This window comes from Moschus berezovskii, chromosome X, assembly GCF_049115385.1.
Source record: "Moschus berezovskii isolate FMDL1 chromosome X, NW_MosBer_1.0, whole genome shotgun sequence".
Lineage (NCBI taxonomy): Eukaryota > Metazoa > Chordata > Mammalia > Artiodactyla > Moschidae > Moschus > Moschus berezovskii.
The window spans coordinates 98,180,662-99,334,094 of NC_142488.1; the positions used below are offsets into that span (position 1 = coordinate 98,180,662).

At 40.0% G+C, this 1,153,433-nt stretch overlaps 8 protein-coding genes, 1 long non-coding RNA gene, 3 other non-coding genes and 1 pseudogene across 15 annotated transcripts; 9 read left to right on the forward strand and 4 right to left on the reverse strand.

Moving 5' to 3' along the window:
* The first annotated feature begins 3,403 nt into the window (after positions 1 to 3,403).
* On the forward strand, positions 3,404 to 20,529 carry LOC129564445 (uncharacterized). Its single transcript, XR_016036923.1, has 3 exons — positions 3,404 to 3,471; positions 5,601 to 5,667; positions 20,117 to 20,529. It is a non-coding gene; the product is annotated as an uncharacterized LOC129564445 (long non-coding RNA).
* Positions 20,530 to 22,753: 2,224 nt separating this feature from the next.
* Positions 22,754 to 24,526, forward strand: LOC148773408 (NACHT, LRR and PYD domains-containing protein 3-like; annotated as a pseudogene).
* Positions 24,527 to 28,380: 3,854 nt separating this feature from the next.
* TEX13B (testis expressed 13B) lies at positions 28,381 to 31,150 on the reverse strand. The gene is made up of 3 exons (XM_055438440.1): positions 30,692 to 31,150; positions 29,897 to 30,579; positions 28,381 to 28,405 (listed from the first exon to the last, which is right to left on the reverse strand). The coding sequence occupies exons 1-3, from the start codon at positions 31,148 to 31,150 to the stop codon at positions 28,381 to 28,383; spliced, it is 1,167 nt and encodes a 388-aa protein (XP_055294415.1).
* A 319-nt stretch (positions 31,151 to 31,469) lies between these two features.
* On the forward strand, positions 31,470 to 38,909 carry LOC129564446 (NACHT, LRR and PYD domains-containing protein 3-like). The gene is made up of 5 exons (XM_088834290.1): positions 31,470 to 31,536; positions 37,728 to 37,875; positions 37,982 to 38,152; positions 38,449 to 38,619; positions 38,738 to 38,909. The coding sequence occupies exons 1-5, from the start codon at positions 31,470 to 31,472 to the stop codon at positions 38,907 to 38,909; spliced, it is 729 nt and encodes a 242-aa protein (XP_088690416.1).
* Positions 38,910 to 109,208: 70,299 nt separating this feature from the next.
* Positions 109,209 to 142,347, forward strand: VSIG1 (V-set and immunoglobulin domain containing 1). Its single transcript, XM_055438439.2, has 7 exons — positions 109,209 to 109,494; positions 124,999 to 125,162; positions 133,248 to 133,446; positions 140,085 to 140,240; positions 140,628 to 140,747; positions 141,077 to 141,224; positions 142,011 to 142,347. Exons 1-7 carry the CDS (start codon positions 109,446 to 109,448, stop codon positions 142,324 to 142,326), a joined length of 1,152 nt encoding a protein of 383 aa, XP_055294414.1. The 5' UTR covers positions 109,209 to 109,445; the 3' UTR covers positions 142,327 to 142,347.
* Positions 142,348 to 149,403: 7,056 nt separating this feature from the next.
* On the reverse strand, positions 149,404 to 157,450 carry PSMD10 (proteasome 26S subunit, non-ATPase 10). The gene is made up of 5 exons (XM_055438441.2): positions 157,235 to 157,450; positions 154,807 to 154,905; positions 153,934 to 154,080; positions 153,667 to 153,833; positions 149,404 to 151,032 (listed from the first exon to the last, which is right to left on the reverse strand). Exons 1-5 carry the CDS (start codon positions 157,448 to 157,450, stop codon positions 150,879 to 150,881), a joined length of 783 nt encoding a protein of 260 aa, XP_055294416.1. The 3' UTR covers positions 149,404 to 150,878.
* Positions 155,010 to 242,325, forward strand: ATG4A (autophagy related 4A cysteine peptidase). 3 transcript variants are annotated; one of them, XM_055438021.2, is made up of 15 exons: positions 155,010 to 155,046; positions 157,483 to 157,656; positions 194,522 to 194,635; positions 204,225 to 204,335; positions 207,311 to 207,382; positions 209,687 to 209,785; positions 212,445 to 212,546; positions 212,969 to 213,041; positions 216,562 to 216,641; positions 217,333 to 217,520; positions 217,643 to 217,721; positions 225,936 to 226,081; positions 227,773 to 227,829; positions 229,249 to 229,357; positions 240,014 to 242,325. In XM_055438021.2, the coding sequence occupies exons 1-15, from the start codon at positions 155,025 to 155,027 to the stop codon at positions 240,082 to 240,084; spliced, it is 1,497 nt and encodes a 498-aa protein (XP_055293996.2). In that variant the 5' UTR covers positions 155,010 to 155,024; the 3' UTR covers positions 240,085 to 242,325. The 3 variants fall into 3 exon arrangements, with proteins under 3 accessions (XP_055293996.2, XP_055293994.2, XP_055293995.2); XM_055438019.2 differs by lacking the exon at positions 194,522 to 194,635; XM_055438020.2 differs by lacking the exons at positions 194,522 to 194,635; positions 207,311 to 207,382.
* On the reverse strand, positions 242,308 to 603,591 carry COL4A6 (collagen type IV alpha 6 chain). Of its 2 annotated transcripts, XM_055438017.2 has the most exons (46): positions 603,346 to 603,591; positions 603,105 to 603,156; positions 440,632 to 440,715; positions 319,274 to 319,408; positions 317,906 to 317,950; positions 306,755 to 306,871; positions 304,005 to 304,073; positions 301,563 to 301,598; positions 298,022 to 298,084; positions 297,203 to 297,238; positions 296,974 to 297,015; positions 295,878 to 295,970; positions 294,593 to 294,646; positions 287,501 to 287,560; positions 286,404 to 286,448; positions 285,862 to 285,915; positions 284,579 to 284,648; positions 283,453 to 283,560; positions 282,236 to 282,376; positions 281,183 to 281,287; positions 279,300 to 279,460; positions 278,633 to 278,812; positions 277,939 to 278,122; positions 274,996 to 275,049; positions 272,055 to 272,126; positions 271,545 to 271,652; positions 270,204 to 270,425; positions 269,715 to 269,876; positions 267,984 to 268,154; positions 266,969 to 267,112; positions 266,401 to 266,526; positions 265,734 to 265,915; positions 263,034 to 263,097; positions 261,563 to 261,637; positions 260,801 to 260,908; positions 260,600 to 260,707; positions 257,396 to 257,467; positions 256,414 to 256,539; positions 250,000 to 250,116; positions 249,546 to 249,707; positions 249,256 to 249,354; positions 247,972 to 248,118; positions 247,140 to 247,256; positions 246,068 to 246,259; positions 244,478 to 244,764; positions 242,308 to 243,782 (listed from the first exon to the last, which is right to left on the reverse strand). In XM_055438017.2, the coding sequence occupies exons 1-46, from the start codon at positions 603,354 to 603,356 to the stop codon at positions 243,522 to 243,524; spliced, it is 5,121 nt and encodes a 1,706-aa protein (XP_055293992.2). In that variant the 5' UTR covers positions 603,357 to 603,591; the 3' UTR covers positions 242,308 to 243,521. The 2 variants fall into 2 exon arrangements, with proteins under 2 accessions (XP_055293992.2, XP_055293993.2); XM_055438018.2 differs by lacking the exon at positions 274,996 to 275,049.
* Positions 386,846 to 386,952, forward strand: LOC129535307 (U6 spliceosomal RNA). The gene has a single exon (XR_008681582.1). It is a non-coding gene; the product is annotated as a U6 spliceosomal RNA (small nuclear RNA).
* A 1,379-nt stretch (positions 603,592 to 604,970) lies between the features above and the next one.
* COL4A5 (collagen type IV alpha 5 chain) lies at positions 604,971 to 878,831 on the forward strand. Its single transcript, XM_055438264.2, has 51 exons — positions 604,971 to 605,335; positions 721,251 to 721,310; positions 733,448 to 733,537; positions 750,604 to 750,648; positions 756,123 to 756,167; positions 756,255 to 756,317; positions 759,031 to 759,084; positions 759,404 to 759,430; positions 761,361 to 761,441; positions 763,539 to 763,601; positions 765,247 to 765,282; positions 765,468 to 765,509; positions 765,670 to 765,762; positions 767,115 to 767,168; positions 767,265 to 767,321; positions 767,598 to 767,642; positions 769,269 to 769,322; positions 771,109 to 771,150; positions 773,144 to 773,276; positions 785,736 to 785,909; positions 786,210 to 786,293; positions 789,537 to 789,629; positions 791,447 to 791,517; positions 791,780 to 791,971; positions 792,760 to 792,928; positions 794,892 to 794,984; positions 795,071 to 795,175; positions 799,211 to 799,308; positions 801,565 to 801,715; positions 819,445 to 819,558; positions 825,506 to 825,673; positions 826,537 to 826,626; positions 827,095 to 827,244; positions 828,846 to 828,944; positions 830,419 to 830,508; positions 831,630 to 831,769; positions 845,084 to 845,210; positions 848,119 to 848,199; positions 848,831 to 848,929; positions 849,471 to 849,521; positions 851,333 to 851,518; positions 861,493 to 861,626; positions 864,696 to 864,768; positions 864,901 to 864,972; positions 865,810 to 865,938; positions 866,777 to 866,875; positions 868,011 to 868,223; positions 873,039 to 873,216; positions 876,182 to 876,296; positions 876,620 to 876,792; positions 877,589 to 878,831. Exons 1-51 carry the CDS (start codon positions 605,255 to 605,257, stop codon positions 877,668 to 877,670), a joined length of 5,058 nt encoding a protein of 1,685 aa, XP_055294239.1. The 5' UTR covers positions 604,971 to 605,254; the 3' UTR covers positions 877,671 to 878,831.
* LOC129535305 (U6 spliceosomal RNA) lies at positions 766,493 to 766,594 on the forward strand. Its single transcript, XR_008681580.1, has one exon. It is a non-coding gene; the product is annotated as a U6 spliceosomal RNA (small nuclear RNA).
* On the forward strand, positions 841,600 to 841,810 carry LOC129535366 (small nucleolar RNA U3). Its single transcript, XR_008681630.1, has one exon. It is a non-coding gene; the product is annotated as a small nucleolar RNA U3 (small nucleolar RNA).
* Positions 878,832 to 901,417: 22,586 nt separating the features above from the next.
* IRS4 (insulin receptor substrate 4) lies at positions 901,418 to 912,321 on the reverse strand. Its single transcript, XM_055437731.2, is given in 2 exon segments — positions 901,418 to 901,470; positions 908,535 to 912,321. Coding segments are annotated over 2 exon segments (3,840 nt in total).
* Positions 912,322 to 1,153,433: the final 241,112 nt, after the last annotated feature.

Consider the following 1,153,433-nt stretch of genomic DNA (forward strand, 5'->3'; position numbering starts at 1 on the left):
CTCCTGTGTCCATGGGATTCTCCAGGCAAGAATATTGGAGTGGGTCGCCATGCCCACCTCCAGGGGGAATCTTCCTGACCTGGGGATTGAACCCGTGTTTCTCACATCTCCTGCATTGGCAGGCAGGTTCTTTACCACTAGCACCACCTGGGAAGCCCATCCAACTCAATAATTCTTCCCAAATAATGATTGATCTATGAATTAGAGTTACTAGTGTTAGCTGTAAAAGGAAGCCTTTACTGGAGACACAGGTATGAGAGTGGAAGCTCTTACCAGACTTCTACATAGGAGATACTTAGTAAGTGCTGGTTGAATAGAATTAGAACCAGATAAGCAGAGTGACAAATGGGCCACCTCCTACATTGTGAAGTTTGTCTTAGGTGAACTCCACACCACTTCTCAGGCATCTATCTCTGGTCTAGGACAACTGCCTCTTGGTTAACAGGCTATTGTTCTTTATGGCCAATCTCTTTCAGAGGGAAAAATGAGATTTAATATATTAGACATCAGTAACGTGCGAATGGAAGGGCGTGGGCAAAACCCCACATCTCTACCAGCTTCTCACTCTACCTCTTCCTGGTCAGAAAACAAGAAAATGTTAATGAGAATCTTCTAGAGGCAATGTTTTGTTGTCTAACCTGGGGTGAGTTGGGTGGGGCAAGCTTCAGATTTTCGGGTTTGGAAAGGATCAGCCAATAATACTCTGGCAAGCCTGTTGGAAACATACTTTGAGCCAAGGGTAGTCTTAAATAACAATACAAATGCCCACTCTTTTTGGGTACAGAAGGCAAAAAGGATCTGTGACTACTCCCACCAGATTGGAAGATGCAGAAAAAGAGAATTTGGGCTGATTTTCTGCATGCTGCTGCTGCTGCTGCTGCTGCTAAGTCACTTCAGTCGTGTCCAACTCTGTGCGACCCCATAGACGGCAGCCCACCAGGCTCCCCCGTCCCTGGGATTCTCCAGGCAAGAACACTGGAGTGGGCTGCCATTTCCTTCTCCAATGCATGCAGTGGTGGGAAAATGCCTTTACAATGTATCTCTCTTTTTGTTCAGCTCAACTTCCTCCTGAAAAGGGAGAGTCCTGTAATATTCCAGAACACAGCAAGTAGCAAGTACACAAGGGGAGTCCAAGACCTGAGGCACTTAGCAGATAAAGTTAAAATGAATCATGTTTAAACTCCGTTTATTACTTTGCTGCTGCTGCTGCTAAGTCACGTCAGTCATGTCCGACTCTGTGCGACCCCATAGATGGCCGCCCACCAGGCTCCCCCATCCCTGGGATTATCTAGGCAAGAACACTGGAGTGGGTTGCCATTTCCTTCTCCAATGCATGAAAGTGAAAGTGAAGTCGCTCAGTCGTGTCCGACTCTCAGCGACCCCATGGACTGCAGCCTACCAGGCTCCTCCATCTATGGGATTTTCCAGGCAAGAGTACTGGAGTGGGTCGCCAGTGCTAGTGAAAGAAAAAGTAGTCAAAGATTCCTGTTCCTAGTGGTCCTTATCCCACACACCAAAAAGAAAGACAATGAAACAAAAGGGGCCAGAGGACTGCAACAGGTAGCTGTTGGATATCCTCTTGCTAGGAAGCCAATACTAGACTGCAACTAACTTGCTTTATAGTCTGTAGCTCTCTTCTGAGAGAGATGAGTCAGATTCATTTAATCAGATCTCAGCAGATGGTAGGCGATGAAAAACTGTCTCTTATCATTCCAGGGAAGAGAAGAGATACAGAGGTGAGTGGGAGATGGCCCTGAAGCATCTTGCTGCAAGCTTCCAATGCTTTGGAAGGATCACAGGCATTTTGCCGAGACTCAGATTAGCTATGGTTCAAACCTTTGCTTGCTGGGTTTATGTGGATAATAGTTTCCAGGGTGGAGCCGTTCTACAGTAGTTGGCTGAAGGCTCAGTTACCTTCCCCCGTGGGAACAAAAGGAAGTAAAGTCAGAGTCTGTTGAGGAGCTTCCTTTCTCTCTCCTTTCTGCTGACCTCCAATTTATGTCCTTTCATTCAGTTTCTTTGGGATTTGGGATGGGATGGGGGAGTAGTTAAAGGAATAATGGGATATACAGCAAATTCAGGCCCTGAAAGATTCAGTACCAAGGCCAGAGAATCCCAAAGCCTAGTCCTTTGCTATCTATTTCTGGCTCTTAGTTTTACAACTGTTAAATGTATGAGTAATGTCTAAGGTCCCTTCACACATGCACACTAGTTCTAACAGGATTAGTTTCCATAAACGCAAGTTTAGTGAATGCAGTGGAGGAGCCTAATCGGCATACCTATCCCAAAAATGTTGGGACATGAGGTCAGATCATCAGGAACCCTATGACTAGAACAGAAAGGTGGATAACATTACTGTTCCTTTAGGACCACCATCTGCTCTGTACTCTGTATAGAGTATGGGGGGGGTGTCTCTGTCACTTCATTCAGAGCTCCCCTGCCAAACTCCCTCACTTAACATTTACCACCATTATTTTTGAGCTTTCCATGTCAGCCCTCTCCCCCTTCCTTTTTTACTAACTGTACAAGATGCAAATACTGCTCTAGCAAGGCACAGCTCTGTTTCAAATTTCAGGTCAGCTTTCTGACAGTCATTCAGTTGTCCATGTAGGAAACTGCCAAAGACAGTTCCATTTCCAAGGGCAGAGCAGGTCATTTGATAGAGTAACCAACAGGGGTCCTATGTGCCACCTTTCCCAATCATAGCCCCTCTTCCTCAAACTTCCACAAATGCACCTCTGACATGGCAGAGAAGAGGGTCTTGACATACCTACTAGTCCAAGTTATCATTCAATCACTCATTTATTAACTCAAGAAATAATTTATTGATAGCTTCTTTGTGACAGATGCTGGAGTTCAGTGATGAAGAAAATACAGTTTTTGCCCTAATGAGGCTTACAATATAGAGGTGAGACAAACCGCCAACAAAAGAACACCTTTGTTAATAGCAGGAGCCATCACTGATTGCTTACAGTGTCCCTGAGAATATTCTAAGCACTTGAGATGTAGTAACTCATTTAAATTCTCTCAGTAACACTATGAGCTAAAGACTAGTACTGGCTCTGAAGGGCACGAAGAGTTAATACCTCTACCCTCGCCCAGACCAGCAGATTACGTGGTGCCCGGTAATTGCTAGCTAGAGTCTTGGCTCTGGATGCCTTTGGCGCGGGGTAAAGGAGTTAGCACATAGGAAAAGATCCAGCCGAGTGGCTCCTGGATTCGGGGTTGACCAGGCAGGATTCCCAGGACTGCGCTAGACACCATCAACACCTCCCATTACCGTGGTTTTCCATCTTTTTTTTCCCCCTTCCCTTTCCCTCCGGCTCCCCAATGCTCCCCGCTTCCCAGACTGGCCCCACCCTCTGAGCCGCCTCCTCTCTGAGTCATTTCCCCTTCTCCGACCCAAAGATCTTGGCTCTCCCTTCCCTCTGGATGGAACGAGAAGAAGGGCAAACTGGCTTTGGGAACTAGGTGAGCATTTTTCTCAGTGGGGAGGGGAAACGCCTCCGGCCCCACCCAGTACCCGCTACCGCCCACTCCGTTCGGAAGGACGGGAAATGGAGGGGGTTTTCTTCGACTGAGCGGCCGCTCTCTCCGCTGTCCAAAGGCTCGGGTGGCAGAGCCTGGGATGTGTCGCACCCCGCCCGGTCGCTCCTCGGATGTGCGCAGAGACGCAATGGCCCAGTCGGCCTGGCCGGCCACGTGCTCAGGCGGGGTGAGCTCAGCGCGACAGGGAGGGACCTTGGTGCCTGCTAAGCTGAGGAGCAGGGAGGGTGGGGCCGCCAGTACCCCTAGGCCCGCCCTGGAAAGGAGAGAGGGGAGAGGCTCCCTAGGAGGTGCGTGTGGAGACGAGGGTCTGAGGCGCAGGAACGGAACGCGCCTGTGCGCGGAGGGACTCGGGGGGACACGCGTGCGTGTGGCAATTTTGAGGGATGTGTTTGGAGAACCGTAACGCGTGCGTGCGGCGCGTGCGTGGGGAGGCACGTGTAGGGGGTGAGTGCGTGGGGGGGCTTAGCGAGGGAGGTGCGTGCGTGGAGGGTGCGTGAATGTAGGCGTGTGTGGGGAGGCGGGCAGAAAGGAAAGGAATGCGGAGGGACGCAGGGGATGGAGATCCACACCTCCAGCGTGCGGGACTGAGGTAAAAGATGGCAGAGGAGCTCTGGCTGGCAGCTTCCAACCAGCATTCTTTTTAGTTTTTTGAAGTGAGTTGGGTTTGGCGGGTCGGGGAGGGTGGCCATGACCCGTTTGAAAATCTGAGAAAAATTATTGACCCTCTCCTCAAAAGGAAAAAAATAACGAAAACGAACAAAAGCACGTGGTGCTTCCTGGGCCCACGGACGGTCATCCATAGACCCCACACTATGGCTGAAAGCGGGAAGAAAATCCAAATAGGTGACTTAGGTTTTCGCCATTGGGACTTGTGATTCTGCGACTGAGCAATGGAATAGGTGACCGAGCTGTTGGCTGCTTTCTCTGTGGGCCAGTCCTAGGCTGGGTGGCTTCGAGGCCAGATCACTGTGCCTCTGGGACGTGGCACCCTCAGAGTGGGTTTATGAGACGGAGGTCACTCCCTGGGGTACGGCCGCTCCGGGGCCCATGGTGTTCCCTATCCAGCTGGCGCACGCTGCCTAGCAACCGGCCCCAGGAGAGCCCAGATCCGGGCTCCAGCCGCTGACGTGCTGGTCAGCTCCCTGGTCTTGCTCACGTCAGAGCATGGGACTTAGCAGTGCGTCCTTGTCGCATCCTCGCACTCCCAGCGGTCGCCACAGCCTGGGTCGTGCGACTCTAAGGTTGGCCCTTGCTTGGGTAAGTGACAAGGAGGGCAGCGGATATGGGTTCTAATTCCTTCTTTACCATCAACTAACTGGGCTGTGAGTCAATTTCTGTAATCTTTCTGTGCCTCACTTTCCTTATTTGTAAAATGGGAGAGTAGCTCACACCATGGTTGGAAGTGTAAATAAGACTACTGTAATAAATTCTCAGCACACGGAAGCATTTAATGAATGGCATCATACCTTAAATACTGGGAATTTGTCACAGTATTATTTATACTTCCAACCACGGTGTGAGCTACTCTCCCATTTTACTAATGAGGAAAGTAAGGCACAAAAAGATTAAAGAAATGGATTCACAGCTTCCCTGGTAGTTCCTCTGGTAAAGAATCCACCTGCAATGCAGGAGACCTTGGTTGGATCCCTGGGTTGGGAAGATCCCCTGGAGAAGGGAAAGGCTACCCACTCCAGTATTCTGGCCTGGAGTATTCCAGGACTGTATTGATCATGGGAGTCACAAAGAGTCTGACAGGACTGAGTGACTTTCACTTTCAAAGATGGAATTAGAACCCAAATCTTCTGCTCTCCTAGTCACTTACCCAACCAAGGGCCAACCGTAGAGTCATACTCCCCACAGGACACCCAGGCCGTGGAGACCTCTGGGGGTGCAAGGATGTGACGAGGATGCATTGCTAAGCCCCATGCTCTGACCTGAGCAAGACCAGGGAGCTGACCAGCACGTCTGGGGCTGGAGCTGATAAATTAAAATATAAATTATATTCTTAAAGAATGTATTAAACTGCTGGTTTTCTTTTTCGTCTCTTCTAGGCACATCTAGTTGTGCCATCTTCAGCCGAAGCCCAGCAGATCCATCCTGTAAAGTCACATGCCTGAAGTAAGTGGGCCTTTAGTTTGAATTCTTTGCTGTGTTCTGAGAGATAAGCCTTAGTCCACTGTGAACTCTCACTTGGATTGCTGGCTTGGTCTCCAGGCTTTTTCTCTCAGCCTGCTTCCCTCCTGTTCTTTCTCCTTGTTGCAGTCAGAGTGATCATTCCCTCTGAGTAACAAAGGAACCTACTACTTGGGAGCACAAACTTTGGTGTTAGAGATCTCCTTCAGATCCCAACTCCACTTTGCTCTCGTCACTTTGTGTGTGACCTTGGACAAGTTACTAATACTTCACTTCTTTAAGAATCCTTTTCCTTATCTGTCAAAGGGGATAATTGTGGTCTCTACCTCATATTGGTATTTTGAGAAGTTCCAGAAGTAATGTATGTAGAGTGGCCCTTAGTAACTCAGTAGCTTGGGAAATGGCAGATTAAAATGGATTAGAGCAGTAAGGCTGCTAAGAAGAGTGTTTAAAGTGATTTACCATGGCATCTAGACTGGATAAGGAGTTAAGCGATGAGGTGGTAATGAGCTGAAGAACAGGAGAAATCAAAGGATGGGAGATCTTGATGAGAACGAGGACTAAATATTTTGAGAACCAAGAGGTAATAGGGGTAAGAGGTTGTAGCTAGAGATTCGGTTAGTGGAGTTCAGGAATTCTGAAGTGGGGCAGCTCCATGTTTTGGAAATGGCAACCCACTCCAGTGTTCTTGCCTGGAGAATCCCAGGGACGGCAGAGCCAGGTGGCTGCCGTCTATGGGGTCGCACAGAGTCGGACACGACTGAAGCGACTCAGCAGCAGCAGCAGCAGCAGCAGCAGGGCAGTAATGGCTAGAAATGGCAGGTGAAGTGGTATGTGGTCAAAGGTTGCAAAAGTAGAAGAGATCGATGGACAGTGAGGCCAGGGTGTTGGGTGAGTCATCTATAGTCACTGAAGTTGCTTATCTGATGACATACTTTGGAACAGAGAGGAAAATGGAACTAATGCCAAGCTAAAGTCCACCTTGATTAACAGGGAGGAGTCATTTATTTCACAAGTATTTACTGAGCTCTTACTAAATGTCAGGATACAACAAGACAGACAAGAGTCCTGCTCTCATGGGGCTTCAGTCTAGTAGTGATAACTGACATTAATAATATCATCTATAAATAGAAAACTGCAAATTAAGATAAGAGCTGGGAAGGAAAAATAAGTGTTCTATAAGTAATTATAACAGGGGGACCTGACTCTGACTTGAATGTCAGAGAATGTTCTCCTGAAGAAGTGATGAGAACTAAAGGATCAGCCAAAGTAGAAGAAGATAGAGGAGGGATGAATGGAGGAAGTGTTCCACGTAGAAGAAACAACATGTGCAGAGACGTGAAACTAGAACATGTACAAGGGACTTGAAGTACTGAAAGGTGTCTCCTGTGATTAGAGCATATTAAGCAAGGGGAGAGTATTGCAAACTGAGGCTGGATGACAGGCTCCCTTATTATTTTGAGCTTTATCCTAGGAACAGTGGGAATACTCCTACTTACAGGGTTTTGATTAGGTTAATGGCATGGTTAGGTTTATCTGTATTTCTGTTTCTTCCGCCCCTCAGTTTTACTGAGATATTATTAATACATAACATTGTACAGTTTAAGATGTACAACATATTAATTTGATATATGCATATTTTGAGAAATGATCACCATATTGTTTCTTAAATAATGCATAAGCATATGCTCATTGTAATAAAATAAACAGCACAATTGTATAAATTGTGAAAGTGCAATTTGTATTTTTGTTTTTGTGCATTAGAATATATAGGTACACATTTATGGGCTTTCCAGGTGGTGTAAAGTTAAATAACCCACCTTCCAATGCAGGAGACATAAGAGATATGGATTTAATCCCTAGATTAGGAAGATCTCCTGGAGGAGGGCATGGCAACCCAATAAAGTATTCTTGCCTGGAGAATCCCATGGCAGGGGAGCCTGGTGGGTTACAGTCCATAGGGTTGCAAAGAGTTGGACATGACTGAATTGACTTAGCACACATGTATACATATATAATACAATAGAAGTATACATTATTCCATATATAAAATTATATATATATATATATAATAGCAATTAGCTTTTCCCACTTAACAGTGTGTCTTTGATTTTTTCCATGTCTTAATTTTTTAATTACTCAATAATATTTATTTTCAAGGTAAAAGATTAAAACAATACACAGTATAGAGATAGTAAATCTTGAAACTTGCTTTTTCTGCTCCCTTTATGGTTGTCATCCCCCCCCATAAAAAATGAAACAAAGAAAACACTGTCAACAGTTTGGTGAGTATCCTTACAATCACCTTTCTATGCAATTATATGAGTAAATAAGTCCTTATACCATATATAATTCATTGATATCATTATATAGCTTTTAAATCTCTTATTTATTGACTTAATTACACAACACACAAACACATTTTTTTCTTTTAGAGGATTAGAATGTTACAGGGAAGGCTAAAGCCTCCTTTGGTCATCTTTGATTTTCTCCCTGATTCTCCCTCTCCCTACTCACTGTTTGACTTAACTTCTTCCAGACCTCATTTTCTGTCTCTCTGCCACACACACACACACACACACACACACAGAGAATATATAGTATTATTTAGTGTTATTTAAAAATACGAATTATATCATGCTTATATGTATTGTTCTGCTACTTGCTACTTTTCACCCACCATTATGTGTGAGACTTTTTCATTTTAGTACATGTAAATATAACTTGTTCTTTTTTACAGTTGCAGAGTATTCTACAGAATAGATATGCTATAATTTGAGTAGCCATTTCCCCATCGATATGGTTATTTCCAAGTTTTGTGCTAATACAAAATGTGCTGCAATCTATATCCTTCCACCTGCCTCCCTCTTTTCTTTCTCTACTTACTTTTAAATGCTACCTTTAATCAATACTAGATTCTTATGCATATTTAGGTTTCTTTCAGGATTCTTTAGTTGATTCTGCTGATCCATTTATTTATACTTGGGTTCATGTCACAGTTTAAATTTCTGTAGTTTTAAAATGTTTGCTGTCTGACGTGGAAAGTCATCTTAGTTCTCCAGTTTTGTGTTATTCTTTCATATTTACATTTTAATGTGAGTTTTAGAGTCAGATTATCATTCCCATAAAGAATTTTATTGGTATTTGTTGAATTTCCAGCTTTAGCTGGGAGAATTGGCATCTTTACATGAATGAGATATGAATAAATATGGCATGGCTCTCTGTTTATTCAGATTTTTATTTTTTATTTTATTTATTTTTTAAATTTATTTATTTTAATTGGAGGCTAATTACTTTACATTATTGTATTGGTTTTTGACATACATTGACATGAATCTGCCCCAGGGTGTACATGTGTTCCCCATCTTGAACTCTCCTCCCACCTCCCTCCCCATCCCATCCCTCTGGGTCATCCCAGTGCACCAGCCCCGAGCATCGTGTATCATGCATCAAACCTGGACTGGCGATTCGTTTCACATATGATAATATACATGTTTCAATGCCATTCTCCCAAATCATCCCACCCTCGCCCTCTCCCACAGAGTCCAAAAGACTGTTCATAATAATGATTTTCTATTTCTATTATTCTTTTTGAATGTATTAACTAGTATACCTCTGTAAGAAGAACTATCCCTTCTCTACTGGGGCTATTTGGTGAGCCTAAAATACAGTTCCTATGTGAAAGACAAGATAAATGCTTAACTCTTCCTGTAATTGCCAATTTTCCAAGTAAAGAAGGAGTTGGTGTCGTGTTCCACAGTGACAGATCTATAAAGGTTAAACTAACTGCTTTCCTAATATTAACTTATCAAATGAGAGCATGATGTGTGCTTTTTTTCTTTTTAATGTACTGTAGGGTTTGAGGGGCTAATCTTTTATTAGCGGTTTTGTATCTGTGTTCATAAGTGAGATTGCCTATAGTATTGATCCTCAGCCTGAAGCTGAACTACTGCTCTAGAGGACATTTGGAAATGTCTAGAAGTGCTTTTGGTTTTTACAGTTTATTAATGTGTGTGTGTGAGAAGTCCTGCTGGCATTTAGTCAATAGGGATCAGGGATACTAAATGAAGAATTGTTCGACCAAAAATGCCATCAGCATCTCTGTGAAAAATAATGACCTATAGTTTTACTGTGTTTGATTATGGTATTAAGGTTATGCATTTTTATATCTAGGTTCATAAGTAAGATGGGCCTATAATTTCTTTCCCTTACCTTGTTATTTCTTTCCCTTACCTTTGTCAGTTTTAGTATCAAGATTATACTAGCCTATAGCTGTATGGTGCCATTTCCCTTCTTTTACTTTGCTATGGAAAATTTTGTATAAAGTTTGATTAATCTATTCCTGGCTGGTGTGGTCAAACTCTCTCACAAAACTTTTTGGAGCCAGTGATTTTTGAAGTAGAGTATTATCATTTCACATTCTTCCATGAGCAATTGGCCTTTTTAAGTTTTCTATTTCTTAGGCCAATTTTGGTTGTTTATTTCCTGTAAATTATCCATTTAACCTAGATTTTTAGAATTGCTATAAAAATTATACATAATACTTTTTGGGTAATTTTTTAATCTCTCGTTTCTCTAGTTTGGTTCCCTTTCATTTTTTATGTTAATTTATAATAGCTTTACTTTTGAAATCACACTTGCTAAAAATTTGTTCACTCTTGTTTTTTTCAAAGAACTATCATTTCCTTTTATTGATCTACTCTATTGTTTATTATTTGCTTTCTGTTTCAATAATTATTGATGTTTAAATTGCAGTTTAACTGATATACAATGTTATATTAGTTTCAGACATACAAAGTAACTGTTTGATATTTGTGTATATTGTTAAATGATTATCACAATAAGTCTAGTTAATATCCGTCACCCTACATGGTTACAGAATTTTTTTTCTTGTGATGAGAACTTTTAAGATCTATTATCTTAGCAACTTTTAAACATATAATACTAACTATAGTCACCATGCTGTTATTACCTTCCCATGATTCCAATGACTTAGCTGTTTCATAACTAGCAGTTTGTATCTTTTCACTCCCTTCACCCACTTTGCCCACTCCCCACCTCCAGCCTCTGGAAACCACCCATCTGTTCTCTGTGTCTTTGAGTTGGTTTTCTAAGACTCCGTGTATAAATGAGTCATATGGTATTTGTCTTTCTCTGTCTGACTTATTTCAGTTAACATAATGCCCTCAAGGTCCATGTGTGTTGTCAAAAATGGCAAGATTTCATGTTTTTTTATGACTGAAAATAGGAATATGTTTGGTTTTATGTGAAACTGCCATTTGTTTGTACCATTTTACTCTCCTACCAACATCCTCAGTAGCATTTGGTAGTGTCAGTTTTTTAAATACTAACTGTTACGATGAGTATGAAATGGTACCTCATTATAGTTTTTATTTATATTTCCTTAGTGACTAATGATGTTGAACATCTTTTCATGTGCTATTGATCATTTGTATATCTTCCTTTGTGAAAGCTCTGTTAAATATTTTGCCCATTTTCTTTTTTTATTGTGGTAAAATATACATAACATAAAATTTGTCACTTTAGTCACTTTTAAGTGCAGTTCAGTGGCATTAAGGACATTACATTGTTATCCAACCATCACCACTAGCCATCTTAAAATTTTTTGCATCTTCCTAAACTGAAACTCTATACCCATTAAACAATAACTCCCCATTCCCTCTCCCCCAGACCCTGGTAACCACTGTTATACTTTCTGACTCTATGAATTTGACTGTTCTATGTGCTTCATATAAATAGAATCATACAATATTTTCTCTTTTGTGTGTGGCTTATTTCACTTTGCATAATGTATTCAGGTTTTATCCAAGTAGCATGTTTCAGAATTTCCTTTGTTTTCAGTTCAGTTCAGTTCAGTTCAGTCGCTCAGTCGTGTCCGACTCTCCGTGACCCCATGAATCACAGCACGCCAGGCCTCCCTGTCCATCACCAACTCCCGGAGTACACTCAAACTCATGTCCACAGAGTCAGTGATGCCATCCAGCCATCTCATTCTCCGTCGTCCCCTTCTCCTCCCGCCCCCAACCTCTCCCAGCATCAGAGTCTTTTCCAGTGAGTCAACTCCTCGCATGAGGTGGCCAAAGTATTGCAGTTTCAGCTTTAGCATCAGTCCCTCCAATGAACATCCAGGATTGATCTCCTTTAGAATGGACTGGTTGGATCTCCTTGCAGTATAAGGGACTCTCAAGAGTCTTCTCCAACACCACAGTTCAAAAGCATCGATTCTTCGGCGATCAGCTTTCTTCACAGTCCAACTCTCACATCCATACATGACCTTTGTTTTAAAGGCCGAATAATCTATTGTATGTATGTATCACATTTTGTTTATCCACTTATCCTTTGATGGACATTTGTGTTGTTTCTATTTTTTCATTTTTTTTCTATAATTGCATTTTTAAATGACTTTTCTTACTTTTACAATTTTTTTTCTGTTTTAATTGAGATATAATTGACATATAGCGCTGTTTTGGTTTAAGGTGTACAACATAATGGCTGTATTGGAAAATGATTACCACATGTTTAATTTATTGATTTTACTAAATTGATATTGATTTTATCCACATATCATAAAATCCACTCTTTTAATTTAAAGTGTGCAATTTAGTTATTTTCAGTATACTCACAAAGCTCTGTAACCATCACCACTATCTAATTGCAGAATGTTTCCAACACCTCAGACAGAAATTCCTAACCCTTACTGCTTCCCCTTTTCCCTGAACCCTTGGCAACCACTAATTTGCTTTGTCTCTATGAATTTGCCTATTATGTACATTTCTTACAAATGGTGTCATGAAATATGCCGCATTTTGTGTCTGACTTCCTTCACATAGCATGATGTTTTCAAAACTCATCCATGTTGTATCACATATCAGTACTTTGTTCCTTTTTATGACTAGATAGTATTCCACTGTATCACATTTTGCTCATTCAGTTCATCAGTTGATGGGCATTGGTGTTGTTTCCATCTTTTTGCTATTATGCATAGTGGTGTTGTGAATATTCTTGTAGAAAGTTTTGTTTAAATACCTGTTTTCAGTTGTTTTGGTTATGTATTAATTCCCAGGTGGTGCTAGTACTAAAGAATCTGCCTGCCAATGCAGGAGACATAAGAGATGTGGGTTTGATCCCTGGGTCAGGAAGATCCCCTGGAAGTGGGCATGGCAACCCGTTCCAGTATTCTTGCCTGGAGAATCCCATGGACAAAGAAGCCTGGCAGGCTACGGTCCATAGGATCACAAAGAGTCAGACATGACTGAAGCAACTTAGCAGAATTAGGAGTAGAATTGCTGGGTCACATGGTTATGCTGTCTTTAACTTACTGAGGAACTGCTGAACTTTTCTATAGTGGCTGCACCATTTTATATTCCCACTGGCAATGTAAGATGGTTCTAATTTTTTCCACATCCTTGCCATTTTTCATTTTTTTTAAAGTACAGCCATTCCAGTGGATGTGAAATAATTTATGCAGTCATAAAAAAGGAATGAAGGACTGATACATGTTGCAACATGGATGAACCTTGAAAACATTATGCTAAGTAAAAGAAGCCAGACACAAAAGGTCATGTATTGTATGATTCCATTTATATGAAATGTCCATCATAGGCAAATCCTTAGAGACATAAAATAGAATTGTGGTACGGAGAAGGGAGAATGGGAAGTGTCTGCTTAATGGGTACAGCATTTCTTTTGGGGGTCATGAAAATGTTCTGGAATTGGAGAGTGGTGATGGTTGCAAAACTTTGTGAATATACTGCAAAGCATTGAATTGTATACTTTAGAAGGGTGAATTTTATGATATATGAATTCTATCTCAATAAAAGAAAACCACAGAAACTCATTTTAGGCCTGGAGGTGAGATTTAAATTTGTAGCATTTCTTTCCCTTATTTTTTGGCAGCACGCTTAACATGTCAAATCACCATGAAAAGCTTTAGTTTGTTGACTGAAAAGGCACACAGCCAAGAGTGTGGTGGGGGACTGAAATTAGTCCATACCCTGCTATCTAACTTTTGTTCCCTAGCTTGGTGCTCCTCCAGCTCAAAGGAAGCAGCACCATTTTACCATTTTGTAATTCAGTTGCCTGAAGGAGACATCTTACTTTGACTTGTCTTCTTGAAGAGGGCACCTTTTGGTACTTGGAATAAAGATTCCATATATTCTTGTGGAGCTCCTAGTACAATGGATACTACTTTCCATTCTATTCCACTGATCATGGAATTTGGGCTATCTCACAGCCTTTTACTCTAACTGAATCTAATAACCAGTTATAAAACACTCCCATAGTTCCCTACAAGACTGTTGACTGTAACTCTCTGGTATAAATTTCTCTTTTTTCAATTTTGTTTTTTCCAGTTTTATTGTGATATAATTGACATATTGTAGTGATTTGACTTACATACATCATGAAATGAATACACTGTCTCATATCAGTACAACATAAAAGAAATATAAAAATTTTTTTTCTTGATAATGAGAACTCTTAGGATTTACTCTTAACAACTTTCATACAGCAGTATTAATTATCTTCACCATGCTGTATATTACATCCCTAGTACTTAATTTATAACTGGGAGTTTGTACATTTTGACTGCCTTCATCTAATACCCTCTCCCCACAAATCTGGTCATGAATCTGATCTCTTTTCTAGGAGTTTGTTTGTTTTTGAAATATAATTAACCTACAACAATATGTTACTTCCTTGTATACAACAGAGTGATTTAATGTTTGTATACGTTTCCCTTTTCTCCATATTCTTGCCAACACTTGTTCCGCTTTTTGATAATAGCCATTCTGACAGGTGTGAGGTGGTATCTCATTGTGGCTTTTATTTGCATTTCTCTGGTGATTAGCAATGCTGATCATCTTTTCATGTTCTTATTGGCCATTCATATGTCTTCTTTGGAAAAATGTTTATTCAGGTATTCTGCCAATTTTTTAATTGGGTTGTTTGTTTTTTGATGTTGAATTTTATGAGTTCCTTGTATATTTTGAATATTAACCCCCTATAAGATATACCATTTGCAAATAAATTCTCCCATTCATCAGGTGGCCTTTTCTTTTTCTTAATAGCTTCCTTTGCTGTGCAAAAGCTTTTGAGTTTGATGTAGTCCCATTTGTTTATTCTTGCTATTATTTATTTTGCCTGACTAGACATATCCAAAAAAATATTGCTAAGATTGATGTCAAAGAGTGTATTGTCTATGTTTTCTTCTAGAAATTTTATGGCTTCAGGTCTTACATTTAAGTCTTCAATCCATTTTGGGTCGTTTTTTAATATGGTGTGAGGAAATAGTCCAGTTTGATTCTTTTGCACTAGTTGTCCAGTTTTCCCAACACCATTTATCAAACAGGCTATCTTTGCCCCATTGTATATTCTTGCCTTCTTTTGTTGTATATACCCCATATAAATGTGGGTTCATTTCTAGGTACTCTATGTTGTTCCATTGTTGTATATGTCTGTTTTTGTGCCAGTACTATACCATTTTGATTACTGTGGCTTTGTAGTATAGTTTGAGATCAAGGAGCATATTTTACATTTTGTTCTCCTTTCTCAAGATTATTTTAGTTATTTGGGATTTTTTTGTGTTTCCATACAAATTTTAGAATTTTTTTCCATGAAAATGCCATTGGTATTTTGATAGAGATTGCACTGAATCTGTAGATTGCCTTGGATAATATGGTCATTTTAACAATATAAATTCTTCCAATCAGTGAGCACAGTATATCTTTCTATCTCTTTGTGTCATCTTCAGTTTCTTTCATTAGTGTATAAAATTTTCTGAGTACAGGTCTTTTCTGTCCTTAGGTAGACTCATTCCCAGGCATTTTATTCTTTTTGATGTGACTGTGAATGGGATTGTTTTCTTAATTTCTCTTTCTGTTTGTGTCTCTGGTATAATTTCTATGTCAGAGTTCTTTAGTTGCAGGCAACAGAAATTGATTCTGAATAACTTAACTTGAGCAAAAATAGGGATTTTTGGAAGGATACTGGAGTTGCTTCAAACTACGTGAAGTGCTCCAAAATGATGCCTCAGGAGTGTCAGGAACTGAGGAAGCTTGGGGGCATTTGGGTAGCAGAAACTCAATCTGTATAGACCCCACTCAGGTTTTAAAATTCAGGCACAGAGAATCTGATTATTCCATTAAGAGATAAGGAATATCTTTTCAAAACCAAGGTCAGTGAAAGAATGCTGAACAAACCAAGCAGTAGTTACCAAAAGAGATAAGAAAAAGAGAGGTGTCAACATCCAAGTGGCTTGATTAGGCCTTTAAAGATGAATAAATCTGGATCTGAGAGAAGAAAGCTGGACTGGGATAAACAAATTAGGAGTCGTATGGATAATTGAAGTCATGGGTATCTTAGGATTGCCTAGAATGAAAGTGAGTGACCAGGTACCTCTCCAGTTGCATTATCTGAGGGCAAGGGTGCTTACTGGAATAATTTTAACTAGAGAATTTTTTTCTGCTTTTTAGAGGACAAGGTATTCCCAGTGACTGGGAACTGAATCCAGAATCTGGGAATATAGCTGTGCTGGGAACATTTTGTCTCATAAGAAGTAGTTATGTGGAGATTTTAATAGAATGTAACTTCTTTATGTCAGTTATAATAAATGCCAACTTACCTTTCTGTAACATTTATTATTTATGTTGCCCTTGGTCCTGTTCTAAGAATATTATGTGTGCCGCCTTATTTAATTCTCACAACAAAACAATGAAGTAGTTATTATTATCACCATATTTTACGGATGGCTTCTCTGGTGGCTCAATCAGTAAAGAATCTGCCTGACATGCAGAAGACCACCTGCAGCACAGGAGGCCTGGGTTCGATCCCTGGGTTGGGAAGATCCCCCGGGAGAAGGAAATGGCAACCCACTCCAGTATTCTTGCCTGGAAAATCCCACAGACAGAGGAGCCTGGCGGGCTACAGTCCATGAAGTCACAAGAGTCGGACACGACTTAGCGACTAAACCACCACCATTTTACAGATAGGTTACTGTACTCTCAGGTATTTAAGTAATTTTACTCAAAGTCATGTTGCTAGAAAGCAATGGAAATGGAATTTAAGTAAAGCCTATCAGAGTTCAGACATTTTTCAGTTCAGTTCAGTTCAGTCGCTCAGTCGTGTTCGACTCTTCGTGACCCCATGAATCACAGCACGACAGGCCTCCCTGTCCATCACCAACTCCCAGAGTTCACTCAAACTCATGTGCATAGAATCAGTGATGCCATCCAGCCATCTCATTCTCTGTCGTCCCCTTCTCCTCCCGCCCCCAACCTTTCCCAGCATCAGAGTCTTTTCCAGTGAATCAACTCGTTGCATGAGGTGGCCAAAGTATTGCAGTTTCAGCTTTAGCATCAGTCCTTCCAATGAACACCCAGGACTGATTGGATCTCCTTGCAGTCCAAGGGACTCTCAAGAGTCTTCTCCAACACCACAGTTCAAAAGCATCAATTCTTCGGCGATCAGCTTTCTTCACAGTCCAACTCTCACATCCATACATGACCACAGGAAAAACCATAGCCTTGACTAGACGGACCTTTGTTGGCAAAGTAATGTCTCTGCTTTTTAATATACTGTCAAGGTTGGTCATAACTTTCCTTCCAAGGAGTAAGCGTCTTTTAATTTCCTGGCTGCAATCAGCATCTGCAGTGATTTTGGAGCCATTTTTACTCTCTGTCAAATGATACAGCAATACCATCATTAGCTTCAGTTTAGGATTATTGAGCCCTTACTATGTACCATGTCGTGTACTGAATACTTCATATACAAACTTCATTTAATCCTCATAATAGCCTTTTAAGAAAGGTTGTGATCACCTGTTGTTATAAACTGTCATTATCCCTGTTTAATAGTTGAGGAATTGGTATTTAGAAACGTTAATTCCATGGTTGTCACATAATAGGTGGTAGAGTCAGGGCCTGAACACATCTATTTGATTCCAAAGCCTGTGTGTTTCACAAATATGCTTTATCAAAAATAACTAAATCTTAAAACGGTGGCTCTCTTCCCTGGCTATGTGTTAAAATAACCTTGGGAACTTAAAAATATTGATGCCAAACCTCACCATCAAAGATTCTGATTTAAGTGATCAGGTAAGCACACTACCTGTGTGCTTGATTTTTTTTTTTAAGATTTTACTCATTTATTCAATAAACATGTAATGAATGTATTCTGTATGCCAAACACTTTCTAGGCATTTACTTTCTAACAAGATGTATCAGTCAGCTATTGCCACAACAATATAAACAACAACCACAAAATCTCTGTGGCATGAAAAGTTAAGAATTTATTAAGCATTTATTCTTACTGTTCTGGAGGTCAGCTGAAATTTAGCTGATTAGGCAGAGTTCTGTTGGGCATCTCTGATTTGGGCTGAGGTGACTGTTTCTTGCTGCAGGACTTTGAGTAAACTAGGGTGGCTGTACTGCATGTATTTCTCATTCTTAGACCGATGGTTTGTTTCTCTCATGGCTCGTGTCACACCAGTGGCAGAATCACAAGAGAGAGCATGTACAGCAGTGCAAGCATATTCCAAGCCCCTACTTGAGTCACATCTGTGTACAAGCTATTACCCAAAGCAATTTTCAGAGCTGAGCTCAAAGATAAGAGGTGGGAAAACGTTTCACTTCTTTTGTGCAGACCTGCCAAATTCATGGCAAAGGCTGAGAATTGGGGCCAATAATTCAATTAAAGGGGGAAAGACTGTAAATGAACAATAAGCCTAATACATGAGAAAATCATCAAGTGAATTAGAAATGTGTTAAGTAACATTGCAACACAAAATTTCAGGAAGGTGGTGTGAAGGTAATTCTAATGTGCAACTGGGATTTAGACGACTGATCCTGCAGTGTTCAACCTGGAAAGAAACCTGGGCTAATATTCTCTCCACCATATTGAAAATAACAGATTCAGAAAGTAGAAGAATCTTAAGGTCCATAGAGATAGATAGTTATAGAAATGGAACTAGGGCTTGGATCTCCTAACTCTCTAGAGTGTTTCTCTTATATCACAGTATTCTAATCTGTGGTCTTAGAATTCTCCCTTTACCAGTGGTACCAAGTTGGCTGTGTTGTAGAAGGACACAGTCATTCTTATCTTGACCACAGACATCAGAGGTATACTCCCTAAACCCTGTCCTTCCCTTGGTAATGTATTTTAGAGCTCAGTTTGACATTCTTCATATTTGTACTCTTCAAAAGTATGTAGACAGTCTATCTTCTGTTTAGTTTTGTTGTTTTTTGTCTTCAAATTGAAGACTGTTAATTTTGGTCTGTCTTCATGTGATCTCCTAATCCAACCCTAGCTCTCTAGGTTATTAGGTTATTTGGTTATTAAGCCTTCTCATTTCCCCAGCTCTATAATGCTTTGAGTAGTCTTTTTTGAGTTACTTTTGTACTTTGGGCTTCCACCAGGCCTTACAGTCATCATTTCTGTTTTGTGTTTGGACTTTGGGATTTTTCTGAATCTTTAAAATTGTGTTGTATGTGTAGAGGTATGTGTATTTAAGGTATTACATGGATACAGAATTTACCCATTATAATCTCTCTGCAATTTTTGTGTTTCTCAAGATGAGAGGAAAAAAAAAAACAGAAAGTTTTTGTTGTTTATACTGTTTTCCATAGTCCCCAAAGCATTTATAATCATAAAAGACTCTAAGTCTCTCCTTTTACTGTAATCACGGATTTTCACAGGAGACAACACAAAAGAATAGAGTGAAGATTGCTGAAGTCCTTCCCCTTGTGGCTGATTCCTGAACTCCAAGAAATGTTTAGTTATGGGAAATAGAAACTGGTTATCTTCAACAGACCACTCACTTGCTGCCCACTTCTGTGACATTCTAATATCTGCCTCTCCAGACTTTGCTTCTTCCCACCCACCTAGTCACACCTCCCATCTATGTCTCACTCTTACCTACAAAGGTGTGCAAATACTAAAAGGAATGTGGATGTGTGTGCATGCATTTCAATGTAGGCTATTATATATTTCTGTTGAACTAATATCAGCAATGCCTTATTCTTTTTCATTAACAAGTTAACCTCAACAGGAGCTCAGCAGAAGCAGTAAGTTAATGTTCAATGGAAAACAAAACACCAGAAACAGTCAATTCAAATAAAGAATGGCCCTTTAAGTTCACACCTAAAAATTTCCTTATTTATCATATAAATAGAAATGTTTACACCCTAAGTATATTCATAATTGTGTGGAAAGATCTTAGGTTTACTTTATGTTGGGCATTAGCTATAAAATACCTTTTTAATCAGTTGGAATAGATGTGAGGTGGCTTTCTTTGTTGTATTTCTAGTTGGGGAACAGCATGAATGGCTATAACAGTGTGGCTAAATTTGTGTGTATTTCATGCTTTGGTATGAAGGTGTATTTGGGATACTGTTAACCCCAACTCTTCCTCCCACAGCTGCTTCAAGTTCTCTGGCTTCATTTTCATGGAAGAAGCTTACAGGTAGATGTCTATTCTGTTTTACTTTTTTTTTCTATTTTGGGAATAGTGCCTCCTGTGAACCCCACTCATCCTCACTTCTCCCCCATATCTTCCCCCATATTCACTGGGCAACAAACAATGGTTTTTTTTTTTTTTATAATGTTCATGAAATCCCAAACTGTCATGGCAAATAGGACTTTTACATCCTTTAGAATAAGTATTCAAATCCTGGGAGGACCTCTGATGATGGTCAAAGCAACAGATATATGGGACTTTATGGATAGAATAAACCAGTCTTCTTCTGGAATGATCTAGATAGAGTCAACAAATTACAGTTAGTGGGCCAAATCCAGCTAGCTGCTTGTTTTTATAAGTAAGGTTTTACTGGAACCAGCCACGCTCATTCATTTACATATTGTCTATGGCTGCTTTCATACTGGGATGCCAGAGTTGAATAAAGGCATACTTTATTTTATTGCATTTCATTTTATTGTACTTCACAGATATTATGGTTCTTTACAAATCGAAGATTTGTGGCAACCCTGTATTGTCAGATGATGATTAGCATTTTTTTGCAATAAGGTATTTTTAAATTAAGGTATATATATTGTTTTTTAGATTTAATGCTATTGCACATCTAATAGACTACAGTATAGTTAGTATAACTTTTATATGCACTGGGAAACCAAAAAATTTGTGTGACTTGCTTTATTGTAATATGCACTTTACTGCAGTGGTCTGGAACTAAACCCACAATATCTCCAAGATATGCTTGTAATTGCAGCAGAGACCTAAAAGCCTAATCTATTTATGAAATTTTATAGGAAAAGTTTGAGAACACTTTAGATCAGCATTCCCCAACCTGAATTCTACAGAACACCATTCTCCAGAAGTTAATAATTTTGCTTTTAAAAAAGGGTTCTGTAGTCATTTAAGTCTAGAAAATATGGATTAAACAAAAGCCAAACAGCCTGCTTTTTTTAACCATTGATTTGCTCAGAACCTTTCATATGCTAATATGCATTGAGAAACTAAAAAATGGAATAGAAGGTGCATTTGCCTTACTTTATTTGACCACAGGACAACTTTTTCATAGCTCTCCTATTACCATCTTGCAAATGTTCCATGAAAACCTTATTTGGAAAATGCTAGCTTGGATATTCACTTAATAGAAGTGAGAGCTTGATAATGGACTCCTTGAGTTATTTATTTTAGTTGCAGAAAGTTAAAAGCTATGTGGTATAGTATTTAAGCACATAGGCCATGGCCTCAGACAAACCTGAGTTTTAATTTAAGTCTCTGCCATTTACTTGCTTATGAATCTTGGACAAGTTACCCAGTGCTATAAGCAGAACTGGATACATATTTGTGGGGTATGGTGCAAAATGAAAAGGCAGAATTCCTTGTTCAAAAATTATTAAAAATTTCAGGATAGGAACAGCAGTGCATTACAGAAAGTATGGATTCTCTGAGCACAAGACCTAAGCACAGATCGCACACTTGTGAACATATAACCCTGGCTATAAGTTTTCAGTTTCCTCAACTGTAAAATGTGGATAATATCTACTTCATAGGATTATTATGATAATTAAATTTAAAATATAAAAATATATATATATATATATATATATACCAGTATAGTATTTGACACAGAATAGGGATAATAAATGACTTGTTTTGTAATTCAAAAACAAGCATTTATAGTCATTTTCAATAAATATTTAGTGTCTACCATGTTCTAGGCACCAGCTAGGTACTTAGGATACTATGATGAAGAAGACAGATAAGATCCCTGTTTTCATATAGATTAGTGGGAAGGACAGATAATGAAAAAAAAAGGAAACAAAACAATTGCAAATTGTGATAAGTGATACAAAGAGAAAACAGAGTCCTGGGAAAGGGTATAGTAGAGAGGATCTGCTTTAAATTGGGTGGTCAGAGAAGTCCTCTCCTAGCAAGTAATGTTTAAGATCTGAAGGATGAGAAGGGGATCTCCATGGGAAGAGCAGAAAAAAGTATTTTCCAGGCAGAGAGAATAGCTGGTGGAAAGGCCCTGGGAAAGGGAAAGAACATGGCATTTGTGAGAAGCTAAAGTAAGCCAGTATGGCTTTAGTAGAGAAACTAAGAATGAGAGTGATATAAAACAAGGCTAGGGAACAAAGATAGATAGGGCCCAGGTTGTTGATAAGGTAAGGATTTTGGATTTAATTTCAAGTGCAATGTAAATCTCTTAAAAGTTTTGGGCCAGGGCAATGACATGATGTGATTGATATTTTTAGATCATGTTGGCTGCTTGTTTGGAGAGGAGCTACTGATGGCAAGAGTAAATGAGTAGAAGGCTGTTTCACCAGTTTAGAAAAGATATAGTGCCTTGTACTTGGGTGGTATTTGAGGATGCGGTGATAAATAAATGGGTTGGAGGCTTGTTTTGGAGATATGAATGCTAGGCCTTGCTTATTGGATATGGAGGATTCAAAGGGGAAAAAGAAATAATGACTCCTGACATTTTTGTGAGAAACTGGGTGGCACCATTTAACCAAGACAAGGAGGGTTTCTTTTTTTTTCTGGGGAGGGGATAGTGGGAAGTGGAATAGAAATCAAGAGCTCAGATGCATGAAGTTTGAGGAGCCTTTGAAATATCTGAGTGGAGATGAAGGTGATGGTAGTATTAGTTATAGTTGTTGTTTGTATTGTTGTCTAGGATTCTGTGATTACTAACTCTTGGTGTCAGCTTGTTAGATTACCAGTAAGTATTTAGAAAACATCTAAAAGAAAAATACCTAAAAATAGGAGTCGATAGATATTATCATCATGGCAAACATATAGAGACAAGACTGCTTGTTGTAAAAAAAATCACTGTATATCAGAAAAGCCACCATGTGGAATTCCTCAACAAGATAAGTTTATTGAGATGGAACATGTGTTTGATCCTGCTGAAGAGGGTTCTATCTCATCCCAAACTGTGGTGCTTCAGGGATGTGCTGGGATTGGGAAAACAGCTGTAGTACATAAGTTCATGTTTGACTGGGCAGCGGGAGTGGTTACTCCAGGCAGATTTGACTATCTCATCTATGTCAACTGCTGAGAGATGGCCGTTTTGCTAACCTTAGTGGTGCTGAACTGATCAATAACACTTTTCAAGATACAGGTGGACCAATCATGGACATTATTCTTGTATATCCAGAGAAGCTTCTGTTCATTCTTGATGGATTTCCTGAGCTTCAGTACTCTGTCAGTGACCATGAAGAGGATCTTAGTACCAATCCCCTGAAAGGAAGCCAGTAGAGACTCTCTTACACAGTTTCATGTAGACAAAACTGTTCCCTGAATCCTCCCTCCTGATAACTTCCCATCCTACGAGCATGAAGAAGCTTCACTCTCTGTTAAAGCCACCTATCCAGAGATCCTGTGGTTTACAGATATTAATTTCTTGAGTCAGTTTTCAGGTGCTAATGCAGCAATGAGTGTCCTTTATGATCTGCGAGAAAATGAAAGCCTTGACTTTATGTCTTCTCTTCCCATCATCTCCTGGATGATCTGTAGAGTCCTGCAGTCACAGGAAGATGGAGGCAGGACTCTTACGAGGTCACATCAGACCATGACTGATACGTATCTTGTTTTACTTTTCCAAGTGTTTCAACACCCTTACAGGTATCTCGGTGTGGAAGGGACAAATTTGCTGGTGGGGCCTTTGCTCTTTGGCTGCAGAAGGACTACAGAACCAGCAGGTCCTATTTGAAGTCAGTGACCTCAGAAGACATGGGATAGGAGTATATGATACCAATTGCACTTTTCTCAATCACTTTTTGAAAAAAGTTGAAGAAGTTGTCGGTGTCTACACTTTCCTTCACTTCAGTTTCCAAGAGTTCCTGACTGCTGTGTTCTACACCCTGAAGAATGACAGCAGCTGGATGTTTTTTGATCAAGTGGGGAAAACATGGCAAGAAATCTTCCAACAGTACGGAAAAGGGTTTTCATCATTAACAATACAGTTCTTATTTGGCCTCTTACATAGAGGAAAGGAAAAGGCTGTGCAAACAACTTTTGGGAAAAAAGTGTCTCTAGGACCTTGAGAAGAGTTACTGAAGTGGACTGAGAAAGAAATAAAAGATAAATCTCATAGGTTAGATTGAGCTGATGGACTTGTTTCACTCTTTGTAAGAGACTCAAGAAGAAGAATATGCAAAAAGGATAATTAATGATTTAGGGTCAATTATATTGCTTCAACCTATGTATACAATAATGGACATTCTGCCTGTGTCATTCTGTGTGAAAAGCAGTCATAGTCACCTGTCAGTGTCTCTGAAGTGTCAGCACCTACTTGGATTTGAAGAGGAAGGTTGAGCTTCAGCATTCTTGCCACCAACGTTGGCACTTAATCAGTGAGTATATTAATGTCTTTTCACCAGTGTCTTGGCCTACAGAAATGATTGGCCTTCTTGTTTATTTCAAGTATTCAGGCACATGATCATTTCTAGCACTGTCAATAAATAAAATGAATTATCTTTGCTTTTCATACTGTATGTAAGTCAACACAATAAGGATTTCTTGAGTATCGCATATTGAACACTGGCCTAGGCAGACACTGAGGGAAGGCTAACATTTTTGAGCACTTACTACATGCCAGGCACTGTGCTAGCCACTGTGTGTGTCTAGTAGTCTTCATTGTCTCTTTGTGAAGGTGTTGTATAATTATAAAAGGTTATGAGCATATAAATCATTAAAGTTATAATTGAGCACTCTGCTATTTTGGTGTTGATGACTATTTTGGAAAAGGTTGTAAAGTTGAATTGGTCCTCACTCTTCTCTACATGTATTTCATCACTGAGGCCTCAAAAAGCTCCAGGTTGGTAAGGAACAGAGCTTACTCTATATATATTGCTATAAGGCACTCCTGTGTATATTGCTATGAAGCCTGAGTTCTTTCTGCCAAACTGACACCTATGTGGAGATTTGAGAGCTGGAGTTCAAAGAGGCTTAGATAAACCACTTACACAATATGTACTCTGTATACTGCAAAGTACAGCTCTACCTACTGACTCAAGAAAAAAGCCACTGGTCAAAGTCTGTTTTCAATACTTAGGTTAATATGGACAGTGCCTCTCTTTTAGTTGTGGGGTCAGGTGAAGGGTAGGGGACCTTGAGAAGGATGACAGTGGGCAGAAGGCTCAACTTGGAAAATGAGTAAACCCAAGTCTTTTCTCTGATAATTGTTAGTTCCTCAGTGGGCAGTAGCATAGAGATGGAATTGAGCACGGGGTATGTGTGTTTGTGGGAAGTGAGGGGGGCAGGGAGGTGCAGCAAGAGTTTGTGTTTGGGACCAGAAAGGAAGGGGTAGGAGAAGTTACCTGGACTTGGAATTATGAAAGACCTTGGCTACTGTGTCTTCATGAATTCATGACAGCTTCAATCTAACTGTATATTATAAAGTAAAATAATGGACAATATACACTGAGCACAATATACACAATATACAGTAAGCACTGATGGAAACAAAAAGGGGTTTTTGTTCATTTGGTGTTTCCAGAAAATCTGCCTTAGATGGAGTCCTCACCCCTCAACCCATTACCTTTATCAGAGGGCTTAAATTTTTTTCAAAATTTAACCAAATAAAATACCAAAAGCCCACAAAAACCTCTTCTTCAAGGCATGTTGACTAAGTGAGAGTGTACTGCAGTTGATCCTTGAACAACAAAGATTTGAACTGCACAGATTTTTTTCAATAAATGTGTACTACAGGATTGAGGCTGGTTGAATCCTCAGATGCAGAACCTCCGATATGGAGGGATAAGAAGGGCTCACTCGAAAGTTTTATGTGGACTTTCAACTGCAGGGTTGTGGTGCCCTTGATCCCCACATTGTTCAATGGTCAACTGTATTGAACTTTCCTAGCTCTCAATTATTGTCATTAATTCTTCTGAGTACTGACAGCCAAGAATCAGTTAGAGTGTACAGATAGCTTGAGCAAGTCACTTGACCTCTCGGAGCATCTGCAAAATGGTGATTACAATACCTGTCATTGGATTAAGGACAAGATAAAATAAACTGTGTGTAAAGTGCTTACCTCAGTGCCTGGGACACAGTACCATGACTTTGGAGTCAGACAGACCTGAATACTTCATTCTGTTTCCATTTGACTTTGGGCAAATTACTTTTTGTGCTTTGATTCCTTATCTGCAAAATGGGGTGTTAACTCCTAAGGTTTTTGTAAGTTAGTACTAAGATGGCAATAGAAGCCAAAATAAGCCTGTTACTTAAAATTTTGCTTTAATAATTTTATTTTTGCTTTCTCATCTTTTAGACCCTTCCAGCTACACAATTTACCAGTCTCTCCACTGCACTTGCTTTGCCAAGCACTGCATAATCCATACTGTAAAATTAAAGATCTGAAGTAAGTTGGACCTTGCTTTAAACTCTTAGGTATTTGCAGGTAATAACTGGATTGCTGCTAATTGTACTCCCATCTGATTGGACTTGAAAACAAAATATAACTGGCACTGAACTTCTTCATAGCAGAGCAGCAAATGAAAAGATACGCTACAAGCCTAGAAGGAGTAGGGAGTTAGGCAGAGATTTCTGCCAACGCTTTCTGCTTCTTCCCTTTTTGTATGTGTTGCTTTTTGCTAAAGCAAGTGGGTGTCAGGCTGTAATACCTAGGGGTTTGTGTCTGGTGCCCCTTCTGGACCTGCATTACTCCATCCCCTGCCTTTTCCTTCCAGACTCCCAGTCTTCCCTTTGGTTTCCTTTTCTCTCCCTCCATTCCTCACCCCCACCCTCCTCCTCAATTATTCCCCAAGTGCAATTGCTCAGAAGCACCCACCCCACACCCTGACTTTATATTCTCATTCACTCTCAGGTCCCCTTGTCTAGTCTGTCCACATCATAAACACACAAATAGGAGCCATCTTGGTTCCCCACCTCCTCCCCACACAGATTAGTGTCTGCTTTCCTTCCCTCTTGTCCCAGAGGAAAAGGTGGCCTTTCCAAACCCATCCAAGCCAGTAAATTCACTTTTTATTTTTTGTACTTTTGTGAGCATTTATTTTACTTAATACAACACAAAAGTATATAAAGATATAAAGGCTCTTCACCCTACTGCCCCATACCCCACCCAACCCCATATACCTACTTCTGCTTCCCATGCTTTAATCCTGATCCCACCACCCTCCCTAGTTAATAGCATGTTTGCTAAATGTCTTCCCAGACATCTTTCTTTTGCATATTCAAATATAAATCTATAGCATAAGGCACACATAAATCTGTAATATACATAGCATACACACACACAGAACTTAATGGGAGTTTTATTTCACACACAGAAACACAATGGCACTCATATTTTTTCATTTAATAGTACAGTGGACATGCCTCTAATACAGTATGCATGATCTACGTCACAGTCAAGGGTCCTTGAAAAACAGCCATACCTCAGTAACTGCACTTCCTCACTTCTGCTCACTCCTCAGTCCTTGCAATTGGGTTTCTGCCCATCCCCCCCCACCCAGATTGGCTTAAAGATCAGACGTGGCTAGATCCAATGAACACTTTTCCTCTCTTAAGTGTCCCAACCCTTGCAACTTTCTTCCCCCTGTTTCAACTACTCCCAAGTATTTCATTGCCTGCATGGTTCCCAATCAGTGCAGTTTTGCTGTCCAGTGGACATGTGGCAACATATAAAGATACTTTGGTTGTCAAGAGTTGTTTTGTGGTGGGGGGAGGTGCTACTGGCATCTAGTGGGTAGAGGCCAGGGATTGTGCCAAACATTGTACCAAACATCCTAGTATATTGGACAGCCTCTTGAAACAAAGAATTATCTAGCTTCAAATGTCAAAGAGTTCTGAGGTTTGGAAACAGTGCCTAAGATATAAACAAGGATATAAAAGAGCCCAAAGAAATTTCTGACAAGTGGAGGATAGAGATCTTGCCTTTAATTCTGATGACTGTTAACATCTGCTCTAACCAGATATAGCCCAAAGTCACATCCAGTTACTGCAGAGGTGTCCCAGATTATGACAGCTTCAGTATCTAGGTCCGCAGTTCCCAGGCGATGTCCAAGACTTCTCCATTTGTCTCAGTTTGATCCATCCTTCCATCTGTGGGCTAAAACATATATTTAGCTCCCCTCAACACAGCTTATAGGCATCAGATGGGGAGGTGCACACCATCCCCCCCTTCTACCCCAACCTTCTGGAAATTGATTTCCCATCAGGGTATGTTCTGTTATGCATTTCTGAATTTACTAGGAGCTTTGTAGCCAGACTCCCCTCCTACTGTAATCTGGTGATGGGGGGAGAAAATCTCAGGATGGCATCATCCTTTGTTCAGTGGTCTAGACCAGCAAACCCTCCAGGCACTATCAGTTGCTGACTCACCTTGGAAGTGGCACAAGTTTCTTGTTCAGATCTGCCTATCCCCTGTTGAAGTGGGGATTGGGGAGGATTCTCCTTTCATGAGGCTGGACGATAGCAGTCCTTGTCTGCAGCTGGTGCTGGTGTCCTCTACAAAGCCCTGAGGGATTCCCTTAGGGGTGGTGAATCTCTGCCCTGTTGTAAGTCCAAGGTTAACCTCAGGCCTGCTTTAATTGTTTCTCATGTAACTCTCTCAGAACATGAATGAGCTTCCTGTCCAGTTCATTCCTGGAGCCTTGGGATGCAGGAATCCCCACTACTCATCACTCCCTGATGCACCTCATGAGTCAGTTCCAACATCTTCTTTGATGGTTTACAGTTTGTGACTTCTCTTCTGGTATAAATTTCTGGCTTGGCAAAAATCTGGTTGCCCAGAATAAGAACTTGCTCAAGTTAGCTTAAAGAAAAGAGGACTGCTGTGGATTTTCACTCAGCAAAACTGCAGGAAGTGGAAAAATTGGTCAGGCCGTCACTCTCCATCTCTGGGGTCACAGGATCAACTCTTCTCTGCTTCTCTGTGCCTCTCTGCCCCCTGGGCCCTCATAGTGTCATTCTCTAAAAGACTCCTGGACTCTGTACACACAGTTCTGTTCACCCACAGCTAGGGCCAGGTCTCAGCTGTGGCCTCGGTGTTTATGACTCTGACCTTGACCCCGAGTCCCAGTGACCCACTGCTTCACTTCCCAACATCATCTGGGCTATGGAATCTGCCTCTGTTCAGATTCTCAGAATATTTGGCTCAGGATTAGTCAAATGTCCATTCCTGGTCCAATCATCTACAGCTTAGTGTGGGGGCAGGGGTAGGGAGTGGGAGTGTTATATACTGGCTGCCCAGGTCCAACAGATACTAAGGTTGGGAAAAAAATACAAACACAGAAGCTGCAGCAGTTCTGGGGTGTGGATACTCGCTCAGTCGTGTGTGACTTTTTTGCGACTCTGTGGACTGTAGCCTGGCAGGCTCCTCTGTCCAGAGAATTCTCTAGGCAAGAATACTGGAGTGGATTGCCAGTTCCTTCTCCAGACGATCTTCCTGACCCAGGGGATTGATCCAGGGTCTCCTGCACTGCAGGCATATTCCTTCTTGTCTGCAAGACCAGGTAAGCCCCTGGAACACAAAGGGGGTCAACGAGGGTGGGGGATGGAGTAGGAGTTGGGGAGGGTGTAGACTGTCAGTCTACTGACAATTTACACCCTCCCCAACTCCCACCCTCCTCCCCTAACCTCATTCTCCCTCTCTTCCCCTGACCCCACACCACCCAGCCCCCTCCCCCACCTTTCCCCCCTCTGGATATATTTTTGTTGTTTCATATTTCTGAATTCACTTGAGAGCTATGTAGTCAGATACACTTTCCACAGTGGAAACAACTTCCCCTAGGTGAAAAATTCACAGATTTACACCAAGGGCAGTCCCAATTCCTAAGCCTGCAAAATACTGGAAGTCTTAGCTGCTGAAGGGGATCAGAGTCACTCCTGTCTCCTTGAGGGTCTATTCCCTGGATCCCTCCATCAGACCACAAGCTAAAATCAGAGGCTCCCCACTGGGGAGATGTCTGAGATGAAGCTCCTGCTGTGAATGGTGCTTGTGGTGGAGATGTGGGTGGGGATGGTGTTGGTGCGTCCGGGAAGGGGGATAAGGGGCATGAGTATGAGTATGTGAATGAGGCAGGGAGCTGGACAGGAAGCGGTTCAGGTGAGACTGTTGCTTCAGGCTTGAGCATCCCAGAGAAAGAATACATGGCTGTTTCCACTGACCTGAAATCTCCCTCACTGTGCCCGCCAGAGGTGTAATTTTTCTGGTCTACAACTCCAAGAAGCTGCATAAGATCTACACTCAAATCTTCTGCCCCATCGGCAGCTTTCCCCCTCTCCGCATCCTCCTGTCTTCCTCCTCCTGTGGCTTCAGAAGCCTCAGCAGTAGTAGCAGTGGCCCCTGCCTCCTCCTCCTTTTCACTTGTTCCTTCTGTTCCAGCCCCACTGACAGTGGCCAGGCTTGGCCACTCTGCGACTGGCGCCTGGGCAGACCGAAGCCCCTGGAAAAAAGTAAGCAGAGTTGGGACCTACCCTGACATTGGGGGGTGGGGGGGGGCAGGGCAGCAGGACTGAATGGGCGTGGCGGGGCGGGGCGGGCGACGGTAATCTTACGGCCTTAAAGAGCTTCCACTTCAGGAGGTCCCGCTCTTTTTGCACTTCCGCCAGGCTGGCCTGGGTCAGCTGCAGCCGGAAGGCCGCCTCCTTGCGTTCCACCTCGTGCTGTGCCGTGAGCAACTTCATGTCTGAGGCCAACGCCTGTGCTGCCGACCTGTGCAGCCCGGCGAAGTCGTGAAGCCACTGCACCCTGTGCCCGTGTAACTGGCTCTGCTTGTGGGCGAAGCGCACGCCTAGGGCCAGGCTGCTCCAGGCACAGGCCTCTTTGGCCTGGATGGGCACCAGACGGTCCTCCAGGATGGCCCTGAGTTTGTCCTCCACGTTCTCCCAGGACAGAGACAGATTCTCAAGATAGAACTCAGGGCCTTTTGCATGCGTGGACATTCTCTCATTGATGAAAGCCATCACTTTGCCATGCCGGAACCCACTACTGAGGTCCTCAGAGTTCAAGGCCATGACGACTGAGTGCCTTTGGGGCTTGGCTGGCTCTGTGGGGATGAATCAATCAGTCCCCCTCCCCTCCCCCACCCCATGAATCTCCTCTTCTCCGCTTGCCTCCCCACCCCCCCCCCCCGCAACCTCGCCCCAGGACACCTCCCACCAAACCTCACCTCCTGGCCAGTGAGAGTACTGGCCAAACAAGACCGCTTACCACACCCAAAAGGTACCTCTCTCTCCCAGAGGGCGCCAAGGAAAGAAAAGCTCCGGCCTACCCTTCGAGGATTTTACCTTGGAATGTTCCAACTTCCAGAAACTACGAGGATGGGAGGGGTGCATGAAGAAGATTTTCTCCCCTTCCCCAGACATAAGGGAACCTCCTACAGTGTTGCAAGTCTTCGAAGGTGGGAAGAAACAGGAGTGGTCAGAAAAGACTCAGAACCAAGAACCAGAAGCGCTTGTAATCAAATACCAAAATTCTCAACTCCCCACCATAATGGTTTGTCCCACTCAGGGGCGGGACCTTCCTAGAGATGGAATATTCTGGAACAGGGAGCAGTAACCGTCTCTTAGTGGCCTCGGCTGCCCCCTGGAGGCAGGAAGTGGAACCTGACTACCGCCTCTTTCCGCATCACCTCAAATGGTCATAAATCCTGGCCATATCTATCCCCGAAACATGCTCGCTCGTGTCTTGAATTTGTTTACCTCCAGCGCTTACCACCTTGCCACCACCACCGTTCCCCCACTCCTCCCCCCTCCACCCCCCCCCTCCACCCCCCCCCCCCCCCCCCGCCTGCTGCCGTTGTGCACCAAGTTTGTCTTCTGCCGTACCCTGTCATAAGGATCTGGCTCTGGCTCTGTCTTTTTAAACTTCTGATGGTATTTCTAAGCCTACAAGATAAACCCGACAGCTCTCGGGTTGAGTACTACTTTACCACTTACTATACGGTGTGCTGTGACTGTCTGTTTTTAATCTATTGGCCTAAGATGAAGACTGAATGACAAAATCCATGTAAAGTAGTAATGTTTGCTATGGTCCCATTTTTGTAAATAGGTACTTCCCTAGTGGCTCAGATGGCAAAGCATCTGCCTACAATGCGGGAGACCTGGGTACGATCCCTGGGTCGGGAAGATCCTCTGGAGAAGGAAATGGCAACCCACTCCAGTACTCTTGCCTGGAAAATGCCATGGACAGAGGAGCCTAGTAGGCTACAGTACATGGGTTTGCAAAGAATTGGACACGACTGAGCAACTTCACTTTATTTTTGTAAAATGTGCAAATCCTCTGTGTGCGTGTGTGTGCACGCACGTACACGAGTGTGTGCACATGTGCAGGCGTGTGTGTGCGCATGCGCAGGCGCACACGCATACATATGTTTCTATGATCTTGGAGAAAGGAGTGGAAGCATATATATCACACTCTAAATGCTGATGGAGTTGGAGGGGAAGTTGAGAAAACGTTTTCTTTTCTTTAAAATCTTTCTGTGATTCCATTTGTTAGAGGGAAGATATAATGCTATTAATATAAGTATTCAGTTCAGTCACTCAGTTGTGTCTTACTCTCTGTGGCCCCATGGACTGCAGCACGCCAGGCTTCCCTGTCCATCACCAACTCCCGGAGTCTGCTCAAACTCACATCCATTGAGTAGGTAATGCCATCCACCATCTCATCCTCTGTCGTCCCCTTCTCCTTCTGCCTTCAGTCTTTCCAAACATCAGGGTCTTTTCTAGTGAGTCAGTTCTTCACATCAGGTGGGCAAAGTATTGGAGCTTCAGCTTTAGCATTAATCCTTCCAATGAATATTCAGAACTGATTGCCTTTAGGATTGACTGGTTGGATTGACTGGTTGGATCTACTTGCAGTCCAAGGGACTCTCTCAAGCGTCTTCTCCAGCACCATAATTGAAAAGCATCAATTATTGGGGCGCTCAGCTTTCTTTATAGTCCACCTCTCACATCCATACATGACTGCTGGAAAAACCACAGTTTTGTCTAGATGGACCTTTGTTGGCAAAGTAATGTCTCTGCTTTTTAATATGCTGTCTAGGTTGGCTATAGCTTTTCTTCTGAGGAGCAAGTGTCTTATAAGTATGCATGCATTTAAAATCTGGAAAGTTACATACCAAAGTTTTAAGAGTGGTTATCTTTGGGTGGTAAGGATACAGTACTTTCTCAAAAATTTTTATTGTTTATATTTTTCTCTATTGTAAATTTTGTAAAATTATGTTTTTCAAATTTCTTAAACTAATTTCTTAAATACTAGAAAGTAAGTGTCTCCCTATAATTCAACCCTTCACACCTACCTGGAAGATAACCATTGTTAACAGTTTGATATGTATCTTCCAATGTTATAAAGCAGCCCATAGCAAGTAATTGACGGTTTCTCAACTGAAGCCTCCCTTCTCTTGCCTCCTGGCTTTTGCACAGGCTGCTTCATGAACAGGTTGTTCCTCAGCGCCTCCTGCTCTAACTACTCCCATTCTCCTCATCCACCTAATTGCTGTTCAATTTTTATTACCCTTTCAAGCAGAACTAAAGTATTTGCTCCTCTTATAAGTATTTCTTGGTCCTCCAACCCTCTCCCACAGGCTAGGCTGGATTGTGCCACTTTTCTGTGTCTCCATGGTGCCTTGTGCATACCACTTGCAGTACTTTCCACACTGTATTATAATTCATGATTTTCTAAATGTTTTCCCCTTTAACTTGGCATTCCTTGAGGGCAGAGTCTGGGCTGGGTCTTAATTATTTCTGTGTTTTCACATCTAGCACAGTGGTTAGCACCTAATAAATTAATTGCTGAATGAATTGAAATAATTCATTACATAAGTGATGAAGCAAACAAGTACCTTTATAGCGAGTTCTATTTTCTCCTCTGAAATGCTTTTTCTCCACACAGTCGGATTTTTTGCCACCTCACAGCCTCTTATGGAAGAGACCTTGCCTTAGTATTTGAAACTAACCAGTATCTGACATATTTGGGATTTGTGAAAAATACCCTGGAAGATTCTGGAATGAAGCTTCTGTGTGAAGGATTAAAACAGCCAAACTGTATCTTATAGACATTGAAGTAACTGAGAGCAGGAGAATTTGTTGTTTGTGTTCATGTAATTTTTTTGGTCAGTTTCTTTTGTTTAGGGGGAGAACATAAATAAAGTAATGAGGTCATTCTTCTGTTCTCTAAAAGTTGTACCTTTACAACCTTTAGAGATATGCCTTATCTCTCCTGCTTCTTGTGGTGCACTAGCAACTGTTCACAGCACCAGTCAGTGGCTCACTGAGCTGGTATTTAGTGAAACAAAACTTGAAGCTTTGGCTTTGAAATTGCTCTGTGAAGGCTTAAAACATCCAAATTGCAAACTACAGAAGTTCAAGTAAGTTGTCACTATTAGTTTTCATACTGCAAGAAAAAATTTATAAATATCCAGCTCAAGATGGATGTTGTATAATCAAAACACGTTTCAAGGAGTCATGGAGAGGAAGAACAGTGAAAGTAGCAATAACGTTAATGTCAATAATGAAAACTCACAGAGCAATTACTTTGTCCTAAGCATTGTGCTGAGTGCTTTGATTTCCTTTAATGTGTACAACAGCTTTGCAAGATTCAGATTACTGTCCCCATTTTAGCAGATGAGGAAATAGAAACCCAATAGTATTAGGCTAAATAACATGACAGAGACACAATAAGAAACCCAGATATGTCTGACAGCACAGTCCACATGCATGTGTAGTAAGTCACTTCCGTAATGTCCGACTCTTTGCAACCCTATGGACTGTAGCCCACCAAGCTCCTCTGTCCGTGGGATTCTTCAGGGAAGAATACTAGAGTGGGTTGCCATAACCTTCTCCAGGAGATCTTCCCAACCCAGGGATCAAACCCACATCTTACATCTCCTGCATTGGCAAGTACATTCTTTACCACTAGTACCACCTGGGAAGCCCAAAGTCCATGTAATAACTTTGATGAAAGATTTACCACATATATACCTTCTTTTCTGAAGAACCCTGACTAATTAGGGGTCTTCAAAGAAACAGAGAGGTAAAATGTGTATAAACATATAGAGAGATTTACTTGAAGGAATTGGTGCTCTCTCAGATTATGGCAGCTGGCAGGTTCAGTATCTGCAGGGTAGGCCAGCAGACTGGAGACACAGGAGAGCTAGTGCTGTACTGCAAGTCAAAATGCAGTCTGCTGGCAGAATTCTCTCTTCCTAGGAGGTCAGTCTTTTCTATTAAACTTTCAACTGATTGGATGAGCCTCAGCCACGTTATGGAGGGTAAATTACTTTACTCAATGTGTGCTGATTTACATGTTAATCTCATTTAAAAAGTACCTTCACAGAAACTTTTAGAATAATGTTTGACCAAAAATCTGGGTACCTTGACATAGGCAACTTGATACATAAAATTAACAATCACGGTGTATATTTGGATTTTTCTATTGTAAAAGCTCTTAAGCATTAAAGCTTGCTAAATCCACTTTGAAATTAATTTTTAATTTAAAATACTTCTATTTAAAATTTCTAAATTGGGACAATATATATACATGATGTCTTTATAAGCCCTCTTCAAGATTGAGTTTGGAGCCTGGTAACTCAAGAGAAAAATTGAAGAGTCAGATGTTGTAGTGTATACCATAGAAATTCTTGAAAGTGATAGCAGAGAAAGTTGATGGGAAACAGTTTAAGGAATTGGACTGCTTAATATGGAGAGACAAAGATCAAGAAGACAGGAAGGTCAGTAAAAACCACTTTTTGTGCCCAAGAAGAAATATTATATGGATGATGATAATGGGCTAGGTCTCTCTAAGGATGGCAAATTATTAATTATTGGCTCAGATGGTAAAGCATCTGCCTAAAATGTGGGAGACCTGGGTTCAATCCCTGGGTCGGGAAGAACCTCTGGAGAAGGAAATGGCTACCCACTCCAGTACTCTTGCCTGAAAAATCTCATGGATGGAAAAGCCTGGTAAGCTACAGTCCATGGGGTCGCAAAGAGTTGGAAACGACTGAGCGACTTCACCTTCACCTTAATGAACTTATAGATGAGAGGAAAGGAAAGATCTTTTGACTGTATTAAGGATGATTATAGCATTTTCCCCTGTAATTTGAAAGAAGATGTGAGAGTGATAAAATTCATGCTGGGAATTAAAGTGAGATTAGGTCATTTGATATTTCCTCCCAATTCTTTTCTTTTTGGTGGCAGTCAACATTTATTGAGTTCTCACTGGGGCATATAGTGTTGTGGGGGCAATGTACAAATCCCCATCATAGGTAAAAGGGGGCTCTGACATATTCAAGGTTGGGGATCTCATATGGGTGGGCCTTATTTTCTTTTGTCATGATGTTTTGCAGGTAGGGAATGAGTGGCCAATTCTGTGTCTTTCTTTTTTTCCAGGTTGTCTGCTAGTTTTCTCCCTGGAAGCTCAGAGACTATTGGCAGATATCTTGCCTCTGTTCTCATTTGCAATCCAAACCTCACTGAGCTGGACTTGAGTGAAAATCCCCTGGGGGACACAGGGGTGAAGTATCTCTGTGAGGGTCGCAGACATTCGAACTGTAAGGTGGAGAAGCAAGAGTAAGTTTTTAGAATTATTTGCTGTCCTCTTACAACTACTGAAATTGTTGAATGCCTGCTCTGAGGCAGGATCTATGCTTGGTGCTTGCCAGAAGTTATTTCACATAATTCATTCCTTGAAATAACTATATAGGGTGGGTATTCTTAGCCCCATTGTACAGATGAGGAAACTTTGAGGATTGGGGGGAATGTGACTTGTCCAACGTCACACCACTAAAAAGTAGTATAGTCAGGGACTTCCTTGGTTGGTCCAGTGGTTAAGAATCTGCCTTGAAACGCAGGGGCACAGATTCTATCCCTGGTCCAAGAAGATCCCACATACCATGGGAAACTAAGCCTGCGTGCCACAGCTACTGAAACCCAAGTGCTCTAGAGCCCATGCTCCACAACAAGAGAGGTTACTACAATGAGAAGCCCGTGCACCGCAACTAGAGAGTATCCTCCTACTGTCTGCAACTAGAGAAAGCCCTCATGCAGCAACAAAGACCCAGCACAGCCAAAAATAAATAAATAAATATTTAAAAAGTGGTATAATCAAGATGTGATTCCAAAATCTATCTTATCCATATCCCATGCTCTTTCCAGTATTCAACATCCTGTGTGTTTGCAGGAGTGATGCTAATTAAATAATAACTCTATAAAGAATACTACTATGTGTCCAACACTGGGCTAGATGTGAATCGATTTATCAAGAGGATAGCAAGTGATAAGACTGCCCTTAAAGACACATAGATATGAAACAGAGAGCAACACAGTTGATTGTGTAATCAAGTGCCTAACGCTATAGGCACTTGATCATTCAGAAATGTCAGATGAGCCCAGGGAAAGAGAGGAGGTCACTGTGAGCTGGAGACCTCAGGAAGAGACTGTGTAGGTGGTGGGCCAAGAGCTAGAACTTGAAGGATGGCTAGGACTTAGCTAAATGAGGAGGCTGGGAGAACATTCCCAGGAAGTTCCATGACAGCAGTAGCTGAGTTTTCTTCTTTGTCTCTGGGTAACTTGAACACATGTTACTTGACAGATGCAAGCTGTGTGGATCTCTCTTCTTTCTTGCAAGTGAGTCAGACTTTAAAAGAGCTGTTTGTGTTTGCCAATTCCCTGAGGTACACAGGAGTACAGCATCTCTGTGAAGGTCTGTGTCATGTGAATGATATAATCAAGAATCTTGTGTAAGTGTCTGCTCATCCTTGTCCTTCTCATGGGCATTGCATTTGAGATTCAGTGGGACTCTTGCTGCCATGGTTAACAACAACATTGGTGTCCCCATACCTGCAGGCTTTCTGAATGTTCCCTCTCTCCAGCTTGTTGTGAGTCCCTCGCCCAAGTCCTAAGCTCTATCCAGAGCCTGACAAGGCTGCTTCTAATTAATAACAAAATTGAAGATTTGGGACTGAAATTGCTGTGTGAAGGATTAAAACAGCCTGACTGTCAGTTAAAGGATATGGTGTAAGTATCGTAGATAATAGCCACAGGCAGAGTTCCTTGATGTTTGAGCAGCTCCCCAAATTAAATGATTTTTTCTGGCCTGGTGATACAATCTCCAGTGAAACATATGACGACTTGATAATTTAGGGGGAATAAATCTTCCTCTCTCCACAATCTCTGCTTGGCCCTGGCCCAAGGGATTTTTTTACATGACAAACTGATTTTCTAATGTATTTTTCTAGTGTATAAACCCAATATCTAAAGTAATCCAATCCTGGTGAAATTATACCAGCCTTATCTATCTTACTTCCTGGCAGACTGTGGACTTGTCACCTAAGTGGAGAGTGTTGTCAGGATTCATGCAATGCACTGTACACCAATGAACACCTGAGAGTCCTTGAACTCAGTGACAATGCCTTAGGGGCTGGAGGCATGCAGGTGCTCTGTGAAGGGCTGAAACACCCCTCCTGCAAGCTACAGACGTTGTGGTAAGTTCACAGAGACTCTTTGTCCACTGGGCTCTTGTTCCAGCTGTGTATGAAATGGAAGGTCATTATGGAACTTGGGGTAAACCGATTTTTTTCTTGAATCCCCAATTCCCCATAGGCTAGCAGAATATCATTTCACAGATGCATGCTGTGGAGCCCTCACCTCTGTCCTCAGCAGAAATGAGAACCTAACATTGCTAGACTTAAGTGGAAATCACCTTAAGGATTTTGGAGTTCAAATGCTGTGTGATGCACTGCTTCATCCCATAAGTAAACTACAAACATTCTAGTAAGTTATAGTGGTGGGGGAAGTGGGAGGGAGGGGGTCAGGACAGGCATGCTGGTTTGGTCATAGCCACTGCAGTGAGAAAAGAGAAGAACTGAGGACAGACCATGCCTAGGCAAAATATCAAGGTAAGTGAAATAGGCCTTCTCCTTGGACACAGGCAAGGAGAAAGGTAAAGAACAGATAGTCCTAGATGTCATTGGTAAGAAAAGAAATACGGTGTAGGAAAAAGAGCACCGAATTCACATTCTGCTATGTCTGCCTTATGTACTAGATCTGGCATCTGCTAACTATGTGACCATTCTTACTTTACCTTCCTGAACTTTATCATCTTTATCTATAAAATGGGGCCAACATGAGTAGTACCTGACTACCTGGTGTTAGCATGGAGATTGCATGAAGCAAGACATTAATTATGAATGTGCAACCCTGGCACATAGGAGGTACTCCATAAATATTAGACCCTTTCCCTTCTTCTAATACCTAATAGAGGGCTTGTGGTTTACATTTTGAGAGCTTTTAAGATGCAGGGGGATAAAGCTATTACAGAATTATAATTATAGAAAGTGGAGGTCATCACCCTTTCAGGTCAGTGTCCATCTGCCAGCTCAGCAGGCTGGCATAACACACAAAGTAATTCTTAATTATGATATAGCTATTCTTTTTTGGCAGCTAACCAGTGGCCAAATGACCATTTATTTCTGTCATTCAGAACTGGAACACAGAATGGGAAATAACAGCTGAGTGCAAAAATTCCACATTCCAAAGCCAATTTGATGGATTGAAACATAAATGAAAACAGCATAAAGGCCTGATTACAAGTCTGGCTGAAACAGAAGCTAGTTCTCTACTAGCAACGTGAAGTCTGTTTGACTCCAGAGTGTAGTGATTACTGACTAGGAAGAGGGAATTATTCACAACATAATAAACCTCAGGGATTTAGGGATCTCCATGGTGTCTTTCTCAGAAAAAAGGTGACTGGAGTCTATATTGTCAGCAATTTGAAATAAACTCAACAATCAATCCTAATGTTTCTTTAAAGTAATTTAATGTGGTAGCACTCTATATTATGTAAGCTTCAGCAAAGGTCCTAAATGATGTCATGGATAAATTATTTTGAGATGGTACATGCTATTATTTATTTATTTTTTATTATAAATTGTTGCACTGTTTCCTGTCTCTCTCACTCTTTGTCTTAACCAATCTACTTCCACTGTGTTTTCAGGCCAACCTTCAAACCCTTATAACTTGTCCATCTATTATAAGTTGATAGCAGTGTGCAGTAATAGCTCAAAATACAAAATAAAGGATACACGTTCACAGAATAAACACCATACACTGACCTCAAATTTTAAACATTAAAGTGTATATAAACAGACAACACTGAAATCAGTAGAAATATATACTTACCCAAGTAAGGTGAGAGGAAACTGTTGATCATTTAATGTGGTAGGCTAGATAGGGGATAAGCCCAGGAGAGCCTCCTAAAAGGGGAGTCCTGTCTGGAAATTGTAAAGACTGAATGAAGAAGTTTGCTTTCTAAGAACTGCTTGAGTGTGAGGTCTGAATTTATTTCTCATTGTATCTTCCCCTGTAAACTTTTTTAGCTCAGTGCTTTGCATTTAGTAAATAGATATAAGAAGCCAGTTATTAATTTTGAGCATCTGAGGGCAAGGCAAGGAAACAGTTAATGATGTGTTCAATACAGACTAGGTGTCCAGACATTCAGAAGATTGAGGGGAAAAAAGAGGTTGTGGCCTCAGAGTTACCATGCTTACCTTCACTCATTCTGCAAGCATTTGCTGAATATCTACTATGTGCTAGGCAAATGTGCCAGGTGCTAAGAGACAAGAATGAATAACTGGAGACTTGATTTGTACTCTTCTGGGACCGTAGACTTAGTGGTAGAGACAGACACATGAACTGATTAATGCAATAGGGTAATTATGAGATCTTAAGGGAACCATGGCAGGGGACAACTCACCCAGCTCAGAAGGCTCAGGACTATAGCCAGGGAAATGGGGGTAACTATGGAGAAGGGTAAGTCCATACTCAGGAGCTAGCATGAGCAAAGGTAGATAATAAACAGCATATTTTATAGTACTTGATAGGAATACAGTGGGAAACCTCTAGGAAGTTTGCTATTATGGGAACATAAATAAGTGCAAAGCAGAATGTGTCAAGAAATGAAACTGAGGATGTAAGCAAGGCTTTGTATTCCATGTGTGATTAGTAAGATATGTTTACAGGATTCTGGGTACAGATTCAGCTGTCACTCTTCTCTCTCACATATCTGAGTGTAGTACATTTGAGGGCCTTCCCTCACCTTTCCAAAACTGGTCCCGAAAATGGAGTTACTTTTGCTTCCAAAGTTGGTTGGGAAATCAGTCCACTGCTGGTGCTCTTTCTTACTGCCACGTGGGGCTCATCTTGAGGACTGATCCTTCCCAATCCCACAGAAGCTTGGTGACTTGACAGTGTTGTTCTGACTGATGTGGATCCCTCCCAGCCCTGCAGTGCCATTATATCTGGACTCCTAGATTACATATATTTTAGTCTTCACCCAAATGTGCATTCATTGTTCTCTAAAATACCATATGTGTCAGAAGGTCTGGGTCTAGAAGAGCTCCTTACATCAGCCACAGGTATATATGTGTGAAGCCAGTACTTGCCCACAAAATTGTAAGCCCATAAGTTGAGGCAGGAGCCCCACTTAAGCCCTTTTCTTTCTTCAAGATATTTTATTTTTGGTGCCTTGGTGCCTTTCCCAGGCACTGGGCCTTGGATAAAGGACCCCCAAATCACCCTGACACATGTTTTTAATTCTAAATTTGGAAAGAAGGGGTTCAGAGTAGGTGGTCTCATTAGTCTCAGGAGACCTCCAGGCTTCCTAAGCATATTGGCCTGCCTCTCCTCCAGCAGTGAGTTGTACATGTCAGGAGGTAAGACCACTTTTGCTAAGTCACTCAAAAAATTCTAAAGGTCTTGTTACACTTCCATGGCATTAAATGTTTACTTACCCTACAATTGCATAACTAGCAGAGCTACTCATTTGCCTTTGCTAGGTAAAGATTAGGTTCTATCCATTAAAAACTAAAATCTGTACCTCACTACACACTTGAAAGAGTTTATACCTTCTTTTGTAGTCTGCTGCTGCTGCTAAGTTGCTTCAGTCGTGTCCGACTCTGTGTGACCCGATAGACGGCAGCCCACCAGGCTCCCCTGTCCCTGGGATTCTCCAGGCAAGAACACTGGAGTGAGTTGCCATTTCCTTCTCGCATGCATGAAAGTGAAAAGTGAAAGTGAAGTCGCTCAGTCATGTCCAACTCTTAGCGACCCCATGGACTGCAGCCTACCAGGTTCCTCCATCCATGGGATTTTCCAGGCAAGAGTACTAGAGTGGGTCGCCAGTGTAGTCAGTAGGTTTTAATCGGGGATACATCTGTGGAGTTTGAATTGCTTGTAGGACATTGTAGGGAGTTTTCTAGTAGGTAGGCAGTTGGGTATAGGATTGTTCCCTGGAAGTGACAGCTGAAGCCATGGCAGTGGATGAGATTCCTCTAAGGAGATTGAGAAGAGAAGCACCCCTGAGAAACGTGCCTGGGGAATTAGCCCTGGATAGTACCAACTTTTAAGAGGTGAGTACGGAAAAGAAACAGTCAGTCCATGGGGTTGAAAGAGTCGGACACGACTTAGTGACTAAGCAACCACATGGAAAGGAAAACCCATAGAGAAAACCAAGAGAGAAAGGTGTCCTGGAAGCTTTGGTAAAAGTGAGTTTCAAGGAAGAATTGCTCAGCAATATCAAATGCAGCAGAGAGTTCCAAAATAATGAGTACTGAAAAGTGTCCTTTGGATTTAGCAATTAAGAGGCCATAGATGACCTTGTTAAGGGCTATTTTAGTGGTGTGATGGGGTTGGAAATCAGCTTGCAGTGACTTGAGAAGATGGGAGATAAGGAAGTAGAGAAGGAGTGGAGACTACTTTTTCAAGATCTTTGTGAATAAGAGAAGAAATGTGGGGTCGTAACTGCTGGCGGAGGGTGGAGTTGTTCTCTTTTTGTTTTTGTCTTGTTTTTTTTTTTTTTTTAGGATAGGCCAGTTTGTAGGCTGAGAGAAAAGAGCTCATAGAGAGAGAGAGAGTTTATAGATACAGGACCTTCAGCAAAGGCAAGCAAAGGATAGAAGTGAGAGTTCAGGAGGAAGTTAAGAATTTTCTCTTCTCAGATCTAAAAAAGGAGTTAAGACTAAGGGAGGAGGTAGATACCAGGGTGGGTGAAGTAACTGAGTGGTGATGTGACACAAGTGAATGGGAATCTTATCCTTAAAAGACTAGGAAAGGTACTGAAGGCATCTGTTGGCTTGACTTGACACAAGATTCTTTTCATTTTTCACAGCATTGACACAGATCATTTACACGAAGAAACATTCAGAAAAATAGAAGCTTTAAAAATGAGCAAGCCTGGAATCACCTGGTAGTTTCCAAGGAGAGTCCCTGAATCAGCTGCATACAGATCTCCTCTCTCTGGCACCGTCTCTAACAGTTGTGCAGTATTCTTGTTCTGAACCTTTGCTGAGGACACTAGTGTGAAACAAGCAGCAGTGATTGCTATTTCTTATATAGAACCATCCACTAAATAGAATGTAAAAGATGAAAGGAAGCACCTTAGTTGAAATGTCTTCAGCAATAATTCCTTACATTAATATATTGTGTTACAATGTTTACTGTTTTTACAAAAACCTTCTCAGGTGGGAAAATAAGGCTCAGAGAGGGTGTGATGAGCTCCAAGTCACACAACTCATTAGTGGGAGAGTTGGGACTAGCCTCCAACCAGGATTCCCAAAACTTAGACCAGACAGGGAAACAATAGAAGAAGAAGAAAAAAAACATGAAGGAGTCCACTGAAAGAGACAAAATACCTGAAATGATTAAAGGACAAGAGGGTGTACAAACAAACACATGTTATATATTATGGTGCTGATTTTAAGTAAAACTGTAATTCACAAAAGAAAGTAAGAGGAATGAGTGTATTAATAGGGAAAGGCTTCATGGAGGTAAGACCTAATGTGGGCCTTGATAATGAAAGGATTAAGATGTGGGAAGATATACTGGCCAGCAGCCGTGAGACTGCAGACAAAAGGGCCATGTTCGTGAGCAGCTCACCAAAAGCACTTAGGAAGAGGGGAATACTTGTGTTAGATTTTCTTGAGCTGCCATGATATTCGTATCCTAGGCTTCTGAAGGTGTTCTCCGGTACTCAGGTTCCATTCCCCTTCTGAACTTTTAAGACCTACCCCATGTGTGTGTTCTTCTTTATGGACTCTTATGACTGACACCTCTCATCCCTCACAACATATTCCATAGCCTAGGATGGATCCACAACCATATGTTTCTATCTCTGCCTGGCTTCCACAAAACACAAGATGAGACAAATGGAGAAAGGGAATGCCAGGCAAGGAAAATATCACAGAGTCTGTGAGACTGACAGAAAAGTTCAGTTCAGTTCAGTTCAGTCGCTCAGTCGTGTCCGACTCTCCGCGACCCCATGAATCACAGCACGCCAGGCCTCCCTGTCCATCACCAACTCCCGGAGTACACTCAAACTCATGTCCACAGAGTCAGTGATGCCATCCAGCCATCTCATTCTCCGTCGTCCCCTTCTCCTCCCACCCCCAACCTTTCCCAGCATCAGAGTCTTTTCCAGTGAGTCAACTCGTCGCATGAGGTGTCCAAAGTATTGCAGTTTCAGCTTTAGCATCAGTCCCTCCAATGAATATACAGGATTGATCTCCTTTAGAATAGACTGGTTGGATCTCCTTGCAGTATAAGGGACTCTCAAGAGTCTTCTCCAACACCACAGTTCAAAAGCATCGATTCTTCGGCGATCATCTTTCTTCACAGTCCAACTCTCACATCCATACATGACCACGGGAAAAACCATTGCCTTGACTAGATGGACCTTGGTTGGCAAAGTAATGTCTCTGCTTTTTAATATACTATCAAGGTTGGTCATAACTTTCCTTCCAAGGAGTAAGCGTCTTTTAATTTCATGGCTGCAATCAGCATCTGCAGTGATTTTGGAGCCCAAAAAAATAAAGTCTGACACTGTTTCCACTGTTTTTTCATCTAGTTCCCATGAAGTGATGGGACCAGATGCCATGATCTTTGTTTTCTGAATGTTGAGCTTCAAGCCAACCTTTTCACTCTCCTCTTTCACTTTCCTCAAGAGGCTTTTGAGTTCCTCTTCACTTTCTGCCATAAGGGTAGTGTCATCTGCATATCTGAGGTTATTGATATTTCTCCCAGCAATCTTGATTCCAGCTTCTGCTTCTTCCAGCCCAGCGTTCCTCATGATGTACTCTGCCTATAAGTTAAATAAGCAAGGTGACAATATACAGCCTTGACGTAGGCTTACCTAATTAAGGTGTAGACCTGTCTCTGGAGGCTGCTTGCTAGCTGTGTGACCCTGAATAAGTCACTGAGGCTCTTGGAGCCTTAGTTTTCTAATCTATAAAATGGGAGTAGATTAACATTAACCTTGCAGGGCTGTTGTTTCCAGACTGGTGCCTACCCCTCAGTAGGTACTGATTAATGGCAGCTGTTTGTATGAACCTGTACCTGTAATATAGCTGATATGTGTAGTCTTTGAGCTCCCAGATTTTGTTGCTGTGTAGTTAGTGTGAACTGTGCATTTGAACTAAATGTGTATGCTGGAGGTGGTAAATCTAGTGGGGAAAGAGACACACAGTGGAAAGTTATTGCAGGCAAGAGGTCCAGCTGCTCCATGTCCTCATCAGCTTTCTTCACAGTCCAACTCTCACATTCATACATGACCACAGTGGTCTGTTTTACTAGATTTTTTACCATGTGCATGTATTACTTTTATAATTAATAAACTTGATGTTAAAAATAAAACTCATTCATACTGAGAAGTTATTTTTCTTTTTTTAAACCATGACAATTTAGAAGATAATATAGGGCATTTATAAACATGACATAAAAACCCAAGGTCCGTCTAGTCAAGGCTATGGTTTTTCCTGTGGTCATGTATGGATGTGAGAGTTGGACTGTGAAGAAAGCTGATCGCCGAAGAATTGATGCTTTTGAACTGAGGTGCTGGAGAAGACTCTTGAGAGTCCCTTGGACTGCAAGGAGATCCAACCAGTCCATTCTAAAGGAGATCAATCCTGGGTGTTCATTGGAAGGACTGATGCTAAAGCTGAAACTGCAATACTTTGGCCACCTCATGCGACGAGTTGACTCACTGGAAAAGAGTCTGATGCTGGGAGGGATTGGGGGCGGGAGGGGAAGGGGACGACAGAGAATGAGATGGCTGGATGGCATCACCAACTCGATGGACATGAGTTTGAGTGAACTCCGGGAGTTGGTGATGGACAGGGAAGCCTGGCGTGCTGTGATTCATGGGGTCGCAAAGAGTCGGACACGACTGAGCGACTGAACTGAACTGAAGAACCCAAAGGAAGAGAAATATTTGACAATATCAAAATTAAAAAATTGCTTCATGAAAAAATCACCATAAAGAGAGTTAAAAGAATATTGATAAACTGGAGGAAAATATTTGGCACATGTATAAAGATAAGATTAATATCCATACATAATAACAAATACCCAAATATAAATAACAAATCAGTATGAAAAACATAACATAGAGGACTTTGACTTCCAGCAATAATGAAGTAACAGTGAGTGGATTTGCCCTCTCTCATGAACAACTCCAAAAGTGGGCAAATTATGGGAAACAACAATTTCCACACATTGGATAACAGGCAGAGTTGGGACAAATAAAAAGTAGCAAGATGGCAGTTTTGAACAGAACTGTATCAGGAGTCATATTAAAGTCAGTGGTCTTATAGCAACCCAATTTAAAAGCTGAGACTGGTAGAATGGAAAACAAAATTTAAAGACTCATCCATATGCTGATTATAGATAGTCCACTTTAAATATAAAAACACAAATAGGTTAAACATACAAGCTAGGGAAAGATACACTGTGTTAACTCTAATTTTTAAAAAGCTAGAATGACTTATTATCAGAGAATGTAGATTGCAAAGGAAAGAATGTGAAGAGAGATAAAGAGGGCTATTTCATAATTAAGTGACTAATTGATCATAAGGACATAACAACCCTAAATATATGTGCATTTTAATAACAAATTCAAAATACCTGAAGAAAAACTGACTTAACAAGGAGAGACAAATCCACAATTTTATGAAGAATGAATAGACCAAAAAGAAAATAAGAAAATAGAAAATTTGAATAGCGATATATTTGACTTAATTGACACCTGTACAACACTCAACCCAACAGCAATAGAAAACATTCTTTATAAGAGCACATTGAATATTTACCATATCTGGACCATATAACAAGTCTCAATATTAAGTTAAAGGATTTAAGTCATACAAAATGTATTCTCTGACCACAATGGAGTTAAATTAAAAATCAGTAAAAGCAAGATATATGGAAAATATTCCAAATGTTTGGAAAAATTTACATACTTGTAAATAATCCATGACTCAAGAGTGAGTCTCAAGTTAGTATTTTTAAAAGTTAGTGTTTTAAAAAGAATGAAAGTGAAAACAGACATACAAACTTGTGGGATATAGCTAATACAGTACTTAGAAGGAAATTTACAGCACTGAACCATTATTTTAGAAAAGTTCTTAAATCAATAACCTCATGTTCTGTAACAAAAAACTAGAAAAAGAAGATCAAAGTTAATCCAAAGTAAGCAGAAAAAAAGAAAATAAAGAGCATAATAGGTATATACTGTATGATTCTATTTTTATAAAATTACAGAAAATTCAAAGTATTCTATAGTAACAAAAGATTACTGGTACCTAGTGACAGTTGAGAGGCAGGGATACATAAGGGTGCACAAGAGAATATTTGGGTGTGATGGATGTTCTCTTTATCTTGTTTGTGGTGATTATTTCAGACAAAACTCATCAAATTATACCCTTTAAAATATATCTAGTTTATTGTATGTGAATTGCACCTCAGTAGAGTTGTAAACACACACACACACACAGAGAGAGAGACACACAAATGTGTCTGAAAGAGTCATTTAAGAACACCAATTGTCTAAGCCCCTTATTCTATGGATAAAGAGCTTGGAATCCAAAGAGGTCAAGGTCACAGCCAATTCATGTTAAGACTGGGATTAGAACTTGTGTCCTTATTCCTGGTCTTGCTCATCTTAGTACACTAAAAGCAGAGGTCAGATCAAAGGAGTACATTGCAAATGGTTTGTTTCCAGTCTTTTGTGGTAGTCGAGTGGGAAAGAGACATATGCATGATGAAAAGGAGTGACTTCCGGATTTCTTTTAGTGATGTGCCAGAATTGGCTCATACTGACTGGTGAAAGCTGATGGTTACATTTTCAGGAATTTTGCAAGTCAGTTGTTAAAGCCATTATTTAAAAACCATGTGATATAAAGCTGCAATTAAATAAATTTTAATAAAGATAAGAAATATTGTAGAACATGACTTCCTAATTATTTTTATCACATCATCATCTGTGCTCTTGAGGTAATTCACATCTGTTGTATTTGTATAGTGGAAATGTTAAATAACGGTGTTCTGCTCTGCATCCCCTTGGTAACTTAAAATTGGTCATAGTGGGTGTGTTTACAACACAGAACGATTTCTTCAAATGCTACAAATTAGGGATCACCCTCCTCTCCTCCCCCTCCCTCAGAGAGCTGATTGTTAAAACTTTAGAGTGTTAGTTGCTCAGTCATGTCTGATTCTGTGGGACCCCATGGACTGCAGCCTGCCAGGCACCTCTGTCCATGGAATTCTCCAGGCAAGAATACTGGAGCGGGTAGCCATTTCTTCTCCAGGGGATTTTCCCAACCCAGGTATTGAACCTAGGTCTCCTGCATTGCAGGTGGATTCTTGACCATCTAAGCCATCAGTTAAAACTTTACCAACACATTTCTGCCTTAGCACACCACTTTCCCTGCCATTCATTTAAGGCTGGCCTGAAAGGCAACCCATCAGTATCTAACGTCATGCTAGATAAACAGTGGGCAGTTCTTTTATCTAAGAATAAGTAAGTGGCAAATGCATGTGTCACCAGAATCTGGATCTGAGGCAAGCAAGTGTTGCTGCTGTGCTATGCTTAGTCGTTCAGTCATGTTTGACTCTTTGTGACCCCATGGACTATAGCCCACCAGGCTCCTCTGTCCATGGGAATTCTCCAGGGAGGAATACTGAAGTGGCTTGGCATACCCTCCTCCAGCGGATCTTCCCAACCCAGGGACTGAACCCAGGTCTCCCACATTGCAGGCAGATTCTTTACCAGCTGAGCTACCTGGGAAGCCCAAGCAAGGGTTGCTGCTCCTGCTGCTGCTAAGTCACTTCAGTCGTGTCCGACTCTGTGTGACCCCATAGACGGAAGCCCACCAGGCTCCCCTGTCCCTGGGATTCTCCAGGCAAGGGTTGGGAAAGCCTAAAAAGACAGAGGATCAGAAAAGGTAATGTCAGTGAGAGTGATAATGAGTGTGAATTGAAAAGGAGATGGCTGTAACTTTGAGGTGTATATTGTGGTTGTGGTGGCACAGAGAATAAAGAATCTACCTGCAAAGCAAGACATGCAGGTTCAGTCCCTGGGTCAGGAAGATCCCCTGGAGAAGGGAATGGCGACTGACTCCAGTATTCTTGCCTGGGAAATCCCATGGACAGAGGAGCTGCTAGGCTCCAGTCCATGGGGTTGCAAAGAGTTGTACTCACTGAGCCACTAACACTTTCACTTTCACTAGCACTTTGAGGGCATCAAAGTTGTTTATTGGTAAGGACCTGCCTATTTCACTTCATTTTCCTTTTCTTCTGTTCAAGATTCACTCCATCCAAGGGCTAAGTAGGCAGTTGCCTGTGCAAAATGGGAAAATTTTCTCTGCCCAAACACTTTCCCACTTCTGCCCCCTCCCTACCACCCAGACCTGTAGTTTTTACAAGCCAGCCTCTCGTAAGTTAAGGTGCACAAAAGTGCTGTGCAGGGAGAAAACAAGAAACTATTAGCAGCCTGTTAACATCTCGCCTCAGGTTAGTAAATTAGTACCTGATTGGTTTTCAAGAGTCTAGAACATATAGAACAAATGAGTTTTGGTGATGAGAACAAGAGAGGGGAGGGTTCTAGAGCACTCGCAGACAATATGGATGCCTGTGTATGTGTATCAGTAAAAACCTAAATTAGAGAGAAAAGTAATGACTTGGGCTTGAAAGGGGGTCACCACAAACAAATGTCATCCATTTCTCAGTTTTGTTTATGGTTGTTTCAGTTTCTCTTGATCACTTGTCTCTTTCTTGCTTTCCCAATCCAGGAAATCTTCCTTGAAAAAGTTCTGTTCCCAAGACTTCTCTGGAGGTCCACTGGTTAAGACTCAGTGCTTTTACTGCCATGGCTATGGGTTCAATCCCTGGCTGGGGAATTAAGATTCTGTAAGCTGCATGGTTAGCCACCTCCACCCAAAAAATGTTCACTCCCTAGTGTGAATGTATCACACTCTTTCTCACTAAGCCACTCCTTAATCACCATCAGAATGGTGGGTGGGAGGAGGCATATCCACTTTTCTGGAAAAAAATAAAAGATAATAATAATAATACTGGGTTTCCTAGGTGGCGCTAATGGTAAAGAACCCTCCTGCCAATGCAGGAGATGTAAGAGACTTGAGTTCGATCCCTGGGTTGAGAAGATCCCCTGGATTAGGAAATGACAACCCACTCCAGTGTTCTTGCCTGGAGAATCCCATGCACAGAGGAGCCTGGTGGGCTACAGTCCATGGGGTTGAAGAGTCGGACACAGTTGCTGAGCAACTGAGCACAAAGGTATCTACACCCACCTCAGAATGTACACTGGAGCCACCAGCTGCTTCAAGATCTAGTACTTGGTCTGAAGCACCTTGACACTATATTTTGCATTCAAATATGCTCCACCAGCCTTTTTTTTGTTGTTTAAAACCATTCATTCATTATGATTGTGCTCAGCGCCACCAGATTGTACACTTTCAGATAGATAAAATGTTACATTTTATGCTATGTGTAATTTACCACAATAAAAAATTATTACACAAAATATTAACTTTTATACAAAGTTTAATATACATTGCAGGTTTAGAGAAAGTCACTTTCCTGCAAAATAGAAAAATTTCAAAAGCTAAATGTTAAAGACTTCATAACCAGGACAACAGAAACTTTCCCAAGAGGCCAGCTCTGTCACCACCTCAACAGTTTGGGAGAGCACCCTTACTGCAATCATATCTCATGTTATCATAAAGTCATACCTCAGATATTGCATTTTTTACAAATGGAAACTTTATGGAGACCCTGTGTTGAGTCTTCTGTTGGTGTCATGTTGCTAACTTTGTGTCTTTGTGCATTTGCTCACTTTGTGTCTTTATGTCACATTTTGGTAATTCTCACAATACTTCATACTTTTTCTGTGTTATTATATTTGTTCTGGTGATCTGTGATCAGTGATCTTTGATGTTACTACTGCAATTGTTTTGAGGTGCCATGAGCTGTGCCCATATAAGATGGCAAAGTTAACCAGTAAACGTTGTGTATGTTCTGGCTGCTCCACTGCCCAGCCATTTCCCCATCTCTCTTCCTCTCTTCGAGCCTCTCTATTCACTGAGACACAACAATTTTGAAATTAGGCCAATTAATAACTCAACAATGTCCTCTAAGTGTACAAGTGAAAGGAAGAGGCACATGCCTTTCACTTTAGATAAAAAACTAGGAACAGTTAAGCTTAGTGAGGGAGGCATGTCAAAAGCTGAGAAAGACTGAAAGCTCAGCCTCTTGCACCAAACAGTTAGCCAAGTTGCGAATGAAAGGAAATGTTCTTAGAGAGAATAGAAAGTGCTACTCCAATGCACTCATAAATGATAAAGTAAAACAGCTCTATTACTGATGCGGAGAAAGTTTTGGTGGTCTAGATAGAAGATCAAAACAGCCACGATATTTCCTTAAGCCAAAGTCTAATCCACAGCAAGGCCTTAACTCTCTTCAACTCTATGAAGGCTGAGAGAGGTGAGGAAGCTGCAGAAGAGTTTCAAGCTAGCAGAGGTTGGTTCATAAAGTTTAGGGAAAAAAGCTGTTTCCATAACATCAAATTGCAATATGCTGCTACAAGTCCTGATATGGAACCTGCAGCAAGTTATCCAGATAATCTAGCTACGAAAATTAATGCAACTGGCTATACCAGACAATAGATTTTCAATGTAGATGAAACAGCTTTCTATGATAGAAGACGCCATGTAGGATTTTCATAGCTAGAAAGGAGAAGTCAATACCTGGCTTCAAATCTTCAAAGAACAGGCTGACTCCTGCTGCTGCTGCTGCTGCTGCTAAGTCACTTCAGTCGTGTCCGACTCTGTGTGACCCCCTAGACGGAAGCCCACTAAGCTCCCCCATCCCTGGGATTCTCCAGGCAAGAACACTGGAGTGGGTTGCCATTTCCTTCTCCAATGTGTGAAAGTGAAGTCGCTCAGTCGTGTCCGACCCTTAGTGACCCCACGGACTGCAGCCTACCAGGCTCCTCCATCCATGGGATTTTCTAGGCAATAGTACTGGAGTGGCTTGCCATTGCCTTCTCCGCTGACTCCTATTAGGGGCTAATGAATCTGTTGGCTTTAAGCTGAAGCCAATGCTCATTTTAGGATTCCAAAAATCCTGAGGGCTTCCCTCATAGCTCAGTTGGTAAAGAATCTGCCTGCAATGCAGGAGATGCAGGAGACACAGGTTCGATTTCTGGGTCAGGAAGATCCCCTGGATGAAGGCATGGCAATCCACTCCAGTATTCTTGGGCTTTTCTTGTGGCTCAGAATCCACCTGCAATGTGGGACACCTGAGTCTGATCCTTGTGTTGGGAAGATTCCCTGGAGAAGGGAAAGGCTACCCACTTCAGTATTCTGGCCTGGAGAATTCTATGGACTGTATAGTCCAGGGGGTCGCAAAGAGCTGGACATAACTGAGTGAATTTCACCTTAGGCTTCCCTCATAGCTCAGTCAATAAAGAATCTGCCTGTAATGCAGGAGTTCAGTTCAGTTCAGTAGCTCAGTCATGCCCGACTTCGTGAAACCCCATGGACTGCAGCACACCAGGCCTTCCTGTCCATCACCAGCTCCCAGAGTTACTTAAACTTATGCCCAAAAAGCCTCTTGATGAAAGTGAAAGAGGAGAGTGAAAAGGTTGGCTTGAAGCTCAACATTCAGAAAACAAAGATCATGGCATCTGGTCCCATCACTTCATGGGAAATAGATGGAAAAACAGTGGAAACAGTGTCAGACTTTATTTGTTTGGGCTCCAAAATCACTGTAGATGCTGATTGCAGCCAGGAAATTAAAAGACGCTTACTCCTTGGAAGGAAAGTTATGACCAACCTTGATAATATATTAAAAAGCAGAGACATTACTTTGCCAACAAAGGTCCATCTAATCAAGGCTATGGTTTTTCCCGTGGTCATGTATGGATGTGAGAGTTGGACTGTGAAGAAAGCTGATCACCGAAGAATTGATGCTTTTGAACTGTGGTGTTGGAGAAGACTCTTGAGAGTCCCTTGTACTGCAAGGAGATCCAACCAGTCCATTCTAAAGGAGATCAATCCTGGGTGTTCATTGGAAGGACTGATGCTAAAGCTGAAACTGCAATACTTTGGCCACCTCATGCGACGAGTTGATTCACTGGAAAAGACTCTGATGCTGGGAAAGGTTGGGGGCGGGAGGAGAAGGGGACGACAGAGAATGAGATGGCTGGATGGCATCACTGACTCGATGGACATGAGTTTGAGTGAACTCCGGGAGTTGGTAATGGACAGGGAGGCCTGGCGTGCTGTGATTCATGGGGTCGTGGAGAATCGGACACGACTGAGCGACTGAACTGAACTGAACTGATGCCCATTGAGTCAGTGATGCCATCCAACCATCTCATCCTCTCTCATCCCCTTCTCCTCCCACCTTCAATCTTTCCCGGCATCAGGGTCTTTTCAAATGAGTCAGCTCTTCTCATTAGGTGGCCAAAATATTGGAGTTTCAGCTTCAGCATCAGTCCTTCCAATGAACACCCAGGACTGATCTCCTTTAGGGTGGACTGGTTGGATCTCCTTGCAGTTCAAGGGACTCTCAAGAGTCTTTGACACCACAGTTCAAAAGCATCAGTTCTTCGGTGCTCAGCTTTTTTTATAGTTCAACTCTCACACCCATGCATGACCACTGGAAAAACCATAGCTTTGACTAGACAGACCTTTGTTGGCAAAGTAATGTCTCTGCTTCTTAATATACTGTCTAGGTTGGCATAGCTTTTCTTCCAAAGAGCAAAGCGTCTTTTAGTTTCATGGCTTCAGTCACCATCTGCAGTGATTTTGGAGTCCCCCAAAATAAAGTCTCTCACTATTTCCATTAGGGAATCTATTTGCCATGAAGTGATGGGACCGGATGCCATGATCTTAGTTTTCTGAATGTTGAGTTTTAAGCCAACTTTTTCACTCTGCTCTTCACTTTCATCAAGAGGCTCTTTGGGTCTTCTTAACTTTCTGCCATAAGGGTGGTGTCATCTGCATATCTGAAGTTATTGATATTTCTCCTCGCAGTCTTGATTCCAGCTTGTGCTTCATCCAGCCCGGCATTTTGCAAGATAAGCAGGGTGACAATATAGAACCTCAACGTACTCTTTTCCCAATTTGGAACCAGTCTGTCGTTCCATGTACAGTTCTAACTGTTGCTTCTTGACCTTCATACAGAAGTTCTAACTTGCATACAGAAGTTCTAACTGTTGCTTCTTGACCTTCATACAGTTCTTGCAGGTCAAGAACTACTATGCTGCTGCTGCTGCTGGTGCTGCTGCTGCTAAGTCACTTCAGTCGTGTCCGACTCTGTGTGACCCCCTAGACGGAAGCCCACCAGGCTCCCCCGTCCCTGGGATTCTCCAGGCAAGAACACTGGAGTGGGTTGCCCTTGCCTTCTCCAATGTGTGAAAGTGAAAAGTGAAAGTGAAGTCGCTCAGTCGTGTCCGACCCTTAGCGACCCCACGGGCTGCAGCCTACCAGGCTCCTCCATCCATGGGATTTTCTAGGCAAGAGTACTGGAGTGGCTTGCCATTGCCTTCTCCGAAGAACTACTATATGACCCAGTAATTGTACTCCTGGGCATTCATCCTAGATAAGTGGAAATTTATGTTCACACAAAAACCTAGAAATTAATCTTCATTAGAGTTTTATTTGTAATAGCTACAAACTGGAAACAACCCAAATGTCTTTCACCAGGCAAAGAGAGAACAAGTTAAACAAACTCTGGTATATTCATACTCTGGAATACTACTTAACCATAAAAAGGAATGAACTATGCAATACACATGATGACCTGGATGAATCTTCCAAGAATTATGCTGAGTGCAAAAAGCCAATCTCAAAGATTACATACTTTATGATTCCACATATATTACATTCTTGAAATGACCAAATTTAGAAACAAAGGACTGGATAGAGGTTAAGGGCACGGATAAGAGAGAGCAAGTATCTGGGAGAGAAGTGGGTATAGCTATTAAGTGAACTGTGAGAGATCCTTGTGGTGATGGGTATGTTCTATATTTTGACTGCATCACTGTCAATATTCTGGTTAGCATATTATACTACAGTTTTGCAGAGTACTGCTGTTGGTAAAAATTAGGTGAAAGATATGAGATATCTCTGTATGATTTCTTACAACTTCATGTGAGTCTACAATTATCTTAATAATTTCAACTATTTTATATTTGGCAGTTTTATTTTAGGCTGCAAAAACAAAAGCAAGCAAACAAGCAGACAACAAAAATCTTAAAAGAGGCTTGGAAATGATGTAAATTCATCCTTTCCAGGGAACCAAAAGATAGACCAATGCAGGTTTTCCTCAAGGCCATGTATATCCTGATTCACTGCTGCTTCCATTCTGCTGGGTTCTGTTTTGTTTCGTTTTTCTTTTTTTCTTTTTAATTTATGTATTTTAATCAGAGGTCAATTATTTTACAATATTGTATTGGTTTTGCCATACATTGACATGAATCAGCCATGGGTGTACATGTGTTCCCCATCCTGAAACCCCCTCCCACCTCCCTCCCCATCCCATCCCTCTGCGTCATCCCAGTGCACCAGCCCTGAGCACCCTGTCTCATGCATCAAACCTGGACTGGTGATCTGATTCACACATGATGATATGCATGTTTCAATGCTATTCTCTCAAATCATACCACCCTTCCCTTCTCCCACAGAGTCCAAAAGACTGTTCTATGCATCTGTGTCTCATTTGCTGTCTCGCATTTGGGTTATTGTTGCCATCTTTCTAAAGTCCACATACATGTGTTAGTATACTGAATCGGTATTTTTCTTTCTGGCTTACTTCACTCTATATAATAGGCTCCAGTTTCATCCACCTCATTAGAACTGATTCAAATGTATTCTTTTTAATTGCTGAGTAATATTCCATTGTGTATACATACCACTGCTTTCTTATTCATCGTCTGCCAATGGACATCTAGGTTGCTTCCATGTTCTGGCTATTATAAACAGTGCTGCAATGAATATTGGGGCACACGTGTCTCTTTCAATTCTGGTTTCCTTGGGGAGTATGTCCAACAGTGGGATTGCTGGGTCGTATGGCAGTTCTATTTCCATTTTTTAAAGGAATCTCCACACTGTTCTCCATAGTGGCTGTACTAGTTTGCATTCCCACCAACAGTGTAAGAGGGTTCTCTTTTCTCCACACCCTCTCCAGCATTTATTGTTTGCAGACTTTTGGATAGCAGCCATTCTGACCAGCATGAGATGGTACCTCATTGTGGTTTTGATTTGTATTTCTCTGATAATGAGTGATGTTGAGCATCTTTTCATGTGTTTGTTAGCCATCTGTATGTCTTCTTTGGAGAAATGTCTGTTTAGTTCTTTGGCCTATTTTTTGATCGGGTCGTTTATTTTTCTGGAATTGAGCTGCAGGAGTTGCTTGTATATTTTTGAGATTAATTCTTTGTCCGTTGCTTCTTTTGCTGTTTTTTTCTCCCATTCTGAAGGCTGTCTTTTCACCTTGCTTATAGTTTCCTTCGTTGTGCAAAAGCCTTTAAGTTTAATTAGGCCGCATTTTTTTTTTATTTTTGCTTTTATTTACATTACTCTGAGGTGGATCATAGAGGATCCTGCTGTGACTTATTTTGGAGAGTGCTTTGCCTATGTTTTCCTCTAGCAGTTATAGTTTCTGGTCTTACATTTAGATCTCTAATCCATTTTGAGTTTATTTTTGTCTATGGTGTTAGAAAATGTTCTAGTTTCATTCTTTTACAAGTGGTTGACCAGTTTTTCCAGCACCACTTGTTAAAGAGATTGTCTTTCCTCCATGTATATTCTTGCCTCCTTTGTCAAAGATAAGGTGTCCATAGGTGCATGGATTTATCTCTGGGCTTTCTATTTTGTTCCATTGATCTATATTTCTTTCTTTGTGCCAATACCATACTGTCTTGATGGTTGTAGCTTTGTAGTATAGCCTGAAGTCGGGCAGGTTGAGTCCTCCAGTTCCATTCTTCTTTCTCAAGATTACTTTGGCGATTTGAGGCTTTTTGTATTTCCATACAGATTGTGAAATTATTTGTTCTAGCTCTCTGAAAAATTCCGTGGGTAGCTTGATAGGGATTGAATTGAATCTATAGATTGCCTTGGGTAGTATACTCATTTTCACTATATTGATTTTCCCGATCCATGAACATGGTATATTTCTCCATCTATTTGTGTCCTCTTTGATTTCTTTCATCAGTGTTTTATAGTTTTCAATGCAAAGAAATAGAGGAAACCAATAGAATGGAAAAGACTAGAGATCTCTTCAATAAAACTAGAGACACCAAGGGAACATTTCATGCAAAGATGGGCACAATAAAGGACAGAAATGGTATGGACCTAACAGAAGCAGAAGATATTAAGAAGAGGTGGCAAGAATACACAGAAGAACTGTACAAAAAAGATCTTCATGACTCAGATGATCACGATGGTGTGATCACTCACCTAGAGCCAGACATCCTGGAATGCAAAGTCAAGTGGGCCTTATGAAGCATCACTATGAACAAAGCTAGTGGAGGTGATGGAATTCCAGTTGAACTATTTCAAATCTTAAAAGATGATGCTGTGAGAATGTTGCACTCAATATGCCAGCAAATTTGGAAAACTTACCAGTGGCCACAGGACTGGAAAAGGCCAGTTTTCATTCCAATCCCAAAGAAAGGCAATGCCAAAGAATGTTCAAAGTACCGCACAATTGCATTCATCTCACACGCTAGCAAAGTAATGCTCAAAATTCTCCAAGCCAGGCTTAAACAGTACGTGAACTGTGAACTTCCAAAATGTTCAAGCTGGATTTAGAAAAAGCAGAGGAACAAGAGATCAAATCGCCAACATCTGTTGGATCATAGAAAAAGCACGAGAGTTTCAGGACAACGTCTACCTCTGCTTTACTGACTATGCCAAACCCTTTGATTGTGTGGATCACAGCAAACTATGGGAAAATCTTCAAGAGATGGGAATATTAGACCACCCTACCTGCCTCCTGAGAAATCTGTATGCAGGTCAAGAAGCAACAGTTAGAAGTGGTCATGGAACAACAGACTTATTCCAAATCGGGAAAAGAGTAGTACATCAAGGCTGTATATTCTCACCCTGTTTATTTAACTTATATACATAGTACATCATGCAAAGTGCCAGGCTGGATGAAGCACAAGCTGGAATCAGGATTGCTGGGAGAAATATCAATAACCTCAGATACGCAGATGACACTACCCTTATGGCAGAAAGTGAAGAAGAATTAAAGAGCCTCTTGATGAAAGTGAAAGAGCGGAGTGAAAAAGTTGGTTTAAAACTCAACATTAAGAAAACTAAGATCATGGCATCTGGTCCCATCAATTCATGGCAAAAACATGGGAAACAATGGAAACAGAATCAGTGAAAGACTTTATTTTGGGGGCCTCCAAAATCGCTGCAGATGGTGACTGTAGCCATGAAACTAAAAGATGCTTGCTCTTTGGAAGAAAAGCTATGACTAACCTAGACAGCATATTAAGAAACAGAGACATTACTTTGCCAACAAAATCCATCTAGTCAAAGCTATGGTGTTTCCAGTAGTCATGTATGGATGTCAGAGTTGGACTGTAAAGAAAGCTGAGTGCCAAAGAATTGATGCTTTTGAACTGTGGTATTGCAGAAGACTCTTGAGAGTCCCTTGGACTGCAAGGAGATCCAACCAGTCCATCCTAAAGGAAATCAGTCCTGAATGTTCATTGGAAGGACTGAAGTTGAAGCTGAAACTGCAATACTTTGGCCACCTCATGTGACGAGTTGACTCACTGGAAAAGACTCTGATGCTAGGAAAGATTGAAGGTGGGGGAGAAGGGGATGGCAGAGAATGAGATGGTTGGATGGCATCACTGACTCGATGGACATGAGTTTGAGTAAGGTCCAGAAGTTTGTGATGGACGGGGAAGCCTGGCGTGCTGCAGTCCATGGGGTCGCAGAGTTGGACACGACTGAGTGACTGAACCAAACTGAACTGAGGGTTCACTTCCTGTGTCAGGAAGATCCTCTGGAGAAGGAAATGGCAACCCACTCCAGTACTCTTGCCTGGAGAATCCCATGGACAGAGGAGCCTGGCAGGCTACAGTCCATGGGATCACAAGAGTTGGACACAACTTAGTGACTAAACCACCACAGTTCCTCTTTTGGGTGCTTCCCTGGTGGCTCAGTTTGTAAAGAATCCGCCTGCAGTGAAGGAGACCTGGGTTTGATCTCTCTCTCTCACACACACTGCAAAGTATAAATTATGCACAACTATTGTTCAGCTTGAAAAATCCAAATTCTCATTTCAAACAAGTATTTCTGTGATTTTATTTCAAAACTAAGTCTACTTGAATTAATTACACTTCCCCAGCTTGACATCTTGTGTTTGGGGGTGTAAGTGGGGAGTGGGAGGGTAATGAATGGAAGAGACTAGAAGAAAAGGAAAGGGAATGAAAGGGAAGGATGCTGACAGTGAGAAAAATGATGTTTCAATATGGTCTGTGGAAATAGCAAGCAAATAATAAAATGATGCTTACACAGCACAATTTTTGTCATGGCAAAATGCTTACAATGTATTTTAAGTAAAAAACAAGTTATGAAAGACTATGAATGGTTTGATAACATTTTTCTAAAAATGTGTGTGTGTGCACGTGTAATACAATAATGGGTCAGAAAGATAATTGTCAAAATGTTACTCCTTATTTTTTTCTGGATTGTGGGATACTATTGATTTACAAGTGTCTTCTAAATCTACATTAAACATGTAACTTTTGTAATTAAAAAATTATCTCTCTATAGTAAGCACCTTATCTCTCTTCTTTCTTTCAAATCTAAGTGTTCCAAAATCTCCATTTGATTTCCCACTTTTTTCCTCCCCAATTTCTCCTCAGTTGTTTGAGATCCAGCCTGACTTCCCACCACCTACTGAAGTCATTGTCACCAAGGTCACATATGGCATCCTTGCTGCTCAACTGCTACACTTTTGTGTACTTCTCTGACATTCTTACATTGTGGGGCTGGATTTGATACTATGGATCACTCTGTTGTTGTTTCTTTTATATTCCTTCATTCCTTGGATCCCAGGACCATCCTCTCTCCTAGGTTTGCTGGCAACAAAAGTTTGAACTGAAAAGGCAGACAAATCTGGGTTTGAATCCTGCCTCTGCCACTGACTAACAGTGTACATTTGTGCAGGCTTCCTTAGTGTCTTTGGGCCTGCTTCTTTCTCAGGAAAATGGGGATGATAATCCCTATTTAAAAAATTTCTATTCAGGATTAAATGAGACAATGCTTGTGAAGCCCTTGGCAGAGTTATTGGCGTGTGGCAAGTGGTAGTACAGGAAAGTAGTAGTTTTGGTAGAATTGTTATTGTTCATTCTTTGAATTCTTTTCTCAGGTTCCCCTTTCTAGGGTTCTGTCCTGAGTCTTGTTCTCTTCTGATGCTATGCCCTGTCCCTGGGTGATCTCATCCATGCTCATGGATTCAATTCCCACAATGTGCTAATAAACTGTCAAATCTGTACCCTCATCTGACCTTTCTTCTGAGTTCCAGACCTTTCTAATCATCTGCCTGAGGTTCATCACTTGGATTCCCCTACTAGAATTTCAGAGATGGGAAGATTGTGTAGATCTGTGGTTATCAACTGGGGACCATTCTGTTCCTTCAGGGAACATTTGACAATGTCTAGACTCATTTGAGGGGGACTTCCCTGGTGGTCCATTGGTTAAGACTCTGCACTTCCAAAGCAGGGGACATGGGTTGGATCCCTATTTTGGTTCCACATGCCATGTGGGGTAGCCAAAAAAAGAAGCATACTGTTAGAGTCATTTTTGGTTGTCATCAGTGGTGGTTGGTGGATGAGGGGTGTGCCCTACTGGCATCTAGGGGATAGAGGCAAAGGATACAGCTAAACATCCTACAGTGCCCAGGACAGCCTTCCACAACAGGGTGATTTGGCCCCAAATGTCAATAGTGTCAAGATTGAGATACCCTTGCATAAATAATCCATAAAGGCCCAACTCTGATATTTTTGCAGGAGACATTCAAGTAATATTGAACATGTACTGTGAGGTCTAGAAAGGGAGGTGACAGAAGGAGGTTTCAGTAACAGAGTGATCACTGACTCCATCCTCCTCACTCCTTGTTTGCCTCCCACCAGTCTTGCTGTTTCCCTCTGCCTCCTTTGTAAACTCTTCTTCTTGTAACTATTCCTTAAATAACTATCCATTCAGTCTTCTGTCCTCATCTCTGCCCCCTCAATAACTATTCCTGAGTGATCCCACCTAGTTTCAATGGCTTCCACTTCAACCTTTATGCTGATGGCTTCCAGGTCTATGTTTCCAGATGAGATTTTGATCATTTAAATTCAAGACTCATGTAGTCACCTACTTCCTGCTATTCAGATTATCTCTGAGCATGATTTCTTTTCTCATATTTGAGGCTTGAGGATTTTGAAGGACTATATATGTGCTCTGTTCTGCCTGTATCCTCTGTTTTATTCACTTAACTGCCAAGTGTTTCATGACCAAATTTTCACTTTTCTCTGCCTATCAAAATTTACCCATTTTGCATCACACTCCCCAGAATTCTGGCAGGTGGCATGTGCTCACTTATAAACTCTATTCACACAGTATTTGACAAATGACTTAGTATGTCTGAAATAAAGCATTGTCTTTGGGGAACTCAATATAAGATTATTGTAAGAGATATACTTGATTGAGCTTTATCCTGGTTCTGTTACTGTGTGACTTTGGGTAAATTCATTTCATTTTCTTGGTCTCAGTTGCCTAATCAGTAAATTGAGAGGTTAGATGAAAACAGTTTTGTGAGCATGTCTGCTTATAGCAATCAATAGAACTACTTGTTAAAACTAAAAGTCTCCAGGCATTTCTCTAGAGTAGTGTCGGAGGAGTGTGTAATTTCCTCAGTTCTGTCTCACTACAGCAAAAATTTGAAGCAATGGACAGACCAGTGTTACAGCTCCGTGTTACAACTCAGTTTTATTTGGCAGACAAAGGAAAATACATCCTCAAGGTGTGAGGGTGGGTCGACCTAGAAGAGGTGAAGAGAAGAAAAGCCCCAGGCTCAATTTTGGTTCCTGTTTTTATATGTTTTTTCTCCTCCCCCTGAGCCTGGCCTGTGTAGATTGGGCTAGTCAAGGGGGTTGTTTGCTTTACCTAAGGTTCTCACTCCAGTCAGACCTTCCTTTGTTCTATTTTTGAGGGCTTTTCCCTTCTTTGCCTTTTTTAATTATTTCTACTTTTAATTTTTTAAATTTATTACTTCACAATATTGTATTGGTTTTGCCATACACTGACATGAATCCGCCATGGGTGTACATGTATTCCCCATCCTGAACCCCCCTCCCACCTCCCTCCCCATCCCATCCCTCTGGATCATCCCAGTGTACCAGCCTCAAACACCCTGTATCATGCAATGAACCTGGACTGGCGATTCGTTTCACATATGATAATTTACATGTTTCAGTGCCATTCTCCCAAATCATCCCACCCTCGCCTCCTCCCACAGAGTCCAAAAGACTGTTCTATACATCTGTGTCTCTTTTGCTGTCTCACATATAGGGTCATTCTTACCGTCTTTCTAAAGTCCATATATATGCATTAGTATACTGTATTGGTGTTTTTCTTTCTGGCTTACTTCACTCTGTATAATAGGCCCCAGTTTCATCCACCTCATTAGAACTGATTCAAATGTATTCTTTTTAATGGCTGAGTAATATTCCATTGTGTAAACTTACCACTGCTTTCTTATCGATCGTCTGCCGATGGACATCTAGGTTGCTTCCATGTCCTGGCTATTATAAACAGTGCTGCAATGAATATTGGGGCACACGTGTCTCTTTCAATTCTGGTTTCCTTGGGGAGTATGTCCAACAGTGGGATTGCTGGGTCGTATGGCAGTTCTATTTCCATTTTTTAAAGGAATCTCCACACTGTTCTCCATAGTGGCTGTACTAGTTTGCATTCCCACCAACAGTGTAAGAGGGTTCCCTTTTCTCCACACCCTCTCCAGCATTTATTGTTTGCAGACTTTTGGATAGCAGCCATTCTGACCAGCATGAGATGGTACCTCATTGTGGTTTTGATTTGTATTTCTCTGATAATGAGTGATGTTGAGCATCTTTTCATGTGTTTGTTAGCCATCTGTATGTCTTCTTTGGAGAAATGTCTGTTTAGTTCTTTGGCCTATTTTTTGATCGGGTCGTTTATTTTTCTGGAATTGAGCTGCAGGAGTTGCTTGTATATTTTTGAGATTAATTCTTTGTCCGTTGCTCGTTTGCTATTTTTTTCTCCCATTCTGAAGGCTGTCTTTTCACCTTGCTTATAGCTTCCTTCGTTGTGCAAAAGCCTTTAAGTTTAATTAGGCCGCATTTTTTTTATTTTTGCTTTTATTTACATTACTCTGAGGTGGATCATAGAGGATCCTGCTGTGATTTATGTTGGAGAGTGCTTTGCCTATGTTTTCCTCTAGCAGTTATAGTTTCTGGTCTTACATTTAGATCTCTAATCCATTTTGAGTTTATTTTTGTCTATGGTGTTAGAAAATGTTCTAGTTTCATTCTTTTACAAGTGGTTGACCAGTTTTTCCAGCACCACTTGTTAAAGAGATTGTCTTTCCTCCATGTATATTCTTGCCTCCTTTGTCAAAGATAAGGTGTCCATAGGTGCATGGATTTATCTCTGGGCTTTCTATTTTGTTCCATTCATCTATATTTCTTTCTTTGTGCCAGTACCATACTGTCTTGATTGTTGTAGCTTTGTAGTATAGCCTGAAGTCGGGCATGTTGAGTCCTCCAGTTCCATTCTTCTTTCTCAAGATTACTTTGGCGATTTGAGGCTTTTTGTATTTCCATACAGATTGTGAAATTATTTGTTTTAGCTCTCTGAAAAATGCCGTGGGTAGCTTGATAGGGATTGAATTGAATCTATAGATTGCTTTGGGTAGTATACTCATTTTCACTATATTGATTTTCCCAATCCATGAACATGGTATATTTCTCCATCTATTTGTGTCCTCTTTGATTTCTTTCATCAGTGTTTTATAGTTTTCTATATATAGGTCATTTGTTTTTTTTTTAGGTAGATATTTTCCTAAGTATTTTATTCATTTCGTTGCAATGCTGAATGGAATTGTTTCCTTAATTTCTTTTTCTGTTTTCTCATTGTTAGTGTATAGAAATACAAGTGATTTTTGTGTGTTGATTTTATATCCTGCAACTTTACTATATTCATTGATTAGCTCTAGTAATTTTCTGGTGGAGTGTTTAGGGTTTTCTATGTACAGGATCGTGTCATCTGCAAACAGTGACAGTTTTACTTCTTCTTTTCCAATCTAGGTTCCTTTCATTTATTTTTCTGGTCTGATTGCTGTGGCCAAAACTTCCAAAACTATGTTGAATAGTAGTGGTGAGAGTGGGCACCCTTGTCTTATTCCTGACTTTAGGAGAAATGCTTTCATGTTTTCACCATTGAGGATAATGTTTGCTTTGGGTTTGTCATACATGGCTTTTATTATGTTTAGGCATGTTCCTTCTATGCCTGCTTTCTGGAGGTTTTTTTTTTTTTATAATAAATGGATGTTGAATTTTGTCAAAGGCTTTCTCTGCATATATTGAGATCATCATATGGTTTTTATCTTTCAATTTGTTAATGTGGTGTATTACATTGACTGATTTGCAGATATTAAAGAATCCTTGCATCCCTGGAATACAGCCCACTTGGTCATGATGTATGATCTTTTAAATATGTTGTTGGATTCTGTTTGCTAGAATTTTGTTAAGGTTTTTTGCATCTATGTTCATCAGTGATATTGGCCTGTAGTTTTATTTTTTTGTGGCATCTTTGTCAGGTTTTGGTATTAGGGTAATGTTGGCCTCATAGAATGAGTCTGCAATTTTCTGGAAGAGTTTGAGTAGGATAGCTGTTAGCTCTTCTCTGAATTTTTCATAGAATTCAGCTGTGAAGCCGTCTGGTCCTGGGCTTTTGTTTCCTGGAAGATTTCTGATTACAGTTTCAATTTAATTTCCATGTTTGTGATGGGTCTGTTAAGATTTTCTATTTCTTCCTGGTTCAGTTTTGGAAAGTTTTACTTTTCTAAAAATTTGTCCGTTTCTTCCAAGTTGTCTATTTTATTGGCATATAGTTGCTGATAGTAGTTTCTTATGATCCTTCGTATTTCTGTGTCATCTGTTGTGATCTCTCCATTTTCATTTCTAATTTTGTTGATTTGATTCTTCTCCCTTTGTTTCTTGATGAGTCTGGCTAATGGTTTATCAATTTTATTTAACTTCTCAAAGAACCAGCTTTTGGCTTTGTTGAGTTTTGCTATGGTCTCTTTTGTTTCTTTTCCATTTATTTCTGCCCTAATATTTAAGATTTCTTTCTTTCAACTAACCCTGAGGTTCTTCATTTCTTCCTTTTCTAGTTTCTTTAGGTGTAGACTTAGGTTATTTATTTGACTTTTTTCTTGTTTTTTGAGGTAAGCCTGTATTGTTATGAACCTTCCCCTTAGTTCTGCTTTTAGAGTGTCCCAGAGGTTTGGGGTTGTTGTGTTTTCATTTCATTCATTTTTATGCATATTTTGATTTCTTTTTTTATTTCTTCTGTGATTTGTTGGTTATTCAGCTTCCATATGTTGGAATTTGTAATAGTTTTTCTCCTGTAATTGAGATCTAGTCTTACTGCATTGTGGTCAGAAAAGATGCTTGGAATGATTTCAATTTTTTTTAAATTTACCAAGGCTAGATTTATGGCCCAGGATGTGATCTATCCTGGAGAAGGTTCCGTGCATGCTTGAGAAAAAGGTGAAATTCATTGTTTTGGGGTGAAATGTCCTATAGATATCAATTATGTCTAACTGGTCTTTTGTATTATTTAACGTTTGTGTTTCCTTGTTAATTTTCTGTTTAGTTGATCTATCCATAGGTGTGAGTGGGGGTATTAAAGTCTCCCACTATTATTGTGTTATTGTTAATTTCCCCTTTCAAACTTGTTAGCATTTGTCTTACATATTGTGGTGCTCCTATGTTGGGTGCATATATATTTATAATTGCTATATCTTCTTCTTGGATTGATCCTTTCGTCATTATGTAGTGTCCTTCTTTATCTCTTTTCACAGCCTTTGTTTTAAAGTATTTTATCTGATATGAGTATTGATACTCCTGCTTTTTTGGTCTCTATTTGCGTGGAATATCTTTTTCCAACCCTTCACTTTCAGTCTGTATGTGTCCTTTGTTTCAACGTGGGTCTCTTGCAGACAACATATATAGGGGTCTTGTTTTTGTATCCATTCAGCCAGCCTTTGTCTTTTGGTTGGGGCATTCAACCCATTTATGTTTAAGGTAATTATTGATAAGATCCCATTGCCATTTACTTTATTGTTTTGGATTCGAGTTTATATACCCTGTCTGTGTTTCCTGTCTAGAGAAGGTCCTTTAACATTTGTTGAAGAGCAGGTTTTGTGGTGCTGAATTCTCTCAGCTTTTGCTTGTCTGTAAAGCTTTTGATTTCTCCTTCATATTTGAATGATATCCTTGCTGGGCACTGTAATCTGGGCTGTAGGTTATTTTCTTTCATCACTCTAAGTATGTCCTGCCATTCCCTTCTAGCCTAAAGAGTTTCTATTGAACGATCAGCTGTTATCCTTATGGGAATCCCCTTGTGTGTTATTTGTTGTTTTTCCCTTGCTGCTTTTAATATTTGTTCTTTGTGTTTGATCTTTGTTAATTTGATCAATATGTGTCTTGCAGTGTTTCACCTTAGGTTTATCCTGTTTGGGACTCTCTGGGTTTCTTGGACTTGGGTGATTATTTCCTTCCCCATTTTAGGGGAGTTTTCAACTATTATCTCCTCAAGTATTTTATCATGGTCTTTCTTTTTGTCTTCTTCTTCTGGGACTCCAATGATTCGAATGTTGGGGTGTTTAACATTGTCCCAGAGGTCTCTGAGCTTGTCCTCATTTCTTTTAATTCTTTTTTCTTTTTTCCTCTCTGCTTCATTTATTTCTACCATTCTATCTTCTACCCCACTTATCCCATCTTCTGCCTCCGTTATTCTACTGTTGGTTCTTTCCAGAGTGTTTTTTATCTCACTTATTGCATTGTTCATTATATATTGACTCTGTTTTATTTCTTCTAGGTCCTTGTTAAACCTTTCTTACATCTTCTCTATCCTTGTCTCCAGGGTATTTATCTGTAACTCCATTTTGTTTTCAAGATTTTGAATCATTTTCACTATCATTATTCGGAATTCTTTATCAGGTAGATTCCCTATCTCTTCCTCTTTTGTTTGGTTTGATGGGCCCTTATCCTGTTCCTTTACCTGCTAGGTATTTCTCTGCCTTTTCTTCTTGTTTAGATTGCTTTGTTTGGGGTTGCCTTTCTGTATTCTGGCAGTTTGTGGTTCCTCTATTGTGGAGGTTTCTTGCTGTGGGTGGGGTTGGACAGGTGGCTTGTCAAGGTTCCCTGGTTAGGGAAGCTTGTGTCAGTTTTCTGGTGGGTGGAGCTGGATTTCTTCTCTCTGGAGTGCAATGAAGTGTCCAGTGATGAGTTTTGAGATGTCAGTGGGTTTGGTGTGACTTTGGGCATCCTGTATATTGAAGCTCAGGGCTATGTTCCTGTGTTGCTGGAGAATTTGCATGGTATGTCTTGCTCTGGAACTTGTTGTCCTTTGGGTGGTGCTTGGTTTCAGTGTAGGTATGGAGGCATTTGATGAATTCTTATCGATTAATATTCCCTGGATTCAGGAGTTCTCTCGTGTTCTCAGGATTTGGACTTAAGCCTCCTGCCTCTGGTTTTCAGTCTTATTCTTACAGTAGCCTCAAGACTACTAAGTGCTAAATAATTGGTGCTTTTGAACTGTGGTGTTGGAGAAGACTCTTGAGAATCCCTTGGACTGCAAGGAGATCCAACCAGTCCATTCTAAAGGAGATCAGTCCTGGGTGTTCATTGGAAGGACTGATGTTGAAGCTGAAACTCCAATACTTTGGCCACCTCATGCGAAGAGTTGACTCACTGGAAAAGACTCTGATGCTGGGAGGGATTGGGTGCAGGAGGAGAAGGGGACAACAGAGAATGAGATGGCTTGATGGCATCACCGACTTGATGAAGGTGAGTTTGAGTGAACTCCTGGAGTTGGTGATGGACAGGGAAGCCTGGCATGCTGTGATTCATGGGGTCACAAAGAGTCGGACACGACTGAATGACTGAACTGAACTGAACTGATGTCCTCTGCCAGCATTCAGAAGTTGTTTTGTAGAATTTGCTCGACTTTCAAATATTCTTTTGATGAATTTGTGGGGGAGAAAGTGGTTTCCCCGTCTTATTCCTCTGCCGTCTTAGGACCGCCCCCACCTTCTTTATCTTTTAGCTGCTGTCATTCTGGACTCCTTTTTCCAATTCTAACTACCTAACCATAGAATTCAGGATGGGTTATTAAGTCATGGATTTAATCAGGTAAAATCTCCTGTAGCAACCTTAACTCCAATAGAAAAACTAAAGAGCCAAAAATCTCCATTTGCAAAACTCAGAATTTTCCTACTAGTCCAGCTCTGTCCCATCCCAAAGGACCCAACAGTCTTCTGCACTTCAGCATGAATGCCTCTTCCTATCTCCCCCTTACTCACTCCATGGCCACAGGAGTGACCACATCTGCTGGGTTGAGAGGGGACACAAAATTACCCAAGGCTACATGGAAGAGGCTACATTTCAGCTGGGCCTTGAGAGATTGGGTGGGATTTTATCAGAGATGGAGGGAAGGAATTTTTCAGAAAAGCCATGGTGTAAATTTACTTATTCAAATGATGTTTATTGGTATCTCCTACATGCCAGGCTCTAGCAGCAAGGTGAAGAAGGGCACAGACTTTGGAGTCAGCGGGACCTAGGCTCTGTTGGATGAAAAAAAACAAAAACAAAAAAGCACAACCTAAAATTTGAGATTTATAATTTATTCAAGGGACTTTTTGAGAACTTAAGCCTGGGAGGCAGACTCTCAGATAGCTCTAAGGGATGGTCCTGAAGTGCTGTGGGAGGAGCTGGGATATATAGTAGTTTTGCAACAAAGACCAGATAGTTGGAACATCAAAAGTCTATCACCATTATTTAAAGAAAACCCAGAAATCTCAAGTTAATGAATTTAGTGCTTTTCCTGTATCTATGTGTTCATGCTCAGTCGTGTCTGACTCTGTGCGACCTCATGGACTATAACCTGCCAGGCTCCTCTGGAATTTTCCAGGCAAGAATAATGGAGTGTGTTGACATTTCCTACTCCAGGAATTTCCTGTGTGGGAAGATGCAAGAGTCTAGGCTCTTTGAAATCATTCATTTTATATGCACCTTAGCTATCTAGGGCCAGTTTCCTGTTCTTTCCCATCCTGAGTCCCCTCAGGGCAGCTGCTGTGGTTGAGGACATCCTTTGTTTGCTAATATGGCAGAAGCCATTTTTCTTTTCTTTTCTTTTTTTAAGAATAGAGATTTTATTGAGAACAAAGGACTGAGGTAGTGAGGGGCACAGCAAAAATAGCCAGCCAACTTCCTTTTTTCCAGTTTTATAAAGCATTTTTTAAAATGAGGTTTTCTTTTTAACTGAAGGATAGTTATTTTACAGAATTGTGTTGGTTTCTACCAAACATCAACATGAATCAGCCATAGGTATACATATGTCCCCTCCCTCTTGGACATTTTTCTTTTTAAAAAATATTTATTTATTTGGCCATGCTAGGTCTCAGTTGCAGCATGTGGAATCTTCGATTATGGTATGCAGATCTTTAACTGTGGCATATGGGATTTAGTTCCCCCACCAGGGATCAAACTTGGGCCCCCTGCATTGGCAGTGCAGAGCCTCAGCCGCTGGATCACTGGGTAAGTTGTAGGCAACATTTTTCATTCACAGTCCCAAATACCTGGTTTTACCCTCATCCACCACATTGGCCTCACTGCCTATAACAGCCTCCTCTTCTCCTTGGATCCTAGAAGCAGCTCCTAGGGTGCCCTCACTGCTCAAATGCAGCCATCTAACTCACATCCATTTTCCATCCAATTCCTGCTGCCCAAATAGGCTTCCTAGGCAGCTGGAATTCTGTCCTGATGCACCAGAGGCCCATTTTGGTGATTTTTAAATTTATCTGTAGCAACTTTAACTAAAATATTGCAAATTCAGGTGTAAAACACCACTTCCCTCATCCCCAACCTCAGGTTAAGAAAAGCCCCCCAGACCCTGTTTGCAGACACTGCTCCAGGTCCCTCCTCCACCCCTCCCACAACCCCATGCCTCTGTGTGCATGTGCAGGGGGCTGTGGCAGCCATGTTGTCTTCCTTTTGCTGGTCCTGTGTGGGTAGTTGTGTGGTCCCCAGGGGCTGAATGGATGTGTTTGTGAGGGTTTCTGCTGGAACCCATAAGTATTAGTGCAAGAAGGTTTAGTGGCCTTATACTTCATTGTCCCAAGCCAGGCTGTAAAAAACGGTGCTACCAGTCTTTGTACACCATGACAAGACTTTCATTGCAGTAAGAATTTCATCATAGGGAGGTAAGTCCCAGAACTTCCTGGAGCCAGCAGTGAACTATGGTCACTCTTTTTATACCCTTATAAATACCAGGGAACAAAATCAGGGGTAAAAAGAGAGGGTTCTGGCCTGGAAAGGCAGTTTGAACAAAATCAGGGGTAAAAAGAGAGGGTTCTGGCCTGGAAAGGCAGTTTGAACCTCTTGGTAATAAGTCTGAGTCTGTTGCATTAGTCTTTTGCAGTACTGGATTGTATCTGCTTACAGCACAGTGGAGTGGAAAATTGGGGTGTAATGCCCAGTCTTCACTAGTCTGTTTGTGATATAGTCATCAAGTGACAATCAGTGTCTGCCAGAAGGAAAGGGCCCCTTAGGGCCAATGACACTACCTTAGGCTAATGTAGGTCTAAGTATTCAGAAAGTTTAGGTAGTTTTGATTTTGAAACCCCATTAGCTCAAGTAGTCAGTTCCAGCAGAAAGCAAGGTGAGATTGGAGCTCCAGCCCTGGAGACCTCCTAGCCAGGCTGGGCTGTGAGCTGGAAGGGGATGGTGTACAGTGGCTTTGGTACCTCAGTGACCTGGAACCCTTGCCACTGGAACCAGTCCAGTCCTGATCCTGAGATAGTGGTGACCTCACCCACTGTGACCTGAAGGCTGTATTGGCTTTCTTGGGTCCTGACCATGCCTGCAGCTGATGCTCTCCCAGTCCACCCTGGCCAGGTCACCAAGGATGTGGCACCTTTGGGAAGTGAGCTTGGTGGGGCAAGAATAATGGTGACAGCCCAGATGCTAGATGGACTGTGAAGAGCCTTGAGGACCAGGGAAGGGGGATCAGTGTGGGTGTCAGCTAGGCCATTTCAACTTCAGACCATGGAACCACACAGTTCTGGGGATCTGGTGTGACCGCTCTTCCCAGTTGGATGAGATACTACTGGGTCCTGGCAACAATGAACAAAGTCTTTGCCAGAGAAAAAGCCTGCTGGAATCCTGAAAAAAGATAAGTTGGGGGGGGCGGTCAGTGACCAATTGGTGGTCTCCATTCTACCAGACCACAATAATGGAAAAAAAGAAAAGGTAAGACAGCATACCTCATTTGGTCAATAGAAACACCAAGGGAAGACTTTCTGTCCCTTGTTGGAAGTCCCCTGTATATACAGTAATTGAAAAGGATGCTCTTGACTTTCCCCCAAACCTAAAAGGAAAACTTTATTTTTTTGCTGTCTTAGGCTGTCTAGAAGTAAGGCTCCATTTTTTTCTCTTTTCAAGAATTAAGTTTTTCTGAGATAAATTTTGCTATTTTAACCACTTGAAAGTGTACAGTTTGGTGATTTTTCATATATTCACAATATTGTGCAACCATCACCACTAATTCCAGAGCATTTTCATTAACCCCAAGATAAGTTCTATACCATTTAATCAGTTGTTTCCCATTCTCTACCTGGCAATTGCTAATTTGTTTCCTGTCTCTATGGACTTTCCTACTCTGGACATTTCATATAAATGAAATCAGACAATATATGCCATTTTGTGTTTGGCTTGTTTCACTTTCCATAATGTTTTTAAGGGTCATCTATGTTGTAGTATGTATCAGCACGTCATTCCTTTTTTTCTTCAACTAAGACAGCAAAAGAGATTATTTGTTGTAAATGTGTTACACTCAGTGACAACTGAGAACAAAATTAGTCCAGAATGTCAGAGTTCCAGGGCAAAGGACCAAAAGTGAAAGTGTTAGTCACTCAGTCATGTCTGACTCTTTGCGACCCCATGGACTGTAGCTCAACAGGCACCTCTGTCCATGGGATTCTCCAGGCAAGACTACTGAAGTGGGTAGCCATTTCCTTCTCCAGGGGATCTTCCCGACCCAGGGATTGAACCTGGGTCTCCTGAATTGTCAGCAGATACTTTACTGTCTGATCCACAAGGGAAGCTCTAAAAGAACAAAAGAGACCATTTTAATTTGAGCAAGGTGGGTCTCCCAAAGGTAGTCGAGGTGATCAGAATGGCCATAGATGTTCAAGATCCTTTGAAATAAGTTCTAGATAGTAGGCATGTAGTCCAACAATTTGCACAGTGTCCTGGCCTCTGGCTTCCCTTGTTTCTATTCCTGTGGCTTCCATGGGTGTACAGGTTTACTTGGACCTCTGCTTCATCTTTCTTCTTTTGTGCTTCAGCATGCACATTTGCTTCTTCCCCCACTTCACTTATCATGGCACGGAGGTTTCTCAGAAGATGGTGCTAAGGTCGAGAGACTCTATTCCTTTTTACAACTGCATAATATTTCACTGTATGAATATACCATGCTTGTGTATCCATTCATCAGTTGGCGGACAGTTGGATTGTAGCCAGTTTTTGAATAATGGCTATAATGAATAATACTGCTGTGAACATTTGGGCACAAGTTTTTGTTTGAACGTAGGTTTTCACTTCTCACACCTAGGTATATACCTAGGTGTAGAATTGCAAGGTCGTATGATAACTCTGGGCTTCCCAGGTGGTGCTAGTGGTAAAGAACCCACCTGCCAATGCAGGAGACATAAGAGATGCAAGATCCCCTCGATGAGGGCATGGCAACTCACTCCAGTATTCTTGCCTGGAGAATCCCATGGACAGGGAGGCTGGCAGGCTATGGTCCATAGGTTCACAAAGAGTAAGATACAACTGAAGCAACTTAGCATGCACACATGGAAACTCTACGTCTAACTTTTTGAAGAATGGCCAAGCTTTTTCCCACAGAGGCAGCACCATTTATATTCACAACAGCAGTGTATGAGGGTTCCAATTTCTCCAAATTCTCACTGACACAGTATTATTTTCCATTTTTTCAATTATAGCCATCCCAATGAGTGTATCTCAATGTAACTTTGATTTGCACTTTCCAAATAACTAATGATGTTGTCATGTGTTTGTGCCATTTATGTATTTTCTTTGGAGAAATGTCTATTCAAATCCTTTGCCCATTTTTAAATTGGGTTCTTCATCTTTTTACTGAGTTCATAAAGTTTTAAGCATTCTAATGTATTCTATATACTAGATTATCAGCTATATTCATTTGCAAATATCTTCTCTAATCCCATGGGTTGCCTTTTCACTTTCTTGGTAGTGTCTTTTGATGTATAAAAGTTTTAGTTTTGAGGAAATCCGATTTATTTTTTTTCATCAGTTATTTGTCCTTTTGGTATTACGTTTAAGAAACCACTGCCTAACACAGAGTGGTAGTGGTGGTGGTGGTGTAGTCACTAAGTTGTGGCCAACTCTTTGCGACCCCATGAACCCTCCAGTCTCCTCTCTCCATGGGATTCTCCAGGCAAGAATACTGGAGTGGGTTGCCATTTCCTTCTCAACTAACATAAAGTACAAGTATTTATTACCTGTCTTCTAAGAGTTTTATAGTATTAGCTATCACATTTGAGTCTTTCATTCACTTTGAGTATATTTTTCCATATTGTGTGAGGTAGGGTTCCAAATTATTGTTATTATTTTGCATGTGTATATCCATTTGTACCTGCACTGTTTTTTGAAAAAAAAAACAACTGTCTTTTTTTTCCCATTAAATGGCCTTGGCACCCTTATCAAAAATCAATCGACTCTAGGTGTGTAAATTTCTTTTCGGACTATCAGTTCTATTACATTGATCTATATGTCTGTCCTTATGATAATACCCCCACTATTTTGATTAATCTAGGTTTGTAGTAAGTTTTGAAATTGGAAAGTGTTAGATCCTAGCTTAGCTCTCCTTTTTCAAAATGGTTTTTGCTATTCTGGGTCCCATGCAATTCCATATAAATTTTAGAAACAGCTTGTCAGTTTCACCAAAGAAAGCAGTTGGAATTTTGATAAGGACTGCTTTGGGTCTATAGATTAATTTGGCAAATATTGCCATCTTAATAGTATTGTCTTCCAATCCATGAACACAAGATACCTTTCCATTTATTTAGTCTTTGAAATATTTTTCTACAAATTTTGTAGTTTAGAGTGTACAGGCCTTGCACTTTCTCAGTTAATATTCTCATTTCATTCTTTTCGATGTTTCTGTAAATTAAATAGTGTGCTTTTTTGATTTTTCACTGTTAGCATGTAGAAATAATACTGAGTTTTTTGTATGTTGATCTATATCCTGCAACTTTGCTGAATCTCATGTATTAGCTATAATAGTTTATTTGTGAGTACTTTAGGGTTTTTTATATATAAGTGATCAGTGGTACTTTCAAGTCTTCCTTTATTATATGGATGCCATTTATTTTTCTTTCTTAATTACCCTGACTAGAAGCTCCCATACAATGTTAAATAGAAGTGTCAAGAGCAGACATCTTTGCCCTGTTTCTGATCTTAGGAGAAAGCATCCTTTTTTCACCATTATGTTACCTATATGTGTGTGTCATAGAAACCCTTTATCATCTTTAGAAAGTTCTGTTCCTAGTATTTTGAGTTTTTCAATCATGAAAGGGTGTTGGATTTTTGTCACATGCTTTCCTGTGTTTATTGAGATAATTATATGTTTTTCCTCGTTAGTCTGTTGATATGGCATATTTGTTGACGTTCATATGTTCAACCATATAGGAATAAACCCCACGTAGTCATGTCATTTGTTGTTGTTTAGTCTCTAAGTGGTGTCTGACTCTTTTGCAATGTCATGGACTGTAGCCTGCCAGGCTCCTCTGTCCACAGGATTTCCCAGGCAAGAATACTGGAGTGGGTTGCAGTTTCCTTCTCCAGGGGATCTTCCCAACCCAGGGATTGAACCTCTGTCTCCTTCAGTGGGGGCAAGTGGATTTTTTTTTTTTTTTTACCACTGAGCCACCAGGGAATCCCTAATCGTGTCATATAATTCTTTAACATGCTGATGTATTTAACTTTCTAGTATTTTGTATCTAGATTCATAAGGGATATTGGTCTGCAGGTTTTTTTTTTTCTTGTGATGTCTTTGACTGGCTTTGATATTGTTGCCCTTATAGAATTAGTTGGGATGTGTTCCCTCCTTTTCTACTTTTTGGAAGAGTTTGAGAAGTATTGGTTTTAATTCTCTAATTGTTTTATAGAACCCACCAGTGAGATCATCTTGTCTTGAACTTTTTTTGTTTGTTTCATTTTTTTCCCTGCTGTGTCAATGATTATGCCCAAGGTGTTTGAATTTGCAGTGACTAAATGTCAACATGGAGAAGTTAATGCTATTGAAATGTTTTTATCCCTTAGGTTTTCCCAGAGGAGGGAGTATGCCATACCACGCAAGGCCACATGGGGAAGCACCAGTGTCAGTTAATAGGCAAGAAGGAGTAAATGGAAAGCCTAGGCCAGAGTCTTTATTGGGTTTCCAGGAAATCAAGGCAGAGCAGGGTAAATAGTTTAGGATTGGCTAGTCTGAATAATTCTAGTGGGCCTTGGGCATAGGGAGGCTGTCTCTAATTGTCTGATATCTGGCCTAGGTTGACTTAGTTCAGGGGAAATATTGGCTTGGTATATGAAAGTTAGATAAGGAGATGGCTCTAAGTATGGGCTCTGGACTACAGGGGCAGTGTAAACAAATTTGGCCATTAGTTTGGCCCTGTAATTAGTAGATGCCAGAGACAGATACAGGTTCTAAGAAAACTCGGTTTGAACACTGACTAACTTTACCTGTTGTTCAGACTTTCTAGTTTCTTCTGAGTCTAGTTTCTTCTTGATAGTTTGTGTGTTTCTAGGAGTTCGTTCCGTCTAAATTATCTAATTTGTTGGCATACATTTGCTTGTTGTATTCTTTATAATCCTTTTTAAAAAATTACTCTAAGGTCAGCAGTAATGTCCTCAGTTTGATTTGTGATCTTAGTAATTTGAGACTTTTTTTCTTGGTCAGTCCAAATAAGGTTTTGTCAGTTTTGCTGTTTCCCACCCCCGCCAAAGAATGATTAATTGATTTTCTTTATTATTTTCTTTTCTCCAATTCATTTATTTATTCCCTAATCTTTGTTATTCCTTTTCTTCTGCTTGCTTTAGGGTTAGTTTCTTCTTGTTTTTCTAGTTAATTAAGGTGGACATTTGGATACTGTTTTGAGATTTTTTTAATTTATTTTTTAATTGGTGGAAAATTACTTTATAATGTGTTGGTTTCTGCTGTGCAACAACACGAATCAGTCATAATTACATATATATGTGTGTATATATATGTGTGTGTGTGTATATATATATATATGTATATATATATCCCCTCCCTGTTGAGCCTCCCTCCCCTCTCACCATCCCACCCCTCTAGGTCATCACAGAGCACCAGGCTGGACTCCCTGTGTTTTATTTTATTTTTTTTTAGTTCTACCCGTTTATTGCTACCACCCCATCAGCCTCATACATGTGTGCTCAGTAGAGTAACACCATGGACTGCAGCCCTCCAGGCTCTTCTGTCTATGGACTTTTCCAGGCAAGAATACTGGAGTGGGTTGCCATTTCCTTCTCCATCCCAGTGTTATATAGCAACTTCCCACTAACAGTCTGTTTTACACATGATAGTCAATGCTATTTTCTCAATTCATCCTACCCTCACCTTCCTTTGCTGTGTCCACAAGTCCGCTCTCTACTAGGTTCATTAGTACAATTTTTCTGGATTCCATATATATGCATTAATATACAATACATGTTTTTCTCTTGAAATGCAAATCAGAAGTACAATGAGGTATCACCTCACATTAGTCAGAATGGCCATCATCAAAAAATCTACAAACAATAAATGCTGGAAAGGATGTGGAACCAGTGCAATAGGGAACTCTCCTGCACTGTTTGTGGGAGTGTCAACTGATACAGCCATTATGGAAAACGGTATGGAGATTCCTTAAAAAACTCGGAGCTCTTTCTTCTTTTTTAATGTAGGTATTTTACTGCTACAGGATTTCCTCTGTTTTGGTATGTTGCATTTTCATTTTCATTCATCTTAAAATATTTTCTAAATGCTATGTGATTTCTTTAACTCATTGGCTATTTAGGAGTGTGGTGTTCAGTTTCCTCTTATTTGTGAATTTACCAAATTTCATTCTGTTGACTACTAATTTCATTCCATTGTGACAAGACAGCATATTTTATATGATTTCACTTTTAAAATTTACTGAAACTTATTTTGTGGCTTAATATGTGGTTTCCTTTGGAGAATGTTCCATATGCATTTGAGAAGAATGTATATTCTACTGTTGCTGGGTGGAGTATTCTCTAAATGTCTGTTAGATCTAGAGGGTTCATAGAATTACTCAAGTCTTCTATTTCCTTGATAATCTCTCTATTCTACAAATTATTGATAGTGGAGTACTGAAATCTCCCATTATTATTGTGGAACTGTATTTCTCACTTCAGTTCTATCAATTTTTGCTTCATATATTTTGGGGTTCAATTTTTTTGGGGAACTTATATTTATAATTGTTATATATTCTTGAGTGTTTGACCCTTTTTAAAATTACACATTGTCCTTCTTTCTTGCTTATACCAATTTTTATTTTAAAGTCTATTTTGCTTGATATTAGTATAGCCACTCTAGTTCTCTTTTGGTTTGTTTGCATGGAACATATTTTTCCATCCTTTTATTTTCAACCTGTTTTTGGTTTGAGTTATAAATGAGTCCATTAAAGACAGCATATACCAGAATCATATTTTTTTTCTTTCCATTCTGTCATTCTTTGACTTTTAATTGGGAATTTAATCCATTTGCATGCGTACATGCTTAGTTGCTCAGTCATGTCGACTCTCTGCTACCCCATGGACTGTATCCCTCCAGGCTCCTCTGTCCATGGGATTATCCCAGCAAGAATACTGGAGCGGGTTGCCATTTCCTTCTCCAGGAGATCTTCCCAACACAGGGATTGAACCCACATCTCCCATGTCTTCTGCATTGGCAGACAGATTCTATAACACTGAGACACCTGAGAAGCCTTTGATTTAGATGTAAGTACTGGTAAGGAAGAACATTCTTCTGCCATTTTGCTATGTTTTCTATATGCCTTATTTCATTTTTTTGTTGTTGCTGTTCCTCAGTTCCTTCATTACTGAATTATTTTGTGTTCAATAGATGTTTTATAGTGTACCATTTTAATTCTCTAGTCATTTTTAAAAATATATATTTTCAAGTTATTTTCTTAGTGGTTGCCCTGCGGGTCACAATTAACATTCTAATCTATAGTAATCAAAGACCAGGAAAAACTCCTAGCTATCCAGAGTGAAGGTAGATGATAGTAAATACATATTCAAATTCTTAAGATGTAGGGAGTTACACAAAGTTCATTTGTAAATGTTCAACGTTTCCCCAAGGCTATGGTTTCTGTACCGATTCTACCTTAAGAGTTTTTCCAAGGTTATGAATCTGGCAAATGGAACAGGGACTGGAGACTTCAGCTATTATCTGATTAAAATTTTCTCAACAATGTTGTCCCAGGGCAGTTTCCAAGTTATTTTACCATGACAGGTCATAACCTGCAAATTTTCCATCAAACTTTATTCCAGAGAGACTGGAGAGACCAAGGGACAGTCTTGGTGTCTCCATAGCCTGTTTGATGAAGGGAGTATCCAGATTTCTCCCAATATCCTTTATTTTTTCAGAGTCTGATGCTTTAATTGAAGTTTGCTCAAGGTTTCATAGAAGTAATCTGGAGTATCCAGATCAAGTCTTTGATTTGTTGAGTCAATTGAACTTGGGTGAGAGGCACTCTGTTTATCATACTGGTCAGCCAAGGCATTTTCTTTCACCTCATGGGTTTGTTCTTTAGTGTGAGCATGGACTTTAATTATAGTCACTTCCTTGGAGAGGAGCACAGTATCTAATAAAACTTGAATGTGATCACACTGCTTATCGTAAGTACCAGCGGCTATTAGGAAGTTCTCTTGTTTCATTAGTATACCAAAGTAATAAACCACACCAAAGGCATTTCTGCGTATATGTTAGCCCTTTCATTCTTTGCTGACTGACAGGCTAGAATCAATCCTGTAAGTTCAGCTAGTCATAGTAAGTGGACCTCAGGAAAATAATTATATTCAGTAAGTTCTTGGAAAGTGGTAATAGCATAACTAACTTGGGTAGATACTTGTTCAGTCTCAAGGTGTAACTTGTCTACAAAAAAAAAGTCTAGATTTGTTTTAAAGGATTCATTTTTTAAAAATGATTCTATTTATTTATTTATTTTTGGCTGTGCTGACTCTTCATTGCTGCGCAGGCTTTTCTCTAGTTGTAGTGATCGGGGGTTACTTTCTAGTGGTGGTGTGCGGGCTTCTCATTACGGTGGCTTCTCTTGTTGTGGAGCATAGGCTCTAGGGCACATGAGCTTCAGTAGTTGCTGCACGTGGGGTCATTAGTTGTAGCTTCTGGGTTGTAGAGCACAGGCTCAATAGTTGTGGTGCACCAGCTTAGTTGCTCCTCCACATGTTGGATCTTCCTGGATCAGGGAACTGTGTCTCCTGCATTGGCAAGCAGATTCTCTGCCACTGAGCCACCAGGGAAGCCCTAAGTTTGGGTTTTGTGGAGACATTTCAAGGAGCTAAGAAAGAGACAGATGGAGTTCTTAGTTTAAACATTCATGAGATTCTCACTTCTCTGGAGCAGGGAATAAGATAGATGGATTAAGATCACAACAAAAAGATATATGAATGGATTAAAAATGTTATCTTTATTTTTTGTGTTTGTTTTTTACGTATTATTTCTGTGAAAAGTATTAGAAACCTATTACAATACAGTACTATATAGCCGATTGTGTTAGTTGAGTACCTAGGCTAACTTTGTTGGACTTATAAATAAATTGGACTTATAATCGTGTTATCAGAAGGGAACTTGTTTGTATGTAGGGGACTTATTGTATATTAATTATATCTTAAATTTGAAAATGAGTATTACTTCTGTGGAAAGTAATATGAACTGAGGACAGAAGCAGCAGTTCATGGGAAGTGAATCTGAAAGTAGAAAAATGTTGAGTGCTTTTGGTGAAGCATTTGAACTTCATGAGGTACCATTAGGTGGAAAGGTGACCCCCAAGATCAAATGCAGCTGCAGTTATTGCTCTTAGATAAGAGGGATATGTTTAATTACCAGGTAGGGAGAAAGATTGTAATACCAAATGAGTTTCTGATTTCCGTTATGTTTCTGAGATGAAACACCAAGAACTTGACCATCCCTTTTATGTTTGGACGTAAAAGTGAAAGTGTTAGTTGCTCAGTGGTTTCCGACTCTTTTGTGGTTCCATGGACTGTAGCCCGCCAGGTTCCTTTGTCCATGGAATTCTCCAGGCAAGAATACTGGAGTGGGTAGCCATTCCTTCCTCCAGGGGATCTTCCTGACCCAGGGATCGAACCTGGGTCTCCTGCACTGCAGGCAGATTCTTTACCATCTGAGCCACCAGGGAAGCCCCTTTTATGTTTAAACAGAAAAAAAAGCCTTTGTAAAATTTGAGGGTGACCCAGAATGGTAGGGTTGTAGATAGTAGCCTTGAGTTGGTCCAAAGCTGACTCTGTAGTGCCCTATGAAGGCAGAGGTTCAGGGGTGCCATTTTTAGTCTGTAATAGAAGATGGCAACTGATTCAGAAAAGTCAGGAATCCACGAACTGCAATATCCTCTAAATCTGCTTAGTTGCCTTTTGGTAATAAGGCAAGGGCAATTTTGAATGGCTGTACTTCTATCTACTCAGAGGGATTTGCCTCCTTAAGATATACCATGGCTTAGGTAGTGAATCTGAATGTAACAAAATTGTAGTGTATTCTTACAAACTGTTTGTCCTTTTATAGCCAACGTTTCTAAGAGATAAAAGAGCCCTCTTGAGAAGAGGTTATATAAGGTGAATATAAGAGCAGCTCACCTGCATATTGGATCAAGGTAGAGGAACAGAGAAATTGTAATGCTTGGAGATCATTTAGAATCCGAGATAAGTATGAAGGGGCTTCAGGGAGGCCTTGTCGCATCACAGTCAAGGTGTACTGTTGGTTTTTCCATGTTAAAGTGAAAATGTATTGGAAATCAGGATATAAGGCATCACTGAGGAAGGCTGAACAGACATGTTCTACTATGAAGTACGTTGACTTTGGAGATATAGAAACCAAGACAATGTGGGATTGGGAACCATAGAGAAAGGTGGGATACTATACAGTTTGTACCCATACATCATGGGATACTATATGGTTTGTACCCTTACATCTTGTACAAAGAGGTGCTTATGTCCATTAGGATGTTTTTAGTGGATGGATAAGAATGTTGCAGACACTGGAACAAGGAATGATTAAGCCTTTAACTATGAAATCTGTCACAGAGGGTTATACTCCTTCTTGTGCTTCGAGTTTTAAGCCCATTTAGGCAGAGGCATTGGTTCTATAGCCTTTATTTTTCCTGAATCTGTAGATAAGGGGGACCCAAGGATATTGGGTAATGAAGAAATTAAATCAGAAAACTGAGGCAATTTTAGGGGCAAAGTGAATGGAGGACTCAAGAGTAGTCCTCAGATACTACACAGGTATTCAAGCAAAGCCAACATAAGATGTGTTATCAGAGTTTAAAAGATCAAGAAAAAGTCCTTTGTGTGTACACCTAATAGTAGTTTCCCATTGAGCCAAAAGGTCCCATCTGAATTGGTTCGAGAAGGTGGAAGGACTGAAGACAAAGGTATGTTGAGAAGTTAAGGTTCTCAGGGTTAGTTAGGCAAAGTTAGAGGTTAAGATAGGCAAAGGGCTAAGCAAGACAGAGTTTGTTCAATTGGTAAATCCCACTATGGAGATTTTTTTTTATTACCCTAAGGGAGGGTGGTAGGAAACCAGAAGGAGTTAATGGTAGACAGTATGGCTCCAGTGTCCACTAAAAATGAGATTGAATGACCATTTATGAATTGTTGTTCAGTTGCTCAGTGGTGTCCAACTCTTTCCGACCCCATGGACTGCAGCACACTAGGCTTCCCTGTCACTCACCATCTCGCAGAGCTTGCTCAAACTCAACTCCATTGAGTCGGTGATGCCATCTAACCATCTCATCCTCTGTCATCCCCTTCTCCTCCTGCCTTCAGTCTTTCTAAGCATCAGGGTCTTTTCTAATGAGTTAGGTTTTTTCCCCCATTTTTTAAAAACTTTTTATTGGAGGCTAATTATTTCACAATATTATATTGGTTGGTTTTGCCATACATTGACATGAATCCGCCCCAGGTGTACGTGAGTTCCCCGTCCTGAACCTCCCTCCCACCTCCCTTCTCCCCTTATCCTCCCTCTGGGTCATCCCTGTACACCAGCCCCGAGCATCCTGTATCATGCGTTGAACCTGGACTGATGATTCGTTTCACATATGATAATATACATGGGATTGGGGGTGGGAGGAGACGGGGACGACAGAGAATGAGATGGCTGGATGGCATCAGCGACTCGATGGACATGAGTTTGAGTGAACTCCGGGAGTTGGTGATGGACAGGGAGGCCTGGCGTGCTGTGATTCACGGGGTCACAAAGAGTTGGACATGACTGAGCGACTGAACTGAACTGAACTGAATATACATGTTTCAATGCCATTCTCCCAAATCATCCCACCCTCACCCTATCCCACAGAGTCCCAAAGACTGTTCTATACACCTGTGTCTCTTTTGCTGTCTCTTATACAAGGTTATCATTTCCATCTTTTTAAATTCCATATATATGCATTAGTATACTGTATTGGTGTTTTTCTTCCTGGATTACTTCACTCTGTATAATAGGCTCCAGTTTCATCCACCTGATTAGAACTGATTCAAATGCATTCTTTTTAATGGCTGAGTAATATTCCATTGTGTATATGTACCAAAGCCTTCTTATCCATTCCTCTGCAGATGGACATCTAGGTTGCTTCCATATCCTTGCTATTATAAACAGAGCTGTGATGAACATTGGAGTACGTGTGTCTCTTTCAATTCTGGTTTCCTCGGTGTGTATGCCCAGGAGAGCGACTGCTGGATCATCAGTTCAGTTCAGTTCAGTTCAGTCGCTCAGTCGTGTCCGACTCTTTGTGACCCCGTGAATCACAGCACGCCAGGCCTCCTTGTCCATCACCAACTCCCGGAGTTCACTCAAACTCATGTCCATTGAGTCAGTGATGCCATCCAGCCATCTCATTCTCTGTCGTCCCTGTCTCCTCCCACCCCCAAACACTCCTAGCATCAGAGTCTTTTCCAGTGAGTCAACTCGTTGCATGAGGTGGCCAAAGTATTGCAGTTTCACCTTTAGCATCAGTCCTTCCAATGAACACCCAGGATCGATCTCCTTTAGAATGGACTGGTTGGCTCTCCTTGCAGTCCAAGGAACTCTCAAGAGTCTTCTCCAGCACCACAGTTCAAAATCATCAATTCTTTGGCTATCAGCTTTCTTCACAGTCCAACTCTCACATCCATACATGACCATGGGAAAAACCATAGCCTTGACTAGACGGACCTTGGTTGGCAAAGTAATATCTCTGCTTTTCAATATGCTATCTAGGTTGGTCATAACTTTCCTTCCAAGAAGTAAGCGTCTTTTAATTTCCTGGCTGCAATCAGCATCTGCAGTGATTTTGGAGCCCAAAAAAATAAAGTCTGACACTGTTTCCACTGTTTCCCCATCTATTTCCCATGAAGTGATGGGACCAGATGCCATGATCTTCGTTTTCTGAATGTTGAGCTTCAAGCCAAACTTTTCACTCTCCTCTTTCACCCTCATCAAGAGGCCTTTGAGTTCCTCTTCACTTTCTGCCATCAGGGTGGTGTCATCTGCATATCTGAGATTATTGATATTTCTCCTGGCAATCTTGATTCCAGCTTGTGCTTCAGATCATATGGCAGTTCTATTTCCAGTTTTTTAAGGAATCTCCACACTGTTCTCCATAGTGGCTGTACTAGTTTGCATTCCCACCAACAGTGTCAGAGGGTTCCCTTCTCTCCACACCCTCTCCAGCATTTATTGCTTGTAGACTTTTGGATAGCAGCCATTCTGACTGGTGTGAAATGGTACCTCATTGTGGTTTTGATTTGCATTTCTCTGATTATGAGGGATGTTGAGCATTTTTTCATGTGTTTGTTAGCCATCTGTATGTCTTCTTTGGAGAAATGTCTGTTTAGTTCTTTGGCCCATTTTTTGATTGGGTCGTTTATTTTTCTGGAGTTGAACTGAAGGAGCTGCTTGTATATTTTGGAGATTAATCCTTTGTCAGTTGCTTCATTTGCTATTATTTTCTCCCATTCTGAAGGCTGTCTTTTCACCTTGCTTATAGTTTCCTTTGCTGTGCAGAAGCTTTTAATTTTAATTAGGTCCCATTTGTTTATTTTTGCTTTTATTTCCAATATTCTGGGAGGTGGGTCTTGGAGGATCCTGCTGTGATTTATGTCGGAGAGTGTTTTGCCTATGTTCTCCTCTAGGAGTTTTATAGTTTCTGGTCTTACATTTAGATCTTTAATCCATTTCGAGTTTATTTTTGTGTATGGTGTTAGGAAGTGTTCTAGTTTCATTCTTTTACAAGTGGCTGACCAGCTTTCCCAGAACCGTTTGTTAAAGATATTGGCTTTTCTCCATTCTTGCCTCTTCTGTCAAAGATAAGGTGTCCATAGGTGCGTGGATTTATCTCTGGGCTTTCTATTTTGTTCCATTGATCTATATTTCTGTCTTTATACCGGTACCATACTGTCTTGATTACTGTGGCTTTGTAGTAGAGCCTGAAGTCCGGCAGGTTGATTCCCCCAGTTCCGTTCTTCTTCCTCAAGATTGCATTGGCTATTCGAGGTTTTTCGTATTTCCATACAAATTGTGAGATTATTTGTTCTAGCTCTGTGAAAAATATCATTGGTAGCTTGATAGGGATTGCATTGAATGTATAAATTACTTTGGGTAGTATACTCATTTTCACAATATTTATTCTTCCAATCCACAAACACGGTATACTTCTCCAACTATTAGTGTCCTCTTTGATTACTTTCACCAGTGTTTTATAGTTGTCTATGTACGTGTTTTTTGTTTCTTTAGGAAGATATATTCCTAAGTATTTAATTCTTTTCATTGCAACAGTGAATGGAATAGTTTCCTTAATTTCTCTTTCTATTTTCTCATTATTAGTGCATAGGAATGAAAGGGATTTCTGTGTGTTGATTTTATATCCTGAAACTTTACTGTATTCATTGATTAGCTCTAGTAGTTTTCTGGTAGAGTCTTTAGGGTTTTCTGTGTGGAGGATCATATCATCAGCGAACAGTGAAAGTTTTACTTCTTCTTTTCCAATTTGTATTCCTTTTATGTCTTTTTCTGCTCTGATTGCTGTGGCCAAAACTTCCAGAACTATGTTGAATAGTAGTGGTGATAGTGGGCACCCTTGTCTTGTTCCTGACTTTAGGGGAAATGCTTTCAGTTTTTCACCATTGAGGATAATGTTTGCTGCGGGTTTGTCATATATAGCTTTTATTATGTTGAGCTATGTCCCTTCTATTCCCACCTTCTGGAGGGTTTTTATCATAAATGGATGTTGAATTTTGTCGAAGGCTTTCTCTGCATCTATTGAGATAATCATATGATTTTTATTTTTCAGTTTGTTAATGTGGTGTATTACATTGATTGATTTGTGGATATTGAAGAATCCTTGCATTCCTGGGATAAAGCCCACTTGGTCATGATGTATGATCTTCTTAATGTGTTGTTGGATTCTGATTGCTAGAATTTTGTTAAGGATTTTTGCATCTATATTCATCAGTGATATTGGCCTGTAGTTTTTTTTTTTGTGTGTGTGGGATCTTTACCAGGTTTTGGGATTAGGGTGATGGTGGCCTCATAGAATGAGTTTGGAAGTTTCCCTTCCTCTGCAATTTTCTCAAAGAGTTTGAGTAGAATAGGTGTTAGCTCTTCTCTAAATTTTTGGTAGAATTCAGCTGTGAAGCCGTCTGGACCTGGGCTTTTGTTTGCTGGAAGATTTCTGATTACAGCTTCTATTTCCGTGCTTGTGATAGGTCTGTTAAGATTTTCTATTTTTTCCTGGTTCAGTTTCGGAAAGTTGTACTTTTCTAGGAATTTGCCCATTTCTTCCAAATTGTCCATTTTATTGCCATATAATTGCTGGTAGTATTCTCTAATGATCCTTTGTATTTCTGTGTTGTCAGTTGTGATCTCTCCATTTTCATTTCTAATTTTATTGATTTGGTTCTTCTCCCTTTGTTTCTTGATGAGTCTGGCTAGTGGTTTGTCAATTTTATTTACCCTCTCAAAGAACCAGCTTTTGGCTTTGTTGACTTTTGTTATGGTCTCTTTTGTTTCTTTTGCATTTATTTCTGCCCTAATTTTTACGATTTCTTTCCTTCTACTAGAAACCTGTATGCAGGTCAGGAAGCAACAGTTAGAACTGGACATGGAACAACAGACTGGTTCCAAATAGGAAAAGGTGTACGTCAAGGTTGTATATTGTCACCTTGCTTATTTAACTTATATGCAGAATACATCATGAGGAACGTTGGGCTGGAAGAAGCACAAGCTGGAATCAAGATTGCTGGGAGAAATATCAATGACCTCAGATATGCAGATGACACTACCCTTATGGCAGAAAGTGAAGAGGAACTCAAAAGCCTCTTGATGAAAGTAAAAGAGGAGAGTGAAAAGGTTGGCTTGAAGCTCAACATTCAGAAAACAAAGATCATGGCATCTGGTCCCATCACTTCATGGGAAATAGATGGAAAAACAGTGGAAACTGTGTCAGACTTTATTGTTTTGGGCTCCAAAATCACTGCAGATGCTGATTGCAGCCATGAAATTAAAAGACGCTACTCCTTGGAAGGAAAGTTATGATCAACCTTGATAGTATATTAAAAAGCAGAGACATTACTTTGCCAACCAAGGTCCGTCTAGTCAAGGCAATGGTTTTTCCCATGGTCATGTATGGATGTGAGAGTTGGACTGTGAAGAAAGCTGATCGCCGAAGAATCGATGCTTTTGAACTGTGGTGTTGGAGAAGACTCTTGAGAGTCCCTTATACTGCAAGGAGATCCCACCAGTCCATTCTAAAGGAGATCAGTCCTGGGTGTTCATTGGAAGGACTGATGCTAAAGCTGAAACTCCAATACTTTGGCCACCTCACGCGAAGAGTTGACTCACTGGAAAAGACTCTGATGCTGGGAAAGGTTGGGGGCGGGAGGAGAAGGGGACAACGGAGAATGAGATGGCTGGATGGCATCACCGACTCTGTGGACATGAGTTTGAGTGTACTCCAGGAGTTGGTGATGGACAGGGAGGCCTGGCGTGCTGTGATTCATGGGGTCGCGGAGAGTCGGACACGACTGAGCGACTGAACTGAACTGAACTGAACCCTGGAGTTCTTCATTTCTTCCTTTTCTAGTTTCTTTAGGTGTAGAGTTAGGTTATTTAGTTGACTTCTTTCTTATTTCTTGAGGTGTGCCTTTATTGCTATGAACCTTCCCCTTAGCACTGCTTTTACAGTGTCCCAGAGGTTTTAGGTTGTCATGTTTTCTAATGAGTTGGTTCTTCACATCAGGTGGCCAAAGTATGATACTGAGCTTCAGCATCAGTCCTTCCAATGAATATTCAGGGTTAATTTCCTTTAGGATTGACTGATTTGATCTCCTTGCTGTCCAAGGGACAGCATTTATGGATAAATAAAGTTATTTCTCTTTGCTAATCCAAAGGCAATTAGGAATACTCTAGGATGTCTTTCTTGGAGGGGAGGAATTGCTTTGTTTCTGACTGAGCCATCTGTGTAGGGTTGCCAGGTAAAATACAGGAATTAAATTTGAATGTCGGATATGGAAAAAATAGTTTTATAGTGTACCTGTGTCCCAGATGTTTCATGAGACATACTCATGCTAAGATATTACTTGTTGTTTATCTGAAAATAATAAAAAAAATTCTTGTATTTTATTTTGCTAAATCTGGCAACCTTAGTTGGCCAGAGTGGGACACTTGCAGGCCCAGTGTCATTTTCTCTGCAATATCTGCAGGTATTCAAGCCTATCCATGTTATATTTGTGGAGGGCCTTTTATTTCCTTCAAGCTGTTCAACTCATTACTACATAAATTTGTGGTGTGTGGTTTTCTGTTTGTTTATTATGCTCTCCACAAAATGATGAACAAAAAGTGCTGGACACCAAATGGAACTCATGAATGGGTATATTCTGCCAGCCTGTTTTATGCTTCCAATATTTCAGGCTTAAAGCCTTTAACAAAGAATGTGCAGATTGCTGTAGGGGTGTTAGCATTAATACCCAACCCTGAATATTCTTTAGAAGGGGTTTCTGTTTGGTCCCTATAATTAGAGACAGATTCATCATGCTCTTGTTGACAGGTTTGGATTATTCCTTAGTCAATAGAAGAGGGAAAACCTTCAGGGATTGCCTTGAAAAAACTTTCTCCTATCTCTCTGACTTTTGCATATCTGGAGCGTTCTGAAGGTAGGGATCTGAAAGTGAGAGGAAGCTAAGAAAGGGAAAGGGGAGAGAAAGAGGGCAGAGCAAAAGACAGAGAGCAGGAGAGGAGGAATGCCAGGAGGGAATTAGTTTATAAGTCAGTCACAGAGTTAGAAAGGAGAAGATCTTTGGGAAGAGAGAAGGCTGAGATTATTTTAAGAGAGAACTCAATAAACTGGAATTGTGCTAAACTGGTTGTTTTCTCAGCTTCTCATTACCAGTTAAAGAAAGCTGTCCATTGTTAGTTAGCTATCTTATATCCTTTTATTCTATGGTACACACTTTGACGGGCCCCTAGAGTCCCAGATTTACCACTGCAGTTCAAAATTGTCTGCCGAGCACATAGATGACCAAAAAGCACACAAAAAGATGCTGAGCATCACTAATTAATAGAGAAATGCAAATCAAAACTACAATGAGATATCATCTCACACAGGTCAGAATGGCCATCACCTAAAAGTCCACAAACAATAAATGCTGGAGAGGATGTGGAGAAAAGGGAACCTTCCTACACTGTTAGTGGGAATGTAAATTGGTGCAGCCACTGTGGAGAACAGTATGGAGGTTCCTTAAAAAGCTAAAAATAGAGTTAGCATATGATTCAGCAATCCCACTCCTGGCCATATATCTGGAGTAAACCATAATTCAAAAAGATACTTGCTCCCCAATGTTCATTGCAGGAATATTTACAATAGCTAGGATATGGAAGCGAACAGCAAAAGAGAAAAGGAAAGATATAAGCATCTGAATGCAGAGTTCTAAAAAAGAGCAAGGAGAGATAAGAAAACCTTCCTCAGTGATCAGTGCAAATAAATAGAGGAAAACAACAGAATGGGAAAGACTAGAGATCTCTTCAAGAAAATTAGAGATACCAAGGGAACATTTCATGCAAAGATGGGCTCGATAAAGGACAGAAATGGTATGGACCTAACAGAAGCAGAAGATATTAAGAAGAGGTGGCAAGAATACACAGAAGAACTGTACAAAAAAGATCTTCATGACCCAGATAATCACAATGGTGTGATCACTCACCTAGAGCCAGACATCCTGGAATGTGAAGACAAGTGGGCCTTAGAAAGCATCACTACAAACAAAGCTAGTGGAGGTGATGGAATTCCAGTTGAGCTAATTCAAATCCTGAAAGATGATCCTGTGAGAGTGCTGCACTCCATATGTCAGCATATTTGGAAAACTCAGCAGTGGCCACAGGACTGGAAAAGGTCAGTTTTCATTCTAATCCCAAAGAAAGGCAATGCCAAAGAATGCTCAAACTACCGCACAATTGCACTCATCTCACACACTAGTAAAGTAATGCTTAAAATTCTCCAAGCCAGGCTTCAGCAATACGTGAACCGTGAATTTCCAGATGTTCAAGCTGGTTTTAGAAAAGGCAGAGGAACCAGAGATCAAATTGCCAACATCTGCTGGATCATGGAAAAAGTAAGAGAATTCCAGAAAAACATCTATTTCTGCTTTATTGACTATGCCAAAACCTTTGACTGTGTGGATCACAATAAAATGTGGAAAATTCTGAAAGAGATGGGAATACCAGACCACCTGACCTGCCTCTTGAGAAACCTGTATGCAGGCCAGGAAGCAACAGTCAGAACTGGACATGGAACAACAGACTGGTTCCAAATAGTAAAAGGAGTACGTCAAGGCTGTATATTGTCACCCTGCTTATTTAACTTAGATGCAGATTACCTCATGAGAAACGCTGGGCTGGAAGAAGCACAAGCTGGAATCAAGATTGCTGGGAGAAATATCAATAGCTTCAGATATTGGAGAAGGCAATGGCACCCCACTCCAGTACTCTAGCCTGGAAAATCCCATGGGCGGAGGAGCCTGGTAGCCTTCAGTCCATGGGGTCACGAAGTTGGACATGACTGAGCGACTTCACTTTCACTTTTCACTTTCATGCATTGGAGAAGGAAATGGCAACCCACTCCAGTGTTCTTGCCTGGAGAATCCCAGGGACGGGGGAGCCTGGTGGGCTGCCGTCTATGGGGTCACACAGAGTCGGACACGACTGAAGTGACTTAGCAACAGCAGCAGCAGCAGCATGCAGATGACACCACCCTTATGGCAGAAAGTGAAGAGGAACTAAAAAGCCTCTTGATGAAAATGAAAGGAGAGTGAAAAAGGTGGCTTAAAGCTCAACATACAGAAAACTAAGATCATGGCATCTGGTCCCATCACTTCATGGAAAATAGATGGGGAAACATTGGAAACAGTGTCAGACTTTATTTTTGGGGGCTCCAAAATCACTGCAGATAGTGATTGCAGCCATGAAATTCAAAGACACTTACTCTTTGGAAGGAAAGTCATGACCAACCTAGATAGCATATCAAAAAGCAGAGACATTACTTTGCCAACCAAGGTCTGTCTAGTCAAGGCTATGGTTTTTCCAGTGGTCATATATGGATGTGAGAGTTGGACTGTGAAGAAAGCTGAGTGCCAAATAATTGATGCTTTTGAACTGTGGTGCTGGAGAAGACTCTTGAGTGTCCCTTGGACTGCAAGTACATCCAACTAGTCCATTCTAAAGGAGATCAGTCCTGGGTGTTCATTGGAAGGACTGATGTTGAAGCTGAAACTCCAATACTTTGGCCACCTCATGCAAAGAGTTGACTCATTGGAAAAGACCCTGATGCTGGGAGGGATTGGGTGCAGGAGGAGAAGGGGATGACAGAGGATGAGAAGGCTGGATGGCATCATCAATTCGATGGACATGAGTTTGGGCAAACTCTGGGAGTTGGTGATGGACAGGGAGGCTTGGCATGCTGTGATTCATGGGGTCTCAAAGAGTCGGACATGACTGAGTGACTGAACTGAACTGAATTGAGGACATGGAAACAGCCTAAATGTCCATCAACAGAGAAATGAATAAAGAAGATTTGGTACATATATACAATAGAATATTACTCAGTCACAAAAATGAATGAAATAATGCCATTTTTAGCAACATGGATGGACCTAGAGATTATCAGACTAAGTGAAGTAAGTCAAAGACAGATATATGATATCACTTATATGTGGACTCTAAGAGATGATTGAAATGAACTTATTTATAAAACAGAAACAGACTCACAGACTTCAAAAACAAATATGGTTACCAAAGGGGAAATGTGCATGGCAGGGATAAATTAGGAGATTGGGATTGACATATACACACTACTATGTGCATGCATGTGTGCTGAGTTGCTTCCATCATGTCTGACTCTTTGCGACCCTATGGACTGTAGCCCAACAGGCTCCTCTGTTCATGGGATTCTCCAGGCAAGAATACTGGAGTGGGTTGCCATGGCTTCCTCCAGGGGATCTTCCCGACCCAAGGATTGAACCCGAGTCTCCTACATCTCCTGCATTGCAGGTAAATTCTTCTGCTGAGCCACTGGGGAAGCCCACACATTGCTATATATAAAACAGACAATCAACAAAGACCTACTGCAGAGCACAGGAACCGTTACTCAATATCCTATAATAATCTATATGAAAAAAGGATCTGAAAAAGAATGCATATATGTGTATGTATAACTGAACCACTGTGCTGTACACCTGAAAGTAATACTACATTGTAAATCAACTATACCCCAATTCAGTTCAGTTCAGTTCAGTTCAGTCGCTCAGTCGTGTCCGACTCTGCGACCCCATGAATCACAGCACGCCAGGCCTCCCTGTCCATCACCAACTCCCGGAGTTCACTCAAACTCATGTCCACAGAGTCGGTGATGTCATCCAGCCGTCTAATTCTCAGTCGTCCCCTTCTCCTCCCGCCTCCAACCCTTCCCAGCATCAGAGTCTTTTCTAGTGAGTCAACTCGTCACATGAGGTGGCCAAAGTATTGCAGTTTCACCTTTAGCATCAGTCCTTCCAATGAACATCCAGGATCGATCTCCCTCAGAATGGACTGGTTGGATCTCCTTGTGGTACAAGGGACTCTCAAGAGTCTTCTCCAGCACCCCAGTTCAAAAGCATCAATTCTTCGGCAATCAGCTTTCTTCACAGTCCAACTCTCACATCCATACATGACCACGGGAAAAACCATAGCCTTGACTAGACGGACCTTGGTTGGCAAAGTAATGTCTCTGCTTTTTAATATACTATCAAGGTTGATCATAACTTTCCTTCCAAGGAGTAAGCGTCTTTTAATTTCATGGCTGCAATCAGCATCTGCAGTGATTTTGGAGCCCCCAAAAATAAAGTCTGACACTGTTTCCACTGTTTCCCCATCTATTTCCCATGAAGTGATGGGACCAGATGCCATGATCTTTGTTTTCTGAATGTTGAGCTTCAAGCCAACCTTTTCACTCTCCTCTTTTACTTTCATCAAGAGGCTTTTGAGTTCCTCTTCACTTTCTGCCATAAGGGTACCCCAATATAAAATAAAAATTAAATTTAAAAGAAACAAAATTGTCTTCCTCAAAGTCACTCCATTCAGCCCATAATAAAAGAGATCAACATAGAAGAAAAGAGAAAGACCTCACTCAAACTTAGAATCATCATCCCATTCTCTGTTTCCAGAGAACCTCAAAATACAAAAAGAAAATAGAGGCAGTCAGACAATGTGTTCACCCTTTCAAAGAATCAAAGCCTGCAACTTGTGAGCAGCAAAAAAGAACTGGAGCACATAAGCGAGAATGGTACTCACTATTTGACCCAGCAGGGGCCTCCAAGAAGGGAGGAAGAAGTTCCCCAGTATGCTCTATCCGTAGCTGAATCTCAGTAGGCCAGACAGTTATCCAGACACAATCTGAGGTTACAGACTTTACTCAGGTGATTTGCATCTGGGAGCATCTTGACATTAGGTCTCTCCCTGAGCCAAAGCAGGATTGGGCTTATTTATTTATTTGGCTGTGTCGGGTCTTAGTTGCATCATGCTAGATCTTTCCATGTGGTGCACAGACTCTAGTTCTGTGCATAGGCTTCAGAGTGCATGGGCTTCAGTAGTTGTAGCGTGCAGGCTTAGTTGCTTCTCAGCTTGTGGGATCTTAGTTCTCTGACCAGGGATCAAACCTGTGTCCCTTACATTGCAAGGTGGATTCTATACCACTGGGCCACCAGGGAAGTCCCAGGATTGGGGGTTTCATAGGATGAGGAGAAGAGAGGGTTATAAGACTGTTGTCTTGTCCCAGGTTGCAGTTTTCTTTAACTGTTAGTGCTGCACACCTTGTGGTTGTAATGGTTGGAGATTGTTCTGGTTTATGGCAGCTCTCTGGGCAATCTCATTTTGGCTGCTTGCAGAACAGTTATTTGGAAAGCTGACTTTTTTGAGCCTATGGGTCCTCTGTTAACTCTTGAATGCCAGTTAAGGTACAGGGGACAGGGAACAAAAGTAAGAAAAATAAAAAGAGATATTTCAAGCAAGGGAAAAACCGGGATATATTTTACTTCTTTTACAGTTGTCTCTCAGCTTCCACCATTGACTCATTCTCCACTCAGATACTCAGATTCTCAAGTTCAAATGTCAGATTTTCCTTTTCTTGTACTACACAGTTCGAACCATCCTAATGCTCCCCACAAGATATCTTTGCACCCCAGGTTTGTTGCCTTCATAAACTCCACCTCATAGCCACAGGACAGGTCACTTCTGTTGAGTGAGAAGCATGAAATCAGGGAGGACTTCATGGAGGAGGCTGTATTTGAGCTGGGGCCTTGACAGATGGGGCAGGAGCTGCTTAAGCTGAGACTTTCCAGTAAGAGATAATAGTATGAATTTGTTCATTCTTCAAATAAAGTATTGTGGAGAGCCTTCTTGGTGCTAGGCGCTAATTGTACTGACTAAAAGTATGGATTTTGAGGACAAAGACTCAAATCCCAAACCTTCCACTTCCTAGCCATAGGGGTTGGGGAATCAGCTGTAACCTAATCGGTGAAGCAGGCAGAGTGAAAACTGACAAATTGGAGAGCAAAATCCCTGTTTAATGGGGATAACAGCTCAGATGCTGACAGTCATAGCTATGTGGGCTAGTTGGGGGTGATACTCTGCTAGTTCAAAGAAAGCTAAAATTCTAGATTTTTATGTGAATTTTTTAAAATTTTTAAAGTATAGGCTGCTTCATTTCAAAGAATAAGTTTGTAGGTCAAACTATATTCATCTGTGGCTGACTCTCTCCATGGTTGACAAGTTTGTCCCCTCTGACTTAAAGGCTTAACTCTGTACTTGGTACAGCAGGCAGAGCCCTCTAGCCAACACCTCTGCTTCATCCCAGACTTGATTCTGTCTATATCTCTCCTTCCTTGCTGCTCTGTGGCCCAACACAGTAAAGTTGTTCTCCACATGAGCCTCTGTGTTCATGCATATGTAGTTGAAATGTCCTTCTCCATATCCCCACCTCAATTTTCTTTTCCTAACATCTCCTACTCTGTAAGAGCTATCTTCCTTTAAGAAGCAAGCCTTCACCAGCTCTTCCTCTGTTCTTCTTAAAGCCCTGGTTAGTACTTACTTAACTACACTGTGTTGTCATTCCCTGTCTGTTCATATTTCTTTTCCACTAGTCTGAGTATACTGTGCCTGGGACATAATGACATGCAATGAATATTTATTTCGTAAATGAATAAATGGAATGAATGTGTGTTTACAAGGTCATTTGCTATATGTAACCATGCACCAAGAAAAATATGAAGCCCCATTTCTATCCACTCATCCATTTATCTAGCAGATATTTATTGAGCACCAATTATATGCCAGGGACTGTTCTAGGTGATGGAGATTCAGGAATGAACATGCCAGGCAAAGTCCCTATCTTCACATAGCTCGTATTTTAGTGTGGGAAGACACTAAACAAAATATATATTACAATGTGGTAATAAATGCCACAAGGAGAATCTAAAAGCTGGTGAAGCCTTAGAAGGTGACAGGTGCACTTTTAGATAGGGTAGTTGGGGAAAGGATCTCTGGAAATGTGACATGAGCAAAGATTTGTGGGAAGGGTGGGAGCAAACCATACAGATAGCTCGAGGAGAACACTAAATGCAAAGGCCCTGGAGTGGGAACATGGTTGGCATGTTTAAGGAATAGCAAGCAGGCCAGGATGGCTACCGAGGAGTGAGCAAGGGAGAGTGGTGGGAGGTCAGAGAGGCAACAGAGGGCTAGACCATATTATCATCACCCTCCTCAACCACCCATAGACCACAAAGCCTTAGCTGAAAAATGGGGTAAGAAATTTCATTCTTGCTGGGCTGTGTGGTAGCAGTGCCAGGGAGATACACATGAGTCAAAATGGCTTTTCTCACAGATACATGCTTCTCTTAATGCCCTTACTATCCAGAGATTTTACTGCAAGGCTCTCAAGATGAAGGTCCCACCTGAGACCAGGCGCTGTTTGCTTTGGGAGGGTCATAAAGTGGTGGAGATTGGTCAGTTATTTCCTGCTGGTTGGAGCTGGAATCAGGCTGCACACCTCCACCCAGTTGGAAAGGGCTCTGGAGCTGTTATTCATCAGATACGTGGATGTTTGGTGCAAGTCTAGAGCTTCCCACTTCTACACCTTTTCCTCTCCCAGGAAGAGGGAGCTTTCCTCTCCCAAGAATTCTTTAAACTTGCTCTGTGTATGAGACTCAGGGCAAGTTTAATGCTCCATGAAATGAAGGATTTGGACCCGATGGTCTAGAGCTGTCACATCACATCTGTGTCTTAACTCTTCCTGTGAGACAGGCCACCTGATTTCTCACCCTGGAAGTGGGCTTCCTGTGGGCCTCTTCATGTAGCTGCATGTAGGTGTAAGCATAACTGTGAAGCTTATTCAAAAACAGTGGTGGTGGCAGAGTTTGACTGAAACCCCAAGGTCTCTTTTCCCAAACATTGCCTCCCACAGCTTTTCTTCTCCTGCATGCCCTGACATTCCTGCCATTAACCATCCCTCACAAGTAAAGGTGAGGGGCTATCTCTTGGGGTAACATCTGGGATCCAGCAGGCCTGAACATCCACCCTATCCAAGCAAGACTCAATCAAGCTCCTGGAAGGCAGAAAGACAGAATAACTCCTTTGAGTGAGAGACACACAGGCTTCCAGACTGTCAGAAAAACCAGTGGGGGAGGCTCAGGCCAAGGTCTCTGCTGAGTGGCCCTGAGCAGTTCCAACACACGAAGTGCCAGGGACCACTAGGAGCTGACTCCCTGTGAGTGCTATAATGGATTGTGTGACTGACCTTGTAGCGTGATTTGGGGCTAGCTATTCTGCAATTCATTGCTGAGTCGTGGAGCTTTCAGACTGGGAGGCACAGTTTAATCTCCTAGACGAGTGCAGGAGAAGGATACAACTTATCAAGGTCTGGTCACGCAGAGGAAGCCTCCCTACTCCTGCTTTGCTGATCTCCATTTTGTGCTTCCCCCAGAGTTGCTGCTGCCAAGGATTATAGGAACCCTAAGTCCTCCTTCGCATCAGAAGTGCTGAACTGCCCAGGAAGACTTGAGTCAGTGGAGGAGGCTTTGGAGGTGGGGGTGCCGGTGCCTCCCAGTGGCCCAACACCTGGGGCCAAGGAGGGACCCCAGGTGGGGGAGGAGGACAGATACTTCCCTTAGGGAAGGGACTCTAGGGTTGAAGCCTCCTGTGAACTTAGCTGGGCCTGGGCTCCTTCCCAAATTTCATCCATTATAAGCTCTGTAAATATAGGGGTGTATTATGAGCCACAGTGTCCCTGTCACTTTAAACCGGAAGTTGCAAGATCATATGAGGTGGGCCTGGTATAAGCAGTTGAGGATTGTAGGGACTGTGAGCACTGGAGGCTTACAAGTCCCATGTGAAGGCAGCAGCCACTCCTCAGATGTCCTCAGTTGGTGCCACACTGAAGTCTGCCTGGATGGCCTCATCTATTAGTGGTTTTAGGAGAAAGATCTTTACAAAGTGATTTTAGAAATTTCCCACATATTTCAATGTTGATAAAGAATTACATTTGTATCGATATAACAAGCTCATCTATAGCACTTATTATATGTAGGCACTGTTCTAAGCACTTTGAAAATAATAAGGTGTATAATTCTTACAGTAATCGCAACCTTATGAGGTCAGTCTTCTTTTATCTCATTTTGTGGGTGAGGAAAATGAGGCACAAAGAACCGAAGTAACTTACCCACAATCCCTCAGCTGTAAGTGGCAAAGCCTGCGCTTTAAGCCAAGCGGCCTGATTCTGTAGACCGTGCTGTTTGTCACTTTGCTAGGCTGCCTCATTAAAACTAGCAAACAAGCAAACCTTATATAAACAGCAAAAACAAAACACCATGCAGGACAAAAACCAAGCAGACAAGTAGGCACAAAAACAGGCTTTTCATATGTTTTAAACCAAATCCAACAGAATTTGACACTTTTTCTGTTTTCTCCTGCTTTTGTAATGTCTTCTTTGTAAGCTCCTTCATGCCTGACCTCCATCTTAACAACTCTTTTTTAGATATTCCCAACACTCTTTCCCCAGCCTGTCCATAAAGCAACCTGGCCTCTTTGCCTTATTGTCATTCTACCTCTCTGTTTTCATTGTTAATTCTAGATTTTTACCTTCAAAAATCCTACTCACATCCTCCCGGAATCCCTCTCTCTTGCCAAGTGGATCCCATGGAACTCATTCTGCAAAGAAGATTTGGGTGTTTTCAGCCCTCCCTTTCAATGGCCCACACGTCTCTTTCTGTACTTGTGTTTATTTGTTCTCTGTGTTGCATAATATGGCCTTTCATAATTGTGTACTTCTTAGCATCAGTCTCTAAGTGTGTATTTAGTATATATTTGTCTTGTCTTCCCAACAAGAGTGTGAGCCATGTAAGCAGGGGCTGTGTTACCTGTGTATTCTACTGTCCCTTGTTCAGAGCCAGGAGGTCACATCACTTAATTGGCAAGGGGATGGGAGTTGGAGCTGTCACACTTGCGCCCAAGTCCTCACTCTGCCACTTACAAATTCTGTGACCAATGAAAACTCATTTTACCTCTCTTAACTTCATTTCCCTCACTTGTAAAATGAGGAGCATACCTAATACCTCCTTCACAAGACTAGTGTGAGACACAATGCATATGAAATGCTTACCCCAGGGCCTATCAGCTAGTAAGCCTTCAGCATTTGGCAGCTCTTATTACTACTATGTCACAGTGCCATTAATCAGCTCATGGACCTGTGAAACTCCTCAGTCTCTTGGCTCCAAAAAAATCTCTGATTTTCAGGGTTAACTTCACTCAGGTATGGCAATTTTAGGAAGTGTTGAATAGGACTAGTTGAACAACTAAACCAACCCACCAACCAACTAAACAAAAACCAAAGCAGGGCCCTGCAATTATACAATTAGAATGTGATTTTTTTTAAGGTTTAAATCAAACTTGATCTCTCCCAGTTGGAAGGAATGGGAGGGTCTGGGACCTCTTTGGGTTGAATATATGTAGATGTGTCCCTGTATGTGAGCACATTTGCACATGCTTGCACCTGCACATGTGTATTTTTTGAAGCAGAGCCTATGACATGTATTTGTACAGTGCGTCAACACAAACTGCCTAGGAGTAGGCTTCCCCAAACACGTTAATGTACACAGCGGGTTGAGTCACACTATCAGTTAACATAGGGTTCCTGGTACTAACCCTTTCCAGCCTCCCTACTATCACTAGGTAAGCAATCCCATGCTACTCGACACAAGCTGACTCATACTTTTTGTTAAAACACAACTTACCAAAGGAGAATTTTTTGGGTGCTTCTTCCTTCCAGGACAGGAAACAAAGATTGCCCAAATTCAACAGGACAGCAACCTCCATAGCTCTACCTAAATATATTCCCATAGTGCCTTTGATTCACAGCTTTACTGAAGGCTGCTGGAAGACTCTCAACAAGGTTTCCAGAGAGCATATTTAGGGGGTGTGAGTTCACACCAGGTTGATTGCCATGGGAAATTCCAGTCCTTACAATGCAGGGATGGGAGGGAGAGGAGGGATTCTTTCACTGAATAACACCATCACAGAATTCACTTGACAGATTTTCTTTCTGGAACCCTTAGTTTGGAACTCCCAGCCTCCTTGTGTGGAGAATTGCAAAATTACATGCCACTTCTTTTTTATCGTTTTCAAGGCAACTCAGTGTTAACTTGGAAAAGGAAGTTTGTTGTTGATGATACTGATATTGCTCTACATTTGTTTATTAACAAATATACCAGATCATGCACACCCAAATAAATTCCGCCTTTTAAATATTCACTTTGATATACCAAGAATTTGGAAAAGTGAATTCACTAAATATTTCTAGGTCAGTTCCTTTAAATCACAGTCTACCATAAGTTAGTATACTTCTAAAGGTGGCTCAATGGCAAAGAATCTGCCTGCAATGCAGGAGACGTGGGTTCGATCCCTGGGTCAGGAAGATCCCCTGGAGAAGGAAATTGCAACCCACTCCAGTATTCTTGCCTGGGAAATCCCAAGGACAGAGGAGCTTAGCAGGCTATAGTTCATGTGGTCGCAAAAGAGTTGGACATGACTTAGAGACTAATTAACTAAACAACAACAACAAAACCATAAGTTAATAGCATGTGTCACAGAACCAGGTATCTTTGGCTGAGGTCCTGACTCTGGCATTTATGTGATGTTTGGAAAAATTCTCTCTGAGCTTCATTTTAAGCAATAAGGTGGTTATTGGAACTGAGGTTTTGACCACCAGCAGTTTACTTCTGAAGAGGATGACTGACAGCCATTTCACAACAGGGAACTGATAAAGCAAGATAAATATGGCTGCTCAGTAGATGTGCACAGTAAAGGATGGGGAGGGGGAGCAGGAGTCAATAGGTATTGCCCTTCGAAGGGAGCAGAAGACCACTTAAGTGTGCAGGTGAGTAGGATGCAGGCTATATATAACAGGAATATCTGAGGCCAGTTCATAGAATGAGAATATGAATCCTGAGGCTATGTGTTGCTATATATGAAGTTTGTGCAAATTGCTTCATTTCCCTGTGCTTCTGTTTCTTCCCTTATAAAATAAGCATCATAAAACTGCCTACATCATAAGGCTTTGAAGAAAATTGTGATATAATGAATATAAGGAGCTTAGCATAATATCTGGCCCATAACATGCTCAGTGTGGGGAGGGGGAGGAGGGAAGGAGGGAGAAATCACCTAAACACAGTCCTTATCCTCCTTCAGAGATTGCATTCTTAGAAGCATGCAGAGGACCAGTACATGAATAGCTGCCCTAAATGCTGGGCAAATGGTATTCACTAGTGCTGTAAAGATGAGGTCACATCATATGGGAATCAGGAGACAATATATGGAGGGTTAGGCTCAGGGGATGAGTAGGTATTTGACAATTAGACTTGATGGGGTGGGATATCTAAAGGAGGGAGTAGCTTTGTAAGGGCGCAGGGGTGGGAAAGTGAGCCATAGGTTCAGGAAACAGAGTAATTTTATTTGGAGACTACTTGTAAGACTTTGGCCAGTTCTGACACTCTTTGGTGTTACAAATAGCAGAAAATAGACAGGAGAGGTAGGTTGAGGATGCCAGATAAAAACATTTATGTCTTGGCAAAAAGGTGTCACAGCAGATTTTTGATGATAAGAATGACACAATTACATTGGACTTTCAGAAAGCTTATCTGACGGGTTACAAAAGATGGATTTGAGAAGAAGAACTGAGTCCAGGAGATGGGTTCAGAGGCTACTGCAGCCATCTAAATGACAGATGACAGTGATTGCACTGAAGGATGACAGGAGATGGAAAGAAGTAGATGAACTACAAAGACGTTCTCAGTAGGATTTGGTACTGGAACATTGTCAGAGTGACTAAAAGTACAAGTCAATGCATGGGAGCACCAGCAACAGTGACTGGGGAGTGGCACAGGTTTGGCAACAGAGGATGACTTGTGTGAGGTAAAATTTGAAGCACTAGTGGGGCATGTAAGCAGGGCCGCATGGCAGGCAGTTGGAAAAAGCACTGAAGCTTCAATGGCACGGTGATTGCACAAGGAGTTTTTGAAACAAGTTCTTCAGAACCATTCCAACAGGATTGAATGAGAATCTTTAGACTCAAAGCACTGGCTAGATTGTGCCCTTCTATACATAATTCAACACTGTAAAAAATCATACAAAACCATAAAATGTGCATAAGGAAGTCCAATAAATTCTGATTTTTCCCAAGAATATCAGACATTTCAACTATCAAAAATATATATGAAAAGCTTTACTCCCAAATCTCTCTGTTTGTCTCTCTCTCATAATGGTGCCCTAAGAATGGCCTTGGTCTGTCTTTTGGAAACCTGAGATTGACTTCTGAGCCAGGTCCCAAGACACACAAAGACAGCAGGCTCATCACCTTATAATTATGCCTCACTTCTTGACCACAGAACAGCATTACTGAACTTGATCTCCTATTTAATTGATTAGAATTAGCCTCAAATGATCTAACTATTTTCAGAGAAAATTCCCTTAAAGGGTAAAGATTTGCTCTTATTTAGGACATGAGGACATTAAAAAAAATTTCACCCTATCTCACACAATACACAAAGATAAATTCCAAATGGATTAAATCCAGTTTCACAAGTGAGTTAGTGAGTGAAAGTCACTCAGTTGTGCCCAATTCTTTGCAACCCCATGGACTACATAGTCCATGGGATTCTCCAGGCCAAAATACTGGAGTGGGTAGCCTTTCCCTTCTCCAGGGGATCTTCCCAACCCAGGGATCGAACCCAGGTCACAAGTTTGTTCATTTAACAAAAAAAGAATAGACAGAAATCCCTGCCCTCTTGAAACTTACTTTCTGATTAGATGAAAAAGTAAACAGTAAGTAAGCTGTATAGTATGTTGGACATTAATGAGTGCTGTGAAAAAAGGAAAAGCTAGTAGGGGTTGGAAAGGCTGGAGTAGGGTAAGCTGCAGTTTTAAATTGTGTGAACAGGGAGATGTTGAAAACTGACATTTGAGCAAAGACTTGAAGATGAGGGAGTTTGCCCTGTTGATGTCTGGGGCTAGAGTGTCAGAGACAGAGGCAACTGCCAGTGAAACTGTCCTAAAAAGTGGGAGCATACCTGGCTGGATTGGGTGGTCAACAAGAAGAGCAGTTAGGGGCTTCTCAGGTAGTCCAGTGGTTAGGCCTCTGCACTCCTACTGTAGGGGGGCATGGGTTTGATCCCTGGTTGGGGAACTAAGATCCTGTATCCACCTTAGACAAAAAAATTAAATAGTAATAACAAACGTCTTTAAAAAAAAAAAAGCAGGTGGCTGGAGCAGAATGAGAGAGGGAAGAATGGTAGAAGATAAGGTTGGCAGAGGATGAGATGGCTAGACAGCATCACTGACTCAATAGACATGAATTTGAGCAAATTCCAGGAGCCTCTTGAGAAACCTGTATGCAGGTCAGGAAGCAACAGTTAGAACTGGACATGGAACAACAGACTGGTTCCAAATAGGAAAAGGAGTGCGTCAAGGTTGTATATTGTCACCCTGCTTATTTAACTTATATGCAGAGTACATCATGAGGAACGCTGGGCTGGAAGAAGCACAAGCTGGAATCAAGATTGCCGGGAGAAATATCAATAACCTCAGATATGCAGATGACACCAACCTTATGGCAGAAAGTGAAGAGGAACTCAAAGGCCTCTTGATGAAAGTAAAACAGGAGAGTGAAAAGGTTGGCTTGAAGCTCAACATCCAGAAAACGAAGATCATGGCATCTGGTCTCATCACTTTTTGGGAAATAGATGGGGAAACAGTGGAAACCGTGTCAGACTTTATTTTTTTGGGCTCCAAAATCACCGCGGATGCTGATTGCAGCCATGAAATTAAAAGATGTTTACTCCCTGGAAGGAAAGTTATGACCAGCCTAGATAGCATATTAAAAAGCAGAGACATTACTTTGCCAACAAAGGTCCGTCTAGTCAAGGCTATGGTTTTTCCCGTGGTCATGTATGGATGTGAGAGTTGGACTGTGAAGAAAGCTGATCGCCGAAGAATTGATGCTTTTTGAACTGTGGTGCTGGAGAAGACTCTTGAGAGTCCCTTGGACTGCAAGGAGATCCAACCAGTCCATTCTAGAGGAGATCAATCCTAGGTGTTCATTGGAAGGACTTATGCTAAAGCTGAAACTCCAATACTTTGGCCACCTCATGCGACGAGTTGACTCACTGGAAAAGACTCTGATGCTGGGAGCGATTGGGGGTAGGAGGAGAGGGGGACGACAGAGAATGAGGTGGCTGGATGGCATCACCGACTCAATGGACATGAGTTTGAGTGAACTCCGGGAGTTGGTGATGGACAGGGAGGCCTGGCGTGCTGTGATTCATGGGGTCGCAAACAGTAGGATACAACTGAGCGACTGAACTGAACTGAACTGAACAAGAGATAGTGAAGGACAGGGAAGCCTGGTGTGCTGTAGTCCATGGGGTCACAAAGAGTTGGACATGACTTAGCAACTGAGCAACAACAAAGTTATTGTTGTTTTAAAGACTTTGACTTTTATTCTGAGAGAAATTGGGAACTACTGGAGGATCTTGAGCAAAAGTGAGATGTGATCTGACTTGCATAGAAAAGAATCATTCCAGTTGTTGTGAGAGTAGACAGTGGGGATGAGGCAAAAGCAGGTAGACCAGTTAGGGGCAATTGCAGTGAGCCAGGTAACTGACGCTGGTGACTCAGAGTCAGATGGTAACAGTTAAAGTGGGGAAAGTGGTCGGAGCCTGGGAATATTTTGGACATGGACCCAAAAAGAATTTGCTGATGAATTAGATGTACGTGAGGGAAGGAGAGGAGTCAAGGATAACACAAAGGCTGTTGGCCTAAGGAAGAGGAAGGAGAAAATTCCCATAACTGAAAGATGGGACAAAATTATAGAAGCATTAGAAGAAAATATAATATTTTAATATTAACATAATAATATATAATAATATTTCTCTAATCTTAGATTGGAAATGGATTTCTTAAAGAAGACATGAAACTCAGCAGCTACAAAGAAATAAATTGCTATATTTAACTACTGCAAAATTCTTTATAGTAAAAGACGATTTTTTTAAAAAGTGATAGACTGGAAGAAAATATTTATAATGTATGTACCAAACTCAGGTTAAGATTCATAACTATAAAGAGTACTTCTGCAATATGAAAAGAAAACTCAAGTGGGAAAATGGTATAAGGTCATAAAACAAGCGTTTTACAAGAAAAAGTACACCAGTTAGGCCAACAAATCTATGAAAAGAGGCTCAACCTAATTAGAGAAATACAAATTTAAATAACAATGCAATGCCAGTTTTCAGCCGTGATATTAATAAAATTAAAAGACTAATAAATCTCATTGTTGACAAGGCCATGGAGAAACAGGCACTCTCATACATTCTTTTAACAGAGGTGCAGATTTATAAAGAATTTCTGGTGAGCAATTTTTCATAATATGCCAAAAATTAAAATGTTCATACCCTTTGATTATCTAGCAGTTTAATTTCTAGGTACCTAATCTAGAGAAATCATCACTTAAGTGGGCAGAGATACAAGCAAAAGGAAGTTCATTTCACCATTGTTTATAAGACTTTTGTTTTAAAGACTGGAAATGGCCTAAGAATTCCCCATTAGGAGAATGTTAAAATAAGTTGTGGTACATTCATACTATGTGTTCTTGCCTGGAGAATCCCAGAGACGGGGGAGCCTGTTGGGCTTCCGTCTATGGGGTCACACAGAGTCGGACACGACTGAAGTGACTTAGCAGCAGCAGCAGCAGCAGCAGCAGCTCTATAGATATAGTTGTGCATGGTGACATAAACAGTGAAAAAAATGCTTCCTTGGTGGGGGGGAAGCGACTTACAGAACAATATAAATTATGATTACCTTTCCTTTAAAAAACCCACCTCATATGCCTGTATGTAAATTCATAGAAAGGCTGAGAAAAATGCAAAATTCCCATTGCTTGTGAACATGGCATGCGATTACACACGTGGGTGAGAGAATGGGGCTTTCTGTTTATCCTCTGTATGCTTCTTTGTTCTTTGATATTCCTTCACAAGCAAAATGTATTACTTTTGTAATTTTTAAGTATAAAAACGAGGGAAAGATCAGATACTGCCAGTTTCTGAATGTTCCCAAGGAAGAACCCTGGAGGCAGTAGCATGTTTGTTACTACATATCCACACTGGGCCACTGTGCATTGTGGGAGGGACAGCATCGAATGCGTGCTATGTGGCCTTGGGAAAGACACAACATTTCTGAGCCTTCATTTTCTTATATTGAGAATGTAGATAATACCTTCCCTATCTATTTTACTGTTAGTTGTGAAGATAAAATGGAAAGACAGTTTTAAAAATTGTGAAGCTCTGTAAAACTGTTCAAGATATTTTATAATATTTCATGTCCCAGTTAATGACTTGCTTCTTCTGAGCGATAGTCAATGATACCAAACTCAGTCCAAAGTGGAAACTTTATCTCTTAGAGTTTATTTTCACAGAGCTCTACCTGTCCAAGTTAGGTGACACATAGCAGCAGTGCAGGCATTTTACTTAAATCCTCTAGAGTGTTTTGTGTTTGTATGAGAGATTCTGTCTGATGCTGCGTGGTTTTAGCAACACCTTTAAGCCAACTCCTCCTCTCCCCATCTCAGGGTCAACCATCTTGGATATACTGATTAATTAACAGGGTCTTCTTAGCACTTGCTTTATGCTTAGCACTCCCCTGTGGGCGGGAGGCCAGACGTTCAGGTTTGCCTGGGACTGTCATGATTTATACTATCTGTCCCATGTAATTGGAGAAGAAAATGGCAACCCAATCCAGTGTTCTTGACTGGAGAATCTCATGGACAGAAGAGCCTGGCAGGCTACAATCCATGGCTTTGCAGAGTCAGATATGACTGAGTGACTAAGCATAGCACAGCACAAGACACTCCCTTAGGGAAGCCTAGGTACCCAAAAGGCCAGTAGACCATGTGGGCGGTGGCAGGGTGGTGGGGAGAAGGGAAGGTGGGTGACAAAGACATGTAATAGTTATTTGGGGGGAAAAGCATTGCCTTGCACTCAACCTGTGTCTTGGAAAAGGAAAGGAATGTTCTTTCTCTGCCACCTGCAACTCTTTCTTCTTCTCCCCTACCCTGTATTGCCCAGCACCCAGAATTCAAGCCAGTGCTAAACTATGCTCTGTGTGGGTTTGGGAACAAGACTTAGTTTGAGCATTGCTTTAGCAGGAAATGTGTACTCTTGGATTCAAACAATGGGCTAACCAATACATTTTGGGACACGCTCCTTCTTAAGTTGGGAACTGCCTGTATAAGACCTGGCCCCCATCCTGGAGGGGCTCATAGACAGTCGATTTAGGGGAGACCTCATTAATGCATAGAGTACTGAAGAGTAATCCGGTACCAACTGAGGGTATTGGATCTAAGTATAATACAGATTCACCCAAGAGGGAACCCGGAAAGAGGCGGTTTGTGGGCTCTTCAAGATTTTCACATAGGACAGTATGACTGATCTGTGCTAAGAATATGCTTAGATAGCAAGGGGAAGAAGGAGAAAGTTCTAAGTAGGGGTCGAGTTCACTGGAAGCCAAGGTTTGGCATCAGACATGAGCATGGACAGGGAATGCTTTGAGAAGGTATGATATCTGATGAGAGCAAATGGCTTTCTGAGGAGTGGTGGGAAGTTTGCTTGACTGAGATGAGATCGTGTCAAATGCTTTCTGTAATTTAAAGTTCATAAAACATATCACTGCAATTTGCACATATTTCATGTGATTGAACACTCTTTGGGGCAATAACTTTTGACAGCATTTTTTAGGTGGATGGTTTAACATGACTTAAATTCAGGTGAGGCATGGGCAAGATCTTAGAAGGTTGGGAATCCAAATTAAGGACTTTGGACTTGATGAAAGAGTCCCTTGTAGTGTCATTGAAGATGCTTGATCAGGGTTGAAACACTGACATGTGGCTGGTACAGACTGAAGGAGAAAGGAATCGGGGGGCCCATTTAAGAAGCTACTACAGTAGGCCAGGGGTGGAGATCTGAGTACCTGGACCAGGATGGAAGGAACAAATCTGAGAACCATAGTAGAGACGGAAACACCAGGACTTAGAGATTGCAAGGGAAGAGCCAAAGGAGGCCCGTATGTATCTCAGGATTAGTTAAGCATGAGGGCAACTTTGTTAAACATTCATGTTCATTTGAAGGCTTCTCACTTCTATAGCCTGCCATTCCCTTCTAGTGAATCCCCTTTCTAAGTTAACCCTGTGGCACCTATTCAGTATCCTAATTCTGCAAAAATTCAGACTCATCCAGTGGAAGTCTTAGCTCATGTATTTACTCACCTCGTTTTGCAAAATTGCTCGTGTGTGGTCAGTTGTGTCTGACTCTGTGACCCCATGGACTGTAGCCCTCAAGGCTCCCCTATCCATTTTCCAGGTAAGAATACTGGAATGTGTTACCATTTCCTCCTCCACTGGATCTTCCTGATCCAGGGATCGAACCTGCATCTCTTGCATTGCAGGCAGATTTGTTACCTGCTGAGCCATCGGGCAAGCCCAACCAATTTGCAAAATTAGGTGAATGAATAAATGCTACAGGGTTTCTAACTTAGAAGACAAAAACAATTCACTCTACTACTAGGGCTTCAAAAAAGTGTGATGTGTCCAGAGTTTGTTCACATAGAAACTGGGTGCTTTCTTGCTTCATGTCCCCTGTGCCCTTCCTGTGAACCCTGTCTCCTGAGAAAATCTTAGAACATTAATTTGCTAACTTAATTTGTAAAAGGTTAGTGAATCAATGCCATAAGGCATTTATGGAAACATTTGAAATTAATTAACCTTGTCAAATTTTATTTATATAGGTTCTCTTCCAATTATATCTTTTCCCCTCAAGCATAACTTTTTAATAAGATTAATTTTAAACAATAAAACTTAGGAATCTGTGTACAAAGAACTTTAAGAATTTAAATACGTGGGTTTATCATTAACACAGTAGCAAATATATCAAGGAAACACGCCCCATGAAAAACATTTCAAAGAAACACACATCTGCTCTGAGAAAGGTCTGTAACCAATAAGTAAGCCCCAAGAAGCTTGTTTGCTTGGTGATGCTGGCAGATAAGCCTGGCAAACCTCAGTGTGACTGAAGAAGTGAGTTTGAGACTCAGCCTAGCCCAGGCAAGCTACTGGACCTTGACTGCGCTCAGCGAACCTCAGCACAATGGGGTTAACATTTTGGAAGGTGTTTCTGATTCTCAACTGCCTTGCAGGTAAGGGGGGAGGATCTTCAGCCCACCGAAGATCATTGGGAATGGAGTTTCCTTTTAAACTGAAACCGCAATTTTTTTTTTTTTTTACATAGAATATTCCCCTCCTGTGCTTAAAAGGAACTATATTAGTGTGCTGAGTAAAACAATTTTCAGAAAACTTGCTTAGCAAATATGTGCTATGCTGATATTTTGGGAACCCAGGCTGTAAATAGAATTATTTTATGTAGCTTCTGAATTAGAATTCCGCACCCCCCCCCAAATTGCAGTATCTTTCTTTCTTTAGCTTGAAGATTAAACAGATGAATTTACTCAGAAGCTGAAGTTTGTGCCAAGGATACTTTTTTTCCTCTGTTTTACTTGACTGTTTCCTTCAAACTTATTTTGATCAACTTGCTAAACCTGGCTGGGAGCGCCTGTCATGCTTAACTATCTAATATTTCCTAAGAGTTGTACTTTTCAAAGCATAAGACGGTTTTTAGGGAAACACGTGAGTAATTTATCATTGCGTTTTTAGGGGTTTGAGCAAAACAAAATCATTTTTAGAGTCAAAATCCTAATATTGGTAGACCCAGGAGAGATCACTAATTCAGAAAAATCCCTTGATTAGTTTTTTTCAGATACCAGATGTATTTTGAATCTCTTCTTATGATAAATTAGGTCCATGGTAGATTCAGTAAGATTGTTTATCCAAGAAATGTTTTTGCAACATTCTCTAGGCCAGAATACTGGAGTGGGTAGCCTTTCCTTTCTCCAGGGGAATCTTCCCAACCCAGGGATGGAACCCAGGTCTCCCACATTGCAGGCAGATTCTTTACTAGCTGAGCCACAAGGGAAGTCCTAAGTAATATTAGGCAGTTATTAGAATGAGGTTTACTAAAGAACTCTTGAGAGTCCCTTGAACTGCAAGGAGATCCAACCAATCCATCCTAAAGGAGATCAGTCCTGGGTGTTCATTGGAAGGACTGATGCTAAAGGTAAAACTCCAATACTTTGGCCACCTCATGCGAAGAGTTGACTCATTGGAAAAGACTCTGATGCTGGGAGGGATTGTGGGCAGGAGGAGAAGGGGACGACAGAGGATGAGATGGCTGGATGGCATCACCAACTCGATGGACATGAGTTTGAGTGAACTCCAGGAGTTGGTGATGGACAGGGAGGCCTGGCGTGCTGCGATTCATGGGGTTGCAAAGAGTCAGTCACAACTAAGTGACTGAACTGAACTGAAGCATATGTAACAACATAAGAAAATGCTCAAGATAAAATACTAAGTGAAAAGCAGGATATACCCACATGCCTAGAATAAATTCTTAGAAGGTTATGTACCAAATTGTTTATGATGATTACCTCTGGCTGATGGGATTATAGATGATTTTAATCTTATTCCCCAGCCTTTTCATATTTTCTATGGTTTCTACAAAGAACACTGTATTACACTATTTTTATCATCAGAAATGTTAGTTTTCAAAACTATATGATATTTAATAATAAATGTTCATTGCTAAATGTTTAAGCAGACATATTCTGTGGAGTTACCAGAAGATAATACTACATTTAGCCAGGACTTCGAGCTGGAAAAAGCTGCCTTTCTCAATTTCCATCCTGGTGGGAATATATGTTCTTATTTTCCCTTTCCTCCAGGAATATTCATTTTAAACCTTAACTTTAGACAGTGAAAGTCTTTGTCCCTTTTAAAGAGATTCCAGTCATTAGCTAATTGGGTCGCCATGGGCCTCCTGCAGCAGCCTCTAAAACCACACCTGTAGTCAACACCTACTTCCCTCTCTGAGGCTATCTCTGGCCTATACTAGATACCCATTTTGGAACAGTTACAAGAGTGCCTTCTACTATAACTAATGTAGATACAATTTTTACTGATTATAAATGTAATATATGGTCTTTGTAGACAGTTGGAAATATGGAAACATAAATAAGAAAATAAAAGTCACCAGAAATCTTATCAGAGATTCTGGTGAATTTCTTACTTTTTTTCCTCTTGCAAGTAAATAGTATATTACAGAATTGAGTTTATATCTTGTATGCAATTTTTTATTGTTTAAAAACTTACTTAGATGATTTCAGGATCTTACTTGATTGTGACTTTCTGAACTAAGCCCAGAGTTACCAACAAATACTTTGTTTTTAAGTTACTGTCTAACTGATTTTGCTAATGCATAGTGTACATATATAATCTAGCTGGCCCAACAAAATGTGGTAGTGTCAGTCTATCAGATAGAATGGAAATATGGTACAATATATTGTTGTTTGCAGTGCTTACGTATGTATGAAAGTCAGAGAAAGAAAGAATTTAGTAAGCTATGCCTGGTATTAGTAGTGTCCATCAGTTGATCCAGAAATGGCTGTGAGGCAGCTGGGAGTGTTTCCATCAATGTGCAATTTGATGTGCTATCTGAACTTGTTTCCTGTTCAGGAAAAAAGTCACATTTTTGGTGTCAAGCATGGTGCTTGGCACATAGTGGGCACATAGGAAATGTTTACTGAAAATTAATTACCTTCTGAAATCCTGCCATTTGTGACATGAATGGACCTTAAGGACATTATGCTAAGTGAGATAAGTCAGAGAAAGACAAACACTGTATGATCTCACTCAAATGTGGAATCTGAAAAAACAGCAACCTGAATTCATAGAAACAGAGAGTATAGTGGTGGTTACCAGGGATGGTGGTTGTGGGATAATGGGGGTGATGTTGATGAAACGGTACAAACTTCCAGTTAGAAGATGAGTAACTACTAGGGATCTAATGTACAGCATGATGACTATAATTGACACTGTACACTTGAAAGTTATTTAGAGAGTAGATCTTAAATATTGTCACCACAAAAAAGAAATGGTAATTATGTGATGTGATGAAAGTGTTAGTTAATGCTTTGGTGGTAATCATTTTACAATATATGTCAAATCAACACTTTGTACAGCTTAAGCTTATACAATGTTATATGGAAATTATATCTGAATAAAGGTAGAAAAACAAAAGAGTGAGTTACCTTCTCAAACCCCAAACATTCAGAAATGATTTTCACATACATATATAAAATGAATTTTTGGGCAACTAAGCAAGGCAGATTTTATTTTAATGAAAGGCTTTCTACTGACTTCTAAGGAAGTCAGGTATATTCCACTTCAGGAAAATAATTTTATTGAAAAATATCTTCAAAAAGTTCAAGCATATCATTTTAGATGCTTGTAGTATAGTCACCTGTTGGAAAGATATGTTAATGTTGTTTCCATTTTCACAAGGTATGTGCTATGCATTTTAATGCAGTAACATATTTGAACTTTAGTCAGATTCATAAAGTTAGTGATCACTTGATTATTGCCTAACTCAAAAATGAAGCAATTTTACATGAAGTTGCTTGAAATTAGGAGAAGGCAATGGCAACCCACTCCAGTACTCTTGCCTGGAAAATCCCATAGACGGAGGACCCTGGTAGGCTGCAGTCCATGGGGTCGTGAAGAGTCAGACACGACTGAGTGACTTCACTTTCACTTTTCACTTTCATGCATTGGAGAAGGAAATGGCAACCTACTCCAGTGTTCTTGCCTAGAAAATCCCAAAGACGGCAGAGCCTGGTGGGCTGCTGTCTATGGAGTCGCACAGAGTTGGACACGAATGAAGCGACTTAGCAGCAGCAACTTGAAATTAATTCACTTAAACTGCGACAGGTCAAATATGTCTGTTTGGTATGTTAGAATAATAATCCCCCTAAGCAAAGAGCCTGTCACATTGCAGGCATTAAATAGATGAATGAACAATCATTACCAAAACATGAGGCATTTAAAATCTGTTTAGAGTGTTGATTAACTCAAGTGTATACACCTTGGATTATTTTCCTTTAATAGTATGCACTGATTTTTAAAAGCAGTATTCACACATATTTCAACCACGTATGTGTTCTTTGGGTGGGGGGGTTGTTTTTTTAATTCAGCCAGGTCAGTGAGTGAAATTGCAGTCCTCAGTTTTGTTTAAATCAGGTGCTAATCTTTATTTTGCTGTACAGTCAGAGTCTTGTCAATGTATAGGTTTTTTTCCTTCTTCAATTTTTAAATAATTTCTCAATTTAGACTAAATGAATCCAAAGGAAGGGAACATTTTTTTCCCCTGACACACACAGAATCACTTTCAGTTTAAGACTAAATTTTACTTTTCACTATCCACATGTAGCTATTCACATATAACTTAATTAAAATTAAATAAAATAAGAAATTCAGTTCTTCAGTTGCACTAGCAACATTTCAGGTGCTCCATAACTGCATGTGGGTAATGGGCTTCCCCGGGGGGTGGCTCAGACAGTAAAGAATTTGCTTGCAATTCAGGAGATTTGGGTTCGAACCCTGGGTTGGAAAGATCCCCTGAAGAAGGAAATGGTAACCCATTCCAGTATTCTTGCCTGGGAAATCCCATGGACAAAGGAGACTGGCAAACTAACACTTTCATGCCCTCAGCAGTGAAAGCGCGAAGTCCTAACTGCTGGGGTCACAAAGAGTTGGACACAACTGAGCAACTAACACTTTTACTTTTTCACTTTCAATGGCTATTTTCATCATGGAAAATTCTATTGGACAGTGCTGGACTAGACAGTGATCTCAGAGGCTTAAGTAATGTTCACTAATAGAATGATGTGACATTTTTTAAAAGTTCATCTGGAAATATATAACTCTTAGCTCTGAAGTACATTGTCATTATATTAGAGATGGACAGTTTCTGAAAACTGTCTTTTCTTCAGAATTTAAGGATTGATTATGTTGCTGAGTATTGGGAATCAGGGCAATAAAAATGATCTGGAAATATTGCCTTGCCAATTGTTACCTATTTATAGAACAACATGCTGTATCCTTAAAAATACTTTGTCTCACAATAGATTTGGAGGTTACTGTACTTATTCTGAGGTGATATTGTTGAGCTTTTATATATCTCAATGTACATATTTATATGTGCTAAATTGCTTCAGTTTTGTCCGACTCTGTGCGTCCTTATGGATTGTAGCCTGCCAGGCTTCTCTGTCTGCCAGGATTCTCCAGGCAAGAGTACTGGAGTGCATTGATGTGCCCTCCTCCAGGGGATCTTCCAGACCCAGGGATCGAACCCATGACTCTTACATCTCCTGCATTGGCAGCCGGGTTCTTTACCACTAGCGCCATATTTATATGGCTTCTATTAAAAATATGTTGAAAATATTTAAATCAGATTGTTACCAACTCCTTGATTTTCATTTGCCTCCATTCTGGTCTGTGCTGTATAAATGGTTCATGGTGCATTGACATGGCAGGCAGAGATTGTGTCTGTCTTGTTCATTATTTCCCCAGTGTTAGTGCTGTTTATGGCATAAAATAGGTGCTCAGCAGATATTAGTTGATAGGCATCACGACTTTTTCCATGGCTTGCTTTGTGTGAGAATTGTGTTTACTCTGCCTTCAGGCACTTTTGTTGAGAGCAGCCCTTAGAGGCTTTTCTGTTTGTTTTTTTTTTGTGTGTGTGTGTGTGTTTTTACTTTACCTATCAAAAGTTATTACCATTACCCAATCCCATAATGGGCTTCCCTTGTGGCTCAGCTGGTAAGGAATCGACCTGCAATGTGGGAGACCTGGGTTCGACCCCTGGTTTGGGAAGATCCCCTGGAGAAGGGAAAGGCTACCCACTCTAGTATTCTGGCCTGGAGAATTCTATGGACTGTATAGCACATGGGGTTGCAAAGAGTCGGACATGACTGAGTGACTTTCACTTCACTTCACTTCAATGCCATAGTAGATTTTGGGATGTAAACTAGAGGACAAAAATGACGGCCAAATAATATCTTCAAAATCCCTTTTTTAGAGGAAAGTTTATGGTAACTGTAATGGCCACCAAATCCTCATTCTATCCCTTTAATTTTGGATGCTTTAAAGACATTTGGAAGTCACTATTTGCGCGTGTCCAGGGATGGATGTGCCTAACTTCCAGGAGAAAAGAAATGGGCTTTTGAAGGCAGGAGAGTCACTTAGTGATCTCCAGTGAATTTTCCATCAAAAAGAGTAGCTGCTTTATGTACTCCAACTTTGTTTTGGGCGGAGGTGTTATGGGAACCAGGAATGCATAGGAAGGAGAACATTGGGAGAGGGAAAACTGCATGGAGTCAGAAGATGCCACATGAGTGCCTACCCTAAAATACTTCTCTCAATTCATCAAGACATTGATGTAAACAGCCAACTCTGGGAGAGAAGCACCTGGACCAGATGACCTGGCTGTGACAGAGAACACGGCTATTGAGTCTAGGAAACTAGGGGTAATCAGTACGATAGTTTGCTTTTTCTTTAAAATTTTCAAAATATTTGTTAAATCCCTGCGTTCCTTTTGCCTGACCACTGTCACTAAGAAAAAATAAAATTAAAGCCATCTTTGGGAAGGGGGCCAGGAATTTGTCTTTCTATACTATTTCCTTTGATCTTCCTGTCATCTTTGTATCTTCATCCTGTCCCAACCCTGAGGGTAGCTAGCGTTCTCATTCTAGCTCCCCTGCAGCATAGAGAGCATCTTTTAAACTTGACCATTTTTTAACACCTGCCTGACAGTCATGTTCCACCCTGGAGAGCTTCTATATTCTATACTCTGACTTTTCAATGGATAATAACCAGTTACTCAAATGAGCTAATGCCTCTATAAAGTGAAAGTGAAGTCACTTATTCGTGTCCAACTCTTTGCGACCCCATGGACTGTAGCCTACCATGCTCCTACGTCCATGGGATTTTCCAGGCAATAGTACCGGAGTGGGTTGCCATTTCCTTCTCCAGAGGATCTTCCCAACTCAGCAATCGAACCTGGGTCTCCTGCATTGTAAGCGGACACTTTACCATTTAATCCACCAGGGAAGATACTATGCCTCTATAGTGTTATCCAAAGTAACATCTCCTGTAACATCCCTTGGGAAAATGCTTGCATAGTACTAAGGATTTCAAGTACACTGGTAGGCTGAATTTTGGAGTAGGAGGCTCTTCGGTGTTCCTCCAAATCATATGGGCAGCAGATCCTTTTGTAAGGTCAACAATTCTCAAACATCATGGTCTCAGGCCCTTTTTACAATCTTAAATCTTGAAGGAGATTTCTGGTTTGGACAAAATGACACAGATCTGTTTCCCCCTGCTTATTCCTGCTAAGCACAAGTATAAACCCTCCCTGGAAATAATGCAAGAGATGAACAAAGGAGAACTCAGAAAGATATTAAGAAGAAAGCAGGGCTTTACCTGGTGGCTTAGTGATGAAGAATCCCCCTGCCAATGCAGGAGACGTGGGTTTGACCCCTGATCTGGGAAGATTCCACATGCTGCTGAGCAACTAAGCCTGTGTTCCACAACTGTTGAGCCTGTGCTCTAGAGCCCTTGCTCCATAACAAGAGAAGCCACTGCAATGAAGAAGCCTGCACACTGCAGTTACAAAGTAACCCCCTCTCTCTCCAGCTAGAGAAAAACCTGCACAGCAACAAAGACCCAGCACAACCAAAAATAAATGAATGAATAAAAATTTTTTAAAAAGAAGAAAGAAAGAAAACTTGCTTGGGACACTGGAAACAACAGAGAGGCAGGGTGTCTTATGTCTCTTTACCCAAAGGAGGAAGGGAACCCAGAATGAGTGGGAGTCCCTCTGACATCAGATGAGCTAAACACACTGGCAAGGGGGAATCATCAGGAGTCCTACAAACAATAGTAGACAAAAGAAGCAATCTCCATCCTTACTGGGCCTGAGATTCCCTACTTTATCCTAGCGATACTGAGGTGGGAGGGTGGAACAGAAAAGAGGGATGAAGTCACAGCAAGTACCTGGTTCTAGAAGGCTCTTTGTCTCTCCTCCCCCAAACAGAGACACCAGAGCAGCTGGGGGGTTCCAGTAGGAGTGTCTTGCCACACCTATCCCCCGCCAAGAGACACCCAGCAGCCTTACCTTGGGAAATGCTTCCACCCACTCAGGCGACAGGGTCAGCGATGTATAGAAGCCCTACTGACTCCAGATAACCAAACAGACCAAAACAATACCACAAAGACCGAAAATTAAACTAGCATTAGAAATACAGCCCACAAAGTAGGCTGAGACCCATTCACAGAACATAAATAAAATGGACTATCTGCTAAAATGAAAGATTTAAAATAGGAGTTTCCTAACGTAATAGACAAAATGTCTATCAGTTCAGTTCAGTTCAGTCGCTCAGTCGTGTCCGACTCTTTGCGACCCCATGAATCACAGCACGCCAGGCCTCCCTGTCCATCACCAACTCCCGGAGTTCACTCAAACTCATGTCCATTGAGTCGGTGATGCCATCCAGCCATCTCATTCTCTTTCGTCCCCGTCTCCTCCTGCCCCCAATCCCTCCCAGCATCAGACTCTTTTCCAGTGAGTCAACTCTTTGCATGAGGTGGCCAAAGTATTGGAGTTTCAACTTCAGCATGAGTCCTTCCAATGAACACCCAGGACTGATCTCCCTTAGAATGGACTGGTTGGATCTCTTTGCAGTCCAAGGGACTCTCAAAAGTCTTCTCCCACATCACAGTTCAAAAGCATCAATTCTTCAGCGATCAGCTTTCTTCACAGTCCAACTCTCACATCCATACATGACCACGGGAAAAACCATAGCCTTGACTAGATGGACCTTTGTTGGCAAAGTAATGTCTCTGCTTTTTAATATGCTATCTAGGTTGGTCATAACTTTCCTTCCAAGGAGTAAGCGTCTTTCAATTTCCTGGCTGCAATCAGCATCTGCAGTGATTTTGGAGCCCCAGAAAATAAAGTCTGACACTGTTTCCCCATCTATTTCCCATGAAGTGATGGGACAGATTTTGACAAATGTATAATCACATTTATCCACCATTATATTATTGTACAGAGTATTTTCACTATCCTAAAAATCCCTTTTGCTCTACCTGTTGATGCCTTCCTCTATACCAGCACCTTGCAACCACTGATCTGTTTACTGTCTCCATGCTGCTGCTACTGCTGCTAAGTTGCTTCAGTCATGTCCAACTCTGTGCGACCTCATAGATGGCAGCCCACCAGGCTCCCCCGTCCCTGGGATTCTCCAGGCAAGAACACTGGAGTGGGTTTCCATTTCCTTCTCCAACTGTCTCCATAGTTTTGCCTTTTCCAGAATGTCATTTAAGGTGGAATCATACAGCGTGTAGCCTTTTCAGATTGACTTCTTTAACTGAGGAATATGCATTTAAGATTTCCCCATGTCTTTTCACGGCTTGATAACTCATTGATTTTCAGCACTGAATTACATTGCATTGTCAGGATATACCACAGTTTTTTAATCCATTCACCTACTGAAGGACATCTTGGTTGCTTCCAAGTTGTAGCAGTTATAAATAAATCTTCTGTAAACATCTCTGTGCAGATTTTTTTGTGTGGACATATGTTTTCAACTTCTTTGGTAAAATATCAAGGAACACAATTGCTGGATAGTATGGTCAGAGTATGTTTAGTTTTGTAAGAAACCACCAAACTGTCTCAAAGTGGCTGTACCATTTTGCCTTTCCACCAGCAACAAATGAGAGTTTCTGTTGCTCCACACCCTCATCAGCATTGTGTGTTGTGAATTTTTAAAATTTTTTAAAGTATATTTTTTTTGGCTGTGCCATGTGGCATGTGGAATCTTAGTTCCCCGACCAAGGATCCAACCTGCACCCCATGCATTAGACGCCTGGAGTTTTAACCACTGGACTGCCAGGGAAGTACCCCCTGTAGTGTTGTTTTAATTAGTATTTCCCTGAAGACATACAGTGTGGAACATCTTTTCATATGCTCATTTGCCATCTATACATTACCTTTGGTGAGATGTCTCTTGATGGTACTTAGTCCATTTTTAAAATCTAGTTGTCTGCTTATTACTGAGTTTTAAGAGTTCCCTTGACAGTGTCTTTCACAGAGCAGTTTCAGTTTTAATGAAGTTCAGTTTGTCAACTTTTTCTTTCATGGATCATGCCTTTGGTATAGTATCTAAAGTCATCATCAAACCCAAGGTCATCTAGATTTTCTCCAATGCTGTCTATGTTTGAGGAGTTTTTTAGTTTTGCTTTTTACATTTAGATCTGTGATCCATTTTGAGATAATTTTGTGAAATGTATAAGATATATGTATAGATTATTATTATTTTGCCCATGGACATCCATTGTTCCAGCACCATTTGTTGAGATTTTCTTTCCTCCGTTGTGTTGCCTTCACTTCTTTGTCAAAAATCAGTTGACTATATTTATGTGAGTCTGTTTCTAGCCTCTCTATTCTGGTCCATTGATCTATTTGTCTATTCCTTCATCAGTACCACATGGTCTTGATTACTGTAGTTTTATAGGAAGTCTTAAAGTTGGTAATATTAGTCCTCCAACTTTGTTCTTCTCCTTTAATATTTTGTGTTGATTATTCTGGGTCTTTTGTCTCTTCATATAAACTTTGGAGTAACTTAGTTGATATCCACATGATAATTTGCTCTGATTTTGATTGGGGTTACACTGAGTCTATAGATCAAGTTCGGAAGAACTGACATCTTGACAATATTGTCTTCCTATCCTTAGACCTGAAATGTCTCTCCATTTATTAATTCTTTCATTTCTTCCATCAGAGTCTTTTAGTTTTCTTCATATAGATCTTGTACTTATTTTGTTAGACTTAAGTATTTTATTTAAATTTTGTGAATTTTATATAAATGGTTTTGTGTTCTTTTAATTTATTGGAGCATAGTTGATTTACAATGTTCTGTTAGTTTCAGGTGTATGGCAAAGTGATTCAGTTACAAATACACATAGATTCATTCTTTTTCAGATTATTTTCTCATATAGATTGTCCAAGAATACTGAGTAGAGTTCCCTGTGCTATACAGAAGGTCCTTTTTGGTTACCTTTTTATGTACAGTAGTGTGTGTGTGTTCATACCAAGCTCCTAATTTGTCCTATTGTGTTTTTAATTTCAAATTCTACTTGTTCATTGCTAGTATACAGGAAAGCAATAAAATTTTGTACATTAACCTTGTATCTTGAAACTTTCTTATAATCACTTACTAGTTCCAGGAGTTTTTTGCTAATTCTTTTGGATTTTCTGCATAAGCAGCGTGTCATCTGTCATTTCTCACAATCCATATACCTTTTATTTCCTTTTTGTGTCTTATTGCATCAGCTAGGACTTCCAGTATAAGACTGAAAAGGAGTGATGAGAGGGGATATCCTTGCCTTGTTCCTGATCTTAGTAGGAAAGCTTCTAGTTTTTCACCATTATGTATGATATTAGCTGTAGGAATTTTGTAGCTGTTCTACAGCAAATTGAAGAAGTTCTCTATTCTTAGTTTATTGAGAGTCTTTATCATGAATACATGTTCAGTTCAGTCGTTCAGTCGTGTCCGACTCTTTGCGACCCCATGAATCACAGCACGCCAGGCCTCCCTGTCCATCACCAACTCCCGGAGTTCACTCAAACTCATGTCCACAGAGTCTGTGATGCCATCCAGCCATCTCATTCTCGGTCGTCCCCTTCTCCTCCTGCCCCCAACCTTTCCCATCATCAGAGTCTTTTCCAGTGAGTCAGCTCGCCGCATGAGGTGGCCAAAGTATTGGAGTTTCAGCTTTAGCATCAGTCCTTCCAGTGAACACCCAGGATTGATCTCCCTTAGAATGGACTGGTTGGATCTCCTTGCGGTACAAGGGACTCTCAAGAGTCTTCTCCAACACCACAGTTCAAAAGCATCAATTCTTCGGCGATCAACTTTCTTCACAGTCCAACTCTCACATCCATACATGACCACGGGAAAAAACCATAGCCTTGACTAGACGGACCTTTGTTGGCAAAGTAATGTCTCTGAATACATGTTAGATTTTATCAAATGCTTTCTCTGCATATATTGATATGATCATGTGATTTTTTTTTCTTTAGCCTATTTCTGTGATAATGAATTGATTTTCAAGTGTTAAACCAGGCTTGTATGCTTGATATAAATCACACTTGGTCTTGGTATAGAAATTCTTTTTACTCATTGTTGGATTTGATTTGCTAATATTTTGTTGAGGATTTTTGCATCTGTATTCATAAGACATATTGGTCTATAGTTTTCTTGTAATATCTTTTTCTGGTTTTAGTATTAGGGTGATGTTGGCATCTTAGGATGAGTTAGGAAGCATTCCCTTTGTTCTGTTTTCTAAAGGAGATTGTAGACAGTTGATACAGTTTCTTCCTTAAATATTTGGTAGAATTCACCAGTGAACCCATCAGAACCTGGTGCTTTCTATTTTGGAAAGTTTTTAATTATTGATTCAATTTCTTTCATAGATACAGAATAGACATAGGCCTGTTCTAATTGTCTACTTTTTGTGTGAGTTTTGGCAGATTGTGTCTTTCAAGAAATTGGGCCATTTCATTTAGGTTGTCAAATTTGTGGGCATAGATTTGTTCCTGGTATTCTTTTATTAATCCTTTTAATGTCCATGGTATCTGCAGTGATGGCCCCTCTTTTATTAGTAATTATATCCTTTGTATTTTTTTTCTTAGTTAGCCTAACTAGAGCCTTATCAATTTTCTTTATCTTTTCAGATAACCAGTTTTGGTTTCATTGGTTTTGTCTATTTATTTCCTGTTTTCAGTTTCATTGATTTCTACTCTAATTATCATTATTTCTTTTCTTCTGCTTACTTTGAATTTAATATACTCTTAAAGATTTTTTAAATTTTATGGAAATATAGTTGATTTACAATGTATTAATTTCTGCTGTACAGCAAAGTTATTCAGTTATACATATATATTCTTTTTCATATTCTTTTCCATTATGGTTTATCACTGGATACTAAGTATAGCTCCCTGTGCTGTACAGTAAGACCTTATTGTTTATTACTCTTCTTTTTCTAGTTTCCTAAGGAACAAGCTCAGATGATTGATTTTAGAGCTTTCACTTTCAGTGTTGTAAATCTTCCTCTAAGCACTGTTTTGGCGGCATACCATAAATTTTGATAAGTTGTATTTTCATTTTCATCTAGTTAAAAAATATTTTAAAATTTCTCCTGAGATTTCTTCTTTGACCTATATGTTATTTAGAAGCATGTTGTTTAATCTCCTAGTATTTTGGGACTTTCAAGTAATCTTTTCTGTTATTGATTTCTGCTTTATTTTCATTGTGGTTTGAAAGCAGACAGTGTTTGATTTCTGTTTTTTTTTAATTGTTAAGGTTTGCTTTATGGCCCAGAATGTGGTCTGTCTTGATGAGTATTCATAGTGTTTTTTTAAATTAATTAGTTAATTTTAATTGGAGACTAGTTACTTTACAATATTGTGGTTTTTTGCCATATATCTACATGAATGAGCCATGGGTGTACATGTGTTCCCACCATCCTGAACCCCCCCTCCCTCCTCCCTGCCCACCCCATCCCTCTGGATTGTCCCAGAGCACCAGCTTTGGGTACCCTGCTTCATGCATAGAATTTTCACTGGTCATCTATTTTATGTATGGTAATATACATGTTTTGTTTCAATGCTATTCTCAAAGTACATCTCTTTGTATAGATGGGCTTCCCAGGTGGTGCTCGTGGTAAAGAACCCACCTGCCAGTACAGGAGACATAAGAGATGTAGGTTTGATCCCTGGGTAGAGAAGATCCCCTGGAGGATGGCATGGCAACCCACTCCAGTATTCTTGCCTGGAGAATCCTATGGACAGAAGAGACTGCTGGGCTACAGTCCACAGGGTCACAAAGAGTAGGACACAATTGAAGCGACTTGGCACTCATGCACACATGCTCTTTGTATAGGACACTCTACCCCAAAAGACCAGAATGCACTTTTTTACCCAAGCACCCACAGAACACTTAGCAAGATAGACCATAGGCATGGCCATATAACAGACCTCAGCAACTTTAAAAAATTTGAAATTAAACAGTTTATTTTCTGAGTGCAGTGGAAATAAACTATAAACCAGGAACAGAAAGACAACAGGACAGTCTCTAAATACTTGAAAATTATACAGCACACTTCTAAATAATCTGTGGATCAATGAGAAATTCTCAAAGGAAATTTTCTAAATATATATAGAACTGAGTGAAAACTGAAATATAAAATACAGACAAATGTAACATGCAGTTAAAGCAGTGCTGAGAGAGAAATTTATAACACTAAATGCTTAGATTTGAAATGAAGAAAAGTCTCAAGTGAATGATTGAAATTTTTATATCGAGGAACTAGAAAAAAAGAATAAACCCAAAAGAAGCAGAAGGAAGGAAACAATCAAGAGCTGAAATCAATGGAATTTAAATAGGAAAACTATAGAGAAAATTAAATAAAATAAAATCTGTTTTTTTGAAAAAAGTTGATAAACCTCTAACAAGATTGGTAAAAATAAAAAGAGATAAGACACAAATTGTCAATATCAGAAATGAAATATGGGATATCACTATATATCCTGTAGTCATTAAAAATACAATAAGGGAATACTATGAGCAACTTTATTCACACATTTGATGACTTAGAAGAAATGGATCAATTCCTCAAAAACAACAAAGTAGTAAACTCACTCAATATAAGATGTATTGTCTGACTATCTCTTTAATCATTAAGGAAATTGAATTCATAATTTAAAAACCTCCTGAAAAAGAAATCTCCAGGCCTAGATACTTTCACTTTACAATTCTACCAAATGTTTAAAAAATAATTAACAATTTTATACAAATTTTTCCAAAAAAATAGAAGAAGAGGAGGGAACATTTCAAACTTGTTTTTGAGACTAGTATTAACCTGATACAAAAACCAGAAAAAGACATACAAAAATATTATGAACATAATTTTGATCTTTTGCCTGCGCTAAGTCCCCCAGTTGTGTCTGACTTTGTGACCCCATGGACTATAGCCTGTCAGACTCCTCTGTCCATGGAATTTTCCAGGAAAGAACACTGGAGTGGGTTGTCATTTCCTCCTCCAGGGGATATTCCCAACCCAGGGGTCAAACCTGCATCTCCTGAATTGGCAGGCAGATTCTTTACCACTGCGGATTTTGTAGCCTCCCTAAAATGGTCTCAGGGCTAGGATAACCAACTCATTTAGTTTTCTTGGGACTTTCCTGGTTTAAGCACTGAAAAGCCCTAGCAAACCCAGCATCGCTTGCTCAAGACTTACCTGGTTTTAAAACTGAACGTGCCACATCCAAGGAACTTCATTAGTCCTGGGCCAACTTCATTGGTTTTTCTCAATAGTCATGGACTTTTTGGGTCTCTGGACAACACTTTAAGAACTTCCACGTCAGGCCATACTCACACAGAAGAAATTCTCAGTTCAGAATTGTTAACTCACCACCGCATAGGAGTTGAAGATCTTCACACTGTAATTAGTTAGAAATTCTCCTACCCCATGCCAGTTGCTTGCTTGACTTTCAGACATGGTTCATTCTACATTCTCCTTCTCACTTTGGATTCCTCAAATAAGATGTCATTGAAAGTGCTTTGTAATGAAAAAATGTCACTAGAATGTGAAGGTGTACCATTGTTTTTTGATGATTATCTTTTCAGGTCAACTTAATGGAGTGCAAGTGACCATCCCAGACAATTTTGTGAATGTGACTGTTGGATCTGATGTCACTCTTATCTGCACCTACACCACCACTGTGGCTTCACTGAACAAGCTCTCCATTCAGTGGACATTCTTCCATAAGGAGGAGTCACAACCAGTTTCTGTAAGAACTTTTTCCCCATGAACTATTCCCCTTCAGTAGTTCTGACATAAACTGTTGGGGGTCAGTGTGTGAGGAAGGAATGGTAAGCCAGTGGCAACAGGAGCAGAGCCTCAGATACTAGAAGTTTGGAGATAACTGTTTAGGGAAGATCATCATCTAAGTGACAACCTTTGTCCTCTCCTCATATTTAGTTATGGCCTGTGACCTCCATTCTGTGTAGGTCAGCATCAAGTATATCATGTATTCTAGAGTAGGCAGGAAGGGTCTTTCTTAGGTGAAACAAGCAGTAGTTCCGGAAGGGCTTCCCCTGCTCCAGATCTCTCCCAGTTATTTCCAGAAAACCCTAGTTCAAATATGTGTCCTAGTTGATCCGCAGATCTCTGTGAAACTTAATATCTGGACACTGCTTGTCAAGTGAGCTAGCTCATTGTGCCAGACTGAGTCCTAATGGAATGAGACTCCCTACGTGGGTGGGTAAGGGCAAAGCAGTAATGAACCCTGGGGAATCAGAGGCAGCTGGAGGCTAGAGGATAAGGGACTGGAAGGGAGGCTAGGGTCTGGGTAAGAGGTAACTGGGGGAGGGTGGATGAAAGTCAGAGGAGGATGATTCTACTTGCAAGTTGCCTATTCCCAGATTTTTTTTTCATTAGGCCTTAAGGGTAATTCCTTCTTTAAATCAGTCCAAAGACTAAAATGAATATACTCAAAAGTGTGTGGTTTATGTGTGTGTGTTGGGGGAGGGCAGCATATGTGTGCACATTTATGCATGTGAATGTGCGATCATGTATGCTAATACATATCCCTTGATGGGGGAAAATTCTGTAGCTTTCTTCAGATTTTCAAAAGGATGTATGATCCAAAACAAAGAGTTCAGAGAAGAGAGAAATCAGTGTGGTCTGGATATAGTTGAGTTGGGCCTTGAAGGAAAGCAAGGGTGGTGATGATAGAAGATAGGGAGAGAGGCAAGTTGAGTGGGCTGGAGGAGGCCCAAGGGTGGAGGTGGAGAAGAGGGAGCACCAGTGTCACTTCAGCCATCACTGAGCTTTCGGAGGTGCTGAACCTTTGTTCAGCAGGAAACATCGTTCCTATCAGTGCCACCCTCTAGTCAAAGTTCAACAGTTTTGTTCAGTACTGGTTACCTTAGACGGGCTTCCCTGGTGGCTCAGATGGTAAAGAGTCTGCCTGCAATACAGGAGACGTGGGTTTGATCCTTGGGTCGAGAAGATCCCCTGGAGAGGGGGATACATTCCAGTACTCTTGCCTGGAGAATTCTGTGAACAGAGGAGCCTGACGGGCTACAGTCCATGGTGTCATACAAGTATTGAATCACTCTGTGCGTCTCTTCAAACTATGGTAGAACAGTAATATTCTTCTACATGGGAATACACCTTGTAGTATTCAGTCCTCAGATCCACCCACTTCTGCTCAAACACAGCACAGCCCATGCCTCAATATTGAGAAAAAGGCAGTCAGTCAGTGTCTAAAACTGGTGCATGCAAGAGATGCCTGAGGAAGATGTAGTTGGACCTCTCAGGCAGTAACACCTGTACTATTGGACCCGCTCATTGTTTGGAGTCTCTAGGCTAGTGGTGGAGAAGGCAATGGCACCCCACTCCAGTACTCTTGCCTGGAAAATCCCATGGACGGAGGAACCTGGTAGGCTTCAGTCCATGGGGTCATAAAGAGTCGGACACGACTGAGTGACTTCACTTTCCCTTTTCACTTTCATGCATTAGAGAAGGAAATGGCAACCCACTCCAGTGTTCTTGCCTGGAGAATCCCAGGGACAGCAGAGCCTGGTGGGCTGCTGTCTATGGGGTCGCACAGAGTCGGACACGACTGAAGTGACTTAGCAGCAGCAGCAGCAGCAGCAGGCTAGTGGCACCAGATTTTCGAAGTGGGATAGGAGGGTCAGAGTTTGGTAACAATTGAGATCAGCACAAGCCCCTGGAGGAGGTGAGACAGTCTTTTTTTGGCTGTGATGAGTCTTCATTGCTGTATGGGCCTTTCCCCTAGCTGCAGTGAGCAGGGGCTACTCTTCATTGCAGTATGCAGGCTTCTCACAGTGGCTTCTCTTGTTGCGGAGCATATGGGCTCTAGGGTGTGAGGGCTTCAGTAGCTGCAGTGCGTGGGCTCCATAGTTGCAGCTCCTGGGCTCTGGAGTACAGGCTCAATAACTGTGGTGCACAGGCATAGTTGCTCCACAGCATGTGGGATCTTCCCATATCAGGGATCCAACCCATATCTCTTTCATTGGCAGGCAGATTCTTTACCACTGAGCCACCAGGGAAGTCTTGAGACAGTCTTGAGTTTGCTTTCTCATGCCCATGTCTGGAATTCCTTTCATCTTCCTCTAAAAGTTTCAGGCTCTATTGCTGCCTTGAGCAGGGCAGTGGTCAACTCTTTCAATAAACTTGTCTTCTCCTCCCCCAAGATCATTGTGTTAAAGAAGCAGTTGACTCCAAGACCTAGTACTTCTCAGTACCCAGGGGAGAATATTATCTCCTAGGGACTACCCCCTCCATGGGGTTCCTTTGTGAATAGAGGCTATGGAAGTATTCCATAAGTCTTCTGATCAGGTGCCAGGATATTCATTTGTTGTTTGTTGTTGTTCAGTCACTAAGTTGTGTCCAACTCTTTGCGACCCCATGGACTGCAGCATGCCAGGCTTCCCTGTCCTTCACTATCTCCCAGAGTTTGCTCAAACTCATGTCCATTGAGTCAGTGATACCATCCAACCACCTTGTCCTCTGCTGCCCGCTTCTTCTCCCGCCCTCAGTCTTTCCCAACATCAGTGTCTGTTCCAATGAGTTGACTCTTCGCATCAGGTGGACAAAGGATATTCATTAGCATGGTCTTTCTTTTAGAGAAGCCCTCCTTTCAGAAGACATGGACAGATTCAGATAGTCAGTTCCTCAGCAAGCGTCACAGCTGAAGACTCTAGACCCCAGAACAGGCAAGCTAGCTTGGAAGTTTTGGTTCCCTTCTTGTGAATGGCTGCCTCTTCATTCAGTTAGTCACTGGAAAAATTATTAATACAGGGACCTCACCTGCCCATGAACAGGACAGGCATGGAACCTACTTAGCATGAGTCTCTCAAACAACACATACTCATCTAGGATAGCCACAGTGGAAGAACCCTGTACCATCTTCATCTAACACCCATATAATGTGAACAACTTCTTTCTAGAACTTAGTATCATTGTACTCCATGTCTGCTTAGATTCTTCTAGCTTGGCCCCTACAGATAGTATTATATCCAATGCTTTTCAAATATTGGTGAAGTGAGGGTGCTTCATCTCCTTAGGAGCACATTTGAAAATGAGCATACTGTTGGTCTAATTGTTATAAATGGGAGTCACTACTGATGTTTAGTGGATGGTGTCTAGGGGGCTTAATGTCTTGTGATATGTAGGTGAGACCCACACAGGAAAGAATTGTCTGCCCCAAATGCCAGTGTGGCTCCCATTGAGAAATACTCCAGCTTCTTCCCTTCCCAGCACCCTTCCCAATCAAATTTTTTCTTTTAAGTGTCCCATTTCCTCAGATGTCTATTCTTACTAAATCTGATAAATTAATATAATGCTAAGGTGTTAAGGGCTGGTGACCATTTACTTTGTTCTCTCTCACAAAAAACCATTTAAGCAGAAACCTTCCATGACTTACAGAAACAGTTCAATTGGTGGGTGTCTCAGGCACATGGCAGGCTGGGAAGGGAGTGGTTTGGAACAAGCAAGCTGTCCTTTTGGTGTTATATTCCTTCCATGTGCAATTCCAGCCTCCTTAAATAGTCTAGAGAAAATTCTAGGCTTGAGACCATCATTACTCTACATTCCTCTTCTCCCATGGTTAGTGCCTTTATGAGCAGAGCAGGAAAGGAAGAAGCTGGAAGGGAAAGAATGGGTGGTTTGTTGTGGACTTGCACATTTCCAAAACGAACCCACAAAAGCAGCTCTGGAGGCTAAAGGCATTTATTAGCTCAGACTCAGACTCAAACAGAAAGCAGACTGAATTCTTTCAACCCTTCTTGTTCATATTCCAGCTTCTAGTTAGAGAGCAGTGTCACAAAGCTGAGGGGAAAAATCTTTTTGGACAAATCTGGCTCCCAGCTGCACAGCCTTATGTGAATAGGAGCTTGACATGGGAGGAAGAGAAAGGTTGTTATTGCAGCTGGCATCCATTGAAGGCATCATGTGGTGAACCCACTCAGCATGGGAAACATCATGCCAATGAATAGCAGCGATTGGAAGGAGAAGGTTTGGTCTGAAGAAGGTGATGGAATGGACCCAAGAGGGTAGGGTGTCCTGGAAGTCATCTTCCTGGTCCAAGGCAAGCGTGTGAGTGCCATGTTCACGGATTTAAGGGACTTGGGAGGTCTGGATTCTAGGTCTGACTACCAAGCGTGCGACCTTGGGATGATCACTTCCTCTTATGGGACCTCTGTGTCCTTTCCTGTAGTAGAAGAGTATGAATGGGAGGTTGCAGACCAGCAGCCTCTGGGTCCTATTTGGCCAGTGGATGCATGTTGGTTGGCCGGTCCAGTGTTTTATTTGTGCAGTTTGAAAGTCTTGTTTGGTTTGGCTCTGTAGTTCACCACAGTCCCTACTATCCTCCACGATCTTACCACTACCCACCAGCCCCTCCCAGCTAATTCCCGTACTTCCAGTATCCAGCTGGTTCCTGAAGGCTCCTCTGCCTTAGCAACCATGAGCTGAGTTATCTCTTTGGGAGTCTTATAACTAATGTGCTGTTATGTCTCCATAATCAGCCTCTAACATCACCATGGGGCAGCCTCTAACATCACCATGGGGCAGGCAGAGAGGAACCTGGGGGGAAAGTAGGGCATTCTCCCATGAACACAGTCACAAAAGGCAAGTGGCCAAAAAATGAACAAACGCCACTTAAAAGAACACATGGATGTGTTTTCTCAGGGCAGACTTGCCACCCCCCGCCCCATCATCAGGCCCAAAGGATGTGGCCTGTTGAACAGCCGTGGCTTTTCCTGGACCTCAATTTGTTTGATCTCTAAATTGACAATATACTTTCCCTGAAAAGTGTACAAGCCTCACAGGATCATAAGCCAGGCTTTGGCCATCATTCAGTTTTGATTTTTAAAAGAATTATTCTTTTGTGGAAAATGGAACCAAGTTGCAGTTCCTTCCTGTGTGATTAGATAAGTAGTTTCAGGAAAGCATTTCATTTTCTTTCTTCACAAGGACGATATGACAGTGTGGACTTCCCCTAACAGAAAGCCCCTCCACCTGTGTGTCTGGCCACTGGATAGCCCTGGGGACTTTCTTTCTCACACAGCACCCTGAGGCCAGGGCCTTTCCCTTTTAGGTGTCCATTGTTACACCTCTACCTCTGCTTCCATTCCAGACATCTTCAGTATTATTTGTGGGAGGGCAGAATTTATTAGGCTACAGTGTGAGGAGCTAGGATCGAAGCGTTGGTGAAGGTCCTTTTTTCAGGGAAGTTACAAGTCTAGGCCCTCATGACTTATTTGCTCACTGATACATGGCCAACCATGAAACTTTTACAGTGTGGCTTCTTTGCATGTCCTAGTCTTGACCTAAAACACACTCTCTTGCCCCCCTACTCTCTGTAGAAATAAAGTCCTTTCCCCTAGATCTTCTGGGACTTACTGCAGGCTGTAGGCAGGACTGATGTTTCTCATTGTGATGTCATCAAGCCTCAATATAAAACAGGCTGACCAACTCCCCAGTCTTCCTGGGAGCAGGGGAAGCGGCCACATACCTACGCTGCAAAGGGCTTCCTTGATATACCAGAGGCTGCATTCCAGGTAAGAGTCTACAGGGCCATAAATTGTTAATTAGAAAGTAAATAAGGCCAAGCTGGCTAGTGAAATGGAAAGCCGGATATCTTGGATGTCAACTCACCTAAAGGAAATAGACCTTTGACAAGTTGAACTTCCTCCTGCCCCGCTTGAATACCTTAGGTTACAATGGCTTACCAGTCTGTAAATCAAACAAGACCCCTCTGGGGCAAGAGTTGATGATTTCAGTAGGTATGAATGGATGAATTGACTTATAAATGGCTCTTTCAGGGTATGAAGGAAAGTTAGTTGATGTTAGAGAACCACAGGAGAGAGACAAGTTGCTTTCTCCTTAAATATACTCTTTTCTTTGAATTTTCCATCAGACTCTCCCTTTCTGCTTTAGTTTAAAAACTTACTCGCTTTTTCCCTGAAAGGGAATACATTTGAATTTATGTAGACAATATCTTTTGGTTTTCTGACTGCCTTCCCTGTTTCATTAGCCTGTTAATGTAAAGAATGCTGGACAAGGAAATTGAAGAACTGGGTTCAGCTGTTAACTTTGTGTGTCTTTTTTTAAACCTCTCTAGGCTTCAATCTCTTCTATAAAGTGAGAAGAGTGAATTAAATGAATCATAAGTCTCTTCTAGTATATTTTATTAAATATTAATTGCCAGTGGACTAGGGCAATCCCAGTTTATTGAATAATGCAAATCAATGAATGGAATTATAGACATTTATATTAAACTAACAAAGTGTGTACATAGACTGTGTATTATGAAGCGACCTCCGGGATCACCAAATCCAGTGATTCCTAAGCTTTAGTCTATTCATGTCTCATCTTTATGATTTTTTTGTCATATTTGTGTATTACCAGCACTAGTAATTGCTTAATGTTTTCTATATTGACAGTTGGGGGGGGCACACTGTGAGGTTTGCGAGATCTTAGTTCCCTGACCAGATATTGAACCTGGGCCACTCAGCAGTTAAAAGTACTGAGTTCTAACCACTGGACTGCCAAAGAATTCCCTGACTTGGTTTTTAAAAGTCTTAAAAACATCTGCCTTAGTTTCACTGTAACCAATAACATCCATGAATTCACAGATTTGATGTGTTAGATATGTCTCTAATACACATTATATTTTTAAGTTTCACTTATTAACCACCTAAAATCAACTTATGTGCCTATACTAGGAGAATACATATCATACTTTAGAGAACACTGCTCTGGTTCCTTGTTCAGATATGGAAACTAAAGGTTGAAGAGATTAAATGACTTTTTTTCTTACTGCAAAGCAGGTTGCCATGGAGACATGACCAGCAGCTACCTCTCCCATGTCATAATCAGAGGCCCAGTGTGGCTAAAACCCAGGTCTTCTTATTCCTAGACCAGGTCTTTTTACATCACACTCTGCTGCTCACATGGTTACCATTATGATTTAATATCCATGTTCTGTAATACAGATGGGACTAGAATCAAGATATTTCTTAAATGTAGTTAATTATAATAATAATATAATAAATCTTTATGACTTTGGGTGGGTCATTAGTCTCTGTACTTGAGTGCCTGCCTTTATCTGAAAGCATTAATAATTCCATTTCTCCCTCCTGCCATGTGAGAAGAAAGGTAGTAGCTACTGTTGACCATGCACTTCCTAGGTCCTTGACTAAGTGACTTTGCTTCATCCTCATACCACCACTGTGAGAGGATGGGGCCACATGGTTTCTCAGGAGCCTCTCCACTCTGAAATGTTATTCTTCTAATGAACAAAATGAACTCAGTTTTGCTTATCCAAAAGAATATGTGTGTTCAAAAGGAACATGAATATTCTTTTAAAGGAATCAGATATTCTAGATAAGCCCATTGGGTAAACTCAAAGCAAAGAAAGTTTATAAAGTAGAATAAAATGATGGTTTGGTTTCCCCATCCGTCATTTGTGTCCTAAACAATAAGTTTCTGTCAGGTAGACTTATCGGGGAGTATCTTGATCTCCTAGCTTAAGCTTAGGAGTTGAATCCTGTCAGCTCTGGTGCCTACTGTCTACAAGACAGGCATGCTTTTGTGCTCTGATGATATAATAGAGCTGCTTTGAGCACAAATGAGGCCACAACTGTGTACAGCCTTGAGAGACCTACAGTATCCCACTGAGCTGAGAAATCTTAGCCACAGGGGTCTTACCAGGGGTGGGAGGGGTGGAGGGATTCTAGTTATCATCAAAGAAGGAAACACTGGATAGAGAGAACTTCCAAGTAGTTTATCCTAGCCTCAGACATTGTCCAGTTCTCATTTATGTCATTTTCTGTCCTAGATTTACTATTCTGAAGGTGGACAAGCTACAGCCATAGGAAAATTTAAAGATCGCATTGTAGGCTCCAACACTTCAGGTAACGCATCCATCACCATCTCGCATATGCAGCCAGAAGACAGTGGCATCTACGTCTGTGATGTTAACAACCCCCCTGACTTTTTCGGCAAAAATCAAGGCACCATCAGCGTCAGCGTGTTAGGTATGGACATTTTACTTTCTGCTTTTTCTCTTCTTGTTCTCAATTTAGGACTTTGAATGAGCCAAGGCAGTGAGTTATGGTGCCAATTAAGTCCCAAGGGTGAATATCCTCCATATTTCTTTTATTATCAGGAAAATAGAGACACACCACCAATCCAACCCATAGAATAATACTGAAAAATCACTCACAAAACATGTTGAAACAGTTATCAAACCAAACGGGGCTGCCACCATGACAGATAGCAATAGATGACCAAATCTCTGGGGTCCCTATCTTTGAAGGATGCAGTGAGAACAGACAGGACAACCCACAGTCTCACTAAATGATCACTAGCAACTCTTTCAGTGAGAACCTCCAATTGAAGCCAGTCCTACTTGGGGGAGACAACTGTCAACTTGTGACCTCTCCTAAGCCAGCTACAATTCCAATCACTGTTAAATTATTCTTTGAAAAGGCAGAAAGGTCCTTTTCTAAAATATTAATGCTATTTGGAAAAAGGACCAGAGTTGATTCATTTATTTATACACAAATGCAAGTCATATCTGTTCTTCAGATGAATTTGGAGTGGTTCATTTATGTAGTGTTTATTAACTGCCTGCTTTGGGTCAGGAGCCATGATAGAGGCATGGTTTCTGCTCTTGGGGGAGTTCACAATATTGGTGATTTTTAGGGCTCCTTCCAACCTCTGAGAGGACAGTGGGAGTTTTGCCCCTGCCCATATTGCTTGCTGCTGCTCCTGCTAAGTCACTTCAGTCGTGTCCGACTCTGTGCGACCCCATAGACGGCAGTCCACCAGGCTCCCCCGTCCCTGGGACTCTCCAGGCAAGAATACTGGAGTGGGTTGCCATTTCCTTCTCCAATGCATGAAGGTGAAAAGTGAAAGTGAAGTCGCTCAGTCATGTCTGACTCTTAGCGACCTCATGGACTGCAGCCTACCAGGCTCCCCCATCCATGGGATTTTCCAGGCAAGAGTACCGGAGTGGGGTGCCATTGCCTTTTCCTCTGTATTGCTTAGCAAGTCCTATCTGCAGGTCTTCACACGTGTGGACAGGAAGGAGGCAAGGGCTGTCAACCTTCACCCATTAACCAGTTGAGCTAAGGGTTCTCCCACTTCTATGTAACCTCAAGTGGAACTGGTCTAGCCATGGCTGCTCTTGAGCTGTGTACATCCATCCCGGGAAAAAAAGGAACTAGATCAAACCAGTGACAATAATTGAGTAGCCTGGGAAAGCCTCAATTGGTAATAAGGTGCACACAGAGGAGGACTGTCCAGTATTGTCTGAGCTTGCTGACCAAGTGATGCCAACAAAGAACCAACTCTTTACTGTGAGGCTTGCTACTGCATCTGCTCACCTGGAAAAGAGGAAAAGGTAATCAAGAGCTGATTTCTAGGAGCAAGGTAACTCCATCGTGTTCTTATTTTTGCTGTATCCTGTGCTAGGCTTTGGGGGTATAGGGGACAACAAGACATGTATACATAAACCCTTTCCTGGGAGAGTTGATGTTCCAGGTTGGAAGACTAGCTATATACATGGGAACTAAATGATGTGGAATAGATGCTAGCACATCAGCTCGGGAGTCAGAAGACTTAGGTTTTAGCTCTTACTTTGTTACTCACTGGCCTCGGTGCTAGTCAGTTCACCTTTCTCTGGTCATTTTGAGATGGGTTGTAATTCCTGCCCTGTCATATTATTATGAGACTCAAATGATATATTGGAGATTCAGTGTTCAAAGAATATAAGGGATTAGTTCTCTACTATTTTTGTTACTCCCTGGCTCTGGGTTGTCCTTCTGACCAGAAACAACCTAAAGGAGCCAAGCCTCCTTTTTTTCTGAGCTTGGAATTAGCCCCAAGGTAAAGTTAGACAGGGTGGTTAATATTCTTAAAGTTCAGAGAATTCCTAATGAACTTCCATAAGAAGTTGAGGCTCATTACCCCTCTAAGTTTTTCTTTCCCAAGAGTCATGACCTTTCCTTAAGCCTCCAGTATCCAGGCAAGGTAAGAGATGGAAGACTCTGGATTTCTTTGTTTGAGAATTCTCAAAATCCCACTTTAATTAATTAGGCTAAGAACAAAGATGTTCTACAAATTTATGCTTTCTTGAAATTTTGAGACTGATAATTTTCTCTAAAAACTGCAGAGGCTGTTGGCAGTTCTCAAATTCTATTGCATATGAGTGCCTGTTCTGTCTGCCCTGACTGAGGGGTGGGGCATAGTGGGGGTAAGCATGTGTGTGCTAATTCACTTCAGTCATGTCCGATTCTTTGTGACCCTATGGTCTGTAACTCACCAGGCTCCTCTGTCCATGGGATTCTCCAGACAAGAATACTGGAGTGGGTTATGCTGCCCTCTTCCAGGGGATGTTCCCAAGCCAGGGACTGAACCCATGACTCTTACGTCTTCTGCATTAGCAGGCATGTTCTTTACCACTAGTACCACCTGGGAAGCCCAGGCAAGCATGCAAGGGAGACCAAAAGAGAGAGGTATTGACATTTCCTTAAATATTGCTCTTCCTAGCAATGCATCTTTCAGAAACTTTCGTAACCCAGTGGTAGACACAAACCTCATGCACTCACTCATTCATGCATATATTCATTTGACACACCCTGAACAGATGTTCAGTCACTGTGGTAGGCAGTGGAGATGGAAAGATGTAAAATAGGCTCCCAGCCCTCCTAAAGTTCTAAGTGTATAGTGGGGGAGGCAGATGTATCACATAAGCTTATAGTGGAGGGAGGAAAGGTGAGCTGGGAGATCACAGGGGGAACTGGAGAAGGCTTCCTGGAGAAAGTGACTTCTGCAGTGAATGTTGAATGATATGTAGGAGCATGTCAGGCAGAAGAGGGGCTGAGGTGGCCGAGTGCAGTTTAGGTGAAGGAAGCAGCAATGCGCAAAGGACCAGGTGGTTTGCATGATCATTCATCTGAAAGACTTCCATTAGGTATGACAGCCTTGGAAAAGGAATCTCTGAAAAATACCCAGCAGAAATTTGAATAATTATTTTGTATGCATTTGGAATGAACATCATCTTCCTTCTGCAATTTGGCATGTAAAAAGAAAATGATGAATTTAGGAAGGTTTGAGAACACACTGAAACATTTTCATTTATTTTCTGAGGTGAGCCTCTTCTTCCCACTGCAATTCTGTTGAAAGCAATAAAGCTAAATGGTAAATCAGTGGCTTTGCCAGTAAAAAGCCAAGTTCTGTCAGGGACTGTAACTGGATAAAATGTCAATTCAATCCTGAATCAGTAGTTTTAGAAAGTGTATGGGTTTGGGATTGGTTCAAAGTGATTCACTGAGTGTTTAGTTAATAAAAATGAGAGGAGAAAAATGTGTTCAGAAATATATCTGGGTTTGATTCTGGGCTCAAGAAATGAATGCAAGTCATTCCAGGTTTTGGTCCATAATTAGTTCAAGTCCTGGGGTCTGGCTTTGTGATGAAACACCCTCATTTAATTATCTGTTCAAATTATTCTGTTCCACTGTAAAAGCTATAAAATTCACCATGTTTTTAAAAAGGCCATATCTTAAAAAAAAAGGCAGTATCTAAATCTAGTGATAGTTGGATTTCTGGTTAAATAACCTAGTTTATTTAGGGTAGGCAAATCCAAAGAATGAGCATAAGAAGGAAAGTTATGACCAACCTAGACAGTATATTAAAAGGCAGAGACATTACTTTGCCAACAAAGGTCTGTCAAGGCTATGGTTTTTGCAGTGGTCATGTATGGATGTGAAGTTGGACTATAAAGAAAGCTGAGTGCTGAAGAATTTGTGCTTTTGAATTGTGGTATTGGAGAAGACTCTTAAGAGTCCCTTGGACTGCAAGGAAATCCAACCAGTTCATCCTAAAGGAGATCAGTCCTGGGTGTTCATTGGAAGGACTGATGTTGAGGCTGAAACTCCAATACTTGGGCCACCTGATGCGAAGAGCTGACTCATTGGAAAAGACCCTGATGCTGGGAAAGATTGAGCACAGGAGGAGAAGGGGACGACAGAGGATGAGATGGTCGGATGGCATCATCGACTCGATGGACATGGATTTGGGTGGACTCCGGGAGTTGGTGATTGACAGGGAGGCCTGGCATGCTGTGGTTCATGGGGTCACAAAGAGTTGGACATGACTGAGCGACTGAACTGAACTGAACTGAATCCAAAGAATTGTCCGCAGCATACCAGGAACGAGAGAATAAAGAGCTAAACAGAAAAATACTCCTTTTAATTAAAAGATACCTGTTTAAAAGAAGGGATTATACAACAGGCCATTGGTTTAAGAAGACACGGTACATATATATACAATGGAATATTACTGAGCCATAAAAAGAGTGAAATACTGCTGGTTCCAGAAACGTGGACGGACCTAGAGGATATTATGCTTAGTGAAATAAGTCCAACAGAGAAAGACAAATACTGTATCTCACTTATATGTGGAATCTGAAAAATAGTACAAATGAATATATATGGCAAACAGACTCACAGACATAGAAAACAAACTAGTGGCTATCAAAGGGAAGAGTGAAGGGGGAGGGACAGATTAGGGGTATGGGATTAACAGCTTCGAAATACTATATATAAAATAGATATGCAATAAGGATATACTGTATAACACAGAGGGGATTTATATCCATTATCTTTTAATAACCTATAATGGAATAAAAATCTGCAAGAATACTGAATTACTGTGTTGTGTACCCAAAACTAAACACAGTATTTCAAATCAAGTATAGTATAATTTTAAAAAAGAAGGGATGGTGAAATTTTCAAACAGCTATAGCTATATCTGTTTTTCTGCTCACATGTATAGTGGGTTAGTGTCCGAGACTGGAAGGTTGTCAGTTGCAAGGTCAGAAATGTGGCAGCAGTGTTTATTCCTGCCTGTGGACAACAGCAATTCCACATGTAAGATACTATATACATGGTTTTATTTGTATAAACACAATATATTTGGGTTAGCTGGAGGTCAGATAATTTCTTGTGCACATTTTACAGATGAATTAACTGAGGCTTGTCTATGTTAGGTTCAGTTCAGTTCAGTTCAGTCGCTCAGTTGTGTCCGACTCTCCGCGACCCCATGAATCACAGCATGCCAGGCCTCCCTGTCCATCACCAACTCCCGGAGTTCACTCAAACTCATGTCCACAGAGTCGGTGATGCCATCCAGCCATCTCATTCTCTGTCGTCCCCTTATCCTCCCGCCCCCAACCTTTCCTAGCATCAGAGTCTTTTCCAGTGAAGTTACTTGCCTAAATACATCTGGTGTAAAGCTGCAGACCGTGTTCAGTGTGGACTCAGATATGTTCTCTTAACTGCTGCCTCCCAAGTAAGAGTCAGAGAGTTGGGCAGTCTGGAGCATTTACAGCCTAAGCCTAAGGGAGAGAATCTATGCCTTTGGAGTGTCTTATATCCAAATTAATATAAGGCAGGTGAATGGGAAAGTATCGATTCAGATCCTTATCTGCATGTCAGACTGAGGTTAGAATAAGCTGTGAGCAGTAAGACGAGTGGCCAGAATCAGATTTTCAGCTTCCCACGGGACTTACCCGTAAGCATAGAAACTCAGCATATCCCAAACTGACCTCATTTTTGCCCCTTTCTCCTCCTCACTCCTTCCCCAAACACCTGTTCCTCTCCTTGACTTCTTTATCTCAGGGGGTGGCAAGATGGTGTACCCAGCTGTCGAAATCAGAAACCTGAGAGTCATCACTGAGTCCACCCTCTTCCTCATACCACATATCCAAGCCCTCTGGACTTCTTAATACCTCTTGACTCTGTTTCCTCCCCTCCCTTGCCTCATGCATTTCTGGAGTCAGAACAGGTCAGTTAGAATGATCATTGTGCTGCCCCGCACCTACTTAAATTCCTTCTGTGGCCCTGCTGCTCTCAGTATAAAATACGTGAAACATAAAGCCCCTGAAGCTCTGGTCTCCATTGCTCTCTAGCCTAATCTCTTAGCACTCCTCTCACCCCATTTCAAAACTCTGTCAGAGGCACTTTTGAATTTTTGGTGCCTAGTTCAATGTTGGGCACACAGGAGGCACTCAAGTAAAAGCTTGTGGCATGAAGGATGAAACAAGATTTCAGTGCCTTGTGGCACACCCTTCCCCCGCAATGGGTTTCCCCTCCCAATAAGGGACACGGGAAAATTCAAACCTTCCATTGTGTGTCACCACCAGGAGAATTAATGCCAAAAAATAACTCAAAAAGGAAAAGAAAAATATGGCATTAATAAGACAATTGTTTGGGAAAAAAAAGTGGTTATCTCAAAGTGTTTAATGTTCTCTTTTCCTTTAAAACCGTGCTTCCAAAATATAACCTCTGTTCCTAGTTTAATGTTTGCTTACACTTGACTGTTTTAATAATGGCATATTTTAAGGCACAATATGGAAATTCATGGTTATGAATCTGAGGAAGAGTCAGATGGAAGAGATGCTACTAGACTATTAATGGCCCAGTGACGAGAGAGGTCTTTGCACCTGAAGTGCTCTACTCCCATCTGGTGGTACAACTAGAAAACTGTCAAAACAAGTTTTTTTAAGATTAAAAAAAAAGTGTACATATTCTCCAAAATGAGAGTGAGGAAGTGGTACAGACTGCCATTCATCATGCCTGATTTCTTACTCTTTGTCATTGCCTTACAGTCAAACCTTCTAAGCCCTTCTGCAGCATCCAAGGAATAGCAGAAACCGGCCATCCTATATCTCTTACTTGCCTTTCGGTGCTTGGAACACCTTCCCCTGTGTACTACTGGTATAAACTTGAAGGAAGAAACATTGTCCCAGTGAAAGAAAACTTCAGTAAGTATATATCTTTGCTGCGTCTGGCAAGGCCTGGTGTGTGGGCTTGGTTGACAGCATGTATATGTGACTGGCTGCTCATCCTTAGAGCTCAGTCCTCTGTTTTTCTGGGAGGGAAATGTACAAAGAATGTCAGCCTGTCATCAAAATGATTGTCCTCTAGTCTTCTCCCCAACTTCTAGAAGTCAAGACCATTTTTGGCTTGGAGGTGGTGGGTATGGAGAAAATAGGCATGGTCCCAGATAGGAGTCTTCAGGGCTCTAGCTGATCCATCTCCAGAAAGGGAGGCCAATCTGAGGAAGTGGGTGGGCATTGGATGGTCTGCTCCATTGACATGATCTGTACCCACATACAAGACTTCAAAACACTATTTCCTGATATTGACAGACCCAGCCACTGGGATTTTGTTTATTGGAAACCTGACCAGCTTTGAACAAGGTTATTACCAGTGCACCGCTATTAACATCCTTGGCAATAGTTCCTGCGAAATTGACCTAACTACTTCATGTAAGTTGATCATAGAACTTTAACAGTTTCTCCTTAAGTATCCTGTGCCTGCCAATCAAGTCAGTTACTTAGAATTCTTGGTTAGTCTTTCCTGACTCTGCAGATTTTGGTGCTTTATTTATAGAATGATATGATGGACGACCATCCTAATATCTAATGCTTAAATAATGCTTCATATATGTAGAGTTCTAGGGCTTTCCATGGCCCCAGCCTATACAAGGCACTATCCCACTATATGAATGCCCTGAATATTCCCCACTGGTCACAGATGCATGGGAGGGGGCTGACACTGTGCTCCGTTTTACTAACCAGCTGCTTGTATCCTCCAGATCCAGGAATTGGAATCATTGTTGGGGCCTTTGTGGGGACCCTGATAGGTGTCATCATTATCATCTCTGTGGTGTGGTTCGTGAGGCGTAAGGTAAAGGCAAAGGGGAAGGAAAGGAAGAGGAATTCTAAAACCACCACAGAACTCGAGTAAGACCTTATTTCTGCTGTCTTTCCTTGAATAGACATGTCTCAGGCCTGTCTCTCTCAGTCAGCTCTTCCTAAGCACGCCTTTTAGCATAAGATAGAGGGCCATCTCTCTGCTTGCTCTCATTGCTTTTATGAAAGAGTGGTGATGGCTATCACATACTGGGTACTGTGTGCCAGAGTCTGTTCTAAGCAATTTTATGTATATCAACTCATTTACGTGTGACAACAGTCCTTTTAGGGCTAAGAACATGTTTTAATATATTCATCTACTTGTCTTTCTATGAACAGCAAATAAAATACAATTTTTAATATTATTTTTTATGGAACAAAGGGTAAATAGACACAAAACTGCTGGCAGCCCAGGCTCTTGCCCACTCTATTCTTCCTCATCGAATGTATATCACACACGTTCATTTGTTCTTCCCTCCATTTCTGTGCTTCCACAACTATGTATTGGGTACCAAGTATCAGGCTAAATGGACTGGGTGCTAGAGAGGCACTGGAGCCATGGATTTGGCCCCCAACGATCCTGTTAGATCTTTATACCCTTTCCTCCTGACATCAGTTTTCCTGCCTCTTAACACTGGTTTGTTTCTCTTGACAGTATACTATACACTTAAGACCTAACCTTTCTGCACCCTAAATGGAGACCCATGGTCTGACAGTGAGTCAGACTATCAGAAATCACAGAGGTTTGGGACCTATGGTCACTGAGGCTACAGAGCCTATGGCTCCACATGAGATGTCAGACCCTAACTTGTTCTTGCCTGGGCCTTCTTCCCACAGACCAATGACAAAGATAAACCAAAGAACGGAGGGTGAGACAATGCCACATGAAGATGTCATCCAACTTGAAGCCACCCTTCCATCTTCCATCCATGAGACTGAGCCTGCTACCACCCTGGAGCCAGATCATGAGCCTATCCCTGAGCCTGAGTCTGCCTTGCAGCCTACTGTGGAGCCACCCTCTGGGCCTGAGCTTGTCCCCATGTCTGAGCTTGAGATCCAGCTGGAGCCGGAGCCTGCACCCCAGCAGGAGCCCGAGCCCTTGATTGTAGATGAGCCATTTTGTGATGAGGAGAAGAGGGTGATTAAGCCATAGGCCAGCGGCCTGAGTACAGTGTTCATCACCAAGGAACCCATTAGTGGCATGTGGAATTGAGTTGACCTAATTTCCCACCACCTGCCTCCATTCTGGCCAACCCTCTTCTAACATGGAGCTTTTACCATCAATCCAGAATAGACAGATCAAGGTAACTACTAAATAAATGCAAGGGTTCCTGTATTACCAGTCTAGAGTACTTAATTTCACTAACCTGTAAACACAATTAATGACAAGTGATTTTGAACTCAGTTGAAGGTGTTTTGCCACAACACCTGTGTCTTATTTCAGAAATCTTATTTCTCTATTTTTAGCTACTCTTTGGCATTCCACATGCACACATGACAAGGTGCCATTAACAGGATTCAATATTATTTCTTGGATTTGCTGTTATCAGAGCTTCCCCATTTATTTTCACATTGATCACTAAGAATTCACCAGCATTATCTCATAGATTGGGAAAAAAAATCCTTAAAATTCCAAAGAAAGGGTACATATTAATTGGTACATAGCATTTAAAACTAGGTCTTAAAATTAATGCTTCATTTACCGTATTAGATTTCCCAAGGAACCACTCTGCTATCCAATATCTGAGCACAGCAAAAATTTAAAGTAAATCAACTTTTTAAATGCAAAATAATGCACAGGCAAACAATTCCAAATACAACTGTCCTTCAATGAATAAAAAATGATATCACAGGTAATGTACAATTTAGTTTTGAATGAGTGTTGTCGCACTGTCTGATGCTATCTCTACTTTGGAAGGGCCAAACTAAGATCTATCTTAGATAATCTGAACACATTAACTGTTTTACTGTTGGGATATTTCACATTAACAAAGAGATATCATTCTTGTGTAAATGCTAACTATTAACTAAAATGCATTCTTATTACCTCTTCACCTGCTAAAAAGCTTTTCTATTGATTATATTTATCCACACCCCACTTTGAATATATTTACAGGTAGACTTTTTCATTTGTATAATCAGATTTTAAATCTTTTAAGTAATACTCAATAAAAATCTTACTTTAATGAGCCTAAGGTAAATCTTTTATGAATAATTTTATTGGTTTTAACTTTATGTATAATAAACTGCATCTATTTCAAGTGTTTTGATGTGTTTTGACAGATGTGTACACCCACGAATGCCTGCATACATGCTCAGTTGCTTCAGTTGTGTCTGACTCTTTGTCACCCCATGGACAGAGGAGCCTGGCACACCCCGCCAGGCTCCTCTGTCCATGGGATTTCCCAGGCAAGAATACTGGAGTGGGTTGCCATTTCCTCCTCCAGGGGGTCTTCCTGACCCAGGGATCAAACCTGTGTCTCCTGTGGCTTCTGCACTGCAGGCAGGTTCTTTGCCACTGAGCTAGCAGTACACTCATGAAAGCACCATGGTAATCTAAATAGAGCGTTTCCATCATCCCAAAATGTTTTCTATGCCCATTTGTGCACTCTCATCATCACCCTGGACGCAGGCAACCATTGATTTGTTTTTCATCATTAGAGATTAGCTTTGTCTTCTCTTGACCTTCATATAAAAAGAACCACATGGTGTGTACTTTTTTGTGTGTCTTACTTCCTTCTAAGTGAAGCCTTTTTAAATAAAGAAATGAATCTTTAACTTATCACATCTAGGTTTTCATGTAGAGGAAACTGAGAAACTCTTTGTATATAGATCATAGCTATACACTCATGGAGGTAGAGTCTCAGAAGATTTTAGGGTAGACAGACATTGAAATTAACATTACACTTGTCCAGAGTCACGGAGAGAAGAGATAGCAAGTTTTTACTTATGTATTTTCTTTGATGTGTTAATTTTCAGCCATTCACAGGGATTTTTGAAGATTCTGTAATTCTGTTCAGACTAAATATAATATTATGACATATAGTGTCTGATGGGTTCAGGAAGCAAAATGATGAAGGTCTTAAGAATGACCTAAAATTTAGATCTTAAAAACCAAATACCAGCAGTGTAAAAATTTTAATGACCAGAACGCCAAAGTAGCTGAAATTCACCTTCCCTTCTACTTTTATGATAGAGGCAAATTACAAGAAAAGAGACTTATAATATATAATAATTAACAACACCATTCCCAAATTTTCGATGATTTGGTGCTGAGCAGGAAGGCAGGGACTCTTGGTAGTCTTATAGAGTTCTGTTCTTCAGTCTAATGCTCTCCCAACTGAACTATTTCGGCTACTTCCTAGAGTTCTGTTCTTATTAGTATTGCTCTGATCAAAATGGGAGGATCCCCTGGAGAAAGGCATGGCAACCCACTCCAGTATTCTTGCCTGGAGAATTCCATGGACAGAAGAGCCTGGCAGGCCACAGTCCATAGGGTTGCAAAGAGTCAGACACAACTGAGTGACTTCACTTCTGATCAAAATGTTGATAGATAGATTAGTGGTTTTTTACCTTTTTCTAGGCTATGGATCACTTTGAGAAAACACTGAAAACTCTGGACCCTTCTCTTTAGAAAAATGCTTATACACACACAGTGTCATGTCCAGTTTCAGATAAATTGCAGATGCCCAGAATCCAAGAATAAGAACTAGTGATTTATATAAAAACACAGAAGGCACATGTAATAAAATCATGTGTCCTGGGGTGCATGGATACTCTGCTGTATGACTCAAAATGATCTTGACAGTCTGGGAGCTGACTTGAAATTAACATAGTGAGTTTGCCAGGAATGGAAGGTATGGTCCTGCTTTAAGGATATAAGAGTACATGTTGCCCATGCAGAAACCCTAGCTGGGCAAGGTTGGGAAGTAGGTAAGGTTAATCGGAAGTGATATCTTTGGATCTCTGCTTTCAGTGCCCTTAGCCTTCTGGCATCTTATTTTCCAAATACCCGGGATTGTCATGTAACTTCTGGCTCTGTGACCCATTCAGGTCTGTGTCCCTCCAGCAGGATCTATCACTCAACCTATCTCTCCCCTTGTCACCCTTTCCAAATGTAGCTGTCCTGTGGCTTGTTCTTGTCCAGTAAATATGATCTTTCATCAACCAGTGATGTCATTCAAGCTGTAATGAGCTAGCCCTCTTAAAAATAATTATCTTTTAACGGGACTCTTGAAAATAATTCTTTGGTCCAAAGATACGAATAGTGGAATTTTTAAGTACTGGAACAATGCAGAGGGGAAGTATTCCTGGCAAAAGAAGCTTTCTCAGCCCCTCTCAAATCAAACCATGTGGGTTACCATCTATCTACTCCATCTACTTATAAAGCCACTCTGGGTCAGTGCAAGTTTTATCCCAGGCCATTAATCTTCTATTAGTATCAATACATCCATAATATACCATATATTTATGTTTGTGATGAATCCTGAGACGTTTTACAGATTCATAGCAAAATTGTGTTCACTAAATCTTACTTGGGTAGGAAAATGGGCTCCTATGTTAAAGAGATTCCCAATAAGGAAATGAAATAAAGTTTTTTTCCCCCTGCTTATTCATCAGTGGATCAGAAGATAAGTAGTGGATAGGTCATTACCCAAATATTCTAGAAGATGGGTTAAGCTTCAACCAAATTCTTTCAGCATAATTCTCATTCAGATAGGGTACAACCTGATTTATTTTGCTACAGGTAGTTAAAAGTTAGGTGGGTCATCCCAATCAAATCCCCAACCAGCCTTGACTTCTTAACCATTCACTTCTCACTGCCCCAAAAGATTTCCAGGAACTTCTCTCACCTGTTTTTGCATTTAGCAACTAGGATATGATAAAGTCAATGGAACAACTTTGTAGCTGTAGGTCCTTATTGTCCCCAAATTCATCTGTTTATTCAGTCACCCATTGGATATTTACTGAATAGCTACTATTAACCAGGTACTGTGGCTGGTGACACAGTGCTGAGCAGAATCAGAGCTAGGACTTGTCTTCATGTATTAATAGTATACAGCTTTACTAACTGTGACAAGTTCTTACATGTCATCAACAGTAGGGCACTGACTAAAGGGCAAGAAGGCTGGAATTTGTATGGCATGGCAGGGGGCCTCCAAGTAACAGTGATCTATGATTTTTTTTTAAAAAAAGGACTAAAACATGGTAATTCTTGACCAACAACCCAGAAGCTATATATTAATATTTGAGATCTCTTATGTTCTTTGGAGTACCAAGAGAATGTTCCTCCCACTATTGTATGCTGAGAAGTTAGCATTTGCAGCTTTTATCCTGAACTTCCAGTAAGAAGAGCTAGAAAGGAGCTTTGAGATTAATAGGACTCAAGCATTTTTCAAACTCAGTGCACCTAAGGATAATAATGCACATAATGGCCCACTCCTGACGATGATGGGGTGGAAGGAGATCATGCAGAATTATAATCTTGGTGGGAGAGACAGGAAAAGATGAATATTGTTTAAGAACCTGGGTCATTCTGGGACTTCCCTGGTGGTCCAGTGGCTAAGACTCCATGCTCCCAATGTTGGGGGCCCAGGGAACTAGATCACACATGCCACAGCTAAAGATCCTGCATGCTGCAACAAAGATGGAAAATCCTGCATGCATCAACTAGGACCAGGTGCAGCCAAATAAACAAAAATATTTTTTAAAAAGCTGGGTCATTCCTATAGAACCCCACCCAATCTGATTCCCAGTGTAATGTTCTTTCAACTGCACCACACCATTAAATTCAATGAAACAAACCCAAGTTTTAGTAATAAAAGGTGGTTTAATAATGTCTACATGCTGTAAAACAGGTTGTGCTTGTGCTGTGCTTAGTTGCTCAGTTGTGTCGGACTTTGTGACCCCATGGACGGTAGCCCACCAGGCTCCTCTGTCCATGGGATTCTCCAGGCCAGAATACTGGAGTAGGTTGCTGCGCCCTCTTCCAAGGAGTCTCCCGCATTGCAGGCAGATTCTTTACCATCTGAGGCACCAGGGAAGCCCAGGAATACTGGAGCGGGTTGCCTATCCCTTCTCTAGGGGACCTTCCTGACCCAGGGACTGAACCCAGGATTCCTGCATAGCACGCAGATTCTTCACCAGCTGAGCTACCAGGGAAGCCTGTAAAACAGGTTATGGGCTGTCATAAAAGGTTCAAACCAATCTAAAGACTCAATAATCCCTCTTGTCTTTGAAGCTTTGGTTTAAAAACAAAAAATAATTCAGAGATGATAATGAAAGTTCTGGGAAACCAGAAAATAAATCACCCCACAAGTCCAACAATGTAAAGAAAAGCACAGGGTTTGGTGTGTGTGTTGTGTGTGTGTGTATGTTCAGTTGCTAAGTCATGTCTGACTCTTTGTGACCCCATGGACTGCAGCATGCCAGGTTTCCCTGTCCTCCATCTCCCAGAGTTTGGTCAAATTTGTGTCCATTGTGTTGATGATGCCACCCAACCATCGCATCCTCTGTCGCCCCCTTCTCCTCCTGCCCTCAGTCTTTCCCAGCATCAGGGTCTTTTCCAGTGAGTCGGCTCTTCGTACCAGGTGGTCAAAGTACTGGAGCTTCAGCTTCAGTGGGTGGGTATTACAAGTAATGGATTATTGTCAAAATGTCACAATACCTTCCATTTGGCCCACTGGTTTTTGAGTAGAGGCGGAAAGAAAATGAATCATTTTCTTTCAGGATCAGGATCCAGGAAATCTAGTGTTGTTTGTAGTTCTAGCTCTTGGTGTTAGATCATCTGTAAAATGGAGATGATTTCTGCCCTCTTAATGGCTACAATGGAGAATGGATGTAAAAATTTATAAAGTGTGGTATTCTACTTTTGGAGAACCTATGTCTGATTAATTGATTCAGTATTTTTTTCTTTCTACTGGGGATTCCTTTTAATTAAACTTTGTATTTTGTATTGGAGTTTACCTAATTAACAATGTAGTGATAGTTTCAGATGGACAGCAAAGGGACTCAGCCACACATATACATGTATCCATTCTCCCCCAAACTCCCTTCCCATCCAGGCTGCCACATAACATCGGGTGGAGTTCCCTGTCCTATACAGTAGGTCCTTGTTAGTTATCCATTTAAAATATAGCAGTGTGTACATGTGTGCATTTTCAGTCACTCAGCCATGTCCGACTCTTTTGCAACTCCATGAACTGCAGCCTGCCAGGCTCCTCTCCTCCATGGGATTCTCCAGGCAAGAATACTGGAGTGGGGTTGATGTGCTCTTCTCCAGGGGATCTTCCCAACCCAGGGATTGAACCCACGTCTCCTGCATTGCAGGTGGATATTTTTGAGCCATCAGGGAAGTAGTGTCCATCCAAAACTCCCTAACTATCCCTTCTTCCCATCCTTCCCCTCAACCAGGTATTCTTAACCTTTTCAGAAGTCATACATCCCTTTGAGAATCTGACGAAAGCTACAGAACCCTCTTGCCAGAAAAATGCACATTAAAATGTCTGCATTCAATTTTAAGCAGTCAGTACAACTGTGAAGTTACAGTCATACACCTCAAAGTGAGGAGCTCCCATACTATATCAAACTTGCTAACAGAAGAATCTGGGGGCTTGATTGTATAAAAGGATATGGAAACAAAAAGCAGAAGACACTGCCATATAATGAATTCAGTGTAGTTGGTATAGTTACATAGGGAAATCAAAACACTAGGGTCAACTCAATTGTTAAGTCTGAGATTATAAAGTAAAATGTACAATTATCTTGAATCTCAAAGAACCACACTAATATCGCAGACTCCCTCCAATAAATAGGAATGTAATTTTTCCACACTTTTGTTTATCTATTATTTCCATATTGTATTCTCAGTTAAGCTCTACAATTAAAATTGTCATCTTTCCTGAGTTCATTTTGAATGTAACTATAAAACCTGCTGAACTTGAATCAGCTTCATCTCTATTGGGTTTCCTATAGGGAACATCAAACAATCTGATCAATATCTGAGGCCATCAATACCCTCAGTTTTAGTGATGGAAATGTCAAGCCACTTCATTTAAAATGCCAATAGGGAGTTCCCTGGTAGTCCAATGCTTAAGACTCCACAGTTCCAATGCAGGGGATACAGGTTGGATCCCTGGTCAGGGAACTAAGCTCCCACGTGTCACATGATACAGGCAAAAAAATAAAATGGAATAAAATGCCAAAGGCCTGCAAATTACATGAGGCTTGGTTCCATCTGTATTGTTTATTAAAGAATTAAGACGAGTTTTCTTTTACATTCATAAAACCTACTACCTCAGACAAAAAGACTCAGCACTTATGAATACTTTCAGTCCTAACAGGTTCTATTAGGTACAACTTGACTCTGTGATCATGCTAAAAAACATCAGAAAGAAATTATTTCCCATCATCAATTATATCCCTCGCATTCAATAAACAAAGTCTAGTTCTATAAGAATATGCTTCCCTGATTAATAACTGTAAAGCTCAGCACTCAAAATACTTATGTAAAAGGGTTTGCATATCAACAACATTTGTGTTTACAAAACTCATTTTAGACACCAGTCATTAAGTTTCTGACCCCAAATTAACTGAAGGTTGTGGACTCACTTGGATTACTTATTTCAAGCAATATTTGCAGCATAAAATTCAAATAAAAATAATTAAAAGAGTCACTTGGAGTTCACTAGATTTTATGGCTAGTAATCATTTAAAATGTTTCCCTAAATTGAGATCAAGTTTATACTTATTTTCTTTTGCTCCAATTTAATTAGCAATTCAGAAGATTTTTACATATTTTAGCTGCAGTTCAAGCTTCACTAATTTTACTGACTTTAGAGCTACCAAAAATTAAGAAAGTATCTTTATAAAGCCTTTAAAGGCTTAAGTGAGCATCTAACTGATTTGAAAGAAGAATCAGGAAATTCAGCATTTTATTTTTTTAGCTGCTGAAATACAAATCAAAATTCATTTTTGTTACACATCATGGTAACAAACTTGACATTCTTTTCAATATGGTGTGATTTAATATAGGTACTTTAAAATTTTCTTTTTAAAAACAATATATTTTACTTTGGAGGGGAACAGCTCATTAAAAAAGACACTGGTACCCAAGTTATTATATTTTATTATTTTAGTGTTTATGAATGCCAAACGTGGACAGCATCCCCGAACCGAAAACTTGGTCCTCACAAGATATAAGTATTCCTCCGATAACAAAATCAAATTAAACCGTACTGTCGGAAAAAACAGAAATATGTGGCATAGGCTTCTAAGTGATCTTGAAAAACAAGTTATGATGTTTCAACTGTATGGAGGAACATTCTAGAATCTACCTAGAAACATCTGGCAAAACAATTGGCCTGGTGCTACTGGGGTTGTTCTGCCTCAAAGGGGATAGAGGGTGCATGATAGGGTGCTTAAGATTCACAACAGCCACAGAATCACTTGCACAGAGTTAACCAAAATGTAATACAGAATAATATAAAAGAGTAGAACAACGTCAACAGTTATTCAACGCCTGGAAAGCAAGTTGTAAGCTAAGAACAAATAACTCGGCAGGAACAATAGTAAACATGTTTATAAGACTTGGGAGATGAAAAAACTTCGTCATTCATAGATGATGTCTTGTGCACAAGTACATTAGTTACCAGTACATTAGGGGACAGCCACAAAACAAACAAAGTAAGACTAAATCCAAGCTGCTTAGCTTTCTACCATTCTCTTGAGTATTAAACCCAGCCCACCTTTGGCCACTTGCAGAGGTGTTTTTTCTTCTTTATTCTCAATGTAAATGCTTGCTCCTTGGGACACCAGCAATTTTGCTTCTTCCACTCTCTCTTCATCACAGGCTAAGTGTCTGAAATCAAGGACCACAGAGATTGATTAATCATTTCCAATTCTATGTAATGGTGAGGAGTTCCTGACAGGTAGTCTAAACTGCATATGGTCATGTGATGTTCGAAAGTTATTTAATCTTGAAAGGAAAAATCTATTTCCATGGAGGAGAGTGTTTATAAGTTAAAATTCAGTGGAATATAGCTTTATAATCTCGGATCATAAATAATAATTCTGACCCTACTACAACAAAAGTGATCTAAATGCCAGCCTAAGGAACAATGCCCTCATTTTATGGAGATTAGTAGGTTACACCAAACACATACAATAATTCTGTGTTAGAATTTAGAAAAACCTCTATACATAATCTGCTAATAGCAACTTGTGTGGCTTAAATATTGGAAAACCAGTCTATAAAAATTTGTATATCATCTGATTGTTATAGGCGCTTTGTAGGTTCTGTTCTGTTCTGTCGCTCAGTCGTGTCCGACTCTTTGCGACCCCATGGACTGTAGCCTACCAGGCTTCTCCGTCCATGGGATTCTCCAGGCAAGAATACTGGAGTGGGTTACCATTTCCTTCTCCAGGGGATCTTCCCGACCCAGGGATCGAACCCGGGTCTCCCGCATTAGAGGCAGATGCTTTAACCTCTGAGCCACCAGGGAAGCCCAATCACCATTTTACAGTTGAAATTGTGACAGAGGTTAAAGTCTTTGTATATGATGATGACATGGCTGAGCAGTAAGCTGGGCGGGGGTCGGGGTGGGGACCTTGTGAGGCACTTAATAGTTTACCGGGTAGAGCACTATACACTTAACATGTTATTTTATTTAACCTTAGGGAGGAAGGAATTTTACATATCTCATATTACAGATAAGAAAATTAGACTCAGGAAAGTTAAGTAACTTCTCCAAGTTATTTAATACAAGTAATTAATATAGCTGTTAAGTGGCTGAGTTTGGATAGGGCAAATAGCATCTAACTATTCCTTAATCTTTGGCTCTTCCCAGGACCCAACACTTCCTGTGACTCCTAAATTTCCTCCATGCCACCCTCCCTTTCTTATTTGGAAAAAAGGGCTAGAACATGCATGTTTTTCTAAATAAAGCCACTCAGAACTACAGAGAAAAATTTTAAAACAAAGAGTTAAGAAAACAATACTTTAAAGAAAACTGAATCTTACTCTGGACTAAAAAGAAGACTCATAGATTTTCTGGTTCAAAAAAGTCACCATTTAATAAGGAACAAAAGTGGCCAAGTACTGTAGAAGAAATATCAAGGTAGAGGATGGCTTCAGGTCACACATAATCAATGCCAGATGCATTTGAGTTAAATGAAAAACAGTAACTAAACCAAATCAATGCAATTATTTTTGTAAAACAGCAATAAAATACAGGTGACTTAAGTGTACATAGTATAATAAGTGTTAGTCACTCAGTTGTGTCTGACTCTTTGTGACCCTGTGGACTATAGCCCGCCATGCTCCTCTGTCCATGGGATTTCCCAGGCAAGAATACTGGAGTGAGTAGTCATTCCCTTCTCCAGGTGATCTTCCTGACCCAGGGATTGAACCTGGGTCTCCTGCTTTCTAGGCAGATTCTTTACCATCTAGGCCACCAGGAAGCCCCAAAATACAGGTGAATATTTATCTAACTTCAGGGTGAGGAAGCACTTTCTAGCTAGGAGGGAAGATTAATAGATTTGACTATATAGAAGTTGAAAACTTCTGTTATTTCAAAAAAAGTAAAATTTAAAGACAAACTGGGAAAAATATTTTCAACTAGCATGGAAGAAGGTTACTATTTGTACTATGTCAAGGGTGTGCAAACGAATCAGTAAAAATGATTTTCCAAAAGGAAACAGAGAAAGGGATATAGAAAGCGGTAATTTAGAGAAGAAATATAGTCATAGGCACTAAAAATGTTTTGCTTCCTTGATAGTAAGAAAATGCAAGTTATAACTCTGAAACAGCATTTTTCCTATAAGAAAGGGATATTTTTCGTGTTGGAGTGGGGTAATCGGCATTCTCAAACTGCTGTTGGGAGGAGGCAATAATACAACCCCTCTGGAAGTAATTTGGGAATACATAGCAACTGTTTTAAAATGTGTATCTGTTGACCCAGCAATTCTAGTTCTACACTAAGATACTAATCAGCAATACTGCCAAAGGTTTTCGTATAAAGTTTGATCAATGTAGCATTATTTATAATAATGGAAAACTCAAAAAAGCTTAAATATACAGTAATAGAGGAATTGTTAAATTCTGGCACATCCATAAAATAGTGTTGTCTATAGGCATTCAAAATCATTTTAGAAATATTAACACTGGAAAATGCTTACAGTATGAGGTGAAAAGCACAAGATACAAAACTACATACATAATATGGTTCCGATTTTACAAAAAAAAGCATATGTAAAGTATGCATATTTACATATAAAAGACAGGGAAGAAATACATTAAAATGTTATCAGTGGTTATTTCCGGGTGGCAAGATGATAGGCACTTTGAATTTTTATCTTTATACTTTTGTGTACTTTCAAATTTTTTTGGCCATAAACATGTATTATAAGCAGAATTTTAAAAAATGATGTCTAAGAATTAGTGCAAGAGGGCTAATGTCAGGTAGAATACAAATGACTGCTACTCATCACTTACAGAGGAGTGTTACCCTCAGTGTCTTGGATGTTTGTGGAAGCTTTGTAGTACAGAAGAATATGAATCATCTTCAAGTTACCCTTGGCTGCTGCCCGGTGCATTGCTGTGGCCTCATAATGGTCCTTAGCGTCTGGATTAGCTCCGCCTTCCAGTAACATGACAGCAATCTGGGAAGATGTAAAAGAAAACAATGCAGATATCTATTAATGTTTGTGTTTGCGTAGAGGTTTAGAACTCAACAGAAGAAGCCTAGGAAGGGAACCCTACCTCATGCCTGTTTTTGGAAGCTGCATAATGTAGGGGAGTACAGCCATTTTGGTTGACAGCATTCACTTGAGCACCTTTTCCCAGAAGGGCTTTGACAATCTCATCTCGGCCAGCGGAAGCAGCAATATGAAGAGGAGACCAACCTGCCTATAAAAGAGGTGGACGGAACACAAACCAGGCAGAAAAATCACAGGGATTAATGCTAACATTAAGACAGGGTTTACAGAGCTGTGTATGAATGGTGTTAAAAATATATATTCTTTCTCTTTCCCTCATTAAGCACTGCAGGATATTTGGAAACCAGATACATACAAAAGAAAAGCATCCATAATTCTGTAACATGGAGACCACCTAAGTCTAACTCTAATGTGTTTTTAAATAGGGATCGTAGGATATCAAGCTCCGTTGAGTCGTATTTTCCACAATTTCCACTTATCATTATGTTGTAAGAATTTTTCTTTCATTCTTTGGAATCATAACTTTATTGGCTGCAAACTATTATGTGGATATACATACTGTACTCAACTGTTCCTCCATTATTTTTCTTTTTTTGCCATTATGAATATTACTTCATCAAGCATCCTTGAAAAGGAACCTGCTTACAAAAAGTTTTCACCCTTATTCTTCAGAAAGTGAAAGTGAAAGTCACTCAGTTGAGTTCAACTCTTACCTTAAATTACAGGCTATGAGAGGCAAAATGAACATTCTGAAATAATGCAACCACCAGTCCTGTATTTGGTCACTGGCGCCATGCTGCAACTTCCTAGTCATAAAGGTTAAAATTTGTTTGTGACTTTAATTCTAGGGCTTCAGTAAACACCAGTCTGGACTCTAAAGATAACAGGGAATTTATCAACTCTGCTTAGTACTCACATCATCTTTATCATTCACTGGCACTCCAAGTTGCAGCAAGAATTCAACAATTTCTGTATGTCCAGCTGAGCATGCCCAATGCAACGCTGTTCTGCTGTCCTACCCGGGAAACAGAGAAGCAGTAAGATCAACATTCTTGAAAAGAAATAGAAGAACTAAGACAAGAAAGCAGAACATATTAATCCTGAGCCAGTGAACATACGGTTTGGAAACAAGAAATGGAGAGGACTGGATCCTCAGGTAGGTAACCTTAAACTATATTACTTATATAAGAGAGCCTAAGGTTTTCAGTTCAGTTCAGTTCAGTTCAGTCGCTCAGTCGTGTCCGACTCTCAGGTTTTAGTACCATGCAGACAATACATTGATGAATGTAGGCAATTCTGGGTGGAACAGACCCAAGAAAGCAATAGAGCAAAAAACTTACTTCAGTGCTTTGGCCGAAATAGAGCTTTGGCTATGTACATATTTTTATGTCAGGAATGTGCTAAAAATTTTATGTCTATCAGCTCCTGTAATCCCCATGATCCTATATAGTATATATTATCCCCATTTTACAGATCAGGGAACTAAGATTCCTCAAGGTAAGCAACTTGTCCAAGGTCACACAGCTAGTAAATGGTGAAGTTAGGATACAAGCCCAAATTTTCTAGATGCTCTAGAAAGAACAAGTGAATCTTATGGAAAGGAAATGTTCATAAAACTAGTTGAGAATCCCTATATAGCCATTTTAAAAACATACCACACGCAGAATTAGAAAGCAACATTATTTAAGAAAAAATAAGCTAGAAAAGTTAGTCATGTTTCTCAAAAAAGAATTTCTTGCTCTTATTTTTTTTTGCACTGACTGCTATATTTCTTAGCTCTGTGTAAAAGAAAACAGTCTTATAAGCTTTATTACAAAAATTTCAAACTCATATAAAAATAGGCCAATCTCCTACATTGTACAAATGTTTTCTAATATTTGCTTCATCTGTTTTTTTTCCTTAAAGAGATTTTAAAAAACAAATCTTAAATATCATGACTTTTCATCCCTAAATATTTGAGTGTCTAAAAAGCACTTTGTTGTTGTTTAGTCAGTTTAGTCGGTAAGTCCTGTCCAACTCTTTTGTGACCCCATGGACTGTAGCCTGCCAGACTCCTTTGTCCATGGGATTTCCCAGGCAAGAATACTGGGTTGCCATTTCCTTCTCCAAAAATATACTTTACTACATAGCTATCACACTGATTAAAATTAACTCTAACTCCTTTATAACATCAAATACCCAGTCTGTATTCAGATTTCCCCAACAGTACCCCAAATGTCTTTCTGCAGTTAGCTTGTTTTCAATCGGGATCCATACAAGGTCCACAAGCTCCAACAGTTGTTTCTTAAGTCTTTTGATCCTGTATAGTTTCTCCCTTTTTTATGCCACTGACTTGATGAAGAATGGTTAGAAGTATTAAATCTTAATTTAATTTTGTTAAATTAAATCTAAAGTATTAAACATTATCAGACCAAACTAAAGGCAAACTAGGCAAAGAGATTTTTCAGGTTGAGCAACAAAGGAAAGTTCCAGAAAAGTCTCCTGATTTCTAATTCTCTTCCCAAAGACACAAAATGGAGATTTTTAATTATGTGACACTATCTTGCTAGTGCTTAGCACGGTGCCTGTCAAACAGGAAGCAATCTATAAATGTTTGTTGGCTTACTGAGGGCACCATAAATCTTTCTAGAAACTCAGGGTGAATGCATGAGGGTTCTTTCAGTAGGAGAGCAGAAAGAAACATTTCCCAAGGTTCACTCTCTTTTGTTTCGCTTCTGCCTAAACTGCCCATTTACCCTCCAGGGAAACCTCACTCATTCTTCAAGATACAGTCAATCTTCCCTCCTTTGCAACGTCTTTAGGGTTACAACATTCGGCTTTCCTAAGGCAGATTTAAATCAGGTCCTTCCATGATATGTTCTGAAAGCACCACGTCAACTTCTCTCCCGAAGAATACCACAATTAGAAAAGGACATATGATTTGGGATTATTTTATCCACGTAACTGCCTGACACAGAAGAGGCGTTCAGTTACACATGTTGCCTCGAATAAAATAACTAATAAAAGCAAAGAAATCCATTTCAAAAATCCAAAAACTTTCCTTCTCACAGATGCCTCAAAGATTGGGCATTTCTGAGAAATGAGCTAAACGTTCTAGAAATATCCAAAATACTGCGAGCTAAGTACCGGGCCAAAGGGGGAGGGGGGGAAACACTGGCAGTTTGCGGGGCTAGATCGGGCCGCTCTACCCCGAGTCCTGAGGTGACCCAGGGGTAAGGATGGGGAGGCGCGGGCGGGAATCCCGCCCTCTCGGAACCGGCCTCCCCCTGGTCTGGGCAGGGCTGTGCAGCCACGTTGTCTCCGCCGCCACCGCCGCCTGCGGAGAGGGTCCAGCGCTGCTTTACCTGGTCAGTCCTAGTGGCCAGGGACTTATCCGCCAGGATCCTCTCCTTTAACTCCTCCAGCTTCCCGCTGTAGGCCAGGTTGCAGACCATTAGGTTAGACACACACCCCTCCATTGCGCTTTCCCAGGATCTCGGTGCAGCCAGATCCACCACCTCCGCACTTCGCAGGCTCCGAGAGCCAATCAAAAGAGCCCGTAGAGCTCCACCAATCACCATCCTCTCTTCTTCCTTTGCTTTTCCCATTGCAGGGTGCCTCTGGGAGTTGCAGTCTGAGCGCAGTTCCGGACGGGGAGGCGCCTTCGCCACTCTCCCCGACTCTGCCCCTAGCGGCGCGGAACTACGAGTCCCAGGGTCCCTTGCGGCCACCGTAGGCAAGTGGCCGGTGGAATTGGCCCAGGATGACAGCTGGAGAATGGAGTCAGGTATGGGGAGCGGCTTCGTGTAGAACCCGGGTGGGTGGTCGCTGTTGGGGCACTAAGTCGGTGACGCGAAATGGGTGCGGGGTCATGGCAAGAGAGTTATGGGAGCCAAAAAGTCCTGCCCTGGGGCCCTGACCTGCAGTGGTAAGCGGAAGGGAAAACGGTAGCAACTGAGTATTACCTCCTGAGCTCAAACCAGTGCCTGTGGCCACCCTCCCCATCGCTCCTGCCACTGCCAAAGGATTGGAAGGAAGTAGGGGTTAATTATGCTGACATTTAGGTGGAGTGGCATTAGGGCAGAATTCTGCCACAACAGTGATAGCATATGACACTAAGGTGATGTGCCAGGGTGATGCCAAAGGCAGGGTGTGATGCCATAGGAGCCACTTGATATCTAAGAGATCTCACGGAGTCCATGGCGTGCTGACATAACAACTTGAGTGTCATCTTGACACTGTCTATAGTGTTGGCTCTTTAATATCACGATAATAAAGGTGACATCAAAATTTTGCTAGATTATTAAACTAATACTTTCTATTTATGGGAGTCCTAAATAGTGCCGCAGCAGAAGAGATGCACAGCTTATCCTTTATAGGGGATACCAGACTGGCATCATACCACAGCTAAGTTATGATAAGAATATACTCAAGAAAGAGACTGATTATATTTACCCTGTTACGGTGTAGAACAGGGCTTGGCAACTCTTCTGTGAAGAACTACATAGTAAATATCTTTAGACTTTGTGAGTCAAAAGGCAAAATTATAGGATCTATACTAAGGACAGGCTTCCCTGGTGGCTCAGATGGTAAAGAATCTGCCTGGAATGCAGGAGACCGTGGTTAGATCCCTGGGTCAGGAAGATCCCGTGGAGAAGGGAGTGGCTACCCATTTCAGTATTTTTGCCTCCAGAGTTCCCCGGACATGGGGTTACAAAGAGTCGGACAGGACTGAGCGACTAATATACTAAGGGCATTATGCCAAAACTAGGTAATGGTAACAATACAATCAAGAAGGAGACTGATTATATTTATCCTGTAATAGTGTAGAACAGGGTTCTGTAAAGAACCAGATAGTAAATATTTTAGGCTCTGTGGGCCAAAAAACAAAATGGAGGATAATGTGTAGGTACTTATATGAGAAAGGAGAAAACAAATTTCAGCAAATGTTTATTGATAAAATTCAAAATAATAATAACTGAGCATTTATTTTAGGTAATACAGGACAACTAATGAGAATAATGGAATTCTTTTGGGGGGATAACATTTTGTTTATTTGGGGCTAATAGTATTCTCTGTTATCGAAATAGTTTCAAATGCTCATGTTAATGCTCATCTATAATGAGATTTTACACATTTCATCTTTATAAATGTATTTTCACATAGATAGGTATGAATGCACAAACATATTCTTGTTATTTTTTAGTTAAATTTCAGAATAGTGTGAGGTTTGTGGAAAAGTTGGAAAGATAATGCAGAATTCCTGTGTACCGCTCACCCAGTTTCCCCTACTCTTCCTTTCCTATTTTTAATAACTTTATTAGGATATATTTTTCATATCATAAAATTCACCCAATTCAAGTGTATAGTTCAATATTTTTAGTAACTTTACTGAATGATGCAACTATAATCATAATGTTTTAGAACATTTTCTGCTGTGCTGCTGCTGTGAAGTCGCTTCAGTCGTGTCCAACTCTGTGCGACCCCATAGATGATAGCCCACCAGGCTCCTCTGTCCCTGGGATTCTCCAGGCAAGAACACTTGAGTGGGTTGCCATTTCCTTCCCCCATAAATCCCTCATTCTCATTTATTTACAATTAATCCTCATTCGCTCTCCCAACTCCAACCACTGATCTATTTTCTGTCTCTATAAATTTGCATATTCTGGACATTTCATCTGAATTGTTTTTTATTTATTTATCTTAATTGGAGGCTAATTACATTATTGTATTGTTTTTGCCATATATTGACATGAATCTGCCCCGGGTGTACATGTGTTCCCCATCTTGAACCCCCTCCCACCTCCCTCCCCATCCCCTCCCTCTGGTTCATCCCAGTACACCAACCCTGAGCATCCTGTATCATGCATCGAACCTGGACTGGTGATTCGTTTCACATATGATAATATACATGTTTCAATGCCATTCTCCCAAATCATCCCACCCTCGTCCTCTCCCACAGAGTCCAAAAGACTGTTCTATACATCCGTGTCTCTTTTGCTGTCTCATATACAGGGTTGTCATTATCATCTTTCTAAATTCCATATATATGCATTAGTATACTGTATTGGTGTTTATCTTTCTGGCTTACTTCACTCTGTATAATGGGCTCCAGTTTCATCCACCTCATTAGAACTGATTCAAATGTATTCATTTTAATGGCTGAGTAATACTCCATTTCATTTCCACGGGGATGGTCTTGGTCCCTGTCTCCTGTACAATGTCACGAACCTCCATCCAGAGTTCATCAGGCACTCTATCTATCAGATCTAGTCCCTTAAATCTATTTCTCACTTCCACTGTATAATCATAAGGGATTTTATTTAGGTCATATCTGAATGGTCTAGTGGTTTTCCCTACTTTCTTCAATTTAAGTCTGAATTTGGCAATAAGAAGTTCATGATCTGAGCCACAGTCAGCTACTGGTCTTGTTTTTGCTGACTGTATAGAGCTTCTCCATCTTTGGCTGCAAAGAATATAATCAATCTGATTTCGGTGTTGACCATCTGGTGGTGTCCATGTGTAGAGTCTTCTCTTGTGTTGTTGGAAGAGGGTGTTTGCTATGACCAGTGCGTTCTCTTGGCAAAACTCTATTAGCCTTTGCCCTGCTTCATTCCGTGCTCCAAGGACAAATTTGCCTGTTACTCCAGGTGTTTCTTGACTTCCTACTTTTGCATTCCAGTCCCCTATAATGAAAAGGACATCTTTTTTGGGTGTTAGTTCTAAAAGGTCTTCTAGGTCTTCATAGAACCTTTCAACTTCAGCTTCTTCAGTGTTACTGGTTCGGGCACAGGCCTGGATTACTGTAATATTGAATGGTTTGCCTTGGAAACGAGCAGAGATCATTCTATCATTTTTAAGATTACATCCAAGTACTGCATTTCGGACTCTTTTGTTGACCATGATGGCTACTCCATTTCTTCTAAGGGATTCCTGCCCACAGTAGTAAATATAATGGTAATCTGAGTTAATGATGGAAAAGAAATGCAAAAAAGCAAAATGGCTGTCTGAGGAGGCCTTACAAATAGCTGTGAAAAGAAGAGAAGTGAAAAGCAAAGGAGAAAAGGAAAGATATAAGCATCTGAACGCAGAGTTCCAAAGAATAGCAAGGAGAGATAAGAAAGCCTTCCTCAGTGATCAATGCAAAGAAATAGAGGAAAACAACAGAATAGGAAAAACAAGAGATCTCTTCAAGAAAATTAGAGATTCCAAGGGAACATTTCATGCAAAGATGGGCTCAATAAAGGACAGAAATGGTATGGACCTAACAGAAGCAGAAGATATTAAGAAGAGGTGGCAAGAATACACAGAAGAACTGTGCAAAAAAGATCTTCACAACCAAGATAGTCACGATAACGTGATCACTGACCTAGAGCCAGAGAACCTGGAATGTGAAGTCAAGTGGGCCTTAGAAAGCATCACTGCGAACAAAGCTAGTGGAGGTGATGGAATTCCAGTTGAGCTATTTCAAATCTTGAAAGATGATGCTGTGAAAGTGCTGCACTCAATATGCCAGCAAATTTGGAAAACTCAGCAGTGGCCTCAGGACTGGAAAAGGTCAGTCTTCATTCCAATCCCAAAGAAAGGCAATGCCAAAGAATGCTCAAACTACCGCACCATTGCACTCATCTCACACGCTAGTAAAGTCATGCTCAAAATTCTCCAAGCCAGGCTTCAGCAATATGTGAACTGTGAACTCCGTGATGTTCAAGCAGGTTTTAGAAAAGGCAGAGGCACTAGAGATCAAATTGCCAACATCCGCTGGATCATGGAGAAAGCAAGAGAGTTCCAGAAAAATATCTATTTCTGCATTATTGACTATGCCAAAGCCTTTGACTGTGTGAATCACAATAAACTGTGGAACATTCTGAAAGAGATGGGAATCCCAGACCACCTGACGTGCCCCTTGAGAAACCTGTATGCAGGTCAGGAAGCAACAGTCAGAACTGTACATGGAACAACAGACTGGTTCCAAATAGGAAAAGGAGGACATCAAGGGTGTATAGGTCATCCTGCTTATTTAACTTCTATGCAGAGTACATCACGAGGAAATCTGGGATGGAAGAAGCACAAGCTGGAATCAAGATTGCTGGGAGAAATATCAATAACCTCAGATATGCAGATGACACCACCCTTATGGCAGAAAGTGAAGAGGAACTCAAAAGCCTCTTGATGAAAGTGAAAGAGGAGGGTGAAAAGGTTGGCTTGATGCTCAACATTCAGAAGACAAAGATCATGGCATCTGGTCCCAACACTTCATGTGAAATAGATGGAAAAACAGTGGAAACAGTGTCAGACTTTATTTTTTTGGGCTTCAAAATCACTACGGATGCTGATTGCAGCCATGAAATTAAAAGACGCTTACTCCTTGGAAGGAAAGTTATGACCAACCTTGATAGTATATTAAAAAGCAGAGACATTACTTTGCCAACCAAGGTCCGTCTAGTCAAGGCTATGGTTTTTCCCATGGTCATGTATGGATGTGAGAGTTGGACTGTGAAGAAAGCTGATCGCTGAAGGATTGATGCTTTTGAACTATGGTGCTGGAGAAGACTCTTGAGAGTCCCTTGGACTGCAAGGAGACCCAACCGGTCCATTCTAAAGGAGATCAGTCCTGGGTGTTCATTGGAAGGACTTATGCTGAAGCTGAAACTCCAGTACTTTGGCCACCTCATGCGATGAGTTGACTCACTGGAAAAGACTCTGATGCTGGGAGGGGTTGGGGGCTGGAGGAGAAGGGGATGACAGAGAATGAGATGGCTGGATGGCATCACCAACTCGATGGACATGAGTTTGAGTGAACTCCGGGAGTTGGTGATGGACAGGGAGGCCTGGCGTGCTGTGATTCATGGAGTCGTAAAGAGTCAGACATGACTGAGCGACTGAACTGAACGGAACTGAATACTCCATTGTGTATATGTACCACAGCTTTCTTATCCATTCGTCTGCAGATGAACATCTAGGTTGCTTCCGTGTCCTGGCTATTATAAACAGTGCTGCCATGAACATTAGGGTACACCTGTCTCTTTCAATTCTGGTTTCCTCAGTGTGCCTGCCCAGGAGTGCGATTGCTGGATCATATGGCAGTTCTATTTCCAGTTTTTAAGAAATCTCCACACTGTTCTCCATAGTGGCTGTACTAGTTTGCATTCCCACCAACAGTGTAAGAGGGTTCCCTTCTCTCCACACCCTCTCCAGCGTTTATTGCTTGTAGACTTTTGGATAGCAGCCATTGTAACTGGTGTGAAATGGTACCTCATTATGGTTTTGGTTTGCATTTCTCTGATTATGAGTGATTTTGAGGATCTTTTCATGTGTTTGTTAGCCATCTGTATGTCTTCTTTGGAGAAATGTCTGTTTAGTTCTTTGGCCCATTTTTTGATTGGGTCGTTTATTTTGCTGGAATTGAGCTGCAGGAGTTGCTTGTATATTTTTGAGATTAATCCTTTGTCAGTTGGTTCATTTGCTTTTATTTTCTCCCATTCTGAAGGCTGTCTTTTCACCTTGCTTATAGTTTCCTTTGCTGTGCAGAAGCTTTTAATTTTAATTAGGTTCCATTTGTTTATTTTTGCTTTTATTTCCAATATTCTGGGAGGTGGGTCATGGAGGATCCTGCTGTGATTTATGTCAGAGAGTGTTTTGCCCATGTTCTCCTCTAGGAGTTTTATAGTTTCTGGTCTTACATTTAGATCGTTAATCCATTTTGAGTTTATTTTTGTGTATGGTGTTAGGGAGTGTTCTAGTTTCATTCTTTTACATGTGGTTGACTCATCTGAATTAAATCAAGTAAGATGTGGTCTTTTGTGCCTGGCTTCTTTCACTTAGCATATTTTTGAGGTTCCTCCATATTGTAGCATGTACCAGTACTTCATTAATTTTTATTGCCAAATAGTATTCCATTATATGGCTATAACTCATTCTGTCTGTCTACTTACTAGACACGTAGGTTGTTTCCAGTTTTTGGCTATTATGAATAATGCCACTGAGGACGTTGGTGTGAAAGTCTGTGTGGACAAATGTTTTCATTTTCTTTGATAGGAACATAAGGGTGGAATGACTGGATCATATGGCAGATTTATCTTAAACTTTATAAGAAACTACAAAACTATTTTCCAAAGCAGCAGCACTGTTTTGCATTTCTGCTGGCAATGTATGAGGGTTTCTGTTTCTCTACTTCCTCATCTACATTTGTTATTGTCTGTTTTTTTGTTTTAGCCATTCTGAGTAGATGTGAAATGATATATCTTTGTGGTTATAATTTGTACTTCCTTAAAGATTAATGATGATGAGCATGTTTTCATTTACATATTAAAACATACATACCTCTTTTCCATTTTTAGATTGAATTATTGTCTTTACTGACTTTTTATTGTTGAATTGTGAGAATTATTTATATATTGTGGATACAAGTCACTGTAAATACATGGTATGTGGATATTTTGTCCCACTCTGTTACTTGTCTTTTCATTTTCTTAATGATGTCTTTTGAAGTGCAAAAAATTAAAATTTTGATGAGATCTAATTTATCCATTTTTTTTCTTTTATGAGATGTGCTTTTGGTGTTGTACACTTTTAAAAACTCTACAATTTATTGTTATTAATATTTTACAGGTGTGTTACCATCACCACAGTATTATTTGAAACATTTCCATTACCCCAGAAAGAAACCTCGTGCCTCTTTTCACTTACACCCCTTATCCACTCACAGGCCTGGGCAACCACTAATTAATTGTTTGTCTCTATGGATTTTCATTTGGGGGGATTTCATATAAATAGAATCATACAATGTGTATGAATCATACAAAAATCTTTTGTGTTTAGCTTCTTTTTAAAATTTATTTATTTAAAAAGTTTATTTATTTTTACTTTACATTATTGTATTGGTTTTGCCATACATTGACATGTATCCGCCCCAGGTGTACATGTGTTCCCCATCTTGAACCCCCCCCTCCCACCTCCCTCCCCATATCATCCCTCTGGGTCATCCCAAAACTTAGCATAAGGTTTCTGAAGGTTTTCCAAATTGTAGTATGTATTAATACTTCATTTTAATGGTTAAATAATATTCTGCTATATGGCTTTCCATATTTCACTTATCCATTCATCAGTTGGTTGGCTTCTGCCTTTTGGTTATTATAAATAATGCTTCTATAAACATTCTTGTACATATTTCTGTGCAGATATATGCTTTCATTTCTCTTGATACCTATCTAGGAGTAGAATTGCTGGGCCATATGGAATTCTATGTTTAAATTTGTGAGGAACTGCCAGAATTTACCAAAGTGGCTGTATATTTTCTCCTCCCATTAGCAATGTATATTCTCCTCCACATCTTTACCAACACTTGTTAATGTCTATTTTTTTATTACAGCCATTCTAGTGCGTGCAAAGTGGTATCTCATTGTGATTTTGTTGTTTTGATTTGTAACAGCATGGAAAGTATATAAAGCATATTGGCATCACTTATGATTCAAATAGTGTTAACTGTTGAAATGACTTTCCTACTGTATAAGTTTCACATATAAATGCTCTTTTGTCTTGTACTTTAGGTTGAATTAATTAAGAAACATTATCAAGTCTGGAGCAAAAGTTAATGTCCAGGGCCATTTGGTGTTTGTTATTAGTGGGTGAAGGCAATTCTTCCAACAGGTGAAAAAATGAAAAAGTCTTTCATACCTTCCTTACCATAAGGAAAATACAAACTGGACCTAATTTGACTTGCCAGATGTAGCTTGCTAATGGCTGGTGTATAGTGAAAGTGTCCTGTATTTAGTAGGTGTTCAATAAATATCCAGTTGATTTCAGAGGTGCAGCAGGCCTGTTGTGTGGTACACACAAAGGATTGGGTATAGTAACATTTTACTGTAATAATACATCAAGAAATTGGATTTGATTGCCAGAAACAGCTGGAGACAAACTCCAAGTGCCCCTACTACTGACTGACTTGTTTGGGTAACCTTTTATAGATGGTATGTTGTGCTTTTAAATTATTTGATATGACTGGGTGGTTAACTTTCAATTCTGAATCCCTTAAGGACAAGGGTAAGGTATTCTTTCACTTTTTGAAAGCTGCAAGACAAATAGATCTCTAAGGGAGAAGATGTCTTCTGTTTTGTTACTGTCTCCAAGTATGGAGGAACAGTGTGGTTACTGTTTGTTTCTCAAGAGTCAAAGGGGGGCCCTGTTAGGGATGGACTCCCTTGCTACTTGTGCAATTGAATATTTCCTTTTCTACTGGTTATCTAGAGTCTAGGTCCTGGAACAAGCCAAATCCATCATCTGGACTTCAAGAATAATATTTACAGATCACATGTGTCAGGTATTGCGCTTTTCTCATTTAGTCTTTCACAATAACCCTTTGAGGGAGTTTCCATTATTCCAGAGTCCCCACCTTTAAACAAAAAAAAAAGGAGAATACAGGCACAGAGAAGCAAAATTTCACGTTTGAGGTCACACAGCTTGGCAAAGGTTGGAGCTAAAATGGTAATCCAGTGCTATTCTACACTAAAACCCTAGTAGCACTTGACCACTGCAACCTACTGCTCATACTGCTGAAGATAAAATTATGTGTAAATGAAAACCTCAGATAATGCAATACTAATTCCTGTCAGAGCTCTTTGGACTGTAACACTACCTATGATTGTGGGGAAATGACGTGTTTTTCATTCTCTAGAGCAACACTGTCCAACAGAACTTTTTGTGATGATGGAAAAGTTCTATATCTAAGCTATTCTGATATGGTAGCCATTAGTCACACTGAACACTTGAAATGTATCTGGGAACTACATTTTAAATTTGATTTTAATTTTTAAAAATTTAAATAGCTTCATATGGCTAGTGGTTATCATTTTGTATTCAAGGAGGGAGAGGCAGGTTTTCCCTATTTGCTCCTTTCTAATTATCACTAAACATTTTACCCAGTGCAAATATTCTTTCCCTAGCACAGCTGGAAATGAATATATTCTGTAGTGAAACAAACTTGAGGACATCCTACACAGGGAGTACACAAATCAATTAACTGTATGACAGTCGTAGGAATAGGTTCTGGCTTATCCCATTATGAAACTTCTTTATTCCCACCACTTACTAGATAAATTTTGAACAACTAGCCTGAAGACACTTTGCAAATGATTTTTTCATTGTTTGCAGAATATTTTCATTGTTTGTTTATGTGACTAATTACGAGCTATTCATAATAGCCAGTTGGCTGGTTTAAGATGAGACATTTTAATCTGTGGCTCTAATAATTTTTAGCACATGTTTTAATCCTACAGATAAAAATGATCTTGGTATTGTATGTCACTGGCCTATGCAAATTCTTTCCCATTCAAAATCTCTCTTCGTAAAACTGCATGTTGTTATAGGCTATTATTATAAAACATTTTATTTACTTGCTCCTTGGGTTTTAGCTTCCACACTCTTGTTTTCTGAGTTATTTGCTTCATAAGTGGTTTATTTCTTAACTTATGATACATAATGAAGGATTCCCAAGAAGTTGCAAAAACAGTACAGAAATGCTCCACATACTCTTCATCCTGTTTAGCCCAATCATTGCATTTTACATAATTATACTACAATATAAAAAACTAGGAAACTAACACTGGAATGTTGTGTATGTACAGGTCTATGTTATTTTATCACTTGTGTAGATTTGTACAACCATGATTGTAACCAAGATGTAGAAATATTCCTTCACTAGAAAGCTACCCCTTCATAGGCACACCTAACACCCCCATCATCCATAACCCCTGCCAAATATGAATTTGTTTTCCTACTCTATAATTTTGACTTTTTGAGAATTTTATGTAAATGAAGTCATAAAGAATGTGATTTTTTCCAATTTTTTCTGCTTTGTTCAATGACCTTGTGATCATTGAACAAAGAATGTTCAATGATGATGTGATCTATCCAAGTTGATACATGTGTCAATAGTATGTTCTTTTTTGTTTGTGAGGAGTGTTTCATGCTATGGATATATTAGAGTTTGTTTAACCATTCACCTAATTAGGGACATTTTGGTTGTTTCCATTTTGGGGCTGTTACAGATAAAACTATTATAAACATCTGAGTATAGAATTTGTGTAGACATAATTTTCCAGGGGGCTTCCCCGGAGTTTCAGCAGTAAAGAATGCACCTGTAATGCAGGAAACTCTGGTATGATGCCTGGGTTGGGAAGGTCCCCTGAAGGAGGACACAACAACCCATTCCAGCATTCTTGCCTGGAGAATTCCATGGACAAAGGAGCCTGGCGGGCTACAGTTCATAATGTCGCAAAGAGTGCAACACGACTGAAGTGACTTTAGCACGTACAACTTTCAAGTATCCTTGCCTGGATAATCCCATGGACAGAGGAACCTGGCGGGCTATAGTCCATGGAGTTGCAAAGAGTCAGACACCACTGAGCAACTGAGCACAGCTTTCATCTGTCTGAGATATATGCCCAAGAAAGTTGTTTCTGGGTTCTATGGTAAGTGTGGGCATATCTAGTGGCTCAGTGGTAAAGAATCTGCCTGCAATGCAGGAGCCACAGTAGATACAGGTTTGATCCCTGGGTTGGGAAAGTCCCCTGCAGAAGGGCAAGGCAACCCACTCCACTATTCTTGCCTGGAGAATCCCCATGGACAGAGGAGCCTCAAGGGCTACAGTCCATAGTGTTGCAAAGAGTCCAATATGACTGAAGTGACTTAGCACGCATGCATGTGGCAAGTGTATGTTTAGTTTTTAAACAAACTTTTCCAGAGTGGCTGTATAGCATTTTACACTCCCATCAGTATATGAGAGATCTGGTTTCTTTTCATCCTTGCCACTGCAGTCATTGTTTTTTATTTTATCCATTCTTGCATAGTGATATTGTTGCAGTCAAAATCTTGGTTTTCTCTGCCAACCAAAGCCAAATAAAAAAATCTGAAGAGTTTGGAGGAAATAGAAAGACGACTTTAATCCTCAACTGGCAGAGGGGAGATACAGCAGGCTCATGCCTTAAGAACTGTGCCCCCCTCCTTCCATGAGGAGTCTAGGGGCTTATATAAGATGAAGGTTTGCAGTCAGGGCTTGGCGATGAGGAACAAAGGTATAAGGCTCTTATATTCTTCTTCCATAGTCAACAAAAGAGTTTGAAATGCAGTACTTGGATGCAGTCTCAAAAACGACAGAATGATCTCTGTTCGTTTCCAAGGCAATCCATTCAATGTCACGGTAATCCAAGTCTATGCCCTGACCGGTAACACTGAAGAAGCTGAAGTTGAGCAATTCTATGAAGACCTACAAGACCTTCTAGAACTAACACCCAAAAAAGATGTCCTTTTCATTATAGAGGACTGGAATGCAAAAGTAAGAAGTCAAGAAACACCTGGAGTAACGGGCAAATTTGGCCTTGAAGTACAGAATGAAGCAGGGCAGAGGCTAATAGAGTTCTGTCAAGAGAATGCACTGGTCATAGTAAACACCCTCTTCCAACAACACAAGAGAAGACTCTACACATGGACATCACCAGATGGTTGACACAAAAATCAGATTGATTATATTTTTTGCAGCCAAAGAGGGAGAAGCTCTATACAGTCAGCGAAAACAAGACCAGGGGCTGACTGTAGCTCAGATCATGAACTCCTTATTGCCAAATTCAGACTTAAATTGAAGAAAGTGGAGAAAATCACTAGACCATTCAGATATGACCTAAATCAAATCCCTTATGACTATACAGTGGAAATGAGAAATAGACTTAAGGGACTAGATCTGATAGACAGAGTGCCTAATGAACTATGGACGGAGGTTTGTGACATTGTACAGGAGATAGGAATCAAGACCATCCCCAAGAAAAATAAATGCAAAAAGGCAAAAAGGCTGTCTGAGGAGGCTTTACAAATAGCTGTGAAAAGAAGGGAAGCGAAAAACAAAGGAGAAAACGGAAGATATAAGCATCTGAATGCAGAGTTCCAAAGAATAGCAAGGAGAGATAAGAAAGCCTTCCTCAGTGATCAATGCAAAGAAATATAGGAAAACAACAGAATGGGAAAGACTAGGAATCTCTTCAAGAAAATTAGAGACACCAACGGAACATTTCATGCAAAGATGGGCTCAATAAAGGACAGAAATGGTATGGACCTAACAGAGCAGAAGATATTAAGAAGAGGTGGCAAGAATACACAGAAGAACTGTACAAAAAAGATCTTCACAACCCAGATAATCACGATGGTGTGATCACTCACCTAGAGCCGGACATTCTGGCATGAAAGCTAGTGGAGGTGATGGAATTCCAGTTGAGCTATTTCAAATCCTAAAAGATGATGCTGTGAAAGTGCTGCACTCAATATGCCAACAAATTTGGAAAACTCAGCAGTAGCCACAGGACTGGAAAAGGTCAGTTTTCATTCCAATCCCAAAGAAAGACAATGCCAAAGAATGCTCAAGCTACCACACAATTCCACTCATCTCACACACTAGTAAAGTCATGTTCAAAATTCTCCAAGCCAGGCTTCAGCAATACGTGAACCGTGAACTTCCAGATGTTCAAGCTGGGTTTAGAAAAGGCAGAGGAACCAGAGATCAAACTGCCAACATGCGCTGGATCATGGAGAAAGCAAGAGAGTTCCAGAAAAACATCTATTTCTGCTTTATTGACTATGCCAAAGCCTTTGACTGTGTGGATCACAATAGACTGTGGAACATTCTGAAAGAGATGGGAATACCAGACCACCTGACCTGCTTCTTGAGAAACCTGTATGCAGGTAAGGAAGCCACAGTTAGAACTGGACATGGAACAACAGACTGGTTCCAAATAGGAAAAGGAGGACATCAAGGGTGTATAGGTCATCCTGCTTATTTAACTTATATGCAGAGGACATCATGAGATGAAATGCTCATGAAATGCTGGGGTGGAGGAAGCACAAGCTGGAATCAAGATTGCTCGGAGAAATATCAATAACCTCAGATATGCAGATAACACCACCCTTATGTCAGAAAGTGAAGAAGAGCTAAAGAGCCTCTTGATGAAAGTGAAAGAGGAGAGTGAAAAAGGTGGCTTAAAGCTCAACATTCAGAAAACTAAGATCATGGCATTCAGTCCCATCACTTCATGGCAAATAGATGGGGAAACAGTGGAAACAGTGGCTGACTTTATTTTTCTGGGCTCCTAAATCACTGCAGATGGTGATTGTAGCCATGAAATTAAAAGATGCTTACTCCTTGGAAGGGAAGTTATGACCTACCTAGATGCATATTATGGAGAAGGCAATGGCAAGCCACTCCAGTACTATTGCCTAGAAAATCCCATGAATGGAGGAGCCTGGTAGGCTGTAGTCCATGGGGTCGCTAAGGGTCGGACACGACTGAGCGACTTCACTTTCACTTTTCACTTTCACACATTGGAGAAGGAAATGGCAACCCACTCCAGGGACGGGGGAGCCTGGTGGGCTTCCGTCTATGGGGTCACACAGAGTCGGACACGACTGAAGTGACTTAGCAGCAGATGCATATTAAAAAGCAGAGAGATTACTTTGTCAACAAAGGTCCATCTAGTCAAGGCTATGATTTTTCCAATAGTGATGTATGGATATGAGAGTTGGACTCTAAAGAAAGCTGAGAGCTGAAGAATTGATGCTTTTGAACTGTGGTGTTGGAGAAGACTCTTGAGAGTCCCTTGGACTGCAAGGAGATCCAACCAGTCCATCCTAAAGAAGATCAATCCTGGGTGTTCATTGGAAGGACTGATGCTGAGGCCGAAACTCCAATATTTTGGCCACCTGATGTGAAGAGGTGACTCATTTGAAAAGACCCTGATGCTGGGAAAGATTGAGGTCAGGAGGAGAAGGGGACGACAGAGGATGAGATGGTTGGATGGCATCACCAACTCAACGGACATGAGGTTGGGTGAACTCTGGGAGTTGGTGATGGACAGGGAGGCCTGGCGTGCTGTGGTTCATGGGGTCGCAAAGAGTCGGACATGACTGAGAGACTGAACTTAACTGACTGACTCTTCTTCCTCTTGTATCATTTCAAAGAGTCATAGACTGGTGTCAGGTAGCCCAGTAATTTAGTAAGGCAGTTCTGTAGCCCTGCAGCCTTCTTTCTGTAATGCAGAAAGAGGAAAAACTACCAGGGGTGGTCTGTGAAGAGAGTGCTGCAAATCATGACCAGATTCATGATGTAATTAGTACAGAGTCAAAGGATAATAGGTGCAATATATAGCTCATGCAGAGTTAGGGGCAGAAAAACAAACTTTGTTACAGACTACAGATTAGGAACAGTTAAAGTAAAAGCTAGGAATGAGCAAGCTCGCTCATTGTTCCTTTTATCTTCTTTGTTCTCAGGAAAGGAAATGAAAAAACTCATTCCTTTTTTTCCTTTTCACTGAAGCATTATCTTATCATTTTTTTATTTGCCTTTCTCTAATAGCTAATGATGGTCAGTATCTTTTTATGTGTTTATTTCCCATCCCTATATCTTTTTCAGTGAAATGTCTCCTCATGTCCTTTTCCCATTTTCTGTAAAATTAAAAAGATTATTGAGGTAACATTGTTTCCTAACATTGTATGTTTCGCATGTACATTTTATTTCTGCGTATATTGTAGCATGCTCACCCCCCAAAATCTCGTTTCTATCACCATGTAGTTGACCCATTTTACCCATTTTGCCTTCCTTCCACCCCTTCCGTTCTTGTAACCACGACTCTGTTTTCTGTTTCTATGTATTTGTTTATAGTTTCATTTGTTCTTTTTTTGCTGCAACACATGACATGAGGGGTCTTAGTTCCCCGACCAAGGATCAAACCCATTCCCTCTGCAGTGGAAGCCCAGATTCTTAACCACTGGACCACCAGGGAAGTCCATGTTCATTTATTTTGTTTGTTTGTTTATATGTTTCACATATAAGTTAAATCATGCAGTGTTTGACTTTCTCCATCTGACTTATTTAATTTAGCATAATACCCTCAAGTTCCATCCATGTTCTTGCAAATCCTTTGCCTATTTTATAATTGCATTGTTTGGGGTTTTTTGTTTTTTACCTGTTGAATTTTGAGAATTATATATTCTCGATCCAAGTTCTTTGTTACGTATGCAGTTTGCAAATATTTTTCTACCAGTCTGTGGCTTGTCTTTTCATCTTATTAATAGGATTTTTCATAGAGCAAGAGCTTTTGATTTTGATGATTTCCAATTCATTCTTTTTTTAATTCTTTGGATTGTGCTTTTGTTCTTATGTCTAATTGACCCTTAAGCCCCGGGTCTCAAAGATATTCTCCCAAAGTTTTTTAGTTATATTTTACGTTCAAGTCCATGATCCATTTTGAGGTAGTTTTTGTATTTAGTGTGAGGTTTAGGTTGAGGTTAACTTTTTAAACTATGGATATCCCATTGAATGCTTCAGCTCCATTGAACTGTAATAGAAAATGAGTAAGTATGCTCTGCTTGTGTAGGCCTGTTTCAGGGTTCTCTGTTCTGACTGAATGATCCATGTGTCTGTCTCTTTGCCACATCATACAGTCTTGATTACTATAGCTCTATAATGTTTTCAAGTTGGTTATAGTGATACCTCCTACTTTATTATTTTTTTCAGTATTGTTTGTTTGACTTTACCTATACATTTCAGAACGGTGGTGGTTTAATAGCTAAGTTGTGACCAACTCTTGTGACCCCTCAGACTGTAGCCTTCCAGGCTCCTCTGTCCATGGAATTTTCCAGGCAGGAACAACTGGAGTGGGGTGCCATTTCCTTCTCCAGGGGATCTTCCCAACCCAGGGATCTTTACAGCTGAGTCACCAGGGATAAACTTGCCAATATCTAAAAAAACTGCTAAGATGTTGACAGGAATTGTATAAGGCCTTTACATCAATCTGAGGAGAACTGAAATCCTTACTATGTTGAATCTTCCGATTCATGAACAGGGCAGTTCAGTTCAGTCGCTCAGTCGTGTCCGACTCTGTGACCCCATGGACTGCAGCATGCCAGGCTTCCCTGTCCATCACCAACTCCTGGAGCTTGTTCAAACTCATGTCCATCAAGTTGGTGATGCCATCCAATCATCTCATCCTCTGTTGTCCCCTTCTCCCGCCTTCAATCTTTCCAAGCATTGGGGTCTTTTCCAATGAGTCAGTTCTTTGCATCAGGTGGCCGAAGTGTTGGAGCTTCAGCTTCAGCATCAGTCCTTCCAATGAATATTCAGGACTGATTTCCTTTAGGATGGACTGATTTGATCTCTGGCATATCTCTCCATTTATTCACATCTTTTCTTTTGTTAGCATTGTGTAGTTTTCAGCGTACAAGTCTTGTACGTGTTTTGTTAGAATTTTGCTTCATTTTTTTGTGACCATTAATGGTATCATATTTTAAATTTTGGTTTCCATATGTTTATTGCTAGTACATAGTTATACAGTTGATTTTTGTGTGATGATATTGTACCCTGAAATGTTGCTGAATACTGATTAAGTTCTAGGAGGTTTTTTCTGTTGTTGGTTTCTTGGCTTTTTTTTGTGTGTGTGTGTGTAGACCATCTTGTCATAGGGATGGTGGGACAGAGACAGTGGTATTCCTTTCACACCACTTTTTATGCCTTTATCTATTTCTTCCTATATTGTTCTGGTTCAGAATTCCAGTTAACTGTAGTAAGAGCTGAACCCTTGCTTTGTTTTTAATCCTAGGGGGAAAGCAGTCAGTCTTTCAGCATTAACTGTGATGTTAGTTGTAGTTTTTTTGGGGTATACCTCCCTAATTCCTAGTTTTCTGAGGATTTTTATCATCAATAAATGTTGGATTTTGTCAAACAGCTTTTTAATTGATATGGTCATGTGATTTTTCTTACTACACTGATTAATTTTCAAATAGTGAACCCACCTTGCATTCCTAAAACAAACCCACTTGGTCATAGTATATAAATTTGTCTATATATTGCTGAATTCTGTTTGCTAACATTTTGTTAAGGATTTTTGTGTCTCTATTCATGAATAATATTGGCTTTTTATTTAATTTGGGGGTACTGCCTTTGATTTTGATACCAATGAAATATTGTCCTTCTAATGAGAATTGGGAAATATTTCCTCTCCTTTTATTTTCTGGAAGAGGTTATGTGATGATGGTATTAATTTTCCTTTAAGTGGTTGGCAGAATTCTCTAGTGTAACCAACTGGGCCAGGAGATTTCTTATTTTAGAGTTTTAAAAGTACAGATTCAATTTCCTTAATATTTATAGGACTGTTCAAATGATCTATTTCATATTGGGTGCTTGTGTGTGTTTGTGTTTTTCAAGGAATTGGTCCAGTTTATAAAAATTGTAAAATTTGTGTAGATTTGTTTGTAGTATTTCCTTTATCTTTTTGGTGTTTGCAGAGTCTCAAATGATATCCCCTGTCTTGTTTTGACATTAATACTTTGTGTTTTCTCTCTTTTTTAAATTTGGCAGTCTCACTAGATATTTTTCTATTTTGTTGATCTTTTCAAAGAACCAACTCTTTATGTCATTGATTTTTCTCTATTAATTTTCAGTTTTTAGTCTTATTAAGTTTTGCTTTCAAATTGATTATTTCCTACCTTGCATTTGGTTTATTTTACTTTTTTTAGTTTTCTTTTTTTTAAGATGGAAAATTACATTTTTAAATTTGGCTTTTCCTCTTTTCTGAAGTAAGCATTTAGTGCTATAAATTTCCCACTTAGCAGTGTTTAGCTGCATATCACACATATTTTTCATTGTGGTAAAAAAATATGTAAATGAAATCTATCCTCCTAAAATGTTAAGTGTACATTACGCAATATTTTTAACAGTAGGCACAATGTTGTTTTCACCTTGCATGACTGAAACTCTATGCCCATTGAATAGCAACTCCCCATTTTGTTCTCCTAGTAGTCTCTGACAATCACTATTCTGCTTTCAGTTTCTATGACTTTGGCTACTTTAGACACCTCTTTTAAGTGGAATGATGCAGTATTATCTTCTCTGACTGGCTTATTTCACTTAGCATAAAGTCCTCAAGTTCCTCAACTTGGAGTATATGATGGGATTTCCTTTATATATGGCAGACTAATAGTCTATTGTATGTATATACCACATTTTCTTCATTGATGAACATTTAGGTTTTTTCTACTTCTTGGCTTTTGTGAATAATACCACAGTGAACATGGGAGTGCAAATATCTCTTACAAATCCTGGTTTCAATTCTTTTGGATAAATACCCAGAAATGGTATTGCTGGATTATATAGTAGTTCTATTATTAATTTTTTGAGAAACCTTTATAGTATTTTCCATAATAGCTTTGTCATTTTGTATTCCCATCAGCAGTGAAGAAGGGTTCCATTTTTCTACATTCTTGGCAACATTTATGTTTTTGTTTTTTTAAAAATAGCCATTCTAACAGGAGTGAGATGATGTCTAATTGTGGCCTTAATTTGCGTTTCCCTGATGATTAGTGATGGTGAGCACTTTTTCCATATATCAGTTGGCTCTTTGGATGTCTTCTTTGAAGAGTTCTTTGCCCATTTTGAAGTTGTTGTTGTTGCTATTATTATTATTATTTGATTTTGAGTTGTGGGAGTTCCTTATATATTTTGAATATAAGCCTCTTGTCAAAAATATGCTTTACAAATATTTCCTCCTATACTGTCAGTTGCCTTTTCATTCTATTGATTGTTTCCTTTTCTATGAAGAAGCTTTTTAGTTTGATGTAGTCCTATCTGTCTGTTTTTGCTTTGGTTGCCTGTACTTTTGGTGTCATATTCAAGAAGTCATTGCGAACACCAATATCTTGAAGTTTTTTCCCTAGGTTTTCTTCTAGGTGTTTTATAGTTTTAGGTGTTCTGTTCAAGACTTTAATTTTGAGTTGATTTTTGTGTGTGGTGTAAGATAAGGGTCGAGTTTCATTCTTTTGCATGTGGATATCCGGTTTGCTCCACACTATTTGTTGAAGTGACTATCTTTTCCCCCCTTGTCTACTCTTGGCATCCTAGTTAAATTCATTTCACCATATATATATATATATGGGTTTATTTCTGGGTAATCATTTCTATTCCATTGGTCCATATGTCTGTCTTTATGCCAGTGCCATTACGTTTTGATTACTGTAACTTTGTAATATGTTTTGAAATTAGGAAGTATGAGGTTTTTAGCTTTCTTCTTTCTCAAGATTATTTTGGCTATTTGGCGTTCTTTGTGGTTCTACATGAATTTTAGGATTGTTTCTTCTATTTCTATAAAAACGCCATTGGGATTTTGATAGGGATTATATTGAATGTGTAGATTCATTTGAATAGTGTGGACATTTGAACAATATTGTCTTCTAATCAATTAACATGGGATATCTTTCTATTTATTTGTACCTTTAAATTCCTACCAGCAATATTCTGTAATTTTCAGTGTACAAGAGTTTTGCCTTTGGTTAAGTTCATTCCTAAGAATTTTATTCTTTTTGATGAATTTAAATGGAAATGGTTTCTAAATTTCTTGCTCACATGGTTCATTGTTAGCATATAGAAATATAACTGATTTTTGTATATTGATTTTGTATCCTGAAAAGACTTAATAATTTAAGCATGTGCTGAATTAATTTAGTAGTTATAACAATTTTTGTGGCGTCTTTAGAGTTTTCTACATGTAAGGTCATATATATATATACACACACACACACACACACACACACACACACACACAGAGCTAATTTTACTTCTTCCTTTCTAATTTGAAGTTTTGTTTCTTTTCTTATCTAATTGCTCTGGCTAGAACTTCCAGTACTATGTTGAATAGAAGTGGTGAGAGTGGGCATCTTTGTCTTGTTTCTGAATTAGGAAATCTTTCATTTTTTCACAATGGAATATGATGTTAACTGTGGATTTTTTATTTATGCCCTTTATCATGTTGAGGTAATTTCCTTTTATTCCTAGTTTGTTGAGTTTAGATTACTCAACTTTCAACATGAAAAAGTGTTGAATTTTGTCAAATGCTTTTTCTGCATTTATTGAGATGATCATGTGATTTTTTTTCTCCCTTCATTCTATTAATGTGGTGTATCACATTGATGGCCTTGCATATGTTGAGTTACCCTTGCATTCCAGGGATATAGTCCACTTGATCACGGTGTATGAAATTTTTATGTGCTGTTGAATTTGGTTTGCTAGCATTTTATTTTAAATTTTGCATCTATATTCATCAGGGATATTGGTCTATAGTTTTCTTGTAATATCTTTTTTTTCTGGTTTTGCATCAGGATAGTGCTGGTCTCACGAAGTAAACTGGGAAGGGCTCCCTCCTTTTCAGCTTTTTGAAAGAGTTTGAGAGTGGCTTCTGAAACTCTTTTTAAAAAGGATTAAAGTTAATTCTTTAAATTAAGAATTAACTTAGATATGAGTTTAAAATTCTTTAAAAGAAGTTAATTTTTCTTTAAATGTTTTATAGAATTCACCATCCGGTCCTAGGCTTTTTAGTTGTTAGAAGGTTTTTGATTACTGAGTCAATCTTCTTGTTAGTTACAGTTCTGTTCAGCTTTTTCTGTTTATTCATGATTCAGTCTTGATAAGTTATATATTTTTAGGAATTTATCCATTTCTTCTAGGCTATCCAGTTTGTTGGTGTTTAACTGTTCATTGTTGTTATTGTTCAGTTGGTAAGTCATGTCTGACTCTTTGCAACCCCATGAACTGCAGCATGCCAGGCTTCCCTGTCCTTCACTATCTCCTGCCTTTTGCTCAAACTTATGTCCATTGAGTCAGTGATGCCATCTAACCATCTCATCCTCTGCTGTCCCCTTCTCCTCTTGCCCTCAATCTTTCCCAGTATCAGGGTCTTTTCCAATGAGTTGGCTCTTTGCATCAGGTGACCAAAGTATCGGAGCTTATAATCGGTCATAGTAGTTTCTCATAATCCTTTTAATTTCTATGGCATTCATGACAATATGTCTTCTTTCATTTGAATTCTTTTTTCCTCTTTAATTTTTAATTTTATTTATCTGAGTATTTTTTAAACTAAATTAGTTAAAGGTTTGTTAATTTTGGTGATCTTTTTAAAAATCCAACAGTTAGTATTATCAATTTCTTTCTATTCTCTGTTTTGTTTATTTCTGTTCTTAATTACTCCCTTCTTTTAACTTTGGACTTAATATGTTCCTTTTTCTAGTTTATTGAAATGTAATGGTAGATTGTTCATTTGAAAAGTTTCTTCTTTCTTAATGCAGGCAATTATCACTACAAGCTTCCATCTTATTACTGCTATTGCTGCATTCCATAAGTTTTAGTATGTTGTGCTTTCATTTTCATTGGTATCATTGTATTTTCCAATTTCCCTTTGGATTTCTTCTGTGATTTATTGGTTATTCAAGATTGTGTTTTTAAATTTCCACATATTTGTGAATCTTTCAGTTTTCCTCCTGCCATTAATTTCTAGTTCCATTCCATTGTGGTTGGAAAATATAGTTGGTATGGTCTTCAGTCTTTAAAAATTTATTGACTTATTTTGTTCCCTAACGTGATCTATCTTAGAGAATGTTCTGTGTGCACTTGAGAAGAATGTGTATTTTGCTGCTATTTGGTGGGATGTTCTATATATGCCTGTTAGGTTCATATAGCATTGCTCAAGTCTTTTGTTTTCTTATTGATTTTATGGCTGAATGTTCTGTCCATGTTGAGAGTGACATATTGAAATCACCTACTATTAATTATGTTGCTCTCTATATCTCCCTTCAGTTTTGTCAGTATGTTCATGTGTTTGAGTCCTTTGATGTTGCGTACTTTATAATTTTTATAACTTACTGGTGAATTGACTTTTTATCATTATGTAATGCCTTTCTTGATCGTCTATTTAAACTTAAAGTTGTTTTTGTGTAATATAAGTATAGCCACACCCCCTCTCTTTTGGTTGCATTTTGCATGGAATATCTTTTTACATCTTTTCAAATGAAGCTTATGTGTGTCCTTAAATCTAAAGTGAGTCTGTTGCAGGCAACTTGTAGTTGGATTTTATTTATCCATCAACCACTGTATGTATTCTGATTGGGGAATTTAATTCATTTTCATATAAATTAATTATTGATAAGGAAGGAACTGCCATTGCCATTTTACTATTTTCTGTGTGTCTTGTACCTTTTTTTGGTCCCTGTTTAACTGCCTTGCTCTCTTCCCTTCTTTCATTTTTAGTGACGTGCTTGATTTCTTTCTCATCTTGTCTTGTGTATATTCTATAAGCATTTTCTTTGTGGTTACTGTGGAGCTTATATAAAACATAGTTATAATCATTTATTTAAACTGATAACAATAGTTTCAATTACATACAAATACTTTACACTTTTACTTTTTCTCCCACCACACCTTATGTTATCAGTGTCATGAATTACATCTTTTTTATATTGTTCATCCACTAACCTATTTTTATAGTTGGAGTCATTTTTTATACTTTTGTCTTTTAACCTCATGGAAGAATTAAAGTGATTTACATACTACTGTTACAGTACTCACTATACTGTATTTGTCTATATATTTACTTTTATTAATGAGCTTTATACTTTTATATGATTTCATGTTTCTTTTTGTTTCAACTAGAAGGACTCTCTTCAGAATTTCTTGAAGGACAGATCTAGGAGTAATGAACTGCCTCAGCTTTTGCTTCTCTGGGCATGTCTATTTCTCCTTAATTTTCAAAGAATAATTTTCTTGGATATAATGTTCTTGGTTGGCATTATGTTTTCTTTTAGCATTTTGAAGGTATCATCCCATTCCCTTCTTGCCTTGTAGGTTTCTGCTGAGAAATTCAGAGTCTTATAGTGGTTCCCTTGTCATGAGGAGTTGCTTTTTTATTGCTGATTTAATAATTCTCTTTGTCTTTAAATTTTGACAGTTTTATTATAAAATGTCTTAATTTCAGTTTCTTTGGGTTCTCATTGGAGTCCATTGGACCTCTGAATATGCATGTTCATTTTCTTCCCCAAATTTGGAAAGTTTTCAGTCATTATTTCTTAAAGTAATTTGTCTGTCCCTTTTTCTCTCTTCTCCTTCTGGGACTCCCAAAATGCATTTATAAAATTTGATTGTATCCTTTAAGTCTCTTAGACTTTCTTTACTCTTTTTCGTTCTTTTTTCTTTTTGTCCCACTGACTGGATAATTTCAAATGACCTGTCTGTGAGTCACTGCTTATACTGCTTACTCAAGTCTGCTGTTGAAACTTTCTAGTGAATTTTTTAGTTATTATATTTTTCTGCTGTAATTTTCTGTTTGGGCCTCTTAAAAATATTTTTTATCACTTTGCTGATATTCTTGTTTTGTTCATGCACTATTTTCTTGAGCTTGTAGTTCATCCATGATGGTTGTTTTATCTATTTTTTAAAATTTATTTATTTTTAGCTGTGCTGGGTCTTCGTTGCTGGGTGGGCGTTTCTCTAGTTGTGGTGAGTGGGAGCTACTCTCTAGTTGGCAGTGCGCAAGGCTTCTCATTGAAGTGGCTTCTCTTGTTGTGGAGCATGGGCTTCAGTAGTTGCAGCACATGGGCTCAGCAGTTGTGGCTCCTCGGCTCTAGAGCACAGGCTCAGTAGTTGTGGTGCATGGGCTTAGTTGCTCTCTAGCATGCAGGATCTTTCTGGACCATGGATTGAACCCATGTCTCCTGCATTGGCAGGCAGAATCTTTACCACTGCGCCACCAGGGAAGCCTCCATGATGTTTATTTTAAATTCTTTGTTAGGTAATTTATATATCTCTGTTTCTTTAGGATCAGTTTCTGGAGATTTATTTATTTTTTGTCATGTTTGCCTGTTCCTTTGTGTGTCATCTCACTTTGTGTTGGGGTCTGTGTATTTGAGAAAACAACCACTTCTCCCATTTTTCATGGACCGACTTGGTACAGTGAAAGACCTTCACCAATCAGCATGGCTACAGATTCTGGGGTTTCTGAAACCTTTTATAGGGGGATATGTCTTCTCTGGTCCTATACATGCAATTTCTCTGTTAGACTTGCCAGTTTGTCTTTCAGGAGCTTGTGCATCCTTGTTCCCACTGGTGCCTGTCTGTGCTAATGCATGTTATCTCGTTCTGTAGCAGCAGGCTGCTCCACTCTCTTTTCATCTCAGTGACACCACCAGGCATCCAACGTATGCCACCTCTCTATCACCACCCCAGTTCTGGTGAGACAGATACCAGTCCCTTGGGCAGCTCTCCTAAAAGGCAAAAATGCTGGTGCACATTATACTCCTCTCCTTCCCTCTTGTTGAAGCATTTTTATAATGGCTGCTTTAAAATCTTTCTTGGATAATTCCAGTATATATGTTATCTCCATATTGGTTTCTATTGATTGTGTTCTCTTATTCAACTTAAGATATTCATGGTTCTTTTGGCTTCCCTGGTAGCTCAGACGGTAAAGTGCCTGCCTACAATGTGGGAGATCCAGGTTCAATCCCTGGGTCGGGAAGATCCCCTGGAGAAGGAAATGGCAACCCACTCCAGTATTCTTGCCTGGGAATTCCCATGGGCTGAGGAGCCTGGTATGCTACAGTTCATGGGGTTGCAAAGGGTCGGGCACGACTGAGCAACTTCACTTTGTATGATGAGTGATTTTCTCTTGTATCCTGGACATTTTGGGTATTATGAGACCCTGTATCTTTTATCAATCTTTTCTTTTAGTGGGTCAGCTCTGAGATTGCTCAGGTGCAGGAATGGAGGCATGGCTTCATTACTGCCAGGTGTGGGTGGGAGTCAAGTGTTCCCACTCATAATCCATTGATACTGAGGTAGGAGTAGGGGTCTCTCATTATTACTGCTGCTGCTGCTAAGTCGCTTTAGTTGTGTCCGACTCTGTGCGACCCCATAGACGGAAGCCCACCAGGCTCCCCCATCCCTGGGATTCTCCAGGCAAGAACACTGGAGTGGGTTGCCATTTCCTTCTCCAATGCATGAAAGTGAAAAGTGAAAGTGAAATTGCTCAGTCGTGTCCGACCCTTAGCGACCCCATGGACTTCAGCCTACCAGGCTCTTCTGTCCATGGGAGTTTCCAGGCAAGAGTACTGGAGTGGGGTGCGATTTCCTTCTCCGCATTATTACTGGGCAAGGGTGAAATTTCATGTTTCCCTCTCAACCTCTGCTGACATCACCTTGGTTTTATTATTGCTTGAGGCCACTTCTACCATCATGCTGTAGGGGCTTCATAACTGCCTGAAAGGGATGAATGTCCCAGATCCCCATTTAGCCTTTTTTGAAACCACCTCGGGGAGTGGGGGAAGGGTGTGGGTGGCTCTTTACAGCCAGATGAATGTAGAAGCCTATCTACCCACTTGGTCTTTGCTGATGAGTGTGGGATGAGGCCACAGTTTTTTCTCTGGTGCTTTCTCTTATCTTGCTAGGCTACCACTTTTTATTCTTTTGGCTAGAACTTTTGGGAGGACATTTTTGTCTGCATCCATTGGCATTTCTGTGTTGCTGGCTTCTCCATCACGAGGTCCAAGAGATACATTTAGTTCAGTTCAGTCGCTCAGTCGTGTCCGACTCTTTGCGACCCCGTGAATCACAGCATGCCAGGCCTCCCTGTTCATCACCAGCTCCCGGAGTTCACTCAAACTCATGTCCATTGAGTCGATGATGCCATCCAGCCATCTCATTCTCTGTCGTCCCCGTCTCCTCCCGCCCCCAATCCCTCCCAACATCAGAGTCTTTTCCAGTGAGTCGGAAACTCATTGTCAGGTCATTACTTGGGTCTTGAGATCCCTAGCCAAACTGTCTTCTACCTTTCAAAGTTCATGTGTGTGTGTGTATATGCGCATGATATATTAATATTATTATATCATTATATTAATATGTTTCTTATTATATATAGTAATATATTGTTATTATTATTATGTATAGTATAATGTCCAATGATTTTTAGCTGCACTTATTGGGAAGAATAAAGAAATGTATCTATTCTATTTTTTCTTATAACCAGAAATTACATAAGTGGTTACTTAAAAACATGGATGCTATATTATTATAGCCTTTGTCTAGTAAAAATCTAGATAAGAATAGGTAAAATCACTCTGACCCCTACCTTCATTGGTATACTTCTTTCTTAGGATTTTTTTTTTTTACTATGGTAAAAAGCACATAACCAAAAAAAAAAAAGAAAACCCATCTTAACTGATTTTAAGTGTACAGTTCAGGAATGTTAAGTATACTCACATTATTGTAAAATAGATCTCTAGAACGTTTTTATCTTTTAAATCCGAAGCTCTGTAGTCATTAAACAACAGTTTACTTTTTCCTTAGTTCCTGGTAACCACCATTCTACTTTCTGTTTCTGTGAATTTGACTAGTTTAGACATCTCATATAAATAGAATGATACCGTATTTGTCCCTCTGTGACTGACATTTAACCTAGCATCATTTTCTCAAGGTTCATCCATGTTATAGCATGTGACAGGATTCCCTTCCTTTTTAAGGGTGACTAATACTTCATTGTATGTGCACAGCATATTTTTGGCTGTGCTGGGGCTTCGTTGCTGTGCACAGGCCTTCTCCAGTTATGGTGAGTGGGGGCTACTCTCCAGTTGCAGTTTGTAGGATCTCATTGTGGTGGCCTTTCCCATTACAGAGCACAGGCTCTAGGGAGCACAGGCTTCAGTAGTTGTGGCATGCAGGCTCAGTAGTTGTGGTGCATGGGCCCAGCTGCCCCACAGCATGAGAAATCTTCCCGGACCAGGCTCGAACCCATGTTCCTTGCATTGACAGATGGATTCCCAACCACTGGACCACCAGGGGAGCCTGGTGTACTTCTGTATACTTAGTAAAAGGTGACTGTCAAGTAAAAATTCTTTGCTAAACCTTGCTTTTCCAGAGTAAAGAACTATGGATGATGGGATACCATTCATTATTCCTACAGATTCTTTGCTGTTTAGCACAGTTGCTGCCCACACCAGAGGTTTTACTCATTCAGGCATGGATGCCTAACCTAGCTCCTTTGTGGTACAATAGAATGGGGCTAGAGTCTGCATCCTGTCTTTCTCTTTATTCATTATCATTATATTTCTCTTAAGACTAGTCTCCTTTAGTGACTTTCAGCCTGAGGCTCTGGCAGGTCTGCTTAAGGGTAGAAATCAAAAAAGGCAGAACCAGACTTTGAATAGAGAGAGACTTCAAAGTAAATCCAACCCTGAGCCCTGCCTCCTCCATGAAGACTTCTCTGACTAAGCTGTCCTGTGAAAGTGCAAGCCACTCAGTCATGTCCGACTCTTTGTGACCCTATGGACTTTACAGTTCATGGAATTCTCCAGGCCAGAATACTGGAGTGGGTAGCCTTTCCCTTCTCCCGGGAACCTTCCCAACCTAGGGATCGAACCCAGGCCTCCCGCATTGCAGGCCGATTCTTTACCAGCTGAGCCACATGGGAAGCCCAAGAATACTAGAATGGGTAGCCTGTCCCTTCTCCAGTGAATCTTCCCGACCTAGGAATGAAACCAGGGTCTCCTGAAGTACAGGTGGCTTCTTTACCAACTGAGCTATTAGGGAAGCCAAGCTATCCCATACTCATCTCCTTTTTCAGATCTCCTCTAATGCTTGCTTCTACTGTACAACCCAACATTCATTTTGTCTTACCAATTAAAAGCTCTGTTACATGGCTCTTTCTGGGGAAAAGACATTTTTAATAACTAGGTTTTTCAAATGGCTCGTGATTTCTCTAAGCATCCTGTGTTTTAGAAAACATTTTAACCACCCTGAATGGAATTTTCCAACAAACAACAAGCCAAAAAACTCCGAACAGTCTACTCCTCTGACTTCTTATACAATATTGATGTACATAATTTAATCCTTTTGCTTAAGGATCATTATTATGACTGTCAGTTGTTGAATAGTGTCAGTTACTATCATATAGTGGTATTCTAAGGCTTGTATGCATGTGTGTGCTCAGTTGTATCCGACTCTGTGCAACCCCAAAGACTGTGATTTTCCAGTCAAGAGTACTGGAATGGGTTGTAATTTTCTCATCCAAAGGCTCTTCCTGACCCAGGGATCAAACCCTCATTTCCTGCGTTGGCAGGCAGATTCTTTACTACTGAGCGACCTGGAAGCCCATACTAAGGCCTATTGAAATGTAATTTAATGTTTGCCCTTGCAACATGGCATAACTGGTCATAGGCCATTTAGTGTGTGTGAATCCATATTAGTTTTTCATGGTTTTCTGTCTCTTTCCTTGTCAGCTAGCCTTTCTGACTGCTGTTGCTATACTTTTGTAAAATCAATCCCCATCCCATAGCTTAGTAGGCTCAGCAAAGACTTCTTAACTAGGGCTTAATGCCTAAAGGCGGAGAAGGCAATGGCAAGCCACTCCAGTACTCTTGCCTAGAAAATCCCATGGATGGAGGAGCCTGGTAGGCTGCAGTCCGTGGGGTCGCTAAGGGCTGGACACGACTGAGCGACTTCACTTTCACTTTTCACTTTCACACATTGGAGAAGGAAATGGCAACCCACTCCAGTGTTCTTGCCTGGAGAATCCCAGGGACGGGGGAGCCTGGTGGGCTGCCATCAGTGGGGTCGCACAGAGTCGGACACGACTGAAGTGACTTAGCAGCAGCAGCAATGCCTAAAGGGAATGTTTCTCAAGGGTCTTGAGAGGCTCAGGATTTACCTTCTTTAGTCTGTTTTGTTTATTTGCAGGCTCTTCTAGTTTGAGGAGCTTAGCTGTGGAACTAAGAACAAAACCTCCAGGAATAGGAACCATTGGAGGCCTTGAAGCCAAATCACCATAACTTATCCTCTGTCAAGTTCCTCTCACACTGCATGGCTCTCCAATCAGGAGTTTCCTGCTGGATATGCTGGAAAGAATAGTTGATGACAGGAGGCATTTTGAGGCTACTCTGGCAAGGAGTAGTCAAGGCTCTAACAAGGACTTCAGAGAATTTAAAAATTTTTCGATAGTGGTCACAATGGATAGTAGAGGATAGAAATGGGAACATCCTTCAGGGTCAGATACTGTGAAGTTCATAATGGAGAGGGAAACTGGTGTGTATGTTGCAGAAACAGTTCGAAGTTCTAGAAGCGAGAACTGAATATAACGTATATTACACTGCTAGAGCTACATCTAGAAGTCATAATTAGAAAAAAACAAGGAAGACAGCTATTAACTCTACTTCCCTGAACATATCTATTTTCAATAGAATTATTTCAACTTTTCAAAGATCTTAGAATTTGAGTATACTTGCTAATCCTGACTCTGGTGAAATGAAAGATATATAAAACTGAAATACAAGCTTTGAAATTTAAGCATGTTTTCTATTGGCTACACAAGTTATCATTAAACACAGCTTTGGGGATATTAATATTTCTTTAAATTTTACAAAGTACGTTCTCATCCATTCTGTCATTTGAACCTCACTACAGCTCTGTAGCGAAGAAGGCAATGGCAAGCCACTCCAGTACTATTGCCTAGAAAATTCCATGGATGGAGGAGCCTGGTGGGCTGCAGTCTGTGGAGTTGCTAGTGGTCGGACACGACTGAGCGACTTCACTTTTCATTTTCACACATTGGAGAAGGAAATGGCAACCCACTCCAGTGTTCTTGCCTGGAGAATCCCAGGGACGGGGGAGCCTGGTGGGCTTCCATCTATGGGGTCACACAGAGTCGGACACAACTGAAGTGACTTAGCAGCAGCAGCAGCACAGCTCTGTAGAGGAAAATATTATCACTATTTTATGGCTAAGGAAAGGCAACTTTAGCTTGAAGATTGGCCCAAGGTGACTTGGCTAGCTGAAGAGCAGAAGTAGAACCTAGCTCTTCTAATTCATAGGTCAGTGTTCTCTTCAGTCTACTATGTTTTATTTCATTAAGATTTAGGAAGCAAATTAAAAATATTTATCAGATGAAGTGAGCTTCAAATGAAAATGAGCCTGTAAAAATAGATAGCATTTTGAAGTGCTATAAATTGAAAAATCCAATCAAATTAGCCTTAAATCTAAGTAATATCTGAAGCCCCAAACTACTTGCAGTTGGATTTGATCTGTCTGTGGGTACAGGGATAAATTGATAACTATATCTCCTGATAACAAAATAATATTTTGTTGTTAGCATACTTTTGATTTGCATTGCCAATCTGTACCAGAAATATCCAGTGTAAGAATTTCTCTTTTTCTTTTTTCTTGAAGTATTCCTTACAGACAATAAAGTACCCAAATCTTAAGTGTACAACTCAATGAAATTTTCATATGAGTAACCACCACCCATATCAAGACAGAATATTTCTGGTCCCCTAGAAGGTTTTCTCTTGCCTCCTTTTGGTCAGCATCTTTCCCCAAGGGCAACAACTACTCTGACTGTTATTATCATAGATTGACTTTTCCTGATTTCAAACTTTATATAAATAGAATTGTATTGTATGTACTGTTTTGTGTCTGGTTTCTTTTGTTTAACATAATGTATGTGAGATCTATCCATGTTTTGCGTATAGTATTAGTTAACTCTTTTTTGCTGCTGTGTACCATTTCCATGTGTGATTTACCACAATTTATCCATTCTCCTTGTCTTAGTCAATTCAGGCTTCTATAACAAAATTCCATAGACTGGGTGGATTAAGCAACAGACATTTTTTTTCCCTCACAGTTCTGGAGGCTGGGAAGCCCTAGATCATGACACCAGCAGATTAGGTGTCTGATGAGGTCTCTCTTCCTTGTCTTCAGACGGTCCCCGTCTTACTGTGTCTTCATATGATGGAGAGTGGTCATCTCTTTGATATCTCATTTTATAAAGGACACTAATCCCATTCATGAGGGCTCCACCCACATAACCTAATTACCTCCTGAAGACCCCACCTCTTGTACCATCACATTGGGGATTCCGGCTTCAACATACAGTTTTTGGGTGGACACAAGCATTCAGTCTATCTCACGTCATAAGGCATTTGGGTTGTTTTTAGGTTTTAGATATTATGAATAAAGCTTCTATGAATGTTTTTGACCGTATTTCTTGGTGGACATGAAAGTGAAAGTTGCTCAGTCATGTCCGACTCTTTGAAACCCCATGGACTATAACCTGCCAGCTCCTCTGTCCATAGAATTCTCCAGACAAGAATACTGGAGTGGGTAGCTGTTTTCTTCTCCAGGGGATCTTCCCAACCCAGGGATCGAATCCAGGTCTCCCACATTGCAGGTGGATTCTTTACCGTCTGAAGCACCATGGAAGCCCAAGAACACTGGAATGGGTAACCTATCCCTTCTCCAAGGAATCTTCCTGACCCAGGAATCAAACCGGGGTCTCCTGCATTGCAGTCTTCTTTACCAGCTGAGCTACCAGAGTACATGAGTATTCATTTTTCTTGGCTATAAACCTAAGAGTGTAATTGCCAGGGTAGATGCAATAAAAAGAATTTTAACTTTGAATTAATTTAACTTAGAATAATTTAACTTAGTATTAATGAAAGAACTGATGGCTGAGAATAAGAAAAGTCACTGTGAAGAGCCACTTTTAGGGATTAAAAATGGACCTGTGTTGTTTCGCATGTCAAGATATTAGAAAGTATTTTTGCTGTGGTTGATGGGTTGAATATTTCATGCTTGTGGGTAGATAGATATTTATTTTTCTGGTGTCTGGTACATAGAGTGCACATCAGAGCTAAAGAACCATTTAAATACGAGTTATATCTTTTTTGGATGGGGTCAGATTGTCTTTTCTTGGGTAATGCGGCTCAAATCATCATAGAATAACATTGAAAAATCAAGTTCACTTTACAGAAATTTGTCTTAGGATGAACGTGGGGTACATCTTTTGTTTTGAAAGTGAAGGTACACATATAATTTTATGTAATCCAAAAAACTCCAGTCTGGCAGTATAATTTTACATTACCTTGAAGGTGAAGAATTTTTAAACATCATATGTCTGCTAGCAACATTTACTAATGAAGTGTGATGTTGAAAGGGTGTGGGGAAAATTCCTGTGGTCTGGGAAGAGGGTGAGATGGCTGTAAACAGAGGAGAAAACTGGAAAAGTACTCCAAATGAAGAGTACTGTTTCTGGGAAGAATTCAGAGTTTTTCCAGTTGTGCTGTACCACTGAACGTGTGGTAAGACAGAGACTCACTTTAACCCCTTCCTTGATAAAAAAAGGTTTTTTTCATTTTGTTTCTTAACCAAATTTAATTTGATAATGAATGTTAAAAAAAAATACCCTACATTACAGGCAATTATTTGCTGCACTGCTTGTATTCTGCAAATAGTGAAATACCTAGACTTCCTCTTGGATGTCTTTGAAACCCTTCAGGGGCTCCATGAAGCCTGGGTTAAATCCAGAATTTTTACCAAGGCTTCTACGGCCAGTATCTCCCAGCCCTGTGTGCCCCATTAACCTCAACCTTTGATGGTCTCCATGTGGCATCACTATTCCAGTCTCTCAGCCCTCAGTGATTTGGTACACGTTTCTCCTTGACCTGGAACATCCTTCCTCTGCCCAATATGCTTAACTTTCATCCTTTAAGGCTAAGTCCTGCCATTACCTTTCTCCCCAAAGCCTTCTCTGGACCCTAGACTGACTTACACGACCCTCTGCTGTTCTGCCCTAGCCCCATGTGCAGACACTGACCATACTGTATCAAAATGAACTCTCCTTTTCTTTTTCTTTCCATTAGCCTTGACGTTGCTTAAAATATGTCACTGTCCCCAGGGCCTAGCCCAGTTCTGGTCATATGAAGGGCACTCAGTAAAGGATTATTAAATCAGTGTTTAGATGGACATATAAACCAGTTTTTGGACTTTAGTCAGTGTCCCCATTCATTCAATAAACATTTAAAGGCCCTTAGGGGAAAACTAACTACAGGGCATTATGATCAGAGCTATAGGGGATACAGAGATGAACACTACATGGGCTGAGATGGGAGTACATTCCAATAGCAGAGAGATGACATGCCTGCAAATAACACTAACCTAAGTACAAAGTGCCCAGTGCCATAAAGGAGATATAAATAAAGGACTATGTATGGAGGCTTAGAGGAAGGAGCAAGTGCTTCTTTTGGAGGAAGATTGAGAAAGAAATGTTCATAGAGAAGGTAGCATTTGAAGTAGGCATGCATGCTCAGTTACTAAGTCATGTCCAACTCCTCGTGACCCCATGGACTGCAGCCCACAAGGCTGCTCTGTCCATGGGATTTCCCAGGCAAGAATATTGGAGTGGGGATCTTCTCTGGGGGATCTTTCTGAACCAGGAATCGAACCTGTGTCTCCTGCATTTCCTGCATTGGTAGGTGGATTCTTTACCACTGAGCCACCTGGGAAGCCACCTGTATTTGAGGTAGGAATTAAGTGCAAGTAGGACATGAATAAGCAAAGAGTCTCCCGTGTATCATGTGGTTTATATTGTCTGAAAAGAGTAGATCTCATGAAGGGGTAGTGAGCAGTGTGGAACAATTAGAAACGTAGGATGTGGCCGAATTGGAGATGGTCTCAAATGCCAGGATGAATTTGTATTTGATTCCTATCCATTGGAGCAATCTTAGAAGTCCATGGAAGTTTCTGAGCAGCTTAGTGACATGGGTGGAGAAATCCTTTAAGATTAGTCTGGCAAAAGTGTACTTTAGTGTTTTCTTAGTAAATCATTATTAGGTAATTAATTGCTAAGCTAATAATTAGTTTTACTAAATAGTGTGGAAAAACTCCAAGGCCTGTAGCTCCTTGATATTTTTGCTCTAGTCCTTTCTCACTGGAAATGTAGATGAGGTAAGAAATCATATGACTGATTAGTTCTGAGAAATGAACATTGAAATTGACAGTGGAGAGAAACACTATCAAGTCAGAAATGGCTCATAAAAATGCATAGACATATAAAGTGTTGTTTGCTTAGCAACCGTGTCCAAAACACTGCCTTCAGCTGTCCGGAAAAATCCAGACACGGTATATGAATTATATTGTTAATATTTATTCCTTTGGGGGTAGTTTAGATCATTTGCAGTTAAAAATAACTACATTGTTCGAACCTCAGACTGTCTACTCTTAGTCTCCTCTATAAACAGTGGGTATTGCATTGTCAGTCTGCTTTATAGGATGTTATATAATCAGAGTATCTGGTTTCTTGCCACCTTAGGGCAGGCTTTCAACACTTCACGCCTGGGTTATTACAACTTTCTCCTTGGTCTCCCTCTCTCTAGTGCCTGACATCCAGCTTTTATCATAGCAGCAAGATATAGTGGGAAGAATACTGAATGGAGTATAAGATTAACTCAGTTTGAACCCTGGTTATACTGTTCATTAACTATATAACCCTGGGCAAGTCATATCACCTGAGACTCAACGGAAGGTCATGAAAGTAATGATCCTTGCCATGGCTATCTCAAGGGGCTGTCACAGGATCATGTGAAAGCACTCTGAACACTGTTAATGGCTTTACTGAGACGTGGACGCAACTGCTTGCTTTCCACTCTCTACAATCCGGTCCCGAGCCACCTATTTAATCTTATTGCTCGGTAGTCTCTGGAACCTGTCCCCATCTCTGACATATATGTGATGTGTTCCTCTCATCTGGAATATTCTCCCCACTCATCTCTGCTCATTTAGGGACCAAATGGTAGTTTAGTGACTGGTTCACATCCTACATCCTCCTTGAAATCTTCCCTGATGACTCTAATACTCGGGGACTTCCCCCATTTCTGAATTTTGACAGTACTTAGTTATTATCAACACTTGCCTATGTACATTATCTTTTATTTTTAGCTCTTTCCTTTTACCTAAGGTTCATGTGTTTAACTAGATTATGACTTTATGATGCCTTTGCTTATTCATTTAACATTTAGTGAATGTGTATGAGGATATTTCCTCTGTATTTCTCATGAAACCAAGTATGGAACTTAAACAATTGCTGGCTCATTTATTTAGAAATTCACACAGAATCTCTTAAGAAAGAGACAAGTGAACCTATCTTCTTTTCTAAGAGCTTGGAATACCCCTCCTAACAACCCACCCTACCGTCACCTCCAGTAGAATCATAGAAACACTGTTAGACTAGGACTGCAATAGAACTGTGATGACAAAACTATTCTACAACTGTGCTGTCCGGTATGGTAGCCACTAGCACATGTGGCTGTTGAGTGCTTGAAATGTGGTTAATGCAACTAACTTAATTTTTAGTTGTGTTTAACTTGAATTAATTTAAATGTAGGCAGCTACACGTGGTTACTGTATTGGATAGCATAGGTCTAGACCAGTGATATTTTAACTTTTTTAATCCAAGAATACAATGAGAAGTAAATTTTATATTTCAATCCAATTTATTTACACACAACCAACTAATGAGTGATGTGCTGTTTGAAAACATATGCTTGTCATTTTATAGATGGAGAATCGAGGCCCAAAGAAGTGCAGTAAGTTTTCCAAGGTCCCATAGCTAGTTAGTGGCAGAGTGGGACTAGAACTTACATTTTAGGATTCTTAAGCTAGAGCTATTTTCAGGAGGAGTGAGGAGTGACTCCACCTTTTCTTCACCATGACAAAATAAAAGCCACCCCCAAAGTTTTTCTTTTTAATGTTAGAGAAAAACCATTTGACATACTCATTCTGACTAAATATTGTCATATTGTCTTGCTTCCTATGTGAAACATGAGCTCTGTATTTGAGTATTGCTGCTTTTTGGTTTGGATACTGTCCAAAATCAAAGATACATACAATGGAGGCTTGCTGTGGACCCGCTGGATGATGTGACACTGGCACTAATGTGAAATGGTCTTCCTTGGGAATACAACCATGCTTTCCATAAAAACAGGTTAATTCTTAAGAACAGCAAAACCCACTGATGAAGAATCAAGGTGATTCTCACCTCAGTTTGTGGAATTTGCCTCAAATCTTGAATTATAAAGTGACCAAATACTTTTCCTCCTTCCCTCCCCCTCCCTCCAATGTGCTACTCTTTTTATATGCCTTATCAACAAAGATAACCATTATAAAAGTAGCATCTTTTTATTCTTCTGAAAAATGCATCTCTCAAGATCAGAGTTACCTTATTGAAAGCAGAAAGAGGCAGCCATCTAGAGATTCAGTAGTCTCTGTGTTAAGTACATTCCTGACCAATTTGTACATGGAATTCCATTTCCTCATGGGTGTATCTAAAGGCATTTCAGGTAGCAAACAGCAGGCAATAATTTGTCCCTAAGTGTAAAAAACAAACAAATATACTTTACAAGACGATAAGCTTTTCAAACTTGTCACTTTAAAGAAAACCAGAAAGAGTCCATTTTTTAATTGCATTTGATTCTACCATTGTTGACAATAAGATGAACTGACTGAAGTCTTTAAGAAATGTTGTATTTTGAGGGGCCAAGTTTCTATGGCCCAATTGCTTTTTCTAGCTGAAAACCAAAGGGTCTTATCACTTAGCAATTGTTCCCTTGACAACTGGACTGGTTATCTCTTTGTCAACTCATCCTGAAATCTGTCAGGAGCAGATTCCTGTCTTGCACCACCACCAATACTAGTCAGTTCAATAGAATCTCAAAAAGTCATAAATTTTAGCTGAATGGTAACTCTTTGGCTAAGATTTTCTAGCCTAAGTCTAAAAATGATGAGATTCTTTTCTTAGGGTGTCAGAGTTTACTCTGGTCTGTAGAGAAATCATTCATGTCTTTGGCATTCTTTGACAACCCAGCATCACTAAGGTGTGACTCGCTGAATAAATTCAAGGAAACTTGCAGATTTGAATGTGAAAATCCCCTTTGAAATGCTAAGAATTGCTATCTAGTTGTTTATTTTCAAAATTCTTGGTTGTCAGAAAAGCAGGGCACTGGGAGGAAGAGAAATGAAAATGGGGGCAGGGCCTATGCCCAGACGAGCAGAAGCTGGGAAGACCAGGACACTACATGGACCCAGGAGGAAGCGGATGAAGGTACATTTTAGGCTGAGTTTTGTTCTTCTGGACTCCTCCTGCTTTCCTTAGCTCTGCTAATCAAACTGCCATCTACCAGGCACCTCTCCGTGACCCCTGTGCAGGTTGATTTTCCTCTGCATTTTTTATAACCTCTCATTCCTTTGTTAAGCAAATCCATGAATCCAACATGTTCTGGCTGGATCAAGATTATTATCCCCCTAACCCCCACCACTCTGTTTTTCTGCTACCATTTCATCACCCACACTTGAAAAATACAAGTTATTTTTTACTCTCTGTCTCACTTTTCCTAGACCCATCCCATATGCTTGCCAAATCCTTTTAGTGTTCCTCCAACCAGGAGTTTCTTCCCTTCCCCATCTCACTTTTTTTTTTTATCCTTTTTTCACTAAAGTTCAGCTTTTTTCTTTTTTAAAAAAATTTTGGCCACACTGCTTGGCATGTAGGATGTCAGTTCCATGACTAGGCACCGAACCTGTGCTCCCTGCAGTGGGAGCATGGAGTCTTTTTTTATATCTTTTTATTTTTAGTTTTTAAATTTATTCATTTTTAGTTGGAGGATAATTACTTTACAATATTGTATTGATTTCTGCCATACATCAACATGAATCAGTCATAGGTATGCACGTGTCCCCTCCCTCTTGAACTTCCCTCCTACCTCCCACTCCATCCCATTCCTCTAGGTTGTCACAGAGCACTGGGCTTGAGCTCTGCATCATACAGCAAATTCCCACTGGCTGGGAAGCACAGAGTCTTAAGCAATGGACTGCCAGGGAAGTCCTGAGGCTCAACTTTGATGCTATCTTTTCAAGGTTGTTGAAGGTCCTTTCATCCCCAAATTAATCATTTGTTGCCTTACACACAATTTTCCTTTTTTTAAATTGAAATGTAGTCTATTTATAATATTAGTTTCAGGTATACAGCACTGTGATTCAATATTTTTACAGTTTATACTCTATTAAGCTACTACAAGATGATAACTATAATTTCCTTTGCTATATGCAATATATACTTGTTGCTTCACTATCTTATACATAGTAGTTTTTATCTCTTAATCCCATACCCCTAATTTGCCCTTCTCCTCTTCTCTCTCCCCTTTGGTAACCATTAATTTGTTTTCTTTATCTGTAAGTCTGTTTCTGTTTTACATATATATTACATATATATTATTATTTTTTATATTGCACATATAAGTGATATCATACTGCATTTGTATTGATCTCACTTATTTCACTAAAGATAGTATTTTCTAGGTCTATACATGTTGCCGCAAATGGCAGTATTTCATCCTTTTTATGACCAAGTAGTATTCCATTGTGTGTGTGTGTGTATATATATATATATATATATATATATATATATATATCACATCTTCTTCATCTATTCAGCTGTTGATGGGCTCTTGGGTTGCTTCCATATCTTGGCTATTGTACATAGTGCTGCTATGAATTTTGGGGTGTATGTATCTTTTTGAATTAGTGTTTTCATTTCTTCTGAGTATATTATCAGGAGTAGAATTGCTGGATCCTGTGGTAGTTCTGTCTTTAATTTATTGAGGAACCTCCATAGTGTTCTCCATAGTGGCTGCACAAATTTACCTTCCCACCAGCAGCGTACACAGGTTCTCTTTTCTTCACATTGTTTCCAACATTTGTTATTTGTAGGCTTTTTGATGATAGCCATTCTGACAGGTGTAAGATCATATCTCCTTGTTACTTTGATTTGTATTTCTCTGATAATTAGTGATGTTGTGTATCTTTTCATATAGCTGTTAGCCATCTGTATGTCTTCTTTGGAAAAAAGTCTATTTAGGTCTGCTCATTTTTAAATCATTTAAAATCAGTTTTTACCATTTTTTAATCATTTTGTGTTTTTGATGTCATATCATATTCTACATGTTCAATATTATCCCTTTACTGTTTATTGTAGTTATAATTGCGTATACAATTTTTTTGTCTTTTAATTTATATACTGGCTTATTTAAGTGTTTGACCCCAGTCCTTATTATATATTTGCCTTTCCTGGTGGGATTTTCCCTTTACTATAGATTCTTAATACTTTTCCATTTAGAAAAGACCCTTCAGCTTTTCTTTTATTGTACGTTTAGTATTGAGGAACTCTTTTAATTTTTGTTTATCTGAGAAGTTCGTTATTTCTCCTTCTAAATGATAATTTTGCTGGGTAGATTGTCCTATGTTGCAAGTTTTTACCTTTTAGCACTTTAAATATATCATGTCACTCCTTTCTGGCCTGCAAGGTTTCTGCAGAAAAATCAGCTGATAGACTTATGGGGGTTGCCTTGCAAATGACTCTTGTTTTTCTCCTGCTGCCTTTAGAATCCTGTCTTTATCATTCACTTTTGCCATTTTAATTATGATATGTGTTGGTGTGGGTCTGTTTGAGTTTATCTTATTTGGGATCCTGTGTGATTCCTATACCTGTATATCTGTTTTCTTCTTCAGGTTTGGGAGTTTTCAGGCATAATTTCTTCAAATACATTTTTGATCTTCCTTTCTCTCTCTTCTCCTTCTGGAACCCATATAATGCAAATGTTTGGATGCTTAATGTTGTCCCAGGAATATCTTCAGTTGCTTTATTTTTTTTAATTTGCTTTTCTTACTGCTGTTTTAATTGTGTGGTTTCCATTTTTTAACTTCTAGATCACTTACGTGTTCCTCTGTATTACTTTGTCTGCTGTTCATTCCTTCTAGTGTGTCTTTTATTTCAGCTATTGAATTATTCCTTTCTGACTGGGTCTTTTTTATATTTTCTAGTTCTTTGCTGAAATGTTCTCTGATTACATCAATTGTTTTCCCTAATTCAGTTAACGTTTTTATTATCAATGTTTTGAATTCTTTGTCTCATAAATTTTTTATTTCTGTTTTTTAAATCTCTTTTCTTTCTCTTTCATTATTTTTCATTTATTGTTATTTTATATATATTTTATTATATTTTAATTTATTTATTTTAATTGGAGGCTAATTACTTTACATTATTGTATTGGTTTTGCCATACATTGACATGAATCTGCCCTGGGTGTACATGTGTTCCCCATCTTGAACCCCCCTCCCACCTTTTTATCTTGCTCTTTCGATTGAAAGTAGTTACTCTGCCTTTTCATTTTGCTTGACTTTCCTGCCTCTATGAGTTTAGGTGAAACAGTTGTCTATTGCAGTCTTGAAAGTGTATTTTTCAGTGGAACCATCTCTATACTGTGTGTGCCCAGTGCGTTTGGTGTGAGAGCTAGATTCGATGTGAACACAAGTCATTCTCAGTGGAGCCATCTCTATACAGACTGTGTGTGCTCAGTGCCTCTGGTGGGAGAGCTGGATTTGATGTAAACACAAGTCACATCTTTTCTCAGTGCACTGGCCACTATCACCTTGGTAATGGGTGTGGCTGGAGACAGAGCAGCTAGAGCTGGTGGTGAGCATGAGATGGGACTCCCTCTCTGCTCAGTGGCTGTCACCACCTTCTCAGGGGCTGACTCTGTTTTTCCCTCCTCCTCACACTAGGATCTTTGCCCCAGAGAAGGGGAATGCTAAAGCAGGTGGGGCCCCATGTGCTGACTGCCTATGTAGATGTCCACTGCTTCATTCAGACATAGCTTTGGGTGCAGATCCCCTTTGTCTCTCACAGCCTTCACCACTCCTACCCTGTTATGGAACCTCTCCACAGGAAAGACAGTGCCTGTGTGAACTCTCCACATCTATTGGGAGGTCAGCTGTGGTGCAGTGGCCACTGTCAGACGTCTGGGGGGTTCTGAGGCACTGCTTTAGTAAGAGCTAAGAAAGTTCCACTCAGGCCCCTGTGTCCCATGGTTGAATCTTTTCCTCTGTCGTGGGCACCCTAGATCCAGTTCAGCACTATGGCATGAGTTGAGCATGACCAGAGTATTCACTGGTCTCAGGCTGGTGAGCATGGCAAAGTGGTCACAGGAAACCCAGAGCTGCTAAGGCAGACCTCTCTCTGCCTTGCCTCAGGGGCAGCTCTCCTTTGTCTCTCAGAGCTGATCGCTGTTCCCAGCCTCACCTGTTCCTGCCCTGTTGTGGAACTGCTCCATACGGTGGGTGGGGCCCTTGTGATCACTCTGTGTGTATCAAGGTAGGGGGCGAGCTGTGGTGGGGTGGCTGCCATCTGAGATCTGGGTGACTTCTGGGGGTTGCTGTTTGAGTAGGTATCAACAATGACCATTGCTGCCCCACTCAGTCATTACCCTGGGACTTGGTCACCTCTGTGTCCCATGGTCAAGTCTTTTCCCTGGTCATGGCTTCCCCAGATCCAATTGCTGTGCCATGACACAGAATGGACAGGATGGGAGTGTTGCTTGGTACTTTGGGCTGGGGTGTATGGCTAGCTGGTTGTTGGAAACCCAGAGGGCTCAGAGCAGATCTTTCTCTGCCCTGCCTCGAAGACAGCCAGTGCATGCCCTCTTCATGAGTGGAGCCCAGTCCTCCGGCCAGCCAAGGGGGCTTGTCTCCTCTACATAGGAACCCAGGTCTGGGACACCCAGTCTGTGGCTTGACCTGATCGCACCCAACCTATGCAACCTCCCTTTTCTTCTGATTCCCCTCCCAGGAGCACAGGTCTTGACCTGATTACTTCTCTTCCCTTCCTACTGGATTATGTGTGGATTGTTCTTACAACCTTGGTTGTACAGGAGTGCTTCTGCAGTTTCCAGTTAGTTTCAGTGAGAATTGTTCCACATGTAGCTGTATTTTAGATGCATTTGTAGTAGGAGGTAGGCTCCACTTCTTCTTACTCCACCATCTTGATCTCTTCTCTGTCACTTTCCTTTCTTATAGTACTTATTGTTGTTTGTTTGCAGACCTATCCTCTCTACTACTAAATTCTTTGGACGATGGAGGCTACATTTCAGTGATGTCTTTTCCACTGTGCTTAGCATATAGTGCGTGTGTGCATGCTAAGTTGCTCAGTCGTGTCTGACTCTTTGTAACCCTATGCCCACCAGGCTCCTCTGTCCATGGGATTCTCCAGGCAAGAATACTGGAGTGGGTTGCCATGCCCTCCTCCAGGGGATCTTCCCAACCCAGGTATTGAGCCCACATCTCTTAGGTCTCTTGCATTGGCAGGTGGGTTCTTTACCACTAGCACCACCTGGGAAGCCCCCTTAGCACATAGTAGGTACTGTGTAAAAGTTTATGGAATGAGTATATTAATGTATATTCAGCCCTTACCATACCTGTCTCCCGTGACCATTTTCTTATAATTTTGAAGGTGTGACATGGCAATATGTTGAATGTGTGTATATTAAACTAGTAAATATACCAAAAAGGAAACAGACTGACAGAGAAAAAGTGAGTGGTTACTAGTGGGGAGAGAGATGTGGGAAGGGGAAGGTAAGGGTAATGGGTTAAGAGGCACAAAGTACTTTGTAATAAGCTACAAGTACATATAGTACAGAACAGGGAACATAGTCAATATTTTACAATAACTGTAAATGGTATGGGGCTTCCCTGGTGGCTCAGATGGTAAACAACCTGCCTGCAATGCAGGAGACCGAGGTTCGATCCCTGGATTGGGAAGATCCCCTGGAGGAGGAAATAGCAACCCACTCCAGTATTGTTGCTGGAGAATCTCATGGACAGAGGAGCCTGGCGGACTACAGTCCATGGAGTCACAAAGAGGTGGACATGACTGAGCAACTAACACTTTCACTTTTTTTTTTTTCACAAGCAAGATACTCTGTGGTGTTTCAGGCTTTTTCTGGCCCTGAGACTCTGTGACATTTTGATTTCCCTTTAGAGTCTTTTTATTGTTTGTGGGGAACAAACCCCACAGAATCTAGGAGACTTGATGTACAAGTTTTGTTAAGTGCTATTAGAAAACCTGTTATTTAAAGTGATTTTTTTCATTTACTTGCCATTTTACAAAATAACCCTTACAAATATAGTCAATCACTGGAAAGCAAATTATTCAAGTAAGTCATCAGCAAAAATGGCCAAGTGAAGACTTCTGAAAATTCTACCCATAATAGAAATGAAAAGAATTGGCAAAGATGATCAGAACCAACTTTTGCAGCACTCTGGAAATTAACCAAAGGTTTGCACCAATCTGTGGACTATTCATTTATTCATGAAAAATGACTGCCTTATGATAGTCAGCTTTGTGGCATTTTCACTTGTGCTATGCCCATCTTTTGCTCTCCAGCTTTGCAGTGGCCTTGAGAATTCACAGTTTGCAACCATAGGGAAAGCCAGCAACCTGGTAACCCCTGGAGGATGCAGAACTGGTTTGAAAGTTCTGTAAATCCTCATTTCTAGAGAGCTGTCATTATTTGGTCTGTCTGGCGATTCCCCAGAAAACCCCACATGTAAAACTTTATTTGTCTCGACTTGGAGGTGCAGATAGCCTCCCCCTCTCTGGGTTGGGGGGCGCTTTTCTGGAAAACTATTAGAGGCAACTGATTAACTTCATAGCTATTTGAGGAGTAGATAACCAAAAGTTTGAAAGGTAAAGCTGAATAATAATATATTTTTTGGGACTTTGAAAAATTCGGCATATTCTTGGGAACCTAGAGGACCACATGCCTGCTTAGGAATGTGCGCAGTCCCAAGGCTATGTGCTTGCTCAGGCAAGACCTGAGAAGGCCCTCAGCTCTCACTCTGGCTGACCTTGAGCTCTGTATAAGCAGAAAGGGAAGACTAAGGCAGAGTTAATCAACTGCCTGACTGAGTGTTGAAGGCATGCCCTAGCATGTACACAGAGCGTCTTGGCCAAGACTGGGAGACTTTTTGGTCCCAGGAGCTTATGGAAATCTTTTTCTCAGTTATTATTTGACTACTAAGCTAACCCGCAGAGACTTCAGTCTTTTTAATGATTATTAAAGTAGAATGGAACAGAGTGAAGCCTGTTGCCCATCAGACCTTATAGAAACTGATTCTTGGTCCACCAAGCTGCAATATTTGTAGCTCTGCCTGTATAGTTACTATGTCTTTAAATAGGTTGAAAGGGCAAGGAGTTCATATAAGTCTGATGTCTTGTTTGTTAATTTTAAGGTAAGACAAAAGTAGTTTATGAAAATTTTTTTCAGAAGGATTGCTGTTAGTGAGAAGTGATTTGTTTGGAAATGCCATTTCACTTCTGCACCTCAACCACAACCCAGTTGGCCTCTTCATCTTTCTGAGTTCTTGTGGAAGATCAAGTCCTCTTTTCTCCCCATACTCCCTTTTATACACTCTCCTCATGTTATTGCTCTGTACTTCTGTTAATCTCATCTTCTGGTCTGGCTTTCTTTTGTTTCATCCCTGTCGTTTTCAACTCAGGCTGGTTATGGGCTGACACACTGCATTCTTGGAGTCTATTTTCTAAGAGGAGACTCTGGAAGAATAGAGACTGTAATTGTCCTTTTTCCTGGCCTGGGGGTGAGGGGTGTAAGAGCAAGAGGAAAATTCTTTGGCTATCATTTTGGTCAGAGCCATCTCAAATGAAGCAGTGCAGTTCTCACAGGCTATAAGGGGCTGTACTAATTTGACCAGATAACTGGGCAATGACTCACTGAGACAGGGTTGGCAATAATTTTTTTTTCAGCCAGTACTAAAAAAAGACTCAAGGCTTATATGCATACATGCTGTACATTCATCTGATACCACCTTCCTCATCCCTACCAGGGGAATGCCAGAGAGGTTGCCCCTTTCCCACACTTCTCTCAAATTGCTTCTTTTCTGACTCACCCCTCCCCTCTGCCCCCCTTTTCTAGGCTGCACTGGATGTTTGTTTTAACCTGATTCTTGCCTGTGAGGGGTGGAGAATAGGGTGGGAAGGTACACAGTGTGATTTACGCCACCTCTGTCCACCACCTCCTGGGGATGGCCTGACCTGGATGATCATTTTTAGCCTGCTATTTCCTGAGCATGGGCCAGGGGCTGCGGCCAGGGGCAGAAAGGCTAAGACTGTGACACAAGCTCCCTGGCAGATTTGGCAGTGATGAGTTTTCACTGGGGAATGAAATGGCTGTCTCATTTCTAACTTCTGTACATTGGAAATAGCGCCATGGCTATGACCGTAATGATGAAAACATCTTGAGGAGAAAGGCTCCCTAAATCCCTGAGACATTGGACTTCTGTCACATATTTCAACAAGGGCAGTATCCCCGGGTAGCTGTGTTTCTAAAATTATAACTTCAAACAAATTATGACTTCAATGTATACAAATTATACAAAGTATAACGTCAGCCTCCAACCGAGTAGTCTGTTTTCATGATCAGATAAGACTCATTTATTTATTTCTATGAAAGACCATTTATTTCTATGAAAACAGCATGCTCCTGCTTTAGAAAACAAAGCCAGAATAAAGCAATTTGCCCTTTCATGTGAGCTAAACACATCCTGCAATGATATTTTTTATAGGAAACTATTCCCTTGGCGCTCTTAGGGGCTGATCTGGGAGAGCCCTTGCAGCTACTAGTAGCTGCACAAAATGGCCCCTACTGGCTCTGAGCTTCCCTCCCTGTAGGGTCTGGGAGCCTCCAATTGCTGACATGATAAGATGTGTGCTCGGTTGTCTCAGCTTTGAACTTGAAATATGATTTGTCATTGAAACAGCACCATAAACTATGAAATATACTAACAGTTTCATTTTTCTGTTTATAGCTTAAGATAGATTTTTCTGGGCTGGCTTGGAAACGTATTTACCATCGATGATATTCTTTCTCTCAGAAAATTACTGGCTTGGCCAAAAAGTTTGTTCAGGTTTTCCCGTAACATCATATGGAAAAATCCAAATGAACTTTTTGGCCTACTCAGTACTTAAAGGAAACTTTTGTGATAAGATCCTTCCCTTCACAAGTCAATCTTGAGTCTTTTAGCAGATCCTTTCCCCGCAGGCAGTACAGAAGTGAATTTTAACTCATTCCACATTACCTGAACATAAGTTCTGAGAGCGTTGCCTATGAACTTATGAGATTTAATTGTATTTTGTTCAGTTCCTTTATGTTGAGAGATAACCATGGTCATTTGTGAATCCCAAGAACAACTTCTATTTATCAGTTTCTTCAAGATTCTTCTTTGTAGAAGTTGTAAGTGAATAAAACACTAAATTACTGATAAAACATCTGGACTTCCAGCTAAAATATTACATTTTCAGAGTTGTATATATAGTGTTTCAGGCTTGTCATAGCCCCCTTCTAAGCCACTGGCTGCTCGAAACCTCACATTAGTCCCTGGGGTCTGATTAGACATGGAAAGGGGTCAGGTATGCAGGTACTATTGTGTCACCTTGTACTACACTCACAATGGGACAAGCTGGAAAGTGACTGTTTACAAAGAAAGCCCCACTGGAAAAAAAGGTTTGATGTAATTGTGCCCAAAACATCATTCAGAGATGGTGCCAAATGGGACCATGAGAAAAGGAAGGTCTAAACAGGTGGTCAAAAGGAAATCCCTCTCTTAAAAGATTTTGAGGCCCAGTAAGTGTCTTTGTTTCTCAAGCAGGAGGATTTGCTTCCATTAGATTCCAGTGGTGAATCTAAAAAAATCTAATTTTTACCTTCAGGACAAAGGTAATAACTAATAAATCATAGAAGCAAGTCCCCTCTATTACATTTTGCTTAAGTTTCTTTCCTTTTCAGTTTTATCCAAGTATGAAAACCAGATTACTATTTTTACTGACTACCTAGAAGAGTTTCCAGATACAGATGAGCTGGTATGGATCTTGGGAAAACAGCATCTTCTTAAAACGGGTAAGGTTTGGTTGCGTTTGTCTGTGAGAACCCAAATGAGGTGTGTGCCCGAGGTTGAAGTCCTACCCTGTTTTCCTTCTTGGGTTGATAAGGGGTTAATGCTACTGCTAGGCAGATTTACTTTACAGCCAGAGGAGTTTAAGCCTCCGGCCCTTTTCTTGCATGCAAGGACCCTTCTGAGGCCCTAGCAGTGTGTTCACATGATCATAGGTATTTGTACAATTTGAAAAAGTCATTTTTTTTTCTTAAAGGAGAACCTCCCCAATTCTATAAGCCTTGGGTTTCAAAAAACATGGACCGGCTCCGGTTATCACTAACCAGTATCTAGTCTTTGATGACTACATATTTCTCATTCCTCTCATGTCCTTTTCTGTCTAGATGAAAAACACTGCCACCCAAGGGACTTCTAAACAGCCCATGGCTATCAGAAACAGTCTCAGACACTGAGAAGTCTTATAGTTTTGGAGCTTTTGCTGACTGTGGTACTGTCTCAGTTTATTCTGATTTTGTACAGAACTTTTAGCCACTGCAGCTAGATGGAAAGGAGGCTTGGCTTTCTCTTCCTTACCATTACATTCTTACAGATTGAGAAAGACCTTTTAACCTGAAAGTGCTAACAGCCCCACACATAGATAAAACCTGAACTTGGAAAGAGGCAGCTCTGAGTTTTGTGTCTGAAGATAGATCCTCTTTGGAGGCCCTAGCATGGAGGGAGGGACAGGAAGAAGCTGACCAAAAGGCAAGAGAGGGGGGCTTCCCTGGTGGCTCAGTGGTAGAGAGTCCACCTGCCAATGTAGGAGACATGGGTTCCATCCGTGATCCAGGAAGATCCCACATGCTGCAGAGCAACTAAGCTTGTGCACCCCAACTACTGAGCCTGTGCTCTACAGCCTGGAAGCCACAACTACTGAGCCCACATGCCATGACTACTGAAGCCAGTGTGCCCTGGAGCCTGTGCTCTGCAACAAGAGAAAGAGCCTGTGCACTGCACCTAGAGAGTAACCCCCACTCACCGCAACTAGAGAAAAGCCCACGCAGCAACGAAGACTCAGCACAGTCAGAAATACATAAGTAAATAAAAAGGCAAGAGAAGAAGTTCGCATCTTCTAACTGCATTTGAGTATGGCTTCATCCTCTTGATTGGAGAATCCTGAATAGTGGAGAGCACCTCGTGCTGGCAGTTAGGAGACCTTTTGTATTCAGACTCTTCTACCTTGGATAAGTCACTTTCTGGATCTTTAACTCCTTTTGCCAGTAATGAACAGGAGAGGGACTGCAGGTGATCTCTTCCAGTTGTGCATTCCCTGACAACAGGGATCCCCAAGTTGCTAAATATGCCCAGTTTCAAATGTTAAGTTGGAAAATCCCTTTCAAGGTGAAAGTCTTATTAAAGTCTAGGGCTTCCCTGGTGGTCCAGTGGTTAAGAATCCACCTGCCAATGCAGGGGACACAGGTTTCACCCCTGGTCCAGGAAGATCCCACATGCTACAGAGCAGCTAAGCCCATGCACCTTTGCTCTAGTGCTCACATGCCACAATTACTGAGCTCATGGGCTTAGAGCCCATGCTTCACAAGAGAAGCCATTGAGAAGCCCACATTGAGAAGCAGTGAGAAGCCCGCACACAGCAATGAAGAGTAGCCCCCACTTGCCACAGCCAGAGAAAGCCTACACAGAACATTGAAGACCCACCAAAGGCAGTAAATAAATAGATCTTTCAAAAATGTCTATACAACTTTCCCCAGCCTTTCTAGCATATAGGCAAGCCAGAAGACATAGAGAATATCAGAGCAAGGAGTGAGGGGCATGAGCATTTGAGACAAGGAGATAAAATAATAGCTAACATTTACCTCAGGTTTACTGTGTACTGTGCCGTGTAAGCTACTGCCTTCCACGTAGTATTATCTTGTTGAATACTCATATCTCTGTGAAGTAGGTGCAATTATTCTCCCCATTATATAGATGAGGAAACTGAAGCTCAGAGAAGTTAAGTAACAAGGCCACACAGTTGGTAAGTAGCAGAATCAGGGCTCAAACCCAGGCAGAGCATGGCTCTAGAAGTCTTACTCTTGACCATTTTACGTCTGCTTCCCATACCGTGCTAGGCACTGGCGACATGAAGGGGAAGAAAAATCCAGACAGCTCAGCTTTCTGATTTGTTCAAAGGAAAGGCAGAAGAGAAAACAGAGACTATTGGTTAACACTGAACTTCCTTTTCTTCTTTTAAAGTGCAATGACTATAAATTCTGCACAGAATTACAAATATAGATGTGTTGTTGAGAAGGGAGAGAGAGAAGACTAAGAAATACAGAAGCACATCTAAGAACAGATGGACATGTGGAAGCCATATTTGTGGCCACTGAAGTAAATTTACGTTGTAAGATATATACAGGAAAGCATGCTTTGAAAAAAATTACAAAAGCATTTGTGATGTTATATCTCCATTTAGATTACAAATGCCAGAGCACTAGGTAGTATTGATAAATTTCTTACACACTTAATTTGCTTAGCAGGGACATCTTTTTAGTTAAAGATTTATGTGCAAACACACATGCCAACAACCTATCCCTCATTTTAGGTAACAGACCATGGGTGCTGATGAGAGATCCAGCCAACCATCAGGCAGGGGCTGACTGCCTTGTTAATAGGCTACCCAGGATCCTTGCTTTTCCTAGTCCTTGTCTTTTGGCCATGTGATCTCAGTGTTAAGTACCTGCTGGGGCTATGAAGCTCAGTGAGGAGACAGGAGCCACTCAGCATCATTGTAGCCAGTAGCTCTGGTCAAAATATAGGCGGGAGGAAATACTGAAATTATTTGGATAAACTGAGATTGGGTTTCCTATGAATTTCCCTTAGCCTCATAACAATGGAAATGACTGGTTATTTGAAATTTAGTTTGCCCCTGGCTCAGAAATCAAGGACAGATATCTTTAGATGGGATACGGTGATTTAATTTTAATTTCACATTTAATTACAGAAAAATCTAAGCTGTTGTCTGATATAAGTGCTCGTCTATGGTTTACATACAGGAGGAAATTTTCACCAATTGGTAGGTATATCATTTGTTATACTGTGCTTTCTTCTTCGTAGATAGCTTTCCTGAGGTTATCAGTGATATTATGGAAGCCTCAGAATTAACAACTCACTATGACGAAGAATTTAGTTTGGGGGAGTAGTTGATTAAGTCTTATGCTTCATACAGAAGTTTCGTTGCCAATGTGCCTCAGCATGTATGGTTCCATGGTGTTAATGTGTAATGCTGGTTTACTTTTGAGCCCACTTCCAAGTGTTTGGGCACTAGAGATATTGTTTTAAGTCTAAGAGCAACAAGACAGTCAAACTTTTAACTTGATACAATCCACTGCTTTATGGAGTTATTTGATTATTAAAGATGACTGTACCTTGAAGGAAAGAAAATAATTCTCTTGCTTTTTTTTTCTTCCTATGATATGAAAACACTTTGCCAGTGAGAAATGAATTATAGTGGATATCCTTGGAACTAATTCTAGGCAGTTAAGAGTACCAGCTGCTGTCTAGAAGAAAGGACAGTTTAGTGAGCTAAGTGAATAGGATCCCTCCAGAGAAAATTTGTAAAATGTTTGCAAACAGGGTTACTTCTTTCTAATCTTGTGGTCCTATAGAAAAGAATCACCAAACTCAGTTGGTGGAAGCTGTTCTCCTAGAGGAAACCTGTCTGACTGATTTTGTTTTGGGACTGAACCTAATAACTAGAGTGAAATCTATCTTTCTGATAAGTGTGAAAAATGAAGTTCACACAGACTTTTTTTTTTGCTCTCCATAGGAAGTACCTGAGCAAAATACACAAAAGAACAATCTTTACTATTCAGTAATTCTAAACTGTTAACTTTTTCTGGATGAAGAGATCTTTGCAAGATTTGAAAACATTTGCAATTCAACTCTGACAATGTTTTGAAAGAGATGATCCCTTCTTTATGTGGGCTTCATTGCATATTTCCATACTAATCTGGCCTATAATCCCACCATTAGCAAGAGCCAACGGACTCCACTTCCAGCTGACAAGTTGGCTCAACTCTTCTCATCTTGCTGTAGCAACTCTCCTTCAGTCCCCACAACAAAAGGAAAGGAGCAGCCATCTTGGACCACTTGTCTTACATGGTTGATGTCGTTTATGGTTAGTCTTGTGAGACCATGCTTACAGCATACTTTTCCACTTCTGTGTTGGGAGAGGAAGCAATGAAAGCATAATATCTCCTCTGCCATCCAAGTTGTCTCACTTCAAAGTACTTTGAAAAAGGATATTGAGCGCCCCCTGCCCTGCCCCGGCCATGTATATAGGATTTTTGTTACATCAGGTGTACTTCAAATGGAACCTGTTGTCTTATTAACTGGTTTTGTGCCTTTTAAAAATACAGTATATTTCTAATTTATTAATAGTATTTTATATTAGGGCTTCCCTGGTGGCTCAGTGGTAAAGAATCCACCTGCCAACGCAGGAGACACGGGTTCAATTCCTGGGTCAGGAGGATCCCCTGGAGGAGGAAATGCCTCTTCACCCCAGTATTCTTGCTGGGAGAATCCCATGGACAGAGGAGCCTGGTGGGCCCCAGTCCATGGGGTTGCAAAGAGTCCACTTAGTGACTAAACAACAACATTATGATCATACTCATCATACCAAATATTTACATCATCTTGAATGAGTGGTAGAATACTTTTATAGATACTCTCTCATTTAATTCTTATAGTATCCACTGATAGTAGGCAAGGTATATACTATTATCTCCAGTTTACAGATGAGACTTAGATTAGGTAACTAGAGATTGGTCTTCCAATGCCTAACCTAGGACTCTTTCCTCTATTTTACATTCTCCTTACCATTCAGAGCTTCATAATGTATATTTAGAATGATCAAGAGCCTTCCAGATTTCTTTGACCATACTGATGATCAGCTTTGGTAGCATTTATTCCTTAACTCAGATAAGATTGCCTTCTTCTGGAAGTGAGCTGTGAAAAGCCAGATTTGGTCAGGCAGATGATGACATGTCATGGGTTAAGTGTTGGTAGTCATACATGGTAGTCAGTCATCTACCAAAATTGAATGCATACCTGGATATCTCTAAGCAGAAAACATACAGAGCAGGTTTTGTTCATTTGTTTGCTTTGCCTTAGGTCATAGAACCCATTTTGGTTAACTCAGCATTATCTTTGCAAGTTCCACCCTGTAACAAACCTTGTTTGATATCTGGCTTTATCTCTTGCCTCTCTATTCTGAGTATGTGTGCCTATCTATATTGTATGATTCTCCAATATGCTGATGTTTCAGGAAAGGGAAATTTAATGAACTCACGTTCATTCTCATCCATTTTGCCAACAGGGGGAACAGGCCCTTCATCAGATGCTGGCTGGGGATGTATGCTACGCTGTGGACAGATGATGCTGGCTCAAGCCCTTATCTGCAGACACTTGGGAAGGGGTGAGTTAAATTTGTCTGTCTCCGAGACCTCTGCAGTCGCATTTACTGCTGATGGTTTAGCTTTGGTGCTAAAGGGAACAGAGCTGCAGGTCCTGAAGTGCTCTCTGTAAGCCCAAGTGGTGGGGCTGACAAGTCAACAAACCCTCTCATGAGAAGGAAACAGCTGGCATTTCCTTGTAACTCACTAAGCCAGAGAGTTATTTTCTTGGGACAGAACTGAACATTGAGTCAAGTGTATCATAGAGTTTCCATCTTCACTATTGTTCATGTGAGTTCTTAAACAAGTCAGATAACAAAAGGAGCAGGAAGAAGGGTGTGGTGGTGAGCCTGTTTTTTGACCTCATTTAAAATATTTGCCTGGCGAAAGATGTCAGTGACCTATAGGAAGTGCCTAATAAGGGAGCCAGTGCTATTTTGGTTTGAGTTCACTGATGAGGTCCACTTGATAATGAAGGAATCCTTAAATTAGCTTTCTCAGGAGTCTGCTTTATTAAGAACTTCCCAACACAACATTGTAAAGCAACTATATTCCGATAAATTAATTTAAAAAAATAAAAATAATTTTAAAAAGAGAAAAAGTAACTATGTGAAGTGATAGATGTTAGTTAAGTAGATTATGATAATTTCACAATGTATAGGTTTATTAAATTATCACATCATATATACTTTTAAAAATCAGGCTGTTTAAATATATTCAATTTTTATTTGTCAGTCATACTTCAATAAACTTGCAAAATTTTTTAAATAATAAAGAGTACACACTGTCTTAAAATTAGAACCTTCTGGTAATCATTGTTGGAACACTCGAGTCCTGCTTTCTTAAGACATGTGCATGCTTCCCCATGGGCTGACCTTGGTTAGATGCCAGTTCAGGAAGTTGGGTGAAAGTCTGGTTTGCCTTGGGGATGAGGGAATGAAAGACCACCTTGGATGAGATTGGGCTGCTGAAATCTTTAGCTGTTACTCCTTGAGATTCAGAGGTACAACAACCGATTCCCTTTCCCTGACTGTACAACCTCACACATCCTCCTGCGGTTACCAGAGAAGACTGGAGAAGAGTCTGGGGAGGCTTTAGGGCTTCATGCCTTTTTTTCAGGGTTTAGAATGTCCCGTGCCTGCGTCCCCTGGGTAGTATCATAATTTCTGTTTAACAGATGAGAAAATTGAGGCTCAGGAAATAAGATTACTTGTCCCAGGCTGAACAGCAAGAGTCATCGATTTGGGAATAGAATGCAGGTCTTCTGTCTCCTTGTCCAGTGATTTCTCTACTGTACACATACTTCTTGGAACAGATTCATTCTTACTGTTTTTACTTTCTCATTTATGAAACACTTCAAGATGATTCTTCTGGAAATGAATCTTGTGGAGAGCAAACTGGGGAGTTTCCCCCACAGTCAGCAGTCTCAATTGTTTTAATGTAAAAGCAAGTAGCAGGAAGAATGTGGAAATAGATCTCATAGCTAAGATATTCGAATGAGAAGATGTGATTTTATAAAGTATTTTGGAGCATTTCCTTTTGGTTATTTTGCAGTTGAGGTGGGGTATTAGTTGACTTATCACTGTCATCAGTAAATATTTAGTGGTGCATAGCAGCCAGCTAATCAGGATTTCCCCCAGAGTCAGACAGTTCAGTAGCTGGTGAAAAACAGTTGGATGCTGTTCACCCTCTGAAGACTGCTGGATATAAAGTTTAAACATTCGGTTTCAGAAATACAAAAGCAAAGAGAACTAAAGACTCTGGAGATAATGGCCTTTGCCTTCCAGTAGATTTCACTTGTGAATTCAAAGACTTTCTAAAAGCTCAGGAGAGAAATTCCTGTCTTGGAAGCCAACTAAGTCTCAGAAATCTGTCCCATTAGAGTTCCTAGAGCTGAGGGAATGGGAACAGTGTGTCCTGTCCACAGAGGTGACTATGAGAGTTTTTTCAGAGTTGTCCTCAGCAAGTCATAAGCAGCACCTGTAGAACTGGGGGGCTGTGCCTGAGGCACAGATCAGATCTTTACAGCTGTAATTATTTTAGTTTTGGTCATAAGGAAACCTTCAACACCTGATAGCAAAGGTATTTGTTCTTCCAGAGCTCAGTTTGGCCTTTTAAAAAGGCTATGTAAAAAATGGCAGTGTGCATTTCTTTAAAAAACCTTCTAGTTGCAAATTGTGTTTGTTCCCCCTGGAAATACTGGTGTGTCAGGATAGCACTTCCCCTCACCCCCCATGAGACTCTTGTCAGTGCTGCTGAAATATACAAACCAAAGCCATTGGTGTTTGTGTGGACGTGAGACACTACAGTGTCTGAGTGAGACCCGGATATACTGCTGGGTTTTGAAGTGACACCCTGGTCACTGAGTAGCTGACCAGAAAGGCCTTGTGTCACTGCTTTCAAGATATATTTACCCAACTCCAGCTCATGGGCAAAGTCAATTTCTTGGTCAACTTCTTGTCTTGTTTTTACTTTACACCCACTGAATCTCTGAAAGAAATCCGTTTCCAGATGTCTTGGTCATCAATATTAAAGATACTTGCGAATATTCTGACCTGATTGTTCCCACTTTCTAGATGTAATACCTTTGTTTTCCTTCTAACCTCGTAGTCAGAGTAAGACTGCAGAGATAACAAATGGTTATAAACATGATTTTAACTCCTTTTTTTTTTCCCTAAAAAGACTGGAACTGGGAGAAACATAAAGAACAACCCAAAGAATACCAACGAATCCTACAGTGCTTCTTAGATAGAAAAGACTGTTGCTACTCTATCCATCAAATGGGTAAGGTCACATGAGTAGTTTAAAGACTGTCTCTCTGTTGCATAGTCCAATTAAGAGGAAAGAAACACTGTGAAATTCAACTTACTTTGCCTGTACTCACTTTTCTTTTTTTTTAAATTTAAAATATTTTATTTCATGTGGGATCTTTCATTTCGGTACATGGAATCTTTTAGTTGTGGCATGTGAACTTAGTTGCGTCAGTTCCCTGACTAGGGATTGAACCCAGGCCCCTGCACTGGGAGCTCGGCATCTCAGCCCCTGGGGCACCAAGAAAATCCCTGTACTTCCTTTTCTTGTCCCCTGCTTTATATGTGGCTCCACTAAGTCATTTATCTACTTAATTATTTATGCAAATAATTAGGAGTTTGTGGTTTGTTGGAAGACCTTTTGCTAACATGTTTATTTTTTCCATATGAAAACAGCACAGATGGGCGTAGGAGAAGGGAAATCAATTGGCGAATGGTTTGGACCAAATACAGTTGCACAGGTGTTGAAGTAAGTAAAAAGGTTGGGCATGAGCCTTATTCTACTGTCTTTATGCCTGCCTCCACCAACTTAGTATCCCATCAACCAAGCAGTTCTTGCCATCCCACTGAGCCACCACACATCTGTGCCATTTTGCTCAAATACTTCCTTGAAGTGTGTGATGTGTGTAGACATCTGTCTTTGTTTATCAGAGTTGTGGTCATGAGTACCAGTCCAGGTAGAGGTCCCTCAGGACTCATTCCATATCCCCTCAATAGATTGGTGCTCAGACACTCAACCATCAGCCTGAGGGTCACTTTGAAGCCAGAGGGTTTGTACTAAGGAGGACGGGGAAGCCTGAACCAGCCTAGGGAAGGCACAGACTCCTACTTGTATGATATTTTAAAAAATCTTCATTGATTCATTCAACATTTATTGGGCACCTCTACTGTGCTAAGTATTGGGTGTACAAAAGTAAACTAGGTATAGTTCTTGCTTCAAGGCACTCACCACCTGTTGGAAGACACAAACCCCAAGGGAGTCTTGGAATCAGTTTGTCATCTTTTAGTAAACTCGGGGTACCCCAGCATGGTCCTTTGGCCATTGTCCTATTAAGTCCCAGAATTTACCTCCCACAGCAAGAGGCGACATGGAGAGGCCAGGACCAATGCTTTGGAAATGAATGGGGTGAGTGGCATTGGCACTTAAACCCACAGGCCACCTCACCTATTGTCACTCTCCTTCCTGACAGCCTACCACCAAATGGAAACTCCATGAGGGCAGAAATTGTGTTTTCCTTGTTCACTTCTATAATATTAGCACATGAAACTGCCTGGTACCTGTAAGTGCTCAATAAATACCCAATGAATGAGTGAATAAAAATGGCAACCAGAGTTTGATGCTGATTTAGGCATCAGAAAATTGAAACCATCTAGCCTTCTTTGGTCAGAGAAGGCAATGGCACCCCACTCCAGTATTCTTGCCTGGAAAATCCCATGGATGGAGGAGCCTAGTGGGCTGCAGTCCATGGGGTTGCTAAGAGTCAGACACAACTGAGCAACTTCACTTTCACTTTTCTCTTTCATGCATTGGAGAAGGAAATGGCAACCCACTCCAGTGTTCTTGCCTAGAGATTCCCAGGGATGGGGGAGCCTGGTGGGCTGCCGTCTATGGGGTCGCACAGAGTTGGACACTACTGAAGCCACTTAGCAGCAGCAGCAGCCTTCTTTGGTAGCTACTTTAATTCTTGTGCTCTCTGGAGCATGATGACGGGACTTGCTTCATGCAAAATACAAATGAAGCACTGTTTCAGTTATTAGCCAACCTTCAGTGAACTAGAATGTTTTGGAAATGTGCTTGTGAGGGGAGTAGTCTGGATTTTTGGGGACCCAAGTGAAACCTGTTATCTTGGAATCACCCTTTGCTAACAGTCCAGCCTCTCTGGGACCACTTTCTTACTTTAGTCTGTAGTGCCTTTTGGGGCCTTGTTGGTCAGGTGAGTGAGGATCTGGTGGTATTTCAGGAACCAATGCAAGAAGCCAGAGTCGAAAGTATAAAAAATTGGAATAGCTGTGCTGATCCCAAAACCTAGTTTGATATGGTTGGTTTATAAATGACATCCCTCAGAATTTGCTTCTTTCTTCTAAAATTTGAACTTCCCAACAAGTAAATGGACACATACATTTAAAAAAGAATTTAGGTGGATTCTTACTCATCATGAATGCTATTATCAGGAATAGCAGTATGTGATGATAATGATTATGTTACTATTATTTTGGGGAAAGATAAAATGAATGAAATGAAAATATAATGGTAACTAAACTCTTATGAGAGTTGGACTGTGAAGAAAGCTGAGCACCAAAGAATTGATGCTTTTGAACTGTGGTGCTGGAGAAGACTCTTGAGAGTCCCTTGGACTGCAAGGAGATCCCACCAGTCCATTCTAAAGGAGATCAGTCCTGGGTGTTCATTGGAAGGACTGATGCTGAAGCTGAAACTCCAAAACTTTGGCCACCTCATGCGACGAGTTGACTCACTGGAAAAGACTCTGATGCTGGGAGGGATTGGGGGCAGGAGCAGAAGGGGACGACAGAGAATGAGATGGCTGGATGGCATCACCGACTCTATGGACATGAGTTTGAGTGAACCCCGGGAGTTGGTGATGGACAGGGAGGCCTGGCGTGCTGTGATTCATGGGGTCGCAGAGTCGGACACGACTGAGCGACTGAACTGAACTGAACTGAACCTCTTATTGGGAACTACTTTAGTTTGGGAGAGAATGTATTTTTGTTTCATTTTGTTGGTCATTGAGACTGGGCTTCACCCCCAAATCCCATAGTAGCCAGGTTAAAAATGTCTTCTTCAAACTGGCAAGAGAAGAAAATAAGGGAGAAATAGACAACATATTTTACTCAGATAATCTCTCTTTTAAACGGGTTTTCTTTCTAATCTCCTCTGAAAGTGAAAGTCACTCAGTTGTGGCCAGCTCTTTGCAACCCATGAACTATACAGTCCATGGAATTCTCCAGGCCAGAAGACTGGAATGGGTTGCCATGCACTCCTCCAGGGGATCTTCCCAACCCAGCAATCGAACTGGGGTCTCCTGCATTGCAGGTTGATTCTTTACCAGCTGAGCCAGCAGGGAAGCCTCTGAAGTCACGCAATTCAGCACGCTCTATGGTTCTATATCTTCAGTTCTTGACCAACAAGGCCCAGCAAGTCTCCTGGGACAACATTCTTACTGCACTTGGGGAGGGACCAAAGAGATCATCTCCTCTATCTGTTTCTCTCTCTCTCTGGATTTCCCTGAGGCTTATTCTTCGTATTATATACGCTTCTAAACAAATATATATATATATATATATATATATACACATATATATACATACACACACACACGTGTGTGTGTGTTCATGCTAAGTCATTTCAGTTGTGTCTCTTTGCAACCCCATGGACTGTAGCCCGCCAGGCTCCTCTGTCCATGGGGATTTCCAGGCAAGAATACTGGAGTGGCTTGCCATGCCCTCCTCCAGGGGATCTTCTCAACTCAGGGATTGAAACTGGGTCTCCTACGTCTCCTGCATTGCAGGCAGATTCTTTACCTGCTGAGCCAATAGGGAAGCCCATATATATATATATATACATATATATACACACACATATATTTTTTAAGTAACAGTTTTCTTTTTTTTTTTTAAGCAGTAAGTCAGAATGTCTCACATTTAAGAAAAGAAAACAAAATCTCTTGGGAGCAGGTCTACTGGTCCTGTCTTGCCCAGTAGGAGTAACATCATTTTGCGAGGCAGCCTGTTCCATTTTATAAAGCAAGGCCTTCTTTCTGAGGCTGTTTCTTTCTGGCATTTTCAAAGTCCCTGGTCATGGAATATTCCAGAGTTCGGTCAAAGTAGTACCTGAATCCCACAGAGAGAACAACTTCTATGTGGCTCAGCATTCAGTAACTTCTGGAACACTGGACATACATAGGTGGTACTGTTTTCTGCCGAGAGGTCCATCTTCCCCAATTGTGACTTCATTGTATGTTGCTTTGCAGAAAACTTGCTTTATTTGATGAATGGAATTCCTTGGCTGTTTATGTTTCAATGGATAACACCGTGGTCATCGAAGATATCAGTGAGTTTTCAGCTGGTTTACCTTCTCGGGTGGTTGGGTATGGAGGTTCTTCTTTACCATTCAGAACATGTAGGGGGAAGAGAGGGAGAAAAAGAGAAAGCGAGAGAGAGAGAAAGAGAAAGAATAAACACACACACGCTCTCTCTGGCCTGCCCCTCTAGCAAGACAGGGGAGCATAGGGCTCTGGTTAATCATTCCCTGAGCCCTTTTTTCTCTTCCCTTTCAGCTTTCTGGAAGGGGAAAAAAAAATGAGAGGATATTTGGTGCCCCTCAGTGAAGTACCAGACTCTTTCCCTGCAGGACACCCCAAGTGCAGATAATCAGTTAAACCACCCATGGGTCTTCTCTGGCCTCCCCCCTCCACTGTACTCCCCAACACGGGGCTTGAGAGACCAACAGATACAGTCCCTGTTTCCAAGGCCCATGTAGCCTAGTTGACAAATGAGATTCTCCCAATGAGCCCATTGTATCTGAGGAGACACAAGGAGTGTTCAGTTGCCAGAAGGAAGAGGAGTAAGGGCTGGACGAGTATCCTGGGCTTTCTGTAGCAAGTAGGGCAGCAGGGCCCGGGTGGCAGCGGGAAGGGCCTTCCAGGTGGGGCTGTCCTGTCAGGTCTCCCTTAGTCTTGCCCATGGCGCATCTCTTAGGGCTGGGTACCCCTTTTTTACCTAACCCTGTCTTCTATTTCTAGAAAAAATGTGCCGCACCCTGTCCTTGAGTGCCGACACACCTGCTGAGAGGCCCCTGGAGTCTCTGACTGCTTCCACCCAGAGTAAGGGCCCCTCGGCCTGCTGCACGGCCTGGAAACCCTTGCTGCTCATTGTGCCCCTCCGCCTAGGCATAAACCAAATCAACCCCGTCTATGTCGACGCCTTCAAAGTAAGTCACACCTTTCCCCAAGCCACCTGCGGCCCGCCCATCCCACCACCATCGTGAGCACGGAGATCCGTGAGCAGCAGTCCACAAGTGAGCTGAGAATCTTGCGTTCTCTTTCCCTCCAGGAGTGTTTTAAGATGCCACAGTCTTTAGGGGCATTAGGAGGAAAACCAAATAACGCCTATTATTTCATAGGATTCTTAGGTAAGAAAAGAGTAATCACAAGTAAGTCACCGTGGGCTAGGGGAGGGTGGGCACAACAAGGTCTGTGTGGAAGACCAGGCAATTCCAGTTAGGAGGCCCTGGCCACCCTGGAGATGTGGTGGCCTGTAGGCAGCTCATCCTGCCTTTAGCCTGGAGAGTAACACCTACCTCTGCCTCACAGAGACCAGTGTCTCAGTCTCTTTGCCTCTCAATATGATGGTTCCATGGCTGTGTTCACACTGGACAACCCCAAGGTCACAGCATTGCTTCAGCACTTCTTTTTTCCTCTGGGACCCAGGGCGGCAGGGCTTCACTTCCCTGGCCTTGCCGATCCCCTTCTTACTGGAGCTTGGGCATTTGGGCCAGGAGCCATCCTTTGACTTCCCAGGACCACACAGCTGGGCCTGCTAGCTTATTGTTCAGAGACTTGCTGCTGCTGCTGAGTCACTTCAGTCGTGTCCGACTCTGTGTGACCCCATAGACGGAAGCCCACCAGGCTCCCGCATCCCTGGGATTCTCCAGGCAAGAACACTGGAGTGGGTTGCCATTTCCTTCTCTAATATGTGAAAGTGAAAAGTGAAAGTGAAGTCGCTCAGTCGTGTCCGACTCTTAGCGACCCCACAGACTGCAGCCTACCAGGCTCCTCCATCCATGGGATTTTCTAGGCAAGAGTACTGGAGTGGCTTGCCATTGCCTTCTCCGTCAGAGGCTTGACTGGGTGGGAATTACAGGAGGTGAAAACAGAGGTATCCCTTTTCTGATAATGGAGGCTCAGCCTTAAAATAACTAACCTAATATTGACCCTGATGAGCAGCCCGAAATTCCTGCCTCAGTGGACACCTCTGGAAACCCCGCCATATTCCTCACCAGCTGCGACCAGGTACATTGAAGGCCCTTGGCACACAAAAGGAGCAGCTCGGCTCTTCTCAAACTTTCATGTGCACACGAATCACCTTGAGATTAACATGCAGGTTCAGCAAGTCTGGAGTGGGGCCTTAGAGCCTGCATTTCTCACTAGGTAGGGCAAGTGCTGCTGGTGCCACACTTCGAGTACCAAGGGCCTAGATACCTGGTTAGCGCTGCAGAGTAAGGGAGCCATGTGGCCAGGGAAGCAGAATACCGCCACCTCTGGCAGGAGTGGGCTTTGAGGAACTTAGGAGTTTAGGGTACAAAGGAAAGCCAGAGCAGGCATGGGGAATGGTGTGAGGGATGTGCAGACGACACGGTGAGATGAGCTTGGCCACCCACCCAACCCATCTCTTCCTCAGAGATTCAGGGAGGTGAGGTGAGTGGGAACAGACAGCCCTGGCCCCTGTATGTGGCCTGCCTCCCGCTGGCTCGGTGTGTGACAGTAGGAAAAGAGTCAACTTTTTCAGTCTCGGGTTCCCTTTATGGAAAATAGGGCTGACCCCCAGCTCACCATGTTGTCACCTCACAGTAAAGCACTCAGTAAAGAGCCAGCCTGACTCCAATGCTTCTTTCAGCTGCTTACTCTTCTCTCCTTAAGGTGGGGTTTCTCTGCAGTTGCTGGGCTCGCTCTCGAATGCTGCCACCTCCTGGTCGAGCTTAAGAACTACAGCTTGATGGAACATTTGAAAAGTGGAGGCTTTTACTTTCTAAAGTTCAAAACCCAGTAGTTGGAGTTTTATAAATTTAGATGTTCTCTGTTTCTAAGCTTCTGGGTTCCTGTCAAAGAAACTGTTGCAAAAACCTATTTCCTATTATCTGTGCTTAATAATTCCAGAAAGAATGAAGGGATGGAGCCAAAGCGAAACAAATACCCAGTTGTGGATGTGACTGGTGATAGAAGTAAGGTCCGATGCTGTAAAGAGCAATAATGCATAGGAACCTGGAATGTTAGGTCCATGAATCAAGGCAAATTGGAAGTGGTCAAACAGGAGATGGAAAGAGTGAACGTCAACATTCTAGGAATCAGTGAACTAAAATGGACTGGAATGGGTGAATTTAACTCAGATGACCATTATATCTACTACTGTGGGCAGGAATCCCTTAGAAGAAATGGAGTAGCCATCATGGTCAGCAAAAGAGTCCGAAATGCAGTACTTGGATGCAATCTCAAAAATGACAGAATGATCTTTGTTCGTTTCCAAGGCAAACCATTCAGTATTACAGTAATCCAATCTATGTCCCAACCAGTAATGCTGAAGAAGCCGAAGTTGAACGGTTCTATGAAGACCTACAAGACCGTTTAGAACTAACAGCCAAAAAAGATGTCCTTTTCATAATAGGGGACTGGAATGCAAAAGTAGGAAGTCAAGAAGCACCTGGAGTAACAGGCAAATTTGGCCTTGGAGCATGGAATGAAGCAGGGCAAAGGCTAATAGAGTTTTGCCAAGAGAACGCACTGGTCATAGCAAACACCCTCTTCCAACAACACAAGAGAAGACTCTACACATGGACATCACCAGATGGTCAACACCGAAATCAGATTGATTATATTTTTGCAGCCAAAGATGGAGAAGCTCTATACAGTCAGCAAAAACAAGACCAGGAGCTGACTGTGGCTCAGATCATGAACTCCTTATTGCCAAATTCAGACTTAAATTAAAGAAAGTAGGGAAAACCACTAGACCTTTCAGATATGACCTAAATCAAATCCCTTATGATTATATGGTGGAAGTGAGAAATAGATTTAAGGGACTAGATCTGATAGATAGAGTGCCTGATGAACTCTGGACGGAGGTTTGTGACATTGTATAGGAGACAGGGACCAAGACCATCCCCATGGAAAAGAAATGCAAAAAAGCAAAATGGCTGTCTGAGGAGGCCTTACAAATAGCTGCGAAAAGAAGAGAAGCGAAAAGCAAAGGAGAAAACAAAAGATATAAACATCTGAATGCAGAGTTCCAAAGAATAGCAAGGAGAGATAAGAAAGCCTTCCTCAGCGATCAATGCAAAGAAATAGAGGAAAACAACAGAATAGAAAAAACAAGAGATTTTTTCAAGAAAATTAAAGATATCAAGGGAACATTTCATGCAAAGATGGGCTCGATAAAGGACAGAAATGGTATGGACCTAACAGAAGCAGAAGATATTAAGAAGAGGTGGCAAGAATACACAGAAGAACTGTATAAAAAGGATCTTCACGATGAAGATAATCACGATGGCGTGATCACTGACCTAGAGCCAGACATCTTGGAATGTGAAGACAAGTGGGTCTTAGAGAGCATCACTACGAACAAAGCTAGTGGAGGTGATGGAATTCCAGTTGAGCTATTTCAAATCCTGAAAGATGATGCTGTGAAAGTGCTGCACTCAATATGCCAGCAAATTTGGAAAACTCAGCAGTGGCCACAGGACTGGAAAAGGTCAGTCTTCATTCCAATCCCAAAGAAAGGCAATGCCAAAGAATGCTCAAACTACCGCACAATTGCACTCATCTCACATGCTAGTAAAGTCATGCTCAAAATTTTCCAAGCCAGGCTTCAGCAATATGTGAACCGTGAACTTCCAGATGTTCAAGCAGGTTTTAGAAAAGGCAGAGGCACCAGAGATCAAATTGCCAACATCCGCTGGATCATGGAGAAAGCAAGAGAGTTCCAGAAAAACATCTATTTCTGTTTCATTGACTATGCCAAAGCCTTTGACTGTGTGGATCACAATAAACTGTGGAACATTCTGAAAGAGATGGGAATCCCAGACCACCTGACCTGCCCCTTGAGAAACCTGTATGCAGGTCAGGAAGCAACAGTTAGAACTGGACATGGAACAACAGACTGGTTCCAAATAGGAAAAGGAGTACGTCAAGGTTGTATATTGTCACCCTGCTTATTTAACTTCTATGCAGAGTACATCATGAGGAACGCTGGGCTGGAAGAAGCACTAGCTGGAATCAAGATTGCCGGGAGAAATATCAATAACCTCAGATATGCAGATGACACCACCCTTATGGCAGAAAGTGAAGAGGAACTAAAAAGCCTCTTGATGAAAGTGAAAGAGGAGCGTGAAAAGGTTGGCTTGAAGCTCAACATTCAGAAAATAAAGATCATGGCATCTGGTCCCATCACTTCATGGGAAATAGATGGGGAAACAGTGGAAACAGTGTCAGACTTTATTTTGGGGGGCTCCAAAATCACTGCAGATGCTGATTGCAGCCATGAAATTAAAAGACGCTTACTCCTTGGAAGGAAAGTTATGACCAACGTAGATAGCATATTAAAAAGCAGAGACATTACTTTGCCAACCAAGGTCCGTCTAGTCAAGGCTATGGTTTTTCCCGTGGTCATGTATGGATGTGAGAGTTGGACTATGAAGAAAGCTGATCACCAAAGAATGATGCTTTTGAACTGTGGTGCTGGAGAAGACTCTTGAGAGTCCCTTGGACTGCAGGGAGATCCCACCAGTCCATTCTAAAGGAGATCAATCCTGGGTGTTCATTGGAAGGACTGATGCTAAAGCTGAAACTCCAGTACTTTGGCCACCTCATGCATCGAGTTGACTCACTGGAAAAGACTTGGATGCTGGGAAGGATTGGGGCTGGGAGGAGACGGGGATGACAGAGAATGAGATGGCTGGATGGCATCATCGACTCGATGGACATGAGTTGGTGATGGACAGGGAGGCCTGGCGTGCTGTGATTCATGGGGTCACAAAGAGTCGGACACGACTGCGCGACTGAACTGAACTGAACTGAACTGTGCTTGAAGACAAACTGAAAACAGATTGGAAAATAATTGTGGAGGGATATCAGTGAATCCCTGGGTATCCTGACCTCCTTATCCCAGGTTACCCAGAGAGAATTTGCCAAGTTGACATAGCCCTCCTTCTCTTGGGGGGCCCCTGGGCTGGGGAGACTGGTGGAGTTGGACTGCTTATGAAAGAGGTGTGACAATCTCCAGTTCCCAAACAGAGGTTTACATAGTGTCCATTTGCCCATTAGTTTCATAAATCTTTTGTTTAACCTTTACTTGAGGCTCCAAAGTCACCTCAGCTCCCCCTTTCTGACTCACCCTGTTACGGTGTTAGTTTTGGGGTGGGGACCAGATTGACAGAACTTCTGAAGGGAGGGGACAGATGAGAGCTTCCATTTTCTGAACGAGGAACTCTACAGAGGGTACTCCCTCTTCCTCCATCCGCCTTTCTCTCTCCATGCATGTATATATATATATAATTTATCATTATAATGGCTTCCCCAATAGCTCAGCAGGTAAATAATCTGCCTGCAATGCAGTAGATACAGGAGATGCAGTTCGATTCCTGGGTCAGGAAGATCCCCTGGAGGAGGAAATGGCAAACCACTCCAGTATTCTTGCCTGGAGAATTCCATGAACACTGATGGGCTACAGTCCATGTAGCCTGGTGGGCTACAGTCCATGGGATCACAAAGAGTCGAACACAACTGAGCACATATACTGATCATTATATTGTTTATGATAGATGCATATGTATTTATATAATATATTGAAATATAAATACATTTATAGAGAGATAAGATTAGTATCAATAGTTATATAGCGATGGGCTTCCCTGGTGGCTCAGTGGTAAAGAGTCTGCCTGCAGTGCAGGAGATAACAGGTTCAATCCCTGATCCATGAATATCCCCTGGAGAATGAAATGGCAACCCACTCCAGTATTTTTGCCTGGGAAGTCCCATGGACAGAGGAACCTGGCGGGCTATAGTCCATGGAGTCGCAGAAGAGTTGGACACAGCTTAGCAACTAAGCAACATGAATATAGAGATGTATCTAGCTGTAGATAAATAGATAGATAGGGTTAACCCTGAGAGGTAGAGATCATTATTTCCATTTAGGCCTAGTGGAAAACTTAGAGGGGTCGTTTCCTCAAGGTCACTGAGCTCAAAAGTAGCAAAGCCAGAATTTGACCCCAATTTGGCTGTCTGTGCTAACATACCCTCTTGCTTCCCTAGTGCTCTCTTGCCCAGTAGGAAGCTGGGAGATGCTCCTGGTGTACAACACTGTGGCCAGGGTGACAGCCTGGCTAGGCGATTTTTTCTGCTTAGAGAAGAGATGTTTCGTCTCCTGTGGTTTGGTAGAGGGCGCCACCTGGAGCTCTGTCACATGAACTGGGTGTCTACGGATGGTGGACCTGCCTACTCCTTCTTCTTGGGCCTCACTGGAGACCTTGATACAGTCCCCATGTCATTTCTACGGCTTTTTCAATCTACTGTATCTCTTTTAAGCACTGTCAGAAATAGGCCACCCCACAGAGCTCCACTACACCCTCATACATACATACACATACAGATATACACACACACACATGGCAAAGGGCCAGACTCAGAGAGGACACTGTTATTATTCCCAGTACCTTAAACCAAAGGCTTCGCTGGTGGCTCAGCACTAAAAGAATCTTCCTGCCAATGCAGAAGACGCAGGATCCTCTGGATGAAGAAATGCTTCCTTTCCTGTCAAAGACTGACCACTGATTTGAACTAAAAACTTGAGCTAGTCAGTAAGTTACTTTGTTTCTGTAAGCCTGTGATCCATACTATTGACCAAGTCCTGACCAAGCCAGACACATGGCTGTGCAATTTTTGAATGAGCATGTGGGTGTGCTTAGTCACTCAGTCTTGTCTGACTGACCCCATGTTTGTGACCCTATGGACTGTAGCCTGGCAGGCTCCTCTGTCCATGGGGATTCTCCAGGCAAGAATACTGGAGTGGGTTGCCATGGCCCTCCTCTAGGGGATGTTCCCAACTTAGGAATTGAATCCAGGTCTCCCACATTGCAGGTGGATTTCTTACTGTCTGAGCCACCAAGGAAACCCAAATGAGCATGAACCCATGCAAAAAAATCACATAATAAGGCTGTTTTACAGAAAAGTCAATTCACTCAGATCATTTAAGGGGATTCCCTGCTGGCTCAGACAGTAAAGAGTCTCCCTGCAATGTGGGAGACCTGGGTTTGATGCCTGGATCAGGAAGATCCCCTGGAGAAGGAAATGGCAACCCATTCCAATATTCTTTCCTGGAAAATCCCATGGATTGAGAAGCCTGGCAGGCTATATACCATGGGGTTGCAAAGAGTCTGAGCAAGATACATCCTGCGTTTGTATTGTATTTCAAGCAGTTCACAGAAGTGAGATCTTCCCATTCTGATAATACTCTGTGAAGTAACTGGAACAGGCCCAGTGACCCCAGTTTAAAAACAAGAAAATTAAGACAGAGTGGAGTGGTTTGTCTTAGGTTTGTGATAGAGACAAATTAAACTTGGCATCAGACGTCAGAAACACTCTTTGCCAACAGAAGCACTTAGATGTACCCAACACAATCCTGAATGCCATTCCAGAGACCTTTGGGGTGTCCTTCCCTACCCCATCCCCCTGCCTCAGACAGATCTCTCTTTGCTTCCCTAACCCAGTCTAGAACACAGAGGCCCAGTTGGTTCTCAGGCCTGGACAGTGAGGTTGGGGTGCCCCATTAGGTACATCAGCTCATGATCTTTAGTGGTACTCTCAACCCTTTGAATATCAGATAAAAGTAGAGATTTTATTATCCCAAATCCCACCCCCCATGTCATTATTGGGCTAGACATTTTCCTTTTGATGAAGCATCGTTTTTTCTCTCATTTGTAGTAGCTGATCATCTCAAACTGAGTTTTCCCAGTGAGGTGTATCTGTGCTGATACTCATGTGACCAAGCAGTGCCTTCTGACAGGAATTACTGACTTTCTAACACTGACTAACTTGCTAGCAAATTAAGACCAGAAGTCACCTCCCTGGTATCTCGTCTGTGGCACAGTCAGCATTCCCATTTCTTTGGGAGGCCATTGCCTTTTTCTTGGCCAGATGTGCTCTTTGACCATAGGTCTAAGAACCTATGGTCTAGAGCAAGATGCTTTCCAGTGTTGAAAGAGTCAGGAAGCTTCTCTAATGGCACCTGGACTCATGGCCTGGTGATTCCACCTGCCACCTCTTGGCTACTGCTGCTCACCGAGCCCGCCATGTCATCTGTGGTTGCTCATTCCTCCCTTGTCCCCAAACCTGTCCCTTTCCATTTTTGTACTTGGACTTTGAGGAGATGTAAATGCTAGGGCAAATCTTCACATGGAATGATTGGATTTGGTGGTGGGTGGCTTCCTTCAAGCATGTTCACTCTCTTTCAGGCTTTCTGTTATCTCATTCCCATTGTCACCAAGGGAGGGGTTAGGACAACCAGAGTGACCCTTCCAAGGACAGCAGTGGGGCCAGGGCGGGTGATTCTTCAAAGGCTAATCAGGTGTTATTCAAAACAGGTGATGAGCTCATTTTCCTGGACCCTCACACAACCCAGACCTTTGTTGACACTGAAGAGAATGGAACGGTTGACGACCAGACTTTCCATTGTCTGCAACCCCCGCAGCGGATGAACATCCTGAACTTGGATCCTTCCGTAGCATTGGTTGGTATCCGAAGGTTGGGTGAACCAAGAGACACACTGCTGCCCTATCACAGTTTGGTTCCCTGGGAGTTATCCAGGTTACTAGATAGGATGGCAAGAGAATATTTGCTTCCCACGCCCACGAGAGGTAGTTTCATGTAGTGTAGTGGGGAGGGAATGGGTCCTGAAGCTGAGTTGCTCAAGTTAGGATCCAAGCCACTTACCAGCCATGGACTGAGGGGGAGTCCCTCCTTAACTTTTCTGAGCTTTGGCCTTCTCATCCCTCCCATGGGCAAAACAATAGCTCCTTCCTTGTAGGCTTGTGTGAGGTATGCTATGTGTAAGGTACTTAGCACACTGCCCGGCATATTGTAAGCATTCTAGAAATGTTGGTTATTATTACTGTTACCATCTTTCTCCCTTTTCCTTCTTGCCCCCTAAATATTGCCACCCAGGCACAGGGAATAAGGTGAAACATAGGGAGGGATAAGGGGCCAAGACCTCCTGGGTGGAAAATGTCCATTCCTCTGGGCACATAATCCAGGAAGTTGCAGGGTTCCCCCCACCCTTCCCCGGAAGTATGTCTGCTGTTGACACACGGAAAGGGCAGCTGTCTGGGAACTAGCCAGTGGTTCTGAGGCCTGTCTGAATCCTCTCCTCCAGTTTAACTTGATTGTCAGAGTGCCAATGGTAGAGAGCTGACAGAGTCCTCCTCTTGTTTTGGACCATTCTTTTAGTACTATAGGATGTTCTGAGGATGGATAAAGAGGCCCATGGTTCTCTTTATTCTAACATAATTTCCGTAAGGTCAAAGCCACCTTTCTAATTAATGCCTCTAGTTAAAAGTACTATTTGGCTTTGTCTGCTAGTTTTATGGCATTGTTTTTTTCTCAGTAGGTGTATTTGTGCACTGAATGTAATGGAATTAACCCTGTGCTTTGGAGATTGGTCTTCATGTTAGTGTATCTCACAGTGTGAAGTGGGAGAGACAGGGAGGAAAAGGGATAGGGTAAAAGGGAAAGGGACAATGAGAGAGAGAAGCAGAGAGAGAGAAAATATGAATGAGCATGTGTGTGTCCTAGTGAGGCAGGAGAGTGATAAACTCAATCTTCCTCCTTATTGTTGGGAGGATAGATCCAAAGGAAGTGGCCCACATGTTGTGTCACAACTCTGGGCCAACGGCTCTGTCTTGCAATACATAAGGCCTGCCTTGGTACCCCTAACCAGTTCTTCTTTTTTTTAATTGGAATATAATTGCTTTACGATGTTGTATTAGTTTCTGTGGTACAACAATGTGAAACAGCTATATGTATACATATATCCCCTCCTTCTTGAACCTCCCTCCTAACCCTCCACATCCCACCCCTTTAGGTCATCACAGAGCACCGAGCTGAGCTCCCTGTGCTATACAGCTGCTTCCCACTAGCTATCTGTTTTACACATGGTGGTGTACGTGTGTGTGTGTGTGTGTGTGTGTGTGTGTAAATTCTAATCTCCAAATTCATCCCACCCTCACCTTCTCCCCCTCTGTGTCCACATGTCTGTTCGCTACATAGGAGGGCATTTTTTGAGGCAAGGTAATTTTGGATAAATAACAAATTGGAGAAGGGACATTTGTATATAAATGGCCAATAGGGAACTGGAGATATGAGATGGGTAGTGTATATATGTCATGAACAGTTCTAAGTTGTCTTCTTTTGCTTTCCCCCAAGGGGTTTTTCTGCAAAGAAGAAAAAGACTTTGATAGCTGGTGTAGTCTTGTTCAGAAGGTAAAGATCTATGTTTTTTTCAGTCTTAAAAAACCAAATGTTTTTCAACATAATTCCTTTCCAAGATGGTTTTTCATAGTAACAAATCCAGCCTGATATGACTTTATTGCAAGAGAAAGAAACTAAGATATGGGGAATTATACATAACTTTGGGGAAACCAAAGGAAAACTTTGGTTTGAAATATGCTTACTTTGTCAAATGAGTGATATTTTTAGCTACTGAATGTTCCATCTCATTGAGGTTATAAGTCAATGAAATCTTCAACTAATTACCATTTTCACCTAAAAATGTCAGCTTCATATAGGTCAGCCTAAATTCTTCTATACTCTGATTATAACATTGAGGTGGTTGGATAAATGAAACTACTTTTCTGTTTGTTTCATGGTCCATTTACAGTTTAGTGTATTCCATTATGGTTTAAGGGGCTTACCTTTCTAGTAACTGTTTTATTTATGTATTGATAAAATATAGACACACTGCCACTTAAAGAAAACACAGTTTGCAGAAATCTGTGTAAATATGAAAGCAAACTGTTCTCTTTTCTTGGACACTTTATGTCAAAAGATATTTATTGTTTTGCTGGCTCCTAATCTTTGTGTCTGCCCCCCTCATCCTTCGCTTCTAACACATGCCAATTTTGTGGGAGACATTGATCAATGGTTATTGAAAGAATGAAGAGAGATCATAGGGAGCAGTTTAAAGAGCCCTGGGTGGGGTGGCAGGAGACATAATGTTCTCTTGTCAGCAAAACAGAGGGATTGGAGAAATGGGATCCCAGAGCCTCTCCTAAGTGTAAGGATGGAAAATTATTCTTCACAAGTAAACAAATAATTAATTCCAAAGTCCCCAGCTAAATCTGAAACCCCAGTTAATAATTGACTGAGACATCATGAAGAATTACTTTCTAAAATTAGTTCGGAATGCAGCAAAACTGTATATCATATTTAACATTAGAAAGAAAAATTTCTGATAAGACCAAGGTCTTTAGGACATATACCATATGTCTTGGACTAAAACTGAAACCATGCCAATATGTACTGATGTTCTTTGGGGACAGATTTAATTTAATTAACCCACATTTCTTTGGAGCCAACACTTCAGGAACATCTTATCCCTAAATTGAGTTGGTCCCGTGCAACTGGCACATGACCTGAACCTTATGATGGAGCACAGGCAGTGGGTACTAGCCTTCCATCAGATCCTCCCACCAGTATCCTTCCTTCCTGGCCAACAATATCTAGAGTTGAAGAGGGATGGATCTTCAGATGGGTCTGGTACAGGATGGGTATATTTGTTGAGCCTGTGCTTTCACCTTTCAATAACCAGATCACTCTCTTGGGGTTTGGAGTCATATATTGCCAATTGGACAGAAATGTAGTGACTCTTCAGTGTTTACAACTGATTCTGTGTCTCCTCAGGAAATTCTAAAGGAAAATTTAAGGATGTTTGAATTAGTTCAGAAACATCCGTCACATTGGCCTCCCTTTGTTCCTCCAGTCAAGCCGGAAGTAACAACCACAGGGGCAGGTAAGCTGTTGTTCAGAAGCTCTCTTGCCAGCAGACCCTTGGATAGCAGTTGTTTTATGAGACAGAAGCAGTTGAGAGTCATGCTTTCTGTGGAATGAAAATTTCTACTCAGTTGGACTGATCAAGGAATGGTATTTCTTCTGGTGAACTGATACTTAGCAATTTCAAAGAATAATAGTAAAAGAAAATAAGCTCCATGGAAAATCAAAATGAGTAGAATTTCTTCTTTTTCATGGTCTGGTTTAGAAAACAAATCAGAGGACATGGGTAATTTAAAAGGTTCCTCAAAGATATTACAGAGCCTCCTCTTCATCACTGTGAACAGGACTGTGTAACAAGTCCAGTTCATTTCTTTTTTTAATTGATGTGTAGTTGATTTACAGTGTTGTGTCAATTTCAGGTATACAGTAAGGTAATAAATATATATATATGTAATTTTTCATATATGTATATGAAACATATATATATGTTTTTATTTTCTATTATTGGTTATTATAAGATATTAAATATAGTTCCTTTTGCTATACAGTAGGTTCTTATTTATTTATTTTATATATAGTAGTATATATCTGTTAATCCCAAACTTCTAATTTATAGCCCCCCCCCTTTCCCTTCTGGTAACCATAAATTTGTTTTCTATGTCTGTAAGTCTATTTCTGTTTTATAAATAAGGTCATTTGTATCATTTTTTAGATTCCACATGTAAGTGATATCGTGTGGTATTTACCTTTCTCTTTCTGACTTAGTTTACTTAGTATGATAATGTTTAGGTCCATCCATGTTTCAGCAAATGGCATTATTTCATTCTTCTTTATGGCTGAGTAATATTCTATTATATATGTATGCATGTGTATGTATACATATATTATATATACACACCACATCTTATTTATCCATTCACCTGTAGATGGACATTTAGGTTGCTTCTATGTCTTCACTATTGTAAATAGTGCTGCTGTGACCATTGGGGTGCATATATCTTTTTAAATTAGATTTTTCATCTTCTCTGGATCTATGCCAAGGAGTGTGACTGCTGGATCATATGGTAACTCTATTTTTAGTTTTTTAAGAAACCTCCACACTGTCCTCCATAGTGGCCACATCAATTTACATTCCCAGCAACAGTATAAGAGAGATCCCTTTTCTCCATACCCTCTCCAGCATTTATTATTTGTAGATTTTTTGATGATGGCCATTCTGAGCAGTGTGAGGTGATACCTCATTGTAGTTTTAATTTGCATTTCTCTAATGCTTAGTGATATTGAGCATCTTTTCATGTGCCTGTTGGCCATTTGTATGGCTTCTTTGGAGAAATATCTATTTAAGTCTTCTGCTTATTTTTTGATTGGGCTGTTTTTTGATACTGAGCTATATGAGCTGTTTGTGTATTTGAAAGTTAATCCCTTGCAGTCACATCATTTGCAAATAATTTCTCCAAGTCCACAGGTAACCTTTTTGTTTTGTTTACAGTTTCCTTTGCTGTGCAAATGTTTTTAAGTTTAATTACATCCCATTTGTTTATTTTTACTTTTGTTTCCATTACTCTAGGAGACAGATCGAAAGAAATATTGCTGAAATTTATGTCAGAGTATTCTGCCTATGTCTTCCTCTAGGAGTTTTATAGTATCCAGTCCTACATTGAGGCATTTAGTTCATTTTGAGTTTATTTTTTGTATATGGTATTAGAGAATGTTCTGATTTCATTCTTTTTCATGTAACTGTCCAATTTTCCCAGAACCACTTATTGAGGGAACTGTCTTTTCTCCATGGTATATTCTTGCCTCCATTGTAGTAGATTGGGCTTCCCTGATAGCTCAGCTGGTAAAGAATCCACCTGTAATGCAGGGCACCCTGATTCGATTCCTGGGGAAGATCCACTGGAAAGGGATAGGCTACCCACTCCAGTATTCTTAGGTTTCCCTAGTGGCTTAGATAGTAAAGAATCTATCTGCAATGCGGAAGATCTGGGTTCGATCCCTGGGTTTTGAAGATCCCCTGGAGAAGGGAACAGCTACCCACTCCATTATTCTGGGCTGGAGAATTCCATGGACTGTATAGTCCATGAGATCGCAAAGAGTCAGACTCGACTGAGCAACTTTCACTTGTTGTAGATTAATTAACCATAAGTGCATGGGTTTATTTCTGTGCTTTCAGTCCTGTTCCATTGATCTATGCTTCTGTTTTTGTGCCAGTACCATACTGTTCTGATGACTGTAGCTTTGTAGTATAGTATGAAGTCAGGGAGCATGATTCCTTCAGCTCTGTTCTTCTTTCTCAAGATTGTTTTGTCTATTTGAGGTCTTTTCTGTTTTCACACAAATTGGAAAGTTTTTTGTTCTAGTTTTGTGGAAAATGCCATTGGTAATTTGTTAGGGATTACATTGAATCTGTAGATTGTGTTGGGTAGTATGGTGTTTTTAACAATATTAATTCTTCCAATCCAAGAACATGGTATATCTTTTCATCTGTTTGTGTCATCATTAGTTTCTTTCATCAGCATCTTATAGTTTTGGGAGTACAGGTGTTTTGCCTCCTTATGTAGATTTATTCCTAGGTATTTTATTCTTTTTAATGTGATAGTAAGTGGGATTATTTCCTTAATTTCTCTTTTTGATAGTTCATTGTTAGTGTATAGAAATGCAACAGATTTCTGTATGTTAATCTTGTACCCTGCAACTTTACCAAATTTGTTGACGAACTCCAGTAGTTTTCTGATGGCATCTTTAGGATTTTCTACGTATAGTATCATGTCATCTGCAAACAGTGATAGTTTTACTTCTTTCCTTCCAATCTGGATTACTTTTATTTTTCTTTCTTCTCTGATTTCTGTGGCCTGGATTTCCAAAACTATATTGACTAAAAGTGGCAAGAGTGGGCATCCTTATCTTGTTCCTGATCTTAGAGGGAATGCTTTCAGCTACTTGCCATTGAATATGATGTTTAGCTGTGTGTTTGTCATATATGGCCTTATTATGTTGAAGTATGTTCCTTCTATGTCCACTTTCTGGAGAGTTTTTATCATCGATGGATATTGAATTTAATCAGAAGTTTTTTCTGCGTCTATTGAGATGAGCATATGGTTTTCATTCTTTAATTTGTTCATGTGGTGTATCACATTGATTTGCAGATATTGAAAAATCCTTGCATCCCTGGGATAAATCCCACTTGGTCATGGTGTGTGATCCTTTCAATGTATTGTTGGAGTCAGTTGGCTAGTATTGTGTTGAGGATTTTTGCATCTATGTTCATCAGTGATATTGACCTGTAATTTTCTTTTTTGTATGTGATATCTTTGTTTGGTTTGGTGTTTGGGTATTAGTGGCCTCATAGAATGAGTTCAGAAGTGTTTCTACCTCTGCAATTTTTTAGAATAGTTTGAGAAGGATAGCTGTTAACTCTTCTTTATTTTTTTTTCTTTTTTTTTTATTGGAGGCTAATTATTTTACAATATTATATTGGTTGGTTTTGCCATACATTGACATGAATCCGCCCCGGGTGTACATGAGTTCCCCTTCCTGAACCCCCCTCCCACCTCCCTCCTCCCTTTATCCTCCCTCTGGGTCATCCCCGCACACCAGCCCCAAGCATCCTGTAACATGCATCGACCCTGAACTGCTGATTCGTTTCACATATGACAACATACATGTTTCAATGCCATTCTCCCAAATCATCCCACCCTCACCCTCTCCCATAGAGTTCCAAAGACTGTTCTATACACCTGTGTCTCTTTTGCTTTCTCGTATACAGGGTTATCATTTGCATCTTTCTAAATTCCATATATATGCGTTAGTATACTGTATTGGTGTTTTTCTTTCTGGCTTACTTCACTCTGTATAATAGGCTCCAGTTTCATCCACCTCATTAGAACTGATTCAAATGCATTCTTTTTAATGGCTGAGTAATATAATTCACCTGTGATGCCATCCAGTCTTGGACTTTTGTTTGTTGGGAATTTATCAATTTCTGTACTGGTAATTGGTTTATTCATAGTTTCTGTTTCTTCCTGGTTCAGTCTTGGGAGATTGTACCTTTCTAAGAATTTGTCCATTTCTTCTAGGCTGTTTATTTTATTGCTGTGTAGTTTCTCATAGTAGTCTCTTATGATCTTTTGTATTTCTGTGGTGTCAGTTGTAATTTCTCTTTTTTCACTTCTGATTTTATTGATTTGGGTTCTCTCCCTTTTTTACTTGATGAGTCTTGCTAAAGGTTTATCAATTTTTTTATCTTTTCAAAGAACCAGCTTTTGGTTTTATTGATCATTTCTATTTTTTTTTAGTCTCTATTTCATTTCTGCTCTGATCTTAATGATTTATTTCCTTCCATAACTTTGGGTACTGTTTGTTCTTCTTTCTCTAGTTGTTTTAGGTGTCAGTTTAGGTTGTTTGAGATTTTTCTTATTTCCTGAGGTAAACTTATATTGCTATAAACTTCCCTCTTAGAAGTGCTTTTGCTGAAACCCATAAGTTTTGGATCATCGTATATTCATTTTCATTTGTCCCTAGGTACTTTAATATTTCCTCTTTGATTTCTTCAGTGATCCATGGGTTGTTTGGTATCATATTGTTTAATCTCCACATGTTTGTGGATTTTTGCTGTTTTTTCTTATAGTTGATTTCTAATCTTGTAGAGTTCTGGTTGGAAAAGATGCTTGATATGATTTTAGTTTTCTTAGATTTACCAAAGCTCATTTTGTGGCCAGGAGAATGTTCCATGTGCACTTGAAAAGAATGTTCTGCTGTTTTTTGATGGAATGCTATATAAATACCAATTAACTCCATTTGGTCTCATGTGTTATTTTAATACCTATGTTTCCTTATTGATTTTCTGTCTCAATGATCTGTCCATTGATGTAACTAGAGTGTTAAAGTTCCCTACTATTATTGTGTTACTATCAATTTCTCCTTTTATAAATGTTATTATTTGCCTTATATATTAAGGTGCTCCTATGTTGGGTGCATATATATTTACAATTTTTATATTTTCTTCTTGGATGCATCCCTTGAATCCCTTGATTCATCCCTTGTAGTGTCCTTCTTTGTCTCTTGTCACAGTCTTCATTTTAAAGTTTATTTTATCTGATATGAGTATTGCTATTCTTGCTTTCTTCTGATTTCCATTTGCGTGGAATACCTTTTTCTATCCCCTTACTTTCAGTCTGTATACATATCTAGATCTGAAGTCAATATGTTGTAGGCAGCATATATATAGGTCTTGTTTTTGTATGCATTCAGCCAGTGTGTCTTTTGGTTGGAAAAATTTAGTCTGTTTGCATTTAAAGTAATTATTGATATGTGTCTTCTTATTGCGATTTTGTTAATGGTTTTGGATTTGTTTTCGTACGTCTTTTCCCCCCTTTTTCTTCTTTTGTTCTCTGGTGATTTGATAACTACCTTTAGTGTTATGTTTGGATTCCTTCTTTTTTGTGTGTATATCTGTTGCAGACTTTTGGTTTCTGATTTTTGTATAAGTCTGTTTATAAATGTGACTGTTTTAAGTTGCTGATCTCTTAATTTCAAATGCATCTTAAATACCATGCATTTGTACTCTTCTCCCCTCATGATTACTGTTTTTGATATCATGCTTTACATCTAATTGTTTTTTGAATCCTTTATCTGCTTATTGTAGATACAGGTGACTTTACAAGTTTTGTCTTTTAACCTCCTTACTAGTTTTGTCTGAATGGTTTTCTACCATTACTGTATGTTTGCCTTTACCAGTGAGCTTTTTCATTTTGTAATTTTCTTGTTCTTATTTGTGATCTTTTGTTTCCATGCAGAGAAGTCCTTTAACATTTTTTGTAAAGCTGGTTTGGTGGTGCTGAATTCTTTTAGCTTTCCTTTGTCTGTAAAGCTTTTGATTTCTCCATCAAATCTGAATGAGAATCTTTCTGGGTAGAGTATTCTTGGTTGTAGATTTTCCCTTTTCATCACTTTAAATATATTATGTCATTCCCTTCTGACCTGCAGAATTTCTGCTGAAAAATCAGCTAATAGCCTTATGAGAGTTCCCTTGTATGCTGTTTGTTTTCTCTTGCTGCTTATAGTATTCTCTCTTTATCTTTAATTTTTATAATTTTCATTACATCATGTCTTGGTGTGTTGCTCTTTGTGTGCATCTTGTATGGGACTCTCTGCACTTCCTGGACTTGGATGCCTATTTCCTTTCCCTGGTTAGGGAAGCTTTTAGCTGTTATCTACTGTAATATTTTCTCAGGTCTTTTCTCTCTCTCTTCTTCTGGGACCCCTATAATGCAAATATTGGTGCATCTGATGCTGTCCCAGAGATCTCTTAAACTATCATTTCTTTTCATTCTTTTTCTGTTTTTTTTTTTTTTTTCTGTTCAGCTGTAGTGATTTCCACTGCTCTGTCTTCCTGCACACTGGTCCATTCTTCTGTGTCATTTAGTCTACTATTGGCTCTTTCTAGTATATATTTTTTTGCATTTCTTTTTAAAAATTAATTTATTTTTTATTGAAGGATAATTGCTTTACAGAAAACATGAATAAGACATAGGTATACATCTTCTAGTATATTTTTCATTTCAGTTATTGGATTCGTCATCTCAGTTTGGTTGTTCTTTATATGTTGTCTTTGTTAAAAACGAATTTCTCACTCTTTGCATCCATTCTCTTCTCAAGTTCTTTGATCATCTTTATAATCATTACTCTGAACTCTTTCTTGAGTAGATTGCCTAACTCCTCTTCACTTCGTTCTTCTGGAGTTTATTTATTTTTTTAATTGGAGGCTAATTATTTTACAATATTATATTGGTTGGTTTTGCCATACATTGACATGAATCCGCCCTGGGTGAGTTTTATCTTGTTCCTGTGTCTGGAATATATTCCTCTGCTGCCTCATTTTGCCTAAGTTGCTATTTGTATTTTTATGTCTGTGGTAGGTTAGTTACATTTCTCAACTTTGGAGAAGTGGCCCTCTGAAAGAGGCATCCTATGTGTCCCAGAAGTGCACTCCTCTCTTGTCACCCAAGCTATGTGCTCTAGGTGTTCCCCCCATGAGGGCTGTTTGGTTCTTTCTGTTGTGGTGGGCTGATTCTGTGGGCCATCTACTAGCTTAGCTGGCATCAAGTCTGGTTGGTTGCCAGGCCCTGCCTTGTGCACATTCTGCTGGTTGCTGTTTAGTGGAGCCTGGTCATGAGGTGGCTGGTTGCAGAATCCAAGGGGGCCCAAGGGCTAGTGCTGGCTCACTGGTGGCTGGAGTCAGGGTCCTGAAGACTCTGGGGCTGTGCCAACTAATGGCAGAGGTTAGTGCTGGATTACTGGCAGGCAGACATAGTTCCTGTAGTGTGGCTGCTGGGCCCAGGGATCCCAGAGCATGTTTCAGATCATTGGTGAGTGGGGGCTAGTTCCTGATACAGTTGGGTATGAGGTCTGGGGTGTCCCAAAGGTTTCATTGACCTGCTGTGGGCAGGGCCAGGGCTGAGGTGATCCCAGGGTCAGGTCTGGTCTGTGTTGCAGGATGTAGTTTTCTTGCTCCTAGTGTCTGCCCCTTGGTGGATGAGGGGGGTCTAGAGTCTTGTTCAGGCTTCCTGGTGGGAGGGGCCAGGGCCTGTCCACTGGTGGGTGGAACTGGGACTTGGCCCTCATATGGGCAGGGCCATGTCTAAAGGCATGTCTAGAGGCTGTGGGCTTTCAACTTCTTCAGGCAGCTTGTCTGAAAAGTGAAAGTGTTAGTCTTTCAGTCATGTCTGACTCTTTGGGGCCCCATGAACTATAGCTCTCCAAGCTCCTCTGTCCATAGAATTCTATAGGCAAGAGTACTAGAGTGGGTAGCCATTCCCTTCTGCAGGGGATCTTCCCGACCCAGGAATCGAACCTGGGTCTCCTGCATTGCAGGCAGATTCTTTACCACTGAGCCACCAAGGAAGCCCTGCCCGATTACTTGTTTGGCCTGAGGTGTCCCAGCACTGGTGCCTATAGGCTGTTGGGTGGGGTCAGGTCTTGGCACTAGTGATCCAACATGTCAGCTACCAGGAATGTTCATGTGGTAGAATATTCCCGAATATGACTGCCATCAGTGTCTATGTCCCCCTGGTGAGCTGCAGCCTACCTACACCTCTCCAGGAGAGTCTATAAGACCAGCAGGTAGGTCTGGCCTGTCAGTCAGTCAGTTCAGTCACTCAGTCATGTCTGACTCTTTGTGACCCCATGGACTGCAGCATGCCAGGCTTTCCTGTCCATTACTAACTCCCAGGGCTTGCTCAAACTCATGTCCATTGAGTTGCCATCCAACCATCTCATCCTCTGCCATCCCCTTCTCCTCCCACCTTCAATCTTTCCTAGTATCAGGGTTTTTTCCAATGAGTCAGTTCTTTGCATCAGGTGGCCAAAATATTTGAGTTTCAGCTTCAGCATCAGTCTTTCCAATGAACGCTGCTGCTGCTGCTAAGTTGCTTCAGTTGTGTCCGACTCTGTGTGACCCCATAGACGGCAGCCCACCAGGCTCCCCCGTCCCTGGGATTCTCCAGGCAAGAACACTGGAGTGGGTTTCCATTTCCTTCTCCAATGCATGAAAGTGAAAAGTGAAAGTGAAGTCGCTCAGTCATGTCCAACTCTTAGCGACTCCATGGACTGCAGCCTACCAGGCTCCTCCATCCATGGGATTTTCCAGGCAAGAGGACTGGAGTGGGTTGCCATTTCCTTCTCCACTTCCAGTGAATATTCCAGACTAATTTCCTTTAGGATTAACTGGTTGGATCTCCTTGCAGTCCAAGGGACACTCAAGAGTCTTCTCCAACACCACAGTTCAAAAACATCAGTTCTTCGGCACTCAGCTTTCTTTATGGTCCAACTCTCACATCCATACATGACTACTGGAAAAACCATAACTTTGACTAGATGGACCTTTGTTGGCAAACTGATGTTTCTGCTTTTTAATATGCTGTTTAGGTTGGTCATATCTTTTCTTCCAAGGAACAAGCGTCTTTTAATTTCATGGCTGCAGTCACCATCTGCAGTGATTTTGGAGCCCCCAAAATTAAAGTCTCTCACTGTTTCCATTATTTACCCATCTATTTGTCATGAAGTGATGGGACTGGATGCCATGATCTTAGTTTTTTTGAATGTTGAGTTTTAAGCCAATTTTTTCATTCTCCTCTTTTACTTTCATCAAGAGGTTCTTCAGTTCTTCACTTTCTGCCATAAGGGTGGTGTCATCTGCATGTCTGAGATTATTGATAATTCTCCCTGCCATCTTGATTGCAGCTTGTGCTTCATCCAGCCTGGCATTTCACATGATGTACTCTGCATATAAATAAGCAGGGTGACAATATACAGCCTTGACATACTCCTTTCCCAATTTGGAACCAGTCTGCTGTGCCATGTCCAGTTCTAAGTGTTGCTTGGCTTCCATAGTTTCTCAGGAGGCACGTCAGGTGGTTTGGTATTCCCATCTCTTAAAGAATTTTACACAGTCTGTTGTGATACAGATAGTCAAAGGTTTTGGCATAATCAATAAATCAGAAGTAGATGATTTCTGGAACTCTCTTACTTTTTTGATGATCCAACGGATGTTGGCAATTTGATCTCTGGTTCCTCTGCCTTTTCTAAATCCAGCTTGAACATCTGGAATTTCACGGCTCACATACTGTTGAAGCCTGGCTTGGAGAATTTTGAGCATTACTTTGCTAGCATGTGAGATAAGTGCAATTGTGCAGTAGTTTGAACATTCTTTGGCATTGCCTTTCTTATGGATTGGAATCAAAACTGACATTTTCCAGTCCCGTGGCCACTGATGAGTTTTCCAAATTTGCTGGTCTAGGTTCCTATCTAGGCTTCCCTGGTGGCTCAGAGGGTAAAGCGTCTGTCTACAGTGTGGGAGACCCAAGTTCGATCCCTGGGTCAGGAAGATCCCCTGGAGAAGGAAATGGCAACCCACTCCAGTACTCTTGCCTGGAAAATCCCATGGATTGAGAAGCCTGGTAGGCTACAGTCCACGGGGTTGCAAAGAGTTGGACATGACTGAGCGACTTCACTTTCACAGGTTCCTATCAAATTATTCCTTTTGCCCTGGCTCCCAGTACACATGTAATTTTTGTGTGGGCCCTTGAAGAGTAGAGTCTGTATTTCCCCCAGTCCTGTGGGGTTCTTGCAATAAACCCCTGCTGGCCTTCAGAGCCAAATGCTCTTGGGGGCTCCTCCCCCAAATGCCAGACTCTGGGGAGCTTGACATGGGGCTCAGAACTCTTACTCCTGTGGGAGAGCTTCTATGATATTATTCTCCATTTTGTGGGTTGCCCGCCCGTGGGTATGGGATTTCATCATATCGTGAGTCTGCCCCTCCTACCCATAGTGCTGTGAATTCTTCTTTATGACTTTAGTTGTAGAAGATCTCTTCTGGTAGGTTCCAGTCTATTTCATCAATGGTTGTTCTGCAGATAGTTTTGGTTTTGTTGTGCTCATAAGAGGAGGTGAGCTCAGGATCTTTCTACTCTCACATCTTGGGCCCCTAAAACTATTTTGATTCTTTATGGAGAATTGCTAACACTTGGCAGTGGTCCCGCCTGTAAGTCTCCTCTACACTAGCTTTTGTGTAGCAAAGCAATTAAAAACTGTATGGTCTTAACTACTGAGTAATGTACTGACCTGTTGAACCAAAGGTTTTCAAGCTTTTTTCCCCCTCATTTCTGTATTCTGATAGAGTTCATTGACTCTACTGAACAACTAGAAGAGTTTGACCTGGAGGAAGATTTCGAGATTCTGAGCATGTAGGATAGTGGGAACTCATCTTGGAGATCTGTCTTCCATCTGGCACCAGAAGAACACGAATTCATCATGTAAAACTTTTTGTCAGCAAGTGCCTAATATGCCAACAGCATACAGACTTGATAGGAATCATGACTGAGCCAATCACCATTTCTCAGCAAGAAAAAGAGAGATAATGAGCAATATACCCTTTCCCCAGAAGGAACTAAAACAATCATGGAATCTAGGAGCAGAAAGATTAGGAGCCGTCTCTTGCTTCCCAGCTTCTTACATGGCCACAGCAAATCTTCAGCTGCTGGAATGAGGAGGTGAATGTGTGGAGGACAGCCAGCAACTCCAACCTTGCTTTCAGCACCAGCAGATGAGAGATGGTTACCCTGTGCTTCTTTACCCTTTCAGGTTTGACCTCTTTGGGCTAAATACTAAGAAGCAATCTGTTCCCTTTCTCTAATAATTAAGTGTTAATCGTTGTATCAGAACAATTGTAACAGGAACAAAATGTTCTTGTTAAAGTATTTGAATATGTATTTAAATAATCATAATTGATCTCAAAAAGTATGTCAAAGACATTACATCAAATGTATATTTATTGATCTTCCTATTTGAGAGAACCTTACTATTGAATGGGTCATTGTCCCCGTCTTAACTGATACTTTTGTCAGATGTCACCCTGTCCTTAAATCATTTATCACTTAATTCAGGGGTCTGCAAACTTTTTCTGTCAAGGGCCAGAAAAGAAATGTTTTAGGCTCTGAAGGCCATGTAGCATCTGTCACAGCTACTCATCTCTGCTGGTGAAGTACCTAAACAGCCCTAGACAATGTGCATGCACAAGAGCCTGGCTGTAATGCAATAGGACTTTATTTACAAAAAAAAGAGGAAGGGCTGGATTTAGCCCCAGGCTGTAGTTTGCTAATCACTGACTTAAATTATTGATTTTTGTTTGGGAAATTAAAATTTGTGGTTGAATTTGACTCCCTTTTGCTTTATAGTCATAATTGGAAAGATAATTATTCATGTGGTGACATTTAATCTGTGCATCAAATACTATTTGGGGACTGTTGTTATTGTGCAGTTGCTAAGTCGTGTCCGACTCTTTGCGACCTCATGGACTGTAGCCTGCCAGAGGACTGAAATCTTCTATTCATGGGATTTCCCAGGCAAGAATACTGGAGTAGGTTGCCATTTCCTCCTCCAGGGGATCTTTGCAATGCAGAGATCAAACCCACGTCTCCTGCACTGGCAGGCAGATTCTTTACCACTGAGCCACCTGGGAAGCCCTTAATTTCAAGACTAGCAACATACTAAGTTTTAAAGCACATATTCATCACATTGGTTTTGCTAACCATTCTCCTGTGTGGATGTACCTCACATCCCAGTGATATTTTCCCATTTTCCACTCCTTGTCTTTTTCAACTTGTATGCATTTCACCTCCATGCTCAACAAAATGCCCAGCAGGCCCCAGGAAGGCCAGCAATTGCAGTATGAAAACTAGCAAATAAAGGAAATAAACCAAACTAAGGTGGGGTTTGTTTTTTTTTTGTATAGTTAGGAATATTTGAATACTCATTTCCTTAGATTCCATATTCTTATTTTACCCGGTAGGTAATATATTCCAGTGAATTCAGAATTTGAAAGATGCAAAATGGTATTCAGTGAAATGTTTCTCCCTCCCACAAGTCAGTTCTGTTCCTTGAACCCTTCCAATGTTATTAATTTCTTGTTTATCCTTCCAGAGGCTATATTTTATGCATATACAAATACATGCACATATATCTTAGATTTGATTTTAATGACTTGAAAATTTCTCTCCTTTTGATTAATCTGCAAATGATCCTGAGAACCCAGAAGTATGGAAAGCCCTTTCTTGAACTCAAGCATGTGATGAGGCTAAAAACAGTAGTAAACTTATCTTGAAACAATTTGTAGATTTGTTGCTGGTTGGAAGACATTTTCAGCCCTTGACTTTCATTGTATTTTTCTGTGCATCACTGTTATGTTGTAAAGCTCAACTTGCAGTAACAAGAACCCCCAAGGCTCTGAGGGGGACTTAGGAATTTCAGTGACATGGGCTTTAGAAAAATTTTCATCAAAGAATGTCAAAGAGTCAAATGTTCACAATGAATTCCTTTTATTTGCAATGTACAAAGCTGACACCATGCTTATTACTCAAGAGGTGAAGGTAACAATGGTTCGGATTATACTGATTATGCTTTGTGTGTGTTGGCACAGTTTATATACTATTTAAGGAAACAGAATCACCTGGAAGGAATTGCCTCATGTCAACATAGCTAAGTGTTCTGGGAAACTGATAATTAAAGGAAATGGTTAAAATAATCCCCCTAAACAGAATATGATATAGTTTATAATCTGTCCAGGCTTGCTTTGGGTCTGCTAACTGTTAAAGAGAGCAGTTTACTAGATTTTTATGAGGCTTAAAAAAACATCAAAATGGTTTAACAGGCTACCTATGAAAGAGCAATTGGATGGAAATTTTAATGGCAAGTCTCTCACAGCCTCAAAATGCAAAGCAACCAGCACTGCAGTGTTGATTTGCCACAGTGCACACATCTGGATGGCGTTTGGAATAAACAAGGGCTTCTGAGAAACTGGGACAAGGGATTTACCTTTTTGTTCCTGGAGTCAAAAGCAAAATTCACACCTCCTTACCCATCCTCCTCTCTACCCCCAGCCCAGGAGAAAGGGTGGCAGTTCGCATTTCCCTTTATGGGTCTGACCCCATTTGGTACATCCTCTGCTCTACTCCAAATCAGGCCAAGTCTGCTGCCTGTGGCTGGGGAAGGAGCTGACAAGGAAGAATTGATTTGTCTATGACCATATGAAGTTGATGAGCCCCTCGTGGCAGCTGGCCTTCCAGCCCAGTCGTGCTTACTGTCAAAGGAGTCAAAGCTCACCCCAGGTTACTGGCTCGCACCTCATTCTGTCTCCGTGAAGAGTGAGAGTTTGCCCTGTGCAGGCTCCATCCATCCATAATGTTGAACCAGAGAAAAAATTTTGTGTGTGTAAACACTGGGTTCAAGTTTAAGCCAAATAATGTGCGGTGACCTCTGGACATAGAGAAATGACTCCTTAGGTATTATGAAGAGCTTTCTGATCAAGGTGGTGAGGAAAGTGAGTATTCTAAGAAAGTGGTGGCCTAGTGGTCTTTCTGAGGTAGCCATGAAGAATCACGCAAACATCCAAGCTGAACTGTAGCACCAGGTTGACTGAAATGGGACAGCAGACCTCAGCAGGGCGGGCTCACCCAGGGCACCTGAGGGTGGGGGCCAAGGTCCAATAGTCCAGCCCAAACGAGACTCCAAGGTACAGCTTGACAGATGGGCAAAAGGGCTTAGGCCTTCCTGCTTCAGACCATTCAGGTTTGTGAGGTGACCGTTGTGTGCAGGAGGGGAGGGCAAGGGGCAGAGTGGTAGGTGCCACCCTACACGCTTTTCATACACACCTGGCAGCGGCTGACCCGGGTGTGGAGCTGTCCAGCTTTCAGCGTCTCAGATACAGGCTCCTCCCCAAACTGCTGCCTCTCTTCCACTGTTGTCAGCCAGAAACTATATTTGTTGGCAAAGTAGTGGCAGGTGCCCCGGGCACCACTGCACTCGATGAAAGGAGTAGCCCGGAAATCCTCTAGGCAGGATCCAGGAGAGACCAGGGACTGGCCCCCACCCTCTGCACCGGCGGCTGTGTGCTGAAACGGACAGAGGGTGGCCGTGAGCTGGTCACCCAGGAGGCAACAGGCTCTGCTTCTCCAGCCCTGAGCTCTGGTCCCTTGGTTCAGCCCCCGTGTTAGGTCAATAAACCAAACACTGTGTTTTGGATCCTTGTCACTGCCTCAGGGCCAGGAGTGCCCCCTCCGAGCTCCTGAGTGCCCTCTTAGCCCACAGCTCCTGGGCTGTAGCTGCATCCTAGCCAGCTTCTCTCAGACTGCTGATGCCCTCCGAGTCCCCCAGGTATGCTAGTGCCCCCAGCAGATTTCCACTGATGAAGAAATCTGAGAAAGGCTGAATTAACGAAAACTCAGTGGGATTCAGAATGCAGTTCTCAGAACCCTTGCTCCAAGCCCATGGCAGTGTTTTCCAGAGAAGGGAGAGAGCATGGAATAGTCTATCAGGTGGTTAGACCATGGGCCCATCCCCTCATGGATCTATTAACAGCTCTTCCTCTGAAGTCACCTTTATTGGAACTCTTACTTGCAATCTGTACCACACCCATGAGGGGACATTTAGTGTTTGTCACCTGTCAAGTACAAGTGGGCCTCATATTTGGCCTAATGTACGGCCCTCGCGTCACCTGGCTCCCTCAGCACTCGATTTCAGGATTTCCCTTCAAGCACTCCCTACCCTCGGCGCTTACCCTGGGGGAAGGGGCAGCATGGGGCCTCACCATGAGGAAGGAGTACCCAATCCACAGGCTGCGCCAGCCCAGGGGGCACTGTGGGATGGTGCTGTCCTGGCTATGCACAGCAATGGCTTGCGAGGGCGCCTCACACACAGAGCAGCGGCTGATGTGCTGGGGGATCTGCGTCTGGCCGACGGGCATCATCGGGACAGGGGCGGTGGTAGAGAGCCAGTAGGACTTATCGTTCCGGCGGGCATAGTGGCACACTTCGTTAATGTTGCAGTAGATGAATGGCATGGTGCTGAAGCGGGGCAGGCAGGAGCCAGCAAACCCTGGAAGGAGAGAAGATAGGCGGGGCAGGTAAGGTCTGGCCGAGGGACTGGGCTGGGGTTGTCCTCGGAGCCACTACAACTGGACCAGATGGTGGTTTGGATTCATATCCAACTGCTTGTTCCAGAGCATGGTTGTCTCTCCTTCCAGTCCTGGACTACTGTACACACCCTGATGTCTGCTGATCAAATCCTACTTTCTGTGTACCAGAGAGATTGGATAATGAAAAGAATCTTTTTAGAAACTGAATGAAGACTCCCTAAATCAACTCATTTTGTAAAACCAACATTTAATAGAGTGAGTCTATGTTTCAGAGTCAGCACACCTGAAGACAATTGAGTTAATTCTTGGGTAATCATTGTTACTCACAGATCATATTATTACTACTACTACTACTAATTGCTTCCCTGGTGGCTTAGATGGTAAAGAATCTGCCTGCAGTGCAAGAGACCTCCATTCAATACCTGGGTTGGGAAGATCCTGGAGAAGGGGATGGCAACCCATTCCAGTATTCTTGTCTGGAAATCCCATGGATGGAAGAACCTGATGGGCTACAATCCATGGGGTCACAAAGAGTCAGACACAAATGAGCGACTAAGCACCTTAGCACTAATCGTTAATGTTTAATGGATGGTTAATGCTTTTGAGTTGTGGTGCTGGAGAAGATTCTTGAGACTCCTTTGGACTGCAAGCAGATCAAACCAGTCAATCCTAAAGGAAATCAACCCTAAATATTCATTGGAAGGACTGATGCTGAAGCTGCAATACTTTGGCCATCTGATGCAAAGAGGTGACTTATTGGAAAAGACCTTGATGCTGAGAAAGACAAGGCAAAAGGAGAAGGGGCGACAGAGGATGAGATGGTTAGATGGCATCACTGACTCAATGGACATGAATCTGCACAAATTCTGGGAGATAGTGTAGGACAGAGGAGCCTGGTGTGCTTCAGTCCATGGGGTTGCAAAGAGTCAGACTTGACTTAGCAACTCAACAACAATAAATGTATGTAAAACATTGTTCTAAGCATTTTACATGGGTGATTTCTGTAATCCTCACTCCAACTTATCAGACAGGTACTAGAATTAGCCTTGTTCCATTGAGAAGGAGGCAGAAGGTAAAATAGGTTGAATAACATGTCCAGAGTAAGTGGCAGAGCCAGGGTTTGAACCCAGATCTGCATGAATGACTCTAGACCTGGTACTTATAACCCACTATCCAACATGGGCCCACCAATGGTTGGGAGGAACAAGGAGTGGTCCTTGTGGGGACAGATGGCCAGGGGTGGTTGTGGGAGCTGGTACCTACCCAGGTCCTGGTTGTGGGCTTTCTCCTGCCCCTCCACGAACAGCAGGCTGTAACCCACCCAGAGCTGGCTCATCCCGCTGGGGCACAGGGGCACCTGTTCTGACTGGCTGTGCTTCACCAAGGTGTAGCCCACTCTCAGGCTCTGCCCAGGCACTCCAGCCCTCCCGAAGGGGCCTGGCTTCCCTGGAGCTCCTGAGATGGAGAGAGCAGAAAAGGGGTGAGCCAGGCACAGCCAGTAATAACAGCAGGTACTCATTTGGTGGCAAGTGTTGAGCAGGGGCCATTATGTACAAGCTTTAGTTCACTCAATCCTTACAACAACCTTATCACTCCAATTTGTGGATAATGAAACTGAGTCTTACCACCTACAGCTAGTAAGTGGTAGAACTAGAATGCCAACTCAAATGTATCTGGCTAGGCAGTCCTCATTTTGAAAAGCACATGATCCGGTTTTTCTTCCACAGTCACCCAACCTTTGGTTCTCTGGGATGGGATGAGGGAGCAGAGGGGGCTACTTCTCGGGCTGGCCTTGCAGGCTTTCATAGGAGATGAGGACCCACTGAATCAAAGGTAAAGAAGACAGAGCTGGGGTTAGGGAGGCAAAATCACACCCTCCTTTCCTGTCAGGCATAGCTGACAATCACGGCACTTTTCCTGTGAGCCTCAGGAATGTTGATTTGCCATTTCTGATATAAAAGGAGGTAAGTAGCAGAACAGCCATATCTTACCTCAGTTTTTCTTCTCCCTTGAACCAAACCCCCTTCTGTCCATGTCAGAATCCCTTGGTAGAAGGGGGTTGGTGCAGGGCAGGGGAGTCATAGCTCTTAAGAGCTGGAAGAGAACCCAGAGAACTATTTGGAACAGTTTTTCACCTTCTGGAATGTAGGGCTCTGATCCGTCACAGCTCAGAATGGAGTGGGCGTGAATGGATGAGAGCCCAGTTTTCCAGCCTCTGAGTAGCGTCAAGCTTTACTGCCAGGTTTCCTAATTCCAAGATTTGAGATTTTGACTCACTACCAAGCCTCAAACCCTTATAGAAGCCCTCTGCCTGCTAGTGCTGACATTGCCAGACCTTCAAATCCTGGAGGGCCTTGTAGTCCAGGGAGACCAGGATCACCAAGAGCCCCAGGTGGGCCAGGGAGTCCGTTGGTGCCATCTTTGCCGGGGATGCCAGGTAAACCTTTAGATCCTGCAAGGAGAGAAGGCCCACAGCGGGGTACTCAATATGGAGGAAGAGGGACTTCGCCAGGTCTTCCCTGGAGAAAGGGAACTTGTGTGTCATGCCCAGGACTCACCAGAAGAGGGCAGATTTGGCCATCACCTGGGAGTGCAGGCTGAGTACAGGGCTGAGCCTCCTAGGCTAGTCCTCAGTTCACGTCTGGGTAGCTTGGCCCTGGGACCCCACTCTGAACTTAGCCCTTCTGAGCCCCTTCACATACCTGTCCTCACTTCCTCTCATCCTCCCAGCAACTCTGGGAGGATGCAGGGCAAATGCTGGGGTTCCAAGTCAGAAATGAGGACACTGAGGCCCAGAGAGACTGCTAGCTTACTCCAGTTGGGGCAAAACTAGAATTAGAAGCTGGGTTTTCTGTCCCCCAACCCTGGACTTTCTCTCTTGCTCTTTATTGCCCACTCCCTCCTTCCTGCAGCAGCACATTAGTGAGGGACAAGCCGTCTGGATTAGCTATTGTGCTCTGCACACATTCTCTGAAGCCAAGTACAATTGCTGGCCCTGGCTGCCCTCCTTCCTGGCAAGAAGCTTGGGAGCTTTGTGAGGAAACCAAGGAAATGCCTGATGAAGCTACCCCCTTGAAGCTGCGGGATTCCCAGCCAGTTGCTTCAGCCTCCCAATCAAAGCCATCTCAGCTCCCAACTAAGTTCCCTTTGCCTGGCACCCTATTCACCTTGTAGGCCCACAGGTCCTTGGACCCCGGGGTCTCCCATGAAGCCAGGGATGCCATCAATGCCTGGAAGACCCATGGGTCCAGGGGGAGCCTGGATGACTTCTGCAATGGGTGTGTGTCCAGGAGCACCTCGAGGGCCGGATAAGCCTGTGGGCGGGTGAAAGAAATGGAAATGTCAGGCAGAGGCAGGGGAGGTGGCTAGGGAAGGCCCCTGGAGGTTCAGTTAGCATCATAGCCTAGGACCTCAAACTCAACCAGCTGGCTTACTGATAGAAGCCAAATAAGTCAATTTTCTTGAGTGCCTACTGAGTTCTAGTCCCTGGTAGATGAGGGGATAGAGCAATGAGTAAGACCTTTATGAAACAATGATCTGTTGATAAAGATGAAAGATACATAACCTGACAAAAACCATTAATCTTACTGCAAATTGTGAAAAGTGCTACAAAGGAAATGGAGAGTGCAGTGACTGTGGGATGGAGCAGAGAGGGCTATAGGGTGGAGAACCTGCTTTAGTGATAAGTGGCCTCTTACAATCAATGACACTTAAGCTGAGATTATTTTTTTTAAGCTGAGATTATTAAAGCATTAGAAGGGGCTGGAGGTAGGGGAGAGTATTCCAGGAAGTAGAACTAGCATGTGCAAAGGCCCTGTGGCCAGCCAGGGTGTGATGTTTTTGGATAACAGAAGAGGCCAGTGTGAGAAAAGCACAGTGAGCAGTAAAGGGTAAAAGCTGGTGATGAGGGATGCCATGGGATGCCAATGTATGATTTCTGCTTTTATAAGACTTCTCCCACCACTGTCTGGATAAACGATTGTTGGGGGAGGTACATAATGAAAGCACAGAGACCAGTCAGCAAGTCACCACAGTAATTCACGTGAGAAATGTTGATGGCTTGGATCTGAGAGGTATTGGTGGAGGTGATGAGACGGGAATGGATGCAAGGCCCATTCAGGAAACACAGCCCCAGGAATTTCTAATAGGATTGGTTGTGTGTGATTGAGAGGAATGGTGTAAAAGACGGGCTTCATTTCTGGATTCAGCAAATGGATGAGTGGTGATTGAGTGCCAACCCAGTACACACTAATGCAGAAATGATGCAGAGGGTAGGTCAGTGGCAGGATTCATGGTGGCAAAGCAGCAGTGGCCTTCAGTCCTGGGCAGAGGTATTCCCAAGGTGGACAAACTCCCTCTGTTTCTGGCACGGTGATAAATGACTCTTGAAAGAATCTAACTCCAGCTCCTCCCTCAAGCTCAGGAGCAGCCGGTACATGCTCTCAACTCACCTCTTGGCCCCGCCTTCCCCTTCATCCCGGGAAGTCCTGGGTCTCCAGGTGGTCCAACCTTGCCTGGAGTCCCCATGAAGCCAGGCTCACCTCTCATGCCTGGCAAAGCCCAAAGGAAAGCAAGTCAGGGCCTGGCACAGTGGTGCTGGTGGGGGAAGGGGGCTTGAGATTAAGCAGAGACAAGGGCCGGAAGAGTATCATCAGCCAGTCTCTGTTCACAGGGTGGCAGGAAGGGGCCATCTCTAACTGTGGAGTGGGAAAGGGCCCAGTTACCAGCCATGCAGTCATACCTTTCAATCCTAGCTCTCCAGGGAGGCCAGAGAAACCTGGAATTCCTTGGTCTCCTTTGGGTCCTTGAGGGCCAGGAATTCCAGGGAAGCCAGGGTCTCCAGGGTCACCTTGATCTGAGGATGGCCCAGGGGGGCCTGGAGGCCCAGGGGGGCCTGGGCGGCCTAGGGATAAGATAGGAAGAGGGATGAGCGCAGGGGGCAGAGGAAATGGTCACTGTGGAAGGCCTTGACGTTGATAGGAAGCCAAAGCCCATTCCCAAGGCGGATAATGTTCCCTCGCCTTCTGTGGGGCCCCAGTGCCCAGACCTTCCCAAACCCTTTTAGCAAAATGTAGTCTGTTCCAGTCCCCTGTGTCCCTGCATGGGGAGGGATGTGAGGCTAGACTGTAGACAAGCTCTCCCTAAACTCTGGACAAAAGGCAATGGCCAGCCTTCTTTGGGCTTCCTGGCTTTACCTCGTTCTCCATCTAGGCCTGGTCGCCCAGGGTCGCCAGGCTGTCCTTCTATGACTGAAGGCAAGGAGAGGCCCAATGCACCAGGGAGACCAGCAGCGCCCTGGAGACCTGGAAAACCTGCAAAGAATAAATAAAAGGGGCTGCAGGGGCTTTGTGTACCTAAGAGAGGGCCAGGCTCTCTTAGAGAAAATGGAAATTCGTACAGAGAAAATGGAAGCCTAATGGTAGCAGCCAGAGCAGCCAAGGCCAGCAGAGGGCTCTTGTCCCTTGCTCGTCCCTTGGCAGCCAGTGGCCCCAAACAGCTGACAGGGGCTCAGAGAGTCCCCACTGGCATTGAATTGGGATGAAGAGAGCCTCAGAAAGTTCTAACTCTCCAACCTCCCTTGTAATGGAAATATGTTAAACAGATTTCCCCCAAATCAGGAAGAAAAGAAGGTATAACTGTAGCACCTGGAACTGAAGTTTCCTGAGGTGTTTTAAAACCTACTGTCTCCTTAGAAAAGACCCTGATGCTGGGAAAGATTGAGGGCAGGAGAAGGGGATGACAGATGATGAGATGGTTGGATGGCATCACTGACTCAATGGACATGAGTTTGGGTAAACTCCGGGAATTAGTAATGGACAGGGAGGCCTGGCATGCTGCAGTTCATGGTGTCGCAGAGTCGGACTCAACTGAGCGACTGAATGAACTGAACTGAGTATAGTGCCTGTCACATAAACAACACTCAACAGATATTTGTTAATAAATAATAATTACTCATTTAAAAAAAAACCCTACTGTCCCTATTGTATAATGTTTCATTGAGTTAGCCAGTCTTGTCTGCTGCTGCTCAGAGAAGGTTATAGATGTAGGTAGGGTGTAGCCCCTAACCAGTCAGAAGAGAATCTAACCTGCTCCAGCAGAATGGAGGTGGGAAGGGCGCTGAGACCCCTGGTGTCTTATCTGGTTAATTTCTGGGTCTTTCAGGAAAGCGGGAAACCAGTTTTATAGGTGATTCAAATTGCCTAAATCCCGTCTCCGTTTGGCCAAGGAAAATAGCCACTTACTGGCCTACGTACATAATATTTGCTCAAATTTCTGTTTGTGGGATGATTTCCATTAGGTTCAAAACCAAAAAAATTTCAACAGATTATAGAAGATGTATGTAATATGCATACATCAAAAACATAGATGATAATCTTGCTGGGAAAACATATCAAAGCCACATATACAAATGCAGAAATCTGTTTTATTCTTGTAACATGGAAGAAGTGTATTTATTACTTTGGTATATTCTAGAAGATATTTAAATGAAGAGGAATTAATTCAGATTGATTGATAAACTGTTTTGCTGATTGAGATTCTTGTTTGTGACAAGAAAATACCAAAATATTAATGTTGCATTTGATTGTTCTGACCGAAAAGCTGAAAATATTAATGTAGAATTTCTCATATTTTGCTAAGAAATAGAAAATCCATGAAAAATTGTAAGGGAAGATGGCAGATTGGTTAATTTGGGCATCATTAACAGCTCATTGATTAATTGAATACTGATGAAATATAAAGGAGGAAAAAATAAATTTCAATAAGTCTCCAATTATTAGAAGTCTGGAAAAGAAACAAAGTAAAAACAAAAAGCAAAACTAGTCACAAAACCACATGGTACTACTTTTAGTTATGTCTTGATGAGTTTTTGAAGTAGTTTTCATTTTCACAAAGGTAAAAATCTGAAAAGAAAGACATACTGTATTTTTGTTCTGAAAATATATCTTCATATATCTATACATATATATGGGCTGAAATTATGCAAAACAAACAAGACACCACATATAGTAGACTAAGTGTGGGGTAGGCACAGATTATAAAGTGTGTTTCCATGGCAATTTTTGGAGCCAACTCCTCTTTTCGAACTGTTTCTGCGATTCATGGGGTCACAAAGAGTCAGACACGACTGAGCAACTGAACTGAACTGAATATATTCTTAAACCTGAAATAAAGGTACTACTAACTTCACATAGTTAAAACAGGAAAAAGCTCAAGTGTTTCTTTAAGAATGAGATATTTTCAGTGATCACATGATGAAAATGCAAGATGGCATATTTTCCCAACTTACTCCATCGTCACAGTCCTAAAAAAAACCCCCAAATATACTAATGCGGCCTCTCAGTATATACTGCAAATATGGAAAAAAATGGCATAATTTAATGTTATTTAGATAAATGTATTGTAGGGACAGGGTTTGCTCCTAGGAAATTTGCTAAGGGGGTTCGTCTAGTCAAGGCTATGGTTTTTCCAATGGTCATATATGGATGTGAGAGTTGGACTGTGAAGAAAGCTGATCGCCGAAGAATTGATGCTTTTGAACTGTGGTGCTGGAAGACTCTTGAGAGTCCCTTGGACTGCAAGGAGATCCAACCAGTCCATCCTAAAGGCGATCAGTCCTGGGTGTTCATTGGAAGGACTGATGTTAAAGCTGAAACTCCAATACTTTGGCCACCTCATGCGAAGCGATGACTCACTGGAAAAGAGTCTGATGCTGGGAGGGATTGGGGGCAGGAGGAGAAGGGGACGACAGAGAATGAGATGGCTGGATGGCATCACCGACTCGATGGACAGGAGTTTGAGTGAATTCCTGGAGTTGGTGATGGACAGGGAGGCCTGGCGTGCTGTGATTCATGGGGTCGCAAAGAGTTGGACACAACTGAGCAACTGAACTGAACGGAAACCTTCGTTATATGTTGATTTCTATAATCAAATTAGAGATTCAGTTCCTGTTGGGGGATATGATATTTGATATACATGTTTTAAAACAAATTCTTTTAATTAGATATTGAGAAGAAGAGAAGAATATTTATAAACCATAAGTAAAAAATCATCTAGATAGAATGAACATTTGTGTTCCAACCACCCAACTTAAGGAAAAGAAGATAGCAATACCTTTGAATTTCTTTTTCTTTCCTGGCTTTTTTAAGTTTATTTATTTTTAATCAGAGGATAATTGCTTTACAATGTTGTGTTGGTTTCTGCCATACATCATCATGAAGCAGCCATAGGTATACATAAGTCCCCTCCCTCTTGAACCTCCCTCCCACCCCATTGCATTCCTCTAGGTTGTTCTTTTCACACCCTTTACAGATTTCACCATCTTCCCTCCCTCCCAGAGGCAACCAGTCCTGGGGTTTGTGTTCATCATTCCCTTTTCATCACAGTTTGTATATCCGTGCATATTTCCATCCCTAAACAACATATTGGTTGGAATCACACTAAACATATTCCTCTTCAACTTCCTCTTTCTCCCCCTTCAACATTATGCACCTGAAATGTATCCATCTTGACATGTGCTGTTTATTGCATTTGTATTTGTGATTTTATTACCTCAGATAGCCAAAGGCAATGAATAATGTACTGACCAGGAATTCATAGTCAAGATTTAAAAACAGAAAAGGCATCATGCCTGTGCTTCCACCCAGGAGCCAGACCTTTCTCTATCTCCTGCCAAAGAAGCCACAAAGCCTCCCTTTCTAAGCCCTCACTTCTGGAGAAACTGCTGGCTTTCAGAAAAGTACAGGTTGGTCCAGACAAAGGAAAGAGTAAACACAGAGACAGCAGATGGCCCAACATAAAAAGGAGCTGGTAATGAATTAATGTATGAATATAGTTCCTGGAAAACCTACGTACATTATACAAACATGGACATCAATGCATAAAATGATGTGGTGGGACATCAGGCCCTAGGACTATGAGGAACAGAACATTTTGTAAACATGATTTCCCCAGGTGACATGTGATAATAGAATGGCCAGTGTTTCTTGACCAACTACCATGTGCCACGCTAATGTGTAAGGTGCTTAGTTGCTTAGTCCTGTCTGACTCTTTGCGACCCCATGGACTGAAGCCTGCCAGGCTCCTCTGAAATAGGATTTCCCACACAAGAATACCGGAGTGGGTTACCATTTCCTTCTCCAGGGAATCTTCCCTTCTCAGGTATCAAACCCAGGATTCCTGCATTGCAGGCAGAAGCTGCCATGCACTGTGCTAGGTGCTTCCATATGTATTACCTCACTCCTCACTCATGTTTCACCAAATATATAGGGTAGATTCACATTTTATAGAAAAGGAAACCTATGGGTCCCCTTGGGATGGAGGGGTCATGTAGCTAATGAGAGGGAGAGCTGGGATTTGAATCCAGTAGTCCGACTTCATCTCACACGCTAGTAAAGTCACGCCCCAAATTCTCCAAGCCAGGCTTCAGCAATATGTGAACCATGAACTTCCAGATGTTCAAGCTGGTTTTAGGAAAGGCAAAGGAACCAGAGATCGAATTGCCATTGATCATTTGCTGGATCATGGAAAAAGCAAGAGAGTTCCAGGAAAACGTCTATTTCTGCTTTATTGACAATGCCAAAGCCTTTGACTCTGTGGATCACAATAAACTGTGGAAAATTCTGAAAGAGATGGGAATACCAGACCACCTGACCCGCCTCTTGAGAAACCTGTATGCAGGTCAGGAAGCAACAGTTAGAACTGGACATGGAACAAAAGACTGGTTCCAAATAGGAAAAGGAGGACGTCAAGGTTGTATATTGTCACCCTGCTTGTTTAACTTATATGCAGAGTACATCATGAGGAACGCTGGGCTGGAAGAAGCACAAGCTGGAATCAAGATTGCCGGGAGAAATATCAATAACCTCAGATATGCAGATGACACCACCCTTATGGCAGAAAGTGAAGAGGAACTCAAAGGCCTCTTGATGAAAGTGAAAGAGGAGCGTGAAAAAGTTGGCTTGAAGCTCAACATTCAGAAAACAAAGATCATGGCATCTGGTCCCATCACTTCATGGGAAATAGATGGGGAAACAGTGGAAACAGTGTCAGACTTTATTTTTTTGGGCTCCAAAATCACTGCGGATGCTGACTGCAGCCATGAAATTAAAAGACGCTTACTCCTTGGAAGGAAAGTTATGACCAACCTAGATAGCATATTAAAAAGCAGAGACATTACTTTGCCAACCAAGGTCCGTCTAGTCAAGGCTATGGTTTTTCCCGTGGTCATGTATGGATGTGAGAGTTGGACCATAAAGAAAGCTGAACATCAAAGAATTGCTGTTTTTGAACTGTGGTGTTGGAGAAGACTTGAGAGTCCCTTGGACTGCAAGGAGATCCAACCAGTCCATTCTAAAGGAGATCAGTCCTGGGTGTTCATTGGAAGGACTGATGTGAAAGCTGAAACTCCAATACTTTGGCCACCTCATGCGAACAGATGACTCACTGGAAAAGACTCTGATGCAGGGAGGGATTGGGGGCAGGAGGAGAAGGGGACGACAGAGAATGAGAAGGCTGGATGGCATTACTGACTCGATGGACATGAGTTTGAGTGAACTCCGGGAGTTGGTGATGGACAGGGAGGCCTGGTGTGCTGTGATTCATGGGGTCGCAGAGAGTCAGACATGACTGAGCGACTGAACTAACTAACTAGTCCGACTTCAGAGCACCTGCTCTCAACTGTGATGCTACATGAAATTCATGTCTTGTTCTACACTGAGTGGGAGGTATGTGTATCTCTAGAACATTTCTAAGGAGAGTTAAAGAATCAGAATTCATTCTCATTGTTTGAGAGGTGGGCAAAGTGAAAAAAAGTGAAAGTAAAAGTCACTCGGTTGTGTCTGATTCTCTGTGACCCATGGACTGTAACCCACCAGGCTTCTCTGTCAATAGAATTCTCCAGGCAAGAATACTGGAGTGGGTAGCTATGCCCATCTCCAGGGGGTCTTCCTGACCCAGGGATTGATCCCAGGTCTCCTTCATTGGAGGCAGATTCTTCACTGTCTGAGCCACCAGGGAAGCCCGAGAAGTAGGGGAAGGGAGACTCAGAAAGGGACTTCAGACTATGTGATGAGTCAGGGGATCAGATTAAAGTGAAATCTGATTTCTAGTAAACCCAGTAAATCCTAATCAACTGCTTGCTGTGTGCCTGTCCTAGGGAGATATTTATCCTCTTAGTCTTGGGCTCCTTCCAGCAGCCACACTGTCTTCTTAGGGCCCCGTGACTGCTGACTGCCCTGGACACCAAGGGATTTCTGGTAAACCTCTCACTAAGTGGACAAGCCCAGTCCCTCAGGACCATTAAAACCAGACTCTAACAAAGTGAGAAAGAAAGGCCCTGTGGTTAATAAGAGAGAGCTGGAGGGAAGCTGGAGACTAGCAAGGACTCATTGAACTGCTCTCTGACACCCCTTCCTGGGAAAGCCTAATGTGGAGCCTATCCTCTTTTTGTCAGTAGTTGGGTTCTGAAATCCCCACCTTCTTTTTGTCAGTAGTTGGGTTCTGAAATCCCCAGAGATGTAAAGACATGCACAAATCATCCCTGGGAGCCACATGACCCCAAGGAACACCAACCCTGGCTGCCCAGCCAAGTGTGACTTAGGTTCACTTACCTTGACTGCCTTTGGGTCCTCTTATACCTGGCTTTCCTGGGGCTCCGATGCCAATTCCTGGAGAACCTTTTTCCCCTTTGGGACCGGGCAAGCCAGCTGGCCCAGGCACACCAGTTATACTAGGTCCTAGGAGGAGATGCAGAGAGATGTGGGGATACAACTCAGTGGGAGTGAGGCCCTTGTGCCCAGCTCACTTGCAGGGAGTCTGCCTCACAGACACTAGAGGCTGAGGACTGAAATGATAGGAAGGAGAGCTGATGTAGGTAGAAGGACAAACCCCACTCAACTTCCTACCCCCGCCCCACACACACATCAAGGCATTCCCAACTGGGGGCTGGCAAGGACATCTAGAGGGCTTCCCTGATAGCTCAGTTGGTAAAGAATCTCCTGCAATGCAGGAGACCCTGGTTCAACTCATAGAGAAGGGACAGGCTACCCACTCCAGTATTCTTGGGCTTCCCTTGTGGCTTAGCTGGTAAGAATCTGCCTGCAATGTGGGGGACCTGGGTTCAATCCCTGGGTTGGAAAGATCCTCTGGAGAAGGGAAAGGCTACCCACTCCAGTAAATTAGGTCATTCAGGTATAATATTTAGCACAATGCTCAATAAATGTTAACCGAATTTATATAAAACTCTAATCCAGCCACCTGTAACCACTGTTTTGGGCTTCCCTTGTGGCTCAGCTGGTAAAGACTCCACCTGCAATGTGGGAGACCTGGGTCCGATCCCTGGGTTGGGAAGATCCTCTGAAGAAGGGAAAGGCTACCCACTCCAGTATTCTGGCCTGGAGAATTCCATGAACTGTATAAGTCCATTGGGTCGCAAAGAATCGGACACGACTGAGCAACTTTCACTCACTCACACTAAGGACATCTAGGATTCTAAGGATATGGGATATATTGTGGCCTAGAACTCAAGATCAGCCCCATCAGGCTTCTGGAAGAGTTAGTGTTCTCCTCCTTGACTTCCAGGGTCTTGCTTACCTGGAGTTCCATGGGTCCCCTTGGTTCCTGGAAGCCCATTCAGTCCATGTAAACCTGGAAGTCCAGGGAAACCTGAGGGGAGAGAAGATCAGAAATGGTTCCAGCAACTCTGAATCATGAAGGGTCAGTAAAAGGTCCTTCCCTCAGGGGTACTGTAAAGTCCTCATTTCAAAGGTCCTGGGTATTCTTGAAGCCTTAATTAATGCCCTAAGGGAGACTGGACCACCCCTAGTCTCTACCTTTCACCCTAAGTGTTTCTGCCTCTCATTAGAGAGCAGTATAGCTTGAAGAGGGCCTCCTCAGTTCAGTTCAGTTCAGTTCAGTCACTCAGTCATGTCCGACTCTTTGCGACCCCATGAATCACAGCACGCCAGGCCGCCCTGTCCATCACCAACTCCCGGAGTTCACTCAAACTCATGTCCATCGAGTCGGTGATGCCATCCAGCCATCCCACTCTCTGTCGTCCCCGTCTCCTCCCGACCCCAATCCCTCCCAGCATCAGAGTCTTTTCCAGTGAGTCAACTCGTCGCATGAGGTGGCCAAAGTATTGGAGCTTATGAACACCGAGGATTGATCTCTAGAATGGACTGGTTGGATCTCCTTGCAGTCCAAGGGACTCTCAAGAGTCTTTTCCAGCACCACAGTTCAAAAGCATCAATTCTTCGGTGATCAGCTTTCTTCACAGTCCAACTCTCACATCCATACATGACCACAGGAAAAACCATAGCCTTGACTAGACGGACCTTTGTTGGCAAAGTAATGTCTCTGCTTTTAAATATGCTGTCTATGTTGGTCATAACTTTCCTTCCAAGGAGTAAGCGTCTTTTAATTTCATGGCTGCAGTCAGCATCCGCAGTGATTTTGGAGCCCAAAAAAATAAAGTCTGACACTGTTTCCACTGTTTCCCCATCTATTTCCCATGAAGTGATGGGACCAGATGCCATGATCTTTGTTTTCTGAATGTTGAGCTTCAAGGCAACCTTTTCACTCTCCTCTTTCACTTTCATCAAGAGGCTTTTTAGTTCCTCTTCACTTTCTGCCATAAGGGTGGTGTCATCTGCATATCTGAGATTATTGATATCTCTCCCAGCAAACTTGATTCCAGCTTATGCTTCTTCCAGCCCAGCGTTCCTCATGATGTACTCTACATATAAGTTAAATAAGCAGGGTGACAATATACAACCTTGACGCACTCCTTTTCCTATTTGGAACCAGTCTGTTGTTCCATGTCCAGTTCTAACTGTTGCTTCCTGACCTGCATACAGGTTTCTCAAGAGGCAGGTCAGGTGGTCTGGTATTCCCATCTCTTTCAGAATTTTCCACAGTTTATTGTGATCCACACAGTCAAAAGCTTTGGCATAGTCGATAAAACAGAAATAGACGTTTTTCTGGAACTCTCTTTCTTTCTCCATGATCCAGCGGATGTTGGCAATTTGATCTCTGGTTCCTCTGCCTTTGCTAAACCCTGCTTGAAAATCTGGGATTTCATGGTTCACATATTGCTGAAGCCTGGCTTGGAGAATTTTGAGCATGACTTTACTAGCGTGTGAGATGAGTGCAATTGTGCGGTAGTTTGAGCATTCTTTGGCATTGCCTTTCTTTGGGATTGGAATGAAGACTGACCTTTTCCAGTCCTATGGCCACTGCTGAGTTTTCCAAATTTGGTGGCATATTGAGTGCAGCACTTTCACAGCATCATCTTTCAGGATTTGAAATAGCTCAACTGGAATGCCATCACCTCCACTAGCTTTGTTCGTAGTGATGCTCTCTAAGGCCCACTTTACTTCACATTCCAAGGTGTCTGGCTGCAGGTGAGTGATGACGCCATCGTGACTATCTTGCTCGTGAAGATCTTTTTTGTACAGTTCTTCTGTGTATTCTTGCCACCTCTTCTTAATATCTTCTGCTTCTGTTAGGTCCATACCATTTCTGTCCTTTATCGAGCCTATCTTTGCATGAAATGTTCCCTTGATATCTCTAATTTTCTTGAAGAGATCTCTTGTTTTTCCTATTCTGTTGTTTTCCTCTATTTCTTTGCACTGTTCGCTGAGGAAGGCTTTCTTATCTCTCCTTGCCATTCTTTGGAATTCTGCATTCAGATGCTTATATCTTTCCTTTTCTCCTTTGCTTTTCGCTTCTCTTCTTTTCATAGCTATTTGTAAGGCCTCCTCAGACAGCCATTTTGCTTTTTTGCATTTCTTTTCCATGGGGATGGTCTCGGTTCCTGTCTCCTGTACAATGTCACGAATCTCCGTCCATAGTTCATCAGGCACTCTATCTATCAGATCTAGTCCCTTTAATCTATTACTTACTTCCACTGTTTAATCATAAGGGATTTGATTTAGGTCATATCTGAATGGTCTAGTGGTTTTCCCTACTTTCTTCAATTTAAGTCTGAATTTGGCAATAAGGAGTTCATGATCTGAGCTACAGTCAGCTCCTGGTCTTGTTTTTGCTATCTGTATACAGCTTCTCCATTGAGGGCCTCCTAGGTGGCGCTAATGGCAAAGAACCTGCCTGCAGATTCAGGAGACGTAAGAGACAAGGGTTTGATCCCTCAGTTGGAAAGATCCTCTGAAGGAGGGCACGGCAACCCACTCCAGTATTCTTGCCTGGAGAATCCCATGGACAGAGCAGCCCGGTGGGCTACAGTCCATAGGGTCGCAAAGAGTCGGACTTGACTGAGTGACTGAACATGCATGTACACATAGCTTTAAGAGCAGTGCTGTACTCTGCTGTCACTTGAGTCGTGTCCGACTCTTTGCGACCCTATGGACTGTAGCCTGCCAGGCTCCTCTGTCCATGAGATTCTCCTGGCAAGAATACTGGAGTGGGTTTCCATGCCCTCCTCCAGGATGGTAGATAATTATGTAACTTCTAGAAGAACTCAGAGTGGCAATGCCAAGACCTTGAGTTGCCAGGTCCCAGAGCCTTGCTGCCCAATCTCTCAGTCAGGGAAAGGCTACCTATGCCAGGGCGATGACCTTCCTTCCTAACTCTGCTCTCCATGGACCCCATGTTCTCCTGTTTCCACTCATGCCTGCCTTCCTTTCTTCCTCCTTTCCCATTACCTCTCATGCAGCTCAGTCAATGACTCCCCTGGATATGGCTTAACCCCAGCTAGGGTGTCCTGATAAAAAGTAGTTACTATCCTTTTATGAGGAAAGGACCCTTTTCCCCACTGCCACTCCCTAATACACATACCTTTGGTTCCTATTAGGCCAGGGGGCCCCAGGGGCCCAGTTGCCCCTGGGTGGCCTGGAGAACCTGGAAGCCCTGGATTTCCTCTCATGCCTGCAACTCCAGGGAGTCCTAAGAATGAAAAAAAGGCAGAAATTCAGAAGGAGTCTTGATTTGACGCTGATCTGAACTATTTCAGAATAAAGTTGTCATGTGTCATGGTACCTAGGGAGCCAGGAAGGCCAACATCTCCAGAAATACCAACTTTCCCATCTTCACCTTTGGTTCCTGGGAAACCCACATCACCAACTGGTCCGTCTTTTCCTTTCACACCTACAAAATCAAGAAAAATGCTGAGTGATCAGGGTATAGTTCAGGGAGTATGTTCTTCCACAGGAGGTGGGGGTGGGGGTAGGAAGGTGAAGCCATTTTGAGCTGCCATGGCAGCTGGATCCAATGGAGAAACTCTGAAAGGTATTGTGGCAGCTGTCTTCATACTTGAAAGGTGCCGCCCAACTGAAAGGGCATGGCAACCTACTCTAGTATTCTTCCCTGGAGAATCCCATTGACAGACGAGCCTGGTGGGCTACAGTCCATGGGGTCACATAGAGTGGGACATGACTGAAGCAACTTACCATGCACACACGCCCAACTGAAAAAGTAAGTAAACTTGTTCTGAGTGTTCCCAGAAGTAGGAGTGATGGGTGGGAAGGTTTGAGAAGTAGTTTGGATAACTATAAATTAAGGGAGTAGACACCATTATCTTAAAGGTCTTAGACTATTCTGTAAGTCTGTGAGTCTTGAAGAAAAAGTAGGCTGGTTTGCTTGGGGAAACTGTTGACTGCCTCTGAGTGGATATATGTCAGGTAGGAATTTTTCTGCACTGGACAGAAGTTGCAGAACTTAGGTTTGGCCTCCAAAATTCCTTCCAATGCTCAGTTTTGAGGAGTCTGTGAAACATAGGAGACAAAAGTACAGCAGCCTTACCTTTGAAACCAAACTTCCCAGGTTGTCCCTTGGGTCCTGGGATACCAGAAATTCCAAGTGTCTGGCCTTGATCTCCTGGGGATATCAAGATATTGTTTAAGTCGTCAGGAGAAGGTATAGCTCAATTTGCAGCAAATAGATTTTTTTTTTTTTAAGAAACAAATGTTTTTGTATTGGGGTATAGGAAAAAGATCTTTTGAAGGAAAAATCATGGCCAGAGAAACTCCTTGACACAATTACCCATTGGGTAAAATGTTATGCTTTTATGCTGTAATGCGGGGCTGGGTATGGAATCTAGGAAGATGATACTGATTAACCTACTTGCTATTGATATTAACCTACCAGGCTATTGGTATGAAATGCTGCTACATGTAGCATATCTCCACTGGGAAACATATCACTAGGCTTGGTATGGGCAGAGAAGATGATACGAGGAGTCCTAAAATATCACCAGAAGGGGAGACTATCTAGAACTGAGGGTGTCCTCTGCTGCTGAGTCTGGAAGGCAGGTGGGTCAAAACCACTGCTTGTCGCCTATCTTTGACTAATAAAGATTGCAAAGGGGGTTTGGCCAAAGCAGAAGTGTAAATTGCTTCATTTTCCTGTAAACATAAAGTCTCCCCCAAGGAGAGCCCTGGGCCTGTTAGAAATCCACCTTGCTCTGGAAAAGCACAGTGAAAGGGGAAATGTTCCTTATCTTTTCTTAATGAAAGAATTTTTTAAATTTATTTTTAATTGGAGGATAATTTGCTTTACAATGTTGTGTTGATTTCTGCCATACAATAATGTGAATCAGTCGTAAGTATAACATATATCCCTTCCCTCTTGAATCTCCCTCCCACCCACCTCCTCATCCCATCCCTCTAGGTTGTCACAGAACACCAGGTTGAGCTCCCTGTGTTATACAGCAACTTCCCACTAGCTAGCTATTTTACATATGGACATGAATTTGATTGAACTCTGGGAGTTGGTGATAGACAGGGAGGCCTGGCATGCTGTGATTCATGGGGTCACAAAGAGTCGGACACGACTGAGCAACTGAACTGAACTGAACTGAATTGAACGTATGTGTTTCATTGCTATTCTCTCAATTCGTCCCACCCTCTCCTTCCCCTGCTGTCTCCACAAGTCCATTGTCTATGTCTGTGTCTCTATTTCCGCCCTGCAAATAGGTTAATCAATACCATCTTCCTAGATTCCATATATATATGCATTAATATACTGGGCATATACCCTGAGAAAATCATAATTGAAAAAGACACATGTACCCCCATGTTCATTGCAGCACTATTTACAATAGTCAGGACGTGGAAGCAACCTAGATATCCATTGACAGATAAATGGATAAAGAAGATGTGGTACATATATACAATGGAATATTACTCAGTCATAAAAAGGAATGAATTTGAGTCAGTTGTAGTGAGGTAGATGAACCTAGAGCCAGTTATACAGAGTGAAGTAAGCTCCTTACCTTTTAAACCTGGGAGACCAGATGCTCCTGGTAGCCCGGGAGCTCCACTGAGACCCTGTGAACCCTTCAAAGCAACACAGAAATCAGTATATCTGCTTAGCATTCAGGACCTCCCATCATCTCTTCCCCCTACCTTCCCTGAGCCACTACTTGAGGCCTGTCCATTGCATACTCTGTGGCAGGGGTGGAGAGGAGGGGGCATCCTGCAGAGGGGAAAGTGATGTGCAAGGGGTGAAATGCATATTGATGGTAACAGGGGAAGAGTTTGATCTGCAGATTAACCCTGGCCTTGTCATTCATAACTTCCCAGTGCCTAACACAATTGGTATCATGGGAAATCAAGGTGTGGATGTTCTAGCAAATCTCTTAGAAAATACAGAACCTAACAGTCACCTCAGATATGCAGATGACACCACCCTTATGGCAGAAAGTGAAGAGGAACTCAAAGGCCTCTTGATGAAAGTGAAAGAGGAGAGTGAAAAAGTTGGCTTGAAGCTCAACATTCAGAAAACAAAGATCATGGCATCTGGCCCCATCACTTCATGGGAAATAGATGGGGAAACAGTGGAAACAGTGTCAGACTTTATTTTTTTAGGCTCCAAAATCACGGTAGATGCTGATTGCAGCCATGAAATTAAAAGACGCTTACTCCTTGGAAGGAAAGTTATGACCAGCCTAGATAGCATATTAAAAAGCAGAGACATTACTTTGCCAACCAAGGTCCGTCTAGTCAAGGCTATAGTTTTTCCCGTGGTCATGTATGGGTGTGAGAGTTGGACTGTGAAGAAAGCTGATCACCGAAGAATTGATGCTTTTGAACTGTGGTGCTGGAGAAGACTCTTGAGAGTCACTTGGACTGCAAGGAAATCCAACCAGTCCATTCTGGGGGAGATCAATCCTGGGTGTTCATTGGAAGGACTGATGCTAAAGCTGAAACTCCAATACTTTGGCCACCTCATGCGAGGAGTTGACTCACTGGAAAAGAGTCTGATACTAGGAGGGATTGGGGGTGGGAGGAGACGGGGACGACAGAGAATGAGATGGCTGGATGGCATCACCGACTCAATGGACATGAGTTTGAGTGAACTCCGGGAGTTGGTGATGGACAGGGAGGCCTGGCGTGCTGTGGTTCATGGGGTCGCAAAGAGTCGGACATGACTGAGCGACTTAACTGAACTGAACTGAACAATCAGTCCAGGAACTTGATTCGCTCTACATACAGTTGGCTATCACCACCCATGCCAAAGCCATGATGGACGAGAACAAATGTGGCCTTGCCATGTGGAGCTAGGCCTCTGCCACAGGTTCCACAAGGAACATGGAGTCTTTCTGCCACTAGGTAGCGGGCTGTATGCAGGCAGGTACTGGAGTCTGAATTTGGTCTAATAGTCCCATGATTTTCACAAGAAAAACTGTCTTCACTGGCTAATGTCCAACACACTGAGTCTGAGAAGCAGGCATGTTGGCTGCAATTGGCCCAGTTTCTCCTCTGGCATATGGTATAGTTTGGGTTTGAGATGTACCCAGTAAGGACACATGCTACCCAGCACCTTGGGTGGCAGTCTGATTTGGGTCACTTAGCTCCCTGGACCATGACCACGACACCCACCATTCACCTGGTATTTTCTGTGCATCGCCCTATCTACTTATTCAGAGCCTCTGCTTATGCTGGGACCCCTCCCAGAATGCCTTCCCACTTTGATTGCATCCTTCCTAGCATGTAAGTAGCAGGTCGAGAATTGTTTCTTTCGCAGTTGCTTCAGGTGTGTGTGTGTGTGTGTGTGTTTTCTCTCCATCAGCTGGACTGATACTTTTAAAGGACAGGGACTGTGCCTGCAGGGAACACAGGTGCCCTGTGATCCAATTTATTTAGTCCCTTCAGTACTATTATTGCTACTGTTTATTCAGAGTCCACCATGTACCAAATACAATGCTACCTGCTTTATACATACCTGCTCCCTTAACCTTCACTATGGGCGGAAGAAGGTTTGAATAAGATTCTCGTTTTGAACAGATGAGAAAGGCAAGGCTCCAGCAAGTAGAGTGATATGCCCCAAATCACAAAGCTAATGAGCGATGGAGCGGAGAAACAAGCCTATGCCTGTCTCATTGCTAACTACCCTACCACCCTGCTTTTTAAAAATCAAGAAAAATTAAAGAAACTGACTTTGATTCTTTGCCAGTTGTTGCCTAGAGGTAACAAAGACCTTTCTGAAATCAAAACATCAAATAGTCTGTACTGAACTCTTCTGATGTGCCAAACTCAACATGGGATGCTGGCGGTGGGATGCAGACAAAAAAGCAAGCAAGGCTTGCTCTCAAGTCCTGACAATCTCATTGAGGAAATCAGACCCAGGCAGAACCAACCAGGATCAGTGGAAGCAGTGTGAGATGTGGGAGCTCAGAGACTCCTGGAGGCGTGGGTGCCTGGGCTGGGGCTTAAAGGACCAGCAGGTCATCAGCAATTGCAAGGAGGATGCTTTGCCATGTGAGGGAGATAGTGTGAACAAAGGCCTGGAAGAGGGGATGTTCGGGAACAAGTGAGAAGACCTGGCCAACTCAAGTAGGTGCCTTGTTGGGGTTAGCTCAGGGAGGGCACGGGAAGTGGACTGAGATCAGAAAGGTGGGCAATAGGGGCCCATCCTCCCCTGCTATCAAGGCCATTCCCTGGTGGGGAGACAAAGATCTGGGCCCACTTACACTTTCTCCTGGAATTCCTGAGAAACCTGTGATTCCAGGGGGCCCCTTCAGGCCGGGTAAGCCCCGTAGTCCTATGGAGCCAGGGGGGCCTGGTCTCCCACTAGGTCCCTTGATTAGGCTGGGGAAGCCAGGAGCTCCTGGCAAGCCTGGTGGCCCAGGGTGGCCAGCCTCTCCTTTGTCACCTGAGAAAGAAGCAAAAGTCTTGGGGAAACACTCTGGGCAAGAGAAAATCTGTTCCCTAAGCAGCAGGTGCCCTGGGTCACAGGCAGGCAAAGGGAAAGCTTGGGGACAGTTAGCTTGGGGTGGGATGCGGGTAGGAGGAGGTGCCTTTGGCCTTATGGGGCACCAGCCAGGGCCACCCCAGCTTCCTCAGTGGGAAAACCACTCAGTGCCCACCCCCCACTATCTGCCTGGCCCCTCCAGGGATATAGCCACCTGTGGTTCAAAAACTGAGCTCCACAGGGGCAGTGCAAACCAGCAGTATCAAAGTCCAGATACTCCTCAGGCCCAGGAACGGTAGCCTCCATGCTCCTCCCCGCCAACCACTGCCACCCACACTGCTGCTCTGAGGGTTCTTCTACTGTGGGGACATTTTTCAGTAAAGAAGTCGAGTTTGGTCATGAAAACTGTCTTGGGTATTTCTCCTTCCCATTTCCTGCCCCAGTACCTCTGGGTCCGGGAAATCCAACGGCTCCAGCTGGGCCCTGAGAACCTTTGTCTCCTTTGAAGCGGAGGTTCAGCATTGGAGGTCGATGACTGGGTATCCCAAAGGGTCCTGGGTCACCTCTGTCTCCTGCAGGGATGGAGGTCATGAGGCTGCGTGAAGGGGGCTTAGACACAGGGTAAGCATGTCATATCAGCTCTTTCATATCGGCTCTTCCCGCACCACTCCAGGGCCCTTTCTGGGTTCTTCCAGCTTCTTTCCTGCCCCTGTTTCCCCAATTTTGCATTAACGGGCACGCCCTCTTCTTGGACAAGCCAAACATCCTACAGTTCTAGACACTACACAAAACCCTTCTCCACTAAGCATCTGGGAATGTGTGTCAAGGCCCCTAACATGCTGTGGTAATGCAGAGTGATTGAGGTCTCTGGGTTTAAAAGGATTTCACTGCGAAACCTCAAATCTTACTATCTAACCCGAGATTGGTACAAGTCACCTGAATGACAAAGTGGATAAATAAAATGTACCTTGGGAAGCATGGGTGGCAATTCCAGAACTGGATTCCCCAGCTCACCTTTTTCACCAGGGCTACCAGCCCATCCAGATGGCCCCACTCTTCCTGTCGACCCAGGAATTCCCTTTAATCCACTTGCTCCAGGAATACCAGGGAGACCTGGAATCCCTGGGAAACCTGTCAGTCCAACAGACCCCTTCTCACCTGTTGAGAAACAAGAAATTCTATTATTATCCCTGTTTGACATACAAGGAAATGGATGCTCAGAGAGGTTAATTAACTCACCCAAAGTCACATAGCTAAAGTTGCAGAGGAGAGATTCAAACCCAAGTTTTTCTAACTCTAAACCCTAAGCTCTTAGTACTTATGTTATGCTGCTTCCTTGAATAGGGACATGGAACTAAGTACCAGGAGGAAAGAAGAGCTGGGCACTTCTCTTACGACTTGTCAAGTTACAGCTCATGTGTAGCACAGAGAAAATAAATAAATAAACTTAGGCCCAGGAGGCAGAGAGATGAGCTCTAGCCTGGTGCTGTTGCTAACCAATTGTGTGACCTTGGACCAGTTACTTCCCTTCCTGCCTAACTCCTGGTGTCTAGTAGAATAATCAAAGGAAGTGAGGGCCATCAGGCTGTATGCAGGGTTCATGCAAATGAGTAAACCTGGTGTGGCTGTTCTGGTCCTGGGCTTTCCTGCTCAAGTTATTCAGCCCAGTGTTCCACCCAGCAGGCAGGGAAGGTGACTTGCTGTGGGTGGGAGTCCTCCTTTAGCACTTGTCTTCTCCTACTGTGAAAGTGTTAGTTGCTCAGTGTCTGACTCGGCGACTCCATGGACTGTAGCCCACCAGGTTTCTCTGTCCCTGGGATTCTCCAGGAAGAATACTGGAGTGTCCTCCAGGGGATCATCCTAACCCAGGGATCAAACTGGGGTCTTCTGCATTGGCGGGCAGATTCTTTACCGTCTGAGCCACCAGGGAAGCCCTGCTCACCTCCCTCCCCATTCCCCTTTCCTAGGCAGAGAGGAGGGAGGAGGCAAGTTGGGCACCCACTGGTGCCTTCCTGATCATTTTACTTACCCTTCAGACCTGGCAGGCCTGGCAACCCAGTGGCCCCTGGAAAGCCTGAGTTCCCCAGGAAGCCAATTGGCCCTGGTGGTCCTGGAAGCCCTTTCAGCCCAGGCAGGCCTCTCTTTCCAGCTGATGCAGGAAGACCTATCTCGCCTCTTGGACCTTTCTTTCCAGGATGTCCTGAATCAGCACAGGAGAGAATATATGATGGCTGTCAAGGGAGACTATCCAGATCTGGGCCACTGCCCATTCCCCTGGCTTCTGGTTGGTTGACTTGTTGGGGTTTGTAAACAGCTTTTGAACAATGGGCCATGCAGGCTAACAGGCAGAGTTGTTTTTAGTTGGCTGACGCATAGCACTTATCACCCAGGGTGCCCTGCCAGTGGCTACATTTACCAGCATGGCACTATAGCTGGCAGGGCGTATGAGCAAACCCCTTCTGATGACAACTCTTCTCCCTTTATGAATGTGGTTCATACTTTAGCCTCTGAATGGAGCTCTAGGGAGCCAGGGTGGCAAGTGGACTCTAGTTTCCTGGTACTTCCAGCATGAATCAGTCCACAATGGCTGTTTCCTGAGCCAACTGGTGAAGTAGAGGTTAAAGCCCAACAATTGTTTCAGCCTCCCAGGGAGTCATGGATCAGGGCTGCCCTTTTAATCTCTCATGCAAGCAGTTAAGTCAGCCAGTTCCTTGGCATTAGAGTTGAAAGACCCCCTAGTGCCAAGTACTGTAGAAATTCCCAAGGCCCATCTGGTCTCCTAGGTATTCTGAGACTTCTTTCACTGGGCTTTCAGTTGCTCAATGGGATTAACCTCTTGAGCTGCTGCCAAAGTGGAATGTTCAGGTACAAAGCAAGGAAATTAAAAAATCAAAGGATCAAATCAGTGATGACAGAGGTATTTGGGCCCCCAAGGACCTAAATGAATGGCTGGCTTGGCTTTCTATGGATTGAAAAGCATCATGTAGCTGGGAGCCCCAGGATTCTAATGGGAGGCTGTGAAGGGGATTCCACAACAAGGGAAGGAAATTCAATGGGGGGCCAACCCCACAGTATGAGTTCAGGGACCCCTGGCCTTACCAGGTTGTAATGTATAGTAAGATAATTCCCTGAGAGGCCAAGCTGGTGGGAGTGTTAGTCTGTGAGCTTGTGTGCTGTTTTCTCACCTGGACAGCCTATGTGAAGACCCCAGAAACACACAACCACAAAGAGGATTAAAAAAGATATTAATAGTTGTATACAAACTCAACTTCAGTCACGTGGTCAGGAGTCAGGGGTGAAAAGGGTGGTGTGAGAAAAAGGCAAGCTGCAAACACTAGGCTGGAACCAGGGGATGTCATGCCCCACTGTGGAGTGAAAGACACTTTGGCTCTGGGTCTTCAGAGATCCGCTGGCCCAAGAGGCAGGCTGCCAGGGTGGGGGTGGGGGGGTGGAGTTTGTGGGTGGTGGGGTGGAGGCCATGGGGGAGGGTCGGGGTGTGGGAGCGGAGTTTGTGGGTGGGTGGGGGCGGAGGCCATGGGGGAGGGGCGAGGAGTGCTCATATTTGAGGGTCACTTTTTGGAGGCTAAACTGGTTCAACCTGGCACCGTGGGGGGCTTGAGATGTGAAACTCAGGTTAGACAACTCAGTCTCCTTCTCAGCTCTGACCCTGTCACACTGTGGTTACTACCCCTCAGGGTGCCAGGGCCCCGGGGCCCAGCTTAAGTCTGTCAAGTTGGGGCTGCTCCTCTGAAGGACCTACCTGAAATGCCTGGAAAGCCTGGGGGTCCGCGGAGCCCGGGTTTGCCCTTGATGCCAAATAGACCACTAGGGCCTGGGGGGCCTGGCTGACCCACATGGCCTGGTATTCCAGGGCTGCCCTGCTCACCTTTGGGGCCAAGCAAGCCCGACTTCCCAAGCAAACCTAAGGAAAGGAAGAGGCAAATGATCACAGCCTGGATTGATAGCAGGGACCACTCATCAAACCACCTTCCAGCAGGAGAGCCCAACCCTGGATGCCTCCGATGTGCCACTGTCTCATCAGCTCCAGCCGTGCTGCTAATTATGGGCTTTGCAAGAAATCTGACTATGGATTCTAGATACTTCTGGAGTTACTGAGACAGGAGAATGGACTCAGGTGATTTAAGAAAGGCAGGGAGAGAACACAATGACTTTTCATTTCAAGCCCCTAGTTCACCCATCACCCAAGCCTTTCTGCAGACTGTCAAATAGGTGAGGAAAAGAACGTCACCCTTGAGTCCTGGAAGGCCAGAGTCTCCAGGAAATCCTCTGTCCCCAGGCAGTCCCTGTAGGCCTTGCTTCCCCGGAGCACCATTTTCAGCACCAAGGATGTCACCAGGGGCTCCCTTGGGACCTGGTAGGCCGGGGCTGCCAACTTTCCCAGGCAAGCCATCTTTTCCAGGGAGCCCAGGAAACCCAGGCAAGCCCTTCTCCCCATGAGGTCCAGGAAACCCTAAATGTGAAGAGTCAAAAATAAAAGGCCATGGATGTTTAGAAGTCATAGGTTTGGTTAGAGGACTCTGACACAGATTTTTTTTTCCTACTACAAAAGTTGTCACATTAGTACTGTGTGTGGCTTTCCTTAAAGGTCTCTGGTCCTGGGAAGACTTGCCCAGTGGCAAGGACTGCAACGTGTGACCCAGAGGAGGTTCTAGCTCAATGAGGCCAGGCCTTGGGCAGAGCTCAGCAACCCACTCCTGGGGCTCCTACAGTGGCCGAAGAGCACAGGTTAGAGCCAGGACCTCCTGTCAAAGGCCTGGTCTCTTCTGGAGTCATCTAAATCCCGTCCTCATGCCTCCCTCTTTCTGGATGGTGGAGGGACCTGAGACACCAATAAACTCAAGGAAACATGGCCTAAGATGAGCCCCCTGCTGCTGAGCAGGGGTGGTTCTCAGACTGAGCATGCGTCAGAATCCCCTGGGGCAGGGGTGCTTGGGAAAACCCAGATTTCTGGGCCCATACCCCCACTCTGCCACAAAGCTTCTGATCAGTAACTCTGCCAAGGGGCCAAGGAACTGCATTACTAAGAAGTTCCGAGGTGATGCTGATGCTGTTGGCTGAGGGAACACAGTTTGCGAACCGCTAGTGCAGTGTAGCACAATGAAGCTCAGGTTGGAACAACAGGGTGTCAGCCAAGGGTCTGAAATATGACAACTTCCCTTTCCCTTATCTGAATCTCTTTCTCTGACCTTTCAGGAGTTGATCCAGGGAACTGCCAGAACATGCCGTCAGACCAACTGACAGAACATGCAGTCAGACCACCCAGCAGAGTCCTAGCCCTGTCACTAGTGACTTTGTGATCTCAGGAGACTCACTTTCCATATGCGCCACAGTTTCCTCCTCTGAACCTGAAGGGGTTGGCTCAGCTCATCACAAATGGCCCTTATTGCTCTGAGATGCTGTCCTTCTATAGCTCTAAGCTCTGTCTTGTCTGAATATGAAATCAAAACCACCCCACTTACACCAGAGCACAAACCTAACTTCCTACAGTGGGTGGATGGCTACCACAATCCAAACACATACTCACACAACAGCGGAGGTGGGGGGCAGGGGCAGAAGCTCCTTTTCTTACCTGGCAATTCAGGCAGGTGAACCAATCCTGGACTTCCGGGGTCCCCTTTATTTCCACGCAATCCAGGTTGGCCTGGAGCCCCAGGGAAGCCACGGGCCCCTTTAGGCCCTGAAAACCCAAAAATGAGTGGTAAGGGGAAAGGAACATTGGGGTGGCTATGATTTGTGAGGTCCAGTCAAGAAGCCTAGTCTTAGGAATTCCCTGGAGTCCAATGGTTATGACTCCGTGCCTTCATGCCAAGGGTGCAAGTTCGTTCCCTGGTTGGGGAACTAGGATCCCACAAACCATGCAGTGCCATCAAAAAAGAAAAAACCTAATCTCTTTGAGGGACTCTCTTATTCTCCCCTCCCCACACAGCCCTCTCTAGCAGCCATTCTATTTCCTCAATTCTCAAGGCCACCCTCTCAGGAGGAACGTGGATCCCCCAATGCTACTGGGCTATTCTTGGCTTACTTTGGTACATGGCCTTTACATGTGTGCTCAGTGACTTTTTCTGGCCTCATTCCATACCTGGGAATCCGGGAGCTCCTGGGAGTCCTGATGGACCATACGGTCCAGGAGTAATACAAGGCAAGGTGATACCTGTAAATGGTAACATGTAAGCAGCTGAACCAATCGAGTCAGGGATGACTTCCCCCTAGCATGCTCCTTTACTTCCATTCCATTGAATGCAACAGCTAAGTTATTCTTTCCACTCAGAAGCTGGGAGCCCATGCAGAAAAATCTTGGCTTCAGAAGCTCTTGGGAGTTACTCCTAGTGCAATTTCTCATGGATAAGAATGCCCCTAGTGTCCTAGTGCAGGGACATCACATTCTAACAGTCTCCTGTTGTATAGGAACCACAGCAAACAGCAGTTGCGTATTCACCCTGCCCTCAGGTGGAGCCCCCTCCCTAGAATGCATGCTTAGGGTTAGTTATTATTATGTCCACATGACTAGATTGGAGGGTTTGAAGACAAGACCCCTCAAGTTCCCATGACTGCTCTTTTCTTGGAATGAGGCTTTTCCCAAACCACTGGGTTCTTCTGACACACGTCATTTAGGATCTACTGAAACCTATCCATTATCCTTGGTCAGATGGACCCATATGTCTCCACCAAGCAAACACTGAAGTCCACTTCCTTGGTCATGACAGATGGTGACCCTTTGCTCAGCTCCTCATTTGAAACTGTCGACTCTGCTACTCGGAGAAGGGGTCATCAATTTCAGTATTCAAGATATTGAAATTGATGTGCATAGCCTTTCCCCTAGCAAATTCTTCCTTACTCACTCACAGTGCAAATAAAAAGTCTAAGATCACAGAGGGAGGTTTAATAAAATACCAGTGAATGAATTTATTTGGCTCCTTCAGAGGCCATTTATAAACAATTGCTAATTAAAATTAGTCTTGCCTATTCATTAAAACAATCCCCAGAGATCTACTTTAAGTCACAGAGCCCACAGTTCTAAGAAATTGCTATAGTTTTTGCCTTTAGTCACTGGAAAAGACTGATGCTGTGAAAGGTTGGGGGCGAGAGGAGAAGGGGATGACAGAGAATGAGATAGCTGGATGGCATCACCGACTCTGTGGACATGAGTTTGAGTGAACTCCGGGAGTTGGTGATGGACAGGGAGGCCTGGCGTGCTGTGATTCATGGGGTCGCGGAGAGTTGGACACGACTGAGTGACTGAACTGAACTGAACTGAAAGATATGTATACAACCTATGATTCAGACAGCATATTCAACTGGCTGGTATTCCTCCCCGAGTCTCGCTTTCATTTTCCAATACAAAAGCTTGATGGCATTTTTAGCCCACCTGTTCTAAGTCCTAGATCAAAACTTGGAATTCAACAGTATAATGTATCGGTTAAGAGGTTGGGCTCTGAAGCCAGACATAGCTGAGCTTGTATTGTAGTTCTGCTACTAACTAGTTGTATGAGCAAGATACTCAACCTCTCTGAGCCTCGTGTGTAAAATTGGGGCTACTTATCTCATATGGTACTTTTGAGGATTATATGGAATAGTGCTAATAGCACTTAGCACAGTGCTGGGCACCCTGGTATGTGCTCCATGAACACTCGTTTTTTAGTATCTTACTTAAGGAGGAGTATTCAGAAGAGCTCCCTCGAGGCCATCCCCTAGATTCTACCTCATTCAGGTTAGTGACATATTTTGTAGCCTTGGCAGCAGCTTTCTGCCTTCTAGACTTCAAACTCCTATAGTTACATTTTCACAGGTGGAAAGAGCAACAAGCCTGATCTTCCTCCACAGCTGGTTATACCCATCTCCATCCTGCCAGGTGCTGAAATGATGGAGCTCTTTCAGAGGGCTATTTCCCTACTGCAGAAAGATGCTCTATGAGCAAGCATCTCATGATGGATGAGATGCATGGGGAAAGGGCTGCCAGTCCTGCCCTCAGCTTTGGACTAGGCTGAAGAACTGCCTCCCTTTGTGGTATTCTGAGAGGGACCCTGGAGAAAACTTTCCTGCCCCAACTATTTCAATAGCTCATTGACTTTAATGTATCAGACATTGTAGTTCCATTGCTTTATGGCTTAAAAAAACAAACTGGGCAAAAGACAAATATCTCTGGGCCGGGTCCAAACATGAAACCACCTATCCTCAATTTATCATATCAATTTTATAGATCATTTTCACTTGTGATCACCAGAGGTAAACTAAACCTTTAGAGGATGGGGCTGAGGACAGGCATCTGGAAAGGTTCCAGGGAAGGAAAAATAATGAGAAAACGGAAGATGAGTAGATACCAGAAGGAATCAAGGGCATACTTCCCTTTTGCCTCAGACCAGTCCTGTACAACACACCACATTTGTGTATTGCAAGCAGAGGGTCAAAATGGCGAGAAGGTAAGGACTTCAAGCCATACACCTGGCTCTCTTACTTTACATCAATTCAGAGCCTTCTCCCCAACAAAGCAGAAACCAGCTCTACCCATGTTCTATTTCACAAGTGCAACAAATGACATACTTATTCAGAATTTCCCCATTAATGCCAAAACTCATCTTCAGAATCAAAAAGCAGTTCTGATTATCAAGATTCTAACATCTCAGTTGATTCCTGGTCAAATGAATAAATATCAGATGTGTGGATCCTTTTAGGTAACTCCCAAGGCAAGTCATGGCCTCAGTTAAGTTCGTAAATGAAGATACTCAAGGCAGAGATCAGCGAAGCCATAAACATGCATGATGAAGGTGACCAGCCGCTTGCAGAGACTGCGTGCCCACTTCCTCTGTCCTCCCTCCCAGAAGGTGTGCTAAGGAGCCTTTGAAGCAGTGTCAGCATGAGCCTTTGTACTCCAGCCTTAGGATCACCCCTCCCCAACTCAGGCCTCCAGTGTGGTGCTCAGGCCATTGTGAATATCTGAGATAAAGTGAACAAAAAGGAAGCGGGGGGGGGGGGTGGTTGCCACCGCTGGCATTTGAGAACCTTTAGACCTAGCTAGGTCTCACCTCCCTCTGTGTCTAAGTCTCTTTTCCCAACCTCCTCCCTGCAGCAGCAGTCACCTAGACCAATCAAGTAAAGAAGAAAATTAAATCGGGATGGAAGTTCTTTGAGGCCCAAGGAAAGTCTTGTCTGTAGCACACTGATCAAATTGTCTGGACAGAGTGGAGAAAACTGGCATCCACACAGGATCAAGGACACAGTAGCCACTGCAGTGATAACCTGGGTGATTGATTACTACGAGCATCTGGATCAGAGCCTCTTTGGAAACAGCTAGTTGTCTCTTTGCCTAGGGTTTGTAATAATTCACACTATTAGGTTGAAAAGCTTCAATGACTACATTCCCTTTCCTGGCAATGTGTCCTAGCCTGAGCCACAACCAGCTGGAGTGAGTACGTTTAGAACAGCATCTTCATCTTTCATGGCAACAGTCATGCTCACAATTGCAAATGTTTAGGGCCCACAGGTGAAGTGTTTTTAAATCTGTGTGGAAAGAAAGCTTGGTTTGAGGAGTTATATTCGGTGGCCATAGAGAGAAAAAGAAGGCTAATGCTCTTAATTGAAGTCACTTTTTGGAAAGTCTTGGTACTGCAACAAGAATATTTTCTGCATAAGGCATTTCCCAGGCATATAGTTTTTTTAGATCACTAGATTGTTGAGAACTTTCTAGGCCCAGGGGTAGTGAAGTTTGGGACAGAAATGGTCCCGTGGGCTTCCTTCTGTTGACTCAGCCTGTTTTCAAGCAGTTTGAATATTGATAATACCCAAATTTGAGTGTATCTAAGTTTATAGGTACCATGTTAATATAACTCAGTTTAAAACCTAGTTGCCTCCCAAATGGGTTGACTTAGAGTGAAGATCCAGTTGGCAGAGGGGCAGTGGAATGATCATGAATAATGTCTCTGGGAACAAAGGTGGAAGCAAAATTGTAGCTGACACCAGGACTTCCAAAAGAAAGCATATTTTGTTTGATAAAATTCCTCATAATCTTGCTGTAGGGAAAGATGAGGGGAAGGGATAGGGAGTTTGGGATGGACACGTACACACTGTTATATTTAAAATGGAAAACCAACAAGGACCTACTGTGTAGCACAGGGATCTCTGCTCAATGTTATGTGGCAGCCTGGATGGGAGGGGAGTTTAGGGGAGAAAGGATACATGTATATGTATGGCTGAGTCCCTTTGCTGTCCACCTGAGACTATTGTTTGTTAATCGGATATACCTTAATACAAAATAAAAGGTTGAAGAAAAATTCTTCATGACCTTAAGAGGAATACTGACTTGGACTGAAATACTGACTTGGCTTTAAGAGTCTTGAATCATCAATTTTTAACTTGTACTATTATATCAATCCAAAAAAGTACGTTTTAAAACAAATACATTTTTACAAGACCTGGTATCTGTCTTCTTTTTTGTAATTCTTCAAGGTGATGAGGTGGAAAGAGGAGACATAGATCTAATAAAAACCCTCTTGGTTATGAGGAAGGCCCTTTTCTCTGTGAGTGTGTATATTAGTCTCTTGTGGAGTATTGCACTATACTAGGCAGACTGACAAACACTAAAAAGGATTATTCTCCTTCCTTAGTATCCAAAGGCTTATAATGAATTAGAAACAGTAAAAACATTAATGGAAGGAAATATATAATCTAACTGGCAATGACATACCGTAGGGGTCAAGAGAAAGCTTAGTGGAAGAATTAGGGCTTATATTGAACACTGAAAGTTGCATGGGATGTGAGTACATAGACAAAAGAAGAAGAGTATCCCAGAAAAAAAGGCAACATGGGCAAAATGCTGGTGTGGAAATGAACATACTTTTTTGGGGGACAGTGAGAGAAACTGTTGTTTTAATGTTTGGTTTTAATTATGAAGAGTATGAGATAAAGCCAGGTTAGAGAGGTTGGTTGTGTCCATGTCTGGAGACTTTTGAATTCCAGTCTGAGGAGTTTCAGTAGAGTGTTTCTCTGTTCAGTAGAAACTATTTGTGGCTTTGGACTAGGGGAGTAACATGAGGGAATCAGCACTTTACAGATATAAAATTGGCAGCAGTGTGCCTAGTGGATCTGAGTGGGGGAAGTCCAGAGGTAGGCAATGTAAAACTACTTAGGAAATTGTTGTCATTCATTCATCCATCCAGCCATCCATCCAGCCATTCCTACAAGCATATAGGTATTTGATAAGCTAGACATGAGATAATGAGAGCTTAATACCAAGAAGAGGAAGGGAAGATTATAAGAGGTATTGCAAATGAAGGATATGAGACAGATTTCAAGTTTTTCAACTTCAGATGACTATAAGAAGTGTGGTACCACTAATGGGAACATAGAAGTTGTGGAAACACAGAAGTTGGGATGAGGAGCTGCTCGAGCTCTGTGCAAGAAGGGAAATTAGCATATCACATTAACAATCTATAAGCAGAGCTATCATTCTATAATTCGTGAAATTCAAGTAGAAAAAGAAGTGATGTAAATAGGAGGGATTTAAAGTATGAAATGGAAATCAGACTAGATAGAACTAGGGTCTCTTCTCAATCTGAGATCTTATGAATTAAGGAAAGGATCTTCCTTGCTCATATTACCATACAATTTAGAGGATACTTTTATTGTCCAATTTCCACTTATTTCTTTCATGACACTTGTAATAAATGGTCATCCAGCTTCTGTCTGAAATGTTCCAGAGGTGATGGGCTCATAACCTCCCAAAGCAACTCTGTTACACTTTTGGACTGTTCCATTAGGAAGTTTTTCACTAAGTAGAGCTGAAATCTCTATTGTTCTGTGTACCTGTACCACAGTGCAATTATGATCCCTTTTCCACATGAAAACCCTCTAGAGGATCGAGAGCAGTGATTACAATTAGTCTTCTTATGACACATTTAATATATCTAGATCATATCTATACTCAAGGAGTCAGTTTTCCAAGCCCAAAGCCATCGGATTCGCTGAATCACCTGGAACTCCACGGGCGCCGGGCTGCCCTGGTAATCCATCTACTCCTTTGTCTCCAGGAAGTCCACGAGGTCCAGGAGCCCCTGGTAGCCCAATTCCTGGGGGGCCAGTTGGACCAGTGTGGCCTTTTTCACCAGGAAGTCCTGGTAACCCCTTTTCACCGGGGAAGCCCTGTACACCATCACCCTAGACAACACATGGGAAAGAATGAAAGTATGACTTAAAGACACATCTGCAGAGCCCTCTGACCATAGGAAAGAGACACATAACCAGTGGGAACAAGGCTTTTTTTTCAGTTAAAATTCTTTATCACTCTAGTTTTTCAATCAATTCCTAGGTAACGGGAATGAAGCTTGTCAACCCTGCGTGATCTGATAATGCAAAAGGCTCCAGGTGAGGGGAGCAGAGATAACAACCCTGTAGACAGGGCAGGGATTGGTCACAGAAAGCAGCTGGATTGCCTGCAAGGGAAATTTCCTAAGAAACTGAAGCATTTTAAGTGATAATGTTCAGTTGTCACTAGCATTTTTCAAGTGAGCCAATGACCCATTTGAGAAAAAGATTCCCATTTTGCAGAAAGGAAAAGGAAAAGCACAGTGTTAGTGGCAGAGGTAGGAAGCTGCCATCAGCCTCCTTCCCCTGCTAAGTCAAGTGTGAGGATTTATAGCACGAGGCACCCAAGAAAACTCAACTTACCAGAAGGCCTGGCAGCCCTGGTAAACCTGGTAGTCCATCCTTGCCTGGGGCTCCTGTCTCACCAGGGAGCCCCTGGGGGCCAGGATCACCTTGCTCTCCTGGCATCCCTGATCCTGTGCTGAGAGTCGGGTCCCCTTTCTTTCCTTTAGGGCCTGTTGGACCTCGAGGCCCAAATACACCCTGACAAAAAGAGAGGGGAATGATCAGGAGATACAGATTTGATGCAATTTTATTACCTTGCATAGATTTGACCTAAAACAAGTCTTCAGGTACATTTTGGCATAAAAAAGGGACACTGGATTATGTCACCACATTGGATTATCATTGCCCATTTATTTTCTTACCCTTTCTAAGTTTTGAAATCTTTGAGAATGGGAACTCTGCCTTAATTCAAACTTTATTTTCAAGGCCTGACACAGTGTGGGTCAATTGTAAGTTATTTTGTGGAAGGAAGGGAGAAAGTAAGGGAGAGAACACAGTAGATTAAAGCAGAAAGGGACTTTCAAGATAGCTAAGCAGACTTTTGTCACATTACAGATCAAAACCCTGAAGGTTTGCTTTTTCCCCATCTTTCTTTTATGTGTTTTAAGAAAGTGCTTGTTGAGGAGTGAGGGACATTTGACAAGCTCCCATTTGCTTCCTCAGGGCCAAGTTTGGTAAGACTTACTGGATCCCCTGATGGGCCCTGTGCACCCCCAGAGCCTGGATCACCTTTGGTTCCTTTAAGACCTGGAAGGCCCAGAAGTCCTGGTGGCCCAGGCAGGCCTGGCTCCCCAGGTGGCCCCATGTTGGGGACACCACCATCACAAGCACAAAAACCTGGGTCCCCTGGAGGAAAAATAAAAAAGACAACATTAAACTAAGTGGGCCATCTTTACAAGAAGAAGGAAGACCCGCCAGTTGTAATTTGTGACTTGAACAACTCCATGGAGGGAATCAGAAGGCCTGCAGAGAACAGACACAAATGAACTAGCTTCAGTCTCGATCAAAGTACATCTGTGTTACTGATTTTGATTTCATTCATCTAGGGTAGAGCCCAGTCTAATGTGCCATCAGAGTTGAGAACCACTGACCTATACTAATCAGCTGAGAGTCTGGAATCCAAGCTACTTGAAGGTTCTATTCACCAAAATGTCTTTTGTACACAGAGACAATGCCAAAGAAATTAATGATAGAGAGTTCAGCAAAGCATCTTTGAAGAGATAGCACAGAGTCACTAGCACTGTGGCCCAGCCACCTAGACCATCTGTGCTTACGGTCTAAGAAAAGAGACTTTGGGCCAATGTAGGTGACTCTGAGTTTCCCTAAGATCCCAAAGGGCCTCTTCTTACTTTTAGAAAATTGATAATCACTTGATAGTCACTGAAACTCTGAAAGGACAATCTCTTCTCCAAATAATCGTTTCTCAAGTGTCATCCATGGACCTCCTGCCTGAGTTTGAGTCACCTGGGACACTTGTTTACAAGACAGCTTGCTGGGCCTCACCTCAGGACTAATCAATCACTCTCAGGTGGCCAGATCAAGAATCTAATTTGTAGTCATCTCCCCATGGTGATTCTCATGTCTAGTGAATCAGTTGAGAATTACTATCATCATTCCAGACTTAGAGAAAGAAAACCTTCTGGCACCATGGGAATATAGAAGGAGAGGCATTAGAATTGGCCCTGGTTTTAAGTATGAGAATGTATCAAGAAGCACACTAGCTCTGCAGTGAGTCAGGGAAAAACCAAAATTGGCACCCCAGGTCAAGACTTGCAATTTAATATCCTTTGACCCCAGCAGTCTTCCCTGTGTCTAAAAAGTAGAGATGGAGCTTTAAAAATGTCTGAATGAGCTTCTGTACTTAGGTAGTGCCATTTTATGATAGGGCAATGAGACAGGAGAGGAGTGAGTTGAAACCTCTCTGAGGTTGAGAAGAGCTGTAAATTCCTTTGAGAAGAGATCTTGGTACCTGAATCCCCCAGGTCATCTCCAAACCTCTCTCCAGCAATTGTTGACACTTTCACCTCTTCCTCCACCTTACCCTGGGTTGCAACTATTATAAATTGATTTATTTACACTTTAGCATCCGCCCCTTAGAGTATGAAACAGAGGAATGACTGAAAGACAGCAGGAAGATGGAGTGTGCAGGACAGCTGAAGGCTGGGGCAATCAGTCAGTCCTTCAGCATCAGTGGGGATTGGGGTTGTTTTCCTGGAGCCAGCTGGCTTTTTCAAAGGTTCAGGTCTTGACCTTTCCTGCAGGCTGAAGGTAATGATAAGTGACTTCCTGCCTTGGCCTTGCAAACCGAGAGGGGTTACAGGATATGCAGAATAGCTTCTACAGGTGGAGGGGCAGGAAGAATGGCCTGGGGGCCACTTTTTCCTGTGCAGCCTCAATCGCCAGTCTCAGTCTTAGAGCTCCAAACATAGCACTTTTGACAATCATATAATCACATCAAGATCCAAGGTTGCTCCTGTTCGGGTTCCCAAGGCTGTTGGTTGGCTCCTTCCCAGGGGACCTTCTCCAAGGAGTTTGGGGAACAAAGAAACCTAAGCAGACAAAGATCACCTTTAATTCCTTTGAGGCCTGCGTGTCCTTTTGGACCTCGTTCCCCTCGGAGTCCCGGCAATCCTGGTTCTGTGCTCTGGAGGGTTCCTGTCTCAGATGCTGCACCTTTAGGAAGAAGGAACATTAAAGCTTGGCAACTTACAAGAACCTGGGCTCATGCACAGCAGCTCAGTCACCAAGAATCCTGGAGCATCAATTATCAAAACAGAGATACCCTCCCCCCATAAAACCCAAGACAGGGACCCAAAGTCTGTAGGAATTTCCCAACTCTATTGGCTCAATTCGCTCTACTTCTACTAGTTATAGGACATTCACTATGTTCCAGGCACTGGACTAGATAGTGGGGACGTGGAAATAAGCAAGGCAGCTTCACCAACTCAGACACCCCCGTGTCTATCCCAGGAAGTCCTCTTAGGACAAAATAGGAGATGGGGGAGAGCTGCAGTGGTCAGGGGATGTAGGTTACAAAGAAACATGCAGGGTATATTTCTAGCTTTTTTTCTTAGAATCTAGAGTCTCATCCTCAGGTAGATGATCTAAGAAGAATAAGCCCTGTGGAGGCTTTCAGCAGCCATCTATGAAGATCCCCTGGAGGAGGAAATGACAACCCACTCCAGTATTCTTGCCTGGGAAATCCCATGAACAGAGGAGCCTGGTGGGCCCCAGTCAATGGGGTCGCAAACAGTTGGACACAACTGAGCACACAGAGACATGAAGATCCAGGCTTGGTTTCTAATTTCTTGAGCTTTCAGTCCATCCCGTTGGAGCCCTGAGACCAGGGAAAGCTTAAAAGAGCCAATTCTGCTCCTTTGAGAGCTACCAGTTCACAGACTTAGGGGCTGAGAACAGTGAGGGGTGAAATGAAATGACTACAGATGTCGGAAGGCATTAGGGAGTGTCTGGTCACTGAGATGGCCTTCGCTCGTCTTCCTTGATGAACACTCTGATTTCTGTGGTCCCTAACCTGTGAAATGCTCCCTCCCTCAAAAATCAGGACTGTTCTACAGTCTGGATCACACATGAATCTCAAGACCAAAGGGAGAAACAACTTACCAGGTGGGCCCGGTAGGCCTGGCAGGCCTGGCAAACCATCTCTACCAGGGAGACCAGCTGCCCCTGTTGTGGTACGGCCGGGGTTTCCTCGTTCCCCCTTCAGGCCTAGAGCTCCCTGGGGCCCCAGAGCACCAGGGCCACCTGGAAGGATAAGCCCACACAAAAATGTTAATCACATCAGCCTCCTCTTCAGGGGAGTCCAGTTGGTGCCATATGTTAGACACTAACTCCAAGGAAGAGTTTGGGAAAGCATTTGCCCTTCTCCTGCAGCTAAGGTAAAAGGGTCCCTAGGAATCATCTAGCTTACATCCTGGGAAACAGAAGCCCAAAGATGTACAGAAACATGGTAAGGGCCTAGAACTTCTCAGTGGCAAACCTGAGAGAGAAAACTGGGACTCCAGTCCCCCATTTCTAGATTTTTTCCACCTTGGTGCTGGGATCAACTGTACCTCCTCCAAGGGGCTGTTTTTTTTTTTTATTTTTATTTTTTGGCTGTGCCATGTGGCATGTGGGATCTGAGTTCCCCAAACAGGGATCGAACCTGTGCCCCCTGTATTGGAAGCATGGAGTCTTAACCACTGGACTGCCATGAAGTCCCCCAAGGGGCTGTTTTAAAAGCACAGGTATCCTTACAGAGGCTCATCTCTGAGGCATTTAGAAACTGCTGTTTTTAAAAGTAATGTCTGGCTTTATATTTGGGACATCAGTGCCTCCCAGACTCTGGTATGCCCTTTCTCTTTTTACTGCTAATAGAGTGACATATGGGTGTGTGCCTCCAATGACTGTTTCAAGGGCGTCATCCACAGGATCCCAGGGCCATTTACTGCCTGGGTTAAGCACACAGTGAAGGTCTGGGTACAAACTTTCCTCTAGGCTTTTGTTGGCTCCTTCTGGCCAGCATCAGCTGCAGTGGCACATCCACAGAAGAGTGACAGGGCTTCAGCAGTCTAACCCAGGCCTCCTCACTGATGGTCTAGGCCTCACTGATGGCCTGTCTATCTATGGTACATTATTGAGGCCAAAGGAATGCTGCTTGCCCAGGCCCTTTTCTTATGTACATCTGGCCTTGCACTCACAGTGGGGAGCTTACTGACTAGGTCTGCCTTTCTTTTGACTTTGGTTAACTAAGTCCCCAGACCAGAGGTATAGCAGGGGATGCTGAGTGCCAGAGTGAATAGAGGACTAATCTGTGCAGGGGGTAGGTTGGTTTGTTTCACCTGGTAAAGCCGGTAATCCAGGGGCGCCAGGAGGGCCAGGTAGGCCCTGTATGCCTTCATCTCCTTTAAGGCCTGGGAGGCCTGGCATACCAGGGTCTCCAGGATAACCTGGCATTGCAAAGAAAAAAAAAGCAGTAAGCAAAGCAAAGGAGGCCCACAAATGCCTCAAAAGAGTTGCAAGGAGATGTTCTCAGGTTGGAAGTGCCTTTCTTGCCCTTCACAGGCCTCCCAGATGCTAATGTACTCATGTGATGAGGGGCCTGTTTGGGCTAAGGCTCTCCTAATGTTCAGAACTGGACTGGTTAGGGCTTGCCTTCCATGGTAAGATCTGATAAGTACTAGGAAGGTTCTCCTACCACTAGTAATCTTCTGGCATGCCTCAAACGTCTACCATTTGGGTTAAGGTGTTGAGGTGTACCCTTCAAGTTATACACAGGTTTCTTGGTCGTGGAACACAGGAAGCCACTGTCAACCACCAACACCTCAACTTTAATGAGTTTACCAGACAGGGCATGGGCCTGAGAGGATGTGAGGAGAGGGATTAGTTAGGAGATCCAAGTGGACAGGTACTATAGCAAAAGCCTTTGGCTGAGCAGCTGTATCTCTGGAGAAGCCAAAAGGAAGAACTGGACACATATAGTAACTACAACAAGGAGAGGTAAAGACAAACTTCCAAAGTGTCATACTACTGAGCATTGTTGACCACTTGTTCCCCTAGCCAAAGATACTTTCGCATTTCCTGTGAAATTGTCAAGTTCAAGCATGCATGGGATCACATACATGAGACTCTGTGTGTCCCATTGCATCAGGCTGAAGTTACCCTAGCTGAGAGGATATGAATCCTTTCCTAAGCATCACTAGGAGAACAATTTTTAGCTAATTGAGATCCAGCCCAATGCAAATCCCAGATTGGTGACCTAACACAAACACAGATTAATGGGGATTGGCTTGTTTGCCTAAAACACTGGAGTTCAATTCAATCCCCAAGTTCAGGATCCATGAATGGCCCTTGTGGGTGTTGGGTTTAGTGGCAATCCAGTGGCTGACACAGTATTCTTGAAATAATTACAGGGGATATAGAATTCAACTTTCTGTTTTCCCCACTCAACTCAATGAAAAGTTGCACCTGAGATCACAGCGCCATCTGTATCAATGAAAATATCTGGGCCTGGCAGGCCAATGCCACCTTTTTCACCCTGCAAAGATTAAATACATTAAACACAAATATTTCTGTGACCTCATCACCTAAGATCATGTTCCCTCAAAACCATTCCCCAAGACAATGAAAGATTCCTCTTTCTGTAACCCCTTATTTTGAGGGCCAAATTGTCCATAGGTTAATTTCAAAGTCCAATAAATTTAAGATGAAGGTGACACAACAGGCCAGAGGCCTGACACTCAACTGCAGATCTGTCGAGGACAAGGGGTCCTGATTTATGTTGCAACCTGACTTCAGGACAATCTGCTTCTGGACCTGGGAAACATATTGCAGGAAGAGACAATGTGGCTATATTCAAGAGGTGCTGAGGAGGGAACAGAGTTTCAACTTTCTTTCCCATGTTCAGCAGGCTTGAAACTCTGCTACTGTCACTGCCCTTGTTATTGGATGACATCAAGCTGAGGAAGTTAAAAGAGTCCTACTTTTCTCAAAAGAGGGAATCAGGTACCAGAATCAGATAGAGTGGCATATCCAGGGTGGGGTGGCAGGAGCCACTTGCCCCAGGTTCAGGCAATAAGGGGGGTGCATTGTCTGAAAGAATTTAAGAATGATAATGAAATCCCAAAGTTGCTGATTCTAAATGATACCAAGAATAGAATATTTCTCCTTGTAGGGATGGATTTGCTCCCACACCCTGACCGCCACTTTTTTAGTCTACCACTGATCAAGTCGTGTCTAAGGAATGGTCATCAGCTTTGTGTGTTCAAAGTAGCTTGCGTGCATTTGGGATAAAAAGGGTGACATCTGAAATATCAAAACACTAAAAAATACCCCATCTTATTATGTAGGCATTTGCTATGATCTAAATGTTTGTGTCCCCTGAAAATTCATGTTGAAAACCGAATGCCCAAGGTGATAACATTAGGTGTTGAGGCCTTTGGGAGGTGACTAGGTCATGAGGGTAGAGCTCCCACTATTAGGAGCTAGCTTGTCCCTTCTACCTTGAAGACACTGTTACAAGTAGGCAGTTTGCAAGCCAGAAGAGGATTGTCACCAGAACTCAACCATACTGGCACTCTGATGTCAGATTTCCAGCCTCCAGAACTAGGAGGAATAAATTTCTCTTGTTTATAAGCCACCCAGTCTGTGATATTTTGTTATAGCAGCCCAAATGGACAAAATAGCATTTATACTAATTCCTTACCCTTCCATCTTCCCAATCCTGGATTTTCACTTCCCACCAGCGTTACCTTAATTCCTGGGAATCCATTAAGCCCGGGGAAACCTGAAGACCCCTTCCTGCCCTGTGAAAGAAACATAGTTACAACTAAATTGAGTGTCTAAGAGCATAAGAGAGGTTGGTTTTTGGATTAGGCCAGGACAAATGGCACAGGGACTTTGGCTGGCATTCCAGAACATGCATAGATTGTACCTGACTCTGGAAGCCATAAAATATTCCAGAAAGCAATATGGTGCTAGGTAGCCAACTTGCATATTAGTGGGTACAAAGACCACAAGGCTAGAGATGAATATAAGCAGGCTGGCCTGGCTAGGCCCTGATATCATGTTAAAGAAGTATGACTGTATTATGGCACTGAACTTACTGCACACTCATCTTCTTGGGTAAAAACAAAAGAAGTGAGTGGCTGAGATTCTATCAACCAAATAGAGGTAGATAATTTGCATTATAAGCGGTGTTTCCCTTTGGATGGATGGTCATGGTAAATAAAGTAGGAGGGCTTTCTGGTCAGGATTTTATACACTGAGACTTTAATGATATTAGTCAAAATACCTGACTCCCCGGAGGGCCTTGGACTCCTTCTAAACCCATGGGACCCTGTAAAGAGAATAGAGGTACCTTAGAAAGATTAATAGCCCACGGTAGACAAAGTCACTAGACTTACATAACAAAGCTCTCCAACTGAGTTCAGGATTTAGCAGCCCCTAAAATCAGGTAAGAGAATGTTTCTAGACTTGGCTTAATGACTTCTTTCTATGCACTAATCCATCAGGCTGAATAGAGGCACAGGGAAGTTTTAAAGAGCTAAATAAATGGAAACATTTTAAGCAGTAGGTGGAATTTGGTAGAAGGGCTGGGTGGTATTATACTTAGTCTGCATTAGTTCCAAGTCATGAGATTTTTAAATAGATTGTGGGAGGGTCTCTTGTCTCTCACCCCAAATGCATTCTTTGCTGGTGATTATATGTTTTCAAGACAAGGGAGTAGAGGAGAGCGGAGAAAGAAATGGCAGCCTAGTGGATGAACATTGCTGAATACTCAAGACTCTTAACAAGCTTCATGACCAAGCTAAAAACACAATGAATTAATTCTCTGAAATGTTGCTTCTTTAAGGTGAAGGTTGGCCAGTTGTTTACAAGCTAAGACCCAAGTGTCTTAAGCTAGAAATCAGAGAGGCTAACAATTAGTTCTCCACTTGAAGTGAGATTATTATTGGAAACTATTGACTTCAAATTCACTATGTTCTAGAACTTCCCAGGCTGGTTTCTGTTCTATAAAAATTGCACTTGGGCCTCTGTCTTGCATTCCTGCAAATTGCCCCCTCCCAGGATAGGATGGAATGAAAGTAAGAAAACAGTCATATCATTCTTTAGCCCAGAAGATAATTATATATGAGGACAAAAAGAGAGTAAGTGGTTTGAGGAGCCCCTGATGTATAAGGTACATTATTCCTTATTCAAGGGAACCACTAAGTCAAGGGAGTGGGGCAGAGAAGAGGAAGAGGACTTAGAGACCTGCCTGAGGGTTGAGAAAGAGAAATAAGAGAAGCTTAGGAGTCCATCGGGTTATATAATAGAAAGATGCAAACAAGAAAGAAAATGGACCAGCTGACTTCACAGATCCAGGCAAGCAATATTCCGCATTCATACCCTAGGTCCTGGCAAACCAGGAATTCCCTTTTCTCCTTTTTCTCCAGCAATTCCAAATCCCTAAAGGAAAAAAGAAACCACAAGTTATAACATTGATTTCCTCGTAGGTCTCCTGGCTCCATCCAAAGTGAAAGTGTTAGTCACTCAGTCATGTCCGACTCTTTGTGACCCCATGGACTGTAGCCCGCCAGGCTTCTCTGTCCGTGGTATTCTCCTGGCCTAGAATACTGGAGTGGGTTGCATTTCCTCCTCTAGGGGATCTTCCCGACCCAGGGATTGAACCCAGGTCTCCTGCATTGACAGGTGGATTCCTTACCACTGAGCCACATGGGAAGCTTATTTCTATCTAGGCATGGTCTAGAACCTTGCAGGCCTTAGGAACATTCCCAGAGGGACTGCAAGATGATCACCAACCCCTCCTGCCCTGCTCACAGGAGGTGAGGGCATGCAGCCATGGACATGACTTGAGGGTCTTCTAGGGACAAGCGGAAATCCCAAAAGCACAGTGAATGAGAGCACTTCCTCCCCTCTGGGTCCAGGGCAAGCATATTCCCGAGATATGGAAGAATTCATTGCTAAAGTGGATAAAGTATTTTATGACAAATATAATTGAGTTACTTTGTCATCAGTGTTTAAAATTGGACTTTCTGGAGTATAGATTTTGGAAAATAGCATTTAGGCCTATTAAGAGAGTAAAGAAGGCAGTGAAATCTTCTCACAAGGAAGCTTGTGAAAGACACTAAATGTTATGGCACACGTCCTGTTGTCCCTTTGATGTGATCTGGCTCAGCTGGTTGTAAAAAGCACTGCTCCAAACCCATTTGTAGTTTTTTCCTTCTTCTTTCATACTCACAGCATTTCCATGGGTACAGTTGCTTGGATAGCCCTTAGCTTTCTAGGCCCAAGTTTTTTTTTTTTTTTTTTTAATGTGAGTTGTTTTTCTTGTTGTTGTGGTTGTTAAGGTGAGGAATGTATGTCTGTTAAGGATCCAATTCAAAGCAGGCTTTGGTTCCTACTTTTCTCTTTTCCACATTTACAGTTAGGAGTCAAATAGCTCAGCCCTCACGCTGAATAGAATTTCTATTTGAATGGCTTGTGGGTCAAACTGAATGCAAACTTCTCTGAAATCTTAGTTCTGCAGCTCAAATTGGACACTAAGGCATGGTGCCCCCTGGTGGTATGTGTCTATTGGCGTCTGAAGTCAAACACTTTATGGGGCCTTCCCTGGCCTATGGAAGGAAGCTATGGCAGCCAGTACTGGAGTGGGTTGCCATTTCCTTCTCCAGAGGATCTTCCCAACCCGGGGATAGAACCCAGGGGATAGAACATTTCAGGCAGATGCCTTACCCTCTGCACCACCAGGGAAGCCCATGGCAGCCCAAGCTGCCCCCAAACTCTTCAAAGCACTAAAATGGGTTCTGGATGAAAGTCTATGAGCAAAAAGTCTGTATCACATTCACTTCTGTCTCCTCCAAGACATGTTACTGTAGGCTGAACACACACAAGGTGGTCCAATACATATTTGTTGAATTAAATGGAACAATGACCCAGGGAACAAAAGTCTTCAAAAGGGTGAGGGGAAGAATGTCCAGGAACCGTCTCACAGCCCCTATCTATCTTGTCCACAGTTGTAAAGACAAAGGGGCCTTGTCCTTCTTCAGAAAGCAGAAGGAGCCTCTGGACTCTTGCTTTCTCAGAGAGAGGGTCTGAGAGCTTGAGCTACAATGTGAACAAAAGTAAATACACACAATGTTTAAAAAGGAAAAATATTATAAAGCAATGTGTGTGTGTGGGTTAAAGCCAACAAAACATAGATGACTTGGCAAGATATTGGGCTGTAGACTCAGCTTGTCTCCCAGCACATGGAGGCCCCATACAAGGCCCTGCTGAACAAGATGTTCTAGCAAGATGTCCCAGGCCCCGGCCCTGTCCCAGCCAGTGCTTGTCATGACCTGACTTGCACCCACTGCTCTCACACCCCTTCTCAGCCATGGCCAAGAATGCCTCATTAGAGAACTAGCTTAGCTGTTTACAGGTCTGCTCTCTAGGGGTCTTGGCCTCCTGGTATTTTTGGTTCAAGGATATTAGTGGCTCTGTAACAACTCAACTTCAATCACATGGCCAGGAGTTGAGGGGGGTTGGCAGGATGAGGAGCATGGTGTGAGAAAAAGGTGAGCTGCAAACACTAGGCTGCAATCAGGGGGTGTCAGGCCCCACTGTGGAGTGAAAGACACTTTGGCCCTGGGTCCTCAGAGACCTGCTGGCCCAAGAGGCAGGCTGCCAGGGTGGTCACCCTCTGCCCAGACTCCTCTCCCAGGCCCCATAAGGGCCATGGAGAAGGGCGAGGCCCATCGGCACAACCAGGGCAGGAAGGCAGGAGGGAGGCTGAAGTCTGAAAAGAGGGGCTAAGGCTACAGGGGAAGGGCAGGGAGTGATCATATTTGGGGGTCATTTTTGGGAGGCTAAACCACAGGAATCAGTTCAGCTTGGCACTGCAGGGGGACTTGAGATGTGAAACTTGAGAGGTTAGACAAATCAGTCTTCTTCAGTTCTGATCCTGTCACACTGCTGCTACTGCCCCCTCAGGGCACCAGAGCCTGGGGCCTAGCTTAAGTCTGTCAAGTTGGGGCTGCACCTCCAAAAGACCTACCTGAGATGCCTGGAAAGCCTGGGGCTCCGCTGAAGGAGAACTCCCACCTGCCCAGTAGTTGCCTCAGCGCCACCCAACAATCACCTCAGGATTCACCATTTTGTTTTCTTCTCTCTCTCCCCCATCTGCCACGTTGCCTTACCCTGTGTTTGCTGGCACATGGAGGGCACAGAGGTAAATGACTGAGAGTCTCCACAGGAGCACCTGTGGCCTACGTGTGAGGGTGTTGCTGGGACAATGTGGTGAAATGTGTGAAGCCGGGACTGAGCCACAAAAGCAGAGATGCTGGGTCACTGCAGAAGGGGCAAGGGAAAGAAGGGGAGGCCTAAGCCAGTCAGGTTGGCCACTTGTCAGCTCATGCAAAGATCTGGGCTAGCATGGAAAGAAAACAAACGGTTGAAGGGAACATTTCAGATTCTCTAGAGATTTCTACACTCAGTGCTGTCTTGTTTCTCAGTGAGTGTGGATAATTGAAAGCTGATATGAGGGTTCCGGCTTTGAGAAGTGTGTTCCTTTTGAAAAGTTCAGAGTATCTGAAACACGTTACCACCTTTCTTCTTACAACTTTTCTGACAGAAGGCAAGAAGGTACCTACGAATGTCCCTACTAAGCAGATAGAGATATTAGGAGCAAAGGAGTTACAGGATTTGGCCAGGGTTGCACATGGAATCGGAGAAGGCAATGGCAAGCCACTCCAGTACTCTTGCCTAGAAAATCCCATGGATGGAGGAGCCTGGTGGGCTGCAGTCTGTGGGGTCGCTAAGGGTCAGATGCGACTGACTGACCTCAGTTTCACTTTTCACTTTCACACATTGGAGAAGGAAATGGCAACCCATTCCAGTGTTCTTGCCTGGAGAATCCCAAGGACGGGGGAGCCTGGTGGGCTTCCGTCTATGGGGTCACACAGAGTCGGACACGACTGAAGTGACTTAGCAGCAGCAGCAGCACATGGAATCCATGCCAAAGTGGGCTGAGAGCTCTGGTCTCTTGATTCCCACTCTCTGAAAATATACTGTACCATATAAAGAAAGGTATTTTTCCAGCTTGGATGTCTTTACAGTCAGCTGGGGTTTCTATTTGTCAGATCACACTTTGAAACACTGGAAATGCTGAGCTTGAAAAAGCATTGCAGTTTATCACTGTTCATTGCTGTCAGTCTGTCTTTCTTTTACAGGGCAAAAGGGAATGGAGTGAAATTGCAGAAGGGGAATTCCTCTGAGGCAAGCCACTCCAGTACTCTTGCCTAGAAAATCCCATGGATGGAGGAGCCTGGTAGGCTGTAGTCCGTGGGGTCGCTAAGGGTCAGACACCACTGAGCGACTTTACTTTCACTTTTCACTTTCACACATTGGAGAAGGAAATGGCAACCCACTCCAGTGTTCTTGCCTGGAGAATCCCAGGGAAGGGGGAACATGGTGGGCTTCCGTCTATGGGGTCACACAGAGTCGGACACGACTGAAGTGACTTAGCAGTAGCAGCAGAACAGGGAAGGGGATGGGAAGGAGGGAACCAGTGAATGGCAGAGCAGCAGAGATCACACAATCCACCACCACCATGACAGGAACCAACTGAACTGTAGGGGGCAGTGTGGTATGAGGAAAAAGCCTGGATCTGGCTAGTATTCAACAGAACTGAATTTCAGTCTCAGTTCTGCTAATAACTTGCTGTATAACTCTGGACAAGACTCTTTACTTCTTCAGGCCATGGTTTCCTCATCAGTACATGGATATAAGCTCAGCCCATCTTGCTTACATCACAGAGATGATGTGTGACTAGAATCTATGTGAAATGCTCACAAAGAAAGGTACAGACTTGATCCCCCAACCCACTTGCAAAGTACTCTATATCTGTATGGTCCAATAAAAAGATAATGTGAGCTACTATGTTATTTTCAATTATTTAGTAGTTTCATTAAAAAGTAAAACAAATAGGTGACATTAATTTAACAATGTTTTATTTAATAAAATATATCATAAATATTGGGCTTCCCAGGTAGAGCTAGTGGTAAAGAAACCACCTGCCAATGCAGGAGATGTAAGAGATGCAGGTTCCATCCCAGGGTTGAGAATATCCCCTGGAGGAGGGCACAGCAACCCACTCCAGTATTCTTGCCTGGAGAATCCCACAGACAGAGGAGCCAGGTGGGCTACAGTCCACAGGGTCGCAAAGAGTCAGACATGACTGAAGTGACTTAGCACAGCATAGCACAGCACATCATAAATATTGTTGTTTCAACACTGAAGTAAAAATTGTTTAAAAATTGAGATATTCTCTATTATTTTAACACCTAGGTTTGGAAATCTGTTGTGTGTTTTATACTTATAGCACAACTCATTTCAGACTAGCCACGTTTCAAGGGACTGGTAGGTGTTTGTGGCTGGTGGTTATTATATTGGACAGCACAGCTTTATACTTTGCAAAGAAACCTGACGTACATCATGACTTGGTCTCAAAACAGGAGACATGACCATTGCCATGTGAAATATATACAGAAAGGTTGAGAGACTTAAAGTCCCAGACCTGGGGCTGGGGCTGAAGTCTAGGTATCCTGTCTCCAACATCAGGAATTTTTCCCTTTCTGAATCATTAGATTCTGAGTTGATTAAAATCAAAGCCATCGAACAGATGGTTCTCTGTGCTGCTGTGTCTCTATGGAGTAGTAGCCATCATCATGAAAGCTACCTGTGCCACTGGCTCTACTGGCTGGGTTTTCTGGCCACCAGGAGAGACCCAAAGTGTTTCAAAGAACTGCAGGGAAGCACTGGAGTCCTCTGTTCTCACTTTTCCAGCCAGCCGGGACAGGCCTAGTCATCTTTGATTTATTCATTTCCCTCCCAACCCCGACACCCAATCCATGGAAATTTCATCAGCTCCTTCAGAACTCATCTTGTGGTTTAATAGATATATCAAACAAATGCTGTGTGTTGGCCTTGTTTCGATTTTGATTCCGAACAAGGTAATTATTAAAAAATATATTTATGAGACAATCATGAATATTAATTCTGATAATGAATGTTAAGTCATTACTGATAATTAGTGATGATGAAATCATCATGATGTCTTTAAAAAGTCCTTATCTCTTAGAAATACTGAGGTGTTTGCAGTGAAGTACTATGTCTGTTACTGGCTTCAGATTGGCCATGAGTTGCTAATTATTGAAGCCAGGTGATGGGGACACAGGAGAATCATTACGCCATTCTCTTCACTTTGTATATGTTTGAAATGTTCCAAAACAAGACATTTCAACTTTTTACATTTTGAATTCATGTACTTCTCTCCATTTCCATTTTTATCACTCTAGTCAAAGACACTACCGTTCCTCACCTGTACTGTCGCAGTAGCCTCTGTTTGCTGACCCCCACTCCTTGCCCCCATCTTCCATTACCCCCCTTCACCTCCCACTACCACAAAGAGAGATCTTCTTAAAAATACAAGTCAGAGCCTTCCGATGGCTTCCCATTACATTGAACATAAAAGCCACCTTTGACCTACAAAAGTTACCATGATCTGCCTCCTGCCTCTTTTTCTGGTTATTAGCCTTGCTCACTCTTCTCCACCCACCTACTTCTTGCTGTTCCTCAGGGTCTTGGCACTGTGGTTCTCTTGGCCAGAAACACGCTTCACAAACTTTCACATGACTTGCTCCCTTATAATAAGCACCTCCTCAGACAGGCCTTTCTTGACCATTCTGTCCAAAGTAACCAATTCCATTCCCCATCCACACTCCATCACTTTGACCCCTTTTTATCATCTATGTGTCACTTACCACGACAGGAACTTGTTCTCCATTCATTTGTTTACTTGTTAATTCTCTCCCTTCCCTTACTCCTCTGCCCTTTGAATGTACTTTCCTCGAGATCAGGGACTCGTACCTATCAGATTGTTATTTATTGTTGCAGCTTCAGAGTCCAGCAGAAGGCCTGGCATATAGGGGCCCTCAAAAAGTATTTGTTGGGTAAAAATATATAAGATACAAGGGCATTTAGGAAAGTGAAAATAGGATCACCACCATTTACTGAACAATTGATACATGTCAGGCATTTATTAAGTCTTTTTCATGCATATTATCTCATTTAATCCTCATAACCACCCCATTATTGTCCCCCTTTTTTGGTAGGTTAAGAAACTGAGGCTTAGAAAAGTTAAGAAACTTGTCCAAGGTCACATAGCTAGAAACTGGTGAAATCAGAAGTCAAGCCTATAGGTCTGTTTCAACTCTAGAGCTTGAGATAATATCCTCTAAGCTATATAGTCACATGAAGAACCTAATGTTCCCATGCATTTGAAAAACAAGAACTTGTCCTTAAATGCTTTCTAACAACGAAGACGGTTAAATTCTCTACAATAACCATAGGAGGAAAGTATTTCTGTTTGCTTTTTATTAGTATAGCTGTTGTCCAATCAGATCCTCAAATACATGTTGACCAAATAGGGAGACTTACCGGCAGACCTGGTGGACCACTTATTCCTGGGAAGCCCTGAGGCCCTGATTCACCCTGGAAAATCAACCAAAGTGCAGTGAGTAGCAGCAGGCAGCAGTTAACATAAAGGAGATGGCTCCCTTGAGTTACTTGGGCTGGGTGGTGGGGAACCATAGGGTATCATGTTTGGGATGCCAGAAGCTGATGCAGATTGCCCAGGCTCCACAACTGCTAACTACACCAGGATGTCTAAATTTAGGGAGCCTTTTGTAGTGTGGAAAGGACCAAAGTCCATGGCAGGGGGAAAAAACTATCCAAAACAGAATCTCAAATGCCCAGGTTAATTGGGAGGCAGAAAAGATGATCATCTGTTTTCTTTCCAGTGGAAGAAGCTGTTAAGTACGATTTCCTCTAGCAAATTACTGGCTGCAAAGACATCAGTGGTTTTGGGAAAAGAGTAATGATTACAGTTTGGAAAGTGCTGCATAATACTCTAAAATCTGTCTTTCCTTGATATGCTAATTTACCAATTAGTACCCTGAAGGGGCTCCTTAAGGTTTGGGAATAGTTAGGAAGGCAGGAAAATTTTCATATGCTCCCAAACTGTTCCCAAAACAATGATTACTTCCTGTAAACCTGGAGAATGCCTGGAACTGTTGCTTCCACAAAGAAATGGGACTAAACACCTCCCATGACCACAGGTACGGGATCGATCACAAAACTAAAGGGATCCCCAGGAAGGAATGGAATGCAGGTTACTAAAAGATATCTGCACAGATTAACAGGAAACAGCCATTCAAATACAACCAGGTCTACACTCATATCAAAATACAGATTATAAAATATCTCACTTAAACAGGTTCAGACTTGGTAGTTCAGATCAGGTGAAGCAGGTCATCTACTGCCACTTGCTGACAGTATACCCTGTTTGCAGGGTCAAATTCTGAGCAACCATTATACCCTATTGTTCTGTTACAGCACATAAGTATTGAGAAGGTTGGTAATTAGGAGGAAAAACACTCAACTATCTAATATTTGTTTTAAGTTATTCAGCATATTGATAACTGAATCTATAAAACTGAAACACAGAGAATAGCACCTGAATGATTATTCAGAAACCCAGGCACACTCATAACCATATACCAGAAAACAGACTATAAAACTTTCACAAAGGACAGAACAAAGAAGGATTTATCTTCACTTCCAAACAAAAACCCATTACCCAGAATCTTTTATATTAGTATAGTCTGGTTATTAGAGTTGAACTCTAGTATTAACTGGGAAAGACTTATTAAATGTTCACTACCTTGGATCCTTTCTTCCCTTTGGGAAATCCCATGAATTCCAGTTCTCCAGTAGATGGTGGGGGTCCTGCAGGACCAGGCAGGCCAACATCTCCCTGTAAGATCAAACGAAACATTAAGCAAAGCAGACACCACACAGACCATTTCTCCAGAGGGTAGGTTTGTCCTCCAGATATAATTCACAACTAAACTGTCCATGACTTTAGCCTCTTCATCCTCACCCTTGCAGCAATGAGGAACCAAAACTATCAGTCCCAAGAGGTGAAAAGAATTATAAGCCTGACCAAATGCATTCTGTACCAGCACTGCAGAGGGAGGAAGCAAGATGGATGAAAGGAAACAGCTGGTTCACGGTTTCCATGGTCATGCATGAAAGGGTGTTTAGAAGAAAGCCAAAAAGGGGTTTGAACAAGGTGAGTGGCAACCTCTTGGCAACAGTGATCAGACTCTAATTGATCTAATCTTTGCCAGGACCACAAGCAGAGGCAGTAAAGTCTGTGTTGGAACACTGAAGACTGGATTTGCTCCTTGAAACGGTGCAGTCTGTAAGAGGCAGCCACCAAGGAAGGGGAGGGCAAGCTCCCAGTCTCCCTTGAGGCTCTGAAATGATTTTACAGTTTCTATAGAGGGAAATATTAGTAGAAGAATGAGGGAAGGAAAATAAAAGGGAATGATGAGAGAGGGTTAAGAAGGAGAGAGGGGGGAGATGGAGGGGGAGAAGGAAGAGAAGGAGGAAGGATGGAGAGAAGAGAAGCAGAGAAAAGGAAAGAGAAAATGACACAATATAGTACAAATCAGTAGGGAAATACTCAGGTGGAAGGAAGATAAAATACATTTCAAGAGAGTGCGTTCATCAGACATGTACACTTCATAGTAGGAAGCAGGAAGACTACAGTATTTTGAAGGAAAAAGACCACAAGAGCCTATGTGTGCTCCTGCAACCCTCAAGGAAATCCACCAGAGGACTCATGAGGGATGGGAAATGTTCACTCTCCAAGGCAAAGATCCAAAGCTCCCAACACAAGCAGGCACACATGTGCAACTAGAGACATTTCTTGAAGCACATGGAAAGCAGTGTATATTCCAAAATCTATTTACCTTGACTCCTTTCTCTCCTTGGAAACCTAACCCCATATTTCCCTGGGGCACAGGGATGCAGGGAAGAAAAACAAAATCAATTACTAAATAAGCTCCAGGAACTTAAATTGGAATGCAGTCTTTTTTTTTGTTTTAATCAGAGTATGTTTAACCAGACAAGAAATATCTCTGGGGAAACTAGCATACTTAGTGGTAGGAAGTCAAATGTCCCAAGACAAAGTGTACTTACATCAGGACCAGGGAAACCAGGGGGGCCAGGAGGACCCTGGATTAAAAGAGAAAAGAAAGAGTTAGCTCTTGTTAGTTTCAGCCCCAAAGAACCTAGGCATGTTGAGAGTCACTGAAGGTAAGTCCCCTACCGGCGTGGTGTGGCCCTGCTTTGGTGTAGCAGATTCTAGCTCCTTCTCCCCAGAGTTCCTTTTTTTTTTTTTCAATCTGCTTTGAAATTTCCCCAGTTGACCTGATAACCACAGTCGTGCTAAGGTAATGAAGACTTCATGTGTCATTCTTCCCATTAGGCCCGACAATTTTAAATGATGACTTGGTGAAAGTAAATCAAACTAATCAGGGGTGGGTTTTTACATACTGGAGAGAGCCTTTCTGGGTACCACACAGGTAACTGGCTATGTTCTTCCTAGAACCAGTGATGGCAAATATGTATGTGGGAAGAGCTCTCCAAGGTGAAGTGTTGAGAAAGATTTTTAAGTTGCTTCTGTGCTCAGGTGCTGGTGGTACGATTAATTAGCAATGTCTATCATGGATGAGGGGAATGGAAGGTCACAATAGATGTGCTGGGGATTAGCTATCCTTGGGCTATACTTTAGGTTGAGCTAGACTAGGAGGCTTTAGAGGCCCAGGGTAGATGGTCAGAGATTCTGATAAATAAAGGTTACAAATAGCTCCTTATAAGAACATGCTTCACTTAAACCTCCAAGAATGGAAACTGCCTTTCTCCACTAGGAAGGCCTACATTGACATAGGCTTTTAATCCAGGGGGAAGCATTCATGCAAATGCTGTGATCACATGGTAGATTTAGGCCAGTCTTACTTGCAATCCTGGTGGTCCTATGGGTCCTACAGCTCCTGGAGATCCGGGTGCTCCTTGTGGGCCCTAGAGAGGAAAGTTTTTACTAAAGTCAAAGAAGTACGACAGTTTCTCAGGAAAAACATGCCCATAAGAATCATACAAGAATGTTCATAGCAACTTTATTCAGAATACTTAAAAAGTGGAAATGTCAGATGAATGGATAAAGAAGTTGTGACATATTAATATCATGGAATATTACTCAGCCATAAAAATGAAATAATGCCATTTGCAGCAACATGGATGGACCTAGAGATTATCATACTAAGTGAAGTAAGTCAGACAGAGGAAGACAAATACCATATGATATCATTTATATGTGGAATCTAAAACACAACACAAATCAACACATCTATGAAACAAAAACAGACTTATGTAGAGAACAAACAGACTTACATAGAGAACAAACTTGTGGTTGCCAAGGAGGAGGGGGTAGGGGAGGGATGGACTGGGAGTTTGGGATTAGGAGATGCAGAGTGTTATATACAGGATGGATAAACAACAAGGTCCTACTGTATAGCATTGGGAACTATATTCAACATCCTGTGACAAACCATAATGGAAAAGAAATATGAAAAAGAATGTGTGTGTGTGTGTATATATATATATATATATATATATATGAGTCACTTTGCTATACAGCAGAAATTAATACAACATTATAAATCAACTATACTTCAATAAAATTTTTTAAAAATTGGAAATGTCCCAGGTGTCCAGTGATAGAATAACTGATTAAAAAAACCCAATACATCTATATAGTGGAATAAGTACTCAACAATAGAAAGTAACAAATTATTGATATATGAAATAAAGAGAATGAATCTCAAAAGTTCTGTTCTAAGTGAAAGAAGCCAGACCCCAAAGGCTACATATATATTATTCCCTTTGTATGAAGTTCTAGAATAGGAAAACCTTATCTATGATAGAAAAAAATCAGAACAGTGATTGCCTTTGATGTGGGTTGACTGGGAAGGAGCAGGAGAGAACTTTCTCTTTTTTTTGTTCAAGATTTTTTTGACATGAACCATTTTTAAAGTCTTTATATTGAATTTGTTCCAATATTGCTTCCATTTCACGTTTTGGTTTTTTGGCCATGGGGTATGTGGAATCTTAGCTCCTCGACCAGGGATTAAACCCACACCCCCTGCATTGCAAGGTGGAGTCTTAATCACTGGACCACCAGGCAAGTTCCCAGGTGAGAACTTTCTGAGGTGATGAGAATGGTCTACACCTTAGGAGGGGTTGAATTACACAGAAATGTTTATTTGTCAAAATGCAGCAAATGCACATTTAAGATTTCTTTATTTCATTATATGTAAATTTTATAGGAAAGGAAAAACTGTAAACAAAAGTTGAAGTCTAGCTAATGATAGCCATGCTGTAGTATTTAGTATTTAGGGGTAGGAGTATTATCGTCTGCAGTTGACTTTGAAATGCAGCAAAACTAAGATGGATTGATGGATGGAAGTGTGATAAAGCAGGTAAAGTACTCATGGTACAGCTATTCACTGAAAACTTGGTTCAACTTTGCTCTCTATTTGAACATTTTCATATTAAAGTTATGAAAAAGCCAAAAACTTAGAAAAAAACAGTCATATCACTATCTGATAAAGTAGACTTCCAGACAAAGAATATTACTAGGGATAAAGAAGGGGCGCTTTGTAACAGTAACATAGCTCAATTCATCAAGAAGACGTAACAATCTTAGATGTGCATACACCTAATAGCCAAGCTTCAAAATACGCAAAGCAAAGACTGATGGAACTGTAAGGAGAAACAGAAAAGTTCACGATTCTAGATGGAGATCTGAACATCCTTCTTTCAGTAATTAATAGAACAACTGAACAAAAAAGTGAGGAAAAAGAAGATCCAAACCACATTATTAACTACTTTGACCTAATGCATATTTTTTAGATCACTATAATCTCAACCAGCTCAATACATACTCTTTTCAAGTACATATGGAACATTCACCAAGATAGTTCCATAAGTGGGGCCATAAAATAAACCTCAACAAATTTAAAAGCATGGAACTATCCAGAGTGTACCCTCTAACTGCAATAAAATCAGACTAGAAACCAATAACATAAAGATATCTGGAAAGTCACCAAATATTTGGAAATTAACCACCATGAATCCCCATGGGTCAAAAAAAAAATCAGAAGGAAAACTAGAAAATATTTTGAACTGTATGATGACAATACTAAAAGTGAGAGAATGAAATCTGAAGAGAAAGATGGTATGGGAAAAGATGGTATGCTCCCCAGTTTTAATGATAAGTGATAAGGTGATTGTGCTTAGGTGAAGGATGGAGAGATTAAGTGAAATCAACATTTAGGAGGGAGAGAGATAGGGATTCACAGGTTCTCCAGGAATATATGAGAGTAGAACATTGCTCTGACAATAACTAATAACCTGTGGTCTCCTTACTGACCACAAATCTCTTATCCAGCCATGAACCTTCCCTCCCTAAAGCTAAGCAGTTTATTTATCATGTCTCGATATGCAGACAAACACTCTATCTTTGAGGGCAGGGAAATGCATCTCCAGGAGAAGTTATGGAGCAAATACACTGGATGTTCTTCCACAAATATAGTTAACCCACGATCTAAGCCAAAGCTGTTCCACTTTAGGAGACCTCTGTGCTCTCTTGCTTATTGCCCACTTTCTCACATACTCTCTCTGTTTAGAAAGCTTCCTCCCATTGCCAGCCAGCCTAAATATCACTCACATTTCTTAGAGGCTGCCTTCTCTTAGTGATGTAGCCTTAGGTGGACAGCATCCCTTTCTTTGACGCTGTTGTGGAATTTTTACTCCACATTCCTACTAGTTTTTCACATCCTGGGGGTGGGAGGTGGCTGTGTGTGTGTGTGTGCGTGCAGAGACTGTGTCTGCATTGTCTCAGAGATCACTCATGGCCTACTGATGGTAGGAGTTCAATATCTGTTCTGGAATGGAAGAAGAAAGGAAGGAAGCCTGATACAGGAAAAGAGGAAGAGAGAAGGGGCCTTTTTTAAGCTACTTCAAAGGCAAGTGGTGACAATGTGGAAAGTCAAGGTAAAACAAAGCTCTTATTACTACAACTCATGGCCTTTTGTGGACTCACTATTATTGATTCCCTAAAAGGAATTTCTCTATGGAATGCCTTTTAAAAGAAGAGGATTTCACTTCTTTTGTTTTACCTGTAGCCCTCTGAACACACAGAAAACTTAGCAAGTGCTTGCGCAGTGAAAGGCAAGATTCTTTCCTGATACAGCCCCGGGTGAGATGCAGGTCCCTGGCCGAAAGGTCTGAGAGCCTGCTGCCGTGTCACTGGAGGTGGATAGTCCATCCCTTCAATACATTCTTATTTTGAAAATGTCAGTAGAGTGATCAGGTTTACTCCAACTCTCTCGATTTTCCTTGAAGGTTTATGAAGACCTTCAAACACCATGGAGAGGAATGAAAAGGGGCTATCAGTAACTATTAACCAGACAAACACTGAAAGTTCAACACAACTTACAGTGATTCCATCCAGTCCAGGCAGCCCAGGCTCCCCCTGAGTAACAGACAAAGGCAGGACATTGAAGAGATGAATAAATTAAGCTTGTGGTATTTTACACATAACTGACCTAAGATGCACGGGCATAAAAACGCATGGCTGAAGCTTGAGCCTCCTCTGTCAAGGTCTTATGTTTTAAATAATGCATGCATCAGACATATTCAACCATTTCTTTTTTTTCTAAGAAAAATCTAGACTCTAGAAGAAAAATATTATAACCTTGATTGAGCAGGATTTCATTCTTTACTTGAATTAATTAATTTCCAACTTTGCTAGGAACTTATCAATTAGAGACTGCTTCTGTGGGCTGGTGATTTTCCTGCTCTTTTTGGAAGAAAGCAAAGCTACCTTTCTGTGTGCCTTCATCCCCAGAGAATCTGTGCCTATATGTATACAATGCAAATCAGACATTTCAAGGGAGAATCAACAGAGCATATAGTCTCTGATTACGTTTTAATTACTTTGCAGCATCTTAAGTCACCATATGAATCTGTAATATAACCATCCTGTGGAAATTACTGTGTTCCACTGGGTCCAGGGTCTCTTTGATTTTTGGCAAAACCACTTAATCAATGTTTGCTACAACAATGGCCATATGTGGACACCTGCTAGTCTTACCCCACTTGCTGCTGCTGCTGTTGAGTCACTTCAGTCATGTCCAACTCTGTGTGACCCCATAGGCAGAAGCCCACCAGGCTCCCCCGTCCCTGGGATTCTCCAGGCAAGAACACTGGAGTGGGTTGCCATTTCCTTCTCCAATGCATGAAAGTGAAAAGGGAAAGTGAAGTCGCTCAGTTGTGTCCGACCCTTAGCGACCCCACGGACTGCAGCCTACCAGGCTCCTCCATCCATGGGATTTTCTAGGCAAGAGTACTGGAGTGGCTAGGCATTGCCTTCTCCGTTAACCCACTTAGCTTACAGTAAAAAAAAATCGGCTCTCTGCAACCTGGGAAGAGCACTGCCTGGGGTTTAGCTCTTTGGGAAGCTGGCTTATGCCTGTGAGCAAGTCACAGAGTCTCGGGCCACCTCAGTTTTTCTATCTGTAAAATGAGCCACATGAATTCGAGAATCATGAGGTTCTCTTTGGACTGCAGCCCAGTCCCTCTCCTGTTCCCCATCACACAATTGTTCTCCTGCTCAGTAGAGCTTTTATTACCACCTAGGCCACACTGTTTTCCTCTTTGGGTGTCCTGAACTCTTTGCAACAAAATGCAGGTATAGGCCATCCCTCTCCCAATCAGGAGCTTCCCAAGATGGGCTGCCTTTCGTTTTCAGAAGCTGCAAGTAGGTTCCAGTGTGCTGCATTATTAAATCAATGATTTTTATTATATTTTTTCTTCTTTTTTTAATATTATATATTTAAAAGGCAGTATCTTTTGTACTGTGAATTGGCAGTCAAAGATGTATAATGCACTTTTTAAACTTCTGTTGGTGTGTACTGTATATGCTCTGTATGCTTCTTATGCTGAAAAGAAAGTTTTTCTTTATAAAAAATAAAAGTAAAGTCCTTTCCAAGTCTAACATGCCATTCCCACTATCATCAAAAAACCAAACCCTGTACATTCTTCATTTCCCAGCTATGTACACCCATCACTGCCTTCTAAAAAGCTGGAGATACTGGAAATCTTCCAGTATCTCCAGCTCTGTGCATGGGTAGAGGGCAGAAAGGTACCATCTCCAGCTAAGTGAGCTTGGGTACATCTTCCCCTCTCATGTTGGACACAATAGGTTCCTGTCTGCTCCCCGGGAAATGATGGGCTCCTATCCCACTCTGCAAGGGATTAGGGTTGATCCTCTGGCACCAGAATTTACTGAAGGCCCACAGGATACTAGGCAGCCTACACCAAGAATACAGCCACACGAATACAGAAGGTTCTTGTCAATTCTAGGAAGAGATGAAAGTTTCCAGCCAGCTACAGAGTTGATGGACAATTTATGCAGACAGCCAGGGGCCCAGCGAGGGTGATGGGCTGGTATGCAGATAGAGAAAAGGGCGGAGCTCTGATTCTGGACTGGTGGCCATGCTAAAATGGGTAGAGACACACATGGTCTCAAACCAAGGTATGCAGACATCAAGGATTCTGGAGTAGAACGAAGGTATCTGCCTTCAGAAAATATCTCGGCATGTCAAGGAAAATGACACCCATGCACACTGTTTGCTGATTTGTCCCTTATTTTTGGTCTTGCTCTGATAAAGCAAATCTCTTTGACAATATGGTTGCAAACATTTCTGTCAATGTTTCCACCACAAAAAGTTCCAGATCCTTTTTAAATCCAGCTTGGTCTGTTCCTTAAATAGAGATGCAGATGCTAGTTCCAGAAATGTTTTCATTGGATGTGGTGCTCCATCCTGGGGGAACTCAGCTTATAGCCTACTCAGCTGTCTGCCTTAAAGGCTCTTACCTTCATTCCTTTGACACTACCTTGGGCAAGGACAGGTTCACCTTTAGAGCCTTTCTGACCAGGAAGCCCCTGAGTAAAATAAGAAAAATTTGTGAAGAAATGTGCACACACGTGCATGCACACACACACACACACACACACACACACACACACACGGTATTGTTAATAGTATGATCTGATCAGATGGAAAAGCAAAAACCTGAAACCATGTGGCTTATTCTATAGCAGCAATAGGCATAAAAAGTACAGCCCCTGAACAGGTGCTGTGTCTCAAAGCTACATGCCTGTTCCCCAGCCTCCAAGTCAGAAGTTTGTTAAGGAATTAGAACATAGATTTTGAATCTATTCAGAGAACCAATCTGAACATCCACATAAAATACACATGTCTCTTATAATCCTATAGCTCACCTGCTCCATATGTCACAGGTATAAGTCACTGATGGGAACTTTGTCTAGGACAGAGCTTAGTGGACTTTTTCTGTAGAGAGCCAGCGAGTAAATAATATATGCTTTGGGGGTCATATCTGAGCTGTGTCCTGTATTCTGTTTTTCTTCACAATCTTTTAAAAAATGGAAAAACAAGTCACAGGACAAAGGTTATGTGGACCAGTTTACAGATCCCTGGTCTAAGAGATAATTACATAACCATCTCCATCTTGTGCTTTTACTACACAACGTTAGCTTTGACATCTAAGCAGCAGGTGTGTCTCACTGTCAACATGGAAAACTGTTCAAAGTATGTCCAACCTGTCTAATCAGCCAGAGTTTTTAACGTCTCAGTGGCAGACACTAGCTAATATCTGCTAGATGTTGACCTCCCGGGGAAAATCAATGTCCCGATACCTAAATGGAAGTTGGGATTAGTGTTGGGGGTAGGCCTAAGCTTTGGGGACAGAAGCACTGATTGAATGATGGATTCCCAAGTTCAAGGTCCATAGGTATAATAAAAGTACCATGTGGTTCCAAAAGCACAAACCAGTTTCTTTCCTAACACTTCCTATTTCCCCTTATGCTTGTGGCCACTACTTTCATCAAAGAAACTTCAAAGGCTATCTATTCAGTGTTCAGTAGGGTTAGTAAGGTTCAGCTTAGTAAAAATCCACAAGCAAGTTCCTATTTAGGCTTAAAGGAAGGTGTAGGGACAGGATTGAATTTTACCCTGGTCCTTTGGCTGTCAGGAGCTGTTTGTTACTTCAAGATTTCTTTTCTCCCTCTTGGGGGCTGGGATTCCTTACTTTTCCAGATTTCCGTTGTTTTAACACAGATGTGATTTGTTCTCTTGCCCTGTTACCATGGCAGTGTTTGGATGCCTTTGTGACTCAAATAGCTCATTCTATGTTGGTAATACATCTTTCTCCCTGACTTCCTGCTATATATTGGCTTGGTCCTTAGATGTGAAATTCCCTTATGCCAATTTGGGGCTTGTGGTTTGTCTGTCCCACCTTCTTACATGTATATTCACATCCACAACTTGGTCACTGAAAGCAATGTTCTTCCAGTAAAATGCAAAGTCATTCATGTAGCTATGGAATTGGTCTAATAAATAGTGCAATTTCTGTTTAAACATATCACATCAGTACTCTTATTCGCTTAGATTATTTCAAATGAGGTTGAGAATGGTTTTGAAATATATTATTTTTCTCTTTCCAGCCACTCACAAAAGCAGCCTTGTAAGGACATGGCATCTATTAGAGATCTTTTAGATTCAAATATTTGAGCTCTATCTGGATGAATGGAATGAAGCAAAAGTGATGACACCAATATCCAATAAATGCCTTATCAATTCCAGAACCCAAAGTTATGATGTGGGGAAAGGATGGCAAGGGGAAAACTATGTCAGTGTAGAGTGGCATTTCTCAATTATTTCTGACTATTGACACTTTGGGACAGATGATAACTTGATGTTATGGTGGGGGCTGTCCTGTACCAGTAGCATGCTCCCAACTGTGAGGACCAAAAGGGTCAATGAAAGTGAAAGTCGCTCAGTTCTGTACGACTCTTTCGACTTCAAGGACTATACAGTCCATGGAATTCTCCAGGCCAGAATACTGGAGTGGGTTCCAGTATGTTCCCTTCTACAGGGGATCTTCTCAACCCAGGGTTCGAACCCAGGTCTCCCACATTGCAGGTGGATTGTCAGCTGAGCCACCAGGGAAGCCCAAGAATACTGGAGTGGGTAGCCTATCCCTTCTCTAATGGATCTTCCCGACCCAGGAATTGAACTGGGGTCTCCTGCATTGCAGGCGGATTCTTTACTAGCTGAGCCACCAGGGAAGTCCAAAAGTGTCAATAATAACTGTCAAATGTCCTCGGGAAGGATGCAAAATCACCACTGGTTAAGAATCACTGGTAGAGACCAAGCCTGCCAAGCCCTTTGGGTCACTGTTAGTGCTTCCATGATCCCATGTAAGCCTTCCAAGTACTGCATTACCCAATATTGTCTAATGTGGGAAAATGTCAAATAGCCAAACATGTACTTTGCTCTAAAATTTACTACAGTCTTTTTAATAATCTTGCCAACTCTAAAAGCATCTTTAAAAAAAAAAATAAAACCTAACTAGTGTAGCCTGTGTACACTGCCCTGAAACTGATATTCTCTAGACTTCTGACATTGTGGTGCTGCACTGGACAAAGGGCTTCAGTGATTGCCCCATGGATACTTAACAAGATCTCCAGAGAAGCAGAAGAGAGGACACACTCGAAGGCAAGGAAAACCATTTGAAATAAGGTACAAAGATGTGGCAGCTTACAGGTGGTCCAGGAAGCCCAGAATAGCCATCAGGGCCTGGAAATCCAACAGCTCCTTGAGTTCCATTACAGCCATCCAGGCCAGGTGGGCCTCTGAGTCCTGGCTGTCCAGGGTGGCCCTGTTGAAAGAGAAAAGAAGGGATTGAATCAGTCACAGGACTATCAGTTAATCCAACAAGTTCTACAGTGAGAGAAGCCAAGGATGCTCCCAAATTCTGGCTCCTTGTCCACTCCCTTTGCCTCATCACCTCTGCTCCCATCTCTGTTCATTATACTCAGGTGTAGGTAGCTGATGACAGCTCAGTGTTTCCCCTGCCCAAAGGATTGATGCTTTACAAGCTGAAACCAAAGGGATCAAGCATGAAGAGATGGGCTACAAAGAGTGCTGCGACTTCACCTTCCTTTGGTAGAAAGATGCACTAAGATGGATCTTAGCTGCCTGGCAGCTGAATTGCTACCAACAGGGAATCATGCCAGGCCTTGGGATTCCTCACAATGGACTGGAACCTGGGCAGCCTGTCCTGGCTCTCTGTATTAGAAGCTCTGTTTGGGAAATGATGCTGGATTTTGGTTAACAGAGCAGAAGGAATTTCCATAGCACCACCTCTTCTGAACACTGCTTGCTCAAAAATAAACAATACAAGCAAGAATCACACTTGGAACTTTATTTTGTTATTATCTCATGTCATGCTATTTCTTCAGCCAGGGAACTGCATCTTTTCCTTTTCTCCATACTCACTACTGAGGCAGCTGTTTTGCTGGGGAATCAGCATTCATTCACATACAGTTGGTGTCTGAATTCAATAATTCTGTGCTTCCTTGGTATATAGGAAGTGTACTTGGTATATTTCCTACCTATGTGTAGGAAATCACAAGTAGGTGTGTGTTGGGTATGGCACAAAGAGATGACCTAAAAGACCAAAACTCTAGGCAGATCAACAACAGGTAGTCTCCCACTTAGCCATACAGTTTTTAAGCCAAATATATATTATATATACAATATATATATTATATGTATGTATTAAAGCCAAATACCTATATGTATAAGGTATAAGACATATATTATATGTATTTGGTTATATATATATATATTTGATTAAACATACATATATATAATATATATTTACTGATTTGAAGAAAGCATGTTGTGTTCAAAAATCAACTTTTCAAATTATTAGAGGAAACAATCTTTTGACAAATATTTACCGTGAGAATGCTCTGGAGAATTCTGTTTTGTTTTTATTATTATTGTTCTACTTGTAGGAGATAGACAGTCCATTGTGAGTCTAGACTGCTGGACTCACGGAACACAGAGTCCAGAGGAGTGATCAATACACTTACCTTTGCAATAAACTTGCTGTTTATTGCAAGTTATGCCTCTGTAGACTCAGATGATGAGTCTTAGTTGAACTGGGGAAATTGAGACAGCTTACTAGAGTCATCAGGGTGGCGCTAGTGGTAAAGAACCCACCTGCCAATGCAGGAGACATAAGACATGTGGAGTTGATCTCTGGGTTGGGAAGATCCCCTGAAGAAAGGAATGGCAACCCACTCCAGTATCCTTGCCTGGAAAATCCCATAGACAGAGGAGTCTGGAGGGCTACAGTCCATGGGTTTGCAAGAGTCGAACATGACTGAAGCAACTTAGTGCAGCACAGCACATCACTAGAGTCATCAACATTTTATTACCAAATGAGATGGCTGTCCCTATTGGCCCTGGAGATCTACACTCTACCTTCCCCACATCTGTGCTTTGGGAGGCTGACCTTTACACATGGTATGCCTAGGCTCCCTTTCCGTCTGTCTTCCAGTTGTATGTGGTCACTGGGAGGCACAAGCAGGAGATGGGATACTGGGATGAGGAAGACCTCAGGTTGTTTATTTCTCCTATACTCTTCCTCCCTGGCAGTATTTATGGCCATGGCCATATTTCTCTACAATATTAGTTCCCATTGGACAAGTGCTAGTCCATGGTCCCAGTCTTACAGAGTTCCAGTATTACTATTTGTCCTCTCCCCCTTTGGGACTAGGTGTGGTAACAGCTTTGTGTTGGTTACTTCTGCATCTGCTGCTGTTTCCCTGTTTGCATCCTTTAAATTAGCAGTCTTCAACCTTTTGGGCACCAGGGACTGGTTTCACAAAGACATTTTCCCATGGACCAGGAGTAAAGGGGATGAAACACATTACATTTATTGTATAGTTTATTTCTATTATTATTACATCAGTTCTACCTCGGATCATCACACATTAGATCCCAGAGGTTGGGGACGCCTGCTTTAAATATACCCTTCATTTAACTCTCTTCAGTCAATTCCTTCCGGTGGAGTGTCTATTTCTTCCTGGGGTTCTAATCATCATTAAAAAATGTCCCAGCCAAAGTTGCTAGGGGTTCTCTCTCAACTGGGTAACAGAGATGAGTTAAGACAACAGACTGGCTCAGTACTAGGGATCTTACTTAGTCCTGGGACCTTGGTTATGTAGAGCTAATGAATAACTTCACATATGTGTGTGCCAGCTCTCCAAGAGAATATAGCTTTTTGAAAGATAAAACCGTGGTTCTATAAAACCACAAGGGTCTAAACACACAGGACAGGTGGATATGCTGTATTACAGAAAAGCAGTGTGCCCCAGTTCATGTTCCCCACTTCATGGCAAATAGATGGGGAAAAATGGAAACAGTGACAGACTTTATCTTCTTGGGCCCCCAAATCACTGCAGAAGGTGACTGCAACTGTGAAATTAGAAGATGCTTGCTCTTTGGAAAAAAAGCTATAAGAAACATAGACAGCATATTATAAAGGAGAGACATCACTTTGCCAACAAAGGCCCATCTAGTCAAAGCTATGGTTTTTCTAATAGTTATGTACAGATGTGAGAGTTGGACCACAAAGAAGGCTGAGTATCAAAGAATTGATGCTTTCAAACTGTGGTGCTGGAGAAGATTCTTGACAGTCCCTTGAACCTCAAGGAGATCAATCAATTCTAAAGGAAATCAACCCTGAATATTCATCAGAAGGACTGATGCTGAAGCTCCAATACGTTGGCTACCTAATGTGAAGAGCCAACTCATTGGAAAAGACCCTGATGATGGGAAATATTGAGGGCAGGAGGAGAAGGGGGTGACAGAGGATGAGATAGTTGGATGGCATCATCAACTCAATGGACATGCATTTGAGCAAACTCTGGAGATAGTGAAGGACCAGGAATCCTGGTGTGCTACAGTCCATAGGGTCACAAAGGGTTGGACATGACTTAGTGACTGAAAAACAACAACAACAAATGTTCCATAGAACCCAGATTGGAAAGGAAATGTTTCCATTTGGTGAGTGGTACATGGTCACTTTGAAGATATAAATCTGGTGTGTTCATTTATGAGTCTCTAGGCGGGGAAATGTTTGAGATCAACTCTGTGGGAAAAGCTAAACATAAATCGCAAAGGACAACTTGAAAACTTCAGCTTCCAACTTGTTTGAACTGAAAACATTGGATCAACCTGCATTTTTGGGGGGTGCCAACAGCTCAACTCACATCTGTGATATCATTAAAAGCCACAGTCCTATCATCCCTTGTCTATGTTATTTTAATGTTGAATATCTTGATGACTGCTTGTTTGTTCACTCTCAACTGGTGACCGTGCCCCTGGGTGCACAGACTTGGATGATCTTGCTCATTCATGTGGAAATCATCTACATGACAGCAAAAATGGAGTTCTGGGACCAAAACCATGGACACAGATGTGAGCAATCAGCCAATATTAAGAGGGGAAGCAGATTTGTGCAGTGATCCAGTTTAGCAAGATATGTTGGTTTTAGCCAAATTGCTTAATAAGTGCTGCTGAAAGTTGGGTAAAATAATTAGTCCGACTGATCCTAGGGTCTCTGTGTTTTCCTCTGTCTGAGGGAGCCCTGCAATTCTGAGAACTGCTGCTTTTATAGGTACTGTGGTGGTTTAATCACTCTGTTGTGCCTGACTCTTGCCACCCCATAGACTGTAGTCCACCAGACTCCTCTGTCTATGGGTTTTCCCAGGCAAGAATACTGAAGTGGGCTGCCATTTCCTTCTCCAGGGGATCTTCCTAACCCAGGAATGGAACCTGGATGTCCTGCATTGCAGGTGGATTCTTTATTGACTGACCTACTCAGGAAGCCTCTTGTAGCTACTGCTAGAGCTATGACGTACTAGAGGTTGGATTTCTACAGTTCCTATTCTGTGCTAAATTTAGCTCTGGGGTCTCTGAGGCCTCTGAGAGGAACAGAAGACAAAACTCTGTGCTTTCAAGGAGCTAGATAAGACTCAGTTCAATTCAGTTCAGTTGCTCAGTCATGTCCAACTTTTTGTGACCCCATGGACTGCAGCACGCCAGGCCTCCCTGTCCATCACCAACTCCTGGAGTTTGCTCAAACACATGTCCATTGAGTTGGTGATGCCATCCAACCATCTCATCCTCTGTCTTCCCCTTCTCTTCCTGCTTTCAATCTTTCTAAGCATCAGGGTCTTTTCAAATTAGTCAGTTCTTTGCATCAGGTGGCCAAAGTATTGCAGTTTCAGCTTCAGCATCAGTCCTTTCAATTAATATTCAGCATTGATTCACTTTAGGATGGACTGGTTGGATCTCCTTGCTGTCCAAGGGACTCTCAAGAGTCTTCTCCAACACCACAGTTCAAAGGCAGCAATTCTTTGGCACTCAGCTTTCTTGACAGTTCAATTCTCAAATCCATATATGTCTACTGGAAAAACCATAGCTTTGACTAGATGGACCTTTGTTGGCAAAGTAATGTCTCTGCTTTTTAATATGCTGTCTAGGTTGAACATAGCTTTTCTTCCAAGGAGCAAGTGTCTTTTGATTTCATGACTGCAGTCACCATCTTCAGTTATTTTGAAGCCCCCAAAGGTAAAGTCTCTCACTGTTTCCATTGTTTCCCCATCTATTTGCCATGAAGTCATGGGATGGGATGCCATGATATTAGTTTTCTGAGTGTTGAGTTTTAAGCCACCTTTTTCACTCTCCTCTTTCACTTGTATCAAAAGGCTCTTTAGGTCTTCTTCACTTTCTGCCATCAGTTCAGTTCAGTTCAGTCTCTCAGTCGTGTCCGACTCTTTGCGACCCCATGAATCACAGCACACCAGGCCTCCCTGTCCATCACCAACTCCCGGGGTTCACTCAAACTCATGTCCATCGAGTTAGTGATGCCATCCAGCCATCTCATTCTCTGTCGTCCCCTTCTCCTCCTGCCCCCAATCCCTCCCAGCATCAGAGTCTTTTCCAGTGAGTCAACTCTTCACATGAGGTGGCCAAAGTATTGGAGTTTCAGCTTTAGCATCAGTCCTTTCAATGAACACCCAAAACCGATCTCTTTTAGAATGGACTGGTTGGATCTCCTTGCAGTCCAAGGGACTCTCAAGAGTCTTCTCCAGCACCACAGTTCAAAAGCATAAATTCTTCAGCGATCAGCTTTCTTCACAGTCCAACTTTCACATCCATATATGACCACTGGAAAAACCATAGCCTTGACTAGACGGACCTTGGTTGGCAAAGTAATGTCTATGCTTTTTAATATACTATCTAGGTTGGTCATAATTTTCCTTCCAAGGAGTAAGCGTCTTTTAATTTCATGGCTGCAATCATCTGCATATTTGAGGTTATTGACATTTCTCCCAGTAATGTTCATTCCAGCTTGTGCTACATCATGAGAAATGCTGTACTCTGCATATAAGTTAAATAAGCAGGGTAAAAGTATACAGCTTGATGTACTCCTTTCCCTATTTGGAACCAGTCTGTTGTTCTATGTCCAGTTCTAACTGTTGCTTCTTTACCTGCATACAGATTTCTAAGGACGCAGGTCTGGTATTCTCTTCTCTTGAAGAATTTTCCACAGTTTGTTGTGATTCACACATGCAAAGGCTTTAGCATAGTCAATAAAGCAGAAATAGATGTTTTTCTGGAGCTCTCTTGCTTTTTCAATGATCCAACTGATGTCGGCAGTTTGATCCCTGGTTCCTCTGCCTTTTCTAAAACCAGCTTGAACATCTGGAAATTCATGGTTCACATACTGTTGATGCCTGTCTTGGAGAATTTAGAGCATTACTTTGCTAGCATGTGAGATGAGTGCAATTGTGTAGTAGTTTGAGCATTCTTTGGCACTGCCTTTCCTTGGGATTGGAGTGAAAACTGACCTTTTCCAGTCTTGTGGTCACTGCTGAGTTTTCCAAATTTGCTGGCATATTGAGTGCAGCACTTTCACAGCATCATCTTTTAGGATTTGAAATAGCTCAACTGGAATTCCATCACCTCCACTAGCTTTGTTCATAGTGATGCTTCCTAAGGCCCACTTGATTTCACATTCCAGGATGTCTGGCTCTAGGTGAGTGATCACACCATCATGATCATCTGGGTTGTGAAGATCTTTTTTGTATAGTTCTTTTGTGTATTCTTGCCACCTCTTCTTAATATCTTCTGCTTCTGTTAGGTCCATACCATTTCTGTCTTTTATCAAGCCCATCTTTGCATGAAAAGTTCCCTTGGTATCTCTAATTTTCTTGAAAAGATCTCTAGTTGTTCCCATTCTATTGTTTTCCTCTCTTTCTTTGCAGTGATCACTGAGGAAGGCTTTCTTATCTCTCCTTGCTATTCTTTGGAACTCTGCATTCAGATGCTTATATCTTTCCTTTTATCCTTTGCCTTTCACTTCTCATTTCACAGCTATTTGTAAGGCCTCTTCAGACAACCACTTTGCCTTTTTGCATTTCTTTTTCCTGGGGATTGTCTTGATCACTGCCTCCTGTACAATGTCACAAACCTCCGTCCATAGTTCTTCAGGTACTCTGTCTATCAGATCTAATCCCTTGAATCTATTTTTCACTTCCACTGTATAGTCATAAGGGATTTGATTTAGGTCATACCTGAATGGTCTAGTGGTTTTCCCTACTTCAATTTAAGTCTGAATTTGACAATAAGGTGTTCATGATCTGAGCCACAGTCAGCTCCCTATCTTGTTTTTGGTGATTGTATAGAGCTTCTCCATCTTCGACTGCAAATAATATAATCAGTTTGATTTTGGTATTGACCATCTGGTGATGTCCATGTGTAGAGTCTTCTCTTGTGTTGTTGGAAGAGGGTGTTTGCTATGACCAGTGCGTTCTCTTGGCAAAACTCTGTTATTCTTTGCCCTGCTTCATTCTGTACTCCAAGGTTAAATTTGCCTGTTAGTCCAGGTATTTCTTGACTTCCTACTTTTGCGTTCCAAGGCAAACCATTCAGTATCACAGTAATCCAAGTCTATGCCCCGACCAATAATGCTGAAAAAGCTGAATTTGAATAGTTCTATGAAGACCTACAAGACCTTCTAGAACTAACAACCAATAAAGATGTCCTTTTCATTATAGGGGCTGCTAAGTCACTTCAGTCGTGTCCGACTCTGTGTGACCCCATAGATGGAAGCCCACCCGGCTCCCCTGTCCCTGGGATTCTCCAGGCAAGAACACTGGAGTGGGTTGCCATTTCCTTCTCCTCATTATAGGGGACTGGAATGAAAAAGTAGATAAGACTAACATACAAGAAAATCAATAAATACCATGCAGTATATGCAATAAGGAGCTAGAGTTTGTGGTACAGACCCCAAAGAGTCCTGGTAGATTAGAGATGGCAAAGAGAGGTAAGCTGTCAACAGAAGGTACTCCTTAATACACCATGAATAGCTGGAAGAGGGAAGGGAACAGGGGATAAAATTTCTTGGAGTAAGTGAGACTTGAATCCTGAAGCTAAAGAGATTGAAAGTCAAAAAATATATGTACAACCTTAGGTCAAGGGGTCAAGGGGGTGGGGCAATAAGAGGGCCAAGGGTATGGGGACTTCTACTGGAAGCAGACTCTTTTGGAGGAATCTGGACTTATTCTCCCAAGCAACAAAGGCCCCCAAAAGAAGTGATCAATTTATAGAAGCCCTCAGGCTCTCTTGGCCACAAGTTGGACAGTTGGATGCAGAAGTGTCCAGCTGGACTCTGGGGTGGGTTCCAGCTCAGAATGGGAATCAGCCTCCGCTTCACGGGATTCATTTCTTCTAGCCCCCATTAAAAAGAGATGGCAGGAGGAAGGGTGTAGTACTGTTGTGAGCTTCAAATCCTCCACTCATATCTGGTGAGGCTGGATCCACAGGATAAATGGAAGAGGTGACCTCTAGTTTGCTAGTTTCCATCCTTTCAAACTGTGGTGCCACAGAAGATTCTTGAGATTCTCTTGGACAGCAAGGAGATCAAACCAGTCCATCCTAAAGGAAGTCAACCCTGAATATTCATTAGAAGACCTGATGCTGAAGCTGAAGCTCCAGTATTTTGGCTACCTGATGTGAAGAACTGACTTATTGGAAAAGACCCTGATGCTGGGAAAGATAGAAGGCAGGAGAAGGGGATGACAGGATGAGATGGTTGGATGGCATCACCAACTCAGTACATGAGTTTGAACAAACTCCAGGAGATGGTGAACAACATGGAAGCCAGGCGTGCAGCAGTCTGTGGGGTCTCAGAGAGACAAACACGACAGAACAACTGAACAATAAGAACAATCACCCATTGGTTCCCTCAAGACACATACACTAAGTGGAGACGCTGGATGATGTGGTCTTAGAACATAGCCATGAGAATATACAAGGGGAAGTCATAAGAGGGTAACCAACCCCATCCACTTCTTACTTCTCCAATAGCCCATTTCTGGGATTTTGCAGACTCTGCAGTTGAATAAAAGGCCAAAATCTGATGGCTGATTTGTTGATATGTGTAACAAATACAAGGCAAGTGAGTCTTCTATTCGCCAAAACCACAAATGTATACTAGATCTGGGGATAAAAATGAATCAGATGATAATATCTCCGAGGGCAGAGCCAGATGCCTTTTTTTTTTTTTTGTATTCCCATAATAGAGTGCTACCACATAGCGGATACTCAAGAAAAATACCTATAGATTGGCACAAAGCAATTTGAACTCCCTTACCTGATCTTAGATGATTATGTATGTAGTACAACACAAGAAGCTGTTAAGTCAAGACTTAACTAAACTGTTTTGATATGATTCAAAGGAACCCCATAGAGGCTGTTAGAAAGATAAAAGCAGGCTCTAGGACTTCCCTCAAAGGGAGGAACTCCACTTTTTTTCTGTTCTACATGCTGAGCTTCCACACAAGATTTGGTTCTTAAGGTTGAAAACCACTGCTAGAGGCAAACACAGCCCAGGTTAAAGATTAAATATATAATCTTAAGCACTGAAGAATATAACTAAAAAGTGATAGCACCAAGTTCCAAATACTGTATTTTAAAAGCTGGAGAAATGTTACCATGAAATATCCAGTGGCAGGATAAGTAGGGATATTGAGTAAAAATGGAGAAACTCAATAAAAAAGGGGGATTGGGCTAGATAGAATGGGGAGAGGACATGTCTGCAAGCTCCAGACTCCCCACTTATCTCCAGCAAAACCAGGTCCTCAGGATGAAGGGAAGAGGTTGTCTTCAAGAGATCTTTGGAGTAGCCAGTTTGTAAAAACCATCAGCAAAATGAAAAGACAACCTACTGAATGGGAGAAGATATTTGCAAAAACTATGACTGATAGGGGGTTAATATCCAACACATATAAGCAGGTCATAAAACTCAAAATGAAAGAAATAAACAACCCAATTAAAAGACAGGCAGAAGAACTGAATAGATACTTTTCTAAAGAATAAATGAAGATGGCAAGCAGGCACATGAAAATATGCTCAGCATCACTAATCATCAAGAAATGCAAATCAAAACCACAGTGAGGTACATCAGAATGGCTATTCTCAAAAGGAACAGAAATAACAAATGTTGGCGAGGATGTGGAGAAAAGGGAACCCTCCTGCACTGTTGGTAGGAATGTAAAGTGATGCAGTCACTGAGGAAAAAAGTATGAAAGTTTCTCAAAAAAGAAAAATAGAACTACCATATGATTCAGCAATTCCATTCCTGGGTATATTGAAAAAACCACCAATTCAAACAGATATACATACCCCAATGTTCACAGCAGCATTATTTACAATTCTCAAGGTATAGAAGCAACCTGAGTATTGATGAATAGATAAAGAAGATGTGGTGTGTATATATATATATGAAAGGAATACTACTCAGCTATACAAAAGACTGAAATTTTGCCATTTGCAGCAACATGGATGGACTTGGAGGGCATTATGTGAAGTGAAATAAGTCAGAAAGAGAAAGCAAAATACTGTATGATGTCAATCATATGTAGAATCTAAAAAATACAACAAACTAGTGAATATAACACAAAAAGCAGTAGACTCTCAGACATACATAGAGAACAACTAGTGGTTATTGGTATGTGAGGAGGGGCATTATTTTTAGAGGTTGGGAGGGTGGGAGGTAAAAACTATTGGGTGTCGGATAGGCTTGCAGATATATTGTACAACCTGGGGAATATAGTCAGTATTTTGTAATAACTACAAATGGAAAGCAACACTTAAAATTTGTACTTAGAAGTGCAAAAAAATCTAAAGGGAAATTCACTTGGGAATAAGGCTGGCGAGAACAAATTATTGAAATTAAATGTATTAAGGTATCAGTAAGTATTTTTCTATCTAATTTCGTGTACCTTCTTAATTTTCTGATAATGAGGATATATGTGTTCTCATGTGGCACTGTCTTCACACTTCAGAACCAGTCCCTCATTCCCAGTGAAAGCTGCCCTCAACCTAGAAGACCCAATTCCTTTTGTCTAAGATATTGATGGTATTTTATGCCTGCACATATCTCTGCATCCCCAACTATATGATTTAGCGCTCCCCATAACAGAATCCCAAGGGAAGCGTGGGTGAGCACTGCTCTTCAAACCTCAACCCAGCCCTGAGCATGCATGCCTGAGACAGGATGTGGCTAAGACCAAAATACTTAAGCTATGAGGCAGAAACGAGAGGTTGTATTAGAATTGCCTCTATGGAATAAACAACAAGGTATAGCCCAGGGGAACTATATTCTATATTTTGTGATAAGCCATCATGGAAAAGAACATGAAAAAGAATATATACACATGTATAACCAAATCACTTTGCTGTGTAGCAGAAGTGAACACAATCTGGTAAATCAAGTCTACTTCAATAAAGTAAAATTTCAAAATGTCTCTATGAACACACTCACCGGAATTCCATTGATGCCAAGAAAGCCGGGAACACCCATGGGACCCTAAAAAAAGGAGTAGTAATGTAAGAGATGGTCCAACTGATCTTCATTAGATGAGGTAGGTTTGTTCATGTAGTTAATGACCTAAGTTGTTAAGAAGTGTTTTGTACACACACATCACATCACCTTGTTCTCTACTACACTTCCAAGTGATCACTAGCCTTTACCTACGGTCTTGGGCAGTTCTTGTCTTAGACCGTGTGGTGTCAGACCTAAAAATAAGGCTCAGTATTATATGGTGCCTTGACATTTGGGAAGGCTACATGCGGGCTTGCTAAGTCTTTGCAACCCTAGCCTACCAGGTTCCTCTGTCCATGGGATTCTCCAGGCATGAACATTGGTGTGGGTTGTCATTTCCTCCTCCAGGGGATCTTCCCGGCCCAGGGATCAAACCCATGTCTCTTACGTCTCCTGTATTGGCAGGCAGATTCTTCGCCACTAGTGCCACTGGGAAGCCTTGGGAAAACTGGGAGTGCCTCAGATGGCATTTTGCTTCTGATGAGATCTCTCAGGCACAACTCTCCTTATCAAATATACCGGGTACAGTTCCTGCTTGTTTCTGAATTGTAGGTTTCAGTTCCCTGCTGGCCCAATGAATTATTCAAATAAGCCAGTCATATCCTCCTTCAGGAACCTAGGGATACTCATCCTGTTGACATGGCAGAGTTTGCCTCCCACAGCCCTTCTGGTTTATTTTGTTCCAGAGCGCAAGCACTGTGTGGCCCTGCATGGTGTGTGATGTCCTCTTCCACTGTGCTGTGAGTGTATGTGACTTATAAACCTGTTGTTGATCTCTTCTGTCCTGTGCCAGGTGTCACATGCTTGGCCATCTGTAGAACCCAAGGGTAGGAATCCTGCTCTCACCAATGTGGTAAATAGGAGGTGATTAACTGTTAACCTCAGACAGCCAGCTGCCATGACATGACCAATCTCCTTTCTTGCATCTCTTTCCCTATATTTGTGGCCCAGCTGGTTTCCAAGCATTCCCCTGGCATCCCATACCCCTTGTTTGGATTCCTCTGCTGCCCTGTTGATTGGCCTTCTGACCCACCTCCAGCTCAAACTTTCTGGGTTTTTCCACCACAGTCATCCCACTTGTCTGGCAAATAGCTGATATCTGGACTTTCTGACTTGCTGGCTATGGGATTCTCTCCAGAAATGAGAGCACATCATCCAGCCTGCCTATTATTGAAGTGTGTAGCCTGGCACCAAAGTATGTGCAATTAGTATTCTTTACATGAATAGACAGAGCTGAGGTTTAGAACCTTTCACCTTCATACCCATGGCCCATGAGTCAAAGGAAAACTCAAGCTTTGGTGCTCTTACCTTATCGCCTTTTGGTCCATACGGTCCCAGTGGGCCTGGGGAGCCCCTTTCTCCTTTCAACCCTGATAAGCCACTAGGGCCAGGAAGTCCTTGAGGACCTGTTGGACCTTGAATTCCAATTGGTCCTGGTCTCCCCTGAGATGGACAGAAGGAGTACAATTAGTCAACAGAGGAGTTACCATCCCCACTTCCCACTTTCCCATGCACAAAGAACACTGTCATCACTTCACTGAATAATTTTGGCTTAGAGACCTATGAAGCATGCCAAAGTTCCAGATACGGATCAGAAAAGGCTATTTTAGGGGCTGCTAAGCTTATTTGGATAGAACATATTTTATAAGCACATTTAATAAGATTCATGTGCACCAAGATCCTTCAACTTTGTACTTCTTAGGAGATTAGTTATTCAGGCTGGATAATATTGTCCTCTTCCTAGTTAATGCCAGGTCATCCATCAGACTGTCAAAAGAGCAAATGAACAGAACTCTGGAGAGCAAAGGGACGTTTTCGAACTCATATCCAAATGGCCAACATGCTTGAGCTGAAGTTCAGAGATGGCTGTGCCCATAGAACACTGCCTTGGAGGGCCACAGCAAAGAGAACCCAGAAACCCCCGGCTGACCAACCTGCCAGCTCACCTTTGTCAGCTGTTCCCAGAACTCCAGGACTGCAACTGGAAAGAGACACCCACAGCGAATACACACGTTGTTCATCTGCCCCCTCTGTGTCTCTCCTCTTCCCTTTACTACCCCTGCCATCTGTACAGTGTTGAATGTGTAAAACCAAAGAAGGCCGAGACTATCCATTAAGTATCAATTATGATAGCAGGAGGGAGCAGCCTGAGGATTTTCAATGCCCTACTTATAAAGCGTCGTCTGTAACAATTAAGTCTGAGAGTTCAGGCTGACATTTTCAAGCTGATTGAGATGCAGAATTAACCCCAGTGGGTGCAACACAGGTGGGCTAGGCTACCATTTAGAACAAATCCCAGTAGGGACTGAATTTTCTTTACATGAAAATGAAAACCATTAGTAATATGCATTAACTCTCAGAGAAAACAACATCATATTAGGTAGAAAGCTATTTTCATAAACGCTTCCCATCTCTGCCCCTCAGCCCCTTTACTTACTGTCTGCAATTTCCTACAGTCCTGTGAAAAACTCTGAGAAAAGTCCATTAAAAGTGCTCTTTACTATTAACCTTCAAGATTTACTTTTAAAAGGGCTGAAAAGAGGACAGAAGCTTTATGGGGTGATTAGAGTCACGTACTGGACACACAAGTGGCGGCCAGCTGTGTGCAGACTTTGGACTAAAATTTCCAAAGTCTATCAGGCTGACAAAGACCTGGGACTCTTGTTAAGAAGTAAAAGATGCTCTTCCCCAGGCGATGTAATTCTCTGGGTGTACCACGCAATCTTTCCAACACAAACCTACAGAGAGCGCTAGGCTGCAGAGCACTTAATTTAGGCTTATGTCTGGGAATGATGGGATGGGAGTTGAACTTTTACTTTCTATGCTCTAACCTCCTGCTGCTGAACTTTTGTTTATGGTGGTTCTCTTATTACTCTTAAAACTTTTCACTACACACACACACAACTAAAAGGTAATAGAACACTTTAAAAAATAGTGCTGGGCTGCTGTTGAGGATTAACAAAGTCTAAAATGTGGGCCTAGCTTTCAAGACTAATGTACACAAAACTATAGCAAACAGTTCAAGTCCAGAATGGAGCACAAGTGCTGCAGGAACACAAAGGCAGGGTTGACCATGGAGGGTTTGTGGAATGCTTACATTCTGTCCATGATGGGGTGGGGCAGTGGAGGCAGTCACTGGCCACACTGGAAAGGCTGAGTGGGCCCCAACTGAAGTAGGCCTAGAAAGCAAGGCAGGGAAGTGGAAGACTTGATGTGACAGGAAATAGGGGAACCCTTAGCGGTTTGGGGATGCGGTGGGTGGGAGGAAGGCAGTTTCAATGTTGAAACTCATCAATGAGTGTTTAGGAGAACGTGCATGTGTGTGTGTGTATGAGAGAGAGAGAGCCTGAGGCCAGGGGAGCCTGCCTGAGGCTGGAACAAGGAAGACAGATAAGAACCAGGTGTTGGGGGAGGAAAGGACTGGTTGGTGGGAGGGTGAGGGGCAAGACAGGTCTCTTGCCGAGACCATGTTATTACTAGCAAAGGAGATGCATGCAGTCAGGGTACTGAATGCTTGACCCAAATCTGAGCCCTGCCCAAAGCTTTCACGCATCAAGGGCTAGGAGGTGAGAGCCTGATAAACTGTTAAGCTGCTACTGTGGCGTGGCCCGATTCCCATCTTGCTCGTGGTACTAGAGCCCAAGCGGTGCCTGGTGTGCGCACAGGGGCTAGCACATGCCAACCCTGGTCCCTTGCCTTGGTGAGTGAGTGCATGCTCAGAGAGAATAAGCAAAGAGACATAGGAGTGAGGCAATTCTTGGGCTGGACTTAACAGGAAATCTGATTCCATCCAGAAAAGACTGGATTCCATGGGCCAGTCCCTTTCTATTGGCTGGGAGGGTGTGTTGAATCTACCACAGTCACATAGCTGACTCTTCCGTTCCAGCCAGAGAGCTTAAAGTAGGGCTCTTAAAGAGCTCATGGATTATTTGAGTTTGAAATCTTTTTCAAAAAGGGCATTTGAAATGGTATGGAAGGCATACTTCTGAGCTGGTCCTGAGTTTCAAAACCTCTCAGATGGAAGCAGGGCCTGGGGGATGACTTGACACCTCTGAGGCACTGCTGGCCAAGAACTTCCTCTTTAGGGTGGTGCCAGGGCCCCTGGAGCCTGAAGTTCTAGGATATGAGGCAAGGAGCCTTAGCATCCACTGAGGTCCTTTCTTTCATACAGTGGCACAGAACACCATGAACAGACAAAGATGGCAAAGAAAAAAAATGAAGACATGTCTTTCATGGGCTGTTTTGTCAGTCATATGTAGTTATGCTTATTCTGTGAGTATAGCTGTATGATCTTTCCCTTGTCTCCAATATATAGGCTTTCTGTCACCATGCCCAGTGTACTGCTGATGCTTAATACTAAATCAATGCTGGGTTTTTTGGCTGGTTTGCCTTACTCCAAAGAAGCTATCGGTGGCACTTTTCATAATGGCCAGCAGAGGGCAGTGTGAGAACATAGAGGCTTCAGATAAACAGGTGGTTGTGTGGATCTCTCCCACTACAGAGAAAAAGAAATCATACCAGTGTCAGAGAAGTCACAGAATATTCGAGCAGGACGGGCCCTTAGAGACCATTCCATCCAGGGTCTATTTTAAGCATGGGGGGAAAAGGAGGCCGAGAGAACGGGAAGGACTTGTTTAGGTCATGTGTGTGGCCCTCTCCCTGTTTTCCAGTGGCAGATGTCCTCGGGGGGAGGTAGTTGAGGCTGCCCCCCTCACCCCGAGCCTGCCCCTGGGACTGTCCCAATCACTAGGCTGCAGTAGCCAGATGCTCACACCTCATTTCTCTCTTCCTAACTGATCATTTCACAGAACCAATCTGAAATACCATCACTGTTTGGATTGCTAGCAGAATTTCAATGGGCTTGGACCAATGCCCTGCCCTGATACATGTCATATATTTTGGCAAATAGACCCAGACAGGGCAGAAGGGACTCCTCCAAGTCTTTCCAACCAGCTCTCCTGCCTCCATCTGCTCCAGATTTTAAATAAGCACATCAGGGTCAAATTCTCAAGAGAGTGGCCTGGGACTTGTGCATAAGGCAAGGAACTGCAGTTGGGGATGGCTTCCTCCTGCTGATCACAGTGGGTTGGGGTCAGTGTGTAGTTTAATTTTACCTTTGATCAGCCCATACCCAAGCCCCAGCCCCAGATAACTGGGGTAGCCAACCCCAAATGGGTCTTCATATAAAGAGGTACACATATGCAGAAACAGCATCTTGGAACATTAAAAGCACATGCCTCCGACCAGGTAGAACTGTAAAACTAAGAGGAGGGTGACTTTTCATTCCAAGGCCCATTTCTGCCTTTTCATCTCTCCCTCAAGGTTCCAGTGTCCTTCTCTCATAAAATTAAAATTTGTTCCTAAGGAAGAATCTGAAACTCATTCCCACTGAGGCATAAATGACTGACAACAACTTAGAGCTTTACTTCTCCCCAGGGGTTTTGAATTTTAATGGAGAGCAAAGCGTTAAGCTAGGGGATACAAATTATATTTATGAAGCACAGAAGGGAAAGCGGGTATGCACACGCTTTCTTAAGGATCCGGCTATACTGCTAGAAGTGGTGCAGTGCTGTTAGGTGGTATCATGGTGCAGGTTCTGGTGTCAGACTGACCTGGAGTCAGATCTTACTGCCATTTAATAGCTCTGTGACCTTGGGCAAGTGATTTAACCACTCTGAGTCCCTAAGGGCTCCAAGCAGTAATAGCTCTAGTGTAGTGTTATGGAGAGCTTGTGAGTCAGTGCATGTAACACATGTGGTGGATAGCATGAACATATGGATGTATCCATTTCCTTTCTTCTTTAAGACATGTTTATGGCAAAAGGAGAAGTTATAATTGGGTTCTTAAAAGTCTTTCTCTTAAATGTAAGTGGGAGATGCACTGACATTATTTAGAACCTCTCTGTGGGACAGAAAAGTGTTCCAGGAATGAGTGGGCACTCCATATCTGGGTGAATATTTCCCCTCATAGTACTGATGACCTGGTTCTCTTGGGCACTTAGCTCTTCAGTGTCTGCTCATTCTCCTTGTAGACCTCATCCACAAGCTAATGACTCCCCAACCTGAACCTCCAGACCAGAGTTCTCTTCTCAATGTGCCAGATTCTTATAGCCTATGACTTACCAGACTTGTTCACCTGGATATTCCAACTCAAATTCAGCATGACTAAAGCTGAACCTATCATCTTTTCCCCAACTTCATTCCCCCAAGCAGCTCCTTCCTTCTGAGTTAACAGAACTAACGCTGTAAATGGCAGTCCATCTACAAAGTTGATAAAGCCAGAAACCCAAGGGTCCTCCATGACCTCTCTCCCTTATCTTCGACATCCAATTCACCATCAAGGACTGTCAATTCCACCTCTAAAATATAACTGAAATCTGTTCATTTTTGTGTACTTTGATGGTCTTAGTTCAGGACTTCCTCATCTTTCCCCTAGAATGTTGCTGCTGCTGCGTCACTTCAGTCGTGTCCAACTCTGTGCGACCCCATAGACGGAAGCCCACCAGGGTCCCCCATCCCTGGGATTCTCCAGGCAAGAACACTGGAGTGGGTTGCCATTTCCTTCTCCAATGTGTGAAAGTGGAAAGTGAAAGTGAAGTCGCTCAGTCGTGTCCGACCCTTAGCGACCCCATGGACTGCAGCCTACCAGGCTCCTCCATCCATGGGATTTTCTAGGCAACAGTACTGGAGTGGCTTGCCATTGCCTTCTCCTACAGCCTCCCAATTGGTCTGCCATCTTCTAATCTAACTTTATTTTCTCCTGGCATTCTGCCTCAGGGTCTTTGTACATATCCTTGTTCTCCTGGTTAGCTCCTATTTATCATTCAGGCTCCAACCAAGACATTAGCTCTTCTAAAATGGACTAGGTGGCCTGTTTGTGTCCTTACTCCCCAACTGATTGACCTCCTTGAAGACAGGGCCTGTGTCTTACTTTCTATTGAGTCACTTGTGGTAACTACAGTTCCTCATATATAGTGGGTGCTCAATATTTTCTGAATGGAGAAATGAATGAATGAATACAGACACCAAGAAGCCAGTGGCTCAGGTATATCAACATCTCCTTTGGAAGTCTGGATGGCTACACTAGAGTATAATCAAGAACCATCTGATCACAGAACTACAGAAGAAGACTTGCACCAGACTTAGGAAACTATCCAGTTGAGGATGGAGAAGTTGAAGCTCTCAGAACTGGGAAGGGACCAACTCAAGTTCAGAGTTCACATACCAGAGTTCAAGACCAGAGACAGGGAACCCAGTGAGGAGGTTGTGTTCTCTGGGAGAGAAATAATGATGACCTGAACTAGCAAGACAGATTTAAGAGATATTTTAGAGCCTAAAAACGATATGACTTGATGCAAGATTGGAATAGGTGAGTAAGGCAGAGATAGGTATGAAGGAGGACTCCCACTTTTCTTTTTGAACTTTTTATGTTGTACTGGGGTATAGCCGATTAACAGTGTTGTGATAGTTTCAGGTGGACAGTGAAAGGACTCAGCTATACATATACATGTATGGACTCCCAGTTTTCCTGATTGGGTGACTGAGTGAATCTCTTCACTGACATGAGGAGGCCTAGGGGAGGAAGAATTTTGGATGGAAGATGAGGCATTCGCATTTGGAGAGGTAAGGATTAAGATACCTAGGGACTGTCTTGGAAGATGTTCAGAACCTACTTCTGCCTCTAAGCCGGAAGGGCCAAGAGGGCAGGGAGCTCAGTTGACCTTGTCCTGGTATCTCTGGGAGATTCAGTGTCTGGTGTACAGTAGACCCTCAAAACATAATTGTGCGGAAAAAGCACAACTGTGGAATGAAGTAAAATAAAGAATTAAATGTGCACTTGGGAATCTTTGAGAAGTCCACTTCCAAGTCTTATTAGGAGCAAAACGAGATTAAAAGACTTTGCTGCCAACCTCCAAAATCCCTGGTGGCTTTTGGAAAAAGGGTAGCAGAAATCCCTGACCTCCAACCTAGGGACCACATGGCTTGAATTCTACAACTTTTCCTTATGTTTCAACTGGAATTCCCATTTCAGCTATGACGCCAGGGCAGAGGGGGTGCAAGAATTTAACAGACTCTGGCCTAAGGAGAGGGTCTCTCCCTCTTAGCCACAAAATATGTAGTAAGAAGGAAACCATCGATGATATCCCCCAAAGGCAGATTACTTAAGAACCTTCAGAACATGCTTCCTTTCACCATTCCTTTGGATCACCACAATACACCTGTGACAGAGGTGGCGGGCACCAAGCTGGAAAAACAATTAGTCAATGGGGCTTACAGCTATACAGTGGCAGCTGGAGAAGGCAATGGCAAGCCACTCCAGTACTCTTGCCTGGAAAATCCCATGGACGGAGGAGCCTGGTGGGCTGCAGTCCATGGGGTTGCTAAGGGTTGGACACGACTGAGCGACTTCACTTTCACTTTTCACTTTCACGCATTGGAGAAGGAAATGGCAACCCACTCCAGTGTTCTTGCCTGGAGAATCCCAGGGACAGAGGAGCCTGGTGGGCTGCCATCTATGGGGTCGCACAGAGTCGGACACGACTGAAGCGACTTAGCAGCAGCAGCACACAGTGGCAGAGGGAGTATCAGGGCCTCCCCATCAACTCTATGCTCCTTCTATTGCAACAAACAGAAACAGCCACCCAGAGAGCCCCAAAGTCCACTCTTTGAGTAACAGCACTCATGGGGCTTCCCTGGTAGCTCAGCTGGTAAAGAATCCGCCTGCAGTGCAGGAGACCCTGGTTCAAATCCTGAGTTGGGAATTTCCTCTGGAGAAGGGATAGGCTACCCACTCCAGTATTCTTGGGCTTCCCTGGTGACTCAGATGGTAAAGAATTTGCCTGCAATGCAGGAGACCTGGGTTCAACCCCTGGGTTGGGAAGATCCCCTGGATGAGGGCATGGCAACTCACTCCAGCACTCTTGCCTGGAGAATCCCCATGGACCGAGGTGCCTGGTGGGCTACAGTCCATGGGGTCTTAAGAGTTGGACACGACTGAGTGAATAAGCACAGCACACAGCACAGCAGCACTAACGGGCTACACTGTCTGCAGAAGTAAATGAGGGAGAAAGAACACCAGTAGGTGAAGAAGAGATCTAAAGTATGGCAGATAAAGACATATACCAATAACCATTTGATGACCCAGGAAGCCCTGGTTCAGCTTGATAATATTAGTATCATCTACACTTTGCCAGCATGAGCAGTGACCCTTCCCATCGTCAAAAAACAACAAAAAAAAGATACTTGGTGTCTAGCAAAGAATGAGCTCCCCAAATTCTCAGTGTTCTGCCTAGCTGAGAAGCAGTATCAGAGTCTCACCCTCAACACCCAGATGAAAACACATTTATTTTCTAGTTCTGAGGCAATAATCAGTGTTTGAAGCAGCCAGCCCAGGCATGAAGACATGCGTCTACATGTTTTGTTTGCAAAGACACACACACCCATCTCATTGGCTGCTGTCAGCATGTTGAAATTTTTGGAAAGACACCTCCCAGAGCACTAAAGCTAACCTTTGCTGGGCAATATTCTGCATCCCTCCCTTCTGTTTATTCACAATTCTCTTCTAAAAGATAAAAATCTTCTTTTTACTAGGCACATACTAAGTGCTCTCTCATTTAACCTGTCTCCTTTAATCCTCTTAACAGCTCTAACAGGTGAATGTTAGCTGCCTCTTACAGATGAGGAAACTGAAATTCAGAAAGGGTAAGGAATTTGCTTGAGAGCACCCAGTAAGCAACTAGTAAAACCAATTTTGATGATATCAAATCCTCTGCTGCTTCTACCTAGCTTATATTGCCATTCTGCATAGAATAAAGCTCTGAAAGTAGAAACACAAACCCACTTGAAGAGGGGCAGTAAGAGCTACTCTGGGCAGAAAATATTTCTATTTTCATTGATACTGGGACAAGTTATCTTAATTTGCCCAGTCTTTTCACTGGAACAGGTACTATTTAATAGAAACTCAACAGAATTAATAAATTAGGTGATAAAATACACTTTAAGGAATAGCACACCTTTACACCTTAAAAAGATGGAAGATTACTTCTTGTGTAACAATTGAAGTGGCCTTGTTGATTGGTCTGTCGGCAATGGAGATTTTTCTAGGTTCTTGTAGACAAATTCTGATGTGCTATGAGTCCCTAATGCCAGCTTATTCAGTTAGGTATGGACAGGGAAATACAGGCAGAGTATACTAATTTGACCATTGTGATGAGCAGAAATTGTGATTTTGCTTTAAACATGTTGTATTTTTCCTTGCCCTTGTGGAATGCTACTAATTGTTAAAATAGGATGAAGCAGAGATATTTGCTAGATAGAGGCAAATAAGTTGATGAAAAATTTTCAGGTCTCCCTTTTCTCTATAACATATTCCTAAAATCACATCAGAAACCAGAGAACGTTTTTCTTATGTGATAATAATATAATTGGGATGGTCAAGAACCCCCAAATCCAATGGAAATACGACCAATAGTTGGCCACAAAAACTAAAAGAACAACCAAACACCTCAGTAACCATTACAAATGGTTGAATGAGCCCCCATAACCCTTCAAATATACATGCAGATTATACAAAGAGCCCCACCATATGATAAAGTGTGTGTTGAGTTTCCAACTGCATGAGGAAATAGATACAGCTCTATCTACTTAGGATGAATCTAACCTAAAACCATGAATTTTTCCATGCATTGGAAAAATCTGAAATACTTAATTAACCATAATTTAGTTTTCCATCTTAGAATTTGAAGGGCAGCTTCTGTATGATTTGATGGCACAGGTCTCTAGTAAACAGAAAATTCACCTGCTTAAAGCAGAATCATAAGATTAAGGTTTTATTCCCTGCTGGCACTTTCTAACTGTATGACCTTGAGAAAGTCAATTCACCTTTCAGCCTTAGTTTTCTCATCAGCAAAATGGGCCTATTTGCCCTACCTATTTCTTGAATTGCTTTGAACATCAGTTAAGAAAATGTAAGTGAAAATTGGCTGAGGGTTCATTCCATTGACTAAGCTTTGTTTTGGGGGAAAAAAACCTAGTAACCAGACTCCAAATTTTCAAAAATCCATTAGCTGGGCTCATAGGGCAGTAAGCTCTTAAAGAAATAAAAGCTCGTGAGGAGATTTCAGTAGGAAAAAAATGGAATGAAACAAGGAGCAGAATGTAAAGCTGTGAAAAGTAGGAGCAAATTGACTGTCCAGCACAGAGCTGTAATTATAGTGTAGAAAGGATGTGAACCTACGCTATTATCCTATTACCGTAGTTGAAAAACATGTGGTTTATTTTAAAAGACATGGTTTAATTACAACCTAGAGCTAGTCTTTTTCTTTTTTTTTCTAGCAAAACATAGTCATGGTTTTATAATCAAAAAATCAAGTGAAACAGGCCTTGCCAGAAATTCACTTTAGAGCAATTTTTCCATAGTGTATCTCAGTTCAGTTCAGTCGTTCAGTCGTGTCTGATTCTTTGAGACCCCATGAACCAAAGCACATCCAGGCCTCCCTGTCCATCACCAACTTCCGGAGTTTACCCATACTCATGTCCATTGTGTCGGTGATGCCATCTAACCATCTCATTCTCTATCGTCCACTTCTGCTCCTGCCCTCAATCTTTCCCAGCATCAGGCTCTTTTCAAATGAGTCACCTCTTCACTTCAGGTGGCCAAAGTATTGGAGTTTCAACTTCAGCATCAGTCCTTCCAATGAACACCCAGGACTGATCTCCTTTAGGATGGACTGGTTGGATCTCCTTGCAGTCCAAGGGACTCTCAAGAGTCTTCTCCAGCACCACAGTTCAAAAGCATCAATTCTTCTGCACTCAGCTTTCTTTATAGTCCAAATCTCACATCCATACATGACTATTGGAAAAACCATAGCCTTGACTAGACAGAACTTTGTTGACAAAGTAATCTCTCTGCTTTATAAAATGCTGTCTAGGTTGGTCATAACTTTCCTTCCAAGGAGTAAGCGTCTTTTACTTTCATGGCTGCAATCAATCACCATCTGCAGTGATTTTGGAGCCCCCAAAATAAAGTCTGACACTGTTTCCACTGTTTCCCCAACTATTTCCCATGAAGTGATGGGACTGGATGCCATGATCTTAATTTTCTGAATGTTGAGCTTTAAGCCAACTTTTTCCACTCTCCTCTTTCACTTTCATCAAGAGGCTTTTGAGTTCCTTTTCACTTTCTGCCATAAGGCTGGTGTCATCTGCATATCTGAGGTTATTGATATTTCTCCTGGCAATCTTGATTCCAGCTTGTGCTTCATCCAGCCCAGTGTTCCTCATGATGTACTCTGCATATAAGTTAAATAAGCAGGGTGACAATATACAGCCTTGATGTACTCCTTTTCCGATTTGGAACCAGTCTGTTGTTCCATGTCCAGTTCTAACTGTTGCTTCCTGACCTACATACAGGTTTCTCAAGAGGCAGGTCCAATGGTCTGGTATTCCCATCTCTTTCAGAATTTTCCACAGTTTATTGTGATCCACACAGTCAATGGCAACCCACTCCAGTGTTCTTGCCTGGAGAAACCCAGGGACGGGGGAGCCTGGTGGGCTGCCGTCTGTGGGGTCGCACAGAGTCGGACACGACTGAAGTGACTTAGCAGTAGCACACAGTCAAAAGCTTTGGCATAGTCGATAAAACAGAAATAGACGTTTTTCTGGAACTCTCTTTCTTTCTCCATGATCCAGCGGATGTTGGCAATTTGATCTCTGGCTCCTCTGCCTTTTCTAAATCTAGCTTGAACATCTGGAAGTTCACAGCTCACATATTGCTGAAGCCTGACTTGGAGAATTTTGAGAATGACTTTACTAGCGTGTGAGATGAGTGGAATTGTGTGGTAGTTTGAGCATTCTTTGGCATTGCCTTTCTTTGGGATTGGAATGAAAACTGACCTTTTCCAGTCCTGTGGCCACTGAGTTTTCCAAATTTGCTGGCATATTGAGTGCAGCATGTTCACAGCATCATCTTTCAGGATTTGAAATAGTTCAACAGGAATTCCATCACTTCTACTAGTTTTGTTCGTAGTGATACTTCCTAAGGCCCACTTGACTTCACATTCCAGGATATCTGGCTCTAGGTGAGTGATCACACCATTGTTATTATCTGGGTCGTGAAGATCTTTTTTGTACACTTCTGTGTATTCTTGCCACCTCTTCTTGATATCTTCTGCTTCTGTTACATCCATACCATTTCTGTCCTTTGTCGAGCCTATCTTTGCAGGAAATGTTCCCTTGGTATCTCTGATTTTCTTGAAGAGATCTCTAGTCTTTCCTATTCTGTTATTTTCCTCTATTTCTTTGCATTGATCGCTAAGGAAGGCTTTCTTATCTCTCCTTGCTATTCTTTGGAACTCTGCATTCAAATGGGTATATCTTCCTTTTCTCCTTTGCTTTTCGCTTCTCTTCTTTTCACAGCTATTTGTAAGGCCTCCTCAGACAGCCATTTTGCTTTTTTGCATTTCTTTTACTTGGGGATGGTCTTGATCACTGTCTCTTGTACAGTGTCATGAACCTCCATCCATAGTTCATCAGGTACTCTGTCTATCAGATCTAGTCCCTTAAATCTACTTCTTACTTCCACTGTATAATCATAAGTGGTTTGATTTAGGCCATACCTGAATGGTCTAGTGTCTTTCCCCACTTTCTTCAATTTAAGTCTGAATTTGGCAATAAGGTGTTCATGATCTGAGCCACATTCAGCTCCCGGTCTTGTTTTTACTGATTATATAAAGCTTCTCCATCTTTGGCTGCAAAGAATATAATCAATCTGATTTTGGTATTGACCATCTGGTGATATCCATGTGTAGAGTCTTCTCTTGTGTTGTTGGAAGAGGGTGTTTGCTATGACCAGTGCATTCTCTTGGAAAAACTCTATTAGCCTTTGCCCTGCTTCATTCTGTACTCCAAGGCCAAATTTGCCTATTACTCCAGGTGTTTCTTGACTTCCTACTTTTGCATTCCAGTCGCCTATAATGAAAAGGACATCTTTTTTGGGTGTTAGTTCTATAAAGTCTTGTAGGTCTTCATAGAACCATTCAACTTCATTTTCTTCAGCGTTACTGGTCGGGGCATAGACTTGGATTACCATGATATTGAATGGTTTGCCTTGGAAATGAGCAGAGATCATTGTGTTGTTTCTGAGATTCTATCCAACTACTGCATTTCAGACTCTTTAGTTGACTATGATGGCTACTCCATTTCTTCTAAGGGATTCCTGCCCACAGTAGTAGATATAGTGGTCATCTGAATTAAATTCACCCATTCCAGTCCATCTTACTTCGCTAATTCCTAGAATGCCAACGTTCACTCTTGCCATCTCTTGTTTGACCACTTCCAATTTGCCTTAATTTTATGGACCTAACATTCCAGGTCCCTATGCGATATTGCTCTTTACAGCATCAGACCTTACTTCTATCACCAGTCACATCCACAACTGGGTGTTGTTTTTGCTTTGGCTCCATCCCTTCATTCTTTTTGGAGTTATTTCTCCACTGATTTCCAGTAGCATAATTGGGCACCTACTGACCTGGGGAGTTCGTCTTTCAGTGTTCTATCTTTCTGCCTTTTCATACTGTTCATGGGGTTCTCAAGGGAAGAATACTGAAGTGGTTTGCCATTCCCTTCTCCAGTGGACCACAATCTGTCAGACCTCTCCACCATGACCCGTCCGTCTTGGGTGTCCCCACACGGCATGACTTAGTTTCATTGAGTTAGACAATCTGTGGTCCATGTGATCAGATTGGCTAGTTGTATCTAGTCCATTAGAAAAGGGATACTTGTGGCATTTTTCTCTGACATAGTAAATTATCCATCATTGATATACTGTACAGCCTTTGGTCCAGTACTGAGCTGGTGTGAGTGGATTGGTTCTGGATCAATGTTGGCTCCCCCAAGCCTATAGTGAGAAGTCATCAAGTTTTGGGAGCCAAAGGTAACAGGGAAGAACCAATGACAGATCCTTAAACAGAAGGAGAAAATGGAGGATTGGATCAAAGGAATCTCCTGCTAAGATCCCTTTGCCAAAGAACTCAGGGAGCTCAGAAAGGGGAGGAGAGAGCAGGGGAGGGAGAGGAACAGCTTGCTCACATAGTCTCCATGCTGCCTTCCTGCGAGCCCACACCCCTACATTCATTTAGAACCAGAGGAGCATTCATTTCTACATGCATGCAGATAAAAAGGTGTTCCAACCCCAGTACACATGCCCACAGGCACAGGAGTCTGCTAAAATGGTAGGACTTGCTGGTACTCTGGTATAGCCTACCCTACACCTCTCAGTCAGACATGGATTTGAATTCAAGAAGATGCGATGTCTTACAACTCCCCCTGCCAGCTGTATGCAATAATTCTTGTGAACAAGTCCACACATGCACAGGCCAAAAGGGGGTCTAGAGGGAGAGGGCTGCACATTTCTGATCTCTTTTCATTTTATGTAATGGACAATGGGAAGCTGAGATGAAATCAATCTCTGTGTGGAACAAGGAAGATGGGCTGATGGAGGTGGAGGATGGTGTGGTGTAGGTGACAAATAGAAGCTCTAGTGTGTGCCTGTGAGCTAAGTCGCTTCAGTTTTGTCTGACTATTTGTGATGCTATGGATTGTAGCCCGCCAGGTTCCTCTGTCCATGGGATTCTGCAGGCTAGAATACTGGAGTGGGTAGTCATTTCCTTCTTCAGGGAATTCCCACCCAGGGATTGAACCTGCATCTCGAGGACTGCAGATGATTCTTTACCACTGAGCCACCTGAAAAACCTTAGTCCCAGTCTGGTGCTCTTTCTGCTACTTTATCTCTCTTTCTTTTTTAAGAGACTGCTCAATTCTGGGTCCAAAATTCCCACAAAAAATGTACCTCCACACAAACCCTGGATCTGGAGCTTATTGAATCCTTTAGACTTTCCCTTCATCCTTCTTGCTGCCCAGTGGCACCCTTATTAACCAATTAAGTCGATCCACAAAGGACAGAGAACTCAACCTACTTGGTTGCCTCATAATGCATCAATTGAGAAAACATTTGTGGATTGCCTACTGTGTGCCACCCATGGTGCCATGTGTTGGGAACACATAAAATGAAAACATGATCTTTGCCCTTGAGGAACTCTCAGTCCATGTCAGAAAGACTAGGTATGTACACACAGGAGTATACTACAAGACAGAGGAAGGCAGAACGGATATGAGTCAGAACCAAAGGACTGTCAGTAGTTTTGTCTTGAGGTAGAGAAGCATCTTTTATCCCTTCAGACTACAGAGTGGAGAAGGATATGTAAAGAAAAGGAGCCAGGATGAGTCTGGGGAAGTAAGAGGGAAGTGGAGAAAGTTCATTTCAATTTGATCTCAATGTTCTCAATAGATGTAGTTAAGTGAGGTTACAGATGGAGAGTGAAGGGGTTTGAGGTTGAGGGCAACTGGAAAGGGTGGGGAAGAGATGCTGCGGAGGCCATGGCAGGAAGTCAATTGCTAGAAAAGTGTGAAGGGCTGCCAAGTAGTTCTGAGGGCTCCACTGACACAAGAGAAGGTACTGTTGTTGGGAAGCTTCCTCAAACAATACTTGGCAGCCCAGGAATGGGAGTAGGCAAAGTGGGTGGTGGGGTTTTCCAGGGTTGGACGCGGGCACTTACATCAGAATTTCTGGGGGTGAGGGACAGGGCTGGGCCCAAAAGGAGGATGTGAAAGCACTGTTGATCTTGGGGTCCAGGTGAGAGAGCAAGCTGGAGAGGAGCTAGCTATTCCTGAGAAACAAATGATTTCCTAGACAATTTGGACCTTCCTTAAAGTGAGAGGTCCAAACTAGCTATAGATATGAATTTTGTGCAGCATGGATTGTTTGATTCAAGGCTGTTGAGACAATCTGGAGTCAGGGGGAGCAAACTGGGGATTGAAATGTAGAAAAAAAAAACCCTCCAAACTGTTAGCAATGTCACGCCACAACTACATGACTCTCTAGCATAGCATCCAACTCAAACAGAGATGGACTAGGCTGGATAATGGTGCCCAGGGCAGAGTTACTGGCATGGGTACAGGGGCAATCAGGTAACTCCCCTGTTCATAGTTCCCTGAGGACATATTTTGTTCCAGTTCTTGGTTTTCTATACCTTCCCACTGCCACAATGTCATTTATGTTTTTGTTATATTTCACTCTGCAAAGATGGGCACAATAAAGGACAGAAATGGTAGGCACCTAACAGAAGCAGAAGATATTAAAAAGAGGTGGCAAGATAACACAGAACTATACAAAAAAAGACCCAGATAATCACAATGGTGTGATCACTCACCAAGAGCCAGACATCCTGGAATGTGAAATCAAGTGGGCCTTAGGAAGCATCACTATGAACAAAGCTAGTGGAGGTGATGGAATTCTAGTTGAGCTATTTCAAATCTTGAAAGATGATGCTGTGAAAGTGCTGCACTCAATATGCCAGCAAATTTGGAAGACTCAGCAGTGGCCACAGGACTGGAAAAGGTCAGTTTTCATTCCAATCCCAAAGAAAGGCAATGCCAAAGAATGCTCAAACTACTGCACAGTTGCACTCATTTCACACGCTAGTAAAGTAATGCTCAAAATTCTCCAAGCCAGCCTTCAGCAATACGTGAGCCAAGAACTTCCAGATGTTCAAGCTGGTTTTAGAAAAGGCAGAGGAACCAGAGATCGAATTGCCATTGATCGTTTGCTGGATCATGGAAAAAGCAAGAGAGTTCAAGAAAAATATCTATTCATGCTTTATTGACTATGCCAAAGCCTTTGACTGTGTGGATCACAATAAACTGTGGAACATTCTGAAAGAGATGGGAATACCAGACCACCTGACCTGCCTCTTGAGAAACCTGTATGCAGGTCAGGAAGCAACAGTTGGAACTGAACATGGAACAACAGACTGGTTCCAAATAGGAAAAGGAGTATGTCAAGGCTGTATACTGTCACCCTGCTTATTTAACTTGTATGCATAATACATCATGAGAAATGCTGGGCTGGATGAAGCACAAGCTGGAATCAAGATTGCCAGGAAAAATATCAATAACCTCAGAAATGCAGATGACACCAGCCTTATGGCAGAAAGTGAAGAACTAAAGAGCCTCTTGATGAAAGTGAAAGAGGAGAGTGAAAAAGTTGGCTTAAAACTCAACATTCAGAATAGTAAGATCATGGCCTTCAGTCCCATCACTTCATGGCAAATAGTTGGGGAAACAGTGGAAACAGTGGCTGACTTTATTTTTTTGGGCTCCAAAATCACAGCAGATGGTGATTTCAGCCATGAAATTAAAAGACGCTTGCTCCTTGGAAGGAAAGTTATGACCAACCTAGACAGCATATTAAAAAGCAGAGACATTACTTTGCCAACAAAGGTCCGTCTAGTCAAGGCTGTGGTTTTTTCCGTGGTCATGTATGGATGTGAGAGTTGGACTGTGAAGAGAGCTGATCGCCGAAGAACTGATGCTTTTGAACTGTGGTGTTGGAGAAGACTCTTGAGAGTCCCTTGGACTGCAAGGAGATCCAACCAGTCCATCCTAAAGGAGATCAGTCCTGGGTGTTCATTGGAAGGACTGATGTTGAAGCTGAAACTCCAATACTTTGGCCACTTCATGCAAAGAGTTGACTCATTTGAAAAGACCCTGATGCTGGGAAAGATTGAGGGCAGGAGGAGAAGGGGATGATAGAGGGTGAGATGGCTTGATGGCATCACCGACTCGATAGACAAGGGTTTGGGTGAACTCCGGGAGTTGGTGATGGAGAGGGAGGCCTGGCGTGCTGCGATTCATGGGTTGCAGAGTTGGACTCGACTGAGCGACTGAACTGAACTGAACTCTGCCAACCCTGACTATCCATTGGAAGGACTGATGCTGAACCTGAACCTGCAGTACTTTGGCCACCTGACTCAAAGAGCCAACGCATGGGAGAAGTCTCTGATGCTGGAAAGATTTAGGGCAGGAGGAGAAGGGGGCAGCAGAGGATGAGATGGTTGGATGGCATCACCGACTCAATGGACATGAGTTTGAGTAAACTCTGGGAGATAGTGAAGGAGAGGGAAGCCTGGCGTGCTGGAGTCCATGCGGTCGCAAAGAGTCGGACACAACTTAGTGACTGAACAACAACAACACTCAGCCCAAAGATTCCCTTAGAGGTAGGAGCAATGAATACAGTTCAGTTCAGTTCAGTTCAGTCGCTCAGTCGTGTCCGACTCTTTGCGACCCCATGAATCACAGCACGCCAGGCCTCCCTGTCCATCACCAACTCCCGGAGTTCACTCAAACTCATGTCCATCGAGACGGTGATGCCATCCAGCCATCTCATTCTCTGTCATCCCCGTCTCCTCCCACCCCTAATCCCTCCCAGCATCAGACTCTTTTCCAGTGAGTCAACTCGTCGCATGAGGTGGCCAAAGTATTGCAGTTTCAGTTTTAACATCAGTCCTTCTAATGAACACCCAGGATTGATCTCCTTTAGAATGGACTGGTTGGATCTCCTTGCAGTCCAAGGGACTCTCAAGAGTCTCCTCCAGCACCACAGTTCAAAAGCATCAATTCTTTGGTGATCAGCTTTCTTCACAGTCCAACTCTCACATCCATACATGACCATGGGAAAAACCATAGCCTTGACTAGACGGACCTTGGTTGGCAAAGTAATGTCTCTGCTTTTTATATACTGTCTAGGTTGGTCATAACTTTCCTTCCAAGGAGTAAGCATCTTTTAATTTCATGGCTGCAATCAGCATCCGCAGTGATTTTGGAGCCCCCAAAAATAAAGTCTGACACTGTTTCCACTGTTTTTCCATCTATTTCCCATGAAGTGATGGGACCAGATGCCATGATCTTTGTTTTCTGAATGTTGAGCTTCAAGCCAACCTTTTCACTCTCCTCTTTCACTTTCATCAAGAGGCTTTTGAGTTCCTCTTCACTTTCTGCCATAAGGGTGGTGTCATCTGCATATCTGAGGTTATTGATATTTCTCCCAGCAATCTTGATTCCAGCTTGTGCTTCTTCCAGCCCAGTGTTCCTCATGATGTACTCTGCATATAAGTTAAATAAGCAGGGTGACAATATACAGCCTTGACGTACTCCTTTTCCTATTTGGAACCAGTCTGTTGTTCCATGTACAGTTCTGACTATTGCTTCCTGACCTGCATACAGGTTTCTCAAGAGGCTGGTCCAATGGTCTGGTATTCCCATCTCTCTCAGAATGTTCCACAGTTTATTGTGATCCACACAGTCAAAGGCTTTGGCATAGTCAATGAAGCAGAAATAGATGTTTTTCTGGAACTCTCTTGCTTTCTCCATGATCCAGCGGATGTTGGCAATTTGATCTCTGGTTCCTCTGCCTTTTCTAAAACCTGGTTGAACATCTGGGAGTTCACGGTTCACATATTGCTGAAGCCTGGCTTGGAGAATTTTGAGCATGACTTTACTAGCGTGTGAGATGAGTACAAATTGTGGTAGTTTGAGCATTCTTTGGCATTGCCTTTCTTTGGGATTGGAATGAAGACTGAACTTTTCCAGTCCTGAGGCCACTGCTGAGTTTTCCAAATTTGCTGGCATATTGAGTGCAGCACTTTCACAGCATCATCTTTCAAGATTTGAAATAGCTCAACTGGAATTCCATCACTTCCACTAGCTTTGTTCATAGTGATGCTTTCTAAGGCCCACTTGCCTTCACATTCCAAGATGTCTGGCTCTAGGTCAGTGATCACGTTATCATGATTATCTTGGTTGTGAAGATCTTTTTTGTACAGTTCTTCTGTGTATTCTTGCCACCTCTTCTTAATATCTTCTGCTTCTGTTAGGTCCATACCATTGAAAGAGCTTAAAAACAGTGATCTGGTTCCCAGAGAAAGCACAGCTAGGGATTAATTAGGAGATGACTTTGAGAGGAGTCCAGGTAGGAAATGAGGGCAGGAGGGAGTGGCAGCTATATAAGAAATCCAAAGGAGCCAAACCTTAGGACCTGGGGCAGGGGCAAAAGATATGAAAAGGGAGCTGGCCTGTCCAGGGGCCTGGCCTGGGCAGGTTATCTGGGCAAGAGGCACTGTGGCCCCCCTTACCTCTCCATCCATCACTACTGTTTTCGTTCTATGGTTTTATGAGGCTTTTAAAAGCTTCTCGATCTGGTACTGGCAATCTTTCAGAGAAAGTGAACAGAGAATTCTGCAGCAATCAAGTCCCAGTGAAGCCTGTAGCCAAGAGTACCAACAATTGTCCCCTAAAGCTGAGTGGTAAACAAATCTTCAAGTGCTTTCTCCTTCAAGGCTTTGAGTGCTGCAGTTCCTTTGGCCAAAGAACCTAGTAGCTAATCACTTCTCTTGACTTGCTGACTGACATAGAGAGGTTTCTTTGTTAGTCTAGTTTCAACTAGTCTCCGGAACCCAGGAGAAGGAAAAAAAAAATGAGGAGGTGTCAAAGGGGGACGTGCGAAAGCTCTAGTAAGTCTGTCTTGGAGAGGGAAGCTCTCCCAAAGGCAAAATGAGGAAGCATGATTAGGAGAAAGGTGGGAGGTAGAGCCAGGGAGCTTTCAAAGAGCACGGCCAGGGAGGCTACTCCACGGCTCAGAGTGTGTACTCAGTCATGTCTGACTCTGTGGGACCCCATGGACTGTAGCCCGCCAGGCTCCTCTGTCCATGGGATTCTCTAGGCTAGAATACTGGAGTGGGTTGCCATTTCCTCCTCCAGATCTTCCCGACCCAGGGACTGAACCCATGTGTTCTGTGTCTCCTGCATTGGCAGGTGGGTTCTTTACCACTGAGCCACCGGGGAAGCCCTCCAGGGCTCAGAGGAATTCTCCTGTTTTTTGAAACATGACTCCTGTGACTACCCTCTCTTTCCCTTCTAGCTTCTAGCTGCTTTCCTTTGGTTTCTTCAAACCGTGCTCTGATCTGCCTGATGCTGAAAAAATAAACAAAAATCCTTCCTCTGCTGCTCTCACCACTCCATCTCTCTACCACCCTTCCAGAACAAACTTCTTAATAGACATCACTCATTACCTCCACTTCCTGTCTTACCACTTTCCTCACCCCCTGGCCATCTGGGATGGCCAACTCTCTCTTGTTTTAAAAAAATATTTGTTTATTTATTTGGCTCTGCTGGGCATCAGTTGCCACACACAGGATCTTTAGTTGAGGCCTCTGAATTCTTAGTTGCAGCATGTGGGATCTAGTTTTCTGACCAGTGATTGAACCCGGGGTCCCCATATTGGGAGCATGGAGTTTTAGCCCCTGGCCTACGAGGGAAGTCCCCCAAGTCTTCTGCCTTGAAAGTCCTCTCTGGAAAGTAACCAGTGACCCCTGCTAAATTCTAATCCCATAGGCCTCCTCTGCAGCTCTTGTCATTGCTAAACACACTTTCACCTTCTGAAACCTTCTCCTTGACTTTCATTGCTCTATACTCTGGTGAGTCTATTATCATCTCACCATCTCCTTCATGGGCCCCTTCCATTCTTCCCAGAGGCTCTTGCCTGTCCCTTGGTGATTTCATCCACCACCTACAGCTCCTACCACCTCCTCTATAAAGATGAGGCTTCACTCTAATTTATTTCTCAGGTCCTGTCAGTTTCCCAAGTCATGTCCACAGCACTATTACTATACCCTTAGGGACCAATAACCAAAGCTTATCTCAGTCCCTCATTAGCTCTCCCCTGGATAATGGCAATAGCCCCTGGAGTTCTGAGTCCAGTCAGACGTTGCTGCAATCTCTCTAACACTCTGGACAGTAATCTTCCTAAGTCTGATCCTATTGCTTCTCTGCTCAAAGCTGTAAATCACTCCCCATTACTTTTGCAATGAAGTCCTTACTTCTTAACCAGGCATTGACAGCCCTTCACCATTCAGCTCCCACCTGTTTTTGCAGGCTTATTTTCCCACTAAACACCCTTACCTGCCCTAGACTCTAAGCTGATGCTTAAATCCATCCTGTGCCCTCTCTCCACTAGGTTTCCAACCATGTGGTTTCCTCACCAAAAATACCCTTCTCCTCCAGAACTCTCTACTAAGGTTGTATACATCCTTCAAAGCTCAATTCAAATCTGACCTCTTCCAAAAAGACTTCTCATGTTTCTCTTGATTTGAGTTCATGTCTTCCTTTTTAAAAAAACATTTAAAAGTTTTGTTTTAGAATTTAGCTATAGATAGTTGAATTAATCATACCCCTCAGTTCAGGGCAAAAATCACATCATTAGCCCATATAAGGCCCTTCCTTTTATTTTTCAGTTTTCCTTCCTTCAAATCTCCATTCTCATTCTTGTCCCTTCACAAGAACCCTCTCTAAGGTATTTGATGTCTGTCCAGGATATCTATTTCAAGGAAATGGCAACCCACTACAGTATTCTTACCTAGAGAATCCTACAGACAGAAGAGCCTGATGGGCTCCTTGGGGTACATGGGGTTGAAAAGAGTTGGACATGACTGAGCAACTAAACAACAACAATCAGGCTATCTGTATATACCTATATCTCATCACTGACTCAATGGACATTAATTTGAGCAAACTCAAGGAGATAGTGGAGGACAGAGGAGCCTGGTGGGCTACAGTGCATGGAATTGTAAAGAATCAGTCACGATTTAACAGCCGAACAACAATACCTACACCTATGTGTATATCTATATCTATATTAACATCTATGTCTATCTTGTATTGTTGGTGTGTGGGTATTTAAATTGATACAAATGTTATTGGGTTATAGATTTCCATTTCTCATTTTTTTCATGAGAATATTTTCAAGATCTATAATAGAAATTGCACAACTGCTTTACTGTTCCTAAACCTTGTTAGTATGCATAGAATGCTTGCTTTAAAATTTTTTTGTTTTATATTGGACTATAGTTAATTTTTCCCGGCTTTATAGGTATATTCCCTCACTGTATATTCCCTCACTGATGGATTACCTTGTTGTTCAGTCACTAAGTTGTGTCCAGCTCTTAGTAACCCCATGGACTGCAGCACGCCAGGCTTCCCTGTCCTTCACTGTCTCTCTGAGTTTGCTCAAACTCACGTCCATTGAGTCGGTTATGCCATTCAATCCTTCTCCTACTGCCCTCAATCCTTCCCAGAATCAGGGTCTTTTCCAATGAGTTGTCTCTTTGCATCAGGTGGCCAAAGAATTGGAGCTTCAGTATTAGTCCTTCCAATGAATATTGAGGGTTGATTTCCTTTAGGATTGACTGGTTTGATCTTCTTGCTGTCCAAGGAACTCTCAAGTGTCTTCTCTAGCCCCACAGTTCAAAAGCATTGCCTCCAATCTCTTACACAATTGATTTTTTGAAAAACAAATGATTCTATGATAAATATCTTCATAAGGGTTTCATTTTAGAACTATGGAGAGGTTCCCCAGGATATATACTCAGGGGTGAGGCTGCTGGGTTGTCGGAATATATATGTGCTGCTGCTGCTGCTGCTGCTAAGTCACTTCAGTCGTGTCCAACTCTGTGTGACCCCATAGACGGAAGCCCACCAGGCTCCCCCGGCCGGGATTCTCCAGGCAAGAACACTGGAGTGGGTTGCCATTTCCTTCTCCAATGTGTGAAAGTGAAAAGTGAAAGTGAAGTCGCTCAGTCGTGTGCGACCCTTAGCGACCCCACGGACTGCAGCCTACCAGGCTCCTCCATCCATGGGATTTTCTAGGCAATAGTACTGGAGTTGCTTGCCATTGCCTTCTCCGGAATATATATGTAGTTACTATCAAAAGATGTCATCACATTGCTTTTCAAAAAATGATTCCAGTTTACACTCCCACCAGGAATTCCTCTTTTCCCCCACATGCTCACAAACACTTGGTGTTATCTGACTTTCTAATTTCTGTCAATTGGATGAGTATATTTTGATCTCTCACTGTTATCTTAATTTGAATTTCTCTGAATATTAGTGAGGTAAATCATCTCTTTATATGCCTATTAGCCACTCTAGTTTTCCCTTCTGTGAGTTGCCTATTTTGTGAATATACTTTGTGCATTTTATCTATTGTGTTTTCCACCTTTTTCCTGTTAACTTAGAGAGTTCCCTGGATATTCTAGATTTCAATGCTTTGCCAGTTTTAGACACTGCAAATATCTTCAAGTCTATCATCTGTCTGGTGACTTTGTCTATGGTATCATATCATTGGAATTGATAGTCTTGGGTTTGATGTAGTAGAAGCCGTGACTTTTTTACCTTATGTTTTGGACTTTGTGTTCTTACTTGTGAAGTCCTACATCATTTCAAACTATAAAGAAATTCTATGTTTATAGTTTTACCTTTCATATTTAGGCTTTGAATCCACCTGGAAGTTACCATGGTCAGTGATATACAGTAGTGATACCACTTGATTTTTTTCCCTATAGAAAAGTGCTTCTCAATCTTTCCTATGTCATGGTATAGAGAGACTATGATAGTATGTGCTCAGCATAATGCGGTAAATAGATGGAGCTGCTCAAAGCCAGAGGTAGAGGCCACTAGAGTCCTGGCACCTTTAGCTCTGCACCCCTATAATCCATCTTGTAGCTTTCAGAATGACACCCGATTGGGAAGTTTTGCCACATGGTGATCCACTCCTTCCAATACCAAACAGTCTATTCTTTCCTTGCCATGAAATTGCATTGAACTTATTATCATCTGTTTCTGTGCTCTATGTTCTAGTCTTATGCTTTATTTGCCTTCTACTATATCAGTCCTATAGTTGTTGTTGATGATGATGATGATGTCTTTGAACCATGTCTCAAAGTGTAGAAGGGCAAGTCTCTTATCTATTATTTTTCAGAATTGACTTAGATGTTCATAGACATTTATTCTTCTATATACACTTCAGAATAATTTTTTTCAAGTTCCCTAAGATATCCTGCTGGTATTTTGATGCCAGCAGGATATGGCATTGAATTGACAGGTTCAGGGAAAATCGACATCTTTACAATGATAAGTCATCCATCTGCCAACATGGTATATACCACCATTTATTCAGATCATTATGTCTAATAACGGAATTAAACAGATTTTTATCTGAAAATGTTCAATATACTTTCATTAGGTGAATTACTAAAAAGATGTTACAGGTTTTCTTTTTTGTTGTTGTTACTGTGAATGGTAATTTTCCATATAGAAATTTGCACCTCTATTGTATATTTGGAGTGTGCGTTGAACTATTAATAGAATTCTATGTCTGAGGGGCTGTTTTCCTAACCGGGTTTGGAGCATCTAAAGATGGGCTTCTGCTTCACTTCTTTTTCCACTCCTGTGCTTTGCCATAGAAGGTGCTCACTTAACATTGGTTGAACTGAATTGAGGGGTCTGTGAAGTACTTCAGAATGTTTTGGAAATTACTATCCACATAATTTTCTGACAAAAATGCCATGTGATTCTCATTTAAAAATAAACAGTCATATTACTTCAAATTAGATGTTGGAGGAAACAAAGAGAAGGAGGAAAAAGGAATTACTAACCATTGTACAGTGTTGGCTTTTGCACCATGTTAATGTTTTGCATATGGGCTTCCAGGTGGCACAGTGGTAAAGAATCCACCTGCCAATGCAGGAGACGCAAGAGACCCAGGTTTGACCCCTGGGTGGGGAAGATCCCTTGGAGGAGGAAATGACAATCCACTCCAGTATTCTTGTCTGGGAAATCCCATGGACAGAGAAGACTGGTGGGCTACAGTCCATGGGGTTGCAGAGTCAGACAGGACTGAGCAACTGAACACACACAAGTTATATTAAATTATGAAAGATGGAGGGGGAAGGATCTCTGAAATTGAATAGAATCAAAAACAAATGAGCAATCGTGGTGGGTAATAACTGGGAGGGATATATGGGAGACTTCTGGGGTGATGATGTTTTATATCTTGATCTGCTTGTTAATGTGGGTATGTTAACTCTGTAAAAATTCTTTGTGCTGTATACTTATGATTTGGCTACACTGTAAATTATGTGTAATTTAAAAGTTTGTTGTAGTATATATAATTTAAAAGCTGTAAAAAATGAGACATGATAGGAAATTCACATGTAAAAAAATGCATATAAAACACAATATAGTATTTGCACATAAATAAAAACACCCAGAATTCATTGTATGTCAGGCCTGTGCTAAGTACTTCATAAGGATGGTCTCATTTAATGCTCAGAAAAGCCTTAAGAAGGAGGTGCTATTATCATACACACTTTGTATATAAGGAAGATGAGGCAAAGAGAGGTTAAATAACTAGCCACAATCATACAGTTGGAAAGCGGGAGAAGCCCTATTCAAATTTAAGCTTCCGCCCTCTTAATACTATGCTGAACTGATATTCAGTAAACAGTACTATTAAGAGCGCTGTGAGATACCTGGATGTAACGGATTAACTTTTTACAGCTTAGAGTCCTGAAGGAAAACACCCCCTGACCAAGGCATTTGCAGAGGGCAGTATCATGGAGAGGGGTGCCATCATTTCTAAGGGGCTTCACCTGAAAGCTCTGGAGAAAAGGGTTCTAGTTCTTGTTGTCTTCTGTCATATTGTCCTACTGGTCTTTCCTATATCCTTTCCAAAATGATGGGTTAGACTAGAATCAATGTTTCATTTTTAATAACCTTTTTTGGGGGGAATATCTTAGATTTATAGAGTAGTTGCCAGGGTAATAGAAGAACTATACAAAAAAGATCTTCACGTCCCAGATAATCATGATGGTATGATCACTCACCTAGAGCCAGGCATCGTGGAATGTGAAGTCAAGTGGGCCTTAGGAAGTATCACTATGAACAAAGCTAGTGGAGGTGATGGAATTCCAGTTGAGTTATTTCAAATCCTAAAAGATGATGCTGTGAAAGTGCTGCACTAAATATGCCAACAAATTTGGAAAACTCAGCAGTGGCCACAGGACTGGAAAAGGTCAGTTTTCATTCCAATCCCAAAGAAAGGCAATGCCAAAGACTGCTCAAACACCATATAATTGCACTCATCTCACACGCTAGTAAAGTAATGCTCAAAATTCTCCAAGCCAGGCTTCAGCAATACGTGAGCCATGAACTTCCAGATGTTCAAGCTGGATTTAGAAAAGGCAGAGGCACCAGAGATCAAATTGCCACATTCACTGGATCATCGAAAAAGCAAGAGAGTTCCAGAAAAACATCTATTTCTGCTTCATTGACTACGCCAAAGCCTTTGACTGTGTGGATCACAATAAACTGTGGAAAATTCTGAAAGAGATGGGAACACCAGACCACCTGACCTGCCTCTTGAGAAACCTGTATGCAGGTCAGGAAGCAACAGTTAGAACTGGACATGGAACAATGGACTGGTTCCAAATAGGAAAAGGAGTATGTCAAGGCTGTATATTGTCACCCTGCTTATTTAACTTATATGCAGAGTTCATCATGAGGGACGCTGGGCTGGAAGAAGCACAAGCTGGAATCAAGATTGCTGGGAGAAATATCAATAACCTCAGATATGCAGATGACACCACCCTTATGGGAGAATGTGAAGAAGAACTAAAGAGCCTCTTGATGAAAGTGAAAGAGGAGAGTGAAAAAGTTGGCTTAAAACTCAACATTCAGAAAAGTAAGATCATGGCATTCGGTCCCATCACTTCATGGCAAATAGATGGGGAAACAGTGGAAACAGTGGCTGACTTTATTTTTTTGAGCTCCAAAATCAGAGCAGATGGTGATTTTAGCCATGAAATTAAAAGACGCTTGCTCTTTGGAAGGAAAGTTATGACCAACCTAGACAGCATATTAAAAAGCAGAGACATTAGTTTGTCGACAAAGGTCCGTCTAGTCAAGGCTATGGTTTTTCCAGTGGTCATGTATGGATGTGAGAGATGGACTATAAAGAAGGCTGAGTGCCGAAGAATTGATGCTTTTGAACTGTGATGTTGGAGAAGACTCTTGAGAGTCCCTTGGTCTGCAAGGAGATCCAACCAGTCCAACCTAAAGGAAATCAGTCCTTGGTGTTCATTGGAAGGACTGATGTTGAAGCTGAAACTCCAATATTTTGGCCACCTGATGTGAAGAGCTGAGTCATTTGAAAAGACCCTGATCCTGGAAATGATTGAGGGCAGGAAGAGAAGGGGATGACAGAGGATGAGATGGTCGGATGGCATCACCGACTCGATGGACATGGGTTTGGGTGAACTCCAGGAGTTGGTGATGGACAGGGAGGCCTGGCGTGCTGTGATTCATGGGGTTGCAAAGAGTCGGACACGACTGAGCGACTGAACTGAACTGAACTGCCAGGGTAGCAGAGAGTTCTCATATACTCCATACCCCCAACACCTGATGTCCCCTAACATTCAGATCTTACATAACTATTGTACATTCATCAAAACCAAGAAATTAACATTGGTATGAGTCATTTGCATCTCCATACTTAATGCAGATTTCATCAGTTTTTATCCTAGGCCCCTTTTCTGTTCTAGGATCGAAACCAAGTTACATCACTGCATTTAGTAAAATGCATTATCTTTTTAAACTGTGGTAAAATGCCTGACATCTCAACCAATTTTGTGTTCAGTCCTGTGGCATTAACTACATTCATATTGCTGTGCCAACATCACAACCATCCATTTCTAGAACTTTTTCATCTTCCCCCACTGAAACCAGTAAAACACATAGTTTACAACAACAACAAAGAAAACCTATAGCCCAGAGTAGCTGGCACCAAAGAACACTTCAGTTCAGTTCAGTTCAGTCGCTCAGTCATGTCCGACTTTTTGCAACCCCATGAATCATAGCACGCCAGGCCTCCCTGTCTGTCACCAATTCCTGGAGTTCACTCAAACTCATGTCCATCAAGTCGGTGATGCCATCCAGCCATCTCATTCTCTGTCATCCCCTTCTCTCCTCCTGCCCCCAATCCCTCCCAGCATCAGAGTCTTTTCCAGTGAGTCAACTCTTCGCATGAGGTGGCCAAAGTATTGGAGCTTCAGCTTTAGCTTTAGCATCAGTCCTTCCAGTGAACACTGATCTCCTTTAGAATGGAATGGTTGGACCTCCTTGCAGTCCAAGGGACTCTCAAGAGTCTTCTCCAGCACCACAGTTCAAAAGCATCAATTCTTTGGCGATCAGCTTTCTTCACCACCATGCAATTAACAAATAGGTTGTAATAAGACCAGGCAAAGTGGTTTGATTTATATGGAAACCATGGAAATAGCTAAGTGTGAGCAGTATGTATAGGAAACTTCTAGATTGGGTTAGTGGTAAGCCCTCTTAATAAACATAAACTTGGGTGATAATAAGCTAAGGAAGCCATTTGGATGAAATTCACAGCCTGAAAATAAGGAGGCTGCAAAAGATTTTGAGAAAAGATAATTCTGTGAAACTTATTCACAAGCAGAGACATCACCAGGAAGAAAAAGGGGACCACATACCCTCCCCTGTTTTCAGAAGAGAACCTAAAAACCAGTCACTTCACTCACATCATTGGCAGTTACCCAACAACACACATGGCACCTGAGTGGTCAGACCCCTGGCAAACAGCCCTGGCAGAGCAATTGTCAGAAGACTGCCCAGTCAAGTACCTGGTATTGAGGATGGTCCTATAGTTCATATAGGGCTCACATAGTTATTGTTGCAATGATCTGACTACATAAGGAAGGAGGAAGATTCTCTAGAGTATAAAAGCATTCGACACCCTCAGTCAGAGCTTCTCAAAATGTACCATGCATATGGATTACCTGAGTATCCTGTTAAAATTCAGGTTCTAGTTCTGGAGGTCAGGGGTGAGACCCAAGATGCTGGTTTTCTAACGAGCTCACAGGTGATGCTGAGGTTGCTAATCCGTGGGCTGCAGTTTGAGTAGCAAGGCTCTAAATTAGTAGTTCTCAGCTTGGCTGTATCCTGGAATCACGTGGAGAGCTTTACGAACTACTGATGTCTGGGTCTCATTCCCAGAGAGTCTGATCTAATTAATTGGTTTAGGGTTTCCAGTGGACTGAATTGCATTTCCCTAAAATATTCTTTGGAAGGACTGATGCTGAAATTGAAGCTGCAATACTTTGGCCACCTGATGCAAAAGAGCTGCTGCTGCTGCTGCTAAGTCACTTCAGTCGTGTCCAACTCTGTGTGACCCCATAGACGGCAGCCCACCAGGCTCCCCCATCCCTGGGATTCTCCAGGCAAGAACACTGGAGTGGGTTGCCATTTCCTTCTCCAATGTGTGAAAGTGAAAAGTGAGAGTGAAGCTGCTCAGTCATGTCCGACTCGTAGCGACCCCATGGACTGCAGCCCACCAGGCTCCTCCATCCATGGGATTTTCTAGACAAGAGTACTGGAGTGGCTTGCCATTGCCTTCTCCGGCAAAAGAGCTGACTCATTGGAAAAGACCCTGATGCTGGGAAAGATTGGGGGCAAGAGGAGAAGGGGATGATGGAAGATGAGATAGTTGGATGATATCATCGACTCAGTGGACAGGAGTTTAAGCAAACTCAGGGAGATAGTGAAGGACATGGAATCCTGGCGTGCTGCAGCCCATGGATCGCAAAGAGTCAGACATGACTGAGTGAGCTTACTGCTCCTGCTACCATGACCAAATTGAAGAGTCTTAAGGAGGTAATTAAGGTTAAATGAGGACATAAGGGTGGAGCCCTGATCAGAAAGAACTGGTGCCCTTATCAGAAGAGGAGACACCAGCGTTCTCTTTCCACCACATGAGACACACTGAGAAGGTGGCCATCTGCAAGCCAGGGTGAGAGCTCTCGCCAAAATTCGACCATGCTGGTGCCCTGATCTTGGACTTCCAGCTTCTAGAACTGTAATCAAATAAATTTTTGTTGTCAAAACTACCCAGTATGTTTTGTTATGATAGCCTATGCTAGGCAGGGTGTGGCTTGGGCACTGGGAGTTTAAAAAGCTCTCTATGTGATTCTAATGTGCAGCCAAAGCTGGGAACCTCTGGTTTACATAGTAGTTGAAGTGAAGCGTCAAAGTTGCATCACCCTTGTACCAGTGTGAACACAGAAGCTACTGCATGTGTTTGGAGAAACATTAACCTGCATCACTGCTTTATTGCAGGATAGACAGGAATCTCCTTCCTGCTCAAACAACTTAGTCTTATCCATCAAAGACTTGAAAGTCCTCCCCCAAAGCTGGGGCAGCTTATGCGACATTTAATGAAATGACAGCTGGTGTATTTTCTTTTTTGGTTCTCTTCAGGAAGGCTGTGGACAATGTTATGATCTGTATTTTGTTTGTGGACTTAACTAAGACATACGATCCCCTTGTCTGAGTGGGCATAGGGAAAGCCCTGTGAAGAATGGGCTCTTCACATGTGTTCATCAACAAGTTTTGCTTCCTTCACGGGAAAATGAAAGACGAGCTATCAAACTCTCTTCTCTGATTATATAAACAAGGCTCTGTTGCTGCAATGTGTTATGCAGTGTTTGCTTTTAAGCAACCATCCCAGAGTTATCAACATTGAGTTTGGTCAGCAAAGATTTAATTCAAAAGAATTTTACAGCAAAATTAAAGGGTTGAGAGGCTCAAAATCTCTCGGTGGTCATCTCTCTGTGCATCATTGGCCACTGATCATAAAAACATGCAACTGGGGACTTCCCTCATGGCCCAGTGGCTAAGACTCCTCCCTTCCAATGCAGGGGGCCCAGGTTCAATCGTTGATCAGGGAACTAGATCCCATATGCCACAACTAAGACCTGGTGCAGCCAAATAAGTAAATACAGAAAAATAAATATTAAAAAGTACATGCTACGGTGAGTTCAGTTGCTTGGGCTCTGCTTCTCTTTGAGCCTCCCAGTAATGCCACAATTCCCAAGTGCCAGGCCCAAGGCACCTGGAAACACACACCTAAGTGCCTGACTTACTGAATGGCACAGCTGTTGATCAACTGATCTACAGGGTAGTCAATAAACGTGTAACTTGCATTGGATTGTTCTGAGGGTTTAATGAGAATCTTGCACTAGAAGTGCTTTGAAGAAGGATTCAGTACTAGGTGATTATCACCAGACCATGGTGATTAGTTCACAAAAATGTGTTTGCCAAAGTGCTTGGGAAGAGTAAACTGCAGGCTGGTTCAACTCCACTAACCAACACTCCTTTCCAACACGCAGATCATCAAGAAATAATAATGAAAGTTCCTAATGGCTTCCCTGGGTTCACTCTTGCTTGTTCACTCCAAGCACCCATCCAAAAAAGAGCCAGCTTAGATGGCCATGGAGTTGGGTTTTGACCCACAGCAAAGAGACATCTGTTTTCTGTTTAGACATCATTTTGGGTGTCCCTTTTGGCACATTAGCAGAGTTTAAAATAAAAGACATTCCTGGTGACCAACACATGCTGCAAAATACAAGACCCTCACAAATTTTCTCCGAACCTACTTGGAAGTAGGGTTTTTTCTTTAAATTATCAGAGAGAGAAGCTTGCAGGGGGTAAAATCACTCCATCAGGTACATGTGACAAGACAATAAAGAAACTCACAAACTTTCCCAACTAGCTTAAAAGATTATTTTCAGGGTGTGCCCTCATGTGTGCGTGCGTGCGTGTGTGTGTGTGTGTGTGTATGCCCGTGTGCATACATGAACAGGTCAGTCCAATAACACTCCAAAAGCCTTGGTCCAAGAAACCTTCGCCAGTCTGCATTTTGCTCTTCCCTACCTCCAGACTCTTTCAACAGAAGGCTCACTGCTGTGAGATGTTTCCTTGCCATTAATTAGCTTAATTAAATGGTGTACAGAGCAAAGGGAACATCCTGTTATTATAAGCATTCACAGGAGCCCCACAGAAGGAACTCCAGGCCCAGTGGATGAGAATGAAAAGCTGTAAATGCCAGAACCTTCTCCCACCCAACCCCAAAAAGCTGTGGCTTACTGGCCATTGTCTTCTGCATTTAGCAAAGCAAAACACTCCAGACTGCTGAGCTCAGGATGAAAGTTACCATCTGCCCTAGTCAAACAGAGAGGACAGAGGGCTGTCTGTTAAATTAGCTTTCGTGGTCATCTGCACATAAGCCATCTCAAAAGAGGGCACTGGCTACATATTAATATGTAGATGGTATTAGTGAACAAGCCTTGCACCCATATGGTCAGACCACTCAAGATGGCTGTTCTCTTGCTCTCTGTACATCCCCTGCTCGACCAGTTCCTGCCTCACCCACACCCTACTCACAGGAACATGCTTGTCCCCTGCCTAGCTAGTGATTGTTCTAATTCTTAGACTCAAAAGGCTCCACCTTTCATTCAAGGGAAACATAACAACCTTGTGATGGTTGTTAACCTGGGGCTGTGCCCCGGCTGCTGATTTCCCTGGTAACTGATGAGCAAACCTGATATACACGCACGCATGCTCAGTTGTGTCTGACTCTGTAGCCCGCCAGGGTCCTCTGTCCATGGAATTTTCCAGGCAAGAATACTGGAGTGGGTTATTATTTCCTACTCCAGGGGATCTTCCTGACCCAGGGATCAAAACCATGTCTCTTGTGTCTCCTGCATTGGCAGGCAGATTCTTTACCACTGCACCACCTGGGAAGCCAATCTGACATAACTCCCCCTATAAATGGTAGCTGACTTCTCCCCCAGGAACGAAGATGGTTGCCATGTCTTGCTGGCCATCCACAGTGGGCGTGTCACTCCAGGCCCTTTTGCTGAGGATGTGTAACGTCCCTTACCCAACAAACCGTTGAAACCTCTGTCGCTGTCTCCAGGCTCTTTCTTTGGTCTTGAGGCTGGATAACTATAAGGCTTACAGGCCTGTGGGGTGCAGCCCAACATACTCTGTCCTCAAAAAGCAAAGATTTTAGCAGAGGGTACCTCGACTTCTGTCACCTGGACCCAGTACTGGTCCCAGTGACCTGAAGAGGGAATTCAAATTCCACAGACTAGTAAAGTTCTGGGCTGCAACTCAAATGTATTCTACATTTCTCAGCAAGCTGGCTGAAGATGTTAGAACTGAGAGGTCAGTGTAATCTTTCAAAAGAGACTCACACCAACATTTTAATAGACTGCATAGAATCAGCCAAGAGGGAGATAAACATGTCAAACCCAAGCTGCTGTTATCACTATTCATGCTCCTCTCTGTTTCCATGGTGCTGATCACTTTGGTGCTTCTGAACAACCCGGGGAAAGAATTTTCCTTCATTTGCTATCTCAAAAGAGGTCTGGGACTGCTAACTGTTTCATCTCCATTTTCATTTCTTTCATGTATTATTGAGTCAGATAGAAATGGGCTGGAATTTCAGCTGTGTCACTTCCTAGCACCTATTATCTGTGTGATCCTGGGCAGATAACCTCCCAGTGTCTTACTTCTCTTTGAATTGAGGTTAATGATAGAACCTACTTGTTTGGGTTGTGAGGATTAGATGAGATAATCCATTTGAAACAGTTAAAGTTCTTGGCTGCGAGCAGTAGAAGTCAAGTTTGTGTTTACTAAGCAAAGGAAAAAAAGCTGGGGGGAGGGAGGTGATTTACTGGAAAGATGCAAAGTAGGAGAGGGCAAATTTTCTGTAAAGGGCCAGGTAGTAAATATTTTAGGCTTTATGGGCTGTATGGTGTTGCAACACTTCAACCCTGCCACTGTAGCCCCAGGGCGGCCAAAGCAGCAAGTAAATACATGCGCACGGCTGTGTGCCAGTAAAAGTTTATTTGGAAAAAAAAAAGGTAATGGGCCAGATTTGTAGTTTGACAGTCCGTGATACAGAAACTTCTTGGATAGATGGAAGGGTGGACAAGACTTTGGAACCTCAGCAGCAGGAACAATCTGATCAAGGTACCATAGCCACAGCCATGGACTACCATTGTGGTTGAATTCTGTCTCTTCATCTTAGCTTCAGTTGCTTCAGACTGAAAGTTGCAGGAAAGCAGCCTGTTCACCTGGCATAAGTCTTGTGCCCATCTCCTAGCTACCCAGAACAGGTAAAGAAAGTATCTGGTCTCCTTCGACTTCAACAGTAAGGGGTAAAGCCCTGCTCTACAACGAGACTCATGCAATGGGGAATTCTTTCCAGCTAGAAATGGCATTTGGGTGGGTGCTGAGTGATTTTTTTTTTTAATCTTTTGCCTAATTTTAACTTTTTACTTTGTATTGGGGTATAGCTGATTAACAATGTTTTGATAGTTTCAGGTGAAGAGCAAAGCGACTCAGCCATACAAATACATGTATCCATTTCCCCTCCAAACTCTCCTCCCATCCAGGCTGCCACAAAACATTGAGCAGAGTTCCATGTGCTATACAGTAGGTCCTTGTTGGTTATCCATTTTAAATGTGGGTGCTGAGTGATTTTTAAAATTACATATTCACTATGCTTCATAAGTGTTTGGTTCAGTGCCTTGCATGTTGAAAGCTCTTGGTGGTATTTGCTATGCTGCTGTTGCTGCTGCTTTTATTGTTATTAGAGCACTGGCACAATGTCTGATCCATGGGGGTACTCTGTATGTGTTAGTCCTTTCCTCTTCTCCTCTCCCTTGTGAACTTTCCCATCACTCACTCCCTAACCCTCACTCTTGAGAGGCCACATGGACTAGTGCTCAGGGAGAGAGATTCTGGAGACTGCTGGAGTTTGTATCCTTATTGATACCGGCACCCCATTCCAGAACTCTTGCCTGGAAAATCCCACGGATGGAGGAGCCTGGTGGGCTGCAGTCCATGGGGTCGCTAAGAGTTGGACACGACTGAGTGACTTCACTTTCACTTTTCACTTTCATGCATTGGAGAAGGAAATGGCAACCCACTCCAGTGTTCTTGCCTGGAGAATCCCAGGGACGGGGGAGCCTGGTGGGCTGCTGTCTATGGGGTCACACAGAGTCGGATACGACTGAAGTGACTTAGCAGCAGCAGCTGTGTGACTTTGGGGCAAGCTGCTTTATTTCAGTTTCCTACTTATAAAATGGAATGAAGATAGTACTAACCCTTGCCTCACGGAGCCTGTCATAAAGATTAACTGAGTCAACTTGTGTAAAGTGCTTAGAAAGTGCTTTGTGCGTGTGCCCAGTCGTGTCTGATCTTTATGACCACATGGACTGTAGACTGCCAGGATCCTCTGTCCATGGGATTTCCCAGGCAGGAATACTTGAATGAATTGCTATTTCTTTCTTCACGAGATCTTCCTGACCCAGGGATCGAACCCAGGTGTCCTGAGTCTCTTGCATTGGCAGGTGGATTCTTTACCACTAGTGCCACCTCAGAAGCTTAGGACAGTGCCTGGTATAAAAATGTTTAGGATTGTTATTCTGTCTGTTCTCACAGCTGCTCTACTCCCATTCTTCCAACTCCCCAATCTATGTCTCTTGTCTGATTGTTGCCCAGCTTCATCCCCACATTTCTCACTGTCCTCGGCTGATTTCTGTTGGGATGCTGAGCTGTTATCTGAGCCAGTTTACAGTTTCCAAGAATCATTGCCCTTCCTCTATTACCCCTAACTTGAGGCCTCAGAGTTGCCACTGAATCCCCTCCCTCCCCTTCATTGGCTATTGATCACTGAGACTTGCCCATGCTTCCTCTGAAATGTCATTTGAGTCTGTTCTCTTTTCCATTGTCACTATATTTGTACCCTAGGCCTAATGTTTTGAAATAGCCTCTTAAATTGCCTCCCTGCTTCTATTAATACCATCTGCTGTCCCCCCATGACATCCTGGCTGCAGCTAATTCATCTTAAGTGTGCATGTGAGCATGCTAAGTCATTTCAATTGTGTCTGATTCGATGCCACCCCAAGGATTGTAGGCTGCCAGGCTCCTCTGTCCATGGGATTCTCCAGGCCAGAATACTGGAGTGGGTTGCCATGCCATCCTCCAGGGGATCTTCCCAACCCAGGGATTGAACTTGAGTCTCTTATATCTCCTGCACTGTGGGTGGATTCTTTACTGTTGAGCCACCAGGGATACCCTCACCTTATTCATGATGACCAAATTCAATGACAAGATTAAAGTCTACAGGCTGTTGTTATACTACTCAAAAGTCTTCAGTACCTTTCTCCACCCATGGAAGGGGGTTCTTAAACTAGGGTCTAAGAATGGACTTCAGAGTGTACATCACCTGCCCCACCCTTCTTGAAATTAACTGTAGAAAAAACTTAAGCATCTGTACATGGATTTCTGAGGAAAGAAGATATGTAGCTTTCATCAGAGTCTTAAAGGGCTCTGTGGTCCCAAAATGTTTAACTGATGCTCTAAGGCAGTGGTATCCAGGGGGCACTGGCACCCCAGGGGGAACACAAGATGATTCTTTGGGTATGAAAAGGAAATATTAGAACTTTTAAAATTCTATTACATCATCCTGTATAATTTTCTTTATACTTTATAAAGAACATTCATGTGGGGCTTCCCAGCTGGCTCATTGGTGGCTCTCCTGCTAATGCAGGAGATGTGGGTTCAATCTCTGGGTTGGGAAGATGCCCTGGAGAAGGAAATTACAACCCACTCTAGTATTCTTACCTGAGAATCACCATGGACAGAGGAGCCTGGTGGGCTACAGTCCATGGGGTTGCAAAGAGTTGGATACGACTGAGTGACTAAACAACAAAAGTGCACTAGTGTATGTATACACTTTATAAATAAATATACATATGACAGAGGATCCTGGTAGGCTACCGTCCATAGGGTTGCAAAGAGCGGATACTGCTGAAGTGACTTAGCATGCACGTGCACATATATATATTAGGGATATGCTAAGGTATTTCTCTGAGAGAAATGTATGATCAAAAAGGTTTTGAAGATATTGCTGTAAAGGATAAAATCAAGATTCCTCTGCTCTTTGCTCTCTGGTCTGAAGCTGTTTTTACTACCCTTATCTCTTTCACAAAACCCCTCCACATGCATTGATAAGCTCATTCCCATCTCTGGACCTTGATTCATGTAATTCTTTTTGCACAGATGGCCCTCTTCCTTCTTCCCTTCATATTAAAATTATATACCTTTCTTCAAGGCCCAGGAAAAGTCTCAACTCCATCAAGAAGCCTCTCCTGACTAATCCATCTGTGACATCACTGCAAAACTCTATCTGGAGCACTGACTATGTCACTGAGTACGTGGTTCTTAAATGTATACATTGCAGATTCCATTGACTTATCTCCAACACTCAGAAAGCAAGCTCATTAAAGAAAGACTATGGAAATATTTTCCATACTGTTGCAGTGTCCCCAACCTTTTTGTCACCAGGGACTGGTTTCGTGGAAGACAACTGTTCCACAGACCCGGGGGCAGAGGATGGTTTCAGGATGATTCAAGTGTGTTACATTTATTGTACACTTTGTTTCTAATCTAATGCTACCACTGATCTGACAGGAGGTACAGGTCCATGGCCTGGAGGTTCAGGACCCTTGCTTCATGACCTAGCACAGTGCTAGAACTAGTGCTTAATACAGATTTGCTGAAAAGAGTAACAAACTGCTTGAGATGCACTGGGATATAGAGTCCTCTGATGATTTTATCAGTGATAAAGCTATTGGTTGGCAGATAAGTGGACTCATACAAAGCAGGGCATTTTTAGTGCTTCCTGATGATGATCTAGGAACCAGCTATCAAAGGGTAAAAAGCCCAAGCAAACAAAGTCGTCTCCAGTCACTCTAGAGAGCTTTGTACTTTCAGTCCATATCACCAGGGGGTCCTAATTTTCTCTTGAGACTAATTTGATAAATGGATTTGAAGGGAAAAGTATTAATGACTGATAATGTATTTAGTGTGTGATCCCATCTCAGATAATGGCTGCACTTTGAGACCCTTCAATGGAAAGGTGAGGGATTGTCAGTGTAGGTACTAACGGAATTGGTTAGGGAGATCTAGTCTTGGTATTTCATCATATCCTTCTCCTCACACCCCAAAAATGAATAGGGCAAAAAGTGAAAGTTGGGGCATCAGGATTTTTTACCACACAAAGGCAAAGTGCACAAGGTCACAGTAGGCACTAGAGTCCTGTTCTTTGCCTTCCTCTGCAGTGCTTTCTGCCTTCCATGACACTCCACCTCCTCCCTTTCTGGAGCCTGCAGTGTGTATCTAACATACAGTTCATGATTAAAATGCCCTCCACTGCACAGTTCAATGTAGGTTGTGGTGACATGAAAAACATGACACTTGAAGTATCAATACTTCAAATCCAAATAACTCTAAATTTGAGGCTATGTTTATTGCAATGGGTCAACTACCCCCAGGCTGTGGAACTGCATGAATGAAACTCCAGGAGTACAGAATGCCATCCCATTCCCATCTCTGTTCAGCAGGAAGTCCGGAGGATCTGAGAGAGAGTGCCAGCTGGCCAATCCAGGAAACTGTAAATTTCCAAACAATTTCCAATTAGCTTTAAAGAATCTGCTCTCTATAGAGCACTGCCTTTTACTTCAAGTCTTTGGGGGTGGTGGTAAAGGAGCTCTGACAGCTGGAGGCCAGAAAGACCCCCAACAACTCCCTGAGAAGTGGACAAATGAAAAAAAATAGCCCTCCACTGCAAAGTGGCGGATGTGCAGTGGGCAAACATCCTGAGATGAACTCTTTACCTATCTCAATTCTTCTTGGCTAAAATCTATGAAATAATTAATTCCAGCCCCCTTGTCATCACTTACATGATCTAGAGAAGTTCACGGGCACTGATGACAAGGCTGTCAACCTCTCCCTACAGTGCCATTCCTTTGTGTGCATGGGCTCCCCTTCCAGTCTGCTCAATCTCTGGAGGACAGAGGCCTTTGTCTCCAAAATCCCTCCCTCCACAATACAATCAGGGCTTAAGTGACTCCCTGGGCCTGTAGAACCAGTCACAATGCCCCACGCTTCCTGCCCTGAGAGCCCAGAATTCATGACCGTGCAGATAAATGAATTATACACTTGGCCAGAGATTAAGCCTGTTCCTTTGTACAGCAACCTCAGAGGTCTGGGGGAAGATTTGACCTGTCAGGATCTGTGTTCATTCTGCCTTGATGAGAGGCAGAGCAAAGCGGTCCTGGCTGTACAATCCCACACCCTGGGGTGTGATAATCAGCAAATTGCAGACAAGGAATTGGCTATTGCCTGATTCTCATTGTCCTGGGCCCAGGCCGAACAGTTCAGTGGCTGGCAGGAGGTTTTTCTGACTCCAGATGGCAGACCTGTGTCTTGCCAAGGCAACCAAGGAAGAAGAACATCCTGAGTGCCAGAGCACCACTAGGTGCCAGCTCCAAAGAGGTCACAGAGACGTTCCAAGAGGCTGAATTCATGGAGCTAAGTCCATCCAGAATCCCACACGGGGACTGAGGCAGTAGGGAAACTTGGCTATGAACTCTTGTTGCCTTGGTTTTCAACCCAATGACTTAGGTAGAACTGGGAGACTAAGATAATCAACCAGTGCCCCTGCCCACAAATTGCTACTTCAAACCCATTCCTTAACATGTCAGCTGAGTAGCCTACAAATGTGAGTCACTTAAAACCCAAATATCTTCAGGTGACCAGGGGTTTTTGGATGCCAAATAGGAGTTGTTTGTTGTTTGAAGGGTAACATTCTTGTGTTGGCTAACTTCATGTCTCTGTTCAAATGTCTCTAGTTCAGAAAGACCCATCACAATGCCCTGATCTTCATCAGATCCCTTTATTATAGCCTCTAACCACACATATTAATTTGTTTTCATTGCACTTGTCATTTTTAATTATCTATATTTAATTTACTCATCTATTCAACCAATATTTATGACACATTTACTGGCTCAGTTCTAGGCTCTGCAGATAACAACAGGCAAAAATCCCTGCCCTCATGTAATTGACATCATAGAAGGGAGCTAGAGATACAAAAGTAATGTTGTGTTATATACTAAGTAATGTAGGTATATAACTGTTAGTCGCTCAGTTGTGTCCCACTCTTTGCAACCCATGGATGGTAGCCCTGCCAGGCTCCTCTGTCTATGGAATTCTCCAGGCAAGAATGCTGGAATGGGTTGCCATTCCCTTCTCCAGGGGATCTTCCCGACGCAGGAATCAAACCCGGTCTCCTGCATCTTAGGCATATTCTTTATCATCTGAGTCATCAGGGAAGAAAATAAAGGTCCAAACATGAACTGGCATGCAAAAACATTTTTGAACGTCATTATACCGGTTAATATAAATCCTTATAGCGTACAGGAGTGAACTAATTATGTTTTTTCTTTTTTTTTCTAGTTCAAATAAATCTGATCTTAACCCATGGTAACAAAGTGATCACATAAGCAAAGGAAATAATCATCCTTATAGCTATATCTGCTGCTGCTGCTGCTGCTAAGTCACTTCAGTCGTGTCCAACTCTGTGTGACCCCATAGACGGCAGCCCACCAAGCTCCCCCGTCCCTGGGATTCTCCAGGCAAGAACATTGGAGTGGGTTGCCATTTCCTTCTCCAATGCATGAAAGGAAAAGTGAAAGTGATGGAATCTAGCCTGCAAAGCTCCTCTGTCCATGAGATTTCCCAGGCAAGAATACTGGAGTGGGTTGCCATTTCCTTCTCCAGGGGATCTTCTCGACCCAGCAGATCAAACCTGCATCTCCTCCATTGGCAGGTGGATTCTTTACTGCTGAGCCACTAGGGAAGCCCAAGTAAAAACAGGGAATGCACTGCGTGGGTCTACCTTATGCTTATGGATTAAATTAGATTCCATATATGTGTATAAAATGTAACTGTTACTAGAAATACTTACAGATTTAAATTTATTTCAAAAAATGCAAAGCATATATGACAAAATATTAACACTTGCTATTTCTGGATTATGGGTTTACATGTTCACAGTTTTCTGTGTTTCTTTAAAATTTTAAAAATAAAGATAAATTATATTATTAAAAAAAGAGAGAGAGAGAGAATGCATCTATTTCTGTGAAATCCAGGTTAGGCTAGAACAGAACTAGAATCCCTACTTCTTTCCTAAGCTGGAGAAGTCCTTGTCTGATTCACAAGCCCTTCCTCAGCCCTTGGAAATTTTATTCTAAGATTTGTGAGTTCTTTTGGGCCCTATTTTCTAGAGAACTCATTAATTTATTAATGAATTTATTAGAGCTTACAGTAAATCTTTTATGTAACGAGGACTCTTATTTTGCACTGTGCAAATTTACAGAATTGTAAGGTTCATTGAGGCCTAAGGGGAGAACCCTTATTGATGCAAATCTCTCTTGATTGTCAGAGGCAACCTTCCTATCTCATAATGGAGATGATGGAAAATCTTTCTTTGCTATTTGAGGACTCAGTGGCTTCTGAGCTATTCTCCAGTAGATCATTTTCCATTGTTTGACTATTTTTTTGGAGGCGTAGGACATAGACTAAATGAGCAGGGGTCCCAGGATGCTACCTGGAGGCTCCTTTCTTTTCTGGGTTACATCCCTGACTTCTCAGGTCATTTTAATTTATATGTGATTCTTCCTAAAAGAGGAATACCACAAATATCCCAGATAGCAGAGATTCTGGCCTGTTAAGATTTTACTGAGCACTTCAGTGGGCATACCTCATTCATTTAAGGGAAATGATTTTTACTCTATCATTTTCTACCCTAAGATGGATGCAGTAGGGATTCAACAAAAATGCTCCTAGACAGTTGTGGTTGATATCAGGGGCCTTTTGTCATTTAGTTTGAATGAACACATTCCGAGTCCCAAAGAATGTGACACTTTGGTTTGCTAACATGCAAAGGAAATAATTAATTCCTGTCTAGGGAAGAAAAAAAGGTGAGATCAATCAACTGTACATGTTAAATGCCCATTGATTTGAGGCTGGAATGTCCTTTTTACACAGCTCACACACTTCTCTACATCTTTCTCAATGTTATATGGAAGCCTGGATGGGAGGGGAATTTGGGGGAGAATGGATACATGTATGTTGCTTTGCTGTTCACCTGAAACTCTCACAACATTGTTAATCGGTTATGAAATGAAAAACCGAAAGTGTTAGTTGCTCAGTCATGTCTGACCATTTGCAACCCCATGGACTGTAGACCACCAGGCTCCTCTGTCCATGGGATTTCCCAGGCAAGAATACTGGAGTGGGTTGCCATGCCCTTCTCCAGGGGATCTTCCTGACCCAGGGATCGAACCCAGGTCTCCTGCATTGCAGGCAGATTCTTTACCATCTGAGCAAGCAGGGAAGCCCTAATCAGCTATGCTCCAATGTAAAACAAAAAGTTAAAAAAAAAACCCAAATTATTCTGACACGTTAAAGAAATACAAATATTTCCTAAAAGAAGGTCTGATAAAAAAAAAAAAATTGATGTGGTAACACCTGTGAGTATTCTGCATATAGCTACCTGTATGAGTTTTGCTTGTCTTGGGGAACTTAGTTGATTGGAAGAGGAGTCAGAGATGAGAATATATCAGGATCATGGGACTGGGGTGGAAAGATGGTAGTGGGTGGGGAGATGGGAAGTTAAGCTTGGAGATTCTGTTTACTTTACCTTATCCAGGCAAATCCTGAACTTCTTAACTTCAGTGATGAAAAAGAAACAACGTAAAATGGTGCCTCAGGAAAAAAGCAAACCTTAACCAAATTTTGTATAAACCTTCCCCTAGATCTGCCACGGAAGTTCCAAAAATTGGATGACTTAAGAAGGCTCTATCCCTCTTGAGAGCACTTACAAAGAACCCCCACTGTTGGTTCTGCTGATTGCCCAAGCCACTTTGAGCTTCACAGGGAAGAAGAAAAAAGGAAGGGTGCCTCAGAATGGTGGAGGCCTACTTCCTCAAGAGAGCTGTATGCAAAGTTCAGCTCTGATGGCCTGCTATTTGAATTGGCCCAAGGTACGGATGCTCATTGCAGCCATGAAATTAAAAGACGCTTAATCCTTGGAAGGAAAGTTATGACCAACCTTGATAGTATATTAAAAAGAAGAGACATTACTTTGCCACCAAAGGTCCGTCTAGTCAAGGCTATGGTTTTTCCAGTGGTCATGTATGGATGTGAGAGTTGGACTGTGAAGAAAGCTGATCGCTGAAGAATTGATGCTTTTGAACTGTGGTGCTGGAGAAGACTCTTGAGAGTCCCTTGGACTGCAAGGAGATCCAACCAGTCCGTCCTAAAGGAGATCAGTCCTGGGTGTTCATTGGAAGGACTGATGCTAAAGCTGAAACTCCAATACTTTGACCACCTCATGAGAAGATTTGACTCACTGGAAAAGACTCTGATGCTGGGAGGGATTGGGGGTGGGAGAAGAAGGGGACGACAGAGGATGAGATGGCTGGATGGCATCACTGACTCGATGGACATGAGTTTGAGTGAACTCCGGGAGTTGGTGATGGACAGGGAGGCCTGGCGTGCTGTGATTCATGGGGTCACAAAGAGTCAGACACGACTGAGCGACTGAACTGAACTGAAGGAGAGGGTCTATGTTACCTAGAAAAGTCTGTGTTAGTGCTCCACACAAAAATGTAAAACAGCATTTCACAAAGTGAGGGCTAGGATGCCCTTGGGGATTGAAAGACCTTGAGAAAGGACTGATGGTTTGATACAGTTTTTTTTTGGCCACACTGCACGCCACGTGGGATCTTACTTCCCTGACCAGGGATTGAACCTGTGCCCCTTGCAGTGGAAGTGTGGAGTCTTAATCACTGTACCACCAGGGAAGGTCCAAGACTGATGGTTTAGTAAAGAGACTCACCCATAAACACAGTTCTCCCTTGCCAGCCTATGGCTTACCAAACAACACAGCATTTGAAGCCTCTTCTTTCACTTGCCCTTTTCTTCTCTATCCTCTAACTTTGTTAAGATCCAAGTTCTGTATGTGCCCTGAATCTGTTCTTTAGTTCTCTCTTGTCAGTGGTCTGCCAATCACACCCTGTTAAAAAGCCCTGACTCTTTTTCTTGCCCATGTTCATTTTTCACACTTCCTCCTAATTATCTGGCAGCCAGCACATTAGGCTTCTCTTCCAACTCTAAGCTCTTAGGACAACAATCAACCACAGCCAAAATCCCTATGATATAACAACAGATGCTGTCACAGACCTACAAAATCAGGTTAAATGACAAAACCTTGATAGAAAGTATTAAAGAGACAGTTGCTATAAAGTCATTCTAAGGCAGGAGGAGAGGATAGTGGGGCATTTCTTCCAAGAGGTAGTAATGACAGTATCCTAGCCAAGGAGTTAGGAGACTTGGTCTCAGCTCTCCCATCAGTTCCTGTATTTGAAAAGAAGGCTTATGAGTGACATCAGTCTTCTTTCAAAGAGGGATCTTCATACTGCTGGTGGCTTCAGGTGGTACATAGATATGTTTATTTTATTCTAATAGTTAAGCATATATTCTATCCTAAATTTAGAAAACATTGGTTTTCCATTTTTAGTTTCATTTTAAAATAAATTTAGCCAGGTAAAATCATGAACCAACCTAAAGAACAGCATTTAGTAAAATAATAAACACTACATACAGCAAGAATTAAGGTATTATGCAAACTTGGATTTAGTGAGGGATGGGCTAGATCAGTCTGACTGGTTCTAGCATTTGGGGTCAATTAAACAATAATAGGGCTTCCCTTGTAGCTCAGTCAGTAAAGAATCTGCCTGCAGTGCAGGAGACCTCGGTTTGATCCCTGGGTTGGGAAGATCCCCTGGAGAAGGAAATGGCAACCCAGCCCAGTATCCTTGCCTGGAAAATCTCATGGACAGAGGAGCCTGGTGGGCTGCAGTCCATGGGGTCACAAAGAGTCACAAAGAGCGACTAACACTTACTTACTTACACAATAATAACTAACAACTTACAGCATTTATTATGTGCCATGCATGTGCCAGTGTACTAAGAATTATATATATGAAATCACATAATCTCCACAACAACCTTATGAGGTAGGCATTATTATTATTACTACTATTTTACAAATGAGGAAACTGAGGGACTATGAACTTGCCTAATGCTACACAACTTAAGAGTCAGAGCCAGGATTTGAACTCAGGCAGATTGGATGCAGAAGCCACAGTCTATATCAGTGCTTCTCTAAGTGTGGTTCAGTAGCATTCACATCACTTGAAAACTTGCTAGAAACTCAAATGATCAGATCCCCACCCCGGACCTACTGAATCAGAACCTCTGGGAGGGAGGTTCAATAATCTGTGTTTTAACAAGCCATACAGGTAACTCTGACATGCAAAATCACACTGGAGTGTGTACCACACTGTAATGCACTAGCCTGAACCAATTACAGCAAGTGTAGGATGATGGGGAAGTAATATGGATGGCAAACTGAGGTAGAGAGAAGGTTGATACAAGATTAGAGAAGCCTGGACCTGTGTGATAGCAGAAGGGAAGGATCCCAATTATGGATGGATAATGGAAACAGAGGAGAAGAGGAAGAAAGCAGAGCAGCTTGGGGTCACAAAGGACAACAAGGATGGCTATCTCTTGAGTACTGGAAAAGACAGAAATGGACCCAGGGAAGAAACCGATGCTTTCGATTTTTTGCTCATATGACCAAAAAAAAAAAAGATTAATAGATTTTAGTGATGGTGCAGGGGAACTGACCAGCTTTTGAGGCAAGAGATGACTGATTCAAACAAACTCCTGTGAGCCACTGATATGGGTGAAATAATCTTTATTCACAATGTTTAGGTCATAGCAGCAGCTGGAGATGAAGATTTTCCAATGAACCAAACCCAGTGGTTATTGGTTTTTGTGGCAGCCATGAAAATGTGCCACTCAGGTTTCTTGCTTTGGGGAGCATAATTGACAGATGGCTGTAGCTGCTGATCTCTGAATCCATCACCACATTTGACCCGAGGTCATGCTTCCATCGGAGAAGGCAATGGCAACCCACTCCAGTACTCTTGCCTGGAAAATCCCATGGACGGAGGAGCCTGGTAGGCTGCAGCCATGGAGTCGCTAAGAATCAGATACGACTGAGTGACTTCACTTTCACTTTTCACTTTCATGTATTGGAGAAGGAAATGGCAACCCACTCCAGTGTTCTTGCCTGGAGAATCCCAGGAACAGGGGAGCCTTGTGGGCTGCCATCTATGGGGTCGCACAGAGTCGGACATGACTGAAGCGACTTAGCAGCAGTAGCAGCATGCTTCCCTCAGGCAGTTCCCAGATAGTGGCTGAGCATGGCAAGAATACTAAGGTGGGCCCCTTCCTGTGAGATGGGCTTCCCAGGTGTCATAGTGGTAAAGAATCTGCCTGCCAATGAAGGAGACACAGGAGACGCAGGTTTGATCCTTGGGCTGGGAAATGGAGGAGGAAATGGCAACCCACTCCAGCATCCTTGCCTGGAAGCTTTCATGGACAGAGAAGCCTGGCAGATTATGGTTCCTAGAGTCACAAAGAGTTGGACACAACTCTTTGACTGAGCACACACTTCCTGTGAGACAGAGGACTCCTCTCTTTGGCTTGAAAACTCCCTATTGACTTGGCTGAAACACTCTCAGGACTGTCCTATAATCTGAGATTCTACTGGTTCAATCCTCTTTCCTTCCCTCTCTCTTTCACAAGGGTCAGCCCTGCACTGTGAACTGACAGCCCCTATTTTCTTTGGGTCCCTTTCCTTTTTTCCTCATGGGCATGCAATTCAATAAACCTCTTGCATGTGTGTATGCTGAGTTGCTCAGCTGTGTCTGACTCTTTGCAAACCCATGGACTGTAACTCGCGAGGCTCCTCTGTCCATGGAATTTTTCAGGCAAAAATACTTGAGTGAGTTGCTATTTCCTTCTCCAGGGGATCTTCCCATCCCAGAGATTGAAAGCACATGTCTTACATCTCCTGCATTGGCAGGTGGATTCTTTACCACTACACCACCTGGGAAGCCCAACCTGGAGAATTTCTAATATCATATTGGAGTCTGCTTTACAGAGGTCTTAAGCTAACAAAGGAGTCTTACCCAACTATGATTTGCTTTATGAGCGAAGATGTGGACTCTGCAAATATCTCAGGGTTGAATGGTTTGAGGCTAAGAGTAACTTACACTCTAAGGAGGTAAAGGGGAGTAGAAGTAGAGATTGTGATAACCGTAACCCCAGACCTTTACAACAGGGAACCTGCTTCATTCAAATTCCACCAGTAACATAGAGACAAATGTCAGGGTTTTATAAATTATAATTGGAAAGCTCACCATTATACAGGTTTTGTTCTCTATGTGAATTCCACAGGAAAAGCTCTGATACCAGGCCTTGAGTAATATGCAAGGAGTCAATGATCTGAGTAGAATGGGTGGGTCCTGGTGTGTGATGAGATGTATTATTTGCTCAGTCGTGTCCAAGTTTTGCAAACCCATGGACTGTAGCCCACCAGGCTCCTCGGTCTGTGGAATTCTCTAGGCAAGAACACTGGAGTGGGTTGCCATGTCCTTCTCCAGGGGATCTTCCTGACCCATGGATCAAACCCGGGTCTCCCATGTTGCAGGCAGACTCTTTACCATCTGAGCCACCAGACAAAACTAAAGCATGTGAGATAACTTCCCTCTTTATTGATTGACGGTATCTGATTCCAGGTGAAAATGAGGCTGGTGGTGACAGCAAGATGAGAAAGAAAAATGATCTGGCAAAAGCTGAAGGAGGTAATGTTGGCAGTGAGACTTTCGTTTTTTAAGAGTGTAAACTTCTACTACATATACTCTTCGGGATGGACCTCTTTGAGGCTAAATATCCCTGGGAGAAGTAACATCTTAGGAGTCAACATCTCAGAGGAGATAGTCTGAGGTACAGTTGGAATAGAGCTCATTAGGGGTGAGCTATGGGGTCTTACTGAAAGAGGACTTGAGATAAATGAAAAAGGCCCAAATTTTTACAACTTTCTCTTTCCCAAGTTTGCAGTGTTGTAGAGGACACTGACATTTTTTTCTGCCAAGAAAGCCTGAGTATCTGGCCTGTTTTCCCCTAGACCCAGGGTATGGCAGGAACCAAGCCAAACCAATTGAAAGAACTGATGCTAAAGCTGAAACTCCAATACTTTGGCCACATCATGTGAAAAGTTGACTCACTGGAAAAGACTCTGATGCTGGGAGGGATTGGGGGTAGAAGGAGAAGGGGACGACAGAGGATGAGATGGCTGGATGGCATCACCGATTCGATGGACATGAGTTTGAGTAAACTCCAGGAGTTGGTGATGGACAGGGAGGCCTGGTGTGCTGTGATTCATGGGGTCGCAAAGAGTCGGACACGACTGAGCGACTGAACTGAACTGAACTGAATCCTTCGGCTGCACCACATAGTCTGTGGGATCTTAGTTCCACAACCAGGAATTGAACCCATGCCTCCTGCATTAGGAGCACCAAGTGTTAACCATTGGACCACCAGGGAAGTACCGCAAGCCAATCTTGTAAAGAAAATTATAAGTTACTAGTTGAAGGTGTGTCTTCCTGTGGAAACTAGGGATCAGGCCTCTCTTACTTGTGCCTTCAGAAAAGCTGAGAAGCTTCAGACACACTGAAATTTACTTTATTGAAAGGATTATAAGGATTATAATCAACTAACTGAAAAACAAGTAATGGAAAGGATCATAGGCAACTAATTGCAAAAACAAGAATGGGATCTTTAAGACAGAACGAAGTGTTAAAAAAAAAAAAGTAAAGAGTAAACTCTCTGATACAACCATGGTTTAGTGAGAATGTTCAATAGCAGGGGAAACTTTAGGATACAAACACACTTTCTACATAGAGGCACCGAATATTTGTTTAGAAACAGATACACCTGGCAGTTAAATGATAATGCCATTAACCACAATTATACCCTTCTCCTGATTTTTCATTTATAGTCATTATCCTACTTAATAAATAATAAATGTGTTTCTCACTTTGCAAATCATTTAACATTGCCAATCTAAAGAATCATTTAGATCGTAAAGACAGTCTAAAGACGGGGTAACTCCAAAGGGGAAAGGGTTGTTGCTGCTGTTCAGTTGCTAAGTTTTGTCTGACTCTCTGTGGCCCCATGGACTGCAGCACACCAGGATTCCCTGTCCTTCACTGTCTCCCAGAGTATGTTCAAACTCATGTCCATTGAGTCACTGATGCCATCCAACCATCTCATCCTTTGTCACCCACTTCTCTTCCTGCCCTCAATCTTTCCCAGCATCAGGGTCTTTTCCAATGAGTCAGCTCTTCACATCAGGTGGCCAAAGTATTGGAGGTTCAGTTTCAGCATCAGTCCTTTCAGTGACTATTGAGGGTTGATTTCCTTTAGGACTGACTGGTTTGATCTCCTTGCTGTCCAAGGGACTCTCAAGAGTCTTCTCCAGCACCATAATTCAAATGCATCAATTCTTTGGCACCCAGCCTTCTTTATGGTCCAACTCTCCCATCCATACATGACTACTGGGAAAACCATAGCTTTGACAAGATGGACATTTGTCAACAAAATGATGTCTCTGCCTTTTAATATGCTGTTTAGGTTGGTCATAGCTTTTCTTCCAAGGAGCAAGTGTTTTTTAAATTCATGGTTGCAGTCACCATCTGCAGTGATCTTGGAGACCAAGAAAATAAGTCTGTCACTGTTTCCATTTTTTCCTCATCTACTTGCCATGAAGTGATGGGATTGGATGTCATGATCTTAGTTTTCTGAATGTTCAGTTTTAAGCCAGCTTTTTCACTCTCCTCTTTCACCTTCCTCAAATGGCTCTTTAGTTCCTCTTCACTTTCTGCCATTAGGGTGGTATCATCTGCATATCTGAGGTTATTGATATTTCTCCTGGCAATCTTGATTCCAGCTTGTGCTTTATCCAGCCCAGCATTTTGCATGGTGCAATCTGCATATAAATTAAACAAGCAGGGTGACAATATACAGCATTGACATACTCCTTTCCCAATTAGGAACTAGTCCATTGTTCCATGTCTGGTTCCAACTGTTGCTTCTTGACCTGCATACAGATTTCTCAGGAGGTAGGTCAGGTGGTCTGATATTCCCATCTCTTTCAGAATTTTCCAGTTTGTTGTGACCCACAAAGTCAAAGGATTCAGTGTAGTCAATGAAGCAGAAGTAGAGGTTTATCTGGAATTCCCTTGCTTTTTCTATGGTTCAACAGATGTTGGTGATTTGATCTCTGGTTCCATTGCCTTTTCTAAATCCAGCTTGTACATGTGGAAGTTCTTGGTTCACTTATTGTTGAAGCCTAGCTTGAAGGATTTTGAGTATTACCTTACTAGTATGTGAAATGAGTGCAGTTATACAGTAGTTTGAGAAGGCAATGGCAAGCCACTCCAGTACTCTTGCCTAGAAAATCCCATGGACGGAGGAGACTGGTAGGCTGCAGTCCATGGGGTCGCTACGAGTCAGACATGACTGAGCGACTTCACTTTCACTTTTCACTTTCACACACTGGAGAAGGAAATGGCAACCCATTCTTGCCTGGAGAATCCCAGGGATGGGGGAGCCTGGTGGGCTTCTGTCTATGGGGTCACACAGAGTCGGACACGACTGAAGTGACTTAGCATAGCATACAGTAGTCTGAAGGAATATTCTTTGGCATTGCCCTTCTTTGGGACTGGAATGAAAACTGACTTTTACCTGTTCTGTGGCCACTGCTGAATTTTCCAACTTTGCAGGCATATTGAGTGTAACACTTTAACAGCATCATTTTAGGATTTTAAGTAGCTTGGCTGGAATTCCATCACCTCCACTAGCTTTGTTCTTAGTAATGCTTCCTAAAGCCCACTTAACTTCACACTCTAGGATGTCTGGCTCTAGATGAGTGACCCCACCATTGCAGTTATCTGGGTGATTAAGATCTTGGTTATCTGGGTCATTAAGAAGAGAAGTGAAAGGCAAAGGAGAAAGGGAAAGATATACCCAACTGAATGCAGAGTTCCAAAGAAGAGCAAAGAGAGATAAGAAAGCCTTCTTTGAATAATGCAAAGAAATGGAGGAAAACAATAGAATGGGGAAGACTAGAGATCTCTTCAAGAAAATTAGAGATACCAAGGGAACATTTCATGCAAAGATGGGCACAATAAAGGACAGAAACAGTAAGGACCTAACAGAAGCAGGAGAGAAAGGGAAAAGGAGGAGGGATAAATTAGGTGTATGGGATTAACAGATACACACCACTATATATAAAATAGATAAACAACAAGGATTTACTGTATAACACAGGGAACTATATTTAATGTCTTATAATAATCTGTAATGAAAAATAATCTGGAATAGAATATATATATATACTGTGAAGAAAGCTGAGCGCCGAAGAATTGATGCTTTTGAACTGTGGTGCTGGAGAAGACTCTTGAGAGTCCCTTGGACTGCAAGGAAATCCAACCAGTCCATTCTAAAGGAGATCAATCCTGGGTGTTCATTGGAAGGACTTATGCTAAAGCTGAAACTCCAATACTTTGGCCACCTCACGTGACAAGTTGACTCACTGGAAAAGAGTCTGATGCTAGGAGGGATTGGGGGTAGGAGGAGACGGGGACGGCAGAGAATGAGATGGCTGGATGGCATCACCGACTCGATGGACATGAGTTTGAGAGAACTCCAGGAGTTGGTGATGGACAGGGAGGCCTGGCGTGCTGTGGTTCATGGGGTCGCAAAGAGTCGGACATGACTAAGCAACTGAACTGAGCTGAACTGAACTGATGAATATATAGCTGAACCCCTTTGCTATACACCCAAAACTAACACAATATTGTACGTTAACTGCACTTCAATAAAATAATAAAGAATGAATAACCAAGACTCCCGGGTTCCTGCTACCACCTCTGATTAGAATAGCAGGATTCACTCCTCTCTATTTAAAATGTAAGAGTTCAACTCTTTGACACAGCCTAACAATAATATCAATGTTATTAAAACTTAATGAACACAGTTTTGGCATAAGAACAATGCCTACTGAGGACACAGGCTATAAGTAAGAGGAACAAATTATTAGGTGGAGAGCAACACATAGACAAAGGCAAACATCCAGGAATTTGCTCATGATAAAAATAAAGATTGTATTTGTTAATCAGAACTAAACATGCTCATAGGTTTTGCTAAGCTAGGGTTGGTCATTTCAATTAATGGGCTACTATCTCTTTCTTATAATCAGGTGGCACTGGACATAGATGTCTGGAAAACATGTAAGTCTGAATCATGGGAAAATAAACCAAATAATCTCTTTTTTTTAAATTTTACAATATTATATTGGTTGGTTTTGCCATACATTGACATGAATTCGCCCCAGGTTTACATAAGTTCCCCCTCCTGAACCCTCCTCCCACCTCCCTCCTCCCTTTATCCTCCCTCTGGGTCATCCCCGCACGCCAGCCCCGATGTGGCCACTGCACAAACCAATGGATGGGCCCAGTTTAATATAATGTAAAGTAATTAGCCTCCAATTAAAATAAATAAATTAAAAAAAATAATAGGCAGGCCTCTCCAGTCTCACATGTCCAGGAAAGTAGACATCACTTCTAGTAAACTCAAGAACGATGATAATCCTGTACCAAACACTCAAAGTACAGTTACCACATAGTAGGCTGGAGGCCATGTCTTGCTGAATCTGTCTGAGTCAGGAGGCTGGAACCTAGTCCCATTTTTGCCACCAGCTGAATTTGTTAACCTTATTTATCACCCCTCACCTCTTTCAGCCTCAGTCTTCTCATCTACAAAATCAAGGGATTAGATGACATGCTCTTTAGGGATCCTTTCAGCTCTAGAGTGTGTATTTTACTGTATTTTTTTTTCTTACAAATTGATCGTGTCCACATGGCAAAAACTGCTGCTGCTGCTGCTAAGTCACGTCAGTCGTGTCCGACTCTGTGCGACCCCATAGACAGCAGCCCAACAGGTTCCTCTGTCCCTGGGATTCTCCAGGCAAGAATACTGGAGTGGGTTGCCATTTCCTTCTCCAACGCATGAAAGTGAAAAGTGAAAGTGAAGTCGCTCAGTCGTGTCCGACTCTTAGCGACCCCATGGACTGCAGCCCACCAGGCTCCTCTATCCATGGGATTCTCCAGGCAAGAGTACTGGAGTGGGTTGCCATTGCCTTCTCCGTGGCAAAAACTAGAGAGGGAAAATAAGTTTCATCTTAAATGCTGCCAGCTAATTGCCTTGATTGTTTGACACTGGCTGCCTAGAATACTGCTGAGAAGAACTCTGAGACTAGACTCAAGTTCAGAAGGAAATAAAGCCAAAGACAAAGGTGGGAAATGATAGCTTTCAGGCCATGGATTTACCAACCCCGGCACAGATAACACTACTTCGGCAACTGGATCATATTTGTTAGAAGCCTATATTCACACTAGTTCATGGAATTGGAGTTTAGTGTTTTTTCAAATATCCCCAAGACTTATCATGAATGCTATTTACTCTATAAGAACAATGAGTGTAAATTTTGACTTTCTTATTAACACTTATTATTACTTAGTTATTACTACTTCTAATAGTAGTTTTAGCAATAACTAATAATAATACTTGATATTATTTACTATATAGAGACAAATATTGTAAATTTGGAAGTACGAAAGGCAAGTCCAGGAACAGCCATAGCTGGTTTTCAACTTGATGAGTTGTACAATTTAGAGCTGCCACTGTTTTTAATTCAGACAGATGACTGTCTGCAGTCAAGGCTATGAAATATAGATCAGTAAACTATTAAATGGCAAATAAACACTTTGAGAATTAAGTAAGCAATCACTTTTTTGGTATAAAAAATGTTTAATGTGAAATGATGAAAGTTGATTCTCGGCAGTCTGCTGTGATGTCTCAGAATGCCCTACACTCATATTGTTTCCCCAGCTTAACAAAGTGCAGCTAAAAGCATATTAACATTTCAGACACAAAAAAAGAGGAAATTAGTTCAATGGCTTGCCACTTTTTAGTGGAACTAATAAGAACTCAGGAGTTGTACATTTTGAAAACCTCAACACATCTAAGGATATTTGACTGTATCCCACCTTCTACATCAAAGAAAAAGCATTCCAACTGAGCAGTGTTTACCAACCACTTCTTTAATCTTCTCTAAATTAGAAGCCATCATTAGTGCAGATAATGGCCTTCTGTAAGAAGCAAGCCAAAACTACTGCTAATCGTCTGGCATTCTGCTGCCCTATATGGTAGCTACTAATCACATGTGGCTATTACATTTCAATTAATAAAATAAGATTTAAAACTCAGTCCCTCAGACACATTAGCCATATTTCAAATGTTCCATAGTTACATGTAGCTATAGGCTACCTTTAATTGAGTTAGATTCATTGAGTTAGACAAGGCTGTGGTCCATGTGATCAGATTGGCTAGTTTCCTGTGATTGTGGTTTCAGTCTGTCTGCCCTCTGATGCCCTCTCTCAATGCCTAGTGCCTTACTGGGGTTTCTCTTACACAAGAGAAGACTCTACACATGGACATCACCAGATAGCCAACACCAAAATCAGATTGATTATATTCTTTGCAGCCAAAGATGGAGAAGCTCTATACAGTCAGCAAAAACAAGACTGGGAGCTGACTGTGGCTCAGATTATGAACTCCTTAATGCCAAATTCAGACTTAAATTGAAGAAAGTAGGGAAAACCACTAGACTATTCAGGCACGAACTAAATCAAATCCCTTACGACTATACAGTGGAAGTGAGAAATAGATTTAAGGGACTAGATCTGATAGACAGAGTGCCTGATGAACTATGGATGGAGGTTTGTGACATTGTACAGGAGACAGAGAGCAACATCATCCACAAGAAAAAGAAATGCAAGAAAGTAAAATGGCTGTCTGAGGAGCCCTTACAAATAGCTGTGAAAAGAAGAGAAGCAAAAAGCAAAGGAGAAAGGAAAGATATGCCCATTTGAATGCAGGGTTCCAAAGAATAGCAAGGAGAGATAAGAAAGCCTTCCTCGGTTATCAAAGAAACAGAGGAAAATAATAGAATGGGAAAGACTAGAGATCTCTTCAAGAAAATTAGAGATACCAAGGGAACATTTTATGCAAAAATAGGCTTGATAAAGGACAGAAATGGTATGGACCTAACAGAAGCAGAAGAAATTAAGAAGAGGTGGAAAGAATACACAGAAGAACTATATAAAAATTATATTCATGACTCAGATAACAATGATGGTATGATCACTCACCTAGAGCCAGACATCCTGGAATGTAAAGTCAAGTGGGCTTTAGGAAGCATCACTAGGAACAAAGCTAGTGGAGGTGATGGAATTCCAGTTGAGCTATTTCAAATCCTAAGATGACGCTGTGAAAGTGCTGCACTCAATATGCCAGCAAATTTGGAAAACTCAGCAGTGGCCACAGGACTGGAAAAGGTCAGTTTTCATTCCAATCCCAAAGAAAGGCAATGCCAAAGAATGCTCAAACTACCACACAAATGCACTCATCTCACACGCTAGTAAAGTCATGCTCAAAATTCTCCAAGCCAGGCTTCAGCAATATGTGAACCGTGAACTTCCAGATGTTCAAGCTGGTTTTAGAAAAGGCAAAGGAACCAGAGATCAAATTGCCAACATTCGCTGGATTATCAAAAAAGCAAGAGAGTTCCAGAAAAACATGTATTTCTGCTTTATTGACTATGCCAAAGCCTTTGACTGTGTGGATCACAATAGACTGTGGAAAATTCTGAAAGAGATGGGAATACCAGACCACCTGACTTGCCTCTTGAGAAACCTGTGTGCAGGTCAGGAAGCAACAGTTAGAACTGTACATGGAACAACAGACTGGTTCCAAATAGGAAAAGGAGGACGTCAACGCTGTATATTGTCACCTTGCTTATTTAACTTATATGCAGAGTATATCATGAGGAACGCTGGGCTGGAAGAAGCACAAGCTGGAATTAAGATTGCTGGGAGAAATATCAATAACCTCAGATATGCAGATGACACCACCCTTATGGCAGAAAGTGAAGAGGAACTCAAAGGCCTCTTGATGAAAGTGAAAGAGGAGAGTGAAAAGGTTGGCTTGAAGCTCAACATTCAGAAAACAAAGATCATGGCATCTGGTCCCATCACTTCATGGGAAATAGATGGAAAAACAGTGGAAACAGTGTCAGACTTTATTTTTTTGGGCTCCAAAATCACTGCAGATGCTGATTGCAGCCATGAAATTAAAAGACGCTTACTCCTTGGAAGGAAAGTTATGACCAACCTTGATAGTGTATTAAAAAGCAGAGACATTACTTTGCCAACAAAGGTCCGTCTAGTCAAGGCTATGGTTTTTCCCGTGGTCATGTATGGATGTGAGAGTTGGACTGTGAAGAAAGCTGATCGCCGAATAATTGATGCTTTTGAACTGTGGTGTTGGAGAAGACTCTTGAGAGTCCCTTGTACCACAAGGAGATCCAACCAGTCCATTCTAAGGGAGATCGATCCTGGGTGTTCATTGGAAGGACTGATGCTAAAGCTGAAACTGCAATAGTTTGGCCACCTCATGTGACGAGTTGACTCACTGGAAAAGACTCTGATGCTGGGAAAGGTTGGGGGCAGGAGGAGAAGGGGACGACCGAGAATGAGATGGCTGGATGGCATCGCCGACTCTGTGGACATGAGTTTGAGAGAACTCCGGGAGTTGGTGATGGATAGGGAGGCCTGGCGTGCTGTGATTCATGGGGTCGCGGAGAGTTGGACACGACTGAGCGACTGAACTGAACTGAACTGACTTGCCCCTTGAGAAATCTGTATGCAGGTCAGGAAGCAACAGTTAGAACTGGACATGGAACAACAGACTGGTTCCAAATAGGAAATGGAGTATGTCAAGGCTGTATATTGTCACCCTGCTTATTTAACTTATATGCAGAGTACATCATGAGAAATGCTGGGCTGGAGGAAGCACAAGCTGGAATCAAGATTGCCGGGAGAAATATCAATAACCTCAGATATGCAGATGACACCACCCTTATGGCAGAAAGTGAAGAAGAACTAAAGAGCTTCTTGATGAAAATGAAAGAGGAGAGTGAAAAAATTGGCTTAAAGCTCAACATTCAGAAAACTAGGATCAGGGCATCCGGTCCCATCACTTCATGGCAAATAGATGGGGAAACAGTGGAAACAATGGCTGACTTTATTTTTGGGGGCTCTAAAATCACTGCAGATGGTGACTGCAGCTATGAAATTAAAATATACTTGCTCCTTGGAAGGAAAGTTATGACCAACCTAGACAGTATATAAAAAGCAGAGACATAACTTTGCCAACAAAGATCCATATAGTCAAGGCTATGGCTTTTCCAGTAGTCATGTATGGATGTGAGAGTTGGACGGGAAAGAAAGCTGATTGCCAAAGAACTGATGGTTTGAACTGTGGTGTTGGAGAAAACTCTTTAGAGTCCCTTGGACTGCAAGGAGATCCAACCAGTTCATCCCAAAGGAGATCAGTCCTGAGTGTTCATTGGAAGGACTGATGTTGAAGCTGAAACTCCAATACTTTGGCCACCTCATGCGAAGAGTTGACTCATTGAAAAGAGCTTGATGCTGGGAAAGATTGAGGACAGGAGAAGGGGACAACAGAGGATGAGATGGTTGGATGGCATCACTGACTCAATGGTCATGAGTTTGAATAATCTCTGGGAGTTGGTGATGGACAGGGACGTCTGGAGTGCTGCAGTCCATGGGAACACCAAGAGTCCGACACGACTGAGTGACTGAACTGAACTGAAGAGGCTACCTTTTTAGACATCGCATTTCCATCATGGCAAGAAGTTCTATTGAATGGCTCTCCTCCAGAGGGCTTGAGTATCACACCTGGAGTAGGTAGGGCTTTCAAAATTGCTTAGAGAGCATTTCCATGAGTATTCAGAGCTGGAAGAAATTTTAAAAATTCAAATTCATGTCTTTTTTTTTTTCTTGATGAGGAAACTGAAGCCCAGCGAAGGTCATACAGCTAACTGATAGCAGATTGGGGACTAGAATCCAGGATTCCTGATTCTGAGGCCCCTCCTCATTCCATGATCCTGGTAATATACCTAGAATGTTTTTCTGGTTACTCTACTAGTTTGGGTTCAGCACCCCCCAACATCAGTAGCTCTATTCTGGTAGCCAGGTATGCCCATTATCTCCCTGTTGCTGTTTATAGAGAGAAAACATCAGGAGAACACTGAATGGGGTAGAAGGTTGGAAAGAGTATGCAATTATGCAAGTAAATACCTAGCTCCAGAATGAAGAGTAAACATTCCAAGTTATCTATAAATATTTAACCAAAGTCATACATCTAGGCCCCAAAGAAGGTGGTTTATTCTTGACATTTGCAATTAAAACAGATTAATCCCTTGACATAATGTTAATACTAACCTTTCTTGAGTATAAACATGTCCTAGGATACTCCTCACTGAGTGTAAATGTATAGGAACAGATTATTCACTGGATAGCCAGCTCTTGGCAAAAATACAATGGTCTATTCTCTGAGCACATGGATGGGGATACTGCACCAGTGGGGGGTTTATTGGGTTTTGTTTTCCATGGGCAGAGGAGAAAGGAAATGGTCTTGTTTACAAGGACTATTAGGCTGTCCTCCAGAAGTTTGACTGTTGGGATTCATTTGGTTGGGTCCAAGGCTGGATCCAAAACCTCCCATGGTAGTTCTGCAATGCTACATTTTCATTGGCTGTCATTCCCTCAACTACTCTGAACCAGGTGCTGGGACTCCAGAGATGGCTGGGTCCCAGTACACTGTTTCTCAAAGGATTCATGTTGGTTTTCTTTTTTCAGGCAAGGTTTTATTGGGCCCCTGCTGCAGCAGAAGGGGATCGAGAAGAAATAGCAGGTTCTCTTGCTTCCTTCTCCCTGAGGATGGGGGAAAGTTTGTTCCTTATATGGGATGAGAGTAGGGGTATGTTCAAGGGTCAGGTTGGAAGGGTGGCTTAGGTGATTTGCTCACCCCTTAGCTTGTGTTGTGTGCAGGGGGCATGCACAGTACACTGCTTTTGCTTCTGACCCCTTGCTTTTGCTCCAGGCTCCTCAAAAGTGGCAGTTGGGTTTTTCTGGTCTCTTTCTATGTTTTGTCCAGAATTTGCCCTAACTGTGCATACATGCAGTTATTTTTACTCCCATTTAGTTTCTTTGTGGGCTTCCCTGGTGGCTCAATTGTAAATAATCCTCCTGCCAATGCAGAGGATGCAGGAGACATGGGTTTGACCTTTGGGTTGGGAAGATCCCCTGGAGGAGGAAATGGCAACCCGCTCCAGTATTCTTGCCTGGGAAATCCCATGGACAGAGGAGTCTGGTGGGCTCATGGGGTTGCAGAGTCAGACAAAACTTAGGGACTAAACAACACACAAACAACTTAGTTTCCTTGTATTTTGTTGCTGGAGGAAATGTGTGTTCAGTTGCAAGCATTGCAGCACTACAGTCAAGGGTCCTAGGCCTGTCTCATTCCCCATGCCCCCACCCCCAGAAAGACTCTATACCCTTATTCTTAAGGGGTAAGGGCCCAATTGTCTCTTTGAAGGACTCATATTGGTTTTTAAAAGAGGTTACTGCTGTAAGGAAGTCCTAAAATGAGAAAGGCAAGGAAAAAATCACTTGCATTAAAGAGGAGTTAGTCCTCAAAGCCTTAGGCTCCCTTTGTGACCTCTTTGCAGCCCGCCAGGCTCCTCTGTCCATGGAATTCCTTAGGCAAGAATACTGGAGGGGTTGCCATTTCCTTCTCCAGGGGATCTTCCCTCCTGATTCAGGGATCAAACCTGGGTCTCCTGCATTGTAGGCAGATTCTTTACCCTCTGAGCCAGCAGGGAAGCCCATGTGAGGTCCTTTTAACCTCTCTTTTATGTATCATTTCTTCACCAAGATAATCATGGCTCTTCCTTCCTGAGAGTACATATTGGAGGTATTGGGGCTTAATGGGTTAGCTCTGTTTATACTTGAAAACATGGATCTGATGAGCAAAAGTTGAAACCAAGTATATTAATCACTAATGATGGAAAGTCAAGCCTAAGTGAGGAAATAGATGGAATTTTTTCAAAAATGCATTTTGATGAATAAGAGGAGTCCTGCTGTATTCTGAAAAGCTTACCAAGTCTGGTGTGATCATCCCTGCCAGACTGGCTCTATCTGTGGTTTTTTAGCTTCTTAAAAAAGAAATCAGAGAGATTCCATTTGCTTCAGAAAGGACCAACCAGGTTATGGGGTATAGGGCATGCTACCCCCCAAATATGGAACCTCGGCATAATGAATATTTTAAGCTGAAGGAATCTGAGACAACAGCAGATGTAGGAAGGTCACTCTGACCTTCCCCCACCCTTCTCCCCTGAAACAGGTCGTAAAATCCTCATGTGAGAGATGACCTCCCCATACCCAGAGGAAAGGAGCATTCTTGTCTTCAAAGACAAAGAGACGCCAAGAAGAATCTGAACAAACAGGCCTTGCTAAGTGTTCCCCAGTTTACTATACTTACTTCATACTTCTTAACTTATCATATTTCTATACAACTGCCCACTCTTCATCAAACCTAGCCTAAAACACAAGTGTAACTGCTCCTTGGTGTCTCCGATTCCCTCTAAAATTCTCATATCATGTAAAACTTAATTTGTATACTTTCCCCCTGCTGCTCTGTCTCTGTCAGTGTAATTTAGACCCAGCCAAGGACACTAAGAGGGTCAAGGAAAACTTTTTTCTTCCCTACAAGAGCCAGTCATGGATGGGTAAGTTAAGCTGATTTTTTTGCTCCTACTAATTCATAGTGAGGGCCTTCAAAGGCCTCTCACTTGAAATACAACTTTGTCTTTACAATGACTCTGTCTCTTAAAAGCATCAATTACCTAATTTTCATTTGATTATCTAAATAAAAATTTAAAAAAATGATCCTCATAAACCTTTCTTTATGGAGGTAGAAGATACTGGAATCTACATTTAATAAACACTCAGATACACACAGTGGCTATTTGTGTAAAAAAATGAGTAAGCCACTGCAGCCAATGTTTACTTAGTCCAGGAAGACCCATAAGACCAACATAACCATAATAAATGATAGATTCTAGTGGGTAAACAAGGTTTGAGAAACAGAAGGGGTTCTACCACCTAGCATCAACTCAAAGCAATAGATTAAGTCAGGGACAAAATCCATAGCAAAAGAGAAATGAAATCTACCTGATGAACTTCCCAAATGAGGTTCCTGCATCCTACTTCTTAAAGCAGCTATTCTTAGGGTGTTAGCTACACATTAGAACCATCCAAGTTCTACTCTAGAGAGTCTGATTTAATTGATCTGGAGTTAGACTCAAGCACTGGTGTCCCTAGGGTTTCCAAGGTGGCTCAGTGGTAAAGAATATGCCTGCCAAGCAGGAGACCCAGGTTCGATCCCTGAGTGGTGGAGATCCCCTGGAAGAGGGCATGGCCACCTACTCCGGTATTCTTGCCTGGAGAATCCTATGGACAGAGGGGTCTGGTGGGCTACAGTCCAGAGGGTCACAAAGAGTCAGACATGACTTAGTGACTAAACAACAACAACAGTAACAACTGCTCTTATTCTTAAGTTTCCCAGGAAATGCTGATGTGCAGTTAGGGTTGAAAGCCACTGTCCCAGAGTACATGGTTCTCCTCAGAGCTGTCATTCATTCGAGGCATTAAGAAGAGCATGCAAAGGAGACACAGACATCAAGAATAGACTTTTGGACTCAGTGGGAGAAGGAAAGGATGGGGTGATTTGAGAGAATATCATTGAAACATATACATTACCATATGTAAAAATAGCCAGTGGGAGTTTGATGCATGACTCAGGGCACCCAAAACTAGTGCTCTGTGACAACTTGGAGGGATGAGGTGGGGGGAGGTGGGAGGGCAGTTCAGAATGGAGGGGGACACATGTATATGTATGGCCGATTCATACTGATGTATGGTAAAAACCATCACAATATTATAAGTAATTATCCTCCAATTAAAATAAATAAATAATAATAAATAAAAGAAGAGCTTAGGACAGTGGTTTCCAAACGTGGCTGCATATCAGCTTCCTTCCGTGAAGTTTTTAAAAATACAAATTCTTGAGACTTATCCCTGTACTTCCAAATTGAAAGTCTGAGGATTTGGTCCCAGGAACCTCCAATTTAACAAGTTACTCAGACAATTCTTATGCAACCAGCCGGGCAGGTCCTTGTTGGAGAAAGTATACTTGAGAGCTACTGAGTTAGGTCTTCTGTATATCTGCGATGGTACAGAGCAGTGGTCCTCAACCTTCGATGCTTGGACAGCTGAATCTTACCTCCAGAGAAATCTAATTTAATTAATCTGGGTGGACTCCAGGTGCCAGTATTTTTTTAAAAAGCTTCCTGTGATTTGTGTGCAATCAGGTTAAGGAGCTAACAGCTCCAAGCCAAAAAAGTAGATCACTTGCTGGCAAATTTTCATGTCCATGGCAGACATCACTAATCAATTCTGGCATTCTTTCCTGCAGAACCCAACAGTGGCTACATAATTCTATTCACTATATTGTTCTAGGCAGCTACTCCCAGGCATGAAACTACTGATTGCCATCTTTACCTTAGATCTTGCCTGGTAGAAATAAAATAACCTCTGGAGAACCCTTCAAGCTTCTGCTTCTAGTATCATATTTAAGGGTCCAGATTTCTGTTTACCAGGATACTTTTTTGAAGTAAGAGAAGTTAGAAGCCAGAGGTGGGTGCAATAGACAGATCCGTCATCTAGCTACCTCTACTACCAAGTGAAACACTTTCAACGTCATCTTCTGCTGTAAGTAGAAAGACTTCAGCAGAGGAATTTACCCTATTGAGCTCATGGAGGGACTCCGTATGACCTCCTAATATCAAGTATACAGGGAAGGCCAAGTACAAAGGGAGTTCACTCAGTATTTACCTCAAATCCAAATTAGAGTTCTTGTTTGTACATCCCGATCCACTTTCCATAAACATTCTATCCTTTGACGGTTGTCTTATCACAGGACTCATACACAGCACGCTGAACTTCTGTCCCAGGCTATGGTACATGAGGACTTCTCTGGTGGCTCAGATGGTAAGGAATCTACCTGCAATGTGTGAGACCTGAGTTTGATCCTTGGGTTGGGAAGATCCCCCGAAAAAGGACATGGTAACCCACTCCAGTGTTCTTGTCTAGAGAATTCCACAGACAAAGGAGCTTTGCAGGATGCAGTCCATGGGGTCACAAAGAGTCAGACATGACTGAGTGACAAACACACTTCATATACTTCATATGGTACATGAGCTGACTCATTGGAAAAGACCCTGATGCTGGGAAAAATTGAGGGCGGGAGGAGAAGGGGACGACAGAGGATGAAATGGTTGGATGGCATCATTGACTCAACGGACATGAGTTTGAGCAAGGTCCAGGAAATAGTGAAGGACAGGGAAGCCTGGCGTGCTTCAGTCTATGGGGTTGCAGGGTTGGACACAACTGAGCGACTGAACAACAACAATGGTACATGAGAGAGAGCACTTGAACTTCAGAAATGAAGCTCTCTTGCTGTACTGCTTCCTGGTTTTGGAGGAGAAGACAGGGCAAGTGGGCCAGAAGTTCCAGCAATTTCTTCTACAGCTGATAATTAATGTGGTATGTGAGGAGGGCAGAAAGATCATAATTTTTTAAATTCTATAAGTGACTTCCTCTTAAACGCAATCCCTAGAACAGTCAAATTCACAGAGTCAGAAAGTATATTGGGAGATGCCAGGGGCTGGGGGTGGGGTGGGGAGGGGGAATGGGCATTTAGTATTTAATGGGGACAGAGTTTCAGTTTCGACAAGTGAAAAACTCAGGAGATGGAAAGAGTTTCGCAACAATGTGAATGTCCTTAGTGCCACTGCATTGTACAGTTAAATATGGTTAAAAGAGTATGTTTTATATTATGTGACTTTTACCACAATAAAAAATTTAAAAATAAATAAGAAATAAATGTCTATATTTATGCCATTTAAAAAAAATGGGGCCTCTTCCTGGACACTCATGGTTTGCACAAATGTAGAACAAAGAACTGTTGGAAGACAGAGCTTTTTCCCATTGTTGTTGTTGCTTAGTCACTAAAACATAAAGCACCTTTAAAGGCAACAGATTGTAACTCTGATTAGGACTGGAGAGGTAGGTGCACATTGAACCTACCAAGGAACCAGAAGTCTACAAATGAGGAAAGCCTTAGGGGAGGCAAGTAGCCTGGAATTAAAGGAAAGAAGAGGGATTTAGAATTAGAATAATGTTGAGTGGCTCTATGATTTATTATCTGTGTGACTCTAGGCAAAATTACTTAACCTGTCTTAGCCTCAGTTCTCTCATCTGAAAAATGAGGGATTAAATGAATACCTTCCTCATAGTCTAGTGGAAAAGATTAAATTACATAATGGTAGCTTTCTATAAGGCCTCTTAGAACAGATCAGTGCCTGGCAAACAGTCACTATCAATGAATGGTAGCTAATATTATTATTAGCCTGGACAATAGGCTTCAGAATGACTTGGGAGGAGCTTTAAAGATACAGATTCCTGGGTTACACGCTAGATCTAAAGAATCAGAACTGGGCTTGACTTCGGGAATTAGCAAATTTGGCAATCACTCTGGGTGATTCTGCTTCACATTCAGTTTGTAACTGCTCTATGTTCCCAGGTGGCACTAGTGATAAAGAACCTTCCTGCCAATGCTGGAGATGTAAGAGACATGGGTTCAATCCCTGGGTAGGAAAGAGACCTCGGAGGAGGGCACGACAACCCACTCCAGTATTCTGGCCTGGAGAATCCCAGGGACAGAGGATCCTGGTGGGCTACAGTCCATAGTGTCACAGAGTTGGAGACCACTGAAGCGACTTAGCACACACAGCATGATCTATCCAATAGGGTCAATTATATCTAGCTTGTTTATCTTACAAAATATCCAATTAATTCGTATGGAGAAAATTATGTAGTACTTGAGACAAGTACTAAATGGTATTAACTAACACCATTTAACTCCAATACTTTGGCCACCTCATGCGAAGAGTGGACTCACTGGAAAAGAGTCTGACGCTAGGAAGAATTGGGGGTGGGAGGAGACGGGGACAACAGAGAATGAGATGGCTGGATGGCATCACCGACTCGATGGACATGAGTTTGAATGAACTCCAGGAGTTGGTGATGGACAGGGAGGCCTGGCGTGCTGTGATTCATGGGGTCGCAAAGAGTCGGACACGACTGAGTGACTGAACTGAACTAACTGAACTGAACACAATTTAAATGATAGGAAAGGAAATGGGAGTGAATTTCAGGATTCCAGGTTCAGGGGGAATCCCTAAACACAGGGCACATTCTCTGCCGTCATTGTTTCCTTCATATATAAGTGGCCTAAGACTTAACAAAGGCATGTTTTGACTGGACTCTACAAAGATGCCAACATTGTTTTTAATTAGTATTTGTGTGTGTGTGTGTACTGTAGGGCTTCCCTGGTGGCTCAGATGGTAATGAATCCACCTGCAATACAGGAGACACAGATTGGGAAAATCCCCTGGAGAAGGGAATGGCAACTCACTCCAGTAATCTTGCTTGGAGAATCCCACGGACAGAGGAGCCTGACAGGCTACAGTCCATGGGGTCACAAACAGTCAGACACAACTGAGCAACTAAACAACAACAATAATCATTATAACTACCATCTAGCAGGAACTGAAAATATCAGAATGGTTGCTGAGGATAGTACTATAAACTGAGTGTTTGTGTACTTGCCAAATTAATATGTTGAAACCTACTTCCTCAGTGTGATGGTATTTGGAGGTGGGGCCTTGGGGAGGTGATTTGGGCATGAAGGTGGAGCCCTCATGAGTGGGATTCAGTTCAGTTCAGTTCAGTTCAGTCACTCAGTCGTTCTGACACTTTGTGACCCCATGGACTGTACAGTCTATGGAATTCTCCAGGCCATAATACTGGAGTGGGTAGCCTTTCCTTTCTCCAGAGGATCTTCCCAATCCAGGGATCGAGCCCAGGTCTCCTGCATTGCAGGCAGATTCTTTTACCAGCTGAGCCACAAGGGAAGCCTTTTATCATCTAAGCCACCAAGAAAGCCCATAGCAGCTTTAAAAGACTAAGACAGATGGTGGAGAAGGGTGGAGAATGGCACTGGAATGTGAAGAGGAAGACAAGGCCATCAGATCATGATGACTCACAGTGCTATACGATGAAGAGTTTGGACCTTATTTTTAGGATAGTGGGAAACCATTGAAGGGATGTCCAATAAGGAAGGCAATAAAACACAGATGCTACATGTAATAGAGGACAAATGATCAGTAATTTGGGGCACAAGGGCATGACTCAGAACTGCATACTATAGAGGCAAAGGTGAACTGCTATGGCTGGGGAGGGTATTGTTGAAAGTAGGCATGAGCTGGACCTTATCTACAGGAGAGACATGGGGTTCATAAGGTCCCCCATTTTGGATGGAAGAAAATGCCTGAATGGAGTGGAAAGCTCACAATGAGCATGGTCATGTGGGAAGATGGAGCATGAAGGAGTCATCCTCTTTCCTTGGTGGAAATTACTGTTTTGTTGCTGATATTTTTATGTTGGAAGACTGTCACAATAGAATACTAGAAAGTCACTTTGTAGGATGGGTGAATGAGTGAAAGAAGAGATCTTGGACTTCCAAATCCAAAGCAATCTGAAAAAAAGGATTAGAGGAAGAGTGGAGTTTGTAATGGCCCAAATACTCTGTTTTACAAATGAACAGAAAACTAGGTATTACTCAGTCAAGAAACAGGAAGATGTTGAGAACCACCTTCCTGTTAAGTATAGGTTTTGAAATGGGAAGACATAATGAAAATAGCCTGAGAGTACCACAAAGACAGATACTTTATTTATGCTTTTCATCAAAGAGGCCTTAGTGGGGACTTCCCTGGTGATGTGGTGGCCAAGACTCCTTGTTCCCAATGCAGGGGACCTGGGCCCAATCCCTAGTCAGGGAACTAGATCCCACATGCTGCAACTAAGATCCTGTACACTTCAACGAAGACTCAGCATCACCAAATAAATTTAAAAATAATCCTTACAAAGGAGGCCTTAGCATTTAGCATGCATGAGTATGTGCTCAGTCATGTCTGACTTTTTGCAACACCATGGATTATAGCCCACCAGACTCTTCTCTCCATGAGATTCCCCAGGCAAGAATATTGGAGTGGGTTGCCATGCCCTCCTCCAGGGGATCTTCCCAACCCATGAATCAAACCCATGTCTCCTTCATCTCTAGCATTGCAGGCAGATTCTTTACCACTGAGCCACAGGAAAGCCCAGAATTTAGCATACTGCCTGGCAAATGGTAGGAACTTAGTAAATACGGTGCTTCTGTGCTCATTGCAGTAGTACCTATACTATATTTGGAATGATACAGATAAGATTAGCATGGCCTCCAAGCAAGGATGACATGTAAATCTGTGAAGTGTTTAAAAAAAAATGGTGCTTCTAAGGCCAGAGCCAGATATTAAGTATAAATTTTGTGTCTATGGTACTTGAAATTGTGAAGGGACTGGGTTTCCTAGCAGGACAGGGAGGGGTGGTGGTGGTGGTGGTGGTGATGGTTAGGGGATACAGTTTGTTGTTTGTCTTCAACTTGGCTCAATGTCTACAATAGTTTCTCATTACTGCTGTAACAAATTACCACAATCCTAGTAGCTCTTCAACACAAGTTTATTATTCTGGGTCAGAAGTCTTGAAAATGTCTCACTGGGCTAAAATCAGTGTTGGCAGAATGGCATTCCTTTCTGGAGGCTCTGGGGTAAAATCCATTCCTTTGCTTTTCTAGATTCTAGATGCTGCCTGCATTCCTTTGTTTATGGCCCCTTCCTTCTATCTTTAAAGCCAGCAACTTGGGTCAACTATTTCTTACCTCATATCACTTTGACACTCTCCCTTCAGCCTCCCTCCTTCCACTTGTAAGGACCTGTGTGATTACATCCCAGGGAATTCAGGATAATCTTCCCATCTCAAGGTCAACTGATGAGCAACATTACTACCATCTGCAAGCTTCATTTCCCCCTGGCATATAACATAGCATGTTCACATGTTCCAGGGATTAGGATATGGACATCTTTGGGGGGGGGCATTATTCTGACTACTGCAAACTTGCACCAATAAAGCTGGTAAATGGACTCTACTGAGCTTTCTTTCAAGTCCAGAGCATATAAATTAGTTAACACAATTGTTGTTTAGTCGCTAAGTCATGTCTGACTCTTTTGCAACCCCACGGAATGTAGCATGCCAGGCTCTGTCCATGGGATTCTGTAGGCAAGATTTTCAACCCAGGGATCACACCTCATCTCCTGCATTGGCAGGTGGATTCTTCACCACTGAGCTACCCGGGAAGCCCTACTTAACACAATACATTGGCTATACAGTAGAAGCTCTCTTGTATATATAATACTCTCTTGCATAACAAGTACTTGATTGATTAGAGTGAAGAATCATATAAAATTATACTTATGGTCCTTAAGCACTTTATTTCAACCTAAAACACATAAATGCATATTCATTCAGCCATCTGGTGATGTGATGTAAGCAAGGTCCTTTTTCTGAGCATGGGTCCTTTGACTGAAATTTCTGACTCTTTCTTGCATAAACTACATCCCTAATATATCCCATTTGCTTTCTAGCTTCATGGTTTTTTTCCCCCTAACAATAGGCTGGTTTTTAAAAGTAACTTTTCTTTATCAAGTCTTTCCAAAGAATTGAACTTCATTCACATGGAAATAGTGGCCTTCCTTTTGTATTCATAGTTCATAAATTTATATTAAGTTATCTAATTATATTAGCAAGTACAACTGGCAAAAATAGATTTGGCGACAAAACAACTAATTCTTTTTTTTTCCAGATCAAGCTAAATATATTTGTGACCTTACATGACAGAAATGATATTTAATTCACTGGCTATAGGGCAATATGTTCCATGAACGGTGCCAGCTGATAATGAAAACAACTTGGTAAGCATCAACTTGACACATGGGAGCAGAAGTGTATGGGTCGACTGAAGGGTGACTTGCTACCTGTACTTTTCCTTTGGGCTCTGAGCATTGGTCAGTATATATTTCAGTAGAAAGGGAAAACATCAACTCAATCTACTATATTGGTTAAGTAGATGTTAGTGATGGGAGCTTTTACTATATTTAAGCATTTACTAAAAAAGGGACACTTGGGGTTCCCTGGTGGTCCAGTGGTTAGGACTCTGTGCTTTCAGTACTGAGGGCATGAGTTTAATCCCTGGTCAGGAAACTAAAATCCCACAAGCTGTGTGGCATGGCCAAAAAAAAGCAAAGGAAGCACTCAAGAGATATATCACAGTCTCAATGTATTCTTGTACTTAATTCCTTCTTGAAAATGCCCCCACCCAAAATGTGCATCAGCTAGTGTTAACAATAGTTAGTATTTATTTAGTGCTTATAATGTGGACTGTGAAGAAAGCTGATCACTGAAGAATTGATGCTTTTGAACTGTAGTGCTGGAGAAGTCCCTTGGACTGCAAGGAGATCCAACCAGTCCATTCTAAAGGAGATCAATCCTGGGTGTTCATTGGACGGACTGATGCTAAAGCTGAAACTCCAATACTTTGGCCACCTCATGCGACGAGTTGACTCACTGGAAAAGACTCTGATGCTGGGAAGGATTGGGGGCGGAAGGAGAAGGGGACGACAGAGAATGAGATGGCTGGATGGCATCACCGACTCGATGGACATGAGTTTGAGTGAACTCCGGGAGTTGGTGATGGACAGGGAGGCCTGGCGTGCTGTGATTCATGGGGTCACAAAGAATCGGACACAACTGAGCGACTGAACTGAACTGAATGGTGCCAAGAGCTTTAGAAACATTATTTTATTTAATCCTCATGACAACCATATGAAGTAGGCTGCATTATGCCCATTTTATAGATGAGATAACTAAGAACTAAGGAATTCGCTAAATGTCACACATCAGAAGATATTCAAGCCCAAGCAGTCTGGCTCAAGATCCCACACTTACTAATATTATACCCTCTGGTCAATGATTAGACAAGCCAGTCAGGAAGCATGACATGTGGTGCCACCCTACCAACCACCTCTTGCATTCTGTTCATATTCCAATGGTGGACCGTACCAAAGGAGGCAAGATATCTATGGCAGGACTTCCCTGGTGGTCCAGTGGTTAAGTATCCATTAGACAATGCAGGAGACATGGGTTTGATCCCTGGTTTGGGAACTAAGGTCTCACATGCTACAGAGCAACAAAGCCCCTACGCCAGGACTACTGAAGCCCATGCACCCTAGAGCCCATGCTCCACAGCAAAAGAAGCCAGCACAGTGAGAAGCCTGTATACGGCAACTAGAGAGTAGCCCCCATTCATCACAACTAGAGAAAAGCCTGCACATAGCAATGAAGACCCAGCACAGCCAATAAATAAAAATTAATTAATTAAAAAATATATCTATGACAATGCTCCTAACCAGACTTCTTTGCTTCTTTATCTCCCTAACACTGACCCAGCAACATAAACAGGGACCACAAGGGGATATGTACCGAGTTTCTTTATGAGTAACAGCATTTTTTTTTTTAAACAAACTTGTCCTTATTTACTTCTCGCTGAGTTTAGCTATCATCTCTGAAGGCTCAAGGACAACCATCATTCCCTCTTGGTTCTACCATTATAGAGGCTACTCACTTACCTGCTGCCTCCGGAAATTACTGCAAGTAATCTGTTTTCCAGTCTTCCATGGGAAGTATGGGAAAAGAGATCAGGACTCTGCCTCGTTGCTCTGGCTAAGGCATGTTAGCCCTTAGAATTCATGTCAATGTACGGCAAAACCAATACAATATTGTAAAGTAATTAGCCTCCAATTAAAATAAATAAATTAAAAAAAAGAGATTAGACAGAGCCTCACTGAGTGCTATAGCCAGACAGCCATATCAACCAGCTGTGGAAGTTAGGCTACAGATTTAAAAAAAAAAAAAAAAAAGATAAAAAGAGAACCATGCTAAGGGAAAGGAAGAGGCTTTCAGAGACTGGAGTCATGGAGACCTCTGTCTAGAAGGTTCATATAAGGCAAACACATTGCCAGTGCATGTTGGCCAGAAACCCCCAGGAGGAGAATTTGTCAGATGGTACCTTCTACCTTTAGTATGCCGGAAGCCATAGTTAGCAGTGCAAGTGTATCAGAAGCCAGAGACACAGGGTTGCCATGGAAACTCACACTTGAAAAAATCTTGCAGGCTATATCAAAGATACCAGCTCACATCTCTTTAGGCTAGCTCTGAGCAGCTCAGGTGAAAATTCTACCCAGAACAGATTGGGCGGGATGGGGCAGTCATGATTTGAGGGCAACCAAAAACTCTACAAAGGCAGTCAGGTAAGGGCTAGGAGAACACTAGCCTAAACCTGTTAACATCTAAGTGTAGCTCAGAGTCAACAAAAACCATATTGACAGATTTCAGACAATTATAATCCTCCCATTCTTCAAAGAACCATGGTATATTGAGGTTTGACGTTACTCTGGTTCAACTAACATGGGATGTTTAGTTTAAAGATCTAGTATTTTTTTATTAATTTCTAGTATTTTTATTAAAAATGGAGAGATTGGTATGTCTGTTTCAGGGATGGGAGAATTTGTGTCTATGTATTTCAATAGAGGAAATTAATCCATCCTTCACCCCCAAACAGGTCCAAATGGAAGAGTAGATGGTGATGACTGTCAAGGAGGCAAATTCCAGGGGCATAAGAGAGAAGAGAAAAGGAGTAGGCCAAGAGGATTCCTCCTTGATGAGAAAAGAACCATAGACCTTTACCTAGCCACATACGTTATGGGATCATGGAATTTAGCTTGCCAAAAAACAGAGAGGATTAGAATTTTCCATGTGACCTTGGGCAAATCATTTCAGTTCTCTGGCTCACGGGTTTCTCATCTATAAAATGAGAGCAGTTATATATGCCCTAGCTACCTGTGAAAAATTGCATTATTGATCCCTAATTCTTTGCCCCTGCCATCTCCCATCCATTGACTCTGGGTTTGATCATGGAACTTGCTTTGGCAAATTGGACAATGTGGAAATAACAGTAAGACAATTACGATGCCAGGCCTTAAAAGGCATTACTGTTTCTACCCATTCTTGCATTTCTGCTTCACCATGAAAATAACAAGCTCAGGTTAGCCTGTGGTTCTAGGAGGAGGATGAGGAACACGTGAAACACAGCCACTCCCAGCCTAAACCAGGTAACTCCTGGGCTTGCCACAGAGTCATGACCGAGCCCAACTAATATTGGCCTACGCCCAAGAAACCTGCAGCCTGGTGAGAAAACTTTTAAGCCACTGGGTTTGGGGATGGTTTGTTACATAGTGACAATTATTTACTATGTTAACTTGCAGAGGTGATATGACTCTCAGATGTGATAATATATGAGAGTATAAAATCTCCAAGGTTTACACAAATGCAAGGGACTATTTTAGAGTGGTAGTAGCTTGAAGGGCTGGAATGTGAGGATAAAGTGGAATTTGGTCATGCTCTGTTACTGCAGTTCTTAATTGAAAGGGTCCCCTTTGCCACAAGTAAACGAGGCAGAGCTAAGTCCCAAGGTTCCACCCCAGTGACCTCATCCTGAAGTCGTTGCTGCCTATGAGTCCCTGGTCAGGCAGTTGAGGAAGAACAAAGCCTAGAGTAAGAGGAGATAGAAAAAGGATGGCTTGATGAGAAGCCTTGCAGACTTCTTCAGGGAACAGAACAGGATGCCACCAGCTCTTCCATGTGCCTCTTCAAATACTTGCTCTGTTCACTGAATTGGCCATAAAATTCATCGATGTTGGTGGAGTCCTGTGGGCTGTGGCCGGCCGGCTTGCTGGGCAATAATTCTGTCAGCTCTCTACTCCAAGCAACTGTCTCTGAGACTTCCAAAAGTTAAACACAGGAAAACCACACCAGCCACAGGCCTCATTAACCAATAAACCCTTGATGGAAAGCAGGATCTCACATGGTTGTTTCTGGTAAAAAAAAAAAAAAAAAACTCCCCCAAGGGAGGGGGACAGTTGTACTTAAAAATCCCACTGGACTGACTAAAGATGCTCCCATCCTTCACAATTTACTTCAGAGTTTGGGTCAGGCCAGTATTTCTACCCATAAAATAAATATCAGAAGGGATATTTAGAAGACCTTGGCAAGAAAAGTATAAGTAAATATAAGAGCACAGGCAGGGGTATTTTGAGAAGTAATATTAACTGGGATCAGTGGACTAGAGAGTAAATTATTTACACTCCTAAAGACTCAGGGCAGACTGAGCCATTTAAGGGAAGGAGGAACGACCATCTGCTACTCCAGCTACAAGTGACTAACTTACATGTCACAGGCCAAGCCTTGATCCAGAGCCAAAAATATAAATTACAACCAGACACAGCCTTAGAAAGTGCCACCTTGGGGGTCTGTAAAGGGGAAAAAAATTGTGTGCTCTCTTTATTGGCAGCTGGGATTGCTAGTTCTCACTTTATGCCAACTGTCCAAAGAGAGCTCTCTCCTTTATAGAGAATGTGAAAATACGAATTTTGTCAAACCACTTCATTTCTACCATGTTTCCCTTGTGAAATCGATCTGTCACCCATTCACTCTGATCCAGGGAAAGCCTACAGTGGATGAATTCCCTTAGTATCCAGCCGCCTTCAGGGATACAGGAGATCACTTGAAATCTAATTAATCAGTTTGAAAATGAAAGTGAAAGTCATTTAGTCGTGTTTGACTTTATGACCCCATGGACTATACAGTCCATGGAATTATCCAGGCCAGAATACTGGATTGGGTAGCCTTTCCCTTCTCCAGGGGATCTTCTCAACCCAGGGATCAAACCCAGGTCTCCCACATTGAAGGTGGATTCTTTACCAGCTGAACCAATTAATCAGTTTACCCTGCCTTTAACCACAATGCCAAAATAGATACGCTTTGACCAAATTTCTTATTACCATCATGCCAAGCCCAAAGCTTGGCAACCTGCATCCAACAGGTCTTTCCAATTTGCCTTTTATTCAGTTTCATCTCTGGATTTGTCCTGCTTCTCTCCCCTTCCATTGCTCTGCCCTATAAAAGGCTCCATTCCCCATGCTTTCCTTACTGTAACAGCCTGTGAGATCCCTGGCTTTTAAGTTTTCTCTGACTTTTCTTCATGTTGCACTCTGGTCATCTTCCCCAGCTATCATTTTGAAAAATCAGTTCATTCTCCTTTTTTTCATGGAATGAGAATGACTCCCAGTTTCTTACATCATCAAAGCCTCTGTGTGACAACCCTGTTGCTCTAACTTCACTCATTGCATCAACCACCAACTTCAGGCTTGTACCTGGAATCCTAATTCCCTCCTTTGAAACTGCTCATAACATTTCCTTTGGCTGGAATGCTCCTTGAGACCTCAACATTCCTGCCACTCCATGTATGCATAAGCAGCCTCCAGTTTCTATCTTCCCATGAAAACTGTCCTAATAACACTGTTCGGTTCAGTTCAGTTGCTCAGTCATGTCCAACTCTTTGCAACCCCATGAACTGCAGCACACCAAGCTTCCCTGTCCATCATTCCCTGTTCATCGATTCCTGACCCAAGGATTGAACCCATGTCTCTTACATCTCCTGCATTGGCAAGTGGGTTCTTTGCCACTAGTACCACCTGGGAAGCTTTCTAATGGAATATCTATATATCTGTTTCTATTTATCTATATATATGCAAACATATATGCTATATTAAATGAAACAATACAGGTTAGAGAAGAATATAGTATGTTTAAATCTCTTTTATGTGTATCTTAGTTTTTATCATTGCAAAACAAATTTCCACAAACTTAGCAGTTTAAAACAAAACAAATTTATTAAGTCACAATTTCCATCAGCCAGGCCTCTGAGCATGGTTTAACTGCTGCTAAGAGTCTCTCTTGGGGCTTCCCAGGTGGCACTAGTGGTAGAGAACCTGCCTGATAATGCAGGAGACATAAGACGTTCAATCCCTAGGTCAGGAAGATCCCATGAAGGAGGGCATGGCAACCCGCTCCAGTATTCTTGCCTGGAGAATCCCATGGATAGATGAGCCTGGCGGGCTCATGGGGTCACAAAAAGTGGGACACGACTGATCTAGCATGCACACATGCACATGGGTCTCTCACTCTTTTAAAATGTAGGTTTTATCATCACTCAAGGGTAGTGAGCACAACAGATCAGGAGATGACTGCCATTGAAAAGATAATTTGTTACTATAGATCCCAAGAGAAGGGTCGTAGCACACCATAGAGGGCCACATGAGGAGTGCCAGGATTGGCCAGGTGGCAGAAGAAATGCGGTAAAAGCATGGGCAAGGGCCTTTACTATAGTTTCTACAACAAGGTAAGGTAGTGTAATCAAGTTTAGCACAGTTAGTTTTAAGAATTTTAGTGGGTTCTGGGCTACTGGAGCTATCACTAGTTGTCTGGTACCTGGCCCTGGGATGATTAGGGCAGAGGAATATTGCCTCCTAGAGGGTAGGCCAAATAGGGAAGTGGTTCAGATACCATCTCTGGATTGGTCGGTTTGCATATGAAAGGCACCCTTCTGGGCCAGTCATTTGCTATCTTTAAGACCTGGGTAGTCCTGAGAGGGCAAGTCTCTCCCTAGACAGCAGGGCCCAGAGGCCAGAGCATCAAAAAAACAGACAAGAAGAAAATATAGTTAGTACACTCACCAGGTTGCAATCATAGCATCAGCAGGGCTCTGACCCAGGCTCACTGCTTATTGGCAGAATTCAGTGCCTTGTGATCTCAAGACTAAGGTCCTGGACTTCTTACTGGCTGACTGTTGGGGAGTCACTCTTATCCCCTAGAGGCTGCTCTCAGGTCCCAGCCACAGGGCCCTTTCACAACGCAAATATTCCTCTTCCAAGTTGGCTGGAAAGTCTTATATAATGTAATGGAATTACAGATGTGAGTATCCTAAACCTTTGCCATAAAATATGACTTGGTTAAGGGAGTGATAGCACATCATACTCACAGATCTGCCCACACTCAAGAAAAGGGGATTATATACAGCATATAGGCAGGGAACAACCATCTTAGCATTTTGCCTTCTACAATATGGAATTGTGCATACATATATATTTGGATGCAATAAAAGTCTGGGAAGATATATCTACATACATGGAGAGAGAGGGGGAGTATATTAATATGAATAGTCTCTGCCGAGGTCCTTTCAGGTGGAATTCTTTTTTCTTTTTTAGGTATTAATTGTAAGCTTATATAGTACTTAGGAATTATGGCTGCCCAGCGCTGGAGTGAGATATCCTACATCCAAGGGCAGAGAAGCACCAGCAAGATGGTAGGCACTGGAAGGATGGCTGTGCAGTGCTGGAGTGACTTTGAGGAGATACCCCACATCCAAGGGCAAAGGAGAAGCCCCAACAAGATCAGTTCAGTTCAGTTCAGTCGCTCAGTCGTGTCCGACTCTCTGCGACCCCATGAATCACAGCACGGCAGGCCTCCCTATCCATCACCAACTCCCGGAGTTCACTCAAACTCATGTCCATCGAGTCGGTGATGCCATCCAGCCATCTCATTCTCTGTCGTCCCCTTCTCCTCCCGCCCCCAATCCTTCCCAGCATCAGAGTCTTTTCCAGTGAGTCAACTCGTCACATGAGGTGGCCAAAGTATTGGAGTTTCAGCTTTAGCATCAGTCCTTCCAATGAACACCCAGGATTGATCTCCCTTAGAATGGACTGGTTGGATCTCCTTGCGGTACAAGGGACTCTCAAGAGTCTTCTCCAACACCACAGTTCAAAAGCATCAATTCTTCGGCGATCAGCTTTCTTCACAGTCCAACTCTCACATCCACACATGACCATGGGAAAAACCATAGCCTTGACTAGACGGACCTTTGTTGGCAAAGTAATGTCTCTGCTTTTTAATATGCTGTCTAGGTTGGTCATAACTTTCCTTCCAAGGAGTAAGCGTCTTTTAATTTTATGGCTGCAATCAGCATCTGCAGTGATTTTGGAGCCCAAAAAAATAAAGTCTGACACTGTTTCCCCATCTATTTCCCATGAAGTGATGGGACCAGATGCCATGATCTTTGTTTACTGAATGTTGAGCTTTAAGCCAACCTTTTCACTCTCCTCTTTCACTTTCATCAAGAGGCTTTTTAGTTCCTCTTCACTTTCTGCCATAAGGGTAGTGTCATCTGCATATCTGAGGTTATTGATATTTCTCCCGGCAATCTTGATTCCAGCTTGTGCTTCTTCCAGCCCAGCTTTCCTCATGATGTACTCTGCATATAAGTTAAATAAGGAAGGTGACAATATACAACCTTGACGTACTTCTTTTCCTATTTGGAACCAGTCTGTTGTTCCATGTACAGTTCTGACTGTTGCTTCCTGACCTGTATACAGGTTTCTCAAGAGACAGGTCAGGTGGTCTGGTATTCCCATCTCTTTCAGAATGTTCCACAATTTATTGTAATCCACACAGTCAAAGGCTTTGGCATAGTCAATGAAGCAGAAATAGATGGTTTTCTGGAACTCTCTTTCTTTCTCCATGACCAAAGATGGAGAAGCTGTATACAGTTAGCAAAAACAAGACCAGGAGCTGACTGTGGCTCAGATCATGAACTCCTTATTGCCAAATTCAGACTTAAATTGAAGAAAGTAGGGAAAACCACTAGACCAGTCAGATATGACCTAAATCAAATCCCTTATGATTATACAGTGGAAGTGAGAAATAGATTTAAGGGACTAGATCTGATCGATAGAGTGCCTGATGAACTCTGGACGGAGGTTCGTGACATTGTACAGGAGACAGGGACCAAGACCATCCCCATGGAAAAGAAATGCAAAAAACCAAAATGGCTGTCTGAGGAGGCCTTACAAATAGCTGCGAAAAGAAGAGAAGCGAAAAGCAAAGGAGAAAAGGAAAGATATAAGCATCTGAATGCAGAGTTCCAAAGAAGAGCAAGGAGAGATAAGAAAGCCTTCCTTAGTGATCAACGCAAAGAAATGGAGGAAAACAACAGAATAGGAAAAACAAGAGATCTCTTCAAGAAAATTAGAGATTCAAAGGGAACATTTCATGCAAAGATGGGCTCAATAAAGGACAGAAATGGTATGGACCTAACAGAAGCAGAAGATATTAAGAAGAGGTGGCAAGAATACACAGAAGAACTGTCCAAAAATATCTTCACGACCAAAATAGTCACGATAAAGTGATCACTGACCTAGAGCTAGACATCTTGGAATGTGAAGTCAAGTGGGCCTTAGAAAGCATCACTACGAACAAAGCTAGTGGAGGTGACGGAATTTCAGTGGAGCTATTTCAAATCCTGAAGGATGATGCTGTGAAAGTGCTGCACTCAATATGCCAGCAAATTTGGAAAACTCAGCAGTGGCCACAGGACTGGAAAAGGTCAGTCTTCATTCCAATCCCAAAGAAAGGGAATGCCAAAGAATGCTCAAACTACCGCACAATTGCACTCATCTCACACACTAGTACAGTCATGCTCAAAATTCTCCAAGCCAGGCTTCAGCAATATGTGAACTGTGAACTCCCAGATGTTCAAGCAGATTTTAGAAAAGGCATAAGCACCAGAGATCAAAATGCCAACATCCGCTGGATCATGGAGAAAGCAACAAGATGATAGGAGGGGCAAAATCTCATTTAGAATCAAACTCCATACCCACCAGAGATGCTGAGAGGGCTCAAACAAACCTTGTGCGCACCAGGACCCAGAGACCCCACAGAGACTGAGACAGAACTGTGTTTGGGTGTCTCCTGAGGAGATGCGGGTCAGCAGTGGACTGCTGCAGGGATAGGGGCTCTGGGTGCAGCAGACTTGGGTATGGCATAAGCCCTCTTGGAGGAGGTCACCATTAACCCCACCATAGAGCCACCAGAACTTACACAGGACTGGGAAACAGACTCCTGGAGGGCACAAACAGAATCCTGTATGCACCAGGACCCAGGAGAAGGGAGCAGTGACCCCATAAGAGACTGACCCAGATTTGCCGGTGAGTGTCCATGAGTCTCCGGTGGAGGCGTGGGTCGGTAGTGGCCTGCTGCAGGGTTGGGTCCACTGAGTGTAGCAGTGCATGCGTGGGACCTTTTGAAGGAGGTCACCATTACCTTCATTACCTCCGCCATAGTTTGGTCCCACATAAATAGCATGGAGGGAACACAGCTTTACCCATCAACAGAAAATTGGATTAAAGATATACTGAGCACAACCCCACCCATCAGAACAAGACCCAGATACCCCTCAGTCAGTCTCTCCCATCAGGAAGCTTCCATAAGCCTCTTATCCTTCTCCATCAGAGGGCAGACAGACTGAAAACCACAATCACAGAAAACTAACCAATCTAATCACATGGACCACAGTCTTGTCTCATTCAATGAAACTATGAGTCATGCCATGTAGGGCCACCCAAGACAGATGGGTCATGTTGGAGAGTTCCAACAAAACGTGGTCCACTGGAGAAAGGAATGGAAAACCACTTCAGTATTCTTGCCTTAAGAACCCCATGAACAGTATGAAAAGGCAAAAAGAGGACACTGAAAGATGAACTCCCCATGTTGGTAGGTGCCCAATATGCTACTGGAGATCAGTGGAGAAATAACTCCCAAAAGAATGAAGAGATGGAGCCAAAGCAACAACACCCAGCTGTGGACATGACTCATGATGGAAGTAAACTCCAATGCTGTGAAAAGCAATATTGCATAGGAACCTGGAATGTTAGGTCCATGAATCAAGATAAATTGGTCAAACAGGAGATGGCAAGAATGCACATCAACATTTCAGGAATCAGCAAACTAAAATGAACTGGAATGGGTGAATTTAATTCAGATGACCATTATATCTACTACTGTGGGCAAGAATCCCTTAGAAGAAATGGAGTAGCCATCATAGTAAACTAAAGAGTGCAAAATGCAATACTTAGATGCAATCTCAAAAACGACAGAATGATCTCTGATCGTTTCCAAGGCAAACCATGCAATATCACAGTAATACAAGTCTACGCCGTAACCAGTAATGCTGAAGAAGCTGAAGTTGAACTGTTCTATGAAGACCTACAAAATCTTCTAGAGCTAACACCCAAAAAAGATGTCCTTTTCATTATAGGGGACTGGAATGCAAAGGTAGGAAGTCAAGAAACACCTGGAGTAACAGGCAAATTTGGCCTTGTAGTACAGAATGAAGCAGGACAAAGGTTAGTAGAGTTTTGCCAAGAGAACACACTGGTGATAAAAAATACTCTCTTCCAACAACACAAGAGAAGACTCTACACGTGGACATCACCAGATGGTCAAAACTGAAATCAGATTGATTATATTCTTTGCAGCCAAAGAGGGAGAAGCTCTATACAGTCAGAAAAACAAGACTGGGAGCTGACTGTGGCTCAGATAATAAACTCCTTATTGCCAAATTCAGACTTAAATTGAACAAAGTAGGGGAAACCACTAGACCATTACAGTGGAAGTGAGAAATAGATTTAAGGGATTAGATCTGATAGAGTACCTGAAGAACTATGGACGGAGGTTCGTGACATTGTACAGGAGGCAATGATCAGGACCATCCCCAAGAAAAAGAAATGCAAAAAGGCAAAATGACTGTCTGAGGAGTCCTTACAAATAGCTATGTAAAGAAGAGATGTGAAAGGCAAGGGAGAAAAGGAAAGGTATATCCATTTGAATGCAGAGTTCAAAAGAAGAGCAAAGAGAAATAAGAAAGCCTTCCTCAATGATCACTGCAAAGAAAGAAAGGAAAACAATAGAGTGGAAAAGACTAGAGATCTCTTCAAGAAAATTAGATACCAAGGGAATATTTCATGCAAAGATGGGCTCAATAAAGCACAGGAATGGTTTTGCAGAAGATATTAAGAAGAGGTGGCAAGAATACACAGAAGAACTATACAAAAAAGATATTCATGACTCAGATAACCACTATGGTGTGATTACTCACCTAGAGCCAGACATCCTGGAATGTGAAGTCAAGTGGGTCTTAGGAAGCATCACTATGAACAAAGCTAGTGGAGGTGATGAAATTCAGTTGAGCTATCTCAAATCCTGAAAGATGATGCTGTGAAAGTGCTGCTGTCAATATGCCAGCAAAATTGGAAAACTCAGCAGTGGTCCCAGTACTGGAAAATGTCAGTTTTCATTCCAATCACAAAAAAGGGCAATGCTGAAGAATGCTAAAACTACCACACAATTGCACTCATCTCACACACTAGTAAAGTAATTCTCAAAATTCTCCAAGCCAGGCTTCAACAGTACATGAACCGTGAACTTCCAGATGTTCAAGCTGGATTTAGAAAGGGCAGAGGAACCAGAGATCAAATTGCCAACATTTGTTGGATCAATGAAAAAGCAAGAGAGTTCCAGAACAACATCTACTTCTTCTTTATTAAGTATGCCAAGACTGTGTTGATCACAACAAACTGTGGAAAATTCTGAAAGAGATGGGAATACCAGACCACCTGACCTGCCTCTTTGAGAAACCTGTATGCAGGTCAGGAAGCCACAGTTAGAACCGGACATGGCACAATAGACTGGTTCCAAATTGGAAAAGGAGTATGTCAAGGCTGTATGTTGTCACCCTGCTTATTTAACTTACATGCAGAGTACATCATGAGAAACGCTGGGCTGGATGAAGCACAAGCTGGAATCAAGATTGCCAAGAAAAATATCAATAACCTCAGATATGCAGATGACACCAACCTTATGGCAGAAAGCGAAGAAGAATGAAAGAGCCTCTTAATGAGAGTGAAAGAGGAGAGTGAAAAAGTTGGCTTAAAACTCAACATTCAGAAAACTAAGATCATGGCATCTGATCCCATCACTTCATGGCAAATAGATGGGGAAGCAATGGAAACAGTGACAGACTTTATTAGTCCATGGGGTCGCTAAGAGTCGGACACGACTGAGCGACTTCACTTTGACTTTTCACTTTCCTGCATTGGAGAAGGAAATGGCAACCCACTCTAGTGTTCTTGCCTGGAGAATCCCAGGGACGGGGGAGCCTGGTGGGCTGCCGTCTATGGGGTTGCACAGAGTTGGACACGACTGAAGCGACTTAGCAGAAGCAGCAGCAAAATCACTGCAGATGGTGACTGCAGTTGTGAAATTAAAAGATGTTTGCTCCTTGGAAGAAAAGTTGTTACCAACCTAGACAGCATATTAAAAAGTAGAGGCATTACTTGGCCAACAAAGTTCCGTATAGTCAAGGCTATGGTTTTTCCAGTAGTCATGTATGGAAGTGAGAGTTGGAGTATCAAGAAAGCTGAGCACCAAAGAACTGATGCTTTTGAACTGTGGTGTTGGAGAAGACTCTTGAGAGTCCCTTGGACTGCAAGGAGATCCAACCTAAAGGAAGTCAGTCCTGAATATTCATTGCAAGGACTGATGCTGAAGCTGAAACTCCAATACTTTGGCCACCTGATGTGAAGAACTGACTCATTGGAAAAGACCCTGATGCTGGGAAAGATTGAAGGCAGGAGGAGAAAGGGATGACAGAGGATGAGATGATTGGATGGCATCACTGAGTCAATGGACATGAGTTTGAGTGGGAGTTGGTGATGGACAAAGAGGCATGGCATGCTTCAGTCCATTCGGTCGCAGAGAGTTGGACACGCCTGAGCGACTGAACTGAACTGAACTGAACTGATAGTACTTTGGAAGCAAGGAAGAAAAAGAGGAAGAAGGAAATAACCCTCAGTTGCTTAATGAAATAAGCATAAATTTATCCTGTCAAAACAGGTTCCCCATAACATAACCCCAATTCTGCTTAAGGAATCATCTTCCAATTCTCCCATCAAATGACCCCATATTTTAACCAAACTACCCTACCCTGGCCCATATTTTACCGTGTGTTTTTCTACCTGTGTGGTTCACTCATATTATTTCACTGCTTTGTTTCTGTCAAAATCTATCCCTCAAGGCCCATGGCTGTTTGCTCTGCAAACTCACCCTTGAGTCTACCAGGCATGAGGTGCTTCCTCTTGATTTTGGAATCCCTGAGCAATAGACTGTAGGGGTTAAGCTCCTAAATTCTAAGGCCATATTGCCTAGATTCTACTCCTGGCTCTTGCTACTTTCTATCCAAGAAATCTGGGGTAAATTGCTTAACCTTTAATAAGTTAGGACCACTGCTCAGAAGAGATAAGGCAAGAAGGAGAAGAGGGGCTTTTATCCACAATCCAAGGAGAACTAGCAGAGTGGGAACACTGGAATTGAAATATCAAAGTCAGCAACTCAAAGGAAACCACATATGTCTTCAGAAGAAAATCAACTCTGGGGGTTCAAATGAGTGGAACTTTGAAGTTCAAGACCAAAATGTAACCTTCACCTTGGAAAATTCCCCAGCCAAAGTCACAGAAACTAAACAGGAAGCAAATGCTCCAGGAAACCACAGGCAATGCCATCAGTGATGCTTCCCAGGCTATGTCTCCAAAACAGAGGGTTCTTCCCATTTAGGTCTCTTTGCAGCAATGCATAAGTATGTTAACTGCAAGTGAGGAAATCCCTTCATTGTGATTTTTTTTTCTGAGAATTGATTTCATCCAAGAAAACAACCATCTTTTTTGACGATTTTCTTCTCTATTTATGCCAGTCCAATTATGAGAGGCAAAGCAACAAATACTATTTTACAGACCTATGCTTTAAAGAAACCTAGTACCACACCCTCTATTTAGCTCTCTGTCCTGACACAGTTGGGCCCACTAGGATTGCCAATCCCCGCCAGGTTCCCTGAGAAGGGAAGGATGTGCCTTGACTCCAATAAGTAATATATGAAATTGGCATCCATCTAGGAAACCAATTTAACTCAGCATGGACTTGGATTCTGGTTCACAAATCCTCATGTTCTTTGCCTATATAATACTTGGAGCCACATCACTGAAAGATATCACTTTAATTTTTTAACCATTTAAAAATATTTTATTTTTTATTGAAGGATAATTGCTTAACAGAATTTTGCTGTTTCCTTCAAACCTCAACATGAGTCAGCCATAGGTATACATATATCCCCTCCCTCTTGAAACTCCCTCCCATCTCCCTCCCCATCCCACCCCTCTAGGTTGATCCAGAGCCCCTGTTTGAATTTCCTGAGCCATACAGCAAATTCCCATTGGATATCTATTTCACATATGGTAATGTAAGTTTCCATGTTACTCTTTCCATACATCTCACCCTCTCCTCCCCTCTCCGCATGTCCATATGTCTATTCTCTATGTCTGTTTCTCCACTGCTGCCTTGTAAATAAATTCTTCAGTACCATTTTTCTAGATTCCCTGTATGAAAGTTAGAATATGATATTTATCTTTCTCTTTCTGACTCACTTCACTCTGTATAATAGGTTCTAGGTTCATCCACCTCATTAGAACTGACTCAAATGCATTCTTTTTTATGACTGAGTAATATTCCATTATGTATATGTACCATAACTTCTTTATCCATTCATCTGTCCATGGACATCTAGGTTGCTTCCATGTTCTAGCTATTGTAAATAGTGGTGCAATGAACAATGGGATACCTGTGTAGCTTTCAATTTGGGTTTCCTCAGGGTCTATGCCTAGGAGTGGGATTATTGGGTCATCTGGTGGTTTTATTCCTAGTTTTTTAAGGAATCTCCATACCATCTTCCACAGTGGCTATATCAATATACATTCCCACCAACAGTGCAAGAGTGTTCCCTTTTCACTACACCCTCTCCAGCATTTATTGTTTGTAGACTTTTTGAGGAGGGCCATTTTGACTGGTGTGAGGTGATATCTCACTGTGATTTTGATTTGCATTTCTCTAATAATAAGCAACGTCGAGCATCTTTTCATGTGTTTGTTAGCCATCTGTATGCCTCCTTTGGAGAAATGTCTGTCTAGTACACAGAATAGGTGTTCAGTAACACTTGCTATGTACCTGTTGGTTCAAAGAGAATGTTTGCACTGGGGTGTCTTTACCTTAAGATGAACAATCTCTTTTGTCCGTAGGGTAGTTCTCTGAAGTTTTTTGGGGAAGTGATCCTCAAATGAGGCTCTCTTTTGAGGTTGTGAGTCTTTCATTCTTATTCTTTTCAGTAGCTGTAACTGACAATTCTGGGATCTGACATCCTTGATTACAGGTAATGGCAGGACACAGTGCTTTACAACTGGAGCACGTTAAAAAGCCTTTAAAATCTGCCATGACAAGGGCATAAAAGTGACAAGAATGTATTAGATATGGGCTCTCAAGAAAAAACAGGGGAGGAAGGTAGAGCCTCTTTAATAGAGGGTGCTGGGGGAGGAAGATTGGTACTAATTTACTGTTTGAAAAGATATTCTGGTTATATAAGACAACATCTGAAGAAGGGCCACACTTGAGAAATGTGAATAAGATGAAGAAGCCCAAAATACAGACAGAATTGTAACACATTCAATAGGTTTAGTGTTATATTTATTGATTTTCTACTACTACTCTATTGCCCTGCCTGAATGGTAGAGGAGAGAGAGCTCTTGTGCTTTAGGTTTAATCCACTGAAAAGAAACATACAAAGACCTAAAGCTGAATTGTCCTTTTGTATATTATTGGGTGAAATTCTCAACAAGTTTTTTTTTTCAAAGACTACAAAAAGCCTCTTTGATTTGTGCATTTGTGGCAATTCACTATTTGGATCCAAAACACTTCACAGATCTGGAGCTAACCTGTTCAAAGAATGTTTTCCAAATCAATAAAACAGAGGGATCAGAAAAACAGGTACTCAGCTAGCAAATGTTTGCGATTTATACGGTGCTAATAATCATCAGCAGTTCAAGTATTCACCCCAATCTTTTGATAGTACAGTCAATGAGGGCTTAGTTAGAATAAGTGGAACAAAGTTCTAGTTTTTGGAGCTCATAAAACATCAAGCTTCAAATACACCTCCAAGCCTAACAAAGGCTTCCTTTTCACCTTCACCTGGAAAACAACTTAACCTGTTAGTATCCATTTCTTATTGGGTGAAAACACACACCCAGTCTCATGAGTTATCCACTTTACATTAACTCTCCATCTCTACCCTTCAGTTTATCCAAATATGAAGGTCTTATTGAAAACAAAATTGTACCTGACAAAAAACATTTTAAGTCAGAAAGCATCAGCTGTTTCCCATGTGACCCAAATGGTATGCTCTGGGTCTAGTGGATGACCAATGGGAAACCAAATTAGATAGGGTGCAGCAGGACTGTGTTTACTGAATATACTCCATTGTGACCTCTTGTGGACAGGTTCACAGTGAGAAAGTCCAGGAGTAGCCAAAGTGGTTATTGCCCCATTCTCTCAAAGATTTGGGGAAGGTTGAAACAGGAGTGGAGATTTCAACTGAGTTTCCCTAAAGGTGAGTTCCTCTGCTGAGTTTATGATTAATGTCTCTGTCCAAAATTGTATTCTCTTTCTTGTCCCAAACTTGTTCCCCTCAAGATTCAGAAATATCAAAGAAAAGGGGGTATTGAAACATATACAAGCCCCAGTATCTCTGTCCTTTGAAGTAAAAGGCTTTTGCTTTAGTCTCCCAGCCCTCCCTTGAGTTTCAAAAGGCTGGCTCAAGAGTTAATGATTAGGAAATGTGAAGATGTATAAACAAAGAATACTTGTTGAGCCAGGAAACTGGTAACAATTTAGACTATAAATCCGCCACATAGAAGAATCACTGAACTCTCAGTTCCCTGAAAGATATAGATAAAGGTCTGACACACATTCCTAAGTTGTTTTACAGGAAGCAGACCCCCATCAGAAGAAAACTGCTGACCGCAAGCACATAGACTCCAGACTTCTGGTTGAAACGAGAAGATTGATGATGCACAAAATTTCACCTTGATGCCAACCTACCTGAGAATTGTGCACAAGCTAATCACATACCCTGCAGCCCCCTCACTCACACTGCCTTTTACAACCATTTCCTGAAAGCCCTTGGGGAATTTGGGTCTTTTAAGCATGAGTTGCCCATTCTTCTTGCTTGGTACCCTGCAATAAATGCTGTACTTCCTGTCACCATAATGTGTAGATTAGGCTTTACTGCACACAGGAAAGTGGACTCAAATTTGGTTCTGAACAAGGAAAGAGTCTTCCCCTGAGGGTCACAATCTGGAGTCCAAATCAGCACTGTAAGTTCCAGCTCAACCCCTTCCACCGAAGCATTTCTTTGGGCTGTTAGTTTGCTATATGCAAACCCTATGCATGTTAAACTTCAAAAATCACTATTGTTTAGTGTAAATAATAATGATGCTAGTAACAGAGCAGTGATGTGGTTATAAGAGGAGAGAGCTCACATGGGGAGAAAGTGGAAATATTGCACTGCAATGTCTGAATAGAAGGTTTTAAACATTACCAACTGGATAGCACCCAAGCCTGACTTCTTACAGATTTTTTCATCTGTGTTGCTCAAGAAAGCACACAGAGTTAGCGCAAAATGTTCTGTGGGAAGACTCAGTGAGCCAGATATACACTTGATTTGTATGGTACCTTGAAAGAACTGCCATTTTTCAGCAATAGTTTCTTGCCTGACAAAAACATATCAATAGAATGTCCACCTACCATCTCTTGTGGAAGATAGATTGTATATATTGTGTGCTAAAACTTTCTCCATTAGGAAGAAGGCCCTGGGGTTCTAGGATGAGCAATATGGATGCCCTTGTGAAAGTTAATTTCAGCTACAGGTGTTAGTGATTTTATTAGGAAAGAAAGAAAGTGAGCTGTTTCAGGACTAGGGCATAAACACATTGAATGACCCTGCTTTCTTTGCCAGGACAAATGCTGGCATAAGTCAAACAAAATGTTAAATTCCATCTCTAGCTTGGTGTCACTGATTGGGGAAATGGAACAACTCTGGCAGTTTGTTTGAGATAAGCTCAAAATTGTATGGAGGTATGGGGGCTGGAAGTCAAACAACCTCAAACCAAATTAATTAGATTTTTAATTTTTGAGGTGCTGTTTTATTTGGATTGTTTTAAAGCCAGGAATCATAATGTTCTTAAAACTGGATCAGGACCTCTCCTGCATTGATAGGAGCCTGAACTTGAAAAGTGGCTAGTTGTCCCCCTATTTTGGTTCTTCCATTCTTCACTAAGTGGTAAAACTCTGACATTTTAAATAGACACATAGTCACCCAGAATAAAAACTATAATTATTGATCTCACTTGCAGAGTCTCAAATGAGACTCACTTGAGTCTCACTTTCTGAGACTCAATTCTAACCAACTGGATGTAAGGGAAAGTGATGTCATGTGATTACTAAGTGTCTTTAAATGGAGGGGCATACTATTTTCCCCTTGTCTGCAAACCGACTGGATGGAATGCAGATATGATGGCTGGAGCTAGAATAGCCATTTTGGATCATAAATTGGAAACCATATGTTGAGAATGGGAGAACATCAACACAGAAGGAACCTGGGTCCCTTGGGATCATGGAGATCCCATATAAGCCTCAACTACCTATATGGACTTTTGTATCATCTCAGACATTGAATTTAAAGTTCTATTCTGGTCTTTTAAATGTCTCCCATGTCTTTATTTAACATGTTCAATTCTTCATCTAGCTTCTTGAACATATGGAAAGTAGTCATAATAACTGTTTAAAAGGCTTTGTATACCAGTCCCATTATCTGTGTTATTTCTGAGTCAGTTTTGATTAATTTATTTCTTTCCTTATTATGGGTTATATTTTCCTTCTTTTGGATACCTAGGAGTTTTTGATTGGATGTCAGATGTGACTTTTGTCTTGCTGGATATTTTGTATTTCTATAAATAGTCTTGGGCTTTGTTCTGGAACACAGTTAAATTACTTGAAAACAGTTTGATCCTTTCAAGGCTCTTTTTACAAAACTTCATTAGGCAGCTCTAGAGCAGCCTTGAGTCTAGGGTTAACTTGGCACCATTATTGAGGCAAGACCCTTTTGAGAACTCTCATACTCTGAATTATGAGATTTTCCATTCTGGCTGGAAGGAACAGGCACTATTTATAGTCCTGTGTAATGGTATCTGAGGATTGTTTCTTCTGATCCTTCTGGGTGATTCTTTTCCTAGCCTTATATACATGTGTTGATCAGAATTCAGTTGACAAATCAGGGGGGACTCTGCAAGTCTCCAAAGTTCTCTTTGTATACAGTTTTCTCTTCTCTGGTATCTTATCTTGCAAATTCTAGCTGCCCTAGTTTTTCCAATTCCCACCTCCAAATCCTCATCCACCTGGCCCTGCCTGGGTTCCTTCTCCCTGTATTGCTGCCTGGAAACTCTCTCCAGGCAATAAGCTGGGGGAATCAGAGGGCTCACCTTGTTTGTTTCCTGTCTCTCAGAAATCACTGTTCTTTGTTGCCTGGTGTCCGATGTCTGAAGACTATTGTTTTCATTTTGTCTGGTTTTTCACTTGTTTCAGGCAGGAGGGTAAATCCAGTCCCTGTTACTCCATCTTGGCCAGAACTACGGACTTTTACATCAGAGAGAAATAAACGACTGTATTGTTTAACCCACTGTTATTTTGGGTTTTCTGTCATTTGCAGCCAAGTCTAATCCTAACAAATACAGGGCTGATCCTTGATTTATTTAGAGCAGTTTTTGACTTTAATATAGAGAAGCTAAGATTTTTAGAATAACCAGAGTCTTGAATAGTTTCTGAGTAAGGTCAAATACCTGGATGAAACTGAAAGCTCTGTCATTTCCCATGAGAAGAGTGGTGCTTAAGTAGCCAAATCAATTCCAGCTGCTGCCAGTTGAAAAAATAAGGAACATGTTTTTGCTTAGTGTGATTAATTTCTTGTTCATGGAGACAGTACAGTGGAGAGATATTTATTCCATAAACTCTCCCTGAGCACCTATGTTTGCCTAGGCACTAGACTGCGTTCTAGGGATAAGTATGTGTTCAAACTGGAGCATAAGCCTCCACCAGCAGTTCACAAGTTAGATAAGGAACCCCTTATTTAGATAAGATCCCTTGTCATGTGAATAGCTCATGAATTTGGCTAAGAGGTTTAGTGCCATTTTTATAAAACTAAATCTCATCTTCTATTTTTTCCTTTCAATTAGGGAAAATGCCTTTTCAACCCGTGGTTCTGCAGTGAACTATGTAATTTATGCCTTCAGTAATAAGGTAATTTATACTTGTGGCATAAAGAAGCTTCTCCTTGAACAGGATATTCACACAAACTCAAACTTGACTAATATCAGTGCAATGGAGAAATTGGATTGATACCACCAGTTGGATACCACCCGAGACAAATGATTGAATTTAACATTATCAATAATGGCCAAAATGACACATTCCTTTGTTTTGAGGCACAAAGAAGGATACAACATTATGGAAAACAAAAAAATTTAAGCTTAATGTATTCATTAGTTGCTCAGTCATGTCCGACTCTTTGCGACCCCATAGACTGTAGCCTGTCAAGCTCCTGTGTCCACGGGGATTCTCCAGGAAAGAATACTGGAGTGGGTTGCCATTTCCTTCCCAACCTAGGGATTGAACCTGGGTCTCCCGCATTGCAAACAGATTCCTTACCATCTGAGCCACAAGGGAAGCCCGAGAAATAATCCGAGGAAGCAAACTGAGAGACATTCTACAAAACATCTAGCCTGGACTTTTAAAAAAATTGCTGATGTCATAAAAGACAAAAGGAAAAAAGTAGAGTGTGGGATTCCAGATTAAAGGAGACCCAAAATCACTGCAGATGCTGATTGCAGCCAGGAAAGTAAAAGACGCTTACTCCTTGGAAGGAAAGTTATGACCAACCTTGATAGCATATTAAAAAGCAGAGACATTACTTTGCCAACCAAGGTCCGTCTAGTCTAGGCTATGGTTTTTCCCGTGGTCATGTATGGATGTGAGAGTTGGACTGTGAAGAAAGCTGATCACCGAAGAATTGATGCTTTTGAACTGTGGTGCTGGAGAAGACTCTTGAGAGTCCCTTGGACTGCAAGGAGATCCAACCAGTCCATTCTAGAGGAGATCAATCCTGGTTGTTCATCGGAAGGACTGATGCTAAAACTGAAACTCCAATACTTTGGCCACCTCATGCAACGAGTTGACTCACTGGGAAAGAGTCTGATGCTAGGAAGGATTGGGGGTGGGAGGAGACGGGGACGACAGAGAATGAAATGGCTGGATGGCATCACTGACTCGATGGACATGAGTTTGAGTGAACTCCGGGAGTTGGTGATGGACAGGGAGGCCTGGCGTGCTGTGGTTCATGGGGTCGCAAAGAGTCGGACACGACTGAGCGACTGAACTGAACTGAAGATAATGAAAACTAAATGTAATTCGTAATATTTTATTGCATCAAAAAAACTATAAGGACATTATTGAGACAATAGGGGAAGTGTGAAAATAAACTTTATGAATGTGTGTGCTAAGTTGCTTCAATTGTGTCTGACTCTTTTGCAACTCTATGGACTGTAGCCTTCCAGGCTCCTCTGTCCATGGGATTTCCCAGGCAAGAATATGGAGTGAGTTGCCATCCCCTCCTCCAGGGGATCATCCTGACCCAGGGATCGAACCCACATCACTCATGTCTCCTGCATTGGCAGGTGGGTTCTTTACCCCTAGTGCCACCTGGGAAGCCCTATAGACTTTATACCTGTCTGTTGTGTCAGTGATGTATTTGCTGAGTGTGATGACTATACTGTAGTTACATAGGATAGTGCCCTTGTTTTTAGGAGACTCTTACTCAAGTATTGCAGGGGTGAAGAGTCAAGATATCTACAAAAACCTCTCAAATAGTTCATAAGCCTTTCCCTGGTGGCTCAGACAGTAACGAGTATGCCTGAAATTCAGGAGACCTGGGTTCTATTCCTGGGTTGGCAAGATGCCCTGGAGAAGGAAATAGCAATCCACTCCAATATTCTTGCCTGGAGAATCTTGCCATGGACTGAGGAGCCTGGCAGGCTACAGTCCATGGGGTTGCAAAAGTAGGGCACAACTGAGCAAATAACATACACACAAAATAAAGTAAATGTGGGAAATATGAAGAATAGGTAAATCTAGGTGAAGGCTATATGGGCGCTCATTGTTCTATTCTTGTAACTTTAATGAAGGTTTGAAAATGTTCAAACTAGAAAGTTGGTGGGAAAATGAAAAGCTTGACAAGCAGAAAAAAAAATTCTCTCATCCTTATGACAGGTGCTTGGCTTTACTGAGAGGTTTCATAAGTGGCCAGATCTGTACCTGTAGGAAGTAACCAGAAGCCTCTCTGTTCCCCTGGACCATCCTTTAAATTATCCCACTGGCTGGAGTATCATAACCCATTACCTTGTATTCTCTTCTTTCTCCCTTTTTCACATACTAAAACCAAGCTCCTTGAATATTGCCCATACTTGAATTCTCACTGGGTTTATATAAGCTCAGGAAAGCTACTGATTCAAAGTTAGTATTCTGCTTCTAGTAATGTTTTGGAACTGGCCTGCACTACTTCATACTGGCTAGCACTGGTTCACAGAAGCCAATCACAATGGTAGCTTGAAATCAACCCTGGTGGAAATATTTATGTGATGTCTACACATGCTACAAATCAGGGTCCCTCTACCCCTTCTCTCAGAGCCAGTGGTTAAACATTTACTATAACACTACTGACTTTCATCCTTACCCTGTGAGAAGTCTCCTTCAGGCCTTGTAATTTACAGCCCTTCTAAAGAATCCTGAAGTTCTCTGAGGCTTGCAAACCAATATCCCATAGAATGTTCCCTGGTGGCCTCTATTTGGTCTAAGAGTAGACTTTGACTAAACTGAAGATGTAGGTAGGAACGTTGTCTACAGTAAAAAGAAAAAAAAAACAACAACAACCTGTTGTCAGTGTTCTCAAAAAAGGCCAAAAAGCTTTTCACTGGGTGGCAGTTTAATGAAAGTGGAAAAGAGTGCTGGTGCTCAGTCAGTCAGCTGTGTCCGACTTTTCACAACCCCATGGACTGTAGTCTGCCAGGTTCCTCTGTCCATGGGATTTCCCATGCAAGAATACTGGAGTGGGTTGCCATTTCCTACACCAGAGGATCTTCCCGACCCAGGGATCAAACCCACAATGTCTCCTGCATTGACAGGTGGATTCTTTACTGCTGAGCCAACTGGGAAGCCCAAAGAGTGCCAGAAAGAAAAGAAAGTGAAAGTTGCTCAGTTGTGTCCGACTCTTTGTGACCCAATGGATTATACAGTCCATGGAATCCTCTAGGTCAGAATACTGGACTGGGTAGCCTTTCACTTTTCCAGGGGACCCTCCCAACCCAAGGATTGGACCCAGGTCTCCTGTGTTGCAGGAGAATTCTTTATCAGCTAAGCCACAAGGGAAGTCCAAGAATATTGGAGTGGTTAGCTCATCCCTTCTCCAGCGGATCTTCCTGACCCAGGAATCAAATGGGTCTCTTGCATTGCAGATGGAATCTTTACCAACTGAGCTATCAGGGAAAAGCAAAGAGTGCTGGACCATGGGACAAATGCTCCTACCACTTTCAGTTCAGTTCAGTTCAGTTGCTCAGTCGTGTCCAATTCTTTGCAATTCCATGGACTGCAGCATGCCAGGCATCCCTGTCTATCACCAGCTCCTGGAGCTTACTCAAACTCATGTCCATTGAGTCGGTGATGACATCCAACCATCTCATCCTCTGTCATCCCCTTCTCCTCCCGCCTTCAATCTTTCTCAGCATGAAGGTCTTTTCCAATGAGTCAGCTCTTCGCCTCAGGTGGCCAAAGTATTGGAGTTTCAGCTTTAGTATCAGTCCTTCAAATGAATATTCAGGACTGATTTCCTTTAGGATGGACTGGTTGGATCTCCTTGCAGTCCAAGGGACTCTCAAGAGTCTCCTCCAACACCACAGTTCAAAAGCATCAATTCTTTAGCATTAAATTTTCTTTATAGTAGAACTCTCACGTCCATACATGACTACTGGAAAAACCATAGCTTTGACTAGATGACTTTTGTTAGCAAAGTAATGTCTCTGCTTTTTAATATGCTGTCTAGGTTGGTCACAACTTTCCTTCCAAGAAGCAAGTGTTTTTTTAATTTCATGGCTGCAGTCACCATCTGCCGTGATTGTGGAGCCCCCCAAAATAAAGTCTGCCACTGTTTCCACTGTTTCCCATCTATTTCCCATGAAGTGATGGGACCAGATGCCATGATCTTTGTTTTCTGAATGTTGAGCTTCAAGCCAACCTTTGCAATCTCCTCTTTCACTTTCATCAAGAGGCTTTTGAGTTCCTCTTCACTTTCTGCCATAAGGGTGGTGTCATCTGCATATCTGAGGTTATTCATATTTTTCCCAGCAATCTTGATTCCAGCTTGTGCTTCATCCAGCCTGGCATTTCACATGATATACTCTTCATGTAAGTTAAATGAGGAGGGTGACAATATACAGCCTTGATGTACTCCTTTCCTGATTTGAAAACAGTCTGTTGTTCCACGTCCAGTTCTACCTGTTGCTTCTTGACCTGCATAAAGATTTCTCAAAGAGGCAGGTCAGGTGGTCTGGCATTCCCATCTCTTGAAGAATTTTCCATAGTTTGTTGTGATCCACACGGTCAAAGGCATTGGCATAGTCAATAAAGCAGAAGTAGATGTTTTTCTGGAACTGTCATGCTTTTTCAATGATCCAACAAATGTTGGCAATTTGATCTCTGGTTCCTCTGCCCTTTCTAAATCCAGCTTGAACATCTGGAATTTCATGGTTCAGGTAACTGTTGAAGCCTGGCTTGGAGAATTTTGAGCATTGCTTTGCTAGCGTGTGAGATGAGTACAATTGTGCAGTAGCGTGAACATTCTTTGGCCTTGCCTTTCTTTGGGATTGGAATGAAAATTGACCTTTTGCAGTCCTGTGGCCACTGCTGAGTTCTCCAAATTGCTGGAGTATTGAGTGCAGTGCTTTGAGTCCTATCACTTACTGACTGTATTCACTTAGGCAAGGCAATTAACCTTTATGAGCCACAATTTTCTCATCTGTAAAATGGCAGGACTATAGTACTATCTCATAGAGTTGCTTTCAGGGGATTCCCATATCAGTCTTTTCAAATTGAGACATATAATCAGTCACATAGTATCATCAGAGCAAATGTTTAATGAGTGTTTACTAGAAAATAAACATTGTATTAATTTATTTAGAAATATAATATCAGACTTCAAAATTCTGTATGTTGGGGATCATTAATACTCCCCTAAAGGAGATCAATCCTGGATGTTCATTGGAAGGACTGATGCTAAAGCTGAAACTGCAATACTTTGGCCACCTCATGCGATGAGTTGACTTACTGGAAAAGACTCTGATGCTGGGAAAGGTTGGGGGCAGGAGGAGAAGGGGACAACAGAGAATGAGATGGCTGGATGGCATCACCGACTCTGTAGACATGAGTTTGAGCGAACTCCGGGAGTTGGTGATGGACAGGGAGGCCTGGCGTGCTGTGATTCATGGGGTCGCGGAGAGTCGGACACGACTGAGCGACTGAACTGAACTGAACTGAATCTTAGAACAGTGCCTCAAAGTGATGTAGTGTGTGCCTACTACATGTTTATTTTTATTGATAATCCCTTGTATTTGAGAATAATTGAATTTAGTCTGTGAAACAAGTAAACAAACAAAGGCAAGTGTTTATAGCCTTAACTAAGACTGAAATTAAGTATTGTGCTAAGAGGCACCAGAATAGCAAGTAGAATTAAGCCCTTTGAATTTCCAGCCCAGTGCTCTGCTTCCTGTGTGACTTTGGTCATGACACTACCCATCTCCCAGTCTCAGCTGGCTTGAGTCTGGGGTGACTAATGCATCCCAGTGTGCACAGAAATTTCCTGGTTTAATGCTTCAACTCTCACTCTTGGGAAACCCCTTATTCTTGGATTAACCAGGATGACTGGTCATCCTACTTGAGTCTGCCCTCTGATTCACAGAATAGACCTAGGCCTCTTCCCAAGAAAACTTACTGGGCATTGCTACTTGTTCATCACCTCATTCCTTCAGATCTCATTAGCATCATATTTAGGAATACTTTCTCAGTCTTTTTGATGGGCACTTGTTTCTCTCCCTGTCCAAAATTTCCCTCACAATTCTACTTCCTGATGATAACCACTGCTAACTTTTTGTATATATTCTTTCAGTATTTTTTTTCACAGTTGGGTATATATTATAATCATTACAAACTTGTGATCATACTTTATAAATGCTCGTTTCCCATAATTCCCACTTAATGTTATATCATAAGCATTTTCCCAAGTTATTGAACCTTCTTCAAAGAAACATCATATCAATGACTGTACAACACTCCACTGCAAGAGATATACCATATTTCTTTACTTAACCATTCCCCTATTGTTTGAAATTTAGGCTTTTCCACTTTTTACTGTTATAAACAGGGCTCTAATGAATATCTTCATTCATAAATCTTTCTGTACTGCTTTGCTTTATAAGAGTGGAATTACTGTGTCAAAGGCTGTGAACATTTTTAAGGCTATTGATACACATTGCCAAAATGCAGAGAGGATTAATTGGGAAGGGTAACTGGCAGTATTAATTTTAGAGACACATTTGGAAATTGTTTGAACAGTATCCTGGTGATTGTGGAACTTCATTTTATAAATGGCTCTGTGAAGAGAACTTAGATTACTTTGGAAAACACTTTCAAGTTAATGTCCAAGAAGGTGAAAAAATTGTTAATAAAATGTTTAGTCAATGTATATTGTATTGTTTATTTTAGGTGCATTTTATAATTAGATGAAACAGATGATGCAGCATGCAGCATGACTCCCTTTTATAATAATTATGTAGACGGTATCTGTGTACATTATAAGGTGCACACATTAATTTTATTATTTAGAATTATCATAGTCTTATTGTAAGTATATCTGTGCTAATATGACAAATCGTTGGTCATATTTTAAATTTATTGGATACAGTGTCCTTGGTTTGAAATATAGCTCCGGTGATAACATTGTTCTTTTTTAAAATTTATTTTTTATTGGAGGATAATTGCTTTACAATGTTATGTTGGTTTCTGCCATACAATAATGTGAACCAGCCATAAGTATACATATATCCCCTCCCTATTGAACCTCTGTTCCACCTTCCACTTCATCTTACCCCTCTAGGTTGACATAGAGCATCAGGTTGAGCTCCCTGTGCTATACAGCAACTTCCCACTAGCTATCTGTTTTACAAATGGTAATGTATATGTTTCAAGGTTACTCGATCAATTCATCCCACCCTCTCCTTCCCCTCTGGTGTCGCTTACACTGTTCTTAAGGAAGCAATCCTCTTTGGATGTTATTTCCAGGATTGTATTTACAGTAAAAAGTGGGCACCGCTTATACCACCATTCTTTCCTCCTTCCACTGACCACTAGAGGGGAGAAAACATTCAGAGGTAGCTCACAGCCTATCTCCGCTTCCAAGAAGACCAAGGTGCTTTCCAACAGAGGCTCCAATAAATGCTTCCAATAGAGGCATTTACCACTCTCTTCAGCTCTTTCCTGCTGAAGCTATTTCTGAGCACCCAAACTCCATCCAATCATCTTCTCCTGCTTGTTGTATTTTCTTTATAGATCAAGGGAAACAGATAAGGAATTTAAAGTTAGAGTGATTAGAGCTATTATTCTATTTGTGACCACTGAAAATTAAAATATATGAGGCAATCAAGACAACATTTTCAGGGCACATCTGTAAGACAAAGTGAACTTGTGTACAGCAGCAAGTACAGCAAAAGCCTGAAAAAATCATTTCAGTAACCCACCTCGGTTCAACCTAGACCCTGCCATAGCCTTTTCCTGATATTCTCAGCCCCACCTCAGACTCTTAGCATACTACTCCCATCAAAAAGTAGGAAAAACCATGACCCTTCACTTCAGTAATTCTCTGGCTAAGCAGAATATCAGCTTTTTTGTTGGCATCATTTAATCCTTGTGCCTAAGTCTCCATCTCCACTGTATAATCATAAGGGATTTTATTTAAGTCATACCTCAATGACCTAGTGGTTTTCCCTCCGTTCCATTCTGTCGCTCAGTCGTGTCTGACTCTTTGCGACCCCATGGACTGTAGCCTACCAGGCTTCTCCGTCCATGGGATTCTCCAGGCAAGAATACTGGAGTGGGTTACCGTTTCCTTCTCCAGGGGATCTTCCCGACCCAGGGATCGAACCCAGGTCTCCCGCATTGGAGGCAGATGCTTTAACCTCTGAACCACCAGGGAAGCCCAGAGGTTTTCCCTACACTTTCCAATTTCAGCCTGAATTTTGCAATAAGGAGCCATGGTCAGATCCAGGTCTTGTTTTTGCTGACTATATAGAGCTTCTCCATCTTCAGCTGCAAAGAATATAATTAATCTGATTTCAGTGTTGACCAACTGTTGATGTCCATGTGTAGAGTCATCTCATGTTGTAAAAGGGTGTTTGTTATGACCAGTGTCTTATCTTGGTAAACTCTGTTAGCCTTTACCCTCCTTAATTTTGTACTCTAGGGCCAAACTTTCCTGTTACTCCAGGTATTTCTTGACTTCCTACTTTTGTATTCCAATCTCCGATGATGAAAAGTACATTTTTTTGGTGTTAGTTCTAGAAGGTCTTGTAGGTTTTCATAGAACTGTTCAACTTCAGCTTCTTTGTCATTAGTGGTTGGGGCATAGGCTTGGATTACTGTGATTTTGAATGGTTTGCTTTGAAAACGAAATGAGATCATTCTGTCGTTTTTGAGACTGCACCCAAGTACTGCATTTCAGACTCTTTTGTTGACTATGAGGGCTACTCCATTTCTTCTAAGGGATTTTTGACCACAGTAGTAGAAATAATGGTCATCTGAATGAAATTCACCCATTCTGGTCCATTTTAGTTCACTGATTCTAAAATGTCAACATTCATTCTTGCCATCTCCTGAAATTAAAGATGCTTGCTCCAAGAAAGCAAAGTTATGACAAACCTAGTCAGTGTATTAAACAGAGACATCATTTTGTCAACAAAAGTCTGTATGGTCAAAGCTATGGTTTTTCCAGTAGTCATATATGGATATGAGAGTTGGGCCATAAATATGGCTGAATGCCGAAGAATTGATACTTTCAAACTGTGGTGCTGGAGAAGACTCTTGAGAGTCCCTTGGACTGCAAAGAGATCAAACCTGTCAATCCTAAAAGAAATCAACCCTGAATATTCATTGGAAGGACTGATGCAGAAGCTGAATCTCCACTACTTATCCACCTGATGCAAAGAGCCAACTCATGGGAAAAGACCATGATGCTGGCAAGGATTTAGGGCAGGAGGAGAAGGGGACAACAGAGGATGAGATGGTTGGATGGCATCACTGACATTCCTAAAATGTTGGACATGAATTTAAGCAAATTCTGGGAGATGGTGAAGGACAGGGAAGCTGGTGTGCTGCAGTCCATGGGGTTGCAAAGAGTTGGACACGATTTAGTGACTGAACAACAACAATAAAGTCTCCAGGTATGTGGCCTGTGGTTACCATCAGTCCTCTGATATTTGGGAGGCATTAATATAACACAGTGATTGAGGGCATGTATGTTGGACAGATACAGGTTTCACTTCTGGCTTCACCACTTTTCAGTGCTATGATCCTTGGTTTCCTTAATTTTTAAAACAAGGAAGATAATGCTACTTACCCTTATAAGATGGCTGTAAGAATTAAATGAGATAATGAATGCACAGTAAAACCCTTAGCACAGTGCCTGTTATATGGTATATAAACGGTGGCTACCATGATCATGAGTCAAGCTCGGGTCTCTGGCATTTATTCTTAGATTGTGTCAGGGCATCCTGCTGTTTGGATCTCTGCTGACTGCTCACCCTGCTCCTGTTTGGATTGTATGTTGGAAGTGACCTAAACCCTAATCTTCTAACCTGGCTTAAAATCTATATTCCAGATTCTCATCTTAACCCACTAACTCTAAAATAGCCCATAGGTTATACTCTCAACTATATTTGGGCCTTTGACCTCTATCCCACCACATGGGGTCTGCCAGGACTACTTGATCTCTCAGGCATGTTGAACCCAACCAGACACTGTACCAGTCCTGGCTATGCTCAATATCTTCAAGTCAAGTCAAGTTTTGCTTTTTGATGACAATAGGGAATCAGTGTAGTTTCTTAAAGAGGGAAATGCTATGACTGCTATGAGGAAAGCAGAGATTTAATGCCAAAAGGGATCTTTATGCTTTTAGTTGATTAAACTGGCAAGAATTTGCAGGAACTATTTAACTTGATTGGTATACTGCCTGGCAAACTATCATTCATTTCCTTGCATAATAAATGCTTTAAGAAAAGAGATTAAAGAGATTCCAGGCCATATATCTTGATGGGTACTCTATAATTCCCTATTCTACCCATTCGCTGAAGTCACCAAAATAACTACCACCATTAACTGAGTATGTACTTTATTTTAAGGACTTCCCAAGTGGTGTGAGTGGTAAAGAACCTGGCTGCCAGGTTCTCTTACGCTGGAGACATAAGAGACATGGGTTCGATCCCTGGGTATGGAAGATCCCCTGGAGGAAGGCATGGCAACTTACTCCAGTATTCTTGCCTGGAGAAACCCATGGACAGAGGAGTCTGGCAGATTACAGCCCATAAGGTCGCAAAGAGTCAGATACTCCTGAAGCGACTTAGCATGCATGCACTCTGTTTCAAGGCATTGCATTGTACATTTGGCATGTATATGTCATTCAGCTTGCATAGCAGTCCTGTGATGTGTGTACTACTATTATTTTTTTTGTCCATGCCACATAGCAGGTGGGATCTTAGCTCCCTTACCAGGGATCAAACCCATGCCTCCTGCATTGGAAGACTGGAGTCTTAACCACTGGACTGCCAGGGAAGTCCTGAATGTACTATTATTATTTGCATTTTATAGCTGAGGAAACTGGGGCTCACAGGGGTGAACTGCCCAGAGTAACATATTTAGCATGGGGAAACCAGACCAGAACTTAAAAGCTAAGCTTGATGCCAAAAGTTATGTTCATATCACTGTCCTAAATGATGGCTTGTGTGTGTGTGCTCATTCAGTCATGTCCAACTCTTTGTGACCCCATGGACTGTAGCCTGCCAAGCTATTCTGTCTATAGGATTTTCCAGGCAAGAATATTAGAATAGGTTGCATTTCCTCCTCCAGGGGATCTTCTTGACTCAGGGACTGAACCCAGGTCTCTTGAGTCTCTTGATTTGGCAGGCTGATTATTTACCATTGAGATACCTGGGAAATCCTGTTAAACAAAAGTAGACCTGAGAGAGCAAAACAGGGACTTCTCTGGAGGTCCAGTGGTTAAGACTCTGTGCTTGCAAAGCAGGAGGTACGGGTTCCATTCCTGGTTGGGGAACTAAGATCCCACATGTTGTGTGGCATGGGAAGGGTGGGATAAGAGAGTAAAACAAGTTGGTTTTTTAAGTCTTTAAGACCTTCAATGCAAATTCAGATCACTAGTTGAGAAGAGATTTTGACAGGGGAACTGTGGATGTATATGAAGGCAGTGTGGGGGGAGGAAGGTGGTTGCTAGGGATACCAAAGCCATCAATCCCCTGAGAGATAAAGGAGAGGAGGGCAAGAAGTGGAAGAGAGAAATAAGAAAGTTACAATTTTCCCCTTTGGTGTCCCTGTTAGTGGAGCCTGTAATGGACTATGGTATAAATAAAGGACCAGCAAGGGGATAGAAAGAGGTACGGGTTTGTGGCCCAAAGAGATCAGCCTTTGACTCTCAGCCCCACCACTCACATGCTGTGGGAACTTGGCAAAAAATGTAACCTCTCTAAATCTTTGTTTCCCTATCTGTAAAATGGGGTTTAAAAGAAATATCTACTCCCCAAGGCTACTGTGAAAATTTTGTGTGTGTGTGTTTTGCTTTAGAATCATTAGCTTTTTAAAAAAATTTATTTATTTTAATTGGAGGTGAATTACTTTACATTATTGTATTGGTTTTGCCATACATTGACATGAACAGGTGTACATGTGTTCCTCATCTTGAACCCCCCTCCCAGGTTCAATGCATGATACAGGATGCTCGGGCCTGGTGTACTGTGAAAATTAACCGAGACAGGATGATGAAATGTAAATGGAATTAGAGTGGTGATGGTTGGGCAACCATCCATGATATTTATAACTCATTTAAAATATTAAATGAGATGACATATATAAAATACCCAGCACAATGCCTGGCACAGAGTAAACACGTTTTAAATGGTAATAACTACTATTATCACATTGTTACATGTTATTTTTGTGATGACAATGATTAAAAAGATGACAATCATTTTCTCTGATAGCTCTGATGGCAATTCCTATATCTTAGTAGGAAAAAATACATCTCTGTGAGCACATTAGTCAAGATGAGGAGATGAGTGGGTGGTTTCTGGATACATTTAGATCACAGATGGGAATTACTAGGCTAGGAGCTCATTTGGCATCTATAGGACTCTCAGGGGACTTGGGGCAGCTGGGTCATCTTTCCAGAGTGAATTACAACCCCCTACCCCCCCCCATGGGCTCTATCAACACTTCTTTCAAGAGCCTGGCTATCTGTGGACCCAGATGGATATTGGAGGATCTTTGACAAATAATAGTACAACTTCCAAAAGTCGCCAACAGCCCAGTCAGTTGGAAAATCATGGTGGCCTTTATGTCACTTGTATTTATTAAGTGCCCATGCTGCTACTGCTACTGCTAAGTCACTTCAGTAGTGTCCGACTCTGTGTGACCCCATAGACGGAAGCCCACAAGGCTCTCCCGTCCCTGAGATTCTCCAGGCAAGAACACTGGAGTGGGTTGCCATTTCCTTCTCCAATTAAGTGCCCATAGGAACCCTTAAAAAACAAGATTGTTCAAAAAGTTTAGAAAATTTTGAAACAGTTAATTTTTAGATCTTTGAGTTGATGGCAAGTTTAAACTCAAAGAAAATAAATGCTGATTTGAAAATAAAGTTGTATTAACATAACTCCTTTTGAAGTCAAAGGTTTGGGTTTCATGGATTAAAAAAAAATCTTTGGTCAGTTGATGTAAACCAGGTTACAGTTTTTCTCTGCACCTGGGCAGGTCCCATCTGGAAAGTTTCAGATAGGCTGACCCATCTGTAAAGCACATTGGTTACTGCATATGAGCTATAATGCAAGTGAGCAGGAGTGTAGGTTTTGGATGGTCAAGGACTGAAAACATATGGGTTTTATTTAATAGTATCTCTTAGGGTCCAATTTGTGGGCATTCTGTTTGGAGTAGATGTTGGAGGAAAGAAAGGAACAGCTAGCCATTATTTACTGCCACAATTAGCAGTAGTTAATAGCATGAATATATGCAGAGTACATCATGAGGAACGCTGGGCTGGAAGAAGCACAAGCTGGAATCAAGATTGCTGGGAGAAATATCAATAACCTCAGATATGCAGATGATACCACCCTTATGGCAGAAAGTGAAGAGGAACTCAAAAGTCTCTTGATGAAAGTGAAAGAGGAGAGTGAAAAGGTTGGCTTGAAGCTCAACATTCAGAAAACGAAGATCATGGCATCTGGTCCCATCACTTCATGGGACATAGATGGGGAAACAGTGGAAACAGTGTCAGACTTTATTTTTTGGGGCTCCAAAATCACTGCAGATGCTGATTGCAGCCATGAAATTAAAAGACGCTTACTCCTTGGAAGGAAAGTTATGACCAACCTCAATAGTATATTAAAAAGCAGAGACATTCCTTTGCCAACCAAGGTCCGTCTAGTTAAGGCTGTGGTTTTTCCCGTGGTCATGTATGGATGTGAGAGTTGGACTGTGAAGAAAGCTGATCGCCGAAGAATTGATGCTTTTGAACTGTGGTGTTGGAGAAGACTCTTGAGAGTCCCTTGTACCGCAAGGAGATCCAACCAGTCCATTCTAGAGGAGATCAATCCTGGTTGTTCATTGGAAGGACTGATGCTAAAGCTGAAACTCCAATACTTTGGCCACCTCATGCGATGAGTTGACTCACTGGAAAAGAGTCTGATGCTAGGAGGGATTGGGGGTGGGAGGAGACGGGGACGACAGAGAATGAGATGGCTGGATGGCATCACCGACTTGATGGACATGAGTTTGAGTGAACTCCGGGAGTTGGTGATGGACAGGGAGGCCTGGCGTGCTGTGATTCATGGGGTCGCAAAGAGTCGGACACGACTGAGCGACTGAACTGAACTGAACTGAATAGCGTGAATATTATAAAAACTAGACATTCTATTTTTAATGGATAAAAGAATCTTGGTTCAAATAGACTATTTGGTTATTATCTCATTTTCACTCAAAATGCTGCCAAATTATGTTATTAGAATGATCAGTAACACCTAGCAGATGTCTTGAGTATTCACAAGTTTTCTAATACAATTTGGATTGTGTACTTTTTCTAATGGTGATCCCTAAGCGTCCAAATTCTCAGGCTAATATAAATGCCACTTGCAAATTTGTACAGACGCTAATAGGAGTTGATTAGTGTACAAAGTTGCTCAAATTTCAAGATGACTGAAAATGAAGTTCAACCTGTACTGTGAGTCAAGTGAATTTATTTTGCTTATTCTGTCAAACCCAACAGATAAGCCCTGTTCATGCTAACATTTGGCTACAGTCCTGCTTCTCCCCCATACCTGGGAGGGAAGGAATAGAGATGATTAATGGGTGAGAACTGCTACTCCCTACTTTTTATGATCCCATCATTTATGAAGAGGGGAGTAGACATGGCTTAAGTGTGACTCCCTTCGGATGCCTACGAGACTCTAGCCATCCACCCCACCCCCAATCAAGATCTTTCAAACCTATTTCTCCTCTAAGGCCCTGCTCTAGGCTCATGCCTTCATCAGCTATTTTCATCCATAGCAAACTGTTTTCTGGATATATATCTCCAAGTTTGGATATATACTCTTCTTTAGTGAATAAAGCTCCATATAAGAGAAGATCAAGATAAGCTAAATGTTAATCCATGCTCACAAGGCTCATAGCCCAGGAGGGGAGAATGATAATAATAGCAAAAATATCAGTGGTAACAATTGCAATAGTACTGATAACAGGGGCCATTTATTAAGTGCTTGATGTGCACTAAGTAGTTTATACACATGATCTCATTTAATGTTTACAATAAATAGTATTCACTAATTAATTCATTCATTCAACAAAACAAATCAGACCAAGTCCCTCTCCTCTTGAAGCAAAGCTTTCTACATCGATGTAGGTGGAGAATCAAAGGAGTGCTGTCTTGGAAGCCAAGCAAAGAAAGTGTTTCAAGAAAGAAAGAGTGAAAAGCCATTTCAAATGCTGGTGGCAGGTCAAGTAAGACAAAGGCTGAAAGATGACTGTTGGAATTAACAAAGTGGATGTCATTGGTGACCTTTATAAGATAGGAGCAAAGGCAATGAAACCTGATTAGAGTGTATTTGAGAGAGAATGTGAAAAGTGGAGATTTTGAGTAAAAACAACGATTTCAGAGTTATGCTGTGAGGGGAATAGAGATATGCACCGGTAACTATAAGAGAAGGTAGAGTTAAGGGACGGTTTGAGGAACTAATAACTAATAATTAGTACAGCACTTTGTGCCAGGCACTACACTAATTGTTTTTATATATTTTAGTCTATCTAATTATTATAACAACCCTGTGGGATAGTTACTATTACTCCAGGTCACAGATGAAGAAATTGAAGCTCAGGATGATTACTTGCCTAACACAGGGTTTCTTAACTTTGACACTATTGACATGTTGGGTGAGATAATTCCATGTTGTAGGGGATTATCCTGTGCAACATCGGATGTTTACCAGCTTCTCTGTTCTCTATCAACTAGATGCCAGCAGCACTCCACCAATTATGGCAACACAAAATGTTTCCATACCTGGCCAAATGTCCCTTGGTTGGTAAGACTGCCCCTGGTTGAGAACCACTGGGTAAAGCTTACATATCTAGTAAATAATAGAGCCAGATCTTAAAAGATGGGCTTTTAAAAGATCTGGCTTTAAAACCTGTGCTCTCCACCACTGTAATTTCTTGTACTACCAAGATGGAAAATTTTCCCAACCCTGTCCTGAGTACCTGTGGATCCCTGGGCAGTGGGAAAAATTTCTGGTCACTAGGGTGAAGGCATACCTGCTCACAAGTTCCATGGTTCAGGATTGCAGCTCAAATAGTGTCTCTCTCTCTCTCTCTCTCACACACACACACACACACACACCTGGCATTCATAATCAAGGAAAACTCCCTAGAGTTTGCGTCTCTTCCTCACTCTGGACCCCCATACGTAAGATTAAATGGTTGGACTACAGGATTCCTGAGGTTCTTTTGGCTCTGCCATCCTGGAGTCTAAGGGTCCTCCATTTTTTCATGAGAGGGCCTTTTTTTTGCGAGGGGGCAGACAAGGGATATTTGAGGACTTTCCTTTTGGAAGCTGGTCCAAAGTTCCCAGGTTGTGTTTGTTTTCCTGTTTGCTTCTTCCCAACTGGCTTCTCCCATCAGTAAGGACCAGTGGCCACTGGGCTTGGGCTTTGAACACAGTGGGGTGGTGGGTCAGTGGTTCAAGGCTGCCCTGGGCCGCCCTCTCTGGCTGCAGAGGCAATTCTGTGTCTCCTGCCAGAGACACCGTCTTCTCCAGGCCAGGCCGGCCTCCTCCCCTCAGAGGCAGCCTTGTGAACTGACCCCAGAGGTGCCCTTGGAGACCCAGCCACCAGGCCCCTGGGGCTGGCTGGGTGTGGGAATGGGCACTGGGCTGGGAGGGCCCCAAGGAGCAGGAACTTCTGGAGACTGTGTGAAGAGCTGGTGCCAAACCCCAGGATATCAAGTTCCCCTGGGATAGCTGGGCATGAGGGAGATCCCGTGGGGGCTGGTCAAACTGTGGGTCTGGGGGCTGTTTGTCGTTAGGCTGTAATGACATGGGGAAGGAGGGGGCCACACTGCATGCCATGCTTCCTCCAAGGGACCTGGGAGGTCGTCAAGCCTGGCTCCTCATTTCACACAAGATGAGATGGAGGAGATAGGCTTCCATCCTGCTCTTAGAGCTAGAGCTAGGTTTGGACTTGATTTGGTAGGTAAAATTCAAAGAGAGGTTCATTTTTCTTACTCTGGTTCCAATCACTGGAGGCTTGGGCCCAGGTGCCAGTACTGGATTTTATGAGTTCATTAAACTCTGTTGCATGCCTCAAAAACCAGTCCACTGTTAGGCATGGTGGGACTCCCGGTATTTTTGTGCTGCTGAGCCTCTCTGAGTCTGTGTTTCTAAGGGTGTGTACCCTCAGAATTTCTGAGGATCAATATTAATATTTATGTGGATCTACAGGTTTAGGTAGAATTCTAAATTCATGGAGTGTCTAAGTGGGTTTTAAGAATAATAAATGTTGCTCTATATGAACATGTGTGGCTTTTCTATGTGTGTTCAGTTAATCATTCTTCAAGTGAATTGCAAAGGCTGTGTTTAACCCCTGGCTCCCTTCCCTTCCTGAGCTTTGTGAAGTTTAAGGCTCTGTTCTTACAGCACAGGGGCCCTGTCTGGGGTGCCTGTTTAGACCTGTCTCTTCCTTTTGTTTGATTTCTTTTTGTCTCTCTCTGGGGAAATCTGGCTCCTGAAACCTTGTAACCCCTCATTCCATTCTGGGCCCCACAGCCTGTTTCTCCCCAGCTCCCTGGTTTACTCATAGCTTTACTGGCATTCCCCCAGCAACGTATGAAGGGGGCTGCAACCACTGACTGGTGTCAGATCCAAAAGGAACCCAACTAAAGCAGTGGAATGCCAAGTCGCTCCAATTACTTGAACTAGCAAAGACATGTACCGGGACAGAGACCATGGTTTCTTTGATATGGCTCATAACCAAACATATACATTAATCTTCCTGGGGTCTAAAGGAATGAGCATTTTTTCCTTTGGCTTTTCAAAAATTAAGGAGTAAAACTGAACCTTCCAAAATGTAAAAGCTGTCATTTGACTGTAAGCAAAATCAAGTGCTAAGTCCACAGAGCCTGCTAACGTCCCAACTGGTAATTCAGGATAAGGGCACCATTCTAAGGTATTCTGTAGATTTCTCTGCTGACCAAGCTTTAAGATCTGTCTTCTCTGAACCAATGACTTCTTTCTTTCATGATTCCTCAAACTCTACCATTCACCCATAACTCCCACAATGAAATGTATCAAGTAGGAAACAGAAGTTCTTTCAGAACCCACTGAGCTGGCCTTTCTTGCTGGGCATCATAGTAACTGTTGGAGCTTTTAGCATCTGATGAAGAGAAGCATCATACAGTCGTTTCTGTAATCAAAATAGGGTCATTTCAGTGCTGCTGATTCCACTTGGTTTGGGGATGAGTTTTTCTCAGTTGGGAATAGCAGGGACTAATCAATGGAGATGCTGGTTTCCAAGGAGTTAGATGAATGTGGTGGAAAGGAACTAGTACCATCTTTCAGTTAATTAAAACGATAAAAAGGTGACGTGTGTGTGTGCATGTGCTAAGTCGCTTCAATTGTGTCCAACTCTTTGTGACCCCATGGACTGTAGCCTGCAGGTTTCTCAGTCCATGGGATTCTCCAGGCAAGAGTACTGGAATGGGTTGCTGTGCCCTACCTGGGAAGCCCCAAAGGTGAAGGTGATACCTTCACCTAAAATGAAGATAAGCCCTTGTCATCAAATCACTCCTTGAATGTGTATGTGTCTCTGTGTGTGTCTTCAAGGTTGCAGAGAAAGATAGAAATGGCTGCTTAAAGAAAGATAGAAATGGCTGCTAACCAAAAGTCTACAAGCAATAAATGCTGGAGAGGATGTGGAGAGAAGGGAACCCTCTGACACTGTTGGTTGGAATGAAAACTAGTACAGCCACTATGGAGAACAGTGTGGAGATTCCTTAAAGAACTGGAAATAGAACTGCCATACGACCCAGCAATCGCACTCCTGGGCATACACACCGAGGAAGCCAGAATTGAAAGAGACACGTTTACCCAAATGTTCATCGCAGCACTGTTTATAATAGCCAGGACATGGAAGCAACCTAGATGTCCATCTGCAGATGAATAGATAAGAAAGCCGTGGTACATATATACACAATGGAGTATTACTCAGCAATTAAAAAGAATACATTTGAGTCAGTTCTAATGAGGTGGATGAAACTGGAGCCTATTATAGAGAGTGAAGTAAGCCAGAAAGATGAACACCAATACAGTATACTAATGCATATATATGGAATTTAGAAAGATGATAACGATAACCCTGTATACGAGACAACAAAAGAAACACAGATGTATAGAACAGTCTTTTGGACTCTGTGGGAGAGGGCGAGGGTGGGATGATTTGGGAGAATGGCATTGAAACATGTATATTATCATATGTGAAATGAATTGCCAGTCCAGGTTCGATGCATGATACAGGATGCTCGGGGCTGGTGCACTGGGATGAACCAGGGATGGGATGGGAAGGGTTGTGGGAGGGGGGTTCAAGATGGGGAACACATGTACACCCGGGGCAGATTCATGTCAATGTATGGCAAAACCAATACAATAATGTAAAGTAATTAGCCTCTAATTAAAATAAATAAATTTTAAAAAATTTAAAAAAAATTTAAAAAGGGAAGATAGGATCTGAGCAGCAGAAAATGCAAAGTTTCCATTCTATTGTGCTAGGGGACTTGCGACATACCTCATAAGCTCTAAAAATAGACAGCATTCTATCTGCCTATTGTGTCTCTAACTCTAAGCCATTCTACACAGCCCCCACCACATTCATCTTCCTAAAGAAACATTTTTGTCATGATAATTTAAAAAGAGTTTGCTTAAATTCATTCCAGTCCATACCAATAACCTCCTTCTGAGGACTTGTGTTTTGCCATTCAGACTTTCAATCAGATGGTGCAGTGCTGCGTAATTAAGGGCTGTTACTGTTGCTAGCTGGTGTGTGTGTGTGTGTGTATAGCCTCCTTAAGTCTGGTACTTGTAATATGTCTATATTCTCCAGAGTGTTTCCTTAAAAGTTTGTCTAGTGGGCTTGAACCTGATGCAACACAATGAGAAAAATAAAACACAGAACATAGTCTAGGACCTCTACCTCTGTAAGTAAAGGTGGTCATTAAATAATTGGCCATCTGCTTTATTTGTTAAAATAAAATCTCTTTTGAAAAGATGACAGCAAGGCAAATTTCTGCAAAGCAATGCACATTTTTTCCCATCGACTTCTATAGCTTAGGAGAGATGCCATGCAATTAATTTTGTTAAACATTCTTGGAAGACTTCCATTAATGCAAGTTTTCTGAGAACAGATACCATATTATTTCCTTGACATATAGTTGGTTGTTTCATCTATACACATTTATAACTCCATTGCAGAGAATTTCTATACAGTGAGTGGCCTACATAAAGGGACAGGCCTGTATCAGAGCTGTAAAAATTGATGTAATGCCTCAGAAGACTTGTAATCACAGATGAAAACCAGGCTTTCCTTATGCATGGATTTCAGTTCTTGTAACTTTTAAAAGACTGAGATACTAGGAAAACATTTTAAAACTCAGACATGGATATAAACAGACACTGCAGATGCTGATTGGAGCCATGAAATTAAAAGACGCTTACTCCTTGGAAGGAAAGTTATGACCAACCTTGATAGTATATTATAAAGCAGAGACATTACTTTGCCAACAAAGGTCCGTCTAGTCAAGGCTATGGTTTTTCCTGTAGTCATGTATGGATGTGAGAGTTGGACTGTGAAGAAAGCTGATCGCCAAAGAATTGATGCTTTTGAACTGTGGTGTTGGAGAAGACTCTTGAGAGTCCCTTGGACTGCAAGGAGATCCAACCAGTCCATTCTAAAGGAGATCAATCCTGGGTGTTCATTGGAAGGACTGATGCTAAAGCTGAAACTCCAATACTTTGGCCACCTCATGTGACGAGTTGACTCACTGGAAAAGACTCTGATGCTGGGAAAGGTTGGGGGCGGGAGGAGAAGGGGACGACAGAGAATGAGATGGCTGGATGGCATCACCGACTCTGTGGACATGAATTTGAGTGAACTCTGGGAGTTGGTGATGGACAGGGAGGCCTGGCGTGCTGTGATTCATGGGGTCACGGAGAGTCGGACACGACTGAGCGACTGAACTGAACTGAACTGATACATGCGGTCAGGGGTTATTTCTCACTAGGTGGGGGCAGGATGACAGATTTGTTGATATCAGGTCTACATCTCTTTGGCAGATTTTCTCCACTACAAGTATTCTACCATTCATAACAATCCAACCATGATGAGCTCAGCTGATTACGGCCATGAAATTAAGAGGACATTTGACATGGTAGAAAGAACACCGAGCAGGGGGGATAGAACAATTGATTCAAATCTCTGCTATGCTACTCGCAAGGGGCTTTGGGAAAGTCTCTTCACCTCTCTGAAATGGCTTCTTCCAAAAGTCTTCATATTTAAAGAGAGGGAAAGAACATTCATGTGCATGCTGGGACAGCCTTTTATAAACTATGATATGCCACTTGGGGCTTGGATCCAGTCTCACAGGTCTGAGATTTTATGATCTTAAAATTTCTTTGCTGTCTCACTTCTCCAAATTCCTGACATCCCCATTTTTTTAATTTTCTATACAGTTGTTAAGGTGAGGCTCTAAAGTTGGTTGTATGACTGTCTACCTGGTTGCATGCTTTGCAGTTAAAAAAATATAGCAACCTTTATATGTGTACACACTATTTTATTAGTAATTAGATAAATTATATACACGTCCTATTCTGCATATATGTATATATGCACACACATATATATTATGAAACACACACAAGAAATAGAAAATGAGATAAAGATGAAATATATGGCATGTCAAATGTCTTATTAATTGTGATGGCTTCATTATATTATTAGCTAATATTTCAAGGCACCATATGTACTTAGGGCAAGATCTTTCATTACTGACAATGAGTATAAATCCATATTTAATGTAGTGTTTTTGATTATCCCTGAATTCCTTTTTTGCTGACTTCTTGTCACATATGATTCGGTTGTCATGGGTTTTCCCTAACAGTGAGGCTGATGGAAAAATTCATTCGAGGAGTAAGAAAAATGTGAGTGCTGCCATTTTCATGTTCTTACATTATTGGCATTACCTTCAATACATGGCTTATTTGCAGGAATCTTCTTAAGCCACTTGCCCATTTTGTGAGAGTTAATGCAGTTAGACAGTATAATCCAGAAATCTGCTTAATTGGACCCAAGGAGATAGCAATATCTCTGGTATACATTCAGGAAAAAAAAGTAAGGGGCCCAGGGTCAACCCTTCCACCTGTGGGCTCCCATTCTTCCCTCAGAATAGCTTACAAAGCATATGCAACAGAGGGTACCAGTGACAATATGTGTATTACATATTTGAAAGGCTGAATAGTAGTGATAATTCACTAATACACTTAATACACACTGTTTTAAGCACTTTACATAAATTTAATCATTTAAATCCAAATCTTAGTTTCTTTCCAGACATTTTCAATTTAAATGGAAATAGAAGTCATAATATTTTCTTGTATGCTGATTTTACAGTGGACTGATTGTGTCAACCTCCCCTTCCCTCACCCCCACCAATTCTGGAGACCACTGATCCACATTTTGAGATTTAGAATCTCTGGAGAAGTACAACTCCTCTGTAAAGTACATCTCAGCCTCTCTTTCCCATCTCCTGCTGCTATCATGCCTGCTCCAAGAGAAGAAAAACCTGGGGCTGGTGACACAGGAAGCAAGCCCAGGCAACTGAAAGCAGAGGGAAGTGACTGAGGTGAGGAGGCCATGGCAGGGAAAATGAGAATGAGTGATGGAGAGCCCGCAATGCTACAGCCAGAGGGAGGGAAGCCAGGAAGAAGAAAGAAGGAAGTTAGATATCAGAAAACAGCAAGAAGAGGAGAGAGGATTACAGTAGGTCCATTACATAGGAACCTTCGTGTTGTGAACTTTCAAAACCGCAAACGTGTGATACATCAGCATCAGGTGTGAGTGAAGCTGTAGCTTGCCCTCCATCTCTATTGCTGCCTATCCTTCAGCACTACCATCTCCCACCCCCCTCCCTCCTCCAGTCAGTAACTCTTCTTGCCTGTTCAATCCATGCCAGCCCCGTATGCTAGCTGTTATACTGTTCTACTGTACTTCTCAAGGTACTGTACTGTAGGATTAAAACTTCGTCTTTATTTTTATGTTTATCTATTTTTTATGTATTATTTGGGTGAAAAGCATAATTAACCTATGACAGTACAGCACTACATAGCCAATTGTATTCTTTGGGTACCTAGGCTAACTCTGTTTTACTTATGAACAAATTGAACTTACAACACACTCTTGGAATGGAACTTTCTTGTGTGTGTGTGACTTCCTGTATATGGCTGGGGAGGGAAGAGGAAGGCAGACTCTAGGAGGAGAAACGATGTCACACATTGGCGGGCGAGATGCTCACCCATATCTTGATATCCAGTGTCTCTGACATATGGCTGAACAGGGCAGCACAAGGAAACTGAGAAGTCCCTAAAGATTTGTGCACACTGCTCCTTCCCAGGTATTCAGGATAAGCTTGCCTCTTCTTATCAGAGAAGCCTATGCAACAAATTCAAGCAATGCAAAGATACAGCCATGCTTAACATAAGGAGTGGGTCTCTAAAGCTAGAATTGCAAACTGGCAGGCAGGGAAGATATCGGGGGGCGGGGGTTGTGGCAAGGCGACATCCCTGTGAGTCTCTTCATATCACACCAGCCAGATGGCCAAGGAGGAGAGCACAGCACATTCCTGCAGGGGAGCAACTTCAGCTGTTAGGCACTTCCAGCGTCGGAAGTAAAAAGCCATGGCAAGTGATTTCCGTCTGAGGCAGCTGCCAAGACACTCCTCCAGAAGGTAAAACACTGTCAAACATGGCCCTCCATATCTCACTGCAACACTAGAAAGTGCGATAAGACACTTTAGGGGCAAGGAACTGTCACGGTACAGTAACACAGGGTCTGACTTGGATCATCAGAGTGGGTGAGTTCTTTGAGATCACCCCGCCCAAACCCCTCACTTTATTGATGGTTAAACTGGGACCCTGAGAGGGGGAAGCACCAGTCTAATGTCATCCAGTTGGCAAAGCTCAGGCCTGGCACTGTTTCTGGGTATCTAAAGCAGTGCCCTTGACTCCACAGCTGTGTATTTATCTCCTCCTCCAGCTTTTTGGCTCCTCTCTAACAGAAGCCTCCCTCACTAGTACAGATAATATATTCCAGAAATCCCATACTGTCCCTGTGTGATCAAAGAGAGGATTAAGATAACCACAAACATCTGCTGGGCTACGACTGCATCTTGACTCAGGGCAGAGACACTGACTTTTAACATTATCATCAATTATCCTTGACCTAAATAACTGTATTTAAAATACACAGGGATCTTTGTTTTTTCTTAACGTCCCTCCCCTACCTTTAAACATCCAGTGGCTACTTCCCTGCACAGACACTTTCCTGTTCCTCCCACAAGGAAGAGCAAGGGCAACTGAAGACCATCAACACTGCATAAGGCTACGAGGCTGTAAGCAAAACATTTGGTGGAGAGAAGGGTGAAGGCAATGTCAAAAAGAAAGTTTGCGATTATCTTTTACTCACAATTATTCATGAAGAGGTCCTCACCTTGGAAAAAGAATGAATTGCTGGTAGTTGAACAACAGCATTTTGCCAAGTATCTGGCATTGATAGACACAGAGAAAGAAGCAATCAGGCAGAAGAAGCAGTCAAGGTCAAAAACCCAGAGGAGTTAGGTAGAGCAGAATCCCAAAGCAAGCTATGGGAACCAGAGTGTGGGAAAGAGCTGCAATTCTTACAGTGAACAGGACTGAGAAGAGATATGGAAATGACTGCCCTGGCTCTCTGCCTTCTTTTAGCAGAATAGATTCCTCCCTAGAAGAGACTCTCATCTACCTCATAGCAACTTAAGAGCTAATTCAGATGAGCAAGGCTGGAACCATACCCAAACAAATTGGCTGGTTGGTTGGTCAGACCTTTGTGAAACAGTTTATAAGTGCCTACTGCCCCTGTAGAGTCTAAGGACACCAAGTCTTTGCCCTAAAGGAGTTCATAAAGATAATGGAGAGCAGACAAATCATTAGATTGCTGCAGTTCAGGATGAGAAGAGTGGATAACCATTTATCATGGAGAGCTTCTCAGGAGGTGAAGTCTGTGCTCAGTTTCAAAGGACTGGCAGATAGAAGCAAGTCAGCAGAGAAAAGATAGAGCTAGTGGAAGCACATGCAAAGTGGAATGACATGTAAAGGGAGTGGCAGGTATAAAACCTGGAGCACATTAAATAACATAGCAGGTACTATGAACTGTAAATAGTCCATTTTTGTGTATGGTTTTGTCTTGTTTCTTTTTCTGAAGAGGGAGGCTCCTTGTGATGAAAGAGAATGTTGAAGAGAAGTAAAGCCTGCCATGGAGGACTTGATAAGCCTGCTAGAGTTAAGATTTTATTGTGAGATCTATGGGGAGCCATTGAGAGATTTTAAGCAAGATTTTCATGATCATATTTATGTTTTGGAAAGATGATGACAGCAGAGAAGCAAATGGATGGGAAACAGTGGGACTGGAGGATGGGAGAGCAGTCTGGAGGCCATTATGGGAATTCAGGCAAGAAACTATACAGCTCTGGATTGAAGAAACAGGTATGGAGAAATGTGGATGGATTTTCTGAGCTTGATTTAGAAAGATAAATAGATGGGATTTGATGATGAAATGGAGGTGATAGTGGGGGAAAGAAAAAGAATATAAGAATGATTCTCGGATTTCCAGCTTGAGCAATGGAGTGCTTGGTGGGGCCATGCACTGAGATGGGGAAGAAATAGGTAGGATTTAGGAAGTATCATGTCTGGTGGGGGTTACTGGTTGAATTCTGTGTGATACATGTTTATGGTGCCAGTGAAACTCTAAGCAGAGATATCCATCAAGAAACTGACAGTACTGACCTGAAGCTATGGAGAAAGGTCTGAGCTAGAGCTAGAGACTGAATATCTATCATTGGATGGGTGGTAGCTGAAATCCCTGGAGAAGGGAATGGCAACTCACTCCAATATTCTTGCCTGGAGAATCCCCATGGGCAGATGAGCCTGGTGGGCTACAGTCCATGGGGTTGCAAAGAGTCAGACATGACTGAGTGACTAACACTTTCACTTTTCCTAGGAGAGAGCTACAGTGAGAAGATAAGTAGGATGAGGATAGAACCCTGGGGAGTTCCAGTAGGAATAGGGAAGAACTGGGAGAGTAAAGCATGATGACATCCAAGGGCACAGAGCGTTTCAGGAAAGAAGGAGGTGTCTCGTGCAGCAGAGAAGTCAAAGAAGATAAGAATGGAAAACGTCCATTGCTTTTGGGAATAGGCAGGGTAGTGGTGATCAGTGTGAGCAGTGAGGCCAGCCTGCACAGGGATGAGGAGTCAGTGGGCAATGAAGGCAAGATGCCTGAGCGCAGGTAACTGGAACAAGGTCTGGCCACCCCAGAAGGTCATGAGCATGAATTGCTGTCACTTTGGACCCACAGCGGTTAAGGACCACGGTGTCTGTTGTAATAGTGAGTCAGGGCATGGGTGTGGGAGAGGGCCCCCAGAGAGAAGGGAAAGATGTGCACAGCAATGCCCTGATTCAGGGGGAAAAAATGAAGCAGCCTCTCGGTAGCCATGGCACCAGGCAGCTGACACAGGGAACGCCAGCTGTTTGCAGGAGGAGAGTAAATTTAAGGGCTGGTGGTGAATGCATCTGAGCTCTGGAATTCATGGGAAACACACTTCGTGCCAAAGAAGCAGCATGATGCAAGCCAGAGATAAAGAATTAAGAAACCTGGGTTGTTTCACGTGAAACTCAGGCTAGCCGCATCAGCTCTCTAGCTAGGACACAGCTTCCCCGGCCATAAAAGAGGGGCCAACAGCCCTTATCTGGGGGCATCCAAACACTTCCCAGGGTTTGAGATTTTCTGCAATAATGCACCCTTAGGTGGCACAGATAAGTAGGAGCTCCCCACGCTGTACGCAAATACCAGAACACTGGCAAAATGGAAAACTCTGAAATGTTAGTAAGGAAGAGTAGGCTCAGAACAAAACCAGCAGTCCTGCCTGCTCCCAACTCAGAAAACAAATGATGGAGTATAATGCAGGGACAGCTTTCAAATCCAGGAGGGAAAAAAGGGCAAGGGATGGAAATGTCAACCTACAATGATTTGATCAATCCAATGGCAGAAAAAAAATAATCTCGAATGTTTCTTTCATATCATATAACATCCCTTTTATGTGGAATCTAAAAAGAAATGATACAAATGAACTTACAAAACAGAAAGAGACTCACAGAGTTACAGAATGAGCTTAATGGTTGCTTGGGAGAAGGGATGGTTAGGGAGTTTGGGATGGGCATGTACACACTGCTATATTTAACATGTATAACCAACAAGGTCCTACTGTATAGCACAGGGAACTCTGCTCAATGTTATGTGGCAGCCTGGATGGGAGGGGAATTTAGGGAAGAATGGATACATGTATATGTATGGCTGAGTCCCTTTGCTGTCCACCTGAAACTATCACAACATTGTTAATCAGCTATACCCCAATACAAAATAAAAAGTTTTTAAAAAATAAAATATGGAAAAAAAAGTATGTTTCTTCCAGATAAAAACACTTACCCCCAAGAAAGAAAGCCGGAAGTGAAAGATTAAATCCAAATTTAAATGTCCAGGGGAGATGGGGAGAACATCTTTATGTAACATTACTAGGCATGTCATTTTTAACTTTACCATTTTCGGGACCTCCTTGGTGGTCCAGTGGTTAAGACTCTGTGCTTCCACCACAGGAGGCATGGGTTTGATTTTTGGTCAGGGAACTAAGATCCTGCGCAGCCAAAAAGGAAAAAAAAGTTTCCATTCTCCTAAAGTAGGATAATTTAGCCACCGACAGGCTAGTGACCTTGGACAAGTCATTTAACAGCTTATTTGTTGCATACAGATTATGATACAGACCCTGAGAAAAAGATGCATTGGAAAGTACAAAGTGGCGCAGCAACATTGGGCAAGGACTTTTTATAGGTAGGGGATACCTTCGAGAAATCAGTTTGAGATGACTTAAGCCCCAAAGAGTTGGATCCTAGTCGCACAGGAGTGCTAGGTGTTGTGTAAATGTCTTAGTCAGAGGCTTTTGGCAAAGAAAAAATACACACTGCCCAGCAAGCTATGCGCTTAATGTTTCCCCAAGGCAGGAGGCAGGCCCGCCAAGGGAGGTGGTATATCTCAGGGGTGACCCAATGTTCCGTTCCACTCCCAACCCACAGAGCTTGAGAGGAACAGCTTGAAATCCAAATGGGGCCCTCTTCTCGGCTAAGGAAAACAGTCTCAAATCTTTCTGACATCTGCACAAAAGGGGTACTGAGGGGCTGCCCTGCAGGGTCAACGGTTCTGGGGCCAGTTTAAACAATCCTGCTTGGCCCTGGGAATGCAGGAGGGTAGGGAGGATGAGTAAAACGACCTGGCTGCTCGGGTAGCTCCAGGCACCTGTGTGCTCTGGACCAGCCCCACGTGCGCTGTCCTCTTGCTCTCCTTGGGAAATAGGACATCCATGCTCTTGACTCAAGAAATACAGTTTGGTTTGGTTCACAAACCTTGACACACATTCCCAGAAACTTCAGGCTTTCACAAATAAACTTTTAGGAAGATATTTGACTGTGTGGATATCCAGTCTTTTAAACATTGAAGAAAAACATCTATGCGATGATATTCTATGTTTCTCCATCCCACGCTTCGACCACTCATGTTTTCTAAGGAGAAGCCAGATTAGGGCCCCAGATGTTTGGAATCCAGATGAGAGTTCCTCACAGAGGAAATCCACTGTCTTCCATCTTCAAAGATCAAAATCTCAGCCAGGGGTGAAACAATGAGGTCATCATAAGCATGTACGCCTGGTGTAGGACTGACCTCTGTTCAGAATATACAAGAATTTCTACTTTTAAATTCTCCCCAACCCCACAAACAGTTCAGAACTATTTCTCAGTTTCTCAGGGTTCGAGCAACTTCCTACCCACCACAATCCATCAGGAAATGCCCTTCTGTGTCAAACTTCAAATTTCAGCTGCTTCCACTTGAGCCATTTTTATTTGCTGTATCTTTGCAGGGGTAAAATAAATCCATAAGAATCACCCCTTAGGAAAATATGGAGAGGATATGTCCAGGAAATTCACATAAGAGATACAAACATGCAATGAATATGTGAAAAGATGCTTAAGCTTATATATAATCTGGGAATTGGAATGATTTTCACCCATATTAGCAAAAATGTCAAGTGCTGGCAAGGGTACAGAAACTTGGGCACTCTTAAACAACAATGCTGATGGGAGTGTAAATAAATTAGAATAGATAATCTGTAGGGTACTTGTAGCTTTGAAAATTTAAAATGCCCATTGCCCTTATATCTAGTAATTCTGATCCTTTGTATTATACTAAAAATGAGTACAAGGAGGCCTGTTCATGGATTTCCACTGCAGCACTTTCATTTTTTAAAGTAGCAGAAATTTGGAAACAATAAGTGTTCACCAAAAGGGTAATGGCTAGAGTAAACTGCGGGGTAGAGGGAAAAGATCTTAAGGACATATCATTTGACCAAACAAACAAAAAAGGCACAGAATATACACATACCGTTATATTTTGGAGAAAAACAGAAAATGAAACTATTGGGTTAGCCAAAAAATTCATTCCAGTTTTTCCATAAGATCGTATAGGAAAACTTAAATGAACTTTTTGGCCAACCCAATATTTTTATACATATTCAAACATATCTTTGATCACACACAGGAAAGACCAGAAAGACAATTGTGGGACTGCGAGAACATCAAGGGAGATGTTTGCTTTGTCTGTGTTGCTTGCTGTTGTTTAAGAACGTGTTCACATATTTGTTGTAGAATTACTATTTTTTTCCAAAGTGTTCCCTGATTGTAGATCAGAGGCAAGAATATGGGCCTCAGTGGCTAGAGTGAACAAGACTTCCCTGGGAGACAGCAGTGGGTAAAGTAAATAAGCGAGAAATCAGAAGACCCAGGTAATAGTCTGAATCTGTCATCGATTTGCTGTGTGACCCCGGGAAGTCATCTTCCTTCTCAGAGTCTATCTCCTCTATACAAACTGTGGTTAAGATGAGAAGCTCATGAAGATATCTTTCCTTTCTGATATTTTATGATTCTCTAAGTCTGTCCCTTTAATATACAATATGTCTGGCCCCTTTTGATTGAGATGGATTTTTATACTTTTCCTTCAAATTCTGGCAGAGTTTGACATTTCACTTTCCTGCAAATGGAAGATAATGAAAGAGGAGGTGGAGCGGTCACTGTGTTCTCTGTTCAGCTGTTTTTAAGGGTTTGGTTGACCTGTTAATGCTACCTTTCTTTGGCAATGTAAGCTCTTAGGCTTGTTTGCGTGGGATGAGTGTGCAGATACAATGCTGGAAGGTGGAAGATCTGAATTCTACAGAGGGGCCATAAATTCAGAAAACATATTGATAGATTGGATTTTATTGTTTTATAGATTGAAGCCTCTTGACTCCTTTGGCTGAGTTATACTGAAGATGCAGGTTTATTCATTGCAAACCAAAAATACAAGTTATCCAGGGCAATACATCACATATGCACAGAGGATTGATAGAAACGCTGTGTCAAGGCACTGTGTTCATTACGATCTGCACAACAATTTGAACTGGGCATGGCTATTAAAGGACAATGTATTGAATAAATCACGTAATGTTATGAAACATGTCCCATGCTTTAACATAATAGCTATAAATCATTCTTTATGTATAGTCACCTCTATTTTTAGACTTTATGGCTACCCTATAACCTTGATTTTGGATGAATCACATCCCTAGTCTGGAGATAACAATCAGACCCCTTGTTCCCCAGAGTGGTAGGGAAGGACCAAGTGGATACAAATGAGCTATGGAAATTTACATGTATCTACAGACATATCATAATATGCACAACCTAATTGCCTTTTGGAAACACTCCAGATGAAACCTGGAGGAAACCTTGGCATTGAGTCAATGAAAGAAACCTCTTCCTGGTCCCTCAGAGACTGACCGATCTAGTTCTGTCTATCATTAGTTCGCAAAGCTCCTTCCAGCTGGTCCTCATCACTTTGCTTGCTCCGTGAGGTCACAATAGTACATTCTAAGCAGTTTAATTCTAAAGAAAACATACACACTTCAGAAATTGGCTCCTGTGACTATTTGTCTTTCAACAATGAAAGCAGCAACTTACTCTGGCTCCTTTTTCAGGAGAGCACTTACAGCCCCCACTGCAGTCTTGGCCCCCACATGGCTTCCCAGAGGGCTTCTTCTCTCCCTATTGAAAGGAAAATAGAAAAAAGTTAGTGCACCATGTGAAGCAAGAGGCAATGCTGCCCAGGGAGCATAATCTGTGGCTACACTCCTACTAACCACATAAATCAAAGCGGCTTAATCATGTCACTTGATGGTGTCATAAGTCACATGAAATAAAAAGTCATCTTAAGAAAGCACCCTTTTAGGTCACGTCTAAGCCTCGGTAAGACTTCCCAGATGGCTGAGTGGTAAAGAATCCTTCTGTCAATGCAGGATATGTGGGTTCAGTTCCTGGGTTGGGAAGATCCCCTGGAGAAGGAGATGGTTACCCACCCACTCTGATATTCTTGCCTGGAAAATTCCATGGATGGAGGAGCCTGGTGGGCTATAGTCCATGGGGTTGCAAAGAGTCGGACATGACTTAGCAACAAAACCACAACATACCTCACTAAAGAGCCAGTTTGATAGCTGGTTGGGGAACTGTGACTTAAATACTCGCTCATCGGTAGACATTCCAGTCATAAAATACAAGGGCATTTCTCTATATGGGGCTGGAAATAGACTCTAGACATACTCTGTGTCCTTGCACTCATTGAGAAAGCAGTGGCTGTAGCAGAGAACTTGAGAGAAATTCACCTGCCAGCAATGTAATGATAGATGAAAATGCCCACCCTGCACTCTGCCCTCAGAATTGTTTTCTTCAGGCCCCACTTTCAGCACAGCATTCAAACCTTACAGTGACAGCCCTGGGCCCAGTTAGTCAGATCCAAGTTCCTGAGGTGATATTGTATAGTATCCCCTCAAACTCTCCAACTTTCTTTTTTTCTTCTTTGCTTTATGATGATAATGGTTACTAGCTGAATTTCTACCCCCGTGCACTACATGACCTGCCAGGTGCTGACTCTCTCTGATTTCCTCTCCTCTGCTCTCTCCCTGGCTCACTATGCTTCAGTCACACTGGTATTCAATCTATTCGCCTGTCCTGCCTCAGGGCCTTTGCCCCAGCTGGCACTTCTGCCTGGAATGCTCTTCCCAGAGATGTTTTTGATGGCTGTCCACTTTTTATCACCCAAGTCTCAGTTCAACTGTCTGTTCTCAGAGAGTCCTTTCCTTGCCACTCAACCCCAAGTGGCCCCTAGTTACTTCCAATCATACCACGATGCTACCTTTCAACATTAAACATTCTGTCTCCCCCGATTAGAATGTAAGCTCCATGTAAGTAGGGACCTTATCTGTGCTGTCCGACATTGCATTCCCAATGTGATAAATGTTTGATGACCTCATGGAGCTGGAATTTGAACACAGGTCTGGCTGATTCCAATGCCTTGATCTTAATCCTTATGTCTTAGTGTTTTCTAAGTCTTCTGTCTCAATGCAAAGACCCCGAAATCAGGAAACTGCCATTCTGACCCTATCCACCTTGGGGAAAAAGCAAAACATAAATTCTAACTATTACCTGAAATAAGAAGTTTATCTCTGGGATGGATTTAGTATCATCCAACTTTTTTTTTGTTTAATGTTGGCTGTTTTTTTTTTTTTTCAAAAGAGAAAAGCATATTTATGAGCCAGCCTCACACTTAATCATTCTTGCCTCTTTGTACTGTGAGCCTTTTCCTGCTTCCCAGGGAGCACTGTGAACTTCTCAGATGGTCTCTTATCTCTTTAGACATTCCTGCAACCCTTTATCACCACAACACCTCGGTAATAAGGTAGTGATGGCAGAGCTATGACAAAATATTGCTATTTTAGATTCCAAACACCTTCCTGATATGAGATATTTTATCTCTCTCCTATGCCTTTGACATGGTAAGTGCTATTGCACACTTTCCAGTTTGCCCTCCACTTTATGGTATACAGGACAGGCAAGTTTTCATAAGGGTGAGATCAAGAGGTGCCGTGGGAGGCAGAAGCTGCAGGCTGGGATGGAATAGAGAATAGGGAGACAGCAGCACTGAACTGAATTCTCGCTGATGCTGTGCTCCCTTTGTCTAATGTTGAGTACTATATTTCCTGGGATAATGGATCATTTCTATTGGCTTTTCCATATAGTTCTGTATTTTCCAAGTAGTCTTCAATGAATACACATAATTAGTAAGAAGAAAATAAAACCCGTATGTAACCAGATGATACATTCATCACTTTCAAGGGAGTGTACTCAACAGGCATTGTCAAAGTTGAAGTGCTATCTGTTTGTAGCTATGGCCTAATTTCAAACATTGCCCTTTAGGTGTCCCATAACATTTGTCTATTATGGACCCAAAGTTTTCAGATCTCTAGTATGGAGCAAGAAGGCTGGAGGCATGGGAGCTGGACAAGACAGTGGGGAAAAATCCCAATAGCAATAGCTGAACAAAAATGTAAGGAACAGAAACTAAGGTTTCTTAGGAACTTGGCAGAACAAGGAGGCAAAAACACCCAGCTAATAGACAGGAAGCCATCACTGTCTTCTGTCACTGAGGAAAGTAACCAGAGAAGCCCCACTGGCCACAAGGCAATTTCCTGTAATGCTGGCCCTGGCAGTTCCCACAGGAGTCTTCAGTTACACTGAGGGGTGGAGGGAATAAAAGGAGTGGCTTCCAGGGAACATGGCAAGATCAAGCACAGAGGAAGTCTCTGCCCTATCCTGGCTTGTCTGTGGACACGCTAACCCCTGCTAAACCAGGCTACATCACTGGTGTCATTCCCATCGTGGAATGCTCTCTCCCTCTCTTAAAATCCAACCACTTCTTACACCCACAGAAAATTAGAACCGGAAAGGCCCTGAGAGATCACTGAAGACACTGGTTCTTAACTCTATCAGACCAGCACATCATTATTTAATTATTTATTATTAAATTTTTAACTAGAGGAGAATTAATTAATTTACAACATTGTGATTGTTTCTGCCATCCACCAACATGAATTGGCCATAGGTCCCCTCCCTCTTGAAACCACCTCCCACCCCATCCCACCCCTCTAGGTTGTCACAAAGCTCTAGCTTTGGGTTTCCTGTGTCATACAGCAAATTCCCACTGGCTATCTATTGTCCATATGGTAATGTATGTGTTTCAACGCTATTCTCTCAAATTACCACACCCTCTCCTTCTCCCACATAGTCCAAAAGTCTGTTCTTTATGCCTGTGTCTCCTGTGCTGCCCTGCAAGTAGAATTATCAGTACACTTTTTCTAGATTCTGTATATGTACATTAATATATGATATTTGTCTTTCTCTTTCTGACTTACTTCACTTTGTGTAATAGGCTCTAGGTTCATCCATCTCATTAGAACTGACTCAAATGTTTTACTTTTTGTACCTAAGTAATTTTCCATTGTACATATGGACCACAACTTCCTTATCTATTTATCCGTTGATGCACATCTAGGTTGCTTCCAAGTCCTAACTATTGTAAATAGTGCTGCAATGAACACAGAGGTACATGTGTCTTTTTCAATTATGATTTCTTCAGGGTATATGCCCAGTAGTGGGACTGCTGCATCATATGGTAGTTTTAGTCCTAGTTTCTTAAGGAATCTCCATACTGTTCTCCATAGCAGCATACCATTTTTTATTATAAATATTTATTATTCTTTCTTGATTCATGGAAAGAAAATCATAGGAATAAGTTATAATGAAGATGTAAGCAATAATTTGAAAAGCACCTATTATGCCATAATTATATTGCAAAGAAAAAACAAAAGTCATCTATAAGACTCAAGAGGGAGGGGATATACATATACATATAGCTGATTCAGTTTGTTGAGCAGAAAGTAACACAACATGGTAAAGCAATTGCACTCCAACAAAAAAAGTCATTTATAATGAAACAATATGTATTTTCATTTGTAAATGCTCATACAAGGCTTTATTAGAAGATGTAATGAAGTCATCAGAGGCCAACAGCTAGATGCAGAATCATCAGGAATGTTACCGTCTGCTGAAGCAGAATGATTCTGGAATGTGGTATTGCTGATTCAAGTACCACAATTGGAGTTGCTATTAGTGTAGTGATTGTTTGAAATGGTGAATAACTCATGGTAAAGTTCTGGAGAAAAAAAAAATTCAATCTTTGTTTACTGGGTAGTTTTCATTAGTAATAATAATAAGATAAACATCCATTTCAGTAAGTAAAGTGTGATTATGTTCAGAGTTTTCACCTCCATGAATATCCAGAGGTCTTCTAAATGTAGCATAGGATGAAGGACAATTCTTTGTAGTGTATGGAACATCTATCATACTTGCTGCCTACCGAAGAGCTTTTCCCAATCATTTTGACCAAAAGTGCTCTCAAAATACCTCCTGGGAGTAGAATATTTCAATTAAGAACTATTCAGTTCAGTTCAGTCGCTCAGTCGTGTCCGACTCTTTGCGACCCCATGAATCACAGCACTATTTAGTTTAATCCAAATCACCCATTGTACAGATGAGAACACTGGAGGAAAGTACTTTGGCCCAGGTAACACTGCTAGAGAGTAGACCATAGCACTTCTGATCCTAATTCCATATTCTTCCCTCTATTCAATACTTCTCAAGACCAATTTCAAGTTCCATTTCTTTCATGATCATTCTAGTTCAGGGCAAAGATACAGCATGAACTTAGCGTGTCCCACTCATTGGGCAAGTGTCCTTACAATGTTCCTTAGGCTGAGAGTCTTGTTTCCTCAACCAAACGGTAAGGCTTATAAGGGAAAGGTCAACCTATTTTGCTGTTGTTGTTTAGTCGCTAAGTTGTGTCTGACTCTTTTGTGACTCCATGCACTGTAGTTCACCAGGCTCCTCTGTCCATGGGATTTCACAGGCAAGAATACTGGAGTGGGTTGCCATTTCCTTTTCTAGGGGATCTTCCTGACCCAGGGATCAAACCCATATCCCCTGCTTGGCAAGTTGGTTCTTTACCACAGAGCCACCTGGGAAGCCACTTTCTCACTTACTTCACTTTGTATGACACACTCTAGGTCCATTCATAACTCTACAAATGACCCAATTTCATTCCTTTTTATGGTTGTGCAATATTCTATCATATATATGTACCACATCTTCTTTATCCATTCATCTGTCAATGGACATTTGGGTTGCTTCAATGTCCTAGCTGGGCTTTCCTGGTAGCTCAGACGGTAAAGCATCTGCCTACAATGCAGGAGGCCCGGGTTTGATCCCTGGGTCATAAATATCCCCTGGAGAAGGAATGGCAACCCACTCCAGTATTCTTGCCTGGGAAATCCCATGGACCAAGGAGCCTGGTAGGCTACAGTCCATGGGGTCGCAAAGAGTTGGACACGACTAAGCGACTTCACTTTAATGTCCTAGCTATTGTAAATAGTGCTGCAATGAAACACTGAGGTACATGTGTCTTTTTAAATTATGGTTTTACTCAGCATTTCTGTAACACTTTGGTTTCTCTCTAGAACTGACAGTTAAGGGGTATGCAACGATATGGCCACACCAGATTGTCTATGATGGATTTCTACTCTGCTTGATTAGAACATCTATTTGGATTTGATGATGTTTGTGTAAATATTTTTAATGTTATTACTACCTCACACCTCTATCCCTTTGCTGATGCTGGTTCCTTTGTCTAAAATGACTTCCCTATCCCTTTTCCCACTTATGACAGACCGAACTTCTACTCGTTCTGAAAGCCTAGCTTAAACACCATCTTCTTGGTGAATGCACCCTCAAATTCTTCCCTCTTGGCAATTTCAGGCAGAAGTTCTTACTCCCTCCTCTTTGTTAAGGGTGAATTGCCATATTTGCCTCAATCTTCTTGATTCTGCCAGTCAAACTGGGCACAGTACTCTGTTTTATTCTTCTCTATAGCCCTTGTCCAGCAGATACTCAGTAAGGGCTGTGAAATGATCACTCTCAGAACAACTGAGTTACAAGTGTTAGACCAGGTCCACTTGGGCTCCTCCCTCCCTCTCTGGGTTCCTTAAATAAAGAATGACATCACAGTGTTCCCTCCACAAGCAGATGTGCTTTTCTAGGCATCACCAATGTTTTCTGGCATGAGTGGTGGCAGGGATGACCACCACGCAAAAGGTAACACAAGAAGCAAGATGGAATCTAACAGCAACTTAATTGGAGTGATTGAATGGTTGGCAAACGTGTTATCCTTGTGAGCAATCCCTCCAGAAGCTTAGTTCACAGAAGGTTGGCTGTGCAATATTATCTTTTGACCATTAACTCCACAAGTATTTCTTTAGCACCTGGACCTCCACTCCAGTATTCTTGCCTGGAGAATTCCATGAACTGATAAGCCTGGTGGGCCACAGTCCATGAGGTCACAAAAGAGTCAGACATGACTAAAGCAACTAACACTTTACTTTCACTTCTTTCATATGCTAGACACTGTGCTAGACATGGGAGAAAGAGGCTGCATCATACAGCCATAAGGGAAACCAAATCCTTTCAATCCCAGTGGTTTATCATCTAGAGGGGAACACAGAGAGTAAACAAATAAATATTACATCCATGTTTGTCAGATGCTATGTGTTAAGGAGGAAAATAAAGCAGGGTAAGAGGGATAGGAAGTACTGGTGTCAGGTTGTTACTTTATATAGAGAAGTCAGGGAAGGCTTTGCCCAAAGGTGACTTTGCAGCAGAGAACCTTGCTTCTTAAAGCACAATTCTTGGTCCAGCATCAGCATCACTGGAAATCTGTTAGAAATCCAATTCTTGGGCTTCCCTGTTGGCAGCAATGAGGCCAGAGTGCTGGAAAGGAATGGGTAAGGTGAATGGGTTAGATGATGAGGCCAGAGCTGTAGCAGGGGCCAGAGAATGGAAGATTTTTACAGACAACTGTAAGAACTTTTGCCTTTGGAAAAACACTGAATGGTTCTGAACATAGGAGTGACACTCTAGCTTCATGTGAACTGCGGTGGGGCAAGGGTGGACACAGGAAGGCCACCTAGGAAGCTGTTGTGGTAGTCCAACAGCAAGATGCTGGTGGCTTGGATCAGAGGGGTAGTTGTAACAACTGGCAGAAGTAGGATTCTGGGTATGTTTTTAAGGCAGAATAGCTAGGATTGGCTGATGGATTGGATGTGGGATATACCTGAAAGAGAGGAGCCGAAAATGACTCTAAGGAATGGATACATATATACATATGGCTGAATCCCTTCATGGTTCACCTGAAACTATCACACCATTGTTCACTGGCTATACCCCAACATGAAATAAAAAGTTTTTAAAAAATGACTCTAAGGTTTTTGAACTAAGCAACTAGAAACATGAAATTATCATTTATTCAGATGGAGAAAAACTTTTGGGGGGCACCAGGAATTCTGGTGTTGAGATATCTATTAGACATCTAATGAGAAATCAAGTAGATGGCTGGAGTTCAAGGACGATGGCTAGCTTGGAGATATGCACGTGGTACCTTAGTATAGACCCGACTATGTTGTGGTTCCGTTCCGTTCCGTTCAGTCGCTCAGTCGTGTCTGACTCTTTGCGACCCCGTGGACTGTAGCCTACCAGGCTTCTCCGTCCATGGGATTCTCCAGGCAAGAATACTGGAGTGGGTTACCGTTTCCTTCTCCAGGGGATCTTCCCGACCCAGGGATCGAACCCGGGTCTCCCGCATTGGAGGCAGACGCTTTAACCTCACAAGCCCCAAATCTCAGTAGTTCAACACAACTAAGGTTCACTTCTTGCTCATGTTACAACCTGATGAGGTACAGGCAGCTCTCCTTTGTGGCTTTCTTTCAAAGGTGACTTGGACATCCAAGCTACGTGTGTCAAGCAACTCCACCATCTTGCTTTTAATTGCCCTGACCATGTTCATATTTTCCTTAACGAAAACTAAACACACTGGGGCAACCTAATAGCGTGGAAAATAGAAGAAAACAGGGATTATTTGGTGAGCACCATCTCTGCCACCACTGGTATTATATAAAGCTACAAGACTAGATGAGGTCACCTAGGAAATGAACATAGATAAGGGGGAGAGAAGACTGAGCACTGAGGTACTTCAATGTTAAGAGAAAATGAGAAGGTACCAGAGACAGAGTCTGATAAGGAGGAGCCAGTGTGATAGGTAGAGAACCAATATAGGGAAAGGTCCTGGCAGGTAAGTGAAGAAAGTATTTCAAGGAGAAAAGGAGGATATAATGTACCAAACTGTTGATAAGTCAAGTAAGGATGAGATTAGAACATACCAATGGATTTATTAATGTGATCTGGACCAAGAAATTTCAGCAAGGTGGTGATCTGGACCAGAGCAATTTAAGAAAGGAGAATTAGGGAAATGTGGTAGAACCGTGATGCAGTTCTAAGGCCCCCCTTAAGGGAGTGATCATGGACTTCAAGGAACACCAGTTACCAATATTGTGAGGTTTTCTTTAGCCTTGTTAAGCCAGATGGGCACAGATGCAGATTAGCAGAAGACTTGGATGTAATCAGGGGTTGGGTTCTGCTAGGTGAGAATAATAAAGGAAAAGAGGAGCAAGGGACTCAAAGGTATATGGAAAGAAGTCATTGAAATAATGGACCATGGAATCGAGGCTTCCACGTGATGGACAGGGAGGCCTGGCGTGCTGTGATTCATGGGGTCGCGAAGAGTCGGACACGGCTGAGCGACTGAACTGAACTGACTGAAGGAGGAAAATGAGCACAGGTGGTAAGAAGCAGTAAAAAATATACAGATAGTAGAATTAATGGATGATTGATCCATTAATGGGTTTGGGAAGAAATGTATGTGTTTTAAGATTGTGACCAGATCTCAGAAGAAGAGGTGGTGCTCTGAAGAGGCTAGGGGGACTTCCCTGGCTAAAACTTTGTGCTTCCAGTGCAGGGGACCCATGTTCAATCCCTGGTCAGAGAACTAAGATCCTACATGCTGTGCAGTGTGACCAAAAAAAGGGGAGGGTGCTAGGTCCAGAAGATATGGTACACATATGCAATGGAATATTACTCAGCCATAAAAAGGAACACAGTAATGCCATTTGCAGCAACATGGATGAAGCTAAAGATTGTCATAATGAAGTAAGTCAGATGCAGAAAGACAAATATAGATATTGCTTATATGTGGAATCTTAAAAAAAAGTACAAATGAACTTATCTACAAAACAGAAGCAGAGTTACAGATGTAGAAAACAATCTATGATTACCAGGGAGTAAGGGCTGCTGCTGCTGCTGCTAAGTCGCTTCAGTCGTGTCCAACTCTGTGTGACCCCATAGACGGAAGCCCACCAGGCTCCCCCATCCCTGGGATTCTCCAGGCAAGAACACTGGAGTGGGTTGCCATTTCCTTCTCCAATGTGTGAAAGTGAAAAGTGAAAGTGAAGTTGCTCAGTTGTGTCCGACCCTTAGTGACCCCACAGACTGCAGCCTACCAGGCTGCTCCATCCATGGGATTTTCTAGGCAAGAGTACTGGAGTGGCTTGCCATTGCCTTCTCCGAGGGAGTAAGGGCAGGGAGGGATAAATTGGGAGATTTGGATTGACAAATATACACTACTATATATAAAATGGATAATTAACAAGGATCTGTGTAGCACAGGGAACTCTACTCAATACTCTGTAATGACCTATATGGGAAAAGAATCTTAAAAAGAGTGGATATATGTATATGTATAACTGATTCACTTTGCTGTACAGCAGAACCTAGCATAACATTGTAAATCAACAATGAAAGTGAAAGTCAAGTCGCTCAGTTGTGTCCGACTCTTTGCAACCCCATGGACTATACAGTCCATGGAATTCTCCAGGCCAGAATACTTGAGTGGGTAGCCTTTCCCTTCTCCAGGGGATCTTCCCAACCCAGGGATCAAAGCCAGGTCTCCTGCATTGCAGGCAGATTCTGTACCAGATGAGCCACAAGGGAAACCCAAGAATACTGGAGTAGGTAGCCTATCCCTTCTCCAGGGTGTCTTCCTGACTTAGTGATCTCGTGCATTGCAGGCGGATTCTTTACCAACTGAGCTATCAGGGAAGCCCAACTATACATCAATATACTCTTTTTTTATTGCCTTGAAAATTCTTTTTTTTTAATTTATTTATTTTAATTGAAGGCTAATTACAATATTGTATTAGTTTTGCCATACATTGACATGAATCCACCCCGGGTGTACATGTGTTCCCCATCTTGAACCCCCCTCCCACAACCCTCCCCATACCATCCCTCTGGGTCATCCCAGTGCACAAGCCCCGAGCATCCTGTATCATGCATCGAACCTGGACTGGCAATTCGTTTCACATATGACAATATACATGTTTCAATGCCATTCTCCCAAATCATCCCACTCTTGCCCTCTCCCACAGAGTCCAAAAGACTGTTCTATACATCTGTGTCTCTTTTGCTATCTTGTATACAGGGTTATCATTACCATCTTTCTAAATTCCATATATATGCATTAGTATACTGAATTGGTGTTTTTCTTTCTGGCTTACTTCACTCTGTATAATAGGCTCCAGTTTCATCCACCTCATTAGAACTGATTCAAATGTATTCTTTTTAATTGCTGAGTAATACTCCATTGTGTAAATGTACCACAGCTCTTTTATCCATTCATCTGCAGATGGACATCTAGGTTGCTTCCATGTCCTGGCTATTATAAACAGTGCTGTGATGAACATTGGAGTACATGTGTCTCTTTCAATTCTGGTTTCCTCGGTGTGTATGCCCAGGAGTGCGATTGCTGGGTCGTATGGCAGTTCAGTTTCCAGTTTTTTAAGGAATCTCCACACTGTTCTCCATAGTGGCTGTACTAGTTTGCATTCCCACCAACAGTGTCAGAGGGGTCCCTTCTCTCCACACCCTCTCCAGCATTTATTGCTTGTAGACTTTTGGATAGCAGCCATTCTGACTGGTGTGAAATGGTACCTCATTGTGGTTTTGATTTGCATTTCTCTGATTATGAGTGATGTGGAGCAACTTTTCATGTGTTTCTTAGCCACCTGTATATCTTCTTTGGAGAAATGTCTGTTTAGTTCTGTGGCCCATTGTTTGATTGGGTCATTTATTTTTCTGGAATTGAGCTGCAGGAGCTGCTTGTATATTTTTGAGATTAATTCTTTGTCAGTTCCTTCATTTGCTATTATTTTCTCCCATTCTGAAGGCTGTCTTTTCACCTTGCTTATAGTGTCCTTTGCTGTGCAGAAGCTTTGAATTTTAATTAGGTCCCATTTGTTTATTTTTGCTTTTATTTCCAATATTCTGGGAGGTGGGTCATGGAGGATCCTGCTGTGATTTATGTTGGAGAGTGTTTTGCCTATGTTCTCCTCTATGAGTTTTATAGTTTCTGGTCTTACATTTAGATCTTTAATCCATTTGGAGTTTATTTTTGTGTATGGTGTTAGGGAGTGTTCTAGTTTCATTCTTTTACAAGTGGTTGACCAGTTTTCCCAGCACCACTTGTTAAAGAGAATGTCTTTTCTCCATTGGATATTCTTGCCTCCTTTGTCAAAGATCAGGTGTCCATAGGTGCGTGGATTTATCTCTGGGCTTTCTATTTTGTTCCATTGATCTATATTTCTGTCTTTATGCCAGTACCATACTGTCTTGATGACTGTGGCTTTGTAGTAGAGCCTGAAGTCCGGCAGGTTGATTCCCTCAGTTCCATTTTTTATAAAGAGGCTAGGGCCTGTTAATACTCTACCTGGTACCAGAAAAGATAGCTCTAGGAATATAATAAATACTTCCTGAATTAGCTCAGTAAATGGTTGTTGAAATGGCTGCTCAATCCTGTGCTCATATAACATAAAACTATTCTGTTTTAAATTCAGATTTCCTCAAAACACTTGTCACTCCAAATTTCATTTGATTTTCTACCACAAATCTGAACTAGGTGTTTTATATGTATGGGTATATGTAGCAACACACTCACAGACACAATACTACAATGCTTTCTTTGTATCTTCACCTATACCCCTAGATAGTAAGTTCCTCTGAGATGATGTTGGTTTGCTCACCATAAAGCAAATGAATTAAAGAACATTCTAAGCTTCAATTCCCTCAACTATAAAGTATGGATAATAATGTTTTACTTCACCGGGTATTGGGAGGTTAGAGGTAGTGCCCCTAGCAAAGTGCTTGGCACTTATAGTATGCTCAATATAGCAATATGTTACCTGGTATTATGTATAACTATAACATCTAGTATGGTGCCTACATCATAGGTGAACACGTGAGGACTAATTTGCATTTTAAAGATGAGAAAATGATGGCTCAGCTGTTAGTGACTTCCTCACTATAGGAAATTAGGTATCAGACTTGGGATAAGAAACCAGCCCTCACTCTCTTCCACTGAACCCACTGTTACCAATTCCAGGAATTAGCTTGAAATTGGGAATTCAATTCAGGAAAAGAAAGATGAGTGTTGGTAAGATTACTTTTTATTCCTTTTTTTAAATCAAGATGAGTTTATTTATAATAACTTGCATCGCATGTACACTTTCTATAAACAACCTTCTTATAATTCTCACAACTACTTTTGAAACAAGGAAAAATTATATATAAAATTCCCAGATTAAAAAAAAAAATAAACCTGACTTTCGGATTTGGTTGTCACTTGGTAGTTAAGTGACAAAGTGAAGATTCAAAGCTGGGCTTCTCTTTCCAGTGCACAGCTAAACTTTTAAAAAGAGAAATAATACAAGATGCAGAGGTGCCCTTTTTATAAGCTTCAATCCCTGCCAGTTGCCTCAGAGCACAGAAACCAAGAGAAGCCTCTTAGGCTGGATCATAACTAGTCTGGGGCCACATTAATGATAACAGGTACCACCAATGGGGTATCTGTTATGTGCCTGCCTGAGTACTTCACATTTGCTATCTCACACGACTGTCCCAGCTACACTGAGTGGTAGGTACCATTACCACCGTTATTTCACATCTGAGAAAACTGAGGCTTATAGGGGTTTACTAGTTTGCCTACTCAAGGTCGTACAGCTAGAGAGTGGCACAAATTCAAACCCAGGTTTGATTCAAAATCTTTGTGCTCTTCCACTAAACCTGGTCTCCAGTTGCCTCATCCTAGGTTTCTGTACTTGGTGATAATAATACAGAATGTCTGGCCTTAATGGAAATCTACTGTATAACTCAGGGAACTCAAACTGGAGCTCTGTAACAACCTAGAGGGGTGGGAAAGGGTGGAAGGTGGGAGGGAGGTTCAAGAGGGAGGGGACATATGCATACCAATGGCTAATCATATTGATGTATGGCAGAAATCAAACCAATATTGTAAAGCAACCATCAGTCAATTAAAAATATAATTTTTTTAAAAGTCTGGCTTTACTTTGAGCAATTCTAAAACAAAACCTGTTCAATGAAATTTAAATACACACACACACACTAAACCAAGCTTAGTTGTGGTGTTGTTGTTCAGTTGCTCAGTCGTGTCCGACTCTCTGTGACCCCATGGACTGCAGCATGCCAGGCTTCCCTGTCCTTCACCATCCCCCAGAGTTTGCTCAAACTCATGTCCATTGAGTCGGTGATGCCATCCAACCATCTCATCTCATCCTCTGTCATCCCCTTCTCCTGCCCTCAATCTTTTCCAGCATCAGGATCTTTTCCAATGAATCGGCTTAGTCTTATCCCATGTTTAATGTGCATTTCTATGAGTTTATGAATGAATGGCTCTGGGAAGAGAAGAAAAGATCTCTAGGAGCTGGCTCCCTACCAGGTGAGACTTGTCAGCCACACTTTAAGGATGAAGCTAACAACAGACACGGCTGAGTAGTTCAGGAAGGTATTTCCATCCATCTGTGAAACTGTGTTCACACACATACACACATGCAACTGATGGGGTCAGGGGATGGGGAGAGGAACAGGCATTTTGGGTTTCACTTGGAAAAGGCCTAGCCAGCCAGAACTCACCAGGGCCTGAAGGCATGTACGGCCCACATAAACCTTAAACAGCATTCACCAACCAAATGCTTGACACACAAATAGACAAACTAAATGTTGTCCATAATGCTTTTAGACCAAAATTTCTGAGGAGATGTGACAAAAAGAAGTGAGAAAGACACTGAGAGAAAGTGAGGAATCTTTGAGCTTTAAGGCTGGAAGCTTTAAGACTGAACACAAGAGGTCACACAGTTCACATGTAGTTAGGGTGGCAAGTTTTAAGAAACAAAAATACAGGATGCAGAGTTCAATTTGAATTTCAGAAAAACCATTAAGTGTGTCCCAAGTAGCATATTTTTGTGTAAGTATGTCCAAAATTAGCATAAAGATGTTCCATGCAATATTTGGGACATACTTATACTAAAGATCTATTCGTTGTTTATATAAAATTTTAATTTAACTTGGCATCTTGTATTTTATTTGGAAATCCTACAAGTAGCATCATGACACACTCAGGTGACAAGTTCAGTTGTGGAGTGTCTATAGTAATTGTCAGTAATACATTTAAAGAACAAATTTTGCAACTTACTTTAAAAACATTAAGAGGGTATTCAAGTTTCTTTCTTTCTTTTTCTCTTTTAATTTATTTATTTTAATTGGAGGCTAATTACTTCACATTATTGTTTTGGTTTTGCTATACATTGTCATGAATCTGCCCCGGGTGTACATAATTTGCAACTGAGTCACTCTTACTTATTTGCTTTCTAATTTGGTTTTACAAAACAAGAAGGAAAGGTATAGTTATCACTAACAAGGGAAGGATTAGATTAATTCATTTCCTCAACAAATATTTATTGTGTGCCTGCTGTGTACAGGTACTGTGCTAGGTATTGGGGATAGAATGATTAAAAAAAAAATTGAATATCACTTTTTCATGAAGGTTCATAGCAGTTTTATTCCTCATAACCCCAAAGTTGGAAGGGCCCAAATTTCCATCAATAGGTTAGTGGATAAACAAACTATGGTGCATTTGTACAATGGAATAGTATTCAGGAATAAAAAAAGGAACAAAATATTGATGCATGTAACTGCATGGATGAATCTCACAGATACTATGTTAAGTGAAAGAAGCTAGATGGTAAGACCATATTCGGTATGAATCCACTTATACAAAGCTCTGCTGCTGCTGCTAAGTCACTTCAGTCGTGTCCGACTCTGTGCGACCCCATAGATGGTAGCCCACCAGGCTCCGCCGTCTCTGGGATTCTCCAGGCAAGAACACTGGAGTGGGTTGCCATTTCCTTCTCCAATGCATGAAAGTGAACAGTGAAAGTGAAGTCGCTCAGTAGTTTCCGACTCTTAGCGACCTCATGGACTGCAGCCTACCAGGCTCCTCCATCCATGGGATTTTCCAGGCAAGAGTACTGGATTGGGGTGCCATTGCCTTCTCTAGAATAGGCAAATCAAATATATATTGATAGAAATCAGAATGGTTTCATGATGATAAAAATCAGTGGTTACCTCTGCAAGTGTGTTAGGGTGAGGTTGACTGGGGGTATGGGTACTTCCTGAGATGATGGACATATTCTGTATCTTATTTGGGGAGATGTTTTTAAATGTACACATTTGTCAAAACTTATGAAAGTAGACATTTACAATCAGCACATTTTATTGTCTGTAAAATATAATTTTATTCAAAAGTAAGTATAATCCCTACCATTATACTCATATGGATATAGATAAACACACAAATATTTGAAAAATAATCATTTTGAAAGTGTGGTGGAGGAAAATAGGGTTCTCTGAAAGTTTACAATGTTTAAGTCATTAAAACATAAGCATTACTTCTTCATTCAGCAAATATTGATTGACTGCCTCCTCTGTGCCAGGGACTGGATTATGCCCTGGGAGTATCCTATTAAATAAAATAAATTTGCTCCTCTGCTCCATATTCTTGTAGAGGAGACAGATGTTGGAAGAGTAAATAATAATCTTTTAATTATAATTGTGTTATATGATACGAAGGAGACCAATGGAAGTATATGAGAATGTAGAACAGGGACACTTGGCCTCCTTGATGGGATCAGAGAAGATTTCTTTAGGAAAGTGCAGTTAAACTGAGGTCTGAAGAATAGAAACCATCAGCTGGGTCAAGGGATAAGGCAGAGAATCTTCTAGGCAGAGGAAACAATTGATGTACATGTCCTGTGGTGAGAGAGAGCATGGCACATATGAGGAGCTGAAGGAAGCCAGAGTGACTGAAACAGGAAAGGAAAGGGGAGAGTGACAGAAAATTTCACTGTCTAGGCAGGCAAAGACTTGCTCGTGCAGAGTCTTGTGGGCTACGTTAAGGAGATTTGGTTTAATTGTCAGAGTAATGGGAAGTCATTGAATAATTTTAATTGGAGAGTAACGTGATCAGATTGATATTTCAGAAAAAAAAATTTCTAATGGCAGTATAGATAATGGACAGAAGAGGGTAATAGTGAGGTGGGAGGCCAATTAAGAGACTGTTGGAGAAAAGATGGTGGCCTGAACCAGGGTTACGGTAGTTAGATGGGAGAAGTGAATGAATCTAAGACATATTTAAAGATAGGGACACAATCAGAAAGGAATAACACTAGAAGAACAAGGCTTTCTCATACCAAGTCCACTTCACTGATTTGAGGACAACCTTTAATGCACACCTGCTATGTACTAATGGAGTAGGAAATGCAAACCCACTCCAGTATTCTTGCCTGGAAAATTTCATGGACAGAAGAGTCTGGTGGGCTACAGTCCATGGGGTTGCAAAAGAGTTGGACATCACTTAGCGATTAAGCACACATGCACACTATATGTTAAGGCACTGTGTTGAGCACTATGGAAGAAAGACAAATATTTAGAAAATTTTCATTACATGCGAGGAATTTAAAGACTAAGGACAACTGTAATCGAATGGAGAAAAAGTGACAAGTATTATTGGAAAAGACATCTTTCTAAAACTTAGACATGATTATGTCCTGTTTTCTTTCAAAAACCTTTAATGACTCTCTCTTACCTTCAAACTTCAAAATTCAAGCATGAGATTTAAGAGGCTCTTTAAATCAGACTCAACCACCATTGCAGACCAACCTATCACCTCCAATATTCTACTAATAGAGCTCATGGAATGCTGTTCATATCCTATCCATTTCTGTGGAAATCCTACTCACATATTTTCTTTGTCTTCTTTGTGACAATTTTATTGAGATATAATTCATATACAATACATTCATTCACACTTCTTTTCTTAAATTTTACCTTGCTTTTTTTCCAACAATGGAGCTTCCTTGGTGGCTCAGACAGTAAAGAATCTGCCTGCAATGCAGGAGACCCAGGTTCAATCCCTGGGTTGGGAAGATCCCCTACAGAAGGGAATGGGTACCCAGTCCAATTCTTGCCTGGAGAATTCCATGGACAGATGAGCATGGCAAGCCACACAGTCCATGGGATCACAAAGAGTCAGACATGACTGAGCGACTGACACTTTCACTTTCCCAACCATAGCACTATTTCTGTTTCATGATGGTACTCATTGCCCACTCTAACAGCTTCTCCTTTTGACTGCTTCAGAGAAACTGCAGTGACAGTTTCTAATAAAAATATATAAGATTATTTTGAGTGGTCAAGCTGAGTGTCAGAATCCTCAGCTTCTCAAAGCTTGTTGGGGGTGTGTGTCTCACTTTCTGTGAGCCTATTCTTGCTATTAGACTTTAGGCATACAGTGTCATGAACTTTAGTGGCTTGGCCCAGAGCCTTAAGTCTTATTTATAATATGATGTCTTTAGGGAAACGATTCCAAGTTGACAAAAATCCCTTAGGATTTCTAGTTGGTAGCTGAAGTTAAGATGGAAAAGCCGGTAAGTTCTCTAAGAATTACATCTACAGGAACTGGAAGGATTGCGATTCTAGGACAGAGTATTCAGCTTGCTGAAAATATCCTGACAGACTGTCTCATCTATTATTGAGTCCAAAGGATCAAGGACACTGCCATTTCTGTCTTTTGTACTTGGAAGAGAAAATTTAACCAATGCTTAGTTGAGATGGATAGCGAGTCCATATGGAATTCACCAGCAGTAGCAATTATTAGAAGGAGATAGAATGGGCCACAAATACAAGTTGTTTCCATAAAGATAATTTTAGTTCTATATTTAGCTCATGATACAATAGTCTCTAAGATCTACTAATATAGATAAGAGTACAGATGTTTTGTTTGTTCATAAATGAGGAAAGATGACATGTGGAAGAGGATCTAAACCAGGGAAATATAACGGTTCATAGCAAACCCATCCCTCATGAAGTGTTAAAGAATCTGCCTGCCAATGCATGAGATGCTGGAGACACGGGTTTGATCCATGAGTCAGGAAGATCACCTGGATGAGGAAATGGCAACCCACTCCAGTATTCTTGCCTGGGAAATCCCATGGACAGAGGAACCTGGCAGGCTACAGTCCATGGTGTTGCAAAAATTCGGACACGACTGAGCACCCACGTACATACATACATGACTAGAAGGAAAATGAGAGGGAACCCCTTCCCAAAGTACAGAACCCAGTAAATAGCAGACTAGGATCTCTGTCTTCATTTGCCAAGAACGGCATGTTACTTTCACCTAATTTTATGGCTTCAATTTTAAGCTGTAAATCCTTTCAGAAGTTGATTTTCATTTTGCTTTCACGGTGAGCAAAACAAACCAACTTGTCACGTATGCCTGCATTTCTAAAATTAGGAAAAACAGCCCTAATCCCTTTTCACATGCAGAAAACAGAAACTAGTCGAATAGTCTACTTGGTTGGTGGGAACAGACTTTAAAAAGCAACATGCTAAAAAAATAAAATCAAAACATGTCATAAGTAAAGTTAAACTGCAGTTCAAACTTTTTGGCCATAGCCAAAATCCACAAGCAAAGGAGTGTGACAGTATTTCTGTCTCTGATTCTCTTTTGTGACTTTGAAACTCATCTACTTTTTGTTTCCAGGCAAAATGACATGTAAAACTCATTTCAGAAAGCCCATCTACAGCAAAGCCTCAACTACATCTTTGGTAATTCTTTTTCAATATATAACCTACCAAAACTCACTGAAGAAGAAATAGATCATTTGAGTAGTCCTATATTGACTTTAAAAGTAGAATTTGTAGTTAAACCCTTCCCACAAAGAAAATTCCTAGGCCAGACAGCCTCCCTGGTGATTTTCACCAAACATGTAAGGAATAAATAATGCCAATCCTGTAAAACTCTGCCAGAAAATTGGAGATGAGGGATTACCTCCTAAATCATTCTATGAGTCAAGTATTACCATTACAAGCTAGTATCTTTTGGGAATATAGACACAAAAATTCTGAACAAAAATTTAGGAAATTGAATCCAACAGTATATAAAAATGATGGGGCTTCCCTGGTGGCTCAGTGGTAAAGAATCTGCTTGCCAATGTAGGAGACATGAGTTCGATCCCTGATCCGGGAAGATTCCACATGCCCCAGAGCAGCTGAGCCCCTGTGCCACAACTACTGAGCCTGTGCTCTAGAGCCCAGAAGCCATAACTACTGACCCCACATGATGCAGCTACTGAAGCCTGCGCAACCTAGAGCTCGTGCTCAGCAACAAGAGAAGCCATCGCAATGGGAAGCCTGTGCATCGCAACTAGACAGTAGCCCCCACCCTCAGCAACTAGAGAAAAGCCCATGCAGCACCGAAAACACAGCAGAGCCAAAAATAAATAAATTTAAATGATGATACACTATGACCAAGTACAGTTTATCTCAGGAATGATTGGTTGGTTTAATATTCAACAGTCAATCAAAGGGGGCTCTCCTGGTGGTCCAGTGGTTAAAAATCTGCCTTCCAATGCAGGGGACTCGGGTTCAATTCCTGGTCAGGGCACTAGGATCCCACATGCTGGACGATGCAGCACAAAAAAAATAAAAGATCTGAGCCAAAGTCAGGTCCAAACTTATATGGATACAAAGCAGAACTGGACAAAGACTCTGCATTTGGAGAACTCACACTTTAGCCAAGGAGACATACTCAATTAAGCTCTATAGGCCTGGTACTGGCTTAGATACTGGGGAGAAGACAAACTTGAAAATATTCATCTACTGCCTTGTGCGTGGCTCTCCAAGTATTTTATGGGCATTTATTAGTCTCTTCTCCCCTAAGCCTGTAAGTGACGCCAGTGCAGGGAGTAAGAGAGGAGCTTGCATTTGGGGAATAAGTGGAATTTAGCAAACTTTAATGACATAAATCTTCCCTAAAAGACCAGGTCAGCCTTTTTGATGGGTGGTACATGAAAGTTCGGAGAAGGCAATGGCAAGCCACTCCAGTACTCTTGCCTGGAAAATCCCATGGATGGAGGAGCCTGGTGGGCTGCAGTCCGTGAGGTCGCTAGGGGTTGGACACGACTGAGCGACTTCACTTTCACTTTTCACTTTCACACATTGGAGAAGGAAATGGCAACCCACTCCAGTGTTCTTGCCTGGAGAATCCCAAGAATGGGGGACCCTGGTGGGCTTCTGTCTATGGGGTCACACAGAGTTGGACACTACTGAAGTGACGCAGCGCAGCGCACATGAAAGTTAGGCACTGATAGAGCCTGAACACTGAAGAGGCAGTCCTGAATATGAGGACGTGGGAGGCTGGTGACAGTTTACTGTCCCAGTCCATTGATGCACTGTCTAATTTGGCTCAAAGCAAGTCGCCAGAGAGACAAGTGTGTTGTCCAAGAGCTTCCATGTGCCTGGTTTTCACTGCACAGTGACATGAAGCAACTTCTCCATCCCTAACCTGCATTCCAGTGATTAGGACAAGATTAGGGAGAACCTCTGGCAACCCTGAGGCTTCTTAGATCATCACACCTTTGCCATTACACACCATGTAGACAGCCAAGATTCAATAAATGCGTATTGAATTAATACATACCATCAATAGTTTTAAACAATAGCCTAAAGAGAGAAGCAGAATCTATTGTTGCCTAGTGGCAACGTTTCTTCTTCAGAATTAAGTACATTGTCCATTTACAGATAAAGGCTGAGTGCCACTAGCATTATTAGTAGGTGTAAAGGACAGCAGGAAATGCATCTGGGTACTTTTCTTTTTTAAAATTTATTTTTAATTGGAGGAGAGTTGTTTTACTGAGTACTTTTCTTGTGGCTTTATTTTCCTACCTTGTTCTATCTTTGTCAATGTGCTTTGTCATATTTTGCCACGTTGTACAAATCTCTTTGTACAGAGATCTATTCTCTATATCCCCAGAGCCTAGCACTGTGCCTGGTATATTAGTAGATGGTTGTATTAGTTAGGGTTCTCCAGAAAAAGAGAACTAAGAGGACGTGTGTGTTTATTGTATGTATTCATGCATGTATGTGCATCTATACATATGTCTGTACATGTTTAAAGGAACTGGCTCATACAATGAGGGCTGGCAGGTCTGAAATCTTCAAGGCAGGCTGTCAGAGTGAAGACCCAGGGAAGAGTTAATGTTAGTCTCAAGTTCAAAGGCAGTCTGGAGGAAGAATTTCTTCCTCCTTAGGAGATCTGTCTTTTCCGCTAAGGTCTTCAATTGATTGAACAAGGTCCACTCACATCATGTAAGGTAATCTGCTTTACTCAAAATCTATTGATTTAAATATTGGTCATATCTAAAAAATACTTTCATAGCAATATCTAGACTAGTGTTTGAGCAAACTTCTGGGCACCATTGCCCAGCCAAGTTGACACATAAACTTAACCACCATAGGATTAATACATGTTTATAAAATAGAACTGAAATCACCTGTGGGCTGCCCATATTTGCATATCTACTTTTGAAAATCAAGTAGCAAATACAGTGGGCACACAGATATCAGGGATTACAGGTCACTGGTTCATTCCTAACTGGACAAAACAATTTTTCAATAAAGCCCATGAAACATAAAATGGAAGTAATTAAGGTACAGACAGAACTTAGTTTCAGATTCTGGCCAATCTTTTAATCATTTTGTAAAACTGATGAGCCACTACATTATTCATTCATTTAGATTTATGAAAGTAACATGAGCTGGCATTTGTGGAACTGGTTTCTAGTCCCTTCTTTACCATTAAATGGCTTACTTGACCTTGGGCAACTCACTTTACCTCTCTTGGTTTCTGCTTCACCAACAGCAAGATGACATCTCAGACAGTCTTTAAAGCAACTGTGGTATGGTAAATTGAAGCCTTCAGACAGATATGGGTTCAAATCTTGGTTTATGACACTTACTATTAATAGTTCTGGGTAAGATGCTACTGAGCTCATTTCTGCAGCAGCAATGTGGGAACATGGAATAACCTCACACCAGGGTTGTTATGGAGAAGGCAATGGCAACCCACTCCAGTACTCTTGCCTGGAAAATCCCATGGGTGGAGGAGCCTGGTAGGCTGTAGTCCATGGGGTCGCAAAGAGTCGGATATGACTGAGCGACTTCACTTTCACTTTTCACTTTCATGCATTGGAGAAGGAAATGGCAACTCACTCCAGTGTTCTTGCCTGGAGAATCCCAGAGACGGCGGAGCCTGGTGGGCTACCATCTATGGGGTCGCACAGAGTCGGACACGACTGAAGTGACTTAGCAGCAGCAGCAGCAGCAGGGTTGTTATACAGATTGAAGAAGACAAATTGAGTGCACAGTATACGATGGATGTTAATTACTATCACCGCCCCTTCTCCTTGCAGCACAAAAATGATATGATTCTGTTTTGTGTAGGTGGAACATTAATCCCTCTTAGAAAAGTACAGCTTCCAACAGAGAGACTAATCATAAGCAGGAAACTCAAAACATATATTTGAGATTATAGAGTCTTGAGCTGCTTTTGTTATGGTCTAATTTCATTTGGAAAGAATCTTTATGATCATTTGATATGCTAAAGTCCCTTGATTCTTTAATTACCTTGGGCCACATCGATGGCTTAGGGGCTGTGGGAAAGCAGGGAAAGGCAAGGTCATGGGTATCTCTGTAGCAAGAGACAGAAGGTTGGGACTTCTCTGGTGGTCCAGTGGCTAAGACTCCATGCTTCCAATGCAGGGGACCCAAGTTGGATCCCTGGTCAGGGAACTAGATTCCACATGCCAAAACTAGGAGTTCACATGCCGCAATGAAGATTGAAGATCCCACCTGCTGTAACTAGCACCTGGTGCAGCCAAATAATAAGTAAATATTAGCGGGGGGGTTGTGAAAACTTGCCATGTACCGAGTACTATGCGTGCATGATCTCATCTAACATTCATAGCAAACCAAAAAGTGTAGGTACTATTACTGATATCCCCATGTTTATAGATGAAGAAATTGAGGCTCAGAGGGGTGAAGGTAACTTGCCCCAAATTGTACAGCTAGAAACCTTGGAATTAGAATTTACCCCCACATCTGATTCAGAACACATGCTCTTAACTAGTACACTGTCTCTTCTTGGAAAGTGTGTATTATATAAAGAAACACACAGGCTTTTGACATTTTAAAGAAATTTAATAAGTAGAAAAATTAATATGTACATGTGTATATGTAGGTATGTGTGTGCATATTTTTATACCTATAAATAATTAAACATTGAAGGGTTAAGAAATCAGTGTACCTCATTTTTCTGGAAATTAATATCACTGGCTGAGTTCTACAAGGGGGCATGAGGGTGAGTTGCAAAGTCAATGAAAAGGCTGTGCCTCTACTTATCTGTGATGTTGACTATACATCACATTCAGCATGAGACTTAAATAAGATATTCCTGGTAGCTGACATGTGTTTAGTGCTGACTACATGCCAGGAACTGTGCTAAGTGCTTTATATGTATAATGCCAAGTAATCCCTCAAACAACCCCATTCAGTAGATGAGGAAACTTAAGCTCAGAGATTGTATCACTTGCTGAAGACCATACAACTAGTAAGTAGCACTGCTAGGATTCAACTCGAACTTCAGAACCTTTGTTTGTAACCACTGTGCTGGATTTCCATGAAAAGCATGTCATTTCCTCAATATACTAAACACAGGTTTACCATGTGACCCAACAATTCCACTATGAGTTATACCCCAAAGAATTGAAAACTAGTGCTCAAACAAAAATTTATATACCAGCCTTCATAAGAGCTATATTCATAATAGTCAAAAAGTGTAAACAACCCAAATGTCTATCAACAGATGAATAAATAAACAAAATGTAGTGTACACACACACACAACACACACAATGGAGCATTATGCCGTGCTGTGCTTTGTCACTCAGTCATGTCTGACTCTTTGCAACCCCATGGACTGTAGCCCGCCAGGCTCCTCTGTCCATGGGGATTCTCCAGGCAAGAATACTGGAGTGGGTTGCTATGCCCTCCTCCAGGGGATCTTCCCAACCCAGGGATCGAACCCAGGTCTCCCACAATGCAGACAGATTCTTTACCATTTGAGCCACCAGGGAAGCCCATGAATACTGGAGTGGGTAGCCTATCTTGTCTCCAGGGGATCTTCTTGACCCAGGAATTGAACCTGGGTCTCCTGCATGACAGGCAGATTCTTTACCAGCTGAGCTACCAGGAAAGCCCTAATGGAACATTATGCAGCCATACAAAGGAGCAAAATTCTGATACATGCTATAACATGAATGAACCTTAAAAATATGCTAAGTGGAAGCAGCCAGACACAAAAGGCTGCATAGTGTGTGATTTCCTTTTCATGAAATATTCAGAATAGGCCAATCCATAGATACAAAGGAAGATTAGGTGTTGCCAGGGGCTGAGGAAAGAGGGGAATGGGGAGTGACTGCATAATGGGTATGGGGTTCCCACTTGGTATTGCGAAAAAGTTCTGATATGAGGTAGTAGTGATAGTTGCACAACATTGTGAATGTACTCATGTCACTGAACTGTACACTGTAAAATGGTTAAAATGGTAAATTTTATGTGATACACATTTTACCACAATGAAAGTCAATCAACCAGACCATCTGTCCCTGGTTTTCCCTTTGTTTAACTGTGGGTTTTGTTTCTGAAAGTCTCTTCTCTGTTGGCTCCTCAACATTCTGGGTTCATTTCTCCCTCTCTGCCATAACTCCTACTGTCCCTTCTTGATTCTTCCTAAGACCTGGAGCCTCCTACCTCTGCCCAAGCCCAAACAATTCAATTGTGACCCACCCTTCCATGAAGACTTCCCCAGTTATTCTCTTTTTCTAATCAAGAAATCCAGAATGACCCAAGTAAGCCCACTTTATTTTAAAATTAATATTAAAAGTTAACATTATATGCTGCTGCTGCTGCTAAGTCGCTTCGGTCATGTCCGACTCTGTGCGACCCCAAAGACGGCAGCCCACCAGGCCCCCCGTCCCTGGGATTCTCCAGGCAAGAACACTGCAGTGGGTTGCCATTTCCTTCTCCAATGCAGGAAAGTGAAAAGTGAAAGTGAAGTCACTCAGTCGTGTCCGACTCTTAGCGACTCCATGGACTGCAGCCCACCAGGCTCCTCTGTCCATGGGATTTTCCAGGCAAGAGTACTGGAGTGGGGTTCGATCCCTGGGTCAGGAAGATCCACTGGAGAAGGGAACAGCTACCCAGTTTAGTATTCTTGTGTGGAGAATCCCATGGACAGAGGAGCATGGTGGGCTACAGTCCATGGGTTCGTGAAGAGTCAGACATGACTTGAAAGACTAAGCAAGGAAAGAAAAAATGATACCAATGAACTTATTTACAAAACAGAAATAAGACTCACAGACATAGAGAACAAATTTATCTTACCAAAGGGGAAAGAGGAAAATGAGGGATAAATTAGGAGTTTGGGGATTAAAATATACACACCACTATAGATAAAATAGGTAATCAACAAGTACCCATTGAATAGCACAGGGAACTTAATATTCTGTAATAACCTATAATAGAAGAGAATGTAAAAAAAGTTCTCTCTTTCTATATGTATATAGAACTGAATCACTTTGCTATATAGCTGAAACTAACACAATACTGTAAATAAACTATATTTCCCAAAACAAGGTGAAAAAATGTATGAGATAATGCAAGCATAGTGGCAGATACATAGCAAGTACTCAACTTGTTAGAATTTATACTTATCGATTGCTTTCCTAAAACCCCTTCCTAAGGACAGTTTATTCATGGTCTTAGGGCTCAGGGAAGTAATCAGCCTAGCTCTCCATCAATTCAATCATTGGGTCCTAAATGTGGAACCAGGACCCAAAGATATACATTAGGAAGGCTCAGTAATCAAATCCAGAAAAATGCAGGCTGATGCTGTGATACTGTAATTATGACCTAATAAGTCCAATTAACTGTGCCGGCCAGATTCCTTTTGGAATAACTGCAGCGTTCCTAAGCTTGAGAACAAAAGTGGGCCTTGAAAGAAGGGCTAGTTTGCATCCTGGCAGATGAACAAGGGATCTGCTTGTGGCTTACCAGCTGATAATAGAGAAATCAGTGCACGGGAATGAGATGGCATTCCCAGTGTTTAACCATAAGAATAAGCCTTTTAATTCCCTAAGCCCTATGGGTCTCTAGGACACATGGTTATTCATCAATTTTCTTCAAATATCTGATTGCCCATGCATGCCAAGACAGTTGCCCACGTTTCAGTAGACTGGCTCATGCCTGGGCACAGGGATTTGAGACTAAAGAGTGAAGTTCCATGAGGTGGAAAGAAAAAGAGAAGTCATAACAAAAAAAAATAGCCTTGGGAATTAAAGAGCTGTAATCTTTGTAAAGAATTATCAGTGCACACACCACAGCGCTTTCAGACTGGTCTTTCTCAGGAATCCAAATCTTTGACAATATTGCTGGAGGGTATAGAAAGCCATTGAGAAAGATTTCTGGGATGGCAAACCCACTGTTGGCAGACAGTTGGCTGCTCTCAAGGTCAGCTAGGTTGGTTTTCCCCTTCGGGTGAACTGTCTCTAGCTCTTCTACCATCAGCTTTGGTCCTCAAAAGCCATGGTTAGAAATGAGTTTGCAATATTGTAATAAAGCAAATGAATAGAGCTTTGTTTCATCTGGTCCTAGAGGTTATACCTTGATCTGTTCTGAAGGTAGGTACTAATCTGATGGAGTTTTCAGAATAACAACAGAAATCTGAATTGAGTTTGGACTATCTACACGTGAAAGGATGAGGGGTGGGCAGGAGAGAGAGGATTTTTATTGTCAAGCTAAGCATCATAAGATTTCAGAGGGCGACAGGGGATATGCTGCTTGACCAACGCACTTTCAAATGGCCATTTCTTACTTTCCACTCAGAGCCCATTTCCCCCTTTTTCTACACGCTTTGTCCCCTCCCTGCTGAAAATGTTGGGGACCAGAATTTTTTCATCAGTACCTCCAACTTGGGGAAAGTTGGTGGATTCAGGTGGGGACGGGTGGGTTTTTTCTGGAAAACCAGGTGTGGTCTTCAAAGTAGCTTAAGGAGCCTGGGGCTAGAAGTGTACTTTCTGACTAAATCAGACCCATGGCTTCCAAATCCCACACCGCATTCCTGTGCTTATTTTTTAATTTATAGAAAGAACCCTACAATTAATTGAAAACCAGTATTAAGGCATGTATAATGCCCCCTCTTATTATATTCCATCTTCATCTGACCCTTTCCCTTTTCACCCCCCTTCCTTTGGGATCTGCTTTTCTTTTATCTCACCCGCTCCTTCCCTGGCACTTACTGCTTCCAGTGTATTACCTCTCTCAGAATGCAGTTCTCAGCAGCCTAATCGGGCCCCGCCCTCACACTTCCAAATGTCCACAGCTACTTGTTGTGGGACCCCAATCCCAATCTTCCTCCACACTCTTCCAGAAAACCCTCTCCTAACAAGAGCTTTGCTAAAAGCAGACAGGCCTCCCTTCCTGTGGGTGATGGTGATCTGCTCAGGAAATGACAAGATTTTGATCTCAAAGCCAGGAGTGCTCAGGCTTCAGAGATCTTCACATTTTTCACTGCCTCTGTCCTGAACTGCTCTTTCTGACCTGCCTTGCACTCTACCTCTTGGCCTCCTTTTAATCTTCTTGGCTTCTGACCTCATGACTCATTTTCCCCACTCGCAGTCTTGCCTTGGATCTTATTCTTGCTACAGCTTCTCTATTTTTGAGCTATCTGATTTCCTTCACAATAATGATTCCAGCTCCTTCTCTCACTATGTTGCACTTCACTGCCCTGGATAAACACCTTGCTCAATTCTCCTCCAAACTCGTGCACCCAGGTCTCCTGCATTGCAGGCAGATTCTTTACTGTCTAAGCCACAAGGGAGGTCGAACTCATGCACAGGACCTAGAAACTCTGCTCAAATCCCACCCCTTATAAACTTGTTCAGCTCTTATTCCTAAAACTCATTCAACACTTCCCATATAAAGCCTTGTAATGCAAAATTTTCAGATTCATTCATTTCATAGATATCAGATGCTTTTTACTTTCAGGGTATACTGGGCATATGCAAATAAATCATTCTGCAAGGCAAAACTGGGGAATTCAATAGAACATTCTGCAATGATGGAAATGCTCTATGTTTGTGCTGTTAAATTTAGCAGCCGCTAGTCACATGTGACTATTAAGCACCTGAAAGGTGACTAGTTCAATTGAAGAACTGACACTTAAATTAACTAAGATTGAAACAGCCACATATGGCTCATGGCTACCATACTGAATGGTGTAGACCTAGTGTATATGTCTAGGGATGGACTTGCTTGTGTTGAAGATCATATGCATATTGGGGGTTTGTTTTTTTTTCCATTTCTTGAGAGTCAATACATGGGATGGTTTGGAAAAAAATTAATTTTTAAACTTTTTATTTTATATTGGAGTATAAGTTGATTAAGGTTTTCCAGGTGGCCCAGTGGTAAAGAATTCACCTGTCAATGCAGGAGACACAGGAGACATGGGTTCAATCCCTGAGTTGGGAAGATCCCCTGGAGAAAGAAACGGCAACCCACTACAGTGTTCTTGCCTGGAAAATCCCATGGACAGAGCAGAGGATCTTGGAGGGCTACAGTCCACAGAGTGGCAATGAGTTGGATGTGACTTAGCGACTGAGCACGATTAGCTGATTAACAATGTTGTGTTAGTTTCAGGTGTAGAGCAAAGTGATTCAGTTGTACAAATACATGTATCTATTCTGTTTCAAATTCTTTTCCCATTTAGGCTGTTTCATAATACTGAGCAGAATTCCCTGTGCTATACAAGAAGGTTCTTGTTCAGTTCAGTTACTCAGTCATGTCTGACTCTTTGCGAACCCATTGACTGCAGCACACCAGGCTTCCCTGTCCATCACAAACTCCCAGAGCTTGCTTAAACTCATGTCCATTGAGTCGGTGATGCCATCCAACCATCTCATCCTCTGTCATCATCTTCTCCTCCAGCCTTCAATCTTTCCCAGCATCAGGGTCTTTTCAAATGAGTCAGTTCTTCGCATCAGGTGGCCAAAGTACTGGAGCTTCAGCATCAGTCCTTCCAATGAATATTCAGGACTGATTTCCATTACAATTGACTGGTTTGATCTCCTTGCAGTACAAGGGACTTTCAAGAGTCTTCTCCAACACCACAGTTCAAAGTATCAGTTCTTCAGTGCTCAGCCTTCTTTATGGTCCAACTCTCACGTTCATACATGACTACTGGAAAAACCATAGCTCTGACTAGACGGACCTTTGTCGGTAAAGTTATATCTCTGCTTTTTATTATATTGTGTAGGTTTGTCACAGCTTTTTTTTCAAAGGAGAAAGCATCTTTTAATTTCATGGCTTCAGTTACCATCTGCAGTGATTTTGGAGCCCAAGAAAATCAAGTTTGTCACCATTTCCATTGTTTCCCCATCTATTTGCCATGAAGTGGATCTTAGTTTTTTGAATGTTGAGTTTTAAGCCAGCTTTTTCACTCTCCTCTTTCACCTTCATCAAGAGGCTCTTTAGTTCTTAACTTTCTGCCATAAATGTGGTGTCATCTGCATATCTGAGGTCATTGATATTTCTCCTGGCAATCTTGATTCCAGCTTGTGCTTTATCCAGCCTGGCATTCTGCATGATGTACTCTGCATATAAGTTAAATAAGCAGGGTGACAACATACAGCCTTGATGTATTCCTTTCACAATTTTGAACCAGTCCATTGTTCCATGTCTGGTTCAAACTGTTGCTTCTTGACCTGCATACAGATTTCTCAGGAGGTAGATAAGGTGATCTGGTATTCCAGGTCCTTGTTTATTATCTGTTTTTAATACAGTAATGTGTACATGTCAATCCTGGGCTTCCCGGGTGGCTCAATGGTAAAGAACCCACCTGCTAATGCAGGAGATGCAAGAGACATGGGTTCGATCCCTGGGTTGGGAAGATTCCCCTGGAGGAGGCCATGACAACCCACTCCAGTATTGCCTGGAAAATCCCATGGACCGAGGAGCCTGGCGGGCTACAGTCTATGGGGTTGCAAAGAGTTGGACAAGACTGAGCAACTGAGCACACACACATGTCAATCCCAAACCTCCAATCTATCCCTGAGGCCACTGTTACCCCCAGTAACCATAAATTCATTCTCTAAGTCTGTGAGTCTGTTTCATAAATAAGTTCATGTGCATCATATTTTAGATTCCACATATAAATGATATTCCTTATATCACATGTATTAGAACACATTTTGACATTTCAACTGCCAAGGCTTGGCCTGTGTGCAGTGATTCAGAGAGAATGATCAGTAGTTGCTATGTCACAGGGTTTGGAAGGTAGGTTGAGAGCCAAGGCACAGGGTATGTACCTGAGTCCTCTACCGGTGGACTTACCTAGGCTGCCAGTGGGCTGTGTTTTATTCACCCTGATGCTGAAACTCCAATACTTTGGCCACCTCATGCAACGAGTTGACTCACTGGAAAAGAGTCTGATGCTGGGAAGGATTGGGGGCAGGAGGAGAAGGGGACAACAGAGAATGAGATGGCTGGATGGCATCACCGACTCGATGGAGATGAGTTTGAGTGAACTCTGGGAGTTGGTGATGGACAGGGAGGCCTGGCATGCTGTGGTTCATGGGGTTGCAAAGGGTCGGACACGACTGTGCGACTGAACTGAACTGAACAGAACAGTGCCTTTCAGGTATGCAATGACATTTGTAAAAGTTGTTCTCTCTACTTGAAAATCACTATATTCTCCACCCCACATTCAAAGCTTCTAATTTGAGATTCAGTTCTAATGTCACTTGTTTTAGAAAGTCTTTTAAAACTGCCCATGACAAAATAATCACTTGTACCACTGAATAATCTTTCTTCCACCTGAAAAAATGACAGCGACTTTTGGGTCACAAATGCTTTTTGCTTTTCCATTTGAGAACTGCTAGATTATACAGCACAGAGGACACAGAATGCACTCAACAAACTCAAGGAATTTGATGAATAAAATGAAAGCACATTAGATAAAACCAGTGAGATACAAAGTCATCTTGAAAGAGACAGTAGAGGTTCCAGGCTGAGAGTCAGTCCAGACAGTAACCCATCAATGCTACTACCATATCTAAAGGACAGCCCATTTTAATTTTGTTTTGCAATGAGGTATCAGCTTACACCAGTCAGAATGGCCATCATTGAAAAGTCTACAAATAAAAAATGCTGGAGAGAGTTTGGAGATAAGGAAACCATCCTATACTGTTGGTGAGAGTGTAAATTGGGGGAACCACTAGTGAGAACAGTTTGGAGATTCCTTCAGTCAGTTCAGTTCAGTCGCTCAGTCGTGTCTGACTCTTTGCAACCCCATAAATTACAGCACGCCAGGCCTCCCTGTCCATCACCAACTCCCAGAGTTCACTCAAACTCATATCCATCGAGTCGGTGATGCCATCCAGCCATCTCATTCTCTGTTGTCCCCTTCTCCTCCTGCCCCCAATCCTTCCCAGCATCAGACTCTTTTCCAGTGAGTCAACTCTTTCATGAGGTGGCCAAAGTATTGGAGTTTCAGCTTCAGCATCAGTCCTTCCAATGAACACCCAGGACTGATCTCCTTTAGAATGGACTGGTTGGATCTCCTTGCAGTCCAAGGGACTTTCAAGGGTCTTCTCCAACACCACAGTTCAAAAGCATCAATTCTTCAGTGATCAGCTTTCTTCACAGTCCAACTCTCACATCCATACATGACCACTGGAAAACAATAGACTTGACAAGATGGAATTCCTTAGAGAAACTAAAATCTGAGTTGCCATATGATCTGGCAATCCCACTCCTAGGCATGTATCTAGAGAAAACTAATTTGAAAAGATACATGTACCCCAGTGTTCACTGCAGCACTATTTACAATAGCCAAGATATGGAAGCAACTTATATGTCCATCAACAGATGATTGGATAAAGAAGAAGTGGTACATATATACAATGGAATATTACTCAGCCATAAAAAGAATGAAATAATGCCATTTATAGCAACGTGGATGGACCTAGAAATTATCACACTAAGTGGAATAAGTCAGAGAAAGACAAATATATGATATCACTTATATGTGGAATCTAAACTATGACACAAATGAACTTATTTACAAAGTAGAAACAGACTCACAGACATAGAAAACAAACTTATGGTCACCAAAGGGAAAAGTGTGGGGAGGGATAAATTAGGAGTTTAATATTAATATATACATATATATTATTCACATGTACATATACATATATTAACATATAACATATATGAAAGTGTTAATCACTCAGTCATGTCCAACTCTTTGTGACCCCATGGACTGTCATCCACCAGGCACCTCTGTCCATGGAATTCTCCAGGCAAGAATGCCAGAGTGGGTTGCCATTTCCTTCTCCAGGGAATCTTCCCAACCAAGGGATTGAACATGGCTTTCCCACATTGCAGGCAGACTATTTACCCATTGAGCGACCAGGGAAGCCCTTATAACATATATATATGTATAACTAAATCACTTTGCTGTACACCTGAAACTAACACAATATTGTAAATCAAGTATACTTCAATAAAAACATAATAAAAGAGAGTCCATTGGGAGGAACGTCAGTAGGAAATATTAATAAAGGGAATTTTTCAAATGAAGTCCTTAGAAATGTAGAACATCCAAGGCTAGGAACAAACTCAAGAAATCTATTTTCCTTTCACTGAGATCAGCACATCCCCATCCTGAAGATGGAAAGATCACCTCATTAGAGTTGACTGCCAGCAAATATTAGGACTATAAAACTAACTCCCCTTATTGTGGTGTCATACACACCAACCAACCTTCCTATCTCTTGGCTTCCCACATGGGTTTTCCTACAGGCTGAAGACTCACTCATGTGACCATCTGGTTCCTTTCAGTAGTTATTTTTTCTAAGGCTAAATTAATAAATTAGTATTCTGGTTTAGGTGCCCACTTCTTGTGAACTCGATTAGAATAGGTTGTCCTAAGAAAAGTATACAGTCCCCCAAGGCCGACAAAATTAAACTCCTAAGTGGGCAAAGCTTAGAATCAAACTCAGAAATGTGGGGTACTAAGTAAGGTACCATCCAAAGGGCCATGTAACCTTCCCCTGAAAATACTTCTAATCTATCATCCCTTTTGAATCCAAAATATGCTGTTTTTTAATGACTGTGAAGAACAATGGCACAGTCTATGAATAATTTTAGGTAGAAATCTTGCTGCATAGGTGTGTTCTCCATCCATATTTAGACACAAGCTTCTCAAGTGCAGGCATGTTTCATGAAATTCTTTGGGTGTGCACTAGGACCCAGCACAGTGCTTGGCTAGGTAAGTACCCAGTGGGTACTTAATGAATTAAATTTTGATTCTATGCCCTCTAAATGGTGGAATTAGAGAGTTATCTGGGGTTGGTTCAAGGGCAAGAAAAGGGATTTTGTCTCCATTTATTCAAATATTTTAGAGTGCTTGATATATGTTAGACATTGTACTATATATTGAAGATAAGGTGGAAACTAAGACAGACATCGCTCTTGCCCTCATGGAATGTGACTCATAGAATTGTTTCAAGTGATATGCAAATAGAAAAGTACTAAACGGTAGTTTTGTATGTATGTGGATATGCAGTTGGGGCTTCCCAGGTGGTGCTAGTGGTAAAGAACCCACCTGCCAATGTAGGAGACATGAGAGATGTGGGTTCAATCCCTAGGTCAGGAAGATCCCGTGGAGGAGGGCATGACACCCACTCTAATATTCTTGCCTGGAGAATCCCCATGGACAGAGGAGCCTGGGGTAGGGAGGCTACAGTTCATAGGGCCACACAGAGTCAGACACTACTGAAATGACTGAGCATACATGTATGCACATGTGCAGTTAGGTTTCTATCACTCTTCTGTGGACCATCTCTCTCCACCCCCTGACGCCTCCTAGAAATCTTGGCCTTGGTTCTTCAATTTATATTAACACGAAAGTTAACATACGTGACAATAATTTGGTAAATAAACATAAAGCCCAATTTAAAGGCATTATTACTGGCCATTTACTAGGGGCATGGCACTGTGCTAGGCATTGTCTTAGATGACCAAGACTCACTTACCCTCAAGAAGTGTGTATCTCAGTGGAGCAAAAATCATACATATTAACTCACCAATGATCTACTTAATATCTACGGTGTATCAAGCATTGTTTGAAGCCTTGGCAATAGATCAGTGAACCAAAAAGACAGATCCCTGCTGCTCTTCCACTGCAGGGGACATAGGGTTGATCCCTGATTGGGGAACTAAGATCCTGCATGCCACATGGAGCAGCCAAAAAAAAAAAAAACAACAACACCAAAAACACAACAAAAAGACAAATCCCTGGCCTCATGGAGTTTACATTCAGTTGAAAATACAGCAAAATATATACATATATCAGAATACACAGTAACACATGTCAATTGCCATAAATAAGGTACAGAGAAAACTTTGTGTGTTCAGACTTAACAGTAACCAGAGTAATAGCACAGGGTAAGGGGACAATCACAAGTTTTAGGGTTGATCTGGATCCAAGTTCCCTTTATGTTACTTCATTACTTATGGGCCTTGGGTAAGTAACTTCGCTGAGCCTAATATTTAAATTGAGGATAAATGCACATATCTTATAGAGTTTTGGTGAGATGTTTTAAACCATGCAGGACAGGCATAGAACATTCAGTTCCTTTCTCATTCTAGACAACTAACTCCACACATATCTCATGTCTTTAGAAACTTCAGATTTTTGAACTAAACGTCTGAAAAGTTAGCAAAATATTTAATAGTGCTGAATTTTATTTTTTACCTTTAAACCAGGGATTAGAACGATTATTTACTAGAGTGATTTGAGAATTAAAACATCCTTTAGTAGAGACTTCCCTGGAGGTCAGGTGGTTAAGACTCTGTGCCACCAATGCAGGGGGCATGGGTTCAATCCCTGATCAGGGAACAAAGATCCCACATGCTATGTGGCGAGGTCAAAAGATTTAAAAAAAAGGCCTCTCATATGGTGCCTGGTTCATAGCAAGTAATCAATAAATGGTCATTGGCTTCCTTTATTATTCTTTCTGTCTTGTCCAGGTCACCTATATAGACTCATATCTAATGTCCAAAAGGGACTTAGAAAACTCAAATGTCAGGTATTTTTGATAAAATCTACATTGGCAGGGTTATTGTAATGATTAAAGGACACAACTCATGTGCCTGCTCCAGTATTCACACATAAAAAAGCTCATATTTCCCCTCCCCAAGAAGTCTAACTGAAAAAATATCCAAGCCCAGGATGTAACAATGGGTGATTCAGAAGAATTGGTCATACTCCATCAAAACCCACATGAAGCTCTCTTTTCTGAGAAGGAAAAGAACAGAGTAGAAGAAGCAAAATAAAGGTGGACTAGGAGAGCAGCAAGATGTTCTCAGTAGGTAGAAGTTGGGAACTTTGGGTGATAGTTAAGAACATTTAACTTTTAAAATGTATAGCTGGTAATTTTTGCAATTGTGATAATTGTACTATGGTTGTGTTAATGTACTCCTTCTCTTTTAGAGAGTAGGGGTTTTCCTGGTGGTTCAGATGGTAAAGAACCTGCCTACAATGCAGGAGACTCGGGTTCAATCCCTGGGAAGATCCCTTGGAGCAGGACATGGCAACCCACTCCAGTATTCTTGCCTGGAGAATTCCATGGACAGAGGAGCCCAGCGGGCTGCAGTCCATGGGGTCACAAAGAGTTGGACATGACTGAGTGAGTAGCACTTTCACTTTCTTTAGAGAGGCACACTGAAATATTTATGGATAAATTTTTTAAAGGTATCAAATATTTTTATTTAAGTTGTAACAAACTTTACAATTTTAGGAATATGAATACTTTAGCTGGTTTTCTAGCAAAGTACATATGACCCCGTTGACACATCATAAACACACATGCTTATTTACAAATTATATTCTAAGCAAGGAAATTCTTCAATTCCTACTCTAATTTCTACCCTTTTTCAATTGAAACACACACTATGAACTCAATTCCCCAAGATTTATTAATGTGTAGAATATATTAAGATTTATTAAGATACATACTATATATGTACAGAAGTTGAGGGGTTGGCAATGTATGCATAAGCTACAAGGTACACTCATTCAACAAATATATGCTATGTGTAAGCCAATAAAAGACGGCCCTTACCTTCACACCATATATTAATAAACCAGGGTGACAGCAGTATGGTAAGATCTGGGAAGCATACATAACAATCTAGGGCAGCAAAAAAATGATTGAGGTTCTTAAGGTTCATTTTTGGTTGGATAGGATGTCTAACTATAGAATGAAAGCTATTAAATAAATAAACAGCCTCTCTCAAGAATCCCTTAGAAGAAATGGAGTAGCCAACATAGTCAACAAAAGAGTCTGAAATGCAGTACTTGGATGCAATCTCAAAAACGACAGAATGATCTCTGTTCATTACCAAGGAAAACCATTCAGTATTACAGTAATCCAAGTCTATGCCCCGATCAGCAATGCTGAAGAAACTGAAGTTGAAAGGTTCTATGAAGACCTACAAGATCTTCTAGAACTAACACCCAAAAAAGATGTCCTTTTCATTATAGGGGACTGGAATGCAAAAGCAGGAAGTCAAGAAACACCTGGAGTAACAGGCAAATTTGGCCTTGGAGCACGGAATGAAGCAGGGCAAAGGCTAATAGAGTTTTGTCAAGAGAACGCACTGGTCATAGCAAACACCCTCTTCCAACAACACAAGAGAAGACTCTACACATGGACATCACCAGATGGTCAACACCGAAATCAGATTGATTATATTCTTTGCAGCCAAAGATGGAGAAGCTCTATACAGTCAGCAAAAACAAGACTGGGAGCTGACTGTGGCTCAGATCATAAACTCCTTACTGCCAAATTCAGACGGAAATTGAAGAAAGTAGGAAAAACCACTAGAAAATTCAGGTAAGACATAAATCAAATCTCTTACAATTATACAGTGGAAGTGACAAATAGATTCAAGGGATTAGATCTGATAGAGTGCCTGAAGAATTATGGATGGAGGTTCATGACATTGTGCAGGAGGAAGGGATCAAGACCATCCCCAAGAAAAAGAAATGCAAAAAGGCAAAATGGTTGTCTGAGGAGGCCTTACAAATAGCTGTGAAAAGAAGAGAAGCAAAAGGCAAAGGAGAAAAGAAAGATATACCCATTTGAATGCAGAGTTCCAAAGAATAGCAAGGAGAGATAAGAAAGCCTTCCTCAGTGATCAATGCAAAGAAACAGAGGAAAACAATAGAATGGGAAAGACTAGAGATCTCTTCAAGAAAATTAGAGACACCAAGGGAACGTTTCATGCAAAGATGGGCACAATAAAGGACAGAAATTGTATGGACTAACAGAAGCAGAAGATATTAAGAAGAGGTGGCAAGAATACACAGAAGCACTATACAAAAAAAGATCTTCATGACCCAGATAACCATGATGGTGATCACTCACCTAAGCCAGACATGCTGGAATGCGAAGTCAACTGTGCTTTAGGAAGCATCACTATGAATAAAGCTAGTGGAGGTGACAGAATTCCAGTTGAGCTATTTCAAATCCTAAAAGATTATGCTGTGAAAGCGCTGCACTCAATATGCCAGCAAATTTGGAAAACTCAGCAGTGGTCACAGGACTGGAAATGGTCCGTTTTCATTTCAATCCCAAAGAAAGGCAATGCAAAATATTGCCCAGACTACTGTGCAAGTGCACTCATCTCACATGCTGGCAAAGTAATGCTCAAAATTCTCCAAGCCAGGCTTCAACAGTATGTGAACTGTGAACTTCCAGATGTTCAAGCTGGTTTTAGAAAAGGCAGAGGAACCAGAGATGAAATTGCCAACATCCACTGGATCATTGAAAAAGCAAGAGAGTTCCAGAAAAACATCTACTTCTGCTTTATTGATTATGCCAAAGCCTTTGGATCACAACTGTGGAAAATTCTTAAAGAAATGGGAATACCGACCACCTGACCTGCCTCCTAAGAAATCTGTATGCGGGTCAAGAAGCAACAGTTAGAACTGGACATGGGACAACAGACTGGTTCCAAATTGGGAACAGAATATGTCAAGGCTGTATATTGTCACCCTGCTTATTTAAATTATATGCAGAGTACATCATGAAAAATGCTGGGCTGGAAGAAGCACAAGCTGGAATCAAGATTGCTGGGAGAAATATCAATAACCTCAGATATGCAGATGATACCACCCTTATGGCAGAAAGTGAGGAAGAACTAAAGAGCCTCTTGATGAAAGTGAAAGAGGAGAGTGAAAAAGTTGACTTAAAACTCAGCATTCAGAAAACTAAGATCATGGTATCTGGTTCCATCACTTCATGGCAAATAAATGGGTAAACAATGGAAACAGTGACAGACTTTATTTTGAGGGGGGAGCTTTAAAATCATGGCAGATGGTGAATGCAGCCATGAAATTAAAAGACACTTACTCCTTGGAAGAAAAGTTATGACCAACTTAGATAGCATATTAAAAAGCAGAGACATTACTTTGCCAACAAAAGTCATCTAGTCAAAGCTATGTTTCTTCTAGCAGTCATGTATGGATGTGAGAGTTGGACCATAAAGAAAACTGAGCACCGAAGAATTGATGCTTTTGAACTGTGGTGTTGGAGAAGACTCTTGAGAGTCCCTTGGACTGCAAGGAGATCCAACAAGTCCATTCTAAAGGAGATCAGTCCTGGGTGTTCATTGGAAGGACTGATGCTGAAGCTGAAACTCCAATACTTTGGCCACCTGATGTGAAAAACAGACTCATTTGATATGACTCTGATGCTGGGAAAGATTGAAGGTGGGAGGAGAAGGGGATGATAGAGGCTGAGATGGTTGGATGGCATCACCAACTCAATAGACATGAGTTTGAGCAAGCTCCGGGAGTTGGTGATGGACGGGGAAGCCTGGCATGGTGCAGTCCATGGGGTCACAAAGAGATGGGCACGACTGAGCAACTTAACTGAACTGAAGTCTTTCAAGAAAAACAAAACTCTCACAAAGGCACTATCTAGCAATAAATATTCCTAGCTATAGTAGTATATAGGTTTGCGATAAACAGGATTTGGGTATTGGGAGGGACCTTGACTTTGAGATTTGATTTCACTGTTGAATTAACTTTTAGTTTAAGTAGAATACAGAGCCTTCATTATCCAGACACTCAATAAAAGTTTAGAATAACTGGATGCCAAGAGTGACTGAGGCACCAAAAAGATTGCAGTAAAACTTTGTTTTTATCCTTCCATTCCAAATTAGGATGAGAATGAACATAATTTACAAGTTATTTTAGGCTGCAAAGACCAAAAGTCAAAAAAAGCTGGGGTGGGGTGGGGGGAGGGCAAGGACAGGCCAGAGTTCATTTGCCGTCATTTAAACATATCTAGTCATTAACCACGGAGAAGGCAATGGCAAACCACTCCAGTACTCTTGCCTAGAAAATCCCATGGACGGAGGAGCCTGGTAGGCTGCAGTCCATGGGGTCGCTACGAGTCAGACATGACTGAGTGACTTCACTTTCACTTTTCACTTTCACGCACTGGAGAAGGAAATGGCAACCCACTCCAGTGTTCTTGCCTGGAGAATCCCAGGGACGGGGGAGCCTGTGGGCTGCCATCTATGGGGTCACACAGAGTCGGACACGACTGAAGTGACTTAGCAGCAGCAGTCATTAACCAAAGGTGGTCCGATCAAACAACAATAGTGAAATTGATTAGACAACCTGTCTATAATCAAATGGCAGGAATAAAATACAATAACTTGTTTTTGCTTTCTTTTTCATGAATGATTTGTCTATAAAGACCAACTTTACCGACTGTAGCTGGTATGTACTATATCCATTTAATCAAACTCCAATAATAAAAACAACTCCATTTCAAAAAGTAATAATTCTGGAAGGCTCAGACCTGCATTAAAAGTTTCAGCATAAAACTCTATGTCTAAAGTCAGCCCCTTGAAACACCCAAAACATTAGTTTCCACTTAGAATGTACTTAGAGACAACAAATGTTGCCTGTGCTTTTCACTTCGAGGGAGCAGACTAAAGATTTCAAAACCCTTCATTCAGTAAAGTAGTTATCCCAGCTGAAGAACAAAGCAGCCCAGGACCTCTCTCCCAGCCACAGCGAATAAACAAGAAAGAGGAACAGCTTTATAAAGAAAACAAACCCAACTATTCTCCCCTTCTGCTTTCTTCATCCTACTTGGCAGAATATCAGAGTTTGGGGAAAGATTTTGGAATATAAAAGATTTGTGCCTAAGATAAAACTTAAATTTTGCTGAGGCTTAGCACTAAGTCCCTTCCAGAAGGCAGTTTTTATTTTAACATTTCAGAAAACTTCAAACTTTTCCACAGCAATTTAAGTCACACATTAAAAACTGTATTATCAGTAATTCATTTCCAGTGAATGTTCTTTCTCAAAGAATGCTTTAAGTTCATACAATATTATATGATCAACCATCATTTGTTTCTATTTAAACTTTTATATTTTAATATAGTTGATTAACAATGTTCTGAAAATTTCAGGTGTACAGTAAGGTGATGCAGTTATACATATCCACATATCTATTACTTTTCAAATTCTTTTTCCATGTAGGCTGTTACATAATTTTGAGCAGGGTGCCCTGTGCTATACAATAGGTCCTTGTTGGTTATCCATTTTAAATATAGCAGTGTGTACATGTCCATCCCAAACTCAGTAACCATCATTTATTTCTGATTCGAGATCATCTGATTTCAAATTGATAAATTTATTTGCAACTGGTTTTGGGGGGGTTCAGACAATTACTTCATAAATCACGTCCCTGTGTAAAAACCATATCCATTTTCCTCCATCAAGAGCAATGAGATTTTTATAGGAAAGAATCCAGGCATAAAAGCAAGTATTTGAGTGATGATTTCTATTTCCATTTTACAGACATTAACTGCAAACTGAGCTTGTTACCCAGTTGAACAGTAACCATAGAGGGTAAGGGGGGAATGATTGTGCCTATATTACTAATAGGCCCCACCCTGGATTAAGTGTCTACACCAAGCTAGAATACATCACAGTCACATAGGGTGGAGACATGTTCCTAACTGCTGCCCTCTCAAGGTAAGTTTTTGTTGCCTGGCTTTGAGTCCTTTAAGCAAACCAAAAGTTGTCCTACTTGTTTGTAATCCATGCTGAATGAAAACGTCAAGTACTATGTTCCTTTCCTTGTCTCCCCCATCCCATAAGACTTCATTAACCAAACAAATCTGTTTTCAGATGATTTTTAGTATGTAATAAGGAAGAGTGGATTTTACTACTTATCATCCACAAATGGGCCAAAATTACCAAAAGAGTTGAAAGTCGTCATAATTACAGTTTATCTAAATAAAACACATGCAGTCATTTTCTGGAACCGACAGAAGGGCATGAGTTATAGCACCATCTGAAACTGTGGACAAGGCAGATACATGTTGAAGCCTAAATTAATAGATGCTGAGCAATAGCTAACAGCCCAAGCATAGGAGATCAGCTTTAACGAGATTAACTCTTAGACTACCTTTACTCAACTCAAACACAAAGCCAGGTGTGAGCTTTTTCGATCCTCCCTTTTGCACATTGGACATATTAAAGGAAGAGGGGGGATGCTATCAGGTAAAAACAGGTGGGGCCAATGCAAATTTTGTGGATTGGTGATTATTGCCCTGAGTCCAAGATTTGGGAGGAATACATGATCAAGGCTGCAGGGGCAGCAGTGGCTGTAGTGGCACTCTGCTCCCTTCCATGGCTTGATGCTGATTTTCATCATCTTTATCACAGATGTGCAGCATCTGCCTAAAATCAAGTGGTTCTCACGTCAACACACATTAGAACCACTTGGGGAGCTGTGAAATTTCCCATTCCCCCGGTGCCACCACAGACGAATGAAATCAGTATTTCTGGAGGTGGGGCCCAGACATTTGTATTTTTTAAAGGTCTGCAGGTCATTCCAATGTGCAGGGAGGTTGAGAACTACAGGTCTAAATGTTGTGATTCACAAGAATTCAAAGCAACACAATAAGGGGAAAGGGGAAGCCCCCCTCCTCCCACCTTCCATGGCACTAACGTTTAACTGGAAGGTTAGTTGGCTTCCTGCCTTGGGATCGCTATCTTACAACTAGGGCTAAGAGGACACTGGCTTCCCTTTAGAGAAAACAGTCAACATTGAATGGGCATTTACTGATACTTTGTGCCAGGCATTATGTGTAAAGCTCTTCATGTGCTCTGTCTGATTTAATCCTTGTGACATCCCTATGAGGTATCTATTAGTCATTGCCTTTTACTGAGGAAGAAACTGAGGCAAAGATGGGTGAAGTGATTTTCCTAAGGTCACCCAGCTACTACTCTTCACTCTTCTGAAACTAAAAAAATACTTGGTCTTTCATATACTGTCCAGAGGCCTGGGTTCTCTTTGGTCACATTGTTTTCCTAGCTAAAAAGGTTTCTTCTCTCTGAAGGGAGCCAAACAGTCTACCCTCATCAATAATGATGCATTAGAACAAAAATGTCAGCATAAATCCACCGAATATCACCTATGTCTATATACGCAATTTACTACAACTTTAAGCAACTCCTCATCAGGAGTTACATTTTCCAAACATTTTGCAGTTGTCCATCTTTCAACTGTGGCCTTCGGGTAGGGCACCATACTCGGGAAACATGGTAGAAGAGAATCTGTCAAGAAAATCCACATTTGAGACGAAGAGCTGAAAGCCAAGATTCCAAAGAGGTCGGTTACATTCCCTTACCTTTTGGCAATTCTAACTGGCTACCGGTCCCAAACTTAATAATGAGCATCTATTGCAGAAAGAAACATTCATTTCCTAGAGTCAGTGATCTTGCATTGTTACAATGACTGGTAAATTTTTCTAGGGTATTGTGTCCCGAAAATCAAGGCTGAAGTAGAGGGAATGAACAAATTCCATTTCTAACAGTGCCCCACTGGGCTGGACATGTGTGAAGGATGGCCCCAGGATGCCAGATTAGATTGTTGTATGGTGAGTTGCAGTGAGGCAACCCCAAGCAGGGACAGCAGAAGAAAACCCATTAAAGCGGCTCTAAAGCCCCACTTCAAACAATGGGGCCGAGCTGCGGGCAGCAGGAAACAAACAGCAGGCAGGCTGGGCTGGCTAAGGCAATAAGGGAGTGCTGGAGGGGGTTGTTTTCTGAGCTCCAGGATGACCTCAGGTCTCAGAGGCAGAGTCCCAATCAACCACACTATCGGCACAGCTGCAATTGTGACTCAAAAACAGTCTTTGTATGTACAGTGGTCCACGGACTGGAAAGAGCTGATGCTGTCACCCTGGTCTTTTGAGCCCCATCTGTGCTCACAGATAACAATCCCCATTAGTAATATTATCTTCAAATGTGTGTAGAACATCAGCATAAATATAGCTAACATACCATTTCCTTGAATACAAATAGAGTGGCAGGACCTGTACCTGGAGGATGATAATCTGTGATATCTTTTCATTTTGGAAATGGATTTCTTTTGCAGTACAGCCATTTAAAAAAATCTATCTGCATATAAGAGAAAAATATTAGCAGTAGGCACACTCAAATGTTAGCCATGTTTATCTCTGGCTCTTGGAAGAACAGATGAGTTTTTAACATATTTTCTTTTGTTTGCTTGTATTTTCTAAATTTCCTAAAAATAAACACGTATTCCTTAGGCTATTTTCTAAAATTTTGAAGAGTTTTTGGCTATCATAGATGTTTTTCCCAAACAAACAAACAACTTAGGAGTGTCTTAATTTGTCCTCTAAGATACCATTTGAGAAAAGGGATTTGCATGTCTAAAGATAGAGCATGACACAATATATTCCTGTACCCTTTTGGGGAAAAAAAATTCTATAAATAAATCACAAGATGCCCTTTGGCAGGGACTCAATATCACTAATAGAGCCAGTCCTAAACTCTAAAAGAAGAGTTGGCCAGAATACCAATTCTATTGAATTTTAGAATCCTGGCATATAAGAAACATTCACATTTTTTCCTTGACTATTAGAATCTTACCTTGGAACAATACCCAGGGTTTGGTTTGTCATCCTCTACAAAGAGGGAGGCAGTGGCATGCAAGAGCCAGCTCAAGATTCTGGATTGTATGCATCTCTTCTGAACTCTGCATTTAGTGACATCACATTGAGAACTTGAAATCAGCTTTGGTGGGAGTTCATATTGTGGGAAATTGAAATCAGTTTGGTGGGAATTTATATTGTGGAAATTGGCAAATGCTACGAAATAGGGCTTTCCCCTCCTTCCATAGAGAGCTGGTTGTTGTTAAACATGGGAATATCTCACCTCCCCTCCTAATTGAGCAGAACCATTGTTTGTCCAATGATTGAACTGGGAATGAAAACTTTTATGTGTATGAAAGCAAAACTACACTGCTGGAAAAGCTGCAGAAGCTGAGTTCAACTCAAGTTGAGCTCTTGGATCTGCCATTAGTGAGCTGGAGCATCTCGCTCCCCTTCCTGTACCTCCATTCTTTCATCTCTACTGTGGGAGGACCAGCCCATGATGTTTAAGGTCTCTTCTAAACAGGGACAGCTTGTAATTCTAAGCTGAAGAGGTAGTGACTAGAGGTTCACACTCTGGAGAGAAGACAGCTCTGGTTTATTTTTCTCTATTTTCTTTTTTATTGAATGACAACCCTCAGTTTAAATCTTGATTCTGCCTTCACTAGCATCTGTGTGACCTCAGGCAAGTTACCTAACCTCTCTGAGTCTCCATTTCCTCATCTGAAAAATAATGATGATAATAATAATGCCTTCATTATAGGGCTGTTGTTAGGATTAGATGAGATCATTTTCAGCTGTCCTAGTAGTGGGCACCAATAAATTCTAACTATTATTATTAAACCTGTTCCCACTTGGCCCTGACACAAAATGCCTTAGAACTGTATGGATTGCTAAGATATCTGTGAGATTGTGCCTAGACTCTGTCAGATATTATAATCTATTACAAAGCCATCAGTACTGGAAACAATGGTAGAGCATCACTTGAAGTAATAATGTAGATAATAAATGGGAGATGGAGGCCTAATATTTATTGGTCCCATGCTAGGCCTTTCATACATGCTTTATCTTGTCTAATGCTCACACTCCCTGGGCAAACCAGGTGTTTTTCTGTTTGGGGTTTTTCCTTTCTACAGACGTGGATGCATGCATGCATGCTCAGTCACTCAGTTGTGTCTGACTCTTTGAGACCCCAGGGACTGTAGCCCGCCAGGCTCCTCTGTCCATGGAATTTTCCAGGCAAGAATACTGGAGTGGATTGCAATTTCCTACCCCAGGGGATCTTCCTGACCCAGGGATCAAACACACATCTCCTGCATCTCCTGCATTGGCAGGCAGATTCTTTATCACTGCTCCACCTATACTGAAGTTCAGAGACGTTAGAGAACTTGCTCAAGGACCTACAGTTAATAATTGGCAGAGCCAGAAATCCTCTCTCCCAAAGACACATAACCAAAGATATCACCTGAAGGTGCTGGAAGACTATATTTTTCCAGAAACATAAATATCAGAGCAATTCTGTTGATTAGAAGGTACAGGGGTAGATAAAAAGGAACTCTGCAACACAAATACTGTCATAGATCTGAAAAATAAAATCTGCAATATGTATGAACTGGTGAAGTGTGGTGGTAGCAGATGCCAATAATTTTTGTAAAACATCTCCTAGGGACTTCCCTTGTGGTCCAGTGGTTAGGATTCCATGCTTCCAATGCCAGGGCCCAGGTTCGATCCCTGGTTGGGGAACTAAGATCCCATGAGCCACATGGCAAGGCCAGTAAAACAAATATAATAAAATTTAAAAATCGCCTAATTCAAGAATAGTATTTTGGATAATTTGCAGTTTCATTTTCTCCCTAAGTATTTTGTGATAGGATCATTTCTATACATTTCTAGTAGGGCAGTGGTTCTCAGAATCTGGATCTTAAACCAGCAGCATCAGCATCACCTAAAAACTTACGGAAAATGCAAATTCTCAAGCCCCAAACTTGGGAGCAAACCCCCTTCTCCTCATTTCTCCCATGTTCAATGTGTTTCTGAAGCATATACAATCTGAGAACCAGAGCTGTAGGTGTAGGTGGAAAGAATGAAAAACAATTAAAATGTCTCAAGAAATCTTTACATATAAATATATTGCCCTGACATGCTAATGGGTGGTAACAATGTCTTTAAGGTGCTACAGCTTCAAGAAAGATTTAAATCACTCATTGTTCTATGCTGCTGCTGCTGCTAAGTTGCTTCAGTCATGTCCAACTCTGTGCGACCCCATAGACGGCAGCCCACCAGGCTTCCCCATCCCTGGGATTCTCCAGGCAAGAACACTGGAGTGGGTTGCCATTTCCTTCTCCAATGCATGAAAGTGAAAAGTGAAAGTTAAGTCGCTCAGTCGTGTCCAACTCTTAGCCACCCCATGGACTGCAACCCTTAGGTTCCTCCGTCCATGGGATTTTCCGGGCAAGAGTACTGGAGTGGGGTGCCATTGCCTTCTCCGCATTGTTCTCTGCTGCTGCTGCTGTTAAGTCGCTTCAGTCGTGTCCGACTCTGTGCGACCCCATAGACGGCAGCCCACCAGGCTTCCCCATCCCTGGGATTCTCCAGGCAAGAACACTAGAGTGGGTTGCCATTTCCTTCTCCAATGCATGAAAGTGAAAAGTGAAAGTGAAGTCGCTCAGTCGTGTCCGACTAGTAGCGACCCCATAGACTGTAGCCTACCAGGCTCCTCCATCCATGGGATTTTCCAGGCAAGAGTACTGGAGTGGGGTGCCATTGCCTTCTCTGCATTGTTCTATAGTAACAACTAAATCTTGCTGAACACTGAGCTTCTTATCTTTCTGCCACACATCCCACTCTCTCCAAAAGCACCTATAAAAGATTTTTTTGAAGGAGTGGTTTCTGAAAATAAGTGATGTTCAAAGGACCTTGGTACTCAGTATTGACTTTGTTTCTACTCTATGGGCAATAAGAAGGCAGAGAGCACCTACAGTTGACTGTCAAAACAAACCCCGCCTTTTCAAGAGCTAGACCTCAAGGTTTTCGCCAGCAATGAGCTGGGAAAGTTTTGCTTACATTACAGAGCCTTAGCAGGGACAGTCAATCCCTCTGAAATGGCTTCTGTTGGAATTCTGCTGCAGCCAAGGTTAGGGCACCCATAAGTTCTCAGGTGCACATTCTAGCACCTTGACGTTGCTTCAGGTCACATGACTGTCATCCCCCAAAGAATCGTGCCCTATTGACAGCTTATTATTTGTTACAAAGGTGAGAGTCAATGAATCTTGGTACTTGAAAGATATAATAACCACTGTTAGAGACGCTGGGCTGGAAGAAGCACAAGCTGGAATTAAGATTGCCAGGAGAAATATCAATAACCTCAGATATGCAGAGGAGAAGGCAATGGCAAGCCACTTCAGTACTCTTGCCTAGAAAATCCCATGGACGGAGGAGCCTGGTAGGCTGCAGTCCATGGGGTCGCTACAAGTCAGACATGACTGAGCAACTTCACTTTCACACATTGGAGAAGGAAATGGCAACCCACTCCAGTGTTCTTGCCTGGAGAATCCCAGGGACGGGGAAGCCTGGCGGGCTGGCGTCTATGGGGTCGCACAGAGTTGGACACGACTGAAGTGACTTAGCAGCAGCAGCAGATATGCAGATGACACCACCCTTATGGAAAAAAGTGAAGAGGAACGCAAAGGCCTCTTGATGAAAGTGAAAGAGGAGAGTGAAAAGTTTGGCTTGAAGCTCAACATTCAGAAAACAAAGATCATGGCATCTGGTCCCATCACTTCATGGGAAATAGATGGGGAAACAGTGGAAACAGTGTCAGACTTTATTTTTTTGGGCTCCAAAATCACTGCGGATGCTGACTGCAGCCAGGAAATTAAAAGACGCTTACTCCTTGGAAGGAAAGTTATGACAAACCTAGATAGCATATTAAAAAGCAGAGATATTACTTTGCCAACCAAGGTCTGTCTAGTCAAGGCTATGGTTTTTCCCGTGGTCATGTATGGATGTGAGAGTTGGACTGTGAAGAAAGCTGATCACCGAAGAATTGATGCTTTTGAACTGTGGTGTTGGAGAAGACTCTTGAGAGTCCCTTGGACTGCAAGGAGATCCAACTAGTCCATTCTAAAGGAGATCAATCCTGGGTGTTCATTGGAAGGACTGATGCTAAAGCTGAAACTCCAATACTTTGGCCACCTCATGCGACAAGTTGACTCACTAGAAAAGACTCTGATGCTGTGAAAGGTTGGGGGTGGGAAGAGAAGGGGACGACAGAGAATGAGATGGCTGGATGGCATCACTGACTCTGTGGACATGAGTTTGAGTGAACTCCGGGAGTTGGTGATGGACAGGGAGGCCTGGTGTGCTGTGATTCATGGGGTCGCAAAGAGTCGGACACGACTGAGCAACTGAACTGAACTGAACTGAACTGTTAGAGATGTCAACAGTGGCAAGGGATCGTCCAGTGGTTATGATTGCGCCCTTCTAATGCAGGCAGCCTGGGTTCCATCAATGGTTGGCAAATTAATATCCAATATGCAATGAAGCATGGACAAAAACAAACAAACAAAAAATGTTAACAGTGGCTATTTGGTGGGGAGAGGGATGGTCTTTTCTTTTTGATATTTATCTGCATTTTTTGATTTAAAAATATTTTGTAACAAGTATAATTTAATTTTTAAATTTGAGGTTTAAACATAAAAATAAGCAGTATTCAGGAATTCCCTAGTGGTCCAGCGCTTACCACTTGGTGCTTTCACTGCTGAGGGCCCAGGTTTGAGCCCTGATCTGGGAGCTAAGATCCTGTAAGCTATGCAGTCCATAGGGTTGCAAAGAGTCAGACACTACTGAGCAACTGAGTATGCACGCACGTACACACACACTCACACACACACACACACACAGAAGCAAGAGAGTAAAACAAGATATGTATATATTTACTGTACAAGGCTTCTAATCACAGATCATTTCTGCCAGAGAGCACATGGAAGGTAAAATACGCTTTGCAAATTGCCTGGATAACTGCCATCATGTGACAAGACCTCTCCTTCCTTGATCAAGGTGGAATGGTTTTTTTTTTTTTTTAAACAAATAACTTTCTTTTTATTTTTATTTTTATTTTTTTGAACAGAGGAAAATTTATGCGTCGAACCTGGACTGGTCACTTATGATAATATACATGCTACAATTCCATTCTCTCCAATCATTCCACCTTCACCCTCTCCCACAGAGTCCCAAAGACTGTTCTAAATGCCTATGTCTCTTTTGCAGTCTCTTATACAGGGTTCAGGTTACCATTTTTCTAAATTCCATATATATGCGTTAATATACGGTATTGATGTTCTTCTTTCTGGCTTACTTCACTCTGTATAATTGGCTCCAATTTCATCCACCTCATTAAAACTGATTCAAATGCATTCTTTTTGATGGCTGAGAAATACTCCATTGTGTATATGTACCAAAGCTTTCTTATCCATTCATCTGCAGATGGACATCTAGGTTGCTTCCATGTCCTGGCTATTATAAACAGTGCTGCAATGAACATTGGAGTACACGTGTCTCTTTCAATTCTGGTTTCCTCGGTGTGTATGCCCAGGAGTGCGATCGCTGGATCATATGGCAGTTCTATTTCCAGTTTTCTGAGGAATCTCCACACTGTTCTCCATAGTGGCTGTACTAGTTTGCATTCCCACCAACAGTGTAAGAGGGTTCCCTTGTCTCCACACCCTCTCCAGCACTTATTGCATGTAGACTTTTGGATAGCAGCCATTCTGACTGGTGTGAAATGGTATCTCATTGTGGTTTTGATTTGCATTTCTCTGATGATGAGGGATGTTGAGCATTTTTTCATGTGTTTATTAGCCATCTTTATGTCTTCTTTGGAGAAATGTCTGTTTAGTTCTTTGGCCCATTTTTTGATTGGGTCACTTAGTTTTCTGGAATTAAGCTGCAGGAGCTGGATAACTGCCATCATGTGACAAGACCTCTCCTTCCTTGATCAAGGTGGAATGGTTTTTGGCATATAGGAATCGCGGTCAGAACCCTCTGGCCTGTAGTCCTTGCTTTGCGCTTAGGTGAGCACAGGCATTGGGAGGAGTATTCATAAGGCTGTCACGGAATGCATGTGAGCATGTGTGCACATGCGCATGTCTGCTTGCATACATGCATGCATGCTTATGTGGCTGTTGCTCCTGTTTTCTTTCCTCTATCTCTGAATAGAAAGGGAGGGACACTCGTCACCCATAAGAAATAAATTCTAAAATGTGTTAATGTGAATGCAATTCAACATTTTACTCTGGAAGATGTGAATAGTAAAGTACTACCCTCAAAAGAGAACTTTTACTTGGCCAGGAAGCAAGGAGTCAATTTGCTTTGTATCCATGCCTCACAGAATCCTCATGACAAAGCTTTGAGGAAGATGGTAATCTCCTAAGGGCCAAAAAACCATATTCCTAGAGGAATTAACTACGAACAGGTCCCATACGTAGAGCACTTACTATCTGGCATTGGGCTACATGCTTTTTATATATTATCTCTTTGAATCATCACTATTCGAATCTGGGTTGAGAATAGTCTGGAACGTTCAGTGGTATGCCAGGTAGTCTCTGAAAGCCCCAGCAGCATAAACTTGGTACCATCTTTGGAGAGGTGACTTTGACTACAATCATTATTTTAAATACAAACACAGTTACATTATGGATGAGATTACAAAGCAGGTCTGCATTTAAAGCATAAGCATCAAACTTATGGGAAGTGCTTTGGGCCACCATGCCATGGTCCCTAAGGAATATATGCTTACTAATCTCTGCTGTTCACATCACACTCTGCCATACTGCTTCTAAACAAGGCAATTTTTGTCTTTCATTTTATGCGATTTGCTAGAACTTGGGTTCCTTGTGAGAATGTCTTAGTGAAGGGACTATGTATGGTTTGCTTTCCTCTTATCTATTACTTCCCTGTGGAATCCCATTATACAGTTTCCTGGGCATCAGAGTGATGGCCACTGATTGAAGAGGTGATGAGTTTTCTGACAGGCTTGTTGAGCTGCACAGCCTAGTGGTGGCAAGAAGTAAGAAAGACCAGACAAGGCCACAGTCCTCAGTGTTTTTAGATCCCAATGCCCTTCCCTCTAAGGCTTATGTTGTACTCCTCAGGGCAGCGACAAGTCAGGTCTCCTAAGAAATTCCTTCTTAGTTGTAATCAAGTAAGCCTCCTTCTCTTTGCCTGATTATCACTTCCCAAACAATCCCCCAATTCATCTTCTCTTTTTATTACGGAAGACAATGAAAACAGGCTTTAGTATATAGAATACCTCCTGGCCAGCCTTGCTAGTTGGTGGTTACTTCTGCCTCTATGACCCTGCTGCTGCTGCTGCTGCTGCTGCTGCTAAGTCACTTCAGTCGTGTCCGACTCTGTGTGACCCCATAGACGGAAGCCCACCAGGCTCCCCCGTCCTTGGGATTCTCCAAGCAAGAACACCGGAGTGGGTTGCCATTTCCTTCTCCAATGTGTGAAAGTGAAAGTGAAAGTGAAGTCGCTCAGTCATGTCCAACCCTTAGCGACCCCCACGGACTGCAGCCCACCAGGCTGCTCCATCCATGGGATTTTCTAGGCAAGAGTACTGGAGTGGCTTGCCATTGCCTTCTCCGTCTATGACCCTGGGATACATGTAAATCAACCTATAGTTCATGTATGAGTCTCCAAATATTTGAATACCTGTATGGAGGCTTTGTGTTGAGCCTTAGGAGGATGAAAAGAAGATTAGGATAAAAGGCTAATGGAATTCTCAACACCAAGAGATCATTTCCCACCGAGGTGGCCGTTCAATGGGCTTTAAAGGATGGGAAGAATTTCATTAGCTAGAGATTCTAGGGTGAGGGAGAGGCATTCCAGAGGGAAGGAACAGCATAAGCAAACATTTGGTGGGGGAAGGGTTGGTGGGAAAGATTGAACCAAAAAAGCACAGGGAATAACCAGGAAATGCAAGATAAGTACTCCAGGATGTCTGAGATTAGGGTATATTTTCAAATGGGTGGGAAAGCAAACTAAAAGATAGATCTTGAAAGGGTTTTAGTGTCAGGCTTAAGGGTTTGACTGGCAAGGAAGCACCATTAAAGGTTTGGACAGATAGCAATGCTATCAGAGAGGATTTAGAAACATTAATACATGAGAGTGGGAAAATGAGAGAAACACCATTTTCTCAGATGAGACAGGGCAATGTGCTATAGAGGATTCAAAAGGAATGTTAAGATAGGGTCTCTTCCCTCAAGAAGCATATACTCAGATAAACTGAAACTAACAAACACCATGAAACAATTCCATGCTACTCAGTTCACTTCTACCATATAAGTGCTTTATTGTAGAACACTGACCGTAACAACTTCTGAACACACATTTTGCCCCCACAAATGTTATTCTATGACAACTATTATAAGCACATTGCAGCTCTGATTTTTTAAAATATTTAAATTTGTTTATTTTTAATTGAAGGATAATTGCCTTACAGTATTGTGTTGGTTTCTGCCAAACATCAACATGAATCAGCCAGTCCTGACTTTTGAACCTTGCAACCTGGAACCCTTCCTTCTTTCCTCCTATTAACACATCCTTATTTGCCAGAGAGGAAAAGAAAGACTTTCCAACAGTAGCCTTGTGTTGTTTTTTTTTTAAAGGATGATCTTTAGCTTCTCTTTCCTCACTTCATTTAACAAACTGGACCTTTATAGGGTAGCAAGACCTGGAAGCTGCCATAGCCGCCTCTCTCCACTCTTAAATCACCTGTGCTAATTTGCTGACCAGGCTTCTGAGGTTACAAGCAAATATCATTCAGGAAGAAAAACATGCCATCTCTATGGAAACCTGAAAGTTTGAGAGGGAGCCCACCTTAAAATAACCAAACAATGGTCTCTTTGAGAAGTCTCCAAGGGACTGAGTTAGAAAATCTCTATTAAGAGTTTGGCTGTTGTTAGTGTATGCACTTCTCAAACCCACAGTATAAGCCCTAACTCTTGAAATTGCTATGCAAGTGGTCTCTTTTCTTTCCATATCTCATTGACATATAAAGTTTTGATGATAAAAAAAAGAGTAAGTTCATTCATATAGTGGATAATTATTGAGCACCTGCTGTGTGCATATCATGTGTTAAATGCTCTTGAGATATTATAATAAAAATGGCAAGGTCATACCCATTGAGATGTCAAGATCTGTCCGGAGAGGGGAGCAGGAGGCAGTGACCAACATTATCAGGTACTCATTTGGCAAAGACCCCTATAGGAGACACTGGCATTGCAAAAATCATATGCTTTGATTTTCCAAGCTAGTGCTAATGACATTCTCTCTTCTATTCCCACATAAACCATTGAAAATGTGCAAAACATTTCAGTATTTTAGGATCCAAAGTGTATCTTGCTACTGTTTCTTTTACCTTGAAGTGCATAAAGGTTTTTTGACAGAAAAGGTTGCTTGGAAATAGAATAACTGTATTTGTTTAATCATTCAACACATATTAATTGAACTCTGCCTTGTGCTATGCCACCTGAGGCAAAGAACTGACTCATTTGAAAAGACCCTGATGTTGGGAAAGATTGAAAGCAGGAAGAGAAAGGGATGACAGAGGATGAGATGTCTGGATGGCATCACTGACTCAATGGACATGAGTTTGAGTAAATTCCAGGGGTTGATGATGGATAGGGAGGCCTGGTGTGCTGCAGTCCATGGGGTCACAAAGAGTCAGACACGGCTGAGCAAATGAACTGAACTGAATGTGCTATGTACTACCAGACAGATACAGTGGTGAACAGGGCAGATAAGGACCCTGGCCTCATGGAGCTTATGTTCTAGTGAGAATATTCAGATAATATGTAAACGTGGAAACCAGATGGTTTCAGAGGGTGGATATAGACAGTGAAGGGAATCACATGGTGATATAGTAGTGCATGGCAGGGAGGGACCTACCATAGAGCAGGTGGACAGGGGAGGTATCTGTCAGGGATGACATTAGAATGAACATCTGCATGCTGTAAACAGTCAGCCATTAATATCATGTAGGAAAGAAAGTTATGGAGACAGGAAATAGCAAATACACAGTTTCAGAGGCAAATAATAATATTAACTCTGGGACTGGCACTGTTCAAATGCTTTACCTGTTGAAATCATTTAATTCTCACCAGAACACCCTGAGGTGGATACTATGAATAACCACAGTTTTCAGAGATGGAAATGAAGACAAAGAGAGGTTGCAAGACTAGCTTAAAGTCAATAGCTATTATAGGGGAGGGTTGGGTTGGGAGTTTGGGGTTAGCAGATTTTGCAAACTATTGTCAGTGTGTAATTCCTTGGTTCTGTCTTGTCACAACAAAAATTTGAAGCGACGGATGTTAAAGCCCTCAGACAGAACGTGTCCCAGCTCTCAGACAGACTGTATTATAGCTCTTGGACAGATCAGTGTTACAGCTTCGTGTTACAGCTCAGTTTTATTTAGAAAATAAAAGGAAAATACATCCTCGAGGCCTGAGAGCATGCTGACCCAAAAGACATGAAGAGAAAAGAGCCCAGCCCTTTGGCTCCCCTTTTTATATGTTTTTCCCTCCCCCTGGGCCTGCCCTACGTAATTGGGCTAGCCAGGAGTGCTGTTTGTTCTATCAGAGGTCCTCACTCCGGTCCTTGGACTTTCCCTTGTTTTATTTTCGCAGGCTTTTCCCTTCCTTGTCTTTTAGCCACCGCCATTCTGGACTCCTTTTTCCTATTCTAACTACCTAACACTATCATATATAGAATGAATAAACAATAAGGTCCTATAGTATATAGCACAGGGAACTATATTCAATATCCTGTGATAAACCATAATGGAAAAGAATGAATGTATGTATAACAATCACTTTGTTATACAGCAGAAATTCACACAACGTTGTAAATCAACTATATGTGTGTATGTTCAGTCGCTAAGTTGTGTCCAACTGTTTGCAGCCCTATAGACTGTAGCCTGCCAGGCTCTTCTGCCCATGGGATTTACCAGGCAAGAATACTGGAGCGAGTTGCCATTTCCTTCACCAGGGGATCTTCCTGACCCAGGGATCAAACTCGTGTCTCCTGCATTGGCAGGTATGTTTTTTACCACTGAGCCACCAGAATCTGCCTGCCAATGTAGGAGATGTGGGTTTGATCCCTGGGTTGAGAAGATCTCCTGGTGAAGGAAATAGCAACTCGCTCCAGTATTCTTGACAGGGAGATCCCATGGGCAGAGGAACCTGGCAGGCTATAGTCCATAGGGTCACAAAAGAGTCCAACATGACTTAGTGACCAAACAACAACAAATCAACTATACTTCCATAAAATAAAAGCTTTTAAAAAGTCAGTACCTATTAAATGACATGACTAGGATTGAAATCTAGGCAATCCTGCTCCATAGCCTGTATCTAAACCATATTGTGGGGGTATATGTGCAAGCAATATAAGAATCTATCCTTAAGAGTTGAAATTTGCATTAACACACACTGAAAGTCTTACAAAGCAAGCTAGGAAGTTATGGGGCTAGCCCAAGTAGCTGGGATGCTAAAAAACAGGTATGTTTGACTATAAAATAACCCACTTTATAGTGAATCAGATTTAAAACATGCAATATTGATCTATGGAGTTGTGCCTCAGCACCCAGACTTAAACTTTTCTAAAACATTCAGAAGTATCATAAAAAGGGCAGGAAATACCAGAATATAGGAATATTAACTGTCTTCATAAACAACAACCATAAACCCAATCTCCTATCACCTGGCTGAAGAGCTCTCCAAGAAAAACAGCCTGATTAAATGAGATAAGTGTAAAGAAGCTGGCAACATGTCATCAGTGCAGACAGTTCAGGGGTGTAACCATCATTCTTCATTTCCCTGGAATTTTTCATCTGCAATACTTATCTATTAAAATAGTAAGAGCAGAAGTAGCACTTTTTGTCTGAAAAAACTCAAAAATGCCTGCAAACATGAACTTACTGTCTTCATGATACAATAACAAAGTATAGAAAAGTCTTTTCAATTCCTTTAGGGAAAAAAATGTTTTCTTTTAAATTTATTTTTAATTGGAAGAAAATTGCTTTACCATGTTGTGTTGGTTTCTGCCATACAACAATGTGAATCAGCCGTAAGTATACCGAATCCCCTCCCTCTTAAAAAAAGGGTTTTGAAGTCTAAATACTTTTGTCCACATCACCTCATACTAGACTGTCCTTTATTCCTTTTCAGTTGTATCATGCTTTTTAGTATTATCTTCTGAATGTACATCTATACAAACAGACAAGTCTTGATAATTCATTCAGTGAATGCTTACAATGATGGGCAGAGAGTTTGAAAATACACAGGACTGGGACAAGAGTAAAAAGAATGTTGGAACTGGAAGACATCTGGTAGATTTATCGTTGTACACCCTGGGAACTAGATTATACAAGATCCAAAAGGCTCCTCTACTGGCTATTTCACAGTCTGTAGCCTGGAGCTGGGTGACTTCTCAATAAAGACCTGATAGACTGATTTCACTCCATGCTGGTTTTGGCCCTCAAATGTCATTCCAACTTGATTTGGGAAAATTCCACTTGCGCCACTCACCTCAGTTTCCCTCCCTGACAACCAGTGAGTAGATCAATGCCGGCATATAGAGTGACTCTCACTCTTCCATACAATAGCTTTTGCAATTTCTCATACCTTATAGGGTGAGGTCTAACTCCCTTCGTATGGCATACAAGGTCCTCTCTGTCTTTCCACCAACCTCTTTTTTCTCTAAAAGTTCCCCTTTCATCCCCTTCCTTTTCCAAACAATGTTAGTTCCTCCTTGCAATGCTACCCCTTCTTCCTCTCTTTACTTCTTCCTCTCCCCCTTCTCCTGGATAATTCCAATTCACCAACTCATCTTTGGGAACTTTTAGAAGAGTAAATCTGGCTGTTAAGCATACGATGGCCCAGAATAGGGTTAGCTAGGAACTGGGAAAGTCTCCAGTTAAGAAGGTATTTTATAGACTTCTGTCATAACACATCGACCTGTTAAAATCAGTAGTAGGGTAAATAATTTGTTCCAAATAGTTGTTAAAATACCAAAGCTTGCAAATTATTGAAGCAGATTCCAGGTTATTACTATATATAATAGCACTCAGGTTCCCCAAGAAGTCTTGCCTGATATCTCCCACGCAATTTCGTGTGCCCCAGATTCTTACAATACCCCTATGTACAGCACCTAGAACTCTTTCTTGGAACCATCAGTTTTCTTATCTATCTTCCTTACTAGACTGTTAGTTACTCAAGAGCTGGGAGAACATATTACTCATTTTTGTATTTCCAGTGCTGGGCACTGCATGTGGCACAGCATAGGCATTTGACGAATGGGAGCATGAATATTGACAAATATGTAAGCAAGCACTAAGAATTCACTCTGTTTCACCTATGACATCTGAGCATACCTAAGCTCATGGATAGTAAAGTAAAGTCACTCAGTCGTGTCCGACTCTTTGCGACCCCGTGGACGGTAGCCTACCAGGCTTCTCCATCCATGGGATTCTCCAGGCAAGAATACTGGAGTGGGTTACCGTTTCCTTCTCCAGGGGATCTTCCCGACCCAGGGATCGAACCCGGGTCTCCCTCATTGGAGGCAGACGCTTTAACCTCTGAGTCACCAGGGAAGCTCAATGGATAACGACTTTGAAAAGATTGTCTCATCTTCTCATTCTATTGGTTAGCATGCCTGTGTGCCTGCTCAGTCGCTCAGTTGTATCTGACTCTTTGTGACCCCATGAACTGTAACCCGCCGTGCTCCTATTCCCATGGAATGTTCCAGGAAAGAATATGGGAGTGGGTTGTCATTTCCTCCTCCAGGAATCTTCCTGACCCAGGGATCAAACCCGCATGTCCTGCCTTGGCAGGCAGGTTCTTTACCACTGCACCACCTGGGAAGCCTTTTGGTTATCACAGAACTCAATCGATACACTCTTTGACTTGGGAGGCTGTAGATGTAACAGAACAGAAGGCTTTCTTCAGCAATGCTTTCCTTTGAATTTGATGAGCTGACAATACAGCATAAGTTAAAGTACGGGTAGAATAAAGTGGCTAAAATGGAAAGTTAGGAGTCCAGATCTGAAGTTCAGTTCTGAAGAGAATTTCAGAATGCTAGAGCTTGGATCTACACTAGAGAAAGAGACTTTGAACGTGGTTCAAGACAAAACAGAAACCTAAACCATTCTGGAAGCAAATCTATCCACAGCATTCAAAAGATACTATCTCCAAGTCCTTTCTAGTTAGTGACTTCTCCCTTTTTTGTATCAATTTCTCATTCCTTAATGGCTCCCTCCCCACAAAATGCCCAGGTGTCCTGCATCATTTCATTTGATTCTCAAACCAACCCCATGCAGTACGCAATATCATTATCCTCATTTGAGAAATGAGAAGATTGGGAGCCAGGGAATGAATTATCCAAGGCCACACAGGTAGTAAATGACCAAATCCAGAATTCGAATCCAAATCTGTCTGACATCGAAGTCCTTGTTTTAAACCACTCTGCCAATATTGCCTTCTTGTCTAACTCAGGCAAGCTGCTGTTGCAGGTTTTTTCCTATTATCTTGCCTTTCCCAGTCATGGAGGACAACTGTCTACACTATCCATGTAACATGCTTATCTTGTACCAGGAGATTCATGATCATGTCTCTCCTTAATTATTTCTTCTTAAAATTAAAAACAGATGGTTTAGCCTTTAGACTGTATTTGTGCTGTGCTTAGTCACTCAGTCATGTCTGACTCTTTGGGACCCCATGGGCTGTAGCCCACCAGGCTCTTCTGCCCATGGGATTCTCCAGGCAAGAATATTGGAGTGAGTTGTCATTCCCTTCTTCAGGGATCTTTCTGACCCAGGGATCAAACCTAGGTTGCCTGCATTGCAGGCAGATTCTTTACCATCTGAGTCAGTTAGACTAATTAAATCAGTCAAACCTGGAAAAATTTATTAAGTGCCTACTAGGTGCCTGTTCTGTTTCAGAACTCAATACAAGTTCATAGCCTGAAGTGGGAGCAGTGTATCAATATGGAATACAAGAGGGTGGGGAGTAGGTATGAGTGAGCCAATGTATACTATTTACTTCAAATGCACACATGTTCAGGAAAATTAAATGACAGAGGCTGTCATCATTTGCCTCTGGGAAGTACTAGTTTCAGGGAAATACTACCTGCATATTTGGAGTTAAGGAAATAAAAGAATCCCCATGTTCATATCTTCCTTGTGTCGTCAACAGATGTGATCCAGACGTGCTATATTCTGAGCAGCTGCTAGAATACTCAACACAGCTGGACAAAATCCATTAAACTTCAAGAGCAAAGTATTTCTAAGCACCCTAACCAGCTGGGTCAATCATATTTGGAGGCAACCAGATGTTTTGGTCTGTGTGGTGGCTACCATAAAATACCCCTACCCAACTGTTAAATAATCCCAAATTCTAGAGATCTATCTCGTTTTCATTTCAACTGCTTGTGTCCCTATATCCTTTCATTCCTGCCAATTGTGAGTCTCATTTTTCTACTCTGCTTAACTACACTTCTCCTCAACATGAAGTTCTCAACTGATTCATTTACTATCTCCTCTGTACATGGTGCTGTTGGGAACCCAGTGATACATCACTTAAGACAGTACTAGGCTCTGTCTCTCAAGAGCCTGCAAACTACTAATATTTGGGAGACAAGAATGACTCACACGAGAAGACTATTTGAATTTACTGCCCTAAAGGATGACATGCCAAATGAGAATGCAGGCAGGTATATAAGATTTCAGAAAAGGAAACAGAAAGATCGATGTATGGGGGTAAATATAGTCAGGGCAGTTTCAAATTGGAGTTGTCACCTGAACTCTGGAAGGACCAGTGGGTTGTGATTAAAGAAGGAGGAGGACTTTTATAAAGCAAGGAGGGATGAGAATGATTCATGGGAAAGAGAAGGAATGGATGAGTCTGGAAAACAATCTGGGGCCAAATCAGGGAGGTCTTGTGTTCCTGGTAAATCATCTGACTCTCATCCTATAGGAACCTGAAAAGTCAGGGTTATCAGGATGAGTCTCTGGGATTTTCAAACATTGCTTTACTATTTTTAATTTTGTGGAAACCAGTCCCCATGACCTCTCCATGCAGTATTTAATCATTTTTCTGCTGTCACTTTTAATTTCATTTTTGAGGCTATTTTCCCCTCTGGTTGATAAAAATAATATATTTATGGTACAAACTCTCAGCTTCAATGCCTTTATCCCTTAGCAGTCACAACCTGAAAAGTTGCTAATGTCTATCACACTGCATTCAGTTTAATTAACTGCACAAGTAGATTGATTCTCTAATACAAAAAATTATCTGGAGAGAGAAATAAAAGGATAGGGAAGGAAGCTATGAGAAGCAGAAGCCAGAAGACAAATTTATCTCACTCAGGAAGCCATACTGGTTATCATAACAATAACAAATATTTATAGAGGGCTTTCATCCTGAAGAATCCCAGAGCCCCAGAGCAATGAACACTTGCAATAAATAGATTAAAGGAGCTACTCAGCCATCCAAGAGAGGAAGCCCTCTCTCCCAGGCCCAGTGCACTAAGTCATTCCTGGGACAGCACTTGATTGTAGCCAAGGGATTTTAAAGGAAGCTGGAGGAAATTCCAAGTCATAAAACCTGGAGAGCATGCATAAAGAACACCCCAGAATCTTTCCACAGGAGAGCTCCTAGGAGCAACAGGCATGCCCATAGTCATCTTAAGTCTCATGTGTTAAGATCACAGCAGCTTCAGAGGCTAGTAAAACTTCACTGATTTGAGATAAATGCAGTCACAAATACCATGAGATATTGTTTTATACTGTGAAACCACAGATTCACCTTACTAACAGTTATCAATAAATTAATAAAATAAAATATTTAGTGGAGGATATTAGAGAAGGGCTTACTATCTCTTCAGAAATTCAAGCCACACCATTAATAATGAAGTATATGTTTTTCTGGTTCCATTCCTTGATCTAACGTAAGTAGCCATGTGATCTTCGACAAGTCGTTTGGCATCTCTGGATTTCAATTTCATCAGACTAGCTGTGTGTGTGTGTGAGAGAGAGAGAGAGAGAGAGAATGAGAGGGAGGGGGAGGAAGAGAGGGAGGAGAGAGAGAGAGAGAGAGAATGAACATGTATTACATAATTCTAATAACTCTTTTTCCTGCCTGCATGGCGTGGCCACAGGTCATTTGGCTAAAGGCCCCCTTTGGAAACATGAGAAATACAATTTACTAGGAGGCACAGAGATTCTTACATAGAAGTTTAAGAAAAAAAATTTTTAAAGAGAAGCAGATTACAAGACTGTAGAACTTCAACAAATGGGTAAAATCTATAGATGTTAAAACACTGATGTTTGAACATGGGAATAAACTAGACAGTAAATGTCACTTAGTCCAGTGATTTTACAATGAATCCTTGGAGAATCAGGCTTCTTTGAGAGCATCTCAGGGTTCACCAATGGAGCCAAAAGGACTGACCTCCCAATCTAATGCTGAAATGTCCTCTACAACATCTTCCCTGCTTTTGAAAAACATCCACCCTATGTTGGAATCACTGCAGTGACTGAGAGCAATGGAATAGTACTCAGCTACAAAAAAAGAACAAAATAATGCTATTTGCAGCAACATGGATGGACCTAGAGGTTATCATACTAAGTGAAGTAAGTCAGATAAAGACAAATATCATTTGATATTGCTTATATGTGAAATCTAAAAAATCATACAAATGAACTTATTTACAAAACAGAAACAGACTCACAGACATAGAAAACAAATTTGTTTGTAATTACCAAAGGGAAAGGGGAAGAGGGGAGAAATAAATTAGGAGTTTTGGATTAACAGATACCAATGACTATATATAAAACAGGTAAACAACAAGGTCCTACTGTAAAGGACAGGAAACTATATTCAATATCTTGTAATAACCTATAATGGAAAAGAATATGTAAAAAGAGGGCCTTCAAGTGCTCTTCACATCAGATATTCTGTATGGGTTTCAATGACATAATAACCCACATTTTATACAGATCAATTTGTTCTGAGCCTTTAAGTTGTGCTTTAACTTGACTGTTCTGATCAGAAGCTCTCTTCAGTCAGGCACACTTTCCTCCCCCACCATGGCAGCCTCTTGACAATCCTAATCAAGACTGCAGAATCCAGAGCAAATATAAAGGTCATTTTGCCTAACCATTGAAGAGACTCCTCTCTCTCCTTCCACAATCAATTCAAGGAAGTTTTATTGAGCACTTGCTATGAGATGATAATATCTAAAAATCACTAAGAACTCCCCATTGCAAAATGAAAGGAAAAAAATCCCCACAAGTTTCTCCGTGTTACACATGTTATATAGGACCTTTAGTATTGTGACTTCCAGCCTAATTTTGAGCCTTATTTCCAACTATTCAGCCTCCTCTGCCCTCATCCACCCCAGCATGCACACATGAACCCACATGATGTAGGCACACCTGACTGTTTGCTCTTCTCTAAATATATTGTGTTGTGTATGTGTGCACACACATGCATGCATGTGTGCAAGTGTGCTCATGCTGTTCCCTCTGTGTGGGAAACTTCAGTCTACCTGAGGGTTCAAAGTCAACTTCCAAATTTAACCCAAATTTCTCCCTGAAGCCTTTCCTGCCTCCTCAGTTCCCAAATCTGTTAGTCAATCACTCAGATCCACTCCCAAGGCAATACTATTAGAGCATTGAGACATTTATTAGAGATGGGGCTTCCCTGGTGGCTCAGAAGTTAAAGCGTCTGCCTCCAATGCGGGAGACCCGGGTTCGATCCCTGGGTCGGGAAGATCCCCTGGAGAAGGAAACGGCAACCCACTCCAGTATTCTTGCCTGGAGAATCCCATGGACGGAGAAGCCTGGTAGGCTACAGTCCACGGGGTCGCAAAGAGTCGGACACGACTGAGCGACAGAACGGAACGGAATGGAACGAACGGAAGTGCTTACATGGCAAATGGACTTGGGGGTGCCAAGGGGTAGGTGGGAGGGGGAGGGATGGAGAGAGAGTTTGGGAATAGCAGATGCAAACTATTATATAAAGAATGGATAAACAACAGGGCCCTACTGTATAGGATAGGTAAGTGTATTCAATATCCTGTGATAAACCATAATGGAAAAGAACATGAAAAAGAATATGTGTGTGTGTGTATATATGTATATATATAAGTAGTAGTAAGTAAGTAAAGTCGCTCAGTCGTGTCCGACCCTTAGCCACCCCACGGACTGCAGCCTACCAGGCTCCTCCATCCATGGGATTTTCTAGGCAAGAGTACTGGAGTGGCTTGCCATTGCCTTCTCCGATATGTATATATACACACACATAAATAACTCAGGGCTTCCTTGGGGCTCAGATGGTAAAGAGTCTGCCTGCAATCCAGGAGACCCAGGTTCAATCCCTGGGTCAGGAAGATCCCCTGGAGAAGGAAATGGCAACTCACTCCAGTACTCTTGCCTGGAAAAATCCCATGAATGGAGGAGCCTGGTGGGCTACAGTCCATGGGGTTGCAAAGAACTGGACATGACTGAGCGACTTCACTTTCGCTTTCATATATAACTCAGTCACTCTGAAGTACACCTGAAACTAATGCAACATTTTAAATCAACTATATTTCAATAAAATCAATTTTTTAAGAAAGATACTTGCTTACTGTCATCTGTAATCCCACTAGACTCAAAAGCAGAGGCTCTGTCTTGACTATCCTATATTCCCACAACTAGCACAGTGTCTGGAACACAGTAGTGTGTGGAGAATGTTGAGGGATGGAAAGAAGGAAGGAAGGAAGGGAGGAAAGGAGGAATTCCTCCCTTTACTAGACCTTGAGCTCCTTCAGGGTAGGGTAGGTACTACATCTTACTCATTTTTGTGCCCACAATGGCTTGTACACAGGAGTGTCCATGCATGCGTGCTAAGTCACTTCAGTTGTGTCCAACTCTTTGCAACCTATGGACTATAGCCCACCAGGCTCCTCTGTCCATGAGATTCTCCAGGCAAGAATACTGGAGTGGGCTGCCATTTCCTCCTCCAGGAGATCTTCCTGACCCAGGGAGCGAACCGCGTCTCCTGCATCTCCTACATTGCAGGCAGATTCTTTACCACTGAGACACTAGGAAAGCCCTATACACAGGAGACCTCTGTGAAATTGAAAGAAGGTTAAAAAATTATTCTTAAATACAAAATCACTAAATAAATAGCTACACCTCAAGTGCTTACAGCCTAAAAGTAGAGTAGTTTAACTGGGAAGGAAAAGAGACAATCAACTCCAAGTGCTCTAGAAGTTCGGAGAAGGGAGAAGTGAGTGAGGGCTGGATCTGTGTAGGACAGCATTTCTCAAGCTGTAATGTGCAGTGAGGAGTTTGTTCAATGGCGGATCTGACTGTTGGGCTGCACTCCACAGGCCTGCAAGCCCTGTACTTGCCCAGCTCCATGGCCGAGGAAAGGCCCCAGAGTCAGTGACAGAGGCATCAGTGGTTTAATGGATGGGGGATTTTCACACATCTGAAGAAAGGTCCTGGAGCAACACCTCACTGTGTGGGACTGATAGTGGACAGGACATGGCAGTAGTCTTCACTACCAGAGGGTGTGTGTGTGTGTGTGTGTGATTACTGGCTGTAATGTAACTGATGTCAGGTTGGCTCATCAGTTACCAGGGAAACCAGCAGAGGGGCACTGCGCCTTTGATAAGTTCTCCTGGTAGAGCTAATGGTTAGAACAATCACTAGCTGGGGTCCGAGGCAAGTAGGTAGGTGTGTACTGATTAGACTGCATGATTAAGAGGGAAGGTCAGTCATGTGAGTAGGGTGGAGCAGGCACTGGTGGAGCAGGGGATGTACAGAGAGCAAGAGAAGAGCCATCTTGAATGGCCTGATCATAAACCAGTTTAGTAGTCTGGGAGGTTCAGTAGTCTGAGCACCAAAGAATTGATGCTTTTGAACTGTGGTGTTGGAGAAGACTCTTGAGAGTCCCTTGGACTACAAGGAGATCCAACCAGTCCATCCTAAAGGAAAACAGTCCTGAATGTTCATTGGAAGGACTGATGCTGAAGCTGAAACTCTAATACTTTGGCCACCTGATGTGAAGAACTGACTCATTGGAAAAGTCTTTCATGCTGGGAAATATTGAAGGCAGGAGGAGAAGGGGATGACAGAGGATGAGATGGTTGGATGGTATCACCAACTCAATGGACATGAGTTTGAGCAAGCTCTGGAATTTGGTGATGGACAGGGAGGCCTGGCATGCTGCAGTCCATGGGGTCTCAAAGAGTCAGACATGACTGAGTGACTGAACTGAACTGAGTCTGGGAGGTGTCCATAAATCAGCATTTCTAATAGGCTTCTAAGCAATGCTGATCCTGCTGTGTGGGCACCATACTTGGAGTAGCAGTGAAGATGCAGAAAACCTTCTTGGAGAAGGCACTTCTTATGCTAGGTGCAACGGGAGGAGCAAAAGGCAGGAGGAACAATATAAGCCAAGTAACAGAAGCAGGAAAGATCAAGTTTAATTAGCAGAGGAGTGAATGGAACCAGGTAAATAGAGCAGAGAGTTCTTGTAAGAGCATAATGAGTGAGAAGGCTAGAGAGATTGAGGTTGGACCACATTATTAGCTGCATCAAAGCCTCTTTCGAGAATTCTGGACTTGCCATTGTAAATTCTTAAGAACCTGATGTATCATCTTCACACCTTATATAATTATATAAATATTTGGTTTATAAAACACATTTCTTACATATTAAGGTCATCTGATCCTCACAACAACACGGAGAGTTAGGTCAGGGGCTTTGTTTTCATTGCTATTTTACAGGCCAAGGAAACTGAGGCTCACAGAAGTGAAGTTACTTTTCAAAGTTTATCCAAACTTGGATTAGAGACAGTAGCTTTTATGACACCCACTCCAAAGTAATTTTTCATCACATCATGTTGTAGATTGCCACTTTAAAACAGAGGGTCCTGAAAAGGGGCACTTGTGAAATTATCTTCACATTATTTCAATCTTCTCTTCAACTGCAGCTCATTATCTGACTAAGGAAAATCTGCCTTTAGAATTATAATTCTCTGACCCAAAATGTTATTAATTTCCTTCTATTTAGTAACTGAAGGATTTCTCCCTGTGCCCTCCATTCTCATTGTATGTGAAAGAAGAATAAAATTATTAGAGGAAGAATATGAGGAGGCCCCTGCTAATCTATTTTGTTTGAGAAAATTAAATGGAACCAGTGGGACTCTCTTAATGACAGCATCAGAGTCCCTCCCAGGGGCCTTCTTTTGTACTTTCACTTGCCATGCATCTTTTGTTTGTATCTCCCAGCCTGGAGACTTGATCACTCTGTTGTTGTTTATTGTGACCTTACAGGAGTCTATTGTTCCCAAATTTCCCTTCTTTAGTGACTTTTTTTGAGACTTGTAGGGCTAGGGGACTGATGCTATGACATCAGTGTCATCTTTTCTGATGTTTTCTTTTCAGTTGGAAAGAACGAGTTTTGCCATGTTGGAATTAAATGGGTCCAAATTCCATCTAAGCAGACCAGGAATTAAGAGGCACTTTTTCTAGGAAGAAGAGAGAGAGAGAGATGGACTCCACTGAAAGGTCTACAGAACTTGTATCATCACACAGGTGATAGAAACCTAGGAGGTTCTTGAACTTATGGTTGCTGGGGGGGTGGGGGGAGGGATAGTTAGGGAATTTGGGAAAACCAGCAAGGACCTCGGAGAAGGCAATGGCAAGCCACTCCAGTACTCTTGCCTGGAAAATCCCATGGATGGAGGAGCCTGGTGGGCTGCAGTCCATGGGGTCGCTAGGGGTCGGACACGACTGAGCGACTTCACTTTCACTTTTCACTTTCACACATTGGAGAAGGAAATGGCAACCCACTCCAGTGTTCTTGCCTGGAGAATCCCAGGGACAGGGGAGCCTGGTGGACTTCCATCTATGGGGTCACACAGAGTCGGACACGACTGAAGTGACTTAGCAGCAGCAGCAGCAGCAGCAAGGACCTACTGTAAAGCACATGGAACTCTGCTCAATGTTATATGGCAGCCTGGATGGGAGGGGGTTTGGCAGAGAATGGATACATGTATATGCATGACTGAGTCCCTTCACTGTTCACCTGAAACTGCCACAATATTGTTAATTGGCTGTACACCCATACAAAATAAAAACTTTTTGAAAAAAAGTTAAGAACCTAGGAGGTTCTTAACCAGCATTTCAAATTTGACTAATTTCTAACTTATCAGTTGAATGTTCAGGCAGTACCAAATTAAGCTCATTTGTGTTCATTTTGTTCCTAGCTATTTAGGCAGGACAATTTTACTGGCTGTGTGGCCATGGGCTAGTCACTTAACCTCTCTGAGCCACAAGCATCATTATCTGAAAAGGCGATAATGAATTGTGCCTATCTAATCGGATAGCTGTGAGGATTAAATGGTATAATTTATACAAAGCCCTGACTGGCACCAAAGTAGGAGCGCAGTAAATGATGGCTCATGCTCTTTTACTCACTGTCATGCTTCCTATAAAAAGGAAATGAAAAGAAACAGACCTGAAGAACACATCCCTCTCATTTTAAAGGCAGGAAACTAAAGAACAGAGCTGTTATCTGATAAACTGCAACTTGAAAGAGCCAAAGCAGATCCTTCTGATCAGTGACTCCTACTTTCTGGACTGACTCATAGTAAGAAGTGCATTTTACATAGTTTCACAGAATAATTATTTCCAGCAATGAAATATGAAAGTTTCACTCATCCTGCTCCTCTTATCCTTTCCACTCTATTGTATTAGGAAACAAATGTTGGTCAGGATCCACACAATTGATCAAAAACAAAACAAAACAGAAGGGGTTTCATTCAAACTTTAGTTTGAAAATTACTGATTTAAATGCACCCAAACCAACAACCCAGAAAGAAACAGTTCCCACTAGCATGAACTAGATTATCAATCTTACTCATCCTTTAAATTTTAGCTGAAATGCTTCCTCAGAAATCATTCTCGATCTCTCCAGTCTAGAGCATGTTCTTCTGTTATATGCTACTGTAGGATGACCAACCTCGATAGTATATTAAAAAGCAGAGACGTTACTTTGCCAACCAAGGTCAGTCTAGTCAAGGCAATGGTTTTTCCCGTGGTCATGTATGGATGTGAGAGTTGGACTGTGAAGAAGGCTGATCGCCGAAGAATCGATGCTTTTGAACTGTGGTGTTGGAGAAGACTCTTGAGAGTCCCTTATACTGCAAGGAGATCCAACCAGTCCATTCTAAAGGAGATCAATCCTGGATGTTCATTGGAGGGACTGATGCTAAAGCGGAAACTGCAATACTTTGGCCACCTCATGCGACGAGTTGACTCACTGGAAAAGACTCTGATGCTGGGAAAGGTTGGGGGCGGGAGGAGAAAGGGACGACGGAGAATGAGATGGCTGGATGGCATCACCGACTCTGTGGACATGAGTTTGAGTGTACTCCGGGAGTTGGTGATGGACAGGGAGGCCTGGCATGCTGTGATTCATGGGGTCGCGGAGAGTCAGACACGACTGAGCGACTGAACTGAACTGAACTGTAGGATCATGTTCCTCAAGCACTCACTACAGATAAAAACTGTATATTAGTGATTTTTTTTTATTATATATAATCCACAACAGAATATAAGGTCCATGAGGACAGCTGTTTGTCCTTTTTCGTTAGTACATTTCAGTATATAACCCAGTCCAGCACCTGGCACATAGTAAGAACTCTATAAATATGTGCTGAATTAATGAATGAATGAGCAAACTAATAAGTGAATGAGTGAAGATGTTCATAAATCCACATGTAAACCTAGTAAGTTATTAACCTACTATGAAATAATTATTTGGCTTTACTTTCCAAAGTGAAAGATGTGATGAGGTTCTGTTAAAAATTGTCTCTTCTAATAGACTGTAAACTCCATGAGTGCCAGGATCATGTCTGATTTTGCTCCCTATTGCACCCCAGAACCAGTAGAGTCCGTGGCAAACAGAAGATGCTTCAAAAAGTGTTGTTGCATTAGTAACAAATTTACAGATGAGGTCTCTGGAAAATTTCCAAATTTCATGGAAGTTTTCCACGATGAACCTAGTGACTGCCAATGGTCTCACGCATTAAGCCTTTAGCAGTACAAATATCACAGAATGTCAGAGGTGGAAGAGATGTTACACATATACCAACAGTCAGTTAACTTTTTGTTTTTTTTACAAAGGGTCAAATGGTAAATGCCTTCAGCTTTGTATGCCATACGGTCTCTGTCACAACTACTTAGCTGTGCCATTGTAAGTGCAAAACAGACCATAGACAATATTACATGAATAGGCATAGCTGTGTCCCAACAAAATTTTACTTACAAAAACCAGGTGGCAGACTATGTTTGACTGCAGTTTGCTGACCTTAACTAACTCAGCTGTCATATTCCATAGGTGAGAAGAGAGAGGGGCTATTTCTCCATAGGGAAATGGCTTAAGGCCACACTATTAATAAAGGACAAAGTGGGGACTTGCTCAACTTTAGTTCTCATGACATCGCAGCCATGTTTTAGGGTCTGTCTGCTTCAATCCTGGTGTTGGTCCTATACTGCTTTGCTTATTGAAGCTAACAGACTTTGCCTTAAATTTGATTTGCATTGGTGGTTTTTCATCTTTGTCACTGTTGTTTAGTCACTGAGTCATGTCTGACTTTTGCAATCCCATGGACTGTAGCCTGCCAGGCTCCTCTGTTCATGGGATTTCCAAGGCAAGAATACTGGAGTGCTGTTGCCATTTCCTTCTCCAGGGGATATCCCCGACCCAGGGATTGGACCCGGGTCTCCTGCATTGGTAGGCGTGTGCTTTACCACATTGGTAGGTGGGAGCCACCAGGGAAGCCCAGTTTTTCATCTTTACTTTTTATTATATCATCTATGTAGTCTAAAATCCTTGGGAGTGATGAGCTTCATAGAAATATTTTACAACTCCTTCTATTTTATTTAGGTGCCTGGAGTTCTGCCTCTTCACGTTTTCAGAGAGTATATACTAGGTTCTCTAAGGCAAAAATTCTGACTTATATGGTATTAAAGGGCTGTATGTGCAATTACGAGATAAGAGCTTTGTCACATCATGTCCTACCATACACCTTACCCAATTCTCACAAATCGTTCAGTAGCTGAGATTCACTGAGTTCCTACTGTATACACAGTACTCTGGTAGGCTTGGGAAGGGAGGAATGATGAGAATGAGAATATTAATACCAGTTAACTTGTCTAGGTTCTGACTATATGTCAAGGGCATTATATACAGCTTCGTTAAAACTTCATCAAGGGATTTCCCTGATTGTCCAGTGGCTAAGACTCCACGCTCCCAATGCAGGGAGCCTAGGTTTGATCCCTGGTCAGGGATCTAGATCCCACACACTGCAACTAAGAGTTCATATGCCGCAACTAAAACATCCTGCATGCCGCAATTAAGACCTAGAGTAGCCAAATAAATAAAAATATATTTTTAAAAACCTCTGCACAACTCTTTAAGGAAGGATCAGATAGACTACACTGCTTGGATTGAAACTCAGCTTGGTTCATGTTGAAACCCTGGGCTGTCTTTACCACATTTGAAGTCCTCAAGACCATTTATTCCTTTGTTGTTGTTTAGTTGCCAAGTCGTGTCTGACTCTTTGTGACCCCATGCAGCACTCCAGGCTTCTCTGTCCCTCACCATCTCCTGGTTTTTGCCCAAGTTCACGTCCAGTGAATTAGTGATGCCATCCAACCATCTCATCCTCTGTCGCCTTCTTCTCCTCCTGCCTTCAGTCTTTCCTAGCATCAGGGTCTTTTCCAATGAGACAGCAGTTTGCATCAGGTGGCCAAAGTATTGGAGCTTCAGTTTCAGCATCAGTCCTTCCAAAGAGTATTCAGAATTGATTTCCTTTAAGATTGACTGCTTTGATCTCCTTGCTTTACAAGAGATTCTCAAGAGTCATCTCCAGCACCACAGTTCTAAAGCATCAATTCTTTGGTGCTCTGCCTTCTTTATGGTCCAGCTCTCACATCCATAATGGCTACTGGAAAGACCATAACCTTAACTATATGGACCTTTGTTGGCAACGTATTTATTCTTTAATGCCCTTCTAAGGATTGGAGGTGAAAAACTCAAAGCATCTAGCCCAGTGTCCAGCACACAGTATACACTCATCAGTTCTCATTACTCATCATGCTCCCTCATCCACAGACACAGTCTCCAACCACATGGAACCTTCCAATGCTCCTACAACTAGCAATCCATATCACTGTGCCTTTACACAAGCTGCCTATTCTTCTTGGAATGCTTCCACCACATATCCTCTGCTCTACCAACCCTCAGCTCAAATGTATCCTCTTCTGGGACACTTTCCTGGCACATCTGGAGACACTGATTCAGATTCCCTTCATCTTCTCCCATTCAGCACTTTGTTCAGATCTCTATTATTGGACCTAGTAAAGCATTTGTTCTCTGGTTTATCACATTAAGAACTCCACTGAGACAGGGATTGTCTTATCGGTTTCCTTTAAAAAATAACATCTATTGTGTGTTTTGATACAGAAAAGTACAAAAAAGGGGCAAAGAACCATAATTCAGCTCTCAGAAACCTCTTTTGGTTAAGAAAATAGAGCAATATGGGAACAAACTTGGAAAATGCAAACTGTACAAAAAAGGTACAAAATGACAAGTAAAATTCTTCCAGTACCCAACCCTCACCCTAAAAGAATTCTTTAATAACAGTTGCTTACATATACTACCAAAAATACATTTGTATGTATATGTCAGTATATATATATATATACACACACACACACATATATGTATATGTGTGTGTGTGTGTGTGCACGCGCGCTCAGTTGTGTCTGACTCTGTGACCCCAGGGGCTCTACCCACCAGGCTCTTCTCTCCAAGGAATTTTCCAGGCAAGAATACTGAAGCAGGTTGCCATTTCCCTCTCCAGAGGATGGATCTTCCTGACCCAGGGATTGAACCTGTGTCTCGTGACTCCTGCATTGGCAGGTGGATTCTTTACTACTGTACCACCTGGGAAACTTATATATATATATATAATTGAATTTTTTTTTCACAAAAGTTTTCTAAACACAATATTATATACCTTAACTTTCCTTAATTATGTATCTCAGAAATTTTTTTTTCAAATAATCACATATAGATCAACCTCATTTTTAAAGTAGCTGCATGTGATATTATTTGGGATGAATGTAAGTTAGCTAATCAGTATTCTATCTATGGGCATGCAGGTTTTCCTCAATCTTGCTGTTATAAGTGACACTGCAATAAAAATCCATACGGTAGCTTCTTGTGAATGTGGGGAAGTACCATATTCCATTGAATCAAAGGTGCATCCCAATCGCACAAATATTAAAATGTATATAAAATGTACATATATAAGTGTGCAAATTTAGAATTGATGAAATATGTTATATTTGTGGAATAGTCTCCAAGAAGTGGAATTGATGGGTCAATGAGTACATGAATTTAAATTTTTGACATGTGTTGCTAAATTTCCCCACAAAAAGGCTACATCAATTTTCACTCCTACCAGCAAGGTCTGAGATCTACCATTTTCCCACACTCTTGCCAACACTTGGCAATAACCAATGTTTTAATTGCCAAAGAAAGTGATTGTACCTAACTTACATTCATAAAGTGCAATTTGAGAATTGTTGCACTAAATGCCCTCTCAAACTTTCAACCTTGAAATACTCTGACTTCCTGTGAAATTTCAACCACTAATTGGCTCTAGCAAATTAGAAGTTTACAAGTAAAGCCATTCAAGGAGAAAGCTTTCTCTTCAAAGCAGCATCTGTGAGCCAAAGCACAGCAAGACAGACAATAAGGCCAGATGCAGGGTTGGAGATTTTATGCAAGAAAAACACTCCCTTCTTCCATAGGAGCAGCTGAAATCACTCAGATTTGAAGCAAGAGTTCAGCTCTCTCTGCCCCCTCTCCTAACCTTGCTTAGCTGATTGCCTTCTCAGATTTCTGGACCATTGTTTCAGCCAGTCCACAAATCTGCCCCCAGTCAGGCATCTTCTGGGAAAAGATCTATCTTCTCTAGAAAAATGCTGTCTAATTTTATCTATTGCTCTGGACATCTAGGTAACAAAAACCTGTACTTGAGAGCAAGGTGCTTTTAGGTGACTTATTAGCTTTGAGCTGTCATTGGCACTGTTGTTTCCTTGGTGTGGAGGTGGGTGACTTTTCATCTTCCCATAGGTCTGCTTGATACCGAGAATGAGATAGCAAATGCGGTTCCTCACTTGAGAGGAGTGAGTTCACTGGGATCTTCAGCAGAGTTCCACATAGTCCAATGGCCCAGAGAAGAACAGACTGAGAGAAGCTGCTTATTTTATTCAACACATACGTGTTGAGCGACTACCAAGTACCAGGTTAGTGGTGCAGCATTGAACACCCCAAGCTCCTGCCTCTGTGGAGCCTATATTGTGTTTGTAAGGGGAGGTCCTGGGGGTTAGGGGGCATAGAAAGGATACAACAAAGAAACTTACTAAAATATATAGTATGGCAGATGGTGACTAGTGTTACAAAGTAAAGTAGGGGAAGGGCATAAGGACTACCAGGGGTTGGTTAAGTGTTAGTTGCTCAGTCCTATCTGACCCTTTGCGACTCCATGGACTATAGCCCACCAGACTCCTCTGTCCGTGGGATTCTCCAGGCAAGAATACTGGAGTGGGTTACCATTTCTTCCTCCAGGGGCTCTTCCCAACCCAGGGATCAAACCTGGGTCTCCTGCATTGCAGGCAGATTCTTTACCATCTCAGCTACCAGAGAAGTACAGGGGTTGGTTAAGTTATCATTTATTTAATATTATGCCTGGCCCAGTGCCAAGTATGTTCCATACACGATGAGATGAAAGACGGAAAAGAAGAACAGGATGGGGGAGGAAGGGAGCTACTCTGCTTAGCTTAAGCTTGTCTTTTAGAATCAGTTTGAGGGCTGACACTGTCCAGCTTCAATACAGAGTAGGGGGACACACAAAATAGAGAGCACCGAAAGTGAACCACTTCTCAGGTTTTCACACATTTAGGTTTTCCTCATAGTATATCCTCTGAATTTATTTTAGTGGCTGTTTCAAGATCAGACATACTCCTATTCTGATATTAAGCACAATGCAGATCCCAAATACAAACCTATCCTCTTCAGGATTATATAATTTATTTTCTTCCAATTACACAAATAACTAAGTATATTAGTTACTGAGAAGAAAAACTTGAATGCAAGAGGTATATACAGTGACAGAGGTTGCATGTGTCAAAAAAAATAAAAAATAAAATGGGTGAGTAGCATAGAGAGCTATGGGTTAGATCAATGTGGACCATGACAGAGGCACTATTTGGAAAAAAGACCAGCATGGGAGGCGGGGAAGAAGAGTGTGTGACTAAGTATAAAAGATGAAAAAAAGAAAAAGAACAAAAGCTGGGGTTAGAGGGGCGGGGAATCAGTTGAGCTGCCACTGAGATCATGGGAAATAAGTAAAAAATGAAATCTCCTCTTTGCTTCCTCTGCACAGGCTGAAACCCCCACCCTCAAACAAGCATTATACAAGACAAGCAAAAGGGTTGGTTAATGCGCTTTTCAAGTGATTTGCAAAGTCAAGGAAATTAATAGTTATTTTTCTCATTGAGGAAGGCTGGTTCTCTCAACATCAAAGAATGGCCTCTCTTTTCAATGAGGCAGCTTCCCACAGCAGTACCTGGCTCCCTTAATCTCAGTAACTACACTAAATGCACAAGCCCCCTTTTGTGTGGAACTCCTATCTAATCAAACGAATCACCAAATAGATCTTTGCCTAACATATCTGAGTAACAGAACCAAAGTCTTTACCCCCCCGCCGTGAGCAAGAGGAAGAAGGGTGGTCAGGGCTGCCTGGCTATGGGAAATGGCTTCCTCAGTATCCTCTGAAAACTCTTTATACTGACAGAAATTAAATCAGTTATACCCACAGGCACTTGAAGGACAAGGATACGGTCCAACTCTCTCCATTTAGATTGACTAGGACCAGGCAGATCCAGATACTGACAAATTGAAAATAGCAAAGATGCTTCAAAACCTGTTTTCTGGGGAGCTGAGGAAGTCTAATTGTGTTGGGGGAGGGGCTGTTGTGTAAGCTGACACGGAGACCCTCGATTTAAAGATGATAAAAGCTCAGTCTCTAAGGAGGAGCTAAAGAGGCCCCTTTGTGTAATCTAACTTGTCTAGCAAAACAGTCGAGACAAATCAGGGCTTCAGTAATTGGGAGCTATAAATGACCACCATTTATTGAGTGTTTATGGCAAGCCAGGTGGGTACAATGTGCTTTGCTCAGATTAACTCATTTAGTTTTCAAAACAAATCTATTAAGAATATAGTATTATGATTCCAGTTTGAGTTAGAAAGTTTTGGCTCAGAGGTTATAAAACTTGCCTGAAACCACAACCAAGTGGATAAACTGGGATTCAAACCCTGGCCAGGTATAGTCAATTGCAAAGCTTATGTCCCTTCTACTACATAATACCACCTCCTCTTAAGTTTAGTTGATTTGGTACAGAATTTTCTCTCATGTATTTTTTCTCCATGACTGGTTTGCCTTATTCTGGTCCTGAGTTATTTTTTAAAATATTTATTTGACTCTGCTAGGTCTTAGTTTCAACATGTGAGACCTTTAGTTTCTACATGTAGGACCTAGTTCCCAGGTGAAAGATCAAACCTGGACCCCATGCATTAGAAGTGCAGAGTCTTAGCCACTGGACCACCAGGGAGGTCCCAGGTCCTGGCCATTATAATGGAGGTACCTTCATGATGTTCATTCCTCTGCCCTGTAATCTTTCTTTCTTCAGCCATGAGACCTATTGAGAACTTGAGAACCTGACTGGATTTAAATTTTTAAACTCACATCTCTGAGGAAGCTTTTAAATCCTAGAGTGCTGTGGTTGGAAATCCCTTATGTGGTCCCAAGGGCTTCCCACATGGCACAATGGTAAAGAATCCGCCTGCCAATGCTGGAGACACAGGTTAGATCCCTGGGTTGGGAAGATTCCCTGGAGAAGGAAATAGCAAACCGTTCTAGTGTTCTTGCCAGGGAAAACCCATGGATAGAGGAGCCTGGTGGGCTACATACAGTCCATGGGATCACAGAGAGTCAGACAAGACTGAACGACTGAGCATACACATGTGGTCCCACACCTTGCAATGTGGAGGGGTGACCTAAAATTCTGAGTGCAGAATAAAGGTTGTATCAGGACTAAACCCAATTTTACTGAATCCCAGTCCATAACTCTTTTTCCTACAGTCTCCTTCTCCTCATTTCCCCACCATCTTCCTTGATTAAGCTCTCCTTCCATGATAAAGCCCATACATGTCCCTCTGAAATCCATCCTACACATTTCATCTTGCTCATTACCATCCAAAGCAAGACCTCTACATCAGTCAAACCTGTCACCTGGTGCCCACTTCACTGCTCATTTACTGGAGAGTCCCTTCTCACATATGCATTATGTTTGTGGCTTTCAAATTTTTTTTATAACTAGCTTAACCTTCTCAGATCCATTAGCTCTTTTTAAAAATGCTCTTTTGTATCATTCCATATCCCCATAGGCCTTAAAAGTGCTTAATAAACATCGGTTAAATCAACAAACATTGTCTCCTTAGAAAAAACAAATGTTGGCTAAAATAATATATCTCCCCCTGAGAGAAAAGAAAACCGGGTAAAAGGCTCCTTATCATTTCTCATTAGAATTTGACAAAATATACACTAATTAGTCCTTCAAAAAGGTGTAGATAAGAGCTTGTGGATGCTAATTAACCTCAGGTCCCACACAGACTAAAGGCAGAGAAGTGGGAAAATATTTCAAGCAAATTTTGTTTTCAAGAGCGTATGGTTACGTGAAAACCAAACATAACGTGTTTACCGCATATATTTAACTGATGTAGCGAGTGAGCCAGACTAGAAGCAAAGAAATTATGAAAACAAGGCAGTCCATCTTTGAAGCAGCTCACTAACTGCTTCATTCTCAAAAGACCTTTTTGAGGTAGGAAAGTATCATTATTCCACTTGAACAACTGGGAAACTGAGACATCCAGGTTAAGTGACTTGAGGGGTGAGGGGCAAGGGGGTGGTGCTAACCTTAGCTGACGAATATATACCCAGCAAGGATATTCTAAACATTTGTTTACTGTTCATAAATCACTAATAGGATGGTCCCTAACATACAGATGTCCTTGACATTTCAGTCTTGGAAAGTAATTGTCAAGGGGTATAAATTAAATCCTATTTTCAATACAGAGAGAAGGTTCCCAGTGGTGACTGAATTATTTACTAAACAGCCCCCTCATTTATTCATTTGGTAAATAACCTCCTGCCTTTTTAATCACAAAGTCCTTGGATGAACAGTCTGACCAAAGAAAATGAGCTACAATCTACCAATATAATTCACAAAAGACCAGCAATTTCGGGTGTTTTTTCCGAAACGTTAATAACTACTTTATTCATTATACTGATTAGAACCTCATGCTTGCTCTAGTGTGGGAGTAAGGGTTGACCAACCATGACACAGAAGGATTGTTATTATTAGCACTTGGCAGGATGTCATTCAGCTATTTGAAATCAGGAGAGAGTTCTCTGATCCATTTTAAAAAGGCTCACTCCTCTTTAATAAAATTTCCAAAAGTATTTTCAATGTGTTAAGTAAGTAAACTGGAAAGAAGGTGCAATGAAGTCTTTTCGAAGTTGTCTGTACCCTGGAAACCATTACCATCCATCTAAGTTAGCTCAAGGACTTAGTATCATTTTAAGTAATCAAGGGAAAGGCTTGGGCTGTTTAATCTAATAGCCATCTCCAGGGAAGTGCCTTCTTCACTCAGTTAGGTTGAAAGAGAAGAGCATCTCTAGAGATTAAGACGTGAATGATTTGGGCTGTAGAATTTTCAGTCATTTTGATGGTGCTTGTCTCAGGAATTAGGGAGAATTTCCCCCAAAATTTGGCATGTAATGAAAAACGCTGACCTGTGTGGGCAGGTGTAACAATCTACTTAGTTGGGGAATGTTACTAATTTGTGATGCCTGGTATACTTTTCCTTAACATTTTAAGGGCTACAAATTGCTGATCACAAGAATGTGGACTAATTTGACTGGAAAATGTAAGAAAAGAAAAGAATATTATCCCCAAAGACTTTTTTCTGAGCTGTCTGGAGAAGAGAATTTTTATCATTAGAATCAGTGAGATTTTATAAACTTAACATGCTATCTGAGATTCTTGGAAAATTCTTGCTTTTAACACCCTTATTTGTATTCTGGTATAGAATAGTTGCCATTACTTATTTCAACACTATCTTTTCTTCAGGTATCTTACTATACCAGTCAGGCCTCTCCCTGGTTCCCAACCTTTGCAGTTTTCCCTTTTGTGGCCATTTACTTATCACCTGCAGCTTTAGCCAGGCTCCAACCCCTAGGATTAATCTAAATAATAGTTGAGAAAGAAGGAATATTTAAAGAGCCCTAACTCAACTCCTTAGTCTATAGTCATTATAGGGTCAATATCATTTCCAGTCTGGCCCTAATTTTGTATCTCAGTTCTTACAATTTGATGACTCTGCTATTAGGTTCACTCCAGTAAGCTTTAATAAGCATCTGTGACAGCTACTCTAGTTAGGCCTTGGAGATAGCTCAGCTTAGGTTTCAGATGTGAAATCTTAAAATATCATAGAATTTTTTTTCAGAGCTAGGGTGCCATGAGAATCTAAAAGATAACTGGTCACCACCTCATATGCTTGTTAATAATAGAAACTGGATTCCTCTATCCTTTCCTGGATTGTTCCTGGATTGTTCCTGGATTGTTCATGAGTTTCCTAGCTCCCTTAGCTCAGTAACCCTATCTGTAGGATTGCAGCCATGCTCTGGGATGTATATATATATTCTTGATATATGTATATATGTTCTGGATATGTATGTATATATATTCTGATATGTATGTATATATATTCTGATATGTATGTATATTCTGATACACATATATATTCTGCATATGTATATATATTCTGGTTATGTGCATATATATTCTGGATATATATAGATATATTTTGTGGATATATGTGTATATTCTAAATATGTATATATACTCTGGATATGTATAGATATATCCTGGATATGTATATATTCTGGATATGTATTTATATTCTGAATATGCATGTATATTCCAGATATGTGTATATATATATTCTGGATATGTATATATTCCATATATATATATATATATTCTGGATATATGTATAAAATCTGGATATGTGCAAATATATTCTGTATATGTAGGAGTTCCCAGGTGGTGCTAGTAGTAAAGAACATTCCTGCCAATGCAGGAGACTTAAGAAATTCAGGTTCAATCGCTGGGTTGGGAGACAATCCCCTGGAGGAGAGCATGGCAACACACTCCAGTACTCTTGCCTGGAGAATCCCATAAACAGAGGAGGCTAGCAGGCTACAGTCCATAGGGTCACAAAGAGTCAGACACGACTGAAGTGACTTCTGGATATGTGTATATAATTATTCTGGATATGTGTGTACATATCTTCTGGATATGTGTGTGTATATATTCAGGATATGTATATACATTCTGGATATGTGCATCTATTCAGGATATGTATATATATATACTCTGGATATGTAGGGCTTCCCAGCTGGCGATAATTGTAAAGAACCCACCTGACAATGCAAGAGACTTAAGAGACAAGGGGACAAGGGATCAGTCCCTGGGCTGGGAAGATCCCCTGAAGGAGGGCATGGCAACCCATTCCAGTATTCTTGCCTGGAGAATCCCATTGACAGAGGAGGCTGGCAGGCTACAGTCCATGGTCACAAAGAGTCAGACATGACTAAAGTGACGTAGCACTTATATTCTGGATATGTGTCTCTGTGTGTGTGTGTATACATACTCTGGATATGTGTGTATATATATATACCTATAACACTCTGGATATGTGTATATATATCTTGGATAGATGTATATATATTCTGCATATGTGTATATATATTCTGGATACATATATATTCCAGGTATGTATGCATATTCTGAATATGTATATATTTTCTGGATATGTGTATATTCTGGAAATCTGTATATGTATTCTGGATATGTATATACATATTATGGATGTGTATATATACTGGATATACAGATATTCAGGATATGTGTATATGTCACATATGTATATGTGTATATGTCACATATGTATATGTGTATATAGACATTCAGAATACATATATTCAGGATATGTAGGACTTCCCAGGTGGCGCTAATGATAAAAATCCCACCTGCCAATGCAGGAGACTGAAGAGATATGGGTTCAATCCGGGGTTGGGAAGATCCCCTGGAGGAGGGTATGGCAACCCACTCTGGTATTCTTGCTTGAGGAACCCATGGACAGAGGAGCCAGGTGGGCTACAGTCCATAGATTCACAGAGTCGACATGACTAAAGTGAGTTAGCATTCATATTCTGGATATGTGTACACATATTCTGGATATGTTTATATAAGTATTCTGGATATGTTTGTATATATTCTGGATATGTTTGTATATATTCTGGATATGTGCATATATTCTGGATATGTGTATATATAAAATGGCCATGTGTATATATATATGTATTCTGGATATGTGTATATAAATATTCTGGATATGTGTGTATATATATTCTGGATATGTGTATATATGTTCTGGATATGTATCTGTATATATACACATACAGACTCCTACCTCTCTCATAGATATATTCCAGTCTCTTTCCTTGGAATTAGCCACTCAAATATTTTCTGTGTCATACATGTGAATTTTCATCTGATGTCAAAGCTTATGGAAAACAAGGTTGAGAAGAATGCTCGAAACTTGGAGTTTCTAAACCTAACAAAGCATCAGAGTGACTTGAGTTTCTTTTCAAATAATAAACATTTATTTTGTCTTACATGTAAGACAGTTTCTTACAGTTTCTGTAAGTCAGGAATGTGGGGGCAGCTTATCTTGGTGGTTCAGGCCCGGTGTCTCACATTTTACTGCCATCAAGATGTCAGCTGGGGTTGCAAGATTCCCTTTCATGGCAGTTCATTTTATAGGATTGACCAGATGATGCTGGTTGTTGACAGGAGACCTCAGTTCTTCCCATGTGGGCCTCTCCACAGGGCTACTTGAGTGTCCTCCTGACATGGCACCTGGAAAATGTCTTTTATTTATTTATTTTTATTTTATTTTTATTTTTTTTTGTCAGTTTTTTTTTTTATTTCTAAAAAAGAATTTTATTAAAAAAGCACAAATGCAAAGAAATGAACAGAGGAAAATTTATGTGTCGAACCTGAACTGGTCACTTATGATAATATACATGCTACAATTCCATTTTCTCCAATCATTCCACCTTCACCCTCTCCCACAGAGTCCCAAAGACTGTTCTAAATGCCTATGTCTCTTTTGCAGTCTCTTATACAGGGTTCAGGTTACCATTTTTCTAAATTCCATATATATGCGTTAATATACGGTATTGATGTTCTTCTTTCTGGCTTAGCCTTGAAAATCACACCCTGTCACCATTGCCGTATTTTCTTGGTCATACAGATGGATTCTGAGCAATGTGGGAGATGCCCACATAAGGATGTGAAAGGCAGGAGCTGAGAATCACTAGGTGTCATTTTAGAGACTGGCTATCAAGAGCAAAGTGAAAACTGGTATAGAGTGAGATGGTGGGAATGGGGAGGTAGTGGAAATCAGAGGAAACAAAGCACCCTTCATGGACCAGCCTAGTTAAATTATTAGATGCATTCCTGACATTCTGTGCCCCACTGTCCCTAGGACATAATGCTACCTGTGTGTATATGTGGATGCTCAGTATCTCAGTCATGCCCAACTCTTTGTGATCACATGGACTGTAGCCCAATAGGAGGCTCCTCTGTCCATTGAATATTCCAGACAAGAATACTGGAGTGGGTGGCCATTTCCTCCTCCAGGGCATCTCCCCAACCCAAGGATTGAATCCACGTCTCTTGTAGATCCTGAATTGGCAGGTGGATTCTTTACCACTGAGCCACCTATAATGCCACTTGCCATATTATGTATTTATTTGTCAACTATTTTACTTGCCGGTTCCCCTACTAGAATACAAAATCCATGAAATAAAGGTCTATTTTTTTCCCGATTGGTTCTCAACAACCTTTCATTAAATATTTATGTTTCTGAAGGTATCAGAATTGAGTTTTTCAAAGTTCCAGATTCCCTGATCCCATCCTTAGAAATTCTACTTCTGGAAAGCTGGAAATCTACATTCTCCTAAAAGTTCCCTGGGTGATTTTTATAACCATCTAGGCTTGTGAATCACTGCTCTAAACAAAAGGGAGGGTGTATTTGATACCCTAAATGACCTGTCCTAACTTGAAAGTGAAAGAGGAGAGTGAAAAGGTTGGCTTGAATCTCAATATTCAGAAAACAAAGATCATGGCATCTGTCCCCATCACTTCATAGGAAATAGATGGGGAAACAGTGGAAGCAGTGTCAGACTTTATTTTCTTGGGCTCCAAAATCACTACAGATGGTGAATGCAGCCATGAAATTAAAAGATGCTTACTCCTTGGAAGAAAAGTTATGAACAACCTAGGTAGCATATTAAAAAGCAGAGACATTACTTTGCCAACAAAGGTCCATCTAGTCAAGGCTATGGTTTTCCCAGTGGTGATGTATAGATGTGAGAGTTGGACTGTGAAGAAAGCTGAGCGCCAAAGAATTGATGCTTTTGAACTGTGGTGTTGGAGAAGACTCTTGAGAGTCCCTTGGACTGTAAGGAGATCCAACCAGTCCATCCTAAAGGAGATCAATCCTGGGTGTTCATTGGAAGGGCTGATGCTGAAGCTGAAACTCCAATCCTTTGGCCACCTCATGTGACGAGTTGACTCACTGGAAAAGACTCTGATGCTGGGAGGGATTGGGGGCAGGAGGAAAAGGGGACGACAGAGGATGAGATGGCTGGATGGCATCACTGACTCGATGGACATGAGTGTGAGTGAACTCCAGGAGTTGGTGATGGACAGGGAGGCCTGGTGTGCTGCAATTCATGGGGTAGCAAAGAGTCGGACACAACTGAGCGACTGAACTGAACTGAACTTAAGGGTGCTTGAAATTGGAACAGACTATTTGATGGAGATACACATAGGGATATATATAGAGAGACAGAATACACTAAGTCCCCTACATACAAACCTTCAACTTGCAAACTTTCTAAAATGTGAACATGTGTTCCATCAACATCAGGCATGAGTGAAATTGCAGCTTGCCATCAATCTCCCTTTGCTCATGATTCTCAGCTCTACCATCTCCCACCTCCTCTCCATCCTCCAGTAAGTAGCTCTTCTTCCCTGTTCATTCAATGCCAGCCCCTGTATGTCAGCTCTTGTACTGTACCACTGTACTTTTTAAGGTATTGTACTGTAAGATTCCCTGGTGGCTCAGACGGTAAAGCGTCTGCCTACAATGTGGGAGACCCGGGTTCGATCCCTGGGTCAGGAAGATCCTCTGGTGAAGGAAATGGCAACCCACTCCAGTACTCTTGTCTGGAAACTCCCATGGGCGGAGGAGCATGGTACGCTACAGTTTATGGGGTCGCAAAGAGTCAGACACGACTGAGCGACTTCACTCACTTCACTCACTTCACTCACTGTAAGATTACAAATGTTTATTTTTTTGTGTTTGTTTTTTCTGTATTGAAAGTGAAAGTGTTAGTTGCTCAGCCATGTCTGACTCTTTGCGACCCCATGGACTGCAGACTGCCAGGCTCTTCTGTCCATAGAATTCTCCAGACAAGAATACTGGAGTGGGTAGCCATTCCCTTCTCCAAGGGATCTTCCTGACCCAGGGATCAAACCTGGGTCTACTTCATTGCAGGCAAATTCTTTACCATCTGAGCCACTTGTGTGAAAAGTATTATAAACCTATTACAGCATAGTACTATATAGCTGATTGTGTTAGTTGGGTACCTAGGCTAACTTTGTTGGACTTATGAACAAGTTGGACTTATGAATGTGCTCTCAAAACAAAACTTATTAGTAGGTAGGGGGACTTACTGTAGATAGCTATAGGTACGAAGAGGAAATCTACCAGACAGTACAAGATTTCATTTATGCAGCATTTATTGAGCACCCATGCCTGTCTGTGCTCAGTTGCTCATTCATGTCTGACTCTTTGCAACCCCCATGGGCTACAGCCCACCAGGCTCCTCTGCCCATGGGATTCTCCAGGCAAAAATACTGGATCTGCTCCAAGGGATCTTCCTGACCCAGGGATGGAACCGACATCTGTGTCTCCTGCATTAGTAGATGGATTCTTTACCATTGCATCACCTGGAAGACCTATTGAGCACGCACTATGTGTCAAATAGTATTTTAGGCATTGGAGATACTACAGTGAGGGATAGAACAGACAAATGTCTTTGGAATCAAAATTAAAGCTGAAGGTGAAGGTGGCCTGATGGACAGCATGCCAGAGGCATGAGGCAGAGCATAGAAATAGGCCTACAAACATAATATACAGAAATTGAAGTAAGCAAGTAATAGGTACAGGTGGTAGAGAAGGATTAAAAGGAATCTTACTTTTATTTTTAACTATGTCCATCTATTGACTTTACAGTTAATTTTTTTTAAGTTTTTATGCATGAGGAATTCCCATGGGCACCTCTGGGACTGAAAATAATACCACCAGCATTACCTGTAACTCTGCTTCCTTCATCTCTCACTCAGAATGCAAATGAGTATCAGTGACTTCATTATAAAGCAGCATTTACCAAAGTTTTATTTTTCAATTTTATATACTAAAGGATTTTTCAGAGCCTTTGCTATACTAATATCCATTATAAATCTCAATGCATAGGGGGAATATACAAAACATATTTCCCAATTTACCTGGCTTCATATAAATTGGGAATATGGCCTCATTTTTCCCCCTACGAGGGTCTCCAGTACATGTGTTGCACACATGGAACATCCTTTGAGAAACAACAGTTTACAGCAAAGCTGGAAGTAATAAGCCACCCACACAATCCTCCACACACGTTCTCTTCTCTTATTTTCCCTCAGATGCAGAGGATTCTAAGAGAGACTGTGATGCCTTAGACCAGGGGTGGCAAACTATGGTACAATGGCCAAATCCAGCTACCTATTTTTGTAAATAATTTTTTTTTGAATACAGCTATACTTGTTCACTTAAGTATTATCCTCAGTTGCTCTTATGCTACAATAGTTGTTGTAGCTGTGACAGAGACTGTATGGCCCACAAGCCTGAAGTATTTACTACTTGGCTATTTACATAAATTTTTGCTGACCTCTGCCTTAGGCTACTTATGGAAGGAACATGGGTCCTTGATTATGTTAAGCCCTTGAAATTTGTGGTTTATTTATTGGCCTAACATATTGTTAGGGGAGTGGTGCTAGTGGTAAAGAACTTGCCTGCCAATCCAGGAGATGTAAGAGATGCAGGTTTGATCCTTGGTTGGGAAGATCCCCTGGAGGAGGAAATGGCAACCCACTCCAGTATTCTTGCCTCCATGGGCAGAGGAGCCTGGTAGGCTACAGCCCATCCCATGGAGTCACAAAGAGTTCAGCATGACTGAAGCGATTGAGCACACATTGTTAGGGGATGTGCTAGACATTCTGCTTGCTCCTCCAGATGACTGTCCACATTTTTCTACTCTGTTTTATACCCAGAGAGAACACTTACACTTTTGTGAATTGCCACTTTATTAAATTGTCTTTTATCAGTCTTTTGAAAGTGCCACAAGCTTTTCGCTGAGATCATGACTGATACAAGAAATAAGCTCAAGTTTGTCTTATTTATATCAAGAAATCCACAAATTTTAATATGTTATTATTAATATATACTTGTGTACTTCATAGCTGGTGGAGACACAGGAGGAATGTTACAGCACATATGGTGAAAAAACACTAGGTTTGTCTCCATATCACATTTAAAATAAATTAATATTTTTAAAAAGCTATCAAGGCTGGATGGTACAGAAACAACATCCTCCAAGGATTTGGCACTATTTGCTCTAACCTCTGCTTCCCTTGGTGTCTGCTCACCTCCTAGTTGCCAACAACTAGAGGTCTTCAGAGCTCCTTAGAAGAGGTGAACTTGGTGCTCTGTCTTATAAATCTCTCTGCTCTCAGTATTTGATAATGATCCCAAGAACCCACCCACTAACTAACCCAACACACTAAGAACTCAGCGTGGAATCTCCTGGGCTTATGCGTAATTGAGATTTTTCAGCAGGGGAGTTTGTGCTTACCACCCAGTTAACCAGGTAATGCTGTCAATCCACTGTTTTAAGAACACAAGCTAATGGAGATGTTAATATATTTAATTAATATGGATTAAATATAAGAAGGCTATTTTTTTACCTCTGTGAATCAAGAATGTTGTTAATATTCTTTCCTATATAAATTTCTCTCTACAGCTTAAGGGGATTATCTCCATAAAATAGTTCATAAATAGCTGAACTGCCATTAAAAAAATTTAACTGAATCACTTTTTAGAAACTGGATTTCTTCAGGGCTGGAGACATAGATCATGCCCTGGTCAGAGTGAATAGTGAGGTCTCTATCGACCCACAGGTTATTTACTGAGCTTCATAATAGCCAGGGGATAGGATACACTTTGGACTTAGGAGTTTTTTCACAGGCAATAACATCAATTTCAATCCAGAACAATCTGTGATATTGATTAACTTTTGGGATCTCTTTTACCACTACTGATCTGTTTCACCTTTTATTCAATAGCTCCCCGAAAGACAGAGTCTACTGTGAAACACCTGAGGTAAATCCTACTCACAAATTCTTTGCAACATCATTACCTCCTCAGTTTACAAACTGTCCTTAAAGAATGGGGAAACTGCCCAGATTTTCAGTTCTTTCTGAAACTACTCTTTAAAGAACTATTTTTGTTGTTTAGTCACTCAGTCATGTCTGACTCTGCGACCCCAAGGACTGTAGCCTTCCAGGCTCTTCTGTCCATGGGATTTCCCAGGCAAGAATGCTGGAGTGGGTTGCCATTTCCTTCTCCAGGGGATCATCCTGACTCAGGGATTGAGCCTGCGTCTCTTGTATCTCCTGCATTGGCAGGCAGTGGATTCTTTACCATTAAGTCACCTGACCTACTCGGTTTAGAAACTCTCCTTAGAGAATGGAGAAACTGCCAAGATTTTCAGCTCTTTCTGAAGGTATGTATAAAGAATACTGAACCAGAAATCAGGAGCTCAGGGTTCTTGAGTCACTGAGTAGCTGTGGGTCCTTAAGCAAATCACAAAACTAGTAGGGGTGTCAGTTTCTTCATCCATAAAAAGAGGATAATAGTCATCTACTTCATAGGGTTCTTGAAAGGATTCAAAGAGATATACTCACATAAATATTTACTTAATGCCTAGGACATAGTGAACACTATTACTGGAGTATTATTTTCAACAAAGTAGATCAATCCCACCTATGATTCTATTTTCACCCACTCTTCAAAATAAGTCATCTGCTGTAAGAATGCCCAGTTCTTACCTATACCTTTAAAATGTGCCTTCAATTGTAGGTGTATTATTAAATTATAAGTTGTAATATTTACTGTTTTATCTATGTTTGTCTCCCTCCAAAATTCCCTGAGAACTATAGGGATGTCTCAAACCTTAAGGACTAGGACTCATATCCCTACAAGTACATTCAGATAACATAAATGAGTTAAGCAGACTGGGTAGGCATTGAGGTCCAAGAGAGCCTATGGCCTGTCTAAAGCAGAAACTCATTAAGTCCAGCTGAATATTGCCATGTGGGCAAAACATGCCAAGTGTAGCTAGATTTTAGCATACATTTTAAATGAACCTGAAAAATCTATATATATTTAAAATATAAATTGTCTTGCTCTTTACATGTTGAAAACAAATTAACTTTTAAAAAATTGTACAGACCAAACAAAAGATAATTACACCTACAGAGTAGATAGGGCTGCACTACTGACTAGGTTGTGTGACTTTGGGCAGTTACTTAACCTCCTTGTACCCTAGCTTCCATAGCTGCAAAATGAGAATAATAGTACCTAGTTCATTGGTGATTGGACTCCCCAGGTGACTCAGTGGTAAAGAATCCACCTGCCAATGCAGGAGGCATAAGAGATGCAGTTTCAATCCCTGGGTCAGGATGATCCCCTGGAGAACAAAATGTCACTCACTGTAATATTCCTGCTGGGATAATCCCATGGACAGAGGAGCCTGGCGGGCTACTATCCCTGGGTTCACAAAGAATTCTGAGAGGACTGAGCAACTAAGACCACATGCATAGGCTATTATGGGGGTTAATTGATGTAATATATGTAAAGAAAATAATTACAACAGTTCTGAGCACTTGGGTTGTTTAGTCTCTCAGTCGTGTCTGACTCTTTGCGACCTCATGGACTGCAGCATGCCAGGCTTCCCTGTCCTTCACTATCTCCCAGAGCTTACTCAAACTCATGTTCATTGATTTGGTGATGCCATCTAACCATCTCATCCTCTGTCGCCCCCTTCTCCTCCTGCCCTCAATCTTTCCCAGCATCAGGGTCTTTTCTAATGAGTCAGGAGCACTTAGGTAGCACTTAGTAAATGTAAACCATTATCATATTCATTTAAAAGGTTATTGGTAACAAGGGTATCATTAAAAACAACAACACTAATGTTATTAATGACAACAGCATTAGTATACAGTCTAACATATATATGTCATTTGCAATTGATGATATTGTTATTAATCACTGATATGATTAATTATTCTTTCTTCCTCAGTTTCACACAGTAATAGAGGCATAAGGTAGGGTTGCTGTTGCTGCTGCATCACTTCAGTCGTGTCCGACTCTGCGTGACCCCATAGACGGAAGCCCACCACGCTCCCCTGTCCCCGGGATTCTCCAGGCAAGAACACTGGAGTGGGTTGCCATTTCCTTCTCCAATGTGTGAAAGTGAAAAGTGAAAGTGAAGTCGCTCAGTCGTGTCTGACCCTTAGTGACCCCACGGACTGCAGCCTACCAGGCTCCTCCATCCATGGGATTTTCTAGGCAAGAGTACTGGAGTGGCTCACCATTGCCTTCTCCGTAAGGTAGGGTAGGGACTTTTCAATTCTTGATTTTCCCCCTTTATCTCTCCCCTTACGACTAATGTATCAGGTCATACTGATTCTAATATATACATTTCTCTTTTTCTCTTGAATTTGAATTTCCACCTCCAGAATTACTGTCTAATTTTAGACACTTGTCATTTCTCACCTAGGTTGTAACAATAGCATTTATTGGTTTCTTAGCCCTCATTTTTTGTACTCTCCAATCCATTTCTAATACAGCAGCCAGAGTTATTTTGCTAAAATACAAGTCTGCTCACATCTTACCTCTACTCAGAAGTCTTCAAATGTACTCTAACAATAATATATAATTTCCCTTTCATCTCCACTATGTCTGCCAGGGTTTTAATTCTATATCTGCTTCTTACTTGGTATGTGACCTTTGGAAAGTTACTGAGTCTTGGTTTTATCATATCTACTCCATTAGGTGGTTGTGAGGATTAAATGATTTAGTTTAATGTGTATCAAACAGTCACCACAGTGCCTGGCATATAATAAGTAATTGATAAATGGAAATATTATGGTCACTCTAGTCTGATTAATTGGTTATGTTAACCCCTACATTGATCTCTGAGATCCAGGTTCAAAGAACATCTTAGTTTCAAGTGCACATGAAACATTTCCCAAGACAGACCATAAAAGAAACGTGAATAAGTTAAAAATAATAGAAATAATACAAACTATTTCTCCAACCACAAGGGAATGAAATTAGAAATCAATAGACAGGAAATATTTGGGTAAAATCACAAGTATGTGCAGATTAAACTAAGTAATCAAAGGGTCAAAGAAGAAATCAAAGTGAAATCAGAAAATACTCTGAGATAAATAAAAATGAAGATAAAGCATATCAAAGCTTAGGAGATGCAGCTTAAGCATTGCTTTAAGAGAACTTTATACCTATAAATGCCAATATTAATAAAGAAGAAAGATCTCATATGAAAACCTAACTTTACATTATAAGGAATTGGAAAAAGAAGACCAAACTAAGCAAAATAAATTAATATAGTGCCCTAATTTATTTCTTTATAGGCAAAGAAAAAAACTGACAAAATCCAACACCCCTTATGATAAAAAAAAAATTCAACAAACTAGGAATAAAAAGTAATTTCCTAAACCTGATAAAGGACATCTTCAAAAAATCCACAGGTAACAATCATACTTAGTGGTGAAAGATTGAAAGCTTTCACCCTTAGAAAGGGAATAAAACAAATACCTCTGTTCTTACCACTTTTATTCAACACTGTACTGAAAATTCTAGCCAGAAAAAGAAATAGACGTCAACCAAATTATAAAAAAAGAAACAAACTAAAAACTATATTTGCAGATGATACAATCCTTTATACAAAAAATCCTAAATGGTCCGTCAGAATTAGCAAAAGAGAAACTATTGGAACTAGGAAAAGAGTTCAGCAAAGTTGCAGGATACAAGATCTATATATGAAAATCAACTGTATTTCTATACACTAGCAACAAACAATTTGAAAATAAAATTAAGCATTAAAGACAATAACATGTGTAAGAATTTACTAAAAGAAGTGCAAAATTAATACCCTGAAACTTATAAAACATTTTGGAAAGAAGTTAAAGAAAATCTAAATAAGTAGGAAAACATCCATATTTATTCATCAGAAGATAATATTTTAAGTGGCTGCTGCTGCTGCTAAGTCACTTCAGTCGTGTCCAACTCTGTGCAACCCCAGGCGGCAGCCCACCAGGCTCCCCCATCCCTGGGATTCTCCAGGCAAGAACACTGGAGTGGGGTGCCATTTCCTTCTCCAATGCATGAAAGTGAAAAGTGAAAGTGAAGTCATTCAGTCGTGTCCAACTCTTAGCGACCCCATGGACTGCAGCCTACCAGGCTCTTCCGTCCATGGGATTTTCCAGGCAAGAGTACTGGAGTGGGGTGCCATTGTCTTCTCTGATTTTAAGTGGCAATACTCCCCAAATAGATCAACATATTCAATGCAATTTTCAACAGAAATTCATCTGACAATGTTATGTGGCAGCCTGGATGGGTGGGGAATTTGGGGGAGAATGGGCACATGTATATGTATGACTGAATCCTTTAGCTGTTCACCTGAAACTATCACAATATTGTTTGTTAATAGGCTATCAGTTCAGTTCAGTTCAGTCATTCAGTCGTTTGCGACCCCATGAACTGCAGCATGCCAGGCCTCTGTAACCATCACCAACTCCCGGAGTTTACCCAAACCCATGTCTATTGAGTCAGTGATGCCATCCAACCATCTCATCCTTTGTCATCCCCTTCTCCTCCTGTCCTCAATCTTTCCTAGCATCAGGGTCTTTTCAAATGAGTCAGCTCTTCGCAGCAGGTGGCCAAAGTACTGCAGTTTCAGCTTCAACATCAGTCCTTCCAATGAACAACCAGGACTGATTTCCTTTAGGATGACTGGTTGGATCTCCTTGCAGTCCAAGGGACTCTTAAGAGTCTTCTCCAACAGCACAGTCCAAAAGCATCAGTTCTTCTGCGCTCAGCTTTCTTTGGGCTTCCCTGGTGGCTCAGAGGTTAACACGTCTGCCTCCAATGTGGGAGACCCGGGTTTGATCCCTGGGTCGGGAAGATCCCCTGGAGAAGGAAATGGTAACCTGCTCCAGTATTCTTGCCTGGAGAATCCCATGGATGGAGAAGCCTGGTAGGCTACAGTCCACGGGGTCGCAAAGAGTCGAACACGACTGAGCGACAGAACAGAACAGAACAGCTTTCTTTACAGTCCAACTCTCACATCCATACATGACTACTGGAAAAACCATAACCTTGACTAGATGGACCTTTGTTGACAAAGTAATGTCTCTGCTTTTTAATATGATGTCTAGGTTGGTCATAACTTTTCTTCCAAGGAGCAAACATCTTTTAATTTCATGGCTGCAATCACCATCTGCAGTGATTTTGGAGCCCCCCAAAATAAAAGTCAGCCACTGTTTCCATTGTTTCCTCATCTATTTGCCATGAAGTGATGGGACCGGATGCCATGATCTTAGTTTTCTGAATGTTGAGCTTTAAGCCAACTTTTTCACTCTCCTCTTTCACTTTCATCAAGAGGCTCTTTAGTTCTTCTTCACTTTCTTCTATACCACAATACGAAATAAAAACTTTAAAAAAAGAATCCCAGCTGACCTCTTTGTAAAACTGACAAGTCAATTCTAAAATCTAAAGAAAATTCAAGAATCCCAGAATAGCCAAAACAGTTTTGAAAAATAAGATCAAAGGTGGAGGATTCATACTTCTTGATTTCAAAACTTGCTACAAAGGTTGTATATTGTCACCTTGCTTATTTAACTTATATGCAGAGTACATCATGAGGAACGCTGGGCTGGAAGAAGTGCAAGCTGGAATCAAGATTGCTGGGAGAAATATCAATAACCTCAGATATGCAGATGACACTACCCTTATGGCAGAGAGTGAAGAGGAACTCAAAAGCCTCTTGATGAAAGGGAAAGAGGAGAGTGAAAAGGTTGGCTTGAAGCTCAACATTCAGAAAACAAAGATCATGGCATCTGGTCCCATCACTTCATGGGAAATAGATGGAAAAACAGTGGAAACAGTGTCAGACTTTATTTTTTTGGGCTCCAAAATCACTGCGGATGCTGATTGCAGCCATGAAATTAAAAGACGCTTGCTCTTTGGAAGGAAAGTTATGACCAACCTTGATAGTATATTAAAAAGCAGAGACATTACTTTGCCAACAAAGGTCCGTCTAGTCAAGGCTATGGTTTTTCCCGTGGTCATGTATGGATGTGAGAGTTGGACTGTGAAGAAGGCTGATCGCCGAAGAATCGATGCTTTTGAACTGTGGTGTTGGAGAAGACTCTTGAGAGTCCCTTATACTGCAAGGAGATCCAACCAGTCCATTCTAAAGGAGAGCAATCCTGGGTGTTCATTGGAGGGACTGATGCTGAAGCTGAAACTGCAAAACTTTGGCCACCTCATGCGGCGAGTTGACTCACTGGAAAAGACTCTGATGCTGGGAAAGGTTGGGGGCGGGAGGAGAAGGGGACGACGGAGAATGAGATGGCTGGATGGCATCACCGACTCTGTGGACATGAGTTTGAGTGTACTCCGGGAGTTGGTGATGGACAGGGAGGCCTGGCATGCTGTGATTCATGGGGTCGTGGAGAGTCGGACACGACTGAGTGACTGAACTGAACTGAACCGAACTAAATATTGGCGTAAGGATAGATAATTATATCAAGAAAATAAAATCAAGACATTTTTGAGAAATAAGCCTACACATCTTGATCAACTGATATTTTATAAGGGTGCCAAGGTGGGTCAAGGGAAAGGAAGTCTTTTCAACAAATAATGCTAGGACAACTAGATACTCACATGCAAAAGAATGAAGTTGGATCCTTACCTTGCATCATATACAAAAATTAACTCAAAATGAATCAAAGTTCTCAATGTATGAGCTAAAAGTCCAAAACTCTTAGAAGGAAACATGGATAAATCTTTGGATTTGGCAATGGATTCTTATGGTGCTCAGTTGCTAAGTTGGGCCTGACTCTTTGCAACCACATAGACTGTAGCCCAACAGTTCTGTGTAGCCCACCAAGCTCTCTACCCACTGGAGTGGGTAGCCATTTCCTTCTCCAGGGGAATCTTCCCATCCCAGGGATCAAACCCATGTCTCCTGCTTTGCCAGGCAGATTCTTTACCACTGAGCCACCTGGGAAACCCAATGGATTCTTATAACTTCAAAAGAATGGGAAACACAGGGAAAAAATAAAGTAGACTTTATCAAAATTTAGAGTTATCAAGGGAACATTTCATGGAAAGATGGGCTCGATAAAGGACAGAAATGGTATGGACCTAACAGAAGCAGAAGATATTAAGAAGAGGTGGCAAGAATACACAGAAGAACTGTACAAAAAAGATCTTCACGACCAAGATAATCACGATGGTGTGATCACTCACCTGAGGCCAGACATCTTGGAATGTGAAGTCAAGTGGGCCTTAGCAAGCATCACTACGAACAAAGCTATTGGAGGGGATGGAATTCCAATTGAGCTATTTCAAATCCTGAAAGATGATGCTGTGAAAGTGCTGCACTCAATATGCCAGCAAATTTGGAAAACTCAGCAGTGGCCACAGGACTGGAAAAGGTCAGTCTTCATTCCAATCCCAAAGAAAGGGAATGCCAAAGAATGCTCAAACTACCGCACAATTGCACTCATCTCACACGCTAGTAAAGTCATGCTCAAAATTCTCCAAGCCAGGCTTCAGCAATATGTGAACCATGAACTTCCAGATGTTCAAGCTGGTTTTAGAAAAGGCAGAGGAACCAGAGATCAAATTGCCAACATCTGCTGCATCATGGAGAAAGCAAGAGAGTTCCAGAAAAACATCTATTTCTGCTTCACAAGCCTTTGACTGTGTGGATCACAATAAACTGTGGAACATTCTGAAAGAGATGGGAATACCAGACCACCTGACCTGCCTCTTAAGAAACCTGTATACAGGTCAGGAAGCAACAGTTAGAACTGTACATGGAACAACATACTGGTTACAAATAGGAAAAGGAGGACATCAAGGTTGTATATTGTCACCCTGCTTATTTAACTTATATGCAGAGTACATCATGAGGAATGCTGGGCTGGAAGAAGCACAAGCTGGAATCAAGATTGCCGGGAGAAATATCAATAACCTCAGATATGCAGATGACACCACCCTTATGGCAGAAAGTGAAGAGGAACTCAAAAGCTGAAAGTGACAGAGGAGAGTGAAAAGTTTGGCTTGAAGCTCAACATTCAGAAAACAAAGATCATGGCATCTGGTCCCATCACTTCATGGGAAATAGATGGGGAAACAGTGGAAACTGTGTCAGACTTTATTTTGGGGGGCTCCAAAATCACTGCGGATGCTGATTGCAGCCATGAGATTAAAAGACGCTTACTCCTTGGAAGGAAAGTTATGACCAACCTAGATAGCATATTAAAAAGCAGAGACATTACTTTGCCAACCAAGGTCCATCTAGTCAAGGCTATGGTTTTTCCAGTGGTCATGTATGGATGTGAGTGTTGGACTGTGAAGAAAGCTGATCGCCGAAGAATTGATGCTTTTGAACTGTGGTGCTGGAGAAGACTCTTGAGAGTCCCTTGGACTGCAAGGAGATCCAACCAGTCCATTCTAAAGGAGATCAGTCCTGGGTGTTCATTGGACGGACTGATGCTAAAGCTGAAACTCCAATACTTTGGCCACCTCATGCAACGAGTTGACTCACTGGAAAAGAGTCTGATGCTCGGAGGGATTGGAGGTGGGAGGAGACGTGGACGACAGAGAATGAGATGGCTGGATGGCATCACCGACTCGATGGACATGAGTTTGAGTGAACTCTGGGAGTTGGTGATGGACAGGGAGGCCTGGTGTGCTGTGATTCATGGGGTCGCAAAGAGTCGGACACGACTGAGCGACTGAACTAAACTGAACTGAACTTATCAAAATTAAAAACTTTTGTATCTTAAAGGACTTTATCAAGAAATTGAAAAGACAATGAGAGATATTCATATATCCAATAAAAAATTGTATCTAGAATATTTAAAGAACTCATGGTTGAATTGCATCACTGACTCAATGGACACAAGTTTAAAAAACTCAGGGGGACAGTGAAGGACAGGGAAGCTTGTCATGCTGCAGTCCATGGAGCTGAACATGAGTTAACAACTGAACAACAACAATTCAGTAATAAAAAGACAACCAATTAAAAATGGACAAATGATCTGAATAGACACTTCTCCAACAAAAATATGCAAATGGCCAATAAGCACATGAAAAGATGCTCAATATTATTAGCTATTAAGGCAAAGAAATCGAAACCACATTGAGATACTATCTCACACCTGCTAGGATGCCTATAGTCAAAACGACAATAACAAGAGCTGAGGAGGATGTAAGAAGTTAGAACCTTCATACACTGTAGGAATGTAAAATGGTAAAGCCACTTTGGAAAACAGTCTGGCAGTAAGTTAAAAAGTTTATATAGAGTTATCATTTGATCCATCAATTCCACTCCTAGGTATATACCCTTGAGAAATAAAAACATATCTACACAAAAACCTGTACATGAATGTTCTTAGCAACAATATTCCTAATAGTAAAAATGTGGAAAAAATCCAAATGCCCTTAAACTGATGAATGGATAACCAAATGTGACATGTCCATACAATGGAATATTATTCAACCATAAAGAAGAATGAAATGCAGATACCTGCTACAAATGAACAAACCTTGAAAATACCCTAAGTGAAAGAAGCCAGTCACAAAACACCACATACTATATAATTGTATTTATATAAAATGTCCAAAATTGGCAAATTTTTAGAGAAAATAAATGTTTACTTGAGATTTAAGCAGATGAAGTTATGGGGGGTGATGACTGCTTATGGGTACAGGGTTTCTTTTTGAAATGGTGAAAATATTCTACAACTGTAGTGATGATTTGTACATATCTTTGAATATACTAAATATTGTTGAATTGTACACTTTAAATGAATTTAATGTTACCAAATAACTATAAAGACACAGACAGGTTAAAACAAAATAATGAGAAAGATAACCCTCACAAAAATTAGTCACAAGAAAGTGGGTGTGGCTATATTATTATTTTTAATCTGTCTATCTTACTTTCTAAAGTTCCCTGAAGGCAAGAACCACATATAACTGGGCTATGGATTCCTAGCACCTAGCACATTGCCTGGTAATATGAAAGGCATTCATTATCTACTTGAAGAATTACTCAGCTGTTCACTAATTGTAAGTGCTGCTTGCAACAACATGAATGAATCTCATAGATCTGATGAGACAAAAAAGCTAGACATAAAATAATATACACTGTATGATTCCATTTTTATGAAGTTCAAAAAACTGTTAAAACTAATCAATGGTGACAGAAGTTAGAAAGAAGTCTGATGAAATTCTGGAAATGTTCTGTATCTTCATCTACGAGGTTGTTTTATACATTGAACTGAACAGTTAAGGTTCATTTGTGTACTTTATTGAATGTGTATTACTACTCAATAAAGAACTGACACTAAAATGATCCATATATGAATAGAGATTCTGGGGTTCAATGCTGCCATTTATCATTTTTTTAGGAAGGTATATTTATGTAGCTTATTTAGTGAAGTTTGTTCTGATAGATATTCATATAGAAATATATTTTTTTTCTTGGCCATGCCACACATCATACAGGATCTTAGTTACCCTACAAGGGATGAAACTCATGTGCCCCTGCAGTGGAAGAGTGGAGCTGTTTTTGTATTAATATCATCACCATCCCATTTCTACCTCAGCCAATTTACCACAGTTTGCCTTTGTCTCTTGGTGCATTACAGAAAAATAAAACTAAAAACAAGGACAAGAATATCCTTTCCTGCAAAGTTTATAAACAGCTCCTCAGCAAAGGCTAAATGTGTGTTACTTCATGGCTTTCCACATGCTATGTCTGGAACATCAGATTCTGATTCAATATTTAAAATGGGAAGAACTTATCAGTTTGAGGGCTGAGGGAGACTATCCTCCATGACAGTAGATTCTGTGTGCACTATGAAATGCCCCCCCCCTCAATAAAAGGATGATTCTTTAAGTAAGGAGCAAATGCCCCCTGACAGTATTCATCAATCTCAAAGGAGAAGTATGATAGAAAGAAAAATCATGAGCGTAAACTCTAACTATAGGTATCTCAGATTTTTCCTTAACTCAGTATCTAGAGTGCATTAAACTAATAAAATAGAATGGACTTTACTTTGGTTTATCCTGTTAATCTGATTAAGCATGATCCATATTCCCTTCAACTTTTTAGATGCCCTGAATTATATTTGGTATTTGCCCTCAGAGTTTACATAACAATTTGAACAAATGCACTATGCTTGTGACAGTATGTATGTGTGTGTTAGTTGCTCAATTCTTTGTGACCCTATGGTCTGTAGTCCACCAGGCTCCTTTGTCTATGGAATTCTCCAGACAAAAATACTGGAATGGGGAGCCATTCCCTTCTCCGGGAGATCTTCCCAAACCAGGGATTGAACCCAGGTCTCCTGCATTGCAGGCAGATTCTTTACTGTCTGAACCACCAGGGAAGCCCCTTGTGCCAGTACATGTTGTGCATTTTCTGAACTTAATTTCTGTTCCAAGAGTCTCTCACTAAGGCAGTCCAAAATACATTTAACTAGCTTTTCCAAAAGATTCCATAATAAAAGGGGGCGGACAACAGTTTTTCTCCTAGTTAATCACTCAGTTGGTAAAGAATCTGTCTGCAGTGCAGGAGACCTGGGTTCGATCCCTGAGTTGGGAAGATCTCCTGGAGAAGGAAATGGCAACCCACTCCAGTATCCTTGCCTGGAAAATCTCATGGACAGAGGAGCCTGGTGGGCTGCAGTCCATGGGATCGCAAAGAGTTGGGCACGACTGAGCGACCACCATTTACTTACTTAATCATCTTGCAGTTTTATGATGCATCAGAACAAACTCAGTTCATATTCCTTGTATTCCTCATTTAAACATGGTTGATCCAGGACAGCTTTCACCAGCATTAAATCATTCACGCTCTCATTCTAGATATCTCTGTAAGTGTTTTAAAATGTTAATTGTCTCTCCTCCTTCTCCATGATGTCCCTTTCTCATTCCCCAAACTCTGAAGAAAAGCAGAAAATAGTAATATTAAGGTTAATTCTCCAACACTAATCTCCATTTAATGTTAATTCTGTCAACTGTCTATGGAGGAATGGGGGTGGATAAAAATTGCTTTCCCCAGGTATGTGAGAGCACTAGCCTGTACCTGTGCCTCTCACTGTTCACACATTCCTCTGTTGAGGAATTCAGGTCAGAAACTCTGTATCCCCCACCTCCACTCCTCCTCCTCCTTTTTCCACTCTCCCTTCTCAAGGCCTCACAAGAATGAATTCACAACCTTGGAATGAAGAAGGTGAACGGAGCTTTTTCTTTACTCATCTTAATGTCTGTGCACTGGCTTGGGTTTTGCCAAATTGAGTGAATTCATCAAATGTGTCGGGACAGAGGCGCTGTCTCTAGTTAAGTGCACTCCAGCACAAAGACATTCTCTTATCTAAAGTCTGTGGCCCAGTGCCTGAACTCCTGGTAGTGAGATACCTATAGAAGCTCTGTTAACTATTTCAGGACAGCACCACCTGACAACACTAAGTAACCATTTAACAGGCTGGTTGGTGAAATAGGCTTACAATTCAGAAACAATTTAAAGTACTGTTCACTTAAGATTTATAAAATTATGCCATTCATGAGTAAGTCACAGGAAGAGAGTTCCATGCGACTGGGAACTCAGGGAAGACAAATCATTGTCATTCTACATGGGTTCCCTCTTCTTTGTGCCCATCCAATTTCAACTTTCAAGGTCTAACTCAAGTCTCACCTGATCCAGGATGCTTTTCCTGAACACCAAGGCAAATGCTGAGCATACTATCTTTCGATCACTCATTATCTGAACTTGACACTTATTTGAAAATTAATTCTATTTGTAGTGAAATTTGTATTTCTATTATTTCTATGCATGTAAATAATTCCTCTCCATGTAGGTTGCAACTTTCTTGAGAATAGGTACCTTGTGTTACACCTTATGTCCTTAGGCAGTTAGACACACAAGAGATTCTTAATCTTCAACCAAGAAGACCCTCTCCTCTTCACCAAGCCAGACCCCATCTATTCTTTAAGATCTAACACAAATAGACATAGTTTACAGTAGAGTTATATGTTTTCTAACGTAAATGTAACTTCCAGATAAGTCCTTCAGCCCTCCTTTCTAATCAGATTGCCATCCCCTAAGCCTCTCCTATACAGAAATTCTGAACCAAACATAATGGTGACGATCTGTTTTTGAGACTTTCTCCAAAGAGAAGTTACATTCAATCATTTGTACTGTCTTTACCATTTACTATGGTTACTTAAATATAGTCAGCCTTGCATCTTTTCAGCTCTCTTACTATCATATCTTGTTTCTCAAACTAGTTATTAAATTATGTAATGGTGGGGATCACTGTATTATATTTCTGTTTCATCTGCCACAGCCTTTGAAAGCAGTGCTGTGTGCATTGTAAGCTCTCAAAAATGACATCAAATGAACAGAAGAGACTCAGAACAATAAAATGCTAGGTGAAAGAACATAATTAGGGGTAGATCAGCCTCTGCCTACACTTGGAGGGCTGTGTAGCATTGTTCACCTTCAGTGCAAACATATCTCCCTACAACAGACACCAAGCAAACAAATTCCACTTAAGCTTGTTTAAAAACTGCCAAGTAGAAAAGATGTACCTTTTTGAAAGAATTAATTAGCTGACATTCTGTTTCAAGATGGCTAACTGAAGCACAAAATAAGGAATCAGATGTTTACTGAGCTCCTTTTACATGCAGGACCTTGTGTTAGATGATGTGAGAGTTCAGTCCACACAGCAGGTCACTGTCCTGGAACTTATTTCGAAAAAGCAAAACACAATGCCATGAGCAATATATGATAAAATAGTTAAATAAAGCTCATTTTTGTTCAGTCAAAAAGTACTCTCCCCACCCTGCCCTCACAGCAAGAACTGACTAACGATGAATCAATCTCTGCAAACCTTCGGCACTGCCCATCTATTTTAGGCATTATCAGATTCTGAATCACTTTACTCTTGCTATTAGTTTTGCACATTTCCCCTCATTTTATGTAAAGAATCAGACTCTTAGAAATCCCAGAGCTGAAAAGAGTGAAGGGGTTGTCCAAGGGTTTTGCACTTTTTGTTTGTGTATATGGGTGAGGGAGGGGGTGCCATGGACATTTCAGCAGTCTGGTGAAGGCTTTGGAGACAGAATAAAGTCTTTAACTGCATAATGTAAAACACACAACAGTGAATTTTAACAGTTTAAAGTTTGCTGTTGTTGTTCAGTTGTTAAGTCATGTCCAACTCTTTGCAACCCCATGGACTGTACTCCACCAGGCTACCCTGTCCTTCACTATCTCCCAGAGTTTGCTCAGATTCATGTCCACTGAGTTGGTGATGTCATACAACCATCTCATCCTCTGCCACCCCCTTCTCCTTTTGACTTCACTCTTTCCCAGCATCAGGGTCTTTCCCAATGAGTCAGCTTTTCGCATCAGGTGGCCAAAGTATTGGCACTTCAGTTTCAGCATCAGTCCTTCCAATGAATATTCAGGATTGATTTCCTTTAGGATTGATATTGAATGGTTTGATCTCCTTGTGGTCTGAGGAACTCTCAAGATCTTCTCTATCACTGTAATTTGAAAGAATCATTTCTTTGGCTCTCAGCCTTCTTTATGATCCAACTCTCACATCCATACATGACTACTGGAAAAACCATAACTTTGACTATACAGACTTTTGTCAGCAAAGTGATGTGTCTACTTCTTAATATACTATCTATGTTTGTCATTTAAAGTTTAAGAACAAGTAAAACTAACCTAGGGTGTCCAAGTCCTGACAGTGTTACCCTTTGGAGGTTCTGATTGGAAGGGGGCCTGAGGGGCCCTTCTGGAGTGCATGTAATCTGCTTACTCCCTATTTGGGATGCTAATTATACAGTTTTGTTCACGTTGTAAAAATTCATTGAGCTCTACCCTATGATTTGTGTATTTTTCTGGATGTATGTTCTATTTCAATGAAAATTTTTTTAAAATAAATAAGCATGTAGAATTGCAAAGAAATCTATTACATTGAAATACAGTTCTATCCACTGATTCTTAAGGGATCCATTCCTTAGGTTAATAATCCAGAAAAAAGAGATTTGAGACATTTCTAGGAGTGAAAAACCTAGTTGACTATAAAAGACTGACAAACTTGAAATACGAAGAAACTGATAAGTATACTTGATAAGCCAAACTAGAAGGGAAGCCAAAGGGGAAAAGTGGGAACAAGTACTTTGGAGGTAGTGTCAGGACAGAATAATTTGAGGATGTGGAACCCAGACTGTAAGTGGAAGGGTGTGAACTGTTTGGTTAAGTTGAAATGAGAGCATTCCTCTTGTAGTATGGGTAGTCAAGAGCATGGGAGGCCTTTTATCTATTTGGCCATTGTGAAGGAGAAATGACAATAGGTAGGATGAAATAAAGCTGGTGACTACTGCTGGGTACAGAATGGAAAGAAGATTTTGAACTAGGATTCCTCACTAATAGCCACTGAAGATAGTTTTAGCTAAACAGTAAGAGAGAACACTGTTTATGAAACCATTCAGTTCAATTTAACAAGCATTTACTAAATGCCTACTAGGTTCAATGTACTACATTAGAGTCTGCCCTCGTTGATGGTTTTAACTATTCTCTAAGATTCTCTGTTTTATGTCTTTTGTAAATACTAGACTCGTCCAATTTATAAACTGCCAAAGTACATTTACAGTCTAGGTTGGTTTAAATTAAACTGCAACTTATTCAAAACTGCAACACTTCAGATATTACAAATCAAGCAAAACTGGGGCAAAAAGACAATAGGATATGTTCCTATTTGGGTCAGGAACATGCCTCAAAGTTTTTAGTTGGATTGTTTCCAAGTGTACTATTTGTCCAAGTGTTTCCCCTTCAGGCAATGTTCTTTTCAACACACAAAATGCTAGGGCTGGAAGAGACACCCAGGGAAGGCAGCAGATTTTAATAACCATTGAATAGCCCAATGATTCACCCTAACATCTTTCATTATTAACCATTTTGAAAGTTTGATAATGAAAAAGAACCATGGAAAAGTCTATCCAAGTATATAAACACAGATAATGGAGAAACTTCCAACTTCTCAGCCCACTCTATTTTTCTAATTTTCTGACATAAAGGTCACACTGAGTTGTAAGTTGTGGAAAGTCAGTTTCACACTGAGGAAGAAAATGGAGATGGCTAATTTTAGGGAGTTTACTGTGTTCCTTTCAATGCCTGAAAGCTATTCTATGTTTGTCATCATGACTACTAGTCAAGGCATGCTTTATGATTTCTAACAGACATTCTATCCAGACTACATGGCTGCCAATAAAATCTTTCTTTTCTGAAGACCAACACTAAACTTGTTTATTGTGAGGTGAAGGTTAGTAAAGATTAGTATTTGCTAGGAAAATGCATCTATGATAATTCTACATGAAATGAGTTCTCTACCACAATTACTGCTGGGCTAATATTTAGCCCTTACTATGTCTAGGAAATAAAAATCCTTAGGTTTATAGTTTAATTCTGCCTTCTCTCTTTGTCTTATCTCTTCTCTTTTCTACTCCTCTCAATTCCAGTGGGTCTTAAACTGTAAGATTTCTTTATTACAATGGGTTCCCAAGTAGCTCAGTGGTAAAGAATCTGCCTGCAATGCAGGAGACACAGGAGACCCAGGGTTCAATCACTGGGTTCATGCCATGAGGGCATGGCAAGCAATTCTAGAATTCTTGCTGAGAAAATCCCATGGACAGCAGAGCCTGGTGGGCTACCATGTGGTCACAAAAAGTCAGACGCAACTGAGAACAGCATGGCTTAAAGGTTTTCGTCATACAAATCACATACAGGTGGTACTGTCTCATTAAATCATTTCAAAACCTTGGAATAAGTTGCTTAAATTATCAGCATGTTAACAGTCATTCCCAGATTTTCATGTAAATTACATATATACACACACAAACAAAACTATTGGAAGGATATGCACAAAAATGTTAGGGTTTGTGGAATTATGGATAATGTTCTTCTTTGTGCTTTTCTGTATTTTTCTACTTTCTACAATGAAGATATATGTATATATATAATTTTTAAATAAGGAAATTATAAGTTTTAATGTTAAATAAAATTAAATTCACAATATCTGCATATTAACAGGAAAGAATGAAAAGGCATGAACAGTATGAAAAGGAAAAAAGACATGACACTGAAAGATGAACTCCCCAGGTTGGTAGGTGCCCAATATGCTACTGGAGAAGAGTAGAGAAATAGCTCTAGAAAAAATGAAGATGCTGAGCCAAAGTGAAAACAATGCCCAGTAGTGGATTTGACTGGTGATAGAAGTAAAATCTGATGCTGTAAAGACCAATATTGCATAAGAACCTGGAATGTTCGGTTCATGAATCAAGGTAAATTGGAAGTGATCAAACAGGAGAAGGCAAGAGTGAATATTGATATTTTAGGAATCAGTGAACTAAAATGGGCCAGAAAGGGTGAATTTAATTCAGATGACCATTATATCTACTACTGTGGGCAAGAATCCCTTAGAAGAAATGGAGTAGGCTTCATAGTCAACAAGAGAGTCCAGTACTTTCTTGTAGAGAGAGAAGAGTACTCTCTTCAAGAGAGAAACGCAGTACTTGGATGCAATCTCAAAAATGACAAAATGATCTCTGATTGTTTCCAAGGCAAACCATTCAATATAACAGTAATCCAAGTCCATGCCCCAAACACTAATGCCGAAGAAACTGAAGATGAACAGTTCTATGAAGACCTACAAGATCTTCTAGACATAACACCAAAAAAGGATGTCCTTTTCAATATAGGGGACTGAAATGCAAAAGTAGGAAGTCAAGAGATAACTGGAGTAACAAGCAAATTTGGCCTTAGAGTACAAAATGAAGCAGGGTAAAGATTAACAGAGTTTTGCCAAGAGAACTCACTGGTCATGTCAAACATCCTCTTCCCACAACATAAGAGAAGATTCCACATATGGACATCACCAGATGGTCAATATCGAAATCAGATTGATTATATTCTTTGCAGCCAAAGAAGGAGAAGCTCTATACAGTCAGCAAAAGCAAGATCGAGAACTGACTGTGGTTCAGATCATGAACTCCTTATTGTCAAATTCAGACTTAAATTGAAGAGAGAAGGGAAAACCACTAGACAATTCAGGTATGACCTAAATCAAATCCCTTAAGACTATACAGTGGAAGTGAGAAATAGATTCAAGGGATTAGATCTGATAGACAGAGTACCTAAAGAACTATGGACAGAGGTTCCTGACATTGTACAGGAGGCAGTGATCAAAAACATTCCCAAGAAAAAGAAATGCAAAAAGGCAAAATGGTTGTCTGAGGAGGCCATACAAATAGCTGAGAAAAGAAGAGGAGCAAAAGGCAAAGGAAAAAAGGAAAGATGAAACTGCAATACTTTGGCCACCTCATGCGATGACTTGACTCACTAGAAAAGACTCTGATGCTGGGAAGAGTTGGGGGCGGGAGGGGAAGGGGACGACAGAGAATGAGATGGCTGGATGGCATCACTGACTCTGTGGACATGAGTTTGAGTGAACTCCGGGAGTTGGTGATGGACAGGGAGGCCTGGCGTGCTGTGATTCATGGGGTCGCAGAGAGTCAGACGCGACTGAGCGACTGAACTGAACTGAACTGATATCCATCTGAATTCAGAGTTCCAAAGAATAGCAAGAAGATAATAAGAAAGCCTTTCTCAGTGAACAGTGTGAAGAAATAGAGGAAAACAACAGAATGGGAAAGACTAGAGATCTCTTCAAGAAAATTAGAGATACCAAGGGAACTTTTCATGCAAAGATGGGCACAATAAAGGACAGAAATGGTATGGACATAATAGAAGCAGAAGATAGTAGAAGAGGTGACAAGAACACACAGAAGAACTATGCAAGAAAGATTTTACTGACCGAGATAACCACGATGGTGTGATCATTCACTTAGAGCCAAACATCCTGCTGTGTGAAGTCAAGTGGGCCTTGGGAAGCATCACTACGAATAAAGCTAGTGGAGATGATGGGATTCCAGCTGAGCTATCTCAAATCCTAAAAGATGATGTTTTGAAAGTGCTGCACTCAATATGCCAGCAAATTTGGAAAACTCAGCAGTGGCCACAGGACTGGAAAAGGTCAGTTTTCATTCCAATCCCAAACAAAGGCAATGCCAAAGAATGTTGAAACTTCTGCACAATTGCACTCATCTCACATGCTAGCAAAGTAATCCTCAAAATTCTCCAAGCTAGGCTTCAGCAGTATATGAACCAAGACCTTCAAGATGTTCAAGCTGGATATAGAAAAGGCAGAGGAACCAGAGATCAAATTGCCAAAATCCATTGGGTCACAGAATAAGCAACAGAATTCCAGAAATACATCTACTTTAGCTTCATTGACTATGCTAAAGCCTTTGACTGTGTGGATCACAAGAAACTGTGGAGTATTTTTCAAGAGATGGGAATACCAAACCACCTGATCTGCCTCCTGAGAAATCTGTATGCAGGTCAAGAAGCAACAGTTAGAACTGGACATGGCACAATGGACTGGTTCCAAATTGGGAAAGGAGTACGTCAAGACTGTGTACTGTCACGTTGATTATTTAACTTATATGCAGAGTACATCATGTGAAGTGCTGGGCTGGATGAAGCACAAGCTGGAATCAAGATTGCAGGGAGAAATGTCAACAACCTCAGATATGCAGATGACACCACCCTTATGGCAGAAAGTGAAGAGGAGAGTGAAAAAGTTGGCTTGAAGCTCAACATTCAGAAAACAAAGATCATGGCATCTGGTCCCATCACTTCATGGCAAATAGATGGGGAAACAGTGGAAACAGTGGCAGACTTTATTTTGGGGGGCTCCAAAATCACTGCAGATGGTGAATGCAGCCATGAAATTAAAAGACGCTTGCTCCTTGGAAGAAAAGTTATGACCAACCTAGACATCATATTAAAAAGCAGAGACATTACTTTGTCAACAAAGGTTCATCTAGTCAAGGGTGTGGTTTTTCTAGTAGTCATGTATGGATGTGAGAGTTGGACCATAAAGAAAGCTCAGCACTGAAGAATTGAAGCTTTTGAACTGTGGTGTTGGAGAAGACTCTTGAGAGTCCCTTGGACAGCAAGGAAATCCAACCAGTCCATCCTAAAGGAAATCAGTCCTGAATATTCATTGGAAGGACTGATGCTGAAGCCAAAACTCCTATACTTTGGCCACCTGATGCAAAGAACTGACTCATTGAAAAGATCCTGAAGCTGGGAAATATTGAAGGCGGGAGGAGAAGGGGATGACAGAGGATGAGAAGGTGGGATGGCATCACTGACTCAATGGACATGAGTCTGAATAAACTCTGGGAGTTGGTGATGGACAAGGAGACCTATCGTGCTGCAGTCCATGGGATTGCAAAGATTCCGACACGACTGAGCTTCTAAACTGAACCAAACTGAAATATGAGACATAAAATGTATTGATTATTTCTTTAAAAATGTTTCAGAACCTATGGAGATCAAATTAATTGTCAGAGAGTTATTGACGTAGTATTCTGTGAAATGTTCCTTACTGAGAGGAGCATAAGTTTTTCTTTTCCTTGAATCTATTAATATGGTAAATTACATTTATTCAGATGTACCTTGAAGGCTTGTTTCCAGAACAATACAATAAAGGGAATATCTCAATAAAGTGAGTCACACAAATTTTTTGGTTTCTCAGTGCATATAAATGTTATGTTTGTGGACTTTACTGATGGGCCAGTGGTTGGGACTCTGCATGTCCACTGCAGGAGGTATGGGGTTTTGATCCCTAATCAAGGAACTAGGATCCTGCATGATCTGTGGCATGGCTAAAAAAAGAAGTTATGTTTGCACTCTACTATAATCTATTTTTTATTGAAGTATATTAAGCATGCAATAATGCGTGGGTACTTGCATTCAGTCATGTCTGACTCTGTATGACCCTATAGACTGTAGGCCACCAGGATCTTCTATCCATGGGATTCTCCAGGCAAGAATACTGGAGTGGGCTGCCATGCCTGCCTCCAGGGGATCTTTCTGACCCAGGGATTGAACCCATATTGGCAGGCAAGTTCTTTACCACTAGCACCACCTGGGAAGCCCCAAGTGTGCAAAGCTGCTGCTCCTGTTGCTAAGTCGCTTCAGTTGTGTCTGACTCTGTGCGACCATATAGACGGCAGCCCACCAGGCTTCTCGGTCCCTGGGATTCTCCAGGCAAGAACACTGGAGTGGGTTGCCATTTCCTTCTCCAATGCATGAAAGTGAAAAGTGGAAGTGAAGTCGCTTAGTCATGTCCGACTCTTAGCGACCCCATAGACTGTGGCCTACCAGGCTCCTCCGGCCATGGGATTCTCCAGGCAAGAGTACTGGAGTGGGTTGCTGTGCAATAGCATTACATCTTAAAAAAATGTACATTCCTTAATTTTTTTCCTTTATTGTATTTTTTATTGAGGTACAATTGATGCACAATTTACATAAGTTTCAGGTATGCAACATAGCAATTCACTAGTTTTAAAGGTTATATTCCATTTATTGTTAGTTATTGTGAAATATTGACCATATTTCCTGTGTTTGTACATACCTTAATTCAAATTACTTTACTACATGTCCAGTGGTAAAGAATCTGCCTTCCAATGCAGGGAACATGGGTTCGATCCCTGGTCATGGAACTAACATCCCATATGCTGTGCGGCAACCAAGCCTGCTTGCCACAACTAGAGAAGCCTGTGGGCTGCAACTACCGAGCCCATACTCCACACAACTATAGAGCCTGTACACTGCAACTAATGAGCCCTAGCATCACAGCTAGAAAGGCCCATGAACCACAACCAGACAAGACTGTGTGCCCCAACAAAGAGTCCATGCACCGCAGGACAGCCAAAAAATAAAAAACAAAACCACAAACTTTTATCGCTTTAAAATGCCAAAATAATTACAGTAGTAACATCAAAGATCACTAATCACATATTACCATAAAAATATAATAATAATAAAAAATTTGAAATACTGTGAGGATTACACAATGTTACACAGAAACATGAAGTGAGCAAATGCTGTTGGAAAAATGGTGCTTGTAGACTTGAATGATGCAGGTCTGCCACAATCAACTTGTAAAAAAATGCAACGAAGTGAAGCACAATAAAACAAGGTATGCCTGTATATGTCTTAGAGTTGCATTCGTGGAATTAACCCAACATGTCATGATAGATTTTCTTTTTATATATCCTGATGGATTTATTTCTCCAATATTTTGTTTAGGCTTTTAATGTCTATATTCTCAAAAGAAACTATCCATTTTTTGCCATTTTATTTTTTAAAGTTATCTCTATTTCAAAAAATGAGTTGTGTGGGTTGGGGGAATACACCCAGTTTTTCTACTCTCTGGAAGAATTTAAGATTTCAATAATATTCTTTATGAAGTTTTGGTAAACTTTTAACTACAGAATTCACTTATTTAATAATTATCCTTCTAGGAAAGAACAAGATGGTGGAAGAGTAGGTGGACGTGGAGTACATCTCTCTCCATGGATACATCAGGAATACACCTTCAGACATGCAGAACACCAGCTGAGAGCAGACAGAAGTACCTGACCAGTGGAAAAGAATAAATAGACCCACGCAAAACTTGGTAGCACAAAGGAACTAGGGGCAAAAACAGGAGTGTTAGTAGGACTGGACCTGCCCTTGGCAGGTGGGGGAACTGAAGCAGGGGTCTGATCCCCATATTGAGGCAATTTTCTGGGTCAGAAGAGAAACATTTAAGGCTGAGAGTGAAACAGCTGATCTGTGGCAGCCTAAATAGAAGGAGAATCAGACAGTCCTTGCCACAACCATACATACCGTAGACAGGGACACAGATCCCCTGGAAGGTGCAGGGGCTGGGAGCTGGATTTTAGGGATTGTGCAGCAATCCTCAGGCAAGGGCTGCTGTTGACTGTGGAGAGACGAATCAAGGGGATGTGAGGGAGGAGATTGTGGTGGAAAATGCCTGTGGAGGAAAGTGGGGAAGCCATGGAAGAAAGGTGATACTGCTGAGTCACGCATAGGGGGTGGAGCCATGACCATAGTCTCTCTCCCTGCACATGCCAGCATTGGCAGCTGAACAATAGAGAGGCTGGCCCATCAAACACCTGATACACTGAACTACAGAGTAGTTCCCCAATCTACAGAGTAGGACTCCAGCCAGGGGGGCCCCTCTATGTGCCTGACACGCTGAACAACAGAGAAGGACCCCAGGCAAGGAAGCCCTCTAAGGGCCTGAACAGGCAGAGCTACAGAGAAAGACTGGCCAAAGAGGCCTTGTGATCGCCACCCCCTACAAGAGGCTCAAAAAAAGACTCTGATAGGGCCATAATTCCTGCAGTGGAGGCAGTCCATGTCCCTGCACAGTTGGCTCCGCCAGGGTCCCCTCAAGCCAAGCAGCTGTGTCACCTTCACGCTCAACTTTCACTGGGACAGAGCTGCCACAGGCGAAAAAAGTCTTGCATCTATGCACACAGGGTTGCTTTGGTAGTGTCCAACTCTTTGCAACCCTGTAGACTGGCCGGCCAGGCTTCTCTGTCAGGGAGGGGGATTCTCCAGGCAAGAATGCTGGAGCGTATTGGCCAATACTGGTTGCCATACCTTTCTCAGTTCAGTTCAGTCGCTCAGTCGTGTCCCACTCTTTGCGACCCCATGAATCACAGCACGCCAGGCCTCCCTGTCCATCACCAACTCCCGGAGTGCACTCAAACTCATGTCCATCGAGTCGGTGATGCCATCCAGCCATCTCATTCTCTGTCGTCCTCATCTCCTCCCGACCCCAATCCCTTCCAGCATCAGAGTCTTTTCCAGTGAGTCAACTCGTCGCATGAGGTGGCCAAAGTATTGGAGTTTCAGCTTTAGCATTCTAGAGCACTATAATTCCTGCTGCCCTAGCCAAGAATCCTCCTGAATACCTGGTGCTGTCAGAACCCTTGTGACCCAAAAAGCTGCACCACCTCCACACCTGACCCTCACAGGGGCAAACCCAAGTCCTCCAGGGCAGCCTCAGGAGCTAAACCCCAGTAGATGACCCACATGCAGAGGTGGAAATAAAACCACAGTTGAAACCCAGGGGCAGTGTGGCTAAGGAAGAAGACGCAAAACCTTCCCACCAGCTATACCAGCTGCAGATTAAATCCACATGATCAACTAGGCAGACTCTGTGTCTATGGAATATAAAAAGGTCACTTAGAGCTCTCACAAAGGAAAATACTCTAGTTCTGATAGCTGTGGACATTGGGGGCAAGAATATGGAGGAGTAGGGCCAGAATCTGAGCTGCCCAAACAGCAGGTCCAAAGATCAGCACAGTGTGAGAGGGCATCCTAGGGAGGTGAAGTGAACTGTGACTCCCAGCGAGGGAAAGGACTCTGACAGCAGTGACTCAAGTAAAATATTTATTATTCTTATGTTTTGACTTATTCTGTAGATTCTTTTGGATTTTTTTTTCTTTTCTTTTTTTCCATTTCCCCCCCTCTGTTGTAGTTGTCGATTTTATTGGCACTATGAAATCTAATTAAGCTTTTGAGGGTTTTTTTTTCTTTTTTTTCTTAGTCACATTTTTTACTGTTGTTATAAACCTCTGCCTCTATGTTGGGCTTTGCATTTCTGGGGAGTTTTCCTTTTTTTTTCTTTTCTCTATTTTTAATTTTTGAAATCTATAATTTTTTCTACATTTATTCCTTTGTTTGCTTTCTGTACTGTTCTTTTCCCCTTGCAGATAATCTTTAATATATGTATCAGTTCAGTTCAGTGGCTCAGTTGTGTCCGACTCTTTGTAACCCCATGGACTGCAGCATGCCAGGCTTCCCTATCCATCACTAACTCCAGGAGCCTACTCAAACTCATATCCATTGCATCGGTAATGCTATCCAACCATCTCATCCTCTGTCGTCCCCTTCTCCTCCCACCTTCAAACTTTCCCAGCATTAGTCTTTTCCAATGAGTCAGTTCTTCGCATCAGGTGGCCAAAGTATTGGAGTTTCAGCTTCAACATCCCTCTTTCCAATGAATATTCAGGACTGATCTCCTTTAGGATGGACTGGTTGGATCTCCGTGCAGACCAAGGGACTCTCAAGAGTCTTCTCCAACGCCACAATTCAAAAGCATCAATTCTTCGGCGATCAGCTTTCTTCACAGTCCAACTCTCACATCCATACATGACCACTGGAAAAACCATAGCCTTGACTAGACGGAACTTGGTTGGCAAAATAATGTCTCTGCTTTTTAATATGCTGTCTAGGTTGGTCATGGAGAAGGAGATGGCAACCCACTCCAGTATTCTTGCCTGGAAAATCCCAAGGATGGGGGAGCCTGGTGGGCTGCCGTCTAAGGGGTCGCACAGAGTCAGACACGACTGAAGCCACTTAGCAACAGCAGCAGCAGCAGGTTGCTCATAATTTTCCTTCCAAGGAATAAGCATCTTTTAATTTCATGGCTGCAATCAGCATCCGCAGTGATTTTGGAGCCCCCCAAAATAAAGTCTGACACTGTTTCCACTGTTTTCCCATCTATTTCCCATGAAGTGATGGGACCAGATGCCATGATATTTGTTTTCCGAATGTTGAGCTTCAAGCCAACTTTTTCACTCTCCTCTTTCACTTTCATCAAGATGTTTTTTAGTTCCTCTTCACTTTCTGCCATAAGGGTGGTGTCATCTGCACATCTGCGGTTATTGATATTTCTCCCAGCAATCTTGATTCCAGTTGTGCTTCTTCCAGCCCAGTTTTCCTCATGATGTACTCTGCATATAAGTTAAATAAGCTTCCCTTATTGGATAGCTCAGTTGGTAAAGCATCTGCCCGCAATATGGGAGACTTGGGTTCAGTTCCTGGATTGGGAAGTACCCCTGGAGATGGCAACATATATAAATCTTCTTTATCTACTTCTATTTAACTTTGTATATCTATTCTTTCTTTCCTTTCCTCTCAACATATTTGTTAGTTTAATTTGCATTGCTTTATTCTCCAATTAGCACCTTGCTTTAGTTTTGTTTTCCAGTTTGTGCTTTAGTTGGTTTTGTTCTGGTAGATAAAGATTTTGGTTTCCTTTGTTCGTCGGGTCAATCTATTGTACTTTATTTTTGTTGGACTGTTTTGATTTTGCCTATGGGTGTATATGTATATGTGTATATTCAGTCACACTTTTTATTGTTTTTATAAACCTCTGCATCTATCTTGGGCTTTTGCAGTTCTGTGGAGTTATCTTTTTTTTTTCCCTTTTTTCTTTTTCTTCCTTTTTTTTTCCTTTTGTCCTTTTTATAATTTTAATTTTTTAAACCTATTATATTTTTTCTACATTTATTCCTTTGTTTGCCTTTCTTACTGTTCTTTTCCCATTGCAATTAATTTTTAATATGTATATATCTTCTTCTACCTCTATTTAACTTTGCATATCTATTCTTTCTTTCTTTCCTTTCCTCTCAACATATATGTTAGTTTTATTTTCATTGCTTTATTACCCAGTTGACACCTTGGTTGGTTTTGCTTTCCAGTTTGTGGTTTAGTTAGTTTTGATCTTAACTGGTAAATATAATTTTTTATTTTCTTGTTCGCCAGGTTGATTTACTGTACTTTATTTTTGTTGGACTGTTTTGACTTTGCTCATGGGTGTATATGTATACATGTATATTCCATTATTTTAATTGCTATTTGCCTCATTTTGTAACTGCCATTCGTCTGGCATTCATCTTTGGTTTCTCATTTTTGGATATTTGTTTTAATCTCCCTTAATGCCATAACAAACCACTTGTGGAATCTTTGTTCCTGACCAGAGATCAAGCCCTGAGCCTCTGGAGTGGGAGCACAGACTCCAAGACCCTAGACTACCAGGGAACTAACTCTAGGGGGTATCAAATAGTGAGAACTCACACAAAGGAAACCACTTGAATACAAGATCCAGCATCCCCCAACCACTAGTAGCACCCTGTGCAGAACGCCTCATCTAAACAACAAACAAAACAAAAATACAAACCCAATCATCAACAGATAGTATTACCACCTCACTCAGCCTTGCTCATCAGAACAAAAACAAACAAACAAACAAAAACTCAGCACAAATCTCACCTTATACAAACCTTATAGATAACTGGACCAAACTTAGGAGGGCAGAAACCAAAAGGAAGAAAGAATTAAACTTTGAAGCCTGGGAAAAGGAGCCCTCAAACACAATAGCTTTAAAAAATTAATGAAAAGGGAGAGAAATACTACACAAATGAAGGAACAAACAGGGAACACAGAAGTCCAAATAAATGATAAATGTAGAGGAAATAGGCATACTACCTGAAAAAGGGTTCAGAATAATGATAGTAAAGATGATAAAAAAAACCTTGAAAACAAAATGGATAACATGCAAGAATCAATTAACAAAGACCTAGATGAATTAAAGAATAAATATGCAGAGACAACACAATTACTGAAATTAAAAATACTCTAGAAGGAATCAGTAGTAGAATATCTGAAGCAGAAGAACGAATCAGTGAGCTGGAAGATATAATGGTGGAAATAACTTCTTTTTTTTTTTTGGAAATAACTTCTGAAGAGCAGAATACAGTTAAAAGAATGAAAAGAACCGAGGATAGTCTCAGAATCCTCTGGGACAATATCAAATGCGCCAACATTCAAATTATAGGGGGTCCCAGAAGAAGAAGAGAAAAAGAAAGGGTCTGAGAAAATTTTTGAAGAGATTATAGTTGTAAATTTCCCCAATATGGAAAAGGAAACAACTCAATCAACTCCAAGAGGCACAAAGAGTCCCATACAGGATAAACCCAAGGAGAAACACACCAAGACACATACTCATCAAACTAAGAAAGACTAAACACAAAGAAAGAATATTAAAAGCAGCAAGGGAGAAGCAACAAGTAACATACCAGGGAAACCCAATACCCTTAACAGATGATATTTCAGCAGAAACTCTGCAGGCCAGAAGGGAATGGCAGGATATATTTAAAGTACTGAAAGGGAAAAATCTACAACCAAGATTATTGTACCTGGCAAGGATCTCATTCGAAATTGATGGAGAAACAAAAAGCTTTCCAGACAAGAAAAAGTTAAGAGAATTCAATACCACCAAACCAGCATGACAACAAATGTTAAACAGACTTATATAGTCAAGAAATACCAGAGAAGAAAAAAAGATCTACAAAATCAACCCAAAACAATCAAGAAAATGGCAATAGGAACATATACATCAATAATTACTTTGAATGTTAATTGCTTAAATGCTTCAACTAAAAGACACATACTGACTAAATGGATACAAAAACAAGACCCGTATATATGCTGTCTACAAAAAATCCACTTCAGATGTAATGACACATATAGATTAAAAGGGGGAGGATGGAAAAATATATTCCATGCAAATGGGAAGCAAAAGAAAGCTGGAGTAGCAATCCTCATATCAGACAAAACAGACCTTAAAATAAAGAAGGTTACAAGAGATAAGGAAGGACACTATGTAATGATCAAGGGATCAATCTAAGAGGAAGGCACAACAATTGTACATATCTATGCACCCAACATAGGAGCATCTCAATACATAAGACAAATAGTAGGAGACTTTAACACCCCACTCACACCAATGGACAGATCATCAAAACAGAAAATTAATAAGGAAACACAAGTCTTAAGTGATACGTTAGATGAGATGGATCTCACTGATAACTTCAGGACATTCCATCCAAACGCAGAAGAATACAGCTTCTTCTCAAGTGCACATAAAATGTTTTCCAGGATAGACCATATTTTGGGTCACAAATCAAACCTCAGTAACTTTAAGAAAATTGAAATCATATTAAACGTCTTCTCTGACCACAACGCTATGAGACTAGATATCAATTACAAGAAAAAAACGGTAAGAAACACAAACACATGGAGATTAGACAGCATGTTTGCAAATAACCAAAGGTTACTGAAGAAATCAAAAGGGAAATAAAAAAATTTCTAGAAACAAATCACAATGAAAACACAACAACTCAGTCGTGTCTGACTTTTTGTGACCCCATGGCCTGCAGCATGACAGGCTTCCCTGTCCATCACCGACTCCTGGAGCTTACTCAAACTCATGTCCATCACATCGGTGATATCGTCCAACCATCCCATCCTTTGTCATACCCTTCTCCTCCTACCTTCAATCTTTCACACATCAGGGTCTTTCCAGTGAGTCAGTTCTTTGCATCAAGTGGTCAAAGTATTGCAGTTTCAGCTTCAGCATCAGTCCTTCCAATGAATATTCAGGACTGTTTTCCTTTAGGATGGACTGGTTGGATCTCCTTGCAGTCCAAAGGACTCTCAAGAGTCTTCTCCAAAACCACAGTTCAAAAGGATCAATTCTTCAGCACTCAGCTTTCTATAAAGAGTCCAACTCTCACATCCATACGTGACTATTGGTAAAACCATAGCTTTGACTAAATGGACCTTTGTTGGCAAAACCTATGGGATGCATCAAAAGCAATCCTAAGAGGGAAGTTTATAGCAATACAATCCTACCTCAAGAAACGAGGAAAACATCGAAAAGACAACCTAACTTTACACCTAAACAACTGGAAAAAGAAGAAGAAAATAAAATTAGCAGAAGGAAAGAAATCATAAAGATCTGAGCAGAAATGAAAGAAACAATAGTAAAGATTAACAAAACTAAAAGTTTGTCCTTTGAGAAGATAAACAAAATGGACAAGCTTTTAGTCAGACTCATCAAGAAAAAATGAGAGAAGAATGAAATCAACAAAATTAGAAACGAAAAAGGAGTGGTAACAACAGACAATGCAGAAATACAAAGGATTATAAGAGACTATTATGAACAACTATGTGGCTATAAATGGATAACCTGGAAGAAATGGGCAGATTCTTAGAAAAGTTCAATCTTCCAAGACTGAACCAGGTAGAAATAGAAATTATGAACAAACCTATTACAAGTACTGAAATTGAAGCTATGATCAAAAATCTCCCAAAAAACAAAAGCCCAGGACCAGATGGCCTCACAGGAGAATTCTATCATTTAGAGAAGAGCTAATGCCTATCCTTCTAAATCTCTTTCAAAAAATTTCAGAGGAAGGAACACATCCAAACTCATTCTATGAGCCCACCATCACCCTGATACCAAAACCAAAGACAACACAAAAAAAGAAAACTACAGACTGATATCACTGATGAACATAGATGCAAAAATCCTCAACAAAATTTTAGCCAACAGAATTCAGCAAACCATCAAAAAGCTCATACACCATGATCAAGTTGGGTTTATTCCAGGAATTGAAGGATTCTTCAATATATGCAAATCAACCAATGTGATACACCGTATTAACAAACTAAAAGATAAAAACCATATGATAATCTCAGTAGATGCAGAAAAATTCTTTGACAAAATTCAGCACCCATTTATGATTAAAACTCTTCAAAAAATGGGCATAGAAGGAACCTACCTCAACATAGTGAAGGCCATATATGATAAGCCTACAGCAAACATTATTCTTAATGGTGAAAAACCGAAAGCATTCCGCTAAGATCAGTAAGAAGACAAGAGTGTCCACTTTCATCACTCTTATTCAGCATAGTTCTGGAAGTCCTAGCTACGGCAATCAGAAAAGAAAAAGAAATAAAAAGAATCCAGATCAGAAAATAAGTAAAGCTCTCACTGTTTGCAGATGATGTGATACTGTACATAGAAAACCCTAAAGATAGTATAAGAAAATTACAATAGCTAATCAGTGAAGTTAGCAAAGTTTCAGGATACAAATTAAATACACAGAAATCAATTTGCATTTCTACACACTAACAATGCAAAATCAGAAAGAGAAATTAAGGAATAAATCCCATTCATCATTGCAACAAAAAGAATTAAATATCTAGGAATAAACTAACCTAAGGAGACAAAAGAACTGTACACAGAAAATTATAAGACACTGATGAAAGAAATCAAAGACGACATAAACAGATGGGGAGATATTCCATGTTCATGGGTAGAAAGAATCAATATTGTGAAAATGACTATACTACCAAATGCAATCTACAGATTCAGTGTGATCCCTATCAAATTACCAATGGCATTTTTCATAGAAATAGAACAAAAAATTTTATAATTCATATAGAAATACAAAAGATCCCGAATAGCCAAAACGGTTTTGAGAAAGAAGAATGGTGCTGGAGGAATCAACCTTCCTGACGTCAGATTATACTACAAAGCTAAAGTCATCAAGACAGTATGGTAGTGGCACAAAAACAGGAATATAGAGCAATGGAACAAGATAGAAAGCCCAGAAATAAACCCATGCACCTAAGGGTACCTTATTTTTGACAAAGGAGGCAAGAATATACAATGGGGCAAAGACAGCTTCTTCAATAAATGGTGCTGAGGAAAACTGGGCAGCTACATATAAAAGAATGAAATTAGAACACTTCCTAACACCATACACAAAGACAAATTCAAAATGGATTAAAGATCTAAATATAAGAGCAGAAACTATAAAACTCTTAGAGGAAAACATAGGCAGAACACTAGATGACATAAATCAAAGCAAGATCCTCTATGACCCACCTCCTAGAGGAATGGAAATAAAAACAAAAGTAAACAAGTGGGACCTGATTAAGCTTAAAAGCACAGCAAAGGAAACTATAAGCAAGGTGCAAAGACAACCCTTAGAATGGGTTAAAATAATAGCAAATGAAATAACTGACAAAGGATTCATTTCTAAAATATACAATCAGCTCATACAACTCAATGCCAGAAAAACAAACAACCCAATCAAAAAGTGGGAAAAATACCTAAAGAGACATTTCTCCAAAGAAGACATACAGATGGATGACTAACAAACACATGATAAGATGCTCAACATCACTCATTATTAGAGACATGCAAATCAAAACCACAATGAGATATCACCTCACACCAGTCAGAATGGCCATCACCAAAAAGTCTACAAACAATAAATGCTGGAGAGGGTGTGGAGAAAAAGGAACACTCTTGCACTGTTGGTGGGAATGTAAATTGATACAGCCACTATGGAAGACAGTATGGAGATTCCTTAAAAAACTAGGAATAAAACCACCATATGGCCCAGCAATCCCACTCCTAGGCATAGACCCTGAGGAAACCAAAATTGAAAAAGACACATGTATCCCATTGTTCATTGCAGCACTATTTACAATAGCTAAAACATGGAAGCAACCTAGATGTCCATTGACAGATGAATGGATAAAGAAGTTGTGGTATATATACACTCAGCCATAAAAAGGAATGCATTTGAGTCAGTTCTGATGAGGTGTATGAACCGAGAATCTATTATACAGAGTGAAGTGAGTCAGAAAGAGAAAGATAAATATCATATTCGAATGCGTATATATGGAATCTAGTAAAATGGTACTCAAGAATTTATTTACAGGGCAGCAATGGAGAAACAGACATAGAGAATAGACATATGGACATGCGGCGAGGGGAGGAGAGGGTGAGATGTATGCAAAGAGTAACATGGAAACTTACATTCAGTTCAGTTCAGTTCAGTTCAGTCGCTCAGTCGTGTCCGACTCTCCGCGACCCCATGAATCACAGCACGCCAGGCCTCCCTGTCCATCACCAACTCCCGGAGTACACTCAAACTCATGTCCACAGAGTCGGTGATGCCATCCAGCCATCTCATTCTCCGTCGTCCCCTTCTCCTCCCGCCCCCAACCTTTCCCAGCATCAGAGTCTTTTCCAGTGAGTCAACTCGTCTCATGAGGTGGCCAAAGTATTGGAGTTTCAGCTTTAGCATCCCATATGTAAAATAGATAGCCAATGGGAATTTGCTGTATGGCTCAGGAAACTCAAACAGGGGCTCTGGATCAACCTAGAGGGGTGGGATGGGGAGGGAGATGGGAGGGAGGTTCAAAAGGGAGGGGATATATGTTTATCTATGGCTGATTCATGTTGAGGTTTGACAGAAAACAACAAAATTCTGTTAAGCAATTATCCTTCAATAAAAAATAAAAAGAAAAAATATAATTATCCTTCTAGATAATTGTCCACTATCAAAATTTATTGCTAAAACGTTGTGCATAACACCCTTATTATATATTTTTAAAATAATTTTATTTATTTTTGCTGTGCTGGGTCTTTGTTTCTGCATGGGCTTTTATCCAGCTGCAGTGAGGAGGGCCTACTCTTCATTGCAGTGTGCAGGCTTCTCATTGCAGTGGCTTCTCCTGTTGCAGAGTACAGGCTATAGGGCACATGGGCTTCAGTAGTTGTGGCATGTGGCCTCAGTAGCTGCGGCTCCTGGGCTCTAGAGCATAGGCTCAGTAGTGGTGGTGCACGGACTTAGTTGCTCCATTGCATGTGGGATCTTCCCATAACAGGGATCCCGTAACTGTGTCTCCTGCATTGGCAGGTAGATTCTTTACCACTGAACTGCCAGAGAAGCCTCGTTATTGTATTTTTGATATCTATTACATCTGTATTTTTATCCTCTTTTTGAAAAAGTTACTCATATTGATTATTTGATGATGACCTTATTCTCCTGTCAGAGGTTTTCAGTTTTATCATTCTTTTCAAAGAATCAACTTTTGATGTTAACGACGCTTTTCACTGAATCTTTATTTTCTATCTCATTAATTTCTGCTCATATTTTAATTTTCTTCAACATTTTAGATTTATTCTATTTTTTATAACTTCTTTTAAGGGCCTATACTATTAATTTTCAGCCTTTCATTGTTATTATAAGCACTGAACACTGTTTGTTTTCTTCTCTATATACCTTTTACTATATCCCATAGTTTTGATATGCGGGATTTTAATAATTCAGTTTCAATGTTTAATTTGCATTTATGATTACTTTTTTAATGTGTGATTTTAATATCTAAATGCAGGAAGATTAAAACTTTTTTGTTATTGATTAACTTAATTTCAATGTGGTTAAAAAACATGTTCTGTAGATACATACTTCTTTGAATTCTGTTGTAATTTGCTTTAGGGCACAGACATTGTCAACTTTCATGTATGTTTCATGTGTGTTTGAGAAGAATGTATATTTTCTAATTGTTGGGTACAGTGTTCTATATATTAATACATTAATTATATCAAGGTTGTTAACTAGGTTGTTCAAATATTCTATAGTTTTCCTAATTTTTTATCTGCTTTAAGAATAGTGAAAGTGAAAGTCACTCAGTCATGTCTGACTCTGCGACTCCATGGACTATACAGTCTATGGAATTCTCCAGGTCAAAATACTGGAGTGGGTAGCCTTTCCCTTTTCCAGGGGATCTTCCCAACCCAAGAATCGAACCCAGGTCTCTTGCATTGCAGGCGGATCCTTTACCAGCTGAGCCACAAGGGAAGCCGCTTTAAGTATAATATCAAGAATTGAGGGCAGTGCTTTGAAATCTTCCTGTAAGATGACAGATTTGTTAATTTCTTCTTGCATTAGTATTAAACTTTGCATTCCATTGTGAGTGGTAAGTGATCTGCTACCAGTTTAACTGCAGTTCCTTTGTAAGTGATCTTTCTGCTTTAAGATCTTTTTGTTAATGGGGTCCTAGAAGTTTCACTACATTCGCCTAGGTTAGGATTCTCTCTCACTCTTTCTCTTTCCAACCCTATCTTTCTATTTCTGTCTCTTTTTCCCTCATCCTATTTGGTATAAGTTGTGCTTCCTGAATATGCTGATTCATGTATTTCAGCAGTTCTGGAAAATTCTCAGTGATTGTATCTGCAAATAGTGCCTCTCTTCAATTCCCTCTACTCTTTCCTTCTGAGGCACTAATTAGATATAACTCAAGTGTTCACATTCTGTACTCCATCTCTTTCTATTTTAAAAAATATATTTTATCTCCTTGTATTTCTGTCTCTATTGTAGGTAATTCTTCTAGATTTTCTTCTAGCTTACCAATTCTTTCTTCATTTGTGGCCTGAGGTATTATTTTAACCAGTCACTGCATTTCTTATTTCAATAAATACATAGCTCATTTCCAATAAATAAGTTCTATTTAATTGACTAGAATACAGGGTTTCCACCAATGGAGGGGAATCTGGGAGCTTTCAGGATAATAATTCAATAAATAAGCACAATTATTTTATTTTTAATAGATAAATATACCTTATTTTAATAAAGAAAGATAATGACTTGCAGAACCACTTCATTTTTAACTTTTAAATGTATAAACATTATTAATCCATTCCAATCAGAACTATAACATTAATCATCTTTATATGCTTGACTTCCTTTGCTGATAACTCACAAACCTGATATAAATTTAGTGCTTAATTATTGGCATGGAATGGAGGAGAGACAGAAGTTATCACCCTCATACGTAGATTATCCTTTTCCCAGGTTTTCAGAAGAAACATTGACCAACAGACTACTAAAAGTTTTAGTTTGTAGAAATTTCATCACTGAGTAATGGTGATTATGAATTCACCTCATGTGTCATATGTGATGAGTGAAAAGCTTGAATGGCAGAAGCCCACTGAAGAACAATGGCTTCTAATTGCTCATTTAATCATAGCCAAACTCAATAGCACACTATTTAAGAATCTTTTATTTAGCCTTGTCTCATTATTTAGCCTTGTCTCAGTACCCAACACCTCATCTGGCAGGCATTTCCTAACAAATATAAATTCCAATTTTCCATCTATTGGCTCATGCTTAGCAATATGTGATGATTTAATGATGTTGAAGTGAATGACACAGAACTGAACACTGGCCATATATCACTACCAATTTTTCAACACTGATCTCATTCCTTGTTTTCACCAAAAGTAGAGTTTGAGCCATTAAATTAATCCCATATATTTTGGGTTTTGATTATATTTAAATTAGTCCTTTAGGGAAGTGTTTGCCAAATGCTCTTTTTTTTAACAGTAAGGTCCCCGCTCACCCCTACCCAAATCATTCACCCCCACACAGAGTAGAAATGAAGGTGCTCTAGTTAAGCGTGCAGCTAGTGAAGCATGTTCTAGCATGAGTGAAGTGGCTGCACAGCCTCTTCCTTGCAGCAGTCTCAAAAGAGCTTCTCAGAACCCTGGCACTTTGAGGAACAGTTTGAAATCCAGTATTATCTTTAAGTATGTTGTAAAGTGCTTGAGGTCAGGGCCCTCTTATATTTAGCATGGACAGGAAACATTTGTTAAATATTACTGTTGTACCAGTGTTCTATTCTCAGATCTGTTCTTTTTATTCTATATGTTTTCCTTGAGTAAGCTCATCCATTCTCATAGTTTGAACTACCATCAGTATATCCATTATATATATATATATGTATGTATGTATGTACTGTTTTTCATTCAGTCATTAAGTTGTGTCAGACTCTGTGATCCCATGGACTGTAGCATGCCAGTTTCCCTGTCCTTCACTATCTCCTGGAGGTTTCTCAGATTCACATCCATTGAGTTGGTGATGCTATCTAACCATCTCATCCTCTGCACATCTCAAGCATCAAACCTCTACCAAGAACTAGTACATCCAACTGTCTCATGGTTATCTTTACTAGAATGGATCAAGGGACACTGGGCATCTCAAAATTAGAACATCCAAAACTGATGTCAAGTCTAATTCCTCCTAAATCTTTCCCTCTTCATGTATTGAATCAATCATTGCCATCACTAGACACATAAGATGTGAGGTTTCCTGAGTAATTCATCTTTTTCTCATCCTATGTGCACCAAATAAAAAATACTATCAGTTTTATCTCCAAAATATCTCTTGTGAATCTGTTTTTTCCACTCCACTTCTACAATTCTTGCCCTGGTTCCTGCCCTTATCTTTATACTTACTGTACAACTCAGAAAAACTTTCACCCAATCATTCTACTAGGCACCTAGTATCCACCTTTATGCTAGAATTTTCAAGCAGATCATTATCACTTAGATGATACATTTCAGGCTTCCTATGTTATTCAAGATCTTTCTTGATCTGGCACTTGCCTATCCTGGGCTTGTTCTTCATTGATTTCTACCTGGCACATGGTGCTTTTCTAACACTGAACTGTTTGGAGTTTTCCAAACACACCAGTCTGGCATTTGCCTTGGTTCTATGCTCAGTTCAGCAACTTCTGCTCTAGTCTTTCTTTCCATCTTCACCTTTTTCCCTGGAAAACTCTTTTCTATCTTTTAGGATGAACTCCCAGATGTTCAAGCAGGTTTTAGAAAAGGCAGAGGAACCAGAGATCAAATTGCCAACATCCGCTGGATCATGGAGAAAGCAAGAGAGTTCCAGAAGAACATCTATTTCTGCTTCATTGACTATGCCAAAGCCCTCGACTGTGTGGATCACAATAAACTGTGGAAAATTCTGAAAGAGATGAGAATACCAGACCACCTGACCTGCCTCTTGAGAAACCTGTATGCAGGTCAGGAAGCAACAGTCAGAACTGTACATGGAACAACAGACTGGTTCCAAATAGGAAAAGGTGTACGTCAAGGCTGTATATTGTCACCTTGCTTATTTAACTTATATGCAGAGTACATCATGAGGAATGCTGGGCTGGAGGAAGCACAAGCTGGAATCAAGATTGCCGGGAGAAATATCAATAACCTCAGATATGCAGATGACACCACCCTTATGGCAGAAAGTGAAGAGGAACTCAAAAGCCTCTTGATGAAAGGGAAAGAGGAGAGTTAAAAGGTTGGCTTGAAGCTCAACATTCAGAAAACAAAGATCATGGCATCTGGTCCCATCACTTCATGGGAAATAGATGGAAAAACAGTGGAAACAGTGTCAGACTTTATTTTGGGGGGCTCCAAAATCACTGCAGATGCTGATTGCAGCCATGAAATTAAAAGACGCTTACTCCTTGGAAGGAAAGTTATGACCAACCTAGATAGTATATTAAAGAGCAGAGACATTACTTTGCCAACAAAGGTCCGTCTAGTCAAGGCTATGGTTTTTCCCGTGGTCATGTATGGATGTGAGAGTTGGACTGTGAAGAAGGCTGATCGCCGAAGAATTGATGCTTTTGAACTGTGGTGTTGGAGAAGACTCTTGAGAGTCCCTTGTACTGAAAGGAGATCCAACCAGTCCATTCTAAAGGAGATCAATCCTGGGTGTTCATTGGAAGGACTGATGCTAAAGCTGAAACTCCACTACTTTGGCCACCTCATGCGATGAGTTGACTCACTGGAAAAGACTCTGATGCTGGGAAAGGTTGGGGGCGGGAGGAGAAGGGGATGACAGAGAATGAGATGGCTGGATGGCATCACCGACTCTGTGGACATGAGTTTGAGTGAACTCTGGGAGTTGGTGATGGACAGGGAGGCCTGGCGTGCTGTGATTCATGGGGTCCTGGAGAGTCGGACACGACTGAGCGACTGAATTGAACTGAACTGATGGAGACTTACGGAGAAGGCAATGGCAAGCCACTCTAGTACTCTTGCCTAGAAAATCCCATGGATGGAGGAACCTGGTAGGCTGCAGTCCATGGGGTCGCTAAGGGTCAGACACAACTGAGTGACTTCACTTTCACTTTTCACTTTCATGCATTGGAGAAGGAAATGGCAACCCACTCCAGTGTTCTTGCTTGGAGAATCCCAGGGACGGGGGAGCCTGGTGGGCTTCCGTCTATGGGGTCACACAGAGTCGGACATGACTGAAGTGACTTAGCAGCAGCAGCAGCAGCATGGAGACTTAATTAAGTGCTTCTCTCCTCTTTGCTTTCATAATATTCTTTGCATATTTCAAATAGTGAAATTTGCTCAATCATGTCTGACTCTCTGTGATCCATGGACCATACAGTTCATGGAATTCTCCAGGCCAGAATACTGGAGTAGGTAGCCGTTGCCTTCTCCAGGGGATCGTCCGAACTCAGGGATCAAACCCAGGTTTCCTGCATTGTAGGCAGATTCTTTACCATCTGAGCCACAAGGGAAGCCCAAGTAGAATGCTATGCAATAATGCAATGGAAATCTGTTTATGTGTCTGTTTCCCCTGCTAAATATTTAAATGCTTGCAGGCAAGGACTGATCGTGGTGGTGGTAATGATTGTAGTTACAGGGTATTGTGGAAGAAAGGAAGGCAACAGTCATCTCTGTAAGGAATGGCAGCCTAAATTTGCCTGCTGGATTTTTAAGTACAGGTGGTATTAATATATAGCTAGTAGTCATGTACAGATGTGCGAGTTGGACCATAAAGAATGTTAAGTGCTGAAGAATTGATGCTTTCGATTGTGGTGCTGGAGAAGACTCTTGAGAGTCCCTTGGACAGCAAGAAGATGAAACCAGTCCATCCTAAAGGAAGTCAACTCTGAATGTTCATTGGAACAACTGATACTGAAGCTCCAATACTTTGGCCACCTGATGTGAAGAGCTGCCTCATTGGAAAAGACCCTGATGCTGTGAAAGATGGAGGGCAGGAGGAGAAGGGGTGATAGAGGATGAGACGGTTGGATGGCATCAGTGACTCAATGGACATGAGTTTGAGCAAACTCTGGGAGATAGTGTAGGACACAGAAGTCTGGCATGCTGCAGTTCATGGGGTTGCAACAAGTCAGACATGACTTAGCGACTGAACAACAACAATCAAGGGTTTATGGCATCTGTGATTTTAGTACCAGAAACCTCAATTCTAGCAGTGAATTATATATAATCAAATGGCTTTGACTATGCTATGACTGCTAATGATTTTTAGATGGCTGCTAAAAGTAATTTTTACAACCAGAAAGTGTAAAGCCTAAAAGCAAATATTTCTTGCCTCTCCTATGAGAGATTAATGCTAAAATGCAAGCTCTCAGGAGGGCCCCAAGCTGTGGTTTGAGAAGGAGGGCCAGTGACCTCTTAGTGACTGTTGAACAGGAATAACTTGCTTTCCTTCTTTAGTGGATATTAAGTCCTTCAAAATCTGAAGGGTCTAACTGAGAAGCTGAGGATCTCCTTACCTATGTAAAAGTTGAGACCCTCAGTTAAGGAGAGAATAAAAGAATACCAATGTTGGATAAAATTGAGTGGAAGACCAAGAAGAAAATTTAATTTTATGTGGGAAGGGGTTTAGGGGTGATGGGATGTTCTTTCAAGTCCAGTGAAGTGAACTTGAATATAATACAAGAGAAAGTTTTTGAACATCTGCTGTCCTGGCACTATAAATAATACACAGGTAAATAAAATATAGCCTCTGGGGACTTCCCTGGTGATCCAGTGGTTGGGACTCTGCACTTCCAATGCAAGAGGTGTAAGTTCAATCCCTGGTCAGGGAACTCCTGCATACTGTGCAATGTGGCCAAAAACGTATCTATCTATCTATCACCTCTGTTTTTGAAGAGCTCCTAATCTGTCAGACAAAACTTTACAGAAACCTAATCAGATGTCTAGACCAGTGCTTTCCAAACTGTGTACTATAGCACGGGTCCCTAGACCCAGGGCCATAGACTAGTACCGGATCATGGCATGTTAGGAACAAGGCTGCCGCACAGCAGGAGGTGAGCAGTGGCCAAGCTAGTGAAGCTTCATCTGTATTTATAGTTGCTCCCAATCACTCACATTTCAGCCTGAGTGCTGCCTCCTGTCAGGATCAGCAACAGAATTAGATTCTCATAGGAGCATGAACCCTACTGTGAACTGTGCATGCAAGGGATCTAGGTTGTGTCTTTCTCATGAGAGTCTAAAGCCTGATGATCTAACCAAGCATTGTGGTGTGTTGTATAATTATTTTATTATATGGAACAATGTAATAATGATGGAAATAAAGTGCATAATAAATGTTATGCACTTGAATCATCCCCACCCCCCACCCCTATCTGTGGAAAAATTGTCTTCCATGAAACCAGTCCGTGGTGACAAAAACGTTGGGGACTGCTGTACTATAGAACCTACAGTGAGTATATGACAGAGATGGACATTTAAAATGAAGCATTTTATGATGTTGTAAGACACATTGGAAAAGGTGTTTCCTACCAAACAGAGAAGATGCAAGGACCTAAGGAATATATTGAATAATTCTATCACTATATGATTTAATGAATTCAAGCAGATGCTGCTGCTGGTGGTGATCACAACAGTCCTAGCTAGTATGTACTAATTGCTATGTTCCAGGCATTCTGAAAAGTCTGCAAAATTCTGCAAAGATCTTTACATACAATATCTTATGTTCTCTCATAAACTTTTGAGTTAGGTACTATTATATAAACAGGGAAACCAAGGTTCAGAGAAGTTAAGTAGCTTATACAAGTCCATGCAAATGTTTTCTATTAATAATCTTTTAAATGCTAGATTAGTTATTAAGACAAACTCTGCAACTATTTTTGATTACTATAGCTGTGTGAACTTTACTTTTTTTTATTGTGTGGAAAACAAAACACAAAACAAATTGGATTACATTGACAAAAGACTACAACTGTCATCCTTAACACCTAGTTTGATATTTTTCACTGAACATATATATAAATATTATTTACATGAACACATAAAAATATCAAACTAATAAAACTTTTATTTAAAAAACCTTTGTATGTTTTCCATATTATGGCTCTTTGTATGATTTCATGTGGGTGAAAAGAGTTAACTTGCTATTCAACAAGCTTTGAAAACCACTGTTCTAGAGCATTTGAGGACTTCCCTTTGGGAATTAAGAGATACAGCCTAACTGTGGAGAAGGCAATGGCACCCCACTCCAGTCCTCTTGCCTGGAAAATCCCATGGATGGAGGAGCCTGGTAGGCTGCAGTCCATGGGGTCGCTAAGAGTCGGACACGACTGAGCGACTTCACTTTCACTTTTCACTGTCATGCACTGGAGAAGGAAATGGCAACCCACTCCAGTGTTCTTGCCTGGAAAATCCCAGGGACAGGGGAGCCTGGTGGGAGGCCATCTATGGGGTCGCACAGAGTTGGACACGACTGAAGCAACTTAGCAGCAGCAGCAGGAACAGCCTAACTGAAATATTCAGGATCTTTGGTCTCTATAACTGGGAACCTAGTGGTTGCAACACCAAGCATTTTTTTATAGTAATAAAGTAGACATTTATTGAACATGTACTAGATGCTCGAAGCAGTCTATATTCACAGAAGGCATAATCACCTTAGGTAGAAGGAACTTGGTTTGAGTTTGTAAGAAGAAGAATTTAGCAAACTCTTGTTCCTGAGCTGCAGCCCACAGAGCTTTCCAGAGACCTATTATAATGGCCACAAAGACAGGAAGTTGCTATTTATTATTATAATAATTATAACAAAACTATGACATTGGGAACAACAACCAGCAATCAAGTGATTACTATGCTGTGCATGTGCTAAGTTGCTTCAGTCGTGTCCAGCTCTTTGCGACCCCATGGACTGTAGCCTGCCAGGCTTCTCTGTCCATGGAATTTTCCAGGCAAGAATACTGGAATGGGTTGCCACTTCCTTCTCTAGGGGATCTTCCCAACTGGGGGATGGAACCTGTATCTTCTCCTGCATTGGCAGGTGGATTCTTTACCATTGTGCTACCTGGCACATTTATTATTATTACTATTTCATTTATTCCTCAAAACAATCCTAATATATGGGTACTACTCTTCCTATTTACCAGTGCAAAAATTCAGGTTTGAGTAAATGTGAAGGGGTTAAATTACTTCAACAAGTTCCCACTGCTAGGAAGTAGAAGAGCTGGAATTGAACTGAGGTCTATTTAATACAACCTCCTGTGTTTTCACAACTATGACAAACCGTGCTGCCCCCAGTCAGCTCTGTAAAAACTCCATTCTGCTCTTCTCTTTATGAAATGGGGAGCGAGGTGGGAGAGGGGTTGAGGATGGGGAAACGAATGTACACCCATGGCTGATTCATGTCAATGAATGGCAAAAACCACTACAATACTGTAATTAGCCTCCAATTAAAATAAACAATTAAAAAAAAAAACTCAACATTAAAAAAACTAAAAAAAAAAGTAGTAGGAAAGGATGGCAAACCAACAGGCAAAGAAGGGGGTTGGATACCAAATCTCGTGCTGAAAGCTATAACCCTTAAGCTCAATAGCGGCACTGTATGGTAAAGGGCAGAGGAAAGTCTTCATTTTTCCATTGAATAGATAATGAGACAGCCCCCAACAATGTTTCCCCTGAACTGAGCATGATCAAAACTTCTGTATCTCAAGCAGCTCATTCCAGGCTTGTCCCCTGAAGTCTTCTCCAGGATCCTCCTCCTATCATCCAGGAGAAAGATTCTTGGGGAAGGTGAGAAATTGAGAATAAGGAAAGAGTTTCTCAGTGGCTGTCAAGCATCAGCTCTGAGGGTGTTTGGAAATTGATCAGTACGTTTTATGAAGGTTCTGCACACATACATAATATAATTCATCAATAAATATCTCTTCAATGACTGACTATCACAATATCATGGTCAATAAGACTTACTTTGCACTGTCCTAACAGAAGTCCCAAAATTCATGTTACTTTACTACTGCATATTTCCATTTTCTTGGTGACATTTGCATGAATAACTCAATTTCCATCTTGTATGAAAGACAAATGAGTTGTGTGTGTATTTTTTTAAGCTTAGAGAATGTTTTCTCCTAAACAAACTCTACACTGGGCCACCTAGGACAATATTTCCCAAACTTTTAATAACTGTTATCTGTCTAGACATCAACTCATACTAGAAAAGCAGAGAAAGCTGTCAAAGGGTAAAACAATCAACATGTGCAAAGATGAAGAATTTGGGCATAGTAGAGGTAGATTAAAAAGTAAATAAACTTCACTTCAAACAGTGATTAATACACAAGAAAGATAAGCACAAAGGTGGGCTAAGCCAGGCACAGTAAATATCTTTTCTTAAAAATCTTGCCAGTAAATCATGATTACATACAGGATCATCAAGTTTTTTGAGAAGGTACCTTTCACTTGCTAAGTGGCTGCTGCTGCTGCTAAGTCACTTCAGTCGTGTCCGACTCTATGCGACCCCATAGACAGCAGCCCACCAGGCTCCGCTGTCCCTGGGATTCTCCAGGCAAGAACACTAGAATAGGTTGCCATTTCCTTCTCCAATGCATGAAAGTGAAAAGAGAAAGTGAAGTCGCTCAGTTATGTCCGACTCCTCACGACCCCATGGACTCAGCTGACCAGGCTCCTCTGTCCATGGGATTTTCCATGCAAGAGTACTGGAGTGGGTTGCCACTGCCTTCTCCATTGGTAAGTGGACAGTGTCTTAAAAATATAACAAAACTACAGAAAAGATTGACGATTATAGTAAGTTCATGTTGCAATTTCCTCTGGCTGCCAATTGATAGTAAGTGGTAATTAGTTTTGGCTCTTCTGTGATAGGGAAGGAAGATGTCTGAAATAATATAATGTTTGTATTCTGTGGGACCTTGTGTACACATTCACTATTATGTGAGAAATTGGCTACAACCTTGTGAGGTGTACTGTTATCACCATTTTGCAAGTGAAGAAATTCAGGAAGAACTGAAGTGAAATGCCGAAGGACACAGTGGTAGGGCCAGAAGCCCTCCAGTTGGTACCCAATGAGTTTCCACTACTTCTATCCCTTTGAAACAAACAAAGGTTAGATAAAAGTACTAGGTTATCTATGAATTTTTAAAAAAAATTTTATATGAATGTAATTTATCTAGGATATTCTGATCTAATGGCAGAACAGAGATGTACTTCAATTGCCTTAGAACTGTAAGTACCTGAGACCTGCAAATGCAGGGCACCTGTGCATGCCAGTGTTGATCCTTCAGAACATTAAGCTTTATTTTAAAACCTGCAGGCATTTCAAGTGCATCTCTTTAGCTTCATTTTCCCCCTCCACTGCTATTGGGAGCGAGGTGATGCTCAATGTTGAGGGCAGGGGTGGGATCACAGGAAAGAACTGAGATTTTTGGAGACCACGAATGTGAGGGGTTTCCCAGGTGGCTAGGTGGTAAAGAATCTGCATGCCAATGCAGGCGACACAGAAGACTTGGGTTTGATCACTGGGTCAGGAAGATCTCCTGGAGAAGGAAATGGCAACCACTTCAATATTCTTGCCTATGAAATTCTATGGACAGAGGAGCCTGGCAGACTACAGCCCATGGGGTTGCAAAGAGTCAGACATGACGGAGCACACAGGCACGCATGCAAGGGAGGCCACAGCGGTGCCTGTTGTGCTGGGGGCTGCATTTCACATGCTAAAGTAGGCATTTTCACAAAAGCACACCTAGGTCTTAATGAAGAGGAGCATGAGATAAGCCTTATCATAGGAAAAAAAATCTCACAGGAATAACATTAATGTTTGTTTTAATAGAAAAGCAGGAAATGTGTTTTGGGACCCATCCAAAAGGCCTACCCAGTAAAAGGAGTGAGAAATGGTGTCAGTAGATTTGTAGGCTTATCTAGCTTTCCCCAAACAAGCGTTGCATGTAAATACTGATTTATTACTACTCTCTCTAATTATATTAGTTAGATGATCTGGCACAACTGAGGACAAAGATTTATATTCTCTCAGAAATATCAGGTGCATGATAGTACACTGTCTAGAGTTTCTGTTAATATATCCCTCTCCCAAGAAGCTTGAGAACAGAGGTAGTCTCCTGCTGCTGAACATGTCTTAAGCCTACTGTGTGAAGGAGCATTCTGCTTAATCCAGCATTGTCATAAATTCAGAAAGGATGGGGAAGCAGAGGTGAGGGGTAAGGGTGCATCATTATCATAATGTGCCATGAGGGGCCATTTTCTGCGTGTAGGAGATCTGTGGAGGGATGTCACCATCCTATCCCTGTCCCCTGTGAATGAAAATTGTGGCCTGCCATATCATCAAACAAAGGATGCTGTGGCCATCAATCTGTCAGTCATGACTTGCCCTGAAAGTGGGCCTGAGGGAACTCAGGATGAAAACAAAGGGGCTGCTAAACCCTCAGCCACTGTACTATCCCCAGTGGTGCACCTTGAGGGCACTCAGGATGGGAAAGAATGGGATACTGGCCCTAGATAGCTAAGGTGCATATCAAAGGAATGATTTCAGTGAACCCAGACTCTTGCATTTTCCCCACACAAAGAAAAGCACTAAATCCATTAACTTAAAATATCTGATTTTCTTTAATTAGCAGTGATAATCTTTTGATGTTCCAACTACTAAGTCTTTCTAGCCAAAACCCCTATATATTCTGGCTCCTCCCTTACCTTTTTGGAGCAGTTCCTCAGAGATATCCAAGAGGCTGCCTCCCCAGCTTGAGTCCTCAGGCAGTAAGCCAAAGAAACATAATTCTCAACTTTCAGGTTGTGCAATTTTTTTTTTAGTCGACACCCTGCTAATTTGATAAAAACACTAAACTGTCTTTGCCTCTCCTGTGACCTTTTGGCACCCAACTACACTGAATGGAAAGGGTGCCCAGTTGACATAGGAAAGGCACCGGGATTCTGACAGCCAGCGTATAATGATTCCAGTGGGTACACACCTGTTAGCTGAACAAAGGCATTTCCCTGATCCAGGAAATAAAACATGGAATTTCACGTTCAGCTAATTCAACAAAATTCTGGCACAATCAGTTTGCACAGCCTGGAGTACTGTGAAATTGACTTGGTATATGTGTGCCAAATAATCAAAGCTAGGGAAGTGACTTTCTTTTGAAAGGTCTTCTTAGTCTTTGCTGGGCAGTGTATATCATTTGATACATCTGCTTTTATTTGGGGAAAATGGAGGTTGGGAATACCTTCCTGTGGAATTTGTTAGAGTAGGTTATATACCCTGAATGTTCAGTAGTATTGATGGCATACAGGAGGATTGCTACCTCAGTTAAAGTAATATGAAGTAAAAAGACTTATTTGGGATCATCATGTTAGGGAGTTGGCACCATAGTCCCACACAAAATTGTGTAAAGATGTGAATCTCCAAATGAAAGTACTAATGTTAGAGTATAAAAAGATGATAGAGTTAACGTTCACACATTTTAGAAGACAAGAAATAGGCTATAAGATGCTTCCTTAGTGGCTTAGACAGTAAAAGAATCTGCCTGCATTGTAGGAGACCTGGGTTTGATCCTGCAGGAGACCTGGGTTTGATCCCTTGGTCGGAAAGATCTCCTGGAGAAGGGAATGGCTACCCCCTCCAGTATTTCTGCCTGGAGAAACCCCATGAACAGAGGAGCCTAGTGGGCTACAGCTCATGGGGTTGCAAAGAGTTGGACATGACTAAAGCAACTAACACTTTCACTTTTTCATAGGCTAGAACTCAGTCAGTGGATTGCCTAGCTTACAAAGTTAATCATAACACTGGGGGCTAGGGTCAGTCTAGCGTATTTGAGCTGATTCAGAACCCCAAAGAAAAGATAACCACACCATGCTTATAGCAGCATTCAGGCAATTCCTACTGCTTTGCTGGAAACAGGATGCACTGGTTTTGCCTGGCTTCTAGATAGTTTATTCAGAACTAGTTTCCCAGCCTAGGTCCATGGCACTCTGGAGGTTCACAGAGACTGAAGGCAAGGTAGGAGTTAAACATTTATTACTACTGGTTTTCAGGGACCATGTGGATAATATCTAATGGTTCTCACTAAGCAAAGCTTTTCACAACCATTACATCCTCAAGAGATACTAATGAAAGGTTTCATTCCCTCCCCATCTCATGTGTTACAAAATGCATGGGTTGAGGGTTAAATCTATGGCCAGCGCACAGAGCAAAGAGAAATTCATAGAGACATGGAAAATGCAGTATATGACGATTTTTAATGGAACTCTCTAATCAAACCTCTCAGAGTTATGCTCAGTAGTCAGTGACTAATAGGTTGTGGAGGAAAAGATTATATTCAATCTGCCTGTTAACTACAAGACTTTAATCAATTTCAGTGGAAAATGCTCTGAGGCAGAAAGAAATATAATAGGGCACTGACCTAATCTCTCAGAAGGCTCAGTGCCACTTTCTCTTTTCTCTCCAACTGGGAAGATGCATTAGCTGAGACCATTCCTAAGTGTATTCTACATCAGTGCTGAGGAAGAAGAGGGCCATCTTGCTCAATGAACCACACATATCCTTAGCTACGAACTGTTGAAAGCTGACTCTCTCAGTATAGTTGTATTTCATCACACCAGAGCATCTGGAGGGCCTCGTTGAGGGATTGTGGCAAGCCCGAGGGCTCAAAGTTCTGCCCTCTTCTCTAAGAAAGTCAATAAAATCCTACCTCTGGCATACAGCATGATGAAAACAAAACACATCTTTGATCCAGATTTGGACCATGGGTCACCAGTTTGTAACCTCTAGTCTAGACTGTAATTATTAGAGGATTTTAAAGAAAAGGGAGATTAATCGAGGCAAGAATGGTAAAAGCATGCTTTGCAGAAGTAGTGCAGTTTGAATGGACCTTGGCAGGTGAGTAGGATTTCTCTTCTTCCAACTATTTCATTTCATGTAAACATACTTTTGAAAGGCCTACAAACAACACCCCTCCACACACAATCACCATTCTCTATCCACACATATCTATACTCCCATCAATTTAGAATCAGGAAAACATCCTTTTTCCCACCTATGATATTTATCAAAGAAGGAGGGAAATCACCATCTTGTAACTCAAATTTATAAGGAAACTTTGCTGATTGTCTTCTTCCCAAATGGGCTCTCCCCTCAACCACCCCAACTGATTACTCTAGGACTTAATGTCTGTACCATTTATTTGGTTCACAGAAGAGACTTGCAATAAAATAGCAGATCTCTTCTTAAGATGGGATATATCAAGTCACAGGATGGACAGAAAAGCAAATAATGTGGGATTGTCGGAAGACTGCTGAATTCAGGTTGTAGCTGTATGAATGAGTTTTCTACTTATGAGCCAGGTGATCACTTAAAATCAGTTAGCTTCAGTCCCTTTCATATATAAAATGGATATAATAATTCCTACCTCTCTCATATTAACTGCTGAGTGTGTGCTAAATTGCTTCAGTCGTGTCTGACTCTGCAATCCTATGGACTACAACCCACCAGGCTCCTCTGTCCATGGGGATTCTCTCAGCAGGAATACTGGAATGCGTTGCCATTTCCTTCACCAGGGGATTTTCCCGACCCAGGGATCAAACCCAAGTCTCTTATGTCCCTGCATTGGCAAGCGGGTTCTTTACCACTAGTGCCATAAAACTGCTGAGTAGCTCAACTCAGATAACATACGAGAGCCCTAAACACAAGTGTAAAAGTAATGTCGTCATTATTATTCATCAATCCAGCCTGTGAGAATGGGTTGTTTAAAGTTCACTCTGGAAGAATGATCAATCTGTTTACGAGTTGTAAAAAGCAATTCTCATTACATATTATTCATTATTCCTAGTAGCCTTGCATGACAAGAATTTATAAGGAACACATTTTGACCTGCACATGGGAGATAAGATTTGTATAAAGAATATCTGACTATATTGTTCAGGCACCGCTTCAGAAGTAATAACAATGAAGACCGAAGAGAGTAAGCAAATAAATGCAAGTAAAGGCAAAGTAGCCAGTAATGCTGAATGAAAGGAAGGTGATTATCCAGGGGAATCCAGGCCAAAAAATACATGTCATAGAACTATGAGCCCATAGATTTGAAGTCTTCATTGTGACTTAAGTAAATGTTTGGCTTGGGCATCTTCCTAGCAACCATTTACATTCTTTTTCATTTTTCTTCTCTTCCTTTCCTTACTCCCACTGATTGGGTAGTATAAGTTAAATTCTGAAAGAGATGGGAATACCAGACCACCTGACCTGCCTCTTGAGAAACCTGTATGCAGGTCAGGAAGCAACAGTTAGTTGGACATGGAACAACAGACTGGTTCCAAATAGGAAAAGGAGTAGGTCAAGGTTGTATATTGTCACCCTGCTTATTTAACTTATATGCAGAGTACATCATGAGGAACAATGGGCTGGAAGAAGCACAAGCTGGAATCAAGATTGCCGGCAGAAATATCAATAACCTCAGATATGCAGATGACACCACCCTTATGGCAAAAAGTGAAGAGGAACTAAAAAGCCTCTTGATGAAAGTGAAAGAGGAGAGTGAAAAGGTTGGCTTGAAGCTCAACATTCAGAAAACAAAGATCATGGCATCTGGTCCCATCACTTCATGGGAAATAGATGGGGAAACAGTGGAAGCAGTGTCAGACTTTATTTTTCTGGGCTCCAAAATCACTGCAGATGCTGATTGCAGCCATGAAATTAAAAGAGGCTTACTCCTTGGAAGGAAAGTTATGACCAACCTAGATAGCATATTAAAAAGCAGAGACATTACTTTGCCAACAAAGGTCCATCTAGTCAAGGCTATGGTTTTTCCTGTGGTCATGTATGGATGTGAGAGTTGGACTGTGAAGAAGGCTGATCGTCGAAGAATTGATACTTTTGAACTGTGGTATCTGAAAAGACTCTTGAGAATCCCTTCGACTGCAAGGACATCCAACCAGTCCATTCTAGAGGAGATCAGTCCTGGGTGTTCATTGGAAGGACTGATGCTAAAGCTGAAACTCCAATACTTTGGCCACTTCATGCGACGAGTTGACTCACTGGAAAAGATTCTGATGCTGGGAGGGATTGGGAACGGGAGGAGATGGGGACGACAGAGAATGAGATGGCTGGATGGCATCACCGACTCGATGGACATGAGTTTGAGTGAACTCCAGGAGTTGGTGATGGACAGGGAGGCCTGGCATGCTGTGATTCATGGGGTCGCAAAGAGTCGGACACAACTGAGCGACTGAACTGAACTGAACTGACTAGTTTAAATCCCAGTTTTGCCATTTGCTTTTCTGAGTCTCAGATATCTCATTTGTAAAATGGGATGATAATAGAAATTAAGGCACAGAGTCTCTCTAGTAGTGATCCATGCTCCAAAATGATGCCTTACACTTTCATAGTTATCCTGGCCGAACCCTCTGCAAAGATCTAAAAAAAAATATTTTACACTAATGTGTAAATGACTTGTACTTCTAGAGATGTATGTAATTAAGGATAATGTCTAGGAGTATCAATGGCAAGGGAATGGATCTATAGGAGTTTAATTTTATACAGTATGTGATAAACGGCAAATCAAACATTTAGACCCTTCTGTAACAGAAGTTCTTAGGAAGGTTTAGAAGATTATATAACTCAATGAATAGCCATATACTAAACATGAGTTTGAGTGAACTCCGGGAGTTGGTGATGGACAGGGAGGCCTGGTGTGCTGTGGTTTATGGAGTCGCAAAGAGTCAGACACGACTGAGCGACTGAACTGAACTGAACTGAAAAGCAAGCCTTATCTCAAATTTATTTTATTTTCCTAGCTCTTCCTCTATTTAAGGATAAACTCTTAACAATCCAAGTCAACAGGCATTTATCAGGTGCCTATTGTGTGCCTGATATCATGTTAGTTGAAAGAGATACAGTAACTGAGGATTAGTTTCTGTCTCCTTTTAAAGCAATATATGTATATGTGCATGCATGCCAAGTTGCTTCAGTTCTGTTCAACTCTTTGCAACCCTATGGACTGTAGCCCACTAGGCTCCTCTGCCCATGTGATTCTCCAGGTAAGAATACTGGAGTGGGTTGCCATGCCCTCCTTCAGGGGATCTTCCCGACCCTGGGATTGAACCCACATGTCCTGTGGCTCCTGCATTGCAGGTGGATTCTTTATCACTTCACCATAGCCACCAGGGAAGCCTGTGTGTATACACACATACACACACACACACACACACTTTCAACTGTTCAAGAGGAGTCAAGGCTGAATACTATAGTAGCAGAAGGTGATGTGAAGAAGTCTTATACCTTGAGCAAGTAAGAAGTATGTGAGCCTCCATTTTTTCATCCTCAATGAATATAATGTTGTACAACATATTTCCTTCCTATTTCATAGTGTTCCTCTAGGATCAAATGAGATAGTACACATATAAGAGATTTGTTAACTGCACGCAAATATTAGATACTGATGAAGGTCTCATACTATGATGGGGAAAAGACAATTAAAGCAGAAGCAACTGTGAATGAAATATGTAGCCTGCCATATTAGCAAACAAAGATGCCCTCAGTCAAGGCAGCACCCCCAAGAGTGCACCCTGAGGGGACTCAGGACAGGAAAGAACAGTATACCTGCCCTAGATAGCTGAGGTGCATATCAAAGGGACGATTCTACTCAGCCCAGACTCTTGTATCTTCCCATAGACAGAAAAGTGCTAAATTCATTAACTTGAAGCATCTGGTTTTAATTAACAGAAATCTTTTGACAGTAATCTTTTTGTTGCAAAATTCCTATATATCCTGGTTCCTCCCTTACCTCTTCAGAGCAATTCCTCAAAGCTATCTGAGAGGCTGCTTTCCAGGTTTTAGTCCTCAGAAATTTTGCCAAAAAAAAAACCATATAATTCTCAATTTTTAGGTTGTGCATTTTTTCAGTTGACACAATCCACTGCAAGATGGAGAAACTGCCCAGAGGAATAAAACAGATGAGCTCTAGGGCCTTTCACCAAAATGCACTACCTGATATCAACAGTACCTTGAGCAAACAGGAAAGGAAGATCCTCTTACCCTACTATCCTTGGGTTGTTGTGAGGATGAAACAAAATTGTAATTAACATCCTTAGTACCAAGACTGGCAGATGGCATTATCATCCTCTTTTGCTATTGTTATTGTATTATTGGTGCTAGCAGGAAATAATTTACATACAATAGCTTAAGCTATGGTCATGCCTTTCAGAGCTCTGGAGTGAGAAATGAAAGCACTAGTAAATTTTCATCCCAAAGCCTGCTAAGTAACCTGTAAGAATTCTCCAAAGCCAGTAACTTATATTTCAGCAAACAGGAGTCCTCCCCCTAGCAGCTGATTGTTACATGTACTATAGGTGTGAAATTAAAATGATGTTCGGTTCTGCACAACAAAAAGGACTGAAAACTTTACTGCTGTCAGTTTCAATGCTTATTAATGGATATGAATATAGAAAGAATATTGTTTTGCCTAACATAATACTAAAATCCAGTATAAAACCCTACCTTGATTTGGAGATAGGCTAATACAATGTATATGAGAGCAGAAAATTACTCCTAAAATATTCTCCTACTGAGCCTGCCAAATTTATAGAATCCACATTTACAGAAGACAACATTCCTAACCTCACATAAAATAAATTTATACTGACAAAAACAATAAAAGTGCAGACTTCTTAACCTTACAGTCAGGTATTATGTTTTAACTTAAATAATCCAGTTCCAATATACATTTATAATGTCATTTCCACTACTAACTTTTTATCCTAATATTCTTCAGAAAGGTTTTTTATCCACTAGGATGTCCACATATTATTCACTGAGGGCACAACTAGTGTAACTCTCAGGGCCTATCTATTTGTTTCAATGGTAACGTGTGTGATTAAACTCTCAAATTTTCTTGTGTTTTTAATTCAGAGTGGTTCCTTCAGAACTCTAAGGAACTCTAGAATGGATTCATGGATCTATCTGAGAAACACCAACATAAGAAAATGAAATCTTATTTTATAATGCCTTCTGATAATGCATTGCCTTTTTTTAGAGTTTGACTTTATTTTTTATTTAGTTTTCAATTACTAAAAGATTTTTTTCTATTCTTTTTCAAATTCTTTTTCCATTTAGATTATTACAGAATATTGAGCAGAGTTCCCTATGCTATACAATAAGTCCTCATTGGTTATCTATTTTAAATATACCAGTGTGTACACGTCCATTCCAAATTTCTAGTCTATCTCTTCTCCCATATCCTTTCCCAGTGGTAACCATAAATTCATTTTCTAAGTCTGGGAGTCTGTTTCTGTTTTGTAGTTAAATTCACTTGTATCATTTATTTTAGATTCCCCATATAAGTGATATAATATGATACACAATGGAATATTGCTCAGCCATAAAAAGAATGAAATGCCATTTGCAGCAATATGGATGGATCTGGAGATTACCATACTAAAGTGGAGCGAGTCAGACAGAGAAAGACAAATATCATATGCACTGCCATTTTAAAAGATAAGCACTAGTAAAAGAATTCAACATGAGTATGAGTGAATACTCAGAAGGATTATTACCAGTTTGTTATAGGAAAATGTTTCTTAAACTTAAGAATTTATAGATTCCCAGGAATACATTTGGTGTTGCCATATGTTGCCACATTTGGTGTTGGAGAAGACTCTTGAGAGTCCCTTGGACTGCAAGGAGATCCAACCAGTCAATCCTAAAGGAAATCAGTCCTGAATATTCATTGGAAGGACTGATGCTGAAGCTGAAACCAATATTTTGGCCACCTGATGAGAAGAACTGATTCATTGGAAAAGGCACTGATGCTGGGAAAGATTGAAGACGGGAGGAGAAAGGGACAACAGAGGATGAGATAGTTGGACGGCATCACTGACTTGATGGACATGAGTTTGAGCAGGGTCCAGTTGTTGGTGATGGACCGGGAAGCCTGGTGTGCTGCAGTCCATGGCATCACAGAGTCGGACACAACTAAGCGACTGAACTGAACTGAGGAATACATTTCAGTTCAGTTCAGTTCAGTTCAGTCGCTCAGTTGTGTCCGACTCTTTGCGACCCCATGAATCACAGCACACCAGGCTTCCCTGTCCATCACTAACTCCTGGAGTTCACTCAAACTCATGTCCATCAAGTCGGTGATGCCATCCAGCCATTTCATTCTCTGTCGCCCCCGTCTCCTCCTGCCCCCAACCCCTCCCAGCATCAGAGTCTTTTCCAGTGAGTCAACTCTTTACTGATACTCAAATGTTGATAGACCACAATATGAGAAGCAGTGGTGCTTTTCTAGCTTTTCAGTGATTTGATACAATGTATTAGATCCTAACGGAAGGATTCTGGCTCCCTTGACTCGAAGAATTTCTTAGGAAGTTAGTTGATAATATTCTGCTGCTGCTACAGCTGCTAAGTCACTTCAGTCGTGTCTGACTCTGTGTGACCCCATAGACGGTAGCCCACCAGGCTCCCCAGTCCCTGAGATTCTCCAGACAAGAACACTGGAGTGGGTTGCCATTTCCTTCTCCAATGTGTGAAAGTGAAAAGTGAAAGTGAAGTCACTCAGTCGTGTCCGACTCTTAGCGACCCCATGGACTGCAGCCCAGCAGGCTCCTCCATCCATGGGATTTTCCAGGCAAGAGTATTGGAGTGGTTTGCCATTGCCTTCTCCGATAACATCTGCAGTTGATATAAATATTTTGAACACTATTTTTCTAGTGATGTGAATAAATCCTCTTTCTTTATGTAAAAATCTAATATTTTTGCTTACAGTTGCCATAAAAAGGGCTTCCCAGGTGGCACTAGTGGTAAAGAACCCACCTGCCAAAGCAGGAGATGTAAGAGATGTGGGTTCAATCTCTGGGTTGGAAAGATCCCCTGGTGGAAGGCATGGCAACCTGCTCCATTATTCTTGCCTGGAAAATTCCAAGGATGGAGGAGAGTCCATGGGGTCGCAAAGAGTCGAACACGACTAAGCACACATATGCAAACACCATAAAAAAGTGAAAAGGCATTAAAAACCAGTTCATAGGCATGAAATGCAAATTATTATGATTATCCTTATAAAGATCTCATAGCAGATTGGCCATGAATTGATACAACAGTATTGAAATTGGGTGATATGAACATGAGGGCATATGATACTGTTCTCTCTGCTTTATTCATGTATAACATTTTCCATGAGAAAAAAAAAATGACCTAGTAGCTAAATGATTATGGCAAGGGACTCTGTGAAAAAATATTATGGAAGATATTCTATCACCACAGATAGAACGTAAGGGAAATTGGCTTTGACCTTGCACTAACGGGAATGTCCTTAGATAGTTAGCCTTGCGCTTCTATTATATGACAATAATGCTGGGTTTTAGTGTTCAAAGAGTAATCAAGATCACTTGATGCCAGAAGACAAATTATTGGAACAATTTAGAATATTGTTCTAATGAGTACTGTGTGGCATTCTTTAAAAAGGCTACTTTTTCCTAAGTTACAACTTATATTATTGAATGTATATAAAATAACATATTCTTCTGTTAAGCCTAGGCAAAGGTTCATGTTACCTGCAGATACTCTGAACCACCTATGTCATATTTGTTCATATCTTAGCAGAAATTCTGAGCCTGGGTGTTAGGTCTTGTCTTTGTATTAGAGATGCCTCCTTTATTATCTATGACTTTTAGTGACAGTCTCACTGATTAGGGCTTTTTATTAAACCACTAGCAACAGTAAATCTGGTTAACACGAGAATTGCCATTGAAGAGCTTAATAGTAAACTATACCTGAGAAAAGCCCACAGTAGTTCACACAAAAACTAACTCCAAGTTTAGGTTGACACAGTTTGTGCAGTAATGCTTTCACCAGGAGATATGGATACCATTTGTAATTTGAAGACTTGAGCATCGTCTTGCATTCTAAATACTAGTGAGAAACAAATCTGCAACAACACATGTAATGCCTTATTCTAGATTGAGATAAGGTGCAAGTCATTTGTTTGGGACTTACAGATAGTCAGGATCATGTGTTTGATTCATTCAGGGCCAGTTGTTTATTTGCTTCAAGAAAGAACACAAACTTATTGGCGTCAGAATCCCAGGAATCTGATTTTATGACATGGAATTTATCAAAAGACTCCAAAGGAGACACTGAAATGGAAAATTCCTTCTCTTCAAGATTAAAGACTAGAATCTGAAGTTACCAGTCATCTCTGGTAGTAAATTACAGAGTTGCCAGTTAGACAACTTTCTTTATAATAGGGCCTGGTGTAATAAAAAGAAAACAGACTCTGAGTCAGAAAACCTGAGTTCTAGTTTGGACTCAGTCATTTAATCCCATCTTTATGGTTAGAGGATTACAGAATTAAGTGATTCTGTTACTTACAACTATAAACAGCAGGCGGTGAGGATGAGTCCAAAAGATAGCATTTTACTGAAACAAAGCTATTCCAAGTTAATACCTCTGTATATCACAGCAGTGTACAACTGCAGGAATACCAAAGAAGCTGAAGGAATTCAAATCAAGGGGGAAAAAATCCTTGCATTAAACAATACAGCTTTCTATGCTATGCATAATAATTACCAAGCTGATAAGAAGTACCTTGGTTTTTGCAGAATCAAATAAACCAATGAGTGAAACTGAAGGGAAGTGACTTAGCAGGATGTCCCAAGGGACAGAGCTAGAGACACCAGTGATGTCCTTCTATAGGGAATATTAAAGAACAGTGTGACTGAATATTTCCAGCTCTCCAACTTCAGGGCACATGGTAGGATTGCCCTTCTTGGTTTCCAATTGGTGTCTGATCAAGGTTGATCAATGGTATATGAAAAAAATGACATGTGCCATATTCAAATATAAGATGTAATTGGTAGCCCAATGTGAGACCCCCAGAGCTTGCTTTCTTTCCGTCTGCCACAATGATCAGTAGTGTCCCAGATGGTAGCTATTCCCTCTGGGTCCTAGATTGAGTGCCACACAATGTCCCACAGATGACCCATGATGGACTTACAGTATGAACAAAAAATAAACTTTTGTTATTTTAAGCCATGAGATGTTGGGAGTTGTTTGCTGTAGCAACCTTTACTTATCCTATGCTGACTGAAGAGATGGAAGTTATGAGGTCAAGCACTTTACCAAACAGAGGGCAAAAATAACTTGACTTATGGGCCTCAGTAAGTCCTTTGACCCTACTCAGAGGTTTGTGCCCTCAGATATTATAAGGTTCTGCTATGCATATGAACAAAAGTATGTCACTGTTACTGGCAGCTAACAGAGGATGTGAAAAATAAAGAGGACAGTTCAGGACAGAGCAGACTCAGGGGACTGGTAACTTGATATAAATCCTTCCTCTCATTCTGTTCCAAGTAAATAGTGACTGAAAGTCATAAGGCTCTTCAATGGCCTGTCCAGGATAACTGGCACTAGGCCAGTTTGAAGCCAGCAGGTGCCCTTCGTAATACAGTTGGCACCTACAATTTTTAGTCTATTTAGTAGCAGAGTGGTAAAAAGCTGAACAAACAAGGAAAGGAGAACTATCCTTTTACCATCTGAGGTTCTTAAAGGAGACCAGGCTGAGAACAGTGTTATAAACTTTAGGGGATGAATTTTAAAACTAGATCCCTATGTAATTTAAAGCTACCTACTGCTGCTGCTGCTTAGTCACTTCAGTCGTGTCCGACTCTGTGCGACCTCATAGACAGCAGCCCACCAGGCTCTCCCATCCCTGGGATTCTCCAGGCAAGAACACTGGAGTGGGTTGCCATTTCCTTCTCCAGTGCATGCAAGTGAAAAGTGAAAGTGAAGTCGCTCATTAAGGCTACCTAGACTTCACCTAAATTATTTTTTCCTAAAGACTCTTAGGATCACTGATCCTGCCCTAACCAGAACTACTCATAGGTATAGGGCTACTACTAGGCTAATGAACAGCACTACAGAAAGCTGAGGCAGTAATTGTCTCTGTCCATTCACAACACCTTCAACAGGGGGCTGGGGATGCACCACAGTGGTATGAGAATTGTTGTTGTTTTAGTTGCTAAGTCGTGTCCGACTTTTGCGACCCATGGACTGTAGACTGCCAGGCTCCTCTGTCCATGGGATTTCCCAGGGAAGAACTCTGGAGTGGGTTGCCATTTCCTTCTCCAGGGGGTCTTCCCAACCAAGGGATCGAACATCTTCTGCCATCTTCTGCCAATAGCTACAATTTACTGAGCACACACAACAGTCAGTTACTTTATGAACATCACAGCTAACCCTCATCATCATATGAGGGAAGTATACTTTTTGAATGAGGAGGCTGAAGAATGTCAAGAGAGTGCAGAAGCCAAGGTGACAGAAGGATTCTAGAAGGAGAAGTGCATCGGGTAAGATGCCACTGGTAGTTCAATGAGGAGAGGGACTGAGAAGAAGCAATTGAATTTGGTGATTAGGAAGTGACCTTTAAGAAATCAGTCTCAGTGAATTTGCTGGGGAAAAAGCCAGAAGACTAAGAGCTGAACACTAAATGGGTGGCAGAAAAAGATATGCATTAACTGTAGACTATTTTTTCATAAACTCTGGTAATTCACATACAACTTATTTTTATGCATGGAAATCTCATCAAAGCTATGAATCTTTTCCCCAGAAAAATACATATACATACCTAATTTTACACACAATTTCAGGGCACTTATAGACCCACCTGAAACCCATTTAGAAACTCCATCTTAGGAATGAATGATATATATCAAATTCAAGATGGTGAAAATGGGACTGGAAGTGATAAACAGGTGGTTTCAACTGCATTGGCAGCATTTTATTTCTTAAGCTGGGTAATGGTCATATATTCATTATGTTTATTACATTATTATATATATTTATTATATTATTTGAATATATACATACATATATATATATATTGATTGGCCAAAAAGTCCATTCAGACTTTCCCCAAACCTGAACGGACTTTTCGGCCAACCTAGTATCACATTTCTGTTGCCTAAAATATTTCATAATAATTTTTTTAAAGAGGAAAAAATTAGTACATAACAGAACATGTCTGTTTGTAGGAAATATACACTAAAGTATTTGGGACTGATGTGGTATCAGATGGGCAACTTGGTCCTCAAATGATTGAAGAAAAAAATTCTGTAGCATACTTGAAGCTTTCTGTAATTTTGAACTTGTTTCAAAAACTGAAAAAAAAACAGTAAAACAGACAACACAAAAAAGAAAAAAATGACTAACAAAAAATGTTAATGAATATATATTCCCACAGGTATATGGGAGGGCATAACCAAACTTACAGAGAAATGTACACACAGAAATGCATAGGGAGATCCTTTAAAACAGACAAAGGAAGTGCTATCAATTTGCCTCTAAAGTACAATGTTTTATGTCAGAGCCCTCTTTTCCTTGCTGACTTATATTCTGACTAGGAGAGTATAACTGGGACTTAGTTGACAGAGAAGCAGCCATCTCTCTGAGCACCTCTGATTATCACAGTCGTTAGCGAAAGTGGGAGCTGCAAGCTAGTCTCAGGGCTTCGAGACTGGAAAGTACAGGCTGAAGACTCAAGAGAAGTGCTGGACATTAAGCCAGAGAAAGCTTACAGATCTCTTACAACTTGACCATTGTGCCTCCAATTCTTCAGGTAGTCTAGTAGGGAGAGATTTGGGGGTAGAAGGAGAAGTACAACTCGACTTTTAATGGAATAGGCATCTGGGTGATGGTACAACTAGTTGAGCAGGGGAAGAATAAAGTGGTGGTTTAGGAGAAGATAGTGAGGGACAGGAAGGCCTGGGGTGCTGCAGTCCATGGGGTTGCAAAGAGTCAGACATGAATTGGCAACTGAACAACAATAAAATAGAAGGCAAGAAAGTAAAGGCAAAGACTGGGGTTAAAGCTAGAATGTTAGTTTTTACAATAAAAAAGAGACCAATAGAAAGAGCATACTCTTGGTCTGCTGGTCTTGATCTTCTCCATCAACTGACTCCCAGTTATACTCTTGGTATGTGTATGTGTATTTATGTTTGATGTATAGGATGTAGGGAGTTTTATGTACGGGCACTTGCCTGACATAAGAAGAGTGGGCAAAAGACCCACTGATCATGTCAGTATTTCCCTCAAATAACAATCAATAAAAGTGCTTTGTAGCCAAATTCTTCCCTCTGCTTTGCTTTTAAGACCTCCATAACCTAACCCTGCTCCAACTTTACATAATCATTTCCTTCTCTTGTGCTTTAGCCAGGAATGTCTTCTTCCATTCAGTCATATTCATTCTTGCTAGGGCTGCAGTATTTAACTGTTCATAGGGTTCACTACAAAAGGAAATTGACTGAGGGGCCATGTGGGAGTTGAAATCCACACTGCTTGCTGCTCACCAAGAAGTGAGTCACAGCAAGGAGCTCTGACTGCCGGGAGGAAAGTGTGCCTTTTTTCAAATTTCCTCAAGGATGCTTCACGTTAATACCTCCTCTATGTTTTTGCTCATGCTCTGATCAGCTGTCTCTGATATTTAGTAGGACAACATTTAAAAATCAAAGTTAGGGACTTTGCTGGCAGCCTAGTGGTTAAGACTCTACACTCTGAATGCATGGGGTACAGGTTCAATCCCTGGCTGAGGAAATAAGATCCCATATATTGCACAATGGGACCAAAAAGAAAAAATCAAAGATAAAATGATCTGTCCTGATAAACAGATTCTATATTTATAGAATCCTAGAGACAAAAACTTGAAATCTCAGAGATGTCCTGCAAAAATCTAGAATATTTTAAATAAATAAATAAATCTCCAAATTTATAATTTATTTTGAGTCCTTCAAGGCCTAGCACAAATTTTGTTTCTGTGAAAGTTTCTCAAACTACAGTCCTTATTGACCTCTTCCTTCTTTCACCTTCTAGAACACTTCATTCTGATCTATGATGTTTAATGCTGGGTTTTCCTATAATTCAGTGTTTTTAAATAGTGGTAGTATTTCAACAGTTCCACATCTGCTTTTAATTTCAGTTAAAAATATATGTTAAACTATTTTAAGATTTTACTAAAACACAGAATGTCCCATTCAAATGGGTTCCACACCAAACATTCACACATCAGAAACCATCACTAATTGTGCCGATGCGTGCTGCCAAGTAAGAAAGAATGAAAGTGAGAGGAGAGGGGAGTATATGTATACCTAGAAATATAGGTTTTACTGCTTTGTCCTTTTAACTAAAGAGCATCCTGAGTTGACAAACCAAACAATTAAGCAAAAAACCACTACTTATTTCAGTACATTAGACTTTTATCCAGGCAGGAATAAACTAGAAACTAAGACTTCCATAGTCCTCAATTTCAGATTTTATATATTTTTTTCATTCTCTTCCTTCTTACTTACTTTACAAATAAATAAATATTAAAAACTTTGACTTACTAGCAAAACACTCACTTTGGTCTGGCTTTTATATTGGAGGAGTCATAAAAGATTTTGTTTGGGGAGAAAAGGGTCTACAGCTGTAAATTTTGAAAAGAGCTCTAATCTTTGTCATCATTATCAGCATCTACACCAACATTTTTATCTATGAGCATGCTCTAGGTATATAGATGCTGGTAAGTATGCAATTTAACCTTATCGCCAAGGCAAGGTCACATAAATCTTATAAATCTCAAGTTGATCCCCATCCTCAAGGGATTTGCTACACTCACAAACAGAATTTAGAGATCTAGGCATTTTAGATTTTCTCTGCCAACCCGCTTCCCTTCGGGTGAGGGAAAACAGTCACAAAGTTTTACAGAGCAAAGGAGAAATACTGCTTAACTTTGCTTCTGTCCCCTAGAGAAAATCTGTCTCCCAAAGGATTGACTCAGCCTGTTGGCCAGAAGTCCCAGACATTTATGGGAAAGCCTGGTCTCTCTGAGGTAATACGTTAGAATTTTAGGGCCAGGGAAATTTCCACTGAAGAGTACCAACTCCCCCTCAGTAACAGCAACCAGATTGAAAGATAATAGCGAACTAGCCCTATTGTTGAGAAGGCAATGGCAAGCCACTCCAGTACTCTTGCCTAGAAAATCCCATGGATGGAGGAGCCTGGTAGGCTGCAGTCCGTGGGATTGCTAAGGGTCGGACACGACTGAGTGACTTCACTTTCACTTTTCACTTTCACACATTGGAGAAGGAAATGGCAACCCACTCCAGTGTTCTTGCCTGGAGAATCCCAGGGACGGGGGAGCCTGGTGGGCTTCCGTCTAAGGGGTCACACAGAGTCAGACACGACTGAAGTGACTCAGCAGCAGCAGCAGCAGCAGCAGCAGCAGCAGCAGCAGCAGCAGCAGCAGCAGCCCTATTGTTGTTAGACTAAGGGGAACTGGGACATCAAAGATGCCTGAAGAGGTATCTTCAGACACAATCTTTAGTGGATACCCTGATCTCTACAGGATGTCACAAAGGTAGGGCAGCAGAGATAGAAGTGGCTTTGGAGAAACTGGAACAAAAATAACAATTCTAATGCTTTTTCTCCCTCTAGGAAGCTTGAAATACAAACTCAACACATAATTAAGCAATTTTCTCTAAAACATCCCCAAATGGGCTCACCACTCATTTTTAGTACAGACGAAGTCACAGTGAGTGATGGGAACAGAATAACAACAACAGTAATAGACTGAGCGACTTCACTTTCACTTTCACACATTGGAGAAGGAAATGGCAACCTACTCCAGTGTTCTTGCCTGGAGAATCCCAGGGACGGGGGAGCCTGGTGGGCTTCCGTCTAGGGGGTCACACAGAGTCGGACACGACTGAAGTGACTTAGCAACAGCAGCAATCATTTTACAGCTAATAATACAGTTAGTGATTTGTCTTCAGGCCATAGTTAATGATGGCATCTGTATCGAAACCAAGGAACATTTGGCTCCAAATATGGAGGTTTCCCAGGTGGCGCTAGTGATAAAGAACCTGCCTGCCAATGCAGGACACATAAGAGATTCAGGTTCAATTCCTGGGTCGGGAAGATCCCCTGGAGGAGGGCATGGCAACCCACTCCAGTATTCTTGCCTGGAGAATACCCATGGACAGAGGAACCTGGCTGGCTATTGCCCATAGGATTGCACAGTCAGATACAACAAAAATGACTTAGCACTCATGCACATGGAGCTCTGTATTTTTTAAACCACACTATCAGGAAATAGACCTCCAGACATAAAACATGGAATCCCCAAAAAGCTGGAGGAAAAACACATACTTCATGGCCTCCCTAAATTTTATTTACTTTTTAAATTAATTTTTATTGTAAGCTAGTTGCTTTACAGGGCTTCCCTTGTGGCTCAGCTGGTAAAGAATTTGCCTGCAATGTAGGACACCTGGGTTCAATTCCTGGGTTGGGAAGATCCCCTGGAGAAGGGAAATGGCTGCTTTACAATGTTGTGTTACTTTCTACTGTACAGTAAAGTGAATCAACTAACATATACACGTTGTTGTAATGTAGCTCAGTCGTGTCCGACTCTTTGGGACTCCATGGACTGTAGCCCACCATTCTCCTCTGTTCATGGAATTTTCAGCAAGAATACCAAAGTGGGTTCCCATTTCCTCCTCCAGGGGATCTTCCCGACCCAGGGATCAAACCCACGTCTCTGGCAGTGGCAGGAAGGTCCTTTACCACTGCACCACATGGGACGCCTGTAATGTATTCACATATCCCATCTTTTTTGGATTTCCTTCTCATTTAGATCACCATAGAGCACTGAGTAGAGTTCCCTGAACTATACAGTAGTCGCCTAAGTTTTATAAATCTGGGCCCTCTGGGCATAAGGAGGAACAAAGACACAGAGTAGGTGACCAGCAGTAACTTATAACGTCTACTACACTCCATCTGGAGAAATACACCTTGTGTATCTTGTGCTCATGCTCAGTTGTGTCCAAAGGAAATAAAATAATTATTTTGAAGAGACATATGTTCTCTTATGTAAACAGCAGCATTTTTCACAATAGCCAAGTTGTGTGTATATGTGTGTGTATATTTGATGTTTAGTTGCTAAGTCATGCCTGACTCTTTTGAGACCCCATGGCCCGCCAGGCTCTTCTCTCTGTTCATGAGATTTCCCAGGCAAGAATACTGGACTGGGTTGCCATTTCCTTCTCCAGGGGATCTTCCCAACCCATTGATCAAACCTATGTCTCTTACATTGGCAAGCAGATCCTTTACCACTGAGCCACCAGGGAAGTAGCCTACACCTTTAGTGCAGGCAGTAGATAAATGCTCTCAGGAGTCATGAGACAATAAGAGTGCAGGACATGTCTGGTCCTTTCTTGTTCCTCCAGCCTCATCTCACACTGTGTTCTGACTCTTTCCCTATGCTTCCCGCTCCATGTTTCAGCCACACTGGCTTGGTACTTGCCATGGTCCTTCAAACACCAGGATGGCCACAGTGTTTAACACATAGAAGGCACTAAATAAATATTTGTTGAAGGAAGGAAAAAGGGAAAAACAGAGTTGGAGACAGAAGGCTAGAAAGAAGGGGGGACTTCTGGAAAATATTCACTAAAGTGGGCCTTAAGGGAAGAATGCTAAGTCCATCTGCAGAGACAGGAGGAAAGAAGAGGATGAGAAAAGAAGGGTGTTTCAGGCAGAAAGAAGAGTAGGGGTGACTATTATTAATGGCATGTTGAGCCAACATCAAAAGCGTAACGTGGTCTAAACATCAGAATGGGGACAATAAAAGGAGACAGAGTTAGATGAGTAGGCAGGGCCAGATGCTGATGGGTGTGGGGAACGTGGGGTGGCATGACTGGATCTGTGTTTTAGAACAGGCTCCTTGCTTGCAGAGAGGGTGGAGATCAGGAGAGAGGGGGTGGGAGGCAGGGGAAGACTGAAACCAGAAGGACAGTGAGGTCTGTTTTGCAGTCTAGATAAGAGATGATAAAATGCCTGAATTAGAGAGACAGCCCAGTAGAGTGGGTTTCAACCCCAAATCTGCCATTTTCTGGATCTGTGATCTTAGATAAATCAGTTAATCTCTCTGAGCTGAGTATTCACCTTATATATTGGGTTGGCCAAAAAGTTCATTTGGGTTTTTCTGTACGATGATATAGAAAAACCTGAACAAACTTTTTGGCTAACCCAATATTTCTCAGGGTAGTCCTGAGTTGCTAATAAAATAATATTGAGAAAGCGCTAGTAATTACATGTCACTATTAAAGTGGTAGAAGAGGGAAAAGCCACTTCCCAGGTGGCACCAGTGGTAAAGAACCCGCCTGCCAATGCAGGAGACGTGCAAGAGATACAGGTTCGAACCCTGGGTAGGGAAGATCTCCTGGAGGAGGGCATGGCAACCCACTCCAGTATTCTTGCCTGGAGAATCCCATGGACAGAGGACCCTCTTTGGCTACAGTCCATGGGGTTGCAGAGTCGGACACGACTGAAGCAACTTAGTACACACACAGAGCTGAGAGGGACAATTGAGAAATATTACCATCTTTAGACAGAAAATCTAGAAAGTGAGACTCTTCTCTGACATCTCCCCTTTTCTCATCTTGTCATGAATCAGTTGTCAAAACTGGGAAACACTTAAAAATTTTTCCTCAGCATTGAAAGAAATAGAGAATACTTGTAGGGGGATAGAGTGAGGATTTAGCACCTTGTGAATGGTATAACTTGCACATAAATTCTCTCTTTTAATCACTCAACCTTCTAAGGCAGAAGGTATTATTATCCCTTTTGTACTGATGAGAAAATTGAGTTTCAGAGAGGTAAAATGAGTTGCCCTAAATCACAGAGGGCAGAGGCAGCATTCAAACATAAGTCTGATTCCAGAGTTCTTTCTCTTAAACATTATCCCACTGAACAAGGTTTTTATTTTTCCATCAGAGCATTGTTATTAGAGTCAACATTCATAATTCTTTAAGATAGACAAGGACAAGGTAGTTGTTACAGGTCAATAGGAGTAGATCTGTTTACTCACTTGAAAGGCATCTGTTGTTCACTTCCTATATGCTTGGCAGTATCCTGGACATTATAATTTAAAGAGGGGAACATGACATATAAGCATAGGTATTTCACAACCACATGGTAGATGCCACCAAAGGGGCCTAAAGAACTTTGGAAGCACAGGGCAAGGAAGAATAAATTCTTTCTGAAGAGGTCTGGAACTGTTTTATAGAGAAAATGACATTTTTTCTTGGCTTTAAAGGTTGAGCAGGAGTTTACAAGGAAGAGAATGTGTAAATGGTGGAGAAAGCCATTCCATGTGGAGACAACGGCATAAGCAAAAGCAATAAAATGTGAAAGAACAAATGTGAAATAAAATGTGAAAGAAAGTGGCTTGTGAATGGAGACAAGTTCAGTCTCAATGAAGTGTAATGTATACTATGAGTTTGAGAAGGAGAGGTGGCAGGAAAAAAACACTTAGACATGAAGCTGGAAAGGTATTTGGGGCCAGAAAATGAAGGCCTTTAATGTGTCAAGTCAAGGAGTATGTATTAATCCTGGAAGAAAACAGAAACAAACAAAACTTAAATCTGGAAATAACATAATTGGGTTTGTTGTTAATAAAATAACTCTGATGGCAGGGTAGAGATTATAATGGAGTCAGGAGGTAGAAAAAACTAGTTATAAGGTTATTCATATATGATGATGAGATTTGGAGCCACTAGGATATGACTAGGAAACTAGATGATGCAGGTTTTTGATAAAACTAATGGAACTTGATAGAGATGGAGATAATGAGGGTTGGTGCCTGATTCTATAGTTTCTCACTTGAAACTGGGTGGATTGTGATGACACTGAACAAATACAAAACAGATAGCAGGTTGGAGTGCCACGATAGGACTAGAAAATAATTTCATTTTTGGATATACTGTGTTTTGGGGTAATGCAACACAACTAGAGCTGGCATCGGTTGAGTGCTTATACTAAGATCTAGGCACCATTTTAAGTGCTTTGTATTGTATCCACTAAATGAGATATAGGTACAAGGGCTTAGTTGTTGTTGTTTAGTCACTCAGTCATGTCTGACTCTTTTGCAATCCCATGGACTGTAACCCTCCAGGCTCTTCTGTCCATGGGATTTCCCAGGGAAGAATACTGGAGTGGGTTGCCATTTCCTTCTCCAGGGGATCTTCCTGACCTAGTGATCAAACCCGTGTCTCCTGCGTCTCCTGAATTGGCAGGTGAATTCTTTACCATTGAGCCACCAGGGAAGCCCACAAGGACTTAGCAGGTAATTGGAAATAAAAGTTTGGAGCTACAAAGAGACACCTGGCCTGAAAATTCAAAGTTGATAGTCATCAAGGTATAGGAGGCATAGTTAGAACTGTTGCAGCAAAAAGGAAGAAAGGATAAAAATACTGAGTAAAACCACCATTTTATGAGCAGGGAGTGATGAAAACTATGAGTTTCATGATGGCAAAGATCATGCTTGACTTGTTAACCACTGTGTCACCATAGCATGGTATACTAGTTAGAATATAGTGACTGCTCAATAAATGTATGTTGAATGAATAAAATAAAAATATCAGAGGGAATTTCCTGGTAGTCCAGTGGTTAGGACTCTGTGCTTTCACTGCCAATGGCGAGAGTTCAATCGCTGGTCCCGCAAGCCAGTGGCACAGTGTCCCCTTCCTCCCACCAAAAAAACAGAGAAGTGTAATGAGAAACAATGAAACATCATGACTCAGAAAACAAAAGGGGAAAGGTTGTTTGAAAATGATTGGAAAATGCCAAGCAGTACATTAAAAAGCCAGATAGAATGGGGACTACAATGAAATCTTTGGGCTAGGCAGTTAGGTATCCATTAATAACTCAAAAGAGGGCAATTTTGGTAGAATGGCCTCATTCCAGACTGTAATAGGCTTAAGGGTAAATGGTTGTTGAAGAAGAGTAGACAGTGACCAGGAATTTGGCAGTAATGTGATTGAGGGGGTTAGAGTTACAGACGAAAATGAAGCCAAGGATTTAAAAATTGTATTTGTTTTTATAATGGAAGAGACTTCAATATTGTTTGTAGAAGAAAAAAATTCCTAGGAGAGGGATAAATTACAGATGGTAAAAAAGTGGATAATTGTTCTTTGTTAATTTCTCCATCTCTATAGTCTCTTGGGCATGCTTATTGGTCTGTATTTATATTTAGCTAGACTTTAAAACAAGTTAAGAGCCCTATGATATGCCCCACTGGGATATTTGGTCAGCTTAAAAGGACTTCATAGTTTAATACAGCATGGTGTTTTCCTAATATCTTCTTCTATATTTGTATGCCTTGTCATTTACACAAGAAGGACAAGTCTATACTACAAGCATGGTGGTGAAATCACAGAATTATGCATAAATCGAAGCAAGCAAAACCCAATATGTACTGATAACTGAGGTCAGTCTATTTATTTCAATACCATATTAATGAATTAATTAGGGGAAGGGCACACTTTGCTCCTGCTTGACTATGATCTTATAAAATACAGGGGCATATTTACTAGAAATACCATAATACGCCTAGAGTCTAAAAAGCTGTTGGCACTTGTAGTCAATACAAATGCCCTCACATCTGAAGATGCCTTCATGCTCGTGCTCAGTCATGCAGTCTTTGCAATCCCATGAACTGTAGCCCGCCAGGCTCCTCTGTTCATGGAATTTTCCAGGCAAAAATACTGGAGTGGGTTTTAATTTCTTACTCCATGGGATCTTCCTGACCCAGGGTCAGTCACAAATTGTTTATTGTAAAAACCAATTCATAACTAGAGAGGTTCTATTTCAATACCATGAATTACTCTGGCAGTCAAGTGAAGCCTATCTACTGACTCCCTCTCAGAATAATATTCTTAAACATAGTCAATAAAATACATGGGATTACAACAGAAACCAATTGTACTGAAACAGAATCAAAATATATAATGAAACAAATTTGAGATAGCGTAATATATCTATCTGTTTCTTTAGTTGTTGTTGTTTAGTCGCTAAGTTGTGTTCAACTCTTTGTGATCTCATGGACTGTAGCCTGCCAGGCTCCTCTGTCCATGGGATTTCCCAGGCAAGAATACTGCAGTGGGTTGCCATTTCCCTCTCCAGGGGATCTTTTCGGCCCAGGAATCAATCCTGGGTCTCCTGAATTGGCAGGTGGATTTTTTACTGCTGAGCCACCAGGGAAGCCCGGTCTCTTTAGTTACACATTAAATATCTATTTTCCCCTTCACTCCTATTGGAAATGTTTCTTTTGACCTGTCCGTAATGTAACTACATGACCATCTATTGTTACCTATTTATGTAGTCCTTTGATGGTTGCTTCAGTTGTGTCTGACTCTCTGCAACTCCATGGACTATAGGCCACCAGGCTCCTCTGTCCGTGGGATTCTCCAAGCAAGAATACTGGAATAGGTTACCATGTCCTCCTCCAGGGGATCTTCCTGGCTCAGGGGTCAAACTTTCATCTCTTATGTCTCCTGCATTTGCAGGCATGTTCTTTACCACTGGTACCACCTAGGAAGCCCCCCACAGTGGAATACCAATACTAAAAAATAAGAGTAAAATACCGATACATGCTACAACATTAATGAATTTAAAAAATATTAATGCTAAGTGAAAAATACAAAAGATTATATATTATATGGTACTATTTATATGAAATGTCCAGAAAAGACAAATCTATAGAGACAGAAAAGAGATCCATGCTTACCTGGGCTTGCAGGTAGGAGCAGGGATTAATTCAATAGATATGAAGGATCTTATTGGGGGTGATGAAAATGTTCTAAAACTGGATATAGTGATGGTTGTAAAATTTGGAAAATTTACTAAAATTCCTTGAATGATATACATAAATGAGTGAATTTATAGGATTTAAATTATACCTCAGTAAATCTGTTTTATAAAAGAAAAAGAAATCTGAGAGACAGCCCCAAACAAGGCAAATATGCCTCTTGATCCCTAGTTAGGAAGGGATTTTCTTCATCTGAAAAACCTTAACACTCCATTCATACTTTGATGACTATGATTATGGCTGAAAATCAAATTGGAAGGGACCAACTTGAGCAAGTTACTACAACTTTAAGAAGTTTGTATTTCAATCAGACCATGATTTGAACATGACTAAAGGTGTTTTTCTGGAACTCTCTTGCTTTCTCCATGATCCAGCGGATGTTGGCAATTTGATCTCTCGTTCCTCTGCCTTTTCTAAAACCTGCTTGAACATCTGGGAGTTCACAGTTCACATATTGCTGAAGCCTGGCTTGGAGAATTTTGAGCATGACTTTACTAGCGTGTGAGATGAGTGTAATTGTGCGGTAGTTTGAGCATTCTTCGGCATTCCCTTTCTTTGGGATTGGAATGAAGACTGACCTTTTCCAGTCCTGTGGCCACTGCTGAGTTTTCCAAATTTGCTGGCATATTGAGTGCAGCACTTTCACAGCATCATCTTTCAGGATTTGAAATAGCTCAATTGGAATGCCATCACCTCCACTAGCTTTGTTCGTAGTGATGCTCTCTAAGGCCCACTTCACTTCACATTCCAAGATGGCTGGCTCCAGGTGAGTGATCACACCATCGTGATTATCTTGGTCATGAAGATCTTTTTTGTACAGTTCTTCTGTGTATTCATGCCACCTCTTCTTAATATCTTCTGCTTCTGTTAGGTCCATACCATTTCTGTCCTTTATCGAGCTCATCTTTGCATGAAATGTTCCCTTGATATCTCTAATTTTCTTGAAAAGATCTCTTGTTTTTCCTATTCTGTTGTTTTCCTCTATTTCTTTGCATTGATCGCTGAGGAAGGCTTTCTTATCTCTCCTAGCTATTCTTTGGAACTCTGCATTCAGATGCTTATATCTTTCCTTTTCTCCTTTGCGTTTCACTTCTCTTCTTTTCCCAGCTATTTGTAAGGCCTCCTCAGACAGCCATTTTTGTTTTTTGCATTTCTTTCCCATGGGGATGGTCTTGGTCCCTGTCTCCTGTACAATGTCACGAACCTCCAAAATCACTGCAAATGCTGATTGCAGCCAAGAAATTAAAAGACGCTTACTCCTTGGAAGGAAAGTTATGAACAACCTAGATAGCATATTAAAAAGCAGAGACATTTACTTTGCCAACCAAGGTCCGTCTAGTCAAGGCTATGGTTTTTCCAGTGGTCATGTATGGATGTGAGAGTTGGAGTGTGAAGAAAGCTGAGCACCGAAGAATTGATGCTTTAGAACTGTGGTGTTGGAGAAGACTCTTGAGAGTCCCTTGGACTGCAAGGAGATCCAACCAGTCCATTCTAAAGGAGATCAATCCTGGGTGTTCATTGGAAGGACTGATGCTAAAGCTGAAACTCCAATACTTTGGCCACCTCATGCGACGAGTTGACTCACTGGAAAAGACTCTGATGCTGGGAGGGATTGGGGGTGGGAGGAGAAGGGGACGACAGAGAATGAGATGGCTGGATGGCATCACCGACTCGATGGACATGAGTTTGAATGAACTCCGGGAGCTGGTGATGGACAGGGAGGCCTGGCGTGCTGTGATTCATGGGGTCGCAAATAGTCGGACTCGACTGAGCGACTGAACTGAACTGAACTGAAAGGTGCTTTACCTGTGCTCTAGGCAGAGCTGATAATAGACAGAGGTATTTTCTCCCCTTTACCCCTTCTCCACTCAAATATTTCTCCCACTGGGCTTTGACTTTTAAATATACTTGGTCGTATTGGAGTGTTTTGTGAAAGCAGATTTGGGGCAAAGTGGGAAGAAAACATAAGGATCCTGACTAATTTGGGATATATTTTAACTCTTAAACATATCAGCCTATGGTGAGACATGGAGTTTTTTACTTTCTTCTCTAACAAGATGCAGATAATAATTTATCAAATATCCCATCCCAAAGGGCTTCCATGATGGTTCAGTGGTAAAGAATCAGCCTGCCAATGCAGGAGATGTGGGTTTGATCCCTGAGTCAGGAAGATACCCTGGAGAGGAAAATGGCAACCCACTCCAGTATTCTTGCCTGGAAAATCCCATGGACAGAGGAACCTGGCAGGCTACAACCCATGAGGTCACAAAAGAGTCAGGCATGACTTAAGACTAAACAATAACTACAACAATCCTATCCTTTAAGGAACATAATGACTACCATTGCCTAAGAAGGTGAACTCCTACAGAGTTAGAGACAATTTTTTAAAATTTATTTTATTGGAGGCAAATTACCTTACATTAATATATTGGTTGGTTTTGCCATACATTGACACGAATCCGCCCCGGGTATACATGTGTTCCCTTTCTTGAACCCACCTCCCTCTTCCCCATATCCTCCCTCCAGGTCATCCCCGTGCACCAGCCCCAAGCATCCTGTATCATGCGTCGAACCTGGACTGGTGATTCATTTCACATATGATAATATACATGCTACAATGCCGTTCTCCCCAATCATCCCACCTTCACCCTCTCCCACAGAGTCCCAAAGACTGTTCTATATACCTGTGTCTAGAGACAATTTTTAAATAAATCTTTGTGTGTTGTGCCTTAGGAACTTAATAACGAAAAATGATTATGGATATTCTGAATTTCTACACTCTATCTCATTCAGATAAATTGTGAAAATATTTCACATAAATAAAGATCAGCACTGTTTTAAAAGAAATTTAATGAAACTTCATGATTTAATCCTGGGTTTTAACATTTGCATTCCATCCCTTCAAAAACACTGCTTAATAAAGTCTGACAAAGAAAGAACTCAAAAGCATCTAAATGGCCCTGTTTCCAATGCTCACCAATACTCCATTATAGACAATGTAACTCTCACAGTGAAGAGACTTTCTCATACTAAAGCACAAAATAGTTCTTATCAATCTATTTATGTTCTTTTTCATTAATATAAGTCAGAAAGGTATGGAGAATTCAAATATGAAAACCATCTGAAAGGTGAAAAACATTATAAATCCAGAGGATGAACTGAAATTGAGAGTAAAATTGACTATTCTCGTCCAGCCAATATAGATGAGAATCCAGTACAAAGAGTACAAAGAAAGTTCAGGATGGGGAACACATGTACACCCAGGGCAGATTCATGTCAATGTATGGCAAAACCAATACAATATTGTAAAGTAATTAGCCTCCAATTAAAATAAATAAATTTAAAAAAATAAAAAATAAAGTAATTAGCCTCCAATTAAAATAAATAAATTAAAAAAATAAAGAACTTCCCCTCAGAAAAGTCACATTCTGAGAACTCACCCGGTTAACTCTCCTCTTTCTCTTTGCCATTTTTCCAAAAATTAAAAAAAAATAGCTTTACAATGTCAATGATATTATGCAGAAGTAAACAATAAGTCAGTGAAGCAGTTATGAACTTAAAGCAAAATATAAAGTGTTGTCAGTGTATCTCAAGGTTTATTTTAGTCTTTCCAGGGTCAGTCACACTGACAGAGCAGGTGACATTGTAAAACAATGGGTCAGAGTCTAAAATCCACACACCAAAGTAGTGCTTGAGTTTGGAGACATGCTTTAATCTTTCTGAAAAATGAAGGCAACATCCTCTAGTGACTTTTAAAGATTTCAACTGATGGGATGCCGTGTTTGGGAAGTCTCCAACTATATAGAATGATTTATTAATGCTTTTCCCAAAAGTACACTGAATACCATCAGCCAGAGTCTGAAATAAAGGTTTTGCTGGAGGGTATCCGGCCCACGCATGACATTTTTATAAGTGGCAAGATTCCCAGACAAATTGTTAACTAATCAAAACCTGGCATTTTCAATAAATGTAGTATTGAGCCCCAAGGTAACACATAACTAAACTTGTATACTGGAGGAATCAGAAAAAGAAGAGTGCAGAAACGAATACTTCTGCTTACGAAGTATAGAATTCACTTACAATAAAAGCTGATGTTCTGAGTTAAAGGGTCACAAAATGTTAAAAGTCAAGATTTCTGTCATCATCCCCTTTTCATAAGGGAAGTCATTTCACTTTAATCCGAAATTTTCTTAAAGACATATATCACGACAAGTAATCCATTTTTTCCCATAAAAGTATTAGGGGATTTTATTGGGTTGACTGAAGTTTGGCTTTCTAAATAGTATTTTTAAATATTTAAAGTATTAAAAATAGAGTCAATCAGTTAAACTTGTCAAAACTCAGAAGGTAAAGATTTGGAATATATATTTATCTGTCACACACACACATACACACACACACATATATTTAGAGTACACATGTGACTTTGGCTATAATTAAGAATTTTAAAAAATAGAGCAGTGAAATAGTACTCAATAGTTGAACCACTTCATATTTGAACTCAACAGTTTATGTCTGTGGGCATAAGTTGCTAGTGAGTCTGGAAAACTGCAGCATCTCTGGTTATTAAGATCTCTCCACCTTTGGTAACTTATCCAAGTAATTTCATTGGAATTACTCCTTTCTGGGATCCATTAAACTTTTTTTGACCAAATGTCTACAGAAATTCCTTTGCCTGCAGTCCCTGGCCAATTTGATGGATAATATCTAAACAGCCTATGAACTGTTAAGTTTTAGAATTCCTTTTCTTTTAAAATCACTTTAACTTCTAACTTTCCGATGAGGGAGAAAAACAGTAAAAGGAAACATAGGGCAGAAACTGAACATCATCTAGTACTATCAGTGCAGTTTAGCTAGTTAAAGAGCCCAGATGTTGTCACCTGGTACTGTCAAGGGACTCCAAAGAAAATACTTAAGTTTAACTTCTATGGCATTCACGGTGCTTCCAAGTCCCATTTCTTGTGTACTCCTCCCACTTTCAAACGTGTGTGCCAATTCAAGTTCCTGTAGACCAGGGAAAAACACATTTCTTCTGCCTTGTAGATCGATATAGAGAAAGGCATCAGATGTCAGTCATATCAGGTCGTCCAGGAAGACGCTCAGAAATGTGTGCCTTTTGTGTCTTCTACTTTTATTTTCCCAACCCCTTACGAAGTTTTGGGACAGAACGATGCCTGAGTCCCAAAGGCATTAGCCTGACACTGTGCTATTCCTCTCTAAGAACCCCACTAACTCCCAAAAGAAATGAGAGTGATGTGAACTCCGTTTCACAGTGCAGCCCCCTAACACAAACACAAGAGTTGGTATGCGGAGGGGGTCAAAGGAGAAGAAGGGAAGGGGGTCGACAGAAAAGACTCACCGCTCCTGCCAGTTCCTCGGTCAGGCACAAAGTAACCAGAAGCAGCCACAACCTGAAACGGGAGGGAGGGTGAATAACATGGGTTTTCTCCGGGATTCTGTGCCTGTGCATAGACCCCCGACCCCTCTTTGCTGACTACGGCCACTTTTTCTGCAGTGACAGAAGTACAAGTATACTGCAGGTCCGGCAAAGTAGCCCAAAGTAAGAAAGAGGAGGGGAGCTCGGGATAGCAACAGCTCACCCAGGGTGCATGCTTGCGGCTCCTCCAGAGCTGCTCGGTCCCGGGAGACACTGCTAAGCGGTTCCGCGGCCCCGGCTCATTGGGGCTCCGCTGATGCTTGGAGGCTGTTTCCTTATTCAAGAGGATGGGGTAGGGGGGCGGAGTGGGTCACTTCAGAAGAAACTGAACTGAGCTTCTAGATAAAAGGTTCCCCAAAGGGAAACACGATCAGCGGTGCCCGCTACAACTTGCCTCACTCAAGGGATAGTTCCATGCACCAGGAGAGGAAGGAATGGAGGGGAAAGGGGCGGGGCTGTCTGCTGTCAATCATCCCCCTACCTTGGGCAGCCGGTCGTCTTTCCCACTTTCAGGCACCTCTACCCATAACATTCCCACGCATCGCCACAGGCCCACAGACCTATACACTAAGACACTTCCTTAAACCACTAAAAACTGTTATCATACACAGATTAAGGCATACAATTCCCACAGAGACAAATGGGCCCCAAAGTGTCCTTGCACACTTGCTCAAATGCATACCAGTTACTCTAATTGATTGTACACTAAGCTCATGGGGTGGTGGTGGTCGTGGTGGTTTCTGGAGTTGTAAACCTACCCTTACTTGAGTGGAACCTAAGGATAAGTGGGCCTGCTTGAAACAAGTCCAAAGCCCCGAAAGACTGTAAAGTGGTAAATTCTAGGGTCTAAAATAACAACTGTTCTGAAGAATTCCTCCAAGGAGTTCACATAAAGTATTTTCTGGGCCTGTTGGTGCTTTTAAAAATTTATATATCAGAATTACCAAAGTAATGCTCAAGTCTACTTTATTTGGGAGACCAATTCAACTTCCATTAACACCATACAAATATTTCCAATTAAGCATTCATGTTAGTGTTAAGGAAAATTTCACTAAAGTTATTTAATTCCCTGCCCTACATCTCTCTGAAAAACAACTGCAATGAGTCAATACCTTTTATGTTAGTCAATATAAGATGTAAATATTAATTATGGCATTCAATGTAGCTAAATAAAGATATAACTTTATTACAAAACATCCAACCACATAATTACTAATATCTACTGAGCTCCCCCAAATCTTATATGTATACAACATGCATAAAGTCTTCACACACATATACTTATGTTCATTTTAATTCTTCAGTTGCAAGCATATAATTATATAAATATATTTATATATTTCTCATATTTGCACATTTTCTGTTGTATATAGAAACTCCGTCCTGCGAGCAGGTGGAAAGCAAACAACCCCGGTAGCCCCCAAAGCAGCGACCAAAATTTGTTTCTAATCATTAACAATAAAAAGGAGCGTTTCTCTGAGATCCCTCCGCTACAAAAAATAGTCCCAGCTCAGGTCTATTTGCAATTGGCTTTGGGGCTCACATCACTGAGAGTGGAACTGGGCAGGGAAAAGGAGTATCAACTTAGGGTGCCACTTAACGAATAGAAAAGTTTCCCGGTGGGACTCGGGGTGCGCAGTCAACTGGTCTTGAAGTTTCCCTCCTCCAAATAACTGAGCGTCACTCCCTCGCAGGTTGCTGGTGCAGTGTAAAGCTGTGGCGGAGTGATCCTGAAATTCCCCAGGGCTGGTGGGGAGGGGGCGGTGCGGGGGGAAGAGAGGGTGGAAAGTAGATCTGTGGGACTTGCGCGAGGAAAAAGTTTGCAAGTCTGGACAGAAGAGACAAGTGCTCCCGAGAGACCGGCTTTGGGGAGGGGAGGGGGGAGGGAAGACTAGTTGCTGGTGCTTCATTTCCCCCCCCCTCCACTCTTACGACCGGCACAATTGGGACACTCTCGCTGTCCCTCTCCGGCTCTGGCTCTCTCCCTATAAACCCTCAAGATTATGTCCATTGGTCAGAGCCAGCCAGGGATTTCGTGCGGGTGCTGAAGGAGCTGCGGGAGCCGGAGAAGAATGAAACTGCGTGGAGTCAGTCTGGCTGCCGGCTTGTCCTTACTGGCCCTGAGTCTTTGGGGGCAGCCCGCAGAGGCTGCGGTAAGTCCTTCCTTCTACCCCCCCAACCACCCCCCCCTGCCCCGCCACCCCATCACCTCGCTCTCACCCTGAAATCACTTTTTGTCCCTTTTACCTTCCTTTCTCCTGGGCCTTGGCTAGGGAAGTCAGATGTGCCTTCAGTTTAGGAATAAACATTATTTACAACGCTAGTAACTCAAGCCTTCTCAAGTCCGAGGGAGAGGTTTAAGTGTTTAAAAATAGGGCTGCTTGCTTTCCTGCGGCTAGTTGCTCTGGGGGCAAGAGCAGAACCTGGGAAGGAGGACGCATGTTAATAGATCACTAGGCTCTGGTGGATATTTAAAACTTTTCCTCTCTACTCTCCACCCTCGAGGGTTTCCCTACCTGCCGGGTAAGCTTTTCACTAGTTGTACCCAATCCACACACTCTTTCAACTTTGTCGATAGTTTATTACTTTGACTTCTAAAATCCAGCTTCCACCAAAGTGTTAAGCGCACCCCTGAAGTTCTTTCCTTTTGCCTTTTCCTTAAGCAACAGGAACCTAAACTCACCTCTAGTCAGTAAAGCCTCTGTAGTCTATTTGACATCTTGTTGCAAATGATCAGGTAACATACCAGGAATGGTTTCAGGCTTCAGGTCTTCTTCGTCTCTCTCTCTCTCTCTTTTTTTTTTTCTTTTTATAAGTTCTAGGTTTTCGTTTTTTACTTTTTTTTGCTTACTAAGGCACCTGAAACAAATCGAGAGTTTGCATGTCACCTGTTTAAAAGAAAAAGATTATCTTTTTCAAAGGAGAATGACTGTTCTGGTTTAAAGGAGAGCGAAGCAGGGAAGTGAAATGACAGAGCAAAGAGTTCCATTCAGTATTAGGAATGTAGAATTTAAAATCTTAATTTATCTCCTATAAGGGTGTCTAGGTAGTCCCACCTAGTATCCTTCTGGGGGTGAAAGGCAAATCTAAAGGAATGAATGGCTTTGTCAGAGAAAATGTTCTCTAGCCTAAACTCATCATCCTTAATTTCACTTAACCTCTAAATAAGAATTGTGTGACAAATTATTGAAAAGTTATGTTTGAGTGAACATAATGGGTGGTTTTAAAAACACTTTAATATGAGATCATGGCTTAGGCCTTCACATGGTTGAGTGATTGTCAATTCTTTATATGCAACTGCTGTGTTACAGCTTCTATGGGTCCACTTGTAAGTTACCTCTAGCTGTTCTTTATGCTTAGAATGCCTCAGGTTACATTGCCTTTCTTCCATCCTCCAGAATGTGTGTACTAAAGGTGGAAAACTAACTTTCATATTACCTTAACACAACATAATGGCAACTCTCCTTAAAAAAAAAAGACCATGTATATGAACTATTTTTAATTCCACTTGCCAGAAATTTTCCTCCATCAAAGTAGACAAATGATTTGAAATTGCTTTTATGATGCAGAGCTTCTTAATGGGCTAAGGTTTAGCCACGCTGGAGAGCTACAGACCCTTGGATAAAACTACAATTGTGTTGTTGAAAGTAGTTACTTTTAAAAACATCATCTTGGTGCTAGCAGCATTTGGCCTGAGGGCAAAGATTTTGCAGATATTTGATTAAATATTTCTCATTTTTTCTTTTGACATTACTATTAATAAATGTGCACCAGATACCAGTCATACAGGTATGTACAACTATACTATACCTCAGTTTATATTAAATCATGTTATGTTAATGAAATTTCTTTTTATGATTTGGGATTTTATGATTTTTAAAATTTGGGAGCAAGCTTGTTTTCTTGGACTATTTAATAACTGACTGTTCATAAATTACAGCAGATACCAGGCAGTTTTTTTTCTCTTTTCTCCTATATGATTTTTATTTTTCTCCCATATGTATCTTTTAAAGAACATTTTATACTCTATTTCCTTATCATTAGTATATTGTGTCTGTAATAAAACCAAGCTTGTTTTTTCTGCTTCACACATTAAAATCCTAGTTAGATGAATGTTTTAATCATCTCAAAGATATGAATGGTATCCGCTGTCCATACTAGTGCTGGGGATATTGGTGACCTGCAGAGTAAACTGGTTGGTAGTGGGGCCACTTGTTGACTGAAATAGTCTAGTATTGGAACTTTTACACCAGGAAGAGCATTGCTACTTAAATTGCTTTAATTTTTCATAGTTAACTGATTTCATTCTCTCTGAAGTCATGCCAAATTAGGATATCACAAACATGTGGAAAAATTTTTTTAGGTAGAGAGTTTATCAGGTGGAATAAAATAACTCATTCCAAAAGGTTAGCAATAAGGGAAGAAGGCAAATTTAGTTGGAAAGGTCAATTCTAGTGATGAAAACAATGTATTTTTATGTTAAAGTATTTATGCTGACTCTCCATTAGTAGGATATACACTTAGATTTATGGATACGTTGTTTAAACTTCTACTACTACTATGCAATTGTTAGTAACTTTGTGTGTGTATGCAGTAGATTTAAATCTACTATCTCCCTTCTGACTAGGAGCAACAGCTTGTTAAGGGTAGCAGTGTGGTTTGTGGCCGTGGAACATTTTTTCCTCTAAAGCGCACTGCTCCATAGGAAGAATTTGTTGACATTGTTATCAAAACTTAACATTTTTGCATGTTTAATATGTGCCAGGCACTGTGCTAATATGGAAATGTACATTATCATGTTTAATATTCACAACAGACCAATGAAGTATATACTATTGTTATTCCCATTTTACCAGTCAGGGAGCTACAGATCATAGAGGTTAAGTAATGTGCCCAAATCACATAGTTAGCAAGTTGTGAAGCTATAAATTTGAATCCTGGCAGTTTGACTCCAAATTCTTTACTCTTAATGACTGTCCTATACTGCCTCCTTTGTATGTGGTCTGTAGAGTTGTATTTGCTGTTCAGAGTATTGGGATCTCTACTTTTTTTTTTTTTTAATAAAGGGAGACACGGGAGGTGAAATGGAAAATATAATGGGGATTACATCTTTTCCTGCTGATATTAGAAGCATCATGGTATAATGAAAACAGCTCTGGGCCTAGAATAAAAAGATCAGAGTTTGATCTCTATATGTATGTCTATTAATACAGAGATGATTTAAAAGTAATCTAGAAGCAATTGCTTGTTACAGATTATATGATTTTATATCAGTTCAGTTCAGTCACTCAGTCGTGTCCGACTCTTTGCGACCCCATGAATCACAGCACGCCAGGCCTCCCTGTCCATCACCAACTCCTGGAGTTCACTCAAACTCATGTCCATCGAGTCGGTGATGCCATCCAGCCATCTCATTCTCTGTCGTCCCCTTCTCCTCCCGCCCCCAATCCCTCCCAGCATCAGAATCTTTTCCAGTGAGTCAACTCGTCGCATGAGGTGGCCAAATTATTGGAGTTTCAGCTTTAGCATCAGTTCTAAAAGTTAGATTTCTAAAACAAGTGTAATTTGTGGTAGGTGATTATTTTGAAGAAAAATTTGCCTTATTATCCTTTCAATTAGTTTTCATAATAATTTTAAATATACTGAAATTTTCAGGATCATGTATGTCTGTTGTGATAAGACAGAGTATGTTTGTGGTAGCACAGTTTGCTTAAGTGTTGTGCATGTATTTATATATTGAATCTATCCTGTTTGTAAAAGTATATAACTTTTTTCCTATGTTTTTACTTGGCTTTTTGAAGTTTGTTTATGCAACACATGAGACTCTATCTTGAGTTAACATTGATAACTTACTCAAGGTTGTGTCTGCCAGGTTTATGCACTGTAAGTTCACTAGTTTTTCCCTTTGTAATTACAAAGCAACCAGACTTTGAGACTGTATGTGGCAATATTGTGAGACCGTGTACATGTCTTGCCTTTCATCATAGTTTCATCCACTGTTGTTAGCATCTGTTAAGGATTCTAACCTGAGTAATTAGTGCTGTGATATTTGCCAAATGGTAATCTTAAGTTTTCAAAATTTTCTGTATTTATTTATTGAATTCTAATGTAACAAAGAACTTTACCTTCTCTGATATTTGTTTTTATCTATTTATTTATTCAGTAATTTGTTCATAGTAGTATAGACTTATGGATACTTGTTTTATTCTATGAACTTTAATGAATTATGCTATTTTTACTATTTTTTTTTAATTACCCTAGATTTGGCCAGTAGAAGCCCCTTCCAGTTGGCTCCGGTGTCCTTTCAATGTGTCCCTATCATTTTTTGAGCATTCTTTTACATTCTGGTACCACAAGGTATTCGCAACTCATTTTCTACTGCCCCAACCCTGGAATGAGCTATTTTTTCCAAGAAGCTCTGATTCTTTTTGTTGAGTAATAGTATTTAGAGATGGAAATCTGGGTAGTTGGCATGCTCATTACTACTGGAGTGTCATTGCCTCTACGCCTTCTCAACAGATAGAACTAGGGAATATATGTATGTATACATATTCACATACCCACTTCTGTATTTCTTACAGAACCATTAATTTGCACTGATACCGCTCATTCCAGTCCAAGACCACAGAGTAAACATACCTCTTTGATGCTACGTTATCTTCCTGCTTTCTGGTACCTCTCCTCAGTCAATCTCTTAAAAACAGTCTTTAAGCGATTGCCGTCTGGAGTCAGATCTAGAATCTGATTGGAGGATGTGTGACCTTTTGACAAGCAGTAACCTCTGAGCTTTAATGTCTTCATTAGCAAAAGGGAGCCAGTGATACACGTGTGCCACATATTGTTTTGAGGATAAACTGAGAGAAGTTATGTAAAGCATTTAAAATAGTACTTGACATATAGTAAATGCTCAGTAATATTTCAATTAGATTCCATTATTGTCATTACAAACTATTTATTGACTTGCCATTTCTTTTTTTAAAATATTTATTTATTTGGCCACACTGGGTCTTTAGTTGCGGCATGTGGGACCTAGTTCCCCAACCAGGGATTGAACTCAGGCCTCCTGCATTGGGAGTTCAGAAGTCTTAACCATTGGACCATCAGGGAAATCCCATTGGTTCTCCATCTTGATTAGAGTCTTATGGACCCAAATCTTTCCTCAATTTCAGGATAACCCTTACATTCATTCAGCAGATATTTATTCAGCAACTTATAAGTACTTAAGAATTATATTCATGTTTTTCTGTTTCTACTCTCATGGATATGTACTAGCCACAAAATCATTTTGTGCTAGACACTATAGATTAAATAAGATACAGTCCCTGCGTTCATGGAGCTTCCGTGCTAGTAAGCATATATAAATAGTTTTGTGAAACTTTCCCTTACTATTATGTCAGTTTCTGATTTTACCCTTATTTGAATATTTGTCATATTTAGCCTCTTGACTAGTATCTAAATGTATTTGGTCTTACAAGCATTTTGTTTCTTGGGATTTTGTCTCTTCTGTTAGATGATAGACTTTTTGAAGCAAGAACTGTATATTTGTTCATTCAATTACTTTACATGTTGATTTTGTCTGATAACAAAAACAATACATACTTAATGTTGGAAACTTGAAAAAGAGAAAATTATAAAGAAGAAAATAAAAACCTCTCCACAGTTCTACCAACAGCACAGAAATAATCTATTATTGTTTTGAATGATTTTCCTTTTTAATGTATCTAATATTTTCTTTAAAGAGTAAATTGGTTAAGATTTTTTCAAAGTTGGGATTACTCCGTATACAATTTTATGTTAATGTTTTATTTATTTATCCAGCAGTTTCCCATGTTATTAAAATTCTTAGTTTTAAATTTTTAAATGATTGCATACAATTTAATTTATACGCACCACAATTAATTTACCTGTTCATTTTATAGACTGTATTTTTAAATTTCAAGGGTTTTTAGCCATTGCAAGAAATACTACCATAAACAATTCCTATTCCTATTTTGTATTATTTTGTTAGTACTGCCTCCTTCATGGGGAATTACTATGTTAGATGTCATCCATATTTTTAAAGTCTTTGGTACTTTCTGTAGACTCTGACATTTAGAAAGGCTATTGGGCTTCCCTTGTAGCTCAGCTGGTAAATAATCTGCCCGCAATGTGGGAGACCTGGGTTCGATCCCTGGGTTGGGAAGATCCCCTGGAGAAGGGAAAGGCTACCCACTCCAGTATTCTGGCCTGGAGAATTCCATGGACTATCCATGGAGTCGCAAAGAGTCGGACATGACTGAGTGACTTTCATTCATTCATTCATAGCAACAGATAATATGATAGCTAACTTTTTTCAGTGGTTACTATGTTGTACCCTGTTAAGTGGATAATATTATTCCCATTATACATAGGAGGAATCCGAGGCCCACAGCGTGGTTAAAAAGCTACCAGAGGTCACACAGTAAGTGATTGAGCAGTTTAGCTCTAGAACATGCTCATGAAATTTTCTTCAGTCCCTGTTTCATTCACAGTAGAAAAGTAAGTCATGTTGAAATGTTGAATAATTCCCACTACCCTTTCCATGACTAGTCACTTGAATTGATTCTAAAGACAGGTTCACCCAGCAGTTCATCCTTTAATAACTCTTTACTATAATTTCCTGGACCATTCATCCTCAAGGGCTTAAATTTTAATTTTGTAAACCATGCACTTCCCTATATTTTCCCCATGTACTGAAGGTGGAACCTGTACTCCATGAATACCTCCCCCACTGACCTCTTCCTAGCTATAGCAAGAATATACATACTCCAAACTCACTGATGTTCCCCTCTTCCAGGAGAGTTTTGGAATGCATCTGAAATGAGAGACCCCTTTACCCTCTCTCCCCACCCCTTACCCCATAGCTGCCTATGAGGTTTTACACTTAAATACCTGTGTCTTTGCCTAATATTGTATTGTCATTTGCTTTCATCCTCCCTTAGTGATAGTCCGGAATTTTACCCCCATTAATTGCTAATCTGTTTTTCCTACTTTAGGAAGATATTATTCCAGCCCCCATCTCCTCTTTTTTTCTCAACAAACTTGGAAGTACATATGGAGTAAGAGGCCCCCTATCCATTTTGCAGTACCCCTACTTTGCCTTTTCCTTGTGTTTCTTCACAAGCAAAGTGACTTTACAGCCTTTATGATAGCGTTGTGGCTTGTGCAATTCAAATGTATTCCTCCACGAAATCACAAACTGTTAAGCATTATGGCTTTTCCAGGTGGCATTTGAATAGCTGAACTTTAAGCTTCTGAATGATAGGGATCTGCTTTTGCCAAATTACTTTCCAAAATGGTTTTACCAATTATATTCCTATCAGTAGTGTAAAAGAGTACCTATGAGACAGTCTTAATATTTTTTTTCTATCTAGTATAGTGACTATAGAATTGATGCTCAATTGGTTGCCAGTTGGTTGGCACATTTGGTTCTATCCTCTAATGATTTTCTTTTTAAAATGTAATCATTCCATCATCTCATCCCCTTCTGACAATAGCAACCATGGAACAGAAGTGATTTTTGAAAATAAATTCTCTCTAATTAACATTATAAATGAACCACCCAACCACTTAACTAAATCCTCATTACAAAGACTGTTTTTAATAGAACCAATTCTTGAGGTGTTTTAGAGTGGCATCTTTAGTGTGATCCCTGATACATTAGCTTCTTTCATTTTAACAAACCAGATTCTCATTTTATGCATCAATGCTTGAGTTTATTTATGTTCATAATCTGTCCAGGTCCAACTGCCCTTTGTTCCTTTAGAAGCTTCTGCTGGCTTTGTACCAAAAGTGTAGCCTGAGATAGTACCTGCTACTCTGCTGAAATGGGAACCTTAAATCCCTTACTATTTGCCAACCAAAACAACCAAAGGCAAATGTTATAAAAGAAACAGGTTTTTGGTAAATGTAGCATTTAACTATTAAAAAACTTTACTACATCATTCGCTTTACTTTTTAACTTGTACAGAGACTTAAGCACCTTGGTTGCAAGGAGTCGGACATGACTGAGCAACTGAACTGAACTGAACTGAAGTAAGTGCTAGTCAGGTTAATAGAATTGGTTTAATGACAGTGAGTACTAAAATAGAACTGGAAGAAATTCTGTGGGCATTTGTATCATCTTATAATTCAGTCAAATAACACTCTTTATATACATTAAGAGAATTGGCTGTCTTGCTTCCAAAATTTCTTATAATATATGTGACATTAATGGAATACTGAAGGAGATATTGAAACTTTGGCTGGGAGGGGAATGATAGTAAGGGAGCCCATCTTAGCTCTCTGTGATGACTTCAAGGGGTGGAATGGGGGGAGGCTCAAGAGGGAAAGGATATATGTATAATTATGACTGATTGGAATTGATGTATGGCAGAGACCATATATCCACTTATGTATGATGACCTTACGCAACTTTGTAAGGCAATTATCCTCCAATAAATAAGAAGAGTAGGACACTAGTGAAAAACTGTTTTGTGTATTCTGTGTTTTGACCTCTCTAGAACTTTGCTAAAGAAGGAGAGTCCTTCTCTGTCCATAATCTAATTGATGTGGTGAAACATTTCTGTATGTGAAAGGCATAATTGTACCTGTTGTACAATTGTGTCAGATAGGCATAATTGTATCAGATAGGTTGTTTTCTGTTGCAAGTAGTAGAAAACTGATTCAACTGCCTTAACAACAGACAAAACTTTTAGCTCATGTAACAAGAAGTTTGGAGGTAGAGTACCTAATTAATTCAGTCAAATAGTGCCCTGGCCCTTTCCACTTTCTGCTCTGCCATACTCTGCCTATCAGTTTACTGTCTCAGATTAGTGCCCCTCATACTTGCAAGATTGCTGCTGCAGTTCCAGGGATCACGTGCAGATGCCACAACGCCCAATAGAAGAAGAGTATGAACTGTTCTTTTGTGTTCCTTTTAATCAACAATGAAAATTTTCTCAGGAGTCCCACACCTTCACCCTTACATCTGATTGGTTTGAACTGTGTTATGTGTGTATGGTTACACCAGTACATTGGCAAGTGGAATAGAACCATAAAGGTAGTTAGACAAGTGACTTATAACCCCCACCTTTCCCGTCACCCCCGCCCTACACCAGATCACATTGCTGCCTTGAAAAGCCAGAGAGTGGGAAAATTTGAATAAAATCACTATTCTTTTAGGAAGGAGGAAACAGTTCCTGCTTTATAACCTTATGAGTTTGTCATCAGGATCAGTTCACTAAAAGATATGTAACAATTTGATGCATATGTTAAATGTAAGATATATTTCTTAATAGGAAAACTAACATTTTATAGAGTTGTGCAAATGAAAGATGTTGGCTATTTACCTAACTATAGATATTTTAGTGTTGAAGGGATGTTAGGGATCCTTTTGGTCAGTGGTTCTCAAAGTATGGTCTCTGGACACTTGAGAATCCTAAGATCCTATCAGGAGGAACATGAGGACTATTTGAACAGTAATTTGAAGACTGTTTTGCCATTTTCACTGTGTTGATATTTGCTCTGATGATGGGTAAGACAGTGTAATATAACAAATTGTCCCAGTAGTTGTATTCTTCATAGTCTTGGAGGATAAAAGCCAATTTTATTTAACAGTGTCCTCAATGTAGCATAGATTTTTTTTTATTAAATCTTGGCCATTAAGTATAGATATTTTAAAATTTCTGTATGACAAAATGGGGATTATACAGAAAACACTTCTGTATTGGAAGGAAAGTTATGACCAACCTTGATAGTATATTAAAAAGCAGAGACATTACTTTGCCAACCAAGGTCCGTCTAGTCAAGGCAATGGTTTTTCCCGTGGTCATGTATGGATGTGAGAGTTGGACTGTGAAGAAAGCTGATCACCGAAGAATCGATGCTTTTGAACTGTGGTGTTGGAGAAGACTCTTGAGAGTCCCTTATACTGCAAGGAGATCCAACCAGTCCATTCTAAAGGAGATCAATCCTGGATGTTCATTGGAGGGACTGATGCTGAAGCTGAAACTCCAATACTTTGGCCACCTCATGCGACGAGTTGACTCACTGGAAAAGACTCTGATGCTGGGAAAGGTTGGGGGCGGGAGGAGAAGGGGACGACAGAGAATGAGATGGCTGGATGGCATCGCCGACTCTGTGGACATGAGTTTGAGTGTACTCCGGGAGTTGGTGATGGACAGGGAGGCCTGGCGTGCTGTAATTCATGGGGTCACGGAGAGTCGGACATGACTGAGCGACTGAACTGAACTGAACTGATGCTGAAATAATATTATTTCTAAAAATAGCACTTGTGCAATTGTATGAATTATGGCCTGAATTAGCTGATTTTTGCATGGAACAGATTTTTACTTGAAGGAACAACTGAAGACTTCCCTGGTGGTCCAGTAGTTAAGAATCCTTCTGCCACTGCAGGGGACATGGTTTTGATCCCTGGTACAGGAGGATCCCACATGCTGCAGAGCAACTGAGCTTGTGCACCACAATTACTAAGCCCATGCTCTCAAGCCTGGGAGCCTCAACTACTGAGCCTGTGTGCTGAAAATACTGAAACCCATGTGCCTAGAGCCCATGCTCCACAAGAGAAACCACTGCAATGAGAAAACTACACACTGCAACAAAGAGTAGCCACCACTCGCCGCAACTGGAGAATGCCTACTCACAGCAATGAAGACCCATTGCAGCCCCGCCAAAAAAGAACAAGTGAGACAAACTATGGTTATTCAGGCTTGAGGATTTGGCAGGAATTTTCTTGAAAATCAGTAAAATGAGTCTATCATTTGAAGGAAAGCAACTGGCTGTATTTGTTGTAAGTGAAAAAATTTGAGCTTTTCCAGTAAGTATTAGAATTTTAGAAACCTTGAATCTTGAATATGGGCTTGACAGCTTCCCAAAACTTAGTCTTTTCTAATGAGATTGGTAATTATATTAATGTGTATAAATTTTTGATATTAGGTAATAAAATCTGTTAACAGTTGGAAGTTCTGCAAATCCCAGTGAACTAATATCTTCCAAATATCTTCCAAATGACTAGTGCATGATGTTACAAAATCATGCATGGCTAGAATATCGATTGAAAGACAAGATAGGTCAATCAGTTTTAATGTAATCAAGTATAGAAGTAAATAGATATCAGATTCTATGTTGCAACTTATCTATAAGAGTCTACCACTTGCAGAACTTTGGCATAACATCAAAGAATATCCACAGTTATCTTAAGAGGGTATTAAAATACTTAATTTTCCTAATATATAACTACATGAAGCCAGATTTTCTTCATATATTTCAACCAAAACAACATATTGCAACAGAGCAAATGCAGAAACAAATATGAAGATCCAACTGTTCCAACCAAAATAACATATTGCAGAAGAGTGAGTGCAGAAGCAGATATAAAGATCCAGCTGTCTTCTATCAAGGCAGACATTAAGGAGATCTGCAAAAAAAAAAAAAAAGTAAAACAATCCCTCTTCTCACTTTCTTTGTTTTGGAAAATGTAACTATTGATGCTGCTGCTGCTACTGCTGCTAAGTCACTTCAGTCGTGTCCGACTCTGTGTGACCCCATAGACGGAAGCCCACCAGGCTCCCCCGTCCCTGGGATTCTCCAGGAAAGAACACTGGAGTGGGTTGCCATTTCCTTCTCCAATTGACGTGTTTAACAGCACCTTACTTCAGAGGCTATTGATAGTTTTCATGAAAATGCATAATACATGTTAACTTGTAATAAGTTCATTATTGCTTTTACGTGAATAAATATTTTAATTATTACTGTTTCATTTTATATGGTACATATTGATAGATATTAATGCACATAAAAAATCTGGGGTCCTTCAGTGATTTTTAAGAGAGTATAAAGGTTTTAAAGGGACTTCCTTGGTGGTCTAGTGGCTAAGACTCCAAGTTCTCAATGCAGGAGGCCCAGGTTTGACACCTGGTCAGGGAACTTGATCCCACATGATGCAACTAAGAGTTCACGTGCTGCAATTAACAAACCTGCATGCTGCAACTAAAGATCACCCTTGCCACAACTAAGACCCAGTGCAGCCAAATAATAAATTATTTTTTTTTAAAAAAAAAGTATCTTGAAAAGTTTGAAAACCACTACTCTCCAGAGACCAACTCTATCATTTTATAGGAAAGTGAAGTGGTTGATGGAAGATGCTGCTTGTCAGTTGCAGAGGCAGAGAAATAATATTATTTCAGTATATTATAATATATTCCAATATATTATCTCCAGGATACCACATTCGCTTATGGATTGGTGATATGATTTTGTAGTTTTATTCATCCTAGTAGATGGAGTTAAAATATCAAATAGGAAATGTACTAATTGTACTTGTATCTTTCCTACCAAGTTCAGTCTAATTGACAAGTCAGAAACATTCTTACTATTACAAACCACAGCAGAAGAGACACTGATGAAGAAAGGCAATGAACTATAGTTAGTTATTTTTAGGTATCAAATTGGAAAACTCATAAAACCAGAGTTCTTGTCTTAGGTATCTTTGTATTCACCACAGTGTATAGACTGTTTCCTTGTATGTAGTTGATTCTCGGTAGCTAGTTGTTGAATAAAGTTTGAATTTCAGGGAAGGGTAGATATATTTGCCAAGAGGGAAGAACTGGAATCAATGATGTCAGTTTATAGGAATTCTTGATATCAATTATTTTCTAACCGTTAAGGTATTTAGTAACAGGAATGCCTCATTACTAAAAGTACTGGAATAGAAGGCAGATACTATTTTGTTGGCCATACCCACAAAGTCTTATTCAACTCAAATTCTATTGTTCTGGTTGTTAGAAGGAAATTTTTTGAGCTCCAATCCTTGTCTCTATAATTTTAAGTAACTCTAAGGTATAATTGGCATAAAATAAACTGTACATATTTAAAGTGTACAATTTAAAGTGTATAATTATGTACACACTTGTGAAACCATCAGTACATTAAATATAATGAACATATAAGTCACTCTAAAAGATTTTCATCCTCTTGAATAGTTCCTCTTTCCCTTCCTACATCAACAGTTAACCACTGATCTGCTTTCTGTACACTAATTTCATTTTCTAGAGTTATATAAATGGAGTCATATGGTATGTACACTTTCTTTGTTTTGTATCTTTTTTCTCAGCATTTCACATTATCCACATTGTAGTGTGTATCCATAGTTCATTATTTTCTGGTTGAGTAGTATTCCATTGTATAGATATACCACACTTTGTTTTTCTCTTCACATGTGGATGGGTATTTGACTTGTTTACAGTTTGTGGCTATTACAGGTAAAGCTTCTATGAACATTTTAATTTTTGCCTTTTAACAGTTATTTTGTTGAAGTATAATTTACATAAAGTGACATGCACTGATCTTAGGTGAACAGCTAATATTTTTTAATTGTGTAAACTTTGGTAACCACTATCCAGGTCATGATACAAAAATTTCCATTACTCCAACCTCCATCTTGCCCCTTTCCTTTCAGTGACTTTTATGTCATTTATTAAAAATTAAACTCCAAGACTGCAAAGGTATTTATCATGTTTCCTTCCAGAATATTTCTAATTTCAGATTTTGTCTTTAGGAACATTTTTTCCTACATAGATTACCAGTTGTTTCAGTACCTTATATTGAAAAGTAATTCCTTTTTTCATTGGTTTGGTTTGATGGCTTTACTGAAAATCAATTGAATGTATAGGTATAGGTCAGAATTTATTAGTCTGGTCTATTGATCTGCCTGTCTATCCTTATTCCAGTATTATGCTTTCTTCGTTATCTTGGCATTATTTGTTGTTCAGTCGCTCAGTCGTGTCCAGCTCTTTGTGACCTCCATGGACTGCAGCACGCTTGGCTTCTCCGTCCTTCACCATCTCCTGGAATTTGCTCAAACTCATGTCCGTTGAGTTAATGTTGCCATCCAACCATCTCATCCTCTGTCGTCCCCTTGTCCAGGCTTCAATCTTTCCCAGCATCAGGGTCTTTTCCAGTGTGTAGGGTCTTTTCCAGTGAGTCGGGTCTTCACATCAGGTGGCCAATATAATAATTTTAATTTTGTAGTATAAATCCTTCGAATTTTTTGTTCTTCAAGATTGTCTTGATTATTGTCATGAATAATTATGCCATATAATTTTTAGATTCATCTTGTCAATTTTTAAAAATTGTATTTTTAGTTGTTGCCAAGATATAGACATTCATTTTTATATCAATCTTTTTATCCCAGGATATTACTGTTTTTGGGGGGCATGATTTATATATTATAAAATATACCCATTTTATGCACACTTCTGTGAGTTTTGACAGGTGCATACAATAGTAAGTGCAGTCATTCAAGATATAGAATAGCATTGCTAAGATTATTCGTTAGGTTCTAGTAGTTAACTTAGTATTTTTCGTGTACATAATCATATTATCTGCAAATATCTTTAAGATATCGTATCATTTCAATATCTCTTGAGTTATATTTTTTCCTTTTCACCTTTTCAATCTGAATGCCTTTTTCTGCTTTCTGCCTTATTATACTGGCTAGGACTTTCAGTGTAAGTTTAATATAAGAGAAAACACCTTTTTTTTCTGCCTTATTATACTGGCTAGGACTTTCAGTGTAAGTTTAATATAAGAGAAAACATCCTTTTTTTTTGCTGTCTTTTGGGGAATATATTCAATGTTTTGCTTTTATATTACCTTTAAGTTTTACACAGTGGCAGATTGAGGAACTCCTTTTCTATTCTTGTTTGCTGACATTAAAAAATGATGTTAAATTTCATCAGAAATAATTTGTACCTATTTCAATGATCATATTGTCAGGAACTCAGCTGGGTTGCTAGGTGTCTTCGTAGCCAATTAAAACAAGAAAGCCAGAATGAAAATAACATCCCTTTAACTGCTTATTATGGTTGATAAGCAAGAGACTAAATCAGGGAAAATGCCAACTTGCCTTCCCTCTCATTTACATTTTTCTCCATGCAGTGACTGCAGGTCTGGCAAATCAGTACAGACTTGGGGGTTAGGTCATCTCACTGATGAAGGAGCCTCAAACAAAAAGCTCCTGCAGTTTTAGAGACCTAGAGGCCTAGGGGAGGAAGTGGAGAAATGCTGTGAATGAAAATGTACTGAATACTGTGTCAGATGAAAATTGTCTTCAGAGTTTTTCCCTACTTCTTCTGCTATGAATGTTGTGAACAAGTTTTTATGTGGACATACTTCCATTTTTCTTGGGTAAATATCAAGAAATGGAATTGTTGGGTTGTATCATAAGTCTATTTTAAATTTTATAAGAAAGTGCCAAATTGTTCTTAAAGTGGTTGTACTATTGTCCATTCTACCAATGTATAAAAATTCTAGTTGTCCCTCATTCTAGCCTGCATTTACTATTGTAACTCTTTTTAAATTTTATCTGTTTTGATGTCTGATTATTGCTATCTCCTTGTAAGTTTTCTTATAGTTCTTTTTTTAAAATTTATATTCAGTAAAATTTACTGTCCATGATTATGGTCTATGAGCTTTGATAAAAGCATACAATCTTGTAACCACTGCCATAAACAAGATTCACAACAGTTCCATCACCTCACAGTATTTCCTAATGCTGCTCCTTTGTAATTAGCCCCTCCACTTACCCACAGCTCCTGGTTATTTTCTGATTCGATAATTTTATATTTTTTTCATAATGTATTTATTATGGATCAAATCATTCACTATGTAACCTACTGAGTTTAACTTTTTTCTCTTAATGTAATACATTTGACATTTATCCCTATGGTGTCTATCAGTAGGCCATTTCTTTTTTATTTCTTTTCTTACACTTGAGGGGTAAGAGCTCCTATATATTTTGGATCCAACATCTTTGTTTGATATATGCAAGTTTTGTGAATATGTTCACCCATTTGGTGCTTGTCTTTTTATTTTCTTAACTGGTATATTCAGAGAATAAAAGTTAAATTTTGACACAGTTTATCACCTTTTTATGTTTATGGCTTTCTGTGTTCTTTATAAGAAATGTTTGAGTACACCAAACTCACCAAGATTTTCTTCCATGTTTGCTTCTAAAAGTTAAAAAAAAAATAGTTTTATCTTTTTACTTATTTAGTTGTTCATGTATGGTATTTAGTAAGGGTTTTTTCTCCCCATGTGTTTAACTAGTTCCAGCACAATTTTTTGAAAAAATGTTCCCTTCCTCATTTAATTACCTTGGTGCTTTTGTTGAATATTGTTTTGCTATATTTCACTGAGCTCACTGTTCGCTGAACCCCATGGTAGGCAAGGTGCGAGCTAAGAGGCTGAAAGAAAATGCCAGAAACCATAGGAATTGCAGACACATTTATTCTTTCCTGGCTGGTGCAGCAGCTGTAGCAGCAGTCATGGCATGACATGACATAACATAACACAACTCACCCCAACACACACACAAACACATACACCAGGGCTTTCCAGGTGGAGCTTATATTTGCTTACAGAGCAAAAGTAGCCTGTGGCCAAGCAAGTACCTCATGACGTGTATGCTCAGTGCTATAAGTGATCTCAACTGTTACATAATCATTATTTACAAATTGTGGGGCAAGAGCAAGAGGTTTTGAGGTGAGAGAGCCTGACAATCCCCATCTTGGCTAATTTGCTTTTTCCCTTCAAATATCAATTAACTGTATGTGTATGGGTCTATTTTTGAACTCTAATTAAAGTTCCTTCATATATATGTCTGCTGCTGCTGCTAAGTCGCTTCAGTCTTGTCCGACTCTTTGTGACCCCATAGATGGCAGCCCACCAGACTCCCCCATCCTTGCGATTCTCCAGGCAAGAACACTGGGGTGGGTTGCCATTTCCTTCTCCAATGCATGAAAGTGAAAAGTGAAAGTGAAGTCACTCAGTTGTGTCTGACTCTTAGCGACCCCATGGACTGCAGCCTACCAGGCTCCTCCATCCATGGGATTTTCCATGCAAGAGTACTGGAGTGGGGTGCTATTGCCTTCTCCAATATATATGTTAACTTTTAAGCTAATAGCAGACACTTCCTAGGTAGTGCAGTGATAAAGAATCTGCCTCCCAATGCAGGAGACACAGGTGAGGTGAGTTTGATCCCTGGGTCGGAAAGATCCCTTGGAGAAGGAAATGGCAACCCATTCTAGTATTCTTGCTTGGAAAATCCCATGGACAGGGAGCCTGTTGGGTTACAGTCCATGGGGTCACAAACAGTTGGACACCACTTAGGGACTAAACAACAACCATGGAATTCTCCAGGCCAGAATACTGGAGTGGGTAGGTTTTTGCTTCTCCAGGGGATCTTCACAACCCAGGGATTGAACCCAAGTCTCCCGCATTGCAGGCAAATTCTTTACCATCTGAGCCACTGGGGAAGCCCAGACAACAGCAGTGTATGAAGCAAGCTATATGTAGGTCTCAGATTTGGTAACTGATAAAAATATTTTCAAAAAACATATAGTTAAGTTTATTTTGAGATGAGGAATACTCTAACTTTCCTTCATTTTGACTTCATAGGAGAAATGCTTCAACAGTGACCCTGTAGGAAATGGCCTTATTTGTCATTAATATGATTTAATTTCAGGAAACCTTCTGAAATGTGAATCATTTATTTAAGCTTTAGTATCCCTTCTGAGTACTTTTCCTAGCTGGCTATAAATGAGTCAGGTTTCTATAGTTTTAAGGTCACGTTAATTTTCATTGTTTTGGTTCAAAATAAGCTATACATTTTCTTCAGGTATGGTATGTTGAAAGTTTTTACTCTCTGGCAAGATTCATCTTCCTAGATTCCCCCTACCCCATTTTCCTCCTTAAAGATACTAAATACATTTTGGAAGAAAAAAAATAATAACTTTTTAGTTTTAGTTCTTATGGTCAGTTGAATTCCTGGATTTTTATTTTTTAAAAATATTTTCTCTACTTCAGAGTGAATGTACTCAATTTATAGTTCATAGTGAATAAATGCATGCTTAGCTCTTAGTCCTCTCAATTCTATTTGCTTGCTTATCTTTTGCAGCGTATTTAGGCATTTCATTTTTCTCCATAGTTGGAGTAAAGAATTTTTGTTGTTGTTGTTATGGTGCAAGCTTATTATACCTTATCACAGCCTTCATGCCTTCATTTGTATATAATGTATAATGGAAAAAACTACAAACTAATGTTGTAAAATAACAAATGAGATTAAACTGAGAAAGGTCACCTTTCTTAGAGGCAGAAAAAGAGATTAATCTTCAGGGGCTTACGTTTGTTTTCCTGACTAATTTGAATAACACATTTGAATTTGTGGATTGACAACTGTTATATTTAAGACATGAGCTTTTATTTTCTCCCATTCTGAAGGCTGTCTTTTCACCTTGCTTATAGTTTCCTTTGCTGTGCAGAAGCTTTTAATTTTAATTAGGTCCCATTTGTTTATTTTTGCTTTTATTTCCAATATTCTGGGAGGTGGGTCATGGATGATCCTGCTGTGATTTATGTTGGAGAGTGTTTTGCCTGTGTTATCCTCTAGGAGTTTTATAGATTCTGGTCTTACATTTAGATCTTTAATCCATTTTGAGTTTGTTTTTGTGTACGGTTTTAGGAAGTGTTCTAGTTTCATTCTTTTACAAGTGGCTGACCAGTTTTCCCAGCACCACTTGTTAAAGAGACTTTAACAAGTCTTTTCTCCATTTTATATTCTTGCCTCCTTTGTCAAAGATAAGGTGTCCATAGGTGCATGGATTTATCTCTGGGCTTCCTATTTTGTTCCATTGATCTATATTTCGTCTTTATGCCAGTACCATACTGTCTTGATGACTGTGGCTTTGTAGTAGAGCCTGAAGTCCGGCAGGTTGATTGCCCCAGTTCCATTCTTCTTCCTCAAGATTGCTTTGGCTATTCGAGGTTTTTTGTATTTCCACACAAATTGTGAGATTATTTGTTCTAGCTCTGTGAAAAATATCGTTGGTAGCTTGATAGGGATTGCATTGAATGTATAAATTACTTTAGGTAGTATACTCATTTTCACAATATTTATTCTTCCAATCCACGAACACGGTATATTTCTCCATGTATCAGTGTCCTCTTTGATTACTTTCAGCAGTGTTTTATAGTTTTCTATGTACAGGTCTTTGGTTTCTTTAGGTAGATATATTCCTAAGTATTTAATTCTTTTCGTTGCAACAGTGAATGGAATAGTTTCCTTAATTTCTCTTTCTGTTTTCTCATTATTAGTGTATAGGAATGCAAGGGATTTCTGTGTGTTGATTTTGTATCCTGCAACTTTACTGTATTCATTGATTAGCTCTAGTAGTTTTCTGGTAGAGTCTTCAGGGTTTTCTGTGTAGAGGATCATGTCATCAGCGAACAGTGAAAGTTTTACTTCTTCTTTTCCAATTTGGATTCCTTTTATGTCTTTTTCTGCTCTGATTGCTGTGGCCAAAACTTCCAGAACTATGCTGAATAGTAGTGGTGAGAGTGGGCACCCTTGTCTTGTTCCTGACTTTAGGGAAAATGCTTTCAGTTTTTCACCATTGAGGATAATGTTTGCTGTGGGTTTGTCATAAAAGCTTCTGCACAGCAAAGGAAACTATAAGCAAGGTGAAAAGACAGCCTTCAGAATGGGAGAAAATAATAGCAAATGAAACAACTGACAAAGGATTAATCTCCAAAACATACAAGCAGCTCCTGCAGCTCAATTCCAGAAAAATAAATGACCCAATCAAAAAATGGGCCAAAGAACTAAACAGACATTTTTCCAAAGAAGACATAAAGGTGGCTAACAAACACATGAAAAAATGCTCAACATCCCTCATAATCAGAGAAATGCAAATCAAAACCACAATGAGATACCATTTCACACCAGTCAGAATGGCTGCTATCCAAAAGTCTACATGCAATAAATGCTGGAGAGGGTGTGGAGAGAAGGGAACCCTCTGACACTGTTGGTGGGAATGCAAACTAGTACAGCCACTATGGAGAACAGTGTAGAGATTCCTCAAAAAACTGGAAATAGAACTGCCATATGATCCAGCAATCGCTCTCCTGGGCATACACACCGAGGAAACCAGAATTGAAAGAGACACATGTACTCCAATGTTTATTGCAGCACTGTTTATAATAGCGAGGACATGGAAGCAACCTAGATGTCCATCTGCAGACGAATGGATAAGAAAGCAGTGGTACATATACACAATGGAGTATTCAGCCATTAAAAAGAATACATTTGAATCAGTTCTAATGAGGTGGATTAAACTGGAGCCTATTATACAGAGTGAAGTAAGCCAGAAAAAAAAACACCAATACAGTATGCTGCTGCTGCTAAGTTGCGTCAGTCGTGTCCGACTCTGTGCGACCCCATAGACAGCAGCCCACCAGGCTCCGCCATCCCTGGGATTCTCCAGGCAAGAACGCTGGAGTGGGTTGCCATTTCCTTCTCCAATGGATGAAAGTGAAAAGTGAAAGTGAAGTCGCTCAGTCGTGTCCGACTCTTAGCGACCCCATGGACTGCAGCCTACCAGGCTCCTCCGTCCATGGGATTTTCTAGGCAAGAGTACTGGAGTGGCTTGCCATTGCCTTCTCCAGCCAATACAGTATACTAACGCATATATCATATATATGGAATTTAGAAAGATGGTAACCTTAACCCTGTATACTAGACAGCAAAAGAGACACAGGTGTATAAAACAGCCTTTGGGACTCTGTGGGAGAGGGTGAGGGTGGGATGATTTGGGAGAATGGCATTGAAACATGTATATTATCATATGTGAAACGAATCACCAGTCCAGGTTCGACGCATGATACAGGATGCTCGGGGCTGGTGCACGGGGATGACCCAGAGGGAGGATATGGGGAGGAGGGAGGTGGGAGGGGGGTTCAAGAAAGGGAACACATGTACACCCGGGGCGGATTCATGTCCATGTATGGCAAAACCAACCAATATATTATTGTAAAGTAATTAGCCTCCAATAAAAATAAATAAATAAAATACGATAAAAAAAGATGAACTTATAAACTTATCTGTATCCTAGTAGATTTTCAAACCCATGACCTCATTTTTCCTCCACTCCATGATTCCCAGGTAGGGAAAGAGAAGTATCATTTTTCTTCAGATGGTAAAATCATTATAATTTGAAATTGACAATATGCTGAAAAAAAATGGGTGAGTCCAAAATCAGGTCTTTCTATTTTCCATGTGGCATTATAAACATTATGTTACTCAGGCTTTGTTGTTGTGGGTTATTTTGTTTTGTTTTCTGTCTTTTGCTTTGCTATGTGGAATCTTAATTTCCCAACTGGGGATCAAACCTGTGCCTCCTGAATGAAGTTCAGAGGCTTATTCACTGGACCATCAGGGAAATACCACTCAGCTTTATTTTAGAATCGGGTCCTAATTTATTTTTGAAGAAACTGAAAATATTCAATGCAAGGAGGATTAAATTATTTCAGGTTATAATGCTGTGAAAGTGCTACACTCAATCAATATGCCAACAAATATGAAAAACTCAGCAGTGGCCACAGGACTGGAAAAGGTCAGTTTTCATTCCAGTCCCAAAAAAAGGCAATGCCAAAGAATGTTCAAACTACTGCACAATTGCACTCATTTCACATGCTAGCAAGGTAATGCTCAAAATCCTTCAAGCTTTGGCTTCAATAGTGTTTGAACTGAGAATTTCCAGATGTACAAGCTGGATTTAGAAAAGGCAGAGGAACCAGAGTTCAAATTGCTAACATCCGTTGGATCATAGGAAAAGCAAGAAAATTCCAGGAAAACATCTACTTCTGCTTCTTTGACTACGCTAAAGCGTTCGACTGTTTGGATGACATCATACTGTGAAAAATTCTTAAAAGAGATGGGAATATGAGGACACCTTGCCTGCATCCTGAGAAACCTGTTTGCAGATCAAGAAGCAACAATCAGAACCGGACATGGAACAATGGACTAGTTCAAAATTAGGAAAGGAGTACGTCAAGGCTATATATTGTCACCCTGCTTATTTAACTTATATGCAGAGTACATCATGCAAAATTCTGGGTTGGATGAAACACAAGCTGGAATCAAGATTGCCAGGAGAAATACCAATAACCTCATATTTGCGAATGACACCACCCTTATGGCAGAAAGCGAAGAAGAACTAAACAGCCTCTTGATGAAGGTGAAAGAGTGGGCTTAAAACTCAACATTCAAAAAGCTAAGATCATGGCATCCAGTCCCATCATTTCACAGCAAATATATGGGGAAACAATGGAAGCAATGACAGACTTTATTTTCTTGAGCTTCAACATAACTGTAAAGGTGACTGCAGCCATGAAATTAAGACACTTGCTCCTTGAAAGAAAAGCTATGACACTTTGCAGAGATGTCACTTTGCAGACAAAGGCCGGGATAGTCAAAGCTATGGTTTTCCTGGTAGTCATGTACAGATGTGAGAGCTGGATCATAAAGAAGGCTGAGTGCTGAAGAACTGAAGCTCTTAAACTATGGTGTTGGAGAAGACTCTTAAGAATCTCTTGGAAAGCAAGAAGATCAAATCAGTCAATCCTACAGGAAATCAGCCCTGAATATTCATTGAAAGGACTGATGCTGAAGCTGAGGCTCCAATACTTTGGCAACCTGATGTGAGGAGTGGCCTCATTAGAAAAGACCCTGATGCTGGAAGAGATTGAAGGCAGGAGGAGAAGGGGATGACAGAGGATGAGATGGTTGGATGGCGTCACTGACTCAATGGACGTGAGTTTGAACAAACTCCAGGAGGTGGTGAAGGACAAGGAAGCCTGGCATGCTGCAGACCATGAGGTCGCAAAGAGACACAACTGTGTGACTGAACAATGATGATGATGTTTTCTCAGTTCTGCTTACGTGTCTATTTTTTCATCGGTATTCTTACTTCATAATAGTTAAAAGTTCTATAAAGATTTTGATAGGTATAATCATTAATAAAATCAGAAATTAATATGGAGTACAAGAGTGTAGACATACGTTCTCATTAAATCACAGTTAATGGAAATCTGTACTCATAGGTACATTATCATGGTTCATTTTGGGTAGAATAAGGCATAAAGTTTCATATCCTTTTCCTACCATTGTCATTAAAAATGCATTATCAGTCTAAACATGAAATTTATATATTAACAGAGAATGTCTCTATGATAAATGTTTATCCAGAATTAATGTAGAAAAAAGATTTGGGGGATGATGGAGAGATTAGGTCCTTTGTTTTTTGTTTTTCTGTCTATTTTTTCAGTAATCTGTGTTGTTCTTCAGCCGCTAAATCATAAACACTTTGCGACCCCATGGACAGGAGCCTGCCAGGCTCCTCTATCCATGGACTTCTCCAGGCAAGAATATTGGAGTGGGTTGCCATTTATTTGTCCAGGAGATTTTCCCAGACCAGGGATCGAACCCTCGTCTCCTGCATTAGCAAGCGAATTCTTTACCACTGAGCCACCTGGGAAGCCCTAGTTATCTATAGTAAATGTTTATACAGTTCAGTTCAGTCACTCAGTTGTGTCCGACTCTTTGCAACCCCATGAATCACAGCATGCCAGGCCTCCCTGTCCATCACCAACTCCTGGAGTTCAATCAAACTCATGTCCATCGAGTCGGTGATGCCATCCAGCCATCTCATTCTCTGTCGTCCCCGTCTCCTCCCAGCCGCAATCCCTCCCAGCATCAGAGTCTTTTCCAGTGAGTCAACTCGTCACATGAGGTGGCCAAAGTACTGGAGTTTCAGCTTTAGCATCAGTCCTTCCAATGAACACCCAGGCTTGATCTCCTTTAGAATGGACTGGTTGGATCTCCTTGCAGTCCAAGGGACTCTCAAGAGTATTCTCCAGCACCACAGTTCAAAAGCATCAATTCTTTGGCGATCAGCTTTCTTCACAGTCCAACACTCACATCCATACATGACCACGGGAAAAACCATAGCCTTGACTAGACGGACCTTGGTTGGCAAAGTAATGTCTCTGCTTTTTAATATGTTATCTAGGTTGGTCATAACTTTCCTTCCAAGGAGTTCAGTTCAGTTCAGTCGCTCAAGCGTGTCCGACTCTCAGTGAACCCATGAATACAAGGAGTAAGGGTCTTTAAATTTCCTGGCTACAATCAGCATCTGCAGTGATTTTGGAGCCCCCAAAAATAAAGTCTGACACTGTTTCCACTGTTTCCCCATCTATTTCCCATGAAGTGATGGGACCAGATGCCATGATCTTCGTTTCCTGAATGTTGAGCTTCAAGCCAAACTTTTCACTCTCCTCTTTCACTTTCATCAAGAGGCCTTTGAGTTCCTCTTCACTTTCTGCCATAAGGGTGGTGTCATCTGCATATCTGAGGTTATTGATATTTCTCCCGGCAATCTTGATTCCAGCTTGTGCTTCTTCCAGCCCAGCGTTCCTCATGATGCACTCTGCATATAAGTTAAATAAGCTGGGAGACAATATACAACCTTGACATACTCCTTTTCCTGTTTGGAACCAGTCTGTTGTTCCATGTCCAGTTCTAACTGTTGCTTCCTGACCTGCATACAGGTTTCTCAAGAGGCAGGTCTGGTGGTCTGGTATTCCCATCTCTTTCCGAATGTTCCAAAGCTTATTGTGATCCACACAGTCAAAAGCTTTGGCATAGTCAATGAAGCAGAAATAGATGTTTTTCTGGAACTCTCTTGCTTTCTCCATGATCCAGCGGATGTTGGCTATTTGATCTCTGGTGCCTCTGCCTTTTCTAAAACCTGCTTGAACATCTGGAATTTCACGGTTCACATATTGCTGAAGCCTGGCTTGGAGAATTTTAAGCATGACTTTACTAGTGTGTGAGATGAGTGCAATTGTGCGGTAGTTTGAGCATTCTTTGGCATTGCCTTTCTTTGGGATTGGAATGAAGACTGACCTTTTCCAGTGCTGTGGCCACTGCTGAGTTTTCCAAATTTGCTGGCATACTGAGTGCAGCACTTTCACAGCATCATCTTTCAGGATTTGAAATAGCTCAATTGGAATTCAGTCACCTCCACTAGCTTTGTTCATAGTGATGCTTTCTAAGGCCCACTTTACTTCACATTCCAAGATGTCTGGTTCCAGGTGAGTGATCACACCATCGTGATTATCTTGGTCATGAAGATCTTTTTTGTATAGTTCTTCTGTGTATTCTTGCCATCTCTTCTTAATATCTTCTTCTTCTGTTAGGTCCATACCATTTCTGTCCTTTATCGAGCCCATCTTTGGATGAAATGTTCCCTTGATATCTCGAATTTTCTTGAAAAGATCTCTTGTTTTTCCTATTCTGTTGTTTTCCTCTATTTCTTTGCATTGATCGCTGAGGAAGGCTTTCTTATCTCTCCTAGCTATTCTTTGGAACTCTGCATTCAGATGCTTATATCTTTCCTTTTCTCCTTTGCTTTTCGCTTCTCTTCTTTTCCCAGCTATTTGTAAGGCCTCCTCAGACAGCCATTTTGGTTTTTTGCATTTCTTTTCCATGGGGATGGTCTTGGTCCCTGTCTCCTGTACAATGTCACGAACCTCCGTCCAGAGTTCATCAGGCACTCTGTCTATCAGATCTAGTCCCTTATTACTTTTACAATAAACACATTTTAAAAATATTGAATACTAGCTTGCTGGATCTTAGTTTCCCAACCAGGAATTGAATCTGTGCCATCTGCATTGGGAGTGCAGGTCTTAAGCACTGGACTGCCAGGGAAGTCCCTGTGCCATTATTCCTGTTAAATAAAACAAGGCTCAGTTCAGTTCAATCATTCAGTTGTGTCCAACTCTGCGACCCCATGGACTGCAGCACGCCGAGCTTCCCTGTTCATCACCAACTCCTGTAGCTTACTCAAACTCATGTCCATGGAGTCAGTGATGCTATCCAACCATCTCATCCTCGTCCCCTTCTCCTCCCACCTTCAATCTTTCTCAGCATCAGAGTCATTTTCAATGGGTCAGTTCTTCGCATCAGGTGGCCAAAGTATTGGAGTTTCAGCTTCAGCATCAGTCCTTCCAATGAATATTCAGGACTGATTTCCTTTAGGATGGACTGGTTGGATCTCCTTGCAGTTCAAGGGACTCTCAAGAGTCTTCTCCAACACCACAGTTCAAAAGCATCAATTCTTTAGTGCTCAGCTTTCTTTGTAGTCCAACTCTCACATCCATACATGACTACTGGAAAAAGCATAGCTTTGACTAGTCAGACCTTTGTTGGAAAAGTATTGTTTCTGCTTTTTAATATGCTATCTAGGTTGGTCATAGCTTTTCTTCCAAGGAGCAAGCATTTTTTAATTTCATGGCTGCAGTCACCATCTGCAGTGATTTTGGAGACCAAGAAAATAATGTCTGTCATCATTTCCATTGTTTCCCCCATCTATTTGCCATGAAGTGATGGGACCAGATGCCATGATCTTAGTTTTCTGAATTGTTGAATTTTAAGCCAGTTTTTTCACTCTCCTCTTTCACTTTTATCAAGAGGCTCTTTTCCTTTGATTCCTGCCATAAGGGTGGTGTCATCTGCATATCTGAGGTTATTGATATTTCTCCCAGCAATCTTGATTCCAGCTTGTGTTTCATCCAGCCCAGCATTTCTCATGATGTAATCTGCATATAAGTTAAATAAGTAGGGTGACAGTATACAGCCTTGACGTACTCCTTTTCCTATTTGGAATCAGTCTGTTGTTCCATGTCCAGTTCTAACTGTTTCTGCATACAGGTTTCTCAGTAGGCAGGTCAGGTGGTCTGGTATTCCCATCTCTTTAAGAATTTTCCACAGCTTGTTGTGATCCACACAGTCAAAGGCTTTGGTGCTTTTTCTGTGATCCAACAGATGTTAGCAATTTGGTCTCTGGTTTCTCTGCCTTTTCTAAATCCAGATTGAACATATGGAAGTTCAGTGCTTCACGTATTGTTGAAGCCTGGCTTGGAGAATTTTGAGCATTACTTTGCTATTGTGTGAGATGAATGCAATTTTGTGGTAGTTTGAGCATTCTTTGGCATTGCCTTTCTTTGGGATTGGAGTGAAAGCTGATCTTTTCCAGTCCTGTGGCCAATATCAGTCCTGTGCTGAGTTTTCCAAATTTGCTGGCATAATGAATGCAGCACTTTCACAGCATCATCTTTTAGGATTTGAAATAGTTCAGCTGGAATTCCATCACTTCCACTAGCTCTGTTCGTAATGATGCTTCCTAAGGCCCACTTGACTTCGCATTCCAGGATGTCTGGCTCTAGGTGAGTGATTACACCATCGTGGTTATCTGGGTCATGAAGATCTTTTTTGTATAGTTCTTCTGTGTATTCTTGCCACCTCTAGCTAGGTGAATTAATGAAAAGCTAAAACAGGAATTTATTATTTTAATAAACATTTCAGATGAATTTTAGAGTTTTCCTTACTTACCTTTTTTTTTAAAGTAGAATTTAAGTGGTGTTGTTTTTTTTTCTAAAAAATTTCAGAGTCTGCTAGAATAATCTAATGCCAATAGTAATTCTATCATTGAACATAAATGGGGACCAGTCTTCTTTAATTTGTGTGTACTTTTTCATATAAAATGTAACATGTATTCTCATCTTTTCTCCCCACTGAGTGCCAAACAGCTTCCCAACATTAAAAAGAGTGATTTTGAATGCTGGATTCAACCTTTTCACATACATTTGGAGCAAAATATGTAATGTATGTGTGAATCCTGTGATATTATTTTAAAGTCTTGTGAATGTATCCAAAATCTTTAATTGACACAAAAGTTGTGATAAAATAGAAATTCCCTTTTGGTGAAAAAAGGAAGACTTTTAAACTTTATGTTTTCTGCATGAATTAGTAATATTCAAGATTTGTGAAACATGTAGTAAGTCTCTAATAAACAAAACACTTCAAGAAGATATCTTAGTTTTTAATTACTTACAAGTTCTATAATTTGTTCTAAAGCCTTCATAAAACATTTTAACTAGTTTATGCTGTTTCCAAGTATTGGTTGAAAATAATTAGATTGTATTACCTGTTGTTGCTCTAATCTCCACCCCATTTTATTTCCCTGAAAAAGAAAATCTTTTCACATATGATAATATACATGTTTCAATGCCATTCTCCCAAACCATGCATGTTACAGGATGCTCGGGGCTGGTATGCAGGGATGACCCAGAGGGAGGATAAGGGGAGGAGGGAGGTGGGAGGGGTTTCGGCAGGGGTTACTCATGTACACCCTGGGCGGATTCATGTCAGTGTATGACAAAACCAACCAATATATTATTGTAAAATAATTAGCCTCCAATAAAAATAAAAATTAAAAATCAAAAAAATTAAAATATATATATATATAGCTGTGGAGGAAGAGGCTTTCTCCTTGGTAACTGCTCAACCCAGTATTGCAGTGCGAAAACAGCCATAGACAATACAAAAGCAAAGGATCATGGCTGTGTGCCAATAAAGTTTTATTTATAAACACTAAAAAAAAAAATAGAAAATCTTGTCAGCCTCAGTGAGGCTGAGATTTGAGCCTCAGTGAGTGAGTGAGAGTTGTCTTCATAGCCAAGATAGGGTATTATGGTAGAGAGATATAGTTTTAGAGGTTATGTTGATGAGAGGAAGGTACATTTTTTGAGTCTGTCTAGAAAATGATGTCGGAGAAGGCAATGGCACCCCACTCCAGTACTCTTGCCTATAAAATCCCATGGACAGAGGAGCCTGGTAGGCTGCAGTCCATGGGGTCGTGATGAGTCGGACACGACTGAGCGACTTCACTTTCACTTTTCACTTTCATTCATTGGAGAAGGAAATGGCAACCCACTTCAGTGTTCTTGCCTGGAGAATCCCAGGGACGGGGGAGCCTGGTGGACTGCCGTCTATGGGGTCACACAGAGTTGGACACGACTGAAGCGACTTAGCAGCAGCAGCAGAAGATGATGTTAGTGAATGGGACTGGAAAAAATGAGAGTGGCACCCCATTAGTCATGTTGTACCCATCTTATTTTAGGATTCTGCACGTTTGTTAGTCATTCCTGTAAGAGTCAGTCAACATGTAGTGTGGGAGGTACATTCTCCTTCTCCACATTGTTGCTTTAATGTTTCACTTTATCACAGGAAATTATTGGAAAGAGCAGGATTTGGAAGTTATGTTTTTTTGTTTTTGTTTTTTCTGTAGAACTGGATTACAGAGAGACTGCACAGAGAGTTTATCCTGAACAGAAAAGGGTCAGGAATTAGAATGGTGGACAGCCTTAGAATTTTGGTGTTTTGCAGTGAGTAGGACAGATTCTTCTTTATTGTGGCAGTACATATCCCTGCAATGACTGGTTCTAAAGTTATTATAGTAGTATTGTGTAATGGTTTAGTTTAAAGCATGGACATTGACATCAGGCTTGGTTTAAGTCATGACTCTTCTGCCTACTAATTATGCCCATATTATTGGCCTAAAATATCTTAATTCTTAGCATATAGTAAGTGTTCAATAAATGATAACCGTGATTTCTTGCAGGATCTGTAGACTCTTTCAATATAATTTAGTGAAATCTAATTGCCTTTCTTTAGGCCTAGTAATTTATTTTCTTTCTTGATTAGTTTTCTTCATCTCTGATCTTTACCATGAAGTGGAAAAAATGCCATAGAAACACCGTTTTAGTTTATTTCTGGAGATATTGGCTAGGCATTATATCAGTTAAGTTCAGATATACCAATATTTGATGTATTAAAAGCATATAATTTCTTATGTAGTGTTGTCTGACTAGAGATGAAATGGTCCAAAAGAGACAGGAAAATGGGGATGTTAAAGTAGTTGTAAAGACTAAATTAAAACTAGCATATAATTAAGAAAGCAAGTTTATCTGCAGCCATAGAGAAAAACTATTAAAACTTTTTGTTGCTGCTGCTGCTAAGTCACTTCAGTCGTGTCCGACTCTGTGAGACCCCATAGACAGCAGCCCACCAGGCTCCCCCGTCCCTGGGATTCTCCAGGCAAGAACACTGGAGTGGGTTGCCATTTCCCTCTCCAATGCGTGAAAGTGATTAGCTCACTTTAATTTCCTGGGAAGCTTCCTAAGGTTTTTAATTATTAAATGATATATTTGGTTGAAACTAAATATTTAGATAGTTATAGTATGGATATGTGTGTCTGCCTGCATATATGTCACATATATGTAAATTTGTTACACCTAAGCTTATTTTGTGGAGAAGACAATGGCAATCCACTCCAATACTCTTGCCTGGAAAATCCCATGGATGGAGGAGCCTGGTAAGCTGCAGTCCATGGGGTCATAAAAAGTTGGACATGACTGAGCGACTTCACTTTCACGCATTGGAGAAGGAAATGGCAACCCACTCCAGCATTCTTTCTTGGAGAATCCCAGGGTCAGGGGAGCCTGGTGGGCTGCCGTCTATGGGGTCACACAGAGTCAGACACGACTGAAGCGACTTAGCAAGCATATTTTGAGGGTCCTTCTCACCTGAGGAAAATTTAAATAAATACTTTAAATAGTTCAGGAAATACAGCATGCCATTGAGTAAATTTATGGGAACAAGTGAATAACTTAGCTATTCCAACAATGTTTTGCCTCCGCATTCTTTGGTGCAAACAGGGACCTCAAAGAAGCATCCCTCATGGGAGTTGCCTTTGGAAATCTTACTGAAGAGGTCCAAGTCCCACTTCAGGCTCCCTCCCTTCTATTTTTTAATAGTCACCTTTATTGAAGTATAGTTTAAATGCAGTAAACTGCATTCATTTTAAGCACACAGTTTAATGAATTTTGAAGAATGTATACACCCTCAACAGTATCCCCTCAAACTATCCAGTATCAACAATCAAGATACTAGATAGTTTCATCACCCCAAGAAGTTCACTTGTGTCCCTTCCCAGTAAAATCTTGTCTTGTTCCTGTACTCTGGTATCTTTTGCTATGAATATTTGTATATACTCATCTTGTACACATAATTTTCATTTCTCTCAGGTTAATGCAAAAGAATGGAGTGTATAATGTATTTAACTTTATAAGAAACTGCCCAAATATTTGTCAAAGTGATTTTAACTATTTTACCTTCCTACCAGCAGTATATAGGAAAATTATTTCCCAGTGAACAGTTCACTGGTATTTAATCATGTTGTGCAATCACCACCTCTGTCTACTTCCAAACCTTTTTATTACTCCAAAATAAAACCTTGTACCCAACAAGCAGTTCCTCCCCATTTCCACTCTCCCTCCAGACCCTGGAAGCCACCAATCTGCATTCTGTCTCTGAATTTACCTATTCTGGATATTTCATCCAAATGGAATCATACATTTTGTTTATCCACTCATCCATTGATGGACATTTGGGTAGTTTACCTTTTGGCAGTTGTGAATAATGCTGTTATGAACATGTATGTACATGTATTTGTTTGAGTACCTGTTTTCAATACTTTGGGGTATATACCGAGAGTAGAATTACTGGCTATATGGTAATTCTGTCTTTAAGTTTTTGAGGAATAATCAAACTATTTTCCCACTGGCAGTGCGCTAGCATTCCAATTTCTCCATATCCTTTCAACACTTGTTATTTTCTGTTTTATTATTATTGCCATTCTAGTTTGTTAATGAAGTAATTCTTCATTGTGATTTTTATTTGCATTTTTTTTAACTAACTAATGCTGTTGAGAATCCTTTCATGTGCCTGTTTGCCACCTGTTATCTTTGGAAAACGTCTACTTAAGGCTTTTGCCTGTTTTATAATTGGGCTATTTGTCTTTTTGTTGTTGGGTTGTGAGAGTTCTGTATACATTCTGGATACTAGATGAATACATTATTTCAAATATTTTCTCTCATTCTTTAAATTGTCTTTTAACTTTCTTAATAATATGATTTTATGCACAATTAAAAATTTTTTCATGAACTCCAATTTATCTTTTTTGTTTTGTTACACTTTTGGTGTCATATCTAAGACTCCATTGCCAAATCCACGGTCATGAGGATTTATTCCTGTTTTAATACTAGAGTTTCATGACTTTAGCTTTTATATTTCAGTCATTGATCCATTTTGAATTAGTTTTTTATAAATGAAATGAGGTAGTGATCCAACTTCATTTTTCATGTGTGAATATCCAGTTGTCCCAGCACTATTTGTTGAAGAGACTATCCTTTCCCATTAAATGGTTGAGGAACCCTTCTGAAAAATCAGTTCACCATGTGGATTCATTTCTATTTAATTTATTTCTATTCCATGGGCTATTTGTTTATCCTTATGCCAATACCATAGTTTTGATGATTATAGTTTTGTCGTAAGTTTTGAAACCAGGATGCATGTGTTCTGAAACTTTTATTTTTACAGATTATGTAGGCTATTTGGGCCCCTTGAAATTCCATGTGAATTTGAGGATTGGCTTTTCCATTTCTGCTCAAAGGCTGTTGGAATTTTCATATGGATTTCACTGAATCTATAGATTGCTTTGGGTGGTATTAGTGTTAGTCGCTCAGTCATGTCCGACTCTTTGCAACCCCATGGACTGTAGCCCCTCTGGCTCCTCTGTCCATGGGATTTTCCAGACCAGAATACTGGAGTGGGTTGCTATTTCCTTCTCCAGGGAATCTTCGTGACTCAGGGATCGAACCTATGTCTCCTTTGTCTCCTGCATTGCAGGCAGATTCTTTACCTACTGAGCCATCAGGGAGAGCAAAAATTGTCCATTTATTTATGTCTTCTTTAATTTTTTTCAGCAGTTTTTTTTTCTGGTTTTCTATGTACATGTTTTTCACTTACTTGGTTAAATTCATTTCTAGGTATTTTATTCTTTTGGATGATATTATAAATGAAATTGTTTTCTTAATTTCCTTTTCAGATTGTTCATTGTGGTTGTATAAAACCAAAATAGACTTTTGTGTGTTGATCTTGTAACCTAAGACTTTGCTGAATATGTTTATTAGCTCTGGTATTTCATTTGTGGATAATAATTTAAGACTACTGTATGTATGTCTGAGACATACATAGTTTTACTTCCTCCTTTGCAATTTGGATGCCTTATATTTCTTTTCCTTACCTAATTAACTTTGGCCAAAACTTCCAGCCTATGTTGAATGGAAGTCATGAAAGTAAGTGTCCTTTCTTCATTCCTGATCTTTAAGGAAAATCTTTCAGTGTTTCACCATTGAGTATTGAGTTAGCTGTAGGTTTTTCATAAATATGTTCAATAATATTGAGAAAGTTCCCTTCTATTCCTAGTTTCTGAGTACATTCATCATGAAAGTGTGTTGAATTTTGTCAAGTGCTTTTTCTGTATCAATTGAAATGATTATGTGTTTTCCCCTTTGTTCTATTAATGTGGCATATTATATTTATTGATTTTCTTATGTTTAATCACTCTTGAATTTCTGGAATAAATTTTACCTAAGTCATGTTGTATAATCCCTTCTTAGCTACTGGATTTGGTTTGCTAGCATTTTGTTTAAATATGCTGCATCTATTTTATAGAGGATATCGGTCTGTAATTTTCTTTGGTATCTTTGAATTTGGTATCAGGATAATTCTAGCTTCTTAGAATGAGTTAGGTTGTGTTACCTCCTCTTTTTATTTTTGGGAATATTTTGAGAATAATTAGTGATAATTTTTCTTTAAATATTTGGTAAAATTCACCAATGAAGGTATCTGATTATGGACCTTGTTGTGAGGTTTTTGATTATTGATTTAATGTCTTTACTTGTCATAAGCTTTCTCAAATTCTCAATTTCTTCTTGAGTTACTTTTGGTAATTTATGTGTCTAAGAATTTGTCTGTTTCATCTAGGTTGACTGAAATCTCAAACTATAGTACATCTGTCTAATTCTCTCTTCATTTCTGTCAATGTTTATTTCATATATTTGGGACTGTTTTTGGTGACTGTGTTTATAATTGTTATAAATTATTGGTGAGTTTACCCTTTAAAAATATTCAGTGTCCTTCTTTGTCTCTTGTAACAGGTTTTGACTTGAAGTCTAGTTTGTATGTTATTATTATAGGCAGCCGCCTAACTTTCTTTTGGTCATTATTTGCATTGACTATTTTTCCTTTCTTTAACTTTCAACCTATTTGTATCTTTGAATTTAAAGTGAGTCTCTTTGAGAGGATCATATACTTGGATCCATGTTTTCTTATCCATCTACCACTTTTTTGATTGGAGAATTTAATCCATTATTCCCCACCAGGGAAGTCCTACTTCCAGTACTTTAAATATGTCATCCTACTGCTTTCAGGGCTCCATGGTTTCTGATGAGAAATCAGCTGTTAATTTATTGAAAATCCCTTCCTTGTGATGAGTTGCTTTTCTCTTGAAGTTTTGCAAATTCTCTCTTTGTCTTTGTCTGTTGACAGTTTGATCAAAATATGTCTTGGCTTTCTTTGAGGTTGTCCTACCTGGAGTTATTGAACTTCTTGAGTGTATAAATTCATGTATAATGAAACTTTGAAAGTTTTCAGCTACAATTTATTCAAATATTCTTTCTTAGCCTTTTCCTCTCTCTTCTGGTATTTCCCAAATATATATGTTGGTTTGCTTGAAGGTATTTCATAGGTCCCTTAGGCTCTGTTCTTTTTTCCTCCTTTCTTTTTTTTTCTGCTATTCAGATTGGATAATTTTAATTATGTTTGATTTTCATTGGTTCTTCTGCTTGGTAATATCTGATGTTGAACTCTTATGAGGTTTTCATTTCAGATATTGTGCTTTTGAGCTCTAGATTTTCTATTTGGTTCCTTTTTATACTGTTTAAATTATGTTGATATTTTTCTTTTGTTCACACATTGTTTTTGTGGTTTTCTTTAGTTCTTGGTCCATGGTTTCCTTCTGTTTATTGAGCATATTTAAAGTAGTTGCTTTAAATCTTTGTCTAATAAGGCCAGTGTCTGTGCTTCCTTAGTGATGATTTCTGTCAAATTTTTTTCTTGAATGGGCTATACTTTCCTGTTTCTTTGTATGCTTTGTAATATTTGGTTGAAAATGAAATTTGAATTTTCTTCTTCCAATTTTATTGATATAATTGGCATACAGTACTACATACATTTAAGATGTACAGTATAATGATTTGACATATATATCATGAAATTATCACAATAAGCTTACTGAACATCCATCATCACATACAGACACATTATTAAAGAATGAGAAAAACGTTTTTTCCTTGTGATGAGAACTCTTAGGATTTACTGTCTCAACAACTTTTCATATATAACATACAGCAGTGTTAGTTATATTTATCATGCTGTACATTACATACCTGGGCTTCCCAAGTGCTTCAGTGTTAAAGCATCCATTTGGTAATGCAAGAGCCACAGGAGATGAGGGTTCAATCCCTGGATTGGGAAGAGCCCCTGGAGAAGGAAATGGCAACCCATTCTAGTATTCTTGCCCGGAAAATCCCATGGACAGAGGAGCCTGGTGGACTACAGTTCATGGGGTTGCAAAGAGTCAGACACAACTGAACATGCATGCACACATCCACATTAGATTCCTAGTACTTATTTATCTTCCAACTGGAAGTTTGACTCTTTTGAGTGCCGTCATCCAGTTCTCTCTCCATCCCCCACCAATGGACCACAAATCTGGTCTATTTTTTTGTAAGTTTGTTTTTGAAGTATAATTGCCCTACTTCACTCTGTTAGTTCTTATTATGCAACATAGTGATTTGGTATTTCTATACATTTTGAAAGGATTACCAGGATAAATCTAGTTACAGTATGTCACCATATGAAGATATTTCATGGTTATTGACTATATTTTCCGCACTGTACATTTCATACCTTGACTCATTTATTTTGCAGCTGGAAGTTTATACTTCTTGATCTCCCACATCTATTTCTTTCTCCCCCCCATCCCCTTCTCTCCAGCAACCACCTATTTGTTCTTTGTATCTGTGACTATGTTTCTGTTTAGTGAGATTTGCCCATTTGTTTTGTTTTTTAGATTCCACATGTAAGTGAAATCATATAGTATTTGTTTTCCTCTGACTTAGTTCACTTAGGATAAAACTCTCTAGGTTCATCCATGTTGTTACAAATAGCAAGATTTCAGTTCTTTTTTGTTTTTTTGCCTAAGTAATAGTCTTCTTTATTCATCTTCTTTATCCATTCATCTATCAGTGGGTACTTAGGTTGCTTCCCTATCTTGGCTCTTGTAAATAATGCTGCAGTAAAAGAGAGGAACATCTGTTTTTCAAAGTAACATTTTATTTTCTTGGGATAAGTACCCAGCAGTGGAGTTGCTGGGTCATATAGTAGTTCTATTTTTAATTTTTGAGGAATTCCTATGCTGTTTTCCATAGTGAATGCACCAATTTACATTCCTCCAGCAGTTCACAAGGATTCCCTTTTCACCGTATCCTCAAAACACCTGTCCTTTTGATGATGGCCATTCTGATATGTGTGAGGTGATATCTCACTGTGGCTTTGATTTGCATTTTCTTGACAGATAGTGTTGCTGAGCATCCTTTCATGTGGTTGTTGGCAATCTGTGTGCCTTCTTTGGAAAAATGTCTAAACAGATCCTCTGCCCATTTTTTCAGTTGGGTTGGTTACTTATTTGCTGTTGAGTTGAGTTCTTTATGTATTTTGGATATTAACCCCTTTTTGGATATATTGTTTATATTCCATTCAATAGGTGGCCTTTTTGGTTGGTTGATAGTTTCCTTTATTGTACAAAACTTTTTTAGTTTAATGTTGTCTCATTTGTTTATTTTTGCTTTTTTTCCCCTTGCCTGGGGGGATATATACAAACAAAAATGTTGCTAAGACTAGGTATTTGTATATTTTAATGTGGTAACTCTGGAAATCAGATTATTGGTTGTTGCCAGAGTTTGTTACTGTTGATTGTTGAAAGCTGCAGTTATCTGTTCGGAGACTTTAAAACCTATTTTTGCAGAGACTATATCCCTTGTCATGTGTGGTGCTGAAATTTGTGTTCCTTTAGCTTATGTTTGGATAGATATTTCTTTGAATGCCAAGAATCAATAAAAGAGAGACAGAAGAGGATTAAAGAAAAAAAGATGAAGGAGAAGAAAAATCTCTGTTTCTGTATATATTTGTTGTTGTTCAGTTGTTCAGTCCTGTCCGACTCCTTGAGACCCCATGGACTACAGCACACCAGGCTTCCCTGTCCTTCACCATCTCCCAGATTTTGCTCAAACTCATGTCCATCGAGTCAATGATGCCATCCAACCATTTTGTCCTCTGTTGTCCCCTTCTCCTCCTGCCCTCAAACTTTCCCAGTGTCAGGGTCTTTTCTAATGGGTCGGCTCTTCACCTCAGGTGGCCAAAGTATTGGCGCTTCAGCTTCAGCATCAGTCCTTCCAATGAATATTCAGAGTTGGTTTCCTTGAGGATTTGCTGGTTTGATCTCTTTGCAGGCCAAGGGAGATTCAAGAGTCTTCTCCAACACCACAGTTCAAAAACATCAATTCTTTGGGGCTCAGCCTTCTTTATGGTCCAACTCACATCCATACATCACTACAGGAAAAACCATGGCTTTGACAATAAGGACATCCGTTGTTTCCCCATCTATTTGCCGTGAAGTGATGGAAATGGATGACATGATCTTAGTTTTTTGAATGCTGAGTTTTAAGCCAGCTTTTTCACTCTCCTCTTTCACCTTCATCAAGAGGCTCTTTTGTTCCTCTTCACTTTCTGCCATAAGGGTGGTGTCATCTGAATATCTGAGGTTATTGATATTTCTCCCGGCAATCTTGATTCCAACCTGTGCTTCATCCACCCCATCATTTCTCATGATGTACTCTGCATAGAAGTTAAATAAGCAGGGTGACAATATACAGACTTGACGTACTCCTTTCCCAATTTGGAACCAGTCATTTGTTCCATGTCCAGTCCTAACTATTGCTTCTTGATCTGCATATAAATTTCTCAGGAGGCAGGTCAAGTGGTCTGGTATTCCAATCTCTTTAACAATTTTCCACAGTTTGTTGTGATCCACACAGTCAAAGGTTTTAGTGTAGTCAGTGAAGCAGAAGTTGCTGTTTTTCTGGAATTCTCTTGCTTTTTCTGTGATACAATGGGTGTTGGCAATTTGATCTCTGGTTCTTCTGCCTTTTCTAAATCCAGCTTAAATTCTGAAAGTTCTCTGTATATATTAGGTTGGAGCAAGTGTAATTGCCGTTTTGGACTGTGAATTTTAAATCAGTATAACTAGACTCAAATACATCTTTATTAATCAAAATAGTAACCATTACAATCAACATATTTTTGCCAACCAAAAATAAGTTTATTTACTCCTGTAGCATAAGAATCCATGCTTCAGAATTCAGTGAACTCTTGGAAAGCATTTTCTGCCTCCTGCTGGTTATGGAAGTGTTTTCCCTGCAAAAAGTTGTCAAGATGCTTGAAGAAATGGTAGTCAGTTGGTGAGAGGTTAGATGAATATGGTGGATGAGGCAAAACTTCATAGCCCTATTCGTTCAACTTTTGAAGCGTTGGTTGTATGATGTGTGGTCGGGCATTGTCATGGAGAGGAATTGGGCCCTTTCTTGGTGGCTGAAGGTGTTGCAGTTTTTGGTGCATCTCATCGGTTTGCTGAGCATACTTCTCAGATGTAATGGTTTTGCAGACATTCAAAAAGCTGTAGTGGATTAGATGGGCAGCTGACCACCAAACAGTGACCATGACCATTTTTGGCACAAGTTTGGCTTTGGGAAGTGCTTTGGAGCTTCTTCTCGGTCCAACCATTGAGCTGGTCGTCACCTGGTGTCATATAAAATCCACTTTTTCATTGTACATCACAGTCTGATAGAGAAACGGTTCATTGTTATGTACAGTTAGAGAAGATGACACTTCAAAATAACTTTTTTGATTAGTGGTCAACTCATGAGGCACCCACTTATCAAGCTTTTTGACCTTTCCAATTTGCTTCAAATGCTGAACGACCATGGAATGGTTGACGTTGAGTTCTTGGGCAAATTCTTGTGTAGTTTTAAGAGGTTCAGCTTTGATGATGGCTCTCAATAGGTCATCATCAACTTCCAATGGCCAGCCAGTATGCTCCTCATCGTCAAGGCTCTCATCTCCTTTGCAAAACTTCTTGAACAATCACTGCACTGTACATTCGTTAGCAGTTCCTGGACCAAATGCCTTGCTGATGTTCAAAGTTGTCTCTAATGCTTTACAACCCATTTTGAACTAAAATGAGAAAATCACTCGAATTTGATTTTTGTCTAACATCATTTCCCTAGTCTAAAGTAAATATAAAATACGCAGCAAGTAATAAGTCATTAGCAAAAAGCAAAGTGAGAAATGTGCATTAAAATGATGTATAACATAACCACGTTTATTTAAGAATGTATTCCAATATCAAATGGCAAAATTCAACAATGCAAAACTACAATCACTTTTGTACCAACTTAATATCTATCTGGTCATAGATATTGTCATATAATCTGACATATATTTAGTTCAGTTCAGTCGCTCAGTCATGTCTGACTCTTTGCAACTCCATGAATCACAGCACGCCAGTCCTCCTTGTCCATCAAAGAAGTACAAGCTGGAATCAAGAAATATCAATAACCTCAGATATGCAGATGACACCACACTTATGGCAGAAAGTGAAGAGGAACTAAAAAGCCTCTTGATGAAAGTGAAAGAGGAGAGTGGAAAGGTTGGCTTGAAGCTCAACATTCAAAAAACAAAGATCATGGCATCTGGTCCCATTACTTCATGACAAATAGATGGGGAAACAGTGGAAACAGTGTCAGAGTTTATTTTTTTAGGCTCCAAAATCACTGTGGATGCTGATTACAGCCATGAAATTAAAAGATGCTTACTCCTTGGAAGGAAAGTTATGACCAACCTAGATAGTATATTAAAAAGCAGAGACATTACTTTGCCAACAAAGGTCCGTCTAGTCAAGGCTATGGTTTTTCCAGTGGTCATGTGTGGATGTGAGAGTTGGACTGTGAAGAAAGCTGATCGCCAAAGAATTGATGCTTTTGAACTGTGGTGCTGGAGTAGACTCTTGAGAGTCCCTTGGACTGCAAGGAGATCAATCCTGGGTGTTCATTGGAAGGACTGATGCTGAAGCTGAAAATCCAATACTTTGGCCACCTCATGCGAACAGTTGACTCACTGGAAAAGACCCTGATGCTGGGAGGGATTAGGGGCAGGAGGAAAAATGGACGACAGAGAATGAGATGGCTGGATGGCATCACCAATTCGATGGACATGAGTTTGAGTGAACTCCAGGAGTTGGTGAATGTCGTCTAATATCTGGTCATATAATATCTGTCTGGTCATAGATCACACTGGTCATAGCAAACACCATCTTGCAACAACACAAGAGAAGACTGTACACGTGGACATCACCAGATGGTCGACACCAAAATCAGATTGATTATATTCTTTGCAGTCAAAGATGGAAAATCTCTATACAATAGTTAGCAAAAGCAAGACCAGGAGCTGACTGTGGTTCAGATCATGAACTCCTTATTGCCAAATTCAAACTGAAATTGAAGAAAGTGGAGGAAACCACTAGACAATTCAGGTATGACCTAAATCAAATTGCTTATGACTATACAGTGAAAGTGAGAAATAGATTTTAGGGACTAGATCTGATAGACAGAGTGCCTGATGAGCTATCGATGGAGGTTCATGACATTGAACAGGAGACAGGGATCAAGACCATCCCCAAGAAAAAGAAATGCAAAAAAGCAAAATGGCTGTCTGAGGAGGCCTTACAAAAAGCTGTGAAAAGAAGGGAAGTGAAAAGCAAAGGAGAAAAGGAAAGATATAAGCATCTGAATGCAGAGTTCCAAAGAATAGCAAGGAGAGATAAGAAAGCCTTCCTCAGTGATCAATGCAAAGAAATAGAGGAAAACAACAGAATAGTAAAAACAGGAGATATCTTCAAGAACATTAGAGATTCCAAGGGAACATTTCATGCAAAGATGTGCTCGATAAAGGCCAGAAATGGTATGGACCTAACAGAAGCAGAAGATATTAAGAAGAGGTGGAAAGAATACACAGAAGAACTGTACAAAAAAGATCAAGACCCAGATAATCATGATGGTATGATCACTCACCTAGAGCCAGACATCCTTGAATGTGAAGTCAAGTGGGCCTTAGGAAGCATCACTAGGAACAAAGCTAGTGGAGGTGATGGAATTCCAGTTGAGCTATTTCAAATCCTAAAAGATGATAAGGTGAAAGTGCTGCACTCAGTACGCCAGCAAATTTGGAAAACTCAGCAATGGCCACAGGACTGGAAAAGTGAGTTTTCATTCCATTCCCAAAGAAAGGCAATGTCAAAGAATGCTCAAACTACCACACAACTGCACTCATCTCACACGCTAGTAAAGTAATGCTTAAAATTCTCCAAGCCAGGCTTCAGCAATACATGAGCCGTGAACTTCCAGATGTTCAAGCTGGTGTTAGAAAAGGCAGAGGAGCCAGAGATCGAATTGCCAACATCCACTGGATCATTGAAAAAGCAGGAGAGTTCCAGAAAAACATCTATTTCTGCTTCATTGACTATGCCAAAGCCTCTGACTGTGTGGATCACAATAAACTGTGGAACATTCTGAAAGAGATGGGAATACCAGACCACCTGACCTGCCTCTTGAGAAACCTGTGTGCAGGTAAGGAAGCAACAGTTAGAACTGGACATGGAACAACAGACTGGTTCCACATAGGAAAAGGAGTACATCAAGGCTGTATATTACCACCCTACTTATTTAACTTATATGCAAAGTACATCATGAGAAATGCTAGGCTGGATTAAGCACAAGCTGGAATCAAGATTGCTGGGAGAAATATCAATAGCCTCAGATATGCAGATGACACTTATGGCAGAAAGTGAAGAAGGACTAAAGAGCCTCTTGATGAAAGTGAAAGAGGAGAGTGAGAAGGTTGGCTTAAAGCTCAACATTCAGAAAACTAAGATTATGGCATCCGGTCCCATCACTTCATGGCAAATAGATGAAACAGGAGAAACAGTGGCTGACTTTATTTTTCTGGGCTCCAAAATCACTGCATATGGTGATTGCAGCCGTGAAATTAAAAGTTGCTTAGTCCTTGGAAGGATAGTTTTGACCAACCTAGACAGCATATTAAAAAGCAGAGCCATTACTTTGCCAACAAAGGTCTATCTAGTCAGTGAAGTGAAAGTGAAATCGCTCAGTCGTGTCCTACTCTTTGTGATCCCGTGGAGTGTATCCCACCAGGCTCCTCCGTCCATGGGATTCTCAAGGCAAAAATACTGGAGTGGGTTGCCATTTCCTTCTCCAGGGGATCTTCTGGACCCAGGGATTGAACCCAAGTCTCCTGCATTGCAAGCAGATGCTTTAACCTCTGAGTCACCAGGGGTCATGTATGGATGTGAAAGTTGGACTGTAAAGAAAGCTGAGTGCCGAAGAATTGATGTTTTTGAACTGTGTTGTTGGAGAAGAGTCTTGAGAGTCCCTTGGACTGCAAGGAGATCCAACCCGTCCATCCTAAAGGAGATCAGTCCTGGGTGTTCATTGGAAGGACTGATGTTGAAACTGAAACTCCAATATTTTGGCCACCTGATGTGAAGAGCTGACTCATTGGAAAAGACCCTGATGGTGGAAAGATTGAAGGCAGGAGGAAAAGGGGACGACAGAGGATGAGATGGTTGGATGGCATCACCGACTCAATGGACATGGGTTTGGGTGGACTCTGGGAGTTGGTGATAGACAGGGAGGCCTGGCGTGCTGCGGTTCATGGGGTTGCAAAGAGTCAGACATGACTGAGCGACTGAACTGAACTGAACTGAATATCTGTGTGTTGTGTATTGCAGCAGTCTTTCACTACTTAGCCAGGCCATGTGTAACTCTGCCTTTGCTTTTACTTCCTGCTTACATTGTGCCTGGAGATCAGCTAAAGTGAAAATTCAATGTTTTCTCAGGTCTTTCCTGAGCATGAGTCCTCCTCTGGGCATAGGCCTGGTTTGTAAAATTTTCTAATATACATGGGCACTTTTCAGTGTCCTAATTTTCCCAAAGAAACTCTCTCTCCTGCTTTTCCTCCCAGAGTTTTGGCACTCCATAAACCTCACCTTTAATCTTTTGCCCCAGGCAGCTGTAGGTTGTTCGTTCACTTTACAGTGTTTTCTGACAGTGTGTATGGTTCTTCTATCCAGAATCTTTCCTAAGGTAGGTGAAACGAAGGCAAGGGCCCTGCATCAGTGTTTTAGGTAGCCCACATAGAGATTAGAACAGGCAATTCTTTGTGAACAAAGTTTGCTTTGTTCCCTCTGGAACCTGGAATAAGGGTTCCACAATGTGAACATGGCTGCCCTCTGAAAACTGCCACTAAACTGGTTCAGAGCAAGCAAAAACGCCACAGACATTTTCTACCATCTTAAGTTTTGATTTCCTTGAGTCAACATTTGCTTGGTTGTTCTAAACCTTAAATTATCTTCCAGAGTTCTAAAAAAATTGGTTCTGATAGTGTCTGTTTGATTTTTGATGTTTCTGTGGAGGGACAAATGTTTAGAGCATCCTTCTTCACCATTTCCACTGATGTCCAAATGTAATTTTTAATATGACTATCTGGTTGTTCTTTCATTGTTCTTTGAAATGACAGTTTGTTCCCAATTGAGTTACTTTTTCATTTTTTTGTTGCAAGTCAATTGACCATATATGTGTGAATCTACTTCTGGACTTTCTACTCTGTTTTATTGATCTATTTGTCTATCCTTATGCCAGTTACCACACCGTCTTGATTATTGTAGCTTTATTGTAATTCTTGAAGTGAGACAAGGTTGTTTTTAACTATTTTAACTTTGTTGTTTCCATATACATTTTGGGAACAGCTTATTAGTTTCTGAAAAATTTTCTGGGATTTTGATTGGGATTGCACGTCATCTGTAGTTGAGTTGACATTAATGATATTGAGTTTTTTAATACAAGTCTATATTTATTTTTTGGTTTTCCTTAATTTCTCTTAGCAATATCTTATACTTTTCAGTGTACCAGTTTTATAATTTCTGTCAATATTAGTAGTTTTTTATAGATTCTCAAGAATCTTCTGTAGGCACAATTATGTTGTCTTTCCATTCTCTATGCCTGTGTATTGGTTTCTTTGCCTTGCTCTCTTGGCTAGGAATTCAGTACAATATTCAGTAGAAGCAGTGAGAGCAAAGTGATAAGATCAATCATCCCTGCTTTGTTTCTGTTTTGGGGGGAAAGCATTCAGTCTATTACCATTTTGATGGTAGTTCAGTGTTTCTCAATGTGTGTGGAAACTTTGCCCACAGAGAACAGTTGGCAACATCTAGAGACATTCTTGATCGTCACAATTGGGGGCTGTTGGCATCTAGTAGATAGAGGTAAAAGATGATGCTAAGCATCCTACAATGTGTAAGACCCCCCACCCACCTATTCTGTGAAATAAAGAATCATCCAGGCCAAAATAACGATGATTCTATTTCTGAGAATCTCTGTGTTAGCTCTGAGTTTTAAGGATGTCCTTTATTGAATTAAAGAAGTTGCCTTTTTCCTAACTTTGGTGTGTTTTCATTAGAATTGGCTATTGAATTTTTATTTTTTTCTGCTTCTAGAGAGATGATTGTATAGTATGTTCTCCCTCTTTCTATTAACATAGTGAATTACCAACAGGTTGCTCTGACAAAATGCTATAGAGAAATTGGGTGAGAAATTTATTTTTCACAGTTTTGGAGGCTGGAAAGTCAAAAGATCAAAGTGTTGGCAGAGTTGATATCTGGTGAAAGCCCCCTTCCTGGTTCATAAACAGCTGGAACAAAACCTGAATCTAAGAATACACTTGATTTATTTGGGATTTCTGAGACTGCACTGGCTAACAGAGCTTCATATTGGGAGATGTGGAAAGTAATTTTTACCGTTCTATTGATTATCTCATTACAGTTGGGCTAGAAAGTATTAGGATGTTTTGAGAAATGAGATAATGCTATTAATATTACTTGGCATTAATGATTTAATTTTCCATATGTGCTAGTTTCTAAGGGCTTCTCTAACAAAATACTGCAAACTGAGTGGCTTAAAATAACAGAAAATTTTTGTCTCATACAATTTTGGAGAACAGAAATGTTAAAACAAGGTGTGAAATGCCTGACCATTCTTTTTCTGAAGGCGCTAGAATGGAATCCTTCCTTTCCTCTTCCTAGATTTTGGTGATTCCTAGTTTCTCTTGGTTTATAGATGCATCATTCCAGTCTCTACCTCTGTCACCACATGGTGTTCTTTCTTTGTGTGTCTCTGTGTGCAACTTTGTCTCTTCTCATAAAGACATCAGTCTTTGGATTAGTGAAAGTGAAACTTACTCAGTTGTGTCCAGCTCTTTGTGACCCCATGGAATTCTCCAGGCCAGAATACTGGAGTGAGTAGCCTTTCCCTTCTCCAGAGGATCTTCCCAACCCAGGGATTGAACCCAGGTCTCCCACATTGCAGGTGGATTTTTTACCAGCTGTGCCACAAGGGATTAGGGCCCACCCAAATTCAGTATGATCTCCTTTTAGTTTGATTACATCTGTAAAGAACTTAACTTCCAAATAAGGTCACATTCTAAGGTCCTGGGTGAGCATGAATTTTGCAAGGACAATATTCAAACTAGTACACCATATATAAAAATGTTTCTTATTTGTGCTTTCAAAGGACACCTTGGAAAACATTTTCATTTCAATGTATTTTGGTTTATATGTGTGCATGCATGCATGCTAAGTCACTTCACTTGTTTCTGCTTCTTTGCAATCCCATGGACTGTAGCCCACCAGGCTCCTCTGTCCTTGGGATTCTCCAGGCAAGAAAGCTGGAGTGGGTTACCATGACCTCCTTCAGAGGATCATCCCAACCCGGGAATCGAATCTGTGTCTCTTACATCTTCTGTATTGACAGGCAGGTTCTTTACCACTAGTGTCACCTGGGAAGCCCTTTGGGCTATATACCAAATCTAAATACTCTTATATGCAAATATTCAGATAGATTAAGGTTAAAATAGGTGTTCCCAAAGTTTTCTAAACAAGGAAAATGTGAAAGGACACGATATCAATGTTATTTTCTTCTGAGTTAAACTTAGCAAAATAATAGCAAATAATGATTATGTGAGAGAGTGTTTCAGGGAGGAAGTTAGTAAGACAGTTGTCAAGCTTTCGCATTGCAATATATGTGTCAGGCTGAGTAGTGCATAATCCCCTCACACTCAAAGATCTCACAGTTCTGATGAGAAAGAAATTATAATATAGCATGATGAGTACAATACTAGAATTATACATAAAGCACATAACTATAATGAGTTCCAAAAAAAAAAAACTCTGTGTGTCTTATGTCTGTCTGTGATAATAGAGGGAGGAAGGGGGAGAGAGAGAGAGAGTAAAGAGGGATAACTGATCTGAAAGGAAAATTAAGTAAACCAAACAGCATTGTATATTTCACTTACACTAATTCAAAAATAATGACCCAGTGTTGTATTTATCAAAATGTTGATTTATTTATTCCAAAATGTTGATTCTCTGACTAAGTATTTTCTTTTGGATCTGGAGGATCTGCTAAAAGTGAAGCTGTCACATAGCATATCAGGAAACATCAGTGGGGAAAACTTAAACTATAACACCATGAAACAAACATCAACCTGATTACTGGTTCTGTGACTAAAATAAATTGGTATCTATAGTTCTTACCCTGCCCCCAAGGTGTTTTTTAAACAGGAGGAATTAGTTGTAATAAAATTACTATCTTGAAAATGAGCTGTGCTACCTTGGATTATTTTTCTTTCTTTTGTTCCCTCCTTATGTTTATTTTTGATTAGGCAATACATTCAGGCGGAGAAGGCAATGGCAAGCCACTCCAGGACTCTTGCCTAGAAAATCCCATGGACAGAGGAGCCTGGTAGGCTGCAGTCCATGGGGTCGCTACAAGTCAGAGATGACTGAGCGACTTCACTTTCACTTTCACACATTGGAGAAGGAAATGGCAACCCACTCCAGTGTTCTTGCCTGGAGAATCCCAGGGACCGGGGAGCCTGGTGGGCTTCCGTCTATGGGGTCACACAGAGTCGGACACGACTGAAGTGACTTAGCAGCAGCAGCAATACATTCAGGTGTTTCAAATTTTAATAGTTATAAAAGAGTATACAGTTAAAGGGCACTCTTCATGCCCAACTACATAGTTCTTACCAGAGCCTCCTGTGTGTTAACATTTCTTAATTTGAATTCTAGAGGTAGTTCATGCATAAAAAGACTGGGCACGCGCAAACATAGACTCACTTTTTTTCCTTATTTTTGCACACTTTTATGTTCTTTGCTTTAAATCATTTCATATTAGTACATGAAGAGCTATGGGTGTATAGTATTGTTCGATGATATGAATGCCATAATTTATTTAACCAGTCTCCTATTGAGGAATATGCAGATTGTTTTCTGACTTTTGCTGTTGCATCTCTACAATGAATAACCTTGTAACAGGTCGTTTCAGATATGTCCTATCTGTAGGATAAATTTCTAGAAATGGAACTGCTGGGCTGGATAGTATGTACCTTTGTCATTTTGATGGATATAGCCAAATCGTCCTTCATAGAGGTTGTGCCAGTTTACACTTATACCAGCAATGGGCTCAATAAAGGACAGAAATGGTATGGACCTAACAGAAGCAGAAGATGTTAAGAAGAGGTGGCAAGAATACACAGAAGAACTGTACAAAAAGATCTTCACAACCAAGATAGTCATGATAACGTGATCACAGACCTAGAGCCAGACATCTTGGAATGTGAAGTCAAGTGGGCCTTAGAAAGCATCACTACGAACAAAGCTAGTGGAGGTGATGGAATTCCAGTTGAGCTATTTCAAATCTTGAAAGATGATGCTCTGAAAGTGCTGCACTCAATATGCCAGCAAATTTGGAAAACTCAGCAGTGGCCACAGGACTGGAAAAGGTCAGTCTTCATTCCAATCCCAAAGAAAGGCAATGCAAACTACCGCACAATTGCACTCATCTCACACGGTAGTTTAAAGTCATGCTTAAAATTCTCCAAGCCAGGCTTCAGCAATATGTGAACTGTGAACTTCCAGATGTTCAAGCAGGTTTTAGAAAAGGCAGAGGCACCAAAGATCAAATTGCCAACATCCGCTGGATCATGGGGAAAGCAAGAGAGTTCCAGAAAAACATCTATTTCTGCTTCATTGACTATGCTAAAGCCTTTGACTGTGTGGATCACAATAAACTGTGGAACATTCTGAAAGAGATGGGAGTACCAGACCACCTGACCTGCCTCTTGAGAAACCTGTATGCAGGTCAGGAAGCAATAGTCAGAACTGTACATGGAACAACAGACTGGTTCCAAATAGGAAAAGGAGGACGTCAAGGCTGTATATTGTCTCCCGGCTTATTTAACTTATATGCAGAGTACATCATGAGGAACGCTGGGCTGGAAGAAGCACGAGCTGGAATCAAGATTGCCGGCAGAAATATCAATAACCTCAGATATGCAGATGACACCACCCTTATGGCAGAAAGTGAAGAGGAACTCAAGAGCCTCTTGATGAAAGTGAAAGAGGAGAGTGAAAATGTTGGCTTGAAGCTCAACATTCAGAAAACAAAGATCATGGCATCTGGTCCCATCACTTCATGGGAAATAGATGGAAAAACAGTGGAAACAGTGTCAGACTTTATTTTCTTGGGCTCCAAAATCACTGCAGATGCTGATTGGAGCCATGAAATTAAAAGATGCTTACTCCTTGGAAGGAAAGTTATGACCAACCTTGATAGTATATTAAAAAGCAGAGACATTACTTTGCCAACCAAGGTCCGTCTAGTCAAGGCTATGGTTTTTCCCGTGGTCATGTATGGATGTGAGAGTTGGACTGTGAAGAAAGCTGATCGCCGAAGAATTGATGCTTTTGAACTGTGGTGTTGGAGAAGACTCTTGAGAGTCCCTTGGACTGCAAGGAGATCCAACCAGTCCATTCTAAAGGAGATCAGTCCTGGGTGTTCATTGGCAGGACTGATGCTAAAGCTGAAACTGCCATACTTTGGCCACCTCATGCGACAAGTTGACTCACTGGAAAAGACTCTGATGCTGTGAAAGTTTGGGGGTGGGAAGAGAAGGGGACGACAGAGAATGAGATGGCTGGATGGCATCACCGACTCTGTGGACATGAGTTTGAGTGAACTCCGGGAGTTGGTGATGGACAGGGAGGCCTGGCGTGCTGTGATTCATGGGGTCGCAAAGAGTCGGACACGACTGAGCGACTGAACTGAACTGAACTGATGCCACATTGCAGGAAGGTTAGAAGTTCAGTGTATATTTAAATCTGTTAGCTGATTCATAAATGGCTCTGGACTATTTTGTATCATACAACAGAATTGTTCTCAGCTTTGTGGCATACTTGTTCACTTCTATTACAGCATTTATAACGTCTGGCATGTATCATCATTAGTTATTTATGTGTCTGCCTTTCTCACTAAATCGTGAACTTCTAGAGAATATAATTTGTATTCCACTTTATCACTAGCTTAAGAGCTTTGCATATATCCCATACTCATAACATGTTTGTCAAATTGAATCACATTTACATTGGGTTCTGAGTTTGAATTTTTCAAAACATTTCCCACATATTGTTTGACTTTTTTTTTCTTGTAAAATCCCATTCTAATGCTGCTTTGGTTTGTTTTCTGCTAATATTATTAACTTTGTGTTAAAAAGAATTACTTAGAATATTTCTCTTATTATAGCATTGAAGAGGTAGATTTTTTTGTATCTATTTCTTTGCTCTTCATTTTTTTTCCATCAAAGTCCTACTTTAATTCTAGCCACAGTCAATTCTAAGTATTAATTGGGCAATAGGTAGACTGGACACTTTGGTAAGGCATATTAGTTGTTTCATTAGAAACTGAATTAAACCTACAGAAAAATATAGAATTGACATCATTACTATGCTGAGTCTTCTAGTTCATGAGCATGGTATGTAACTCCATTATTTAGATTTTTCTACCCAGAGTAGTCCTTATGGTGTTTTCCTTGTTTTGTTCTCAAATTGGAGTGCATACCCTAACCTGCTTTTCAACTTCTGTAGGCTTGTTGAGAATGATTAAGCTTGTTTATTAATGCTCATTCAATATTAATTAATTAACAATGCAGGTATATTTATCTTACTCCATTGCAATTGATAAATAATATTTTGTATTTACAGTATTAGTTTAATTTTAAAGATCATAACCCTGTAAATGGTGGTGCAGTGGTGAAGAATCTGCCTGCTGATGCAGGAGATGTGAGTTCAATCCCTGGGTCTAGAAGATCCCCTGGAGGAGGACTGGCAACCCACTCCAGTATTCTTGGCTAGAAAATCCCATGGACAGAGGAGCCTGGCAGGCTACAGTCTACAGGGTCGCCAAACATCTGACACAACTGACCGACTGAGTATGCACCACTCACTATTCAACCATGTAAACAGGTGAGGAATTGTACTAGAGAAATAGCATTAGTATTAGACTAGGGAAACTTTGTAATAATATTTACTGTAGAGATTTTTGTCTCTGTCATAGTACATAAATATGATAGACTGAGGGAGGGGTTACTGACTATATGAATAAGGACTTATTGGAGGGAGGGTGTAATCTTTGAAAAATGTCTTTTTGGTAATTTTTGAGCCCAGTATAAAGAAAATTGAGGGTATGGAGAAAGTAAAGTCAGGAGGTAGGAGTAAGTGATTATTTAGATGAGAGCAGATAAATAAGCTTGTCCTGTTCTAGAGAGATCACATCATGGAGTAGTAAGAACATATTGGATAAGATTGTAACTCCTTCTTGAAACAGGAAAACCTGAGCAGTTATCTATTCATTTATGGAGTCACTCCTGGTTTCCCCACTTTTAGATGAGACATGTTAATATATAGCTGTTAAAAAAATAAGATTCCTGAATTCATGGAATTTATACTATAATATGATTTATGGCATAACATTAATGGCATCTATAGATTTTTTAGCAGGTAAAACACATGATAAACTCATTAAATAGGTGTATTTACAGTTGTTAGTGGCCAGTGCAATAAAGAATACCAACTTTGTACGTCAGTTTTTAAGTTAGGAGAATTTTTGTTTGTTTGTTTTACTGTTTTTCAAGGTTTCAGATTCTGTACATTTGAGGTTATTGATCTTATTGTCAGATTAATTATGACTTAAACTAAGTGGTGTTTTTTGAGCCATTTGTACATAGCATTTTAAATATCTTTGATGAATTGGTGGTGGTTGTTCAGTTGCTAATTTGTGTCCAACTTTTTACAACTCCATAGACTGCAGCACACCAAGCTTCCCTGTCCTTCACTATCTCCCAGAGTTTTCTCAAACTCATGTCCATTGGGTTGATGATGACATCCAGCCATCTCATCCTCTGTTACCCCCTTCTCCTCTTGCTCTCAATTTTTCCCAGCATCAGGGTCTTTTCCAGTGAGTCCAGTCTTCACATCAGGTAGCCAGAGTATTGGAGCTTCAGCTTCAGCATCAGTACTCCCAATAAATATTCAGTGTTGATCTACTTTAGGATTCACTGGTTTAATCTCCTTGCTGTCCAAGGGGCTCTCAAGAGTCTTCTCTAGCACCACAGTTCGAAAGTATCAATTCTTTGGTGCCCAGCCTTTTTTATGGTCCAACTCTCACATCCATACATGACTACTGGAAAAACCATAACTTTGACTATATGGATCTTTGTTGGCAGTGATGTCTCTGCTTTTTAATATGCTGTCTAGATTTGTCATGGCTTTTCTTCAAAGGAGCAGGTGTCTTTTAATTTCATGGCTGCAGTCACTGTCTGCAGTGATTTTGGAGCCCAAGAAAATAAAATCTGTCACTGTTTCCACTTTTTCTCCATCTATTTGCCATTAAGTGATGGAACCAGGTGCCATGATCTTAGTTTTTTGAACACTTGAGTTTTAAGCCAGCTTTTTCACTCTCCTCTTTCACTCTCATCAAGAGACTCTTTAGTTCTTCGTTTTCTGCCATTAGAGAGGTATCATCTGCATATCTGAGATTGTTGATATTTCTCCCAGCAACCTTGATTCCAGTTTGTGACTCATCCAGCCTGGCATTTTGCATGATGTACTCTGCATATAAGTTAAACAAGCAGGTATATGTCAAAATGGAAGGCATATATAACCTTTGATATGAGAAATCTGGCATAAATGGCTGATGATGTTAAAAATATGAGTCACATTGTATTTCCTTTTTCATTCATGAGAGATCAATGAGTGTGTAGAAGCCTGTATAAAGTTTATATTAAAATAGATAACCCTGAAAAGCAAAACAGGTATGCTTCCTGTTGTGTTAAACAGTTGAATCACACTTTAAAATGTAGTTTAAATTGAATGGCATGCTGATAGGAATATTGGAAATGATTATATATTTCAAACCATTGATTCTTTTGTGTATTTCATTTGTTAGATCATAACCATATATTTTAAAGTTTTAAAAATTCCTTTTGAGTACTTTCCATTGTTAAACCTCTTATTCTTATTGGATTTCTGTTCTATGCAATTCTTTTTGAGACATTAGTGATTTTTCCATGTTCACTTTCTTTGTTATTCTCAGTAAGCACATTTTTGGAAAATTTCCCTTAAGTCTGTAGGGACAATTAAATCTGTTTTATAGGGAATAATGTCTACAGATGTTTCTGTGAAAATCTGAATTTTCATGAAATAGAATTGCATATAACATGGTATATTATGTAGTTGCCTTTTATCAAAACCCAATCTGTTCAAATATTTATAATTTCTTTAAATAAAATTAATTAGTGCAGTAGATTTGCTTGAATCTTGATTGGAGAAGTACTGTGTCTATTTTAATAAAGAGTAAGGATGGTTTGGGTTCTGAGAGATAAACATCCACTCTCCCCACATATGGGTGGAGTAGTTATTGTAGAATGTCTCACATTCTAGATGTGAGACAGTGAAAAGAGAATAACTTGTTTATAAACTCCAAGTTTCTGTATTATTTATACATGTTTATTTTGCTCTTTTTTCTCTTTATTGTACTTTTTGCTTCTTTTTTTCATCTTATTTTTATTTTTAAAAATTTTATTGATGTATAGGTGATTTGTGATGTTATGTGTCTGCTGCACAGCAAAGTGAATCAGTTAAAAATATACATATATCAACTCTTTTTTAGATTTCTTTCTTATATAGGGTGTTACAGAGTATTGAGAAGAGTTCCCTGTGCTATATTAGTAGGTCCTTATTAGTTATCTGTTTTTTACATAGTAGTGTGCACATGTCAATCCTAACCTCCCAATTTATCCTCCCCTGCCCAGCTACTTCCCCTACCCACCGATAATCATAATTTTGTTTTCTACATCTGTGACTCTATTTCTGTTTTGTAAATAAGTTCATTTGTACCAGTTCTTTCAGATTCCACATATAAGCAAAATCATATGATATGTGTCTTTCTCTCCCTGACTGACTTCACTTAGTATGATGATTTCTAGGTTCATCCCTGTTGATTCAAATGGCATTATTTTTTTTTATGGATGCATAATATCCTGTCCACATCTTTATCCATTCCTTTGTCAATGGACATTTACACTGCTTCTGTACCTTGGCTGCTGTAAATAGTGCTGCAGTGAACACTGAAGTGCATGTATATTGACTTGCACATGGCCAACATACTTTTGTAGCCATTCTGTATTGTGGCTTCCTGGCTTCCTTCTCATTGCTACCTAAGTTAATTTCTTGCTGTTTCCTGGTTCAAATTCATGGGAGAAAATCAACGCAATCTGATTGGTACAATTTATCTTTTCATGCTTATCTCATCATAGACCACTGGCCAATCTATAGATTGATTGTTTTTTGAGTTATCTTACTTCTTCCTGGTCTGTAATTACATATGGTGACTGCAGCCATGAAATTAAGACACTTGCTCCTTGGAAGAAAGACTATGACAAACCTAGACAGCATAATAAAAAGCAGAGACGTCATTTTGCCGACAAAGGTCCGTCTAGTCAAATCTATAGTTTTTCCAGTAGTCATGTGTGGATATGAGAGTTGGAACATAAAGAAGGCTGAGCGCTGAATAATTGATGCTTTTGAACTGTGGTGTTGGTGAAGACTCTTGAGAGTCCCTTGGACTGCAAGGAGATCCAACCAGTCAATCCTAAAGGAAATCAGTCCTGAATATTCATTGGAAGGACTGATGCTGAATCTAAAGCTGCAATACTTTGGCCACCTGATGCAAAGTGCTGACTCATTTGAAAAGACCCTGATGCTGGGAAAGATTGAAGGCAGGAGGAGATGGGGATGACAGAGGATGAGATAGTTGGATGGCATCGCTGACTTAATGGACATGCTTTTGAGCAGGCTCTGGGAGATGGTGAAGGACAGGGAAGCCCAGCGTGCTGCAGTCAATAGGGCTGCAAAGAGTCCTATACAACTGACTGACTGCACAACAACAGCGATTACATATAGTCATGTTCATGGGATCTAAAACATAATTGCCCGTGGCTGACCTTGTGTCAGGAACTATTTACAGGGCCATTTCACTTAGAGAGGACTTTAATTGTCACCGGACTTCCTGGGTGGTCCAGTGGTTAAGACTCCATGATCCCAGTGCAGGGGACCTGGGTTTGATCCCTGGTCAGGGAACTAGATTCTGCATGCCACATCTAAAGATCCTCCATGCTGCAACTAGATTCGTTGTCACAATGATCAATAATAGTAAAAGATAATTTCTGTGCATATACTACCTTCAAGTAGGGCTATTTAGGCTTAAAAACTAGGTTTTAGAAAGGATATCTCCACTGTGTGTATAATTAACTGGGATGTAAAATTGATTCAGAGTTGTCATAGTTCTTTATTTTAGAAAGTTGCTGGTACCCTGATGTTTGCATTGTGCATATTACTTTTGTGAAAATGAACAAATTTCAGGTCTTCATCTAACAGTATTTGTATATGTTGTATCAATATAATGAAGTGCAACTTAAATTGGACACTGTCTACCTATTGTTCATTGCCTAGTTTGAACCTCATTGATGTCATGTGTGTTTAGTCACTCAGTCATGTATGACTCTTTGCGACTGCATGGACTGCAGCCCGCCAGGCTCCTCTGTCCATGAGTATTCTCTAGGCAAGAATACTGGAGTGGGTTGCTATGCCCTTCTCCAGGGGATCTTCCCAACCCAGGGATTTAACTCAGGTCTCCCGAGCTGCAGGCGGATTCTTTACTGACTGAGTAGGGAAGCCACAATGATGTCATAGAGATAACTAAATTGGTTTGATTTATCTATACAGACCTGTGTCTATATTTGCATAGGCTGAGTCAGAAACACAAATGCAAATCTGCATATCATATGTATAAAATTTTTTAAATCTGTAACCCAAGTTAGCAAAGTGCTATGTACTTTATGTTGGTGAATCATTTCGTCAGTAGAAATCATGAAGCAATAGATATACTGTTGATCAACTCCAATTCTGTTTTTCCTAAAAAAGGATAAATGTGTGTACGATATAGTTTCTCTGTTACCCAGGGAATATAGGGATGTAATCCTTGGGTCTACGAAGCCATCAAATAATGTACAGTATTTCACTCGTGGGAGCTCCCTAGTTGTATGGAAGATTAACCAGCATTTAATAGGTCTTACTGTGTGTCTCGAAACTAGAATTGATGCAAAAAATAGTATATTTTAAATGTTTTGACATTTTAGTTGATTTTCACTTTTAATTGTTTTGTAAATTAGTATTTTACCAGAAATAGGCTAAAATTATATGCAAAGCACATTAAAATACAATGTTGAATTGTGACCATGCTTTGTTTATTTGTGGTCTATTTTGATATTGGCCAATGCTCAGAAAGGAGAAGGGAATGGCAAGCCACTCCAGTACTCTTGCCTAGAAAATCCCATGGACAGAGGAACCTGGTAGGCTGCAGTCCATGGGGTCGCTACTAGTTGGACACGACTGAGCGACTTCACTTTCACGCATTGGAGAAGGAAATGGCAACCCACTCCTGTGTTCTTGCCTGGAGAATCCCAGCGATGGGGGAGCCTGGTGGGCTGCCATCTGTGGGGTCGCAGAGAGTCAGACATGACTGAAGCGACTTAGCATCAGCAGCAGATGCTCAGAAAATAATAAAAACTCTTCATAAGAATACAAATGGCAACTATTTAAGTCTATGGTACTTCTTTCTTATTTTTATAAATTTCAAGCAAAGGCTATATTGAGGTTATATTAATATTTAAGACTGTGTTTCAACTAAACAGTTATAATACTGGACTCTGTGTGTCATTTTGTAGAAATTCTCTGTAATTCCAAACAGATCTACAGATCTAGCATTATGGAGAATGCAAAAAAGATGCATTTCAGGGTATAATAAGACCCATTATTTAATTATTTGAAATCATTATTCTAGAAAAAAATTTCAGTCTGATACATGGATTTCCTTATAGGTCAGCTTTTTATATAAACGAGCCTTATGACAAATGGGTGATAGGAAGGGCACAGGAGAAGAAAAGATCCATAAGTAAAGTTATAGTCAGCTACAGTTACTACAAGGGACAGGAAGTAAGAGGACATCTGGCATCTGGTTCTGTTTTTTTTTTTTGAGATGTTTAAATCTTTTATAGATAAGAGAATATTTCACATTTTAATACATTTATGTGTTTTCTTAATTTGTATTGCAGCATCCTATAAGCATTTACTTCCACAAAGACTTTTTCTGTTGTTATAAAGTGCTCATGTTTTTTCAGATGTGTTAAAGGTGGTATTCATAGATTAAATAATGTACAAGAGGTTCATGTGGAAATTACTTTTTATAAATAAGCAGCCATAGTTTGAGTCACTCACATGTTCTCAAAATGCCTCAAATGTATTAAGATATATGAGTAGCAGATTCTATACTGCAGAAATAATGCCAGTTTTATAACTGTTGTTCAGTCCAGTTCAGTCGCTCAGTCTGACTCTTTGCGACCCCATGAATCGCAGCACGCCAGGCCTCCCTGTTCATCACCAACTCCCGGAGTTCACTCAAACTCATGTCCATCGAATCGGTGATGCCATCCAGCCATCTCCTTCTCTGTCATCCCCTTCTCCTCTTGCCCCCAATCCCTCCCAGCATAAGGGTCTTTTCCAGTGAGTCAACTCTTCGCATGAGGTGGCCAAAGTATTGGAGTTTCAGCTTTAGCATCAGTCCTTCCAATGAACACCCAGGACTGATCTCCTTTAGAATGGACTGGTTGGATCTCCTTGCAGACCAAGGGACTCTCAAGAGTCTTCTCCAACACCATAGTTCAAAAGCATCAATTCTTCGGCGATCAGCTTTCTTCACAGTCCAACTCTTACATCCATACATGACCACGGGAAAAACTATAGCCTTGACTAGATGGACCTTTGTTGGCAAATTAATGTCTCTGCTTTTTAATATGCTATCTAGGTTGTTCATAACTTTCCTTCCAAGGAGTAAGCATCTTTTAATTTCCTGGCTGCAATCAGCATCCGCAGTGATTTTGGAGCCCAAAAAAATAAAGTCTGACACTGCTTCCACTGTTTCCCCATCTATTTCCCATGAAGTGATGGGACCAGATGCCATGATCTTAGTTTTCTGAATGTTGAGCTTTAAGCCAACTTTTTCACTCTCCTCTTTCACTATCATCAAGAGGCTTTTGAGTTCCTCTTCACTTTCTGCCATCAGGGTGGTGTCATCTGCATATCTGAGGTTATTGATGTTTCTCCTGGCAATCTCATATCAAAAAATTAAGCTTTTTCATCCTCCCATTCTCTCTACTCTCATGATTAAACTTAGTGTCTTTGGGGATGAGAACTTACTTATATAGATGTACACTTGATGTGTTCAGCCTCTGGATTAGAACAGGATGCATAAAACACAGTTATTGATATTGAAAAAAAAAAGAATAAAGATATAAAGAATCATTCTACTTGATCTTTTAAGGCCTACTATATAGCTTCAGTTAGTTGCTGTGATTGTGGTGATGGATAAGCTACAAACACATAGATCAATGAAACAGAAGAGAGAATCAAGAAATAGACCTACATAAATATGCCTGCCTAATTTGTGAGAAACGAGCAAAAGAAATTTGATGGAGGAAAGATAATTTTTCACAAATGATGCTGGAGCAATTGGACATCCATTGACAGAAAGGAGCAGCTTGACTCAAACCTCACATCTTTAAAAGAATTAACTCAGAATGGAACATGAACGTTAATGTAAAAATGAAAATTTAAAACTTTTAGAAAACATGTGAGAAAATCCTCCATACCTAGAACTAGATCAAGAGTTCTTACACTTGATACCCAGTGCCTAATTCAAGAGAGAAAATGCTGAAGAACTTAGTTCAGTTCAGTCGCTCAGTCATGTCTCTTTGCGACACCATGGGCTACAGCATACCAGGCTTCCCTGTCCATCACCAACTACCGGAGTTTGCTCAAACTCATGTTCATTTAGTCGGTAATGCCATCCAACCATCTCATCCTCTGTTGTCCTCTTCTGTTCCTACCTTCAGTCTTTCCCAGCATCAGGGTCTTTTCTAATAGGTCAGTTCTTCGTATCAGGTGGCCAAAATATTGGAATTTCAGCTTCAACATCAGTCCTTCCAATGAATATTCAGGACTGATTTCCTTTAGGATGGACTGGTTAAATCTTCTTGTAGTCCAAGGGACTCTCAAGAGTCTTCTACAACACCACAGTTCAAAGGCATAAATTCTTCGGTTCTCAGCTTTCTTTATAGTTCAACTCTCACATCCTTACATGACTACTGGAAAAACCATAGCCTTGACTAGACAGACCTTTGTTGGCAAAGTAATGTCTCTGCTTTTTAATATGCTGTCTAGTTTGGTTATAACATTTCTTCCAAGGAGCAAGCGTCTTTTAATTTCATGGCTGCAGTATCATCTGCATTGATTTTAGGAGCCAAAAAAGATAGTCTGTCACTGTTTCCACTGTTTCCCCATCTATTTGCCATGAAGTGATGGACCAGATGCCATGATCTTAGTTTTCTGAATGTTGAGTTTTAAGCCAACTTTTTCACTCTCCTCTTTCACTTGCATCAAGAGGCTTTTTAGTTCATCTTCACGTTCTGCCATAAGGGTGGTGTCATCCGCATATCTGAGGTTATTGATATATCTCCCTGCAATCTTGATTCCAGCTTGTGCTTCTTCTAGCCCAGCGTTTCTCATGATGTACTCTGCATGTAAGTTAAATAAGCAGGGTGAACAATATACAGCCTTGACGTCCTCCTTTTCCTATTTGGAACCAGTCTGTTGTTCCATGTCCATTTCTAACTGTTTCTTCCTGACCTGCGTACAGGTTTCTCAAGATGCAGGTCAGGTGGTCTGGTATTCCCATCTCTTTCAGAATGTTCCACAGTTTATTGTGATCCACACAGTCAGAGGCTTTGGCATAGTCAATGAAGCAGAAATAGATGTTTTTCTGGAACTCTCTTGCTTTCTCCATGATCCAGTGGATGTTGGCAATTTGGTCTCTGGTTCCTCTGCCTTTTCTAAATCCAGCTTGAACATCTGGAAGTTCATGGTTCACATATTGCTGAAGCCTGGCTTGGAGAATTTTGAGCATGACTTTACTAGCGTGTGAGATGAGTGCAATTGTGCGGTAGTTTGAGCATTCTTTGCCTTGCTTTTCTTTGGGATTGGAATGAAAACTGACCTTTTCCAGTCCTTCGGCCACTGCTGAGTTAAGAGAGTCCAAAATGCAGTACTTGTATGCAATCTCAATAACGACAGAATGATCTCTGTTTGTTTCCAAGGCAAACCATTCAATATCACAGTAATCCAAGCCTATGCCCCAACCAGTAACACTGAAGAAGCTGAAGTTGAATGGTTCTATGATGACCTACAAGATCTTTTAGAATTAACACCCCAAAAAGATGTCCTTTTCATTACAGGGGACTGGAATGCAAAAGTAGGAAGTAAAGAAACACCTGGAGTAACAGGCAAATTTGGCCTTTGACTATGGAATGAAGCAGGGCAAAGGCTAATAGAGTTTTGCCAAGAGAACACACTGGTCATAGCAAGCACCCTCTTCCAACAACGCAAGAGAAGACTCTACACATGGACATCACCAGATGGTCAACACCGAAATCAGATTGATTTTATTCTTTGCAGCCAAAGATGGAGATCTCTATTCAGTCAGCAAAAAAAAAAAAAAATGGGAGCTGACTGTGGCTCAGATCATGAACTCCTTATTGCCAAATTCAGACTTAAATTGAAGAAAGTAGGGAAAACCACTAGACCATTCGTATATGACCTAAATCAAATCCCTTATGATTATACAGTGGAAGTGAGAAATAGATTTAAGGGACTAGATCTGATAGACAGTGTGCCTGATGAACTATGGACGGAGGTTCATGACATTGTACTGGAGACAGGGATCAAGACCATCCCCATGGAAAAGAAATGCAAAAAAGAAAAATGGCTGTCTGAGGAGGTCTTACAAAAATCTGTGAAAAGAAGGGAAGCGAAAAGCAAAGGAGAAAAGGAAAGATATAAGCATCTGAACGCAGAGTTCCAAAGAATAGCAAGGAGAGATAAGATAGCCTTCCTCAGCAATCAATGCAAAGAAATAGAGGAAAACAACAGAATGGGAAAGACTAGAGATCTCTTCAAGAAAATTAGAGATTCCAAGGGAACATTTCATGCAAAGATGGGCTTGATAAAGGTCAGAAATGGTATGGACCTAACAGAAGCAGAAGATATTAAGAAGCGGTGGCAAGAATACACAGGAGAACTATACAAAAACGATCTTCATGACCCAGATAATCACGATGGTGTGATCACTCACCTTGAGCCAGACATCCTGGAATATGAAGTCAAGTGGGTCTTAGAAAGCATTACTACGAACAAAGCTAGTGGAGGTAATGTAATTCGAATTGAGCTATTTCAAATCCTGGAAGACGATGCTGTGAAAGTGCAATATTGCATAGGAACCTGGAATGTTAGGTCCATGAATCAAGGCAAATTGGAAGTGGTCAAACAGGAAATGGCAAGAGTGAATGTCAAAATTTTAGGAATCAGCAAACTAAAATGGACTGGAATTGGTGAATTTAACTCAGAAGAACTGAACTTCACCTAAATTTAAAATGTTCTGTGAAAGCCTTTATTAAAAGGATGAAAATTCAAGCTATAGCCTAGGCAAAGGATATATCCAACAAAGAATTAGTTTTTGAGATGTATGAAAAACTCTCAAAACTTATCATTAAAAACAAAGAATCCTGTTAGAAAATGGGTAGAAGACATGGACATACATCTTACATGAAAGGATATACAAATGACAAGCACATGAAATTATGTTCAACATCTTGAGCCATTAGGGAAATGCAAATTAAAAACAATCAGAATGGTTAAAATAAAAAATACTGGCAACACCAAAAGCTGACAGATTGACTCATTTATACATTATTTCTCCTTTGTAGAGGTATTTCATTATGGTTTTAGTTTTCATTTTCCTATTGGTTCATCATTGAACATTTTTCACATGCTTATAACTTCTTTTGTGAAATATCTGCTCAAGTCCTTTGCCCGTTATTAAATTTGACTATTATTTACTTGCTATTCAGTTTTTTCAGATTCTTTTATATTCTTGGGATACAAGTCTGTCTTTTTATTACTATGTGATTCACAAAATTTCTTCCTACAGAAAATTCTGTAACTTTTTATTCACTTAAGAGTGTTTTTCACAGTTCAGAAAATTTTAATTTTGGTGAGGTACAATTATTCCTTTTTCTCTTCTGTGAATTGTGCTTTCTTTGTCATATCTCTAAGAATTTCTCTGTGTGTGTGTGTTAGACAGATTTTATTGTTGAAAAGTTTTCTTTTGCCTAAAGAAGATTTTCTCCTTATCCTATATTTTCTTATAAAAGTTTAATAGTGTTTTAAAGTTTACATTTATATGTCTCTTCCATTTAGTGTTAATTTTTGTGTAAGGTGTGAAATTTCATTTAAAGTTTATGCTTTTGTATATGAATTACCAATTGTTTGAATATCGTTTGTTTAAAAGACTACCCTTTCTCCATTGAATTGCTTTTGTGCTTTTGTTAAAAATCACTTGACCATGTTTGTGTGGTTTTATTTACTGACTTTTTTTTTTTACACTGATCTATGTGTGTGTTCTTTCATCTATACCACTCTGTTGATTACTGTACCTTTGTTGTTAAAAGTCTTAAAATCTGCAATGGGATTCTTCCTAATTTATCGTACTTAAAAATGTTTTGGCTATTCTACTTTATTTTTCCACATAAATTTTAATACTAGCCTTCCTAGGTCTACAAAAATTTCTGCTATGACTTGTATTGGAAGTACCCTGAATGTATATATCATTTTGGATAGAATTGATGCCTTTGTTGTGTTTCATCATCCAATCAACAAATATAGTTTGTGTCTCCATTTACTTATATAGTCTTTAATTTCTCTTATGAATGTTTTGTGATAAAAATATTTTAAAAGCCTATAGTTCTGTTCATAATTTGTTAAATTTATACCAAAATATTTTATTTTTTGGAGTTTTTAATGATATTTCTTTTTTAGTTTCAGTTTTCAATGATATTGCTAGTATATAAAATATAATTGATATTTTCTTTCTTTTTTCCATTTATTGATTTGCATTAATTAATTAAAGCTGATCATTACAGTTCTCTTGTACGGTACAACCTTGTGTGTGCTATGCTCAGTCATGTCTAGCTCTTTGCAGTTCCATGGACTGTAGCCTGCTGGGCTCCTCTGTCCATGGAATTTTCCAGACAAGAATTCTTGAGTGGGTTGCAATTTCCTACTCCAGAGGATCTTTCCGACCAAGGGACCAAACCCACGTCTCTCTTCTCCTGAATTTGCAGGCAGATTCTTTACCACTGTGCCACCTGGGAAGCTGAGTACAACCTTGGTAGGTTCAATTATTGGTACAGCTTTGGTAGATTCAGTTATTAGTTACATGAAGTGTTCTGTTGATTTCCCAGGGCTTTTTTACCTAGACATTTCTCTTATATTTCTAACTCATTAGGTTTTTATTATGAATAAGTATTTTATTTTGTTAAATGCTTTTACTGAATGAAGTTTTTATTCTTTACATTGTTAATATGCAGGATTACACTGATTGATTTTCAAATATTGAAGTACTTATGCACTGCTTAAACATATCCCATTTGGTCACAATATGTATTATTTATGTGTATTGTTGGCTTCCATCTGCTAATTTCTTATTGAGAATTTTTTTGTTTGTGTTGATAAAGGGTATTGGGTTGTAATGTTGTTCCTTTTGTACTGTCTAAATATGTTTTTGGTGTTAAAATAATGCTGCCATCATAAAATAAGTTGGAAAGTGTTCCATCTTCTTCTACTTTCCAGTAGAGATTATATAGAATTGGTATTATTGCTTCTTTGAATGTTTGTAGAATTTGCCAATGAAATCATCTGGGCTTAAATATTTTTTCTGAAGGTCTTTAACAGTGAATTCCATTTCCTTAATAGTTACAAGACAATTCTAATTATCTGTTTCGTTTGAGGTGAGTTTTGTAATTTATAGATCTTTAGGAATTGGTTCATTTCATCTAAGTTGTCAAATTTATGAGTATAGAATTGTTTGTAGTATTCCCTTATCATTTCAAGAGCTCTTGAATACTAGTGAGGCCTCCTCTTTTATTTCTGCTATTGATAATTTAGGTTTATTTTTTGCTTTAGTCAGGCTGGATAGAGAGCCTATCAATTATATTGATAGCTTTTGTTTTCAATGATTTTCTCTATTGTTTTTCTGCTTTCAGTTTCACTGATTTCTTTATATTTCTGACTGTTTTCTTTGGTTTTATTTTGCATTTTCCTTTCTAATTTCTTAAGCTATAAACTAAGATTATTGATTTGAGACCTTTTTTCTAATATATGTATTTATTCCTATAAATTTCCCTCTAAGAACTGTTTTAACTATACGCTACCCAGTTTTTAAACTGAAATATATAGTTGATTTACAATATTAGTTTCAGATGTACAGTGTAGTGATTCAGTATTTTTGCAGATTGTATTCCATTATAGGTTATTAGAAGATAATAACTCTAATTCCAAGTGCTCTACAGTATAGCATTGTTATTTTATACATAATAGCTTGTATCTGTTAATTTTGTACCCCTCAATTGTCCCCCCCACCTCCCTTTGGTAACCACAAGTTTGATTTCTATATCTGTGAGTCTGTTTCTGACATTCATTTGTATTTTTTTTAGGTTCCACATATAAGTGATATCATACAGTATTTGCCTATGTGACTTATTTCACTAAGCATAATATTCTCTATGTCCATCCACAATGCTGCAAATTGTATGCCACCCATTTTTGACACATTGTTTTCATTTTCATTTATCAAACTACATTTTTTTTAAAGAATTCTACTTTGACCCATAAGTTATTTAGAAGTGTTTTGTTTTATTCCAAACATCTGGGAATTTTACCGATATCTTTCTGCTTGTGATTTCTATTTTAATTCTGTTATGGTCAGATAATATACTTTGTATGATTCTTATTCTAAAATTATAATTTTTTATGTTCCAAAATATGTTCTCTCTTGGTGAATGTACCATGTACTTGAGAAGAATGTGCATCTTGCTGTTGTCAGATGAAATATTCCGTAAGTGTCAAGTTGCTTAATTGTGTTGTTCAAGTCATCATGAAGAAATCAGTACTGATTTCATCATGTTTGTTCTGTCAGTTACTGGGAGATTACTGATAGAGTCTCAAAATTCAGTCATTGATTTGCTAGTTTTATTTTTGTTTTAGCTTTATCAAGTTTTGCCTCATGTGTTTTGAAGCTCAGTTGTTCATTGTATACACTCATGAATATTGTCATTTTTTTGAATAATTGGTTCCTTTATTATTATGTAATATTCCTCTTTATCTTTGATATCTCTTATTCTGGAGAATATGATATCAAAAATTAGTATTGCTGCTATGACTTTAATTTTTATTTTTTTTATTTTTAGACCTTAAGTTTTAAATGCTATCATTGTTTTTTAAATAAAAAGATGTATTGAGCTGTAATCCATTCATTCAAAATACACAAATCTGTTTTGTACTGTATTCATAGATTACTGTATAGTCATATCCATAATCTAATTTTAAAACATTTTCACTACCCCATAAAGGAACCTCATATTACTAGCAGTAAGTCCCTATTTTCCCCTAATCTCCCAGATCTCAGTTCAGTTCAGTTCAGTCTCCCAGATCTAGGCAACTACTAATCTACTTCTGTCTGTATAGATTTCACTATTCAGAATATTTAATATAAACGAAATCATACAGTAGACACTCGTTTGTGACTGTATTCTTTTACTTACCTGAATTTTTATAAGATTCAGCTGTGTTGTAATGTAAATCAGTACTTCATTCCTTTTCACCACTGAATCAAATTCCATTATATAGATACCCCATCCAGTGTTCTTGCCTGGAGAATCCCAGGGACGGGGAAGCCTGGTGGGCTGCCGTCTATGGGGTCACACAGAGTCAGACACGACTGAAGTGACTTAGCAGCAGCATATTGTTCATCAGTTCATGAGTTGATGGACCTTTTGGTTTTCCCCATTCTGACTATTATAAGTAATGATGATATGAATATTTGTGAAAAAGTTTTGTGTAAATATATGTTTTTGTTTAGCTTTGACACATACCTAGAAGTAGAATTTTTGAGTGATATGGTAACTCTATGTTTAATTAATTGGAAGACTAACATTTTGTTTTCTAAATGGACTATATCATTTTACATTCCTACCAGAGAGCATGGTGAGCTTTCTGGAAAGGGCTGTTAGAGACTGTGAGCTCTTCTGTGTAGCTCCCAGTTTCACACTCATGCTTATCCATGCTTGACCTTTGGCAATTAGTTAAAATTTCTAATTTAATCCTCCTGCCTGCTTCTGTGGCTTTCAGTATCATCATTTGCAGGTAATCAAATGCTCTAAACTAATTTCTCTCAAGAGGTTTGGGCTAATTGTTTGCCCTGTTTACTCTTTTATCTGTAATAGGTCCAAGAAAAGTTGTTAATCTTCAACTTGTGTAGCATTTTATTTGTTTCGAGTTTAGGAGTAACATCTTTCTAGTTATCTACATGTCCAAGGTAAAATTACCACTTATGTTCGGTTTAACTGTTCTTTATTTATTGTGGATACTAATCCTTTATTATATATGTTTTACAAAGGTCTTTTTCTAGTCTGTTGCTTGTTTATTCGTTTTAACAGTATTCTTTGATAAGTATAAGCTCCTCATTTTTATTAAATCTAATTTTTTTAGTATTTATTTCTTCTATATCTTGTCTAACAAATCTTTTCCTATACCAGGGTCAAAAAGGTATTTCATTTTTTTTTACCCTCGAATCGTTAAAGTATTATTTATATTTAAGGGCATGGTTGATCTTGAAGTAATTTTTTTGAGTGATGCAAGATAGAAATGGACATTTTGTTTTAGAAAATATGGATATCTTATTGCTTCATCAAAATTTCTAGAGAGTTTTCATTTCCCAGTGAAGTTTTCTGGTATCATTTTTGGAAATCACTTGACTTTATTTGTCTGTATCTAATTTTGGATTCTCCAATTTCTTTCACTGATCTATCTATTGTCTAATACTATACTGTCTTGACTGTATAGCATTTTAGTGAGTGGGTCTTCAAATCATGTAGAGGAAGTTTTACAACTTTCTTCTTCTTTTCAATATTATTTTGAATAGTTTGTGTCCTTTTCATTTCCATATAAATTTTAGAATCAGTTTGTCTATTTCTTAAACAAGGTCTCTTAGAATTTTGATGGGGTATTGAATCTATGGATCAATTTTTGAAAAATTGATAACAGTATTTAGACTCTAGTACATGAACTTCACATGTCTTTCTGTTTAAGAAATTTAATTTTCTCAACAGTGTTTTGTTATTTTCATTGTATGTATCTTGCACATCTTCCATTAACTTTATCTCTTAAGTAATATACAACTTTTAATAATGTTATAAATCATATTATTTAACAATTTTTAATTTTATAATAATTTAATATTAACTTCATTTTTATATAATTTTTATACTGTGATTTCACAAAATCCACTTAGATTTTGAATTTGTTTACACATGACTTGGGGTTTTCTACATTTATTAATCATGTCATCTACAAGTGATGAGAGAGGATATTTATGTCTGTTTTCAATCACAGAGAGAAAAGTCTTTAATATTTCACTATTAAGTATAATGTTAGATGTATTTTTTTTACATGCACATCATCAAGTTGAGGAAGTTCCCTTGTATTTTTAGTTTGGAGACAGTTTTTATCATGAATAGTGTTGAGTTTTATCCAATGGCCATATAATTTTACTCCTTTAATCTGTTAATGAATAATATTATATTTATTGATCTTTAATTGTTAAATCAATGTTACATTTTGGGAATTAAAGCCTATTTGAGCAAGATATAATATCCTTTTTATATATAACTATTCAATCTGGTAATATTTTATTAAATTTTCTGTATCTATGCTCTTGAGTTATATTTGTCTATATTTTCTTGTAATTCCTCTCTGTACTTCATATAACAAGGTAATAGAGGCTTATAAGTTTTAAAAAAATCATTGAAAGAACAAAAATAGAGGGCATTTTAAAAGGTGCTTGTACGTAGTGGAGATCTAGTATGAATCCTCTTTACCAATTGTGAAAAAAAGATGTAATCATTAAAAGTCAGTTTACTTAAGCTGTTTCAGATCAACTGTGAGGGATGAAAAAGTGAAAGTGTTAGTCGCTCAGTTGTGTCTGACTCTTTGCAATCCCATGGTCCTTCAGATTCCTCTGTCATGGAATTCTCCAGGCAGGAAAACTGGAGTGGGTTGCCACTCCCTTCTCCAGGGGATCTTCCCAATCCATGGATGGAACCTGGGTCGCCTGCACTGCAAGTGGATTCTTTACCTACTGAGCCACAGGATGAGGTGAGGGATGAGTGTACCAAGAATAGAACCAACCAGAGGACCAAGGAAGGATGAGAGGTTGTTGAGAGGTATAGAGAAAAACTAGAAACAAAATAATTAGGAAAAATCCAAAAATGAGTATTGGGCATAGGGTGAGGAACTTTTTCTAATTCCAAGTTGGGATGATTTCAGGATGCTCCTATCTGTAGCTGCACCTAAAATATGTTATTCTTATCAATCTAGAATTAAATGATAGTAAGGACAGAAATGATATGGACCTAATAGAAGCAGAAGATATTAAGAAGAGGTGGCAAGAATACACAGAAGTACTGTACAAAAAATATTTTCACAACCCAGATAATCATGATGGTGTGATCACTCACCTAGAGCCAGACATCCTGGAATGTGAAGTCAAGTGGGCCTTAGGAAGCATCACTGCGAACAAAGGTAGTGGAGGTGATGGAATTCCAGTTGAGCTATTTCAAATCCTGAAAGATGATGCAGTGAAAGTGCTGCACTCAATATGTCAGCAAATTTGGAAAACTCAGCAGTGGCCACAGGACTGGAAAAGGTCACTTTTCATTCCAATCCCAAAGAGAGGCAATACCAAAGAATGTTCACAGTTCAGTTCAGTCATTCAGTCGTGTCCGACTCTTTGGGACCCCATGAATCACAGCATGCCAGGCCTCCCTGTCCATCACCAACTCCCGGAGTTCACTCAAACTCATGTCCCTCGAGTCGGTGATGCCATCCAGCCATCTCATTCTCTGTCGTCCCCTTCTCCTCCTGCCCCCAATCCCTCCCAGCATCAGACTCTTTTCCAGTGAGTCAACTCGTTGCATGAAGTGGCCAAAGTATTGGAGTTTCAGCTTTAGCATCAGTCCTTCCAATGAACACCCAGGACTGATCTCCTTTAGAATGGACTGGTTGGATCTCCTTGCAGTCCAAGGGACTCTCAAGAGTCTTCTCCAGCACCACAGTTCAAAAGCATCAATTCTTCGGTGCTCAACCTTCTTCACAGTCCAACTCTCACATCCATACATGACCACTGGAAAAACCATAGCCTTGACTAGACGGACCTTGGTTGGCAAAGTAATGTCTCTGCTTTTTAATATGCTATCTAGGTTGGTCATAACTTTCCTTCCAAGAAGTAAGCGTCTTTTAATTTCCTGGCTGCAATCAGCATCTGCAGTGATTTTGGAGCCCAAAAAAATAAAGTCTGACACTGTTTCCCCATCTATTTCCCATGAAGTGATGGGACCAGATGCCATGATCTTTGTTTTCTGAATGTTGAGCTTCAAGCCAACCTTTTCACTCTCCTCTTTCACTTTCATCAAGAGGCTTTTGAGTTCCTCTTCACTTTCTGCCATAAGGCTGGTGTCAGCTGCATAGCTGAGGTTATTGATATTTCTCCCAGCAATCTTGATTCCAGCTTGTGCTTCTTCCAGCCGAGCGTTCCTCATGATGTACTCTACGTATAAGTTAAATAAGCAGGGTGACAATATACAACCTTGACCTACTCCTTTTCCTATTTGGAACCAGTCTGTTGTTCCATGTCCAGTTCTGACTGTTGCTTCCTGACCTGCATACAGGTTTCTCAAGAGGCAGGTCAGGTGGTCTGGTATTCCCATCTCTTTCAGAATGTTCCACAGTTTATTGTGATCCACACAGTCAAAGGCTTTGGCATAGTCAATAAAGCAGAAATAGATGTTTTTCTGGAACTCTCTTTCTTTCTCCATGATCCAGCAGATGTTGGCAATTTGATCTCTGGTGCCTCTGCCTTTTCTAAAACCTGCTTGAACATCTGGAAGTTCACGGTTCACGTATTGCTGAAGCCTGGCTAGGAGAATTTTGAGCATGACTTTATTAGCATGTGAGATGAGTGCAATTGTGCGGTAGTTTGAGCATTCTTTGGCATTGCCTTTCTTTGGGAAAGAAAGTAAAGTAATGCTAGTAAAGTAACCTAGATAGCATATTAAAAAGCTTCTCCTCCCGCCCCCAACCTTTCCCAACATCAGAGTCTTTTCCAGTGAGTCAACTCGTCACATGAGGTGGCCAAAGTATTGCATCTGGAATAGATGTCACTTATTTCCAAATTGTTTTGCTTTATCATTTCTTTTTTCAGTACTGAACTAAAGATACATTACATACAGTTATTTGTAGTTTTACTACAGCACCAAATTGAATAATGCCCCTTTAAGTCAGAAGGCGGTACAGGGCAAGTCTCTTAATTTGTGAGTGAGCCTAGGCAACTGCCTCGTGGACGGCTATATCTCCTTGTGGCTGTATTTCCTCTGCTCATTATTAGGTAGTCTCTAATAGTTGTGGAGTTATAATATTTTAGTTGTCTGTCTATTTTTAGTCAGAATGATCCTAACCAGAAAGCTATCTGCTGATGATTGTGATGGAAGTGCAATAATGTGAAACATTTAACCTTCAGCCATAACACAGTTCTGTAAAAGACTTTTCAGTTATAGATTAGTTTGTTTGGCACATTATGTATCTTAGGGATTTTTTAATGTAAATTGATTTATTTTAATTGGAGGCTAATTACTTTACAATATTGTAGTGGTTTTGCCATCCATTGATATGAATCCACCACAGGTGTACATGTGTTCCCCATCCTGAACCCCCCTCCCAACTTCCTCCCCATCCCATCTATCTTAGGGTTTTTTTTAAATTGCAGATCTGGTAGTTTGAAAATTTATGGAATGCCTTCTCCCGAAACTTTTTTTTTCCCCATGAGGAAGTCAGTACATTTTCCCTCAAGTACTTCAATATATATGTTAATAATGCTATTAATATATACTTAATATTTGTTAATATGTGTTTACAGGTTTTTCTTATGATATAAAAATTATATAGAATGAAATGCATAAATCTCAAAGGTGCATTTACTGAGTTTCAACAAATGCATATACCTGTGTAACCCATTCCCCTGTCATGTTATGGAACATTAACATCACCCCCAAAAGGCTCACTTATGCCACCTTCCTAGTCAATTTTCCCTTACCTTCATTAAAGGCATCCTTTGTTCTGATTTTTTTCTACCACAAAATCATTTTGCCTGTTTTAGTATTTTATATAAATGGCATCATATAATACATACTGTTTTGTGTAAGACTTTTATCTAGTATCCTGTTTCTGAAATTAATCCATATTGTTTTCCTTTAATGGTTGATTCATATTCCACTGTATGAAGTTATCAAGGATTATTTATTCATTTTCATAATGGTACATACATAACCTTTTTCCAGTTTCTGGATATTATAAATAAAGCTGCAATAAACATTTTATTACAGGCCTTTTAGTGATTGTATGTTTTCATTTCTCTTAAACACCTAGTACTGGAATTGTTGGATCATAGGGAAGGTGTATATCTAGCTTCAAGAAAGCTGCCACAGTATTCCAAAAATGTTTATTCCATTTTACATTACCATCAACTGTGTATGAGCATTCCAGTTATTCCACACTTCTTCCATGTTTAGCCTTTCTGCTGATTGTATGGTGGTTTCTCATTGTGCTTTTAATGTATCACTTCAGTGATAATAAATGATGTTGATCACTTTTTCATGTCCTTATCAGAAATTTATATATCTTGTTTTGTGAAGTGTTGGTCTAAATCTTGTGCCTGTTTTTCCATTAGGCTGTTTGTGTTTTTACTGCTGAGTTGTAAGTTCTTTTTTATCCTAGATATCAGTTGTTTGTCAGATATATGAATTGTGAATATCTTTTTCCAATCTCTGCCTTGCTTATTCATATTAATAATGATATCTTTTGATGAGTAGACATTTTGAATTTTCTTAAAATCTTATTTATCAGATTTTTTTCTCATGGTTTTTCCTTTCTTTGTCTTGTTGAGAAAATATGTGCCTAATCTCAGATTACAAAGATATTCTCTTATATGTTCCTCTAACAACTTTGTGGTTTTAGCTTTTCTATTTTTTCCTATGATTCATTTCGAATAATTTTTGTGTTTGTTATGAGCTAGGAATTGAGGCTAATTTTTCCCCATGGGGATATCCAGTTGTCCCAGCACCATTTTAAAATTTTCCCTTGTTGGATCGCTTCGGCACCTTTATTGAAAACCAAATATGCTATATTGTTAAATTTATTTATTTCCTAATCCTTATGAAACCCCACTGTCTTAATTGCTGTACCTTTGTAACAAGTCTTGAAGACAACTTTGTGACTAACGACCAAGATTAAGCAAAAGATCTAATTAAAAAAAGCAAGCTTTTAGCTGAGTTATAAAAAATACCCTCATTTTCCTTATATGAATAATGATTCACTTTGAGTATTTTCAGCTTGATTAAATGAACCATTATAATTTTCAGAAGGTCATTTCAATTTACTGGGGAAAACTACTCTGATGATGTGTGTAATTTGGGGCATAATTCTTTGGAATATTTGAACCTAGTATTCGGTAACCTTTCCTGAAACTCAGGATCCAAGACCTGAGAACCAGTAGAATTCAGAATTCAAGACCACCACACTAATTTTGTATTGTTTAACTCCAGGGGGTGCCATTCACACTGGCATAGTTAGAAATGTAAATAAAAGAAAGAGAACAGAGAGGAAAGATGAGGAAAAGATAAGAGAAATACATGTTGTATAGGTCATCACATGTCTGGTATCCTTTAGATAGAATAGGAAATTTAGTTTCAACCATCTCTTTTAACTGCATCATAAAAGGGAAGCAAATATAAAAGTGGAGCTTCTCTCTGGCTAAAGGATAATGTCTGTAATATCACCAGAGCTCCTTCCATTCACACCTTTGCTTCTCCTACAGCCCCGAAAGTTAAAATCCAGCATGTAAGGCTATTGCATACTGCAGTTTGGACTTTTAGATGTTATCAGTTTGGACTTTTAGACTTTGGCAAAGTGAAAAGGTATATATGTGCAAAGTGAAAGGTATATAATTCATTGAACCTTTTTGCCATTAAAGCAAGTAACAATTATTTAATTAATTAACCAGCTGTCTCTGATTATTGAATCTCCAATTGATTTCAACCATTGGGGAACTTGTAAACAAGAGAGATTTATTTAAAGACATTTTATGTATTTGAGGTTGCTAACATCTATCTAGTTAAACTCAGTGTAATGAATAAAGTACAATTCTGTACATATTCTTACAGATTTTTAAAAATTTTATTTTAGTTGAAGGATAATTGCTTTACAACATTGTGTTGGTTTCTGCCATACAGCAATATGAATCAGCCATAGGTAGACATATGTCCCCTCCCTCTTGAACCTCCCTGCCACCCCATCCCACCCCTCTAGATTATCACAGTGCCCTGGTTTGAGTTCCCTGAGTCATACACCAAATTCCCATTGGCTATCTATTTTTCATATGGCAGTGTGTGTGTTTCCATGCTACTCTTTCCATTCATCCCATCCTCTCTTCCCCTCGACCTGTATCCATGTCTCCTCTGTGTCTGTATCTCCATTGCTGCCCTGAAAATAGGTTCATCAGTGCCATCTTTCTAGATTCCATATATATGGGTTAATATACAATATTTGCTTTTATCTTTCTGACTTACTTCATTCTGTATAATAGGACAAATATTTTCTTTATTCTCCACCTCTTTCACTTTCTTTCCCTGTTTTGATAACTAAGAGATGCTCAAAAGTTGATATCAGCATGATCTCCTCAATCAGAACTGACTTTTTCCTAACAGGTTAGAGATTCAGAACTGTCATTTGTTCCTATTATGTAAGTGGCAGAAGGTAGAGAAATTTGCTTATTTTTATTACTGTTGCTACCCAATTTTCTATTCATAAGTGTTTTATCTGATTTTCTAATCTATAGTTTATTTACCATTGTTACAGAATAGGAGTGTTTTACTTTGGTTTAGTGATTTTTCATGCTGGTTCTGGAATCAAAGATATTGGTGGGATTCTTGTCTCTACCATTTACTATGCGAATTTGGGCAAGTAAGGAACATTTTTGATAGTTTCCTCATCTCTGAAATGAAAATAACAATTACTACCTCCCACAATTGCTGTGAAGATAGAGATGATGCATGTAAAGCACTTAACACAGTAGTTCCAATGAAGTCAGTGCTCAGTACAAGGTAGCTTCTAATATTCATAACATCATCTTCTGAAAAGTGTCTGATGTGTGTCAAAACTGAGCGCTCTTCTCTGAAATAGGACAACAACCCACACATCTTTGTGTGGGTAGGTTATCAGTTTCTTAAGTTGTCATTTCTGTTGCCAGATCTCTGTTATAGTGATGAGATTCCTCATTGTAAGCCTCAATTTCCTCCCATTTGAAAGGGTAAGGGAGAAGTCTTCCCTTTTTTTGGCCATGCCTGGCTTGCAGTATCTTAATTCCCCAACCAGAAACTGAACCCAGGCCCATGGAAGTGAAGGCACCCAGTCCTAACCACTGGACTGCCCAGGAACTCCCAGGATATTTTTTGATTAAAAAATATATTCTTGGCTGTTTAGACTAGTCAGTTGTACTCGTGGAGATAATTCTGTAAATGTTGTTTAGTGATAGCATTACAGATTATAACATTATGTTTGTTTTAGGGATAACAGTAATATCAATAATTTGACTGTTTAAATTGAATTCCATTGAACACTAAGACTTCACACTCTTTAATAGTATTTGTCTCAATGATGTAAATAACAGATGTGGTATTGAAGTAGATACAAAAGGAACTAGCCATCTCATTTATTGTGTGTCTGCCTGATATCTCAGTGGGCTTCCCTGATAGCTCAGTTGGTAAAGAATCGCTTGCAATGCAAGAGACCCCAGTTCAATTCCTGGGTTGGAAGATCCACTGGAGAAGGGATAGGCTACCCACACCAGTATTCTTGGGCTTCCCTTGTGGCTCAGCTGGTAAAGAATTCACCTGCAATGCGGGAGACCTGGGTTCAATCCCTGGGTTGGGAAGATCCCCTGGAGAAGGGAAAGACTACCCACTCCAGTATTCTGGCCTGGAGAACTCCATGAACTGTTTAGTCCATGGGGTCGCAAAGAATTGGACATGTCTGAGCGAATTTCACTTCACTTTCACTTTCAAGAAACTAGAGTGAATTAAATGAATCAGTTCAGTTCAGTTCAGTCACTCAGTCGTGTCCGACTCTCCGTGACCCCATGAATCACAGCACGCCAGGCCTCCCTGTCCATCACCAACTCCCGGAGTTCACTCAAACTCATGTCCACAGAGTCGGTGATGCCATCCAGCCATCTCATTCTCTGTCCCCCCCAACCTTTCCCAGCATCAGAGTCCTTTCCAGTGAGTCAACTCATCGCATGAGGTGGCCTAAGTATTGCAGTTTCAGCTTTAGCATCAGTCCTTCCAATGAACACCCAGGATTGATCTCCTTTAGAATGGACTGGTTGGATCTACTCACATGTACTTAAGTCCTCTTAATCAGGAAAGTCTTTTTGAAGTGGTGATTACCAGTTTTTATGGTTTTCATTATAGTTTTTATCTGACAGTCTTTTATCAACTTTTTTGTAGAATTATCATCATATTTTTTTCTGAGCATGTTAGAGCCTTCAGTAGGCAACTCAGTTTTAAAAACCTGGCTTGTTCAAAAGGTATCATAACTGCAGAAAAGCAGTAATAGGAAGGGTCTACACGACTGAGCAATTGAACAGCAACAACCTTCAGATTGCCTTATAGTCTGACACCTGTGAAAGGACAAATAGAAGGAACAGTGCAGTTCAAACAAGGTTTTAACCAGGCCAGTAGAGAGTCCTTGAGCCAAAGTCACTTGTTGGTGGAGTCCCTTGTCCTATAAGAATGGGTCTGTAATAGAATTCCTGCTATGCTCAGTCATTGTCTTGGAGCAGTCTGAGTAAAACATGGCCGCTTCTTCGAAGCATAATGGTGGATCTAGAGGGATAGAGGCTTGGACTATAAATCCACCATGACCCCTGCAGTAGATTTGAGTGGTACATTCCCATAGCCCCATGTTCCCTTGTGTTACACATATCCACTTCCCAATGCAGATTTGGGTAGCAGTTTGTCCATGCATGGTGCCCATGATCCTGTCTTCTTGAGGGGAAACTTAGGCGAGAGAGGTTAGTTGGGTGAAACACAGTCTACCATTCTTGCACTTAGTCCTGGGGCTTCCATCTTGGAAAGGATTAATTCTAATGAGAATGTTGAGCTGTGTTTACTCATACAAGGTCAGGAAGAATACGAGTGAAACCTGGGGGATCTACTTAATGTCTCCTTGCCCTGTTTAAACTGTGAATGGATACCTGAAACAACTCTGATGTAACAGGTGTATCATTACCAAAGGATTAATTCACTTAGGAATGAATATTTAAGTCACACCAAGACCCATAGAGTGAATAGCTAATGATGAGAGGGATTTAGAATGGCTCGGAAGAGGGAGAAATTGAATACCACTGTTTTAGCTTCTGGGATCTACTAGTGAACAAAATGCACTCATTGTCTTCATGAAAGTTACATTCTAATGCAGAGACAGAGTATACATGCACACACACACACACAGACACACACTTAAAACAACCACATAGTGAATAATAAGTACTATGAAGAAAAGAAATAGAGAATGGTAGTTTTGCTTTTTAAGATAGAGTAATCACAATAAAACTCTTTGAAGAGATAATATTTGAGCTAAAACTTGAATGAAATGAATTAAACAGTGAGCCAAGTATGTGAATATCTAGGATTGTGTTGTTCCAGCCAAAGGCAACAGCAGAAGAAAAAGCCTTAAAGCATGAACAATCTTCTTTATGTCTGAGGCTGGGCAAAGAGGTTGGACGGGTAGAGTGAGAAATAAACTCTGAAAGGCGGGAGGGAGTCAGATACAGTATTGTGAGACCATCCTGTAGTCTGTGGAAAGGATTTTAGGGAACTCATATGACTGAGTTATAATTTCATCCGGGCATATTTTGCAATTTTATCTGTAAGTTTGGTTTAGTCACTCAGTTGTGTCCGACTCTTTGTCACCCTAGGCACTGCAGCACGCCAGGCTTCCCTGTCCATCACCAACTTGCGGAGCATGCTCAACTCCTGCCCATCAAGTCAGCAATGCCATCCAACCATCTCACCTTCTGTTGTCCCCTTCTCCTCCTGCCTTCAATCCTTCTGAGCATCAGGGTCTTTTCCAAGGAGTCAGTTCTTCACATCAGCTGGCCAAAGTATTGGAGCTTCAACTTCAGTATCAGTCATTCCAATGAATATTCAGGACTGATTTCTGTTAGGATTGACTGGTTTGACTCCTTGTAGTCCAAGGGACTCTCAAGAGTCTTCTCCAACACCACAGTTCAAAAGCATCAAATCTTCTGCACTCAGCTTTCTTTATGGTCCAACTCTCACATTCATACGTGACTACTGGAAAAACCATAGCTTTGACTAGACAGACCTTTGTTGTCCAAGTAATGTCTCTGCTTTTTAACATGCTGTCTGTTTCTCATGCTTTATTTCCAAGGAGCAAGCGTCTTTTAATTTCATGGCTACAGTTAGCATCTGCAGTGATTTTGGAGCCCAAGAAAAGAAAGTCTGTCACTGTATCAATTGTTTCCCCATCTATTTCCCATAAAGTGATGGGACCAGATCCCATGATCTTAGTTTTTTGAATGTTGAGTTTTAAGCTAGCTTTTTCACTGTCCCCTTTGACTTTTATTAAGAGGCTCTTTAGTTCCTCTTCGCTTTCTGCCGTAAATGTGGTGTCATCTGCATATCTGAGGTTATTTACATTTTTCCCAGAAATTTTGAATGCAGCTTGTGCTTCATCCAGCCCAGCATTTCACATGATGTACTCTGCATATAAGTCAAATAAGCAGGGTGACGATATACAGCATTGACGTACTCCTTTCCCTATTTGGAACCAGTCAGTTGTTCCACGTCCAGTTCTAACTGTTGATTCTTGACTTGCATGCAGATTTCTCAGGAGGCAGGTCAAGTGGTCTGGTATTCCCATCTCTTTAAGAATTTTCCACAACTTGTTGTGATCCACACAGTCAAAGGCTTTAGCATAATCAATGAAGCAGAAGTAGATGTTTTTCTGGAATTCTCTTGCTTTTTCTGTGACCTAACAGATGCTGGCAGTTTGATCCCTCTGCCTTTTCTAAATCCAGCTTGAACATCTGGAAATTTTTGGTTCACATACTGCTGAAGCCTAGCTTGGAGAATTTTGAGCATTACTTTGCTAACTTTTGAGATGAATGCAATTGTGCAGAAGTTTGAACATTCTTTGACATTGCCTTTCCTTGGGATTGGAATGAAAACTGACCTTTTCCAGTCCTGTGGCCACTGCTGAGTTTTCCCAATTTGCTGGCATATTGAGTGCAGCACTTCCACAGCATCATCTTTCAGGATTTGAAATAGCTCAGCTAGAATTCCATCACCTCCACTAGCTTTGTTCATAGTGATGCTTCCCAGGGCCCACCTAACCTCACACTCCAGGATGTCTGTCTCCAGGTCAGTAATCTCACCATCGTGGCTACCTGGGTGATTAAGGTCATTCTTGTATAGTTTTGTGTATTCTTGCCACCTCTTCTTGATATCTTCTGCTTCTGTTAGGTCCATACCATTTCTGTCCTTTATTGTGCCCATCTTTGCATGAAATGTTCCCTTGGTATCTCTGATTTTCTTGAAGAGATCTCTAGTCTTTCCCATTCTATTGTTTTCCTTTATTTCTTTGCATTGATCACTGAGGAAGGCCTTCTTATCTCTCCTTGCTATTCTTTGGAACTCTGCATTCAGAAGGATATATCTTTCTTTTTTTCTGTTGGCTTTCGCTTCTCTTTTTTTCTCAGCTATTTGTAAAGCCTCCTCAGACAACCATTTTTCCTTTTTGCATTTCTTTTTCTTTGGAATGTTTTTTTTATTTAATTAATTTGTTTATTTTAATTGGAGGCTAATTACTTTACAATATTGTAGGGTTTTTTTTGCCATACATTGACATGAGTCAACCATGGGTATACATGTGTTCCCCATCCTGAACCCCTCTTCCCACCTCCCTCCCCATCCCATCCCTCAGTGTTGTCCCAGTGCACTGGCTTTGAGTGCCCTGTTTCATGCATTGAACTTGGACTGGTTTTCTGTTTCACATATGATAATATACATATTTCAATGCTATTCTCTCAAATCATCCCACCCTCACCTTCTCCCACAGAATCCAACAGTCTGTTCTTTATATCTGATTCTCTTTTGCTGTCTTGTATATAGCGTCATTGTTACCATGTTTCTAAATTCCTTATATATGTGTTAATATATATATATTTTTAATTTATTTTAATTGGAGGCTAATTACTTTACATTATTGTATTGGTTTTGCCATACGTTGACATGAATCTGCCCCAGGTGTACATGTGTTCCCCATCTTGAACCCCCTTCCCACCTCCCTCCCAATCCCATCCCTCTGGTTCATCCCAGTGCACCAGCCCCAAGCATCCTGTATCATGGATCGAACTTGGACTGGTGATTCCTTTCACATATGATAATATACATGTTTCAATGCCATTCTCCCAAATCATCCCACCCTCGCCCTCTCCCACAGAGTCCAAAAGACTGTTCTATACATCTGTGTCTCTTTTGCTGTCCCATATGCAGGGTTATCATTATCATCTTTCTAAATTCCATATATATGCATTAATATATTGCATTGGTGTTTTTCTTTCTGACTAATTTCACTCCATATAATAGGCTCCAATTTCATCCATCTCATTAGAACTGATTCAAATGCATTCTTTTAATAGCTGAGTAATATTCCGTTGTGTATATGTACCAGAACTTTTTTATCCACTCGTCTGCCGATGAACATCTAAGTTGCTTCCATGTCCTGGCTATTGTAAACAGTGCTGCAATGAACACTGGGGTACACGTGTCTCTTTCGATTCTGGCTTGCTTGGTATGTATGCCCAGCAGTGGGATTGCTGGGTGGTACGGCAGTTCTATTTCAAGTTTTTTAAAGAATCTCCACACTGTTCTCCATAGGAGCTGTACTAGTTTGCATTCCCACCAATAGTGTGAGAGGGTTCCCTTTTCTCTGCACCCTCTCCAGCATTTATTGTTTGTAGACTTTTTGATAGCAGCCATTCTGACCAGCTTGAGATGGTACCTCATCTCACAGTTTTGTGGTTTTGATTTGCATTTCTCTGATAATGAGTGATACTGAGCATCTTTTCATGTGTTTGTTAGCCATCTATATGTCTTTGGAGAAATGTCTGTTTAGTTCTTTGGCCCACTTTTTGATTGTGTCATTTATTTGGGGATGATTTTGATCACAGCCTGCTATACAATGTTATAAACCTCTGTCCATAGTTCTTCAGCCACTCTTCAGTCTATCAGATTTAATCCCTTAAATCTATTTTTCACTTCCACTGTATAATCATAAGGCATTTGATTTAGGTCATCCCTGAGTGGTCTAGTGTTTTCCCTACTTTCTTCAATTTAAGTCTGAATTTGGCAATAAGGAGTTCATGAGCTGAACCACAGCAAGCTCCTGGTCTTGTTTTTGCTGACTGTATAGAGCTTCCCCATCTTTGGCTGCAAAGAATATAATCAGTCTGATTTTGGTATTGACCATCTGGTGATGTCCATGTGTAGAGTCTGCACTTGTGTTGTTGGAAGAGGGTGTGTGCTATGACCAGAGTGTTCTCTTGGAAAAACTCTGTTAGCCTTTGCTCTGCTTCATTTTGTGCTCCAAGGCCAAACTGACCTTGGAGTTACTGCAGGTATCTCTTTACTTCATGCTTTTGCATTCCGGTCCCCTATGATAAAAAGGATATCTTTTTTCTTAGTGTTAGTTAGTTCTATAAGGTCTTGCAGGGTTTCATAGAACCGTTCAGCTTCTTCGGCATTAGTGGTTGGGGTATAGACTTCGATTACTGTGATATTGTATGGTTTGCCTTGGAAACGAACAGAGATCATTCTGTTGTTTTTGAGATTGCACCCAAGCACTGCATTTTGGACTCTCTTGTTGACTGTGAGGGCTACTACGTTTTTTCTAAGGGATTCTTGCCCACAGTAGTAGAAATAATGGTCATCTGAATTAAATTTGTCCTTTCTGGTCCATTTTTAGTTCACTGATTCCTAAAATTCGATGTTCACTTTTAAGTACATTGTGTTAAATGCCATGCTGAAAGTAAAGTCACTGTGCTATTCCATTTCGCTTATCTAAAAAACTATTATTTTACCTGGCATTTATGTCATGTTAACTTTTATGTAGTTCCTCTAATTCTCTTTTTAACAATACTGAAAATTTTCCAGTATGAGTCACCCCAACATCTTTACTGCTTTCCATACATTTAAAATTTTTCCTAACAGTGGTTATGAAAAGGTGGCATTAACTTAGTGCATAATTTACTTGAACCTGAATACATCCAACAGTTATGACATTGTCTCCCCTTTAGTTAGAGTCTCAACTTCTATTCTGTCCAGTTAGAAGACTACCTTTCTTTTTGGAGATGAAGGAAACTAAATATTTCCCAAGTAGTACACTACCCAGGTCTATGTTTGCTATTTTTGCTTTTCTGATAAGCATTTTTTCCTCCATGAGCTTTGGTCCCTTTTATGATTTTAACAGTCTCATTATTGTTCTTACAGGTGTATGTTACTCATTTGTTTCTTCATTTCTTTTTTCCTTTTTTTAATCATTTGGCATTTAAAAATGCAATTTAGTCAGAGTATTCCCTCTCTTGTACCTCTGGTTTATTTCACATGGCTCTATTTTCTTTGTCATTGAATTCTCATACTTGTGTGATAGAATTTTACTTTTTAGAATTGCCCATAATCACTATGCTATTAGAGTCTGGTCATGAAATCACAGTTATAATTTTTAATTTTCCGAAATCTGCTTTTCAGCTTACAGGGTCTGCAGTTGACTATGCTCACCTTTCTCTTCCCTTACTATTAACAACTCCAATCTGACATTTCACTTTGTCTTCTTTAGGTTCCTTTTACTGCCAAATATCAGTCAGTTCAACTGTGCTCTTCAGGCTTAAAGAAGAGAATGCTCTTGTTGAAAATAATCTGATTTCAGCCACCTTTTGAAGACAACGAGTCTTCCTAATTTTTTAAACACATTAGGTCTGGAATGGGGACAAACCACTCAGATTTAGGACTACCTTTGTAATAACAAAGGAAGCTGTACAATAATTTTTCTATTTGCCAAGTGATGAGACTTTTTGTTTATTCACTATCATGTTTTTTAATATTTCCTTTTATTATAGAATAACTTTTTCCCACCCACTCTTCATCATTCTTTTTTTCTTGGTTCTCTATCTTGTATAAGAATCCTTAATTTTTTTAGAAAAATAACTCTTTGCACTTACAGACTGAATATATCTTTCCAGTAACAATCACAATTGTCATTTTTGTTTTCTACATCAGCTTTATTCAATTGAAATTTAAGGCATGTCACTCATCATTTAAAATTTCCTAGAAATGACCATAAAAAAGCTTAAAAAAACAGGTGGAATGAACTTTAGTATTGTGTCCTTTAATTCACTGTATCCAAAGATGTTATCATTTCATCATGTAATATATAGTTTATTGTTGTTGTTGTTCAGTCACTAAGTCGTGTCTGACTCATTGCGACCCCTTGGACTGCAGCATGCCAGACTTCCCTGTCTTTCACTGTCTCCTGGACTTTGCTTAACCTAATGTCCATTGAGTCAGTGATGCTGTCCACCATCTCATCCTCTGTCACTCCTTTCTCCTCCTGCCCTCAGTCTTTCCCAGTATCAAGGTCTTTTCCCATGAGTTAGTAGTTCTTTGAATCAGGTGGCCAAAGTATTGGAACTTCAGCTTCAGCATCAGTCCTTCCAACGGATATCAGGGTTCATTTCCTTTAGGATTCATTGGTTTGATCTCCTTGCAGTCCAAGGGACTCTCAAGAGTCTTCTGCAGCACCACAGTGTAGCACCACAGTTCGAAAGCATCAATTCTTCGGCTCTCAGCCTTCTTTATGGTCAACTCTCATATCTGTCCATGACTACTGAAAAGACCATAGCTTTAACTATACGGACCTTTGTTGGCAAAGTGATGTCTCTGCTTTTTAATTGGCTGTCTAGGTTTGTCACAGCTTTTCTTCCGAAGAACAAGCGTCTTTTAATTTCATGGCTGCAGTCACCATCTGAAGTGATTTTGGAGCCCAAGAAAATAAAATCTGTCAGTGTTTCCACTTTTTCTCCATCGATTTGCCATGAAGTGATGGGACCAGATGCCATGATCTTAGGTTTTTAAATGTTGAATTTTAAGCCAGCTTTTTCACTTTCTTCTTTCAGCGTCATCAAGAGGCTTTTTGTTCCTCTTTGCTTTCTGCCATTAAAGTAGTATCCTCTGTATATCTGAGCTTGTTGGTATTTCTCCCTGCAATCTTGATTTCAGCTTATGCTTCATCCAGCCTGGCATTTTGCATGATGTACTCTGCATATAAGTTAAATAATCAGGGTGATAATATACAGCCTTTACGTACTCCTGTCCAAGTTTAGAACTAGTCCATTGTTTCATATCTCATTCTAACTGTCCTTTCTTGACCTGCATGCAGATTTCTCAGGAGGCGGGTAATATGATCTGGTTTTCCCATCTCTTGAAGAGTTTTCCACAGTTTGTTGTGATCCACACAGTCAAAGTCTTTATTGTAGTTAATGAACCACAAGTACCTGTTTTGGGGGATTCCCTTGATTTTTCTGTGACCCAGCCAATGTAAACAAATTGATCTCTGGTTCCTCTGCCTTTTCTAAATCCAGCTTGAACATCTGGAAGTTCTCGGTTTACATACTTGTAACCCTAGCTTGGGGATTTCGAGCATTACCTTGCTAGCATGTGAAATAAATGCAATTGTATGGTTGCTTGCACATTCTTTTGCATTGTTCTTCTTTTGAATTGGAATGGAAACTTTTTCCAGTCCTGTGGCCACTGCTGAGTTTTCCAAATTATCTGGAATATTGAGTACATCATCTTTTAGGATGTGAAATAGCTCAGCTGGAGTTCCATCACCTTCACTAGGTTTGTTCACAGTAATGCTTCCTAAGGCTCACATGACTTCATATTCCATGATGTCTGGCTCTAGGTGAGTGACCACACCATTGTGATTATCTGTATCATTAAGACCTTTTTTGTATAATGCTTCTGTGTATTCTTGCCACCTCTTCTTAATCTCTTCTGCTTCTGTTAGTTCCTTGCCGTTTCTGTCCTTTATTGAGCCCATCTTTGCATGAAACATTCCCTTGGTATCTCCAAGTTTCTTGAAGAGATCTCTAGTCTTTCCAATTCTATTGTTTTCCTCTGCTTCTTTGCATTGTTCACTTAAGAAGGCTTTCTTATTTCTCCTTACTGTTCTCTGGAACACTGCATTTAGTTGGGTATATCTTTCCCTTTCCCTTTGCCTTTCACTTCTCTTTTCTCAGCTATTTGTAAGACCTCCTCAGACAACTACTTTGCCTTCTTGTGTTTGTTTTTCTTTGGGATGGTTTTTGTCACCACCATGCATAGTGTTACAAACCTCCATCCATATAGTTCTTCAGGCACTCTGTCTACCAGATCTAATTCCTTGAATCTATTTGTCACCTCTATGGTATAATCATAAAGCACTTGATTTATGTCATACCTGAATGATCTAGTGGTTTTCCCTAATGTCCTCAATTGAAGCCTGAATCTTGCAATGAGAAACTCATGATCTGAGCCACAGTCAACTCTAGGTCTTATTTGTGCTGATTGTATACACCTTCTCCATCTTTGGCTGCAAAGAATATAATCAATCTGATTTTTGTATTGACCATCTGATGATGTCCATGTTTAGAGTCATCTGTTGTGTTTTTGGAAGAGGGTGTTTGCTATGACCAGTGTGTTCTTTTGGCAAAACTCTTTTTAGCCTTTGCCCTGCTTCATTTTGTACGCCAAGGCCAAATTTGACTGTTACTTCAGATATCTCTTGATTTCCTACTTTTGCATTCCAATTCCTTGTAATGAAAAGGACATCTTTGGTGTTAGTTCTAGAACGTCTTGTAGGTCTTGATAGAACCATTCAACTTCAGCTTATTAATGAGATATTTATTAACCCTTTGAAAGTTGGTGTGTATTTCATTTGTACTAGCTATATTTCAAGTGTTCAGTAGGACTAGCCATATTTCAAATGTTCAGTAGCCATAGGTGGCTAGTGGCTACTGTATTGGTCAGAGTAGGTCCAAATGAACAGTTGGTGTGGCAGAGGATGAGACAGATTGCATCATTGACTCAATGGACATAAATTTGAGCAAACACCTGGAGATCGTGGAAAACAGAGGAACCTGGCATGCTGTATTGCATGGGGTCGCAAAGAGTGGGTCACAACTTAGTTACTGTACAACAACAACCGTATTATTTTACCTTAAAATCTCCTATAGAAAATGCCCATTGATTTGTTCTTTTGTCATGATTTCTTCCTAATTAGAATTAATCCTTTATCTCTCCTCTTATAGCACATTATATAAACTTCCATCATAGCATTTTTATTTCATATTGTTTTTATTGTATTACAATAATTGATTTCCCTGTGTGTTTCTCCAAGTAAATTGCCAGATGTTTGAAGGCAGGTTTTGAGTACCATATTTATCTTTGTGCCATCTTTCCCCATCCTTAGCAGTTTTTATTGCTTTCTGAGATAGTAAATCAAGCAATAAATGTTTATGGAATCAAATTGCATAGAACCCATTTCTTCATGTGTCTGCATATTACAGAGGGTTAGTAATGAGGAATGTGGTCAGTTTTCTCTCAGGAATAAGGAGACATTCCATTGTCAAATATCTAGCCACAAGTCAAGATAGTGTACATTCTGTTCCAATTTTGTCCAGTCGTGTATGTTAGCTCTTGTTCTACCAGATGTACCATTTGAATTATGATTTTCTGGTATGTAGTATTTATTTCATTCCTTTTGTTTCAATTTCATTGTTGCCTTGAATTATATTAAATGGCAATCCACTCCAGTGTTCTTGCCTGGAGAATCCCAAGGACGTGAGAGCCTGTCTGGCTGCCTGTCTATGGGGTCACACAGAGTCGGACACGACTGAAGTGACTTAGCAGCAGCAGCAGCAGCCAGGTAGACTTTGATTTCTAAAGTTGTTTTGCTAGTTTATCTATGGTTTTAAAAGCTGTTCATCAAATCCTGGTATTTGTTCCTAGGAAATGAACTGATGATGGAAATCAAGTACCAAACCATGTTTACAAACTTGATTAAATAGCATATTGCCAAGTTTTTGCTATTTTTATTAAAATAAAAGCTCATTGATTGACTCTATATGTAAGGTGTATATGGACTCTTTCTGCCTTTACAGGATTTTCCATCTTCAGTCTCCTAGATCTGTTTGTCAAATCATCTCTCTCACCTACACTTCCACAGATCTTTCTAAGAAAGGGCTAAGTAAAGACAGATTTTTGTCATGACATGCACAAGATGACAGTAGATTCTGAATAATACATAAATTGAAGCTCCTTTGTAAATACGCTGTTTAAATGACAAATATTGAAAAAGTACTGCTTACTTTACTACTAAAGGAGGTTATAAGTTTTCTAAATATTGACTTGACAGTTACCAACCTATTAGATGTAGGTAGAGCTTTTGTGATTTAGGAGGGACTGTGATGGTGGTAGTGGCATAGTATTTCTCACCTTTCATATGTGACTTTATGTAACTAGTGTCCCATCACCAAGAACACTATTAAGAAGGCATTGTTTTTTTTTTCCTGCTGATTATAAGTGAAATTATAAGCTGATTATAAGCCAGAACTGAAGCATTCCATCTTTTTGTGATTGTACTAAACTAGGGTTTTGCTGATTTCTGCTTGTGTTGGAAAATACCATGGAGTCTTTCATGCAGAACAGTTGCCATACTCAGTGATAGCAGGGTTTCCTGCTTTGCTGCCTGTGAAATGAAGATCATATTAACTCCTCCTATCATGAATACCAACTGCTGAGATGATCAGCCAGTAATTCTGTTAGAAATGCGCAGGAAATGTTGGTCTATTCAGTGTAAGGGCAAAAAAAAATTTCTTCTTACCTTCCTGCCAGCAGCCAACAGGGTGGCCTAGGGCATGTTAGTGCATTTTTACACTGGCATAGAGCCCTGGAGTTGGACACACTGAATCTTAAACGCACTTAGAATACAGGTTTTGACTGCTTCATAGGAGACATTCCAGACATATTTATGCTCAGCAGAACTCTGAAGTTTTGTTCTTATTATCATGGTACTGTGGTCTTTTTGTTTGTTTCCTTTATCTGTGATGTTAGTACTTTTCCAAGGCCAAGTTAAAACAAATAACTCAGATAAGTTCAACTTGTGCTAATCTCTTTACATTTATGGAACCACTTTACTGCAAGCCTAAGAAAGATGTTGAAACTCAGGATATGTCTGTACAGGCCTGGTAGAATGGAAAGCCACAATGCTTTCAATAGCCAGTCTATAAAAATCTTCTTGCTACAAAATCAGGGTTTATCTTCTCAATTTTCTTTTCTCTGTGAATCCATAGTTTTGGTTAATTCATTTATCTGAAATTAAATCATTTAAAATGGTGTTAGAAGTTTTCATAATATCCATAAATACATTATACATAAAATCCAATGATTTTATTATGTTACTTATGTTTATAATTCCATCATTCTGGACCACCAGTTTATTTTAATTGGAAATTTTGGATACTTTTTCAGAGTTAGTAGTGGAAAGAACATGGCATTTAGAGAAAAGACAAAAATCTGAGTTCAAATCTTAGCTGACTATGTCATCCTAAATCAAGTCATTTAAGCTCTCTAAACCTCCATTTTTACATCTGAAACCATAGGTAAGTAAGCTGCGTACATCCCAACACTATTACTGAGAGGACCAAATATGATATGTGAAAGTTGCTCAGTCTTCTCCAACTCTGCGACCCCTTGGACTATAAAGTCCATGAATTCTCCAGGCCAGAATACTGGAGTGGGTAACCTTTCCCTTTGACTGTAAAGAGACCCAACCAGTCCATCCTAAAGGAAATCAGTCCTGAATATTGATTGGAAGGACTGATGCTGAAGTTGAAACTCCAATACTTTGGCCACCTGATGCAAAGAACTGACTCATTTGAAAAGACCCTGATGCTGGGAAAGATTGAAGGCAGGAGGAGAAGGGGACGACAGAGGACAAGATGGTTGGATGGCATCACCGACTTAATGGACATGAGTTTGAGTCAACTCCGGGAGTTGGCGATGGACAGGGAGCCCTGGCATGCTGCAATCCATGGGGTCACAAAGAGTCAGACACGACTGAGCAACTGAACTGAACTGTCTTTCCCTTCTCCAGGGGATCTTCTCAACCCAGGGATCGAACCCAGTTCTCCTGCATTGCAGAAAGATTCTTTACCATGTGAGCCACCAGAGAAGCCCTGTAAACTGTAAAGAGCTATATAAATGTTGGTTATAATTTTTGCTATTTTCAACCCTTTACCATAAAATCTTTAATACAAATATCTCCTGCTTATAATCCCTTAGTAGCAGGTTAGATATGATAGTATCACTTAAGAATGTATGTTTCATTTTACTGCTGAAAATGTATGTATCACCAGATTTTCTTACTAAGATTTCATATTAAAAATGAATAATAATCATTCCAACAGAAACAATTTAAGTAAACATTGCCCATCTCCCCCTACCCACAAAGTAAAATAACTGCTTTTAGTTTGTGTAGGGAGATTAAATATTTCTCCTTTGGCTTATATTATAGCCTTTGAGAAACAATATTAAGTGATTCATTGGGTTGATCTCATTTTAAAGTGATTTTAGTCTGTTACTTGCTTGAGTTCCCATTGTTGACTTTTATTTGTAAGAGACTTAGGTAGGTTCAATCTCTTACTGTACAAGTATGTTAAACCTTACTACTATGAGCTACATTATGAGTTCAGCATCACTGGAGGTGTGAACTAGGTGAGGCTAGATGGCTGGAAATGTTTAGGTGGATAGCATAGATGATATAGAGCTTAAAACTGGAAAGCTTTCTAATTCTGCTGTGTTGTGATCTTTTCTTGTGTTTATTTTCAAATTTAGATTATTAATATACTTATATACACTTTATTCCTTTAAATATCACTTGTTCCCCTTAAAAACTTTGGAAATTCTGGCTAGGGAAAAATCTACTATAGTAACATGAAAAAATATATTTTGTGTGTTTTACCAGTTTTCTAAGCATTTTTTTTTTCTTTTTTCAGTGTTCATAATGCTTTATGTTCATCTTACGTCATTTATCTCATTCTGTCTAATAAATCCTAATTTGTTTATTTCTCTAATTCCCCTTTTTTGGTTATAAAATTTTCTGTAGAGATAAGATATTTAATAATGTCCATACACCACATATTAATTTGTACAGAGCCTGACTCAATAAAACTTCTGAAGTTTAACTTATGCTTCAGTTCACTTCAGTTCAGTACAGTCGCTCAGTCGTGTCCGACTCTGCGACCCCATGAATCACAGCATGCCAGGCCTCCCTGTCCATCACCAACTCCCGGAGTTCACTCAAACTCATGTCCACAGAGTCGGTGATGCCATCCAGCCATCTCATTCTCTGTCGTCCCCTTCTCTTCCCGCCCCCAACCTTTCCCAGCATCAGAGTCTTTTCCAGTGAGTCAGCTCGTCGCATGAGGTGGCCAAAGTATTGGAGTTTCAGCTTTAGCATCAGTCCTTCCAGTGAACACCCAGGACTGATCTCCTTTAGAATGGACTGGTTGGATCTCCTTGCAGTCCAAGGGACTCTCAAGAGTCTTCTCCAACACCACAGTTCAAAAGCATCAATTCTTCGGCGATCAGCTTTCTTCACAGTCCAACTCTCACATTCATACATGATCACGGGAAAAACCATAGCCTTGACTAGATGGACCTTGGTTGGCAAAGTAATGTCTCTGCTTTTTAATATACTATCCAGGTTGGTCATAACTTTCCTTCCAAGGAGTAAGCGTCTTTTAATTTCATGGCTGCAATCAGCATCCGCAGTGATTTTGGAGCCCCCAAAAATAAAGTCTGACACTGTTTCCACTGTTTCCCCATCTATTTCCCATGAAGTGATGGGACCAGATGCCATGATCTTTGTTTTCTGAATGTTGAGCTTCAAGCCAAAGTTTTCACTCTCCTCTGTCACTTTCATCAAGAGGCTTTTGAGTTCCTCTTCGCTTTCTGCCATAAGGGTAGTGTCATCTGCATATCTGAGGTTATTGATATTTCTCCCGGCAATCTTGATTCCAGCTTGTGCTTCTTCCAGCCCAGCATTCCTCATGATGTACTCTGCATATAAGTTAAATAAGCAAGGTGACAATATACAGCCTTGACGTACTCCTTTTCCTATTTGGAACCAGTCTGTTGTTCCATGTCCAGTTCTAACTGTTGCTTCCTGACCTGCATACAGGTTTCTCAAGAGGCAGGTCAGGTGGTCTGGTATTCCCATCAACTTATGCTTACTGATACCTAAAACTGGGAAGAAAGTTGGCCTTGATTAAGGTCGCTTATGCTTGGTTTTATTCCTATCTGCCAATCATGGAATCTACTCTCAACACATGCCATTCTGAGTCTGGTTAATTTTCTAATGTAAAAATCCCATTTATACAAACATTATTAAAAGCATCTGGTAACCTAATTTTTTAAAAAAGCTCCCCCATTTCACATATTTCCAAGTGGTATCCAAAAATGCTTGGAAATAAAAAATTACCTGAAATAAGTATAGCTTCCCCACCCTAAATGTAAAATCACTGGAGCTAATGTAAGCAACTGTTTGAGGATTTTTAAAGTTAAAGTAATTATGGTAATGAAACATTTGGTAATTTGTCCAGACTAGATTCTAGAAAATTCCGTTGTCTGATAACTGATGTCTTTAAATATTTGAGTTCACTTTGATTGTTAGTTTATGAGAATCCTTAAAGTCTGACATATTAATACTTCTGCTTGGTAAGCTTTCTTAGGCCCCTATCTTCTTTCTCCAACACTCTTTCATCCCTGTTGGAAAAAGAAAATAGAATCTTTAAAACTAAATGAGTGTGTCTTTTTCTTTAGTTCCCTTAAAATTGTAATGATTTTCATCAAGAAAACTCATTACCTGTGTTAGTATTTGTGAATTACATGTTGTAGTCATCATATTTTTAATGGGTCTCCTCATATTTTTAGTTCTTGATTTGTAGAACGTGGCAGCTGCTGCTTTGGTTAAAAGGCTTTCAGACTGATTAATGTGTTCACCTATAATTTGATTTTTTAAAGAAATAATTTTATGGTAGTGAAAAGAAGATGTCTCCTCTTCATAAAAAAAATCTGGTGAAACATCTTGGCTTTTGCTCAGAATTTGAAAGTAAATGGGAATTATCTTGGAATATTTAAAAAGTCAAGAAGCTAACTGTGGGTCTGGCTCTGTCATTGACTGGCCTGCCATTTCTTTATAATGAAGGGGTATGTTAGGTAGTTTCTAAGACTCATTTCAACTCTGCTAACAGTCTTCTTTTGATAACATTTATTAGGTATGGGTTGTGTTAGGATATCAAATAGAGGTATATATAAAAATATGTAAATTTTTTACCCTTTGACTGTTAAAAAATGGTGAATCTATGCCCTCTCTACTCCCCAAAATGGAAGTTTTGTGTTCAGAATAGCCCGGTCACAGATGGCTTCTGTTTAGAAATCTTAAATTTAAATTAATGTCTTCTAAGAGTTTATGAGACTTGTGAGAGTAGCCATTGTGTGATAATATGGCATGGTATCATGCATATGTGTAAAGTACAGCAAATAGTAAACAGCACAATTTCTTTTCTCACACCTTTGGACTTCCTAGATCAGTTCCTTGAGGGTAGATAATTTTTGCTTTATCAATACATTATCTGTTTACTCTATATTATAAAAAATGAACTGTTGTTTCTGCTACCACCCTTACTTCTCTTTTTCATCTCCTCCCAATATGTTAACTCTGTTACCAGTTAATTCAATAAGTTATGTTTAAGTTATTTTGAATATGTGACTATTATGAATATGTTGCTTATTATAGAGCCAAGTAAAATTCTTTTCATTATATTTCTTTCTAAAGTTATTCTTGGTTTTACAATTTTATTTTTTAAATTTAATTTTTATTTTATATTGAGGTATAGTTTATTTACAATGTTCTGTTTCAGGTGTACAGCAAAGTGATTCAGCTATACATATACCCATATTCATTATTTTTCAGATTCTTTCCCCATATAGGTTATTACAGGATTATTGAGTAAAGTTCCCTGTGCTATACAGTAGGTTTTTGTTGCTTATCTATTTTCAACATAGTAGTGTGCACGTGTCAATCCTAAACTACCAATTTATCCTTCCCCCTCCACCTTTCCCCCTTGGTAACCATGTCTGTTTTTGAAGTTTAAGTCAGTTTCTGTTTTGTAGATAAGTTCATTTGTAACATGTGTTAAGATTCCACATATAAGTGATATCACATGATATTTGTCTTTATCTGATTTACTTCACTGAGTATGATAATCTCTAGGTCCATCCATGTTGCTTCAACTGGTATTATTTCATTGTTTTATGGCAGAATAATATTCCATTGTATATACGTACCATAGCTTTTTCATCCATTTTTCTGTTGATGAACATTTAGGATGCTTCCATGTTTTAGCTGTGAATGTTGGGGTGCATATATCTTTTCAAAATATGGTTTTCTCCAGATATGCCCAGGAGTGGGATTGCTGGATCATATAGTTGTTCTATTTTTAGTTTTTCAAGGAACCCCCATGCTGTTGTTAATGGTGATTATACCAATTTACATTCCCACCAATGGTGTAGGAGGGTTCTCTTTTCTCCACATGCTCTCCAGAATTTATTGTTTATATTATTGATAATGGCCATTCTGAACTATGTAAAGTGATACCCCATTGTAATTTTGATTCTCATTTCTCTAATAATTAGTGATCTGAACATCTTTTCATGTGTTTTTCTGCCATCTGTATGTCTTCTTTGGAGAAATAGCTATTTAGATCTTCGCATTTTTTGGTTGGATTTGTGTTTTTGATATTGAGCTGCATGAGCTGTTTGTGTATTTTGGAGATTTATCCCTTGTTAGTTGCTTTGTTTGTAAAATTTTTCTCCCATTTTATGGGATGTCCTTTCATTTTGTTTATGGTTTCCTTTTCTGTGCGAATTCTTTTAAGTTTAATTAGGTCCATTTGTTTGTTTTTATTTTCATTACTCTAGGAGATGGGTCCAAAAAGATATTGCTGAAGTTTATGTCAGTGTCCTGCCCATGTTTTCCTCTAAAAGTTTTATAGTAATCAGTCTTACATTTAAGTCTTTAATCCATTTTGAGTTTATGTATGTGTATGGCATTAGAGAATGTTCTAATTTTATTCTTTTCAATTTTCCTATCTGTTCAGTTTTCCTAGCATCACATACTGAAGAGACTATCTTTTTTCCATTGTATGCTCTTGCCTCCTTTGTTATACATTTATTGACCATAGCTATGTAGGTTTATTTTGGGCTTTCTATGCTGTTCCATTGATCTTTGCATCTGTTTTTATGTCAGTACCATACTGTTTTGATGACTGTAGCTTTGTAGTGTAGTCTGAAGTCAGGGAGCTTGATTGCTCCTTGGTCTGTTTTTTCTTTTTCTCAGGATTGCTTTGGCCATTTGGGATCTTTTGTGTTTCCAAACAGCCTTAAATTTTTTTGCTCTAATTCTCTGAAAAATGCCATTGGGAAGTTAGTTGATAGGGATTGCATTGAATCCATAGATTGCCTTGGATAGTACAGTCATTTTGACAGTATTGATTCTTCCAGTCTAAGAACATTTTATATCTTTCAATCTGTGTCACCATAAATGGATGTTGAATTTTTGTCAGAAGCTTTTTCTACATCTGTTGAGATGATGAATTTCCATACTGTCTTCCGTAGTGGTTGTATCAATTTACATTCCCACCAACAGTGCAAGAGTGTTCCCTTTTCTCCACACCCTCTCCAGCATTTATTGTTTGTAGACTTTTGTTGATGGCCATTCTGACTGGTGTGTGGTGATATCTCATTGTAGTTTTGATTTGCATTTCACTAATAATGAGCAATATTTAGCATCTTTTCATGTGTTTGTTAGCCATCTGTATGTTTTTTTTTGGAGAAATGTCTGTTTAGGTCTTTTTATTTTTTTTTTGGTTGGGTTGTTTGTTTTTCTGGTATTGAGTTGTATGAGCTGCTTGTATATTTTGGGAATTAATCCTTTGTCATTTGTTTCATTTGCTATTATTTTCTCCCGTTTTGAGGGTTGTCTTTTTACCTTGCTGGTGGGAAGGTTTTGGGTCTTCTTCCTTAGTCACATTGCCCCTGAGTTTCAATTGTGGTTTTATTTCCATCTCTGCATATGGGTCGTCCACTTGGGTTTGCTCCTGAGGCAGCCCTGGAGGACTTGGGTCTGCCCCAGTGAGGGCCAGGTGCGGAGGTGGTACAGTTGCTTGGGTCGCAGGGATTCTGGAAGCACCAGGTACTCAGGGATTTGGTGGCTAGGGCATCAGGAAATATAGTGCTGTAGAAGGATATGGCGGAGAAGGCAATGGCAAGCCACTCCAGTACTATTGCCTAGAAAATCCCATGGATGGAGGAGCCTGGTAGGCTGCAGTCCGTGGGGTCGCTAAGGGTCGGACATGACTGAGCGACTTCACTTTCACACATTGGAGAAGGAAATGGCAACCCACTCCAGTGTTCTTGCCTGGAGAATCCCAGGGATGGGGGAGCCTGGTGGGCTTCTGTCTATGGGGTCACACAGAGTCGGACACGACTGAAGTGACTTAGCAGCAGCAGCAGCAGAAGGATATGGGAACCAGTATTGGCCAATGCGTTCCAGTATTCTTGCCTGGAGAAAACCCCTCCCTGACAGAGAAGCCTGGCAGGCCACAGTCCACATGGTCGCAAAGAGTTGGACACAACTGAAGCAGCCCTGCATGTATAGATGCAAGACTTTTTTGCCTTTGGCAGCTCTCCCCCAGTGAAGGTTAAATGTAAAGGTAGCACAGCTGCTTGGGTTGAGCGGACCTTGATGGTGCCAAGTGTACAGGGACATGGACTGTCTGAGCTGCAGGAGTTATGGCCCTATCAGAGTCTTTTTTTGAACCTTTGGTAGCTGGTGATCAGAAGGCCTCTTTGGCTAGTCTTTCTCCATAGCTCTGCCTGTTCAGCTGTGGATGCTGGCATGTGGGGATAGAGAGGATACAGTGATGGCTTCACCGCCTATGCATGACTCAGCCGTGTTGCCTTGCTTCCAGGCTGCCTGGCTTTCCTCCACAGGCATTTCCCACCACAATCTCCTCCCTCACGTCCCCTTGGTCCGTCTCTCTGTAGTCAACAGCAGCCCTCGTCCTGGGATTGCTCCACAATCCCTACGCTTCAGTTCCCAGCTGCTGCAGCTTCTAGGGGACCTACATCCCTCCCTGGGGTACATATGGCTGCGGCAAGGACTGTCTGATTCTCATTCCGTTTAGGCTGCCACAGATCAGCTGCTTCACTCTCAGCCTTAAATGTTTCTCCTCTGGCCCAGAAAAATGCCCTGATGCAAGGACTGGACCCTGCTTCAGTTCACCCACCTGCTGAGGGCAGGTCCAGTCCTTCTAACACTCCCATTTTTACCCCTAGTTCCTTCTTCCTACCAAGTTTTGTGTGGTTCTATATATTCTTTTTCTGGTGGTCACGTACTCCTGTCTGCTCTCAGCTGGTATTCTGCAAACACTTCTGTGTCTGAATGTGTATTCCTGATGTATCCATGGAGAGAGATGTACTTCACATTCACTTATTCCTCTGCCATCTTGTTCTCTCAGGATTTCCATTTTTATATTTATCAGTGATATTGGCCTGTAGTTTTCTTTTTGTGTGGTATCTTTCTCTGGTTTTGATATTAGGGTGATGGTGGACTCATAGAATGAGTTTGGAGGTCTTCCTTCCTCTACAGTTTTGGGAAGCTTCAAAAGTATAGGTGTTGACTCTTCTCTAAATGATAGAATTAGACTGTGAAGCCATCTGGTCCTAGATTTTTGTTTATTAGAAATTTTAAAGTTACATTTTCATTTTTAGTACTTGTAATTGATCTGTTCATATTTTCCATTTCTTTCTGGTTCAGTCTTTGAAGATTGTACCTTTCTAAGAATTTGTTCATTTCTTCTAGATTGACCATTTTATTGACATATAGTTGTTGAAATTGTCTCTTATGAACCTCATATATCTCTGTTATCAGTTTTAAATTCTCCATTTTCATTTCTAATTTTATTGATTTGAGCCATGTCCCCTTTTGTTCTTGATGAGACTAGATAAAGATTTATCAATTTTGTTTATCTTTTCAAAGAACCAGCTTTTCATTTCATTGATCTTTTCTATTGTTTTCTTTGTCTCTATTAATATTTATTTCTGCTCTGATCTTTATTATTTCTTTCCTTCTAATAAGTTTGGATTTTCTTTTTTCTTTTTTCTCTAGTTGTTTTAGATGTAAGGTTAGGTTGTTTGAGATTTTTTTTGTTTCCTTAGGTAAGATTCTATTGCTATAAATATCCCTCTTAGAATTGCTTTTGTTGTGTCCCAAAGGTTTTGGATGATCATTTTCATTTTCATTTGTCTCTAGGTATCTTTTTATTTCCTATTTGATTTCTTTGGTAATCCACTAGTTGTTTAGTAACATTTTTTAGTCTCCATGTGTTTGTGTTTTTTTACAGTTCTTTTCTTGTAGTTGATTTCCAGTCTCATAGTGTTCTGGTCAGAAACAGTGCTTGATATGATTTCAATTTTCTTAAATTTACCGGGGTTTACTTTGTGCCCCAGCATGTTATCTATCCTGGAGAATGTTCCATGTGCACATGAGAAGAACATATATTCTGCTGCTTTTGGATGGAATGTCCTATAAATACCAATTAAGCACATCTGTTTTAATCTGTCATTTAAAGCCTGTGTTTCCTTATTGGTTTTCTGTCTGGATGATCTGTCCATTGATGTAAGTGTGGGTGTTAAAGTCCCCTCTATTATTATCTTACCATTAGTTTCTCCTTTTATGGCTGTAGCATTTGCGCTGTGATTTGAGGTGCTCCTATGTTGGATGCATATATATTTTCAATTGTGATATCTTCTTGGATTGGTTCCTGGATCATTATTAGTGTCCTTTGTCTCTTTAAAGTCTATTTTGTCTGATATGAGTATTGTTACTACAATTTTCTTTATATCTCTATTTGCATGGAATATCTTTTTCCATTCCCTTACTTTCTGTCTGTATGTGTCCCTAGATCTGAAGTGGGTCTCTTGTAGACAGCATTTATAAGGGTCTTATTTTTGTATCCATTCATCTAATCTGTGTCTTTTGGTTTGAGCACTTAACCCATTTCTTTAAAGAAATTATTGATATGTATGTTCTTATTGCTATTTTGTTAATTGTTTAGGATTTGTTTTTGTAGGTCTTTTTACTTCCCTTCCTCTTTTTATTGTCTTCTCTTATGTTTTGATGACTATCTTTAGAGTTGTGTTTGGATTGCTTTTTCTTTTTATGGTGTGTCTGTTGTATGTTTTTGGTTTGAAGTTAACTTGAGGCTTTGACATAGCAGTCTACAAACACACACACACACACACGATTGTTTTATGCTACTGGTATCTTAAATGCATTTCCAGTATCCTGCATTTGTGGTCTTCTCATGATTGCTGGTTTCAATACCATATTTATATGTGGATGATCTCCCACATTGTTTGTTTGCCTTTATCAATGAGTTTTCCCATTTATAATTTTGTTTTTAATTGTGGCCATTTCTTTTCCACCCAGAGAAATTTCTTTAGCATTTGTTATAATGCTGATTTGGTAGTGCTGAATTCTCTTAGATTTTGGTTGTCTGTAAAACCTGTGATTTCTCTGTTGACTCTGAACAAGATCCCTTTGGCGTAGAGTATTCTTGGTTGTAGGTTTTCCCCTTTTATCACTTTAAATATATTGTGTCACTCCATTATGACCTTCAGAATTTTTGCTGACAGCCATAATGGGATTCACTTCTATGTTATTTGTATGTTATTTGCACTCAGAACAACTTTAGGCAGCTTATCTTTAATGGATAAGGCTGTGTTCCCACCCTGTTGTTTATTTGGCTTGTGGTATCCTAGCACGGAGAAGGCAATGGCAACCCACTCCAGTCCTCTTGCCTGGAAAATCCCATGGACAGAGGAGCCTGATAGCCTGCAGTCCATGGGGTTGCGGAGAGTTGGACACGACTGAGCGACTTCACTTTCACTTTTCACTTTCATGCATTGGAGAAGGAAATGGCAACCTACTCTGGTGTTCTTGCCTAGAGAATCCGAGGGACGGCAGAGCCTGGTGGGCTGCCGTCTATGGGGTCACACAGAGTCGGACATAAATGAAACGACTTAGCAGCAGCAGCAGCATCCCAGCACTGGAGAAAGCTTTCAGGTAGGGCCAGGTATCAGGGCCAAAATGGTGTCATCCTGGAGATCTTGCACAAATGAATATTCCCTTGGGCCTCTGCCACCACTGTCATTGCCCCCACAGTGAGCCACAACTGACCCCTGCTTCCCCAAAAGACCTGCATGACCTGCAAGTATATCTAGCCCAGGCTTCTATGGAGTCACTGCTTTTCCCTGGGTTCCAGTGCTTGTGAAACCTTGTGTGTGCCCTCCACAGGTGGAGTCTCTGTTTCCCCCAAGTCTTGTGGAGCTTCTGCATTCAAGCCCTGCTGACCTCAAAAGCCAAATGCTCTGGGGGCTCTTCCTCCCAGTGCCAGACCCCTAGGCTATGGAGCCTGTCATGGGGCTTAGAACACTCACTCCTGTGAGAGAACCTCTGCAATGTAATTACTTTCTCGTTTATTTGTTGTGCATTCCAGTGTGTATGGAATTTGGTTATATTGTGAAAGCACCCTCCCTACAATCTTGTTGTGGCTTCTTCTTTGTCTTTGGATATAGAGTATCTTTTTTGGTAGGTTCTAGTCTTTTTTGTTGATGGTTGTTCAGCAGTTAGTTGTGATTTTGGTTTTTTTCATCAGAGAAGGTAAGCTCAAGTCATTCCCCTTCTCCATCATGTCTCTTGCCAATACCTGTATTTTTTTTTATTGTGTTGATCTTTTCCCCAGAGTCTCTAATTCCATTTTTTCTGTTTTCGTAATGTATTTCTCATGACCTTTGTTTCTTTAAAAAGCTGCACTGTATCTCGCTCCCTTACATTTTTCCTGGGAGATACACTTGGGACATCATCATAAGTGGCCTTTTAATTTTCTTATTATATTGATGATATATAAAAATATAATTCACTTTCATTTATTGGATTTATACCTAGCAACTTTGGTAAACAGTATTAATTCTAACTTCTCTGTATATTTCTTAAAAGTTTTCTATCTGTACAATCAAATTATCTGTGAATGAGATTTTTTGTATCTTTTTCTCCAAACATTTATCCTTTTCAATAATGGCTAAGGCTTAAGTTAAATCCAACTTTGTCATTATTTAGGATTTTTACATAAATCATCATTGGTAAAATTAAACTGTAATTTGCTTTTCACATTCAGTCTTATTTAATTTTGACATCAAGGCTATGTTAGCTTTATTCTTCCTCTTCTGCTCATTCTCTGGAAGAACTTGGTTAGATTTAAATTATTTATTATAGCTTAATTGCATTATAGTCAGTTATCATGTCCTGTGTGAAACCATTCCTTTGAGATATATTTTGACTAACCTTAAAGCCCTGTATATAGCCAGCTTTTGTAAATATCCAGTGTGTGGGGTCAGTGGTGAGGGATCTGTCTGCCAGTTCAAGGGATATGAGTTCCATCTCTGATCTGGGAAGATCCCACATGCTGTGGGACAACTAAGCCTCTGCACCACAGCTATTGACCCATTGCTCTAGAGCCTGGAAGCCACAACTACTGACCCCACATTCCACAACTACTGAAGCCTGCATACCCTAGAGTCCATGGTTCACAACAAGAGAAGCCACTGTGATGAGAAGCCCACACACAGTAACTAGAAAGTAGCTCCCACTCACTGCAACTAGGGAAAAGCCCATGCAGCAATGAAGACCTAGGACAGCTAATAATAAATCAATAAGATTATTTTTTAAAATATCCAGAGTGTGCCTAAAAGAAATGTGTGTTATACATTTGATGGGCACAGTGTTTTATTTATGTTGATTAGAACAAGTTTGTAATCATGTTCAAATCTTTCTACATCTTCACAGATATCTATTTAAAATTTGCAACTGTGATTGTGGATTTGTCTACTTCTCCTTGTAAATCTGGACCATTTAACTGTATATATTTTAGGATCTTATTAGTATATACAAATTTAGTTGTTTTTCTTTTAAAGTGTATTTCTTTTGAACAAAACCTTTTATTATTCTGAAGTGAGGCTTTTATCTTTTGTAATGCTTTTTGCCTTAAAGTCTATTTTGTCTGAAAGTAGCATAGCTGTATGTTACTTATCAGAAGCAGAAGATATTAAGAAGAGGTGACAAGAATACACAGAACTATATAAAAATGATCTTCATGACCCAGATAACCATGATGGTGTGATCACTCACCTAGAGCCAGACATCCTGGAATGTGAAGTCAAGTGGGCCTTAGAAAATATCACTACGAACAAAGCTAATGGAGGTGATGGAATTCCAGTTGAACTATTTCAAATCCTAAAAGATGGTGCTGTTAAAGTGCTGCACTCAATATTCCAGCAAATTTGGAAAACTCAGCAGTGGCCACAGGACTGAAAATAGTTTTCATTCCAATCCCAAAGAAAGGCAATGCCAAAGAATCTTCAAACTACCACACAATTGCGCTCATCTCACACACTAGCAAAGTAATGCTCAAAATTACTTTTGAGCTAGGCTTCAACAGTACATGAACCGTGAACTTCCAGATGTTCAAGCTGGATTTAGAAAAGGCAGAGGAATCAGAGATCAAATTGCGAACATCCGTTGGATCATTGAAAAAGCAAGAGAGTTCCAGAAAAAAAATCTATTTCTGCTTTATTGACTGCACCAAAGCCTTTGACGGTGTGGATCACAACAAACTGGAAAATTCTAAAGAGATGGGATTATCAGACCACCTGACCTGCCTCCTGAGAAATCTGTATGCAGGTCAGGAAGCCACAGTTAGAACTGGACATGGAACAAAAGATTGGTTCCAAATAGGGAAAGGAGTATGCCAAGGTTGTATATTGTCACCCTGCTTATTTAACTTATATGCAGAATACATTATGCAAAATGCTGGGCTGGGTGAAGCACAAGCTGGAATCAAGATTGCTAGGAGAATTATCAATAACCTCAGATATTCGGATGACACCACCCTTAAGGCAGAAAGCCAGGAAGAACTAAAGAGACTCTTGATGAAAGTGAAAGAGAAGACTAAAAATGTTGGCTTAAAGCTCAACATTCAGAAAAGTAAGATCATGGCATCCAGTCAAATCACTTCATGGCAAATAGATGGAGAAACAATGGAAACATTGAGAGACTTTATTTTTGGGTCTCCAAAATCACTGCAAATGGTGACTGCAGCCATGAAATTAAAAGACGCTTGCTCCTTGGAAGAAAAGCTATGTTCAACCTAGACAGCATATTAAAAAACAGACATTACTTTGCCAACAAAGGTCCGTCTAGTCAAAGCTATGGTTTTTGCAGTACTCATGTATGGATGTGAGAGTTGTACTATAAAGAAAGCTGAGTGACAAAGAATTGATGCTTTTGATTTGTGATATTGGAGAAGACTCTTGAGAGTCCCTTGGACTGCAAAGAGATTGAACCAGTCCATCCTAAAGGAAATCAGTCCTGAATATTGATTGGAAGGACTGATGCTGAAGCTGAAACTGTAATACTTTGGCCACCTGATGCGAAGAACTGACTCACTAGAAATGACCCTGATGCTGGGAAAGATTGAAGTTGGGAGGAGAAGGGGACGACAGAGGATGAGATGGTTGGATGGCATCACTGACTCGATGTACATGAGTTTGAGTAAACTCCAGGAGTTGGTGATGGACAGGGAAGCCTGGTGTGCTGCAGTCCATGGGGTCGCAAAGAGTCAAACTCGACTAAGTGACTGAACTGAACTGAACATAGCTATATAAGTTTTCTTTATTATTTGTGTAACTTTTTTCATCTTCTCTGAATCTTTGTTTTTGGTGTCCAAAATAGCATACATGTTGCAGTCTACCTAGTTTTCTGCAGTCTGAGAATACTTGCCTCTTGAGTACTTTTTAAACAATGTACTTAAAAACCTAACTTTTTAATAACAATAGTTTCAAAAAGCTGAAAGAAGTTTTAATTAATTACAAGTGTATTTTCCCTCTAGGTTCAATACCTATCATTTTGCCATATTTGCTTTATATTTTTGTGTTATCTCTAACATCTGTGTGCATGTATTTAATGATTATATAAGTTGACTTAGTGACTTTAAAAACATATCTTGTGTGTGTATGCACTTTTTCTAAATGATTCAGAAATAATTTTCAGACATCATTACATGTTATAAGCCTGAATGTCTCAGCATGTTTCATGCCTTAGCAGAGGAAAAGAACATTATACTCTATCAGCACATCATTATCACACTTAAAAAAGTTAATGATTTTAAAGTATAGCTTTATATTCAAGTCATATTCAGATGGTCCTAAAAACCTTCCATAGCTGTTCATGTATGACATTTTTTTTCTTAAGTTTTTAAAAGTTCTTAAAAATTTGGAATTAAGTTTCTAAAAGTATGGGATGGGTTGGAAGAAAATTTTCCATGGGTCTCTTGTATCTCTATACATCTTGAAAAGAGAGGAACTAGCTCTTTGTTCTTAACTATCTTTTCAAGGATATTTATATGGTGAACACCTTGGAAAACAAAGATAGTATCTACCTTTGGAGTGAAATCCAGATTTCTTTCCTGTCCAGTGTATAAAGATAAAATCTCAGAGCAATTGTCAAGAAAGCTTACTTCCCATTATAAGATATGCAGGTTCCCTAAACACTCAGTTTATTTCTTGTGACAATAATGTGTATGTGAAGGCATTATCTTGTTCTTTTCATGTCAGCCTATGGAAACTGGGGCTCAGGGAAGCCTAGGCTGTTACTGTAAATAATAAATTATGTGTTGTCTCTAGTCAAAAATGTTTTGTATTTTCTGACAGCATCCATGAAACTATGGCAAACTAACTTGTTTGCTTCCAAGTAAAGAAAAATCTCAAACCCTTCACAGTTTTTAGCAGAGTGGTTTTCTCAAATTTTGTTTTATGACACTGATTGTTAACAGCTTCATTGAGATAATTTACATACAATTTATTCACTTAAAGTTCACAATTCAGTGGGTTTTTTGAATTTTTACAGAGTTGTGCAACAATCACTCAAATTCATTTTTGAACATTTTTATCAACCCCAAAAGAAATCTACACTCCCCATGACTCTGCAACCACCCAGACCTAGGTAACCACCAATCTAGTTGCTGTTTCTAGAGAGCTGTCTACTGTGGACATTTCATGTAAATAGAGTCAGGCAACATATAGTCTTTGGTATCTGGCTTCTTTCATTTAGCATAATGTTTTCAAAGTTCATCCATGTTTGTAGTATACACCAGTATTTTATTCCTCTTCATTGCCAAATAATATTCCACCAGACACATATGTTTCATTTTACCTACCAGTCTATCAGTTGATGGACAGTTTTTTTCAATAGTCTTTAGGCACTTGTGAATGCTACTATGAACATTCATGTATGTGTTTGTGTTTTGTTTCTCTTTTGCTTAGGCATATATCTAGGTGTGGAATTGCTGAGTCTAAAGGTGGAAAATTAGTTTATTGACTTGACATCTTTTTTAATATAGTCATTTAGTACTATAAATTTTCTTCTAAGCAGTTTAAAATGCATCTCATATGCTGTTGTCTTTTCTGGTTTTATTTTCATTTATTTCATAAGGGTACTAATATAACCTGTTATTTCTCTTTTGACCCAAAGGTTAATTTGGAACAAATTGTTTATTTTCTACATTCTTGTAAATATTCCAATTTTCCCGTTATTCATTTATAATTTCATTCCATTGTCATGGTAAAACATACTTTGATTTCAGTTCTTTTACTATTATTGAAGTTGATTTTATAAGACTTAGCATATAAGCTATCCTGGAGAATGTCCTATGCATTCTTGAGAAGAATGTACAGTATACACTCCTCCGGTAGAGGGTTGAATAGATGTCTGTTAGGTCTAGCTGATCTGTGTTGTTGTTCAAGTCCTCTGTTTCCTTGTTGATTTTCTGCCTTGCTATTTTACCCATTATTGAAGACAATCCAGCTATTGTTGAATTGTCTATTTCTAACTTGTCGGTTTTTGTTTCTTGTATTTTGGGGTTTTTGTTTCTTGTATTTTGCTAGGTGCATCTATGTTTCTACTTGTAATGTCTTTCTGATACGTTGACTCTTTTATCATTATAAAATGTCCTTTTTTATCTCTAGTAATGTTTTTTGTTTTATTATATATTTTGTCTGTTAGTATATCCACTACAGTTTTGTTATGGTTGCTATCTTAGTTTGTGATGTATGATAAAATACCACAAACTGCTGTGCTTAGTTGCTCAGTTGTATCCGACTTTGTGACCCCATGGACTGTAGCCTGCCAAGCTCCTCTGTCCATGGGGATTCTCCAGGCAAGAATACTGGAGTGGGTTGCCATTCCTTTCTCCAGGGGATCTTCCCAACCCAGGGATCAAACCCACATCTTCTACATTGGCAGGTGGACTCTTTACCATCTGAGCCACCAGGGAAGCCGAGGAATGGAATGGGTAGCCTATCCCTTCTCCAGGGGAACTTCCCAACCCAGGAATTGAACCAGGGTCTCCAGCATTGCAGGCAGATTATTAGCTGAGCTACTCAGGAAATTGAGCTACCACAAATTAGGTGACTTATAAACAGCAGGAATATATTTCTCACATTTCTGGAGGGTGGGATTTTGGTATCAAGCTGCCAGCATGGTCTTGTTCTGGAGAGAGCCCATGTTGCAAACTGCTGACTTCTTGTATCCTCATATGAGAGAAAGAGGGCTGGGTACCCTTTGGCTTCTTCTTATAAGGAAACTAATCCTACTCATGAGGACCATACCCTCATGATCTAAGTATCTCCACAAAGCCTCACCTCTAAATATCATAACATTGGAATTGGCATCTCAGCATATGGATTTGTAGGTACAGGGAACAAATATTTAGTCCATTTCTGGGAACAGATATTCAAGCCATTTCTGTTGCTGTTTGGATGATTGTATTATTTCCATTTTTTGGTGTTCAGTCTTTTTGTATATTTTCATCTAACGTGTTCTCCTGTAGACATCATTGGATCTTGCTTTTTTATATAGTCTGAAAATCTGAATTTTCATTGGCTTGTTTAATCCATTCACAGTGTTATTATTGATTGGATTTTGTTTGCCATTTTACTTTTTGTTTTCTGTATTCTCATCCATTTTGTTGTTTTCTTCGTCCTCTATTCCTCTTTTATTACCCTCATTTTTGAGTGGATATTTTCTAGTTAAATACAAAATTTTCTTTAATGTTTTTCTTCACTGCTTCTTTATTTTTAGTTTTCTTTATGGTTGCTCTAAGGCTTATCATGGGTATCATCACCTATCATACTCTACTTAAAATATAGCAACTGAATTCCAGTAAAATATAGAAATATTACTTCTATGGCGCTTTATTCTCTTTTCCTTCTCCTATTATTATACATATTACATCTTTGTATGTTAGAAACTTAAAAATAAAATATTTTAATTGGAATTAGAATGTTGTATAACTTTATGTCTTTAAAGAAACTGAGAAAAGCAAGGAAAGAAGTATATATAGTTTGTTATGCTGAACTTATTTAACTTTTCTGGGTTTTTTGTTCATTTGAATTCACATTATTATCTGTTGTAAATTATTTCAATGCTTTGCTTTCACAAACTCCTTAGTTATGTTATTGTCAAATATGTTACCTTTCTGTATGTTATAGGCCCATCCCATTATACCATATGTGTTATGTAATTGCTTTTTAAGTCAGTTAAGAGGAGAAAGATATAGAAGTATGCATTTTTACTGCCTTTTACAGTTATATGTGCTATCCTGTGCTGAGTTACTCAGTCATGTCCAGCTCTTTGTGACCCCATGGACTGTAGCCCACCAGGCCCTTCTGTCTATGGAATTTTCCAGGCAAGAACACTAGAGTGGGTTGACATTCCTGTCTCCAGGTGGTTTTCCCAACCCAGGGGGGATTGAACCCACATCCCCTGCATTTCAGGTGGATTCTTTACCACTGAGCCACATGGGGAGCCCTTACAATTATATAGTAGTGACTAACAGCATTCCTTTTCTTTTTTCCTGTGGCTTCAAATTACTGTCTGGATTCACTTTTTTTTAGCATGAACAATTTCCTGTAGTAGTTTTTGTAGATTGTCTGATTGCAATAAAATCTGTTTGCTTTTGTTTATCTGGGAATGTCTTTGTTTCACCTTTGTGTTCCAAAGATAGCTTTGCTGGATATAAGATTCTTGGTTAATAGTTTTTGTCTTTGAGTACTTTTAATATGCCATCCCACTGTCTTCGGTTGTTTATGAGATGTTATTTGTTAATCTTTCTGGAATCCAGTGCTGGAGAATGCCATTTTTCTCTTGCTGCTTTCAAGACTTTTTCATTGTCCTTGTTTTTGAATATTTTTTACCATGATATTATGTATGTAGTTCATTTTTAGCCATTATTTCTTCTATTTTTTTTTCTTGGCTGTATTGGCTGTTTGTTGCTGTGCACAGGCTTTTCTCTAGTTGTGGCAAACAGGGGCTACTCTCTAAATTGCCATGTGCAGACATCTCATTGTGGTGACTTTTTTTGTGGCAAAGCATTAAAAAGCAGAGACATTACTTTGCCAACCAAGGTCCGTCTAGTCAAGGCTATGGTTTTCCCCGTGGTCATGTATGGATGTGAGAGTTGGACTGTGAAGAAAGCTGATCACCGAAGAATTGCTGCTTTTGAACTGTGGTGCTGGAGAAGACTCTTGAGAGTCCCTTGGACTGCAGGGAGATCCAACCAGTCCATTCTAAAGGAGATCAATCCTGGGTGTTCATTGGAAGGACTGATGCTGAAGCTGAAACTCCAATACTTTGGCCACCTCATGCGACGAGTTGACTCACTGGAAAAGAGTCTGATGCTGGGAAGGATTAGGGGCAGGAGGAGAAGGGGACGACAGAGAATGAGATGGCTGGATGGCATCACCGACTCGATGGACATGAGTTTGAGTGAACTCCGGGAATTGGTGATGGACAGGGAGGTCTGGCGTGCTGTGATTCATGGGGTCGCAAAGAGTCGGACACGACTGAGCGACTGAACTGAACTGAACTGATGGGCTCTTGAGCATGCGGGCTTCAGTTGTTGTGGCACATGGGCTCTGTAGTTGTGACTACTGGGTTTAGTTGCCCTGTGGCATGTGGGATCTTCCTGGACTAGGGATTGAACCTGTGTCCCTTGCATTGGCAGGTGGACTCTTAACCACTGGACCACTAGGGAAGTCCTCGTCTATTATTTTTTCTCCTACTTATTCTCTCTCTTCTCCTTCTGTTACTCTCATTACATGTAAGATGGTGCCCTCAATGATGCCCTATACTTCTCTGAGATTCTGTTTATTTTTGATCCTCATTTTCCTTCCTGTTGTTCAGGTTGCATGATCGTTACCATCTACTTCAAAGTTCATTGATTGTTTCTTCTACCAGTTCAAATATATTGTTGAGCCCGTCTAATGAATTTTTCTTTTTAGTTTTCTTTTATTTGTCAACTCCAGAATTCCATTTGTTCTTTTAAGTATGTTTCTTTATTGATATTATTAGTTGAGATATTATCATTATACTTCACTTCTTTAAACATTGTTTCCTTTAATTCTTTGAACATATTTGTATAATGGGTGCTTTCACATTTTTGTGCACTAATTTCATCATCTCAGCCCTGTGAAAAGTAGTTCTATTGCTTGTTTTTTTCCCCTTTTGTATGGGATACTTTCCTGTTTCTTCATATGTCTTACTATCTTTTGTTGAAATGTGGACATTTTAGGTAATGTATTTTAGCCAGTCTGATTATTGATTCTCTTCCTCTCCAGGGCTTGTTGCTTGCTTATCCATTTTTTTCAACGAGTCTGCTAGACTATTTGATTGAGGTCTCTTTCCCCCACATGGTACGGCATCTGATGCCACTACCCAAAGGTTGTAGCCTTAGACATGTTCACAGTCACCTTGATATGACTGTATTTATTGGGGTTCTTTTTGATGGTTTTTTCCCTGCTCTCTCTCTCAAGGTGATTTCCTTTGTTGGTATCTTCAGTTCAGTTCAGTTCAGTCGCTCAGTCGTGTCTGACTCTCCGCGACCCCATGAATCACAGTATGCCAGGCCTCCCTGTCCATCACCAACTCAAACTCATGTCCACAGAGTCGGTGATGCCATCTAGCCATCTCATTCTCTGTCGTCCCCTTCTCCTCCCGTACCCAGCTATAAACCTTCACTGATGACTACTAGTGGCTGTATTGTTTTTGACAGTGTCTTTGGGCATGCATGAGACTTCCCTTGTAGCTCAGTTGGTAAAGAATCTTCCTGCAGTACAGGAGACCCGGGTTTGATCCCTGGGTTGGGAAGATCCCCTGGAGAAGGAAATGGCAACCCACTCCAGTATCCTTGCCTGGAAAATATCATGGAGAGAGGAGCCTGGTGGGCTGCAGTCCATGGGGTCACAAAGAATTGGGGCATGACTGAGCGACTAACACTTACTTACTTACTTACTTGGGCATGCATTGCTCCAGGTTCTGACAGTTAACTTTGGGCCTGTTTCAGAAGTTAATCTTTGAAACCAAATCTTTGAGACTTGTTCTAGTCTCAGGGCTTCTCTTATTTTTCTCTTTCTCCAGTTATTTTTGGTAAATTGTAGTGATTTGTGGTTTGACTTGTTCTCATGAAGCTAACTGCCTCTTCTTAACTGCTTACCACCAAAATTTCTGTTGTTTTTGAGAGTGCCCTTTGGTTTAAAATTCCCCACATCTGTTCCAGGTAAAGTCAGGTCCCTTAGGGAGACTTAAAAAGATCTTTGTTTTTATGGTCTCCCTACCTGTCAACTGACCCATCCATGCAAAATCTCTGTGACTGCTCCAGAACTGATGGCAAAAGCAGTGACCCTCTTTTTTAGAGTGACACCCTGCATTGTGAACAGGGCACTGAGAAGGACAGTAACATCTGGTCTCCTCAGCTTGATTACACTAGCATCAGCCTTTGTTCTGTAAGTGACTGAGTCCAGTACTCTTAGCCTGCCATGCCAGAGGTTAGATCTTTTATCTTATGAGTTGGGACTGTGTGGAAGACAAGAATCACAAAACTCTCAACTGTTCTTGCTTGGAGTAGAGCTTCTGTAGTTTGGAACTGGGCATTGCTGTAATGCTCAACTGGGTGATGGAGGGAGAAGGAGCTCTGTGTTCATGTCTGCTTCCCACCTTGTATGGAGCTTTTGTCAAACTCAGCAGGGCAGGAGAGGAAAGGAGTGGGCCATGGCTAAAATGCCATACATTCTTTCTATTCACACTGAAATTTAGTAAATTTTGTTCAATAAGTGTTTATTCATTTGCTGTAGGTTTTTCAGATAATATCCAGAATTTTTTTTCCCCTAAATTTCATCATGTATTGTTGTTTCCTTAGGGAGATGATTCATCGAGTTCTCAAGCTCTCATTTACAAAGTCATCTCTCTCATGGCGTGGCACTGAGTTTTTGAATAGTCCACATAGTTTTTTTCTATAATGTACCGTATTCCAGATCTGTCTGATTATTTCATCACAGTGTGCCATTGTATTGTCTTTTCTAAGATAGCACTTTCTGTTTCTGTCTTTCTCCTTTGTCTTCTTTTGGATTTTAGAATTGTCCTTTCTCTGATAATTTGGAAAACTTGGCTTCTTTTAAGGTTTATCCTAGAAATTAGAATTCCTATATTGTATGTTTATCATATCAAAGTCTAAAGTAATCAATGTCCATATTTGTTTTTTACAGTTACAAGGACATTAGGATCTTTAACTTCACTCATCCTCTGCTGACTCATATTGTTTTATCACTGTTTTTCTGTTAGTACTGTATTTTTGAGCACTGCATCTATTTTTATAATTTTGTTTTATATTTAGTATTTTTTAAAATTCAGCCACAAGTGTATTACTTTTTCTCTTATTTCCATTTTGTATTTTAAACCTTCCATTTCATTTGTATTTCCTTTCTGACACAGGAGAAGATATTCAAAGGTTTAAATTTCCTTTTGTGAGGTCCTGCTGGGGGCATCCTTTCTCAGTTTCTCTTTGTCTAGAAATGCTTGTATTTTTATCTTGTTCTTGAAATGTATTTTCACTGGGTATAAACTATGGGTTGACAGTTTTCTTTCCGCATATTAAAGATGCAATTTCATTGTATTCTGTCTTCTGTTGAATATCTGAGAACTTATGTGTAAATTGTCACCCATTTGAAGGCAGTCTATCTTGCCTTTATTGATGCTTTTAAGGGCTTGTTTGTTTTTTGGCTTTATGTTCTGAAGTAACCCTATTTTGCATCTAGTTTGGGATTTGATATTTCCTCCATTGGCTCTGCTAGACTTCTAGACTCACAGATGTCTTTAATTAGTTCTTAAAAACTTGCCACCATTATCTCTACTATTGGCTCTGCCCCATTCCCTCTTTGACCTCTTCTTTCTATACCCCAAATTACCTGTTTGCTATACTACCTCACTCTTTCTTCCATATCTCTTAACTATTCTTTTACATTTCCCATATGTTTCATCTCCATGTTACATTACATGTCATTCCTTTTCACTTTAATTGTTTTAACTTTACTAAGTCTGTCTTCAGCTGTTATCTAGTCTGCTGTGAAGCTCATCCATTGAGTTTTAAATATCATAGTTTTTACTTTTAGAATTTATATTTCAGTTTAGCTGTTACCTTTTTTACATGATTTCCTGGTCCCTTTATTGTCTTAAAGTTAAAAATCTTTCATCATTGTAAAAATAGTCATTATGTATTTTGTTTCTAATAATTCTAATATTTGAGATCTTTGCTGAGTAGTTTCTGCTCTGACATGTTTCTCCTGATTTTTGCTTGTGGTATTTTGCGTCCTTGTATGCTTAGTGATTTTTGAATGTGAGTGCTTATTTTCCTCTCAAAAAGGATTTTTTTTTAATTCGTTGAAGTTTAATATGAACATATGCTCTTCTATGGGCTTCCCAGGTGGCACAGTGGTAAAGAATCTGCCTGCCAATGCAGGGGACGTGGCCTCTCTGAGTCAGGAAGATGCCTGAGGAGGAAATGCAACCCACTCTAGTGTTTTTGCCTGAAGAATCCCATGGATAGAGGAGCCTGGTGGGCTACAGTTCATGGTCCATAGGGTCTCAAAGAGTTGGACACTGCTAAGCACACACACATGCTCTTCTGCATAGGATTTATATGCATTTCTGTCCAGACTCTAGGAGGTCAAAGCAGTTTCAGTCCACTCTAAAAAAATTTACAGTTTGAAGTTAGTGGGCCACCCAGCAAAATGCTAACTTGAATTGCAAATCTGTACAATGTCCATCTTGTGGTTATAGTTTTTCAAGGATCTTTTCCCCTTGTTCTTCTCTGTTGAGATCCAAAATATCTTTTTCTTAAAATTCTCTGGGGTTATTTTGTATATAGTTCTCCCTTACACTAAAAACAAGAATCTCAAATTCCCCAAGTCTGATAAATGCCCTTGGGGCAAAAGTAGTTTCTATGGTCTGTTTATTGGAGTTTTTTCCCCTTAGATTTTGGCCTGATAAATCCTATTATGCTTCTCTTGAGGTTTTTAAGATATTTTTACATTGTTTTCAAGCATAAAAGTTTTTTTATTTTAAACTGTCTTGATACCTAACTCCATTATTGGGATATTATTTCTCTGTGCCATTATTTTGTAGTATATATCTCAGAACATCTGAAGCAAAATCACCTAGAAATGTTTACTAGAATTTTAGGTTCTGATAGCCAACCTCAAGCTTACTGAAACAAAATCTTTAGGATGGGGTCCTAGTATCTGAATTTCTGTGAGGTTTTATAAATGATCCTAATCCCTACAGAAGTTTGCCTTTATTTATACTTTTAATCTCATATCTTATTTTTTTTTTTACTGTAGGATCCTGAAATCTAAATTTATTGTTTTTTTATACTTGCCCAGCATCAAGGTTAACAGCCCATTATTTTTACATCTGTTTCATAGTAGTGTTAGTCACTCAGTCGTGTCTGACTCTTTGTGATCCCACAGACCATAAAAATCACCAGGCTCCTTTGTCCATAGGATTATCCTGGCAAGAATACTGGAGTGGGTTGCCATTCCCTTCTCCAGAGGATCTTCCCAACCCAGGGATTGAACCCAGGTCTCCTGCGTTGCAGGCAGATTCTTTACCATTTGAGCTACAGGGAAGACCTATCTATTTCATATTCCAACTTTTATCATATGTGTGTCTGTGTATGTATATCTGTTTCTGGCCTTTGTATTTTGGATAATTGAGCTGCCTATTCTTTAAGCAATACCATACTGTTTTAATTATTGTATCTTCATGATATGTTTTATTATGTGATAATAAAAAATCTTTTTTACTTTTAATTATTTTCTCCCACAATAAAAAGTGTACAGCATTGCTATAGTTGCACTGGTTTTCTTGCTTCAACAGTCTTCAGTGACTTTGTAGTTTTTCCACAGTTTTTGAAAGTTTTTTTTTTTTTTTAACTTAACTCCTATAGTACTTTCCCCCTATGGACTTAAGAAGTCCTTTAGACTGAGTTACTTAATATTGCTTTTGTTCACAAAAATGTGTATTATAATTTTATTGCTTAGCATGGCCATTTTCCTCTAGATATATTTCTACTACATTTTTAAAAATTGAAGTGGAGTTATTTACATTTTATGCAGAGCCATTAGGAACACTCCCAAGCTCAAAGGAAGTCTCTTAAGTTTGGTAACAATTATTGATTATACAGCTCATTTTCACTTGGTAAATCCTACTGAATCACAGACTATAAAAGCTGGAAAATACCTAGAGATATTATTTTGTCTATCTCTATAATTTTACCACAGAGAAACCAGAACTCTAGGGTATAGGAATAATGACTTATCTGTAGTCACGTAGTGAATCAGTTCCTGAGGTAAAATCAGGATGTATTTGTTGCATCTTGGAGCTTTTTCTCTTCCTGTTGTCTGCTATATCATTATTGCATTATATTAAGTATTATTTTCATTTGTTTGGGCCTGATTTGTTTTGTTTTACTAGATTGGAAGTTCCTTAAAGGCAGCACTCATTTATTTTTTTGTACAACTCAGCCCTAATATTGTGCTTGGATCTTATTAAGCACCTAATCAGTATTGATAGATGTTGATAAAAAATAAATTGTTCCATTAAACAGATGTCAAATTGGAGCTATTTCCTTGTGAGCATCACGGTTATAACTGTAGGAAAAGTGGCATCTAGTGGTTAGTTTGTGTATTACAGTTTCCTTTTGTTTCTTGAACTGAGTACTGGAGTCATTTTCATAACCTAGGTGGAATAAATAGAATATAAATTAAATTTTCAAATTGAATTCAAGCAGATTTTTCTGTAGCCACCAAATGTTTTAAGTAGTGACCTCTCTAGAGTGTAACCACATGTTAAGTTATAAAGAAGTGCAAAATGATGAGATTATTAATTTTTAGAAAAATTTTGTATAAAATCACTTCCAAAATGGCATTCATGACTAAAGTTTTATTGCTTGTTTATAAATTATATTACAAGTTGAAGGATATTGTTGGATACTGAAAAGTCAGACATGCAATTATAAAGACAAGTTGCATACTATCTTCTCCATATTGATGAAATCCTACTAGGTTGTTGCTTTGAATTATTTTCAAGAACTTAGTTTGTATTTTAACAAGGTAGAACTCCTTTAATTTTTTTTAAAAAAAATTTAACTGTGCTATAGTTGATTTACAATGTAAGTTTCAAGTGTACAACCTAGTGATTCACAATTTTAAAATTTATACTGCATTTATAGTTGTTAAAAAATATTGGCTATATTCCTTGTGGTGTTCAATGTATGCTGCTGCTGCTACTGCTGCTAAGTCACTTCAGTCGTGTCCAACTCTGTGTGACCCCATAGACAGAAGCCCACCAGGCTCCCCCGTCCCTGGGATTCTCCAGGCAAGAACACTGGAGTGGGTTGCCATTTCCTTCTCCAATGTGTGAAAGTGAAAAGTGAAAGTGAAGTCACTCAGTCGTGTCCAACCCTTAGCAACCCCACGGACTGCAGCCTACCAGGCTCCTCCATCCATGGGATTTTCTAGGCAATAGTACTGGAGTGGCTTGCCGTTGCCTTCTCCGGTTCAATGTATACTGGTAGCTTATTCATTTGATACATAATAGCTTGTACTTTTTAATCCCCATCTCTATCTCCCTTCTCCCCTCTTCTTTCCCTCCACTGGTAACTACTAATTTGTTTTCTATATCAGAGTTTATTTCCTTTTTTGCTATATATACTAGTTTGTTTTACTTTTTGATTCAACATATAAGTGAAAATATTCAGTATTACGGGCTTCCCTGGTGGCTCAGATGGTAAAGAATCTTCCTGCAATGCGAGAGACCTAAGTTTGATCCCTGAGTCAGGAAGATCCCCTGGAAAAGGAAATGACAACCCACTCTAGCACTCTTGCCTGGGAAATTCCATGGATAAAAGAGCCTAGTGGGCTACAGTCCATGGGGTCACAACGAGTGGGACACGACTGAGCAACTAACCCCCACACACATGCAGTATTATAAATATATGTATATATAATATATAACATACAGATAATAGATAAAAAGATAGAACTGTTAATGATAGATGACAATAGAATGTTACACCACCTTTCACTTACAGAACCAAAAATCTATGCAAATATATTTACGTTTATAATGCAGACATACACTTCAAAGTCAAGGTTAATTTAGTCATTTTTTTATTATCACTATCCTTTACTCCTCCATTAATGCATGTAATTGAATGTTGTTAATATGCACAGTCTAATTCAGTGAATATAACTACTCTCATGAATCAATAAATTCTAAAATTTTTAAGTTTTACTTTGGAATCTAGAATTCATGTTTGCACAAAACACTACTAAATATCTTAATGTCTGTTCCTGACACATTGTAATGTAATATTTATGTATGGGATTATCCTACCCATTAGAGAGCAGTGATATACTGTCTTTGTATCACTACCTGCATCTAACATAACCAAGTGGCTGGCACATAACAGGTGATAATATGTATTTGTCAAATGCACATCTTTTATTGAAACAGCTTTTTGCAATGTGACAGATTTCCCCCAATATCAAGCTATTATTATTTGCTGTTATAATTAGGCAAAGGAGTTCTCGCGTGAGAGTAACTTCTAGTTGTGGCTGAGTGTGTTAGGAGTTTTAAATAGAAGGACAAGGTTAGTACTTTGATAAGAATTGGGGAAGGTACTATGGCAATGATTGGAGTAAAGGAAAGCATGGAATGTTGGGAAGGAGACTAAGGTACATTTTAAATCATAACCTCCCAAGGCTGAACATTATAAACATTCACTTACGTATTTATATCACATAAAAATTTATTTTATTTGATGAGGAGCATAACCCCTTATTTTACATAAATGGTGAACTATCTACATATGTTAAACTGGTTACTATTTGTTTTTCTAAGCAGTTCAACTTCATGCATGAGTAAAGGATAGTTCTGGATGGCAAACATCATCTGTTGTCTTCTTGTCCTAAGGTTCTTAATTTGGAGGATATTTTTCTGGCTCCAGGACTTCAGTTCCTAGTATGAGAGAATGAACTTGTTAGTAGTGGCTGTTTAAGACACCTAGGCTCTGGGAACAACATCTGAAGTAAAGCTTGGAGGTATTAGAGACTAAGCTACTAGTGATGAAAGAGTGGAAGCAAAGGAAAGAAAGGTGGTAAAAGGTAGTATATATTTCATGCTCCCTGATTGCTAATGAATGCAGAAAAGCAAGGAACTTTAGGTGGCAGTCATCTTTGGCTAGTTGCCAAAGACTTTACTAACATAGATTGAGAGGTAATCTCTTACAAGCAATGTTAGGAGAAAAAAACGAGTTCCTTAGAGCTGAAAATCAAATTAAAGGGAAGTTGTATGGATTTTTTCATTTTTAAAAAGACATTTTTCACTTTATAAGTATTGTGTTTTCTTATTTTAAAGAGTTCAGAAATGTATACAATAAAAGATGGATGACTCCTCAGAGATAAACATTGTCTATAGTTTAGTATTTATCCTTTTAGATATTTTTATGGTAGTTTTAAAAGTTTGGATTGTTGAATTCATCTGAGCCATAAGTCAAAGACTGGTTTTTAGGTTCATTTTTAATGATTTTCCTCCCTCTTTCTCTTCCTTATAGGCTTGCTATGGGTGTTCTCCAGGATCAAAGTGTGACTGTAGTGGTATAAAAGGAGAAAAGGTAAGATATGAGTTAATCCTTCAAAAATTTAGAAAACCAATAAAATACTGATTTTAATGTTAAAAAAATAGGACTTCCACCCCAGCATATAATTAAAATGAATATAATAAAATAAATATATAAATAATTAAATATAATTAAGTAAAATGAATTTTACTATGCTGCTTATTTTAGATTACTATAAGGATTAGACTATATCTCAGAAGTCAGCAAACACTTTCTGTAAAGAGCCAGATAGCAAATGTTTTAGACTTTTTGAGCTACGTAAGGTCTCTGTCACATGTTTTTCTCCTTTTTAAAAAATAGTCCTTTAATAGTGTTAAAAAGATTTTTAGCTTTTGGACTATACCAAATGGACTGCATTTGGCCTGATAACTATAGTCTGCCAATCTCTGATGGATCTTGTAATCACTGACTTAATAGGCAAAAGAAAGTAAAAAAAAAAAAACACTTAAGGAACAAAACATTTATCAGGCTACTAATCTATGCTAGACACCATACGAGGCAGTTTCATGTATTTTTATCTAGTCTATGTAAGTTAATGATTGCTGCATCTCTACTTTCATCGTACTTTTCTCATAACAGCATCCTTACTGTATAGATATGATGATTACAAAGTATTAGTGGTGATTAAATAGCACAAACCTAGCCACTATGAATCAGTGACTGACACTGAAATTAGATGCATTTTAAAAGGGATAGTGAACTGTAGCTTTAAAAGAATTGTACTGGGGAAGGTGATCATACTCTAGTCTCCATTCTTTGGGACTCAATATTTTTGAATGAATCACTGAACATTACTTATTATATAAGAAAAAGTTCGGGACAGTATCTTGAGCATATTCCATTTAGGCATATAGAAGGTACACTAGCATATTAAAGGGGTTTAAAAGTGCTGGAGTAAAGAAACCTATTTGTTTTGCAAAGCTATATTTCTAAGCTTTATTTAACCCACATTCCTTCCAACAGAACTCCTATTAATAATAATTGAAAAGTGTTATACAGAACCATTATTTGAGTAACATTAGTTTGAGGGGAGTAGTTATGGTAAAGGTAGTTTCTATAGTGGTAAAAAGACTAAGAGGGATTCATTTCTGACATTAATGGAATGACTTTTATCAGATTAACTCTTCTTAAGAAGTTAACATTCTGGACAAAATATAACAACTATTTAATAGTATAGGAGAGTGACCAAAGTAGGAAAACAGTAGAGCACATTCTATCTCTTAAAGAAGGGAAGTACAGTGGGCATGTTTGCACTTATGTACCTTTTTACCCTGGGTGTACCTTTCAGTCTGCATGGCAACGGATGGTAAGATGGCAGACAGAAAACCACAGTCCTAGTGGCTTGAGAAGTCAAGGACAGCACTGAGGATGCTAGAATGGCTATAAAATGATGGGAGATATGCTGGAATGGAGAGAGTTACAGAATGGAGAACCCAAATACCTGCTTGCAAATGTTACCCAAATACTTGGTTGAACCTTGAACTTTATATGTATACAGGAGGATTCATTCATCCCAGCAGAAAGGAACAGCTTAAAGGCTGCAATAAGGCAACACAGATTTAACTACTGTCCATTGAAAGGAAAATGGAGTTTTAAGTGTTAATTCAGCCGAATTAGCTATTTTCTAAAACAAATGTTCGATACTTTTCAGACAATATAAAAGATTCCAGGATGTGTGTACATATTAAGTACAATGTCCAATATGCAATTAAAACTTGCTAGACACTAACACCGGAGAAGGCAATGGCAAGCCACTCCAGTACTATTGCCTAGAAAATCCCATGGATGGAGGAGCCTGGTAGGCTGCAGTCCGTGGGGTCGCTAAGGGTCGGACACGACTGAGCGACTTCACTTTCACTTTTCACTTTCCACTTTCACACATTGGAGAAGGAAATGGCAACCCACTCCAGTGTTCTTGCCTGGAGAACCCCTGGGACGGGGGAGCCTGGTGGGCTGCCGTCTATGGGGTCACACAGAGTCGGACACGACTGAAGTGACTCAGCAGCAGCAGCAGCAGCCACTATGAATCAGCGACTGACAGTGAAATTAAATGATTAAAAAGGGAGAGTGATTTAAAGCAGATAGGATAAATATATTTGTTGGTTTAAAGGGAACTCTGCTAATAATAAGTGAACAGATAGAGAATCGTAACAGAGCACTGGAAATTGTGTAAAAAAAAAAGAAAAGAAAAATCTAGATTTGAAAAGCAAAATATGAGAAAAAACCATTTATAAGATGGGCTTTTAATAGCAGAATGAAGAAGACCGAAGAAAGATGGACAAATAACTTGAGAAACACACATTACCTAACACTAACGTACTAAGTAACTAAATGAAACAAAATATGAATAGCTCTATATCTACTAAGGAAATTGAATTATCAAACCCTTCCCACACTCACATAAAAATTCTAGTCCAGAACTTTTCACTGAGGAATTATATGAAGCATTTATGTAAGAAACAATATCAATCTTGCATAAACTCAGACAGTGGAGGGATAAGGACTGATGTCCAACTAATTTTATGAAACAAATATGCCGTAAAACCAAACCAAAGACAAAAGTTAAAAATCATTAAACTATAGCTCATTAATAGAGCTGCAGAAATGAAGAACAAAATTTTAGCAAATCAGATCCAATGGCATATAAAGCAGATAATATATTCTTACCAAGTGGGGTTTATGCAGGTAATGGATGATAGGTTTAAGATCTGAAAATCAAAAATTATAATTCACCATGTTAAAAAACTAAAAATTTTAAACATAAATAAACCCACCATATAATTATCTCAATAGATACAAATAAAGCATTTACCAAAATTCATCATCAATTTCTGATAAAAATCTCAGCAAACTAGAAATAGATTTCCTTAATCTTAAGGAGCACCTACCAAACACATATAGCCAAAATTATATTCAGTGGAGAAAGACTACATCCTTTTCTTCTAAGATCAGGAACATGTCTGCTATTTCTATTCAACATTGCCAGTGCAGTAAGACTAGAAAAGGAAAAGCATCCATACTAGAATGGAAGAATAAAACTCTTTTTTTGTAGATGAACAATACTAAAATCTCATAAACTTTATGAGTGTAGAAAGATCAGAATAAACAAACCTGATAAGATCAATAAAGATAATTTATATGTATATATTGTAGCAATGAAAATTTGGAAATAGGAGTTACAAAAATGCCTTTTGCAAGAGCACCAGAAATTTGAAATACATGGGAGCAAGTCAGACAAAAATGTGTAAGTCCAGTGCACTGAAAACTACAAAAATATTGTTGAGAGAAATGAATACCTGAGTTAACATAGATATATATCATGTTTAGGGATTAAAGTGCTCAACATTACTAAGATGCCAATTCTCTCCAAATTTATATAAAGATTAATAGGCCTTCTTACTTTTCTTGTAGAAATTAAACTGATTCTAAAATTCAAGTGTGGGCTTCCCTGGTGGTTCAGACGGTAAAGAATCTGCCTGCAATGTGGGAGACCTGGGTTAGATCCCTGAATGGGGAAGATTCCCTGAAGGAGGGCATGGCAATCCATTCCAGTATTCTTGCTTGGGGAATCCCATGGACAGAGGAGCCTGGCGGGCTACAGTCCATAAGGTTACAAAGAGTTGGACTCGACTGAAGCTACTTAGTATGCACAAAATTCAGGTGTAGGGACTTCCCTGTGGTACAGTGGTTAAGAGTCTGCCTTGCAATGCAGAGTACTCAGGTTTGATCCTGGTCAGGGAACTAAGTTCCCACATGCTGCAGAGCAACTAAGCCCACATACCGCAACTAGAGAGTCTGTGGGCTGCAATGAAAGATCCCACATGTCAAAACTAAGACCCAACACAACAGTATAAATAAATATTTTTTAAAAATAAATAAAATTCAGGTGTACATGCTAACGTAGCTTTTTTAAAAGAATGAAGCTGGAATATCTATATTACACAACACCAAGACTTAGAATAAAACTAGAGTAAACATGATAGCGTGCTAATAGCAAAAAGATAGACATAGAGATGAATGGAACACAATAGAGTCCATAACTAGACCCACAGGTGCATGATGAATTGATTTATTGACAAAAGTGCAACAACAATTCAGTGGAGAAAAGACGGTCTTTACAGCAAAGAGTACTGGAAGAACTGGATATGCATATTCACAAAAATGAACTTTGACTCATTGCTTGCACTTTATGCAAAAATTAACTCAAAATGGATCATAGAACTAAATATAAAGCCTTAATCTATAAAGCCTAAGTCTACAAATCTTTCAGAAGAAAACATAGGAAAATATCCTTGTGATCTTGGATTAGATAGATATTTCTTAGATATGACAACAATAACGTGATCTATAAAAGAAAGACTGATAAATTGTATTTCATGAAAATAAAGAAGATATCTTTTTTTAAAAAATTAGTTTATTTATTTATTTTTGGCTGTGCTGGGTTTTTATTGCTGCATGGGCTTTCTCTAGTTGTGGTGAGCAGGGACTACACTCCAGTTGTAATGCGTGGGCTTCTCATTGCAGTGGCTTTTCTTGGTGCAGAGCATGGGCTCTTCGGTGCACAGGCTTCAGTAGTTGGGTTCCCAGGCTCTAGAGCACAGACTCAATAGTTGTGGGGCATGAGCTTAGTTGCTCCGCAACATGTGGGATTTTCTGGATCAGGGGTCAAACCCGTGTTTCCTGCATCGGCAGGTGGATTCTTTACCACTAAGCCACCAGGGAAGCCCAAGAATGTATTCTTTTCTGAAGATACTAAGAGAATGAAAAGACAATCCACAGTCTAGGAAAAAATATTAATGAAAAAGAATCTTGAAACCAGAATATATAAAGAAATCTCAAAACTAAACAATAAACATCCCCAAGTAAAATTAAATTAAAAACAAGTTGGTAAAAGATTTGAAGACACTTCCCAAAAGAAGATATATAGATGATGGCAAGTTAACACACGAAAAGTTACTCAACATTATTAATTAGGGAAATGTATAATAAAACTATGAGGAGATACTACTATAAACCTATAAGAATGTATAAATATTAGAACATAACCATACCAAATACAGATAAAGGTGTGAAGCAACTGAAATGATCACAGATTGCTGGTAGAGATCTAGAATGATGCAAATACTTTGGAAAATAGTTTGGCATTTTCTTAAACAAGTTAACATAAACCTGTCATATGACCTGCTCTATTCCCAGGCATTTACCCATGAGAAATGAAAGCATGTGTCCATACCATCCTTGTACATGATGTCATGGTAGCTCTATTTGTAATAGCCAGAAACAGGAATCAACTCAACTGCCTTTTAACAGGCAAATTGTAGTACAGCTGATCCTTGAACAACATGGATTTTAACTTCATGGGTCTACTTATATTCAGATTTATTTCAATAAATACATACTACAGTAGTATACAGTCTGTAGTTGATTAGAATCCATAGTTACACAACTGAAGATTTGGAGCACCAGCTGTAAAATTATACTCAGATTTTTAACCACACAGGGGTTGGCACTCCTGACCCTCATGTTGTTCAAGGGTGATATATATATACATACAATGGAATAATACTCTACTACTCAGCAATAGAAAGGAATGAACTATTGACACACTTCTAAATCACAAAGTAATTATGCTGAGTGAAAAGTTAGACAAAATGTATATTTTGTATAATTCCATTAATAAAAGCTTTGAAAATGCAAATTAATCCCTGGCGATGGAAAGCAAATCAGTTATTGCCTGGGGTTATGAGTAGAGGCAGGAGGAATTCATAAAGGGTGACAAGGAAATTTTTTTAATATTTATAATATTTCCTTTAATATTGTTATTTTTAAAAGATTTTATTTTTTTGGTGCAGTTTTAGGTTCACATAAAAATTGAAAGAGACACAGATTTCCCATATACGCCCTGCCCCCACACATGCATAGCCTCCCCAGCTATACCATAGTGGTACATTTGTTACAGTTGATGAACCTACATTGATATGTCATTATCACCCAAAATTTAAATTTTACCTTAGCATTCACTCTTGGTGTTATACATTCTGTGTGTTTGAAAAAATGTATAATGACAGGCGTCCATATTAAATTATCATACAGAGTATTTTCACTGACCTAAAAAAACTCTGCTCCCTCTATTGATCTCCCCAACCTGTACCCACTGGCATCCACTGATATTTTTACTGTTAGTATAATTTTACCTTTTCCAGAATGTCATATAGTTAGAATTACATGGTATGCAGCCTTTTCAGATTAACTCCTTTCAATTAGTGGTATGCATTTAAATTTCCTTTATGTCTTTTCATGGTGTGATAGCTTGCTTCTTTCTGGACTGATATTAATAATATTCCTTTGTCTGAATGCACCACATTCTATCTGTTCACCTACTGAAAGACATCTTGGTTGCTTCCAAGTTTGGCAACTATGAATAAAAATGCTATAAACATTCACGTGCAGGTTTTTGTGTGGACATAAATTTTCAACTCCTGTGGGTAAATACCAAGGAACACGATTGCTAGATCATATGATAAGAGTATGTTTAGTTTTGTAAGAAACTGCCAAAGTGTCTTCCAAAGTGGCTGCCCCATTTTGCATTTCACCAGTAATGAATAAGAGTTCCTGCTGCTTCACATCCTTGTCAACATTTGGTATTGTCAATACCCTGGATTTTGGCCATTTTGATGGGTGTGTAGAGGTATCTCATTGTTATTTTTTAATTTCCATTTCCCTGATGACATATGATGTGGAGCATTTTTTCATATGCTTACTTGCCATCTGTATATCTTTTTCAGTGAGGTATCAGTTAAAGTTTTTGTGAGTGAATCTCTGTCTCTTAGTTGTATCTCTTTGCAACCCCATGGAGTATAACCCCTTGAGGCTCCTCTGACCATGGAATTCTCCAGGCAAGAATACTGGAGTGGGTAGCCATTCCCTTTTTCAGGGGATCTTCCTGATCCAGGGATCAATCCTGGGTGTCCTGTACTGCAGGCTGATTCTTTACAGTCTGAGCCACCAGGGGAGCCCCATAGAGTCTTTGGCCCATTTTTTAAATCATGTTGTTTTCTTACTGTTGAGTTTTTAAGAGTTCTTTGTCTACTTTGGATAACAGACCTTTGTCAGATGTATCTTTTGAAAATATTTTTTCCCAATCTGTGATTTGTCTTCTTATTCTCTTGACATTGTTTCTTGCAGAGCAGAAGTTTTTCATTTTCTTGAAGTCCAGCTTATCAATTATTTCTTTTGTGGATTGTGCCCTTGTTGTAGCATCTGAAATGTCACCACCACATCCAAGGTCATCTAGGTTTTCTCCTATGTTATTTTCTAGGAGTTTTATGTTTTCCATTTAAGTCTCTCATCCATTTTGAGTTATTTTTGTGAAGGTGTAAGGTCTGTGTCTAGAATTTTTTTTTCCAGGGAATGTCCAGTTTTTCCAGCACCATTTGTTGAAAAGACAAGGAAATTTTTATGAGTGATAGATATGTTCATTTTTTTGGTTGTCTCATATATGACAAAAATTTTCAAATTGTGCACTTTAAGTGAAATTTATTGTATATTAATTTTACTTCAATAAAACTGCTTTTTAAAAATAAGTTTAACACAGAAGCATGTACATTCTGCCAAAGGAATGCGTTCAAGTACATACTGCTAAAAACAAAATTCACCAGACTGCTGATGAGAACAAGAAATCAATCGACATCCCTAAATTCATGTCATAGTCAAATATTATCTAAACAACATGTGCCCCTCTACCAGTTGCATCAACATTTACTGGGAGCATGTTAGAAATGCAGATTCTTAGGCTCCATAGCAGACCTACTGAATCTAACTCTGGGGGCAGGACCAGGTAACCTTGTTTCAACAAGCTGTCCAAGTGGTTCTGATGGAAACTAAAATTGAGATCTTCTGACCTGGATTGTTTCCATTTTGACAGTTCCTAAAGATCCATATTCTTGTTCTAATCACTTCAAATATTTCTTTGTGCTATATAATTACAAAGACAATAGAAATTATGCAAAAGAAGACACAGTTGCCCATAATTTATATAATTATAAGACCATTATAATTGCATTACCTAATTAAATCATTGTTTCCATTTGTCTGTTAAGGTTATTGCTTTGCCCATAATTTTGACTTTTTACAATAGTATAATCTGCTTCATTGACTATGCCAAAGCCTTTGACTGTGTGGATCACAATAAACTGTGGAAAATTCTGAAAGAGATGGGAATACCAGACCACCTGACCTGCCTCTTGAGAAACCTGTATGCAGGTCAGGAAGCAACAGTCAGAACTGGACATGGAACAACAGACTGGTTCCAAATAGGAAAAGGAGTACATCAAGGTTGTATATTGTCACCCTGCTTATTTAACTTATATGCAGAGTACATCATGAGGAACGCTGGGCTGGAAGAAGCACAAGCTGGAATCAAGGATGCCGGGAGAAATATCAATAACCTCAGATATGCAGATGACACCACCCTTATGGCAGAAAGTGAAGAGGCACTCGAAGGCCTCTTGATGAAAGTGAAAGAGGAGAGTGAAAAGGTTGGCTTGAAGCTCAGCGTTCAGAAAACGAAGATCATGGCATCTGGTCCCATCACTTCATGGGAAATAGATGGAAAAACAGTGGAAACAGTATCAGACTTTATTTTTTGGGGCTCCAAAATCACTGCGGATGCTGATTGCAGCCATGAAATTAAAAGACACTTACTCCTTGGAAGGAAAGTTATGACAAACCTAGATAGCATATTAAAAAGCAGAGACATTACTTTGCCAACCAAGGTCCGTCTAGTCAAAGCTATGGGTTTTCCAGTGGTCATGTATGGATATAAGAGTTGGACTGTGAAGAAAGCTGATCGCCGAAGAATTGATGCTTTTGAACTGTGGTGCTGGAGAAAACTCTTGAGAGTCCCTTATACTGCAAGGAGATCCAACCAGTCCATTCTAAAGGAGATCAGTCCTGGGTGTTCATTGGAAGGACTGATGCTAAAGCTGAAACTCCAATACTTTGACCACCTCATGTGACGAGTTGACTCACTGGAAAAAACTCTGATGCTGGGAGGGATTGGGGGCGGGAGAGAAGGGGACAACAGAGGATGAGATGGCTGGATGGCATCACCGACTCGATGGACATGAGTTTGAGTGAACTCCAGGAGTTGGTGATGGACAGGGAGGCCTGGCGTGCTGTGATTCATGGGGTCACAAAGAGTCGGACACAACTGAGCGACTGAACTGAACTGAACTGAATATTGTCATTGGGAGGATTAAATAAGTTGAAATATGGAAAAATTTGAGAATGAACTCTGGCATATAGAAAGTGTTCAATAACCCTTTTGCTATTGTTATTGTTGAGTGTTAGGTGCCTGTGTGATATTCAAGAGGAGATGTTTAAGACATTTGGCCCTGTGAACCCAGCTTTTAGGAAAAAATATGTTGATATTTGAGGTATCCCAGAGATAGGGTCAAAAAAGGGCATTCAATGTAATACCAATATTTAAGGGACAGGCAGAGAGAGAAGACTATTATTCCACAAAGAAAAATGAAAATAACTTTTTTTTTTATCCAAATGTGGGCAGGCAGCACAAACCAGATTTTTTTAAGTTTGACCTTCAGAAATAGGTGCACCACATCATTTTCTATGTTAGTGAGTGTTATTAGCAAATTACAGTAAAATCTAGGTAGTTATAAGGATTAAATAATTGCCTGACTACCAGTAGAAAGGGTATGCATGCAACAAATGTCAGCCTTCCCTACTTCCTGTATTAGGAATTAGGTTAGAGGACCCTCTTGCACCCTTTCCTCATGGAAGCCTTCTATAGTTTCTACTGCAGGAAACTTTCTACCTTTTGAAGACTGGGGGTTGCTATTGTAATTTTTCTGCTACTTTCCTCCAGTAGTTGCCATTCTGCCTTTCTTGGGATGATACTGCTCTGTCAGCTAGATAGGACTGCAACATTATTTGACTATTGTGTGAGGAGATTTCAGGATAGGAATCTGGTATAGGTATATGGTTTTTATTAATACAAGTGTAGTTAAGCTTTTTAGCACTCTCTACTTTGTTTCTAGTTTATTCCTCTGTTATCTATAGCTCAGGTAGCAATTTGACTTCTGCAACTTTATAGTTCTCTTCAAGCATTAGATTCAAGTTTTGGCATAGATATGCTCTAAATACCAGCGGAGATCCTAAAATAAAGCTGTGCTTTCCACTTATGGAAATCTACTCCAACTAGATCATTTTATTTCATTCTAGCTTCCTTTATGACTGGCACTTTTGATTAGATTTCTGTTACCAGCTCTGCTAGAAATGGGCTATGTAGTAAATTCAGGCAATCCAGGTCTAAAATTTTTTAATCTTCTATTTCTCTTTTCTTGTTCTGTTTCCTTCAAAATAATGGAATTGAGATTCTGTGTGTGTGTGTGTGTGTTTCTTGCTCAGTCGTGTCTGACTCTTTGCAAATCTGTGGACTTTAGCCCACCAGGCTCTTCTGTCCATGGACTTCTCCAGGCAAGAATACTGGAATGAGTTGCCATTTCCTTCTCCAGGCAAGAATACTGGAGTGGGTTGCCATTTCCTTCTCCAGGTCATCTTACCAACCCAGGGATTGAACCTGGGTCTCCCACATTGCAGACAGATTCTTTACCATCTAAGCCACCAGGGAAGCCCTTTGGATGCTAAATCATCACAAACCTATGAGTAATTAAAACAACAAAGAGATATATTTACTGAAAATAGAAAATACAGTATTATGTCAATAATGATAATTATTGTCAATGCTACAGGAATGCTGAGACCTGCCATTAATTGGGTAACATTTGCTTCATTGGTTTTGAAGTAATAAGTGAAAACTGACCAGAAGTCACCTTTTCAAAGTTCTTATATTTATTATAGTATGATTCAACATAACAAGAAATTATTTAGTACAAGATTATCTAAGCTATCCAGGCTAAACTTAGTACTTAACACACACACACACAGATAGACATTCCCACTGGGATTGTGAATGAAAGTCTGTTGTCCCTTAACCTCCAGGGGTATATACCTCTTATGGGCCATTAGTCAGTTGCCTTGCCAGTATAGATGCTTCGTCTTTCTCACATGCTGCCTAGGCTGTCACTGTGGATAGAATCTGGGGAGAGGGGTTCCCAGAACAAGGTCCAGAGCCTTTGGCCAGAGACTCAACCTTCAAGCCTTAGAAAAGTAAAGGAACTGCATACAGCCAAGCAGTTGAAAGCTCATGCCTTGGAACTATGAACCCTTGGGGTTCTTAAATGTAATAGTGGTGAATTTGCTTTCTGTGATTGGATCTCCTGAAGATGTTGGGGTTCACACTCTTCGCATAATTGACTGTATGCAAGTTAATTAACTCTAATATGTCTAATGGTATGTTAGTACACATGGTGGCTCTGTAGCCCCCACCTATCTGGTTGTAGAGATTTGCACATCAGGCAACCTTTGTTGATAGATGCTGATAAGATGTGGTGGATCCTCACTAGTAGGTAGGCAGCCCTGCTCTGCTGGTGTTGATAAGTGCTGTGGTCAGAACTGCAACTTAAGTCATAATTGGTGGTGGTTTTTTCTTTTTGTTTTTTTCCAGAACAAACATGGATTCATTTTTTGTTTAATTTTACAATCAGAAAAAATATATAAAGATCTTGATATTATCAAGCCCTTTTCTAACTAACTTATCACTAACCAGCTAATTAATTTCCGTTATGAATAATCCTACAACTCTATGCTCTACTACAAACCTGAAATCTTCTCTGATGTTCTTTTAACCTTCTTCATCTGTGTACCATACTTATTTCATTGTAACCCCTTCAGACCTAGTTTCCTGAATTTACTGCCATCTTCCCTGTTAAATTCTTCATGTCAGTATGTTTCAACTTTATTTCATCTCTGATAAGCCTTTAAATTTTATGAGAAAGCAAGAGATTACATTACTAAATATGATATAAATTTAGATTGGTTTGTGTTATTCTACTCATATCATATGGTTTTCTTCATGTTAGTAGATACTCTGAATTTAGCATAAATAAATTAATCTTCTCTAGATAGTCATTTGATGTTTTTGAATCTCATCCATGCTTCTGCTTGAAAATTGACGAGTGACCTTATCTTTCTTTCTTGTTCAATTGCAGGGGGAGAGAGGATTTCCAGGTTTGGAAGGCCACCCAGGTTTGCCTGGATTTCCAGGTCCAGAAGGGCCCCCAGGGCCTCGGGGACAAAAGGTACGTGCCAAGTTGCCAGTCAGTAATACCAAAGAAATGAAGCCATCTTAATATGGGATAAGTGTCAGATGAATTAAAAAGTTACTGAATTACAGCCATAAACTAATATTTAAATAAAACAGTAGAATGGCCAAGAATTTATACTTTATTTTTGGTTTTTGTAAAAGGCTAAATATTACTGCTGTATTCAAATGCTTTTGGAAGATACTGTTAATGGTGTGTGGTTATTGGGATCCTGAACAAAAATTAAGTCCTCTCAGAAGCTCAGCTGAACTGGAGAGAGCTGAACTGCCAGGTGTCAGAGTACTGGTTAAGACAACAAGCCAAAATGAAAGTAACAGTCAAGCCTTTAGTCACTTACTGTGACAATGTGTATAAGCAAAACATAAACCAGAGAAAGTGTGGATTTCGCCACTGTTCTGTTATTCCTCATGGAAAAGTGCCAGTGAGAGTCAAATGCTTCAGCATGGGGAATTGTTTCATTGCTCCGGAAGCTTGGAGGGAAAAAAACTGTTGTTTTTTAGTATACCAGAGGGCTGGATGGATGCAGGGAGAGAGGGAAGAGCTAGGAGTGGAAAAGTACAGAGAACAGAAAAAAATGTCCTCAAGGTCTCCATCCTGCACTCAGCAAAGAGGTCTTCACCAAGGCTCCATATAAAGAGGCCTTTCAATGCAGATGTGCATAAGAGCATGACCAGCCAGGAGGACTGATGCCTTAACTACAACTCCCTTCAGAGACTGACATGCATTGACTGTGCACTAATTCTGGTGTGGGATGGGCCACTTTCCTATATGAGGCTTTCTGGCGTGGGATGGGCAGCTTTTCTATATGAGGTCTTTGTAGTTGGGTCTGAAAAATCACATGTAGGTCGTTAGCCAGGAGCCAGACTCCTCAATTTCATCTCTTGATTTTTTAAGACCCAAATGAGAAACATAAGTCACTCCAACATGGACCTGGATGGGTCAGACTTTGAGGAGTTATGTCACAATATAATTAGTATGAGGCTACAGTGGATCATGGTCATGATCAAAATTACTCCAAGGAGGATGATCAGGCCTGCCTGGAGGAGTGAGCGTAACCATTAGCCCCAACCATTGGGCTTCCCTGGTGGCTCAGACAGTTACCAAGCCAGGAATAGATGGCCCATAGCCCATCTGATCAAATTTAGAGAGCCATAAGACTTTTTTCTTAAGTCTGGTAATAGACTGCTCTACCTTGCCAGTTTTAGTGATATAGGTACATCATGAAGTTCTGGCAATAGCAAGACTATTCCTTGGTTGGCCAGCAGGAAGTTGAAGACTAGGCTGTTAATCCAGTACTATTCAGGCCAGGTTGTTGAGGCTGGTCTGTTATGCTTCCAAAGCTGAAGTGGTATCATTAATGACTTTAGTAGAGGTCAAGGACAAGTTGGGGCTTCCCTGGTAACTCAGCTGGTAAAGAATCCACCTGCTGATTCCTGGGTTAGGTAGATCCCATGGAGAAGGGATAGGCTACCCACTCCAGTATTCTTGGGCTTCCCTGGTGGCTCAGCTGGTAAAGAATCCATTATCATTGTGGGAGGCCTTAGTTTGATCCCTGGGTTGGGAAGATACCCTGGAGAAAGGAATAGTTACCCACTCCAGTATTCTGGCCAATAATTCCATGGACTTTATAGTCTATGGGGTCACAAAGAGTCAGACACAACAGAGAAACTTTCACTTTCACTTCACTTTCAAGGACAAGTTGCACACAACTTTTCCTAATGAATGTGGGAAAAGTTGCCAGGAACAAAAACATGAGCAGACTATTCTCCTGAGTAACCACAATCTACCTTGAGTTCCACTCTTACTCTATTTTACTGTGATGTGTTCAATGGGAGAGGCTGTTTTGAATATTTAGAAGTCTTTTGTCAATGCCCCCGTTATGTACATTGGTCAGAAAGTCAAAGGCCTGACTTTTACAAAAGAAATATCCCAAGGTGGGGTGCACACGGTGATGGGAGGGTAAAAGTCATTGGTAATCATGGGAATCAAACAGCCAGAAGTCGCTCCTGGTGGGTAGAGTCCTTGAGTGGAATTGCAAAATTTGTATAAGGTAGGGGAATGTATTGGGGAGAAGGCCACCACTATTGATGTCAAAATAGCTCCAATGGCAAATCCCATATCCCTTTTCCCAGATGCCTCAGTTAATCCCAATTTAGGAACAAGTTGACATCTGAAGAGGTGTTTTATTTCTGTAGCATCAGAGTCCAACTGTGGCAACACATCAGTGTAACAAGGTTGGGATATCTGAGGTACTAAGAATTTCCATGTTTAGAGAAATACCCATTTGTTGTATTCAGAGACACAGCAGACATTTATCTGCAGGGTTGGGTGATGGGTGACATGTCTACCCGTTTGTCAAATTGAGTGGTGGCTATCTGAGACAAGTGTATCAATGAATCTGGTGAGGAGGAAGTCCCACAGGCTTTTCTATGAGAGAGAAAGAAGAGAGGGTAGATACATACACCCTCCCTCTCCTGTACCCACGCTCAAAGATCCAAAGATGCTGCCATCCTGTCAGTTGGTAATACTTTTCCCAATTGACTTCTGTGTGGGCAGTCTCTCCTATATCATGAGCAAGGATAACATCTTATGTGCATGTTAAGATATGGAATGGGAAGAGATAATAGTGAATTTTAAGATTGGGAGAAGGTTTGGAGTTTTTTAATGGCTCTTTTGGCTCATTCTCCTTTACTATCTGTATTAGTTAGACTGATTAACTGATAGATGAAGGGGCTAGTTCTGTTCATTTTCCTGGAAAAGAAAACTGGTTTAAAAACCCTTTTTTCCCCTAATTTTATTTCATGGAATAGTGGTACATCATGCCATTAGAGCATGAAGGGAATCAAATGGATACTTACCAAGTGTTCTTCTTAGTAAAGGGGGAAATTAACTTAAATACATAATACTTTTTAACACTCTACCATAGCATAGATTGTGGGAATAGGTTTGCACATGCTCTCTGAGGAGGTGACAATTCACCAAGGAATTTTGTTAGATTCAAGAATAGACAGGACTTGTATAAATTTCCTGAATAGAGAACTTTTACACTGAGGAAAAAGCAAAACTCCAAATGACTGCATAAAATTTAAGTAGGTGGGACATACAACAGAATTTCCTAGTCTAATGAGGTATAAAACATCAGAATATTTCTGGTACACCCAAGTGCAACACAGAAATAGCAGAAAGATCTGAGTCAAGTGGATATAATTGAACACTAGGTGCTTAGTTGCTCAGTCGTGTCCCACTCTTTGCGACCCTATGGATTGTAGCTCTCCATGCTCCTCTGTCCATGGGATTCTCCAGGCAAGAATACTGGAGTGAGGTGTCATTTCCTGCTCCAGGGGAATCTTCCTGACCCAGGGATTGAATTGGGGTCTCCTGCATTGCAGGTGGATTCTTTACTGTTGGAGCCACCAAGGAAGCCCAGTGAGTGAAAGTCTCTCAGTCATGTCTGACTCTTTGCGACCCCTTGAACTATACAGTTCATGGTATTCTCCAGGCCAGAATACTGGAATGGGTAGCTATCCCCTTCTCCAGGGGATCTTCCCAACCCAGGTATCAAACCCAGGTCTCCCACATTGCAGGCTGAGGTAAGCCACCAGGTAAGCCCAGAATTGGGCACTAACTCAGCAGTAATCCACACACACTGCTGGCAAAGGACATCTCAATGAATTCCATCTTGTACTAGACTGTCCCACCCCCTTAACACCTTGAAACTACTTAAGCTCTCCATAACAGGCACAGCCTTGTGAAAATGAGATGGGAAGTCCAGTCAATTGAGGTTAAATTTCAGCGATGTTAGTGAAATGGGTCCTTAGTAATTAAGTTGAACCATAAAAAAATAAAGTTACATTTGTTGTATCTGAGTTTACCTGGTATTAAGTGCTGAGTTTCTTGCACACCATTCTCACTGAGTGGTTTCAGTTTTAATAAAATTTATGTCAAATTATTGAAAACTAACTACATTATGTTTTTTTGAAATAATTTACAATTAATTGGGACTATTGTACAGCAGTAAGATAATTTTTAAAGGTGTAATTGTGTGAAGTTTAAATTAAGAAAACAATTCAATCTTTTGCTGTGACTCCATTTCTGTATCCATAAAATGAGGTTTCACTGCTTTCTAAGCTCTGGGGTTTTTTAATTGGAAGCACTTTGTGTTTCAGTCTCCACTATGACTTCATACTTCCCAATATAGCTGAATTTATACTTTTTATGTGATTGGATGTTTGGACACATTGTATATATTAATGTACATACCAAGTCAAAAATTTTGTAGGATTATTCTTTAATATATATAAAACTTTCCAAAGTACTTCTTTATTCTTAAAAATAATTGGTTTTCCATATGTAATGTATTCATTTTGTTCAAAATAAATTAACATAAAAGGTATACAGTGAAAAATAACTCCTTTCCACTGTGTCCATTAGCCACTGAGGTCTATATATTCATAATGAGTACTCATGTTATTTTCTTGTGAAAATTGAGCATCTTTTCATTTCTGTGAACTGTGTGTTTATATAATTTACCCACTTTTCTACTGGATTGTTGGTGTTTTCATATTTCAGTGAGCTATTTATATTTCAGGGAGATTGTCCTTTATCTGTGTATGTGTATATTTATGTGCCTCTGTGTTTATCGAAGGTCTTTTTTGGCTTTTGGGTTTTGAATAGGAAATGCCATCCCCACTGTAAGACTGTAAAATAATTCTCACATGTTTTATTCCAGTATATTAATAGTTACACTTTTTTCATGTAAATATTATATCAATTTCTAATTCACCCTGGTATGATTTGTGATATAAATTCTACTTTTATTTTCTAGATGTCCTCACAAGTGTGTCCCAATATAATTTTCTGTACTGATTTATAATGCATTTTCATTATATATCAAATTCACATGATTATATGGATCTGTTTCTGGACTTCTCATACTCTTCCAATGGTCTGCTTATTCATATATCAGAACCAAACTATTTTAATTATTGACCTGTTATATTTTATCTAACAATGCTAGTGTCCCCTCATTTGTCTTTTTATTCTTCAGAATTTTTCTCAGTCACCTTGTCTTACAAATCTTACACATCTTATTCAGTTTGATGCTAAATATTTTATCTTTTTCTGCTATTATAAATTGCATATTACCTTACTGAATTATTTTATTGACTATAGTAAGTTTTCCTTTAATTAACTTGGATTTCCCATGCATACAAACATATTATTTACAAATAATTCATTTTGTCTCATTTTTCCCAATTTTTATATCTCTAATTTCTTTTATTTAGCCATGTTGCTTAGTATGACCAATATAGTACTAAGGCATACTTGTCTTATTTCTGCCTTCAGTGGGAAGACATAAAATGATTCATTGAGCAATCAGTCTTCTAGTTTTACAATAGATTTAGATTTACTTTATTATTTTTTTTAATTTTTATTTTTATTGGAGGCTAATTATTTTACAATATTATATTGGTTGGTTTTGCCATACATTGACATGAATCTGACCTGGGTGTACATGAGTTCCCCCTCCTGAAACCACTCCCACCTCCCTTCCTCCTACTGGGTCATCCCCTCATACCAGCCCCAAGCATCCTGTAACATGCATCAACCCTGAACTGGCGATTCGTTTCACATATGATAATATACATGTTTCAATGCCATTCTCCCAAACCATCCCACCCTCACCCTCTCCCACAGAGTCCCAAAGACTGTTTTATACATCTGTGTCTCTTTCGCTGTCTCGTATACAAGGTTATCATTTGCATCTTTCTAAATTCCATATATATGCATTAGTATATTGTATTGGTGTTTTTCTTTCTGGCTTACTTCACTCTGTATAATAGGCTCTAGTTTCATCCACCTTATTAGAACTGGTTCAAATGCATTCTTTTTAATGGCTGAGCATTGTGTATATGTACCAAAGCTTTCTTATCCATTCGTCTGCAGATGGACATCTAGGTTGCTTCCATGTCCTCGCTATTATAAACAGTGCTGCAATGAACATTGGAGTACATGTGTCTCTTTCAGTTCTGGTTTCCTTGGTGTGTATGCCCAGGAGTGCGATTGCTGGATCATATGGCAGTTCTATTTCCAGTTTTTTGAGGAATCTCCACACTGTTCTCCATAGTGGCTGTACTAGTTTGCATTCCCACCAACAGTGTAAGAGGGTTCCCTTCTCTGCACACCCTCTCCAGCATTTATTGCATGTAGACTTTTGGATAGCAGCCATTCTGACTGGTGTGAAATGGTATCTCATTGTGGTTTTGATTTGCATTTCTCTGATTATGAGGGATGTTGAGCATTTTTTCATGTGTTTGTTAGTCATCTTTATGTCTTCCTTGGAGAAATGTCTGTTTAGTTCTTTGGCCCATTTTTTGATTGGGTCATTTATTTTTCTGGAATTGAGCTGCAGGAGCTGCTTGTATGTTTTGGACATTAATCCTTTATCAGTTGCTTCATTTGCTATTATTTTCTCCCATTCTGAAGGCTGTCTTTTCACCTTGCTTATAGTTTTCTTTGCTGTGCAGAAGCTTTTGATTTTAATTAGGTCCCATTTGTTTATTTTTGCTTTTATTTCCAATATTCTGGGAGGTGGGTCTTGGAGAATCCTGCTGTGATTTATGTCAGAGAGTGTTTTGCCTATGTTCTCCTCTAGGAGTTTTATAGTTTCTGGTCTTACATTTAGCTCTCTAATCCATTTTGAGTTTATTTTGGTGTATGGTGTTAGGAAGTGTTCTAGTTTCATTCTTTTACAAGTGGCTGACCAGTTTTCCCAGCACCACTTGTTAAAGAGACTGTCTTTTGTCCATTTTATATTCTTGCCTCCTTTGTCAAAGATAAGGTGTCCATAGGTGCGTGGATTTATCTCTGGGCTTTCTATTTTGTTCCATTGATCTATATTTCTGTCTTTCTGCCAGTACCATACTGTCTTGATGACTGTGGCTTCGTAGTAGAGCCTGAAGTCTGGCAGGTTAATTCCCCCAGTTCCAATTTTCTTCCTCAAGATTGCTTTGGCTATTCGAGTTTTTTTGTATTTCCATACACATTGTGAGATTATTTGTTCTAGTTCTGTGAAAAATATCGTTGGTAGCTTGATAGGGATTGCATTGAATGTATAAATTACTTTGGGTATTATACTCATTTTTACAATATTTATTCTTCCAATCCATGAACACGGTATATTTCTCCATCTATTAGTGTCCTCTTTGATTACTTTCACTAGTGTTTTATAGTTTTCTATGAACAAGTCTTTTGTTTCCTTAGGTAGATATATTCCTAAGTATTTAATTCTTTTCGTTGCAACAGTGAATGGAATAGTTTCCTTAATTTCTCTTTCTATTTTCTCATTATTAGTGTATAGGTATGTAAGTGATTTCTGTGTGTTGATTTTATATCCTGCGACTTTACTGTATTCATTGATTAGCTCTAGTAGTTTTCTGGTAGAGTCTCTAGGGTTTTCTCTGTAGAGGATCATGTCATCAGTGAACAGTGAAAGTTTTACTTCTTCTTTTCCAATTTGTATTCCTTTTATGTCTTTTTCTGCTCTGATTGCTGTAGCCAAAACTTCCAGAACTATGTTGAATAGTAGTGGTGAGAGTGGGCACCCTTGTCTTGTTCCTGACTTTAGGGGAAATGCTTTCAATTTTTCACCATTGAGGATAATGTTTGCTGTGGGTTTGTCATATATAGCTTTTATTTTTATGTTGAGATATGTCCCTTCTATTCCCACTTTCTGGAGGGTTTTTATCATCAATGGATGTTGAATTTTGTCGAAGGCTTTCTCTGCATCTATTGAGATAATCATATGATTTTTATTTTTCAGTTTGTTAATGTGGTGTATTACATTGATTGATTTGCGGATATTGAAGAATCCTTGCATTCCTGGGATAAAGCCCACTTGGTCATGATGTATGATCTTCTTAATGTGTTGTTGGATTCTGATTGCTAGAATTTTATTAAGATTTTTGCATCTATGTTCATCAGTGATATTGGCCTGTAGTTTTCTTTTTTGTGGCATCTTTGTCAGGTTTCGCTATTAGGGTGATGGTGGCCTCATAAAATGAGTTTGGAAGTTTCCCTTCCTCAGCAATTTTCTGGAAGAGTTTGAGTAGAATAGGTGTTAGCTCTTCTCTAAATTTTTGGTAGAATTCAGCTGTGAAGCCGTCTGGACCTGGGCTTTTGTTTGCTGGAAGGTTTCTGATTACAGCCTCTAGTTTCGTGCTTGTGATGGGTCTGTTCAGATTTTCTATTTCTTCCTGGTTCAGTTTTGGAAAGTTATACTTTTCTAGGACTTTGTCCATTTCTTCCAGGTTATTCATTTTATTGCCATATAATTGCTGATAGTATTCTCTAATAATCCTTTGTATTTCTGTGTTGTCGGTTGTGATCTCTCCATTTTCATTTCTAATTTTATTGATTTGGTTCTTCTCCCTTTGTTTCTTGATGAGTCTGGCTGCTGGTTTTTCAATTTTATTTACCTTCTCAAAGAACCAGCTTTTGGCTTTGTTGATTTTTGCTATGGTCTCTTTTGTATCTTTTGCATTTATCTCTGCCCTAATTTTTACGATTTCTTTCCTTCTACTAACCCTGGGGTTCTTCATTTCTTCTTTTTCTAGTTTCTTTAGATGTAAGGTTAGGTGATTTAGTTGACTTTTTTCTTGTTTCTTGAGGTGTGCCTGTATTGCTATGAACTTCCCCCTTAGCACTGCTTTTACAGTGTCCCAGAGGTTTTGGGTTGTTGTGTTTTCATTTTCATTCATTTCTATGCATATTTTGATTTCTCTTTTGATTTCTTCTATGATTTGTTCATTATTCAGCAGCGTGTTGTTCAGCCTCCATATGTTGGCATTTTTAATGGTTTTTCTCCCGTAATTGAGATCTAATATTACTGCATTGTGGTCAGAAAAGATGCCTGGAATGATTTCAGTTTATTTGAATTTACCAAGGCTAGATTTATGGCCCAGGATGTGATCTATCCTGGAAAAGGTTCCATGTGCGCTTGAGAAAAAGGTGAAATTCATTGTTTTGGGGTGAAATGTCCTATAGATATCTATTAGGTCTAACTGGTCTATTGTATCATTTAAAGTTTGTGTTTCCTTTTTAATTTTCTGTTTAGTTGATCTATCCATAGATGTAAGTGGGGTATTAAAATCTCCCACTATTATTGCATTGTTGTTAGTTTCCCCTTTCATACTTGTTAGTAATTGTCTTACATATTGTGGTGCTCCTATGTTGGGTGCATAAATATTTATAATTGTTATATCTTCTTCTTGGATTGATACTTTGATCATTATATAGTTTCCTTTTTTGTCTCTATTCACACCCTTTGTTTTACAGTCTATTTTATCTGATATGAGTATTGCTACCCCTGCTTTCTTTTGGTCTCTATTTGCGTGGAATACCTTTTTCCAGCCCTTCATTTCAGTCTGTATGTGTCCCTCGTTTTGAGGTGGGTCTCATGCAGACAACATATATGGGGTTCTTGTTTTCGTATCCATTCAGCCAGCCTTTGTCTTTTATTTGGGGCATTCAACCCATTTACGTTTAAGGTAATTATTTATAAGTAAGAGTGAACATAGACATTCTAGGAATCAGTGAATTAAAATGGACTGGAATGGGTGAATTTAACTCAGATGACCATTATATCTACTACTGTGGGCAGGAATCCCTTAGAAGAAATGGAGTAACCATCATGGTCAACAAAAGAGTCCGAAATGCAGTACTCGGATGCAGTCTTAAAAACGACAGAATGATTTCTGTTCGTTTCCAAGGCAAACCATTCAATATTACAGTAAAGCAAGTCAGTGCCCCAACCAGTAATGCTGAAGAAGCCCAAGTTGAACGGTTCTATGAAGACCTACAAGACCTTTTAGAACTAACACCCAAGAAAGATGTCCTTTTCGTTATAGGGGACTGGAATGCAAAAGTAGGAAGTGAAGAAATACCTGGAGTAACAGGCAAATTTGGCCTTGGAGCACGGAATGAAGCAGGGCAAAGGCTAATAGAGTTTTGACAAGAGAACGCACGGGTCATAGCAAACACCCTCTTCCAACAACACAAGAGAAGACTCTACACATGGACATCACCAGATGGTCAACACCGAAATCAGATTTATTGTATTCTTTGCAGCCAAAGATGGAGAAGCTCTATACAGTTAGCAAAAACAAGACCAGGAGCTGACTGTGGCTCAGATCATGAACTCCTTATTGCCAAATTCAGACTTAAATTGAAGAAAGTAGGGAAAACCACTAGACCATTCAGATATGACCTCAATCAAATCCCTTATGATTATACAGTGGAAGTGAGAAATAGATTCAAGGGACTAGATCTGATCGATAGAGTGCCTGATGAACTCTGGAGGGAGGTTTGTGACATTGTGCAGGAGACAGGGACGAAGACCATCCCCATGGAAAAGAAATGCAAAAAAGCAAAGTGGCTGTCTGGGGAGGCCTTACAAATAGCTGTGAAAAGAAGAGAAGCGAAAAGCAAAGGAGAAAAGGAAAGATATAAGCATCTGAATGCAGAGTTCCAAAGAATAGCACGGAGAGATAAGAAAGCCTTCCTCAGTGATCAATGCAAAGAAATAGAGGAAAACAACAGAATAGGAAAAACAAGAGATCTCTTCAAGAAAATTAGAGATATCAAGGGAACATTTCATGCACAGATGGGCTCGATAAAGGACAGAAATGGTATGGACCTAAGAGAAGCAGAAGATATTAAGAAGAGGTGGCAAGAATACACAGAAGAACTGTCCAAAAAAGATCTTCACGACCAAGATAGTCACGATAACGTGATCACTGACCTAGAGCCAGACATCCTGGAATGTGAAGTCAAGTGGGCCTTAGAAAGCATCACTATGAACAAAGCTAGTGGAGGTTATGGAATTCCAGTTGAGCTATTTCAAATCTTGAAAGATGATGCTGTGAAAGTGCTGCACTCAATACGCCAGCAAATTTGAAAAACTCAGCAGTGGCCACAGGACTGGAAAAGGTCAGTCTTCATTCCAATCCCAAAGAAAGGGAATGCCAAAGAATGCTCAAACTACCGCACAATTGCACTCATCTCACACGCTAGTAAAGTCATGCTCAAAATTCTCCAAGCCAGGCTTCAGCAATATGTGAACTGTGAACTTCCAGATGTTCAAGCAGGTTTTAGAAAAGGCTGAGGCACCAGAGATCAAATTGCCAACATACGCTGGATCATGGAGAAAGCAAGAGAGTTCCAGAAAAACATCTATTTCTCCTTCAATGACACTGCCAAAGCCTTTGACTGTGTGGATCACAATAAACTGTGGAAAATTCTGAAAGAGTTGGGAATACCAGACCACCTGACCTGCCTCTTGAGAAACCTGTATGCAAGTCAGGAAGCAACAGTCAGAACTGGACAGGGAACAACAGACTGGTTCCAAATAGGAAAAGGAGGACGTCAAGGCTGTATATTGTCACCTTGCTTATTTAACTTATATTCAGAGTACATCACGAGGAATGCTGGGCTGGAAGAAGCACAAGGTGGAATCAAGATTGCCGGGAGAAATATCAATAACCTCAGATATGCAGATGACACCACCCTTATGGCAGAAAGTGAAGAGGAACTCAAAAGCCTCTTGATGAAAGTGAAAGAGGAGAGTGAAAAGGTTGGCTTGAAGCTCAACATTCAGGAAACAAAGATCATGGCATCTGGTCCCATCACTTCATGGGAAATAGATGGAAAAACAGTGGAAACAGTGTCAGACTTTATTTTTTTTGGGGCTCCAAAATCACTGCGGATGCTGATTGCAGCCATGAAATTAAAAGACCCTTGCTCCTTGGAAGGAAAGTTATGACCAACCTAGATAGCATATTAAAAAGCAGAGACATTACTTTGCCAACCAAGGTCCGTCTAGTCAAGGCTATGGTTTTTCCCATGGTCATGTATGGATGTGAGAGTTGAACTGTGAAGAAAGCTGATCGCTGAAGAATTGATGCTTTTGAACTGTCGTGCTCGAGAAGACTCTTGAGAGTCCCTTGGACTGCAAGGAGATCCAACCAGTCCATTCTAAAGGAGATCAATCCTGGGTGTTCATTGGAAGGACTGATGCTAAAGCTGAAACTGCAATACTTTGGCCACCTCATGCGATGAGTTGACTCACTGGAAAAGACTCTGATGCTGGGAAAGGTTGGGGGTGGGAGGAGAAGGGGATGACAGAGAATGAGATGGCTGGATGGCATCACCGACTCTGTGGACATGAGTTTGAGTGAACTCCGGGAGTTGGTGATGGACAGGGAGTCCTGGCGTGCTGTGATTCATGGGGTCGCAGAGAGTCGGACACGACTGAGCGACTGAACTGGACTGAATGATCCCATTGTCCATGATCCCGTTGCCATTTTCTTTATTGCTTTGGGTTCGAGTTTATACACCCTTTCTGTGTTTCCTGTCTAGAGAAGATCCTTTAGCATTTGTTGGAGAGCTGGTTTGGTGATGCTAAATTCTCTCAGCTTTTGCTTGTCTGTAAAGCTTTTGATTTCTCCTTCATATTTGAATGAGATCCTTGCTGGGTACAGTTATCTAGGCTGTAGGTTATTTTCTTTCATCACTTTAAGTATGTCTTGCCATTTCCTCCTGGCCTGAAGAATTTCTGTTGAAAGATCAGCTGTTATCCTTATAGGAATCCCCTTGTGTGTTATTTGCTGCTTTTCCCTTGCTGCTTTTAATATTTGTTTTTTGTGTTTGATCTTGTTAATTTGATTAATATGTGTCTTGGAGTATTTCGCCTTGGGTTTGTCCTGTTGGGAACTCATTGGGTTTCTTGGACTTCGGTGATTATTTCCTTTCCCATTTTAGGGAAGTTTTCAGCTATTATCTATTCAAGTATTCTCTCATGGTCTTTCTTTTTGTCTTCTTCTTCTAGGCTCCTATGATTCGAATGTTGGGGCCTTTAACATTGTCCCAGAGGTCTCTAATATTGTCCTCATTTCTTTTAATTCGTTTTTCTTTTTTCCTCTGTGTTTCATTTATTTCTACAATTCTATCTTCTTGCTTGCTTATCCTGTCTTCTGCCTCTGTTATTCTACTGTTTGTTCCCTCCAGAGTGTTTCTGATCTCATCTATTGCATTATTCATTGTATATTGACTCTTTTTTATTTCCTCTATGTTATTATATGTTTCTAATAATAGAAAGGTCTATTATTAAACCTTTCTTCCATCTTATCAATCCTTTTCTCCAGGTTATTTATCTGTAACTCCATTTTGCTTTCAAGATTGTGAATCATTTTCACCAGCAAATTTCGAAATTCTTTATCAGGTGGATTCCCTATATCTTCCTCTTTTGTTTGTGTTGGTGGGCATTTATCTTGTTCCTTTACTTGCTGGGTATTTCTCTTCCTCTTCATGTTGCTTATATTGCTTTGCTTTGGGTGACCTTTCCCTCTTCTGGCCGTTCGTGGAGTTCTCTTTATTATGTAGTTTCCTCGCTGTGTGTGGAGTTGGACAGGTGACTTGTCAAGGTTCCCTGGTTAGGGAAGCTTGTGTCGGTGTTCTGGTGGGTGGAGCTGGATTTCTTCTCTGGAGTATAATGTAGTGTCCAGTAATGAGTTATGAGATGTCAGTAGGTTTGGAGTGACTTTGGGCAACCTCTATATTGAAACTCAAGGCTATTTTCCTGTGTTTCTTTAGAATTTGCATGGTATGTCTTGCTCTGGAACTTGTTGACCCTTGGGTGGTGCTTGGTTTTAGTGTAGGTATGGAGGCGTTTGATGAGCTCCTATCGATTAATGTTCCCTGAAGTCAGGAGTTCTCTGGTGTTCTCAGGATTCAGGCTTAAGCCTCTTGCCTCTGGTTTTTGGTTTTATTCTTGGAATAGTCTCTAGGCTTCTCTATCTGTCATTTCCAAGGTGGTTCCCTCTGTTTTAGCTTCTGTTTGCTGGTCTCTTCAGTGTCTAATTTCCACCCTGATACTAGGGGGCGGGTGGACACTTTTTAAGGCTCAGTTGTTCAGTCCTGTTCTGGAAAGGGAGGAATGCTGCAGACAAATATCTCTGGCGTCTGTGGGGAGTGCTCGCAGCATCTCGGCCACACTGGGTTTGCCCCCATTCACAGTGCGTGTGTTGTCCCAGTCTACACTGCACAGGACTCTAGGTTGCTCTGCCGGAAACTGTCCGAGGCTGGTGCTGGGTTGTATGCATTTCCCAGGTCTGAGCGGCTCAAGTTCAGGTTCTCGGGTACTCCACAAAGGCGCAGACTTGGTTGGGCCTGCGTTTTGTGCCTTCCCTGGTCTGAGCAGCTCAGCTGACCAGGTGTTTGGCGAGCATGGTTGCTGTGACTTACCGCCTCCCCAGTCCCTGCCACTCTATTTTCTGGATGTACATCCGGCGCACCTTCTCAGGTGGATATCGATCGGCCCGAGCCCAAGAAGTCTTGATTAGCAACAAGCCTGCCTGCAGTTTGTATCGGATGCCTTTCTGGGGCCGCGGTTGCCCTCTCCGGCTCTGGCTGACCTCCCTGCCTGTCTTGGCGGGGGAAGGGGAATGGGCCGATTGCAGCTGGCTCGCTCTGCCCAGCCCTTTGTTAGAGTTTTCCGCCTTTTCATGGGGAAGCTATCCCAGTCTGCTTTGCTATCCCCAGTTCTCTCAGATTGCCCTCGCGGCATTCAAGCCCAGTCCTCTCTCTAAGCAGTTCAGCCGGCTCCTCCCTGCCCAGCCCCCGCTCGCTAATGGCATATGCAGGCATCGGTGCTGCTTCTCCGCTGGGAGTTACCGTTTGGTGGGTAATCTGTGGGTTTTAATTATTTCTTTGTTTTTCCTCCCGGTTATATGGCCCTCTGAAGTTCCAAGGCTCGCCACAGACTAGCCACTGAGAGTGTTTCCTGGTGTTTGGAAACCTCTCTTTTTAAAGTGTCCCTTCCCGGGACGGAGCTCCGTCCTTACCTCTTTTGTCTCTCTTTTTATCTTTTATGTTTTTTCCTACCTCCTTTCGAAGACAATGGGCTGCTTTTCTGGGTGCCTGATGTCCTCTGCCAGCATTCAGAAGTTGTTTTGTGGACTTTACTCTGCGTTCAAATGTTCTTTTGATGAATTTGTGGGGGAGAGAGTGGTCTCGCCATCCTATTCCTCCGCCATCTTGTCTAGACTTACTTTAATTTCCTTAGAGATGCATCTGTTGTGAAAAGGGTAGATTATTAAGCTTGTTTTAAAGCAGAGTATTGCAAGCAGATTAATATCCACCTCCTAATTGTGCTTAGTTGCTCAGTTGTGTCTGACTCTTTGCAACCCCATGGACTGTAGCCCACCAGGGTCCTCTGTCCATGGGGATTCTTCAGGCAAGAATACTGGAGTGGGTTGCCAGGCCCTCCTCCAGGGGATCTCACCAACCTAGGGATCAAACCCAGGTCTCCCACATTGCAGGTGGATTCTTTACCATCTGAGCCACCAGGAAGCCAAAGATGTCCGTAACTAATCCCCAGAACCTGTGAATATGTTAGGTTATAAAAGTAAGTGAAATTAAGATTTCAGGTGGTATTAAAGCTGCTGGTCAACTGGTTTTAAACTAGGGTAATTATTCTGGTTGCTCTGAGTAGACCCAGTATAATCACAAGGGTCCTTTAAATGTGGAAGAGGGAGGCAGAAGAATCAGTGTCAGAGTGATGCAATGTTAGAAAAGCTCATTCAGCTGTCACTGACTGTGAAGATTGAAGAGAGCCATGAGCACAGGGATGCTGGTAGCTCTCGAAGCTGGAGAAAAAAAAATGAAATCTCAACCCTCCAGAAAGTAACACAGCTTTCCCACCGAGACTTCCAGAACTGTCTGTGAGATTGTAATATTTTTTAGCCCACTAAGTCTGTGGTAATTTGTAAGAGCAGCATAAGAAGCTAATACATCAGGTAACCTTTTCTCCAAATAAAAATTTTCATGGAAACCCCAAATAAAACAGATAAAAACAGAGCTTTACTGATTGAAAAGGGGCTCTGACATGGGCATAAAGGAACCTCCAAGGGAATCTCTAGGATTGTAAGTAGGGTAGTTTAGAAGCTTGTATAAAGCAAGATATCCCAAGTTAGTAAAACTATCTAAAGCCTCAGATGGTGACCTACTAACTGTATGTTCCACTGAAAATCCTGCCTATTGGAGGAGGATTAGGTTTTCTTTATTCCTTAAAAAAAAAAAAACAACTACTTAGGAAAACTTAGTGAGGCAAGACTTTAAATTCTCAGCAATGCAGTTGTAACTAGAAATGGGTAAATAGATTAATGGGTAAATAGATTAAATAGATGGGCAGCCTCTTTTTCATGGAGTCTGCAGCAGAAGCTTGAAAGGAAAGTCTGTGGTTCTTTCTTATTCCTTCTTAGCTCTGACAGTAGGAAGTGCCTGTATAAAACATAGCAAAGCTTTAAAACAGCAAACTCATGAACAGCTCATATTTAGGTTCAGAGGTGATGCTGTTTATTAGCAGTGTGGTGAGCAGATTGACACAAAATAGAAACTGTTCAAATTTTCAGCTCGAATTTTGTTAATGCATAAATGATTTGGGGCGTCCGCGGTGACCCAGTGGTAAAGATTCCACCAGCAATGCGGGAGATGCAGGAGACATGCGTTCAATCCCTGGGTCGGGAAGATCACCTGGAAGAGGAAATGACAACCCACTCCAGGATTCTTGCCTGGATAATTCATGGACCAGGATAATCCCTGGTGGGCTATGGTCTATGGGGTCCCAAAGAGTCAGATATGACTGAGCGACTGATCACGCACACATGCACAAATGATTTGAGGGATATCTGTACCACTATTTCATCTTTATTTTCTTGACATGATTCATAACTAACTTTACAGGTATAAAGTTTCTTCTGCATGTCAACAGTTTTCTTCTTAGTAAATAAAGGCCTTTCTTACTTTTTAGCTTTTGACTTATCTTAGTGCTTTTAGTCTCAATAATAAATACTTCTTCCTTGGGTATGTAAATTTATCACTAACTTTCACAAAGGCTCACAAAAATTTGTTTCAGTTTACAATATGAAGTTAGTTATTCGAGTTTTCTTTTTGAAGGAAACAACTAAATATGTTGTATTTTTCAGGGTGATGATGGAATTCCAGGGCCACCAGGACCAAAAGGGATCAGAGTAAGTGATATTTGCTGTATCAAATGTTTTGTTGGTCAAACGAAGAAGCTACTGAAGTGTTATAAGGCAACTGGAAAAAGACTCATATAGAAATGCAGGAAGAGAAGTGAAATCTTTTAAAGTTTCAGAATTCATATGTCTATAATTAGCCTTTCTTTAGTATTTTGATAGTTGTCTTTATATATCCAGATGTCTATTTAAACTAATATAAGAAGACTTCAAAGTAGCTTATGGTTGAGAAATGTGAAAGTATTTAATTTCAATAATTTTTCAAATTCTTAAAAATATACGTCACACAAGTGGTTTAAAGCAGAACTACCCAACCAGGGTGATCATCTCAGAGTTCACAGAACTGATCACCTCAGGTCATGTACCCTCCCTGGGAACCAGGTACAAATAGTATACTTTTTTGTGTGTGTCTTGAAGAGAATAAGTTTGGGAAGCTCTAGTTGAAGCCATTATGTTAAAGAATAACTATTTTTGAAAAAGAAGGTCAGTTCCATAAAGTTTTACTGGCTATACCACCATGTAACTACATTATAGCAAAATATTTTAAAAAAAGAATATTTTTGGAAGAATACAGTATTTTATCAGTTCTGAGATGTATGATTTTTTAAGTTTTAATGTTCTGGAATTCAAGATGTGTTTGAAAATTTAAATGCACATTTAGTGTAATTTTTCTGAAAAGCTTTAAGTAGACATATACTTTTCACTGTGTTTTAGATTGGGAGGAAACTATAGTTTATAAATAGTACTGGCTTTTAGAAAATCAGATTTAACTTTTCTGAGCCTCAGTTTCTTCGTTTGTTAAATTAGGAGGTCAAACAAGACAATCTCCACTGTCTCTTTTAGCTCTGAAATTCTGTGTTCATAGATTGACAAGGTCCCTGAATTTGAATATAGAATATATGGGTGGTGGCTTAGCATATTTATGTGTATTACAAAGAAAAACATTCTGATCCTCTGATCTCCAGGAATTTAGTAGATGTATACATTTTACATGAATATTTAAAATATTCTGTTTGCTATTTACGTCTTAACAACACATATCTTGCCTTATGTGCTACTTTTGACTGGTGTAGGTAGAGCAGTGGAAAAGCAGGAAAGAAACTCAAAACCCTTAACATTTTTTTTAGCAGACAGGCTTCTGTGTTTTTCTATCATAACTGAATATCAGTAAACTATTAAAGCTGTTCATAATAATCATAACATATATCTTAACAGCTAAAGCTACCATTAACTATGTCCTAAGTACTGCTGAGACTAAAAAAATCTGTCTACTCTATCACTTACCACTTTCAAGTGTCTGAGAGTGCTTAGAACTCGGTGGCCTGATAGTTCCTGCATCCTCAGGTCTCAGCTCACAGGCAGCTGTTGGCATGCAGATTTTAAAAGACTTATTATGGAAAATTTAAAGCATACCCAAATTTACAGAGAATATATTAATATTACAATGACACCCCCCATGGAGTCATTACTTGGCTTCAAAAACTATCAACATTTTGACAGCTTTGTTTCATCTGTACCTCACCACTGTTGCCTGTAATATTTTAAAGTAAATCCCTCACATCATCATTCTACCAATGAATATTATGTTTCTTGAACTGATAACCACATTATGCCATTATTACACCTCAAAAACTTAGCAAAAACTTTTCAATATCCTTTAAAACTCAGTCCATATTCAGATTTTCTCAGTTGTCCCAAAGATTTCTTTTTGCAATTGGTTTATTCAAACCAGAATCCAGGCAAATTCCACATATTGCATTTGCTTGATATATTTCTTAAGCCTCTTTTATTATGCCATTGAAGAAACTGGATCATGGCGTTGTACTGTGTTCCGCAACCTGGATCTGCCTGACGTTTCCTCATGATGTCATTTAACTTATTTCTCTGTACCCCATGTTTCCTGCAACTATGAGGTTGCCTTAGAAGAGGCACTAGAAAACTTTCTAGGAATAAAGAAAAACCTGTACATTTAAGATATGTGCATTTTACTATATATAAACTATACTGATAAAAAATGAAAGAAAATTGAAAAACAATACTTTATAGATACTACTGTATATTTACTATTGAATTACATCTCATGTCACAAACGTCTATCTATCCCACTTTTTTGATGCTAGATTTGGTCAGTGGTCTCAAATGTATGAGCCTGATTCTGCCACCAAAATTTCGCCATCAACTTTCACATAGTGGTTTGGCATCCATCCATGACCATTGGTTAGATCCAAGTTTTTGTTTTTGTTTTCTGGGTTTTTTTTCCTTTGGAGTTCAAAAATGATAAGTTTTAAAAGTCTATCAATCCTTCATTGAATAGCTTGAATTCTAATTTATTAACTTGAATTCTAATTTATCAGCTGAATTCTAGTGGGGTAATGAGTTTGTATACTGACAACTTTGAGTGATGAGTGATGATCAAGGAAGGTTTTTTAATTTATCATTAGAAACATATGGAACTTCTGTGTTTCAATCACTTGTACTCATTATTCTTTCTGAAGCTCAAATTATTTCATCTTTGTCTGTGGGAGCCTCTTCAAGTTGGCCCCTGTGATTTGTCCTATTGACAAACCCTACTGATCTTTGATAATTTATTTGCTTTCTGACATAAGACCCTTCAGGCTCAACTTATGCATGTCCTCTCTAGATCTGGAATTGACCACATCTCTGATTACAGATTCTTTCAGTGATTTAGATTCCACAGTCTGAATATAAGGAGTGTTCATTGCTACTAGTTTTGTCACTGTTTTGATGTATTTTAAGTGGACAGAGTTAAGAAATATGTATTTTTTGAAGAGAAAAAATATCACGAGTTCATATTATTATTTCCAATGGAACGTTAAAATAAAAATTTTTTATACTTGTTCTCTCCCCCTGCCACCTTTTTCTCTCTAACATGAAAATCTTCATTTCCCAATGATATTAATATAATTAATTCCTTTGTCCTACAGTATAGCTATAATAACTATATATAGTCATTATATATATACAAAATAGCAAATATAACAATATACAAATAATTTGTATATACAAACAGTATACAAAATAACAATATACAAATAAACAAAATAAACATTTCAATTTTAAAAGTAATAGTAGAAATCTTAACTGCCACTAATTATTTCTTTGCTGTTTCTTATCCTCTTTGAATTGACTCATTTCAGTCAAAGGTAGTTTTCTTCTATGTATGGTCACTGTCCACAGTTTGATGTACATTAGTTTCATTGGTTCCAGTTTGCTTTCAATTCTTGATGATTTCCTTTTTACCTTCATTATTTAAAACAAGTGCATTGTTCTATAAGACTAGGTATAGTCAGAGATGCTTCCCATCCTTCTTTACCATCTCCCCATTCTCTTTCCTCTTTCCCCCAGAGGTAATCATTTTTCATTTACGGTTTATCTTTTCATTGTTTAGTATCACTACCTTTGTTATAAAAAGGTAGTATATTATTTCCATTACTTAAACTTTGTTTCTTTTACTTAACATTCTATCCTGGAGATCAGTATGTATTTCAGTGTACAGAGATCTTCCTCATTCTTTTTTAAAGCTGCATGGTTCTTTATTATGCAGATATACCATAGTTTATTTATTCATATCCCTATTTGTTCTCTGGAGAAGGAAATGTCAGGCCACTCCAGTATTCTTGCCTGGAAAATTCCATGAACAGAGGAGCCTGGTGGGCTACAGTCCATGGGGTCACAAAGAGTTGCACATGACTGAGCACACATGCATGCTTTGTTTCTAACCTTCAGTTGTAACTCTGGTTATATGTCCATTTCTAAACTTCAGCTACAATAATTCAGTCAGTAACCTTGAATTTCATATTTCATAATTTCTTATGTGCCTTTGGGATAGATTTCTTGAAATGAGTTGCTTCAAAGAGTAAATAAATACATGTGTAATTTTGTTAGGTATTTCCAGATTTCTCTCCATGGTGTTTAAAGTCCATTAGCAGTTGTATGAGAGTACCTTTCCTTCAGAGAATTTTACCAAACTTGTATTTTTTGCCAGTCCTGACAGGGATATTTGATTAAGATTTTTGGGGTGATCACACTGATGTTCTTAGAGGCAGATATATCAGTATTTGCCACTTATCCATACTCTGCTGTATTCAGGATTCATCACAAACCTGGGAGAATCACTTTGTCTTTTAGAACAGACATTTCATCCACTAATTTGCCTGCTCCTACATCACCACAAACTGTGGAAAATTCTTAAAGAAATGGGAATACCAGACCACCTGACCTGCCTCCTGAGAAACTGTATGCAGGTCAGGAAGCAACAGTTAGAACTAGACATGGAGAAGCAGACTGGTTCCAAATAGGGAAAGGAGTACATCAAGGCTGTATATTGTCACCCTGCTTATTGAAGTTCTATGCAGAGTACATCATGAGAAACGCTGGGCTGGATGAAGCATAAGCTGGAATCAAGACTGCCAGGAGAAATATCAATAACCTCACATGTGCAGATGACACCACCCTTACGGCTGAAAGCGAAGAAGAATGAAAGAGCCTCTTGATGAAAGTGAAAGAGGAGAGTGAAAAAGCTGGCTTAAAGCTCGACATACAGAAAACTAAGATCATGGCATCTGGTCCCATCACTTCATGGCAGATAGATGGGAAAACAGTGGAAACAGTGACAGACTTTATTTTGGGGGGCTCCAAAATCACTGCAGATGGTGATTGCAACCATGAAATTAAAAGACGCTTACTCCTTGGAAGAAAAGTTATGACCAACCCAGGCAGCATATTAAAAAGTAGAGACATTACTTTGCCAACAAAGGTTCATCTAGTCAAGGCTATGGTTTTTCCAGTAGTCATGTATGCATGTGAGAGTTGGACTGTAAAGAAAGCTGATTGCCAAAGAATTGATGCTTTTGAACTGTGGTGTTGGAGAAGACTCTTGAGAGTCCCTTGGACTGCAAGGAGCTCCAACCAGTCCATCCTAAAGGAAATCAGTCCTGAATATTCATTGGAAGGACTGATGTTGAAGCTGAAACTCCAATACTTTGGCCACCTGATGCAAAGAGCTGACTCATTGGAAAAGCCCCTGATGCTGGGAAAGATTGAAGGCAGGAAGAGAAGGGGACGACCGAGGATGAGATGGTTGGATGGCATCACTGACTCAATGGACATGAATTTGAGTAAACTCCAGGAGTTGGTGATGGACAGGGAGGCCTGGTGTGCTGCAATCCATGGGGTCACAAAGAGTAGAACATGACTGAGCGACTGAACTGAACTGAACTAAGGACAATTAAAACAACTCACTCAAATAAGAGTATCTTCTATAGGTTTCTATAAAAGAGGTTTTAAACCTGTATAGTTTTTCTATAGTGTTTAAAAAAGAATGAGTGGTAGTAATCAGTGAGACACATTTTGTTCATTGCTGTATAAATGTAGTTTTCATAATTACCTCAGGTTGGATATTATTTTATTGTCATTGATTGTTAGTTATTTATTTCTTTTTATAGGGTCCTCCTGGACTTCCTGGATTTCCAGGGACACCAGGTCTTCCTGTAAGTAGAATTTGGCTTCTTATTTTAAAAATCTCTTAAAACAGTAATCTAAGAAATATTATACTTGTGTTATATCCCCTTTCAAAGGGAATGCCAGGCCATAATGGTGCCCCAGGACCTCAAGGTATCCCTGGATGCAATGGAACCAAGGTGAGATTTATTTGACTTAATCTTAGGCAATATGCTTGATAATGATGGACTTAAACATTTCAAGGAATCAATATCGAGAATGTCAAAGAAAAGATATAGTAGCTTCATGTCTAGGACAGACATAGGGTATGTTCTGAGTTAACATTTTCAATATACTGAAACATCAGTAATTCTTTAAGCCTGTATAATTAGTTGGGATATTGCATTGAGTTGAAGATTACCTACCAAATCCCTTTTGTGTTTTAGTGTTAGGTAGAATGAGAGTTTTTGCCATACATTGACATGAATCAGCCATGGATGTACATGTGTTCCCCATCCTGAACCCTCCTCCAACCTCCCTCCCCATCCCATCCCTCAGGGTCATCCCAGTGCACCGGCCCTGAGCACCCTGTCTCATGCATCAAACCTGGACTGGCAATCTATTTCACATATGATAGTATACATGTTTCAATGAATGAAATGAGAGTTAAAAAGGAATTAGGATATATATGTTTATAGATATAAACACACATATATATGTGTGTATATATATATATATATGCACACACATCTATATTGTTGTTAAGAGTAATACTTATGAATGTCATTCATTAGCTTTGATTTTTTTTAAACTAGGTACACTTAAAATTTTCAAATCTTTCATATTCTTAAACCTTTTTTATCTTGCCTAATAACTTCCTAAAGAAAACTTCTAAAAATCTATATGTAATACACCACATCAGTTTTTACTATGAACTGTTAGTATGAAACCTGAAACTTCTCCATCATAGAAAATAATGAATTTAACAAGTGAGAAAATTGTGTCATATGCTACAAACATTGTTTCCTGGCCCTCTTTTCTTTAGTCAAGACTAAATCTAACTATTTGGATTAAGTATAAAGTGAGAGCAAGGAAAAAAGAGAGGAAAATTTGCTCTTTTTAAAAGCTTACAAGTATTTGTTTCCATTTCTTATTCCCTCACTTTTCTCCTTTTCCTATAGATTAAGGAAATATTGTTTTCTGTGTATCCTTTTGAAATTTCAATATTGCACATAATACTGTGTGAAACTATTCTGAAATACTGTAGATCTTTCTAATTAATGACTTTTGTCATAGTTTATATTAGGGTATAATATTTAAAATAACTTGAACAAACTATTTTGTATTATGCAGGCCATCACATTTTATGATAATCATTGTAGTGTATACTTGTAGACAATAAAGTTATTGTTACCTCTAATATTTCTCCAAGTCAGTGTCATCCTTGCCACTAATAATAATAATATTCTGATTTTGGATTTGTGAGGCTTACTTGTGTTTTTCATTTTTTTGGGGGGCAACCTTACAGTGATAGGACTAACATGGAGTTAGTTTGCATGGCATATTGCATGTTAAAGCAGGCTACATTCATGTGCCTGTTCTGGTAATCTGATTGTATTTGCTAGCATGTCTTGAGCAACAAACAGACTACTAGCCAAAGTTTTAATTAAGACCAGATATATCTACAATGAGTATAGTATACTATGCGATTAAAGGGATTTTTTTCTTTTTTTGTTAAAGCATCACCTTAGCAGATCTTATGATTAGTTTGCATTTGAGTCCCCTCCAATTATGTAAGCAACAAATTTTTTAAAAACATTATGTGCACCTGCAGATTAAATGGAATCTTATATTTCTAACTATGTAACTGGGTTTCTTTTGTGGCTCAGCTGGTAAAGAGTCTGCCTGCAATGCGGAAAACCTGGGTTCGATCCCTAGGTTGGGAAGATCCCCTAGAGAAGGGAAAGGCTACCCACTCCAGAATACTGGCCTGAAAAAAAGCATTATGTGTACCTGAAGATTAAATGGATTCTTATATTTCTAACTATGTAACTAATTGAATGAACCCTAAAGATGGAGTCAAAATATATGGATTCTTTTGCACTCTGTTTTCTAAACTCGATGTACAGGCCACTTCCTTTCTGTCTGGGCTTATTTTTTCCATGTGTAAAAAGTGGTGGAGAAAGGGATATTGGACAATAAGTCAAAGGCACATAGCTGTATCATTTTACTCTTTTAAGCCTCTGACAAGGATGTTTCTAGAAGTACTACAGCACATGGGTATTTGAAAGGAGGTTGCATTGGGGTTCTTCTACAGCCATTTTAGCTTTTGTTTTCTAAACCAAATGTCCGTATTAGTACTTTACAATAGGGAGTGAGAAAAATTGGGTGCCTAGAGAACATAATGACCTGCAATTGTTAAAACTATTGCTATGATTGTACTCTTGGTGATATTAATGGCATTCTTTTTTACCATCTTTTCCTTTTTACAAAAATAATTTGAAATAGTTTACAATAAAAGAAAAAAGCAATGGGGCAGTTAAAATATGAATCTATATAATACATGGGCAGGAAATTGGGGCAGATCATTAACTATTAAATGTGATGATAGCCAGGAATCTGTGGTATGAGTCTCTCAAAATGGATTTGTCAGGAGAAAATGACTAAAGTAGAAGATTTTTTTCCTTTATTTCTGATTGGAATTCATGAGTGGAGATAAAAGTATCTTAGAAGGTTGAATTGATATGGATAGTTGGTATCAAGGTAATTGAAAAGTGAAGGCTAATGAATATTTGACAATCTGGCATGTTTCAGAATGACTTTTGCAGAAATTTTTTCAGTAAGTCATTGTTTGTTGGTGTAATGATGCTTTGTTTGTGTTCCTCCATGCTTTTTATTTTTAACTCCTTCTAGGGAGAACGTGGATTTCCAGGCAGTCCCGGTTTTCCTGGTTTACAGGGTCCTCCAGTAAGTTATAAAATTTGGCATTATAATGAACACAGAAATTAACATAAGCATTAGTGTACAAAGTGAGCTCAGTGCATTTTTATGGAATAAAATAGTACTTTTCAAAGTAATAAAGTAAAAGGATTAAAAAAAAAAAGAAGTTAGTGCATAGTGCTTTCTGCTGGGTAAAAGCAAAGATTCTGTAGTGCATATTTAATGTAAATGTCATCTCTAACTATCTTAAGATACCTTTTCCTCAGAATGATCTTATAGCAATCTATTCAATTTTGCTTGCTCCTTCCCCTCTCATTCATGTAATTCCTTTTCTTTTTAATCATAGGGACCTCCTGGGATCCCAGGTATGAAGGTAAGCATCTCATGTTGGAAAGGTAAGCATTTTAAAGTATTTGGAAAGCCTGCATCTTCAGTCAGATAATGTCCCTGACTTCTGTCTTAAAATGAATGCTTCTAGAAGTTGCACAGGTGCACATTTATGAGCTCTCCTTAAGTACTCTCCTTTGTTCTTGTGGCTTTAAGTACCTTTTATGGGCTGGTATGCTTGCAAATGTATATATCAGCCTCACAGTTCTTTTTGATACCTTCCTCGTTATGTTTTGATTCTGTTGACCACCTGCTCCCTCTGGAAATATTCTGCTCCTCTGGCTTCTGCAAGGGAATATTCTGGGAATATTTTTTCCCTTTTCCTAATCTTTCTCCTACATCTCCAGTCATTCTGCAGTCTTCTATGCAAGCCATGTTATTCTATCTAGCAGGCATCAAGACACAGTCCTGATCCCTTCTTCCCTTCTGTGCCTACCAATATCATTAATGCTCATGGTATTGATTGCTGTCTAGTTATGGAACACCTACATTTCTGTCTCTAAAACAGAATTTTCTTCTGAGTTATATGCATGCATTAAACTGCTTCCCTGACATCCCCCTGACTTATCTTCCAGACATTCAAATTAATGTCCTCAGAGTTAACCCAGACCCCCAAATAAACCTTTTCCTCCTTCTATTTTCCTCATCTCTAAAATTTGTATCACTATATAACATGTACACTTTTACATGTACCAAAACCTGAGAGTAAGTATTTGCATTTTCTACTCCTTCACATATCTCCTCATTGTATACTATCTCTAAATACTGTTAATTTTGCCTATAAGTATATATATTAAAATTCATCTATTTTTCTTCGTTTCCACTGCCAGCACACTAACCATAATGCCTCATCTGGATTAGTGTAGTAGCCTCTTAACTAGTTTCTTTTTTGTACCCCTCACCTCCCAGCATGATTTATTCTATACAAAGCAACCAAGAATGATCTTTTAAAAATATAAATCAGTAATTTAAATCTCTCCTTATAAACCTTCAAGGGTTTCCCACTGCATCTAAGATAAAGTCCACATTTTTTTCTATGGCCTGTAAGATCTGCATATTCTGGTCCTTGCCCCACATTTCTAACCATATCCCTAAGCCGCTTTTCCTTGAGCTCCCTGATCACACCAGTCTGCATTAAGTTATTTAAATGTGCCAGATTCTTCCTTTTTGGGTCCTTTGTTCATGCTGCTTACATTGCCTAATGCTCTTCCCCATCTTCACCTGGCTGACTCACAATCCTTTAGACCTCAGCCTGAATGTTGCCTTCATAGATTGCCCTTCTTTACTGCCCAAACAAATTTTCTCCACTATTTCTTTTTTTTAATTGAAATATATTTGACATATAACATTGTGTAAATTTAAGGTGTACATGTTAATTTGATAAGTTTATATATTGTAATATGATCTCCATTATAACATTAGTTAGCCCCTCTAGGACATCACACAATTATCATTTCTGTGATTGCTCTCCACCATTTCTTTATCATGCACCATGTAGTTTTCCTTTATAGTCCTAAACAGAAAATTTTATTATCTTATTTATGTACATGTTATGGTATCAATTTCTCCAGTATATTATTAGCACAGTGAGAACAGTTGTCTTGTTTTATCTTCTTTGCTACAAAGCATCCAAAACCTAACACAGTTCTTGGCAAATATTAATATTTAATGTTTTTCATGAATGATTAACCAAAGGTATGACAGGTTCTTAACAAATTGACTGTACTTCCATGTACTCTACCCACTTCCTCATTTTCCTTTGAACAGTAAATGCATTCATTTAACTACTGAGGTCGCCTAAATCTTTGAGGACATTTATGTGACAAATTGAATGCTTAGTTCATTTTTTTTGTATTCTGGCCAGTTTTCCTGTATCATAACTATTACTTACAATCGCCACTTATGGTTTCTTTCAGGGAGAACCAGGTAGTATAATTATATCATCACTGCCAGGACCAAAGGGTAATCCAGGATATCCAGGTCCTCCTGGAATTCAAGTAAGCATCTGCTGACTTTCTTCTTTGCCCTATTTGATTAAATCAGATCACAGCATCACTTTTTTTTTTAATCCTCAGCCTTTAGTAGTCTCTATGTTCATTATAGAAGTTAGCATCTGAGGTTTGATAGACATCGCAGGTATGTTGTATGTGAAAATAAAAGCAGTCTTGACCAGGGAGCTTTTTAAGAAGTGTGGCTTGTTCTTTTACCTTTAAAATCCAGTTTCCATGGAAATTTTTGTTTCAGAGTCTTGCAGCAGAAACAGCCTTCTATATAGTCTTATTTCTGTGCTGTGGAGATCAATAGGGTAGTAGGAGTAAATGGTCTGATTAAAAAATGCAGGTTTCCCATTCAAGGTATTTGAAGTATTCATTTATAACATCATTTATGCATAACATATGAACATATTTTGAAAGCTGAAAGAATAAAATATATGTATCAGTTCAGTTCAGTTGCTCAGTCGTGTCCGACTCTTTGCGACCTCATAAATCACAGCACGCCAGGCCTCCCTGTCCATCACCAACTCCCGGAGTTCACTCAAACTCATGTCCATCGAGTCAGTGATGCCATCCAGCCATCTCATTCTCTGTCGTCCCTGTCTCCTTCCACCGCCCAATCCCTCCCAGCATCAGAGTCTTTTCCAGTGAGTCAACTCGTCGCATGAGGTGGCCAAAGTATTGCAGTTTCAGCTTTAGCATCAGTCCTTCCAATGAACACCCAGGATTGATCTCCTTTAGAATGAACTGGTTGGATCTCCTTGCAGTCCAAGGGACTCCCAAGAGCCTTCTCCAGCACCACAGTTCAAAAGCATCAATTCTTCGGCAATCAGAACATCAAATGTAATATTTAGAAAAATTGTCATGTCAGCCTACACATAACATACACAGAGATGACAACAACTTTTGGGGATTTATAGATTAGGGAATTAATTTTTTTAAGGTTTATATTTCTTGAGGATTGCTCCCTTTGCCAAAAATAAAAATCAGTTCTTTCTAGTATTTGATCACTAAGATACAATGTCAGGGACTTTTTTCGTTAATCACCTTAATACGTACTTGATATCACCCATCCATATGTTCTTAAGTATTACCAATCTTTTCTAAATTTTACTGTATTATATTTCAAAATATAGCAGAATACATGCTAAGTATATGTAGGTTATAAAGCATAATGACCAGATGAGCACTTATGAACCCAATGCAATATTTAAGAACTAGAACATTGTAATTTTAAATCAAACTTTCTTGGCAGTCACATCCTTCTGCATTCTCCCAAGATGTAGCTACAATCCTAGGTTTTCCATTTCTTCTTAAAAATAATTTTATTACATGCACATATATCATTAAACAAGAGTATTTAGCTTTTAAAGTAATATAAAATGTATGTGTAGTTTTCTGCAACTTTTCTATTTGATATGTTAAGATTCACCCATATTATTGTATATGACCATAGTTCATTCAGTTTCACTTCCATGTTACAGTCCATTGTTTGATATACTAGAATTTGTTTCTCTGATCTTCTGTTGCTGTATATTTGGATTGTTTTGATATTTTTTAAATTATAAAATAATCCATAATTTATATCTAGATATAAAATTGCTAGATTTCAAGGCAGTCAAATTTTCAACTTATTAAGATGCCTAATTTTGCTCCACAGCCATTACATCATTCCTTTATCTTTTGTCCCAGTTTTTCTCACTTCCCTCTTTGTGTTTAATTTTATGTATTTTTATTTTAAAATTAGAGAAGCCACCTTGAAACTAGTAGGCTTTCTCTTCCCATTTCTAGCATAAAAGCTCCACTAAATGCCCATCATAATTGCTTCATATTTTAAAACTTCCTTACTATACGTTTGTCCCATATTTGTTGTATACCACTGTAAAACATAAGTTCTCTAAAAACTGCATTCATTCTGTTTAGCTGAATTTCGTTATAGTCATTCAATCCTTTTATTCTTCTACATTTTAAAATTCTGCTTATAGTACTTCAGAATTATAGAATTGTAGAAAAGAATTCTGGCAACTAAACTTAAATTTCACCCATTTAGTTCTTTATACAAGTTTTTTCTTATCCTTTTCTTTATTTTCTTTATAACAGGGCCCAGCTGGTCCCCCTGGTATACCAGGGCCAATTGGTCCCCCAGGACCACCAGGTTTAATGGTGAGCTTGCTTCTGTAATGTCATTTCTCCTCCTTTTCTTTCATTTTACAAATAATATTATTTGTATTACTTGAAAGTATAATGAATTTGATCTATAGTTTTCTTAAGTCTTCTTATATAGGAGATTCTATAGTGTTATGGTGAATAATATATATGCTAAATAATAGCTCCATTTTATAGATGGAAAGAATGAGGTCAAAAAAAGAAAGATTTAAAATAAAGTATCTTGGTGGTTAACTCTTGATGTGTCAGATTTGAAGTCACTTCTGGGGCCATCTTATGAAGACTTCTAAGGTAATTCTTAAGTCACTTGATGAAACATGTTTCTTCAAGATGCAGTTTTCTGTTAAAAAGGAATAAAAATAGATATTCACACAAAAAAATATATCGGCTCTCATTTCTTAAGGACCTATGACAGAACAGTAGGATTGGTGAGGGTAGTGAATCACTCTGAAATAGGATACGGATTTTTATTCCCCAGGAAAGAAGCAAAAACTTATAAAGACCCTGAATGTGCAACCAGTTCTCTTACTTTACTACCTGCAACATCACTTATATTTCTACTCTAATAAATTTAAGTACTTTTACCCCTGAAATACTTAAATTTCATTTAAGTCATATTTTAAACTTAGAACTTTACTGTTGCCCTGTTAAAAGGGCAAGAAAATTGTACTTCAAAGTAATTTCTCATGTGCCACTCTATCTCTCACCTACTGTATATTTAAATGATAGTTTTCATTATACCTTTATAGATTATACATTTTTGCTTGTGACCATTGGTGCTCTATTTGTGAATGAAAGAAATAACGAAATAATATTTGATAAGTACTAGAAGATCTACCAGAAAAAGATTGTAATTTCTGCTTTTTTAGAAATCTTTAGGAGAGGATTAGAAAAACCTCTTTATTTAGTTTGTTTTAGTTGTAAATAACTTGCAAAACATGAGATTCTGGAGCATGGCACTTTTTCCGAACTCTGTTACAACCTTGGCCTATCCTAGGTGTATTGTTACACCTTGAATTTCCTTAATTCTTGTGACCACATAACACATTCACTCTGTTCTTAATGTCCCTGCAAAACCTTGATTCAAAGGATGAAGCAAAGTCTTAGAAATGCTACCAAGGTATAATATGTAAATAAATAGATCAGTTGACATCAGGAGGTGATATCCCTGGACAGACAAATGCCAATGTAACTTTTCAAACCTTAAAACATTCTCAAATATACAAAGATCATATAAAATCAAATTGCACTAAAAATGTAAACACATGCCTTTTAGAACTGGACAGTTAATTGTCTAATGGTACCTAAGTTTAACCCATAATTCTGATATGATAAGTTTGATATTTGTTGAGATTAGTTTTTGTATTGATTTTTGGCATGAGCGCTACCCTATGGCCTATACCCATCCTTGCATCTCTTCCCTCACCCATTTGTAGCCTGTCAAGGGAAATCACCACTATTATCTAGTTTCTTTAAATCAATTTAAATATGTGTCTCTGACAAGAAAACAATGAGAAAAAAAAACTCAGGAAATATTATTTTAAAGGACTTTTTTCAGTCCTTACTTCTATGAAACCAACTTATTTTTAATATACTCATTAATATAACTTTTATTTCCTTTTTCTGTGTCTTTCACTCTTAGGGCCCTCCTGGCCCACCAGGACTTCCAGGACCAAAGGTAATTGTCTTTCTTCTTTTAGCATCTTTTATTTGGTATGGATGTTTTTGTTGTTGTTGTTGTTATTGTCAATGAGGTTTTTTATTTATTTTGTTTATTTTTTAATTGGAGGAAAATTGCTTTATAATGTTACGTTGGTTTCTGCCATAGTCAATGAGGTTTTAAATTCAAATCTCTCTCTTCAGGGGAATATGGGCTTAAATTTCCAGGGACCCAAGGGTGAGAAGGTGAGTAGAGAAAAAAGTTGATTATTCAACCCTCAGTTTTTGTTTTTCACAGTCACTAGAACTTGTCTTTTTGCTTCTGGCAACTGAATTAACTTGCATGTTATATTATATTATTGTCTGTTTAAACTATGAAATATTACTTATTTTATCTTGCAAACAGGGTGAGCAAGGTCTTCAGGGTCCCCCTGGGCCACCTGGGCAGATCAGTGAACAAAAAAGACCAATTGATGTAGAGTTTCAGAAAGGAGATCAGGTGAGTATGTAGGGAGGAAATCAATGAATATTTTGCTATGAAAGTGGTATTCCATTAAAATGCAGTACAAGCTGGAATAAGGTTATTTGTGATAGTCTTTTTGAAATAACAAGGATCAGAAATAATTAAAATTTTAAAATATTTTGACTGAGATATACTCTATATACTGTAAAATTCACCCATTTAAAGTGTACAATTACATTTATTTAATATATTCACAAGATAGTCAAACAATCACTGCAATCTGATTTTAGAACATTTTCATGAGCCCCCTGAACAAAACTCCGCACCTATTAGTTATCACTTAATATTTTTCCCTAACCTTTCAAGCCCTGAAAGTTTAATTAAATGAAACCACTAATTTAATTCTTGGCTCCAAAGATTTGCCTATTTTTGGACATTTTATATAAATGGAATCATACAATATATGATATTCTCTGGTTTCTTTTTTTTTATTATAATCTTTTCAAGTTCATCTATGTTGTAGTGTGTATTAGTATTTTGTTCCTTTTTATGGCTGAGCTAATAGTCCTTTGCATGTATATTCCCCATTTTGTTTATTAATTCATCAGTTGATGGACACTTGACTTTTCCCATTTTTGGCTATTATGAATAATGCCTTTATGTACAAAATTAAGTCATTGTAAGATAGACTGTCACTGTTTTAGATGACCATGTTCTCTATATTTCACTGACACTCAGGGAGAAAGATGGTATTACTGATAAATTTCTTCTCTTCGGCAGCACATATACTAAAATTGGAATGATACAGAGATTACCATGGCCCCTACACAAGGATGTGATGCAAATTCGTGATGTGTTCCATATTGTTTTGGGGGAGGCTTCCCAGGTGGCACTAGTGGTAAAGAACTTGACTGCTAATATAGGAGGTGTAAGAGATCCTGGCTTGATCCCCAGGTCGGGAAGATGCCCTTGGCAGCCCACTCCAGTGTTCATACCTGGAAAATCCCAAGGACAGAGGAGCCTAGCAGGCTACAGTCCATGGGGTCGCAAAGAGTTGGACATGACTGAAGCGACTTAGCATACAACCACTAGAGTAGATGAGGGGATCAAATTATATTATTACAAAATATTTTATAAGAATAAAAAATCATTAATACTTTAATTTGAAGTGCTTTCTTGCTCTTTACCTTAAAACTTGGCTTGTACATACACTAAAAATTAACTGAAATAAGCAAAGATGGCCCTAGATTTTTTGCCTAGTAGATTTCAACTTTGATTTTGAAACATCTTTGGTTATAGTACATGAGTCTGTAGTTCAGCTAGTTAAAATTGTTCCTAACAGTACTAACAGTTTTAATATTGCTTTCCTTTTCCCTACCACCGCATAGGGACTTCCTGGTGACCGAGGGCCTCCTGGACCCCCAGGGATACGTGGTCCTCCAGTAAGTAACCTAAAATTCTTTAGCATCATTTAATGTAAATTGATAATCTCACATGGTACTTCATGAACCAATGTAAAATTACTTTTCTGTGTATAGGGTCCTCCAGGTGGTGTGAAAGGTGAGAAGGGTGAGCAAGGAGAGCCTGGCAAAAGAGTAAGTGTTATGGCTTCTAATAAACTTTGCAAAAATTTTTAAACATGTCTGCGCATGTACTCATGCACTGTGCATGTGTATAATTTTATTTTTTCCTCTTAAATCCTGCCTTCATTCCCTCAAAATGGCATGAATGACATATTTATTTATTTAACATTAAAGTCCAGAAAGTCTACTGAAGAGAGTCCCAGGCTGGAAGAAAGCTTATTATATCCTTTAACTTTATATTTCCAAATAACAAATTTATATTGTTACATTTCCTTGAATCCTAAATAGGGTAAACCAGGCAAAGATGGAGAGAATGGCCAACCAGGGATTCCAGTGAGTATTTAAAATCTACCCTCCCCTCCAAATGGCAACATTTGTACATGTTGGTAAAGAAGCAGGATGGCAAAGAGGCTTGGGTTTGAAACTATCTTTTCCATCTCTTTTAAATATGAATTTGAAATTTCTCTGTTTTTCAAGATAGATTTTTAAGTCATATATATTGAGATATAATTTATATTCAGTAAAATGAACCATTTTGGTGCACAGTTCTCTGTGTTTTGACAAACACATAAGTTGCGTGACAATCTCCATAATAAAAAACAGTTCCATCTCTCTCAAAAGTTCTCTCATGATCTTTCATAGTTATTCCCTCCCCTCCCCTCACCCAGTATCCATTGAAAGAACTGATCTGTTCTCCATCTCTGTAATGTTGCTTACTCCAGAGTGTCATAAAAATGGAGTCATAGCATATACAGCTTTTTGAATCAGAATTCTTTCACATAGTATAACACACTGTATTGTGTATCAGTAGTTCATTCACTTTTAATTGCTGACCAGTTTATGACTATATGGAGTACCAAGGATTATACATTTACTCATTGAAGGGTATTTTGGTTGTTTCTGGTTTTTACCATCATGAATAAACTGCTAAAAACCTTCACATACTCTGTTTTGTGTGAACATAAGTTTTCTTTTTTCAGTTTAAGTTTCAACATATAATTCTAATTACTACCAACAAAGAGGCAAGTAAAAATATGGAAGTCCAGGAACATTATTTCAGTCAGCCTTATATCAGGAGTATCCACCATGGATGTTAAAAGATATTTTCAAGGACAGATAGAAAATTTGATGAAATTTGGAGACTACTCTGCAGGAAAGGGAGCATCCTTAATAAGACTGGAAGTTGTAATATTCAATAGAATCAGATAAATTTATTTCTAAATAATTTTGCTAAACAGCCAGTCCTCAACTTACAAACTGTAGCTTCACCAATGGCTTAAACATATAAAATGGCATAAGTGAAAATGAAAGTCACTCAGTTGTGTCCAACTCTTAGCAACCCCATGGACTATACTGTCTATGGAATTCTCCGGGCCAGAATACTGGAGTGGGTAGCCTTTCCCTTCTCCAGAGGGAGGGTTCCAATTCAGGACCTCAGTTCCTGTCTTCTTTTGAAACAATGATTTATGCAATCATGATGTTCAACAATTGCCTCTGTTTTTGACAGATATCCCTAGGGAAAAGGCTTTTCTCTGTTTTCACTGGGAGAAGTAAAATTAGGTCAAGTAATGGGATCTTTCTGGGAACCACCAGAAATGACAATTCTGTGGGGATGGGGCTTGGAAGAAGCTTCAGCCTGGTTCTTTTCCCTTCCGGTTGCTGCTATGCTGCTGGTCTTTACCTTGATTGTGAGCTGTTGGTTTTCAAGGCTGCTGTGAAACTGAGGAAGGGTGATGGGAATAGAGCCACAAACCACTTCGTTCTTACCAAGATTCAGTCTTTTTTTCCCCCAAAAAATACGTTTCCTGGATTGCTGCAAACCCTTGCTTAATTTCTAGAGTTCTAAAAAGATCGACCATTTTTTTGTCAATGTCCTTGGTGCTTTTATGGAGAAGAGGAATTTTGGAGGTTCTTTTTCCACCATTTTTGCTGATGTCACTGTCTTCTATGTTTTTAAAGGGTTTGCCTGGTGATCCTGGTTACCCTGGTGAACCAGGAAGAGATGGAGAAAAGGTAAGAATTTTAAAACATCGAGGGAATTGCTTTTATTCTGGTTAGCACAATTCTTTTCATCCCAGTTATAAATGAAAAAATTCTAAGTAACTAGCTTTTGTATTCAAACTACACCTTCCTTATCCATCTTTTGATGTTATTCCCTTTTCTCTTATACCAGTTCCCTAAATTTTCATTCACTATCCTAAATTACAGTCCATGTGATGGAAACACATGGAGAATTGTTTAGCTTTAGCATTTCCTTTGTTAAAAGCTGATGCCGTTACTTTGAGCATATATCGGCAAAACTTTTGTTCTCCAGAAAGAGGATTCAGCACTGTTTAAGTGAGGCCCTCATACTAAAAAGGGCTTATAGCTGTGAATTTAGAATGTTGCCACTAAACATTTCCATTCTCTAGGCAATTATTTTCTGGAAGCCCATGGCTAATTCCTTGTTGTTGTTGTTGGCTGTTGTTTTTTTATTTGGCCATGTAGCCTGACTGAAGTCATTTGTTTAGTTCCCTATTTTAAAAGTGACTTCGAAAAAAATGTATGAAGCCCACCATTCCCATATTTATAGCAGATCACAAAACATCCATTTTTCCAATCTCTCTGGTCTTTAATTGCTTTCTATGAAAAGCTTTGTTTTGCAGGGACAGGAACGTGTTAGAAACTTGAATGTACCCAGAGGGCACATGTTTTAATGATGATTTTTATCTCTAAACTAGATCCAAGTTCTAGACTGGCTTAAGAGGCACAACTAGAATAAAGGAAGATAATAAATACTCAAAGAGTAAAGTGTTGTTTTTCTAGTTGTATGTGAAGTTATAGGGCAGAGTATCTCCTTAAACTAAAAGAAGCTTATAGATAGATGAAAGGTTTCTATGAATAAGTCTAGACTGAGAGTAGAGGTGTGAGAGGTACACCTATTCTTGGGTCTTGGCCAGCGGAGTAATAGTTGAATACTGTGATCTTCACCTGTTGTGGCTACTGGTTAAGGGTAACAATTTTGTCTAAGTTTGTCTTTCAGTAGGTTCTAAGAGCAAAGTCCGGAGAAGGCAATGGCAAGCCACTCCAGTACTCTTGCCTAGAAAATCCCATGGATGGAGGAGCCTGGTAGGCTGCAGTCCTTGGGATCGCTAAGGGTCGGACACGACTGAGCGACTTCACTTTCACTTTTCACTTTCACACATTGGAGAAGGAAATGGCAACCCACTCCAGTGTTCTTGCCTGGAGAATCCCAGGGACGGGGAGCCTGGTGGGCTTCCGTCTAAGGGGTCACACAGAGTCGGACACGACTGAAGTGACTCAGCAGCAGCAGCAGCAGAAAGAGCAAAGTCACAAACCAATTATGATTTATTAGCTATTCCTGGTGATAGTTAACTCCATCAGCTTTAAAATATCTGTAACTAATGGAAATGACACTAAATTTATGCCCCTAACAAGTGTTTTGAAAAAGACATGGCTAAATGTAAGAAAAGGGTAAAGATTTTAGCTGATTCTAGCAATACCAATTTTTTAATTCAGTGTCTTCTCTATGTTACAGCTAGAAATACTTTAGAAGTCTGGTCTATATATAAGGCAAAGAATTGATTTGGTCAGCATCATATAGCTTGTAAATCTGATATAACAGCACAGGTTTTCCTAGGCTTAGCTAAGTAGTGTTTTATTATCTCATTTTGTATTTCTCTTTGAGATTTTTTATTATGGATGTCTGGGTCTTTATGAAAATTATCAGTTATGTTTTTGAGGAAATTGATGTTTTCATGTGATTTTTACTAATCTATTGTATAATTGTATTGAACAGGGTCAAAAAGGTGACACTGGCCCACCTGGGCCTCCTGGACTTGTAAGTTTCTTTTCCTTTCAGTTTTTATTTATTAAATTTATTAGTGCATTTTAAATTTTGTGTCTTAATTATATACTCTGTACCTTTTTCTCATAGAACACAAAATTCCAAGTCTTTATCAACTTCTCCTGTCTTAAAAATCTTTACATCTAAAACTTCAGTGAGGTTGACCTCAAAGTCTTTGTATTGGTCTGCTTGTGTATTATTTCTCCAAAATAAGGCTCCAAAATTACGGCATTAGGCTTTTTTGCATAATGATTGCCAAATCATTTCAAAAGTAACCAGCAGGTGGTGCAAGTGTTGCTTACAAAGGTTCAAAAAAAGAAAATGCTGGGAAACTAGGGATTGGTCCTTTCCCCTGCAGGGCTCAGAAGGAGGATGAATTTGGTCTTAATAGATTTTCTCAATTTGTAATTGTCTGATTCACATCTCTTCCTTTCTGGAGTGTGTGCTTTAAGGGGCTCTTCATAACAAACATAGGAAACTGCTCTATAAAAGAATACTTGAGGAGTTTACAACTTTTCTGTCATATTTGTATTTACCATGAAATTCTAGTCACATATGTTTTCATTCTTATTAAGAATAAAATATCTGTTGCAGTTGACATATTGGTTTTCCTTTTATTTAAATTTGCCAAACTCCTGGCTTTAGACTTCACTAAAGTTGCAAAGGGGAAGTGCCATAAACTCTATATGATAAGACATTTGAATAATGCTTATTTAATTATTTTTGTCCATAGTGAGTCTCAGATATTGATACTTGGTAGTTTACCAAATCCAATGATCAGGATGTATTATATTAAGATCTTAAGACAGTTTTTATTTGCATTCATTTTATAATCAGAATTTTACTTTTCTAACAAATAATTTTTCTAAAAATTGAGATGATAAAATTTTGATGAGCATCAGAAGAAATGGAAATTTTGAGAGTGTGTCCTGTTCAATAGCTCACTTCCCCTTTGAACTACTATCCCAATTCTAGGTCCCACAAATGTCCATTTGTCTGAATATTTCTTATATCCAAAAGAGCCAGGATGAATATTGCCAGTAGGTGATAATTTCTATCTCAGACAGATAGTTGCTTAAGTCTAAAGCTTACTTTACCTTTATAACTCTATGAAGTTAACCTCTTTATATTAGATTATTTAATATAAAATTCTTTAGGCATGAGGTTCTAAGAAGATAGAAAGGGAATTATTAGCTGATTGATTTTAATTAATAAAGCCCTCCTGGAAGAATGACTTTTCTTTTTCTTTTTAAGAAGAAGAAAAAAATATGAGTTGACAAAGAGAAAGATTATGGGAAGGCATTATAGATATTTAGAATGGCATATTCAGAGGAAAAAGCAGGAATGTGCAAGATGCATGAAGTGGTTACAATCAGACTTCGCTCTCCTAAAAAGTCATTGCTGGAACTAACAGGACATGAAACAGATGAGAGAGGTATTGGGAGTGAGAAGTATGTTTAGAGTCCAGGCTATAAAGTGACATAATATATAGTAAGAAGTAATGAACAATTATGAGTGCTCTAACAGGAAACATAACACAGAAAAATTGCTTTTTGAGGAACTGTATCCTAGTAGTAGATTTGGATTTAAAGGGAAAAACTCAGAGTTGTTTCTGTAATTGCAAGTGTAAGGTAAGGATAGAAGCTGTCACAGGAAAGAAGGGGATAAATTGGAGAGACTTTTTTAACAAAGAATTATCAGGCTTAGGTGATTGGAATGAATTGAATGTGAATGATAAGAGACATCAAACATAATTCTAACTCTGTAAGCCTGGGGCTCAAGTGGATGGTAATATTGATATGACATTGAACATTTTCTAATCTGTTGAAGCATGCTGCTGACAATCTATGTAAGGTAGTCTTGATGATTTTGCATCTGAGCACTTTGTGAAAATGATGCATTGTAATCATATGGACCTACCAGGTTATTTTCAGAAAAACAAGTCTCTTCTTCTTTGAATTCCTTTATTTTTTCTTTCATAATAAAGGTAATACCTAGGCCTGGGATTGGTGTAACTGTAGGAGAAAAAGGAAACATTGGGTTACCTGGCTTGCCTGGAGATAAAGGAGATCGAGGATTTCCTGGAATACAAGGTCCACCAGGCCTTCCTGGACCTCCAGGTAAATGAGACTGTACTGTACTTAATACCCTTGTGTTTATAGTATCTTTACTAATCCATGTATACAGTATTATCATACTAGTTCCAGGGTGAGCATGGCACTAGAAGACATAAGTATTTTTTAATTGACAGGAACTCCTCAGCTCTTACTATAACCTTTCCAAGTTCCTCATGTATAGTTTAAAAAAAAATCAGAATTACTTGAATAGTGTCATCTTACCATAAAAATGAGATGGCTGGATGGCATCACGGACTCTATGGACATGAGTTTGAGTGAACTCCGGGAGTTGGTGATGGACAGGGAAGCCTGGCGTGCTGTGATTCATGGGATTGCAAAGAGTCGGACACGACTGAGCGACTGAACTGAACTGAACCATAAAAATACCACTTCTATCTTTTGTTATTAATAAATTACACCAAACATTACTGTGACCCAAGTATTAATCATTATGCCTTTCATACTGTTATGGTAGGAAACATTGTGCTAATGATGCCTAGTTATGTAAGATTTACTGTATTTTTATGTAGTAAACAGCACTATCCACATAGAATTCCAGAAACATTTACCTAGAAATCCCCATGGTGATTTTGCTGTGCAGTTTGGAGCTCAGTACTAATTTTATATCACTTCCTTATTGAAGATACACAGTACAGTAGAGAACTTTTAATTTGGCCGCTAATTGAGCAGTGCCCTTGTTTAGCATGTTTATTTGGATGTTCTGTGAAATGAGGTAATAGTATACCTCTCATGTAAACTTTGAAAAAAAGTCTGGTACAGTATCTGTCACGCATAGTTATTTAATAAATTATGGTTACTTTTCCATCAAAAATATTTGCCTAATGAAATGTCAACATAATGAGATGAGTGATGCTCAGTGTTTCTGCCAAAAAGAAAGAGACTAAGTTATGGGTCCCATTTTTCTTGAAGTATACCCTTTGGATTTCTATCTTCAAGATAGTGGACTAAAGACATACTGTGTCTGGCAAATTCAGATAAGGAATTCTCCAGGGATATAGCAAAAAATTTAAAGTGTTAGATAGTATGAAATAAAATGTAACACACACAAAGGATAAACCTAGATGTCCCAAAATCCAACATGAAGGAGTTCAAAAAGAGAATAGGACAAGAAGCAATATTTGAAAAATTAATGGTTAAAACTTCTAGCTTAAAAAAAGCATATTTCCCTGTAAAAAGGCTTATGAATTACAAAGCAAAAGTAATAATAATAATAATACAAAATTAATACAGAATACATACCTAAACACATTGTAAGGACATTTTAGAATTTAAGGATAAAAAGAAGTTCTTAAAAACTGTCTGAGACCCAAAGCAGATCACTTACAAAGCAGCGAGAGTCAGATGAAGATAATGGGGCACATTTTCAGAGTAATAAGGAAAAATAACTATGAATTTGAGATCCTGTATTACATCAAACTGTCATCCTAGGGTGAAGATGAAGACCTCCAGATCTCAGAAATAGTTACTGGAGCTTTTATTCCAAGAAGAAGGAAATGAATTCAGGATGAAGTTGGGAGTAGGGGTGGATAACATAGAAGAAACAATGGTTAAGAAAGATATTAATAAAGTATTTTAGGTCTAAATAAGTATTGATCATAAAAATAACATAAATATTTTAAGTAACAATATGGAAGTATAATTGTACATACTACTAACAGAATGTAGAGGTACAGAGAGAATGGAGAAGTGAATTATGTGGTTTATTGTCTTGTTACAGGGAGAGAATATAAATACTATTAACTATATAAGATGCTCAAAAAATACAGATTTTAGTTCATAGGTTAAACATTTTAATAGTAACCACTAGAAAAGAATTAAAATAATATATATTACTTACTTGTTGAAGAAAGATGACCAAAATTTTGACCTGTGTAATACAAGTTAAGTTTGGGACAAAATAGACACAGATAAACCTGGATAAATAGAAAAATATAACTGACAAGAAGAAGTTAAAAACAAATCAGTAACTTCAATAAATGTGAAAGGACTAAACACTGATTAATAAACCAAAGCTAAAATAAAATTGTAATAAAATCTATATTCTGTGCACAGTTCAGTTCAGTTCAGTCGCTCAGTCGTGTCCGACTCTTTGCGACCCCATGAATCACAGCACACCAGGCCTCCCTGTCCATCACCAAATCCCGGAGTTCACTAAAACTCATGTCCATCGAGTCGGTGATGCCATCCAGCCATCTCATTCTCTGTCATCCCCTTCTCCTTCCGCCCCCAATCCCTCCCAGCATCAGACTCTTTTCCAGTGAGTCAACTCGTCGCATGAGGTGGCCAAAGTACTGGAGTTTCAGCTTTAGCATCAGTCCTTCCAATGAACACCCAGGATTAATCTCCTCTAGAATGGACTGATTGGATCTCCTTGCAGTCCAAGGGACTCTCAAGAGTCTTCTCCAGAACCACAGTTCCATGTTCGTCACCAAATCCAGGGGCTTGCTCAAATTCATGTCCATTGTGTCAGTGATGTCATACAGCCATCTCACCCCTGTCGTCCACTTCTCCTCCTGACTTCAATCTTTATCAGCATCAGGGTCTTTTCCAAAGAGTCAGTTCTCCACATCAGGTGGCCTAAGTATTGGAGCTTGAGCTTCAGCATCAGTCCTTCCAATGAATATTCAGGACTGATTTCCTTTAGGATGGACTGGTTGGATCTCCTTGTAGTCCAAGAGACTCTCAAGAGTCTTCTCCAACACCACAGTTAAAAAGCATCAATTCTTCATAGTGCAGCTTTATAAGCCAACTCTCACATCTATACATGACTACTGGAAAAACCATAGCTTTGACTAAACGGACATTTGTGGGAAAAGTAATGTCTCTGCTTCTTAATATGTTGTCTAGGTTGGTCATAGCTCTTCTTCCAAAGAGCAAGTGTCTTTTAATTTCTTGACTGCAGTCACCACCTGCAGTGATTTCGGAGTCCAAGAAAATAAAGTCTCTCACTGTTTCCATTGTTTCCCCATCTATTCGCTATGAAGTGATGGGACCGTATGTCATGATCTTGGTTTTCTGAATGTTGAGTTTTAAGCCAGCTTTTTCACTTGCTTCTTTCACTTTCATCAAGAAGCTCCATAGTACCGCTTCACTTTCTGCCATAAAGGTGGTGCCACGTGGGTATCTAAAGTTACTGATGTTTCCCCCAGCAATCTTGATTCCAGCTTGTGCTTTTCCAGCCCAACATTTCTCATGATGTAGTCTGTGTAGAAGCTAAATAAGCAGGGTAACTATACAGCCTTGACATTTTCCTTTCGCAATTTAAAACCAGTCTGTGGTTCCATGTCTGATTCTAACAGTTGCTCCTTGACCTCCATACAGATTTCTCAGGAGGCAGGTAAGGTGGTTGGGTATTCAAATCTATTTAAGAATTTTCCACAGTTTGTTTTTATCCACACAGTCAAAGGCTTTGGCATAGTCAATAAAGCAGAAGTAGATTCTTTTCAGGAAATCTCTTACTTTTTCTATAATGCAATGGATGTTGTCAATTGGATCACTGTTTCCTCTGCCTTTTCTATATCCAGTTCCATGAGTTACAGAGAAATAGACTAGATACAAGGAGTGATAAGATGCAAGAAATGTTTAAAAAGGACCTAGAGGAAGTAAAGAGGAGTTAGTCAATAATAAATAATGCAATAACTGACATCAAAAGCACTCTGTAGGGAGCCCACAGTAGAATAACTGAGGCAAAAGAGAGGATAAGTGACATGGAAGATAGAATGGTGGAAATAAATGAAGTAGAGAGGAAAAGAGAAAAGTAATTAAAAGAAATGAGAACAATCTCAGAGACCTCCGGGACAATGTTAAATGCCCCAACATTCAAATCATAGGGGCCCAGGAGAAGAAGACAAAGAGAAGGGGCATGAGAAAATACTTGAGGAGATAATAGTTGAAAACTTCCCTAAAATGGGCAAGGAAATAGCCACCCAAGTCCAAGAAACCCAGAGACTCCCAAACAGGACAAACCCAAGCAAAACACCACATGACACATATTAATCAAACTAACGAAGGTCAAATACAAAAGAAAATATTAAAAGCATCAGGGGAAAAGCAACAAATAACACACAAGGGGATCCCCATAATGATAACAGCTGATCTTTCAATAGAAACTCTTCGGGCCCAGAAGGGAATGGCAATACATACTTAAAGTGAAGAAAGAGAAAAACCTACAACCAAGAGATCTCATTCAGATATGAAGGAGAAATCAAAAGTTTTACAGACAAGCAAAAGCTGAGGGAATTCAGTACCACCAAATCAGCTTTTCAACAAATGTTAAAGGATCTTCTGTAGACAGGAAACACGGAAAAGGTTTATAAACTCGAACCTAAAACAACAAAGTAAATCGCAATGGGATCTTACTTATCAATAATTACCTTAAATGTAAATGGGTTGACTGCCCCAACCAAAAGACAAAAACTGGCTGACTGGACACAAAAACAAGAACTGTATACATGCCATCTACAAGAGACCCACCTCAGGCCAAGGGACACATACAGACTGAAAGTGAAGGACTCAAAAAGACATTTCATGCAAATGGAGACCAAAAGAAAGCAGGAGTAACAATATACACATCAGATAAAATAAATTTTGAAATACAGACCGTGAAAAGAGACAAAGCCTTTGACTGCGTGGATCAGAATAAACTGTGGAAAATTCTGAAGAATATGTCTGTGCACAGTAGACATATCTAAAGTAAAAGAATGTAGAAAATATGAAAATTAAGCAATGAGAAAATGTTAAGCAAATGCCACCAAAAAGAAAGCTGGTTTAGCAATTCTAATATAGTATGAAATAGAATTAAATGCAAAAATGCATCACAAACAGATATTTCATATGGATAAATAGACAAATTATACCACAATGATATAAAATTCATGAAACTTACTCATCTAAAATTATAGCTTTGAATATGTAAAGTGAAAACTGATAAACTACAAGGGATAAATTGAAAATTCCCCAGTATATCAAGGAAGTAAAATATAAATATGGATATAAATGATTTGAGTAACACAATCAAGCTGTATTTTTGAGGGAGAGAGAAAAATTTTGTGCAGCAGAGAATGTACATTCATTTCAAACATACATGAAGCATCTGTGTTGTGTAGCTTTGAAATTGTGTAGTTAAGAAATTGACTCTATTAGACCAGAAAAAATCTTTTAAAAGTATATGCAGGATACTGTACATAGAAAACCCTAAAGATAGTATCAGAAAATTGCTAGAGCTAATCAGTGAGTTTAGCAAAGTTGCAGAATACAAAATCAATACACAGAAATCACTTTCATTTCTATATACTAACAATGAAAAATCACAAAGAGCAATTAAGGAATCAGTCCCATTCACCATTGCAACAAAAAGAATTAAATATCTAGGAATAAAATTACCTAAGGAGACAGAAGAACTGTACACAGAAAATTATAAGACACTAATGAAAGAAATCAAAGATGACATAAACAGATGGAGGGATATTCCATGTTCCTGGGTAGGAACAATCAATAATGTGAAATGACTATAGTACCAAATGCGATCCCTATCAAATTACCAATGGCGTTTTTCACAGAACTAGAACAAAAAATTTCACAATTCATATGGAAACACAAAAACCCCAAATAGTCAAAGCAGTCTTGAGAAAGAAGAATGGAGCTGGAGGAATCAAGCTTCCTAACTTCAGGTGATATTTTTAGATGAGTAAGTTTCATGACTTTTATATCATTGTGGTATAATTTGTCTATTTATCCATATGAAATATCTGATTATAATGCATTTTTGCATTTAATTCTATTTCATACTATTAGAATTTCTAAACCAGCTTTCTTTTTGGTAGTATTTCCTCCGCTGGAGGAGGAAATGGCAGCCCACTGCAGTATTCTTGCCTGGAGAATCCCATGGACAGAGGAGCCTGGTGGGCTACAGTTCATGAGGTCACAAAGAGTCGGACAAGACTAAAGCGACTTAGTACACAACATAGCACGTGCACAAAGCTACAGTCATCAAGACAGTATGGTACTGGCACAAAAACAGAAATATAAACCAATGGAACAAGGTAGGAAACCCAGAAATAAACCCATGCACCTATGGGTACCTTATTTTTGACAAAGGAGGCAAGAATATACAATGGGGCAAAGACAGCTTCTTCAATAAGTGGTGCTGGGAAAACTGGATATCTACATGTAAAAAAATGAAATTAGAACACTTCCTAATACCATACACAAAGATAAACTCAACTGGATTAAAGACCTAAATATAAGACCAGAAACAATAAAACTCTTAGAGGAAAACATAGGCAGGATACTCGATGACATAAATCAAAGCAAGATCCTCTATGTCCCATCTGCTAGAGTAATGAAAATAAAAACAAAAGTAAACAAGTGGGACCTGTTTAAACTTAAAAGCTTTTGCACAGCAAAGGAAACTATAAGCAAGGTGAAAAGACAACCCTCAGAATGGGAGAAAATAATACCAAATGAAACAACTGACAAAGGATTCATTTCCAAAATATACAAGCAGCTCATACAACTCAATGCCAGAAAAACAAACAACCCAATCTAAAAGTGGGGGAAAGACCTAAACAGACATTTCTACAAAGACTACATACAAATGGCTAACAAACACATGAAAAGATGCTCAACATCACTCATTGTTAGAGAAATGCAAATCAAAACTAAATGAGGTCAGAATGGTCAGAATGACCCCTTATCAAAAAGTCTGCAAACAATAAATGCTGGAGAGGGTGTGGAGAAAAGGGAACCTTCTGGCACTCTTGGTGGGAATGTAAATTGATACAGCCATTATGGAAGATGATATGGAGATTCCTTAAAAAAATTAGAAATAAAACCACCATATGGCCCAGCAATTCCACTCCTGGGCATATATCCTGAGGAAACCCAAATTGAAAGAGACACATGTATCCCATTGCTCATTGCAGCACTATTTACAATAGCTAGAACATGGAGGCAACCTAGATGTTCATTGACAGGTGAATGGGTAAAGAAGTATGGTATATATACACAATGGAATATTCAGTTCAGTTCAGTCGCTCAGTCGTGTCCGGCTCTCTGCGACCCCATGAATCACAGCACGCCAGGCCTCCCTGTCCATCACCAACTCCCGGAGTTCACTCAAACTCATATCCACAGAGTTGGTGATGCCATCCAGCCATCTCATTCTCTGTCGTCCCCTTCTCCTCCGGCCCCCAACCTTTCCCAGCATCAGAGTCTTTTCCAGTGAGTCAACTCGTCGCATGAGGTGGCCAAAGTATTGCAGTTTCAGCTTTAGCATCAGTCCTTCCAATGAACACCCAGGATTGATCTCCTTTAGAATGGACTGGTTGGATCTCCTTGCAGTCCAAGGGACTCTCAAGAGTCTTCTCCAACACCACAGTTCAAAAGCATCAATTCTTCGGCGATCAGCTTTCTTCACAGTCCAACTCTCACATCCATACATGACCACGGGAAAAACCATAGCCTTGACTAGACGGACCTTGATTGGCAAAGTAATGTCTCTGCTTTTTAATATACTATCAAGGTTGGTCATAACTTTCCTTCCAAGGAGTAAGCGTCTTTTAATTTCCTGGCTGCAATCAGCATCTGCAGTGATTTTGGAGCCCCCAAAAATAAAGTCTGACACTGTTTCCACTGTTTCCCCATCTATTTCCCATGAAGTGATGGGACCAGATGCCATGATCTTCGTTTTCTGAATGTTGAGCTTCAAGCCAACCTTTTCACTCTCCTCTTTGACTTTCATCAAGAGGCTTTTGAGTTCCTCTTCACTTTCTGCCATCAGGGTGGTGTCATCTGCATATCTGATGTTATTGATATTTCTCCCGGCAATCTTGATTCCAGCTTGTGCTTCTTCCAGCCCAGCGTTCCTCATGATGTATTACTCAGCCATAAAAAGGAACACATTTGAGTCAGTTCTAATGAGGTGGATGAACCTAGAACCTATTACACAGAGTGAAGTGAGTCAGAAAGAGAAAGACGAATCCCATAGTCTAACACACATATATGGAATCTAGAAGAATGGTACTGAAGAATTTATTTACAGGGCAACAATGGAGAAACAGACATAGAGAATAGACATATGGACATGGGGAGAGGAAAGGAGAGGGTGAGATGTATGGAAAGAGTAACAAGGGAACTTACATTACCATACGTAAAATTAATAACCATCGGGAACTTGCTGTATAGCTCAGGAAACTCAAACAGGGGCTCTGTATCAACCTAGAGGGGTGCAATTGGGAGGGAGATGGGAGGGAGTTTCAAAAGAGAGGGGTTATATGTATACCTATGGCTGATTCATGTTGAGATTTGACAGAAAACAGCAAAATTCTGTAAAGCAATTATCCTTCAATAAAAAATAAATTTTAAAAAAAGTATATGCAAGCCATACTCTGTGACCACAGTAAAATGAAGTTAGAAATTAACAACAAAATCCACCAAATATTTTTATATGAAAGTGCACATTTGTAAATAGTTCTGTAGATAAAGAAGATACAGAAATGGAGATGCTGCTGCTGCTGCTGCTAAGTCACTTCAGTCGTGTCCGACTCTGTGCGACCCCATAGACGGATGCCCACTAGGCTCCCCCGTCCCTGGGATTCTCCAGGCAAGAACACTGGAGTGGGTTGCCATTTCCTTCTCCAATGAATGAAAGTGAAAAGTGAAAGTGAAGTCGCTCAGTCATATCTGACTCTTAGCGACCGCATGGACTGCAGCCTACCAGGCTCCTCCATCAATGGGATTTTCCAGGTACTGAAGTGGGGTGCCATTGCCTTCTCCGGAAATGGAGATGATGAACTATTAAGTGCTAAACAATTTCATATCAAAATTCATTAAATATAGTCAAAAATCTTACACTTAATTTATCACAGAATTAGAGATCCTAAACTTAAATGAGCTAAGTGGTAAAAATAGTAAGAAATAAAACAAGCACATGCCATTTGAAGCAACATGGATTGACCTAGATATTGTCATACTAAGTGAAGTCAGAGAAAGATATCATGTGATACTGCTATATGTGGAATCGAAAAAAAAAAAAGGTACAAATGAACTTATCTACAAAATAGAAATAGAAGTACAGATATAGAAAGCAAACTTAGGGATATGGGGGGGTGGGATTGGAAGATTGGGATTGACATATGCACACTACTATATATGGACAGAGGAGCCTGACAGGCTACAGTCCATGGCATCTCAAAGAGTTGGTCACAACTGAGAGATGTAGCACGTGCATGCGCGCACACACACACACACACACACACACACATATAAAAATAGATAACTAGTAAGAACCTACTGTATAGCAAAAGGAGCTCTACTCATATGGAAAAAGAATCTAAAAAGAGTGGATATATGTTTATGTATAACTGATTTACTTTGCTGTATACCAGAAACTAACACAACATTATAAGTCAACTATATGCCAATAAAAATTTTAAAATAGAAGCATAAACAAAATAGAGAACTTGATAAAGGTAAAAATAAAGTAAGATCAAGATAAGGGCAGGAAAAGACTCAAAATCTATAAAGAAAAAAAAGATACCATAAAATACAATTAAAATTCTTGAATTATAAGAAAACTATAAAATTGTCAATATTTTTGAAATTCTAGATGAAATATACATTCTTCATGAAACAGAAAACATAATTTAATAAAAATTTTCCTGAGAAAGTAGGACACCTAAGTAGATCAATTGCCATCGAAGATTTTGGAAAGTTAAAGGTCTCCCTGATAAAGTATTGGTTTTGTGGATGGGTTTATAGAGGTTTTTGGTTTTTGTTTTGTTTTTTCTTTTTTTATTTTTTTTGGAGGCCAATTATTTTACAACACTTTATTGGTTGGTTTTGCCATACATTGACATGAATCCGCCCCGGGTGTACATGAGTTCCCCCTCCCGAACCCCCCTCCCACCTCCCTCCTCCCCTTATCCTCCCTCTGGGTCATCCCCGCATACCAGCCCCGAGCATCCTGTAACATGCATCGACCCTGAACTGGTGATTCATTTCACATATGATAATATACATGTTTCAATGCCATTCTCCCAAACCATCCCACCCTCACCCTCTCCCACAGAGTCCCAAAGACTGTTTTATACATCTGTGTCTCTTTTGCTGTCTCGAATACATGGTTATCATTTGCATCTTTCTAAATTCCATACATATGCGTTAGTATATTGTATTGGTGTTTTTCTTTCTGGCTTACTTCACTCTGTATAATAGGCTCTAGTTTCATCCACCTCATTAGAACTGGTTCAAATGCATTCTTTTAAATGGCTCAATAGATGCAGAAAAAGCCTTCGACAAAATTCAACATCCATTTATGATAAAAACCCCCCAGAAAGTGGGAATAGAAGGGACATATCTCATCATAATAAAAGCTATATATGACAAACCCGCAGCAAACATTATCCTCAATGGTGAAAAACTGAAAGCATTTCCCCTAAAGTCAGGAACAAGACAAGGGTGCCCACTCTCACCACTACTATTCAACATAGTTCTGGAAGTTTTGGCTACAGCAATCAGAGCAGAAAAAGATATAGAGTTTTATAAATGAATTTTACCAAGTTCTTGAGCAGACAATTCTCATAGTTTAAAAACTGTTTCAGAACATTTTTTTAAAAAGGAAATTCAATTTAACAGTTGATACCAAACCACCAAGGAGATACACTGGAAGTAACTATAGTTCAATGTTATTTATGAATGTAGGAGTAACAATTTTAAATATTATCAATTCAGAAGTATATTAAATAATGTATTTGTGACTGAATAATATTTACCCTAAGATTACAAGGATGGTTCAACATTAATTGACTACATTGACATATTAAAAAGAAATAGGCCAATAGATAAAAAGAAAACAGTCCAAATTTAATACCTTAAATACCTATTTAATAAATTTAATATTTATATTTAAAAGGAAAAATATTCTTAAACTAAGATTGGAAGGGAACTATCTCGATTTGATGAAGCAGTCTACTTCATACAGGAAATACAAGACTGTGCAGAAAATATACTTTGTGGTGAAACATCAGGAGTATTCCCATTCAAGTCAAGAATAAGATAAAGATGGTCACCGATGTTCACCAATGGTCACCAAGGTCACCAATGCTATTTGTTCTTATACTAAAGATCCCAGCCAGTGCACTCAGTCTGGAAGGAAAAACAGAGGTATATGAATGGGAAACAAAAAAACCCCACATTTTGGTTATTCACAAGCCATGTGATTATCTACTCAGAGAACCTAAAAGAATCAAATGATGAATTATCAGAACTTAATGTTTGCAAGGTAGCCAAATATGAGTTGCAAATTTAAATAATTTGCTTTAAGCCAGCAAGAAAATAAACATACAAGAGGGGAAGATATCAGTTAACAATAGTAACAACAATAAAATTCACATTAGCAATCAAATTTACCCATGAATAAAACTAACAAAAGATGTGTAAGATCTCTTTGCATAACTTTGTAAAATATTATTAAATAATATAAAATTAATAAATAAATGGAAAGATATATGTAATTATTACTTGATGTGGGAATTCAGTATTATATACAGGTGATTCTACCAAAATTTAATCTTTAAATTCAAATTAATCTCATTCAAAATTCCAGTGATTTTTTAAAATGTAACTGATAAGCTGGTTCTGAAATTTATTTAGAAGAATAAATTTGTAAGTGTAGTGAAGATGGTTTTAAAAAGAACAAAGGTGGTTTTAAAAAGAACAAAGATGAGTATGTTTTCCTTGCCAGTTTTGAAAATATTATAAAGCTGCAGTAATGAAAAAATGTTAGTGGTGCATGAAGAGACAGCAGAACAGAAGAATGTCCAGAAACAGAGCCATGTTTACCTGAGAACTTTGAGATGCCCCTTCTCCTGTCGGTGGCTTTCTAGTATTTCAGAGATTAAGAGATCGTAGTGTCAAAGTATAGAGAGTTAGTTACTAGTACGTTTCCAAAAGTAATGTGAATGTTAGTTGCTCAGTCCTGTCCAACTCTTTGTAACCCCATGAACTGAAGCCCTCCAGGCTCCTCTGTTCATCAGATTCTCCCGGCAAGAATACTGGAGTGGGTTGCCATTTCCTTCTCCAGGAGATCTTCCCGACCCAGGGATCAAACCTGGGTCTCCCACATTGCGGGCATTCTTTTTTTTTTTTACCACCTGAGCCACCGGGGAAGCCCTCCAAAAGTAATAAAACTAATTTATTCTTTCTTATATTCAAACTGGTACTTACATTATTGGGACTTTCCATCTTTTCTCTACATGTTGATTCTCATAGGAAAAAATAAGAACATAGCTGGTATTATACATTTAAAAAAATAAGACCATAACTGATATTATACATTAAAGGAAGATGTTATCATTACTTAATGTCTCATTGAGACCCAAAGTAATATGTCTAAAATAAGATCATTTTGATCACTTTAATGGGTATTTGTTTTTATCTTAGGACCTGCAGTTATAGGTCCTCCTGGAGCCCCTGGCTTTCCTGGGGAAAGGGGCCAGAAAGGTGATGAAGGTCCACCTGGAATTTCCATTCCTGGATCTCCTGGACTTGATGGACAGCCTGGGACTCCTGGCCCTCCTGGTCCCCCTGGCCCTCCTGGCCCTCATATCCCTCCTAGTAAGCTATATACTTTTCTCCTATTAAGTTCTGTTGTTGTATTAGTTTTATCTTCATTTATAAGTGAATCTGATGGTTTGCATCATTCTTGTATTTCTGATAACTGAGAGAGTCTTCTGCTGCTTCTACTTTTGATTTATGGTGATTATTTGATATTTAAATTTGTTCTTCAAATTGTCATTAATATTATAAAAACAACTGAAAATAAATCTTTTTTTTCTAGCCTATCAGACTTTCTTTTTGTTGAGTCTTCTGGATATTTTACAATTGGCTTGCTATTATTGCTTTATCTTATCTCAGGTGATAAGATATGTGAAGCAGGCCCTCCTGGCCCTCCAGGATCTCCAGGTGATAGAGGACTCCAAGGAGAACAAGGAATGAAAGGTTTGATCCCCATATTCCTTCATTCTTTCAAATCATCAGCAAAATTCCCTATATCCTCCACCCTTCCTCAGCCACTCACTCCCATGATCAGACTCCAAGACCATACATTACCAATAGTGAACACTTCCAAAGTTTGATTTCCTGACCACTATATCTTATCTTTCTAGCTCACTACCTCTAATAACCTGACTCCAACATTACTTCAAACTCAGTGAAACCTGCCAACCTTTATTATCCCTCAGCCTTTTGAAGTCTTTTCTTATCTCTTAAGTGAAGTCACTCAGTCCTATCTGACTCTGCGACCTCATGGACTGTAGCCAACTGGGCTCCTCTGTCCATGGGATTTTCCAGGCAAGAATACTGGAGTGGGTTGCCGTTTCCTTCTCCAGGGGAACTTCCTGACCCAAGGATTGAACCCAGGTTTCCCGCTTTGTAGGCAGACGCTTTACCATCTGAGCCACAAGGGAAGCCCTTTCTTAGCTATTAACCCAGCTTAAGTTCCATGATCAATCATTGTATAACTTTTGACTTCTTTGCCCTCCTCTCCTGCCATTGGAACCAAAACACAGCCCTGGTAATTCAATAATTCGGGGAAATAGTGAAGGACAGGAAAGCCCGGCGTGCTGCAGTCCATGGGGTTGCTAAGAGTTGGGCACGACTAAGTGCCTGAACAACAACAAATTACCACCTCTTATGAGCCTGTTTCAAAAGTGAAACACATCCTCTTCCATTCTTATTTTAGGATTCTGACTTTGCTTCCTCCTCACAGACCAGTTGAAGCAATAATAAGAGAATTTTCACAAATTACCACATTTATTCTGCCTCCTGCTGATCATTGTTACTGCTCCTATCTAAAACAGTTCTTCTTTGTATAATAGATTCCATTTCCTCTTGTTTCCCTCAAAGATTCATTTGAGAAATTCTTGTCTTCTCCCATATCATCAATTTTCCCCTTTCACTGGATCATTCCTGCTGCTGCTGCTGCTGCAGCTGCTAAGTCACTTCAGTTGTGTCCGACTCTGTGTGACCCCATAGACGGAAGCCCACCAGGCTCCCCCTTCCCTGGGATTCTCCAGGCAAGAACACTGGAGTGGGTTGCCATTTCCTTCTCCAATGTGTGAAAGTGAAAAGTGAAAGTGAAGTCGCTCAGTCGTGTCTGACCCTTAGCGACCCCATGGACTGCAGCCTATCAGGCTCCTCCATCCATGGGATTTTCTAGGCAAGAGTACTGGAGTGGCTTGCCATTGCCTTCTCCGGGATCATTCCTAGCAGTATACAAATATGCATTTGTTTACCCATCTTAAAAATATCTTTTCATAATCTCACTTCAGCTGCTATATACTACTCTATTCCTGTTCTTTCATTTGCAGCAAAACTCTTCAAGAATTTTCTTCTCACTGTCTCTAGATAACTCTCCTCTCCTCTCATTTTCTGTTAGTGAAATGAAAGTCGCTCAGACTCTTTGCAACCCCATGGGCTATATAGACCATGGAATTCTCCAGGCAAGAATACTGGAGAGGGTAGCCTTTCCCTTCTCCAGGGGATCTTCTCAGCCCAGGGATTGAACCCAGGTCTCCCACATTGCAGGCGGATTCTTTACCAGCTGAGCCACCAGGGAAGCCCAAGAATATTGGAATGGGTAGTCTATCCCTTCTCCAGTGGATCTTCCTGACCAAGGAATTGAAGCGGGGTCTCCTGCATTGCAGGAAGATTCTGTATAAACTGAGCTATCAGGAAAGCCCATCATCTTCTGTTAAACATACTCCAATCAGGACTCGCCCCCCACACACACCCACATCAATCCATCAGTTCAGTTCAGTCGCTCAGTCATGTCCAACTCTTTGCGACCCCATGAATCACAGCACGCCAGGCCTCCCTGTCCATCACCAACTCCCGGAGTTCACTCAAACTCATGTCCATCGAGTCGGTGATGCCATCCAGCCATCTCATTCTCTGTCGTCCCTGTCTCCTCCCACCCTCAATCCCCCCCAGCATCAGAGTCTTTTCCAGTGAGTCAACTCTTCGCATGAGGTGGCAAAAGTATTGGAGTTTCAGCTTTAGCATCAGTCCTTCCAATGAACACCCAGGATTGATCTCCTTGAGAATGGACTGGTTGGATCTCCTTGCAGTCCAAGGGACTCTCAAGAGTCTTCTCCAACACCACAGTTCAAAAGCATCAATTCTTCGGCGATCGGCTTTCTTCACAGTCCAACTCTCACATCCATACATGACCACGGGAAAAACCATAGCCTTGACTAGATGGACCTTTGTTGGCAAAGTAATGTCTCTGCTTTTTAATATGCTATCCAGGTTGGTCATAACTTTCCTTCCAAGAAGTAAGCGTCTTTTAATTTCCTGGCTGCAATCAGCATCTGCAGTGATTTTGGAGCCCCCCAAAATAAAGTCTGACACTGTTTCCACTATTTCCCCATCTATTTCCCATGAAGTGATGAGACCAGAGGCCATGATCTTCATTTTCTGAATGTTGAGCTTCAAGCCAACCTTTTCACTCTCCTCTTTCACTTTCATCAAGAGGCTTTTTAGTTCCTCTTCACTTTCTGCCATAAGAGTGGTGTCATCTGCATATCTGAGATTATTGATATTTCTCCCAGCAATCTTGATTCCGGCTTGTGCTTCTTCCAGTCCAGCGTTCCTCATGATGTACTCTGCATATAAGTTAAATAAGCAGGGTGACAATATACAGCCTTGACGTACTCCTTTTCCTATTTGGAACCAGTCTGTTGTTCCATGTCCAGTTCTAACTCTTGCTTCCTGACCTTCATGCAGGTTTCTCAAGAGGCAGGTCAGGTGGTCTGGTATTCCCATCCCTTTCAGAATTTTCCACAGTATAATAGGTGCTTAGTAAATATATATCAAATAAATTGATTCTAAATATAAGCTTCTCTAACTACACTGTTGCGTGGGAATATTGTCCTTTAGTGCAAACTTCCTTGTGCTCACTCAGTCATGTCCAACTTTTTGCAACCCCATGAACTGTAGCCTGCCAGGCTTCTCTGTCCATGGGATTTTCTCTGTCCATGGGATTTTACTGGAGTGGGTTCCCGTTTCCTCTTCCAGGGGATCTTTCCAACCTAGGGATCGAACCGGCTTGTCCTGCATTGGCCGGGGTGTTCTTTACCACAGATCCCCCTGGGAATCCCCGCTAAGTTCTTTAGAACCTGTCTAAAGAAGGTATATGTAACTATTCAAGTAAAATTTGTTTTTTATTATGGTTTTCTCTAGGTGACAAAGGTGACACCTGCTTCAACTGTATTGGAACTGGTGTTTCCGGGCCTCCAGGTCAACCTGGTTTGCCAGGTCTTCCAGGTCCCCCAGGTAAAACATTCTGCCTCGGGGCAACCTTTAAAATATTTCTGGCTAGATATTAGTGAGCTTATAGTTTTAGAATGATGCCAGTTTCTCATTTTATAACTAGTCATTCATATTCATAAATAATTGAATATGATATATCACTATCTGCTATGAAATAAATTATGCTCTTGCTTTCTGTACCTGAAGCTACCTACATTTTCTATTAAAGCATTTCAACAATATTATTCCAGGAAAAATATCTTCCTTATTTTCCATATGGTGAATAATATAACTTAAACATAGTCAGACTTTTTTATTCTAGAAAACTGGGGGAAATGTTCATAATGCTGACCCCTGAATATATTTCCAGTGGCAGATTCTAGTCGTTGGGATGTATCACATGTTGTCATTGAGAAATGGGACTTTTGTTAGATTTTGGCAATCAACTGCCAATATTCCTCTTTATTTTAATTTTTAAAAGTTAAAAATTAAAAACTGTTCTTCTTTTTTGTAATTTTCATTGGAGTACTATTGATTTATAATGTTGTGTTAATTTCGGCAGTGCAAAGTAAATCAGACACATATACATACATCCACCCTTTTTTAGATTATTTTCCCATATAAGCCATTACAAAGTATTGAGTAGAGTTCCCTGTGCCTTGCAGAAGGTCCTTATTTATAAATTATCTATTTTATGTATAGTGGTGTGTATATGTCAATCCCAGTCTCCCTATTTATCCCCCACTTACTCTCAGGTAGCCATAAATTTGTTTTCTACATCTGTGACTCTACTTCTATTTTGTAGATAAGTTCATTTGTACCTTTTTTTTAGATTCCACATATAAGCAGTATCATATGATATTTGTCTTCCTCTTTCTATATATAACTCCTCCTTCCCCATTTCCAAGCAGAACTGTATTTGATATCCATCAGACCCACAACACTTTCACTTATCTGCCTCTTGGAGTATCCCAGTATTCTCTGAAATCACACTTTATATCTGAGTCAGTCAGGGCTGAGAATAGACACCAGATCGCTTACCTTTCTGTCTAGTGTATCTCCCTAATGAACCAATTCATTTGGTGCTTGGAAATAGATTTTCAGCAAGTCTAATAGCTGCCCCTGGAAGTTCATCATCTAGCCTTGTACTTCTGGTCTAGTGGTTTTCAAACTTGGGAGTGCATCAGAATTATTTGGAGGGCTTGTTAAAATCCATATTGCTGGGTCCCACCCCCCAAATTTCTGATTCAGTAGACCTGAGATGGAGGGCCCAAGAATTAGCATTTCTAGCCAGTACCCAGGTGGTGCCAATGCATCTGTTTCAGGGACCCATTTTGAAAACACTGCTTTAGTAATATTTCCTCTAGTCTTTGAGCACCAATCCTTTTTCATAAAATAAATTTTAGGGAGTGATAAACCAAATAAAGAACTGGTAGGAATCTAGGAAAATTGTTTAAGTAAGAACAGAGAAAAATATGCAGACTTTGTCCTTATTTTGTTCTGCCTTAGACAATGGGATGCTTATAGAAGCCAAGTACTTCTATGCATAGTACTTGGTAGCTGCAAGCTTTTGAGACACTTTGGAATTGGAAATACCTAAGGAAACAATGTTGTATATACCATTAAGGTTAGATTTACCTAAAAGAAAAGATGATCTCTGTATCTTGAGAATATAAAATAGAGAAATGAACATGTACTTGTCAAATGAGATTGAATGATGTTCTTACTTTAAGACTTGACTTCCTGACTTGCTGATGTTTATATAAGCTTTATCAAGATATCAAGTCCAAAGCTCATATGACTCTCCCCCCCACCCCCCCGTGTGTGTGTGTGTGTATTAGGATCTCTTGGTTTCCCTGGACAGAAGGGAGAGAAAGGACATGCTGGTGCAACTGGTCCCAAAGGATTAATAGTAAGTTTTAAGTATATTTTAGAGCAAAAGAAGTAGAAGAAATCCATTTACACCTTGAGTTTTCACTTGTGGATATATATAAAGGAAATTTAGTTTTTATATTATGATTTATTTGATTCTTTTACTCTTGCTGGATCATATGTCTCATTTGACTCATAGCTTTGGATAAACTGGAGAACATGTTAGAAAAAAAAGAAAGAAACTGATTTTCTTCTTTTCTCTCTTCTTTTTTTCCTCTTTTATTTCTTTTTTAACCCCTCAGGGCATACCAGGAGCTCCAGGTGCTCCAGGCTTTCCTGGACCTAAAGGTGAACCCGGTGACATCCTCACATTTCCAGGAATGAAGGGTGACAAAGGAGATTTGGGTTCCCCTGGAGTTCCAGGGCTTCCTGGTTTACCTGGCACCCCTGGACAGGATGGATTGCCAGGACTTCCTGGCCCCAAAGGAGAACCTGTGAGTTGGTTTGATATTCTTGATTTTGTGGTGTCAAATTGTTAGTGATGTTTTCTAGGATGGACTTGGTTCTGAGATGAACATCTGATCAATGCTTGAAAGAATGTGATTATATGTACTAATGGCACATTGTTATTAACTATGTAGAGTTTCTTTATAATTCTTTTCTCTAAGTGGTTTTGTTAATTCTTTCTGCTTAACCCACTATTATGTTGAGTATTGTTTGCTATGACCAAGTAGGCAGAAGATTAAAATGCCTGTAGATCAGTGTAAGTTTCCCCTTTTCTTATTGCACATAGCCTTGTCTGGTTTTGTTTAGACCTGACAACAAAAGTCTAATTTGGTTTATATACAGTAAGCTTAGAGATTAGTGTGAGTAGATGACTGTGTTAAATGTGCCATGGAGCCTAAAGATTGAACGTAAATGACTAGAGTCTTTATTTTGTGTACAACACACAGCCTAGGACATTTAGGTAGAAAGTGATACTTTATAAAATGTTAACTAGCCTGTAAACTTCTTGACTTACACTAGAATGTGGGGACTTTAGTCTATTTTTATTCTCTGCTTTATCACCAGCTCCTGGCACATAGTAGGAACTCAAAAAATATTTGTTGAATGAAAGAATGTATAAATAAAAGTGATCACACTTACCATCCCATAGTAACACACACTCAGTTTTTAAGAAGAACTATTCTGGCTGTATCATTTCTCTAGCTGTACTAAGTAATACCAACCTACAGATAGCTATTATGTCTATGTATTGCTGTATTAAACTTTTCCCTTTCAGGGTGGAGTGGCTTTTAAGGGTGAAAGAGGTCCCCCTGGGAACCCAGGTTTGCCAGGTCTCCCAGGAAATAGGGGGCCTATGGGCCCTGTTGGTTTTGGCCCTCCAGGTCCAGTAGGTGAAAAAGGCATACAAGGTGTGGCAGGAAATCCAGGCCAACCAGGAATACCAGGTGAGTTTGCTATGGTTGTTTCATTTTTATTTTGGTACTTAAAAGCAGAAATGCATTATCTTTTGACCATTTTGGCTTCCTTTCATAAGAAGTGTTTTTCCCTGGCTATTTATATTTGGGCTTTCCAGAGCTCCTTAGCAAGGAAACATAAATGTGTATGTACATGTGTGTGCATGTGTGTGTATGTTTTAAGAAGGCCTTCTCTTTAAAGTTTTTCTGCCTGCATTTATTGTTACTGTTGTTGTTTTTAAGTGCATGATACATAATGCAAAGTTTAACAAATAATTATAATAGAAACACACACATAACTACCACATGTGCCAAGAAACACACATTGCAGTATTCTGGAAACCTATGCTCCCCTCTCTGTCTTTTCCGATCAAAATCTTCTTCCATTTTTCCAGAGGTAAACATTTTTTGCATAATTTTTGCATAATTTTCTTCCATAGATAGTTTTATCACCTAGATATATATTCCTAAATAAAGTACTTTATGCTTCTTTTTGAACTTTATGTTAATGGAATCATGGGGTAAGTATTCTTTATGTTAACTCCGTATATGGATATAGCATTTTTATTGCTGTACAGTATCCCACTGTGTGTGTGTCACCACTGATTTATGCATTCTATTGTTAATGGACAATTGGATTATTTATAGTTTGGGCCTGTTATTATGATGCTTCTATGTGGGTTCTCTTATGTATTCTTGTGCTCTGTGGCAAGGATCAGCAAACTACAGTTCATAAATCAAATCTGGCCTCCACATGTTGTCATAAATGAAAGTTTTATTTGAACAGATTCGCACTCATTCACTATTGTTATGCTTGCTTTTGCACTACTGCTGCAGAGTTGAGTTGTTGCTACAGAGACCATATGGCCCACAAAGCCTAAAGTATATGCTGTCTAGTCCTTTACAGAAAACAATTGGCAGTCACTGGGTTAGGGTATATATTTAAGATTTGCATTTTTGAGGCATAGAGTAAATACATCTTCAGTTTTGCTTGATAATTCCAAACCATGTCCAAAGCAGTTGTATCAATTCATACTCCCACCAGAAGTATTAGATATTTATTGTTGCTCTATATCTTCAAAAACATTTTGTATTGCCACTTTTACACTTTTGCCAGTCTGTTGAGTGTGATATATAGGGTGGCAGTTTTATTTTATATTTCTCTATATAAATGAATAAAAATGAATAGGCAATATCCATACACAAAGTTAACATGAAGAATACTTACCTATGATTCCATTAACATAAAGTTCAAACATTAACATTTTCATATGTTTGTTGACCATTTGAATTTTCCATTTGTGACATGTCTATTCAAGTGTTTTGATCATTTAATCTTTTGGATTGTTTTTCTTACTGATTTGGAGGGGAGTGTGTATGTGTGTTTTCTGTGTATTAGTTCTTTCTTAGCTATTTATTTTTTTGCAAAATCTTCATTCACTGTGGCTTGCCCTTTTCACTCTCTTTATGGTGTCTTTAATGAACAGAAATCAATTCAAGTGTTGCCAAATTTATCAGTCTTTTCTCTCATGGTTAGTGCTTTTTATGCCATGGTTAAGAAATCCATCTTTATCCTCAACCTTTTTCAAAGTCTTATTTCAATTAATGAGTAGTATGTGTGCCTGGACTTTGCATGCATAAAACCTTAAAGTACCAATAGTTAACCAAAAATAAATATTTTTCTTTTCAGCTGCATTTAGGAAATATTTTTATAGATGCCTAATATTTTTATAAATGCTATCTTCATGAAAATTCTTAAAACTGTAATATACTTTTCTCTTTGAAATTTCATTCATCTGTTTAGTATCTTCCTTGAAAATATATATATGATTGTTTTCCTCTTGGATTTTTACTGGTTTGCATTTTCAAAAGATTATAAATATTTTTTTTGTTTTAATTAATGGAGGTCTTTAGTCAAATGAACACTTCCTATTCACTATTAATTCCCACATAGGTCCTAAAGGTGATCCAGGTCAGACCATAACCCAACCAGGGAAGCCTGGCCTGCCTGGTAACCCCGGCAGAGATGGTGAAGTAGGTCTTCCAGGTATGTGAGGAATTTATTTGACTGTCCTCAACATTTGTTGGCTTCTTTCTTTGGCTACTTCCAAAAAAACTGCTGTTTCTCCATAGGTGAACCTGGACTCCCAGGCCAGCCAGGCTTGCCAGGAATACCTGGTAGCAAAGGAGAACCAGGTATCCCTGGAATCGGGCTTCCTGGACCACCTGGTCCCAAAGGTATGTAGGACTGGGTAGCAGCCAAGGTAGGTTAACTGCTTAAAGTGATATTATTCTATGATATAGTTCACACGATAGATAAAATATATTAGATTGAACTTTTTCTATGTGTAGTTCGCTCAGTGCTCAGTCATGTCTGACTCTTTACTACCGTTTGGACTGTAACCCACCAGGCTCCTGTGTCCATGGAATTTTTCAGGCAAGAATACTGCAGTGGGTTGCCATTTCCTCCTCCAGGGGATCTTCACAACCAGGGATTAAATGCATGTCTCCTGCATTGCAGGCAGATTGTTTTATCTGCTGAGCCATTAGGGAAGACCCTTTGTGTAATAAAAAGTTTTAAATGAAAAGTCATAGAATGTGTGCACTATAGTTTTGTTGTCTTTATCTAAAACTTTCCAGACAAGAAAACATCTAAATCCTAGATATGCAAAAATGATATATAAACTTTAAAAATCACAGTAATAAGTGTCTTTTGTATTCACCATTATATTTTAAGGACTCAAAAGAGTTTTTGCCACATAGTAAGCACTCAGTAGATATTTGTTTAATGAATGGATTGTATTAAACAGAAAACAGATATATTGTACACATTTATCCAAGTAATGTTTTATCCTTAAGTCATATTCTTATGATTCACTGAAACTTTTAGGGCTGTTGCTTCAGTTCTGCTTTATTTTTCACAGAACTTTTTCTCATGAACGGCAAGCATGTGTCTTAATCTGAGAAGAGTGCTTAAACATGTCCTTACTCATTTATACTAAATGACTTCAAAAGAGTCAGATTTAATTTTATGTGTTTGTATGTGTATAACAGTCAAAGGATTTGGCATAGTCAATGAAGCAGAAATAGATGTTTTTCTGGAACTCTCTTGCTTTCTCCATGATCCAGCGGATGTTGGCAATTTGATCTCTGGTTCCTCTGCCTTTTCTAAAACCTGCTTGAACATCTGGAAGTTCACGGTTCACATATTGCTGAAGTCTTGCTTGGAGAATTTTGAGCATGACTTTACTAGCGTGTGAGATGAGTGCAATTGTGCGGTAGTTTGAGCATTCTTTGGCATTGCCTTTCTTTGGGATTGGAATGAAGACTGACCTTTTCCAGTCCTGTGGCCACTGCTGAGTATTCCAAATTTGCTGGCATATTGAGTGCAGCACTTTCACAGCATCATCTTTCAGGATTTGAAATAGCTCAATTGGAATTCCATCACCTCCACTAGCTTTGTTCATAGTGATGCTCTCTAAGGCCCACTTGACTTCACATTCCAAGATGTCTGGTTCCAGGTGAGTGATCACACCATCGTGATTATCTTCATCATGAAGATCTTTTTTGTACAGTTCTTCTGTGTATTCTTGCCACCTCTTCTTAATATCTTCTGCTTCTGTTAGGTCCATACCATTTCTGTCCTTTATCGAGCCCATCTTTGCATAAAATGTTCCCTTGATATCTCTAATTTTCTTGAAGAGATCTCTTGTCTTTCCTATTCTGTTGTTTTCCTCTATTTCTTTGCATTGATCGCTGAGGAAGACTTTCTTATCTCTCCTAGCTGTGCTTTGGAACTCTGCATTCAGATGCTTATATCTTTCCTTTTCTCCTTTGCTTTTCGCTTCTCTTCTTTTCCAAGCTATTTGTAAGGCCTCCTCGAGACAGCCATTTTGGTTTTTTGCATTTATTTTTCATGGGGATATTCTTGGTCCGTGTCTCCTGTACAATGTCACGAACCTCCGTCCATAGTTCATCAGGCACTCTATCTAACAGATCTAGTCCCTTAAATCTATTTCTTACTTCGACTGTATAATCATAAGGGATTTGATTTAGGTCATATCTGAATGGTCTAGTTGTTTTCCCTACTTTCTTCAATTTAAGTCTGAATTTGGCAATAAGGAGTTCATGATCTGAGCCACAGTCAGCTCCTGGTCTTGTTTTTGCTAACTGTATAGAGCTTCTCCATCTTTGGCTGCAAAGAATATAATCAATCTGATTTCGGTGTTGACCATCTGGTGATGTCCATGTGTAGAGTCTTCTCTTGTGTTGTTGGAAGAGGGTGTTTGCTATGACCCGTGTGTTCTCTTGTCAAAACTCTATTAGCCTTTGCCCTGCTTCATTCCGTGCTCCAAGGCCAAATTTGCCTGTTACTCCAGGTGTTTCTTGACTTCCTACTTTTGCATTCCAGTCCCCTATAATGAAAAGGACATCTTTCTTGGGTGTTAGTTCTAAAAGGTCTTGTAGGTCTTCATAGAACCGTTCAACTTGGGCTTCTTCAGCATTACTGGTTGGGGCATAGACTTGGTTTACTGTAATATTGAATGGTTTGCCTTGGAAGCGAACAGAAATTATTCTGTCGTTTTTAAGATTGCATCCAAGTACTGCATTTCGGACTCTTTTGTTGACCATGATGGCTACTCCATTTCTTCTAAGGGATTCCTGCCCACAGTAGTAGATATAATGGTCATCTGAGTTAAATTCACCCATTCCAGTCCATTTTAGTTCACTGATTCCTAGAATGTCGACCTTCACTCTTGTCATCTCCTGTTTGACCACTTCCAATTTGCCTTGATTCATGGACCTAACATTCCAGGTTCCTATGCAATATTTCTCTTTACAGCATCGGACTTTACTTTTATCACCAGTCACCTGTATGCAGGTCAGGAAGCAAGAGTTAGAACTGGACATGGAACAACAGACTGGTTCCAAATAGGAAAAGGAGTACGTCAAGGTTGTATATTGTCACCCTGCTTATATAATTTATATGCAAGTACATCATGAGGAATGCTGGGCTGGAAGAAGCACAAGCCGGAATCAAGATTGCCGGGAGAAATATCAATAACCTCAGATATGCAGATGACACCACCCTTATGGCAGAAAATGAAGAGGAGCTCAAAAGCCTCTTGATGAAAGTGAAAGAGGAGAGTGAAAAGTTTGGCTTGAAGCTCAACATTCAGAAAATGAAGATCATGGCATCTGGTCCCATCACTTCATGGGAAATAGATGGGGAAACAGTGGAAACAGTGTCAGACTTTATTTTTGGGGGCTCCAGAATCACTGCAGATGCTGATTGCAGCCATGAAATTAAAAGACGCTTACTCCTTGGAAGGAAAGTTATGACCAACCTAGATAGCATATTAAAAAGCGGAGACATTTCTTTGCCAACCAAGGTCCATCTAGTCAAGGCTATGGTTTTTCCCATGGTCATGTATGGATGTGAGAGTTGGACTCTGAAGAAACCTGATCGCCGAAGAGTTGATGCTTTTGAACTGTGGTGCTGGAGAAGACTCTTGAGAGTCCCTTGGACTGCAAGGAGATCCAACCAGTCCATTCTCAAGGAGATCAATCCTGGGTGTTCATTGGAAGGACTGATGCTAAAGCTGAAACTGCAATACTTTGGCCACCTCATGCGACGAGTTGACTCACTGGAAAAGAGTCTGATGCTGGGCGGGATTGAGGGTGGGAGGAGACAGGGACAACAGAGAATGAGATGGCTGGATGGCATCACCGACTCGATGGACATGAGTTTGAGTGAACTCCAGGAGTTGGTGATGGACAGGGAGGCCTGGCGTGCTGTGATTCATGGGGTCGCAAAGAGTTGGACACGACTGAGCGACTGAACTGAACTAAACTAATGTGTATAACATCTGCCATTGTTTTTAGTTCATTTCCAGAATTATGTGGTAGGCCTTTTATCATACTATATCCAGATGTAAGCAGAATAAAAGTTTCTCTGCATTTTTGCGTGGAATTCATTTCTTAAGTTTAGTTCTTCTATCATTGGTAATAGCTTTTACTTTCTTTTAGAAGAGCATTAGCCACAAATGCTATTTAGCCCTGTATGAAAATAATAGGACCTGTATTTGAGAGAGAATAACAGGTATTTGTAAGGCTTGGTCTGAAATAGTCATCTAGAATGTCATTGTGCTTTTAACATCTTACTGTAGACATTAAGCATGATATAATAGGGTGAAATGTGAATTTAGGAGTTTGGGTATCTTTCTTACAGTGTCTTCTTTTTGGGGATTGAAAATGACTTCTAATTTACAGGTTTTCCTGGAATTCCAGGACCTCCAGGAGCACCTGGATCACCTGGAAGAACTGGTCTAGAAGGTCCTCCTGGGCCACCAGGCTTTCCAGGACCAAAGGTCTGAGACATTTTACTTCCTTCGTTCTTCTTTTTCTATTCCCCCTACCTTCCTTGTGTTGTGCTTAGTTGCTCCGTTGTGTCCAATTCTTTGCAACCCTATGGACTGTAGCCTGCCAGGCTCCTCTGTCCATGGGATTCTCCAGGCAAGAATACTGGAGTGGGTTGCCATGCCCTCCTCCAGGGGATCTTCCCAACCCAGGTATCAAACCCACATCTCCTGCATTGCAGGTGGATTCATTATCGTCTGAGCCACCAGGGAAGCCCTTCCTTCCCTTAGCCTTCTCTATTTTGACTTAGACATCATCCCAAATCTTTACTATACAACTAGAACTTAACTTCTTGTATTTTTATTTAAAAATATTTAACTCCAAACACTTTTTTAATAGTCCAGGAGGTCAAAGTTGAAGCAAAATTTTAAAAAAATTCTGAACCTGTTTTAGAATGACTGGTTATTTGATGAGAATGAGAAAATACAATCGTCAGCTTCCTCTGTGCTTTTCTGTAATATAGCTATTCCGTTTAATCTCTGCCCATGTCTGTATGGTGGTTCGTTGAAATGGTGTTGAATATCACAAGTGGGCTTCGCTGGTAGCTCAAGCAGTAAAGAAACCACTTGCAATGTAGGAGACCTGAGTTTGATCCCTTGGTCGGGAAGATCCCCTAGAGAAGGGAATGGCAACCCACTCTGGTATTTTTGCCTGGAAAAATCCCATGGACAGAGGAGTATGGTGTGCTACAGTCCTTGGGATCACAAAGAGATGGACATGACTAAGTGACTAACACATACACACACACACACACACACACACACACACACATCATGTCAATCACTTCTCATACTTTTCCCCTCTGTTCCATCCCAGATACATAATTCAAATCACTGCTATTGACTTAGTAATAATAATGCTGTGTTTAAGTTGGTTTCCTCTCCTCTTATTATATTTTATATGATCTAAGATTTTCCTTAGTCAGTCTTCAGCAAACTATTTTGGTACATAATTATCTTAACTGTTCCTGTATTTTCTCTGTGCTTAATTAATTTAAATTGCCTGTGTTTTTATCATTACTACCTTTTTTCCCATGGAAAGAAACATTGATCATGACCACAGTTCTCATGAGAAATCACTTCTCTAGTGATTATTTTTATTTTATTATAAACCTTTTCAAATGAACGCAAAACTGCAAGGAATAATAACAATGAACTTTCATATACCCATCACTCAGATGCCAAATTATCAAGATTTTATCATATTTGCTTCATCTATTCTTTTTTTTTCCTTGTTGAAGGATTTTAACCCACATCTCAGTACTGTGTCATTTCACACACACACACACACATATATATATATATACACATATGTTTTGCTTAGTCACTCAGTCATGTCTGACTCTTGTGACCTCATGGACTGTAATCCACCAGGCTCCTCTGTCCATGGGATTTTTCAGGCAAGAACACTAGAGTGGGTTGCCATTTCCTCCTATAGGGGATCTTCCCAACCCAGGGATTGAACTCATGTCTCCCATATTGCTTGCATTGGCAAGCAGATTCTTTACCACTGAGCCACCTGGGAAGCCCATAAATATATATAATACTTAGTATTCACCTCTAAGTAAATGGACATTTTATACAAAACTCACAATTCCATTATCATTCTTAGTCAAATTTAGAATAATCACCTAATCTGTAATCCGGAGAAGGCAGTGGCAACCCACTCCAGTACTCTTGCCTGGAAAATCCCATGGACGGAGGAGCCTGGTAGGCTGCAGTCCATGGGGTCACAAAGAGTCAGACACAACTGAGTGACTTCACTTTAACTTTTCACTTTCATGCATTGGAGAAGGAAATGGCAACCCACTCCAGTGTTCTTGCCTGGAGAATCCCAGGGACAGCATAGCCTGGTGAGCTGCTGTCTATGGGGTCGCACAGAGTCGGACACGACTGAAGCAGCTTAGCAGCAGCTGCAGCAATCTGTAATCCCACTTCCTCACTTGGGTTCTTTAGTCTCATGCTCTCTCAGATATTTTTTTCTTGTCCTGAAACCAGACCAAATAATTCAATTTGTCTTACTAAGCCCTGTTTCCTGTCCTTCCAGATGTTCTGTACTGCATACTTTTCATTTATTTATCCTATTCCCTGTGTCATAGCAGAGGAGAATATTACCTTGTATTGTCTGCTTTAAATTCTCTATAGTAAACAGTAAACACCAAGAAAGTAATGGGAATTTTATTTTGTTTTATCATGTGTATGCTCTAGGGAGAACCAGGATTTGGGCTACCTGGGCCACCTGGGCCTCCAGGACTCCCAGGTTTCAAAGGAATACTTGGTCCAAAAGGGGATCGTGGTTTCCCAGGACCTCAAGGTCCTCCAGGACAAGCTGGCTTGGATGGGCTACCTGGACCAAAAGGTATGGAGGCATTTGCTACTTCTCAATTTGCTTTTAACTTTTGAAGAAATTGAAACTGTTGGGAAAGTTTATGGGTGATAAATCCAGTTAACTAGAAAGTCCATGTTACTCCCCATCATGGCTTTTTTAAAATCCTTCATTGATATTTTTGTGTTTTATTTCATTGTATAGGTGATATATATGTATTGAAGTAACACTTTTATAAGAAGTTTTCCCTTTATCCCATCTCCATCTACTATGTTCCTCCACATCACATGTATAGCTATTTTTTAGTTATTTATCCTTTTGGTGTTCCTTCATACAAATACAAGTCAATAGGAATAGGAATATACACACACACACACACACACACACACATACATATGTATATATTTCCTACCTTTCTCGAAAGATAGAGTACTACCTTTTGACTCTGCATTTTACTTATTTCATTTAACTTTATATTCTAGAGATCCCTCCATATTAGTGTATAGAGATCATGATTTAAAAAAACAGTTTGTTGTACAAGTATATGAAAGTTTATCAATTCAGTGTTGATGGATACCTGGACTGTGTCAAGTTTTTTATTATTATGAGGGAAATTCTTAAGAACATTATTTTACAAATTTTTAATGGGTATATATTTCATTATGCTTGATTAAGTACCCGAGAGTAGAAATGTTGGGTCATAAGAGAAATGTGTGTTTGTTGTATGAGAAACTACTAGACCTTTCTCAGGGAACTCTTGTACTCTATTGGTAGGAATGTAAGTTGGTATGGCCACTATGGAATACAGTATGGAAGTTTCTCAAAAAACTAAAAATAGAACTACCATATTGATCCAGCAATCCCACTCCTGGGCATATATCCAGAGAAAACTATAATTCAAAAAGACACATGCCTCCTAATATTCAGTGCAGTGTGTGCATGCCAAATCGCTTCAGGTGTCCAACTCTGTGTGACCCTATGGACTGTATGGACCAGGCTCTTCTGTCCATGGGATTAAACAGGCAAGAATACTGGAGTAGAGGAGGCATTGTCATGCCCTCCTCCAGGGGATATTACTAACCCACATTGGAACTGAATACATTGTCTATTACATCTCCTGTATTGGCAGGCAGGCTCTTTACCACTAGTGCCACCTGGGAAGTCCATCCATTGCAGTACTATTCACAACAGGGCTTTCCAGGTGACACAGTGGTAAAGAGTCTGCCTGCCATTTTAGGAGACTCAAGAGACACCCTGGTGGAGGAAACAGCACCCCACTTCAGTATTCTGCCCTGGGAAATCCCATGGACAGGGGAGCCTGGTGGGCTACATTCCTTGGGGTTGCAAAGAGTCATGACTGAGCAAACGTGCACACACAGTAAAAAAAAAAAAGCAAAATGAAGTTTTGCCATTTCCAACAACATGAATGGACTTGGAGGATATTATGCTTAGTGAAATAAATCAGACAGAAAAAGACAAATACTGTATGATAGGGCTTATATGTAGAATCTAAAAAAACACTGGTAAATATAACAAGAGAGAACAGACTCTCATATATAGAAAACAAACTAGTAGTTATCAGTGGGGAGGGGTAAGATAGGGTAAGGGATTAAGAGGTAGAAACTATGTATAAAATAAGCTGCAAGGACATACTGTACAGCACCAGAAATATAGCCAGTATTTTTATAATAGCTATAAATTAACCATAAAACCTTTAAAATTGTGAATCACAGTATAGTTGTTCTGTAATACTGACTATTGTACTACAGAAATCCATACAAAATTATAAAGCAGATTTCTACCACTTAAAAGATAAATAATTTTTTTAATTTATTTTAATTGGAGGCTAATTACTTTACATTATTGTATTGGTTTTGCCATACATTAACATGAATCTGCCCCGGGTATACATGTGTTCCCCATCTTGAACCCCCCTTCCACCTCCCTCCCCATCCCATCCCTCTGGTTCATCCCAGTACACCAGCCTCGAGCATCCAGTATCATGCATTGAACCTGGACTGGCTACTCGTTTCACATATGATAATATACATGTTTCAATGCCATTCTCCCAAATCATCCCACCCTCGCCCTCTCCCACAGAGTCCAAAAGACTGTTCTGCACATCTGTGTCTCTTTTGCTGTCTCGTATAGAGGGTTGTCATTATCATCTTTCTAAATTCCAAATATATGCGTTAGTATACTGTATTGGTGTTTTTCTTTCTGGCTTACTTCATTCTGTAAAATAGGCTCCAGTTTCATCCACCTCATTAGCACTGATTCCAATGTATTCTTTTTAATTGCTGAGTAATACTCCATTGTGTATATGTACCACAGCTTTCTTATCCATTCGTCTGCAGATGGACATCTAGGTTGCTTCCAGGTCCTGGCTATTATAAACAGTGCTGCGATGAACATTGGAGTACATGTGTCTCTATCAATTCTGGTTTCCTCGGTGTATCTGCCCAGGAGTGTGATTGCTGGGTCATACAGCAATTCTATTTCCAGTTTTTTAAGGAATTTCCACACTGTTCTCCATAGTGGTTGTACTAGTTTGCATTCCCACCGACAGTGTAAGAGGGTTCCCTTTTCTCCACACCCTCTTCAGGATTTATTGCCTGTAGACTTTTTGATAGCAGCCATTCTGACTGGGGTGAAATGGTACCTCATTGTGGTTTTGATTTGTATTTCTCTTATTATGAGGGAAGTTGAGCATCTTTTCATGTGTTTGTTAGCCATCAGTATGTCTTCTTTGGAGAAATGTCTGTTTAGTTCTTTCACCCATTTTTTGATTGGGTCGTTTATTTTTCTGGAATCGAGCTGCAGGACTTGCTTGAATATTTCTGAGATTAATCCTTTGTCACTCACTTCATTTGCTATTATTTTCTCCCATTCTGAAGGCTGTCTTTTCACCTTGCTTATAGTTTCCTTTGCTGTGCAGAAGCTTTTAATTTTAATTAGGTCCCATTTGTTTATTTTTCCTTTTATTTCCAATATTGTAGGTGGTGGGTCATGGAGGATCCTGCTGTGATTTATGTCAGAGAGTGTTTTGCCTATGTTCTCCTCTAGCAGTTTTATAGTTTCTGATCTTACGTTTAGATCTTTAATCCATTTTGAGTTTATTTTTGTGTATGGTGTTAGGGAGTGTTCTAGTTTCATTCTTTTACAAGTGGTTGACCAGTTTTCCCAGCACCACTTGTTAAAGAGATTGTCTTTTCTCCATTGAATATTCTTGCCTCCTTTGTCAAAGATAAGGTGTCCATAGGTGCATGGATTTATCTCTGGGCTTTCTCATTTGTTCCATTGATCTATATTTCTGTCTTTATGCCAGTACCATACTGTCTTGATGACTGTGGCTTTGAGGTAGAGCCTGAAGTCCGGCAGGTTGATTCCCCCAGTTCCATTCTTCTTTCTCAAGATTGCTTTGGCTATTCAAGGTTTTTTGTATTTCCATACAAATTGTGAAATTATTTGTTCTACCTCTGTGAAAAATACCGTTGGTAGCTTGATAGGGATTGCATTGAACTTATAAATTACTTTGGGTAATATATTCATTTTCATAATATTTATTCTTCCAATCCATGAACACGGTATATTTCTCCATCTATTAGTGTCCGCTCTGATTTCTTTCACCAGTGTTTTATAGTTTTCTATATATAGGTCTTTTGTTTCTTTAGGTAGATATATTCCTAAATATTTTATTCTTTTTGTTGCAACAGTGAATGAAATTGTTTCCTTAATTTCTCTATTTTCTCATTATTAGTGTATAAGAATGCACGGGATTTCTGTGTGTTGATTTTATATCCTGCAACTTTACTATATTCATGGATTAGCTCTAGTAATTTTCTGGTAGAGTCCTTAGGGTTTTCTGTGTAGAGGATCATGTCATCTGCAAACAGTGAGAGTTTTACTTCTTCTTTTCCAATATGGATTCCTTTTATTTCTTTTTCTGCTTTGATTGCTGTGGCCAGAACTTCCAAAACTATGCTGAATAGTAGTGGTGAGAGTGGGCAACCTTGTCTTGTTCCTGACTTTAGGGGAAACGCTTTCAATTTTTCACCATTGAGGATAATGTTTGCTGTGGGTTTGTCATATATAGTTTTTATTATGTTGAGGAATGTTCTTTCTATTCCCACCTTCAGGAGGGTTTTTATCATAAATAGATGTTGAATTTTGTCAAAGGCTTTCTCTGCATTTATTGAGATAATCATATGGTTTTTATTTTTCATTTAGTTAATGTGGTGTATTACATTGATTACTTTGCAGATATTGAAGAATCCTTCCATCCCTGGGATAAAGCCCATGTTGTCATGATGTATGATCTTTTTGATGTGTTGTTGGATTGTGATTGCTAGAATTTTGTTAAGGATTTTTGCATCTATATTCATCAGTGATATTGGCCTGTAGTTTTCTTTTTTTGTGGCATCTTTGTCAGATTTTGGTATTAGGATGATGGTGGCCTCATAGAATGAGTTTGGAAGTTTACCTTACTCTGCAATTTTCTGGAAGAGTTTGAGTAGGATAGGTGTTAGCTCTTCTCTAAATTGTTGGTAGAATTCAACTGTGAAGCCGCTGGACCTGGGCTTTTGTTTGCTGGAAGATTTCTGATTACACTTTCAATTTCCATGCTTGTGATGGGTCTGTAAAGATTTTCCATTTCTTCCTGGTTCAGTTTTGGAAAGTTTTACTTTTCTAAGAATTTGTCCATTTCTTCCAATTTGTCCATTTTATTAGCATATAATTGCTGATAGTTGTCTCTTATGATCCTTTGTATTTCTGTGTTGTCTGTTGTGATCTCTCCATTTTCATTTCTAATTTTATTGATTTGGTTTTTCTCCCTTTGTTTCTTGATGAGTCTGGCTAGTGGTTTGTCAAGTTTATTTATCTTCTCAAAGAACCAGGTTTTGGCTTTGTTGATTTTTGCTCTGGTCTCTTTTGTTTCTTTTGTATTTATTTCTGCCCTAATTTTTAAGATTTCTTTCCTTCTACTGACCCTGGGGTTCTTCATTTCTTCCTTTTCTAGTTGCTTTAGGTGTTCTGCTAAGTCACTTCAGTCGTGTCTGACTTAGCAACTCCATGGACTGCAGCCTACCAGGCTCCTTCGTCTGTGGGATTTTCCAGGCAAGAATACTGAAGTGGAGTGCCATTGACTTCTCCATGCTTTAGGTGTAGAGTTAGGTTATTTAGTTGACTTTTTTCTTGTTTCTTGAGGTGTGCCTGTATTGCTATGAACCTTCCCCTTAGCACTGCTTTTACAGTGCCCCACAGGTTTTGGGTTGTTGTGTTTTTATTTTCATTCGTTTCTATGCATATTTTGATTTCTTTTTTGAATTCTTCTGTAATTTGTTGGTTATTCAGCAGCATGTTGTTCAGCCTCCATACGTTGGAATTTTTAATAGTTTTTCTCCTGTAACGGAGATTTAGTCTTTATGTATTGTGGTCAGAAAAGATGCTTGGAATTATTTCAATTTTTTTGAATTTACCAAGGCTAGATTTATGGCCCAGGATGTGATCTATCCTGGAGAAGGTTCCATGTGCACTTGAGAAGAAGGTGAAATTCATTGTTTTGGGGTGAAATGTCGTATAGATATCTATTAGGTCTAACTGGTCTATTGTATCATTTAACGTTTGTGTTTCCTTGTTAATTTTCTGTTTAGTTGATCATTCCATAGGTGTGAGTGGGGTATTAAAGTCTCCTACTTTTATTGTGTTATTGTTAATTTCCCCTTTCATACTTGTTAGCGTTTGTCGTACATATTGTGTTGCTATGTTGGGTGCATATACATTTATAATTGTTATATCTTCTTCTTGTATTGATCCTTTGATCATTATATAGTGTCCTTCTTTGTCTCTTTTCACAGCCTTTGTTTTAAAGTCTTTTATCTGATATATGTATTGCTACTCCTTCTTTCTTTTGGTCTCTGTTTGCGTGGAATATCATATCTTTTTCCAGCCCTTCACTTTCAGTCTGTATGTGTCCCTCATTTTGATGTGGGCCTCTTGTGGACAACAAATATAGGGGTCTTGCTTTTGTATCCATTCAGCCAGTCTTTGTTTTTTGGTTGGGGCATTCAACCCATTTACATTTAAGGTAATTATTGATAAGTATGGTCCCGTTGCCATTTACTTTATTGTTTTGGGTTCGAGTTTCTACACTCTTTCTTTGTTTCCTGTCTAGAAAACTTCCTTTAGCATTTGTTGGAGAGCTGGTTTAGTGATGCTGAATTCTCTCAGCTTTTGCTTGTCTGTAAAGCTTTTGATTTCTCCTTCATACTTGAATGAGATCCTTGCTGGGCACAGTAATCTGGGCTGTAGGTTATTTTCTTTCAACACTTTAAGTATGTCCTGCCATTCCCTGCTGGCCTGAAGAGTTTCTATTGAAAGATCAGCTGTTATCCTTATGGGGATCCCCTTGTGTGTTATTTGTTGTTTTTCCCTTGCTGCTTTTAATATTTATTCTTTGTGTTTGATCTTTGTTAATTTGATTAATATGTGTCTTGGGGTATTTCTCCTTGTGTTTATCCTGTTTGGGACTCTCTGGGTTTCTTGGACTTGGGTGATTATTTCCTTCCCCATTTTAGGGAAGTTTTCAGCTATTATCTATTCAAGTATTTTCTCATGGTCTTTCTTTTTGTCTTCTTCTTCTGGGATTCCTGTGATTCGAATGTTGGGGCATTTAACACTGTCCCAAAGGTCTCTGAGATTGTCCTCATTTCTTATAATTCATTTTTCTTTTTTGTTCTCTGCTTCATTTATTTCTACCATTCTATCTTCTAGCTCACTTATCCTGTCTTCTGCCTCCGTTATTCTACTGTTTGTTCCCTCCAGAGTGTTTTTTATCTCATCTATTGCATTATTCATTGTATATTGGCTCTTTTTTGTTTCTTCTAGATCCTTTCTAAACCTTTCTTGCATCTTCGATCCTTGTCTCCAGGTTATTTATCTGTAACTCCAATTTGTTTTCAAGAGTTTGGATCATTTTCACTATCAATATTTGGAATTCTTTATCAGGTAGGTTCCCTATCTCTTCCTCTTTTGTTTGGGTCAGTGGGCATTTATCCTGTTCCTTTACTTGCTGGGTATTTCTCTGCCTCTTCATCTTGCTTATATTGTTGTGTTTTGGGTGGCCTTTCCGTCTTCTGGCAGTTTGTGGAGTTCTCTTTATTGTGGAGCTTCCTTGCTGTGGGTGAGGTTGGATGGGTGGCTTGTCAAGGTTCCCTGGTTAAGGAAGCTTGTGTCGGTGTTCTGGTGGGTGGATCTGGATTTCTTCTCTCCGGAGTGCAATGAAGTGTCCAGTAATGAGTTATGAGATGTCAATGGGTTTGGAGTGACTTTGGGCAGACTATATTGAAGCTCAGGGCTATTTTCCTGTGTTGCTGGAGAATTTGCGTCGTATGTCTTGCTCTGGAATTTGTTGACCCTTGGATGGTGCTTGGTTTCAGTGTGGTTATGGAGGCATTTGATGAGCTCCTATAGATTAATGTTCCCTGGAGTCAGGAGTTCTCTGGTGTTCTCAGGATTCGGAGTTAAGTCTCCTGCCTCTGGTTTTCAGTCTTATTCTTGCAGTATCTTCAAGACTTCTCCATCTGTCACTTCCAAGTTGGTTCCCTCTGTTTTAGCTTATGTTTGCTGGTCTCTTCAGTGTCTAATTTCCGCCCTGACACTAGGGGCCGGTGATGGACACTTTTTAAGGCTCACTTGTTCAGTCGTGCTGTGGGAAGGGAGGAACACTGCAGACAAGTATCTCTGGCGTCTGTGGGGAGTGCTCACAGTATCTCAGCCACACTGGGTTTGCCCCCGCTCATGGCACGTGTGCTGTCCCATTCTACACTGCACAGGCTCTAGGTTGCTCTGCCGGGAACTGTCTGAGGCCGGTGCTGGGTTGCATGCACATACAGGTCTAAGTCACTCAGGTTCAGGTGCTCGGGTACTCCACAAAGGCCCTGACTCGGTTGGGCCTGCGTTTTGTGTCCTTCCCCGATCTGAGCAGCTCGGGTGACCAGGTGTTTGGCGATTGCAGTTGCTGCGACTTATCGCCTCCCCAGTCCCTGATGCTCGGTTTTTTGGGTGTACAACCAGCGCACCTTCTCAGGCGGATGTCGACCAGCCAGAAACCCAAGAAGTCTTGGTTAGCAAGGAAGCCTGTTTGCAGTTTGGTATCAGATGCATCTCTGGGGCCACGATTGCCACCTTCTGGCTCTGGCTGCCCTCCCCTGCCTGTCTCGGGGGATGGGCTGTCTGCAGCCGGCTAGCTCTGCTCAGTCCTTTGTTCTGTGAGCGCGTCTGGTGGAGTCTTAGGTTAGGGCTTTTTGCCTTTTCACGGGTTAGCTATCCCACAGTCTGCTTTGCTATCTCCAGTTAACGTTCTCAGATTGCCCTCATGGCATTCAGGCCCAGTCCCCTCTCTAGGCAATGCAGCCCTTGCCTCCCTGCCCATCCCGGCTTGCTAATGGTGGATGCAGGAGTCTGTGCTGCTTCTCTGCTGGGAGTTACCATTGGACGCATAATCTGTGGGTTTTAATTGTTAATTTATTTTTCCTCCCGGTTATGTGGCCCTCTGAGGTTCCACAGCTCACCACAGACTCGCCAGTGAGAGTGTTTCCTGGTGTTTGGAAACTTCTCTCTTTTTTAAGCCTCTCTTCCCAGGACGGAGGTGCGTCCCTACCTATTTTGTCACTCTTTTTATCTTTTATGTTTTTTCCTACCTCCTTTTGAAGACAATAGGCTGTTTTTCTGGGTGTCTGATGTCCTCTGCCGGCATTCAGAAGTTGTTTTGTGGAATGTACTCATCGTTCAGATGTTCTTTTGATGAATTTGTGGGGGAGTTAGTGGTCTCTCCGTCCTATTCCTCCACCATCTTGTTCCCTCCTAAGTAAACTTTTTTAAATAAGTAAATAAAAACTGAAAAAAAAATTGTGAATCACTATGTTGTACACCTGAAACTTATATAATCCTGTAACTCAACTATACCTCAGTATTAAAAAAAGAAACTACTAGACCTTTTCCCATAATGGTTGTATCATTTTCTAACCAATACAGTATGAAAGTTTCAGTTATTCTGCATTCTCTCCAGAATTTGCTATTATCAGTCTTTTCATTTTTGAATTTTAGTATGTATGTTGGTAATGTATTTTGGTTTCAGTTTGCATTTCCCTGATGACTATTGATTTTGTGCTCTTTTGCATGTATGTGTGGATTATTTACACATTCAGATATTTCTCCCACTTTGAAATATGGTTTGTTCCCCTTTTTATTGATAAATTGAAAGTGACCTTTACATATCCTGCATGCTGCTTCTTTGTCAAATATGTGTTTATGAGTGTTTTATTCCTGTTTGGCTTGCCTATTCATTCTATTATCAGTGTATTTTGAGGAGTGAAAGTTTTAATTTTATTGATTTTTCATTTATCATTTTTTTTGTTGTATGATTATTATTTTCTGTGTTTTGCCTAAGACAACTTTCCCTATTCCAAAGTAACAAATATATTCTGTTTTATTTTTGTAAGTTTTACAATTTTAGCTTTTATATTGGAGACTATCTGTCATCCATTTTAAATGATTTTTCCTTAGCATCATTTATTTAAAATAGCTCTCTTCCCATTGGATTATGTTGGTGCCTGTGTCAAAAATCAAATAATTTTTTATGTGTAGGTATATTTCTGTGCTCTCAATTCTACCTATTTTACTATCCTAAGTCAGTACCAACTGTTTACAGTAGTTTTATAGTAAGACTTGATGTCAGGTACTGTAAGTTCTTCAACTTTGTTCTTTTTAAAAAATTTTATGGATATACTAAGTCCTTTGCCTTTACTTTCAGGGTAATTTAAATTGATAATTAAATTTATAGTTAAAATAATGGTATTTCCATTATTATGAGTGAAATAGACCATCTTTTCATATGTTTAAAGGATATATATTTTTTTCATGTAAACGGCTCATGTCCTTTGTTCATTTCTTTACTGGCTTCTCCTATCCCCTTGATTTTGATTTCCCTAATTAGATATATGAATAGAATTCATCTTAACTGGTTTGGCAATTGTTTATTTTTTCCTTTCTGGCTTGCAAGGAACTAGACTCTCCTGGGAAACAGTTTCGCCCCCAGAGAAAAGGCTGAACAACCCCATGCTCCTGAAAAATGTTGGATTGATTTCCATTAAAGCAACAGAATAGCAGAACAAAATTTAGTCAGGCTATATTTTGCCAGCAAAGGTCCCAAACTGAACCAATACAAATTCTTCTCAGATAAGCACTTTAAAAAAACCTTCCTGGCAGTCCTAAGATGGCAGAGGAATTGGACCGGAAGACTACTTTCTCCCCCACAAATTCATTGAAAGAACATTTGAACACTGAGCAAATTCCACAAAACAACTTCTGAATGCTGGCAGAGGACATCACACACCCAGGAAGGCAGCCCATTGTCTTCAAAAGGAGATGGAGAAGGCTTGAGACTACTGTAAGAATAAGATTGGAAACCAGAGGCAGGAGGCTTAAATCCAAAACGTGAGAACACCAGGGAACTCCTGACTCCAGGGAACATTAATCGATAAGAGCTCATCAAAAGCCTCCATGCCTACACTGAAACCAAGCACCACCCAAGGGTCAACAAGTTCCAGAGCAAGACATACCACACAAATTCTCCAGCAACACAGGAAAATAGACCTGAGCTTCAATATATAGGCTGTCCAAAGTCACACCAATGACTGACATCTCAAAACTCACTACTGGACACTTCATTGCACTCCGGAGAGGAGAAATCCAGGTCCACCTACCAGAACACCGACACAAGCTTCCCTAACCAGGAAACCTTGACAAGCCACCTATTCAACCTCACCCACAGTGAGGAACCTCCACAATAAAGAGGAAGCACAAACTGCCAGAATATGGAAAGGCCACCCCAAACAGCAATCTAAACAAGTTGAAAAGGAAGAGAAATACCCAGCAGGTAAAAGAACAGGATAAACGCCCACCAAACCAAACAAAAGAGGAAAAGATAGGGAATCTACCTGATAAAGAATTCAGAATAATAATAGTGAAAATGATACAAAATCTTGAAAACAAAATGGAGTTATTGATAAATAGCCTGGAGAAAAGGATTGAGAAGATGCAAGAAATGTTTAACAAGGTCCTAGAAGAAATAAAGAAGAGTCAATCAATAATAAATAATGCAATAAATGAGATAAAAAACACTCTGGAGGGAACCAACAGTAGAATAACGGAGGCAGAAGATAGGAAAAGTGAGGTAGAAGATAGAATGTTAGAAATAAATGAAGCAGAGAGGAAAAAAGAAAAAAGAATTAAAAGAAATGAGGACAACCACAGAGACATCTGGAACAATGTTAAATGCCCCAACATTTGAATCATAGGAGTCCCAGAAGAAGCAGACAAGAAGAAAGACCATGAGAAAATACTTGAGGAGATAATAGTTGAAAACTTCCCTAAAATGGGGAAGGAAATAATCACCCAAGTCCAAGAAACCCAGAGAGTCCCAAACAGGATGAACCCAAAGCAAAACACCCCAAGACACATATTAATTAAATTAACAAAGATCAAACACAAAAAACAAATATTAAAAGCAGCAAGGGAAAAACAACAAAAAATGTGTAAGGGGATTCCCATAAGGATGACAGCTGATCTTTCAATAGAAACTCTTCAGATCAGAAGGGAATGGCAGGACATAATTATAGTGATGAAAGAGAAAAACCTACAACCCAGATTACTATACCCAGCAAGGATCTCATTCAAATACGAAGGAGAAATCAAAAGCTTTACAGACAAGCAAAAGCTGAGAGAATTCAGCACCACCAAACCAGCTCTTCAACAAATGCTAAAGGATCTTCTCTAGAGAGAAAACAGAGAAAGGGTGTATAAACTAAAACCCAAAACAACAAAGTAAATGGCAATGGGATCATACTTATCAATAATTGCCTTAAATGTAAATTGGATTGAATGCCCCAACCAAACAATAAAGACTGGCTGAATGGATATAAAAACAAAACCGCTATATATATTGTCTGCAATAGACCCACCTCAAAACAAGGGACACATACAGACTGAAAGTGAAGGCCTGGAAAAAGATATTCCAAACAAATAGAGACCAAGAGAAATCAGAAATAGCAATACTCATATCAGATAAAATAGACTTTAAAATAAAGGCTGTGAAAAGAGACAAAGAAGGACACCACATAATGATCAAAGGATCAATCCAAGCAGAAGATATAAAAATTATAAATATATATGCATCCAACATGGGGGCACCACAATATGTAAGACAATTGCTAACAAGTATGAAAGGGGAAATTAACAATAACACAATAACAGTGGGAGACTTTAATAACCCACTCACACCTATGGATAGATCAACTAAACAGAAAATTAACAAGGAAACACAAACTTTAAATGATGTCATAAACCAGTTAGACCTAATTGATATCTATAGGACATTTCAATTTACATCTATAGGACCTAAAACAATGAATTTCACCTTTTTCTCAAGTGCACATGGAACCTTCTCCAAGATAGATCACATCCTGAGCCATAAATCTAGCCTTGGTAAGTTCAAAAAAATTGAAGTCATCTCAGGCATCTTTTCTGATCACAATGCAGTAAGATTAGATGTCAAATACAGGAGAGAAGCTATTAAAAATTCCAACATATGGAGGCTGAACAACACTTCTGAATAACGAACAAATCGTAGAAGAAATGAAAAAATAAATCAAAATATGCATAGAAACAAATGAAAATGTAAACAACCAAAAACCTATGGGACACTGTAAAAGCAGTGCTAAGGGGAAGTTTCATAGCGATACAGGCTTACCTCAAGAAACAAGAAAAAAGTCAACTAAATAACCTAACTCTACACCTAAAGCAACTAGAAAAGGGTGAATTGAAGAATCCCAGGGTTAGTAGAAGGAAAGAAATCTTAAAAATTAGGGCAGAAATAAATGCAAAAAAAACAAAAGAGACCATAGCAAAAATCAACAAAGCCAAAGCTGGTTCTTTGAGAAGATAAATAAAATTGACAAACCATTAGCCAGACTCATCAAGAAACAAAGGGAGAAGAATCAAATCAACAAAATTAGAAATGAAAATGGAGAGATCACAACAGACAACACAGAAATACAAAGGATCATAAGAGACGACTATCAGCAACTATATGCCAATAAAATGGACAACTTGGAAGAAATGGACAAAATCTAAGAAAAGTGCAGCTTTCCAAAACTGAACCAGGAAGAAATAGAAAATCTTAACAGACCCATCACAAGCACAGAAATTGAAACTGTAATCAGAAATCTTCCAGCAAACAAAAATCCAGGACCAGATGGCTTCACAACTGAATTCTACCAACAATTTAGAGAAGAGCTAACACCTAGCCTACTCAAACACTTCCAGAAAATTGCAGAGGAAGGTAAACTTCCAAACTCATTCGATGAGGCTACCATCACCCTAATACCAAAATCTGACAAAGATGCCACAAAAAAAGAAAACTACAGGCCAATATCACTGATGAACATAGATGCAAAAATCCTTAACAAAATTCTAGCAAACAGAATCCAACAACGTATTAAAAAGATCATACATCATGACCAAGTCGGCTTTATCCCAGGAATGCAAGGATTCTTCAATATCTGCAAATCAATCAGTGTAATATACCACATTAACAAATTGAAAAATAAAAACCATATGATTATCTCAATAGATGCAGAGAAAGCCTTTGACAAAATTCAACATCTATTTATGATTAAAAACCCTCCAGAAACCAGGAAAAGAAGGAACATACCTCAACATAATAAAAGGTATATATGACAAACCCACAGCAAACATTATTCTCAATGGTGAAAAATGAAAGCCTTTCCCCTAAAGTCTGGAATAAGACAAGTGTGCCCACTCTCACCACTACTATTCAACATAGTTTTGGAAGTTTTGGCCACAGCAATCAAAGCAGAAAAAGAAATAAAAGGAATCCATATTGGAAAAGAAGAAGTAAAACTCTCACTGTTTGCAGATGACATGATCCTCTACATAGAAAACCCGAAAGAATCCATCAGAAAATTAGTAGAGCTAATCAATGAATATAGTAAAGTTGCTGGATATAAATTTAACACATAGAAATCCCTTGCTTTCCTATACACTAACAATGAGAAAACTGATAGAGAAATTAAGGAAATGAGCCCATTCACCATTTCAATGAAAGAATAAAATACTTAGGAATATATCTACTTAAAGAAGCAAAAGACCTATATATAGAAAACTATAAAACACTGGTGAAAGAAATCAAAGAAGACACAAGTAGATGGAGAAATGATCATGATCATGAATTGGAAGAATCAGTATAGTGAAAATGAGAATAACCCAAAGCAATCTATAAATTCAATGCAATCCCTATCAAGCCACCAACGGTATTTTTCAGAGAAGTAAAACAAATAATTTCACAATTTGTATGGAAATACAAAAACATCGAATAGCCAAAGCAATCTTGAAAAAGAAGAATGGAACTGGAGGAATCAACTGCCTGACTTCAGGCTATACTACAAAGCTACAGTCATCAAAAAACAGTATGGTAGTGGCACAAAGACAGAAATATAGATCAATGGAACAAAGTAGAAAGCCCAGAGATAAATCCACACACCTATGGACACCTTATCTTCAACAAAGGAGGCAACAATATTCAGTGGAGAAAAGACAATCTCTTTAACAAGTGGTGGTGGGGAAACTGGTCAACCACTTGTAAAAGAATGAAACTAGAACACTTTTCTGGAGAAGGCAATGGCACCCCACTCCAGTACTCTTGCCTGGAAAATCCCATGGATGGAGGAGCCTGGTAGGTTGCAGTCCATGGGGTCGCTAAGAGTTGGACATGATTGAGCGACTTCACTTTGACTTTTCACTTTCATGCATTGGAGAAGGAAATGGCAACCCACTCCAGTGTTCGTGGCTGGAGAAGCCCAGGGACGGGGGAGCCTGGTGGGCTGCCGTCTATGGGGTCGCACAGAGTCGGACATGACTGAAGCAACCTAGCAGCAGCAGCAGAACACTTTCTAAAACTATACACAAAAATAAACTCAAAATGGATTAAGGATCTAAATGTAAGTCCAGAAAGTAACTGTAAAACTCCTAGAGGAAAGTATAGACAAAACACTCTCCGACATAAATCACAGCAGGATCCTCTATAACCCACGTCCCAGAGTAATGGAAATAAAAGCAAAACTAAACAAATGGGACCTAATTAAAATCAAAAGCTTTTGCACAACGAAGGAAACTATAATCAACGTGAAAATACAGCTTTCAGAATGGGAGAAAATAATAGCAAATGAAGCAACTGACAAAGGATTAATCTCAAAAATATACAAGGAACTCCTACAGCTCAATTCCAGAAAAATAAACGACTCAATCAAAAAATGGGCCAAAGAACTAAACAGACATTTCTCCAAAGAAGACTTACAGATGAATAACAAACACATGAAAAGATGCTCAACATCACTCATTATCAGAGAAATGCAAATCAAAACCACAATGAAGTACTATTTCACACCAGTCAGAATGGCTGCTATCCAAAAGTCTACATGAAATAAATGCTGAAGAGAGTGTGGAGAAAAGGGAACCCTCTTACACTGTTGGTGGGAATGCAAACTAGTAGAGCCACTATGGAGAACAGTGTAGAGATTCCTTAAAAAACTGGAAATAGAACTGCCATATTACCCAGCAATCCCACTGCTGGGTATAGACACCAAGGAAACCAAAATTGAAAGAGACACGTGTACCCCAGTGTTCATCGCAGCACTGTTTATAATAGCGAGGACATGGAAGCAACCTAGATGTCCATCAGCAGACGAATGGATAAGAAAGCAGTGGTACATGTACACAATGGAATATTACTCAACCATTAAAAGAACACATTTGAATCAGTTCTAATGTGGTGGATTAAACTGGAGCCTATTATACAGAGTGAAGTAAGCCAGAAAGAAAAACAACAATACAGTATACTAATGCATATATATGGAATTTAGAAAAGATGCAAATGATAACCCTGTATATGAGACAGCAAAAGAGACACAGATGTATAGAACAGTCTTTTGGACTCTGTGGGAGAAGGCGAGGGTAGGATATTTTGGGAGAATGGCATTGAAACATGTATATTATCATATGTGAAATGAATCACCAGTCCAGGTTCTATGCATGAGACAGGGTGCTCGGGGCTGGTGCACTGGGATGACCCAGAGGGATGAGATGGGAAGGGAGGTGGGAGGGGGGTTCAGGATGGGGAGCACATGTACACCCGTGGTGAATTCATGTCAATGTATGCAAAACCACTACAATATTGTTAAGTACTTGGTCTCCAATTAAAATCAATTAATTTATTTTTAAAAAATAAAAAATACCTTTCTGTCTTTGAGTAGACAGTTCTGGCCAGCTATAAACTGTAATAGTCAAAGTTACAGGTAGTGTTTCCTATCAACTACCTCCCCAGGCTTAGACCTGTGACCCCAAAACTTGCAGATAGAAACACTTCAAACAATAAGCTATGTGGCTAACCGTCTCTTTATGGAAATTGCTCTCTCACTATATTTTGTTTATAATAACAGCCTTGAGACAGAGGTTGGGAAGAAAGAGGGTGAAGCCTAGTTTAAATATCAGCTCCCTATGAAGCACTTGCCTAACCATTGAAGTATAGAATCCCCATATCCTACATAGGATTCATTCTCAAATATTAAAACTCAGTAAAGTTCCTAAGGTTCTAGAAAAAAAAAAGTATTGGGGACTTTCTGCTATGTAATTCCTTTATTCCTCAAACATTTATTGTGTTCTTATTGTGTGCCTACTACTTTAATCACTAGAAACACTAAGGCATTGATTCTGTTCTTGAATATATTGGAGATTGTTCTCTATTGTAAAAAAAAAAATCATAGAAGGCATCACCATGATCTTGGTTATCTCAATAGAAACCTTTATGAATATGTATCACTAATGTTTTGGACCAATAGACCACAGTCAAAACACAGCAAGCAGATCACAGTAAAAGTTCACCCACTAGATATATTTATACCAGTGATTGGGTATTAAAACTTAGGAGAAATTGATACAACGTTTTCAAGGCAACATAGTGACCAATAATAAATTAGTAATGTTAATATTCATCAGGAAAGAACTATATAAGGGAGAAAATGTGCTTAAGATTGACCATTGGAATCATTAAACAAAAAATGAAAAGATGACTTTGGAAGCATTCAGTTTACCTCATGTGTTACTTTTATTCAGGTCCTCTTCTAAGGTGCCTTGGGAAGCAATATAAGAGGTGACGTTTGAACTGAATCTTTAGGGAAGGATGTTCCAGGTAGCAGAAATAACATTCAAAATATCATTGTGACAAATAGAATGGTGTGTTTGTACATATTGAAATAAATAGGAAATGAAGTGTAATTTGCAAAAATCTCTGTATCATATTTGGAAATGAATAAAGCAAAATGTGCCTAATGTATTTGTGAAAAAAATTAAAACTGTTATTAAGAACTTGATAAGTCTTCTGTATGGATGGGAAGACATAGTCAATTCTCCCCAGATTTGTCTCTCTATACATATACTTCATTTTCAGTGAGAATTCAAGTAGGAATTTTTGGACATGACGTAACTGATTCTGAAAGTTAATGTCTAGCAAACATAAGTTAAAACATATTACAAAATTATTGTAATTATAACTTTGTGACCCAATACTGAAGATGAGTGACTCAGCTGTTGTTTTTTAATATCCAAACTATATTTATTCCTTAAAGGTGACATTGGACCAAATGGACAACCTGGGCCAATGGGACCTCCTGGGCTGCCAGGAACAGGTTTTCAGGGACCACCAGGGCCACCAGGAATTCCTGGACCAATAGGCCAACCTGGTAAGATTGGAGTAAATATGCATTTTGTAGCACATTTATGTAGAGGTTGGTTAACCCTTCAATAAAGTGTAACCTATGTAATAGTCTTTACAGAAAGCAGATCTGAGAGTTAACGTGTCCACGTCTATAATTATGTAAAAGCAAAAGAGCACAGATCTCAGCAAAAGAGCTAATATTACCTGATATTTCCCCTCTCTGTTCATTTAAGATTGATCTATTATCAACAGAGCAGTTTAGCAATTGTAGTATGTTTCCATGGCTTATAATCATTGAGCTAATCATACTGTTGGAATCTTAGGAACTTCTGGTGCTAATCATTTCGGACCTGAGTAGCTATATGGCATTAATAGAGCTTTGTCTGTGAAACCTCATAACATTTCTTAGCACAGGATTTTAAAAATCCTGTTAAAAATATTTTTTAGGCATCCTCAATTTTTAAAATAAGTGAGTTTGATTGAATTTTCTCTTCTTTTGCCCATAAGTCAGCATTTACTTTGCAACTCATAAGCATGCTAAGGTTATGAGTTTTTTAAGGTTTTTAAGGTTTTTTTTTAATATGAATACTCAAAAAAGATTTGTCAGCTTGTAACCTCATAGAAAATCATATGATTCCTCTATGTTCATGTGAGAGTTTACAGATTCTGAACTATCTGGTGATATGAATTACTTTTATCTTAATCTAGGAAGATATACTAAGGGTCACACATGGGCCAAAATTTTGTTATTGCAAAGTACTATAATAATATATGATATTAAAGCAAATATAGAACATTTAGTCATTCCTTAATTCACATGAATACATCGGATGACTTAAATGCACCATTCAGATACACATATGTTGACTTTGAAGCAATGGAATATGTTTTCTGACCTTACATGCCAATAGATATGTTAGTTTATTATGCTAAAAATCTAGAAAAACTGATTAACATATAAAAAGCCTGAAAAGTAAAGGTTATTTTTGCTTATGTCCTCTTTTAAACATTTGTTTTATGGTACATTGTACCTTTTTTTAAATGGCCCCTAACGTGTCACTACTGATTTAGAAATAAAAAAGAAAACTTATGGTGTTGCTTTGAACCAACTGGTTAAAAAGTAGGTGCTTCAGCATTAATGAGAAGCCCTTCTGTCTAACTAGCATAGCAGAGGGATCCTGAGGAGAAAAACAATTTTTACGTTTGGTCAATATAGTCTTGGCCTGCTATTTCACAAAATGGCTAAAATGAATTCATGATTTCTGTTGTGTTTTTTCATTTTGTTTCCCAAAATTACATAAGGTTTCAGAAGCATTTTGAACTCTTAAATCACAGCTGAGCAAGAATAAAAAGAGATTATTAATACCAATTAATACCAATCTGAACAAAATAAAAATACATTTATTTGTGTTTTAATGCTTTTTAACATTTAGCTAATATTCTACAATATTTCATTCATCTAATGTTCTCTTTCATTCATGGATATATAGGTATATTTATAAAGTCTATATAGGATGGGCAGGGGGAAAAGTAATGATGCTGAATTTAATCTCATCTCTTTCTCCTGTAAATATATATTTTGGCATACAATTGAAGGTCTGAACTAATATGGTTCAACAAATAAATGAAGTTAACAGCAACTGTCACAAAAATGTATTGAATACATTCATATTAATATAGAAATATTCTCAAATCACAATTTTTTTACCACCAGATGACTATATTTTATATTTGATAATAGCAATGTATACTCACTTTTAAAGTCAATTTTACATGAATCACCAAAGCAGAATATTGTCTTAGTGCATTTCAAAAATACCATAATTTTTGTTTGTACATCTCAATAACAGGACTATCAACAAGGCTACTACTAAAATCTTGATATACCCGACTTATACTGCATGGCTGAAATTCAAACTATCTATTTTTAAAATAAGAAACTTACTTAATATACTTACTGTGTTTCATTTTGTAGTGGAAAACTTACTGCAAAGTATTCTATCTTGTCATTTCTCCCGAGATATATCCTTTTCAGGCTTTTCCTTTGACTCCAGTTTTCTGCTATTATTTAATTAAGCTTTACTATTTGTCATTCTTTTTTCCAAAGCAGACTGTATGCATGTTTTTAAGTTAAAGACTTGTTGAATATCAATTCTTCATTTGGCTATCAGTTCAGTTCAGTTCAGTCGCTCAGTCATGTCCGATTCTTTGCGACCCCTTGAATCACAGCATGCCAGGCCTCCCTGTCTATCACCAACTCCCGGAGTTCACTCAAACTCATGTCCATCGAGTTGGTGATGCCATCCAGCCATTTCATTCTCTGTCGTCCCCTTCTCCTCCTGCCCCCAATCCTTCCCAGCATCAGAGTCTTTTCCAGTGAGTCAACTCGTCGCATGAGGTGGCCAAAGTATTGGAGTTTCAGCTTCAGCATCAGTCCTTCCAATGAACACCCAGGACTGATCTCCTTTAAAATGGACTGGTTGGATCTCCTTGCAGTCCAAGGGACTCTCAAGAGTCTTCTCCAGCACCACAGTTCAAAAGTATCAATTCTTCAGTGATCAGCTTTCTTCACAGTCCAACTCTCACATCCATACATGACCACTGGAAAAACCATGGCCTTGACTAGATAGACCTTGGTTGGCAAAGTAAGTCTCTGCTTTTTAATATACTATCTAGGTTGGTCATAACTTTCCTTCCAAGGAGTAAGCGTCTTTTAATTTCATGGCTGCATTCACTATCTGCAGTGAATTTGGAGCCCAAAAAAATAAAGTCTGACACTGTTTCCACTGTTTCCCCATCTATTTCCCATGAAGTGATGGGACCAGATGCCATGATCTTTGTTTTCTGAATGTTGAGCTTCAAGCCAACCTTTTCACTCTCCTCTTTCACTTTCATCAAGAGGCTTTTGAGTTCCTCTTCACCTTCTGCCATAAGGGAGATCAGTTAACTATACTCAATTCCATGTTCACAGGTAATACCCTAACCTGAATCTAATGTGTTGTACACTTGTCCAGTCTCAGGAACACGTGCATGGCTAAATGAGTTCAAACTTGTCACCATTAATGTGACTCAAAGAAACAAGGCATTAGTCATGTCATTTTCCTAGATAAAGGAGAGTACAATGTCATCTTCTAACTTTTTTGGCTATAAAACCCTTGGACTGTGTGTGTGTGTATAACATTTTCACAGATAATGCATGTTTTTGGAATTTTCTTTTTTTCCATTAACTTGTTCCATTTGGCTGTCAATAAATTAAGAGCATTATACACCTCTAATGCACTTAGCCTCTATAGATGTATCCATATAATTCCTGTTATTGTCTAAAATTCAGCAGAACTTTTGAATTTATATTGACTTTCTTCATCCTGGAGTTTACCAGGATGCCAATTCCTGACCATAGTCATGGAAAAGATCTATGCTGTGAAAAATTCAGCATAACATATGTTACTGTTATTACCAATAACAATGAAGAGATCTTAGCCTAGAATATGTAGTTTGCTTCATCATAGACATGCACTAATAATTATTGAGTTCTCTGTACCTAACCTGTAAGGGTTTCCCTGGTGGCTTAGTGGTAAGGAACCCGCCTGACCATACGTGAGTTTGATCCCTGGGTTGGGAAGATCCCCTGGAGGAGGAAATGGCAACCTACTCCAGTATTCTTGCCTGGGAAATCCTAATGGACAGAGAGCCTGGCAGACTGCAGTCCATGGGGTCACAAGGAGCTGGACATGACTTAGTGACTAAACAACAACCTAACCTGTTAGGGTATAAAATCAAGTTGAATTTTATATCTAACTAACCTTTAAGAGCTTAAATTCCAAAATGATCATTCAAAGCAGTATAAAGATCAGAAATAAACAAGAGTGTACTGCTGAACTTCATCAAAAAGTATTTTTCTGAAGTAAACATTTTATTCTATTGGCAAACATATTTATAGTATGTTATATGAGTATCTGAGCAAATGCCTAAAATAAATTTCTTCACTCATTACTAATATGTTAGTAGTGAATCAATATCTAATAAATTCTATTTGTAGACTTTTTTTGTCCTAATCTTTACATAGTTAGTTTTGTTTCCTAACCTAACTAATCTTTTTGCAACTTGCTTCTGCTTGGGTGGTTCATCTTGCTGCTGAACTGTAACTTCCTGACTCTTGAACTTCAGGTCTACCAGGTATTGTAGTTCTCACTCAAAGCCATATTTTTCTTTTTTAATATTGATAATTTATTATATTAGAACAAATAGTAGAAAAAATCATCCAAATATAATAGCATCATCATAGAAGATGCAAAAGATAGCACATGAAAACAGTTCTGAGAAACTGTAAATAGGATATTCATTTTTTCTTTGATTTATTATTTTTGAGCTTTATTGAGTTATAAACAACATGGATAATTGTAATATGTTTCAAATGTACAATGTGATGATTTGATATATGTATACATTGTGAAAGAATTTTCACAATCAAGTTCTCACATCCATCACCTTACATATTTTCTGATTTGTGTGTGTTAGAACCCTTAAGTACTACTATATTAGCAAATTGTAATTATGCAATAATGTTATTAGTGATAGTCACCATGTTATTGCATTAGCTACTCATACCTTATTCATCTGATTTTTTTTCCCAAAAGCCATATCTTCAAGCTTTAAACTTGGAAAACAACAAGATTTATCCACATTGAAGTCTTGTAATTATTTTGTAGAACTACTCTCTTGGAACATATTTCAAAGGTCAAAATAGTTATCTTGAAAACTCAGCTATTAAAAACTACTTGAGCTGTAATATAACAATAAACAGTGATCCATGTAGAGCTGTAATTGTGTACATTATCAGGTGTCTCATCGTATTTCATAAATATAAAATATCTCTCCCTTTAGTAGGATTTTTTACTATGAAATGGCAGCATTGGAATCATCACTACTGTGCCAACTAAATGGAAATCTCTAATCTTCAAAGTAATTTTATCAGTTTAAAGGCATGCTGGTAGTATGACACCAAACAGGTCTTAAAATACCAGCCATCTTGTTCTCTTATAACAATAATTGCCTATGAATCTTCAACAGTAAAACTGGTCATATTGTTGAAGAGATCCTTGGAATGGTCACATGTTTCACCCACAGCTTTCAGTCCGTTATGCCACATCCCCATTTACCAGATGAAGACCAATAACTTTAAGTGACTTAAGAAGTCACATAGCTGATAGGTGTTGGTGTGAGAACTTACACTATATGTGTAGTGTAATTCCTTTCACTAAACATATTCTTTTTTAACTACCTTGTTTTCTGGAGTGTATTTTTGAGTATCATAATTTTTCTATAAAATCCTGGCTTGATTACTGAGAAACAAAAGTTAACAACAAAAACTAATAATAATGTGTTATTAAAACAACATGTTAAAACAAAGCCAAAATAAAGTCAAGAGGGCCCATGTAACTGACTTATTCAGTAATTAATTTTTTATGGATTATAGAAATATATCTTAATAATTCATAATACCTTAGAATAGTGGAAATCCAAGTGTGGGCAGTGGACCAATGTCATATCACAGACTGTTTGTTACCAGTTTGCACTGGAATTGGAAGAAATTCAGAATAAGCATTTGACTGTATTAATGTATTAATTGACTATAATAACCATAATACAGGATTGTATTTTTATGTCTTTTTTATTTTAGATTTTTGGTATTTTTTATTACGTTTTATTAAAAATAGTACATGATTGTAGCAATTAAGAAAAGATTGGTCTTTTTTGAGAAATAATTTCAGAAGTCCATTTTTAGGGAAATATACTTGAAAATCCTAAAGTTTTATTATTAAATTGTTTTCTGTGCATGATACCAAAAGTATCCCTAATTCACTGTTAGGTTTGTTATATACAGGATTCTATTACCTGTCTGCTAGAAAAATAACCAGATACATCTCTTAAAACTGCTTCAATACTTTTTAATATTGGTTTGTATTAACTAGGCTTGCACGGACTACCAGGAGAGAAGGGGGATCCAGGGCCTCCTGGATTTGATGTTCCAGGACCTCCTGGTGAGAGAGGCAGTCCAGGGATGCCTGGAGCACCAGGTCCTATGGGACCCCCAGGATCACCAGGGCTCCCAGGAAAAGCAGGTGCCTCTGGCTTTCCAGGTAATTTTTTTATCTTTCCCTGGTTTTGGATTCCAAAAATTAGAACTAATATGACTCTGGTGTATTATTCTCTTGTACTTTTCTCGATTGACACTATCCTTTAAGGAAATACATTAAATGTCTCTGATTGTGGGAAACTCACTTTGCTATTTGCATTGCACTTTTTCTCTTGAGAGCTCCAGTTATATATTGCTGTGTAACAAATGACCCCAAAATATGATGATTTAAAGCAGTCTTTTAATTTTGCTCAGGATTTTATGGGTCAGGAATTATTGGATGACTTAGACAGGGTTGTTTATCTCTGATCCACATGGTACCAGCTGGAGTGGTTGGGATGAAGGATCTACTTCCAACGTGGCACAACTGTGACATCTGAGTGTTCATTGGCCTCTTCACATGGTATCTCATTATCCACAGAGGTACCTCACATATGCTAGTATCAGGGTAGTTGCTGTTTTTCCAGGGCAGTTGGTTTCCAAAAGAGAGAATCCCCAAAACTGAAAGTGAGTGTTCTAAGAGCCCCAGGTGGAAGCTGCAAGAGTTCTTATCATCTAGCCTTGGGAGTTATACAGGGACACATAGCCAAGGTTAAGGCACAGAGTCATCCCAAATTCAAGGGGAGAAGGGTACACAAAGCTGTGTGTACTGGGAAGTGCAGTTCATTTGGGGACCATATTTAGAGACTAACTACCAAAGTGATATAGACAGTAGTGGTCACTAAGATTACAATAGTTGGAAAGTGGCAAACCTTATGGTACCTTCCCTCTAACTCAATAGTTTTCTAGTTGACATCTTTAAATTGATCTTTTATCTTTCCAAGGTCAAGGATAGGTAAAAAAGGTAACTATTGATATTTTTCAAAGGTGCCAAAGGTGAAATGGGTGTGATGGGACCTCCAGGCCCACCAGGACCTTTGGGAATTCCTGGCAGGAGTGGTGTTCCTGGTCTCAAAGGTAATATTCAGGGTTTGCTGGCAGATATATGAAAGAAAGAAAATTTTAAATTTTGCTTTACATCAATACAGAATACTTTTATTTGGCTGCTTAAAAATGAGCAATGCTTTACTTGTATTTTGTTTCTAGGTGACATGGCATTTAAGTAGTTCCTGTTTTCAGTTTGATGGCATGCTTAGTTTGAATACTATGAAATATGATAAGCATTAACTCAAAATAATAACATACAGGGATTTAATTTTTATTTATTTTTGCAGTCTGTATTTGTCAGAGAACACCAGGAGACAGATTGTTGTTTGAGGTGTAAAAGTGAGCTCGAGTTATTTATAGACAATAAATAAGGTGCATGAGTGTTTTGGGTGGTCAGTGGCCTACCCAACTGTGTAACATATGAATAATCTTTATATGCATTAATCCTGGATGGATGAACCTGATCTGCTGTGTCTTCCCCACACATGTTGGTTTTAGGTGATGATGGTTTGCAAGGTCAGCCAGGACTTCCTGGCCCTGCAGGAGAGAAAGGTAGTAAAGGAGAGCCTGGCCTTCCAGGCCTTCCTGGGCCAATGGATCCAGATCTGCTGGGCTCAAAAGGAGAGAAAGGGGACCCTGGCCTACCAGGTGAGTGAATGCATTTATTTGAATTTTTCTCCTGGTGTGTATGAAGTTTAATTTTTATTAGCATGGAAAGTGACTTGTAATCCAGGATTAAGGCAATTAGGTATATCAAATTTTGGTAATGTAAGTTAGTTTTCACTGATTTGTACTGTTTCACTGATCAACTTTTGCTTGAGTATTTTCTTTGTAGTTTATCTATCACGAATTATGAGGCTTTAAAATAAACAGTCACTTTAAAGCCTTCCAGAAAGTAGTGTATAGAATATGATCAAGAGAAAATGGATAAACAAACAGAATTACTTGGAAAACAGATTTCAGTATTTGGGAAATATCCTGGCCCTTTAAATTTTTTTTGTTGAAACCAAATGAGGATGAGTGGTACACTGTTGTCCTGTAGATTTTTAATTCCCATATCATACTTGATTTTTAAATACAGTTCACTGTTATTCTAACCTAGAAGAATAAACGAATATTGGACTAAGAACAGCCAAACTCACCCCTGGGGAAGGTTGCTGAAAGTAGGTCTAGGGAACAATTGTGTTATTACAATTATTTTATTAGAAGCAAATGAGATATGAAGTATAACAGATTTTTAAAATAAAAATCTTTTATTCTTTTTATAAAACTATAACATATTCATAACAAAGCATCAGAAAATACATGAAGTGAAAGCCGCTCAGTTGTGTCCAACTCTTTGCAACCCCATGGATAGTCCATGGGATTCTTCAGGCCAGAATACTGGAGTGGGTAGCCATTCTCTTCTCCAGGGGATCTTCCCTACCCAGGGATTGAACCTAGGTCCTCCACATTACAGGAGGATTCTTGACCAGCTGAACCACCAGGGGAAAATATGAATAAGCACAAATCAATAAATAAAACACAATCCAATCTACATAGAATATCCTTTCAAACAACATGGAACTTTTAAACTATGTTTATTTGTAGATTGAGGTAAGGTTTGTGGCTCTTTCTGTGTTGAAACCATTACTATTGTCAGTCCATGTATGTGTGTGAGTGTGTGTGCAGGTGTGTGTGTGTGTGTGTGTGTGTGTGTACATAGATGTTATAAGTTTCCCTGTGATCAGGGCTTGGTGAGATTTCTCCTCAAACAAGAGTTTTAAGACATTACTGTAATTTTGTATATAATCATGAATGAGGCAAGGCCGCCTAGTTTTGTATTATTGTTAAAATGAGTTACATTTCTTGATTTACTTCTTGCAAAGCTTCTCTTTCCATTATACCTTCTGCAAAATAGTGTCAGTAAACTGTATTTGCCTGAATATAAGGTTATGAAAGATAGTTATAGAATCTAAGAGATAGTTTAGAGACAGCCTGCCCCAATTCCTTCATTTTACAGTGTAAGAAACTGAGGCCCAAAGAGGAAAGTGGCTTAATTATTGAGTGCTCCGAAGTTCTTAATGGTAGCTACATTAAAAAGTGCGAGATTTTAATGAGTCCAGTGCTATTGGTTCATACTATATCAGAATATCACTGGTTCCTGTATTTCATTCATATTTCAGAGTTTGGGTAGCTTGCTTCGCCAAATGTATTTAATGGTTAATAATACCAACCTAACTTGTCTTTCTTATACTCATCCTTGGAAGGTATTCCTGGAGTTGCAGGGCCAAAAGGTTACCAGGGTTTGCCTGGAGACCCAGGGCAACCTGGACTGAGTGGACAACCTGGATTGCCAGGACCATCAGGTAAGTATGATAAACCACCTGTAGCAGTTGGGTGGCTGATCCTGAGCCCTGGAACAAAGTAATTATGTATTTATCATGTGTAGTGATATTTTGGATCTGGTCATGGCAATATATTTGGGAAGCTACTGAGATATGGACCTCTCCTTAACAAAAATGTTGCCATTGGCACAAATGTCAACAGAAAAGACTTGTAGAATATTTTTCTTTACTCAATTTCTTCTTTTTTGTGGCCTCAGAATGTACACAGAATCAGAAATACATCCAAGTAAGGTGCTATATTTTATTTATATACATTGTAGCATAATGTAAATTAGACAGTTATCTGTTAGGAGCCTAAAGAATTCACCCTTTTCATTTTTTTGCCTTCAGACAAGTTAATCATTAAACCATATAAAACAGATGACTGCCATTTCTAGTTTTAAAAGTTTCTAGGAGTAAGAATTTCACAACCTTCATTGGTAATGTTTTATAGCATTAATCACTCTTACAATCAATGTGGATTTTTTATTTCTAATAAAACTTTTTCTTGCTGCTTCTTAAACCATTTTATTTTAGTTGGACCCTTAAACAATAAAAAGAAGCTGGTTACCATCCTCCTAAGAGCCCTTTAGATCAGTTATTCTGCTCTGGACTGTATACTATATTATCTTAATGTAGTTGGAAGGAAAAATTATCTCCTTATCTATCTTTCATATACTTTGCATTCTCTTTCCCGAGTGAGAAGACAGTGTGAAAGAAAAAAATAAAAGCAAATAATGTTGTAGGCAACATTGTGGTCCTTGGAAAATACCTATGTGACACCACAGAACTGAAGTATCTAAGCTCTGTGAAGAATGCAAACACAGCAACCATGACTGAACACAGCAACCATGACTGAACATAGTAGCCATGACTGTTGGGGAAAGATAGTCCAATACTTCTCCATCAGCTCTTACCTACCCCTGGCTTATTGTGCCAAAGGTGTATGTATCATGACAGGTTACCACTTTCCTCTTCTGGTTGCACATGATAAGGCTTTCAATGGGAAAGCTTCATCTTTTTAAAAGACTCTGTTTAAAGGATCTGTGATAAATATAGTAAGGTAGTTATACACATATGACAGATAAGACTTCAAGTGGTTGGAATAGTTTTAGGGCAAGAAACAAGATGTCCTGGTGATAGTTATGTGTGTACAACAAATAAGACTTCAGGTACTTGGAGTAGTTTTAAGGCAAGACACAAGATTCTTGCATTTTTAAATAAATATGTATTGGGATCCCTCTATTGCTGTGATTATATTGTAATATGTTCCTAAGGAGATTTCTTGATAATTTTTGCCTGTCTTATGTCCAGTTATATCTGTGAAACTTTATCATATATTAAGATTTGGTCCATTCAGCCTCATGCTTTCATTTTAATTACAACCCATTCCAGGAAACCAAGCAACCATAATATTGCTAACTTGTCTTAATTTTCAGCAATTTGACTTTTCTAGGTCCCAAGGGTAACCCTGGTCTCCCTGGAATGCCAGGACTTACAGGACCTCCTGGACTTAAAGGGAACATAGGTGATATGGGTTTTCCAGGTGAGTGATGAAAATCTCCCAGATATTTAGTTCCATTAATGGAAGATGGTTGACTATCTTTGTTATCAGAAAAGAGACTATTGTTGACAGAGTCAACCTGAGGTGATATCTAAGGCAGTCAGTGGGTAGAGCTCTCTCATTACACAAGTATTTGAAGTGGGAATTAAGAGACAGAACTTTAGAAAGAATTCACAAACTTACATTTCTTTTCTCCAACTATACCCCCTTTCAACCTACTCCAGTATTCTTGCCTGGAGAATCCCATGGACACAAGAACCTGACGGGCTACAGTCCAAAGGGTCACAAAGAGACTGTCATGACTGAAGCGACTTAGCATGAACACATACTCCCTTTCACTTCAGTTAAGTTCAGTCGCTCAGTCGTGTCCAACTCTTTGCGACCCTGTGAATCACAGCATGCCAGGCCTCCCTGTCCATCACCAACTCCCAGAGTTCACTCAAACTCATGTCCATCGAGTTGGTGATGCCATCCAGCCATCTCATTCTCTGTCGTCCCCGTCTCCTCCTGCCCCCAAACCCTCCCAGCATCAGAGTCTTTTCCAGTGAGTCAACTCGTCGCATGAGGTGGCCAAAGTATTGGAGTTTCAGCTTTAGCATCAGTCCTTCCAATGAACACCCAGGATTGATCTCCTTGAGAATGGACTGGTTGGATCTCCTTGCAGTCCAAGGGACTCTCAAGAGTCTTCTCCAACACCACAGTTCAAAAGCATCAATTCTTTGGCGATCAGCTTTCTTCACAGTCCAACTCTCACATCCATACATGACCACGGGAAAAACCATAGCCTTGACTAGACAGACCTTGGTTGGCAAAGTAATGTCTCTGCTTTTTAATATGCTATCTAGGTTGGTCATAACTTTCCTTCCAAGGAGTAAGCGTCTTTTAATTTCCTGGCTGCAATCAGCATCTGCAGTGATTTTGGAGCCCACAAAAATAAAGTCTGACACTGTTTCCACTGATTCCCCATTCTGATAATAAAGCTCTTTATTATATAAATCAGACTTTGTGAAATTCTTTTTAAAAATCTTTTTCTGTGGTCATGTGCATTATATAGATCTTAGACAATATTTTGTAAAAGATTGTGTGTTATGTGTTTTTAACAGGCCCTCAGGGTCCAAAAGGGGCTCTTGGACCTCCTGGAGTTCCTGGACAACCTGGCTCCCCAGGATTACCTGGACAGAAAGGAGAAAAAGGTGATCCTGGTATTTCAGGCATTGGTCTTCCAGGTCTTCCTGGCCCAAAGGTAATCCTACTCAGGTATATGCCTGAGCAGATATGATATTTATTTAACACTCTGCTTGCTCCTAATTCTTCCTTAAACTATAGTGTGATATAGTATAGTGTGACATGAATCTCTGGGCAAGAATCATTCTTGCTCTTTTATATTGTAAGGAGATGTGTTTTAGAGTTTGCAGCCAATTCAAAAAAGTCAATCCTGAGGAGGATCTTTCTGATTTGTTTATTTTCTCTCTGTCTTGCTCTTTGAGTATGTTTCAGTAACCAAAAGGCTTTTTTCTGCCTAGTTTTAGCTTTCCTTTCCCTTTTTGTGATGGAGTTGTTGGTCTTTGTCCTAATATTATTATCAACTAACTTGAAGAGGCTTATAAGCAAAGTAACTTATAAAATTAATAAAAGGGAAATAGTATTCTTACATGCATGTATGAAGTAGTTCTCTGAAACAGTTTTGCATATCCCTCTATGCCGCTAGTCTGTGTGAAAACATTGCTGTTATTTCTCAAGGAATCAAATTTAGAACTTGTTTAAGAATCATTGGACTTTCAAATATTTGATAAATGCTTAATTCCATGTAAAAGGGTAGTAATTCCTTTTAATTTGCAGAAGTATTTTATAAGTAACTGAGATGTGTCCATTGTCTTTTTTTAAAATTTTAATTGGAGGCTAATTACTTTACAATGTTGTATTGGTTTTGCCATGCATTGACATGAATCTGCCCCGGGTGTACATGTGTTCCCCATCTTGAACCCTCCTCCCACCTCCCTCCCCATATCATCTCTCTGGGTCATCCTATTGCAGCAACCCCGAACATCCTGTATTGAACCTGGAATGAAGATTTGTTTCACATATGATAATATACATGTTTCAGTGCCATTCTCCCAAATCATCCCACCCTCGCCCTCTCCCACAGAGTCCAAAAGACTGTTCTATTCATCTATGTCTCTTTTGCTGTCTCGCATACAGGGTTATCATTACCATCTTTCTAAATTCCATATATATGCGTTAGTATACTGTATTGGCGGAGAAGGCAATGGCAAGCCACTCCAGTAATATTGCCTAGAAAATCCCATGGATGGAGGAGCCTGGTAGGCTGAGTCCATGGGGTCACTCAGTCGGACACGACTGAGAGACCTCACTTTCACTTTTCACTTTCACGCATTGGAGAAGGAAATGGCAACCCATTCCATTGTTCTTGCCTGGAGAATCCCAGGGACGGGGGAACCTGGTGGGCTTCCGTCTATGGGGTCGCACAGAGTCGGACACGACTGAAGCGACTTAGCAGCAGCAGCATACTGTATTGGTGTTTTTCTTTCTGGCTTAATTCACTCTGTATAATAGGCTCCAGTTTCATCCACCTCATTAGAACTGATTCAAATGTATTCTTTTTAATGGCTGAGTAATATTCCATTGTGTGTATGTACCACTGCTTTCTTATCCATTCATCTGCTGATGGACATCTAGGATGCATCCATGTCCTGGCTATTATAAACAGTGCTGCGATGAACATTGGGGTACACGTGTCTCTTTCAATTCTGGTTTCCTCAGTGTGTATGCCCAGAACTGGGATTGCTGGGTCGTATGGAGTACTATTTCCAGTTTTTTAAGGAATCTACACACTGTTCTACATAGTAGTTGTACTAGTTTGCATTCCCACTAACAGAATAAGAGGTTTCCCTTTTCTGAACACCCTCTCCAGCATTTACTGCTTATAGACTTCTGGATAGCAGCCATTCTGACTGGCATTAAATGGTATCTCATTGTGGTTTTGATTTGCATTTCTCTGACAATGAGTGATGTTGAGCATCTATTCATGTGTTGGTAGCCATCTGCATGTCTTCTTTAGAGAAATGTCTGTTTAGTTCTTTGGCCCATTTTTTGATTGGTTCGTTTATTTTTCTGGAATTGACCTGCAGGTGTTGCTTGTATATTTTTGAGATTAATCCTTTGTCAGTTGCTTCATTTGCTATTATTTTCTCCCATTCTGAAGGCTGTCTTTTCCCCTTGCTTATAGTTTTCCTTGTTGTACTGAAGCTTTGAAGTTTAATTAGGTCCCATTTGTTTATTTTTGCTTTTATTTCCAATATTCTGGAAGGTGGGTCATGGAGTATCCTGCTGTGATTTATGTTGGAGAGTGTTTTGCCTATGTTCTCCTCTAGGAGTTTTATAGTTTCTGGTCTTACGTTTAGATCTTTAATCCATTTTGAGTTTATTTTTGTGTATGGTGTTAGAAAGTGTTCTAATTTCCTTCTTTTACAAGTGGTTGACCAGTTTTCCCAGCACCACTTGTTAAAGAGATTGTCTTTTCTCCATTGAATATTCTTGCCTCCTTTGTCAAAGATAAGGTGTCCATCAGTTCAGTTCAGTTCAGTCGCTCAGTCGTGTCCGACTCTTTGCGACCCCATGAATCACAGCACGCCAGGCCTCCCTGTCCATCACCAACTCCCGGAGTTCAGTCAAACTCATGTCCATCGAGTTGGTGATACCATCCGGCCATCATTCTCTGTCGTCCCCTTCTCCTCCCACCCCCAATCCTTCCCAGCATCAGAGTCTTTTCCAGTGAGTCAACTCGTTGCATGAGGTGGCCAAAGTATTGGAGTTTCAGCTTTAGCATCAGTCCTTCCAATGAACACCCAGGACTGATCTCCTTTAGAATGGACTGGTTGGATCTCCTTTCAGTCCAAGGGACTCTCAAGAGTCTTCTCCAGCACCACAGTTCAAAGCATTAATTCTTAGGCGATCAGCCTTCTTCACAGTCCATTTCTCACATCCATACATGACCACTGGAAAAACCATAACCTTGACTAGACGGACCTTTGTTAGCAAAGTAATGTCTCTGCTTTTTAATAGGCTATCTAGGTTGGTCATAACTTTCCTTCGAAGGAGTAAGCGTCTTTTAATTTCACGGCTGCATTCACTATCTGCAGTGAATTTGGAGCCCAAAAAAATAAAGTATGACACTGTTTCCACTGTTTTTCCATCTATTTGCCATGAAGTGATGGGACCAGATGCCATGATCTTTGTTTTCTGAATGTTGAGCTTCAAGCCAACCTTTTCACTCTCCTTTTTCACATGGATTTATATCTGGGCTTTCTACTTTGTTCCATTGATCTATATTTCTGTCTTTATGCCGATACCATACTGTCTTGATGACTGTGGCTTTGTAGAAGAGCCTGAAGTCCAGCATGTTGATTCCTCCAGTTCCATTCTTCTTTCTCAAGATTGCTTTGGCTATTTGAGTTTTTTTGTACTTCCATACAAATTGTGAAACTGTTTGTTCTAGCTCTTTGAAAAATACCATTGGTAGCTTGATAGGATTGCATTGAATCTATAGATTACTTTGGGTAGTGTACTCATTTTCACTATATTGATTCTTCCAATCCATGAACACGGTATTTTCTCCATCTATTAGTGTCCTCTTTGATTTCTTTCACCAGTGCTATATAGTTTTCTACATATAGGTCTTTTGTTTCTTTAGGTAGATATATTCCTAAGTATTTTATTCTTTTCATTGCAATGGTGAACGAAATTGTTTCCTTAATTTCTCTTTCTGTTTTAGCATTTTTAGTGTATAGGAATGCAATGGATTTCTGTGTGTTGATTTTATATCCTGCAACTTTACTATATTCATTTATTAGCTCTAGTAATTTTCTGGTGTAGTCTTTAGGGTTTTCTATGTAGAGAAAATCATATCACCTGCAAACAATGAGAGTTTTCCTTCTTCTTTTCCAATTTGATTCCTTTTATGTCTTTTTCTGCTCTGATTGCTGTGGCCAAAACTTCCAAAACTATGTTGAATAGTAGTAGTGAGAGTGGGCACCCTTGTCTTGTTGCTGACTTTAGGGGAAAGGCTTTCAGTTTTTCACCATTGAGTATAATGTTTGCTGTGGGTTTGTCATATATAGCTTTTATTATGTTGAGGGATGTTCCTTCTATTCCCGCCTTCTGGAAGGTTTTGATCATAAATGGATGTTGAATTTTGTCGAAGGTTTTCTCTGCATCTGTTGAGATAATCATATGTCTTTTATTTTTCAATTTGTTAATGTGGTGTATTACATTGATTGATTTGCGGATATTGAAGAATCCTTACATTCTGGGGTAAAGCCCACTTTGTCATGATGTATGATCTTTTTGATGTGTTGTTGGATTCTGATTGCTAGAATTTTGTTAAGGATTTTCGCATCTATGTTCATCAGTGATATTGGCCTGTAGTTTTCTTTTTTTGTGGCATCTTTGTCAGATTTTGGTATTAGGATGATGGTGGCCTCATAGAATGAGTTTGGAAGTTTACCTTACTCTGCAATTTTCTGGAAGAGTTTGAGTAGGATAGGTGTTAGCTCTTCTCTAAATTGTTGGTAGAATTCAACTGTGAAGCCGCTGCACCTGGGCTTTTGTTTGCTGGAAGATTTCTGATTACAGTTTCAACTTCTGTGCTTTTGATGGGTCTGTTAAGATTTTCTATTTCTTCCTGGTTCAGTTTTGGAAAGTTGTACTTTTCTAAGAATTTGTCCATTTCTTCCAAGTTGTCCATTTTATTGGCATATAGTTGCTGATAGTCGTCTCTTATGATCCTTTGTATTTCTGTGTTGTCTGTTGTGATCTCTCCATTTTCATTTCTAATTTTATTGATTTGGTTTTTCTCCCTTTGTTTCTTGAAGAGTCTGGCTAGTGGTTTGTCAATTTTATTTACCCTCTAAAGAACTAGCTTTTGGCTTTGTTGATTTTTGCTATGGTCTCTTTTGTTTCTTTTGCATTTATTTCTGCCCTAATTTTTATGATTTCTTTCCTTCTACTAACCCTGGGGTTCTTCATTTCTTCCCTTCCTAGTTGCTTTAGGTGTAGAGTTAGGTTATTTAGTTGACTTTTTTCTTGTTTCTTGAGGTAAGCCTGTATCGCTATGAAACTTCCCCTTAGCACTGCTTTTACAGTGTCCCACAGGTTTTTCGTTGTTGTGTTTTCATTTTCATTCGTTTCTATGCATATTTTGATTTCTTTTTTGATTTCTTCTATGATTTGTTGGTTATTCAGCAGTGTGTTGTTCAGCCTTCATATTTTGGAATTTTTAATCATTTTTCTCCTGTAACGGAGATCTAGTCTTTACGTATTATGGTCAGAAAAGATGCTTGGAATTATTTCAATTTTTTTGAATTTACCAAGGCTAGATTTATGGCTCAGGATGTGATCTGTCCTGGAGAAGGTTCCGCGTGCGCTTGAGAAGAAGGTGAAATTCATTGTTTTGGGGTGAAATAGCCTATAGAGATCTATTAGGTCTAACTGGTTTATTGTATCATTTAAAGTTTGTGTTTCCTTGTTAATTTTCTGTTTAGTTAATCTATTCATAGGTGTGAGTGGGGTATTAAAGTCTCCCACTATTATTGTGTTATTGTTAATTTTCCTTTCATACTTGTTAGCATTGTCTTAGATATTGCAGTGCTCCTATGTTGGTTGCATATATATTTATGATTGTCATGTCATCTTCTTGGATTGATCCTTTGATCATTATGTAGTGTCCTTCTTTGTCTCTTTTCACAGCCTTTGTGTTAAAGTCTATTTTATTTGATATAAGTATTGCTACTCCTGCTTTCTTTTGGTCTCTATTTGCATGGAATATCCTTCTCCAGCCCTTCACTTTCAATCTGTATGTGTCCCTTGTTATGAGGTGGGTCTCTTGTAGAGAGCATATATAGCGGTCTTGTTTTTGTATCCATTCAGCCAGTCTTTGTCTTTTGGTTGGGGCATTCAACCCATTTACATTTAAGGTAATTATTGATAAGTATGATCCTGTTGCCATTTACTTTGTTGTTTTGGGTTTGATTTCATACACCCTTTCTGTGCTTCCTGTCAAGAGAAAGCCCTTTAGCATTTGTTGGAGAGCTGGTTTGTTGATGCTGAATTCTCTCAGCTTTTGCTTGTCTGTAAAGCTTTTGATTTCTCCTTCGTATTTGAATGAGATCCTTGCTGGGCACAGTAATCTGGGCTGTAGGTTATTTTCTTTCTTTACTTTAAGTATGCCCTGCCATTCCCTCCTGGCCTGAAGAGTTTCTATTGAAAGATCAGCTGTTATCCTTATGGGTATCCCTTTGTGTGTTATTTGTTGTTTTTCCCTTGCTGCTTTTAATATTTGTTCTTTGTGTTTGATCTTTGTTAATTTGATCAGTATGTGTCTTGGGGTATGCGAAATACTCGCCTTGTGTTTATCCTGTTTGGGACTCTCTGGGTTTCTTGGACTTGGGTGATTATTTCCTTCCCCATTTTAGGGAAGTTTTCAGCTATTATCTATTCAAGTATTTTCTCATGGTCTTTCTTTTTCTCTTCTTCTGGGACTCCTATGATTTGAATGTTGGGGCATTTAGCATTGTCCCAGAGGTCTCTGAGATTGTCCTCATTTCTTATAATTCGTTTTTCTTTTTTGCTCTCTGCTTCATTTATTTCTACCATTCTATCTTCTAGTTCACTTATCCTGTCTTCTGCCTCCATTATTCTACTGTTGGTTCCCTCCAGTGTGTTTTTGATCTCATCTATTGCATTATTCATTGTATATTGGCTCTTTTTTATTTCTTCTAGATCCTTGTTAGACCTTTCTTTCATCTTCTCAAGTCTTGTCTCCAGGTTATTTATCTGTAACTCCAATTTGTTTTCAAGATTTTGGATCATTTTCACTATCATTATTCTGAATTCTTTATCAGGTAGGTTCCCTATCTCTTCCTCTTTTGTTTGGGTCAGTGGGCATTTATCCTGTTCCTTTACTTGCTGGGTATTTCTCTGCCTCTTCATCTTGCTTATATTGTTGTGTTTTGGGTGGCCTTTCCGTCTTCTGCCAGTTTGTGGAGTTCTCTTTATTGTGGAGTTTCCTCGCTGTGGGTGGGGTTGGACGGGTGGCTTGTCAAGGTTCCCTGGTTAAGGAAGCTTGTGTCGGTGTTCAGGTGGGTGGATCTGGATTTCTTCTCTCCGGAGTGCAATGAAGTGTCCAGTAATGAGTTATGAGATGTCAGTGGGTTTGGATTGACTTTGGGCAGCCTGTATATTGAGGCTCTGGGCTATGTCCCTGTGTTGCTGGAGAATTTGCATCGTATGTCTTGCTCTGGAACTTGTTGACCCTTAGGTGGTGCTTGGTTTCAGTGTAGGTATAGAGGCACATGATGAGCTCCGATCAATTAATGTTCCCTGGAGTCAGGAGGTCTCTGATGTTCTCAAGATTTGGACTTAAGCCTCTGCCTCTGGTTTTCGGTCTTATTCTTGCAGTAGCCTCAAGCCTCTCCATCTGTTACTTCCAAGGCAGTTCCCTCTGTTTTAGCTTCTTCTGTTTGCTGGTCTCTTAAGTATCTAATTTCCACCCTGACACAAGGGGGCGGTGGTGGACACTTTTTTAGACTCCCTTGTTCAGTCGTGCTGTGGGGAGGGAGGAACGCTGCAAACAAATATCACTGGCATCTGTGGGTAGTGCTCGCAGTTTCTCGGTGACACTGGGTTTGCCCCCCACTCACAGCGTGTGTGCTTTCCCTGTTTATACTGCTCAGGCTCTTGGTTCATCTGCTGGGAACTGAGGTCGGTTCTGGGTTGTATGCACTTCCCAGGCAAAGCCGCTCAGGTTCAGGTTCTCAGATACTCCACAAAGGCGCAGATTCGGTTGGGCCTGCGTTTTGTGCCCTTCCCTGGTCCGAACAGCTCAGGTGACCAGGTGTTTGGCAAGTGCAGTCACTGCAACTTATCACCTCCCTGGTCCCTGCCGCTCGGTTTTCTGGGTGTACAATCGGTGCACCTTCTCAGGCAGATGTCAACTGGCCAGAATCCCAAGAAGTCTTGGTTAGCAAGGAAGCCTGCTTGCAGCTTGGTATCCGATGCCTCTCTGGGGCCGCGATTGCCCCCTTCTTGCTCTTGCTGCCCTCGCCTGCCTGTCTTTGTGGGGGATGGGCTGTTCTCAGATGGCTAGCTCTAGTCAGTCCTTTGTTCTTTGAGCGGGTCTGGTGGTATCTCAGGTTAAGGCTTTTCACCTTTTTGTGGGGTAGCTATCCCACAGTCCGCTTTGCTATCTCAAGTTAGTTCCCTCAGATTGCCCTCGGGGCATTCAGGCCGGGTCCTTACTCTAAGCAGTGCGGCCCGCGCCTCCCTGCCCAGCCCCCACTTGCTAGTTGGGTATTTGGGCGTCTGCGCTTCTTCTCCACTGCGAGTTACCATTGGGCACGTAATCTGTGGGTTCTATTTATTTATTTATCTTTCCTCCCAGCTATCTTGCCTCTGAGGTTCCAAGGCTCGCCACACACTCACCAGTGAGAGTGTTTCCTGGTGTTTGGAAACTTCTCTCTTTTTTAAGCTTCCCTTCCTTGGACAGAGGTCTATCCCTATCTATTTTGTCTCTCTTTTTATCTTTTATATTATTTCCTACCTCCTTTCGAAAACAATGGGCTGCTTTTTTGGGTGTCTTATGTCCTCTGCCGGCATTCAGAAGTTGTTTTGTGGAATTTACTCAGCGTTCAAATGTTCTTTTGATGAATTTGTGGGGGAGAAAGTGGTCTCCCTGTCCTATTCCTCTACCATCTTCCTCCCTCCACCCTGCATATGATTAAAAAAATAAAAAACTAGGCATATAGAGAACATGCTGCTGCTGCTACGTCACTTCAGTTGTGTCCGACTCTGTGTGACCCCATAGACGGCAGCCCACCAGGCTCCCCCATCCCTGGGATTCTCCAGGCAAGAACACTGGAGTGGGTTGCCATTTCCTTCTCCAGTGCATGAAAGTGAAAAATGAGAGTGAAGTCGCTCAGTCGTGTCCGACTCTTCGTGACCCCACGGACTGAAGCCTCCCAGGTTCCTCCGTCCATGGGATTTTCCAGGCAAGAGTACTGGAGTGGGGTGCCATTGCCTTCTCTGTATAGGGAACTTACCTCAGCATAATAAAGGCCATACAAGATAAGCCCAACACTAGCATCATTCTCAGTGCTGAAAACTTGAAAACTTTTCCTTTAAGATTAGGAACAAGCAAGGATGCCCACACTTGCGCTTTTATTCAACACAGCATTGGAAGTCCTAGCCAGAGCAATTAGGCCAGGAAAAGAAGTAAAAAGCAATCAAATAGAAAAGGAAGTAAAACTGTTCCTATTTGTAAATGACATATTATATATTTAAAAAACAAAAAAACTGTTAAAATAAACAAATGCAATTTGTAGGAAGCCAAATAAATAGTTTAAAAATCTGTTGTGTTTCTATACAGTAATCAAATTAGCAGAAAGAAAACTTAAGAAAAACAATTCCATTTATCACTGCATCAGAAAGAATAAAAGATCCAGGGATAAATTTAACAAAGGGATCTGTCCACTGAAAACTGTAAGACATTTGATGAAAGAAAATGAAGAAGACACAAACAAAAGTAAAGATATTCCATGCTCATGGATTAGAAAAAATAATATTGTTAAAATGTCCATTCTACCAAAGCAATGTATAGATTCACTTCAGTCCATATAAAATTTCAATGACATTTTCACAGAATAGAACAAACAATCCTAAAATTTGTATGGAATCATAAAAGACCCCAAAATAGCCAAAGACAGCATTAAGTCATGTCCAACTCTTGCAACCCCATGGACTGTAGCCTTCCAGGCTTCTCTGTCCATGGGATTCTACAGGCAAGAATACTGGGGTGGGTTGCCATTTCCTTTTCCAGAGGATCTTCCCAGCCCAGGAATTGAACCCAGGTCTCCAGCTTTGCAGGCAGATTCTTTACTGACTGAACTATGTGGGAAGCCCCCAAAATAGCCAAAGCAATAGAAAAATGTACAAAACTGGAGACATCATACTCCCTGATTTCAAACTATATTTCAAACCTATAATAATCAAAACAGGATGAAGACTATACTTTCAGGGATTGTTTCTGTAGTTTGTTACTAGAGAAGTTTCTCTGAGTGTGTGGACTACCCAAAACCACAAGGAGGACACACAGCAGTCTCTCCTGAATACGAAGCCAGCTCTTGGTGTTCCTTCTGCAACTGCCATTAGTCACTGATGATTGTTCTCATCCTTTGGGAGAGTAAGAGGGAAAGTACGTTGTCTGAGCTGAAGTAAAACAAATAGTATGGAATTCACACAAAATGGACACATAGATCAGTGGAGCAGAATAGATGCCCCAGAGATGGACCCAAGCATGTATGGTCAATTAACTTATAACAAAGAAGCCAAGATTATACAGTGGAGAAGGGACAGTCTCTTCAATAAATGGTGTTGGGAGAATTGGACAGACATATGCAAAAAAAAAAAAGGAAGAAACTGGAGCACTATCTTACATCATACACAAAAATCAGCTCAAAATAGATCTAAGATTTGAACATAAGACCTGAGACCATAAAACTAAAAGAAAACACAGATAGTAAACTCCTTGACACTGGTCTTGGCAATGAATTTTTAACTGGACACCAAAGCAAAGGCAACAAAAACAAGAAGAAATAAATTAGTGGGATTACATCAAACTAAAATAGTTCTGCACAGGAAAGGAAACCAACAAAAGGAAAAGACAAGCTACTAAGTGGAAAAAAAAAATTTGCAAGTCATATATCTGATTAGAGCTTAGTATCCAAAATATATAAAGAACTCAAATAACTCAATAACAAAAACCCAATCTAATTAAATAATGAGCAGAGAATCTGAACATTTTTTTCGAAAAAGGCATACATATGGCCAACATGTTCTCAGTATCACTAATCATCAGGAAAATGCAAATCAAAGTCATGAGATACCACCTCATACCTTTTTGAATGATTATTATCAGAGAAACAAAAATTAACAAGTGCTGGCAAAGATGTGGAGAAAAGGAACCCTTGTATACTGTTGGTGGGACTGTAAATATGTGCAGCCACTATGGTAAACAGTATCAAGGTTCCTCATAAAGTTAAAAATAGAACTATACCATATGATCCAGCAGCTCCCCTTCTGGGTATTTATCCAGAGAATAACTGGAAAAGATATTTGCACTCCTCTGTTCATTGCAGTATTATTTACAATAGCCATACTGTGAAAGCAAACTAAATGTCTACTGACAGATGAATGGATAAAGAAGTAGTGTATAGAAAAGAATGAAATCTTGCTCTTTGTGGTAACTTAAATGAACCTTGAGGGTATTATCCTAAATGAAATAAGTCAAATACCATATGATATCATTTATATGTGGAATCTAAAACCAAATAAACAAAATCAAAACAATAAAACAAAAACCAAGTTCATGGGTACAGAGAATATATTGGTGGTTGCTAGAGGCAGGGGTGGGTGGAGGTGGGTGAAATAGATGAAAGGGGTTAACAAGTACAAACTTCTAGCAATAAAATAAGTAAGTGATGGGGATATAATATACAGCATGGTGACTATAGTTAATAATTCTATCCTGCATATTCAAAATTGTTTAAAACTTTTCATCACTTTTCATCACAAGAACAAAAATCGTATAACTATGTATGGTGATTAGTATTAACTGAACTTACCGTGATGATCATTTCATAATATATATGAATACTGAATCATTATGTTGTGCACCTGAAAATCATATGTCAATTATATCTAAATTTTAGAAGAATTATATCAAAGCTTGATATTAGAATAAATGTAGATACTTATGGTTTAATTATATTTAAGTCATCCCTAGCTTTTGCTGGGAGTATTACATAGACTAGAATTTTCCCTTTTCAGAATGATTTACAGGATTCTTGGCCAGTTTGTTGATTTTCTGAGTGCTTTCTTCTTTTTCACATCTTGCATATCTTTTTTTGAAACTCATTATTTGTTTTTGCAAGTGTATAAATAATAAAAGCTTAGATGAAACTTAAGCTAGAAAATTTTAGTCCTTTTCAGAAGTTCTAGTGAAATATTTACTTTCTTTTTTACAATTTAGTTGGTTTGAAGGAGTAAGGCCATAGGGTGGTAAGAGGAACTGTATTAGGAATAAAGTACTGGTTGAAACTGCAATATGGGTTTTTTTGTAGAATTTAACATACTTTATTATAAATAATCAAAAGTTTGTCTACTGCCTTGCATGTTTACCACTAGCAGGATAATGTTATTTTCTTCTTGTTTTTTTAATTTTTATATATAAATATCATTGATTCATGAATAATAAGAATTATGATAATTTATTCAAAGCTTTTTGTGTAAATACCTAAGATGGGACCAGTTAAATCCAAATTTTAATTGTATACCTATTATGTGTATAAAAATGTGCCACATGTTTGATTTGTAAGTGTTCAGACAAAAATACATGTATTCCAAGTCCAAGATTGTTAACTTTTTAAAAAATAGGATATAAGAAGAAAAGTCACTCATTTAAAAAGCTTTTAACAAAATGTGGAAACATTTGAGTCACAAATAGATGATCTTATGCACCTAGACATGCATAAGCACTAAATGAAGAAGGAAATATTCAGTAGGTGATGTTGAATACTTTGTTGGACAGGTCACAGTCCTCATGAGCAAAGCAGGGAACAGTGCGGTAGATTTAGTGTTATCATATATATTCTCATTATTATTGGGAAAAATTGTTTTAATTGTGAAAATGGGTATGAATTCTTCTAAGGCTTTATTAGAAGAAAACAATGCAAATATTTGTTGAACAAAAGTGGCTATATATGAATTATCTCTGACCACAAAGAAGTTTTCAGTGTAGCTGAAGAGTCAAGACATGCATATGTGAAACCATTATAAACATAATGGAATAAGAACCTACCCTAATTTTTAGGGTAAGCTGTCTTTGTCCTGGAAGTTTTCATGGAAGAAATGGGGATTTGCGATGTCTAGTGAAGAATTCATAGACTTCTTCATGTGAAGATGAAATTTCTCTTTTACAATAGAATCTACTGTGATTATTATTTGGCACGCTTATTGTAAGCAATTAATTTCATTGTAGCATACTAGGGATGATGATCACAGGTTTTGAAATCAAGCTACCTGGACCCAAATTCAGATTCCACCACTTACTAGCTACATCACTGTAAAATGGGGATAATAGTATCTTTCTTATAGAGTTGTTAGTATTAAAGAGAATAATGCATCTACATTTCATGGGAATAGCATGAGACCTGGAATCTGACAGACCTTGGTTCGAATCCCAATTCTGCTACTTACCAGAGACCTTAGGCACTTGAGTTTCTCCAAGATTTCAATTTTCTCATTTCTAAATGAAGATGATAAAGCCTAACTCAAAGGGCTGTTTTGATGATTAAATGAAGCAATTTATCTAAAGCACTTAACAGAATCCCTGACATCCAATAAAAGCTCTATGAATAATTTTATGTTTTTATATAATCCAAATCATGTAGAGACTTCAGTTTTATCTTTTTGTTCATATTTTTAGGGTGAACCTGGTCTGCCTGGATACCCAGGGAACCCTGGTATCAAAGGTTCTGTGGGAGAAACTGGTTTGCCCGGATTACCGGGGACCCCTGGAGCAAAAGGACAACCAGGCCTTCCTGGATTCCCTGGTAATACTGCTTTTCTTAAATGCTTCTTTCTCTCCTTCCTTATTTATTCTAATCTATGTCATAAAGCAACTTCTTAGTTGACAGACCTCTCAATCAGATACTGACCAGCAATGCAATCTCGAACTATCTCTTTTACTTTTATTTTTTTGCTCAAATTTCTTTCCATAGAAAACGAAAATGGGCATTACCAATTCAGCAGCACAATATCCTGTGGGCAGAAACTGGTGGAGCATTTTTGAGTCTAACTGCTATCCATAAGTCAGTTAAGACGCCTTACTATTTTTGTAGGTGATAATGTACACTACTCTTCTATAGCCTGCTGCTGATTCTCTTAGAGTGTTGTCCTCAGGTACACAGTGGGTAGCTGTTGGTAGAACAATTATACAGTTTATTCAAATGATAAGGACTGAGTTGTGCAAGCAAAGGGTCTTAGCACTATAATCAAGCAGGTGATCTGAACTTAATTGTTAAAGTATCTGCTCTGTTTATGTCTGTGTTTATTTTTTGTTTGATTTTTGGATTGCACTGTGGCATGGATGGAGTGGGTCTTTGATTATCTTTTCCTTAATCTTTTTATTAAAGCCTAGATACAGTAAAATGTACAAGAAAATAGATGAATATTTACATATATATATATTCATGTACCCACCACACATATCAAAGTATAAAACAATTCTCTTACCCCATGAAATTTACCTATGCCGTTTCACAGTGAACTTCCCTCTCCCAGGTAACTGCTACTATAACTTCTATCACTATCAATTAACTTTACCTGTTTCTGAAATTCACATTAATGGAATCATACAGTATATGTCTTTGTGTCTAGCTTCTTTCACTCATCATTATGTATGTAAGATAAAGTTATCTTGTTGCCTGTCAGCAGTTTGGTTTTTTAATCACTGCTCCATAATATTCCATTGAAGAAATAAGCCAAAATCAATTACCTATTGTCTTCTTGATGGACTTTTGGGTTGTTTCTAGTTTGGAACTACTAAGAAAAAGATGCTATTAATATTCTTTAACATGTTTTGGGGGGTCTACATACTCATCTCTCTCACATAAAAATTTATGTGGTAGAATTACTGAATCATAAAGTAGGTATACATTTAAGTTTAGTAGATGGTGTCAGTTTTCCAAAGTGGTTTTATACCTTAGAGTCCCACCTGCAGTGTATGAATGTCTACGGGTAGTTCCTGGTGGCTTGCCCTGATTATATAGTGCTTAGTATTTTGTATTGCAAAATGTCCAGTTGTCTGTATCCTTACCTCATTTGATATTGTCAGTCTTTTTAATTTTAGCAATTTTGGTCAGTATATAGAGGTATCCCAATGAAGTTTAAACTTACATTTTCCTAATGAACAATAACATTAAATTCCTTTTCATATACTTATTGGCCATTTGGGTAGCATTTTTATGAAGAGCCTGCTCTAAGTCCTTTTGCTCTTATTTAATGTGTTATTTGCCTTTTTTTGGTATTGATTCAGAGCAGTTCTTTATATATTCTGGATATGAGTCCTTTGTCAAATACGTGTATTACAAATAGATTCTGTCAAAATTTGCCTTTCACTCTAATGCTGTTATGTGATGTTAATTTTAATGAAGTCCGATTTCTTTTTTTTAAGTCTTCTTGTTGTTTAGTCACTTAGTTGTATCCGACTCTTTGCAACCCCATGGACTGTAGACAGGCTCCTCTGTCCATGGGATTGTCCAGGCAAGAATACTGGAGTGGATTGCCATTTTCTTCTCCATTTTAAAGTCTAATTTCTTACTATTCTTTCATGGTTAGTGCTTTTTGTATCTTATTTAAGAAATATTTGCCTACTCAGGTTTATGGAACTATTTTAATTTTTTCTATAGCTTTCAGTGTTTAAGGCTGATATTTAAGTTTATAGTCTGTCTTGAATAAAAATAGTTTTATCATGTGATTAGGGGTCAAGGTTCATTTTTTTTCATATGAATGTCCAATTGCTCCACACTGATTTTTTATTTTAAAGAAACTGAGTTCTTCTTTACTTCTGATCATCAAAAGACACAATTAAAAAATGAATAGGGAAGCTACACATTAGGAGAAAATACTTGTAAAACATATCTCATAAATGACTAATATCTGAGATATATAAAGAACTTCTGCAAGTCAATAATAATAAGACGTGCAGTCCATTGTTTTTAAATGAGGAAAACTTGGAACAGATATTTCACAAAAGAAGATAAGACGAATGTCCAATAAACACATGCAAAAATGATCAATATTATTAGCAATATGAGAAATGCAAATTAAAACCACAATGAAGTAGCATTACATTTCTGCCCAGAATGGCTATTATTAAAACAATTGGATCGGTATATGTTATATAAGAACCTGGAGCAGCTGGGATTCCCAAATATTGTTGTTTGTTTATAAATCAGAGCATATAACTATTCTCTGACTCAGCAGTTTCACCCCATCTAAGTATTTATCCAAACATAAATTAAAACTTGTGTCAACAAAAATACCTGTGCAGAGATATTTATAGAAGCATTACTCATAATAGCTAAGTAGACCAGGTTTCCATAAATAGAATAAGGTTCATAATATTTAAAACCTGATAACAACCCAAATGTTCAACAGTACACAAATGGATATTTAAAAATTTGATATATCCATACAATAGAATCCTACCAGTTAACTCTACCAGTATAATATGATGGTAATTATTTTTATTATGAATATATAATAATGCCAGCCTCTGAATAAATCAATATAAAACTTAAAGTTATTCTTAAATCATCAAGCAAACACAAGTATGTTTGGGGGTTTTCTTTCAATTCTTTACTGTTTCTATGCTAACATTCTAAATTGTAACTTTGAATTGTCGCTCTCAAAGCAATGCAGTTTTTCTTTATCATTAAATTGAGCTCTTTACTCTAGGAACCCCAGGCCTTCCTGGACCAAAAGGTATTAGTGGTCCGCCTGGGAACCCTGGCCTTCCAGGAGAACCTGGTCCTGTAGGTAAGAATGAAAACTGTTTGCTATGCTATAAAATTAAGGCTTTATTCATTTTTGGAAAGTCAAATCATTTCTGGGAGCTGGGAGCGTTTTCAAGACAAACATGCTGATCATTCACTCCATACTACTTGTTAGATACGAAATGAACAATTCTTAATAAGAGTTGCTTAAAATTATTATTATGGGACCTTATTTGTCAGGCTCACTTTTTCCAAGGAGAGTTATTTCAGGTATCCTATAATAGTAGATAGAAGCTCTCATTATTTTAGAATGGCAAAGTGTAGTTTTGCTTATTTACTGTTCTAAGCAAATCACTCCTTTTGGCCCCCTTTGAGGCCTATAATTCACCCCACTTCCATCCCTCCCACACACACCCACACCTTGCTTTTTTACATATTCTAAAGGTAGGTTAAATGAGAAAGTGAGTTTGAATACTGAGTGGATGATAAAACAGTTCCTTATTCTCATTATCCTTTATTTCTTTTCACAAGGTTTCATGAGTTAAAGAAATGTCCCAGAGACACTCTGTGTCTTTTGGCTAGAATTATTTGAGGCTAAAATCGAAAGAATTGGGAATATAGGAGAAAAAAGAAATTAAGAAGAAAAGTGTAACCTGCTGTACTCTGTTCTTTAGGTGGTGGAGGTCGTCCTGGGCCACCAGGGCCTCCAGGTGAAAAAGGCAAACCAGGTCAAGATGGTATTCCTGGACCAGCTGGACAGAAGGGTGAACCAGGTACTATATTTTTTAATTGTCCTTAATTTTCTAATTTCTTCCTTGTCTACTTTAACTTTTGCCCTTCTGTATCCATAGTGAAATTCTTCCTTATCCTCTAAGCTACTATACACTTCTCCCTTCCTAATTACCTTCTTCCTGAGAATATTACCTCACATTTATTGAATCAAGTTGCCTCCCTCTTATGAAAAACTCCGTAATCTTTTATTGCTCAATTTTCCATGTCAAGAAGCTACCTAGCTTTTTTTTAACTACTCTGGATGACCTTCTTTCACCATACTATCTATATTATATATATATACATATATATATATATGATATGTGTATTTAAAAATATACTTAATGCTCATCAAAAATAGAATATAAGTTTATATAGTTTTTTCATGTTTGAATTGTAGTTCCATGTTGGAAATAAGTCTTCTTCATGTTTCATATGATATACATTGCAGCACTTGCTAAAAACCTAAATGATCCAAAAATAATTTCTTCTTATTTCAGTTATTATTATCTGTTTGAAAGTTTTGGGTTTATGTTCTGACAGGTCAACCAGGCTTTGGAATCCCAGGACCCCCTGGACTTCCAGGACTTTCTGGTAAACTTTAATAAAACATGTTAAATCAGTCAGTAAAAAGATAATATTCTCCAGTACACTTATTTTTTCATCTCCACATACAACCCCAGACAAAGCTAGAGTTATATCTTAAAGCATTTCTTAATTAGCAACTTAGTATAAGCTATTGTACTATAAAAAATGCACCATTAAGAAAATTTATATTCAGATATCTCTTCATTAACCTCATAAATAAATGTTAAGGAAATGATAAAGAAAGCAAAATTGTAAGAAGAGTTAGGTTTCAATAAGTTTTTCTTTTTCTCAGTAATTTTTTAAAAACTCTTTTAGCCAGAAGAAAAATACTTTATTCTCCCCATGGAAACCAAAAACCAAGATAATATAAGTAAACTGTAGAAATGTGTACCAACCATAAAAATGTCTATTGAAAACTCCATTTTAATTTACATCTTGCATCTTGGATGGTATGTGTGCACACACATATACCTCCCTCATTTGTTTTTACTCTTATTGTAAGCCCCAAGTAGTTAATTAAATGACTAAATGTGTACAGATACATATTTTTATGTTCTGAAATGACCATCAGCTATTTATGGAGGATTTTTTCAAACCACACATAAATCACTTAGAAATTCCTGTATTCCTTTTATGAATCCAATATAAAAATTATTACTCTAATGTACAACTGTTATATTGCTCTCCAGCATGTCAGTGGTATAGAAAAGCTGTTGAAAACAGTTTGTCTAGATTGTGATTCTAAATCTTGGATGGAATGGTCTTTGGGGACACACAGAAACCATTGAAGATCCATATCTTTCAATGGTCTCAAAAATTTGTCTCGAAACAGATGAGGGGACACCTGTACACCCATGACTGATTCATGTCAATGTATGGCAAAACCACCACAATATTGTAAAGTAATTAACTTCCAATTAAAATAAATAATTTTTTAAAAATATTTTGTGTTAGGAATTTCCTCTAGCTATGGGCTTCCCTCGGAGAAGGCAATGGCAAGCCACTCCAGTACTCTCGCCTAGAAAATCCCATGGACGGAGGAGCCTGGTAGGCTGCAGTCCATGGGGTCGCTACGAGTCAGACATGACTGAGCGACTTCACTTTCCCTTTTCACTTTCACACATTGGAGAAGGAAATGGCAACCCACTCCAGTGTTCTTGCCTGGAGAATCCCAGGGACGGGGGAGCCTGATGGGCTGCCGTCTATGGGGTCACAGAGTCGGACACGACTGAAGTGACTTAGCAGCAGCAGTAGCATGGGCTTCCCTTGTGTTTCAGCTGGTAAAAAAGCTGCCAGCAATGCAGGAGACCTGGGTTCAATTCCTGGGTTGGGAAGATCCCCTGGAGAAGGGAAAGGCTACCCACTCTAGTATCCTAGCCTGGAGATTCCATGGACTGTATAGTCCCTGGGGTCACAAAGAGTCGGACACAACTGAGTGACTTTCACTTTCACTTCACTTCATCTCTAACCTACTCTTGTAAATATTTTATACTTTTTATTTTCTCCTTTTTTTCTTCCTAACTACTGGTCATGTGATCATTGCTCTATCACCTAACACAAAGGATATCTTTTAGGATGCAAGTTATAATTGTTTCTATATTCCTATACATACTCTAACAAATAATTCTGATAACAGATAAACCTAATAGAAAAAATGGGTTTTCTGGATGGGTTGGGGATTTGGTAGGAGGTAGAAATGACCTTAGTAAATTCCATTATTTTTTCTAATAAGTGGGAGTAGCTTTAGTCTTACAGGCAAGCCTAATTAGTATTCAGTATCATTTAATATGTTCTATAACATGACTTTGCTTTCATAGGTCAAAAGGGTGATGAAGGATTACCTGGCATTCCAGGAAACCCTGGCCTTCCAGGTCCAAAGGGTGAACCAGGCTTTCATGGTTTCCCTGGTCTGCAGGGTCCACCAGGCCCTCCTGGTTCTCCAGGTCCAGCTCTGGAAGGCCCTAAAGGCAGCCCTGGACCCCAAGGTCCTCCTGGGAGACCAGGTATGTACATGAGTGGTAGGGGAATGGTCTATTTATTAGTCCATTTTTGCTGGCAGGTTATTCAGTCTTTAGGACGTTAAAATCTGCAATCCAAAGAACTTCTTAAAAAGAAATAGCTTGTTTTATTCCTGGCTCCATCCATTTCCATGGCATCTAATAATTCTTTTCAGTAATATATTTCATCATTTACTTAAAGTTGAACTAAAACCAACTTGGAGGAAAAAAAGGAAATAGTGAATTTATTAGTCTTTTTATTAAACATAAAGCTATACTGAGGGATAACCTGACAGCAAAATGCCAGCTGCGTTTTTAATGTGAGCTTCTCAGCATGTTATCACAGAAATCATTTTAGTGATCACCCAATAGATGCTTGTGGTCCATACCAAAAATGTTGCTATGGTTCTGTCATATGATCAGCACATGTCACTAAGCACAATAAAAAATTTTTATCTTCTCTAGGAGCTAGGCAATCAAATTTATTTTCAACATCACAGCATGATTAAATTGAATAGCGATGTCTTCATACCAGCTTCATGTCTATACCTCATTTGTCTTGTGTTAACTGCTCTAATAGTCTCAGTTTTGCATCCAGTATTCACTTTTCCTTTTGTGTTTGTGCTGTTTCATTTCATTTTACTAAGTTTGGAAACGCTCATTTTCATTCTGGATTAATGTCGCTGAACCCAATCACTGGAGATAGATTATTAATAGATACTTGAGACTTAATATTCAGTTTTTTCATTTCTAATTATGGAAAATTTGGCCCTCATTGATTTTTTTTAAAGTAAGATAAATGTAAATCTAAAGAAACAAAAAAAAAATGCCTTTTTATCCTTTGAAGGTCTCAGGCTCATTTTTATAATGTATTTAAAAGTGCAAATTTCTGAAGTGATTGCAGTCAGTTTTAATAAGATATTCTGTAAAAATGTCAATTAGTGGGATCACATACTTTGTTCAGAAGATCATTTTCAAAGCCAGATTTTATCTGATCTGACTATTTATAGAAGGTATTATGTAAAGTTTTACTTTGCTTTTCTATTGAAGAAAAATCAGTGAAGTTCTCAGCTATGTTAATTCTCTTGCATGTAATGTAAAGCATTGACACGAATATCTTGCTTGGTTATGCATGTAATAATTCAAATAAACCAAACTATTCTCCTTTTTAGTATTTCAATCAGCACTGTGGCTATTTATTATCAATAATGGAGTTCAATATTGAAAATTATTTTGAAATATGTCAACATAAAGACATCAGTCATAGAAGTTTTTTTTTAAACTACCATTTCTAAAAGAAATAATAACAAAAGTAGTCAGAAGAAGAACACACATCTGATGAGTATTTGTAACCTTTCAACATGTTCATAAACTACAAATTAAAATGGAATTTTAAACCCAGTTGCTCTTAGAATTGATTGCTGTTGTCTGCTCTTATAGTAATGATTATTATAAGAATGATTTTTGGCTTTTCAAAATATGTCACATGTGCTGTTTTATTTTAATGTTGATGTGAAGTGGTGATAATTTGGTTTATATACAGATGCATGAATATAAACTTGCAGAGTATTCTTTTATTGAATTAAAGTTTAACTTGAAAAAAATTAGTGTAATGCTTTAGTTTCTTGATATTTCTAACAATTTTGATATTTTTCCTTTTTGTTAATGATGACATTGGGCCTTGGTGAACTTTGATCCCTATCCAGGTCCTACAGGTTAGCTCCTTAACTCCAAAGTAGTATCTGCATGCAATATGAAACTTTTTCTTTTATTCATATATATATTTATATGTATGTGTATATTATTTATATACACATATGTATGTGTATGTGTATATATAGGAATATATACACCTGTATCTAATGTTTTCAAGTATTTGAATATATTTTAAGAGCATATATGCCAATTCAGTTCTTACATGTTGGTCTATCTCTGAAAGTTGTTAGAAATTTGTACAGTCCAGTTTTTCTGTCTATTGGAATAACTCAAAATAACCTACTTAGAAAAACTGATTTATCATTTTAAAATTTATATATTTATTATTTTTAGTTGTAAATTTACTATATTGTATACTATTTACATTTACAGTGTATTTCCTATTTTTGCTTCATATCTGCTAATATTAATGAAATTAAACTGCTCTTCAAAAAGATATTTTTTAAAGAATAATATGTATTATCAGATCCTGCAAATATGCAATTCTTGATGAACCATACCTCTTGTAACTTTTCAAACCATCCCACCTTCACATTTTTGTTTGTCACAAAGTTCTAAATTCTGCTACTATGTAAATGGACTAATAGGCACAGAGTAATAAAAAAATTTAGTGTAACCAGCAAAGATTCAGTTCAGTTCAGTCACTCAGTCGTGTCCGACTCTTTGCAACCCCATGAATCACAGCACGCCAGGCCTCCCTGTCCATCACCAACTCCCGGAGTTCACTCAAACTTACCTCCATCGAGTTGGTGATGCCATCCAGCCATCTCATTCTCTGTCATCCCCTTCTCCTCCTGCCCCCAAACCCTCCCAACATCAGAATCTTTTCCAGTGAGTCAACTCGTCGCATGAGGTGGCCAAAGTATTGGAGCTTCAGCTTTAGCATCAGTCCTTCCAATGAACACCCAGGATTGATCTCCTTTAGAATGGACTGGTTGGATCTCCTTGCAGTCCAAGGGACTCTCAAGAGTCTTCTCAAGCACCACAGTTCAAAAGCATCAATTCTTCGGCTATCAGCTTTCTTCACAGTCGAACTTTCACATCCATACATGACCACTGGAAAAACCATAGCCTTGACTAGACGGACCTTGGTTGGCAAAGTAATGTCTCTGCTTTTTAATATGCTATCTAGGTTGGTCATAACTTTCCTTCCAAGGAGTAAGCGTCTTTTAATTTCATGGCTACAATCAGCATCCACAGTGATTTTGGAGCCCAAAAAAATTAAGTCTGACACTGTTTCCACTGTTCCCCATCTATTTCCCATGAAGTGATGGGACCAGATGCCATGATCTTAGTTTTCAGAATGTTGAGCTTCAAGCCAACTTTTTCACTCTCCCCTTTCACTTTCATCAAGAGGCTTTTTAGTTCCTCTTCACTTTCTGCCATAAGGGTGGTGTCATCTGCATATCTGAGGTTATTGATATTTCTCCCAGCAATCTTGATTCCAGCTTGTACTTCTTCCAGCCCAGCACAGAGTAATAAAAAAAATGTAGTGTAACCAGCAAAGATTAGAAATCTCTTAATCTTATTTTCATCCTATACATATAAACAGTACACACCTAGGAATAGTTACCAAGAGCTGCCCATTAGAAAATTGCTGATTCATATTAAAATATTTTCACCTAATCAGAAGTAAAAAGAATCACAAACATCTGAATGTGTTTATTATTCAAGATAAAAAGCCCTTTTCACATTTCTGAGGAGTAGCTAAAAGGGGAAAAAGTATAATTCTCAGGATTCTACTCAGTATATACTCAGGATTCTAGCTACTGGGAAGGGCAGGAAATTTTCTCTTATTATTTTAAAATTTATGTGGTGCTGGAGAATACTCTTGAGAGTCCCTTGGACTGCAAGGAGATCCAACCAGTCCATTCTAAAGGAGATCAATCCTGGGTGTTCATTGGAAGGACTGATGCTAAAGCTGAAACTCCAATACTTTGGCCACCTCATGCGACGAGTTGACTCACTGGAAAAGACTCTGATGCTGGGAAGGATTGGGGGCGGGAGGAGAAGGGGATGACAGAGAATGAGATGGCTGGATGGCATCACCAACTCGATGGACACGAGTTTGAGTGAACTCCGGGAGTTGGTGATGGACAGGGAGGCCTGGTGTGCTGTGATTCATGGGGTCGCAAAGAGTCAGACACGACTGAGCGACTGAACTGAAGTGAACTTAACTGATACTTTTTCAAGATGCTTTTTAGGAAGCAGTCTATCTCTATCTGAATTGATTCCTTGATTTATTACTACCCCACAAACCCATTATTTCATATAACCATATAGTATCACTCCAGATGGACCTAAGTTTTACATTAGTCAAACAGATATTCACTAGATACTAGCTAATGATAGAAAGACAAGTTTTATTCAAGACTATTGCATTAGGGGAAAGACTATTGCAATAGTAAAGAGAGACTGAGCTCAGGTCTGAGTACAACAAGGTCAAATGGGGATTTATATACTTTGGCCACCTCATGCGAAGAGTTGACTCACTGGAGAAGACTCTGATGCTGGGAGGGTTTGGGGGCAGGAGGAGAAGGGGACGACATAGAATGAGATGTCTGGATGGCATCACCGACTCGATGGACCTGAGTTTGAGTGAACTCCAGGAGTTGGTGATGGACAGGGAGGCCTGCTGGCATGCTGTGATTCATGGGGTCACAAAGAGTCGGACACGACTGAGTGAATGAACTGAACTGAACTGAGCAAAGTACTCAATGGATGAAAAATTACTAAAAGAAGACATCAAGGGTAAACAAATTCCTGCTAAACTGGCCTATTAAGAGTTCTCACTAAAGGTAGTCTAAGGCCTATTAGGGTCCTTGCAGTCTTGCCAAAGTCTTACTAGAGTCTTGCTAAAGGTAGTCTAGGACTTAGACATTAAGGATGAGGAATAAGGAACTTGATCAGGTATCGGGGCGGTGGCAGGGGAAACTCATCCTAAACTGACTTAGCAAGATTCTTGCTAAAAGTGGACTCAACAGACCAAGGTCAGGGCCCAAGGAGTAAGGCCTAATTGAGAAGAGGGTTCAGAGGAATCTGAAAGTTTAGTCACAGATGAGAAAACTAAGGCCCAAAGGAGTGAATAAGCTTGCTCAAGGTCATATTGTTAGTTACTGGCATAGCAGGGGATCTGACTTGAGGTTCCCCAGTACTTAGTTAAGTGTCTGTTCTACTAGTAACATGTATCATCTTTCCACACAGACAGCTACATATCTTGATGTTTATGATCTGCCCTCTTATTCTAGTTATACAAATGAGAAGTGATTGAACAAAGCTGCTTCTGCCGTTTTAGGAGACTTAGCGACTTAGCAGCAGCAGCAGCATAGCAAGCAGACTGGGCCTTGCCTTTGTTTTTTGTTTTCTGTTAACTCAATATCCATCAACCCCTACTAACTGTTTCTTGTGTTTTCCTAAATGGATGTCATCAAAAAGATTAAGGCAAATGCATGCTATTTAACTATTGCCAAGATAAAGAGAAGACTAGGGTATACTTTGAAGTAATTTTGAGTCCTCCCCTGTCTGATTTGCATAGAAGTTGCTGCCTTGATCACTTCCAGACTTTACTGTCAGCTACAAGATTGTTTTCTTCCAAGGCCCTAGAATATATTCAGAGAAAAAAAAAAAAGGAAAGTAGCCACATTAGTTTAAAACTGATTTGACAATTTATTTACAAGATGTACTCTAAATTACATAGTTATTGGAAACCGGTATCTGTAGTATTGCCTTCTTTGCAACAATTGAAGACTGCAACTCTAAGTGGAAACTGGATTTAAAATTTACCAGTCAACTCATTAGCTTATCTTTAATTATTGCTACTTATGTATAAGAGATTTTTGCTTTATTTTGTTTTTTAGTTAAACTTTGTTAGGTCATTTGAGAAATAATTTAGAAACTCATGTACAAAACTGACTTGGCATATAACTCATTAAAATGTAACCTTTTAGAAATTAAAGTCTTAAAAGTTTTGCTATGATATAATCTGAAGTTTTCCTTGTTACTTAGACTGAAATGTCATAGATTTCAATGACATATTTTTCTAAGAGTTCTTATTTTGGTCCTTCTATAGCAAACACATATATAAAATGTCTTTACTCAAACTCTGAATTATCTTAAGTAGAAATTCTAATTTATCTAGCTAATAGTGTTGCCAGACTCTGCTCAAAATGTTGTCTTGAGTCAGTTTGCTGTATGTGATTTAGAAACCATTTAAACAAACAGAAGCTGATTTTTTGGCCTCCTGGATTTCAAATTGTCAAATTCTTTAAGAGTCTTATTACTTGGTATAGTAATGTTTTATATTTATATGACATGCCATCATTTATATCATGCTCCTTGAAGGCAGAGTTTGGGTCTAGCTAATTTTTGTGTTCCCTGTGTCATCTTGCACATGGCAGGTCAACATTTTAAAAAATATATTTGATCTTTAAAACAACTCTGAAGGAGATTAGGGTAGACAACATTATTCCCATTGTGTGGGTGAAAAAACAAGCTCAGAGAGATTGAATTGCCCAGGATCTCATAGATATAAGTAAGTATTAGAGCCAAGAATAAATCCTCGGTCTTTTAATTTCTAGGATTCAGTATGCTAGTACAATTTATTCTCTCTGCAAACCTCAATGCCTATAAATCATAGCAAGACTTGTAAGAAAAGGAAATTGGGTTTATAGTCAGTTAGCATTAACCAAGAGTTGTCCTGTTTGTAGGCTTTTTATCTTTTTAATGATCCTTCTTTTAATAGTTAATAGTCTAAATTAATATGTACATTGAATAATATAAAGTAAATGTGATATTTTCTGTAGTTTGGGATGGGATATTGCATGCCAAAATATTTTGAAGGGCCCCTTCAGTGATGGTCTTCACATCTTTGGAAAATTCTACTTTTAGTTTTCAAGTTCAATGGTGAGCAAACATATATTGGTTTTTTCTCTTTGAGTATATTACAAGTAATAATGCAAGAGAAGAAAGTTTCTTGATGGATTCTTTTTAAAAATCATGATCTGTCTTCATGGAATGATTTTCAAAGAAGACAAACAGAAGTACAGTTGGTAATGACCATTGTATATTTGTGTTTTAATTTCTCTGTTAGGTCATCTGTGATCTTTGTATATTTGCCTGGTAAGGTCTTTAACTGTAGCTCCTGCTTATACCAAGAAATTTGCACCTTGTGTTTTTACTAAAGAATGGCAGAGGCCAAGATAAACTTTTACCCAAAAGTTTTACCCAAAGGAATAGAAGGCTATCAGTGAAGTGGTACTCCCTTTCCAACTTTCATATTTTGAGGTTCTAACTTTTGGAAAGCCATTGTAGCATTTCATTTGAATTAATGAAAACTAGCAGCTTATTTCATAGAATAAGCTCTATTTTAAAATATTTGGCTCTCTATACTCCTGTATGGTTCTGTTTGCATACTGATTACACTGTAGGTATAAGAAATGCTGGCAAAGAGAATTATTGTTTAACTTGTGCTATAATGTGAACCACTTCTAACTCATAATCTTATTTTGTACTGTGTGATGTCTGATACTGCTAACATCGATCTTTGGGCTTTGGTGAACTCTGATCTTCCCAGGTTTTCAAGGTTAGACTGGTCAATTTTTTTTTTTTAATGCTTTGTATGTGTGACAAGAGAAATGCACTTTTTTTTGCTATAATTCAGAAGTCATTGAAGAGTGCTGTTATCTTCAAATACTACGTGCTCTGGTATTTAACATTTTGGTTAAGGTAATGTGACTTGTTTATAATCAAGTTTGAAAGGAACTCATATACACCCAGGACGGATTCATGTCAATGTAAGGCAAAACCAACCAATATAATATTGTAAAATAATTAGCCTCCAATAAAAAAAAAAAAAAGAAATGACATTAGGTCTTTATGGTTTCAATTTTTTATAATAGGTAATTCATACATAGAAACATGTTGAATTTTAAATGGAAATACACTTATTTTTATATTTAAGACACATTATTTAGGCAGGCATCTGACCCATTTGTAACCTCTGTGTGTTGATTTTATTTTCTTGAATTTTTTTTGCCTGAGGTTGATCAGAGCTGTGTTTTCATGGCTATTTTCAATAATGAAAGAGGGTAACTATCGAGTTGTTATAAATAAAACTTACATGCCCCTTGTGTTATTAGCAAATCAGTAATTTAAATGTGACACTAGAACAATAGGTCTGAATCAATAACATGTAAATTTACCCAAATTTCCTTTTAATTGCAAACAGAACAATGCCCCAAACATGCCTACTTTTTTTTTTTCCCCAAATGATAAGTGTTCTGATTACTTTTCAGATTGGGGAGAGAAGAATAAAATGTTCCTTTTTTTCTCCTCTTAATCTTACTCTAGTCACTGGTAGATTGATTCACAGATAGTTTACTTTTCTCTTAATAATCTGATTTGCTACCTGATTTCTAGTCTAAATTACACATTATGGAAGAAGGTAACAATTTTTTTCAGAAAACCCTACCAAGGGATTTGAACTCAATAATTGTTTTTATTTGTTTAAGTTCTAAATACCCAACCCTTTCTTTATAATTGGGAAGAGAATTTCTGAGAGTGTCTATCTGGTTGCTGGGCTAGGGGACTATATGATTTAAACTGTTTAAAGATAAATGATTTGTGTATTGTTGTGAACCTGCTTCTTCTTTCTCATGTGACAGTATTATATTATGAAATCATATATAAATAGCTGAAAGATTAAAAACAGGTTCATATTTTAAAATATGTTCTTACCTTCAGTTTTACTAGTAATGAAGATAATAATAATTGTTTAAAAATTCTTATATAATTCTTACTATGTGCCAGGTACTGTGTTTATAGATATTACCTTATTTAATAATTGGAACAGCCTGATAAAGTAGGTACTAATCTTATTTCCATTTTAAAGTAGTTGAAATTGAGGCCAAGGTGATGAATAAAACTTACAGAGGTCAAATACCTAATGATTGATTAATGAGTCCAGCATTCAAGATCTCTAAGCCATGCTGCCTCGTTAGCATGAAGCCATTGATTCTGAGTCATAAGAGTACTGGAAAGGATGGGATCAAAAATGTGACCTTTTGTCTGTATGTAAACATGAATTCAGTATTCTAAATTCATATGCCTGTGAAATTTCCTTCAAAAATAAACTCTACATACTTTCATTTTTTGTTGAAACCAGTAAAAAACTAAGATTACTGGAGGAGAGAAGGTATAGGTGCTCACTATGTACTGTTCGTTATTTGGGACTTTGTAATTATTTTCTAAAGGCAGGACTATTTAGTCTCCACTTCAGCACTCAACAGGCAAGACAGCTATTTCCCACCTAGTGAGGAAACATGTGGCTGTTTATAAGATCTTCTTGGTCACTTAATGAACCTGATATCTTTATTTAGAAGGAACATTTTAAAAGTATAAGGAAGGAGCTTAGCAAAATCCCCCTTTAAATTATTTATTTTATTTATTCAGAAGTTATATGCCAAGTCCTTTATTTTTATTCAGAAATATTTAAAATGTAAATAATACAAAAACATTTTTTAAATAAGTTAAAAGTACCATATTGACTCCGTGAATTTCTGACACTAAAATATTCCCATGTGTTAAGCATATCACTAAAATGAAATTAAGCAATTAGTTTGCTTAAATAACTATCTTAATTTCTTAGTAATACAAACTGAATAAAAGTAACTCCTTACAAATAAAGCAACTTTATTTTAATCACTATGAGGCAAATGACATGAATCCCTGATTGCCTTAGAGAATGTGGCCCTGAACCAGCAGCTTTAGCTACAGGACACTTTTTATTTACAGGGCACTTGTTAGAATGGAAATTCCTGGGCCCCTCTCCAGCCTAACAGAATCCAAAACTCTGAGGGTATATTCAAGAATCTATTTTAACAAGCCCTCCCGGGGATTCTGATGCATTTCCAATTTGAGAACAGTGCTCTATGGTGTCTGTTTTGGTTCACTTAAATCAAACAGTTAGGGATTACAGAAGCAATCTTTATTACAATGTCCGAAGTCCTTCCTTTAGATATGAGCTTATTGGATTTAATATATAATAAAATACAAAGTTAAAGAATCTGCAACCCAGTGTTAATAACAAAAAGAACCCAGCCCAGTTTACATTAGAGAGTCAGCATTGATCTGTATATTTTAATGTACTCTGGATTTTATTCTGCAAACTAATAGATGATTAAGAGTATTTGGATAATTTAAAAGCCTGACTTTTATGCTGTTCTTACGTTATACTGAAATGTGGCTATTTGTTGTGCATTATCAAGGTCCACCAGGTCCAGAAGGTCCCCGGGGTCTACCTGGAAGTGGGGGTATTAAAGGAGAAAGAGGTAACCCAGGCCAACCTGGGCAACCTGGTTTGCCTGGTTTGAAAGGTGATCAAGGTCCTCCAGGACTCCAGGTAGGAAATAGGAGTAGATATTTGATGAGAAATGGATGTGGGTGTTTGCATTCAAAATGAGAATTCCAAACTGCATTGTTTTAATTCGCATTTACTGGTCAAGGCTCTTTGCATGGCTTACTGGTGAAGTACAGAGAAAAAAGCAAGTTTCCTGTCTTCTACCAACTAAAGGGACTTTGCTACCTTATAGTTAAAGGGTTCCCCAAAAGATGGTTTTAACTGGAGTTCTTGGTGTGTATAGATTTTGACTTGAGAAACTTTGATATCAGCGAAAGCAAATTATAAAAGGATATGTGTGGTGTGTGTGGGGTGTGTGTATGTGTGTGTGTGTGTGTGTAAGCAAGCATTGCATGTGGATGAGTCCTTCCATAGAGAATTGATCATGGTGAGTGGGGATATTTTAGACTTTATACTTAGAGTCACTTTTCAGCTTCACTGTACAGTTGTGCTTTGTGTCTATGAGGAAGGCAGACAGATACTTTGTGTTTCTATCTTTACCTGTAAAAGGAGAATAATAACATATCCCCATGCATATAAAATACCTCATATATTCATGCGTTTTCCACCTTGGTTTGAGTGACCCAGAAAGTCACGTGTTTATTTATGGATCCTCAAGGCTTCCTTCCTTCATTCAGGAGAATTGTTGTTAGATTTGGCAGCCAACAGAATCTGGGCTCAGTCTTTTAACTTTGACAGCCGCTTTATAGCAGAAAAAAAAAAATCTAAAGAAATTGTCCTTGAAGTTTAAAACAACTAACCTTTTTTCCTGTTATCGTTATTCTTTTAGACATCTAGACTTAAATTTTTAATCCTCTCTTTATTCATTCTCTACTCACTCATTCATTTCCCATGTACTTCCAGTTTGCATGTCACTTGCCAGATTCAAGACTACTGTCTGATACCAACGTTTTATAAACATGGTATTTTCAAGTTCTATTCATTTTCTTTTATGCACGTTCTTACATTTGTACCCTTTCTAATTTTCATTTTGGAAATAATATTAAACTTACAGAAAATTTTCAAGAATGGTAAAAAAACCTATTTACCCGAATGGACCAGTTGTTAATGTTTTGCCTCATTTGCTCTCTATGTGTATTTTCTCTGTGTGTATGTGTATAATTATGTATTTTTTTCTGAAATATTTGAGGAGAAGCTGTATCTATCTTGCCCTTTTGGGCTTCCCTGGTAGCTTAGCTGGTAAAGAATCAGCCTGCAATGCAGGAGACCTTGATTCGATTCCTGGGTTGGGAAGATTGCCTAGAGAAGGGATAGGCTACCCACTCCTGTTTGTATTCTTGGGCTTCCCTGGTGGCTCATATGGTAAAAACTTTTCCTTTAATGTGGGAGACCAGGGTTCGACCCCTAGATTGGGAAGATCCCCTGGAGGAGGAGAGCATGGCAACCCACTCCAGTATTTTTGCTTGGAGAATCCCCGTGGACAGAGGAACTTGGAGGGCTATAGTCCATGGGGTTGCAAGAGTCAGATGTGGCTAAGCACAGCACATCATGCCCTTTTATCACTAAATACCTCAGTGTATAATATTTCCCCAAATTAAATATATTCTTTTATGTAACCATAGTATAATTCTCAACTTCAGGAACATCAGTGCAACATTTTTATTTCTAACTATGTATTTCAGTTGTATCTATTGACTTAGTAATACCCTTTATAGCACTTTCCTCCCTCCAAAACAGGATCTATACCAAACCATGCATTACCTTTAACTATTATATTTCTTTATTCTCCCTCTATCGGAAACAGTTTCTAAACCTATTTTTTTCTTTCATGACCTAGGCATTTTTTAAGAAATGTGTGTAGCCCCTTCCCATTAAAAAAGGAATGTTTCTTCTTTTGGCTGCTGTTTCTTCATAATTGGATTGAGGATGTGCATCCCCAGATGGAATTCTCCATGAGTGGTGTGTTCTCAGATATGGAACACAATATTCATCTGCCCTTAATTAATTATCTTCACTTTTACTTTCCCATTAAGTTGTTACCTTCTCCACTACATGGTTACTGTTTTTCCCCTTAACTAATAAGCAAAACTACAGGAAGACACATTAAGATCATACAAATATACTATTCCACATCAGAATTTCTCCTTAGAATATCTATCTATGATTTCTGCCTCAGCCATCCAATTCTGTGATAGTGGCAACTGATGATTGTTCCACTCTAGCTCTGTCTCCACATATACCACTTGGCCCTCTGTAACCAAGAGCCTCTCTTCTCTTCCATTTATTGTCTATTTGTTATCATCATAGACTCATAAACATTCATTCTTTTCAATGATTTTTAATTTTTAAACTATCCTTACATATTTTGATTCTCAAACTGTCCTAGATTTGGGAGCCCCTTCAAGCTGGATCCTTGAAGATCCAGGGGACATGGCCCCCTTTTTAAGCTCTTTCTTACATTTTTGCTTAAGATGTTCTAGCCTTGTCTCTTTTTTTGTTACTATTACTAGGCTTCTTTGTTCCACACTTACTCTTCCTTTAGGTTCATTCTAGAGTTATTCTCAACTCTTCCTCTTCCCATAGTTTTCCTGGCCCTCAAACCCAATTAATTAACAAGGCTACTCTATTTTTTGCTTAGTCTGTCAGACTTTATCACTTCTTGGATTTTAATTCACGCACTTACTACATCAAGGCTACACTCAAAAGAAGTGCCTTCATTAATGATAATAAAATATTATTGTCATTATATAATTACCATTATATTATAAATAATATAATATAGCTATTATAGAATGATAACTACCATTAAGTACACATCATAGCCAATCAGTTTTCTCAGTACTTAATGTGAATTATCTCATTTAATCCTCACAACAACTTCATGAAGTAGATACTGTTATTTTCTCTGTTAGAGGTAAGAAAATGATGCATCAGAAAGGATAAACAATCAACTCAAGGTCACACAAGCTAGTAAAAGGTGAACTGAGATTTGAATCCTAAAAGTTTTGACTCTAGAGCCAGTGCTGCAAATCACTATGCAATACCACCTATGCTCTCACTTCCTTCTCTGCCCCCAATATTGTTCTAAAATTAATGATTTTATTTATTCAGGGTAACCCTGGCCGGCCAGGTCTCAATGGAATGAAAGGAGATCCTGGTCTCCCTGGTGTTCCAGGATTTCCAGGTATTTGAAGGGATGTTTTGCAGTTTCCCCCTTTACATTAAATTCCTTTGGGAGAAGACACACAATTCCTGATTTGGCTGGGTAGAGGCTATGACCCTGTTGCTTTGCTATGCAATTGTATCTTCTTTGTAGGCATGAAAGGACCCAGTGGAGTATCTGGTTCAACTGGCCCTGAGGGGGATCCAGGACTTATTGGCCCACCAGGTAAGACTTATTTCTGGAGCTAGTTATACCTGATGCTTAAATTCATTGAAGAATTTGAAAGTTTGCTTTCTGCCTTTCAGCTGAAACTTTCAGAGTTTCAGTCCCCAACAACTGAGGGGAAATAGGACTCTCCCTCTTTTTATTATATTAATCTCTCAAGCTCTCTGTTTCAAGAATGTAATATCAAGAACAGACCTTTTAAATTTAAGATAGATACAGGACCAACAAGAATGCTTCATTGAGTTTTTTTTTTTTACCTTTCATACTAACTTTCCCGTATTCAATTGAACAGATCACAAGAGCAAGTCTCATAGGTATGTTTCTATATTTTTAATATGAAAATAGTTCCTTTTGCTGAGAGACTTACAGAGATTTCCTGTAAACTATGCAACAGGGTATCTACTAAATTCCTCTACTAGTTAGTTCAGTGGCTCCCTTGACAAACTCAACAAACAAGATCTATAAATGACGTTAGAATCAGAATGGATTCATCAGGAAACAGAACTGTCTTCCCTTGACACCAATATTCACAGATTTGCAATAGATTAGATTTTCTAGTAACCAAATCACGCTTCAAGGCTTGAAAATAGGGACTATATGCCTAATTTGTCCATAGACCCTAATCTATGGACAAATAAGACCCTAAGAAATTATTTTTTTTCAGCTCTTTGGGGGAAATAAAGGTATTTTCCCAAACAGATTTCTGTTAGACATAGTAACTTCCAATACATGTAACTCATTTCTCTCAAACCAATTCTTATCTGAGGTTTATTTTGGCATTCATTCTTTCCAACCTTTCTCTTCCCTACCTTCAACTTTATGTATTTTGCCTCTTAGGTCCCCCTGGATTACCTGGTCCTTCAGGACAGAGTGTTGTAATCAAAGGAGATGCTGGCCCACCAGGGATTCCAGGCCAGCCTGGATTAAAAGGTTTACAAGGACTCCCAGGACCTCAGGGTTTACCAGGTACCTTTGTAGATCATCTTTTTTTAAGCCTTATGTATTTGCAAACATTTCCCTCATTCTCCTTTCACTTGTCAGAGTTTGTCTCTGACAACAGGAGTCTCAGCAACTAGTAGAATACTATACCACCATGGGTCGCACTTTCTTTTTGAACCTTTCTTGAAAAGGATCATTTCTCATGCCCTAATTTCTTTTAGGCCCAGTCCAATTTCTTCTCGCTCATCTGGCTATCCTAATTGAATGATTAGGTTAATGTTTTTAAAATCTCTATAATGAAATTCATATGCATTTAAGATCTGATGCTTTCTCTGTCCCAACCACCAGAAGGATAGAAGGCTGATTTGATGGGCCGTTAGTTTCCACACTGTGAGGTCTTATGATTTTTAAACTAAATCCTGTCTAATTTGCCATTTCACTCTATACTTGCAGCCAACTGTGATTCTAAAAGAAAACTAGAAACTAACTTCAGTCTTTCTAGTTTATTAGTGGCTTAACAGCAGTCTTTCCATAAATGAAGTATACCAGGCAGCAACAGCCTTGCCTTTTGTTGAGATATATGACAAAAGTTGGGCCTTGTGCTATGTCTTGTTCTGAAGGCAAGGAGAACACAACTGCCATATTATAGAATTCTCCACAGAGGCAAAAAGATTGTTTAAAATTAAACCTAAATCCTTGTCTGCATCTTTTCATCCTGGGCTTGAACTAGTCTTTCATTTATCTGAATTAAAGACAAAACCAGATTATGAATTCAGTGCCACTCATGGATGTCAAGTGTCCCAACTCTATCTGGATGTGGATTTATTCTATGCACATTTGAAAACCCTACTGCTTTCTCCCGTAGGTCCAATTGGCCCTCCAGGAGAACCTGGACGCAATGGACTCCCTGGCTTTGATGGTGCAGGAGGACGCAAAGGAGACCCAGGTTTGCCAGGCCAGCCAGGTGAGACAAGTAAACACTGCTGCTGATAGTAGTTTTTGAGTCTGGGAGACCTCTGGACATATGGCCTCCAATTGGAGCTGTGAAAGCCTCCTCTTGAGAGAGCACAGCTAGCTGGGGAGTCTGTTGCTTGGGAAAAATAGGATGACACAGATTTGCCAGTATAAGAGAAACACAGGAAGGTTGTTTTCATTTTAAATGTTTTTACAGCCCTAGAAAATCAGCTTTTCCTCAAAATGAGGATTTTTCAGGTATTCATTGTACTTAACTGTTCTGATAATTTTCCGTGTTTTTACAACTGTAGATAATGTAAATATAACTCTAAATAACAAATATAAAGGTTTGTGTTGGTAAAACAAACAAAAAAGCCAGCAGTAGCAACAAACCAGATTGGTGCTGTCTTTGTTGCTCCTAGAACCAACACCCTGCCATTTCATTAACTGTCTTTCTAGGGAAGAAACAAGTCCGTGTCACCTTCATCACATACAGGCATTGCTGTGACATTTCCCCCAAGTGAAAATCTATACACACAGTGGCCAAAGGCCTGTATATAGAGAATTTTTTTAATAAGCTCAAATCGAGTGGCCAAATAGAGAACAGAAACCAGTGACAGATTGAAATTAGACATTTTAAAAAGTTTCCTTAGAGTACCCTGCCTATTCTCTAAACAAGAATGTATGCCTGAGAATAATTCCCCAGACAGATTCAAAGGAAAATGTTTTTCAGCACTGAAACTGGTAGACGGACAGCAACCACACCCTTCCTTTCTAAGTGATGAACTAAACAGCAGACTGAGATTTTGTCATGGAGTTTGGACTCCTTTAGTACAGTGAGAGACTAGATAACATACAAATTCCCCAAATGAGCATCACTTCTTCCCATCTAGTGTTCCGTTCACTCAGTATTTATAATGTCATCAACTAGTTCCAGAAGGGAAAAAAAAAAATAAATCTCTTTGAGGACAGGGACCATGTTTTGTTTGTCTCCAAATCTGTGATATCTGACAGTGCCTATGTAGACATTCTATAAATATTGACTAAATTAACTAATCAAATGAGGTCATAATATTTTATCAATAGCCATAATAGTGAATCAGAGCTCATTTAATTCTGTATACTGATGGTTTTTTGGAAAATAGGTACTCGTGGCTTGGATGGTCCCCCTGGGCCAGATGGATTGCAGGGTCCTCCAGGTCCCCCTGGAACCTCTTCTATCGCCCATGGGTTTCTCATCACACGTCACAGCCAGACAACAGATGCTCCACAATGCCCGCAGGGAACCATCCAGGTGTATGAAGGCTTTTCTCTCCTGTATGTACAAGGAAATAAAAGAGCTCATGGTCAAGACTTGGGTGAGATAATCAGCATCTTATTTCTTACTATGCATTTCTGTTTTGTTATGAAAATCTTGTTAGGTTCTAGAGTAACCTTGGACAAAGTGCATCTCTCTATTCTTTCACTCACAGTCAGTCACTCAGCCGTGTCTGACACTTTTGCAACCCCATAGACTGCAGCCTGCCAGCCTCCTCTGTCCGTGGAATTTTCCAGGCACGAATATTGGAATGGGTAGCCATTTCCTTCTCCAAGGGATCTTCCTGACCCAGGGATCAAACCCCAGTCTCCTGCATTGCAGGCAGATTCTTTACCATCTGACCCACCTTATGTAGAATCTTTTTCTAATTTTACAATCGACAAATCTTCATTGTAAACATACTCTTATCTTTTAGATAATGTTCTCTACATTTTCTCCTTTCAGTCCATTCTCTCTTTACTGTGAGAATCTAACTTCTACCGATAATCAAGCTTATAAATGTTAAACTCCTAATCTAGTAAGTGAACCGGAGAAGGCAATGGCAAGCCACTCCAGTACTCTTGCCTAGAAAATCCCATGGATGGAGGAGCCTGGTAGGCTGCAGTCCGTGGGGTCGCTAAGGGTTGGACACGACTGAGCGACTTCACTTTCACTTTCCACTTTCACACTTTGGAGAAGGAAATGGCAACCCACTCCAGTGTTCTTGCCTGGAGAATCCCAGGGACAGGGGAGCCTGGTGGGCTTCCGTCTATGGGGTCACACAGAGTCGGACACGACTGAAGTGACTTAGCAGCAGCAGCAGTAAGTGAACAGAAAGCATTATAAGTTTTTGAACATCACAAATTTTGAAATTCACAAATGTAATGCAAAGTAAAAATGGGATCTCTTATCCACTGTGTCCCTATAACTTTTCAAAATGTGTGTATTTGGTCAAGCAAGGGCTGTCATAGTATGTATTCAGATGCAGAGGCTATAAACTAGACCTGACTCAAGTACAGCTTAGGCCTCAGTCATAGGAACATCATGATAGTACCCAATATTTCAAGTGGGATACAGGATTGCAGGGTCTATGCCAGGGCTCATTCTGGGATCAAATTGGAGATATCTTGATGCCTAGGCAAAGAATAAAAATAAGAGGTTTGATGTTAAGGAAACAATCACCTCACTAAATACATACGTAGTCTGTGCTGAATTAGTGAAAGGACTACGGTATATAAAAAAGATGGTAGTGGTGGAGGAAACAGACAATACTGAAAATGTTCTGTCTGAAAAAACAAAATGCATACCCAGAATCATTAGTCTATTAAAACTTTATAGTTTCAAAATATGAGAGTATTGAGAGTTCATGTGATCACCCTATCTTTGAACGCTTGGGGACTATAACCAGAATTCCATATCACTGTAGGTAGCCTACAGCATAAATGCAACCAAACACCCATGTTCTCGTCATTATAGACCTTCCTTTTATGCACATCCTCCTATTCTCTTCTTTCTGAGACCCAGAGATATTTCCATCCCTGTCCCTAATTAGTAATGTTAGTTTTAATTTCGGAGAAGGCGATGGCAAGCCACTCCAGTACTCTTGCCTAGAAAATCCCATGGCTGGAGGAGCCTAGTAGGCTACAGTCCATGGGGTCGCTATGGGTCGGACAGGACTGAGCGACTTCACTTTCACTTTTCACTTTCACACATTGGAGAAGGAAATGGCAACCTACTCCAGTGTTCTTGCCTGGAGAATCCCAGGGACGGGGGAGCCTGGTGGGCTTCCGTCTATGGGGTCACACAGAGTCGGACACGACTGAAGTGACTTAGCAGTTTTAATTTATAATTAAAAAGCACTTTCAGGGACTTCCCTGGCGATCCAGTGGGAAGGACTCTGCACTTCAACTGAAGGGGGCAAGGGTTTAGTCCCTGATCAGGGAATTGAGATCCCACAAATTGTGTGGTATAGCCAAAAAGAAAAGCACTTTCAAAAAAAAAAAAGAAAGAAAAGCACTTTCATATTCTTTAGACAATTTGATTTTCAAAACTAAAATAATCAAGAAATATATAGGGCAACTATTGTATTTATATATATATATATACATATACACACACACACACAAAGTGGCTAAGAGGTTAAGTGACTTATTCAGTGCCACAATGGACTGCCAGGGAAGTCTCTGGAAGTGTTTTTTTAATTATAAATTAATTTAAAAATAAAACTATCATTACTAATTAGAGACATGGATGGAAATATCTCTGGTCTCAGAATCACAAAAGAATATATATATATATATGCATATTTATATATATTCTTTTCTATTATGATGCATCTCAGGATATTGAATATAGTTCCCTGTGCTATACAATAGGAACTTGTTGTTTTTCCATTCAATATGTAATGGTTCGCATCTATTAACCCCAAACTCCCATTCCATCCCTCCCCGAACCCCTTCCCTGCTGGGCACCACAAGTCTCTTCTCTGTGTCTGTGAATCTGTTTCTGTTTTGAAGATAGGTTTGTTTGTAGCACCTACCAATTGCAAACCCATTCATTTTGCAATTATGTCAGTTTTCTCATTTGCTCTCACATGACTTTGAGTCATTCACCTCTCTGAGCTATTTTTTTTCCTCTGAAAAAAGTATAAATTAGGCTAAATCAATGATTTTCCACCTGGGGAACTTTTGAAATGATTCCTAGGCCCATTCCAAAACTATAATATAAAAATTCCCAGTGATTGTGCTGCTGCTGCTGCTGCTACTAAGTCGCTTCAGTCGTGTCCGACTCTGTGCGACCCCATAGACGGAAGCCTACCAGGTTCCCCCGTCCCTGGGATTCTCCAGGCAAGAACACTGAAGTGGGTTGCCATTTCCTTCTCCAATGCGTGAAAGTGAGAAGTGAAAGTGAGGTCTCTCAGTCGTGTCCGACTGAGTAACCCCATGGACTCAGCCTACCAGGCTCCTCCATTCATGGGATTTTCTAGGCAATAGTACTGGAGTGGCTTGCCATTGCCTTCTCCACCCAGTGATTGTGACAATCCACCAATTTTAAGAATTATTGATCTTTTATAAATCATCTTCAGCCTGAGATAAGCATACCCCATTGGATACATGAGGAATTTCCAATGTATAATTTTAATGGAATTAGTTTACAAATCCTCAGCTTTCATATGTACTTTCTCCTAAAGTTGAACTGCCTGTGTATATGCTTTAGATAATCTCTTTTCCTATATCCTCTTTCACAACCACCCATCTCCCATTTTATAAGACTCATACCATGGCATATTGCCTTAAAACATAAAAACCTCTAAGAGACAAATTCAGAGGAATAATTCAAAATAATGGCTTTGTTAAAGTCTCTGATAACTCAGGTTCTATAATTCACTTCTAATCCATCTCATTAGAAAATGCATTTCTAATAATTTAATTTTTAGACAGTATCAAAATTTATAATAACCTATTTTTTGATCAGTGTGAATTAATAGTAATTATGATGATGACCATTCAAAACAATATGTAACATGTAAAGCTTTAGCGTCACAGAAAATCAAAATATTTTAAATTCTTGTTTCAGAGAATATGATTGGATCCTCAGTAAAAGACATTGAATAATAAAAAAAATACATTAGGATAAAACTGTGTGAGAGAAGTGGAATGGAAATGCAATGCAAAAGGAGCATTGTATAACTTCTAATTGTTAAAGATGAGTTTCTGTACTTTTAAAAAGATTTATTGTTTCAAATAATTACATTGGATACATTTAAAAGAGTGATGTCAAAGTTTGTTTTTAAATATAAATATTCACAAAACACTAGAAATGACAGCTGGTAATGTTGAAATGTGGTTTTCAAAATTCCACACTCCAGTATTACCAAGTATAGAAGGGTGGGTTTGGATCCAAGAGACAATAATATCTTAATAACTGGCACAGTATCAATTTAAACTTCTGATGAAAAATTTGAGGTGTCAACTTAAAAATGTGAGGGAGGTACATCATTTTTCATCATTCTTTGTGAGTAAATGAGAAAAGAAAAGCCTGATTGCAGGTAGAGATGTTATTGTCCCTACCAGCTCAGAAATTTCACTGCTCTAGTTCCTTTCTTTTTTTACCCCCTCACATCTTTCCTTTCTCCCTCATTTATTTTTATCCCTTGTATTATTTACTTCCAAACCTGTCCATGGTTGCTGTGCATATTAGTCAGCACTATAATTGTCCCTAGGCTTAAAGATATGGGGAACCCACATAAGACACATACTAGGGATGTCTTAGAAGAAGGGAAGGCATACTGGAGAGGAAATAGTGCTATCTTATTATAAGGACTAAGTGTGTGCCCTTCATTTTTGCATAATAAATTACTCAATATTCGCCATAAGGTGCCGTTGTTTATAAGACACATCACTGGTTTAAAAACAGTGTTGGGGAATATATAATGAGCTAGCATAATAAGTGTCTATATAAGTTGTAAGATATATTCTGATTTTAGAAATGTTAAAATATGAGTAAATGTACATCTTATAATTGAAGAATTAGAATGTAGTTATCATCTAGAAAGTGAAAGTGTTAGTCACAGTCATGTCAGATTCGTTGTGAGCCCATGGACTATCGTCCACCAGTCTCCTCTGTCCATGGAATTCTCCAGGCAAGAATACTGGAATGCGTTGCCATTTCCTTCTCCAGGGGATCTTCCTGACCCAGGTATCAAACATGGGTCTCCTGCATTGCAGGCAGACTCTTTACTGACTGAGTCACCAGAGAAGACCTGGTTATCATCTAAGAGAGGGGGAAAAGTTCCTTTTTGAAAGGTTGTTTGTTAGTATGTTAGAAGAAACTAATTATCATGACACTTTTCCTTTTTCTCCCTAATTCTTCCCAGGAACAGCCGGCAGCTGCCTTCGTCGTTTCAGTACCATGCCTTTCATGTTCTGCAACATCAATAATGTTTGCAACTTTGCTTCAAGAAATGATTATTCTTACTGGCTCTCCACCCCAGAGCCCATGCCAATGAGCATGGAACCCCTGAAGGGGCAGAGCATCCAGCCATTCATTAGTCGGTGAGAAATGGGTATACCGTTGACATTTGCTGATCTCCAGTTAGTTTAGCTCGTTAGAAATGAGTCCAGAGATAATGATCTGACCATATTCCTCTCAGGTTAGGTAGAACAGAGGAACCTTTATAATGTTCAATTCAATATGTAGTTTGATCCATATTTATTGGGGATCTTCTTTTGACAAGGACCAGTGATATACTAGTGTAATATACCAAAAAGAAAAAAAAATCCTCACAATCTAGTCATTAGGCAACTATACATAAATTAATATGTATTAGGTTTGGGCTCAATGCTGCAATAAATCTAATAAAGTATTATGAAAGTATTAGGAAGGGGATATTTAATTCCAACTGGAGAAATCTGAGATGACTATATGGAAGAAATGTGTTTTGAACTGCTTAGCCCTTTAAGGATGTAAAGGACTTGAGACAGGTATTTATAATGGAGAAAAGCATTCTAGGTAGAGAAAATGGGAGTGGATTTGTAGACTGTTGTGTCTAGAATATATTACTAGGGCCCACAGGGTGCAGAGGGAGAAGAGATTGGAAAGTTAATTTGTACCCAGTCAGTAGAAGGCTTTCAGTGTCAGGTTTTAGTTTGAAATTTATTTGGTATATAATGGGGACCTCTGAAGTTTTTGAGCTACATTTCAGGGAAGATTACAGAAGCATCAGTGTGTAACATGATTCCAGAGGGGATAATCCAGAGGTAGAGAGACCAGGTAGATTTAGCATATTGCTATAGTCCTAGTAGGAGTGGTTTGGAACTCTCAGTGGGTTACATGTACCACATTAATAGAATAAATAAGATTTGGCATTTGATTAGTTATGGGAAGGAAAATTGATAGCTGAGACTTGGAGCATGAGTATCTAAGAGGAGAGGAGGTACTGTTAATAAAGATTTCATAGAATGTTGCCACATTAGAACCCGGGTAGTTTTAACTTTACCTCCTAAGCATATTAGGTATTGCCACTTTCATTCTGATCATGACCCAATTGATCTAGGAGTCTAGTAACCATAAAGGATGAATCATTGGAAACTTTAGTTTCTTTGACATTAAATATAAAGGTTAAGCCTAGTTCAGCCACTCTTAATAGCAAATTCATAGAGCCCTTTTCAATGTACTTGCTTCAATCCTTTGGGAATTCTTTTTTTTTAACGAATGAAATAAAGCTATCTTTATTCACAGGTAACATGATAGTCTACATAGAAAATCTTACCCTTTCCTTCAAAAATCTATAAAATATTTTCTAGTACTAACAAGTGAGTCTATTAAAGTTGCAGGATATATAGCAATCAATTATATTCCTATGATAGAAAAATTATTTGCAGTTGCCACCCAAACATGAAATACCTGGAATAAGATGAACAAAAACTGTACAATATTTGTAAACTCAAAATCTACAAAACACCAATAAATTTTTTAAAAAACAGCTAAGTAACTATAGAGATATACTATGTTCAGGGAATGCAATATGCAATATTTTTGACATGTCAATTCTGCCCAAATTGATCCACAGATTCAGTATAATCCTTATCAAAATTCTATAAGGTTTTTATATTTCCTGTAGAAATTGGCAAGCTGATAATAAAAATTATATGGAAAAGCAAAGGGCATAGAGGAGCCCAAATAATTTTGATAAGGAAGAACAGAGTCAAAGGACTCACATATCCTGATGGTGTGAATTACTACAAAACTACAGTAATTAAGATAGTATAAAATTGGTGTTAGGAGAGGCATATAGATTAACATAAAAAACAGGGAATTCAAAAATAGATCCAAAATCATATCATTCAGTTCAGTTCAGTCGCTCAGTCGTGTCCGACTCTTTGATACCCATGAATCACAGCACGCCAGGCCTCCCTGTCCATCATATCATTAGATGAGTACAAAACAGGTATTCAGATAATTTTATAAAAAAAGGATAATCTTTTCAACAAATGGTGCTGAAACTATTGGATAACCATATGCTGTGAATAAATAAAAAAGATCCATGACCTCACACCTTAAATATATACAAAAATCAACTTTAAATGGATCATAGGCCTAAAGGTAAAACCAAAACTACATAACTTTTCAAGGAGAGGGTAGGGTAAAATCTTTATGAGTTTAGTAAAGATCTCCTAGACAGGGACAAGAATAAATCATAAAATATGATAAATAGGGCTTCTTCTGGGAATTCATTTTTGTGCATGTGATTTTTTTTCAACAGTCCCGACTCTTTGGAGTAAAAGATCCCCTAAAGGCATTCTCTGTTTGGTAGATAAACTTTGCCAAATTCGTTTAGTCATATTTCAAAAGGTCCCCTCTACTCTTTATTAAAGATTTGGTAGACTTAGCTGCACTTTACTTGATTTTATAGACAAGTAGCCAGACACCACATCTCCAAGTGCCTTGGTACTTGTCCAGTATTCTGCATATGTTGTACTTCTAAAGAGATAGCCAAATGGTTAATAAATATCCCTTGGGCCAAAATTAATGGGCAGGGATTAAGAAAGTGTCGTGTTTCTTGTCTTCAGTTTACCAGACTTTGTTCTTGCACAGTTTCAGTAGTACTGAATTTCTACCCTCAAGTTGGGCACTTTAACAGCAAGTAGTATGGGCAATACGCCAAGCCAAACTTTTCAGCAGTTATGACACTGACATATTGATATATGTCAATTGACATATGACATATTGCAAGTATGAATACAAATTTACGTCAGGATAGAAATGAAAATGCCATAGCAGTGGTTCTGTAGTTTCTTTAAAAAAAAACTTACAGGTTTCATTTATATCTTTATTATGTATATTGGGAGGCTGGGCTTATGCAAAAGCAGTCCTCAAAGTACATTTCTCTCCTCTTTTTCTGAGCACTGTAGACCCCTTGATGGGATTTTATAACAGGAAGGCTTCCAGAGAAGAGGGACTGCTATTTCCTATGTGCTCACTCTGTAGATTGTGTTCCTTCTGCCTTTCCCTTACCAGATGTGCAGTATGTGAAGCTCCGGCCGTGGTGATTGCAGTCCACAGTCAGACCATCCAGATTCCCCGTTGTCCTCAGGGATGGGATTCTCTCTGGATTGGTTATTCCTTCATGATGGTATGAATCACTCTTCCTTTACTTTGTCATCCTAGCTGACTGTCCATCATATCTTCATTTCTTCCTAATATGAGGAATCCCTGTCATTTGAACCTCATATAGCTTTTATCCAAGCACTGTGTTCCCTTTAATACATTTGCTGGAACAGATTTTCACAATCTACCTGTTTGTTTTGTTGAGAACCTTTGGTGTGGATACTGTTATCTTAACTTTGGCTCTATTTACTTCACTGGATTTGAATATTTGGCCAAGGTCAGCACTTATCTTTGGATACTCACTAAGATTCATGGGTATTGTGGCACATTTTCCCTTGTCTTTTCTAGCACACAAGTGCAGGGGCAGAGGGCTCGGGCCAAGCCCTGGCCTCCCCTGGTTCCTGCTTAGAAGAGTTTCGTTCAGCTCCCTTCATTGAGTGTCATGGGCGGGGGACCTGCAACTATTACGCCAACTCCTACAGCTTTTGGCTGGCGACTGTAGATGTGTCAGACATGTTCAGGTAAGGTGCTTATGGCTTTAGTTGAGGTCGTAAGCTTCCTTCAGAGGTACTGGAGGAAGAGAGAGGCAGTTTGTGAATGGTTTATACCCAACAAATGTTAGAAATTTAGAGGACCATGTCCTTTATTCTTGCTTATTATCCTCAGATACCAGACTCAGGTCAGAAAAAAATACTTGACTAATAATAGGTATATGTGGTTTGAGATGTCATGATGATAATTCTTTCTCAATAACACATGAGCAACTGTTCGACTAGACTGAAGCCATCCTAGAAACTGAAGTAGTCTGTGTTGCTTCCCCAGTCCAGTAGTCTCTTTCCCAGGATGTTTTCTCTTTCATCCAAGTATTTGAATGAGTAAGGCCACCTGTAATACATGTGCCTGCAGGGGACTTTATTCTATTGGGTTTTTTTCGATTTCTATTTTTATATGTTGCTTCTTTTGAGTTGTTAACATTTTTCTTATGTATTATCTTTCTGTAACCATTATGTGTTATGTATTATCATCTATTCATTATCAATTGCCCCTCGTTCTAGGACTGTTAGAAAAATGTATAAGAGAAAGAGAGGGAGAGACAAATGGACAAGGATGAGAGTGGTGGGAGGAGAGTCACTAAGATACCTATGACCACTAATGGCTCTTAGGCCATACCAGTCATTGCACAGATTGCATTGCCCAAAAGTTAACCATTAAGTCAGCTACTTAAACACAATAGAATGTTAAAGTACAAATTAAACCAATAATAGAATTAAAATACCAGAAAAGGCTAATTTGATAGTCTTGTTTTTTGTTTCCCAGCAAACCTCAATCAGAAACGCTGAAAGCAGGAGACTTGAGGACACGTATTAGCCGATGTCAAGTGTGCATGAAGAGGACATAACATTTTGAAGAATTCTTTGTGTGTTTTTAAATGTGATATATATATATATATATACATATATATATATAAAATTCCCAGGATGCAATGTCTCACTCTCCCCGACTTTACCACTGCTGCCACCAATGGTGCTACTGTATATGACCAAGAGAACATGCTGACTAGTAACTCATGAAGATTCAGATGTACCTCAGCAATGTGCCAGAGCAAGGTCTCTATTATTTTTCTATGAACGAAATGAGGAAATGAATTTACTTTTTGGGTCCAGAATGACTTTCTCCAAGGATTATAAGATGAAGATTATATATTTTACCCAGTAACTAAAATGGCACGTTAAAAATTCAATTAAGAGAAGAATCACACTGAGTAAAATAAAAGACTGCAGTTTGGGGGAAGAATTATTTTTCATGGTGCTACTAATCCTACTGTATCCCAGTTTTTTAATATAAAAGTGTTAAGCTTATTTTGCTCTGTAAGTAAAGAATGTGTATATTATGTAAACAGCCTTTTAGCTCAAAATGTTGAGTCATTTAGAGGTGACCTGACATTAATCACTTTTACAGAAAACTTAGGAAAACCTAGAATACAGACAGCAAGATTTTATATCCAGGTTTATCAAAGTGAGAGTTTATATTCTTGCATCAGTCACTACTGAGAGTAAATTTGAGTTCTTCCCCCTAAGTTCTCGTTTGACTTTTTTTAAAAAGTTATTTTTAGTCACTTTAATCAGAATTTTAAATGTACATGTTACATACCAAATTATAATATCTAATGATGCAACTTCTCTTTTGCTGTATTCTCCAAGACACTCAACACTAGATGTCCCCAGTTTTGATGTTTCTTACATCTTGATGTTGCTCATCGCTGACTGGGCAAATTCTCCCATATAATTTTGTGAAACAAAAACATTTAAAAAGTTGACAATTTTCTTCCCTGTGCTTTTTACATAAGAATTATTCTCCTGTGGCCTCTGCTTGTTCAAGAACTGGGAAGACAATACTTAGTTTGTCTTCTCTCTTCAATTACAAAGCCAACTGATATTTCTTACTCTTTTATTTTAAACACTATTATAGTCATAGAACACTTTATTTCCCTAGCTGTCATCTTCTCACTTAATGTTTTTAACCCACCAATATCAATTTAATTAAAGATATCATATGTTAAGGACGATTTGTTGTGTATCTCTTCAGCCTATGTGTAAAAATACTGCTCATTTACAGACAGACCACACTTCTGCACAGCACATCACCAAGTAGCTGCCCTTCTCAGAAAACCATTTAGAGCAGTTCAAAAGCAAAAGAGGTTTCTGCAGAGTTTGATCACTCTGATACCTGATATGAGACTTACCAGCTGAGCCACCGGGGAAGCCCAATAGGAGGCATAGTAAAGCACTTTTTCCAGTGAAGAGAACAACTCATTGGGAAGTATTTTGAGGCGATACATTTATTAACAACATTGTGTTGATGGCTAAGAAAGGAAGCAGAATTACTTTTCATTTTGGGAATTCATTAATAATGTTTAAAGCAGGTTAGTGAGTTAATATTCCTATTGATTAAAAATGGACACATGTAGCTCTCTAAAATAGTCGTAGACCTGCCTTTATAAGAAAATGTGTGTTACAGCTAAGATATGAAACAACCAAAGGATTTTGAGAATTTTAGCATGAGCTCACATTAGGGTCTAAAATTCTCAAAATCCTTTGGTTGTTTCATATCTTAGCTGTAAAGTTTAGGTTCTAAACAATGGTAGATAATACTGATTTCCAGTAATGCTGTTGATTTCAAGACTATAATCAATTGTAAATTCTAGCTTTATTTTTCTGTGAGCTACACACACAAAAACACTAATGGGCTATTGTAAGTGAAATGCCGTATTACATTCTGTGCATGTTTCTATATGCTATACACCTGGAGATTGCTCCTTGAGTTATAGCTGCAAGCACAGATTCCAGAGATTTTGCTGTTTGTAGCTTTCCCTTTCATATTTAGCTGACTGAAAATCTTGGCTCAAAAAGAACCTCCTAGATTTTAATAGTAGCATGTATAGCTGGTCTTTGTGTTTCCTGAATGCCCTAACTATTCCCAACCTGTTGTTTAAAGTAACATGAACCCAATCCATTCCAGAACCTTAATGCTGTTAACTCACCCTTGCCACTGAATATTCAGATTATTCTAATGTAACTGCTCTGCTGCTGCTGCGTCGCTAAAGTCGTGTCTGACTCTGTGTGACCCCATAGACGGCAGCCCACTAGGCTCCTCTGTCCCTGGGATTCTCCAGGCAAGAACACTGGAGTGGGTTGCCATTTCCTTCTCCAGTGCAGGAAAGTGAAAAGTGAAAGTGAAGTCGCTCAGTCGTGTCTGACTCTTCGAGACCCCATGGACTGCAGCCTACCAGGCTCCTCTGCCCATGGGATTTTCCAGGCAAGAGTACTGGAGTGGCTTGCCCTTGCCTTCTCCGTAACTGCTCTAGTAATTACCTATAGTGAGTTTTGCAGTCAAACAGTTAATGGTTTTCACACATAGGCAGGCAACAAATAAACTCTTCTACTTAGTCAGATATAGTTATTACATGTAGCAACCAAGTGAGATTGTGTGTCTGTGTGTGTGTGTGTGTATGCCATGTTGCTATCACACTGATCACTTCCAAGCTTCCAAAGTGTTTTTACTGGACACCTTGTGGATTGTATAGTGTCTTTTTTTACCTGGTCAAATTTGAAAAGCACTTTCTTATGGTGCCAGTGAGGTTCTTTGCCTCAATTGGCATGTATAATCAAAAACTCACTGGTCATGCCAAGCCATCAGAAGTTTATTCATATGTTAATCACAAGAGGGCACTATAGCCTATAAAAATAAATCAACATGGAAATAAATCAGCATGTATTTGTTGAGCTCATTGTTGATGATGGTGATGGAGTTGTCTAAAGCCCTACCTGTTAGATTCCTTGTTTTGGTTTCATGTATTCTTTCATCTTCATGAACATCAATAGCAAGTATTTCAAGAGGTGGCCCAGTTACCCAATATTTGCATCCAAAATAAGGGACAGCTCTGCTGTCAAAGATTTTCTTAAGAGCTTGATTAGGAGTTGGCTCTGGTAGTAATTCCTGTGCCTCTCAACACAGAAGCAAATGTCCTTGCTCCTCTGTGCAATCACTTTTGTTTGGCCAGGATTTCAGTTGGCATCTTTAGCATAGAAGCTCTGTTCTCAGGCTGGACTATAAAAACATGTTCATCCCTAGGCAGCTCCAACATAAATTGAATAATATTTTAAAATCATACATCATTTCCATTTTACAGCAGTGGTTCCTAAAGTATATTTGGGATGTTTGGAAGCTTTTTATGATGGAAGCACTCATAAGTTGGAACACTGAAGGAAACAGTCAAGTTAGGCCTGTCTCCCAAGTTCCTTAACAACAAACATTCATTAGATACTTATTAGCTGTAGGGCACAATGATAGCAATCCAAAATGAACTCAACCAGAAAGGTCATCACTTTAATATATACTTCCAAAAAGAGGTATGCTGCTCTATCTTTGACTACTAAATCTTTCTAATTTTAGGCCAAACCAGAACAGATCCTAAGGCTTTTTGCCGACTGGAGGAAGCTGATTCACCAGTCCATTCTGTAATATATGGACAGACTAAATCACATTGGATGTGAAAGTGTTAGTCACTCAGTCGTGTCCAACTCTTTGCAACCCCATGGACTGTAACCTGCCAGGCTCCTCTGTCCATGGGATTCTCCAGGCAAGAATACTGGAGTGGGTAGCCATTTATATAACTGTAATTCTCTATTTTTCTATGAGTAAGACAGCATGCCCAACACCTGACTCCATAGGATGATGAATTGCTGATAGCATATTCATTTATGCCAGATATCTTCTGTTTTTCTCCTCCAGATTTATATTGCATTCTTCACCCTACTTTTTGCCCCGAAAAGTTCCTGTGCTCTCTGACTTCTGCTTGGGGTCAACCAATGGGATTCCCCAATAGGACAGGCCAAGACTGAGATTATGGTATTTATTTTTATGAGGCCTCTAGGGTCACCTCAGATTGGCTTGTTTTTCTCAATTGAATGTCTCTGCTCCTCTCAGGATGACCTGTTCTTAATTATCTCCCCCTCTGATTTTAGTAACATCTCTTACCCTTTCAGGTCTCTGTTTACGATGACAAGTCTGCTGCTCCTGGGCTGCTCACCCTGGATTCCTGTATTTTGTGGTTTCCCGACAGACTACCTATATCTTTCTAAACTCTGCAGATTTCTCCTAATATAAATGTATTATCTGTTATTGATAACTTGATGAATGCACAACCACTTCTCATTTCCAAAATCTGTGGGAGGTGCTTCATTCTATAGGTGGCAAAATGAGGCTGAATTGATAAAGCCAACATTCATGCTTAGCATCTTTCCACATTGTGCTGAGGGATAAGCCAGAAGAAATGACTTAATATCACCTAATCTAAGACCTATTTGGAGAAGGCAATGGCAAGCCACTGCAGTACTCTTGCCTAGAAAATCCCATGGATGGAGGAGCCTGGTAGGTTGCAGTCCATGGGGTCGCTAAGGGTCGGACACGACTGAGTGACTTCACTTTCACTTTTCACTTTCACACATTGGAGAAGGAAATGACAGCCCGCTCCAGTGTTCTTGCCTGGAGAATCCCAGGGACGGGGGAGCCTGGTGGGCTTCCATCTATGGGGTCACACAGAGTCGGACACGACTGAAGTGACTTAGCAGCAGCAGCAGCAAGACCTCTGCTAAGCTTTATTGGAAGCTGTGTTCCAAGGTCTTAGGGTGAAATGAGGTAAAAATATATGCATTATGATCTTCAACTATATGCCTTTTTTCAAATATTGTCTCACTGTGTCTCGAAAGAATGCATCTTGACTTTCCCTCCGGGTGGTCATTTGGTTTGCTTCAGGCCACACCAAATGAAGAATCTCAGTTGGCGGACTAGATGCTAAGCACTAACAACTTGATTCCTGAAAGCTCCTGAAAGAAAACTCCTAGTCGTACTACTTCCACCCAAGAGTTCTGCCAAGTCTGGTGTACATGCCTGCTGTTAGTTAAAAAGTCCCAAAGTGTTACTAAGCCAAGAAATAGACAACTTAAGCCACCTAAAACAATTGTTTTTCTAACTTCAAAGTTGGTGCCTTAGTTGCTAAGTCATGTCTGATTCTTGTGACCGCATGGACTGTAGCCCACCAGGCCCCTCTGTTGATGGGATTTTCCAGCAAGAATACTGGAGTCATCATTGAGTGTACAGGAGTGAAGACAGGCTGGGGATTATGGAAGATGAGACAGCCTCTAAAACCAAAGGCAGTCTGAGACTACCTGCAAATTTCAACCAGGGCTGCATAGAGCCTGCCAAGAAATGATGATACTTTCATTTAAAGTGAAGTAGTTTTATGGTTGACTTCCTTAGGGCCACTAGAGTCTATCACAAGCCAGAATGGTAAATCAGGTGTCAGATTTTTTGTGTCTTTCTTGAGGCAGTAATTTGACTCTTGCTTGGACTGTAAGGAACACTTTTCCTGATGCCTCAGTGGCAACAAGAGTAACATATTTATATAGTTCTTGTTGAGGCAGTCTGAGTGTGAGTTGAAAAAGAATTTTCAGACAGAGTATTGCAGAATGGAGTGAGTTTATTAAAAACAAAGAGTAGAGATAAAGTGGGCACTGGGAGTGCAGTGGGGTGACAACTTCTGACAGACCACAGAGAGTTGACACTTTTTGTGAATTAATAGCCAATTTTTATAGCCTCGAGACAAAGAAACTTTCCTGCTGGAAGGTTGGTGTTAGGTGATTGCTTGGGGCATTATAGATTGTTTACTAGAGTGGGCATCTTTGCCTAATTGGGAGTCAGGAATTTTGTTAGTGATGACCAGGGGGTCTTCGGCAGCAGTTACAAAGGGGCTCAGTTAGCTTCAAAGATGACCTTGGTTCTGGCCTCTGCTTCTGTGAACTTGGAACAAGGCCTCACACCTCTGGCCTGAAGGCAGGACACAACAGTTCTCATTAAAATGTCATTGGGGGCAGGACTCAACGGTTCTCATTAAAATCTCATTCTTCACACATTATTTCATCTGAGCCTCAGTGAGGCTGATATATTCAAAAGTCCATTGTCAATTTTATAGATGCAGAAGCTGAGTCTTTTAATGGTTAAGTGACTTTCCCAAGGTCACAGAATGAACTATTCTTTTTCACTCAAAATCTAATAATCACTATCTAGTCATTAAGAGACCTATATCAAAATATTCAAAATCATATGTACTAGAGATTCTTGTCACTACAGGGATCTCTGCCTCCTGAGAAATGATAAGTTGCATGTTTTGGAAATCTTGGTCCCTAGTTAATGAAGAGTGATTTTCCCAGTACCTTTGTAGCACCTGAGACCCTCTTGAATTAGCTGTTCGACCTAGAGGACTTACAGTAAATCCATGGTACCTTATGATATTCTTCTCTGGTCTAAGTCTATGCAGTGAAAGGAAACCTTGTGACTCTGGCCTGGTATTGACCTCACATAACCTTTCTTGGGGATCTTGAATCCAAATGAGCCCCTGGAATTTGAATGTTCTGGTTCACAGATGCTCCAGTGCTACCAGTGTCCAAGTAAGGAACATTGTGTATCAATTGCTATGAAACCTGAGACCATGCAGATACTATCTATCATTTGTTTTAGACAATGTAAAAAGTACCCTGGGGGAGGGGAACTTTTCTTCCCTGGGAAGTTCATTATATTTCATTAACACCAATATAAATAAACACAGAAGCAGCTAAGAGTTTGCTAACTTTAAGATGCACTGGTCATATTTTACATGTAGTAACTTTCCTCATTTGGTTTCCCTCAGCAAAAATTTAGGCTGGGAATCAGATGAACAAACATCAAACCAACTGGGCCAAGGAGTATGAAATTACTTATCAGAATAGAGATACAGGAAGTGTTAAAGACAAGTTGGAAAACATCTAGGCTAAAATAGGGCCCTGCTTAGCTTATATTATAGTAATCAGTACAGTAAGAAGCTAGGCTTTGAGATTACTAGGCTTAAATATGTTAAGTTAGCTATGTACTTTCAGATGTGGCAACTGTTGCCCACCTTAAGGCCAGGAATCACACAGAAAACCACCCATATAAAGTGGAGAGAGATAACAGCCTACAGCCATTTTAACAAACATATCTTCCTGCTCTGAGAAAGTGGTATTTTCTTTTATTCCCTGAATTGTTTTTTTTTAATTGAAGTATACTTGATTTATAATAATAATGTGTCTCAGGCATATGATATAGTCATAATTTTTAAAGGTTATATTCCATTTATAGTTATTACAAAATTTCAGCTATATTCTTTGTGATGTGCTAAATATCCTTGTAGCTTATTTATTTTATACATAGTAGTTTGTACTTCTTAATCCTCTACTGCTATCTTGATTCTCTCCACTTCCCTCTCCACACTGATAACCACTAGTTTGCTCTATATATCTGTTTCTCTTTTGTTATATTCATTTGTTAGAGTCTACATATAAGTGAAAACATTGTATTTATCTTTGTTTGATTTATTTCATTTAGCATAATGCCCTCCAAGTTCATCCATGCTGTTGAAATGACAAAATTTCATTCTTTCTATGGTTGAGTACTATTCCATTGTGTATATCTATATAAATAGATGGATGGATGGATGGATGGATAAATATAAACCACATATTCTTTATCCATCTGTTGATGAGCATTTAGGTTGCTTCCATATCTTGGTAATTGTAAATAGTGCTGCTATAAACATTGAGGTTCATGTTATCTTTCAGATTAGTATTTTCATTTTTTTCCTGATATATATATCCAAGAGTGGAATTGCTGGATCATATGGTAATTCTGTGGTGTTGGAGAAGACTCTTGAGAGTCTCTTGGACTGCGAGGAGATCCAACCAGTCAATCCTAAAGGGAATCAGTCCTGAATATTCATTGGAAGGACTGATGCTGAAGCTGAAACTCCAATACTTTGGCCACGATGCGAAGAACTGACTCATTGGAAAAGACCCTGATGCTGGGAAAGATTGAAGGTGGGAGGAGAAGGGGATGCCAGAGGATAAGATGGTTGGATGGCATCACTGACTCGATGGACATGAGTTTGAGTAAGCTCCGGGAGTTGGTGATGGGCAGGGAAGCCTGGCATGCTGCAGTCCATGGGTTCACAAAGAGTCGAACATGACTGAGCTACTGAACTGAACTGATGATAATTCTATTTTTAGTTTTTAAGGACCCTCCATACTGTTTTCAATAGTGTCTACACCTATTTACATTCCCACTACCAGTGTGCAAGAGTTCCCTTTTTTCCACATCCTCAGTAACACTTGCTTTTCGTAGGCTTTTTGCTGATAGCCATTCTGACGTGTGTGAGGTATTATCTCATTGTGCAGAAATTGTTATTTTCTTTTGTTCTCTCTGAGCAAGCAGAAGCAGTCACAGACACAAGACAATATTATAAGGCCTTTCCCATTGCAATGTTATCAGGTTTTTCTTCTTCTATTTTGAAAATCTCTTATTAGGTACATTAAGTATTTACTACAGTGGATGTAAAGTGGTATCTCACTGTAGTTTTGATTTGTATTTTCTTAATGCCTAATAATGGTTTCCCAGGTAGCACAGTGGTAAAGAATCTGTCTGCAGTACAGGAAACATGGGTTTGATCCCTTGGTTGGGAAGACCCCCTAAAGAAGCAAATGGCAACCCACTCCAGTATTCTTGCCTGGAGAATCCCATGGACAGAGGATCCTGGCAGGCTCCATGGGGTTGCAAAGAGTTGGCCATGACTGAGTGACTAAACAACAACAACAACAACGCCTAATGTTGTTGAACATCTTTTGTGTGCTCATTGGCCATTTATGTGTCTTTAGTGAAATGTCTATTCAGATGTTTTGCCCATTTTTAAGTTGAGTAATTTTTCTGTTTAATGTTGAGCTGGGAGAGTACTTCACATACTCTGAATACTAGTCCCTTATCAATATTTCCAAATATTCCCTTCCATTCTGAAAGTCATCTTGTTACTTTCTTGGTGTCCTTTAAAGTACCAAAGATTTTAATTTTGATGAAATCCTATTTATTTATTTTTCCTTTTGTTTCTGGGTTGGGAAGATCTGCTGGAGAAGAGATAGGCTACCCACTCCAGTACTCTTGGGCTTCCCTTGTGGCTCAGCTGGTGAAGAATCTGCCTGCAAGTGTGGGAGACCTGGGTTCAATCCCGGGGTTGGGAAGATCCCCTGGAGAAGGGAAAGGCTACCCACTCCAGTATTCTGGGCTGGAGAATTCCCTGGACTGTACTGTCCATGGGGTTTCAAAGAGTCAGATGTGACTTTCACTTTTCACTTTGTTGCTTTTGCTGTTGGAGTCATATCTAATCCAAGATCATGAAGATTTGCCCCTGTGTTTTCTTCCAAGAGTTTTATTGCTTCGCTCTTTCACTCAAATCTTTGATTCATTTTGAGTTAATTTTTATACATGGTATGAGGTAAAGGTCCAACTTCATTCTTTTGCATGGGGCTATTCAGTTGTTCCAGCACAATTTGTTGAAAAGACAGTTTTCCTCAACTGAATTGCCTTGGCATCCTTTGAAAAATCAATTGATTGCAAATGTGTTGGTTTATTTCTAGACTCTCAATTCCATTCCATTGATCTATATGTCTGTCTTTATGCCAGTACCACACAGTCTTAATTACTGTAACATTTGAGTAAGTTTTGAAATTGTCAAGTGTGAGTCTTCCAACTTTGTTCTTATTTTTAAAGATTGTCTTGGCTTATTCAGTCTCCCTTGTGATTCCATATAAGTTTTAGGATCAGCTTGTCACTTACTTCAAGGGAAAAATAGCAAATGGGATTTTGATAAATTTGAATCTATACATCACTTTGGGGAATATTGTATTTTAAGAATAAGTATTACAACCAATGAACACAGGGTGTTTATAATTTATGTAGGTCTTCTTTAACTTTTCAATGATATTTTGTAGTTTTCAGTAAACAAGTATTATACTTCTTTAATTTATTCCAAAGTATTTTATTTTTTCCACTACTATAAATGGAAATTTTGTCTTAATTCTCTTTTTTAATTGTTCATTGCTTGTGTATAGAAATATAATTTTTTCATCCACCTCATTAGAACTGGTTCAAATGCAATCTTTTTAATGGCTGAGTAATACTCCATTGTGTATATGTACCAAAGCTTTCTTATCCATTCGTCTGCTGATGAAACTAGAGCCTATTATACAGAGTGAAGTAAGCCAGAAAGAAAAACACCAATACAATATACTAACGCATATATATGGAATTTAGAAAGATGCAAATGATAACCCTGTATACGAGACAGCAAAAGAGACACAGATGTATAGAACAGTCTTTGGGACTCTGTGGGAGAGGGTGAGGGTGGGATGGTTTGGGAGAATGGCATTGAAACATGTATATTATCATATATGGAACAAATCGCCAGTTCAGGGTCAATGTATGTTACAGGATGCTCGGGGCTGGTATGCGGGGATGACCCAGAGGGAGGATAAGGGGAGGAGGGAGGTGGGAGGGGGGTTCGGGAGGGGGAACTCATGTACACCTGGGGCGGATTCATGTCAATGTATGGCAAAACCAACAATATAATATTGTAAAATAATTAGCCTCCAGTAAAAATTTTAAAAAAGAAATATAATTTTTTGTATATTGATCCTATATCCTATAACTTTATTTTTAAATTTTTTTATTTATTTATTTTAATTGGAGGCTAATTACAATATTGTATTGGTTTTGCCATACATTGACATAAATCCGCCCTGGGTGTACATGTGTTCCCCATCGTGAACCCCCCTCCCACTTCCCTCCCCATACCATCCTTCTGGTTCATCCCAGTGCACCAGCCATGAGGATCCTGTATCATGCATCGAACCTGGACTGGCGATTCATTTCACATATGATAATATGCATGTTTCAATGCCATTCTCCCAAATCATCCCACCCTCGCCCTCTCCCACAGAGTCCAAAAGACTGTTCTATACATCTGTAATACATTTGTTAGCTTGAATGACTTCCCAGGTGATGCTAGTGGTCAAAAACCCGCCTGCCGATGCAGAAGACATAAGAGACAGGGGCTCAATCACTGGGTCAGGAAGATCCTCTGGAAAAGGAAATGGCAACTCACTCCAGTATTCTTGCCTGGAGAATCCCATGGACAGAGAAACCTGGTGGGCTATACAGTCCATGGAGTCACAAAGAGTCGGATATGACTGAAGCAACTTAGCACACACAGCTTGAATAGCTTTTAGTCGATTTCTTAGAATTTTCTATATGTATAAGGTCATATCATCAAAACAGAAGTGATTTTACTTGTTCTTTTATGCCTTTTATTTTCTTTTACTAATTGATCAGGCTAGACACTCTAGTACAATATTAAATAGAGATGAATGAGAAGGGATATCTTCTTGTTGTACCTAATCTAATGGGAAAAGTTTCAGTCTTTCACCATTAAGTGTGATGTTAGCTGGGGTTTTTCATAGATACCATGTGTCAAGTTGAGAAACTTCCCTTCTATTCCTAGTTGGTGAGTGTTTTTATCATGAACAGTTGTTGCATATTGTCAAATGATTTTTATGCATCAATTGAGATAATCATGTTGGTTTTTTCCTTCATTCTATTAATTATGTGTATCACATTGATGAATTTTAATATGTCAAACCAACTTTACATTCCAGTAGAAATCCTAATGATTATGGTGTATAATTCTTTTAAGATGCTTTTGAATTTGTTTTGCTAGTATTTTGTTGAGGATATTTTTGTACCAATATTCATAAGAATATGAATTTGTAGTTTTCTTACAATGTCTTCTCAGCATATTACTGACCTCATAGAATGATATAGGAAGTGTTCCTTCCTCTTCAATTTTTTTGGAGGAGTTTAACCAAGGTTTTGTTAATTCTTCCTTAAAAGTTTGGTAGACTTCACCAGTGAAGCTATCTGGTCCTGTGCTTTTTATGTGTTGCTTAATTGGATTTGCTAGTGGCTTTTATTGTTCTTTTTTTTTTTGAGGGTTTGTTTTTTTTTTTTGTCTATATTCATAAGGAATATTGCTCTGTAGTTTTTTCATCATATGTCTCTTGTTTTGGTATCTATGAAGTTTTAGCCTCATGGAATGAGTTGAAAAGTTTTGCCTCTTCAATTTTGAGGGGGGAAATTTTGTGAATGATTGGTGTTAATTCTTTATATATTTGGTAGAATTCACCAGTTATCTTGTTCTTGGGTTTTATACGTAGGAAGTTTTTTAATTAATTGTTCTACCTTTTTATTTGTTATATCTATTCAGTTTTTTCATTATTTATTGTCAGTTTTGGTGGTTTGTGTTCTAGAAGTATGTTTGTTCCAATTAATGTGTCTAATTTGTTCACATACAATTGCTCATAGTATTCTTTTATAGATGGGCTTCCCTAGTAGCTCAGATAGTAAAACATCTGCCTGTGGTGTAAGTGACCTGGGTTCGATCCCTGGGTCAGGAAGATCCCCTGGAGAAGGAAATGGCAGCCCATTCCAGTATCCTTGCCTGGAAAATTCCATAGACAGAGGAGTCTGGCAGGTCATCGTCCATGGGGTTGCAAAGAGTCAGACATGACTGAGTGAAAAACACACATTCTTTTATAGTCATTTTTATCTCTGTAACATTAGTTGTAATGCCTCCCCTTTATATCTGATTTTAATAATTTGGATCTTCTTTGTCTTTTGTCGTGTCTATCCCATGAATCATAGCCACATTGGCCTCCTTGGAGTTAGAGGTCCATATCTTTAATTCAAGGAATTGGCTTAGATTATTCATGACCCAGCTCCATGGACTGAAATTGTTCTGAAGACAATAAGACAGAGCAGATGTAGGTCTTATCAAGTGTGTTTCTCCCCTCTTAAGGATCACTGTTCTTTATTACTTGATATGTAGTGTCTTGAAACCCCTTGTTTCATATTTTGAGGTTCTTTCTTTGGTTGTTCAGGTGGGAGATTAAATATGGTCCACCTTGGCCAGAAGTAGAAGTCTTAATATCTTATTATTTACAATTACTAGGTGCCAGCACAGGGTAAATATTCATTACAAGAGCAGGCCTAAATCTTTGTAGAGGATTTTGTTTACTATATGGCACATAGGGCTTCAAATGTAGGGTCATCTGTTACCTCTTATGAATATTTATAGTCTTTTGTCTCAGCTGTGACTTAACAATTGGAGTTTCAGATATTGTTCTCATTAACTCTAGTAATATAGAGTTTTACTTTATCATAAGTGGGAAAAGTAGAACAAAAATGGTTTTAGGCTCTGATTACACAAAGTGAAATATTGTGAGCACCATTGGTATAATGAACACATTTCTTAGTGGGGGTAAGGAGTATGAAAACAGGGAAGGAGAAGTGAAAATCCTCCTTTCAAATCCTACATAGCAAACTGTCCATTTTTTCATGTACCATGTGTCATAGAACTCTAGACTAAGAAGAAGTCTTTCCAATCCCAATCCTTATATCCTATTCTACTAGACCTCTTATCAGGACTTTAATAGCTAGGAAAGATGGTTAAAATAACTACTCCAAGGGAAAAAAGCGGATGAAAAGAGAATTATTTGGAAAGGTGGTAGGGCCTGGTCTATAGCATGTCTAAGATCCCCTGTAGTTCTAAACCTATTTCCAGAATATCAACTCTATACAAACAAAGCAAGAGTCAACTATAGTTTTCTAAGACATAAAGTAACCAAACTGAAACCCTTGACAACTAGAATGTTGACCTATTGTCATTGCTGTGCTTCCACAAAAGACATGGTAGTCTTGCAAAAACATAAGTTTTTGCAGTTTCTATATCTTATATGAAATATACCTGCTGTGTAATGTGAGATATTTAGCTATAATTCTCAGTACTAAGCACCATCACCAATACCTCCTGTCGTCCCAGAATGAGCATGATCTTCATATAAAGAGGAAAAAACATAATAAAAAGGCAAGGTTGGAAAGGTGGTTCCCAAAATGCTTCTGAGAAAGTTAAAACAATAGGAAAAGTTTAAGCATAGATATATTTTAAATGACAAACATGCATTCAATTCCCTGAAATGTTGTAGAAAGCACAAAAATGTTGAAAAACTTCTCGGGAATTACAAATATGGAAATATAGAATGAACTGTAGGCGTCACATTTTTCTGTACACACTTAAGAATTTGCTTTCCATTTCAATGTTTTCTTTCTCATTTTGTTACTGAAATGATATTTCAGATAACTGCCAGTGAAACAGAATACCTTATAATGTATATTCTGAGATTAAAAACTCAAATCATTAACAAAATGAAAAGGCAACCTACTGAATGGAAGAATATATTTGAAAATCACATATCCAATAAGAGATTAATATCCAAAATATAAAAAACTGCACAACTCAATAGCAAACAAAACAAAAATCAACCAAACAAAAAACAACCCAAAACAATCTGATTTTAAAAATGCACAAAGGATATGAATAGACATTTCCCCCCAAAAAAGACAAACAGTCAATGGATACGTTAAAAGATGCTCAACATTACTTAATCATCAGGTCAATGCAGATCAAAAAAAAAAAGATATATTACCTCACACTTGTCAGAATGACTATCACCAGAAAGCCAAGAAATAACAAGTGCTAGTGAGGGTGTGGAGAAAAGAGAACCTTAGGTCACTGTTGGTAGAAATATAAATTGGTATAGCCACTATGGAAAAATGTAGGGAAGTTCCTCAGAAAACTTAAAGATAAAACTACCATAAAATCCAACAATTCCACTTCTGAGTATTTACCAAAAAAAAATCATACTAATTTGAAAAGATACATGCACCCTTATGTTCATTGCAACATTATTTACAGAATAGGCAAGACTTGAAAACAATCTAAATATCCATCAATGGATGAATAAAGAAGTTGTGGTATATATGTACAGTGGAATACTACTCAGTCAAAAAAGAATAAAATCTTGCCATTTACAACAACATGGATGAACCTTGAGTGTATTATGCCAAGTGAAACAAGTCAGACAGAGAAAATGCCATGTGGTCTCACTTATATGTAGAATCTGAAAAGCAAAACAAATGAACAAAGAAAACAGAATCCATTGATATAGAAAACAAAAAGGTGGTTGGTGGGGGACAAGGGATGGAGGATGGGTGAAATAAGTGAAGGGGGTCAACAGGTACAAGTTTCCAGTTATAACATAAATCATGAGGATGTAATGTACAGCATTAACAGATGACTATAATCAGTACTGTAGTTCTGATTTGAAAGTTGCTAAGAGAATAAATCTTAAAAGTTCTCATGGCAAGAAAAAAATTTGTAACTTTGTGTGGCAACAGAAGGTAACTACACTTATTGTGGTAGTAAGTGTATGCCAATGTTGAATAATTACATTGTATACCTGAAACATGGTGTTATATGTCAATTACACCTCTATTAAAAAAAGAAAAAGAAAAAAAACAAAACAAGAAATGTCAAGGAGGGGATTGTTTCTGTTTCAGTTCGATGGACCCAATGTTTAATATTAAGTTAAATCAGTTGTCTCCTCCTAAATTCTCAGGACTTTATTCTAAATAAGTTTTCCCCATTTATATAGCACAGCACCGATGTTACTGACAAATTCCAATGTAGCATGCAACAGTGGTTCCTAATTGCTTTAGCATTTATCATTCACAAGAGACAGGAGGGAAATTTGTCTCATTTTGTACAGCTCAGTTGCATTTCTTATCTCTGAAGTACACTTAAGCAGCAAACTGGGACTTAAGGTAGCTGCCTGAAAACCAGCAACCATTAAAATGCATGTCTTAGAGGGAAAATGTATTGGTTTTTCTAAAACAGAATACAGTTTAGCCTCATTCTGTGCATTAATTTTGCATAATTTCTTTTGAATATTTTATAAATTAGGGGCCATGACTTGGTTTACCCATATAGCCATACTCACACTTTCCAGGTTCTGCCTTTGAGTTCAAAACATTTAAAAAAGCATTTTGGTGCATTTCCAAGATGCCCTTTGGGGTCAATTAGCACCTAGTAATATTTTTCTAAGCAGTCACTGGAGGTGCTTAACTAGTGTGTACTTAGGCATGTTTTACTTGACAAGTCTTCTGAATGGGTTTTATGCTTTAAAGAGACAGTACCCCTTCACATTCTGTAGTGAGCATGTGGCTGCTGTATGGGATTAAGGGAGTGGAGACACTGAAGTTCTGTTCACATACTCTTCAATGTAAACCTTTCCAGCTGTCAAGTTCTGCTGATTGTCAATGCAGCCACACTGACTATGCCTACTGTTCCAGGAATCCAAGGTCCATTCAAATGTGAATCACCAAATGAGTATACAATGATGATATAGACTAAAAACCACAGATGTGCCTGTTTCTGAGGGGCTGTTTGGGATGAAAAAATATATATATCTGGGCTATGCCATGATAAATACAGATTGCCTCCCTTGAAGAGAGGATTAGAGTTCATGTCTATCTGTGTAGATGTGTATATATACACATACATATACACACATACGGGCTTCCCAGGTGGCACTAGTGGTCAAGAACCTGCCTGTCAATGCAGGAGACATGAGACACGGGTTTGATCCCTGGGTCAGGAAGATCCCCTGGAGTAGGAAATGGCAATCCACTCCAGTATTCTTGCTTGGAGAATCCCATGGACAAAGGACCCTGGCAGACTACAGTCCACAGGGTCTGAGTCAGACTTGACTGAAGCGACTTAGCATGCATGCATACCCACAAACAGCTTCCCAGTGGTAAAGAACTTGCCTGCCAATGCAGGAGACTTAAGAGACATGGGTTCCATCCCTGGGTTGGGAAGATCCCCTGGAGAAGGAAATGGCAACCCACTCCAGTATTCTTGCCTGGAGAATCCTGTAGACAGAGGAGCCTGGTGGGCTACAATCCATAGGGTCGCACAGAGTTGGACACAACTGAAGCGACTTAGCACACATGCATACACAGATACACATTTTCATTACATATTTTTAAGATAATCTCTGTTGTGGACAGTTTCTAATGATAAAGGCAGTCTAACTCCACATTCCCATGGTGATTTTCTTTTACACACAACTTAGGTACATCAAGTCAAGCTGTACATTGAACTTGAATGTCCACAAACACAACCCATGTAGCTTGTAGATTATGCACATGATGTGGGAACTGCTTCCTACCCTGTAGTCCATCTGACTCCACCAATCCCCTCCCCTTTCCCGCACTGATCCTTGAGCAAGCATGGGTTCCAAAGTCTTATTACAGTGTCCTTCTCTGTGGCAAGGGTGATTTGGTAAAAGGAATCAAGGAGGCAATCATTTGTCTAGTGTTCCTTTCAACCTTTGGCTTCTGATTAGGCTGACAATAAATGTGCTAATATATTCTTGACATTCAATTCATTCATCGATGCAGAAATGTTTTCTGCCTGTTCATTGGTGTATTTTCCATGTACTCATATTCGCCTTCCCAGTGGTTAAAAATAAGTAAATGAAAAGGGAGTCATTTAAAGGGCATGAGTAAGTAACAAGAGAAGATGAAAAAAACCTGTAACTGATTACCCTAACCTTATTGACCTGTCTCTTCTACTTAGGATTCAAATATTATCAGAATTGACATGAAAATTCAAGTTCTACACTGGGGACTTCCCTGGCAGTCTGTGCTTCCACTGCAGGAGGCACAAGTTCAATCTCTGGTCAGGCAACTAAGATCCCACGTGCCACGTGGCATTACCTCCACATTTGGAGAATGAAGACTTGAGGTATTAACTATTAAAAAGCCTCCAGTTTTGAGGCATAGTAACTTTAACCCAAACCCTCAGTTATCCCAACTGCTTTATTCTGAAAAATGCAGTCCATTCTTAATGGGGCAGAAAAAATATATTTAAAATGAAGTAGTGGAAGCAATGGGCTTCCCAGGTGGAACAGTGGTAAAGAATCCACCTGCAATGCAGGAGACACAGGAGATGAGGGTTCGATCCCTGGGTCAGGTAGATCCCCTGGAGAAGAAAATGGCAACCCACTCCCATATTCTTGCCTGGGAAATCCCAGTGGGCTCTCGTCTATGGGGTTGCAAAAGAGTTGCACATGACAGCACCTAAACAACAGATAGAGATAACAGTATTCATTAAAAAAATGAATCTCCACACAAGTAACATTCATGAACACATTTATTGCGAGTAGCTCTATGGAAAGGCAAGTCAGATACATATATAAACACTATACAGAGTTGCAAGGTTGTCTCCCCAAACTGCAAATGAGATGTTTACAAAGAAAAATAAAAAGAATAGAAGAATATTTACAAAGGAAGACAAAGCCAGAGCAACTCAAAGCAGATCTGTGAAAGCATAAAGAGCAAATGTAATGAACTGTTGAAACTGCAACATTTTAGATTTTACTGATCAAGTTAACTATATCTGACACCAAATGAAGTGGAGAGGTCACAAAAAATCGTTCCATCATTGGTTTTTCTTAACAGCAGCATAAACTCGTAGCTGAAAGGCAAGTGATATGTTGGTACACTGACTCTAAAAAGATTCTTCCAGCACAATGCTGAATAAATTAGTTGTATCTGTAAACTAAGAAGTCGTGTCAAAAGATTGCCTATCTGTTACACTGTACCTGTGACTATCTGTACCTGTGACTATGTGTACTGTTGTGTATGAGGTTTCCCCTTCATTTATTCAGCAAGTGTTACATCTGTGCTGTACCCTGTCTGTTGGCAGCCTCTGAACCTAATATGCAAATAAAGCAAGAGAGTGTTTCCCCCCCGAATAATCTTTTCTTTCCACAATTCTGAACGATTATGACTTAACTTGAAAATAAAATGGTGAGAGAAGGCTTGAGAAAGGCTGCCTAAAGACTGCATTGTTACCATAATGAACAAAAGCCACACTGCATTTCTTTGATTAGGTTGGGAAAAAGCAAAGAGTCTGAAGGAGCTGGTGAGACTGATGCCCAGCAGTGACCAGTAACTGGAGTAGTAATTGGTACTGCAGCCACATCCTCTCCTCAGCACCACTCACAAGGGAACAAACAATAAAAGAGCCCCCACCCCATCCCCTTGGTTGATAGGCAATGAAAAAGAATTGAAGTCAACTCGGTTCTTCAGAAAAGTTAGTGTAGCAACACATGTACTAGAAGCCTGCCTGAAGATAGAAGTACACGTGCAAAGACATCAGAACCGAGTGGCAGAAAACTTCAGGTAAATATTACACTACTTCAAAGTTGCACATCAAATGCGAAGCAATTTTTTTTAAAACAGAGTTACGCACAACAGGTACATCTACAATCACATGTACACAGGTACACAAATGTGTGCACACACGTTAGCACTCACACAGTTATTACAGACACTCACACCCATCGGTGATGAGGTTTGCCAGTGATGGTACAACAAGTTGTGATTTGTGTGCCATCACGTAACAAAGCTCTAAGCAAACTTCAAGACCTTTGTACCTTTCCTCTGTGATCACCACCTGTTAGTGTCATGTTCTCAAAGGTCCAGGTTCCTAAAATCTTAATTCAGTTTCCATCAGAGACAAGCAAAAATAGGAAGGGGGAGCTTGCTCTGATTCTTTTTTTTTTTAAATTCTGTTCATCTTATATAGTCTTGTTATCCAAAGGGAAACAAAACCTTATAAGAGGTTCCTTTTGGCTTAAGTTTCAGTCAGAATACTGATTGATTTGTACACACTAATTTCTTGAACATGGGAAACTGATCTCTTTATAGGAGCCCTGGGCATAGGAGGGAAAGTGTGTCAAGGAAAGAGCCAGAAAGAGGGGGAGAATGGAGGGTGAAAGGGGGAGGCCCAGAGTGGCAGAGAGGGTCTTTGTGAAGAGACTTTCTGAAGAACTTTTCTTCATTTAGGGGGTAAATGTAGGTTTTTAAATTTTTTTAAAAATAATGGTTTTGGAAATGTTCAATTGATTTGCAAGCAGAACATCACAGTATTGTATATGAAGAAACAGAGCCTCTGTTCTCCAGTTCTGTCTTTATAACATTGGCAAAGTTCAGTCAAGATATGAGTTAACAGTGAATGTGGACAGAAAGCTGCAGTTCTGTTCATGGACAAAACTGAGATAATCTGCCCTTCGGTCCTGCATTTAAAATATTAGAAATGTCCCATCCAGATATCAGTCCAGTTGAGGTTTAAGTCTTTGATTGAGAAAAATTTTGTATATATACTACTCAGAAAGATTCCAGATCATACCTACCTTCTCAGGAACACCACCTTCTTTATCTCCCCTTACTTCAAGGGTTTTCAAATTCAAGACTAAATCTAAGTATTATACATTAGTAAAATTGGTATTGGCCACATTTATACATAGGTCAGTAACATTCTTAACAAGGAGCAAGTTGTGAGATGTTCACTTTTATACATTTGTTTCCTTTCAAAACGACAGATTGGGGAGGGAAATCAGAAAATAAAAACAAAGTAGAGTGAATTTCTTAATTCAAAATCACTGGATCTATAACGCAGCACTAAGAATGATCTGTGTTAAGATTATTCAACAACCAGCATCCACTTGCAGGCTTTTAGAAATTCAGGTTGCTTTCTATTCAGAAGCCTGTGAATTCTCTTTTAGGCAGATCTGGAGTAGACAAAGATGAAATTCCATAAGCATCACGTTTCTTCTAAATTTTTTGTGGCAATGTAATCACTCTAGGAAAAAAACAAAAGATGACAGAATAAATGTTACTTTCAGGATTAAACTGTGAAGCGCTTTTACCCCTACCCTGTTCCTAAACAAAATTGAACCAGTAGTTTTGAGAACCATATTGAGGACACTTCCTTGGCAAGGACATAGGTACCTAGGCTGGATGCCTATGACAAAAACCAGCACAAGCCCCACAAAGACCTAAGGGCAGTTACTCCTTTTGCCCCCAGGCTCCACTCTGAATTTTCCAGTGGATAGCAGCTTTGTCAATGCTCATGCATTGCTCTACTTTCTCCCAGTGAGGCCAGCAAGTCAGCCTGGCATTGGGTGGACAAAGAGAAGCTTTTTCTTCTCTCACATGTTTGATTATGCCTTCACCAAATTATGTGGCATCAGTCAAACGATTCAAGCACAGCCTTGGTGCTAGTCTCTAGATTCAATCACTAAAGTGTTAGTCACTCAGTCATGTCTGACTCTGTGACCCGGTAGACTATAGCCCACCAGGCTCCCCTGTCCATGGGATTCTCCAGGCAAGAACACTGGAGTGGGTTGCCATTCCCTTCTCCAGGGGATCTTCCTGACCCAGGGATCGAACCCAGGTCTCCTGCACTGCAAGAAGATTCTCTTACTGTCTGAGCCACCAGGATTTCATCTAAAAGAGCAAGGTCATACCTTCAAAGGAGATTTGAATGAAATCTCCATCTGCCTAAAAAAAAAAAAAGTTCTGGTATTACTCTCTTGGCCTTTTGCTTATTGAGAGGGTACATAATTGGGAGTGGGGCAGAGGAAGGGTGTCTGGTATACTGAAGAAGGTGCTGGATTGCAGAAGGGATGGGGATAAATGATCAGCAAATTGATTATGGGATGTGATTGTTAAGACCAGGTCACATCGAAGAACCAAATATTCCATTTCATTATAGCTGACCTAAAAGAATCCATGGAAAGCATTCCCCAAAGTAGGCTGCAAGTGTAAGATCTTGTATTAAAACAGGGGTCACAAAGAGCCGGACCTGACTGAGCAACTGAACTGAACTGATACATATTAACTATTCACTCTTTCATCAGAGGTTTTCAAAATGTAACCACCTGCATCTCCAGGAAGCATCAAAGCTCTCCACTCCCCTCCCACCCATTTATGGCAATTCGTCATGATTTACTCTATAAGGCTGTTCCTCCACATGAAGAAAATTTTTTAAATTAACACCATAGATTAGGAAACATATTGTTTTCCTGTCAGCAGTGGGCTTAGGAAATTTTATATTCTATGTATTTATCAAGTTTACATAGGATGAAAGTGTGGTCAGTAGAGGTTAACCATGATGGTCCATGCTCAGTCATCTGCTGCAAAATTAGACTGTACTAGCATTACAGAATTTTGAAGCTACTGTCAGATAGAGGTTTTTAACAGAAGTTTAAGGTTAGAAAGGTACTGCACCTAATTTGGTTTGCTTTGTTTTAATATAAAAACGTTCATACATAGTATACTGGATATGCTTTAAAGAAGATTTCTTACTACTCCCTGCATTTCACAAGTGTTTTCTTAGAAACATACAAATTAAGCTTCATCTGACTACCCCAACATTACACTTAGCCTGAAATTAGGGGCATTTGTTCCTATTAGAGCTTTCTTTCTTTACTTTTAAAAAAGTGACAGGGGTTCTAATAAAAATTTGATTCATATTTCAATTGCTTTCCTATGATACCTACACTCCAGCATTGAGTGAATGCTTGATAACATACTAACACCTAGCAAATAATGCTGTGATTTCAAGTTTACTTTACAAAATATATTCAACTCTTGATTAGCCATGCCAGTAGAAAGAAATAATGCTATCAAAAACAAGATAATCCAAAAATAATTTAATTTGCTTTTGAAATGCATTATGGGAACGTGAGCCACAGATTTACCTGTATAATCCTGTTTTACTTAGGCCAATATTAAAATGAGTTTACATTCCCCAAGAATATTTCAAAGAACACCGTAAGAAATAACCCAGAAGCTTACTGGCTGGCAAAGCAAAGCAATTTGGGATTAACACTCCATCAGAAACAGTCTGCAAAATGAATCAAAGGGCTGACAGTCATATCTGAGTTCTGTTTCCTGTTAGTTTTGATATAATTTCACGACCAGGAAGGTAAATGGTGATGCTTTTAATAACATGATCTGATTTTAATGTATTACTTCTACTTGAGACTGATGGGTTATAAATAATTACTGTATCAGGTATTCTAACTTTCTGATTAAGCAAAAGTCTTTTTAATGAAAAGTTAATTCCACCCCTTCTCCAGAAGGGAGAAAACCTCAATGGACTCTTATGGGTCAAAACATTTTCCTACTCGTGGCCCCCCAAATCTGGCAGATACCATTTTCTTCTCAAAAACAAATGAAGCAAATGTTTCTATCTCAGTTTTTATAATTATATAAACCTGACCATTAATCTTTAATATACTGATAAAACACACATGACATCAATACTCCCACAAATGTGTAGGGTGAGCAATGTAGGCAGTTCTCCAGGGCATTCCAGGTCTCTTCATATGAATCTCAAATATGCTTCTATTATTGCCTAAAGTCCAACAGAGCAGTGGTCCCCCTGCCCAGAGAAGCCCAAATGATAACAATATACCCAGTTAGTCTCTCATTCTTTTTCCACTCTCCCCAATCCCATGGCCTCAGTTATCTTACCTCCAATCTTCCTAGAATTAAAGAAACAATTCAAGTTCTTTTGAAAATTTTATTAGACAACATGCTATCCATCCCCATGGTCAGCTGGTGATCACGAACAAGCAGGGACAACAAGTAAAGCGCTGAAGAGGAACAAAGTAAATGAGAAAATGGAAGCATTTAACCCAAAGATGAGTGCATAATAATACAGTTACATTACTTAGCTTAGCATTGCCTCTGACTTATATGTAGATTTTTTTCCACCAATAAGAAATCTTTCTATGCCCTGTAAATACATAGGAAGATAACTCTAAAGAGCTTAATTGAAGTGCTGTCCCTCAAGGGTGCAAACTAGCAATAACTGCCGCCAGTCTTTACAACACCAATCATAACAGACTATTGTCTCCTTCATAGATTAGAAGCTCAAATATGCTTCTCCCTATACTGGCAATGGTTTTGTGATGGAATACTCAAAATTATCTGTTGAGGAAAATGAATGATGCTTGTAAACCTCCGTCTCCCAAAGGTCAGTTTAATTGCTTCACACCTGCCGTTTGAAAGCAAGCCCTGGACCACTTATGCATGCTCATTCAGGTCTTAATTATCTGGATACAAACTATTTGGGGATCAGCTACAGGATTTTCATCACAGGTCAGCTTCTCCACTACCTCCCAACACACACTCAGGCCACTTCATGCTGCTGCCTAGTTACTGAAGACTTAAGGAATGCAAGTTACTGGAATTCTAATATAGGCAGTCTCTGATTTACAAGAGACATATTCCAGGGTTCATTGTTGAAACTCAAATTATCCTGTGAAACAATGTTATAAATAAATAGTGGACAGGTTTGTAGGTTCATCCACACAAGCAGATCTCGAACTGAGAGGGGAACGATTTTGACTGCACCCTATGGTCATATATAACATCATTTCTGTGGGGAGACATGTTCGAAGTTTCAATATGAGACTCCAGGAAAAGATCTCTTCAAATCATAGCAATAAGAATAGGGTCTCCTAAATTCAAGCAGCTGTAATAATTACAGGGCCAGGGTGGCAGTAGAAACTATGGTCAGAGTTGCAGCCACAATTAAGTCCTTCATGGGTGGCAGTAGTGAGGGGGTGGGGTTGTGGAGGTCAGAGGGTGAGGACAGGGGCATAACTTATGAAAAAGCAGGAGTGGGAATTCCCTGGTGGTTCAGTAGTTAAAACTTCATGCTTTCATTGCCATGGGCATGAGTTCGATCGCTGGTCAGGGAATTAAGATCCCACAAGCCACATGGTGTGGCCAAAAAAAGAAAAAGGAAAAAGCAGCAGCAGGAGTTTAAAACCATATTTATTGGTCAGACTTTCAAGGGCACCATGGGTGCAGGTGTGAATCATTTTCAAGGTGAATTTAGAGATAGTCTTCATTGATATTCTCTAAGTTTCAAGTCTACAAGTAGCAAATTAGTAATCATAGAGAGGCAAATGATATAAATTGTGAAAACTTGCTAAAGTGACTACAATTTATGGGGAATTGGATATTCAGTAAATCCAGAAGATCTGGCTAGCATCAAACATAGTGTGGTCAATGCAACCATGAAAACAGCTTTAAACACCAGCCCAGCTGCCTCTGTGCCAACAAGTGAGACCAGGGCAGGCAAGCAATGCTCTTCTGTGAGCTGAGCACAGGCAGGCTGTGAACTAGGAGAGCAACTTCTCAGGAAAGAAGTCTTCCCTCTGAGGGCCTCCCTTCCCTCGTGGAACTCCCAGAGCAGCTTCACCCTTACTGCCAGAGAGAGGCCAGGAAAGGCATGTTTTCCTGATATTAGGGAGGGTAAGACTCACAGAAAACAACCCATAAGAAAGGGGGTGTCAGGAAGCTAGAGGAAAAGTGCAATAACTTTTTCATTTCACTAAATATTTCAGTACATATTTTCATTAATTCTAAAAGGAATTAGTCAGAAATAGTAAGGTACCCTCTAAAAGAATGCAAATCTGAACTGGGATATAGGTCTACATTTTAAAAAATCTTTTAAAAGTCCCTATTTCTCAAGTGTGCAGCCAAACATCTGAAAAAGAAGATGAAAATCTAAGACCTGTTGCTGAACAACCAATAACCAATGCAGAATTGCTAGAGAATGCGTTTAATGTCATATGGTGAACCTATTGTCTTGGCAATTTTTATCAGTAGCCTTAAAATTAGCAATCTGATAGTTGTGGTAAAAACTGAGTGTGCTGTATTCATTTCATTATTATAAAATGTAGCCTTTTTCATCTCTCATTTCTCACTCAGGACCACGCAGTGTTTTCCACTAAATGATTTTCACCATCTTCGAGCCTGGCAGCACCTCTTAGACAAAACATACTGCAGGCTTTAATTAAGCATTTTACAAAAGTTATTTTCCAATACTGCCAATAAAATGTATGAGCTATTTTTACGTAGTCATAAAGCATTTTTAAAAACGGTGCTAAGCAAAATGAATTTATTTTTAAACAAAGATTTTTATGTCCCTAGGAAAGGATTTGATTTTTGAGGCTTCTAAAATCTTCTTCCCTGACTGCCAAGGGCAAAATTGCATTTTAAACAAATGAAGAGCATCTCTTACTACAATGCTTTTTTTCCCACCTGTCTCATCTTATTCTGTTTTTTGTTTGCACCATGATGGTGCCGACTAGAATATCAGATTTTACACATATGGACAAAAAGTAATTGAAAGACTTTTGGCAATAACTGGCAAATGTCAATGGATTATTTGGGAAAAACCACACACAGGTGACTTTACTTAAGGAAAGGACCATTAATAGAAGTTTATTGAATGCACCCCTTTCATTCCTTTCAGTGTTTCTGTGAAATCCAAATAGATAACACACAGTATTTGTGTTTGGGAGGTAAAGACGAGCAAACTCCTCCTGCAATCAGATTTAAAACCTTCAATTCCAGTACAAGTTATATTCTTTTATTCTAAAGCTATAAACAGTTCAATGTAATGAAAATTATCCAATCTCTGGTGGATGGCTCACAATTATAACACTCTGAATGAATTACTTACAAGCAAATTGGATACTATCAAATTCAAGAAGACTTGGAAATTTCCCCAACCTTGCCCATATCACAATCTTCATCAATAGGAAAATAGCAGATTGAACATCTGATGAAAGGGCAGTGTGGTATGCTGGGTGGAGCACTGGACTTGAAATCATATGTATGGGCTTGATTTTCTGCTCTGCCACTTACCTCTTTGACAATGGAAAAGTTCTTAACACCGGCTTCAGTTCCAGTACCTACTATCCCCCAGTAAAATAATGAATGTAAATATGCTTTGAAAATTATAAGGCTGCAGGCAACTGTAAAGCATTTCCTCCATCAACAAGTTGACAATTTTAACAATGATCCCTTTTAAAGCACACACGAGATACCTGATTTCTCTCTACACTGGTTATTCTCACCTATTTCAACATGAAAACTTGGGGGTCACTCGAAGAGTTGGTTCCCCAAATAGTTTCCTGTCAATGACTCTGAAGCCTTTTAGTTCATGTTGGTAATTAGGGGGAAGAAAAGAAAGCAAGAGGTCTTGTTTGAGTTTTGATGCATGTGTGATACTCAAGTCCTAGTCCTCGTTTAAAGAGGATACTTTGCTAGTGAGTAGCCAACATTCCAAAATCACCTGGGATGTTTACTCAATAATAGAATGAATCTACATAAATAGTGATTGCCAATACCTTTAGTTAACTTTAATAGAATGAAATCCTCTTTAATTGTTATAGATCAAATACCTCTACTCCAATAACTATCCATTTTTTTTTTTTTTTGGTGGAGATGAATGTTGTGTAAAATAAGTGACCCAATAATAGTGACTGAGAAATCTCTGCTATGTGGAGATTTAACTCTGCTGCTGCTGCTAAGTCGCTTCAGTTGTGTCCGACTCTGTGTGACTCCATAGACGGCAGCCCACCAGGCTCCCCCGTCCCTGGGATTCTCCAGGCAAGAACACTGGAGTGGGTTGCCATTTCCTTCTCCAATTCATGAAAGGGAAAAGGGAAAGTGAAGTTGCTCAGTCGTGTCCGATTCTTCACGACCCCATGGACTGCAGCCTACTAGACTCCTCCGTCCATGGGATTTTCCAGGCAAGAGTACTGGAGTGGGTCGCCAGTGCCTTCTCCAGATTTAACTCTAGTAATGTATAATAAATAAGTCCAATAAACAAAAAATTTGCTCTCAGCACCTATAATTTATAGCAAGAGGATTTGGCAGCAGTACACTGAAAAGCAGCTTATACCTCCTTCATGTTAATATCAAGGACTAAAATTTCAAAAGGTAATTAATACAGCTTTTTTTCTTGCTTTTTAATACCAAGTACTATTATTACTAATTTGGCCAATTTTCTCACCCCTCTGAGAGCTGCTCTTACCTTCTCATCTCTGGAATGGAAAATCAGTGAATTTTTTTTAACTTTAACTAACTTCAAACTATGAATTCTACATCAGATACAACAGTAAAAGAAATAAAAATGCATTCATAAATCAAGAGCCAGAATAACCATATAAAAAAACTGCATTCTCCTTATAAATGCTAATACTTAAAACCCATGTGTTTAAAATCTGAGGACTTCACACTTCTTAAATTATTTCATTTATTAAAAAGTCAAATCCAGTTTATATTTCTGGGTGGTTCCAATTGCCTTAAACAAATAGATTTGAAGTACTTACTTACCTGCAATATGACTTGTGGGTAAATGAGATTACATATTAATTTCGTGTTATATGAACAAAGCTGTCTCACTGCCTTATGGGCTCCCTTCATTTCACTTAAGTTACAAACAGATCCCAACTATAAAGATGCCAATTCTGAACAAGCATGTAAACCATTGTAAGTGAAAATATGACTAACTAAAAAGTGGGATTTGGGGACACAGAACTTTAGCTTTGTGTTTTTTCTAAATGTAATAATGACAACAACAACAGTAACAACAATGACAGTAGTTGCCTTAGTTGCATAGTAACTCATGTGTAACACTTACTATGTGGCAGGCACTGTTCCAAGCACTTGCAAAAATTAAAATTACCCTGAGAGATACCTAACTCCTAATGAAGAACGTGCCTTTGTTCCTTTGTCAAAGCATATTTCTTATTTTCTAAAGTGATCTTTTTTTTAATGTTAGGGAGGTGAAGCAAGATCAGAAATGGGTGAAAACCATTCTATAGCTTTATAGTCACAAGAAGATCAGAATAAGCCAGCTTGTTCTTAACCCTTCACGGACAACATTCCACCATATCAATTTGCATTAAGGTGGTAGGAAAAGTAATTTCCTTCAGTTTCTCTCTCTCTATCCTTCCTTTTATATATCTCAGCAAATAATGTGCCTTAATCAGTCTCAGGACCAATCATTTTTGCAAGAAACTAAATTACCTGTTGAAATTGTTCAGAGGTCAATGTTTGTTAATCCAACGACAAAATTAAAATATAAGTGCTTTAAAGGCCCAAAGTCCTTTCACATTCGCTCTCTTGTTTTAACCTAAGCACTTACCTCCCTGTGAGATACAGTCTCCTTGCTCGATAAAGTTAGGAATTTCCTCAAGGAACAACACATTTACAGAACATTAGCCTCCGGAATAGCTACAAAGTTATTTGAAGTTATTCATAAATCAGTAACCTATGCTAAAATAAATGTTATTTCATGATCTAGATAATATTTGGAAAGATGGGGTTTATTTAAGGAACAAGAAATTTTCACCAATTTTCATCTTTGCTGAAACAAAGAGTAGTGGTGGAAAATATAGACAAACCTCTAGGAAAATTTGTCCTTTCCAAAGAACCACAGGGACATAGATTGCTATGGAACACCCACATCAATATCAGTTAGGCTCAAACAATGGCTTAAGACCAATTTCCAGGTGTACTTTACAGAATAAAATAGATCTGTTCTTGAAAAGCTTGGTATGAGTTAAATGCTTGGAAACAGAATTGTATATTTTAAATAAGCGTGGTTCTGTTAGTACTGATGATTGTGTGTGAATGCCCACACGTGTGTGTGGGGGGGCCCTCACAATTTAAAGGAGACCTGATTTGAATCCTTTGGCATGCCAAAGCATCCTTTTGTCGTTTTAATGATCACTCCTTAATGTGTCCATGCTACAAACATGAGTTTTTGTAAGACAAGTTTTCTAAAGCACGGGGAAAGAGGGGAGGAGGGCTACACCTGCACCAAATAGAAAGCTTGTTAGGTGACTGTTGTGATCAGTCCCCAACTTGTTATGCCTGATCAAGCACAGTGGGCAGAGATGCAATCACAAAAGCATTCCACAAAGCAAGCAAAGCAAGAATCTTCACTAAACTGACTACTGGAATGAAAACTGCTGGGGTCCATCCCTTCTCTTCCCTGGAAAAGAAGCACATATCAGTAAAGAGGGGAGGCAGTGGAGACGATGGAGACATCATCTCCCAAAATCGTTTCTCAAGAATGTCTCCAGGGACACTGATAACAACACTGCACGATGAATACAACAGATTTACTTGAAGTCTTATTTCCAAGTCTGACAGATCCTATCCTTTCTTGTTTCTTCCTTTGAAAAAGTAACCCTTTAAAAAAAACTTTCACTCTTCCAGGGTAAGCTGCCCCTGGGGTCAGGTCTGCCCCCAGCCTTACTATCCTGCTTTACTGAATTGCCCAGAAGATGCACCAATTAGATGGTTTTTAAACCTTTCAAACAAATAGTCATACCCATTATCATGTTGTCACCATACCCTCTTTGGCGGGGGCGGGGCGGGGGGATAATTATATGAAGAAAATGTGGCACAGCAGATGACTTGCCTGTCACTATTAGTGACATAGAAAATGAACTCTCAAGATTTCCGGCAATTTATCCTGTGTAAAAACAAAACAAATCAACAGCAAAACACATTCCAGAGTCAAACACCGTCTTCTTTCAATCACCTGTTGTTCTGGATTATTTACTTTTGGTTCCCTCCAGACATTCACACTAACAATTGCGATTCAACCTTCTTGGTAAATCTCAGCAAACCAACATAACCATGAATGCTTCTTTAAAAAGTAATTTTCAGAGAAGGTCATCAATCCGCAAAAGTTAACAGCTGATTATTACTGCTTAATATCCAGTGCTCTTATTAAATGTCCTGCAATTAAATGTGGTCATTTGTAGAAAAGCAGCTTTTACATGTTGATTTGAAAATGAGTTGATGGGATTCAACGGACGACGACGTCCTGTTTGTATAAGTCATAAGCGTTAAGAAAGGCTATCTGAAAGCATCATGTTACACATCCTTAAGTTTTAACTACTTCTAAAAAGTAGAATCAATGTTTAATCTATAATCTTTCCAGGTAAAGAAACTTACTATATTACTACACTAGAAACTTACTATATTAAAACTTAGTTTTAAAATAATTATGATTCACATGAATGAATGATTAAAACAGAATTCTACTTTCCATTCTAAGTAAGCACCAGTGAATGAAACATACTCCTAACATTGTAACAGGGGGAGTGCATCGATTTATTAAGGAATCACCACTAACTTCAGGGAAATGAATTAAAAAATCACTAACCTCTTTGGGGAGAGTCGAACTTCCCGTTGTCGCGTCTTGCAAAGTCCATTCTCACGTATGTGTCGTCGTCGTCAGAATCTTCTCGCTCTGGGGGTCCGGGCACCCGGCCGCGGCCAGGAGATCGAGGCGGAGCGGCGGCTGCAGCGGCAGCCCCACCGGCTCGGTTCTCACCTCCGGCCAGGTCTGCTGATGGGTCTGGGGCTCTGGGGTTCGAGCCACCCGCAACGTCTTGGGCCCCTCTGACCGCGGCGCCGGCAGCATCGGCAACAGGTAGGAACCAGCGGACGGAGGCGGAGTCAAATCCAGCGGCGGCCTCGAGGCCGGCGGCTGCTGCGCCGATGCCGATGCCGGGAGCCGCCACTAAAGCGGAGGCGGCGGCTAAAGCCCGGCCCACGGCCAAGGTTGGCACGGCGGCCGCGGCCGCGGCGAAGGAGGCGGATAGGTCTCTCTCGAGGCTGTCTGTCGGGAAAGCAGAGATGGCGGCTCTGGCAGCTGCAAAGAAACTTTGCGAACGGCTTTGTGGGCGCCTTCGCTCGAGCTCTTCTCGAAGCAGCAGCCTCGCTACAGGTGGTCGTTCGGAGCAGAGGCTGGGGGAGAAATAAATGTTCATACAGCACTCAGAAAATGGGTCGACCACGTAGATGCAACCAGTTTCGGCATAGTAAAGAATGGCACTGTCAGCAAAAGGCACGACTGGTGTCATCGCTGGGTTGAAAATCACTTCGATGTAGTCACCTTCTTCCCTATTAGCACTGCTCCCTGTAGCGCCGTCCAGAAAGAAGGGATTGACACCTGGGATAACTCTGAAGAGATCTGAGAGGTTATCTGCTGGATTTGGAAATGGCACTCCAAACTCAACATTCACATAATTGGAAAAGGCAAACTGTCTGGGGTCGGCAATTATGCCCCACACACCTGGAAGTCTTTGAAGACATGGATCTGGCATATTATAACCTCTCTCAGGGAAGTCAATGTTGACATAGCCCCTAGGGCTGTCGGCTTCTCTCTGCTCCTGTGTGGGCTTTTGTGGTTTTGGCTTGACTTTGTTTCCTTTTGTCATAAAAGGAAGTCGATTAGGTCTCTTAGCCTTGTTCTTGGGGGGCCCATCACCTGAACGCTTGGAAGGTGATCCCCCATCTCTAGGCTTTGAGAACGACCCTTCAACTGAAGGCTTTGAAGCTGTATCTTTGGGGCCTCTGTTAGATGAGACTTCCTTCTCTAGGCCGTTTCCTAGGAATTTTCCAGGTAACATTGGTACATAGTCACTGTGGTCATTCTGTCCCAATGGGGAGCTCCGAAAAGGATTTGGCAGAGAGAAGTAGGAGCTCCAACTTTTGGAGGAAGAGCCTCCCTGAGGATTTCTGGGGTTTTTAGGAATGGCACCAGCTCCAGGAGCCATGAACATGTAGTCACTGTCACTGTCATTGTCCTTTGAGTCATCCTCTTTAGCAGGATCAGGTGTTTTTGAAGGACTTGGCACAGGTGGTGGGCTCACTCTGGGAAACATCATCATGTACCCTCTGGAATCTTCGAAAGGTGATCGAGAGTGGCGCTTTTTGGACACAGAGACATTTTGAGGAGCCATGGGCATGTAGTCACTGGAGCTTGCGAGAGGAGCAGCCACGCCTGGCCTCATTGGCACATACGGGTCATCCTCGTCTTCATCAAAAGCTCTGGCTCTGTGGGGACCCCGAGCTGCACCTTCTGGGGGCTCCGTGTCTTTCACTTCTTTGGCTTCTTTGCGTTCTTTTGTGGCCCCTCTGTCTGCACAAAAATAAAGTCGGAACCTTCCCCCAGACTTCCCTTTGCCACCAGTTGCTGCACCTGGTGAGGGTGGAGGTGGCGGAGGTGGTGGCATTTGCTGTTGCTTGCTTTGAGTTAATTTGCCAAAGTAAGATCTTTTCTTCAGAGATTTCCCACGATCACCATTGCCTTCGGGCCCCTTCCCACTCCCTGAGCCTTTGCCCCGTCCCGAGTTCTTGCCACCGCCTGAGCCATGGCCATCTCCGGGTCCCTGGCCACGGCCTGAGCCATGCCCACCTCCAGCTCCCTGGCCACTGCCTGAGCCATGCCCAGCGGTGCCCTGGCCGTCTCCGGAGCACTGGTTTCCTCCTGCACTCTGGTCCCCGGAGCCGCTGCCACTTGAGCCATGGCTGCCACTTGAGCCATGGCTGCCACTTGAGCCCTGACCACCTCCGGAGCCATGCCCCCTGCCTGAGCACTGACTTCCCCCGGAGCTTTGGCTACTGGAGCCTTGCCCACTTGAACCCTGTCCACTTCCTGAGCCCCCGCCATTTCCCGAGCCCCAGTTGTTCATGGGCATATAGTCACCTTCGTTTTCTTCCTGATCCTCTTTGCCCTGAGGACCGCCTTCTTCCCCTGAGTTGCCAGAGCCAGAACCAGAGGCTTCAGAAGACACGGGATCTCGCTTGTGGAGGGCTTCTGCAGGGTACGGGATGCGCACAGGGCTGGGTGCGGCGCGGCGGAAAAAGCTGGCTGGCACTGAAGTCGCTCTCCTGGATCTGCGCCCTCTGGGCAGGTGTAGTCTTCCTCGTCTGGAGCGGGGCACAGGCTCACTGGGTGTTATGTAGCGCCTGGCGAGGAGCATCTCGTCTTCCCCGTCACCGATGGCCCGAAGGTGCCAAAACTGCTCAAAGCGGGACCTTCGGAGCCAGCCGCCGGGCTCGAGCGGCAGCATATCCAGGTGCCTCCTAGTGGACAGCAGGGTTAACAGGTGGCCGCCGATGCTGATGCTGTAGCTGCGGCAGCGGGCTCTGTATTCGTCCGCACACAAGGCTCTCATCTTCTCCAAAAACAGCTCGTGCATGTTTTGGGCCACCACACAGTCATCCACTTGCATCCAGAGCTCCCCCGGACCGATGACGGTGGACCTGCCGACTTCCAAGAAGAAATACTGCTCCGAGTGCCCACAGCGACGGATGCTCAGGAGCTGGACAACCACGCTGGCCACTTCAGTATTTAACCTCACGAACAGAACCTCCTCGTCGGTAAGACAGAGCCGGAACACGCCGCTCAGCTCTTTTCGGTGACCCAGGCCCCTGGGTTTGACTATTACCTGCCACACATCTTTGTAGAAGGGTGGCTCCGCCGCCGCTGCAGCCGCTAGAGCCGCCGGCTCTCCCTCCGGGGGCGCGCCGAGAGTGCCGCAGCGGCGGCGCTTGCTCTCGAGGATGAGGCGGCTGAGCAGCAAGTACCAGCTCTCTTGCTCCGACTCATTCTCGGCTACCATCGCGAAATACTCGTTTTGGGTGAAAAGCGCGATGAGGTGTGGGTACCTTGCGTCGGCCCGCTGGCTCACCGAGAAGCACTGGTACAGGATGATCACGCGCCGCGGTGCAATGAGCGCGGGGACCGTGGCGCCCGAGGCGGCCGCCGCCGCTGCAGCCGCCGCGGCGCGGACACTGTGCCGGAACTTCCTGGCATTTTCGTAGTATTCCAGCCGAGCTGGGGCGTCGGCGGTCTCGAGTTTGAGCACGAAGTAGCGCCAGTGCCCATGCTTCTGCTTCCGCAGGTAGCCGCGTTTGCAGACTTCGTCCCCGACGGGGAGGTCCTCCTCGTCGGACTCCGAATCTGACCGGGAGCCAGTGGCCTTGGAGAGCCACATGGCTCCCGGACAAGACGACCCGGCCCCAATGAGTGCGGTGGGGGTTCCCGAGGAAAGAAATGGGGCGGTCGCCGCCGCAGCGAGAGCCGCCGCTTATGCCGCTGCTGCAGCTCGCAGTCTCCTTGTCGCTTGGTCGCGAGCGAAGGAGCAACTAGCCATGGTGATGCACGAGGGTTTTAAGGTGAGCGAAAGGGAGGGGGGGCTCGGGGAAGGGAGAGTTGGGGGAAGAGGCTGTCTACCCCCTCCGCCCGCCCCGGCCCCCCCTCCGCCTAGGCCCGCGCCCCCGCCCACTCCACTCCAATCGCGCGGCGGCTGGCAAAACAACACGTGACCGCTGCCTCACGCGGCGGCCGCTGCGGCTCCTGCAACAAGCCAGCAGAGGGGCGCGAGCCGCCGCCAGTAGAGGTGCGCGACGGAGCGGGTGGCCGGCCCGAGAGGTGGGGCCGCCTCCAACCCCTCCTAGACCCTCTGGGAGAATCTCCCGGCCTGTGGGTCTCGGGAGGACCCACGGGAGGAGGCGGGGCCCCTGGCCACGCTGGTCCTAACGGGGACTCCAAGGAGGCACGGACTGGGGTTGGGGGGAGTATCGGGAGAAGTTCGAGAGGGGCGGAGGAGAGAGCGGCCGGAGAAGGCGACCGGGCGGGGGCACCGCGGCCGGGATCGATTGGCTGGAGGGGGCGAGAGGTGGTGGGATGGGGCGGAGCACAACGGTCTCGGGCGGCGCTGGGGAGGAGAGCTGGCAGGGTCCCGGGACGGCTTGTTTGTTTATTTGGGAAGCAGAAGCCAGGTGAAGCTGTTGCAAGATTCTCATTGGATGGGATGGGAGCCAATGGGAGGGTCTTGCAGGCAGACCGCCTCGAATTAATTAGTTTGGGGGGCAGGAGGGGTGCTGAGGGGCAAGGAGGCGTGGCTTGGGGCGCAGAGTGGGCTCCGCTGTCTGGTTGTCGCGCGTTGGGTGGTAAACAAACCTCTGCAAATAGCTGTTAATGGTACTGATAAATTCGTGCAAATCCCCGAGCCACGCTGACCCCGGGACCCTGTCGGGCGCGCTCTCTTCTTCCCGTCCCTCACATAAATTCTCTCTTTCTGTCACAGTCTGGCCCACTAGTTCCCACCGCGCCCGGCGAGCCGAGAGTCTCCGGAGAAAGTGTGGGCAACCCCTGGAAACGTGTTAACGACCAGGACCCTCAGACCTGCTGCCCACCGCGCTGCAGGCACTCGCGAGCCTGGTCCAGCCCTGATAAAAGCCCGCGAGTCTGGGGCACACAAATAACAGCGAGGTTTTCAAAATAAGCCTCCTCTTTCATCAGGGAGCGTTTTTAGTCCACGAAACTTAGGTTGGCTAAAGAGGGTGGTTCCGGCTGTTTGATTAATGCTGACTATGAAAGCACAAATTTGGGGGCCTGCAAAGTATACAGCCATGTTGGGGAAAAAAAAAAGTCGGACTCGATTCTTACTCAAATACAGCGGTGTTGAGCTGTGGTGATCTTTTCCCGTGGGAGAGGAGTTGAAAGGCGCCTTTAAGAGAATTTCAAAATAATATTGTTCTCCTTTGCTTGATCGAGGCCGAAAAACTTTAGAAAAAGAAAAGCTCATACCTAGAACAAAGGATCATACTTAACACATATCCTAGAATATATTTCACATTCCTCGCGTCAAGAAAGGAAGCTTTTTGCTGAATCTCAGTGTACAGCTTGACACCACAAAAATAAGAACTACTGCCTCCTCTGTTTCTGGACAAACTGCTGGAATGTGGAGTGTAAGTGCAAACTCCTGAAGTGTTTCTCAGTTTCTCTCTATCCCGCTCTCTCTTTTACTAGGATTTCAGCTTCCTTAGGGTGGCGATGGGTTGACGTTACATTAAAATGTCAAAGGAGTGACCACAGTTGCAAAGACGGATTTTGGAGAGGGAGGGTGGGATGTGGTATTTCTAAAAGAGTGGAATGTCAGTTCACCTTTGCCCTTGGGGAGAAGCTGCAAAGCATATTATTTATAAAATCTAACATTAAACCAGGCAAGGTATACATCATAAAAAATAACCCCCAACCCTGCCCTCTTAAAAATTTGTTCTCTGTTAGAATGAACATATTTGGATGAATGGCTCCTTTTTGATGCTCCCATTTTGAGAAAAAAAGATTTGGTTTTGGCTATCTCCATAAAAAAAAAACAAACACGTTATTATTCCCTCCGCTGCCACCGGTTTATAAACACAGTATATTCACAGGTGCTAGGAGCAGTCGTGATTTCTGAAAGGGGCTGGAGGTAGGAGAGTGATGTTGACAGAACTCTGACTGGAGCTGCTACCCGTGTTTCGGCTGCTTGGTCACATTATGTAGAAGACTCCATACTCTTATAACCAAAATGATAATTAATAAAATCATTTGAGATTTTAATGATAGGTATTATAATATTTCATAAGCCTTTCCAAGCACCGGGTTTTGCTTTAGATAGACGTGTTTTGAAAACAAAGCAGTGCATTTGAAAGTGCTTTGACTAAAAAAATATTGACATTTTAAAATGTATTGTAAAACATTAAACTGCATGTCGAATATTCAGGGAATACTGAGAATAGTAGATTTAAGAATCCTCATGTGTTTATAGAATTTTATCATAGAGTGGTATGCTTACAATCATATAATATTTTATCTTTTTTCACTTAACAGTACATGATAACATTTGCCCATGTGATTATATGTTAGCCTAAGCATCATTTAAAATGCAGTAAAATATTCTAGGTAGTTGTATATTAATGTACTTAATCATCCCTCTGTTTGAGGTATTTAGATTGCTTTCATTTTTTCCAATATTAGAAATAATGATGCAGTGAACATCTTGGAACCTATAGATTTTTTTTAAATGTTGAGAATTATTCTCTTGGGTAGAAACTGAGGAGTGGAATTACTGAGTTAAAATATATGAACCTCTATCTCATGTATTGTTTTTCAAAAAGATATCAGTTTACCTTGTCACCACACTGACTGCCAGAGGTTGTATAATGCTTTTTTAAATAAAATCACTGATAAGATGGGTGAAATGGTATTCCATGTTTTTTTTTTTAACTTGCAATGTTTTATACTAATGAGAATTTAAAACTTTACATGTATTTGTAGACAATAAATTATCTTCTGTAAAGTGTCTTTTTGTGTCCTTGCCTTCCTTAGCTGTTGGATTCTTAGTGTTTTTTTCTTATAATGTGTGACTTGTTTACATAATAAAGATATTAAAACTTTGTCATATTTGTGTAAATTTTCCCTAGTCTACTGATGAAAAACCATTACTTTTAAACTACATTCTCTTCTGCTTTGAAAGATGTAAATTTGACATAAGGAGGTCTGTAGTGCAGTTGAGAAGGGAGATATTGACACACACATCTCACCATGATCACTGCTAACCTTCTTTTAAACAAAAATTCACATATGACTGAGTGACTGAACTGAACTGAAGCTTATCTGCTATTTTGAAGACAGAACTCAATTTATTCTCATATCAACAAACTATAAGAGAGCATCTGTACTTGTTAAATGTTATGCAGCACTCAAATAAGCAATACTTTGTGTTAACAAGACCTTATTCTCTAGGAGGGAACCCTTAGGACTTATCAATGTATTTTTTTTAAAAAAGCATGAAAATAATTTTAGACAACTACTGTGAAAGTTTAGGAATGCTGATTATTGTATCCAAAGTGTATTATTTGACTGCAGCAGAATGGAACTCGAGATGTAAGAAAATGTTTCATAGAGGGATTGATTTTACTTTGTATGTTTCCTACAGTGGGAGAGGATGTGGCAATATTAGTATTTGTGAATAGGGAGAATGCATGACTTGAAGAATGTTTTTTTCTTTACATGGGTTAACCAAATCTCCTCAGTTCTAAAACTTGTTCCAGTACTGAAGCTCTCTGGAGGAGACAATCATTACTGAATTGCACCAGGTGCTGTAGCTTGTCTGACATATATTTAAACTTTCATTTTCCTGGACAACTTAATGATATAGAATAGTTGTTTAGTTTAGGTCAGGTTTCCATAGGCAAAATAAAACAGAGAGCTGATACAGACCTCTAGATGGTTCAGGCTAAATGGAAAGACTTTGTGTTTAGCCTGAACTTAACCAGATGGTTGCTTTTAATGTTCTACTCTACTTTGGTTGTAGATTCTTATCTCTTAAATTTTCTGTTTTTATATTTAGGACAAGTTACCCCAGAAAGCTGAAAGTGTCATAATTTCTATAAAGTTTGGACTCTGAAACAAGAATCTCCAACACAGATTTTTAAAGCAGCAAACAAGAAGTAATAAAACCTATAATATTTCTTATTTGTTTACTAGAGTAGCTGAGGGGAGGAACTCAAGCATTTCAGCTGATATTTTACACTTAGAAACTAAGGTAAATGGATAAATACAGCCACACTACCTTTGAAATAGTTTCTATTGAAAAAATATGCCTTGAATGGGGTTTGCCTTTAAAAGGAATTTCCTGTGAATCTTGTTTTAAGAAAGCAATTGTTTGAATTGAGTAGTCAGTAGTAATAAAACCTCATCTGCTTTTTTTCCTTATACACATGATCATCAGTCTTCTAAACTCCACTTGTACTGAAATCAAAATGGATAATAGAAGTGTGAATTTACTTAGCTTGCAAACTGTTACATTAAATATAGACATTATTCAAGAGAATAAAGCCTAAGAGGAAAAAGTAAGCAGTATAAAAGCACTATTATTCTTGCCCAATATATAAATTGTCCTTTAAGTACTAACTCTATAGCCTTTGTGAGCTAACACCCAATTATGTTGAGAAAAATGTGGCGCTACCTTGATATTAAAAATGATGCTAGTGATGATTGCATTCTCTGTGTTAGGACATGAATAAAATCATGCACGATAAATGATGTTTTCCACACTATTCAGGAAAAAAGGGCTGCCCTGTGATTTCTAGCTGCAGCCACCACTTGCAGATGATGGCTTTTCGTGTCAGCTTAACTTCTGTGCTACTCAAAATCTCTGCTGGAGAAAACAACTGTCAAATGCCTGGGTGTTGCGCACAGAGCAGGTTTGTTTGCTGCTTTTGTTTCCTAGTAGTCTACAACTAAAGTAATTAGAGCAAATACATGGCTTAATTAGGCTCCTAAAGTTTCCCTGTTATCTTAGGGGAAAATTAACTCAGTTAAAAATCAAGCATTTCTTCCCACCTTGAAAAGATAAAACTCATGTGGAAGTGACTTTTAGTAAGTAAACACAACATCAGAACAATTAAATCTAGCAGATTTCAGATACATGTCAATGATTTCATACTATATTCATTTTCTATGTTAATATCAATAAACAGTAAAAAAAAAATAGCTTAACACTCTTCCTTATTGGTATAATAGAGCAGCCTCATTCTGAGTGTCAAAAGATTATCAATTCATACTGCCCCATCATCAAAAGTTAGGATCTTTATTTTGTAAATTAAATAGGATTCATATATGGCTAAATTGCTGTTCTTTAAGAAATTAGTATTAGAGACTTGTATTTTTCTTTGGGGATTTAGAAAACCAGCTGTCATATTTAAGATGTAATAGACTGTGCTTATTATCTGTTCCTGTTTCTCCAGTCCTCACATGGTCTTGCAGTATCTATCAGATTGAACCCTTCCTTTCATTTCCATAGTCACCACACTGGTTCATGCACTAATGAACTTCACCAGGGCTGCTGAAGTAGCCACTTAAACTGACCTTACACTTGTTCAGTCTACATATAGTCAGCGGAATATTTTTCCTCATATGTCACATTCATCATATTAGGACAGAGTAGCTCCCCCTTTTTTTTCCTGCTATGTCAGAACTAAGCTTGTAACCCTAGCACCACAACCACTGTTCCCCCTTCTCCCTTGCTGCTTGCACACAATCCATTCTTCCGAGTGCACTTTTCATTCTAGCGTAATACATTCTCACTGCCCACATTTCCAGTTAAGTAGGTCTCTTTAACGACATTCTGTATATGATTTATCAATTTCCACTGTTACTTGGGCGATTTCTCATGTCTGAATGTCCTCCCTGTCCTAGTCACCAATTAATGGCAATCTTCTTTCTCAAGACTAAGCTCAGGACTTACTCAGGAGAGCTTCCCTCACTCACATAACCTCACTATGACCACTTCCTTCTTTTCCTAAGCATTGGATGTAGGTAGAGCCAAGGATCAGAGAAGGCAATGGCAAGCCACTCCAGTACTCTTGCCTGGAAAATCCTATGGATGGAGGAGCCTGGTGGGCTGCAGTCCATGGGTTCGCTGGGGGTCAGATACGACTGAGCTACTTCACTTTCACTTTTCACTTTCACACATTGGAGAAGGAAATGGCAACCCACTCCAGTGTTCTTGCCTGGAGAATCCCAGGGACGGGGGAGCCTGGTGGGCTTCTGTCTATGGGGTCACACAGAGTTGGACACAACTGAAGTGACTTAGCAGCAGCAGCAGAGCCAAGGATTTAATTGGTACTCATTGATACCGTCATATCATCATCAAATGACAGTCATTGTTAACATGACTAATACTTTTATAGCATCTGGTAAATAGTTAGTATGGCGACCCCCCCCCCAAGTACCATTACCTCCCAGTTATCCCAGTTACTCCAGCTCCTCACTCAGGAGCTCCTCCCACCTCTCCACTATACAGCCATACAAGGCTACCTACAGTGCATTTCCAGGATTCTACTCCAGAACCTTGACTGGCATATATTTTCATTGGTAGGCTTGTGCTCCATTGGTTGTTAAGTAGTTAAAAGTGCTTCCCCTGGATATAATGAATCCCTGCATTGGGAACACCCTTTTAGACTCTAAGTTGCTTCAGGACCAGGCCAGGACTGTGTCATATGTTTTTATCTCTAATGCTTAGGATTGTGCCTGGCAATCACCAGTATATGTTTGCTTCAAGAAAGGAAGGAGAGAAAGAAAGAAGGAAAAGAGGAAGGAAGGAAGAGAGGAATGGAAGCACAGAAGGAGGAAGGGAGAGAAAGAGGAGAAATGTCCAAGATAGGTTTAAATGGTCAATGAAAACTACCTCCTCCTCTAGATTGCTTTTAACAGTGCCCAAGCTCGCCAAGGCTTGGTGATTTCTGCCTCCACTAGAAGGGAAGCTCTGAGTTCACCATGCTCTCTCCCCCGTGCGTTCCCAGTGCCTAGAACAGTGCCTGACACATAGTAGAGATTCTCAATAAATACTTGCTGAATGAGTGAATGAAAATGAAAAATGTATATTTTGAGTTGAAATAGAGATATGTCTTGAAACACAAGTGCTCTTGATAGTGATACCTTTCCAAATCTCCACAGCAGTCTTCATCTACCTGCTTTAATTATTAATAAACACACTCCTTCTCAAGCATCAGCATTCAGAATAGGTCAAGATGTATTTCACAAACCTATTTCATACCCATTTTTGTTTTCCAATTTTTGTCTAATAGTATTACAACACTTTTGCTTTCTACTGTATTTTCTTGGCAAATATACAGAGATAATTTCCATATATTATGAATTAAATGAGTTTCTGTTGGCAAACCTATAAATCCAGTCAGCACGTATTTATAATATTTCTGTTGGTAAAATGTTTGAAATTCAAAACAGCACCCTTACAAACTCCTTTTGAAATACAACCAATTTTTTAGTTTTGTGAGTTTCCATAATCAGCCTGTGCTTTACTCTCAGACAATTGATTATGGAGTGTAAGTATTTTTTCAGTTGCCTCATTAGTGAATGCTTTAGCTTCCCCAGTGTTTTTAAGCTCCCCTGAAGGCAGGGATTATGTTTTTCTACTTTTGTTCACTTCTTCATGGTGCTTAGTACTGCATTGAACTCAGTAACTACTTGTTGAATGCAAGATTTTACCTTAATGCAAAATATTACATAAGGTGATAAGCCAAGAAGACAATGGATTATTTTTTGCAAAAGAAGAAACAGTCATTCAATGCATTCTTCAGTATTTAGGGCCACTGTACTTAAAATTCATGTTAGAGACCACATTTTATTTAGGCTTGTTAATCATTCTTCATGGTCAAACATTTTCACAGGAGGCTTTAAAAACATTAGCAACAATATAGGACAATAAGTCACAATTATAAAAACATCAACAGCATAGGTTTAAAATAATTTGTTCTTTATTATGTTGCCTCTTCCCCTTAAATACATCAAGGAGCATCATAAACTACTATGTAAAGAATTTAATTTGGATTTAGGATATAAGATGTTTGCACTTGTTTTACTGTTTACTTCAGTAAACAAATTTGGAACTAACATGTCAAAAGAGAAATGATTAGGGAAATTTTTCATTTTTGATGAAAGAACAACAAGGAAATTTAGACTCTCATCATAAGTTGTTCCCTTCCTTCTGTGATAATGCATTAAAAAATACTTAGGATCTTATTTCCTAACATGAGTGATGGTTACATGAACATTCAGTAGGTAGTTATTTAAACAGCACATATGTATTTTGTACAGCCTTCTGTATATATGATATATTTTACAATCAAAGAAGATACCTTAAAGAAAAATCTGAGCCTGAGGAAAACATCAATATTTTACATTGATTCAAAATCAAGAACCAAGTATCAACCATTTCTTCTTTTTGTTAATTAGCATTCAGAAAGGTATAGTGTTAACATGTGAAAGGAGTGTTTAAGGAATAGTTACATTTGCATCTGAAAAGAGGTGTCTGTTGGAAAATAAAATTGGTGCTTTTAGAATTAAAAAACAAAAACCAAGTGAAACAAGTTTTGCCTACATGAGATTTCTTTAAAGATTATTTTAAGATCCACCTGAAGACTTTTGTCACAAGGTTCAGCACTCTTCTGGAATCTTTGAGGTGTTGTAGAATCAAAGCTGAGAGCGCTCCAAAAATTGAGACATGTAAGCTGAGAAGCCTTATTCATAGTACTTAATAGCACTCACTCACTCACTCAATAGTACAAGCTGATATTTATCAGTGAAGAGTTACTTTTCTCTAAAAGTTTATTTACTTTCTATGATTTTTCCCTCTGTGTATATGAGTGTACAATACAGTTGTAGTTTCTGATATAATTTTTTTTCTTATCAACAATTGTAAATTTCTTGGGGACAGGGATAATCTATTATCTTTCACACTGAGTGTCCTAGCTCTGTGATAGTCACCTAATACTTTTGCTTGATTTCATATGCATACATGTCATATTCTGATAGCTTGTGACTGCTTATCTCATACATTTTATACCCAAAATAATTTGTGCTGGTGAATATAAGAATCAGCCTCTTGTCCTGTGATGCATATGATCTGGAGACATTATAATCATTAATTGTATGTTTTAGGGGTCTTGTACAATGAAAATGATTGAAGTATAAATGTGGAAGCATGCTGTGATCTGGAAATCTTTTAACATAGTATTAATTCTATAAATCAATTTTGAAGATTTTCAGATATCTAGGTTAAGTTTTTGTGACTGACCCTAAGTTAAAAAAAAATCTCACTCAACGACTAGAACTATCGCCTTATACCCTTTTAAAACTTCTGTTACTTGAAGTGGAAATTGATTTACTATATACAATCTTTCTGTGAATTGAAAATGTAATATGTTAAAATTTAATCATCTGTCACATTTTGCAATGTTACAAATTAGTTTTAGCAACTGTATTGCAATACATCTCTAACTTTTAGATATCATCATTCAGTTTTAGCTAAGTGATAGTTTTTCATGAGGATTGAACATGTGTGATTTATTTTTGTTTTACAATGTTAAGTTCTCATCCACAGCAGACCATATACTCATAAGTAAAGCATTCTTTAATTCATTAATTCTTTTCATGAAAGACCTACCTTTTAAGTTTTGTTATACCATAGTAGAGTAAGTATTTGAAAAAAATAAAAGAACAAGTATTTGATAATGAGCAAAGTATTTATTTTTAATAATAAGAAAGGTATGGAAAGAACATTATGTCAGAACCCAGGCGAGGTGGGTTCCAGTCCCGTTTCTGCAACTTACTATCCGTGTGTTCATTTAATCTTATTTATCTATGTTTACTCTTTTGAAAAATGAGAAGTTAGAAACAAGTGATTTCTAATGTTTCTGAGACAGATATATACATCACAATTGCTAGAGTGTTATTTTGAACCACCCACAGAGAGTAAGCTTCACCGTGTGCCCTTGGATCAACAAATTTAAACAGTTGAATACCTCTTTAAATTATTAAACATAAATTTGTTTCCATCTTCTTTTTTCATTCACTTAAGAATATTTATCATAAATCAGATATGTTACAGATAGTGCTTTAGAAGCTGTAAATAAAGCAGTGAATAAGATAATGTCTTTAATTTCATGGAGTTTACATTCTAGTAGGGAATAGTCAAATAAATAAATGCATAAGAAAATACCAGGTGGTGAAAAGTGCTGTTTAAAAAATGGAATTGGGTGATATGATAGTGAGCATAACTGAGTTGGGTGATCAGAAAAAAGTGTCTCTCAGAGGAGAGGACATTTGTTCTGACATGCAAATACCAAGAAGAACTGAGCCATGCAAAGATCAAAGGAAGGATTCCATTCAGAGGAACAGAAAGTACAAGACATAAAAGCAAGCATGAGCATGGAGTGTTGGGGGAACAGAAAGAATGCAGGATGCTGGACCATAGTGGGGTCAGACAGCCAAGGGCCACATCAGGGAGGGGTTTATAAATTAGGGTAAGGAGTCCAGAGATTTTTCTAGATAGACTGGGCAACCACTGGAAAGGTTTGAGCGGAAGAATGACATTATCTGATTTATGTTTTAAAATGGACACCATGCGACTGTCACTTGGATTAATGGTGGTTAAAAGTGAAAGCTGATGACCAAATAGAAGATTTTTAGTGTTCCAGATAAAGGTGGATGAAATGCTGATGATAATAGTGGAGGCAGAGATAAATGGACAAAGTTGGAATGAATTTTATGGGAAGGTCTACAGAAGTTGCAGAGGAATTGGATTTAGAGTATGAGAGATAGGGATGAATCAAAGGTTACTCCTAGGTGTTTGGCATGAACAAGTTTAGTGAAATTATTTTTGTAGAAAATAGAACAGTTGAACTTTACACTCTATAGGATTTCATAACTTTTTCCATCTTTTAATATACTCTCATGGTTTTGCATAACTGTAATAAATGAGGCAGAAAGTTTGAAAAGTTAGATGTTACTTTTTAACTTGACCTTATTTTCAACATGACTATCATTCTCATACATTCCTCTGTTTTATGGATACACCTTGTACTTCACTTTATTGAGCTTCACAGATACTGTGTTTTGTTTTTTTATTTTTTGTTTTGTTTTTTACAAATTGAAGGTTTGTGGTAACCTTGCATCAAGCAAGTCTATCAGGTTTTTTCCAGCAGTATTTACCAATTTTTCAGCAGTATTTGCTCTCTTCTTATCTACACATTTTGGTAATTCTCACAGTGTTTCAAACTTCATTATTTAATTATATTTGTTATGATTATCTCAGATAAGTCATCTTTGATGTTACTATTGTAATTGTTTGGGGGGGGGCACCATAAACCATGCCCATATGAGATGACAAACGTAATTTATAAACGTTGTGTCTGTTCTGACTGCTCTACTGACTGGTTGTTCCCCATCTCTCTCCCTCCACTTGGACCTCTGTATTCCCTGAAACACAACAGTATTGAAACTGGGCTAATTAACCCCACATGGTCTTTAAGTGTTTAAACAAAAGGAATAATTGCACATTTCTCATTTTAAATCAAAAGCTAGAAATAATTAAGCTTGGTGAGGAAGGCATGCCAAGATAGAGCAAAAGGTAAGCCTCTGCTGCTGCTGCTGCTGCTAAGTCGCTTCAGCCGTGTCTGGCTCTGTGCAACCTCATAGACGGCAGCCCACCAGGCTCCCCCGTCCCTGGGATTCTCCAGGTAAGAATACTGGAGTGGGTTGTCATTTACTTCTCCAATGCATGAAGGTGAAAAGTAAAAGTGAAGTCGCTCAGTCATGTCCGACTCTTCACGACCCCATGGACTGCAGCCTACCAGGCTCCTCCGTCCATGGGATATTCCAGGCAAGAGTACTGGAGTGGGTTGCCATTGCCTTCTCCGAAGCTTCTAGCACCAAACAGTTAGCTAAGTTGTGAATGCAAAGGAAGGCTCTTGAAGGAAATTAAAAGTGCTAACTCAGATGAACATGTGAATAATAACAAAGTGAAACAGGCTTTTTGCTGATATGGAGAAAGTTTCTGTGGTCTAGGTAGAAGATCATTCCCTTAAGCCAAAGCTCAAACCAGAGCAAGGCTCTAACTCTCTTCAATTCCATGAAGGTTAAGAGAGGTGAGGAAGCTGCAAAAGAAATGTTTGAAGATAGCAAAGGTTGGTTCATGAGGTTTAAAGAAAGAAGCTGTTACCATAACATAAAAGTTCAAGGTGAAATAGCAGGTGCTGATGTAGAAGATGCAGTTTATCTGTATCCACCCAAGGTCATTAATGAAAGTGGCTACACTAAACAACAGATTTTCAGTATAGGCAAAACAGCCTTCTATTGAAAGAAGATGCCATCTAGGACTTTCATAGCTAGAGAGGAAAGTTAATGCCTGGCTTCTAAGCCTCAAAGAATAGGCTGACTCTTAGGGGCTAGGGCAACTGGTGACTTTAAATTTGAAGCCAATGCTCATGTGTTGTTTTTCAGTCACTAAGTCATGTCGGACTCTTTGTGACACCCATGGACTGCAGCATGCCAGGCTTCCCTGTCCTTCACCATATCTTGGAGCTTGCTCAAACTCATGTCCATCGAGTTGTGATGCCATCCAACCGTCTCATCCTCTGTCATCCCCTTCTCTTGACCTCAGTCTTTCCCAGCATCAGGGTCTTTTCCGATGAGTCAACTCTTCGCGTCATGTGGCCAGAGTACTGGAACTTCAGCTTCAACATCAGTCCTTCCAATGACTATTCAGAACTGATTTCCTCTAGCATTGACTGGTTTGATCTCATGGCAGTCCAAGAGACTCTCAAGAGTCTTCATCAGCACCACAATTCAGAAGCATCAATTCTTTAGCACTCAGCCTTCTTTATGGTCCAACTCTCACATCCATACAGGACTACTGAAAAAAATAATAGGTTTGACTATACAGACCTTTGTCAGCAAAGTGATAGCTCTGCTTTTTAGTATGCTGTCTAGTTTTGTCATAGTTTTTCTTCCAAGGACCAGGTGTCTTTTAATTTAGTGGCTGCAGTCACCATCCACAGTGATTTTGGAGCCCAAGAAAATAAAATCTGTCACTGTTTCCATTTTTTCCCCATCTATTTTTCATGAAGTGGTGGGACTGGATGCCATGATTTTAGTTTTTTGAATGTTGAGTTTTAAGCTAGCTTTTTCACTCTCCTCTTTCACCCTCATCAGTAAGCTCCTCTTTGCTTTCTGCCATTAGAGTGATATCATCTGCTCACTTACCATTCTGAAAATCCTGGGGTCCTTAAGAATTGTGTTAAATTGACTCTACCTGAACGCTCTGAATGGAATAACAAAGCTCAGATGAGAGCACATCGACTTACAACATTGTTTACTGAATATTTTAAGCTCACTGCTGAGATCTACTGCTCAGAAAAAATATATATACCTATTAAATATTATCTATCATTGACAATGTATCTGATCATACAAGAGATCTCATGGAGATGTACAATGAGATTCATGCTGTTTTCATGCGAAGAGTTGACTCACTGGAAAAGACTCTGATGCTGGGAGGGATTGGGGGCAGGAAGAGAAGGGGACGACAGAGAATGAGATGGCTGGATGTCATCACCGACTCAATGCACATGAGTTTGAGTGAACTTTGGGAGTTGGTGATGGACAGGGAGGCCTGGCGTGCTGTGATTCATGGGGTTGCAAAAAGTCAGACAAGACTGAGTGACTGAACTGAACTGAACTGAACACAGCATCCATTCTGCAACTCATGGATCAAAGAGTCATTTCAACTTTCAAGTCTTATTATTTAAAAAATACATGTCCTAAAACTGTAACTTCCATAGATAGTGATTCCTCTGGTGGATCCAGGCAAAGTAAATTGAAAACATTCTAGGGAAAGAAAGAGGGGGAGGAAGGAAGATGGCGGAGGAATAGGATGGGGAGAACACTTTCTCCCCCACAAATTCATCAAAAGAACATTTGAACGCTGAGTAAATTCCACAAAACAACTTCTGAATACCGGCAGAGGACATCAGGCACCAAGAAAAGCAGCCCATTTCTTTGAAAGGGGGTAGGAAAAACATAAAAGATAAAAAGAGAGACAAAAGAGGTAGGGACGGAGCTCCATCCCAGGAAGGGACGCTTAAAAAAGAGAGAAGTTTCCAAACACCAGGAAACACTCTTACTGGTGAGTCTGTGGCGAGCTTTGGAACCTCAGAGGGCCACATAACTGGGAGGAAAAAAAAAATTAAAACCCACAGATTACCCGCCCAACAGTAACTCCCAGCAGAGAAGCAGTGCAGACGCCCACATCCGCCACTAGCAAGTGGGAGCTGGGCAGGGAGGCGCGGGCTGCATTGCTTAGAGTAAGGACTGGGCCTGAATGCTGTGAGGGCAATCTGAGGGAGCCAACTGGAGATAGCAAAGCAGACTGTGGGATAGCTACCCCGCGAAAAGGCAAAAAGCCCTAACCTAAGACACCATCAGACCCGCTCACAGAACAAAGGACTGACTAGAGCTAGCTGGATGCGGACTGGCCCATCGCTCACCAAGACAGGCAGGGGAGGGCAGCCAGAGCCAGAAGGGGGCAATCGCAGCCCCAGAGAGGCATCATCTACCAAACTTCAAGCAGGCTTTGTTGCTAACCAAGACTTCTTGGGCTTCTGGCCAGTCAGCATCCGCCTGAGAAGGTGCACCAGTTGTACACCCAGAAAACCGAGTGGCAGGGACCAAGGAGACAATAAATTGCAGCAACCTGGCTCACCAAACACCTGGTCACCTGAGCTGCTCGGACTGGGGAAGGGTACAAAATGCAGGGCCAACCAAGTCTACCACTTTGTGGAGTACCCGAGTACCTGAACCTGAGGGGCTTAGTCCTGGGATGTGCATGCAGCCCAGAGCCGGCCTCAGACAGTTCCCAGCAGAGCAACCTAGAGCCTGTGCAGTGTAGACTGGGACAGCACACATACTGTGAGCAGGGGCAAACCAAGTGTGGCCGAGATACTGTGAGCACTCCCCACAGACGCCAGTGATATTCATCTGCAGTGTTCCTCCCTTCCCAGAACACGACTGAACAAGTGAGCCTTAAAAAGTGTCCACTCCGCCCCCTAGTGTCAGGGCGGAAATTAGACACTGAAGAGACCAGCAAACAGAAGAAGCAAAAATAGAGGGAACCACCTTGGAAGTGACAGATAGAGAAGTCTAGAGGCTACTCCAAGAATAAGACCGAAAACCAGAGGCAAGAGGCTAAAGTCCAAATCCTGAACACCAGAGAACTCCTGACTCCCCGGAACATTAATCGTTAGGAGCTCATCAAACACCTCCGTACCTACACTGAAACCAAGCACCACCCAAGGGTCAACAAATTTCAGAGAAAGACATACCACGCAAATTCTCCAGCAACACAGGAAAATTACCCTGAGCTTCAATATACAGGCTGCCTAAAGTCACTCCAAACCCATTGACATCTCGTAACTCATTACTGGACACTTCATTGCATTCTAGAGAGAAGAAATCCAGCTCCATCCACCATAACACCGACACAAGCTTCCCTAACCAGGGAACCTCGGCAAGCCACCCATCCAACCTCACCCACAGCGAGGAAACTCCACAATAAAGAGAACTCCACAAAGTGGCAGAAGACGGAAAGGCCACCCCAAACACAGCAATATAAGCAAGATGAAGAGGCAGAGAAATACCCAGCAAATAAAGGAACAGGATAAATGCCCGCCAACCCAAACAAAAGAGGAAGAGATGGGGAACCTACCTGATAAAGAATTCCAAATAATGAAAGTGAAAATGATCCAAAATCTTGAAAGCAAATTGGAGTTACAGATAAATAACCTGGAGACAAGGATCAAGAAGATGCAAGAAAGGTCTAATAAGGATCTAGAATAAATAAAAAAGAGTCAATAAACAATGAATAATGCAATAGATGAGAAAAAACACTCTGGAGGGAACCAACAGTAGAATAACAGAGGCAGAAGATAGAATAAGTGAGTTAGAAGAGAGAATGGTAGAAATAAATGAAACAGAGAGGAAAAAAGAAAAATGAATTAAAAGAAATGAGGACAATCTCAGAGATCTCTGAGACAACGTTAAAGGCCACAACATCAGAATCATTGGAGTCCCAGGAGAAGAAGACAAAAAGAAAGACCATGGGAAAATACTTGAGGAGATAATAGTTGAAAATTTCCCGAAAATGGGGAAGGAAATAATCAACCAAATCTAAGAAACTCAGAGAGCCCCAAACAGGATAAACCCAAGGTGAAATATCCCATGACACATATTAATCAAATTAACAAAGATCAAACACAAAGAACAAATATTAAAAGCAGCAAGGGAAAAGCAACAAATAACACACAAAGGGATCCCCATAAGGATAACAACTGATTTTTCAATAGAAACTCTTCAAGCCAGGAGGGAATAGCAGGACATACTTAAAGTGTTGAAAGAAAATAACCTACAGCCCAGATTACTGTACCCAGCAAGGATCTCATTCAAATATGAAGGAGAAATCAAAAGCTTTACAGACAAGTAAAAGCTGAGAGAATTCAGCATCACCAAACCAGCTCTCCAACAAATCTAAAGGACCTTCTCTAGACAGGAAACACAGAAAGGGTGTATAAACTCGAACCAAAACAATCAAGTAAATGGCAACGGGATCATACTTATCAATAATCACCTTAAATGTCAATGGGTTGAATGCCCCAACTGAAAGACAAAGACTGGCTGAATGGACACAAAAACAAGACCCACATATATGCTGTCTACCGGAGACCCACCTCAAAACGAGGGACACATACAGATTGAAAGTGAAGGGCTGGAAAAAGATATTCCACGCAAATAGAGATCAAAAGAAAGCAGGAGTAACAATACTCATACCAGATAAAATAGACTTTAAAACAAAGGCTGTGAAAAGAGACAAAGAAGGACACTACATAATGATCAAAGGATCAATCCAAGAAGATGATATAACAATTATAAATATATATGCACTCAACATAGGAGCACCACAATATGTAAGACAAATGCTAACAAGCATGAAATGGGAAATTAACAATAACACAATAATAGTGGGAGATATTAATACCCCACTCACACCTATTGATAGATCAACTAAACCGAAAATTAACAAGGAAACACAAACGTTAAATGATACAATAGACCAGTTAGACCTAATAGATATCTATAGGACACTTCACCCCAAAACAATGAATTTCACTTTCTTGTCAAGTGCACATGGAACCTTCTCCAGGATAGATCACATCCTGGGCCATAAATCTAGCCTTGGTAAATTCAAAACAGTTGAAATTTTCCAAGCTTCTTTTCTGACCACAATGCAATAAGATTAGATCTCAATTACAGGAAAAAAACTATTAAAAAGTCCAACATATGGAGGCTGAACAACATGCTGCTGAATAACCAACAAATCAGAGAAGAAATCAAAATATTCATAGAAACACATGAAAATGAAAACACAACCCCCAAAACCTGTGGGACAGTGTAAAAGCAGTGCTAAGGGGAAGGTTCATAGCGATACAGGCATACCTCAAGAAACAAGAAAAAAAGTCAACTAAAAAACCTATCTCTACACCTAAAGCAACTAAAAAAGGAAGAAATAAGAACCCCAGGGTTAGTAGAAGGAAAGAAATCTTAAAAATTAAGGTAGAAATAAATGCAAAAGAAACAAAAGAGACCATAGCAAAAATCAACAAAACCGAAAGCTGGTTCTTTGAGAGGGTAAATAAAATTGACAGACCACTAGCCAGACTCATCAAGAAACAAAGGGAGAAAAACCAAATCAATAAAATTAGAAAAGAAAATGGAGAGATCACAACAGACAACACAGAAATACAAAGGATCACAAGAGACGACTATCAGCAACTATATGCTAATAAAATGGACAACTTGGAAGAAATGGACAAATTCTTAGAAAAGTACAACTTTCCACAAGTGAACCAGGAAGAAATAGAAAATCTTAACAGACCCATCACAAGCACAGAAATTGAAACTGTAATCAGAAATCTTCCAGCAAACAAAAGCCCAGGTCCAGACGGCTTCACAGATGAATTCTACCAATTTAGAGAAGAGCTAACACCTAGCCTACTCAAACTCTTCCGGAAATTTGCAGAGGAATTTAAACTTCCAAACTCACTCTATGAGGCCACCATCACCCTAATACCAAAACCTGACAAAGATGCCACAATAAAAGAGAACTACAGGCCAATATCACTGATGAACATAGATGCAAAACTCCTTAACAAAATTCTAGCAATCAGAATCCAACAACACATTAAAAAGATCATACATCATGACCAACTGAGCTTTATCTCAGGGATGCAAGTATTCTTCAATATCCACAAATCAATCAGTGTAATACACCACATTAACTAAATGAATAATATAAACCATATGATTATCTCAATAGATGCAGAGAAAGCCTTTGACAAAATTCAACATCCATTTATAATAAAAACCCTCCAGAAGGTGGGACTAGAAAGAGCATTGCTCAACATAATAAAAACTACGTATAAGAAACCCACAGCAAACATTATCCTCAATGGTGAAAAATTGAAAGCGTTTCCCCTAAAGTCAGGAACAAGACAAGGGTGCCCACTCTCACCATTACTATTCAACATAGTTTTGGCCACAGCAATCAGAGCAGAAAAAGACATAAAAGGAATCCAAATTGGAAAAGAAGTAAAACTCTCACTGTTTGCAGATGACATGATCCTCTGCACAGAAAACCCTGAAGACTCTACCAGAAAATTACTAGAGCTAATCAATGAATATAGTAAAGTTGCAGGATATAAAATCAACAACAACCCTTGCATTCCTATACACTAATAATGAGAAAATAGAGAAATTAAGGAAACAATTCTATTCACTGTTGCAACGAAAAGAATAAAATACTTAGGAATATATCTACCTAAAGAAACAAAAGACCTATATATAGAAAACTATAAAACACTGGTGAAAGAAATCAGAGAGGACCCTAATAGATGGAGAAATATACCATGTTCATGGATTGGAAGATTAAATACTGTGAAAATGAATATATTACCCAAAGTAATTTATAGGTTCAATGCAATCCTTATCAAGTTACCAACGGTATTTTTCACAGAGCTAGAACAAATAATTTCACAATTTGTATAGAAATACAAAAAACCTCGAATAGCCAAAGCAATCTTGACTAAGAAGAATGGAATTGGGGGAATCAACCTGCCGGACTTCAGACTCTACTACAAAGCCATTAAGACAGTATGGTACTGTCATAAAGACAGAAATATAGATCAATAGAACAAAATAGAAAGCCCAAAGATAAATCCATGCACCTATGGACACCTTATCTTTGACAAAGGAGGCAAGAATATTCAATGGAGAACAGACAATCTCTTTAATAAGTGGTGCTGGAGAAACTGGTCAATCACTTGTAAAAGAATGAAACTAGAACACTCCCTAACACCACACAAAAATAAACTCAAAATGGATTAAAGATGTAAATGTAAGACCAGAAACTATAAAACTCCTAGAGGAGAACATAGGCAAAACACTCTCTGACATAAATCACAGCAGAGCCTACATGACCCACCTCCCAGAATATTGGAAATAAAAGCAAAAATAAACAAATGGGGCCTAATTAAAATTAAAAGCTTTTGCACAGCAAAGGAAACTATAACAAGGTGAAAAGACAGCCTTCAGAATGGGAGAAAATAATAGCAAATGAAGCAACTGACAAAGAATTAATCTCAAAAATATACAAGCGACTCCTGCAGCTCAATTCCAGAAAAATAAACGACCCAATCAAAAAATGGGCCAAAGAACTAAACAGACATTTCTTCAAAGAAGACATACAGATGGCTAACAAACGTGAATGCTCAACATTACTCATAATCAGAGAAATGCAAATCAAAACCACAATGAGGTACTATTTCATGCCAGTCCGAATGGCTGCTATCCAAAAGTCTACAAGCAATAAATGGTGGAGAGGGTGTGGAGAAAAGGGAACCCTCTTACACTGTTGGTGGGAATGCAAACTAGTACAGCCACTATGGAGAACAGTGTGGAGATTCCTTAAAAAACTGGAAATAGAACTGCCATATGACCCAGCAATCACACTCCTGGGCATACACACCGAGGAAACCAGAATTGAAAGAAACACATGTACTCCAATGTTCATCACAGCCCTGTTTATAATAGCCAGGACATGGAAGCAACCTAGATGTTCATCTGCAAACGAATGGATAAGAAAGCTGTGGTACATACACACACGTACTCAGCCATTACAAAGAATACATTTGAATCAGTTCTAATGAAGTGGATGAAACTTGAGCCTATTATACCGAGTGAAGTAAGTCAGAAAGAAAAACACCAATACAGTATACTAACACATATAGATAGAATTTAGAAAGGTGATAATGATAACCCTATATTCGAGACAGCAAAAGAGACACACAAATGTATAGAACAATCTTTTGGACTCTGTGGGAGAGGGCGAGGGTGGGATGATTTGCGAGAATGGCACTGAAACATGTATATATCATATGTGAAACGAATCGCCAGTTCAGGTTTGATGCATGCCACAAGATGCTCGGGGCTGGTGTACTGGGATGAACCAGAGGGATGGGATGGGGAGGGAAGTAGGAGGGGGGTTCAAGATGGGGAACACATGTACACCCGGGGCAGATTCATGTCAATGTATGGCGAAACCAACCAATATAATAAAAAATAATAATAATCTACAAAGCAAATAAATAAATATCTCAACAAACTTCTTATAAAAACAGAAGGGCTCTTCCATTTTCTCTTCTCCAGAGGGCCATATTTACTCTTTATAACTTAACTTTTGCTACTTACCTCGTTATTTCTGAGCTAAATGTTTGTTTTGCTATTCTTGATTTTTCAGTTTTAGACATCTGTTGGCTTTTTTCTATGCCATATAAGAATTTTGCTCTTTTTCACATACATACTCATACCCACACCACACACATACACTCTTCCCCCATTATAAATACGGTGTATTCCCAGTACTTCTACTATGTAAATGCAATTAACAGGTGAGTGAAGTGGTATACTATAATACTTTCAATGTCATCTACAATCCTGTTTTTCTGTTGTATTAATAAATATTTTGTTGTTTAATTTTCTGTTATGATCTCTAATTCATTCATATATCCTCTACCTATTTTAAAATATGCTTTCAGTTCATTTATATACAGGAAATCATTGCATTTTCTTTTCTGTCTCATTTTTCATATTTTTACTCTTTGTTCTTACTGTGTTTCTATTTCTGCTTTCATATTTTTAATTATTTTAGAGTTCTTTTTTCATCCTCTAAATTTTCCTTTAAAAATAGCATCATTTTATTATTTCATAGTTGCAATATCTTCTCTAATATCACTGGAGATATTGATTAGATTTATAATTATTCTCTGCATGTGACAGAAAATTCATGGCCTCTTCATATATTGACAAAGTAGGAATGGCTAAGCAGCAGGTGTCAAGGGCAGATTTTTCAGATCAAGAAGACAATAGACTTTCATTAAAGGGGAAAGAGTCACCTAGGATATCTTGGAAGTCAGACTGCATGCTGCTGACTGAACCTGCAGGGTTGCAGGAAGTGATTTTTAAAATTCAGTATGTTGGTATGTCTTTTGCTTTGTGCTACTTTTAGCTACTGAGTTGTCTTCCAAGGGAGACAGTGCAGTCCAGAGATAGACAGAAGGAGGCATGCTGTACTCATGGTTTATAATCTGATTTTCTAAGATTCCTATAATTTGCCTACCTTTCAGGGTTAAAAAACCCAACCACTTTTAACATCCCAAAAGAAATCAATGGTAATCAGTAAGACAATACAAGCAAGAGATAAAATTTTGGCCCCAAGTGGTTTTCAGGAAACTCCACTTAAGCATTCTCTTTGCTGACAATGGGATCCAGCAAAAATCAAAGAGAATTTCCTTTCCTCTCAAATTTATTTTTAGATGACCTCCATGTGTCCACCATTGCGTTGAGGTAGAGTCAGGGAAACCACAGAGGCAAAAATAGAAAAAAAAAACACGACGAAAAGCCTTCACCCCCCCCCCCACCAAAAAACCCCAAACTAAAACAGAGAAAGGATTAAAAACTAAGTCTGGAGAAGATCTTTATGCTTACTCCCTCATGGGACTGACCAGAAGTAATGAGACTAGAAACCTATAAGCTTTCTTTGTTTTTTTTACTGTCCTCCTTGTTGTTTCCCAGCTTTTTTAACATATAGTAACAACTGACATATAACATTGTATAAGTTTAAAGTGTACAATGTGTTGATTTGATACACTTGTATATGATAATATGGTTACTTTCATAGTGTTAAATAACACCTTCATCAAAACACATAGTTACCATTTCTTTTTTGTGGTGAGAAGCACTTAAAGATCTCTCTTGGCAACTTTGAAGTCTATAGTATTATACAATATTGCTAACTATGTTCACAATACTGTGTATTAGATCCCCAGAACTTATTTATCTTTTAACTGGAGGTTTGAATCCTTTGACCAAATCTCCCCATTCCTCCCTCCACCCCCAGTCCCTGTAACCACTGTTCTACTCTTTGTTTCTATGAGTCTGGCTGTTTTAGATTTCACATATAAGTGAAAACATATAATATTTGTCTTTCCCTGTCTGATTTATTTCACTTAACATAATACCCTCCATCCATGTTGTTGCAGATGCAAAACTTCATTCCTTTTTATGCCTGAGTAATATTCCTATGTGTGTGAATGTAGGCCACATCTTCTTTATCCATTCATCTGTTGATGGGCACTTAGGTTGTTTCCATATCTTGACTGTAATTGTAATTGCTATTAGTCCTGCTATGAACACTGGGGTATATGTTATCTTTTCAGACTAGTATTTTTATTTACTTCAGATACAAACCAAGGAGTAGAATTGCTGGATCATATGGTAGCTCTATTTTTAGTTTCTTAAAGAACCTCCATAAGCTTTTTCAAGGTGACTGTACCAATTTACATTCCCACCAACAGTGTATTAGGGTTCCATTTTCTCCACATCTTTGCCAACATTTACTATGTGCTATCTTTTTGAGGATAGCCTTCATAGACTATCACAATGACTTCTCATTTTGGGATTTGAATCTCTCTAAGGATTTGTGATGTTGAGCATCTTTTCATGTGCCTGTTGGTCATCTTTATGTCTTTTTTGGAAGAATGTCTATTTAGGTCTTCTGCCCATTTTTTATTTTGGTTGTTTGTTTCTTTGATATTGAGTTGCATGAGCTCATTATATATTTTGGGTATTAGCCCCTTATCAAATATGTGTATGTGCTCAGTTGCTCAGCTGTGTCTGACTCTTTGCAGCCCCATGGACTGTAGCCCACTAGGCTCCTCTGTCCATGGAATTCTCCAGGAAAAATACTGGAGTGGGGTGCCATTTCTTACTCTGGGGAAATCTTCCCAACCCAGGGATTGAAATCTTGTCTCTTGCATCTCCTGTATTGGCAGGCAGATTCTTTACCACTAGTGCCACCTGTAAAGCCCTTATCAGACTTAGCACTTGCAAATGTATGCTCCTATTCAGTGGGTTGTCTTTTCATTTTGTTGATGATTTCTTTTGCTATACTAAAGCTTTTCTAAGTTTAATCAGGTACTGTTTATGTATTTTTGCTTTTGTTTCCCTAGCCTGAGGAGACAGGTCCAAAAAATATTGCGAAGTCTTAGAGTATACTGCCTGTTTTCTTCTAGGATTTTTGTGGTTTCCAGTCATAAATTTAGATCTTTAATCCATTTGAGTTGACGGATGAAAAATGAAACCAAGGAACATATTTGTAAGACATCTGACAAAGGGTTCATATCCAGAATACCTATGAATCTATAAAATAATGGGCATGAACATGTTCTTCCAAAAGCAGGTCATCCAATAAATGAATGAAAAATCGTTCAACCTCCTTAGTTATGAGGGAGTAAATCAAAACCACAACGTGATAATATAATTGATCAAATAAAATGGTTAACACCAAGTGTTTACAAGGATATATATGGGTTAATCAAAACTCTCAGTGCTGAGGGAATGTATATTGGTACAGTATTTTGCAAAATTACTTGATCTTACCCACTAATTTAAAAATATATCCAGCAAAGATATATTTCCAGTAGATACATATGCATATATACATAAAGGAACATGTACAAGACTATTTATAGCAGCATTATCTAATTAGTTAAATTAGAAACAGTCCACATGTCCATTAATTAATAGTAGAATGGATAAACAAGCCATGGCATATTCACACAATGGAATATTACATAGCAGTGATTCTTAAAGTGTGATTCCTGGATGAGCATAGCAGCATTACCCAGAAAGTGAGTAGAAAAGCAAATTCTTGGGCCCCATCCTAGATCTTTTCAATCAGAAACTCTGGAGGTGTGGGCCCATACATTTGTGTTTTAAGAAGCCTTCTGGGTGATTCTGACACTCGAGTGTGAGAACCATGTTGTTGTTGTTCAGTGGCTAAGTTTTGTCTGACTCTTTGCAACCTTATGGACTGCAGCACACCAGGTTCCTCTGTCCTCCACTATGTCCCAGAGTTTGCTCAAATTCATGTCCATTGAGTTGGTGATGCCATCTAAACATATCATCCTCTGCCATCCAACCATATCATCCTCTGCCATCCTCTTCTCTATTTGCCTTCAATTTTTCCCAGCACCAGGGTCTTTTCCAATGTGTCTGCTCTTTGCATTCAGGTGGCCAAAGTATTGGAACTTCAACAGCAATCCTTCTAATGAATATTCAGGGTTGATTTCCTTTAGGACTGACTGGTTTGATCTGCTTGCAGTCCAAGAGACTCTCAAGAGTCTTCTCCAGCACCACAATTCGAAAGCATCAATTCTTCAGCACTCAGTTTTCTTTCTGGACCAACTCTCATATCTGCACATGACTACTGGAAAAACCATAGCTTTGACTATATGGACCTTTGTGAGCAAAGTGATGCCTCTGCTTTTTAATACACTGTCTAGGTTTGTCATAGCTTTCCTTCTAAGGAACAACCGTCTTTTAATTCAGTGGCTGCCATCCTCATCTGCACTGATTTTGGAGTCCAAGAAAATAAAATCTGTCACTATTTCCACTTTTTCCCCATCCATTTGCCATGAAGTAATGGGACCGGATGCCATGATCTTAGTGTTTTGAATGTTGAGTTTTAGATTGCTTTTTCACTCTCTTCAAGGGGCTCTTAGGTTCCTCTTCACTTTCTGTTATCAGAGTGGTATCTATCAACTGCATATCTGAGGTTGTTGACATTTCTCCTAGCAATCTTGACTCCAGCTTGTAATTCATCCAGCCTGGCATTTTGCATGAGTTACTCTGCATATAAGTTAAATAAGCAGGATGACCTGCCAGGTTGCTCTGTCCATGAGATTTTGCAGGCAAGGATACTGGTGTGGGTTGCCATTTCCTTCTCCAGGAGATCTTCCTGACCCAGGGATCAAACCCATGTGTCCTGCATTGGCAAGCAGATTCTTTATCACTGAGCCACCTGGTAAGTCCTTGAGAACCATGGGTCTACCATAATGAAAATGAATGAGCTATAGCTATATACAAAAACATAATTGAATTTCACAAACATTATGTTGAGTGTAAGAAGCCACATGTAATGTATGCTATGTGATTTTATTTATATGTAGTTTAAACAGGCAAAACTAAACTGTATTTTTTAGATATACTATACTGATAGTATAGATATATCTATACTGAGATAGAAAGAAAAATCAAGAAAACACTATAGAAATCCACATAGTGGTTACTTCTAGGTAAGGAAGGAGAAGGTAGAGATTTGGAAGGGGCTTTGAGGAGACTTCTGGGGCTGGTGGCAAGTTTTCTTCATTTGAATGGTGGTTACTCAAATGTTATTTGTGATCATTCACTTGTTTGTTTATCTATTATATGTATTATATCTAATAATATACATAAAATAGTTCACAATACTTTTTTTAAAAAGTGATTGTAAGTTCTAGGTAATTTTGGTGAGAAACACCAATGTTTCTTTATCTAAAACAGTTCTTTTAGAGAGTCAGATTTCTGAGAAGAATTTTAAAATCTCTTACCTTGGAGCCCTAGGCCTGGCTTCCAATATTCTGAGAACTGAGTCAGGAGAGAGCACTTTCCTTATGATTGGCAGTTACCACTTTTCTATCTGCTTACCTGAACTCCTCCAGCACTTTATCTACTCTTGATATAAATGTGCATGTCTCTGTAAGTTTAAGCCTTTGCATAATTCTTATGATTGCTCTAGTGGGATTTGAGGAGGAAGAAAAATAAATGTATGCTTTCAATTTTTCATCTTTGCTTGGAATCCCTCTCTCATTAGGACTTTATTTTACATGCTGGAAGACTTCATAAGGAAGTGTTCCTTGTCTATGTTCATAACTTAAATATTAAATACATTCCCATTCGGTAATAATTCCCATGAGAAAATCATAAGTATAAACAAGAAATTAAAAATTAGTCTTCTTTAATCTTTTTAATATTTTTCTTAATTAGAAGCATATTGTAACTACAATTCTATTTTTTTTCATTTAGCTTTGTGTTTTCTCATGTTATTTAAACTATACAGAGCGACATCAGCAAAATGGCAGAGTAGTTTCCCTCTTCTTATATCTGCTCAGTGACAATAGTTTGGCAGTCACCCACAGATAAAACTTTCTTTGTGGGAGCCTTGAAATCCAGATAGTAGACTGTGACAGCCCAGTGGAGACAGTCTGAGGAGGACCACTTTCACAAGACTGGCCTTTGCCAGAGCGGCAGGTTCACCCACAGTGGTCCTGGCAATAGATTGTACAATAACCCTGTCCCCCTGTGGAATCAGATACAGCCCCATTTAGCCTTGCTCCTGCCACTAAGTGGTACCATCTTTCAAGGGACTTGGAAGGAGTCACATCTACCCATGTCTCATGTAACAAGCCCACCAACCTTTGCCCTGTGGTTGTGGACTTGAAGTGGTTAGTGGCCTGACTCCAGTCCCTTTTAGCCATGGTCAGGGAACAGTCCTGCCCACCCAGGGATCCACAGGAGACACACACATCTGTGCTTTCAGAGGTAGGCACACAGGCCGCTGCTTAACTGAAGATCTTGAAGTGGTATTGTAAGCTAGCTTCAGTCCCTCCAAGCCAAGATCCAGGAGAAGTTCTGCCTGCCCAGTGACCCTCCTGGAGACTCATTTGTCAGTGCTCCCAGAGACAGGCCCATCAATCTCAAGTCTAAGTGCATATTCTTAAGGAGCTCAGTGAACCAGCTCCAGTCCCACTTAGCCCAAGTCCAGGAGAATTCCTGCCTGTCCAGGAACTCACTGGGTCCTCTTCTGCCATGTAAGGACACAGCAGGAAATCAATTGTCTGCAACACAGAACAGGGCTTTCACAAGAACCTCCCCATGTTGGCATACTGATCTCAGACTTCCAGGACTTGAGAAATATATTTCTACACTCCTGAATTCATTGCAGCATTATTCACAGTAGTGAATATATGGAAATGACCAAAGTGTTTGTCTGTTGATGAATGGATAAAGCACAAGTGGTATATAAGTTCAATGGAATATTATTTAGCCATTGAAAAGAAGGAAATCCTGCCAGTATTTCTACAACACCTGCCAGTATTACTACAACACCTATGAACTTAAAAGATGCTTACACCTTGGAAGGAAAGTTATGATCAACCTAGACAGCATATTAAAAAGCAGAGACATTACTTTGCCAACAAAAGTCCGTCTAGTCTAGGATGTGGTTTTTCCAGTAGTCATGTATGGACATGAGAGTTGGACTATCAAGAAAGCTGAGTGCCAAAGAATTGATGCTTTTGAACTGTGGTGTTGGAGAAGACTCTTGAGAGTCCCTTGGACTGCAAGGAGATCCAACCAGTTCATTCTAAAGGAGAGCAATCCTGGGTGTTCATTGGAAGGACTGATGCTGAAGCTGAAACTCCAATACTTTGGCCACCTCATGCGACAAGTTGACTCACTGGAAAAGACTCTGATGCTGGGAAGGATTGGGGGCGGGAGGAGAAGGGTACGATAGAGAGTGAGATGGCTGGATGGCATCACCGACTCGATGGACATGAGTTTGAGTGAACTCCGGGAGTTGGTGATGGACAGGGAGGCTGGCGTGCTGTGATTCATGGGGTCGCAAAGAGTTGGACACGACTGAGCAACTGAACTGAACTGAACTATGAACTTGGAAGACAGTATTTGAAGAGAAATAAGCCAGAGAGAAAAACAAATACTGTGTGATCTCACTTCTATATGAAATCTAAAAAAGTTGAACTTATAGAACCAGAGTTATGGTAAAACAGTAGTTGTCAGGGACAGGGAGGTGGTGAAATGGAAAGAAGTTGATCAAAGGATATAAACCTACAGTTATAAGATGAGTAAATTTGGGGGATTTGATGTACAGCATGGTCAGCATAGTTGATAATACTGTATTGTATACTTAAAATTTACTTAGAGAGTAGATTCTAAGTGGTCTTACCGTACAGACAAAAAAGTAATTACGTGAGGTGATGGAGTGTTCATTAAGTTGATTGTGGTGACCATGTCACAATGTATATGTATATTAAATCACATCATTGTACAGCTTAAATAAGCAAGATTTTACTTGCCAATTATACCTTAGTAAAGCAGAGACATTACTTTGCCGACCAAGGTCCGTCTAGTCAAGGCAATGGTTTTTCCCGTGGTCATGTATGGATGTGAGAGTTGGACTGTGAAGAAAGCTGATCACCGAAGAATCGATGCTTTTGAACTGTGGTGTTGGAGAAGACTCTTGAGAGTCCCTTATACTGCAAGGAGATCCAACCAGTCCATTCTAAAGGAGATCAATCCTGGATGTTCATTGGAGGGACTGATGCTAAAGCTGAAACTCCAATACTTTGGCCACCTCATGAGACGAGTTGACTCACTGGAAAAGACTCTGATGCTGGGAGAGGTTGGGGGCGGGAGGAGAAGGGGACGACGGAGAATGAGATGGCTGGATGGCATCACCGACTCTGTGGACATGAGTTTGAGTGTACTCCGGGAGTTGGTGATGGACAGGGAGGCCTGGCGTGCTGTGATTCATGGGGTCGCGGAGAGTCGGACACGACTGAGCGACTGAACTGAACTGAACTGAAAGCTGAAAAAAACAATAAAAGTATCAAATCATTTTATTTTTAACAGCTACATAATATTTCACCACAGAAACAAACCAGAAATTTACTTATATGTTACTACTATTGGATTCCTAGAGTTAGTGAACGTGAAGTCTCTCAGTCGTGCACGACTCTGTGCAACCCCGTGGAATGTAGCCTACCAGGCTCCTCCGTCCTTGGGATTCTCCAGGCAAGAGTACTGGAGTGGGTTGCCATTTCCTTCTCCAGGGATCTTCCCAACCCAGGGATCAAATCCAAGTCTCCCGCATTGGAGGAAGACGCTTTAACCTCTGAGCCACCAGGGAAGCCCTTCCTAGAGTTACCCCTACCCCAACTTCCCTTTATTATAAAGAATGCTGCCATGAATAGCTTTCTGATCCTGGTCGTTCCCTTAGGAAATATTTCAAGAAATATAGCAAAGAACACAAAAAAATTTTATCTAGTTTTCTTTCAGAAATGAAATAATTGATTGACTTTCTCTGGTTATAGAGCCAACACATGCTTGTAGAAGTTTGCAGAAAGTGGAAAAAAGTAGGACAAAGCAAGCAAAAACCACCCACAATCCCAGAAGGTTGTCCTAGAAATAAGCACTGTTAAAATTTTGGAATACCCTTCCACAAATATTCACAAATACAAATATAGATTTAGACATGACTCTATTCTTATACTTATTTTAAAGATTGAGATATAGATGATCTATTCAGTTCAGTTCAGTTCAGTTCAGTCGCTCAGTCGTGTCCGACTCTTTGCGACCCCATGAATCACAGCACGCCAGGCCTCCCTGTCCATCACCAACTCCTGGAGTTCACTCAAACTCATGTCCATCGAGTCGGTGATGCCATCCAGCCATCTCATTCTCTGTCATCCCCTTCTCCTCCTGCCCCCAATCCCTCCAAGCATCAGAGTCTTTTCCAGTGAGTCAACTCGTCTATAATACTGTATAATTTTAAGGTGTACAACATGTTGATTGGATATTTTTATATATTTGCAATATGGTTACCACCATAGTGTCAGCTAGCATCTTCATCGTATCACATAATTATCATATTTTTCTTTTATAGTGACAATATTTAAGACCTAGCCTCTTAGCAACTTTGAAGTATGTAATGTAGTATTGTTACCTATAGTCAAAATACTGTGCATTAGCTTTCTAGAACTTAGTTACCTTCTAATTGCATAACTTACATTTCTTAACAACCTTCTGCAGACATCTATACACCAGTGTCCAGTAGAACCATTTGGAATGATGGAAATGTTCTATGTGATCCAATGCAGTAACCACTAACCACATGTGGCTAGTTCAACTGAGAAACTGGATTTTAAATTGTATTTAATTTTAATTAATTTCAATTAGATAGCCACATAAAGTTAGTAGCTATTTTATTGGACAGCACAGGTATATAAGATCTACCTGTTCATTTTAATAGTTCTCAGAGTACTTCACTTTATGGATGTCCTATAACTTGTTTAGTTACTATGTAACTGTTAGGCATAAATTTCTTGCAATTTTTGCTATTACAAACAACAGTTCAGTGAATTCTGCAAAGAAAGAATATGTTGAAAGAATACTGAGCTAGTTCACCTTTCTGGTATATTATCAGTTCATAATCTTTTGGCAGTGCTATACATAATTTGTTTAATTACTCTCTTAAAATATTATGGAAATATTTTGCTGTACCTGGATAAATGTTTCATAACTTTAACATTCTGAGTATTTCCTTTTGGAAGATTTTCTTAGTGTTCAGGATACATTTTCTCACACAGGTTCCCTGGCACGACTGAATATAATATTTTTGGAGAAGGCAATGGCAAGCCACTCCAGTACTCTTGCCTAGAAAATCCCATGGATGGAGGAGCCTGGTAGGCTGCAGTCCGTGGGGTCGCTAAGGGTTGGACACGACTGAGCGACTTCACTTTCACTTTCCACTTTCACACATTGGAGAAGGAAATGGCAACCCATTCCATACCAATTATTAAACACTCTCTTTTGATGGCAAAGAATGGATAGTTTACTAAATTATCCAGCCTTAGAATATTAGTGAAATTCTCAGAGAATTTACTCTGTGTGATATACTTTAATATATTTTTTCCTTTATATGGTAGTAGTTTTGTTTCATATTTTTCTTAATTTTGAAAATTAACATACATACAAAAAAATATATGGAAATGTGTTTGTATAGTTCATGGAAAAAGTAAAATTCAACATTCAGGTATGTACTATTCAGTCTAAAAAACAGAATATTACTGTACCCCCAAAGCCCAGTACAGGGCTGTTTTTGCTAATCAGTCCTTGTTTCTTTAAATTTTTTAATATTTACATATGTATCATTAAAAAAACATTGTCTAGTTTTGCCTGTTTTTGAACTTTATACATGTGAAATCATAAGTATGGTTTATATGTGGCTTCTTTCACTTAAATTATGTTTTGTTATTGATCATGTTATTGTTTACATCGAAGGGTAACATATACACAATAAAGTGCATTAATCTCTATTTTTTTAGTTATTTTTAAAAATAAATTAATTAAAAAAAAATTTATTTTGATGCCATTCTCCCAAATCACCCCACCCTCACCCTCTCCCACAGAGTCATATTATTATATGTGAAATGAATCGCCAATCCAGGTTTGATGCATGATACAGGATGCTTGGGGCTGGTGTACTGGGATGAACCAGAGGGATGGGATGGGGAGGGAGGTGGGAGGGGGGTTCAAGATGTGGAACACATGTACACCCGGGGCATATTCATGTCAGTGTATGGCAAAACCAATACAATAATGCAAATAATAATAATAAAATTTTAATTTGACACCCATATAACCATCACCCTTATAAAGAAATTTTAACACCCTATGGTATTCCCTATAATATAATGGTTGCAATACCATTTGTGTGTCATTCTTCTTATTTTTCAATAGGATTGCATTTTATGAATATACCACAGTTATTTGGCAACTTTTTAAATTATGAGTATTTGGGTTGATTTCAGTTTTTTGCTTTTATAGAAAAGGTATTATGATCAATATTGTGCATGTCTTTTTGTGGATAAATGCATTCATTACTTTGGAATATGTTCCCAGGAATGAAATTGCTAGATCTCAGAACAGGAATATGATTAGCTTTGGCAAATACTTCCAAAAAGTTTTCCAAAGTGGCTATACAGTTTTCCATTTCCAAGAGACGTGTATGAGAGTTCCAGTTCTTCACATCTTTTCTAACAATTAATACTATCAATATTTTTAGTTAGAACCGGTCTGTTTGTGGCATTAATTTGTATTTCACTGAGGACTGATGAGTACCTTTTAATATGCTAATTGGTTATTTTTATCCTCTTTATTGGGCTTCCCTGGTGGCTCAGAGGTTAAAGGGTCTGCCTCCAATGTGGGAGACCTGGGTTCGATCCCTGGGTCGGGAAGATCCCCTGGAGAAGGAAACGGTAACCCACTCCAGTATTCTTGCCTGGAGAATCCCATGGACGGAGAAGCCTGGTAGGCTACAATCCGCGGGGTCGCAAAGAGTCGGACACGACTGAGCGACGGAACGGAACGGATCCTCTTTATAAACTGTTACTTCAAGTTTTTTGTTTTTTTACCACATTTTTGTTGTTTTCTTTTTCTGAAATAACTTGCAGAAATTACTAATTTGTATAAATTGAATTTTTTTAATATGTTTAATATGAGTCATTTGTCAGATATGTGCATTGAAAACATATTTTGGAACCCCTAGTTTGCTTTTTCATTTTGTAAACATGTCCTTTTAAACAGCCTTACTGAGACAGAATTCACAGACCACACATTTAAAGTGTATAGTTCAATGGCTTTTAGAGTTGTGTAACCTTCAACAAAATAAATTTTAGAACGTTTTATCATTCCATAAGGAAATGTATTACCCATTAGCAGTCACTCGTCACTGTCCCTCAGTATTCTCAGCCTTGGCAACCATGATCTGCTTTCTGAGCCTATAGATTTGCCTTTCCTGCATATTTCATATAAATGGAATCCTACCATATGTGATCTTTTATGACTGACCTCTTTCATTTACAATGTTTTCAAGGTACGTCTATGTTGTAGCATATATCAATGCTTCTTTCTTTATTATGGCTAAATAATATTCCATTGTATGTACATATCATGTTTTTTGTTATCCACTAATCTGTTTATGGACATTGGAAGTGTTCACACACTTTGTCTATTATAAATAATGCTATTATGCACACTTATGTACACAATTTTGCATGGACATATGTTTTAATTTCTCTCAGGAATATATCCAGGAATGAAATCACTGGATTATATTTTAACTATGTTTAGCTGTTTGAGGAGCTGCCAGATCATTTTCTAAAGTGATTGCACCATTTTTCCACCCCCAATAACAATCTGTATAGGTTCCAGTTTCTTTATGGGGTCGCACAGAGTCGGACACGACTGAAGTGACTTAGCAGCAATACATGTTATTGTCTGCTATTTTTGGATTATATCCATTCTAGAAGATGTGAAATAGCATCTCATTATGGTTTCAATATGTGTATCTCTGATGGCTAATGATATTGAGCATCTTTTCATGTGCTTCTTGATAGCTTGTGTATCTTCTTTGGAGAAATGTACATTCAAATTCTTTGCCATATTTAGTTAGATTTTATCTTTATGATCATGTTGCAAGATTGTTTATATGTTCTAGATATAAGTCCCTTGTCAGATGTTGATATGATACCAATATCTTCAATTCTGTGAATTATGTTTTCACTTTCTTCTTGGTGTCCTTTCGTGCACAAAGATTTTATTTTGATGAATTTAATGGTGATATTTTGATGAGCAGCACAGGACTTTTATTTTATTTATTTTTATTTTGCTTTTTTAAAAAAATTATTTATTTTAATTGGAGGGTAATTACATTATTGTATTGGTTTTGCCATACATTGACATGAATCTGTCCCCGGTGTACATGTGTTCCCCATCTTGAACCCCCCTCCCATCTTCCTCCCCATTCCATCCCTCTGGTTCATCCCAGTACACGAATCGCCAGTCCAGGTTCGATGCATGATACAGGATGCTCTGGGCTGCTGTACTGGGATGAACCAGAGCATAGGACTTTTAATGTCAGTAAAGTCCAGTTTGTAATTTTTTTTGTGCATTCTGTATACTACTTAAGAAATCTTTGCCTATCCAAATGTCACGAAATTATTTCTTTGTGTGTTCTTATAGAACTTTTTGGTTTCATTTTATACTTAAAAATAACATCCATTTTGAATTCATTTTCTCTATAATAGTCATCAAGTTAGTCTATTTCTGAATTCTGTTCTCTTACATTGATCCATTTGTCTGTCTTTCTGACAATATCACACTGTCTTAATACATAGCTTTTTTTGGAAGTCAGAAACTAGTAGTATGAATCTTTCAACTTTATTCTTCTTCAAGATTCTCTTAGTTATACTAGATTCTTTGCAGTTTAGATTTTTTAAATTAGCTTATCAATTTCCACAAAAAATCTTCCTGGGAGTTTGATTTGGATTAAAATGAATCTGTAGGGAATTCCCTGGCAGTCCAGTGGTTAAGATCCCTTGCTTCCACTGCCTGGGGCCCAAGTTCGATCCCTGGTCAAGGAACTAAGATCCCACAAGCCACAGGGTGCAGCAAAAAACCCCAAACTCTGTAGTCCAGTTTGAAGAGAATTGATATCCTAACAAACCTGAGAATTTCAGTTCATGAATGCTATATAACTCTCAATTAATTTATGTCTATTCTGAGCAGTGTTTGTAATATTCATTGTAAAAGCATTGGTACATCTTTTATTATATTTACCCCCAGCTATTTGAAATTTTTGTCCTGTACATTAGAAAAAGCATTAAAAAACACATTTTCCAGTTGTTTTTTCTGGTTTATAGAAATGCAATTTATTTTTGTAGATTAATTTTATGTTCAGCTACCTTGCTAAACAATTTTATTTATTCTAATGATTTATTTATAGTTGCTTTTTTCATATTTTTGGTACACTATATATCTGTGAATAATGACAATTTTGTCTCTTCCTTTCCAATCCTTATGTCTTATATTTAAAAATTTTGTTATATTCTGGCTAGGTTATTCAGTACAATGGTGAATAGAGATGGTAATAATGGGCAATTTTTGTCTTGTTCATGGTGTTAAAGGAAACATCTTCAATTTTTAAATAAATTAGTATGATATTTTCTAAAGAATTTTTACTGATATCCCTTATCAGGTTAAAAAAGTTCCTTTTAGTTTTGTAAGAATTTTTCTTATAAATGGATGCTAAATTTTAAGTATTTTCTACATTTATTGAAATGATCACTTTTTTAAAAAATGTCATGGATTAAATTATTTGATATAAAAATTAATTTTGTATTCGTCAAATACATTTTTACAATGATATGCTATTATTAATACTTTTTAGATTTAATTTGCTGATTTTAAAAAATGATTTATATATCTTAGTTCATGAATAGACTGGTTTGGAATAGTTTAAGTGGAATAGGAATTTCTTATTCTTTGAATGTGAGATATTGCTCACTAGTAAACCTTGTGGAGCTGGAATTTTCTTTAAAGACACATTTTTTAATAATGATTCATTTATCTAAGGGTTATAAAATCACTCAGATTTTCTATTTCTTTCCAGTTTAATTTTAGTAAGTTATAAATTTTTGGTAATTTATTTGTTTTATACAGATTACTAACATTTACGGGCATAATTTTGTTTATGATATATTTTATACTTGTTTTGTTTTCTGCTGTATCTATAATTAGGTACTCCACTTCATTCTTATTATTGTTTATTTATATCTTCTATCATGTTTTTCTTGATCAATGTTGGCAATAATTTTGTTAGTTTTATTAGATTTTTCAAAGAATCATCTTTGTCTTCATTCATTCTTTCTGTTTGCTTTTATCTGTTTCATTAATTTATACTTTTATTCACAATCATTACCTTCTTTCTGTCTTACTTGGATTTATTTTACTATTCTTTTACTAAACTTTTAAGATATGTATTATATATATAATTTTCAAAGCCACTTAGGAGTACACTGTAGATAGAATGACCGTTTATCCCTAAATATTTTATTATGTATTTTCTTAGAAACTTTTTTCTTACGTAACCACACTGCAGTTATCAAAATCAGGAAATTAACACTAGTTCATGTCTATTATCTAATCTATAAACTTCATTCAAATTATGCCAATTATGCTAAGTCATTATTAGAAAAAGATTTCTATTTTCTGGTCTAGGTTCCAATCCAAGATCACACATTGCATTTATTTGTGATGTCTTTTTAATCTCCTTTAGTTTAGAATAGTTCCTCATTCGTTCGTAGTCGTTAATGACCTTGTTACTTTTGAAGAGTTTAGGCTAGTTATTTTTGTAAATTGCTCTCAAATTTTGTTTATTTGATGTTTTTCCATGACTAGATCCAAGCCACACATTTTGGCAGGACTACCACAGAAATAATATTGTGTTTTCCTCAGAACATTATATGAGGACTCAGCTATGTTTATCTGTCCCCTTCTGTTGATATTAATTTTAATTACTTGTTTAAGGTATAATCTACCAAGTTTCACCACTATAAATTTCCAGTTTTTCAATTTGTAAGTAATGAATATCTTAAAGAGATATCTTTTTAAAATTTTTCATGTAGATCATTTTTAAAGTCTTTATTGAATTTGTTACCATATTGCTTATGTTTTAGGTTTTGGATTTTTGTCCATAAGATACGTAGAATCTTAGTTCCCTGACCAAGGATCAAACCTACACCTCCTTCATTGGAAGGCAAAGTCTTAAACTACTGGACCATCAGCAAAGTCCCTCTAATTGCTTCTAAAATGTTCAGCCATTTGTGTTAATGAGTAAGTGAGTGAGTGAAGTTGCTTAGTCGTGTCTGACTCTTTGCGACCCTGTGGACTGTAACCCACCAGGATCCTCCGTCCATGGGATTCTCCAAGCAAGAATATTGGAGTGGGTTGCCATTTCCTTCTCCACGGGATCTTCCCAACCCAGGGATCAAACCCAGGTCTCCCGCATTGCAGGCAGACGCTTTAACCTCTGAGCCACCAGGGAAGTCTTGTGATATTTGTGTTAATATCCACTGAAAATTCTGGCCCAAGTCAATTATTATGATGATGATTTGATTACCAAATTCAGATTTTCTAATCCCATCATCAATTTTACATTTGTTGGTTGACATTCTAATGTAAGAATGAGATAGTTTCCTCTTTATTTATTTGTTTACTTGTAGTATGAATTCATGTATTCTTATTTAATAGGTTATAATTTATAACTGTGATTATTTATTTTGATATTCAAGTAGTCCTAGATTTGGCCAGTGAAAGCCATTTCATACAGACATTTGTACCCTTGGAGTGTGCTCATAGTTCTTTGAGCCCTTCCTTATTTTCTGACTCTATAGGCTACCCCAGACTCATCTTTTAATTTCTCAGTTCCAAGTCTGGAATGAGACATATCTTCAAGGAGTCCTGGGTACTATGTGTGCTTGTTGCTACTGGAGTCTTGCTGCTTCTAGGCCCTGTGTATCTATATAGGCCAAGCTATATACATATACATATATATATATTTGTTTAATACGTTTGTTACAATAACTATAAAGTTATAATTTTACACATATTTTACTATATGTATGTGTGAAAATCAAGAGTTCATCCTGATACCTCTAACTCTAGTCCAATAACACAGGGTTGATTCTAGACAACTTCTTTTCCATAGTTGTAGCTCTCTCTTCCAACAGTGAGAAATCTGACTCCCATTATCCATAATATATTTACTCATTTGCTCAATTCTAGAATGCACAGAAAGCAGTTTTATGATTGCTAACCAATTCCACTGTGAAAAACAAGCCTATAACTCAAGTTCAAGATTTGTTTATAGGTTGCCTTTTTTTTTTTTTTGGTTTTTAGTCTGAGGATATATAATCAAAATAGGGCATTTACACATTACTTGGGTTTATTCTGACCCCTCCTTCAGTTTGGTTATAAACTTGATTCATTTGTTTTTGTTTCCATTTTATGTTTTTCCCTATCCCTTTTTATTTTAGTTGTTTTCTTTTTTGGAGTTTTTTGAAACATTAACGTGGTTCCAAAAGTCAGAACTATAGACAAAAGAATGCTCAGAGAAATGCAATTACCTCCATCCATTATATCCCATTCACATCCCCCATCCTTTCTACCCTGCCTCACCCCGATATATGTATAAATTTCATTATTTCTGCTTTTTTCTTCCTATGTTTCATTTTGCATAAATGAATAGACATTTTTTCTATCTTCCTTTTTTGTTTACCCAAAAGATGATTTATAATAGACACTCTTCAACACTTTGCTTTTCTGTCTACTTAGTGTATCCCAACTGATTTCATTCCTTTTTAAAAATTATAATTAATAGATTTTTAGAAGTAGTTTTAGGTTTATAGAAAAAAATTAGAAGTACAAAGAGTTACCATATGCCCCTCCCTGTGTCCCAACAAGTTCCTCAATTTTTTACATCTTACTTTAGTGTGGTACATTTATTAATGATGAATCGATATTGATACACTCCTATTGAGGTCCATAGTTTATATTAAAATTCACTTTTTGTGTTGTACATTTTATGGGTTTTTGATAAATGTATAACAACATGTTATCTATTATTACAGTATCATGCAAAAAAACTTCATTGTCTTAAAAGTCTCCTGTGTTTTATTACCATGTAATTAATCCCCATCACCCATTTTGCCCAACCATCAACCCTGTGGTCCCTACTAATCTCTAATGTGTTCTCTGTATCTATGAGGTGTTCTTTTTTGTTTTATTTTGCTCATTCATTTTGTTGCTTTTAGATTCTATATGAGTGAAATCATACATTATTTGTCTTTCTCTGACTTATTTCACTTAGCATAATGTATTCAAGATCCATTCATGTTGTCAAAAAGAACAAGATTTCATTATTTTTTATGGCTGAATAGTATTCCATTGTATCCGTGACCATATCTTCTTTATCCATTCATCCATTAATGAATGCTTAGGTTGTTTCCATATCTTGGCTATTGTAAATAATGCTGCAGTGAACACAGAGGTGCAAATATTTCAAATTAGTGTTTTTTTGTGTTCTTCAGTTAAATAACCAGATGTGGAATAGTTAGATCATGTAGTAATTCTATTCTTAATTTTTTGAGGCATTTCCATACTGTTTTCCATAGTGGCTGCACTAATTTACAGTCTCACCAAAAGTATGTGAGGGTTCCTGTTTCTCTATATCTCCCACATTTGTTATTTCTTGTGTTTTTGATAATAGCCATTCTAACAGGTGTATATTATTTTGTGTTGATTTGCATTTCCCTAATAATTAGTGATATTGAATGTCTTTAATGTGCCAATTGGCCACCTATATATCTTCTTTGGAAAAATGTTCAGATCCTCTGCCAATTTTTAATCAGATTTTGTTGTTGTTGTTGTTATTGAGTTGTATATTCTTTATATATTTTAGATATCAGCCCCTTATAAGATATATGATTTACAAATATTTTCTCCCTTTCAGTAGTCTGAATTTTCATTTTGATGACCATTTCTTTCACTGTGCAAAAGCTCTTTGGTTTGATGTTTTCCCATTTGTTTATTTTTACTTTAGTTTCCCTTGCCTTTGGAGTCAGATATACAAAATAATTGCTAAGACTGATATCAGTGAAGTTACTACCTATGTTTTCTTCCAGGAATTTTATAGTTTCAGGTATTACATTCAAGTCTTTAATCCATTTGAGATGTTTTTTGTTTGTTTTGTTTTTGTGTATGGTGTAAGATAGTGGTCTAATTTCATTCTTCTGCATGTGACTGCCCAATTCTCCCAACACCATTTACTGAAGAGTCTATCCTTTCTCCATTGTATGTTTTTTGCTTCTTTGTCATAAATTAATATTCTATATATGTGCAAGTTTATTTCTGAGGTCTCAATTCTTTTCCATTCATCTCTGTGTCTGTTTCTGTGCAAGTACCATACGTTTTTGAACTTGGTAATATAGTTTGAAATTAGGAAAAATGATACTTCCAGCTTTTTTCCTCTTTCTCAATATTTTCAGGCTATTCAGGATTTTTTGTGCTCCCACACAAATTTTAGAATATTTGCACTAGTTCTGTGAAATATGTCATTGGAATTTGATAGGAATTGCATAAAACCTGTAGATGTTTTGGGTAGTACAGACATTTTAACAATAGTCATTCTTCCAATTCATAAACATGGAATATCTTTCCTTTTTTGTGTCTGTGTTTGTCTTCTTCAATTTCTTTCTCAGTGTCTTATAGTTTTCAGTGTACAGCTCTTTCACCTCCTTGATGAAGTGTATACTAATTTATTGTTTTTATGCAATTGTAAATGGGATTTTTAAAATTAATTTATTTCCCTGATTATTTTATTAGTGTATTGAAGTGCCACAGATTTTTGTATATTGATTTTGCATCCTGTGACTTTACTGATTTTATTTATTACTTCTAGAGTTTTTTTTATTGGTTTTATTTATTACTTCTAGAGTTGGTTTTTTTTTTTTTGGATGAAGGTTTTAGGACTTTCTGTATGTAGTATCATATCATCTGCAAATAGTGACAGTTTCACTTCTTAATTTCCAATTTGGATGCCTTCTATTTCTTTTACTTGTCTAATTGCTGTGGCTAGGACTTCCAATACTATGTTAAGTGAAAATGGCAAGAGTGGGCATTCTTGTTTTATTCCTGAATTTAGAAAAAAATTTTCAGCTTTTCATCATCGTATCTGTTTTTAGCTATGAGTTTGTCATATATAAACTTTATTATGTTGACGTATGTTTCCTTTGTACCCACAATGTTGAGAGTATTTGTCATATGTGGATGATGAATTTTGTGAATATATTTTCCTGAAACTATTGATATGATCATATAATTTTTATCCTTTATTTTGTTAATGTGATGTGCATATTGATTGATTTGTGGATGTTGACCCATCCTTGTATCCCTGGAATAAATCCCACTCAACTGTGGTACATGATCCTTTTATTGTTGGATTCAGTTTGCAAATATTTTGTTGAGGATTTTTGCATCTAGGTTCCTCATGGATAGGGGTTTGTATTTTCTATTTTTGTGGTGTCCTTGTCTGTTTCTATTCATTCATGATTCTATTTTGCAAGATTATATATTTTTATTTATCCATTTCTTCTGGGTCTTCAATTTGTTGGCATATAGTTGTTCATAGTAGTTTCTTAAATTCCTTTGTATTTCTGTGCTATCAGGTATAACTTTTCTTGTTTGTTAGTTGCTCAGTTGTGTCCAACTCTTTGCGACCCCGTGGGTTGTAGCCTGCCAGGCTCTTCTGTCCATGGAATTCTCTAGGCAAGAATACTGGAGTGGGTAGCCATTTCCTTCTCCAGGCGATCTTCCTGACCCAGGGATCGAATCCACATCTCCTGCACTGGCAGGCAGATTCATTACCAGTGAGCCGCCAAGCCTAAAAAGTTCTGCTGTGGGTAGTGTTATCAAACAGCAATGCATACTACAGAAAAATTGTTCATGAATGGAACAGTCAATTGATATCACAAACTTCATTGCTGTCTTATTTTAAGAAACTGCCACCTCAATCTTCAGCAAGCACCACCCTGATCAGTCAGCAGCCATAAATATCAAAGCAAAATTCTCCACCAGCAAAAAGATTATGACTGGCTGAAGGTTCAGATGATACTTAGCATTTTTAAGCAATAAAGTATTTTTAGTTAAGTATTTGCATTGTTTTTAAGACATAATGCTATTGCACACTTAATAAACTACAGTATAATATAAGCATAAATTTTATATGCCCTGGAAAACCAAAATAATTGTGTGATTCAGTTAACTACAATATTCACTTTATTGTTGTGATGTGGAGCTAAATCAAAAATGTATCTGAGGTATGCCTGTAATATGCTTAAAATTATGAATGATGGAGAACAGATTAGTGGTTGCCAGGGGTTAAGGACACACAAGAGAAGTGGCTGTGGTTATGAAAAGACAATATGTGTGATATTTTTGATGATGGAAGTGTAAAAATAAAACTGATGAAATCTGAACAAGATTGTTGGATTGTATGGGTATCAAAATCCTGGTTGTGATATGGTACTATATTTGGGGAAAAGTGAGTAAAGTTATGTGTGATATTTCTGTATTATATCTTACAACTGCATGAGAACCTACAATAATCCCAGTGTAAAAGTTCAATTTAAAAAAAGCATGAAAGAATCAGAAACCAGCTAAATCTATGAGAAATGATTCTTTTTTACTTCTTAAGAAGATCACCATCTAATAATACTGTATTTCTCATAGCTACAACAAGAAGCAGAATTATGAGAAATAGTTTTATGGAAAATTGCTTTAATGGTCAACTGTGCATTAGAGGAAAAAAATTAGAAATGTCTATATAAATGGAAATGGGATACTCTTAGCTTCTTTGGAAATAGTTAAATTTACTTCTTAAAATTATAACATGTAATTTTACTGATATTTTGCTGCTCCATTTATCTGATGAAATAGTACTAGAATATATGACCAGAAAGATGTGGATTTCCAAATCATTGAGGGATTTCAGAACCTAAGTTAGCACTCTCTGCTTTGGCAACATCACTCTTATTTGGGGTCCATAATTCCCACTCAATGTAAAACCCTTCTGTATTGGGAGGGAGACTTTCCTCTTCAGGGAAATCTTGCCAGAAAAGCCAGTTTCTCTTTTTTGTGAAGGCCAAAAAGCTGACAGGGTTTTTTGTCTTGGTAGAAATCATTTTAATTTTTTCAGAATATTTTGTCTTCTGAAGTTTATCAGAGAGTGTCAATACTATTAAATTAATGCTTTCTGAAAGAGGCATCACTTGGTTTAACACCAAGAGGTGGAGAAAGAGAAGGGCAACTTGTTTGACCTCCAGAGCATCCGAAACGTTGTTGTTTGGTTGCTAAGTCATGTCCTACTCTTTGTGACCCCATGGATTGCAGCTCACCAGGCTCCTCTGTCCTCCACTATCTTCTGGAGTTTGCTCAAATTCATGTCCATGTACCATGTCCCAGTGCCACCTGGGAAGCCCTGATTTACTCTGCATAGAAGTTGAATAAGTAGGGTGACAATATCAAGCCTATCTACTCCTTTCCCAGGTGGCATTAGTGGTAAAGAACCCACCTGCCAATGGAGGAGATGTATGAGATGTGGTTTCAATCCTTGGTCGGGAAGATCCCCTGAAGGAGGATATGGCAACCCACTCCAGTATTCTTGCCTGGAAAATCCCTTGGACAGAGGAGCCTGGTGGGTTACAGTCCATAGGGTTGCAAAGAGTCGAACACTACTTAGCACACACTCCTTTCCCAATTTTGAACCAGTCCACTGTTCCATGTCCAGTTATAACTGTTTCTTCTTGACCTAAATACAGGTATCTCCAGAGACAGGTGAGATGGTCTGGTACTCCCATCTCTTTAAGAATTTTCCACAGTTTGTTGTCATCCACACAGTCAAAACTTTAATGTACTCAGTGAAACAGAAGTAGATAATTTTTTCTGGAATTCCCTTGCTTTCTCCATGATCCAATGAACATTGGCAGTTTGATCTCTGCTTCCTCCGCCTCTTCGAAACCCAACTTGTATATCTGGTATTTCTTGGTTTATGTACTGCTGAAGCCTAGCTTGAAGGATTTTGAGCATAACCTTGCTAGCATGTGAAATGAGCACAACTGTATGGTAGTTTGAACATTGTTTGTCATTGCCCTTTCTTTGGGATTGGAATGAAAACTGACCTTTTGCAATCCTGTGGCCACTGCTCAGTTTTCCAAATTTGCTGACATATTGAGTGCAGTACTTTAATAGCACCATCCTTCAGGATTTTAAATAGCTCAGCTGGAATATCACCTCTGCTAGCTTCATTCATAGTAATGCTTCCTAAGGCCCACTTGACTTTACACTCTAGGATGTCCAGCTCTAGGTGAGTAACCACACCATCGTGGTTATCCAGGTCATAAAGTCATGCTCAAAATTCTCCAAGCCAGGCTTCAGCAATATGTAAACCGAGAACTCCCAGATGTTCAAGCAGGTTTTAGAAAAGGCAGAGGCACCAGATATCAAATTGCCAACATGCGCTGGATCATGGAGAAAGCAAGAGAGTTCCAGAAAAACATCTACTTCTGCTTTATTGACTATGCCAAAGCCTTTGACTGTGTGGATCACAATAAACTGTGGAACATTCTGAAAGAGATGGGAATACCAGACCACCTGACCTGCCTCTTGAGAAACCTGTATGCAGGTCAGGAAGCAACAGTCAGAACTGTACGTGGAACAACAGACTATTTCCAAATAGGAAAAGGAGTACGTCAAGGCTGTAAATTGTCACCTTGCTTATTTAAGTTATATGCAGAGTACATCATGAGGAATGCTGGGCTGGAAGAAGCACAAGCTGGAATCAAGATTGCTGGGAGAAATATCAATAACCTCAGATATGCAGATGACACAATCCTTATGGCAGAAAGTGAAGAGGAACTCAAAAGCCTCTTGATGAAAGTGAAAGAGGAGAGTGAAAAGGTTGGCTTGAAGCTCAACATTCAGGAAACAAAGATCATGGCATCTGGTCCCATCACTTCATGGGAAATAGATGGGGAAACAGTGGAAACAGTGTCAGACTTTATTTTGGGGGGCTCCAAAATCACTGCAGATGCTGATTGCAGCCAGGAAATTAAAAGACGCTTGCTCCTTGGAAGGAAAGTTATGACCAACCTAGATAGTATATTAAAAAGCAGAGACATTACTTTGCCAACCAAGGTCCGTCTAGTCAAGGCTATGGTTTTTCCCATGGTCATGTATGGATGTGAGAGTTGGACTGTGAAGAAAGCTGATCGCCGAAGAATTGATGCTTTTGAATTGTGGTGCTGGAGAAGACTCTTGAGAGTCCCTTGGACTGCAAGGAGATCCAACCAGTCCATTCTAAAGGAGATCAGTCCTGGGTGTTCGTTGGAAGGACTGATGCTAAAGCTGAAACTGCAATACTTTGGCCACCTCATGTGATGAGTTGACTCACTGGAAAAGACTCTGATGCTGGGAAAGGTTGGGGGCGGGAGCAGAAGGGGACGACAGAGAATGAGATGGCTAGATGGCATCACTGACTCGATGGACATGAGTTTGAGTGAACTCCGGGAGTTGGTGATGGACAGGGAGACCTGGCGTGCTGTGATTCATGGGGTCGCAGAGAGTCGGACACGACTGAGCGACAGAACTGAACTGAACTGAAGTGAAGACCTTTTTATATGGTTCTTCTGTGTATTCTTGCCACTTCTTAATCCCCTCTGCTTCTGCTCAGTCTTTACTTTCTGTTTCTGTCCTTTGTTGTGCTCATCCTTGCAGGATATGTTTCCTTGACATCTGCAATTTTGTTGAAGACTGTACTCTAGTCTTTCACATTCTTTTGTTTTCTTCTATTTCTTTGCATTGTTCGTTAAGAAGGCCTTCTTATGTCTCTCTGCTGTTCTCTGGAACTCTGCATTCAATTGAGTATATCAGTGTCTGAAACTTAGATGGCAGTTTTCTCTCTCTCCCCAACATATTATGTTTATTTCAGGATTCAACCTTATGCTATTTGATCTATCAGGTGGCTGATTATAGAAGTAAATTCCCAAAAGAAGTTTTCTGGATTTTGTGGGGGTTTTTTTCTAGTGGATGTAGGTCATCTTGAAGATCTTCTGATTCTATTTTGGCAACATATTACCTCTTGAAGCTACTATTCTACCATTTCACCCTTGAATTTCTTTAAACAAGAGTAAGTGGCACCTTCATATGTATATCATTTAGCCTAACGTCCATAACTGTGCCTGCCTGTTTATGATCTGTACTTAGTCACTCTGTCATGTCCAACTCTTTGTGACCCCATGAACTGAAGCCCACCAGGCTCCTCTGTCCATGGTGATTCTCCAGGCAAGAATACAGGAGTAGGTTGCCATGCCCTCCTCCAGGGGATCTTCCCACCCAGGGACTGAACCCAAGTCTCATGCATTGCAGGCAGATTCTTTATCATCTAAGCCACCAGGGAAGCCTGTTTATGATCTAGCATGAAAAATTCAGACTTAAATTGAATAAATTAGGGAAAATTACTAAGTTACTCAGGTATGACCTAAATCAAGTACTTTATGATTATACAGTGGAGGTGACAAATAGATTCAAGGGGACAGAGTTCCTGAAGAACTATGGATAGAAGGTTATAACACTGTATAGGAGGTGGTGACCAAAACTATCCCTAAGAAAAATAAACGCAAGAAGGCCAAGTGGTTGTCTGAGGAGGCCTTACAAATAACTGAAAAAGAAGAGAAGCAAAAGGCAAAGGAGAAAGGGAAAGATATATCCAACTGAATGCAGAGTTCCAGAGAATAGCAAGGAGAGATAAGAAAGCATTCTCAAGTGAACAATGCAAAGAAATAAAGGAAAACAATAGAATGGGGAAGACTAGAGATCTCTTCAACAAAATTACAGATATCAAGGAAACATTTCATGCAAAGATGGGCACAATACAGGACAGAAATGGTAAGGACCTAACATAAGCAGAAGAGATTAAGAAGAGGTGGAAGAATACACAGAAGAACTGTACAAAAAAAGGTCTTAATGACCCAGATAATCACAATGGTGTGGTCACTCACCTAGTGTGAAGTCAAGTGGCCCTTAGGGAGCATTACTATGAACAACCTAGTGGAGGTGATAGAATTCCAGCTGAGCTATTTCAAATCCTAAAATATGATGTTATCAAAGTGCTGCACTCAAAATGCTAGCAAATTTGGAAAACCGAGCAGTGGCCATAGGACTGCAAAAGGTCAATTTTCATTCCAATTCCAAAAAAACACAATGCCAAAGAATGTTCGGACTACCATACAATTATGCTCATTTCACATGCTAGCAAGGTAATTCTCAAAATTCTTCAAGCTAGACTTCAACAGCTCATGAACCAAGAAATTTCAGATGTACAAGCTGGATTTAGAAAAGGCAGAGGAACCAGAAATCAAATTGCCAACATCTGTTGGGTCATAGAAAAAGCAAGGGAATTCCAAAAAAACCCCATCTACTTCTGCTTTATTGACTACACTAAAGCCTTTGACTGTGTGGATGACAACAAACTGTGGAAAATTCTGAAAGAAATGGGAATACCAGACTACTTTACCTGTCTCCTGAGAAATATGTATGCAGGTCAAGAAGCAACAGTTAGAACTAGATGTGGAACAATGGACTGGGTCAAAATTGGGAAAGGAGTACATCAAGGAAGTATATTGTCACCCTGCTTATTTAACTTATATGAGAGTACATCATGAGAAATGCCAGGATGGATGACTCACAAGCTGGAATAAATATTTCTGGGAGAAATATCAACAATCTCAGATATACAGATGATACCGCTCTAATGGCAGAAAGTGAAAAGGAACTAAAAAGCCTCTTGACAAGGGTGAAAGAGGAGAGTGAAAAAGGTGGCTTAAAACTCCACATTCACAAACTAAGATCATGGCATCTGGTCCCATCACTTCATGGCAAATGTGTGGGGAAAAAGTGAAAACAGTGACCCATTTTATTTTCTTGGGCTCCAAAATCATGGCAGATGGTGACTGTAGCCATGAAATTAAAAGACACCTGCTCCTTGGAATAAAAGCTATGACCAACCTAGACAGCATATCAAAAAGCAGAGACATGACTTTGTCGACAAGTGTCCATATGGTCAAAGCTATGGTTTTTCCAGTAATCATATACAGATGTGAGAGTTGGAACATAAAGAAGGCTGAGTGCCAAAGAACTGATGCTTTTGAACTGCGGTGTTGGAGAAGACATTTGAGAGTCCCTTGGACTGTAAGGAGATCCAACCAGTCCATTCTAAAGGAGATCAACCCTGACTATTCATTGGAAGGAGCGATGCTAAAGCAGAAGCTCAAATACGTTGGCCACCTGATGTGAAGAGTCAACTCATTGGAAGAGGCCCTGATGCTGGGATAGTTTGAGGGCATGAGGAGAAGGGGATGACAAGGAATGAGATGGTTGGATGGCCTCACTGACTCAATGGACATGAATTTAAGCAAAGTCCAGGGGTAATGAATGACAGAGGAGCCTGACATGCTTCAGTCCATGGGATCTCCAAGAGTTGGACATGACTTAGTGACTGAGTGACAACAGTAATTAAAAGAGTTATGTTGGGTTAGGAATAATTTGGAGTGTCCACTCTTATTTTTCTGTTTGGAACTGATGCTGATTTGAAAACATCAACGTAGAGATTTTGGCCTTAGGTTTTTTACCTAGTGCTCTATATTTGGCCTCCAGGAACTAAATTTTCTTAAGTCTTGATATTTAAATATGCAATGATTACTGGCTTTTCCTCCTACCATCACTTTCAGTTTGCCTGGCACATGTTAGCCATGTGGCTAATATGGCTTCATGCTCTTCAATTCAGTTCAGTCACTCAGTCTTGTCTGACTCTTTGCGACCCCATGAATCACAGCATGCCAGGTCTCCCTATCCATCACCAACTTCTGGAGTTTACCCAAACTCATGTGCATCGAGTCGGTGATGCCATCCAGCCATCTCATCCTCTGTCGTCCCCTTTTCCTCCTGCCCCCAATCCCTCCCAGCATCAGGGTCTTTTCCAATGAGTCAACTCTTCGCATGAGGTGGCCAAAGTATTGCAGTTTCGGCTTTAGCATCAGTCCTTCCAATGAACACCCAGGACAGATCTCCTTTAGAATGGACTGGTTGGATCTCCTTGCAGTCCAAGGGACTCTCAAGAGTCTTCTCCAACACCACAGTTCAAAAGTATCAATTCTTCGGCAATCAGCTTTCTTTATAGTCCAACTCTCACGTCCATACATGACCACTGGAAAAACCATAGCCTTGACTAGACGGACCTTTGTTGGCAAAGTAATGTCTCTGCTTTTTAATATGCTACCTAGGTTAGTCATAACTTTCCTTCCAAGGAGTAAGCGTCTTTTAATTTCATGGCTGCAATCAGCATCCGCAGTGATTTTGGAGCCCAAAAAATAAAGTCTGACACTGTTTCTACTGTTTCCCCATCTATTTCCCATGAAGTGATGGGACCAGATGCCATGATCTCAGTTTTCTGAATGTTGAGCTTTAAGCCAACTTTTTCACTCTCCTCTTTCACTTTCATCAAGAGGCTTTTGAGTTCCTCTTCACTTTCTGCCATAAGGGTGGTGTCATCTGCATATCTGAGGTTATTGATATTTCTCCCAGCAATCTTGATTCCAGCTTGTGCTTCTTCCAGCCCAGTGTTCCTCATGATGTACTCTGCATATAAGTTAAATAAGCAGGGTGACAATATACAGCCTTGACGTACTCCCTTTCCTATTTGAAACCAGTCTGTTGTTCCATGTCCAGTTCTAATTGTTACTTCCTGACCTGCATATAGGTTTCTCAAGAGGCAGGTCAGGTGGTCTGGTATTCCCATCTCTTTCAGAATTTTCCACAGTTTATTGTGATCCACACAGTCAAGGGCTTTGGCATAGTCAATAAAGCAGAAGTAGATGTTTTTCTGAAACTCTCTTGCTTTCTCCATGATCCAGCGCATGTTGGCAATTTGATCTCTGGTGCCTCTGCCTTTTCTAAAACCAGCTTGAACATCTGGAAGTTCACGGTTCACGTATTGCTGAAGTCTTGCTTGGAGAATTTTGAGCATGACTTTACTAGCGTGTGAGATGAGTGCAATTGTGCGGTAGTTGGAGCATTCTTTGGCATTGCCTTTCTTTGGGATTGGAATGAAAAGGGACCTTTTGCAGTCCTGTGGCCACTGCTGAGTTTCCAAATTTGCTGGCATATTGAGTGCAGCACTTTCACGTCATCATCTTTTAGGATTTGAAATAGCTCAACTGTAATTCCATCACCTCCACTAGCTTTGTTCATAGTGATGCTTCATGCTCTTATGTAACCTTTATTATCATAGGCATGGCTATCTATGCACTCTGCGATCTAATCTACATTTACCACTTGTTGATAACCTATTTTGTAGACATATTCTCCATATGTAGAACATTGTTGCAACATATTAATGCTTGGATCTCATCTAAGAGTCCTTTTCTATTCAAGTCCACCTTCTTTAAGGCTTTTTCCCATCCTGAGCACCACAGTAACTGCCCTTATGGAAATGGGGATATTCTACAGTAATCTAGAAGTTCTTTGATGCTGTTTGTATCTGCTACTTTTTCTGTATTTACTGACAGAAATTTATCCTATTCAATGAGGGCCAAGGGTGCTCTGAACTTAATGTGGACACACTACACATTTCAGAGACGCTGTAGGTCCCATGATAACCCTGACATTTAAAATTGAAGGTAGCAAGCCACACTAAATGTGGTATTCAGAGTCCAAAGCTCTGACTTTGGGTCCTAGTTTCAACTATTTATATACTTGAATAAATCATTTAAAAATTTTGTGTCTCAGTTTCCTTGTCTGTAAAATGGTCCACCCTACACAGTTGTTGAAAAGATTAATTAATGCATTGAAAGTGTTACATAAAAATTTTCTATATAACTATATAAGATATATTAATATAACATATTAATGCTATATATGAAAGTGAAAGTGTTAGTCTCTCAGTCATATTCAACTCTTTGTGTACCACATGGACTGGAGCCCACCAGGCTCCTCTAACTGTGGAATGCTCCAGGCAAGAATATTGGAGTGGGTTGCCATTTCCTTCTCCAGGGGATCTTCCCAACCCAGGGATTGAAACCAGGTCTCCTGAGTAACAGGCAGATTCTTTATTGTTTGAGCCACCAGGGAAGCCCAATGCTATATATAATATAATATATAATATCATATATTATGATATACAGACTCTTCTAAATATTTTGCATATATTTCTCTTTTTTTCTGAATTTAGAATCTTCCATTTATTCAATAGAGTTGAAAATATATTATTTAAGAGAGGTGAAAAACTAAAACTCCAAACAGATGAAATTTCTCTTTTTCATTTATAGAAGTTAAAAAAAAAGTAGCTTTTATTTTTCCAAAATTGGTATAGGCCCATGGTTAAAACATCCCAACAGCAAAGAAGGTTGTAAGGTAAAAAGTAAAATTTCCGGACACACTCTCTAGAGTTAACCACTGTCTAGCCTTCCAGAAATGTTGGACACACTGCAAAGAGTAGCAGTATCTCCCTCTCATTTTTACATAGCTGGTATTAAATTACACACACTGTTGTGCACGTTTTTCAGTTAACAATATGTACTGGATATGACTCTATTTTCGTTGTATGTGGAGCCCTCTCCTTCCTTCAGTCTTTTTTTTTTTTTTGTAAATTAATTCATTTAATTGGAGGCTAATTACTTTACAATATTGTAGTGGTTTTTGCCATACATTCACATGAATCAGCCTTGGGTGTACATGTGTCCCCCATCCTGAACCCCCCTCCCACCTCCCTTCCCATCCCGTCCCTCAAGGCCATCCCAGTGCACTGGCCCTGAGCACCCTGTCTCATTTTGCATGTATTTCTACATTTAATCATAATGACAACCTTAAGATGTTAGGTAGTATTTTTATTCTCATTTTGCAAATGTGAAAATTGGGGGGAAGAAATACTAAGTAACTTACAAAAGATATGTAATCTCCCTAAGGTTAACGTTTCAAATCATAATGAAATGATATGACTAATGGGATAGAAGTAATTTGATTTTTATTCAAAATATGGGAATGTAGAGTATAAGTAGCAATCAGTTCAGTTCAGTCGCTCAGTCGTGTCCGACTCTTTGCAACCCCATGAATCACAGCACGCCAGGCCTCCCTGTCCATCACCAACTCCCGGAGTTCACTCAAACTCATGTGCATTGAGTCGGTGATGCCATTCAGCCATCTCATTCTCTGTCGTCCCCTTCTCCTCCTGCCCCCAATCCCTCCCAGCATCAGAGTCTTTTCCAGTGATAGGAGATTCTAAATTCTAACTCAGGCAGTTTCCAGAACTCACGTTATTAACACAAATACTTAATCAGTCCTTTTCTCTATATTTCTATCACCACCACCATAGACCAGGCCCTCAAATCCTCCTAAAGGATTTCCCTGCTGTCTTCTTGTTGTTTTCTCTGAAATCCATTAACTTCACCTTTATCTGATCAATATTCCTAGGTTACCACTTCATTCATACCATTATCTTTTAATGAAATGTCATGATTCCTAATTGCCTATCATATCCCAAATCCTGTCTCTGTCACTTGTCTCTCTACAATATAGGCTCTCTTCATTATCCACTATGATTGCTCTCTATTCACCAACATGAATCCTTTGCTCTAGTCCCATGAATGGCTGGGCAGAACTTGATTTTATTCAAACAAAAAAACTTGGTAGCTCATATAACTAAAAAAATCCAGAGATTAAACTGGTGTCAGGAAAGGAAAGATCTAGCAGTTTAGTGATGTTACTAAGGGTACAGGTATACTCTGAGTCTCTTCCATTCTGCTTTCAATGGTGTCCATACCAACCCACAAGGACCACCTAGTAGATTTTTCTCAACTCCAGGTCCCTCCTTCGCAAAACACCTATGTGGTTTGGTTTCAAATGACTAGAAACTCTAAGTCTTCATAATATAATATTCAGTAGAAGAGAAATCTGTGTCCCAGCATTCTCAGAAAATGTGCAGAAGTCTACTCTGGTAGGAGGTTTTAGGAATCTTTTATATTAATTACTAAGGCCAGAGGGGAATAAGATGCAGCAGTTCATTTAGGCTTCGGTTACATGCCCATCCCTAAGGCAGTCACTGGTGCCAGGAAGATAGACTATCTTGATTGACTTAATACAATCATCATGCACACCTAAAGTGAGAGTCAACTTGGCCTAAAGCATTTGGCTGAGGGTTGCTGATGGAATGGTTTCCCAAACAAGAATTCAGCATTATTTCAAGGAGAAGGGAGAAATAGATTTTTGAGCGGAGGCACTCAACAAACGTGTGATATACTTTTTTCTCTCTTTCTCTTCAGCAACTCAAATCCTATCTTTTCCTTGATGTCCAACTTAATTTTGCTCACTCCAGCTCACTGATCTCTGAAGTCATACAGCATAAACTGAATGTATATGCTATAGTTAGGTTTATACTGCTTTGATAGTTTATGTATGTAGAACTTGTGACCCCAACAAAACTGTAAGTTCATAAGCAGACACTATGTTTTCCAACTCTAGCCCCCACAGAATCTAGAACATTTCTGGGCATACAGCCAGTGCTATGCAAGCACTTGTTCATTTGATTTGCTTACTTGTTGAGTTAGGTTACAGCAACTTTGTTCATTTTGGCATCCTCAAGATTGATGCTGATTGCTCTGGTTCACTCAGTCATTTGGCTTTCCACATCAATCATGAAGAAAGCCAAAATAAATGGATTGACTAGGCTTCAGTTCATTCATTGTGCATGTATAGATAGATATAGCCTTGCTGGTAAATAGTACTTGTCTGTATGTACCCAAATCATGCTCCATAGCTTTGTGTATGTTTTTGAAAATATGTCTTTTTTGTTTAGCTGTAGTTACTGTTAATACCATTTCTATGGGAAACATTCTTTAATAATTGGTTACATATGAGTTACTGGTAAGTGCTTTCTATTTTGCAATGTTTACTTGTATTAACTATTATATGCTACTTGGTGTTCATCTACCTTAATCTTTTTCTATTTTGTTTTATTATATTTTTCATGTCCCACAATCAAACTTCTGGAAAACAGCATTAACCATGGTGAGTGCAGTTCATCTTGTACAAAACCCCCACTATTAGCGTGATTTCCCCTAAGTGGAATGCTCAACTTTTTCTCCAGATCCATAAGACTTTTATTTTCCTGAAAAAAGGGGAAAAAAATTAAGTGGATTACAAACAGTTGTCTTGTCCTGCTTTTAGGTTTAACGTTTCAAAGTTAATGAAAAGATAATGTGGAGAGTTGAATACCAGTGATATGATTAGTATCCAAAGTAGGGCAACAGAGAGTATAAGATTTGGTATCGGAAGACCTCAACTAGAGTCTTGACTTTGCCCCTTAACTACATGATTTTAGTGAGTCCACTTTTATATTTTGTGAACTCTGATTTCTTCCTAAGTAAAATGAAGAAAATATTTACCCAACAGGATGTGGGAAGATACTGTGTTTGGATAAGTCTTGAAAAGTTTCAAATACCCCCCAAAACTAGTGGCTATATCAAGGAAAGTCTTAGAAAGTGAAGTTGCTCAGTCATGTCTGACTCTGCAATCCCATGGACTGTAGCTCACCAGGCTCCTCTGTCCATGGAATTTTTCAGGCAAGGATGCTGGAGTGTGTTGCCATTCCCTTCTCCAGGGGATCTTCCCAACCCAGGGATTGAACCTGGATCTCCCACATTGCAGGCAGACACTATCGTCTGAGCTACCAGGGAAGCCTACCTTAGAAAAGGACCTTTTAAAAAGGTATGATTGATTATGTCATCCCCTTCAGTGGCTTCTGATTGAACTTAAGAGTATTATTATATCTCTAAGAGCTTCCGTATATATTATATCTCTAAGAGCTTCCATGGGGCTTCCCTGGTGGCTCAGAGGTTAAAGCGTCTGCCTCCAATGCAGGAGACCCGGGTTCGATCCCTGGGTCGGGAAGATCCCCTGGAGAAGGAAATGGTAACCCACTCCAGTATTCTTGCCTGGAGAATCCCATGGACGGAGAAGCCTGGTAGGCTACAGTCCACGGGGTCGCAAAGAGTCGGACATGACTGAGCGACTGAACGGAACGGAACGGAAGAGCTTCCATGATCTGACTGCAGTTTCTCCATCTTCATTTTCCTCCTCACTCCTTTCCTACACTCTAGCTATATTCTTCCCCTTCACTACTATGTCTTGAATTGTTTTAAGCTTTTTCTTGCTTCTGGAAATTTGCAGACACTAGTCACTCTTCCTGGAGTCACTCTTCCCAGTTGTTTACCTAACTATTATTATACCATCTCATTCTTATAGTCTCAGTTAATTTTCCTGTTTTAATAAAAGCAGATATTATGTCTGTTTTTTTTTTTCATTGCTGTATTGGTTGGTTGATGGTTTAGTCACTCAGTCGTGTCCGACTCCTGCGACCCCATGGACTATAGCCCTCCAGGCTCCTCTGTCCATGGGATTCTCCAGGCAAGAATACTGGAGTGGGTTGCCATTCCCTTCTCCAGGGGATCTTCCCAACCCAGGAATCAACCCTTCCCAATGCAGGGTCTCCTGCATTGCAGGCAAATTCTTTACCAACTAAGCTACAAGTGAAGCTGCCCTCACTGCTGTATTAGGTATTCAATAAAGATTGACTAAGTGAATGACACATTATTTACTCCCATCTCTACTAAACTTGGGGCTTTCCTAGTGGCTCAGTGGTAAAGAATCCACCTGCCAGTGTAGGAGATGAAGAGACCCAGGTTCGATCTCCTGGAGAAGGGAATGGCTACCCACTCCAGTATTCCTTGCCTGGGAAATCCCATGGACAGAGGAGCCTGGTGGGCTGCAGTCCACGGGGTAGCACAGATTTGGACATGACTGAGCATGCACCCACGCATATGTGTGTGTATGTCCCTACAGCAACAGGATAAAACTTAAAAAGGAAAAAAAATGCTACTAAATTATTTTGCAGTGAATTGATATAAGTATCATTTTCAACTCAACACAACATTTAATTTAAAAACCAAAAGGGTCATAAATATTTATCTGTTAAATACTGTACAATTTTTGAAGATATCTTTTTTAAAGGAAAACAGAAATTTAAGTTAAATGGATGCATCCTCAAGTAACAATAAAGATCTACACTTAAAACTTCCTATCTTGAACATTTCAGAGTGAAGGAAATAAATCCTTAAAACTTAACTTTGAAAGTTTATATAGGTTAATAAAGAATCTGTAAATGCATAGCAGAGAACCTATTTCCAAAGGTTTGTACAGAGTAATCTTTGTTGTTTGGGACATGTAGGTTAACTAAGAGTTATAATTGGTTTTTATTTCTTCCAAACTTCTAAAGATCTCTGCTTTTTGACTCTGCACTTTCATTCATCATATATTTCTGATAACTTTTATTTTAAAAAATAGTTTTATACAAGTATTGCACTCATGAAAAAAATATAGACAAATGTGTACAGGAAAAATAAAAGCATCCATAAAATCTCCATATGATGTAAAATACTGTTTCCATTGTGTTGCTTAGTGAATTGTATGGTTATATGGTCAGAACAAAATGGAATCATGTTATACATGATTGGGGCTTCCCTGGTGGCTCGGATGGTAAAGAATCTGCCTGCAATGCAGGAGACTCAGGTGGGATCCCTGGGTCAGGAAAATCCAGTATTCTTGCCTGGAGAATTCCATGGACAGAGGAACCTGATGGGTTATAGTCCATGGGCCTGCCAAGAGTCAGACATGACTAAGTGACTAACACTTTCACTACAACTTTGACATGGTAAGCACAAAATGAGATCATGTTACATAGAGTTATTTGCAATGTGCTTTTTAAAATTGTGGTAAAATATATGTAACATAAAATTTACTATATTAACCACTTTAAATACATTCACAATGTTGTGCAACCGTCGTCACTATCCATTTTCAGTACTTTTTCATCATCCCCAGAAGAAACTCTGTACCCATTAAATAATAACTTCCTACTCCCCTTTCTCCCTAATTTTGGGTAACATTTTTGTCTCTATGAATTTGCCTGTTTTAGGTACCTCATATAAGGAGGATCATACAATATTTTTCCTTTTGCCTCTGACTTATTTTCCTTAGCATAGTGTTTTCAAGTTTCATCCATGTTGTAACCTATATGTAGTCTTTTTCCTTTTTTTTTTGCTATTTAATAATTAGTCTCCAATTAAAATAAATAAAATAATAAAATAAAAAACACATTCAGAGAACAAGGAAAGAAAGCATATTGTGATTCTCTCTCTTTCTCATTCTCTGTTGGTAACACAAAAATAATAATTTTAGTGGTTGCATAACATTCCATTATAAGATGGACTTATATAATTTAACCAAATATTATTGAGGTTAATCCCAATATCTAGCTCTTATAAATGACACTTTGCTGAATATTCTTAAATATACATCTTCTCACCCTTGTCTGATTATTTTCTGAAAGCAGAATTCTTGGATCAATGGATATGCAGAAGGTACAGGTTTTTGATACTTATTGACAAAAAGTCCTTCAAAATGTTGGTACCATTGGAAACAGCCACCTTTTGTAGAGGAATACTATTTTATACCTCCACCTGATTATTTTGGTTGATCTGATGTGTTAAAAAAAAAGTGCATTGCTTTGTTTGCACTAATTTAATTACTAGGATGCTTAGTATTTTTTGTTGTTGGCTATTGCACTGTTTACTTGATAAATTGCCTGTTTGTGACTTTTGCTCATTTTTCCCTCGTATCAAAACTATTTTGCCTTTACATATTGGTTGATAAAAATTCTTTCTATGTTAACATGGTATAAATTTCATTATGCACATTGTATATTATCATTCTAAAAATATAAGAAACATGGATGAGCAAATGGCAAAGAAAAGCAAACAAAATTCCACCACCCAGAGTCAACTACTGTTTACGTTTTGGTGTATATCTTCTGAAATTTTTTCTATACAAATCTGATCATAATATGCAAAGCTTTTTAACTTTACTGTGAATCTTTGCATATCAATAAACATACACATATATAATTGTATTAGTGACCTCATCACTTTATGGGAAATAGATGGGGAAACAGTAAGAAACAGTGTCAGACTTTATTTTTGGGGGCTCCAAAATCACTGCAGATGCTGATTGCAGCCAGGAAATTAAAAGACGCTTACTCCTTGGAAGGAAAGTTATGACCAACCTAGATAGTATATTAAAAAGCAGAGACATTACTTTGCCAACCAAGGTCCATCTAGTCAAGGCTATGGTTTTTCCCGTGGTCATGTATGGATGTGAGAGTTGGACTGTGAAGAAAGCTGATCGCCGAAGAATTGATGCTTTTGAACTGTGGTGCTGGAGAAGACTCTTGAGAGTCCCTTGGACTGCAAGGAGATCCAACCAGTCCATTATTCTAAAGGAGATCAGTCTTGGGTGTTCATTGGAAGGACCGATGCTAAAGCTGAAACTCCAATACTTTGGCCACCTCATGTGACGAGTTGACTCACTGGAAAAGAGTCTGATGCTGGGTGGGATTGGGGGCGGGAGGAGAAGGGGACGACAGAGAATGAGATGGCTGGATGGCATCACTAACTTGATGGACATGAGTTTGAGTGAACTCTGGGACTTGGTGATGGGAGGCCTGGTGTGCTGTGATTCATGGGGTCGCAAAGAGTCTGACATGACTGAGCGACTGAACTGAACTGAAGTATTTAACCAGTTTCTAATTGATAATTTTGTTTCTAATTTTTTTGAATGAAAAATAATGGTATGTTAGACCTCCTTATCCACCAGTCTTTTTACACTTGGCCAATTATGTCCTTAGAAAAATTCCTAGCAAAAGGATTGCAAAGTAAAATGGTATGAACTTTTGAGGACTCAAGAGTCCCTTGTACCGCAAGGAGATCCAACCAGTCCATTCTAAAGGAGATCGATCCTGGGTGTTCATTGGAAGGACTGATGCTAAAGCTGAAACTCCAATACTTTGGCCACCTCATGCGAAGAGTTGACTCACTGGAGAAGAGTCTGATGCTGGGAAAGGTTGGGGGCAGGAGGAGAAGGGGACGACAGAGAATGAGATGGCTGGATGGCATCACCGACTCTGTGGACATGAGTTTGAGTGAACTCCGGGAGTTGGTGATGGACAGGGAGGTCTGGCGTGCTGTGATTCATGGGGTCGCGGAGAGTCGGACATGACTGAGCGACTGAACTGAACTGAACTGAATACATGGTTTCAAATTGCCCTCCTGAAAAATTGTGACAATTGATATGCCCACCATCCAGCATCTGAGATAGTGTCCATCTTCCTCCGTTTGCTCAACATTGACTGTTCTCATATTTTGGTAAGCTTTACCAATCTGATAGATAGAAAATTGTATGTCATTATTTAATTTGCATTTTTTGATTACAGGCAAAGTTGAATTTTTTGAATTTTCTTTTACAGTTTATTGGTCATTTGTATTTCTTATTTTATAAATTGCCTGATTTTGTTCTTTGTCAATTACTTTCACCTATATCTTTTCCTTATTAATTCATAAGATTATATTCTATATTAAGAATATTATTTTTTTGGAAATAATATATATTTTAAATACTGATTTTTATTTTGGTGTCTGTCATTTGTATTTCATCAAGATTTTCCAGTTTATTGCATACAACTTTATTCTTATTTAAGAATCTTTATTATGCTATAGTAATTGGTTAATTTTTGAATTTTAAACTTTGGTTGGATTTCTCTGTTTTGTTTTTTAATATTACTGTTTCTCAACAGTTTATTTTGAAAATTTTTAAACCTATCAAAAATTTGCTAGAGTAGAATAATGACCACTTTCTATATTTACCACTTCCACTATGTTTGCTTTCTCTTCACCTCCCCCCACATATGCATATGTACAGTTGTCCTTTGCTTATTAAGTTTGTTTGTAATTTTGCTCTGCATAAAATTTGAAAGTTTTATAGTTCAATCAGTTATCTTTTTCCTTTATGAATTCTGCCTTTAAGTTCATATTGGAAGCCTCTCCTCATCACAAGAGTATGTGTATATTCAGCAGTATCCTATTCTTTTATATTCACATTTTAATTCATATAGAATTCATTTTGGCTTATGGCTTTGTGTAGGAACTTTTTTCCAAATGGTGAACTAACTTTTTTTACTATATAAATTATTCCTATAAATCAACAAGGGAACAGACCAACAATAGGCAAAAAAAAAAAAAATAGGCAAAAGATATAACTAGATAATTTGTATAAAAGGAAATAAAAATAATGGCTTACAAACATATGAAAGCATGTCAAACTCACTTATTATAGAAGAAATGCAAATGAAACAAGTTCAAGATAACATTTCTAATCTATTGACACAGATCAAAAATCTTCTAGTACTCTGTTTTGGGAACAGTCAAGGGAATCAGACACTTTCATGAATTGCTGATGTGAGTTTAAACTGGTACATCCTCAGCAAAATGTCAGACAGAGAAAGACAAATTCTGTATAATCTCACTTATATGTGAAATTTTAAAAATTGAACTAACAGGAACAGAGGACAGTTTGGTGGTTACCAGAGGAAAAAAAGAGGTGGGGAGTGAGAGGGTGGGGAAAGTGAGTGAAGGTGGTCAAATAGTACAATCAGTTATAAGTGCTGAGAGTGTAATGTACGGCATGGTGACTGTAAGTAATGATCCTGTATTGTATATTTTTAAGTGGATAAGTGAGTTGATCTTAAAAGTTCTTCTCATAAGAATGTGAGGTGGTGGATGTTAACCAAACTTATTATGGTAATCATTTCACAATATATAAATACATTAAATCATTATGTTGTACTACTTGAACTTACACAATGTTCTATGTCAATAATATTGAAATAAAACTGAAAAAATACATTGTCGTTTCCTCTATGAAGGACATTTTGAAAACAATCTATTAAAAATAAAAAGAGACAAACTGTCTGACTTAGAAATTGCACTCCAAAGTATTCATCCTGTAAATACAGTCATGTTTGAGTGAACTAATTACTACAGCCTGATTTGTACTTTCAAGAGATTGGAAATAACTATCACTGTGTGAAAGTGTGAGTCACTCGGTCGTGTCTGACTCTGCGCCCCTGTGGACTGCAGCCCGCCAGGCTCCTCTCTCCATGGGATTCTCCAGGCAAGAATGCTGGAGCGAGTTGCCATGCCCTTCTCCAGGGGATCTTCCCGACCCAGGGATCGAACCTGGGTCTCCTGCATTGCAGGCAGATTCTTTACCATCTGAGCCACCAGGGAACTCCCAACCACCACTGAGGACTAGTTTTAAAATATGTTATGTCTACATAGTGGAATATTATGCAGTTATTAAAAGGAATTTGGCAGCTCAACATGTAGTCACATAGAATGATGTCCAAGACATTTTTAAGCAACAAAATGCAAGATGCATAACAATGTAGTGGTATGCTACCATTTGTGGGGGAAGAAAGGAATGTATAAATGTAAAATCTTTGAAAGTGCAGAGATTATCTCTGATAGGATATACAAGAAGCTGTTAACACTTCAGGGAGATTATAGTACATGGGAGAAAGGAAGACTTAGTTATCTGCACGTTGTTTACATTATTTATTGAATAATTTACCATTCACTACTGTCAGTGGTTCATACAAAATGCTGCCTTTGTCATATATGTGTCATTTAATGTTTATATATATTTGGCTCTGGTCTGGACTTTCTTTTCTATGGCTCTACCACTTCAATCCCTCAATGGTACTGCACTATTTCAATTATTAATTATTCAATTTTTAATATTTAAAAATTCTTACTATGGCAAATTCTCCTTCTTTACTCTTTTTTTTTTTCTCAAAGGTTTCCTTACGGTACCATTATGCTTATTTTTCCCCAAACAACTGAATTGTCTCTTTGTCAAGGATCCCCTTTCTCAATATACTCTTGGGATGTGATTGAAATTATTTAAAATTTATACATTATTTTTCCTTCCTTCATTCTATAAATATTCATTGAGCATCTGCTCTGTGTCAGGCACTATAATACATGCTGGAAATAGAAGAACAAGTCAATGAACAAGCGAAACAAGATCATTGTTCTTGAAGAGTTCACATTTTAGTCAGTAGTAGTAGTAGTGAGGAGATGGGTACTAAACAAGTAAATATATGTAGGAATTAATTCAGATAATAATAAATTCCATGAAGACATTTAAAACAAAGTAATATGACATGAGGGGCTTCCCAGATGGTACTAGTGGTAAAGAACCCACCTGCCAATGCAGGAGACAGAAAAAACCTGGGTTCCATCCCATGGTCAGGAACGTCCCCTGGGAAAGGGAATGGCCACCCACTCCAGTATTCTTGCCTGGAGAATTCCATGGACAGAGGATTCTGGTGGGCTACAGTCCATAGGGTCACAAAGAGTTGGGCACAGCTGAAGCAATCTAGCACACATGTAATGTGATATGAATGTCTGTTTCAGGAAATGGACAGGAGTATTTTAGATCAAGTGTCCCGGCGAGTTGACATTTGAACTGAGATCTAAATTAGAAGAAACCTTATGAGGATCTAGAGGATAGGTGTCCCAAGCTGAAGTTAGACATCAAGGGTTCTGTTTTGTACCCTTGAAGTTTGATGTACCTAAGAGTCATCAGTGTGATAATGTCAGGTAGGTAGTCAGAGGAGCGGTCAGTACTGAAGTCATCAACATATAAATAGTATTTGACACCACAGGAGGAGGTGAATTGGCTTAGGAAGAATGCAAATAGAGAAGGGAAGATCCTTAAGGACTAAATGCCACAGAGGTTCCTGGGAGGAGGAGAACCCAGGAAAGGAGACTGAAAAGAAGCAGGCAGTAAGGTAGGAATGAAAACAGAAGATTATAGCATAACTGCCAAGAGAAAAATGTGTTTCAAGGGAAAGAGAGCAGTTCTATCTTTACACTGTTAAGTCTTTCCATTGAGAAACATAATATATCTCTCCATTCATTTACGTCTTCTTTTATGCCTTATCTGTTTCTCAGTGAAATTTTGTGGTTTTCTTCACAGAGGTCCTTAGCACACTCACAAAATATTTCATTTTTCTCTGAGTAAGTCACTTTAGACCTGGTCTGGGCTTATTTTGCTAAAAGATCCTGCTGCAACTTGATATTAATGCTTTTATTACTGACCACTTGAATTATCTGTTATACTTGTCTATACTGTGTGTGTGTTTTAAACTGATTTTAGTTCCTTATATTACTTCATTTTGAATGATTTGTTCTTTCTCTTAGAATTCAGAAGATGTCTACCCATGTGAATTCTTTTAAGTGGAAAATATTTTCAATATTCATGAAAGTAATTCAAGTTAATTGTAAAAATACAAGCAGTACAGAAAGGTATAAAGTAAAAAATAAAAGTTTTTATGAAAATATTTCCACTTTTCAAAGAAAAACTTTGTTTTGTGTATATCCTTCTACATATTTATCTATGCATACATGAACCTACATATACATATATTTTTCTTTACAAAATTGGATACTAGTTATATACCACAGTCTGCTTTTCTTTCCTTAAAATATATGATGAAAATATATTTCACTATATATATATTAAAACACAGAGTTTTAATTCATTCTTATCCTTTAACCAAATAGAGATTCACCTATTTTTAAAATATTTAAATTTATTTTAATTGGAGGATAATTGATTTATAATACTATGTTGGTTTCTGCCATACATCAGCATGAATCTGCCATAGGTATATATATGTCCCCTCCCTCCTGAACCTCCCTCCCACCTCCAACCCCATCCCACCCTTCTAGGTTGTCACACAGCACTAGCTTTGGGTCATACATCAAATTTCCACCTGCTATTTCTTTTGCATATGATAATGCATGTGTTTCAATGTTACTCTTTCAATTCATCCCTCCCTCCCTCCCCCAATATGTCCACAAGTCTGTTCTCTAGGTTCATCAGTACCATCTTTCTAGATTCCATATATACACATTAATATACTATATTTGATTTTCTCTTTCTGACTACTTTACTCTGTATAATAGACTCCTAAAATGCCTGGAAAATCCCATGGATGGAGGAGACCGGTAGGCTACAGTCCATGGGGTCTTGAAGAGTCACACGACCGAGCGACTTCACTTTAACTTTTCACTTTCATGCATTGGAGAAGGAAATGGCAACCTACTCCAGTATTCGTGCCTGGAGAATCCAGGGACAGAGGAGCCTGGTGGGCTGCGGTCTATGGGGTTGCACAGAGTCGGACATGACTGAAGCCACTTGGCAGCAGCAGCAAAATGTCCTGTAACTTTAACTCCTAAGATAACTTGTAAAAATACTTTAACTCCTTTAATAATTCAGCATGTTTCTTAAGAATGGGTGTATTGTCTTACACTTTCCAACTTCAGGAAATATAGCATTGGAACAATAATTTTTCTAGTCTTCTATGGCTTCCCTTGTGGCTCAGCTGGTAAAGAATCCACCTGCAATGCGGGAGACCTGGTTCGATCCCTGGGTTGGGAAGATGCCCTGGAGAAGGGAAAGGCTACCCACTTCAGTATTCTGGCCTGGAGAATTCCATGGAGTGTATAGTCCATGGGGTCGCAAAGAGTCCAGCAGAACTGAGCGACTTGCTCTTTCATCCGTATTACACTTATGTTAATTGACCCCCAAATGTCTTTCTAGTAGAGTATTCAGTCTTGGGTCAGGTATTGCAGTTAACAGTCTTGCTATTTTTGGTTTTGTTTGCACTGACAGTTTTGAAGAATACAGTCTCATCCTTTCTTTTTTTCACAAAAGGTTTCTCATTTTTTTCTGATATATTATCATAATTAGATTTAGTCTATGCATTTTTGGCCAGAATAGTACTTAATGATGCTGTGTCCTTTTTGGGGTACCATTCAGTAGGCATACAATATTCATCTGTTTCTCCTTGGTGATGTTACTTGTGATCATTCAGTCAAGGTGTTATCTGATTTATCCACTGTATAATTAGTATTTTCCCTTGAAAATCATAAGCAGTCTATAGAGAGCCACTTTCATAACATGAAAATATCCTTCTTTTCATCACAAATTTTCTATAGACTAAACATCCATTGATGATTCCTGCCTGGACCGATCTTTAGCGTAATGACTGAAAAATGATAATCTTTCAATTTATCACTTCTTTCACATTTACCAGTTGGCACTCAGCATTTTAGGAAAGCAAAATACCTCTTTCCTCTCCAGTTTACTTATCTGTCTAGTTGTTACCAATACGAATTCCCGGATTCTTACTTTTTCAGTGTTTTATAATTAATTCCTGCCCTTGTTTTCTTTTTTTTTTCCTGATCCTAATTTTGTTTCAGACTTGGCCAATGGTGGCTCCTTCAAGGCGGCTCCTGTTTCCTTTGACATGTTCCCATCACTTTTTTAAAGTACTTCCTTACTTTCTTCAATAACAGTGTATACCAGGCTCCTCTTATGTCTACGCTGCCCCATTTCTGAAATCAGCCATTTCTCTCTGGTTCCTTTTAGTACTATTTATTTTCTTTTCAAAGACTGCATATTACTCAACTCTACAACATAGCATATTTATTTAAACTTTCCCCTAAGATTGGACAATATAAGTTGTTTCCAGTTCTCTCATTATTATAAATGCAGCTGGGTATTCTATTTGTATCTAATTTGGATGACAGTTTGTACAACCAATGAGTGCTACAAAAACCAGGGTTTGTAGAACCAAATACCTTTGAGAGGATCTATTTGCATGAGTTGATATGCATTGGGGTTTAAAGAAATTGCGTTTTGTTGCCTGATCAAGGTCTTTTTGTTAACTAAGGTAGAGGGAGGGAGAAGATAATGTGGATAGGTAGGTGTAGTTAGAAAATGCTGTACATCATTATACAGAGCCAAAAAAAAAATTGTGGCACCATATTTTAGCAATGTCAAAGAGGAAACAAAGAAGAAATTATAAATCAAACAGATTATATATTTGATCAGAGAAGACCACTTCATATAGAGGGAGCAGAAAGGTAGAAGGACCATTAGGATACTCTTTTTTTTTTTATAGTTTACAGTACAGGAATATTATCATGAGGTTTAAATTATGGGATAATGACTCATATTCTGAAAACCATGGAACCTCATTATTTGTGAAGTTGTATGCCTAGTCTTAAAATCCCCTAATCCTTTGAGGTTTGGAACCTGTATTGAGTCCAATGACCTATTTTTCTCCTTGATCCCTTCTTTAGGAAATTTAGTACTATGAGCAGGAGATGGAAGAGTGGGTTGCCTTAAAACTATTTAATAAGGGGGGACCACCCCATCAGCACATGGATAAAAGCAGGCGAGTGTGAATTTGATCATATGATTTATAGAATTGGCAATTGAAGCTTATATAAAGTGAGTTGCACTTTTGTGAATAAGGCTGAGATCAAAAATTACTCCTTTAAAGTGTAACTCATGTAAGGAATTGTGAAAAGGGATAAGGATAGCCAGACTATTATGTATGCTGCTGCTGCTGCTGCTAAGTCGAGTCAGTCGTGTCCAACTCTGTAGGATCCCAGAGACGGCAGCCCACCAGGCTCCCCTGTCCTTGGGATTCTCCAGGCAAGAACACTGGAGTGGGTTGCCATTTCCTTCTCCAATGCATGAAAGTGAAAAGTGAAAGTGAAGTCGCACAGTTGTGTCCGACTCTTAGCGACCCCATGGACTGTAGCCTACCAGTCTTCGTCCATGGGATTCCTAGGCAAGAGTACTGGACTGGGGTGCCATTACCTTCTCCAGACTATTATGTATAATATCTTATAATTCTTTCTGATGTCTTTTAGTGAATACTAATAAATAGTCCTAGCAATAAGAAGGGGTCCTCTCCAATAACCAGCAGCTCTCAAGCAAAATGCCTTCCCAGCCCTGAAGTAAGGAAAACTAACAAAATTTTCTTTTCCCAGATTCTCAGGTGGCAAGTATATCTCATACTTGTTCATTTAGAATTAATTATTCAGGTACTGGGATCTTAGTTTTAAAACAGTTCAGTCTTTATTCTTTTTCAAACAGTGTGCACTTTAGAAGAGAATAAAAGGTTAAATTAAATCAAGGTCAATATTTCCTAACTCCATGCCTTCAAATTCTTCTCTTTATGAACCATACCATTGGAAGGAACTGAAACAATTCCCTAGAACATATCATAGATAAGCAGCTATATACCAGGCTCACTAGTTCCATGTATAAGAAAAGAGATATTTTAGTCTAGAGGCCTTGGTTATTTGATGAATTTCCCCAAATCCAAAGGTAAGAAAATGGACGTGGGAAGAAACACTGCCTCGATTTGAATCCCACTTCAGCCATTCCCTAACTTACAACCTTTGACAAATACCTTAAAATTTCTAATATAGTCTGCTCCTCTATAAAAAAAGAATGAGAATCTATCGTATGACTAAGATAGCATAGACTTGTCTCTGCCTGCTCCTTTCTATTAAACACAACTTCAAATCCAGGAAATAATGCAAGATAAGTTTGAGTAATGGTAAGAGAAAAATGTATTGGCTTGGGACGTGAGGAATAGAGGAAAAATAGCAGCAATGCATAGAACCACCCAACAGAAGAAAATGACCCAGGCCCAAAATGTCCTGATTCCCACCCTAGAAATAGAAGATAGCCGAGGTAGGCTCATTCTTCCTCCAATGATGCAAGCTCCACCAATAAGACCAGGCAAACCCAGAAAGTAGTGAAGATTGATTCACTGGAAGTCTTGTTGACAATGAGCAGCTTGGTGAAGTGCTCTTTTTGAGACTGGGCCCAAAATTCTGTTCCTCCCCTGAGAAATACTGAGGTGACAGGCACCAGGGAGTGACCTGACATGGGAATGCTTTATGTCCCTGCAGGTCAGAGACTTCCTTCTCCTTCCCCGAGGCAGTTGGACAGATGGATGACACCAGCAAGAGGGACTATGCCACAAAAAGTAGCCAGGTCTGTACCCTTTTGATCTCCTGGGCCTGAGACTCCCCTTTCCCTCAGTGGGATGAACTCACTGGATGAACTTGTTAGTAGAGTGAAGATGACAAGAGGACAGAATCAGTTGAAGATAGACTGAGGATAGATTGATAGATTCATTGATACAAATTACCTAATCAGAATAACAGAGAGAAAATATTCTGGGGAAAAAAAAGGAAAACAGCCTCTGTCTGGGACCAGTGAAGCAATAACAAAAGATCCAACATTTGTATCATTGGAGTCCAGAAGGAAAGGAGGGAATGGGACTTAGAGTATTTGTAAAACTAAAGCCAAAAACTCCCCAAATTTGACAAAAGACACAGATTTACAGGTTCAAGAAGCTGAATAAACCCCAACCAAGATAAACCCAAGAAAATCCATGTCAAGAAACATCATAATTAAACTTCTTAAAATTAAAATGGGGATAAAAAATGTTGGGTCATTTTGAGTAACTGATGTAATTCATAGAAATTACTTGGGGCATAGCAAATACTCAAAATATATGGACTATCATTATAAGCTTCTTTCTTCATTATATCCTAGATAGTCAGAGATGATCTTTGAATCATCAGAAGAGTATATATATCACTATGTCCAGAAACAGAGGTTTCTTTCCTTATCTTATATGTCTCATAACCTTTCAGAATTGGGATGTCTAATTTATGTTTCTTAGAAAAGGGGCAGGGCAGGAAGAAAGGGTAAATTACTTGGGAACCCAGTTAGTCTCCTAATAGGAAAAAGATGACATGCTTAAATGGTATAATTGAGGAAAAGTTATTAAAGGTGCTATTAGCAAATGTGTAGGCAGGGTTAAGGAAATGTAACAAAGGATGGTATAAGATCCTAGGACTAGAAACAGTGGGTAGTCTATAGGCACAAGGGAGCAAGTAGAAGTCACTCAGTCATGTCCAACTTTTTGCGACCCCATGGACTCCATGGAATTCTCCAGGCCAGAATACTGGAGTGGGTAGCCTTTCCCTTCTCTAGGGGATCTTCCCAGCCCAGGGATCAAACCCAGGTCTCCTGCATTGCAGGCCAATTGTTTACCAGCTGAGCCACAAGGGAAACCCAATAATACTAGAGTGGGTAGCCTATCCCTTTTCCAGCAGATCTTCCAGACCCAGGAATTGAACCAAAGTCTTCTGCATTGCAGATGGATTCTTTACCAACTGAGCTATCAAAGAAGCCCCAAGAGAGCAAGAGGACTGCCCAATTGACAAAATCCATTAAAAGCTGTATAAGAGGGCACCCAGACAGAAGGTATGGTCCTTGCTCAATTGACTTAGACAACCATTTTAATGCAGCAGAGAAGAAACTGAGGGAATAAACATGCTGATTTCACTATGATGCCCTTAAGTCATCTGCCAGTATTTCCCATTGGCCAAACCTAATGTGAAGCCAGAGGACAAGATGACCTGTTGATGTAGCCTATAAAGTCCAGTTTCCAAGGTCACAGATCAAGATGAAAAGGGGTATAAATGGATCTGGGGTCACAATGGAAAATAGCTAGGCAAGAAGTTTGAGTCTATCAATCATTCGTACTGTAATTAATATGAATTATTTTATTCAATAACCAGAATTATTTCCTTTTGGCTAGTCAGCTGAGGGAACAAGATCTTAGGGAAAGGGAAGAGAAAGAAAGAAGATTATTTTTTAGTATAAATCACATTTTCATTGAAGTATATGATTGATGGACAGTGTTACATGTTTTGGGTGTACAACATAGTGATTCACAATTTTTTTTATTTATTTATTTTTTTATTTTATTGGAAGCAAATTACCTTGCATTAATATATTGGTTGGTTTTGCCATACATTGACACGAATCCGCCCCGGGGATGACCTGATTCACAATTTTTAAAGGTTATATTCCATTAATAGTTATTATAAAATGTTGGCTATAGTCCCTGTGTTGTACTACATACCCTTGTAGTTTATTTTATACGTAGTAGTTTGTACCTCTTAAACCCTACCCCTAACTTGCCCCCTCCCCTTCCCTCTTCCCATTGGTAATCACTGGTTTGTTCTCTATATTCGTGAGTCTGTTTCTCTTTTGTTATATTCACCAGATAGTTCTATTTTTTAGATTCTACATATAAGTGATATCATACAGTATTTGTCTTTCTCTTTCAGTATAAATCACTTTTGAGGAGGGCATCTTGGGTTACTTTGAACTTACCAAGGCCACAAGATAATATAATAGTCCTGAATAGTGGTGAAGAGGGTCTAACCAGAAATGAGAGTGGGGATCAGAAAAGAAGGTGAAGTGAAGTGAAAGTCTCTCAGTCGTACCAAACTATTTGCTCCTCCATGGACTATACAGTCCATGAAATTTTCCAGGCCAGAATACTGGAGTGGGTAGCCTTTCCCTTCTCCACGGGATCTTCCCAACCCAGGGATCAAACCCAGGTCTCCTGCATTGCAGGTGGATTCTTTACCAGTTGAGCCACAAGAAAAGAAGATGAGAAGTGTCAAAACCAACTGGGCATACTCTGCAATTTGGCTTCAGCCCTAGTGGTCATCTAAACCTCTGTGCCTCATTTCCTCTGGCACCTTAACTGATATATCATACAAAATTGAGTGAAGATAGCCATCTGAATCTTGGCTCAAAGCTTTCAAAGCTTAGCAGTACCTTAGGAATGACTAATGTCAGAGCTTTTCAAATTTTGAAAAGATAGTTTTATGTCTGCCGAGGCAACTGAAGTGTATAGATTTATATAATCAACTGTTTTAAAGAAGGAATTTCCTGTATTCACATATTATCATAGCTCAGGTTTCATTTAATATACCTAAATGCACTCACTTGAACACTGATTGTTATCTTAAAACCAAATGATTAGAAATTCATCGTGGCTATTCAAAAGACAATTTCTCATATGGATTAAGGGATTCTGAAGCCACATTTGTAACCATCATTTACCAAAAGAGCCACAGGATCGAATGCTGTATGTCCTGTAGTACCTCTTGCAATCTAATATTTTAACAGAGAAACCAGACGTATAGAAGCGTGTAAAACAGTACCAACAAAACTCAAGATAGCTTATGAATTTTTGCGTATCTGTCCTCTAATAATATGTAAAAAAACACAGATTTTAACTACTGATAAAAATACTGAATTCTAAAAATTTTGGCTTTCCTCAGGTCTCCTATCCTGGAAATAATCTCCTTTGACTCTGTGTGGTTTTAAGAGCAAAGAAAACTACAACTCCACTCTCTAAGCATTGATTCGAACTGGCTCTTTATTGTTTTACAGCAAATCATGGATAAGGCCACACTGTTAGGCTCATAATTTTAAATAAGAAATAACTCTACTGTATTCACCCCCGCTCCTTTCAGAGGTGAGAGGGAATGCTCTCTGCAAGGTTTTGTTTTATATTTTATAGGGAGGCCAGGTGAAAAAGACATCAAATGTTTTATGAATTTTTTTGTGACAGCACTATTCAAAAAGCATAAGCTTTTATTTTCTATGGATAATCAAATGTAAACAAAATATACTGAACAAAAGTTGAAAAGCTGAACAATATATGGAAATTTTAACTGAATTTCTCAGAATTAATTTTAAGATGGGAAGCAGAATTCATTTATATTCCCTAATTTCTTTCTTTTCCTAAAGTCCGTTCTTTACTGTCTACAAACACAGATCTCCAATAGGAGATGTTACTGAAATCTTAAAATTTTGATCAATGCCATGCTTTGTGGAAAAGTCATTTTTACAGTCATTTTAGAAAACAGTTTGGATATTTCTTAATAGGTATTTACCTAAGGGAAAGAGAAACATATGCCCATACAAAACCTGTAAGCGACTGTTTATAGCCGCTCCATTCATAATCGTCCAAACTGGAGACAGCCCAAATATCTATCAGCTAGAGAGTGGAGAGGCAAGCTGATTCATCCATCCATGCAACAAAATACAATTCAACAATAATAGGAACAAACTACTAACACACACAACAACATGGATAAATCTCATATTTGTGTGGCTATGTGAAAAAAACCATACTCAAAAGGCTACATACTGTATGATTCTATTTATGTAATATTATGGAAAAGGAAAAAAAAAAGCGACAAGAACATAAATCATACCAGTGATTGCCAGTGGCGGGGGAAGCAGTAAGCATTGACTACAAAGGGAATATTTGTGATTGTGATACAGTTCAGTTCAGTTGCTCAGTCGTGTCTGACTCTTTGCGACCCCATGGACTGCAGCATGCCAGGCTTCCCTGTCTATCACCATTACACAGCTATATACAGTTGTTAAGGGCTTTCCTGGTGGCTAAGCCAGTAAAAGATCTGCTGGCAATGCAGGAGACCTGGGTTCAAGCCCTGGATCAGGAAGATCCCCTGGAGAAGGGAATGGATACCCACTCCAGTATTCTTGCCTGGAGACTTCCATGGACAGAGGAGCCTGGCAGCCTACACTCCATGGGGTCACAATGAGTCGGACAGGACCAAGTGACTAAGCACATAGTACAGTTGTTAAAATCCATAGAATATACACTGAAAGGGTGAAATTCACTGTATCTCAATAAATCTCCCTGTAATAAAACAAATTGTGAGCTATTAAATTAATTATTATGGCTAATAATTAGAGATGATTAATCATATGAGGAAATTTTCAGGCCTTTTGCATCTCTTCTTGCACACATCTTTGTTGGTTCATGGCATATTCACACTTTTACCAAAGAGTGATAGAAGCCAAAATAAGAATGTGGTAAACCTTAAGTCTGTTGGTATATATTAATCTTGAAAAGTATAGAGATAAGTTTAGGAAAAGCGAAGTCTAAAATTAGATTTAAGAGCTTTGTTTTTGTGAATGAATTATATCCATCAATATTTCCCATATTAGAAATTACAACTGAGAAAGGTTAAAATATTTATTTCTTTCCTAAAAAATTTATTTATTTTAATTGGAGGCTAATTACTTTACATTATTGTATTGGTTTTGCCATACACTGACATGAATCTGGCCCGGGTGTACATGTGTTCACCTTAATTCATTTAAAATGAACAATACTCTTGCTCAGTCACTCAGTCATGTCCGACTCCTTGTGGCCCCATGGACTGTAGCCCACCAGGCTCCTCTGTCCGTGGAATTTTCCAGGGAAGAATACTGGAGTGGAGTGACATTTCCTTCTCCAGGGGATCTTCCTGGCCCAGGGATCGAATCCACTTGCATCTCCTGCATTGGCAGGTGATTCTTTACCCCTGCGCCTCCTGGGAAGCCATTATATGTTAACATAGTAGCATACAGCTGTTAAAAAAATAACTACATTAAAAATACAATAGTGAAAAGTGAGAAGAGTGACATTATTTTGCATTTTTTCAAATCTTTGTAATGTCTGGCTTAATAGAAGACAGCTGGATTCTCCTATCTGCTTCTCCAATTTATTGTGATACTCACTCCACCATATACTTATAAGAGAATGAGAGTGAAAAAAGCAAATAATATTTTAGTAGTATTATGAAAATAGCTTTGATCTCACAGACCCCTTGAAAAGGTATTGAAGACCTGAAAAGTTCCCCAGACTACACTGTGAGAACAGCAGTTCTATATAGTTAGTGTGGGGGGAAAAGGACACAATATTTATGAAATAGAAAGCTGATCACCGAAGAACTGATGCTTTTGAACTGTGGTGTTGGAGAAGACTCTTGAGAGTTCCTTGGACTGCAAGGAGATCCAACCAGTTCATTCTAAAGGAGATCAATCCTGGGTGTTCATTGGAGGGACTGATGCTAAAGCTGAAACTCCAATACTTTGGCCACCTCATGCGACGAGTTGACTCACTGGAAAAGACTCTGAGGCTGGGAAAGATTGGGGGCGGGAGGAGAAGGGGACGACAGAGAGTGAGATGGTTGGATGGCATCACCGACTCTGTGGACATGAGTTTGAGTGAACTCCGGGAGTTGGTGATGGACAGGGAGGCCTGGCGTGCTGTGATTCATGGGGTCGCAAAGAGTCAGACACGACTGAGCGACTGAACTGAACTATGAGCTAGGCACTGTGCTTAATGCTTTGCGTACATTATGTGCGTGCATGCTAAGTTACTTTAGTCATGCGACCCTGTGACTGTAGCTCGACAGGCTTCTCTGTCCATTGGATTTCCCAGGCAAAAATACTGGAGTGGGCTGCCATTTCCTTCTCCAGGGGATCTTCCTGACCCAGGGACTGAACCTGTTAGGGGAAGCATACTGATTGAAACTGCCCACCCTGGCCAGGCACCATAGTAACCGTTTGCATGAGTTGTTTTACGACAGGAGGTCCTGCTAAGGAACACGGAACTAATAAGCCACCACCAACCAGAAGAATTTGGGAAAGGTCAAAAGGAGACACCACATGTCCAACCACCTCCCAGAATCCTTCTCTCTGGCATCCACCTTGGCTGAACAAGGCATGCACCACCAGGAAGGACTCTGAGTCATAATGATTGGCTAAGGACAACCCGGAAACTAATCCCATCACCACAAAAACCTGAGACTGCAAGCCATGTGGCAGAGCAGTTCTCTTGGGTTCCCTTACCCTACTACTCTCCACCTGGGTGCCCTTTCCCAATAAAATCTCTTGCTTTGTCAGCACATGTATCTCCTCAGACAATTCATTTTTGAGTGTTAAACAAGAGCCCAGTTTCAGGCCCTGGAAGGGATCCCCCTCCCTGCAACAAACCCATGTGTCTTGCATTGCAGGTGGATTCTTTACTGCTGAGCCACCGGGGAATCCTTTTGCATACATTACTTGTTATTTTTCCCATTTTATAGATGAGGAAATATATGTTCAGGGGATTTCCCTAGTGGTCCTGTGGTTAAGACTCCATGCTTCCAATGCAGGGGGTGTGAATTTGATCCCTGGTCAGAGAATTAAGATCCCACCTACTGTGTAGTATGGCCAAAACATAAATAATTATTTAAATTAAATAATATTTAAAAAAGAAAAGAAACAGATGTTCAGGGCCATTAAGAGGTTGAGATCACACCAGTGGTAAATGGCAGAGTTAAGTTTGAACCCTAGGCCTTTCTGCGTATAAAACAGGGGCTTTCTTCACCTGTTTTTAACTAATAAGTGAAGTGTGCACACAGAACCTGTTTCCATCCTGTAGTTTAAAAAATAGTATTTTATATTATTGGAGCAAGTAGATATTTTGTATAATTACTGTTTTATTTCATGTGTTTAGAATTTATTCCTGATGAAATTGAAAGGGATTAATGACTCAGAGGAAAGGCATGAATTAATGCTAATAGAAGTGCATTCCAAACTCCCTTTAAAACTCTCCTTTTCCCTTTTTATCCCACAGGATCTCTTGCAGGAGGGGATCAATAAAACTAATTCTCACTTAGGTGTTAGGAATTTAATGATACTCCTCTGAGGAGTGTTTTTCCTACCCGAGGGTGGAGAATGGGTCTTATTTATCTTTGTAACCCCAGCAACCTGTATGCTGTCTGGAACAGTCAGTATTCAATAAATATTGGTTGCCTTTATGGACTAATGGGAAGTAAAAAGCCAAAGAGGGAGTTCTTAAAACCAAAGAGAGAGCAGAATTTCAGTCATCAGCAGAGGAAATATATTTATTGGATTCAACAAATCGCAGCATCCAGAAAACTATGTATCTAACTGCAGGCAAAGACAGCAACAGCTACTTTCATGTAAATGCCCTGTACATTCAGTTTTGATCTGATTGTTCTAGAAACTCTAGAAGGTAATTACTCTTTTAAAATGTTAAAATCAGCTGTTAATTACCAACATTAACAGTTTGGGGGGGCCACATTGTTTTTATGCTGTTGGTTTTCCTCATGGGTGTTAGAGAAATGGACAGAGGAGAACACCAGTTCAACTCATAGCGATGTTAATTACTTTCTTCATCAATGGTTTGTCTTGATTGTAGCTTCTGTAGTAATTAAAATAAAGCTCCTAGTGGTATTTTCCATTTGTTCCATTTGGCTGTTTGACCTAAACTACAAGGAAAGAGGCCTAGTCATTGTGGAGAGGATCAAAAGCAGGGCACAGTGCGTAATCTGCGTGTTCTACTGTCAACTAGTCTTTGCCTGATATCAGTATCAGTTTTGTCTGTAGCCAAATTGTGTTTACATTGCATGTAGTTTTTTAAACCTGCAGAGAAATAATGCAAATAATAATTGTGTGTGATGATTAAGGAAAAATGTTTTTAATTTAAAATTCGAAAATAACTGTGTTCAAAGTAATAGCTTCCAGCTAGAGCTCATGCTGGGTAAGATTGAAGGTGGGAGAAAGGGACGACAGAGGATGAGATGGTTGGATGTATCACCAACTCAGTGGACATGAGTTTGAGTAAACTCCTGGAGTTGGTGATGGACAGGGAGGCCTGGTGTGCTGCAGTCCATCGGGTCACAAAGAGTCGGACACGACTGAGTGACTGAACTAAGCTGAGAGCTGATCCTAAAAAATGCTGAAGGAGATGGGCTCAAAATTCATGCTATATTATTCAATCTTTGTTGTGTCGTAAGAATGAGTTAGCATAAGAACGGCCATCTTAGAGGCCGGAAAAACCATTTTTACTGAGTATGTGACTTGAGGGAAGAAGAACTAGATAAAACCTGGGAGACCGAGTTAATCTTAAGTACCAAGAATGTGGGCGGCTGCAACACTGAAAATTAGGTAAACAGGTCTGATAAGTTTATATTGTTAAGACACCAGGATAGAGATATGCACAGCTGTGTGTGTGTGTGTGTGTGGAAAATTTCTGTGAGTTAGGTAATTTAGAAATATCATGATTTGAAAATGCTATATAACCCCTTGGCTCTGAGTGCTCGGGGTCCTTGTTGAAACCCGCTGCGTCGGGCAGACACTTGGACCCCAGCTAGCTGGAAATAAACCTCGCTGTGTGTCTTGCATTATCGTGAGTGTCCTCTGTTCCTTTGAGGGAAGGGCGACTCCGGACTCTAACAGTGTTGTTTGCAATTCTTTCAAACTTCCTCTTTCATAATCCTAAACCCAATACTGAATTTGTCCATTTGTAAATAATGATTGATAGACAGGGTTATTGAGTTTTGTCTTCTAGGTGTGACTGCTCTCTAGAATAAGGAAAAATATTAATTTCCTTTCAACCTCCATGATAGATGACTATTGTTATAAAATCTAAGGGACAACTTGTCCTACCCATGTGCTTGTCAGTAAAAGATCAGTCTTAGAGGAATTCAGGTGTTAATTATACCAGTTTCTTAGATATTTGGAATCCATTATCAATGGCAGCCACTTTCTATGCATATTGAAGTATTATTTCCACTCTGGGCCTTGGATCTCTTATTAGGATAGTCAAAATAAGTCATCACATGTATACTAAAGTTACCCTAGGTTAATATGGTTTTTATAATATAGACAATATTTAAATATGACCAGGACTTTCTTTTTTCATCACTATAGCATATGGCTCTGAATTACTGAACTAACTAGATTCAGATAACTTATTGTAGGTTGAAGTAATAGCATGCTGTGGATCGTGCTAAGGATATTTCTCACGTGAAAAATAAAAATGGCTAATATTTTGGGGTCACTTTTCTAACCATTAATTTTCTCACTAAAAGGCCACTTTGTAGTGAATGTGGGTATGAAATGCTTCTTCTCCATTCTTGAAGTTTCCCTATCATGTGGAAGGTTGGCTATCGTTGTCATGAATTTGGCTTCTCTCCACTCTTTACTGCACCTTCCTATGAAAGGTGGAGTGACATGGCTAGTGACTTAGGGAGCAAAAAGTAGATTTGAATAGTGCCCTCCTTCCTTCTTGGGAATGAGCTGCAACCTCTTTTGTTCTCCCTTTGCTCTTATAAGAAAAGGACTCTTAACATATCCCATGGGGAAAGGACTGGTCTCATACATAGATCATTGCCTGTGCCTGGGTGTTATCTCTGTTAATTCTGGAATTCAGTGTCAGGAAACCCTCTTGACTAACATTATGAGCTACATTTTCCAGCCTATCCCTTATGAGTGATAAAAGTTCATTGTTTTGCCTTATTTCACAACAGATTCTGAATTCAGGCAGTGAAAGGATGACCTTTCTAAGATGCCGACACCAATTTCCATCATCTACCTACTGAGCCATTCTTTCTAGTGCCACCTGTTTTCCATTCATCTGTTCCATTCTCTATCTACATGCCTACTAATCCATATACCATCTGAAAAAACTTCTGTTATCACTGTTTTCTGGTAAGTGGTATAACCTTGGATCATACCTAGGAAGAACTCAATATCCTAGCAACTAAATAAAAAAAATCAATAAAAATTTGAAGCAACATTTTCCCTAGGGCACTGTGAATTCAAAATTGCCCAGGTCTCCTTGCCTAAGGAGCTAGGTATTGAAGAAGTAATTCCCTTCATGAGCACTAAAATTATTAGAGACTTTTATACGAACAGTCTCATAAAAACTTCCATTTATCTCCAGTGTGAAGTAATTGGGCAATTCCTCCTTATTTCCAACATATTTTCTTTTCACTTTATTTTCCTTACTGAATGCTACCTCCAATGTACACGGAAAACTTATTTACCTGTAAGTAGGTTTAGGAATATGAAGAGAGGGGAGGAACAAGATGGCGGAGGAATAGGACGGCGAGACCACTCTCTCCTCCACAAATTCATCAAAAGAACTTTTGAACGCGAGTAAAGTCCACAAAACAACTTCTGAATGCTGGCAGAGGACGTCAGGCACCCAGAAAAGCAGCCCATTGTCTTCGAAAGGAGAACAGGACTGAACAACTGAGCCTTAAAAAGTGTCCACCCACCCCCTAGTATCAGGGCGGAAATTAGACACTGAAGAGACCAGCAGACAGAAGCTAAAACAGAGGGAACCACCTTGGAAATGACAGATAGAGACGTCTAGAGACTACTCCAAGAATAAGACCAAAAACCAGAGGCAAGAGGCTTAAGCCCGAATCCTGAGAACACCAGAGAAGTCCTGACTCCAGGGAACATTAATCGATAGGAGCTCATCAAACGTCTCCATACCTACGCTAACGGAGAAGGCAATGGCAAGCCACTCCAGTACTATTGCCTAGAAAATCCCATGGATGGAGGAGCCTGGTTGGCTGTAGTCTGTGGGGTCGCTAAGGGTCGGACACGACTGAGCGACTTCACTTTCACTTTTCACTTTCACACATTGGAGAAGGAAATGGCAACCCACTCCAGTGTTCTTGCCTGGAGAATCCCAGGGATGGGGGAGCCTGGTGGGCTTCCGTCTATGGGGTCACACAGAGTTGGACACGACTGAAGTGACTTAGCAGCAGCAGCAACCTACGCTAAACCCAAGGGTCAACAAGTTCCAGAGCAAGACATACCACGCAAATTCTCCAGTAACACAGGAAACTAGCCCTGAGCTTCAATATACAGGCTGCCCAAAGTCACTCCAAACCCACTGACATCTCATAACTCATTACTGGACACTTCATTGCACTCCAGAGAGAACAAATCCAGCTCCACCCACCAGAACACTGACACAGGCTTCCATAACCAGGGAACCTTGACAAGTCACCTGTCCAACCCCACACACAGCAAGGAAACTACATAATAAAGAGAACTCCACAAACGGCCAGAAGAGGGAAAGGCCACCCCAAGCAAAGCATTATAAGCAATATGAAGAAGCAGAGAAATACCCAGCAAGTAAAGGAACAAGATAAATGCCCACCAACACAAACAAAAGAGGAAGATATAGGGAATCTACATGAAAAAGAATTTCGAATTTTGGTGGTGAAAATGATTCAAAATCTTGAAAGCAAAATGGAGTTACAGATAAATAACCTGGAGAAAAGGATTGAGAAGATGGAAGAAAGGTTTAATAAGGACTTAGAGGAAATAAAAAAGAGTCAATATACAATGAATAATACAATAGATGAGATCAGAAACACTCTGGAGGGAACAAACAGTAGAATAACAGAGGCAGAAGACAGGATAAGCGAGCTAGAAGATAGAATTGTAGAAATAAATGAAACAGAGAGGAAAAAAGAAAAACAAATTAAAAGAAATGAGAACAATATTAGAGACCTCTGGGACAATGTTAAACGCTCCAACATTCGAATCATAGGAATCCCAGAAGAAGAAGACAAAAAGAAAGACCATGAGAGAATACTTGAGGAGATAATAGTTGAAAACTTCCCTAAAATAGGGAAAGAAATAATCACCCAAGTCCAAGAAACCCAGAGAGTCCCCAACAGGATAAACCCAAGGCGAAATACTCCTAGACACATATTAATCAAATTAACAAAGATCAAACACAAAGAACAAATATTAAAAGCAGCAAGGGAAAAACAGCAAATAACACACAAGGGGATTCCCATAAGGATAACAGCTGATCTTTCAACAGAAACTCTTCAGGCCAGGAGGGAATGGCAAGACATACTTAAAGTGATGAAAGAAAATAACCTACAGCCCAGACTACTGTACCCAGCAAGGATCTCATTCAAATATGAAGGAGAAATCAAAAGCTTTACAGACAAGCAAAAGCTGAGAGAATTCAGCATTACCAAACCAGCTCTCCAACAAATGCTAAAGGATCTTTTCTAGACAGGAAACACAGAAAGGGTGTATAAACTCGAACCCAAAGCAATAAAGAAAATGGCTACGGGATCGTACTTATCAATAATTACCTTAAACATAAATGGGTTGAATGCCCCAACCAAAAGACAAAGGCTGGCTGAATGGATACAAAAACAAGACCCCCATATATGTGGTCTGCAAGAGACCCACCTCAAAATGAGGGACACATACAGGCTGAAAGTGAAGGGCTGGAAAAAGATATTCCATGCAAATAGAGACCAAAAGAAAGCAGGAGTAGCAATACTCATATCAGATAAAATAGACTTTAAAACAAAGGCTGTGAAAAGAGACAAAGAAGGAAACTACATAATGATCAAAGGATCAATCCAAGATGAAGATATAACAATTATAAATATTTATGCACCCAACATAGGAGCACCGCAATATGTAATACAATTACTAACAAGTATGAAAGGGGAAATTAACAATAATGCAATAATAGTGGGAGATTTTAACACCCCACTTACATCTATGGATAGATCAACTAAACAGAAAATTAACAAGGAAACACAATCTTTAAATGATACAATAGACCAGTTAGACCTAATTAATATCTATAGGACATTTCACCCCAAAACAATGAATTTCACCTTTTTCTCAAGTGCACACGGAACCTTTTCCAGGATAGATCACATCCTGGGCCATAAATCTAGCCTTGGTAAATTCAAAAAAGTTGAAATCATTCCATGCATCTTTTCTGATCACAATGCAGTAAAATTAGATCTCAATTATGGGAGAAAAACTATTAAACATGCCAACATATGGAGGCTGAACAACACGCTGCTGAACAACGAAAAAATCATAGAAGAAATCAAAAGAGAAATCAAAATATGCATAGAAATGAATGAAAATGAAAACACAACAACCCAAAACCTCTGGGACACTGTAAAAGCAGTGCTAAGGGGGAAGTTCATAGCAATACAGGCACACCTCAAGAAACAAGAAAAAAGTCAACTAAATAACCTAACTCTACATCTAAAGCAACTAGAAAAGGAAGAAATGAAGAACCCCAGGGTCAGTAGAAGGAAAGAAATTGTAAAAATTAGGGCAGAGATAAATGCAAAAGAAACAAAAGAGACTATAGCAAAAATCAACAAAGCCAAAAGCTGGTTCTTTGAGAAGGTAAATAAAATTGACAAACCACTAGCCAGACTTATCAAGAAACAAAGGGAGAAGAACCAAATCAATAAAATTAGAAATGAAAATGGAGAGATCACAACTGACAACACAGAAATACAAAGGATTATTAGAGAATACTATCAGGAATTATATGGCAATAAAATGAATAACCTGGAAGAAATGGACAAATTCCTAGAAAAATACAACTTTCCAAAACTGAACCAGGAAGAAATAGAAAATCTGAACAGACCCATCACAAGCACGGAAATTGAAACTGTAATCAAAAATCTCCCAGCAAACAAAAGCCCAGGTCCAGACGGCTTCACAGCTGAATTCTACCAAAAATTTAGAGAAGAGCTAACACCTATTCTACTCAAACTCTTCCAGAAAATTGCTGAGGAAGGGAAACGTCCAAACTCATTCTATGAGGCCACCATAACCCTAATCCCAAAACCTGGTAAAGACCCCACAAATAAAGAAAACTACAGGCCAATATCACTGATGAACATAGATGCAAAAATCCTTAACAAAATTCTAGCAATCAGAATCCAACAGCATATTAAGAAGATCATACATCATGACCAAGTGGGCTTTATCCCAGGAATGCAAGGATTCTTCAATATCCGCAAATCAGTCAACGTAATACACCACATTAACAAACTGAAAAATAAAAATCATATGATTATCTCAATAGATTCAGAGAAAGCCTTCGACAAAATTCAACATCCATTTATGATAAAAACCCTCCAGAAAGTGGGAATAGAAGGGACATACCTCAACATAATAAAAGCTATATATGACAAACCCACAGCAAACATTATCCTCAATGGTGAAAAACTGAAAGCATTTCCCCTAAAGTCAGGAACAAGACAAGGGTGCCCACTCTCACCACTACTATTCAACATAGTTCTGGAAGTTTTGGCTACAGCAATCAGAGCAGAAAAAGACATAAAAGGAATACAAATTGGAAAAGAAGAAGTAAAACTTTCACTGTTCGCTGATGACATGATCCTCTACACAGAAAACCCTAGAGACTCTACCAGAAAACTACTAGAGCTAATCAATGATTACAGTAACGTTGCAGGATATAAAATCAACACACAGAAATCCCTTGCATTCCTATACACTAATAATGAGAAAATAGAAAGAGAAATTAAGGACACTATTCCATTCACTGTTGCAACGAAAAGAATTAAATACTTAGGAATATATCTACCTAAGGAAACAAAAGACTTGTACATAGAAAACTATAAAACACTACTGTAAGCAATCAAAGAGGACACTAATAGATGGAGAAATATACCATGTTCATGGATTGGAAGAATAAATATTGTAAAAATGAGTATACTACCCAAAATAACTTATACATTCAATGCAATCCCTATCAAGCTACCAAAGATATTTTTCACAGAACTAGAACAAATAATCTCACAATTTGTATGGAAATACAAAAAAACTCGAATAGCCAAAGCAATCTTGAGGAAGAAAAATGGAACTGGGGGAATTAACCTGCCGGACTTCAGGCTCTACTACAAAGCCACAGTCATCAAGACAGTATGGTACTGGCATAAAGACAGAAATATAGATCAATGGAACAAAATAGAAAGCCCAGAGATAAATCCACGCACCTATGGACACTTCATCTTTGACAAAGGAGGCAAGAATATAAAATGGAGAAAAGACAGTCTCTTTAACAAGTGGTGCTGGGAAAACTGGTCAGCCACTTGTAAAAGAATGAAACTAGAACACTTCCTAACACCATACACCAAAATAAACTCAAAATGGATTAGAGAGCTAAATGTAAGACCAGAAACTATAAAACTCCTAGAGGAGAACATAGGCAAAACACTCTCTGACATAAATCACAGCAGGATCCTCCATGACCCACCTCCCAGAATATTGGAAATAAAAGCAAAAATAAACAAATGGGACCTAATTAAAATCAAAAGCTTCTGCACAGCAAAGGAAACTATAAGTAAGGTGAAAAGACAGCCTTCAGAATGGGAGAAAATAATAGCAAATGAAGCAACTGATAAAGGATTAATCTCCAAATTATACAAGCAGCTCCTGCAGCTCAATTCCAGAAAAATAAATGACCCAATCAAAAAATGGGCCAAAGAACTAAACAGACATTTCTCCAAAGAAGACATAAAGATGGCTAACAAACACATGAAAAAATGCTCAACATCCCTCATAATCAGAGAGATGCAAATCAAAACCACAATGAGATACCATTTCACACCAGTCAGAATGGCTGCTATCCAAAAGTCTACATGCAATAAATGCTGGAGAGGATGTGGAGAGAAAGGAACCCTCTTACACTGTTGGTGGGAATGCAAACTAGTACAGCCACTATGGAGAACAGTGTGGAGATTCCTCAAAAATTGGAAATAGAACTGCCATATGATCCAGCAATTGCACTCCTGGGCATACACACCGAGGAAACCAGAATTGAAAGAGACACGTGTACTCCAATGTTCATTGCAGCACTGTTTATAATAGCCAGGACATGGAAGCAACCTAGATGTCCATCTGCAGACGAATGGATAAGAAAGCTTTGGTACATATACACAATGGAGTATTATTCAGCCATTAAAAAGAATACATTTGAATCAGTTCTAATGAGGTGGATGAAACTGGAGCCTATTATACAGAGTGAAGTAAGCCAGAAAGAAAAACACCAATACAGTATACTAACACATATATATGGAATTTAGAAAGATGCAAATGATAACCCTGTATACGAGACAGCAAAAGAGACACAGATGTATAGAACAGTCTTTGGGACTCTATGGGAGAGGGTGAGGGTGGGATGATTTGGGAGAATGGCATTGAAACACGTATGTTGTCATATGTGAAACGAATCACTAGTTCAGGGTCAATGCATGTTATAGGATGCTCGGGGCTGGCATGCGGGATGACCCAGAGGGAGGATAAAGGGAGGAGGGAGGTGGGAGGGGGGTTCAGGAGGGGGAACTTATGTAAACCCGGGGCAAATTCATATCAATGTATGGCAAAACCAACCAATATAACATTGTAAAATAATTTGCCTCCAATAAAAAATAAATTAATTACAAAAAAAATAAAGGAATATGAAGAGAGGTTAGGTGGAAACACCTGGTGTGATTTCCTCCATGACTTCCTCCTCTGGATGAATCTGAGTTCGTGCCACCCTAAAAAATGCCATGATAGAGGGGGAACAGTCAAGTAAATTGCCAGACCTATGGATACAACCTGGCTAAATGTTATCACCAGAACACCATGAATTTCAGGGATGACAGAAAGCGGGTATTCTGTGACATCTTTGGACCTCAAAGTTCAACTGCAACAAGCATTCATTCTGTTCTTAACATGTGCATGACTGTACTAAATACAGTGAGGAATATGAAGATACTGCCTACCTATGGGCAATGTATTCCATCACACAGTGCTGAAATTATCTTAAAGCTATCCCAGAGTGCAGTGTATAACAGGGATAACAAAAATGCCAGACATTCAAAACACATGCAGAGGGCCCCCAGAGCCTAGGACTTAGCTCTGGGTCAAATAACATAGGGTATATCCATTCTAAAGGAGATCAGTCCTGGGTGTTCATTGGAAGGACTGATGCTGAAGCTGAAACTCCAATACTTTGGCCACCTCATGCGAAGAGTTGACACACTGGAAAAGACTCTGATGCTGGGAAAGGTTGGGGGCGGGAGCAGAAGGGGACGACAAAGAATGAGATGGCTGGATGGCATCACCGACTCGATGGACATGAGTTTGAGTGAACTCCGGGAGTTGGTGATGGACAGGGAGGCCTGGCATGCTGTGATTCATGGGGTCGCAAAGAGTCAGACACGACTGAGCGACTGAACTGAACTGAACTGATACCCTCTGAGGGTTAGTTTTTTTAACACGAAAATTTAAAGTTGGAAAAACCTTAGAAATTATCTAGACTAGCCTCTAACTCCGGAGAAGGCAATGGCAACCCACTCCAGTACTTTTGCCTGGGAAATCCCATAGACGGAGGAGCCTGGTGGGCTGCAGTCCATGGGGTCGCTAAAGGTCTGAGACGACTGAGCGACTTCACTTTCACTTTTCACTTTCATGCATTGGAGAAGGAAATGGCAACCCACTCCAGTATTCTTGCCTGGAGAGTCCCAGAGATGGCGGAGCCTGGTGGGCTGCTGTCTATGGGGTTGCACAGAGTCGGACATGACTGAAGCAACTTAGCAGTAGCAGCAGCCTCCAACTCAATGAGGGGTGGGATGGGATGGGAGGAGGGATGGGAGGTGGGAGGGAGGTTTAAGAGGTCAGGGACATATGTATACCTATATCTGATTCATGTTGATGTATGGTAGAAACCAATACAATATTGTAAAGCAATTATCCTTCAATTAAAAATTAATACATCTCAACAATAAAAAAAATAAAATATATCTCAACAATAAAAAAATGTAGGAATCTCCCATACAGGTGGTCATACAATCTCGAATTCAATGTCCCCAGTAATGATGAGTTAACTATCTCAAAAAGGCAGTAAATGTTTATAATAAACTTTTTGTAAAATTGCATGTTACTTGGGTATTTTTGTATGTAATTTTTATTTTGAAAAAACATTTTTTTTTCCTGCAAAGTACTCAGTGAAAGCTTGTATTACCAGGGCAACAGAAAATGTGGCATAATTATGGTTGTTGAACCAGCTGGTTACCAATAGTGCCCATAAATGATGAGGCTTTACATAAAATCTCAACCCAAAACAAGAGGAGAAAATCCTTGGGGACTTCTCTAGTAACTTGAAGCTACTGTACTTCTTGCTGCAGTGGCTATCAAAAGCCATCTAGCTGCCACATCTTGAGAGGAGGAAAAGTTGTACAAAGCATCTCTCTGGACTCCATATTATCAGGAAAGACGGAAAGCATTCACAACAATTGAGGCAATATGATGAAAAGCAAACAAGTAATTTTTAGATTCTAATGACAGAAAGAGCTCAAAGCTAAGGCAAGATTGCCAGCCTTTCTTTTTTTAAATTGGAGGAAAATTGCTTTAAAATGTTATGTTGGTTCTGGCATACACTGATGCAAATCATAGGAGGTGGCAAGAGTGAACGTCGACATTCTAGGAATCAGTGAACTAAAATGGACTGGAATGGGTGAATTTAACGCAGATGACCATTATATCTACTACTACTGGCAGGAATCCCTTAGAAGAAATGGAGTAGCCATCCAACAAAAAATGCAGTACTTGGATGCAATCTCAAAAACGACAGAATGATCTCTGTTCATTTCCAAGAAAAAACATTCAATATCACAGTAATCCAAGCCTATGCCCCAACCAGTAAAGCTGAAGAAGCTGAAGTTGAATGGTTCTATGAAGACCTACAAGACCTTTTAGAACTAACACCCAAAAAAGATGTCCTTTTCATTATAAGGGACTGGAATGCAAAAGTAGGAAGTCAAGAAACACCTGGAGGAACAGGCAAATTTGGCCTTGGAGTATGGAATGAAGCAGGGCAAAGGCTAATAGAGTTTGCCAACAGAACGCACTGGTCATAGAAAACACCTTCTTCCAACAACACAAGAGAAGACTCTACACATGGACATCACCAGATGGTTAACACCGAAATCAGATTGATTATATTCTTTGCAGCCAAAGATGGAGAAGCTGTATACAGTTAGCAAAAACAAGACCAGGAGCTGACTGTGGCTCAGATCATGAACTCCTTATTGCCAAATTCAGACTTATGCTTCAGTTCACGTCAGTTCAGTACAGTCGCTCAGTCGTGTCCTACTCTCCGCGACCCCATGAATCACATCACGCCAGGCCTCCCTGTCCATCACCAACTCCTGGAGTTCCCTAAAACTCATGTCCATCGAGTCAGTGATGCCATCCAGCCATCTCATTCTCTGTCGTCCCCGTCTCCTCCTGCCCCCAATCTCTCCCAGCATCAGACTCTTTTCCAGTGATTGACTCATTGCATGATGTGGCCAAAGTATTGGAGTTTCAGCTTTAACATCAGTCCTTCCAATGAACACCCAGGATTGATCTCCTTTAGAATGGACTGGTTGGATCTCCTTGCAGTCCAAGGGACTCTCAAGAGTCTTCTCCAGCACCACAGTTCAAAAGCATCAATTCTTCGGCGATCAGCTCTCTTCACAGTCCAACTCTCACATCCATACATGACCACGAGAAAAACCATAGCCTTGACTAGATGGACCTTGGTTGGCAAAGTAATGTCTCTGCTTTTTAATATGCTATCTAGTTTGGTCATAACTTTCCTTCCAAGGAGTAAGCATCTTTTAATTTCCTGGCTGCAATCAGCATCTGCAGTGATTTTGGAGCCCAAAAAAATAAAGTCTGACACTGTTTCCACTTTTTCGCCATCTATTTCCCAGACCAACCTAGGTAGCATATTAAAAAGCAGAGACATTACTTTGCCAACAAAGGTCTGTCTAGTCAAGGCTATTGTTTTTCCCGTGGTTATGTATGGATGTGAGAGTTGGACTGTGAAGAAAGTTGAGAGCCAAAGAATTGATGCTTTTGAACTGTGGTGTTGGAGAAGACTCTTGAGAGTCCCTTGGACTGCAAGGAGATCCAACCAGTCCATTGTAAAGGAGATCAATCGTGGGTGTTCACTGGAAGGACTGATGCTGAAGCTGAAACTCATACTTTGGCCACCTCATGCGACGAGTCGACTCACTGGAAAAGACTCTGATGCTGGGAGGGATTGGGGGCAGGAGGAGAAGGGGATGACAGAGGATGAGATGATTGGATGGCATCACTGACTCGATGGACATGAGTTTGAGTGAACTCCGGGAATTGGTGATGGACAGGGAGGCCTGGCGTGATGCGATTCATGTGGTGGCAAACTTTGGACACAACTGAGCAACTGAACTGAACTGAACTGAATGTATAAGATATATATATTCCCTCCCCATTGAGCCTCCCTCCCTTTTCTACCCCGCCCATCTAGGTCATCAGAGAGCACCAGGCTGGGCTCCCTTTGTTATATAGCAGCTTCCTACCAGTTATCTATTTTACATAGGATAGTGTGTATATGTCAATGCTACTCTCTCAATTTGTCCTTCCCTCTCCTTCCCCTGCTGTGTCCTCAAGTCCATTTTTTAGGTCTGTGTCTCCATTTCTTCCCTGTAAATAGATTCATCAGTACTGTTTTTCTAGATTTCATGTTTGTGTTAATATATGATATTTCTTTTCCTCTTTCTGACTGACTTCACTCTGTATAGCAAGCTCTAGGTTCATCCACCTCACTACAACTGACTCAAATTCTATCCTTTTTATGCCTGAGTAATATTCTATTTGATATATGTGTCACATCTTTATTCATTCATCTGTCAATGGATATCTATGCTCCTTTCATGTCCTGGCTATTGTAAATAATGTTGCAATGAACATTGGGGAACATGTATCTTTCTGAATTGTGGTTTTCTCAGGGTATATGTCCAGTAGTGGGATTGCTGGGTTATATGGTAGTTTTATTCCTAGTTTTTTAAGGAGTCTCCATACTGTTCTCTATAGCAACTGTATCATTTTATTCCAGCGTTTCTATCTTTAACAAATATGGATTTGTATTCACTGTCCCTAAACCAATGCCCTGCTCATAGTTGAATTTTCATTGAATTTGTCAGTGATGAGGAAAAGAAAGAGAAATAAAACTCCCTGAACCAGTGAAGTGTATACCATTCTCAGTAGGTGTACGGCCTTTTTACCCAGAAGATGAAGCTTGAATTTTTTTAAAAAAGCAGCAACATCTCAGGATCTATGGGAAAAAGGTGCCATGGCTAAAGGTATCAAAGACAGAGTCATGGAGGGTGGTAGGAGAGAGGTTCACAGAAAAGGAAGAGAAGGAGAGGAATCACTGTACAACTGTAAATTTGTTGTTTAGTCACTCAGTCATATCCAACTCTTTTGCAACCCCATAGACTGTAGCCTGCCAGTCTCCACTGTCCATGAGATTTCCCAGCAAGAATACTGGAGAGGATTGCCATTTCCTTCTCCAAGGCCACCTAGTGTTTGAACTCGTGTCTCCTGCATTGGCAGGCAGATTCTTTACCACTGAGCCACCAGGAAATTCCACAAATGTAGGAAAATAAATATAAATATGTATAAGGTATAATAATAGATGTGTGGTGTGACTCTAATCACAATGGAGTCCACTAGACTATCATGAAAAGCATAAATTAAATGGATTCCTTAGCAGTGTTCTTGCCTGGAGAATCCCAGGGACGGGGGAGCCTGGTGGGCTTCCGTCTGTGGGGTCACACAGAGTCGGACGCGACTGAAGTGACTTAGCAGCAGCAGCAGCATTATTAGAAGCAAGACAACGTGCTACAGACCTTCAGGGGAGCCAAATCTTAAAGCAAGGGCAACCCACTCCAGAACTCTTGCCTGAAAAATCCCATGGATGAAGAAGCCTGGTAGGCTGCAGTCCATGGGGTCACGAAGAGTCAGACACGACTGAGCGACTTCACTTTCACTTTTCACTTTCATGCATTGGAGAAGGAAATGGCAACCCACTCCAGTGTCTTGCCTGGAGAATCCCAGGGATGGGGGAACCTGGTGGGCTGCCATCTATGGGGTCGCACAGAGTCGTTCATGACTGAAGCGACTTAGCAGCAGCAGGATTTCCCACTGAAGGTGCAGAGGAAATACTGCCAACCTGAAAGTGTGCTGTCTTCTAGGAGCACTTATCAAGGATGTGCTGTAGATCCTGCAGAGACATACCAAAGCTATGATGATTACCCATTCCTGCTGATTCTTAGGATACCATCAGATGATCAGAGAGATATCTTTAAAGAATGCGAAATTTGTGGTAGTAAATTGAATGGCCCGGGAATTGAGGAACACAGGTGCTTTGCTTGTTTTACTGTTTCTCCTTTTCAAAGCCTGGACCTTTGGAAGGTGGCTGCCTAATTATGCAGATTGTGTCAAATAATAGAGAAAAATGCTTAGATACTAAATCTAGTTTCAGTGGGAGAAATCAGGTATGACAAGAAAAGGGGAAAAAAATCAAAGTTTAGGATTTACCTGCTGATTAATGTGAGAAAGAAATTAAGGAGAGGGCTAGTCAGTGTTGTGTCCACAGCTGCTTGTTTACTAATGCCTAGAGATTGTAAGTGCTGTAAAGTGAAATTTTATTAGAACTCAGGACATTAAATGTGCTCATCAGTATAACTGAGACCTGATTAAATAGAACTTCTAGCTGGAAGTTGGAGTGGATGGGTTAACAGGAAAACCTACTGTGAGAGGACTTGGAGTACAATTACATCACCTGTCTAATATAATAGACACCTGTCTAAAAATTTTTGAATGGTGTTGTTAGAAGACATGCTGGCATTTTTGGGTCAGTTACACCAGTCATTCTTCAAACAGATACAGACCAATGTTTGAAGAAAGCCATCAGGATGAAGGGACTCAAATGAAGCCTTCTGAATGTCAGATGAGGGAACTAGGAAGGTGGGAATAACAAAAAGATAGCAGGCTTTGGATTGGAAGTTGAATCCCAGCTCTACCACTTACTGACTGTGTGACTTGCGTGCTGGATCTCACTCATTCAAATCAATGAACACCTGCTACGTGTCAGGCACTCTGCTAAGCATTGAGTCTATAATGGTGATATAAATAGGAACAGGCCTTACTCTTGGGCTTCCCCAATGGCTCAGTGGATAAAGAATCTGCCTGCAATGCAGGAGGCACAAGAGACTCGGGTTCGATCCCTGGCTTGGGAAGATCCCCTGGAGGAGGAAATGGCAACTCACTCCAGTATTCCTGCCTGGAGAATCCCATAGACAGAGGAGCCTGGCCAGCTACAGTCCATGGGGTCACAAAGAGTTGGACACGACTGAACACACATGCACATGTATGCCTTGCCCTAGGAGTTTTAGTTTCTTCACTAGTTAAATGGAGTTAATGTTCATCATATTCCTTACACGAGATTACTGTAAGGATTGAATGAGATGGTGGGTGATGTGGCTCAGTACAAAGTGCTGGGGCTTTGTTGATGTGTAATAAGTGGTAACTTTATGTACATATGGGGATGCATAAGTGTTTTACTTATCTTCAAATATTGAAAAAAATGTCCTGTTGAGGATGAGATAGGCTTTGCTGTGTGTTAGAATCAGGAGCTATGGGTAGAAGCCTTGGAGAGGGGCAAATTACTGCTCAGTGATGAAAGATGTTTCTAGTAGAGCTGACCAAAGATGAAATGAGTTACTTAAGAAGCTTAAGAGTTCCCCACTGTGAGAAGAAATTAAGCAGAGGGTAAATTACATCCTACAAATATGTGCCCTGTCTTAATTCTTGGTTGTGTGGTCCCTGTGTTTTGATGGAGTTCCTTTGCCTGTGTAAATTGAATGGTACAATCAGATGCAGTGAGACAATGGGCTTCCTTCTGGTTTTCCCAGTCCAGATGAGGCCTGATGGAATTTTCTTTTTAGAGTGAGATACAAGGCCAGGAATAAGATAAGACAAGAGAAATGTCTAAGGTGCAAAATATAAGGAGGCACACCTCATGGCCATGTAAGTGCATGGTTAGCAGCTGCATGACCCTGAGAGTGAATGCCTTATTCAGTTTTGCACCTTAGGCATTTTTCTTGCTTCACTGTAATCTGGGACCTGTTGAGATATTAGGACAGTAAGGAGTGGGTTTGGTTGGGAGCTCTTTCAAACAATAATGATATCAGCATTCTTGGGTTTGGGTGTATAGCTTGCCGGTTATTGTACTCCCAGATCCTTAGGTTGGGAAGATGCCCTGGAGGAGGGACTGGCTCCCCACTCCAGTATTCTTGCCTGGAGAGTCCCATGGACAGAGGAGCCTGGCAGCCTACAGTCCATGGGGTCACAAAGAGTCGGACATGACTAAAGCGACTTAGCTTGCACAAATCTGCTTTTGAACCAGGAGATCAGTGAGCTAGAGGCATCTCTTCTTCCTGGGTGACTCCACCTTGTTCTTGTGCTGCTCAGGTGCCAATGCCGCCAGGACATGGAGTGCACAGCATGTTGCACCTGGTGAAAACTTCGAGTCCCAAAGAAGTCTCCAGGGGAACACTCCCTGAAATAAATAACTTTGGAAAAAAAGACATGTTTATGGCTTTCCTCTCACACTGTAGGCATGTGCACATTTGTCTCTGTCACCAGAGACGCTTCTAATCTATGGTTTCATAGTTTTCATCTTCTTACTCATCTCAAAGAATCCTTTCTTACCCACCCCTTTTGCTTAACCTGCTGCTGAAGATGCACTACTGAATTATTTAATTCCCTAGTCCAGCTGCCTGGAATCCGGCAGAACCCTGTTAGGAACACCTTTTCTAGGATTCAAAGAACTTAGAGCTATGGGTGAGGAATCTCCCCAAGAAGAAGAGTCCTGAGAATAGAGGTATTGGGGGAAGGCAGCTAGAAACCTCTATGACATGTAGCTTGGCTTATCTGTACATTTCTGGTGGGCCAGGCAGGGAAGGATGCCACCCATGGAGTCTAGCGTGTTTAGCATGTGGAAGCTTGCTTCATCCTAGGAACCAAGTCTTGGGGTTATCTGGTTGCTGTATTTAGAATATTGGGCTTTCCAGGTGATGCTCATGGTAAAGAACCTGCCAACCAGGGCAGGAGACATGGATTTGATCCCTGGGTAGGAAAGATCCCCTGGAGAAAGGCATGGAACCCACTCCTTATTCTTGCCTGGAAAATCCCCACGGACAGAGGAGCCTGGCAGGCTACAGTCCATGGGGTCGCAAAGAGTCAGACACGACTAAAGTGACTTAGTATGCACGCATGCACATTTATAATACTATTCACGTCCTTATTTTTCCCTATGACTGTCTGCAGGATTGCAGGGACTCCAAGAGGAATATAGTGAGGGTCTGGGTTGGCATCCATTTGAGAGGGAGGTCCTCATGACATATCCCTATCCCTACATCCTTCATGATCAATTGTTATAAGTGAGCATAGTTGGATAAGGACTATCAGATTTTTTTTTTTTTTTTGGTAAGTGGTGAAGAAGACTTGGGGATCGGTGGCCAGGATATAAGACTATAAGTTTAATACTATTGATCAAAGAGAGGACAAAAAAATGTCCTTTACTCCTCACCTTCTGGAGAAGGGGATCATGGTGTCAAGAGTGAGACAGGATTTTATCCATAGGTATGGCAACCCACTCCAGTGTTCTTGCCTGGAGAATCCCAGGGACGGGGGAGCCTGGTGGGCTTCCGTCTATGGGGTCACACAGAGTCAGACACGACTGAAGTGACTTAGCAGCAGCAGATGAGTGTTGGGGCTTCTCAGGTGGTGCAGTGGTAAAATACTCCAGCTAAAGCAGGAGATGTGGGTTCAATCCCTGGGTCGGGAAGATCCCCTGTGAGAAGGGCATGGCAACCTTCTCCAGTATCCCTGCCTAGAGAATCCCATGGACAGAGGAACCTGGTGGTCTACAGTCCATAGGGTTGCAAAGAGCCAGGCATGACTGAGTGACTAGACAACAGCATGAGCGCTGAGAGCTCTGGATGGTATCTTGACTCGCTGTTTCATTTTCAGGAAGAGCATTTTTGAGTAAGACAAAAGAGTAAGTAAGTAAAATACTGTCCCCCTCAGCTCCTGACAACCTGCCCCAGGGTCTTCAGCAGAGGAGTCTGTGAATGCAAAAAGCCAGATTACCCTCTGGGAGCCTCAGGAAAAGTTGCAAATATTAGTGAGGTGAGTCGCTGCCCCACCTCAGTATCGGAGCAGAAGTCCCAGCCTGCCACCTTGCTCGGCGCCTCCACAACGACCCCAAGGATCTGCCACATTTGAGAGCAGCTTCACAGCTGGGCCCTGAGACACCCACAAGCTGCCTATAGAGCAGCAGTTTTTTTTTTTTTTTTTTTGCTATGAAGCCAGGATTGGGGGGTGGAGTATCATCTGGCTGCTTCAGAGGACTGAGTGGTTGGAAAGAATTTGGAGGGGAGGTTCCTTGGTGTGTGTGGCGATGAGGGGGCGGAGGTTGTCAGAGAGAAATGAAGAGAAAACAAATCAATCAGCGACGTAGTGCCTAAGTCATCAGTGTAATGTTGGGAAATGAAAGTGGAGTATACACGGTCACAGGAAGCTCTGCTGGATGGTTTTAAGTCTGCTCCAAGTAGCTGAGTGATTTCAGGCCCTCTCCAAATAAAGCAGGGCAGTGTTTGTGTGCTGTCTTTAAGTGTGCACGATTGCTCGTGGACAAAATGGTGAGGGAGGCACAGTTTATCTTTGGTCTTATCCATATTTTAAGAGAATGAAACAAATTTGAGTAAAGTGTGTTTGTGTGTGTGTAAAATTCCTAGACGCACAGAGTATTCAGGCTTTGAATGCCCTCTATTGCTTCCTTCCCAGGCCTTTCCTCCTGCAGCCCCTGCTCATTACTTCTCATGTTGGGTTTCCCATTACACCCCCCACCCCCATCCCTCTCCCTCCTCAGTTCCCTGCTTCCCTCCACTTGGGTCCTTAGCCTCTTTCCCTCTCAGCTTCTCTCTCTCTGCTGCTTTGCCCTCTGGTGTCAGGTTCTCTGCACTCCCCTTCTCTGTACCCCTCTCTCCCACTCTCCTCCCTTCCCTCTAATCCCCCTCCTGTTTTTCTTCCTTCTGATCCATCTGTTCAGACCTCCCAGATTTCTCCCCTCCAGGGCCTCAGTGTTGACATTCTCCTCTCTCCCTTACTTTCTTCTAGTACAAGGCAGAAAAGGATAAAAACCTTAAGTCTTTACATACAGTGAAACTGCTCTAATTCATCCTAATTGTGGAGTAGAGGTGGGGAGTCGGGGGGGACGAAGGGAGGAGTTAAAGTCAGTTTGAATTAATGAAAAATCTAAGTAATAGAACATTTTGAAAGACATGTAATTGTATTACTTCCAAGTACATTCAGTAATACCGCTAACTGGAACAGAATCTAAGAGACTCACATAAGTGCTGTAACAAAGAGGTAAGAATCATGGATAATTAGGATTATTATGCAGCTGTAAGGCCCTCACTTTTAAATAGGCTGATGTTTCCCCTATTTTTACGCTGAATCTGTTAGTAGACCTCTTTTCTTAGATAGAGGTTAAAATCCTATTATAAGGGTTCTATATAATCCTGATTTCCATGTCACTGCAGATGGTCCATTATAATAGTGCTTTGTTGATCTGGTTATCAAAATTGCTGACAATAATAATGTATAACAAATGGTTATTCTGCTCCCTATCTATTTAATAGTTATTCTCTACAAAGAGAGCTCTTTTCCATTGCAGATGGTAAATAGGAGACAGGAGTGGAGATGAATTTTCTGGAGCTAAGCCATGTAGATGTGTGTGTGTGTGCACAGATACATGGCTGTCGATTTGTGGGGAAGGGTTTAAGGGGATTGTGTGTACAGTAGCATATATAAGGGGGTTGGCTGTGTGTCTGTGTGGACATGTGCTGAGGTCAGAAAAAGGGTATCAGGGTGTGTACATCTGAGATTTGTCTTTTTATGGGTATGGGTGTCTATGAGAAAATTTCTTTAAACAACTGTGTGAAGGATAGAGTTTGGGAAAGCTGTAGCTTAACCTTGTGAGTGTAGCTGGGTTATTTGTATGTGTATGTAAGAAAAAGAAATAATATGTCCTCTGTGTATTAGTAATTCTCAAAACAGGGTTATGAGATACTCCTTAAACCCTACTTTTCCCCTAATATAGATCCTTTCAGTTCTCTCCCACCATTTTCCCTTTCAGTTTACTCTCTCCTTTCCCTTCTTCCTCCTTCTCCCCACCCCCCTTTTCCTCTCTGGTTTCAAAACAAAACCTCCTCAAGCCTTGGTCAGTTATTCCTATCCTAGTACTGTCTTTTCTTTTCCATCCATAGGCTTGTCAGTTTTTTTCTTCAGGAATATTCAACCACGATTTATTCAAAATAGCATTCAGGAATGTGCTCAGCACCCTATTCGGTGATAAGGAAGGGCAGGTGGGGGAAGGCTGCAGAAAAAAGCCTTATAAAGGTGATAGTATGGAAGAGAGTGGGCTTCCCTGATTGTTAAGCTGGTAAAGAATCTGCCTGTAATGCAGGAGGTCCTGGTTCGATTCCTCAGTTGGGAAGATACCCTGGAGAAGGGATAGGCTACTGACTCCAGTATTCTTGGGCTTCCCTGGTGGCTCAGGTGGTAAAGAATCCACCTGCAATGTGGGAGACCTGGATTTGATCCCTGCATTGGGAATATCCCATGGAGAAGGACATGACAATGCACTCCAGAATTCTTGCCTGGAGAATCCCCATGGACAGAGAAGCCTGGTGGGCTACAGCCCATGGGGTTGCAAAGAGTCGGACACGACTAAGCACAGCACAGCACATGAAAGAGAGTACAGTAGTTCCCCTGTTATCCTCCAGGGATATGTTCCAAGACCCCCAGTGGATGCTGGAAACTGAGGATAGTACTGAATTCTATATATACTATATTTTTATATTTATATTACTATATTTTACTAAATATACTATATTTATATACTATGTTTTTTCCTGTATGTACATACACATCTATGATAAAGTTTAATTTATAAATTAGACACATTTTTTCCTTTTGTGTTCAATCTTTCCTAGCATCAGGGTCTTTTCCAATGAGTCGGCTTTTCACATCAAGTGGCCAAAGTATTGGAGCTTCAGCATTAGTCCTTCCAATGAATATTCAGGACTGATTTCCTTTAAGATTGACCGGTTTTGTTAGGGGAAGCACACTGCTTGAAACAGTCCACCCTGGCCAGGCACCATAGTAACCATTTGCATAAGTTGTTTTACGACAGGAGGTCCGGGTAAGGAACACAGAACTAATAAACCTCCACCAACCTGAAGAGTTTGGGAAAGGTCAAAAGGAGACACCACATGTCCGACCTCTTCCCAGAATCCTTCTTTCTGGCATCCATTTGGCTGAACAAGGCGTGCAACACCAGGAAGGACTCCGAGTCAGAATGATTGGGTAAAGACAACCCAGAAACGAATTCCATCACCATAAAACTGGAGACTCTGAGCCATGTGACAGAGCTGTTCTCCTGGGTTCCCTTACCCTACTGCTCTCCACTCGGGTGCCCTTTCCCAATAAAATCTCTTGATTTGTCAGCACATGTGTCTCCTCAGACAATTCATTTCCAAGTGTTAGACAAGAGCCCAGTTTTGGGCCCTGGAAGGAGTCCCCCTTCCTGCAACAGTTTGATCTCCTTGCAGTCCAAGGGACTCTCAAGAGTCTTTTCCAGCATCACAATTTGAAAGCATCAATTCTTTGGCGCTCAGCCTTCTTTATGGTCCAACTCTCACATCTGAACATGACTACTGGAAAAACCATATCTTTGACTAGACTGACCTTTGTTGGCAAAGTGATGTCTTTGCATTTTAATGTGCTATCTAGGTTTGACATAGCTTTCCTTCTAAAGAGCAAGCATCTTAAAAGATGCATCTTAATCTCATGGCTTCAGTCACTGTCCACAGTGATTTTGAAGCCCAAGAAAGTAAAATCTGTCACTGCTTCCACTTATTCCCCTTCTGTTTGCCATGAAGAGATGGAACTGGATGCCGTGATCTTAGTTTTTTGAATGTCGTGTTTCAGCCAGTTTTTTCACTCTCCTCTTTTACCCTTCACTTTCGGCCATTAGAGTGGTATCATCTGCATACATGAGGTTGTTGATATTTCTCCTAACAATCTTGATTCCAGTTTGTGATTCCTCCAGCCTGGCATTTCACATGATGTAGCCTACATATAAGTTAAGTAAGCAGAAGACAATATAAGCCTTGACGTACTCCTTTCCCAATTTTAAACCAGTCATTTCCATGTGCAGTTCTAACTGTTGGTTTTTGACCAGCATACAGATTTATTAGGAGACAGGTAAAGTGGTCTAGTATTCTCATATCTTTAAAAGAATTTCCACAGTTTGTTGTGATCCACACAGTCAAAGGCTTTAGTGTAGTCAAGGAAATAAAAGTAGATGTTTTTTTCTGGAATTCCCTTGCTTTCTCCATGGTCTAATGAATGCTGGCAATTCGATCTCTGGTTCCTCTGCCATTTCTAAATCCAGCTTGGATATCTGGTTCAGATGCACAGTTTTTGGTTTACGTACTGCTGAAGCCTAGTTTGAAAGATTTTTAGCATAACCTTGCTAACATGTGAAATGAATGCAATTGTATGGTAGTTTTAACTTTCTTGGCACTGCCCTTCTTTGGGATTGGAATGAAAACTGACCATTTCCAGTCCTGTGGCCACTGCTGAATTTTCCAAATTTGCTGACATATTGCACTTTGACAGCATCTTTTAGGATTTTAAATAGCTCAGCTGGAATTCCATCACTCCACTAGCTTTGTTCCTAGTAATGCTTCCTAAGGCCCACTTGACTTCACACTCCAGGATGTCCAGCTCCAGGTGCGTGACCACACCATCATGGTTACCTGGGTCATTAAGATGTGTTTTGTGCAGTTCTTCTGTGTACTCTTGCCACCTTTTTTTAATCTCTTTGCTTCTGTTAGGTCCTTACTGTTTCTGTCCCTTATTGCCCATCCTTGCATGAAATATTCCCTTGATATCTCCAGTTTTCTTGAAGAGATCTCTAGTCTTTCCCATTCTATTATTTTCCTCTATGTGTTTCCATTGTTCGTTTAAGAAGGCCTTCCTATATCTCCATGCAATTCTCTGGAACTCTGCATTCAGATGAATATATCTTTTCCTTTCTCCCTTGCTTTTTACTTCTCTTCTTTCCTCAGCTATTTGTAAAGTCTCCTCAGACAACCACTTTGCTTACTTGCATTTCTTTTTCTTTGGGATGGTTTTGGTTACTGCCCTCTGTAAAATGCTACAAAGTTCCATCCATAGTTCTTCATGTAATCTGTCTACCAGATCTAATCCCTTGAATCTATTTGTCATCTCCACTGTATAATCATAAAGAATTTGATTTAGGTCATACCTGAATGGCCTAGTGGTTTTCCTTACTTTCTTCAATTTCAGCCTGAATTTTGCAGTAAGGAGTTTATGATCTAAGTCACAGTCAGCTCCATGTCTTGGGGGTTTTTTTGGGTCTTGTTTTTGCTGATTGTGTAGTGCTTCTCCATCTTCGATTTCAAAGAACATAATCTGATTTCATTATTGACCATCTGGTGATGTCCCATGTGTAGCGTCATCTCTTAGGTTGTTAGAAAAGGGTGTTTGCTATGATCAGCATGTTCTCTGTTAGCCTTTGCCCTGTTTCATTTTGTACTCAAAGGCCAAACTTGCTTATTATTCTGGGTATCGCTTGACCTCCTACTTTTGCATTCCAATCCCCTATGATGGAAAGGACATCTTTTTTGGGTGTTAGTTCTAGAAGGTATTGTAGACCTTCATAGAACCAGTCCATATCAGCTTCTTTGGCATCAGTGGTTGGGGTATAGAGTTGGATTACTGTGGTATTGCATGGTTTGCTCAGGAAATGTACAGAAATCATGTCATTTTTGAGACTGCACTCAAGTACTGCATTTTAGACTCTTGTTTACTATGAGGGCTACTCCATTTCTTCTAAGGGATTCTTGTCCACAGTAGTAGATATTGTGGTCATCTGAATTAAATTCGCCCATTCCTCTCCATTTTAGTTCATGGATTCCTAAGATGTCAATGTTCAATCTTAACATCTCCTACTTGATTATGTCCAATTTACTTTGATTAATGGACCTAACATTCTAAGTTCCTATGCTATATTGTTATTTATAGCATCAGACTTTACTTTCACCATCAGACACATCCACAACTGAGCATCATTTCTGCTTTGGTCAGGCTTTTCATTCTTTCTGGAGCTATTAGTAATTGTTCTCTGCTCTTCCCCAGTAATGTATTTGACACTTTCTGACCTGTGGGCTCATCTTCCAGTGTCATACTGTTCTGCCTTTCCATAAATTTTATGCAGTTCTTGCAGCAAGAATACTGGAGTGAGTTGCCATTTCCTCCTCCAGTGAATCACATTTTGTCAGAACTCTCCACTATGATCCATCCTTTTTGGGGGGCCCTGCACAGCATGGCTTATAGCTTCATTGAGTTACATAAGTCCCTTCACCATGACAAGGCTGTGTGCTTAAGAAATGGTCATGAGAATTTAAAGAGAAAATATTTATAAGGAGCTTGAAATATTATAGGTCCGTCAAGGTTGTATATTGTCACCTTGCTTATTTAACTTATATGCAGAGTACATCATGAGGAACGCTGGGCTGGAAGAAGCACAAGCTGGAATCAAGATTGCTGGGAGAAATATCAATAACCTCAGATATGCAGATGACACTACCCTTATGGCAGAAAGTGAAGAGGAACTCAAAAGCCTCTTGATGAAAGTGAAAGAGGAGAGTGAAAAGGTTGGCTTGAAGCTCAACATTCAGAAAACAAAGATCATGGCATCTGGTCCCATCACTTCATGGGAAATAGATGGAAAAACAGTGGAAACAGTGTCAGACTTTATTTTTTTGGGCTCCAAAATCACTGCAGATGCTGATTGCAGCCATGAAATTAAAAGACGCTTGCTCCTTGGAAGGAAAGTTATGACCAACCTTGATAGTATATTAAAAAGCAGAGACATTACTTTGCCAACCAAGGTCCGTCTAGTCAAGGCAATGGTTTTTCCCATGGTCATGTATGGATGTGAGAGTTGGACTGTGAAGAAGGCTGATCGCCGAAGAATCAATGCTTTTGAACTGTGGTGTTGGAGAAGACTCTTGAGAGTCCCTTGGACTACAAGGAGATCCAACCAGTCCATTTTAGAGGAGATCAATCCTGGATGTTCATTGGAGGGACTGATGCTAAAGCTGAAGCTGCAATACTTTGGCCACCTCATGCGACGAGTTGACTCACTGGAAAAGACTCTGATGCTGGGAAAGGTTGGGGGCGGGAGAAGAAGGGGACGACGGAGAATGAGATGGCTGGATGGCATCACCGACTCTGTGGACATGAGTTTGAGTGAGCTCCGGGAGTTGGTGATGGACAGGGAGGCCTGGCGTGCTGTGATTCATGGGGTCGCAGAGAGTTGGACACGACTGAGCGACTGATCTGATCTGATCTGATCTGATGGAATGTTTTCTTCAGCTCCTTCCCACTCTTGAGTATACAATGAATGGCTCCCTCAACAAAAGTATATGGAGATTTATTGAGAACTCCCATAGTTTCTGGGGCTTCCCAGGTGGCACTAGTGGTAAAGAATCCACCAGCCAATACAGGAAGATGTAGGAGATGCAGGTTTGATCCCTGGGTTGGGAAGATCCCCTGGAGGAGGAAATGGCAACCCACTCCAGTATTCCTGCTTGGAGAATCCCACTGACAGAGGAGCCTGGCAGGCTACAGTCCATGGAGTCGCAAAGAGTTGGACACAACTGGAGTGACTTAGGTCCAGTTACATGTACCCATAGTTTCTATTTCAGAATGTTTGACTTCCTCCTCTTCTCTCTCTTACTATATTCTGCCTTTATGAAAAAAAAATTCTTTTCTTCTTCCCATGGCTGATTCCTCTCATAGCTGTATTTTGTCTTGCCATCTTTTCCCCCTCTCTACGACCCTTCTTGAATGCATTTTCAAACCTTTCCTTTCAGTTGGGTTCTTCTCTTCTGGGGACAAGTATGCACATGCCTCCATTACCATAAAATACCTTCCTTCAACCCTACTACATACACCAGCAACAGCTTCATCTATCTCCCCTATCAAATTTCTTAAGTCTTGTCACTTTTTCTGTTTCAACCTACATGCAATTTGACTTCCACTTTCACTTCTAACTGGAGACTGAACACAGGATGGTTAATAAATCCCCTTTCTAACCAAATCCAAAAATACATTTTTAGTCCTCCTCATTCTTGATTCCTTTGCAATGAATGGGCTTTGATGAAAAGAGCACAGACTCTGGATCAAAATGTGGTTTTGGATTAAAATCCTAGATGTGCAACTATGTAACTTTTTCAGCTACAGGGTTTTTTCATCTTTAAAAGATGCTGTTAATAATATTTGGTTTGCCAAGAGTTGGTAAGCTTTAGAAACAATGGATATAAAATACATGGTATATACTAGATACTATTGAGTAATTTGCCTCTACCTTCTGTGATTGATTTTTAAAATCTCTTTTGCTGAATCTTCCTCCTTTTGCATCCTTAGAAAGATTTGCATAGCCCAAGATTTTGCCCTTGAATCTCTTCTTTCATCACACTTAACCTTCCCAGTATGTTACCTACTTCTACCTCTTCAACTAATATGGATATCTGGATGGCTTTTACACCTAGTTCTAGGTCTCTTATGCACACTGCCATATTTAAAATGGATAACCAATAAGGTCCTGCTGAATAACACAGGGAAGGCTGATCGTTGTTGTGTGACAGCCTGGATGGGAAGTGAATTTGGGGGAGAATAGATATATGTGTATGTGTGGCTGAGTCCCTTTGCTGTCCACCAGAAACTGTAACAACATTGTTAATCAGTTATACTCCAATATAAAAAAAATTAAAAGAAACTTCTTCTAAATGTCTCACAAATATTTCTGACTTAAAGGTACCTTCTAGTATATATTTTCTGTGATTCTACTTTGGAGGTAAAAGAGAACAGAGTTTGGGAGGGCCATGGACAGGGAGAAAACTGAAGTAGGGTACTGAATTCTAGGCTGATGAGTTTGACTTGATAAGGTCAGCAGACTAAAGGAGTTCTGAGAAATGGAATAACACAAAGAGGGTGACAGAAGATGAGATGGTTGAATGACATCACTGACTCAATTGACATGAGTTACAGCAAACTGGGAGATGGTGAAAGACAGGAAAACCTGGCGTGCTGCAATCCATGGAATCACAAAGAGTTGGACACAACTTAGCGACTGAACAACAACAATGATTTAAATTTAGCGTCTGTGAGAGTTGCACTGGAGCAAAGAGAAGCTAGGGCAAAGAAGCCATTTGAAAAGATATTATGATAGTCTTGATATTACTTGATGTCATTTTAGAAAGAAAAATTAAGCTGCAACCTAAGGAATTTTGCAGAGAAAGAATTAGAAAGACTTGGCAATATATTGAATGTAGTATAAATTTGAGAAAAATAAAAAGCATTTTACAGTTTCAGGGATGAGACACTGGAAAGCTAATGGTATTGGTGGTATTGTTGGTGAGATTAGGAGGAATTCTTGTTTTGAAAGGGATCCTGAGAATGAGAAGGGAGAATCATTAAAATTTTGACATATTAAATTTCAGGGGACAGTAGGAAAGCTAAAGGAAAAATATCTTGTGGGCAACTGGATCTAAAATACAGAAAAGAAAATAATAAACTACTGTTGTTCAGTGCTGATTCTGGAAACACTAGATTCATTTGTATACAAGGAGTAGCCAAAATCAGAAGAATAGGCTAACTCCCCTAATGGAGTGAGTACAAAGGGAAATGGATGGGGACAAGAACTGAATTTTTGGAGACAGCCAGAGGAAATAAGTGGGAGGAAGGAGAGCTGGATGAGCTAGAGACAGACAATTTAGAAACATAAAAGGAGAAGCAGTGTGAGAGAAATGTACTGACTTTCACACTAATCATTGGTCCCTGACTGACTTTTCCATTTTGTACCAGCTCCCTTTTACTCCCTGACCTGGTCCCAAGCTTTTCTTTCCATCTATTGTTTAGCTGGGCTTCCTGGGCCTCAGGGTCTAATTATTATTCCTACTGTTGAAATCACTCTCAATTAATGTTTCCCTGTACCCATCAGCTATTGATATTAATTCTTCTGTCCTAGGTAGTTAATACAGTCAAGAATATTCATTTACAAGAAATATAGAGAAGGTGCTATCTTTGCTAATTTGGTAAGTAATGCTGATGAACTGGAGTATAATAGCAGAGGTTCTTCTTTCCCAATAGGATAGTCTATAGGAACAAATACAGATATTCCATTACACATGTATTTGTTTACAAACAGTGAATGAAATTCACGTTCTTATTAAGGCTCTCTTGTTTGTCCAGCTACCCCAACTAAATAAGAATACTGTGAGAAAATTAATACATAATATGAATAATGAGAGTAAAATATTCTAGATTTATGTGCACTCTTTTCTTATTTTTAAAAGAATTCTTTTCTCAACATACATCTTGCCTCCCCATTTCCCCATTTTCTTGATTTATACTCAATCATATCTTTTTTCTTTCACATGCTCACATTCTACAAACATCCATAAGCACTCTCAAAGACTGAAGACTCTTCTACATTGCACTAACTTGTACACAGATGCTTCTGTTCATATGTTTTTATACTTTTCTCCAACTTGAATATTCATATCGACAAATAAACGTCATCAACAACCCATCATAATTCAATCATTAATACTTTTCCATCTTTGTATCTCTAATAACATTTTGCTAATGGAGGGTGTAAGATAGAGACCTAATATTGTCTTTGATTCAAAATTTGTATTTTCTCCTGGAGTTATATCATGAGAATCGCTGGACTGGAGGAAGAACAAGCTGGAATCAAGGTTGCCAGGAGAAATATCAATAACCTCAGATATGCAGATGACACCACCCTTATGGCAGAAAGTGAAGAAAAACTAAAGAGCCTCTTGATAAAAGTGGAAGAGGAGAGTGGAAAAGTTGGCTTAAGGCTCAACATTCAGAAAACTAAGATCATGGCATCCGGTCCCATCACTTCATGGCAAATAGATGGGGAAACAATGGAAACAGTGAGAGACTTTATATTTTTGGGCTCCAAAATCACTGCAGATGGTGACTGCAGCCATGAAATTAAAAGACGCTTACTCTTTGGAAGGAAAGTTATGACCAACCTAGACAGCATATTAAAAAGCAGAGACATTACTTTGCCAACAAAGTCCATCTAGTCTAGGCTATGGTTTTTCCAGTAGTCATGTATGGATGTGAGAGTTGGACTATAAAGAAAGCTGAGCACCGAAAAATTGATGCTTTTGAACTGTGGTGTTGGAGAAGACTCTTGAGAGTACCTTGGACTGCAAGGAGATCCAACCAGTCCATCCTAAAGGAGATCAGTCCTGGGTGTTCATTGGAGGGACTGATTTTGAAGCTGAAACTCCAATACTTTGGCCACCTGATGTGAAGAGCTGTCTCATCTGAAGCGACCCTGATGCTGGGAAAGATTGCAGACAGGAGGAGAAGGGGATGACAGAGGATGAGATGGTTGTATGGCATCACTGACTCGATGGACATGGGTTTGGGTGAACTCTGGGAGTTGGTGATAGACAGGGAGGCCTGGCATGCTGCAGTTCATGGGGTTGCAAAGAGTCGGACACGAGCTAGCAACTGAACTGAACTGAATCTGGAGTTATATTTTAATTTATTATGGGTCTGCAACTTTTTGAATGCCTTTATTTTTTCATCTGATTACTCAAGCAATATATATGCATAGTAAGAATATTAAAATTTGTAAAAATATAATAACCAAACATACCCTGCAAACATGACAGAGTAACTGGCAATGGACTTGCCCTCCTGCTATAAACAACAATAAAACTAGAAAAAGTATTTAAGGACACTATTTTCAGGAGCTATACAATAGGTGGTATAGGAATATGAATCTTGAGAGAGAGAGACAACTGAAGAGAGCCTCACATTCTCCCATCTCTCTGCCTGGGGACAATTTTCCAGCAATGGCACAGAGACTAGAGTTTGTGAGAGGGTTTCCTTTAGGTATTTGACTTAGGCCTGAATTGCACAAGTGCAGAATAAGATGCCATGAGACCTAGCAGACTGTGGCTGTCAGAGGTGAGCAGAATGAAGATGAGCAATTGTGAGCAGAATGGAGATTGTAGAGGTCACATAATGCAGGGAGATATTAGAATTCAATTCTAGCTAGAATGGAGAGAACTTGTTAAAACCTAGGTACCAGAAGGGCCTTGCCTTAATAACAAATACTGTTGGGCTACTCTAGACACATAGAGCGGAGAAGGCAATGGCAAGCCACTCCAGTACTATTGCCTAGAAAATCCCATGGATGGAGGAGCCTGGTAGGCTACAGTCCGTGGGGTCGCTAGGGGTCAGACACAACGGAGCGACTTCACTTTCACTTCTCACTTTCACACATTGGAGAAGGAAATGGCAACCCACTCCAGTGTTCTTGCCTGGAGAATCCCAGGGACGGGGGAGCCTGGTGGGCTTCCGTCTATGGGGTCACACAGAGTCGGACACAACTGAAGTGACTTAGCAGCAGTGGCAGCAGACACATAGAGTATCATAAAAAAGCTTAAAACCAAGACTCCACAGTGTAAAGGAGAACCACTAGTAAATAAACTGAATATCAGAACAAAAGTCATCATTCTTTAATGGACGTAAAATCCAGACTCCTTAAAATGTCACGATATCTGGCATGCAATAAAAATATCACTAGACATATGAAAAAGCAGGAAAATACAACCAAAATCAAGAAAAAAAAGTGCTGTCAATAGAAAACAGCTCTGTGATGATCCAGATATTGGAATGATCAATCACAGATTTAAATCTATAATTTTTTAAATATTCAAGGACATAAAGGAAAATGCTATTTTAAAGGACAAAAAGACAGGGATCCATAGCATAATGTAAGTTCTAGAAACAAAAAGCCCAAAAATATAACATGAAAAATAAGCTAGATGAATATAAAATCAGATTGAAGATGGCAGAAGGAAGGGCCTTGAAGATACCATAGAAATGATTCAATATAAATAATGCAGAGAAAAATGATTGGGAAGAAAATGAGCAGAGTTGTCAAGACCTGTTAAAATCCCAGATTGGAGAAGAGAGGAGAAAAGGGAGCAGAAAAAAAATATTTTAAGAAATAATGATTGAAAATTTCTCAAATTTGTTGACATTCAGCAATCTATATAGATTCATGAAGCTAAGTGAACTCAAAGAAGAAAAAAAAATGCAAAGACATCCACACCTAGTTTCATTACAATCAACTTTCCAAAAATATAAAATAAAGAGAAAATTTGAAAGCAGGTAAAGAAAAATGGCGCATTACATACAGAGGGAAAACAATAAAAGAGCTGCTATTTAATCAGAATAAATGGAGGCTAAATATCTATGGAATGGTATGAATAAAAACAAAAAATCTATCAACCCAGAATCTGACACCCATCAAAAAATAATCTTCAAACATGAAGGTAAAAGAATACACCTTTGGATAAATGAAAGCAAAGAGAATTTGTCTCCAGTGGATCTTCACTATAAGAAATATTAAAAGGAAATTTTTTAAGGCAGAAAGGAAATGATACTAAATGTATATTTAAACAGGAAGAAATAACACCACAAGCGATAATCAATGAAATATGTGGGAAAATATGAGACAAGTTTTTTAATGTTTTATTAAACTTTCTTAGTCACTCAGTTGTGTCTGACTCTCTGTGACCCCATGGTCTGTGGCTGGCCAGGCTCCTCTGTACATGGAATTTTCCAGGCAAGAATACTGTAGTGAATTGCCATTTCCTTCTCCAGGGGATCTTCCTGATCCAGGGATCCAACCTGGGTCTCCTGCATTGCAGGCAAATTCTTCACCATCTGATCCACCAGAGAAGCCCTGAGGAAACGATATGTTCCTATAAAGACTTATACATAAATTTATAGCAGCATTATTTGTTTTTTTTTTAATTTTAATTTTGTATTGGGATATAGCTGATTAACAATGTTGTGATAGTTTCAGGTGAACAGCTAAGGGACTCAGCCATACAAATACATGTATCCATTCTCCCCCAAACTCCCCTCTCATCCAGGCTTATAGCAGCATTATTTATAATAGCTACAATCTGAATGTTCAACAGAGAAATGGATGGATAAGCAAATTGTAGTTTGTCTATACAAGGAAATGCTAGTCAGGAAAAAAAGAACTGAACTACTGATTACCCAAGAGCATAGATGAATCTCAAATAATCATTCTTAGTGAAAGAAGGCAGACAAAAAAGAGCATATTTTATTTAAATAAAATTCTAGAAAATCTAATCCATAGTGACATACAGTAAGCTGGTAGTTGCTTAGATGGAGGTGGGATAGTGGAAGAGGTAGGATGGTTTGATTGCAAAGAAGCATGAGGAAACTTTTAGGGGTAATAGATGTGTTTATTTTCTGGATTGTGTTGATAGTTTCATGAGTACATGAGTGTGTCAAAACTTATCAAATTGTAAAATTTTAAAATGTACATTATTGTATGTTCATTATATCTAAATTCAGTTCAGTTCAGTTGCTCAGTCATGTCTGTCTCTTTGCGAACCCACGGACTGCAGCATGCCAGGCTTCCCTGACAATCACCAACTCCCAGAGATTACTCAAATCACGTCCATCGAGTCAATGATGCCATCCAACCATATTATCCTCTGTCGTCCCCTTCTCCTCTTGTCTTTAATCTTTCCCAGCATCAGAGTCTTTTACAAATGAATCAGTTCTTCACATCAGGTGGCCAAAGTATTGGAGTTTCAGCTTCAGTATCAGTCCTTCCAATGAATATTCAGTACTGATTTCCTTTAGGATTGACTAGCTTGATCTCCTTGCAGTCCAAGGAACTCTCAAGAGTCTTCTCCAACACCACAGTTCAAAATCATCAATTCTTTGGTGTTCAGCTTTCTTTATAGTCCAACTCTCACATCCATACATGACTACAGGAAAAACCATAGCTTTGACTAGATGGATTTTTGTTGGCAAAGTAATGTCTCTGCTTCTTAATACGCTGTCTAGGTTGGTCACAGCTTTTCTTCCAAGGAGCAAGAGTCATTTAATTTCATGGCTACAGTCACCATCTGCAGTGATTTTGGAGCCCAGAAAAACAAAGTCTTTCACTGTTTCCATTGTTTTCCCATCTATTTGCCTTGAACTGATGAGACTGGATGCTATGATCTTAGGTTTCTGAATGTTGAGTTTTAAGCCAACTTTTTCACTCTCCTCTTTCACTTTCATCAAGAGGCTCTTTAGCTCTTCTTCACTTTCTGCAATGAGTGGTGTCATCTGCATATCTCTGAGATTATTGATATTTCTCCTGGCAATCTTGATTCCAGTTCGTGCTGGAATATCTCAATAAAGCTGGCTAAGAAAGAAACTTAAAAAACTCCTTGAAATGTTTACTTAAAATCTCTATATTTTATCTTAAGAAAATTATGCTTCAATCAAGTTGATTTAATTTTAAAAATAGAAAAAAGGATTATAATCACTGTTGGCATATAGGTACTATACCTATTTGGTCTGTTTTCTGGGTACAAGCATAGAGAGGGATGCATATTTTATAGGCATATTATATGTATTCATTTAAATCTGATTTTTCACCACATTCATCAAGAATCCATCTATTCCAATAGATATAAATTGACCCAATCTTTTTCGTGCCTATATAAAACTCTATTGTATGTATGTATTGTATTCAGTGGCTCCCCTACTTTAACATTGGTTTATATTTTATTATTACATACAAAGCTGGGATGAACATCCTTATATATATATTCTTGCAAATTTTATGTTATTTTCTTATAATAAATTATTCTAGTTGATTTCTGTGTCAAAGGACATTCTTTTATTTTTCTTTTTAGGGCTTTTGGTGCATATTGTCAACTAGCCATCTATAAAGGGTTATAACAACACATACCCTTGCTAGAAATATATGAGTGCCTATTTCCAGTCATCCTTGAGTATATTCAGGTTTTGTTCACATATTTGATGTGTGAGAAGTGGTTGTCTCATAGCTATTTTAAATTACATTTCTTTGAATAAAATTGAGGATGTATATTTAAAATTTTTTGGCACTTGTATTTATTTTTTTGTGAATTTGTTCACATCCTTGTCCATTTTTCTATTAAGGTTCTGCTTTCTAATTTATTTAATGCAACTATTTTAATAGTAAGGATATTAATCCCTTATCTGCCATGCATATTTCAAATATTTCCCTTGTTAGCTGTTCATTTTGTCTTTTGACTTGTCTTTTGTTAATTAGAATCTGTTCATTTTATATTCTTAATGTAATTTATATTTGCAGACTTTAAATTTTGTGTTGAAAAACAGGAGTCATTTTATCATCTTGTGTCTTTCACTATACATCGTGTTGTACTTATTTGACATTCATAAAATGTAAGAGTGCCTACCACTATACATGTATAGCACTAAGAACAGTGCCTCAGTTAAGTTCAGTTCAGTCACTCAGTTGTGTCTGACTCTTTGTGACCCCATGGACTGCAGCATGCCAGGCTTCCCTGTCCATCACCAACTCCCAAAGCTTACTCAAACTCATGTCCATTGAGTCAGTTATATCATCCAACCATCTCATCCTCTGTCGTCCCCCCTTCTCCTCCTGTCTTCAATCTTTCCCAGCATCAGGGCCTTTTCAAATCAGTCAGTTATTTGAATCAGGTGGCCAAAGTATTGGAGTTTCAGCTTCAAAATCAGTCCCTCCAATGAACATTCAGGACTGATCTCCTTTAGGATGGACTGGTTGGATCTCCTTGCAGTCCAAGGGACTCTCAAGAGTCTTCTCCAGCACCACAGTTCAAAAGCATCACTTCTTTGGTGCTCAGCTTTCTTTATAGTCCAACTCTCACATCCATACATGACTACTAGAAAAACCACAGCTTTGACTAGATGGACTTTTGTTGGCAAAGTAACATCTCTGCTTTTTAATTTGCTGTCTAGGTTGGTCATAGCTTTTCTTGCAAGGAACAAGAGTCTTTTAATTTCATGGGTACAGTCACCATCTGCAGTGATTTTGGAGCCCAAGAAAATAAAGTCTCTCACTGTTTCCACTGTTTCCCCATCTATTTGCCACGAAGTGATGGGACCAGATGCCATGATCTTAGTTTTCTGAATGTTGAGCTTTAAGCCAACATTTTTACCCTCCTCTTTCACTTTCATCAAGAGGCTCTTCAGTTCTTCTTTGCTTTCTGCCATTCTATACATGTAGAGCACTAGGAACAGTGCTTAGTATGTAGTTAGTATTTGATAAATTTTAGCTACTACTATTAATAATGTTATTATTATTATTAAGTTAATAAGTGAGTCTGATGATCTGGGGGATGAGATAGCTATATCAAACACAAAAATAAGGCTCCATATTGTGGTGTCTACCCAGACTGAATGGCTTGATCTTTTGGGCTGATATGAACTCCGGAAGTTGGTGATGGACAGGGAGGCCTGGCGTGCTGTGATTCATGGGGTCGCAGAGAGTCGGACACGACTGAGCGACTGAACTGAACTGAAATCACCCATCAAGTCTAGTTGTCCATCCTCTATGCTTACAAATCTACCCTAAATTTTCCTGTTGCTCTGATAATTCCAATAGAGTATTTTGGTAAAAGAAAGATTTCCTAGTTGGTGAACCTGAGTGTGAAGAAGAAATTTTCAAGCATCTTATCTTTTCAACTCCTCTAGCTACAGGCCTCACACAGAATGAAATGATGCCATAAACAAGAACCTGCAGCAGTTGCCAAGCAGCTGAAGGACCCTGAGACCAGAGTGATACCAGGTGGAAAGAAGTTGTCTGATATTGAAAATGGTAGCATGTGATTGATAGGTGAAAATTATAATTGGCCATCTCTCTTCAGCAGGGCAAATCGTGGGTAGAGATAGGTTCTTATCATAATTACATTTGTGCTTTAGTCAAATTACATAGAGATGTTCAGAGCATCCAGAGTCCACGGATTCACAGTGTGCTACAATGAACATAATAAATTAACAGTCAATGCATTCATTTTATGAATGAGATTTGAGGTAAAGTATTACAGAAAGGGATGCCTGGACCTAATATAACATTGTAGTATTTAATCATAATCAGAAACTGTGCCTTATTTGGATCAATGAGAAAAATAAAGTTAGCCATGGAAGACTAATGAAATTTGCATGAAAATTAAGACATGTACTTAACTACAAACAACATTCATGTTTTTAAGTGGGTTGTCTTATACAAATGTAGGATTTTAATTACAAGAGAAAACAACCATATAGGTATCTCTTCTAAAAATATTGCCTCTTGGTCAGGGAGCCCCTATAGTTTATCACAAAATCCACCTTGGGTAATGCTGGGTTATGATGCTCCTATACCCTAGCTCTCTACTTGAAATGCTAGTGTTACCCTTACCCCCTCCCCCTTTTTTTGCCTCTCCTGGTAGATTCTGGGGAATTCTCAGAGGTTCTTGCATCTGCTGGTGTCAGCAGCAACTGTCCCTGCTGGTTTGGTTGAGAAATATAATAGTGTCTCACCCCAAAAAGCTTGGAGAAGATTGGATTTAGACTGTAAATAAAAATAAGCTGCAAATGATCTTTAATTCATTTTCTATTTTCTTTTGATTTCTTTTTTTTTCAGTAAGGATAAGGCCGATGAGATAGTATGAAAAGAACACGTGATGCTTCAGGAGCCTCTTGGACTCCATTATCCTTGATCTCTAGTTGCCTGTACCACTTAATGAAGATCATCCTCTCCCTTCTGAAATTTTGTGCTCTTGGTTTCCATGACACTGTATACCGTATTGTTCTTGTCTTACTTCTCCCCCTGCCCCTTTCTATTTTTCTATCTTTGCTGATCTCCTTCAAAATCTTGCTTCCCAAATGTATGTGCTTCAGTTCAGTCTTTGGCACTCTTTGAATACACACTGTGTTCACACTGTTGCAAATGCCACCAAAATGTGCATGACTCCAAAAATCTTCCCCAGCTCCTAGTATTTCTCCAAGCTCATTTCATCTTCAAATCCTACTTGCTTGTTTCACCTAAACTTGATACATCTTGAAATAAGCTCACTACTTTTGCTCTTCTTCATGTGAAGTAACTTTTCTTCTGATTGAATTATTTCTTTTAACAAGCTCTTTTTCCCATTACATAATTGTTGAAGCCTCTGGATCAACTTCTTTCTTTGTCAGCCTTCTACACCCAGTCATTTATCAAGTTCTCTATGCCTTTTACTTCCCACTGCCACATACCTTACTATTTCACACCTTGTTTACTGTGCTGGTCCTTCTACCTCTTGTATTTATTTCTTCTAAACCACTTAAACAGAAGTCCAGGCTCATCTTCTTAACATGACATTCTCATTGTGTCATTAAATGTCTGAATCTATTGTCTTTTCATTGAAATCCTAACTCATTATCTTGGCATTTAATCTTCGTAATCTTTTAGTCTCAATTATCTTGTCCAAGTGAACTGAACTGAACTGATCTTGTCCAAACTTATCTTCCATTATTTCTTAGAAGAATTTAACTCTGTTTTCTCCACATCTAGATTTCTATGCTATTGTTGCTGCATTTTAATTCTGTATTGTTCACTTTTCACTGTCACACATTGGAGAAGGAAATGGCAACCCACTCCAGTGTTCTTGCCTGGAGAATCCCAGGGACAGGGGAGCCTGGTGGGCTTCCGTCTATGGGGTCACACAGAGTCGGACACGACTGAAGTGACTTAGCAGCAGCAATACCCCCCCCCAAAGGATAATTATTGTTTCAGATAGTCAGTATTCATTTAGATTTACTCACATGTTTACCACTTTTTTTTTTTTTCGGCCACGCCAGACAGCATGTGGGATCTTAGTTCCCTGACAGGGGATCAGACCCGTACTTCCTACATTGGAAGCACAGAGTCTTAGCCACTGGACTTCCAAGGAAGTCCACTGATTTGCTACTTTCTTTTCTCTTCACTCCTTCTTCCTTTTTCCTGGATCATATCCTTTGGAATACCTTTAATTCTAGTTCACTCTTCTAAAGATGTTTTAGTTTTCATTTGTTTGAAAAACTGTTTTATCTTTATTTTAAATGATATTCTTGCTGACTACAGATTTCTAGGTGAGTAGTTATTTTTTAGCTAATTGAAGTTATTATTTTATTGTCTTCCTTTTTCTTCTGTTGTTTTTGAGAAATCAGCCATTGTCTAATTCGCATCTACCATTTTATCTTATTTTTTATTTTTTTTATTACCCATTACACTATTTTATTATTGCATATAGTTAAGAAATAGTTATAATCTACCATTTTAAAATTTAGGATGCTTTCAAGATTACCTCTGTGTCTTTATTTTGCTGCAATTTTACTGTGATGTTTGCAGGTGCAGCTTTCTTTTAATCTTAGTTCATATTTCTAGGACATTTTTAATTCATGGATTAGGTTTTTTCATTAGTTTAATGATATTGGCAAGTACTATTTCCTCTAATATTACCTCTGCCCCATTTTTTCTCTCCTCTCCTGGATTCCAATTAAACAAATGTCAAATCTTATCACTCTATCCTCTGTCTCTTATCCTCTCTTCTTTCTGTTTATTCTATCATTTATCTCTATGTACTGTATTCTGGATACTTTGTTTTGACTTATTTTAAGTTCATCAATTTCTCTTTAGCTCTGTATAATCTGCTGTTATACCCACCAAAGAGTTTCTAATCTTGACACTGAATTGTTCTGTTCTAGAAGTATGTTTGATGCTTTTTCATATCTGTTGTACTGCTTTATATGGTTTTGTGTTCCATGCAGACTGCATTCATGCTGGTCTTTTATTTCGTAAATACGGTAACCATAGATATTTCTTAGTCTGTGTATTATAAGCCACAAATCTGAAGTCCTTTGGGCTGGTTTCTGCTGTTTCTTTACTGGTTTATCCACATGATATATTGTTTTTATATGTGCCTGGTTGCCTTTGACTGTAGGCTGACAATTAGCTCTTAATAACTATTAGTAAGAATAATTCAAGGTAAAGGATGATGGGACCCTCACCAGAGAAGATTTTTGATTCTTCTGCCAGGTGCCAGCTTGCATACCTGGGCTTCCCTGGAAGCTCAACTGGTAAAGAATCCACCTGCAATGCAGGAGACCCCAGTTCAATTCCTGGGTCGGGAAGATCCCCTGGAGGAGGGCATGGCAACCCACTCCAGTATTCTTGCCTGGAGAATCCCCATGGACAGAGGAGCCGGGGGGGGCTACAGTCCATGGGATCGCCAAGAGTAGGACATGATTGAGCGACTAAGCACAGGATGCATTAGCAATTTGGAAACGAGTTAACCTAAATTTATGGCTTGAGAGTTCCTGGGCTACTCATGTACTGGGTTGCAAGTCCACGGAAGGGCAAGTCCAGTACTCCCTTTACCCTGAAGATGTCGCCTGTTGGGGTTTGAGCTTACTGGCAAAGGAAATTTATCAGAATCTCCACTTTGAGAAGGTATAGGGCTTTGATTTCTGTTTCCCTCACCAAATGCCACTACAAAACTACTACTCAATTTCACAGCTATTTATTTCAGATTGTCAAAAGACCTTAGGACAAAAGCAGCTTTTAATACTAGGCTTTCCTCTCTGGAATACTGCTTTCTCTGAGACTTTGAAAAAGCAATTCCTATCCAGTTAGTATTTTGATACTTTTAAGATGATTTCAAAATATTTCATCCTTCCTAACAGGGAGCCATCAGGAGGAATTACCTAGCCCACAATTATCAAAAGGAGAATTTCCTCTATTTTTTTTTTCAGTGAAGACTTAAACCAAACTGCCTTGTGCCTTTTTACCTGAAACGTGATCTGCATATTCCCAATTTCCAGCTCCTTTTTATGTTTAATTCCATTTTCTGCTTTTCCATTTAAACCACTCACCTGTCTGTCATTTGTAACTTGTAATCTTACCCATGCATTAGGCTCTGTTAATTCTCACCTCCTCTAGGTAGTCTTTCCTTACTACTAATTACAGTGAATTATCCTCTGAAATATTAAGAGAATTCTTTACCGAACCTACTCCTTTTGTTTACTGAGTTTCATTTACAAGATATTCTGATTTCAGAAAAGTTAACATGAGAAAAAAGTACACATTAAAATGGAAGATATTTGATTTTGTATTAATTGCATAATTTCTTCGGAGAAGGCAATGGCACCCCACTCCAGTACTCTTGCCTGGAAAATCCCATGGACGGAGGAACCTGGTGGGCTGCAGTCCATGGGGTCGCGACTTCACTTTCACTTTTCACTTTCATGCCCTGGAGAAGGAAATGGCAACCCTCCAGTGTTCTTGCCTGGAGAATCCCAGGGACAGGGAAGCCTGGTGGGCTGCCGTCTATGGGGTCGCACAGAGTCGGACACGACTGAAGTGACTTAGCAGCAGCAGCATCATTTCTGATGTACGTGTCTAGATAGTAAGCTGCTCAAAGGCAGAATCTGTGTCTAGTTGTTGCTTAGTCACTAAGTCATGTCCAACTCTTTGTGACACTATGGAATATAGCCCTCCAGGCTCCCCTGTCCATGGAATTCCTCAGGCAAGAATACTGGAGTACCATTGACTTCTCCAGGGGATCTTCCTAACTCAGGGATCGAACCTGTGTCTCCTGCATTGTTAGGCAAGTTCTTTACCACTGAGTCTGGGTTCTAAATATTAATATATGTATCACTTAGTTTATTGATTCTTCCTGTGACTTAATTGCAAAGTTTAAAATAGTGGCTCTAGAATCAGTTCAGTTCAGTTCAGTCGCTCAGTCGTGTCCGACTCTCCGCGACCCCATGAATCACAGCACAGCAGGCCTCCCTGTCCATCACCAACTACCGGAGTTCACTCAAACTCATGTCCACAGAGTCGGTGATGCCATCCAGCCATCTCATTCTCTGTCGTCCCCTTCTCCTCCTGCCCCCAACCTTTCCCAGCATCAGAGTCTTCCAGTGAGCCAACTCGTCACATGAGGTGGCCAAAGTATTGCAGTTTCAGCTTTAGCATCAGTCCTTCCAATGAACACCCAGGATCGATCTCCCTTAGAATGGACCGGTTGGATCTCCTTGCAGTATAAGGGACTCTCAAGAGTCTTCTCCAACACCACAGTTCAAAAGCATCAATTCTTCGGCGATCAGCTTTCTTCACAGTCCAACTCTCACATCCATACATGACCACGGGAAAAACCATAGCTTTGACTAGATGGACCTTTGTTGGCAAAGTAATGTCTCTGCTTTTTAATATATTATCAAGGTTGGTCATAACTTTCCTTCCAAGGAGTAAGCGTCTTTTAATTTCCTGGCCGAAATCAGCATCCGAAGTGATTTTGGAGCCCCCAAAAATAAAGTCTGACACTGTTTCCACTGTTTTTCCATCTATTTCCCATGAAGTGATGGGACCAGATGCCATGATCTTTGTTTTCTGAATGTTGAGCTTCAAGCCAACTTTTCACTCTCCTCTTTCACTTTCATCAAGAGGCTTTTGAGTTCCTCTTCACTTTCTGCCATAAGGGTAGTGTCATCTGCATATCTGAGGTTATTGATATTTCTCCCAGCAATCTTGATTCCAGCTTGTGCTTCTTCCAGCCCAGCGTTCCTCATGATGTACTCTGCATATAAGTTAAATAAGCAAGGTGACAATATACAGCCTTGACGCACTCCTTTTCATATTTGGAACCAGTCGGTTGTTCCATGTACAGTTCTAACTGTTGCTTCCTGACCTGCATACAGGTTTCTCAAGAGGCAGGTCAGGTGGTCTCGTATTCCCAACTCTTTCGGAATTTTCCACAGTTTATTGTGATTGACACAGTCAAAGGCTTTGGCATAGTCAATGAAGCAGAAATAGATGCTCTTCTGGAACTCTCTTGCTTTTTCCATGATCCAGCGGATGTTGGCAATTCAATTTGATCTCTGGTGCCTCTGCCTTTTCTAAAACCTGCTTGAACATCTGGGAGTTCACGGTTCACATATTGCTGAAGCCTGGCTTGGAGAATTTTGAGCATGACTTTACTAGTGTGTGAGATGAGTGCAATTGTGCGGTAGTTTGAGCATTCTTTGGCATTCCCTTTCTTTGGGATTGGAATGAAGACTGACCTTTTCCAGTCCTGTGGCCACTGCTGAGTTTTCCAAATTTGCTGGCATATTGAGTGCAGCACTTTCATAGCATCATCTTTCAAGATTTGAAATAGCTCAACTGGAATTCCATCACCACCGCTAGCTTTGTTCATAGTGATGCTTTCTAAGGCCCACTTGACTTTACATTTCAAGATGTCTGGCTCTAGGTCAGTGATAACGTTATCGTGACTATCGTGGTCGTGAAGATCTTTTTTGTACAGTTCTTCTGTGTATTCTTGCCACCTCTTCTTAATATCTTCTGCTTCTGTTAGGTCCATACCATTTCTGTCCTTTATCGAGTCCATCTGTGCATGAAATGTTCCCTTGGAATCTCCAATTTTCTTGAAGAGATCTCTTGTTTTTTCCTATTCTGTTGTTTTCCTCTATTTCTTTGCATTGATCGCTGAGGAAGGCTTTCTTATCTCTCCTTCCTATTCTTTGAAACTCTGCATTCAGATGCTTATATCTTTCCTTTTCTCCTTTGCTTTTCGCTTCTCTTCTTTTCACAGCTCTAGAATAATCTTTCATATTTCTTGGTTAGTGTTTTCTCCAACAGTCAGAAGGATGCTGGAGGAGAAAAAGAGCTCTACTTAAAATCTTGTAAAATATCAATAACTATGTTGTTATAGTGCTTCCCAGGTGGCACAGTGGTAAAGTATCCACCTGCCAATGCAGAAGGCATGGCTTTGATCCCAGGTTTGGGAAGATCCTCTGGAGAAGGAAATGGCTACCCACTCCAGTATTCTGGTTGGGAAATCCCATGGACAGAGGAGCCTGGAGGGTTATAGTCCATGGGGTCACAATGAGTCAAACATGATAGAGTGACTGAGCATCCATGCTGCTCTAATTTTCAGCATTTTATGTAGCCTAATCTTTAAGAAAGAAACCAAACTTTTAATTTTGAGATAATTGTAGATTCACATACAGTTATAAAAATCACAGAGGTTATATACCCAAGAATGGAATTGCTGGGTCATATGGTAGTTCTATTTTTAGTTTTTTGAGAAACCTGCATACTGTTTTTTCACAGTGGCTGTGCAAGTTTACGTTTCTACCAACAGTGTACAAGGGTTCCCTTTTCCCACATTCTTGCCAACATTTGTTATTTGTAGTCTTTTTGATGGTAACCATTCTGACAGATGTGAGATGATATCATATTGTGGTTTTGATTTGTATTTCCCTGATAATTAGTTAAGCATCTTTTCATGTGCCTGTTGGTATCTACATGTCCTTTTCAGAAAAATGTCTATTCAGTTCTGCCTAAGTGATTTTTGATGTTGAGTTGTATGAGCTGTTTATATATGTTGGATATTAACTCCTTATCAGTCGTATCATTTGTAAATATTTTCACCCACTCAGTAGGTTACCTTTTCATTTTGTCAATGGTTTCCTTTGCTGTACAAAAGCTTTTAAGTTTAATTAGGCTCCATTTGTTTATTTTTGCTTTCATTTCCTTTGTTTTAGAAGTCGAATCCAAAATAAAATATTGCTGTGGTTTATATCAAAGAGCAATTTGCCTGTTTTCCTTTAGGAGTTTTATGGTATCCGGTCTTACATTTAAGTCTTTAATCCATTTGGAAATATACATGTACACCAGTGTTCATAGCAGCATTATTTATAATTGCCAAGATATGGAAACAACTTAAGTATCCATAGAAAAATGATTGGATAAAGAAGATTATATATATATATATATATATATATATATATATATACACACAATGGACTACTGCTGCTGCTAAGTCGCTTCAGTCATGTGTGACTCTTTGTGACCCTATCGACTCTAGCCCACCAGTCTCCTCTGTCTATGGGATTCTCCAGGCAAGAATACTGGAGTGTGTTGCCAGGCCCTCCTCCAGGTGATCTTCACAACCCAGGGATCGAACCCATATCTCTTATGTCTCCTGCATTGGCAGGCAGGTTTATTACCACTAGCACCACCTGGGAAGCCCAATGGACTACTATTCGGTCATAAAAAAGACTGAAATTTTGCCACTTGCAGCAACATGGATAGAAGGCATTATGCTAAGTGAAATGAGTCAAACAGAGGAAGACAAATACTGAATGATATCATTTATATGTGGAATCTAAAAAAAACAACAAACTAGTTAATATAACAAAAACAAGACTCACAGATTTAGAGAATGAACTAGTGGTTACCAGTAGTGAAAGAGAGAAGTGGGAGGGGCAATATAGGGGAAGGGGATTAAGAGGTGCAAATTATTAGATATAAAAGAAGCTATAAGAATATATTGTACAATGTGGGGAACATAGCAAATATTTTGTTAACAACTATAAACAGAGTATGACCTTTAAAAATTGTGAGTTACTATATTGTACACTTGTAACTTATTTAATATTATACATCAACTATACTTCAATAGAAGAATGCAGAGGGATACCAAATATTTTTTTCTCAGTTTCCCTCAATGGTAATATTTTGTATAACTATAGTACAATATCACAACTAGAATATTGACATTGACACAGTTAGTTCCATCACCACAAAAATTCACTATGTCACACTTTTATAATCATACCCACATTTTTGCTGCCTGACCATACTTAAGCCCCGGACACCATTAATCTATAACCTTTTGAGTTAACATTTGAATAATTTATGAGAATTAAACCAGTGTTCACTTTGTTTTTTGCCTATGAATGTCCAATTTCTCCAATACCATTTGTTAAAAACAAATTTTCCTGTACTGAATTGCTTTTTCTCCTTTGTCAAAAGTCAGTTTAGTGTATGTATGTTACATCTGGGTTCTTTACATATGAATTCATGTATGTGTCTTCCTCTAAACTGGTACCACACAGTTTTGATTACAGTAGTTATGCAAGTCTTAAATCCAGATAGAGTTACTCCTCTATTTTATTCTACTCTCTCAAAATTGTTTTAGCTTTCTAGTCCTCTGGATTTTCCATATAAATTTTAGAATAATCTTTCCTATATCTAAAAAAAAACTTACTGAGATTTTGATGATAATCTTATTTGTTAATTTGGGAAAAATTGAAATCTTTACTATGCTGAGTCTTTCAATCTGTTAGCACAGTATTAATCTCCATTTATTTAGATAGTTTTTATTTCCTTCATCAGTGTTTTCTAGTTTTCACATGCAAATCCTGTACATGTTTTTTACATTTATAAACGATTTAATTTTTAATTAAAAAACTTTTCTGGATGTGCCAAGCAACTTGTGTGATCTTAGTTCCCCAACCAGGGATTGAACCTGAGCCCTTGGCAGTGAAAGCATGGAGTCCTAACCACTGGACAGCCAGGGAATTCTATTTTTGACTAGTTATAAACATTATTGAATATTCATTGGAAGGACTGATGCTGAAGCTGAAACTCCAATACTTTGGCCACCTGATGCGAAAAACTGACTCATTTGAAAAGACCCTGATGCTGGGAAAGATTGAAGACAGGAGGAGAAGGGGGAACGACAGAGGATGAGATGGTTGGATGGCATCACCCACTCAATGGACATAAATTTGAGTAAACTCCAGGAGTTTGTGATGGACAGGGAAGCCTGGCGCGCTGCAGTCCATGGGTTCACAAAGAGTCAGACATGACTGAGTGACTGAACTGAACTGAAACATTATTGCAGTGGACATGTTGCTAATATATAGAAATGTAAGTGATTTTAGTGTTTACCTTGCGTGATTTCACCTTCCTGAACTCACCAAACTCATCTAGAAGGTTTTTTTTCTTTTTTTTTTAGTAGATTCTTTTTTTCAGTTCAGTTCCGTCATTCACTCGTGTCTGACTCTTTGTGACCCCATGAACTGCAGCACTTCTGGCTTCCCTGTCCATCACCAACTCCCGGAGTTCACTCAAACTCATGTCCATTGACTTGGAGATGCCATCCAACCACCTGATCCTCTGTTGTCCCCTTCTCTTCCTGCCCTCAATCTTTCCCATCATCAGGGTCTTTTCAAATAAGTCAGCCCTTCACATCAGGTGGCCAAAGTACTGGAGTTTCAGCTTCAAAGTCAGTCCCTCCAATGAACACCCAGGACTGATCTCCTTTAGGATGGACTGGTTGGATCTCCTTGCAGTCCAAGGGACTCTCAAAAGTCTTCTCCAACACCACAGTTCAAAAGCATCAATTCTTTGGCACTCAGCTTTCTTGCTAGTCCAACTCTCATATCCATACATGACTACTGGAAAAATCATAGCTTTGACTAGACGGACCTTTGTTGGTAAAGTAATATCTCCTGCAATCACCAGCTGCAGTGATTTTGGAGCCCAAAAAAATAGTCAGCCACTGTTTCCACTGTTTCCTCATCTATTTGCCATGAAGTGATGGGACTGGATGCCATGATCTTAGTTTTCTGAATGTTTAGCTTTAAGCCAACTTTTTCACTTTCCTCTTTCACTTTCATCAGGAGGCTCTTCAGCTCTTCTTCACTTTCTGCCATAAGGGTGGTGTTATCTGCATATCTGAGGTTATTGATATTTCTCCTGGCAATCTTGATTCCAGCTTGTGCTTCTTCCAGCCCAGCATTGTTCATGATGTACTCTGCATATAAGTAAAATAAGCAGGGTGACAATATATAGCCTTGATGTAATTCCCAAAAAAGATAATGCCAAAGATTCCTTGCTTATTTTCTATAAATATCACCATGTGATCTGCAAATAAGGATAGATTTATTTTCCAATTTGTATTCCTTTCATTTCCTTTTCTGGTCTTATTGCACTGGTTAGAATATGTAGTATCTTGTTGAATAAGGGTGATGAGAGCAGGCATCTTTGCTTTGTTTCTTAAATTAGGGGGAAAGCATGTACTCTTTCACCATTAAATAAAATTTTAGCTTCAGTTTTCAGATAGATGTGCTTTATTAAATGAAGCAAATTCTCTTCTATTTCTATTGTTTCTAAGAGTTATTTTAATCATGAAGAGATATTGAATTGGTGAAATTTTTTTGGCATGATTGATATGATCATGGTTTTCTTTTTTAGTTTGGCTAATATGGTAGATTATACTGATTGATTTTCAAATATTGAACAAGATTTTTATTTCTGGTTATAGTGGATTATCTTTTTATATATTGCTGAGTTTTATTGCTAATTTTTAAAAAAATTTTGTATCTATATTCATAAAGAATTTTGGTTTGTATTTTTCTTTTTTGTGATTGTGTCTCACTGTTATATCAAGGTAATACAGTTTCATAAGATTAATTCTATTTTCTGAAAGACTGTGTAGAATTGGCAAAATATTTTCTCTAAAAGTTTGGTAGCATTCTCCAGTGGAACCATGTGGGCTGGGAAATCTTGAGGGGAAGAATTTTTAAAATAATATTATAATTTCCTGAACAGATACAAAGGTATTGAAGTTATCTATTAGATTTTGGATGAGTTGTGGCAATTTGTATTTTTTGATGAATTGGTATAATATGTCTAAATTATCAAATTGATATATGTGAAGTTGTTTCTACTATTCTCTTATTATCCTTTTAATGCCTTTCTTTTTTACTTTGTCTTCTTGGTTAGAGGTTTGTTAATTTTATTCACCTTTTCTAAGAATCATATCTTTGAATTTCATTGAATTTTTGTTGTCAATTTTATTGATTTCTGATCTTTATTATATTCTTGTTTCTGCTTGCTTTGGGTTTATTTTGGTTTTTCTAGTCTCTTCAGGTGGGAGTGTAGATTAACTTAAGACTTTGTCTCTTTCTTAACGTAATCGTTTAGTGCTATAAATATTCTTCTCATTGCTTAAGCTGCAGCTCACAAAATTTGGTGTAGTATTTTATTTTTTTATTTTCTATTTCACTTATTCTTTGACTCACAAATTATTTTGAAAGGTATTGTTTAATTTCCAGGTATTTACAGATTTTTTTCTTTATCTTCCTGTTATTGATTTGTACTGAGATTCCATTGTGTTATTCCACTGCATGATTTTAGTTCTTTCACATTTATTTTATGGCCCAGGATATGGTCTGGTTTTTCTTACTGTTCATGAAGTTCTTGAGGCCAGAATACTGAAATGGTTTGCCATTCTTTTCTCCAGTGGACCGTGTTTTGTCAGAACTCTCCACCATGACCTGTCCATCTTAAGAAAGAAAGAAAGTTAAGTCGCTCAGTCGTGTCTGACTCTTTGCGATCCTCTGGACTGTAGTCTACCAGGCTTCTCTGTCCATGGGATTTTCCAGGCAAGAGTACTGGAGTGGGTTGCCATTTCCTTCTCTAGGGGATCTTCCTGACCCAGGGATCGAACCCAGGTCTCCTGCACTGCAGGCAAACGCTTTACCCTCTGAGCCACCAGGGAAGCTTGGGTGGCCCTGAATGGCATGGCTCATAGCTTCATTGAGTTACACAAGACTGTGATCCATGTGATCATTTTGGTTAGCTTTCTGTCATTGTGGTTTTTGTTCTGGAGGCTGTGGGATCATAGTTCTTGCTTCTTATGTCTGCCCTCTGATGTATGAGGATAAGAGGCTTGTGCAAGCTTCCTGACAGGAGGGACTGGCTGTGGGGAAAACTGGGTATTGCTTTTGTGGGCAGGGCCATGCTCAGTAAAACTTTAATCCAGAATTTTCTGCTGATGCATGGGACTGTGCTCCCTCCATGTTAGTTATTTGGCCTGAGGTGGCCCAGTCCTGGAGTCTATAGGCTCTATAGTAGGGCTAACGGTGACCTCCAAAAGGACTTATGCCAGCATGCCCCTCCTAGGACTTCTGCTACCACTGCATCTGTCCCTGTGGCAGGCCACTGCAGACCCACTCCTCCACAGGAGACCCTCAGAAACTCACAGGTAGGTCTGGCTCAGTCTCTTGTGAGATCACTGCTCCTTTTCTCTGGGTCCTGGTTCAAACAAGGTTTTGTTTGTGTCCTCCAAGAGTTTCTGTTTCCCTAGTCCTGTTGAAGTTCTGTAATCAAATCCCACTGTCCTTCAAAGTCAAATTCCCTGGGAATTCCCAGGAGAAGATGAGTCCATGAGTGAAGATTTAGGGCAGGAGGAGAAGGGGACGGCAGAGGATGACATGGTTGGATGGCATCACTGACTCAGTGGGCATAAATTTGAGTATACTCCAGGAGATAGTGAAAGACAGGGAAGCCTCCAGGATGCTATAGGTCATGGGGTTGCAAAGAGTTGGACACGACTACTTAGCAACTGAACAACATGGTCTACTCTGGGCTTCCCCTGTGGCTCAGACGGTAAAGAATTTGCCTGCAATGCAGGAGACCTGGGTTTGATCCTTGCATCAGGAAGATCCCCTGGAGAACAGAATGGTACCCACTCCAATATTATTGCCTGGAGAATTACATGGATGGAAGAGTCTGGTAGGCTACAGTCCATAGGGTCTCAAAGTGTGAGACACAACTTTTCATAGTCTACTTTGGTATATATTCTGTGGGCAGTTGAAAAGTATGCGTATTCTACTCATGTCAGGTGGAGTGTTCTGTAAATATGTCTAAGGTCCTTTCAGTTAATGGCGTTGTTGAGATCTATAAATTAGCTGATTTTCTGTCTAGTTGTTCTATCACTTGTTGAGAGAATGGTGTTTAAGTTTCCAGCTATAAATGTGAATTTGACTATTTCTCCTTCCATTTTTATTAAGGATCACTATGTCTTCTTGGTGGATTGATCCTTTAAATATTTTATGATATCCTTCTTTGCCTCTAGTAATTTCCTTTGCCCTGAAGTTTATCTGATATATTCATTCTTACTTTACTTTTATTAATTTTTGTATGATATATCTTTGCTCATCATTTTACTTTCTACCAGCCCGTATCTTTGATACTAATTTCTTTTAATGAGTGTATAGTTTGGCCATGCTTTAAAATCCAATTTGCCAATTCCTGTCTTTTCGTTGGTGTCATTAGACCATTTACATTTAATGTAAGTGCTGATATCTAGTTGAATAACTTGAATTATTTGTCCCTTATATGCAAAATGTCATTTTTCTTGGTTCTTTGACAATTTAATTTGTTATTAATTTTCAGGAGTCTGACCATGATGTTTTGGTGTGGATTCTGTGGTACTATTCTGGTTTGAGGCTTGAAAATCTTCTTGAACCTGTAACTTTATGTCATGCAAAATGTGGCAAGTTTTCAACAATTATTTAAGTGTTTTTCAGTACAGCGCTCTTTTTCTTGTCTTCCAGGACTCTAGGTACATGAATAGTAGATCTTTCGTTACTGTCTCACAGATCCCTAAGGCTGTGTTTAATTTTAAAATCTATTTTCTCTCTGTTGTTCAAATTGCATAATTTTAATTACGTTAACCTCAGTTTTGCTACTTTTTTCATTTTCCCCCTCCATTCTGTTCTTGAGCCTATTAATTATTTTTTTAAAAAGTTTTATTTTGTTTACTGTTATTTCTTAGTTCTAAAATGTCTATTTTGTTCTTTTCGTTCATTGTGATAAAATACATATCACAGAAAATTTACCATTAGTGATATTTAGTACATTCACAATGTTGTATAGCCATCACCATTATCTAGTTTCAGAACATTTTCATTACCCCAAGGAGAAATCTCAAACCCATTAAGTAGTTACTTCCCATTCTTCTCTCCACCAAGTCCCAGCCAGCCACTAATATGCTTTCTGTCTCTATTGAGTTGCCTATTCTGGATATATCATATAAATGAAATAATACAATATGTAACCTTTTGTGTTTGGCTTCTTTTGCCTAGCATATTTTCAAAGTTCATCCATGTTGTAGCATGTATAAGTACTTCATTTCTTTTAATAGTTGAATAATATTCCATTTTAGGGATTTGTCACATTTTGTTTTTCCATTAATCATTTATGGACATGTGTGTTGTTTCTACCTTTTGGCTAGTGTGAATAATGCTGCTGTGAACACCTGTATATAAGATTTTTTTGAACACCTGTTTTCAGTTCTTTGGGGTATATATCCAGGAGTGGAATTGTTGAGTCATATAGTAATTCTGTGTTGAATTTTTGAGGAATTGTCAAAACAGTTTTTCATATCTGCCTCACCTTTTTACATTCCCACCAGAAATGCATGAAGATTACAGTATCTTCACATTGTCACAATCATTGTAATCTTCTCTCTTATTATTATTATTATTTTTATAGCAAGCCTAGTGGGGGTGAAGTGGTATCTCTTTGTGGCTTTGATTTACATTTCCCTAGTATCTTTTCATATGCTTATTGGTCATTTCTCTGTCTTCTTCAGAGAAGAAGTCCTTGATCCATGTTAATTGTTGTATAAAGTGTTAAGTGTATGCAACTTCATTATTTTGCATGTGGTCATCCAGCCATCCCAGCATCATTAATTGAAGAAAGTATTCTTTTCCTATGGTCTTGGCACCCTCCTTGAAAGTCAATTGACCATAAATTTGATGGTTTATTTTTGGTCTCTCTGTTCTATTCTATTGATCTATTTATCTACCCTTACGCCAATGAGACACTATTTTCATTAGGTTAGCTTTGTAATATGTTTTGAAATTAGTAAGTGTGACTCCTCAAACTTTGTTTTTTCTCAAGATTGTTTTGATATTTGAGTACCTTGTAATTCCATGTGAATTTTAGCATAAACTTTTCCATTCCTGTGGGAAAAAAAGTTATTGGGATATTGAAAGGTATTGCATTTGGTGTGTGGATTGCTCTAAGTACTGTCATCTTACATTATTGAATCTTCTAGTTGATAACACAGGATCTTTTCCCATTTATTTTATTGTTGTTGTTGCTTACTTACTAAGTTGTGTCCAACTCCTTTGCAACCCCATGAGCTGTAGCCCACCAGGGTTCTTTGTACATGGGATTTCCTAGAGGAGAAAACTGGAGTGGGTTGACATTTCCTTCTCTAGGGGATCTTCCTGACCCAGGGATCAAACCCATGTCTCCTGTATTGGCAGGTGGATTCTTTACTGAGCCACCAGGGAATCCTCTTCCATTTATTTAAGTTTTCTTTATTTTGGCAATGCTTTATAATTTGCAGTTGTAAAAATCTTATACCTATTTGGTTAAATTTATTCCTGTGTATTTTATTTTTTCAGTGCTATTTTAAATGGAATTTTTCTGAATTTCCTATTCAGATTGTTCATTGCTAGTGCATAGTGATATCAATGTGTTTATGTGTTGATCTTGTACCTTATAACTTTGCTGAATTCCATTTGGTCCTGTATTACATGTTCTGTTTATTTGCTGAGATCTTTTTCTTTCATGAGGTTTTCTATCTTGTCATTTACTTCAAATGTATATTCATAATTGCTTGTTGAAACATCCCTGAAGTACCTGCTGAAGCTGAAGTTCAACTTTAAGACATGCCTGTGGTGAGCTGTGAGGTGTGCAGGCTGGTGACTGAAGGCTACTTTAAAATCCTTATCAGATTATTCTGATATCTCTATTATCTTGGCATTAACATTTGTTCATTTTCTTTTTTTTTTTTCATTCAGTTAGATATCTTCCTGATTCTTGTTACAAAAAATTTTTGATGGAAGTCTAGCTTTCGGGAATTATGAGACTCTTATTCCTATTAAAATATTCTACTTCAGTTGGCCACCACAAATTCTGAAAGAGATGGGAATACCAGACCACCTGACCTGCCTCTTGAGAAACCTGTATGCAGGTCAGGAAGCAACAGTTAGAACTGGACATGGAACAACAGATTGATTCCAAATAGGAAAAGGCTGTATATTGTTACCCTGCTTATTTAACTGAAATGCAGAGTACATCATGAGGAACATTGAGCTGGAAGAAGCACAAGCTGGAATCAAGATTGCCGGGAGAAATATCAAAACCTCAGACATGCAGATGACACCACCCTTAAGGCAGAAAGTGAAGAGGAACTCAAAAGCCTCTTGATGAAAGTGAAAGAGGAGAGTGAAAAAGTTGGCTTGAAGCTCAACATTCAGAAAACTAAGATCATGGCATCAGGTCCCATCACTTCATGGGAAATAGATGGAAAAACAGTGGAAACAGTGTCAGACTTTATTTTTGGGGGCTCCAAAATCACTGCAGATGCTGATTGCAGCCATGAAATTAAAAGATGCTTACTCCTTGGAAGGAAAGTTATGACTAACCTAGATAGCATATTTAAAAGCAGAGACATTACTTTGCCAACAAAGGTCCGTCTAGTCAAGGCTATGGTTTTTCTTCCAGTGGTCATGTATGGATGTGAGAGTTGGACTGTGAAGAAAGTTGAGAGCCGAAGAATTGATGCTTTTGAACTGTGGTGTTGGAGAAGACTCTTGAGAGTCCCTTGGACTGCAAGGAGATCCAACCAGTCCATTCTGGGGGAGATCAGTCCTGGGTGTTCATTGGAAGGACTGATGCTGAAGCTGAAACTCCAGTACTTTGACCACCTCATGTGAAGAGTTGACTCACTGGAAAAGACTCTGATGCTGGGAGGGATTGGGGGCAGGAAGAGAAGGGGACGACAGAGAATGAGATGGCTGGATGACATCACCGACTCGATGACAAGAGTTTGAGTGAACTCCGGGAGTTGGTGATGGACAGGGAGGCCTGGTGTGCTGTGATTCATGGGGTCACAAAGAGTTGGACACGACCGAGTGACTGAACTGAACTGTACTGAAGACTCTCCCACCAGAGGAAATGAGAGTGCATTTAATTACTGCCAGGTGGAAAGAAGTCCAGTTTCCCTACTCGGCCTCTATAACACACACACACACACACATATATATAATATATATGTAAAATTATATAATATATATTCTTTCCATGTGCAAGGTTGTTCTTCCGTTCCGTTCCGTCGCTCAGTCGTGTCCGACTCTATGCGACCCCATGGACTGTAGCCTACCAGGCTTCTCCATCCATGGGATTCTCCAGGCAAGAATACTGGAGTGGGTTGCCATTTCCTTCTCCAGGGGATCTTCCCGACCCAGGGATCGAACCCGGGTCTCCCGCATTGGAGGCAGACGCTTTAACCTCTGAGCCACCAAGGTTGTTCTTAGTGGAAGAAAAAAGGAAAAGTTGTCTACTATCTCCTCTGAAAAATAAGTCTTTGCAGAGGTCTCAGAATATGTTTGTGTAGTTTTTTTCTTTTTTAATATAAATTTATTTATTTTAATTGAAGGCTAATTACTTTACAATATTGTAGTGGGTTTGCCATACATTGACATGGATTCACCATGGATGTACATGTGTTCCTCATGCTGAACCCCGCTCCCACCTCCCTCACCATCCCATCCTTCTGGGTCATCCCAGTGCACCAGCCCCGAGCACCCTGTCTCATGCATTGAACCTGGACTGGCGATCCGTTTCACATATGATAATATACATGTTTCAGTGCCATTCTCCCAAATCACCCCACCCTCACTCTCTCCCACAGAGTCCAAAAGACTGTTCTATATAGCTGTGTCTCTTTTGCTGTCTCGCATATAGGGTTATCATTACTATCTTTCTAGATTTCATATACATGCGTTAGTATACTGTATTGGAGCTTTTCTTTCTGGCTTACTTCACTCTGTATAATAAGCTCCAATTTCATCCACCTCATTAGAACTGATTCAAATGTATTCTTTGTAATGGCTGAGTAATATTCCATTGTGTATATGTACCACTGCTTTCTTATCCATTCGTCTGCTGATGGACATCTAGATTGCTTCCATGTCCTGGCTATTTTAAACAGTGCTGTGATGAACATTGGGGTACACATGTCTCTTTCAATTCTGGTTTCCTTGGTGTGTATGCCCAGAAGTGGGATTGCTGGGTCATATGGCAATTCTATTTCCAGTTTTTTAAAGAATCTCCACACTGGAGAATGAGATGGCTGGATGGCATCACCGACTCTGTGGACATGAGTTTGAGTGAACTCCGGGAGTTGGTGATGGACAGGGAGGCCTGGCGTGCTGTGATTCATGGGGTTGTGGAGAGTCGGACACGACTGAGCGACTGAACTGAACTGACACTGTTCTCCATAGTGGCTGTACTAGTTTGCATTCCCACCAACAGTGTAAGAGGGTTCCCTTTTCTCCACACCCTCTCCAGCATTTATTGCTTGTAGACTTTTGGATAGCAGCCATTCTGACTGGTTGAAATAGTACCTCATTGTGGTTTTGATTTGCATTTCTCTGATAATGAGTGATGTTGAGCATCTTTTCATGTGTTTGGTAGCCATCTGTATGTCTTTGCAGAAATGTCTGTTTAGTTCTTTGGCCCATTTTTTGATTGGGTTGTTTATTTTTCTGGAATTGAACTGCAGGAGTTGCTTGTATATTTTTGAGATTAATCCTTTGTCAGTTGCTTCATTTGCTATTATTTTCTCCCATTCTGAAGGCTGTCTTTTCACCTGGCTTATAGTTTCTTTCATTGTGCAAAAGCTTTGAAGTTTAATTAGGTCCCATTTGTTTATTTTTGCTTTTATTTCCAATAGTGAAAATGAGTATACTATCCACAGCTATCTATAGATTCAATGCAATCCTTATCAAGCTACCAATGGTATTTTTCAGAGAAGTAGAACAAATAATTTCACAATTTGTATGGAAATACAAAAAAACCTCAAATATCCAAAGCAATCTTGAGAAAGAAGAATGGAACTGGGGGAATCCACCTGCCTGACTTCAGGCTCTACTACAAAGCTACAGTCATCAAGACAATACGGTACTGGCACAAATACAGAAATATAGATCAAAGGAACAAAATAGAAAGCCCAGAGATAAATCCACGCACCTATGGACAGCCTATCTTTGACAAAGGAGGCAAGAATATCCAGTGGAGGAAAGACAATCTCTTTAACATATGGTGCTGGGAAAACTGGTCAACCACTTGTAAAAGAATGAAACTAGAACACTTCCTAACACCATCCACAAAAATAAACTCAAAATGGATTAAAGATGTAAATGTAAGACCAGAAACTATAAAACTCTTAGAGGAGAACATAGGCAAAACACTCTTCGACATAAATCACAGCAGGGTTATCTATGATCCACCTCCCAGATTATTAGACTTTTTCTAAATAAATTTTCACTTTATTCTTATCACATATTCATAACGGAAAGGCAAATAATATTCATGTATTAGAAATAAGGAAACTGAGGCCCAGGAGCATTAGATACTTCCCCATGCAAAGTAATGATTTTTGAGTGAGTGTTATGTGCTAAGTCATTTCATTCATGTCTAACTCATTTTGACCCTATGGACCATGGCCTGCCAGGCTGCTCTGTCCATGGAATTCTCCAGGCAAGAATACTGGAGTTTGTTGCAAAGCCCTCCTCCAGGGGATCTTCCCAACCAAGGCATCAAGCCTGTGTCTCCTGCAGCTCCTGCATTGCAGACAGATTCTTTGCCACTGAACCACTGGGGAAGCCCCAAGTGAGTACATGGGAAGAACCAAACCCTGTTGTTCTGATCAACAACCTAGGATGTTTCTATTAGATCAAGCTTTATAACCTAAGTAAAATTCCAGTGTTTTGTGTGCAAAGAAGCTGTTTTGTTATAATAACTGAATATGTGCGTATGAGGCAATGGCAAGCCACTCCAGTACTCTTGCCTAGAAAATCCCATGGATGGAGGAGCCTGGAAGGCTGCAGTCCGTGGGGTTGCTATGGGTCGGACACGACTGAGTGACTTCACTTTCACTTTTCACTTTCACACATTGGAGAAGGAAATGACAACCCACTCCAGTGTTCTTGCCTGGAGAATCCCAGGGACGGGGGAGCCTTGTGGGCTGCCATCTATGGGGTCACACAGAGTTGGACACGACTGAAGTGACTTAGCAGCAGCAGTGTATGTTGTGGAAACACTGAAAATTCTTGAAATTGTGAAGAAAATAAAGCCATTGGGAGCTTCAACCTATGAGTTATGACAGATGGAACATAGCTTGAGTGTAGCATCAGCTATTGCAAGATTCACATTGCAGACTCAGGTAAATGACTTAAGGTAATTTTTCTGGTAGTAATTCCTAGTTAATATATATTTTCCATATATGGTTGCTGGTAAAATCACAAATCTTCAACCTCAGGTCAATTTATAAATGTAAAGTTGAAAGGAGTCTCAGCTTTTTTAGATGAACCCTTGCTGATTCTTTGCGCTAGCAGTCTTAGAGGTCCCAATCTGTGCTGTGTGGCTCTAGAGAGCTAGAAAAGACAGTGACAATTAGAGAAAGACAGGTTGAATATGGATATAAGGCTTTTCCAATTTTCAAAGCTATCCATTATGGTATGGATTGCCTCATTGGATATCCAGTCCTTTATCACTGGATAGCTTCAAGTCAAAGGATACCGTAGAATTTATTCTTGCACCCAGTGGGCTCTTGGCCAAGATGAGCTCAGAAATCCCAACTTACTCTAAGGTTTTATCATAACTTATTGTGCAAAATCAGCCTAGCAATACCCTCTTAGTGTTCTCAGTCTGCCATCAGTTCAGTTCAGTCGCTCAGTCGTGTCCGACTCTTTGCGACCCCATGAATCACAGCACGCCAGGCCTCCCTGTCCATCACCAACTCCCGGAGTTCACTCAAACTCATGTCCATCGAGTCGGTGATGCCATCCAGCCATCTCATTCTCTGTCGTCCCCGTCTCCTCCCACCCCCAATCCTTCCTAGCATCAGACTCTTTTCCAGTGAGTCAACTTGTCACCATAGCAGAACATTATTGATCGTGTGGCTGACATGTATTTTCTAGTTCTGGAGACTGGAAGTCTGAGATCAGGGTGCCAGCATGGTCAGATTCTGGTGAAAGCTCTCTTCCTGGCTTGCAGATAGCCACCTCCTCACTGTGTCCTCACAAGGCCTTTCCTTGGTGCATGGGCGTGGGGAGAGTGATTTCTCTCTTCCTCTTCTTATAAGTGCACTGATCTTATTGGATTAAGACTTTCCCCTCCTAGAGGGGATCTTCCTGACCCAGGGATCAAACCCTCATCTCTTGCACCTCTTTGCAGTGCCAGGAGGATTCTTTACCACTAGCACCACCTTTGAAAACATATATATGTATATATATTTTTTACAAGAAATTTAGTGACATATGGAATTGGCATGTAAATTTCATGTCTCAAAAGTTAAATAACCCTGAGGAATACTATGTATGTACGCATAAACAAGTACTCACAGTTTTCTTTTTCTGATTCAGCATTATTTTGATTTTAACGTATAGTCTTGTAAATTAACAGAATTAATATCCATTCTATCTAGAGAAAGGTAGTTAATTCAACTTTTCAGCACACATATTAAATCTGTGCGATTTTCTCTAGATAGGCTTTATGTAGGCATATGTGACAAAGATCTGTAACTGTATTTCAGATGTTGCCACCTGATAATTCAGTTACTAAAGATGTTTTTCATTAAATTTAAAATTTCTAATATCAGTCATGTAATGGAGATCGGGAAATATAGAACAATAAGAGAGCAGAGATTAAAAGGAAATTGACATGGTTTCATAAACACATAGGAAAAAGGACAAACAAAAGTTAGAAATAGTTATTACTAGATCTCTATCTACACGAATTTGTCCATATGGACTAAATGAAAAATTAGAACAAAATTTTGGCCAGTATGGCTAAAATATGAGAATTCTCTTTCTAGTCTTCTCTTGGTAAGGGTTTTTCAGTATGACCTGCACCAGCAGTATGAGCTCCTGACAACTTGCTGGAAACTTAAACTCTCAGCTCCTATCAAAAGCCTGATGAATCAGAAACTGTTAGCAATCTGGTAGGGTCTAGCAATCTGCGTTTTAATAAATCCTGCAGGTAATTCTGATATGAATTCAAGTTTGAGAACCACCGCTCTAGATTTCTGGTATTTATGAATTTCCTGGATAATTAAGTATCTTCCTTCCTTATTTTTTGCTTTATGGGGCTGATAATATATTGTTTGCAGGTGTTAATCACTATTATTATTATAAGGATTGTCCCAGCTCCCTTTGTCTTGGGGCTGTGCAATGCTTGGATTCCTAGTCCAGAAGTCCTAGATTGGCTTTCCATCCTTTGATCCTTAATTTGGCCTCTCCTGTCTTAGAATATAAACTTTATCTTGCCAGCTATGGAAACCTGGAAAACACACTTTCAAATAACAGGAATTGCACACATTGTTTTTTGGGGTGTGCAGACTGTGTATGGGAGTGAACTCTGCCTAAAAGTCCCCTTATCCCATTTCTGGAACTCTATCTTAAGAATACAATAAAACAAATAAGATAAATATCTACACAGGTTTTCATTATAACGTTGTTCTCTATAGTGAAAAACTAGACATCTCAAACATTCATCAATAGGGGGATGATTATATAAATTATTCATATTATTGAATATTATGAATCTGTTAAAAGAATTTAGTAGCTCAGCATTACTGGCATGGAAAGATACCCAAGATATATTGTAATGTGATAAAAGTAAAACTATGGTGCAGAATGGTATAGTTTATATGATCTCACCACTTGAAAAGAAAAGATATTTGAAATTTTGGCTTGGATATATTTTACATTTACAATGTAAAAAATATATAAGATCTATATTTATTAACAACAAATGATGATCGCAATATGGTTTTAACTGCAAAATGAGTGCACTACAAAACAGTATGTAGTAAGAACTTTTGGAAATGATGTGTCTATCTCAGTGATTCCTGGGTTTCATGTGTTAATGCATTTTTTTAAAGCTCATTAAATGGTACCCCTAAAATTTTTGTATTTCACTTTATCTGAATTTTATCTAAAGAGTCATACAAAAGAATGAAACTGGATCCCTAACTCCCTATATAGAAAAATCAACTTAAATTGGATTAAAAAGTAATATCGACATATATACATTCAGTTCAGTTCAGTTCAGTCGCTCAGTCGTGTCCGACTCTCCGCGACCCCATGAATCACAGCACGCCAGGCCTCCCTGTCCATCACCAACTCCCGGAGTTCACTCAAACTCATGTCCACAGAGTCGGTGATGCCATCCAGCCATCTCATTCTCTGTCGTCCCCTTCTCCTCCCTACCCCAACCTTTCCTAGCATCAGAGTCTTTTCCAGTGTCAACTCGTCGCATGAGGTGGCCAAAGTATTGCAGTTTCAGCTTTAGCATCAGTCCTTCCAAAGAACACCCAGGATTGATCTCCTTTGGAATGGACTGGTTGGATCTCCTTGCAGTCCAAGGGACTCTCAAGAGTCTTCTCCAACACCACAGTTCAAATAGAAAGCTGATGAGAAGTTGCTATATAACACAGGGAGCCCAGGCTGGTGCTCAATGATGACCTAGAGGAGTAGGATGGGGGGGGGGGAGGGCCAAGAGGGAGGTGATATATGTATAACTATGGCTGATTCTTAATGTTATATGGAAGAAACCAACACAAATTGTAAAGCAATTTTCCTCCAATTAAAAAAAACTTGAATGTAATATCTGAAATTATAAAGCCCCTAGAAGAAAACATAGACAGTAAGCTCCTTGATGTTGGCCTTGGGAATGATTTTTTTAATTTGATACCAAAGCAAAGACAACAAAAGCAAAAATTAAAAAAAACAAAGTGAAACTACATCAAAATAAAAAACTTGTGCTCAGCGAAGGAAACTGTCAACAAAATGAGAAGGCAACTTACAGATGGGAGAAAATATTTCCAAACCATATATCTGATAAGGGTTTAATACCCCAAAACTAAAAGGAACTCATACAACTCAATATAAAAAAATAATAGCCTACACCTAAAATATCTATCAATGGGTAATTGGATAAATAATATTATTCATCCATAAAAATGAGAAAATCCTACCAGTTGCAATAACATGGATGAACCTTGAAGGCATTATGCTAAGTGAAATAATTTAGAGAAAGACAAATACTGTATGATTTCATTTACATGTAGAATCTAAAAGCAAAAAAAAAAAAATACCCTCACCAAACTCATAGAAAAAGAGATCAGATTTGTGATACTAGAGGCATGGAGTTAAGGGGAGGGGAAATTGAAAGAAGGTATTTTTTAATAAAAGGTACAAACTTCCAGTTATAAGATAAATTACATGCTAGGGATGTAATGTACATCATGATGACTATATTTAACACAGCTATATGATATATAGGAGAGTTAAGAGAGTGGATCCTAAGAGTTCTCATCACAGAGATGGTTCTTTTCTTTTCTTTTTATTGTATCTGTATTAGATGATAGATGTTAGCTAAATCTATTGTGGCAATTATTCCACAATATATGTAACTCAATTCACCATACACCTTAAATTTCTACAATTACTAATATTTGTCCATAAAACTGATAAAAATTTTTAAATGGGCAACAGACCTAAAGAGAGATTTTCCCAACGAAGACATAAAACCGGTCAACAAGTACATGAAAGCATGCTCAACATCACTAGTCATTTACAAATAAAAACCACAAAAGAGATATCATTTCATATCTGGTAGGATGGATATTATGAAAAAGACAAGAAATAAAAAGTTTGGCAAGGATGTAGAGATAAGGGAACTATTGTGCACTGTTGGTGGGAGTGTAAACTGTAGCCTCTATGGAAAACAATATGGAGTGACCTTAAGAAATTAAAGATATAATTACCATATGATCCAGCAATTCCATTTCTGAGTAAATATCCAAAGGAAATAAAATAACTATTTTGAAGAAACATATATTCTCTTACATTAATAGCAGCATTTTTCACAATAGCCAAGGCATGTGTGTATGTATTTGTTGTTGTTGTTTAGTCACTAAATTATGTCCAGCACTTTTGTGACCCCACAGACTAAAGCCCACCAGGCTTCTCTGTCCACAGGATTTTCCAGGCAAGAATACTGGAATGGGTTGCCATTCCCTTCTACAGGGAATTTTCCTGTCCCAGGGATCGAACCTGGGTCTCCTGCATAGGCAGGTGAATTCTTTACTGCTGAGCTACCAGGGAAGCCCATATACCACTGAGTCATTAGGGAAGCCACCAGGGAAGCCTTTCAATATATATATACACACACATAAAAAATTCAGCCTTAAAAAAGAGGGAAGTCCTGTCATTTGTGACAAAATAGATGAACCTGGATGGCATTATACCAACTGAAATTAGCCAGACAATGACAAATACTGCATAGTATCACTTACACATGGAATCTAAGAGGAAAAAAAACAAACGTTGAATTCATAGAAATAGAAAAGTTGTTGTCAGGCGCTAGGTGAGGAAATAGGGAGAGGTTGGTAAAAGAGTATAACTTTCAGTTATAAGATAAATAAGATCTGAAGCTTTAATATATAACATAGTGATGGTAGTTAATGACACTGTATTGTATACTTGAAATTGCTAAGAGAGTAGAACTTAACTGTTCTCACCAAAAATAAAAAAGAAAGTAAAAGGGAAATATGTGGAGTGATGGATGTGTTAACTCAATGGGAGGAATCTTTTCACAATGTGTATGTAATATCATATCATCACATTGTACATGTTAAATATCTTACAATTTGTCAGTTATACTTCAATAAATATGGATGGAAAATAGTTTTTAAAAAGTCATTAGACTCCAGTTAAAGATATTCATACAAAAATATTTATGGGTAAATTGTACTGATATCTACAATTTCATGTGAAATGTATCAAAAATTAAGATGGATTGATGGACTGACAAATGTGCGTAAAACAAATAATATGTTAACAACTGTAGAACCAAGGTGGTGAGCATTTAAGAATTCACTATATATTTCTTTCAATTTTCCTAAATTATTGAAAATAATCATTTTAAGTGAAGTAAGCCAAACAGAAAAAGACAAATATCAAGTGATATTGCTTACACGTGGAATCTAAAAAAAAAAAGACAAATGAACTTATATACAATATATATATGCATATGTGTGTATATATATAATTTTCAGATTCTTTTCTTATAGGTTGCTATAAAATATTGAGTATTATATATGTATGTATATATATACACACACATGAATGCAAGAGCATGTAACTGAATCACTTTTCTGTACACCTAAAACTAACACAACATTGTAAAACAGCTATAATTTAATTTAAAAAGTTGAAAAAAGCAGCATGTGTAGGATAATGTTATTGTAACTCACTTTTTGATTCTCTATGATTTTGAATTTGGCATATAGTTTATAAACTAACAGAATTTATATAATGTACAGTACAAAAATATTTATTCTTGACATGGAAAGATATCCAACCTTTTAAATGGAAAAAACTGTTGGCAAAACATTGCATATAATATGATCTCATTTGTGTAAAAACCAAGATGTTTACATTGACAAATTAAATGTCTAGATGAATGAACATGAAGCTGTTAACAGTGGGGATCCCTGGGGTTGAAATAATGAGGGCTTTCATTTTCTGTGTACAATTTTAATGTTCTATCACGTTCATGTATATTCAGTAAACTAACATATTTCCATTTTAAATTTTAATTAATTGTTTTTAATGATGACAGATGGTATAATTTAGGAGAGAAATGGGAACTTTCTAACCTGTGCTTGAATGCCTCTGGGATTCAGGAGCTACATGTGTCAAAAAAACAGTCTGTTCCATGTAGAGAACAGACGTTTGGACACAGGGCAGCAGAGTGGAGGAGAGACGGGATGAATTGGGAGACTGGGACTGATGTGTGTGCACTGCTCTGTGTAAAACAGATGCTGCTGCTGCTGCTGCTAAGTCACTTCAGTCGTGTCCGACTCTGTGTGACCCCATAGATGGAAGCCCACCAGGCTGCCCCGTCCCTGGGATTCTCCAGGCAAGAACACTGGAGTGGGTTGCCATTTCCTTCTCCAATGTGTGAAAGTGAAAGTGAAGTCGCTCAGTCGTGTCCGACTCCTAGCGACCCCATGGACTGCAGCCCACCAGACTCCTCCATCCATGGGATTGTCCAGGCAAGAGGACTGGAGTGGCTTGCCATTGCCTTCTCCGGTAAAACAGATAGCTAGTAGGAATGTGCTGTATATCCGGGGAGCTCAGCTCAGTGCTCTGTGGTAGGAGGTAAGGGTGGGAGGAAGGTCCAAGAGGGAGGGGATATGTATATATATATATATATCTTACCGTACCAGAGATGAAACCCAGGTATCCCTCATCACAGACCAATTCTTTACTGTCTGAGCCACCAGGGAGAATCCTACTGCCAATGCAGGAGACTCGGAAGATGCAGGTTCGATCCCTGGGTCAGGAAGATCCCCTGGAGGAAGAAATGGCAATCCACACCAGTATTCTTGCCTGGAGAATCCTATGAACAGAGGAGCCAGGTGGACTGCAGCCCATGAGGTCTCAAAGAGTCAGATACGACTAAGCGCAGACACACACACACATATGCATGTGTGTGTACCCCTACAACAACATGATAAAACATAAGAGGTAAAAATACAAATTGTTACTTTTAGGATGGACTGATGGTTAAGTGCATAAGTAAAAGGAAAAGACTGAGTAGGATGAAAAGGATCAGAATTTACCCGAATCCATAGCATAAAATTGTTGTGGGAAAAGTAGGAAGTGTCACTACAAAGCTAGTGGAGGTGATGGAATACCAGCTGAACTATTTCAAATCCTAAAAGATAAGGCTGTGAAAGTGCTGTACTCAATATGCCAGCAAATTTAGAAAACTCAGCTGTGGCCACAGGACTGGAAAAGGTCCCTTTTCATTCCAATCCCAAAGAAAGGCAATGCCAAAGAATGCTCAAACTATTGCACAATTGCACTCATCTCACTTGCTAGTAAAGTAATGCTCAAAATTCTCCAAGCCAGGCTTCAACTGTACATGAACCGAGAACTTCCAGATGCTCAAGCTAGATTTAGAAAAGGCAGAGGAACCAGAGATCAAATTGCCAACATTCACTGGATCATCGAAAAAGCAAGAGAGTTCCAGAAAAACATCTACTTCTGCTTTATTAACTACACCAAAGCCTTTGACTGTGTGGATCACAACAAACTCTGGAAAATTCTTCAAGAAATGGGAATACCAGACCACCTGATCTGCCTCCTGAGAAATCTGTATGCAGGTCAAGAAGCAAAAGTTAGAACCGGACATGGAACAATGGACTGGTTTCAAATAGGGAAAGGAGTATGTCAAAGCCGTATATTGTCACCCTGCTTATTTAACTTCTATGCAGAGTACATCATGAGAAATGTGGTCTGGATGAAGCACAAGCTGGAGTCAAGATTGCCAGCAGAAATATCAATAACCTCAGATATGCAAATGACACCACCCTTATGGCAAGAAGCGAGGAAGAATTAAAGAGCCTCTTGATGAAAGTGAAAGAGGAGAGTGAAAAAGCTGGTTTAAAACTCAACATTCAGAAAACTAAGATCATGGCATCCAGTCCCATCAGTTCATGACAGATAGATAGGGAAACAATGGAAACAATGACAGACTTTATTTTCTTGGGTTCCAAAGTCACTGCAGATGGTGATTGCAGCCATGAAATTAAAAGACACTTGCTCCTTGGAAGAAAAGCTACGACCAACCCAAACAGCATATTAAAAAGCACAGACATTACTTTGTCGGCAAAGGTCCATCTAGTCAAAGCATGGTTTTTCCATTAGTCATGTATGGATGTGAGAGTTGGACCCTAAGGAAAGCTGAACACTGAAGAATTGATGCTTTTGAACTGTGGTGTTGGAGAAGACTCTTGACAGACCCTTGGACTGCAAGATCAAACTAGTCAATCCTAAGGAAAATCAGTCCTGAATATTCACTGGAAGGAGTGATGCTGAAGCTGAAGCTTCAATACTTTGGCCACCTGATGCGAAGAACTAACTCATTGGAAAGGACCCTGATGCTGAGAAAGACTGAAGGCAGGAGAAAAAGGGGATGACAGAGGATTAGACGGTTGGATGGCATCACCAACTTGATGGACATGCATTTGAGCAAGCTCCGGGAGTTGGTGATGGACAGGGAAGCCTAGTGTGCTGCATTCCATGGGGTCATAAAGAGTCAGACATGACTGAGCAACTGAATTGAACTGATAGTATAAAATTTTTGTGGGAAAAATACAAACCAAATACTGGGGTAAAAAAGTGTTTATAATTCTGAGAGCTGGGCCTTTATATTATAAATTTATCAAAATTCTCTCATTCTCTTTTTCTGCCCCTTTATGCATTTATTATACCCTTCTTTGCCCAGAAATATAATTAGACATCTTACAGTGACATAGAATAAAATTTAATTTAAATAAAAATAGATGGCAAAGAAGAAAGATGAACAAGTACAAAGATATAAAAAGACAAGTTATAAAGACATAATGTCTTTTCTGTTCAAGATAAGCAAATTTGAGTTTAAACTTATCAAAAGAGAAGAAATAAGAAGCAAAGCAGATCAGTTACACAGTTTAGAAATGTATGGTGCTTCTGGTAGGCCACTATATTAATAAATGTAGACAAAGTGGAAATGTGATTAAAGAAACAGAAATATCAATCCTATGAGGAAAGGTTAAGAGAATTGTGGCTATTTAGCCCAAAGAAGCGGAGAAGGCAATGGCACCCCACTCCAGTACTCTTGCCTGGAGAATCCTAGGGACGGGGGAGCCTGGTGGGCTGCCGTCTATGGGGTTACACAGAGTCGGACACGACTGAAGTGACTTAGTAGCAGCAGCAGCAGCCCAAAGAAGAGAAATTTAGGGAGTGACTTGACTGCAAATATTTCAGAGGACTTTATGTGAGAGATCCAAGGTAATTGTTTTCTGTGCCTGTGTAGAATAAAAAAAAAAAAGAGTTGTACTTAATTTAATCCAGCAACACTTGCGATGTACCTAACAGATAAAAGTTTTATCTGTAACATATAGAAGAACGTCTACAAATTTGTAAAATACTTAAAAACAAATTAGCAGAAAAATGGCTAAACACCCGAACATGTATGTTACAAAAGAAGAAATACAAAAGACCAATATAAACGAAGAGATGATTAACTCCACTAGCAATCAGAAGAAAATACAAATTATGTCGGCATGATTTTCTTCCTCATTTGATTTGGAAAACAAACAAAAGTACCATGATAATAACAAGTGTCAAGGATGACATGGGGAGATACATATGCTCACAGTTTGATAATGGGAATGCAAATTGGTGTAGCTGCTTTGGAATTTAATTTAGGAGTGTACGTTAAAGTAGGATAAGTGTATACTGTATGACTTGTTGATTTTTCTGATTGTTAAATTAATTGGTGGTATTCATTGTTATTTAGTTCTCCTTTCTTTCTGGGCACAGAGTAGGACTGCACTCAGTGGTTCTTTTATGGTTGATTAGGACCATGTCTAGTTCTAGTCAATGAGTTACTAGTTTTGTGGTAAGTGTGTAATTCTGAAAAGCTTTCTCCTTCCTGCCATGTAAACTGTCATTGTTCTAAATGGTGACTGCCCCAACAGCCTGAATCCTGAGTCTGATGTGCAAAGTCCTCTAACCTTCAATGGAAATGTGATTTGAGCAAGATATAATGCCTTCTTATAATATTAATCATTGATCAATGTAGTGAGAGCTCAAAAATGTATGGTTAAGTTTTTGAAAGGTGAAAAATGACAGACCTAATATATCATTTATGTACGAAAAAATCAGACCACAAAGTATATCTATATCTTCTATAGTTCCACTTATGTGTTATCAGTACACATATGGTGGTTACTTTGATTGTAGGACTGATAATACCAGATTTGGGAATGGTGGTCGAAGGGGATTTAGCTTACTCTAAAAAGTTTTAAAGGAAGAATATATTAATTTTAAATAAAAGAGTTATTTGTTTTTTGAAATGTTGAAATGGCATAAGGTTGGGAAGATTTTTATTGTCTAGAAGGGAATGACAAACCACTTTAGTATTCTTGCTTTGAGAACCCCATGAACAGTATGAAAAGGCAAAAAGATAGGACACTGAAAGATAAACTCCCCAGGTTGGTAGGTGCCCAATATGCTACTGGAGATCATTGGAGAAATAACTCCAGAAAGAATGAAGAGACGGAGCCAAAGCAAAAGCAACACCCAGCTGTGGATGTGACTGATGATGGAAGTAAAGTCTGATGCTGTAAAGAGCAATATTGCATAGGAACCTGGAATCAAGGCAAATTGAAAGTGGTCAAACAGGAGATGGCAAGAGTGAACATAGACATATTAGGAGTCAGTGAACTAAAATGGACTGGAATGGGTGAATTTAACTCAGATGACCATTATATCTACTATTGTGGGCAAGAATCCCTTAAAAGCAATGGAGTAGCCCTCATAGTCAAAAAAAAAAAGAGTCTGAAATGCAGTACTTTGACACAATCTCAAAAACGACAGAATGATCTCTGTTCATTTCCAAGACAAATCATTCAATATTACAGTAATCCAAATGTATGCCCCAACCAGTAATGCTGAAGAAGCTGAACAGTTCTATGGAGACCTAAAAGACCTTCTAGAACTAACACTAAAAATGATGTTTATAGGGGACTGGAATGCAAAAGTAGGAAGTCAAGAAGCACCTGGAGTAACAGGCAAATTTGGCCTTGGAGTACAGAATGAAGCAGGGCAAAGGCCAAGAGAATGCACTGGTGATACCAAACACCCTCTTCCAACAACCCAAGAGAAGACTCTACGTATGGACATCACCAGATGGTCTATACTTAAATCAGACTGATTATATTCTTTGCAGGCAAAGATGGAGAAGCTCAATACAGTCAGAAAAAACAAGACCGGGAACTGACTGTGGTATGGACCATGAACTCCTTATTGCCAAAATCAGACTTAAACTAAAGAAAGTGGGGAAAACCACTAGACCATTCAGGTATGACCTAAATCAAATCCCTTATGATTATACAGTTTAAATGAGAAATAGATTCAAGGGATTAGATCTGATAGACAGAATGCCTAAAGAACTATGGACAGAGGTTCGTGACATTGTACAGGAGACAGGGATCAAGAACATCCCCAAGTAAAAGAAAGGCAAAATAGTTGTCTGAGGAGGCCTTACAAATAGCTGTGAATAGAAGAGAAATGAAAGGCAAAGGAGAAAAGGAAAGATATACCCATTTGAATGCAGAGTTTCAAAGAATAGCAAGTAGAGATAAGAAAGTCTTCCTCAGCGATCAGTGCAAAGAAATAGACAAAAACAATAGAATGGGAAAGACTAGAGATATCTTCAAGAAAATTAGAGATACAAAGGGAACATTTCATGCAAAGATGGGCTTGATAAAGGGCAGAAATGGTATGGACCTAACAGAAGCAGAAGATATTAAGAAGAGGTGGCAAGAATATATAGGAGAACTATACAAAAAAGATCTTCATGACTCAGATAATCATGATGGTGTGATCACTCATATAGAGCCAGACATCCTGGAGTGTGAAGTCAAGAGGGCCTTAGAAAGCATCACTAGGAACAAAGCTGGTGGAGGTGGTGGAATTCCAGTTGAGGTATTTCAAATCCTGAAAGACAATGCTGTGAAAGTGCTGCACTCAATATGCCAGCAAATTTGGAAAATTCAGCAGTGGCCACGGAACTGGAAAAGGTCAGTTTTCATTCCAAACCCAAAGAAAGGCAATGCCAAAGAATGTTTGAAACTACTGCACAATTGCACTCATCTCACACACTAGTAATGCTCAAAATTCTCCAATCCAGGTTTCAATAATACGTGAACCATGAACTTCCAGATGTTCAAGCTGGATTTAGAAAAGGCAGAGGAACCAGAGATCAAATTGTCAACATCCATTGGATCATTGAAAAAGCAAGAGAGTTCCAGAAAAACATCTACTTCTGCTTTATTGACTACACCAAAGCCTTTGACTGTGTGGACCACAACAAACTCTGGAAAGTTCTTCAAGAGATGGGAATACCAGACCACCTAACCTGCCTCCTGAGAGATCTGTGTGCAGGTCAGGAAGAAACAGTTAGAAGTGGACATGGAACAACAGACTGGTTCCAAATAGGGAAAAGAGTATGTCAAACCTGTATATTGTCACCCTGCCTATTTAACTTGTATGCAAAGTACATCATGAGAAATGCTGGGCTGGATGAAGCACAAGCTGGAATCAAGATTTCCAGGAAAAATAACAATAACCTCAGATATGCAGTTGACACCACCTAAGGAGACGGGGACGACAGAGAATGAAATGGCTGGATGACATCAACGCCTCAATGGACATGAGTTTGGGTGAACTCCGGGAATTGGTGATAGACAGGGAGGCCTGGCATGCTGTGATTCATGGGGTCACAAAGAGTCAGACACGACTGAGAGACTGAACGGAATGGAACGGAAGAAGAACTAAAGAGCCTCTTGATGAAGGTGAAAGAGGAGAGTGGAGAAGTTGGCTTAAAATTCAACATTCAGAAAACTAAGAGCATGGCATCTGGTCCCATCACTTCATGGCAGATAGATGGTGAAACAATGAAAACAGTGACAGACTTTATTTTTGGGGGGCTCCAAAATCACTGCTGATGGTGACTGCAGCCATGAAGTTAAAAGATGCTTGCTCCTTGGAAGAAAAGTTATGACCAACCTAGACAACATATTAAAAAGCAGAGAAAACTTAAAAAACTTTGCCAACAAAGGTCTATCTAGTCAAAGCTGTGGTTTTTCCAGTAGTCATGTATGGATGTGAGAGTTGGACTATCAAGAAAGCTGAGCACCGAAGAATTGATGTTTTTGAACTGTGGTGTTGGAGAAGACTCTTGAGAGTCCCTTGAACTGCACGGAGATCCAACCAGTCCATCCTAAAGGAAATCAATCCCGAATATTCATTAGAGGGACTGATGCTAAAGCTGAAACTCCAATACTTTGGCCACCTGTTGTGAAGAGCTGACTCATTTGAAAAGACGCTGATGCTGGGAAAGTTTGAAGGCAGGAGGAGGACTGGATGACAGAGGGTGAGATGGTTGGATGGCATTACTGACTCAATGGACATGAGTTTGAGTAAACTCCAGGAGTTAGTGATGGACAGGGAGGCCTGGTGTGCTGCAGTCCATGGGGTCGCAAAGAGTTGCACACGACTGAGTGACTGAACTGAACTGAAGGGAAGAACTTTTTGCTGTTAGTTTTAAAACATGGATCGAGTGTAAACTCAGTGAATAATAAATTGGTCATATATATCCATATAAAAATACACATATCTTGTGATTCAGTATTTTGGTGGTATGTGTGCACATGATGTGTGTACTAGAATGTTTATTGAGACACTGTAAAAGCAAAAGACTTTAAAAGACTGGCATCCTTCATTAGGAGATTAGTTAAATTAGTTGTACATTCATAAAATGTAATATCTGGCAGCAGTTTAAAAGAAAGAGGAGGATCTATATTACTGATGTGCAAAGATGTCCAAGATAGATTATTAAGTGAAGTAAGCTATGTAGAGAATATTGTGTATGTATTATATTAATATTTATAGATATAAATGCAAAAAAATAACATATCCGTAGTTCTTCTCTCCAAACCAACAGACACAGAAGCAGAATGGTATTCTCACTGGACAAATTGTTAATCTTGTACAAGATAAGAAGGTGACAAAGGGTCTTAGCATGCCTATGAGTTAGAAAACATAATCTACCCCAGCCAAGAAATATTAAAAATGTTTTTAATTTATCCTAGAATATTTGCAAGTGTAATGATAAAAAAGGATTACTTTTGCAAGGAGGCCTATACAGAACTAAACAAGCAATGTCTGAGAAAACAATGATTACAAAGGAAACAAGATAAAATATAGGCAATGAGAAAGAAATGGTAAATGATAGGCGAAGACATGAACGCCCCTGAGAGATGGCTGGAGGAGCCAACCACTGAGGCTGAACAGGAAAAAGATTGCAAGAATATAGGTCCTTTTCTAGAGAACACAATACAGGAGATCACGGACCAGTGTTTCCAAAAATGAAGTCCTGTGATAGTGTAGTATACCATCTCGTGTGTAGGCTGTGTAACCTCCTAAGATGGAACACTTGTTGTTGTTCAGTTGCTAAGTTGCGTCTGACTCTTTGCAACCTTGTGGATTGCAGCCCGTCAGGCTACTCTGTCCATAGGATTTCCCAGGCAAGAATACTGGTGGGTTGCCATTTCCTCCTCCAGGGGATCTTCCTGACCTAGGGATCGAACCTGCATCTCCTGCATTGATGGAATATTTTACTAGTTCATATTCTACATTAGTGATACTCACAGACATCTAGGTCTTCTTTGGCATTAGATCCTGTTCTCCTCTGGCCTTGGATGTCTCCAGTCTCACAGATGAGGAAGTGAATAAGCAATTAGATGGTATGCAATGTAAACTGAAATTGTGGCCTCTCTATAAGTTTGAACAGGTGGACTTTCACAGGTACCCAATTACTATTAGTTGAATACAGCAGTTTATCACTAATATTAAAAAGTCTCAAATAAGATTGAAATTAAAAATGAAAACAAGCTGAAGCCAGGCATTTATGGGTCCATTTTGTAAATTTTACTTGTGGTATTACTATTATTATCTGGGATCTTTGATATGCAGCTTCAGCCCTCAAGGGGCTATTTTTATTTTTTAAATTTATTTATTTTGATTTATTTTTATTCTAATTACTTTACAATATTGTAATGGTTTTGCCATACAATGACATGAATCCACCCAAGGTGTACATGTGTTCCTCATCTTGAACCCCCCCTCCCACCTCCCTCCCCATATCATCCCTCTGGGTCACATATGATAATATACATGTTTAAATGCCATTCTCCCAAATCATCCCACCCTCGCCCTCTCCCACAGAGTCCAAAAGACTGTTCTATTCATCTATGTCTCTTTTGCTGTCTCGCATACAGGGTTATCGTTGCTGCTGCTGCTGCTGCTAAGTCACTTCAGCCCTATCCGACTCTGTGTGACCCCATAGACGGAAGCCCACCAGGCTCCCCCATCCCTGGGATTCTCCAGGCAAGAACACTGGAGTGGGTTGCCATTTCCTTCTCCAATGTGTGAAAGTGAAAAGTGAAAGTGAAGTCTCTCAGTCGTGTCCGACCCTTAGCGACCCCATGGACTGCAGCCTACCAGGCTCCTCCATCCATGGGATTTTCTGGGCAATAGTACTGGAGTGGCTTGCCATTGCCTTCTCCGAGGGTTATCATTACCATCTTTCTAAATTCCATATGTATGTGTTAGTATACTGTATTGGTGGGCTTTCCTGGTAGTTCAGACGGTAAAGCATCTGCCTACAATGTGGGAGACCCAGGTTCGATCCCTGGGTCAGAAAGATCCCCTGGAGAAGGAAATGGCAACCCACTCCAGTATTCTTGCCTGGAAAATCCCATGGACCGAGGAGCCTGGTAGGCTACAGTCCATGGGGTCACAAAGAGTCGGACACGACTAAGCGACTTCACTTTCACTTATACTGTATTGGTATTTTTCTTTCTGGCTTACTTCACTCTGTATAATAGGCTCCAGTTTCATCCACCTCATTAGAACTGATTCAAATGTATTATTTTTAATTGCTGAGTAATACTCCATTGTGTATATATGCCACAGCTTTCTTATCCATTCATCTGCAGATGGACATCTAGGTTGCTTCCATGTCCTGGCTATTATAAACAGTGCTGCAATGAACGTAGGGGCTATTTTTAAAAAAGAAAATCATTAGCACCAACTTCATCACCAATGTCGAAACCTGGTTGTACTAAATTTCCTCCTTTTTTACAATTGAAAATAATTATTGCAACAGATTCCTAATTAACCTCCCTAACTGTGTATATTCTTCAAATTATCACCTGAGAATTACTTTCTAAAATCTAAGTCTGCTCATTTTGCTCCTCTTTACAACTCATCAATTGCTTCTCATTGATCTACTGAGTAAAATGCAGATTCCTTAGTGCCACAGGCAAGACTGTTTAGTCCTCAACTCTTCAACCTTATCTCAAAGGGTTATTTTTTTCTTCATCAGGTACTTTGCCCACAATTAGAGTACAGGGTTATTATAATGAGCCCAGTAGGTGTCTTGATTCATCCTGTATCACAATTAAATCTACAAGACACGTGCTTTATCTTCAAGTTGAATTGCAGACATTAACTTTTCCCTCAGTACCCTTGTATGGTCAAAAATATAAACTTTTGCTAAAACAATTGGATTTAAACATTAATAACAAAGTAAATAGTTCACACAGAACAGTGTTAAAGGAGTGTGGTCCTTTGAACACTTGCATCAGAAACAAGTGGAAACTTGTTAAAGCTGCAAATCTCTGAGCCCTATGCCAGCTCTATCAAATCAAGCTCTGTGGAGGTGGGACCCAGGCACTGGTCATTTTAATAGGTTTCTCCAGTTGTTCCTGGTGCACACATCAGTTGATGAACCACCTGCCTGTATGACGATGGTGATAGCACAACTAGGAAGAATAAAGTAGGGGGAGGGGAAAGCACTTTTTCTCAAAGAAGTGATAATCTAAAAACTAAATGTGTGCAAGGATTATATGAGTTGAACATTAATTACCCTAAGTTACCTCACTGGGGACGTTAAAAAAATGATCAAATTTCCCATTTATGATAGGAAAGTTTAGCCTGAAGGAAGCCACCAAGGATAAATCTATGCTCACACTGATGGTGACACAGATAGACATCTGTTAGACCTCTTTTCAGTAAAGTAAATTCAGTACAACTAAAGGTGATTGAATTTTTGAATCTTTGCAAGTCTTCATATGAATAATTCACAGATCAGAAAAAAAAATCCTTTGTCAGGCCATGCATATGTCTCCTGACTTTTGATGCAGAAAATATAGTAGCCTTAGTTATACAGGACTGAACCCATGGATTAAGCTCAGTGCAGACAAGTAGAATTGTATGTCATCCACAGAGATGATAATTGAATCCAGGAGACAGATCGTATTGACCCTGGTACAGTAAACCCACCATGTTCAGAATGTGCAACTTGGTGGTTTCATAATTTCAGCAGAAACCAATGCTATGGGCAATCAGCACAAAATTGCTAATCTCTCTTGATAGAACTTTTAGCTTGGCTGATTTATTAATTCAGTCAAGGAAGATGTACCTCCATCTCTCTTGTTGATATCTTTCAGAATAACTTTTCTCCTCTTCCTGTAGTACAAAGACCTGTAAGTCCCTTTAATTTGGGGATCCCTGACAGCTCCTCCAAGAACAGACAAGGCCTCATTTGTATAGTAATAAAAATCCCCAAATGGGCGTCTTAAGGCCAGTGGGAAATGCTTTGATGTGAAAGTACGGAAACAGATACTATAGAAGAAGCCAAAGACATGCGATGCAAACCAGATGAAGACAAATATTCCTGAGGCTCAGACTGGGGAGTGTGTTTAGAAGTATTTAGTGGTTTGTGGTATCAACAGCAGCAGAGAAGTAGATATGATAAAGAAAAACTATCTTTAGATGTGGCACTGAGGTTTTCAGTGACCTTAACAAGCCAAGTTGAAGGTAGGAAAATCCAAATATTTTAAATGCACAGTATTAAGAACTCACTCTGGAAATTTGGTGATGAAAAAGAAAGATGAAAATTTGATGCCTTGAGTGAACTCCGGGAGTTGGTGATGGACAGGGAGGCCTGGTGTGCTGTGATTCATGGGGTCGCAGAGAGTCGGACACGACTGAGCGACTGAACTGACTGACTGACAATGTAGCTGCAGCTTTATATTTGTTATTTCATTCCTCACCCACCCAACGAAGGTGTGGAAACTAAGGCTGAGAGAAGTAATTGACCAAGGTTAAAACTAAGTTTCTAAGTGACAGAAATTGGGTTTGAATCTAGTTCTGTCTTATTCCAAATGTAGTGTGAATTCCACTATAGGAGACTGACCATGTGACATTTAGCAGGGTTCTGTGACCCATCAGCCTTTTAGCCTTTAGGTCCCTACTTTGGGCAGAGGAGTAACATCAAGGTTGAGGACACAGTTGTGAGGAGTTGATTGGCTCTAGGTAGGAGGAGAGGAAAGAAGTCTTGTAGGAACTTAAAGAGTATTAACTCATTTCAGCCTCGCAACAATCCTATGATGTAGGTACTATTACCACTTTGCATTTGAGAAAAATGAGATACAAAGCATTGAAGTAACTCAGGTAGTACAAAGCTGTACTCAAACTAATTTTGTTTGGCTCCAAAGCTGCTGTGTTTGCACTGTGCCATGTTGCTCGGTGAAATGAAGAAGTCAAATGTTTGTCCGTGCTTGCAGATTGAAGAGGAGCCAGAAGGGAAGGCTGAGAGTGAAAGATCGCTTGTTAGGTTTCAAGCTAACATCCTTGCAGTGGCCCTGATTTAATTCTTTCTCTCTGTCTGCCTGACTCTTGATCTTTGCTGTGTTACTCAATAAAAATCTCTCCTCTATCCCTGTTATTGTTCTTATTTCAAACCTTTCATTACTGTGGTCCTCTCTTTAAACCTAGTAATCTCATAGCATTCTTTTCACGACATCCTGAAAACCATCGCTTGTTCTTTATCATCTCTCCCTATATTCTTAATCCACTATGTAGGTCAGCCTCAAATCCCTACCAAATCTTAGAGCTTATTTCCCCTTATCTCTCCAGTTCACTCTGATTCTCTTCTGCAAACACAAATTTCTCTATGGACTCACCAAGGTGGTCTTTTTCAACTCAGTGGAGTTTCTTTCAACTCAGGGAACTTGAGAAGGTGTTCCAGTGATACAGTCAGAGCTTCACCTTAGAACATGTACCATGAAGTATCAAAGCTGAATGGGGACCCTGTTGATCATTAGTCCAAATCTCCCATACCACCTTCTTCAGTAGAAAAATTTGAGGCCCAGAGACTCCCTTAAACTGCGTCTATCTCAAAGTTCACTCACATACTAATCATAACTATGGTAGCCTAGACCCATGTCTCTCTTTGCCACCCCTTTATCACTTTCTCTTTTGTGGGTAACTAGCACTTAGATGACTTTTTTCTCTCTACTTCTTCCTTTGCTATTTTCTCAACAACATTTATGTTAAGCCATCTATCAATCAATATTAATTTTTAGTGACCTGCCACATGCCAGAGATTGGAGTCATTGCTCTTCTAAACCTTATTAATGTTTGTCTTCATGCTACATTTATCACTCACCAACAGTACTAGGACTTCACTCAGCCCAGCTCTATTTCAAACCACAATCTTCTTACAAGCTTCCTGATTTCACTAGGACTCTAAATTGCTCCAGTCACTTCACTGAGATCATTGATTCTCTTCATGGCTTGCTGGCTTCCTTCGAAACCTGATCACCATCACTCACTCCGGTTTTTTTTTTTTTTTAATATTCTGAGTTCTTACAACCCACATTTCTTTCCACCTCACTTTTATCTCAAGGATCTTCTGTAACAATCTCCAGTTAACCACTATGCCCTTACCTGTTTATCCTTTCTGCTTCTGACCTCTCTCTACCTTGCCCACCATGTTAATGTGTCTCTTCTTATGTGTGTGCTTCTGCCTGTTGACCAAACCTCTGTCAGGTTTTTATCCCCGAGTTATTTGTTTGATACTTGCCTATCTACCATTGGCCCATTGTTCCCAGTTGGGTAGATATGCCAATGATCTACCTCATAGTGAGTCTTAGTAAGCATATAAATCACACCCTATGCCAACACTGCAACATCTCTGGTCTTTTTTTTTGGGGTGTTCTCTCCCCAAGAGAACAAAATTGAAGTGGCTAACATGTTCTGCTTTAATATGAGCAATTAAGTGGGAAAAAATGATATCTGATAACAAAGGTACTAACTGCTACTCTTATCTTTGGTTTATGTTCCAGGTAGTAGATAGAAAAGTGAAGAAATACTCTAGTTGTAAGATTTATATTTATGTGAGTTTTGTAAGTCAATCTAGAGTAAGGCATATTTGATTTGTAAAGAGCCAGAATATAGGCATGGAAAGCAGTTCTTGTGCTCCATAAGGAGAAGCAATTTGTAAATTTATGGTTTGGAGTTGTGGTTATTCTCATAATATGAAAATAACTATTTGTTAGCTAAAGTTAGTTGTTATGGCATGATTACAGTGACAAACATATAAGATTGTTGATGAAAGTTCATACCCCCTATAAAATATAAGACACATGAACTTCAAATATTGATGTAAATTCTAAACATGTTGTCTCTTGATCATAAGAATTAATAATTTTAATGAAGTCAGATTCTCTTTCTAAAACTGAACAAATGAATAGTCTTAGTTGTAAAAAGGAAGACTATTCCTTATTTATGAAAGTATTAGTTGTCCTTCAGTGTTGGCTTGCTGGGCTTCCCAGGTGGCTTCAGTGCTAAAGAATCTGTCTGCCAATGCAGGAGATGTAAGAGACATGAGTCCAATCCCTGGGTCAGGAAGATCCCCTGGAGGAGGGCATGGCAACCCACTCCAGTATTCTTGCCTGGAGAATCCCATAGACAGAAAAGCCTGGTGGGCTATAGTCCATAGTGTTGCACAGAATCAGACACAACCAAAGCGACTTAGCATGCACACATGTTGGTTTGTTGTATTAGAATCCTCATCTCCTGTCCTTTCTACTAAGGAAGGGAAGGTTACCTTTCTTACCCTCTCTGTTCCCTCCCAAACACCCTGCCACAAAACCTAAATGCTTCTGACACACCAAACCAATCTTTTGTTAGTTCCTAAATATAAGCTCTAATGTAAGTGGAGCTCCAGAGAACTTTGGAGCTCTCATAACCTATTACCCCTCCATAGCCATCCCAAATAAATACCCAACCTATGGAAACATGGGGCTTCCCTTGTGGCTCAGACAGTAAAGAATCCGCCTGCAATGCGGCAGACCTGGGTTCGATCCCTGGGTTGGGAAGACCCCCTGGAGGAGGAAATGGCAACCCACTCCAATATTCCTCCCTGGAGAATCCCATGGACAGAGGAGCATGGCGAGGTACAGTCCATAGTGTCGCACAGAGTCAGACACAACTGAAGTGACTTAGCATGCATGGAAACATGATGTGTCTTCTATGAAAAAATGGCCTTGTCACTTTAAGAGAAGTTTCCTAAACCTTCCTACCATTCAGCTTATCATTCCCAATTTCCTCTGTATAAAGTTTCTTGAGCTGTCATGGCCTTTAACAATGTCAATCTCTATGCATGCACAATTATTTCTCACTCCCACCAAAGTTCAACCAATTTCTACCTTTCCTTCAAGAACTACCTCAAATGTTGTTTTCTCTGAGAAGTCTTTTCTGATTCTGCACCCAAAATAGTGGATTTTTCTTTTGTTATCTTATAATGTTTTACTAAAATTAGAGCATTTCTCAATTTACTCACATGAGTAAATTTCTGATTTACTCACATGACTGTCCCCCAGAATATACTGTCAGGTTCCATATGCAAGAATGATGTATTTTATATTCTGAGTTCCTACAACAATGACTGACATTAATATTCATTATTTAATATATGAATACATTATATTGTAAGTCAATAATTGCAAAATCTATTACTTTGCATGTCTTCCTCAATATAAATTATTTTTATTAAGTACCCATTGTACTGAATGTTGTACAGAATGCATTATGAACTAATCAGACATGAGGTGCTCATATAATCTAGAAATTTAAAACCTCATAAATTCTGATTATACTAATTTAGAAATTGAGACAATCCAGATGGACCAGCCTCAAGATTACCTTGGTTAGAAATTCCTCTCTTCATTTTTGCAAAATAATAGCAACCATATTCAAGTACCCTAGAACAATTTTAAAGTGATTTATACAAAATAATTTATATCTTAATTAATAATAACTCTTGTCTATTTTCATTAAAGAAGATTTCCCTAATGACCTCTAGGCATACAGTTTTTGTTAGCCTACGTTTAATTAATGTACTTGAGGGTAATGATACTTACCGAGGAAGGAACTGAAAGTGGAAAAGAGTATTAAATTGAACTTGAACTACAGCTCACACAAAAGAGACATAGACTCAGAACAAATTACATTTATACGAAAGATCTCTGAAATTCCTTTCTTCAATTAAGCCCTAGTATCTTAAAAGCCTCCCATAAATACATCATTTTCTTGCTTACATTTTCCCTCATACAAATCTATTCTCAGGAAAGTATCTGAAAGAATTTTAAAGAATGTTCCTTATACCGTGGCCTCACATACCCAAATTTAATTGCTTTGTTTGCTTATTTTTCACAAAATATGAAAAATATACATAAAATTTACTGTTTTAATCTTTTTAGGTATAGAGTTCTCTGGCATTAAGCATATTCATGTTATTGTGCAAACATCACAACCATACATACCCAAATTTAATTTTAATAGAGATCAAAACCTTAAAGTGGAAAATAAAGTTTGGATTACATTTTCAGCCAGTTGATAAAGAAATACCTGGGTTAGATGGAGTGGACCTTGCTTAGATCTGTGAACTCACTTCCTTGTGATTCTATTTCCTGATAGTCCAATGATGACTTTTAATAGTGTTGTACTAGGTGAAGGGCACAGATGTTGGGATATTGGCTTGTGATAGTATACATTTTTTTTTCATCTCGAACAAAGGTTCTGTCAAAGTTTAAAAAATTATCCTCTATTGTGAAGTCCATAAATGTGTCCTGCCCCACCCCTACAGGCTTCCAGGGCCTCTCCAGAGACAAAACAAATCTTTCTTCTTTTCTAACATTTAGTGAATATTGAGTGAGCATCTGAAATCACATTTTTTCCCAGAAGTAGGTCTTCTAAGTATATCCATCTCTTGCCTCAATTAACCTTAAAATTCCAATGGGAACCCTTTGTCATGAAATTACAAGTTTCTGTATTTTAATGTGTGAGACACCTTTCTGCTAGTATTCAAGTTTCGTGTTATTATAAATCTGTTTAGTTGGTGACTGGTTTAATGTTTGTGTAATCTCTCCAGAAATACAGAATGGAGTGAAGAGCCAGAAACTGAGTTTGGTTATAGTTGACACCAAGATTGATCTCCCTCCTAGAGGAAACTAAATGTTAATTTGCAATCAAATTATATGTAGACATGTGGTTGTTGGAGAGGGTGGCAGAGGTGCTGAAGAGAGGAATCTAAAATAGAATCTGGTATTAATGGAACACAAACAAGATAATGAGATTCCAGTCTTCACTTTAATGTCTTAACTTTTCTAATTGCTGTCCCTATCTATAAAAGGGACAGAATTTCCTTCCCTTGCCTATTAAAGGGACTGGTTGAGGATAAGTTAGGTATTTGGAGTGACTTTTAAAAAGGCCCTACTGGTGGATGAAGAGTGTCATACAGAGTGAAGTAAGTCAGAAAGAGAAAAACAAATATTATATATTAAAGTATATATGTGAAATATAGAAAAATGGCATAGATGAGTTTATTTGCAAAGCTGAAATAGAGACACTGATATAAAGAACAAATGTACACATACCAAGGGGGAAGGGCAGGGTGGGAGGAATTAGGAGATTGTGATTGACACATGTACACTATTAATACTATGTGTAAAAAAAAGCAGAGACATTACTTTGCCAACAAAGGTCCCTCTAGTCAAGGCTATGGTTTTTCCCGTGGTCATGTATGGATGTGAGAGTTGGACTGTGAAGAAAGCTGATCGCCGAAGCATTGATGCTTTTGAACTGTGGTGTTGGAGAAGACTCTTGAGAGTCCCTTGGACTGCAAGGAGATCCAACCGGTCCATTCTAAGGGAGATCAATCCTGGGTGTTCATTGGAAGGAATGATGCTAAAGCTGAAACTGCAATATTTTGGCCACCTCATGCGACAAGTTGACTCACTGGAAAAGATTCTGATGCTGGGAAAGGTTGGGGGCGGGAGGAGAAGGGGACGACAGAGAATGAGATGGCTGGATGGCATCACCGACTCTGTGGACATGAGTTTGAGTTAACTCCGGGAGTTGGTGATGGACAGGGAGGCCTGGCGTGCTGTGATTCATGGGGTCACGGAGAGTCGGACACGACTGAGTGACTGAACTGAACTGAATAAGATAGATAACTAATGAGAACATACTATATAGCACAGGGAACTTTACTTAGTGCACTGTGGTGACCTGAATGGCAGGAGTCCAAAAGGGAAGGAATATATGTGTATGTATTGCTGGTTCATTTCATTGTACAGTAGAAACTAACACAACATTGTAAAACAAGTATACTCCAATAAAAATTAATTTAAATAATAAATAAAAGGCTCTACTGATGTTTCACAATTAACTGTCATTGTAAAAGTAAGCCAGAGAATAAGGGTTATTTGCAATTCACATATTCAAATAACAGAGGACACATCCAGAATATATAAAGAACACCCAGAAATCAATTTTAAAAGATAGTATGGGGGGGTTCAAGATGGGGAACACATGTACACCCGGGACAGATTCATGTCAATGTATGGCAAAACCAATACAATAATGTAAAGTAATTAGCCTCCAATTAAAATAAATAAATTTAAAAAATACAAATACAAAAAAAAAAGCATACTATATACTGATAGAAAAATGGATAACAGATTCAAATAGGCACTTCTCCAAAGAGGATAGAAAGCAGTCAATAAATATACAAAAGATGTTCAATCTCAGTAGTCATTACAGCAGTTCAAAGTAAAGCCACACTGACACGTAAACACAAAACCTGGGATGGCTAAAACGAGAAAGACAACAAATATCAAAAGGCTTGGTACCATACATTCTGTTGGGAGCATAAACTGAGATAACAATTCTGGGAAACTCTCTTAGTATCTTCTAAAGCTGAGCATATGTACACACTATAATCTAGCAAGTTCACTTCTAGGTAATTGTTGTTGTTCAGTAGCTAAGTCGTTTCCCACTCTATAAACCAACATAAATGCTTTTATATTGTCAACATATGAGATGACAGCACTATTCATAAAAGGTAAAAGTGAATGTGTTAGTTGCTCAGTTGTGTCTGACTCTTGGCAACTCTATGGACTATAACTCTTCAGGCTCCTCTGACCATGGAATTCTCCAGTCAAGAATACTGGAGTGGGTTGCCATTCCCTTCTCCAGGGGATCTTCCTGACCCAGGGATTGAACCTGGGTTTCCCGCCTTGCAGGCAGATTCTTTACCATCTGAGCCACTAGGGAACCATAAAATGCAAATAATGAATTCAAATGTTCATCCACACTATGAATAAATGCATTATAGTATGCCAGAAGAGTACACAAAAGTGTGCATGCAGTATGATTCCATTATGTGAAGTACAAACACTTGTAAAAAAAATATATGATGCTATGAGTCACGAGAGTAGCCACCATTGTCAAGGGAATGACTAGAAGGAGACTTGAGGATGGCTTCTGGGATGTTATATTTAATCTTTATTTTTTAAATCTGGATACTGGTTACATGGGGGCCTTCAATTTGTGAAAATTCATTGAGCTGAAATCTTATGTTTTCTTCATTTTTGTACATGTATGTTTCAATAAAAATTTAAAAAGAATCACTAACATTTTTATTCTTTATTCTTTTTTAAATTTTAATTTATTTGTTTTAATTGGAGGCGGAAGATCCCCTGGAGAAGGAAATGGTAACCCACTCCAGTATTCTTGCCTGAAGAATCCCATGGACAGAGAAGCCTGGTAGGCTACAATCCACGGGGTCGCAAAGAGTCAGACACGACTGAGCGATTTCACACAATTACTTTACGATATTGTAGTGGTTTTTGCCATACATTGACGTGAATCTGCCCCGGGTGTACATGTGTTCCCCATCCTGAAACCCATCCCACCTCCCTCCCCATCCCATCCCTCTGGGTCATCATAGTGCACCAGCTGTGAGCACCCTGTCTCATGCATCGAGCCTGGACTGACTATCTGTTTCACATATGATAATGTTACATGTTTCAATGTTACTCTGTCAGATCATCCCACCCTCACCTTCTCCCACAGAGCCCAAAAGACTGTTCTATACATCTGTGTCTCTTTTGCTGTCTCACATACAGGGTTATTGTTACCATCTTTCTAAATTCCATACATATGCATTAGTATACTGTATTGGTGTTTTCCTTTCTGGTTTACTTCATCTGTATAATAGGCTCCAGTTTCATCCACCTCATTAGAACTGATTCAAATGTGTTCTTTTTAATGGCTGGGTAATATTCCATTGTGTATATGTACCACTGCTTTCTTATCCATTCGTCTGCTGATGGACATCTAGATTGCTTCTGTGTCCTGGCTATTTTAAACAGTGCTGCGATGAACATTGGGGTACATGTGTCTCTTTCAATTCTGGTTTCCTTGGTGTGTATGCCCAGAAGTGGGATTGTTGGGTCATATGGCAGTTTTATTTCCAGTTTTTTAAAGAATCTCCACACTGTTCTCCATAGTGGCTGTAATAGTCTGCATTCCCACCAACAGTGTAAGAGGGTTCCCTTTCCTCCACACCCTCTCCAGCATTTACTGTTTGTAGACTTTTGGATGGCAGCCATTCTGACCTGTGTGAGATGGTACCTCATTGTGGTTTTGATTTACATTTCTCTGATAATGAGCGATGTTGAGCATCTTTTCATGTGTTTGTTATTCATCTGTAAGTCTTCTTTGGAGAAATGTCTGTTTAGTTCTTTGGCCCATTTTTTGATTGGGTCGTTTATTTTTCTGGAACTGAGCTGCAGGAGTTGCTTGTATATTTTTGAGATTAATTCTTTGTCCGTTGCTTCATTTGCTATTATTTTCTCCCATTCTGAAGGCTGTCTTTTCACCTTGCTTATAGTTTCCTTTGCTGTGCAAAAGCTTTGAAATTTAATTAAGTCCCACTTGTTTATTTTTGCTTTTATTTCCATTACTCTGGGAGGTCGGTCATAGAGGATTCTGCTGTGATTTATGTCGGAGAGTGTTTTGCCTATGTTTTCCTCTGGGAGTTTTATAGTTTCTGGTCTTACGTTTAGATCTTTAATCCATTTTGAGTTTATTTTTGTGTATGGTATTATAAAGTATTCTAGTTTCATTCTTTTACAAGTGGTTGACCAGTTTTCCCAGCACCACTTGTTAAAGAGATTGTCTTTCCTCCATTGGATATTTTTGCCTCTTCTGTCGAAGATAGGGTGTCCATAGGTGTGTGGATTTATCTCCGGGCTTTCTATTTTGTTCCATTGATCTATATTTCTGTCTTTGTGCCAGTACCATATTGTCTTGATGACTGTAGCTTTGTAGTAGAGACTGAAGTCAGGGAGGTTGATTCCTCCAGTTCCATTTTTCTTTCTCAAGATTGTTTTGGCTATTCGAGGTTTTTTGTATTTCCATACAAATTGCGAAATTATTTGTTCTACTTCTGTGAAAAATAGCATTGGTAGCTTGATAGGAATTGCATTAAATCTATCTATAGATTGCTTTCGGTAGTATACTCATTTTCAGTATATTGATTCTTCCGATCCATGAACATGGTATATTTCTCCATCTATTTGTGTCCTCTTTGATTTCTTTCATCAGTGTTTTATGGTTTTCTATATATAAGTCTTTTGTTTCTTTAGGTAAATATACTCCTAAGTATTTTATTCTTTTTGTTGCAATGGTAAATGGAATTGTTTCTTTAATTTCTCTTTCTGTTTTCTCATTGTTAGTATATAGGAATGCAAGGGATTTCTCTGTGTTAATTTTATATTCTACAACTTTACTATATTCATTGATTAGTAATTTTCTGGTGGAGTCTTTTGGGTTTTCTATGAAGAGGATCTTGTCATCTGCAAACAGTGAGAGTTTTACTTGTTTTCCAATCTGGATTCCTTTTATGTCTTTTTCTTCTCTGATTGCTGTGGCCAAAACTTCCAAAACTATGTTGAATAGTAATGGTGAGAGTGGGCACCTTTGTCTTGTTCCTGACTTTAGGGGAAATGCTTTCAGTTTTTCACCATTGAGGATAATGTTTGCTGTAAGTTTGTCACATATAGCTTTTATTATGGTGAGGTATGCTCCTTCTATTCCTGCTTCCTGGAGGGTTTTTTTTTTTTTAATCATAATGGATGCTGAATTTTGTCAAAGGCTTTCTCTGCATCTATTGAGATAATCATATGGTTTTTATCTTTCAATTTGTTAATGTGGTGTATTACATTGATTGATTTGTGGATATTAAAGAATCCTTGCATTCCTGGGATAAAGCCCACTTGGTCATGATGTATGAACTTTTTAATGTGTTGTTGGATTCTGTTTGCTAGAATTTTGTTAAGGAGTTTTGCACCTATGTTCATCAGTGATATTGGACTGTAGTTTTCTTTTTTGTGGCATCTTTGTCAGGTTTTGGTATTAGGGTGATGGTGGCCTCATAGAATGAGTTTGGAAGTTTACCCTCCTCTGCAATTTTCTGGAAGAATTTGAGTAGGCTAGGTGTTAGCTCTTCTCTAAATTTTTGGTAGAATTCAGCTGTGAAGCCGGCTAGACCTGGGCTTTTGTTTGCCGGAAGATTTCTGATTATGGTTTTGATTTCCGTACTTGTGATGGGTCTGTTAAGCTTTTCTATTTCTTCCTGGTTCAGTTTTGGAAAGTTACACTTTTCCAAGAATTTGTCCATTTCTTCTAAGTTGTCCGTTTTATTGGCATATAGTTGCTGATAGTAGTCTCTTATGATCCTTTGTATTTTTGTGTTGTCTGTTGCGATCTCTCCATTTTCATTTCTAATTTTGTTGATTTGATTTTTCTCCCTTTGTTTCTTGATGAGTCTGGCTAATGGTTTGTCAATTTTATTTATCTTCTCAGAGAATCAGCTTTTAGCTTTGTTGATTTTTGCTATGGTCTCTTTTGTTTCTTTTGCATTTATTTCTGCCTTAATTTTTAAGATTTCTTTCCTTCTACTAACCCTGGGGTTTTCATTTCTTCCTTTTCTAGTTGCTTTTGGTGTACAGTTAGGTTATTTATCTGACTTTTTTCTTCTTTCTTGAAGAAAGCCTGTATTGCTATGAACCTTCCCCTTAGTACTGCTTTTACAGTGTCCCATAAGTTTTCGGTTGTTGTCTTTTCATTTTCATTTGTTTCTATGCATATTTTGCTTTCTTCTGTGATTTTTTGGTTATTCAGAAGTGTGTTGTTTAGCCTCCATATGTTGGAGTTTTTAATAGTTTTTTTTTTCTCCTGTAATTGAGATTTAGTCTTACTGCATTGTGGTCAGAAAAGATGCTTGGAATTATTTCAGTTTTTTTTTTTTTTTCAATTTACCAAGGCTAAATTTATGGCCCAGGATGTGATCTATCCTCCAGAACGGTCCATGTGCACTTGAGAAAAAGGTGAAATTCATTGTTTTGGGGTGAAATATCCTATAGATATCAATTAGGTCTAACTGGTCCATTGTGTCATTTAAAGTTTGTGTTTTCTTGTTAATTTTCTCTTTAGTTGATGTATCCATAGGTGCGAGTGGGGTATTAAAGTCTCCCACTATTATTGTGTTATTGTTAACTTCCCCTTTCATACTTGTTAGCATTGGCCTTACATATTGCGGTGCTCCTATGTTGGGTACATATATATTTATAATTTTTATTTATTCTTCTTGTATTGATCCTTTGATCATTATGTAGTGTCCTTCTTTGTCTCTTTTCACAACCTTTGTTTTAAAGTCTATTTTATCTGATATGAGTATTGCTACTCCTGCTTTCTTTTGGTCTCCATTTGTTTGAAGGATTGTTTTCCAGCCCTTCACTTTCAGTCTGTATGTGTCCCTTGTTTTGAGGTGGGTCTCTTGTAGACAGTATACATAGGGGTCTTGTTTTTGTATCCATTCAGCCAGTCTTTGTCTTTTAGTTGGGGCATTCAACCCATTTACATTTAAGGTAATTATTGATAAGTATGATCCCATTGCCAATTAATTTGTTGTTTTGGGTTCGAGTTTATACACCCTTTCTGTGTTTCCTGTCTAGATAAGATCCTTTAGCATTTGTTGAAGAGCTGGTTTGGTGATGCTGAGTTCTCTCAGCTTTTGCTTGTCTGTAAAGCTTTTGATTTCTCCTTCATATTTGAATGAGATACTTGCTGTGTACAGTAATCTGGGCTGTAGGTTTTTCTCTTTTATCACTTTAAGTATGTCTTGCCATTCCCTTCTGGCCTGACAATGGGCTGCCTTTCTGAGTGCCTGATGTTCTCTGCCAGCGTTCAGAAGTTGTTTTGTGGAATTTGCTCAGCACTCAAATGTTCTTTCCATGAATTTGTAGGGGAGAAAGTGGGCTCACCATCCTATTACTCTACCATCTTAGGACCACCCCTCCATTTTTATTCTTTACCATCAAATTGCCAACATCCGTTGGACCATAGAAAAAGCAAGAGAGTTCCAGAAAAACACTTACTTCTGTTTTATTGACTACTCCAAAGCCTTTGATTGTGTGGATCACAACAAACTGTGGAAAATTCTTAAAGAGATAGGAATACCAGACCACCTGACCTGCCTCCTGAGAAATCTATATGCCAGTCAAGAAGCAACAGTTAGAACCATACATGGAACAATGGACTGGATCCATATTGGGAAAGGAGTACATCAAGGTTGTATACTGTCACTCTGTTTAGTTAACTTACATGCAGAGTACATCATGCGAAATGCCAGGCTGGATGAAGCACAAGCTGGAGTCAAGATTGCCAGTAGAAATATCAATAACCTCAAATATGTAGATGACACCACCCTTATGGCATAAAGCAAAGAAGAACTAAAGAGCCTCTTGATGAAAGTGAAAAGGAGAGTGAAAAAAGCTGGCTTAAAACTCAGCATTCAAAAAACTATGATCATGGCATCTGGTCCCATCAGTTCATAGCAGATAGATGGGGAAACAATTGAAATAGTGACACACTTTATATTCTTGGGCTCCACAATCACTGCAGATGGTGACTGCAGCCATGAAATTAAAAGACACTTGCTCCTTGGAAGAAAAGTTATGACCAACCTAGACAACATATTAAAAAGCAGAGACATTACTTTGCCAACAAAGGTCCATCTAGTCAAAGCTATGGTTTTTCCAGTAGTCATGTATGGATGTGAGAGTTGAAGCATAAAGAAAGCGGAACACTGAAGAATTGATGTTTTTGAACTGTGGTGTTGGAGAAGACTCTTGAGAGTCCCTTGGACTGCAATGAGATCCAACCAGTCCATCCTAAAGGAAATCAGTCCTGAATATTCATTGGAAGAACTGATGCTAAAGCTGAAGCTCCAATACTCTGGCCACCTAATGTGAAGATGTGACTCATTGGAAAAGACCCTGATGCTGGGAAAGATTGAAGACAGGAGGAGAAGGGGATGATAGAGGATGAGATGGTTGGATGGCATCACTGACTCGATAGACATAAGATTGAGCAAGCTGTGGGAGTTGATGATGGACAGGGAAACTTGGTGTGCCGCAGTCCATGGGGTTGCAAAGAGTCAGAGACGACTGAGTGACTGAGCTGATCCTCCAGCTAGCTATTGATTCTCTGAATCTCTGGTGATTTTCCAGCAAATTCTTTATTTATCTAAGATCATCACAGGTAGTTTCTGTTTCTAGAAATCAAGAACCTTGACTGACACATCTTTCTCAGATGACATATGCTAATCTTTCCTATTTTCTTCTCTCCAGATCTTCATCCTCATAAAGATGTGGTTTTTTCATCACTAAGCCTTGTCCACCTCTTTTATGATCCCATGGAGTGCAGTCCACCAGGCTTCTCTGTCCATGGGATTTCCCAGGCAAGAATACTGGAGTTGGGTGCCATTTCTTTCTCAAGGGGATTTTCCCAATCCAGGAATTGAACCCACATTTCCTGCATTGGCAGGCGAGTTCTTTACCACTGAGCCACCCAGGAAGCCCCCTCATGAAGATACTGGCATATAATTCACATCTAGTGATATTCTACTTTTTATAGATCATTGCCCTTACATGGGCAAAATTATATATTTTTATATTAATAACTGGAAAAGGTCTTAAATGGCTTGTTTGATTTTCTTATTTTAAATTAAGGAAACTGAGACTCAGAAAGATGTTGAACCCATTCTCCAGCTCTCTAGAATGTTGGTCTCTTTATTTCCATTCTAGATCATCATGCCTCTCTGTAGACTCCTTGAGGAAGTCCTAATTACATAACTCCAAAATGTCCGGAAGGTTTAAGAATAAGATTACTTCACTTGCCTCACATTTCATATTAGAAGGTAAGGGAAGGTAATTCCTCCCCAGAGAACTCACTTTTCCTTTAGAATTTGCAGTATCTTTTGCATTTTAGAAAAAAATGGTAAAAGAATACAGACAAATGAACAATTAGTTATGATCCCACCACTATGAATTAATAGCTATTATTCTTTTGTGGTATTTACCTCTACTTTTTCTTTTTTAATTGGAGGATAATTGCTTTACAACGTTATGTTGATTTCTGCCATACAACAACGTGAATCAGCCATAAGTGTAAATATATTCCCTCCCTCTTGAGGCTCCATCCCACCCCACACCCCATTTCACCCATCTAGGTCATTGTAGAAGACCAGATTGGGTTTCCTGTGTTATAGAGCAGCTTCCCACTAGCTATCTATTTTACATATGGTAGAGTATATATGTCAGTGCTACTTTCTCAATTCAGTTCAGTTCATTTCAGTCGCTCAGTCGTGTCCAACTCTTTGTGACCCCATGGACTACAGCACACCAGGCCTCTCTGTCCATCACCAACTCCCAGAGTTTACTCAAACTCATGTTCTTTGAGTCGGTGATACCATCTAAACATCTCATCTTGGGTTGTTCCTTTCTCCTCCTGCCTTCAACCTTTCCCAGCATCAGGGTCTTTTCAAGTGAGTCAGTTTTTCAGATCAGGTGGCCAAAGGATTGAAGTTTCAGCTTCAGCATCAGTCCTTCCAATGAATATTCAGGGTTGGTTTCCTTTAGGATGGACTGGTTGGATCTCCTTGTAGTCCAAGGGACTCTCAAGAGTCTTCTCCAACACCACAGTTCAAAAGCATCAATTTTTTCAGCGCTCAGCTTTCTTGATAGTCCAACTCTCACATCCATACATGACTACTGGAAAAACTATAGCCTTTGTTGGCAAAGTAATGTCTCTGCTTTTTAATACACTGTCTAGGTTGGTCATAACTTTTCTTCCAAAGGCAAGTGTCTTTTAATTTCATGGCTGTAGTCACCATCTGCAGTGATTTTGGAGCCCAAGGAAATAAAGTCTGTCACTGTTTCCATTGTTTCCCCATCTATCTGCCATGAAGTGATGGGACCGGATGCCATGATTGTAGTTTTTTGAATGTTGAGTTTTAAGCCAAATTTTCCCCCAATATTTTGCATTTATAAATAATGCCCCAATTTTTAAAATCTGGGTTTTTTTGAGGAATATCTTCAGTGTAAATTTATAGTTGAATTACTGAGTGTAGTTTTGTTAATGTCAAATCTCTCACCTGCTATAAAAGTTGCACCATTTTGTATTCAATCCAGCAATGTATGAGAGTGACTTTTATGCACAGCCTCTTCAACAGCATTTTATTAAGTCTTTGAACTTTTGCCAATCTAATAAATTGGAAATTATATCTTGGATTAGTTTTAATTTGCATTTATTTTATTATGAGTCAAATTGAACATCATTTCATATCTTCAGTGGTCATTCATATCACTTCAAAAGTTATCTGTTCATATCTTTTGCCTGTTTTTAAAAATTGACTTTGGGTGTTTTTTCTTTGCTAATTTATTCATTCTTTATGTAGTAGAGATACTATGATATATGCTAAGAATACTTTCTCCCAGTCTGCACTTTGTCTTTAATTTTTCTTGTGTTGTTTTGCCTGCATGTTAAAAAATTTTATAGTTGAATTCATCAGTATTTTTCTTTACTGAATCTGGATTTTTGAATCTTAGATTAAAGGCCTTTCCCACACTCAACTTGTATAATTTCACTTTTTACATTGAATCTCTCACCTCCATGCAGTTTAGTCTTCTTGATGGTGTGAAATATGGATCCAATTTTTTTTTCCAAATAGTCATCCAATTGTTCTAACACTAGTTAATAAAAAGCCCATCTTTGTCCCTAAATTTCAAAGTTCCACTTTATCATATGCAAAATATCCATGACTTTGTCTATTTCTAAACTTTTATTTATTTCATTGGTCTGTCTCTTCTTTTATATAGTTTATTGATGGTATATATTAAAGATAATTTCTCTAGCTGCCTCCTTTCTGTGGGAAGGTAGAAAGATTGGAGCTTTGGGAATTAATAGATAAACTGAGGGGTTGGGGGAAGGAACTTGGAAAGAGCACATGGAAGGAGGTAGGCAATGAAGATTTTGTCAGTGTTCCCCCAGAAAATGAAAAGTGGAAGTTAGTGCTATCATAAGCTTGTATTGATATTTTTGCCATAGCCAGAGTGAGATAAAAGATTTGAGGTGTGGAGGAATAATAAGTGACCATTTAGTGAAGAATTAACACTGTTCTAAGTGTTTTCTGTATAAGACTCATTTTGTCCTCATAGCAACTCTGTAGTGTAGGTACTGTTGTTGTCCATATATTATAAATTTGTAAGAGGAGTCTAAAAGCTCGGCTTGAAGCTCAACATTCAGAAAACGTAGATCATGGCATCCGGTCCCATCACTTCATGGGAAATAGATGGAAAAACAGTGGAAACAGTGTCAGACTTTATTTTTGGGGGCTCCAAAATCACTGCAGATGCTGATTGCAGCCAGGAAATTAAAAGACGCTTACTCCTTGGAAGGAAAGTTATGACCAATCTAGATAGCATATTAAAAAGCAGAGACATTACTTTGCCAACAAAGGTCCCTCTAGTCAAGGCTATGGTTTTTCCCGTGGTCATGTATGGATGTGAGAGTTGGACTGTGAAGAAAGCTGATCGCCGAAGAATTGATGCTTTTGAACTGTGGTGCTGGAGAAGCCTCTTGAGAGTCCCTTGGACTGCAAGGAGATCCAACCAGTCCATTCTAGAGGAGATCAATCCTGGGTGTTCATTGGAAGGACTGATGCTAAAGCTGAAACTCCAATACTTTGACCACCTCATGCGACGAGTTGACTCATTGGAAAAGACTCTGATGCTGGGAGGGATTGGGGGTGGGAGGAGATGGGAACGACAGAGAATGAGATGGCTGGATGGCATCACCGACTCTGTGAACATGAGTTTGAGTGAACTCTGGGAGTTGGTGATGGACAGGGAGGCCTGTCGTGCTGTGATTCATGGGGTTGCAAAGAGTCGGACACGACTGAGAGACTGAACTGAACTGAACTGAAGTGCGATTAAGCAATTTACCCAAGATCTTCCAGCTAGTAAAGTGACAAAACTGAGATCTGAGCCTTTTAGACTCTAACTGTGGGTCTGTCTTAATGTACAGTCCATGTGTTATACACAGAGCTGCTTCTGCTCCTTGAAGGGAGCAGTGCACTCCTAACACAGTAACTTATTGTGGTATATATTTCTGGTATAGTGCCTCTGTGGTCTATGGAGGAGATTTCCACCTTGCCATATTCTTTGTTCTGTCCAGACCCCATAAAATTCCAATCGATGGGCAATAAGACTGTGTGCCATTGGTTGCCAAGTGCTAATTATTTTAAAAAGGGAGGCAATGTAGATCTGCTGCATTATAACCAATTCCTGATTTCTGTTTCTTTACTATAGATTTATAAAGATTATTGTGTAGTGAGTTTAATTTAGAAGTCTTCAATAATGGAAAAATGGGATAAAAATCCTTTTGGAATTAATCCCATTCGAGTATCTTTTAGCTGGTTAGGATTTTTGCACAGGAAATTTCCCATTGCATTCTCATTCATCAAAATAGAGAATTTCCATTCCATGTAGTCACTACTGCATTAACAGAATGGAGCTGTGCAGGTGGAGACTCAGGCCTTTAGTGTTTATCTGTGAGGAAAAGCCCAGTATTATATTCAGGACATGGTATCCATGGCAACCTGCCCAACAGCTTTTTAACTTTTCAACCTATCAAAAGATGGTTTCTTTATTTTTCCCTCAATTTTATTCCTCTGTTTTTGTTGTTGTTGTTGTTGTTTGGTCTGTAGTCATATCATTCCTTGTTCACATGGTATTATATCTCACCACACAATAAAAACCTTGAATGATCATATTAGATTGTCACTAGGATGTTTTTATTGTGTGGTGAGAAATAATACCATGTGAACAAGGAATGATATGACTCCACTAATTAAAGATCTTTGAAGGCTGTGATAAGACAAATCTAGACTGAAGCTCATCTGTGCACTTGCTAAAGACAGAAAGCTTGCTAAACAGATACAATTGGAGATGGAATTTTTAACTGTATTCTTATACATGTAAACATTCGTTAGGCTCCCTGCAGCAAAATCTTGATGACTTTTACTGCTTGAGGGTGGGAGGTTGTCAATGATTTACTTTCCTGGTAAACTAAAAGTTAAGCAGAAAACCATTATGTTTCAACTCTCATTGCCAATTCCTCTGAAAGATGCTAGCTGACTTTCCTACTTAAGCAATGCAGTCTTCTGAAGATAACTGGCTCTTTCTTCAATGCCAGAGGATCCTGCGGTCCCCAAGGCTCATGACTCTGAAAATCAATGACCTTTGTTTGGAACCACATATGTACCTGCAGAGACCGCAGAGTGTAAAAGAGAGGGTTCAGTGTGTGCTGATGCCAAAACATACTCTGAAAATTTCTTTCGTTGTGAAAATGAATCCTTGATATAAAATTTTTTTACCTGAGGCCAAAGGTTATTTATCTGAGGCAACACACTACCCTAGTTAATAGGACGGGCCCTGGAGTCAGCCTGTTTGGGTTCAAATCTGGGTTCTAGCTGTTAAGTGATTATGATTTTGAACAAGGTACTTAATCTTCCTAAGTCTAAGTTTCCTCATCCATACAGTGAGGATAATCATTGAATATACATCACATACTAATAGTGAGGAATGAATGTGACAACCCAGGTAAACTGCTTAAAACAGTGCTTTCCTGGCACATTTTTGTTGTTGTTAAGTTGCTCAGTCCTGTGCAATTCTGCGACCCCATGGACTGCAGCAAGCCAGGTTTCCCTCTTCTTCACGGTCTCCCAGAGTTTCCTCAAATTTATGTCCATTGACTTGGTGATGTTAACCATCTCAACTTCTGCCGCCCCCTTCTCTTTTTGCCTTCAATGTTTATCAGCATCAGGGTTTTTTCCAATGAGTCAGCTCTTCACATCAGGTGGCGAAAGTATTGGAGCTTCAACTTCAGCATTAGTCCTTCCAATGAATATTCAGGGTTGATTTCCTTTGGTATATAGGAAGTACAAAATAAACATGAGCTATTGTTGTTTCTCTGAAAGATGGAGTGCCAAGGTAGAATCTGCTTCATTGAAAAACTCTTGTAGCTGGGTTCAAGGTAATTGCAATTGTTCTAATCAATCCATTCTAACTCTTTGTTAAAGCAGGTCCTTTATCAGGCAAAATTTTCTTAACAGAGTTGGAGTAACTGTTTGCACTTGGAAGTAATAAAAATGCACGTCTTTAAAAATATTGTGTATTTCAGATTTTCCACTACTTCAGCCTAGCCCTGCCTCCAGTGACTCACAATAGTGAGATTATATTGGGCATTGATTTAGCCGTCTGTTTGTGTGCCTTCAAATGTGTGCCAACACAGAAAAAAATTTGAAAAGAAAAAAGATAGGTAGTTTTTTAAATTCCCTTTGTCTAATTCCTGCTTTTCAATGTTTAGAAGATGTTCTCAGTTTTACAGGATTTCTTTTTTTTTTTTCACTTCTCAGATAGCCGTGGTTGTTTTTGCATTTGCTTTCTTCTTTTGCCTATCACATGATGTGCATGCTTATTTTCTTAGAAATATATTTTCTAAATGTCTGAATGATTAAAATATATATATATTTTTTCTAATATGATCACTTTGCCCATGCACAATTGTTCTGGGGAATGAATCTACTGGAGAATGTAGAGAAGGTGATTAGAATTTCCTTTAATATATGGAATTCAAAGGCTTCATAGAAAATTTTAGCTTTGAAACATTAGTATTTGGGGAGATTTGTGTCTCATTCTGTTCTAATCCACCCTTAGGTGGAGTTTCTATGGGACCAGACTAACTCATTTACCCTCTCTCTTTCACACTTCACTGCTAATCCAGTCTCTCACCTCCACCCCTGCCTCTCTGACCATCTATGGCTTTCCCTACACTTTCTCTAATAATTCTCTTTTCTGCCTAACTAATTTTTTGAGGGCTTGAAAAACGTGTGTTTTTCTGGATGTTTGCCTTTGTCCCTTTGTTTCTGCTTGAAAGCATACACGTGTCCCAGTAGCTGCTGAGGTCTTTGTTGACCATTGTATCTAAACGGGTGGCTGACTGTGTCTCCCATTGGAGGATAGGGGTTTGGGTATAACAGGCTGCCTATACTCTGTGAATGGTCCTTAAACAGGAGTGTAAGAACGTCCTCAATCCCTATTGCCTTCTTTCTTAGAGGTACCTTAAAATTTCTGGCAGGATTCCCACATACGGAGGCCCTGACTCTGAGAGAGGTGTTGAAGAGGCCTGGGTTTTCCCACTCTTGTTTCTTCTTTTTGTCTGTTTTGAGAGCAGTGGCTCCTGGTAACTCGCCTTTAACTCCCTCTTTGCCTACCCATTTCCCTCCTCCCTTTTCTAGGCTCTGCCAAAATCTCCCAAGCAACATCTAAAGGGAAAGAGGGTGGTGCGGGGAGTAAGGGGGACACAACCAATCATTGGTTTGGGAAAAATATACAAGTTAATGGAATGTTGGCTCAGATATTGTTCTTGGATCTGTGGATGAATGTGAGTCTTCTGTGTACTAAATGGACAGATTAGCAGTATCAAGCAATAGCGTATTGATAAGAGACCTTTTGATTAAGAAGCAAAATTGCTACCCAACTTAAAACATTCTTTAAACATTTCAGAGCACCAAGTTTGTTTGATTCTACTCTCCCAAGGGTATGTTAAAATTGAACTGAACACAGATTCCTCCAACAGGCAGGCTTACCTCTTAGTGACCAGCCATGAATTCTTATCACCCTGTGGAATCACACAGAAGGTACTTTCTTCCAACAGAGAGCCCTCCCTTAATCATTTGAATGAGAAGATGGAGATCTGGATTCTAGTCTCATTTCTGCCATTGACTTACTCAGTGATCTAGATGCATTGCTTACTATCTGTGCCTCAGCTTCTCCACCTATAAAGGAAAACTCTGCTTGCTCCTTCCATATACATTCATATAATAAATGGAGAATACAGAGGAAAGTATGATTTACTTAGGAGGGAATATTTTAGACATTTATAAGGAATACCATTTAACAAATCTGAAACAGTCAAATCTGAAACAGTTCTTTCCTCAAATAATTGGCCCCCAGTGGCTTGACATAAAAAAGGGTTTTTAAAACATGAATTAAGAAAAAAAAATAACCCTTAATAGTCTTATTTGCCATCCATGTATCTTTTTTGCTGAAGTGTCTATTTAAGTCTTTTGCCAATAGGATCAGTCTTCCTCTTAAAAGGGACTGACCAGGTGGCTCAGTGGTAAAGATTCTGCCTGCCAAGCAGGAGATGTGGGTTCGATCCCTGGGTTGGGAAGATCCCCTGGAGAAGAATATGGCAACCCACTTCAATAATTTTTAATTGGAGGAGTATTACTTTATAATACTGTGATGATTTCTGCCATATACAACATGACTCAGCCATAGGTATGTATATGTACCTTCTTTCTTGACCTCCCTCCCACCTCCCTCTCCATCCCACTCTTTTAGATTGTCACAGAGTACTGGTTTTGGGTTCCCTGTGTCATTCCCACTGGCTATCTACTTTACAAATGGTAATGTATGTTTCAATGCTATTCTCTCAAATCACCACTCCCTCTCCTTTCTCCACTGTGCCCATAAGTCTGTTCTTTATGTCTGTATCTCCACTGCTACTCTGTAGATAGGTTCATCAGTACCATCTTTCTAGATCCCATATATATGAGCTAATACTTGTATTTGTCTTTCTCTTTCTGACTTACTTCACTTTGTATAATAGACTCTAGGTTCATCCACCTCATTAGGACCAGGTCAGATGCATTCCTTTTTATAGTTGAGTAATTTTGCACTGTGTATATGAACCACAACTTTTTATCCATTCATATGTTGATGGGCATCTAGGTTGCTTCCATGTCCTAGCTATTGTAAATAGTGCTGCAATGAACATTGGGGTACATGTACCTTTTTCAATTATGGCTTCCTCAGGGTATATGCTCAGTAGTGGAATTACTGGGTTATATGGTAGTTTTATTCCTAGTTTTTAAAGGAATCTCCATACTGTTCTCCATAGCGGCGGTTTCAGTTTGCATTCCCACCAACAGTGCAAGAGGGTTCCCTTTTCTCTACATCCTCTCCAGTATTTACTGTTTGCAGACTTTTTGATGATGGCCATTCTGACCAGTGTGAGGTGATACCTCACTGTGGTTTTGATTTGCATTTCTCTAATAATGGGCGATATTGAGCATCTTTTCATGTGTTTATTAGCCATCTGTATATCTTCTTTGGAGAAATGTCTAAGTCTTCGGCCCACTTTTTGATTGTTTATTTTTCTGGTATTGAGCTTCATGAGCTGCTTGTATATTTTGGATATTAGTTCTTTGTCAGTTGTTTCATTTGCAACTATCTTCTCCCATTCTGAGGGTTGTCTTTTCACCTTGCTTATAGTTTCCTTCATTTTGCAAAAGATTTTAAGTTTAATTAGGTCCCATTTGTTTATTTTTGTTTTTATTTCCATTACTTTAGGTCATTCCAGTATTCTTGCCTGGGAAATCCCATGGACAGAGGACCCTGGCGGGCAACAGTCCATAGGATCACAAAAGAGCTGGGCATGACTTAGTGACTAAATGATAACAATACCCAGAAGTGGTATTGTTGGATTGTATGGTATGATATGTTCAGTCCTCTTAAAAAGTATATTTTATTTTGGAGTATAATTGACATACTACACTTTCTAAAGTGTAACATTTGCTAAGTTTTGACATATGTATACACCCATGAAATGATCACCATGATCAAGATAATGAAGATATCTATAGCTCCCATAAGTTTCCTCATGCCCCTCTGTAATCCTTCTCTCATGCCCTTCCCCACAGTTCTTCATCCCAGACAAATACTGATCTGCTTTACACCTAAACAGTTTAGTTTACACTTTCTAGAATTTTCTATAAATGAAATCATACACTATGTACTCTTTTACTACTGGCCTCTTGCACTTGGTATAATTTTTAAAAGATTCATCAAAGTTGTTATGTGTACCAACAGTTTACTCCTTTTTATTACTGAGTAGTGTTCAATTGTGTGTTGACACCACAATTTGTTTATTCATTCATCTGTTGATGGACATTTGGGTTGTTTCCAGTTTGGGCTCTTGTGAATATTGCTGCTATGAACATCCATGTACAAGTTTTTGTATTGACATATGATTTTGTTTCTCTTTCTCTTGTGAGAGCTTCCCTGATAACTCAGTTGGTAAAGATTCTGCCTGCAATTCAGGAGACCCCAGTTCAACTCCTGGAATGGGAAGATCTGCTGGAAAAGGGATAGGCTACACAGCTGAGAGGAGCTACCCGACGCCTGAGGCCAGGGCCGGCGGCCGAGAGGAGCTACCCCATGTCCAACAGGCGGTGGCTGTGCGGGCGCAGGAGGGCCGAGAGGAGCTACTCTGCGTTCAAGGTCGGGAGGGGCGGCCTTGAGGAGATACCCCTCGTCCAAGGTAAGGTACAGCGGCTGCACTTTGCTGGAGCGGCTGTTAAGAGATTTTCCACGACCAAGGTAAGATAAACCCAAACAAGACGGTAGGTATTGCAAGGGGGCATCAGAGGGCAGACAAACTGAAATTATAATCACAGGAAACTAGCCGGTCTCATCACATGGACCACAGCCGAATGTGGTCCACTGGAGAAGGGAATGGCAAACCACTTCAGTATACTTGCCTTGAGAACCCCATGAACAGTATCAAAGGGCAAAATGATAGGGTACTGAATGAGGAATTCCCCAGGTCGGTAGATGCCCAGTATGCTACTGGAGCTCAGTGGAGAAATAACTCTAGAAGGAATAAAGGGATGGAGCAAAAGCAAAACCAATACCCAGTTGTGGATGTGACCAGTGATAGAAGCAAGGTCCGGTCCTGTAAAGAGCAATATTGCATAGGAACCTGGAATGTTAGGTCCATGAATCAAGGCAAATTGGAAGTGGTCAAACAGGAGATGGCAATAGTGAACATAGACATTCTAGGAATCAGTGAATTAAAATGGACTGGAATGGGTGAATTTAACTCGGATGACCATTATATCTACTACTGTGGGCAGGAATCCCTTAGAAGAAATGGAGTAGCCATCAAGGTCAACAAAAGAGTCCGAAATGCAGTACTTGGATGCAATCTTAAAAACGACAGAATGATTTCTGTTTGTTTCCAAGGCAAACCATTCAATATTACAGTAATCCAGGCCTATGCCCCAACCAGTAATGCTGAAGAAGCCAAAGTTAATCGGTTCTATGAAGACCTACAAGACCTTTTAGAACTAACACCCAAAAAAGATGTCCTTTTCATTATAGGGGACTAGAATGCAAAAGTAGGAAGTCAATAAACACCTGGAGTAACAGGCAAATTTGGCCTTGGAGCACGGAATGAAGCAGGGCAAAGGCTAATAGAGTTTTGTCAAGAGAATGCACTGGTCATAGCAAATACCCTCTTCCAACAACACAAGAGAAGACTCTACACATGGACATCACCAGATGGTCAACACCGAAATCAGATTGATTATATTCTTTGCAACCAGATACAGTTAGCGAAAACAAGACCAGGAGCTGACTGTGGCTCAGATCATGAACTCCTTATTGCGAAATTCAGACTTAAATTGAAGAAAGTAGGGAAAACCACTAGACCATTCAGATATGACCTCAATCAAATCCCTTATGATTATACAGTGGAAGTGAGAAATAGATTTAAGGGTCTAGATCTGATTGATAGAGTGCCTGATGAACTCTGGACGGAGGTTTGTGACATTGTACAGGAGACAGGGACCAAGACCATCCCCATGGAAAAGAAATGCAAAAGAGTGAAATGGTTGTCTGAGGAGGCCTTACAAATAGCTGTGAAAAGAAGAGAGGTGAAAAGCAAAGGAGAAAAGGAAAGATATAAGCATCTGAATGCAGAGTTCCAAAGAATAGCAAGGAGAGATAAGAAAGACTTCCTCAGTGATCAATGCAAAGAAATAGAGGAAAACAACAGAATAGGAAAAACAAGAGATCTCTTCGAGAAAATTAGAGATTCCAAGGGAACATATCATGCAAAGATGGGCTCGATAAAGGACAGAAATGGTATGGACCTAACAGAAGCAGAAGATATTAAGAAGAGGTGGCAGGAATACACAGAAGAACTGTACAAAAAAGATCTTCATGACCAAGATAGTCACGATAACGTGATCACTGACCTAGAGCCAGACATCTTGGAATGTGAAGTCAAGTGGGCCTTAGAAAGCACCACTACTAACAAAGCTAGTGGAGGTGATGGAATTCTAATTGAGCTATTTCAAGTCTTGAAAGATGGTGCTATGAAAGTGCTGCACTCAATATGCCAGCAAATTTGGAAAACTCAGCAGTGGCCACAGGACTGGAAGAGGTCAGTCTTCATTCCAATCCCAAAGAAAGGCAATGCCAAAGAATGCTCAAACTACCGCACAATTGCACTCATCTCACACGCTAGTAAAGTCATGCTCAAAATTCTCCAAGCCAGGCTTCAGCAGTATGTAAACCGTGAACTCCCAGATGTTCAAGCAGGTTTTAGAAAAGGCAAAGGCACCAGAGATCAAATTGCCAACATCCGCTGGATCATGGAGAAAGCAAGAGAGTTCCAGAAGAGCATCTATTTCTGCTTCATTGACTATGCCAAAGCCTTTGACTGTGTGGATCACAATAAACTGTGGAACATTCTGAAAGAGATGGGAATACCAGACCACCTGACCTGCCTCTTGAGAAACCTGTATGCAGGTCAGGAAGCAACAGTCAGAACTGGACATGGAACAACAGACTGGTTCCAAATAGGAAAAGGTGTACGTCAAGGTTGTATATTGTCACCTTGCTTATTTAACTTATATGCAGAGTACATCACGAGGAACGCTGGGCTGGAAGAAGCACAAGCTGGAATCAAGATTGCTGGGAGAAATACCAATAATCTCAGATATGCAGATGACACCACCCTTATGGCAGAAAGTGAAGAGGAACTCAAAAGCCTCTTGATGAAAGTGAAAGAGGAGAGTGAAAAGGTTGGCTTGAAGCTCAACATTCAGAAAACTGAGATCATGGCATCTGGTCCCATCACTTCATGGGAAATAGATGGGGAAACAGTGGAAACAGTGTCAGACTTTATTTTTTTGGGCTCCAAAATCACTGCAGATGCTGATTGCAGCCAGGAAATTAAAAGACGCTTGCTTCTTGGAAGGAAAGTTATGACCAACCTTGATAGTATATTAAAAAGCAGAGACATTACTTTGCCAACCAAGGTCCGTCTAGTCAAGGCAATGGTTTTTCCCGTGGTCATGTATGGATGTGAGAGTTGGACTGTGAAGAAAGCTGATTGCCAAAGAATCGATGCTTTTGAACTGTGGTGTTGGAGAAGACTCTTGAGAGTCCCTTATACTGCAAGGAGATCCAACCAGTCCATTCTAAAGGAGATCAATCCTGGATGTTCATTGGAGGGACTGATTCTAAAGCTGAAACTGCAATACTTTGGCCACCTCATGCGAAGAGTTGACTCACTGGAAAAGACTCTGATGCTGGGAAAGGTTGGGGGCGGGAGGAGAAGGGGACGACGGAGAATGAGACGGCTGGATGGCATCACCGACCCTGTGGACATGAGTTTGAGTGAACTCCGGTAGTTGGTGATGGACAGGGAGGCCTGGCGTGCTGTGATTCATGGGGTCGCAAAGAGTCGGACACGACTGAGCGACTGAACTGAACTGAACTGACCTACTCCTGTATTCTTGGGCTTCCCTTGTGGCTCAGCTGGTAAAGAGTCTGCTTGCAATGTGGGAGACCTGGGTTCAATCCCTGGGCTGGGAAGATCCCCTGGAGAAGGGAAAGTCTCCCCACTCCAGTATTCTGGCTTGAAGAATTCCATTGACTGTATAGTCCATGGGTCACAAAGAATCAGACATGACTGAGCGATTTTCACTTCACTTCCATGATTATATTTCTCTTGTGAAGATACCTCGGACTATACTGGCTGAGTCATATGGGAAATATGAGTTTATCTTTATAAGAAGCTGCCAAACTCTTTTCCAAACTCGTTGTACCATTTTACCTTCCCACCATCAATGTATGAGAATTCCAGTTGTCCCATACATTTACCAACACTTGGTATAATCAATGTTTTTATTTTAGTGGTATTTTACTGTGATTCTGATTTCTATCTCACTAATGACTAATACTGAGTATTTTTCATGGGCTTACTGGCCATCTGTATATACTCTTTGGTGAAGTATCTGTTTATATCTTTTGTTCATTTTATTTATTTGTTTTTTTCTTATAATTGAATTTTGAGAGCTCTTTATATATTTTAAATATAAGTCCTTTACCAGATATATGATCTGCAAATAGTGTCTCCAGATCTGTGACTTGTTTTTTCATTCCCCTAAAAGAGCAGAAGATCTTTGAAGAGCAGAAGATCTTTGAAGAGCAGAAGATCTTCATTTTCACAATCTGCAATATTTTCACTTTTCTTTTATGGATTATGCTTGTATTTAAAAAAAGCAAAAAACTTTTGTTAGGCCTACCCTAGATTTCTCAATTTGAAAAAGTTCCCTAGAGATCTTCAGGTGTATTATTTATCCTACCAGATGTTCTTAACCTGGAGCCCATGGACAGAGTGGTATACTTTTAAATATTTAACTGTTGTCTGTGCAGGATAAAAAGCCCTGGTTTGTAACATGTGCTAGTTTTCATAGCTGATTTCAAGTTACCAACATGATGTCACTGAAAGTGGAGTTGGGAAGAGGTGACATGGTAGCATGCCATTATACAGTATTTTTACAATATAGATACAGCAAATATAAATAACCTCAAAAGCATAGGCAATAATAGAATGCAATGAAATAATTAGTAAGTGATGAGTTTTTAGTGTTTATTGACTGTTTTTAATATACTTTATTGAATTGTAAATTTATATAATTTACTTATTAACAAAGGCTATATATATTTAGCAATCAGCTTGCAAACTGCCTGAAAATTCAATAGTCATCCCTTTTAAGCCATTTCATGTCAACTCCAACATACCACTATATAGATTTCTGTGGAACATATCAGAAGGGGGCTTCCCTGGTGGCTCAGATGGTAGCATATAAGGGGGCTGTGGTCTAAATTCAAGGATCTTTCTAAAACTTTTATTAAGAAAAATTACATCTTACATAAATTGCAGCAAGATCTTTTGTGATCCACTTCCTAGAGTAATGAAAATAAAAACAGAAATAAATGGGATCTAATCAAACTTAAAAGCTTTTTGCACAGCAAAGGAAACCATAAACAAAACAAAAAGACAACAATGGGAGAAAATATTTGCAAATGAAGCAACTGACAAGGGTTTAATCTCCAAAATACACAGATAGCTCATGCAACTCAATATAAAAACAAACAAACAAACAGCCTACTGCTAGATTTTATATTTAAAACCTTAATAAAAAGCACATATATTGTCATATATTTTAAAAACAACTTTTGCTAACTAAATTTTAATAGAACTTTGTAATCTTATGTCTTTCATGAGTTTTAAAAAGGTTTTAATAGGCTTTCCATATATTAAAGAGGTCCATAGTGCACACACAGAAAAAGTTAGGAAATCTTGTTAGGGATTCCAGTTGAATAAGTAATCTTTGTTCATAATAGGATGAACAAGATATAGTCTTCTTGCTTAGATCACTATCAGAAACGTCTACCTCCTTCTTGTTACTTAATGCCTGTGGCATGAGGCATTTTGGAACATATAGATATAAGTTCAAGCCCAAATTATGTTATCTATTGGTTGCATGACTTTGAGAAACTTCATTTGGCTCTTTGCGTCTCATTTTTTTTTTTTACTGTAAAATAAGGATAATAATTCTTGCCTCAGAGTTTTTGGGCTTCCCAGGTGGCACTAGTGATGAAGAATCTGCCTGCAATGCAAGAGACCAGGTTTGATCACCAGGTTGGGAAGATCTCCTGGAGTAAGAAATGGCAACCCACTCCAGTATTCTTGCCTGGAGAATGTCATGGACAGAGGAGCCTGGCGGGCTAAGGTCCTTAGGGTCACAAAGGGTCAGACATGACTGAAGCAACTTAGCACACATGCATGAAAAGGTTTTTATGATGAGAATAAAATGAGTGCCTGGCATGCATTAGGTGCTCTGTAAATTCCTATTACTTCAGTATTAATAGGGGAATTGCTTACCCATTCCTGGTTGTCTACTGCTTGAATTCATCATGTGATAATTATTAGAGTTTTTTTTCCCTGTGGTGAGGATATCTCTAGGTCAGAAGAGAAAACTATATTCTTTCTTGCCTTAAATACTAGTTACTGAATTCTTGGGCTTCCCTTGTGGCTCAGCTGGTAAAGAATCCACCTGCAATGCAGGAGACCTGGGTTCGATCCCTGGGTTGGGAAAATCCTCTGGAGAAGGGAAAGGTTACTCACTCCAGTATTCTCGCCTGGAAAATTCCATGGACTGTAAAGTCCATGGGGTCGCAAAGAGTCAGATGTAACTGAGCGACTTGCACCTCTGCACTACCTACTACTGAATTCTAGAGGCATCAGTTGTCCTGTGTTCACCTCAACTCAAAGTTGGGCACTGGGAAGATTTCTGGGGAAAGCATGTTGGATTCTGTTTCTCCGGTTTTTATTATTATGCTTATACAATCTGCTCCTGACTTTATGCCTTTATTGGTCAGATTCTGAGTGTCAAGTATTACCTCACCCAAATACACAGTCATTCTTTAACTCAGCCCCGAGGGCAGGCCACAGCTTCAGGACATTGATGTAGTGGCTCTTAGTCTTTTTCAGTATGTGGACCTCTTCCAGTGGTAAAATCTCTGTGGATCACCTGTACCCCAACTATCCCTTGCCACAGGCACAGTAAACAAAACCGAAACTTAAAACTAATGGGAACATTGGCACTACTTTAAATGAAACACCAATGAGATGATGTCTGGTTTAAATGTCATAAGCAAATTATTTACTCATGCCAGAAACCAAAATATAGGCCTTGCCATACTGCAAATGTTAACACACACAGGATCAGTCTGTGAACCTGCTTAGGATAACCTTTGGAGACTGTAATAGTCTCATTTGTAGACTCCATTTAGGGAAGTATTGTTTTCCAAGAGTACTGCATGCTCATTTGATCATGTAATAAATTCACTTACACGTTTTCTTTTTATAAATATTCTTTTCTTCTTTTTTGGTAGAGAGACAGCAGGGAATAGTGGAAACACTGAATTTTCAATCAGACAGAACTGAATTTGAACTCTTTCTGTGTTCATTACTTGCTGTCATTAACTTCAGCAAATTCTCTCAACCTCTCTGAGTTTCAGTTGTGTCCTCTGCATAATGAATATATTTATTCCATAGCATAGTGGTGAAGTGGCTTTCCTGGTGGCTCAGTGGCAAGGAATCAGCCTGCTATGTGTGAGACACAGGTTTGATCTTTCCCAGGGAAGATCCCCTGGAGAAGGAAATGGCAACCCACTCCAGCATTCTTGCCTGGGAAGTTCCATGGATAGAAGAGCTTGGTGAGCTGCAGTCCATGAGGTCTCAAAGAGTCAACACGACTGAGCACACACACACACAAGCAACAACAAGCAAGCGAAAGTTAATTAAAATAATGTATTTTCTGTAGCTAGGACATAACACACACTTGGCCCTCTAATTCATTTCTTTCCTTCCTCTTCCTAGGCCACAAAACTAAACTAAACTAAAATAAACCAAGAAGAAGCCAATACTCCATCAGGGCTACATTTATAAATTTTAGAGGAAAACTTTGTCCAATACTGGGATCTCCAGGCTCTTGATCACATCAATATCTTCGGTCTTGAGCCTGGACCTCATAGTGCTTCACTGAAATGTCTGTCTTGATGAACAATTTCCTTCACTTCTTGTTTTTCTGACCTAACTACTTTGTTAAATTCCAGTCTAGGATCATTCCAACTAGCCGCTTCTCAGCTTCTACAACCAGTCTGTTGAAGAAACCACACAGTTGTGCTAATCAGTGTTGCAGCAAATTAGTTTTCTCCAATCTCAGCTTTATGGCCCTGAGTGATGCCTTTGTCCAAGCCCCAGTATGAAAATTCCAAAATGTCCTACCCCACCACCTTTCCACTCTCTTTAGAAGCTTATTTTAACTCTTATTTCTCAAAGAAAATTGAGACTATTACAGATGAACTTTTTCAATTTCCCATACCTAAAGATTATCTTCCCATTCTCATTTTCTTCCCTCTGGTCTCAGAATTTTCCTTCTCCTGACCAAAGTTAATATTTCTATCTGGCTCTGGTGTGTATCTCTTAATATTTCTTCAAGAATTTCATTAGCTTTACTCTCTCTCCTTTCTGTCTTTAATACATCGTCCCCCTTTCCTTTGACATACAAACAAGTCCAAGTTGCTCTCATACTGAAAATTCTGTTACTGTCTCTGGACTCTTTATGCCTCTCAAACTACTATCCTCTCTCTTCTTTTTTCTCTCACCAGCTTCTTGAAAAGTGATTCACACCACTGTCTCCCAATTTCTTCCTCATTTCCCATCCTCTCATCAGACCATTATAAATTGCTATCTACCCCTAAATCTCCATTGAGATTGCTCTTGCAAAGGACACTAATGATCTAACAGTCAGAGCCAATGGACTCTTCTGATTCTCACATTCTTAACAAGCTGGGTGAACTTGGCAGCGTGTAAGATTCTCTTCTCGGAACTTCTCTGGCAGTCCAGTGATTAAGACTTTGCCTTCCAGTGCAGGGGGTGCTGGTTCAATCCCTGGTTGGGGAGCTAAGATCCCACATGCTTCTTGGCTAAAAAACCAAAACATAAAAAAAATCCAAAACAGAAGCAATATAGTAACAAATTCAATAAAGACTGTGAAAATGGTCCACAAAAACAACAAATCTTAAAAAAAAAAAAAGACTCCCTTCTTGAGACTGTCCTACTCTGACTCCTTAGGCATTACTTTTAATCCTACCTCTTTGAGTGTTCCTCCTCAGGCTCCTTTACTGGCTTCTCTTCCTCTATTTATTCTTTTAATGCTGCTGCTGCTGTTGCTAAGTCACTTCAGTCATGTCCGACTCTGTGCGACCCCATAGACGGAAGCCCACCAGGCTTCCCCGTCCCTGGGATTCTCCAGGCAAGAACACTGGAGTGGGTTGCCATTCCTTCTCCAATTCTTTTAATGCTAGTTTTCCCTAAAGCATAATCCTTGGCTTTTTTCTTCTTAATGTATACTAAATACCTGAGCAATTTATTTTCATACTATTATCTGTCACTCATAAATTATTACAATCTCTATCACCACTCAGCTCTGCCTACTGTGCAACTCCCTATTGGTTTACATTCTCCTGAATGTTTCACAGATACCTCACATGTAGTTTAAAGTTTAAAGTAATGAACTCGTCTTAAACCTATTCTACTCTAATATTTCTTAGAGAATAACCACACTAACTAACCAGTCAAGTCATAGAACTAGGTTTTCTCTTCCCTACTTTCCACCCACAATGTGCCAGTCATAGGCTTATCATTGCCCTTAGATCCATTCCTTACCTTTCTTTGCTCTGCTCTTTTTTGCAGAGGGTTGATCACTGCAGGCTGTGTTTCCCATGTTTCCATGTTAAGAGGCTCCAATTAAATTCAACCAATAGGAAACACCAATAGGAAATTGGAGGATGGGAGGAAAAGACAATCCAGTGGTTTTGGGCAACAGCTGTGTCTCCTCCATGTCTTCAGCTAACACTTGACAGACTTGCAACGATTCCAGCTTCAGTGGTGTGACCTCTGCTCTTTGTCTCTAGTAACAACATCTCTTCTTGTTGTCCTTTCAGCCTTGGGAGTCTCAGGGGATTCCTGCTGTTGTTAATCTCTGTGTAGCTTCAACATCCCCTGGGTGTCATCTCAGTTCTAACATCTTCAATGTTACAAATTGTTGGATTTAATTTCCTTTGTGTTAAATACCTAGAGTGGTTTTTATTTTCTCGTTTGGACCATGGATTAAAACACCTATTAACCAAGCATTATAGATGCTGTCTACTTAATCGCCTTCATGTCTATATGTACTCCTGGTCTCACTGCTACTGCCTTAGTTCAGATTTTACAGCAATACTCTCCTAACTTGCCCCCTCTTTTATCTATCCTCCATGCTATAGGCAGATTGATCTTTCTAAATAAAACAATAAATCTTATAATACCCCCTATTTAAAACCCTCCAACATCCCCCATGTAGAACTCTTTCCCAAATGTCAGTCATTTGTTCATCACCCTCATAATTTTTTCTTGCCATATCTGTGTACCACCTGTACTATTATTTAGGTAATATTTTTCTTTAAATTTATTCATTTAAAAATAATTTTAGCTTTCCCTTGAGCAATTACACTGGTAAAATCAAGTTTGAAGGTCTATTATTTTTCTAATACGTGTTAAAATAAATGCTATTAAAATAACAAGGTAATCCATATATCACCTTAAAGCATCCCTCATATGTACAAGCCTACTTTGGGGCACACTAGCCTATAGGATCAAGCAAAAATTTTAACTAAAATTTGTTGTTGTTCAATTACTAAGTTGTGCCTGACTCTTTCCGACCCCATGGACTGCAGTATGCCAGGGTCTTCTGTCCTCCACTATTTCCCAAAATTTGCTCAAATTCATGTCCACTGGGACAGTGATGCTATTTTTGATGCTATCTATTATTGGAATGTATAAAGTCTTTTATGATCTGGCTCTTGAGGCTTACCCTCCCATCTTCTCCATGAGTCCCTACTTACACTCTCTGTTCTGACCACCCTTTCTTGCCTCCAGTTCAGACTGCTTCATAATCCCTTCTATGCCATATATAAACACAGTTTGTTTGGTTTTTTTGCACATACCTATTTACAAGTCTTTTTTTTAAAGAAAAAAAAACTTTTTATTTTGTTTTGGGGTATAGCCAATTAACAGACTTCCCTGATGGCTCAGGGGTAAAGAATCTGCCTGCAGTGCAGGAGCTTCAGGAGACTTGGGTTCAATCCCTGGGTGGGAAAGATCCCCCGGAGGAGGGCATGGCAACCCACTCCAGTATTCTCGCCTGGAAACTCCCCATGGACAGAGGAGCCTGGTGGGCTACAGTCCATAGAGTTGCAAAAAAGTGGATACAACTGAAGCGACTTAGCACATATAGCCAATTAACAATATTGTGATCGTTTTAGGTGAACTGCAAAGGGGCTCAGCCATACATATACATGTATCCATTCTCCCCCAAACTCCCCTCCCATCCAGGCTGCCACATAACATTTTACATGTCTTTTTGTCCCTACTCAACTGGTTTAAGAAAATCATTGCTGACTGCTGTCTATGATCTATATGCCTATGTTTGCTCAGTCTTTGTGACCCTCTTTGCGACCCCATGGACTGTAGCCCACCAGGCCTCTCTGTCCATGGAATTCTCCAGGCAAGAATACTGGAGTGAATAGTCATTCCCTTCTCCAGGTGATCTTCCCAATCCAGGGATCAAACCAGGGTCTCCTGTGTTGCAGACAGACTCTTTACCACATCAGACACTAGAGAAGCCCAGATGATACTGATTCATTTTTTCTAAATATGTAAGTTCTTCTTAAATAAGAATAACATTTTTTTAACTGAAAAAAAAAATACTGTTTGTTTGTTACCAAGACAATGACTCAGCACTGTAAAGTGGTATTTTACTCTTTGTAGTTTCTTTTAACATATGGACTCACCTGGGTAAAATTTGTTTGACTACCAAGCATAGAGATTGGACTGGAGCACAGAAAGTATGGTTTGTACCCACATTAATTCCAATATTTACTTTTGGTTTTCAAAGTATAATAGAATTATGCAAAGGAAAAGATAAATCTCTACTCCTTTTTATAAAAAGAAAATGCAGCAGTATAGCGTGAACTGACTTTCAACTTTTTGATTTTTCTGCTGAGGGCAAGGCTTGAAGTAAAGAAGAGAAAGGGTAAAGTTGCAAGTTTTTACAAGCAGCATCAGAAACTCAGAGTTAGATGGTACCTTAGAGATAATCCAATCCAAACTCCTCATTTTACAGATAGGAAGTGAATAAGGTCAAGAGAAAGGGAAATTCCAATCTAAGTAAGGATTCTTTGGCAGAAATGGGAAAAATACTCCCATTTTGAGCTATCTTATTTATGAGCACACAGTTCACATATGCACTTGCTTTGAGGAAGGGGAGACCAACATGCAGTCCTGGGATCACTCACAACCCTCACAGAAGATAGCAGAATGACCCGGGCACACATTGAGGATATGTTTCTTTCTTTCTTTTTTTTAAATCAAATATGCTCTTTAGTGATTAGAGTTTTTCTTCAAACTAACCCTAGAGTAGTTTGAAGGAATCCCTGTTTCATATATTGGAAATAAAAACCAGGGAGCAAAAAAAAATTGCTCAGGAAGACAAAGGCAATTTTAGCACCAAAACTGCCTACATTGGTAGTCTTGGATGCCAGAGCTATGTATCTAGAGGCTATATTTCATGCATCTGATGTGATTCTGGATTTTAAAAAATTGACCCCAGCTTTGTTCTTCTGATTCCTGATTTGGGGCCCAGTCTTAAATGATGAAAGCCTGGAACAAACACATGAAAAAATGTTCAACATCACTTATTATAAAAGAAATGTAAATCAAAACCATAATGAGGTACTGTCTCATGCCTCTCAAAATGGCTGCTATCAAAAAGTCTACAAACAATAAATGCTGGAGAGGGTATGGAGAAAAGGGAACCCTCTTATACTGTTGGTAGGAATGGAAACTAGTACAGCCACTATGGAGTACAGTTTGGAGATTTCTTGAAAAACTGAAAACAGATCTGCCATACGACCCAGCAATCCCACTGCTGGGCATACACACCAAGAAAACCAGAATTGAAAGAGACATGTGTACCCCATTGTTCATCGCAGCACTATTTACAATAGCTAGGACATGGAAGCAACCTAGATATCCATAGGCAGACGAATGGATAAGAAAGCAGTGGTACGTATACACGATGGAATATTACTCAGCTATTAAAAAGAACGCATTTGAATCAGTTCTAATGAGGTGGATGAAACTGGAGCCTATTATACAGAGTGAAGTAAGTCAGAAAAAAAACACCAATCTAGTATATTAATGCATATATATGGAATTTAGAAAGATGGTAATGATGACCCTATATGTGAGACAGCCAAAAAAAAAGAGACACAGATATAAAGAACAAACTGTTGGACTCTGTGGGAGAAGGCGAAGGTGGGATGATTTGAGAGAATAGCATTGAAACATGTATATTACCATATGTCCAAGTTCAATGCATGAAACAGGGCACTCAAAGGCAGTGCACTGGGACAACCCTGAGGGATGGGATGGGGGGGAGGTGGGAGCGGGTTCAGGATGGGGGACACAGGTACACCCATGGCTGATTTATGTCAATGTATGGCAAAAACCACCACAATACTATAAAGTAATTAGCCTCCAATTAAAATAAATAAATTAATTTTTTAAAAATGATAAAGTCTGGAAACATCAGGAAGAAACTAAGGCTATCTAATGAGCCAATAGAGACTGCTGTTTTAGATCCAATGACTGATTATCATATTAGTAGATAATACCTCTTCCCCTCATTTCCCACTCTCCATTTTCCTGTTCATTAGACCCAGGGACGGCGGAGCCTGGTGGGCTGCCGTCAGTGGGGTCACACAGAGTCGGACACGACTGAAGTGACTTAGCAGCAGCAGCAGCAGCAGACAGGGATAAGAAAGGAAGTGAAACAAATCTCTGTATTTACTTAATTGTTGAGAACTCTGATATAAGTTGTGATTAGGAAAGAGGTTGAAATTAATGGATAAAAATGAACTGTAGGACTTACCTGTAGAATTACACTTAATCCATACTTTGCCTGCTTCCCACAACCCCAGTTAATTAAGAACTGACTGCACGACACAATGTTCTTTTCTGACAGAGGGGGCTGTCATGAGAAGGTATGATGTTCCCTTTCTATACTTATCAGCCAAGAAAATATTTCTTTGAGGAAAACATTCAGCACAATAGAAGATAAATGCTAATATAGCAGTAGGAGGATCAATCTTATTTTTAAATTATCTTCAGTGGGTGAGTTTTGGAAAATAAAGTAAGTGGCAGTGTTTACTTAGAATGACATCCACATGGGAAATTTTTCTCCAGGTAGAAAATGAAAGTAGGCTTGAAGAACCTTACATACAGAAATCTGCTGTTTCTGGGCTGTCTCTAGGTTATCTTTTTGGAGAAGTGGCTGAAAAGTGTCCACTATCCTTTCAGAAGTATACTAACTAGACACTACAATGGAAACTCTCAAGGTATCTCTCTGACCTGCCTCTATAAACAGAAACTAGAAACTAGTGTTGAGTTCCATTAGCAGACTCCTTCAGCTCACAAACCCATTTCCTCGCCTCATTGGCAATTCCTTTTTGAAGGACTAGGCTTTTCTAATAAACATCTCATTTGGAGTTGTTTGCCAAGATATGGCTAGACTTTCAAGTTTATTTTCTTAAGCCACTGCATTATTTCTCACTTCTCATGCCTAAAAACTAAGTTTGTAAGAAGATAAGTATTTCAAAGAACAGCCAAAGACAGTTGTGACTCCAACTCAAGGGGAAAAGTTAAATGAACTGATGTATTTTAACCATCTTAAAGACATTTTGAATGAAGGCTGGAGATAATGATGTACTTGAAAATGTGCTAATAAAAGAGACAACAGAACAGTGACACCTTAAAACAAAGTCATGTATTATAGATGAGGAGAAATTAAAATTAGGGGAGTATTTTGATGATACAACTAAAATAGAAAAAGATCTTTTCTTAGCAAAGAAATAATGATAATGGTCAGTAATCACTTAAAATAGTTGAGTGCAATCAGCAATGCCTTGGGGTGCCACTGGGTGCCAGTGGTAGGCCTAAGGCTTGGGTAAGAGAAAAGGAGAAATAGAAAAAAAAAAGAAGAAGAAAGAAAGACAAAATGAGTAATACAATAGAAAATTAAAGAAGATGAAAAAGAAAAAAGGAAATACATAAGAAGGGAATAGCTAGGAATAATTCTTCTAATATAATCCCGTAAAAGCAGGATCATAAGTTACAAGTTAAAATTTTAAATATGGACAATAAAGTAAAAACATTGTTTACAGAACTGTTGTTTATAAAAAACTTCAAACCTTATATATTCTAGTAATAAAACCCTTACCCATGAGATGGTTTTATGTTTTGTCACTGCTTTCATTCCTTTAAGTAACTATAGTTGTACACTAAAATTGTTCAAGTTAGTTTAAGAATACTTTGGTAGCTATAAACATTTTTAAACAATTTGTCCATTGTCTGGCTTAGTGGTACTCAATACTAACATTTTTATGATTGTGAGGATGACATTCCTTATTTTTTGTTTTGAAAACTCTGGGCAGTACAGTGTATAAACCAACTGTTTAATAAGACTACTAAATACTTTAACAGATTGTCTATATTACAAGAAAAAAAATCCTTTACATAAAACAGATCATAGGAGTTATCTTAAAGAGTCCAAAATTAATCAACCTGCTCCCTAAGATTCATATGCTAAAATGCATTCATTTTAGAAACCTGAGGGTCAGGAAGCAACAGTTAACACTGGACATGGAACAATTGACTGGTTCAAAATTGGGAAAGAAGTACAACAGGGCTGTATATTGTCATCCTGCTTAATTAACATATAAGCAGAGTACATCATGTGAAATGCCAGGGTGGAATAAAGATTTCTGGGAGAAATATAAACCAGCTCAAATATGCAGATGATACCGCTCTAACAGTAGAAAGCAAACAGGAACAAAAGAGCCTCTTGATGAGGTGAAAGAAGAAAGTGTAAAATCTGGCTTGAAACTCAACATTCAAAAAATTAAGACCATGGCATCCTATCCCATCGTGCACGCATGTGTGTGAAGTCGCTTCAGTACTGTGTGACTCTTTGAAACCCTTTGAACTGTAGCCTGCCAGGCTCCTCTGTCCATGGGATTCTCCAGGCAAGAATACTGAAGTAGGTTGCTATGTCCTCCTCCAGGGGACTTCCCGACCCAGGGATTGAACCCACATCTCCTGCATATCCTCCAGTGCAGGTGAATTCTTTACCACTAAGCCCACAAGGCAATGGCATCCCACTCCAGTACTCTTGCCTGGAAAATTCCACAGACGGAGGAGCCTGGTAGGCTGCAGTCCATGGAGTTGCGAAGAGTCCGACATGACTGAGCAACTTCACTTTCACTTTCATGCATTGGAGAAGGAAATGGCAACCCACTCCAGTGTTCTTGCCTCAAGAATCCCAGGGATGGCAGAGTCTGGTGGGCTGCCATCTATGGGGTCGCGCAGAGTCAGACACTGAAGCGACTTAGCAGCAGCAGCAGCAGCAAGCCACCAGGGAAGCCATCCAATTCCATCACTTCATGACAAATACAAGGGAAAAAAGTGGAGACAGTGACAGATCTTATTTTCTTGGGCTCCAAAATCACTGCAGATGGTGACTGCAGCCATGAAATTAAAAACTTGATCCTTGGAAGAAAAGCTGTGTCAAACCTAGACAACATATTAAAAAGCAGAGACATCACTTTGCTGACAAAAGTCCATATAATCAAAGCTATGGTTTTTCCAGTAGTCATGTACAGATGTGAGAGTTGGACCATAAAGAAGGTTGAGTGCTGAAAAATTGATGCTTTCAAATTGTGGTGCTGGAGAAGACTCTTGAGAGTCACTTGGACTGCAAGGAGACCAAATCAGTCCATCTAAAGGAAACCAACCCTGAATATTCATTGGAAGGACTGATGCTGAAACTGAAGTTCCAATACTTTGGCCACCCGATGCAAAGAGCTGACTCATTGGAAAAGACCCTGATGCTGGGAAAGATTGAAGGCAGGAGGAGAAGGGGATGACAGAGGATGAGATGGTTGAATGGCATCACCAACTCAATGGACATGAATTTGAACAAAATCTGGGAGATAGTAGAGGACAGAGGAGCCTGGTGTGTTATAGTCTATGGGGTCGCAAAGAATCAGACACAACTTAGCTACTGAACAACAACAACAAATAAAAGCAATGGTCTCCTTCTACACATTGATATTGGGCACAGCATATGCCATTATCATTGCTACCCCTGGTTATCACAAAGCCCTGTATCTATGACATGGAATGAAGCCATGGCATGAATTTGTGGAATTATGGAGAACTTACTGCTCTTCAGCATCATGCATTGTTGAGTGAATGAAACAAATGGAATTAATAGTCTTGTGAGGACTCTGTTACATTAGTTGCAGAGCTGTGCTATCTCCCTTAAGACAGTTTTGAAGAACTCTTAGATAATATGTTATAGGATATATAGAGTATGCTCAACCTCTGTACAGAGTTTATTGTCAAATCCTTCAAAGTTACTCCTTTCTAAAACTTTAGAAAATTTTCACAAAGTAATACAATTAAATACGTGGCTAAAAAATTAAACATCACAGTTCAGTACAGTTCAGTCACTCAGTCGTGTCCAACTCTTTGTGACCCCAGGGACTGCAACACACCAGGCCTCCCTGTCCATCACCAACTCCCAGAGTTTACCCAAACTCATGTCCATTGAGTCAGTGATGCCATCCAACCATCTCATCCTCTGTCGTCCCCTTCTCCTCCTGCCTTCAATCTTTGCCAGCACCAGGGTCTTTTCAAATGAGTCAGGTCTTCACATCAGGAGGGCAAAGTATTGGAGTTTCAGCTTCAGCATCAGTGCTTCCAATGAATATTCAGGACTGATCTCCTTTAGAATGGACTGGTTGGATCTCCTTGCAGTCCAAGGGACTCTCAAGAGGCTTCTCCAGCACCACAGTTCAAAAGCATCAATTCTTCGGCGATCAACTTTCTTCACAGTCCAACTCTCACATCCACACATGACCACTTGGAAAAACCATAGCCTTGACTAGACGGACCTTTGTTGGCAAAGTAATCACAGTGGGCTTAATTGGGGGTAAAAAGGCAATTCTCCTCTTTCCACTTTCGACATGGCTCCCCAGTAACAAACACTTTTAACTTTTAAAATGTTTAAATATTTTCTAACATTATCTCCATATGTCTTTGGTAATATGTTTATTATTCCTTTAAAAAATTTTTTTGCTGTGAGGCATGAAGGATCTTAGTTCCCTGACTAGGGATCAAACCTACACCCTCTGCTGTGGAAGTCCCTATGTTTATTATTTCTTAACTGATTTTCAGCATTGTCTATTGAAGTCCTGCTCTGCTAGATAAGTGTATGGTTAGTTTACATAAATCCGTGTCCAACTCTCCTTCTCCCTATGTAATGTATAGCCCTATTCTCAGTTCTGCCACTAGTTACCTCTGAAATGTTAACTATAATTAAATTTCAATCTCTGGTTCCATGTTTTTTGATTCCCCACTCTGTAAGATGAAGACATTAACACTCCCATTCTTGTTTTCACTGTTCCTCACCATCTCCTTTTAACCATTTCAGTTCAGTTCAGTTCAGTCACTCAGTCGTGTCTGACTCTTTGCGACCCCATGAATCACAGCAGGCCAGGCCTCCCTGTCCATCACCAACTCCCGGAGTTCACTCAAACTCATGTTATACCTTTATTTTTACATTGTTAAGATTGATAACATTTACGTTGTGTTTTGTTATCATATTTAAGTGTGCTATAATTAGACTTATTTATTGATTCCAAAAATTGAATACCAGCAGACAGTCTTTATATGATCATAACTATAGTTTTCACTGTATAGCCAAACTGTGTTCTGGAATAGTAACTGCTTCTCTACAGGAATGATATTATGCTCCTCTATCATTCAATGGAGAATATTTTGAGGATCAAGTTCAAATAGATTCTTCTATTTTTATACTCTACCAATTGCCTTGATCATATCCTCAAGTTGTTTTAAATGTTCAATTATGATATCAGTGTCCCCTCCTTTTTTTTTTTTTTTTTTTTTTGCTGCGTACTATTTGTATACCCAGGGCAGGGTGGTGGGAGCAGTTACGGTGACTCAACAGTCACTGCAACAATTGTTTAGAACTTGGACTAAGAAAGATTTTTTTAAGGAGGAGTATTTATCCCTGACAAATTTTAGAATTTCTGGCACATGATGTTAACAAAAAGCTGACTAACTTTATTCAGTTTCACTATAGATTTTAATCCTCTATAAAATTGCATCTTCTTATTGCCTACACCCAGAGAAAATGACTCTTACTTCCCTGGTCCTTGGTACACCAATGCTAGTGACAGGTCTCCCAGATTCCTTTTCTACCTTCTATCTTGAAATATGGGCTACTCTGTGATGAAATAGAGGGGTGGGATGGGAGAGGGGAGGGAGCTTCAATAGGGAGGGAATATATTTATACTTATGGCTGATTAATGTTGTGGTACAGCAGAAACTAACACAACATTGTAAAGTAATTATCCTCCAATAAAAATAGAGTAAAAAAAATTAAAACAAATGTGAGCTACTACACAGTGACTGTCCTAGGATTTCTCTTTCCTTAATATTCTGATTTTGATCTATTTTTATTAAATCCTACAACTTTCTTTTTCTTTACTTTGTCATTTTGCTGTAACAATCTTTTAAGAAAAGTCTAAGAAAAGATGCCTTGGAGGTCAACTTTCTCAGTCTTTTCATATCTAAGAATGTCTTTATTTTATCATCTTAATCTCAGACAGTAAAGAATCTGCCTGCAATTCAGGAGACTTGGGTTTCATACATGGATCAGGAAGATCCCCTGGAGTAGGAAATGACAACCCACTCCAGTATTCTTGCCTAGGAGATCCCATGGACAGGGGAGCCTGGTAGGCTGCAGTCCATGAGGTCAGACATGACTGAGAAACTAACACTTTACTTAGTTGCTATTATTGTTTGGTTTAAAATTCTAGGCTCAAAGTAATTATCCCTCAGAACTTTGTAGGTATTGTTCTATCATCTTCCACCTTCTGGTATTGATAAACTCTATATAAATCTGATTCTTTTGCATTTGAGGGTAAACTTTTTTTTTTCCATTAGAAATCTGTAGGATCTTTTTATTCTTGGTCTTTTGAAATTTCATGATGGTGGTAGTTGTATTGGAGTTATCTTCAGTTCCGTATATTCTATTTGCTCAAAGAATATTTCTTATTAATTTGGTATTTTTCTCTCAGGTCAGAGTATTTCCTCTGTTGTCCTGTGGTGGGTGCTTATCCACTGTCATTATGAATAGTAAAATAGAATACATCATTATATGAGAGCTGGGCTCATGGTCTCACAGATTTTGCTTTAGGTGAACAGACAGCGAATGAGCTGCTATGCGGGGGAACTCTAAATGCCAGGATGAGGAAGATATTATTCTGAGACATCTAGTTCTTTAGGTTCTTTTCAGGCTGTCTTTAGTTCATTTCAATGGCTCAGTCATGTCCGACTCTTTGTGACCCCATGGACTGCAGCACGCCAGGCTTCCCTGTCCATCACCTTGCTCAAACTCATGTCCATTGAGTCAGTGATGCCATCCAACCATCTCATCCACTCTCATCCCCTTCTGCTCCTATCTTCAACCTTTCCCAGCATCAGGGTCTTTTCAACTGAGTCACCTTTTCACATCAGGTGGCCAAAGTATTGGAGTTTCAGCTTCAACATCTGTCCTTCCAATGAACATTCAGAACTGATTTCCATTAGGATGGATTGGTTGGATCTCCTTGCAGTCCGAGGGACTCTCAAGAGTCTTCTCCAACACCACAGTACAAAAGCATCAATTCTTCAGTGCTCAGCTTTCTTGATAGTCCAACTCTCACATCCATACATGACTACTGGAAAAACCATAACCTTGACTAGACAGAGCTTTGTTGGCAAAGTAACGTCTCTGCTTTTTAATATGCTGTCTAGGTTGGTATAACTTTTCTTCCAAGGAGTAAGCGTCTTTTTATTTCATGGCGGCAGTCACCATATGCAGTGATTTTGGAGCTCCCCAAAATAAAGTGTGCCACTGTTTCCACTTTTTCTCCCTCTATTTGCCATGAAGTGATGGAACCGGATGCCATGATCTTAGTTTTCTGCAAGCCAACTTTTTCACTCTCCTCTTTCACTTTAATCAAGAGGCTTTTGAGTTCCTCTTCACTTTCTGCCATAATGGTGGTGTCATCTGCATATCTGAGGTTATTCGATATTTCTCCCAGAAATCTTGATTCCGACTTGTGCTTCATCCAGCCCAGCGTTTCTCATGATATACTCTGCATATAAGTTAAATAAGCGGGGTGACAAAATACAGCCTTGACATACTCCTTTTCCTATTTGGAACCAGTCTGTTGTTCCATGTCCAGTTCTAACTGTTGCTTCCTGACCTGCATATAGGTTTCTCAAGAGGCAGGTCATGTGGTCTGGTATTCCCATCTCTTTCAGAATTTTCCACAGTTTATTGTGATCTACACAGTCAAAGGCTTTGGCATAGTCAATAAAGCAGAAATAGATGTTTTTCTGGAACTCTCTTGATTTTTCGATGATCCAGTGGATGTTGGCAATTTGATCTCTGGTTCCTCTGCCTTTTCTAAAACCTGCTTGAACATCTGGAAGTTCACGGTTCACGTATTGCTGAAGCCTGGCTTGGAGAATTTTGAGCATGACTTTACTAGCGTGTGAGATGAGTGCAATTGTGCGGTAGTTTGAGCATTCTTTGGCATTGCCTTTCTTTGGGATTGGAATGAAAAGGGACCTTTTCCAGTCCTGTGGCCACTGCTGAGTTTCCAAATTTGCTGGCATATTGAGTGCAGCACTTTCACAGCATCATCTTTCAGGATTTGAAATTGCTCAGCTGGAATTCTAGCACCTCTACTAGCCTTGTTGGTGGTGATGCTTTCTAAGGCCCACTTGACTTCACATTCCAGGATGTCTGGCTCTAGGTGAGTGATCACACCATCATGATTATCTGGGTCATGAAGATCTTTTTGTATAGTTCTTCTGTGTATTCTTGCCACTTCTTCTTGCTATCTTCTGCTTCTATTAGGTCCATATAATTTCTGTCCTTTACTGTGCCCATCTTTGCATGAAATGTTCCCTTGGTAGCTCTAATTTTCTTGAAAAGATCTCTAGTCTTTCCCATTCTATTGTTTTCCTGTCTTTCTTTGCATTGATCTCTGAGGAAGGGTTTCTTATCTCTCCTTGCAATTCTTTGGAACTCTACATTCAAATGGGTATTTCTTTCCTTTTCTTCTTTGCTTTTGGCTTCTCATCTTTTCTCAGCTATTTGTAAGGACTCCTCAGACAGCCATTTTGCTCTTTTGCATTTCTTTTTCTTGGGGAATATCTTGATCCCTGTCTCCTGTACAATGTCACGAACCTCCATCCATAGTTCATCAGGTAGTCTATCAGATTTAGTCCCTTAAATCTATTTCTCCCTTTCACTGTATAATCATAAGGGATTTGATTAAGGTCATACCCGAATGGTCTAGTGGTTTTCCCTACTTTCTTCAATTTCAGTCTGAATTGGCAATAAGGAGTTCATGATCTGAGCCACAGTCAGCTCCTGGTCTTGTTTTTGCTAACTGTATAGAGCTTCTCCATCTTTGGCTTCAAAGAATATAATCAGTCTGATTTCATTGTTGACCATCTGGTGATGTCCATGTGTAGAGTCTTCTCTTGTGTTGTTGGAAGAGGGTGATTCCCATGACCAGTGTGTTCTCTTGGCAAAACTCTATTAGCCTTTGCCCTGCTTCATTCTGTACTCCAAGGCCAAATTTGCCTGTTCCTCCAGGTGTTTCTTGACTTCCTACTTTTGCATTCCAGTCCCCTATAATGAAAAGGACATCTTTCTTGGGTGTTAGTTCTAGAAGGTCTTGTAGGTCTTCATAGAATTGTTCAACTTCAGCTTCTTCAGCTTTACTGATTGGGGTATAGACTTGGATTACTGTGATATTGAATGGTTTGCTTTGGAAACGAACAGAGATCATTCTGTTTTATTTGAGATTGCATCCAAGTACTGCATTTCTTTTGCTGACTATGAATGCTACTCCATTTCTTTTAAGGGATTCTTGCCCACAAGAGTAGATATAATGGTCATCTGAGCTAAATTCACCCATTCTAGTCCATTTTAGTTCACTGATTCTTAAAATGTTGACATTCACTCTTGCCATCTCCTATTTGACCACTTCCAATTTGCCTTGATTCATGGACCTAACATTCCAGGTTCCTATGCAATATTGCTCTTTACAGCATTGGGCCTTGCTTTCATCACCAGTTACATCCACAACTCGGTGCTGTTTTTGCTTTGACTCAGTCTCTTCATTCTTTCTGGGGTTATTTCTCCACTGATCTCCAGTAGCATTTTGGGCACCTGCCGACCTGGGGAGTTCATCTTTCAGTGTCCTATCTTTTTGCCTTTTCATACAACCAAAGATGGAGAAGCTATATACAGTTAGCAAAAACAAGACCAGGAGCTGACTGTGGCTCAGATCACGAACTCCTTATTGCCAAATTCAGACTTAAATTGAAGAAAGTAGGGAAAACCACTAGACCATTCAGATATGACCTAAATCAAATCCCTTATGATTATACAGTGGAAGTGAGAAATAGATTTAAGGGACTAGATCTGATAGAGTGCCTGATGATCTCTGGACAGAGGTTCATGACATTGTACAGGAGACAGGGACCAAGACCATCCCCATGGAAAAGAAATGCAAAAAAGCAAAATGGCTGTCTGAGGAGGCCTTACAAATAGCTGGGAAAAGAAGAGAAGTGAAAAGCAAAGGAGAAAAGGAAAGATATAAGCATCTGAATGCAGAGTTCCAAAGAATAGCAAGGAGAGATAAGAAAGACTTCCTCAGTGATCAATGCAAAGAAATAGAGGAAAACAACAGAATAGGAAAAACAAGAGACCTCTTAAAGAAAATTAGAGATTCCAAGGGAACATTTCATGCAACGATGGGCTCGATAAAGGACAGAAATGGTATGGACCTAACAGAAGCAGAAGATATTAAGAAGAGGTGGCAAGAATACCCAGAAGAACTTCTGGGTACAAAAAAGATCTTCACGACCAAGATAGTCATGATAACGTGATCACTGACCTAGAGCCAGACATCTTGGAATGTGAAGTCAAGTGGGCCTTAGAAAGCATCACTAGGAACAAAGCTAGTGGAGGTGATCGAATTCCAGTTGAACTATTTCAAATCTTGAAAGATGATGCTGTGAAAGTGCTGCACTCAATATGCCAGCAAATTTGGAAAACTCAGCAGTGGCCATAGGACTGGAAAAGGTCAGTCTTCATTCCAATCCCAAAGAAAGGAAATGCCAAAGAATGCTCAAACTACCGCACAATTGCACTCATCTCACACGCTAGTAAAGTCATGCTCAAAATTCTCCAAGCCAGGCTTCAGCAATACGTGAACCGTGAACTCCCAGATGTTCAAGCAGGTTTTAGAAAAGGCAGAGGCACCAGAGATCAAATTGCCAACATCCGCTGGATCATGGAGAAAGCAAGAGAGTTCCAGAAAAACATCTATTTCTGCTTTATTGACTATGCCAAAGCCTTTGACTGTGTAGATCACAATAAACTGTGGAACATTCTGAAAGAGATGGGAATACAAGACCACCTGATCTGCCTCTTGAGAAACCTGTATGCAGGTCAGGAAGCAACAGTCAGAACTCTACATGGAACAACAGACTGGTTCCAAATAGGAAAAGGAGTACGTCAATGCTGTATATTGTCACCTTGCTTATTTAACTTATATGCAGAGTACATCATGAGGAACGCTGGGCTGGAAGAAGTACAAGCTGGAATCAAGATTGCTGGGAGAAATATCAATAACCTCAGATATGAAGATGACACTACCCTTATGACAGAAAGTGAAGAGGAACTCAAAAGCCTCCTGATGAAAGTGAAAGAGGAGAGTGAAAAGGTTGGCTTGAAGCTCAACATTCAGAAAACAAAGATCATGGCATCTGGTCCCATCACTTCATGGGAAATGGAAAAACAATGGAAACAGTGTCAGACTTTATTTTTTTGGGCTCCAAAATCACTGCGGATGCTGATTGCAGCCATGAAATTAAAAGACGCTTGCTCCTTGGAAGGAAAGTTATGACCAACCTTGATAGTATATTAAAAAGCAGAGACATCATTTTGCCAACCAAGGTCTGTCTAGTCAAGGCTATGGTTTTTCCCCTGGTCATGTATGGATGTGAGAGTTGGACTGTGAAGAAGGCTGATTGCTGAAGAATTGATACTTTTGAACTGTGGTATCTGAAAAGACTCTCGAGAATCCCTTCGACTGCAAGGACACCCAACCAGTCCATTCTAGAGGAGATCAGTCCTGGGTGTTCATTGGAAGGACTGATGCTGAAGCTGAAACTCCAATACTTTGGCCACCTCATGCGACGAGTTGACTCACTGGAAAAGACTCTGATGCTGGGAAAGGTTGGGGGCAGGAGGAGAAGGGGACAACAGAGAATGAGATAGCTGGATGGCATCATCGACTCTCTGGACGTGAGTTTGAGTGAACTCCGGGAGTTGGTGATGGACAGGGAGGCCTGGCGTGTTGTGATTCATGGGGTCGCAAAGAGTCAGACACGACTGAGCGACTGAACTGAACTGAACTGTTTTTGGGGTTCTCAAGGCAGGAATACTGAAGTGGTTTGCCATTCCTTTCTCCAGTGGACCACATTTTGTCAGAACTCTCCATTAGGATCTGTTCATCTTGGGTGGCCCTATACGGCATGCATGGCTCATAGTTTCATTGAGTTAGACAAGGCTGTGGTCCATGTGATTAGATTGGTTAGTTTTCTGTGATGGTGGTTTTCAGTCTGTCTGCCCTCTGATGGAGAAGGATAAGAGGCTTATGAAAGCTTCCTGATGGGATAGACTGACTGAGGAGGATACTGGGTCTTGTTCTGATGGGTGGGGCCATGCTCAGTAAATCTTTAATCTGATTTTCTGTTGATGGGTGGAACTGTGTTCCCTCCCTGCTATTTACCTGGGGCCAATTTGAAGATAATGGTGACCTTCCTCAAAAGATCCCAGGCATGTACTGCTACAGTCCATGTCCCCAACCCTGCAGCAGGCCACCACCGACCCTCGCCTTCGCTGGAAACTCCCGGACACCCACAGGCAAGTCTCCAGTGGGGTCACTGTCTCTTTCTCCTTGTTCTGGTGCACAAGGTTCTGTTGTGCCCTCCAAGAGTCTATTTCCCAGTCCTATATAAGTTCTGGCAGCAGCTCTATAGTGGGGTTAATGGCCACCTCCTCCAAGAGGACTTATGCCATAGCCACACCCAGAGCCCCTGTCCCTGTGGCAGACCACTGCCTACTGGTACCTCCACAGGAGATGCTCAAACACAGTTCTGTCTCAGTCTCTGTGGGGTCCCTGGATCCTGGTGTGCACAAGGTTTGTTTGAGCCCTCTGAGCATCTCTGGTAGGAATGGGGTTTGATCCTAAACGTGAATTCGCCCCTCCTACAGTCTTGCTGGGGCTCTCCTTTGCCCTTGGGTATCTCCTCACAGCTGCTCCAGTGCCTACCATCTTACTGAGGTTTTTCTGACCGTGGACGTGGGGTATCTTCTCATGGCTGCTGCTCCTGACCTTGGACCTGGGGTATCTCCTCTCAGACGCTCGCCACTCCAGTGCCATGCAGCCAGGTGGTAAATGCTTTGCTTCATGGCATTCTGTGTGGAAGAATGGGAAATGTGTAGGTAGCTCAACATTTTCATATACAGATCTGCTTCATTCCTTTATTGTCAACTCACTTCTTACTCCTACCCTGAGGTTTTCGTGAAAAGATTCCCCAACTCCATCTCCTCTAGCTTCCCTCCCAATGTTTTCTAGGCTGTGGCTTTCTTTTTTCTACTTTACCAGTTACCATCCTTTCATCTGCTTTTTTGACTTCCAGAAATTTGAAGTCTCCTTCCTATCTGTTGCAACCCATTCCAATTCTCTGCATTCTCTCCTCCACAAACAAGTACTTTTTGTGTGCTTACAGGACTCCACACTTAGCTCTAAGGACAAGATAGAGGGAAAAAAGTGAAAGAGACAAGGTATTGAGAACACAATAAAGGACAAGCAGTCTAGTAAGAATAAGCAAGGCAATAAATAAAGTAATCTCAGAGAATATTAAGTTCTATGAAGAAAATAAACAGAGTAATGTGATATAGAGATCTGGTAAGAAGCAGAGAAGTTGGTCTGCCTTTGACGGATAGGTATCTTCTTTGATGCTAAAGTCATGGAATCCAAAATCTGGGAAGATCATTCTGATTTGAACAAATAGAATGATGAACAGCATTAAGTCTGGGAAGGCCACTCCATAAAAATGGGGCAGCCTTAAGGCAGGAAAGTGGTAGTTGTTCTGTCATGTCTGACTCTTTGCAACCCCATGAACTATATAGCCCACCAGCTTCCTCTGTCCATGGAATTCTCCAGGCAAGAATACTAGAGTGGGTTGCCGTTCCCTTCTCCAGGGAATGTTCCAAACCCAGGAATCAAACCTGGATCTTCTGAAGCATATTCCTTACCATCTGAGCCACCAGGGAAGCCCTGATGGCAACCAGCAAATCCAAGGGACCAAAACAAATGACCAAACAAGGGGACAAAATGACTGCAGATCAAGAAAGAAATAGGAGGACAGTAGGAGATGAGGTTGGAGAAGGAAGCAGGGAGTCTTTAAATCATGGTAACAATTATGTATTTTATTGTAAATATAAAGGAAGACCACTGAGGGAGTTTCCCAGGAAAGGACACAGCTGGCTTTTTGTTTTATACCTTTTTCCTTTCACTCTGAAAAATTTCCTTTTGTATTTCTTGCAGTAAAATCTGTTGGTAACACATTTCTCAGCTGTTGTTTGTCTGAAAGTGTTTTTATTCCTCCTTCATTTTTTATTTGGTTATGTGGTCTGTAGCATTTTTAAATGCCCCTCTCCTGATTCCTGGCCTCTGGTTATTCAAACACTAATCTAAGTACTGCTGTGAAGGGATTTTGCAGATGTAATTAAAGTCTCACATCAGTTGGTTTTAAGATATCTTGGTGGGTCTGGCCTAATAACATTAGCCCTTTTAAAGCATTTTTCTCTGACTGGTAGCAAAAGAAGAAATCAGAGCTATTTGAACTGTGAGAGGAATTCAATGTAAGGATGATTCTCTGTTATGAGATGTAAGGGGCCATGATGGAGGTGGTTTAGTTGCTAAGTCGTGTCCAACTCTTGAGACCCCATGGACTGTAGCCCACCAGGCTCCTCTGTCCATGGGATTTTCCAGGCAAGAATACTGGAGTGGGTTGCTGTTTTCTTCTCCAGGGGATCTTCCTGACCCAAGAACTGAATCTGGGTCTCCTGCCTTGCAGGCAGCTTCTTTACCAACTGAACTAGGACAGAAGATCAAGAGGCTATGGGGGTAAGGAACTGAAAATGGCCTCTAGATGCTGAGAACAGTCCCTGAAAGATAGTAAGAAAAAAGAAGGGGAGTGGGTTTCAACCCCTCAACACCAACAAATTGAATTCAACCAACAGTATGAATAAGTTTAGAAGCATGCTTTCCCTCAGAACCTTGAGCTGAGAATTAGACACAGCTGACACCTTGATTTCAGCCTTTTGATACCCTTCATTTAGAAACGCAGTCATGCTATACTGGACTTCTGACCTACAGAAACTGTGAAGTAATAAATGGGTGTTGTTTAAAGTCAGTAAGTTTGTGATAATTTGCACATAATGTAAATATATGCGTTTTACAAAATCGATATGGCATACTTAAGATCTGAGCCATGGAGAAGGCAATGGCAAGCCACTCCAGTACTATTGCCTAGAAAATCCCATGGATGGAGGAGCCTGGTAGGCTGCAGTCCATGGGGTCACTCAGTCGGACACGACTGAGTGACCTCACTTTCACTTTTCACTTTCACGCATTGGAGAAGGAAATGGCAACCCACTCCAGTGTTCTTGCCTGGAGAATCCCAGGGATGGGGGAGCCCGGTGGGCTGCCGTCTATGGGGATGCACAGAGTCAGACACAACTGAAGAGATTTAGCAGCAGCAGCAGCAGCAAGATCTGAGCAACTGAACTGAGCTGAGAGTTATAATTTGCATTCAATAAAATGCTCAGATCTTAAGTATGCCATATCGGTTTTGTAAAAAGCATATGTTTACATTACCCACACTCCTATCAAGATACAGAATATTTTTATTACCCTGGAAAATTCACTCGAGCTCTCCTCATCAGCCCTACCATCTCCAAGTAAACACTGATATGATTTCTATCATCTATAGGGTAGTTTTTTTCTGTTGCAGAATATTATATTAATGGAATCATTCAGTATATGCTTTTTGTGAATATTTCTTTTCATTTCTCTTGGATTACTGCCTAGAGGTGGGATTGTTTTGTTATAAAGTAGATTTACATTTAACTTTATAAGAAACGGCTGAATAGTCTTCCAAAGATGTGCCATTTTGCCATCTCACTGGCAATGTACAAGAGTTCTTGTTACTCCATATCCTTTTCAACATTTGATGTTGTCATTTTTTTTGTTTTCATTCATTTTTAGCAATTTTATTAATTATTGCTCTATCTTATTATGGCTTTAATTTTCATTTTCCTCATGATGATTTATATTAAACATCTGTTCATGTTCTCATTGTTTATTCACATATATCTTGTTTCGAAGTGTCTTTTCAAGTGTTTTCCTGGGTAGGTTTTCATTCATTATTGAGTCACAGGAATTCTTTCATTATATTCTGAATACAAGTTATTTGTCTGTTCTATGTTCCAAATATTTTCACCCAATCTGTTGTTTGCCTTTTCATTTCCTTAATGTTGTCTTTTGATGAGCAGAAACTTTTCATTTTGATGAAGCAAAATATATTATTATTTTCTTTTATGGTTCATGATTTCTGTGTTCCCTCTAGGAAACCTCTGCCTACCACAAGTTTGAAAAGATATTATCCAATGCATTCTTTTAGTAGCCTTATCGTTTTAATTGTTGTGGTTAGGTCTATGATCCATCTTGCATACTTTTTTGTGTGTGGTATGAGGTAGTTATCTAGGATTTTCTTCCATAATGATACCCAATTCTCAAAGCATCATTTGTTAAAGAAATTTGCCTTTATCTTAGTGAATTGCTTTGCACCCTTTTTGAAAATCATGTGTGTTGGGTCAATTTCTGGACTGTCTGCTTTTCCACCTAACCTTTTCAAAATCATGTCCCAATACCATACTGTCTTGTTTATTGTTCCTTTATACAAAACTGTGAAGTCAGATGTTACTAGTCCTTCAACTCTGTTCTTTTTCCATATTGTTTTGGCTGTGCTAGGTATTTTCCCTTCCAAATAAAATTTTAAATCAGCATGTAGATTTCTAAAAAAAAGATTTTTCACAATTGCATTGAATCAATACTGTTCAATATAATTTTCTATAATGGTGACAGTGTTATATATCTGTGCTAGTATGGTAGCTACATACATGAAAATGTTGAGCATTTAAGATGTGGATAGTATAAATGAAAAACAAAGATTTTGTTTTATTTAATTATAATTAATTTAAAACTAAACAACCACAAATCTAAAATATAAAACAAACTAGTGAATATAATAAAAAAGAAAGACTCATGGATACAGAGAACAAACTGGTGGTTACGAATGGGGAGAGGGAAATGAGGAAGGGCAAGATAGGGTACAGGATTAAGAGGTACAGACTACTGTGTATAAAATAAATAAGATACAAGGATATATTGTACAGTACAAGGAATATGGCCAATATCTTATAATAACTATAAATGGAGTATAATCTATAAACACTTTGAATCACTATGCCATGTACTTGAAACTAATATAATATTGTAAATCAACTATACCTCAATAAAAATAAATAAATATAAACAACCACAAAGTGGCTGCTGCTGCTAAGTCACTTCAGTCGCGTCCGACTCTGTGTGACCCCATAGACGGAAGCCCACCAGGCTCCCCCGTCCCTGGGATTCTCCAGGCAAGAACACTGGAGTGGGTTGCCATTTCCTTCTCCAATGTGTGAAAGTAAAAAGTGAAAGTGAAATCGCTCAGTCATGTCCAACCCTTAGCGACCCCATGGACTACAGCCTACCAGGCTCCTCCATCCATGGGATTTTCTAGGCAAAAGTACTGGAGTGGCAATGGCTACCAAATTGGACAGTGCAGCTCTAGGTCAGTTTATGGACAACTGGCATCTTAATGTTTGCTCTTCCTATCAAAGAACATCCTATTTTCCATTTATTTAAGAATCTTTCAATTTCTCTCAACAATGCTTTATAGTTTTTAGTCTATTGCTCCTATCCCTAAGTTTTTTTGTATTTTCTCAAATGCTTTTTCTATATCTACTGAAATTACAGGATGTTCTTTAATCTGATAAAAAGTAATCAATTTTTATATATGAAAAAGCCCACTGATCAAGGTAGATTATCCTTTTTCAGTTCAGTTCAGTTCAGTCGCTCAGGCGTATCTGACTCTTTGCGGCCCCATGAATCATAGCACGCCAGGCCTCCCTGTCCATCACCAACTCCCGGAGTTCACCCAAACTCATGTCCATCGAGTCGGTGATGCCATCCAGCCATCTCATTCTCTGCCGTCCCCTTCTCCTCCTGCCCCCAATCCCTCCCAGCATCAGAGTCTTTTCCAGTGAGTCAGCTCATCTCATGAGGTGGCCAAAGTATTGGAGGTTCAGCTTTAGCATCAGTCCTTCCAATGAACCCAGGACTGATCTCCTTTAGAATGGACTGGTTGGATCCCCTTGCAGTCCAAGGGACTCTCAAGCGTCTTCTCCAGCACCACAGTTCAAAAGCATCAAGATTATCCTTTTTATGTATTGCTATATCTGACTTTCTAATGTTTTGTTAAGGACTTTAGTATCTACGTTCAGGAGTGATATTTGTCTATAACTTATCTTTCTTGTATGTTATATTTTAGTATTAAAGTTATACTCATTTCATAAATTAGTAAGAAATGTTTTTGAATGATTTTGCATAGGATTGGTATTATTTCTTCCCTAAATGTTTGATAGAATTCATCAGTGAAGTCATCTGGACCTGGAGCTCTATTTATGGAAAATTGGTAATGAGCTCAGTTTCATTAACAAGCATAGATTTCCTACTTCTTGTACTGGTTTTGACAGTTTGCTTCTTCCAACAAATTTATTCATTTCTTCTCTGGTGTTGAATTTTTTGGCATAAAGTTATCCCTATTATTCTTTATTATCATTATAAAACCTATGTAATCTATAAGGATATCTCCTTTTTAAATTCCTAACATTCATAATTTATGTTTTCATTCTTTTCCTGATATAATTTGTTCTGTGTGTATTCATGCTGTTAACCTTTTCCCCAAAAAGCTTTGTTGATAATCTCTGCTATTTTTTCCATTTTATTAATTTCACTTTATATTTTTCTACTTACTTGGGTTTAGCCAGCTCTTACTCATCTGAATTCTCGAGGTGGAAATAGAAATCATTGATTCTATGTCATTTTTTCCAATAATAGGCATTCAAAGTTACAAAATTTCTTCGAAGAGATGTTTCAGATATATTACACAAGATTTGATATAACTTTTGTTATATTTTATTTAAAAATATTTTCTAATCTCCTTGTGATTTCATTTTGACCCATGAGTTTTTTGGTAGTATACTGCATAGTTTCAAAATATTGGAGGACTCCCTATGTATCTTGTTGCTATTGATTTCTGTTTTTTTATGGGTGCCAAAATACCACTTTTTATTCTTGTACGGTATTCTGTATGATGCCAATCCTTAGAAATGTATTGGGACTTATTTGTAACCTAACATGTGGTCTATATTGGTGAATGTTCTTTACCAAATGTGTATTTTACTATTAATGGGTCTGATGTTACATAAATGTCAATTAGGTCAAATGGTTGATGATGTTAAGTCCTTCATATTATTTCTGATTTTTTTCTTTACATGTTCCATCAATTACTGAGAGAATGTTGTTAAAGTCTCCTTGTTTGTAGATTTGACTATCCTTTATTTTCTAATAGTTTTTGATTCATATATTTAGGACTTTTTTGAGTCATATATTTAGGACTTTCATATATGAGGACTTTTCATCAGAATCAGCATATTCAGGAGTGTTTTCAATTCTTGAATATTTAACACTTTTATCATTATGAAATGTCTCTATTACTAGTGTATCTCCTCATCATAAGCTACTTTGTCTGATAGTAATACAGTCATAACATATTTTATATGATTAGAGTTTGCGTAGCATATCTTTTTCCATTCTTTTAGTTTCAGCTTCTTTTTGTCTCTATGTTTAGTGTGTGTATCAACTAAGAAATATATGGTAGGGTGTTACTTTACCATCAAGTTTGACAATCTTGTATTTTAACAAGGGTGTTTAGTCTATTTACACAATAAAATTGATATTGTAGATTGAAATCTATCATCTTGGCATTTGATTTTCATTTATCTTATCTTTTTTTCTTATTTTTCAGTTCCTACTTTTCTAATTTGGGGAGGATTAATCAAATCTGTTAAGTAATGACCTTGCCTGCACTTGCCCAGAGCCAGTGGTTTCAGGATCCAGTAAGACAATGGAGCAGACATTAGCAGAGCAAGGGTGGACAGGCTTAGACTGGGGCTGCTGCTTCTGGTGCCACTCCTTTCCATGAAGATTTATTCAAATCAAACAACTGCTGTAACCCTTTGAAGTAACTCCTTCCAAAATACATTGGCTGCCCCAAATTCATTTAACTCCACCATCAAGGCAGTCAAGTGCTCTGCAGTCAACAGCCAGTCGCTTTGTGATCTACATCTCTACTGTTAAGAGACTCAGACCATTTTTGCTTTTATTTCCAATATTCTGAGAGGTGGGTCATGGAGGATCCTGCTGTGATTTATGTTGGAGAGTGTTTTGCCTATGTTCTCCTCTAGGAGTTTTATAGTTTCTGGTCTTACATTTACATCTTTAATCCATTTTGAGTTTATTTTTGTGTATGGTGTAAGAAAGTGTTCTAATTTCCTTCTTTTACAAGTGGTTGACAAGTTTTCCCAGCACCACCTGTTAAAGAGATTGTCTTTCCTCCATTGGATATTCTTGCCTCCTTTGTCAAAGACAGGGTGTCCATAGGTGAGTGGATTTATCTCTGGGCTTTCTCTTTTGTTCCATTGATCTATATTTCTGTCTTTATGCCAGTAACATACTGTCTTGATGACTGTGGCTTTCTAGTAGAGCCTGAAGTCCGGCAGGATGATTCCCCCAGTTCTGTTGTTCTTTCTCAAGACTGCTTTGGCTATTCAAGGTTTTTTGTATTTCCATACAAATTGTGAAATTATTTGTTCTAGTTCTGTGAAAAATACCATTGGTAACTTGATAGGGATTGCATTGAACTTATAAATTTCTTTGGATAATATATTCATTTTCACAATATTTATTCTTCCAATCCATTTACACGGTATATTTCTCCATCTATTAGTGTCCTCTGATTTCTTTCACCAGTGTTTTATAGTTTTCTAATAAACAAATGGGACCTAATTAAAATTAAAAGCATCTGCACAACAAAGGAAACTATAAGCAAGGTGAAAAGACAGCCTTCAGAATGGGAGAAAATAATAGCAAATGAAGCAACTGATAAAGGATTAATCTCAAAAATATACAAGCAACTCCTGAAGCTCAATTCCAGAAAAATAAATGACCCAATCAAAAAATGGGCCAAAGAACTAAACAAACATTTCTCCAAAGAAGACGTACTGATGGCTAACAAACACATGAAAAGATACTCAGCATCACTCATAATCAGAGAAATGCAAATCAAAACCACAATGAGGTACCATTTCATGCCAGTCAGAATGGCTGCTATCCAAAAGTCTACATGCAATAAATGCTGGAGAGGGTATGGAGAAAAGGGAACCCTCTTACACTGTTGGTGGGAATGCAAACTAGTACAGCCACTATGGAGAACAGTGTGGAGATTCCTTAAAAAACTGGAAATAGAACTGCCATACGACCCATCAATCGCACTCCTGGGCATACACACCAAGGAAACCAGAATTGAAAGAGACACATGTACTCTAATGTTCATCGCAGCACTGTTTATAATAGCCAGGACATGGAAGCAACCTAGATATCTATCAGCAGACGAATGGATAAGAAAGCTCTGGTACATATACACAATGGAGTATTACTCAGCCATTAAAAAGAATACATTTGAATCAGTTCTAATGAGGTGGATGAAACTGGAGCCTATTATACAGAGTGAAGTAAGCCAGAAAGAAAAACACCAATACAGTATACTAATGCATATAGATGGAATTTAGAAAGATGATAATGATAACCCTGTATATGAGATAGGAAAAGAGACACAGATGTATAGAACAGTCTTTTGGACTCTGTGGGGGAGGGTAAGGGTGGGATGATTTGAGAGAATGGCATTGAAACATGTATATTATCATATGTGAAATGGATCACCAGTCCAGGTTCGATGCATGATACAGGATGCTCGGGGCTGGTGTACTGGGATGACCCAGAGAGATGGGGTGGGGAGGGAGGTGGGAGGGGGGTTCAAGATGGGGAACACATGTACCCCTGGGGCAAATTCATGTATGGCTAAACCAATACAATAATGTAAAGTAATTAGCCTCCAATTAAAATAAATAATTTTTTTTAAAAAAGAAGGAAAAAAAAGAGACTCAGACCAAGAAACACTTGTACTTCCTCATCTTCTAAACCAATCCAAGTGGCAACTAGACATCTAGTGTGACAAGGGAAAGATAGGTCTTCATTGAATCTGTTAATTCCATGCTTTATTCTACTGATACAGAAAATATAGAGTCTCAAATTTGATTGCTTTTGAGATATTTTAGTTATTCTCCTTTATCACTTTGATCAGGCTTCCCTGATGGCTCAGTCAGTAAAGCGTCTGCCTGTAATACGGGAGACCTGGGTTCTATCCCTTGGTGGAAGATCCCCTGGAGGAGGGGATGGCAACCCACTCCAGTACTCTTGCCTGGAAAATCCCATGGACAGAGGAGCATAGTGGGCTACAGTCCATGGGGTCACAAAGGGTTGTACACGACTGAGCGACTTCACTTTCTTTCTTTCTTGATCATTTTAATGATATTTTATATTGATATTTTATTTTAATGATTATTCTAGAGATTATAGTACACTTATAACTTATTAGATCAATGCAAAGAAATAGAGGGAAACAACAGAATGGGAAGGGCTAGAGATCTCTTCAAGAAAATTAGAGATACCAAATGAACGTTTCACTCAAAGATGAGCACAATTAAGGGCAGAAATGGTACGGACCTAACAGAAGCAGAAGATAGTAAGAGGAGGTGGCAAGAATACAGAGAACTGTACAAAGAAGAGCTTCACGACTCAGATAATCACGATGGTGTGATAATTCACCTAGAGCCAGACATCCTGGAATGTGAAGTCAAGTGGGCCTTAGAAAGCATCTCTACGAACAAAGCTAGTGGAGGTGATGGATTTCCAGTTGAGCCATTTCAAATCTGAAAGACGAGGCTGTGAAAGTCCTGCACTCAATATACCAGCAAATTTGAAAAACTCAGCAGTGGCCATAGGACTGGAAAAGGTCCCTTTTCATTCCAATCCCAAAGAAAGGCAATGCCAAAGAATGCTCAAACTACCGCACAATTGCACTCATCTCACATGCTAGTAAAGTAATGCTCAAAATTCTCCAAGCCAGGCTTCAGCAATATGTGAACCGTGAACTCCCAGATGTTCAAGCAGGTTTTAGAAAAGGCGGAGGAACCAGAGATCAAATTGCCAACATTCACTGGATCATCGAAAAAGCAAGAGAGTTCCAGAAAAACATCTATTTCTGCTTTATTGACTATGCCAAAGCCTTTGACTGTGTGGATCACAATAAACTGTGGAACATTCTGAAAGAGATGGGAATACCAGACCACCTGACCTGCCTCTTGAGAAACCTATATGCAGGTCAGGAAGCAACAGTTAGAACTGGACATGGAACAACAGACTGGTTCCAAATAGGAAAAGGAGTACGTCAAGGCTGTTTATTGTCACCCTGCTTATTTAACTTATATGCAGAATACACCATGAGGAACTCTGGGCTTGAAGAACACAAGCCGGAATCAAGATTGCCAGGAGAAATATCAATAACCTCAGATATGCAGATGACACCACCCTTATGGCAGAAAGTGAAGAGGAACTAAAAAGCCTCTTGATGAAAGTGAAAGAGGAGAGTGAAAAATTTGACTTAAAGCTCAACATTCAGAAAATGAAGATCATGGCCTCTGGTCCCATCACTTCATGGGAAATAGATGGGGAAACAATAGAAACAGTGTCGGACTTTATTTGTTGTGGCTCCAAAATCACTGCAGATGGTGATTGCAGCCATGAAATTAAAAGACGTTTACTCCTTGAAAGGAAAGTTATGACCAACCTAGACAGCATATTAAAAAGCAGAGATACTACTTTACCAACAAAGGTCCATCTACTCAAAGCTATGGTTTTTTCAGTGGTCATGTATGGATGTGATAGTTGGACTATGAAGAAAGCTGATCATCGAAGAATTGATGTTTTTGAATCGTGGTGTGTTGGAGAAGACTCTTGAGAGTCCCTTGGACTGCAAGGAGATCCAACCAGTCCATCCTGATGGAGATCGTTCCTGGGTGTTCATTGGAAGGACTGATGCTAAGGCTGAATACTGTGGCCACCTCATGCGAAGAGTAGACTCATTGGAAAAGACCCTCATCCTGGGAGGGATTGGGGGCAGAAGGAGAAGGGGACAACAGAGGATGAGATGGCTGGATGGCATCACCAACTCAATGGACATGAGTTTGAATGAACTCCGAGAGTTGGTGATGGACAGGGAGGACTGGCGTCCTGCGATTCATGGGGTCACAAAGAGTCAGACACAACTTAGTGACTGAATAACAACAAATTTCTTATAGTACAGGTCTGTGGGAGACGAAATCTTTCAGCTTTGTCTGTCAAAAATATCTCTATTTCACTTTCCTTTTTAAAGGATACTTTAAAATTCTGATTTTATTGTTTCTGATAAAGAAAGCAGTTAACATTCTTATTACTGCTTTCTTGTAAAAAATGCTAGTTCTTTCTCTGCTTACTTTTAAGATATTCTATTTACCTCTGTCTCCCAATTTTGACTATGATTTACCTAGGTGTGTTCCATGTATTTCTCCTGCTTGAAGTTGCAGAGCTTCTTGGATTTATGAGCTGGTATCTTTTATCAATTAAAAAAAATCTGGTCATTATTTCTTCAAATACTTTCAAATGTTTCATTCACTCTGTCCTTTCCCTGAAGGGACTCAAATTGCATGTATTCTGGACCAGCAGTCCCCAACCTTTTTGGCATCAAGGACTAGTTTCATGGAAGACAATTTTTTCATGAACTAGAGGGGAATATGGGGGAATGGTTTCAGGATGATTCAAGCGCATTGGGGAGCAGCTGTAAAGACAGATGAAGTTTCACTCATTCAACCTACTCGCTGCTCACCTCCTGCTTTGTGGTCCTGTTCCTAACAGGCCAAGGACCACTACTGGTCCATGGCCCCGTGGTTGGAGACCCTTGTGCTAGGTCATTTGATACTGCCTTACAAGTCTCAGAAGTTCTGTTGTGATTTATTTCTTCATCCTTTTTGCTTGTTTTGTCTCTTTACTTTGATTTGTATAATTTCTGTTGACTTGTCTTTAAGTCCGCCAATCCCTTTTTGTTATGTTCAGTCATCTTTCATTCCAATGGGTTGTGTTGTGTTAGTCACTCAGTCGTGTCTGACTCTTTGCAACCCCTGGACTGTAGCCCACCAGGCTCTTCTGTCCATGGGATTCTACAGGCAAGAATACTAGAGTGGGTTGTCATTTCTTTCTCCAAGGGATCTTCCCAACCCAGGGATCAAACCCTGGTCTCCTGCATTGAAGGCAGATTCTTTACTGTCTGAGCCACCAACCAGGGAAGCCCCATTTATTCATTCCAATGAATTCTCTATTTTAGGTATTGAATTTTTTAGTTATAGAATTTCCATCTTATTCTTTTTTTTATATTTAGATTTCTTTCTTTATTTGGATGTACCAGGTCTTAGTTGCGGCACACAGAATCTTTGATCTTTACTGTGGTTTTTTTATTTTGATTTTTGTTTTTAGTATTATAATTCACATTTTCTTGGCTCTTTACATGTATGTTATTTTTTTATTGTCTACTGGATGTGTATACATGTATGGTATGTTGTAGATATTCTGGATTATGTTGTCATCTTCCAAAGATGATTAAATTTTGTGCTGGAAGGCAGTCACATTACTGGAAACTTATCTTGATCTTGTCAAGGTCTGGTTTCATGTTTTGTTGGAGAAGGGTGGGGAGGGTGGTACAATTTCTATTTTGCCCCTAGTTCTGAGGTGCAGTCCCTACTCCTGGTTTGCAATTCCTATTCCTAAAATTGTGGTTTTTCTCAGGTTTCAAGTGAGTGCTTGGTACATTCACAAAGGACTCTACTCTGGATGGGTCAGAACTTTATTATATTCTCAGTGCTATGTGACTTCTAAAATCTCTGTTGAGCTGAGGATTTGGCCAAGAAACTAATGGGTATTCCTATGCACATTTCTGTAACCCTCCCCTTTTCCAGTAACTGTCCAAAAATTTTTAGTCAACTTAGCAACTCATAACTCTGATCTCTTCCCTTCACTCCACAAGACTGTTACATTCTGCTTAGGCTTCATTTCCCTACACTACAGTTTGGAAATTGTTCCCAGGCAGAAAGTCAAGGGGTATATGGACTTCAACTCGAGAGTGTTTCTTCTCTGAGTTTAGCAGACTTGCATGTCCACTATCAAATGCTTAAAACCTATTGTTTTATATATTTTTTCAGGAAAGCATCTGAGTGGTGCAAAGGCCTCTTGATAAGAAATTGGTCATACCCATGTGAATCAGTGTCGAATATATTTAAAAGATTAAAATATTTTAACTGAAGTAAACTGTGAAACAGATTTCTCAAGATATTCTGTGAGGATCTGGGAACTTTCAGAAAGTATCCAGTGTTACTTAATGTGTTGCAATACTTAATTGTGTTTCACCAATTCACTATGCCTTTTATCCCAAGTGTTAGAAAAGCAAGAAATTGAGCATTTTGTTAAGTCCTTGAAACAGTTACAAATGTGTGCCTTGTGAGCCTGCAGAAACTATGAGTGCTCTGTGTACAAGGCACTTAACCCCCCACCCCACCATTGCAGCTAGCTCCAGGAGTCAAGCAGCCTCCTGATATTCTTGCTACCAGGAGAATCAAAGAAAAATTACCTTGCCCAAGTGAATCCAGCAACTGCTGCTGCTGCTGCTGCTAAGTCACTTCAGTCGTGTCCGACTCTGTGTGACCCCATAGACGTAAGCCCACCAGGCTCCCCCGTCCCTGGGATTCTCTAGGCAAGAACACTGGAGTGGGTTGCCATTTCCTTCTCCAATGTGTGAAAGTGAAAAGTGAAAGTGAAGTCGCTCAGTCGTGTCCGACCCTTAGCGACCCCATGGACTACAGCCTACCAGGCTCCTCCATCCATGGGATTTTCTAGGTAATAGTACTGGAGTGGCTTGCCATTGCCTTCTCCGCCAGCAACTGCAGATACCCATAAAAGTGTTCTTATTCAAGAAGTCTCCTGAATTAAGCACCTGTCATGGATTAAATTGTCATCTCCTTTGGAATTTTTCAGAGTTTTGTAAAAATTCTGTGTCTGATGATTTCAGTTGTGATAACCTACTCCAGTAATATCTGAGGGCATTATTTCATGACTGATTAATTAAATCAAACAAAAGAAATGGGAAAGTAAAACTTCCTTTGTTTCAGTGTCACTTTCTTAGGCAACTGGCATTAACCCTACCCCTTCCCACCACCTACAGCAAGGGGAGATACAGGAGAGTCCTCTCCCTTAAAATATCAAGATCTGTAAGCTTCCCTCAGGGCAACACAATCTTTACTGTGTTTTTATTCCGTAAGTCAATAATTTCTGAGTCACTTCATTGTCTACTGAGAAAAAATTATGTTTTGGTGTATCAGCATAAAGAATCAAGTTAAGAAATTATTGGCTTCTGTTAATGTACCAGAATGGTGAGATAAAATCAGCTACATCTTCTTGTTTTGGCTTAGCCCCCAAAAGTTAAATAGCACTGACATTTCCACTTGCTTGCAAACTCAAGATCAGTACTACCTATACATGAGAATTTGGCACAAATTATCAAAGCAACCTACTATGATAGAAATCAAGAAGTACCACCATTAGGTTCATGATTATTTCTTTACTATTTGTATTATTTTCAACACTTTAGGGATTACTTTTCAAATCAAGAGGAGATGCACTCTGTACCTTCACTGAGTAGACAACATTGAAGTCCCTAGCTAAATCTCTAGGACCATACCCATTGAATGCTGATAATATCAGCTATCTGTCCCCTCATATTCTAAGTTATATTGAGTCACCTTCATTGGAAATTTTGATGCTGAAAGATCTCCCAGATTCAGCTCTTTCTGGCTGATCAAATTGCATAATTAAGTGCAAGAGATCTCAGATTAGCCTCGGTATTGAACTGGACCAGAAGAGTGTATCCATAAGGGTATACCCAAAGAATTTAAAACCTTCAAAGCTGTCAAGATGAGTTATCTGTCCAAAAGGAATGCCTTATATGGGGTAATTGTAGAATTTTTTTCAAGAAGTCAGCTTTCTTGTTATCTTGGACATGCTAAGTGTAGCATATCCAGGGTCTTTTTGCATAGAAACCTCAGATAGAAGATATTCCTGATGTGTCAAATTGTTTTCTGATATTAAAAGACTGGAAAAGGGTTTAACCTGTGACAAGCTACTTAAAACAACGAATTAAAGGTACCTACTTTTCTACTGGGCAGAGGGGTGGATATGAGAGGGAATGGAGAAGCAGAGGGATCAGAAGAATTAGATAAGAATCCATATTAAGTTTGGAGAGTTAATCTAAGGTAACGATTTCTTCATCGAGGTAGGCTCACTTTCGAAACACCCTAAAGAGGGTCCTTAGTATCACCTCCAACCTCTGTTGTGCAAACCGGTCTTAATATATGGAATAACAAGAACTGCTATTATTGACAATGTGGCCTACAGATTGAGGTTTTAAATTATTTAGAAGATTAAAGTAACTCCAGAAAACTTAGAAAAACACAGAGAAGTTGAAAAAAAGGGGGAAAAATGACCATAAATCCTTACCCTCATCCACCTTTAGAAAATAATTATCATTAATACTTTGGTTTGTTTCTTTCCTATTTTTCTAATTCACTAAAATACATTAAACTACCTTTGAAAAATTAAATAACTTTGTACATGGTAAAATACCTTCAAGCAACTCAGAAATGTCTAAAATAAAAAGTAAAATTAATATCTTCATTTCTATCCACCAGTTGCCCTTGAGTCCCACAGATAAAAACCACACCTAGATTTTTATTCTTCAAGTGGTTTCAAATTTCCTATTAGATAATATGTTCATGCTTCTATTTCTTGATGTTTTAAATACCACCTATTAATTTCAATTCAGCTGTTAAGCATAGATCCAGAAGCCAGATTCCCTGAGTTTGAATCCTGGTTCTGTCACTTCCTGGCTCTGTAACCCTGAGCAAGTTCCTTAATCTCTCTGGGTCTCCATTTTATCATCATTAAGATGGGGAGGGAGGGGGGAGGGGGGTTCAAGATGGGGAACACATGTACACCCGGGGCAGATTCATATCAATGTATGGCAAAACCAATACAATAATGTAAAGTAATTAGCCTCCAGTTAAAATAAATAAATTAATAAAAAAATAGTAGTATTTACTTCACAGTGTTTTTATGAAGAGTACATGTTTTTGTAAGATGTTTAGATAGTGCTTATGACATATTCAATGTTCAGTAATGTTATTATTTTTATTATCTTGAAAGATGAAAATTCAATCTCATTTTCATGGCTTCCTATTTCTATTCTACTACCCTATATTTATTATATTATTTTTAAGGCTTTAAAATAGATTTCAATAATAAGTCTCAGTTCAGTTGCTCAGTCATGTCTGAATTTTGCAATCCCATGGACTGCAGTACATCAGGCTTCCCTGTCCATCACCAACTCCCAGAGCTTGCTCAAACTCATGTCCATCAGGTCGGTGATGTCATCCAACCATCTCATCCTATGTCGTCCCCTTCTCCTCCTGCCTTCAATCTTTCCCAGCATTAGAGTCTTTTCCAATAAGTCAGTTCTTTAAGTCAGTTCAATAAGTCAGTTCTTTGAATCAGGTGGCCAGAGTATTGGAGCTTTAGCTTTAATATCAGTCGTTCCAATGAATATTCAGGACTGATTTCCTCTAGGATTAACTGGTTGGATCTCCTTGCACTATAAGGGACTCTCAAGAGTCTTTTCCAACACCACAGTTCAAAAGCATCAGTTCTTCAGTGCTCAGCTTTCTTTACAGTCCAACTCTCACATCCATACTTGACTACTGGAAAAACCATAGCTTTGACTAGATGGACTTTTGTCAGCAAATTAATGTCTCTGCTTTTTTAATATGCTGTCTAGGTTGGTCATAGCTTTTCTTCCAAGGAGCAAGCATCTTTCAAGTTCACGGCTGCAGTCACCATCTGCAGTGATTTTGAAGCCCAAGAAGGTGAAGTCCGTCACTGTTTCCATGGTTTCTCCATCTATTTGCCATGAAATCATGGGACTGGATACCACAATCCTAGTTTTTTGAATGTTGAGTTTTAAACCAGCTTCTCACTCTTCTCTTTCACCTTCATCAAGAGGTTCTTTAGTTCCTCTTTGCTTTCTGGTATAAGGGTGGTATCATCTGCATATCTGAGGTTAGTGATATTTCCTCTGGCAATCTTGATTCCAGCTTGTGCTTCATCTAGCCCGGCATTTTGCATGAAATGCAAACTATATATAAGTTAAATAAGCAGAGTGACAATATACAGCCTTGACATACTCATGTCTCAATTTATAACCAGTCCGTTGTTCCATGTCTGGTTCTCACTATTGCTCTTTGGCCTGCATACTGATTTCTCAGGAGGCAGGTCAGGTGGTCTGGTATTCCCATCTCTTGAAGAATTTTCCACAGTTTTGTGATCTACATAGTCAAAGGCTTTGGCATAGTCAATAAAGCAGAAATAGATGTTTTTCTGGAACTCTCTTGCTTTTTCTATGATCCAATGGATGTTGGAAATTTGATCTCTGGTTCTTCTGCCTTTTTCAGATCAAACTTGAATATCTGGAAGTTCTTGGTTCACATACTGTTGAAGCCTAACTAGGAGAATTTTGAGCATTACTTTGCCAGTGTGTGAGATGAGTGCAATTATGCAGTAGTTTGAACATTCTTTGGCATTGCCTTTCTTTGGGATTGGAATGAAAATTGACCTTTTCCAGTCTTGTGACCACTGCTGAGTTTTCCAAATTTGCTGGCATATTGAGTGCAGCACTTTAACAGCATCATCTTTTAGGATTTGAAATGGCTTATCTGGAATTGCATCACCTCCAGTAGTTTTGTTTGCAGTGATGCTTCCTAAGGTTCAATTGACTTCACACTCCAGGATGTCTGCCTTTAGGTGAGTGATCACGCCATCATAGTTATCTGGGTCATTAAGATCTTTCCTGTATAGTTCTTACATGTATTCTTGTCACCTCTTCTTACTATCTTCTGCTTCTGTTAGGTCCATACCATTTCTTCCCTTAATTGTGCCCATCTTTGCATGAAATGTTTCCTTGGTATCTCTAATTTTCTTGAAGAGATTTCTAGCCTTTCCCATTCTATTGTTTCCCTCTATTTCTTTGCATTGATCACTGAGGAAGACTTTCTTATCTCTCCTTGATATTCTTTGGAACTCTGCATTCAAGTGGGTATATCTTTCCTTTTCTCCTTTGCCTTTCACTTCTCTTCTTTTCTCAGCTATTTGTAAGGCCTCCTCAGAAAACACTTTTGCCTTTTTGCATTTCTTTTTCTTGGGGAAAGCTCCTATACAATGTCATGAACCTTCATCAATAGTTCTTCAGGCACTCTATCAGATCTAATCCCTTGAATCTATTTGTCACTTCTCCTGTAAGGGATTTGATTTAAGTCATACCAGAATAGCCTAGTGGTTTTCCCTACTTTCTTCAATTTCAGCCGGAATTTTGCAATAAGTAGCTCATGATCTTAGCCACAGTCAGCTCCAGGTCTTGTTTTTTTTTTTCTTCAGTTCTTGTTTTTGCTGACTGTATAGAGCTTCTCCATCTTTGGCTGCAAAGAATATAATCAATCTGATTTCAGTGTTGACCATCTGGTGATGTCCATGTGTAGAGTCTTCTCTTGGGTTGTTGGAAGAGGGTGTTTGCTATGACCAGTGCATTCTCTTGGCAAAACTCTATTAACCTTTGCCCTGCTTCATTCCGTGCTCCAAGGCCAAATTTGCCTGTTACTCCAGGTGTTTCTTGACTTCCTACTTTTGCATTCCAGTCCCCTATAATGAAAAGGACATCTTTTTTGGGTGTTAGTTCTAAAAGGTCTTGTAGGTCTTCATAGAACCGTTCAACTTTGGCTTGTTCAGCATTACTGGTTGGGGCATAGGCTTGGATTATCATGATACTGAATGGTTTGCCTTGGAAACGAACAGAGATCATTCTGTCATTTTTGAGATTACACCCTAGTACTGCATTTCGGACTCTTTTGTTGACTATGAGGGCTACTCCATTTCTTCTAGGGGTTCTTGCCCACAGTAGTAGATATAATGGTCATCTGAATTAAATTCTCCCATTCCGGTTCGTTTTAGTTCACTGATACCTAAAATGTCGATGTTAACTTTTGCCATCTCCTGTTTGACCACTTCCAATTTGCCTTGATTCATGGACCTAACATTCCAGGTTCCTGTACAATATTGTTCTTTACAGAATTGAACTTTACTTCCATCACCAGTCACATCCACAACTGGGTGTTGTTTTTGCTTTGGCTCTGTCTCTTCATTCTTTCTGGGGTTATTTCTCCACTGATCTCCAGTAGCATACTGGGCACCTACCAACCTGGGGAGTTCATCTTTCAGTGTCCTATCTTTTTGCCTTTTCATGCTGTTCATGGGGTTCTCAAGGCAAGAATACTGAAGTGTTTTGCCATTCTCTTCTCCAGTAGACCATATTTTGTCATTATGATCTGTCCATCTTGGGTGGCCCTATATGGCATGCATGGCTCATAGTTTCATTGAGTTAGACAAGTCTGTGATCCATGTGATGAGTTTTGTTAGTTTTCTGTAATTGTGTTTTCATTCTCTCTGCCCTCTGATGGATAAGGATAAGAGGCTTCCCAACTTGCACCTTTCATATGATCAAGTTGGTTAATATTTCCATTCTGTTTTGAAATGATGTCTTTTGTGATGTTATTTTAGGTCCTTGCTACTCAAGGGCTTCCCTTGTATCTCAGTTGGTAAAGAATCTCCCTGCAGTACAGGAGACCCAGGTTCGTATCCCTGGGTTGGAAAGATCCCCTGGAGAAGGAAATTGCAACCCACTCCAGTATCCTTGCCTGGAAAATTTCATGGACAGAGGAGCCTGGTGGGCTGCAGTCCATGGGGTCGCAAAGAGTCGGGCAGGACTGAGCGACTAACACTTACTTACTTTGCTACTCAAAGTGTGGTCCCTCTATCAATTGCCTTGGAATTTGGGAACCTGGGGGCTTGGTAAAAATGCATAACCTCAGGCCCTACCTCAGACTTTCAGGATCAAAATCTGCATTTTAACAAGTCCCCAGGTGGTTCACAAGTGCATTAGAATTTAGGAACTTTGCTTTAGAGCAGTTGTTTTCTACTTGACTCCTTCCTGTGTGATTCTAATATGCAAGCAGAGTTGAGAAGCATTGGTTCAGGGCTATCTGTTGTGGAGATCTAAAATTACCTCAAATTCTCTTAAAAACCCAATACTTTGGGAGCCTCTCCATTCCAGGGAGTAGTTTACTCTCTTTATAATGCAGATGCAGTTTTCAGGTTTAATCCTGGGGACAAGTCTGAACTGCTAGCCACTGTTTACCTTGAATGGCTTGTTCTGGAGTTAGGTAGGAGGAGGAGTTAGCAACTGGTCTAGCAGTTTGGTGGGGGGTAATGTTTTATTTATTTTTTAATTTACTTTTATTGGAGTATGATTGCTTTATAGTATTGTATTTGATTCTGCTGTACAATGAAGTGAATCAGCTACTGTTGTTGTTTAGTCGCTATGTCATGTCTGACCATTTGCAACCCCATGGACTGTAGCCCACCAGGCTCCTCTGTCCATGGGATTTCCCAGGCAAGAATACTGGAATGGGTTGCCATTTCCTTCTCCAAGGGATCTTCCCAGGGATCGAGTATGTGCCTCCTACATTGGCAGGCAGATTCTTTACCATTGTGCCACTTGGGAAGACCATATAAGTCAATGTTACTCCCCCAGTTCGTCCTACCCTGCCCCTCCCTCACTGTGTCCACAAGTCTGTTCTCTATATCTGTGTCTCTATTTCTGCCCTGCAAACAGGCTCTTCTACACCATTTTCCTAGATTCCATACGTATGTGTTAATATGAGATATTTGTTTTTCTGACTGACTTCCCTCTGTATGACAGACTATAGATCTGTTAGAGGAAGCACACTGATTGAAACCACCCACCCTGGCCAGGCACCATAGTAACCATTTGCATGAGTTGTTTTATGACAGGCGATCCTGATAAGGAATATGTAGCTAATAAGCCACCACCAACCAGAAGGGTTCGGGAAAGGTCGAAAGGAGACACCAGGTGTCCGTCCACTTCCCAGAATCCCTCTCACTAGCATCCATCTTGGCTGAGTGATGTGTGCACCACCAGGAAAGACTCTGAATTAGAATGATTGGCCAAAGACCACCCAGAAACTAATCCCATCACCATAAAACCCAAGACTGCGAGCCACGGCAGAGCTGTTCTCCTGGGTTCCCTTACCCTACTGCTCTACACTTGGGTGCCCTTTCTCAATAAAATTTCTTTCTTTGTCAGCACATGTGTCTCCTCAGACAATTCATTTCTGAGTGTTAGACAAGAGCCCGGTTTCAGGCCCTGGATGGGGTCCCCTTTCCTGCAACAGATCCATCATGCAGTTCCTTAATTATGCTGAAAATTACCCCATGGCCCACTTAAGCTCTTGTATTTGAGTCTCAGGAGGCCTGGCGTGCTGTGATTCATGGGGTCGTGGAGAGTCGAACACGACTGAGCAACTGAACTGAACTGAACTGGGCCTGGCACTTCTTAGATCTCTCTTGGAAGGAAGAACTCTTACAACCCTAGTTTTAGGTCGCAGTTTTCCCTCCTGTGTTTACTCCATTAATCAGATCCCATTTACTTTCTATCTTTAAGGGTTCCCTCAAACTTTCTGGGCTATTGCTGGATACCTTTCTTGTTTTTTTAGACCTGTTATAGTTTAATTATTTTGAAAATGTGTTTTCTTGCATTTCAATGAGACTGTGTAAAGAAAGAGAAGTAAATACATGCATTCAGTCCACCATCTTTTGTCAGAACACCTTCCCCAGATGCGTATGCAAAATTCATGGTCTGAAGCATTCTCCAAACTGTCACAATCACACCTCAGCACCTTCAAGCAAATAGTCATAATCAAAGGACCATGCAGACAACTAAGAATGTACTGAAGAAGACTATTCAGGGAGACTGGCTGAATCTGCCTAGGTCTTCAGTTGGTTCTTTTGTCATTTTATAGTGAGGGAAACTTGTTGATTTACTAATTGTGTGACATCTCCAGCGTTGCCCTGTTTATGTCCACTCTGACTTTGATGAGGCCTTAAAAGTTTAAATTCCCAAAACTACTCCCTTTCCACCTAAAATGACCTCCCAACAGATGGTATGCATTTAATGAATAATTGTTAGTTGACGAATGAATGTATGACTGTGCCTACAAAGCACTCATTTGTACCATGAGGCTTTGTCTCTACTAGTAGGTTAGAAGCTGACCTAAGCTTGATTTTTGCTCTCTAATTTAGGCAACAGACCATGGGTCATATGAGTCCAGAGGCAGATGGTCAGGTGTGGCATTAACATAATGATCAAAAGGAAAGATCTTCCTGGGGAGATTTGTCAACAGCCAAACCCTTGGACTCATTTCTGCCACAGCCATCTGTTGGTGATTGTTTAGCCTCACTTCTGTAAGACACAGCAAAACAATAAAATGAAGAAAGCAGTGATTCTTCTCTAGTTCCTGAGATGGCCAAAATGGAGTCACCTGGAATTTCTGCTCTTATTAGAAGAATACAACAGCTGATATCCACCAGGGAGCTACCTTGTCAGTTTTTGGAGATGATATTTTAGATAAGGGAGGATATGGATTATGTATGCCAGGAGGCACTGTGCCAGGCAGTGCCTGTACTTGTTCCCTGGGCTAAGTTATGATTGCAGACTTATAGAGATTGGTTGGTGTGGAATTAAAATACAGTCTTATTACAGAACAAACAGGATTTTAGTCAGGCTTTGCTTGGTGTAATACAACTGACACAGTAGAAATGATTGCCTGGAGGAAAACCTGTCCTCTAGCCATCTGAGCAAATGGCAATATTCTAAAGGAATTCTGTCTGTTGGATAATGTCTTTGCTCAAAACACATGCTGACCACCTGTGTCTTACATATATCCTCTGTTGCTACTTCATCATCCATACTAAGAATGTTTTCTTAAAGTCTTTCCCCTGGTTTAGTTATATGGCTTACTTTCTGCCTTTTTTTCCACCAGGAGTCCCTGCTTCACACTCTTCCCCTACAAAAAGAGGAAACAGGAGTGTATTGACAGATGAAAGATATGTGTTTTAAGGGTTTAAAGTTAAAAGAAAAACAATATGTGGAGGAGTTTGACTCCCTAAGCATGAGCGACATTGTTAGAACAGAAAACACTGTCTTTTGCTGGAGCTATATATAGCTTATGGGACTTGGTGGTATGACTGTCCATATCCTGGAATTTCTTGTAGGAAATAGCTGCACTTCATGTGGAAACTTTGCAAGGGACAGGACCCTAGAGGAAAAACAATCAAAAGGATTTGTGAAAACAGAGGGAGAAAAAGAAAGAGAAGAGGGAGAAGCAGAAAGAAAGCAATGTAATTGAGTTGATGGAAAGTTGTTTATGCATAGAAATAGGAAACAGTCTTGAAAGTTGTCTTCCATTAATGACCTACAATTGTAGCTCTGAAGAAGGTAATCAAAGACAGACTTGTAAGAGCAAAGCAGATTGAGTAACTTCCTCAGTAACCCTATAGGAATTCTCAGTGAAAAGCCACTTGAAGAGAATTTTGGTTCATTAGAAAAGCTTCAGATTCACTGTAAGAGATTTGGGGGGGGTGGTTCTCTGAATATCTACATATTCAGTTATCACAGTATAATGGAAAATATATCACATCTGTAGTCAGATGATTTGGGTTAAATATTAGATCTGTCACTCACTAGGTATATGGTCTTGGACTTGGTAGCAAACTTTACTGAGCCTTGATTTTCAGATATATAACATTTATCTCAGAAATATTTTCATCATGCATCAAATGAGATCATACATGAAAAGCACCTGCTTAGAAATCATTTATCATTATTGTCATTGTTTCAGTGCATAAGTTTTCAGTTTACTAAAACAAAAAATTACATTCCTCCAGGGTACTGTCAAGTACAGATCAATATTATCAGGCCATCCATATGACCTTTATTGTGTTAATTTGCAACTTCAACCCTATAATATTTACTCCTTGATGGTGCTTTCGTTACTACAAGAGATTCTTTTTGGATTTTGGAGATATGTACTTCTTCTCTGCAGAGAGAAAAAATTTGATCAAGGGTGGATTTTCCTAAAATGTGGAAGTCCTTCATCCTTAATATTGCTAAGGATTCACATTCAAAAACAACCGATTTTCAAAATACCCATCAATGGTGGCCATGCACTGTTAATAAACTGATTGTTCAACATTCTGAATAAAAAACCTAAGGAAGAAAAGTATGGCTAGTTTCTAATGAAATTTGAGTATAATTTATTAAAATGAGAAGGACATGGTGTCAAGTTTGATATTTTCTTGTTTACACCAATGTGCTATCAGACCACAGATGCAGCAGGTTAGTTAGGTGGTTCTGAGAAGGGTAATGGATTTTAATATTGAGTAACGGTGCCTAGAATTTACAGAGCACCTGATATTCAACTACTTCTCAGATATCATCTCATTAATTTTCAAGCCTATCTTATGAAGCAGATGTTGTTTTTGGTATACTCATGTGAAAAATAAGTATCCAAAGGTCAAAAGACAAGGTAAAATAAAGATACAGCTAAGGATTAGAATTCAGGCCCATTGACTTCCACTCTGTTTCTTTTATTATTTTTCAAAATGTCAGAGGTAATAATTTAAGTCAAAAAGATATTCTTTCAACGACATCAAGTTAACTAAAAGACTGTCATTGAGATGTCTCAAATTTGGGCTTTGGTTCATTTGTTAACTGATAGTCTGGTGCCTACCATAGCATAAAGTTAGAACCAAATCAAAGAGCCTTCATACCTGGGATGACCAGAAAGTCCTTATTATAACACTTTCCTAGGTGTGTTTCCCAATTTTCTTTAATTTAGTACATCTCTTCTAAATAAGTACACCAATGATCATATGTTTATGAAAGAAGAAAATATTAAATAGATGGCTGAATGCCTAGCCTTTTATCTCTAGATTGTTGATTTGGCCACAATTCAATGAATAGTATCTAAAATATTTGTTTTTCCTATTTACTATATCACAGATCTTTTAATGTTAATTTTCCATGTGAAATAAGTTAGTGGCCATGTCTCAACACAGTTTTAATCAAGTTATATCCACCAAGTAAGCCACAATCACTATCTGATTATTGTTCAAGTGCTCCAAAATTAGTCTACAGTTCTAAGGAATCCGACATTGAAAGGGTTCTTGGAGTCTTTTCACCCTTCAAAATTGTTCACTTATAAACAGGAAAGAAACTTACTGAGGTTGTGTCAAAAGGCTAGAAAAATAATGGAGTAACTGATTTGTTTCCTAATTCCAAGTATTAGAATATAATAACTCATTTATATATATTTATCTCTTAGCTGATATTATGAGTGGACAATGTGTTCTTTTCTTTTCCTTTTTAAAATTTATTTATTTTAATTGGAGGCTAATTACTTTTTCTTTTTTAAAGTTATTTATTTGTTTTTGGTTGTGATGGGTCTTCATTACTTTGCATGGGCTTTCTCTAGTTGCAGCAAATAGGGGCTATTCTTTGTTGCTGTGCATGGGCTTCTCACTGTGGTGGCTTCTCTTGTTGCAGAGCTTGGGCTCTAGGCTGTGGGCTCAGTAGTTGTGGTGCATGAGCTTAGTTGTTCCACCGCATGTGGGATCTTGCTGGACCAGAGGACACAGGTTGGTAGGCGGATTCTTAACCACTGTACCACCAGGGAAGTCCCAGTGCTATTTTCTATAGTCAATCTATTATGGAATAGTAATCAAGGGTATTTTAAGGTCTTCTGTTCTTGATAATAAAAATTAGGGTAAGGTGGTTCCATGTTTCATCGGTCTTGATTTTTTCCAAAAAGTTAGCTAGCAATGATACTGATTATCTCCCTCTTCTTATTCATTAGCTACAATCATAAGGGAAAGTAGAGCAGGTGATGGGGGGAGATGCAATGTTTTCAGTCTCATGCCACAAGTACCAGATTTCATTAAGGAAATGACAGAAATGTTTTCATATCAATAAAGTAAATTGTAAGAATGGGATATGGAGCCTGTCATCATTGGGTAGTAGAGTTTTCTTTTCTCTATCCAAGGGTTTCTGGCTTTTCTCAAAGTGCTTGTGGGAGAGAATCATGTGGTTTCCCTTTGCATTATAGTCACCCCTAATTTTCCCATTTTCATTATATCCAGTATCATTCATGAAATAGACATTTCCTCTAGGACTCTGGAGCCATTAAAAACTCAGGTAGTGGATCTCTGTTCTCACTAAATGTGGGTCAAGACATAGCATATTACATCATAAAGTTACTAGGGGTTTAAGGGCTTTGAATTAAAAAACCAAAAAAATCAGCCTTGTTATTTTCAGTTCAATAGCCCTTTATTGAGTCATTACATTGGGACAAACACTTTGTGAGGTGTTGGGATACAAAGATGAAAAGTCATAGTTGCTGTCATAATGATGCTCCCAAGCTGATGGGAGAAACAGACATGGAAACATATAACTTCTAAACCAATTTGGTAAGTACAGAGATATGCAGAGGATGTTAGAAGAACAGTCTCTTATCTCAGATGAGTCTGTTATGAAACCCAATGTATTCTTCCAACATCTACCAAAAAGTAATTTTTGATATCCTGGGAGATTGTTTGAGCAAAGGCTCTATTATAAACAACCCCAGTCCCATTTCATGCCTCTGCTATTTGATTGCTATGTTTTGTCTCCTCCTTTTATACTAGCTTGAAAGATCAGTTGAACAACTAACGCCCTAATTTGGATATACCTATCTATTTCAGGGAGGAAGATTATGTCTTTCTCATTTTTCATCCCTGTGAGGTAAATGTATTTCATGGATGAGAAAACTGAGGCTCAATGAGTAGGACTTTCCCAAACTCATGTAGCTCATAAGTGGAAGAGCAGGGGAGAGTTCTTAACTATAGCACAAATGTTTCCCAAATTTTGTTCTTTTGGGTACTACTTTCATGACTTTGCCACATCTATATTAACATCTATATTATTACTTAATTTAAAAAATTACTCTTTCCTTTTTAGAAATCTTAATCTTATCCTACGCAATATAATCTGAGTAATCACAGTTTTCTAATAACACCCATGTGTGTGTATACCCATTCAATAAAATAAATATATAAATATTATCATGAAAATAATTGTTGTTGTTGTTGTTTAGTCGCTAAGTTGTTGCTGACTCTTTGTGACCCCATTGACTGTAGCCCACCAGGCTTCTTTGTCCATGGGATTTCCCAGGCAAGAATACTGGAGTGGGTTGCCATTTCCTTCTCCAGGGAAATCCTCCCAATCCTCCCAGGGCTTGAATCCATGTCTCCTGCTTGGCAGGCAGATTCTTTACCACTGAGCCACCAGGGAAGTTCAAATATTAGTTTATGTACCACTTAAAATCATCTTACATATGACAAAGAGTATGCATGCCATTCTTTGGAAACAGTGCTCTACTCTATACTATTTGTTCAGTTCAGTTCAGTCGCTCAGTCGTGTCTGACTCTTTGCGACCCCATGAATCTCAGCACGCCAAACCTCCCTGTCCATCACCAACTCCCGGAGTTCACCCAAACTCATATTCATCGAGTCTGTGATGCCATCCAGCCATCTCATTCTCTGTCGTCCCCGTCTCCTCCTGCCCCCAATCCCTCCCAGCATCAGAGTCTTTTCCAGTGAGTCAACTCGTCACATGAGGTGGCCAAAGTATTGGAGCTTCAGCTTTAGCATCAGTCCTTCCAATGAACACCCAGGATTGATTTCCTTTACAATGGACTGATTGGATCTCCTTGCGGTCCAAGGGACTCTCAAGAGTCTTCTCCAACACCACAGTTCTAAAGCATCAATTCTTTGGTGCTCAGCTTTCTTCACACTCCAACTCTCACATCCATACATGACCACTGGAAAAACCATAGCCTTGACTAGAGGGACCTTTGTTGGCAAAGTAATGTCTCCGCTTTTTAATATGCTGTCTAGGTGGGTCATAACTTTCCTTCCAAGGAGTAAGCATCTTTTAATTTCATGGCTGCAATCACCATCTGCAATTGCATGCTTGGTAATGGATATAGTGAATGAAACTTGGGTCATTAGGTGCTGTCTTTTTTTTTTTTTTTACCTTCTCCAGAAGAAGAACTGACTGATTTGAAAAGACCCTGATGTGGGGAGAGATTGAAGGTGGGAAGACAAAGGGATGACAGAGGACGAGATGGTTGGATGGCATCACTGATTCAATGGACAGGAGTCTGAGTAAACTCCGGGAGTTGGTGATGGACAGGGAGGCCTGGTGTGCTGGAATCCATGGGGTCGCAAAGAGTCAGATGAGACTGAATGACTGAACTGAACCAGAAGAATTATTTACAGAACAATGAGGACCATCTGAAGAAGTGATTATGGCCGATACAAGAGAAAGTGAGGGCTGACTGATGGAGCCACAGCCAGGAAAAAAATATTTTAGTAAGAAGAGAATTTGGACTAAGAAGAGAACAGACCACTAGTAAGCAGTTAAGGGGTGGAAGCTGGGACTAAAACACTGAAAAAATCGGCAATATTGAGGGACTTGATGCTATGTATCAGTGATTGTAATGTATAAATAAGTAAAGCAATACAAGCTTCTTTCACTCCAGTGTTGTCATAACTCAGTTTGAGGAAATGTGTCTGAAATCAGGGTCATCAATGTTTTCAACACTATTGCCACTACACTTGACAGACTCCCAAGCCTTCAGGTGCTGGCAGCTTGGGTGAAGAATAAGCAGTTAACTGGCTGCCTGACTGTTCTAGGGCTTCCCTGATAGCTCAGATGGTAAAGAATCTGCCTGCAATGAAGAAGACCCATGTTCGATCCCTGGGTTGGGAAGATCCCCTGGAGGAGGGCATGGCAAACTCCTCCAGTATTCTTGCCTGGAGAATCCCATGGATAGAGGAGCCTTGTGGGCTACAGTCCATAGGGTCACAAAGAGCCAGACATGACTGAAGCGACTGAGCATGAACAAACACGGTGGCTGTTCTAAGAGCCAAGAAAACAGTTTGGATGTGTGAGCAGGCCTGTATTGTTATTATCTTTGCTTCTTTGGGATAAGGCAATGATTATAGATATTAATAAGGAGTGTTTGCTTGAACCTGGTGGACTGTTCTCAGCTTAACTGTGAGTCGTTGCTGTTGTTGCTTACAGTTTGTACCATTAACACAAAACATTTAAGAAGAAATCATAAGATTAAGGATGATATCAGAAGGCTTGTGGTGAAACTCAATAAGGTAGTATCCCCGTTTTGTCTTAATTGGTTTTAACTAGCAATCAAAGAGGCCAGATGGCCTCCCCTGGGTAGAAGAGCATTACATTTTAGGGAAATATATGCTTGTCCTTCTTCATGAATATTCGTACTCTTGTTCTTGCCAACATCATTGTTTTTCATTTTCTCGATCCAATAGCAATTCATATTTCATTTGCAGTCTTTAAGAATATGACATTGATATTAAAATATCAATCTGTGGAATGTTTTTCATTAAGATGCTAGCTTTGTTAACCTGCATTTTGGTGTCCTGTTATAAACTGGGGAAAATATCCCTCTTTGGATTATATTGAGAACAATTTAGAAACACACTACAGAAAATGACAATAAAATAGTAAGTTTGCCTTTTGAAACCTGGAGACATTTATAGCAAAAGAAAAAAAAGAAGTAATAGCTGATGAATTTGATGTCAGATGTGGAGCTAGTCACAGGATAGGATTTGGGGGGAAAACCAGGATAGATAATATTTTTCTGGAAAAGCCATGGGAAGTGAGAGAGAAAGGCAGAGTATTTTGTAGAATGAGAGTTACACCCAAACTGTCAAACTGAGTTGGAAGTTTCAGTATGTACTTCTGTTCTTATGCTCAAAAAATGAGATTGATCTTTCCATCTTCTAGGGTCTTCTCTATTTCCTTCCATTTGGTTTGTGTTAAAAGCTAATTTTGGCGCTATGCCATCATCTATTTTATATGTTCTTTCTGTGTTTTGCAAGTTTTTTCTACTACATGTACTATGTTCTGTTCAAAACAGCTCAGATGAGATTTACTACTATTTTCATGTCTAGGTCATAAGTACTGTGAGAACATGTATCATATTGATTATCAATGTAAAACATCCTTTAAACATCAGCTCTTTTCAAGGCACCAAATAAGGATACATATAGAACCATAAAGAAACTACAGTCCATGGCTCTTAACATGTACAATTAAGCTGGCCAGAAAATAAATTAATCCCCGAAGAGACACTAATAGTCTAAAATAAAATTTCAGATAAATATAACTTAGCAAAATTATTTCTCAAAACTTCAGAGTTGTTCCTTTGGACCTTACAAACTTATTCTAAAGTGGCTACCACTGTTCAAAATGATCTTTGGAAATCCTCTTTAATATTGCCTTCAGAGCCTATTCTTTGGCATTCTTTGGCATTTCCTCAGACTCCAAAAACATTTCTACTGAGAAGATGAAAATTGATTTCAGGGAACGGTTAAGAGTCATTTGGAGACAAGGGTGGTAAATAAGAAAGCCAAACAAGCTGAGTAATGACACTTTGGGCTGAATTGAGATATGCCCACAAATCAATAAGGCTGGTTTTCTTGGATGGTTAGGAAAATGATTTTGAGTTCCCAATTTTTTCCCCCAATATTAATGTCATTGGAATAGTTGGACAGCCTCCAAGCTATCAACAGGCAATTCTCAATCTGGATACTATGTCTTTCAGAGAATTGAGAGAGAGAGGATTGCCCCATAGAAACAATGTCATAAGTGGTAGTTTGATCTCCAGACAAGATAACAATAGCCTTAAAAAAAGTATAGCTAAAGAGAGTAATATTGCTCTTTTAACCACACCTAGTCAGGATTTAGAGCCTTATTTTGGAAATGCAGTTGGTGTTCAAGTTCTCCCACAAGTCTTGCAGCAGAATCTAAGACTCCCTTATTTGCATGATAACATGGCTAGGAAGATCACATATTCCAGTTGGAGGAATACTGATAGATACTACAGGTACCACTGATTTGTTCTTTCTGTGTTTATGAAACAGTCATTTCTCAAGTGTTTTTGAAATAGTTCTTTCCTTTTCAACTTCTAGTTCTTTCTCTATCAATTCATCCTCTCTTGTGTTTTCTCTGTAGACTTAACTCATTTTTTTTCCCATTGAAACAAACAGGCTTCTGTCCAACTTGATATTACCCCCACAAGACTTCATGTCCTCTTTCTTGTCTCCTCGTTGTCCAACCTTTTTCTATCAATAGATAGATAGATATCTATTTAAATAGATATGGCTCTATGTATATATCTAATAAACATAAAGACATATGCTTTTATTTGGCTCATGTGATTATGGAGGCTGACAAGGACCAAGATCTACAGGGTAAGTCAGCAAGCTCCAAGCCCTAAAGAGCCCATGCCATAGTTCCAATTTGAGTCTGGAGACTTGAGAACTAGAATCTGATGGTATAGTTCTAGACCGAAGTCCAACAAGTTCAAGACCCAGGAAAAACTGATGTTTCAGTTTGAGTGCAAATACAGGAAAAAGCCAGTGTTCCAACTGGAGAGCAGTAGGGCAAACCACTAGACCATTCAGATATGACCTAAATCAAATCCCTTATGATTATACAGTGGAAGTAAGAAATAGATTTAAGGGACTAGATCTGATAGATAGAGTGCCTGATGAACTCTGGATGGAGATTCGTGACATTGTACAGGAGACAGGGACCAAGACCATCCCCATGGAAAAGAAATGCAAAAAAGCAAAATGGCTGTCTGAGGAGGCCTTACAAATAGCTGTGAAAAGAAGAGAAGCAAAAAGCAAAGGAGAAAAGGAAAGATATAAACATCTGAATGCAGAGTTCCAAAGAATAGCAAGGAGAGATAAGAAAGACTTCCTCAGCAATCAATGCAAAGAAATAGAAGAAAACACCAGAATAGGAAAAACAAGATGTCTTTTCAAGAAAATTAGAGATATCAAGGGAACATTTCATGCAAAGATGGGCTTGATAAAGGACAGAAATGGTATGGACCTAACAGAAGCAGAAGATATTAAGAAGAGGTGGCAAGAATACACAGAAGAACTGTATAAAAAAGATCTTCACGACCAAGATAATCACGATGGCGTGATCACTCACCTGGAGCCAGACATCTTGGAATGTGAAGTCAAGTGGACCTTAGAGAGCATCACTACGAACAAAGCTAGTGGAGGGGATGGAATTCCAATTGAGCTATTTCAAATCCTGAAAGATGATGCTGTGAAAGTGCTTCACTCAATATGCCAGCAAATTTTGAAAACTCAGCAGTGGTCACAGGACTGGAAAAGGTCAGTCTTCATTCCAATCCCAAAGAAATGGAATGCCAAAGAATGCTCAAACTACCGCACAATTGCACTCATCTCACACGCTAGTAAAGTCATGCTCAAAATTCTCCAAGCCAGGCTTCAGCAATATGTGAACCGTGAACTTCCACATGTTCAAGCAGGTTTTAGAAAAGGCAGAGGCACCAGAGATCAAATTGCCAACATCCGCTGGATCATGGAGAAAGCAAGAGAGTTCAGAAAAATATCTATTTCTGCTTTATTGACTATGCCAAAGCCTTTGACTGTGTGGATCACAATAAACTGTGGAACATTCTGAAAGAGATGGGAATCCCAGACCACCTGACCTGCCTCTTGAGAAACCTGTATGCAGGTCAGGAAGCAACAGTTAGAACTGGACATGGAACAACAGACTGGTTCCAAGTAGGAAAAGGAGTACGTCAAGGTTGTATATTGTCACCCTGCTTATTTAACTTATATGCAGAGTACATCATGAGGAACGCTGGGCTGGAAGAAGCACAAGCTCGAGTCAAGATTGCTGGGAGAAATATCAATAACCTCAGATATGCAGATGACACTACCCTTATGGGAGAAAGTGAAGAGGAACTCAAAAGCCTCTTGATGAAAGTGAAAGAGGAGAGTGAAAATGTTGGCTTGAAGCTCAACATTCAGAAAACAAAGATCATGGCATCTGGTCCCATCACTTCATGGGAAATAGATGGGGAAACAATAGAAACAGTGTCAGACTTTATTTGTTGGGGCTCCAAAATCACTGCAGGTGCTGATTGCAGCCAGGAAATTAAAAGACGCTTACTCCTTGGAAGGAAAGTTTGACCAACCTAAATAGCATATTAAAAAGCAGAGACATTACTTTGCCAACAAAGGTCCATCTAGTCAAGGCTATGGTTTTTCCCGTGGTCATGTATGTGAGAGCTCGCAAAGAGTCGGACACGACTGAGCGACTGAACTGAACTGAACTGATCTGAAAGGCAACAGCACTTCTGTTTTACTGAAAGAAGGTCAGACTTCTTTTTCTATTCAGGCCTTCAGCTGAATGAATGAAGGCCACTCACATTAGGGAGGATGATCTGTTTTACTGTTTACCGATTAGCTCATCCAAAAACATCCTCACAGAAATCCCAGTGTTATAGTGTTAGTCGCTCAGTTATATCTGACTCTTTGCGACCCAATGGACAGTAGCCCACCTGGCTCCTCTGTCCCTGGAATTCTCCAGGCAAAATACTAAAGTGGGTTGCCATTCCTATCTCCAGGGATCAAACCTGGGTCTCCTGCATTGTAGGCAGATTCTTTACCAACTGAAACATCAGGGAATCAGCCAGAATCATGTTTAACCAAATATCGGGGCACCCATGGCTCAATCAAGTTGACACATAAAATTAGCCATCTCAGGAAGTAAACCTGAAAGAAGTTAAGGTAGAAATCTTCAGTTTCTTCTGAGAGCTCCAATTCAAGGCCACATTTTGGTAAGCTAGCTACCAACTGAATTTAGGGTATAAAATCTACAAAAGACAGTGGAGCACTGAGGCAAATAATTTTAAAACTCTGCTTTGCAAATTAGCAGCTCTCCTGTTTGTAGTTCTGAAAAAACCTTCATTTTGAACCACATCCTCCATCAGCTTATGTTAGTATCCAAGCCTGAACATGGGCAGACCCACTCCTAAGAGATGATGAGGTTGACCATGAGTATTATTATAACTTTTTCCATCTTGACATTCTTGTAAATGTTTCAAGTAGCTGCTGGCATTTTTCTGAAAGATCACCATCATCAAGCTTCCATTCAGCAGGACTGAAGAGCCCATCTCAGAGATGTGGATGATTATGAATAATAGCACTCATTTTAAATAAAAACTAACAAGCACGCCATGTGACCCTAGTAACAGGCTCATTGTTTACTGCTAAAATACTGATGAGAATCTCTAGGAGCACCTGGACAAATATAATGTTTTTGTATTTTTCAACCTGACTCAGTGTGTAGCTTGGTTTTGAAAATGCCATTCTTCATGTCATAAAAAATTTTCTTCAAATAACTACTCATTGGAGTCCTTTTATACTCAAGGGCCATTTTTTATACAAATGTATCAGGTATTCATTTTTTAAATCTTTTTTACTGCTTCTCTTAATTTTTTGTTTATTTCCTTCTCATCATATTTTCATTCTTTTTAAAAATAGTGGCAAAACATACATAAAATTTGCCTTTTTAAACCATTTTTATTGAGCTTTATTTTATTTTTTATTTTTAATTGGAGGATAATTGCTTTACAATGTTGTGTTGGTTTCTGCCATACAACAATATGAATCAACTCAAGGGCCATTTTTGACTGTTGCTTTCAATATTGGTCATGATTTCTAGTGTCAACCGACTGTATATATTGCTGAGGTCATCCTGAATTTATGGCTGCCTGCAGTAACATTCTCTAGCATACTGTCACTGGGAGATGTGTGTGTGTGTGTGTATTTGAAAATAACAGCCCAGAATGGGTTATCAAGTATGGAATTGTTAGTAATGTGGAAGCATATAGCAAATATATACTGTTTTTCAACTTAAGTAATCACATATGAACCAGTCACCATGGGCCACATTAACAAGACAGGACAATTCCTGAATATTTTTGTGTAGTTTCCAGGCTGATTCTGGCAAGTGTTACAGAGTCAGAGGAGTGTTGTTGCAGCCAGAACAAGACAACCAAGAAGATTCTGCTCATACTTTCCCCATTAACCCCAGTCAAAGAGGGTACACCAGTCTTGGCCTAAGTCTCCAAACTTTACGTGCAAGTTCAGGATAAGAGGGGGTTCAGAATCTATAGAGAACACTTGTAAATTCTTTGTTTACATGCTGTTGTTCCCAAAAGTACTCTTCTTGGTTTAACTTAAATATTATAATTTGAAAAATCTTCCAAAGCCCTTTATGGCTTCTCTTTAACTGGATCAGTATAACTTGGTCCCTCACTGGACCCCAGTGTGGGGCTTTTCATGATTGCTTGACCACTTACGTAATGGTTCCTCATACCAATATGGTACAGGTGGAACCTATATGGGCCATCTGATCATCTTATTTTTAATCCACTCATTAAACCAGCTTTGCTTTCAGTTTCCATTCCTGAGTAACATTTTGCATAATGTCTATTGGATTGATATTTGATATGGTTCCAGAAAGTAACCAATATAGGAGTGAAACTAGGTATCTCTGAATACTTGGTCTTGGCTGTGCACATGTTCATCAAAGCCTATAGAACAATCTATATCCTGTTATTATCATTTAAATTTGGGTGTAAAGATCCCAAAGTGCTTCTATGTACCATGTTTTCTGTGTTCTCCACAAAAGGTATTCTTTGCAGACATTAAAGGCAGCAGTGAAGAATGACATGCACCTAATGCATAAAATCCCACTCCCGCATCTATTTAAAGGCAACCCGCCTTTCTTTCATGAACCCACACTATATCTGGACAATTCAGGCTGAGAACAACCACATGACAGTCCAAAGTAATTTGTGTAAAAGCAGAAGCTTTTTGCCTAAATTACCTAGAGAATGGTACATGAGTAAAGAGGGTGCTAGGGACATTTCGTTTGGGTGAAAAGACAGTTAGTGTCATTTGAAATATGATGTGCTTAATTCTCAAAGATGATTAAACATCCTTTTCTTTTATCTGTTATGAGGCCAACCTTCAGGTTTCAACTTCCTGGAAAGGTAGTTGAGCTGTAGAGCTCAGAGGAAATGTTTAGATGAAAAAAAAATAACAAAGATGACCATTGTTGCTTCTGGGAAACAGAGTGAAAAATAGGGTACTTCTCATGATGTTATAATAATATGGATGTCAGTCAACATTTTGTTATATAAAACAGTGTAAGGACCACAAGTATGCTATCTAGAGCCAAATGCTTTCAAAACTTATGTGTTTCCAAGAGCCAAAGACTGAACAAAGGGCAATGTCCAAATCAAGAAAATAATAATAAATTCATTAGTTCATTTTTTTTCATATATTGTTTCTGTTACCACAAGACAGATGTCTAAGTGGAGCTTTCTACTCAGAACAACGCTATAAATATCTAAGAGTATGAGTCTGGTATTCTGGTATAAAATGCAAAATTGTGAAATGCCAATATACTTGAATTTCTAACATCCTGCTGAACATCTCCATAATATTTCTCCAGGCACTTAAACTCAGTACATCCAAAAAGAAACTGGCAACCTGGCACTCTGCCCCCTCCTTCTTCCTACACACTGGTTTTATCTTGTTCTACTAAGTTAAGAGGATCTCCAATTCTTTTATTAAAGCAGAATTTTTCTTCATTGAAGTTTTTACTAAGACTCCTGTTTCTGAAGATACCAGAAGAGAAATGTGGGGAGTATTATACACACAACGTCACCTCAGATTTTATTTTGATTTCAGTGATTTGGAAGGCTAGGTTTGGGGTGTGTGTGTGTTATTTTGGTGGGGAGATGATGGGGAAATATTTTAAGAATGCCCCAAGAAGAGTAATTGAGCAGCAATTTCTACTTGATGCTGGGACAAATGAGGATTAAAGAGCCTATCTACAGTTCAGTTTTAATTTTCTTCTTCTCCTGAATATAGTGCAAAAGCACAGCACAGGACCAGGTATTTTTATTACATGTACAGGTAGGGGGAGAAGTGCCTTTTTATACAGAATCATCATTGCAGAGAATTTGTATAAGCAGTTGATAAACAAAGAAATATTAGAATGGGTCATCTACCCAGGCACTAAAATGGTTCTGTGACACTGAATGTTTCCTAATAGCAACGTTTTGCCTTTAGAAGTTTTTACTAAAAGAAAATTGATTGACTTTGCCTATTGGGAGCAACAGAGTTGTTCATTGTTCTTTTCTTCCATCACCTACCTATGCATATAGTCTTTTCTATTTAAAGACAGCCCTTTAGTATTGCTACAGAGTCTGGATATAAAGTGTGTAGTTAGATTGATTAAATGGCCTTAGCAAGCAGTACATATATGTGGATTTCATTTAGTGTGCAGTTTTATGAAAGGAATCAGGGTAGACTTCTACAAATTGAAATTGCCTTTTGCACAGGGATGGAATAGAAAAATGTTCTGGGAACAAATGTTAACAGCTGGATTTATGAACAAACCACTGATTTCCTCCAGAAGTGAAAGAAAGCAGAGGCAATACCTTGAAAATCAGAGACATTTTAAGGCAAGATTTGAAAAGGGAGAGGGAAGAAGCTAGTTAGACAGATGAACAAAGGTTTAGCAGAGGATCAGGGTAATCATTTTCCAAATAACTGTGACATCCTAAAATAACAAATGAGAATGGCAGTTTGAATTTGTCCAGAGTGGCATCTCCTGGAGTCTATGACAAAACCAGTTTCTCCTTGGATCCTAGTGCTAGGGCTTTCCTTTGAAAAAATCATGGGATGGTGAGTGCCTCTAGCTTAAAGCCCTGGACTGCATATGTCACATATTGAGCCAACCCTTGTAAGATAAGAAGAAATGAGTGGTGGAAGCAAAGCGATGTGGCAGTGAGCTTGTTGGATAGAAATAATAAAGCTCCATTCTTGATAGCAAACAATTTGAGAGTCAGGGGTCTGAGGAGGGATTGATTAAGGTGGCCATGGTAACAAGAATGGAGGAAAATTTTAACAGAAACATTTTGATCCATTTCAGAGAGAGAGGATGGGCTTGATATGAGAAAAGACACAATAGAGAAAGAAATTATACAAAGTATAGATCATGATTTCAGCTGTCCAGATAAAGAAGGAATGAAGGTTAAGGAAACTGACGAAAGGCATTTAGATTCTGCAATAGCCTAAACTTTAGTTTTGCCTTACTAGTGCTTTATTGATCATGGAACAGGATGAGATTTCTCAGGGTTCCTCACTTTCTCTCCTCATCTCAGGGACAGTTTTGAGCACTGGTTCTGAACCTGGGATCTATGACCTCCCCCCCCCCCCTGCCCAAAGAGTCCATAAATATGATTCAAGTGCCCTGAATTTGTAAGGGAAAAATTTATATCTTTAACTAATCTCTAATTGAAATGTAGCATTTTCTTTAATTATGACTATAGGCAACACACTGCAGTAGTTTTAATCATCCCAGTAATTTTTCTAACAGTAATAATCACTGTATAATATTTGCATATTATACTAAACTTTTACCAGATATTTTAAAAACAACATATTCACCACTATTTTGAATTTATGACATTTCTTAGTTATCACTGTCTTATTATCAATATTTAATGCATTAATTTAAAAGTATATATTTTAATATATTATAGTGTGTGTAAATGTTTTGAAAGCTGTATGTTTCAATTTAATTAGTTTCCTTGGAATCATGTGTATTTAATTTTACCTATTTGAAGAGATTTTTAGAGGAGATCAGCTTCTGACATGACAGTGTGAGGAGCTCTGCTGATCTGCTCCCCAATAAAAATGGAGATTATATATTATTATATGTAATTTTATATATTTATGTATATAGGTAATATATAGATATAGATATCCCCATTTAAAGCCTCTGGAAATGGTCATAATGTAACCAGGAAAGGTTAATTTAAAATTTACACTGGATCTTTGTGACTTTAACCCTTTTTGGTTATTATAAACATACATAATGGCCAGTGTTGGGGAGACAACCTGAGCTGCCCACCCACCTGTGAAGAACCGTGAGGAAGTGAAACTAACACATTCCCCTGCCTGAAGCTTGCCATTCTCGAGGACATTTGCAAGGATTGAATAGTCTTTTTTCTCTATTTCCTCACCTCCCCTCTATCTCTCATTCATTGAAAAAACCTGGCAATCTGGCCCTGACAAGATGGTTATTTTGAGGTTCTAGCCTGCCATCAGCTCTTTTCCAAATAAAGTCATTTTCCTTGCCTCAACACCTCGTCTCTCGGATCCATTGGCCTGTTGTGCAGTGAGTAGAGCAAGCTTGGACTCGGTAACAATAAGGGCAAATGAGGAATGAAAAACCAGCAATTCAAGAAAATGAATGGAAAACTTTTTTCTTTTTATTGAAGTATAGTTGACTTACAATGTTTCAGGTGCACAGCAAGGTGATTCAGTTATACATATATGCAGATAATATTTTTAAGATTATTTTCCATTATAGATTATTACAAGATATTGACTATAGTTCCCTGTAAGAAAGTCTGGTATTTGAACCAAGACCACTCTCTCCCTCTGCCCTCTCAGTTCAGTGAGGAGACTCCACTCCAGATTGCTAGAGCCAAGAACACAGGTGTCCCTCTCCCCACAGCTTTCAGCTTTCTTCCCAGGAGGACCAAGATGTCAGTGTTTTCTCATCCTACTCCCAGCTGCTTGTTGCTGAGGCTAAACCCTGGGCAGTGCAGTTGAGGTGGGGATTCCTTTCTTCTCTCTACTCCG

Coding starts and splice junctions, on each gene's coding strand:
- TEX13B (XM_055438440.1), bottom strand. CDS start 31,150: ATGGCCTTGAACTCTGAGGACCTCAGTAGTGGGTTCCGGCATGGCAAA. Junction 30,580..30,691: donor AGTGGAAGCTCTTTAAGGCC/GTAAGATTACCG, acceptor ACTTTTTTCCAG/GGGCTTCGGTCTGCCCAGGC. Junction 28,406..29,896: donor AGTTGTTTCCACTGTGGAAA/GTGTATCTGACT, acceptor TTACAGTAGGAG/GGGAGTCTGGCTACAAAGCT.
- LOC129564446 (XM_088834290.1), top strand. CDS start 31,470: ATGAAGAAGATTTTCTCCCCTTCCCCAGACATAAGGGAACCTCCTACA. Junction 31,537..37,727: donor AGTGTTGCAAGTCTTCGAAG/GTGGGAAGAAAC, acceptor GTTACTTGACAG/ATGCAAGCTGTGTGGATCTC. Junction 37,876..37,981: donor GATATAATCAAGAATCTTGT/GTAAGTGTCTGC, acceptor CCATACCTGCAG/GCTTTCTGAATGTTCCCTCT.
- VSIG1 (XM_055438439.2), top strand. CDS start 109,446: ATGGGGTTAACATTTTGGAAGGTGTTTCTGATTCTCAACTGCCTTGCA. Junction 125,163..133,247: donor AGGAGTCACAACCAGTTTCT/GTAAGAACTTTT, acceptor TTTCTGTCCTAG/ATTTACTATTCTGAAGGTGG. Junction 140,241..140,627: donor CCCAGTGAAAGAAAACTTCA/GTAAGTATATAT, acceptor TGATATTGACAG/ACCCAGCCACTGGGATTTTG.
- ATG4A (XM_055438021.2), top strand. CDS start 155,025: ATGGAGAGGACTGGATCCTCAG. Junction 209,786..212,444: donor CTGCAGACACTTGGGAAGGG/GTGAGTTAAATT, acceptor TTCCCTAAAAAG/ACTGGAACTGGGAGAAACAT. Junction 227,830..229,248: donor GGTGTAGTCTTGTTCAGAAG/GTAAAGATCTAT, acceptor GTGTCTCCTCAG/GAAATTCTAAAGGAAAATTT.
- PSMD10 (XM_055438441.2), bottom strand. CDS start 157,450: ATGGTGATTGGTGGAGCTCTACGGGCTCTTTTGATTGGCTCTCGGAGC. Junction 153,834..153,933: donor CTTCCAAAAACAGGCATGAG/GTAGGGTTCCCT, acceptor ACATCTTCCCAG/ATTGCTGTCATGTTACTGGA. Junction 151,033..153,666: donor ACTGAGGGTAACACTCCTCT/GTAAGTGATGAG, acceptor CCTTGATTTCAG/ACACTTAGCCTGTGATGAAG.
- COL4A6 (XM_055438017.2), bottom strand. Junction 282,377..283,452: donor TGGATTACCGGCTTTACCAG/GTGAAACAAACC, acceptor TTATCCTTCCAG/GTGGCCCTGGTGCTCTGGGG. Junction 272,127..274,995: donor AGACTTAGACACAGAGGGAG/GTGAGACCTAGC, acceptor TACCATTTACAG/GTATCACCTTGCCTTGTATT.
- COL4A5 (XM_055438264.2), top strand. CDS start 605,255: ATGAAACTGCGTGGAGTCAGTCTGGCTGCCGGCTTGTCCTTACTGGCC. Junction 785,910..786,209: donor TGGCCCTCATATCCCTCCTA/GTAAGCTATATA, acceptor ATCTTATCTCAG/GTGATAAGATATGTGAAGCA. Junction 791,972..792,759: donor CTGGCCCCAAAGGAGAACCT/GTGAGTTGGTTT, acceptor TTTCCCTTTCAG/GGTGGAGTGGCTTTTAAGGG.